Genomic DNA, 889,041 nt, shown 5'->3' with positions numbered 1-889,041 from the left:
TGGCTCAGTTGGTTAAATATCTGACTTCGGCTCAGGTCATGATCTCACGGTTCGTGGGGTTGAGCCCCCCATAGGACTCTCTGCTGTTCAGATCCTCTATTTCCCTCTCTCTCTGCCCCTCCCATGCTTGTGCATTCTCTCTCTCTCTCTCTCTCCCAAAAGTAAACATTAAAATTTTGTTTTCTTTCACCATTTTATGTCACATTTGTTTTAAAACAGTATTAAATACCACAAACACTGTAAAAGGATAGCTAATGACTCACACTATTAGGTACCAGGTGAGTTCAAACAGAGAAAATAAAAACCAGGAGTCAGTGTCAGATGATTTCAGTATGAATAATGCTGCAATGTTGAGATTTCACTTCTGACCAAAATCAACGTGTTAGGGAACCGCTGTAGTGTTTGGTTAGGTAGATTTTCTACCTGTGGAACCTGCACACATTTGCTCTAAAACTGTCAGCGAAGGGATTTTGGTATGGATGATATGAAACAAATAGAGATCTTTTTCAAAAGCTCTAAGGAGCACACAAATATTAAAGGAATTTTGTAGAGTATGCAAAAAAAAAAACCCCACCAAAAAACAGAACATTACCAGCAGACCATAATATAAAATTAGAAATTAATCATAAAGCAGGGCACCTGGGTGCCTTAGTTAAGCGTCCTAGTCTTAATTTCGGCTTAGGTTATGATCCCAGGTTTGTGGGATATAGCCCTGTGTTGGGCATGGACTGATTGTGGAGCCTGCTTAAGATTCTCTCTCTCTCTCCCTCTGCCCCTCTCCCCTGCTCGCCCACTCTCTCTCCCTCTGTCTAAAAAAAAAAACAAAAAAGAATTAGGAAGCCAGTCGAAACTTCCAATAATGAATGGATTGAGGAAGAGTTAGTGAAATTGACAAAATATTTTCACCTGAATTGCCATGTATATGCACATGTCAAAACATACAAAATGCAGATGAAATGTTTGCTTGAGGGAGGAGTGAAAATTAAACTAAGCAATCAGTTCAAAACGTTGGGAGAATAATAATAAATTCAAAGAAAGTAGAAAGAAATGATTAAAAGCTTGTGTGAAAATTAATGACAATGAAAATAAACTATAAAAGCAACAAAACAAAAAGACGGGCATTGGAAAACAGTCATTTCCGACCTCTGGCCAGATTAATCATGGAAAATAAAGCAAAAATATGTTGTGTGAAATAAATTGGACAAAACTTCAGATAAAATAGTGTTAGAAGAATAAAATGTTCTATATACAAAGGCATACTATAGTTTAAAAAGAATTAGATATACATATACAACCAGGTAAATCTAGAAAAATGAAAACTACAGAAGTATTCCTAAAGTATGTTACTCTTTGTATAAGTATATAGAACATACAAAGCAATACTTTTTTTTTTTTTTTGAAACACAAATGTACCAATGGTACAAAAAAACATGAATAAAAAGGTTACTCTTTTGGGCAGGAAAAAATGAAATCAGAAAAGGGTACCAAAAAAAAAGCCTAACGAATACAAGATATATATACATATACATATACATATACATATACATATACATATACATATACATGTTAATGCCAGGTTGTAAGCCCATGGGTATACTTTTCGATGCTTGAAATGTGTAATTTATTTTTTCAATGTTTATTTACTTTTGAGAGGGAGCACGCACGCACGAATGGGGGAGGCGCACAGAGGAACAAAAAGGAGCTCTGGGCTGACTGTAGTGAGCCAGATGCAGGGCAGAACCCAAGAACTTCGAGATTATGACCTGAGCCTGAAGTCGGATGCTCAACCAACTGAGCCACCCAGGCGCCCTGAAATATTGTGTAATCTAAAAAAACTCACACAAACTATATGAAATCCTGTTTAGTTCTTTTTATCTCTCAGAGCAGTTTTCAAAGTGTGTCCCTCCCACCTGCCCTTGCCCCATCATCATCTTCAGCATCTGCAACACCTGAGAACTCGTTAAAAATGCAAATTTTCAGACCACACCCCAGACCTACAGAATCAAAAACTCTGGAGATGAGGTCCAGCACTGTGGTTTAACAAATCTTCCAGATGACTCTGATCCATGCTTAAAGTTTGAGAACCACTGTCTTAGAATTAGATTTGTCTAAACTTTGGCTAGGCACCCTCAGACATCACCATCACCTGGGGCTGCTTGTCAAAAATGTAGAATCTGATTTCATAGGTCTGGAATGAGGTTCAGGAATCTGCACTGTGTGTGATAAAAGTTAAAACCACTGTTTCCGAAGGTAGGTTTTTAGTGACTGTTCAATAAGCAATCCACAACCTATAGAAAACGCTAAAGGGAGGAAGAAAATGCCTCATTCTGTTCCACTCTCCACCCTTGTTCACTATGTCTCAGCCCCACTGTAAAGGATGCTTCAATCTGGCTAATATACACAAAGAATGAAGCCTGAGTTTCAGCACTCTGTGCATTCTGTTCTAATGACTAACCAAAAGAGCGTCCTTTTAAACTTCAGTTTTGTAAAATGGTTAAAACCATTTTCCACCAATGACATAGTTAAACTTTTAAAGCGTACTCGTAGTTTTATCCCATTGTTATTTTAAGGATATACATATATATACTTGTATGTGGATACAAACCCTTGAATGATGGACAGAAACTTTTAACCGGGGTCATCATGGATACATGGTTCTTAGAAGGGGAGGCTGAAGACACTTTTACTTTTCCTTTAATTTCCTCGAACTGTTAGAATTTCTTGTCACCTGTATTGATTACTTTTATATTTACACTATTTCATTGATTCTAAAGTGGTCTTCCTTCATGTTTAAACAATCATGAAGTTCAGATGTTTCTTACAATCAACAGGTATGCCACAGTTTAAACACTGGCAGCATTTTTGTGTGGGTGCTTTGTAGTACATAAATTGAGTCTTTTTTTTTTTTAATGTTTATTTATTTATTTTCAGAGTGAGCCCAAGCAGGGGAGGGGCAGAGAGAGAGGGAGAGAGAGAGAATCCCAAGCAGGCTTGGCACTATCAGTGTAGAGCCCCATGTGAGGCTCCAACTCACAGTGAGATCACCACCTGAGCCGAAATCAAGAGTCAGCTTAACAGACTGGGCCACCCAAGCACCCCTAAAATGAGGCTTAAAATCGATGGCATCTTAGGATGTAGGAAAAATAGTATAAGTTAGGGAGTGAGGAAATACATAATTTTAGGGGTTCACATCTACTCTTGGACATGTTTTCCTTGGAGAATTGAATAGGAAAAGATTTTTTTAAGTATGTATGAGTTATTCAGTCATTTATTGAGCGACTTCTATACACAACAAGGTCCTGTCCTCTGAGAACGATGGGAGGAATATAGGAAACGAGGCAGTCTCCTCTCTTTTCTCCTAGTTTATTTAAGTGTCAGGGCTCTCACTGGGGAATGACACTCTCAAAGCGAAATTCCCTTTTTAGAAAGCTTAAACCCGACCAATGACTCTCAAGTAGTTTATCAACCACATAGTGCAGAACACGCCCGCACAACGGAGAGGAGAAGGGGCTGCGTGAGAACTTTCCCGGAAAAGGCCGGCTGAGGGTAGCCGTTTCCCGCGGCGGTCTTTAACACCCACCAGATCTGCCTGGGCAGCCAAATCAACCGCGTGCTCCTCCCCGCCCAGCCCCAGCCGCGACGTCCCCCGGTGTCTGCCACCCTGCGACTCGAATTTGGCCGAACTGTGCCAAACTCCCGTACAATCTTCCCAGAAAGCGCGAGGGATGCCTTCGGAGCACCCGGGCCGCCCTCGGGAGGCAGGCGCCGGAGCCGTGCCGGGGGCGCAGGGAACGCGCGGCGGCCGCGACCCCGGGGTTGGCTGCGCAGGTGCTCCAGCGCCCGGCGGGGCGGAGAGCCGCGGTCAGAGGACAAAAGGTTGCAGCCGTGCGGGGCGGGAGCGGCGAGAAGCTGCGCTCGGGCTCGGCCTGACGAGTTCCCCTCGAAGTCAGTCTGTCCGCGAAACCGTAAGTGCCCCACGCAGGAAAAGACTAACTTCAGCAAATAAAGGGAAATGAATTTGTAAAAATGTCAAAAAATCTGCCCAAACAGAAAGGCTCCTTCTCATTAGGGGCTACCTTGTTACTGCAGGATAAACTTTGCAGTCCACTCTCCCTAAATTAAAAAACACGAGTCACTTTGAAACTTTCAGCTAAAGACCCAGTTTCCGAAAGGGCAGCAGCGCTCGGCCTGAAGGGGGGCGCTTTGGCTCGGGTCGGGAAGGTGTCGGCCGGGGCCGTGGGGGCCGGCGCCCCGGGGCGCATCGCTGCTCGGAAGTTCACTGCCGACGCCTTTGCTCCCCAGGAGGGTTAGGAGAAGCCAAGGCAAAAGCTCCCGAGGCCGCGCGGCCCTGTTCCGAGGACCCCGCCGGTCTGAGTCATTGGGAGTTTGTCGGGTCAAAGGCGCCTGGAGGAAGAACTGTCTCGGTTAGATCCCCCCGCCGGGCAGTGGCCGGCTGCCGGGACCGGGGCAGGGCGGGGCGCGCGGTGCGGCGCACCGCGAGAGGCCGGGTCGCCGAAGCCGGGGACAGCGGAGCGGCGGCCGAGGGGCTCACGGGGAGGGGGAGAGGGAGGGGAGCGCGTGGCGGGCGGCCAACGCCTGGACGCGCACACTCGGCGCCGGGGGGCGCCCTTCCCCGCTCGTGCGCCTTGGCTCCTGCGCGCCCGGGTTCCGCCCCCCGCCTCCGCCTCCGCCTGCGCCCTCGGAGAGGCACCGCACACGCCACCAGACACTCCGGCAAGTGGGGCGACGCGGAGCGTCCTCCCTCTATCTCCGGGCAGTGAGCGCTCTGCCCGCCCGCGCGTGCGCCCCGGCGGGCGGCTGGACCCCGCGGCGAGAGGGAGAGCGCAGGGAACCCGAGCCGCTCGGAGGCGGGGCCGTCTGCCCGAGCCGCGCGGAGCCTCGGGACAATGGGGCCGCGGCGGCTGCTGCTGGTGGCCGCGGGACTCAGTCTGTGCGGCCCCCTGCTGTCGGCCCGCACCCTAGGCGGCAAGTCTGGTGAGAGCTGCCCCGGTATTCCCTCCCTGCTCGTTGTGGGCCCGGCAGCCAGGGCCCCCCGCGGGAATGGAGCGGGCGGGAGAGGGGACCGAATGGGTACAGGCTGCGCTTTCCCCTCGACGGCGGTGCCCTTGGCCGCACCCTTTGTCTCAGGTTGCTCCGGAAGCCAAGCAGCTATTTGAGCTGAGATCCAGAGTCTCCCTCAGTCAGATCCGGGCGGGGATTATGAGCCATGCTCCTTTGCACTTGGTTTCGGAGGATGCAGCCTTCTGGAGACGTGGTGTTGGATAGGGAGGAGGAAGAGGTGGTCACATTTTCCTGGGGAAGCCTGAGGCCCCTGGCCCCTCGTTGCTTTTGTTGTCACTGTGTGACCTGTTTCTCCCAGGACCGCCCCAAAAAGAACGGGTCTTGGGTTGCTCCACCAGTCTACGTTCTGGCCTTTTCAACATAAAGTGGAGAAGGGCTCCCGCTGAAGTTTTGTTTTGCTGGAATTGTTTCTCTTGCACATATTACGGGCGAGGAAAATGGTGTAGAGAAAAGCTAAGTACTGGGGACTTTTAGTAGAAAATCAATATCAGCAGCTTCTGACACGGACCGTGTGTATGGGGAGGTGCTCATGGTGCGGAATGTATGGTGATAACAGGATAGCCACAGGATGGCAGTGGCAGCGGCCTCAGTGATGGTGCTGGTGGCTGGGAGGTTTTGTTACCCAGAACCCAGTCTTCCAAGTGAGCTGAGGAAAGAGAGATCCTCTCCCCGGAACCTGGCTCCCTTTGACACTATGGGAGTTCAGTATTTCTGTTTCTGGCATGCTGCAAGGAGGAGGTTGCTTACCAGAATGTAATTCTCGCCATTAGTGTGTATTTTTAAGTATCTGGCTACTTGACCAAATAAATGTATTTTCCAAACTCCCCTCACCCCTAAAAAGCAGGACAGAGAAGTTGTTTTTAACTGGTAAAGACACTAGTTTGAAGCTGAGGGGGGAAACAATGTTTCAGGTTCTTCATAGCGATAGTACTTTATAAGCTTTTAGCCCCCTCCCCCCATTTTTTTTTCATGTACAAACAGATTCTAGCTGGATTTCTTATGGGTGACAGATTGTGTACTTGACATTGTTTTCACACTGGAACCTAGTGTAGGTGCATCAAGAAAAAGGTGGTGGGGTGCCTGGGTGGTTCAGTTGGTTGAGCATCCTACTCTTGGTTTAGACTCAGGTCACAACTTAAACCTAGAGTTGTGTGATCGTACCTCTGATGGGGCTTCTTACCAACAGGATGGAGCCTGCCTGGGATTCTCTCTCTCCTTCTCTCTTTGTTCCTCCCCTGCTCGAGTTCTCTCTCTCCCAAAATAAATAAACCTTAAAAAAAAAAAAAAAAAAAAGAGTAAGGGGCACCTGGGTGGCTCAGTTGGTTAAGCGTCCGACTTTGGCTCAAGTCATGATCTCACCGTCTGTGAGTTCAAGCCCCATGTTGGGCTCTGTGCTTTCAGTTCAGAACCTGGAGCTTGCTTTGGATTCTGTGCCTTCTTCTCTCTCTGCCCCTGCCCACTCAGTCTGTCTGTCAAAAAATGAATAAACGTTAAAAAAAATTTTTTTTTTTTTTAAAGAATAAGAGATGACAAAAATAGTGTTTTCTCTGCTCTGCATCTTTGCTCAGGGTGAGTTTGGACACGGTGCTTTTGGGAAAAATAAAAGCTTCAGATAGAGGCCCAGTTTTGCAGGAGCTAGCCAAGCTGCTGTGGATAACTGGCATTATGTCCTGGGGTGTTTGAGGAAACATGGAGAACTGAGCGTTGTGTGTGGTATTACGTGTGCTGTATTATGTGACTTTGTAATTTTATTTTGGGACAAGTTGTTGAGAATACAAATTGTTGTTTGTGATTGGGATGGTAGTGTTGGGGACAAGTTTATACAAGCGCTGACCCACTGTAGTCACCTTTCCTCGCAGTGGCCTCGGGGGAAGATTCTTGGTCTCTGTTAAGGAGTAAAGTTAAGGCTGCTGTTTGTGCTCTGCTTTCTTCCTTATGAGCTGAGAAGGTGCATGCTAAGATGGGCTAGCCGGTGTGGGCGGATAACTGAACACACACACTGGCTCATTTGTCTACAGTGGATTCTGGAACCACTTGGGGAGGGAAAGAAGAAGGGACGCCGAGGGAGGAAAAGGAGCTCAGGCTAAGTGTCCTATTCCTTGTCAGACCCTGGGCTGGGAGGCGTTTGCACTTCAAAGTATCTTAATTTTACCCTGTCAGAACACTTGGTCAAGGCAGATGTTTATCCCGTTACCATTCTGAAACTAAGGCTCAGAGACAGTATACCGAAATTCCAAATGGGGGAGGGGGCCCTGCATGCAGGAAATAAGTGGGGCCTTGTCTTTAGAGAGTTTAAATCACTAATAAAATCAACTAAAAATAGGTCTGCTTTTTCTTATCACTGTTCACAGGCAGCTCCAAAGAGTATCTGTCATAACCGGTTGTATGCGATCGGAGGAACTGTGAGACCCCAGGCATTGGCAAGCCCTCCAGGCTGGCCCTGCCCACCAGTTTGAGCTTTCCTGAAGCTCTTGGGACTTTTTGTCCCCACTCATGTTGGCATTTCCTGCACTGTCACTATGTGGGTATCTCATCTCTCCAGTTAAGATTATAAACTTCCATTTATCCCCAGGGAGTCTAGAACCAGTGTTCATTCAGCCGACATTTATTGAGAAATTCATGAGTTCATTAACTGGTTTACTTTCCTTTGTCCATGAGATGTAAGTGACATGACTTGCCTTCATTAAAGAGGGCCAACATCCAGGGGGTGACGTTTGTAAATTTTGTGAGGATCTGGAGGGTGAAAGGGTTCGAGAACAGCTGATGGTGACCATGGTAGAGGGGATTGGGTGGAAGATTCTACATGCTGCCCAACTGCCCAGAAGGTCAAGCCCAACTCCTTAGCATAGAGTGAGGTGCCACTCCCCTTGCAGGATGGGTCCCCAGCCTCTATCCAGCCTCCTCTTTACATAACCTGTTATATTACCTATATTTCCCCCAGCCCCACCCTTCACTTCCTCCTCCAAGGAGCTCTGCTTTCTCTGGCTTCTATCCCCCTGCCACTCCCTCTGGCCAAAATGCCCTCCCTTACACCCCACGTATTCACATTTAATTAAAAACAGCCACTCTGTATCAAGCACCTACTACAGCAACATCTTGCTTAGGTTCTTTACATACACTTTCTTGTTTATTCCTTATGACAGTCCTTTCAGTAGATGTCATCTCCATTTTACAGGTAGGTAAACAGACCCCAAATGGTTAAGTCACAAGTCTAGCAAAAAATGGATCTGGTATTTGACCACAAGCCTGTCTTTCCTAAGTTCTGGCTTTCTCTGTGCGGCCCCTCCCCCCGCCCCCCTCCCCATAGAGAAGAAGCCATCCAGACCCCCTGTAGAGAAGAGTAACTCCTATGTTCTCCAGAAAACCTAAAGTGCAAAGTCTGCACCCCATTGGTCTGTAGCCCAGGCCTAGCACATGGAGGTGTTTAGGGAACATTTATGCTTAGGTTGTGGTATCCTACCATTTACTTTTGCAAACAATTGATAAGACAGGCCATAAATGCATCCCTACTCATGAATATGCTAATTAATTGGCTGTTACTGAGAGACTGTGATCTTAAGCCTAAATAAAAGGCACAAAACTGGACACTGATTCTACCCTAAGCAGACCAGAAACCTCTGTAAGATTGAAAGCCAAATTTCTTAGGAAAAGCAAGAGTCGCCTTCTACTCTAAAAATCTACCTAAATTAATTTCTTCCTTCTCTCCCTCCCTCCTTCCCTCATTCACTTTTTTCATCCCCTATGCCTTTGATGTTTATTTTTATAGGACATATAGAGATAATAGGTTCCCCCTAAATTAGTCCACCCTTCCTTTGTGTGAGGGAATGTTTCTGAGGAGTGGGGGCCCCTTCTCAGGAATATTCTCATGTCCTCTCTGCTGGATGCCTTTGCACCCCTCTCTCCATCTTTCTAATTCAGTATTTCTCAGCCCTTTATGTCTAAATGGATTGGTGTGCTGTGAACCCTAACTTGCACTTTCTCACCAGCTCTGAATTTGCTCCTTTTCCAAAATGCTTCTGGCCAGCCGTCCTCCCACTGCCCTCTCTGCCCCTTCCCCCTCCCTCACTCGGTTCATCTTTGTCCTTGTCACCCTCACACACTGGACCTCAGCTGAGCCTTAAGTGTGTGCAGTTCCACAGAGACAATGGAATCCCCAAGACCCTTGGTTTCTAATCTTCCCCGCTCTCCTCTCTTTAGACACACATTCCTCTTTTCCCTCAGAACTCCATTTTCTTTCTTTCCTGTATATTTTTAAATTGAGGTAAAGTTAACAGAGTGTTAAATTAACCCCTTTAAAATATACAGTTTAGGGGTGCCTGGGTGGTCCAATGGGGTAAGCCTCCAGTTCTTGATTTCGGCTCAGTTCATGATCCCCCAAGTTGGGCTCTGCACCACAGTAGGGAGCCTCCTTGGAATTCTCTGTCCTTTCTCTGTGCCCCTCCCCCACTCGCATGTGCTCTCTCTCTCTCTCAAAATAAATAAACATTTTAAAAGATAATAAAGTACATAGTTTAGTGGTATTTAGTACATTTACGATGTTGTATAGCCACCACATCTGTCTAGTTCCAAAATATTTTCATCACCCCAAAACAAGCCCTCTACCCCTTAAACCCCCTTCTCCCCCCAGCCCCTGGCAACCACAGATTTGCTTTTTGTCTTTGTGAGTTTATCTCTTCTCTGCATTTCTTTCTTTCTTTTTTTTTTAAGATTTTATTTTCTTTTTTAAATAATCTCTGCACCCTACTGGGGGCTCGATCTCACCACCCTGAGATCGAGTCACATGCTCCACCAACTGAGCCAGCCAGGCAGCCCTCTTCTCTGCACTTTGTATAAATAGCATCATACAGTATGTGGCCTTTAGGTTCTGGAGGCCTCCCCTCTCACTAGTTTTCAGGAGTGTGCAGGCTCCCCTGTGCTGTGCATACTTAGGAAATCATTCAGGAAGAGTCATGAGGAACCACAGCCTTGGTTTATTTTTTACTATGAGGCTGGTATTGGTTTCAGCATTCAGAAATTTGTTTATTTCCCTATTTTGAGGTTTCTGTCATTCTGCCTTTTGTCCTCTCTTGCTTATACCCAGAACTGTCAGAGCAAATAGCTCTCCCCATGGGCCGAGATTGTTTTTTCTGGGTATGAGCGTCCATTTCCTCCACCCCAAGGCATCCGATGAAGTTTTGTCACTTCAAGGCCATTACAGGCCTTTATGCATTCTTTATTTACTTTCAAAAGAACCAGCCTTTTGACATAACAGGAATAACCTGTAATTTGCACTTGAAAACAAATTGACTTAATTTTAAGAAAGGACATTATGTAATCTGTATTTCAAGTCCATGATGAATTAGAAGTCAGATATTAGAGTATTGTAGAATAGTGTTTTCCTGTATTTTCTTTTTTTTGCTAACAGTTAAGACTAAGAAATATACTTTATATTGTGACACAGTAGTTGTGTGTGTGTGTGCAATAAATATGCATGGGCAGTTGTGTATATACATAGACATGAAATAAAAGTTCTGCTGAACTGTACTCACCTTTACCGTGTGCTATGAAGTCCAGTATTTTCTACAGTATTCTACTTTTTCAAATGCTTGTTAAGCCTTGTAAATTGATTTCATAACCATTATCAAGTCTCCACCATCATGTAAAGCATAGTGTAGCATGCTCAGTGAATTGTCCCATGGTTAGCAGAATTGACAACCTTACTTGTTTTGTGAGACGAGTTTGCTTTCCACGAAGTGCTGTTCGTGATAGTTTCTCTCACAGTCTAGAATCCACGTTGTCTGAGTTCAGGTTTACAGACTGCAGTAGGACTTGGGTGGGTTTGAGGACGGAGACAGCTTAGTACCAGGAGGAACTGATAATTAACATCTTTTAGAGTGAATTAGTTTTCATTTTAGCTTGTTTTTATAGAGAGCAGTGTTCCCAGGACCTGGAACTCAGGGCTTCTAACTTTTGTGACTAAACAGGCTGGAGGAATGGGAAAAACCAGGGAATCAGAATTGTTCCCCGAGAGGCCTGCTAGTGTCCTAACCCCCCGTGTCAAGCCCTGGCCTCCAGGAGGCTCCAGCCTAGGACCCCACACGCTTCTCTTCTGTCATCTTTGTGCCTGTTCTAGCCTTGAGCGCCCCCACATTGAAATTTTCTGGTTGCTTTTATCTTGCGTTCCCCTGTAACTCCTCTCCCAGCTTCGTCTTAAGTTTGCTCTCCTGTGCTTCCGGCTGAGTCTCTGCCCCAGGGATGTGGGATAGAAGGGAAAGCAGCCCCTGATACTGGCAACCTTTTCTAAACCTTGCAGTCAGTGCCTACCTTATTCTACCTTTAATTCTGCTTTTCTCATAGCAGAGACTTTTGTTCATTGCTGCTTTTGCTCCTGCCCTATCTTGAACACTCTTAAAGATTAGTTTTTCTGGAATGCCTGGGTGACTCGGTCGGTTGGGCATGCAACTTTGGTTCAGGTCATGATCTTACAGTTTGTGAGTTCGAGCCCCACATCAGGCTCTGTGCTGACAGCTTGGAATCTGGAGCCTGCTTCACATTCTGTGTCTCCCTCTCTCCCTGCCCCTTCTCTGTTCACACTCTGTCTTTCTCTATTTCAAAAGTAAATAAACGTTAAAAAAATTTTTTTTCAAGAAAAAAAGATTGGTTCTTCTGTTTTGTCCTTGAACATCTCTCTGTACTACAACTGATGTGTCTGTGAGAACTAGGTTGTTAGCATGTGATTGGTGTGTAGCCAAGGTCAGCAGGACTCCTGAATTCCCAAGCAGTGATCAAGAACATCATCAACTTAAGTTACATATTCACCTGGTTATGTACCGTCTGCTCTAGTTACAAGGAAGGGCACATTTATTTGTTTGCTGAAAAGGTTAGAGGAAAATAATTATACTGTTTTAGGAGTAGGTCATAAATCTCAAGTCTTATTTTTTTTTTTTATTAAGTTAATTTGAGAGAGAGAGAGAGAGTACAAGTGGGGGAGAAACAGAGAAAGAGGGATGGATGGAGGGAGGGAGAGAGAGAGAGAGAGAGAGAATGAGAATCCCAAGGAGGCTCCACACTGTCAGCGAAGAGCCTGATATGGGACTTGAACTCATGAACTGCGAGATCATGACCCGAGCCGAAATCAAGAGCCAGCCACTTAACCACCCTGGCCAGGTCTTTTAAAGAGACAGGGTAATGTGATATGGTTCAAAGGGTATGAGCTTCGGAGCCAGGAAGATCTAGGTTCAAATCCTGGCTCCTCCACTTCCTGTGTGACTTTGGATTAGTTACTTAGTCTATCTGTGCCTCTGTATATTGTCCATACAACAGGGATTATAATACTTATCTTGTAGAAATGTTAGAGTTACATGAGGTAAGTTATGAAGTACCTAGCACAGAGTAGGTGTTCAACACATGTTAAGTGTTTTTCATAACAACTCCTCCATATTCCAGAAAAGCCTTTGAGGAGTTTGGTATTGCATGAATTCATTAAATGTAAAACAATGTTCATTCACACATTCATGAACTTTTTTCCCTTCAAGACTAAAACAAAAGGAAAACAAGCAAAAACCCTTGTCCTTAGTTTCTAGGAGTAAGTAATTATGCATACAATATTTGTTGTTCCTTTTTTTTTTTTTACCTTTTATTATGAAAACTTGCAAACATACCCAAAAGTGAACAGTATAATTATTCCCCATATTTTGTTTTACCTACACCTCACTTTTCTTCCTCCCCAACTGAACAATATTAAAGCAAATCCCAGACACATACATCATTTCATCCACAAATGCATTGACATATATCCTCAGAGATAAGAACTCTTTTTTTATGTATAACCATAACACCATTACATCGCCTAAAAAAATGAGTATCAATTTTTTGATATCATGCACTATTCAGTCAGCATTCAGATTTTGCTGATTGTCTCATAAATGCCTTTTTACAGTTGTTTTGTTTGAATCAGGGTCAAACAAAGCCAACCATTGCATTTGGTTGGTATGTCTTAAATCTCTTTTACTCTGTAACTGTTTCCCCTCTCCTCCTTTTTCTTGGCTGTTTATTTTTCAAAGAAACTGGGTCATTTGTCACGGAGCCTCCCCTGCCCGCTGGATCCGTCCAGCTGCGTCACATAGGGTTGGTTGTTCATCGTGCCAATCTGTCGCCTGCATTTTCTGTCACATGGTAGGTACATCAGCAGGCTTGATCAGATTCGGGTTTGGATTTTTGTAAGACTAAATCGGCAGTGGTACTGTGTACTTCTGATGCATCTCAGGATTGCCTCTCTTTTTGTGATCGTGAGATTACTCAGTAGGGAAAAAAAAGAATGAAATCTTAAAAAAAAAAAAAGATTACTCAGCCGATTCAGGCATTTGTTTGCTTGCTTCGGCTGTTATGAAGTTTTCTATCCACCTCTCATCCAGTGGCTTTAGTGACCACTCCTGATTAGACTGAGTCCCTTTCTTCACCAAGAGCTTCCAAACGATGCTTTCCTAAATCTGTTATTGTTTCTGCGTTTGTGAGCTGGAATTATTTTATAAAAAAGAACCTTCTCTCATTGACTGTTTTGTTTCCCTGAAAATACAATTTATATAGAAAAGGCAGGGTAAATGCTTGAATCTTGCTTTTATTTACCAATTTTTGTACAGGGTCCCCTCATTTCCTCCAGAAGTGACCAAAAAGGTTTCATTTTCCTTTGAGGATCATTATGAACTCCTGGACCTTAACATATATGACATATTTCAAATGTTTTAAGTCACTCTTGTCATTCATTATTCTTTTGGTGGTCAATTGTCACACTTTGGCCAGTGAGAGCCCAGACTCCAGAGTCGAACCTGACCCTGATATTCTTTTTTTTTTTTTGACCCTAATATTCTTTAAAGAATAGAGATTCAGCTAGTGTATTTCTTACCCCACATCTGGAGCTAGCCATTTCTTTCAGGAGCACTGGTTCTATGTATTGGAAAATGGTGTGTATTTGCATTTGAGGCAGTGGAGTATTCCAGTAATTTTGCTGTTTGTCATTTGATGGAATTAATATGTTTCTGTTAATTTTCCATCAACTTCTTGTCTACTTCTCTTTAGTCTGTAGTGTTGATTCACTTGTGGAGAAGTGCAGGGTACAGCTGTCCCGCTCTGTGTGGGAATGTGGGCAAGGTCCTGAGACTTCTGCTTTGCTAATTCCTACAAAGCAAAAGCCCTGTAGGCCGGAGCTCTGAGTCAGAACCAAGGCTGGTGCTTCAGCGGAGCCTGGCATGGTGTAAATTCCAGGATCCCAAGGGACCTTGGTACCGCATCTAGTCACCACTCTGCTTCCACGCTAGATCTCATCAAAGATGAATGAAGCATGGCCTGACTTTCTCCAGAGTTAGAGAGTCCATATTTAAGCATTTAGCAGTGTGCTGTATTGAACCACAAAACGACTGTAGGGTCATTTAAGAGAAACCTAAATTGAGTGAAACTTAGCAAGGAGTATGAGAACTGATTTTAGGACTTGAGCTGCTTTTTGTGTGTTTGAAACCATAGCTTAACAACAAAACCACAGATGAATTGAGAGAGTGTTTGGCACACTGACAGGCGCTTTCTCCTTGACCTGTGAGCTGTGCCAGGATGGGAGAAGAAGGGAGATACTCAAACTGAATTTCAGCCTAAGGGGCTTGAGTTAGTTGGATATGTCTATTTATTTGGAATTGGTTTTGTTCTTTCTTCGATGCTGGTATATACTTAAATCAAAATTTTTTTCCTGACATTTTTTAATTCCAGAAAAACCAAAATATCAAACCTATAGTAGCAAGAAAAGGTGACGCCTTAGGTAATGATATTTAATCAGGGGATTATGCATTCCTCCTGGGCTCCAGCCTGTAAAAATGTCATGTCTCAGTGGGTATAATGTTTCCGTTATAAACACCATACTGCCTAAAAAGACCTAGCCAGGGAAGAAATTTTTTTAAAGCAAATATTTAATGCCAGAGTACTAAACATAGAGTAAAACCCAACAACAGTTTTATTTTCAGATGAAGAGATAGTGTCTAAGAGGCTTAGTTATAAGTGCTCAGTAGTTTTCAAATTATGTCATTCCTCTAGGTAATGTCTGAATTCGTACCTGTCTGTGCGGGCCTGTGTGTGTGTACTTTTTCCCTCCATGCATGACAGAAGTCCTTAATCAGGCCAGGTTTCCAAACTGCAGAGTAAAATTGTGTTATCTTTAGGTTCTTCTGGGTTAGCTTTTTTTTTTTTTTTAAGTTTATTTATTTTGAGAGAGAGAGAGAATGAGAATGAGAATATCCCAAACAGGCTCCGCACTGGCAGCACAGAACCTGACATGGGGCTATGTGGTTATGACCTGAGCCAAAACCAAGAATCGGAAGCTTAACCAACTGAGCCACCCAGGCACCCCGGGTCAGCATGTTTAAGGACACTTATCTTTGTGGTATTAAAATACCAGAACCCATTCATTCTTTTCCTTCAGTTCTGACTTATTCATTATGACCCCGAGGTAGCCTCACATCCCACAGGGGCTATTCTTAGTGGTGTTAGGCCTCTATGTGACTGGGTCAGTATGCACACAGATTAAGTTAGATGCATCACAAAGGGAAGAAAGTTATACTTCCTGAAAAGGCTGTGAATTTGAAATTTGATTTGCATCTCTGAATGCTGGGGCTATATACTTTACAACCTGTTCATGTTCCTCATCACACTGAAAAATTAAATATTGCTAAACAGTAGGGAAGAGGTGCATAGATTCCATTTTAATTTAAAATAATTGAGAGTGGGGGCATGTGGGTGGCTCATTCACTTAAGCATCCGACTCATGATTTTGGCATAGGTCATGATCTCACAGTTTGTGGGATTGAGCCCCACATTGGGTTCTGTGCTGGCAGTGTAGATCCTGCTTGGGATTCTCTCTCCCTCTCTCTCTGCCCCTCCCCTCCCCATGCGTGCATGTACTCTCTCTCTCTCAAAATAAATAAGTAAACTCTAAAAATAATGAGAGTAAGCAAACAATTGAGTCTAAAAGCAAGCTTCCCTTGAAGTGAAAGGAGGATGATATTAATTTCTTACACTGATTAATTTTTATAGTTTACAAAGTTACCATATGTCCTAATTCACATGGGATGCACCTGGCTCCAGATTTGTAGGCCAGACAGGTATATGAATCCCATTTTTATGATTCTGAGACTGAGTTCGGAAAGGTTAAGTGATTCCTGACAGAGCCAATATTAGAAGGCCAATCTGGGAATAAAAGCCAATTTAAGGAGCACCTACCAGGTGCAGGATGCTAGAGATTCAGATATTCGTAGGAATGGTTTCTTACCCTTGAGGAATAATCGAGACATACATGTTTCCTCAGAAGCTCATCCCTGGAGACATTTGTCCTTCCTGGTGACAGATCTCCCCTTCACGCCAGACCACCCCTTCACCCCCAGGGGCCCACTTAGGACCTTGCTGAGGTAGCCTCACCTCAACCTTTCACCTCCAGTCCCTGTTCTCTTCTAGCTGTGCTCCTTGTTTTGGAAATAGATGCCAATTGATGGTATTTTATTTTCTAGTTCTAGAATTTCCGTTGGTTGATTTCTTTGCTGATAGTTCCTATTTTTTCATTCATTTCAATGAAATAGTTCCCTTTAGTTCATTGCAACACATCCTTTAAAATCCTTATCTGCTAAGTCCAACATCTGGATCATCATGGGATTGGTTTCCACTGATGATCGTTTTTCTTAAGACTGGGTCACATTTCTCTGATTCTTTTTGTGTCAGATGATTTTGGATTATATCCTGGACATTGCCATTCTGCAGACTCAGGATTTTGTTTTATTTCTCTGAAGAATTGTGGTGTTTTTGCTGTAGCAGGCAATACATTTGGTTGGATTCAAACTGCAAACTCTCCATCTTGAGCAAAAACACCACTTCAGCTCTTCTGTCTTCAGCAGGGCTGCTTTTTACACTAACATGTACATGATTCCAGAGTCAGCCACAGGCCAGGGCAAATGCACATTGGAATTTAGGACTCCCCTCTCTGACTTTTTTCATCTCTAGAATCCTCTCCTCACTTTCCAGTGACTAGAATGGCCCTGAACTCTGTCCTCTGGTTCTTCAGGCCGGAAACTGGGTTTTTTATCTCAGTTTTAGCTATCTTCTGTGCCACTGATTTTGGCCTTCCCTCAAGCTAAACAAGAAAGTCAAGAAAACGAGAAAGTCAAGAAAACGAGAAAGTCACTGGACACCATCCTTTCTTTCAGTATTCATTCCTCCTCTCCCCAGTACTACTTGATGAACCTAAATGCCTTTAGGTCATTGACTGGAGGGAGGCAGAAGGTCAAGAGTTCGTAATTTTTATCTAAGGGATGGTTGGGTCCGGTGGGACACTTCTCTCTTCTGTTACATTATGCCTCTCTCTGTAAGCGTTTGTTTGCGCAAAGGGTCCACCACTGAAAGATGAGAACAAAAGTTTGACAATTCACTGTAGTTATCAATTTGTAGCCAGATTTTAAGTCTCTAACATCACTTCTCAAGGACCTGCATGTCCAGCCATTGTTGAGGCCGCTTTCAGTGATGGAGGCTTTGCCCTTCTTCCTCTGTGGTTTCTTTCCCAGTTGTCAGCTTCCCAAGGCCCAACAAAGGCTCTTTGTCCATGTCTCCCGAATGGCAGAATTTTAGCCAAAGCTTTCCAGAAGGAACAGCTGGTGGAGTTCCAGCAGCTCAGTGTGGCCATTCTTTGATGAACACTTTCATTGGGTGCTTTTGGTGGAAGATGATGGTAAAAGGAGGAAGTCTGCAACTGAGCCTTTATTTTGACTTCTGGTTGACACTCAGAAGAGCCTAGTTAGCCTGGCATCAGCGTTGATGCAGGTAGCATTCTGGAACTCAACTGAGGAAGGCCATCAGCCCAGAATATCTGCTCCTCCACAGACCTGCTCAGGAAGGAGAAGGAAGATGACCTAGGTGGTGTGCACCTTGTGGTTATATTAGAAGATGACCCGAAGGGCTGTGGTTTGGGTCCAAATGTGATGAGACATTTGGGACATCCTACTGTGTAAACAAACTGAAGATAGTAGAGGAAAACTCCTGTCACATGGACAATGGCCATGGAAATGGGAGTCCTCAGTCCTACTCTGAGTTTGGCTCTAGCTCCATAACTGAGGAAGTCCCCTCACCTTCCTGCAGATGTTTCCATTGGGAAGGATGGGTTTCAAGGGGTGTCTGCAAACTAAATGGAGAAAATACACATACGAAGGCCTGTGGAGGAAAACGAAGTCATAGAGCCTGGGAGTGATTTGTTTATAGAGGCGGCAGGTAGTGTGGAAAAGAAGTCGCTGCTGTTTTCCTTCACGTCAGGCCCTCATCCTTTCCTGATGCCTTCAGGGTATATCTCCGAAAACATATCATTCCCCTCTGTCCTTATTTTCCCCCCTCTGTCATTCTGAAGAGCAGAGTTTTAAGTGTTTGCTTGTGCCAACAAAAAATGCTGTACAGTATTCTGAGTCAGCTAATTCCCTGATACGATCTGTAACCCATTGTGCATTACTTGCTTTTTACTACCCACTCTCCTAGTAAGAACACAAAAAATAAAAATAAAATGTACTCTCTAGTTTGCCTTTTTAATTTGTTCTCTTTTCTTTTCTTTCTTTCTTTCTTTTTTTTTTTTAAGAGTCAAAAGCACCCAATATTACCGTGGACCTCCGGTCATTTTTTTTCAAGAACACCAACGACAGATTTGAACCATTCCCACTGGAAGACAATGAGGAGAAAAACGGAAGTGGGTTCCCTGAAGACAGTTTAAGCTCCATCAACAGAAGCCATCCTCTTCAAATACCGTCCTCTCTGCCCTTCTCGAAAGATGCCTCAGGATATCTGACCAGTGCCTGGCTGACGCTTTTTATCCCCTCCGTCTACACTGGTGTATTCGTCGTAAGCCTTCCTCTGAATGTCATGGCCATCCTCGTGTTCATCCTGAAGATGAAGATCAAGAAGCCTGCTGTGGTGTACATGTTACATCTGGCCACAGCAGACGTGCTGTTTGTGTCAGTACTCCCGTTCAAGATCAGCTACTACTTCTCCGGCACTGATTGGAAATTTGGGTCCGAGATGTGTCGCTTCGTCACCGCAGCGTTTTACTGTAACATGTACGCCTCCATCATGCTCATGACAGTCATTAGCATTGACCGGTTTTTGGCTGTGGTGTACCCCATCCAGTCCCTCTCCTGGCGCACTCTGGGAAGGGCCTCCTTCACTTGTTTGGCCATTTGGGCTATGGCCATCGCCGGGGTGGTGCCTCTCCTCCTCAAGGAGCAAACCACCCAGATGCCGGGGCTCAACATAACCACCTGCCATGACGTGCTCAATAAAACCCTGCTCGAAGACTATTATGCCTTTTACTTCTCAGCCTTTTCTGCTGTCTTCTTCTTTGTACCGCTAATCATTTCCACAATCTGTTACGTGTCTATCATTCGATGTCTTAGCTCCACCGCCGTTGCCAACCGGAGCAAGAAGTCCCGGGCTTTGTTCTTGTCGCTTGCTGTTTTCTGCATCTTCATCATTTGCTTTGGACCCACAAATGTCCTCCTGATTGTGCATTACTCATTCCTTTCTCAAGATTCCATGGCAGAAGCCACCTACTTTGCCTACCTCCTGTGTGTCTGTGTTAGCAGTATAAGCTGTTGCATTGATCCCTTGATTTACTATTATGCTTCCTCTGAGTGCCAGAGGTACCTCTACAGTATCCTATGCTGCAAAGAAAGTTCTGATCCCAGCAGCTATAACAGCAGTGGTCAGTTGATGGCAAGTAAAATGGATACTTGCTCTAGTAACCTCAGTAATAGCATATACAAAAAGCTCTTAACTTAGGAAAAGGGACTGCCAGTGAGTTGAAAAGAAAAGATTAAAAAAGTGAGTAACCTGAGGATTCTATTATTCCTTGCCAAAAAGGTATTTGTGATCAAAAGCAACACATCTATAATTTGCATGCCTCTTTCTTATGAGAGCCATTAATCATATCTATTAGTTATAGGAAAAGATAACAAGAATAGAAAACAGTGTTATTCCAAGAGTATTGCCAGTGCTACAGTAATAACTGAATGTCATTTTTTTATATATTTACGTGACTTACTATGTATATGTGTGTATGTGCATACACACACACACGTATTTGAATCATTTGGAGCGCAGTATAGAATAGGCACTTTGAAACCCTGTCTTTATCCCCCCTAGGAAATAAACCCTAGTTTTCTGATTTTATGTGCAAAGTTTAGGTTGGTGGATGAACATCTGAAGATGTTCATCAATAGGGAGGGATTCCGTGGTTTGGACTCATACGGCTTTTGCAAATAAATGTGTTTTGAAATTGTTCGACAGCAATGTTTAAGTTATTAAGGGATAAGACTTAGCACTATCTGTGTGTAGAAAAGGTTCTACTGTTTTTCATTTTAAACGTATCAAAGTTTGAATTCTTTAGATTATGAAAACAGATAGATGTCTCACGCCCTCTGTATGTAAAGCAAGAATGAACATAGGTCCCACGAGTGACCTTAGGTTGGCTTTCAAAGCAGCCTGCCCCGGATGGAGGACTCCAAGCAATAGATACAAAGGAGGGCCATTTCAGACACGAACTGGTCACACACCCTCCAGCTGAGCCTCCCAGAGATCAGACCCAGGGCCACCACCGTTACTTTCTCCTCCTGCGGTTCCCACAAGGGCTGGCTGTGAACTCTCTTGTCTGTTAGAATTTGGCGAAGTAGGTTTTACTATCCCAGAAGATAATGAACATAAGAGACTTTTCTCTGCCCGTTTTAAGAATAGAGAAGGAGGTCCCATTCACTTCCAGCAATTATCTCACAAGGACCATTCTCAGATGGAAACACTCATGGAGCAAACATGAACACACGTTGTGTGCTCTGGACACAATGATGGGTGCTGGGCATACAGAGTTGACTGCGACTGAGACCTGCCCTCAAAAAGAACGAAGTAGACCAGTACAGGGTGTGGTATGTGTATGATAAGTAAATATGTCCTTATCTAAAGAAGCTTTTTTAGCCCAGTGTAACCATGCAAGTTTCATACCAGCAAGGATCATCAGTTGAAGAACTTTGAACATTTTGGGCTACTGCTTCCAATGGTTATAACTTCAGATGAAAACATAACATAATACAGGAATTACATTTTTAAAAGACAAGTCTTCCGTTCTACACTGGTTGAACACTATTTATTTACAAATGTTTTCAAAATTAAAAAATTTTTAAAGAATCATTTATGCTAGTTGGATGAGAAATAATAGGAGAAATTAAAACTGACTTTGAAATCTAGGAAAATTATTCTTCTGTTTCCATTTACTTTTTTTTTTTAAGAGTTAATAAGATGATTTTAAAAGGATTTTTTAACCCCATGATTCATATCAAGTACAGGAAATCCTCATGGATTTGACAAAATAATTTGAAAATTACTTTGAAATGTGTATTTTTTCCTTATGGAGCAATGTTGGCCTTTTAAACAAAAAAATGTAAAAAAATTTCAAGGCAAATGTTTACCTATTCAAAAGAGCAAACGCTTTCCAAATGCCATAGAATAATTTACATGAAAGAGCATAATGTAAGGATAAGCTAACGTTGATTTTATTTTTTTAGCATGGGTTTTATTAACTTAGTTACTATATTTTATTCAACTCAGTGGAGATTGTTTATTCAGTCTGAAATATTAATATACCTCTGACTTTATATGACTATCATTACTATGTTATCATTGTGTACTTATGTCATTGTTTTTATGTTCTCTGTTTTTTAAAAAAATGTATATAACATATTAATAAACATCAAAGTTTGCTTGGTATTTGTTTGGAATAAATGTTGACTGTATCTACCAGGGTCCTGGCAGGAAGGCCAGTCTTAGGGCTTAGATGAACAGTATTTAATGAAGAGGCAATGTGCATTGATGTGGACAGGGTCAAGGGAACCTACAGGGGATGATGAAGCACCCCAGGGGCTAGCAGTTTGAGGATGCCTTTACACCCCCAGGTCTAAAGGCGGTGGAGGAGGGAATACTCTGACCTTTCCCTCAACCCTCTGACGACTCAATCGTGGTACCTCCTGGTCTTGCTTCTGGTCTTAACCTAAACTCAGAGGTCAAGGGAACCTGGGTGGCCCAGTCCATAAAGGTTTGCTTCTTGGAGCATGGAGAATGGATCTGAAAGAACAAAGGAATTGGATGATGAACTTTCTGTATCTTTTTTTTTTTTTTAATTCCTTCTTAGGAGAATGGAAGGTTGTACCATTGAGAATATGTTCAGATTCCTGGATTCTAGGCATCACGAACAGAATCTGCAGTTCGTTCCTAATGAAGACAGAAAGCAATGAAATGTCAGAGCCAGTAGGGTATATCGAAACCCCAAGAAGGATTGCCCTTGAATGACAGTCCTTTGCCATGTAATGCTCCCTGGGGCAGGGGGCAAGGAGGCAGGAGAGAGAATTAAAAGCAAAATATTACCTCTAGGAGTTGAAAATCAGCAAGAAAAATTCTAGTAACATATTTCTACATTCATTGTCAACAAAAATTGTTTTCAACTGAATGAGAATTCTGTTAACACACAAAATTTTTAAGTTAATATACAGGCTTAAGTTTCTGAGGCCCACATGCTCCACAAATGTTTCGGGATTGGGTATGTTGAAGTAGGCCCAGCTCATGGCCACCAGAAATAGGATTCCCTACCCTAAACAGAAAGTGACCTTTAAACTCTATTGTTGTTATTTTTCAAAATATGTTTGAAGTCAAAACAACACATTTGAATTCTCTTTTTTAAAAATTTTTTTGGGGCGCCTCGGTGGCTCGGTCGGTTAAGCGTCCAACTTCGGCTCAGGTCATGATCTCACGGTCTGTGGGTTCGAGCCCCGCGTTGGGCTCTGTGCTGACAGCTCAGAGCCTGGAGCCTGTTTCAGATTCTGTGTCTCCCTCTCTCTGTGACCCTCCCCCGTTCATGCTCTGTCTCTCTCTGTCTCAAAAATAAATAAACGTTAAAAAAAAATTTTTTTTTAATTTTTTTTGAGTTTATTTCGAGAGAGAGTGTGAGTGGGGCAGAGGCAGAGAGGGAGACAGAGAATCCCAAGCAGGCTCTGCACTGTCAGTGCAGAGCCCCATGTGGAGCTCCAACTCACAAAACCGTGAGAACATGACCTGAACCAAAACCAAGAGTCGGATGCTTAGCTGACTGAGCCACCCAGGCGCCCCTGAATTTTCTTAACGGAAAAATGTTTGTTTTTTCCACCTAGTCAAAAATAGGATTTTTAAGGAAATAGAATATTTGGCTGTTGAATATAAATGTGGAAAATTTGAGGTTATACTTATGAATGTAAGAAATCGTTTTAAATGTTGGCATATCCTTTAGGAAGTCTTGAGCTCTGCGAGCAAGTGGAAAAAGTTAAGCAGTGTTTATGACCAAGCTTTTTAAGCATGTGAGGGCTGGACCCTCCACTAGAAGCTTATCTTCCCCCAGGTGTCATAGAAATTAAGCGGGAAAACAGTCATTAACAGTAATTTCCTGGCAGAAGTGGCATTGCTGGGTGGCTGTTTCTGGCAACATTACTAGACCACATGTGTGTAGAGAGTAACTGACCACAGGATCAACCTGTGTTTTATGAGCGAGGTGTGGTTAAGTAAGCCACAGTGCACACAGAAGAAATGCTTCAATGCAGTGATTCTGAGTCCTTGAGACCTTTTTAGGGGATGTATGAAGTCAAACCTATCTTAAAACACTAACGATGTTACTTGCCTTTTCCTGCTGTGGTTTTCTCACTACCATACAGTTGAGTTTTCTGGAGGCTGCCTGACACATGATATTGCAACAGCCTGAAAGCAGAGACAGTTAAGAAAATCTATCAAACCAGCCATTAAAGAAGTTTACAAAAACAGAAAACAGTGCAACTCTCCTCAGAAAATCAATAATCGTTTGGGGAAGAAAATTAAAAAAAAAATATGTCACAGATTTATTATTTCCAAGTGAAAGAAATCTTTTCAAACATTCTCCATTTTAATGTCTAATATGGTAAATGTTGGTGGGTAGAATCAGTGGTTTGCTGTTGATCTCCAGAGAAAGAAAAAAGGCCCTGATTTGTAGCATTTGCCTGTTTCCATAGTGTAAATGCCCCCTCTCAGCTGCCAATTTCAAGCTTCCAGTGGTTTAACAGTTGGCTTCAAAAATTCCTGAGTATTGAATTCTCATACAAGCTGACTCCAACACACCACTGGATATAACCTACTTAAGTGAAAAATCTTTAGGGTCCTCAGTAATTCTTAAGTGTATCAAGGTATCCTCAACCAAAGAAGCTTGAGAACCCTGCTCTTATGCAAGATTTGCCAACTTTATTGCCTTCAAGAAGACAGAAATCAATCATATTCAGGGGCGCCTGGGTGGCTCAGTCCATTGAGCATCTGTTGGTTTCTGTTCAGGTCATGATCTCACAATTCGTGAGTTCAAGCCCCTCATCGTGTTCTGCACTGACAGTGAGGAGCCTGCTTGGGATCTCTGTCTCTCCCTCTCTCTGCCCCTCCCCTGCACATGCTATATACATATATATATAAAGACAGATAAATCTATCTATCTTCAAAAAAAAAAAAGAAATTAGCCATAATTAGAAAGCACTTATAAGGGCAAACACTTGGTTCACAGCTACAAGCCACCACACTGAGTTTCTGGCAGCCTCACAGTGGAGGGGGTCAGCACCTTACAGCAATGGCAACTGACTCAAGGCAGCAGGTCCAGTGTGGCTTAGAAGTTAGTAAGCTTTGTGTGAGGTCTGTTTTGCAGCCAGCTGCTATGAACCACCCCTGGCAGCATCACTAAAGTGAACATCAGGCTCCATACTTCTTGTCATGGGGACTGTTGGTCTTCTGGAAACACAGAAAACCAGAGGTCAGATTCAGAAGCATCTTGGAATTTAGATAACACAGTATGTTTTCAACCAGCTGGCTATATGCTCACAACTTCAGGAAATGACTCATAAGCACTGTGGAGATTAGCTTTGAAAGCTGCATTTATAGCCTGAACACATCAGGTGGTGGCAGGGCCAGTCTGCCTCTTTTGCCTATTTTAATAACCACAATATTGGGCCTTTTAGCATGCTGCTGTGTGACCCATGCAGGGAAGTGAGAACATGAGCAAGGGTGGGATAGGCAATACTATGATGCATTTAAGAACAAGACCCTGGGATGCCAGCCTGGCTCAGTCAGTAAAGCATGAGACTCTTGATCTCAGGGCCTGAGTTCAAACTCCAGGTTGGGCTTAGAGCTTACTTAGGGGGAAAAAAGACCTCAATTGATCAGCATGTTTTTGTTGTTTAGCTTCCTATCCCAAGATATATAATTGCTCTTGAAATTGGCCTACATGATGCCAAAAAAGAATTTATTTAATGTATCCCTGTTTGCCAGGAGCTAACCAGGTTTTGGATTTAATCATAACATAGAATGCTTTGTCAAGAAGCATGGATTTTGAAGACCTCAAATCTTAGCATTTTAGCACCTCTGCCTTGTTAGAAGGAAGTTTTGGAAACTTTAGGTCAGTTCTCATCTCTGGCTGCACATACAGTCATTGGAGAGCTGTTAAACAATTCCATTGTTCAGTCCCTACCCTTGACCAACATGAATCAGAATCTTTGGGGATGGGGCCTGGGCGTCCATATTGTTTTCAAGCTCCTAGGATATTCAAACGTGTAAGCCAGAGTTCGTGCCACTGCTTTAAGAGAGTGCTTCTTGGGGAGCCTGTCCAGCTTCGTCAGTAGAGTGTGTGACTCTAGTTTTTGGAGTTGTGAGTTCAAGAGCCACACTGCACATAGAGCTTATGCTAAAGGAAAAAAGAAGCGCTTCTTGGGCACCTGGGTGGCTCAGTCGGTTGAGCATCCAACTCTTGATTTTGACTCACGTCATGATTGTGGGGTTGTGGAATCAAGCCCCCGGTCGATGAGCATGGACCCTGCTTGGGATTCTCTTTCTCCCTCTCTCTCTGCCCCTGTCCCCAGTTTGCACGTGTGCTCCCTTTCGTGAGTTCTCTCTCTCAAAAAAAAGTTCTTTAAAAGTGCTTCTCAAATTTAACATGCATTCAAATTATCTGGGGATCTTCTTAACTGCAGTAGGTCTGGGGTGGGGTCTGAGTGTCTTAACAAGTTCCCAGTGATGTTGACATGGATGTTGACATGATGGTTCTTTGGACCGAACTTTGAGTACCAGGGTCCTGAGGCAAAATTTGACCATGTTGGAGGTCCAGGCACTCAAAAACTTCAATTCTCATATTCTTAAAATCATTTTCTGAGACATTTTTTTTAATCATGGTAAAATTGGGGCAATTTTTAATGTAGCAGCAGCATAAGTGCTTGATCAAAATTTGTTTTGGGCGCTATCTTACTATATTTTGTTCTCTGCTCTTGGGTGCTTTCCTAGGGGGAAGATAGCTTAAAAGGCTTTAATCTCATACATAAAACCATTTCACAAGAGGCTGGGGATTTAGAGTGGCGACTCTGACCCTCGTTTGTAAAGATAGCGCAGGGCAGATAACAGCAACGCCTGGTTACCACAAAGAAGATGTGTCTCTTGTCTCTGGGTCTGGCTGAAAAATGGTGACCTCAGGGACATGCTGGGGTGCCAGTAAGCATCCGTAGCGTCAGTCTTGATGGTGCTGGAATGAGTGGCTATGGAAACCCTCAGGCAAATGAGTCAGTCCAGGCGTCATCCTGAGGGAATCCATGACTCCACTGTGCCTGGGAGAAAACAAAGGTTTGGGAGGTCAATTCTAGTAGCATGCATTTGCAGCATGTACCATAAACCTGGGATAATTTCTTCATTCTGGAAGCCCTTTTACAAGGTGATGAAAAAACTACTGAAGGATCAAAGAAGAACTATAACTTGTATGGGGAAAATGTTGTATCTCAGCAATAATAGAGTATCTGCAATTAAAATTTTTTTAACGTTTATTTATTATTGAAAGACAGAGAGAGACAGAACATGAGCATGGGAGGGGCAGAGAGAGGGACACACCGAATTTGAAGCAGGCTCCAGGCTCTGAGCTGTCAGCACAGAGCCCGACGCGGGGCTCGAACCCACAAACCGCGAGATCGTGACCTGAGCCGAAGTCAGACATTTAACCAACTGAGCCACCCAGGCGCCCCGAGTATCTGCAATTTAATACAAGAGAGTACTGGTTCCTGTCTAGTTAGCAGTGGATTTTTTTCTAGGACGGCTGTAAGCAGCTTCCTAAGGAAGAAAGGCAAGAAGGAAAATGTAAAAACAGCAAGAGTAAGAGAAAGCTGGTGGGCTTGCTTTAGGAAAGCAATCCTACAAAATGTCATCACCCTTCAGATAACCATAACCTTGGATCCAATTGTATGACTTCTGGGAATCAGTCCTCAAGAGATCACTTTAAGTAACAAAAAAAAGCAACAGACTTCTAGTTTTTAATAGCATCCTTAGGTACATATTTGTAAAAGCCTAGAAACCCTCTAGATGTTCAACCCTAGAGTATTGCTTCAAAAATGAGCACACCCCTTTAAAATGGCAGGTGTGGGGGCGCCTGGGTGACTCAGTCGGTTAAGTGTCCAACTTTGGCTCAGGTCCTGATCTCACGGTTTGGTTCATGAGTCCTGTATCAGGCTGTCTACTGTCAGCACAGAGCCCGCTTCAAATCCTCTGTCCCCCTCTCTCTGTGCCCCTCCCCTGCTCATTCTCTCTCTCTCTCTCAAAATAAATAAATAAATAAACTTAAAATAAAACAAAACAAAATAAAATGACACGTATGATGTGCATAGAATGGCCCTGAGAAGTGCTTATAATAATTTTTTAAAAAGCAAGGTACAATGATGTGTGTGTAGTATGAAACCAACAATATGGGGGAAAAAAACAGATCTGTGTGGGATCTCTTAACAAAGGCTAATGGGAAATATACCAAACTATTTCTACTAAATTGTGTTTGGAGAATAGGGCTTTTTCCCTTTTATGTATTTCCTACCTCTTTCCTGAATATGTGCTACTTCTCTAACAAAAAAGCAGTCATATTAAAACAAAACAAAAATCGGGGGCACCTGGGTGGTTCAATTGGTTAAGCGTCCAACTCTTGATTTCAGCTCAGGTCATGATCTTGCAGTTTGTGAGATCGAGCCCCCATGGGACTCTGCACTGACAGCGCAAAGCCTGCTCAGGATTCTCCCTCTCTCTCTGCCCCTCCCCTGCTCGCTCATGCTCTCTCTCTGTGTCTCTCTCTCTCTCAAAAATAAATAAAGCTTAAAAAAATCGAATAAACAGGAAAAAAACACAACAAAACCCTGTCACCTGTCACCACGTTCTTCTCTTTTCCAAAGTACAAAGGTGTGTGGTCCTGCCTTTGCTATCATTTTTGCACAGACACTCTTGAGCATCTCCTCACCACAATTAGTACTTCATGCCTCAATATGTTATTCAATCAGGGGATAAAAATGTTAGAAAATTCTGATTTTACATCCACATCTTCACCATTATTCCAGAATTACTGTGGGGAATCCGCAGTGCTGCAAAACTTGAAAACATAAAAATGTCTTTAACTAGCCAGACTCTAAAACCAGAAATATTTGTATTTGTCCCCATAGCTACCAGAATGTTCAACACAGGGCGCCTGGGTGGCTCAGTCAGTTGAGCGTCCAACTTCGATTCAGGTCACCATCTCATGGTTCATGAGTTCGAGCCCCGCGTCGGGCTCTGTGCTGACAGCTCAGAGCCTGGAGCCTGCTTCGGATTCTGTGTCTCCCTCTCCTTCTCTCTCTCTGTCCCTCCCCTGCTCATGCTCTGTCTTTCTCAAAAATAAATAAACTTTTTTTAAAAATTAAAAAAAAAATGTTCAACACAGCATACGTGACCATACATAACCAGACAACATAACCAGAGCTGGACTTTTTCCTCTAACAGATTTTGTACTCACACCAAAAGGACTGCTTATTTATTTTCCTGTGGAATTCATCACTCCTCATCAAGCAGGAAACATTATTTTCTCAAAGCACAACAAAAGCTTTATTTTGGCTGATTCCATTACATAATTATGTCAGTCTTCTTATTCTTTAATTTATATATGTAACCCACATATTATTATCTAGTATTTGAAAAATCTGATTAATTCTTCCATAAGCTCCTTTAAAAAAAATACTAGAGATTTGTGTCTTTAACTTGCTTCTACCTTACTTGACCCATGTTGTTGGGTACTTAATTTCACTTATTCCTTTTGTTATAGTTGTCAAATAACCCATCTGGTGAAAGTGGATCAAGCACCCACAGACTCATTATTTCTGCACAGTGAAGGCAGCATGGGTACTTGATAGAACCACACAGAAATGACAACACTGAGTATTTCTCAAAATGGAATCCATAAAATTATTTGAGCTGCTTGTGATAATGCAGATTTCTGGGCTCCATCCAATACCTGTAATCAGAATTTCTGCACTGGGACCTGGACCATCCACCTTTTTAACAGGGGCAGGGGTGTTTCTCATGCACACCAAACGTGAGAACCATCACTAATATTTTCCGAAAATCTCTGACCTAGTGTAATCTCTTCCTGTGGTCAGGAAGTAGCAAATCATCGTTTATCTGTTAAAATCCTAATGTTTTTCATTATCCTGTAGATTATCATCTCTATCTGCAAAGTTATTAGAGTATTACGATTCTGAGCTGTTTCTCCCTAGATATTGGCCATAAATATCGGGTTATATCCTTTGAAAGATTTAGCCTTAATTGTTTCTGTCATTTACTTTGCCTTTTATGTGTAGAAATGGGTACCTTCTCCTCTAGACATACAACTCAATGCTCTGTGTTCATGTAGGATTTTTAACATACTTTTTTGAATAAGTAACACTCATATAGTTCAAGTTTCAAAAGAACAAAAGGATGTACAATGAAAATTTTCCCTGACACCCTTATTATCTCCTCAGAGGCAACCACAGTGAACAGGTTCTTGAGTATGGTGTTGGATGTATTTAAAACATAATCTGGGGCAAAAGGAAAATATATAATTGGCCATTTTATTTTTCAGTTACATGTTTGAGTTTTAGAAACGCCTGTTGAGAGCTGCCTGGCTGACTCAGTTGGTAGACCAAGTGACTCTTAATCTCAGGATCCTGAGTTCAAGCCCCACATTGGGCATGGAGCCTACTTTAAAAAAACAAACAAAACAAAGAAACAAACAAAAAACTGTTGACATACAGGTATCAGTCAGGCATTGCGGCATAGCAAACAACACACATCCCTCAGAGGCATATAATAATTTAGATTCATTGCTCATGCTCTGAAATAGTCAAGTAGACAGTTCTGCTGACATATTCTGGGAATCTGTTAGCTGATTTAGGAAGGCTTTGACTGGGATGACTGGCGTGGCTTAACTGGGATCCATAGGTCTCTCGCCTTTAAGCGTGCTAATCCTGACATATTCTCATGGCAATGGCAGAGAGCAAAAAAAAAGAGGAAACATGCAGGACATCTTGAGGTCTGGGATTGGAATTGGCATATCCTCACTACGATCACATTCTCTTGGCCAAAGCAAGACACAAGCCCATTCCAGATACAAGGGGATGGAGAAAGAGATGCCGCCTCTTCAGTAAAAGGAATTTCCAAGTCTCATGACAAACTCATGTCTTTAGAGAGTGAAGAATTGATGTCATCAGTGAAATCACACAATGTCTGAAAACTTCATAATGATCCTTCAAGAAATGGCTTAGCATTCAAATATTATACTTTTATAACAACATGGCCGTGATTGCCGGAGATTTTTTAGCTGTTCAAATATTTTTCAATGTTAACAGAAAGATTATAAAAACAGGCCAAAGCCCTGGGTTCCAGACTCAGCCCAGCCAGCACATGTCATGTGTGAAAGAGGAAAAGATGAATACTGATCTGAGGGAAGTAGTCGAGGAAACATGAAATATAATGAACGCTTCAAGCCCCACCAAAGAAATTTGAAGATTTTAATGGAAGATTTGCTCTTAAGTATCTGACTTCCTTCAACAAGGATGCTGATGTAATAACAACCCACTTGGGGAAAAGTAGTGTGGTCACGTACGGTTTTTACCCTTCTTTGTCAACGTGTTTTTGAAGATTGTTTTTAGCATTTTAGGATTGATTCAGATCTTTGCATTTTTAAAATCAGAATAGTCATGCTCACAAAGTTACCGTTAAGAAATGTTTATGAAACAAATGTCAGAGGTCATACTGGTTTCTGCTTCCCATTTAGCTTCATTTCAATGGCTATTTTGCTTATTTTAATAAATAAACTTTGTTTCTTAATATAACGTTGCCTCTGATGCTATCAGTAGCCTCATCCAGATGTTTAAAAAAATAACCTTTTAACCAGAATTTTCAAATACTTTAATATGCCTGCGGAATTACTTAGACATTGAATGACCCAAATGCCTTCAGTACTACTGACTGATGTGCCTAACAAGAAGAATGGAACATCTCTCTCTGATAAGAGGTGCGAGGTAGGACTTGGTGACTGACACATACTGATCAAGCCACACATAGTTCAGTGAGTCTAGACATATACTTAACAGGCCGGAGCCTATTCTGTAGGTTTGGAGATGGGACTTTGGCATATGGTAGTACCTGATGGAACAGGTACTTCCTTTGTAAATTGTCTCCTGCCGACATCAGATTGGAGCTACCCATACTCCCCATATGCTAAGATACATACAAACGGCATAAAGCATCATCTTACATAGACATATTCCTTCTCCACTTTGTTCTTTCCCTAGCCAGGTCCACGGCATGCATGTGTCTCTTAAGGTTTAGCTAAATGGCCCCAACCCTCCAGCTTCCCTTACAAGAAAGGCTGAACACACCTTCCCAGGGCACCGGGACTGTGCAGCCTGTGGCTCAGCCACAGGAGCCATGGAGTATTGATCTCCATCCAGTGGACTTCTGGAACCAAGATCCAAACAGCCAAGATAAGAAAACTCTGCCCTGTGGACCTAGCTATTGTTTAAGATGGTTCAAATCTGGGACCTGGGAGAATTCAAAGGAAAATGTCTGATTGCCCCTCAGCAACCTATGAGCTAAATTTCTGGTAGACAGAGGGAAGGAGAGAGGGGAAGAAGCAGGATGGGGAGGGAAGAATTATATATAAGAGCATACCCAGGGAAAAAGAGCAGTGGTAGGAAAGGCATTTTGGTTTTGTATGTGCACCTCATTTTTGAGCAACACTGAAGAAAAAGTCTTGCTTCAAATATATGTGTTCACATAGTTGAAGCTTACCTTCCTGCAGTAGTGTGAAGTTTTCCAGAGGCAGATCCTGAGGGTACAAAGAGTTTATCTTGGAAATACAGGGAACACCTCGAGGGAAGTAGCCAAATGCTACAGGATGGTACAGCAGCCACCAGAATGTATACTATTGACTGAGTTAGCACAGAGGGTGACTGGAGCCTAACACAGGGGGCAACTCTGGGGGCCTGTTAAATGATCCCACTCGGGCACGGGAGCAGATGTGTTTATACACCAACATCTGCTGTGTATTGGCTGAGTGCTGCTTCTAGGGTAGCCGATACTCATTCCCCGGCCCTTCTGGACCTCTGAGCAGGACCACATTTAGGAAAGTGACCTTCTGGTTTCAGACAAAACCCTCAGTGTAGAGATGGACAGTTGGAAGTCAGCCAGAGGATAATGAGTCAACAAGGTCCGAGGAATGCAAGCAGGGCACTGACGGCATCTACTGCATTCTATTAATTCCAAAACTCACTTGAGCCCTCGTGAAATGCTTTAACACAGTACATGGAACATAATTGAACCTTTTCTTAGTGGTTAAGCAGCATCATAAAGAGCATTAGTTATTTTAGCCTGCTGTGGCATAGCTACTGTTGAGGTGGTGGAATGATTTGCCTTCAACAACACGGTTGTAGGCCTCTTGAAACTTGTGTGAGCTCCTGCTTCTGCTTCGCCTAGTTCTCCCGTCTCTTCCCCCTTCTCCTGGGGGTGAGGTCGGGTGCCTGCCTGCAGCAGCACTGCTCCTTCTCAGCAACAGGATCGAGTCTGCTGGGAGCGGAAAGCGGAGACATAATCAAGCTTGTTGGAAGTATAATTGGAAAAAAAGGAAAAAGATGGCGATACAGCCAAGAGATTCCCTGTGAGTGTTCTGAAAAGGCCTTGTGTGTCATTTGGCTCATCAGAAACCATTTCTGCCTCTTCCTTAAAACTTGGCTTGAAGCTGTGACCTGTTGAAGAAATGACTTTGGGACAAGTACAAGGTCTCACTTCTGACGTGACCAAATGCATTTGCCTTCTTGACTGAGGCCCAGACAAGAGCAGCTACCATACGTAATCACAGCAGAAACATGTAACAGAGCCGAAGAGGGCCCCATAAAGAGAGACTGGCTTTATTACAGGCAAAGTGGGAAGGACACGCCTGAGTTGAAGACACATCTTGGAGAATCACTGGAGCCAGCTCTAAAAGCACATGATGTGATGTGGACTCCTGAGAAGTCACGGAGCAGACTTTGTAGGTAGCCACAGAAGCATTCGTTCACATGAGGCCTAAACACTCAAACTCTTCATTTACATAGGAATGTTAGCAGAATCATAGGTTTCCATTGTCTCCACTCATATTGAAGAAAAGGAACATGCCAGTGAAACTACTCTTATGTAGCAGATAAATCTTACAAGCATCTCTAGACCATTTAGGAAAACAGATGTCAGTTACAACCTCATTACCAGGGCAGCAAATTATCAATTAAGACAACCTATTACAAGCCTCTATTTAGAGATGAAAGGCCATGACAGAAATTTCTGAAGACAAAGTATCTCATAAGACTCCCTTGTTCAAATAATATGTCCAGGCGCTCCTGGCTGGCTCCATCAGTGGAGCATGCAACTCTTGATCTCAGAGTTATGAGTTTGAGCCCCACACTAGGTGCAGAGATCACTTAAAAATAAAATCTTAAAAAACATCCAAACACAAGTTGGTAATAATCATAAACAACCACTACATCTCTACACTGAACAGGAGAACAAGACTGATTTCTGTAAATGGTGTCAGTTGAACGGTTTATTGGATAACATTCTTAGAATTAGTTTGAGGATATAGAATTGGTATCTCTTCCTCTGCAGCTGTAGGGAACAGGCAATACCATCTCATTCTTCTCCTTCTGATTTTTTTTTTTTTTTTTTGGTCTACTGGTTAATTAAGAAGACTTGAAATTTTAAAGTTTAGACTGCAGAATATCATTAGATTAATTTATTAGGAAGAGTAAAGTCTGAGGAACTCAACTTTTGTTAGAAGTAATTAAGAAAGAACAGAAGAGGATGTATGCAAAATGGAATAAGGGTTTGTAGTGTCCTAACACACTTGATGTGGCTATTTTGTTTTGGAACAAAGTCATCAGTCATACTGAAGGTTAAGAGTCAAAGCTGCAAATTGTAGCACAGACACTAACCCAGTGTTACCCTACTCAGAGGACAGGGTAGAAGATAGGGTGAGTCATGGGCAAGCATGAGTCTTGTTAACCACAGCCTCCCACACAGCTTGCCATCAGCGGCAACTTCTCTCAACAGGAAAGACAGTGGTGGTGATGGACAAGGTCAGTAGGTTGGTGGTGTATTGGTTTACTACCTAGTCAGTTCTAAAATGAAACCTAGGAAAAGCACAAAAAAGACTACCACGTGTCTTTTTGGGGAGAAGGAATCATTGTGGAACTAGTAGTGATGGTTACACCACGTTATGAATACACTAAAAACCACTGAATAACATACTTTTAAATGGTGAATTTTATTGGGAATGCAAGCTGGTGCAGCCACTCTGGAAAACAGTATGGAGGTTCCTCAAAAAACTAAAAATAGAGCTCCCCTACGACCCAGCAATTGCACTACTAGGCATTTATCCAAGGGATACAGGTGTGCTGTTTCGAAGGGACACATGCACCCCCATGTTTATAGCAGCACTATCAACAATAGCCAAAGTATGGAAAGAGCCCAAATGTCCATCGATGGATGAATGGATAAGGAAGATGTGGTATATATATATACAATGGAGTAGTACTCGGCAATCACAAAGAATGAAATCTTGCCATTTGCAACTGCGTAGATGGAACTGGAGGGTATTATGCTAAGTGAAATTAGTCAGAAAAAGACAAACATCATATGACTTCACTCATATGAAGACTTTAAGAGACAAAACAGATGAACATAAGGGAAGGGAAATAAAAATAATATAAAAACAGGGAGGGGGACAAAACAGAAGAGACTCATAAATATGGAGAACAAACTGAGGTTTACGGGAGGGGTTGTGGGAGGGGGGATGGGCTAAATGGGTAAGGGGCACTAAGGAATCTACTCCTGAAATCATTGTTGCACTATATGCTAATTTGGATGTAAATTTTAAAAAATAAAAAATAAAATTATAAAAATAAATAAATTTTTTTAAATGGTGAATTTTATTTTGTGTGAATTTTATCTCAGTAAAAATAAAATTGTAAAGAAGAAAAAGTTCAAGGGATCCTAATGCACCACTGTGGTTGAGAGCCAGTAATCTAGGGGATTACTAGGATGATTGGGGATCAGTATGCTGATTTTTCTTTCTGCCTTGGGCTCTGATGTGGCTCCATACAGCACTATTAACTGATCCTGTCATTATTTAAATGATGATATTTTGCTCATTATGAATTTTTTTGCATTACTTTTGATTATTTTACAGTATTATATTGACATTATTTACTGGGACTTATTGATTATTGTTTCTACACTCCCTGAAATTTTGCATGCTGATCCCAATCTTGAGACTGAAGGAAATGGATGTAGGGAGTCCTCAGCATATGGGCAAATTGAAACCATGGATGTGAATGAGATTGCAGGGGGAGAGAACATAGAGCCGAAAAGAGAGAATATTAAGGCCAGAGTTTGGGGGAGACATTTGGATTTAAGGGTCAGTAGAAGGAGAAAGAAAATCCAAAAGAGAGACCTGTAGTCAATGAGGAAGCAGGAAAACCAGAAGACAGGGCTGTGATAAAGAGCAAGGCAGACAAGCTTCCAAGAGAGGATGTCACATGCTCTAGAGGATTCAGATAGGATGCCATCCAGGAAAAGGTATTTGATTGGGCCAAGGGACTAGGGGTGGGCTGTTCCCAGGACCTCTAAGAGCAGTGGCAGTGAAGTAGGAACAGAGAGGCCTTGGGGGAGAGAAGGAGGTCAGCAGCTTCTTATGGGAAGAAGAGAAGGTGCTGGAAAAAGAGACTTGAGTTGAGATTATAACGTATTTTAGGATGAAAAAGCTCTGAACAGGTTTGTAGAAAGAAAAAGAATGAAGACCTAGGCAAGGAGGAAGCTTTGAAGGAGTGAGAAAATCAGGAGGAAGACTATGGCTCTCCCTGAGGAGGGAAGACAAGCCACCAGCAGAACACAGAATGGACCTGAGGAAGAAACAATGCATGTGCTCCTGCTCCCTTAAATGAACCTGCCACAGTTAGGAACCAAAATCTATAAAGAGTTTACCAAACTCAACACCCCAAAAACAAATAATCCAGTGAAGAAATGGGCAAAAGACATGAAGAAACACTTTTCCAAAGAAGACATCCAGATAGCCAACAGATACATGAAACGATGTTCGATGTCACTCCTCATCAGGGAAATACAAATCAAAACCACACTGAGATACCAACTCACACCAATCAGAATGGCTAAAATGAACAACTCAGAAAATGACAGATGTTGGCAAGGATGTGGAGAAATGGGAACCCTCTTCCACTGTTGGTGGGACTGTAAACTGGTGTAGCCGCTCTGGAAAACAGTGTGGAGATTCCTCAAAAAATTAAAAATAGATCTACCCTATGACCGAGCAATTGCACTACTAGGTATTTATCCAAAGGATACAAAAGTGCTGATTCAAAGGGGCACAGGCACCCCAATGTTTACAGCAGCCCTATTGACAATAGCCAAAGTATGGAAAGAGCCCAAATGTCCATCCACTGATGAATGGATAGAGAAGATGTGGTATATAAGTATATATACAATGGACTACTCAGCAATGAAAAGGAATGAAATCTTGCCATTTGCAACAAGGTGGATGGAATTGGAGGGTATTATGCTAAGGTGAAATAAGTCTTTCAGAGAACGACAGATATCATATGATTTCACTCATATGTGGAATTTGAGAAACTTAACAGATTAACATAGGGGAAGGGAAGGAAAAATAAGATAAAAACTGAGAGAGAGGCAAAACCATAAGAGGCTCTTAAATGCAGAGAACAAACTGAGGGTTGATGGAGGTAGGGTGGGGAAAAAGGGTGACAGGCATTAAGGAGGGCACTTTTCAGGATGAATCACTGGGTTCTACTCCTGAAACCAAGACTATACTGTGTATTAGCTGACTTGAGAATTAAAAAAAAAAAAAATGAACCTGCCACACAAGCCCAGACCCTGGAAATTACCCCAGGCATCCTCATTCTGCTCCTGAAGTCTTTCTGGGCTCCACCAACTTTTCCTGCTTCCAGATCTCCTCATTCTTGGCTCTTCCGGTGTTGTGGACTCTCCTGGGCCCCCAGGTTGCTCTAGGAATTGTTCTCTGGGCTTTTATTTTTGTTGTTCCTCTTGAGAACTGCACCCTCACTACACCTTGGAATCTGCTTGCCATGTTCCCAAGTGGGCAACACCCCAATATCAGGGTCCTAGACCTTTTCTCAGTCAAGCCTGCCTGTCACCCAGCTGCCTGTCACCTGGTGTGAATGTGTGTGTGCTGGGGAGGGGGGACATTTGCTTAGAATGACTTCACCCCTGAGGACCCCATTTCTCACTAAAGCAGAAGGCCCAGTAGTCATGTTGGTGTTGGGACAAACAGCAGCAGGGAAGGGGCTTGTGGAGAGCCTCCGACCTGGGATCAACAATCCAGCGCCCCAAGCACCAAGCTGGACCCAGAAATAGTAGTTATGGCTTTTCCCCCACAGCATTAAGGAAGAAACTCCAGTGCAGGAATTGGGGGTAGAAAGGATTTGTGGGTGGGGACTAGCAAGTCCAGGGTCCTAGGTGGACCAGGGGTAAGGAAATGGAGGGGTGAATGAGAAGGTAAGTAAAATGGTTGCCATGGAGTCTGAACAAGTTAGAGAAGTAAAGGAAGCAGGAGGGCAGATGGGTTGGGAAGGTGGGCAGGAAACAAGGGACACAGTGGTAACCACAGGGTCAAAGAGGGGCTTTGATGGGGAGGAAGGATAGTGTGAACAGCAAAGGCAAAAGGAAGAGTCCCACGTTTCAGAGTTGGAGCAGTTGGAGACACAATAAGGTGGCATTGTAGAACCAGGAGCTGAGGTTAAAGGCCAGAAGCAAGGTAGGACCCGGGCTGCCTGGGTGGCTCAGTAGGGTAAGCGTCAGACTTCAGCTTAGGTCAAGATTTCCCAGTTCGTGAGCTCGAGCCCTGAATTAGGCTCTGTGCTGACAGCTCAGTCCTGGAGCCTGCTTCAGATTCCATGTCTCCCTCTCTCTCTCTGCCCCTCTCCTGCTCATGCTCTTTGTCTCAAAAATAACTAAACATTGAAAAAAATTGTTAAAGAAGACGACGCAGGGAAGGACCAAGGAGCGGTGAGGTTGGGTTAGTGGCAGGTGCACAGGGGAAGCAGTACAGGTAGCAGTTAAATGTTCTACACACCCACAGGGCCCACACTTTGAATTTCGTTTTCATCTTGGCTAGTCTTGTGTCTTTAGAGAAGTCACTGAAGTTCATTGAGCCTTGGCTTCCTAATGTATAAAATGGGAAGCATAATACCTGCACTCACCACACTGTTTTCAGGATTAAAACGAGAACATATGTGTAAAATCCAACCCTGGGAAGATCGTGAGATATGGTCAATACTGCTGCTCTACGGACTTCCTTCCCCTGCCCCACAGAATGAGAGATGCCAGATAAAATGAACTGAAAGGATAGCTAAGAAAATTGCAGTGGATATTTTTGGTCACCAGCCCCACATCCATTCTTCTTCTTTTTTTTTTTTTTTCTTCCTAATAGTTCTCTGATTCTTGTCAAGTTTTATAAAGCTCTCCCCACCCCACGCAGCCTATGGGTTTCAGGGAAGGCTGATTCCGACCCCAGCCCCAGGAATGGGTCTGGTAATCTAAAAGTAATCCAGGCCCCTGAACCCAGGGGTTACTCAGCAAGAGGTGTGTGCCCTGATTCAGGCCAAAGACCAGTGATACACAAAGGAAGTATCCTAGAAATTTCTGGGAAAGAAGTTTCCTGGATTTTAAAAGGAATTATCTTCTCTTCTGCCACATGTTGCATTATGTGCATGTGAAGGCCGTGCTTTCATAAACTGCTTTCTGTTTCACCTTTTTAAAGACTGAATCCAGCTCCAATCATGTTTGTCCTCAAGACTTGTGGCTTCAAATAAGCACAAAGAGGCCAAGGATTTCCTATCCCAGTATCCCACAAACCTAAGGATAGATACAGGAGCTATGCTGAATAAATACATTAGTGTTTTCACTTCTTTCAAATAAAAAGTGTGAGGGCTCTTTGCTGGGTCTGGATTCAGCTTTGTGGGTGACTAGGGGTAAGCACACCATGACACCCTGCTCTCCCCTTTCTCCCCACTGCAGCTCATGGACTCCCTCCCTAGCAGCACCCGAGAGCAGTGTTGTTATTACTGAATCTCCTCCAGATGGCAGGTGGCCAGTCTCTCCCAGAGTTCTGCCATGTATACTTACAGGAGGGACCAAGCACTGACCTCAGAGATGGTCTAGGGCAAAGACCTCTTTATAGGTGGATTTTGGAAACTCAAGTTCACATAAACCAATTAATGAAAGATATACCAGTGGTGACAGGTCTTCTGGCTCTTGGTCCAGTATTGTTCACTCTGTTACTCGCTTGTCTTAGAAACAAAACTGGGCTCATTTTTGAAGTAGCCAATCCAGCTTCCCATTGACAGCAGGAGCTTCCCCAGAATCACTTTGTCAAAGCCTTTTTTAAAATGGTATTTTGGGGGCACCTGGATGGTTCATTTGGTTGAACGTCCAACTCTTGATTTCAGCTCAGGTCATGATCCCAGGGTTGTGGGATTGAGCCCTGCACTGGGCATGGAGCCTACTTAAGACTCTCTCTCCCTCTGCTCCTCCTGCACTCACATGTACATGCTCTCTCTCTCTCTGTCTCTCTCTTTGTCTCTCTCTCAAATAAATAAATACACACACACACACACACACACACACACACATATTGGTATTTTTAAACTATACTTTTAACATTAAAAATAAAACATAAAATTTTAAGCAAATAGAACAATCCTGGGGTTACATCTTTTTATGTTTTCAGAGCAATTCTGTGTGATTTGGTTTTCTCATTAGTGAGAAGACTATCCCTCCACCTATAGAACCACAAAGTGTGCCTGGTATATGTCTGTGCATGCTAAAGTAGAATGCTATCTGCCTGAGGCTCTCTGTACAGACCCATGATTGAGGCCATCACAATGACTGGTGTCAGAATGACCTAGAATCCGCAGCATCTCACGGCAGTTCACAGGCAAATAGTTTAGAATCAGATCAGGAACCACACAGTAGAAGCACCTGGGTGGCTCAGTCAGTTAAGTGTCTGACTCTTGATCTCAGGGTCGTGAATTCAAGCCCTGTGTTGGACTCCATGCTGGGTGGGGAGCCTACTTAAAAAAAAACAACAACAACATACACACACTGAAGAATGTGATTTTTTTTTTCCATCCTCCTTCCTGCTTCCGCTAAGACTTACTAAAACCGCCAGGGAGGAAGGAAGAGAGGGAGGATAGCAACTTTTATTAGGTGAGACTGTAAACTGACAGATATGCCCTGATATGTAGGTTTCGTTTTATATAACATTTCACACATTTTGCACTTGGTGAACCCTCAAGCTGTCTATTCCTCTGTAAAACAAATGACAAAGCCTCAAAAGTACCGAAGATCTGATCTACGTTGTGACACCCACAAAGAGCTCGACATCCAGATACTGCTTAGCTGTTGTTGAAACTGAACTCCTGAGTCCTCAGTTACTCTCCACCTACTTTGTGGTAGGGTAGGGACAGGGTTTCAAGTTGCACATCTGACAGACTCAGGCCAAGGTAAGATAGTGCAAGCGCAGGAAACTCTGCCAAGATTCGTTTTTAAAGCAACAGGTTTCTGTCCCACAAACTGATGTTCCAAAGGTCATCCGTTCACGGTCCAGAGGCCACTTGGCTTTTTCTAAACCACTTTGCAGATGACCTAACTTAGGAAAGAATCTCATGCCCCGAGTCCATTTCTTTCAGGGAACATTTACTTAGCATTTGAATGAGTTGGCTTCCCAGGAGGGCCAGTGGTTTAACCTTGGCCTCTGTTCTGTTGTGGACTGTGGGTTGTTCAGGCTGTTAGTCTAACCTTTGAAGCCCTCTGTTAGGTTCTCAGGATGGAGGCGCAGAGTCCTGGAGCTCTGTGTCCCTGTACATACTCTGGCTGTTGAAAGCTGCTAACATATAAGCATACATTGCACCCCCACCACTACCACCAGTTGAAATGGCAGCAGACAAAATTTGGGGCAAAAGAGTCCAGACTGTAGAATCTGCAACTGTTGGTAAATAGCCAGAACGTGGGTGTGTTCACTGTTTGGGTCTAGGGTCAGCAGGGCGATTTATGTTCTTTTCCTTGGTTTTCTTTCCTCATACGGAGTACCTTTCTAGAGTTGGTGCGGAGCCACACTGGGTATGCAGAGGGGTGACTCTTGTCTGAGGACTGCTGTAGTGAACACAGTCTTTAAAAATGGTCACTCATTCCAGGATTGAGACCTGATCAGTACCTACGATACTATACAAATGACTAAAATAGAAGAGTGCCTGACTATCCAAGGATCAATTTTCAATTCCACAGAGCAGAGCAGAATTCTCCAAAGGGAGAGAGACACAAGTGTCCCAGAGGTATTAGAACCTGGAACCAGCAAGTCATTTTCAGTTTTCCAGTCTGAGAAGGAGCCCAGCAGAGTTGAGTGTAGCTGATAGCAGCAGTCTTCCTTAACCAGCATCTGATGGGGCTTGTACCTTCTTCCACTGATAAAGAGGAGTGTTCCCCCAGACAATTCAAAGAATTTCTACATCACTCAGCCCAATTCTTAAAAATCTTTTTAATGTTCATTCATTTTTGAGAGAGAGAGAGAGAGCGTGAGCAGGGGAGGGGCAGAGAGAGAGGGAGACACAGAATCTGAAGCAGGCTCCAGGCTCCAAACTGTCAGCCCAGAACCCAACAGAGGGCTCAAACTCATGAACTGCGAGATTATGACCTGAGCTGAAGTTGGACGCTTAAACCGACTGAGCCACCCAGACACCCCAACTCAGCCCAATTTTTCTTTCCTCTCTGAGCAATGCAACGTCCACATTCCTCAAAAAGTGACATGCTTTTCCACCCCACTTGAACCTTCTACGGGTGTCAATCCCAGTTTCTTTACCAGTGCCAATCCCAGTTAATTTGTGGGTGAGATTGCTCACCAAGGATCTGGCTAAAAGAATAACAGAGCACTGGCTTGAGTACTTCAAATAACTTGATTCAACTCCACAACAGCCCCAGAGGTAAATACTGTCATTATTCCCATATTGCTGAGAAAGACAGTGGGTTCAGAGAGCTTAATACATTTCCTAAGGAGACACATCTGAAGGGGGCAGGGACAAGTTTTGAGTCCCAGGAAGCCTAAACCCAGGCTTCTCTTCTGCACAAACTGTAGTATTCTGAGAAGGTTCTTGTTTGAGCTCAGCAGGTCTGTACCATCACAGCCCATGTGGTGTCTCCGTCCTCTTATCCTTTTCCCTCTATTGGAACCATGTCCAAGTATCTGCAGTCAATCGTGCAGCTTGTCCTGACATCATTTGACATAATCCCATCATTTACCTATTAAGTCCCCCTGGCTCTTCTCTAATGTACTCCAAGTACAGTTTGGAGCCCAGGGAATCAAAACACAGAGGAAAATGTGGGCCCAGCATGCTCTGGATAGAACCCAATTAAAATGTGGTCATGCCAGCAATTTACAATAGGCATATATTATTTTAAGAAGGTTATTATCAAGTTAAAAACACAATATTCAGATAGACTTACAGAAAACTAACAATTCTCTGCTAATTTATCTGTAAACCACTGGTATAATTAAAGAAGTCGAGTACTGTTATTCTGTACCCCTTATATTTATAGTCCTTATAATATTATTTGTAGCTTTTGTAAGAAGGCTAACTGGGGCTCCTGGGTAGCTCAGTCACTTAAGCATCCGACTCTTGATTGCAGCTCAGGTCATGATCTTATGGTTCATGGGTTCAAGCCCTGCATTGGACTCCATGCTGACAGTGTGGAGCCTGCTTGGGATTCTCTCTCTTTCCCTCTCTCTCTACCCTTCCCAGGTTCTCTCTCTCTCTCTCTATCTCTCTTCCTCTCTCTCTGTCTCTCAAAATTAATAAAATAAACTTTATTTCTTGAGATAGGCCTGGATTGCAATGTATTTTCCTCTCAGGACTGCCTTCGCTGCGTCCCAAAGAGTTTGGATTGTTGTATTTTCATTTTCGTTTGTTTCCATATATTTTTTAATTTCTTCTCTAATTGCCTGGTTGACCCACTCATTCGTTAGTAGGGTGTTCTTTAACCTCCATGCTTTTGGAGGTTTTCCAGACTTTTTCCTGTGGTTGATTTCAAGCTTCATAGCATTGTGGTCTGAAAGTATGCATGGTATAATTTCAATTCTTGTAAACTTATGAAGGGCTGTTTTGTGACCCAGTATATGATCTATCTTGGAGAATGTTCCATGTGCACTCGAGAAGAAAGTATATTCTGTTGCTTTGGGATGCAGAGTTCTAAATATATCTGTCAAGTCCATCTGATCCAATGTATCATTCAGGGCCCTTGTTTCTTTATTGACTGTGTGTCTAGATGATCTATCCATTTCTGTAAGTGGGGTGTTAAAGTCCCCTGCAATGACCACATTCTTATCAATAAGGTTGCTTATGTTTATGAGTAACTGTTTTATATATCTGGGGGCTCCGGTATTTGGCGCATAGACATTTATAATTGTTAGCTCTTCCTGATGGATAGACCCTGTAATGATTCTATAATGCCCTTCTTCATCTCTTGTTACAGCCTTTAATTTAAAGTCTAGTTTGTCTGATATAAGTATGGCTACTCCAGCTTTCTTTTGGCTTCCAGTAGCATGATAAATAGTTCTCCATCCCCTCACTCTCAATCTAAAGGTGTCCTCAGATCTCAAATGAGTCTCTTGTAGACAGCAAATAGATGGGTCTTGTTTTTTTATCCATTCTGATACCCTATGTCTTTTGGTTGGCGCATTTAATCCATTTACATTCAGTGTTATTATAGAAAGATACGGGTTTAGAGTCATTGTGATGTCTGTATGTTTTATGCTTGTAGTGATGTCTCTGGTACTTTGTCTCACAGGATCCCCCTTAGGATCTCTTGTAGGGCTGGTTTCGTGGTGACAAATTCCTTCAGTTTTTGTTTGTTTGGGAAGACCTTTATCTCTCCTTCTATTCTAAATGACAGACTTGCTGGATAAAGGATTCTCGGCTGCATATTTTTTCTGTTTAGCATACTGAAGATATCGTGCCAAGCCTTTCTGGCCTGCCAAGTTTCAAAGGAGAGATCAGTCACGAGTCTTATAGGTCTCCCTTTATATGTGAGGGCACGTTTATCCCTTGCTGCTTTCAGAATTTTCTCTTTATCCTTGTATTTTGCCAGTTTCACTATGATATGTCGTGCAGAAGATCGATTCAAGTTACGTCTGAAGGGAGTTCTCTGTGCCTCTTGGATTTCAATGCCTTTTTCCTTCCCCAGTTCAGGGAAGTTCTCAGCTATAATTTCTTCAAGTACCCCTTCAGCACCTTTCCCTCTCTCTTCCTCCTCTGGGATACCAATTATGCGTATATTATTTCTTTTTAGTGTATCACTTAGTTCTCTAATTTTCCCCTCATACTCCTGGATTTTTTTATCTCTCTTTCTTTCAGCTTCCTCTTTCTCCATAACTTTATCTTCTAGTTCACCTATTCTCTCCTCTGCCTCTTCAATTCGAGCCGTGGTGGTTTCCATTTTGTTTTGCATTTCGTTTAAAGCGTTTTTCAGCTCCTCGTGACTGTTCCTTAGTCCCTTGATCTCTGTAGCAAGAGATTCTCTGCTGTCCTGTATACTGTTTTCAAGCCCAGCGATTAATTTTATGACTATTATTCTAAATTCACTTTCTGTTATATTATTTAAATCCTTTTTGATCAGTTCATTAGCTGTTGTTATTTCCTGGAGATTCTTCTGAGGGGAATTCTTCCGTTTGGTCATTTTGGATAGTCCCTGGAGCGGTGAGGACCTGCAGGGCACTTCCCCTGTGCTGTGGTGTATAACTGGAGTTGGTGGGCGGGGCCGCAGTCCGACCTGATGTCTGCCCCCAGCCCACCGCTGGGGCCACAGTCAGACTGGTGTGTGCCTTCTCTTCCCCTCTCCTAGGGGCGGGATTCACTGTGGGGTGGCGTGGCCCGTCTGGGCTACTTGCACACTGCCAGGCTTGTGGTGCTGGGGATCTGGCGTATTAGCTGGGGTGGGTAGGCAAGGTGCACGGGGGCAGGAGGGGCAGGCTTAGCTCGCTTCTCCTTCGGTGATCCACTTCAGGAGGGGCCCTGTGGCAGCGGGAGGGAGTCAGATCCGCTGCCGGAGGTTTGGCTCCGCAGAAGCACAGAGTTGGGTGTTTGCGTGGAGCGAGCAAGTTCCCTGGCAGGAACTGGTTCTCTTTGGGATTTTGGCTGGGGGATGGGCGGGGGAGATGGCGCTGGTGAGCGCCTTTGTTCCCTGCCAAGCTGAGCTCTGCCGTCCGTCCGGGGGCTCAGCAGCTCTCCCTCCCTTTGTCCTCCAGCCTTCCCGCTTTCTGAGCAGAGCTGTTAACTTATGACCTCCCAGACGCTAAGTCGCGCTTGCTGTCAGAACACAGTCCGTCCGGCCCCTCCGCTTTTGCCAGCCCGAGTCGGGGGCTCTGCTTGGCCGGCGAGCCGCCCCTCCGCCCCGGCTCCCTCCCGCCAGTCCGTGGAGCGCGCACCGCCTCGCCGCCCTTCCTACCCTCTTCCGTGGGCCTCTCGTCTGCGCTTGGCTCCGGAGACTCCGTTCTGCTAATCCTCTGGCGGTTTTCTGGGTTCTTTAGGCAGGTGTAGGTGGAATCTAAGTGATTAGCAGGACGCGCGGTGAGCCCAGCGTCCTCCTACGCCGCCATCTTCCGGAACTCCCTCTAAAATAAACTTTAAAAAAAAATTTAAAGAAGGCTAATTCTCTTTGATCTCAAGTAAGATTCCTTTCCTAAATATGAAAAATTCTAACTGATCCTTAGTCCTTCCAAGAAAGGTAAGATCCATAACATTTACACATGCTCTGTGGGAGACTAAACATTGCCATTTTTTTTAATAGTCCAGCTTACCTTGTTAAGACTCACTTTTGTTCCTGGGCACCTGGGTGACTCAGTCAGTTAAGCATCCAACTTCAGCTCAAGTCATAATCTCATGGTTAATGGGTTCAAGCCCCACACTGGGGCTCTGTTCTGACAGCTCAGAGCCTGGAGCCTGCTTCAGATTCTGTGTTTCCCTCTCTCTCTGCCTTCTCCTGGTCATGTTCTCTCTCTTTCTGAAAAATAAATAAACATTTAAAACAAAAAAAGCTTTTGTTCAAAAAGACAAATTATTAGAATTGACAGTGAAAGAGTCCTGTGAATCATAATGATTTTGCTAGTTGGCAAATTAGCAAATTTGAAAATTAGCAAGTGAGAAATTATTTATTTCTCATTGGCTTTGCTCTTTAGTTGGTGGTGTAAACCCAAGTATCTATTTTGCTCTTGGAAATTATAAACTTTTCAAGAATGGGAACAATGATTTCTCTATAGAATGCATTTTCAGGAAGCCTGTGGATTAATAACTGCTTGTTCTGAGAAATAACCAGGGTTGTATCCTCTAACCTGTAGGAGTTATGCATTCCTTGTATATTTCTCCTTCCTCCCCCTCCTCCTCCTCCTCTTCCTCTTCTTCTTTTTCCTCTTCTTCTTCTTCTTCTTCTTCTTCTTCTTCTTCAATTCTCAAGTTAGTTAACATACAGTGTAATCTTGGCTTCAGGAGTAGAATCCAGTGATTCATCACTTAACACACAACAGCCAGTGCTCGTCCCAGCAAGTACCCTCCTTAATGCCCATCACCCATTTTCCCCACCCGTTTCAACCCTCAATTTGTTCTGTGTACTTAAGAGTCTTTTATGTCTTGCCTCCCTCTCTGTTTTTATCTCATTTTTCTTTCCCTTCCCCTATGATCATCTGTTAAGTTTCTCAAATTCCACATGTAAGTGAAATCATGTAATACCTGTCTTTCTCTGACTTATTTCACTTAGCATAATACCCTCCAGTTCCATCCATGTTGTTTCAAATGGTAAGACTTCATTCTTTTTCATCGCTGAGTAGTATTCCATTGTATATATATACCACATCTTCTTAATTCATTCATCAATTGATGGACATTTGGGCTCTTTCCATAATTTGGCTATTGTTCATATCCTTGTATACTTCTTTTTTTTTTTTGCCCTTAACCATCAGTTAATAAATCAGGAATTCCTAAATATCCAAAAGACCTAGTCAAGTTTGCCAAACTGTTTTATAAACATGGTGGCAGTAGTTTCTGGGTTGTTTTGTTTTGTTTTAAGCAAATACCACTCCGGTAATTGTAAAAAAAAAAAAAAAAAAGGCAAACAAAAAGGCAAGGGAAAACAAAGGTGTATGAAACAGGTTCTGATTCAAGAAGTGATCTGTGCATTTAGGTTTGTCATCCTTCTTTCCCACTTCCTACTGAAGTGATATAGAATGTAAAAGGGTCTAAATCCACAGTCACAAAGACAGTGAAGGATGAATTGATGACAAGCAGTTAAGAGATTTCAGTTAACTTCTGGGAGATGGAAAGAGGGTGCAAATGTGTAGTCAGAGGGGGCAAAGTACAGGGAATGTGCGGGAGGGGCTCCAGGAAAGTGGGTCTTCTCTGCCTGACAGATGCCCTGAGTGGGTTTGGACTGAAGTCTGCACATACGAAGAGACTGAGAAAGGCTGAAAACAGAATGCTAAAAGGCAAGATTTTCAAAATGCTGCGGCAAAGTTATTTAGGACCTAGAATTCTATTCATCTAAAACATCTGTCAAAAATTAAAGCAGAAAAAGTTCAGTTGCTATCTACCCTTTTGAATGCTGGAGGATGTACTCCAAAAGAAATGGAGAAACCCAAGGAAGAGAAAAAAGGTATAAAATACAAGCAGTTGCGGAACCAAACCAGGATGAGAGCAATGCAAATGATTAAAGTGTTTGGGTTCCAAGAAGAACACCACAAGGGCGCCTGGGAGGCTCAGTCGGTGAAGTGTCTGACTTCAGCTCAGGTCATGATCTCACGGTTCGTGGGTTTGAGCCCCATCTAGCTCTGTGCTGACAGCACAGATCCTGGAGCCTGCTTCAGATTCTGTCTCCCTCTGCCCCTCCCCCACTCGCACTCTGTCTCTCTCTTTCTCTCTCAAAAATAAACATTAAAAAAATTTTAAAAAAATAAAAGAACACCACTATGAAGAACGGACTGCATTCCAGGCAATATATAAAATAAGTAAGAAACTGTGGAGGAGGGGGTAGGGAGAGACTGGTGGCAAAAGCATGTTTCTTCTTCATTAAGAAAGGAAGTTACGGGGCGCCTGGGTGGCGCAGTCGGTTAAGCGTCCGACTTCAGCCAGGTCACGATCTCGCGGTCCACGAGTTCGAGCCCCGCGTCGGGCTCTGTGCTGACAGCTTGGAGCCTGGAGCCTGTTTCAGATTCTGTGTCTCCCTCTCTCTCTGACCCTCCCCCGTTCATGCTCTCTCTCTGTCTCAAAAATAAATAAATATTTAAAAAAAAAAAAAAAAAAAAAAAGAAAGGAAGTTAGGATTGCCTGGCTGGCTTAGTCTCAAAAAGCAGGTAACTCTTGATCTCAAGGTCGTGAGTTCGAGACCCATGTTGGGCACAGAGATATCTTAAATAAAACTTGGGGCATCTGGGTGGCTCAGTTGGTTCAGCATCCAATGTTTGATTTCAGCTCAGGTCATGATCCCAGGGCTGTGGGATTGAGACCCCTGTCAGGCTGCACACTAAGTGTGGAGCCTGCTTAAGTTTTTCTCTCTCTCCCACTACCCCTCTCCCCCGCTTACACACACTCTCTCTCTCTCTCTCTCAAATAAAATTTTAAAAAATTCTAATTTAAAAAAAAAATTTTTTTTAAAGGAAATTAGAGCTCCAAGGAATAAATCTGCACAAGAAATTGATAATCCTTATAAGAAGCAAACTAAATTATAGGGTAATTTTAAGCAGTTGATGGAATATGAGACAGAAGAATCTTGATACCCTAATACCGGACATTCACTCACCACAGCATAAGGGAATACAACACTACATCTTTGGAAAAGGAAACATAACCATTGCTCAAGGCAAAGGAAATTGACTTTTATGTGAATGATATGTACCTAGATGTAATAATATAATCAGTTTGCTGATTCTCAACTTTTAGACCCTACCCAACAAGGACAGCTTGATGATTGTAGAACAGAATGAAAACTGTTGTCAGCTTTGATTGTGTAAAAGCAAAGGCACCCATGGCAGAGGCCGGAAAATGGAAGGAGAGGAGTTGGAGGGAAGAGTGGAAATTTTAATATTCTCATTCTATTTGTGGGGAGTGGGTGTTTGTGTATAAAATGGATGGAAGAAGAAATAGGAGTTAAAGCATATTACTTGTAGTTATGAATATAACCAATTAAAATGACTTGAAGCAGGGGCGCCTGGGTGGCTCAGTCGGTTGAGTGTCCGACTTCAGCCCAGGTCATGATCTTGCGGTCTGTGGGTTCGAGCCCCGCATCGGGCTCTGTGCTGACAGCTCGGAGCCCGGAGCCTGTTTCAGATTCTGTGTCTCCCTCTCTTTCAGACCCTCCCCTGTTCATGCTCTGTCTCTCTCTGTCTCAAAAACAAATAAACATTAAAAAAAATTAAAAAAAAAAAAGAAAAGCTTTAAAATATATAAATAAAATAAAATGATTTGAAGCAATAAATTGGCGATGGACAAAATTGGGAGCAGAGGGAGAGGAAAGGCAAGATTTAGTGTAAGTGAACAAAAATCTAATCTCTCATTGTTAGAAGTTAATAGATACTTTTTAAGTTAAGAATCAAGAAATAGAAATAGAAGCTTATGTTGGTAACATCCAGAAGAATTAAGACCAGATATTGTGGAAAAGCGCTTGTTTCTGAAAAGTGGGATGAAAGACACAGAAGAGGGAAAACAACTGATATTTTTTTCAAAAAACCTTAACTATTTGGTGTGTTTTTTTTTTTCTCTTTTAACCATGTCCATGCATACTTTGAGGTAATGGTAGGTAATGGTTGAATTATGGAAACTACTGGAAATTTGACTTGTATATCTGTCTTTGAAATTACTGTGGTCGTTGCCTTTTAAGTAGTTAGCTCCGTGAGTTATAGTTTTTTGCTTATTTGATTCCACAGCACAGTTTTGAAAATCACCCAGAAAAAGTGATGTGTGGCTTGAGCTGACTTTTTAATGGGATAAAATTAAAATTTGGTTTGAAGTCTTTATGACTTCCCATAAGGAAACTGGTGACATTGTGGTTTCCTGGGTGTACCTTGAAATTACAGGTGCACATGTGACACAGTGGGAATTAGCCAGACACCTGAGCACCCACTTTTAGCTAGGGAAATCACCAGAGCTGACAAATAGCAGAATGGGCTTGTGGGGCCCCCTACTGTCATGTTGGCAAACTGCATCTTCCTGGGCAGCATTCCAGGGTGATTTTTTTTTTTAATAGTAGTAATAGTAATACTCTGAGCCTGAAGGGAGAAGAAATGAGTAGTGGTGGGAGAACTGGGACTCCATGTGCATTTATTTATGTGTTTTAATAAATATGATTTCCAAAATTATTTACCTAACAATTTGAGAAATTTGAACGTGGACATTAAATGATATTTGGGTATTATTGTTAATGTTCTAATGATGATGCTACGGTTATATAGAGTGTCCTTGGGTGCCTGGATGGCTCAGTCAGTTAAGCATCTGACTCTTGATTTCGGCTCAGGTCATGATCTCATGGTTGGCGGGATAGAGCCCTTTATCGGGCTCCGTGCTGTCGGCTGCTTGGGATTCTCTCTACCTCTCTCTCTGCCCCTCCCCCACTCGAGCTCGCTCACGCTCTCTCTCAAAGTAAATACACAAACATTAAAAAATATCTAAGTTCAATTTTCTCAACTTGTTTATAGTGCCCTTATTTTGGGAAATTCATGCTCAAGTATTTAGGAGTGAAATATACCATCTACAACTGACTCTCAGATGGTGTCCTTACTCATTCAGTTAAAGCCAAAGCCCTACGAGGTCATTTTCCCATGGAAATCCTCTCTTATCTTCCATAATTGATTTGGAGTTGGGAAGCAGCTGTTAAGCCCAGGACTACATTTCTAGATTCTTTGCAGCTAAAGGGCACACAGTGACCACTTTGAACTCTATGTCCACATCCAATCGCTTCTCGGCCTTTTGGCTAAGATCAAGTGTATGTCCACATCGGTGACAAAACCTTTAAGAAGGTGATGTACCCTTGGGGTGCCTGGCTGGCTCAGTCCATAGAGCATGCGACTCTTGATCTTGGGTTCATCAGTTCAAGCCCTATGTTGGGTATAGAGTTTACTTTAACAACAACAACAAAAGCTGGTATATACTCTTAACACACTCTTTCCCCCTCTGCAGACTGGGTCCCCTAAACTGGCATATAAAACAGTAGAACAGTTTGATTGTGCTCACTCACAGTTAGGTATATGCGTGCCCCATGACACAGAGACCCACTTCTGAGAATATATCTTAGAGAATTGATCTTACAGAACCTAAGGACACAGGGACAGTTTATGCATCATTACTGGTGGTGGTGAGAGTCAGAAGTAACCAAGGTGATCGTCACTATGGAACCAGGGTAAAATATGGGTCACACGCTGTGACACACTATGCAGGTTTTAGAAGCCCCAAACTATTTGTACCTAGAAAATATGGTGAAAGCTTAAAAACTTGGTGATAGTGGGTACCTATAAGAGGGAGAAAACAGGAGTGGAGAGTGGCGCCCGGCACAATCAGAAGGTGATGGCCCACCCTGACCCGAAGACGTGTAAATAGCTGGTTCCTTCTACTGTAGCAAACAGATCAGGCATCACCTTTGGGAACCACCCCTGCTCCCCCCAGCCCTGGGGGTTCCCACAGCATCCTTTACACCTATCCAGCCCAGCACAAGATTCTTGACTTTTTTTTTAAGTTTATTTATTTTGAGAGAGCGCACGTGCGCAAGTGAGGGAGGGGCAGAGAGAGAATGGGGGAGACAGAGAAGTCCAAGCAGGCTCAATATTGCCAGCACAGAGTCTGACACAGGGCTTAAACCTAAGGACCGTGAGATCATGACCTGAGCTGAAGTCAGATGCTTAACGAATTGAGCCCACCTAGGTGCCCCTTTCCTTCCTTCCTTCCTTTCTTTCTTTCTTTCTTTCTTTCTTTCTTTCTTTCTTTCTTTCTTTCTTTCTTTCTCTTTCTTTCTTTCTTTCTTTCTCTTTCTTTCTTTCTTTCTTTCTTTCTTTCTTCTTCTTCTTCTTCTTCTTCTTCTTCTTCTTCTTCTTCTTCTCCTCCTTCTTTTAGAGAGAAAGAGAGAAAGCATTTGAGAGGGGGGCAGAGAGGCAGAGGGTGGGAGACAGAGAGAGTGAGAGGGAGAGAGAGAGAGGGAGAATCTTAGGCAGGCTGAGGCAGGACTTGAAACCATGACCCTGGGATCATGATTTGAGCCAAAATCAAGACTCGGGTGTTCAACCAACTGAGCCACCAAGGCACCCCAGGGTTTTGGACTCCTTACTTGCCTGTGTCCATCCTCTTAGGACTGTGAGCTCTGTGAGTATGTTTCATCTCAAGAACCTTTATATTTGGCCTAGTATTTGGCAAGTAGTAAGTTCTTTTTTTGTTTCCTCTCTCTGATACAAAATTTTGCTTTAGAGATGGAAAAAAGTAGTTGTGAAAATAGTTTCTAAAATTGTAGACCTTTTCAAAATTCACATATAACTAATGCATGTTGTTATATTAGTTTCGGACGCAAAATATAATGATTCAACAATTCTGTACATTACTCAGTGCTCATCACAAGTGCACTCTTAATCTCCTTCACCTATTTCCCATCCCCCCCCCCCCTCCCCAACCACCAGTTCTCCGTATTTCAGAATCTATTTTGGGAGCACCCAGCTGGCGCAATGGTTGGAGCTTGGGGACTCTTGATCTTGGGGTTGTGAGTGTGAGCCCCACATTGGGTGTAGAGATTACTTGGTTAAGTATCAGACTCTTGACGGGCGCCTGGGTGGCTCAGTCAGCAAAGCGTCTGACTTCGGCTCAGGTCATGATCTCGCGGTTCATGGGTTCAATCCTCACTGTTAGTGAGGAGCCTGCAGGGAATTCTCTCTCCTCTCTCTGCCCCTCCCCTGCTTGTGTTCTCTCTCTCTCAAAATAAATACGTAAACTTTAAAAAAGAAAGAAAGAAAAAAATTTTAATTAAAAAAATTTTTTTAATGTTTATTTATTTTTGAGAGAGACAGAGCGTGAGCGGGGGAGGGGCAGAGAGAGAGGGAGACATGGAATCCGAAGCAGGCTCCAGGCTCTGAGCTGTCAGCACAGCTTGGCACGGGGCTTGAACTCATGGACCTCGAGATCATAACCTGAGCTGAAGTCAGACACTTAACCAACTGAACCACCCACGTGCCCCAAATTAAAAAAAATTTTTTAAAGAGTCCTATTTTTGTCTCTTTTTTTTCTTTGCTCATTTGTTTTGAGCATATAATGCAATTCTTGAATTTGCAACTAATACATTGTGAGCACATACACTTATTCATAACTACACATCTTTTAAAAGTATTAATTCTTGGGGGCACCTGGGGGTTCAGTCAGTTGAGCGTCGGCCTCTTTATTTCAGCTGAGGTCATAATCCCAGGGTCATGGGACCAAGCCCCCAGTCAGGCTCTGTGCTGAGCATGGAGCCTGTTTGATATTCTCTCTCCTTCCCTCCCTTCCTCTGCCCCTTTCCCCCACTTGTACTCTCTCTCTCTAAGACAGAAAAAACTTTTACAGTATTAATTCTTTCATTGTTTGCCAATTGAAAACTCCTAGTTCCGAAGGGATAGCAGCACACAGATTCTACATCCACTATCCAGGCCATATTAATATCACTGATTGTACACTGGTGGGTAAAACAGGTAACAAAGCAAAACCAAAATGAGAGAGATAAAGAAGAGATTGGTAACATTTTAGCCTGAGAGATGCTACCCCAAAGGCAAGAAATTAAAAAAAGTAGGGGCACCTGGGTTGGTTAAGTTTCTGGCTTTGGTTCAGGCCATGATCTCAGGGTTCTCATGGGTTTTAGTCCTGTGTCAGGCTTACTGCAGTCCATGCAGAGCCTGCTTGGGATCCTGTCTCCCTCTCTCTCTGCTCCTCCCCAGCATGTACATGCTCTGTCTCTGTCTCTCTCTCTCAAAAATAAGTAAAGATTAAAAAAAAAGACTTATTGGGGCACCTGGGTGGCTCAGTCGGTTAAGTGGCCGACTTCAGCTCAGGTCATGATCTCGCGGTCCGTGAGTTCGAGGCCCACATCCGGCTCTGTGCTGACAGCTCAGAGCCTGGAGCCTGTTTCAGATTCTTTGTCTCCCTCTCTCTGACCCTCCCCCATTCGTGCTCTGTCTCTCTGTGTCTCAAAAATAAATAAACGTTAAAAAAAAAAAAAAGACTTATTAAAAAAATAAAGCAACAAGTATCATATAGCAAAATACCATGGAAAAGTGATACTCTACCACCATGTGGCCCCAGGAAAACAAACCAGAACCAAACAAAAACCCTGGAAAAGATGTGGTTCGAAGTCATCCTCCGGCTCACCCCTTGACCCTACATGTGATCTCAGGCACTTCAGCTGTCTGGGACTCAGTTTCCTCCCCTATAAAATGAGGAGTTGCACTAGATGCACCCTCAGGCCCCTTCAGCTCAAACCTCCCCCTCATTCTACAGAACCGGATATTTCTGACCTCTGAAGGGAAGATCAGAACTCCCAAGAACACTTTGTAAGACTTCTAACTGGACTGGCTGGCTATGAGCCCTTCTGTTGGTCTGTTAGCCAAATAACAATGAGTCCATCACAGAGCCCCTAAATGGGTCAATTTGGATGCGCAGCAGGTGCTTTGAAAAGCTACTGCTTTAGGCCAAACGAGCGGGACCGGCTTGGAGTTGCCTTGGAGATGCAAATACGGGTGGCAGGCGGAACTGTAAATCATTCTGTGCTCAGGACTCTCTCTCTTTGTCCCACCCTCCCATCGTGCTTTCCAACCCTGGGAGCCATTTTCAGGGTGAGCAGAGGAATCTGTGGAATGTTCATTTGTTTCTATTATTTCCCACAAGCCGTCTTTGTTTTGTTTTGTTTTTTTTAACTTGAATATCTAACATCCCCTCTTCAAACCAGGACTCAGTAAAAAAAAAAAACAAAAAACGGTGCTTCATGCTATTTGCAGTAGCCGAAAACTGGAAACTCAAATGCTCGTTAAAAATGGGATGAGTAAGTGACTGGTGGAACATTCACATAACAAAGTGGTAGACGACAGTGACCAGGAAGGAACTGCAACCGGCGACAACCACATGGGTGAGTGTCCCTGACTAAATGAAGAGAATATGACTCTTCAGAGAAATGAAGAGAAGAAGCCAGAGAATATGACTCCACTTACATCAAGTTCAGCAGTTGAAAAGGAGACAAAAGGAATCTATCCTTCTAAATTACCCTGATGGGGACTAACAACTAAAGGAGAGGCCAAGGGGAGCCTGCTAGTGTCCTAGTAACATTTGGCCTCTTGGTCGGGGCTCTGGTTATACGGGTATATTTTATACGGGTATATTCACTCTGTAAAACTTCATGAAGTTGCACGCTTATGTCCATTTTTTTGTAAGGAAGTAACACTTCAACAATATTACATGCATTTTAACAATTAAATAAATATGCACATATATTTTAAAGCTGGGACTCCCAGTGGGGGGGAAAAAAGATTATTACATCACATAAAATATAAAAGCTTTCCAAAGTTCAGAAACACACACACAGTGGCAGGGGATGGGGGAATCTTGATACTATACAGAAACAAGATTGCCATTTGTGAATCAGGAGTATGATTTGGGGGGAAAACAAAGGCTTCCACCCTCAGGAGATGGGAAGGAAGCAGCCTTGAGGAGGAAACAGAATTAGTCAGCAGTAAAGTATGACTCACTCAAGAATACGAACAATCCAGCACTGTCCTTTGTCATTTGGACTCTGAACAAAAGTTGGTGAAATTATTCTAAGGTGTGAGTGAGTGAGGGGGTGTGCCCCAGAACACTATTTACTCAGCTTGATTTCTCCCTGTGGTAAATAAACACTTCTATCCCACGTAAACTCCCCCTTCCCGTTTGAAAATAGTTCATATATCATCAGGTATATGATGTGATTTGATATGGGATCCAGGAACAAACGGTTAAGAAAGAATTGCTGAGATATTTTTGGAGCAAAATAGATGGTTTTATTAAAACGTGGCGACAGGACCCATGGGCAGAAAGAGCTGCACTAGGATTGTGAGGGTCGATTGTTTTTGTACTTTTAAGTTGGGAGGGCTCGAGACAAAGGAAGTTTCCAAAAGATTTTCATATGTTAAAGAAGACTTACAGGATGCTGGAGGCCTGGCTTTTGTCAAGCTAAGACTGTTTTTTCCTCTAGCCAGGCATTAACATTAAGACAGTTGGGAGTTCCTGGAGGAATGTCATACTCTGCCTGCTTGAGTATTTGTCAATGGGCTGGCTGCAGGTTATAAGGAAATGTAACTTTATCTACATTTCCTTTTATCTTTGTTGTCCACATCAGTATATACGACATACCATTCTCTGTGATCATTGTTGAGTTTAACATCCTTCCATATTGCCAGATCTTGTCAGAATCTAAACAGCAGTATTTGGACTATAACATAAATAAGCTTTGGGGAACTTCTTTAAATTTTCTTTTCTTTATTTATTTCTGAGAGACAGAGTGAGACAGAGCACGAGCCGGGGAGGGGCAGAGACAGAAGGAGACACAGAATCTGAAGCAGGCTCCAGGCTCTGAGCTGTCAGCACAGAGCCCAACACAGGGCTTGAACCCACGAACCGTGAGATCATGACCTTAGCCAAAGTCGCACACTTAGCCAACTGAGCCACCCAGGCATCCCAGCTTTGGGGAACTTCTTAGACATACAGACTTCTTTGAGCAACGAGTCTGATTCAGCAGGTGACAGGTAGAGCCCAAGAGTCTTCATTTTAACAAACGCCCCCCCACCCCCCACCCCATCTGCTATTTTTAATCCTGGCCATAGTTGTGATGGTTAATTTTATGTGTCAACTTGGCTGGGGCACAGGGTGCCAGACACTTGGTTATTATTCTGGTTGTGTCTACGAGGGTGTTTGTAGAAGTATAGCATTTGAATTGGTAGACTGAATAAAGCAGATTGGCTTTACACCCCAGTGTAGGTGCCCTCATCCAATCTGCTGAAGGTCTGAATATAACAAAAAGGCAGGGTAAGGCAAAATTCACTCTCTGACTGTCTTCAAGCTGGGACATCAGTCTTCCTTTGGACTAAGACTTAGACTAGAATTTCTATCCAGCTCCCTGGTCCTCAGGTCTTCAGACTCAGACTAGAACTACACCATCAACTCTCCTGGGTCCCCAGCTTGCTGACTGCAGGTCTCGGGACTTCTTAGCCTCCATAACTGTGAGCCTATTCCTTATTTATAGACCCCATTGGTTCTGTTTCCCTGGAGAACTCAGACTAATACGACAACTCTGAACTGTAAAAATTATGGATCTGCTTTGTTCCTCTGAAGATTCCTGATGTTTGGTTTAGCAGGCAGTTAACATGGCTGAATTCAGACTCCAGATTCTGTCTTCATAGGGGGCAGCAGCTGAAATCCCAATTCAGTTTTTTGAATTTGTGCTTGACATACATTATCTTATGTATTACTCCTAACAAACGCTATGAAGTAAACATATTATCCTCATTTGACACACAAGGAAAGGAAAGCTCATAGAGTATTAAGGTGCCACGCAGGCATTGAAATCCAATGCTTTTTCCAAAGCTTTTAGATTTCGGAGAGCCAAGAAGTGCTCTATTTAGCTTTGTGTTCAATTAATGTCCGTTGAATAAACCAAAGAAGAAAGGCCTCCAGGTGTTTGGCTGGAAGAGTGCCACAGGGCAGATGATTTCCCATCTGCTGCTGGGTGCCGGGCAGGACCAGAGCAGGACCACCTGTTGGGCATCTGTTGGCAAGCTCCACCCTGAAACGGAAGTGCTCCCCCCCCCCAGGAATGCAGTCATGGTAACACAAACAACAGGGTGAGGCTATAAATAGGAAGCACCATGGCCTCAGAATAGTGCACCTGGCTGGTGACCTTGCTCAAGATCCTGTGGCCACTAGGCCACTAATTGCCAAACTCATGCTAATGACCTTGGCCGAACACAGTGCATCCTCCTCCCTGGAGCTAAAGAGTCCTCATCACCAAACTAGCCCAGCCCTTCTGTTCGTGGCTTTCTCTGATCCAGCTATTTCCTATACAGCTTGTAGCACACAATGCCACCCTGAGCACTTTCTTTCCTTCCCTTTATGTGTCTTATTACACAAGTACGAATACATTAATTTTCCTGACACAAAGGATACCAAAAAAAAAGGAACAAAATGTGAAAGCCCCTCTTTCTTCCTCACCACTCCCCCAGCATGTTCTTCCTCAGAGGTAACTGCAGCCAATACTCTCTCCTTCTAGTTTCCCTTTTTTATTTTTTTTTTTTAAGTTTATTTATCTTGAGAGAGAGAGAGAGCACAGGGGCAGAGAGAGAGAGAGGGAGAGAGGGAGAGAGAACTCCAAGCAGACTCCTCACTGACAGCACAGAGCCCGACATAGGGCTCAAACCCACAAACCGTAAGATCATGGCCTGAGCTGAAACCAAGGGTTGGACGCTTAACCAGCTGACTAAGCCACCCGGGTGCCTCTAGTTCCCCTTTCTGTACATATATCAACACATAGGTATATATGTACCTGTAGCTTTTGTTTTTCAGAAAGCATTTCATCATACTCTATGCGTGTTTCTGTGATCTGTATTTTTTCATTCAATGGGGCATAGTTGTCAATAAGACTGCAGTCCTCAATTTTGTAAATTTACAGGGTTATAAATTTGTGGGGTCCTCTAATGTAGTCGTATTATCCATATATGTGTTGAAGGATACATGTTTATTTAAAAATTATTTTCTTAGGGCGCTTGGTTGGCTCAGCCCATTAACCATCCAACTTCGGCTCAGGTCATGATCTCTCAGTTTGTGAGTTCAAACCCCGCATCAGCCTGGAGCCTGCTTCAGATTCTGTGTCTCCCTCTCTCTCTGCCCTTCCCCTGCTTGCACTCTGGCTCTCCCAAAATTAACATTCTTTAAAAAAAAATTTAATAAAAAATTATTTTCTTTAATAATTGATATTATTTTTATACATAATTATATACAACCTTTTTCCTTTATATTTTATTGACCTTTTAAAATTATATAAATAGGTAAGTTATATTGTTTATGAAATTAATTTCAGGATAGTAAAGAGAGCATTAAAATCTATATTTTTAAGTTTATTTATTTATTTTGAGAGCAGGAGGGGCAGAAGGAGAGAGAGGGAAAGAGAGAATACCAAGCAGGCTCTGCACTGTCAGCAAGGAGCCTGGTTTGGGGCTCGATTCCACAAACCACGAAATCATAACTTGAGCTGAAACCAAGAGTCAAACACTTAACCGACTGAGCCACCCAGGTACCCCTAAAATCTTTGTTTTTAATTTTTTTAATGTTTATTTATTTTTGAGAGAGAGAAAGACAGAGGGCAAGCAGAAGAGGGGCAAAGAGAGGGGGAGACACAGAATCTGAAGCAGGCTCCAGGCTCTGAGATGTCAGCACAGAGCCCAATACAGGGCTCGAACTCACAAACTTTGAGATCATGACTTGAGCTACAGTCGGCTGTTTAACCAACTGAGCCACCGAAGCGCACCCTTTAAATCTATTTTTTAAAGGGTGTATAAGTCGGGCACCTGGGTGGCTCAGTCAATTAAGCGTAGGACTCTGGGTTTCAGCTCAGGTCTTGATCTCATGGTTTGTGAGATGGAGCCTGAATCAGGCTCCTTGCTGACAGCGCAGAGCCTGTTTGGGATTCTCTTTCTCTCCCTCTGTCTGTCTGACTCTCCCCCCATGCACATGCACATTCTCTCTCAAAATAGAAACTTTAAAAATAAATAAAAGGTGTCTAGTCCAGGCTGAGAACCATGTAAGTTTCCTTCTTTTCAGATTCAGTGTGGTGATTCCTGCCTAACATGAAGCCACTCTTTCATCACACAGATGTTTAGGTGTTTTCTCACAGTCCTGCTGTGGACATCACAGACACTTTCCTGCCTTGCCTGCACCCCTCCAGGGAAGACCTCACTTTGGCCAGGCTGCTGCCAGGCTTTATAAAAGAAAGCTTTGGAGCTGGCAGTTTCTAAGTCATGGAGGATTCTTGGTTGTGAGTAACAGAGAATGGGCTTGGGCTAACTTCGGCAGAGAAGGAAGGTACCGGCAGGTTATTCAATAGCTCACGGAAGGAATAGAAATGTCGGAGAACCAAGATGGAGAAGAGAGCAAGAATGTGGGGAGGTGATGATGAAGCAGAGGAAGAATTCACTCAGTCATAACCTGCCACAGCACCAGGCCAGGTGAGGGGCTGTCTGCTGCCACTCCTGACCTTGACACCACACCACTGCCCTGGGAATAATCTCCAATTTTCCAGGCCTCTGTGTATCATACCCTCAAAAGTCAAAACTCCTGGGTGAAAACATCTTATTGGATGAACCTGTGTCATATGTCAGTGCACTGGTTGCCAAGGGAGAGGGGAGAGGACTCTCTGGGCCAGCTTTGGCTTCTGAGGTGCCTCCCCAACCCATATTTCCTTAGGAAGCAGGAACCGGTAGATAGGAGGGCCACCATACGCCTGGAAGGAGTTAACAAGCAAGGAAGGATTTCTTAACTCTCTTCTGCTTCCTTTAGATTTGCTTTTTCTTCCCTTATCTTCCTCCACCAACCTTTTCGTGTAGATACAAAATATTCTGTGCATTGTGGGGAGCAGGGAATTGAAAATGTAGTAGGCTGAATAATAGCCACCCAAAGATATCAGATCCTAATCCCTGAAATCTGTAAATGCTACCTTGTAAGGAAAAGGAGTCTTTGCAGATAGGAGTAAATTAAGGATCTTGCCATGGAGAAAATATCCTGGATTATCCAGGTGGCCTCTAAATGCCATCAAAAGTGTGCTTCTACAAGGGAGGCAAAGGGAGATTAGGTTCACACAGAAGAGAAGGAGGTCATGTAAGGCAGAGATTGGAGTTATAAGGGCACAAATCAAGGAATGCCAGCCGTCATCAGAGGCTGAAAGAGGCAAGGAACAGATTGTCTTCCAGAACCTCCTAAGGGAGCACGGTCCTGTTGACCCCTAGATTTCCAGCAGGTGGTACTGATTTCAGACTTCTGCCCTCCAGACATGAGAGAATAGTTTTCTGTTGTTTTAAGCCTCCAAATTTATGATGATTTGTTATAGCTGCCACAGGAAACTCATACAGAATATGGAGACAATATGGAAGTATTCATATCTTTAAAACAAAATGGAAGGGGTGCCTGGCCAGCTCAGTTGGTGGAATGTGTGATTCTTGATCTTGGGGCTGTGAGTTTGAGCCTCATGCTAGGTGTAGAGATTATTTTTTAAAAAAATTTTTAGGGGTTCTTGGGTAGTTCAGTCGGTTGAGCCTCCAACTCTTGGTTTCTGATCAGGTCATGATCTCAGAGCTGTAGGATAGACTACATCGGGCTCCGTGTGAGCATGCATCTGCTTGAGATTTTCTCTCTCTCTCCCTCTGCCCCTTCCCTGCTCGCCTGCTCTCTCTCTCTCTCTCTAAAATAAAAAAAATTTTAATAAATTTACAAAATTAAAATTAAAAATATAGGGGCTCCTGCGTGGCTCTGTCAGTTAAGCGTCAGACTAGAGCTCAGGTCGTGATCTTGCGGTTCATGAGTTTGAGCCCCGCATCGGGCTCTGTGCTGACAGCTCAGAGCCTGGAGCCTACTTCGGATTCTGTATTTCTTTCTCTCTACACCCCTCTCCTGCTGGCACTCTGTCTCTTTCTCTCTCTCAAAAATAAATAAACATTAAACAAACAAACATTAAAATAAATAAAATAAAATAAAATACATTAATAAAAGTTAAATTTAATTTAATTTAAAAATAATACAACAAAATGGGAAAAAAAATAAGAGGGAGAGAAAGAAAGAAAGAAAGAAAGAAAGAAAGAAAGAAAGAAAGAAAGAAAGAAGAAAGGAAAAGAAACTAAGCCAAGTAGTTGGTGAGCTAATGAGCTCCTTCACAAAGGAGTGAAAAGCAAAGAAATTAATCCTGAAAACCATTCCTCTTTTGAAAATAAATCTAGGATTAGAACACAACAGCCTTAGTAATATAAGCAAAAGCAATAACTCTGTTAATCCGTCTCAACCAGATATGTTATTTCCTGACAAATACAGCAGGAGATACTATAGGAAGTTTGGATTTCTTTACTGCTGGGGTGAGTTTTGAAAAGAGAGAGAGAGAGGGAGGCCAGCGAAATAAACTGGATGACTCAGGGAACGATCTGTTTTCAGATAATTGCTTCCTAATGTAGCGATGATGTGAGTCTTAGTCATTCCAATAGCAATTCCATGTAGAGAGCAAATTAGCCAGAACACAAAGTCTGCTCCACCCACCACAATGACTCTGGTGGGAAAAGTTCCTAGTGAAGCCCACGTAATTAACTTGGACTTGCTCTTGTGTCAAAGAACAATGCTGTGAGAAACCCCGAAACTAGGGTGGATGGAACAGTTATGGACATTTGTTTCCTGTTGTGTCTTGTTGCTTCTGTGAAGCAGGACACTCTGATAAACAGAGCAGACACACATCTGGGAAGGAAGGTTGCTGGAAGAGTGAGGTCACCGGCAGCAAATCAGAATCCTGGCTTTCAGCCTCCCAGGGCTTCAAAGGGCACTGCCCTAGAAGGCAGTGACCTCCAGCACTGCACACCTTTATCTTGAATCAAGGTCACAAGCCCCCTGGCAGGCCTATGCTGAGCTTCTCCTCTGTGCTCAGGTTGGGCTGGTGGGCCGCTGAAGGGTAGACGGGAAAATAAGACTCAGACTCTGCTCACACAATCCAGATGTGTAGATAAGATACAAATTAAAGAATGATGACACCAGGGGCACCTGGGTGGCTCACTTGATGAAGTGTCTGAGTCTTGATTTTGACTTAGGTCATGATCTCAAGGCTTGTGGGATCAAGCCTTACACTGGGCTCCACACTGACAGTGCAGAGCCTGCTTAAGATTCCCTCTCCCTCTCTCTCTGCCCTTCCCTGCTTGCATTCTATCTAAATAAAAAAATAAATTAAATAAAAAATAAAGAATGATGAGAACAAAACACACAGAAAGTATTATACTGAGGGGCACCTGGGTGGCTCAGTTGGTTAAGCAGCTGACTTTAGCTCAGGTCATGATCTCGCATTTGGTGAGCTCAAGCCCCGGGTCGGGCTCTGTGCTGACAGCTTGGAACCTGGAACCTGCTTCGGATTCTGTGTCTCCATCTCTCTCTCTGTCTCTCTCTCTCTCTCTGTCTCTCTCTGTGCCCCTACCCTGCTTGTGCTTCTTTCTGTCTCTCAAAAATGAACAAACGTTAAAAAAAATAAAAGATATTTAGAAAGTATTAAACTGACATACCAACTCGGCTTACAATTAGTGGATAGGAATGCAGCTATTTTCTTGAGTTAGCATGTGGTTCCTAGGATTTGAGGAAGATGGCCTTAGTCATGGGTTTGTTCTGCTGCGGGACTTGGCTGTTTAATCACTGAATAAATCATCTCTGTGCACAGCTTTGTGCTAAAAGCCCAGAGGAATACAAAAGTACAGGGCCCTTGACCCTAAAGGCATTTTGCAGGTCAGCTGGGGAAATTTGACAGCCAACAAGCATCATAAGCAGTGCAGTAGAAGCAAGTGGTATGCTCCTAGCTGTCCCTGCTTGTAGTTCATAAATTCATTCATTCAGCCACTAGCTCTTGAATGCCTGCTTGGTGCTGAGCACTTTTCTGGACACTGGAATACAGCAGTGAACAAACCAAAACAAAATCCCTGCCTCCCAGAGCCTGCAGCCTAATGTATGCTTTGGTAAAGTCAGACATATTTGCAATACTGCTAGACACTGAGGGAGAGATCAGATTCATCAGCCTGGAGGCTCAGGGAAGAGATCTGGTCCAGAGTTCAGAGAAGGGTGACATCAGTGTGGGTTGAGGAGATTTCAGGGAGCGGAAGAGGATCGAGTGGGGCCTTGAAGGGGGTCAGAATTTGGAAGGACTCAGAAGAATGGGAGAGAATTTTGGAAGGGGCCAGGAAGACAGGAAACAAAGTGACTGAGCCATGATGGGGGAGGCAGAGGTAGGTCAGGCTGGAAAGTCAGGGCAAGTTTGGCTTAGTGACGTGGGCTTACTTACTGCAGGTGTACACAGTGAGTGCTGGTGTAGACAATGAGCAGCCAAGCTACCCAACATCTGGCGCCACTTTGGCGAATCCTTCTGCCTGCAGCCCCAGCTTCTCCCCATCGCCCACTGCCTCTTTCCCACTTCTGCCCTCCTCATCAATCTCCACTTTCTAAGGATTCACCTTCTTCATTCCCATCTGCCTCCTTCATCTCATCCTTCGATGGTTCCTTTCCTGCCCCTTTTGTTTTATTCTCACCCCACCCCCTGCCCCATAATCAATGAGAAAAATCAATAAACCAAAAAATTATTCTGACCGAAGGCTGATTAGAAAAGAAAGGGTTCTTAGAGAATTGCATCTTGACAGAGAACTACCTTTGTGTTAATTCTCTCAAACTGGCTAAGATCTCCCAGGGCTCTGAGCTTGCCTTTGTGTGTGATGTAATCAGATCCTCAAACACAACCTCAGAAATAGCTGCTCTTTCAAAACACTAAGAATATCTGCTAAGGCGTTGGAAATGTGAACTTAATTGTTAACTCTGCAGAAAGAGGAATAGGAGAGAAAATGCATGGGAATTAGCATACTCTTGTTTTTAAAGTTCTCTCTCGTTTTTTCAAGTTTATTTATTTATTTTGAGAGAAAGAGAGAAAGAGCAGGGGGAGGGGCACAGAGGAGAGAGAGAATCCCAAGTCGGCTTTGTGCTGTCACCGCAGAGCCTGACTCGGGGCTCAATCCCATGAACCATGTGATCAGGACCTGAGCTGAAATCAAGAGTCAGACACTTAACGGACTGAATCACACAGGTGCCCCTTAAAGTTGTCTTAACAGTCTTATAAAGTATGTTCTTTGTGTGTCCAGTTCAAGCAAGTCTCATCTTGTATCATAATAGTGAAGGACCTAGTAGGAAATGCATGTTTCCTCATGCTTTATTGATTCTTTTCCCCAAAAGTAAAGCAAACTTGTTCAAATATACTTTGAAAATACAGAAAATAATAAGGAAGAAAGTTAAAACCCACTAATTTATCATTCAGAGAGTTTTTGCTTCATTGCCAACTTTACAATATCAAGAGCTTACAACAAACATTTATTTTCTGTTTCCTGGGTCTACTAAGGCTCTGAGTACCCAGCTGCGCTTGGCTGGGCTTTAGTTCTGGATGAGTTAGGTTAGTTCTGCTGCCTCTGCATGTTTGCTCATCTTCTTCAGTACAGAATTTCCCAGGAGATATTTTTTTCCATGGAAGATCACTAGCATGCACAAGTGTGAGCAGAAAAATATGGTACCTCCTTAGGTCTTCACTTGAAACTAGCTTATTGTAAACACCACCCACATTCCATTGGTCAAAGCAAGTCATCTGGCCACACCCAACATCAATGGGGTAGAGAATTACATCATTCCCAGAGCATTGTAAGTTTATGCAGCAGGAAGAATAGAGAGCAATAATCCAATCTTGCCACAACTGTTATCATATTGGCTATCGTATTATCATATTGGTGTATTTCCTTCCAAGTCTTTTTATGCACACTGTACATGGTTAAATAATTTTATAAAAATAATCTTGAACCTTTGTATTTACTTTTTTTAATGGAAACAATTTTAACTTTTTATTATGGAAATTTAAAAACACAAACAGAAGTGGAGAGAATAATATGATAAACCTGCTTATACCCACCACCAAGCTTCAATAATTTTTAAATTCCTACTTAGGGTTCTTGTGTTTCTTTAAATACAAAGGCACCATCACCTTAACATAAAATAAAACATTTTCTCAAATCTTCAATAATCACTATTCTTCACAAGTCCCCCATTGTTTTTTTTCCCTTTTTAAAAAATTTATGGGATGCCTGAGTGGCTCAGTCAGTTAAGCGACTCTTGATTTTGGCTTAGGTCATAATCTGAGGGTTATGAGATACAGCCCAAGCCCCTCATCGGGCTCTGGTGCTGGGTGTGGTGCCTGCTTAAGGTTCTCTCTCCTTCTCCCTCTCCCTCTCTCCTTCTCCCCCTCTGCTCACACATACTTTTTCTCTCTCTAAAAAAAATTACATACTGGATTTGTGACTCAAATAAGGTGCATACATTGCAGTTTATTGATATATGTCTTGTCTCTTTATAGATTCGCCTTCAATATTCTGGGTTTATATCTTTGTACTTTTTATTTTTGTTTTGTTAAAGAAACCTGGCTATTTTGTCATACAGAATTCCCCTAGAATCTGACTTCTGTTGATTGCATCTCCATAGTGAGATATAGAAGAATGGTAAGATTTGGACTCAATTTTTGGTGTGTATGCCATGACTGTTTCATGGGTAATTTTGTATATTTCTATCAGGAGATGCATGATATCTAGTATCTCTATTTTTTTAATGTCAGTAACCACTGGTAATCATTACAATCCAGTACTGGTAGTATTCCAATTCTACCACTTCTTACTCTTTATTAGCTGGCATACATAATAAGAAGCTTGGTTTCATCAATTATTTGAATACTGTAACATGCAGATAATACTGGAAAGTCTGGGAAAATATTTGGATCACTCTGTTTACTAGCGTTTATTTTTATTTATTTATTTATTTATTTATTTATTTATTCATTTATTCATTTATTTATTTATTGTTATTTTAACTTGTTTTATTTTTTCAAATTTACATCCAAGTTAGCATATAGTGCAACAATGGCTTCAGGAGTAGATTCCTTAGTGCCCCTTACCCATTTAGCCCATCCCTTCCTCCCACAACCCCTCCAGCAACCCTCAGTTTGTTCTCCATATTTATGAGTCTCTTCTGTTTTGCCCCCCTCCCTGTTTTTATATTATTTTTGTTTCCCTTCCCTTATGTTCATCTGTTTTGTCTTTTAAAGTCCTCATATGAGTGAAGTCATATGATGTTTGTCTTTCTGTGACTAATTTCACTTAGCATAATACCCTCCAGTTCCATCCATGTAGTTGCAAATGGCAAGATTTCATTCTTTTTGATTGCCGAGTAATACTTCATTGTATATATATACCACATCTTCTTTATCCATTCATCCATCAATGGACATTTGGGCTCTTTCCATACTTTGGCTATTGTGGATAGTGCTGCTATAAACATTGGGGTGCATGTGTCCCTTCAAAACAGCACACCTGTATCCCTTAGATAAATGTCTAGTAGTGCAGTTGCTGGGTCATAGGGTAGTTCTATTTTTAGTTTCTTGAGGAACCTCCATACTGTTTTCCAGAGTGGCTGCACCAGCTTGCATTCCCATTATTTACTTTTTTAATTCAAATTTTAGTTAGTTAACATGTGGTGCAATATTGGTTTCAGGAGCAGAATTTAGTGATTCATCACTTACATACAACAACCGGTGCTCATCACAAGTGTCTTCCTTAATACCCATCACCTGTTTAGCCCATCCCCCCACCCAACACCCCTCCAGCACCCCTCAGTTTGTTCTCTATTGGTAAGAGTCTCTTGTGGTTTGTTTCCCTCTCTCCTCTCCCCCACCTTCCCATATGTTCATCTGTTTTGTTTCTTAAATTCCACATATGAGTGAAATCATACAGTATTTGTCTTTCTTTGATTGACTTATTTCACTTATCATAATATATTGTAGCTCCATCCACGTTGTTGCAAATGGCAAGATTTTATTCTTTTTGATTGCCGAGTAGTATTCCATTGTATATATGTACCACATCTTTTTCCATTCATCAGTTGATGGACATGTGGGCTGTCTCCATACTTTGGCTATTGTTGATAAAGAATCTTGTACCTTTTTGTACCTTTGAATTCCTTGCCTTTTCCCTTGGATTCTGCTCATCCACTTCTTTCAGATTCAGCTTCTGCATTCCTGTCTTCTTCCTCTTTCCCATCTGCCTTCTTCCTCTGACACTTCACTTCCCTGCCCCACCCCACCCCCCAACTCCATGTTTCATTCTCCATCTGGGTCCCATAATGATATTTAAAAAACAAGGAAGTGATTTATTTTTATGGATTTCTTTATATTTTTAAAAGATTTTTTAAAATTTAAGTTTATTTATTTATTTTGAGAGAAAGAGCCAGGGAGGGGGCAGAGAAAGAGAGGGAGAGAGATTCCCAAGCAGGCTCCACGTCAGCATGGGGCTCAACGTGGGGCTTGAACTCACAAACGTTGAGATCACGACCTGAGCTGAAACCATGAGTCCGATGCTTAACCAACTGAGCCACCTAGGCGTCCCAAGGAAATTATCTATTTTTAATTTAGCAGGATAATGTAAGAAATCTGATGACTGAGTTCAGTAATATGCTGCAGAAATAGCGATCTCCCAACTATCTGGTGTATAACAGGCAAGTGGAACAACCACTTTCTCTGGTGCCACATCTGAAGACTAAGTGGACGTAGGGTTTACTAGTATTAGCACTGTTGGTGGTTGGGGTTTTCCTTATTTTGCATGAGTTAAAAAACGGATTCACACTGCTCTACAGAGATAGACCTGAGGGTTAAGGGATTAACAGAAACCTAAATTTAAATTAGAAGGCAATGATATCCTAGCAAAACTGAGCCAACAGATCAAATATCCGGCTGTCTCAGAAGCACAGTGGTAGAAATGCTGTTCCATTAGACAGGAATATATACTTACATATCCAGAATAAATACCTACAAAATAAATAAGTAGGCAGCACTAACAAAATGCCCGTCATAACCATGGAAAGCAACCTGTGTGGCGAACGGATTCATTCTATATATGTAAGTTCTAAAAAAGAAAAGCAGTCACTCCATCTCCAATTCAGAAGGACAGTCTTCTGGACAGCTGTTATATATGGGGGTGGAGGGTGGGGGGGGGAGTGTCAGAAATAAAGATGTCAACAGAGGAAACTGCACTTGTAGTGCCCAGAGGTGGGTAACATATAAATGTGGGTGCCTTCAGCAAATAACTTAAGGACTTTGAGCTCAGTTTCTTCATCTGTAAAATGAGTAAGTGGGATGAAGTCATTGGTTTATTGTCACTGAGCATATTGTGTAAAACAGTGTGCCTGTCCTGGGTATGCCACAGAGAATGAGTAGGAAATAGTCCTGAACCTGATTTACTCATTCATTCAGTCACTCAGTCCCTGTGTCGCTATTCCATGACAGGCATTGAGTAGATGACAGTGAGCATGAAAAATACAGTCCCTGATCTCACAGTTCCATTCTGATGAGGAAGGCAGACAGACAGCCAGGCAACTCTAAAGCACCACAATGTAGGTTATACAAGGGAAAGTCAGGGGCACCTGGGTGGCTCAATTGGATAAGCATCCGACTCTTGATTTCAGCTCAGGTCCTGATCTCACAGTTCATGAGTTCAAGCCCCGCATCAGGCTCTGCACAAATAGCAGAGCCTGCTTGGGATTCTCTTTCTCTCCCTCTCTCTACCTGTCCTCTGATTGCTTTCTCTCTCTCTCTTTTTCTCTCTCTCTCAAAATAAATAAATAAACTTAAAAAAAAATAAAAGGGAAAGTGCAGGGTGTTATGGAAAAAGAGGTAGCTAACCACTCTTTACCTGGCACCTCAGTGTTATTTTCTCATTTAACTGTTCACCCAGTTTTACAGATGGGAAGACTGAGGGGTTACATCATAGCTTCTCCCACTGCCTGTGAATCTTGTTAAAATTCACATCCTGATTCAGTAGGTCTGGGGTTTAGGCCTGAGATTCTTCTGCATGTCTAACAAACTCCCACTCTTTTTTTTTTTTTTTTTTTTTTTTTTTAAATTTTTAACGTTTGTTTATTTTTGATACAGAGAGAGACAGAGCATGAACGGGGGAGGGTCAGAGAGAGAGGGAGACACAGAATCGGAAACAGGCTCCAGGCTCTGAGTGGTCAGCACAGAGCCCGACGTGGGGCTTGAACTCACGGACCGCGAGATCATGACCTGAGCCGAAGTCGGACGCCTAACCGACTGAGCCACCCAGGCGCCCCACAAACTCCCACTCTTGCAGCAAGAACTAGAGATCTTGGGTCACTGTTCCTAGGTTACCCCGCTGGTAAGGGTCAGGTGCCAGGTTCCCATCCTAGCTTCAGTCTTTATTTATTTTTTTTTTTTAATTTTTTTTTTTTTAACGTTTATTTATTTTTTTTTTTCAACGTTTTTTTTTTTTTTTTTTTTTTTTTTTTTTTTTTTTTTTTTATTTTTAGGACAGAGAGACAGAGCATGAACGGGGGAGGGGCAGAGAGAGAGGGAGACACAGAATCGGAAACAGGCTCCAGGCTCCGAGCCATCAGCCCAGAGCCTGACGCGGGGCTCGAACTCACAGACCGCGAGATCGTGACCTGACTGAAGTCGGACGCTTAACCGACTGCGCCACCCAGGCGCCCCTAACGTTTATTTATTTTTGAGACACAGAGAGACAGAGCATGAACGGGGGAGGGGCAGAGAGAGAGGGAGACACAGAATCGGAAGCAGGCTCCAGGCTCTGAGCCGTCAGTCCAGAGCCCGACGCGGGGCTCGAACTCACGGACCGCGAGATCGTGACCTAAGCTGAAGTCGGATGCTCAACCGACTGAGCCACCCAGGCGCCCCGAAGCTCGCTTCAGTTCTTTAAAGCCTGTGCCTTTAATCACCTCTCAGAGGTCCTGCCCCCAGAGCTCCCACTACTCTAAAATTCTGATTCCCATGCCAGGTTAATTTGAAAAATACTAATCAAAAAATAACAATAAGAAGTCTGGCATTTCCCAGTGCCCCAGCTATTCCCTAAGGGAAGAGTATTTAGGGATGTCTGGGCACTCTCTCAGGATGGGAGGAGGCTCCTGGGGTGAGGCAGGAATAAGCTTCTGTAGTTATAAAATCCCCATGGGACCCTCAAAAGGGTCCCTTCTGAGGCCTGGTAGTGTTAAAACACACATCCACTGGTGGCCCTGCTCTAAGGCCTGCCCGAGAACTAGAGCAGCCGAATAAAGAGGTTGTCATAAAGTTAACAGCCTCATATTGAGCCCCTAACTGTGTGCCAGGCCCTTAACATTCAATTTTTATGGTAACCCGACAAAGTAGGACTATGACCGTCATCTTCACTCCACAAATAAGGAAACAGAGGTTAAATAACTGGCCCAAAGTAACATAGCCGGACAAAGGCAGAAAAGAGGGGCCACAGGGCACCGGGGTGGCTCACTCAGTTGAGTGTCCAACTCTCCATTTTGGCTCAGGTCATGATCTTACAGGTTCATGAGTTTGAGCCCCACATAGGGCTCTGTGCTGACAGTGCAGGGCCTGCTTGGGATAGTCTCTCTCCCTCTCTCTCTGCCCCTCCCCCACCCACACTGTCTCTGTCTCTCAAAATAAATAAATAAACTGAAGAAATTTTAAAGAAAAGAGGGCCACTGCTCTATGTAGGTTGACGCCCTGTGTAACACTGTTTTCAATCAATCATTCTAGCTGAGGAGGAAAAAGAATGGCAGCTTTGGGTCAGAGTGTTCCTACATACTCCCCCCCACAATACCCTGCCAGCAACCATGGTGACCTATGCGGACATATAATCATGTGTACACATAAGCATATGTGAAAGGCCCGCCCCTCCTCCCTTACCCTGATTTGAGAAGAAGACCTGCCATGTAGTAAAAAAAAAAAAAAAAAAATACAGCCTCAGGAGCCCCTAAATTAACTCATATAATTGGAACAACTTCATTCCTCCATGTTTACTGTAGGCCTACTATTTGTTCATAACCCACGCCTTCAAGGAAGGTGACTGTCATTTAAGAGGTAATTTACGGATATGACAGAACTAGGAAATACAGAACAATACCTCATGAAGTAATAAATCATATCAGAGGCTTAAACAGAAAATAATAGCTATCATTTATTGATCATGATCTATGTGCTTTGTTTTTTTAATGTTTATTTATTTATTTTTGAGAAATAGAGAGCTGGTGAGGGAGGGCAGAGAGAGAGAGAGAATCCCAAGCAGGCTCCACACTGCCAGCATAGAGCCTGCCATGGGACTCAAACCCACAAACTGGGAATCCATGACCTGAGCCTAAACCCAGAGTCAGCCGCTCAACAGACTGAGGCACCCAGGTGCCCCAATCTATGTGCTTTAGATGTAGTATCGCATGGGATCTTCCCAATGGTCCTTAGAAGCAAGTTATTATTATGTCTATATTATAGATGAGTGGACAGGTGCTTATATACAAAGTAACTTGGCCAAGGCTGGGCAGCTAGTAAATAGAAAACCTGGGTTTGAACCAAGAAACTGGGGCCACCCAACTTTTACACACCTTGGTCAAAACCACATGCAGGGCTTTAGTGCCTCTGTCTGAAACCACTTCTCTGTGCTGTGCATCTCTGGCAGGGGAAAGAGTTGCATTACTTAGAATTATAAAGAAAAGCCTAATGAAGAAAATGACATTTGATAGACGTTGAGCCAATAAAGCAACCACCAACTCATCTTTATTAACCACTGGGTATAGTACTGGGACATTATAAATAGACAATAAATGCTTTTCAAAAATATATATATATATTTTTTTTTTAATTTTTTTTTCAACGTTTTTTATTTATTTTTGGGACAGAGAGAGACAGAGCATGAACGGGGGAGGGGCAGAAAGAGAGGGAGACACAGAATTGGAAACAGGCTCCAGGCTCCGAGCCATCAGCCCAGAGCCTGACGCGGGGCTCGAACTCACGGACCGCGAGATCGTGACCTGGCTGAAGTCGGACGCTTAACCGACTGCGCCACCCAGGCGCCCCCAAAAATATATTTTTTTAAGTTTTATTTATTTAGGGGCACCTGGGAAGCTCAGTCGGTTAAGTCTCTGACTCTTGATTTCTGCTCAGGTCATGATCTCACGGTTCGTGAGTTCGAGCCCTGCATTGGGCTCTGTGGTGACAGTGCGGAGCCTGCTTGGGGTTCTCTCTTTCCTTCTCTCCCTGCTCCTCCCCCATTCACTGACTCTCTCTCTCAAAATAAATAAATAAACTTTAAGAAAAAAGTTTTAGGGATGCCTGGGTGGCTCAGTCTGTTGAGCATCCAACTTGGCTCAATTTATGATCTCACAGTTCGTGGGTTCGAGCCCCACATGGGGCTCTCTGCTGTCAGCGTGGAGCCCACTTTGGATCCTCTGTCTTCCTCTGTCTCTGCCCCTCCCCCTCCCTCACATAAACATTTTTAAAATCTTTAAAAAATAAATTAAAATTAAAAAATTAAAAAATAAAGTTTTATTCATTTAAGTAATCTCTACACCCAACATGGGGCTTGAACTCATGACCCAAGATCAAGAGTTGCATGCCTGACTGAGCCAGCCAGGTGCCCCAACAATAAATGCTTTGTGAGCTAAAATATTTTGCTTAACTAAGAGTTTGCTATGAAAGGGTTGGGGTGTGTGTACAAAGGAAGGGGTAGGGAATACTGGTTGGAGGGCATGGATGAGCAAAGCTTTGCCAAGAATAAGCTCAGCTTGTTTTGGGGAAACTGTGAAAATGCTAGTCTGTTGAAAATAGAGTTCATTTTTCATTCAGTCATTCAGTCATTCAGTCATTCAGCAAACAGTTCTTGAGCACCTACAACATGCCAGGCACCGTGTTAGAGGTTTGGAATACAAACATGAGTAAGACACAACCCCAGCCTTCAAATGCTTCACAGTTTTGAAGTGCGGGGTGGTTGGTGGGGAGGGGACACAGACATGTGCCATATGTAGGCTTATAAATGGCTTAAGAAGGGTCTAGAGAGTGGGGCACCAGGGGGGCTCAGTCAGTTAAGCATCTGATTCACGATTCTTGAGGGTTCTTGAGATCAAAGCCCCCCTCGAGCCCCATGTCTGACTCCATGCTGACAGTGCAGAAACCTACTTAAGATTTTCTCTCCCGCTTTCTCCGCCCTTCCCCCACTCACTCACAAGCATGCTCTCTCATAAATAAATAAACAAACAAATAAATAAGTAAAAAAGAAGGGCCTGGAGAAAGAGCTGAGGGTGCATAGAGGGAGAACTGATGGGGAATTCAAGAAAGAAGTTGAGCAAGGATGGTCAGGCCCCTACAGGCAGTGAGATGAAGAGGGTAGACGGTGGGGTTAGAATGAGGAGATAAGGATCTCCTTATGGCATGATCTCCTTAAGACATGGCAGATGACACTATCAGGGTCATTTCAGTGACCCAGGTAAAGCCTGGCCAGACTCCTCAGTTGCACAAGTACACTCAGGCCATGAACAGATAGATGTCTTCAGAAACGATCCTTCAATGGGGCACCTAGGTGGCTCAGTCAGTTAAGCCTCTGATTCTTGGTTTCAGCTCAGGTCATGATCTCATGGTTAGGTTCATGAGTTTGAGCCCTGCATCAGTCTCCATGCTGGCAGTGCAGAGCCTGCTTGGGATTCTCTCTCTCCCTCCCTCTCTCTCAAAATAAGTGAATAAACTTAAGAAAGAAAAAAAAAAAAAAGAAAGAACCGATCCTTCTGTAAGATTAACAAGGCAGCTGTTTTCTGTGTTCTCAGACAATTTCCAAGAAACATTTAGGCATACATCTTTTAACTCCCAGTGACCTCGTCATAGAAAAGAGTAGGAAAGGGGCGCCTGGGTGGCGCAGTCGGTTAAGCGTCCGACTTCAGCCAGGTCACGATCTCGCGGTCTGTGAGTTCGAGCCCCGCGTCAGGCTCTGGGCTGATGGCCCAGAGCCTGGAGCCTGTTTCCGAGTCTGTGTCTCCCTCTCTCTCTGCCCCTCCCCCGTTCATGCTCTGTCTCTCTCTGTCCCAAAAATAAATAAAAAACGTTGAAAAAAAAAATTAAAAAAAAAAAGAGTAGGAAAAGTGGTCACGCTCTCAACATTTCTGCATAAAGTTTTCTTCAGCATCAGAAGTCATTCCATAAATCTTCATGGAGTACCTAGCATGTCAGGTACTATCTGAGGCAATATCTGAGGTGCTGAGGACTCAGCACTAAACAAAATCTCTGACTTCATGAACCTCTCATTCAAATGGGGGCCACAGACACAGTCAAGAGAAAAAAATTAGATCTACAAAATGGGAGAAGATGATGTGTAAAGGGAAAGGGGAGAATGATGTTGCAGAGGGCTATTCTGTGGGGGACTGCTCTGGTGGAGTTACATGCAGCCAACCCTGAATGGGGGGAGGGTGAGTAGATGGCCAGGGGAAGAGGAAACTCTCTGAAGTGGGAGAGTGCTCAGTGTATTCCAGAAACAAGGAAGCCAGTGCTGCTGGAACAGACCAAGCAAGGGAAAGGGGAACCCTGAGGAGCCAGGGGCTAGATCCTGTGGACGCCTTTGGCTTTCCTTCCACCTGAGATGGGAGCCTTGGGAAGTAGGCGCAGGGTCTGGGGTACCTCTTAAGGATCACTCTGGGACAGAATTCGAGAAACAGGGAGGACCAGGGAAATCAGTAGGAGACTGTTGCCACAGCCCAGATAAAAGAGGATGGTGGTTTGGACTAGGGGAGCGGCCAGAAGAAATTGTGAGATGATCTTAATCTAGAGATATTTTGAAATCCGAAAGGATTTGCTGACAGATTAGATGTGAGGGAAAGTGAGCAGTCAGTGATGATTCAGATTCCGAGGATTTGGGCCAGAGTAAAAACTGCCATTTATCAAGTTGGGAGGACTTCTTGGGGTGCCTGGGTGACTCAATTGGTTAAGCATCCAACTCTTGGTCTCGGCTCACAATCTGGCAGTTTGTGGGATCAAGCCCCACATCTGGCTGTATGCTGACAGTGCAGAGCCTGTTTGGGATTCTCTCCTGCCCCCTGTCCACCCCACCCCATCCCTCCTCTCCAGCTCATACTCTCTCTTTCTCAAAATAGACAAATAAAAACTAATAAATAAATAAATAAACAAATAAATAAGATGGGAGGACTTCTTGAGGTTGGAACTCAAAATTTTGATTTTGGACATATTAATTTGAGGCAGCTGTTAAGATACATGAGCACTGTGTTAAAGGGAGAGGCCAAAGCTGGGGACAGTAGTTATTAAAGTAAGGACAGGTAATTAAAGCCATGGGATCAGGTGAGGTCACCTGGGTAGTGATGGCAGGCCAAGGAGAGGTCTGGTCCTCTGGGCCAGTGTATAGAGGAGGAGGGGAACCAGGAAAGAGTGGTATCTTGAAAGTCAGTTGCTGCTGAGAGGGGAATCACCTAATGACTCAGCCTAACCCTTGGATTTGGCAAAGGAAGGTCACTGGGGACTTGGACAGAAACCAGTTTAGATGGAGTGGTGGGGATCAAAGCCTGGTGTTCTCATCAGGGTTCAAGGGAAAACTTGGGAAAAAAGGATGAGGAGATAAGAAGAGTGAACATCTCTTTTAAGGAATTTTCTGTAAAGTGCAGTCAAGAATGGAATTGGAGGGAGGCACCTGGCTGGCTCAGTTGGAGGAGCTGTGACTCTTGATCTCAGGGTCATGAGTTCAAGCCCCACGTTGGGTGTAGAGATTACATACATACATACATACATACATGCTTTAAAAATGAATTAAATTGGAGGAAGATCAAGAAGGAAGATATCATTTATCATTTCATGTAACGCACTAGAAAGCAACCAGCCAAGGGGAAAAAATTATTCATGTAGAGAGGAGGAGTGAGGACACTGAGTGATATCTTTATGCTGTGGAGAGGGGAGGGGCCCAGTGCACATGTGCAGGGTCAGCATAGGTGGGAGCATGGGCAGTTCACCCATTGTCAGGAAAGGGAGGTCAGAGGATATGGTGGGTGGATTTGTGGGTGGAACATGTGAATGTTTTCTTCTGACGGCTAATCTTTTCCTCCCTCTGTTTGTATGTGCTAATAGTGTTGTTTTCATCAATTCTAAGATGCAGTCTTTTCATATTCTAGCAGCTATGAAATTAGAATAAATCTTAAAATCAGTGGAACATTTAATTGTTAGTATTTAGTTAACCCTTCAACAACATGAGGGTTTGGGTGCTGACCTCCACTCCCCACCTAGTCAAAAATCCATGTATAACTTTTTTTTTTAAGTTTATTTATTTGGGGGTGGGGTGGGGCAGAGAAACAGAGAGAGAGAGAGAGAGAGAGAGAGAGAGAGAGAGAGAGAGAATCTTAAGAAGATTCCATAAAAGGGGCGCCTGGGTGGCTCAGTCAGTTAAGCGGCCGACTTCGGCTCAGGTCATGATCTCGCGGTCCGTGAGTTCAAGCCCCGCGTCGGGCTCTGTGCTGACAGCCCGGAGCCTGGAGCCTGTTTCAGATTCTGTGTCTCCCTCTCTCTGACCCTCCCCCGTTCATGCTCTGTCTCTCTCTGTCTCAAAAATAAAATAAATGTTAAAAAAAATTAAAAAAAAAAAAGAAGATTCCATGATGTCCCCTATGATCATGAACTGAGCCAAAATCAAGAGTTGGACACTTGACGGACTGAGTCACGCAGGTTCCCCCCATGTATAACTTTTGACTCCCCCAAAACATAACTGTCAATACCTACTGTTCACTGGAAGTCTTACCAATAACATAAACAGTCGACTAACACATATTTTGTATCTTATATGTATTATATTCTATATTTTTACAAGAAATTAGGCTAAAGAAAAGAAAATGTCAAGAAAATCATAAGAAAGAGAAAAGACATTTATAGCGCTACGCTTTATCCAAAAAAATCTACACTGGTAGCATGGAGCCTACTTGGGTTCTCTCTCCCTCTCTATCCCTCCACCATTCATTTGTGCTCATGCACTCTCTCTTTCTCTTTCCTTCTCAAAATAAATCATTAAACTTAAAAAAAAAATCCGTGTGTAAGTGGACCCACAGTATTCAAACTTGGGTTGTTTAAGAGTCAACTGTATTCATTCTCAGAACTACATACAATAGGGATGCCTGGGTGGCTCAGTCGGTTAAGCGTCCAACTTTGGCTCAGGTCACGATCTCACAGTTAGTGAGTTCGAGCCCCGCGTCGGGCTCTGTGCTGACAGCTCAGAGCCTGGAGCCTGTTTCGGATTCTGTGTCTCCCTCTCTCTGACCCTCCCCCATTCATGTTCTGTCTCTCTCTGTCTCAAAAATAAATAAATGTTAAAAAAAAAAATTAAAAAAAAAAAAAGAACTACATATAATAAAGAAGAGTTTATGTCAAAGGTGACTCAGGCTTGGTGAACTGTGGGTTGTCACTTTACTTTGGACCCAACTAGAGTTGTCTGTCCATTGGAGAGGAGGCCAAGCAGGGCCCTGCAAATGCTGTTTGGCTTGTGAGTTAAAGGAGAGATGTCAACATTTTTAGTAAGATACTTTGGGCCACTGAAAAGAAAGACAAAGAAAGAGGGAGAAAAGGAAAGGGAAGGGAAGGGAAGGGAAGGGAAGGGAAGGGAAGGGAAGGGAAGGGAAGGGAAGGGAAGGGAGAGGAGAGGAGAGGAGAGGAGAGGAGAGGAGAGGAGAGGAGAGGAGAGGAGAGGAGAGGAGAGGAGAGGAAAGGAGAGGAAAGGAAAGGAAAGGAAAGGAAAGGAAAGGAAAGGAAAGGAAAGGAAAGGAAAGATAAGGAGGAAGGGAGGGAGGGAAGGAAGGAAGGAAGGGAAGAAGGAGGAAAGAAAGAAAGAAACTAATTTGGGGCCATAACTATCTCTCTGGTAAAAATTCATCCAGCCCAAACTTCTGAAGAAAGGTCCAGGTGCCATGAAGTAGCGGAGGGAGGCTGGGCCTCTGCCCACAAGCTACAGGACTGTCTGGACTTCTGATTATTCTTTCATCAGGGGAATATGAAAGACCATGGACAAGGCAACTAACACTACTTGTCCCACACCTGAACCTGGACAGCCACACCTGACTCAGAAACCAAGTGCTTCCTTCAGTCAGACAAGATCTTGGCCGCACTTCCTGTGTGGTAAAGACAAGGAGAAGTCCAAGTGTCTGAGAACAGGGAACTAACTGTGTCACAGCATAGCTCTTGGGGTTACTTCAGCTTTACTTCTTGGGTAAGAGGAGCTAGGACTCCAGTCCCCCTTTTCTGTAGCTCAAGTCTAGGAATGGTTCGGGAGGTTCTCTTTGTCCAAAGAGTTGAGTGCTTACCATATACTGTGCTGGCTGATCACTGGGTATCCTGTATAAGCAAATTCAGACAGGGCCCCTGTTCTCAGAGCTTATATCTAGTCAGGGAGATTTATTAACAAAGTAAATATATATATATATATATATATATATATATACATTAATATGTACATTAATATGTATATATTAATAACAAAGTAAATGTATATATATATATATAATTTTACATTTAATTTTTTTTTCAACGTTTTTTATTTATTTTTGGGACAGAGAGAGACAGAGCATGAATGGGGGAGGGGCAGAGAGAGAGAGGGAGACACAGAATCGGAAACAGGCTCCAGGCTCTGAGCCATCAGCCCAGAGCCTGACGTGGGGCTCGAACTCACGGACCGCGAGATCGTGACCTGGCTGAAGTCGGACGCTTAACCGACTGCACCACCCAGGCGCCCCTACATTTAATTTTAAAGAAACTGGGCGCCTGGGTGGCTCAGTCAATTGAGCATCCAAGCTCAGGTCATAGTCTCATGGTTTGTGGGTTCGAGCCCTGAATCAGGCTCGCTGCTGTCAGTGCAGCCTCTGACTCTGCCCTCTTCCACTCACACTCTCTATCTCTCAAAAATAAAATAACACTAAAAAAAATAAACTTTTAAAAAAAATTTTATTAAAAAAAATTTTTTTAATGTTTTATTTATTCTTGAGAGACAGAGACAGAGCATGAGCGGGAGAGGAGCAGAGCAAGATAGGGACACAGAATCTGAAGCAGGCTCCAGGCTCTGAGCGGTCAGCACAGAGCCCGATGCAGGGCTCGAACTCACAGACCATGAGATCATGACCTGAGCTGAAGTCGGATGCTCAACCGACTGAGCCACCCAGGCACCCCTAAAAAAAATTTTTTTAATGTTTTATTTTTGAGAGACAGAGAGAGATGGTAGGAGTCGGGGAGGAGCAGAGAGACAGGGAGACACAGAATCCAAATCAGGCTCCAGGCTCCGAGCTGTCAGCACAGAGCCCGACATGGGGCTTGAACCCACAAACTGTGAGATCATGACCTGAGCCAAAGTCGGATGCCCAACCGACTGAACCACCCAGACACCCCCCCCCCCCCCCAAAAAAAAGAAACTTTAAAGAAACTATGTGCCAGGACATGTTCTGAGCACTTTACAAAGATTAGCACCTGGGGTGCCTGGGTGGTTCAGTTGGTTGAGCGTCCCACTCTTGATTTCAGCTCAGGTCATGATCCCTGGGTTGTGGGATCGAGCCCCATGTTGGGCTTTGCGTTGAGCATGGAGCCTACTTAAGATTCTCTTTCCTTCTGTCCCTCTCCCCTGTTCATGCTCTGTTTCTCAAAAATAAAAAAATAAACATTTGTACCATAATCTAAGAACCAGGTGCTATTACCATTACCCCTGCTTTACAGAAAACTAAAACTCAGGCAGAGAGAAGTTCATTATCTTGCCCAAGGTCACAGAACTCCTAAGTGGCAAAGTCAAGATTCAAACCCAAGCAGTTTTGCGTGGGAGTCCTAGCTCTGAACCAATGCTGCCTCTCAGATTATTTTGTTTAGCACAGTTATTCAGAAAAACAAGTTGCTTTGGAAATGGAAATGACTCATCCTGGAAGGAGAGATTGTAGCATGTGATAAGCCAGTGGCAGCTTTGAAGGCTGGCTGGAGAGACTGCTGCTCACCAAGCAATAAGCAATTTGCATCGGGCACTTCTGCAGTGTATTATACCTTGAGCCTCTCCTCCATCCTCCTCTTCACCGCTGTCTCCTTTGGGCTCTTACACGGCATCCTTATCTCGCCTTGCCTTTCATGCTTTTACTCTGCCCTCTCAGGCTTTACTGTTTGGGGCACAGATTTATTTTTCTCTTCGACCATGCAGCTATAGTGACCTTGGCTAAATGTGGCACAGGACCACACCCAAGAGAAGGCCCGGTCAATGTATGGGGCAGGGGGTATGGGGAAGGGGAGAGGAGTAGAGAGAGATTGGAAATCAGATTTTAAGAGGAGAAGCATGGGGCGCCTGGGTGGCGCAGTCGGTTAAGCGCCTGACTTCAGCCAGGTCACGATCTCGCGGTCTGTGAGTTCGAGCCCCGCGTCAGGCTCTGGGCTGATGGCTCGGAGCCTGGAGCCTGTTTCCAATTCTGTGTGTCTCCCTCTCTCTCTGCCCCTTCCCCATTCATGCTCTGTCTCTCTCTGTCCCAAAAATAAATAAAAAACGTTGAAAAAAAATTTAAAAAAAAAAAAAAGAGGAGAAGCAGTTCTAGACCAAGACTATTTCCACCCTGGCCAATGGAAGAGAGTCCTTGCAAAATCTTGTCCCGTCTGTGGACTGGTTCAGTGGCCTACAACTTATTCAGGACTCAACACTTTCGCTATAAAACTGAGTGTTGTTCCTACAGTACTTTCTGCTTTTCCAAGCCCATCTGCAGTCCTGATCTCCCTCAGCCCAACCACAACCCCAGGAGGTATTCGTGGCAGGACACAGCTGGATCCCAAGGGTCTTCAAAGCCACAGTTTGCTTGTCAGACGCTAAGATCCCTCACTGCTGGGTGAGTCATTTGCATTTCTAAAGTGAGTCTCATTTCAGAGTACAGGGGCTCTGAGTTGGCAGGACAAAGCTGGATCTCTGTGCTTTAAACTCCACACTCTTCCACTCTGTTTCTCCCTCTCCGAGGAGGAGGACAAGATAGTCTCAGATGCAGGACCTTCGAGAACCAACACCTGAATCCCTGGACACAGCTGCTTGCCATCCTTGGGCTCCACTGCCAAAAATGGCCTGATTTCCACCCCCCCCTAAGAAATCAACACCAAATTTCTTATAAGAGTGCAAAACTTCAGAAAGCTTCTGGTAACACAAGCATATTGTGGTGGTACAAGGAATACAGCCACTGTAAGGTTGTGAGTTTGGCATTTGTTTCTGAATGTGCTTCTGAAACATGTTATTTTTAACACAAAGGCAATACTAGTCTCTATTTCATAAGAAACCGTGAAATTAAGTGAGTTAATAATTTGAACATGTTACCTTTTCCTATTACAATATCTTTTTCTTTTCAAAATCACTATACTTTCTGTTTCTATACTGGACCCATAACAGAGGTAGCTGAGACCCTGGGGAGTTTTGGAAATACAATAGATTTTAGCTTCCACTGGGACAGAGGCCCGTCACTTCTGGTGGAGTCCAGTAGTCAAGACAGAAATCAGGCTGACGTCAGAGCCATTACCCTCCCTGCCCCCACACCCAGCTGGCCAGCCTTTGTGTGGCTCTAAAGGCTCTGTGGGCATTCTGCAGGCGCTTCCTTCAAATGCTAATGAAAGCTCACAAATGGTAAACATCAGGATGGAGCTAGTGTCCGTAGCCGGCCCGAGCAGCTGGGAGTTATTGCCCCACCCTTCCTCCCAAGATTTCCCCGACCCCCCTTCTCTAGGTTTCCAGAGCTGTGCTTCAACTGCCCGGAACCGGCCGCGGCCGTAACTCTAATCTCTGCGCCTGCGCGGTCCCGGCTTATCTTTCATATCAAATCCTAACGTCCTAAACCTCCTCCTCTCCTTACCAGCCTGTCACAGGCCTTTGTTATTCTCTGCAGTTTCCCCAGGCGTTCCAGGCGCACGGCAGCCTCCTACCACCTCCTACCACCTCCTACCAAGCCCAAAGCACCTCTGAGGCGTCCCAGTGGCCAGGCCTTCTAGTCCTTTGAATACAAGGTTCTTGTAAGGTAGGTAGTGTTAATTTTAAAGATGAGGAACAGAGTCCCAGGGTGACCAACTGACAGAGCCAAGATTTAACCCAGGCCTCTTGGATTCCCTGGTCTAGACCTTTCCTTCTTATCACATATCTCTTCAAAGGCAGGAGACATTTCTGATTGAAGGAGCAATGGGGCAATGGAGTCTGGATAAGAGAAGGGTCCATGGAGGCCCCTAGAGACAGAGCCACTTGAGGGAAACGTCAAATCTGGCCCTGTTTGAGGGCCACAGCTTCTCTCCAGACCTTCCCTCCCAAGACCTTGGTGGGGCTTTTTCTCTGATACTAATGATAAATAGCTTTCAGGGCCCAGGATTGAGAGTGCATGCTGGTCTTCAGTTCCTCCTCTGACATGCCCGACTGCTTTTTGAAGCGCATCTGTTTCACACAAGCAAATTACTTTGTGAAACTGTGAGCTCCTGGGTTGTTAGGAGGTGGCTCTGAGCACTCTCCCTCTCCCCCAGAATAGTCTGTCAGATCTCCAGGATGCGAGTCTAATCCTGCTGGGTTGCAGAGGGAATACTTTTAGCTGGCTAGGGATTATGGGATCATTTGTCTAAAAAACAATATAACCCTTTTTTTTTAATTTTTAAAATTTTATCTATTTATTTTGAGAGAGCACAAGCAGCACAAATAGATAAATTTTATCGATTTATCTTGAGCATGCACAAGCAGCTGCGTGCAGGTGTGGGGTGAGGGGAGAAGGCAGAAGACACAGAATCCCAAGCAGGCTCTGATGTGGGGCTCACAAACCGTGAGATCACGACCTGAGCCAAGAGCAAGAGTCGGACGCTTAACTGGCTGTGCCATCCAGGTGCCCCAACAGTATGATACATTTAAGATCAGCTGTAATCTGATCATTCACTGTGGTCAGTCACAGCAGTAAGAATCCCCTGTATATATAGAGAGAGCGCTTTCATGGTCTCCAAAGGACTTCTGTGCACATTTTATTATTTCGTTGTCACAACCAACCTATGGTTTGCACAGCTTGAGTGTTCCTATCACCATTTCACGTAAACCGGAGATTGAGAGGTCTCACTGTTGGCTGTCCTATAACTGGTAAGCACAATGGGCTCTGAAGCAGGTACCCTACTCCAGCAATATATCCACCATCCTAAAGCAATTCTGCTGAGAAAAGATCTGCATAATACTTATGCAGATATGTACTGATTTTGTGCTTCGATTATGCTTTAGAATTCACAGCTCCCCACCTCTTAGGTTCTTCTCACCACCATGAAAAAACCTTTTTTCCTACTCTGTAGCCCGAGTAAGTAAACATTAATAGTAAGGCAGAATTACCAAATCAGTAAAGATTTTTTAATTTTTAATTTTATTTTTAAATGTTTATTTTTGAGAGAGGGTGTGAGTGGGGGAGAGGCAGAGAAAGAGGGGGACAGAGTATCCGAAGCAGGCTCTGTGCTGACAGCGGCGAGCTCAATGTGGGGCTCATGACCTGAGCAGAAGTCATACACTCAACGAACTAAGCCACCCAGGTGTCCCAGTAAAGGTTTTTTTAAATGATAACACCCAGAGCACGTGGATGGCTCAGTGGGTAGAGCAGGTGACTCTTGATCTCAGGGTCATGAGTTTAAGCCCCATGTTGGGCAGAGAGCTTACTTTAAAAAACAAAACAAAACAAAACAGTAACACCCATGCTGGTAAGATGTGAGGAGATAGACACACTCAGACACTGCTGATGGGACTATTAAATTAGTGCTTTGTTTCTGATGGGCACTTTGATAGTAATCATTGAAAGCTTTTAATTCCTTTTGATGTTTATTTTAGAGAGAGAGAGAGAGAGACAGAGCCAGAGCATGAGCATGAGCATGAGCAGCGGAGGGGCAGAGAGAGAAGGAGACACAGAATCTGAGGCAGGATCCAGGCTCTGAGCTGTCAGCACAGAGCCTGACATAGGGCTCGAATTCATGAACTTGGAGATCATGACTTGAGCTGAAGTCCGACGCTTAACCTATTGAGCCACCCAGGAGCCCCTAAAAGCTTTTAAAATAAGCAATTTTTGATGTGTCAAACACACTCCTCTTTAAAAATATTTTTTTTTCCTAAAAAAAACAGTCGGAGACTACAGAAAGAGGTGTATTTATTAAGGTATGTTTATCTCTATGTTACCTAAAACACAGTAAAAACCTGAAATAATCTGGCTATTCAGCAGGTCAAATAAAGATCTACAAGAAGATGAAATATCCTGTAGTAATTAAAAAAATTTTTTTTAATATTTATTTATTTTTGAGAGAGAGAGAGACAGAGCATGAGCAGGGGAGGGGCAGAGAGAGAGGGAGGCACAGAATCCAAAGCAGGCTCCAGGCCCCGAGCTGTCAGCACAGAGCCTGATGCGGTGCTCGAACTCACAAACCATGAGATCATGACCTGAGCTGAAGTCGAATGCTTAACCGACTGAGCCACCCAGGTGCCCCTCTGCAGTAATTTTATATGACACTATGGAAGAATATTTAACCAGCTGGGGAAATGTTCACTGTTCTCCAGTGAGGAAAACTAAGTAATAAAACAGTTAAGCAATATAATCTCAATCTGATTTTTAAAAAGATAGCTTGAAGTAGAAAGCTATCAAACTGTTAAGAGTAGTTTTCTCTGGGAGCATCTAGGTGGCTCAGTCGGTTGAGTATCCAACTTCGGCTCAGGTCATGATCTCACGGTCCGTGAGTTTGAGCCCCACGTCGGGCTCTGGGCTGATGGCTCAGAGCCTGGAGCCTGCTTCAGATTCTGTGTCTCCCTCTCTCTCTGACCCTCCCCCGTTCATGCTCTGTCTCTGTCTCAAAAATAAATAAACATTTAAAAAAATTTTTTTTAAATAAAAAAGAGTTTTCTCTGAATCCTTCCTTCCTCTCTCCCTTCCCTTCTGTTTTGTATTTCCTAGTCTTTTTTACAATAACTTAATAAGCATGTGTAACATTTGGAATCACAAAAGAGAAACCTTTCTTTTTTAGATGAGACTCTAAGAATGAACTGCCCAGGAACCATGGCAAGTGGTGGGTAGGGCTTGTGGTCAAGAAAATAAACAGAGAAGGGGGAACAACTAGTCTATGAGCAACTAAATTGGAAAATATATTCTGGGATTGAAATGTCTTTTTTTTTTTTTTTTTTTTTTTGCTACTCCTCTAAAGAGGATGTTGTGACTGATTTTACAAGAAAAGTCAGCAAATTGCCTTCTTTGAAATGGGACTGGTGGTTTTCACCTCTGGTGGTTAAACCAAGTGAGCTCTGCCTCCCTTCCGACACTGGAAGTCTCTGGAGAGGCGCAGGGTGGCAAATTCTGCCTTTGGTACCGCCTGTTGTCCTCTGGTAAGCCGGGTCACCCCTGCCCCACACTGGGTTCAGGCCCAAAAGGCCTTGCTCTGTGTGCTTTCGATTCACGTGAGGTTGTTTACTTCAACTTACAAATGAGAGGTGGAGGGGTCCTTAGAAGCCCCCTGGTATGAGAGAGAGGAGGCCGCGGGATGCCTCACTCCTCCAGCATAGCTCAGCTTGTCACCAACAGAGCAGAGGGGTCTGGATGGTAACTGAAGACTGGAATGGTAATGGAGACCATTCAGCTCCCCAGCGATATCCTGGACCCAAGGAAGTCATTTCAAATGATAATAATTTCAGGCATTAGTGAACAACTGCTGTCTAGGCGTATGATCTTTGGGTTCAAGTTTGTTTGGGTTTTTTTAGATCTTTGTCTGTTTCTGCCATTCAAACAGTTGGGAAAATTTTTTAAGGACAGAAGTTGTGGAGAACGTCAAAGAGGCCTGAAAGTGACTGGACGACGCATCCCTGAGTGGAGTGTGATGTCATGGGAAATACAGCCACAGTCTTACTGTTCTGAAAAGATGATGCTGTGAGGAGCAGGACTGGTACCCTATACTGCATGAAGAGTCAATGATGGCACCTGTACCTGAGATTACTTAATGAAATAGGCATGTGATGAGGGTGAGGAGTGGAAACCGTCATTATGCTACATGGTGATTAAAAAGATGGGAACAGTTGATTGGCGGGGCTGGGTTGCTCACTTAGGTGGGAGTTCATCCCTCTTCTCTTCCCATTTTCCTTTGCTTACTTCGTCCGTCTACAACTCCAACCAGATTTATTCTTTTCTTTTGGTCCCAGAAAGGCCATCCCTCCCTCCCACCCCCATCTCAGTGTTACAAAAATAGGATTGAGAATGGATGGTTCAGTCTTCAGCGGCCTCGGGATTAAAGTTCAAAGTCTTTTTCACAGGAAACACAAGTCCTTCACAGATGAGTCCTGGCTACCTTTTTAGCTTTATCGCTAACCACTTTCCTTCACATACACTGGTTTCCCACCACAGTGTTCCCCAAACCCGCCACATTTTCATTATACCTGGAATAACAGAGATTGTTAGCGGTCTGCTGAGCTCCTTTTCTCTTCCTTCGGGACACACAGCCTTCTTTTGCAGTGGGCTGTGGCTACATGACTGAATTCTGGTGGGTGGAATATAGTAATGATTGTGCACCACTTTCAGAGCAGGGCTGTGGAAACCTTGTGCGCACACCCTTCACATTTCCTTCTGTAGTGACGTTGGAAACCTTCAACTGAAGATGACAGAGTCCCAAGGAGGGACAAGTCCAGCTCATTTATCCCCACTTGGAAGAGAGGTTCCCACCAAACTTAGCCTCGGATTTGGCTTTAAGTAAGAAATAAACATCTATTGCAGGGCATCACTAAAATTCGGAGATTTATTATCTACTATAGGAGCTAGGCTTATCTTAAATACTACTTGGTGAACTCTTCATGCTTCAAGGCCCTCTTCAGATGCCCCCTCTTTTAAAAAGCCTCTTTGGATTTCCCCAGGTAGGAGTCATTCTTTCTGTGATTCAACCATGCATCACTTACCGCTACTCCCGCCCCCAATGCTTGACTTAGTTATGCATCTCTCTTCACATTGGACCATCAGCTCAACAGAAGCAGAGATACTGATCTTTGCAATTCTCAATTTTAGCAAAATGATAGATAGTAGGTGTACAGCATATGAAAATTCACTCATTCAGAAGTATATGTCGAGTCTCTTCTGTATGCTAGACCCTATTCTGGCGCTGGGAACACAGCAGTAGACAAAACAGATAAAAATCCCTGTCCTCTACATTTTAAAGGTTACACACTTGCCTCCCTATATTCAAGGAGTGCTTTAAACTGGGACTTAAACGATTATTTGACATTATAGACGTGTGTGTAAGAGGCACCTGCCAGGTCCAGGTGATGTTACTTCCTAAATCTTAAACAATTCCACAAGCTAAAATGTAAAAACAAAACAAAACAAAACAAAACAAAACAAACCTCTGTAGTCACGGAGCTTGCATTGCAGTGGGGGAACTAGATAGTAAGTAAATACATGTAGATTATCAATACTGGCGATATATGCCATAGAGGAAAACAAAGCAGGAGGGGAGGATGGGGAGTATAGGGTGGGAGTTTGATTTCATTTCATTTCATTTCATTTCATTTCATTTCATTTCATTTCATGTTTATCCATTTATTTTGAAAGAGAGAGTATGTGAGCAGGGTAGGAGCAGAGAGAGAGGGAGAGAGAGAGAGAATCCTCATGGGAGGCTCAATCTCATGAACCGTGGAATCATGACCTGAGTGGAAATCAAGAGTCAGTCGCTTAATTGACTAAGCCACCCAGGCACCCGGAGTATAATTTTATTTTATTTATTTATTTTTTCAAGTTTATTTACTTATTTTGAGAGACAGAGAAAGAGTGTGAGCAAGGGAGGATCAGGGAGGGGGGGAGAGAGAGAGAATCCCAAGTACAGTGTCAGTGCAGAGCCCAATGTAGGGCTCGCTGGAAACCACACAACTGTGAGACCATGACCTGAGCCAAAATCAAGAGTCTGACGCTTAACGAACTCAGGCACCCAAGTGCCCCCAAGGAGTATAATTTTAAATAAGGAGTTCTTAGAAGTCCCCACTGAGAAGATAGAGTTGTAGCAAATACCTGAAAGAAGTAAGGACTGAAGCTATGTAGGTGTTTGAGGGAAAAGTATTCCAGGCTTGGCTGGAGCAGAATGAGCAAGGGGAATAAAAGAGATGAAGTAAAAGGGTGTGTGTGTGTGTGTGTGTGTGTAGGGGGGAGGAAAGCAGGATGTATACACTTTTGACAGACTTTGGTTTGTACTCAGAGGGAAGTGGGGAGCTACTTCAGTATTTTAAATAAGGAAGTGATCTGATCTGATGCACATTTTAACAGGTTCACTCTGACCGCTATATTGAGAGAGGACTGTGTGGAGGGTTGGAGACAAAAAGAGAGTGACAAGTTACAACGCTATTGTAATAATCTAATTCAAAATAACTTGAATGCAATTTTGGATGTATTTTCAAGGTATGATGACTGATCAGATGTGGAACATGAGAAAGAAGTCAAGGACGACTCCAACATTTTTGATCTGAGCAACTGAAAGAATGGAGTTGCAATTTAAGGAGATGAAAAAACTCTAACAGGGGCAAGGTAGATGTGGAATTTAGATTGGGACTTATGCCTGCCTGATAGATCTGTAGTCACATTAAAGTGGAGGTGTTGAGTAGCTGGAGGCATATGTTATGTGTGTGGAATGGAGAAAACTGGGCTAGAATTACAGATTTGGGAGTGGTCGGCATAGAGATGGTATTTAAAACCACAGGACTGGATTAGATCACCAAAGGAAATGAGTGTATATTGAAAAGAAGCCCAAGGACAAAATCAGGGGCACTCCAGAGTGTAGAATTCAGGAAGGTGAGAATCAAAGAACCAACTCCTTATGAGTTGCCAGTGAGTAGGAGGAGAATCAAGACAAGAGTGGTCCTGGAGGCCAAGTGAATATAGCATTCAAGGAGAGAGAACTCAACTGGGTCAAATTTCACAGTTAGGTTAAGTAATGTGAATGCACATTTGAGCAAAGGATTCACCACGTGAAGGTCACTGCTAACCTTGTCTAGAGTGTTTGCTGAATGAAGGAGTGAATGAACGGGACTTTTTTTGCCACTTATATATTTAAATTTTTAAAAAATATTTACTTATTTTTGAGAGAGTGCTAGTGTGGATGGGGAGGGGCAAAGAGAGGGGGACAGAGGATCTGAAGCCAGCTCCGTGCTGACAGCAGAGAGCCAGATGCAGTGCTCACTCGAACTCACATGTGAGATCATGACCTGAGCCGAAGTCGGACGCTTAACCGACTGAGCCACCCAGGCGTCCCTCACCATTTATATTTGACCAGGACCCAAGAGTGCAAGGACTAGATCTTTGCTTCTCCAGGAAGAGTTTGATGAGTTTGATAAATGATTGTAGAACTGACTGAATGAAATGGTTTCTCCCTCAATGTCCCTCAATATCCCGTTTCCTACTTTATTTTCCTTAGAATTGTAGTGTGTGGGAAACTGCACACAGTTCCCAATCTTTGGCAGCCAGTCTATCTGGAACTGGCTGTGCCTATCATCTCTGTACTCTTCCACAGCACCATACTACACCCTAAGCCCTTCAGGGCAAAGAAGTCATCAACATCAAAAAACAAATCACAGGAGGGCACCTGGCCTGGGTAGCTCAGTCAGTGGAGCATCCGGCTGGGGTTGTTATCCTGGAGTCATGAGACATTTAACTGACTGAGCCACCCCGGCGCCCCAATCCTCAGGAACCTTGAAACTAAAAAAGTATTAACTCCATTTTATAGGTAAGGAACCTAAAGCTTAAAGAGGGTAAGTTATTTTTCTCTAACGTCACACCAACTAGAATGTGCCCACAGAGTTATGTGATTTCAAGGTTAAGCTTTTTGCACATTCCCCAAAGAACTGGAGACAACAATGTGAGATTCCTTAGAGATGTGCTGCTGAAAGGCAGTCATTACAAAGAATTCTGGACAGCGTTCCCTGGCCATTCTTGGCTCTGTGTGTGTTGAGGGGCAGTCCAGTCTGTTCCTGTTATTCAGGGACCAATTATTCCATTCTCATGGCATGTTCAGGACCATTTGCTTCTCTTCGTTTTCAACCATTTATTTTCCTACTCCTACAAGATCCTCTGCCAGGACAGAGGGAAGAGGCAGAAAGCTAACCATCCATGTAGGTAACTTTGGGGAAATGTTGTATTGGGGATATGCTTGAGACAACTGGCTAAGATGACATTTTACACAATTTTGTCTGCCTGAATGATCTGGAATCCACATTAGTTCTGTTAATTGGCCCCATGGTGGGTTCAGTTAGAGGCTGCACAGGGCCCTGATCATTTATAAGCTCCATCCTAGAAACTCACAGGTCTGTGGCCATTTGGTTCATGGTTCTTCAAAAATTCATAATAATCACCGACAACTGATTCATCAGACTTTAGTCTTCTAAGGAGAAAGGATTCTCGGGGCTCAAACCCCTCAAGAGGCTATCTGGACTCACTTAATCTGGCCCCTCAGCCTGGGAGGGAACTCCCCACTCCAGCATACTCCACTCATGGCCTGGTCCTTTGGTGCAAGTCCGGCAGTGATGTGGCCCTTAACCTCAGCAGGAGGCTCTCAGGACAGTACCAGCGGGACTTGTTAGAAATCTTTCTATATTGAGCCAAAATCAGCCTCCCACTGGAGCTACTCAAAACCTGTCAAACATCTGAGGACAACACTAATGTTTCTCTTTTCTGCTCCTCCATTACCCGATAGTTTAGCTGGTAGCTTTAAACTTTATTTTACCTTTTCTTTTTTTTTTTTTTTTTAATTTTTTTTCAATGTTTTTTATTTATTTTTTGGGACAGAGAGAGACAGAGCATGAACGGGGGAGGGGCAGAGAGAGAGGGAGACACAGAATGGGAAACAGGCTCCAGGCTCCGAGCCATCAGCCCAGAGCCTGACGCGGGGCTCGAACTCACGGACCGCGAGATCGTGACCTGGCTGAAGTCGGACGCTTAACCGACTGCGCCACCCAGGCGCCCCTATTTTACCTTTTCAAAGCAAGTAAAAAATATAAGAAAGTATTACCAGTATGATGCTGGCCCTTGTTTGTGCACCCATCCCCAAAGTCTCACTCCTTTTCTCCCCACCCCCTCTATCAGCTTATTTATTTCTTTGGACTACTAGCTCCCAATGCAAGGGAGACTCTGATGTGGCATTTACAGTGCAGTGATTAACAGAAAGTGGCGGTAGTAGACTGGAGATTAAATGTAGTGTGCGTTTACTAACTCTATCTATAAACTGCGTACTTGTGGGCAATTTATCTAGCCTTTCTAAACTCCATTTCCTTAGCTGTAAAATGGGAATAATAAACATACTTAACGTGCAGCTTGTTGTTGGGGTTAAACTAGATAATGTTCCAAATCGTTAGCTCTAGGCACTAAAGCAGCTCTTCCAACTATCACCTCACAGACGAGAAAATGGGCCTAGAAGGGCGTGAAGAGGTTTTTTCGAGGTCACAGCTAGTTAACAGCAGAGCAGCAAACCCAATTCCAGATCCCTGACCCCCTGGCGGGACCCCTTCCTGTTCCCCACCGCTTTGTTGGTGACCGAAGCCATCCATGTTGTCTCTGCAGATTAAAAACTCACCCCTTATCCCCTAGTGCCCGCTACGCTGAGAAGTTTCTACCAATAACCGACGACAAAGTCGGTGAGCTCAGACCGTGACTTTTTTCCATTTAGCAAAGGGGAGGGAAGGAGACCGGACCCTGGCTCCCCAGGAGTAATTAAAGGGTAATGGTAGTTCTAGGCGTGGCCAGGTCTAAAAGAACTCGAGGTCCAAGCGTTCCGGCCTTTGCATTCCAATACAGCTACTTCACCCTCCCAGCCCCGCCCGCGGGCGGCTCCCGCACCCTCCCCAACAGCAGCTCTCGCACCTGCAGCGCGTAGGTGGGCGCCCGGGCTCCTGGCAAGACTGCGTGGGGCCGGACCCACGCGTCGGACGTCCGAAGGGGCGGAGCTGAGCCGCGCGTTCCGGCCCCGGGGCGGGGCCTCGCGCAGGTGCGCGGAGACGCTCAGGTTTCACTGAAACTCCTCCGTCTCCGGGGAGGCGCGCGCAGAGGCTTGGATTCGGGCAGGTGAGACGGTGGCTTTCTCTTGGAGCGGCGAGTGGGACTCCGAATTTCGAATCATTGGCGGCGAATGCCCTGCCCGCCTGGCGTCGGGGCTGCAGGAAGGATGCGAAGCCTGAGCGCGGTGTGGCTGCTGGGGGGCGCCATCCTGCTGGCGGCCTCTGCTTCCTGCAATCGCACCGTCCAAGGTGAGAAACTCGGTCAAGAAGGGCTCCTGCAGCTAAAGAGCCAGGGGTCCCAGGCACATGCACTGGTGGTGGAAGCTGGGCAGGTGCACGAAAGGTGTTCTCTTGCCGCCGCGGCCACCACCTCTCGCACCCCCTCTCGGAGGCTTTAGTGGGGATCGCTGCGCCGGAGAGCACTGGGCTGGAACAACTGGGAGAGGCTGAAGTCCGCGGAGGAAGAGGAGGGAACGGAGTGCTTGCGTCTAAAGGGTACCTAGAGGGCTCAGCCTCCCCTCCCCAGGGTTGGCTTCTTTGTAAACATTCAGTCATTAAGGCGCTTTTCGCACACTGGTGGCAGGACCTCTTAGACTTTAGTTGGCTTATAGCGGTGTGGAATGGGTGAGAGCCCGAGTCCTGGGAAACTTCTTCCTCGCTTTTTGTGACCTCCTCAACTTTCGGAGCCCCCTCTTTGGGGTCGGCTCCCGTAGTTCGAAACCGTCCTGGGGTCCGAAGCTCCTCTGGCATGGTGGATGGCCCGGGTATGGAAGGGCCGGACCCCGCTGGGTTTTCGGGGTATTGAGCGCTCAGCCTGGAGTTTTAAGCCAGTTGGGCGTCACGCGGATTTTACAAATGGAACTTCTTGGACCCTGCCATTTATTCGACTAGGTGACCTTACTGCGGCCCTGGGTTTCCGGGCCTTTATATGCCACACGGAACCTATTTGGGCCGCCATTGAGGTCTGTGTGACCCAGGCTGCCCGCTCCGGGAATGGAACAGCACAGGAGCCGCCCCGGCGGTGCTCAGGTGCCAGCTTGTGTAGGGCTGCCGGGTTCCGCAGGTGTCCTGCACCGGGTATGCTCCGACTTGTCCTCCTGGGGGCGGGATCTCCCCTGCTGAGCAGGCTTCTGAGGGTGTGGGGATAGTTGGCCAAAGATCAAGCTGCTGTGATGCTAACGGGTGCCCGGCTGTTTGTGGCTGTCAGGGTAGTCTCGGAAGGGAGGTTTAAATTTCCCCGTGAATTTTGTAAAAGAGCAAATCACTGTCAACTTGAATTAGATTGAAGAATGTGATTCTTTTGCCTCTGGAATTACAGAAAAGGGTGTTCTAGTATATACTTGAAACTTGCACCACTGTATAACTTTTTTTGGTCAGCATTACAATAAAGGCATTTATTAATTACCAGGAGGTGTTGAAACTGTAATGAACACGTTTCGATTTGCCTTTGTCTTTTAAAGTTGGAAACTTAAGTAAAGCTAAGCGTGTGCAAACATTAAGAAAAAAAATGTAGGTATAGATGACCCATAGCTTTTCTGATTTATACAGTTCCTGTATAAATTTAGCTAGTTCTTCTTTGCAGATTGAGGGAGATGGCTGGGAGGTGGGCATTCTTGGATAATGTGGTGAACTTGTTTAACAACAACAACAAAATCAAGTTACTTGTTAACCAGAAGTATTTAACATTGCACCTTGAGGGTTTTTGTTTTGTTTTTTTCCCCTCCACACACTTTTTTGTTCCTTTGCATGGTAACTTTCCTAAAGGGTTAGTTAGGTAACAGACTTAGGTAGATGAAGCTTTCCTCCCAACTTGAAAGTAAATTGAATTTGATTAAGAAATAGAGCATCCCCAAAGTTTTTCTGCCCCTTAGCATACCTCTTTGCTCATCCACTTTTACCTTTACCCTTGTGCATGTTTCTCAGTTTGCTACCAGGCAGATATTGGGTTTGATTTTCTTCCCAAGCTTTTTTGATCTCACCCTAAAGACTGACTCATGGAGGGCAACTCTGCCTAGAATATACCTTTCTCATTTTACAGATGGGGGCCACTGAATTGGGGGTGGAGGCAAAGAAAACACTCTGTCAGGCCACATTCTCACTCCAGTCACAACATTAATTGGTAATTATTTGTGTAAATATGTTTAATCTGTCTTCCTCCTGGATCATAAAACTCTGGGAGGCCATGGACTCTAGTGTCCTCTCCATCACCATGGTCCAGCACGGTCTCATTATCTAAAGGACCTCAGTAAACATTGAATGAGGAATGAAGTGAGGGGACTTGGCCCTAGTGATCTGGCAAGGTGATGGAAGTTTGGCATTTCAGTCAGCTTGTTTTAAGCACTTCTTTCTACCACATCACAAGCCTAGGAGGTCCCCTATGATTCAGTCATTCTGTTCTTCTTTTGGAGACTGAAACTTCTGTTCTCTTTGTAATTGACTACGAATTATACAAGTAGTATGTGATCACTGTAGAGCAATAATGAACAAAATTTTCTTTGAAAAAGACAAGTTTAAATCACTTTCAGTACCCAAAGTATACCACTTCTGACATTTTTTTAAATGTTTTTTAAAATAATTTTTTAATGTTTTATTTATTTTTGAGAGAGAGAGACACACAGAGTAGAGTGGGGGAGGGGCAGAGAGCAAGGGAGACACAGAATCCGAAGCAGGCTCCAGGCTCTGAGCTGTCAGTGCAGAGCTGGACGCGGGGCTCAAACTCATGAACTGAGAGATCATGACCTAAGCTGACGTCGGACACTTAACGGACTGAGCCACCCAGGCACCCTCACTCCTGACATTTTGGTTTGTATCCTTTCCCATTCTTTCATACACCCTTGCATAAAACATGTACTCACAAGCAGAAAGTCTTTTTGTGCAGCATGGGATTATATAAACATCAGTATCATGTCAGTAAATAAAAACACTTTTAAACTCTACAACATGTTATAGGAGGATTTATCATAATTGAAAAATTAATCTGTTAATGGACACATGGCGTATTTCCAATGTTTCGTAATAAGAGAGAAATACTATAATGAATGTGAAGATGGGAGTCTAAATTTCTGTTGGGTTTCTTGCCTGCTTTGTGCATAGTTACTAATTAACCCAAGTAGATGATGTTTTAGTGGTCTGTGTTTGACTTTCTTATGGTTTTATTAGCTGGGCAAGTGTTGAGAAGAAAACAGTTCATCCTGAAAGAACACATGAAAATTTACTGATGTGTACCTAGGGAGAGGTCTCTCGTCATTGAAGCTTTTATTTTTCAAGTCTGTGTTCCCAGATATTGGAAGCAAATAGATTTGTGGTGAGGAGATAGTAAGGAAAAGGTTACAAAAGGAGACTTCCCACAAATAAAGTACTTGATCTGTACTTGGTTTGGTGGGGAGGGTGGGCCACTGGAGGATGCTTAAAATAACAAAGAACAAGTAGTAGTTTTAAAGTCGTTAAAAGTTTAAAGAAAAAGTTTTCCATGCATTTCCCCCCACAATTGTCTAAATCAGAAGTGTTGTAAAACAGCGAAAATCCCCCATTCTTTCTCCTCTCCGGTGTCAGTGGACTTCTATGCCCAATACAGTAAAACCTTGCTTTGGGAGCCTAATTCGTTCCGGAAACATGTTTGTAATCCCAAGTACTTGTATATCAAAGCAAATTTCCCCTTAAGAAATCGTGAAAACTCAGGTTATTCATTCCACAACCCCAAAAGATTCATATAAAAATTATGACAATACTGTAATATAATAAAAAATAATAAATCCAAAATATAAAGAAAAATAAACAAATTAACCTGCACTTATCTTTATTTTTTTTTTTTAACGTTTATTTATTTTTGAGACAGAGAGAGACAGAGCATGAACGGAGGAGGGGCAGAGACAGAGGGAGACACAGAATCGGAAACAGGCTCCAGGCTCTGAGCCATCAGCCCAGAGCCCGACGCGGGGCTCGAACTCACAGACCGTGAGATCGTGACCTGAGCTGAAGTCGGAGGCTCAACCGACTGAGCCACCTAGGCGCCCCTGCACTTATCTTTGAAAACCTTTGTGGCTGGTGTGAGGAAGATGAGAAAGGAGGGTTTTGTGTAGCACAACTTTGTCACTAACAGAATCACTGCTATCTCTTGGCTCAATGGAATCTTTTTCTTTTTTTTTTTTTTTTTTTTTTTAATTTATTTTTGGGACAGAGAGAGACAGAGCATGAACGGGGGAGGGTCAGAGAGAGAGGAAGACACAGAATCGGAAACAGGCTCCAGGCTCCGAGCCGTCAGCCCAGAGCCTGACGCGGGGCTCGAACTCACGGACCGCGAGATCGTGACCTGGCTGAAGTCGGACGCTTAACCGACTGCGCCACCCAGGCACCCCCAATGGAATCTTTTTCTGCATGGGGGCCACTGTATATGCTCACATGGATGTTGACTATAGTGCAATATTAATACACTCTTGTCGTATACTGTATTTAATGTAACTGTCAATAGGTCAGCAGAGGAAAGGGTCTGTATCTGTAGGCAGCCTGACCTACAATGAAGCAAAGCATCCCTAAGCTTACTCTTGTTTGGAAAAGCAAAGGACTGTCAGTAGGTGCTTTGAAGTGCCAAAAAATACACTAGTGCGAGTCATGGGCACCTCCAATGTTCTGAAAAATAACTGATTTTTGCCAAACACCGCAGCCTGAGACCAAGCATCTGAGCATGGGAGACAATCACCCACAATCCCACATTGTGAGAGAGAGAGAGAGAGAGAGAGAGAGAGGAAGAAAAACCCTTAGTTGTGATCATGTGATGTTCAGCATCACATACTGCTCACATGTATTATCACTCATTTATGAAGTTAAAATTTAACAGAAATGCTTGCTTGTCTGGCAGAACACTCAAATAACAAGTTACTTGCAATCCAAGGTTTTACTGTATATATATTTTGTAACAGTAAAAGGATTTTATTAGATATACTGTGCCATAATTTTTTTAATGTTATATACTTAGGGTGGGGGGTGGGGCAGAGAGAGGGAGAGAGAGAATCCCAAGCAGGCTCAAAGCTCAGTGCAGAGGGCCGCCTGGATGGCTCAGTCGGCTAAGCGTCCGACTTCAGCTCATGTCACGATCTCACTGTCCGTGGGTTCGAGCCCCGCGTCGGGCTCTGTGCTGACGACTCAGAGCCTGGAGCCTGTTTCCGATTCTGTGTCTCCCTCTCTCTGACCCTCCCCCGTTCATGCTCTGTCTCTCTCTGTCTCAAAAATAAATAAACGTTAAAAAAAAAAAAAAACAAAAACAAAAAAAACCTCAGTGCAGAGCCCAATGCAGGGCTTGATCCCATGACTGTGACATCATGATCTGAGCCAAAGTCAAGAGTCACACATTTAACTGACTGAGCCACGTAGGTGCCCCACAATTTATTTTTTTCAACCTAATCTGCTCATGGTCAGTATGGGGAAATTTATCCATACTTTTATAGGGGGAATATTATTCATTATATAAATGTCAGAAGTTACTGAACTAGTCTCCTTTTTTTTTTTTTTTTAAAGTAATCTCTATGCCTAACGTGGGACTCAGACTTATGACTGGGAGATCAAGAGTCACATGCTCTACCCACTGAGCCAGCCAGACACCCCAAACTAGTCTCCTTTTTTTTTCTTTTTTTTCATCTTTTTTTAAAATGATTATTTATTTGAGAGAGAGAGAAAGAGACAGAGCGTGAGTGTGGGAGGAACAGAGAGAGAGAGAGAGAGAATCTGAAGCAGGCTCCATGCTCTGAGCTGTCAGCACAGAGCCCAACATGGGGCTTGAACTCTCAAACCATGAGATCGTGACCGGAGCTGAAGTCGGATGCTTAACTGACTGAGCCAGCCACCCAGGCGCCCCTTTTCTTTTTTTAAATGTAATTTTTTTCATTTTTTTAAGTTTATTTATTTATTTTGAGAGGGAGAGAGAGAACAAGTGGGAGGGGGGGCAGAGACAGAGGGAGAGAGAGAATCCCAAGCAGGTTCTGCACTGTCAGCACAAAGCCTACTGCGGGGCTTGAACTCAAGAACTGCAAGACCATGACCTGAGCCGAAATCAACAGTCAGACAGTTAACTGACTGAGCCACCACCCAGGTGCCCCCTAGTCTCCTTTTTAATAGTTATTGAGACTAACTTTTGTTTTAAAGTTTATGATTACTTTTTTTATTTTTTAAGAGAGAGCACGATCGGGGAGGTGCAGAGAGAGAAGGGGATAGAGGATCTGAAGTGGGCTATGTGCTGGCACAGAGCCTGATACAGGTCTTAAACTTACGAACTTCGAGATCATGACCCGAGCTGAAGTCAGATGCTTAACTGACTGAGCCATCCAGGTGCCCAGAGACTGTTTTTATTTTATCATGACACACAATATTGCAGTAAATATTCTTGTACATAACAGTATTTCTGTGCACATTTGCTAGTATGTATGCAGGGCAGATTCCTCTAAGTAAGTTCATAGGTCCTAGGGCACTTTAAATTTTGATGTTTTGCCACACTGACCTTGAAAAAGATTGTACCAATTAACGCTCCTTCGAAAAGGAAACCCAAACAATGTGGAGGCCTCTGAAGTCAAAAAAGAAAGTTCTCCCCTCCACACCCATTCTACTCCATAGATAATGGCCATTGTTTATAGTTTGGTTAGTATCCTAGATTTCAGATTTCAAATTATAATTTTGTTATACCAAAGCATATTGCTCTGTCAGGGGCTTTTTTCAGTTGATAGTATATTGTAGCTCTCAATTGCATTTCAGTATTACTGGATAGTAAGTATAGCATCTACTGTTAATGTTAGAAACCGTGTGGGGATATGGTAAGTTAGGAATAGGGGCTAATGAACATTGCTTATTTTCCTTTTATTTTCCTTTTGCACTTGGGGTGGGGGGTGCTGCTTTGAGTATCTGTAGGTATGTGTTCTTGCATACTTGGGCAAATATTGTTGATTATTGCCCATAAATGGGGATGTTTTTATAGCCAGTACTGTATTTTATTTTCAGTTAAGAATTTTTTTTAATGTTTGTTTATTTTTGAGAGACAGAGCACAAGCGGGAGAAGGGTAGAGAGAGAGAGGGAGACACAGAATCCGAAGCAGGCTCCAGGCTCTGAGCTGTCAGCACAGAGCCTGGCATGGGACTTGAAGTCATAAGCTGTGAGAATATGACCTGGCTGAAGTGAGACACTTAACCAACTGAGCCACCCAGGGGCCCCTATAGCCAGTACTCATGTGCTCAAAGTTCATACGTGCATTTAATTTTTTTCCCACTATGAAATAGAAAAGATTTTAGCTGATCTATAGATGGGAGATTATAGGTAGGTAGATAGGAAGGTGGATAGATAGGTAGATAGTTGGGAGCTGGGATAGTATCAGTTCTAGACGAGTTCTGGGAGTTTTGGTGACTGACATAGGACATTGTAAGGGGTAAAAGTCTGCACTATGCTGAAAAGGCTTTAAGGATCTTTGAGTAGCATCTTGATGTTTACTAGTGTTAAACAACATGCTCCTGTGTGCTCTGTGACTAGTAAAGTGAGCACAGTTACTATGAATGCTATTTTTTCAATGTTTATTTTATAATGTATTTTGAGAGAGGGGGCATATGCATGCAGGGGTGGGGACAGAGAGAAAGAATCCCAAGCAGGCTCTGTGCTAGCAACGCAGAGCCCAAGGCCTGCTCATTTTCTGGAACCAGGAAATCATGACCTGAGCCAAACTCAAGATCAGACACTTAACCAACTGAACCACCTAGGTGCCCCATGAATGATATTTTTGATTGAGACCATTCAAGGTTATATGTTGGAATATTCTCAGGAAATTTTTCTCAATCTCTTCCTCTCTCCTTTTTTTTTTTAATTTTTATTTTAGTATTTCTTACTCTTTTTCCCCCCCTTTATTTTACTGTTCTTATTGAAAACAGATTTTGATCTCTGCAGGAACCTTCCTGACCTGGTATGTGTTTGTTTCTATGGAGAATTTTAAACATACGAAAGTAGAAGATTATAGTGAATTCCACACTCAGTTTCATGATGCTCTAGCCTCTTTTTTGTCATATTTTTTAACAGCTTTGTTAAGATATGATTTGCATACCATACAGTTCACCTACTTAAACTCTACAGTTCTATAACTTGAAGAATATTCACAGTTGTATATCCATCACCACAATCAACTTTAGAACATTTTCATTACCCCAAAAGAATATCCCACCCCACCCCAGCCCACCCCTGAGCCATCACTCCCCAATCGCCCCATTTCCCCAGCTGCGGACACCTATCATTCTACTTTTCTGTCCATGGATTTACTTATTCAGGGCATTTGATGTAGATGAAATCATACACTCTACGTGTTCCCTGGTGACTGACTTCTTGTACTTAGTCTTTACAAGGTTCATCCATGTTGTAGCGTGTGTCAGTACTTTTGTTGTGAACTAATATTCCACATTTTGTCCATTTATCAGTTGATGAACTTTTGGGGTCGTTTTCCACGTCTTGATGTTTACGAATAGTGCTGTCGGCATCCACGTACACATTTTTGTGTGGACATGTGTTTTTATTTGTGTTAAGTATATCCTAGGAGTGGGAATTGCTGGCTCATATGATGGCACCTCTACACTTAGCCATTTGAGGACCTGCCGTTTTGTTTTCCACAGCGACTACACCATTTTACATTCCCACCAGAAGTATCCGAAGCTTCCAGTCCTTGTGTTACTTTGAAAGGAGTCCAAATATAATTTCATCTTAAGATGTTTCAGTATGTATTCATAAAAGATGAAGATTTTGTTGTCAAACATAACCACATAACCACTTAAATTACATCCTTAACATAAAATATTCAGTCAGTATTCAAATTTCTGTCTCATAAGTGTCATAGGTACTACTTTTTTTTTTTTTATTAAAAAAAGTTTTTTTTTCCCTGGGGGTGCCTGGGTGGCTCAGTCAGTTAAGCAACTGACTCTTGGTTTCGGCTCAGGTTCGTGGGTTTGAGCCCTGCAATGGTTCCATGCTGATAGCGCAGGGCCGCCTTGGGATTCTGTCTCCCTCTCTCTCTACCCCTCCCTCTCTCTCTTTCTCTCTCTCCCAAACAAATAAGTAAGCTTAAAAATATTTTGTAAGCTCTACACCCAGTGTGGGGCTTGAACTCACAACCCCGAGATCAAGAGTTACATGCCCTACTGACTAAGCCAGCCAGACCCCTGTATAAGCACTATTTTAAAAGTTGTCTGAATCAGGATCCAAATAAGGCTCACCACACATTGCACAGGTTGATAGGTCTTTTAAATTTTTAATGTGTGAGTCCCTGCTCCACAGCTGTTTCTCTCTTATTTTGTTTTTGCTTTGTGATTTATATGTTGAGGAAATTAAGTCCTTTGTCCTGTAGCAGTTTCCACATTCGGGATTTTGCTGGGTCCATTCTTGTTGTGTTTTTTAATATATCTTAGTGTTTTCTTTATTTCCGTTAGTTTGGCGGTTGGATCCACGTGCTTGATCAGATTCAGGTTTGTTGTTTTTTTGCAAAGTTAGTTTCATGGTGCTTCTTTTCTTTTTTTTTTAATGTTTATTTATTTTTGAGAGCGAGAGAGAGCAAGCAGGGGGCGGGGGGCGGGGGGGCGGACAGGGAGAGGGGAATAGAACATCTGAAGTGGGCTCTGTGTTGACAGCAGCGAGCCTGATGTGGGGCCCAAACTCACAGAGTATGAGATCTTGACCTGAGCCCAAGTCAGATACTCAGCCCACTGAGCCCACGGGTGCTTCTTGCCTTAGGCACACAATGTCTGGTTATCCTTTTTGTGATATTATTAACTGTGGAAATCAATGCCTAGGTTTTTCTCCCTTTTATAAAGGAAACTATATAATTTTTGTTGGTACTAAAAAAAAAATTGAGTTTTCTTTGTGGTAATTCTAAAATCTTGGTGACTCTGCCCTACAGAAATGCAGGCTAATTCATTGAATTAGTCTCTGATGGGGTGTGTCTAGGGTGGAGGACCTAGATCTTTAATGGCAGAGTTCATCGGAACACAGTCAGTTACCAGCTCTGCCCCATTCCCTCTCAGGAGAGTATGTGAACATTTTACAGACACAGGATTTACAGGTTTCTTTTACAGCTCTGGAAGGCTTCAAACACGTTGATATTAATACAAATATATTAATTATTAGAGAAGGAGCTAATTTAAAGTTAGTCATTTTTAAAATGGTAACGTTTGAGGCACCTGGGTGGCTCAGTCGATTGAGCATCTGACTTCTGCTCAGGTCATGATCTCACGGTTCATGAGTTCAAGCCCCACATTGGGCTCTGCTGGCTGTGAGGCACCCACTTTGGATCCTCTGTCTCCCTCGCTCTCTGCCCCTCCCCCGCTCTCTCTCACACACTCTCTCTCGAAAATGGGTAAACCTTAAAAAAATAATAAAAATAATAAAATGGTAAAATTTTACATTTAAAATTTTCTGTTTGAGAAAAAATATCGTGTGGAGTCGGCATAGTTTGGTCTCAAAGGATTACAACACGTGAGCTCAGGTCAGGGCCCCAGAGGGGCAATGCGGTATAGACTTTAGAAGCCTGGACTCTAGAAATCGACTGCCTGGTGTTGAGTCCCGACTCCTACCTAGCAACCGTTTAACCTTGGGAAAGTTACCAAGTTTCTTGGTGCATCAGTTTACACATCTATAAGAGGATGATCTGTTAATAGTACATCCCTCACAAGGTGGTTGTGAAAGCAAGTTAATACATGTAAAGTGTTGGAAGCCATGTTGGACACAGGATACGAGCCCTTAGTAAGAACTCTTACTGGTGTGAAGGTAGTTATTGTATTTTGTAGAGCTGTGCTCCTGTAGTCCCCAGCTAGTGCTCCTGTTTTGTGTGGATTGGCTACTAACTGAGTCAGCCCAAGGCACTAAAGAAATGGGCAGGAGAGCTCTTGATTCTCCCTCGTTTCCTTCAGTGGTGTGCCTAGCTGAGCCTCTCGGTCCCTCCCGGGTGTGTTGAGCACCTGCTGTATGTCCAGGGCTATGCCAGGGACTGTGGGACTTAGAAAAACATTATGACATGGTCCTATAATCTCACACAGAGATCCTTACCATTGTGAGGTCCAGGGGGCATTCCACAGACATCTCATCTGTTAATAAAAAAACAAACAAACAAACAAACAAAAACTGGTCTCTTGAGGTGTTTCAAACTTGGTTACTCTGCTAACTGGTTTTGAAAAACAAGTGGGGTCATGAAGTCAGGTAGAGGGTGGTGACTGGCTCTTCATAAGGTTGAACTAGAATACCGTAGAAAGTACTAGAGTGTAGCCTGTGTAATCAAGGTAATTGTTTTGTGAAACTTTTTTTTTTTCCCGTCATGGATAATACATATTGGAACTGGGTTACCATATAGAATGTTTCTTACTGTTTTAGGCAAGTATTTGAAGAACACTGTAATATATAGCAATATTCTGTTGTTTTAATTTAAAGATAATTCATACTCTTTGGAAAAAATTATAAAAGAAATAAGAAGAGATTGGTCTACCTGAGTGTTTAGTTTCCTGTGGCTGCCATAACAATCGGCACAAGCTGGTGGCTTTATTTATTTATCTTAAGTTTATTTATTTATTTTGAGAAAGAGAGAGCATGAGCAGGGGAGGGGCAGAGAGAGAGGAGAGAGAGAAGCATTCTTTGGCTGGTTCTGGCAGTGCTCCAACCTCTGCCTCCATTTTCATATTGTTTTCTCCTTTCGGTGCTCTCTTCTATTTCTCTCAAATCTCCCTTTGTCTTTATTTTTACTAAAAAAAATTTTTTTTAATTTATTTGTTGAGAGAGAGACAGAGAGAGCAGGAAAGGGGCAGAGAGAGAGGGAGAGAGAGAATCCCAAGCAGGCTTCACACTGTCAGCACAGAGCCCAATGCGGGGCTCGAACCCACGAACCAGGAGATCATGACCTGAGGTGAAACCAAGAGTCAGATGCTTACAAGACTGAGCCACCCAGGCACCCCGCCCCCCCCCCCCCCCCACCTTGGCCTTTCTTTTATAAAGATACTTGTTGGATTTAGGGCCCACCTAGATAATCCAGAATGATCCTCTCATCTCAATATCCTTAATTACACCTACAAAGATACTTTTTCTTTTTTCTTTGTTTTAAGTTTGTTACTTTTTGACAGAAAAGAAAGTAAGTAGGGGAGGGGCAGAGAGAGAGGGAGAATCCCAAGCAAGCTCACTGTCAGCACAGACCCCAATGTAGGGCTTGAACTCACAAACTGTGAAACCATGATCAGAGCTGAAACCAAGAGTCCAACGCTCAACCTACTGAGCTACCCAGGTGCCCCAAGATCGTTTTTATTTTCTTTTTTCCTTAAAATTGTTTAATGCTTATTTTTAAGAGAGAGAGACAGACAGAGTGTGAGCAGGGGAGGGGCAGAGAAAGAGGAAGACAGAATCCAAAGCAGGTTCCAGCTCCAAGCTGTCAGCAGAGCCCAATGCAGGGCTCAAATGCATGAACCGTGAGATCATGACCTGAGCCGAAGTTGGACACTTAACCGACTGAGCCACCCAGGCACCCCAGATCATTTTTCCAATAGGATAATGATCACAGATTCTAGGGATTAGGACATGGACATTTCATTTTGGGGGCTACCTTTCAATACACTACACTAAATGAAAACTGAAGTATTGATCTCCATACCCTTTATTTCTCCACCCAAGCTAACTTAACAGAAACCTCAAGAGAAGTGAACAATCTCGCTGAACATGGGTGCAAAGCTAGGGGACGAAAAAGTAATGACTAAGCATAAAAGTTATCAAATAAACTTGTGAGTATTTTAACCTCCTCCCTGGCATACTGTGATGCAATTTGCTATATTTTCTCTACGTGGTGAAGAGAGAGAGAGACCTGTTCCTCAGAATTCGTGTCATCCAGTTGTCCCTCGTTTTCTTATTCAACTCCACGAACACTTGGTTAGGTAGGATGTAGACTGGATATGCCATTTGTTTGTGGTTTCTAAAGTTTAATGCAAATATGGGAATGATAGCATAAGTTGTTAAAGCTTGCCATGATACTTGCTTGAAAGAGCACAAATTTGTCTGAATACAATAGTGCAGTGACCTGTTCCGTGATCTTGAAGCCAGAAGACTTGCCTGCCAGGTGGCCTCCATAGGAAGGTTTCCAGGAGGCCCGCACAGAAGAGGGGGAATCCCTGCCCAAGGCTTGGGCTGTCCTTGTGGGTGGAGAGGGAATATACCTTGTGCTCCTGGGAATTTCCCTATGTTGGACTTTGGGATAGGGAATGACTGATAGGCCAGGCTGGATCTAGTCTCACAGCCACAGTGAGATGGATGGCCATTATAACAACAGAGAAGGGGTGCCTGGGTGGCTCAGCCCATTAAGCATCCTACTTTTGATCTTGGCTCAGGTCATGATCTCATGGTTTGTGAGATCGTGCCCCGAGTTGGGTTCTGTGCAGAGAGTGCAGAGCCTGCTTGAAATATTTTCTCTTTCTCTCTCTCTCAAAATAAATAAACTTAACACACACACACACACACACACACACACACCAGTTAGGAACAGTCATTAGACTGTGGGTAGTTTGTAAAAATAAATTGAAGTACTATCAGTTTTTTTGAGATTCAATAGAAATCAATGTTCTATTCCACATGTACCCCACAACCTTCTGAAAAAAATCCATTGTAAAAAACAAACCAACAAAACCCAATAATCCCATCCCCCAAAGAAAACCCTTGTAAGCATTTTGTACACTCCTGTCTTTAAAGTACTTTTATGTAGGAGCACCTGGCTGGGTCTGTTGGTGGAGCATGCCATTCTTCATCCTGGGGTTGTGAGTTTGAGCCCCACGTTGGGCATAGAGGTTACTTAAAAAAAAAAAAAAAAGACAACTTTAAAGTACTTTTATTTAAATAAACCAGCATTACTGCTGAAAGATTGATCTCTGTAATGACCCTTGTCTGCCTGGCCTTTCTTGTACAGGAACCAATAGAACGTCTAAAGGAAGAAGTCTCATTGGTAAGATTGATAGCTCATCTCAAATCACTGGGAAAGGAGTTACGGTGGAACCAGGCTTTTCTGTGGATGAGTTTTCTACCTCCGTCCTCACTGGAAAATTGACTACTGTCTTTCTTCCAATCGTCTACACAATTGTATTTGTGATAGGTTTGCCAAGTAATGGCATGGCCCTATGGGTCTTTCTTTTCCGAACAAAGAAAAAGCACCCTGCTGTGGTTTACATGGCCAATCTAGCCTTGGCAGACCTCCTCTCTGTGATCTGGTTCCCTTTGAAGATTGCCTATCACATACATGGCAACAACTGGATTTACGGGGAAGCCCTCTGCAAGGTACTCATTGGATTTTTCTATGGCAACATGTACTGTTCCATTCTCTTCATGACCTGCCTCAGTGTGCAGAGGTATTGGGTCATCGTGAATCCCATGGTGCACCCCAGGAAGAAGGCAAACATTGCCTTTGGTGTCTCCCTGGGGATATGGCTGCTGATTCTGCTGGTTACCATCCCCTTGTATGTCGTGAAGCAGACTGTCTACATTCCAGCCCTTAACATCACAACCTGCCATGATGTTTTGCCTAAGGAGGTGCTGGTAGGAGACATGTTCAATTATTTCCTCTCTCTGGCCATCGGAGTCTTTTTATTCCCAGCCTTCCTCACGGCCTCTGCCTATGTGCTAATGATCAGAACACTCCGATCTTCTGCTGTGGATGAAAACTCGGGAAAGAAGAGGCAGAGAGCCATCAAGCTCATTGTCACCGTCCTGGCCATGTATCTGGTCTGCTTCACTCCCAGTAACCTTCTGCTTGTGGTGCATTATTTCCTGATTAAAACCTGGAGCCAGAGCCACGTCTACGCCCTGTACATTGTAGCCCTTTGCCTCTCCACCCTCAACAGCTGCATTGACCCCTTTGTCTATTACTTTGTTTCACAAGACTTCAGGGATCATGCAAAGAATGCACTCCTTTGTCGAAGTGTTCGTACTGTAAAGCGGATGCAAGTATCCCTCACATCCAAGAAATTCTCCAGGAAATCCAGCTCTTACTCTTCAAGTTCAACCAGTGTTAAAACCTCCTATTGACTTTTGCAGCCCCTCCGTTGGTTGTTTTACAGGAGGATTTGGAACCTGCTTGGTGTTATGGGTATGTTTCTGTTGTTTCCTGACCAAGTGGGTCTCACCACATACCACCATGTATATCCAACATCTCTCAGGATTGCTGGAAGCTTCCCTGTTTGCATGAGGAAAGTCCCCCAAATTAATACAGATGTCAGTTTTAGACTTCTTCTCAGATGCTCCCAGAAATGCAACCAACAGAAGCAAATTTTTCAGAAGACGGTGAGAACACAGAGACCCAGTGACTTGTACAAACCAATGTTGGCGTGAAGATAGAGCTCTTAGCTGAGACTACATTTCTTTTACATCTGGGCTCAGTGCCAGCCCTGTTAGGGCTTCAGTGCCCTCAGAGATGATCAGACCAACTGACTGACTTTACAGATGAGGAGGCTAAAGAGGCGAAGAAGCTACTCGCAGTAGGGGAGCTTCCGTTCCAACCAATGGCAGCCAGTTAGTGTTGGACAGTACAGTGAGAATGTTCAGTGGAGTCCTCCTCCCACCTCCTCGTGGCTCTTGTTTACAAATGCAGGTTCGTCAGACTCAGGAATGAGAGCTCAGGGTCTGGGTCAGAAACCTGCGTTTTAATGAGCCTCTGCTGCATGTGCTCACACACACCAGCCTTTGAGAACCATGGGTCTGGGTGCTGCTTCTACTGACAAGGTGCCACCGGAGAAGCATGCAGTGCTCTGGGTGTCTTTTGCAAGCAGCTTGTGATGACGTCTCTTTGTTGTCTCATCAGGGCTTTCAGTCATTTATCAGTCCTTTGAGGTTTTGGGTGTGCCCTTACCACGACAAGGAAAATACAGTGGAGATTTTAAAGGTGGAAATACAAATTGTGTGTAACTGTATACTGACTCAGAATCTTCAGGTAGTGTGAGTGACAGATTGTTTCAAAGAAAGGATGGCATTTGCCACTTAGTATTTTTCGTAATTATAGTTGGACTATTTATTGTCAGTTTTCTTCACTTGCTACCAAATATGACATTGTAATGCCTTCACTGGATTTGAACCACATCTGTTTGGGAAAGAATGCTAAAGAGATGTGATTTACAGTATATTTAGGGGGCTATTTACCCCAAACTGAATTTGTAACTGTTGTATTTGTGGGTTTTTTTGAAATAATTTTATTGTAGAGATTTATAAATAACGCATGACCCTGTTTTTTACAACTTATTTTTGAGTTGTGTGTTTTGTGGGTTATTTCTGAGGGAGGGCATGGGAGAAGGGAAACCCCAGCATTGCTCTTATAAAAAGAAATTATGTGTTGCTCACACTGTATTTCTTAGATAAACAGGGCCATACTCTGTATATTGCTTGGTGACAATTGTTTTCACTTAACATTTTAGCATTTTTTCCATGTCTGTGTCTATAGGCTGACCTCCATTTTTTTAAGGGATACAGACTTTGGGGTGCATGGGTGGCTCAGTGGGTTAAGTGTCTGACTCTGACTGGGGTCCTGATCTCGTGGTTCATGAGTTCGAGCCCTATGTTAAGCTCTCCACTGACAGCGTCGAGCCTGCTTTGGATTCTGTGTCTCTCTCTCTGCCCTTCCCCTGCTCATGCTCTATCACTCTTTCTCCTTCTCTTTCAAAAATTAAGTATTAAAAAAAAATTGTTTTAAAGGATACAGACTTTAATTTGGGGATATATTGTGATGTATTTAGTCATCTCCCTACTGATGTTTCCTGAAGTCTTCTCTTTTTTTGTTGTTGTTATTAAAACAGTGCTGCACTGGACATCAGAGTAGACATCTTTGTGAGTATTTCTGTAGGATACGTTCCTGAAAGTAGAATGACCAGGTCAAAAGTCAGATAAGCATTTTAAATTTCGGTAACTCTCACCAAATTGCCTTCAGTAATTTGTGTTTCTACCAAAATAGTACCTTTGCACCTGTTTCCTGAAATGCTCTTCGACATGTGACCTATCATTGTTTTGAAATTTTGCTAATTTGACTAGAAACAAAATCTTAGCTGTTGTTTTACTTTGTACAGAAGCAGCACAGCTTAGTGGCTAACAGTGTAGCTCTGAGCTGACAGGCAGGGCTGAATTCTGATCCCATCATATCTTGTTGGGGTTTTTTTTACTTAAAAAAAAATTTAATATATTTTTTAAATGTTCATATATTTTTGAGAGAGAGAGAGCACACGAGTGGGGCAGGAGCAGAGAAAGCAGACAGAGGATCCGAAGCAGGCTCCATGATGACAGCAGTGAGCCCATATGGGGCCCTGACTCACAAACCACGAGATCATGACTTGAAGCCAAAGTCAGATGCTTAACTGACAGAGCTACCCAGGCACCCCCATCACATCTTGTTTTGTGAGCTTAGGGAAGATGCTTCTCTGTGCCTTAGTTTCCTCATTTTGTAAAATGAGGATAATGATATTTTCCTTATAGTGTGGGGATGAAGTGTTTGGCACATTTATGCACTCAGAAATATTACGTAGCATTGTTGCTGTTCTCTGACTGCTAATGAGATTTCATTTCTGATCTGCCCCTTTCCACTCCAGTGCCTGTTTACACCCTGCCTTCCTTGCTTGCTCTGTTCTGAGTCTCCCAGCAGGCTTAGGTTGTCCTCATTTCACAGGTAAGAAACCAAAAGATGGCAGACACTGAGGAACAAAGCAGCGGAAACAGATGGCTCACAGGGGCCCTGCAGGAGGTGTATGGGCTGATCCGTGAGGAACTTACTTTGGTATTTGCCATTTCTTTGTTAGTCATTTTTATAATACATGCTGGTGTATGAAACTGAACAAGAACATATAAAATGAGAATTTCCTTTCCTATCCATGCCCATTCTCATTTCCCAAAGGAAATTTTTATAATAACTTACCTACAATATCTATATGTCTATTATACAATTAAAACAAATACATGTATATATATACACATGTGCATATATATTAACTAATTATACACATGTGCATATATATTAACTAATAAATCAGCTAATATGGATCTTCCTCATTATTTTTAAAAATATTTATTCATTTTTGGGGCACCTGGACGGCTCAGTCGGTTAAGTGTCCAACTTTGGCTAAAGTCATGATCTCATGGTTCATGAGTTCGAGCCCCACATCAGGCTCTGTGCTGCCAGCTCGAAGCCTGGAGTCTGCTTCAGATTCTGTGTGTGTCTCTCTCTCTGCCCCAATCAAGCTTGCACTCTCTCTGTCTCTTAAAAATGAATAAATGTTGGGGCGCCTGGGTGGCGCAGTAGGTTAAGCGTCCGACTTCAGCCAGATCACGATCTCGCGGTCCGTGAGTTCGAGGCCCACGTCAGGCTCTGGGCTGATGGCTCGGAGCCTGGAGCCTGTTTCCGATTCTGTGTCTCCCTCTCTCTCTGCCCCTCCCCCGTTCATGCTCTGTCTCTCTCTGTCCCAAAAATAAATAAAAAACGTTGAAAAAAAAATTAAAAAAAAAATGAATAAATGTTAAAAAAATTTTTTTTTAATTTATTCATTTTCAAGAGAGCAAGAGATCGTGAGCAGAGGAGGGGCAGAGAGAGAGAGGGAGACAGAGAATCGCAAGCATGCCCTGCATTGTCAGCATAGAACCCAACGCTGGGCTCGAACCCACAAACCAGGAGATCAGGACCTAAGCTGAAATCATTGGACGCCTAGCCAACTGAGCCACCCAGGGCCCCATCTTCTTTATTATTTTTAATGACGAGGTAGTTATTCCATGTATGGATGATTGCAATATGGTCAGGGCCCTATAGAGGAGGATCGTTGTTTTTGGTTCATGTTTCTTCACATCCTTGTACATTAAAAAGTAGAAAAGGGCACCAGGGTGGTTAAGTGTTTCACTCTTGATTTTGGCTCAGGTCACCTCATGGAGATTGAGATGCGTTGTGCTTGGCACTGACAGGGTGGAACCTGCTTGGGATTCTTTCTCCACTTCTCTCTGTCCCTCTGCCCACCTCAAAGTAAATAAAGACACTTAAAAAAAAATTTTTTTTATTTTTTTAATGTTTTTATTTATTTTTGAGACAGAGACAGAGCATGAACGGGGGAGGGGCAGAGAGAGAGGGAGACAACAGAATCGGAAGCAGGCTCCAGGCTCTGAGCCATCAGCCCAGAGCCCGATGCGGGGCTCGAACTCAACGGACCTCGAGATGGTGACCTGAGCTGAAGTCAGACGCTTAACGACTGAGCCACCCAGGTGCCCCAAGAAACTTTAAAAAAAGCATTAAAGAAATGACTTGAGAGCTAGAATCCTAAGAATGTGTGTTTGCTGAAGCAAAAGCTTTTCGAATGATTACATTTCTTTTGCTTTTGAGAAGAGCTGACAAAGCCCCTGGGCTACCTGACTCTGCCCCTTACTGGACAGGAATGAGGAACTCGGCCCCCAGCCTGGAAGCACCCTGGTTGTGGTTGTCTCTGCTCCTGTGTTTACTTTCTTATTGGGGTCTGAATTTTTTAAACTACCTGCAAATTTGACTATTTTGCACTCCACTGGCTCTATTCAAATTAAGAGGGCCTTCTTACTTTGTAAGCAAATTTGGATTTGTGTCCCACTGTGCCAGACAGTAATGCGGAAGGAATGGCCTTACTGGGAGTTGATCTGTGGCTATGTCCTTGGTGTCCCTTTAGTTGGCAGCAGCAGTTTCAGACCAACTAATTTCCTGGTTATCAAGATTTCATAAATCCTGGGGCTATAATCTCATCAGTATGCATAGTTTAGTGATTACAGCTTCCTGGAACTTGAACTCATTGGAGGCCCTTGAGAGGATTGGGCTGTGTTACAGAATCAAAGGTAGAGTTTGTCACTGCTGCCCTCAGTCTCGATTAAAATTACAGGTCTGTGCTACAGAGTTTGGATGGCTTCTTTTAATTTTTTTTTTTTTTTTTTAATGTTTTATTTTGTATTTGAGAAAGAGACCGAGCGTGAGCAGGGGAGGGGCAGAGAGATGGAGACAGAATCTGAAGCAGGCTCCAGGCTCCCAGCTATTAGCACAGAGCCGGATGCAGAGCTCAAACTCATGAGCTGTGAGATCATGACCTGAGCCAAAGTCAGTCGCTTAACCGACTGAGCCACCCAGGCACCCCTGGATGTCTTTTTTTTTTTTTTTTTAACGTTTATTTTTTTGAGACAGAGACAGACAAAGCATGAACGGGGGAGGGTCAGAGAGAGGGAGACACAGAATCCGAAACAGGCTCCAGGCTCTGAGCTGTCAGCACAGAGCCCGACGTGGGGCTTAAACTCACGGACCGCAAGATCATGACCTGAGCCGAAGTCGGCCGCCCAACCGACTGAGCCACCCAGGCGCCCCCCCCCCCCCCCCCCGGAAGTCTTTAGAGAGAAGTTAGTGATTCCACCTAGTCAGAGGCCTGTGACATCCACCCATGCCCAGTTCTGAAAAAAGAAACTAAACAAAGATCAAGTCCCACGTTAAAAAAAAAAAAATGATATATTTTGAGAGGGAGCGAGCACTCACGCAAATGGGGAGGGGCAGAGAGAGGGCAAAAGAGAATCCCAAGCAGGCTTTGCCCTGTGTTATTGCCAGCTCAGAGCCTGAGATAGGCCTCGAACCCACAAACCATGAGATTATGACCTGAGCCAAAACCAAGAGTCAATGCTCAACCAACTGAGCCACCCAGGTGCCCCAAGTCCCACATGTTTTTTTTTTTCTTTCAAGCCAGAAATACTTGACTGAGATGGTTGTTCTTATCTAAATGGAAGTAATTGGAGTCACTCAGTCCACACCTCATGCCCCACCCAGGTGCCCCAAGTCCCACATTTTTTTTTTCTTTCAAGCCAGAAAGACTTGAGTGAGATGGTTTCTTATCTAAATGGAGGTAATTGGAGTCACTGAGTCCACACCTCGTCTTTACTGAAGGAGAGTCTGAGCTGGCTTGGGTATGAGCTGCCCTTGCCTCCACCAGTTGCTCATTTTGTGGAATATTTCCCAGTCTCCATCTTTATTGAGAAATTAGGCCCAACTGGAGTTATGGGCCACCTCCTGCAGAAACCAGTGGCCCAAACTGCAGGCTCCATGGTGACCTCCAGGCAAGACATCAGCACCCAGCAGCAGTGTGAGTGGTTCATTTGATCATGCCACACATGGTTATTGCAGCATTATTGCTTATTAAGTGCAAATAATCAAATCAGGATTCCTACCTTAGCAGTAGTCTTCTTGTGGTTGATGTTTAAGTGAAAGGTACTAATACTAAAGACAAAACGGGCACCTGGGTACTTCAGTTGGTTGAGCATCCGATTCTTGGTTTTAGCTTAGGTCATGATCCCAGGGTCATGGGATTGAGCCCTGTATCAGCTTCTGTGCTTAGCACAGAGGGTGCTAAAGACCCTTTCTCTCTCTCCTTCTGCCCCTTCCCTGCTCATGTGCTCATGCGTTCTCTCAAAATAAGTAAGTAAATAAACAAGTAAAAAAATACAAACAAAGACAAAATAAACCAATCCTCCAGTATTTGGGCCACTGGAAAGCATTTAAAGAATTTTAGCCTATTCCAAAATTAGATGTTGAGAGTAGGACAAAGTCAAGGAAAACATGAACGATGAGAAGGCTTGAAAAGGGCCACCATTGTGGTTTATCCCTCTTAACAGTGTTTTGCTTAAACATTTCAAAAACTAAATTTTTAAAAATTATAAAAGTAATGTTATTCTATTAAGTAATCCTGAGAATATAAAAGCATATAGTGAAAAGTGAGCATATTCCCTCCCTACACACCGTGTCAGAACCGAGTTACTCCTTTTGCATACCCTTTAACATATTTTCTATGCATGTATAAGCATGTGTACCAATATGCTTTTTTAAGTAAAAGAGGAGTATTAGTTCTATGTATACATAATACCTTACCTGAAAACTTGGTGATTTAACACAATAATAAAGATTTACTAACATTCACAATTTCTGTGGGTCGTGAATTCAGGAGCAGTTTTGCCAGAAGGTTCTGGCTTGAGATCTCATAAGGGTGCAGTCATCTGAAGGCTTGACTGGGGTTAGAGGATCCACTTCCAGTGTGGTTCCCTCACAGAGCTCACAAGTTGGTGCTTGCTGTTGACAGGAAGCCTCGTTCCTCTTCATGTGTGCCTTTCCACAGGTCTGCTTGCGTGACCTCGTAACACAAAGGAGGGCTTCATATGCCCCAAGAGGACAAGTGGGAAGCTGCAATGCCATTGATTGATTGATTGATTGAGTTTATTTTGAGAGAGAGAGAGAGAGAGAGAGAGGGAGCCAGGGAGGGACAGAGAGAGAAAGAGAGAGGGAGAGAGAGAGAGAGAGAGAATCCCAAGCTGCCTCTGCAATGTCAGACCAAATCCTGACGTGGGACTCAAACTCATAAACCATGAGATCATGACCTGAGCTGAAATCAACAGTTAGTCACTCAACTGACTGAGCCACCCAGGTGCCCCTGGACTGTGTTTTAGTTGTTAAGTCAACATGTGTGAGGAAGAGAGGAATTGAGGAATTGAAGATCATGCCTAGATTTTTTTCTTAATGGATGATGGTGAAATAATTAGGAGTAAACAAGTTTGAAGCTTGAAAGTCAAGAGTTCTCTTTTGGCCTTGACATCTTGAGTTTGAGGTGCCTGTTAGACATTCATTTAGAACGGTTGAAAAGGAAAAAAACCCCAAAAACTAGAGTAGGACATTTGGATATCTGAATCTGGATTCTTTTTTTTTTTTAACTGATCAGGGATGGTGAGTCTTTGCCATATTATTAGCATTTTTATTTTTTCTTTAGTTTAAGCAAACTCTATGCCTATGCCCAAAGCTCATTTTATGTATGTATGTATGTATGTATGTATGTATGTATATATGTATGTATTTATAGTGCATGTGAGGTGGGGAGGGACAGAGAGAGACAAGCCCAAGCAGCCTCCACACTGTCAGCCCAGAGCCCAACATTGGCCTCAAACCCACAAGCCGTGAGATCCTGACCTGAGCCGAAATCAAGAGTCAGATGCTCAACCCAATGAGCCATCTAGGTGCCCCTCACTAGCATTTTTATTATTTATCTATTTGTTTGTTTGTTTATTGATTGATTGGGAGGGAGAGAGAGAGAGGGCGCAGGTGAATGAGGGGCAGAGGGAGAGAGGGAAAGAGAGGGAGAGAGAAGCATGGCTCAAGCTCACCCAATGGGGAACTCAAACTTGCTAACTGTGAGATCCTGACCTGAGCCTAAGTTAGATGCTTAGCCAACTGAGCCACCCAGGTGCCCCCATTAGTGTTTTAAAAGTAAAGGACTTCGTGAGATGCCCTGGGGGAGAGACTATAGGTGAAGAGAAGCAGGCCTAGGTCAGAGGCCTTTGGCACTTTTTTTTTTTTTTTTTTTAAGATTTTATTTTTAAGTAATCTCTGCATCCAACATGGGGCTCAAACTCACAATCTCGAGATCAAAAGTCATATGCTTTACTGACTGAGCTGGCCAGGCACCCCTGGAACTTACCTTTTGAGCAAAAAAAAGAATCTGTTAAAGAGACTGAGAAGGGGGGGCACCTGGGTGGCTCAGTCGGTTAAGTATCCTACTCTTCGTTTTGGCTCAGGTCACAATCTCACAGTTCATGGGATCAAGACCTGCATCAGGCTCTGCACTGACAGCACAGAGCCTGCTTGGGATTCTCTCTCTACTTCTTTCCTGCCCCTCCCACGCATACTCTCTCTCTCTCTCTCCAAATAAATGAAAACACTTTAAAAAGAGAGAGAGACTGAGAAGGACAGGCCACTGGGGCAGGAAGAAAGTCCAACGAAAGGAAGCCAAGGATATGAAGGAACGTGGTCAACCATGTGCAATATTACTGAGAGGTCGAGATATAAGAACAGAGAAATGACCCAGTGGGTCTTACCACATGGAGAACATTGGTGACCTTGACAAGATCACCAGTCTCAGCCACATGGTGGGGATAGGAAGCCACAGTTGTGTGTGTTTAAGAAAGAATGAGAAGGAAGTGGACACGGTAATGACCGATGATCCGGTATAGCAAGTTTAATTGGGAAAGGGAGTGGAGGATTGTGGGGCAGGACAAGCAATGAGAGGGATTCTATTATCTTTATTATTTTTTTTAAGTTTATTTATTTTGAGAGAGCACAAGCAGGAGAGGGGCAGAGGGAGAGAGAGAATCCCAAGCAGGCTCTGCACTGTCAGCGCACAGCTTGACACAGGACTTGATTTCACAAACCAGGAGACCATGACCTGAGGCAAAATCTAGAGTCAGATGCTTAAGTGACTCAGCCACCCAGGTGCCCCTCTGTTATCTTTAGAATATGTTGATGAGTGTGATTCAGTAGACAGGGAACTGTTTGGTTTCTGCGGGGTTTTTTTAAGATTTTATTTTTAAGCAATCCCTACACCCATTGTGGGGCTTGAACTCACAACTCTGAGATCAAGAAATGCATGCTCTACCAACTGAGCCAGCCAGGTGCCCTGAGCGGGAACTGTTGATGGTAGGAGTGTCTTTGGATATACCGTATTACTAGAAGTATAATTTCTGGTTTTGTGTTTTTTTTAAAGTTCTTGGTCAAAGAGTATGCGTAATATTTTTAAAGGTTTATTTAAGAAATCTCTGCACCCCACATGGGGCTCAAAGCCATAACCCCAAGATGAAGAGTCTCACACTGCTCCAATTAAGGCAGCCAAGTGTCCCAGGGGTATGTATAATTTTGGTCATGATAAATTGCCCTCTTGAGATTTTGCCCCAATGTATATATCTGTCAGCAGTGCATGTCTGTTTGCCCACACTGCTGTAAACACTGAGTTTCCACAGTCTTAAATATTTGTCAGTCTGAACAACTTGGAAGTGATGTCAATATGCTTCTAAGGACAGGCAAGAACAAACTGTACCTTGAAGCTGCTTCTGGGTCCTTCAGCCTAGATAAGAACAGGAAACTTTGGAGTTTTAATTTTTTTGTTAATGTTTATTTATTTTTGAGAGAAAGAGAGTGCACAAGTGGGGCGGAGGGAGAGGGGGATAGAGGATCTGAAGCAGGCTCTGTGCTGAGAGCAGGAACTGTCTTTACTCCTGTATTTACTTGGTATTTTTTTCTCCACTTCCTTCTCACCAATAAGGCAGTGACATTTGAAAGGTTCTGGCCTTGGGGCAATTTGGTCCCATTTCTGTTTGTATTATCTCTGAGAGGACATCTAAATTACTTTTCTGGGTGGGTTGCAGAAAACTTCTGTTCTATTTGGAAAGTCATTTATTCTAGAACGTTCTCTATTATTCTTTTATGGAGAATTTGAGAACAGGCCTGTGGTCACTACTGCTGGTACCTAAGAGCTTGAAGTCTGAGCCCTGGGCCCTGGGCAGCTCACCATCACCTGCAGAGAAGGGATTAATTCTCAAAATTGCCACATCTTGGCTGGGTTCCAAGTTCCTCACCCCAGTTTCACCATGTAGCCTGCGTGAATGACTTAAGTACACAAAAGGGTTTAATTATAGCTTCTGTGTAGCACTGGGTAGACTTAATTAGTTAATCCAGAGAAAGTAGTTTTAGCCAAGCCTTGTGTTGAGCTCTTTCAGAAGCCACTTGGGCACCTGGAGGGGGCTGTGTCTATTTCTTATTGGTGGCAGAATTTCACTCCAACAAAGATACTTGCAGATGGGAGATTTTGTTAAAAATATGACTGCTTTGTCAGAATTTGTGATTTAAAAAAAAAAAAATTATAAAAATAAAAATAAAAAAATTGAAAGGCAAGGAGGGAAATGAGGGTATTTATTTCAATAATAGTTTTTGTTAATTAAAACTAGAATTCTGTTTCCTTTCATTTTACTTTTTAAAAACTTAATTATGGGGGACTTTGTTCCCTCACAGATGGTATATTGTAAAAGGAAGTTCCATGTATCCATCACTCAGTCCTAATGACCAGTATTTATTGTTAAATTCTACTCTATCCACCTCCTTATCTCATTTATTCTGAAGCAAATCCCAGAAATCGTATTATTTCACTTGTAAATGTTTCAGTACTCTAAAAAATAGGGAATTTAAAAATTGTGCCTTACAAAAAGCAATTTCGTAATATCAAGTATCCTGTCAGTGTTCAAATTTCCACTTGTCTCAGATGTTCTAATTGGTTTCTTTCTTTTTTTTTTTTTTTTTTAGTTAAAAAAGAATCAGAGGGGCGCCTGGGTGGCGCAGTCGGTTAAGCGTCCGACTTCAGCCAGGTCACGATCTCGCGGTCCGTGAGTTCGAGCCCCGCGTCAGGCTCTGGGCCGATGGCTCGGAGCCTGGAGCCTGTTTCCGATTCTGTGTCTCCCTCTCTCTCTGCCCCTCCCCCGTTCATGCTCTGTCTCTCTCTGTCCCAAAAATAAATAAAAAATGTTGAAAAAAAAAAAAAATTAAAAAAGAATCAGAATCCGAATGAAGCTCACACATTGCAATTGATTAATGTCTTTTAAGTCTCTCCATTTATCTTTTTTCCCCTTTGCAATGTACTTGTTGAAGAAAACAGGTTGTTTGTAGTTTTTCCCATTCTGGACTTTGTTAACTGTACTCCATTGACAATTTAAAAAGCATACTACAGGATTCAAAGGCTCTGTTGACCAAGAACTCTGGTTATACATCTGTTCATTTTGCACTTAATGGGAAGCAGCTAAGAATAGTAAAATTCGTATGGCTTTGCTTTCTCATGGTGATGTCAGGATGCTTCTAAGGACAGGGAAGAACGGAGAACAGGACCCCCTTCACCCCCGACCACCATCTGGATCTGTCTGGCTGTGCCTGGGAATTCTACTCTAACAGGATTCATCATTAACTGGCAATGTGGACATTTCACATGTGCCTTTTGCTCCTACACATTGGTTCTGATCTCCCTAGAATGCCTATCATTCTGTGATTCTACAGTTTGGATCCTCTTAACTTTCCTTCCCTCTTTCTTTTCCATCCCTTCCTTCCCTCTCCCTCCCTTCATTCCTTTCTTTCTTTTTCTGCTGTTTTAACTTAAGATAATTTATTGCAAAAGGAATAGAGAAATCTCAGTTATAAAAGCACAAGTAAAGGAAACCAAGAGACATGAAGGAGACCATTATAAAGTGATAAATATTCCTAAAATCTTAGATGCAAAATGCTTTTGATCTTGGCTTGATCCTGAATGATACTGTTTGGTTTGATTATTATATATAAAAAAATTTAATGTTCATTTATTTGGGAGGGGGGGCAGAGAGGGGGGGAGACACAGAATCCAAAACAGGCTCCAGGCTCCAAGCTGTCAGCACAGAGCCCGACGCAGGGCTCGAACTCAGGAACCGTGAGGTCATGACCTGAGCTGAAGTCAGACGTTCAACTGACTGAGCCATCTAGGCGCCCCTGGTTTGATTACTGTAGTCAGATTTGGATAACCCTGTTATGGCCTCAGATATTGGGCACTTGCGGCAGAATTTCAGTAGAAGCCAGAGAATCCATATCCTCCATAGCACCACGGGTGGCAGCAGCCGTATCTGTAGCCTCCCCAGCCACAGCCATAGCTCAGGCCTCCATATTAGCTGCCGTAGTAGCTCATCGTATCAGGGATGTTGAGTTTGGTTGGTTATTCAAGGCAAGATCCTGAGTGTGAGTTTCAGCATGTGTAGAGGGATGCTTATAGACCTGGGTCAGAGCATGTGATAAATCATGTGTATATCTTTTTGTGTCATTTTTAAATTACCTACTTGATATTCATTCGATGTCCCCTGATACAGGGTAGATCCTCTTCATTTCCATTTTTGGGTGGGGTAGAATAGTTATTTTAGAAAGAGAGAGGTTCCAGTCTTCAGAACCTACGTTGGAGTTGCTTTTTTCAAGATAGTGTTTTGTGTGTTGGACATTTCCTGAGCTGTGCCTTCCCCTCTCTCTTCTTTTGATAGTCGTTCTCTAGGCCAAGAGAGATCTTAAACCCAGCATTGATGGTCTAAACATTCCCAGTGCTGGCTGCTCTGAGGAGGAGTGCACATGGCTGCTGTGGTTTCCTGGGACAGGAATTAAACTGGCACCTGACAAGACAGGAGCAAGACATGACGTGACATGTCTGAGAAGACAGAAGATTAAGTTAAATCTCTTGAGCAGATCTAGGGAGCCCAAGCTGTACCTTGAAAGTGCTTCTGGTTCCTTCAGCCTGGCCAGGAACAGGAAACTTTGGAGCTTAAACTTTTTTCTTAATCTTTATTTAGTTTTGAGAAAGAATGTGAGCAGGGCAGAGTGAGAGGGGGACAGAGGATCCGAAGCGGGCTTTGTGCTGAGAGCCGAGAGCCGGACACGAGGATCAAACCCACAAACTGTGAGGTCATGACTGGAGCTGAAGTTGGATGCTTAACCCGCTGAGCCACCCAGGTGACCCAGGAACTTTGGAGTTTTCAAGGTGAGAGTTAAGCAGGACACCAGGATGGTTACAGGAGCCAGAACAGACTACCTGCAGGACAAGGGGCCTATCAGAACCCACCATCAGGCTGCTCATGGGCTGTGTGTGTGTGTGTGTGTGTGTGTGTGTGTTTCTTTTGCAGCCAAGGTAAGGTCACCTTTTAGAGAGGAAGCCCCATGGCAACTGCAACTGCTTCCTGCCCTTGTTTGTGCTCCTCAACCCCTACTCTCTGGCCCAAAGCCCTCCCCCCTCACACTCCAACTACTAGATTTAGAAACAAGAATCTTCCACCTTGGTTTTTGTTTTTTTTTTTTAATCTTCCAGCTGCATTCTGAAGAGATGAGGTAAGGAGAATGCTCTTATCTAAGTTTCAGGGGATGGTGATGGGAGCAGTCTTCCTTCAGAGAGCTGGGGCAGTGAGTAGCCCTGGCTGGGAATCGCACAGGTCTGAGGAAGCCTCTGTGGCTGTGCGAATCCAGACTCAGGGCTGGGCAGGCATGTTCCTTATGAGGGAAAGCAGGAAGAACTGTAATTTATGATTCACAGCCCATAAATCTCTGAGTAAACAGAGTGGGAAGGCCCTGAGTCTGGCAAGAAACTGCTGGAGATAGATTCCCTTCCCTCTGTATGCCTCCTAGTGTGGTAAACATTAAGTACTTCTGGAACCAGATGCCCTGGGTTCAAATCCTCACTTCATTGCTGCAGCGACTTTGGGAAAGCTATGTAACCCCTCTGTGCCTCAGCTTAAAGAGCTGTAAACCAGGGCTAATAATTCCTCTTAAGATTTTTGAGGATGATGGGGCACCTGGGTAGTTCAATAGGTGGAGCGTGAGACTCTTGATCTCAGGGTCATGAGTTTAAGCCCCGTGTTAGGCATAGAGATGACTTTAAAAAAAATTGTTTTTATTACATTTACTTATTTTTGAGAGACAGAGTGAGAGCATGAGCAGGGGAGGGGCAGAGAGAGGAGACACAGAATCCGAAGCAGGCTCCAGGCTCTGAGCAAGCATTCAGCAGAGCCCGATGCAGGGAAGGAACCCACGAACCTTGAAATCATGACCTGAGCTGAAGTCGGACGCTTAACTGACTGAGCCATCCAGGCGCCCCAAAATGCATTCTAACTAGTATAGCCTATAACAAATTCAAGTCCAAAGAAAGAGCAATAAAATTCATGATCTAATTTCTCCTCCCGGAGTGTAAGTATACAAGTGATAGGCAAGTAGCTAGGCTATGCAAAACATTGGCATGTCACAGGAAGTTGTGGGTCTGTATTGTAGGTGAATGGAAGTAAAACAGTACTGATACGATTCTCAGGGATCTCAGGTCAGGGTTGAGGAAGTAGGCTTGGGAATTGGAATTTTACAGCCTGAAGGTGAAACCATCATAGTAGATAAAATTGCCTGTGTTGACCACATAGAGCACTGGAGAATACCCACATTTAAAGGGCAGACATTAGAAGGCAAGATTCCTTCAGAGGCAAGGACACAGAGGAAGAAGAGTTAGAGGTTGGAGGGAAAGCCTCATAGTAAGAGATCATGGAAACAAAGAATAGAATGGGGCGCCTGGGTGGCGCAGTCGGTTAAGCGTCCGACTTCAGCCAGGTCACGATCTCGCGGTCCGTGAGTTCGAGCCCCGCGTCAGGCTCTGGGCTGATGGCTCGGAGCCTGGAGCCTGTTTCCGATTCTGTGTCTCCCTCTCTCTCTGCCCCTCCCCCGTTCATGCTCTGTCTCTCTCTGTCCCAAAAATAAAAAAATTAAAAATGTTAAAAAAAAAAAAAAACAAAACAAAAACAAAGAATAGAAGCCTTCAGAAGGCAGGAATGGGAAACAGTGTCAAATACAGTCAACCAATATAGGACTTGCATATCTCAAATGAAATCTGGGGTTCCATACATCCTCTCTCTGAAATGGATTCATTAGATAAAAATTTTCTTGATCCATCCCATTCTTGTTTTTAATAATCAAACCTAGTTTCTTCTCTCAAAGAAACTTCCTTACCTAAGGTTTTTAGAAAAAATAAAAATTGTTTATAATAAAATATAACTTCATGAGCTCCTAGGAACATCTTTTGTTGGTTTTTGCCTGCCATTTTCTTTAGCCAGTTTTTAAAAGGGTTTAATGAAAGTTCCTATCTATCCAGAATTTGAAGCAATAAAGATTTTGCTTGCTAAAAGACAGAACAGCCAGGACCGGTTTCAATCTGTCAGTCATCTTTTGATAGGTATAAAGAGGGTGGAGCCTCTCTCTTGAAGCAATCGAAATGAAGTTCCAAAAGTATGTGAAACTCCAGGGATTTCCAAGGGTCTTTCGTTCCTTCTCAGTCTTCAGCCATCTTCTCTTGCCAGTCAAATCATGGCACAGATTGGCTTAGGGAACATCAGGCCAAGAATAAGGTGAGGGGAAATGGCTGATTCCTCTGAGATCCACTGTGTTATCATCGTAGGGCAATGATAACCAGGGTGGAGGCTAGTCATTCCCAAGTCTAAAAACATAAATTCTTCACAAGTAACCTCTAAACTTTTATTTCAAAACTATATGTTTATAGGGGCGCCTGGGTGGCTCAGTCAGTTGAGCGTCCGACTTCGGCTCAGGTCATGATCTCACGGTCTGTGGGTTCGAGCCCCGCGTTGGGCTCTGTGCTGACAGCTCAGAGCCTGGAGCCTGCTTCCGATCCTGTGTCTCCCTCTCTCTCTGCCCCTCCCCCGCTCTCACTTTGTCTCACTCTGTCTCTCAAAAATAAATAAATGTAAAAAAAAAAATTAAAAAAAAAAAAACCAAAAAACTATATGTTTATAAGTGAGTAAGTATGGGAGTTTTTCAACTCCTATTCCTTTACAGGGATGATACATAGGAAATGAATCTGCTAAGGCTATAGGCTGTAAAGAGAAATGTCTCAACTTGGTGGATATATAGAATATAAAAAATCTAAAAAATTTTTCAATTGTAACCAGATGGTTTGCTTTGGCTAAAGAAAAATAAACATTAAAGTGTATGGTGTCCATGTATTGAGAACCAAATCAAGGTAGGAGAGATATATCATTATTATATGAACTTGGGAGCTCAGAGTTGACTAAGATTAGGATATCTGAGCAACTTTTACCACCACCAATCTATTTCTGAGCTGCTGGGAAAAGGAGGAGTTTGCTTGCTGAAAATGAGCAAATAGCTTTGTTGGAGTCCAGGTCTTTTGGAGGCATATGTATTAAAGTCCCTCCTCCCCCCCAAAAAATGATGCAGGATCTTCACGCCCTGGACCCCATCCATCTCTGCTGGAAAGTGAGGAGTCTTAGTCACATGGAGGCAAACACCAAACTCCAGGGAATCTAGTGGTCTAGAAAGGTGCAACCATAATTAGGCTCTGCAGCTTTGCCTAAGTTTGTAACTTAACCTGAAACTGGCAAATCCAGTCTATCAGGCCTATTCTTTTCGGAGAGTCTGCTGCTTTCTGGATCAAGGGCAGGGCTCTATGGAGATTTTATCGGTTTAGCAGAGTCTGTCTTGAATGGGGCAAACCACTCAGGGTTCTTAATGGCATGGAAGTTGAGAGTAGCTGCTGAAACAGAAAAGGATTACATTGAAATAAACATGACTGGCTCTCAAAACTCTTGCAAGGGGCATCTGGGTGGCTCAGTCGGTTAAACATCTGATTCTTGGTTTTGGCTCAGGTCACGATCTCACGGTTCGTGAGTTTGAGCCCCACATTGGGCTCAATGCTGACAGTGCAGAGCCTGCTTGGGATTCTCTCTCTCTCTCTCCCCTTCTCTCTCTGCCCCTGCCCCTCACCCCAATAAATAAATAAACTTAAAAAAAATTTTTAAACTCTCGTGAAAGCTGTAAGTAAACAATGCTTGAGGTGATTCTTCTAAGAATGATGTCCAAAACCACATGGCAGAATTGGCTGGATGAGAGAACTCCTCCCTCTGTGGCTGATAAGCACCAGAGGCCATTCACTGCCCTGTTTGACTTTACGGTCCCTGCTACTTGCAGCCCCTATACATGCTGTGTCTATACCAGGAACTCTAACCTCATTTGTGGCAGAGAATAAAAAAGATGAGCTTACGCTACTGAACAAATTTCAGAAACAGAAAACTTTTAGGGTTGCCATTTATTGGAGGAGGCTAGAATGGAGGGAGAAACCTTTCTCCCTGGAGACTCTGGGATGGGCCTTGCTCTCTCAGCTTCTCACTGTGGGAAGCTGGGGAGGGGCTGCTAGGAAGCTTTTGGAGTTCTGGGTTGTGGATCACAAAAACCGACAACGGAGAAATAAGTACTAATGCACTTGAGTGAACTTTGGAAATCAGAGAAATTTTATTAAGCAGACATTGCTTGGATGATGCTGAGGAGTGAGAAAGCCGTGCTGCTTTGTGATCCGAGGTGATGTTTTCAGTATCAGAAACTGTTTTCTGATTAACTGTTAATTTCGGCTTTCGGTTAAACTGTTAATTTTTTAAAAGCCCTGTAGTAACTCAACTCAGCTATTCAAGGAGGTCACTTGCAGCATTGTTACTCCCCCTAAATCTTCACTTCTGCTTTGTGGAGAAAGGTGCTGTGGAAAATGGGAAACAGTGCCCCCTCCTGTAAGAGTTTGTCCATTCTGAGACCACATAGGAGAATTTCCTTTCTTACGTGTGTATTTCTGAGAACTTACAATAGAAGGCACATGTTTATTTACATTGCACCATTTTTCTGAAGAGTCATGTAAAAAAGACTAAAATTTTGGGGGCGCCTGGGTGGCTCAGTCAGTTAGGTGGCTGACTTAGGCTCAGGTCATGATCTCAATGTTAGTGAGTTCAAGCCCCACATCGGACTGTCTGCTTTCAGCACGGAGCCTGCTTCAGACCCTCCGTCCCCTCTCTCTCTGCCCCTGCCCCATTCTCACTCTCTCTCAAAAATAAATAAACGTTTAAAAAAAAGACTAAACTTTTAACCAACAAGCTATATAGATGTCTATTGTTTCATAACGATTTACCCAAAATTTTGCTTTAAATATGTATTATCTCATGTAGTTCCTATGGACAGGAATTTGGGAGCTATGTAGCTGCAGTTGTGGCTTGGGGTTTCCTAAAATGTCGTCCTGTGGTCATGTGAAGGCTTGACTGTGGCTGGAGGATCCCCTTTTAAGGAGTCTCATCACATGCCTGGCAGGTTGGTGCTGCTTGTTAGCTGAAGGCCTCTGTTCTTTGCCACATGGATCTCTCTGCATGGGGCTTGTTGGGTGTCCTCACAACGTGGTAACTGACTTCCCCAGAGCATGTGATCTAAGAGGAAGCAAAGCAGAAGTCACAATGTCTTTTATGCCCTAAGCTTTTTTTTTTTTTTTTTTTTTTTTTTTTTTTTTTTTTTTTTTGAGAGAGAGAGAGAAAAAGAGAGTGCCTTTGAGTATGAGCGCAGTGCTCGAGGTAGGGGGAAGGAGCAGAGGGAGAGAGAGAGAGAGAGAGAGAGAGAGAGAGAGAGAGAGAATCTCAAGCAGACTCCATGATCTCCAAGTTCAGCACGGAGCCTAACATGGGGCTCAATCTCACCACCCTGGGATCATGACCTGAGCAAAAATCAGGAGTCAAACTGAGTCACCCAGGCACCCCTTTTACTCCCTAGTCTTTCAAGTCACACACAATATTCTACTGGTAACACGGATCAGTGATGCTCAGTGTGGGAGGGGACGAACACCAAGGGGTGAATACAGGAGACGAAAATCATTTTGGTGCCATTGTGAAGACTGGCTACCAGTGGGACCTTGTTTCAGCATCCTGGCAGACAAGGACTGTGGTTTTGGCTGACATTGGAAGTGTAATTGTTGGGCTTCCTAATAGCTAGACAATAAACAAGCTGAGGTTCAGACCTGTGGAATAGATGCATGCCACTTGTCCAAACGCGTTCTATTCTACCTGCTTTTTTTTTTCCAGTCTAGTCGTTGTGACTGGCTAAGGTTCACATCAAGATTCACCCACTTCCTTTGGCCCCAGAATAAATTTGGGCAACCAACAAGCGTTAATATTTTGCTTACCCGTCATGTAAAGAACTCTGTTTTAATCTCTATTTGCCGTGAAAGAATTTCCTTAGCTATCTTCTCCTAGTAATTATTTCAGTGTTTAACAGCCTTCATTGTTGGGAAGATTCTTGTTCCCTTCACTATGTTTAAGCTGTTCTTTATCTGTGTGCAACAGTGACAAAAAGTCACAGCTTCTCTATCAGTAATCCTCCATATATTCAGCGCCATTAAGTCACTTCTCTGGTGAAATAATTGCAGTATTAACTTTTTTTCTCATGCTGACAAAGGTGGGGATTATGTAGGTGTATATACGTATATGCACACTTTTTATTAAGGAAAGTTTCAAACATAGAGACTAAAAAAGTAGACTAAAGAACTGCCATGTACCCAGCTCCCAGCTTCACCGGTTAAAATGGACTCATGGCCAGTCTGGTTCAATGTCTTCTCTACCCACTTCCCACCAAACCACCTACCTCCCAGCCGCTGAATTATTTTGAAGCGAATTGTAAAAATCTTCTCATTTCATCTGGGGAAATAGGTGTTTGACTTGTAACAGAAAAAGGGAGATGTTATTTTTAAGTAATCTCTACACCCAGTGTGGGGCTTGAACTCACAACGTCGCAGTCAAGGGTCATATATTCCCCTGACTGAGCCAGCCAGCTGCTCCTAGAATTCCTCTTCTTTTTTACTGTTAGCTTTAGTCTTCAGGTAGAGGGCAAGATGACATATCTTGAATTCAGCTATTCAGCAGATATGATACACCTTGAACTCAGGGATGTAGGAGAGAGCCTTAAAGGGAAAGAAAAGGGAAGAATCTTTCTGCAGTTCCTGGAGCAGAGACAGACTTTCCTGGCAGAAATGTGTGGCCAGTCTCCTAAGCCTGTTTTGTTTCTGGGTTGTTGTTTGTTTGTTTGTTTTGGACCACAAGGGTGAGGAGAAATGTGCAGTCACAGCTCTCCTTACGGTTCCTGGTTCCTCAAGGGACCCCTGCCCTTCACGTCATTGTCCTAATTGTTTTCAGAAGAATGAGAAACAGGACAGCCCCCCCACCCTCCACAGTGAACCCACATGCTGATCCTTAAACCAACTTTGGAATAAAAAACTTTGTCAAAGGAAAAGGAGTTCAAGGGCATTAATTGGAGGTTGTCCTTTTCCTCTCATGAAGAAGGAGGCCCATTTATGTACCTTATGGTTGGTTTGGTATTTAATAATGTATTTTTCAGTAATATTTGAGCATTTGTCCTGAATTATGTAATTTCTCACGGACTCTATCTAGCACTGGGAAAATATTTGCTGCTTAATAGTGTGTGTAAAAAGAGCTTTGCAAACTCGAAAGTGCCTGAGGAAAGTCAGTGGATAGTACAGCCAAAAATCTATATTTAGGTGGTTCAAATGCTTTGTCAACTCCATGATTTTTAAAACACTCCATTTCATTTTTTTAGTTATAAAAGTAAAAAGAGCTATTACTGAAGATTTAAAATTACCAAAACCAAGAATAACACATGTAGAAAAAAGGAAAAACCTCCTTCAAAAACTCCTATTAACATTTTTGCATAGTTCCTTTATCTTTTCTCTTGCATATATAAACAAATGACATAATCATTTTGAACCTAGAATTTTATATACTAAGTATTAAAATTCAACATTGCACCTTAAAAGACATTGCCTAATATGGAGATAGATTATAATTTTAGATATTATACAATTATAATTGATATTTAACTGAAAATACAATTTAACAGCAGCATTGAAACTTTTAAAAATCATCCATAATTCTATTAGATAACTATTAAAACTATTTGTATTTTCCTTCTCTTCTACATGTATGCAGATTTTTTCCATGATGCACACATATGGTTATTTTGCTACTGTCATTTATTGTGCTGGGAAAAATATTTTTGCATTTCTGTAGTTTTTCTTTTTTTTTCTTTTTTCTGTTTTTTTTCTTCAGTCTTTCTAATTCTAATTTTAAATGGCTGCATAATTTTATGTATTTCTTTATTTTTGTCAGACACACATGGGTTTGAACGTCAGCATGCTGTAATCTAGTTATGTGATTCTGGGAAAGTTTCTTTGACTAGCTTTATTGAGTTATAATGGAGCACATAATAAAGCGCATATTTATTTAAAAAAAATTTTTTTTTAACATTTATTTATTTTTGAGACAGAGAGAGACAGAGCATGAACGGGGGAGGGTCAGAGAGAGGGAGACACAGAATCTGAAACAGGCTCCAGGCTCTGAGCTGTCAGCACAGAGCCCGACGCGGGGCTCGAACTCACGGACCGCGAGATCATGACCTGAGCCGAAGTCGGCCGCCCAACCGACTGAGCCACCCAGGCGCCCCTAAAGCACACATTTAAAAGGTATATTTGGATAAATTCTGACATGTGTACATCATCACCACGATCAAGACAATGACCATATCCATCACCCCCAAAAGTTTCCTCATGCTGCCTTGTAATCCCTCCCTCCCACACGCATGTAATCATAGATTTCATCCATGTCATAGCTATGAAAACGTCAGACCATTTGAATCAGGTTAAATAAAAAGACAAGGGGCGCCTGGGTGGCTCAGTCGGTTAAGTGTTCAACTTCAGTTCAGGTCATGATCTCACGGTTCGTCGGCTCGAGCCCGGCGTCAGGCTCTGTGCTGACAGCTTGGAGCCTGCAACCTGCCTCGGATTCTGTGTCTCCCTCCGTGCCCTACTCCTCACCCCCCCTGGCACCCCCCCCAGCTCACACTCTGTCTTTTGCTCTTTCTTAAAAATAAATAAATATTTAAAAAAAATTTTTTTTAAAGGACAAAACTGGAAACTTTGCAAGGAGGCAGTTTGGCCTCCTGCATAACTCTGGCCTTGGCCCCAGAGGCAGAGCCTCCTGGGATTTTGTGGCAGGTTCAGCAGCCTGGGGGGCTGGGTGGTGTCCCAGTTAATATGATGGCCTATTTTTTTCACATATTTCCTTTCTTTTAGACTCCTGGGCCATGGCCCCACTTAAACCAACTCTCCTCTTTTTGCCTCCTACCTGTGGGTTTGTACTTTTTTCCTCCAAAATAGCCCTTACTTATAAACTCCCCCAGATCTGAAATTTCCATTTTTCTCATTCTTTGCACACCATCTTGGATGCACAATTATACCTTTTAGTCCTAAGAGTTATGACTCATGCCAGAGATTGAAAAGTAAAACTGTAATAATGAATAGAATATGTAAAGGGACTTAAACAGATGTGTCTTCCTTGCCTACCCTGGGATTTCATGTCACTTGTAAATTTGCGTTCCTAGCCTGACCGAGTCCTTTTGACATTATCTTTGTTTCTGAAAGGCTCCTGGAGGGTGGAGGTTGAGGCTGGCTTACATCACAGATAAGCCCGCTGAAGGGCCAAGAGTCTTACACAATTTCAAGCGCATTCTGGGAATGAGAGTGTTTCCAGATGCAGTCCTACAGCCTGACGCTAAGGGGCAGCATGTACCAAAAGAAATATCTAGGTCTGCTAAAACCAAGCAGAAACCAAGTAGAAACCACCTTGTTTCTAAATCCCAAGAGCAAAGAAGACGGAGGTCACATTCTCATCTCTCGAATCAGATTATAGCATGACAATTTTACATATATATTCTATTAACAGTTTTGCCTGCCATCTGAATTCTCCAAGTAAATTCATTTGTGGTTGAATATGATTTAAATATACTACTGCTGAGACATACGTGCTCTGTAAGACTTAGTGCATTTATTAACTTTAGCAACTTAATCTGAAAGTATTTAATTCCAAATTCAAACTGCTTATATTATTTGAAATGACTATTTTCTGTCTCTCCCTTTGATGAAACAAAAGTTTTTTATATGAAGTAAAGGCAATCAAATCTTTAGACAATTAAACTAGACAAGGTTGAAATCTTTGAAGATCTTAGTTTCTCACTATGGGTCCTTTGCTCATTAATCCATCCACCAGCAAAGATTTCTGAGCATTTCCCTCCTATTGTTGGAATTGGTGCTAACATTTCAGAGATGAACCAGATATCAAATCTGCCATCAAAGGACTCATTCATGGTCCGTAGAGTGGAGACTATATGAGCAGGCTCAGAAAAAAAGTGATTACAGGAATGTGTGCTAAATGAAATGATAAAAACGATAAAGAGATGCTCCAGTGGATAAGAAGACAGGTGGGCATCTACCCAAGGTGGGAGGTTCAAAGTTGGGAAAGCGCTGGAAAACTTCCAAGAGGAGATATTTGAACTAAGCTTCAAAGAATAGACACAATGAGCTTTCCAGAATGTGCCAAGGCAAGGAAGAATGAGAGCACAGCATTTTGGTCAGTTTTTAGGCAAGGTGGGACTTTTGACCGCACAGGGGTGAGGGCCGTGATTTGTGCTTTTGCTAAACTGGTCTGACAGCAGAATGGAAATGGGAATGGAGAACAGAAAGGAAGCTACCTCTGTTTTGGTAATAGAGATCAAAATTATGAAGTCCCAAGGTGGGGAAGAATGGAGAGAAATGGGCGAGATCAACTGGTATTTAAAAATAGTGACAGAAGTGGCACATGGGTGGCTCAGTCGGTTAAGCATCCGACTTCAGCTCAGGTCATGATCTTTCAGTTTGTGTGTTCAAGCCCCGCATCCGGCTCTGCAGTAACATCCGGGAGCCTTGAGCCTGCTTGGGATTCTGTGTCTCCCTCTCTATCTGCCCCTCCCCAGCTTGTGCTCTCGCTCTCTCTTGCTCACTCTCTCTCTCAAAAATAAATAAACATTAAAAACAAACAAACAAAAAAAATGCTTTCCTTGGGGGGAGAGGCAGGATCATGATGCTGAGAAGCGCAGACCCCCTTGCTTCAGCTCTCACCTCTGCCACAAGCTGTGTGATCCTGGGGTAGTTAGTTACCACAGTCTGTTTCCCCATCTGTATAAATGGGATAACGTAGTACCTACTTAACAGAAAGTATTACATGAGTTCAAATATGTGCCTGCCACATAGTAAGTGCTATGTATGTGTCAGCTGCTTGCTATTATCCTTAAAGGAAAAAAAAAAAAAATATATATATATATATATATATACACACACACACACACACAATTTATATAAGATACATATTATATATGTACCCTTACAAATAAATGTACATGATAGTCTCAATATGTGGTACGCCTTGTTTTTTTCACTTAACGTATCTTAGAAATCTTTTTTAAATTTTTTTTAATGTTTATTTTTCAGAGAGAGAGAGAGACAGAGAGAGACACAGCATGATCGGGGGAGGGGCAGAGAGAGGGAGACACAGAATCCAAAGCAGGCTCCAGGCTCTGAGCTGTCAGCGCAGAGCCTGATGTGGGGCTTGAACCCACAAGCTGTGAGAGCATGACCTGAGGTGAAGCAGACACTTAACCAACTGAGTCACCCAGGTGCCCCTGGAAATCCTTTTATATCACTACATGGATCTATCCCAATCTTCACTAAAGTTTCATATTATTCCACTGGATGAATGTACCTACATATATTCAAATATTTATCAGGCATTTTGGTTACACCAGGCCCTGTGTAAACGTGACAGATAAACCTTGCCCTTGGTGCAAATCTTGTTATTTTTATTGGGGTTGTGTTGCATACATAGAATTCAGAAAACATTGGCAGCTTTTTTATTTTGGGTCTTCCTACACAAGAACATTGTAAGAAATGATTCTCACCTGAGTGTTGTCAAGTAATTTGTATCAGTTATTATAACAATATAATATAACATAATATATAATAATATATAATAATAATGCCATAGTATAACTAATACAAGTGATATATTATGTGCTTAAGTACTTGCTTTTTTCTTTTTTTTAAATTTTTTTTAATGTTTATTTTTGAGAGACAGAAAGAGAGAGGGAGACAGAGCACGAGCAGGAGAGGGGCAGAGAGAAAAAGACATACACACAGAATCCGAAGCAGGCTCCAGGCTCTGAGCTGTCAGCCCAGAGCCCAACACGGGGTTGAACCCACAAACCGTGAGATCATGACCTGATCCGAAGTCAGACACTTAACCAAGTCAGCCACCCAGGCACCCCTCACCCAGGAAAGTGTTAATGGAGAGGGACAAGAGTGGGGAATGGTGGAGAGAGAAATTTACTTTTATTTCATACTCTTGAGTATTGAAAATATTATGATTTTAGCACATGTGACATTCTTTTAATAATAAAACACTAGTTTAAAAATATTTTTGAAAATTGGACTTTAGGTATCTATTTAGCGAGAACATCCCCGGGGGAGCTCCAGGGAGGTTTCAGTGGAGTGTGTGGGTGGTAAGAGGGAGGGGGATGGGCTGGCAGAGGCTCCGTCCCAACAGGCTTGTTGAAAGGAAATATAAATACTGCTTTTTATATAATTTAATTTCAGTCTTGAGAAGACAGGCAGTGTTTAAAAGCACAGTAGCCAATTTCTGGCTTTAGTTTTTCTTTTTTCTCTGAGTTTTCTGACTTGGAATCCTGCCTCACGTGGTTTCTTACAGACACAGCTGCTCTGGGCTTTTGTTCTTTCTCTTTCCTTCTTTGCTTCCTTGAAAGCGAGCGAGAGCAGGGGAGGAGCAGAGAGAGAGGTTATGAAGCAGGCACCGCAGGCACCGTGCTCAGGGCAGAACCCACTTGGGGCTCAGTCTCACACACCTTGAGATCATGACCTGAGCGGAAATCAAGAATCAGTTGCTTAACTGATTCAACCACCCAGGCACTCCTGGGATTTTTTTCGGTTTCAGTCCTTTGACTCGGTAATACAATCTTATAACTGAAAAAGTTAGATCAGCTGAAAATGTATAAATAAGAACTCTTATTCCCAGCCACTCTGTCCCACCCTCTTTCCCCTAACTCCTTATAGCTACCACTTCTATTTCTTATACATCTTTTCAGTGACTCCTTGGGCAAATGCCAGTATATATGCATATATATTTGTGTAATTTGTGGGGTTTTTTTCTTTTGTTACACAGCTGGGATTGCTTTGTTCCCTTCTAACTTGGCTTATGGAGAGCTTCCTCATTCTCTCTCTCTCCTTTTTTTTTACAGCTATACAAGCATCCATTGGATTCGTTTAACTAGTCTGCTCTGTTTATTCCCTTGACCTTGCTCTTGGCCCTGCTAAGGAGTCTACAGGTTTGAACCAGTGTTTCTTCTTTTCTCCTCTATTTTTTTTTTAATTTTTTTTTTAACATTTATTTATTTTTGAGACAGAGAGAGACAGAGCATGAACGGGGGAGGGTCAGAGAGAGGGAGACACAGAATCTGAAACAGGCTCCAGGCTCTGAGCTGTCAGCACAGAGCCTGACGCGGGGCTTGAACTCACGGACCGCGAGATCATGACCTGAGCCGAAGTCGGCCGCTTAACCGACTGAGCCACCCAGGCGCCCCTCTCCTCTATTTTTAAAGCTCTTCCCGGGCACCAACTTCCTAGCACCTGAATGTGAGTTTTACCCATATTCTCCACAGGGAGGGTACTGAAGGCTTCCTCTTTGCCTCTCATTGGCCTTCTCATCTAACGCTCACTGGGCACAGGCCCTACCTTGAGGGCCCTCGGGGCAACAGAGCACACCTGTTCCTTCTGACGATTAAAAACAGACCGAGAGGCCCTTCCATTTGAACCTCTCCTTGCTGGTAATTTTTGTCTTCTGGGGAACAGGCGTGCCTAGGTGGAACCCGGATTTAAAGACTAGAGTTTAATGATAAACACCTGTTGCCGAGTTGTGCCCTGGGGGAACAGGTACGGAATTGGGTATTTTCTTCATCTTCTATTTATTTTTAATCTACGTTTGATTTATTTTTTTTAAATCTGTGTTTTAATATCGACCGAATTTGTGTCTGATTGCTAACTTGTGAACCCACTGGAACTGCTAGCGTTGGGGGGAGTGGAGATTGGGGAGGAGAAAACTCACCTGCACAGGTCTCCTCGCAGCCTGCCCCAGATGCACAGACGCTTTAACTGAAGAGCATTATGGCCTAGCGAGCGTCCCCCGTGGGGCGGGAGGATTGGGGGAGGCAGCATTCTGTTCTCATGCATGGGTTGATGCTTCCCCATCTGCTTCTTTTGAACAAGTGTTTTTTCCCCCCGAGTGTGGTGGCCAGTCCCTGGAAGTGATCAGGTTAACATGCCCACTCAGCTGGAGATTGCCATGAACATCATGATTAGAATCTTCCACCAGTACTCCTGCAAGGAAGGGGACAGATTCAAGCTCAACAAGGGGGAACTGAAAATGCTCCTGCAGCAAGAGCTCACGGAATTCCTCTCGGTGAGTGCCAGCTTACACATGCAAGGGTAACCCGTGCTTACGGTCTCCTACCACTCTGCCACAAACAGTGCGATTGATTTTGTTTTTTTTTTTTTAATATTTATTTATTTTTGAGACGAAGAGACAGAGAGAGAGCACTGGGGAGGGACAGAGACAGGGAGACCGAGGACCTGAAGCGGTCTCTGTGCTGACAGCAGTGAGCCCAATGCCGGGCTCGAACTCAGGAACCTTGAGATCATGACCGGATCCGAAGTTGGCAGCTCAACCAACTGAGCCCCCGAGGTGCCCCTAAACAGTGAAGTTTGCACTGAGATTCAAAAGCCAGGCAAGCAAACGGTAGAGACCTTGGTTTTCTGTGTACTGTCAATTCCTGAACAACACAGGTTTAGGCTGCGTGGGTCCTCTTCTCTGTGGATCTTTTACAATGCAATCCTCCTGTAAGTGTATTTTCTCTTACGATTTTCTTTTTTTTTTCTTTTTATTTTAAAAAACAATTTTTTTTAACGTTGATTTATTTATGAGACAGGGAGAGACAGCATGAACGGGGGAGGGTCAGAGAGAGAGGGAGACACAGAATTTGAAACAGGCTCCAGGCTCTGAGCTGTCAGCACAGAGCCCGATGCAGGGCTTGAACTCACGGACCGCGAGATCATGACCTGAGCTGAAGTCGGCCACTTAACCGACCCAGCCACCCAGGCGCCCCTCTTACCATTATCTTAATAACGTTTCTCTCCTCTAGCTCTCTTATTGTAAGAGTACAGTATATAATACCTATCACATACAAAATATGTGTTAATCTACTGTTGATGTTATCAGTAAGCCTCCTGTCCTCAGCAGGCTATTAGCAGTGAAGCATTTGGGAGGTCACAACTTTGTGGGGAGTCGAAAGTTGCACACAGATTTTCATGTCTTTAGGAGGGGTGGGCCTCCCTAACCCCTGTGTTGCTGGAGAGTCGGCTGGATGTAGGCATGAACCCTTCTCCATATCGCCTGTGGCTAGGGTTTCCCAGGGTTGTAAATGATATTTAGGCTTTCCTCAATTATTCAACATTCCTGGGCAGCAAAGAAGCAGCTAGTTTTACCAGGAGTTTTGGTTATAACGAGTGGCCCTAGTTACCCCTGGGGCTTTGTCTAGTTGTCTATAAAATTAATATTGTGTTTTATGCCAGAAATGAAGCCCGGAGGACTTCACGCTGTGGTGACAAATACTTAGCTTTGTCAGGAAGCAGAGGCTGATTCTGGGTGACAGAAAGGGTGTGTCTGGCCAGTGACCAGTTGGGTAGCAAAGAGATTCACATCTCAAAATAGCCAGGAGTTAATAAATCTACACGTAAATAAAGGCTTACAATGAAGTGTTTGGGGGCTCTTCCCTTCTGAGGAAAACGCTTTACTCTGATGTTTAAGGGGCTGCCTTGAATTGACTGGAGCACAACGTGCTGCCCTGGCGTGATGTTATTTGTCCAAATCCTGTATTAAGACTCTAGTGTTTGTAATCACAACACTCTTTTCTCCTCTGCCCTCTTTAGGAAAACCTTAAAGTCAAATTTTTTTCAGGGGCACCTGGGTGGCTCAGCCGGTTAAGTCAGCTCAGGTCATGATCTCACGGTTTACGAGTTTGAGCCCCACATCGGGCTCTGTGCTAACAGCTCAGAGCCCGGAAACTGCTTCAGATTCTGTGTCTCTTTGTCTCTCTGCCCTTCCCCTACTCTCTCTCTGTCTTTCTGTCTCTGTCTCTCTCAAAAATAAATAAACATTAAAAAAATTTTTTTAAATACTTTTTTAAGTAATCACTATGCCCAGTGTGGGGTTTGAACTCATGACCCTGAGATCAAGAGTCACATGCTCTACTGACTGAGCCAGCCACGCACCCCTAAAGTAAAAAAAAATTAACATAGTAATTCTTTAAAAACAATTTTTTTAAGTTTATTTATTTATTTTGAGAGAGACGGAGACAGCCTGAGGTGGGGAAAGGCAGAGAGAGAGAGAGAGAGAGAGAGAGAGAGAGAGAGAGAGAGAGAATCCCAAGCAGCCTCCTTGCTGCCAGCCTAGAGCCTGACTTGGGTTTGAACTCTCCAAACCATGAGATCATGACCTGAGTCAAAACCAAGAATCAGACGCTTCACTGACTGAGCCACCCAGGCGCCCCTAACACTGTAATTCTTCACAGTATACCTTTTTAGTGATTTTAGGAGTCCCCAGGAACTTAAAAAAATTTTTTTTCAAATTCTGGTCCCACCTTGTGTTCCACACTGACGATGCAGAGACAGACTGCTTGGGATTCTCTCTCTCTCCCTCTCTCTCTGCTCCTCCCCTGCTCTCCCCACCCCCCCCCCCCTAAAAAGAAATAAATAAACTTAAAATTTTTTCTCATCAACTACCAATCATAGGACAAGTGAGTGCTTCCTAGGCCCACCCTTTCTGGACCCTGACCCCTCTATGGGCTCCTTGTTGTACTTTGCACCCCTAACATGCAGTCCTCCTTACAAGATGTTTACTTTATCAGGTGCCTCTTTTGTGTGTGTCTGTCAAGTGTTGTGCTGTCAGATAAAATATTGTACTTCCCACGCAGTATTTGGGACATACTTACAAAATTACTTATTGTTCATCTGAAATTCACATTTAACTGGCTGTCCTATACTTTTATTTACTAAATCTAGCAACCTGGTGTTGAAGTACGCCCCAACTTTGTGGGGAGATATTTTCCTCATTTTATAGATAAGGAAATTAAAAAATGTTAAGTGGTTTGCTCACCGTCGCATTGTTGGTAAATGGTAGAGCCACTTACTAGCCCCTTTTGGCTTTAAAGCCTGCTTTGTTCCATGTCTCCTGTTCTGGCCCTCAACCTTTGAAGTTGCGTAAATGCATTTTCAGGATCAACAGCTCACTCTGATGCTGTTTGCTCTTCTCGGTGTGAATTATATGGCCTGAGCCAGAATTATATGGCCAGAATTATATGGCCCTGGGGCAGAAGGCTAGACTCATTTAGAATCGGTGCTTGCTTTAAATCTACCTGCAAATGGGCTCTTGGAAATTGCCCTTAGATTCTGAAATGGAAATTACAACTTTAGTGTAAATAAAAGGACAATGCAATTTCATTATGAACCTCAAAGCCTGGGAGTTAGTAACGTTCTCTTTCCTTTTAGTGCCAGAAGGATCCCCAGTTGGTTGATAAGATAATGCAGGACCTGGATGCCAATAAGGACAACGAAGTGGATTTTAATGAATTCGTGGTCATGGTGGCAGCTCTGACAGTTGCTTGTAACGATTACTTTGTGGAACAACTGAAGAAGAAAGGAAAGTAAAGATAAGTAGTAAGCTGACCTAAGGGCAGAAATCTATCCATAGTTATTTGCTTCCTGTTCATCTGCAGTCTTCAGACCTATAGTTATAGTAATGCCATTAATAGAAATAATATACATATAACTAATTGCTAGCATTATTAAATGGTGTGTACCTGAATATATTGGTTTAAATATTCCAAATCTTATAGGCCCTGCTCGAAATCTTCCTGTCCCATTAAGGATGTTGTATGCCTTTTGTGTCAAAGAGCAAGCGTCACAAAATTTCACCACTCCCAAATGAGACGAAAGCTTAGCACACTTCTAAGAGACACTTCTCACCCTGAAATTGTATCTGGAACTTCTTATCCCGTGAATGAAAAGAGGTGGCTCTCCCACACTCTGGTGATTCTGCTTCACATGGAAGAAGCTGCGCAGGTCTGTAAGCAGAAAGGCTGATGAACAGAAGGGCTGGCTTTGTCGGTGAGATAGGTCAGGAGAGGGCGCCATATTCAGAGCTAGGTATTCAAGCCACAAGAGCTGAAGCCAGCAGCTCTTGAAGGCTGGTGTGTAAGTACCTTCCTTTGCTCCTTGGGTCCCCTAATTCTGGGGTACGTATTTTACACCACTTCCCAGGGCTTCTCCTGGGGCTAAGCTTCAGTTGCCTGCCCTGGGAGGCTGGCTTCATGTCACATCTTCTCTGGCCTACCTCCTTTTCTTTGTCTCACTACACACGCCCACCCTGTGTCTCTGCCCCTCTCAAATAACTGACTCGCATGCAAATCCTTGGCTCACCATCTGCTCGGGGGAACCTAGACTGTGGCAGATCCCTCGGAGAATTTTAGAAAGAAAATGGTGGGTTGTGTGTGGAAACACTTACCCTGGCTGCTGTTTGAAGAAAGGGCTATAGAGAGGGCCAGTGTGGAAGAGAGAGACTAGTTAGGAGGCCGTTCTTTGTTCTGAGTGAGAGACGATGGTGTCCCAGGCCAGGATTCGAGCAATGGAGATCAATTTGTTAAGTGTTTTGGATGTGGGAGTGATAGGACGTGCCAATGGACTGGTGAGGAAGGGGCAGAAAAGAGAGCACCGCAGGGCAATAGAGCACTCACTGCTCTTGCCTATCCTATGAATGTTCTCCCTTTCTTCCATTTTGTTAGGGCCCTGATTTGTGTGGGCTAGTAATCAATGTTCCCAGCTAAAAAAGCTGTATTTCCCAGTGTCCCTTGCAGCTGAGGTGGAGCTTGTAACACAGTTCTGGACAATGGGACTCAAGCAGAAGTCTCCTGGGAATTTTGCTATTTCCATACAGGTTCTATACCTTCACCTTGTTAATTCGTTCCTTGTCTTTCCGTTGGAATGTAGATGTGAGGCTGGAAGTGAGGCTGCCAGCTTGCAACCATGAGGATAGTGAAGAAAAAGATAAAAGGAGTTGGGACATTGTTGTCATTGAGGAGGCACTGCACAGCCCTGGTCTGCCTGTCTCTGGTCCTCCTATTGTGTGGAAAAAGAATGGCTGTTCTCTGGTTAAGCCGAATTCTGTACATGCAGCCAAACATAGTCTTTAATGTTTAGATTTTTGGTCAAGCAAAAGATGCGATTTACTAAATGGGAAAGACTGAGAGAGGAACAGCTTTAGTGTGGGGACATTGGGGAGAATAGCTCCATTTATTTATTTATTTTTATTTTATTTTATTTTTTTATTTTTAAAATTTTTTTTCAATATATGAAATTTATTGTCAAATTGGTTTCCATACAACACCCAGTGCTCATCCCAAAAGGTGCCCTCCTCCATACCCATCACCCACCCTCCCCTCCCTCCCACCCAAATAGCTCCATTTAAAATGCCTACTGGACATCCAAGTGGAGATATTACACGGGCAGTTGGATAGATGATCCAGTCCAGAGCTCAGGGTAAGGAGTGGAATTAGAGATCCACATCTGGAAGTCATTAGCATCTAGATGATATTAAGCCATGGGCCTAGAGATCACTTAGGATGAGAATGTACGGAGGGAAGAAGAAATATCCAACAGTTGGCTGTCGGGAAAAAGAGAAGCCTGCAAATCATACAGCAGAGGCATGGCCAGGAAGACAGAAGGAAAACCAGGAGAGTATGGTGCCTCAGAAGCCTGGAGAAGAAAGTATTTGAAGAAGGAAAGAGGGCAAATCCACTGAGAGGAGAAGTTAAGATGACAGTGGAGAACTAGCCATTACATTTGCCATGGTAGAGATGATCGAAGACATCAGTGACCCTGATGAGAGTGGTTTTGCTTTGCAGTCTGGCAGACAGTAGACACTCAATAAACATTTGTTAAATAAATGAAAGAAACCGCCAATTGGCGATTTTCTAGTGCTAGGACCTGTCATTATTTTTTCTTTAAATAGAAAAATAGTTGGGGCGCCTGGGTGGCCCAGTCGGTGAAACATCCTACTCTTGATTTTGGCTCAGGTCATGATCTCACAGTTTGTGAGATGGAGCCCCAGGTCAGACTCTGCACAAATAGCAAGGACCCCTTGCTTGGGATTCTCACTCTCCCTCTCTCTGCCCCTCCCCCCACTTGCACACATGCATGTGCGTGCGCTCTCCCTCTCTCTCTCTCTCAAAAATAAATAAACATTAAAAAATAAACAAATAGAAGGGGTGTCCAGGTCCTCAGTCGGTTAAGCATCCAACTTTGGGCTCAGGTCATGGTCTCACGGTTTGTGGGTTCAAGCCCCTCATTGGGCTTTGTGCTGACGATGTGGAGCCTGCTTGGGATTTTCTCTTTCTCCTTTTTTTCTCTGTACCTCCCCTACTTGGTCCCTCTCTCTTTCAAAATAAATAAATAAACTTAAAAAAAAAAGAATAATGTTTTTGTCTCTCACAAACCAGTTCTGAGCAGACAGGACAGGGAGCTTTAGATGTCAGAGCATTCAAGAGAAGAAATGTATACTCTTAGTATTGACTCCTGTCTCTCAAAAGGTTGGGGAAAAATGAGAAGAAAAAAAATGAACCACATATTTCAGAGGGGCTCAGACTTTGTTCTTAGAAGATGGTACGCTACTTACACAAGAGAAGGTCTGAATAATTCTCAGGGGCTTTTAAACATTTCATTTTAATTTGGTTCGAAGTTTACAATCCTAAGATGGGTCACCAAAACATGAAAAGTAAATCCGAACTTTTCCTCACCTCCAATTCAAGAAAGGACGTTCTCAACATAGAGAAATAAATGAAGAAACAATGTTCATTTCATGCTCTTTCTAAAAATCGATTAAAAATAAGGAAAAGCAATTTATGTGTCAAATTAGATTTCAAGTGCATAAGATTACTTGATGCAGCAAAAGCTCTTTCCTAGTGAAGGCCAGGGTGGGCTTTCTCTTGTGTGTGTGTTAGGTATGTGCAGTACATTTGTAGGAGGCAAAACTGATCACTTCTGCTGCCTGTAGGCACTGGCTTTTGCATTTGTGGCCGTTTAAATCAACTTTAAACAATATTCCAGGGTCGTCTCTGCATTAGTACATTCTCATGTTTAACATTTACCCAGTGTGGTTATTAGAAGACAAGGTTTATGGGAGACAGCAGCCTAGGTCTCTTTGGGGCCCTGAGTTTGAGATGTGGCCAGCAATACAAATAGCTAGAAAGCAAACAAACAAACAAACAAACAAAAAACAACCAAAAGTAAAACAAAAACAAAACAAAACAAAAAAACGTACAAAATACCCCAAAACCTTAAGTTTTAATTAAAAACATTTTCTTTTTCCCCCAAGAAAAGGCTTTCCAGAGGCAGAAACCTGAAGTTGAGTCTTTGATAAAACAAAGAAATGGGAGAGTTAATTACAGGAAAAGAATTTGAGGGGTGCCTGGGTGGCTTAGTCCAATGAGTGCCCGACTTTAGCTCAGGTCATGATCTCACGGTTTGTGAGTTCGAGCCCCACATGGGGCTCACGGCTGTCACTGCAGAGCCCGCTTCGGATCCTATGTCCCCCTCTCTCTCTGCCCCTCCTCTGCTCATGATTTTGCTCTCAACAATGAATAAACATTAAAAAAAAGAGAGAATTTGGATGAAGTCCTGCAGGGTTGAAGAGGGCAATGCAGGTGGTCTGGTGCCCCCTAGCATGTAGGGGTGAGAAAGCAGGAGATGGGGCTGGAGAGGTAGACAGGACTCAGGATGGGAAAGGGCCTTTGGTGCTATTTTGAGAAATTTGAAATTCGTCTCATCTATCTATTTATCCATCTTTTTTTTTTTTAAGTCCAAGTTTGGTGTAGTAATGGTTTCAGTAGTAGAATTTACTGATTCATCACTTACATATAACACCCAGGGTTCATCCAAACAAGTGCCCTCCTTAATATCCATCACCTGTTTAACCCTTCCCCCCCACCTCTAGCAACCCTCAGTTTGTTCTCTGTATTTAAGAGTCTTTTATGGTTTGCCCTGAAAATTATCTTGACTATCATGGGAAACCATTCCACAGTTTTATGCATATTTTTTAAATTTAAAGCCATTTGTTTGTTTCTCAATACTCCCCTAAATTTTTTAAATCTTTGAAGCAGTGAATTTTGAACCTTAAGTTGACATTACACTCACCTGAGATATTATTAAAAATATATATGAGTAAGCTCCACCTCCCACAAAGATTCTGATTCAATTGGTCTGGAGATGGGGCCCAGGCATCAGCATTTTTTAAAGAGCATCAGTTGATTCTAAATGCAAACAGGGTTGAAAATCACTGCTTTTATGATGCCTCCTTAATCAGATCAACATCTGGCTGGGAAGTGTCTAGGACAGCAGCTGTTCCAACTTTAATGTGTAGGTGAATCACCTACGGATCTGATTCAGCTTTAGTATGTCTGGGCTGGAGCCTGAAATTGTGCATTTCTGACAAAGTCACAGGTGATGCTGATGGTGCTGATAGAAATGGTCTAGACTCTAGGGGGGAAGAGAAAAGAGTGAAGTGTCATTTTGAAAGCAAGCACCTGTCACATAGTTCTTTCTGGGGCGTATTCCCTTTGGAAGAATATAAGACCACACAGGCATTAGGCTCAGAGAGGGCCTGGGAGAAGAGAAGAGAGGTGGGAGAAACCAGGACAGAATATTCTCTAGGGCCCTGGGGGATGAGGGGGAGGGGGGAAAGGGTGCTACCTCAGGTCAAAGGTCTTGGGCAAGTTATTTAACTTCTTTTAGTCTCATTTTTCTGGTGAGTCTCAACTTGAGTGACTCATCTGCCTCAGAATCAACTAAAGGCATCTTGAACATTGGGATTCCCAGACCCTACAGCAGTCCTGGCGGATCAGAAGGGGATGGGGTGGGGAGAGCGGCATCCGCATTGATAGCAAGCCCTCTAGATGATTATTACACACCCTTGAGTGCAAGACCTCGGTCTCTGATGGTAAAATAAGATAGCAAGTGCCCAACACACAGTTAAGTGCCCAGTAAGTGATTGTGTGAAGATGAAAATGGTGGTAAGGGTGACAGGACAAACATCTCTGGTCCAGCTTAGAGTCCGCAGCTCATGGGTTTTATCCAACCTACTACCCTCTCAAGTTGGTGCCTGCCAGATGCCTGCCGTGGGAAAAGGCTATTTCCCCCCTTGACTTCTCCAGCTCTCTCAGAGAGCTTCCTTTCTTTTGTAAAACTTTTTTTAAGTGTTTATTTTTAAGAGAGAGAGAGAAGGAGATAGAACATGAGCAGAGGCGGGACAGAGAGAGAGAGGGAGGCACAGAATCCGAAGCGGCTCCAGGCTCTGAGCTGTCGGCACAGAGCCTGATGCGGGGCTCGAACTCACGAGCTGTGAGATCATGACCTGAGCTGAAGTCGGACGCTCAACTGACTGAGCCACCCAGGTGCCCTGAGAGTTTCCTTCCAAGAGGTGGACTGCTTTGCAGTCATTATGTTTTCAAAGAACATTTATTTTGACGGAGCTGTCTACTCTTGGATACCAACATTAATAGTTGATATCGTTTTCAATTGGATCTTTAAAAGTAGTGCTTCAGCATGAGTTTTTAAGGTTTAAAGTTTCTGTTTCTATAGCTAGGGCACAGGGGTGAAAAGCACCTGGCTCTGGGGGTCCCAAACATACCAGGTTGGGCCACTAGCTGCTGACAAAATGCTAAGTCAGAGTCACAAGTGGAGTGACTCCACCACAAGCGGTGGAGAAACAAGAGAGGAATTAATTTCAATGAAGCCAATGCCGGGAAGTCAAGGGAGTAGCTTCTGAAAGGCTGTCTCCAAAGTGCTGAAAATACTTTCCGGTTTATATAAGGAGAATGTGGGACAGGGGTTGGTGGGTACATGCCGGTGGGCAGTGAAGGTCAAACCAGTCATTGCCTTGGGGGTTGTCAAGCCAGCATGGTTTTACTGGCTGAAAGCAGTCCTTAATAAGAGAATAATTATAAGAGAACTTAATAAGATAATCAGAGAACTTAATTAGAAAGTTTGAGGTCAAAATGAAAGTCGTTAAAGCCCTCTTTCATTTCTACTTGCTATTTTTCATTTTCTTTAACCCAATCTGGAAGAGAAGGGCTCCCTTACAAAGGGAAGGTCTGAGATGGGGTGGAAAGCAACAGCTGCCTGGACACCACTTCCCTTCCTAGCTTTTTGTTTTCAAGAGCCCGAGCCACTGAGGCAATTATGTGAGGTGCCTACAAGGAAAATACATGTCAAGGGAAAGGAATTATCCCTAAGGAAAGGATTTCCTCTGAGACTAAAAGAAGACTTCCTGAGCTCTGGAGGAAAGGGAGAGGTTTGTGGTTTGTGAGGAGTGCAAGCCTCACAGTGTTCACGTGACCTCTCTCTAGGGGTCTCTTCTAATATCTAACCTTGTCTCCGCGTCCCCATCTTTGATATTTATCACTCCTGGAGGTGGGTGATCAGCTAAGTATGCACTCTGGGTTTCTACCGTCTCTTCTGAGTCTTCTAATGTGTTCTCCAACTTTCCTTTGGAATATAACATCTATTGTCTTGATACCTCAACCAGAATTCTAACTGGGTACATGTACCTTGAAAAAAGATTGGAAGGAAGCCCACTAAGGTGTTCACCATGATGGTGGCATTATAGGCAATTTTAATATTTTCTTTGTACTTCTGGGGAACCTAGGCGGCTCAGTTGGTTAAGGGTCAGACTTCTGCTCAGGTCATGATCTCATGGTTTGTGGGTTCGAATCCCTCATTGGGCTCTCTGCTTTGAGTACAGAGCCTGCTTCAGATCCTCTGTCCCTCTCTCTCTGCCCTTACCCCCCACTCTCTGTCTCAAAAAAAAGTCCTTAGAAATATTTTCTTTGTACTTTCATCTAATTGCTGGTGTTTTAACAATGAACAATAATCAGAAAACAGTGCTTCGTAATTTATTTGTATTAGAGAATTTCTGCTATTCTAGCTTTACATATCTGTATTCCTCCCGTACTGCCGGCTTACTAAAATGTCTTTTTCTCTGAGACCACTTCCTCAGCTGCGCTGTGCTCTTGTAACATTCCGCTCTGTACTATCTTACTTTCCTCCCTCCCTCCCTCCCTCCCTTCCTTCCTTCCAAGTGTTTTATTTTGAGAGAGAGAGAGAGAGAGAGCAAGCTGGGGAGGGCAGAGGGAAGGGGACAGAGAATCCCAGGCAAGCTCCTCGCTGTCAGCACAGAGCCCCAGGCAGGGCTCAAATCCACGAACCCACGAGATCATGACCTGAGCCAAAACCAAGAGTCAGACTCTCAACTGACTGAGCCACCCAGGACCCCAGCCTTACTTTTCTTTCTAACCCTGGGACCTGTCACAGCACCAACCAATCAGAGAAGTTAAGCACATGCTTTTTTTAGTAAATCTGTCTTGAGAATGCCTAGGATTTCCTTTATTCACTTCATCACCATTAGAAAGCTTTCCACTGGGCAGTTACACTGCCAACCAAATAATAGAGCCATCTGCCCCTTTGTTGACCGAGAGCCAGTTACCATGTGCTGGTCCCTGGAGTTCCACAGGGATAAATAAGAACTGATTTTTTTAAAGGGATTTTTGGCAAAAACCTATCAACAGTTCCCAAATGGTAGTAATTTGGTCATCACATATTATCGAGTACTATCAAAGAAAGTTAACATCCAAGAACATTTTAAAACCCCTGATATCCACTTAAGCTGTTTCACTTTTAGAGGCTCTCTCTTCATACGTTAACATGTGCTTACAACCTTGGGAAATGAATACATTTTGCAAATCATGTGAGGGCATTGGTATTGACCACAGATGCATCTGACTTTCCATTTATTAGCTTGTAGTGAAAATTGGGTGGCTTTTTGCACTTAGCAGAACACATTTAAGATTCATGGTTTTGTCTCTATCAGTAATTTGTTCTTTTTTTTTTTAATTTTTTTTAACGTTTTTTATTTATTTTTGAGACAGAGAGAGACAGAGCATGAACGGGGGAGGGGCAGAGAGAGAGGGAGACACAGAATCCAAAGCAGGCTCCAGGCTCTGAGCCGTCAGCCCAGAGCCCGACGCGGGGCTCGAACTCACGGACCGCGAGATCGTGACCTGAGCCGAAGTCGGCTGCTTCACCGACTGAGCCACCCAGGCGCCTCAGTAATTTGTTCTTTTTTATTGTTGAATAGTCTTTTTTGTTACAGAATATACCACAATTTCTTTATTCACACTTAATAATCAAGTGTGACATACTTCACACTTGAAGGACGTGTGGATTATTTACAGATTTTTGTATGGACATAAATTTTCCTATCTCCTTTACCTAAGAGGGGCTTGCTGGGAAGTTTGGTATTATAGATTTCTTTTCTTAAAGATGTTATTTTTAAGTAATGTCTACACCCAGTGTGGGACTTGAACTCACAACCCTGCAGTCAAGAGTCACATGCTCCACCGACTGAGCCTGCCAGGTGCCCCTGGGATTATAGATTTTTTATTTTTAGCCTTTCTAATAGGTGTGAAGTGATATCTCACTGTCACTTTACTTTTTTAAAAAAATAATTTAAAAAAATATTTATTTATTTTGAGAGAGTCTGTGCACGTGAGCATGAGCAGGGGAGGGGCAGAGAGAGAGAGAGAGAATCCCACACAGGCTCACTGCTGCAGCGTGGGGCTCAAACCCACAAACCGTGAGATCATGACCTGAGCCAAAACCAAGAGTTGCACCCTTAACCAACTGAGCCACCCAGGCACCCCTCATGGTGGTTTTAATTTGCATTTTGCCACTGACTAATGATATTAAGTACCTTTTATATATTTGTTTGCCAATCTATATGTCTTCTTTGGTGAAGTGTCTTTTCAAATCTTTGGCCCATTAAAAAAAGTTGGTTGCTTATGTTTTTATTCTTGAATTCTGGGACTTCTTTATATGGTCTGTATTCTAAGACCTTTGTCAAAAATGTGTGAATATTTTTGTGTGAATATTTGTGTGAATATTTCTCCCTTTCCTTTCTCTTAACATTATCTTCCCCTGGGCAGAAAATTTTAATTTTTAAGGAAGCCAAGTTTATCATTTTTAAAAAATGGATCATGCTTTTGATACCGTATCCAAATAGTCTTTCCCTAACGCAGTGGTTTTCGAATGGAAGACAACCCTCCTGCCCCAAATATTTGGCAAGGTTAATTCCTAAAAGTGGAATAGATTTTTTGTGTGTCGAAGATATTTATATTTAAATTTCTTATTTATGGTCTCGAATTTCCATCCAAAACCTCTGTGCCAACTTATACTCCCAACCTCTTCATGTGAGTCTTTTCTCTGTACCTTCAGCAACATTGCATACTATCCAACACTTTATTTTTTGTCAGAACAATAGGCTTTTTATTTTGTGCTTTAAATTTTGTGACTGTTTTGGAGTTTCTTTTTATGGTTTTTTTTTCCCCCTTGAAATGCACATCTCCCTTCAGTTGGCATTAGAAGTTGATTCCACTGCTAAGACTTCTTCCCACAGTGCTTTTCTTCCCTGGGATCTGCCTAACTTGGAAGGAACATGCCTGCCTACCTTCCATGAAAGGCTGTGCATCTTGAGTGTAACAGGATGCTACTTCTCTCTTCAATGCAGAGCGGAAATAGTCACCGGAAGCAACATAAACTACAGTCAGTGTGCCCAATTTAGATGTTACAGTAATCAGCAAGAAACATACTACACAACCATTGGCTGGATTTCAAGGGCCTGTGTGGGCCTGTGATGTCAGGAAGTTCCTGAGTGCTCATCAAGGGCTAAAGAAAGTGGAAAATGTCTTTGAAAAGCATGACTCTCTGGAGGGGGTCTGCCTGGAATAGTACTGGCTGTCTCAGGCTACGCCTAGCACTTGGGGGCTTCGGAGCAAGCTGCTCCCCCTGATAAATTGCAGAGGGGGCAGCGAGGAAGTATCGGCAGCTTGTCAGCACTGCGGTATGAAGAGCAAGTGTGAAATGGATTCGCTGATTTTACCTTGAAATTCACAACTGCCACAATAACACCTTTTGCCATTTCTCCTTACGGAAGTAATACAAGTTTATTTTCGGGGGGGAGCGGGGATATGAACATTTTCTTTTTTTTTTTTTTTTTTTTTTTTCAACGTTTTTAATTTATTTTTGGGACAGAGAGAGACAGAGCATGAACGGGGGAGGGGCAGAGAGAGAGGGAGACACAGAATCGGAAGCAGGCTCCAGGCTCCGAGCCATCAGCCCAGAGCCCGACGCGGGGCTCGAACTCACGGACCGCTAGATCGTGACCTGGCTGAAGTCGGACGCTTAACCGACTGCGCCACCCAGGCGCCCCTGAACATTTTCTTTTTTAAAAAAATGCCATTATCACATGTAAAAACTTCCTTTAAGCTTATTTTTTTTAATTAATCTCATGACCCCGAGATCAAGAGTCAGACGCTCTTCTGACTAAGCCAGCCAGGCACCGCGTCACCCCTGAAAACTATTCTGTAGTAACATCTAATACTCCACTCAAAATCACATGTTCACAATTGTTTCAAAATACCTCTTCTTGTACTTTATTTGTTTGAATTAGAAACCAAACAAGAACCACAAGTTACATTGGGTTGAGTCTCTTAAGTCTGCGCACTCCTCAGCAGCCCCCTCTCATTCCTCCCCCCCGCCCATGTTGCTGCAACCAGGAGGTCCTGGGGAAAGCCCCACATTCTGGATTTGTCTCTTTGCTTCCTCGTAGTTTTATTTAATTGGTTCCACTATGGCTACATTTCCATTCGGTGAAAGTGAGCTTGAGAGCCTTGATGAGAGTCCAGTTGGACCGTCATTGAAAGCATTGCGCTGGTGGGGCTGTGGAGTCCACATGGCGCCAGGCGCCGTGTAAAGCCTGGTTGCCCGCTTTCAGAGCCTAACTGGCCTTGGCCACACCGTCCAGATGGTGGCTGGAGGGCAGTGCCGTGACACGTGCGAAGCACTCTCCCGCTCGTGGTGGTTCCTCTTCCAGGCTCTGAGTGCCTCACTCAGCAGTGCAGAACCAGAGTTTGCTTTGAGATGGGGGTGTGGTTTCCTTAGACAGCTCGCAAAGCCAGCATAGCCCCATCAGAGGCAAGCTGTTTTCTACGGCCTGGCGATTCAGTGTGCGCGGACCAGCAGGGGCAACAACAGCCGGTGAAAGCTTACTGGAAATGCAGAAATTCTTACCCTAGAATGTCTGAAGCAGAACATGTATTAAAAAAATTTTTTCTGTTGAGGTAAAGTGCACATAATCTTTGCCACTTTTACCATTTTATTTTACGTCTTATTTTACGTAATCTCTACCCCCAACGTGGGGTTCGAACTCACGACCCGGAAATCAAGAGTCAAGTGCTCTTCTCACTGAGCCAGCCAGGCGCCCCTCAAGACGTGCATTTTAACGATGTTCTCAGGTGATAAGCATGCACTTCAAAATTTGAGAAGTGCTGGCCTAGAGGGCCCCAGATGAGCTAGGAATGGATGGGACAGATGATAGCCCTTTAAGACTGCATGTTTGAAGAAAAGAAGAAGAGAGGGAGAGAGGTTATGGTGTTTTTTATAACCTAATCTCAGAGGTGACATACCATCACATTTGCCACGTTCTACCTTCACACACTAACCCTGTGACTGGGCAGGGATTACACATGGGTGTGAACACCAGGAGGTGGGGCCATCTAGTAGACTTACCAACACAGCAGTACCCATCCCCCAGGCTTCTGTCTTGTTGAGAAGGGAGGGGGACTTGCCGCTGGGAACAGCGGAACCCTGATGTCCCCCATCCTATTCCAGGAGCATCAGGTTTGGCTTATCGTGTCCAGGCTCTTAGCTCCCTCTCCTGGCATCCCGACTCCGTCCCCCTTGTGCTTCCGTTGCATTTGCGTAGTTTGTTCTCAACTTCCCATTTCCCACAAGTGCTGCTGTTCTTTAAGGTTATAGGTTTCCTTTTATTTTATTTATTTTGAGAGAGTGAGTAGGGAAGAGGCAGAGAGAGGGAGGGAGAGAGAATCCCAAGCAGGCTCCACACTGTCAGCGAAGAGACTGATGTGGGGCTTAGTCTCACCCACCGTGAGATCATGACCTGAGCTGAAATCCAGAGTCAGACGCTTAACCAACTGAGCCACCGAGGTGCCCCTAGGTTTCCTTTTAATTAACTTATTCAGACATGTACTGCTTGTCATAGGAGGAACTTCATGGCTAACAGTAATAAATCGTGTAATATAAAATTATATAAAAACATACAGGTACTATACTTTGAAAGTTCTGCAGACAGTTCCATTCAGAATATGGAATTGTGACAGCCAGGCTATAGAGGGAAGCCTCAGGGTGAAAGGTCACTAGGGGTAGCAGAAGATGATTTAGGCACCGGACAGTGGAGACGTGTGTTCTTTTCGAAAAGAGCGATAAATAAAATTCACCTGGTGTCCTACCCTGCCACACTAGCCTAGTTGCAGATATTAGAGTGATAGAATGATCCCATCTGGTGGGTGACAAGTTCAGAGCTGGGGATTCATTGCCACGAGGGTGGGTAGTCCTGGCTGCCAAGGAGAAACCAATAATACTCCAGGAAGACGCATTTATGTTTGTTCCACCAGAAAGGAAATACACAACAGTTCAATTTTCTCCAACATTTAGGTAATGTGTTTGGGGGGCAAGGTGACAGTGGTAGTTCATCAGGGGAGCTGGGAAGGACCGAGGGAGTGAGCGGGACTGAAAGTTAGCCCTCGCTCCACTGTCTGCTCCGCTGGGGAGCTGCCACAGGACCTGCAAGAAAGGCCAGGAGAGGGGCGCCTGGGTGGCTCAGTCGGTTGAGCGTCCAGCTTCGGCTCAGGTCACAATCTCGCGGTCTGTGAGTTCGAGCCCCGCATCAGGCTCTGGGCTGATGGCTCAGAGCCTGGAGCCTGCTTCCAATTCTGTGTCTCCCTCTCTCTCTGCCCCTCCCCTGTTCATGCTTTGTCTCTCTCTGTCTCAAAAATAAATAAACATTAAAAAAAAAAAAAAAAAAAGAAAGGTCAGGAGACCTGGGGCTGAAGAGAGGCTCCGGGGAGAACTAGGTGTGAAACTTAACACCCACCTGTGTGGATATGAGTGGAACAGGCTAAGTGGCAGAGATGGAAAAAGGACAGAGTGGTCCTAGAGCAAGAGAAAGATGAGACAGCAGAGGAAAGCTGGATGACAGGGGTGCTGGAGAGAGAGCGAGCTGATGAAACCAGATTGAATGGGGTGCCTGGGTGGCTCAGTCAGTTAAACGTCCGATTTCGGCTCAGGTCATGATCTCACAGTTCAGGGGTTCGACCCCTGCATCGGGCTCTATGCTGACAGCTTAGAGCCTGGAGCCTGCTTCGGATTCTGTCTCCCTTGCTCTCTGCCCCTCCCCTGCTCATATTGTGTCTCTCTCTTTCTCTCAACAATAAATAAACATTTAAAAAAATTTTTTTAAAGAAACCAGATTGAAATTCTCTTCTTCAGATTAGTAACAGTTTCCAGATCAAGGTGGTAGAGTCAGCTTTCCAAAATGGAAAGGAAAAGGTTCCCCCTGAAGGGTTGCAAAGCAATCTGGTTTACGATTTTGTTTTCTTAGAAATTTCCAAGGTAAATACAAGAAATTTCCATGGTAGGTATTCTCTCCACCAGCTTCCTTGTTGTTGTTCCTCTGAATGTTCTGCTATTGCCTTCCATGTGTGTAAGTTGCTTGGGCAACTGCCCTGATTCATTGTGTTTGTGATTCTCTAGACATGTGTGGATTGAAGACTTTTCCTGCTTTCTTCTTATACTAATAGCAGGAAGAATGAGACGTTAGGACCCAAAGCAAAGATGCCGACCCACAAGAAGTGAAATGTGCAGATAGTGTCTTTGTCCAGAGAGCCCCAAAGCAAGTGGTGTTTGAGTCTCTGAGGACCTTTCACGTTCTGGGTGAGATTATTCTAAAGCCTATGCTCCTCATCCTGGCTTCCAAAGCCCCTGTGATGATCTTGCTCCTTAGTTTCCTCTCTACCCTCCCCTCACATCATGTTCCCCTGGGCTCTGATCATCTGGCCCCTTTCTGGGGCTGAGGGGACAGTCAGGGATGCCAGGCTATGCTCTCCCTCTGCCCAGACCCTTGTGTGGTTGGCTCCTTCTCATCCTTCTCATCTCTGTTCAGATGTCACCTCCTCAGTGAGGCTGTTCTGATCTCTTCTCCGAAGGACCCTCTACCAAACCGTGTTGGCCCTATTCCTTGTTTTATCTTCATTGTACTTCTAGTATGAGAAATTGGTTTATGTGATTGATCATGAATTTCTGCTATGGACTGAACATCTGTGTTTCCCCCAAATTCATATGTTGAAGCCCTACTTCCCAGTGTGATGGCATTGGGAGGCGGGGCCTTTGGGGGGTAGTTAGGTCGTGAAGGTAGAGCCCTCATGATGGGATTTGTGCCCTTATAAGAAGACACAAGAGAGAAATGATCTCTCTCTCTCTCTCTCTGCTGAGGACACAGCAAGAAGGCGTCTGTCCGTAAACCAGAAAGAGGGCTCTCACTAGAACTCAACCATGCTGCAACCCTAATCTTGGACTTACAGCTTGCAGAACGGAGAAATAAATGTCTCTTGTTTAAGCCCCCCTGTCTATGGTGTTTATTAGAGCAGCCTGACTAAGAGGCTCTGTCTTCACCAGACTGTGAGAGGTCCAGGAGAACAGACCTGAGTTGGCCTTGTTTCCTGCTCTTTTCTTCAGCATCTAGAACGATGCATAGCACCTAGTACATGCTCAAAATGATTTACTGAAAGCATTGTGAATGGTGAAGAGTTCCAAGTCTCAGTCAGCCTGCCCCTTCATCCCCTTTACATTTAAATCCCTTCTGGTCACAAGTTAGGCCTCCCTGATCACTCTCAACCAGTCTTTGTTACCAAGTCGTTCACCTCAAAGGTTCAGTTGAGTTAATGACCTTTCTGATGGTGGCTTAGGCTCTTGAAGGAAACCGTTGGAAAATTATAAAAGAAAATCCGAAGAGTATTTGGAGAAGGAAGATGTGAGATAAGTATTTGAATTTTAACATACAAAATGACAGGTGTACAAAGGGGGGATATAGGGAGGTGAGGACTGACCATTTGTTATGGTCGGGCCTTGTCCCTATGTTAGCCCCCTGCTGTGACGCTGTACCCACGCTGTGAAGTGAGAATTTGTACTATTTTACAGAGAAGCAAACTGAGGCTCAAAACAGTAATACAAATTTGTCAGGATCGTATCTAGCTAATGTGCAGAAGCCTGGCTTTGGGCTGATGTCCGGCTGACTCCAAGCCTGTGTGTGTGTGTGTGTTTCCCCCTTCCCACACCCTTGCCCTCTCTGGTCTAAGGACAGGGCAGGGAAGATGGGGTGCCGACATGACACAGGTGTTACAAGACCCCTGGGAAACCAGACTGAACGCCCCTGTGCTCTCACCATCTATGTTGATTTCAAATACCCTTTAGACTTACCTGAGTCAGAACCGCCTCCTCGGTTTGGAAACAAAGGATCTAATTCACTGTCATTTTTACACAATAGAGACCTCCACAAATTATAGCTTTTTGGTCTTTCAGCCACAAAGGAAACAGGGACTGTAACTGGGCCATCAATAATCCCCCCTGTGCAGAGGAGGCGGACGTATAAGCAACAGAAGGTGCCTGAGATTTCACAACTTGATTGCTTCCTCAGTAATCTTTACTTGGCTGAGTTAAATGTAAGGGTTGTCGTGCCCGTGGCTTCAGAGCCCATTTTGAAAATGAGATAATGCATCTTCAGGGTGGGAGAGAGAGTCCTTTGTCCCTCCTGTTGTATTTTATGGCATAACAACAGAGGCTCTACAGAGTAGCTGGGGCGGGAACGGGAGCCACTTCTAGGGGCCGCTTTCTTTCTGAGATAGCAAACTGTCCAAGCCACATGCAGCTTCCAGTTCCCCTTCCAAAATGCTAGAGGTTGAGCTGTGGCAGGGCAGATGCAGCTCAGGTTCTGTTAAAATCAAGAGCTCTTTGCATGTCCACGTGGGGCTCTCTGGTCTGCAAACTCCCGTGTCACTCACCAGGTCAGAAGCCATTTAGCTCGCTCCTGCTCCCGTGTCACCTTCCCTAATAGAGTCTGAGCCACGGTAGGAGGCCACCTTGTTGATGGACACCCTAGAGAGAAAATTACAGGGCCACGAATGTGGAATGAAAGCTCCTAGCTAGACAATGCTCCCAACACAAAGAAGTTTGGTCTTTGAATTATATATTCATCCCAGCTTTTTACATGTCAGGGAGAAAACAGATGCGTATCGCACTTTTTTGCTGAAGAAAGATCTTGAGTGGGGCCGGTGGGTGTGTATGCCCACTTTGCCTGGAAACTTCTTCACTAACACAGGGAAATATGCCAATCCCCTTCTACGAAAGGAAGGGGGTGCAATTAATAGAAGACACCAGAAACAGAGGAAAGGAAAAGAAGAAGGTATGTATATGCCTTAATGTGAAGAGGCAAATGGGGATAAAAACAGCTTGCATGTCAGCACCCTAAGATTCAGCTGCCACCTGTTGCTGGCCTGCTTTCCCTAGAGCATTGCAAGGCACTGGTGGCAAACACATCTATTTCCGCCCAGAGTCATTTTTCCTTTGTAAATCAGAGAAGTCTGAGAGCTAGAAAAGACCCAGCAATCTCTCAATCTAGCGTTTCCTAAATTCTCCTGTAGAGCAGAGTCATTTGTGAGGTCCACCCTGGACTCTGCCAGCATTTCTGGAGCACTGGCTGGGCTCTGTCTGTTGAGCAAGCTCCCTTCTCATTCCTCAGCTTTCATGGGTCTCGTGACCCGCCTAGTGCAAGTCTGAATTTTACAAAGGAGGAAGCTGAGGTCCACAGAAGTGACACACCCCAAGGCACAGCAGAGCGGGGACTGAGCTCAGCTCCGAAGCACATTAAAACTTAATCTCACTTGTTGGTTTTGACTGGATATTCATATAAACTTTTTAAAGAGATGAGTGATAGAGCTAATCCTTATCTGTAAGTTTTGAATTTATATTGTTTCTTCCCATGTACAAAACCATTGTTTTCCTACGAATAGTTTTGTTTTTGTTTTTTTGCGTTGGGGGGGTGTAAAGGAAAGCAGAATGTTTTATCATGATTTTTGCTTCAGCAACTTTGGGACAAATTAAAAGTCCTAAACTCTGAAAAAAAAAATAAAAAAAACTTAATCTCACTTAATTTCCATAGTGAGTAGGCACAGATCTCACAGTGTGGACTTCAGGGCTACAGAGTTGCAGATTTACGTTGTTTACAGCAGGAGGCAGTTTGGATCAACGCCCCTCCCTGTTCAGTCTGCAGCAAGAAATTCTTTACCAAGCTCCTAACAGAAAACAACTCTGAAAATTCCTGATTAGTACGTCAGCTGAGGTGACTTGAACTTTATCTTTAGCTCATAACTCTATTGAACATAACAAATCTCTGTTCTATTGATCACTGTGTCTGACTCACCGCTGATACATTTTTTTTAATGTTTATTATTTATTTATGAGACAGAGAGAGACAGAGCATGAGTGGGGGAGGGGCAGAGAGAGAGGGAGACACAGAATCCAAAGCAGGCTCCAGGCTCCGAGCTGTCAGCACAGAGCCCGATGCGGGGCTCGAACCGATGAAGGGCTCGAACTCATGAACCGTGAGGCCATGACCTGAGCCAAAGTCAGACGCTTAACCAACTGAGCCACCCGGGTGCCCCTCACCACTGATATTTTTGAGCAATTGTCTGAAGTATGCTTGAAGTGAAGGGGGGGATCTAGGGGGAACAGAGTTTGTGGTCCTACAATATTCTGGCATACTACTGGTCTCGGGAATGCTTTAGGAGTCCACTAGAGGAGATATTAAAAAAAAAAAAATACAGTGTGGCAGGCTTTTTGTGGAAATTGATACCCAAGTTATTTCAGGGGCAGCTTTGAGAGCTGGACAGGGATGTGTAAAGTTCAGAGCTTCCTTGCCTGAAGCTGTCAGCAGGCAACTGACTGAGATCTGCACACTTACAAAAATCATAAAAAAGCAGAGTAAGTCTGATTTATCTTTAAAGGAGCCTCTTTGGGTCCCTTCAGTGATGATTTGTGATCTGTGATGGAGAAACAGTTGTAGACTCAGTTATATTAATGTGTTTTCTGCCTAAGATGTTAGTTTAAAATCTTTCTTTCTCCTTCTTCTTTCCTTCCTTCCTTCCTTCCTTCCTTCCTTCCTTCCTTCCTTCCTTCCTTCCTTTTGGTACAAGCCTATAGTTTCTGCATTTATCCTTAGTAGAGTCAAAAGAATCCCCAAACTTACAGAACTTAAATTGATGTTAACTTATATTTTTGCACATAGATAATATTCCATTTGTGGACTTGAGGTGAGGTCAAGAGGCTGTTCAGAAGTCAGAAGGAGTGGGTTTGAAACCTATGAACCCACTGGTTGCACATAAAGAGTAAGACAAGAGAGACAAGCAAATCCCCAATTTACAGGGTACTTGTGCTTTTTGCGGAGACAGTGGCATTTCATGAGGAGTGATTTGTGTGAGGCTGGAAAGCCCTCCAAACCCACACTGATGCCTTAAACTCAAAGTAATTTATTCCCTTTATGGTTACATACTCTGAGCTCCTCCTTGGCAATTCCATTAACTCCTGAGAGAGGAACACAGTCCTTAGCTACACTGTGTCTGTTTCTCAGGCAGAGAAGGAGTAGAGGCAGGGACCAGCATGGGTTGAATTCTGTTTTGTACCTGGAAGAGATATAAAGTTTCCAGCATATTACCTCAGTAGGTCGTCTCAACAACTCAGAGAAGTAGGTGGGATTATCACCCCTTTACAGATTATCCCCAGACACAAGAAGGTGAATAAATTGCCCTGAGTTGCACAGCTAGAAGGTGGCGTTGTTTTAGTTAGCTGATCTTAAACAAAACACATTTATTTCTCGCTGTTTTGGAGTTTGGGAAGGCCAAGATCACCGTGGTAGCAGATTTGGTTCCTGACGTGGGCCTACTTCCTTGTTCATAAATAGCTCTTCTGTCTCCTCCCAGGTCCAGGGGGAGAGAAAGCACGCTCTGGTCTCTCTTCCTCTTATAAGGACACTAATCCATCATACAGACCCCACCCTCGTGACCTCATGTAAATAATCACCACCCAAAGGCCCCACCTGTACATACCATCACATTGGGGGGTAGGGCTTCAACATATTAATTTGGGGGGGGGGGATAAAAACCTTTTATTCATAGCAGGTGTCCTTACTTCCAGCCCCCTCGTGTGGTTCAACCATGGCATGGATGAAGCAGTGCTGTAGAAAGGACGAGATGGGTAGGGAATCTGAGAACACGAGTTTTGCGATGGGGAGGCCACCAGCTGTGGGAGCCTGATACCCAGGGGCGAGGTGCAGTCGTGAGAACAAAGAAAGTATCTTTTCTTTCCTTTTTTTTTTTTGTACACCTAAGTCACAGTGTAAAATTTGACTCCAGCATGTACACACCCTCATATTCACACATACACACGTGAAGAGAGATACAGAGAAATAGGATTACAGCCTATTGACAACAGTCATCTCTAGCTGGGGAAATGATGAGTTATGTTCTCTTTTTTTATTCATTTGTAGTTTTATATGATTTATACCAAAAGTCCTCCCAGTATATCGGCTGTTTTTCAGAGGCCACGTGTGTTGTGTCCGCATATCTCAAAACAGTGAGTTGTAAAATCAGGCATTTAATGTTAACTCTTTTTTTTTTTTTTTGTATTGATTTTATCTTTTTTTTTTAGCTTTTTATTTTCTTTGTTAATTTTTAACGTTAACTTTTTTTGTTGTTCTTCTCCCCTCAGATTGGTATGAGTTGCTCTAGTTCATTTGTTCTTTGTACAGAACTGACTAGTTCTTTTGATATCCTATAGGCACAACCTAAGTAATATAATTCAGTTAAGTTGGAAAATAAGCATTTTTCTGAGATGTTTCCCTCGGCTTTGAACAACATGAGGTTTTATGCCTTTATAGTGACCAGACAGAACTGAAGGTTATTTATTGAAACTCTCTTTAGAAAAATAAAGCCCCACTGAGCTTTCCACTCTCGCCATTCCATAGATGAATGCTTCATCATTACCCTTTTCAAAGAAAAGCCATTTATTTATTCATCAAAGTTTTAAAATAAAAAGGAAATGAAGCTAGATTTTTTTTTGTTGGTGGTGGTAGGATTTGGGAAGAAAGAGTTTAAAAATCGGCAAAAGAAAAGCCTTTAATGAGTCTTTGTAATATTTAAGACTTAAACAAAGCAACTCAGTACCAGTGGGAGCTAAAACTAATTAGAAATCAAAATTATATTCGCTTCATCAATATTAAATCCAAGAGAAAACAAAGAGGAGCTTTTGTAATTAAATTTAATTTAGTGTAATAATCTTAGTTCCTGCCATTTGCAACCGTGGGAGTTTGCTTCAAGAGAATGTTTAAAGATGTATTTTGTAAAGAGTCAAGAGCTCGCTAAATTTTGTGTACAATTGAGATGATTGAAAGGAGAGAGAACAGAGAGCATCAGAACAGAGAGATGAGGTGAGATCCACGCAGTTGCCCAAGACCCGCGTCCTTGGTGGGATGACTCAGAGAAGCCAGGCGAGAAGCCTGAGGTCAGCTGGGTCCTCAGGGTTAGGCTTGCGCTCTCCTCTCAGCTGCTTTGCTGGGCAGTTTTGACTCCCTCAAGGGACCACAGGAGAGGAGAATGTTGTCCCTAGTGGGGTGTTTCCCTGACGGGAGCAGTGAAGCAGGGAGAAGCCTACAGAGTGCCAGTCAGCCTCTTCTAGAAGGAGTGGAACAACTCTGGGGGCTTGGGGAGCCTCCCCTGGACGGCTTGAAGGCACCTCAGGGTGCTGAGTAGCTGCCAATCTGATCATATCTGGGCCACTTGAGCCTTGGTATGTAGTGACTCGCCCTCTCAGCACACCCCAGGCAATGTCACTGTGGATAGGAAGGAGCAGTTTCCTGTCACGCAGGTGGCACTATCATCTCCTGAACTTTTGCTGCAGGCCAGACCCTGTATTAAGCACTTTTCAAACATCTCCCTCGATATTCACAACCTTAGGGAAGAGGAACTGTTGTCCCCATTTTTAAAAAATACAACTTGTCAGTTGTCCTTTCTTCATGGCCACATCCTTCTTTTTACTGTAGCAAAATATACATTAAATGAAATCTACCACTTTTAACCAATTTTAAGGATACAATTCAGCAGTACTACAAACATTCACCTTGTTGTGCGGCCATCACCACCATCCATTTCCTGAACTTTTTCCTCTTCCCAAACAGGAACTTTACGCCCATTTAAGCAAACTTCCTTCCCTGCCCTCAGCCCCTGTTAACCACTATTCTACTTTCTGTCTGTATGAATTTTCCTACTCTACGTACCTCATATAGGCAAAATCATACAATGCTTGTCTTTTTATGTCTGGCTTATTTCCCTTAGCGTAGTGTTTTCAAGGTTCATCTGTGTTGTAGTATCCCTGTTTTGTTTTGTTTTGTTTTGTTTTGTTATTTATTTATGTTGCCCACCCCACCAAATAATCATCTTTGCATTTTTATTTATTTTTTAGTTTTTTTATATGTTTACTTATTATTTTGAGAGAGAGAGAGGAAGAGCGTGAGCGAGGGAGGAGTGAGAGAGAGAGAGGGAGACACAGAATCTGAAGCAGGCTTCCAGCTTTGAGCTGTCAGCCTGTATATTCAGGTGGATTCTCCTGGGATGATTTCCAGTGTGTCCATCCTATATCACCTCCGTGGCCGGATGACTTACCCTTTAATCCTTTTATGAAGTGAAAAGATAAATCTTCCATAGTTATGCTGTATTTTTCATTCTCATTTTTATGGATCATGCCAACTTGTATTGCGTCTGAAAAACAAACTAGCTTATTGTTCAGTGAAAATGTAGCATCTGATGCGTGGCATAAGAAAAGAAACATACCAGGGACTGAAAATTCACCTTCGGGAAGACTTTCACCTTGAAATTTGATGATATGTGGAACAGATGTTTTAATTTATCTATGATAATTTGCATAATCAATTTAACATGTGGTTTATCAAACCTGCCAAAGAGCAGGTGACAATATGGAATTAATATGATCGCTAATTTGACACATCATTGAGATTAATTTGACCTTTCCTGCTCTCAAAATACCCAGAGGTCTTCACAGACAGGCATGTTGTGCTGTGAGATGCCATGTGTAGCAATCTAAAATCCATCATTTAGCCTCACAAATAAAGCAACCCCTTTGTCAGTCTGCCTCATGCTTTTACTCTTTTCCTTTCAGGCTCTCTTCTAAATTGAAAAGAAGGCAATGAGTGAATGCTGGGGGAGGCATCCAATTCTGAGTGCTCATGACTTTATGAAGAGTAATTGATTTATTTCTCCTCCAAAACTATGAATGGTATTGACGTGTCCCTGCTCTGTTCGTTTAGTCTTGATCCCAGACTCAAAGAGCTATTACCTTTAAGAATCCGTGGTGACAATCCATTTCAGACTTTAGCTTTAAATCTAGAGAACCAAAGTAAAGGACTTTAAATTATGCATTCATTTAATTACCAGTAGTAAATTATTAGAAGCAATGGAAATGTTCACCAATAGGGGTGTCTGCGTGGCTCAGTAGGTTAAGCACCCGTCTCCTGATTTCAGCTCAAGTCATGATCTCACAGTCGTGAGATAGAGCTCCATGCTTAAGATTCATTCTGTCTCTCTCTCTCTCTCTCTTTCTCCCTCCCTCTCTCCCCTCAACCCCCCCCCCCGACTTGTACTCTCTCTCTCTCAAAACTACCCAAAAAATCAGGGTCACCTAGGTGGCTCAGTCAGTTAGTTAAGCGTCAGACTCTTGATTTCGGCTCAGGTCATGATCTTCGGGTTCTGAAACACATCAGGCTCTGCGTTAACAGTGTGGAGCCTGTTTGGGATTATCTGCCCCTCGCCCGTGTGTGTGCTTTTGCTCACTCTCTCTCTCAAAATGAATAAATAAAAGCTTAAAAAGAATAAAAAAAGAAATGTTCACCGATAGATGATTGATTAAATAAAATGTCATGCCGGTAGAATCCTTTAGCATTTAAATGATGTGAGAAAAGTATATTAATAACATAAAAACCTGTTTATAATATATGACATGAAGAAATCATACTGCAAAATTGTATATGTACTATAATCTCATTTTTGTAAGGAAAATTATGTATATATCTCTCTGAAAGTATAAATACTAAATTGTTAACTATGTTCTATCTACATGGAAGGATTAAGGATGATTTATGGCTCTTCCTTTGTATTGGCCTATATTAATGTTTTTATTATGAATATGTTAAAGGAAAAAAATGCATATTTTTTGTAATTATGAAGGATGGCAGATTGAATGCAGCACCCAATTTCACTGTCTCCCAAAACGCTATTAAATTTCCCATAAATGGTTTCATGCACACACATTGTGAGAGTGGGAGGAGGAAAGAGAGAGAAAGGTTGAACGTGGAGATGGGGAAGAAGAGAGGGGGGAAGAAAGGAGCAAAAGAGAAGGGAGGGGTTGGAGAACCAACTGTAAAGAAGACAACAGCACCAACATTTTGGAAGCCAGAAAGCAGATATGAGAAGAGTACCTTGTCTGAGACTAGAGAAAGCATAGTCTCAAGGCAAGCAGCGGGGGAAACTACAGAGCAACCTGCTCAAAGGGGTTGCTGCTGGAACTGAGCTCTGCAGGGATGCTGGCGGGGGTGGGGAGGCGGTGGAGACACCCAATAAAAAGCACTGCTGACAGCCTTGGAGAAGCTGCTAGATCTCCAGATATAGTTTCTCACCATTTCTCAGCCCTTGAGCCTCCTATCCATCCCCCTTCCCACAGAAGTTTGGAGGTTCATTCTCTGCAGAGGGTCTCTGTACTGTGGACACCAGACTGTTGAAATTCTAGCACCATATGAGAAATAGACAAATGACTGATCTTTTGCACGCTGAACCCTGAATGCAGAGCCCTTCCAGATCTTTCCACTTGGCTCCAGAACACCATCACCCAGACTTAACCCTTCTAGAGAAGAGATTGGGAAAGGCTTCCTTACAGACTAAATTTATACCTGTTCCTGAAGGCTTAAAAATTAAAAAGTATTGCCCTTAGGGATACATATCTAGGTGACACAACCAGTGATGGAGAGTAAGGGAAACTGGGATAGACCCCTGGAAGACCCCCTCAGTTTCTTTTTTTTTTTAACGTTTATTTATTTTTCAGACAGAGAGAGACACAGCATGAACGGGGGAGGGGCAGAGAGAGAGGGAAACACAGAATCGGAAGCAGGCTCCAGGCTCCGAGCCATCAGCCCAGAGCCCGACGCGGGCCTCGAACCCGCGGACTGGGAGATCGTGACCTGAGCCGAAGTCGGACGCTCAACCGACTGAGCCACCCAGGCGCCCCTAAACTGAGTGGTAGGAATAAGGATGGTAATACATCTTATTATTCTCATTTAAACTATGTATGTACATTTAATATACTCTTCTCTATGCATTTCATATTTTATAATTCAAAAAATGTTGGTGCTAACTCAGAACCTAGCGGTAGGATAACGACTGTGGGGGCACCCCAAGATCTCTTTCCTCCCAATGTTTTTCTCCCTTTCTTCTTTTCATTCCTGTCCTGTTTCCTCTATTCTCTCATCCCCTCTTTTTTTTTTTTTTTTCTAATTTCTCTTATTTTGCCTTACATCTCTTTAGTCACACCTCATTAGCCTTCCTCAGGGAACAAACGTGTTAGTGTCTCTCATGAAGCTTTTAGAAGGTATCACGCATTTTCTCACCATGATTTTTATCCCCCAGTGTTTTTAACTGAGAAATAATTTATGTATGATAAAATACACAGATCTTAACTGTACAATTTTATGAGTTTTGACAAATGTATATACCATGTAACTACCATCCCAATCAAGATATAGAACATTTCCTACCTCCCAAGAAATTCCCTTGTGCCCCATCAACCCCCCAAACCCACAGACAAACACTGTTTTGATTTCTATGACCACAAACTAATTTTGCCCAGCCTAAACTCCCTAACATCGCAAGCATGCATCGCGTACACGTTTCATTTGACTTTTTGCCCCCTCACCATAACTTTTTAAAATTCATTCATGTTGGGGCACCTGGGTGGCGCAGTCGGTTAAGCGTCCGACTTCAGCCAGGTCACGATCTCGCGGTCCGTGAGTTCGAGCCCCGCGTCGGGCTCTGGGCTGATGGCTCGGAGCCTGGAGCCTGTTTCCGACTCTGTGTCTCCCTCTCTCTCTGCCCCTCCCCCGTTCATGCTCTGTCTCTCTCTGTCCCAAAAATAAATAAAAAACGTTGAAAAAAAATTTTTTTAAAAAAAATAAAAAAAAAATAAAATTCATTCATGTTGATACATGGACCAAGAGTTTCTCTTTTTATTGCTGGATACTTTTCCATTACATAAATACATTACAATTGGTTTGCCTTTACGTTTTTTCTTAATGTTATTGTCAGTTTTTTTAAGTTAATGTTTCCTTTTTAATTTAGAAACTACCGGATTTTTATGTCATCCTTGTATTTACCCAACTGTGGGATTTGAACAATACCTGGAAAATGTAACATAATCCAGGTCTTCTTGTTTCATTTTTCTTACATTGGTGCAGCCATAGTTTTCCAGATGGTTGAGTGGATAGCACAGTGATGCGGGCAGGTGCTCACTGCTCTGGCTCTGTTTTAGGCCGCAATAGTTAATAGTCTGGCCAGAGGCACTGGTTCTAAGACGTTTGCATTAGTTTCTTTGCATATGAGCATATCTTCACACTGCATTTCGTGAGTGGCGAGTTTGAGATTACTGATTTATTATAGAAGGATACAACTGAGAAAGAGCCGAGCAGAAGAGATGCATGGGCAAGCTGTGGGGAAAGGAAGGGGCATGGGGTTTCCATGCCTGTTCTAGGGACTCCACTCTCCTCAAAAGTCCACCTGAAATCAGGGGGTTTTTGGTTTCTTTCTTTGTTGTTGTTGTTGGTGGTGGTTTTTTGTTTATTTTTGTTTTTGGTTTTAATTCAGCTCTTTAGTGCATGTGAAGTGGTATTTGATTGTGGTTTTGTTTTGCTTTCCCTGGTGGCTGGTGATGTCGAGCACCTTCACATACACTTACTGGAAATTTCTGTATCTTTCTTCATGAGGTGACTTCTCAAGGCATTTATTGGCCTATTTTATTTTATGTATTTTTGCCCATTTTAAAATAGAATTGTTTTCTTTATATTACTGGTTTGGAAGATATATGAATTTATAGTATTCTCTCCCATTCTGAAGTTTAAAAAGTTATGTTGAGAGGGGCAAAAAAGCCAAACAAAAAGTGTACATGATGCATGCTTGCCATGTTAGGGAGTTTAGGCTGGGCAAAATTAGTTTGTGGTGACAGAAATCAGAACAGTGTTTGCCTGTGGGGTTGGAGGGTTGATCGAGCACAAGGAAACTTCTTGGGAGGTAGGAAATGTCTTTTCATTTTCTTAATGGTGTCTTGTGATGAGGAGAATTGCTTGATTTTAATGAAGTTCAATTTATCAGTTTTTCTTTTATGGTTTATGCTTTCTGTAACCTAAGAAACATTTGGCTATCCTGGGGTTGCAACAATATTCTCTCATGTTTTCTTCTGTATGCTTTAGAGCTTCAGCTTTCATGTCTATGTCCGTGATCCATCTCAAATTAATTGTTGTATATGGTGTAAGGTAGGGATCACGTTGTGCGTGTGTATGTGTGTGTGGGTTTTCCATACGAAAATCCAGTTGTACCGGCAGGCACCTCATGCCTTTAAACTGACTGAATGTACCTCCATCCCTTTGCCCATCACACAGAAAAGTCTTCTAAACCTAAACCTGAAACCTCAGGATTTGTATCTTTGTCTCTCACATTCTGTTGCCTCCCTTAGATGTAGCCAATACCATTTTTTTTTCAATTTTTTCAATTGACATCCAAGTTAGTTAGCATATAGTGCAACAATGATTTCAGGAGTAGATTCCTTAATGCCCCTTACCCATTTAGCCCATCCCCCCTCCCACAACCCCTCCAGCAACCCTCTGTTTGTTCTCCATAATTATGAGTCTCTTATACTTTGTACCCCTCCCTGTTTTTATATTATTTTTGCTTCCCTTCCCTTGTGTTCATCTGTTCTGTGTCTTAAAGTCCTCATATGAGTGAAGTCATATGATATTTGTCTTTCTCTAATTTAATTTTGCTTAGCATGATACCTTCTAGTTGCATCCACGTAGTTGCAACTGGCAAGATTTCATTCTTTTTGATTGCCAAGTAATAACATAGCCAATACCTTTAAGTGCAAATTATTATATCCTCCAGACAGTTACAAATAATTTGCTTCTTTAGAATCAAATTTAGAATCAAATTTAGAGAGAAAAAAGATTTTGTAAGGAAAAAACCTTTCAGCTTCTCTTTGACTCTGCCCTTTCACTGTTTAAGATGCAGACAAAATCAGCTGTTGAGTTTGGTGCTGCAATATATAGTGAAATAATATGAAATGAAATTGGCATTTAAATCATTTTTTGGTATTTTCAAAGTTAGAATATGTCTGACTCTTTTCGAATACCAAGTTGACCTAAAATCGGAGGAATAGGAGTTCCAAAAGAAGAAAAAGGAAAGAGACAACAAGTGAGAGAAGTCAGGGAATAACTTAAGTGAGCAACATATGTAAAAACTAGGAATGACCCAAGTGAGGGAAGTTTCTGCAGCACTGCAGAGGTGGAAGCCGGAGCAAGGAAGCTGAGCAAAAAACGAGGCGTAACTAGGTATGAGTAGAATTAACAGCTAATTTTTTTAAAAGACACAAGGCCTGAGAAACTTTGGCGAGAAAACTTCTGTGGTCTTCTTGCCTGGCAAATATCAAATGTACCGTGATTCTGGAAAGCCTTGTCTGTGCCATGTACTCCCTCCACACCTTTGTTTGGTCCTTTTATTGAACTCTCCAAAACTTACCCATTTGAGAGTGCCATCTATCTCTTGATATAATCCTAAGAGTTACCCCCCTCCTCATCTTGGAGATGAAGTAAATAACTCGTTTACACTCCCAGTCAGTGCTCTGGGACTTGGGACACTTAATCTAGAGCCCTTTCATTTCTACTCTACAGCTAACACACATGGGAATAAGCATGAAACCCCTACAGTTATTATTTTTTTTTTTTTTAATTTGAGAGAGGGAGAAAGAGAGAGCAAGTGGGAGAGGGGGCAGAGGGATAGAGAGAGAATCTTAAGCAGGCTCCATGCTCAGTGCAGAGCCCCATGCAGGGCTCAATCCCCTGGGATCATGGCCTGAGCTGAAATCAAGAGTTGGACGCTCAGCTGACTAGCCACTCAGGTGCCCCTTAACCCCTACAGTTCTTGAGTACTTCTCTGGGGTGTTGCCCCCACAGTGCTATGCTGGGGCAGAATGGAGTCTGAGGCTAAAAGAAGTATCACTAAGATTAAGGGCATATTTATCTAAACCTTTGTTATTTTGTTCATTATGGAGTTGGGGGGGGTGTTTGCATTAACTTTCATTTTATTATGTATTGTATTATAAAATTATTTATCATGATGAGTGAATCTTTGTGCCCCACCTGAATCCCAGCCCTGTCCCTCCAGCTCCCCCCTACCTTTCTTGCTGCCACATCACACAGCTGGCTGTGGTCCTGGAGAGCCAACTCTGGGAACTGGTTCAGCACGCCTCTCTTCCCTTTCCTCCTACTTTACCAGTTGACTCTCATTACCTGGCTGCGGCCACATCTTTGGATGTGGTCAGCCAATATTGTAGTGGTGACAATGCTTTAATTTGTTTTTAGGTGCCATCCAGGAGTTCCAGGTGTGTGTGTGCTGAGGACAGAGAGGGATGAGCCACAGGGCCAGACTTCCAGGAATTGACATTTGGAGTCGAAGACGGGTATATTAAAAGGTATAATAAAATAAGATAAAGGCTACTCGGGGTATATATAAAATACTATGAGTGTAGAACAGCTAAATCTGTTGCTCACAATCTGTGGAGGGAAGGAAGAATGGAAAGAAGGAAGGAAGGGAGGGAGGAAGGAAAGAAGTGGGGGGAAGGAAGGGAGGGAGGGAGGGGGGAATGCGGGGAGGGAGGGAGGAAGTAAGGAAGGAAAGAAGGGAGGAAGGGAGGTAGGAAGCAAGGAAGGATGAATAAAAGAAGCAGTTGACAGAGGGGAGAAGCAAGCTGGCCACTGGCAGGGGTCTCAGAAAAGTGTGCTAAAACTCACCCCAGATAGCTCACCCCTGCCTAGCTTGCACTTATCCCTACTGATTTCCTTATTTAGAACCTCTCGTGTCACTCCACATAATTGGCAGAATTTTCTCCTTTAGATTTATTTTAAGGCGCTAAGAAATGAGACTCTTTACACTTCATTTCTCTTCCGTCACAGACCCGGCTGACGTTCTGTGCCTACGCACGTCACCACTACCTGATGACAAACACACCAACTGATCTGGACACGGCTGTACTTTTCCTTTTGATGCAGGCAGTGAGGGATTATTAAATTGCATTTCATCATGATCTATTGGCTAGATGTTAGTCACGGCATATTTTGGAGTAAGCCTGAGGGAAGTTGAGATAACAATGTCAATCCAAAGTCAAGGAAGCCAACGAACGCGCAGACATGAACAATCCTCAGTCTCCTTTGTACTTATTTATCTGCCAGTATCTTGATTTGGGCTGTGCCGTCTCACTTTCTGCTGGTAGCCTAGTAATTCTTAAAACCCAAAATGTAATTTTGGGGTTAATTTCCAGGGCTGTTGTCTTTGAAAGAGGATCACTTACCTGGCTGGACATAGATCTTTTTCGTCTAGACTTTGTTTCTGACTCACGGTGATAATCTGGGAAGATCATTTAATCTCTCTTACTTTCTCATATCATCACTGTTTGGAAGCTTTTCTTTGTGTGGGACATAGAATATTTAATTCCTAAAACAATCCTCAGCATAGATCATCTTTTTACAGGTAAGAAAACTTATGGTCAAAGAGGGCATTAAACCAGGGTTTTTTTGTTTTGTTTTGTTTTGTTTTGTTTTGTTTTGTTTTGTGTTTTCAGTCTCTTGAAGATACCTATTATTCTGTGAACCCAGCAGCCCTTCTAGAAACTACTTCTCCCTTCTCTGTCTGTATGGCTGTCATGAAAACAGTCATGTTACAACAAGATCCTGTCCCCTGGGCTTTGAGCTTTTTCCCACAAAGTTATGTGGACTGGGAATTATGAGAACATTGATTCAGGGGGGCAGGATTTTAAATTGTGCTGAAACTATATTGGCTCACCCAGACAATCTGTAAGTATGCCAAGGGGACTTTGTAGTCATCCCCATGGTCTATGATGTAACTGTGACAGCCAAGTGTAAATTTATGGAGTCTACGACATCTTATATATGCACTGAGGTATCAGGAGAAGCAAGGAACTACATAATCCCTAATCTCTTTCTATTCTAGGGTCAATCCCAAACCCACCCCCTTAAGTACTCCCTGTTTGTAGTAGTAAACTTTTTCTTTTGTTAATCACTTCAACAGAGGACCCTTGCAACCCCCCAAAGTCCTTATCTTTACTGACTGCTGGTCATCTTTAGTAAAACAAAAGAAGATAATGGATCTGGGTTGAAATCACTGACATATGAAGCTTTCATTCAAAGGCTGGTTTACATTAGTTCCCAAGGATATTTGCTTAGTTTCTTTCTTCCTGATCTCAAACACATCTGAAAAATAAGTCTTATCTATTAAAATGATTGCATTAAAAATAGCCAAATTTATTCAAACAGCATATCATCTTGAAAGCAACTGAAAATTAGTTTTTTGTTGTTATTGGCTAACAATGAGTTTTATTCAGTTTATTTTCTGTATTTTATAGTTCTGATTCTGCTTTTTGTTTGTTGATTTATTATTTTTTGTTTTAGAGTCCATTTTTAATTTTTTTTTTTTCAACGTTTTTTTTTTATTTATTTTTGGGACAGAGAGAGACAGAGCATGGACGGGGGAGGGGCAGAGAGAGAGGGAGGCACAGAAGTGGAAACAGGCTCCAGGCTCTGAGCCATCAGCCCAGAGCCTGACGCGGGGCTCGAACTCACGGACCGCGAGATCGTGACCTGGCTGAAGTCGGACGCTTAACCGACTGCGCCACCCAGGCGCCCCGTGTTTTAGAGTCCATTTATTGGTGGAACCATATGGTATTTGTCTTTCTTAGTCTGACTTATTTCATCTAGCATAATACCTTCTAGGTCCATCCATGCTGTCTCAAATGGCACCATTTCATCCTTTTTTATGGCTAAGCAAAATTCCATTGTGTATATATACCACATTTCCTTGTCTATTTATCTGTTGATGGACACTTAGGCTGCTTCCATGTCTTGGCTATTATAAATAATGCTTCAATAAACGAGGGTGCATATATTTTTTGGAGTTAATATTTTCATTTTCTTTGGGTAAATACCCAATAGTGGAATTATTAGATCATATGGTATTTCTGTTTTTCGTTTTTTGAAGAACTTCCATACTGTTTTCCACAGTGTCTATACCAATTTACATTTCCACGAACAGCGAACGAGAGTTCCTTTTTTCCCACATCCTTACCAACACTTGCTTCTTGTGTTCTTGATTTTAGTCATTCCAACAGGTGTGAGGTGATGTCTCATTGTGGTTTTGATTTGCATTTCCCTGATGATGAGTGATGTTGAGCATCTTTTCATGTATCTGTTGATCATCTGTATGTCTTTGGAAAAATATCTCTTCAGCTCCTCTGCCCATTTTATTTTATTTTATTAAGATTTTATTTTTAAGTAATCTCTACACCCAGTGTGGTGCTCGAACTTACAACCCCGAGATCAAGAGTTGCACACTCCACCAACTGAACCAGGCAGGCATCCTCTGCCCATTTTTAAATCAGATTGTTTGTTTGTTTTGGACTGTTTGAGGGTATTTTTTGGTGTTGACCTGTGTGAGTTCTTTATATTTTTTGGATATTAACCCCTTATCAGATATATCATTTATAAATATTTTCTCCTATAGTTACTCTTAATTAAAAAAAAAACAAGATACAATTTCTATTGGCTTAGTAGATATTTTCCAACTTGGAGAAAATAACACTTTTGGTGGAAATAAAGTTCACCCATATGTGATAATTTGTGAGGTGTTACATAAAATGGAATGTTATCTATCTGTGGTTATATTTGCCCTTATTTATCTTCCAGTGTGCACTTCCTGAGGAGGGAACATCATGAATGCATGTAAGGAACATCAGTATTGTGTGTGTGTGTGTGTGTGTGTGTGTGTGTGTGTGTGTGTGAGCATGTAAAGATTGGAAAAGAATGTCTCCGTGGTGACGCTACAAAAGCCAGACCCTCAAAATGGGATAAACAAGAGTTTCCCAAGCTGAATGCCAGGCTGAATTCTGGGAATAGGCCAAGGCTATGGCTAGGTTGATGGTAAAGCCTGAAAGCTTCCTCAGGCACAAACAGGGAGGGAGACAGGCATGAAGATGGCCTGGTGTGTGTCAGACCAAGCAAGCTGGTGTTAAACCATTTATTTTTGTATTGTTTGATTCCTCTCTTTATGCCCTTTCTGAAATGCAGACATCTAAACCGTCCCAGGATGGAGAGAAGAACATGGTGGCCGGCATTCATGACCTTTGGGTTCGCTTCCCCGTCAGACTCTCTGTGGTCTGAGGATTGTTTCCAAAAATGGAGGAGGTAGGAAGGCCTCCCAATTAAACAAGTAAGATAAGGAAATATCAAGTTCTATACCACTAGGCAAATTACTACTTAATTTTGGGTATTTATAAACATAATATAACCATTTCCTTGACTGAAATTTTGTATTAACGTCTCATTATTTGTACTAATTTTAATAACAAAGAAAGCTAAGGGTAGTACCATGTTTTCTGTCAGGCAGAGGTAAAACAAGACAAGGTTTTTAGAATTTGTAGCTGCCTTGCTTAGCACATAAATTGGAAAGCCAAAAGTTTAATATCCCCATATTTCCCATAACTTTTGACATGAAGGGGAAGCAACCATCTTCTGTCTAATCAGCAGAGATACTTATTTCTGGACCTCTAAGTCATTTGTTTAGCCCTGTACAGTTGCTGATAAGCAGTTATAGTAAGGTTTCTGGGCAGTTCTTTCTACCAGAATATTCAAATAATCCAAGTATTTGAAGGTGTGAAATGGAATGACTTCATCTCTCACTCGTTCAGATGGATGCCAAGGTCACGGTTACCGTTAGCTGGCCCAGGAGTGTGTCCTATGGTGTACACATTTGGGCTAAATGACAAAGCTAGGTGAAAATCCAGAAGTTCACAGATGCCAGAGTTAGCTTTCCGTTAGGGAAATGCTTACAAGAAACTGGACCAGGATAAAGCAAAGACTAAGGGACAGAAAGAAAGTTTGAGTTGCATTGTTGCCATATTCTGCAGAATCAGACTTCGGCTTCTGTTCAGCTCTCTTTGGAGCTAAAAACTCCTCAAGTTCCTTCCTGAGAGACAAGAGCATTTGCACAAACACTATAATCTCTGACGATTTCCAGCATGGTTCCATCAAGGTTCTGTGACAAGCCTGCACGATAAGATTATATCTGTTTGGGTATTTTATGTATGTGTGTAATCTTGTCACTTGGCTTTGCAACACTGAAAATTCCCTAAATATCCACAGGAAACGATAATTCAGCATTTGGCAGGTCAAGCCAAACGCCTTCCCTTATTTTCTATCCTTACCTCCTTCTTTGTCCCACAGTTTAGTTCAATAAGTTTTAAGTGCCTAAAATCATTCTTGGTGAATAACGCTGGACCACTCCGAGAATTTGTGGCTGAGAGCTGGACCCTCGTCATCAGCACGCACTTTGTCACTGAGACAGGGTAACCCATGGTTACTGAGCTCAGATCAGTTAAGGGGCAGAGAGCCTCCCCTCCTCACTGCTCTATAAAAGAGACCCAGCAAAGGGACCCTACCAGCTTCTAGCTCTCAGCCTGGGCGTAGTTTTGGGAAGCAAAGCTTGAGACCTCCAGAGCCCAGCCGACCAGCTGCAGAGGCAAGACCAGCATGTCGCCTTCCTTCAAACTTCAGTGTCACTTCATTCTCATCTTCTTGATGGCTCTAAGAGGGGACAGCCGGTACCTAGAGGTGAGGGATCTCCGGACTGAGCCGTCACATCTTCCGTGTGTGTGTGTGTGTGTGTGTGTGTGTGTCTGTCTGTCTGTCTGTCTGTCTCTCCAGCCTTGGGGGTGGGTCTGCTGCCTCAGCTCTCAGCCCGTGTTGGGCTTAGCCCTTTCTTCCCTATCTTCTGCCCCCTCTTTCTCCTGGTCTTCCTCCTCGCCACTACGTCCTTCCCTTGGCCCCTGGGGACACCCTGGTCTGAGGGAAAGGGTCTGAGACCTCTTCTGCTCCGGACGCGGGAGACCTGGATCCCTTCACTTTATTCTCTTGGCTGCGGGGCAGGGAGAGTGCCCCGCTGCGTGTCCCCTTTCCCGCAGTCTTGAACTCGTTCGGACTGACGCGTTTTCCTCGCCAGCTGCGGGAAGCTGAGGACCACGACCCTCTCCGGTTCCTGGGCGCCAACCTGAAGCGGGAGCTGGCGGGGGAGCCGCTGTACCGCCGCGCGCTGCGTGAGTCGGGGTGCCGGCGCGCATCCGGGGGCAGCAGGGAGGTGACGAGGCCGGGCTCCGCACCCGCTCACGGGGCCCCGGGCACCGCCGGGAAGGGGCTGGCCTGGCCGGCCGGGGGCGCGATCCCCGTGCTCAGGGGCCCGCCGGGGGCGGGTGACGCGTTCCGCGTGGGGACCGGGCGCCGCGGACCCGGGAACGGGGGCCCGCGGGGAGGGGCTGGCCGGGGCCGAGGCGTCGGTGGCCGCAGCCCCGGCCCCCTGGCCCCACTGTCCCTCCCCCAGGGTGCCTGGACATGCTGAGCCTCCCGGGCCAGTTCACCTTCACCGCCGACCGGCCGCAGCTGCACTGCGCCGCCTTCCTCATCGGCGAGCCCGAAGAGTTCGTCACCATCCACTACGACCTGGTCTCCATCGACTGCCAGGGCGGCGACTTCCTGAAGGTGAGGCTTCCTCGCGGCGCACGCTCCCGCCGCGGGGCCCCGAGGGGGGTGAGCCGGGGCGCCGTGCCCGGCGTGGGGCTACGGCGCGTGGAGCCGGCTGGTGGCCGAGCGGGAGAGGCGCGCCCCCCACCCCGGACGGCCGCGGGGCGCGAACCCCGCCCGGAGCTCCGGCCGCGGTTGTTTGATTTCCCCTCCGTGCGCTCCTGGGACCCGGGCGCCCCCAAAGACTTGATTGAACTTGCGGCGAGAAGCGCTGTGTTACACGAAAACTGATCCAGACTGGCACCGGCGCTCGGGGCCACGAGGAGGCCCAGCCTCGCTTCTGAGGCCGGCCCCTGGCTCTGGGGAGCTGTCGTAGGCTCGCGGGAGCTGTCTTGAATTCCCCGGGGGACTCGGTTTGGAAGCCCTGGGGCCCGGGCCTCTGGGAGGGATGCTGAGAGCCAGTCTAGTCGGAGGCAGGTGGAAGGCCAAGTCCCCCGGCCTCAGTACATGCCCCCTCCTAGTCGGTCTCCCTAAGTCTACCGGGTCAGCCTGGGACGGTTGATGGAGTTACACAGCCCCGTTAAAAGGATCATGATTAAAAACCTCCCAAGTGGAATGATTTTGAAATTTGTCAGACTCCTTTTAGAAGAGGACCAATCCGCGGAAGCACTTTGTAGCTGGTGATTTTGCCAATGTGAACCAGGCTCAACCCGTTACGTTGGAGACCTGTGGTGATTTTAACAGTAACATCAATAGACTCTGACCATTTGTCCAACAAGCTGACTTTAACAGGTGAAGGTAAAACGCCCTAAGTGGCCTAACAGCCATTGCTGTTTGAGTGTTGAAGCAGTTCTTGGTATTTTAATATGAAATAAAAATTTCAAAGTGAGGAAAATGGGCACATATAACCATGGGCAAGTAGGTGAAGTTGCTGCTCTAGTTTAGTTTTGAGAGGTTTTGTTTATATGTCAACGAGGAGAAGGAAGAGACCAAGTGAAACCCAAATTATGCTTGTGTGGAATTCTTCTGAAGATGGGATGTGTGGAAAATATGACCAAGATAAAAATGTATATTGGCTGTAGTTTCAGGTACCAAAGAGGCTGGAATTATAAAACAGAGTATAATAAAGTTTACTTGCTTTGGATACTTTAAGGTTTATGGAGGAAAAAAACCCAATCATTAATTAACAATAATACTTGCAGACAACCTTCACAGTCAAAAAATATATAGATGGAAAGCAAGTGGGCAGGGAAGTGCAGGTTGTCACTTGCTCACAGATGGACATAGGACAGAAGGTGCATTGCTAGGTAAGATTTCAACACACCTGTGACTTCAGGAGTTGGTGGAAATGATCATCTCTGTGTGTGTTTTTTGTTGGAAGGTATTTGATGGTTGGATTCTCAAGGGCGAGAAGTTCCCCAGTTCCCAGGATCATCCTCTCCCCACAACTGAGCGGTACATAGATTTCTGTGACAGTGGTCTTAGCCGAAGGAGCATCAGATCCTCCCAGAATGTGGCCATGATCTTCTTCCGGGTTCGTCAACCAGGAAACGGATTTACAGTAACCATAAAGACAGATCCCAACCTCTTTCGTAAGTGGGCTCCCTCTCTTCTCAGTCAGTAAGGACTTGGAGGGAGGGAGTGTCAGATCCACTTTTTTTTTTTTTTTTTAATTTTTTTTCCAACGTTTTTTATTTATTTTTTTGGGACAGAGAGAGACAGAGCATGAACGGGGGAAGGGCAGAGAGAGAGGGAGACACAGAATCGGAAACAGGCTCCAGGCTCCAAGCCATCGGCCCAGAGCCTGATGCGGGGCTCGAACTCACGGACCGCGAGATCGTGACCTGGCTGAAGTCGGACGCTTAACCGACTGCGCCATCCAGGCGCCCCCAGATCCACTTTTCATAGGTAGTGTGATTGCACCAGACTTAAGAAACTTGAAGTGAGGAATGATTTGAAGGGAAATTTTTTTTTGTCATTAGAAATAACCTAAAGGATATTTCCTATTCATTGCTCTGAAAATCAATTCACAGTTTTCAACTTATTTCCTAGGCTAGGTAGGATATTAAGTTTTGGTGGGTAGAGTTTTATTTTTTTCTCTTTAGTCTTATTCTAATCTGAGGCATGACAATGGATTCAGTGACAAACTGTAATCCCTCCATGTCATTCCATTAATCTTGGATAAGCTTGAGGGATCAGATCTGAAGTTGTAGTCTTAGAGATATTTAGGCAAAGGCTGAAAGACTGCATATCTGGGACGTGGTAGACAGAGTTCATGTCCTGAGCAGAGGGTTGGACCAGAGGACCTCAACATTGCCCTCTAATTCTGAGTCCACCTCTTTAACTTACTCCGTTTCTGGTGGTTACAAACATAGATGCTGTATAAAACTGAACAGCCCAGGCCTAAAACACATTATTCTAATCAAAATTAGTTCATTCATCTGCTTATTATTTTTCCCCATGAAGCAAAATATATATATGCATCTATATATTTACAGAGTTAAATGGAGAAAAATATTTTTTTTTAAACCAGGAAAATAAAACATCACTCATTTTTGGTTGCATACAATAGTATTAATGTTGACACTTTGTGTGGTGGAAATATGGGGCCTTATCTGCCAAAGAATAATGTATTATATTCCAATTTTTATTTTTTAAAAAAGAGAATTTTTGAAAGAACCCCTCCCCCACCCCCACAAGGCTATTTTGAGAGCTAGAATAATCCCAGAAAGCAACATGAAATGTTTCTCCTATATTTGTGTGGTTAGAAGTCGGAAATCTTTGGGGTGCCTGGGTGGCTCAGTCAATTAAGCCTCCAACTCTTGATTTCAGCTCAGGTCACGATCTCATGGTTTGTGGGTTCGAGCCCTGCATTGGGCTCTGCACTGACAATGCAGAGCCTGCTTCAGATTCTCTCTCTCCCTTTCTCTCTACCGTTCCCCTACTGTTCCTCTATCGTTCTTCTATTTTTCTCAGTCTACTTTGTAACAATTTTATTATTTATTTACTTCATTATTTTAAAAAAATCATTATGATTCTGGGGTGCCTGGGTGGCTCAGTCAGTTGAGCGTCCGACTTTAGCTCAGGTCATGATCTCACAGCTTGTGAGTTTGAGCCCCGCGTTGGGCTCTGTGCTGACAGCTCAGAGCCTGAAGCCTGCTTTGGATTCTGTGTCTCCCTCTCTCTCTGCCCCTAACCCACTCACATTCTGTCTCTGTCTCTCTCAAATAAACATTAAAAAAATATATCATTATGGTTCCAAGTTCAATGAGTGAATGTTTCAGACAGGCAAGGTTTTAGTTCTGGCTTTACCTTTGAGCCTTTATTTCTTCTAGACTTTCAGCTGGAACTTGGACCCTAGTTAATGAAGTGTTTCTAGAACTTCCACTAGCTAGTGTTGTTTGATTAATTACTAATTTAAGTCTCGTGCTTGTTGTAAACAAGGTAGCTCCCTGAGATTGAGATTGAGATTAGAAGCATTCTTTTTTTTTTTTTTTTTTTTTTTTAGCATTTATTTATTTATTGAGAGACAGAGAGCATTAGCAGGGGAGGGGCAGAGAGAGAGGGAGTCACACATTCCAAAGCCGGCTCCAGGCTCCGAGCTGTTAGCACAGAGTCCGACACAGGGCGAACCGCGAGATGGTGACCTCAGCTGAAGTCGGATGCTTACCCGACTGAGCCACCCAGGTGCCCCAAGATTAGAAGCATTCTTGCCACCTAGAACTTTCTGACCATGTCTGCACATCACCAGTGATTTTTATCCCCCCATCACTCCACACCCCACACCCCCGCCCACACACCACTCCTTCCCCATCCAGATTGCCCTTGTGATACATATTCTCTTCCAGTCCACATGGCCCTAGACCATGAATAGGAACTGAGAATAAGGATAGGATAAATTTCTTTTTTACTACATTTAAAAAATATTTATTTATTTTGAGAGAGAGAGAGAGAGAGAGGGAGTGGAGGAGGGGCAGAGAGAGTGATCGAGAGAGAGAGAATCCCAAGCAGGCTCCGCACTATCAGCATGAAGCCCGACATGGGCCTTGATTGCATGAACCCGTGAGATCATGACCTGAGTTGAAATCAAGAGTCGGAAATTTAGCCGACTGAGCCTCCCAGTCGCCCCGGATAGGATAAATTTCTGTAAGAACCCTGCATACCCAATAATGACAATGTGATTCTGTTTTTCCACAAAGCCTGCAATGTCATTTCCCAGACCCCAAATGGAAGGTTTACCCTGGTAGTCCCGCACCTGCATCGAAACTGCAGCTTCTCCATAATTTATCCTGTGGTGATCAAAATATCTGATCTCACCCTGGGACACTTACATGGTTTGCAGTCAAAGGTGAGTTGCTTTCTTCCTTCCCAATCATTTACTAAGGCCACAGCTTTATCAGAGGAGGAGCAATCATACAGGGCAAACATGGACATTAGTAAATTGTGGGAGCATGCTCTTCTGTTGATTTAGCCCCACATCCACTTTCCCTCGCCTCTTTGATGAAAGCCCCCTTCTATTTGCCTCACGCTGCTCGGTGCGTACTCATGTGCCCCTTCCGATTACTTGACTACTTTTCTTGTGATACAGGAAAGGTTTTCAATTGGGAAAGTTGTGACATGTAATTACAATTGAACTCTCTGGTACTTGCCTCTTTTACAGAAATTCTCTCCTAGCAGAACCTAGTGTGAGTCATCTACACAGCTGTTTTTCTGATTATCGGAATTTTTTTTTGACACGAAGGAAGTGTCTCATTGACAGAACTGTGTTGTGAAGGAATGCTAAGTGTAGCATAAAATACAAAATTGGATTTTTAAGTTGCAAAATACAGTAGAGTGTTGAAGATTTTGTTGCATTATGTTTAACTCAATTCATTTTGCATGAAAATATTAGCTGAGAATCTCCATCAACCTATATTCCCTTGAACTTCTGTATGGAATTTACAACTAATGCTGAGCTTGATCTTTTTTTTCTCCCCCCCCCCTTTTTTTTTGCACCGCTAGCTTCGTCCCTCTGGGTCGTTCTCATTTCCTTATACTTTCTTATATTTCTAGGTTAAGATAGCTCATATATTTGCTGACATCATAGACAGTCATTGTTCCTAATTAGGTAGATTCCAGTAAAAACCAAATAAATAGGACCAGGACTGAAAATAGGTGTATATTTAATTTCCTTTAAGCCCTGAATTCATGAGCTAGTACCTGTTTGTTGTTGTGTTGTTTTGTTTTTTTTGTTGTTGTTGTTTTTTGGGGGTTTTGTTTAGTTGAACCTTAGTGGAAGAATGATCCTTTGATAAAGACCAGAATAAGGAGATGTCTTTGGCATAGCCCTTCGTCCTGATACCAATTATATGTTATTCCTGATGTATACTGTAGAAGATGGCAAGCATGATTGCAGGTTGGGAGATCTACCCTTTAGTTATTCTAGGCTGTGAGGAGTAATTTTGGTATTTCCCCTTGAAAAAATGTTAAAGTCTGCAGTGTTCTAGGCATCTATCTATTCCTTTACAAAATATTTTTTTGAGCACTTTCCACGTGCAAGGCACTATCTTAGATGCTGGAAATGAGGGACGAGCAACACAGCTCCTGCTCACAGGGAACCTGCATTCTAGTGGGTTGAGCTCAGCAACAGTGCAATACATTTGCAATAGCGGGGAGTGCCCTACAGAAAATGAAGCAGAGTGGTGTGATAGACAATGCAGTAGAGGGAGAGGCGGGAGCTCCTTTAGATAAGGTGGTCGGGAAAGGAAACTTCTGAGAAGGAGGAATTTAAAGTAAAATGTGAGTGATAGGTAAGAAGGAGCCAGCAGCCACTGGAAGGACCAGGGGCAGAGGAGACAGCAGTGCAGAGGCTCAGAGGAAGAAGTGGGCTTCCAGAAATAAAAAGAAAGGTATGGGGAAGGGAGGATATTAGGCAACATCAGGGAGGCGGGCAGAGCCAGGGTGTGGTGAACCCAGCAGGTCATATTGAGGATTTGGAGTTTATTCTAAGTGCAGTGGGAAACCACTGAAAGGGGGCAGGCAGGAAAGCAACATGATCCATTGGATTATGCTTGGTGGGATGAGGGTGGCTGGGAATTGCTGACTTCATGACCAAATTAAATTAACAAGGTCCGAGGCAGGAGGGAGAGGATTGATTACCTAAAGGCCATTCTGGCTTTGCATGGGCTATGGGGGCCAGAGTGGTACAGGGAGTGCCCGTAGGGGCCATTGTCACAGTCTAGGCAAGAGATGATAGTGGGTTAGTCCAGGGAGGCAGAACCTCAACAGAGAAACCTAGGGGATCACTACTGAGGAGCAGGGTAGTATAGTACTTCTCATTCCTAAGAATAGCTAAGATGTTTGGGAAGAGGAGAGAGAAGTCATTGAATGTCAAGGAACAGGTGTGTCTAACTTGTATGTTTCTTTGTTTGGTTTCCCTCATTATAGAACCCACTGCTTCCCAACCCCCCTACTTCCCATTTCTCTCTACGGGGCCTGCCTTTTCCCCTTCACCACTCTTGCTGAAATTTAGAACCTGAAGAACCAAGTGGAAAGTTTAGTCTTAACAGATGTTCCCCCTGGACATCCTCTACTCAAGGGAGAGGCAGTTAAGGTTTTTTTCCTTCACCTCTTACTCAGCTCTTCATACAAGAACATAAGCCCTGTCCACAGGGGAGCTAGTTAAGCCTCTGTTTCATTCTTGGATGAAATGATGTGTAGAGCATCAAGGCATAGGACCCACCATACAGAAAGCACTTAAAAAATGTGTGTCCCCACCTGCTTCCTTGTATTGGCCAAACAGTTTGTATTCTATTTTTTTCTACTCGGTTGTTTAGTTCTAGTTGCATCTCAATGTCTTCTGCATGTTTGAATGTGTGTTTTTATGTGTGTGTGCGCGTGTGTGTGTTTAACATTGTCTATTTGAGATGTTTTTCTGTATGTGTCAGGGTCCATGTGGCTCACTTCTGAGCATCTTGCCGCTCTGCACTAGATCTCTCAATGAGTATGCCTCAATAAAGAAGATCACAGGCGAAGCTAGCCATGTAATTGTGGGGGACAGTGCAAACTGAAAATGTGGGGGCCCTTATTTTAAAAGTATTAAGAATTTCAAGATGGTGACAGCAGGGCATTAAACCAAGCAACAGGCCCTTGTATGCCTTGTCTGGCTTGTGGTCACATGCCCACAAAGGCTAGTAGCCCTGACCTCAGGAGACAGGTGGCCCAAAGTACAACGTTTGGGACTGAAAGTGGCTGCTTTATTTGTGTGGGAAGAGTGAAATGCAGGAATTTCTGTGGACAAAGCAGTGTGGATAGGTGGTGTGGACAGGCAGTGTGGAAAAACGAGTGTGGATAGGTAGTTTGGATAGGCAGTATGGACAGGCAGTGTGGACAAGGCAGTGTGGATTGCCAGTGTAGACAGGCAGAGTGGACAGAGCAGTGTGGACAAGGCAATGTGGACAGGCAGTGTGGATAGGCAGTGTGGACAAGGGAGTATGGACCAAGCAGTGTGGAAAGGAAGAAGGGAAGCAGAAAGTGGTTGTTAGAGTGATTGGGCAAAGTCTAAGAATACATTCTGGTTTTGATTAGCTCAAAATAAATTAGTTTTAGTCGGGAGGAGAAAGACAATGGTGACTCTAGCTAGCTTAAGCCCCAAATTAGGGTTCTTTTCTTTCTTTAGCATTCTTATAACTAATCTAAATGCCTGTCAACAGAAATGATAAGGATCATCCCAATAGCGGGGAAAAGTCTTTCATAAAGAGGAGGGAAAGAGGTGAGTTGAAGGAAAAACTGTAAAGACCTATCTATTAATAGAAATTCTGACTGCATGAGTTAAGAAATTCAAATAATTCAGTATGTATGTCCAAATGATTTACAAAGCAAAGCATTTTCAGATTTAATTTTCATTCATTTTATGTGGAGTTTACAGATTCCTATTGCATCATTCCAGTCCTTGAGCTGATAAAAAAAATTTTTAATGCACACACATTTAAAGAAATGATTACTCAACTGATTTAGAAAAGCAGTTCTTATGATTATTTTTTCTTTTCAGTATCTTTTAATTTCCGGAGTCCTGGGTGTTAAATTAAATGGCACTGCCAGGATGTCCACGGCAAATGGAGCGAATTCACCAAATTGCAGTTGGTCAAATGGTTTGACTTCCGTAACTGGTTGAAATATATCTTTCTCTGCTGCTTGCTTCTTTTAGAACCCCTCAGCAGGTTGTGGGGGAATAGGAGACTTTGTGGAGCTGTTGGGAGGAACTGGACTGGACCCTTCCAAGATGATGCCTTTGGCTGACCTCTGCTATTCCTTTCACGGCCCTGGTGAGATGTGTCTTTGATTATTACTTATGAGCCTATCAAGATTCCTTAAATAAAACCTGATGCTTCCTTAAATAAAACACCCCACATTTTTTATACATGGGAAGGCAGGTTCCACCTAGAAAGCTTCCATTTTGTACATTGAGCCAATGTGAGGATTTTACATTTGAGCATATGTATGGTTATAGTGAATGCATTATCAAAATATTGGACACTGGAAAAGAAACCTCTGAAGGAACACTGGTGCATGTTTAAGGGTGGCCCTGAGTAAGACCATGAAAAAGACAAAGCTTTTTTTGTTCCGTGTTCTTTCCACCTTCCTGAAAGTCGTTGCTTTTGTCCTCTGGATACCAAAGAGTTTACTAACTGAAAACTATAGTTCAAATAGACATGCCATCAATTAGTTATAATATAATAATATAGTAATATCCAAATAAATTTCCTAAATATATGTGTATGTGTGTATTACTCGTAGCACATAAATTAAAAAGTGATATTCTGGGGCGCCTGGGTGGCTCAGTCGGTTGGGCGGCCGACTTCGGCTCAGGTCATGATCTCGCGGTCCGTGAGTTCGAGCCCCGCGTCGGGCTCTGTGCTGACAGCTCAGAGCCTGAAGCCTGTTTCAGATTCTGTGTCTCCCTCTCTCTGACCCTCCCCCCGTTCATGCTCTGTCTCTCTCTGTCTCAAAAATAAACGTTAAAAAAAAAATTAAAAAAAGTGATATTATCAGAAATTCTCAGAACTGCTGAATGTCCCCAACTTCTAGGAGCAAAACCAGCTTCTGAAAGACTACTGCAAAAACAGAAATACATTCTAAAATCTAGAAGTGGTCATTGGGAATAAAAGACCAGGTCAGTACACAGGATGCCCAACAGAACCAGATATTCTTTGCTAGGGATCAGTGAAGATTTTCCATTTGATTCTGCCCAGGTATGGTGGCGGTGGCTGGAAATTGCTGGTTTAGACCATTAGTACATGTGGCTTTTCTCGCCTCTTACTGTGTTCTCTGAGGCACTGGATCCCTCCATGCAGGAGGGCACCTGTGAGGAGATGCATTTGCACTAGGTAAGAAGAGTAGATTAAGGTCTAAAGACTACTCTTGCCTTAAAATGTAGGTAATTGAAGCCAGAGTAATTTTGGTACAGTTATGTCCAGTACTAAGTAAATACGATGCACATTAACAAAGGAAACAGAGCATGTTATATATATTAAAGTTTAGAGTAATATCAGAAAAAGAATGACCTTTCAAATAATTTAAAGCAAATTAAATTTGGACTCCTCACAGAAGCTTAACCTAGACTCCCTGGTGCTTATATAAAAGAAACATAGGTTTTATATTTATTATGTATCTAAATTGGCTTTTACCTCAATAAGTATCTAGCTGTTTTACTTTACTTATTGAGGCTTTTACCTCAATAAGTATCTAGCCTGTTTGAACCCAGGCACAGACTTGTGAAGTACCTGTTATGCAATGATAATGTTCATGTTTCTCAGAATGCTATAGGCCTTATAGAGACAAAGTGGGGTTGGGGGGGGGGGGAAGATGGACAAAATTAAAATAGAAAAAAACCATCGTAGGGCACATAAATCTTGCCTCAGGGACCAGCTTGACAGTGGAGAAATGAAAGAAATTTTAGATAAAAATATGTGAGTTTCAATATACATTTGTTTGGTCATATCTGCACTAGAAGTTAGACATAAACGTTGTCAGATGCTTATACAAATAATAATAAGATTGGATTGAAGAGAAGTAAGGATATCAAAAGCCATTCCATGTAAGAAGCACAGAAAAAAATGAGACTGAAAAGGTACAGGTAAATAATAGAACAAACACAAGTATATTCATGTGTATCTAAACTATGCAAATTATTTTTGTTTATATGTAAAATAGAGGTATTATCTAGGCTCAGAAAATAATTAGCAGGTGATTTTATTTTAGTCTATGTAATGTTCATCGGTGCACTGTGTCCTCTAGCCATGTCCACTAACTGCCACTTGCATCCTCAGAACTATGACAACCAAAAACTACACCTGCAAATTCCCAACCTGTCCCTAGAGGGCGGTACTGCCCCTGCTGAGAACACTAAGCTAGAGCAGAGGTGCATGGTAGACAGATTGCCTTCACTGCATTTACCACAGAAGCCTCGAAGGTAGGAGAATGTGAAAAATGCAAAGAGACGTCTTATTGCCTCTGTTAAATAACAAAAATTCAACTGAGTAGATTTGAAAGATCTCATTGGCTTTACGAAATAATTCATGAATCGGGGAGCATTCCTTCTAGCAAGTAGAGGGGTCCCCAAGGCATTGTACAAAATGGAAGGTTTTTATAGAAGGGTAGGACAAGAAATTTGGCAAGAGAAAAGGATTGTTCCAGGCAGGTCACTTTCCCTGAGGGGGAAAAGCAAGGTGTCTTATCCTGCAGATTACCTCATCTTCCTTGGGGGGGTGGGGGGGGGATGGAGAGGGCCCCTGTGGCAGATTCCTTGATGTTGATGGAAAAATTCCTGACTGACTGGTTAAGGCTATTTTTCTAGGGGAGGTTGAAATTACAATTAAATTAGGTATTCAGCCCCAGTTTGGGACCTTGGTCTCAGGGACGCCATTTTAGGCCTGCAATTTTCTTTTTAACTCCTCTTTCCAGCCAGTTTTATTTGGCTAACAGTGTTTTTTGCCCATGAGGAGAACTGAGTTCAATTTCAGCATCCTACAATTAACTATATATTATACTAACAATGAAAACAAAACGTTTCACCTGATGGCACGTGCATGGTTTAAGTATGTGAGAGGAAGATGCATCCCCTTGCTTTCTTTGTGTTTAAATGATCTTATCGACAGGAATGGTTCATGTGGTTTCTAACCTGCAGGGAACCTTTTGCTTTTTCCATGAATTATAGCCCAGATGAAAATTGGCTGTGACAACACGGTGGTGCGCATGGTCTCCAGCGGAAAGCACGTAAATCGTGTGACTTTTGAGTACCGCCAGCTGGAGCCATATGAACTGGAAAACCCAAATGGAAACAGTATCCAAGAAATCTGTTTGTCTACTCTTTGAATAACCAACCCCATGATTTACATGCTGCTAGCTAAGTGAGTTTTTCATGGCTGTTATATATGATTTTGATGACCAGCAAGGTAAGAGCCTTTCGAATCAGTCAGTATTCCCAGGCTTGGACACACATTACACATACACACACACATATGTAGACACACGTGGGCGTGCAAGCGTGCATTTATTTTTGTACCTTGCTTCTTTTTCATTTGTAATGTATAGATGACCACATGGCAGCAGATAAACCCTCCTTTGCCTTTGGTAGGAAAACAGTTTTCTATAATTCTTTGGTATGCTACAAACCTGCCCTGATAAGACAAGTGCAGAGCAATGGGCACTAAAAAATTGTATCTCAAGGGAAAATACGACAAAGAAATTAAAATGGCGGTGTTTAGATTCGTCTTAGAACAGAAAACAATTAAATGTCTGTATACCAAAGTAGTTGTATCTGTGTATTTTCTGTATATTATTCTGTTTACAATAGATAGTAGTCATAGCTGTTGTTTATTGATTTGTAATGTCTTGTTGCTAACAAAACTCTGGAGCATGGAAAAAATTTTTCCATCCACAAATACAAACATGAATAAATACATCAGAATGTTGGCGCCTTGACATTGTGCTTTGTTTTCCTGAGTAGTCCCCTCCCTTATTATCATCAGAAAATAGCGTTCTCGTGTGATGCAGAACCAAACGCTGAGCTAAATCATGTTACGGGTCTTCATGCTGGTAGAACTGTGGGCCTCTACAGCAGAATGATTTAGAGCAGAAGGCAGAACTGCAGTGTTTGCAAAAACAACGCTAACTGGTCCTCGTAGGGAAGCAGGATGCAGAAACCCCTTTCTACTGTCCAAGAAGACTGAGAATACATGTTTTTGTCACAATGGGGTATACCTCTTTTTTTTTTAATTTTTTTTATTAGTTTTCTTTATTTTTGAGAGGCAGAGAGAGACATAGGGCATGTGGGGGAGGGGCAGAGAGAGAGAGACAGAGACAGAGACAGAGACAGAATCAGAAGCAGGGTCCAGGCTCTGAGCTGTCAGCACAGAGCCCAATGTGGGGCCCGAACTCAACGAACCGTGAGATCATGACCTGAGCTGAAGTCGGACGCTCAACCTACTGAGCCACCCAGGTGCCCACCAATGAGGTATACTTCTTAACAAGGACAGCAAGGGCCTTACAGCTCTCATAGATGTTTGCAGAAATCTGAGGTCTTCTTTGGTACTGAGGGCAATTTACTGTTGACTTAAGACTTGTCCATGTTTGGCTAGGGACTAAGCATGTGGCCTGTAAAAGACAGGATGGGGTCAAAACTGAGGTCCTGAGCAAAAAAGGAAATACTCCTAAGTGAATTCTTTACTTTGGATTAATGGATAGAAGCTGCAAACAATACCATAATTAATGGCCTGATTATGATTCCCAAAACATATATTCTGAAATTTTTTTTTAATTTTTTTTTAATGTTTATTTATTTTTGAGACAGAGACAGAGCATGAATGGGGGAGGGTCAGAGAGAGGGAGACACAGAATCTGAAACAGGCTCTAGGCTCAGCTGGCAGCACAGAGCCCGACGCGGGGCTCGAACTCACAGACCGTGAGATCATGACCTGAGCCGAAGTCGGACGCTTAACCGACTGAGCCACCCAGGCGCCCCCAATTTTTTTAATGTTTATTTATTTTTGAGAGAGAGAGAGAGAGAGAGAGAGAGAGCATGAGTGGGGGAGGAGCAGAGAGAGAGGGAGATAAAGAATCTGAAGCAGGCTCCAGGCCCCAAGCTGTCAGCACAGAGCTCGACTTGGGGCTCAAACTCTTGAACTGTTACATCATGACCTGAGCTGAAGTCAGACACTTAACCGACTGAGCCACCCAGGCGCCCCCTGAAATATCTTTAATATAAAGGTCATTTTATAATGAAATGTACTGGAATCCCATACACTGGGCTTGTTCACAAAATTTGAAAACCAAGCAGAAAGAAAACTACTGAATGAGGGTGCTAAAAACACCTAGGATTTAGCACAAATTTTGGCTCAGATATTTTGGAATGAGTGAATACTTGAGCAAATGAATGAATTAATGCCCGAATTGATAAATGAGTGGATGGATGAATAAATGGTAGGAGAAAGACTGGCATGAGTGAATAAATGCCTGAATGGATACAGTTCCTGGCTAGTTATATAACAAGACATCGGATTCCTTATTTCATAGACAATAAATTCTATGAAGTTGAACCCTTTTCTTTTTCACGGTTCCTTTAGCAACATAAGAATGAATGTAGTCACATCACTTCTTACAGTTTCTGGCTTTTAATTCTTACGATCCCCTTACGCTGAGTACAGAAAATGGTCTGAGGTAAGGAGGCAAGTATTTTATGTGGAACTTTGGACAACCTGCTTTTATTCCTCAGGGACAGTTTTCAAGCTACTCAACCTCGCTGCCCTAAAATGGGTGGACTGTGTGTGGCCCTTCTAACCCTGACAATCTGCATTCATTCATTTGTGGCATATTTTACTTCCAAGCTTATCACTGTGACAGAGCACACATTTTTTGAGAGGACAGCCCCTCCAGTGAACTGCCCAAGACGTTCTTTGGATATCCATGACTTAGTCTGCATTCCAAAAGGATGGGGCAGTTTTCTGGAAACAAAATGGTAGGTGAAATCTCTGGGAGAGAGTTACATGGTGTGTCCTCACTGGCACCTTCACTAAGTGAGTAAATGTTATCTGAAATTCTGGCCAAATTTGATGATCTAGGAAAGGCAGTATGCACAGTGGTTAAGGTTGTTGACTCTGGAGCCAGACTTCTTAGAATCCCAGCTCTGCCACTTACTTGAGCAAGTTACATATAAGTCTCACTGCTCAGTTATCTTTTTATTTTTTTAATGTTTATTTATTTTTGAGAGAGAGAGAGAGAGAGAGAGAACGAGCAGGGGAGGGACAGACAGGGAGGGGGACACAGAATTCGAAGCAGGATCCAGGCTCTGACCTGTCAGCACAGAGCCCGACATGGGGCTCGAACCCACAAACTGTGAGATCATGACCTTAGTCAAAGTCAGACACTTAACCGACTGAGCCACCCGTGCGCCCCTCACTGCTCAGTTTTTAATCTGTAAAATTGGGGTAATAAAGGTACCTCCTTCCAACAAACATTTTTGTAAAGATTAAGTGGCTAAATGTATTTAAAGCCCAAGAACTAGGTCTTACACATGTTAGCTGCTACTTTTGTTATTTATTACTTCTAAGCAAATATGCCACCCTGGGTCCTCTATACTCTAAGAGAGGTATTGGCTCTGTTCTCTGAAGGGTTTGTGCTGATTCATTGCCCTTTTTCATCCCAAAACATTTGTGAGGAAACTAGGTTTAATTTGGGTTATTGTCTGTGACTGGGAAGCAGAGTATAAAGTTTCTGGTAACATTTGAGGGTGGATCATGTCAGGCCTTAACAGGTTCCCATGTGTTTCTCCTTATAGTTGACCCCTGTCTGTAGGTTCTGGTCATGAAGGAGTCACCTCACAAATAATCTGTCTTGACTCTACCTTTGTGCACAGCCCTCATCTCTGTGGTGTAATCTTCCTGCTCTTGGTTATCTCACTCTAGGTCTTGCCAGAACCTCCTCTTAGCCTCCCCTCCTAGCCCTACCTCTTCCCCAATACTAATTAGGTGACTCAGGCTCTGATACTGATCACTGAATTCCCAAATTCCTCTTGCCTCCATGCTTGACATTCTGAGCATTTGTTCTCCTAAGTCTTACTTCCGCTGAGCCTCTCCTATCCTCTGGACACTTTTCTACCTCCTGCCTTTTTTGCCTACTGTTGTTGGGATACATTGGTCACCAATGACAATGGACTTTCAACCAGTATCTAAAGCAGCATATCTTCTTCACCTCCAACCTCTTCCTGGTACTGTTGCTTCATTTAAGAGAGGGCAGAAATGCTATGTGTTCACCAAAACTCACCACAAGTTTCTTCTACCCCCAAAATATACAGTTAGGCCATATTTCCCCGTCTCCCTTATAGTTAGGTTTGGTCATGGGGCTGAATTTTGCTTGAAGGAATGTGGGTAAAAATGATGTCCAATCCTCATGAGATCCTCTATGCCCTCTTTCTCCTCCGCTACCTCCTGGCAAGATAGCAAGATTCTAACAGAGGGATCCAAGATTATACAAGAAGACAGAGCCATAGGATGCAAGGACCCCGGATTTCTGAGTGACCACGTGGAAGGCTGCCTATGGACCAGGAATTGGACTTGGTGTGAATGAGAAGTTAATTTTTGTTAAGTTACTGAGATGATGATGATGATGACGATGATGATGATTTGGGTATAGCATTGAGTGTTCCCATAGTTCACACAAGGGGCTTGCCTCAATGTAACTCTCAGCTCTTCTCTAATTTTCCTGTCAGATTTTGTTGCAACTCTCCAGACAGACCTGATCTCTGGAAGACAGGTCTTCCAGAGAAAAATACCTTGAATGCACATCCTTGATCTCATAAACACCAACATTTAACTGAAACGTATCTAACTGTATCTAACTTTTCCATACTCCTTAAAGAATCTTCTAAGAACACTGATTCTCAGATTTGAAAATTGGAAAATTTGACAGAAACTACAGAACTTTTCCTAGGGAAAAAAGCCCAATAGACATAAGAACACACCTAAATTTCTGAGAATTTACGGGAACCTGAAGCCCATCCAAAGTTTCAGGATAAGAAAGAATCCCTGCTTCAAGAGTAAATAATGCCTAAAAGTAATTTCTAAACCTGTCTTCTCAAACCGGACTGCCCTGTCTTCAATATAAGTTAAAAACATTCATTGGTTAATCCAGGTGCAAAATAAGTCCATAATGGCACCTTAATGTTTCTGCTTTTATACTTAACTTAATAATTTTTTTAAATGTTTGTTCATTTTTGAGAGAGAGAGAGAGAGAGTGTGTGTGTATGTGTGTGTGTGTGAGCAGGGGCAGGGCAGAGAGAGGGGAAGACACAGAATCCAAAGCAGTCTCCAGGCTCCGAGCTGCCACCACAGAGCCTGACTTGGTGCTCAAACCCACCGACCATGAAATCATGACCTTAGGCCAATTCGGATGCTTAACCGACTGAGCCACCCAGGCGCCCCTGTATTTGACTTTCTAATTTTGCCTTTTACTACATGAGTTTTTATGCCCTCTACGTGTTTTTTTCTCAGGGAGGAAATACATTTGACACAGGACAATTTTTTGTAACAAAGATTGTTCCAGAGTCTTTTCTCTCAACTTCAATTTTTCTTTTCTTGCTATTTTAATAGGTGGGCTGTGTTGCCAGAGTTTGCCTGCAAAGTGGAATCTTTGTGAAAGAAAAATAAAGATTTGATGGACAAGATTTATTGGTAAGCAGTTTGTGTGCTTAACAACACCTGATAGAGAATTGTGGCTAGGAGCGCCTGTTATAAGATAATCACATGAAATTATATCTGAATACACTCTTATCTGTTCAGTGTAGTATTTCAGAAGAGAGATATGCCTTTGTATGTTCAAATAAGCAGATTGAATGGCTTCCGTTCTAATGGGTCATTTGTAATGATTACCCCACCCATTTATCTCTTTGCATTGAAATGTTTTTTCTTTGTGTGCTAAGACAAACAATGCAGAAGCAGAGAGGCAAAAGAGGAAATACCAGTAAGAGAAAGAAGGCTTGATTTGAGAGTTTGAAAACATCATGAAAACCGAGGTCTCCAAATTGGACTCTGAGCTTTGTTTTTAGTAGCAACAGTGTATTCAATGCCTCTGCAGCTGAAAAAAATTGAAAATGAGAAGCGTTTTGTGCTGTAAGGGGAAGACATAAAGTCACTACTAGGACATACAGCTGGATAGGCTAGAGAGAACCTCCATCTTTGTAATTAGATGGGTTATTAGATACAGGGTTTTTGTAGTAAGAAAATGGACCCCTCTCTGCTGACTTCCCTCCCCTCTCCAGGTTTATAAAGTTTAAGAAAGTGTGTCCTATGTTATAAATGGTTCGGATGTAATCAAGCGGGCTAAAGCACAAGCCCATATGATGGCTATGTGGTATGATTGGAGGGACAGCAAAAGACACACTTTACTGAGAATATCACCAAAATTTGTACCCTTAAGATCCTTCTCCTTCTGTTCTTTAGGATGTGTTTTTAATTAAGCAAGTAATTCATGAGTTCTTTATTTCTTCAAAAGATTCAAACCATGTAGAGGTAATTAATGACATAACTTAAAATTAGTAATGAATTTGACCGTGTAAGGTATTACTAAGCATTATATCATGACATAGAATTAGCAGGTAAGCTATGAATAAAGGAGAGTGTGTGGGTGGGATTAAGAGTGTGAGATGCTGAGAGAAGGGGAAGGACTCAGATGGACGCCCCACTAAGGCTCTCGGGGAAAGCCAGCAAGGAAATGATGACACCACTAGCTGACTGAGAGTCTGTAGAGAGAAGCAAAAGAGAGCTTGCTGGGGAGTTGGGGGTGTTGTCGAAGACAAATTTAGTACACTTCCTTAGATTTGCCTAGGACCAGCTCGGAGTGCAATCTTGCCTCTGTAGAACGATTGGACCAGAGACACAGCTTTAGAAACAAGTTCTAGTCTTATGAGTGCAGGCATTGGAATGGGGAGCGGGGGAAAGAAAGCCAGACTTAAGAACCAGACCTGAGGCTGAGTTCTAATTCAACCACTAATCACCCACAGGCCCTCGAGCAAGTCAATTTCCCTCTCCTAGCATCAGCTTCCTCACATGCAAAGTACAAACAGGAGCACCTACCTCTTTCATTAGATCGCTTCCCTAAGTGTCAAATAGCATTCTAGGCCCATGGCTGACACTATGAGTGTACCTTTCCCCGAAAAGTTGTTTATGAATTAAGGCTTTGGTAATATGATTTCATCTCACGTGCTATAAGCAAGTGTGCTATTTAAAGGAAATAAGAGGTGGGTCTTTTAAGTGATGAGAATTTATATGGTAAAAAGAAAATAGCTGATTGTTTTTGTAACATTAAATTGTTATATACATTTTTTTTCTTAGAATGGCCTTCCTAGCATGCCTGGGTGGCTCAGTCAGTTCAGCATCTGACCTTTGCTTTTGGCTCATGATCTCACAGTTGTGAAATTAAGCCCCTGCATCACCCTGCCCCACACCCACTGTGGAGCCTGCTTAAGATTCTCTTTCCCTCTCCCTCTGTCCCTCCGCTGCTTATGGGCTCACTCTCCGTCTCTCCATCTCTCCATCTCTCCGTCTCTCTCTCTCTCTCTCTGAAGAAAAGGGGGATACCTGGGTGGCTCCATCAATTAAGCGACCAACTCTTCTTATCAGCTTAGGTCATGATATCTCAGTGAGATGGAACCCCGCACTGGGTTCTGTGCTGGCAGCACAGAGCCTGCTTAGGATTTTCCCTCTCCCTCTCTGCCTGCCTCCCCCCAACTTGTGTGCATGTTTGCTCACGTGTGCACACACTCACTCTCTCTGTCAAAATAAATGACATTAAAAAAAAAAAAAAAGAATGGCCTTCCTGCTACAGTATTTACTCATCAATTGATTTAAATGGGATAGTTCATTTGCAGGGTTCATAAAGTTTGCCATCTGCTCAGTGAAAGCCAATCTCCCCCCCCCCCACCGCCCCCTGTCCTGTCCTTACTTATTAATAGGAGTCTCTCCAATTCTTCCCTCTCTTGGCCTTCCTAGTGAAAAACAACTTGGTTACATTGAGTGCCCCTTAAGGGACACGGAGATGTCAACACCAGGGTAAAGGTAGGAAGGGGTGAGGCAGAGTATCCCTTCTATGAGGCTATAGGCTTAGAAACAAAACAAAGAAACAAAAAAACCTCTCTAAGATGGACAAGCATTAAGAAAATGTTTGGCTTTGTTATTAATTTTAAGTAATAACAAAAGCTAATATTTATATAATACTTAATATGTACTTTGCACCCTTCTACAAACTTCCAATGAGTTAGAACATTTGAACCTATCTCCATTTTTGGATGGAGAAACTGAAGCAGAAATAAATAAAAGTAAGTGGCCTCAAATCACATAGAAAGCAATAAAGTCAGAATTCAGATTCTGATGATCTGACATCAAAGCTTGACCACCATATTACTGCACCACTGTGCTCGAAACTGTTATTAGAACAAAGTATGGAGGCACCTGGGTGGCTCAGTCGGTTATGCGTCTGACTTCAGCTCTCGTCGTGATCTCATGGTTCATGAGTTAGTGCCCCATGTGGAACTCTGTCCCCGCAGAGCCCACTTAGGATCCTCTATCCCCCTCTTCCTGTCCCTCCCCCACAGGCTCACATACTGTCTCGCCAAAATAAAAAAAAAATAAATAAACATTAAATTAAAAAAAAAAAAAGAACAAAGTCTGAGACACTGCTTTCACAGACAGTTTCTGCCCACATAGCAGTGACTTGGAAAGCTTTCTGGTCCTTATTCCTTTATTGAAACACAGCGTTCAAAGTGATTTGAGGGTATTTGTCTGAAGATATTATAACCAATTAGTCCCAATTCCAATTCTCAGAGTAGCCAAATGGAAAAGCTAATATTTTGTGTCAACTTGGCTAGGTCATGGTACCCTGATATCTGATCAAATACTTGTCAGGATGTAGCTGTGAAGGTATTTATTATATGAGATGAACATTTAAATCAGTAGACTTTGAGTAAAGCAGACAACTCTCCATACTGTGGTGGGCATTGTCAAATCAGTTGAAGGTCCTAAGAGAAATAAGCTGGAGGTCCTCTGAGGAAGAGGGAACCTGTTGGTTCTGTTCTTCTGGAGAATGCCAACACACTAAATACTACTAACTTTTTTCTCTTAAAAATTTTCTCTTGTACTCAAGCCATGATGTGCTGTAAGCAAAGCTGTTGCCAAATCACTGTTTGTCAATGAAGGGTCCGAAGTAATTATGTCTTTTCTTTCTCCACATAGTCCCATGTGACTGGCCAGTCACAATCAAACTGACTTTCAAATACAGGAGCACAAAAGGGCAAAGGAATAGATGCCAACAGATTCATTAGCACCTTTCCCATATCACCCCGGTCTACTTACTTGAGAGGCAGATGTTGACAATGGCAAAGGCCAAAGTTCTCACCCAAATAAGCTATCTCTGAAAAGGAAATCCAAAATAATAATGGTTGTGAGATGCCTTATCCCATTTTTTTAAAACAATTTTTTTTAATGTTTATTTGTTTTTGAGAGAGAGAGAGACAGACAGAGCACAAGTGGGGGAGGGGCAGAGAGAGAAGGAGACACAGAATCTGAAGCAGGCTCCAGGCTCCGTCTGACCTGTCAGCACAGAGCCTGACGCGAGGCTTGAACTCACAAACCGCGAGATCATGACCCGAGCCAGAGTCAGACACTCAACTGACTGAGCCACCCAGGCGCCCCAAGCTTTATTTCATCTTTAGGAGGAACTGTAGAAAGAGCAGCCAACAGTTACACAGACACTTAAGATTGTGCCTACATAAATTCCAGGCAATATTCTAATTGTAACCCATGCTAATTAAATGTTATCACTTCACATTCATGATTAACGAAAGTTTTCTGGCTGTTGTCAAATCTTAAGTGACAAGCTTTTAACTTCCTTCATTTCTTAACAATGAAACCCATTTGGAAGACTCGTTCAAAGCAATGTCTTTAACTGGAAAGGACTCCCTCATGCATGAATGAACAATGTGTTTCCTCAGGTCCCTAATGAAATGTGCTCTGTTTAGGATTGCAGAAACATCTGGAATGTATGTGATAAGACAAGAGGGGAACATTATAGGGGGGAAACTCAGAATGTTCATTTGTTTTAACGCAAGAGATGAAGAAAAGAGACAGTAAAATATAAAACTCACTAGATGGGTTTGATAGCAGCTGGGACAAGCTGAGAAAAATCTGTTCCGAAGGAAGTCAGGAGACCTGCATGTAGAATGAGATGCACTGTGTATTAGGCATTTTGTTTCTCCTTGTTATAAAAGACTAATATTCTCAGATACTCCGCAGATGTTTAAAAATAGTTCTCATGAAAACTACTCTCTCAAAAAGTGATGTCTATAAAGATGCTGTGAGGAACTGATTACTTCTATTAATTAAATGAATACGGGTGAACAAAACTAATAATTCAGGGGAACCCTTCTGTTATGAGGGATTTGTGTCCCACACCCGCAGATTCATATGTTGAATCCTCGTCCCCAGTGTGATGGTACTTTGAGGTGGCGCTTTTGGGAAGTGATTGGGATTAGTGCCCTTATAAAAGATGCTTGAGAAAGCTTCCGGCCCCTTCTGCCGCATGAGGTCACAGTGAGAAGATGGCTCTCATCAGATACTGAATCTCCTGGAGCCATGCTCTTGGATTTCCTAGCCTCCAGCACTCTGAGATACAGATGTTTATTGTTTATAAGCCACCCAATTTATGGCCTTTTTGTTGTAGCAACCTGCACAGACTAACTCTCCCAAGCCTGATTCATCTGCTCATTCCCCTAGTCATTGTGTAAAGCACCTCATTTCCTCATTTCGCTTCTTTATGTAGGTAGATTTTAATCTACATGATACTCGATCTTTGCTTTAATACATTCTTTTAGTCTCAGAATTTACTTCATTTCTATGCAGCAATAAATCTCACATGTACTCAGTGTTTATTACATACTAACCCCTGTGAAATGGTTTATGTTCACATAGTATCTCATTTAATCTTACAACAGTCCAAAGAGGAGGTAGTACGATTATCCCCATTTTACCAGTTAAGAAACTGAGGCAGAAAGAGGTTCAGTCACTTACCCAAGGTTATACAGCTGCCTATCCATAACGGGAAACAATTCACATGGCTTTGTCAAGGTTAATCCGTGGCCACAGTGACTCATCCTATTCCTAATTATCATTCTTTTATACTACAGGTTTTATGCCCCATCTCTTCTCCTCTTTACAATCCATCCTGTTCCGTCCTCTCTTCCCCCAAATTAAAAAAGTACAAAGTCTGGGAAACAAATATCTAGATAATTGAAGGGTTTGCTTTCATTATTTGGTTTTAATGGAAAGCTCAGGGTCCTTTCCCTCATTTTTCATTTCATTTTAATTTTAAGAGCTGGTCTTTGGTATTTCATATGTCTGCTAGGAATGAAGGCAAGTCCTTCAAACTGGGTGTTTTGCCTATCAAAACATTTTCATAATGATCCTTGGGCTAAGGTTAGATAAGAAATCCAGCACTGTGATGAATAAGAAGCAACAGTATCACACTCTGTCCTGGCTGAAGGACGTAAAACTTGCTTTTGAGCTTTTCTTTGGCAGTTTGCAGGCAGTATTTCTAGAACAAAAGCCTCCTCCATTCGGTGCTGCAGACCATGGTGCCTGATTCACTGATGGAGTCTCTGAGCTGACTGGGTGAGCCAGAGTCCGAGGGACATGTCTCCGAAAACTAGACAGGGCACAAGAAAATCCTGGGGACCCAATACCTGGCACAGCTTGGAAACTTATTTGTATGATAAACTGAGCCTAAATTGCCAAGGCTTCCTCTTATTGCAGAACACAGTGACAATTTTCCACTTAAAAAAAAATCTTATCAGGCCACCAAGGCTACTGAAAAGGAGTGTTGCCTCAGAAGAGAAACCCTCGGTAGGCAGCTGCTGGTGATGTTATTATTTAAAGGAAAATTTATACTTGGCAATGCTTCTTAAACTTTAACGTGAATGTGAATCTCCTGGGGATCTTATCAAAGATCAGATTCTGATTCTGGGGTGGGGTCAGAGATTTTGCATTTCTAACAACTGCCAGATGATGCTGATGTTACTGGTCCACGAACTACAAGGATATACAGACCTGCATAGAGAAAGGAGATTACCTTTCAATGTGACTACCCACAGTTGGTCTATTTGTTTTTTATTTTCTTGAAGGCTTGTGCTGAATAATAAAGTCTACTTCGTTTTCTTTCCACCTTGTCACTTGTGTTTGGAGCAACACAATGCAAGGGCAAGCTGGAACTTGTGAACAGCAGACACATTAATGAAAGAAAGCTCCAGAGGGAGAACCCACGACCAGCCTGTTGCCATGACGCCAGGTTAATGACACTGTGCTGGAAGAGTGATTCTCCCTGGACTAGGGATCAAGTGACACCATCTTAATTGCCCATGGAAAAGACTGCCCCTTTTCTAGCAAACAATTATTTCCTGATCAATACCCCTGTCTTGTTAAATACACTTTCTGATCATTTATAACTAAACATCTGATACACTTTCCCTGAGAAGGAGAACACCTTCTCAGTTACCGTTACTCACCAGCAGCCCGACCCACAGAGCACACAAAAGCTTCTACGGGTAGCCAGTCTCAATTGTTTGAAACTCCTCATTATTTGTTATGTTTCAGTGACTTTTGACTATAGATGGAGAAATAAGAAGGGCCCACAACTTCCCTTCTAGCAACTTGTTTTATGCTTACGGTTAAAGCCTCTGCTTGGGGGAAGGAAAGTGGATTGTCTCAAGCCCTCTCCGGAGGCATCGCCTAACCTCGGCTGCTGCCCCTCACCAGTCCTCACCACCCTACTCACTTCGCATTTGGTTGTGGCCCAGAGGACTCATGGACTGCTGTCCTACCTGACACCGGATGAGATACGGGTTAGGAGAGCAGTGCATCTCTCACTTCCCCTTTTGGTTCTCTATTTTACTTCCCCCCGTAACATCATCACACTGCACTGAAAATTTTATTAATGAGTGTCCTGGGTTGAATAGTGTCCCCTGAATTAATATCTCCCAAGTACCTCACAGTGGAATCTTGCTTGGAAATAGAGTCTTTGTAGAAATAATTAGTTAAGACGAGGTCACAGTCAGCATGAGCCCCAAATCCAATCGCTGTGTCCTTATAAGAGGAAAGGGCACACACGTACTCCCAGAAGAGGGCCATGTGACAGTGGAGGCAGAGATTGGATGCCATCCAAGGAATTCCAAAGATTGCCAGCAACTACCAGAAGTGAGGGAAGGACAAGGAAGGATTCTCCACCAGAACCTTTAGAGCTGTTGGTATGGCCAATAACTTGATTTCAGAGTCCTAGCCTCCAGAATGATGAGAGAATAAATTTCTATTGTTCAAAACCCCCCAGTTTATGGTACTTCATCACAGCACCCATAGGAAAATAATGAGTGGGGGAAATAAAAGGAGTTAAAACGTATGCTGGAAAGAATTTAAAACTGTGGGGAAATTTGACTTACAGTCTAAAGAAAAAGGCTCTGGGAATTAAACCCTCCATAGAGTTCCATTTCCTCACTTTGCTAATGGTTCAAGTCTGGGCTTTCCACGGGAACATCTTCTTCAAACCTCTACAGTTCAAATCCCATCCACCTCTTGGGAAATCTCACAAACAACCATTTGGGATTGGTTTGCCAATTTTAAGCCCAATACCAGAAGCAGAAGCAGATGCCGCAGCCATAAGCAGCTCCCACAATTGTATAACGTCTAATCCCTATGTATAACTCATGGTGGTTCTGTTTCTCCTATTGAATAGTAACCAATTCAGAATTTTCGTACCAGATATGAGGTGTCCTGGTTACCTAGTGCTGTGTAACAAAACATCCCAACACTTTTTTTTAAGGGAGAATTATTGTTTTTTAAATGTTTATTTATTGGGGCACCTGGGTGGCTCAGTTGGTTGAGCGTCCGACTCGGCTCAGGTCATGATCTCACAGCTCATGAGTTCAAGCCCTGTGTTAGGCTCTGTGCTGTCAGCTCAGGGCCTGGAGCCTGCTTTGGATTCTGTGTCTCCCTCTCTCTCTGCCCCTAACCCACTTGCATTCTGTCTCTGTCTCTCTCAAAAATAAATAAACATTAAAAAAATTTAAATGTTTATTTATTTTGAGAGAGAGAGAGAGAGAGAATGAGCATGAGAGGGGTAGAGAGAGAGGGAGAGAGAGAATGCCAAGCAGGCTCTGCGCTGTCAGCACAGAGCGCAACGTGGGGCTCAATTCCACAAACTGTGAGATAATGACTTGAGCAGAAATCAAGAGTCAGACGATTAACCGACTGAGCTACCCAGGTGCCCCAACATCCCAACACTTATTGGCTTAAAACAATAATAGTCATTTTATTAAATCTCATTATTACTGTGGGTTGGGTATTTGGCAAGTACTTAGTGTGGTAGTTCTGTCTTGGTCCTTACTTTTCGACTTCTGCCAATGGTCTACTCAACACCCTTCTGGTTCTGGCCACCAATGCCAATGGCAAATGCCACTTGTTTTAGGGTTTTGTTATGGCAGCATTCAACTTCCAGGTACCAAATCTTCTTCTGGTATCTATTACTGACTTAAAAATCACCCCAAGACATCAACAATTATTTCATTATCTCTCCTAGTTTCTGTGTATGAGGGATTTGGGAAGGACCCAACTACCAGGTTCTAGCTCAGGGTTTTCATGTGGTTGCAATCAGATGATGGCTGGAACTGGAAGAGCAGGGAAATGGAGCAGCTGGGGGCTGGCCAAGCATCTCTCTCTTTACCTGTAGTCCCAGGGCCTCTCCATATGGTCTCTGCATGGACCACTTGAGAGCATTGTGGCCTTTTGGCAGTGAGCCATTCATATTCTGGGTGAAGTCTTTGACAGCAAGGGGCCCAGTGAATAAGACAAGACATTTAATGACTTAGCTTCTTTCTTTCTTTCTTTCTTTCTTTCTTTCTTTCTTTCTTTCTTTCTTTCCTTCTTCTTTCTTTCTTTCGTGAGAGAAATGAATTTATTTCAAAAAATAGATGTTAAGGTGTTCAGACAAAAGCTTTCATGGGTACTTAGAATTATAGCATATACACAGGAGTCTTTTCTTTTTTTTAATTATTTTTTAAAATTTATATCCAAGTTAGTATATAGTGCAACAATGATTTCAGGAGTAATCATTAATGCCCCTTACCCATTTAGCCCATCCTCCCTTCAAACCCCTCCAGTAACCCTCTGTTTGTTCTCCATATTTAAGAGTCTCTTATGTTTTTGTCCCCCTCCCTGTTTTTATATTATTTTCGCTTTCCTTCCCTTATGTTCATCTGTTTTGTCTCCTAAAGTCCTCATGTGAGTGAAGTCATATGATATTTGTCTTTTTATGACTAATTTCACTTAGCATAATACCCTCTAGTTCCATCCACGTAGTTGCAAATGGCAAGATTTCATTCTTTTTGATTGCCAAGTAATGCTCCATTGTATATACATACCACATCTTCTTTATCCATTCATCCATCGATAGACATTTGGGCTCTTTCCATACTTTGGCTATTGTCAATAGTGCTGCTATAAACATGGGGGTGCATGTGCCCCTTCAAAACAGCATATGTATCCCTTGGATAAATACCTAGCAGTGCAATTGCTGGGTCGTAGTGTAGTTCTATTTTTAGTTTTTTGAGGAACCTCCATACTGTATTCCAGAGTGGCTGTACCAGCTTGCATTCCCACCAGCAATGCAAAAGAGATCCTGTTTCTCTGTATCCTTGCCGACATCTGTTGTTGCCTGAGTTGTTAATGTTAGCCATTCTGACAGATGTGAGGTAGTATCTCATTGTAGTTTTGATTTGTATTTCCCTGATGATGACTGATGTTGAGCATTTTTTCATATGTTGATTGGCCATCTGGATATCTTCTTTGGAGAAGTGTCTATTCATGTCTTTTGCCCATTTCTTCCCTGGATTTTTTGTGTTTGGGGTGTTGAGTTTGATAAGTTCTGTATAGATTTTGAATACTAACCCTGTATCTGATATGTCATTTGCAAATATCTTCTCCTATTCTGTCAGTTGCCTTTTAGTTTTGCTGATTGTTTCCTTCCCTGTGCAGAAGCTTTTTATTTTGATGAGATCCCAATAGTTCGTTTTTGCTTTTGTTTCCCTTGCCTCTGGAGACGTGTTGAGTAAGATGTTGCTGCAGCCAAGATCAAAGAGGTTTTTTCCTGCTTTCTCCTCAAAGATTTTGATGGCTTCTTGTCTTAGATTTCGGTCTTTTATCCATTTTGAGTTTATTTTTGTGTATGGTGTAAGAAAGTGGTCCAGGCTCATTTTTCTGCATGTCGCTGTCCAGTTTTCCCAGCACCACTTGCTGAAGAGACTATCTTTATTCCATTGGATATTCTTTTCTGCTTTGTCACAGATTAGTTGGCCATACATTTGTGGGTCCATTTCTGCATTCTGTATTCTGTTCCACTGATCTAAGTGTCTGTTTTTGTGCCAGTTCCATACTGTCTTGATGATTACAGCTTTGTAATACAGCTTGAAGTCTGTGACTTAGCTTATTTTTGTCCTAAGAATATAATGTCTTCTCTTCCTTCTCCAAAGATACTAATAATACCTTTTTTTCCTTGTTAGTTTTCATCTCCTTCCATAGTTTGTTTCCTCCAAAATTTTTTGTTTGCTCTCTTTCATAAGTGTCATTATTATTTTTTTAAATTTTACTTGAGAGAGAAAGCGAGAGTGGGAGTGAGCAGAGAGAGGGGCAGAGGGAGAGAGAGAATCTCAAGCAGTCTCCATGCTCAGCACGGAGCCTGACACAGGGCTCAATCCCACAATCCTGGTATCATGACCTAAGCTGAAATCAAGAATCAAATGCTCAACTGCCTGAGTACCCCTATTTTTTTAATCATAAATGTCATTATTTTAATTGGTATCCATTTTATTAATGCTGAGGTTAAACCTTTAAAAGCTGTTGGGGCTCCTGGGTCGTTCAGTTGATTAAGTGTCCAACTTTGGCTCAGGTCATGATCTCATGGTTTGTGAGTTTGAGCCCCATGTTGAGCTCTGTTCTGATAGCTCAGCATCTGGAGCCTGCTTTGGATTCTGCATCTCCCTGTCTCTCTGCCTCTCCCCTGCTCACACTCTGTCTCTGTCTCTCAAGAATAAATAAACAGGGAAAAAAATTAAAAGCTGTTTATTGATCACATGCATTTTTATCTTTTTTGAATTGCCTTTTCATTTCATTTCTTTCTTTTCTCTTTCTTTCCTTCCTTCCTTCCTTCCTTCCTTCCTTCCTTCCTTCCTTCTTTCTTTTGTCAGAGAGAGAGAGGGAGAGAACACAAGCATGGGAGGGGCAGGGAGAGGGGCAGAGAGAGAGAATCCCAAGCAGGGTCCACACCAAGCACAGAGCCCAACTCAGAGCTCTGTCCTGTAGACGTGATATCATGACCTGAACTGAAACCAAGAGGTGGACACTGAACTGATAGAGCCACCCAGGTGCCCCAACCTTTTCATTTCTTTTGCCCATTTCCCTATTGTGGTGATTGCCTTTTTTTAAGGTTTTAAAGTCTTTATATGCTAATGACACTGTTTGCCATTTATACTGTACATATTATTCTCCCATTAGTTGTCATATTTTCTAAGCTAAAAAGTAGGATAAATGCTATGAAAAAGGATGTTTTCCTGATTTTTAAATGTATATATATTTAAAGATTTGTAACAATCTATAAAAATAAATTACAGTTACAATTTAATAATTCACCTTTAAAGAAAATAATAAAAACTCCTGAAATTAGAACTGTTCCTAAAGATCCATACCTGTTAAATAATGGTTTTCATTTCTGCTCGCACATCAGAATCACTTGGGGAGCTTTCAGAAGTACTGATGCCTGGGTCCTAGCCATACCAAAGATTGGTCTGGAGATGCTAATGTGCAGCCAGCAGTGAAAATCTTTGCTATATGTAATCAGTACTCTTGATCAGAGCTGGCTTCCTGTGGGTCAAGATTCCTTCCAGAGAACTTGGGGCTGAGCATGGCCCTTGGGTCTTATCCTTCCTGGGTTCTTCTGAGCAGCCTCTTTATTGATAGGTTACAAAAAGTCCATTTGCTCGTATGCACCTCCTCATCCTCTTTTGTCACTAGCTGCCTGAAATTCTCAATATCATGGTCAGTCCTTAAGGTTTCTTGTCTTAAGATGTCCTGTTGCTTGAGAGTTGAACACACTGGGTACCTAGTTCCTTGTTACCCAAAGTGGTGTTCTGGACCAACAGGCCCCCAGCTCTAACCCCAGACCTAATGAATCAGAGTCTGCATTTAAATCAAATTCCCAGATGATTCATATGCACATTAAAGCTTGAGAAAGACAAATCCACAGGGAATTGTCCACAAGGATGTAAACTACAGTAGGGCAGGGACCTTGTCTATCTTGTCCACTGCTGTGCTTTCAGACCTACAATTACATATGTTGAATGAATGGATTTGCTTATTAAAGGAAGTTAAACATGTGGTATAATATGAGTCATATAATATGTGTCAACAAAGCTTTCTTTGGGTGCCACTGTGATAGGCAGAATCATATTGTGGATATATTTTGTTCAATGTAGCATGAGATTTATAAATGCTGTATTAGTATGACTTGAGTTGTACTAGGTATAGTGACTTATTACTACTATTTGTATTTTTTTAACACTTCCTAAAGGACTTTCATGTGTCTTTATTTATTCTCTACAGTGTGCAAGGACTCAACTCTGTGAACCAAGAGAACATGGGTATCTTCACTTAATACAAGGGCAAACACAAGATTGAAAGATTTGTGCAACATTGCTAGTGAGTTACTGCCAAAGTAGAATTTGTACTTGAAACTCCCAAGTTTCCAGACTACTGGCTAAACACCTCTCATGGAATGTATCTAGAACTCAGCATTGTGTAATGCTAATGATGTTCAAACTTCTGTACCAAGAACATGAAAGAATTATAATATCGGCAATAAAACTTTTTCATTTAAAGGCATTCCTCCTAGTTTTATATACTAATATGTTTGGATTTAAGTAACTAATTAAAGTCTACAGTAAAACCCCAAAATGAAGATTGACAATACACACCTGTAAGGATTTCATGAAGTAAACTTGAAATAAAATTGTATTGGGTATTCATCAGAAAACTAACATGAAATTGCTTTGCCTTTTATAGCTCTATATCTTTATGAACTGGGAAGAGAACACATTCTATTTTGTGGAACTGTCACTTTATTTTTTGCCTCAGAAAATAACCCTTCATTCCTTTTTGATGACACCCAGAATAATCTCTGATCATATAATTTATTTCTCGGTTCACCAGAGGATATTTGTAGCGAAGTGAACTTCAGAGATGGATGTTTAGGATAATGTTATGACGTTAGAGGCAAAGTAGATAAGAGGCATTTGGAAGGAATTCATGACAATGTGATAATCTTTTATAAATGATTCCTTCCTCGCCTATTTTTAGATAGAAATGCCATTAGATGCATTCAATTATCTTCAACAGACTCTATTGTTTAAACCCAAGAGTGAAAACTGCTTTTTAGTTGTCTTCATGTCCCTAGAATTTTGTATGTGACACTGCCTTGTATTTAAGAGGAGTTCCACAAATATTTGTTTAATTGAATTACTCACCTGTACTGTGAGACCCCATGTTTATGTTCTTTAGATGTAGACCCCCCCAAAACCTAAAGTAATAATGATAAACACTAAACTCAATCCAGGTTCTTAAGACTATCCTCAAATAGCTTAAAATGGGGTGTTCTTAAACTAAATTTTTAAAAAATTTTTTTTAACGTTTTTATTTATTTTTGAGACAGGGAGAGACAGAGCATGAACGGGGGAGGGTCAGAGAGAGGGAGACACAGAATCCGAAACAGGCTCCAGGCTCTGAGCTGTCAGCACAGAGCCCGTCGCGGGGCTTGAACTCACCTACCGCAAGATCGTGACCTGAGCCGAAGTCGGCCGCCCAACCGACTGAGCCACCCAGGCGCCCCTTAAACTGTAAATTTAACTTCTACAAATCTGCCCTTAGAGTGAACACCATATATGGCATTCCAGCATCATTTTCTCCCTAGAGCTTTCTTCATCCCTCTACCCTTGGTCAAAGTAGAAAGACAATTTTGGACATGGTGAGTGGGTCCTGCACCATGGATCTGGATATGTTTTATTCTAGAAATGAGTGACAAACGTAAGCAAAGTTTTACCTGAAGAGACCTGGAAAGAAAAAACAATGAAACAATGTCCTCCATATATTGAGAACGTGTAAGTATTGGGTGCTATACTGAATTCTTCTTTAAATATTTTTTTTAATTTTAATTTGAGAGAGAGCGCATTTGCGCATGTGGGACGGGGCGGGGGGGGGGAGGAGGGAGAATCTTAAGCAGACTCCATGGAGCCTGATGTGGGGCTTGATCCCATGACCCTGGGATCATGGCCTGAGCCAAAATCAAGAGTTGGATGTTCAACTGAGTGAGGCACCCAGGTGCCCCATACTGAATCCTTTATAAAAGACAAACTCCACTATTACTGCCTTCTATTTACAGATAAGGATGGATGGGGAAGCTGAGACAAAGAACTTTTGAGTAACTCTTCTGAGCTAGTGAGTGGCAAGACTGGGATTTGAACTCAGGCTGTATGGCTCCAGACTCATCACTCTCTGTGGTATGCTGCCTCTCCAAAATGATTGTTAAAGTTTCTTTTTCTTGTATAATGAATTAAGACCTTTTCCACACCCATTTAGAACTGATTTGTCCTGCATCCCATCCCTCTTTCACTGGATAAGCTTATTCATAAAACCTATCATTAAAAACCCACCCCCTAAAATGAGCATGATAGGCAAACAGTTTAAGGGATTCCAGTAGCAATTAGCTTTCCCCAAATAGCACAATTTTTTTAGTAAGGACTCAGAAAAGCCAAGGAAGTCATGCTAAATCACCATGGTATTAGTGGGCCAAGATGTTTCTGAACAAATCGGATGCTCTAAGGGTACCCGTGCAAATGGTTTCTCTCTTTGGACTACATGATGACTAATGTTCCTTCCCTGCCTATCTTGGCTTATCACTGGCTTATCACTGTTTCTGGGGGACATGGGGAGGACATGTAACTCCCCAGGCCTCCATGATATTCATCTACAATTCTGGGCAGCTCTTGAAGCAAGTGTGAAGGACTAAAAGGCCAATAAAGTAAAACACATATATGTAGTGACAAAGCAAGACACAACTGAAAGAAAATAAAGCAAAGAAATTTCATGAAGCTCAAATAAATGGACAAACGATATAGGCATTTGTTGGTCCTCCTTGGTGTGACAAATGAAACAGGCGTTAACATGGAGGACAAAGCCCATTGTAGCTCTTTGTCAATGATCCCGTAGAGTACTGGCTTCTACTCCTGACCAGAGATCACCCTTTTCTATACAATAAATACTTATAGAGTACCTACTATGTGCTGGACACTTTCTAGACATTGGAATTATGTCTTAGTTCATTTGGGCTGCTATAAGAAAAATGCCAGAAGCCAAGTATAAGCCACAAAAATTTATTTCTCATGTTCCAGAGGCTAGAAAGTTGAAGATCAAGCACTGGCTGATTCCATATCTGGTGAGGTCCACTTCCTGGTTTATGGATGACCTTCTTTTCATTATAACCTCACATGGTGGAAGGGGTGAGGTAGCTCCCAGGGTCTCTTTTATAAGGCCACTAATGCCAAACATGAGGGCTCTGCCCTCATGACCTAATCCCCTCCTGAAGGCCCCCACCTCCCACTACCATCACCTTGAAGGTTAAGATTTCAACATATGAATGTAGGGGGGCACAAACATTTAATCTGTAGTGGTATAAACAGAACTAACAAAGATCCTTGTCCTCCCAGAGTTCATATTCTTTTTATCTTTCTTTTTCATATTCATTTTAAAAGGAGCCACTGTTCTTTTTGTTCAGATGTTTCTTTATATTTTTAGTCCTCTTAGTGGGTAAAATGTGGCAGATTGCATAAAATAGAGCAACAAAGGTATTAAACCACAAATGGCCCAAATCCCTGACCGTTAATAGCACAGGAGACATCTGAGATTGCATGAGTGTGAGGTAAGGCCCCGAGGCACCGCATGGGCCAACTTCTGCATTAGTACTGCTTTAGGTTTGGGGCGCCTGGGTGGCTCAGTTGGTTGGGCGTCCGACTTCGGCTCAGGTCATGATCTCACGGTCCTTGAGTTCAAGCCCCGCGCCAGGCTCTGTGCTGACAGCTCAGAGCCTGGAGCCTGTTTCTGTTTCGGATTCTGTGTCTCCCTCTCTCTCTGACCCTCCCCTGCTCATGCTCTGTCTCTCTCTTTCTCAAAAATAAATAAAATGTTAAAAAAAAAAAATACTTCTTCAGGTTCAGCTTGGGAGCTTTTTTTCTTCTTGGGAGAAAATGGCTGATGAATGTGGATTTTTTTTAAAAAATGGCCTAAGATGTTATAAGTCCAGGTTGAAGAACAAAACGCCAACTCACCTCAGCAGGTGGAGGCTGAGATTCCTCTTGATGCTCCTCCTGAAGTAATTGCCCATTAGCTGCTTCCCCACTCCCACTCTTGCCCCCTCCTGTCCTCCTCATCATGTCCTTTCTCTTTCTGCTGTGAGAGCTCAGTGTACTAGAGCCTGCAGACAACAAATAGGCCTCCAAACCCCCCAGCCACACAAGTCCGTGGCACAGTGGGCAGGAAACACTCAGTGGCAATTGCTGTTGGGAATCACTGGCTGAGTTTAACAGGTGTGGATCCTTCTCCTGCTATAGTGATGCTCTTGTTTGTCAAAGACTACAGTCTTGTCCTTGGAACCTTTGGTCTCTGTACTCACATACTTCGGACCAGCAAAGCTGCGGCCTGACTTGTTAAGCATCGCTGAACTTGGAAGAAAACTGCTGGGGACACTGATTATTTCACAGTATGTACAATGAATAGGAGGTAAAGTTACTCTTTAGGTTATTGCTGTCCTCCATTTTCCTCAATGTACTGTCTTCAATGTCACCGTCCCGTAATGTCACCATCCCTTAGGAGTGAGACCCCCTGTGGGCTTCATCACCGTCTCCCCTGCTTTCCTAGCCAAGTTCTGGGAAGGAGCTTCTCCAGAGTGCTTGCAAAGTGTGAGGCTGACCCAGTCCTAAGACCTAGAAATTATGCACCCAGCAACTCTTCCACTTGCCTGCCCCACATGCCAGGGCAGGGGACAAGGGTGTTTGGAATGGAGGGATGGGCATGGGAAAGTTCTCTTGCTTTTAGAATTAAGGAGTGATGCAGCCGGTCCACCGCCTACAGGGTATGACTCAGTGGAAGAAAGTGTAATGCTTCCCTCTCATGCTGCTCTCCTCAGAGCTGTCTGCCATCGCCCAGGGCAGTAAGCAGCACCAGGTCCCCAAATTCCTCCTTTACCTCTGCTTAAATCCATCATCTCACATGTCATTCCTTAGGATCCCCTTCCATGTGACAACAGTGGGGAGTGGGTCTTAAGTGGACCACCTTTGAATTTATTATGGGAATGGTTGTCAGCAAAACAGCCAAAGGGATCTGTACTTCCTTATTTGGATGACTGTCAGGAATTAGGATTCCAAGATGTAGACCACAACACAGCTGTGGGTCGGAAATGACAAACACGTCCCGAAGAGGCTGTTCCGCATTAGGTAGTCTGAAAGAAATCTTGTTTGAGCTGGAAGGCCAGCCTGGATGTTTACTTTGAGAAAAAGAAACATCTGATACATTCAGGGAGTCATAAGGCAAGTTTGTTTTTCAGCATGGTCCATCTGGTACTAGGAGTCGTATAAGCCAGTTTCTCAGTCATCTCTAGAGGCGGATTCTGAGGTTCCTCTATAGGCTATTTTGATTCAGCAAGTCTGAGTTAGGACCCAGGAATATGCATTGCTCACAAACTGCCCAGCTCCTCTTTCCCCACTCCTGGTGATTGTTATCATTATTGAAGTGGAGAAAATATTTATTTAAAACAGTGATTCTTAAACTGTAGTCCCCCCGCCCCCGAAAGACCAGAAGGGCTTGTGAAGACACCCCTTCCCCCTTAGAGTTCCTGATTTTGTAGATCTGGCCAGGGCCTGAGTATTTGCATTTGTAACAGGTTCTCAGGTGATGCTGATGTTGCTGTGCCAGAGACCACACCCTTTGAGAAGCACTGATTTAAACAACACAGTTACCCTGTGCGAATCCTTTGCATCAGAAACCCTTTTACTACTCTGCTAGGCCTGAGGGGTGGGCTGGATGTTTGTGGATCAGACAGTTCAGGAGTTGTGCTACATTTGGAAATGCGCTCAGCAGCAACTTCTGGAGTTCATGGCCCTCTCACTACTGCTGCCTCCCATAAGGAGTCTGAACCAAGCAAAACCTGGCTGTAGCTTCCCAGAGCCGGGGTAGAAGCAGGAGTCTAGCTGTTGTCTGAGCATTTTCTGCCTGTGTATTTTCTTTATTCTGCTGACCTCTGGATGGGTCACTCTTTGCCTGACTGTTACCAACATCATCATTTTTGTGTTGCCAGCACTTGTCAGGTGTTCTCAACAGCATCTCATTTGCAGTATAAGAAAAGGTTTTGGGGCACCTGGGTGGCACAGTTGGTTTTGCCTCTGGCTCTTGATTTTGGCTCAGATTGTGATCTCATGTTTGGTGAGATCAAGTCCCACGTCAGGCTCTGCACTGACAGCATGGAGCCTGCTTGGGATTCTCTCTCTCCTACCCCCTCTAGCTCTGCTCCTTCCCCACTCACATTCTCCCTCTCCCTCCAAAATAAATAAACATTTTTTTAAGAGGAAAAAAAAAGGAAAAGATGGTTTAATAAAAGAGTTAGCTTTTAATAAGAAAGTCCCAACTTGCCCAAACCACCGTGGCATAATCCCCCCTGAAGGCACAGCAGCAAATACATTTTATTCATTCATTTATTTATTTAAAATAATTTTTTTTTTAATTTTTTTTTTACGTTTATTTATTTTTGAGACAGGGAGAGACAGCATGAACGGGGGAGGGTCAGAGAGAGAGAGGGAGACACAGAATCTGAAACAGGCTCCAGGCTCTGAGCTGTCAGCACGAGCCTGATGCGGGGCTTGAACTCAAAGACCGTGAGATCATGACCTGAGCCGAAGTCGGACACTCAACCGACTGAGCCACCCAGGCGCCCCTAAAATAATTTTTTTAATGTTTATTCATTTTTGAGAGACAGAGAGAGACAGAGCATGAGCAGGGGAGGAGCAGAGAGAGAGGGAGACACAGAATCTGAAGCAGGTTCCAGGCTCTGGGCTGTCAGTATAGAGCCCAGCATGGGGCTTGAACTCATAGACTGTGAGATCATGACCTGAGCCTCAGTCAGACGCTTAGCTGACTGGGCCACCCAGGCACCCCCTTACCATTTGGGTTTTGAGTTTGAATGAACTCTTAAGAAAATAAACTCAACTTGGGGTGTCTGGCTGACTCAGTCAGTAAAGTATGCATCTCTTAATTTCAGGGTGGTGAGTTCAAGCCTCATGTGAGGTGTGGAGCCCACTTAAAAGTAAATATATAAAAGAAAGAAAGAAAGAAAGAAAGAAAGAAAGAAAGAAAGAAAGAAAGAAAGAAAGAAAGAAAGAAAGAAAGAAGAAAGAAAGAGAAAGAAAGAAAGAAAGAAAGAAAGAAAGAAAGAAAGAAAGAAAATAAATTCATCTAAAAAATGACAAAAACAAAACCTTTAACATTTTACCATAACACTGACGGGCATAAACATTAATCTAGCTTCCTGTTTTTCTTTATTTTGTTTATTTTTGAATATGGAATACTTACATTGTTCAAAAAGCTTGAATATGTAAAATCAGAAATGATACTGATTTTTTTTTTATGGAATGTTTCTGATTCTCATCCCCCTTTTGACTGAATTCTTACCCTCCATCCCTATGGCTAATCACTTTTATTAGTTTCTAGTATATCCTTTTAGAACTTTTTATGCCTCCCTCACCACCCCCACACTGCTGCATTTCACTTCTCAGCCCATTTACAGTTTCTTGGGTATGCTTTCAGAAGTGTTTTATGTGTATCCAGAATATATACTCATAGGTGCAAAAATTAGTTTTGGCTCTCCCAGAAATGGACTCTTAAACGAGTTTATCAGGAATTACTTGATCAGTACTAGTTAGTTAATCTGCCTGATAGACTCCCTGCTGTCCCCTAAAGGAAAGTAACCTTGCAATAACCAACCTACTTTGTTGTTTGTTCCCCCTTCCTTCTGCCTATAAAATCTTTTCATTTTGTACAGCTCCTAGGAGCTCCTTTCTATCTGCTAGATCGGGTGTTGCCTGATTCATGAATCACTCAATAAAGCCAATAAGATCTTTAAAATTTACTCAGATGAATTTCTTTTTTTTAGTAGGGCTTTAAGATGATTTGTATGAACTGATGCAAAGGATGAATTGAAGTGGATTAGCAGGTTTTGCTATAATCCCAAGTGAGGGTGTAAGAACCTGATTAAAACCGTGGGAATGAGGGGCACCTGGGTGGCTCAGTTGGTTGGGCAACCGACTTCAGCTCAGGTCATGATCTCACGGTTCATGGGTTCAAGCCCCACATCGGGCGCTGTGCTGACAGCTCAGAGCCTGGAGTCTGTTTCAGGTTCTGTGTCTTCCTCTCTCTCTGCCCCTCCCCTGCTCACTTTCTGTGTCTCTCTGTCTCTCAATAATAAATAAACATTAAAAAATTAAAAAAAAAAAACCATGGGAATGAGAATGGAAAGCAAGGGGTTAGAGAAAATTGGGTACCTTACATGGCAAAAGAAACTTTGTGGATGTGGTTAAGGTTAAGGACCTTGAATGGGAGAATATCCTGGGTTGTTCAGGTGAGCCCAGTGCAATCAGTGAGTCCTTAAAAACAGAGATGCTTTCCTGGTTGTGGAGAGAGGGAGATGTGATAATGGAAGAATACAATCTTGCAACGCTGGTGGCTTTGAAGATAGAGGAAGGGGGCCACAAAGCCAAGGGGTGAGGAAGGCTTTTAGAAGTTGGAAAAAGCAAGGAAATAGATTGTTCCCTTGAGTCTCCAGAAAGGAATACAGCCCCGTTGACACTTTCAGTCTGGTGAGATGCATGCTGGACTTCTAACCTACAGAACTGTAACATCCTACATTTTTTTAAATGAAGTATAACTGACATACAACATCATATTAGTTTCAAGTATACAACATAGTGATTCTATATGTGTATATATTGTGAAATGATCACCACAATAAGTCTAGTTAACATCTGTCACCATACAGTTACAGAAAATTTTTTGTGATAAGAACTTTCAAGATTTACTCTCTTAGCAACTTTCAAATATGAAATATGCCATGCTGCATATGACATCCCTGTGACTTACTTATTTTATAACTGCAAGTTTGTATCCTTTGACCCCTTTACCCATCTCACCACCCCCAAGCCTCACCTCTGTCAACCACCCATCTGTTCTCTGTATCTATGAGTTTGGGTTGTTGTTGCTATTTTTGGATTCCACATGTAAGTGAGAACATACCATTTGTGTTGTTTTAGACCATTAAGTTTGTGGTAATTTGTTATAGCACCAGTAGAAAACTAATATATGGGATAAATGACTGTGTACATTATAAGGTATTTCTCTTTGCCAAAAGTCCTCCCACCTCTGTATAAATCATGTTCAGTAGTGACTGCAGATATGTTCCCAAGGTTAGCCCACTGCCTAAAATGCCCTCTCCATTCCCTTTTATCAATTTACTTATTATTTATTTATAAATGTTTATTTATTTTTGAGAAAGAGAGCACACAGGGGAGGGGCAGAGAGAGAGATGGAGACAGAGTTTCCGAAGCGGGGTCTACACTGACAGCAGAGAGCCCAATGTGGGTCTCGAACTCACAGACCATGAGATCATGACCTGAGCTGAAGTCAGACACTGAACCAACTGAACAACCCAGGCACCCCATATATTTATTTATTTTTTAAAAAGATTTTTTATTTTTAAGTAATCCCTACACCCAATATGGGGTTCTAACTCACAATCCTGAGATCAAGGACCATATGCTTTTACCAACTGAGCCAGCCAGGCACCCCTCTATTCCCTTTTAAACATTATCTGTCAGTCAGGCTCAGCTGGAGACTTATTTCTTTCAGATTATTCTAAATCTCTTCTTTTCAAAGTATTGTCTGCACTTATCATAACTTTCTTACCTTGTTTCTCAATTGTTTAAAGTCTCTAATGTCTTCCTTCCATAATTAGATTTTAGGCATTGGAGAATAGGGTCCATATTTTACATGTTTTGTGTCCTTTCCCAAGAAAACTGCATATACATACGTGATCAGGCCTTAATGAATAGTTTGTTAGAAAATTGTTTAAGTTGGGGGGCATGGGTGGCTCACTTGGTTGAGTGACTCTTGATTTCTGCTCAGGTCATGATCTCATGGTTTGTGGGATTGAGCCCCATGTCTGGCTCTGTGCTGACAGCATGGAGCCTGCTTGGGATTCATATTCTCTCTCTCTCTCTCTCTCTCTCTCTCTCTCTCTCTCTCTCTCTTCCCACTCCCTCTCTCTCTCTCTCTAAATAAATAAATTTAAAAAGAAAAATTTTTAAGCTAAAAAATTTAAAGGCAAAGTGTTGTCAATTGAAAAATAATCATTGAACTCTAAATTGTAATGCAATTCAGCAAGGAAACAATCCAATTGTTAAGCAGCTTTTGCCAGGAATGTACTCACTGCATTAAAGAAAGGCATATCTGTGCATGTTTTACAGCTTAGTGTCAAGTTAAGCTGTAATTGAAATAAATGAGCTATCATCAGTTGCAGATGAGTTATACATACTTTACAGATGAATAACAAATAATACTTTCTCACCAGCTTGGGAAAGAGATCAGCCTGCCTTTTTGAGCAGAATGGACAGGTTTATGGTTAGTGATTGAAAAGCACTTGATCCTGGGGGATAAACTCCAGGTGTGCTGCATTCACAACTCTTAGCCATGCTTTTGTTCACAACTTCCTTCAATTTCATTTCTTGGAAGAGGAAAATTCAACCTTTAATAAATTGCTACACTTGTATTAGGCGTATGAGGAAATAGTGAGAATATTCCTATTCAGTATTAGGCATATGAGAAAACCATCCCAAACCTGATGTTTTGCCACAAAATATGTGTGCATTTAGCATTGGCCAGATGATCAGGAGGGTTCTTGGGCCATTTAATTGAGGAGAGCAAGATGAACCATGAAACAAGCCTGAGGTGAGACAAGGGTGAGATTATTTGATGTTCTTATTATATTGTTGATATTCTGATATACTTATCTGCCTATCCCTGTTCCAGTTTATCCGTAAGAGAACATTTGTTATCACAATCCTTTGGATTCTGATGACTTGGGTAATTACTGGTTCCATTTGCATGTTCTTTTTAATGATGTGATTGAGCTCCAAGGACAGAGCAACATTTGCAACAGGATCTGAAATTGAGCAGAAGAGGTTTATCTCCATATGAAACACTTGGATAAGCTGGGAGAGAATGCAGTGTGAGTTACTAAGTAACAAGTCCCCTGATGGATTGTCAGTGGTTGTGATTTGGTGATGACCTCCATACCTTATCAACAGCCATGGCTCTCTCTTTCCACTGCCTTTTTCTCTTAGTTTAGTGGGCATCTAAACAGTTCAACCCAGATGGAGTCCCCAGAAAAAAATATTCATCTTCCTGCTTCCCCCAAATTGGTAGTCAAGCTACTTATTTAAGCCTATCTAAATTAGTCCTCTATGCATTTTTGCAGCTTGTCGGCTAGGCCTCATCTTACTGTTTATGATCCATTGGGCATATTGGTTCAAGTGATGAAAAATATATTTTATCCATTAAAGGACAACACATCCAGAGAGTTCCCCATGAAAGCCTAATACTGGGCTTTAGCAAGAGCTCTTATTTGTTTTGGTAGGTTTATAGCTAAAACAGTTCAGGAGCCTGAGCATAAAGTTGGTATTTTATTTAAGTAGAAGACAGGACTTAGCTTTGCCATCCGAGACCCTCAACTTGGTTTGGTTGTAGTGCTGAAACCTCAACACAAAGCATGTCTGAACAAGTGAATGGGTCACTTCTCAGTCTGGTCCTGTTGTTTTTTTGTCAGTGTCTCCTCAGCAGTTACTAACTCCTTCCTCTGCCTTCCCACAGCCCCTTGTCTGTTCCTTTCTGTGTCTTTCATTCTGCCTCTGGATTAATTTTCATTGTTTACATGGGTGCCTTTACCTCTAAGATTAAGTCCTTGGCAGTAGAGAATTTGTTAATTCACATTTAAATCTCCCTCAGGACATAGCAAAGTTCTGTACACATAGTAGATAGATAATAAACATTTGCTGAGTATTTTTTGAGTGAATAATGCTAACTGAATTGTTAACTTTCAGATTCCTACAGGTTCTGCTACTACAGGTTCTTCCATTTTTTTTTCCCATTTCATTCTTAAAAGTTTTATTATAAACTAATTTTAGAATCTGGGAACTTCACCCAAGTAAAAAAAAAAGGGGGGGGGGAGTGGGGGGGTGGGAAATTACCTGTTATCTCTCAACCATATATACGACCCATATATATTATAGTGTTTATCCAGGCTATTTTCTATGCATATGTACACACATATAGAGATGAAATAAAGTGTTTTGCAATTTGATTTTTCACAGTAAAAGTGTGTAATCTATATGCATTTAAATATAATCAATATATCCACATATTACCATCTTGACAGCTACAGAGTGTTTCACTGTACAGAGATACTTTATAGTTCTACACTTATAGTACTTTTCAGTTTTTGTCTTTTCAAAGCCAGCAAAGATCTTGTTTCTTGGCCACAGCTATCTTGTTAGCTTGAGGCCCTCTTGTCAAAAAGACTCAAGATGTCCTGTGTAGTTACAGCTACCTGTAAATCCATCATGACCTAGGGGTGCCTGGATGGCTCTGTCAGTTAAGCGTCCGACTTCGGCTCAGGTCATGATCTCACGGTTTGTTGTTTGAGCCCCATGTTGGGCTCTGTGCTGACCGCTCAGAGCCTGGATCCTGCTTCGGATTCTGTGTCTTCCTCTCTCTCTGACCCTCCCCTGTTCATGCTCTGTCTCTCTCTGTCTCAAAAGTAAAATAAAACATTAAAAAAAAATTTTAAGCCATCATGACCTAGATGGATTTACCTGGTGGTTGATCGCATGAGATCTTTTTTGTATCCTTAACCAAATTGTGTGGAATTCAATTAAGAAAACTGCACTCGTTCATTAAATCTACTTCATTCTTTTTTTTTTTAAGAATTTTATTTTTTTAATGTTTACTTCTTTGAGAGAGAGAAAGAGAGCGCGAACGGCAGAGGGGTAGAGAAGAGAGGGAGAGAGAGAATTTGAAGCAGGCTCTACACTGTCAGCACAGACCCTGATGCAGGGCTTGAACCCACAAACCATGAAATCGTGACCTGAGCCAAGGTTGGACGCTTAACCAGCTGAGCCACTCAGGCACCCTTACTTCGTCCTTTTGATAAGGAAAATGTATCTGAGAATATATTAGACTTGAAAATGAGCATTCATGTCCTATGACACTTCGTATCTGAGTGGGATTCATTGTCTATAAAAGTCTCTTGGGAACTTCAAGCTCTGGGTCAATTGTAAAGAAACACTGATGAAATTGAAATAGTCACAATGAATTAAACAAAAAAAATGAAGGTGAGAATTCATCAAATACTCAAAAATGTTAATGATTTCACACTAGTTTCTTTCCTTTTTTTTCTCCCTCTTTGAAAATGATCATCAATCTGTGTAGTATTTTACATAGATAAACGTAAACCCCACTCTAAATACTTTATCTTTAGTCATTGGCTGATTAAATCAAACTCTGCTGGGGGTATCTGGCTGGCTTAGTCAGAAAAGCATGTGACTCTTGATCTTGGGGTCGTGAGTTTGAGCCCCATGTTTGGTCTACAGGTTACGTAAATAAATAAAACTTAAAAAAAAAAAAAAAAAACCCACCCAACTCTGCTGGTTTTCCTCCCTCTAGGCAGTCAGGCAGGCCTGGGTGGAGTTGGTGATAGTTACCAGCTAGTCCTTCCCTGCACTGGGTCACCCCCTCCCTGTTACAGAAAAGCCTGCTCTGCAGAGACAGTTTAGGGTGAGGAAGTGGAGACTATGGCGATAACCAGCTGAGGAAGACACATCACAGTCTCTTCCTATCCATTAACCTAGTCAGAGTACAGCCCATGTCTCACAGTAAACCATGACCTGCCCCAAGCCTCCTATGATGCCCAATTACCAAGAATCCAAAAGACCACATCACGCTACACCAAATAAAAGAAATAACCAAAGGCAAAAGTAATGGAGAATATTTGGGAAATGGCACAAAGCGGTTAATAAACCGGTAGAGGTCATTGACTCATAACTTATGAATTAAACTCTACAGGCGCATAATGTATCAAAGAAAAGTTATCGGGTCTCCGAATGTGTTTCTGACATTTTCTAGACCTTGAGATCAGCTATGAATACTCAGTCAGTCCAGCGCTGTTCACTGCCGCTGTAATTAAGACTAAGTGAAGCGAAAAGGCTTCTAACAGATGTGTCATAGAAAATGTTCTGATTCATCTACTTATAATGCAATTAGAATCTGGAAATATGTTGCCAATTTCTTTGCCATTAGAGAGGGCTGAATTGTACAAAATACATTGTTTGTTATTTATGACTCATGTCTAAGATTTTTCTTGGGAAATGAATTCATTCTTTATATAACTATTAATCTGATACCTGGTGTTCTACATTAGTGAAAAAAGAAGGTGTTGATTTTCTACAATTTGTTGCTGAAGGAAGCCCATAAAATGGAACATTGTCATGTCATTATTTCTTGCTAAAGACCTGTCCCAGTTCCTACACTAAGTGTGCTGCAGATTAACTTTCAAGCAGTGTAGGGTAATTGAATTTATTGATGTATTTTTCAAAAACTTATTGGAACCTAGAAACATTCTGTGAGTAGCAGGAATCATTATTTTATCTGAAGATTCTCTATGTTGGAGGGAGGTTGATAGTGCATCAGCTCTGGATTGGAGCCACACACATTCTGTGTGAATGACCTTAGGCAGGTTACTTCACCATTTCAACCCTAGTTGCCTCCAGTGTAAAATGGGGATGATAATAATAGTATTGGCCTTGAAGGAATCTTAACTTTCTATTCTGAAATAATTGTAGATTCACAAGAATAGATAGTAAGGTCCCATGTGTCCATTATCTAGCTTACCCCACCAGGGGCATCTTATTTAACTATAATACATGATCAAAACCAAGAAATTAATTGGTATAATACAATTAGAACAATTAGGCCATAGTTCTGACTCGTATTTCACCAGTTTTTGTATACACTAATTTTGTTTTTGTTTTCTTTTTTAAAGTAAGCTCTAGGCCCAACATGGGCTCAAACTCACAACTCCAAGCTTATGAGTGGTTGTGAGTAGTATGCTCTAATGACTAAGCCAGCCAGACACCGCTTAGATCCTTTTTTTTTTTAGAGTTTTGTGTAGAATTCTGTAGCCCTTTATCAGATATAAGCATCACTACGATCAAGATACAAATATGTGGATTAAATAGGGTTAATCATTTAAAGTGCGTAGCACATGAGGTAGCATATAAAAGGGAACTAAGTGAATGTTACCTATCAAGATTATTAGGTGAAATCAGATGATCTTGCTTATTCATTCCTTCCTAATTTCATGAGGTGCTTGGTTGGTTGACAGAAATCGTGTTTTAGAAGCTAGAAGCAAAGCACTTGTATTACCCATGTTTCAAAATTGTTTCTATATTTTATGGTGCATTCACATCCCCAAGACTTGCAAGACAAAGGGAGTGGCTGCTCTTCCCAAGGTAAGCTAATTCCTGGAGATAGCAAATAACTTGATTGTGGAATTGCCTTTGCTATGCAGACCACACCCCCATATGTGTCCTTTCATGAGTCTCCTGAAATTATTCCCCCCACCCTCCCCATCAGCTCCTTGACTATAAATCTCCACTTCTCCTTGCATCTGGAGTTGAGTCCAATCTGTTTCTTCTATTGCAGTCGTCGTGGCATCTACACCTACGACAACGGTCCTAAGTAAATTCTTCCTTACAAGTGTCAGAGTAACTTTTTTCTTTTAAGAATTCCAAGCCCAGTCTATACTAGAGAACACCAATGTGCATTTTCCAGCATGAAGAAAGTTTGAGGGGGTTTCTTGATTGCCTGGAGTGAATGGTGAGGGGGCCATATTAAAGCGTATACCATTTCTCCCAGTATTTCTTTGTCATTCCTTATATGAAGAACAAAGAGAAATCACATTAAAATTGGTACATGGAAAAACTTCATTAAAGAGTTAAAATAAGATGATCACAATATCCCAGTTATCATTCCATTTATGCAATAAAGTTAACTTAAATGAGGATTCTAAGATGGGGGTATACTTTTCAGATAAATGACCTTGCTCCCAGAGCCCTGTGTGTTTCTGAGGGCAGCACTTACCACACTATACCTCCATAATCTCTGTCTGAGGCTTCTCCAGGCCAGGGATGGGACAGGTGGGGATAGGGAGGTGCCCACAGGATCCGGATGATCAGAACCTCCAGGCAATATTTTGTCTCCTATGATATATTATACCTACCAGAAGTTAATTGTCAGGCAGGGGAATCTTTGGAAAATACTAATGCTTTACTGCCACCTTCTGGTCGAAATGTGTTTTGCAATATATCTTCATGTTTTGAGGGTTCCCCATAAAAAGGATTTAAGAGAAGTTAAATCCCTGTCAGATCAGCAATCCTATGTTGCCAGTGGCAACCAACATGGATAGAATAGTATATAATTCTTTAAAAACTTTCCAAGGATGTGAATGCATGTATATGTCTATTTATATCACACATGCACAAATGAATTCTGTTTTGAATCCGTAAGGGAATAAACCCCAGAAAATTGTAACTGTATTTCTAGAGGTTTTTAAAAAATAATTTATAAAACGCTTTCACATTTGGCCACTCTATTAATTTGAGAGACAAGTAGGCTTGATTAATAAAATGATTTTACAACAATCCCTTAAAAGAAGACGGGGGATTATTGACTAGCCCTTAAATTTCCTTACAGATATTTTGTCCTATTAATCTTTTTAACTTTTCTAGAACAATTCCATATATGCTTTCTTCATTAGTAAGCTTATTTTTGCACTTAAAATATAATTTTGTTTACAAAAGTGACATACACATTTTATGAAAAGATCTATTATGTAGAAAAAACTTTAATAATCAGCATACATATATATTAATGCCTTGTGCATCATATTCAGTTTGTGGTTCAAGATAATGGTGGTGTTAGTGGTGGTGATGATGATGATGATGATGATGATGGTGATAATGTGCGGAGACCTGATGGCATATGCCTAAGAGCACTGCCCATGAAAGCAGATTGTCTGAATTTGAATGTCAGCTCTGGCTCTCACTGGCTGTGTTATTTTAATGAGGTTACTAAACTGTGGACTGTAATTTTTTCATCTGTAAAGTGGAGGTGGTCGTGGTAATAATAATACCTATCCCACAGGATTGTGATGAGAAACAGATTAATATGCACACTGTGCTCAAAGTACTACCTAGCACATAATAGTACATAAATAAATTATTTTTGTAAAGTAATTAGACAATGTCTGGTACATAGCAAGCACTATGTAAACATTTATTAAAGAAAGCAATAATCATAATGATTAACATTACCATGTGCCAAGTGCTAAATTTAGCACCTTACATGCATTATTGTGTTTCATCTACCCGCCAGCCTATGTGAAGGGTATTATTTAATCTCCATTTTGGGAATTAGGAAACTGAAGCACAGTACACTGAAATAACTTGCCCAAAGTCACGCAGTTAGCATATAGCACAGCTAAAATGTAATTAACCTGTCTCTATCTAATTTTTTTCAATGTTTGTTTATTTTGGGGAGTCCAAGTGTGGTCCAAGTGTGACCCCTCATTAGAGTGACCAATGTTTATTTATTTTGGGGGAGGAGCAGAGAGAGAGAGAGGCAGAGGATCCGAAGCTGGGTCCACACTGTCAGCACAGAGCCCAACGTGGGGCTCAAACTCACATACTGTGAGATCATGACCCAAGCCGAAGTCAGAGGCTTAACCACCTGAGTCACCCAGGCGCCCCTAACCTGTCTCTTTCTAAAAGTTACTTTACTCATCCACACACGTCCCTGTGCATTTGTACCACTTCACTAATTTATCAAGTTAATCTTACACTCAAATAGTGTAAGTTAGAGGTCCTCTCTAACCCTCATGAGCTGCATAAACACCAAATTTTGTCTTTCTCTTTTAGGGTTTTGGCATATATCAGATGAGCCTTAGTTTATTCATAGCTGTGTTATATCAAGATACATTTAATACGAAACTAAATACCATGACTGTTTAATCAACATGTGATGATAACAAAGAAGTGGTTAGGCCCACATTCTGTCCTTATTCTTCCAGATACTGTTTCAACAAATTAATGCCATGACTTTCATGATTAAAGAATCCTTCATTGTGATCTCCCATTAAATTCTCATGGACTAAAGCAAGGCAAAAAGTACATGTACTCTAATCAATGATAGGATCATGTCCAGGCCCTGTCTCAAAACATCGAGAAGGTACATATGTATTCTTGGCACTCTAATACTTCCTTTGCTTAATTTTAATTTTCTGTCTTATATTCTTAAATACTTTTAATTATTACAAGAGAAGTCAATAGCTATTGCTCTATCTTGGGGAGAGAAGGGCAGGGAGGGAAGAAGACTCTTCCGGCATCACGATACATTCAGTCGGCAACCCACACCTCAAGGACAAGTGTGCAATGCTTCTACACATGCACTCTGCTGGGGTGTCCAGTCTAGGACCCCCTCAGTCCTCTCCCTATCCAAGGGGTTCCCGGGTGTCTTGGGAGTATTGTGTGCACTGGGCAGCGAAGTGGGGAGAAGGGGTTGTCTGCAAGGCCTCCTAGGTGATCAGTGGGGAGAGAATGCAGTAGCAATGGAGTCCTCATGGATTCCAAGGGAAGACAGTTACCAGAGTCCTCTGGTGCAGGTGGTGGAGACATTCCCTTTAGTCAAAGCAGGGCAAATGACAAGTGATGATGGCTCAGTTTCCAAGCAGTTCTTGGGCCCTGCGTCCATAGCCTTCATGGTGGTCCTTTCTCGGATCTACCTGCCCAGCTCTTCCAGGCCAGCGTGCACTCTCTCTTCTAGAGCAGTGTTTCCTTGCTCCCAACCCAGCCCCTAAACCTATCCTTTAGTTTAGCTCCTTAACTTCTCTAAGGATATTTCCTTTACTTTATTTTCTCTGATAATTTTTAGCACTTTTGTCCTTTAAGCATAACTTCCATTACATTTTTAGACTTGTGGTTCTTTGGGATAAATTGCATTCAATGGATAATATGTCTCTAGTGATAGAGTAATCTTGTTTTATAATTAAACTTTTATGTGATTTCTTAAGCACTGTCTATCTCTCCCACTAGATTGTAAATGACAGTGAACTCACTCTATTTTCATTCACCATTGTACCCCCGGAGAGCCCAGTAGTATGCCTGGAACATAGCTGGTGTTCCCTAAATACTTGTTGGACAAATAGATGTTGCCCAATTTTGCCTTTAAAATCCACCTTGATGATTTTTTTTTATGTTTATTTATTTTAGAGAGAGAGAGTTGGGGAGGGGCAGAGAGAGAAAGGGAGAGAATCCCAAGCAGGTTCTGCTTGCATTGTCAGTGCAGAGCCCCCTGGGGGGCTCGAACTCATGAACCATGAGATCATGACTTGAGCCAAAAATCAAGAGTTTGGTGCTCAACTGACTGGGCCACCCAGGTGCCCCCATATTGAGGATTTTATTCATACTTTAGAAATAAAGATGAAGGAGAATATTGGCTGAACCATACTAAAGACCTATGTCTTCTTCTGTGTCCCCAAAGTCTCCAGTTCTTACCCAGACAAGTTAAAGCTTTATCACACATGATTGTTTCATTGATGGGTTATGGCACCCGGAATAGTTGTGTTGAGGATTATGAAGGATAGGGAGAATAAGAAGAAAGAGAAGCGTTGAGGATTTTGAAGTCAAGCCTGGCCTCAACAGGATCCTTCTATCCTTCTGGTTTGCTTTCCTTAGGGTGTGGTGTTCATGTTCATGATTGCTTCATGGTCACAATGAAGCTGCTCTACCTCCGGCATAATCACCACTTTCCAGATAGGGAGAATAAAAAGAAAGACAAGGGCAAAGACAAAAGGTTGAATCTATCATTTTTTATTGGAAAGCAATAGTTTCGCAGGGACCTTGCCTCTAGACTTCTAATTACACCTCATTGGTCCTAAGTATGTCACATGGTCACCCAGCTGCAAGGAAGGGTGAGAAATACAGGTATTAGGTATTGTTGCTACACTAAACAAAATTTGGGTTCTCTTGTAAGAAGAAAGGAGAATGTCTATTGGATTGACCACTAGCAGTGTCTGCCACAAAAAAAAAAAAAAAAAAGAAAAACATTTTAAAGTTAAATCCAGGAAGGGTTTAAGTCCCATGATCTTTGAAGGCAACACTGTGAATGAAGTCAACATTCTGAATAGAAGTTTTTTACAGGCTCAGTCTCAGGACAAAGATGTTTATGTTCCCAGCATTAGACAATTAGACATAGTTCAGAATAGGCTGGCTTGAGTGATTTTAAAGAATTAGCCAGACACCTTCTCACTTATGCTGTAGGATGCCTGTAAGTTACCACCAAGCAATGAACGGCCTCAAAAGAATTTAGCAGGATGCATAGTTGCTAGTTTTTGCATTTTTTATCAAATTTTAACACTAACAATTCCTGACCTGATGACCAGGTGCATTCAAAGAAACACTGTTCAAATAGCCTAGAATAGCCTAAAATCCCTAACCTTCAACTTGCACACCTTGAAAACTGTTTAAGGGGAATCATTTCATACTACCCAGCAACAGCTCGGGCATCCCTTCCAGATTTTGTTGTATTTTACAAAAGTATCAATCTACATGGATTGGAACTTTTTTTTAATGGTCTTTCAAAGTGGAGTTTGAGAAAGTACTGTTCCAGTCTAAAGCATTGATTTTGCATCTTGAAAACCTAGAATTGGTCCAGTGGAGACAGATTTCTCCTTAGAGTCAGCATTCTGAATATCAGTGATTTGTGTGGGGAGCAGTGATTTGGGTGGAGGAGGGGCACATGGGAAAATTTACAATATGGTAATTTTTAAAAATGTTTGTTTGTTTATTTATTTATTTATTTATTTTGAGAGAGCAAGAGAGAGAGAGTGCAAGCAGGGGAGGGCAGAGAGGGAGAGAGAGAATCCCAAGCAGGCTTTGCACTGTCAGTGCAGAGCCTGATGTGGGGCTCGAACTCACAAACCGCAAGATCATGACCCAAGGTGAAATCAACAGTCAGATGCTTAACCAACTGAGCCACCCAGGCGTCCCTACAAAATGGTAATTTTTAAGTTCAGTGTACAATCATAAAATGAAGGTGCAAAATGCAAGTATTTCAGTTGGGGATGGAGAAGAGGGGCTTGCCTCGTTTCCTTTGGCCTCCTTCCTTTACCATCACTCCAGTGTTTTAGTGTTACACCCACTCATTCTTTCCTTGGGTCTCCAGTGGGTGGAAATAGGTAATGGTCAATTGACCAAAAGTAATATGGAGCAATAAATTAGAACTACTGAAATGCTATGGCTCCCCAGATATTCTTGTGTGACATCAAACAGTAGGATCAGATAAGAGAGAGTTTGCTACCCATTGGATCCAAGATAAATTATGACAGGTGAATGTTCATTAAGTATAGAATTGATGACATTCTAAATGAAATTGGATATAAATCAAGTTTTACATACTTGACAATATTCTTCTGTTGCAGGATATAGGAATATCTCTGGTACTTGGACTCTAGCTTGCTGAAACTTACAGGTTCCTGGAGTGGCTCTAGATCAGGTTGAGTATCAGTTAGTTATTGCTACATAAAAAATATCCCCAAACTCAGTGGCTTCCAGTAAAAATAATTTATTATTTCTCACAAGCTTGGGGTGAGGGGGGCTCTGGCTGATGTCTGCTGGGATTGCCAACTGTCTAAGGGTTTCCTGGGATCTCTGCTATAGGCTGACTTAGCTGGATTATCTTAGCTGGAACGAATCTGTTCTATGTGTCATTTATCCCCCATCTAAGACCAGCAGACCTACCTGAGCATGTTCCTCTCTTGGCAATGGAAGAAATCCAAGAAAGCAAGCAGAAATACTAAGGCCTCTTGAGATGTAGGCTCAGAATTAGTCCACTGTTCTGGAAATCACCTCACTCAACTAGCCAAAGCAAATCACATGGCCAAATCCAGATTCAAAGGTGGAGGGGAGATTCTGCCTCTTTAGCGAAGGGAGCATACAGCCATTCTGGAAAACAATGTAGTGGAAAAGAGTGAAATGTTCTCCCTAGGAACCAGAGGTCACATGCCTTGCTACATGTTCCGAAGAAATGAATATACAGGCCAACAAAGTGGGATGAACAAGGGTTTCCATTGTGGTATCAATGGAGAATAATTGATATCTCAATAGGAGATAACTTAGATGTTGACAACTAATGGATAAATTAAATGTGGTATACTTACACTTTGGAATACTATGGAGCACTTAGATGTATACATAGCAATATATATGAATTTTAAAAACATCTCTTAATGTGGAAAAATAAGAAACAGTGTAAGATTTAAAACCAAATATGATTTATGTAAAATGAATGCACACACAAAACATATAAGGATAGATTTATATGTAAAGACATATAGGAATGCCTGGCTGGCTCAGATAGAAGAGCATGGGACTCGATCTTGGGGTCATGAATTTGAGCCCCATGTTGGGTGTAGAGATGACTAAAAAAAAAGTAAATAAACTTAAAGACATATAGCAGACACATGAGAGTGGTTACCCATTGGCAGAAAGGAGGTAATGGGACTGGGGACTGGGGATATAGAGTGACACTAGGAACCATTCACGGGCCAATGTTGATAATGTGTCATGAACTAAGAACTATGACTAAAATCTGAGGTACAAAATAATGACTAAGAAAAAAAACATTACAAAAGTAAAATGAAATTGTGAAGAGCATCACGTAGTATGCTTCTCTAGGGCACTGGCCCTGCCCACTATAGTAAGTAACTGTTGTTCTGAAAACTACCTGTGGTAAAAACTGATGATCAACTACTCACCATATATATTCTCTACCATTCTTATAGAACCCTTTATTATTGGGAATAAACACAATTCCTAGCCACACTTGTAGCAAAGGTGGGTATTGAGATATAAGCAGAAGTCATTGAGTGGAGCTTCAGGAATGTTCTCTTGTACCTTGCTATCTTGTACAATGAATTGACTGGAAGGGTGGAAATAATGCTCTGAAACTAGCAGAGCACAGAGACAGATAGAGCCTGGGTCCTGAAGACCTGGTAAAGCCACTATACCAGTTCTGGAAGCCTGTATCCACACATCTTTAATGTAACAGAATAAACTCCTAGTTTGTTTACTGTAGACTAACAGCTGTTACTAACCTTAATGCAATTACTGACACACTAGGCTTCCTCTTTTTTTCTTTAAAAATGAAATTGTCCTTCTTTTCTTCCAGACTAATGGTCAGAAGTTATAGAATAGCAGCATGATGAAGCCAGAATTTAGGCTTAAATGGATTACCTTTAAGACAAACGAAAGAAACACTTTTTCAAGTTGTAGCTAATAAATATTTATTCATTCAATAGCTAATAGTTAAAACTTGAAATTTCCCATCTGTAAAATGAGAACCTAGGAAGTGAGCTCTGTCTCAAAGCTACCTTATAGGTGGTATTCATGGGATTTCTTACCCCCCAAAGATGGACAGAGTGGAAGATACAGCTTTTATTTTAAAAGGTTTTGATAAATTATTGACCAGAGTCATAATGCATTAAGGTAAGTCTGATTTTTTTTTTTTGCAGGATATCTCTATTTTACATGAGGGAGGACATACTGTGCCTTCTCACTAAATATCCTTTGATGGCTAGGATATCACTGTTACCTTGACATAGGGTGCCTTGTAGAAGGGCTCTTAGGGACTAAAGTATAATGTATGCAGGACTGAGAAAGGGGAGATCCCCACTGTAGCACTCACTGCCTGTGACTGAAGTTGTGGGCAGTGCAAGTGACAAAAAAGCACATTGAACTAGGACATCAAACGGAATTCTTCTGTTTGGCTGCGTTCAGCAAACACTTAAGGAAAGCTGTTCTGTGACAGGCACTGTGCTGGACCCTGGGAAAGGACTGGCGAGGCATAGTTGCTGACCTCCAAAGGTCTCAGGCACATCCTCCTGAGCTCAGGCTGTAATTCTAATTGACCGTGGTGAAAGAAAGATACTTCAAGAGGCCCTCATCAGTTTAAAGGCTGGTGAACAAATGCCTGTTCTTCACAGGTGAAGCAGCACATAAATCTGCTGAAACAGAGCATTTTTCTCTCCCGTTTTCACAGAATATAGCTGCTTATTTTCTCACCAGAGATGTTCCTCTCTGCAACTCGGCTCAGACTTAATGAATCTGCTTTCATCTCCTGGGGGCCTCAACTCACAAAATCAGCAGAAATGGTAAGTAAGCAGAGCATCCGAAAACTATTTTCTAGTCCTTGTCTGGCATTATCTCTATAAACCATGACAAATTATTTCTGGAGTTTCAGTGTTCTCATCTGTGAAATGAGGAGCTAGAACGTGGACTCTGTGCAAAAAGTGTGAAAACTTTTTGCTAGTAGGTGAAGGGGTTTAGGACAGTTACTGCCCCCCTCCCAATATGCCACTTTGCCATGTGGATTATCCTGAGCTGAAGTCACTTGAGGCCCTGAGAGCTCGAAGAAATTTTTGTCCTTCCTTACCCACAGAAGAACCTAAATTGGTTCTTTTCCAGAATAAGGGTTATTAACAGAGATAAATTTTATCCGAGTGACCCATCTGCATGGTAGGGCAAACATCTAAGTACCAAACATCTACCCATTTTATCATTCTGTGGAAGTGCATTCCTTTCCTCTTAAGTCCCAGACCTCTACCTTCTTTTTAGTTCAGAATGACATAAAAACCTCATTTTGCTTATCTTTGAAATTTCCTCTTCTATGTGCATTTCCCCACACCTACGCCTATTAAATTTGATTTTTCTCTTGTTAGTATGTCTCATGTGAATTTGATTCTTAGAGCAGCTATAAGGACCTTTGAGGAGACACGAATTCTTGCTCCCTGACTTAGCCAAGTGCAAAAAACGCAACCAGAGGAAGCGACCTTCAGCCTAGCTTCCAGGGCCTTGCACACAGTTTCATACCGATTCTCTTGAGGCGCGCAGAGAGGTTCGGTGGTAAGGTAGAGAGAATGCGCATGTGTCGTAAGGCCCTTCCCAGTTCCCGTAGTTTCCTTTTAGGCTTTGGCCCCGCCCACGACCAGCGTTTCCGGCTCGGCCCAGGAAGCTTCCGAGTTTCTGGCCACTGCTCTTCTGGCCGACCATTTCTCCAACGTTTTTTTCAGCTTTTTCGGTTGTGGGGAAGGTAGCTGCCAATAAAGTTTCCCCGTTTCAAAGTCTGGCGGATTGGGCCGGGCTCATCCTCTGTCCCCTTGCTTATTGCCCGCAGTCTTTCTAGGCTACTGGCAAGGAGCTTTAAGGTGTCATGGCCAGGGGCCGATCGGGCCCGGCCGGTCTGAGGCCAACTTCGGTTGCCCGCGGGCTCTCATGGCTTTTGGTCCCGCCGGCGACCACCTCAGCGTGAGCGCAGTCCCTCCACGCCCGCGGGCCGCCTTGCGCAAGACTCCATGGCCTCCGAGGCTGCGTCGCCTTCGCTGTCGCCGTCGTCACCACCCTCCCCCGAGCCTGAACTGGCCCAGCTGAGGCGGAAGGTGGAGAAGTTGGAATGCGAGTTGCGGAGCTGCAAGCGGCAGGTGCGGGAGATCGAGAAGCTGCTGCATCACACGGAGCGGCTGTACCAGAGCGCAGAGAGCAACAACCAGGAGCTCCGCACCCAGGTGCGCGGTCCGCTTCCAGCCTCGTGCCCCATTCCACCCAAGGCGATGCCTCCGGAGCCTTTGATAGCCTTGGAAGGGCTGCCTGGCAGGGGCCCAGAGCTGCTTTATAGAGTTATCTGAAATAAAAGTTCAGTGCTGTTACAAATCCAAGTACTTTTGGAACTAGCCTAAGAGTTTGGGCTCCTCGATTTAGACAAGTGCGTGAGCCGATGGTGGGAAGTGAACTTCATTACCTTAGTTTTTGTTCTCATTTGTAACGTTCCCTTGGCGGTAGGAACATTTATACTATTTTTTCTAGATCGTTTTTGAGTTTGTTAAAGCTCTGGCCTTGAAGTAGGGTCCCATTTATCACTCGCTTGGTGTGAACTGATGTTGAGCCTCGGTTGGCCATAAAATGAGAATGTTAGTACCACACAAGCAAATTAAGCGTGAGCAAATGGTTTTAGAGTTTTACACACTGTTGAACGCTATATATTTGCCAGGTTGTTATTCTGGGCATTTACCATCTTGAGTTTTCTGGTGAAAGTAGGGAGGCCCAAACTGTCTTTGTTAGAGACTTTAACCAACTGACTTCATTTCCATAAAATGGGGTAAGCATAAATATTTAAGCAGTCACACTTCTTTTTTTCTCACTTTTAAAAACGAGCATATTTTTTTTCCTCAGCTTGATTTGTTGGGCAGTTACACTCTCCCAACAAATTATTTTCCTTTAATTATTAATGTCAGTTAAATTGTCTAGTTCTTTGTGATATACTGGTACATTTCCCAAAACTTCACATAAAGGCTCTACATGAAATGGCAGCAAACTTTGTTATGCTTTGTTATCAAATGATCTGTGAAAATAACTGCCGAGATGCAGTGACTTGTGTGTCCATTTTATAGGTTGTTGATAGGACGTTATAGAAAATGTGTTTGCTCAGTAACTAGTTCTTGAACACTTAACATGAATGCATAAGGACTGTGCTAGGAGATTACTCAAATGGTTAAAATATGAGGGAAGGGGAGCAAAATATGACAGCCTTAAAAAAAAAAAAACCTTTTATACTTATAAATTGTTAAAGTACTGCTTGTTACAGAGATCTAAAAGAACATTTTTCAGTCTTCGAAGAGCCAGCATTTTGTTACTAGTATTAATTTGATATGGTGGTCTTAACATGAAAATTGGAATGCATAAAAAACCTTGAGTCTACTGTTGATAGTAACTCCTCTTTACCCTCCTCCCAGTGAGCCTCCCCTGGTGGTGGGTATGGTTTCAATGTTAACTGTCATCCCAAATCACTAGTATTTTATTTGGAGTGGCTTGAGAATTGAGGGTGAACTGATAAACATAATACAGGTTTGGGAGTCAAAAGAACTTTGTGCAAATTACTTTGTTCAGATTTCTCGTGCAAAATGGTGGTTAGGGTCACTATTTTGTAAGGTTTTTGGAAGAATTAATGAGAGGTTATCCAGAGTACCAAGTTCAGGGCCAAGGATGTAGCAAATACTAAATAAATTATCTAGTAATAGTGGTAGTAGCCAGAGCCAGGACTGGGGCAAGGCAATCAGTAACCCAGGGCAAAAAATTTAAGGAGTACTCATTGTCTGGTACAGACCCTCTACTTCTGTGAAGCTGAGAATGAGTGCCTCCTTAAATTTTGTGGTCTTGGTGCCTTGTTTGGTTCACTCTAGTTCCACTGGGTGGTACTAATAGGATCTGATAACTAATGAGGTGGCTAGATAATCTGTGTGTAATCAGATTACCACCTTTCGCCTTTTAAGCTTTATGTGTCATTAAATATTTAACTTTTTCTTTTTTTTCAACGTTTTTTTTGTTTGTTTGTTTGTTTGTTTTGGGGGGGACAGAGAGAGACATAGCATGAACAGGGGAGTGGCAGAGAGAGAGGGAGACACAGAATCGGAAACAGGATCCAGGCTCTGAGCCATCAGCCCAGAGCCTGACGCGGGGCTCGAACTCACGGACCGCGAGATCGTGACCTGGCTGAAGTGGGACGCTTAACCGACTGCACCACCCAGGCGCCCCAAATATTTAACTTTTTCATTTTTTCTTTTTGTTTTTTAGTTTTATGCCTATAATAGACGTTGTCTCACACTGAGATCTTTCCCAAATGAGATGTATTTATGGGATTGCTTGTCATCTGCTTATGGGTGTTTCCATACTGCTGCTCTGACCTTGGCATTCAGTGAGGCACAGGGAGGATAGATAGCCCTCTGAGGCACACCTCCATTCCCTTTTGCTGCAGTTACTTAGTCATGAGACTGTTTAAAGAACAGACTGTTTAAAGAACATGTCTGCTGTTTAAAGAAAAAAAGTGCATTAAAGCATATGAGTATTAATATATTTAGGTGAATAGTTAATTCCAGGTGGAGGACACTGAATAATGCTAGATAGCTTCATCTGATGAGTAAGAATTAATGTTTTTTTAAAATTAATTCTTTAGGGAGAACTGATTAAAATTTTAGTATAAAAACATTTGTATTGTTAGAAATAAGGGATCCTTTTTGAAAAGTCCTGTTAAATTTAATTCATCTGATTTTTGGAGGAAATATTTTGAGATTTGGCAAGAGAGTATAAGAATAAAAACATCTCTGGACTGCCTGGCTGGCTCAGTCAGAAGAACTTGTGACTCTTGGTCTCGGAGTTGTGAGTTCGAGCCCCATATTGGGTATAGAGATTACTTAAATAAAAAAAATTTTAAAAACCTAAAAAAAGAAAACATTTCCCTATGCAAATGTGAAAGGTGAAAGAAAGTCAGTTATAGCATTTTTTATTTTTATGAAAAGGGGACTAGAAGCTTTGGTACTTCTCTAAAACTTTTACCAAGAAATACGATTATTATAATTTCAGGAGCATGGTGTGTATATTATTAGGTTGCTATACGATTTATTTTCCTTAAGTCTTGTTTTCTTTTAGGTAGAAGAGCTCAGTAAAATACTCCATTGTGAGAGAAACGAGGATAATAAAAAGTCTGATGTAGAAGTACAAACGGAGAACCACCCTCCTTGGTCAATCTCAGGTATTCAACTTATAATGAAATTATCTTAATGCTGTTACATTCACATCCTGCTAAGGCAGAATTTTCTTTAAACTTAAAATAGACAGATATCTAAATAAACATGAGAACTGTTACATTGACTTCTTTCCATATGATTTGGTGTTTTCAGGTAATCTATATGCTGCTCTGGTGGGAAAATAGAAATGTCATTCCTGTAAATATGTAGTATTGCTAATATGTTTTCAGTGGCACATTAACTGAGTAATGTTTGCCATGCTGTGAACCATCTACTCATATCTGGCCTTCCTTGTGACCAGGCACATGTGTTTTCTTGTTGTTGCATTCCACTTAGTGTTGTGTTCAGTGCCATTCTCTTAGGCTCTCGTGAGAGTGATGAGCTCACAGCTATGACCTCATCAATGACATTGTGAGGCAAAATAACTGAGCAACTGAGTTTTAATAAATACGGATCACAAGAAATGATCTTTGCATTAAGTTTTGCTTTTTTTAAATTCAGTATGTGATTTGACTAAATTGTTAAACACAGCAGTAGAATTAACATTACATATATGCATGATATATAGATATCATATATAATATGATCACATATATTATATATATGATATATAACATATATAACATGATCACACACATATACTTATATATATATATATATATTTTTTTTTTTTTTTTAAGTCAGCATCATGAGAGAAACTTGACCAAAAAAAATCAGCTTGATCTTTATCCCATGATCATTTGATAGGCAACTATATTAAGGTTGTACATGATGAGAAGCTCATTTCTTTTGACAGAACACGACCTATATACCTTTTTTCTTTTTTTACTCTTGCTATGGAAAAATCCAAATCTACCACTTTTTTTCCTTTTTAGTTTGACAGCAGGGGTACTGAAGGTGATGTTACAATCAAAGATACCTACTTCTGTAGATTTATCTGCACTATTCATTTTAATCTGTTAAATTGTATACAGTTATAAAAATACATTATGTTTGCCTTGTGTGCTGTTTTGTGTTCAGTGCCAGTGGTTTGGAATTAACTTCTTTTATATATGTTTTTATAATATGATATAACCTAATTTGTTTTTGCTACAGATTATTATTATCAGACATACTATAAGGATGTTAGTCTTCCAAATAAAGTGACTGAACTCTCAGTTCACCAAGATCAGGATATCGAAGCTTCTACTTTTAATTCTGAAGACCAGTCACAAGTAGAAAATGATGCTTACGCTGGTACTGATATAACAGAACATGTTAAATGTACGGAAGACCATTTTGCCTCAAATTTACAGGTAACGTTTAGTGTGAAACTGTTGATGGGGCATCTGGCTGTCTCAGTTGGCTGTGAGTTTGAGTCTCATGTTGGGTGTAGAGACTACTTAAGTAAATAAAACTTAGAAAAGAAAAGAAAAAAACTGTTGATGCCCCAAACATATCTTTCTCTGTTGTTATTATATAGAAAAATAGACTTCTTTTGTCCCTTATGACATATATTAGAGTTACAAACATTCTATGCATAGTTATGCAGTGAATACTAACAGTTTTTGGGAAACAAAAATTGGAACTTGTTAATATATATAATTGTTTTTCTACTCTATTGTGTTCTAAAAATTTGTGATACACATAAGCTAAAAGAAAATTTATCACTATATTTTGACCCAACCAAAAAATTTTGGGCAATGGCCACAATATCTTGTTCACACTAAAAATTTTTTTTTAAGATTTTATTTTTTAAGTGATCTTGCCACCCAGTGTGGGGCTTAAACTCACAACCCCGAGATCAAGAGTCACATGCTCCACCAACTAAGCCAGCCAGGCACCCCCATACTAAAATTATTTTAATTCTTATTTAATGTCAAATATCTTCCCGCTATTGCCTGAGTGTCATAGAAATTTGTTTCTTCACTTTCAATCAGGATCCCAGGATCCGAAGATATTCTTAAAGAATATATCAGAGTCTATATTTTGTAGATTATTACCTTGTAGTATCAGGCAATATTTTTGAGTAATGGTCACTCACTCACTTCTAATATCTTCAAAACTGGATCAAAATTGAATTAACTAAAACACTAGTAATATTTTTTACACTGGACCACACTGTAATTGATAGCCATTTCTTTCTATTGCAGAAATTGAAGTCTTATTATTTAAAATTGCTTTAAGTCTATTTTTTTTTTAATTCTGCCAACTTCTAAATTGACACAAGGAAGTATTGGTCTTACTTGACATGAATGTATCTTACCTAGGAGCCAGCTTCCGTATTAGCAACAGAAGATACATCCTTAGAAGGTTCTTCTTTAGCTGAAAGTTTGAGAGCTGCAGCAGAAGCTGCAGTGTCTCAGACTGGATTTAGCTATGATGAGAACACCGGACTATATTTTGATCACAGCACCGGCTTCTATTATGATTCTGTAAGTATCTCTGACCGTTTAGTGTTGTATGGTTGTGTCCTTGCTGCTCGATACCAAGTATTCAACCTTAAACAAGAATTAAGAAAAGCAAGAGGCTGTGTTTAAATTCAAAACTATTTGATTCAAGGCTATTTGACATGAATAAAGAGTTGTAGAATAGCTTATGATGCTACATTTCAATGTTCTTAACTAAATAAGTTAATTGTGGTTATTATAGATTAATATTTCCGAAAGGTCTAATAACCTTTTATATGTCAAGTAACATGCAGAGATGTTAGCGTGTCAATACACTTGATCTTAGCCAAAAGGCCAAGAAGCGATTTTAGAGTATTAATAAAAACAGTTAACTATATTGTTGTACAATGTTTAAAAACCTAAACTAATATTTTTTCATAGAATTGATAAGGAAGTGACATTGTTAATGCTAGGCTTGGCCTGAGATACTTTAGAGTTGTTTCAAATACTTAATCCGTTTGAGCCCCAAAGGGAGTCTTTTTCTGGAATTCTCAATAGCATGTTTATTATTAGTTTAAAACTTGTTTGGCTTTTAAGCATTTCTTTTTATTTTTTCATTTTTATTTTTTTTAAGTTTATTTCTGAGAGAGAGAGAGCATGAGCAGGGGAGGGGCAAAGAGAGAAGGAGAGAGAGAGAATCCTAAGCAGGCTCCACATTGTCAGCACAGAGCCTGACATGGGGCTTGATCCCATGAACTGTGAGATCATGACCTAAGACGAAATCAGTAGCCAGACACTTAACTGATGGAGCCACGCAGGTGCCCCAGCATTTCACTTGGTTTAAAAATCAATGTTAACAGTGAGAACTAGGGATTTAGTATGGAATCAGACATGTTATGCGTGTAATGGACCACTGACCAGGACAGAATGAGAAAACAAAGTTCATGATTTATAATTCAGTATTATGGCTGTTGCCGTCTGGTACTTGAAATGGGATTTCATTTAGGATTTGATGAAAATGATGATGGCACTTACATATGTATATACCTCAACCTCAGTGGCTTAGGCATGTGATCTCCTCAGGAATTATAGAATGTGGTACCCCAAAGTGGAGCAGATGTTCACCATTCCAATCACCGGAATTATTGTTAGCTAATTGAAGGAACATAATGATAATACTAAATAGTTAGATGAAAGATTTCATTAGCTTGTCAGTTTGCTCTTGGTTTTCTTTGTAAATCCCTTATGAAGAAAGGGTTTTCTTCCACAGAGGTATGCTAATTGACAAGGCTAATTAATACCCAAAAAATTAATGTTTTTTATTACCAAAGAGAGTAGCTGTTAAATATTTATTTGGTTTTGAGGAGAATACAGAGTTTGTACATATATGATGTTAGTCTTCATCATTCGTCTACCTTCCTTTCTGTCTCTTTCCTCCTACATCTCTTCTATAAGTGGTTATGTGTAACATTGTGTAGGTTGTGTTTTAGTAAATTAGGGACATCATTGTTTTGCCCTTTTTATTGTGCCAGTTTTCATTTTATTTTTTTATTTTAATTTTCATTTTTCTTCTATTTTTGAAAATGTGTTTTGGACTGAAAGACACGAGATTAGATAGGTTTGAGTTATAAAAGTTTTATTATCATCACTTCCATTCAGTTTTTTAGTTTCAGGAAAGATATGAGAATTCTCAGTATTTTTGTAAGAGCTCCGCAAAGTGAATTAAACACAATAAATTGCAGTAATATCAACTCTTAGAAAATAGTCTTTTCCAGGCAGGTTTAGTTGGTTAACCTTAGTATATTGTAAGATGTTTCCAACTCTGATCTATATAGGTTTATGATGTAAATAAAACATAGATTGTTCCATTAAATCTTGATTATAAAATATGGGCCAGTATCTAATAAATATAGATGATTATATAAATTAATCGTTGTGGTTTTTATCCATAATTTGCCAAAATTCATTTTTGCATAGCTCTTTTACTTAATTAATTACTTACGGTAGAATTAGTAAAGACAGTTATGTATCACTTTCTTTATATAAACTATTATGTTGTATTTATGAGCTTAATTTTTGTAAGTTTGAGGGTTTGTTTTGTTTTGTGTGAGAGAGAGAGAGAGAGAGAGAGAGAGCAAGCAAGCACAAGCTGAGGAGAAGGACAGAGACAGAGAATAGATCCCACAGCCCTGGGATTATTACCTGAGCTGAAATCAAGAGTTGGATGTTCAACTGACTGAGCCACCCAGGCACCCCAGAGCTTAATTTTAATTTCAGTTTTTCTTCAGAGCTTTTAGTCGTGAACACTAAAAGGCAGATATTTGTTTTATGGCATTGAGAGGATGGTTGGGGGTTTTATACTACCAAACCATTATTGGGTAATCATAAGGATAATAAGTCTGGAATTGCTTTTATGGTCAGCTGTTTTTGATGCATGCATTAGTTTTCATGACTTCTGAAAGGTTTTTTTGCTGTCATTTTTCATTAATGTATTAAGTTGAACCATATGAAATTCCTGTTTTTGTAAATGTGAAAATGGTCAAATATTGCCAGTTTCATGAGATTCAGTTTAATATTTAAATGTATTCGTTTTTCATACTAAGAAAATCACTGCAAATATTGCATGGCAAAGTATTTTGGAAAATTATAAGTATTTTCCTTTCTGTCATCTTTACTCATTATCTTCAGAAAATACTAGAAACATTTATTAAAAAAAAAAGAAACCTTTACTATTTTTGAATGTATTTGGTTTATGTTGTTTATTTTTAAATTTTATTTCATCTTACCTGATTAGAACTTACTGTTTTCTTGTCTTTGAAAGGAAAATCAACTATATTATGATCCTTCCACCGGAATTTATTACTACTGTGATGTGGAAAGTGGTCGATACCAATTTCATTCTCGAGTTGATTTGCAACCTTATCAGACTTGTGGCACAAAACAAAATAAGGATAAAAAATTGAAGAAGAAAAGAAAGGATCCAGATTCTTCTATAACAAATGAGGAAAAGGTAATGTCTTCATAATTTTAAATTTTTTTTTTTTTTTAACGTTTATTTATTTTTGAGACAGAGAGAGACAGAGCATGAACGGGGGAGGGTCAGAGAGAAAGGGAGACACAGAATCGGAAGCAGGCTCCAGGCTCTGAGCTGTCAGCACAGAGCCCGATGCGGGGCTCGAACTCACGGACTGCGAGATCATGACCTGAGCCGAAGTCGGCCGTTTAACTGACTGAGCCACCCAGGCGCCCCCATAATTTTAAAAATTTATATAATGATGTAATTCTGTCAAAGTTTTTGATGAAACTGAAAATCATAATTCAGTAACTATATTTCAAGCATATCAAGATAACAAGATATCAGAATCTATCAACCAAGGAGCATTCACATGGGGGCGAACATGTACTTTTTCACAAATTCTCAGTCACTACAAATAGAAGGAATTTCTTAAAGTTTGAAGGAGGTAGATTTAGGGCAGATAAAATATTCATGTGTTACATAATTTGGAAGAAGAGCAGTCAAACCCTCAGTCAGTTGTGTAATTGCACAATTTACAATAATAAAAGAAAAGCACAGATTGTATGTAGGTGTAGATAAAAGTTCAGCTTCTTAATCATGTTGAGCTATTTCTTACCTATTATGTTAGCAAACATTAAATCAGTTGCTAGCAAATACAGGGTAGTTACGTATTTATTAGAAGTGGAAATTGGTGTGTTTGGGGAAAGTAGATGGGCCCTTTGTATCAATCACCATAAAAATGTTCATATTCTTTAACTGGAAAATCTCATTTCTAGTAATTTTCAAAATCCAAAGAAAGAAAAATACTTTGTTATATAGCAGTATATTTTTTTTAAGTCTATTTATTTTGAGAGAGACAGAGACAGCATGAACAGGAGAGGAGCAGAGAGAGAGAGAGAGAGAGAGAGAGAGAGAGAAAATCCCAAGCAGGCTCCATACTGTCCATGCAGAGCCTGACGCAGCGCTCAAATTCACAAAACCGTGAGGTCGTGACCTGAGCTGAAACCAGGAGTTGGATGCTTAACTGACTGAGCCACCCAAGTGCCCCTATATAGCAATATTTTTAAGAACAGAAAAAAATGAAGAGTTCATATGGCTTGCAAGATCCTGGTTAAGAAAATGATAGTATGTTTAATTGAAAAAACATTCTTTAGGTCTTAAAATGGTAATATATAAAGACAGAGGGGAACTTTAAAAATGCTTGTGATACTAGGGGCGCTTGGGTGTCTCAGTCAGTTAAGTCTCCAACTTCGGCTCAGGTCATGATCTCACAGCTTGGGAGTTCAAGCCCCAATTTGGGCTCTGTGCTGACAGCTCAGAGCCTGGAACCTGCCTCAGATTCTGTGTCTCCCTCTCTTTATGCCACTCCCCAACTCGCCTACTTGAGTGTGCTCACGTTCATTAATCATTTTATAGTGATAAAATGTTATTTATATATAATAAATGATAAGATTTTGTAGATACTAGGTAGATAAAATAATAAAATGAATTTCACCTGCTTTTACCTTTTTACTGTGGTTTCTAGGAAAATTTAAAGTATATACACGGCTTATATTATATTTTTGTTGGACAGCAGTGGTCTAGGCTGTCGCATGGTCTAAGCAATATGTGATAAGAGCCTGTTCTAGGACAAATGATAAGGAGAGAGAATTGGGATAAAGTATAAACATAGTCCATAGCACTTGGTAATTGATTCCATGTAATAGTGAAGGGGATGTCAAAGATAACTATACGAATTTTGATGTGGATGGTAAATGGATGGTAATGTCATTAAGCAAGAAAGGGAACATGAGAGGAAGAGGGGTTATAGGTAAGAGCTGTTGTTATTTCATATATAATGTACGTATATCTTCACTAATTCATTGAAACATTTGGCATTAAACATTAGAAGATGGTCATGTTTAAGACATTTTCCTCTGTTCCTACCTCCCTACCTACCTCTTTCCAGGATTTGAATTCAGAAGATCAAAAAGCATCCAGTGTTGAACATATAGGCTGCAGTGAGGGAGAAGATTTTGCAAATGTGAAAAAGAAAGCCAAAATGGACATTCATTACAAAAACAGTCCCACCAAATTCACTGTTCCAGTTAGTGGAAAGACTGTAGAATCTTCTCTTAATGAAAACATTTATAATTCAATGTCATTTAAAGATGAGAAAATCATGGAGACTGATAGTGAGCCAGAAGAAGGTGAAATTACAGACTCTCAGACAGAGGACAGTTATGATGAAGACATTACCAGTGAGGACAATGTAACTGCAGAAGATACTGAGGATGAAGGTGAATAAATAACCATTGTTTAATTTTCTATAAAGAACCCAGTTTGGTCATTGTAAAAGAGCAAGACGTTAAAAATGTTAGAAACGCATGTAATGTATCTGCCAAAAAATAAACTGAAGCTGATTATTTTAATGATAGTGTTGAAAATTATGTGGGCTACCACTTGGTTATTTTTAGAGGGAAGGATTTGAATACATGACTGATACTTGGACCTTTAAAGTTTTATTGCATCGAATGGCCTAATCAGTAGAACAAAACCAAGTTACATATATTCTAACCCTAAAGATACATGTGTTGTCTGTCTGAGTGGGCTAGATCTTTGGAGGCCACTTACGAAATTGAAGGGAAAAAATAAATTGCCTTTAAAAACATGTAGTCCATAAATTAAGCTACATAAGTATTAGGGTAAGTCTTACATTTTTTAACTTGAGGTCATAAAGGCATACTTTTAAAACCCAAGTTTTCATATTAGGCCATATGAACTTATTTTCTTCTTGAAAATAGTCACCCCCCCCCCCTTTTTTTTTTTTAAAGGAGGACTCAGTTTTTCTAAGTTAATATAAGAATTCTTGTTTAGGAGAAATTTGTTGTTGTTTTTGTTTTGAGAGAGTGCTAGTTGGGGAGGGGCGGGGGGGGGTGGACAGAGGATCTGTAGCAGGCTCTGTGAGGACAGCAGAGAGCCTCATGCAGGACTTGAACCCACAAACCTTCATAAGATCGTGACCTGAGCCTAAATCAAGAGTCCGATTCTTAACTGACTGAGCCACCCAGGTGCCCCTAGGTTGATCCCTTTAAATCTTAAGTGTTAAAGCCTTACTTATTATGTATGTCATATAGCAGAATTTAAGAAGGTTGTTTCAAACAGAATTAAGATTTTGATCAATACATTTTATTTTATGGATGCTTCTTATTCCTGCCTAGAAATTAGACATCTCTAACTTTTTCCCATAGCATTTGGATTAATACTTTACCGATTTTTTTCTTTAACAGATGAGGAAAAAATTTGGCCCCCATGTATTCGAGTAATTGTTATTAGATCACCAGTGTTGGAGACAGGATCACTTTTTATCATTACAGCTGTTAATCCTGCTACAATTGGAAGGTAAAAATGTTTAATGTTACTATGTTTGTATATTTATCTTATTCCAGTGGATTGTACATTACTCAAGCTGTTACCTTGAAATGTGCAAACACTTTTTGCCGGGCAGACACTTAATGACATCCATGTTCCTCCCTCTTCCACTCAGAAAATATTGTTGATATTTATGTTTTCTCACAGAGATTTTGTCATTTTCTTAACTTTTTAGGTTTAAAGTACTTACTTAAATCCAGTGTTTGTCTGGTATTTAATCTTCCTCCTCTGTTTCTTTGTGACTCGTAACCAGCTTGGTAGAGAGGTAGGTTTCAATCATGAGTAGGATAATTTCATTTTTTGCCAACCGGAAAGAAAAATCTATTCTTAATTCAGATTCTATATAGTATCTTAACTTTAAATTTTTGAGAATAGTATGGTCCTTTTACATGCAGTAATAGAAATGGCAAGTAGTCAACAGATTTGGAATAGGTGATTGATACTAGTACATAGGATATGTTGTCCCACTGGATGTTTTATTATTATTATTTTAAAAAATTTTTGTTTTGAGAGTGTGCGTGCATGAGCATGGTGGAGGGGCAGGGAGAGAGGAGGAGAGAGAATCCCAAGCAGGCTCCACACTCAATGCAGAGCCCCACGTGGGACTCCATCTCAGAATCATCAGATGGTAAACTGACCCGATATCAAGAGTCAGATGCTTAACGGACTGAGCCACCCAGGCGTCCTACTGGATGTTAATATTAACTTGGGGTAGATGTTTCAAAAAGTAAAAGTGATCCTGGAACTTCCTTTCAAATAGGAAGTTCAGAGTAGGATTAAGGAAACTGGACTTAGTATAATAGAAAGGCTTGTATTTTAACATTATATTTTAAAACAACAATGACAAAATCTTAAAAAAAAAAATTGTTGGGGTGCCTTGGTGACTTAGTTGGTTAAGCATGTGACTTTGGCCCAGGTCATGATCTCACAGTTGGTGAGTTTGAGCCCTGTGTCGGGCTCTGTGCTGACAGCTCAGAGCCTGGAGCCTGATTCGGCTTCTGTGTCTCCTTCTCTCTCTGCCCCTCCCCTTCTCACGTGCATGCACCTGCTCTCTCTCTCTCTCTCTTTCTCTCTCTCTCTCTCTTTCTCTCTCTCTCTCTCTCTAAATAAATACTAAAAAAATTGTTTCTTTGTTAACTATAAGTGCTTTATATATGGTTCAAAAATTGTTAAAGACATCTTACTTTGCAGAGAAAAAGATATGGAGCATACTCTCCGAATCCCTGAAGTTGGTGTTAGTAAGGTAAGCTCTTTGGCTTTTCAAATGTGTAGCTTCATAGATATTGATTTTATGAATCTTCATTATGGCAGAAAACTTAGGGGCTTTTTCATTTAGTAGAAATTTAATAGTTTAGGTAGTGATGGTAATGAAAACAATTTAGATTTGTTTATTCCACTGCTTGAGAAAATAACGTTTTATCAAAATTTGAGTAAACAAAATTATATTTAATTTTTAACAGGTTGGAGCGGGAGTAGAAATGTGGATTAATTTAAGTATTAAAGTAACACCCATTTAACAAACATTTATTAAATGAAATAAATGTGCTAGATATGATTGTAGTTTAAAAATGAATCAGACCTGGATTCAGGCTACGTTATTAGACGGTTGTGATTCAGGCTGTTATTAGACGGTTGTGTTTGAGTCCAGAGTATTTTACAACTCCAGAACAACCTGTCCTCCACCACCCAAGGCTCTCCATTTATAACTCTTCCTAGTTGCTCCTGTAATGGTTTCAGGAAAAAGAACACTTGGGTTTTCAAATGAAACAGTAAGAACAGAGTTACAATTTTAGTTACAAGAAGAAAAACAAAAGGTTTTGCTACTGAGACTCTGTATACTTGATATTATCTTCTTGTGTATTTTCTGGTGTTTTCTGCTTCTCTTTTATGGTTGTTATCTTTTTTCTTTTTCTGATCTTTCATAATCCCCATTTTGTTTCTATTTAGTAGAATGTAATATGGATTTAAAGTATATATTTTATGTGATTTTTGTCTTGTGGGGATGAAACTTGTTTTCCATTATTTGTTCAAAAGTGTACTTCTTTTTACTTTGTTTTGACTCATTTAGAAGGGAGGAAATTTTCATAATTTTAACTCTGAGCAAATTATCTTGCTTTTTTACTTTACTATGACTCTTAATTCTTCTGCCTCCAAAGAAAACTGTGATTTAAATAGCAAAGAAGTCCTTCTCCCACTCTATCTAAAATATAGGTAGTTGTGTGGTGGCGTTTCTGCCTTTTCTTTCTTTCTTTTAAACTAAGGTGTTCAGTGATGGGGTAAATAGTTTCTTGCTGTGTGAAATCAGTTTGACAGTGTATATCACACATTTCCAAGTTGATGAAAAAATTTTAAAAAACCCACACACTTAATATTAGGGGAAAAAATAGAAACACATATTTAACCACTGGATAGGAGAAGAACTTCTAAGTTTAGAAAAAGGAAAAAATCACAGAAGACAAGATAATTTTGAATAATTTAAGTTTGAAGTTCTTTTTTAAACAAATTCAAAAGGCAGACTAGGTGGGGCACCTGGCTGGTTCAGTCCATAGAGCATGTGATTCGTGATCTCAAGGTCGTGAGTTTGAGTCCCATGTTGGTGATAGAGTTTACTTTAAAAAAATTTTTTTTTGTTTTGAGAGAGAGAGAGAGCATGAGCAGGAGAGGGGCAGAGAAAGAGGGAGACAGAATCTGAAGTAGGTTGCAGACTCTGAGCTGTCAGCACAGGTCCCAATGCAGGCTCAAACCTATGAACTGTGAGATCATGACCTAAGCCAAAGTCAGACACTTAACCAACCGAGCCACCCAGGCACCCCATGTAAAGAAAGTACTATGGAGCAAGGAGGGAATGCTTGGTCCTGAGTATTGAAAATCTGGAAAAACTTCCCTGAGAAGTTCATCTTCAGGGGCTTCTGGCTGGCTCAGTTAGTAGAGCATGTGACTCTCAGGGTTGTGAGTTTAAGCCCCATCTTGGGTGTAGAGATTACTTATAAAAATAAAATTTTGGGGCGCCAGGGTGGCTCAGTTGGTTAAGCATCCGACTTCAGTTCAGGTCATGATCTCACAGTTCCTGAGTTTGAGCCCCGCGTTGGGCTCTGTGCTCACAGCTTGGAGGAGCCTGCTTCCGATTCTGTGTCTCCCTCTCTCTCTGCCCCATCCCCACTCATGCTCTCTCTCTGTCTTAAAAATAAATAAAAACATTAAAAAAAATTTTTTTTTAATAAAATCTTTAGGGGTGCGTGGGTGGCTCTGTTGGTTAAGCACCCAACTCTTGATTTCACCTCAGGTCGCGATCTCACATCAGGCTATGTAATGATACCACGTAGAGCCTGCTTGGGATTCTGTCTTCCTCTCTCTCTGCCCCTCCCTCGCTTGCTCTGTATCACCCTCAAAATAAGTAAAAATAAAGTTAAAAAAAATAATAAAATTTTAAAAGTTCACCTTGAATATTTTAAATCAACTTTTATATTAAGAATTTTCAATGATAAATACCAATACTTACATTAGGTGAAAAATAATTTCAAATATTTGTAATATAATCTGAACTATGTTATAAAACTAGAAAATGTAAGACACACACTAAATTATTAATGGCAGTGATAGACGGAATTATAAGGAACTTTTTTTCTGTAGCCGTCACATTTCTGCCAGGGGTATTACAATATTTCTGTATTCAGAAAAAAAAAAAGTATGAAAAATAGCAAAAGTTGGGGCACCTAGCTGGCTCAGTTGGTAGAGTTTGCAGCTCTTGATCTCGAGGTTGTGAGTTCGAGCCCCACATTGGGCCTAGAGCTTATTTAAAAACAATTTTTTTTAAATAGCTAAAGTTATCAGAGACTTAAATCTATCTTATCCTATCATAGAGAAATTATCTGTGGTTTAAAAAAAAAGTATTAAATTTTATAATTACTTCAGGGTTTTTTTGTTTTTTTTGTTTTTTTAAGTTTCATGCAGAAATTTATTTTGACCATGACTTACAAAGTTATGTCCTTGTGGATCAAGGTAGTCAAAATGGTACAATTGTTAACGGAAAACAGATTCTTCAGGTGAGTGTATATTTATTAATTACTTGCACATCAGTTTTAAAAACCGAACTGAAATTTTTATTCCTGAAGGCCATAGTTATTATACTTATCATTTGGTTCAGATTACTGTTCAAGCCCAAATGTATTACGTGGAAGGGGGTTCCCAGAACGAGCTGAAAAATGTATATAAGTGGATACTTAAATCTTGACTTTTATCATAATTGTATATCTTATCTTATTTTAGAAATAAATGCATTTTAAAGCTATTCAGAGTAAACATTCTTACAGTAACTTTAGGGGCACTCCTTTTTTTTTTTTTTTGGTGTTTTTAAAAAATTATTTTAATGGAAATACCGCTAAACTGGAAACTCCTTGAAGACAGAGGCTGTGTCTATCCAGTGAACTCTTTAAGGTGCTTATTAGCACGTAACAAACTATATGGAAGGGAGTGAGGAATACCTTAATTTTTAGTCTGTAAGAATAAAAAATGAAATAAAACTGAATTATCAGAGACAATAAGAGGAAAAAAGGGAAATGTGCCCTTATCCCCTTAACATTTTATCTTTTTGACTGTGATGGATATTTGTTTTGGTAATAGATTGTTTGATGTTTGGGTTGGGTATTTCTATAGGATTGTGCGTGGAGCCAGGGAGATTAGGGGATTTGATAATATAAAAGAAGTTGCTCAGTTCAGCTTTCTTCTCCTTTAGTTGAAAGTTCTATCATCCTCAAGTTGTGGAAATGTATGCCGTATGTGCATATGTGTGTCTTTCTCAGTGAGAACCATCCTAAATATTTTTTTTTAATCAGACATTACTTAGCATAGACATAAAATAATCTCATGTAATACTTGGGTTTCTGTTTTGTAATTTTTTCTTTTAGCCTAAAACTAAATGTGACCCTTATGTACTTGAGCATGGTGATGAAGTGAAAATTGGAGAGACTGTACTGTCCTTTCACATCCACCCTGGCAGTGATACCTGTGACGGCTGTGAACCAGGACAGGTTCGAGCTCACCTTCGTCTTGATAAGAAAGATGAATCTTTCGGTATGTGAAATGTATTGTTATATGAAAGCATGATAAGTTTTTTGCTTAATTCACTGGAGTGTTCTAAAATGTATCAACTACCAACTTTCATATCTACTTGATATAACACTATATTGAGATACATTTGGATTTCAGTGAATATTATCACATGAGACTAAGGAATGACATATAGTTGAAATTTGAAACCTAGACTAGTAGATTATGATTTTAGTTGATTTTTCTGTGTAGCAATTTAGCTGTGCTGTTACAGCATTAGGTTGCTTTCTGACATGTAATGATGAGCTATTTTTGCTAATCCAGTTTAGTAGGCTTTGGAGGCAGCACTGCAGTGATAGCTAAATGTCCTTCGAAAGAATAATTGTGGGGTCGCCTGGGTAGCTCAATCAGTTAAGCATCTGACTTCCACTCAGGTCATGATCTCATGGTCTGTGAGTTCGAGCCCCGCATCAGGCTCTGTGCTGTCAGTTCAGAGCCTGGAGCTTGCTTCAGATTCTGTCTCCCCCATTCTCTCTCTCTGCCCCTCCCCCACTCACACTCTGTGTCTATCAAAAAATGAATAAACATTTAAAAAAATTTAAAAAAGAATTGTGACATAATTATAGTAAAGATTGGTTTGCTTTTGACTTCTGTTTGGGGATATGAAGAAGTTATCCACAAACTCTGTCAGATAATAACATAGAAAATAATAGACCAGGGTATTAAGAGTTATTGGTTGATAACATTTGCTTTCCTACTTACAGTTTGTGTTGATATATCATTTGTGTATATACCATTATTTTCTTTTTTTTTTTTAATGTTTATTTATTTTTGAGACAGAGACAGAGCATGAATGGGGGAGGGACAGAGAAAGAGGAAAACACAGAATCAGAAGCAGGCTCCAGGCTCTGAGCCATCAGCCATCAGCCCAGAGCCCGACGCGGGGCTCGAACTCACGGACCGCAAGATCGTGACCTGAGCTGAAGTCGGACGCTTAACCGACTGAGCCACCCAGGTGCCCCAATATACCATTATTTTCTATAGTAACGCCGTAAGAGGTTGCTATCTTGCTTTAAAATCCACTCATCCAAGGGCACCTGGGTGGCTCAGTCAGTTAAGTGTCCGACTCTTGATTTGGCTCAAGTCATGATCTCATGGTGAGTGAGATCAAGCCCTGCTGACAGCACAGAGCCTGCTTGGGATTCTCTCTCTCTTTTTCTTCCCTTCCCTGCCTCCCCTGCTCATGTGTGCATGCTTGTGTGTGTATGCATGCGCACACATGCACTTTCTCTCTCTCAAAATAACATTAAAAAAATATCCACTAATCTAAGGTCACCCAGGGACCCCCTGTTTTCTGTTTTCTGATACTAGATTATGAAAATGAGTTATGGTACATTACACAATAATATGAATCTTGGGTTCAGTGATTTTTCTTTTGAACATGCCTGTATTCCTTTGGAAAATTAACAATATTTCTCCATTTAGGATTCTATTAAAATAATATTAAAAAGTTAAGATAATATTAAATATGATAATATTAAAAAACTCAGTGTTTCTTTTGGTGTCCATACTGTAACATTCTTATAACTTTTGGGTTTTGGTTTATTTTCCAAGTAGATTTAGTTACCAAAATGCTGAAAGGACATCACCACAACCCAAGATTCTTTTATATTAATGCTTATTTGAACTTTTAGTTGATATGCAGGTGGATTAGTATTAATTGTATTATTAAACAACACTATTTTATGTAAAATCTGTCAGGTTTAGTTTTTTTTTTTAAAGAAACTCACTTTTTCCTTTTAGTTGGTCCAGCACTAAGTAAGGAGGAAAAAGAGTTGGAAAGGAGAAAAGAATTAAAGAAAATACGAGTAAAATATGGTTTGCAGGTAAGGATGTTAAATATTGTTACATGTATTAATTGTTCATCTGGTTCTAAGTTAAAAATGTCTTTAGGTATGTTTAGTCCATTTTATATATAAAAATAGAGCTGTTTATAATGATTTTGAGATTTATGTGATTTCTGTAAGTTGGTTACTGTTTACCTCAACAACTGTTGAGGCTAGAGTAGAAAAATGATAATAATATCCAACATTTGAATAGCCATTTCTGGTTTTTAAAAAATATGCATTAAAATGGTACCTTTGAAGGATGTTCTTGGAGGACTGGTACTACCTGATCTCAAGACTTATTATAAACTACAGTAATTAGTACAGTATTGGAATAAAGATAAATGGATCAGGGGAACAGAATAGTGACTTGAAAAATAAATTGATAGGTAGATAGATAGATAGATAGATAGATAGATAACGCTTACCACATAAGTGGAGTTCCCATTGGTCCCCAAATAATGTTATTAAAATATTCATATTCCCTATTCTGTACTTTTCATCTCCATGGATTATTTATTTTGTGACTGGAAGTTTGTACCTCTTAAATGCCTTCACCTATTTCATGCATCCCTTACCTCCCCTCCCCTCTGGCAACCCCCAGCTTATTCTCTATATTTATGAGTCAGTTTCTGGTTTTTGTCAGTTTGCGTTTTAATAGTCTATATATAAGTGAAATTGTATTGCATTTGTCTTTCTCTGACTTATTTCACTTAGCATAGTAACTTCTAGGCCCATCCATGTTGTCACAAATGGCAAGATCTCATTCTTTTTTATGGCTGAGTGATATTTGTGTGTGTGTGTGTGTGTACCACATCTTTATCCATTCATCTATTGATGGACACTTGGGCTGCTTCCATATCTTGGCTGTTGTAACTAATGCTCCTGTAAACATAGGGGTGCATATGTCTTCTTGAAGTACTGTTTTCATTTTCTTTGGGCAAATATCCAGTAGTAGAATTCCTGGATCCTGTGGTATTTCTGTTTTTAATTTTTTGAGGAACCTTCATCCTGTTTCCCACTGTGGTTGTACTAATTTACATTCCCACAAAGAGTGCATGGGTTCCCTTTTCTCCACATCCTCACCAGCACTTGTTATTTTTTGTCTTTTGCATATTGCCCATTCTCATTAGTGTGAAGTGGTATTTCACTGTGGTATTAGCAGCTTTTTTTCTAGTAACCAGTAACTGGAAAAGACTCATGTATCCATCATGAATGGATAAACAAATTGTAGTAAATCTCTATGGTCAAATACTCTTTAGCAATAGAAAAGCATGAACTGTTGATACAGGCTGCACTATGGAAGAAACTCGAAATAATTATGCTGAGAGAAAGCAGCCAGACAACAAGAGTACATACTGTATACATCCATTTGTATAAAATTCTGGGAGAGCGAATTAACATATCATGACAGAATGTGTAGTGGTTGCCTGGATACAAGAGAGGAAGGATGCACAGGGAGAGTCTGCAGTGATGGATTACGAAGAAAGATGAAGATACTTTTGTGGGAGATAGATCTGTTTATTATCATGATGGTGGTGATGGTTTCATAGGTATATACAAATCTCAAAAGCACCTAATTGTATACTTTATGTGCAATTTATTATAGTTAATTAAATTGCAATAACAATTAAAAAAAGGTGGTGGGGCGGTTACCATTTAATCCCATAAGTGGACCAGGAAGGTAATTAGTATTTCCAGTTTACATTTGGGAAACTAGGCTAAAGGTCACCCAGCTGCTAAATGACAGAATTAGTTGCGGGGTTTTTTTTGTTTTTCTGAGGGAAAGCATGTGTGCGTGCGAGCGGAGGAGGGGCAGAAAGACTGGGAGAGAGAGAATCTTAAGCAGACTCCGTGCCCAGCACAGAGCCCGATGTGGGGCTCGACCTCACAACTGTGAGATCATGACCTGAGGCTTAAGCCAAAATCAAGAGTCAGTTGCTTAACTGACAGCCACCCAGCTGTCTCCATTCAGTAAACATTTCTTGAGCAGCTGTCTAATCATATAAATGGAACACTGTTGAAGCAAAAAGCTATTATTACTGTAAAAGAGTACCACACTTTTTATATTTTTCCCTTTCAAGGAATAATGCCACACTATTTTAGGTCCTTTTGAGCTTTGATTTCCTTAGAGAAAAGGAGAAAGATTTTTGCCAACCCCAGGGGTTCTACATATTTCTTTGAATACTGTCAGTTCATATGAGACTATGAATACATAGTATTAAGTCAAGACATACAGTATTTTCACTGTATTATTTCTTATGATTACATTTTATGATTTATGTATGATTTATATTATCTTCTACATACAGTTTATGTTCTACAACTTGAAATAATACAAACTTTTTTGGAGGGGAGAGAGCACACACGTGAGCAGGGAGGGGGAGGGGCAGAGGGCAAGGAAGAGAGAGAATCTTAAGCAGGTTCCATGCCCAGTGTGGAGCCTGACACAGGACAAAATATAAGCATTTTAAAGGAGATAGAATAAAAATAGCATACTCTAACATAATTGTATCAATTTATATCATGGCCTGCTTTGTTATTTTAATAGAGACCATTTTGAACCATATTTCCAGGTAAAGCAAATATGCAGATAGTACATTTGTATGTATCAGTTTTATTTTCTTCAATGAATATTTCATGTTTATAAAGAATACAGACTATGAAGATGAAAAGGCATTGAAGAATCCAAAATATAAAGATAGAGCTGGAAAACGTAGGGAGCAGGTTGGAAGTGAAGGAACTTTCCAAAGAGATGATGCTCCTGCATCCGTTCACTCGTAAGTACTACATTTGAATTGCTTGAAACATTCTTTGTACCATAATCACATTTGTAGGGTAATATAACTTACAGGGTTGTATATTCTGATAAGTAGCCTTTAAAGGAATGGCTCATAACAAGGTGGAAGTATTCCTCTAATTAGAATTTCATTCCCTAGAAAATTGCTTAGCATATACATAAGTACACATACTTAAACATACATATATACACATAGCTAACATTTTAGCCACCCACTTGAGTAAACATATTTTTATATACTAGATATCTAGAAGATTGGGCTAGTAAGAAATTAGTATGGACTGGTATCTTTTATATTTATATTTATATTTCAGTACTCATCCACTTTTATTCTTGTTGGCCCTGAAATACTATTTGTCTTATTTTTTGATTCAGTACTGTTCTTTGGGTAAAGTAGCAGTGATAATATGAAGAATATAATTTTGAGGCCTATACAATATGACCATATTTCTGCTTTTAATATTTTATCAGCTACATTTTTTTCCTGAGAATATAAATGCAGGGTTTAGTTAGAATTTAAATCTTTCAGGTAGGACTGGCAGCTAATTATAAACTTTTATTAAATATATTTTATTAATTCTAAGATACACTACTAGGATAGAGTTTTAGTTACATATGACAGCAATTTTTTTCTTTATGGTACATAAAACAACATTTCATCTTATATCCATCAGATTTGATAGAATATAACATTCTGAATTAGGTAGACTCAACAACATGACACATTTTAAAGTTTAATATTTTTTGATGTAATGGCTGGAAAATATGAAGATTGTATTAAAGTAAAGGCAGAAATAAAAAATGAAATACATTGGTCTGACATTGCTTGGTTTATTGTTATTGAAGAGCTAATTTAACATATTTTGTAGTACTGAAAATACAATGTGTCGGAACATAAAATTAAAATACCCTTAAACTAGCATAAAATAAAGTCATAGAACAAAATGCACACAATGAAGGAGAGCTTTTATTTCATTTTATTTTTACCTTTTTATTGATATATAACTTACATACCAAAGAAGACACAAATTAAGTATCAATTTTAATAATATATTGTAAGATTAACACATTGCAGAATACACATTTATCAAGAAATAGGAAATTATCAGTAACCCCCAGAAACCTTCCCTCCTAGTGCCTCCTCCTGATAGCTATTTGTTTTTTTTTCCTTTCCAAAGGCAGCCACTCTCCTGACTTCCAACAGGAACAGATTAATTTCACTTGTTTTTGAATTTTAAATGAGTAATTCACTGTTTATTTTGTGTCTATATTCTTTTTGTCCAACATTATTTTGTTAGGTATATTTTATTTTCAATGCTCTATAATGTTCTCTTACATGAGTATGCCACAATTTATACATATTACCATTGATAACATCTGAGTTGTTTTCAACTTGTAGTTGTTGTTAGATTTGCTGCAGAAACATTCTTGTACATATCTTTTTGGTGCACTACTTTCTGTTAAGTAATATGGGGAGGAGAATTTGTGCATCTTTATTAGGTAGTGCCAAACAATTGTCTTTAGTATTTGCACCAATTACTTTTATTATTAGTTTATTATAAACGTGACCTACATGTTCTTTTAGAAATCAATAACTATCTTAATTTTCTTTAAAGTGAAATTACTGATAGCAACAAAGGTCGGAAGATGTTGGAGAAGATGGGTTGGAAGAAGGGAGAGGGCCTAGGGAAGGATGGTGGAGGAATGAAAATTCCGGTAAGACTTGTGTTTTCTTTCATTCTTTATTCTTATAGCAGATATGTTTACTGTGTTCCTGCTATGTGCCAGGCATTGCCTTACATTTCAGGAATATAGTATCAAACACAGGATTACCGTTTTTGTGGTATTCACAATTACCAAATATATATATGTGTATGTGTTCTGTTTTTAACGTTTTTTGGAAACCCGTTAGAGTTTTTTCCTTCTTCAAAGCTGGGATAGTAAATGTCATTTCCTGAGCCATAGGTTCTTCTGTGTCTTTTAGTTGTTATTAATGACTTCCATGCTATGTCTGGTACTAAATAGTGTGGGAACAATCACAGTGTTACTTTACAAACAGGCAGATTCTGTATTAGATAATCTGTTTTCGATTTAAATAATCAGGTCATGTAACAAGCAGTAGAGGGAATAATGTCTAGAAAACAGTACAGTGGTTTAATTCTGCAGTCCCCATGGTTCATCAGAAGTTTAAATTATCTTTTTTTTTTTTTTCCGAGACTTTTTTTTAATGTTTATTTATTTTTGAGGGAGAGAGAGAGAGACAGAGCATGAGTGGGGGAGGGGCAGAGAGAGAGGGAGACACAGAGTCTCAAACGGGCTCCAGGCTCCAAGCTGTCCACACAGGGCCCGATGTGGGGCTCGAACTCACAAGCTGTGAGATCATGACCTGAGCCGAAGTTGGATGCCTAACCGACTGAGCCACCCAGGGGCCCTGAAATTTAAATTATCTTTTACAAAAACCTTACAAAGTAACATGATTAAAGAACTTTCTTGGGGCGCCTGGGTGGTTCAATCGGTTAAGCGTCTGACTTCAGCTCAGGTCATGATCTCGCGGTCCGTGAGTTTGATCCCCGCATTGGGCTCTGTGCTGACAGCCCAGAGCCTGGAGCCTGTTTCAGACTCTGTGCCTCCCTCTCTCTCTCTGACCCTCCCCCATTCATGCTCTCTCTCTGTCTCAAAAATAAATAAACATTAAAAAAAAAAAAAAAAAAAAAAGAACTTTCTTGATAATTACCTGGTACCTAAAGAAGTAATGGATACATCAGTATGAGGTTTAATGTGAATTTTCTTTCTTACTGAGGTACAATGAGAAGAACATGGGTTTTGTAGTCAAACCTACTAAATAGAATTATTTTGTTAGAATAGGTGCTCTATCACTTACTAGTTGTGTGATGTAGGGCAAGTTTGGACTTCAGTTTTCATCAGTAAAAATAGGCATTATATGGATTGTTTTCTAAGAGGTGTCATGAAGGTAAAGTCCCAAGTGGGATACTTGACATACAGTAGGCATTTAGTAACTAACTGGTGGCTTTTAATGGTTCTCAAAATAATGAGAAGTCCTTTCCCTCTTTTCATGAAAATAAACAGTCAGGTTCTCTTTATGACTCTCTTTGTCCCTCTTTATGACTCTTAATGTTTAATCTACCCATTCACTTTCTTAGGTAAGGCTAGGATGATAGTAGTATTACCTTTTCTTCTGGCTAGAGTGGGATTAATGACAGATTGTGCAGCATCTCATTGAAATTCGGTGATGGCTATTTAAGGAGCACTGTATTTTCTGTATTGAGACAGCTGTAATTATTGATAGACAGTACATAGACATTGATAGACAAGACATAGTAGAAAAATGAGTTCAAGTTCTATGTATAATCACGTATGTATTTCTTTATGTATTTGATGGATTTGACAGGTTTTTATTTTGCATCAGTCTTTCTAAGTCAAAGAATTAAAGTACCACGTTAGGTACAGCAGATTTCAGTGTATTTAGACTCCACAGTAAGTCATCTCACTTTTTGGCAACAGATCCAGCTTCAGCTTCGGCGAACACATGCAGGCTTGGGGACAGGAAAACCATCCTCAATTGAAGACATTCACCTTCTCCAAAACAAGAGCAAAAAGAACTGGGAGAAAGCACGCGAGAGGTTTGCCGAAAACTTCCCAGAAACTAAATCTCAAAAAGATGTGCCAGCGACCGTCCCTTGGGTCAAAGGGACTGTAGAATGAATGTCAGTCATAGAACACAATTCAAGCTTTTTTAAAAGAGTTTGGAAACTCTTACTTTATTGCAAAAGTTTTCCCTCCAAAAGAGTCCCTAACATGAGGGAACTGTATCACAATTTACCCCCTCATGATTCAGAAATGTGTAATAAAGGGTGGTTTGCAGCTTTTAAAAAACATTTTTTTAAAACTAATAAATAGTAACTGAATTAGATTATGCTGTGAGCAAACTAAAGTTCACAGGGCACGGCTGAGTTTATCAGACTTTGTTATTTTATCTTGTCATTTATAAGACCCATATAAGCAAAATTCATATAACCAGTAATTTTAAATGTACATTTGTCCTTGTCTCCATATATTCATCATTATAAGATATACAGCAAGAGAAACATCGAAAGTTTATAAAAACAAGTATGATTACAAGCATCCTTGTTTATGCCCTTTAGAACCTAGGTGGAAAATTTTGAGAAAACAGGGGTAGTGGTGCATAAATTTTATTCCTAAAATATCCTAAGTAATATTGTTGAAGAACTAATGAACAGGTGATATGTTATAGAAAATTAGTCTTTCATTGTTTTCTTCTGTGAAGAATTTGTTGGTTTGTACTATATAATAAGCATTTACACTTGGTTTGTTTTATAGCTGAAATATTTAGATATGAGCAATTGAGTACAGTATTGAAATATTCCATGTGCTGGCATTTATAGTTTTGATAAATCCCATTGCTGGCAATGGAGTTGTGCCAGAGAAATCTGATTTCTATTGCAAAAGGATTGCCTAGCCCAGGCCTCAAACTCAAGATATTTATTGAAAATGTCTTCAAATGCAATAAAAACATTATAATCATAATATCAAAAAGAGTGATTCATTGAACCAATGTTTTAAATATATTGGTCTGCTTTGAACTCACGACCAGCCAGAATTTTCTCTTTAAATTGGCAGAGTAGTAACAACAGGAGAACTTCAAATATTGGAGAACTGCAGTGCAGCTTTCTGAGTGCAGATGTCCCTGCCCTGCCAGTTATCACTGTTCTTTTCCTCTCCATTTAACTTCTGTCTCAGCTTTTTGCTGGGAAATTATTGCTGGGACTTTCTCTTTCCTGGCAGTGAATATCAGCTATAGCTCCCCCCTCATCTACTATAAAGAAATATCTTCAAGATTTAGAAATAGGAAAAGAAAGTTCTGAAAAAAAAGTATGTAATGGGGAAGATAATTCAGAAAGAAAGACGCCCTGTTGGAATTTCTACTCTGGATGGTACAGGGTACTTAGGAAGAAAAGAGGAGTGTGGGGAAAGAAAAATAAATTTATTACAAAAGATGGGACATATGACCAAACAAGTTGTCAAGACCCTACAGGCCTAAACTGGGATAGTCAGAGGCCCTATAACTCCGGATCTGCAAAAAGTCATTTTCTGTATTGTTTCTAGCCACCTACACAACCCAGCACTTCTTTATGTACATTAGACTTGAAGGCAACAGAAGTGTTCTGCATTATTTTCTCTAAAATAGAAAACAAAAATTTACATGTGTTTCTGGCACTTGGGCCCTGTATATAGGTAATAGTATAGGAGGCCCAAAGTAGAATTGTGGTAGATTTTACTCACTGAGTAAAGTACAACTGTGTATATAATATTTCCCATTTTTATTATTAGATTAGAAAACTTTTTTCATTGCTTTCTTTTGTTAAGAAAATGGAGACTTGAAAATGGTGATAAAAATGGAAATATATGTGACATTTATGTTATTAAAACCCTTTGCAAATCTAAAGTCTCAGGGCTATACTATGTGGTAGATAAAGGACTGAATAATGTCTAAGTCTATTTCCATCTGTGAAATACGAATAATATTTATCTCACGTGTCTGTCTTGAATAGAAAATGAGAAAATGTATATAAAAGCAGTTTGTACACTGTAAAAGTACAGAGATGTGAGCTTCTGTTTGTTTCGAAGCGTAGATGTGAATTATGTAGTTTGGATTACACATAAAATTGTTTTGTGTCTCATATTTTAAATTATATTCACACAGTGTAAATTAATTATGGTAGCCTTTAAGGGTTTATTTTTTTATTTTATTGAAAAAAATTTTTTTTACATTTATTTATTTTTGAGAGACAGAGAGAGACAGAGTACGAGTAGGGGAGGGGAAGAGAGAATGAAGCACAGAATCCGAAGCAGCTTCTGGCCTCTGTGCACTGTCAGCACAGAGCCTGATGCGGGGCTAGAACTCATAAACCCTGAGATCATGACCTGAGCCGAAGTTGGATGCTCAACCAACTGAGCCACCTAGGCTACCCAAAGGTTTATTTTAAGTGGAGCTACAAGTTGCTGGATTCTTTTTGCCAGAACATGAGAAGCTGGTGAAATTTGAGAAGAGAAGAAACCGTCAACATTAGAGTAAAATAAAGAAATTATTCTGTAGAATTAAATAGCTAGGTAGCAGTTTTTCCTCATAACAGACTTTTCTCCCTGCTTTTAAAAGTTTTTACTTGTGATGTTTCATTTTTATTCTGTTCTGAACTTAATGAAAATTAATGGCTCACCCAAATCAAACACCTTCCAACTTTTCATGTTAAAGATTATTTCTTAGGGGTGCCTAGGTGGCTCAGTCGGCTAAGCGTCTGACTTTGGCTCAGGTCATGATCTCATGGTTAGTGAGTTTAGGGCCTGCATCGGGCTCTGTGCTGCCAGCTCAGAGCCTGGAGCCTCCTTTGGATTCTGTGTCTTCCGCTCTGCCCCCACCCCACTTGTGCTCTGTCTCTCAAAAATAAATAAATGTAAAAAAAAATTTCTTTTAAAGATTATTTCTTAATTTGGTACGTTTTCTTTTTTTTTTTAATAGTATTGTAAAATTTATTTATTTTCTTGTTCATCTCTTTTTTTTTTAATATATGAAATTTATTGCCAAATTGGTTTCCATACAACGCCCAGTGCTCATCCCAAAAGATGCCCTCTTCAATGCCCATCACCTACCCTTCCCCTCCCTCCCACCCCCCATCAACCCTCAGTGTTCCCAGTTTTCAAGAGTCTCTTATGCTTTGGCTCTCTCTCCCACTCTAACGTCTTTTTTTTTTTCCTTCCCCTCCCCCATGGGTTTCTGTTAAGTTTCTCATGATCCACATAAGAGTGAAACCATACGGTATCTGTCTTTCTCTGTATGGCTTATTTCACTTAGCATCACACTCTCCAGTTCCATCCACGTTGCTTCAAAGGGCCATATTTCGTTCTTTCTTATTGCCATGTAGTACTCCATTGTGTATATAAACCACAATTTCTTTATCCATTCATCAGTTGATGGACATTTAGGCTCTTTCCATAATTTGGCTATTGTTGAGAGTGCTGCTATGAACGTTGGGGTACAAGTGCCCCTATGCATCAGTACTCCTGTATCCCTTGGATAAATTCCTAGCAGTGCTACTGCTGGGTCATAGGGTAGGTCTATTTTTAATTTTTTTGAGGAACCTCCACATGGACTATTCTACTAGCTTCCCAGCTGGTCGGCTTGTAGTCACTCTGTCCTCCCTCCAGTCCATCTTCTACGCTGCAGGCACGGACAGTGTCTTCACAACCCCTCTTTCATTATTTCCTATTTAAATCCTCCTGTGGCTTTCCATTACTCTTGAGGACAGAAAACAAAATCCTAGCCCATAACATTCTACCTGGTCTAGCCACTGCCAGCTTTTCTGGTCCCTGTCAGAGCAGGAACCTTTTTTTCAGTTCTCAAACATGCCACACCTTCTCTTACCCTAAGGTCACTTTTATTCTGGTATGTCTGGAATGTTCTTCCTATACCCTTATAGTTAACTCTGACATTTAGATCTCTGCTAATTGATTTTCTTCAGGGATGCCTCCCTTGTCCAGTAGACTGGATTGCCTTTGATAAATGTTCTTGAAAATCTTTATTTGTTTCATTTAGACTATTTCAGTTCACATATATTAATGTGATTAGTATAACATTTGTCTGTCTAGATTCTTACATGTCATGTAGGCAAGGCCTGGGTTTTTCTCACAGTTGTATTCCTAGTACCCAGCCTGGCTTGTATACTTAAAGGCAAACAGTGAAAGAGCAAGGTGGGTTTGGGGAACTGCAAGCGGCTTGATACAGATGGGTTTTGTGTGACTGAGGAAACATGGAAGGAACTGAGGCTACATAGAGGGTATGAGGTAATGGGTTTCAAACCATTTTGACCATGGTCCGTGTTAAGAAATACAGTTTATATGACAGCTCAGTATGTGTCTTGTGTATGCATTTATAGCAAGTTTTATACACCAGTACTTAGCTGTTAGTTCACACAATGGACTCTTTATTTTGTTTTCCAAGTCACTGATTCCAGCCACTAAATTGATTGTATAATCCACTGATGGCCTGTGTCCTACAATTGGAAAAATATGGATTGAAAGCTTGGTTTTCAGATGGTTTGACAGAATCTATGACATTGACACTGCCTTACAGAACTGCATGTGTGTGTGTGTGTGTGTGTGTGTGTGTGTGTGTGTGTGTGTGTGTGTGAGAGAGAGACAGAGACAGAGACAGAGAGAATGGGTGATGGGGGTGGGAAGAGGTTGAGGTGCCAAACTGGTGACTCTTGTTCTTGTGTTGTTACCAGAACTGGCCTACATTGACTGGTTTACAATTCAAACTTCCAGATAGATTTCATATGGAGAAAGGTTTTACCTCTTTAAGAGGAGTCAGTGGGAGGGGCACCTGGATGGCTGAGTCAATTAAGCCTCTGATACCAGCTCAAGTCATGATCTCACAGTTCGTGACTTCGAGCCCCACTTTGGGCTCTGTACTGACAGCTCAGAGCCTGGAGCCTGCTTCAGATTTTGTCTCTCTCTCTCTGCCCCTTCCCCGCTTACATTCTCTCTTTCAAAAATAAATAAACATTAAGAAAAAACAAATTAAAAAAAAAACAAAACAAAAGAGCCAGTGGGGAGGGGAACTGAACCACATACCTACAGCTATTCTCAAATATTGTGTTAAGAAATTTGGATTTTTTGTCTCTTCATCAGTGAGGAATTCCTGGAGGATTTTAAGCAGAGAATCTAATTCTGATTGTATCGCTTTATAGCAAAATAGCTATGACTGACTGAAGAGGGGCAGAGTGGAGGCTGACAGACCTCTGTGAGGGCTTTTCCCCCTCTATTTGGTATTTATTGAGCACCCATTTATTGAGCTGTGCAGACCTGTGAAGGCAGGGACCTTTTTGGTCTTATTCTCTGCTGTATCTTCAGTACTTATCACAGCATTGGATGTTTAGGAGGTGTTCAGTGAGCATTTGTGGTAGGATGAATGGAACACACATTTGTGCTATGTCAAATACTGTGCTAAGCACTTAATATATATTATCTTCTTAATTCCTGCCACTATTTTATGAGTTAGAAAACAGAGATTTGGAGACTTTTTATTTTATTTTCTATGTTTTATTTATTTAAAAAATATTTTTTTGATATTTATCTGTTCTTAGAGAGCATGAGCAGGGGAGGGGCAGAGAGAGAGGACGACACAGAATCTGAAGCAGGCTCCAGGCTCCAAGCTGTCAGCACAGAACCTGATGTAGGGCTTGAACCCACAGACTGCGAGATTATGACCTCAGCCGAAGTCGGACACCTAACTGACTGAGCCACCCAGGCACCTCTAAAAAGTCTGTGTGGCAGAGTGGTAGAGCTTGGGTTTAAATCTTTATTCTTTTCATCCCAGTGGACTATTAAGAGCACCGGCTTACGAGTCCGACTGACCTGGATTCACATTACAGCTCAACCACTCCTGAGCTGAGTGATGTTTAAAAGTTTATTTAAGCCTGTATACTTTAATTAGTCTTCATGGAGTCACTGGGAAGTTGAGATAAGGCCTATGTCATATTGAACAGTACATAATACTGTACATACATAATATGTACGTTATTATGTACAGTACATAATAAGTCCTCAAATATTAGCAATTTTTTGTGTTGTTATGCCCTGCTACCCATAGCAAGGGTACAGTTTTAGGAGTAGCATTCTGCAGTGGGTATGGTGGTTATTGAAGTGAGAGCAGTGGGGCAAATAAATGGATGGGTCATCTTCACTCCTTGAGGTGATGATAGATAGGTGTGGATAAGAAGGCTGACTCAGGAGCTGGAATTCTTTCTTTCTTTTTTTAATTATTTAATGTATTTCTTTAATTTACATCCAAGTTAGTTAGCATATAGTGCAACAATGATTTCAGGAGTAAATTCCTTAATGCCCCTTACCCATTTAGCCCATCCCCCCTCCCACAACCCCTCTAGTAACCCTCTGTTTGTTCTCCATATTTAAGAGTCTCATATGTTTTGTCCCCCTCCCTGTTGTTATATTATTTTTGCTTCTCTTCCTTATGTTCATCTGTTTTGTCTCTTAAAGTCCTCCTATGAGTGAAGTCATATGATACTTGTCTTTCTCTAATTTCACTTAGCGTAATACCCTCCAGTTCCATCCACGTAGTTGCAAATGGCAAGATTTCATTCTTTTTGATTGCCGAGTAATACTCCAGTGTATATGTATACCACATCTTCTTTATCCGTTCATCCATCGATAGACATTTGGGCTCTTTCCATACTTTGGCTATTGTTGATAGTGCTGCTATAAACATTGGGGTGCAGATGTCCCTTTGAAATAGCACACCTGTATCCCTTGGATAAATACCTTTAGTTCAACTGCTGGGTCATAGAGTAGTTCTATTTTTAATTTTTTGAGGACCCTCCATACTGTTTTCCAGAGTGGCTGCACCAGTTTGTATTCCCACCAACAATGCAAAAGAGATCCTCTTTCTCCGCATCCTTGCCAACATCTGTTGTTGCCTGAGTTGTTAATGTTAGCTGTTCTGACAGGTGTAAGGTGGTATCTCATTGTGGTTTTGATTTGTATTTTCCTGATGATGAGTGGTGTGGAGCATTTTTTCATGTGTTGGTTGGCCATCTGGATGTCTTCTTTGAAGAAGTGTCTATTCATGTCTTTTGCCCATTTCTTCACTGGATGATTTGTTTTTTGGGTGTTGAGTTTGGTAAGTTCTTCGTAGATTTTGAATACTAACCCTTTATCTGATACATTGTTTGCAAATATCTTCTCCCATTCCTTTGGTTGCCTTTTAGTTTTGCTGATTGTTTCCTTTGCTGTGCAGAGCTTTTTATTTTGATGAGGTCCCAGTAGTTCATTTTTGCTTTTGTTTTCCCTTGCCTCTAGAGACGTGTTGAGTGAGATGTTGCTGCAGCCAAGATCAAAGAGGTTTTTGCCTGCTCTCTCCTCTAGGATTTTGATGGCTTCCTGTCTTATATTTAGATCTTTCATCTATTTTGAGTTTATTTTTATGTATGGTGTAAGAAAGTGGTCCAGGCTCATTTTTCTGCATGTCGCTGTCCAGTTTTCCCAGCACCACTTGCTGAAGAGACTGTCTTTATCCCATTGGATATTCTTTCCTGCTTTGTCAAAGATTAGTTGGTCATACATTTATGAGTCCATTTCTGGGTTCTCTCTTCTGTTCTATTGATCTAAGTGTCTGTTTTTGTGCCAGTACCATACTGTCTTGATTACAGGAGCTGGATTTCTTTTCTCTTTTTTAAATTTTTTTAAACATTTATTATTGAGAGACAGAGACAGAGCATGAGCATGGGAGGGCCAGAGAGAGGGGGAGACACAGAATCCGAAGCAGGCTCCAGTCTCCAATCTGTCAGCACAGAGCCCGACGCGGGGCTCAGGCTCACAAACTGTGAAATTATGACCTGAGCAAGAGTTGGACGCTTTCCCGACTGAGCCACCCAGGCGCCCCCAGGAGCTGGATTTCTTAACGAGTACTGCAGAATGAGCAGGAGACTAGTAGATGATAGACAGTGAGAAAGGGTAGAAGGTATTGTATGTGACCGTTTGAGGTCATCCTCCAAGAAGGGGTGGATTCTGCATGACTTTGGGAATGAAGCTTCTGGAGAAGGTGACAGGGACATCTAGCAGGCCCACCCTGGTGTTCAGTACACTCTAGAAGCAGGAGAACTATAGGGAGAACTGAAAGAGGAACTAGATTTCAGACAGTAAAATCTTTCAACAGCACCTATTCATTCAGCAGATAGCCTTGGGGCACTTAATACAGGCCAGGCACTATTCTAGGCACGCGGGATACAGTAGTAAATGGGACAAGACTGTCGTCTTGGAGCTTATGTTTATTTTTAGATGGTATTTGTAGAATGTAAAGGCCAACTGATCATATGAAGCCCTTGATAGTTCCTGAGCGTTAAACAAAACAGCTTCTGTTCATTTCAGAGTTTTTGCAAAAGTTCTTGGGGTGGGAGGGGAGCAATTTGTGTTTTTCAAATGTTTTCAGATCTGTCTCTAAACAGGACCTTTTTAGGGGAATATTATCATCTCTGCCTTCAAAAAATTTGTATTCATGTTTTTGAGGGTTTTGGATATATAGACAACAGTAAAACCTTACTGAGGCTGCAGCCCTTCATTCAATTATGTATCTCCTCTGGTTACCTGAGAGTGATAGTGACTCTGCTTACTCAGACATTGGGTATTGTGGCTCTTAGTCTGAACGATAGATCATTGAAGTACCAAAAAACAAAACAAAATTAAAACCATGAATCAGGTCATTGGAAATTGGAGTTGATGGAGAACATGTAAATCAGAAAGTCCCTCGAAGATGAGAAGCAGACACCCTGGGGAGGAGGTTAATGTGAATGGAGGCATACATTGTCTTCTGCCCGCTACCTTTTTTCATCTGCGTTAAGATGCCATGGTATTTCATTGTCCAGAAAGCAAAAGACAGGGAGAAGTTGGTGGAATATTATTAAATGTATTCAAGCTAGTGACAGTGTGTTACTTAGCTTCCAATTACTAGTAGACTTCAGAGGCCAGGAAGGTTTCCAACTCATTCATCTGATCATTACTTATCTTGACCAAAGGCCCAGGAGAATATATACCGAAATAATAAAGCTTTCATTAGCACTTAATGCTTTTCCTTAAAGCCTTTATTTTAATACTATGAAATCAGATTTCAGAGAATGTCATAATTAAGATTTTCATGAAAAGAAGCATTTAATACTTTTTAAATATGTAATGACTCCCAGTGCTATCTGAATTAATTCACATCATAAACCCACTAAAGTGAGCTTTAATGTCTACTATGGCCAAGCTACCTTTATTTAACCTTAATATATAACACTATCAAGACCAATTTATGAACCACACAAAAATAATGATTGCTTTATTATAATCACACTTTATTAGCCTGAAATGTTAATCTGGTTAACCATCTACTGTATTTATCAGCCTGGGCTCTGAATGACTGGCAGCTTTTTTCAAAAATCAAAATTTTCCTGGAAAGATGAGTATTTGCCAACTTAATGATGTTTTAAAGAATGTGTCAGAGACTCTGAGAGCAACTCTAAAAGAGGAGTTCCAGAGATGTTTTAAGCATGGAAACATTTTTGGAATAACTGTTTAGTCTTTCCTTTTTTTTTTAATCTGATTTTTTTTCATATTTTAAATGAAATTTTGAAAGAGAGAGAGAGGGAGAGAATCCCAAACAGGCACCACACCATCAGCACAGAACCTATTGCAAGGCTCGAACCTGCAAACTGTGAGATCATGACCTGAGCCAAAATTGAGTCAGATGCTTAACTGACTGAAGCCACACCCAGATGCTCCAAAACTATTTAGTCTTTCAAAGTGACTACTTTGAAGGGAAAAGCACTTAGATGGATAGATTTTGGTATATTCACTTATAAGATTGTCAGACTACTTTATAAGTCGCAAGTCATATAGAATTTTGACTGGATTATCTCATTTGCAATAACAGGTATGGAACTTATGTCTTGATAGAAAAGGAGTTCTGTCGTGAAGGAAAATGACTTGGCCAACTTTTGTGGCCTGTGAGCAGCTGCTCTCAGGAATCATCTGAGGGAACCTGCTCTTTCTGAGATCCTTTGGATTGGTTTTGCACTCCCATTCATGTAAGTAAGAGAAAGAGAAGGAAGGCATAGTTACTGAGTTTAAACTCTGTATCAGAATTTGCCTGAATAACATCTTACTTAGTCATTATAATAACTCTGTAAGGTATGTATTATCTCCATTCTACTGATGAGGAAGCTGGGTTTCAGAGAGGTTAAGGTGGTTGCCAAAGTGACACCTAACATACCCTGGTTGGGAACTGAGATTTTTTAAAAGTATTTCAATATTTTTCTCCATTGTAATATTTGAGTTCTCTTTCTTTTTTTTTTTTTTTTTTTTTGAAGCTTAAATTTTAATTCGTATCTGACTCCAAAGGCTTGATCAGCTCGTCACATATCACCACCTGGCCTTCCTAGTCAGCAAGATCCTAATTAGTGCTCAGATATTTAAATATTTAGCTCTTGACATTATGGAGGCCTCTGATTAACCCCCAAGGCATCCTTCACACCCACCTTTCAGGTATCTGTCTCAGAAAAGTTTGTGAGTACTCCCTGCACCTGCATGAGGCAGATTTACAAGGCGGGGAAGGTTAGGACCCCCATTAAAGTATTGATTTCTGGAGAATAGGGGCCCCCCTTCAAGCTCTGCCTTTCTCACGTACCCTCAAACCTGAGCCAGGCAGGATAATGCTGTGGTAGGCAGATAATAGACCCCCACTCTTGCCCCCCAGCAAATGTTTATGTCCTAATCCCTGGAAACTATCAATATGTTACCTGGCAGGGAAGAATTAAAGTTGCGGAAAGAATTAGGTTGTTAACCAACTGACAGTAAGATAAGGAGAGAGTCCAGTAAATATGGAAGAGGGTAATAGAGTGATGCAATCTGAGAAAGATTGGCCCTTGCTGACCTTGAAGGTAGAAGGGGCCAGAAGCCAAGGAAGGTAGAAGGGGCCAGAAGCTGGAAAAGGTGGCATTCTCACCCAAGGCTTCTAGAGAGGAACACAACCCTGCCGACATTGAGTTCCATCTCAGACTTCTGACCTGCAATTGTAATAAACTTGAGTTGTTTTTAGCCACTATGTTTGTGGTAATTTGTTACAGCTGCAGTAAGAAATTAACGCAAAGGCCAACCCCACTTCCTTAAGGCCTGGCTTAGCATCAGCCCAAGAGCTTGTGGGTGGAGAGGAGCCAGCATCAACCCAAGTGTCCGTAGGTGCTCTGGCCAGGATAGCACTGGTGAAGAGGTGGAGCAGAAGGGAGGCCTGGAAGGAGGTGCAGCTCTAGCCCCAGGTATGGCCGGGATCCGTGGATTGAGCTCCAACCTCCAAACTGTGGTGTGAGGCCACACCCTTCAACAAGGTGAAGTGACCAGGTGAAAGACCACGTCACCTTGTTGGAGTATATGATCTCGTTTGTAAAATATGGGCAGCTAAACCTGCCCTACCTGCAGGGTGTCATGAGGACAAAAAGAGTGGGTACGAGAGTGTACTCATTACTGCTGTACACATTTTCAGTTCTAGGGAGTGAGTGATAGAGTTAGTACCTCAGTACTATGGAAGAAGTTGGATCCACTAGTATTGTTTTTTACTAATAGGCATGTCACTTTCAACATTTATTTCTAAATTTGCAATTAACAAGAAAATCCAGTTAAATAGAACAACTCATTGACTTAAAGGACAATTGATGTTTAACTATTTCATGGGATCATACCATGTTAGCAGCCAAAGAGGACTTGAATGATGACCTCATCCATTTTTCAGACAAAGAAACAGATTCAGGTTGTGGAAAAGTAAGAAGTTCAAAACATTTAGATATATAGTTCCCTGATTAGTGGCAGCAAAACCAAAGCCCAGTCTTTATGAATTCCTTCCAAGACGTTAAAGACATGGACAGTCATTTAAAATAGAAACTCAGCTCAAACCAAGCCAAGCTTTCTCCCCTTCTGCAGCTCCCAGGATGACAGCTTAGATGTGTAAAGGGCCCTAGCTGTTTCAGCCTTGGCTGTTAGTACTTTGTTTTGCCTCCCCCTCCTCCCTGACAGATTTTAACTGAAAGAAGTGACTGATCACTTTACATCATGGCAGGCCTTCAGGAGTTGGGTTCAGGGCATTGTGTACCCCCATTCCAGCCACCCACCTCGCCACTGTGTGCATTGCTCTCAAAGGCAGCACCTGGATGACGCTCTTAGTAAGCCCAGGCACTTAAGTCAGGGAAGCCCGGCCAATATAGGCAAGGTGTGTCCCTATCACCCATTGCCAGTGATAACTCTGTGAGCCGACTGTGTCACAGGCAGAGAGGCCAATGCAGGCTTATGAGTCCTGACAGCCCTCATGCTTTGCTGGACAAGCCAGCATAAGTCCTCAAGGCCAAAGAGGCACAGTATCTATTGAGGTTGGAGTCAGGTGAACCACCATAGCTGCAGTCTTCTGATTGAGAGCAAGCCACCCTGGGGCTTCTTTTTCCCCCCTCTGTCAAATGATAGACCAGACAAGGGCTGCATTTCTTTCTAGGCTTTTCTAGAAGTGGGGATTACATCAGTCCTTGTATTGGAGGTTTTGTTTATTTTAACTAAGGAAGTAGAAAGCTGATGGTCACGAGTTCTCATTTGAGAAATGTGAATTATTTTATTTTTGATTATAAAAGTAATTCATGCTTGGTATAAAAAAAGTACAACAAGGCAGAAGTATATAAAAGAGAAAGTAAATCTCTCCCACAACCAGCACTAAGTTAATCAGGCCCCTGATATTGTTCCCCCGTCCCCTAAACAGAGGCTACTGGTGCTCCCATTAGTCATCTTTCTTGAGGAGGCAGTTAAAATTCTAAAACTCAGTCTTTGCTGGTATTAACGGTTCTAACAGTTGGTGGAATAGAAGAGTAACATTGGTAGAAGCTTTTTTTCCCTTCTAAAAATTCAAATTCCTATAGTATAGCCCAACTTTCAAATCCACGTGAAGAAGTTAAATTTCAATACTTAATAGAAATAACATACTATTATTAGAATAATGTAAAAATTATGAAATACAAAAGAATAAAATACATTAAAAAGTTTACAGAAGTTTTACTAAGATGACAAGACTTTGGGGGATTGTTTTGTTTTTTTAATTTTTTTTTTAATGTTTATTTTTGAAGGAGAGAGAGAAAGGGTGTGAGCTAGGAAGGGGCAGAGAGAGAGAGGGAGACACAGAATCTGAAGCGGGCTCCAAGGCTCTGAGCTGTCAGCACAGAGCCTGATGAGGGGCTCAAACCCACGGACTGTGAGATCATGACCTGAGCTGGAGTCAGAGGCTTAACTGACTGAGCCACCCAGGCTCCCTGGGGGATTGTTGTTTTCTGATTTCTTCCTAGATTGGGGCATTGCATTTGTATTACTTGTGTAATGAAAAAAAAAATGTTTTAAGAAAAACATTCCTGATAATGACATACTAGTATAATTGATTGGATTCAAACCAAACAGCCCAATAATGGACATTTACATACAAAATGCCATGAACCCAGAGAAGTAAAGAATCGTCTCTAAATTAGAAATCAAGGAAAGCTACATGCAGGCAGTCAAATTTGAGCATGGTCTTTGTAATGGGTGGGATTTTTCATACTCAGAGTTTGAGGGGGCATTTTAAGTGGAGGGAAGGCCATAAGAACAGGACACGTCAGGAAGAACAAAGAGTCTAGTTTGGCTGGAGCATACAGTACATGTAGGGGAAGGGACAGATAAGACTGGCACCAGGGTGGGGGCACTTGAATGTCAGGCCACAAAGTTGAAGCTTAACGATGGGTGATGGGGCTGGGGGTGGGGGCTTTGAGCAGGAATTGTGATATAATCAACGTTGGCTTAGAACAGTTCCTTTGGCCAAGCTGAGTGTTAGGAAGGGGGCAATTGGGGAAGACGAGGATGGGAAGATGAACCCCAGATGAATGCTAAGTGAGGCTTGATCTTAGCAGGTGGCATCAGAAGGAAGACAGGTGTGACACTTTATAGAAATAGCCTCAGTACATTAGGGGCCTAGGATTGAGGGAGATGAATTCAAACCTTTTTTCTTTTCTTCTTTTAGAGAGAGTGAGAGTGTGAGTGGGGGAGAGGGATAGAGGGGGAAAGAGAATTTTAAGTAGGCTCCATGCTCAGCAGAGCCCAACACAGATTCCACAGCCCTGGGATTATGACCTGAGCCAAAATCAAGAGTAGGATGCTCAACCAACTGAGCCACCCAGGTGTCCCTCAGTGAGATGAATTCAAATCCCACTCTCCCTCATCATTACTTAGTTCCCTGAGCTTGTCTCTTCCTCTACAAAATGGGCATAAGAATAATTAGGTCATGGAGTTGCTGCCCATGCACTTATTCTAAAGCATTTGGCACAGCTCTGGCACATGGTGCCAGTATACCTGGAATTAGGGAGGAAACTGGTGTCCACACAGTGACTAGCAAGGGAGATGGTGCAGCAGCTAGGAACAGGGCATCTGGAGGTATAGACTGAATTTGGATCTCAAAGCTACTACTTACAACCTACTTAGCCCCTATCTCCGTTTCCTTAGCTGTAAGTGGGCACAGTATTACCTCCTCAAGGAGCTGCTGTGAGAATAGAGTCGGATGGTACATGTACAGTGTGCAGTATATACCTAATACTTTCTCAGAGCCCCATAAATGTTATAATCGGGTGAGGGGTGGGGATGTGGAACTGAAGAGATTTGCCCTTTCCATCTGCAGTGGCACGCTATACAGAGATAGAGACACACAGCAGGGATTGGACATGAAGGGCAGAACTTGGGAAGAAAACGTGAGGCTGGAGGTAGTCAGGAGTCACTGGCACAGAGGCAGGTGAGCCACGAATGCGCGCATAAATTGGCTTAAGGAAACAATCAGACAAACCCAGAATAAAGGGCATTCTAGAAGCCAGAGGGCTGGGACTCTCAAAATGTGTCATGGAGGGGCGCCTGGGTGGCTCAGTCAGTTAAGCGGCCGACTTCGGCTCAGGTCATGATCTCGCGGTCCGTGAGTTCGAGCCCCGCGTTGGGCTCTGTGCTGACAGCTCAGAGCCTGGAGCCTGTTTCAGATGCTGTGTCTCCCTCTCTCTGGCCCTCCCCCGTTCATGCTCTGTCTCAAAAATAAATGTTAAAAAAAAAAAAGTGTCATGGAAAAAAAAGTAATAAGGGAGCTATTCTAGACTAAAAGAGACTAAAGTTATCAAAAAGTAATGTATGAACCTTGATTGGACCCTGTTTTGTAAGAAAGATAAAAAGACATTTTTGAGACAATGGGGAATTTTGATTAAGGACTCTGTATTAGAAGCTATTAGGATATATAGACTGAAATACTTCAGGATGAAATGCCATGTATGTTTGGGATAGAGGGCAGAGAAAATAAGGCAATATGTTAACAAGTGTTCAGTCTAGGTGGAGGGTATATGTGGGTGTTCATTTTACTAGCAAGATGAAGGCTGAAAACAAATTATATTCAGCTTACGGGTCCAGTGTAGAATGGGAAGCTGACCTCCAGGAAAGGACTTAAGTATGGGGAGGAAATACAGGCAGCAAGGATAACTGGACCCCTCTTGGGTAGTGTTAAGCTGGGGACAGTCAAGCTGGGCAAATCTTTCTTTTTAGTACAAGGGGAGACTTGTTGCTGAGGAACCAGAGTAGTCTGGGGAAGGGAGGGAATGAGTCAGAGGAAAGAAGAAACGGTAATGGAGCAAAGGTCCAGTAAAGGTGGAAGAGGAATGGATGCAAACGGGAAGAAGTAAAGGTGACCTCAGATGGGAGAGATGTCTTCTCTTGTGGCCCAGAAGTGAGGACTGTTTTGTGGGGAACCAAGCTCCCTTCCTAAGGAGGGAGGAGCTCATGTTTTGCTAGTAAGGAAGCGTAAGGCACAAACGCACCACAGCTGCCACTGGGTCTTAAACGGAAAGGGAACAGCTGGGGTGCGCTCTCTTCAAGCTGGGGAGCAAACAGGAGTTCTCCCAGATTGCTCTGATGAGGCACTAGGATGACAGGGTAAAGAACAGTTGTGGAGGCTAAATGGCCCCCTTTTCAGAACCTCGTGCCTGGCAAAGCCAACTTGCCAAAGATTTATTCATGAGGAAACGAATAAAACTCTCCTTGGATAAAACGCTCGATCCTCATTTCCGTGCTCCCTCCACCCTGGGTTGCCCTGGCGGGTGTCCAGCCACGTGGTGTGGCAGTCTTTGGTACATATGGAAGTTACAGGACTCCGGGTAATATAGGACGGAGCTGTCCTTCCAAGAGGAGTTGCAGGAAAACCACCTCCTTGCACCGAAGCCCAACAGCAAAGGAGGCCCCTGGAGCTGGTGCTCCCAGGCATCCCGAGGCGTGGCGAGGCACAGAGCATTAAGTGATTTTTGGTTCTGCTCTGGTTTCCTAAGTGCTTCTCAAGGGTCCACATTTGCAGATCTTGGTGGGCCTGAGATTCAGCTCCCAGGTGAGGCTGATCCGTGGACCACTCATGGAGTAGCGCTGGCACCGTAGGGGTTGGGAGTGGAAAGCGGCCCAGACCTACAGGACCTTGGTAATTATGTAGCCGTACCTCTCCCCCAAGGGCTCTTCTTTGAGCGGAGTCTGCAGCGGAGTAGAGGCCAAGGCCAGGGCGCCTTCGCGGCGGCTCACTTCCCGCAGCCGCCCCTGCAGCGCCTCCCTCTCGGCCTGCAGCTCCCGCCGCGTCTGGGCCGCCGCGCGCTCCTCCTCCTGCAGGGCCCTGCGCCTCAGCTCCAGGGCGCGCTCGCCCTGCTCCACCGCCGCCTCGCGCCGCGCCAGCTCGCGCTCGCGCAGGCTGCAGCGCACGGCCAGCGCGCCCATCTGCTCCAGCAGGCGCGCCCAGTCGCCCTCGGCCGAGGGCCCGCGAGGAGGCGGCGGCGGCGGCGGCAGCGGGCCCGGGGCGGCGGCCGGCGAGCTGCGGGCGGAGCTCTTCTCCAGCTCCCGTCGGTGCGCGCTCTTGAGGTGCCTCCACAGCGCCGGGGTGCCCGAGTGGAAGCCCGGGCCGCGGCTCACCTGCTCCCCGCACAGCCGGCAGGTGGCCCACTGGCCCGCCGCGTGGCCCGGGCGCGCGGGGGCCAGGTGAAAGTAGCCCCAGGCCTCGCAGTAGGGCGCCCCCAGGCGGCCGGGAGGGGCCGGGGCCAGGCCGGGACACGGGCCGCCCTGCGCCGTAGCGTCGTCCGGCGCGCCGCTGTCTTCCATGGGCGTCGTCGGCTCGTCACTCCTCATTCTCTCCGCGGCGGCGTCTGCGTTCGAGGGAGAAACAGGTAAGGGCAGCCGCCAGCCACACACACACACACACGCTCACAACTGAGGAAACCCCTTCCGTTCGGGTAGTACCTGGGGTGCTTTTTCAGTGTTAACTGTTTATTCCTCAGAAAATGTTCAACGTGTCCAGGCCTTCTTCCCTGAACTAGGAACGCTCTTCAAAATCACGTGGGTCCGCAGCTAGCGGGTAGTTACACTAAAAACTGGGAAGCCAAGCTTCTTCAGTGGAAAAACCAGCTAAATAAGTGCTCTTGTATGTATGAGTTTTAACTTTTTATTTTTTTTAATGCTTTTATTTATTTTTGAGAGAGCGTGAGCGGGACACGGGCAGAGAGGGGGAAAGACACAATCCGAAGCAGGCTCCAGGCTCGGAGCTGTCAGCACAGAGCCCCACATGAGCTCGAACTCATGAACTGTGAGATCATGACCTGAGCTGAGCTCACAGCCTTAACCGACTGAGCCACCCAGGCGCCCCTTTCCTTTTCTTCTTAAAAATGTACTGCCTTTTCAGAACAAGAGCAAGGCTCCGTTTTGTTTTCTTCTCTTAGTGTTAGGGAACAAACTGTAGAAACGAGCTGACAAGAAAGCTTTGGGAATGAAAAATGTGTTTCTTACACTTTAGGGGTGAAAGTGCCAGTTGAACAGCTTTTTAAAAACCTCTCAATGAGGGAACTTTTTTCAAAATAAGTCTTTGTTGTGTGAATTTAAAAACAACGTGCTTATGAGGAAAATGGCAGCACTAAAAACCACTAAAACTTTAGTTTTAAAAATGTATGTCTTTAGGAAAACAAAAATACAAAGCAGTTTTCTAAATCGTTACCTTTAAATTAGGTATTAGGCCATGTCCTGTCCGCCTTGGGGGGTCCCTGTCATTGCCTCATGGTTTCCAGCCAATGTAAGTTCTCAGGTGGACACACTGAGCAGGAATCCTGAGTTCTGAAGAACCATCAGCAGTGCTAGGAGTAAATTCAGAGGACAGGCAGTGAGTAAAAGAAATTCAGCAAACCGCTCCCTAAACATAGATACTAGAAATGCTGGCTAGCACCATGTTCGAGTGTTCATGTTTTTCTGACCCTGTCACAGGTGCTCCAGTTACAAAACAAAATTTGTTTTCTTTATTGCTCATCACAATGCAGTGTTCCCTTCTATATATTTAAAAGATAAAAGGCTTGATCACTACTTTTAATGAAGGAAGAAAATAAAGAAAAGTAAGAGCTACTTGCTCTGTCCAACGTGTATGTTGTTAAAAGGATCCAAACACAACCCAATGACTGTCACTGCAAAGTCTTTTCTGTTAAAACAATTTATCATAGCAATAACCTACCAACCAAGGGGGAATAGAAAAGGTGAAGTTGATTCTTCCGAAAGCAGCTTCACAAAGGACCAAATGTGTGATTCTAAACAACTTTGTTCTGGAACTTTAAAAATAGTAAGAGAGCACGTGGAAGACTTGGAGCTCTTCTGAGAATTTATTTCAGGGGGAATATCAAGGCCAAGATGTGCCGTGAGATAGTCAGTGCCCATTCATACTGTCAGGCTTTGAGCCAGCAGCAGTGGAGGTAATAAAGTTCCAGAATCTTTTTGGTTAAACGTTAACTGGGAATGATGGAAGGCAAAGTTGGAAAAATAAGTTGCTATCATAGCAGTAGTGTTTAGCGTAAGCTTTTATTTCAATTGCTAAGATTCTTGTTACAGATACATTACGGTTTTCCAAAGCTCACTTTTCCCCCACCAAGCAAGTCTAATCAGGCTCAGGCATGACCTTTAACATATCGCTCGTATTTTTAAAAAAAGAAGGAATTTACCAGAATCATCAAAAAAGACAAGTAAGTACCAGGCTTCTTCTAACAAAAGAAATAGCTATTTACGTATCTTCTGATACATTAGGCATTGATTTGAATATGGTTACTCATGAAGGCCAATTATTATAAAACATCTTTAAAAATTAAAGGCTAGACTTCCTCCAAGAGATTTACTAAATCCCTGAAGTCCACAAAAAGGGAGTAATAGGATGAGGAGGGGAGTTACAGACCACTTTCAAGGATAATTTTCTTTACGCTTAGTAAACATTATGGTTATATAACATTATGGGTAGTCAACAGACCAGATTTTAGTATTAGACTTTGTTTTTGTTACCCAAATTTACCTAAAAAAATTTTTTTTTAGAATTCCATTTCGTCTACATTGGAATCTTCTCTTTTCAGAGTTCCTTGTTTTATTGCTAAACATAAACAGAAGTGGAGAGAATAGTATTATGAATCCTTGTTTTTTTATAAATTAAAAGAGATTTAAAGGTATTCTAGAATATCAAGACTATTACTTTGAATTCTGATATGCTTTCTTGAGCTGAGGGTTGAAAACTATGCATAAGCTGTAGACTGTCTTACCTGTGCCACACTCTGAGAGTGATCATTACTGAAGTGCCCCTAAAAGTACCAGAGGTGAACAATTAGTCATGCTTTACCTCCCTGCAAGATGTCTCTGGGTTTCTTCAAAATCTGGGATGCCCAGAGGAGTGCCACATACATGAATGCCATCTGTTATAAGAGTGAAGGTAGAAACAAGAGTGAGAAGCACTGATTCTGATGTCTTAATCAGAATTAAGACTTAGTGGACTTAGACTTAATGGACTGCCTCATCTGAGCCATGGACAAGCAGCACTACAAATGTCGGCCAGCACAGCGCTGCCCCTCCAAGGGCAGCAGAGGGACATCCTCTGCCTTGGCAGGCCTTCGCTCTCGGAGGTCTTAACCGGTGGAAGGCAGCACAGTACTGAACTGCCTCACCTTCTCAGTCCTCCGCATACGGCTACATTCTAGTTCAATACAGTCTTCTGTTCAGACTAAGTATCTAAACGGTGACCAGCAGTCTGTGGCCACAAGTCATAACAGCCTTCCTAGTTCTGCTAAACAACCCCTCAGCTTGTTTCAACTTTTCCTACAGTGCAGAGGGAGGGAAGCCTCCTAGCCAACCATCTTGGCTTGGAAGAGAACCCTTAGTTAGCATCTTCAGTCACAACCCTAATACACAAAGAGCTCTAACAAACTGTCAAGAAAAAGACAAATAACCCAATAAAAAAATGGGCAAGAAATATGAATAGGCAAATGACCTAAGAACAAAATTAGATGGCCAAGAAATATGTGAAGAGATACACATCACTTCTATTCAGGGAAGTGCTATTAAAGTAACAATAAGGTTTCAGATCCGTCGCACTAACAAAAATGAAGAGGTCTGTCAGTCAAAGCTAGAAGGGAGGCAAAGAAAAGGATACGTTCATACATTACTAGTGGAGATGTGAAGGCTTTTAGGAAAGCAATCTGGCAATTTCTATTAATTAAAAATAAATATAATCAGGGATCCACTCCTGGGAATCTATTCTGTAGAACTAAAAGTACTAATACGTAAAGTAATGTATTAGGATATTTACTACAGTATTATCTGGGATGTCAAAAAACTGGAAACGTGGGAACACCTGTCAGAGAATAGCTGGGTAAATAATGTGTTCACACCAGGGAATTTTGTGCAGCCATTCAAAGCATGGATTGGAACTCTGCTAGATGACCTAGAGGGATTTCTGGAGGAATTCTACAGGGAGAAAAGTCAGATGAAGTATGTATAATATGTCATTATTATTAAATAATATATAGATCTGTGTAGGATATATTAAGATTTTATATATATCTGAAGAAAAATAAGGAGATACACGGTTGGTTGAGGGACGGTTGAGGGTGTGGTAGCTAGTGTGAAAGGAGAAAGGGAAGCATCCAACACAAAAGAGGAAAAAAGGTACTAAGAAAGCATGCACATCTATGGACACATTTAGGTAGACTACATATATGGCAGGGTCTGTACATATGTAGAGAGCAAGATGGAGTCACTCATGTCAGGCAAGGATGTAATGAATCAAGAAAGCAGACAAGGGTGATGAGCTGAGAACAGATACTGCTAGAACTGTTAACAGCCTGGGGGCACCCAGAACTGATAACCAGCAAAACCAAGGGAGCCTGGAAGAACCGAGAACCGATAATCTTTAGACCCAGAAGAAGTCTGAAAGGGCTAGACTGATGAAACTTGTTTAAAAAGGGAAGATTGTTGAGGCAAACTGCCAGATTCTCCAGATGCTGACCCTTCCATGTCCCACTGGCATCAGGCAACTGCCACTGAAGGCTCTGCTCGTTTGATCTCTGAAAGTGATGGAGATCCTCCACTGCTTGAACACAGTAAGCAGGAAGCGCTGAGTGGACCCATACTGGTCAAGGCCTCATCCCAGCTGTGTGCTCATGGACTGACTTCGCATTTCATTCATTAACTTACCCTTACTGTATCTTTCTTGTTTTGCGTGTCATGTACGACGCCAAGTTAAATGCGTAGTGAAAGGTCTTTGAGTTTGGAATTCTGAATCTGCTTTACAATTATGTTAACCTTGCTTTATTATTAAAAGCTGACATTGTGGAAAGACAGAACTTGTGTACATGCCTTCACAGAGTGCTCGTGACAGCATAAATACAAAATAATTTAATGAAACAATCCTTGGGTATGTGAGCTCAGGCTGGGCTAAGCAACCTTAACTATGGAGACTGGAGGATCAGTCCTGTGGGGCATAGGGTGCTTCCATCTGGCCGTGGAAGGAACCCAGTGTGGAGGGTTGCTAGATATCAGGTGGTTTGCTGTGCCCTGCCTGAGCAGAAGGAGAGTCTCGATCCACACCTCACTCATCTCCCTAGCACAGGCAGGCACTCAAGGGACACTGCATTCAATGTAATGACCTGACTCTACTTTTCTTAGGCCCAGCTCACCAAGTCCCAATCTCCCCATCTGTCATGGGAAATGATAAGATTATCTGCCTCTAAACTGGTGGCTGAAATCAAATAATGCAGATGATCTCACTGTTGGACTCTCCAGTGCTATATCGTATAAATTCAAGGCATGAGCAAAAAGAAGCTACCAGCATTTACTGTTCATACATGCCCCCATTAAGATCTTAGTAGCTAAAGGCAGTGTTATGTCTCTCTTTGACATTGTATTATTCACTACAATAGGTAGTTTAAGTTGGAAGAATTCCCTTGAGGGTTTTTGAATATAAAAAACAAAGAATCACAGATCCACCTTCCCTCCCCAACCAAATTTATTTTCATTTCCTAAACTGACCTGCATGCAAATTAGGTTGCTCACCTCTCAGGTAGAAAATGATGGAGGAAAAAAAAATTGATGGGGAGGTCTGGTTTCCTGGAGCCCTTTGATATGCATTTCTTCCTTACCAAGTACCCAACAGAAACACACACCTATTAACTTATGGTTAGCTAATATGAAGAAAATGAAAAATAAGAACTCCCTAAATTTTTCCTTAGTTTTTTTTTTTTAAGACAGAGGTGGTTTTTTTGTTTTGTTTTTATGTTTATTTTTGAAAGACAGACAATATACACCTATGAGTGAGGGAGGCACAGAGAGGGTGACAGAATCCAAAGCAGGCTCCTCGCTGTTGGCACAAAGCCCAACATGGGCCCCGAACCCATGAACCAGGAGATCATGACTTGAGCCAAAGTAGGACGCTCAACAGACTGAACCACCTAGGTGCTCTTCTGCTTAAACAGTTTTTAAATTATAAGAAAGGTGCCAGTGAATGTGATTATTTTGCTTACATCCATTCACTCCATCCATTCTCATTCAAATTGCTCATTGTGCACCTGCTCAGGGTCAGGCAAGGGCTTACTACCCAGGATGCCAAGAGAAGACCCACATAATCCATCCCCTCCAGAAGCTTACCGTCTGGTGAGGAGAGATGCTTCCAGCAATAATTCTGATACAGGTGGTAAAGGTCAGAGCAGTGTTCACTCATGAGGGTGAATTCCATCACACGGTGTCCATGCTGGGGAAAGGGTAGGCCTTGGGGGCCCTATACAACTGTTCATGCAGAGATTCCTGCTTCAGCATCTCTTCCCTTTCCACCTCCTTCAGGGCCCAAAAACACATTGCCACTAGTGCTAACTCTCACCAAGTTCTTTAGTCTTATAACTAGACCAAGCTCATATTTTATTTTTTTAAGTTTATTTATTTATTTTGAGAGAAAGCAAGAGCATGAGTGGGAGAGGGGCAGAGAGAGGGAGACAGAATCCCAAGCAGGCTCCATGCTGTCAGCACAGAGCCTGACATGGGGTTCGATCTCACAAACCCTGAGATTATAATCTGGGCCAAAATCAAGAGTCAGACACTTAACCGACTGAGCCACCCAGGTGCCCTCCAGCTGATATTTTAAAATAAAATTTCTTCTTCTTTTTTTTTTTTTTTTTTTTTTAACTAGGCTCCATGCCCAACATGGTGCTTGAACTCAAGACCCTGAGATCAAGAGTCGGGTGCTCTACCAATTGAGCCAGACAGGTGCTCCTAAAATAAAATTTCTTGATGCTAAATGAAAGTAGCTAGGGGCACCTGGGTGGCTCAGTTGGTTCAGCCTCTGACTCTTGGTTTTGGCTCAGGTCATGATCTCTTGGGTTTGTGGGTTCGACCCCCACGTTGGGCTCTGTGCTGACAGCATGGTGCCTGCTTGGGATTCTCTCTCCCTCCCTATTTGCTCCTTCCCAGCTCATGTGCACATTCTGTCTCTAAATAAATAAGTAAACTTAAAAAAAAAAGTGGCTAGCATGAAATGAACAGAAGTTTTTTAGTCCGGTTTCAGAGGGAAAAAAGCTGAAAGAAAAGCAGATTTTTGTTATTTCATGGAAGAGGAGAGAGTAGTAGTGTACCACCCTCTGCTCTCTCCCAAAGGGAGTTTCATTTGAGTATCCACTATTTGGAAGGGATGGTAAGAAGTTAAAGTCTGTGGAAGATAATAAATTCACATGAATTACTTCAAACTGCATTTAAAGTTTTATTTGCAGTTCTCTGAAGTTCCAGTCTTCTCAAAACCTATCAGATTAAAATGGAGATTCTTCAGTATGACCCCCCTGAATACCAGTATAGAGAATAAGGGAGATCAAAACTTGGATGAGTAATTTGTGTAAATATGTGTGTATGTACATTAAAACATGACTGGAACATTAAAAATCATCCTATAAAACAAACTAATTTTTTTATTTTACACTTAAACCTGAACATAGACAACATATTAGGCAAGCTAAAGGGCAAAGAACCAGGCAATGTTCTCAAAAGGGAATAACAAATGAATTACAGCTGTATTTGTCCTTCCACACCCAAGGCCAATCACTTCAGATGGATTAATCTGGCAGGATTACAAACAAGTATGTGTAGGTTGAGCCTGGATTTTAGTAAGAAATTAACACTAATGCAAAATCCACATAGATTTGTGTGGAAACAATAAAAACATTTTCATTTACTTCATCCACCAGTAACTTTAATCAAAGCAGAACATAATAATTAAAACAAATAATTAGCCTTGACAATTGACCCAAATATCAAGGAAAACACCATTCATCTGTTTCTTGTCCATCTCTGTAGAAATATTAGTTTACTAATATTAATTAATGAATTAATCTGTTTATAAACAAATCGAGACAATTAGAAAAACTAGTCTGGAATCACCAGGCTGAAGACTTTGATGAAGTTAAAAACCAAGTAAAGTGTAGATACTTGGCTCAGGCAAGAAAGGGATAAGTGTGAAAATATTAGATAAAGGTTACACATGGACTTTAAAAAAATTTACTGGACCCACAACTAATTATATGGAGAGTCAGAGATGTTCTCTACATGTCTTAAGCCAAACTCTTAGATACCTCTACCATTAGCTAAAAGGCTCTGATGTATTCTCTATTAATGCATTTTTTTAAATGAAAATTTTCTACCCTGAAGTGGACCTTTAGTTCAGGCCTACACTACTTTAATACATATGTTCCTGAAAAGAAGAGTGTTGATCCATTTTGTCTTGTAAAATGCATACTTTGATATGAATTAGAAGAATTTAAAGCTGTCCTACTTTGAAGGCCTTTGTAACAAAGAATTTTTAATTGAGAATTTACTTGTTTTGGCTCTTGGCCATTTTACACATTGTTGTATACTTTTTATTGTCCTTTGCCTCAAGCTATTTTTGGCCAAAAAGGGTGTACAAATAATAGATTAATGCGAAGTGCATAAAATAATTACCCTAATTATGTTAATTAAGCTCGCTCTACAACAGTTTCTCTTAAACACCCTATCCATGTAGTCTGGGCTAATTAGAAGTTCGGATGGTGGTTATTTTTTTCTTTCATGGAAGGAAAAATAATTTTGCTTGGTAAGCTTGGGGCATTTGGCTACTGTCAGTAGTTACAGCAAACTGCTCCTGTGTACTCAGAGAGGATCAGAAAATTCTTTTGTTTGAGCATCATGGAAGTGGGGGCAGGGATTGTTTGAGCATTTGGCTCGCATTCCATTTTCTCTTCTCCAAAATTTGAGACCTTAAGATAATCTCAGAGAAAGAGCACACTACAGGGTGCTTGCACTGTTGGTTGCACCAACCACTTGCACTGTTAAAAGTGTGACTGCAAAAAAGGCAATTTTACTAAAAAGGAGAGCAGATGATTTTCGATATTCCCAAATAACTTTTTTGAAGGGATACTGTGGAGGAGCAAAAATGAGGTGCTAAAAGAAGCCGATCGGTGCCTTTATTCAGACTTTGGGGCCACACGCATCTTTTACACCGGGGACAACCTGACCACAGCGAAGGAAGGGCACGTCCGGCGGCCTCTGCACCAGCCAGTCTGTGATAATAGCGGACACTGGCGTTTGCGGGTCGAAGGCTCACCTGCGGCCCCGAGGCTTGTGGCTGGTCCCCTCCCCCCACCCCTGGCCTGCCGCGCCCTGACCCAGCCTCCGGGAGCGCCACAGCATGCGTGGTGGCGCACACTCACCCCATCACCCCCGAAGCGTGGCGGGAGCGGAAGGCGGGCTGGAAGTCTGGGATCGCCCGGTCGCCTCCAGGATCCTCGCAGACATTTTGTCTTGTGCGGAAACCACTGCGCGCGTCTCCCTTAAAGACACAGCGTTCAATTCACGCTTCTGGGGGTAAAAGTGGGAGTGGGGTGGTAACGTGTGGCCTATAGGGGAAAGGACTGGGGAGTCACTCCTTAACTATCCAGGTCCACGAGTGACAGACTTGTGGTTGCCAAGGTTTAAAAATGATACAATTGTTTAGTGCTTTTAGAAAATGTAATTTTTATTTTATACTTTTACATAAACCTTCCAAGACCTGGATTCCTATCTTGAGTCTGAGTGCAGTTTGCATCTTTTCAGGTTTAAGGAGTCTGATGGTTCAAGTTGTTGCCAACTGAACCACGGTCTGGACAGATAAAGGTTGGGCTCGTTGGTGCTCTAAAACTTAACAACGCTAGCTAGTGGTATCAGTCACCTTTTCATGGATTATGTTGAGGTAACAACCCCTACAACTCAGTGATTTACAATAACAAAGATTCATTTCTCAAGCAAATTATATCTGCTGCAGGTATCTTTGGCTCTATTCCACTAGTTTCATTCACTCCAGGCTCCAGGTTCAAAGATCAACTTTTTTGGGACACACTCACCTCACCACGTGCTGGAATCAACTTTGAGGGAAGAGGAGTCCTAGTTTGTAGTGTTTGCTGTTTCCATGATGTAAATACTCACCTGTGATGTAAAAACCCACTATGGCTGATTTCAAGCTACTTTTAACAAGCTACTGTTAACAAGTTTAACAAGTGGCTTGCCAAATTTCTGGAAATGTTACAATCAGCTCTTATACACCACTGGTAGGTGCTGCTCTTAAAACTTAAAACACATTCTGTGCACCTCAGTTCTGCTCACATTTTATTGGCCAAAGCAAGTCATATGACAAAGCCTGTTGTCAGTGGGGCCAGAAAGTACACTCTCAAAAGGAAACCTTGCAAGTTATATGACAATGGGCAGAGATTGTATAATTCTCTTAAAAGGAGGACAGGAAATTTTTGGTTACAATAATATAGTCCACTTATATGCTTTGGTTCAAGTAGTTTTTTTTCAACCTTATTTTTTCTATAAATTAGACATTTTTCTAAGTTTCAAAGCCTATTAATGGAATTTCTCCTTACCATTCCAAGAATGGTTTCAGAAGAGACTGGTTGGATGTCTTCAAAGGGATAATTTTGCAATGTGAAGATTAACTATCAGGTTAATGTTTTTCTTCTCAGAAGGATACTTAATGCTGTGGATGTCTGCTTAAAAGAATAGTAACTAGTATAAATGAATCTGGTTAAGTCATCTCTTATTCATGGCTTAATTCATAAACAAAATTTTAAAGTTTATTGTTATCTGGCAATCCTTTTAACAAGAGGCTTTATTTATTAAAAAAAATTTTTAATGTTTATTTATTCTTGACAGAGAGAGAGACAGAGCATGAGTTGGGGAGGGGCAGAGAGCGAGGGAGACCCAGAATACGAAGCAGCCTCCAGGCTCTGAGCTGTCAGCACAGAGCCCGACACGGGGCCCGAACTCATGGACTGTGAGATCATAACCTGAGCTGAAGTCGGGCGCTCAACCAACTGAGCCACCTAGGCACCCCTATTTATTTATTTATTTTTAACGTTTATTTATTTTTGAGAGGCAGAACAGAGCGTGAGCTGGGTCAGAGAGAGAGGGAGACAGAATCCAAAGCAGGCTCCAGGCTCTGAGCTGTCAGCAGAGCTGACAGGGCTCAAACCCACTGACCATGAGATCATGACCTGAGCTGAAGTCAGATGCTTAACCGACTGAGCCACCCCAGCGCCCCTAACAACAGGCTTTATTACTTTGAGTACTTTAAAAATCCATTTTTTAGACTGATCAGGTAATGAGGTACATGATATTTTCATTAGTTCATAGAATAGTTTTTACTAAGTGCTGGTTGTGAACAAAGCACTGTCCTAAACCCGAGTAGGAGTCTGGAAATTTGAGAGACCATTCCTGCCCTCAGGAAGATTATACTTCAGTAAGACAGTAAGACAAATTCAACTCCAAGAAGAAAGTGGAAAGTTATATAAGAGGAAACATTCAAGTGCCACACCAATTTGAGAACAGCTCCTTTTTTTTTTTTTTTTTTTTTTTTACTGGCAGCATTTAACCAAAATTTGAAAAAGGGTAGGATTTGGACTCTTGAAATTACATGTTTGTTATCCTAGCAAGATGTGCTTTGGATTTATTTTCAAAGTCCAGAGAAACAGAGTCTGTTTGTCTTCTGTGTTTGATTCAATGCCTAAACTTTCTTATAATCTAAAACCTCTTTCTTATAGTTTTAAATTAACTTTTAAATAAATTATAAAATATTTCTCAAATACCTAATAACTCTTCTTCTTTGCCCCACACTCTTCAAGTTTCAGCAAGAAAAATGCTCTTCAATTCTTGTTTTGGTAGTGGCAGTTCCCCTAACCTTCATCATGCATTTATTTTTTTTTAAGTTTACTTATTTATTTTGAGAGAGAGAGAGAGAATATGAGTGGGGTAGGGACAGAGAAAGAGGGAGAGAGAATTCTAAGCGGGCTCCACACTGACACAGACAGAGACTGACATGGGGCTTGAACTTTTGAACTGTGAGATCTTGACCTGAGCTGAAATCAAGAGTCAGATCCTTAACTGATTGAACCACCCAGGAGCCCCCATCGTACATTTAACAATAAATAAATAACATTTAGTTTTCATCAGAAGACCTCATTTCTGTCCCCTCCTCTGGATGTTGGCAAAGCATTAAGACCTGCATTTCATTGGTAACATGGAATATTTACTCACCAGATGCTTGCCAAAGATTATAGCCTTGAAATCTGCTGTCTGACCTTACCAAAAACCCATTGTGAGAAAACTATTTATGGAAATTACCTCAAAGACATAAAATTATAGAGCTGTGTACTTGGACCATACTCTTTTGGTACATTCTATATGTGCTTTTGGTCTGTAGTTTCCTTGTGGCATTTTTGTCTGGTTTTGGTGTCAGAGTAACATTGGCCTCATAAAATGAGTTGATAAGTATTCTTTCCTCCTTTCTGGAAGAGTTTGCAAAGAACTGGTGTTGTTTGTTTGTTTGTTTGTTTGTTTGTTTGTTTTTAATGTTTGGTAGAATTCAACAGTGAGGCCATTTGGGCCTGGGCTTTATGAGTAGTTTTTTGATTAATTCAATCATTTCACTTGTTATAGGTCTATTCAGATCGTCTCTTCCTTCTTTTTTTCTTTTTTAAATTTTTTTAAAAAATTTATTTTAGTGAGAGAGTATGCCCAAGTAGGGGAGAGAGGCAGAGGGAGAGACAGAATTGTAAGCAGGCTTTACGCTCATCATGGAGCCCAACATAGGGCCCAGTCCTTGACCCTGGGATCACGACCTGAGCCACAATAAAGAGTTGGACACTCAACTGGTTGAGCCACCCAGGTGCCCCCATCTCTTCCTTCTTGAGTCAGTTTTGGTAGTTTGTATCTTTCTAGGAATTTGTCCATTTCATCCAAGGTGCCTAATGTGTTGATGTACAGTTGTGCTTATTATTCCTTAATTAACTTTTTTTTATTTCTGCAAGGTTGATGGTAATGTCTCCTTTTTCATTTTTGATTCCTAGATGTGCACCTTGTAGGAAATAGCTGCATAAAATTTCTTATTGGGGCTAGTGTCATGATGCATCCACATGTTGTCCACTGATTCCTACAGTGTTTTTTTTTTTTTTTTTCTGTAGGATGTAGAGGAGACCATTCTCTGATCTCTCAGTGTCATAAAAAGCTGTGCATCCCCTGAGCAAATAGGACCATTTAATCCTGTGGGCACTGTGGATCATTCCACAAACTGTTTCCTTGCTTCAGCTGCTAGGAAGAGACTAAGAGTCAAATATGGGATGCCTACTCTATTAGTTTTCTAGCACCGCTGTAACAAAGTACCACAAACTCATTGGCTTAAATAATGGGAATTTATTCTCTCATAGATCTGAAGGTTATAAGTCCAAAATCAAGGTGTCAGCAAGGCCATGGTCCCTCTAAAACCTGTAGAGAAAATCCTTCCATGCTTCTTCCTAGCTTCTGGTGGTGGTGGCCAGCCATCCTTGCTTTCTTTGCAGCTGTATCACTCTAGTCTCCACCTTTCTTGCACATGATGATCTCCTTTGTGTGTCTGTATGCAGGTTTCCTTCTTATAAAAACCCCAGTCATATTGGATTAAGCCCTATCTAATGACCTCACCTTAACTTGATTACATCTGCAAACATTCTGTTTCCAAATAACCCCAGGTTTGGTACCTGGACTTAAGACGTCAACATATCTTTTTCTAGGGGGAAGGATACACAATTCAACTTGTAACACCTACCAGTTCCTGTGCTAATCTTTTATTTTCCTTTTGCCCTGATGCCCTGGAATACTTAGTTTTTTCTTAATTATATACATCTTGGCAGAATTTGAAGGAAAGAAGGCAGAAAGGAAGGAAAAAAGGAGGGAAGAAAAGAGAAAAAGGAAAGGAGGAAGAAAAGTTTGCCAAGAGAAATCAGTCACAGAACTTGGAGAACAGAGTTGCTGGAATGGGGAATGGAATGGGGAAGACTGACTGGAAAAGTGTTCTCAGAATTACTCTTTTAGGAGGACTACAGCTTAGCTGACCTAGAGAAAAGTGGAAGGTAATTTGAAGAGCTGAGAATTGGGAGACAGGTATGATCTAGCTACCTTTAAAAAAGTATTTATTTACTTACTTCATTACTTATTTAATTCCAGTATAGTTAACATACGGGGTTATATTAGTTTCATGTGTACAGTACAGCAATTGGACAATTCTATACATTATTCATTGCTCATCTTGATAAGCGTACTCTTAATCTCCATCACCTATTTCACGCATCACTCCACCCACCTCCCCTCTGGTGACCATCAGTTTGTTCTCTAGAGTTAAGAGTCTGTTTTGGGTTTGTCTCTTTTTTTCTTTGTTCATTTGTTTTGCTTCTTGAGTTCCACATATGAGTGAAATCACATGGTATTTGTCTTTCTCTGACTTATTTCACTTAGCATTATACTCTCTAGCTCCATCCGTGTTGTTGCAAGTGTCAAGATTTCATTCTGATCTAGCTACTTTTTAATACCCATATTAATAGACATCAGGTTTTGTGGTGCTTGAAAGCATACACAGTGTTGAGAACCCATGTATTCTAGTTATTGGGGACACAGACCCATAAATCATTGATTTAATGCATACAATTTACCTTAGAGGACAGCACCCTATCCCTACAGGATATTCCCTAAATGACATCTTAGCTGACCGTTTAATAGGTTGTTCTAATGGTATATCAGGCTAGTTGCTTCTGGATGTGTATATTTTATAGAATCAGCCAAAGATACCAAATAAACCAACATTTCCTCTTTCATCTGTTCCTCATCTTAATCCATTACAGGTGAGAATCTTTCTTCTGCTGTTACAGCCCACCAAGAGTTATCATCACTCCCTTACAGCCAGAAATGGGGTTCTTGTTACCATCAGGTGGGTAAACAACCCAGGTCCAGAATCCCATCCTGAGGTTTGGAGGTTCTAAGCTTCTCCTTTCTGGGACCACTCTGGTACCTACTCTCTTAGCTTTGGTCCCCCCAAATGCAGTGACTGAGACAAGAACTGAATGCAGGTGGTCTGAGAGGTGATCATGGGAAGTGAGGCCCTAGCAACAGGGAGAGTAAGAAAGAAATGCACACCAAGATGAAGAGGCTTAGTTTGTTAACTATAAATGTGTCTTTCAAATAATGTTTTCATTTTATACTTGCTATTACACTTGTAACAAAACTTATTCCCATATAGTAGACTATATTCAATCCTCACCTCTAGGTTTTTTCAGACCCAACTTCTTCATTTTTTATGTCTATCATTTTCTGCCATCTAATGTTTAGAAAAAATGTTCACATAGATTTTATGCTTTTTTCATTGGTTGGCTTTTTGCTTGAAGATTTATGAAACTATTTAGACGTATCTTTGAACCTTTACATTTTCACTGTAATTACATATAAATGCACTTTTCTTTTTTGCTCGAAATATAGTGAACTAAGCTTGAAGTTTATCCTGCAGGAAGTTTTAAGCAAGAGCATTGATAGTGACATTTATATTTTAAGTACACCGCCTTGGGGAAGTAGTGGGACTGTGTTTGAAGAACACGAACTAGAGACCTGTAGGCCTGTTGGAGTATTGCAATATTGTGGACCAGAGCTGAGATCTTTTTAAGATTCACACTGTTCAGTATGTAGCGGAAAGTAATAACCAAGAGAACAGGTGGATGATGGCTTAGTAATAAGTAACTCCCCCATCTCCCTGCTATCTTTTACCTGTCTCAGTGTCCTTGAAGAGACTGAGCTCCTGCTCAGACAGTAACACGCCTGTGTACTCACCTCTAGAAAGTAGTGCTTCCCAGGGGGCCTTTTCCAGGTCACTGGAACGAGAAGAAAGCACTGGTGGCGGCCCTTCCTATGGGAATTCTCAGCGAAGCATTAGACAAGGATTTCTATTTCTCAGAACTGTTAGGAAGAAAGAGTACAAGGATTTATCTCAGAATTCAATACCTTTGCAGAATCCATTGGTTCCCTATCCTGTGTTCTTTTGTGGTCTATGTGCATCCATTTGCCATGGACCACTCCATGCCTCTGACTGTGGGAGGCTTGCAGGGCACACTTGATAACATTTTACATTTTTCTTCTCTTAGGGCTGTAAAATTCCTCGTAAAGGCCCATGGTGCACTTTCTGGCCACTTCACTTGGCCCCAAAGTTGCAATTTCTGTGAACATACATACAGTTGAATGGACAGAATCAAACCTTGTTGCTGTGAGACGCACTGAGGAATGTTTACGTCTAAAGTCAGGACTACCTTTTTGTTTACTACTACATCTTGAAGGGAAGAAAGGGAGGCCAGGAAGAAAGAACACACAAGAAAACACATGGAGAGAGGGCACCTGGGTGGCTCACTCGGTTAGGCATCTGACTCTTAATTTCAGCTCAGGTCATGATCTCACAGTTATGAGTCCGAGCCCCATATCGATTTCTGTGCTGGCAGCACAGAGCCTGCTTGGGATTCTCTCTCCCCTCTCTCTCTGCCCCTACCTCACTTGATCTCTCTGTCTCAAAAGTAAATACATAAACTTAAAAAAAGTGTTAAAAAAAAAAGACAAGGAGATATGATGCAGCAGTGCAGGCCTTACTGTTCTTACACAGAGTCCTTAGCGAGGGTTATGCTTACAAAGTGACGTGTTGGGTGCTGCTCCATTGGCCACTTGCTCCAAATATTGGCGGCAGCGGGGGAAAGTGGGGGTGTTGTGGACTGCTTGTTTAAAGGACTTGTGTGGCTGGTTAGTGTGAGCATCTGGAGGCTTATCTCACCACAACCCCAGGGGTCTGTGTCCCCAGCTGTGGTCAGAGTTGATGTGACCTGACCTGGTGTCAGACATTCCTCACAAGTTTCAGAAGTTCTTACCAACTCCTTTTGCCAAAGGAGAAAGACAGACTTGCACAAAAGACCTGGTTGGGCTATTTCTTGACGTAATTATAAAGTATAACAACAATAAGCATCCTTTGATTTTCTTTTGTGTGTGTTTTGCAATAGGAGAAAAGGAAACCATTGCATGTATGGCTTGGGTCTGCAACCAGAAGTCTGATTCACAGGTCTAGGGTTTATCATACTATCCTCAGAAAGACAGGATCAGAATGCTGTGGCCCACTGGCTCTGGCTCTGGCTGCTTGGGAAGATCCAGCCTGCCTCAATGTATGATTTAGTGATCCAGAATGATTTAGTGATTTAGATTAGATTAGATTAGATTAGATTTAGAATGATTAATGATTTAGTGATTTAGTGATTTAGTGATCCAGAATGATTTAGTTAATCCAGAATCTTCCTCCACGCCCAGCCAAACCTCATTCTCATTCCTCGAGTCACCACTCCTATGAAGACTTCTTGGACTATACCAGGTTATGGTGGATCTCGCTCATTTAAATTTCTCCTGTCCTCCAGGTTGGTATCATGCACGTACACATTCACATTGTATCTTAGAAGCTAGCCTTGCCTTCACAGCTCAAGTACAGCTGACCCTTGCACGACACAGGGATTGGGGCATTGACCCCCTCCTGTGAAGTCAGAAGTCTTCACATAAGTTTCGACTTCCCAAAAACTTAATTACTGATAGCTTACTGTAAATCAGAAGCCTCACCAATAACATAAGCAGTCAGTTGACACATATTTTGTATGTTATATGTATTATATACTATATTCTTTCAATAAAGGAAACTAGAGAAAAAATGTTATTAAGAAATCACAAGGAAGAGATGTACATTTATAGTTCTGTGTTGATAAAAAAAAAAAAAACAATCCACATATAAGTGGACCTGAGCAGTTCACACTGTGTTGTTCAAGGGTCAATCATACAATGATCTTAGTGGCAGGAGTCAGATCTCATATTTTATACATTCTGTCCATAAAGCCTAGCACAGTGCTATACAAATAGTAGGTTTCAGTAAACAGTTGGAGGAGTTGAAAATTCAAAGCATAGACTATCCTACTTATATGAGGTACTCAGAGAAGTCGAACTCAAAGAGACAGAAAGTCGGGGTGTCTGGGTGGTTCATTCGGTTAAACATCTGAATTTGGCTCAGGTCATGACCTCACAGTTCATGAGTTCGAGCCCTGCATCAGGCTCTGTGCTGACAGCTCAGAGCCTGGAGTCTGCTTTGGATTCTGTGTCTCCCTGTCTCTCTGCCCCTCCCCCCATCATACTCTGTCTCTCTTTCTCTCTCAAAAAGAAATAAAACACAAAGTAAAATTAAAAAAAGACAAAGTAGAAGGGTAGCTGCCAGGAGCTGGGAGGGCAGGAAAATGGGAGTTAATGTTCAATGGGCACAGAGTTTCAGTTTGGAAAGATGAAAAAGTTCTGCAGATGGTTGGTGGGTGAGCAACGTGGATGTACTTAATGCCACGAAAAGGGTTTAAAAGGGTTAATATGGTAAATTTTACCACAATAGAAAAAATATTTCTAAAAGTCACATTCTATAGAAATTTGAGGCTCTTCCCTAGTTCTACTCTCATCTGCCTTCCCTAGTAACCCTGTGCAGGGTCAATACTATGGGTGAACGAAATTACCAGTTTGATGGGCTTGCTGGGTAGGCTCAAGGGACTGGGTTCACCTCTCACTTGCCAGCTCCATGGATAAAAAAAAAAAAATGAGAACATTTGTACCAGGCTTTTCGTTTAGATTTGTTTTTGTAATTTGTGCCTACACAGGAATGGTTAGGAGGAGTCCAAATCTAGACCAAGCAGTGTTACAGTTGCCCTCAAAGTAAGGGCAAAAAGCTAGTGATGATGTGAATATGGGCAAGTTACTTAGGACCTCAGCCAGAAACACAGCTGCCAGGAGCTCCTTTGCTCTCAGGCTCTTCAAGTGTGAAGAATCTTGGGACCCAGCTTGGCTGGCTTTCTCCCCTGTGTGGTCAGGGGGACGGGTTTGGCTGCTCTTACTTGACTCAGAGTGGGGGAGGGAGTTTTCCCAGTGAAGAGTTCTGTGTCCTGAAATAAAGGGGTGTTGGGCCAAGAAAAATGGCCACCCCACACTGAGCTTTGTGCTCTGGGCAAGGCAAAGAAAAATCAGCCAGGGGCCCTACCCTCAAGTATCTTGTTCTTTAATCATTAATGACCTGTATGTCTGTTTTCAAAGAACAGTTGTTGTACGTTTCTTCTTTTCTTTTCTTTTTTTTAAATTTTTTTAAGTTTATTTATTTATTTTAAGAGAGACAGAGAAGCGTGAGTGGGGGAGGGGGGGGAGAGAGAGAGAGAGAGAGAGAGAGAGAGAGAGAGAGAGAGAATGAATGAATCCCAAGCAGGCTTCCAGCAAGTGCAGAGCTCAACATGGGGCCCAATCCCATGAAACCGTGAGATGATGACCTGAGATGAAACTGAGAGTCAGATGCTTAACCGACAGAGACACCCAGGTGCCCCTGTTTCTTCTTTTCAAAGGGAGTTGAACACTTTGGTCTTAAGGGTTTTTAAGTTGGCACCTAAAATCATTTGACTTTGGTTTAATAAGGGGGACTTATCAGGTTGTGGAAGTGAAAATGCTTCATGAAAAATACTTGAAATGAACTCAAGGCCACATTAACATTTGATCTCCACCTCCAAACAGAAGCTATTTTTACATTCCTATTTACTAGTATGATATACTATAAACATTTTTCCCCATGACTCAATAAGATGGGATATTTTTCTCCCTTCTTCAGATAGTTCTCAATTTCAATGTGACACAGAGTTCTCATTTTCCCCCATAAATTGCATATTTATAGCACACAGGAATAGCCGGAATGCCATGTCTCTCAAAAGTACTTCTGTATTTGAATTATAGAGAAAATGACTTAATACGATTCTGAACTTTGGGCACTCTTGATATAGCTGGAGCGGGGGAGAACAGGACTCCGTGTTCCAGGCCTGGGTCCTGTTTGTTCAGAAAACTGTCCTCTGAGCCTGCCCCCAACAGTGTGCACTTGGTGTAGGGTGATGAGGGGAGGGACTGGTGTAGGCAGTCGGAAGCAGAGCTCGTTCACAAGCAAAGTCAGTGTGGTGGTTAAGAACACAGGCTTTGAACATGGTGCTTGGGTTCAGCTTTGCCATATACTAGCTCTGAAAGCTTGGAACGGTTCCTTAGCTTCTCTGCTTCCTTCGCTTTTTCCTGTCTAAACTGCATAACAGAAGGAGTCACACTTAGCATTATGACAAGAATGGAATATGATAGCACATGAAAAACTCTCACCACAGTGTTTGCCCAGAGTGAGTCATTAGTCAACCATGGTAGTTGTCCCTGAATGAGTTATAAAGCAGCACAAGGGATATTTTCTGTTCATTGTACCCTTCTTCCCCTTCCTCCTGAGACCGGCTCAGCTCCCTACTTGGGATGAGGTGCCCTTTATTCCCTTGAGAAAGCTAAGTGGGATCTTAGGGTGAGGGTTGCACAGAAGGCCCTCAAACCTGCCTCTGGTCCTGGCCCCATGTTGGGGTTCTTGTGGGGCTAGTCCTCTTCACCATGGTAAGGGACTATACCATGACCTGGGAGCCAGGTACACATTTGCCTGGAGGAGCCTAAGTACAGTAGATGTCCCCTTTACAAGCCTATGATTTAGGTGACAATGGGCAGCTAGTGGAGCATTGAAGAACTTGTTTTTTTATTGTTGCTTTTTTTTTTTAATTTTTTTTTAACGTTTATTTATTTTTGAGACAGAGAGAGAGCATGAATGGGGGAGGGTCACAGAGAGAGGGAGACACAGAATCTGAAACAGGCTCTGGGCTCTGAGCTGTCAGCAAAGAGCCCGACGCGGGGCTTGAACCCACGGACCGTGAGATCATGACCTGAGCCAAAGTCGGACGCTTAACCTACCGAGCCACCCAGGCGCCCCTATTGTTGCTTTTTAAAATGAATTTTACAGGGGCACCTGGGTGGCTCAGTCAGTTAAGTGTCCAACTTCAGCTCAGGTCATGATCTCAGAGTTTGTGAGTTCAAGCCCCGCATCGGGCTCTGTGCTGACAGCTCAGAGCCTGGAGCCTGCTTCAGATTCTGTGTCTCCCTCTCTCTCTGCCCGTCCCATGCTCGCACACTCTCTCTCTCTCTCTCTCTCTCTCAAAAATAAATAAACATTAGAAAAAAATAATAAAATAAAATAAAATAAAATAAAATAAAATAAAATAAAATAATGAATTTTACAGGGGCATCTGTGTGGCTCAGTTGGTTGAGTGTCTGACTCTTGATTTCAGCTCAGGTCATGATCCCAGGGTTGTGGATCAAGTCCTGTGTCAGGCTCTGCACTAAGCATGGCGTCTGCTTAAGATTCTCCTCTCTTGGTCAGCCATCTGGATGTCTGCTTTGGAAAAGTGTCTATTCATGTCTTCTGCCCATTTCTTCACTGGATTATTTGTTTTTTGGGTGAGTTTGATGGCTCAGTCGGTTAAGCATCCGACTTCAGCTCAGGTCATGATCTCACTGTTCATGAGTTGGGCTCTGTGCTGAGAGCTTGGAGCCTGTAGGCTGCTTCGGATTCTGTGTCTGCTTCTCTCTCTGCCCCTCCCCTGCTCGCTCTCTCTCTCTCTCTCCTTCAAAAACAATAAACATTGGCGCCTGGGTGGCGCAGTCGGTTAAGCGTCCGACTTCAGCCAGGTCGCGATCTCACGGTCCGTGAGTTCGAGCCCCGCGTCAGGCTCTGGGCTGATGGCTCGGAGCCTGGAGCCTGTTTCCGCTTCTGTGCCTCCCTCTCTCTCTGCCCCTCCCCCGTTCATGCTCTGTCTCTCTCTGTCCCAAAAATAAATAAAAAACGTTGAAAAAAAAAAAAAAAAAAAAAAAAAACAATAAACATTAAAAAAATTTTTTTTTAAGTTTCTCTTTCTCTTTTTCTCTCTCTCTCCATCTCTGCGCCTCCCCCCTGCTTGTGCATGTGCTCTCTCTCTCTCTCAAATAAAATAAAAACTAAAAAAATTAAAATGAACTTTACAGTGCAATTTATGTACAGTAAAATGCTACCATTTTAAATGTATAGTTTGATGGGTTTTGAAAAATGTGTACAGCCATGTAAGCACCACCTAAATCCAGATACAGAATATTTCCATAACTCTCCCAAATTCTCTTATACCCTGTTCACTAAATCTTCCTTTTTCCCACATGCAAGCAACCACTGATCTGTTTTCTGTCACTATAGAAAAGTTTGCATTTTCTAGAATTTCATACAAATGGAATATAAAAGGCTTCTTTCATTTATCATAGATAGTGCTTTTGAGATTCACCTATGTTGCATGTATCAGTGGATTCTTTTTTTTTTTTTTTTTGGCTGAGTTTTTTTTTTTTTTTAATTTTTTTTTTTTCAACGTTTTTTATTTATTTTTGGGACAGAGAGAGACAGAGCATGAACGGGGGAGGGGCAGAGAGAGAGGGAGACACAGAATCGGAAGCAGGCTCCAGGCTCCAAGCCATCGGCCCAGAGCCTGACGCGGGGCTCGAACTCACGGACCGCGAGATCGTGACCTGGCTGAAGTCGGACGCTTAACCGACTGCGCCACCCAGGCGCCCCTGGCTGAGTTTTATATACCACAATTCATTTATCCATTCTTCTGTTGATGGACATTTGGGTTTTTTCTGGTTTGAGGGTATTGTTTATACAGTATTTTGAAAATGCTGCTATGAACATATGTGTATAAGTCTTTGTGTGGATATATATGATATATATACTTTTAAGTTTTTTTATTTATTTACTTTAAGTAAACTCTACACCCAATGTGGGGATCAAATTCATGACCCCAAGATCAAGAGTCCAATGCTCTTCCGACTAAGCCAGCCAGGCACCCCTGTGTGGATATATATTTTAACTTCCTTTGGATAGATACCTGAAGTAGAATGACTGCATAATATGGTGACTGTATGTTTAAATTTGTGAGAAACTACCAAATGTTTTCTGATGTAGTGGTAATGTTTTACACTCCTAACAGCAACATATGAGAGTTCCAGGGGTTCACATCCTCAATGACACTTAATATGGTCTGTCTCTCATTTTGGTCATTCTAGTGGGTGCGAAGTAGTACCTCATTTTGTTTGTTTTTTTATTTTATATTTTGAGAGAGAGAGAAAATGCCTACGCTTGTGGGGAGGGGCAGAGGGAAAGGGGGAGAGAGAGAGAGAGAGAGAGAGAGAGAGAATCTCAATCAGGCTCCAGGCTAAGCTCCATGCTAAGCCCTAATGCAGGGCTCAATTCCATGACCCTGGGATCATGACCTGAGCTGAAATCAAGGGTCAGATGCTCAAGTGATTGGGCCACCCAGGCACCCCCTCATTTTGGTTTTAATTGGCATTCTCTTAATGGCTAATGATGTTGAGGTCTTCTCGTGTATTTATTGGTCATTCATATAGCTTGTTTTGTGGAGTGTGATTTCAAATATTTTGCCTATATTGGTTTCTGTCTTCATAGTCTTTTTTTAAATTTTAATGTTTATTTTTGAGAGAGAGAGAGAGAGAGAGAGAACATGAATGGGAGAGGGGCAGAGAAGAGAGGGAGACAGAGGATCTGAGGCTCTGTGCTGACAGCAAAAAGCCTGATGCGGGGCTTAAACTCACAAACTGTGAGATCATGACCTGAGCTAAAATCAGACACTTAACCGACTGAGTCACCCAGATGCCCCTCTGTCCTCATAGTTGAATTGTATTAATTCTTTATGTATTCTGCATACAAATTCTTTGTCAGATGTATGTATCCCATTCTATGGGATAAAATAGAGTGCTCTGACTTATATGACAAATTTTAAGGTGATATGTATCACATGGAATCCATGACCTGAATGAAAGGTTAGGGAAACCATAGGTTTTTAATGAGAAAGTCAAGTTTAATTAATTATCCTCTGATGAGTAGATTTGCATTGGGGTTTGGCAAGTGAAGTTTAACAGCTAATTACAAGGACTGTCTGTAAATAATAAGTAACCTGTATCCCCAGTTTCATGTTGGAGATGTCACAGTTGCTGTTTGTTGAAGGACAGCAAGGCAGATGGAATGAATACTAACTGAAACCTTATAGGGGCCTCCCAAAAACAGTGCTCTGAGAGTTGAAGAATGGATCTCAGTTGTCAACCACAGATTGAGATGGAATCAGTAGTTTCAGAGTACATGCTATGTGCCCGGTTGCCTTTGAATCATGGAGGCAGCAGAGACTTCCAGATGGCGTCTAGTTGTTTCCCTTCTACCAGGCCATAATGCATCCAGTTATTTCAGACAATATCATCTTGCTCTGTCCTTCCAATTCTATCTCCCATTTAGCTAATTCCCTTCAATACTTAGGTAACAGGCAAAGTTCGTATAATTTACTATATCAAGAGCATTTGGCAGAATTCAACACCCATTCATAACTTAGCCATCTTGGAATAGAAGGGAACTCCCTTGACCTAACAAAGGGCATCTATAAAAACCCTATAGCTAACATCATGCTGAATGGTGCATGAGTGAATGTTTTTTCCTTAATACTGAGAAAATCACTTTGGCTGCAGAATGCAGAATGGATTGTAGAGAGGTGGGCAAAAGTCAGGATATAATGCCATCTAGGAGGTTATTGCAGTAGTTCGGGCAAAGTTGAAAGCTTAGACTTGAGTGGCAGCCAGAGAAGTGAGAGATGGCCGACAGGCAGAACAGACGGCGCTTATTCACAGATTGGATATGGGGATTGAGGGAGTGTTGTGAGGGTGACTCCTGGGTGTTAGCTCACTCAGCTGGATGCATGGTGCTGCCACTCAGTGAGTAGGAAAATCAGGAAGATGAGAAATGGACGTTTTCCTCTGCAGGGACTCTACTCTCTATATACCATGGCCCCCCAAAGTGAGTAACAAGAGTCTGCTATCTGTGGAAGAGATATGTATTCAGAAGGGGAGTAAGGTATTTTCAAGTGTCTGAAAATATATTCAAATACACAGGCCTCCGTGACTATACATGCATACTGAAGGAGAAACACAGGGCTTATGAAATAAATTGTTGGGAAGATGTGCCAATTCTGAAATAGTGGAGAAGTGAGAAGGATAGATTTCAAGATGCTTGATAATAAAGCTCTTTTTTTTTATTTTTTTAACGTTTTTTTCATTTTTGAGACAGAGAGAGACAGAGCATGAACGGGGGAGGGGCAGAGAGAGAGGGAGACACAGAATCTGAAACAGGCTCCAGGCTCTGAGTTGTCAGCACAGAGCCCGACGCAGGGCTCGAACTCACGGACCGTGAGATCATGACCTGAGGTGAAGTCGGACGCTCAACTGACTGAGCCACCCAGGCACCCCTAAAGTTCTTTAACATATTACCTAATTTAGGTATCACTATAGCCATATGAGATAGAATTTTTCTGATACCTGCTTTCAGATGAGAAACCAGAGGCTCACATTTATTGATTTGTTCAACACAAATCAATAGTGAAAGGGGGTTTTAAATTTAAATCTTATGATGGTAGTGTCCCTGACCTTTTCAGTGCTGCAGTGAAAGTTAACTTCAGCCAGGAAGAGGGTCATCAGAAAGAATTCAGGTCTCTATAGGCTGTGTCTTCTCTTACAGGCTGTTTCTTTTTCTCCTACCCAGCTCAATCCTACTTACTCTTCAAGGCTCAGTTCAGATTGTTCAGCTTTCATAAATCTTTTTATTTTTATTTTTTATTTTTTAATTTTTTTTAACGTTTATTTATTTTTGAGACAGAGAGAGACAGAGCATGAACGGGGGAGGGGCAGAGAGAGAGGGAGACAGAAGTGGGAAGCAGGCTCCAGGCTCCGAGCCATCAGCCCAGAGCCTGATGCAGGGCTCAAACTCACAGACTGCAAGATCATGACCTGAGCTGAAGTCAGACGCTTAACCGACTGAGCCACCCAGGCGCCCCTCATAAATCTTTTATATCCATTCGTGCCTACTGATTTCTTCCATTCAAAACATTTAAATCATATTTTATTTAATGCAATATTTCAAAAATAACATTTCAACATGTAGTCAATATAGAATGGAGATATTTTACATTCTCTTTTTTTCTGTACTAAGTCTTTGAAGTCTAGTATACACTTTACACTTACAGCGCATCTCAGTTTGGACACATCTATTTTTTTACCTACTGGTTTGTCCACCGTCTCCTCCTTCATTACCTTCTCTTCTGCTGTTACTGAGAAGATGGTGCACTTTCTAGTTGTCGCTTCCACGGCTTTCACCCCAGCCATTACCTGACACCCCAACCCATCTGTGCCACATATTTCTAGAGCCTTCTGCCTGGCAGGGCATCACAGCTGTCCACCCTCAGAGTCAGTTTTCAAGCTGCTGTTGCTAGCCACCCAAGCAGAGGCTGCTATCACACACTCTGTGAGGAGTGAAGCCTCTTCCTGCCCTGTTTTGTTGGCATTGTGACCATGACTCCCAGGGACTCAGACCTGGGCAGTGTAGTCAAAGCCTGCAGAGTTCAAAGATGGAGTCCCTCTTCTGGAGGTGGGGGTAGCGAGTGTGAGATGGTCCCCAAGCTGCCACCACCTGTGTCTGCCATCACCGGTATCTCTTTGGCTTCCTTAGGGCCTTTGGTACTGATGTGGGTCTCCTGGGCGTGGTTGGGAGTAGTGAGGCCACAGGTTTGATCAGCCCCAGACCAGTTGACAGGTGGGAGGAGCGTGTGTTTTCCTCTTCCATAATTGGACCTCCCCATGGAACTTACCCTTTGTATCACTCTGTGTGATATGTGTGTGTTTACCACATACTATTTTGTCCTTTTACTTAAATCTACATCTGTTCACTTATGTATTCATTATTTTTCAACCAACAGTTACTGAATGCATATGCACAAGGCACTGTTCTGGGTAATAGTTCTGTATTCAAGTCTACAAACCTCAGCTAAATTTTAAGGTTTATTTCTGTTGTTGGGGCAGAACATAAGCATAGGACAGGCTGAAGGAGGTCGGGGGGGGCTTCTTTCTCAGGCTTGTTCTTTTGGTCCTAGATACTGGAGAGTCGTGAGGTACTTCAGGGTACTCTGGGTGCAGAGGAAAGATGGTGTCCACTATGTGAAGGCCAACCTGGGTCTCCTGTGAAGCCCAAGTGATGAACAGAAGAATTTTGGTTTTTTAATTTAATTAATTAATTAATTAGCATGCGCTCGTGGGAGAGAGAGAGAGGGAGAAAGAGTGCAAGCAGGGGGAAGGAGCAGGAGAGAGAGAGAGAGAGAGAGAGAGAGAGAGAGAGAGAGAGAGAGAGAATATCTTAAACAGGCTCCACGCTCAACACAGAGCTTGACACAGGGCTCAATCCCACAACCCTGGGATCATGACCTGAAGCTGAAATCAAGAGTGTGATGTTCAACAAACTCAGCCACCCCAGGTGCCCCAGAAGAATTTTATTTTTCTAAGCCGTTTCTCTGCCTGTTTCTTAAACCAATGTTCTTTGTGTTTGAACTTAGTGTGAATGACCATCTTAGTGATTCTAACAATGACAATAGAAAATTTTAAAAACATAAGATTTCGTTGATTGTAAAAGCTATAGAAACCCACCTGCATTTAGTCAGTACAGAATCCTCTCAGTCGTAGGTGCATTTTTCTGGATACCCCTCCCCTCCATCACACAGAAGCCAGCCTAATGACCTGTGAGGGGTGAGGTTTTACCAGAATAGAGAAGCATCCCCTTTGCTATTTTCACAGGAAAGGAGATAGGATGGATTTGTAACCTCTTAGCTCTTCAGCTGTTTCTGATATCTTAGCTTGGATATCCCTAAAGTAAACCCAAGACGAATCACAAACAAGTAGTTTATTTGAGAAAGGATACTAGACGCCAAGTGTGAGGGATAAGGGAGTAAAACAGGAACGGTGGAAAAACCAATACAAGAATGCACTCTCAATACACAGGTGACTGATAAGCACATGAAAACGTGCCCAATATCATTAGTCATTGGGGGGATTAAAATTAAAATCAAATGAGATACCTGCTGGAGGTCTGCTAGAATGGCTAAATTACAATGGCTGGTCGCAACAAATTGGCAAGCCTGTGGAGTAGTTGGAGCTCTCATAAATAAATTATTGGTAGGAGTATAAAATGGTGTATCCGCTTTGGAGAGGTCTGGCAATTTGTTATAAAATGAAACACACATAGGGTGCCTGGGTGGCTCAGTCAGTTAAGCGTCTGACTTCAGTTCAGGTCATGATCTCATAGTTCACGATTTCAAGCCCCACCTTGGGCTCTGCACTGACAGGCAGAGCCTGCTTCAGATTTTGTCTCCCCCTCCCTCTGGCCCTCCTCCTCCTGCATGTGCTTTCTCTCTCTCACTTTCTCTTTCTCTCTCAACAATAAGTAAACATTAAATTAAAAAATAGAATAAAATGAAACACACATCTCTATGGCCCACCAGTTCCTTTCCTAGATACTTACTCAGTGCAAATATCTACATACAAACAACCTTGTATAAGAGTGTTCACAGCAGCAGTATTTATAATAGTCAAAAACTTGAAACAGCATGCTTACAGAATGGATAAGCAAACTGTGATATGTTCATGCTGTGGAGTACTGCTCAGCAATAAAAAGGAAGACTATTGATACAACATATGGATAAATATTAAAATATGCTGAGTGAAAGAAGTACTATATATAGCCATTTACACAAAAGGGTACTAAGTGTTTCCATTTATATGAAGTTCTAGAATAGGCAAAACTAATCTACAGTGAAGAAAAAATAGTGGTATGTGTGTGTTTTTAAATGCGGATTGACAGAAAATGGGTATATAAGGGAGTGCTATGTATCTTCAGAGGGTTTGGGTTACACAGGTAAATTTATTTTTCAAAATTACTTAGTGATACTCTTAAGATTTTTAGCTTTCACTGAATGTGAATTTTGCCTTAAAAGAAAAAAATCATAAACATATTGAATTACAGTCAGTGATATTCATGCTGAAGTATTTAGAGGTGAATTATACTGTTATCTGTAAATTACTATGAAATGCATTAAAAATAAGATTACTTAGTAGATGGATAGAAGGATAGATAAATGAATAGACATGTAAGAAAGAAGGAGTAAAATGTTAATTGTACGATCTAGATAATGGACATGGGTTTGACTGTAAAATTCTTTCAATTTCTCCTTGTGTTTGAAAAATTTTCATAATAGAGTAGGGTAAAAAGAAAAATACAGTATCAGTGTAGACACAGCTGAGCAAGTGCTGTTGAAGTCTGTTGGAATGTTCTGAGGAGTCTTATGAAGTCTACCTCAGAACCTAGCTTGTTGGTGGTGAAAGGTAAAGCATTTATTCATTGGTTTCTTTCTTATCACATGAATAATGGAAGGCCTCTGGCAGGTGCCCCACACCTTATAGAATTCCCGTTGTAGGAAGCTAGAAGTACATAGCATGGGCGAAGGTTGGATGCTTCAGATTACATTTGGGTGCATCTGGTCAAAACCTGTGCAGAACTGGTCACTTGCAGCAATAGCTAGAGTTAAGAGTCAGACAAGAGGTTATAAAGTGCTGCAGAAGTATTGTGTTAGTTACCTATTGCTGCATGATGGATTACCCCAAAACTTAGTATCTCACAACAAACAATTTTATTTTTTTAACTTAAATTTTAGGTATCATACAGTGCAATGTGGATTTCAGGAGAAGAAGTCAGTGATTCATCACTTACATACAACACCCAGTGCTCATCACAAGCGCCTTCCTTAGTACTCATCACCCATCTAGCACATCTCTCACTCACCTCCCTCTGTCAACCCATAGTTTGTTCTCTATCACTAAGAGTCTCTTGTGGTTTCCCTCTCTTCTCCTAACCCCCCACTTCCCATATGTTCATCTGTTTACAACAAACAGTTATTATCGACAGTTTCTGTGGGTAAGGAATTCAGGATCAGCTTAGCTGGGTGGTTCTGGCTCAGGGTCTCCCATGGTATTATATCCAGTATTTAAAGCCAGGGCTGCATTTATCTGAAAACTTGATTTAGACCTGAAAGAACCATGCCTCACAACATGGCCTTTGGCAAGAGTCTTAATACCCCCAATATGTGAACCTCATAGTTGAGGGCTATTTGCATGTCCCTATGACATGTCAACTGGCTTCCCCCAGAGTGAGTGATGAAATTGTGGGCAGAGGGATAGAGGGGGAAGGGGTGTGTGCAGGCAGGGGATAGGAGAGGAAAGATGTGTGTCACATTACTTTTATTTAGTCTCAGAAGTCTAGAAACACACTATCACTTCCACCGTATTCTCTTCCTTAGAAGTGAGTCACTAAATACAGTCCATACTCAAGGGGAAAAAAAGTAGCTTTCACCTTTTGAAGGAAGGACCCTCAAAGCATTTGAGAACATATTTTTAAACCACAACAGATTTTTAAAAATGTTTGTTTATTTATTTTGAGAGAGGGAGAGAGAGAGAAAAATAGAGAGACTGAGACTGCGAGCGGGGGAGGGCAGAGAGAAAGGGAGAGAGAGAACCTCAAGCAGTCTCTGCACTGTTAGCACAGGGGCTGATGCAGGGCTCAAAATCACGAGTCAGGCACTAAACTGTCTGAGTCACCCAGGTGCCCCCACAACCTGTTTGTATCAGAGTTCAACCTTTTACTTTTTAGAAACTTTATGCTCTCCATTTAGTCCAGTCTGTCCAGAGTCTTCTTCAAGATAGTGGCCAGATCCATATGCTACAAAGATTTAATACAGGAAGGCTAGTAGAAGAAGTTACAATCACTTCTGCTGCAACAGGCCCCAAGTCTGTAATTTGTCATTTCCCTTTCCCACTACCTGCTCAGATTTCCCTTGCCCTCAGCCAGTCCTTTGGCTGATCTAGGTTGCTCTCCTGATGGATGACTCAGACTTCCATCTCCGCGGGGTCAGAATTTTTGGTTGTCTGTGTAAGGCCAGATTGCAATTTCCCATTTCATCATCACCAGTCATAGAATCATCAATCACTGTCCCAGTGAATCTTGTGCATTCCAGGCACTCTCCTCCCTGCACACACTCTGTAACAGCAGTTTAGCTCTTCATGGTAATCAGAGTCAGTGACTCTTGCCAATATGGTAACATCTTTCTTAGCTTGCTGGTCTACTGCCTTGAAAGGTCTGAAGTTAACAGGTGGTAGCAATGTCTTCATGTTCAGTGGAAGCCCAACCACTTCCCCTAAGGAAATATTTTCCTACCTGAAAGTAGGACTGTTAATTCAACAGACTTCAACTGTGGGGGTAGGAAACACAACGTTTTAATTGGATCATGAAGAGTGATGGTGAGAGAGGGGCCAATCTACTTCCACCTCACATTTCCTGGACCAGTGTTGCTAGAAACTGGGGACGTGGTACCATATACCAGTTGTTGCTTTAGCATGTATATACAGTATTCTGTATGTATTTAGCATGTGTATACAGTATTCTGTATGTATAATAGCAGAATGTTGTCCCTGAGCTGACACTTTAGCTGAGTTATTAAAATGACTTTCCAAGAAGCTCTGCTTCTAGCCATGATGGAGTAATTGCCTTTTGAACATAAGCAACTAGAAAACTGAACAAAATGTAGGAAATAATTGTTTTCAAACATTGGACAAGAGCCAAAGATTGCAGTCCCTGAGAAAACGGGCCAAGACCTACAACTGCATAGACTTTCTGCTTGTAGATAGCCCCAAGACTGTGATTCTGAAAGGGGGAACCATACAGACTGTGGCAATCCCATGAAGTGAAGTAGATACAGATTGTAGTTCAAGAAGACCGAGATAATTCATAGTAACTATAAGAAGACCAAGGCAGAATACCTGAGAAAAGTGACTATACAAAAGGAGCTCAAGCAGCCTTTGTAGGAATACTCTTTAATCTTTGTCTGAACATCAGTCTACACAGGAATATGGTGCAATTCCAGAAGTCTGGGCAAGAACAACTTCCAATAAAAGACCAGTTGTGAGTCAGCTATAAGACAAATCATAATCTAAGTTTACACAGGACTGGGAGCCATTTGAAATCCCTCAAGCCAGAGTAAAAAGACCTTGGCGAATACACACGAAAGTTAGTAGAAATCCTAGAAAGGCAACACTTTGAAGTGGGGCTGAGTTATATCTCAATTAAATGCTATTCTAAACCTCCTTAGAAGAGCCTAAAAACATACCTCAAAAGGATCAACTATCTTCAAGAAAAATTCCAAAAGGAAAAGTCCAATACTCATTAAAGACATGCAATAAAGTCTAGCATCCAACAACTTACAATTTACAATATCCAGAATTCAGCACAAAAGTAACAGACATATGCAGAATCAGGAAAATGTGAATGATAACCAAGAGAAAAATTAGTCACAAGACCCAGACTCAGAAATGACCATCTATGGGATTAGCAGACAATATTAATACATCCATTAGAAATATGCTGCATATACTCAAAGATGAAGAGCCTGAAAATGATGAGATGAGAAATGGAAGATTTAAGAAGGACTCAACTCAAGCTTCTAGAGTTAAAAATAAAGTATCCAAAATTAACACACTGGTTGGATATAATAACAAATTAGATACTAGAGAAGAAAAGGGCAGTGAACATAATGACATAGAAAAAAACTATCATTAACTAACTTGAATATAAATTTTTTTCAACATTTTTTTTTTTTTAATTTTTGGGACAGAGAGAGACAGAGTATGAACGGGGGAGGGGCAGAGAGAGAGGGAGACACAGAATCGGAAACAGGCTCCAGGCTCCGAGCCATCAGCCCAGAGCCTGACGCGGGGCTCGAACTCACGGACCGCGAGATCGTGACCTGGCTGAAGTCGGACGCTTAACCGACTGCGCCACCCAGGCGCCCCAACTTGAATATAAATTTTAAAAAAGGGGGCATCTGGCTGGCTCAGTCAGTTAGCATCCAACTTTAGCTCAGGTCTTGATCTCACAGTCTGTGAGTTCCAGCCCCACGTCTGTGCTGACAGCTCAGAGCCTGGAGCCTGCTTCAGATTCTGCTCTCCTCCTCTCTCTCTCTCTCTCTGCCCCTCCCCCACTCATGCTCTGTTTCTCTCTCTCTTTCAAAAATAAACATTTAAAATTTTTTAAATAAAAAAAACTGTCAAAAAATCCACATTGAAGCACAGTGAGAAAAGATTGTAAAAGCAAAGCATCGCTAGCTATGGAATAATATCTAGTGGTCTACTATGTGTGCATTTGAAGTATCAGAAAGAAAGGGATCAAAAAATATTTGAAGAGGTAAAAGTAAAAAATGTCCAATTTTTCATGCCTGTTAGGATGAATTATCTTTTTTTTTTTCCAAAAGGAAACTAAGTGTTGGTGAGGATGTGGAAAAATTGGGACACTTGTGTTTTGCTGGAGGGAATGTAAAATGCTGCTGCAGCTGTGGAAAAACAGTTTGGTGATTCCTCAAAAAGCTAAACAGAATTGTCACATGATACAGCAATTCCACTTCTCAGTATATCCCCCAAGGAATTGAAAGCTGGGATTTAAGCAGATACTGTATACTGCTGTTCCTAGAAGCATTATTCAAAAAGCCAAAAGATAGAAACAACCCAAATGTCAATAAGTAAATGAATGGATAACTGACATGTAGTATATGCATATGATGGGATATTATTCATCTTTTCAAAGCGATGAAATTTTGAAATATGCTAAAATATGGATTAGCCTTGAAAACATTATGCTAAGTGAAATAAACCAGATTTAAGAAGAAAATATTGTATGGTTCCACAAATCATATTAATGACATACTCAAAATAGGTATATTCATAGGGACAGAAAAGGTTATCAGGGCCTGGGGGGAGGGAGAATGCAGAGTTATTGCTTGATGTGTTTAGAGGTTCACTTTGGGATGATGAAAATTTTCTGGAGTGTTGATGGTTGCACAATGTTGTGAATGTACTTAATGCCCCTGAACAATCCACTTAAAAATAGTTAAAATGGTAAATTTATGTATGTATATTTTACCAAATAAATTTGTTTTAAGTTACTCACCAGTGTTCAAGGACAAAGTCTGCTTTATTTGCAGTACAGATCATTTGATGATGATGACAGAAATCAGAGTTAGATGGAATTCAGGAATCTAGAATTTCAAGGAATCTAGAATTCTAGGCACACTTTGCAGGTATCCAAGATGGCTACTGCAAGAGAAGAATATTTTCCCTGTCAGAGCTTGAGTGAGTGATCACATTGCCCACCTGGGAAATGGATTTCTTCCCCTCCAGTGGAATTATTTGTTCAGGTTCTTTTTAACCAGAGGGGTCAAGGCCAGAGATGAGGAAGAGTCTAGCTGCCTACCAGAGGGAGCGGTGTCCTTCTGTTTCTCAGTAATTTACTGTAAATTGATGCTGATACTTGTCAGAGTTTTATTTAGCTCTGTTCTTCTTCTCCTTCTGTTGGAATATCATTAGTTTTTCTTGGACTGTGGGATATGGTCCGTGACCTTCACACAGGCGCCAGCAGTACTGTCTGTAGAATTTCACAGTAAATGAATTCGTATAACGTCACTGACCTCACTTCTACACTGTTTGACTCTTGTATTTGAATTGGTCTAGGCTGCTGACTGTTTTCCATTGTAGTTCAGGGAAACCAGAAACAAAAATTGCTTGAAATTGAATTTTTTTAGTATGTTTTTCTAATGAAACTCTGCGATGGCCTTGATTGTGTCTTTCCAAATCTCCTCCTATCTCACTTCTCTTTTCATACTGACACAGTTGTTTTTCATAGTCTGGAGCGCAGAAAAAACAGGGACTGTACTCTATGCTGCTCAGAACCCATATGGATTTCTGGGTTTTATTTTGGGCACTGTATTTGGAAGGCTCTATTACCAAACTACAGTGTGTCAGGGCAGAGCTAACAGGTTGGTCTGGGAGCAGTGTATTATGAACAATTAATCACGGAGAAAAGAAGACACAGGGTAGACACAACAGCTATCTGCAAAAGCTGTACGAAAATTTAACTATGACCAGTGGGGGGATCTTAGAGGAAGGGACAGGTCAGCTATTATAAGATTAGATTAGAAACGTCCAGCATTTAAACTAGATTGTCTCATAAACAAGTGAATTCTCCTCCATAGGAGTCAGATAAAATCTCTCAGGAATATGCTTATAGAGGGGTTTCCCAAGAACAATAGCACGCCTGTGTAGAGTACTTATTTTATGACAAGTACTATTCTCAGTACATTTCCAATGTCACTAATTTAATCCTCACAATGGCCTTAGGAGAGAGACACTTCAGACCCATAGTATTTTATCCGAAAGCCGTAAGACCAGATGTGTTCCCCTTTCTCTCCATCCTTGGCAACATTTGTTGTTTCTTGTGTTTTTGGTTTTAGCCATTCTCATAGGTGTGAGGTGATCTCTCATTGTAGTTTTGATTTGCATTTCCCTGATGATGAGTGATGTTGAGCATCTTTTTATGTGTCTGTTGGAGGCATATGAATTTTTACATTAAATGGAATAAATACCTTTACATGAATTAGGTTAGATTTCACTGCCAGATCAGTTCCGATTAGCCCTATCCACCAAATAAGGTTTGAAGTAGTTTTAGATTTATGGATTCTGAATTGTACACAAGGGAATCTGCACTCATTTTGCTAACGCTGGTTTACAGATGAAGAAACTGAGGCATAGAGGGTAGATAACTTGCTTAGAGTCGTACAGCTTCCACAAACAGAAGCCAAGTTCATTCATGCTGTTAACCACTATGTGTGTTGCCTCTCATCATGGTCTGGCTCCCTTCATTGAGGAGTTGGGGTAAATCCCCACAACTGTCTCTTTCAATCCATGTCTTTGATTTCCTGACGTCTGACTTCAACCTGCCATGGGCTCTCTCAAAGAGATACCAAGATCTGTTCCCAGAAGCAGGTTAAAAGGAGAGACATCTGGAAAAAAGAGACCTCTTCCTGTTCCAAGTACGTGGTGTCTCACAGGAGGCATTTTAGTGTATTTGCTTTCCAACCACTCAGCAGAGCCAGCTGAAGATAGATTATGTGTCATCGTGATTTGTCTTCAGTGACCTTTCCTTTTGTATCTTATGCCCCCACCTGTTACCCAGAACACCACCACATGAATCTTGATGGCTCAGGTTTGCCTCCTGTCCACCCACGTTCCAGAACTGATTTTCCCAGTAGAGTAGTTGATTCCTCTTAACCTTTCTTTCACCATCTAGAGATGTTTTGTGGAGTAGTGGAAAGAAAAATGGACTTGAACATGGAAATACCTGAATTTAAATCCAGATGTGGAAATCTGGGCAAAACCACTTAACCTCATTCATTAATTTATAAAATGGGATACATAATACTTAACCAGGGATTAATTTAGGTTTTGTGGAGCCTGAAGTTGATACTATTGGGGAAAGCCCTTTTTAAGGAAAAGAATACAAAATTGTGAATACACATTAGGTGTATACAAGATGTGTATTTATTTAGAAATAATGCCTAAGGGTACATAAGGGGAAGTATGATGCATTGGAGGTTGGAAAGAAACAGTTGTCTTAACAAAAGGAAAGGCCATTTACAAAAACTTAAGACGTATAAGCATATTGCTAGCGATCCTTCCCAGGGTTAGGAAACAGTTCATTCACTGAGAGGTCCTGAAGCTTAAGATTCATTAGTATCATGGTAAATTTGCTTTTGTATCAATCTTACAGACTTGTGAGAATCAAATCACAAAACTATATGCAAATATTGTTTTGTGATCACTAAACATTGTGCATTGTTTGTTTTTTTTTAAAGTTTATTTATTTTTGAGAGACAGAGAAAGTACAAGCTGGGGAGGGACAGAGAGAGAAGGAGAGAGAGAGAATTCCAAGCATGCTCCACACTGTCGGCGTGGAGCCTGATACAGGGCTCGAACCCACAAACCGTGAGTTCATGACATGAGCCAAAGTCAGTCACTTAAACGACTGAGTCACCCAGGTGCCCCAACACTGTGCATTGTTAATCATTATTTTGATGCTCAGAGCCAAGCATAAATGATTATTCAATAAATGACAAAATGGAGGAAATTTGGTCTCACCAAGTATTATACGGGATTATTTTATTACCTTTCCCTAAGCCTTTAAAATATTTATCAGAATAATATATATGCACACATTTTTACAAAAGAGTGAAGTGTTGATAAAAGATTTGCAATGCAAAATAGCTATCCTATGTCCTACCCTTTATATTTTCTAATTCCAGTCTCCAGAGTCAATACATTTCTTCCATATTGCTAAATAATATGTATTATATTGTTTACTTCTGATTTATCCATGTTGTATATTATCTAGTAACTATCTAATATAGTAGATAGGATTTCACTTCTTCCCATTCTTCCAATAGTACAATTTTCATGACTACCTTAATGTGAAATATTGTTTACAGCTGAACCAGAGTGAACTATGATTATATTTCTTTTCATATACATCTTTTATATTTTCCTGGAGTTAATAATAGCACCATTTTTTGTTTCTTTGTTTAGTTCTTCATTGTTTATGTACTTGAGTTTTCCCATTCTGTACAATTGCATTTTATATATTTTTCACACAGTTAGATTTTCCCACACTGCAGAGAGCCCTGGGGCATCCCTCTGCTTCAGCATGCCTCTTTCTCTTCATGCAACAGGATAGAACTTCAATGTGCTGTCACGCTGGAAATTTCTTTCATCTCTCTCTTATGTTAGATTTCATATTTCCTGTATTCGTCATCTTGTTCTTTCTTAGATTTAGTCCCTTTTTTTGTGAATCTTATTCTCCAGTAGAAAGATATATGGGAGGTAATTGATTGAGACTCTGCATCTCTCAAAATGTCTATATCCTAGCCTTATAACTGACTAATTTAGTTGGATATAGGCTTCTAGATTTAAATCGTTTCATTCAGAATTTGGAAGACATTCCACTGACTTCTAACTTATGGAATCATTCTGAGCAGTTCTGCCATTCTAATTCTCAATCCTTTGGACCAGATGACTTTTCTCTTTGGAGGTGATTCTATAATTCCACAGTACCATATGTGGTAGATTTAATTATTGCTCAAAAATATTCACTGTTCTCTTTCCCTGTCCCACTTATGTGGTTGGGGTATACTTCCCGGTGCTCTGATGCTAGGTTTGGCCATGTGACTTACTTTGGCTAATGGGATATTAGCAGCCAGCTATGTTACAAGCAGAGGCTTGAAAGGCATTTATGTGGTTGTGCTTGCTCTCTCATACTATGCCATCAGAAGCGGCAGAACATGCTGATAACTAGCCTACTGGTTCACGGAGGATGAGTAATAAATAGAACAAAACCAGTCAATTGGTCCTAGCCACGTTCAACCTAAACCAGCAGAGCAGGCCAGAGTCCAGCTGAGCTCTACCAACTCTCAGGTGACTCACAGATAAATGATAATAAATTACAATTATTTTTAAGGCACTGAGTTTTTGGATGTTTGTAATGTAGTATTTTGTGGCAATAGCTGTTGGTATCAAGAAATTGGTTCAAATTAATATCAGAAATTGGTATAAGTGGTGAGTTATAGACACAAGAAGAACAAAACATAGGGACACTTGTTTGGAGACTGGGTAATAGGAAGCTGGAAAGAAAAATATGATCTGTGTTATGTAGGGATGAACTGTTTTATAAATATTTGGTAACTTGAAAGTTATAATATGCATCTAAAAATATTTGGATTTCTGCCAAGATCTCTCCAGAGAAAATGATGGAAGTATTTGGCTGTATATAATAGAACGATAAGAAGAGACATTTCCATCATTCATATTTTTACTCCAGGATCTAACCCCACCATACTAGAATTTTTTTCCCCAAAAAATATATGTAGGGAAGTGTTTTATCTCTTTGTTTGGGTTGATGGTGAGGATGAAATGCTCATTAAGTAGGTTTGGAACAAATCTCCTTATTTTCATCAGTTGCCTCACCCCAACTAGTGCCTTTAAACCTGAGCTTTTCAGGGGTTTTACAGCACAAAATCCATTTGCTTCTTGGTGATTTCATTTTCTGCAGGTGCAGGTCTTCAACCTTTCTCTTTTCTTCTAAGGCTGGAATCTTCCAGTTACTTTCTATCTTCATATAGTATGATTTACGAACAGAAGTGTCTACGAGTTTCATCAGTGCTGCACATGTGTTTCTATTTCATCTTACTTGTTGCTGAGAGGGGAGAGGAGAATAAAATGTCTTTTCTCTACCATCTTAAAACTGCAAGTCTTCCCAGGCTCTTTTCATGTGAAAAGAGCAAATGCCTAGTTCATAACTAACTTGTGTAGATTATTGCAGGAGAGTCTGGCCTTGAGGATTGGGAGAACCAACAATAGAGGTGTCCATAGATGCAGGTGGACAGGACACCAAGAGCAGGAAAATGACTAAGCTGGGAAAAAGCACTTTTCCAAATGGTCTGTTCAAAGTGGAATGGGAGGCAGTGGTGCCTGGGTAGCTCAGTTGGTTAAGCATCCAACTCTTGATTTTGGCACAAGTCATGGTCTCATGGTTTGTGAGATAGAGCCCTGAGTCTGGTTCTGCGCTAACAGCGCAGAGCCTGCTTGGGGTCCTCTCTCTCTCTCTCTCTCTCTCTCTCTGTACCCCCGCCCCCAGATAAATAAATAAATAAATAAATACATAAATTTTTTTTTAAATGGAATGGGAACTGATAATTGGGTTGAGGGTGGACACAGTCCTATGTGGAAAAAGGAACAGGAAGAGATGTGCTAGTATTGATGGGCTGGCCAAGGCAGAGGCAGGGTTGAAACAGCTTGTTTGAATTTCTGTCCAGTTCTCCTAGTGGCCCGGGAGGCCTACCTTGATGCCACTGCCCTAGGAAAGACTGTTTATTGGCTCTCAATGTCTTAACACAAAGGAAGAAACATAAGTGGTCAAAATACAGGGTCACTAAGTGCCCTCCGTGTACCCTACAGAAAAGGCCTCCTTACTGAAATTTCAAAGAGTCACGCTCTTTTTCTAGTTTTGAGCTCTACTTTGTCCCCACATTTTTCAGGTCTTGTCTAATTTGGGCGTTTTTCCTCTGTAGGAGTAAAATAGGATATGCTAGATGTGGGGTCATATGGCTAGAGATTGGTCATCATTAGAGCAAAGAGAAGACTTCAAAGTCTGAGAAGGCCAAGGGAGACACCAAATCTATATATTAATAAGAACAAAGGCACAGAAACCCCAGAATTATTAAAAGTAACAATGGTTTCCCAGGCAGCAGGAAAGACTTCTTTCACTTCCCTAGCCTCTTAGACTTTGTGTATTGATAGGGACCAGATTTTTAAAACCACGAATCTGAACATCTAATATGACAAATCCAAGGGCACTCCAGTCTGAAAATTCGAAACAGGTACCATCCTTGGAAATTTGGAGCCTAGGGGTGCCATCTCCTCAGCCCCTCTCATCCCGAAGCACCTCAGTGATTTCTTGTCTCCATCCTTCCCTAACCCCTCATCCTCTGGCCCTGCCTTAATCCTAAATGGATTAAGTTAGTGGTTTCCTACAACAGGTGACACTTTACTCTTTTGCCACTCAGTTTTTTGCCCAATAGCTTATATATTTTGAGTAGAACAATTGTATGAGGATTACCTGCCTGAGAGCCCTTTCCAGAACAAATTGTTTCCAGAACAGATGTAAACAGGCTACTCTCATTCTAAAATCTATTGTGATTATTAACAAGATTTCCTTCTTTCCTATGAGTTTATCAAAGATTCTAGTGTGGAGTTTACTTAGAAAGGACAAATTACTTTCTCGCTTCCACTTCTTGGCTGAGAGGAATAGCGACTTATGGTTTAGCAAATCCCTAATAGGAAAACCTTGTTTTCTCTTTTTAATTGATCTGTACTTCCAATTTTTCTACCTGATTTTATTTCCCACAATCCAGACCCAGCTTTCCTATTTGTCACATCCATTAGTCTACACGATTGTGTAAATATAATTCCTGTTGATTCTTTTAAACATTAACCGCAATAAAAAAAAAAAAAAGTCTTAGTACTGTAGTCCTAGCAGAGGAAATTTTAACACTGACCAAGGAGATTTGTTTTTTATTTAGATACTTTGAACTGAATTTGGAAGGTCATAGGTAAAACTAACAATTTGCTACTTCAGGTTTGCAACAGAGGTAAAGAAATACCAGGTTATTAACGAAAATGATTCCAACTCCCCTCTTAAAACCAAGTTGTTCCCAATAAGTCAACATCTGTCACAATCTGTGTAAAAGGACAGAACAAGCATACAACAGCACATTTGAAAACCCAGCTGCAAAACATTAAATCGGAACACAGAGGCCTTCGATTGCTGCTAACTTGGCTTTGGCTTAACTGTTGCCAAGTAAAACAGAGAACACCCTGCAGGGAGCCGTCATGGGCTGAGCCTCATTCTCTTCCCTTTTATTTCTCAGCCAGCTTATGTGAGTGAGGCCACTGCCTGCTGACCACATCTGCCCACTAACCTCTCAGCTGAGCCAAGTCCAAGTTGTTCTCCCTCAAAACTATGGTTTAAATAAAGGGTTGCTTCAATTCCACAGAATTACGATTTAAAGGATTGTTGTTTTAATCCACTGAATTTTGGGTTTTTTTTTTTTTTATGCAATCGATACTGAGCTAGTATACTCATCAATCTAAAAATCTTTGTCTTTTTTCAATTCTGAAAAAACTAACCACTCTTCAAATATTACCTCTTTCCCATTTTCTGTTCACCCGTTCGACAACTCTTATTGGATGTCCTTTCTGTCATTTATGATTCTGTCCTTTGTGATTCTTAAATTCTCATTCATTTTTCTTCCATTTTTATTTCTGCTGCACTCCAAGTCATTTCTTTAGTTCCAATTTGCTTTTTTCTATTCAGGTATTAAATATCTCTATTTAGTTTTGACTTTCAATGGCTATCAGTTTCACTTATAAAAGAACTATTTGCACCTTTTCTAAATCTGCCTTTTTACATATTTTCCCATTTTTCATTATATTTTCTATTTCCTTTAAAAAAAGTCTTGTAAGTCATTTAACACATTTATTTTACAGTCAGCTGTAGATCTATTTTCTCTAGCTTTGAGGGCATTAAATCTCCTGATCTAACCTAATTTTGTAATCCTACCTTCAAGATGCTTTTCTCTTGTAGTTTGTAATTTTTCTTAAGAGCTTATATTCAGCATGGACATTTTCTCCCTGGAGAAGAACTGTGTGCCTTGGGGGTTGTTAGATTGTCCCTTGACTGTGTTTGTAAGTTTGTTTCTGCTCAAGTCCTAGATATATCACCAGTTCTCAACCAGCTTTTATGTTTTTTTCTCAGCTTGATATTTCTTTCTCACAGTGAAAATTCAGAACTCATGTCAATATATGGCACTGGCTTGGTTTCAAGTTTTTCTGGATGAACTTTTGTTTTCACTTATAGCCTGAGGACATAGGAATTTGTGTGACTTTGTTTTTGCCAACAGCATAGCACTTAGCAACTCAGATTTTGAAGAGCGCTCAATTCCAGTTGTCGTCTGCTCACACCAGACATATTAACTTGCAAGAGTATTAAAATCCCAGGAGCTCTTAGGGCCTAGAGTTGATCCCAACCCCCCACAGGCTATTGTGGTCTTAGCCCTTATTTACTGCCAGTCTGAGTTCCCTCTTTGGTTCTGTAATCAGAGTTCCTGTTCTCTCAGTTATATATAGAACTATTTTGTCCAGTGTTTCTCTGTGATAATAATAGTAGCTGAAGCAGAACTTTTTTGCGTCGTCTCAGTCCGCTGGATTGCCAGATGTTCTCCCTCCACACTCTTGAGATACAATTTTATAATAATGAAAGGTAAAATTCACAACAAAGACATAACATTTGGGAATACGTTTGTGCTGAATCACAATGTATCAAAATATACAAAGCAAAAAATTTTGGAAACACAATAGTAATGGAGGTTTTAACCTGCTCCACTGAGACTAAGTCAAGAAAGTAAAAATTACACACAGAAGGATGGAATAATGCTGTAAACAAGGTAGGTTTAATACATACATATCAAACTTAATAACCTAGAAGCAGTGAACATACTCTTTATGATGCTCAACATTAAATCCTCAAGAATTTAAATAGCAATGGATACAGTGAATGGCCCATGCTTGTTGCTAAAGGCATTTGCCCCACCTGCTTCATGGAAGGTCATCTGCTTCAGATTCCTATTGTATCCAAGTCAGATTTAAACTTGTCAGCCACCAGAGTGTCCTCTGAATCATCTCCAGCTCTGCAGGATACATCACAGAACTGCTTTGTTAAGCTGCTGTCTGGGGACAGGGTCATATCCAACTTTGGCTATTTTTGTGCAGTCCATAGACCCTTGAAGCCGGACATTTGCCTTAACAACATTTGACTCCTAGAAAACCTATGGGTATGTCTACTTGGTGGTCACTACCCAGTAACTCCTACTGCCAATCCCGTGCGACTTGTTTTAAAAACCTTGCAGCTTCTTGCAATATTGCTTATAATTATGAATAATTGAAAACAACTGAAATGCCTGTCAGAGAGGAAATGGGTAAATAAAATGTGATTTATTCACATTATATTGTGATGGGAATTATCACAATACCCATAGTGTATTGTGATATTAATTACAATATTGTATTATGATATGAATTATTGTAACGTTATTTGAAGGAATGGATTGTACCTAACTATAACATAATATATCCATATGTAAAATATCTCTATCTCTACATGATGTCGACTTGTAAGAAAAAAGAAATTTGTGGAATAAAATATACATGTTGTCATTTATGTAAATTTTTAAATGTTTGTTTATTTTGAGAGACAGCGTGAGTGGGGGAGGGGGAGAGAGGGGAGAGAAAGAATCTCAAGCAGGCTCTTGACTGTCAGCATAGAGCCCAATGCGGGGCTCAAACCCACGAACTGTGAGATCATGACCTGAGCCGAAATCAAGAGCAGGACGCTTAACTGACTGAGCCACCCAGGCACCTTCATTTATGTAAATTTTAAAGCACACAGAAATAATATATATTGCTTGAGAATACATATGTATGCATATGAAGTTATTAAAAATGAACTGTTTGGGATACACACTGAATTCCTGATAGTTGCTTCAAAGGATTGGGGTGAAGAAATGGAACTGTGGTTAGGGACATCACTATAATCTGTTTTATTTAATTTCTTTTATATAAACAACACTTGAGGCAAATATGATAAACAAAAAATTTCAATTCTGGAGTGAAAAATATATATGTGCATATAGATTAGGCTCTTCACATTTTTCCCTTTCTTACAATTTTACTGAGGTATACTTGCTGTACAATAAACTACATATATTTAAAGTGTACAGTGTGATAAATTTTGACAGGTATTTACCCATGAAACCTTTACCACAGTCAAGACAACGCAAAAGTTTCCTTAAGCCCCTTTGTTACCCATTTCTCCCTCTTCCCTTGAACTTGAGTAACCATTGATCTGCTTTCTATCACTATAGATTAGTTTGCTTTTTCTAGAATTTTATACAAATGGAATCCTACAGTATGTAAATTTTTTTTTTCAATTTTTTTTTTAACGTTTATTTCTTTTTGAGCCAGAGAGAGACAGAGCATGAATGGGGGAGGGGCAGAGAGAGAGGGAGACACAGAATCGGAAGCATGCTCCAGGCTCTGAGCCATCAGCCCAGAGCCCGACGCGGGGCTCGAACTCACGGACTGTGAGACCATGACCTGAGCTGAAGTCGGACGCTCAACCGACTGAGCCACCCAGGCGCCCCAATATGTAAATTTTTTAAGAGGGGGTCTGGTTGCTTTCACTAACTTTCTCAAAAGGATGGCAATTTCTCAAAAACAATTTTTTTTTAATCTTGTAACTGCTGAAAAACAATCTGGAGCATTTGATCTGTGATTCAGAAATGGAGGAAGGAGAGAATCTGTGGAAAGCAGGTAACATTTAGAATAGACTCCCAAGTAAGGCAGAGCAAGCATATCTACCATAATGGCTTCCATATTCACTAAAATCTTCCCTTACATTACCTGTATTTTTCATTTCCTGACACTGCACAAATGAGAATCTTGTGGATAACTAAGATACCCATTTATTTATTTTTTTTTTGTTTATTTAATTTAGAGAAAGAGTAGGCACAAGTGGGAGAGAGGCAGGAAGAGGGAGGAGAAATAGAGAGAGAGGGAGAGAGAATCCCAAGCAGGTGCCACACTGTCAGTGTAGAACCTGACACAGGGCGGGGCTCGAACCCATGAACCGTGAGATCACGACCCGATCCTAAACCAAGAGTTGGACACTTAACCAACTGAGCCACCCAGGTGCCCATAAGCTATCCATTTAAAACCAGAGACATTATTGAGAACTCATTCATGGCAATTGGCTCAATGAGATGCCTGTCATCCTAACACCTACCTGAGTTTAGCTTCACTAGAAGAACGGATGCTTGTGTTGTGGGAGAGGGGAACTAGGATTGTGTTGAAGCAGGGAGAATTGGGGGATGTGGGGAGATCTAGGCAGCACCATAGGAGACTTTGGGTAACACTAGGATATTGGGAACAGGATACTGGGATAAGGACCCAAAGAGGTGGGTGAAGGCCAGAAAAGAAGGAAGGAAATACCCAAAGTTAAGAGTTTCCCATTTCAAATTTTCCCAAACAGCAGCCTCTGATGAGAAACCGAGGAAGAAATTCCCATTCTATCTACCTGTGTCTCTTATTCTTAAGATTAGGGAATTCTTATTATGTAAATTCAGCCTGATGTCAGTATTGCTCTGTGAATTAAATTGGCTTTTGTTGCCTGGGCTGGGAGCTCAAGTAAGTACCAGATATAACATTGTTTCTGTGGAAAACTGTGCCCAGATATCTGATCTACAAAGAAAGTTTAGAAACATAACTTATATATGCCAAGCAGAGACTCCTTAGGGATATAAATCTTAGTAACAATGAGCTATGCTATAATGGAAATATTTTCACAGATATAATTCTTAATCTATAGCCAATATCAGTCATTAAAACATACTGTTCAGTCCTGGGGCCCATAAGTGGAGGATGTTACAGAGACATTGGAAAGGAGCCAGGGGAGACAAAGTAAATGTTGAAAGGTTTTGAAAAATAGCCCTTCAGGGAAGAGTCTACATTAGTTCAGAGAAGAGAGGTGTGAGTAGACTGAATATCAGTCTTGAAACTATAAAGAGATATTACATTATTGACACCAAGTCTTTTTTTTCCCCTCTGTGTCCCCACAGAGCAGTATGAGAGAAAATGAATTTAAACTACAGCAGAAGGGATTTAGGCTAGTCAGATGTCCCCAACCTGAAGATAAGAACCCATTCTTGGGTTGCCAAGCTTCAATCTCACAAGGGAGGCTGTCATTCTTGAGGGGTTTTTTGAGCTCTCTGGTCACTGGCAGGCAAAGCTCACCCAGACCTGGCCATCTGCCTTCTGTTGTTGGCATATATTATTATTTGGGAAACTGAGGAGTTCTGCCCAACTACAGCAAATGCTTCAGGGCTACAAAGCGGGTAAAGTAAGGCAAGTGTGAACTTGCCTCATGTGGGGAAAATCCAGACAGGAGAAATCTCAGCTTTCTGTTCATCATTTGACAAAGCTGCTCCAAAGAGCACTGAACTGTGGTTGTGGTATGTATCAGGAAGGTGGTGGCAGCACCCCCCCGCCCCCGAACCCCAACGTGTGGGACAGGTGGGTCACTTCCCAGGGAGTGGATGCAGTTCTTACAGTCAGTGCATTTTCAGGGGATGTTGACAAACTAGAAATGCCTTCAGAGGAAAGTAACTGGAACAGAAACTGGAAAGTGGGTCAAAGGAAGAGTAGTTGAAGGAACTAGAGTGTTGGCTTGGAGAAGATAAGCGTTTTAAAGGCAGTGGGGGAGGGTGAGGTGACAGGAGGCTGTTTTCCAATATTTGGAAGGCTGTCAGGTGGAAGATAGGCTGCTGTGCAGCTCCAGAGGGCAAACGCAGAGCCAGTGAGTACAGGTTGCAGGGATAGAGCGGCGGGCTGAAAAGAAGGAAGCATTGTGTCATCATTAGAGATAACTCAGAGCAGATTGCGGCGCCTAGTGACGCAGGGAGTGTTTGTGGAAAGGGTGAATGAATAGCTCACCAGAACCTTGGCGGAAGACATTTCTGGGCCTGTTGTTGTTATTGTTGTTGTTGGGTCTCGCTAATCAAATGAAACTTGTTGGAGAGCGAGATGCCCCTAGAAGCAAGCATCTTTTTCCTGGTGCTCAGGGAAGGCGGGCTTTGCTGTTTGAGCCGCTAGAGGGAGTCAGGACAGCGGCATTGCAGAGCCGCCCTCCCCGCTCTGGGGTTGAACAGCGACTGGTACCGGGTTCTGACTCATGTCTCCATTCCGCTGCTTTCCAGGTCTCCTCCACGAATCTTTCTGGAGCTCCACCATCTGATTAAATTCTTTAGTGTTTCAGGGGACTTCTGTACATCAAGAGGCACAGTTGGGCTGCTATCTGTACCTTGTTTCATCCTTAATATTTTAATTATAGAAGTAGATTAAGCAGTATTTCTCTAAAAATTCAAATTCTTATAAAACTAAAGCTTGTAAATTTGACATTGCACTTCCCAGACATTTTACCTTTAATTTCCAAACTAATTAAATTCTCCTAAAATCATGCATATCCTGTATCTGAATATTTTAAAGACAACAAATGCCTTAAAAAGCAGAAACACATGGGGCACCTGAGTGGTTCAGTTGGTTAAGCATCTGACTCTTGATTTCAGCTCAGGTCATGATGTCATGGTTGGTGGCTTCTAGCCCCACATTAGGCTCTTGGGATTCTCTCTCCCTCTCTCTTTGCCCCTACCCCACTTGTTCTAAATAAATAAATAAATAAATAAATAAATAAATAAATAAACTTACAAAAAAAAAAGCAGAAACACAAGCAAGTGAAACATCACAAGGATTACAAAAGTTACTATTATATTTAAACTTAAACTGTTATGAAGTACTTATATATTTAAACTTATTTCTTCTTTATCACTATACTTACTCTCATAAGTATTCTTGGACTCTTACAGAGGATAGAGAGTATCTCTTTAAAATATGTATTTCTTTACTTTCCTGATGATATAGTACCTTTGTCAGATTCTAAAGCAAATAATATCTCTTTTATCATCACTGGGTAGCTCAGGAAGGAGTTGATGGGTTTTGAAATTTCTTACAAACATACAGAACCTTCCCATGTATTTAAAGTTCTAATAGATATAATCAATTAAACTTAGAAACACAAGGTTCTATTTTGAAAGTCCAGTGCTGCTGTAACAAATACGTAAACCATTAAGAGTGATTCTGGCACTGGTTACAGGCTGGAAGAATTTTTGAGGAGCATGATAGAGAAAGCCTAAGTTGCCTTGAATAGACTGTCAGGTTCTATTTTGAAAGTCCAGTGCTGCTGTAACAAATACGTAAACCATTAAGAGTGATTCTGGCACTGTTTACAGGCTAGAAGAATTTTTGAGGAGCATGATAGAGAAAGCCTAAGTTGCCTTGAATAGACTGTCAGCAGAAACTCAAACTTGGACTATGCTGCCAGTGAGGGCTCAAAAGGGAATAAGAAACATGTCATTGGAAACTTCAGGAAGAGGCTTTCTTGTTGGTTGGTAACAGAAAATGTAGCAAAATTGTCTCCTGCAATTATGGGAAAAACAGAACAAGTATGTAATGAACTGGGCTATCTAGCTAAGATTCTCAAGCAAAGTGTTGAAGGTACTTCTTGCTGCCCATCATAAAATGCAAGGGGAGAGAGAAAAATTGAGAGAAGAACTGTAAACAAAAAGGAACCAGGACTTGATGACTTTAAAAATTCTTAGTCTCTCTGAATGGCAAAAGATGTTAGAATTAGGAAATGACTTTCAAGCTTGTGGCCTAGAGAAAAGCCTTGGCCTAGAGCAAAAGCCAGGTAGTGATTGTACAAGCTTTTATTAAAACCTCAGGAAGACCAGAGGATCAGAAGAGTAGTCAGTCACAAAGGGTCCCCTCCAGAGATCAGGGGTATGCCCCATATAACTTGTCCAACATTAGGACATTTCCAAGTGTGAGTTGTCCTTTAACCATCTCTGCATCCTTATCCTGGGTGAAGGAGGGCATGTCTCAAAAAGAATGGTAAATGTTGCTTTTGTGCAAGGGGAAATTGACAGGAGACTCACAATGTATTTGAGAAATTTATGTCAGCAAAAGCACCGCCAACTTAAACTGAATGGGACAGAAAGAATACACAATCAAAGGAGGCTATTAGATCTCCATAATTATACCGGCAGGACGCACCTGCAAGCACGTGCTACCTTTCATGAAAAAGGAAAGATGACTCTGACGGCAGAACCAAGAGCTATTAACCAAAGAGTGGATTATTCCCAGGCCTTGAAATCTAATCAAGGAGCTCTGGCAGGAATTCGCTAGGCTGAATTTCAACACTGCTTTGAACTGGTAACTCCTTAATTCCTTTTTACCTTCTATTCCTCCCCTTCCCTTTTATTTTTTTATTTTTTTTAATGTTTATTCATTTTTTTGAGCCAGAGAGAGACAGAGCATGAATGGGGGAAGGTCAGAGAGAGAGGGAGACACAGAATCTGAAACAGGCTCCAGGCTCTGAGCTGTCAGCCCAGAGCCCGACGCGGGCCTCGAACTCACGGACCGCGAGGTCATAACCTGAGCCGAAGTCGGACGCCCAACCGACTGAGCCACCCAGGCGCCCCTACCCTTCCCTTTTAAATGGAATGTCTGTAACTATTTTACTGTGTCTGTTCCTCCATTGTATGTTGAATGTGTTGGAAGCCAGATAGCTTGCCTTTAGTTTTGTAGATTGAGAGTAGCTATACCTAAGAGCCTCATCCATACCTGAACCTGATTTAGGTAATAAAATTGTAGACTTTAAGCACATGCTGTAATGGTATGGGATTCTTGAGGAATTTGGGAGGGAGTAAATGTATTTTTTTTATGTGGGAGGGACACAAATCATTGGGGATCAGAGGGTGGACTGTGATGGATAGCCTTACATTTCCCACCTCTGGGTTGTTTTTTCTTTTTTTTTTTTAACGTTTATTTATTTTTGAGAGACAGAGAGAGATAGAGCATGAGCAGGGGAGGGGAAGAGAGAGAAGGAGACACAGAATCTGAAGCAGGCTCCAGGCTCTGAGCTGTCAGCACAGAAACCCAGTGTAGGGCTCAACCCCATGAACCCAGAGATCATAACCTGAGCCGAAATCAGACAGTTAACTGACTGAGCCACCCAGGAGCCCCTCCTGGTTTAACCCTTGTGTGATCTCTCCTGGGGTGTTAATGGAACCTGTGACTTGCTTCTAACTAGTAGAATTTAGCAAAGAAGATGGGATGTGTGTGATTATTTGTACATGATTACACTACTTAAGATTGTAATCCACCTTGCTAGAAGACCCTCTGTCCTTTGCTGACTTTGAAGGAGCATGCTGCCATGTTGCAAGTTGCCATATGGAGAGCGCCAGGCTGCAAAGACCTGAAGGCAGCCTCCAAATGACAGTCATCCAGAAAATGAGGTTCTCTGGGGCACCTGGGGGGCTCAGTCGGGTAAGCAGCAGACTTCACCTCAGGTCATGATCTCATGGTTTGTGAGTTCAAGTGCTGCATCAGGCTCTGTGCTGACAGCTCAGAGGCTGTAGTCTGCTTCACATTCTGTGTCTCTGTCTTCACCCCTCTCCAGCTCATGCTCTGTCTCTCTCTGTCAAAAATAAATAAACATTAAAAAAAAAAAAAAGGAGGGTCTCAATCTGACAACCTGCAAGAAACTAAGTGCTCTAATAGCTACCTGAACTTGGAAGCAGATCCAACTCAAGTCAAACATTTGAAGTCTGTAGGCAGGTAGGTAGGAAGGTAAGATCACAAGCAGGCTTGTATCTCATGAACATAAGGAATACTGTCCCATCAGGACAGATTGAAATCTGTATTTGTTCTTGTTGCCTTTGACCTTGTTCACATGGCTATCCTGTAGAAACTGGGTTCCCTTGTCTAAACACATACATAGGAGTGGGGAAAACGGAAAGAGAATCCAAAGAAGTAGATAGAGTAATTGCAAGCCCAGATGCTGCTTCACACCAATGAGATAAGTCAGCAGATCAGCAACAATATGTGTCAGCTCCAAAATGACTTATACAGGTACCAAAGTATAACATCATATAAACTTATGTAGTCTTACATATTTTTTAGATGTTTTATTTATTTTGAGAGAGAGATTAGGGAAGAGGGAGAGAGCGGGGGGAAGGTGGGGGGCGGGGGGAGACAGAGGATCCAAAGTGGACTCCATGCAGATAGCGGAGAGCTTGATGTGGGGCCCAAACTCACAAACCATGAGATCATGACCTATGCTGAAGTCAGACATTCAATGGACTGTGCCACCCAGGCACCCCTAGTCTTATATATTTTAAAACTATTAACAAAGTTAGTACAATTCTCTTATATTTTTAACCTTAAAATCACAAGTTTAGTTTGCACTTTCAAAAGTTCACCCTGGCTGCTGAGTGCTGTATTCTTTTGTGTGGTTGTACTACATTGTGTTTATCCATTTGTCAGCTAACAGATATTTGGGTTGTTTCCAGTTTTTTGACTGTTATGAATAATGCTGTTATAACTATTCATGTGCAAGTCTTGATGTGGACATATGTTTTTATTTCTCTTGGGTAGATTCCTAAGAGTGGAATCACTAGGTTGTATGATCAATGTATGTTTAACTTTTAAAGAAACTGTCAAACTATTTTACAATGTGTCTGTAACATTTTACACCTATCAACAGTGTATGAAGGTCCCAGTTTTTTTCACATCCTCACCAATACTTGGTATTTCTTCTCTTACATCATAGCTCTTTCAGTAAAGTAGAATCTCATTGTAGTATTAATTTGCATTTTCCTACTGACTATTGATTTGATTAAGTTTCCACATGCTTATTAGAAATCCATATACCTTCTTTAGTGAAGTATCTATTCAAATCTTTTGCCCATTTAAAAATTCGGTTGTCTTCATGAAAAAGTGCTCAACATCACTCATCTCAGGGAAATACAAATTAAAACCACAATGATATACCACCTCACACCAGTCAGAATGTTGGCAACAACAGATGTTGGCAAGGATGCAGAGAAAGAGGATCTCTTTTGCACCGCTGGAAGGCAAACTGGTGCAGCCACTCTGGAAAATAGTATGGAGATTCCTCAAAAAATTAAAAATAGAACTACCCTACGACCCAGCAATTGCACTACTAGGTATTTATCCAAGGGATACAGGTGTGCTATTTCAAAGGGACACATGCACCCCAATGTTTATAGCAGTGCTATCAACAATTGTATGGAAAGAGCCCAAATGTCCATAAACAGATGAATGGATAAAGAAGCTGTGGCATGTGTGCATGTGTATATAATATATATACGCAATGGAATATTACTCAGCAATCAAAAAGAATGAAATCTTGCCATGTGCAACTGTATGGATGGAACCAGAGGGTATTATGCTAAGTGAAATTAGGCAGTCAGTGAAAGACTAATATCATATAAGTGCACGCATATGAGGAAATTATGATACAAAACAGTTGAACATAAGGAAAGGGAAGCAAAAATAATATTAAAGCAAGGAAGGAGACAAAACATAATAGACTCATTAATACAGGGAACAAATTGAGAGTTGCTGGAGGGGTTGTGGGTGGGGGGATGGACTAAATGAGTAAGGAGCATTAGGGAGAACACTTGTTGGGATGAGCGCTGGGTGTTATACATAGGCGATGAATCACTGGAATCTATTCCTGAAATCATTATAGCACTATATGCTAGCTAACTTGAATGTAAATTAGAAAATAAATAAGTAAATTTAAAAAAAAAGAAAAGAAAAAATTTGGATTGTCTTACTACTGAGTTTAAGAGTTTTTTATTTCTTCTGTGTATGGTCCTTAATAATAAGGTCCATGATTCTGTATATTTTCTCCTAGTCTGTAGTGTGTTTAAAAATTTTTTTTTTTCTTGGGGCGCCTGGGTGGCTCAGTCATTTGAGGTACTGACTTCGACTCAGGTCATAATCTCACGGTTTGTGAGTTTGAGCCCCGCGTCGAGCTCTGTGCTGACAGCGCAGAGCCTGGAGCCTCCTTCAGATTCTGTGTCTCCCTCTCTCTCTGCCCCTCCCCCGCTCATGCTGTGCCCCGCTCTGTCTCAGAAATAAATAAACATATTAAAAAAATTTTTTTCTTAATGATATTTTAAAGTACAAATGTTTAATTTTAGTGAAGTCCAGTTTATCACTTTTTAAGTGTCATGTTTTGGAGTTATATCTAAGAACTCTTTGCCCAACCCAAAGTTCTCAAGATTTTCTCTTATGTTTTTTGCTAGAAGTTTTATAGTCTCAGTTCTCATCCGCTGGACTATATGTCTGTCTTTGCACCAATACCACACTGTGTCAATTCATAGTATTATAGTAGATTTGAAATCAGGTAATATAAGTTTTCCATCTTTTTTTCAAAATTGTTTTGACTATACTATGCATTTCCATATAAATTTTAGGATCATTGTGTCAATTTCTGTTTAAAAAGCTATTGTGGGGGAGGGTGCCTGGCTGGCCCAGTCAGAAGAGCATGTAATGCTTGATTTTGGGATTGTGGGTCCAAGCCCCACACTGGGTATAGAGATTACTAAAAAAAATAAACTTTAAAAAAAAGACAAAAAATAAAATAAAAAACTATTAGGATTTTGAGAGAGATTGTGTTGAATATATAGATCAATTTGGGAAGAGTTTCTATTTTGACAATATTGAGTCCTCCAATTCCATAAATGGGGAGTTTCTCTCCATTTATTTGAATCTTCATTAATTTCTCTTAGTCACATCTTATAATTTTTAGCATACAAGTCTTGTACTTCTTTTATTAAATTTATTTCTACATATTCTATTCTGCTTATGCTTTGTGAATAGAATTTTAAATTTCATTTTTTGATTTGTCTTTGCTAATGTAGAAATAAAATTGATTTTCAAATATTGATCTTGTATCCTGCAACTTTGCTAAACTCATTTATTAATTCTGGTCATTTTGTATGTGGATTCCTTGGGATTTCCTTTAAAAAATTTTTTTTAATGTTTTATTTATTTTTGAGAGCAAGAGAGACAGAGCACAAGTGGGAGAGGGGCAGAGAGAGAGACGGAGACACAGAATCCAAAGCAGGCTCCAGGCTCTGAGCTGTCAGCACAGAGCCCAATGTGGGGCTCGAACTCACAGACCACAAGATCATGACCTGAGGCAAAGTTGGACATTTAACCGATTGAGCCACCCAGGCGCCCCAGGGGTTTTCTTTTTTCTTTTTTTTTTTTTTTTAATATTTTACTTTTTTTTATTTTTTATTTTAGAGAGAGAGAGCGAATGAAGGCAAGGGGAAGAGGGTGGAAAGAGAGAGAATCTTAAGCAGGCTCTATATTCATTGTGGGCCCCAACTGCATGACTGTGGGATCATGACCTGAGCTGAAATCAAGAGTCAGATCCTCAACTGACTGAGCCATCCAGACACCTGTGTTCCTTGGGATTGTCTATGGACAGGATGATGTCATCTATGAATAGAAGCAGTTTTACTTCTTTTTTTTTATCCTTAGTCTGCTTTTAGTGAACTATTACATCTTCTGTTCTGCACCAGTCAGAACCTTTCTTGAATCATAATATTTATTCATGGCCATCACATGTTCCTTGGGGGAAAAAAAATCAAAAGATAAAATAACTATCACTGTAATCCCTACACTCAGACACAACTTTTGTGAATGTGTGGGCTGGATCCTCCCAGACATTTTTGTTAGAGGCTCTGTAGCACAGGTTATGATGTATTGAGCCACATCCTTCAGCCCCCAGATTTCAACACAGCTGTGGCATGAACATTGCCATGGACTTTGCCAGTGTCCATACAAGATCATATCACAGTGTCTCTCACCTTTGCATTCTAGAAGCCTGGAAAGCCTGCTCAGCTACATGTAGACACAACCTATAATTTCAAGGCAGTTAATACCCCCTGGTTGGAGGCAGCCCTAAACCAATAAGAGCAGGATCTCATGGATAAATGGCCCGGCCTTTCCATCTTGCAGGGCATAGAATGGGACAATTCTAAGATGACTTCTGCATGGTTCCTCAGAGCCCCCTGTGGGATTGAACCCGTTTCCCAAACTGTAACCCACTCATTTATTGACTTTTCTCTCTTGCCCCTTTCCTTCATGTGTGTTTCCTAAGATAACATCCCCCCCGCCTAAATTTTCTGCACCCAAATCTTGTTTCAGGGTCTGCATTCAGAGAAACCTAAACTAAGGCAGGTATCATGTGTGGTCCCTGGACAAACTGGGATATTTCCATGAATTGGTCATCAGGACAGTGAGTGTGCTACAGAGCCTCTAACAAAAATGTCTGGGAGAATCCACCCCACACATTCACAGAAGTTGTGTCTGAGTGTAGGGATTACAGTGATAGTTATTTTATCTTTTGTTTTTTTCCCCCCAAGGAACATGTGATGGCCATGAATAAATATTATGATTCAAGAAAGGTTCTCACATAAAAATAATGAAACTAGCTGATGAAACTATGAGAAAAGAAAAACTTAACAGAAATAATCATAGTCATCTTTAAATACTTGGATACCATTCATGTGAAAGAGGAGACCAGCATTAAATGAGTACCTTCTAGGTTATATACCAGATATTATGTAGTATGCTAATACATACATTAACTTATACATCCTTACAACAACCCAGGGAGGTAATGACAATCTTCATTTTTCATATGAGGAAACTGACACACAGAGACTTAAAGGAATTTGCCCAAGGTCCATAGTATTGGACTGAGCAAGTATAGAAACTGAGTTTCAAATCCAAACCTATCTGTTCCCACACTTGTGTCTTCCTGCTCTCCTGGACATGTTGCAAAGAAGGGCAAGCCAGGGACAAACAGATAACATTTTAAGTTTGCATAATTGTGTTTCTATGAATGCATAGCATGGCAGAGATTGTTTAGAAGTTCACCGATGCTAGTTTTTCTTCCTTGATGCAGAGGAACACTTCATGTTCTAACTTCCTTTACAATTAGATTGGGGCCATGTAACAGGGTTCTAGCAAATTATAATGTGCAGATGAAATACACCTGATATTCTCTCAATTTCTCTCTTTTTCTCTTTCACTCTCTTAGCTGGCTGAAAGCAGAGAACCCAGGAGAGGATTCTGGGAAGGTCCTTGGGGATGGTAAAGCCACCAGATAGGAGGTAAATGGATTCAAAGGGCATGGAGTAGAATAGAGCACTCTCTCTGTTGACTACATTGGACTGGGACATGAGCAATAAATGAACATACATTGGATTAAGCCATCAATGGGGGTTGTTATACAACTGGCATTCCCTAAGAAGTCATGAGCTTCCTGTCCCAGGATATACATGAACGGTGATTAAATGTTCAACTCTCAAGGCTGCTGTAAAAGATTCCTGTTGTAGCAAATGACCTATAAAACTAGTAGTTCACAAGGTGCCTGGGTAGCTCAGTCAGTCAAGCGTCCAACTCTTGATTTCAGCTCAGGTCATGACCTCACGATTTGTGGGACTGAGCCCTACATCAGGCTCTGTGCTGACAGCTCAGAGCCTGCTTGAGCTTCTCTCTCTTTCTCTCTCTCTCTCTCTCTCTGCCTCTCCTCAGCTCACACTCTCTCTCAAAATAAATAAATAAACTTAAAAAAATGATAGTTCACATTTACTGAGATATTATAGATCAGGCATGTACATGTATTCTCACATTTAAATCTACAATATGCTTTATCATACTCATTTTACACATGAGGAGAGTAAGGCACAGGCACAAAGAGCTTAGATAACTTGCCCAAGGTCACACAGGAAGCAAGAGGTAGAGCCAGAGTATGTCACTTTTTTAAAATTAAGTTTGTAATTTTAATTTCAAGATAATCAACATGCAGTATTATATTAGTTTCAGGTGTTCAGCCATTCTATACATTACTCAGTGTTCATCACAGAGTACTTCACTCTTTTTTTAAAAGTTTATTTTTTTTATTTTGAGAGACAGCAGGAGAGAGAAAGTGTGCGTGTGCAGGGGAGGGGCAGAAAGAGAAGGAGGATAGAGAATCCCAAGTAGAGTCCACACTGTCAACACAGAGACCTACGCCGGGGCTCAATCCCATGAACCTGTGAGGTCATGACCTGAGTTGAAATCCACATGCCCCCAGAGTACCTCACTCTTAACCACTACTTCTCACTGCCTCTACACTAGAAGCCTTGGAAACTGGATTTGTCCTCAAGGGATTTTTTTGTTCTGTTTTTGTTTTAAAATTTTAATCTATGCTTAAAACTTAAAAGGTTTTACATAAAAATCGTGTTTCCTGGTTTCTCTTGGAAATTCAGAAGATCTTGCAAAACTGACTTATAGATAATTATGACAACAAGCAGCTGGAGCTGAAGAGTGGCCCATAAACTTTCCATCTAAAGCTGAGTTCTCCCCACGTATAGAGCACAGTGTTGGGCATATGATGGGGACTCAACAAATATTTAGGAAATTAGTGAATAAAAGCAGAACCTGGATTCTCTTACCCTCTCCCTGTTTCTTCAGCTCTCTTTTTTGTGACTGAGAACCGTTGAATCTGAGTTTACTAAGTTATAACACACGAGACTAATTTCCCTTTTGTTCTAAGCAGCCAGGACCCAGATTACAGGCACCTACAAATGTTTTGCCTGATTTGGGCTCATGTTGACATTTTCTATCAACTCAAAATGTTTGCTTCTATACAACTAGAGTTTGCTCTGAAGAACCAGCCAAAGCTGGGAGTAAATGGGTAGGCAGGTGCATTAGTTCTACCTCAGATTAGGTTGTGCACAATGGGCTCTTTGTAAAGTCCTTATAGAAGGGCAAGGACAGGCAGGCGTGCCCTGCTTCCAGCTTTGGAGACTCGCTCATAACAGTGCTCAAGATAGACAGGCACAGTTTTAATCTGCCTGGCTTAGACTGCTGGACTCACATGTGGGTGTGTAAGCCTCAAACAGGGGAAGCTTTTCTCTCAGGCTTGTTAGCAAAGCTCATTTGGAGGAGCCCAGGGCTGGGGCACGGCCTGGATCAGCAGCCATGACGCACACAGTGTAAGCTTCAGAAGCTGGTTGATCCCTTTAGCAGAGCCCAAGCCTGCCCGTCCTCCCCTCCCAGACTTGGGACAGTGCTGCCTTTCTCCAGAGGGTTGGTGTGTTGGCATCAAGAAGGGAAGGGCAGTGCCAGGGCTCTTCCAGGTGGAAATCTCCTGTTTATTTGCCCGGAGGAAAAAAGGGGCCTCTCCTTAAGACTTCATTTCTGAGCTCCCTATTGTGGGAGCAAAGTGGATTGCTTACAGTAGCACTTCTCACACACGAGATTTTGCCTCCTGGGGGCATTTGCAAAGCTTGGAGGCATTTTTAATGTTAACAACTGGTGTGTGTTAACACTGATGCGTCTAGTGGGCAGAGGCCAGGGATGCTGCTGAACATCCTACGATGCATATAAGACAGCCTCCACAACAAAGAATTTCCCATCCCCAAATGTCAATAGTGCCAAGGTTGAAAAGCCCTGGCTTAGTAAAGGAAGGCTTGTATTACATTTTTAAGCTTTAAAATTATAAAAAGCAATTTCTTAGCGTTTTATTATTTTATAACCTGAAAAGTAAAATAAGGGCTATTTTAAACATAGAGAAATATTTTGGACTTACCAGATATCACCTTCTTTCATTATTTATAGTAACAATGTTGGCATACAGTAGGTACTCAATATTTGTACAATGAACGAATGAATGAATGAATGAATGACATACTATAGTGCTGTCCCTTACTGAATTTGTTATAAAGTGGTTGCTTCCTTCTTTAAGGCAGTATACAGCTCTTTTCAGGGGAGAGAAACAGGTATTGGATAGTTTATTTATTCATTCATTCATTTATTTTTCTGCTTCTGGCTTTAGCACATGGGCCTCTGACTCCGGCTACGCTTTGTTTAATAAAATGTCAGATTTGCTGATAAGCTTGGCCTTCTCTCTTTTCTCAACCCTTGTGCTGTTATTTGGGTGGATTTGACTTGATACATTTCCAATCCATCTGTATGAAAACCATATTTGATATTGATATGGATTGTAGCCATAAAGCAGTATTTCACTGAGAAAGATATATTTTGTAATTGAACAATTAAATTATTACATATATTCCTTGCACCAAAAGATCCTAAAGTTAAGAATTACAGTTATTCAGGGGCATGTAGGTGGCTCAGTCAGTTAAACATCTGACTTTGGCTCAGGTCGTGATATCACAGTTCATGGGATCAGGCCCTACCTTGGGCTCTCTGCTGTCAGTGTGCAGCCCACTTTGGAGCCACTAGGCCCCCTCTCTCTCTGACCCTCTCCTGCTCTCTCTTTCGGTCTCTGAAAAAATAAATATAGGTTAAAAAAAAAAAAGGAAAATCACATATTGTTCAAAACAGGAGTCCAGGCAGAACTTTGACTGATTTCTGATATTCCTTAGCATCCACCAAAATTGGTGATGGCCTCCAGGTCCTTTGCTTCTCTCATATAGTCAATTGTCTCCTTTTTTTTTTTTTTAATTTTTTTTTGTTTTATTTATTTTTGAGAGAGAGAGAAAGAGAAAGAGAGAGAGAGAGAGAGAGAGAGAGACAGTGTGAGCAGGGGAAGGACAGAGAGAGAGGGAGACACGGAATCCGAAGACAGTCTCCAGGCTCTGAGCTGTCAGCACAGAGCCAATGTGGGGCTCAAACTCACAGACCACGAGATCATGACCTGAGCCCAAGTCAGATGCTTAACCAGCTGAGCCACCCAGGCACTCCATGGTCAGTGGTTTCTTTATGGCATTATCCCCACCTGAAATTTTATCAGATATTATTTGTTTTAATATCTGTTTCTTCTTACAGATATGAGTTCTCTAAGGGCAAAGACCTGTTCTCACTTATTCATTCTTGTGACCTCAGTGCCTTGAGTGGTGCCTGGCATATGGAGGGCATTTGGTAAGTATTTGGTGAATGAATGAAAAGCAGAGCAGAGAGACCCAGAGACAAAATGACCCACCTAAGGTCATACAAAGCCCCATCAGGAGAACTAGTCATATAACAAGGTCTAGGCTCTCTCATTCAGCCCCCCCCAGCTCCCCCCACAGATACATGCTCTTTCAGCACTGCACAGTTGCCCAAGGAGACTCAGAAGCAATGTCCCAGAGGAGGGCATCATCATGTCCCAGATGGGAGGGGCCACTGTGGGGCTAATCTTGTGGTGTGACACAGAATGACCAGCCTGGTTTGCCTGGGACCAAGGAGTTCCTGGATGCAGGACTTTCAGTTTAAAAAGGGGTTGTGGAACCTGCTTGGGATTCTGTCTCCCTCTCTCTCTCTGCCCCTCCCCCTGCTCGTGCTCTCACTATGTCTCAAATAATTAAGCCTAAAAAAATGGTAGTGAGGGGTAAGTCCTAATTAAATTGGAATGAATTGGGTGACAATAACATTCAGTGAAAAACTATGGTGCCCTACAGTGGATGCTTCCTCTGGGAAGTGCTGTCAGGTGTCAGGGAATCATGGACTCTTAGTGATGGAAAGGAGAAAGACCCGTATGTCTGCAAGAAGCTGTGAGAAGTGGGGACTATGGCAAACTGGGAAATCTGTGTCCCATGTGAAAGGAGGTGGCCACACTCAACTTGAAATGAATGTTGACCTGTGGGAGTAAGAGTCCACGTGGCCATCTGAGTTGGTTTTTCAAGAGAAGCCTCGTGAGTGAGTGAGTGAGTGAGTGTGTGTGTGGGAGAGAGAGACAGACAAACAGACAGACAGAAACCTACTGATTTTTGAATGTTAGCAGCTACTTTTAAAAAATATAAATATTGGGGCACCTGGGTGACTCCCTCAGTCAGTTGAGCACCTGACTTCAACTCAGGTCATGATCTCATGGCTCGTGAGTTCAGGCCCCGTGTCAGGCTCTGTGCTGACAGCTCAGGGCCTGGAGCCTGTTTCAGATTCTGTGTCTCCCTCTCTCTCTGCCTCTCCCTTGCTTGCACTCTTCTCTCTCAAAAATAAATAAACATTAAAAAAACTTTAAATATAAATATTATGCAAGATAGCAAAAGTAACTGCAGGCCAGATTCCTCTCATAGGCCACTGATTGGTAGCTGCTGATACGGTCTGATATTTCATTTTACACAGTACAGGAAATGCAAAACTAGGAATGAAGGATCCAGGCCTCTTATCAAAGGAACTTCATTAACAAACCAATTTCTATACACACTAGTTATTTTGGTGGGGGATGGGTTGGGCAGGGGGCTTGTAAAGGAAAAAATTGATCGAGCACCTACTATGTTTTAAACAATTACTTAATGTACAAAATGTACAAATCACACTCAATGTACAAAATCACACTCACTTTATACAACAGCCTTTTGAGGAGGTTACTTGATCTTTTTGCCTGTTTCCTTATGTGTAAAATAAAAAATAACGGTAAGTCATTCATGGCAAAGATTAGAGGAATCAATTCTTATGAAGGGCTTAGAGCCAGAGAGGAAGAATGTGTGGCTGTGATTGTCCATGAGATAGGCATTATCATCCTCCTTATTTAACGTATGATGAAACTGATTTTTCAGAGTTGACCTAACTTGTCCATGATTGTACAGCAATAAATCAGAGCCAAGAATTGAACCCTGATTGTCTGACTGTAATTATAGACCTCTTTCCCTCTCCAACTAGGCTGGTGTTATAAATTCAAGATAAGAAAAACAAAAACACAAATAGCCAGTTTTCTCCTTTGGTAATCATTGTACAGACAGTCAAGGTCAGAAGTGAAGTTCTGTGGTATTTCTCTACACTGTCAGCTGAGTATCATCTACAATGATGGAAGAGAAAATGTTACACAGATAATAGAAATGGTAGATAATAAAAATTTCTCCTTGGGCATTCATTATGCAATTTAGGGGGGGGCAGCTAATTTATCTTCCTAATTATGTTTTGCTTAAGCTGATTTTAAAATTAGTTTGTTTACCCTGAGCACACACTGATTAACAGCAGGGAGAGGTGGCCTAGAAACATCTTGGGTGGTGGAGGGATGGTGTCTTGAGATTTGGAGGGAATTTACATGGATAATTTTCATGTAGCTATGGGAAGGTAGAATGTTAATATGTTGATGGTGCTCTGAGTATAAATTATTATTGTGATTTGTTGTTGGGTGCATTTGAATGTAAGGCTATGAATTGCAGACCCAGAGAGTTGAGTGGACCCCAAGCTCCTTCTTATTCATTCTTTAGTGCTGAGAGTTCAGTCAAGGTACATGAATCAAGCAAGAAGATGGAAGAGGAGGGCTAGCTAGAGGTGACTCTAGGAGTTTCCTTTTAGTAGATATCCAACAGAAAGTAAATATCTGTTATGTACTGTGAACTATGCCAGGAACTGAGGATACCAAGATGAATAGGCCATTGTCTAACCCCTTGGAATTACACAATCCTTTAAGGAAAACAGACTTAAAAACACAGAAATCACAGCCTAGTATATCAGGGCTATAAAAAAGATGGGGCAGAGTTGAGGGAGCAGAGAAGAGACTATGACAATCTGCCTAAGGGACTCAGGACAGAGAGCAGCCCCATTCCTCACTCTTCCTTGGCTTTGCTCTGTTTTGTGGGTGGGAGTAGGGAACTCCTGTAGACCAGTGTCAGCTGGCTTCTGGCTGGTTCAACCAATGAGAGGCAATGGTGACAGACTGGAGGATGGGAGAGAGGGAGAGTCAGGGTATCTCTCTTTCCTTCCCTGCCTGGAGTGCTGTTTTCAAAATCTGCAAAGCATCTGTGTCTCTGCCATAACCCCACCTCCTACTGAACAGGCCCATTGGGATCCAGCTTCAGCAGGGCGATCCCAGCCCCTGGGATCTGGTAACCTGTTTGCACCTCCAGCCTGGGAGTGGTAGCAGCTTCTTGCTGGTGCTAATCTCTGCTTTGCCTCACTGTCCCCTGGTTTTTCCATCACCTGGAAACCAATGCCCTATACTAAATTCACTCTATTTGAATAGAGAAGGTGGTTTCTGTATTTCCAGCTGGGCTCTGATGGACATGGAGGGCTTCTCAGGGGCGCTGATCCTGGAGCTGGTTCATAAAGGGAGAGAAAGCATTTGCTAGATAGATAGCCAGGGAAGACCGTCCTCAGTACACTTGGATGTGTGAGAAGCTTCGGGTGTCCAGGAGGGACAGAACACCCTGGCAGCAGGGAGCAAGTAAGGATTTTCAGAAAGGGAATAAAGTTTTCAAGTATTTTAGAAAACTCATCTGACTAACTCTGCTCAGTGTATTGGTAAGGAAAAGAGCAGGGTGGGTGTGAAGCCTAGTTAAGAGACAATCACAATGATTCAGGTCAAAAGCCATAGAGGCTTGAACTAGAACAGCTTGGTGCATTAATATGGAAAAGAAGTGAAATGCCCTGGATATCACATTCTTCATTAGGTCCAAGAAAGGAAATTTCTTGTTTTCCTGCAATACCACAGTAAATACTTGTTGAATGGATTAATAATATTCCAACAATTTATTTGTGTCATAAAACCTCAGGTGTGCCCTTTCTTCCTTACAGTTCTCCCACCTCAACCTGAACCCTCAGTGCCACAATAATATTTGACCTGTCCTGTGCAGCCTGTTGGACAAGGTCTGTGAATTTGTCCTTCCCCTTCTCAGGGGTTCACGCCACTCTAGCGGTCTATTAAAGTTTCTCTCCGCTAGAGCCATTCAATCAGTGGGTGTTTACTAAGCACTTACATCCTAATAGCTGACATTTACTGAGCACTTATAACACCATCAGGAACTGGGCTAAGCCCTTGCCATGCATTTGTCTCATTCCTGATAACAGCCCAATGAAGTAGGTGCCACTCTTGTCCTCATTTTATAGATAAGGAAGATACGTAGAGGCCGAGGAACAAGTCACACAGTTAGTCAGTGGCAGAGCTGGAATTCATATCTACGTATCTGACTCTGGAGCCCAGGTTCTGAGCCACTGAGGTTATATTGCTTGGCACTGTGTGCTGTATGCAGTTGGGCATCTCAAGACAAGTCAGACAAATCTGTGGGGAGGAAAGAGTAAACCTTGATGCTAAAAAATATATCGTAATTCAAGGCAACACAAGAAAAGCTGCCACAAACCAGAATGTGATTATCACCAATGTGATGGTAGGGATAATGAGAGAGAGATCACCCCAGACTGGGATAATCAAGAAAGGCTTCAGGAGGTAGAATTTGCCTTGTGGTTTTCCTGGTATTTAAGGAGGCATACTGAATTCCTTTGAAACAATGCAAGAACAACTTGAAGGTCAGTCGTGGGCTGATGCAAACTGCAGCGGGAAATTAAAGAAGGGAGAGGTTAGTATCGACTGGAAAAGGCACTTGGTTAATATTCCAGCTCTGGGCACCTGTGGATGGAACCTAGTATGGATGGCCGATGCGCAGAACATAGTGAAACTCCTCTGCCTCATAGCCCAGAGCCTATTTCATATATACACATTCTCAGGTTGAGACAGCCTTTTTCTGGGACTCCAGTTTTCCTTTTATTTCTTTTTTTTACAGTTTATTTATTTATTTTTGAGAGAGAGAGCGCACCAGCGGAGGAGGGGCAGAGAGGGAGGGAGACACAGGACCTGAAGCAGGCTCCAGGTTCCCAGCTGTCAGCACAGAGCCTGACGTGGGCCTGGAACTTACAAACCATGAGATCACAACCTGAGCCGAAGTCAGACGCTTAACCGACTGAGCCACTCAGGTGCCCTTTCGGTTTTCTCTTTAGATGCCGCCTCACCCACTCTTTTTTTCACACATTACCTGTGACCACAGCAGGGAGGACAAATCCCACTACAGCCAAGAAAGAGGCACCATCTCTCCTAGTGCGTGAGGGATGATGGGATGGCAAGCACACACGAGATTTGAGTTTATTCACTTGATGGCTCATTCATTAGGTAACACAGAGAAATGGCCCCAGAGTAAGAGGAAGTTGGAGTCTGAGCATGGAGGTAAAAGAATGCCTGTTTGTCTCCAAAGTAAAATCTCTTATCTTTTTAGCCTGGCCATCATTCCTTCTCTTGGGAACTCCTCCCCTACCCTGTTTGATCTAAATGAGACTAAATCAAATATGTTGACCTTTACCGCCGGAGGAGAGGATACAACCCATCTGGCCAACCAGAGGACTCTATCCCCCTGGCCATGGTGACTGGGCCAAGCCTGGTGACAGGTGGGCTCCTTGCCATCCAGCCTGCTAGCCATGAGCTACAGGAGACTGCCATTCACAATGGTGGGGCCCCATGTGAGCCAACACTGATGTGAAACCAGGGGCCTACCTATGATTTGATGAGTCAGTTCCCTCTGGTCCCTTTAATGGGTACACATTCAGAGACTGTCAGTTGATAACTGTTTTGGAGATCTGGTGTCTACAAGTGCTATTCTGGGCTATATCAATTAAGGTTATATTTTAATTTCCGGGACAGAAGCACATAACAGAGGCATCAACTTAAGGATATTTGAACCAGGGGTATTTGAAGAGAAAATAGGCATGCTGTCCCATAGTCCCTACATCTAGACATCCTGTTCAAGCAAAAGGATGTTGGATACGTATATGGACAATTTTTCTTCCAGGAATATTGTACCAATTTACACTCCACTAGGGATCTGCAAATGTCTTTTTCTCCCTGCCCTCAGCAAACCTACATACTTAATATATATTTTTAAAAATAATCAGCTTGATAGATAATAAATTGAATTGTTGTTTTTCTAATTTGTGTTTGATTTCCAAAAAGTTAGATTCTTTTCATACTTACTGTCAATTTCTATTTCCCCTTTTATGAGTGACTCCTTTAGGTGTTTTTGCAATTTTATACTAGGATGTTCATTTTTTTCTTATTGATTTTTAAGAGTCATTTGTGTATGAGGACCTCACAAATTTATCTGTCTTAGATGTTGCATATATTCTCAATTTGTCATTTTCTTTGATGTTTACCATGGATTTTTTTCCCCCGTCATTGCAATACAACTTACATACAATAAAATGTATCCACTTTAAGTGTGCAATGTAATGAGTTTTGTTAAATGTATATACGCATGTAGCCATTACCACAATCAAGATATAGAGTATTTCTGCCACCCCAAAAAGTTCCCTTGTCCATTTTACATGGATCTAATTTCCATCACTTTAGATTAATTTTTCCTTTTCTAGAACTTCATATAAATGGAATAATCCAAAGTATACTTTTTTCACAAAGCATGTTTCTGAAATTCACCCATGCTGTTTTGTTCTCAAAATAAATGATTACGAAAATGAAAAGACAACTTATAGAAGATGAGAAAATATTTTTTAAATGTTTATTCTTTTTTTTTTTTTTTTTGAAAGAGAGTGTGTGCACAAGTCAGGGAAGGGCAGAGAGAGAGGGAGATAGATAATCCAAAGCAGGCTTCTCGCTATCAGAGCAAAGCCTGACATGGGGTTTGAACCCACGAACCATGAGATCATAACCTGAACCGAAGTCAGATGCTCAATCAACTGAGCCACCCAGGTGCCCCAAGAAAATATTTTTAATACATGTTAAAATATGTTTCCTGACAAACGACTTGTATCTTGTATGCTTTTTTATTTATTCTATTTTATTTTAAAGTTTATTTATCAGCTCAGATATCTCACTATTGGTGCAGAGCCTGACATGGGGCTCAAGCCCACAAAGCCACAAGATCATGACCTGAGCCAAAAACAAGAGTCAGATGCTTAACCAAGCCATGCAGGTGCCCCTTGTGGATGCTTTTTTTTTTTTTTTTTTAATTAAGAGAGAGCGTGCACAAGCAAGGGAGAGGGGCAGAGAGGGAGAGAGAGAGAATCTTAAGCAGGCTTCACATTCAGCACTGAGGTGGATGTGGGGTGCAATCCCACAACCCTGGGATCTTGACCTGAGCTGAAATCAAGAATAGGATGCTCAACCGACTTGAGCCACCCACTCGCCCCTTGTGGATGCTTTTGATATACAAAAACTTTAAATTTTTAAGAAGTTGGATGTGTCTGTCTTTACTTTATGGTGATGCCTTTGGCGTTATTCCTAAAGATACTTTTATCCCCAAAATTAGACAACTGTTGATTTATAATTTTCTGACAATTTTATAATGTTAAAATTTTAATCTAAACTTAAAATAAAATTAGGATTTTTATTCTATCTGAATTACTTTTCAAAAATGGTAGCAAATTATATCAATACCATTTAGTGATATTCTGTCCTCCTCCCCTGATTTAAAATGCCATGTTTATTAAATATTAAAATATTATAGACAAGGGTCAGTTCTGGTCCTTTTATCCTATTTTCCAGCCATGGGAACAACTGAACACTTTTGTTAGCTGTAATATTTTTTCTGTTTTGTAGCCTATGAATTCTGACTTCCCTTCTTCCCTCTCTCTTTCTCTGACCCTCTTTCTTTTTCTCTTTCTTTCTCTTTTCCTCAATGATGTGTTGAAATCTGATTATGTTTTCCAAGGTGGCCACCTTTCTCCATCATATCATCTTGATATTTGGATTTGGTGAGAATATTCTTTTTTCCCCTCTTTCCTCCCAATTTTATTGAGGAGTATGGATAAATATAATTGTATATATTTTAAGTGTACAATGTGATGGTTTGATAGAAACATATATATTGTGGAACGATCACCAAGATCAAGATAATTAATACATACATCACCTATGAGAATATTTTTTATTTTAATATTGAAGTCATTTTACTTGGTGAGAGTAATGCAAAACAGGAATATTAAAGCTTTTGGGAAGCTAGCCCATTACTATCCAATAATTCAGTGGTCTTGATTTTACCAATGAAAGAAAATGAGGCACTTTTTCAAATCACAGAGGTCTAATTTGTAAATTGCCTTTCCTAGCATATAAGTCTACAGGTGGCCCCCAAAGAATTATTAACCATTCACGGTAGTTCTTTGTGTAAATAAGTCAATTACTACTAAGAATTGGTTCCCAAAATTGCTTTAACCAGACTGAAAGACTAAATCTACTTGACTTCAAATAAAGAAGACAGGTGAAAAGGGGGCATTAATCTTACTCCTGGGAAAGTTATGTTAAAATGATTTCTGTCTTCCTTCTCAAAGTAGCCATGTGTCATTGATTTTAGCCAGGAGGCAGGCATGTAAATAAACACCAAGAGAAAACCCAAACAGAATACCTTCTGAACTCAATTTTGTGGTAGGATTGAGGGTTGGAAGTAAAATTATGTGGACCCTAAGTGAACACAGCAATAGCAGCTTACAAGAGGGAGTTAGAACAATGGTCTGCATAGCAATCTCTGCCCTCAGTGTGAAGTCTTCCTACATTTCTTTCGTCTTTGGGGAGGTTTCAGTCTGATTTGTGCAAGGAGAATTCTTATATAGGATGTATATGGATTGGTTGAAGTAATGGACAAGAACACTTTGCAAAGGCTCAATTGCTTTACACACTTAAGGTGTTATTATTGTGCTTCTGAAAGTATAAGGAAGAATGAAAAAAGGTGATTATCTGCTAAAATTGTATGTTGATAGTGGGATTTTTTTTAAATATGAAATTTATTGTCAGATTGGTTTCCATACAACACCCAGTGCTCATCCCAAAAGGTGCCCTCCTCGATACCCATCACCCACCCTCCCCTCCCTCCCACCCCCCATCAACCCTCAGTTTGTTCTCAGTTTTTAAGAGTCTCTTATGTTTTGGCTCACTCCCTCTCTAACCTCTTTTTTTTTTCTTCCCCTTCCCCATGGACTTCTGTTAAGTTTCTCAGGATCCACGTAAGAGTGAAAACATATGTTATCTGTCTTTCTCTGTATGACTTATTTCACTTAGCATAACACTCTCCAGTTCCATCCACATTGCTACAAAAGGCCATATTTCATTCTTCCTCATTGCCACGTAGTACTCCATTGTGTATATAAACCACAATTTCTTTATCCATTCATCAGTTGATGGACATTTAGGCTCTTTCCATAATTTGGCTATTGTTGAGAGTGCTGCTATAAACATTGAGGTACAAGTGCCCCTATGCGTCAGCACTCCTGTATCCCTTATGTAAATTCCTAGCAGTGCTATTGCTGGGTCATAGGGTAGGTCTATTTTTAATTTTTTGAGGAACCTCCACACTGTTTTCCAGAGTGGCTGCCCCAGTTTGCATTCCCACCAACAGTGCAAGAGGGTTCCGGTTTCTCCACATCCTCACCAGCATCTATAGTCTCCTGATTTGTTCATTTTGGCCACTCTGACTGGCGTGAGGTGATATCTGAGTGTAGTTTTGGTTTGTATTTCCCTGATGAGGAGCGACGTTGAGCATCTTTTCATGTGCTTGTTGCCCATCTGGATGTCTTCTTTAGAGAAGTGTCTATTCATGTTTTCTGGCCATTTCTTCACTGGATTGTTTTTCGGTTGTGGAGTTTGGTGAGCTCTTTATACATTTTGGATACTAGTCCTTTGTCTGATATGTCATTTGCAAATGTGGGATATTTTTTTAATGTTTTTATTTATTTTTGAGACAGAGACAGAGCATGAGCAGTGGAGGGGCAGAGAGAGAGGAAGACACAGAATCCGAAGCAGGCTCCAGGCTCTGAGCTGTCAGCACAGAGCCCAGCGCGGGGCTCGAACTCACAGACTGTGAGATGATGACCTGAGCTGAAGTTGGACGCTTAACCGACTAAGCCACCCAGGTGCCCCAATAGTGGGAATTTTTTAAAGAGTGTTCATTTCTCTTCAAATAACTACTATCAACAGTTTGGGACAAATTTTTTCCAGTCACAGTTTGTAAAACAAAACCTCTCACTTACAAGGATATAATGAAGAGTTTCTTTCCCCCAGTTCTTTGGGTCTGGCTCAAGGACTGGGTAAGCAGCTGTTTTGCCAAAGCTGGCCTCTCTTCTTTCCCCCTTCCCAGTCTCTGCCCAATTGGCCAGCAAGTTAATAAGTCTCAATGTCATCCAGTCTTTTTGCCAGGAATTAATAAACTACAGTCTCATAAAAAAAAATTGTTTAGATGTTTATGGTATGTGGATTCACACTTCAAGAACCCCATACTCTGTTTTACAAGTAGGACGTTTTCGGCACTTGCTGCGTCCCCCTCTGATCTTGTGGCCTTGCAGTGCCATGGCCTTGTGGTCTTCTTCTTTGTACTCTGGTGTCATCTGTTAAGGACACTGAAGGTCAACCTCTAATCTCACTTTCTAGTAAAAAATGGTCTGTGAGGCCAAGACGAATCTCTAAATAGCTCAATGCCGTGGAATCAGGTGGAATGCTGACATGAGAGTCCTTGGAGGAGGAAGACGATAGCACGTGGATTGACTTGGTTGACTTCAGGTTAAAACAATTGGTGTGTCCTCTTTCTGGTCTTTGTAAGGTATGGCATTTCCAAAACCACTTGGTACTGTGAGGCCTAATCTCCGCCATTTCACAAACTAGCCAGGTGAGCAATGCTAAAATAGGTATCTTCGGCCTCCTTTGTTCATAATGGGAATAGCAGTGTGTGTTGCTCCCATGTCTGTGTCATTCTAAAAGCCAATATACTAATCAATGTGATATGGCCATATGAAGTGCAGAACCCTCTGTATTCTTTTAACGGTGATACATTTTGACCCTATGCACTGTGTGGGGGGGGTGGCGATGGGCAAAGAAAGCTGAGTGTCTTGAAAATCAGAGGTCAAAGCTATAGGTTTACTTTTTTTTTTAATAGATAATTTATTGTCAAATTGGTTTCCATACAACACCCAGTGCTTATCCCAACTGCTGCCCTCCTCAATGCCCATCACCCACTTTCCCCTCTCCCCTACCCCCCATCAACTTTTAAAAATTCCAGTTCCAGTGTGTCTGCCAAAAAAAAAAAATGTCTACAGTGGAGAATCAAGGAGAACCACTCATCTCCCAGTTTTTAAGGTCATATGTGTGACCAAATGCTAGGAGATTGTATTCACAGTTACCTTATATACAAAATATTCCTTTTGTTGCTGCTTCTCCCTTCCGATAACTTCAGATACCCCCAAGCCCCAGGCTACAGATTCTCAAATTCCCTAGAATTGTGTTGGAGTTGACAGAATTCACCCCAAGCAGATTGTGTGGACCATGAGAGACAGACAGGCAGACAGACAGAGAAGCAAGAATGCCTGTGGTGGGGGGCATGTGTGTCTCTGAGGTGGTGGTGGGAACATGGTAGGAGTTACTTGAGAGTGTCCGAAGATGTCTAGGAAAAATGGCTTTGGGAAGGCACAGGCAGAGCTTTTGGAAGGTTCTGCAGATGTCTCCCCACATCCATGAAGTTGGATGTTAGCACTCCTAGCTGACTACAGGCCTGGCTCCTGACCCCAGTGGGGAACAAAATAGGGGTCTGCTGATAAGTGCTTAACAATTGGTTTGGCGGGGAAAGGAGTAATAAATAAAGCCCGGATTTGTAGTGTTTGCTGGATTCTCTGGTGTAAATACTGCCCACCATGGCTGAGTTCCAGCTACCAGTGTGACGTCATTGAAATGGAGTTGGGAGGAAATGTGCAGTAACACCCCATATGCAGTATTCCCACATAGAGATCCAGTAGACATAAATAGCTTCAAGTGCATAGATAAGAGTAGGCATAATGAAATATTTAGGAAGTGATGAGGTTTAAGTATTTATTACCTTTGTTTTTAATATAATTCATCTAACTGTATGCCTATATAATTTAATTTTCAATAATGGCAGTGTTTTAACAACCATCTGGCAAGATTCCTGAAATTTTGACACTCACCTCTCATGAGCCCAGTACAAGCTGGTTTTGGACTTTGGGTCCAAAGGAGAAGAACAAAATGCTCAGTGTATTAGAGGAATATTCGAACTCTGAGGAGAACACAAGACTCCTGGTTCCTACTCTATCCCCTACTCTGGCAGAAGAAGTGCCCTAAATGGGTCTGAGACAAACAAGTGGACTTCTTTAACCATCACAATAACAAAAAGTAAGACAAAAAAACTCTCCAAAATCTTTACCCTGCTGGCATAGAATTTTCATCTCACCTCATGGTTAACCCATATCCATCTAGATAGTAGGTCTGGGAGGGAAGTTTTATAGGAAGGGTGAGTTTTGAGATGGAAGGGAGAGGAGAGCTTGGGTTATGTCAAAACAGACAGAGACTGTCATAGAAGGTTCTAGAAGCCAGGTATGGTATTTGGATGCTGGATGCTGAAATTGCCAGAACTGGCACAAATTTTGAACATTTCCTCACGAGATTCTTATGGTAAAGAGAAAAAACCTGTGGTCTCAGAAACACACCTTATAAAATAGGTCTCCCAGAATTCAGGCCACAGTGCTGTCCCCAGCAGCCATAATGAGACACAAAATGAGAAGTGCCTGAGGCCTAGGTGCTACCAAATTGTGCCCTGCTGAGTACACATGGAGAGGAAAATGACCAAATGCCATTTCAGTACATTATCAATCCAATCTACTTCTTGAAAGGCAGCAGAGTACAAATCTAGTTCTAAAAATATCATTGTAATCTGTGGCTTGGAATAATCACACCTATCAAAGGCCAGGTTAAAATGTGTGTGTGTGTGTGTGTGTGTGTGTGTGTGTGTGTGTGTGTGTGTGTGTGTCTGCATGCACATGCTCGTGTATGCAGGCTAGAGCAAGGGAATGAATACTAGTGCATATATGCGACAATAATTTTCTTTCTCTTTCCAGGTGTTCTTTCTAGGCAGCAGATAAAACACTGGAGAGTGGGGCAGTTGGGAGAAGGGAGGGAACACTACTGAGTACTCCTCAGGACCCAAGCACTGTGTGCAGCGCCTTCTGCCGGTTCCCTCACACAGGGCTTGAGAACCTCTGAAGTAGTCTGACAGCCAAGAAGTGCTAGAGCTGTGTTTTAAATTGATCTGCTGGAAACCAAAGACCCTATGCTGTGCTGATGCCATGCCTGTCCTTCACAGATCAGAACACAGAAGTCTGGAATTGGGTCATCCTTACCTCGTGACACCCAACACAAGAACGGTTCCCAGCACAGAAGAGAGTCCACAAATGCTTGTTGAATACAGTAATTTCAGAACAATGAGTTAACATCTGAGTGTTTGACTTGCAGCGTGTCAGTTGGGAAGAAACTCCACAACTACCCCAGGTCCAGTGATACTCCTTGAATCGACTCAGAAGCAGATAATGGGAGACACCAATCCTTCTATTGTATTAACAGCTACTGGTTTACTCATAAGTGGCACTGCTTGTCAGCACTCTTTGGCACGCTGTGAAGTCAGGTGACTTTTGATGATAAGGGTGTGTTAGACTATGTACCAGACCATATCTAATTTTGCCTTTGGGGTACAGGGATGCTTCTCACTCTGAGAAAGACCTAGAGGAATATGTAAATAGCTGCATTTACAAAGATAGAACTTGGTGGTGGGGGGTGGAGGGAGTAATTTTGTGCTACAAAATTATTTACCAGGGGGTTCCTTTAGATCATCATATTCCAGAGGGTGTTTAAAATATGAATTAATATGGGGCGCCTTGGTGACTCAATCGGATAAAGTGATCAACCCTTGATTTTGGCTCAGGTCATGATCTCACAGTTCGTGGGATCAAGCTCCGCACTGGGCTCTGCGCTGATGCTGTGGATCCTGTTTGGGATTCTCTCTCTCCCTCTCTTCTACCCCTCCCCCACCCCCATCTCTCTGTCTCAAAATAAATAAATAAACTTAAAAAAATATGAATCAATATGACTCAATATTCCCCAGGCTGGAGCCACCATCTAGGCCAGCCCAGTCCCTGTGCAAAGGAGTGCTCAGCTCTCTCTCCCTTTGTCCTCCTTTCTCTTTAGGTAGAGAAATGTCCCTTCGACTAATCTCGGGGAGCCTGGTGAAGGGACAAGCTGGCTGCCCCCAAGAGGGGAAGTTTGAGTGCAAGAATATAGGCTTGAGTGCAAGAATATAGGGGAAACAGAGGGGACTTGTGGAGGGATTTGTGGCATCCGCTAAGAATGGGGCTGCATACCCAGAGGATGCCCAGCACCAGGAAGGAGACCTACCCTTGGGACTGTTTGCCTGGGCCTCCTGTGGGATTTTGAGGGAGAAAGAAACAGAGTCCTCACAACATCAGAGCCCCCACCTGTTTACACTAGCCGGTTTCCACCACCCAAGGGAGTAAATTGAGCTGCATGTTTGATGATGAGGAAGCGAAGTGGAATGTGAGAATCCTCATTACTGACGTCAAGCTTGCCTTTCATTTTATTTATACCCATGACATTGTGACACAGGATCTAATTTTCCATTGTATTTTTTCCTCCGTTAGGGCCCGAGTGATGACAAATGATTTTGTGCATGAGCCTGGAAAACAACATTTTAAATTCAAAGCTAGGGACCCTGCAGGATTCGGTGTCTATTTCTAGCTTACCACCCGCCTGCCCCTCCCTTGAACATCTGTACTGACCATCGAGATGGGCAAAAGGCATCGTACTCCTACAGGGCAGGACTGCCTGAGAAGTCAGAGCTCAAGGCATCCAGGTGCCCACTCCTGTCTGGTGACAAGCTGTTCCTTCATGGCATGGGCGCTGGCAGGAGGCCAGGGAGCAGTGGGGCTGCACGGCAGTCTTGGCTCAGAGCCCTGGCTGCTGTCTGGGCATGATACTGGGCTCTGGCACCAGGAGCATGGTTCTAGCTTTCTGACCCAGAACTGCCTGTGCAGCAACTACCCCGCCTCTCAAGCCCTGGTGGGTCCCGTGCCTTCTGCCCCTCAGGCAGGACAGGTTTAGGAGCAGAGATTGATCTGGAAGGAATGGCAGGAGCAATTAGAGGGTGCTGTGGCAAAAGTCAGTAATGTCTCCATGCACAGAAACAGCCTTTGAGGGTGTGCCTAAGATGGAGGAAAGAATGGATGTGTGTCCACCAAGTGGACAGAGTGAACTTTACCCCAGTTGCTTGGTCTGCTGTGGAGTGGACTAGGGGCCTTGGCCCTATCAAAGGTCTCCCTCCATGACCTCCCAGGGCCTCAAATCCAGACACAGTATCTCTAATGTGGGGTCCTCTTCCTACCCTGAAATGAAATGAAAGCTCCCCCTGGGTCCCAGCAAAGCTGGGCCTCTGGTGGGGCCTCCTGTCGCCAGCTTTTCAACCATGTTTTTCAGCCTCTGACCCCAGAGTAATCTCAACTTCCTTGTACTCAGTTCAGAAGATGTTTGCTATTCGGGATTCTGATGCAGAGGTTTGATAAGAGAGGCCTCAGGCCTTCTGAGTTAGTAAACCAACAGAGTCCAAGGATTTGAAAAATGAGAAGCCTAAGGACAGCCACGCCCTGAGAGGTGGCACAGTGCCAGCTCCTGTCACCTGAAATCTTCCAGGATATTTAGAAATGGGTGTTTGCGTGATTTTACTACATTTACTTTGGATGTCTTGTTCGATTTGTTTTTGAAACAAGGGTTTCCCATAGCACCAACAAAATCGGATCTGTGTTTTATTGAATCTACTGGAGTTCCTATGCTTGACTTGGTTTTGCTTTCTAGCTCTGTGTCAATTTTCTCAGTCAATTTAGGTAAAACTGGCACAGAATAAGCTGTTGTGTAGAAATACAGTGTGGGAAAACGAGAACATCTTCTAAGCTGCCCTGATATCTCACCCCTAATTGGCCTACAGGTGTGAGAGCTGCTTGGGGAGGAAGGGGCTGTCTTCATGTGCAGCAGCTGGGGGGCCAGGCCTTTACAATTCCTTTTGCAACAGCCCAGCTTAGACCAATGTTGACAGCCTGTGTATGTGTTTTCAGCTAGTCTCACATGCTTCCCATGGGTGATTCTATCAAGTGCTTCCTACTGGATGCCAGGGGTGGAGGTGAGGGCTAAGGGCAAAGGAGGTGTGAATTAGAGCCATTTCCATCACCCAGAAAGTACACAAGTAACACAAGGCTATGGGAAAGAAAAGTTTGGTAGTAAGGAAACACTAAGTGGACTCCACAGGCTCAGGGTATAACTGGACAAGCTCTAGGTTTCATACTGGGATGCTGGTGTCACTTAGAAATCCCTTTCCCAAGGTTCATTGGAAGGTGGTTTGGGACAGGTGCATGAAAGGTGTTGTCAGATAGTCCAGGGTGCAAATGCTTCCTTATTAGCTCTGTGATCTTGGGAAGGTACTTAAACCTTCTAGGCTTCAGTTCCCACGTCTGTAGAAGGGAGGTACTGAGCCTGTCACATAGGGTTAATGTGGGAAGTGAATGAGATTAGGAAAACAAACCATGTCTGTAGCACTGAGCACATAGTAGGGATTCCCTTCTTGGACTGGGGATCAGAGAACCCCACAGAAGTCCTGCTTTTAAGTCTTAGCCCAGGTGGGTGGTTCACTTCTCTGAATTTTCTCTGTGACAGATGCAGAAGTTGGAAATCTGTATGCTGACTGAGGAGATATGATTGTGCTGATTAAGATGTGCAGTGAAGAGACAAGTGAACCCCATGGCTCAGCGATACAGTGTGGACAGAGGAATTGTCTTCATGAACAAGTGTTGGAAGAGAAGACCTGAGGAACACAGAAACATGGCTGGCCTGATCCTCGCCATGCTGTCCAAGATAGAGCTGGCTTAGATGGGGTACCTCTGCCAGGACTGTTTCTGCCTTAATCCTGCCTTGAAGGCTCAGGTGAACCTGGTTTTGTCTTGGGCTTCAGGGAGGGAACATCAAGATATGGTAGAGGATACATAGCACACTTTACCCTGAGCCAGAATCCCTGGGACAAGACCCTAGCCCCTTCTCCTGACTCCTAACCCCCAGCTGCCAGCTACCCACAATCCTCTGGGTGTCTTCCTGTAGAAGGTGAAGACTCAGCTAGGAAAAGAATTGAGTGATACTATTGTCAAGGGGGATTTAACAGGGGTGTTCCATTGGCCACTGGGAGAAAAAGGTGTATTAAAATTTTTTTCTGAGGAAATTGAAATCCAAACATCTGTCTAACCAAGCCTAGATGGAAAGTGAATCTTGATTCCATATTAAACACATTAGTCCTGAAAGAGAAGAATAAGTCCTTACATTAATAGGAGCAGTGAGGCTTCTCTGCAGGTTTTAGAGTAGTTCTGAGTAAAAAACAAGAGTGGTCAGAATCCATTAAGAATATGAAAATATAGTATAGCTGAGAACTCTGCTCTCCTCCTTTACTAAATTATTTATCTGGGCTACTGATAATTAATTTCCCGAATTCCCTAGTTTCCCCACCCTCTCATTTATACATGTGGTTTCTCAGCAATGGACAGGGAAGGGAGTCTGAGACACAGGGAGTCATGGGTGGTCTATACTCTGGATGGTGACTAATTGAGACTTGGCTGTCTTTCATGATATGCCTTTTATGGATGGAGGCAAAAGAAGTACTCAGTGATCTCAAGGAATACTCCAGGGTCTCCCAGCCAGATTGGCTAGGAAAAACTGACCAATAAATAAACATTGACTGAGTACCTACTCTGTGGCAGGCACAGTGTAAGGCTTTGGGTATACATGGTCCCTGCCTTCACAGAACTCAGTCTGGCGAGGAAGGTAGATTTTTAAACAAATAAACACACCAACTTGCATAATTTGCAGATTGTGATGAATGAGTAACTACTATGAGACAGTTAACAGTGGGGATATGATACAGATAGGGGAGTTGGGGTCAAGAAAGTTCTCTCTGACGAGGTGACAGATAAAGCCTAGAACGCTGCTTCTCAAATTCCAATGTGCATCAGAATCACCTGGAGAGTTTGTTAAAAAAATAAAAAAGGTTTTCTGGGTACCCTTCCCACCAGAGTTTCTGATTCAGTAGGTCTGATGTGGGTCCCAAAACTCTGTGTTTCTAATAAATTACTGGATGATACTGAGATTTCTGGTTTGGAGGTCACACTTTGAGAACCATGAGGCTGGAGGATTGGTAGGAACTAGCCGGGTAAAGAGAGTGGAAGGAACACCAGTACAGCAGAGGGGGCAGCATGTACAAATGCCCCAGTGTGGAAGAGATCTTGGGGGCTTCAGGTAATGGAAAGTGTGTCTACAAGGCAGTGAATTAGTGAACCTGTAGTGATGAGGTAATGTTAGAGGTGTACCTGATGAGGTAATGTTAGAGAGGAAATTAGTTAGAAATTTCCTATCCTGATACTCCAACAGAAACACTCCAGGGGTACTTTGTCTAAGATTAATGGTTCCATTGACCCTTGGAGATGTCCTACTGCAACATAGGGCTAATGGAATAGTGCTGACCCTGAGACAGTGTGAAGATTCAAAATGGTGAGGTAGGCAAAGGGCTGAGCACAGAGCAAATACTCAGTCTATTCTAGATGTCTGTCCTCCCACCTTCCCTGACTCAAAACTTGGCCCTGTCTATAGTTTAGCTATAAGAGGACACATTCCTGAATTTGTGCTAAGGTGCTAACCTATAGCTTCAAGCAAAAAGAGTGAATGTCAAAGTGACCCATGGTATGTAAACTGGGATAAGGTTAAATAGTTGGGTATAGATAAGAAATCTGGACACCACTTCCAACGAGCAGGTGTGCATGTGTGTTTTCTTACATCTCATGCAATTCATAAATGTCACGGATTTTAAATCAAAGAAAGCATGGATTGGGTTTTGGAGCCAAAGTGCACAGTTGACATTATGCCAATTCAATTTAGACCACATTTACTCAGTGCTCACTCTGTGCCAGGTGCTATTCTAGGTGTTGGGAAGACAGAAGTAGGTGATCAAAGCTAGGTCCCTGTTCTTGAAGAGCTTCTACGCTCACTGGGATATGGACGTATAAGTAACACAGAGCAATGGGGTAAAAGCCACAACAAAGATCTGTACAAGGGAAATAAAAACTCAGGAGACAGCAGTTTTGCTGGGGGGTAGTCAGAGAAAGTCACAGACAGAAAGTGACATCAGAGCCAAGTCTAGAAAGGAAACATCTAGAGAATGAGCAGAACTGAAGGATAGATGAACAAACCTCCTTTAAGAACTTTTTTGTTATTGTTTTAAGCTCTGACCTAAATCATCATTATGAGCTTCTAGAAGATACATGGCCACATGGTGTTGAATTTGATTTAAAATATTGCATAAACTGTTATATATAGAAACACATATGGAAACAATCTGAAAATATTTCTCCTCAAATATAGTGCCATTTGCTTTTATGAATTTGCTATTTCTGGATGAAAAAGTGAAATATGATTTGGTCTTCTGAGAATCAGAAGAAACTGTATCGCCCTCCCAAGTAAAAATCATTTTGGTGGTTAATTCATTCATTTATGTAGTCAGTCAACAAACATTTAGTTAGAAATTTCAGTTTTTGAAGCACTGCCATTGAGGCCATTGAGGGGCAACAAAGATATATAAGATACTGTCCTGCCCTCAGGATTCCTCAGGGGTTTAGAAGTGAGAAAAACACCTGAATGCAAATAATTCTAACACAAGTAGGTGATAAGTAATATGAGTGAGTACAAATAAAATAATCCAAGTATCTTGAGGAGAACAAGCTATCTCTTGATTGGAATAATCATAGAAAGCTTGAGAATTTATGGAGAAGCAATTTGCGCTAGGGCTTTTATAATGAGAAGGCATTGGACATATAGAAACCAGGGCAGGGAAGATATTTCAGACAGAGGTAGATTTGTGAACAAAAAGGCTGGGAGATCACTGAGAAATGGCACTTTTCCATGTTTACAAGTATGATTTGGGGAAAGAACTGGAATAGGTAGATGTCAGCCTCACAGTCAAGTATGAACTTGATTCCACTGGCTGTGACTTCTTAGAATTTGAAATGCCAAGCATCTGTCACTAGGTTTCTTGTACACTTGTTTTAGTTGGTATCTCAGGCCTGACCTTCAACTTGGCATAATTTCATCCAGCCAATAGGATATGTTTTCAAAAGTCAGTCTGTCACATATGGACCCGCAAATGTATGGCCAACTAATCTTCGACAAAGCAGAAAAGAGTATCCAATGGAAAAAAGGCAATAACTTCAGCAAATGGTTCTGGGAGAATTGGACAGTGATATGCAGAAGAATGCAACTGAACCACTTTCTTACACCATACACAAAAATAAACTCAACATGGGTGAAAGACCTAAATGCAAGATAGGAAACCATCAAAAGCCTACAGGAGAAAACAGGCAGCAACCTCTTTGACCTTGGCTTCAGCAGTTTCTTACTAGACATAAGGGAAATAAAAGTAAAAATCAAATATTGGGACTTCATCATGGTAAAAAGCTTCTGCACAGCAAAGGAAACGATCAACAAAACTAAAAGGCAACCAACAAATGGGAGAAAATATTTGCAAATGACATATCACATAAAGGGTTAGTATCCAAAATCTATAAAGAACTTATCAAACTTAACACCCCGAAAACAAATAATCCACTGAAGAAATGGGCAGAAGGCATGAATAGACACTTTTCCAGAGAAGACATCCAGATGGCTAACAGACACATGAAAAGATGCTCCACATCATTCATCATCAGGGAAATACAAATCAAAACTACAATGAGATACCATCTCACACCTGTCAGATGGGAAATTAACAACATTGGAAACAGCAGATGTTGGAGAGGATGTGGAGAAAGGGGGACATTTTTGCACTGTTGGGAATGCAAACTGGTGCAGTCACTCTGGAAAACAGTATGGAGGTTCCTCAAAAAATTAAAAATAGAACTACCCTCTAACCTAGCAATTGCACTACTAGGTATTTATCCAAAGGATACAAAAATGCTGATCCAAAGGGACACATGCACCCCAATGTTTATAGCAGCACTATCAACAATAGCCAATAGCGCTATCAACAATAGCCAAAATAGCCAAATTTAGGGAAAGAGCCCAAATGTCCATTAACTGATGAATGGATACAGAAGATGTGGGATATATATATATATATATATATATATATATATATATGAATACTACTCAGCAATCATAAAGAATCAAATCTTGCCATTTGCAACAACGTGGATGGAACTAGAGTATATTATGCTAAATGAAATAAGGCAGGCAGAGAAAGATAAATATCATGATTTCACTCATATGTGGAATTTAAGAAAAACCACAGATGAACATAGGGGAAGGTAAGGAAAAATAAGATAAAAACAGAGAGAGAGAGAGGCAAACCATAAGAGAGTCTTAAAATACAGAGAACAAACTGAGGCTTGCTAGAGGGCAGGTGGTTGGGGAATGGGCTAATTGGGTAATGGGCATTAAGGAGGGCCCCTGTTGGCATGAGCCCTGGGTGCTATATGTAATTGATGAATCACTGGGTTCTACTTCTGAAACCAATACCACACTGTATTTTAAATAAGTTGAATTTAAATAAATTAATTAAAAAATCAGCCTGTGTCTGCCAATAGTAATATAATCACAATGTGGCTCCAAATTGCCATAAAGGCCAGGAATTGAAAGTAGGTCTTATTCTTCAGGAATTTATGATTCCATGTCTGGAGTTTGAAAGAGAAGGGTTTCGTATTAGAGTCCCTTCAGGAAACAGATGAAGTTTTTTCCTCCACAAGTGTTGACAGGTGTAGTTACACCAACAAGGGATGGTGCAGTATCCATGAGCTAGTGAGAGTTGCGAAGCTGTTACCATCTGTAGGCTGATGGTAACATCCTTAGGACAGGGGACATAGCAAACATTGGAACTTGGAAAGAGCTCTGTGCTGCCATGGAGTCACATAGCTACTGCCCATGTTGTTCCTAATGGCTAGAGGGCAAGGGGCACATTGCTTCATTCTGTACAGTCCACCTCCCAGGGCACAGGGTAGGGAAGGAAGGATGTACAGCCCATCTGGAGGAGCAGACAGAGAGTATCCGGCACAATCCTTTTTAGCTTTAATATTTCTATGATTCCAAAACCATCCAAACTTCAGTAAACCTTCATTTAACAAATCTGTTCCAAAAACCAATGTTGTTCTCAGAAATTTATAAAGAATAAGAAGTACAGGGAATTGATTAGGTAGAGAGATGAATGGGTGGATGGTGAAAGAGTCTTTGGCTGAGATAGTTGACTGAGTAGTGACTCAACCAGATTGCAAGGTTGGTGAACACAGGGACAAGGCTGGTCTTCTACATTGTCAAATCCTCGATGCCCTACAATGTGCCTGGATCTTAGTATATCCCAATAAATGTCTGTATGACTGACGTGATAGATGAAACATCAAGAATACCAAGCAATGTAAAATGTGCACCTGGGAGTCTCAGGACAGGAGAATCCAAAATTAGGGTCAGGAACTAACATTTTGGAACTAGGAGAAGAAGGTGATGACAGTGTCTGGTTTTCTGCCTCTTTAGGTCAAAGCTTCTAGCACCACTCAAGGAACAAAGGTATTGGGAGATACAGAATAGCCTTTTTGCTTTGTTTAAACAATCTTTCCATCTTTTTCAGTCATTTGAAAGGACAACATTATAACTCCTGCAACCCAACTTCAATTAATTCATCTATTCATTCAGTGAACATTTACTAAGTGCGTATTTTGTGCCTGGGAATCCAAAATTAAGACAGATACAAACTCAGCCCTCAAGGAGCTTAGTCTGGTAGGAGATACAGACGTGGCATTAGGAATGTATAGTACTTGTGTTACCTGTGGGGAGCACGGGCCACTGTGGGAGAAATAGGCGAACATCCTACACAGGCTGGAGGTCTCAGCCTAGGAGAGCTGAGTCCTGAAGCACTTTTCCATCTGTTTACTTTATCCCTGGCATCCCTCCCCATCCCCCAACCCCCAGTAAGTAAGGAAGTAGTAAGTAAATAAATGACACTTAATAAAAATTCCTAGCTGAGGTAACACTTTGATTTGGATGCATTCGCATCAAAGTGCTATAAGCCAATCCATGAGCACAAGTGGGGAGTTCAGTCCTTCCTCAACTTAGAGAAGAGGAGCAAGAGGTCAGGAGAGCACAGAGTGGGCATCTGGATTGAAAAGAGGAGAGGACAGGTGAAAAAGGGAGGCAGGGGGCCTCAATGACTTCAGAATTTGGAGGAGGCTATTTAACTTGAACTGTTTACAAACAGGTGGACAATACATGAGGAGGCTTGTTTGCTTACTTGTGATTGCAGGTTTGTTTTTTAGCTTCTAGTAACTGAATGTAGGGTACACAGTATTAATACTGGTCCACCTGATTTACAAAGGCTCATGGCTGACTTCAAAACATGGACAGTTCTCTTACAAAATTGCTTCATTCCCAGAGGTTTTGTTAATTGGGACATTTCTTGTCTTTAACTTGAGTATTATGATAGCAATCAAAGGAAAAACATAAATTGGGGAGGAGGAGTGGAGGGTAGGGGGAGAAATAGAGTGTTGGTAAGAATCTAAGGGCAATGGCTTTTTAATTTATCTGTATCTATAGTTTTATATCCATATTTTTAAAAGCCTGCTAAGAATTCGATTGAAATGCATTTTAATTCTTAAAATTGAGAAACAAAAGTATTTTTTAACTACTACTCCCTGTCTCTATCTCATTTTTTTAAAGGAGGAATAACCTTCCAGCCCCAGAAAGTTTTCCTGGGTTAAGTGTGTGTGTGTGTGTGTGTGTGTGTGTGTGTGTGTGTAGAGCTGTCTTTCATCTTCCGTTAAAAACATTACTTTTGTTAGGGATTAACTCTCTATTTGTCATCTTTAAGGGGTTGAGAGTTTTGATGTCCTTGCCTGGAAGAAATTAGGCTGGAATCAACCACTGGCTGGAGGGCAGGTTGTCTTACTTTCCATCTGCTGGAGTTTCCTTTGTGCACTCCTCTCTGTGTTTACTCTTGAAAGTCTTTGAGGCTGGATCCTTAGCTCTCCTGCTCAGTGCTTCCTTTTGTATCTATGTATTGACGATGGCTGAATCTTTAGCTTCAACCCAAACATTTCCCATCACCTGCAGACCTGTTTCCTCTTACCTACTAGATATCTTTCCTCTGTGTTCCATAGACACCTCAGATCCAACAGACTCAAACTGTCACTGGAGTGCTTGCTTTGAGTAGCACCGGTCTTAGTGGGAGATACTGCATCTAGGAGTCGCTCACTCACAGCCCATTCATTACCAAGTCCTATTCTATTCTATCTCCTAGTGTCTTTCCTGTTCTCCTCCTGCCCCTCCATTCCTAACACCCTTGCTCTTCAGGCTCTTTTCAGCTCCTTCTGAATTGTTATTAATTATTTCAGTATCCTCATTAGTCTTCTCCAACCCCTGCTTTCCTCCACCAACAGATATATCTTGATAATGTGCAAATTTCTATGTCTTTTCCTGTAAAATCATTTGGGAGTTTTCCATTTTCTAGCTCTTCATATCAGTGGACAACTTGTTAAAATAGTTTCATTCTCTTTGGTGGTTTTCTTCCTTCTGTATGGCCTTGGCTCCTGAGGTTCTTTGCTGGCATCTGCTCTTCTGCTTGACCTATAACAGTTGGCAGGTGCAGAGTGTGGGTTCTATGCCCTTGCCTTCTTCCCCGTTCTGATTATATGGCCTCCTTTGGTGACCTTATCTAGTCCCATGGCTTCTGGTGGGAGCTACACACTGATGACTCCCAAAGTGATGATTCCAGTCTGCCCTTTCTGCTGAGCTCAAGACATATAGATCCATCTGCCCCCTTGACAAGCTCATTTGTATGTCTAATAGAGACTTGAACTGAACAAGGCCAAAGAAGGGCTCTTGCTTTCCCACCCATTCTTTTCCTGCTCTTCTTCCACCTTTCCCTATCTCAGTAAATGATACCTCCATCCCCCCAACTGCCCAGACCAAAAACTTTGGAACTATTGTTGCTTCTTCTCCCCTCACTCCACTCCCCACATGTACTTCATCACAAGTCCTGTCAGCCTTATGTTGAAAATGAATGCATCCTACAGGAGTACTGATGCATAGGGGCACTTGTACCCCAATGTTTATAGCAGCACTCTCAACAATAGCCAAATTATGGAAAGAGCCTAAATGTCCATCAACTGATGAATGGATAAAGAAATTGTGGTTTATATACACAATGGAATACTACGTGGCAATGAGAAAGAATGAAATATGGCCTTTTGTAGCAACGTGGATGGAACTGGAGAGTGTGATGCTAAGTGAAATAAGCCATACAGAGAAAGACAGATACCATATGTTTTCACTCTTATGTGGATCCTGAGAAACTTAACAGAAACCCATGGGGGAGGGGAAGGAAAAAAAAAAAAAGAGGTTAGAGTGGGAGAGAGCCAAAGCATAAGAGACTGTTAAAAACTGAGAACAAACTGAGGGTTGATGGGGGGTGGGAGGGAGGGGAGGGTGGGTGATGGGTATCGAGGAGGGCACCTTTTGGGATGAGCACTGGGTGTTGTATGGAAACCAATTTGACAATAAACTTCATATATTGAAAAAAAAAAAAAAATGAATGCATCCTGAAGCCAACACTTCTAGCAGTCCGCATTGCTTTCTCCCTGGTTGTCCCCAGCTCTTGTTGGCTCACTCCAGCAGCCTCCTACTGACCTACCAGCTTCCACCCTTGATTGACTAGGATTGATTCTTTACAAGGTGGCCAGAGTGACTTTCCCAAAAGTCATATTGTGTTTCTTCTCTGCTTAAAACCATCTCAAGGCTTCCCGTTGCATTTGGCTACACTAGCTTCTTGTCTCTCGAATTTGCCAAGCTCTTTCCTGCCATGAGGATTTTGCATGTGCTATTCCCCTGTCTGGCATCCTCCTCCCCTACATCTTTGCATTCCCAGCTCCATGGGGGTAATTCACGTCTCAGTTCAAATATCCCTTCCCAGAGAAGCCTTTTCTGACCTCCCAAACTAAAGTGGCTTACCCTTCAGTCTCTTTCTATTGTAGTAATTTATTTTTTATCTTCATAACATAATAAAATGATCTTTTATTTTCCTTCTTTTTCTTGTTAATTATCTTTCTTCCCTTCACTAGAACATAAGCATCATGACAATATGGATTCATGTTATTTACAATCTATTCTTAGCACCTAAAATCATTCCTGGCATGTAATATTTGCTCAGAAGTATCTGTTGGGTGGATGAATGAATGTATAGTTGATGCTTGAACAACACAGGGATTAGGAGTACTGACACTCCTCTCTCCCTCCACACAGTCAAAAATCCACTTGAAACTTTTGCTCCCCCAAAACTTAGCTACTAATAGCCTACTGTTGACTGGAAGCCTTAATGATAACATACACTGTTGATTAACATGTATTTTGTATGTTATATGTATTATATACTGTGTTCTTATAATGGAGTAACCTAGAGAAAAGACAGTGTTATGAAAACAGTAAGGAAGAGAAAATATATTTATAGTATACCATACTGTATTTACTGAAAAAAAAAATCTATGTGTAAGTAGACCCCTTACAGTTCAAACCCATATTCAAGGATCAACTATAAAATTGAACAACTTTGCCTCTGTTAGAAATACCTCTGGGAATGCAAGCTGGTGCAGCCACTCTGGAAAACAGTATGGAAGTTCCTCAAAAAACTAAAAGTAGAACTACCCTATGACCCAGCAATTGTACTACTAGGCAATTATGCAAGGGATACAGGTGTGCTCTTTCGAAGGGACACATGAACTCCCATGTTTATAGCAGCACTATCAACAATAGCCAAAGTATGGAAAGAGCCCGAATGTCCATCGATAGATGAACGGATAAAGAAGAGGTGGCATATATATATATATATATATACACACACACACACACACATATATATACATATATATATTTTTATATTTATATATATATATATACATATATGTATATATATGTGTGTGTATATATATATATGTGTGTATATATATATATATATATATATATATATATATATAATGGAGTGTTACTCAGCAATCAAAAAGAATGAAATCTTGCCATTTGCAACTACATGGATAGAACTGGAGGGTATTATGCTAAGCGAAATTAGAGAAAGACAAATATATGTTTTCAATAATATGAGGACTTTAAGAGAAAAAACAGATGAACATAAGGGAAGGGACACAAAAATAATATAAAAACAGGGAGGGGGACAAAACAGAAGAGACTCATAAATATGGAGAACAAACTGAGGGTTACTGGAGGAGTTGTGGGAGGGGGGATGGGCTAAGTGGGTAAGGGACACTAAGGAATCTACTCCTGAAATCATTGTTGCACTATATGCTAACTAATTTGCATGTAAATTTTAAAAAAGAAAAAAAAAAAAAGAAATATCTCGGTAGCAGGGGGCGCCTGGGTGGCTCAGTCAGTTAAACGTCTGACTTTGGCTCAGGTCATGATCTCACAGTTTGTGGGTTCAAGCCCCGTGTTGGGCTCTGCACTGACAGCTCAGAGCCTGCAGCCTGCTTCAGATTCTGTGTCTCCCTGTCTCTCTGCCTCTCCTCTGCTCATGCTCTGTCTGTCTGTCTCTCTCTCTCTCAAAAAAAAAAAAAATTAAAAAAAAAGAAACACCTCGGTAGATAGATGATAGATAGATAGATAGATAGATAGATGATAGATATGTTGGGTGTGGTATAAGTATCAATGAAGAGTGGGAGAGGCTTGGCTCTCAAACACACCTAAATGTGTGGCAGCTACTTGACAATGTGGCCTCTCCTCAGATACAAGTGCAAGGCTCTTATTGTTATTGTTTATGACCCCCTGGTAATAAATAATAATAAGTGAAAACGTAACAGAAACCCATGGGGGAGGGGAAGGGAAAAAAAAAAAAAAGAGGTTAGAGTGGGAGAGAGCCAAAGCATAAGAGACTGTTAAAAACTGAGAACAAACTGAGGGTTGATGGGGGGTGGGAAGGAGGGCAGGGTGGGTGATGGGTATTGAGGAGGGCACCTTTTGGGATGAGCACTGGGTGTTGTATGGAAACCAATTTGACAGTAAATTTCATATATTAAAAAATAAAAAATAAATTAAAAAAAAAATAATAATAATAAGTGATATTTTACTGATAACACTGAACTTCCGAGTCTACATTTAATCTTTGCAAATTTGTAATTCCAGACCACAGGGCTAATGCCCATCCATGTGATAATTTGCTTTTCCTCTCTCTTTCTGTCTTGAGCCATCCTGAGGGCAGGGATCCAGGCTGGAGAATGTCTGGACTAGAATTATGTAGGAGATGTGTTTGGTTTCCTCAGAGTAGCTTTGGTTGAATTTGTGTGAGATTTCAATCTGATGAGGAAAAACGGGCTAGGATGCTGAAACTACTCATAGATTAGAATGAGGGAGGCCACAGGTGACCTCAAGTGTCCTCTCAAAATCTGTTCCTCTGTTGTCAGGAGCACAGTTAGGTACTGTTTGTGTATTCCCTTGGTTCAGGATAGGGATAGTGGCAATGGGATAATGCTATGCCAGCTAGATAGAAGAGTTACAAAAGGAGTTTAATACATGTATTGCCAGTGACATTGATGATCACGGAAGGTAAACCATAGACTTCATTCTTCCAGAAATGACTCAACACTGGTAGCACTTGATTGTTCTGGTCTTTTGTATTGTGGCAATCACAGAAGCACTAGCTTGTCAGCAACATCAACATCTTCAGTCTTCAACGAATGACCAATGACATGTTCAAAGGACCCTAAATGGTGCATCTCTGTAGACTGGGAACTCTGTGCCTTTGGTTTCTTTTATTTTTTCCCCTTATCTTTTTTCTTTCTTTCCTTTATTTCAGTTCCCTTTTCTGCTCTTTCTGCCTCCTGTCTTTCCCCCTCCTTCCTTCTTTCTTTTCTTTTTCTTCCTCCCTTCTTCCCTCTCTTCCCCCTCCTTCTCTTCCTCTCTTTGAAAATTATACACTACTCCACAATACCCTTCAAGGTGCATGACAGGAAGTGCCCAGGGGGTTATGTTTGGGCTCAATTGTGCCGTATTATCACAGGGATTGAAGAGAAAAGTTTTAAACACGAGGTATTCAAAGACACTTAAAATCTAATAAATAGGTGCAAGCCCTCAGAACCCTGGCTAATAGTTTTGAGACACTGATTTTATGCAATATCTTGGGAACCATAGACAACCTGCTGGCTGCCACAGGCCTGTGCTGTGTGCAGATAGCCAGCTAGGACTTCTTGAGCAGCTCTTTTGGGAAATCCCCACATTTACAGGAGAAAATATAGCTTTCATTTTTTCCTTTATAGATAATCAGAAAAGGGATTCAGAGCATTCAGTGTCTTTGCCTTTCCTCATTGTCTCTTTGTTGCTATTTTTCTCTTTTTTGTTTTTCTTTTAATCTACTTGCTTTACTTTCTCAAAACATCTGTATTTTTTGCTCGGGTCAGTTTACCCTGCGTTTTCCAAACTGTCTTTTCGCTGGCTGGGTTATTTTTGTCTCAGACTTCTTACGTTCTTCTGTTGCTCTACCCCCACCAAATCTCAGTCTGAACTTGCCCTTTTACCTCCTGATGTCTTTGCTGCTTTGCTTTTCCTTGTCTTTACAGGGCCCGAAAAGGCTATGAGTGTGACATAATGATGGATTTTGCTGCCAATTTAAATGACCTTAGCCCTTCTACCTTTTGCCTCCTCTTTTGCCTCCTTTTTTCATCTTTGGAAGGAGGAAGTGTATTAGTTGCAATTGTGCATAACACATACATTTAGTGGCTTGAAACAACCCGCATTACCTCACAGCTTCTGTGGGTCAGAAGTCTGAGCATGGCTTTATTGGGACCTCTGTGTTAGCTGGGGCTATAATCTCATCTCAAGGTTTGACTAGGAAAGGGTGCTCTTTCAAGCTGTCCTGGTTACTGGCAGGACTTAGTTACTTTTAGTCTTCTGGACTAGGGGACTGAGTTTCCTACTGGCTCTTGGCCAGAGGCCCCCTCAGTTCCTTGCCACATGGGCCTCTTCAACATGACTCTCTGCTTTATCAGAGCCAGCAAGGAAGAGTCTCCTCTCCTAGCAAGGCTATGTAACATAATCACTGAAGTGATATCCTGTCACCATATGCTATGGGTAGGAAGCAAGTCACAGGGTTCCTCCACACTCAGGGGGAGGGTATTCTATAAATGCATGGACACGAGGAGACGGCGATAAACAGTGGCCATATTAGAGTCTGCCTGTACAGAGAGGAGTGCTTTTGAGGGAAAATACTTTGAGCTCCTTAGGAAGAGACTATAAAGTCTATATTCATACATCTGCCATGCCTGATTGTTGGTGTGTAGAGATTATGGCTAACAACAAAGTAATAATGTTTCTCTTTGTCTCTCTCCATGTCCTATGGACTAGTTTCATAGGATTTATTTTCCTTGTCTGCCTTTAGAAATCTCATCAGCCTCTCTGGATGAGAAAGTCAGCAGGAAAAGACTGCTGTTGTTGATCTTGGTTTTAACTGGACCGACTCAGCCCTGTGGGCAGGGAAAAAGGAAAGGTCTTTGCAAATGCTCTCTAGGTCTTTGTTAGAAATCCCTCCAACTTGAAGGAGCCAGGTGTGGGGCAGGCGCGGTAATTACTACAAGCAATAAGCCAGGCTTATTTACAGCTGAGGCATTTAATTAGGTACAATTTATTACTTTAAAAAATTGTCTGCAAGCTTCATAGTAGTATCTGCCCAGACTTTGATTCCAGCTCTTCAGTTTTGGAGTTGGGAGGCGGGGTGGAGCAGAAAGGGTGGCAGCACCTTTGGCTTGACTCACATCACAGTTGGTAAATTGTCTGCACTAAGACAGGGATAATCCTACCTGCCCCCACCCCCCACAACACGTACACAATAGGGTATCGTTTACACAATCATTCGAATACAAAAGTTCTTCACTCTGAGGGCGAATGATCTTTATTATATATGCTATATTTTAGGTATTAATAATGACTAATGTCTCTGACTTTTCAGTCTTTTAAAAATAACGTATACGAATTTGAATTGAGGAATGAGGCAAACCTGATCCTTCAGCGTTTTCTTGGGGGTAAGAGACTTAAGAAGAGTGGAGGCGGGTGGGCACGATAAGGAGAAAGCTCTGTGCCCGAACCCCGAGTCTCCAGCAGCCCCAGGTTGGGCAGCTCCAGCGAGACCCGACTTCTCTCGAGGGGCGGGGGAGGCGCTGAAGGGGAGCCGAGTAGTTAGGGGAGCGCTAAGCGGGCTCGAAGTCGGGGCTCCACACCCCTGGAGGGGCGCTAGGACCCAGGCACCCGCCGGCCTCGGGACGTGCCTGGGGAGTGAAAGCTCTAAGAGGCTCAGGCTCGGGGCCAGAGTCCCTCGGAACGCCCGGACCCTTCCCGTGGGCGCGAGGCGCGGGGTGCGGCGTGCGGCAGCCGCGTGCCCGCCGCTCGCATGGAGCAGACGCGCTGCCCGCCGAGCGCCGGCCAGGTGAGCCCCCCTGCGCGGGGTCCGCACGTCCCGCGGGCACAGCGCCCTGCGTCGTCCGAGACCGCCTCGTCCCCACCCCCCGCGCCGCGGGCGCGGGGGCCGGGCGGCGAGCGGGTTGTGCGCGCACAGTGCGCGGGCACCAGGCCAGAGCTGCCGCCCGAAGCCCCTCTCGGACACCCTCGCGGCTGAGGAGGGGTGTTTCTTCTTCCCCTCGGTCTCTGCGTGTCGCGGTGCCCCAGTGCCTTCTTGCTTCCCAGGAGGGGAGCACCTGGAGCGTCCGGTGTAGCCGCCCGGCTCATAATTCCGAGGGCTAACCGTCGCCCACCAGCAGCAGCCGGCCCTGCGGGGATGGCGCTGCGCAGCCGCCGCGCCTCTCTCCCTGGGGTTAGCCCGAGCCAGGGCTACGGACGCCGGGCGGGGGCCACGGGTTCCCGCTGCACCCCGAGCTGCCCACGCCTCTCTGCGCCGCCGCGGCGTCCCTGCTTTCCTGCTGTAGCTGCTCCCCTGCCCGGGCAGCGAACCGCCGCCAGCCCCAGCTGGAGGGCGGGGGGCAAGAGGAGGCGTCCAGGGGCGGGAAGCCTCCGCTCTCTCGCTCTGGGTCCCGGACTCCTTGATCCCGGAGACCGGCTCCCACCTGCGTGCGCAGCTCCCCGGACAGCGCTCGCCGGGCACACAGACTGAGTGTGAGGTTTAAACCACCCGCCTCTGGTGGGGGAGATGGAACGTGGGTGCAAAGGAGGCTCTCACGCCGTAGGGCATAGGAAAGCGCGGGTGAGGACAGCCTGCAGGTCAGGGAGGAGCGTTTCGTCCAAGGGGGAAGCTGCATCCGCAAGCTGCCATTCTGAACTTGTGGGCGTTCTGCTGGGCGCCCGAGCGTCACCCGAGTGCACTTAGTTACCAGAATCAAGTAGACACGGGTCCCCGGACTGTTGCGGAAGATGAGGCTTGGCTAGTGGTCTAAAATCTGCAACGGGCTCTCCTGTACCCTCAAGACTAGCCGTGCCCATCCATTCTGCTTCCGGCTCAATCTGACACCAGTTTGCAGTCTCCAAGTTACCAACTCCAGGGGGAAAAATAAAAGGTCGCTGAATAGTTGCTATGGGCGAGTGGCAGGCGGCGAGTTGCTAGGACTGCACGACCACTGCAGTTCAGTGGTGGGCATCTGCCTCCGAAACTTTTGCCAGCTGCCACTTTAAGGCACTGGGGCGGTGTGTGTGTGTGGGGGGAGGGGTGGCGTGCTGCCTATTCTGTCGGTAACAGACACGTGTGTCAGAACCTGAAGTTAAACACCTAGTACTCACCTAGAAGAGAAACTTCCTCCAAGCTGTGTTGGGAGACAACAAAAACATTTACATAGGGCCGGTGGGGGTAGGTGAAGTGCAGAGGACCTTCCCTCTAGGATTTTATAATCTGCCTGCTGGCATTGCCAGTTCTGGTTGACTGCCCCTCTGACCTCGAATGAGCTATTTTAACTTTGCTTGGTTTTCCAAGAAGCAAAAACGGAAGAATGATAGTCTGCAGCAGCGGAAAGAGAATTCATTGGGAAGCCAGTCCTTGGGTTCTGGCCCTAGCTGTACCACTGACCAGCTGTGACACTTTTGGGCGGGCCACACAAAATCTGGGCCTCTGCTACTGCAAAACACTGAAAAAGAACCTTCAATCCTGGGGTCCACTGTAGTCAAAATTTGTCAAGCTTAGATAGCCTAGATTTTTGCCTTCTTCATTATACTTGGTTCCACAGAGACTGCATGGATTGAAAGGATACTGGATCAGAACGGTGGGTGAATTGAATTTTAATTCCAGTCTGTTTATAGAGCCACACAAATCTTTCAGGCTTAAGGTCTGTGGAAATAAGCCTGGTTGGTCGAGTTAATACTTAGAGTGCACTGCGAAGGACCTCAAATAGAGAGTCCTGTTGAAGTTAGTGTGTGGTTACATAAAAGGTTCTTTCTGTGCATTTGAAAGATCCTTGCCACAAGCAGGGTGTTACAGAAATGAGTAGAGCAGAAGCCCCAAGTTGATCCTGCGGTAGAAGAGGGTGAGTGTGCTGTATAGCTAGTGGAGGTACTTCAGGTTTTCTCTGATAAACACTTTATTTATGAATGACTCCATTGTTATGAACTCCAGAAAAGCAGTTTATCGGTTGGGTAATGAAGTAATGAAATTGTCTTTAGAAGCCACATTAAGTATTGGAATACCTAACGTTACTAGAGTTTATTGGGATAAGCCCTGCTTTCAAAAGCATTGCCTTTTTAGGGGCGCCTGGGTGGCGTAGTCGGTTAAGCGTCCGACTTCAGCCAGGTCACGATCTCGCGGTCCGTGAGTTCGAGCCCCGCGTCAGGCTCTGGGCTGATGGCTCGGAGCCTGGAGCCTGTTTCCGATTCTGTGTCTCCCTCTCTCTCTGCCCCTCCCCTGTTCATGCTCTGTCTCTCTCTGTCCCAAAAATAAATAAAAAACGTTGAAAAAAAAAAATTAAAAAAAAAAAAACAAACAAAAGCATTGCCTTTTTATTTAATTTCAGCAAGGGAAATAAGCAGAATGATTTATTATGTTTTCTTACTAGATAATTTTTTAAGAGAGAAAAAAGCAGAAGTAAATACAACACAGGCTGCAAGAAACCTTGTTTCTTCAGTTTCCAGAGATGAGTATCATCATCATCACCATTACCATAATGGTGAATGTCTATTAAGCACTTGTGTGCCAAGCGTTGTTCTGAGCACCTTATGTACACAGTATAAGGTCATCCTACCAACACCTTCTGGAGGAAGTGCTATTATTTCTTTCAGTTCATAGGTGTGAGAACTAAACTTCTTGCCTGACATTACACAGCTGGTAGGTAGAGTTGGACCACCTACTTGGGTTTATTTGCAATGATTCAATCAAAATGCAACAGAGAGAAGGTTGGGAAGGCAAAAAGTGGCTACTAAATAAATGTCAGGCACTTTATACACCTCAGTGCATGGAAATCAATAAATCTTTTATGAGTGCTAATTTATTTAAAAAAATTTTTTTTAACATTTATTAATTTTTGAAAGACAGACACAGAGTGTGAGCAGGGGAGGGGCGGAGAGAGGGGAAGACACAGAATCTGAAGCAGGCTCCAGGCTCTGAGCTATCAGCACAGAGCCTGATGTGGGGCTCAAACCCGCCAGCCAGGAGATCATGACCTGAGCCGAAGTCAGATGATTAACTGACTGAGCCACGCAGGCATCCCAATTTAGTTTTCTTTTTCTGCTTTTTATCAATATGCTTCTATAATATGACTTGGGTGTCTTGGATGCACTTCATGTGGACAAAAAGGTTGAACTCTTTTTTAACTATGTAGATCTGAGTGCATATGGATGAACCATAATTTATTTTACCAATTCCCTTTGACTGGGCACCTGGATTATTTCAAAATTTTCACAATCACATACAGTCGCTAGCATAGTGTATCTTCTTATTTATATATTTCTGCACATCTGTTCAGATATTTCTGGTGGATCAATTCCTAGGAAGTGGGGAATTGCTATGCAAAAGAACATGGTTACCATTTGATATGTACTTTTTAATAGATATTGCCAACTTGCCTTCAGAAAAAGAAATATAATTTCTGGTTTGCAGTCCATTTCTTCCACTAACATGTTTCTGGGCTTTTGGCGAATCACTGAATCTGAATGGGTCTCGGACATATCATTTGTAAACTAGAGGTGGTAAAACTTACTGGTTTTAAGGTTGCTTCTGCAAATATGTACAATTAGAGGTTGAACAAATGCAATTGTTCATATGTGAGCATTTTTATCTACAAAACCAGAAGTTCAATATGGTTTCACCTAGTGGCACATGAAGTCCTGAAATATGTTTCTGGTAGTCCCATCTTTTCTGGGGCAGATGTGTATGCGAGGGGAGGCTAGGCTATGCTGCAGTCACAAGTTAACCCTGAAACCTCCGTGGCTTAAAAAAAAAAAAAGTTTATTTCTTATATTATATATCCAAAGCAGGTTAGCAGAGTACCCTGCTCCACACAGTCACTGAGGGAGCCAGGCTGACAGAAGCTCAGCCATCTTGTAATTGCAGTATCTAGAACATGAAGGCCCTGCTGTCCTACGGCAGTCGAGAAGGAGGAAGGACCATGAGTGGTTAACACCTGCCCTTAAATGCCTCAGCCTAGGAATGAAGCATATCTCTTTTATTTATGGTCTTTTGGTCACAGGTAGTTACAAGGACCTCACCCCAACGCAGGGAGGCTAGAAAAAGTTGTTCTCTGATGTCCAGAAAGAGGAAATGACGTGGTAAATGCATAGCATTGTGCATTAGTTTGCTGGGGCTTTCACAACAAAGTATCACAGCCTGGTGGCTTATACAACAGAAGTTTATTTTCTCACAGTTCTGAAGGCCAGAGGTCCTAGATCAAGATGTCAGCAGAATTCATTTCTTCTGAGGGCCTCTCTTTTTGGTTTGTAAATGGCTACTGTAGAGAAGGAAATGTAATTTTCCCTCTATCCTTCTAGGTTCCTGGCTAAGGCCCTGCCCCCCAAAGTAAAAAACAGATCAACAGCAGAAAAACAAATTTTTGTTTATTTATTAAAAAAAATTCTTTTTTCAATGTTTATTTTTGAGAAAGAGAGAGAGCATGAGCAGGGGAGGGGCAGAGAGAGAGGGAGACGCAGAATCACAGATTCTGAAGCAGGCTCCAGGCTTCAAGCTGTCAGCAGAGAGACTGACTCGGGGGGCTCGAACTCACAAACCGTGAGATCATGACCTGAGCTGAAGTCAGATGCTCAACCAACTGAGCCACTCAGGCGCACCAGAAAAACAAGTTTTAATTGGGTACATATACTTATGCACATCCAGGAGCCCCACAGAGCTATGAGACTCAAAAGGCAGCAACTTGATTGCAGTTTATATATCATCCTGAGCTAAGGAAGGGGAAAGGGGTTTGGGATTTCTAAGGGGAAAAGGCAGTTCTTGGGAAGGTGTGAAGAGCGAATGTTTGGTAAACAAAGGTTGCCCTGCCCTAGAGATAAGTCTTTCAGGGGAAAAGTTATCTCTGGTAATAGCTCTCTTCCTGGTACAAGATCCCTTTCTAATGTAAATTTCCCTTACAAAAGGCTAACTTCTACTCTGTTTTCAGAGCTTCTTTTGTGTCTGCAGTTCCTTAAATGATAATCAGCTCAAAATAATCCTTATGCTAAAGAGGCATATTTTGGGGTAGCACATCCTGCTCCCCTTCACCATCTTTTCCCTGCATCTTCACGTGATCTCCTCTCTGTGTCTTTGTCCCTAACCTCTTTTTATCAAGGCCTCAGTCATTCTGGACTGGGATCCACCCTAATGACCTCATTTAATGTTAATGACCTCTTTAAAGGCCCAATCCAAATACAGTTACATTCTACAGTGGGGAGGGGGCTAGGAATTCAGCCTAAGAATTTGGGGAGACATGATTCAGCCTATAATTCATTGTCTTAGTATGTGGCCCCTACTGAGGTATAGTCACCCTGTTTTTATTCAAGGAGGTCAGGGTGTTTCCGAAGCCACATCCCAGGGCCTTCTCTCCACATCTCATCCTCCCCTATTGACCAAGAAAAGTGTTGTGTTCTCATTTCCTTGGGTGTTATTTTCAAGTGGTCACTACTCGCATCAAGTCACCTTTTACAAATGGCACTGGGTCTAACATGAGACAGAGACTGTAGGTGAGACAGGATGAGCGTGAATCCTTGGGACGGCTCAGCCGGTTAAGTGTCTGACTTTGATTTCGGTTCAGATTGGGATCTCACGGTTTTGGGAACGAGCCCCGAGTCTGGCTCCACTCTGAGTCTGGAGCCTGCTTCAGATTCCCTCTGTCCTCTCTTTCTGCCCCTCCCCTGCTGGCAGCTACTTGCTCTCTCCCTCTCTCCTTCAACATAAATAAATAAACATAAAAAAAGAAAGTGTGACTCCTGAAGTTGTCTGAGTTCTAATCCCAGCTCTACCCCTCATCAGCAATATTTCCTCATCTGTAAAAGGGGAAGAGCAGTACTTAACTCACAGGGCTAGTGTGCCAGTTAAATGAGATAATAAATATAGAGTGCCTGGCATATACTAGGGGGTCAGGATGATGCCCTTTATTATTTGCAACTTCAGAAGCTCCTGGAGCCATTGGGGCGCAGTGTACTGTGCCCCGGCCTGCACCCTAGGGGCACAGACCACCCAGAGGCTCCGCTGCTTGAGCTGCCAGGGCTTCCAGGCCCTGCTCGGAGGCGTGTACACCTTCGTGGAGAGTCATCGCATGACCATTTTATAACTCCAGGAGCTCCCACACATTTAAGTCTTAGGTTCACAGTTAGATCCGTGACCTGAAAAGGAACGCAAGAGACTATCCTCCTAAGTAGCCCTTAAAATCATTCTCTCCATTTCAGTTGAGGCAAGTAGGGTTGGCAGTTAAAGTAATATGTAAAGGCAGCACTTGAGTTTTTCTGAGACGTTCCCTTTCCCGTTCGAATGCCCCCAGAATCAGGGTGTGTTTTTCAGTCAATAGCAGCTGAGCGTTAGGCCTAGAAAGACAGCCGCCAACTTTCCTTCTGACAGCATCTTTCCCTTGGAAACATAAGAGAGTGTGGGTTGCTCTATACCTGGCATGGATGATTCTGTCTTGATTTTGGGAAACTCTAGATTCCTGTATCAGGAGTGGGAGAGCGTGGAGCTGTCATATAGCCTTGGGTCTCCAGTACTGGAGTAGTAAACAAGCCAGTAGGTAACCAGGGCAGTAGCTTTTCTGGGTCAAGGTGAGCCATGTACCTCATCCCTAGCAACCGTGTGCATCCCCCTTGTGGTGCGAGGAGGCCAACACTCTGCTTCGTGGGTAGTTGCCAGCCTTCCTACGAGATAGCAGACACTGTGCACGCTGCATTTTCTATCCTGCTTGCTACTATAAAGCCAAGTAAAGGCAGTGTTGGATTAAAGCCAAGTCTCTTGATTACCAGTCTGAATCTGTGACCACCACTGCTGGGAGGTGGGAGGGGAAGGGGTGGCCCCTTGTAAATTGCTGTTGGCCAGGCAGTGGTTGTGATGTACTTGTCATCTCGTGGATGTATTTACTCAGTTTTAACTTCTGATATTTTCACCTTCTCAGTCGAGGTGGGTACATTGTTGATAATCCATGTGTTGAGCTTAATTGCTGATTGAGATGACTTCAAAAAGGTTATACTGTGATTCAGCACTGAAACCAAGAAATTATTGTTTACACAGTTACACAGAGAGTCAAGGAAATAGAGAACGGGGTATAAATTTGATATTGATAAAGCAAATATTTGTCTTTGGAGGATGACGCAATTTTAGTTTTGGTGTTCTTTTTTTTTTTTTTTTTTTTTTTTAAGTAGCAGCCAAAGGCCTTTAACAAAGAAAAGATACCCGCAAGTACATAAAGCTAGATTTATGTTTTGTTTTTGAGATATGTGCAGGAGGATTACATGTCAAGTAACTAAGCTGATGGCAGGAGAAATTGACTAATCTGTCAGTGTAGATGAAAAAATCCGAAGCTGTGAGAGGTTAGTGGGATGAATTCTTGCAACTTATGGGACTGTCATTAGACCATTATGTCATAGTTTAATGGGCAGCATCTTTTTCTTGGTGATACATAAAGTGATGGTGTTTTGTATAATCAGTAGTGTCTTAGTTTGGTGAAATGTGGCAAAAGCAACGAGGAGGAGACTGGAACCTAGGTGCCTTGCCTGCACAAAGTGCACATCCCTGACCCAGGTGTTGTCTGACCCCACTGTCCAGATTGGTGAGATAGGTCACTTGCAGGACCCAGAGAATGCATGCCTCAAGAGTGGGAAACTTAGAGCCTAGAGTGGGAAACTTAAGGAGGCCCCCAAGTGTGGGGTCAGAGCACCTCCTTAAATGTTGCAGCCTCCTGCTTTGCTTGCCTCACTACAGTCTCTGCCCTGGTTTTGATTTTTGAATGAGTTTCTCATTTTCCCTAGATGACTAAGAAAATTAAATGGAGATGTAAGTGGATGAAAATGTAGTCATCCAACACACATGGTCAGCTCGTATCCTCCATTGTAAGTATTATTCCTCCTGGGTGAGATCTACGGAAAACTAAGAAAACTACAGAAAACGAAGAAAGTGGTCGGGACATTGTGAGGAAAGGAACGTAATAAATGTATTACCACCTTGCGTGAATTCCTTACGGTTGAACATATGTACAATTAGCCATGGCTGATTAAATAATACGAAAACAAATGATTTCTCTACGTTTTTAGGATCTGTTTTCTAGTTCCATTTAGCATTTTTTTTTAAAAGAAAATTTAAAACCATCTTCCTTGCAATGGAATGGAATATAAAGAGGAAATTAAATTCCTCAGGTAGCTTTCATCAGATTCCCTCTGTTCTGAAATCAGCACAGGAGGTCCTCTTAGTAACCTCAGAGTGCTTTGGAAGGTTTAGGAGTTCTAAATTCTGTCCTGGCTGGTGATGGAATGGTAGTCACAAGATTGAGATGCATAATGTTGACAAAGGGCATATATACTGCAAGCATCTTTGTCACACAGCCCATTGGACATCATTTCTGCCTGAAGAGCATCATTCTACAATGCGTGTTTTCATGTTTCAACGAAGAACTTAGTTTTATCCCAGAATAGCATTTTTAGAGGGAGAGTGGCCACTGAAGTGTTTTCACCATCTGCGATCAGGCTTTTCTGTCTAAGGAAGGGCATTTCGTATCTTTTAATGTGGCTTGCACTGGAGTTCTCAACGTGCTATCACTCGTTGTGGGAAAAAATTCTGCCAGAAAGGCTATACCTCACCCACTGGTCTCTGCAGCAGCAGACACGATTCTATGGCTGCAGGGATTGCACAAGAGGAAAATAGCAGGAAGGCGGGAGAAGGTAGGGGAAGGAGTAGAGGGGGAAGGCTGCGTGGATAAAGGGTCAAGCGGTGTTTCCCAATCTAGTTGCATCACAGCGCACAGAGGACAACGGCGTTGTTGTCTGAGATACTGGAGTCAGTGGACAAGACTTGGGATCTGGTCAAGGCCCTGCATGGGTGACCTGCGGGTTGAGAGAATCAATATCTTGGCGTGATGTAACAGTTTGGTCAGTCCCCTGGTGAGAAGCCCTGGTGGAGAGTGTAGCTGTCAGGTGGAGGGAGGGGAGGGGCTCAGAGACCACTCACTGCATAATGGGCCCACGCCTGCCTCACATACCTAGATGGCCTCTAACGCTGGCCTAAGTATAGCTGGTCTTTCTGTTCCTTCCCTAAGCCCTATGTTTAGGGGCACATGCTTGGTCTGCAGGACTTTTCTCTGTCTCTGTCTGGAGGTCAGTAAGAGCTGTGAGCGGCAGAGGAGTTTGAAGACAGTGAGGGTGGTCACTTCTTCCCTGTGACTTCTCATCTATGGAAGGAGTAGGTTTCCACTGTTCATGCAGGTAACTACTGAGCATCCAGCATGTGCCAAACAGACCCAGTTTTCTCTTGTTGGAGCTTACCTCCGGTGTGAGGAGATGGTAAAGAATGAAAAACAGAGAGAAAGAAGGTCATTTGGTGGTATGTGCTAGGGAGAAAGTAGAGAAAGATAGGGAGAAAGATAAAGCAGGAGGGTCAATAAGGACTCCCCAGGATGGGGGGGAATGTTTCCTAATTAGATAGGGTGGTCAGAGGAGGCCTCCCTGGGAAAGGGAACATTTGAGCCAAGGCCTGAAGGAAGTAGGGAGTGAGCCATATGGATAATTGGGAAGCACATTCCAAGTAGGAAGAATAGCAGGTAGAAAGGCCCGGAAAGAGCATGTCCATAAGTTAAACTTGCAGCGAGGAGACCAGTGTGGCAAGGAGGACACAAGCAAGGGGAGGACAGTAGACACTAAAGTCAGGGAGGTCATGGAGGCCAGACAGCTGAGGGCCTTGTTGTCTGCTATAAAGACGTAGCGAGATGCAAGTGATGGAATCTGACTTCAGTTGTGGGCGGAACACCCCTGTTGGCTGTAGCATTGAGAGTAGCCTGAAGGGAGCCAGGATGAAGCAAGAGAATCTGCTAGGAGGCATCACAATAATCCAGGTGAGAGATGTGATGGCTTAGACCAATATGATATCAGTGAAGATGAATGATGGTCTGATTCTGGATTACTTTTTAAGTGGAATTAATAGGATTTGCAGACAGATGGGGCATGGCGTGAGAAAGACCCTAAGATAACTTTAGAATATCTCTCATATCTCTTTGCAGCACTAACACGGTATCAGTTTTCACCATCTGTTTTTGATCCTTGCCACCTGGCCCCTGTCTGTTTTTATTCTTTGGAATTCTTCATGATTGACTCTGGTGACCTGGGTTGATATCAGGAGTGATGATGGTCTGGCTTAGTTCTTGCCCTTTGGTTTTCCTGGAAGAGAACACCTTCAAGGGATATATAAGACCGGACGTTGACTGCAAGAGCTCTTCTCAATAAGCCAAGGTCAAAATAAAGGCTCACCTCCCCCCGAGAAGTGTTTCCTCATAACCCGATGTTAATTTCCCTAAAATAGCTTTAAAGGAGAAGGATGGATCATAGTTTGTGAGCTAAAAATTATTCCTCTGGTTAACTGAACCATAACCAGTGGAAAGATGAGAACCAATGGAATCATTGCTTGCAGAAATTTATCTAATAAATGAGATGGTAGAGAAAAAAAGAGAGAGACTCCCGTAATCCATGGTTTTGGTGCCAGTGCCAAATAAGGCACAGTCAAAAGCCAAGATAAAGCAATTCTTTCACTAATATCGGATCTGTCACACAATTGGGGTGTGACCAAGATGCTGCTGCGATCTTCCTCCTCCTAGTTGACCCCCAAAATGTCTCTCTGGGTTCAATGGTTGCTCTTGCGGGCCTAAAAGTTGTGTTCTCATCATCACGTTTGGTTTAACATACAAGCCAGCTATCTGACTTGTTGGCCACCGGTTGGTCAAGACCTTTTACAGATTTAAAACAACTGCTAGTCTCTCAGTACGCATTCTAGAAAAGCTTCAATGGGCTAAAGATATAATAGGCCCAAGAATAATATGATTAGTAAGGAACGATGAGTGTATCATTGTCTGGTGCTTGATGCTCACGTGTGTTATTCTGCCCAGGCTGCCATAACAAAATATCACAGGCTAGGCGACTGAAACCCAGATATCTATCTACTCACAGTTCTGAAAGCTAGAAGCCCAAGATCAGGGTGCCTTCAGGGTTGGTTTCTGTGAGGCCCATTTTCATGGCTTGTGGATGGCTGCCTTCTCACTATGTCCTCACATGGTGTTTTCTCTGTGTGCTCACAGAGAGCTCGATGGTGATTTCCTCTTTGTATAAGGACGCCAGTCCTACAGGCTGTTATGGCCACGTTTAATCTTAATTACCTCTCTAAAGGCCCTATCTCCAAATACAGTCACATTGGAGGTTTAGGCTTCAACCTAAGAATCTTGGGGGACACACTTCAGTTCATATCCTCAGGCAGATGCTGCAAGTTTTTTTTTTAAGCTGTTGAGTTATTATTTATATACAATAAAATCTATACCTTAAAAGTTTTTTAATTTCAGTATGGTCAACATAGAGTATTATATTAGTTTTGGGTATACAATATAGTGATTCAACAATTCCATACATCACCCTGTGCTCATCACAAGTGCTCTCCTTAATCCCCATCACCTATTTTACTCATCCCCCCACTCCCCTCCCCTCTGGTAACCATCAGTTTCTTCTCTATAGTTAAGAGTCTGTTTCTTGGTTTGTATCTTTCTCTCTCTCATTTTTTCTCCTTTGCTCATTTGTTTCTTAAATTCCACATATGAGTGAAATCTTTTGGTATTTGTACTTCTCTGATTGAGTTATTTCACTTAGCATAATACTCTCTTGCTGCATCTTTGTCGTTGCAAATGGCAAGATTTCATTCTTTTTTATGGCCGAATAATATTCCATTATATATCTATATATCACATCTTCTTTACCCATTCATGAATTGATGGACCCTTGGGCTGCTTCCATAATTTGGCTATCGTAAATAATGCTGCTATAAACACAGGGGTACATGTATCTCTTTGAATTAATGTTTTTGTATTCTTTGAGTAAATAGTAATGTAATTACTGGATCGTAGGGTAGTTCTATTTTTAACTTTTTGAGGAACCTCCATATAGTTTTACACAATAGCTGCACCAATTTGCATTCCCACTGACAGTGCAAGTGGGTTCCTTTTCTTTACATCTTTGCGATCACTCACTGTTTCTTGTGTTTTTGATTTTAGCCATTCTGACAGGTGTGAGATGATATCTCATTGTAGTTTTTTTTTTTTTTTTTAATTTTTTTTTTTCCAACGTTTTTTAATTTATTTTTGGGACAGAGAGAGACAGAGCATGAACGGGGGAGGGGCAGAGAGAGAGGGAGACACAGAATCGGAAACAGGCTCCAGGCTCCGAGCCATCGGCCCAGAGCCTGACGCGGGGCTTGAACTCACGGACCGCGAGATCGTGACCTGGCTGAAGTCGGACACTTAACCGACTGCGCCACCCAGGCGCCCCTCTCATTGTAGTTTTGATTTGCATTTCCCTGATGATGAGTGATGATGAGCATCTTTTCATGTGTCTGTTGGCTATCTGGATATCTTCTTTGGAGAAATGTCTGTTCATTTCTTCTGCCCATTTTTAATTGGATTATTTGTTTTTTGGGGTGTTGAGTTTTAGAACTTCTTTATATATTTTAGGTACTAACCTTTATCAAATATGTCATTTACAAATATCTTCACCCATTCAGTAGGTTGCCTTTTAGTTTTGTTGATTGTTTCCTTCACTGTAGAGAAGCTTTTTATTTTGAAGTAGTCCCAATAGTTTATTTTTGCTTTTATTTCTCTTGCCTCAGAAGACATATCTAGAAAAAAGTTGCTACAGCCAGTGTCAGAGAAATTACTGCCTGTACTCTCTTCTACAATTTTTGTGGTTTCAGGTCTCACATTTAGGTCTTTAATCCATTTTGAATTTATATTTGTGTATGGTGTAAGAAAGTGGTTCGGTTTCATTTTATGACATGTTGCTGTTCAGTTTTCCCAACACCATTTGTTGAAAAGATTGCCTCTTTCCCATTGCATATTCTTGCCTCCTTTGTCAAAGTTGAATTGGCCATATAATTGTGGGTTTATTTCTTGGCTCTCTATTCTGTTCTATTGATCTATGTGTCTCTTTTTGCGCCAGTACCATACTGTTTTGATCACCACAACTTTTTAGTATAATTTGAAATCTGGAATTGGGATACTTCCAGCTTTGTTTTTCTTTTTCAAGATTGCTTTGGCTATACAAGTTCTTTTGTGCAACTTTTAGGATTGCTTGTTCTAGTTCTGTGAAAAATGCTGTTGGTATTTTGATAGGGATTGCATTAAATGGGTAGATTGCTTTGGGTAATATGGACATTTTAACAATATTTGTTCTTACAGTCCATGAGCATGAAATATTTTTCCATTTGTTTGTATCATCTTTAATTTCTTTTATTAGTGTTTTAGAGTTTTCAGAGGGCAGATTTTTTTTCACCTTCTTATTTAAATTTATCCCTACGTATTTTAATATTTTTGGTAAAATTATAAATGGTATTGTTTTCTTAATTTCTCTTTCTGCTGCTCCATTATTAGTGTAAAATATGCACCTTTAAAGTATGCCTTTTAGTGTGTTTTAACAAAGTATATAATCATGTGATATATCCATGTATTTTATCACCCTGTCCCTTGTGCTCCTTCCCAGTTGATTCTCAGCCTCTACCACAGTCCCTAAGTAGCCACTAATCTTTTTATTTCAATAAACTAGATTTAGCTTTTTATTAAAAAAATTTTTTTTAAATCTTTAATTACAATTTTTCTTAATGTTTACTTTTGAGAGGGAATGAGACAGAGTGCGAACAGGGGAGGGGCAGAGAGAGAGGGAGACACAGAATCCAAAGCAGGCTTCAGGCTCTGAGCTGTCAGCGTATAGCCCGACACGGGGCTTGAGCTTAAGAACCGTGAGATCATCACCTGAGCCAAAGTTGGATGCTTAATCTACTGAGCCACCTAGGTGCCCCAAGATTTAGCTTTTTTAGTTTTGTATCAGTGAAATCATATATTTACCCTTTTGTGTCTGTCTTCTTCCACCCAGTTTAATGATCCTGAGATTTCCCTGTTGCTGTTTATATTAGTAGTTTGTCACATTTCATCACTGAGTAGTATTTATTCCATTTTATGTATGTGTCACTATGTATTTATTCACCTGCTACTGAACATTGGCTTGTTTCCATTTTTTGGGGTGTTACTTAAAAACTGCTATGGACAAATTTTGGGGCATGTGTTTTCATTTCTCTTGGGTGAATGCCTAGAATGAAATTTCATGGTTGTATGGTATGCATATGTTTAATAAGAAATTGTCAGACTATTTTCCAAAAGTGATTGTGCTAATTTACATTTCCATCAGCAATGTATGAAAATTCCAATTGTTCAACATCCTTGTCAACACTTGATATAGCCTGTGTTTTGCATTTTAGCTATTACCTTGTATAGGGATATCTCATTGTGGTTTTATTTGCTTTTCAGTGATTACTAATGTTGATGAGGTGTTTGTGTGTGTGTGTGTGTGTGTGTGTGTGTGCTTTCAAGTCATTCCAGTGTCTTATATTGTGAAGAGTCTATTACAGATTTTTGGCACAATTTTTAATTGAGTTGTTTTCTGATTATTGACTGTAAGACTTCTTCATGTAGTCTGGATACGAGTCTTTGAATATATTATATTTTTCCCAGCATGTGGCTTGGCTTTTTATTTTCTGAAAGCTATCATTAAAGGAACAGACTCTTAAAAGTTTGATAAATTCCAATTTATCAATTTGTTTTCCTTCATGATTCATGTCTTTTATATTCTTTCTAAGAAATCTTTGCCTACCTAAGTTCATAAAGATTTTCCCCTAAGTTTACTTCTAGAAGTCTTTTTGTTTTAGCTTTTTAAATTCTGTGATTCATTTCAAGTTATCTTTGTGTTGGTGAAAGGTAAGCGCTGTGGATTGTTTGTTGTGTTTTAGCATAGGGATGTCCAGTCTTTTCACCACAATTTGTTAACAAAAAAAAAAAAAAGCCTGTACTTTCTCCATTGAATTGTCTTGGCACTTTGATTGAAAATTAATTGACCCTAAAATTGTGAGTCTTTGTCTAGACACTATTCCATTGATCTGTCTATTCCTTTGTGTATGATGTAAGAATCTTACATTTTACTTCTGTGTACACTTTCCCATCCTTTGTGCTATTTTTGGCATTGATTTTACCTCTACATATTTTGTAAATACCACAATATGTTGTTATTATTTTTGCTATGAAGTTAATTATCTTTTAAAAGCAATAAAGGGGCACTTGGGTGGCTGGGTCAGTTAAGCACCCGACATCAGCTCAGGTCACGATCTGGCAGTTTGTGAGTTAAAGCCCCGCATCGAACAGTCAGTGTACTGTCAGTGCAGAACCTGCTTGGGATTCTCTGTCTCCCTCTCTCTCTGCCCCTGTCTCACTCTCTCTCTCTCTCTCAAAATAAATAAATAAGCTTAAATAAAAATAAGAATAAAGCCTCTTTATATATACCTTCCTGTTTACCATTTTAATGCTTTTCATTCATTTCCACATAGTCACATTTCTAACTTGTATCATTTTCCTTCCACTTGAAGAATTTTCAGGGATACCTGGCTGGCACAGTTGGTAGAATCTGAGGCTCTTGATCTCAGGGTTGTGAGTTTGAGCCCCATGTTGGGCATGGGGACTTTTTTAAAAAAAGAGAGAAAGAAAAAAAAATTTTTAGAACTTTTCTGGTAATGAATGATTACTGTTGATGAATCCTCTCAATTTTTGTTTATCTGAAAAAGTCTTCATTTACCTTCCTTTTGTGAAAGATATTTTTCCTGCATATATGTTGACAGTTCATCTTAAACATTTTTCTCCATTTAATCTGGCTTTCATAGTTTCTTATGAGAAAAGTCTGTCATTCTTATCTCCTCTCTGTACTTACTGTATCCTTTTTCTCTTTTAAGATTTTCTTTTTATCAGTGTTTTCAGAAATTATATTATATTGTGTCTTGGTATGGTATGCCTTTGGCTTATCCTGCCTGAGATTTGCTGAATTTCTTAGATTTGTGAATCACTGAAGCTCTGTTAATTTTTCTTTAGTCTTCTCCTCCACTCTTTGCTTTAATTTGAATAGTTTTAATTAGCATGTTTTCCACTTTACCGATCTTTTATTTTTCAATGTTGAATATGCTCGTAGTTGTACCAGTGACAATTTAATTTCAGAACTTGTCTTTTTCATTTCTAGAGACTCCATCTGATTCATTTTTTAAAAATCTTCCATTTCTCCTCTCACAGTGCCTATGTTTTCCATTCAGTACTTGGTTAATAGTTATTGTCCTTATCTGCTAATTCTTATTTCTACTTACATTTATTAATATTTCACTGGATTTTTGGCCATATTTTTCTGCTTGTTGGCATACCTACTAATTTTGATTGTGTACTAGACATTTTGAATGGTGCATTGTTGTGTTTAGACTTTTCTTTTCTTTAAAGAACATTGGATTTTGTTCTGGGAGACAAGTTAATTTTGGTTCACTGTGATCCTTTCAAGGCTTATTTTCAAACTTTTTTCTTTAATGTTTATTTATTTATTTTTGAGAAAGAGTGAGAACACAACAGGGCAGGAGGTGCAGAGAGAGACACACAGACTATGAAACAGGCTCCAGGCTCTGAGCTGTCAGTGCAGAGCCCAATGTGGGGCTTGAACTGACAAACCACAAGATCATGACCTGAGTGGAAGATGGGCGTTGAAGCGACTGACTTCCAAAGGTAGGTCTAGAGTAGTCTTTTCGCTAAGTATTCTTTAACCTTACTATTAAGTCATGACTCACTGGCTCAATAAGAACTTTCCACTCTGGCTGGTGAACACTTGATGGCTCTTAGGTCTTCGTGAGCCCTGTGAATTATTCAGCTTACAGCTTTCCAGTCACTTTCTTCCTGGTCTGTGGAATTTCACCCTATTCATGCGTGTCTTAGTATTTACTAAACTTTCAAATGCTCCTCAGTGTGCCTTGTATATGGAGCTTCCTCTCTCTGAAGCTCTGCCCTATAAACTCTAGCCACATAAACCTTTCCAGACTCTGATTTCTTTCACTGCAAGTCAGCAAAATCTCTGGACTCTGCCTGGGATTTCTTCTCTACTCCAAGGTGTGGAATGTGCCTCCAGGGTGAAAGCTGAGGTAATATTTTATAACTCATCTGTTTCTCTTCTTTCAGGATTGACAGTTCTAAGTTATCTATTGTCCAATGTCGGAAAATAGTTGTTTCATATATTTTAGCTGATTTTCTAGTTCTTAATGGGAAGAAGGTAAATTTTGGTCCAATTTTCTTCATCACGGCCAGAAATAAGTCCATACTACAAATACTTATTCATCATCCTATACAAAAAGTTGCCATCCCAAAATGATATTCACTTTGAAGATACAATCAGAGCTTTTTTTGTGTTCCTTTTTCTTCATTCTTCTTCCATAATTCAAAAAATAAGCTATGGATTTTTCAAATAAATTTGAAGAATTGCACTGCATTGTTTACGTTTATTATTGCAGAACTATCTGTATTCCCTTACACGCACTCCAATTAGGACTCACACAACTTTTTGATATAGTATTTAATCTCTGAAATGGCTCTCAGACATTTCCCAGGGGAATTTTTAAGCCCCTCATAGCTGGAGTTCTAAAAATGGCCATTCAAGGCTTGCTTCTTATATTTTCCAACAATGGAGATTACTTGTAGATGTGGCATCTCTAACTCATTATTATATATGTTTTATACTCATTGTACATACAGGAGAAATAGAAGATCTTAAACATACAATTAATGTGGACATTTATACCATGTGAATTGTATTAGGCTTTGAATTTCTTACAGAACTTTCTGTAGTTTAATGCGTAACAAGCCTTATAAATGTATGGACTTTGTGGCTGGGATCCAGCTTTCACAAATGTGTAAGAGAAGGAAAATCTTAAATACTGGCTTGATTTCTTAATTTAACAACAAGAGACAATCCGTATACTACATTTCTCATAACATGTCACTTTAGTTTCTAAAGTCTAGGGATGTTTTTTTCTTTGTTTGTTTTTACCTTTTAAACCTGATGTTTATATTGGTGATTTTTTAAAATCCCCCATTAAAAAGGTTCTAAACCTAATCTTCTAGATCTCAGTGAGAAATGCAGTATATATTGCCTTAGCCATATATTTTTATAAAAGGGTTATGTAGGATTTTTATAACCTATAAAAGTTTGATGGCTCCATGCTCAGGAGAAAGCAAATGATTACTTAGCCATGCTAGGCGGGAGTTCAGGTTAATATAAACAGAAAGGAGATGTTGAGAGCTTTTATATCCAAAGGGTAAAAAAAAGAGAAGCATCCGGTGATATATCATACATACAGAGATTTTATACAAAGATAAAACCTGTAAAATATAAGACTGTTACATAGTAAGCTTTCTCCCAACTGGTAGACATTATTATTATTATTATTATTTTATCATTCAACCAGTGTTCTGAAAATAATCTTATCTGCTTTGTGTACTTACAGTGGTTTGAATTCATACTGTCTTCCTTCTCTCACTCCCCAGGCCTCTGCTTCCTGGAACTTTATTTACTGTTTGTAAAAGTTAGGGGGATTTTTGTCATCCTAGGCTTGAACACCATATATTAAGAAAAGGAAAGTCACTGTACTGAAAATTATGTAGTTCTGGTATGTATGCATGTATGTATATATGTATTAAAAGTGTGTTTGTTTATTTTGAGAGAGAGAATGAGTGCGCACGGGGGAGGAACAGAGAGAGAGGGAGAGAGAGAATCCCAGGCAGGCTCTGCACCGTCAGTGCAGAGCTGGGTGCCAGGTTTAATCCCACGAACTGTGAGATCATGACCTGAGCGGAAGCCAAGAGTCAGACGCTCCACTGACTGAGCCCCCCAGGCACCCCAGTCTGCTGGTGTGTACTTAAACATTCAGTTTACTTCTAGAAACAACTCCCACTCCCGTGTCTCAGGAAGGGTGAAGACTATTGAATACATGTCCTTAGAAGTCACTGGGTTGGAGGGACCTACTTGAGATCTACAGCCTTACAATTCTTAAACATTTGTGGATGATAGTGCTTTGCAACATTCTTTTGTGTAACAACATTCAGGTTTTAGCACAACTTATATTATGCTCAGAAGATAAAACACCACAGGTGAGGGGTTTTGGGTTGTTATTTTTGTTTTTCAATATCTTTATGTGTAGCAGTGGTTTTCAAAATGTGACCTGGGACCAGTAGCATTAGCATCATTGGGGAACTAGCTAGAATCGTAAATTCTCAGGCTCTGCCATCTATATTTTAGATAATTCTGATGTATGTTAAAGTTGAACAGCAGCTGGTGTGGAGAACCCCAGAAAGTCTCCTATATCTGACTTAATTTATTATACGCCACATCATATGAGGTATGAAGATGTAATCAGTCATGTCCCCAGCTACTGTTGCCTTGGAGATGTTTAATGGTGTAACACGGGAAGTGCCATGCTGCTAAGCAAATGTCAAATTCCAAGAAGGAAGAGATTTTCTGCCAAAAGCCTTCTAGAACACCTTCTTTCACAGTCCTAGCAGCCAAAGGGAGAGGATTAAGACATCAGAACCACAGAAGGTGCTAACGCTGGGCCCTCGGGCTGAGCTGCAGCCTTGAGGCACCTTTAGCTAGTTAAGAAGTAAAATCCCTAGGCTCAAAAGCTGTTCTTGAAACGGAGTATCAAAAGACTGAAGTTAGCAATCTAGACATGAAGCAAGAAACTCCTATCCCTGTGTAGACCATGCCATAGGGAAGCCCAAGGAAGTCTGGACAAAGAGACCGTTTTCTTAGCCACACTGGGAAAGTGGGGCCATGCGCTTGTTTGTGTGGAGGACCTGGAGGCAGAGAAATCTGTCATCTTCATAAAAGTCCATGATTCATCCAACAAATATTGAACATCTGCTTGTCGCTGGATCTTAACCGCTAGAGATCCAGCAGTGAACACAGAAGAGGATCCAGGCCTCACATCCCTCACATTCTGGCTGCGTCCTGAAGATGGCGAAATGTCAGTGCTGGTGTTGGGCGTGTACTTTCTGGTTTCTAGACTCAAGATTCTGGACCTCAGAGAGTGCAAATCCTGGTAAAGAATCCCTTTTATGAACAAGATTTATTTTTCCTGGTTGTGTTGCCCATTCTCATATGCACCTTGATATCCAAGCTGGAAATTTTGGAATTGGTTTTGATATCACTGGCTCCCTGGCCCCTCATCCAGTCGGCTCCTCGTCCCAGGGATTCGTTCTCAGTACGGTCTCTGGAATTTCCCTTCTTTTCCATTCTTAGAAATTCCATCATCTCAATGTCTTAGTATCAGTCTGCTTAGGCTACCGTAACAAAACACTGTAGACTGGGTGTTTTAAATAAAATTATTTTCTCACAGGTCTGGAGCAGATGGTGCCTTTCCACTGTGTACTCACATAACCTTCTCTCTCTCTCTTTCTCTCTCTCTCTCTCCCTGTGTGTGTGTGTGTGTGTGTGTGTGTAGAGAAGGAGAGAGCACTTGAGCGAGATCCAGCTCTGGTGTCTCTTCTTCTTCTTAAGGACACCAATTCTACTGGATTTGGGTCTCACCCATATAACCTCATTTAACCTTAATTACTTTCTTGAAGGCCCTGTCTCCAAATATAGTCACATTGCAGGTCAGGGCTCCACCATACAAATTGGTGGGAGGGACACTATCCAGTTCATACCAGTCCTTATTATCTCATTCCTGGCTTATTATAGCTCCTTACTAATCCCTATTCCTGATGGCCTTCCCCAGTTCTTCTTGAATATGCAACCAGGTTCACTGAAGTAAAACAGTACTCTTAAGGTACAGTCTTACTGAAAACCTTCAATGATTCCCAGTGACTAGGATTTTACCAAACTCCTTAATCTGGCACTTGATTCCCCAGTCATAGCCTACCTTGTCAGCCAAAAGAATGCTATTCCCTTCCCCTACACCACCCACCTTTTGAATAGTCTACTGATAGTTCTGCAGGCATTCAGTGTGTGTGCCCTCCCACCTCTAGGTCTTTGCTCACGTTATCCTGTCTGCACTGTCCTCTTTCCCACTTATTCAAATGCTGCCCTTTCTTCCAAGTGCCACACTCCCATCTCCTCACCATCACTTCCACCCACACTGATCTTTCTCTCTGGGCTTGGATTATTTTTTCAAAGCAAGTGTTAACACACTTCTCTGTGTGTATGTCTGTGTTCTCCGTGGAACTGTCTGAGAGTGCGTACTGAGGATTTTACTTCTGTGTGTCCCTCATAGTGCCTGGCACAGTGGTGGGTACTCAAACGATGTTCTCCCTGCAGATGGGCAGATGGATGGTTGAAAAAGGATGATACTCCTTTGATAAGGTTTTCTGAGAATATTAACTTAAATGCCATCTCCTCTGAGGAAAGGTCCAGAACCCTACCCCAGTGTCTCTCTGTCACATCAGCACATCTTAAATCTCTGTACAAGCTTCACCACTATCAGAGACTTATGTTGTTTGTCCTTCAACCCTCCATAATATTCTAAACTCCATAGATGTAAGAGACTGTTTCTGTCTTGTTCTCCAAGTACCCAGTTAGTGTCTGATACATGGTAGCCACTCAGTAAATATTTGGTGAATTAATGAATGAATGGATGACTTCGGCCTCACATCCCGGAATGAAATCTTTTGGAGCAGATGGTATGCCTAGCAAAGGGCATGCAGGCAGAGGAGGACCTGCTTAGAGGTCTGACCTTTTTTTGTTACTCAAGAGACATTCAGGAAATTACACACTAATGTAGAAATAAATGTGCTTTGCTTTATGTATATCTCAAGGCAGGTTGAAATAATGAATGAGTAATTTGTACCCTGACTTTGAATATGCCAAAACTCAAAGTGCTCTTTGAGTGTTTATGAAGCCAGGCAGTGTACTATTTTTTTTATTTTTTTTAAACATTTATTTATTTTTGAGAGACAGAGAGAGACAGAGCAGGAGCAGGGGAGGGGCAGAGAGGGAGGGAGACACAGAATCCAAAGCAGGCTCCAGGCTCTGAGCCATCAGCACAGAGCCCGATGTGGGGCTGGAACTCAAGAACCATGAGATCATGACCTGAGCCTAAGTCGGACGCTTAACCAACTGAGCCACTTAGGCGCCCCCAGGCAGTGTACTATTTTTAAAATGCCAACACTTAATAATTTGGCAGACACCAATTTATTTTGTATGACAATAGATTTGTTTTGTAAATCCAGAGTTTCTTTACGGATGGTGGAACCAACAGTGACTTCCACTATGTATAGAAGTTTCAGGGTCTTTGGACTTCTGTCTCTTTTTTCCCCTTCTAATTTTACCATCCCTCAGGAGACACTGTCTAGAGATCTCATCTGCTAACTGTCTTCTGAATCCACCAAGGTTAGTTCTGCCTCTAGGCCTTTGCTCATACTGTTTCCCTCACTTGAAAAGCTGACATGGCCCTTCTCCAACAGGCCTTCCCCAGTTGTCAAAACTACTATAAAGAATTGACCAGACAACTCAATTTTGTTCTCATACCTTAACACTCTTGCATTATGCTCTGTCATTTCTTGTGTGTAAGTCCCATCTACCTGATTGTTTTATAAGCTCCTTTGAAGTAGGGCTATACTGTGTGTTTTATTTGTATATATTTTTTAATGCCTGATACTCTTGTGAAATGTATTTACAAGATTTTTGGAAATGAATGTTATATCTCTCATAGCCTGTTTGAGTCCAGGAGAATTCTGAAGTTGAGTAGCAAAGATATTTTGGACTCCGTGTCTAACACTGAGCCAGTCCCTCCTGAGGTATTCTTGTAATTGGGAAGGTTGGATCACTTCTGTATAACATGGATTCAGGGCCCAGTGCACAGTGGATTCCATTTTAATGATACTGACCTTAGGAAGTCAGATGTTGGCTGAATCTCTTGTTACATATTCTCTGTTTGCATATTTTACAACTGGCATAGGAAAACCGTCCTACAAGCCAAACCTTCTCCTAAATTTCATTTGGTCCATGGCAAAAGGTCCAAGAAGTGATGCACTTATAGTTAAATGTATAATTCTTAAAGGACCTGTATCTGTATACCCATTTGGCAGGAGTATTTCACCATGTAAGTGGCTCCCTATGTCTTTATCTTTCACTTTCTTTTTGCCTGTATACTGTGTCTGGCTCAGTATTTCTTTTGTAAATGTGTATGCACTTAATTTCTCTTTGTCTCCATCTATCTCTGATTCCTTCTTTAATTTTTTCCATCTTCCATCTTCTGTCTGAAGGAAAAAAAATCAGTGGAAGTTCCTGAAAGAAAATACATTTAGGGGCGCCTGGGTGGCTCAGTCGGTTAAGCCTCCGACTTTGGCTCAGGTCACGATCTCACAGTCCGTGAATTCGAGCCCCGTGTCGGGCTCTGGGCTGATGGCTCAGAGCCTGGAGCCTGCTTCCGATTCTGTGTCTCCCTCTCTCTCTGCCCCTCCCCCGTTCATGCTCTGTCTCTCTCTGTCTCAAAAATAAATAAACGTTAAAAAAAAAAATAAAAAAAAAAGAAAAGAAAATACATTTAGCTAATTTTTTTTTGGAGGAGATATTAGGCAACATAATGCTTATTCATTTACATGTTTTTGTGTTAAGTTTTTCAGAAAAAGAAATCAAGTAAGCTCCTATTTCTCATCTATGTCACTTTACATTCACTTATGAGCCTTGACAGATAGATACGCATTTTACATAGCTGTAATCAATCTACATATACTACATATTTTTCACCTAACATTATTTCATCTGTGCACAGTTAAATAGTGGTATTCTGACATGTTGGTGTAGTTTTTCGAGCCATTCCATAAGTGTTTGATGTTTGTATTCTCTCCAGTTTTATTATTGCAAATAGTATTACAAACATCTTTGTATAAATCATTTTATTCTGTTGGCTTTTTAAAAATTTTATTTATTTATTTTGAGAGAGACAGAGCAGTGCAAGTGGGAGGAGGGGCAGAGAGAGAGGGAGAGAGAGACAATACCAAGCAGGCTCTGCTCTGTGAGCCGAGTCGGGGCTCGCACCCATGAAACCGTGAGATCATGACCTAAGCCGAAACCAAGAGTGGTCGCTCAACCACTCAACTGACTGAGCCACTGAGGCACCTCTCTGTTGGCTTTTTCTGATGTATATTACCAAAAGGAGGATTATTAGATCAAATTGACTTAAAACTTTTTTTAATGTTTTTTTTGAGAGAGAGAGAGAGAGAGAGAGAGAGAGCGCGAGCGCATGAATGGGCGAGGGGCAGACAGAGAGGGAGACACAGAATCCGAAGTAGGCTCCAGTCTCTAAGCTGTGTCAGCACAGCTTGACCCCACAAACCATGAGATCATGACCTGAGCTGAAGTTGGACACTTAACCGACTGAGCCAACCAGGCGCCCCTAGATCAAATTGACTTTAAAAACTAAGAGCATAGAACATAAAACTCTCTCATTACAAGATTAAAAAAATTTTTTTTGAGTCATAACAGTTAAGAGAAAGGCAAAGGAGGAAGAAATAGGAGAAAAAAATTCATTCAGCAAATATTTTAGCACCTACTATGTGCTGGGCATTGTTCTAGGAATTTGGGAGCCATCAGTGACTAAGAAACCAAAAAGTTCCTGCCCTGGTAGAGCCTATATGCTAGTGGGTGAAGATAGACAATCAGCATAATAATAAAGGAGCTAATTATATAATAAGCTGGAAGGTGATAAGCGCCATGGAAGAAGAAAACTAGAGCAGGCTGAGGGGAATCAGGAGTGATGGAGAGACAATGGAGCGTTGTGGGTTGTGATTTTAAACAGGAATTGCTACATAGATGACATCTGAGCAGAGACTTAAGGAGAGTGAGGAAGTTCGCCATGTCAGAGGGAAGAGCTCCTGGCTAATAATGTTAGGTTTCCTGGAGAGGCGGCCAGGAGGCCAGTCCGCCTGAGGCAGAGAGAGTGAGGGCAAGAGGGAAGAGGGCTGAGAAAGGCCAGGTACGGGCCACATCAGGTAGGGTTTTGTAGGCTCCTATAAAGGACTGTGACTTTTACTCTAGTTTCCAGGGGAGTCTGTAGAAAGGGTACACTAGACTTGCTTTCTTTGCTGGCAGATGCTGGACCTGTCCTTGACCCCTGGATCTAAGTCCCAGGGATGGGACAAGGGAACTGCTATATCTCTGACAAATTCCTTAGGATGATTCTGATGGGCAGTCAGGTTTGACATCACTCATTCTGTTCAAAGATTCCATTCTTCTAAATTTAAAATAATTTAATAAGAGGAAGTGAAAATTTCATAGCATCCCCAAATGTTGGTGATTTGGAGATTTTGGAGATTACCTAGGAAATTGGGGGCCCAAGGTTAAGTGACTTGCCCCAGGTTATACAGCTATAAGAGGCAGCAGTAGGTTTTGGATTCGCCCTCCTCACTCGGAGTTCAATGAACCTTCCCCTGTACCAGGCTTCTTAATACACTGTCTCATTTCACTTATCAGGTGGTTAGATTTCCAATAAAGCTCCGCCATTAGGAATGTAGTTTGAATCCAGAAGCTCTGTAAGGTTGATTGGTTGATTAAATGTTTGGTTATCTAAAGATCGATCAGAAAGCTGCTGTTGTTTTAACCTTTTTGGTTAAGAATCATTCACAATGTATTAATCACATTTTCTGCTTCTTTAGAGGAGTTCTGGAAGAGTCATGCCATTTTAGAATGGGAAATGACCTTAATTGTTCATGATCTTATGGTGCCTCTGGGTCATAATTCTGAAATAAGCTCTTATTTGACATCAGTATAAAACATACAGGCCATTCAGCTGACCCTGGACATATCTGAGGTTTAGTTTTTGAAGACATTTCTGATTTAGGTTGCTTTCTTTTGATTTGTTTCTTGGACATTGAATGTAACTACATTTTTTTTTTTTCCACTTAATTTAATTGTTTTATAATGTTGGGTTTCTCTGGCCCTATTATGTAACTTGAGCCTAAATTTTATCTGCAGTGTCTGAGCTTGTAGACTTTGCTTTTGTCCTGGAATGCATTGAAATTGTGGCATGGGAATCGGTCCAGAAATCACGTATCCAAGCAAGAACTCAGACCTCAGAGCTAAGCTAGGGAATGATTTCAGTGAAGCCATTTCTCCTTCACTTGCACACTTCTACACTTCCACGTGTTTCAGTGACCAGATCAGTGCCAATCCTAGGGGAGGTTACACATTCCCACTGAGAACACTTGGTGGAGATGATAGGGATACCTTTTTTTTCTTTTCCTTTTACAAAGCCAGAGTTGGCAGTGGGAGCTGTGTCTGAGGAGGATACTGGAACTCTTGCTGCTCTGGGAATAGGTGGAAAAATGGATACTTAGCGCATTTCCCTCATTCCATCTTCTGCTCAGAAGAGTAGCATTCAGTGAAGGGCACTGGTCCCAGTACAAAGTATTCAATTCATATACTAAAGCAGTTCTGTACTATTTGATAGGTACCTTGATGTTATCTACTCTGTCAAGGCTTAATCTTTCTTTAATGTAGAAAGTTCAACCTAAATTTGTTTCTGGGGAACCTTGTCCCTTCGTGATTCAGTGTCGAATGCTCTCCACCAGAAGAGTGCTTGTCATTTCTGTTTTATCTTCTTGCCTTGAAAAGCCTCAGCCAGTGACTGGCCCTTTTCTCTTCTCTGGGTGGTTTCAATATAGTAACCACATTCTTAGAGGAAACCCTGAAGAAGTGGACACTGTAGCATGAGAATTAGCATGGCTCTAAACTGCAAAAAAGGCCGCCACTCCTTGAAGGATGACTGAAATGGGTACATATAAGAGAATCATAGATGAGCTTTAGGAATGATTAGCTCCTGAGAATATCACTTATATTAGCTCCTGAGAATAGCACTTATTCCTGGAGAATAGTGCTTTTATAATTTCACTTTGATGATGTTTCCTCAGATTCTTTTTTTTTTTTTAATTTTTTTTTCAACGTTTTTAATTTATTTTTGGGACAGAGAGAGACAGAGCATGAACGGGGGAGGGGCAGAGAGAGAGGGAGACACAGAATCGGAAACAGGCTCCAGGCTCCGAGCTATCAGCCCAGAGCCTGACGCGGGGCTCGAACTCACGGACCGCGAGATCGTGACCTGGCTGAAGTCAGACGCTTAACCGACTGCGCCACCCAGGCGCCCCTGTTTCATCAGATTCTTAATAGTCCCTTGGAAGTAGAGCAGGTGGCAGCCATGAGGCTCATTTTTCAAATGAATGATTATCTCTATTTCTCAGTCTCGACCATTTAATGTGGTGCTCTTATTGGCATGGATAGGGCCAAAGAAGCATGGACCCAGCGAGCCTGGAAGGGAACTGTGGAGGAAGAAGGCATGATGCCAGGAAAAAGATAACACTCCAGCTGGGGGAGAGCTGCCAGCCGAAAGCCCTCAGTTCAGCTGTCAGTCTCATAAGGGGATTGGTTCAGTTGAAGAGAGCGGCCTTGCCCAACGTTGCTGAGATAGCCTATCAGTCACTTAGTGGGGATGTAAAGACCCACCTCCTAGCCTCGCCTCAGATGACTCTGAAAGGTCATCCCAACTGCAGAATCCCTCCCCTCCTGCAGGGATGCTTGAGGCTTTCATTAAGACCTTATTCTAGCTTAGTTTCTCCTTCTGCTCAGTCTCTCCTGCCTCACTCCCTCCTTCCCTTCCAGTTGGTGATTCTAGGAAGGCTTTCTAATAAATCTTTTTGCCTGCTAAACACCATCACAGAGTCTTGGGGAACCCAACCTGCACAGAAATTTTATGAGCAATTTGCCTGTCCATTAGAAACACAGCATAGACTTTTTCTGCGATAACTGGAGAATTCTTCATGTCATAAAAAAAAAAAAAGAAGACTAAAAAGTTGGAAAGTTGGAGTACTAACCTGAAAAGCAGAGAAACAAAGATAGAATTAGATTAGACTAGTTGTTTTTCCTTTCTATATTTGAATTTGAGATGTGGGGTGACACCTTGCTTCTCTATTAAGGTTAGGAGCTGTCACTGGAAGTCTTCAGCCACTTTAAAAGTTGACTAAGACAGAAAGGAAGTGAAGAACCAAACAAATTGTTTCAAATTGGATACTTATTTCTTTGTACTTAGCACCATGACTCTGTGTTCTTGCCCTTGCTCTTGTAAACAACTCTAGATTGACTTATTTCTTAGACCGTCTCATTTCTCCCCTGTGCCTCTGGCAGCCGCCAGGAATCACTGCAAGAACCAATGAATAAATGGCCGTGGTGTCTCGCATCTCTAATCCACATTTCAAATCATGGGGAGGATGAATGGCAGCCTTGCTTTTAAAGGTATTCTTATCCTCCTTGAGTGAGCTTGGCTCATGTGTGCCTCATTCAGGTAAAGAAGGGAAGGCAGTTTTGAATGCCCAGCCCAGAGTGTGGGCAACAGCAGGTGACAGCAGGAGGCTGGTTGGGGTAGAAGCCAGGGTGAAAATTAGGTGACACCCAAGCAGGAGGTGAAAACTCTGGAGGAGAAAGCCCAGGACCACGTGGGTGGCTTCTTTATGTTCCTTGCATGGATCTTAGGGGGAATTTGTGTGCATTTATGGGTTCTTTCCTCTGCAGGGCCTCCCATCCCTTGGCATGAACCTCCAAATGTTGAGGTTAGACATGGAATGGACTTCTTCTGAAGACTCAGACTCCATTCAACTCTGCTCTTAGAGTATGTGGGGGAAGTGATGGGTGGACTACAGAAGCGTTAGGTCTCTCCTTAACTCCCTGAGTATGCCGAGAGGCAAGCTAGTCAATTGGGTGGGCTTGGGCTGTTGGGGAGGGGCGTCTTGGTGTTTTGCTCAGGCATGCGGTAAAATGTGTTCCTTCGTGAAAGGCGAGAAGCATATTGCAGTGCTACCCAGGGTACACAGCCCTCAGGGCCGGCACGGAGTGTGTGCCGCGAGGGGCAGCGGGTACAGAAGGGACGAGGCCTCGGACCGCGCAGGAGGAGGGCGGGCGCGGAGGCGTGGAGCCAGCTGCAGCGCGTTGGAGCCCCGTGGGCCGAGCGGGGCGGCGGGCACGCTCGCCCAGCCGGGGAGAGCTCCGGGAGCGTCGGGCGGGGCCGAGGGGCGCAGTGGGGCCGGAGCGGCGGCGGCTGCGGAGCGGGGGCACCCGGAGAGGAAGGAGGGTGGAAGCGAGGGAGGGAGGGGAACGGGCGCGGACCGAAAGTGGGTAAAGAAGGTGCAGGCGGGCGGGCGCCCTGGCCCAGGGGCCGCGGGCGCAGGAGCCCGGCGAGGTCCAGCTGGGCGGCGGCGCCGGAGGAGCAGAGGGAGGAGGGGAAGCCGTAGGCGAGAGGAGCGTGTTTGGGGCGCCGCGGCAGGGAGGGTGGCGGCCGCCGGTGCGCGCGGGGCGCTGTGTGTGCGCGCTCTCCTGCTCGGGGAGGAAGATGGCCCAGAAGGGAAAGTTGGGGTGACGCGCGCAGCCCCCGGAGGCTCGGCGGGGGCCGCCGCGGCGAGTCCGACGGAGGGGCGGCCAGGCAGGTCGGGGGGCGCGCAGTTCGGGTGCCTCCGCCGCCGCCGAGGCGCCCGCCCCCTCACTGCAGGTGGCCGTGGGTGCCCTGGGTCCGGGCGGCCAGGGGCGCGGGCGGGCGCGCTGGGAAGCCCGGCCGAGGGATGGGCTGTGCCCCCAGCATCCACGTCTCGCAGAGCGGCGTGATCTACTGCCGGGACTCTGACGAGTCCAACTCGCCCCGCCAGACCACCAGCGTGTCGCAGGGCCCCGCCGCCCCCCTGCACGGCCTCTTCGTCCAGACCGACGCCGCCGACGTTATTTCCCGGAGCCGCGCGTCTGGACCCCCCGGGGCCGCCCGCGTCCGCAGAGCCCGCACTGAGCTGGGCAGCGGCGGCAGCAGCGGCAGCAGCAGCGCGGGCTCCGCAGCCCCCGCCACGACCACCTGCAGGGGCCGGAGGCGCCACTGCTGCAGCAGCGCGGAGGCCGAGACCCAGACCAGCTACACCAGCGTCAAGGTAAACGGCTCAGGCTGGTGGGGGGCCGCCCGCCCCGTCCGGGCGGGGTTAGCACGAGTAGGGGGCTCCGGCGGAGTTGAGTGGCCGTGACGCGGTTGGTTTGGGAGGTTGTCACTAAGGAGGAGTTTACTTTAAATGTGTGGGAGCGATGGGGGCCTGGGAAATGTGAGCAGAAGAGACCCCTGGAGGGGTCCTGGGAGCTGGTTCTGGGGGACGGGGTGGAGAAGAGAGCGCGTTGGGAAGCTGGTGGGTTGGCCGATTTCTCATTGAGGGCCGGAAGGCTGTGGCTCCGTTAACTCAGGAGGTGGGGTGGATATCATTGAGAGCATTGGGTGGCGAGTCTGACTGAATGAAATCTGAGCACGGGGCTGGATTTGTCTGCCCTGCAGGTGAATGGTGCAGCCCCGGTGCAAGGATACGATAGTGCCTCGTATTCAGCGTTTCACCTGGGAAGGCCAGCCAAGCTGCACGGAGTCTTAGCCACAGGGATCGAGTGTGGGGATTTGTGAATGAATAAGGGTGTTTGTGTTTTGTGGAGAGACATAGGAAGGGAATAGAGGAAGGAGACTAGAGTGAGACCTGTTCTTTGTCACTTCTTGGGGATGGCTGCATCCTGGACATAATTGGGTGAACCTGGCTGTTAGTTTGGAGGGTCAGCTGAGCTACAGTGAGGGGAAGTGGCTTCCAGCGCAGTGCAGCTGTCTGAAGACGAAGATTCTGAACATGCATTTCATCTAACAGGAGAGTGGAATTTTGAGGAAGTGGAAAAAATTGTTTAAATGATTAAAGCAGTCACTAGCAATTTCTTTAATGACAAAGAAAAGCGATTGTTTTAATAGGCCCACCTGTTCTCAAAATACTGTTAAATTCAAGAGGGTTTTAATTGTGTAAATCTGGCCACTGGGCCTTTTATCATTGTAGCAAACAGAATGACAATGACACATCCCGTTGTGCAAAGGAAAAAAAATACATCTCTATGACTGGTCATGTTACTTAGAATCGCAGCTTTTACACGGGCAATTGATTACTAGGAACCGTTGCAAGGATTATTTGAGAAGGACACAATTGTATGTTTGACACTTGAGAAGTTGTTCAACAGTTGGCCTAGTGTGAGTAGGCTCCTAGTCTTGATTGGATAAAGCCAGCCTTCAGTGGAAGGGTGAAGAGAAGAGTGCCATGTAGGGTTTCAGTCTGGGAGACCAAAAGCTTCTTTTAGTGAACTTACCATAACAGCATCTGATTTTGAACACGAAGCTTAACCAGATTTATTTATAGTTGTGGTATTTCTCTGGTAATAGTCACGTAATATGATAATACGATAATTACTATAATGAAAATGCCATTTATTGAGTACCTACGGTGTACCAGGTATAAGCTTTCTCTTCCAGCTCTTGAATATTGACTGTATGATGACAGAATATCCAAAGACTGGAGACCTGGATTCATGACAGTACAACCTATCAGTTGAATATTTGTTATAGAGGCATGTGCTGAACACTGTATTTTTCTTTTGTTAAGCTTCCCTCCCTCCGCCCCCTGGTTCACGGGGTGGGGGGAGGGCATTAGCAATTTAATGGGATTAAAATGTTATATTTGGTGAAGTAATTAAATAGGGATATTATTTAAAAAAATAGCCTTTTGGGGTGCCTGGGTGGCTCAGTCAGTTGGGCTTTTGACTGACTCAGGTCGTGATCTCACGGTTTGTGGGTTCGAGCCCCGCGTTGTACTCTGTACTGACAACTCAGAACCTGGAGCCTATTTTGGATTCTGTGTTTCCTCCTGTCTCTGCCCCTCCCCTGCTTGCGTTCTGTGTGTCTCTGTCGAAAATAAATAAACATTAAAAGAAAAAATTATTTAATAGCTTTTGATTTCTCGTTGAACAGGAAATTCGAAGATATGAAGTAGTTCAGACTGGTGACAACTTACGAACTCCGTGATCATTTTTTGGTTGTGTAAGCGAAAATGTATATTTTTGCCTTTTAGAGTAGCAAGAATCCCAATTTACTACCTGGCAACTTTAGCTATTCCATGTTTGTTTATTGAAAGAATAATGAATGAATTCACTCTCCAAGTTTTAATACTTCCCTCAAGAGGCTCCTTAGCAAATGGAGTAAAAACTGGAGGGAAAATGAGTCCCAATTATTAGCAGCTAGTATAAACTTGTAGAAATATCATTGCTGCTTGACTGAAGTGTTAAAGGCTTGACCTGAATAGGAATTTAACTCGCATTGCTTTATCAACAGGATTTCCAAATAAGAGCTTAATTAAGTCCAACCCTTTACTAAGAATGCTGGGAATGAAACTGCTGGTTCAGTAATTCAATGCTAAGTTGCATGTGTAGATCTCAGAAACTATATATTTGAAATTAAATTTGAGACCAGAGTTACTATTTTACACAAATCATAAAGAATTATTATCACAGACTTGCTTTAGTATATTTAGTAGTATTCTTTTGGGACTTGTGACTCAATGTAGTATTATCTTTTCCAATATTCACATGTTCCATACTCTTGTGGATGAGTTAATTTTATAAAAACTTTACTTCCATTTTTTTTAGAATAAGAATTCTTCTGCCTTAACAGTTTGAGATAGTTGCTCGTCATGCCTCCCCTCCCCCTTTTCCTAAATGCTCAGGTGGAAAAATAAAGTCTTTGCCATTTGGTCCTATTTACAGTGGTAGTGGGTTGTAATAGTTTATTTTATTTTTTTTTTAATTTCCTCTTTGTACATCAATTCCAAACCATATTCTTATTATCTACTTGGTCTCTGGTCTATTCCCCAGAGTGCAAAAATGTGTGCTTGATTTCTCTCTTTCCCTTTTCTAGCAATAATTCATCTCATTAAGCTTTTAGAATGATGAAGCATTATGATGTCAAACATGATGTCAACAGGAACCTTCCTGAATACCTAATTTATTAAAAAAATTATAAGCATTAATAATTCATTATGCAGTACAATGATATCATATGGGTTTCCATTTCTGGTAAGAAGTTAGATTTGTCTCCCAATTGCTGTAAAAATGCAACTTCCATGTAATTTGTCTCCCTCTGGTTTGCCTTTTTAAAAATAGTACTCCAGCAGGAGACGGCTGCAGAATGCCCGCTCCTCATACTGTACCAGTTGTCTAATTCTTGTTCGGAATTCCTGAGGAGATGGTCGAACCTGTCTCTGAGACGATCAGGTGGTTCTTGTAAGTCTTCTTTTCTCATACCAGCTGCTGCAGCTGGGAGGCAGGCAGGACGGAGCAGCCAGTTACAACTGTCTGCCTTGACAGTATAGTCAACTTGCAGCTGTCTCTGGGTGGGTTAACTGTTGTGGATCAGGCGCAGGACCTTGTTAGTTTCCAAGTGATTCTGTGTTGATAGGCAGCATCACCAACTCCCTTTTTTTCCTCTATTCATCATGCTCATTTATTCACTCAGCCAGTGTTGGTGCCATATTCCGTTGTAGATGCCGGGGATTCAGTGAATATCCGTGAACTTTGGTAAGCAGAGCCTAACGCGGATTCTTTTAAGAGGGTGCGCCTGAGTCACTAACGACTTCTATGTTATCCATCCCATGGCTTTCTGAATCAGTGAGGGCAAACCCAAACTGATTGTATATAAAAGGAAAAATATTTTTCTGACCTTATGATAATTAATAAAAACTAATAATTTTGGTAGTTATTTGGGGGAGGGATAAACCATTTTGAAAAAGTCATTTTTGTTCTCTAAGTATTCTTTAGTGTATATCAGAATCACCTGGAAGGCTTGTTAAAATGTGGATTGCTTGGCCCCATTCCCAGAGTTTCTGATTTACTAGGCCTTGGGTAAGCCCTGACAATTTGGATTTTTTTTTAATTTAAATTGTAGTTAACATACAGTGAAATACTGGTTTTATGAGTAGAATCAGTGCTTCATCACTTATAACACCCAGTGCTCATCCCAACAGGTGCCTTTCTTAATACCATCACCCATCTAGGCTATCCCCCCACCCACCTCCCTCCATCAACCCTTAGTTCTCTATCATTAAGAGTCTCTTGTGGTTTATTTCCCTCTCTTCTCTCCGACCTCCCTTCCCATGTGTTCATCTGATTTGTTTCTTAAATTGCACATATGAGTGAAATCATGGTATTTCTCTTTCTCTGATTGACTTCTTTTGCTTAGCATAATACGTTCTAGCTCCATCCACATCATTGCAAATTGCAAGATTTCATTCTTTTTGATGGTTGAGTAATATTCTGGTGTGTGTGTGTGTGTGTGTGGGGTTGTGTGTGTCCCCCACATCTTCTTTATCCATTTATTAGTCAGTGGGCCTTTGGGCTCTTTACATAGTTTAGCTGTTGTTGATAATGCTGCTGTAAACAGTGGGGTGCATGTACCTCTTTGAATCTGTAATTTTGTATCCTGTGGTAAATTCCTTTTTTAAAATTTTTTAATTTTTGTATTTTTTTTCAATATATGAAATCGTGATAAATTCCTAATAGTGCAAATGCTGGATTGTTGGGTAGTTCTTTTTAACTTTTTGAGGAACCTCCATACTGTTCTCCAGAGTGGCTGCCCCAGTTTGTCTTCCCACCAACAGGGCAAGAAGGTTCCCCTTTCTCTGCATCCTCACCAACACCTGTTGTTTCTTGTGTTACTAATTTTAGCCATGCTGATGGGTGGGAGGTGGTATCTCATTGTGGTTTTGATTTGCATTTCTTTGATGATGAGGGAATGTTGAGCATCTTTTCATGTGTCTGTTAGCTACCTGGATGTCTTCTTTGGAAAGATGTCTATTCATGTGTTTTGGCCATTTCTTAACTGGGTTGTTTGTTTTGAGGGGTGTTGAGTTATGTTCTTTATAGATTTTGGATACTAACTCTTCATCAAATATGTCATTGCAAATATATTCTCCCATTCTGTAGGCTACCTTATTTTTTTCATTGTTTTCTTCAGTGTGCATAAGCTTTTCATCTTGATGAGGTCCTAATATTTTAGGTTTGCTTTTGTTTCCCTTGCATTTGGCGATGTGTCTAGTAAGAAATTGCTGAAGCCAAGGTCAGAGAGGTTGCCCCTTGTTTTCTCCTGTAGGATTTTGATGGTTTCCTGCCTCACATTTAGATCTTTCATCCATTTTGAATTTATTTTTGTGTATGGCGTAAGAAAGTGGTCTAGTTTCATTTTTCTGCATGTCACCATCTATTTTTCCCAACACCTTTTTGTTGAAGAGACTGTCTTTTTTCCATTGGATATTCTTGCCTGCTTTGTAGAAGATGAGTTGAGCATATAGGTGTGGAGAGAACTGGGAGTTTTAACAAGCTTTGAGGATATGTTGGTGTTGCTGATCTGGGAACCACACTTTGAGAGCCAGTGCTTTTAAATGAATTGACTTTTGACGTTATGTGGGGCTACCTCTAGCAGAGTGGCTAGTACTGCATGTATTTGGGATATTAGTCATAAACCCTGCCTTCATTGTAGTTTGCTTCTGTATGGGCAGCTCCTCATACCCATTTATGAAGTCGGACTCAGAGCCTCCGGTGTTGGCTGTAAATTCTCTAAATGGGGAGAGTGTTAGATCATGTAGTCCCACTCTGGTTTCTTGAGGTTTGACTTCTCCTCAGGATCCACTGGGGTTTGCAAGTCCTTATATCTTGCTTTGCCATCATAGCCACTTGTGTGTCTCTGCCCTGCTTGGGCCATGTCCTGCATGATGAGAAATTGCAAGGCAAGGGGGAGTTTAAGATGTGTTGACATGGCATGATCCAGGCCCAAATTCAGTTCTCAGCTTTTGGAGTCCTTGCTAGTCCTTTTCACCAGTTTTTCCTTATTAAATGGAGCATAAAGTTTAGTAAGCCCAAATGAGTCTTGCAAATTGATTTAGTAAAACTCAAATTTCTTTTCTGCCATAGTTCATCTCATCACAGTTTAGTCCCCCCTCCTTTCTTCCAATGTGTTAATTATAGTCAGTGAGCAAACTTTCCTAATTTTCACTGCCTTCCTCTGTAGTTATACTAAATTTTAAGAAATACCAGGTGATTCTCCTTTTGACTTTGTTAAGTAAGTCTTCTAACCAGGAAGTGTAATGTAGTGTAAGATGCTGACTTTCAGAGGTGATACTTGTCTACAGAAACCACACCCTGTTGACCACCAGTCAGGACTTGGGCTAAAGCAGGATGGGACATGCTGGTGAGGGCAGAACAGACCCTATGGTACCAGGTTGGTGAGGGGTGATGTTGAGCATCCTTTCATGTGTCTGTTAGCCATCTGGATGTCTTCTTTGGAAAAGTGTCTGTTCGTGTCTTTTGCCCATTTCTTAACCGGGTTGTTAAGAATTAAAATCGGAAGAAGGGAGTGAGCCCTATAGAATCAGATGGGAAGACAGAGTCCAGAGTGTGGAGGAGCAGGTGAGCCTTTCAGGGCTAGATGGACAAGTCAAATCTGGAATGTAGGAGCTCAGTAAAGGTGACTGCTGTGAAGTTAGGTTGAGACTTCCGATTGGGGAACAGAAGGTGTTTACTTTCTGTTCTGTTTGAGGTCCCCTGCTAAGTGTAAAGAGCTTAGGACCGACAGGAGATGCCAGTGACCAGTCAGAGGACTATGATTAAACCCTGTACCTAGGTGAGGCTAGACCACCCAAGCCATTTGGGCAGGAAACAGATTGCATATACACAAGGATTTAATTGCAACTAATTAATGAAAAGACTATATCAGATGTGTTTGCAGGATGAATGGAAATCAACAAATGATGGGGAAGCCCTTTAAGGCTAGAAGAAGAGGGTACTGTTAACACCTGGAAGAGGTAACAGGAGGGAATGATTATGGGAACTTGAGAACTCAAACCTACTGGACAGGGAAGCCCCCAGAAGGTGTGGTCTTAAGGAGGAATGCAGTGAGCAGAGGCCTGGGCCTGGCATGGGGAGTCAAAGGAGTACATACCTTCATTCTGTTGTTCTCCAGCCAGTGACATTTTTGTCCAAACACACCTGGAAAACAGAGGGCAAGGGAGCCTGCTGATTTTTCCAGAGTAGGATAGAGAATATCCTGGTCATACCAAGAAGGCCATCTGTAACAAATGTTAGAAGATATTCGACATCATTAGAGGTGCCCTAGTAAGCTCAAATTAAGATGGGCAATCTTGACAATTTTCTGAAAGAATAGCATTTTTATTTTAGTTTTATTTTTTTAAAGATCAGAAGATACTTTCTTTTCCTTATTCTCATTTTCTTCTTTTATTTTTTTAAGTTTACTTATTTATTTTTGAGAGAGGGGTGGGGGCAGGGGTGGGGGTAGGCAGAGAGAGGGGGAGACACAGAATCCCAAGCAGGCTCTGTACCTACAGCACAGAGCCCAATACAGGGCTTGAACCCACGAACCGTTCCATCATGACCTGAGCAGAAATCAAGAGTTGGACCCTTAACTGACTGAGCCACCCAGGCACCCCTCTTTTTTATTTTTATTTATTTATCTTTTAAAGAGCGCATATACACATGAGTAAGATGGGCAGAGAGGGTAAAGGGTTTGGGGGGGGTGGGGGGGAGTAAGAGAGGGAGGGAGGGAGGGAAGGAGGGAATGTTAAGCAGGCTCCATGCTGAGCCCCCTGCGGGGCTTGATCCCATGACCTTGGGATCCTGACCTGAGCCAAAATCAAAAGTTGGACCCTCAACTGACTGAGCCACCCAAGCTCCCCAATAGTGGCATTTTTAAATGGTCAGTTAATTTATTGTTTGTTTTCTTTGTAATGACTAATATTAAAATATGTCCATTTACCTTGTTGGGAGACCTCTAAGTTATTGCTGAAAACATGTCCTCCTCCTTGTTCATTCTCTGCCCTGGCTCTCCTTGGACACTTTCTTAGCTTTGGCTACTATAACAAAATACCATCAACAGGATAGCTTAAATAACAGACATTTCACACTGTTCTGGAGGCTGGAAAGTTAAGATCAAGGTGCTGGCAGATTCTGTCCCTTGTGAGAGTTTTCTTCCTGGCTTTCAGATGGCCACCATCTTGTTGTGTCCTCACATGCCAGAGAGTAAGCAAGCTGTGGTGTTTCTTCTTCTTCTCACAGGACACTAATCCCATCATGAGAACCCCACCCTCATGACCTCCTTTAAATCTCATTACCTCCCAAAGGTCCCACTTCTTTTTTTTTTTTTTTAATTTTTTTTTTTTTTTAACGTTTATTTATTTTTGAGACAGAGACAGAGCATGAACAGGGGAGGGGCAGAGAGAGAGGGAGACACAGAATCGGAAGCAGGCTCCAGGCTCTGAGCCATCAGCCCAGAGCCCGACGCGGGGCTCAAACTCGTGGACCGCGAGATTGTGACCTGAGCTGAAGTCGGACGCTTAACTGACTGAGCCACCCAGGCGCCCCCCAAAGGTCCCACTTCTAAATACCATCAGGATTAGGGCTGCAACATAGGGATTTTGGAGGACACAAATGTTTGGTCTCTAATAGAAATGTCTCTGCTCTCCCCTTGGCTCACTGTCCCCTCTCCCATTGATCTCAAAGCCCAGGAAGAGGCTGTGGAGGGAGAAAGTACTCTAAGGTTGAAGTTCGCTAAATGGGAACCCAGTTTAGCCAGTTTATTACATTTTTGGTCAGGTTGTACTTTCCTGCTCCCTGCCTCAGAAAGTTGTTAAACAAGTTTTACCATGTGTTTGCAAGCTGATATTTTTAATAAAGAATACATGTATTGAAAACAAATTTGAAAACGTTCAAATGTGCTTAGGAGTTCATTTTTAGAAGTAAATATTACCTGTAATACAGTGGAAATCTGGGTAGTTATGTTTTGATAAAAAACATCTGATGGAAAATACCACTTTTTAACAAGTTGGAGTATTTAGAATTGGGTCTTGATAGCTTCCTCTCCATTTTCTCTCTTCTCCCACTCGTGGATAAAAGCTAGCTTTTATTTAGGATTATGTTGCTTTACTATTTACCATTCTTTTCTTTGATCTCCTTTCTGCCCCCTTAGGGACAGTTCACAGAAAAGTAGTTGAGAACCTTGTGATTGCTGTAATAAAAATCAAGTGACTGTTTTACTTTTGGATAATCCATCAATGAAAGAATACTTCATGGTTGTCTCTTATTTCCAGGCGAATTCAAATTTTCATGTATGGTTTGTACATTTTGCAACAAGGTATGTAGAACGCACATAATAACATTAGGCGTTGTTAAAGTCCTTGCTGTTTACAGACCACTTCGTAAACATCGTTTCACCCAAACTACTTAAAAAACACTATGAGCTAAAAATTGTCTCCACAATTTTACAAAAGAGGAAAGCGCTACTGTGCAGGGGGATAAATTGCTCAAGGTGAGAACTGAAATTTGAGTCAAGATTGTTTGAATCCCAGTCAGAACCACCTACTGCACTTTACTGTCTCCCATACCAGCAGGAAGGCGTGAGTAAGCATGGCTGCTGCTAGAACTGTGTATGGAGTTACTTAGAGCTGAGTGGTGACAAACAGGTTGGGTGGGGGTGGTAGTCGGGGGGCCTTGTGGGTGAGGTTTTTCACATCCACTGTCATCCCTTCTATTAGCTTGAACTGGTAGTTGTTTTGAGATGGGTGGAGAGTGTAAAATGTGTACAAAATTGGAGAAGCTTTGGCAGACCATGTTGTCATTGTTTTTAACTGAACATAGTACTTGGCACTTTGTAAGTGTCGTACAAATATTAGCTCCCAATAATCTTGCCGTTGCTATGATTTCTGTTTTGTCATTAAAACAAGATTTTGGTTATTGAGATTTTGACATTTTTGAGGCACATATTTGTGTTTTATTCCACTTACAAGTAGATTGATTTGGCCAATGTAGGTGACTAACTGGATTTAAATATAGATGTGTTATCCTGAAGCTTTGGAAACTGCTGCTGCAGACATGGGTTTGATCTGTATCTGTTGAATTTTCTTTTTTTTTTTTTTTTTTAACATTTATTTATTTTTGAGACAGAGACAGAGCATGAACAGGGGAGGGTCAGAGAGAGGGAGACACAGAATCTGAAACAGGCTCCAGGCTCTGAGCTGTCAGCACAGAGCCCAACGCGGGGCTCGAACTCACAGCCCTCACGGACCGCGAGATCATGACCTGAGCTGAAGTCTGCCGCTTAACCGACTGAGCCACCCAGGCGCCCCTGTATCTGTTGAATTTTCAAAGGAGACGGCGTGGTAGAATGTTGCCAGTCCAAGGTGGAAGCTGGGGTGTGGCTCCCATGGCATCCAGAAGCTGCACAAAGCTTCTGCCTTCAAAGATCGAGGCCTTGGGGTTATCTCGAGGTGGTTCTGTGTGGAATTCTTTGGCGTAAACCTATAACCTAAAGCTTTAGTCTACAAACTGGGCTTAAAGCCATTTTGCATACGCTCTGTTGCTTTTTATATTGCTGCATTTCAGGTGCTGTCATTTGTGGTCTACTGTTGAAAAAAACCCAATATGTTATAAATGTGAGACCGAGAGGAAGGTGTAATGATTAGCTACTGGGACCGGCTTGCCTGTGTGAGTCAGAAAACTGAAAGAAGACCCCGAATGTTGGGGATTTCTACAGGAAGACACATGGGAGATTTTTTAGCAACCTGTCATGCAGGGTAACATGGATAAAAAGAAAAGTGCTGTTTTCTGACATCAGATCCACAAATAACATTAAAGTTGTAGACCTGGAAGGTGATGAGTTCAGAGTCGGTGGGGCTTTTGTCCATGCCCAAGTTCCTGCTGAGGGAGCTTCAAGTAAGAGCAAAGGCCACATGGAAAGGAAAGTACCAGTTTATGGAGGCTGGTAATGACCCAATAGCCCAAACCACACTTAGGAGTGGTTTTGGGGCCATATGAGACTCATCTTCATTTTTAGCTTACAAAATTGATTGACAATCTTGGCCTAGAAACTGGCTGTGATGAAAGCAAAAGCTGCCCCATCTGTTGATGCTTCAGAAGCCTTAATAGTGTTTTGATCTGAGCCGTAGCTGGAACTGAAAGTTTTTCTTTGCCCCCACGATCTGATACAAACTCTGGATATAATATCTCCTTCCCAGAGTTCCCTTGAGAGAGTGATTCCCAAAACAGTGATAGCCACATAAAGGTAGAACAGAGCAAAGAATCAGCTTTGTCAGTGGTGGGGCAAGCATTGGAGTCCACCATGTGAGTGCTCTGGGAGGCGGTGCTGGGGCAGGAGGCTGAGGCTGATGGCTTTGCATGAAGCTTCGTGCCCTGTTCCTCCCAAATGTACGAGCTGTTCTGGGACCCTATATACATTGGATCCCCACAGGCCCCTCTGTCTCTGTGGTCGGCTTCTTTGTCCATTTATTGAGTCATGAGTGTTGCCCTGGGTGAGCTTTGCAAAGCCCAGCACCCCTTTCTTTAGTGATATGGCTTCTTAGGACCATGAGACTACAGTGAGACTTCAGGGCTGGCTGAGTGGTCAGGGAGCCTTCATCCCTTTCGGAGGAGCTGGTGAAAGGAAGGGAGTGTGGTGCATTATCCTGCCCTCCCTAAGGACATTGGCAGGGTGGAGTGTTGCAGGCACATTCACCCCTCATCTTTGTGGAAATTTTCGAGAAGGGGGAAGAAGGTGGAACAAATGGCTAGAACCACTTCCTTGTGTCAAAGGTGAGAACTTTGAATCAAAAAAAAAAAAAAAAATCAGGTCAGGTCATGGTCTCAACAGTCATGGGATCAAACCCAGAATCAGGATCTGTGTTGGGCATGGAGCCTGCTTGTGATTCTCTCTCTCTCCCCCCTCCCCGCCCCCCTCTCTGCCCACCCCCCACTCATGTGCCCGTGCTCGCTCGCTCTCTCTCTCTCTCTTAAAATAAATAAACTTAAAAACAAATCTGGAAATACTTTGGATTAACATAAAAGACAACGCTCACATTTATATGCAGATTATATGACAAAAATACTTTGTAAGCCATCTAGTTGGTATTGAGAAAGGATTTTCATATAGAAGCAATGTTATATGTGGCATTTAGGTTTCTGGGTTAACCCAAAAAAGTATGTAGACCATTATGTAGCTGGAGTATATTTACAGTGTTGTGATAGAAACGTAAAATTGAATTAGAACTAGTGTTTCTTTTGTACATGTGTCTTTTGGGAGAAGCGGGTTTAATTAGAGGGTGAGGAAGCAGACGAGGGAGAGCCTGTGCCATTCACTCAGGGAGTGGTTATCCTGCCTGATGGTTGGTGTTCTGAGGAGGTGAGGGAGAGAGCTGTGGTGCAGGGCCCATGAGGGACTCAGAGCGATGCTGTGACACTGTCCTATTTTCATTCTGCTAGTTCACCTCCAAAGGCACTAAAGGGGTGTGTCTTGTTTCTTTTAGGTGCTCATTTTTTTTTGTTATCTACAAATATTTCTGCATATATCTTTTAATTCTTAAATTCTTAAAAAAATTCTTAAAAGAATTCTTGAAAAAACCCAACAACCCACAAAGCCATTATACGCCAGAAATTGGATGACTACTGTTTTAGTTCGAGCTGCTGTAACAAAAATGCCATAGACTGGGTGGTTATGGACAACAGAACTTTACTTCTCAGAGTTCTGGAGGTTGTGAAGTCCAAGATCAGGGCACCAGCAGGTTCCGTTTCTGGTGAGGAATGGCTTCCTGGTTCATAAATAGACATTTTCTTACTGTGACCTCACATGGCAGAGTGGAGAAGGAACTCTCTGGGATCTTTTTTGTAAAGGCACTAATCGCATTCATGAGGGCTTCCCCCTCAGCACTTAGGCACCTCCCCAAAATTTTGCTTCCTAATACCATCACACTGGGTTTGGATTTCATCATAAAATTTGACAGGGACATTAACATTCAGTCTATAGCAACTACTTAATATCAGTAAGTTTTTATACTTGCTTTACTTGTTTTTACAGTTTGTTGGTATCCTAATAAAATTCACCCATTACAAATGATTGATATGTCCCTCAAGTCTCTTAATCTATAGGTTTCCTATCCTTCTATCTTTATATTTGTAATTAATTTGTTGAGGACCCTTGGTTGTATGTCCTGTGGATTTTCCCCCATTTACATTTTACTTTTTGCATGCTTGGAGCACATCCAATGTGTTTTTGTGCCTTCTCTGTTTGCTAGAAACCTGTAGTTATTAGATTTAGAGGTTTGATCACATTATGCTCAATTTTGGGGGTTAGGAGTGGGGCATGAATACTTCTTCAGTGATATTTACTGTGTTTTCACAGCAGGAGACACATGATCTTTTTGTTGTCATGCTAACCAGTAGTAATGATCATTGCTTACATCCATTCATTAGGGGATGTAAACTGGTGATATTCTTGTTCTATCATTTCTTATTAGCTGCAGTGTCGCTAAGAAGAAAAACTTCTCACCAACTAGTTGGTTTCCCTGGGATACAGTTTTTATAGGGAAGGCAGGTTAAATGCGTCAGTCTTGCCTCTTATTTCCAGTTTTCAAAATAATGAGTTGATTCTCTAGCATTCTCCTCAGGTGACAAGGATTTTTTTTTGCTCGTTTCTTTGTTTGCTTTCTTGGAATCATTATGAATCACTATGGATCACACATTTATTTGATGCGTGTTAACTCGTTACAGTGATTATATTTGGGGTGTCCAAATTGCCCATTTTTGACTGGAGGGAGCGAATTCAAATTGATAGAGCACTTTTCCTGAAGAAATAGTTTTGGCTAAATTGATTAGGTTATGTCCTTATTTTGAAAACATTCTGTGTAGATGAGGGCTTGCTGAGCATCTGGAGGTGGAGTCAGGTCTCAGTGCCTGCCTTGCGGTTCCTTGTCCCACAAGCCTCTAATGTCATGGAACTTGGGAGAGGAGCCACTGTAGCAGCCCCTTTCGTGTAAGTTTTGTGGCTATGAAGAGACAACCTGGTGCTAGGGAAAGATACTCACTGGCCCAGGCATGAGTTCTAACTCTGCTCTACACACAAGGTTTGCGACCTTGGAGAAGCTGTGTAAGTCCTCTTGGCAAGGTGGGAATAATGCACCGTCACAAAGATTGGTGCAGGAGCACCTTGGTGGCTCAGTTGGTTAAGCGTCTGACTTTTGGTCTGCTCGGGTCATGATCTCACAGTTGGGGTCTGCGTTGACAGCACAGAGTCTGCTTGGGATTCTCTTTCTGCCCCTCTCCTGCTCGCGGTCTCTTTCTCTTTCAAGATGAACATTAAATTTTTTTTTTTTTTTAATTTTTTTTTCAACGTTTTTTATTTATTTTTGGGACAGAGAGAGACAGAGCATGAACGGGGGAGGGGCAGAGAGAGAGGGAGACACAGAATCGGAAACAGGCTCCAGGCTCCGAGCCATCAGCCCAGAGCCTGACGCGGGGCTCGAACTCACGGACCGTGAGATCGTGACCTGGCTGAAGTCGGACGCTTAACCGACTGCGCCACCCAGGCGCCCCTAAATTTTTTTTTTAAAAACGTTTGGTACAAGTATAACAGATGTACAATCCTTGTAAACCTTCTAAGTTCTCGTGAATGTGTGTACATGTGTGTGTAATTGTCTCTGAAATCTGTAATGTATTTTACACTTACAGTGCATCTCAATATAGACTAGCGCATTTCAAGTGCTTAACAGGCACAGAATAGCTACTGTGTGGAGGAATATAGAATTATAATGGCAGAAGGGAGGAAGAAAGTAAAACTTCACATAAGAGTTCTAAATTGAACAACTACGATTTGACATTGTAACTTGACAAGGAGTATTGCACTGTAGTTGGTTATTTGTCTCTTGGTTCTCTGCTGCATACCTGCTTTTCCATATTCTCCTTTGTATTATGTGGGGCTAGAAATCTACAAACTGCTTCTTTGAAATGCTCTAGCCAGCTGGTCTCCTCTTAGATTCTACAAGTAGGAGGTACTGGTAGGAAAATGAGAGTGAGAGAAAGGAAGATATGTCAGCAGGGGCTCCTGCAAAGTAGCAGTGGTCCAGCTTTAACAATGATGGTGCCAGCATCTCTGATGACTAGGAGCGTGGGATTGTGGGTGCCAGCTCAGGGTTTCTTTCCTCTGGATGTTACCCTTTGATCGTCTGTCCCTCCAGCTCACTTCCATCTTTTAGCTCTTTCACACCTTCCAACACTTTGTAAACAGTTCTCTACATTGGTTTTTCTCTGCTTAATATACGTACAGTAGTTTCTGTTTTTCCCACTGGACACTGGGCATCTGAGGGCAGACGGAACTAGGTTATAATCTCGTGTGCACCACTTTGTTCTGTGACTTCTTTTGTTTTCAATTTCTTCCCTTGTCTACGGACGATAATAAAAGTAACTGCCTCCTAGAATTGTTGATATAATTTACATATGTGTGTGTGTGTGTATACCCACACATATATAAACATTACTGTTTGCTTTGAACATCACTCTCAGTAAGTGTTGTCGAGTATTGATAACAATATACAAACTAATGTTTGAAGACTTGCCATTTAACATTTTTTATCATGGAAAAGTTCAAATGTATAAAAAAATAGAATAGTATAATGGAACTTCATGTACATATTACCCAGCTTTAACAGTTAGAAAATTAAGGCTTTTCTTTTATCTACACCACCCACTCTCCCCCCTACTCTGGGATTATTTTTAAATGAATCTAAAATATTATTGTAGCTGTAACTATTTCAGCATGTAACCTTAAGAGATTAGGACTGTTTAAAAAATAACCATTGTACTAGCAGCATACCTAAAAATCATTGAATACCAAGACAGTATTCAAACTCTAATTATCTCATAAATGTCTTTTTTAAAAATTGTTGTTTGAATCATCTTTGGAATAAGATCCACTCACTGGTTGATGTGTTTCTTAATACCTTTGAATTTAGAAGTTCTCCTTTCTCTCTTTTTAATCTTACAATTCGTGTGTTGAAAATACTGGGTCAGTTGTCCAGCAGAGTTTCCCACAGTCTCGATTTTGCTGATCACCTTCCTGTGGTATCATGTACCATGTTCTTCTGGCCTCATATTCCCTATATATTGGTACTTAGCTCTAGAGGTATTTTGGTAGGATTCAGGCTTATTAACATACTTATTTTGGCAAGACTCCTTTATAGGTAATGCTCTGTACCTACATCAGGAAGCACATAATGTCTGGTTCTCCTTGTTTTTGTGATGTTTGATGATTGTTGCCTGGATCTATTAATTCATTAGGGATTGCCAAAGTCTACCATTCATTTTTTTTTTTTCTACAATACTTCTGGAATGCTTCTATCAAGAGAAATTCCTTTTCATCAACTGTTTGATTATCCTACAGTACAGTTCATATGGGAAAGGTAGGATAAATGCTTGATTATTTTATGATTGATGACTTTTAAAAATAGTGACTTGATTTTTACCATCCTGCCGTAATGTTTTTAGTATTGTTATAAACTTACCAGTTTATAAATATTACATGTGTTCCAGTCTGTTGTGGTTATTGTCCTTACTTAGGCTCAGTTGTTGTACCTTGGGCTTCTGGGAGTAGCCACGTTGGCCCCTAGGTCTCTTTGGTAGGTTATTTTGCTGATAGTATGACAAGATGTTCCAGTTTCATCGTGTTCTTTCCCTGATCTGGAATCAGTACTTTCTCTCAGAACCTAATTCTTTTTATTGAAAGATGGTATTTAGAGACATGATCTGGGCAGTGGAGTGGTCATTGCTAATGGACTGGTTATTGTTTCTTGGCTTTTTAAGTGGACATGGCCAGGAAAAAAATATTTTTTAGAGATAAAATGCACCACAAGTTTATACTTACACTTCAAATTCAAATTTAGGACCACAAGACTTTTCTTTAACCTCATCAGTCTTATATTTCCATTTCCTCTTCTCGTGACATAAATACTGATTCTTAACAACACCGGGGCAATTCCTCATTTGTCCTGTCCTTAATACACCCACAGCAGTCTCAGAATCATCACCGAAAACAGCTGAGTATTTTTTCCCAGTTATTTTTGACATTAGAATATATTCTACTTGGAATGAACCAGGAAAATTATTGTGTTTGTAAGTTGCTTGAGTCAGTTCCTGTTTATGTAGCAGTCCTAACAGTGGAATGGTTAGTGATTAACTCACGGTTATGAACAGTTACGTTAATTTATTCCATTTTACTTTTGATTTGGTCTTTTTTTTTAATTTAAAAGTTTTTAAATTTAATGTTGTTAGAATAGTATATTACTTACATGTTACAAAGTAAAATCTTTATAATATGGCATATTCAGGGATGTTTAAACCCCTCTTTTTTTTTTTTTTTTTTTTTTAACGTTTATTTATTTTTGAGACAGAGAGAGACAGAGCATGAACAGGGGAGGAGCAGAGAGAGGGGGAGACACAGAATCTGAAACAGGCTCCAGGCTCTGAGCTGTCAGCACAGAGCCCAATGCGGGGCTTGAACTCACGGACCGTGAGATCATGACCTGAGCCGAAGTCGGACGCTTAACCGACGAGCCACCCAGGCGCCCCTAAACCCCTATCTCTTAAATTTTATGCCCTCCATCAAGTAGGTAACTATATTTAAATTTTTTATAGTTTCCTTAAAATTTTCTTAAAGTTTATTTATTTTGAGTGAGTGAGAGAGAGACAGAGTGAGTGAGTGAGTGGGCGAGCAGAGGAGGGGCAGAACGAAGGAGACAGAAAATCCCAAGCAGGCTCCACACTGTCAGCGTGGAACCCAGTGTGGGGCTTGAACTCACAAACTGTGAGATCATGACCTGAGCCGAAATCAAGACTTGGACACCTAATTGACTGAGCCACCCAGGGGCCCCATAAAATTTTTATAGTTCTCATACCATTGTTTTACTTCCACACAAAGATATGTTTATGTGCTCCTTTTCTTAGATAAATGGTAACATACCAATTTATTTTTGTACATTTCTCTTTTTTCACTTAACAATCTATCTTGGAGATCCATCACTCCGTCATAATTAGTGGATACTCTTCATTCCTTTTTATAGCTGCATAATGTTCCATTAGCTTATTCTACCAGCCCCCTATTGATAGTTTTTGGATTATTTCCATTAGTTTTTGCTATTAGAAGTGTCGCTGCAGAGAATGGCCTTGTGCTGACATCTTTTTTATATTACAAAGTCTAAGTTTTTTTAGTACAAGAGAGAAATTTTTCCCCCCAGAAAGTCCATTTTACCTAATCTGGTACATCATTAACTTCTGCCCATCGCGTAGTGAGCTGCCATCAGGCACTGTTGTTTCTCAGGCTCAAGTTTAGTATCTCTATCAGAGGCTTCTCTGTGAGTAAAACTTCTTTTCCGCTTTTTAAAAAAATTTTTTTTAATGTTTGTTTATTTTTGACAGAGAGCGCGCACATCCGCGCAAGCGGGGGAGGGAGCAGAGAGAGAGATGGGGAGACACAGAATCCAAAGCAGGCTCCAGGCTTTGAGCTGTCAGCACAGAGCCCCATGTGGGGCTTGAACCCCATGAACTGTGAGATCACGACTTGGGTGAAAGTCAGATACTTAACCAACAGAGCCACCCAGGCACCCCTCTTTGCTGCTTTTAACACAGCACCAGTTGTGTTTTCTTGGAGATGTGAGTTCTCAGAGACCAGCTTCCTAGAGGAGATTGGTCCCTGTAGTGGTAAACATCTGTGGGTAACTGCAGTTCTCCCTTTTCGTGGCGGAAAACAGTTTGTCTTTACATCTTCACATACTCAAAGTTCTGTGTGCTGACACCATCATCAACTTGTTAGCATGAACAGAACGCCATAGGCGGCGTGGTGTCACTGTTTTAAAGAATTTCCATGAGCTTTTGTAAGGACTTAGAACATAGTAAACTCTTCATCTTAATTTTAATCATTAAGACCTAAAACCAAGGGTTTTTTTTGTTTTGTTTTAAGAAATTTAATGCCTGGGTGTGTGTTGTTTATGTTTTATTTTGTTATTTTTTAAAATAAAAAATTTCAAAGTCTGTTTATGTTGCGAGAGTGGAAACGGGGAAGGGGCACAGAGAGACAGAGGGAGAGTGAATCCCAAGCAGGCTCCACACTACCATTGCAGAGACCAGTGCAGGGCTTGGACTCAAACTGTGAGATCATGGCCTGAGCTGAAGTCAGATGCTTAACTGACTGAAGCTCCCAGGTGCCCCTATGTATTTAAAAAATATAATTCTAGGGGGGCTTGGTTGGCTCAGTCGGTTAAGTGTCCCACTCTTGATTTCTGCTAAGGTCATGATCTCAACAGTTTTGTGGGTTTGAGCCCCATGTCAGGCTCTGCGCTGGCAGTGTGGGGTCTGCTTGGGATATTTTCTCTCTCTCTCCCCTACCCATCCCCTGCCACTCTCCTCCTCTCCCTCTGTCTCTCTCAAACTTAAAAAAAAAAAACAAAAAAAACCTTCTAAAAATATGATTCTATTTTTGTGGTAAAATCACATGTCTGATCTATGGGATACTTTTCCTAAAGTGCTTTCTCATGTTTAATATTGTTTATAAATGGGTCTTTTTTTTTTTTTTTTTTTTTTTTTTTTTTACCTTATACAGATAGATCAACTTCATCACCTAGCAGTGCTCAATGTGGTTTCTTGGCTTTCCACTTGTTGTATATGAGTGAATGAGGAAGTGCAGTGAAGCTGGGGTAGGGCAGGGGGAGAAAGATAGGAAGCAGCAGAGAGAGCTTGCAAATATGAAAGAATGAGAGACATTGTGTTGGGGGGGCAGTGCATGCTGGAAACTGGAAGATGGAGAAAATGCTATAAAGAGTGGATATACGCCTATGTGTGTCCAAAAGAGATGCTCTTGAAGGCAGAGTAGCTTCACTGTGTGTCATTGAAGACAGTTAAGCCCAGTTTACAGTTTATCTGGCCCAGTTAAGCAGACTCAAGGTTGGGTCACAGTTCATCGTGTTAGCCCTCCGGTAATGCTGTCAAACTAGGGCAGGTTGGTCGTCAAATACAGAGAAACTTTAGGATAGACTGGTTCAGTTCAACAGTTCAACAAATACTTATTGAGGATCTGAAAATCAAACACCTGTGTTAGACTTGGGAGTACAAAGATGAATAAGATAACTCCTTCACTATGGAAGTTTATATTCTAGTTAGGTCTAGAGAGACACACAAATAAGTAGTGGTTTAAGATACACACATGTATTTAGTTTCTATGAGTCAGGAATCCAGACATAGCCTATCTGGGACTTCTACGTCAAGGTCTCTTACAAGGTTGCGATGTGTTGGCTAGGGCTAGGTCTCACCTGCAGACTTGACTGGAGAAGAGTCCTCTTCTAAGCCTAGTGGCATGGTTGTTGGAAGGATTAAATTCCTTAATGGCTTTTAGACCAAGGACCTCAGTTCTTTCACGGCTGTTGACCAGAGGCCACTCTCAGTTCCTTGCCACACGGACCTCCTAGACATGGCAGCATGCTTCATCAAAGCCAACAAGAGAGACAGTCTGCTAGTAAGATGGTAGTCACAATCTTGTGTAGCCTAGTTACAGATATGATAACCTATCATCTTTGCTGTATTCTGTTGATTAGACACAAGTCACTAGGCTACTAGTCCATACTTAAGAGGAAGGGATTACACAAAGGTGTGAATACTAGGAGGTAGGAATCGCTGGGGGCAATATTATAGTCTGCTTGTTATACAGGTGTTTACTATAGCTCTGTAGTGTGTGAAAGAGGTAGTGTTCTTTAGGGGCATGAAGGAAAAGTATCTGACTCAGCCTGCCTTGGAAGTGGCTTCTCAAGTAATGCTTTGTCTAAGTGTAGCCTCCTTGAAGGATGTATAAATATTAACTTGGTGTGTATATGGCAGGGGAAAGGAGGCAGGAGGAGCGACGTCAGTGGACACTGAGGAGGTTAAATAGAAAAAGATGTCTGAGGACCACCATCCAGTAGTTCAGTGTAAACTGGAATGGGGAAGACATGTGAAAGAGTCAAAAATGTAAGGCAAGGGTCTGATTGGGAGGTATTTCCTTTGCTAGGCTAAAAAATGAGGACTTTACCAAGGGGATCACGGGGCGGATTTTGAACAGGATGTGATGTCATCAGAGTTGTGGTTTCTTGACGGAAGAAGATTGTGGAAGATTGATTTCAGTAGTTTTTACAATAATTCAGATGGGAGATGAAGACGGTCTGGGTTAAAGTAGTGGCAATAGAGAAGAGGGGATCGATTTTTATGTTTTTAAATCACAAAGTTCTTTGAATTCTGGGATGAGGCAGATGTGGGAGATGGAACAATCTGGAGTGATGCCCAGGTTTTGGCTTAGTTTTGGCAGAACATCCTTGTTCGGGATCGGAGGGAAGAGAATGGGGGAGAGGGAGAAAAAGGGTGGAAGGAGGAGGTCTGTAGTGTGTATGTAGGTTTGTAAATTTATTGACTGCGTACAGGAGAGCTTGACTCAAAGTATTCTTTACAATGTTTATGTTCTCAATTTAATCAGTGTCACTATGTAAATTTACTTTCTAGGCAAACCATATGCCTCAGTGATAGGAGATAGAATCAAATACAGAATTCATTTTTACTTACCAACAGTTTGATAAAAGAGAAGTTGGTGTTAGAATTTCAGTAAGCTAAGACCACAGGTGGCGATCCCTTGCCCAGTCCTGTCTAGTGCTTGGAATCTTGGAGTCTGGTCCCTGAGTTCAAGTCCTACTACAAAACTCTAGCTATGAAGTGTCATGTCACTCACTTTTTCTTTGAAACATAATTCACATAATACAAAAATCACCATTTTAAAGTGTAGAATTCATTAACTTTTAGTATATTCATTATGTTGTGCTGCTATCACCACGGTGTAATTCTAGAGTATTTCCATTACGCCCAAAGGAACTCCATACCTATCAGCAGTCAGTCCCAATTCCCTTCTTTCTTAGCATTTGGCAACCACTAATAGACTTTCTGAGTCCATAGACTTGTTTATTCTGGACATTTCATATGACTGGACTGATACAATATGTGGTCTTTTGTGTCTGGCTTCTTTTACTTAGCATAATGTTTTTATGGTTCATCCATGTTTTATCACCATTTTATCCCTCTTTATTGCCAAATAATATTTCATTGTATGGGTATACCACAGTTTGTTTATCTGTTTGTCTACCGATGGACATTTGGGTTCTTTCCTTTATGGCCATTATGAAAAATACTGCTGTGAACCTTCTTGTGCACGTTTTTGTGTGGACATATGCTTTCACTTCTCTTGGGTATATACTAGGAGTAGAATTTCTTGGTCATATGGTAACTCTAAGTTTAACTTTTTGAGGAACCACCGAACTATTTTCCATTATAGCTGCATCATTTTACATTTTTGCTACGTGTAGGAGGGTCCCTGTTTCTCCACATCCTTGCCAACACTTGTCATTATCTGTCTTTTTTATTATAGCCATTCAAGTGGGTGTGAAGTTGGATCTTACTGTGGTTTTGATTTACATTTCCCTGGTGGCTCAGAGTTTTTAAGAATTAAATGGATACCATAGGTGAAATCTGACATGAATTTTGTTCTTCGTTCTGTGCTAGATTCAGGGGACCCCCCCTCTCCCCCAGAATAACTGTGCTAATGTTCCTAGTCATTTTTATTTACATTGCAGCCTTTTGCTTCAGGAAGGCAGCACACAGGCATGATTCCTCACACTGGCTTTACACTCCTATATACAGCCATAGACCCATACATGCCAGAATTCCCTGTGGAGTCTTATCCCAGAGCTCTAGAATCACAATCTGAAGGGCCCCAGCCTGCACATTAAAACAAAACAAAAAAAAAAAACCCAATGTTACCATCTCACACCTGTCAGAATGGCTAACATTAACAACTCAGGCAACAACAGATGTTGGTGAGGATGTGGAGAAAGAGCATCTCTTGTGCACTGCTGGTGGGAATGCAAGCTGGTGCAGCCACTCTGGAAAACAGTAAAATATTAAAAATTAAAAATAGAACTATCCTACGATCCAGCAATTGCACTACTAGGCATTTATCCAGGGGATACAAGTGTGCTATTTCGAAGGGACACATGCACCCCCATGTTTATAGCAGCACTATCTACAATAGCCAAAGTATGGAAAGAGCCCAAATGTCCATCGAGGGATGAATGGATAAAGAAGATGTGGTATATATATATACAATGGAGTATTACTCGGAAATCAAAAAGAATAAAATCTTGGAGTTTGCAACTACATGGATGGAACTAGAGGGTGTTATACTAAGTGAAGTTAATCAGAGAAAGACAAATAAATACCATGTGACTTCACTCATATGAGGACTTTAAGACACAGAACAGATGAACACAAGGGAAGAAAAAATATAAAAACAGGGAGGGGGACAAAACAGAAGAGGTTCTTAAATATGGAGAACAAACAGAGGGTTACTGGAAGGGTTGTGGGAGGGGGGATGGGCTAAATGGGTCAGGGGCATTAAGGAATTTACTCCTGAAATCATTGTTGCACTATATGCTAACTAACTCGGATGTAAATAAAAAAATAAAATAACTATTAAAAACCAAAAAACCAAAAAAAACCAAAAAACCCAATGTTACCTGTTGGAGTCGTTGCCCTGACGCAGTCTAAGAGAAGCTGTTGGTAGGATCTGGAGGAAAGGCAAGAGACTTGGAGTTTCGCAGCACTTTCTTTTGCTGCCATAGGAGGTGCTCCTGAGCATATGTGGTTCAGATCTCATAGTAACGACTGAGAGTTCACCATTTTTACATTTCAGAAACTAAGGTTTAGATTGGGTTCAGAAGCTTAATGTGAATATGAAATCATTGGAAGCACTGGAATTGAATATGGGGCCAGTTTTCTGGTTTGGGCACAATGAGTCACACAGTATGTGTTGGTTCTTGATATTTGTTTTACTAATTTAGAGGGAATGGTGGTAAAGATAATTCCCAAATGGTGGCTCATGCAAAATTCAGGAATAATTTTTTGGAATGCATTTTCTACATGCTCATACGAATGCAGATGCAGCCGATGGCATGGAAAATTGCAGCGAACACAACAAGCTAAGCTGTGAAGACCCCCCTCACAATGACTTAGGGCAAGGTCTGTGGAAACCTTCCCTTCCTACTTAGTCAACTCTTCCTGCTTCTTATTTTGACTAGCATTGCTTTGTAGATGGGCTGAAGTTCCTAAGGAAACCTTCTGTTTCTCTTCAGGCTGTTCTTCTCAGGTTATAGTGAAGTGAATCAGATTTAGGCTTAAAATGAGAAAATTTCAAACCTTCTTTACTAGGTTCTTTTGCATGATAATCAGAGAAGGTAGGAATGATAATAACGGTAATAATGTCAAAAGGGAGCTGTGTGACAAAAGATTTTGCTACATGTTAATTCAGAAGTGATTGCAGTTGTCAAAGTTGCATCAGTCAGGGTCCCAGGGGAAACAATTTATCCCAGATGGATCTTTTTTTTTTTTTTTTTTTTTTTTAAGATTTTATTTTCGAGTAACCTCTAAACCAAACATGGGGCTCAAACTCAAAACCCTAAGATTAAGAATCACACGCTCCACCAACTGAGCCAGCCAGGTGCCCCTGTCCCAGATGGTTCTAATGAAGAAACTTAAATGGAGATTCTGCTTACAGAGGTGTGAGCAGAGATTAGGGAAGACAGGGAGGTGCTCTTGCTGGCAACTCTGTGAAACCCTTAACAGCCCTAGGGCTGAAGGGACCAGGAGAGGAAAGAGCCTTGTTCATGAAGGCGCAAGTTACTGCCCAGGCAGGGTACTGACGCAGGGAGTGGGGAAGAAATGACCCAACCTCCATCTCTGCCCACCCTCCAGTGCCCTGCCAGTGCCTCCCATTGGATATGCCCAACCTGAAGCCATCTGAGAAGGGAGGCCAATGGTGCAGACCACAGAGGTGAGCCTCACAGGGCCCACAGCATGGCACAGGGGCATGGGGGTGGTGGTTTGCAATCGGAGACCAATTAACCAACTCTCTTACAATGAGTATATTCTATTTTTTGTAATTTTAGAAGGTGTTATTTTGGAGGACTTCAAGAAATGTTGCAAGTAGAGAAAAACGTTCGTTGTGTGAATTTTGAAAAAAATTTTAAAAATGTTTATTATTTTTGAGAGAGAGTGCAAGTGGGGGAGGGGCAGAAAGAGAGGGAGACACAATGTGAAGCAGGCTCCAGGCTCTGAGGTGTCAGCACAGAGCCCGACGCGAGGCTTGAACCCATGAGCTATGAGACCATGACCTGAGCCGAAGTTGGAAGCTCAACCGACTGAGTCACCCAGGCACCCTGTTGGTTTCTCACTTTTAAAAAATGCCACCATTTTTCACATTTACTTACGCAAAAACTTCTTATCTTTTACGTGGTCAATTTCATTATGAAGTCTTTTAAACTTTGCATTTTTCTTGTATTTTCTACAATACATTAGTGCCTACCACTGCACTGCTTGAAGATTGAAACACAGCTGTGCTGTCTCTAAGAATGGCAGAGGGTGATGTTTAAATAAATTCCTCTTTTTCTGAATAGTGCATAGATACGTGTGAATTATTCCAAGGTGGTCACTTGTCTTCATGTCAGATTAGCCCAAGTGGAATTCAGTATAGCATTTTTGTAGCCTACTCCTGAGAGGAAGAAGCAGCATTGAAGAGGTCCAGATAGCCGCACGTCTTCCTGCAGGCAAAGCTGGGGATCATGTTGCTCCATACATTGATGAAATACGCCCACTTGAAAGGTTTGTGGTGACCGGGTGACCTGCTTTTTCTCTGACATCATGTGAGTAATTCTCCTAGGTCTGAGGAAAGGGCAGATGAAGGTCTGTGTCTCTGGGTGCCTATGGAGTTGCTAGGAAATGATTTTCAGAGTGCTTTGTGGTGATGCAGCAGGTTGAACTTTTTTGTGAAGCGTTGTCATGGAAACCAAGTGCATCATTGCCTTGTCTGACTAATTTATCTTTTAATGATAAAAAAAAAATGTAATCCAGGGTTAATGGATAAAAAAATAAAAAAGTGTAATGAAAAATCCAATAACTTTAAAGGGAATATTGCTGTGAGTAGCAAGTCTTTTGTATGGGAAAATTTCACTGGCAATGTAATTCACGTTGGCCAGGGCCTGGCTGTATGTAGTGACGGGAGCTCATCAGTTTGTTCTCGTGCTTGTCTTTCGAGTAAGAAAACCATGATTTCACCCTGGAGCTTATTGCTGTGGAGTGTTATTACTGACCCCAGCTTCTGAGCTTAGAAGTGAGGTGGAATGCAGTATCCCAACCCTGTGATTCTCAGCAAGGTAGCCAGGGTTTTGTTCTTTGGCAGGGTCTTGTGCTGTGACAAGGGCCTGTCATAAGGAAACGGTGCCGTGGGCTTGTTCTCTATGTGAAGCACCCACCCCGACACCCCCGCTTGCCCGGAGCAGACACTGGAGCAGAGTCCGTCGGCCTGGACTTCCTGTGGTAGTTACAAGGGCCCTTAAGGAAGAAATATTTCCCTCTGCTGTGGATTGAAGGCAAACTTTCTAGCATTGTAGGTATGATGGATGCTGCTTGTATCTTGATCACTAGCTTATTAGGATAAACTGTCAAATGAAAGTACTTAGGAGAACTGAACTGGAAGGAGATTTTATACTGTATTTAGTAATTCATCTGCCTCCATGGAGATACAGCTTCCGGGGTTTCTTTCCTCACCCCCCCAGCTGTGTGCGTGTGTGTGTGCACACAGTAGACTCTTAACTGCATTGAATTAAATCTGCTCATTTGTTTTAGACCTTTTAAAAATATCTTTTATTAATATTTGCAAGTTTAATATATGTTTGAGTTTTTTTGGATTTAATGGGGAAAACTTTGACTCTAGGCATGAGTCCTAAGATTGATAATGGTAAGTGAGCCAAATGAAATCAGTATTTCATTAAGCGGCATTTAAGGCCTAAATCTGTTGTCATTCATTCATTCATTCATTCAGTATTACTGAACACCTACTTTGTGATGGGTACTTCTGGTAAACCTCTTATATACAAAAGAACTGTTAGGAGCCAGGAGGCACCTTTAAAGAGCTAAAGACCAAGGCTGGCTAGAGCCCTAGGCTGTCCAGAAGGGCCACAACCAGGAGAATGCCATCTTGTAACCATATTATTAGGATCCCTTGCCAAGGTCCATGTGTTCCTGTGAAGTGCTTCTTAGAACTTTGGCTGTTTGCCCTGTTGTAGAGTTGGAATGCATTCTTGGTGACAACATGGTACACATGCTTATCGTTTCTGAATGACCGTCCAGTATTGACATTGTGTTTGGAGTGCCACCTTTGTTGGTAAAATGCCCCCCAGAAACTAGCCGTGAGGGGACTTGGTGGCTCTCGACTCCATCCCCCAGTGTGTTGTTTTCTGCTTTGATCCAGCTGCTTCTACCCCCACGCTGACCTCAGGGTGGGAGTGGGGGCCTCCTCCCTACCTGAGTCGTCTGACTAACCCATCCACCTAGAGGTCCTGTCTGTGCTTCCCTGTAGCAGAGATGAGACAAGACTGTCATGTTCAGGAGGACTTGACTGAAGACTCAGGGATGACAGAAGAGAAGAAGCAGGGAGACCACTCAAAAGCTGGATGCTCTGATTTGCCCTCAGGTGCTGGCAGCTCTTGTCCAGTCTCTCAGAGACCTCAGTGTGACCTTCCTTACCCAGTGCTTCTTCACACCAGTTTGAGCTTTATCCTTTTTCCTCCAGAGGTCCTGCTCAAGATTCCTAGACCTAAGTCCAGACACGTGAGGTTAAGACTGTCCCAGGATATATGCCATCTCTGAGAATAAGTGGCATTGCTTAGGCTGTTTTCTCATCTCTTTCGTGGGGTGAGAGTAATCCCTGTTTCCTGTGGGTGAGAATCAGACGGGAGCATACGTGCCCAATGCTCAGCAGAGTGCCTGACACCTGGTGAATGTGTGTGATCCTTACATCATTGGAAAGACCTCCCTTCTAGTCACCTCACCACCCATCTCTGAGGACCATCCTTAGTCTGCCTGGCCTCAGCATAACTACAACAGCCTTTATCCCACAGATGAACCCCAAAGAAGCTAGCACCTATCATTTACCTCACACCGTAGCTACTCCAGGGCCCCTCTTGTATCACAGAGTAAACCCGTGGCCCTACCTTCTTAACAGTATCTATCTATATGTTATGATGTGTGTGTGTGCGTGTGCATGTGTGAACTCCAAGTTGGGGCATAGACTAACACTTGGCTATATTCCTTGATTTTTGGGTGTGTTATTAAACTGAAGAAGTATTCAGAGTAGCTTTTGCTAGAAACTGTCCAGCATTTTACCTCCATTTCTCATGTGTACCTTAGTGCTTGGTCTGCCAGTATGGGAATAAGATTCTCTGGGCCATGCTCATGTTCTCCCTGTTGGGGACTCACTCTCTTAGAGATCAAGGACCAAGGGACTGCATACAGTACCTTCGTTCATGCCATCAGTTCTTCAGCAAGTGATCACTGAGTGCCAATTGTGTCCTCGGCCTAGGGAATACAAAGGAGGTCCTTACTCTTATGCAACTTAGGCTGTAATTCATTCACCATTTTCATCCATTCATTAAACACATCTTGAAATTGTGTTTATCTGCTTATTGAAAAGAAATGTTTCCTTCTTATCTTTCTTTTTCACTTAGACTTTCATTTATTTCTTGAGCACGTACTGATTGGGGACCTAATACATGTCAGGTAATGTTCAAGATAATTACAGCAGTACAAAAAGGACAAAAGTTCCTGTCTTCTTAGAGCTTACATTCTAGTTGGGGAGACTACCAATAAAAAAATGAGTAAAATATAAATATTGCTATGGACTGAATATTTGTGCCCTTCTCATTCATATGTTTAGATCGTAACCCCCAGTGATGGTATTAGGAGATAGAGCTTTTGGTTGGTTGATGAGATCATGTGCTAGAGCCCTTATGAAAGAAATTAGTGTCCTAATCAAAGAGACCCCAGGGGGTTTCTTCACCTTTTTTTTTTTTTTTTTTTTTTTTTTTTTGCCATATGAGGACACAATGAGAAGTCCACAGTCTGCAACCTGGAGGGGGGCTGTCATCAGAGCCAGACCATGCCGGCACCCTGCCCCAGGACTTCCAGCGTCTAGAACTGGGAGAAATAAATGTCTCTTATTTAGAAGCCACCCAGTCTATGGGACTTCAGTATAGCATCCTGAACTGACTAAGACAAATACGTCAGTGACGGGTGTAAGGGAGGGAAACAGTTTAGGGAAGGGGAGAAGAAATGACCTTATAAAATAGCTGGCACTTAACATCAGATTTCATCAATGTTAAAATGGACTTTTTTCAAAAACCATTTTTACAGCTCTAAATTTGGGATGCAGCTTAGAACTGACAGTATCTGCTACTTTAATTGACACCATTTCATTAGTGGCGGGTGAAATAATGGTGTGTCTCATAATGCATTGTGTCTAAATAAATATGACACCATATACCAGGCACTGTTCTAAACAGTGTAATTGCTTAGCTCACTCATCGCATCCTCACAACCTTATTATGTTGCTACTACCGTTCTTCTTTTATTTTTTATTTAATTTTATTTTTAATTTTTTAAATGTTTGTTTATTTTTGAGAGAGAGAGCACGAGCAGGGGAGGGACAGAGAGACCAGGAGACACAGAATCCGAAGCAGGCTTCAGGCTCTGAGCCTTCAGCACTGAGCCCAGGGCAGGGCTCCAACACATGAACCACAAGATCATGACTTGAGCTGAAGTCAGATGCTTAACCAACTGAGCCACCCAGGTGCCCCATTATTATTCTTGCTTAAAGATGAAGAAGCTGAGACCCAGAGAGATTAAGTAATTTACTTAAAGTCACACCACCAGAAAGTGGCAAAGTCAGGATTGGAACACTGTGGAGTCTAGGCCCTAAACTGCTGTAATGTATTGTCAGAGAGGGTCTACCAGAAAGGTGACTTTTGAGATACAGCTTGAAAGAGGAGGCGGAGAGAGCCACATGGATACCTGGAGGAAGAGTATCTTAGACAGAGGGAGACCCTGAGTCTGGAATATGTTTGCGTGTTGAGAACCACAAGCGGACCTGTATCTGTGGAGTGAAATATGTGACAGAGGGGGAAGGGAGGTTGGAAAGGTGAAGGGTGGGCACATCATGTGTCAGCTTAGTTTGTCTATAAGGACTCTGATGTTTGCTTCAAACAAGATAGGAACCACTGGAGAGTTCAGACCAGAAGAGTGATTTATTTTACTGGGATTGTTTCGCCTGCTGCATTGAGAATAGTCTGAAAGAGACAAGTTAGGAGCTGCTTGGAATAATTCAGGAGAGAACTGTCAATGGTTTAGTTGACAACGCTGGTGGCAAAGGTAGTAAGAAGTATTCAAATTCCAAATATATTTTGAAGACATGGGTGACATATTTTCTGATGGATTATATGTGGGAGCATGAGATGGTGATGATGATCTTAAAAACAATAGCCAATGTTTACATATGCTCGCTAAATACTTTACACATACTAGGTCCATTAATTCCTGTAACAAATCCAGGGTGAAGGAGGTACCATTATTATCCTCATCCCATAGATGAGGATACTGAGCCGCTGAAAGTTTAGGCAATTTGTGCTGTGTCACAGATTAGTTAGTGATGAAAATAGGATCCTAATCTAGGTGGTCTGGATCCAGAGTTTACTTTTGATTACTACATTTTATTGCCTCTATACTGAGAAAAAGAGTGAACCAAAGTTTTTTGCCTTGAGTAATTGAAAATCACTGAGGTGGGGATTAGTACTTTTTTAAAAAGAGGTGATAATAGCTAGACCAGTTTTGAATATGTTGAATTGGAGTTCCTTTATGGACCCTATTTCTGTGGAGATACTGCTCTGACATTGGAATGTATAGGTTTGGAGTTCAGGGGCAAAGTCCTACCTATGCATATAAACTTGAGAGTAATCACTATATAGATGACACTTAAAGCTGTGAGCTGGGATGGAGTCACTAAAGGAGTGAGTGTGGATAGAAAGAAGAGATACAGGACTATGTCCTGGAGCACCCAGGACATTTAGAGATTGGGTTGATGAGGAGAAAACCAGTGCCTGAGAATCAGTGACCACTGGGTAGGAGGAAGAGAGTATGGTGACTCGAAAGCCAAGTGACAAGTAATGTTGCAAAGAATAAGTGATCAGTCATGTTGTATGTTGCTACTAGATCAAGTAAGATGAGGACCAATATTGGATCACTGGATTTAGTGACATGGAAGTCATTGCTGAACTTGACCAGAACAGTGTCAGCACAGTGGTGGAGGCAGAAATCTGCTTAGAGTGCTTGAAAGAGAGAATAAATCAGAGAACTTGGAGACAGCAACATTGGAAAATTACTTGAGCAGTTTTGCTGGAAAGGAAAGGACAGAAATGGGATGATATCTGTCGGGCACATGTTCTATAAATGTCAGTTACGTTCAGCTGTTTGATGGTGTTCAGTTCTTCCACATCCTAGTTGATTTTCTGTGTAGTAGTAGTTTGCTAAGCTTCTTGAATATGTAGGTTTCACCAGAATTCACTAAAATTGGGAAGATTTCAGGTATTATTTCTTCAAATACTTTTTCTCCTCTCCTTTCAGACACGAGGGACGTAATGTCGGACCTTTTGTTACAGTTCGGTGTGTCATCGGACTGTTCATTTTTTATCAGTTTTTTTCTCTCTGCTGTTCAGATTGGATAACTTGTATTTATCTATCTTTACATTCACCACCTGTTTCCTTTATGTCCATCTAATATTGAACCTATATAGTTTTTCACTTTGGTTATTCTAGCTTTCACTTTTACAATTTGTATTTGGTTCTTCATTATATCTCCTGTTCTTTGCTGAAAGTTTCTAGCTTTCTCTTTGTTTCAAGTGTTAACCCTTTGGGGACCATATTTATAATAGTTGACTTAAAGTCTTTGTTAGATAATTCTAGCACCTTTGTCATCTTAATGTTGGCATCTCTTGATTATCTTTTCCCATGCACATTGTCACTTTCCTGGTTCTGATGTCTAGGAATTTTGGATTGTGCTATGAGACTTCATATCTTGATAAATCACGTGATAAATCGTGATATTTTTGCTTGAGCAGGGAATCAACTCAGTTCGGTTCAAGCTACAAATTCCTATTAGCCTTCTTTGGGCCGTGGTTTCCATATGAGGTCCATTTTCAAAGACTTTACAGTGCTCTTTGAGCAGTCTGGTGTGGATGCCACCCAGTGGCCAGTCTGTGACCTGGGAGGGGATCTATTTCATAATTTACTTTTCAAAGTCTTTGGTATGCTATTTAGCATGAGATCCATGTGTCTGCAACTTGGAGGTGACCTCAGAACTACATAAACAGCTTTATGGTTTTGCTTTTCCAAGCTCTTCCTTCTTTGCAATCTCTTGGTATTTTATTTTTATTTTTTTAGCTCTCTAGGGCTCCCATTCTTGGTCCTCTGGCCAGAAAGCTGGACCTCTCTTTATTTCACTTTGCTGCACTTTGTCTTACTCGTCATTACTGTGGCCACATTTGCAGCAAAGCGATGAGAAGATGGAGTGAGAAAAAAGAGTAATGGTAACACCCTCTCCAGAACACAGCATCCCTAATTAGAGAAAAAGTTTCCTTTCTTTAGAGTTTTAGTCTCCTGTGGACTCCTGCTGCTGCTTTCACAGGGTAGCTTGAAGGCTGGGATGTGAGAGAATGGAGAAAGATTTTTTTTAAAAATGGGAATTCTCTCCCCAACTGTCTTGAAAGTGTTAGGAAACCCCTTTCCCATTCCTTGAGCCAGAACTAGAGCTTCTTCTGGAGTTTATTTTGAGAGTACTAATGGTTTTCACAGCGCACTGAATACAGGCCAAGGGATACCAGTGAGGAAAAAGTGATCAGCTCACCAGTAGTTTGATGATACTTTGAGTTCTGGTTGTCTTCTCCAATCTACCTGCTACTGTTTACTTTTCAGGGTTCTCAAATAACTGTTCCATGCATTCTGTTGCAAACCTGTTCCAGGTTTTATAATTGCCCTAGGTTGGAGAGTCAAAATGAAGTGTGTTCACTCCATCTTAACCAGAACCTCTGGCTGTTTTATATGCATGTGTCATGCATAAGTTTGTTGTGGGATCAAGTCAAGGAAGGATTTGAACCATAAAAAAGTTCTGGTGCTGTTTGTGGTGATGGTGAAGAAGGTGGTGCATTCTTGCTGCCGTTTTTTCTAGAGCTGCGGTAGCTCTGTTTAAAGGATAACTTTGGAGCCTTTAAATGCAAAATCTGAAATGCAGGTTGGCCAGACACTTGTGGTTTCTTCAGCAAATCAATGTAGCTTTCTTATTTCTCCAGAGAAATAATCAAATGGCTAATGAGAACTTTGCTGTAAGAACACATTAATCCCATGAGAGTGTCAGGGAAGGTGGTTGGGAACTGGCCTTGCTATTTGGCATACTTGATTTCCAGTCTTGGCGTCCTCGCTTAGTGACTGTGTGATCTTGGTCTAGCTACCAAATGTCCCTAATCCCCATTTCTTCTTGGGCAAAATGGATAATAATCATTGTGCTTCCATGGCACACCTGTGTGGTTCAGTGAGGTAATGTAGGTAATGTTCTTCATATGCTGCTTAATAAATATTAGTAGTTATTCTTACTGTGATTGTTTTGTGACCTATATGATTATGCCTGTCTACTGCCTCAAGTTATTTTAAATGTGTTGAAATACATTTTATCTAACTACTTTCCTCCTCTCAGTATTTCAGTTCATATTGAACATCAGTTAAGGTTCTGTCTTGAGATTTGAGAGCAGTAGGCTTTGAACTATACTTCTGCGCATGAAAGTATTTGAATAAACATTTGAATGTTGTTGTGAGTTACTTTCAGTACTTACTGAAGGACAGCCATGGCGTGTATGTGGTAGAGTTATGGTAACCATATCACCCTACCTTCTGGATGTTTCCTCCAAGAGCTGCCCCTCCAACGGTGGTGTATTAGTGAGTGCCCCGGAAAAAGACTTCTTTTCAAGGGCTGCTGTTTCCTGTGTTGATTGTAGTTTTTGTTTGCAGCTGTCTTACTCTTGTCTTGTTCATCCTCTATTTTTACATTTAAAAAAATCACTATGTTTTTACTGAAATGAATAACACTTTGATCACTTCCCAGGAAGTTTTGCAAACATATTTATCAAAATGCTGCTTGGTTGTAATTATATATTATTCAAAAGTCTTCTTAAATATTTTATTCTTCCATATTTGGAAGTCTGAATTTGAAAGGCAAAATATTTTTATTTTGTAAAAATGCAAATCAGGAAGCTCTTGGAGGTAATAATTATATATTTTTCTTTATTCCTTTTTACATGCTTATTGGTCTTTTGCATGAAATGGGTACTAAATAATTGCTTAGTTAATTGAAATTCAGATACTTTTTTAAACATTTTTTTTTACGTTTATTCATTTTTGAGAGACAGAGTGTGAGTGGGGGAAGGGCAGAGAGAGAGGGAGAGACAGAATCCAAAGCAGGCTCCAGGCTCTGAGGTGTCAGCACAGAGCCTGGTCACAGGGCTCGAACTCAAAAACCGTGAGATCATGACCCGAGCCGAAGTCGGACACTTAACTGACTGAGCCACCCAAGTGCCCCGAAATTCAGATGCTTTTGAATAATCGAAATGTGGGCGTAACATTTTTAAATGAATATTTTACTAGAAATGATCTTAACTAGCTCCCAGTGATGGAGATGTTGGTATTGGATTATTTGGCCAATGACAAGGCCGAAGTACACTAGGTTATTTATACATGAGTAGAATCCGGTCTACATGTCATCTTGTGAGCCCCAGTTTTAATTAAAATTCAAATTGCCCTTCTAAAAAATGCTCTGGTAAATGACTAAAACAAAAAGCACAAAATGGTTTCATTTTAACTTCAGTGCTGTCACTGGAGAGTTTGTTGAAATGGAAGAATCACAGAAAAAGTACTGGTGAAGGAAGCAAAACCCCTGAAACTTGGCTGCACGCGGGTAGACTGATGTCCGAGTGCTGCATTGTGTTGTCCTGCCTGAGGACCGTCCCCCCTCCCCCAAAGAGACACTGTGTTCCCATGGGATAATGGACCCGTAGCAGCAATACCTAAACATGCTTTACATGCCACCCAAGTAGAAGAGCGTTCTGGAGAGACAAGCCTAGGCTATTACAAGAAAGAGAGTTCTGAACAGGAACGTGTTTGACCTCACCCAAGACCTTAGCAGAAGATCTGAAGCTGGAGGAGCCTGTGTGTTGCAGAGACAGGTGGAAAGTTTCTGAATCACACAGGGGTAAGAGATGGGTCTGTTGTCATTGAAAGTGGGAATTTTAGTTTCAGGAAGATGGGATGTCATTTCCCACACTAAAGGTATCTAGTAAAGGAGAGAAAACATTGGCACAGACCCTTTAATTACAGAGAGAATTAGAGAAAAGAGAGGGGACCAGATATCATTAGCAAAGTTGTCTAAGGAGAAGATAACAGATATTAGCTAAGCATATTTCATCTACATCAGCAAGTTTTAAAGTGTGTTTCAAAGATGACTAGTTATGGAGGATATCAGACGAAAACAAAATAGTGGGGGGTCCAGAGCTGTCTGGAATTCAGCCATTTTTAAATATTAAAAGAAGCTAGATCCATTCCTAATCTAGCAAGATAATACGTACGTATGATTTGGAGATCTAGTTTATCATGGTTAGATTTTACTAGTGAGACTAAAGGAAAGATATCAACCCCTTCTGTTACACATTTTCTACTGAAATGTCAGTCAAATTGACACCAAAGAATCTCCATCAGTGCTTTGTAACTTTTCGAGGACATTAGGTGCAAAACATTAGGTTCTTTTAGGAGGCATGTGGATAACATCCTCCTCCTCTCTCCTCCTCTTCATCTTCATCATCACCACCAACAGCTACTTCTTGAGCATCCGCAGTCTCTCTGCAGATAAAGAACTCAAGGCCTGTCCTTTTGCAACCTGGAGCTCAGACAATAGAGTGAGGTGGTCATGCTGGGGCCTCCCAAACCTGCCTCATTTCTGCTTTCTCTTTGGTCTTCATCCCATGAGGCAGGCTGTGTGTGCGCTTACCGTCCTGTTTACACAATCTCATTTGGTCTTCCCAGCAGCCCCAGGAGGTGGATACTGTGTATTTTGTATCACTCCTTCTGTCTCCCGGTCACCTTTCTTTTCTTTTCCCCTCAACTGGTTATAATGTAAAAACAGGAATGTATTTTAGGTCCTTTGATGGATTTATTGCACTGCATGCTTGATCTGCTTATCTACCTTGTTGATCTGGAGATAACTGAGTGCCTCTGTGAGGGGCAGGGCCCAGGGCAGTTAGTGGGGGCCCCCCCAGCCATCCGAGGTCAGGGGTGGGGAAACAAAGGCAGAGCCATACTTAGTTGTGTCCTCTGCAGGGATCTGCAGGCTTTGGCCAAGGAACGAATCTGATTTGCCATCTGTCTTTGTACGGCTTATAGCTTTAAGAAAGGCTTCTACGTTTTTTTAAATAGTGGGGAAAAAAAGTAGAAGAACATTTTTGTGACAGGTGAAAATTATATTGAATTCAAATTTCAGTGAACATAAATAATGTTTTATTGAAACAGAGCCGTGCTCATTCATTTCTGTATTGTCTGCGTCTGATTTCACACTACAGTAGCTGAGTGGAGTTGTTGTGACAGAGACCAAGTGACCCACAAAACCAGAAATATGTACTATCTGGCCATTTACAGAAAAATGTAGCCAGCCCATGGTCTACTGGAGGAGGCTCGAGAACTGTGAGCTTCTTGAGGATGGTTACTGAACTTCATTAAGGAGAGGGAGGCAGCCAATAATATGATGTACTTCCTGGTAAGAGCTTCTCAGACTCTGGGTTTATTCCTGCTCTCCTGATTACCACCTGTGTGACTTTAGGCAAATTACTTAACCTGTCTATGCCTTCATTTCTGTATCTGTAAAATGGGGATGACAGTAGTTCCCACCTCATAGGTTGTTACAAGGATTATGTTTATATGTAAAGCAAGTAAACAGTGCTTCACATATAAATAGAATGCACAAATCAGGTGGTTAATGTTCGTCCTTGGGCATGGATATTTTCTCCAGGCCAGGTACAGTAGGGTGCTAGTAGCACTCAAAACTTGGCTTCTGGGGGTAGCACCTCACCCTCACAATGCTAAGACCCCTGGCTTCCTGAGACTCTCTGTCCCCAGCACAGGGACACATAGACATACGTTTCCCTTCTTTCTCCTGGGCCGTCAGTTCCCTACCTCAGCCTCTTCACAGGGCTCTTGCCTCTCCTCCAGGACTCGACTCAGGAGCCACCGTTCTGGCACTTGCAGTTGTGCCGGGGCCCTCAGGGCCCCAAACGTGGGTGGCATCATTCTCACATGGGCCTCCTTCCATGTCCTATCACAGCGACTGCATTCCCAGTGGCATATGGGGCCATAGGCATGGCTCTTAGGCCAGTGGGGAGGTAGAGCCTTGCTCTGAATTCGATACCTCTTTTTTGGAGCATGTAGCACATGCCAGGCTTTGGGCTGGGGGTTCTGCTCGTATCATTAATGCTTGGAAAATCCCTGCAGAGTTGTCCTGTATATCTGGGGGGGTCCCTCTCCTGGTACCGGGTAAAATGTGTCCCTGTCCCTCCCTGGGGGCCCGCGTTCTGGAAATATTTGGTTTCTCTCAAGAAGGTTCCCCTGCTCCCATAACATGCTCTCCAGAACCCATGCAAGGAAATCTGAGGTTACAAGTAGGCAGACAGAGAAAGAGCCGAAGCATGGTGTCGGTTTGCGTGAACAGCACATGTAGGTCATTCCTGCTTTTCTCCCTGGTACATCTGAGAAAACAGAGGTGCAGAGAGGTTCAGTGGTATTCCCAAAGTGGCAGATAGTTCCTTGCTGGGCTTCCAGAGCCAGCTCTGACCCTGAAACAAAAGGCAGTAATGGAAAGTGAAGGCGTAATAAGCAGTGGCCAGACTTCCAGCTCCATGAGGGCAGAGATCATTGCCTGTTTTACTCCCGACTGGATCCCGACAGCCTAGAACAGTACCAGGCTTGTGGTCAGTTCCCAGTGAGTGTTGGTTGGCCAAGGTGCAGAGGAACCAGGAGCTCCCTATCTGGACAGCAAACGAGGGACTGAGCACGGCTGTACATCGAGTGGTATGCTCTGTATCTTCAAGGAGTACGTGGAAACCCCAAATCAAATTCACTTATTTTGTAGCTTCACTTTATTGCTCATCCACAACATAGTCATTGGCCCTGAGTGACAAGACCTTCCTCACCCCAGTGTACATCATCGCTGCAAGAAAGGATTCCACGTGCACCTACTACAATGAAACAACTGTGTTGAGGCCACACAGACAATATGTGAGATGCACTTGCGGAATCTCGTTTATCTGTGGGGGGAAGGGAGATCTAGTTACGCCAGAAAATGTCTGGACATTGACACACCAAAGATGGTACCGTGGGCTAAATTACGTCCTCCCAAAGTTCCTGTGTTGAAACCCTACCCGCCCCCCACCATGCCTTGAAGGTGGGGCCTGTATGGAGGTGATTAAGGTTAAATGAGGCTGTAAAAGTGGAGTCCTGATCCAGTAGGATTAGTCTTCTTATGAGACATCAGGGAGCTCACTCTTCTCTCTGCCCTGTGAGGACACAATGAGAAGGCCCCACCCAAGCCAGCAGGAGGATTCTCATCAGAAACCGAATATGCTGGCACTTTGACCTTGCACTTTCCAGCCTCCAGAACTGCAAGACAGATTTCTGTTTCTGGAGATCCCAATCTGTGGTTTTTGTTAGGCAGCCTGGGCTGACTAATGCATGTGGCTTCCCAGTACATTCATTTGTTGATAGATCTAGGATCTGGCCACAAAGCCTTTTACATTCAACAGCACAAGCAGAATTCTCCAAATGATGCTGCTAGCAGTTAATAAATTGTATCCGAATAAGTATAATGGTCCATATTTTCATAACAGGGAAAACTACACTTAATTACCCTCTGTTTACAAAAGGTACACCATAAACACTTCACTCATCACCGTTGTGCTGGGTTATGGTGAGATGTAAGGAAATTCTCAGTCCGAGAATTTGAGAGGTTGCGAGGCCACATGGCTTGTAAGTGGCAAAGTCGAACCCTGGACTGGCCTCTCACCCTTAGGCAGGGATGTGTAGGCTCAGGGAGGTGGGGTGCCTTCCCTGATCTGTAATGGTCATATCTACCAAGTGGCAAAAAGGAGCTTAAAATAAAGTGCTGGCACTCCAGGAGATAGCAGGAAAATTTAGAACTAAAGTTTTGTCTTTGTCCTTAATTTACCTGACAGCATTTTCTGAAGTAATGGATGTCTCAGAAGCGTGTGGGCTGCAACATGCCACATTTGTAGCAATTACTATGCAGAGTGAGGAGAATTGGGGAAGGCATTAGTGGCATCCAGACTTCTCAGCAGTCAAGGCTGCTTGCTCTTGGTCACCTGAAGCGAGCTCTTGAGCCGCTCTTGATCTGCTGCTGATAAGAATGAGGGGAATGAAGTTTTTAGGGCAAGTTTTCCAGCACAGAAGAAATCATTTGGCTAAGGCATCTGGAGGCTTGGATTTGATTTTTTGCAAAGCAGGAAGGTTTGTGAAAACAAAAACAGCAATTACAGGCGGGTGCAGGCCTTCTGTAAGACGGTGTGTGCACAGGTTCCTTCTGGTGGTCAGGCTTGTGTGCACACGTCCCTGTTACACAATTAGTGCTGCTTTTCTCAGTTGCCTCTGTTTCAAAAAGAACAACAGAAGCACAAACAACACAAAAAGATGAATATCTAAGGGGACAAGCATGCACCTGTGGATATGTCATCATACTGGAAGGAGGAATAAGAAATTCATATTTATTGTACATGCTACTCTTGATCAGGCTCTGTGCTAGGCTCTTTAGGTGGGTATGGCCTATCTTTGTTTACACAAGCAACCTTTTACAAATTAACAAATAGAGGGGTTAAACATCTTGGATTGGGTTGGGTTATGGGGAGGTCTCTCAGTGTCTTTGTAGCTTTGGATGATTGATAGTCATATTGTACTGACTTCTCAGCCTGGGTCGCTGGTGTACTAGGGCTTTGCTGTCAACTCTGGAGAGCAAGACATATTTCTGGGACCAATGAGTTCTCTCTTCACAGGTGCAGAGAGAGGGTAGGAAAGGCTACAGGAGATGTATCATGATTCTGCAAGTGAATTTTAGCTGAACATCATGAGATGTGTTCTTCTAGGTCACGTTATGAAAGTACAGAATACGGGTACTCTTTATTAAATAGCCATCTGTAGTCGCATCTTTCAGCCACATTATGGGTTCTTGAAGACAGTTTGATAACTGGGGAAGCTTTTTGGCAGTAATAGCTAAGAGCTTGGACTTTGGAGTCAGGCTGCCCAGGTTCATATCCCAGCTCTGCCATTTATTTGTCCTGTAACCTTGAGCAAGTTTTCTTAACTTACCTGTGCCTCTGGTTTCTTCATGTATAAGATGGGAATAGTAATAGTACCTTAGAGCATTGTTAGGACTATTCAGCAATCTGTGAAAAGTTCCTAGTTACAGGGCCTTGCCCATAATGAGATCTGTAGATGGTTAGCTAGGATGGTGATGGTCACAGTGATCATGTGCGGAGGAGGTTGAGAATATTGGTATTAGCATCTTCAGGCCATCAGCTCTGATTTACTTAACTTGCAAGTTAATGTAGGCTAATGAGGATTAGTAGTTGGGCAGCATCCCACATTAGTGTACTTCATTCATTCGTTAGCTGTCAGGTACCTACTATGTGTCAGGCCCTGTGTTTGGTATAAAGTACACAGAAATCAATGAAACAGATGTGATTACAATTGTGCAATAGCTGGTCAAGGTCAATTATCCAGCGTCAGGGTGTTTCAGGTAATTAATTTACCAACGTAATCACAAAACATACAGTATCATTAAAGTTTGTGTTCTTTTAGATTTAATTTTTTAAATTTATTTTAGAGAGAAAGAGCCCAAGCTGGGGGGGGGGGGGGAGAGAGAGAGAGAGAGAGAGAGAGAGAGAAGAATGAATGAATGAATGAATGAATGAATGAATATCTTAAGCAGGTTCCATGCTCAGCATGGAACCTGATGTGGGTTCGATCCTATGACCCTGGGATCCTGACTTGAGCTGAAATCAAGAGATGCTCAACCCACTGAGCAACACAAGTGCCCCATCTTTGAGATTTTACTGAACATTTCACAGCCCCTTCCATAGCTGCCCTGTCCTGTATTGGTCCAGTGTGGCTATGGGAGCACCAAGAGGGCTGGAAAACAAGGTGGAAAAGGTGGTCAGCCCTTCACAAGAGGCATGCTAAAGAATTTAGAATTTAGATGTTATCCTAACAGCAGTAGGGTTAAACAGCAGAGAGAGGTGAAATTTGGAATTCAGAATAGCTTTAAAGCTCCTATTAATTCTAAAGCGCTCTGATCCCATACCAGTTTTTTTTTATTCTATTTATATTTTAATGTAGTCACTGATATATTTGGGTTTAAATCTACCACTTTTTTTTTTTATTTTGTTTGTCCCATCTGTTTTGTTTCCCTCCTTTCTTGCCTTCTTTTAGATGGATTGCGTTTTTGTTGTGTGGTTTTTTTTTTTTTTTTTAAATCATTTGATTTCCCCCTCCCACTAGTGTGTTTCTTGTCTCTTCTTGGTCACTGGAGAAAATAGAGAATGCACCTCTAACTTACCAAAGTCCAAAGTGACTCAGCACCACTCTGCCTCCAAGAACACAGCAGGTTTATCTCCCTTTGACTTACCTGCTGTTGTCTTGTATGTTGTTTCCATGTACGTGTTAAACCTCATGATACATTATAGCATTCTGCAGTCAGCGTTATTCGGGTTGACCCCGTGTGTCCGTTTTTGTTTGTTATTTCTTGTATTCCTTCCTCCTGGGACCATTTTTCTTCTGCTGGAAGAGCACCCCTATTCCTTTTGGTGTGGGACCTCTCTGGCAAACTCTATTTTTGTTTAAAAATATCCTTATTGCCCTGTCATTCTTGAAGCATATTTTCACTGCATATGGAATTTTAGTTTGGTGGTTATTTTCTTTCAGCACATTGAAGATACCACTCCACGGTCTTCTGGCTTCCCTCATTGCTGCTGAGAAGTATCTATTCTGAGGGTGATTCATTTGAAGGTCATCTGTATTTTTTCCTCTGGCTGCTCTTAAGATTTTTTTTTTTTGGTCTTTGATTTTCCACGGTGTCACTGCAATGTGTGTAGGTGGGGATTTCTTCTAATTTAGACTGCTTGGGAGTTGTTAGTCCTTCTAAGTCCATGGATGGGTGTCTTTGATGGGTCCTAAAATATCCTCAGCTATGACTGCTTCACACAATGCTTCTCCCTCATTTTCTGACTCTTGTCCTTAAACTCCAAGTAAATACATCTTAGACCTTCTCACGTCTCTATCACGTGTTTCTTGCTCTCTCTTCCATTTTGTCTTTGTGTGATACATTCTGGATAGTTTTTCTGATATCATAAGGTTTACTAATTCTCATTTCAACTGTAGCTTATTTGCTGTTAAATCTTTCCATTGATTTATTTTGGATTATTACTTTTTAGTTCTAGAAGTTTTATTTGGTTCTTTTCAAGTCTACCAAATCATTTTTTAACATGCGATTTTCACTTCTCTTCTGAAAACTTCAGGCTTTTTGGTTTCAGTATCTTTGAATGTTGTAAGTATAGTTGTGTTATAGTCTGCATCTGATAATCTGAGAATGTGAAGGCTGGCTCTCTTTCTGTTGTTTCTTTTGGCTTTCATTTATATTGTCACATGTGCCTGGTTATCTTTTTCTTTGCTTCCACCAAGGTTCGGTGGTTGCACTAACTGGCTTAACCTGAGTTCAAGGCTGCAGGTTCCCTGGATGACCTAGCTGGTGCAAGCATGCTTTGAGTGTGCCCAGTGACTGGTTCACTTCAGCTCACTCTTTTCCCCTTTAGGGCCACAGATGAATCCTCGGGTGGTTCCCCACATTCTCCACCTTTGTGGCCTCCAGCTTTCGCTTTAGTTTCCTTTTCCCCTTTGACTCTTTTAAAACAAGGAGCTCAGTTTCACAACTCTTTCTTTCAAATTAGGAAATAATCCTGGATAGTACATTTACCCAACTGGGTTCTGATCTAGAATTTGACCTGGTAATTCCTCGCTATATTGATACTTCTTTGAAGCCTTTGAGAGAATGCTTTAAGATACCTTATTCAGTATTTTTCCGTGTCCTTATTGGGAATTGGTCCTAATTTTCCCAGTGTCCCATGATTGGAGGTGCAATTAAGTTCCTGTTCTGACTTGGATGCAGCAAGATTGGTGGCCCTGTTAATTGTGTTTGTTTAGGAAGATAATTTTGTATCTGCCCATTTCCTCTTCTTGGAATGAGTAGAAAGGTGTTGATACTCTGGAAGGGAGGTTATTGCTACCTGTACTTTCCAACTGGCAGAGAGAGGCTTCGAGGTACGAGAAGTTTTTTGAATGGTTGATAACTGGTGCTTTGGAAAAAAATATATCTGATCGATATTTCCATAAATTTTTCTGTTACCGAGTTTGGGTAGATAATTCCCATTTCAGCCTTTCCACTTTGTATTTTATCAGTTTAGTCTCTCCACCATGACATCGCATCCTATTGTAAAGCCTTATATTTTTGGAGAGCAAATGCCATGTATGTGAAAGAACTGATTTCTTGCCTATGAATGTACCTCAGTAAAAAAGTAGCAAGAACGTTAGTGTACAAGGAGCAGAAGCCAATCCCACTTGTTTCTGGGCAACATCAGGCACTCTTCGGAAGGCAATTTGTATTTTCATATATGAATATATTGCCTCACAACAATTATGAAGAAAATAATGTTCCAAGTATGTTGCAATGTTAGTTTGAACGGGTATGTATTTTTTTTCATTTTATTATTTTTTTTGCCTGGGTATGTATTTTAAAGGATACGTCATTGCAATACTCAGGTAGTGTTTGAAAATGTGTTCTTTACCTGGAGACACATAATCGTTATTGCGTGTGAGGTTGCAGAGAAAAATAGTTGACTATAAGAAGTGCCTTTTCGTGTTACTAATGTGTATTCTTTTTTTTTTTTTTTTTTTTTTTAGCAGTTTTCCCTCTTTACATCCTTAGATCCCAAATTGCTATCTCTGAAGCATTGGCCTTCAAAATGATTGGTAAAAGCTGTTCAAAATATTAACATTTTTATTCTGCTTCTTAGAGAAACCTTAGAGAAAAAGAAATAGAAAATTGCCCCATGTAGGTATTTTATTCATTTGGAATTTCATTGGCATGAAAACAACTTACAATGAATATTGTTACCTTTCACCATTCGTTATTTGACATTGTTCTCCAAAGGCAGCCTAGAAAACTGGAACACAAGTTTTGGAGTAAAAGCTTAGGATCCAGGCAGGTACTCCTCTTTTTCAGAAGTTTGCCGTGTGCCACTTCACTTTAATGAAAGACCTATGTTAGTACCTGGTTTTGACAAACAAAAGAAATCCGAAAAGGATTTTCACTTGTATGAAACAAGGTGAAAAGCAAAAATAGCATTCAGTGTTTGTTTTGCAGCCAGCCCTTAGAGAGGCAGGGCGCACCTCGAGCTGTGAGAGAGGTGTCACCAAGCTCCTTCCTGGGAGCTACAGTCAGCATCTCAGCATCCAGCCACCATGGCTTTGAACTGCGTCTGTGAGCATCTGTGTTTTTTGTGATTTCTTTTGTGCATCTGCTAGCAAGATGTGTCCTAAGGTATCAGAAAAGCCCAAGAGAGGGTATTTTTGAGGTCTGGAGATACTAAAATTTTTTTCAATAGAAATGAGTGGTAATTGCTTCTTTATGCCATTGCTGCTTACTAAAGGTTTTATAGAAATGCTCCACTTCCAGACACCAAGGGGAACCTGTACCTGAAGTTTTAGTTGTACAGCCCTGAGGTGAAACTTGAAATCGAATCTTAGAGAAAGGCAATCTTAGGTGATACCATTGGTCACAAATGCACTATACAATAATAAAGTATTTTCTCTCTTAGTTGATACATAAATAACTCCTAAGTGGATGGATTTAGTATGAGTGTAGAATAGACTAAAAGGACGTTGGAGTATTTTATATTTTAGGTGTTTCTGTTACTATCGATATGAAGTGTGCTTTCATTTTGTCCTCATTAATGGGGCCTAAAAGGTTACTAAATAGAAATAAGGCATTGGAAATTGTGTGGAATCAATAAAGAGCATGATCTTTATGATTGTATCTTCCCTTGGAAAATTTTGCATATACCTTTCAGATCCGTTTGGGTCACCGTTCCAAAAGATTGCTGTTGCTTAGCAACTGGATTACATACACTGGGACTCCTCCAAAGAACTTTTTAAGTGTTAATTCTTCAGAGATCGAGAGATACCTTGGACATTGTGAATCTCTTAATTTTAAAGTAGATATGAATTGTGCTCAGAAAAGAACCACAGTGAAAAACAGTCTCAAAAGTAGGTAGGAAAGATCTCCGCGAACTGTTTGAATAAATGCTTTTCGGTGTAGAAAATTGAGTCGCTAAAAAAAATTTGAAATCATTGCCCTGGAGAATGATAGGTTGGTGCTGTCTTTCAAGATTTCCATCTCTAATGGTTTTTTTCACCGCCTCTTTTTTGCAGTCATTGTATTGTTACCCCAAACCCTCAACGCCAGGTGTGGAATGACGCACCCACTTCATTTCCTTCTGCCTTTCTCAGAAAGGGGCTGATATTCCAGTCTTTGTTTTTTGGGTTCTTTGTTTTTCTTTTCTACCAAGATGCTACTTCTGAAATACAGTTGAATAATGGTTGGAACATTCATTGTGACTTGAAATGAAAAGAAGCTTAATTGGAATTAATTTTCTTTTTCTCACTATTAGTCCTTCAAGGTTGACTGATTTCTTTCGTGTCTGCCATTTTCTGTTCATCTTGAAATGTCTTCTGTTTTCCTAGCTAGTCTAGCAGTAACTGGTGATTCTCTGCCCGCAGAGGTGAGAGCCCACTAGGTTTCTTAGTTTGTGTAGAGGGAAGTGTAGCTTCTTTCATAAATAGGGCCTATTGGGGAGAGAAAAGGAGGGTTGATGTGTCTTACGATTTTGTGAATCGCTTTTCTTTCCAAAGGGCCCTTAATTTCGATTGTGTCCTTCTTTTTTCCCCTTAACCATCAGGCATCGGGGGGCTGCGACCCTCCAGCTTCCTGTATTCCTGGAAGTAGAATCATCAGGCTTGTTTTCAGTGTTTCCACATTCAGGGTGGGAAGCTCTTTCTGGAGGTGATTTTGGTCTGCTCTGCCATCCCAACCTGCCACCTGACCCTCTTCTCTAGCCAGGTTTCTGATCATCTCAGATGTTTGTTACCTCCCTGTGCATTTATTGAAATTTCTAGTGTGCTCCATCCCTGTCTATGCTCTAGGCAGGCCGGTTTCCTGGGCAAGCTACCATGCACTTCGACAGGGCCCAGTTCTCAGAAGGGCCTCACACTTGGAGTTGAACGCTCTATCATCACTGTTTGTGTTTTGTAAGTGAAATTTGATGGCACAGTGGACATGTATCAGGGCCCTAAAGCCTCCCACTTGGGTTCTACCTCCTCTTTCGCTCTCTACCTCTCCTGGATCGGGTCAGCCACCTGTTCTTGTCCCTAGTCTGTGATCACTGCCTCTCTCTGGCTGGGGTGGCCCAGTGAGGCCTGTGCTCTGTCCATTCCTCCAGACCCACCAGAGAAGTGTGTGCAGGAGGGGTTGGGATCGGCAAAGCAGCGGCTGTCCTTGTCCCCGTTTGTCACTGTCACAGTGCATTCAGCAGGTGACTCAGAGGGGGGCCTTTTATCTCCCATTGATCCAGGTGCACAGTGTATCCTAGCACAGAAGTTGGAATTCCTGGCAGGTTGCCAGTCCGGGCTTGTTGGCAGTGATAGGCCCCTGGGGAGGGGAGATTGATATCTCTGCCCTGGCTGGGGCCCCTCATTTTCGTTTTGTGCTGGGCCCGCCAATTGTTTTTTGAGCCTTGGCTCTAGACATGAGTTATGGGTGATTTCACTTGTTCTCTTGGTTGATCTCTATGGTTTTGGGAGAGATTCAACTGTCACTTAGTCAACTGTCATTATCTCCTGGGAAACCAGAAGCTCCTGATTTTTTAAAATTTGCTTTGTTGAATTTTTTTTCAAGTTATAAAAGCAGTTAATACTTTTTGCAGCAAAACAAACAACATAAATGTGTGCAGAGTAAAAGTCAACATTCTGTTTCCCCTTCTTCCAGAGTAACCATTGTTCACAGTGGATGTATATGTGTGATTGTCCCAACCTTTTAGTCATGATTGTATAATATGCACACACACATGCACACGCACACTCTCTCACTTGGTACCTTGTGGAGTTTTTTGAGGAATTGCAAAAATGCTAAAATCTTGATACCTGAAAGTCCCTCTATTTTCAATACATATGGATCCAACTCATTCTTTTTAATAATATATAATATTCTATATTCATCATATAGATTTGCCATAATTCATTTGCTAGTTTCATCACATGAATGTTTAAGTTGTTGCCAGTTTTTTAGTGCTATAAACAAGACAGCAAATAAGTATCTTCTCATGTATTATCCACTAGCGTTTCCTTATCTCTGGATTTCTTATTCATCCCCTGTATATTTTTTCTGTTGAAATACCTGTCTTCCTCCTCTCCGTTTTTTTTTTTTTTTTTAAATGTTTATTTATTTCTGAGACAGAGAGAGACAGAGCATGAACCGGGGAGGGTCAGAGAGAGAGGGAGACAGAATCCAAAGCAGGCTCCAAGCTCTGAGCTGTCAGCACAGAGTCAGACATGGGGCTCAAACTCAAAGACGGTGAGATCATGACCTGAGCCGAAGTCAGAAGCTCAACCAACTGAGCCACCCAGGCACCCCTTTCCTCTCCGTTTTGAAAGAGTTTTGGGCCTACTGTTTCATCTGTCTGGCAAGATTTTTCCTCAGTTACTGTTTGTCATTTGACTTGATGTCTTTGCCATAAAGTTATTAAAGTTAAATGTTTTCTTTCTGGTTTAGTATTTTGTGACTTGCTTGAGAAAGTCTCTCTAATGCTGAGGTTATAACACATTCCGCTAAGTTTCTTACAATTAAAAAATTGTTGGAATCCACTTGAACTCTGTATATTTTATCTCACATAATTTTTGTTTCCTTTCAGATAGTTAATTATTATAGCCACTACCATTTTTGAAAAATGCCTTCATTTCCATTTTTCATCACTTACTGTGTTTCAACATACATTTGGATCTATTTTTAGATTCTCCGTTTTATTCTGCTAATGCATTTGTATATTCCCTTGCCAATGACATAATGTTTAAAATGTAATGGTTTTATAATACTGTATTTGGTGAAGAACATTTGTCATTTTATTTCTTCTTTATTTTACAAAATTTTCTTATCAATTCTAATATACTCTTTCATATGAACTTAAAAAAAATTGCTTCCAATTACTCTAAAAACCTTTTTGATTTTTGGATCAGAATTTTATATATTAATCTAAGTTTCAATATTAATTTAAACATATGTAATTAAAAATATTTATCTGTTTCCCTTCTGGGTTTTATACCTGTTTTTGCCATCATGTATGAAATTGGTTTTCTGTTTCTTACAGGTTAATGTTAGTGTAGAGACAGACCATCAATGGAACAGGTACAGTTTCTTGTATCATCACTTTGTTAAAAATTGTTCCTCCATTTGATAGCTTTCAGTGTTGATGTTCATGAAAAATCTGACACTAATTTTCTCTCTTTTCTAGGTAACCTTTCCTTTTTTAATAAAATTTTAACTTTATTCTGGTATTTCAGACATTTCAGCAGGGTATGCCTGGTTAAGCCTGAAGGTCCAATGCTTTTTTTTTTTTTAATGCTTATTTTTGAGAGAGAGACCATGCAAATGGGAGAGAACAGAGAGAGAGAGGAACAGAGAATCCAAAGTGGGCTCTGTGCTGACAGCAACAAGCCTGAGGTGGGGCTCTGAGCCCCCCAGGCCCCCAGAAGGTTTAAGGATTTCCAAGGAAAGTTTTCTTGTGTTTGTTCTTCAGTTAATGTGTTTTTCATCTGGACCTTTTTTCCCTCTAGAGTTACTGATTTTGCATTTTAAATATTCTAGATCTATTTCTTTTCTTCTGTGTTGGGATAGATTTTTTTATTTGACCTTCTAGACCAGGGATCTACAGGCTTGATATTGCTTGCCAAATCCATGCTGCTGCCTGTTTCTATAAATAAAGTTTCATTGGAACACAGCCAAACACATTTTATATATGTATTATCTATGGCTTCTTTCATGCCACAGTGGCAAAGTTGGGCAGTTTCAACAGAAGATATGGCCCACAAAGTCAAAAATATTTACTAATTTGATCTTTACAAAAAGTTTACTAAGTCCTGTTCCAGACCACTTATTTTGTTCTCCTTCAGGTAGGTTATGCGTTTAAAAAAATTTTTCCCAAATCTTTGTCATTTCAGAAGATATTTTTTCTGTCCTAATTAGATCACCTTCAGGATTTGCATTTCTGTGTCCATTAATTTATCTTTGTTTGTTTGTTTGTTTGTTTTTGTCTCTTTTGTTGGTGAAGTCTCATTTTAGTTTGTATCCCCCTACCTCCAGGGACCAGGTCCCTTTTAGAGGTTGTAGGTTTTCTTTGCCTGTTCCTAGGTTGTATGCCCTCACCACCAACACATTGAGGCTCTGGAACCTCTCAGGCAATGTCATGATGGGAGGGGATAGAGGACCTGGCAGTCCTTGCTAGGGGCGAAACTGTACCTGTTCCATTGGTGATTGAGGAAGGTCTTAATTCCCCAACTTTGACATGCAGCAGGTGGCAGTGGACCAGCGTTTTCCAGCCTGTAAGGATTAAGAATGTTTCAGTTCTTCAGATCCAGTGGGATGGTGGGACTTCCATCCATAGGGCCTTTCACAGTAAGCTGAGAGATGTAGCACCTCTGTGCAGAACACATACCTGTGTGCACATCCATGCATGTGGTCGTGCACATCTTCTGCCTTCTTGGCTTTCTTGGGAGGCCAAGTATTAACCCCATTATACTGTGTATCACAGATAACAAAGTCTTTTAAGCCTCAGCTGCCCCATGTTTTCTAGACCTCCTTACTGATTTCTAATTTGGGCATTTACTTTATTCTTTTGCCTTACTATGCTGGGAAGGAATAGGTGATATGGGTGTTTATAGTATAGATTGGCTTGCTACCTGACATATGTTTGATCAGGAGTTTAGTGGATTTCTATATCCCCATTCGCATGTGAAGGACTATGCTCCTGTATATTATGTGTATATATGTATGTATGTACATATGCACATATACACCCCTTCACATACACATCACAGGCCCAATGTTGATTATAAAGTAAATATTATAGTGCAAGTACTGCGTATAGTCCCGTTAACAGAGTCAATCATGAAGGTGAAATAAACTTCAAAGAAACCAACATTCAAGGACCCTGTTTGGTAACCCTTTATGCCATCTTCTAGAAGTTGCATGAGAATACTCACTGGCTAATGGATGTTTATCACTGCTGTGGTTTACAGAGAAATGTAGTTCAGCTGATTACTTGAACTTTTTCAGTTTATAGAGGTTTCTTTTTATAACAAGGATTTACAGATTTAAAATGTGATCTGTATTTGTTATTAATCATTATTTAAAAGCTTTGCTTCAGACAAGGTGTAATTTAAATTCATGAGTATCCTTTATCTCTTTAGGAATGTTTATTTATAATTATTTGACATTTATTATTATTTAATTATTATTTACAGTAACAAATTTATTTTCACATCTTCAGGATAGTTTTTGCCCTAGAGGATTGTGAACTGGAAATAACATGTGAAAGCAATGATGGGGTCATATTTTTATGTACCACAAAAGAAGTGTAACCCTTGTGGGAGCTGGGAGCTGTTCTAATGCACTATTTGGTCTATTTATCATGTTCTGACTACATTTAAATGTGTAGGCAATTTTATTAGGCATTCAGTGTTTACTAGTACATTATTATTTTTATTGTAATCCCATTTGATTTAATTTCAGTTTTAAAATTCTATAGTAGTTTCTGTGAGTCTGGCATAGAAATGACTTTTTGCTTTTACTCTGTTGAACCATGCAGAAAATATCCTCCTTTAGTCTTCAGCAACTAGAAGAATTTTTCCCCTTCTTTGAATTACGGACAAGGTCAGATTACAGAGAAAACATAACGTTACAGTTTTTTTCAAACAAATAGAAATGAAATATTTAACTTCTAGGGTATATCCTGAGCTCTGTACAGATATATTCCATTCTGTATCTTCTCTTCCATCCCTGTGTTCAGACATGAGTATCACTGATGTTAAGAATGATGAGAATAAGGTACTGCAAAATTATTTCCAGTACAGCAAATTTGTAAGGCCTGAGTGCCAACTATCACATTTTAGAAAAAAAAAAATCAAACAAAAAACACCAGCATATAGTTTTCTCAACAACCCTCATTTGATTAGAAATTTGGTTAGTAAGAATATTCCATTTTTTTAAGTATATTTATTTGTTTTGAGAGAGAGTGGGAGAAAGAGAATCTCAAGCAGACTCTGTTTTGTTAGTGCAGAGCCCTATGCAGGGCTTGATCCCATGAACTGTGAGATCATGACCCGAGACAGATTCAAGAATCAGACATTCAATGACTGAGCCACCCAGGCACCCCAAGAATATTCCATGTGTTGAGCATTTTGTTTAATTGGACTTTGCTTAGCTGTGTTATTAATTTATTCTGCAACAAATTATTGAACCTCAAGTAGACTGGAGGCGTTTTTCCAGTTGCCAGAGTAGTAAAAGTGAACTGAATGATAGTGAACATAGAATATGCTAAGTTAAAACAACCCTCTCCTCCAAGAAAGATACATCTAATAAAACAACACAGAAAATTAAATTGATTAAATAGTTTTAAAATATCTGGTAAATCCAAAACAAGGCAGAAAAAGAGGGAAAATGACAACCAAGGGCAGAGGAGATAAGTGAAAAAGAGTAAGTTGATACATGTAAACCTAACCATATCAATAATTATATTAAATGTAAGTGGTCTAAAAACCTCAAAAGGCAGAGATTATCAGATTGGATAGAAGAAGAGAATATAGAAAACTGGATGCTGTCAACAAGTCACCCACCTTAAATATAAAGACACAGGTTAGAAGTCAAATGATAGAAAAAGATACACCATGCTAATAGTAATCAAAAGAAAGCTGAAGTGAATATAGTAATGTCAAACAAAATTAATTTTGGATCTGAGAATATGAGCAGTGATAAATATCATTCCAAAGTAAGTCCATTCCAAAAATGAGTCAATGAATCAAGACTATATAATACTATAATATGCATATAGTAATAGGACTTCAAAATATATTGCAATAAATACTGGTGGTTTTTTTTGTCTTAACCTCTGTTCACCCCCCACCCCCCCCCCCCCAACACACACCTTTTCCTGTTTTTTTTTTGCCTTGGGGAATGTACTCTCCACCTGACCTTTTATCATGCCCTTCCCTCTTGGATCCTACTCCTAGGGATACAGCTCCAGCATCTTTCTGCTGGCACCACCACGCTCCAGGGGCAGGTAGCCTTCTTGGATAGGTTCCCTTCAAGGTACTCATTGTCCACTTGCCCCACAGGACAGATAACACATCGTTGCCCCACAAAACTCTGGAAGTGTAGCCTTCTCCCACTATCCTCTTGACCTCTTCCATTGAGTACAGCTCTAGGCAGCCCTTGTCTCTATCATATAGGACCCTGCCTCTCCACAGCTTTTCTGGTGATAGCATATGGAGCCTGTGCATTTCCTTTTGTAGCTCAGCAATAATTCTGGTGGAAGGGAGGTGCCAGATTCCTTTCTGTCCCTCCCCTGTCTTAAGGGAGTTCTTTTGCTGCTGCTCTCCTTGGAGGGAGAATGTTCTCTCCCCTTCATGCTCTAAAAAGAAGGCAGTGTGGGGAGGCTCCAGTGCAATTCCTACCAAGCCAACAACTGTTTAAAAATTATTCCTCATTCAGCCAGCAAATCTCCAGCCTTCTCTCAAATAGGCTGGAGGTGGGAGATGAGCTAATAGTGGTGGCAGTGCATACCCCTATCCTGGCAAGTCCTCTGTAGGTCATTCTCTATGGTGTAGTGACCCTTATTTCAGCTTGTGGCCATTTAACACCTGTTATGTGTGGAAAAGTGAGTATATGTATAAAGCTGTCATTTACATCTAATTGTACTAATGAAATGTAAAGGACCAGCTAATTTGGTCATTCAAGATTATTTTGGAAAACTTTAATATGGCAGTAGAAATAGAAGATCTTGCTGAATTAAAGGTGTTACTTAGACATCAGCTCAGCAGTTTATAGTCTGGTTTGGAAAGGGAGAGGCTTCTTCCTGGAAGGGGCATTTTAAAAAGTAACATTTAAAAATTAGCCACCATATATGTAAATTCTTCTGGAAAAATTGTATGTACAATTTAATGACTTGATAAATTAGGAAATATTAAGTACATCCATAGACACCAGTTTCATACAATTTGAATACTAATTTTATAATAAAAAGTGTATCTTCAGACATTTTATTGATGATTTCCACTAAGGCTTACTTCTTAATAAATTGTTGGCCCATTTTCCCAAAGTACCCTGTTTCTTTATCAGAAAAGTGATGAGAAAATAAGGCCATGACTGTTGTATTCTGACTGTAGATGGAGAAATACATTAGGAGATACTGATCAAGACCACCCTCTAATTCTGTGGGATTGTGGAGAGACCACTGATTAAGACTATATACAAGATAGTTGTATTCTGTTGCTTTTAAATGTACGAAAATAAAAACGGCCTGGCATCTTTAAAAGTTTAGAAAAAGTATAATGGCTTAAAAAAATTAGAAGATATTCTGTTAGAATTCTCCCTTGGAGGTAATAAACACAGCCTGTAATCCCCATGAAGGGACCTCACCGTACAATACATACAGATGTTGTGACGAGGAGTGTCATCTCCATGAAGAGGAGGAAAGACGCTATGAAGGAGCTCTAATCCCTTAGCACCTTGGTATAAGCCCAAGGCCTTTTGAGAGCTGGACATGATGTGGTTGTAAAACATGTCTCTTTAACGTAGATCTAGATGTATTGGGAACCAACATGAAATTAAGTGACTGATAACAGTTGGGCAAGACTCTGGGAACCACACTTATTTCTCTGTGTTTTGTTCTCAGTTATGCCATTTTTAAAAATATAACTTGTTGTAAAATTGGCTAACATAAACTGTTTAATGTGTGCTCTTAGTTTTTGGGGTAGATTCTCGTGGTTCATTGCTTACTTAAAACACCCACTGCTTATTCCAATAAGGGCCCTCCTCAATGCCCATCACCCATTTTCCCCTCTACCCTCCACCCATCAACCTTCATTTTGTTCTCTATTTAAGAGTCTCTTGATGGTTTGCCTCCTTCGCTGTTTAAAACTATTTTTTTCTCTTTCCCTTCCCCCATGGTCTTCTGTTAAGTTTCTCAAGATCCACATATGAGTGAAAACATGATATCTGTCTTTCTCTGACTGACTTACTTTATTTAACATAGTACCCTCCATTTCCATCCACATTGCTGCAAATGGCATGATTTCATTCTTTCTCATTGCCCGGTAGTATTCAATTGTATATATAAACCACATCTTCTTTATCCATTCATCAGTTGGTAGACATTAGGCTCTATGCATAATTTATATGTCATTTTGTTTCTTCCTTGTCAGATACACTTTCTGTTTCATGGGAGCTGCCCGGGGTGTTGGCCAGTGGGTGTGTTCTACACAGCTAGATCTGTAACATGCTAGTAGATACACGAGAGATCCTAGGGATGCCCTTTCTAAGGATATGCAAGAGGAACAAATACCGTCTTGCTGTCCTTCTGAATCCAGATGTTTGGCTGTGCCTTGCACCTAGCTTTTAGAAGTTTTCCCTGACTTTGCCTTCAGCAGCAAAGGGGATTTTCCCTGCAGGGATTCAGAGAAGTATCTTGTGTTCACAGTGAAATAATTTTTATTCCTGTGTTACTTTTGAGGGCATTCCTCTGCAGCTTACTGACACTCTTGTGTTTTCCATTTTTCCTCTCTGCATCTTTGCTCAGGATAAAATAAGCTGGGCTGCATTTTTCATACATGAAAAACATTTTTTATCAGAATGCTGTATGCATTAAAAATACTAGCAGGAAATGCACCTTTACCCACCTTATGAATCATAACAGTATACTTCATATCTATATTATGATGGATTAAGATGAAGAAATCCTGTATGTGGAAATGGGAGTGGGACTAGTGAAAACATCTGGTGAGAAAAAGGCAAAAAAGGCAGAAAAGGAAAAGAAATAGGACAGACACAACAAAGTGCTCATGGAGGTGAAGGGAAACAGTGGAGCCTGTTTCTTAACATGTATCTTTAGAATTAAAATGGTCATTGATTTGTTTCTCCATATTCTCCCCTATGCGGTTATTAAGCATAATCACTATTACTTTTCAAAAATTGAGCTGAGAGAGGAAAATAGGTATGCCTGTCACTTTGTACCCCTACTGAAATATTGAAGAACTCATCTATGCTGGAGGCATCATGCTGGTGTTCATTTTTATTTTTTAATTTTTTCAGTATATGAAATTTATTGTCAAATTGGTTTCCATACAACACCCAGTGCTCATCCCAAAAGGTGCCCTCCTCAATACCCATCACCCACCCTCCCCTCCCTCCCACCCCCCATCAACCCTCAGTTTGTTCTCAGTTTTTAAGAGTCTCTTATGCTTTGGCTCTCTCCCACTCTAACCTCTTTTTTTTTTTTTTCCTTCCCCTCCCCCATGGGTTTCTGTTAAGTTTCTCAGGATCCACATAAGAGTGAAACCATACCATATGGTATCTGTCTTTCTCTGTATGACTTATTTCACTTAGCATCACACTCTCCAGTTCCATCCACGTTGCTACAAAGGGCCATATTTTGTTCTTTCTCATTGCCATGTAGTACTCCATTGTGTATATAAACCACAATTTCTTTATCCATTCATCAGTTGATGGACATTTAGGCTCTTTCCATAACTTGGCTATTGTTGAGAGTGCTGCTATAAACATTGGGGTACAAGTGCCCCTATGCATCAGTACTCCTGTATCCCTTGGGTAAATTCCTAGCAGTGCTATTGCTGGGTCATAGGGTAGGTCTATTTTTAATTTTCTGAGGAACCTCCACACTGTTTTCCAGAGCGGCTGCACCAGTTTGCATTCCCACCAACAGTGCAAGAGGGTTCCCGTCTCTCCACATCCTCGCCAGCATCTATAGTCTCCTGATTTGTTCATTTTGGCCACTCTGACTGGCGTGAGGTGATATCTGAGTGTGGTTTTGATTTGTATTTCCCTGATGAGGAGCGACGTTGAGCATCTTTTCATGTGCCTGTTTGCCATCCGGATGTCTTCTTTAGAGAAGTGTCTGTTCATGTTTTCTGCCCATTTCTTCACCGGGTTATTCGTTTTTCGGGTGTGGAGTTTGGTGAGCTCTTTATAGATTTTGGATACTAGCCCTTTGTCCGATATGTCATTTGCAAATATCTTTTCCCATTCCGTTGGTTGCCTTTTAGTTTTGTTGGTTGTTTCCTTTGCTGTGCAGAAGCTTTTTATCTTCATAAGGTCCCAGTAATTCATTTTTGCTTTTAATTCCCTTGCCTTTGGGGATGTGTTGAGTAAGAGATTGCTACGGCTGAGGTCAGAGAGGTCTTTGCCTGCTTTCTCCTCTAGGGTTTTGATGGTTTCCTGTCTCACATTCAGGTCCTTTATCATTTTGAGTTTATTTTTGTGAATGGTGTGAGAAAGTGGTCTAGTTTCAACCTTCTGCATGTTGCTGTCCAGTTTTCCCAGCACCATTTGTTAAAGAGACTGTCTTTTTTCCATTGGATGTTCTTTCCTGCTTTGTCAAAGATGAGTTGGCCATATGTTTGTGGGTCTAGTTCTGGGGTTTCTATTCTATTCCATTGGTCTATGTGTCTGTTTTTGTGCCAATACCATGCTGTCTTGATGATTACAGCTTTGTAGTAGAGACTAAAGTCTGGGATTGTGATGCCTCCTGCTTTGGTCTTCTTCTTCAAAATTACTTTGGCTATTCAGGGCCTTTTGTGTTTCCATGTGAATTTTAGGATTGCTTGTTCTAGCTTCGAGAAGAATGCTGGTGCAATTTTGATTGGGATTGCATTGAATGTGTAGATAGCTTTGGGTAGTATTGACATTTTGACAATATTTATTCTTCCAATCCATGAGCAGGGAATGTCTTTCCATTTCTTTAAATCTTCTTCAATTACCTTCATAAGCTTTCTATAGTTTTCAGCATACAGATCTTTTACATCTTTGGTTAGATTTATTCCTAGGTATTTTATGCTTCTTGGTGCAATTGTGGATGGGATCAGTTTCTTTATTTGTCTTTCTGTGGCTTCATTGTTAGTGTATAAGAATGCAACTGATTTCTGTACATTGATTTTGTATCCTGCAACTTTGCTGAATTCATGTATCAGTTCTAGCAGACTTTTGGTGGAGTCTATCGGATTTTCCATGTATAATATGTCAGCTGCCAAAAGCGAAAGCTTGACTTCATCTTTGCCAATTTGGATGCCTTTGATTTCCTTTTGTTGTCTGATTGCTGATTCTAGAACTTCCAACACTATGTTAAACAACAGCGGTGAGAGTGGTCATCCCTGTCGTGTTCCTGATCTCAGGGAAAAAGCTCTCAGTTTTTCCCCATTGAGGATGATGTTAGCTGTGGGCTTTTCATAAATGGCTTTTATGATCTTTAAGTGTGTTCCTTCTATCCCAACTTTCTCGAGGGTTTTTATTAAGAAAGGGTGCTGGATTTTGTCAAAGGCCTTTTGTGCATCGATTGACAGGATCATATGGTTCTTCTCTTTTCTTTTATTAATGTGATGTATCACGTTGATTGATTTGTGAATGTTGAACCAGCCCTGCATCCCAGGAATGAATCCCACTTGATCATGGTGAATAATTCTTTTTATATGCTGTTGAATTCGATTTGCTAGTATCTTATTGAGAAATTTTGCATCCATATTCATCAGGGATATTGGCCTGTAGTTCTCTTTTTTTTGGGTCTCTGTCTGGTTTAGGAATCAAAGTAATACTGGCTTCATAGAATGAGTCTGGAAGTTTTCCTTCCCTTTCTATTTCTTGGAATAGCTTGAGAAGGATAGGTATGATCTCTGCTTTAAACGTCTGGTAGAACTCCCCTGGGAAGCCATCTGGTCCTGGACTCTTATTTGTTGGGAGATTTTTGATAACCGATTCAATTTCTTCGCTGGTTATGGGTCTGTTCAAGCTTTCTATTTCCTCCTGATTGAGTTTTGGAAGAGTGTGGGTGTTTAGGAATTTGTCCATTTCTTCCAGGTTGTCCAATTTGTTGGCATATAATTTTTCATAGTATTCCCTGATAATTGTTTGTATCTCTAAGGGATTGGTTGTAATAATTCCATTTTCATTCATGATTTTATCTATTTGGGTCATCTCCCTTTTCTTTTTGAGAAGCCTGGCTAGAGGTTTGTCAATTTTGTTTATTTTTTCAAAAAACCAACTCTTGGTTTCGTTGATCTGCTCTACAGTTTTTTTAGATTCTATATTGTTTATTTCTGCTCTGATCTTTATTATTTCTCTTCTTCTGCTGGGTTTAGGCTGCCTTTGCTGTTCTGCTTCTATTTCCTTTAGGTGTGCTGTTAGATTTTGTATTTGGGATTTTTCTAGTTTCTTGAGATAGGCCTGGATGGCAATGTATTTTCCTCTCAGGACTGCCTTCGCTGCGTCCCAAAGCATTTGGATTGTTGTATTTTCATTTTCGTTTGTTTCCGTATATTTTTTAATTTCTTCTCTAATTGCCTGGTTGACCCACTCATTCTTTAGTAGGGTGTTCTTTAACCTCCATGCTTTTGGAGGTTTTCCAGACTTTTTCCTGTGGTTGATTTCAAGCTTCATGGCATTGTGGTCTGAAAGTATGCATGGTATAATTTCAATTCTTGTATACTTATGAAAGGCCGTTTTGTGACCCAGTATATGATCTATCTTGGAGAATGTTCCATGTGCACTCGAGAAGAAAGTATATTCTGATGCTTTGGGATGCAGAGTTCTAAATATATCTGTCAAGTCCATCTGATCCAATGTATCATTCAGGGCCCTTGTTTCTTTATTGACCGTGTGTCTAGATGATCTATCCATTTCTGTAAGTGGAGTGTTAAAGTCCCCTGCAATTACCACATTCTTATCAATAAGGTTGCTTATGTTTGTGAGTAATTGTTTTATATATTTGGGGGCTCTGTTATTCGGTGCATAGACATTTATAATTGTTACCTCTTTATGATGGATAGACCCTGTAATTATTATATAATGCCCTTCTTCATCTCTTGTTATAGCCTTTAATTTAAAGTCTAGTTTGTCTCATATAAGTATGGCTACTCCAGCTTTCTTTTGGCTTCCAGTAGCATGATAAATAGTTCTCCATCCCCTCACTCTCAATCTAAAGGTGTCCTCAGATCTAAAATGAGTTTCTTGTAGACAGCAAATAGATGGGTCTTGTTTTTTTATCCATTCTGATAGCCTGTGTCTTTTGGTTGGCACATTTAATCCATTTACATTCAGTGTTATTATAGAAAGATAAGGGTTTAGAGTCATTGTGATGTCTGTATGTTTTATGCTTGTAGCAATGTCTCTGGTACTTTGTCTCACGGGATCCCCCTTAGGATCTCTTGTGGGGCTGGTTTAGTGGTGACGAATTCCTTCAGTTTTTGTTTGGGAAGACCTTTATCTCTCCTTCTATTCTAAATGACAGACTTGCTGGATAAAGGATTCTCGGCTGCATATTATTTCTGTTCAGTACATTGAAGATCTCGTGCCAATCCTTTCTGGCCTGCCAAGTTTCAAAAGAGAGATCTGTCACGAGTCTTATACGTCTCCTTTTATAAGTTAGGGCACGTTTATCCCTTGCTGCTTTCAGAATTTTCTCTTTATCCTTGTATTTTGCCAGTTTGACTATGATAAGTCGTTCAGAAGATCGATTCAAGTTACGTCTGAAGGGAGTTCTCTGTGCCTCTTGGATTTCAATGCCTTTTTCCTTCCCCAGTTCAGGGAAGTTCTCAGCTATTATTTCTTCAAGTACCCCTTCAGCACCTTTCCCTCTCTCTTCCTCCTCTGGGATACCAATTATGCGTATATTATTTCTTTTTAGTGTGTCACTTAGTTCTCTAATTTTCCCCTCAGACTCCTGGATTTTTTTATCTTTTTCTCAGCTTCCTCTTTTTCCATAACTTTATCTTCTAGTTCACCTATTCTCTCCTCTGCCTCTTCAATCCGAGCCCTCGTGGTTTCCATTTTGTTTTGCATTTCGTTTAAAGCGTTTTTCAGCTCCTCCTGACTGTTCCTTAGTCCCTTAATCTCTGTAGCAAGAGATTCTCTGCTGTCCTCTATACTGTTTACAAGCACAGCGATTAATTTTATGACTATTATTCTAAATTCACTTTCTGTTATATTTGTTAAATCCTTTTTGATCAGTTCATTAGCTGTTGTTATTTCCTGGAGATTCTTCTGAGGGGAATTCTTCTGTTTGGTCATTTTGGATAGTCCCTGGAGTGGTGCGGACCTGCAGGGCACTTCCCCTGTACTGTGGTGTATAACTGGAGTTGGTGGGCAGAGCTGCAGTCAGACCCGATGTCTGCCCCCAGCCCACCGCTGGGGCCACAGTCAGACTGGTGTGTGCCTTCTCTTCCCCTCTCCTAGGGGCGGGATTCACTGTGGGGTGGCGTGGCCCGTCTGGGCTACTTGCACACTGCCAGGCTTGTGGTGCTGGGGATCTGGCGTATTAGCTGGGGTGGGTAGGCAAGGTGCACGGGGGCAGGAGGGGCAGGCTTAGCTCGCTTCTCCCTAGGTGATCCACTTCAGGAGGGGCCCTGTGGCAGCGGGAGGGAGTCAGACCCGCTTCCGGAGGGGTGGCTCCACAGAAGCACCGCGTTGGGTGTTTGCGCGGAGGGAGCAAGTTCCCTGGCAGGAACTGGTTCCCTTTGGGATTCTGGCTGGGGGATGGGTGGGGGAGATGGCGCTGGCGAGCGCCTTTGTTCCCCGCCAAGCTGAGCTCTGCCGTCCGGGGGCTCAGCAGCTCTCCCTCCCTTTGTCCTCCAGCCTTCCCGCTTTCCGAGCAGAGCTGTTAACTTATGACCTCCCAGACGCTAAGTCGCACTTGCTGTCGGAACACAGTCCGTCCGGCCCCTCCACTTTTGCCAGCCAGACTCGGGGGCTCTGCTTGGCCAGCAGGCTGCCCCTCTGCCCCGGCTCCCTCCCACCAGTCCGTGGAGCACGCACCGCCTCTCCGCCCTTCCTACCCTCTTCCATGGGACTCTCGTCTGCGCTTGGCCCCGGAGACTCCGTTTTGCTAGTTTCTGGTGTTTTTCTGGGTTAGTTAGGCAGGTGTAGGTGGAATCTAAGTGATCAACAGGATGCGCGGTGAGCCCAGCGTCCTCCTACGCCGCCATCTTCCCCTCACGGACTTTTGAAGTGGGTCTGGTGTTCATTTTTAAAACACATGATTATATAAGAGTAGAAAGTAACAAGGTTGCTTACATACCCCTTACACAAAAATTGATTTCTATACTTTATATCTTATTACCAAGTACGTATGATGCGTGTTTGTATCCATTATTTGTGCACAAAATACACTTCTTTTATTATGTTTAATTTGGCACCTTGTATTACTTTTTATTACTCCATATAAGAAATTAGTTGTGCCCTCTGGTTTTCCACTTTGGTCTTTACTGCACTTATTCTATCCTGTCCCTGTCAGGACCGGTCCTTGAGAGGAGGCCGGGTGGACTTGAAGGAGGCCCTTGATTTCTTTGCCAAAATTTGTTTGTTGAATCACAGGATTTAAGGACTTTATTTGTTTAGAAGTTAAGTACCCTCTCTATCCACTCAGACACTCTCACCTGATTTCACAAGGGTTAGTAGTCATCCATTTTTTATTTTACTTGTCATTTGATAGAAAATCCTCAACAGAAGACTTCACTCATTTTATTTTTGATATAATAGTAATTTTTAATGGCTGTCCTGGAGACTAATTGAAATGGGCATGGTTGTCACTTCATAGAAATCAGTTGAACTGACTATAACACATGGGTTTTGTGGACAGTGTTAGAAATTTTCACCAAAATAGAATCAAAATGGAGAAAACAAAGCAAAATGATCACTGGGTCATACAGAGGCCATCAAAGGGAATTTTGGAGTGATCAGTGGCAAGTAGAATAGGGAGACAAGCCCTCAGAGTTGAGGGCAGAATACATTTTGGTCCAGGGAATAGGAAATGTTTTGTATAAAGTGAGTTAAGAGCAATGTGAAATTTTATTCAAAAGCTGATTTTGCAGTGAGCTAATATAGTCTTATGTCTCAGTGGAACATATTTATAAATAAAAACCTTTGTTTCTTGGATCATATTTAAGTGAATAAAGGTTTTTCCTCTTTAGTATAACGGCTTTGATACATGGTCTCTGCAATGCTGTTGAATATTCTGGTAAGTAATTTTTCATAGAAAACAAATTTGGTTCTTTTGCATGGAAAGACTAAATTATAGGAACTCATCATCCCGCTCCAGTCCCCCACCCATCAAAATAGGATGATTTGAAAATACCATAATTAGTTTATTCACATGGCTTATTGAAGTTGAGTGGGTTTTACCAGGTCATTGCTAAAGGTTTCCAAGTCCCCTGTAATTACCTGGTATTTGGTGCTGTGTAGAGTGACTACATAACTAATTTCCTGATGGGAGTTATTATTTTGACTCTTTCATTATTACTTTTTATAACAGCTTTTTTGAGATTTAATTTACCTACCGTACAATTCACTCCTTTAATGTGTACAATTCAGTGGCGTTTAGTAAATTTCCAGAGTTGTGCAACCATCACTATCATCAATTTTATATGGATTAGCCATCACCACCATGTTCCCTCTCACCACCACCTCCCAGCCCCAGAGAAACAGAAATCTTGCTGTCTGTATAAATTTACCTGTTCTGGATACTTGATATACATGGACTCATACAGTATGTGGCCTTTTGTGACTGGCTTCTTTGACTTACCATGATGTTCTCAAGGTGCATATATGTTGCAGTGTATCTCGATAACTTTATTCCTTTATATGACTGTTATATTCCATTTTATGGATATACCATGTAATTTATCCCTTCATCAGTTGATGGAGTTTGGATTGTTTCTACTTTTGAGTTATTATGAAAAATGTTATGAACATTCATGCACAAGCTTAGATATTCATGTATTTTAATTTCTGTTGTTTGTATACCTAGAAGTGGAATTCCTGGGTGACTTACTGAGTGAATTGCTTAGTTCTTTTTAAAAAAATTTTTTTAACATTTATTTGTTACTGAGAGACACAGAGAGACAGGGCATGAGCATGGGAGGGGCAGAGAGAGGAGGAGACACAGAATTTGAAGCAAGCTCCAGGCTCTGAGCTGTCAGCACAGAGCCCGATGCAGGGCTCGAACCCACCGACTGTGAGATCATGACCTGAGCCAAAGTCAGATGCTTAACCGACTGAGCCACCCAAGCGCCCTTGAATTGCTTACTTCTAAGCTTAACCTTCTGAGGAAGTTCCAGACTGTCTTTGCAAAGCAGCTGTATAAGTTTTTATACAAGTAAGTGTATGAGGGTTACAGAATCTCCACATTTTGGCAACATTTGTTATTATATATTTTTTCTTACACTGGGGATAGTTTTGAGAGTGAAAGTGAGTGCTTATTAATTATATCAGGTATGAACCAGTGTCAATATCCCAAGCTAACTAGAGAGTTGGATTATTCTAGAATTCTGGGGAATGGAGGCCTGTTCAGAGTAGTAGAATAAAGGCAGGTAGGGGGATATTTATGGGGAACAGAGTTGAGTGCCAGGGAGTAATAGTAACTGGAAATATTCAACTAGAAGGACATGTCCAGGTTTATCATAATGTCCTCAGGGTACTTATTACTGTTTGTAATGATCAAATCTACATTTATTTTGAAAGGAATCAAGGCCCTTAAAATCATTTTTACAGGATACAATTATGTTATTCTTTAAAAGAAAAAATTTTTTAATGTGTATTTATTTTTGAGAGAGAGAGCATGAGCTGGGGAGGGGTGGAGAGAGAAGGACACACAGAATCCTGAACAGGCTCCAGGCTCTGAGCTGTCAACACAGAGCCCAGTGTGGGGCTCAGATTCATGAACTGCAAGATCATGACCTGACCTGAAGTTGGACGCTCAGCTGACTGAGCCACCTAGGCGCCCCAATTGTGTTGTTGTTAATAGTAAGATACAGTGGTAGATCGACTCTGTTTAATAGGTGAAACAACTCTACCCAGGTGAACCAACTATAAGCCATTTTGTCCAGAATTGTCCAGGGGCTCCAGTAACAGGAAATCAAATCAGACCTTTAAGTACTCTTACTGTAGTTTGTTACCAGGGACATTCTTTGACATTGAAATGAATCCTTCTCCTGGGCCTCACCTGGCTGTTGATGCAGGTTGTTAGATCTTCAGGTTTTGCAGATTTTTGTCAACTTACTCCGTTTTTAGTGACCAGCTGATAGTGTTCTTACAAGATGCCTTGGGTGGGGGCCCCTAGCCCTGTTCCCTGTCACTCTGGCAGTGGATTCCTCAGGCTGGCAGTAGCTTGTGGTCCTCCTGTGGGCTGGCCGGGGTGATGCCTATTGAGCATCAGCTGGCCCAGAAACCGAGACATCATAATAGTGGTTGTGTTGGCCCAATAAATACAGGCTGGACTTGAATATCCACAGAAGGTATTCTTTCTAGATGAGATGATCTGTCAGGTTAGCCTTTATCTACTGATGAAAGCTATATATGAAAATGTTGCCTTTACTCATTTGCTGACAGATAGCTCAGGGCAGAGGGGTTTGTTTTGTTGAACCATAGTAACTTAATTCACCAGTGTCTTTAATATATTTACAGCTCTTCTTCCAGTTTTTTAATTGTATTTTTAATTGTTCTAATCTTACAGGTTTTTAAAAAAACACTATAAGGCTATTTTTGAATTTTTAAAAAATTTTACCCATAAAGTATCACTGTCTTTTCTATCCAGAATGATAGCTCTCTTGAAAATCTCATGATCTGATTTAGTCAAGTGGCTCTTGGAAGAGATGCCTTCCTTCTCTGGGGTCTCTACCATCTCTGGTCGCCTCTTATTTGTTTGTGCTAGGGATATGTAAGGAGAAGAACTCTATTGAGTGTTCTCCCAGAATTTAATTAGAAAAGGCAAAATGCTTGATAAAAACGCACTTCTCTCAAGATTGAATGTCCTGCAGGGAAAATGGGCTGAAGTTTAAACTGCAAGCGCTTCTGAGATAATTCAAATTGTCCTTGATGAAGATGTATAGATAGGGAGTAGGCTTTTTTCCCCTTCTTTTCTAGGGAGCAGGTCAGAGTACATCCTGTGAAAGTGGAGTCAGGGTTGCCCTGCTCCTGAGGCCTTTTGGAGAGCTCAGCTCAAACTCTGCTTTGACCAGACTGCTCAGGAAATAAGGGGACCTCACCCTTGCCTGGTGGGGTGGGCCTTGGAGGGGCATCCTGCCGCAGAGCAGTGTCGTCCCTGAGGTGGAAGAGAGCACAGCCAGTCCTCATTATCTGTGTACTTGAGATTTTGCCTCTTCCCTAAAATGTATTTGTAACCCCAAAATCAATACAGTGCTTTTGTGGTCATTTGTGGACATGGGCCGAGCAGCAAAAACTTCAGATCACCCAGCGTGTATGTCCTCATCGGCTTAACAGGGTGATGCTCTGCCTTCTTGTTTCAGCTCTCACACTATGAACAGACGTCCTTTTCTCACAGTCTGTTTAGCGTCAGGATTTTCACGTTTTTGTGCTTTTGATGGGTGATTTCGCTATGTAAAATAGCCCTCAAGCATAGTGCTGAAGTGCACATGTGTTGTGTTCCTAAGTGCAAGAAGGCTATGACGTGCCTTGTGAAGAAAATATGTTAGATAAGCTTTATTCAGGCTTGAGTTACAGTTCTTGTGGCCATGAGTTCACTCTTAATAAATCAACAGTATATTAAATGAAGTGTGTTTTATTTATTCATTTTTAATTTCTAACATTTTTTAGAGAGTACATGCAGGGGAGAGGGGCAGGGGTGGGGGCAGGGAGAGAGAGAGAGAGAGAGAGAGAGGGAGGGAGGGAGGGAGGATGCCAAGCAGGCTTCACGCTCAGTGTGGAGCAAGATGTGGGGCTTGATCCCAAGACCCTGGGATCGTGACCTGAGCTGAAATCAGGAGTTGGGCTGACTGAGCCATCCAGGTGCCCCTCAACAAGATGTCTTTAAATAGAAACACACATTAAATAAGGTTATATATTGATCAGTTGACAAAAATGTTGTAAAGAGAGGCTTGCAGGAACCTAGCCCTGTATTTCTCTTGGCACGATGGTTTGGTATTTATTAATTTGTTGTTGGCTATGACTTTGTAGACCATAAATGAGAATGAACTATCTCTCTTCCTCTCCTCATAGTTGTTCAAGTTTGTGAGACCTTGCCTTCGGCCCTCTACGGGAAAGCATAGGGCTTATTATTTCTTGGATCTGTTGATCTCTGTGTCTGGAGAATTCCACTTGACAAATTATAAATACTACATAGTGTTAAGTTGAGTTTTGAAAACCTTGTCAAAGTCATCTGCAAGGTCTTTGTTCCAAACATTGAGCCATTCTTTAATGAAGAGCTCAGCCTTTGCTCAGGCTTCTCTCTCTGTAATGTTTTCATAGGATGTGGTAAGCGTATGGATGTGTTTCTCTTTATATCCGAGGCATTCATAATATGTTGAACTTAGAAAAGAATGATTTATTGGGCATCTCGAGAAGATTATTAATAAAATATCAAATGCTGGAAGATTGTATTTAGTGAATGAATTTCATGTAAACAAATCATTTCGCGGTCTCCAATGTAGAAGCCTTTTAATGTGCTGGTAAAGAGAGTGTAATATTCACTCACAAATTTTGAAAGGGCAATTTGTACTCTTAGTAGTACTCATTTTGTTAGTTTTCTCTCCAAAGAGTCTTCCTGAACAAGAAAGTTTAGTAAGCATTAATAATAACTACAAAATATTGATGAGAAAATAAAACATCACTATATAAATACTCATGTGTTGTTGAAAATTAATTATAGTATTTGATTTATTCTATATCCTGTAAGCCCATCTGGTGCGTTTTCTCGCATTCCGATGTGCTTGTCCATCATTCTCACTTCATGGAGGTTCAGCACCATTGTTAGAAATAGCAGGGAAACATTGAATAGCAGTGAGGGCATTGCCTCATTTTTGAGTTTGCAGCTCCCTCCCCTCTGTTCCTCCCTTAGCTGAGCTGGTGGGGGGGGGGGTGCTGCCATAAGCATAATTCCCCCCCCCCCCCCCGCCCCTGCAGATGTCAGCAGGGGTGGTGGAATGAGTTTCTTCTGGAGGCGGATGCAGTTGGAACATCCCTCATTGTGCCTGCCCAACTTTGAAGCCGCTGCCCTGAGTCTCATCCCTCTCTAACTTGCATGGTTCCCCGTTCTTGATCCTAACCAAGATGATAATCAGGTTTCTTACCAGGCCTCATCAGTCATCATAGTGATCTAGTCCCCAGACAAGTGGGGCCACATCCCAACTTCCAAAGGGTTTCTTGTTTGACGTTGAAACAAATGACGTGAGACAAAGAGATTGCTTACAAGAGCAGTCAGAAGGAAGAGTTCAGGCGAGGGCAGTGCCTTTAGTGAGTAAATGGATTGTCTGCAGGTGGATTGGGAAGTTGTTTACTTTGAGATTAGAATGTTTCCTGAAACACATAACAGTGAGCAGATTCCTTGAAGAGACGTCCTTATGGAACAGTGTGTGTTTGCGTGCCAAATTGGCTTAGTGATTGTCCTTGTTTACCAGGTTAAGAAAAAAACAAAACCATTGCAAGGGCGGCTGGGCAATAGGGATAGGAGAGATGATTTGGCTAAAGGAGAGTGACTACCACTGACTATTAAACACCTTCGTTGCTCTTTGTGCTTTCTGAGTCTCACTTCCTCCTCTGTTCCCTCTTAAATCTTCACCCCTGCCTCTACTCTGTGTTCTTTGCACTGGTGCTAGCACCTGCTAAGAGATGGGCGGACATGATGATGGTCTTTGGACGAAGGGTCCTGGAGCTTCTGAATCTCAATCCTAATTAGTCACCCTGCATGGTGAGGTCCCCAGGAGGCATGGGCACAGAAGGTAGAGATTGTTGATGGCTCTTGATGTTAAACCTTGCTGCACATCCAAATGTGGGACCAGGAGAGTTCTCTCCACTGGGCCATGCAGAGAACTCCTCTGGCAGAAGGAAGGGCCAACCAGAGATCCAGCTCCTGTCTGAGGTGTGTAGCAGGGCTGGCAGGCTTCAGGCTTTCTCTGGGGGCAGCTGTCGGGGTTCTTAGCCTGGCTTCCTCACCAGCCAGACCGGAGTTAGGTGTGCTCCCGAGTCACACAGGAAGTGAAAAATCTCCTGAAAACAGTGCCCTTCCCAGTGTAGAGCGGAGGCTCAACCCTCCCATTTGCTCAGGAATAAAATCAGCCCTGGGGAATATCACTATGCATTGAATTCCTGAGGTAAGGACGTTGTGGGAACATTGACCAAACTCCCAATAGAGGGCACTATAAAATGTAAGGAGATGCGCTATAACTGCGTGTAAATGGCCAAGCCCTGCTTTTGTCTTGCCTCTTCTTGAATCCCTTGAGTGATGGGCAACCAATATCAGGAAGTAAAGGAGAATGACAGCATATGAGAGACTGTAGGATTTCCGTATTCCCGGATCAGTGGTGGACAGTTGAGATTGTGGGGTGGGGTACTTGTAGACGGGGCAGGTAAGGCATGGAGAGAAATCTTTCAGGTTTAAGCTGAACTATGAAACAAGAAGGTAGTGACAAAGTCACAGGACAGTTTATTTTTTAGCATCTGAAGGTGGGCATATGGACAGCTCCCAAAGGTATTTGCTACTACCAATAAAAGTCACCGTCTCTTGAAGGCCGAATAGGTGCCAGATGCCTCTCACACATGGTCGTCTAATTTTTCACAGCAGCTGCTTTAAGGTCAGAAAACTGGAGTTTACAGCAGGTTATTCAGGTGGGTGTTGTTGGGAAGAAGCAGTGTCAATCCTGTCCTTGTGACTTGGAGAATCCGCTCTCCCAGTGTGGTCCTAGAAACAGCAGCATCTGGAAGCCTGTTAGAAATGCAGAGTCTTGGGTTGCCCCAGATGGCTCTGTTAGTTAAGCGTCTGATTTCGGCTCAGGTCATGATCTCACAGTGCATGAGTTCGAACCTTGCATTGAGCTCTCTGCTGTCAGCACGGAGCCCACTTCGGGTCCTCTGTCTCCCTCTGCTTGCCCCTCCCCTGCTCATGTGTGCTTGCTCGCTCACTCGCTTGTTCCCCAAAATAAGCATAAATAAATGCAGATTCTTAGGCCCCGTTCTCAAACTCACTGAAACCAACCTGCATCTTAACAAGATTGCCAGGCGAACCCCAGTCTGGACCTCTGCCCCTTACTGATGCTGGAGTATAGGATGCTAGTTTAGCTCTCTGCTTTTGGCAAAGTCATGGGAGCAGGATGAGGGTCGAAGCGAGAGGATGGATTGGCACAGCAGTCACAGGAATTTGATGGTCTGTATTAAGAGAAAACTTCTTTCTAGAAGGTTACGATACCTGTTAATTCGCAGATTAAGGCTTTACTGCACAACTGTTTCAAATACATTGATACAATTGTGCATTCCAGAGAGAATGCCCAAATGACGTCAGCTGACTCTGCTTGTTCTAACAGTCTCAGCTACTCAGTCTTTTGGGAGTGTCATACCACAGCTGGCTGATTTGTTATGAAAGGACTTGCAGGGCCTTGAGCATGCCCTACTTTTTCACAGCTCCATACCCTTTGTACATGCACTTCCTTCTCTTTCTTCTTTGACCCATCCTTTAAAACCTCCATTTGAGAGCTGTCTCTTCTGAAAAGCCTTCCTTAACCACCCCACCCCTAGTGTGATTTGGAGCATCCACTCTCCTCAGTCCCATTTGGCACACTGCAAGGCTGTGGCTGGTGTGTGATCTCTGGAGAACTTAGCATGTCACCTGGAACACAGCACTCAGGAAGCATCTGCTGTTGGTCCAGGAGAAGGCATCAAGTTAGTTGAGAATAGAAGAACATGTGGTTGAGAAAAAATGGCACCATATAAAGGGTGCAAAAATGACCAAAGGTTCTAGCAAGAGCCATGTTGATGTGGTGACTAAGTTTTCTGTGCTGAGAAAGGAAGGGTGAGAAGGCAGTGGAATGGTTTTGAATGGCTCTGCTTCTACAAGGTCAGTTTCAAGGTGCAGGAGAGAATAGGCATCAGTTTAAAGAAGGCAGCTCCTCTGATGTATTGTTCTTTTAAGAGAACTTTGTATTTGTTGTAGCTGATAATAGGAGTCAGGACAAATTTATGACATGGTAGAGTTTTCTTTTTAGGCTACTGATAAGTTTTTGTGCTGTCTTGAAGCTTTTGCGATCAACGTAATGTACATAGCTCCCATTTGTATACATTTCATAGGACCCAAAGCCTAATATGACATTTGTATAGTTATTTTTATAGCTACTAAATCTGGGCTTCTACCTGGTTAATTCTATCTGTAATTTATTTCAAATCAATTTCTTGAACAGGCGTGTAATAGCCTATTATATCATTCTTCCCATGGGAAAATATAATCAAGTTTCTTAATTTAGTCTTTAAAAATTCCCTAAACATCTGTTACCTGGAAAGCACTATGAACCAATGCTTTTGAGGGATGCAGTCATGAAACAGAAATTACCCTTGTCCTTCAGGGAGCTGACACCCTAGGAGGGGAGATATCCCAGGTAGAAATAACTCTAAACTATGTAACTCATGCTATAAAAGAGGTGGGAGAATATTTATTGAGGGAGAATAACTTGCTTTTGGCTTAGGGGTGGGGGTAGGTGATAAAAGCTTTGAGGCAAAGATCGATGTTCAACTTGACCTTGAGGTTGAGACGAGGTTTGACAGGAATTAATAGGGTAAATGGCCTTCTAGGTAGACAAAATAGTATATAAAAATAATTTTTTATTTTTTACAGGCACACTGTGGTGAAAAGAGAGACATGGTTCCATTTTTAAATTTTTTTTTTAACATTTATTTATTTTTGAGACAGAGAGAGACAGAGCGTGAACAGGGGAGGGGCAGAGAGAGAGGGAGACACAGAATCTGAAACAGGCTCCAGGCTCTGAGCTGTCAGCACAGAGCCTGACACGGGGCTCGAACTCACAGACCTTGAGATCGTGACCTGAGCTGAAGTCGGACGCTTAACCGACTGAGCCACCCAGGCGCCCCATGGTTCCATTTTTAGACAAAAGTTTATTCACAAAAAGGAACTACCATTTAATGAATACCAACATTTAGGTACATGTACATATATACTTTCTCAGTTGTCATGAAAACGTGATGAGGTGAGAAGGTATTATTCTCCCCATTAACAGGTAAGGAAAGTGAGGTTCAGAGATGTTAATCATTTTGCTTAAGGTCAAATGGCTAGTATGTGGCGGGGCTAGGATTCAAACAGATTGGTCTGATTCCAAAGTTCATTCTTTTTCTACTACTTCCTCTTTCTCTGGGCCTGTTGATACACTGACAATCATTCATTCATTCATTCGTTCCACAAATATTTATTGAATGTCTAATGCGTCCCAGGGACTGTGCTAGGAGTCTGGGGCTGCTGTCATGAGCTAAGTTGTAGGTGCCCTGGCAACACAGCTATGCTGTGCCATGTTTCCTGCTAAATGTGTGGGACACATGGGGAAACGAATAATATCTTGACATTTCTGGGACATTAAGGTTTCCAATTAAACTTAAATTTAGAGGACCAATTTGCTTTCTTGATCTCATCAAATATCTTAACGGATTACCCTCATCAAATAATTAGAAAAGGCACAATGCTCACTGAGAAGTAATAGATGGAAAAATGGAGAATATTTAGATGTCTTGGTTGGAAGGTCTACAACTTAAATATTTTATGGAAACATTAATATTACAGGATTTTAGCAGTTGATAGACCTGAGTGCTCAAGAGCATACTTCACCAGAGTCGTGCAGGTTGTGATACAGAAAAAAGTCCATATAAATAGTAGCACCTGGGTGGCTCAGTTGGTTGAGCATCCGACTTCAGCTCAGGTCATGATCTCACGGTTCATCAGTTCGAGCCCTGCATCAGGCTTGCTACTGTTAGCCTCTCAGCTCAGAGCCTGCTTCAGATTCTCTGTTCCCTCTCTCTGCCTCTCCCCCGCTGGCACTCTCCCAAAAAGAAATAAATATTAAAAAAAAGTCTACATAAATGTTTGAGAGATTTTGTTGGCAACTAGATAAAGTTATGTGGTCAGAAAACATAATCTATATTTATATCGACATAATTGTTTCTCCATTTGTCCTGTGTGTGTGTGTGTATACACATATATACAGACAGACATATGAAAGTCTGTCTCCCTGATAGCCTACTCCTCCAGTGCTACCCACAGGTGACCCCTGTTAGCAATGTAATTTCTCCTTTACTGAATGGTGACTCATATTTATTCCTTACTCATAGTGACAGGTATATTTATTTAAGTTTTTATATACAGTCTTCATTTGGTTTTTTTTTTTTTTTTTTTTTTTACAAAAACAGGGCCATTAATTTTTCTGCCATGTGCTCTTTTTAAATTTAATACTGCTCCGGGCCTATTATTAAATTTGACTTTTTTTTGAAATGCTAAAATTTATTTATTTATTTATCTATCTGTCAGGTTGGCTAACATAACAGTGTATACAGTGTGCTCTTGATTTTGGGGGTAGATTATCACCATTCATTGCTTATGTACAACACCAGTGTTCATCCCAACAAGTGCCCTCCTCAATGCCATCACCCATTTTCCCCTCTCCCCCGCTCCCCCCATCAACCCTCAGTTCTCTGTATTTAAGACTCTTTTAGTTTTGCCTCCCAGGGAGGGAGGCAAATATAGTTTCTTTTTGAAACTATATTTCCCCATTCGCTTCCTCCCTGGTCTTCTGAGTTCCACATATGAGTGAAAACATATGATATCTGTCTTTCTCTGACTTATTTCACTTAGTGTAATACCCTCCAGTACCCTCCACATTGCTGCAAATGGCATGATTTCATTCTTTCTTATTGTCAAGTAGTATTCCATTGTATATACAAACCGTATCTTCTTTATTCACCACTTGATGGACATTTGGGCTCTTTGCATAATTTGGCCATTGTTGAAAGTGCTGCTAAAAACATTGGGATACATGTGCCCCTGTGCATTAGCACTCCTGTATCCTTTGGATAAATTCCTAGTAGTGCTATTGCTGGGTCATAGGGTAGATCTATCTTTAATTTCTTGAGGAACCTCCACACTGTTTTCCAGAGCAGTTTCACCAGTTTGCTTTCTCACCAACAGTGCAAGAGGGTTCCCGTTTCTCCGCATCCTCACCAACATCTGTTGTTTCCTGAGTTGTTAGTTTTAGCCACTCTGACCAGTGTGAGGTGGTATGTCAATGGTTTTGATTTGTATTTTCCTGATAATGAGACATATTGAGCATCTTTTCATGTGTCTGGATGCTTCATGTGGCCATTTGGATGTCTTCTTTGGAAAAGTGTCTATTCATGTCTTCACTGGATTATTTGTTTTTTCAGGTTGTTGAGTTTGATAAGTTCTTTATAGATTTTGGATACTAACCCTTTATCTGATATGTCATTTGCAAATATCTTCTCCCATTCCATCTTTGACTTTTTTTTTTAATCAGAGAGATAACGAGTGCACAAGGAAGGGAGAGGGGCGGAGGGAAGGAGAGAGAGGGAGGGAGAGAATATCTCAAGCAGGCTCTATGCTCAGCATGGAGCATGATGTGGGGCTTGATCCCATGACCCTGGGATCATGACCTGAGCCAAAATCAAGGGACACTCAACCGACTGAGCCACCCAAGGGCCCCAACTTATCTTTGGCTTTTAAGAGAATGTCTTAAAGTTGCTCTGATGAGGGCACAAATGCCGGTAAGGTCAGCAGGTTTTAGGAACAGCTGTGAAGGTGATCAGTAGTCAGTTTGGGGGCAGCATTCTTCAGTGCATGAAGCCTGGGAGTAAGAGAAATATCTGACTAAAATACTACCAGAGCCTCTGAGGAAGTTGTGGATTTGCTTTCTAATTGCTATGCAATTCTTCTTTACTCTGTGAACTTGTAAGAATCCACCCACACTAAAAGTCAGATTTGACGAATTGTGAGAAATGGTTCTGAGGATTACAATTCTTTGTCTCCCAAGTGCAGACTGCTTCCAAGATAGTTCTTAAAATGCTATAGTTGGAAAGAGTACAACTTAAATATCTTATGAAAACATTAGTATTTTAGGATTTTAGCAGTTGGTATACCTGAGTGCCCGAGAGCATACCACCCCCAAGCCGTGTGGACCGTGATGAATTTCATTTATGTATGAACAAGGAAACAAAAAATCTAACCACAGGAGACTGGCAAGCTTAAAAGTCTTCATTATCTTATGAACACACCAAAGAGAGCTTAAAAATGATATAAAATGGGGTAAAAATGTCTATATTGTTATCCTTTAAACTGAAGCAAGTATCGTGTGTGTTTATATTGTGTTTAGGCTGAATTAATTATGTAAAAGAATAAAGTCTAAAATACAGTATAGTAAAATACGGTATAGTATGATGAATTGCCCAAATTACTCAAGTGATTTTCTTAAGTCTGAAGTCTGAAGGTGATTTCTAGGTTATAACATTTCTGTGTGCATTACTCCATTCAGCATTTAAAATGTGGTATTACAGGTGTCTCTTTTCCGTTTTGTAAACAACTCAAGTCTTTTCTGATCCCAGGGCCTTTGCACCTATTGTTACCTTTGTTTGACTACTAACACTCCCCTACCCTCCTCTCAAGACAGAATAATGTCTTCTCATATTTCAAGTCTCAGCTCAAAAGCTTCCTCCTCAGGAAGTGTCCCAGAATTACCTTATCTAGAGCATCTTCTCCCTTCAGTTAATGTCTATGGTACTATCAGATTTATTTCCTTCATGACACTTGTCACAGTCTGTCATTATCATGTTTCTCTGCTTACTCCTCTGCCTTGGCACATAGTTGACTCCTCAGTAAATACCTGTTGAATGAATAAAGGGTTTCTCTGGTCATTCTTCTGTCGTTCATTCACTCCTTCGTTTATTCAGTGTCAGAAACACATGGTGTATCTACAGTGTGTAAGTCACCGTACCGGGCTCTGGGGATGGCAAGAAGGTACTGCTCAGCAGTACTGATCTCAGTGAAATTTTTGGATAATCAACGCTTAACCCTTCAGATACCAAAATTAAAAGTAAATATTGGAAATAAATGAATGAGTGAATGAATGATGAATGCATGTTAAACCTGTAGGATTTGGGATGATAATCTTAATTTTATTAAAAAAAAAATTTTAACGTTTCTTTATTTTTGAGAGAGAGAGAGACAGTGTGTGCGCGGGGGAGGGGCAGAGAGAGACACACACAGAATCCGAAGCACACTCCAGGCTCTGAGCTGTCAGCACAGAACCTGATGTGGGGCTCGAATTGTGAGACCATGACCTGCACCGAAGTTGAATGCTTAACTGACTGAACCGCCCAGGCACCTCTATAATGATCTTCTTTAAATGTGTGATGTTTACATCTCTTCCTTCGTTCGAAAGACCTAGTCTTGTTATGTCATAGTTGTCATTGTGAAGTGCCCTTACAGTGTATTTTTTATGCACATTTTAGTTTTTCTCTGAGTTCACAGGGATGCCACTTCCTCTGCCATAATCAAACAGTCATTTCAGTGACAGCCCCTTCCCGGTCTCTAGATACAGGGGTGCTCATCTCCTGAGTCCAAAGCAAGATAGATAGGGTGGTGGTTCTCACCATGACCCTGCCATCCCAGTGTTTGTATAGTGTGTGAGGGACTGAAGTTACCCAAATAAGACTCTGATTCTCCCAGAGGCAGTATGGTAGAACCAGGAGGTTTTTAGAAAACTGCATTTATAAAGTTAAATATCATGAACTTTTTAGTCTTGTTTTAAAATCGCTTTTATAAAGTCATGTTTGTGAATGAGATGTATATTAACATGGTATTGCTCAGATGGCCTTTATCAGTGCATTTATAGGAAACTCCTATTATCTGTGCCTGGGATTGTCAGAATGCAAAAACTGAAACCCTCTTCAGTGCAGGAAGCTCTTCTCTGGGTGCTGTTTGTGTTTATTGTGTCTGTGTTTCCACTCTAACTCCAGTCAGAGGGGATCTTCTAACAGTGGTAGCATCAAATGTGGCAAAATTTCCTCTGTGTAATTGCTAGGGATTTTACTTGGGGATTTATTCCTCTTGACCAGAAAAACACATCTTTCTGCTTCTTATCCGAAATTTAGGCTTACTTTCAAGCAGCTCTGTTTTTGAAATTTGTGTCTAGTTTTTATTACATCTGGCATTTTGTCTGCTCTTTCTCCTTATTCTCTTTTATCCATTTTACAGGAAATGGAGATCAGAGGTACTTAGTTATCAGTGCAGCGTTCCCTACATCCCAGCTCTTTCCTGCCCCTTGTACTCATCATGGTCAGACAGTAAAGACTCCCAGTGAGCACATTTTCCACATAGGTGAGACTTAATCCATTAGCCACTATAACTTTAAAAATAATTATCACTTGGGTGCCAGGGTGGCTCAGTCAGTTAAGCGTCCATCTTCGGCTCAGGTCATGATCTTGAAGTTTGTGAGTTCGAGCCCCATGTCGGGCTCTGTGCTGACAGCTCAGAGCCTGGAGCCTGCTTCGGATTCTGTGTGTGTCTCTGTACCCCTCCCCCGCTCACACTCTGTTTCTCTCTCTCTCTTGAAAATAAACATTAATTTTTTTTTTAAATAATTATTTTGATCACTCTGGAAATATAATTCACAGTTCCTCATTTCTTTTTTTTTTTGTTGTTGTTTTTTTTTTTAAATTTTTTTTTAACGTTTATTTATTTTTGAGCCAGAGAGAGACAAAGCATGAACGGGGGAGGGGCAGAGAGAGAGAGGGAGACACAGAATCGGAAGCAGGCTCCAGGCTCTGTGCTGTCAGCCCAGAGCCCGACGCGGGGCTCGAACTCACGGACCGCGAGATCGTGACCTGAGCCGAAGTCGGACGCTCAACCGACTGAGCCACCCAGGCACCCCCACAGTTCCTCATTTCTTAAATAAACTTTGCAGAACACATGCTCATGGAGTCAAGGGCATCCTAGTGAACCTCCATTATTGTCTGAGGCCAGAAAGCCATGCTTTGGAGGCTGAGGTCACCAGAGTTGTTTTCCTGGGCACCACATGGTCTTACGTTTCTTTCTCAGCCTGCCACTCTCTGCCATTTCCTAGGATCGTCACTGGGGCTTTGTAACTTCTGACTTTGTCCTCACTGCAAGTATAATCAGCTGAGTTAGAACCCAAGTGTACTTCCACCTGTTCTAGAGAAAAAAGTCCCCTGAGTGATCCCCTGTTTGGTACTTGGGCCATTGTCTTGCCCTTAATTTTCTGGTTACGTTCTGGTAGGCAAGAGCCTGATTCCTGGGTAAGAAGAGAGTGTGATGTCATCGTGGGTTGTCATGAAACGTCCCTAGCCCTAATGATGGCCTCGCTCCAGGCTGTTCGGTTTCAGTTTTTCAACTCCTGTGTTCCTCTGAGACAGAAACCACAGGGACAAGTCTCTTTGAGCAATTCTACTTGAGATCATAGTAAGACTCCATGTTATTTTAAAGAGAGAGAAATTTTTCATATATCTCAGGGAATAGTTTTGATTATTAATACTAACACTGAAAACAGTATACAGTCAATCTTCATCACTTTTTTTTTCTTTTTCAAATTTTTTTAAATGTTTGTTTATTTTTTGACAGAGAGAGAGACAGAGCATGAGCGGGGGAGGGTCAGAGAGAGAGGGAGACACAGAATCCGAAACAGGCTCCAGGCTCTGAGCCGTCAGCACAGAGCCCCATGCGGGGCTCGAACTCACAGACTGCGAGATCATGACCTGAGCTGAAGTCGCTCAACTGACTGAGCCACCCGGGCGCCCCACAATCTTCATCACTTTAATTTCTCTCTAATAAGTACTAGTTTATTTTTTTTTTTTAATTTTTTTTTTCAACGTTTTTTATTTATTTTTGGGACAGAGAGAGACAGAGCATGAACGGGGGAGGGGCAGAGAGAGAGGGAGACACAGAATCGGAAACAGGCTCCAGGCTCCGAGCCATCAGCCCAGAGCCCGACGCGGGGCTCGAACTCACGGACCGCGAGATCGTGACCTGGCTGAAGTCGGACGCCCAACCGACTGCGCCACCCAGGCGCCCCAATAAGTACTAGTTTAAGTGAACATTTCAGAAAAAGTCCCCACTTGGTTCACTGTTGGGGGAAGCTTTGTGGCTCCTAGTACTCATGACTGTGACAGTGTTTGGTGTAGTACCTTAATTATTAGAAACTTCTGAAATGAAATAAATATAAACCAGCTTGTGAAATGATTTTAAATGCTTTCTTAAATTGTTTTTGTCCCATTCATTAGTATATTTTTATGTCACATTTCACAAACTGCAGGTGACTATGTGGAGTTCTGATGAGTGTGTCTATGTTAAAAATTACAGGGGCGCCTGGGTGGCGCAGTCGGTTAAGCGTCCGACTTCAGCCAGGTCACGATCTCGCGGTCCGTGAGTTCGAGCCCCGCGTCAGGCTCTGGGCCGATGGCTCGGAGCCTGGAGCCTGTTTCCGATTCTGTGTCTCCCTCTCTCTCTGCCCCTCCCCCATTCATGCCGTCTCTCTCTGTCCCAAAAATAAATAAAAAACGTTGAAAAAAAATTAAAAAAAAAAAAAAAAAAATTACATTTGGGGAATTTAGGTTCAGGGGGACACCAGCAAAGAAACACTTGTGTAATTGCAAAATCTCCAATTCTTTGGTCATGTGATTATCAACAGGATAATTTTTTATATCGTTTACAAATTGTGAGGTGTGAGAGGCGCCTGGGTAGGTCAGTCGGTTAAACGTCCAACTTCGGCTCAGGTCATGATCTCGCGGTCCGTGAGTTCGAGCCCCGCGTCGGGCTCTGGGCTGACAGCTCAGAGCCTGGAGCCTGCTTCGGATTCTGTGTCTCCTTCTCTCTCTGCCTCTTCCCCACTCTCACTCTGTCTCTCTCTCTCTGTCTGTCTCTCAAAAATAAACATTAAAAAAAATTAAAAACCAAAAACAAAACGTGAAGTGTGACTTGAGCAAGAGCTCCTATTCCCATGTCTGTTTCTTTTATATTATGCGGTGTTTTTCCCTCTCAGTGTTCCTGATGTTAGGTCCTTTCAATCCCTCTGGAGCCCGTGACGTGGCTGTAGCTCTCAGCTTCCCAGGAGTCGTCTATGTGTTGTGCCATGAGCGCCAGAGGAACAGCTGTCCTTGGAGCTCCTTGACACCTTGTGTGTCCCCCCTCACCCACTCCCTTTTATAAAGTCATCGTTTATTGGGGACTCTGGGCAAGGGGCTGTGTCTCATGTGTTTCTCAGACCTTGCTTTGTTTAATTATCACAAGAACCCTGTGATGTACATGCTAGTATTCACATTTTACAAATACACTCAGAAATGTTTGGTAACTTTAGGGTTACCCTCGTGGGTGGTGACCAAGGTGGGAGATGAAGACAGCTTTTACATCCAAAGCCTGTCCTTGACTCATTACCCTGTACATGCCTCTTGCAACAAACCTTGCATTTTCGGTAGTGAGAGTGACAGTCCTTGTCTCATCCATGCCTCCTTGATGTGGAGGCACAAGACAGGAAAAGGAGGCAGAACATCCTGTTGTGCTTGGGCAGAATGGGTACTACTCGTACAGCAGAGTAGTCATTTTATTTTCACCATGTGCATTTTCCTCCTTACGCATTGTGGGTGGCAGTGTCTCCCAAGGGGCCTGCTTCATCCTGTCACCCGGCGGGCACCCGGCACTGGGTAAGCGTGTGCTGCGGAAGTGCGGAGAAACTGCAAACACCTAAATAAGCAGGAAAGCGGGAGGAAAGGGCTTGCCCTTGGGACCTTTCCCAAGGCTACGAGAGGGCAGGTGATTGGATGTTAAGCAGAGCACCACACTGCCTTCGAGCCTGGGCACCGTGTTGCTCTCGAGGCACTGGGCCTTCGTATCTCAGGTGGTTCTTTGCAAGCCCTCTGCGGGAACAACTGTCAGATACACGCATGCCACAGAGCTCCCCTCCCTGCCCACCAGCAGGCACCTGCTGTGTGGTGGTTGGGAGCCCTGGTGGTAGCAAAGGACGAGTGTTCTGAGTGTGTGGGTGCATATTTAATTACAAATTTACTGCAGACCAGTACTCAGAAAATACAATCACAATGAGTTACTGGAAAAATGACTTTAAAAAAGACGTAGAGAATGCAGAAAGCTGAGATGTTTTCTTAGCAGATGTGGCAGCCTTAAGATTACATTCCCCCAAAACGCCGAATTGCTGGAAGTTCTAGGCGCTTAATTCTAAATTTCTGTCCTTCCGTCATGACTGTTGGGTAACAGTTCACAGGCCAGTACCAGCCTGCAGAGTACACGTTGAGCAGCTGGCCCAGAGCCTGCCTGGACTGAGGCTGGTGGTACGTATGTGGGCAGAGGTCTGGAGTTGTGTCTGCTGTGGTCAGCCTGATGTGCAGAAAGTTTGGGCAAACCCTTGGCCACAGCGGCTCCTGACCTGCCTATGCCTTGCTATCCTGCATGACAGCTCTGCCCTCGGAACTTGGCCCCTGCCTCAACTCCTGGTTTCATTGCGATTTTTGCTGGTCCTCGAGCCCAGCCCTGAACCCTAACTGACATGACTGTGGCCCTGAGAGGGTCTTGCCACATTTTTCCCCCACAGGACTCAGTTTTGCCGCCTGAATGCCCAATTGTTGGCCAGGATTCCTGTCTCACATTAGGTTTTTATTGCTGCTGTGACAAATGACTAGAAACCTAGTGGCTTATGACAACAGCACTTTTTCTTACAGTTCTGGAGGCCAGAAATCTAAATGAGTCTTCCAGAGTAAAATCAAGGTGTCAGAATGGCTGGTTCCTCCTGGAGGCTCATGGGAAGAGTTCATTTTTGCCTCTTCAACCTGCTGGTGGCTGCCAGGATTCTTGGGCTTGTCAGATTAATCTGCTTTGGTTGTCACATTGTTTTTCCTCTTCTGTCATCCCGTCTCCCTCCTACGAAAACACTTAGGACTGCATTTAGGGCCCACCTTGATTATGCAGAATAATCCCATGTCGTGATCCTTAATCACACCTGTAAAGACCCTTTTGCCATGTGAGGTAATAGTCACAGGTTCCAGGGATTAGGACCTGAATCTTTTTGGAGGACGTTATTCGTTTTACCCCCTCCAGATCTGGGGATGCATATCATTGTTTTCTGACCCACTCTAAGTCTTGCTTCTTTTGTGTACTACCCCCATCTCTCTCTTCTCCAACACTCAACCACTTGCCAGGTAGGGTGATCTCAAGTCATCAGAGTCTGGGGAAGCTAGTGTGGCAGCTAGGAATTATTGAATAATTTGCGTTTCAGACGCTCTGCTAAAGACTTGAGAGTTTAGACCATTTGATACTCACACGACCCGACAGGTACTGTGGCTTCCATTAGAGGCGAGGAGACTGAACCTTAGTTAAGGAGGCTCAATAATTGTCCAAGTGGGTGGGGGAGGTGCATGCAATCCCAGGCCTTCTGAGGCTGGAGTTCTCATCCCTGCCTGCACCAGACTGCCCCTTGGACTGAAGCAGACCCTGAGATTTGGGCTGCAAGCATGTCTCCTTCCCCCAAGCGCCAGCTATGTGACAGAGCCAGTGCCCCAGCCTGGCCCTATGGTCCCAGCTGTCTTCCTTTCCCTGCTGGCCTATGGGATGCACCTTCCCAAGGAGGGACAGCTAGGGAGAGCTCTTCAGCTCTTTCCTAGTAGGACACACACAATTCAGGAACCTAAGGAGCCAACTGACTCGCAGGCCGTGTGCTGTCCCTTGGATAGGAATAGAGCTGGAAATGAGTGGATGCTGCCTGAGTTTGAATTTGCTTGCTGATCCTGTGCTGATATGTCATTGAACATTCCTGGCTAGAAGTCAGACATTAGAGTGCCCTGGAGGGCCTCCTCACAACCCTGTGCTAGCAGGAGACCTTTTCTTCTTTTTGAGGGCTTTGGTACCTTCTGGGGCCTTCTGTTTCCACTTAGGAAGCAGTGCAGGCAGCACATACAAAGTAGCAGCTGGAGTTTGGGGAAAGGCTGTTAGGCTGTGAGTCTTCTCTGACAGCAAATTCTGAGTCCTGGTGGAGCCGTGTCCAGCAAACTCAGGAAAGCTGGAAGTCAAGAATTCTCTGCCTGGTGGCCTGAGGGAGGAGCCAGGCAGAGCAGATGATCTGAGCTGCTTCGCAAGGCTTCCTGGATAAGGTTGTTCTGAATTCCCTTTGCTGGAACCATAAAATGCCAAGCAAAGGAATATGTCATGAGAGTTAGAACCTAAACTCTAGACTGAGCTTGGGGAGTGCTTCCTGGAGCTTCCTTTGTGGGGAGGCATCTCCAGAGCTGTCCAAGCTGGGCCTGCACCACCAGGAAGCCACAGATAAACTGCATTCTCCCAGACTAGCAGTTTATTAAATTCCATGTAATTCAAATATTTAAAAAAAAAATTTTTTTTTAATGTTTTATTTATTTTTGAGACAGAGAGAGACAGAACATGAACGGGGGAGGGGCAGAGAGAGAGGGAGACACAGAATCGGAAGCAGGCACCAGGCTCTGAGCCATCAGCCCAGAGCCCGACGCGGGGCTCGAACTCACGGACCGCGAGATTGTGACCTGAGCTGAAGTCGGACGTTTAACCGACTGAGCCACCCAGGCGCCCCAAATATGTTTTAATAATAAAAGTGTGGATGTGTTATCGATGAGAGTGCAAGAATTTTGCAAATCTTTTACATTACGTGCATAAGCAGTGAAGTAGTTTTTGTATTTTTTTAGTAGACTTTATTTTTAGAGCAGTTTTAGATTAACAGAAAAAATGAGTCTAAAGTACAGAGATTTCCCGTAAAATGCATAGCTTTCCCCATTACCAGCATCCTGCACCAGAGTAGTGTTGTTTGTTACAGTTGATGAACCTGCATTGACATATCATAATCACCCAGAGTTCATAGTTTACAGTAGTGTTCACTCTTGGTTTTGTACATTAAGTGGGTGAAACAAACGTATAATGACGTGTGTCCTCCATTATAACATCATACAGAATAGTTTCACTGCCCTCACACTCATCTGTGCTGTCTGTTCGTCATCCTGTCTTCCTTCCAGCCCTTGGCCATCACTCATCTTTTTACTGTCTCAGTAGTTTGGCCGTTTTTATAATAGCATATAGTTGGAATCATATAGTATGCAGTCTTGTAAGGTTGGTTTGTCTCACTTAGTAATATGCACTTAAGTTTCTAAGTTTCCTCCAGGTCTTTTCATGGCTTGAGAGCTTTTTTTTTTTTTTTTTTTTTTTTTTTTTTTTTTTTGCACTGAGTGGTATTCCTTTGTCTGGATGTACCACAATTTACTGATCCATTCACCAACGAAAGACATCTTGCTTCCAGGTGTTGACAATGAATAAAACTGCCACAAAGATCCAGGTGCATATATGTGGACATAAATTTTCACCTCCTTTGGGTAAATACCAAGCAGCACAATTGCTGGATCATATAGTAAAAGAGTATATTTTGTTTGGCAAGAAACCACCAAACTGTCTTCCAAAGGGACTCTTCCATTTTGCATTTTCACCAGCAATTAGCGAGAGTTCCTGTTGTCCACATCCTCGCCAGCATTTGATGTTGTCAGGGTTTTGGATTTCAGCATTATTATAGATGTGGGTATAATTTGCAAAAATTATACATTCTTATAGATGTGTGTATAATTTGTTTTAATTTGCAAAAATGATATGTGCGGCATTTTTTCATGTGCTTTTCAGCCATCTGTATATCTCTGGTGAGTTATCTGCCAAAGTCTTTGGCCCATTTTTTAGTCAAGGTGTTTTCTTATTGTTGAGTTTTAAGAGTTCTTTCTATATTTTGGGTGACAGTCCTTTTGCAAATATTTTCTCCCTGTCTGTGATTTGTCTTCTCATTCTCTTGACATTGTCTTTCGCAAAGGAGATGTTTTTAATTTTAATGAAGTCCATCCTATCAATTATTTCTTTCATGGGTCATGCTTTTGGTGTTGTGTGTAAAAGTTGCTGTCAAACCCAAGATCATGTAGATTTCCCCCTGTGTTATCTTCTAGGAGTTTAGTAGCATTGATTTTACATTTAGGTCTAGGTTACTTGTTTAAATAAACTGTTTAATTGAAGAACTCTATGCAGACAGAAAAGTTTAAAAATCATAAATATACTATCTGATGCATCATCATAAACGTAATTATCACACAGGTTAGGAAATAGAACCAGTACTCTAGAAACCACCTCTCAATCATTACTCCCTGTCTTATTAGTTTGATCTGTAAAGCTATACAGTAGTGTTGCCTATTTTTGAATCCTATGTAAATGAAATCATATAGCCTGTATTATTTTATGTCTAGCTTCTTTTGCTTAGTATTACATTTCAGAGATGAATCTATCTTACTGTGTGTTGCATTATTTGTTTTCATTCTTTTATAGTATTTCATCACATGATTGTATCTCTGTTTATTTTAATGTTAAGGGACATTGGGGATGTTTCCAGTTAGGGCTATTATAAATAATGCTGCTGTGAACATTCTTTGATGCACATATAGGCACACTCTTGTTGCTTATTTATCTAGGAGTAGGTAGGTAGTGTCACTGTATTTTAAGTTTGTGCCTAACTGTCCCAGTTTATGCACAGTCTTCCAGAGTAATGATTGTGCTGGGTTTTTTTTTTTTGTCAAAATCATCCCCGTTTGACAATAAATAAATGTTTTTTGATGAATAGAAGTTTAGTGTAGTTGACGAAATCTCTACCTACCCCAAGGCCATGAAGGTAGTCTCCTATATTATCTCTTAGAAGAGTTCTTATTTATTATTATTTTTAAGAGAGCGCAAGAACAGGGGTGAAGGGCAGAGGGAGAGAGAACCTCAAGCAGGCTCCATGCTCAGCACAGAGCCTGATGTGGGGCTCCCTCCTATGAGTCTGGGATCATGACCTGACCCGTAACCAAGAGTTGGATGGTCACCTGACTGAGCCACCCAGGCATCCCGTAAAATAACCTTTTATATTTATTATTTCTGATGCTCTTTATTTATTCAACAGGATTGTTTCCTTCTGTTATGCCCTTAAACCTGAAATGACTGTTTTAGCATTTCTTGTACTGCAGGTCTGTGGGCAACGAATTGTCTAATTTTCCTTTGTCTAGAACTATCTTAACTTCAGAGTTGTCCCTTTTCCACTGTTTCTCAAGAACGTTCAACATTTGTTGGGACTGTCCCACTGTGCACAGTGTGTAGTTTCCTGTGGCTGCCTTTATCTTGAACGTTTCCCAGATTGATGAGAATGTGCCTAGGCGTAGCTTTCCTCATCTCTTTCTTGTTCGTGATTTTGTTGAATTCTTAAATCTGTAAACATAGGTCTTTCTGCAAATTTGGAAATGTTTCAGCCTATTTTTTCTCTAGTACTTTTATCTCTCATTCTCTCCCTTTCTCCACCCCAGACTCCAATTGACTTTTTATATTGTCCACAGATCCCTAGGTCTCGATTTTTTTTTTCAGTATGTTCCTCTCTTCTTCAGACTGGATAATTTCTATGCATCTATTTTCATGTTCATGGATTCTTTCCTCTGTAATGGCTATTCTGATATTTATCTCATCTAGGGAATACTTATTTTTGGAACTGTATTTTTCAATTGTAAAAATTCTATTTCTTTTTTATATTATCTATTTTTGGCTGAGGTTTCTTCTTTTTCGTTTGTTATGAGTATATATTTCTTTACCTCATTGAGCATAATTATAATAGCTTCAAAATCCTTGTCTGGTCATTCCAATATCTGGGTGATTTTTTTCTTTTTTTTTTTAAGTTAAAAAAAATTTTCATGTTTATTTTTGAGAGAGAGAGAGAGAGCATGAGTAGCGGAGGGGCAGAGAGAGAGGGAGAATCCAAAGGAGGCTCCAGGCTCTGAGCTGTCAGCACAGATATGCAGTGATTTGGGATTGTATCAGGGACATTGTGGTTGATGTGTTGGGAAGACTCCAGATTCTTCTGGAGAGTGTTGATTTAGTTGGTTTGTTTTAGCAGGTGATTAAGTTTATTAGACACACACTGTAAATACTATTGTCATCTGAGGTGGAGGCAATTCAAATATCAGTTAAGCTATTTGATCTTGAGCTGGGCTCCTTGGAATCTGGTTTGGGCATATGTTGTTCAAGTTTCAGCCAGAGATTTGGGCAGAGTTTAGAATTCTTCTCTGGTTTCCCTCTTTGCTGGAACTCTCCCTTCACTGTCTAGCAGCCCCTGTGGCCCCACACTCCATCTTCTGGTTCCTTAGGCAAGCTTGATGGTGAACTGTCTGTCAGAGGTTGATCGTCCCTTGCCCTGCCGTGACTATGGCCTGCCTTCAAGGCAAAACTGAAAAACTGGTAACCTCAACAACAGGTGTTGGACTCTTTCTCTAAGTTGATAGTCCCCTTCCTGAATCTTGCCTGCTTTGTTCACGGTCCAGAGCCCTCAGGTTGTCACTTTTGTCTAGAGTTTATCACTGTTATCAGTTGAGAGGGTTGGTGATTTAGGAGTTAACGCTTTCTTACTAGAAGTGGAACCTTAGGTTTGTTTATATTAAATGCAGTTAGCGATATATTGGCATTTAATGCTATTATTTTAGTTTGCTTCATTTTCCTCCCGTTCCACACTTCATATTTTTCTTCTCTTGGTTTCTGTTAGTTTATGTACTTTATTCTGTCTCTCCACTCTAGTACCTTGTTAGCTACACACTCTGTTTAATGTTCTTTTGTAATGAGTAGAAATTACAAAATTAACTCTCAGTAGTCCAGTGTTAATACCTCTACCCCTTCCAGACCATAGAAGGAACTGAGAATAAATTTCCCTACTAATTTTATCTTCTTGTTGTCGTGTATGGTGTTTTATTTGTTTATATTTTTTAAACTGAAGAAGACATTACTGTTGTTTTCTACCCTCAGTATTCACTTAGATTTACTCACATGTTTACGTTTCCCAGTGATACTCATTATTTTCTGTCTGTGAGCTTTCAACTTAGATCAATGCTTTTTGATGGAAGATCCCTCTTTAGTCTTTTTGTTAGTGCTACACACCTAATGACAAACTCTGTTTTTGTTGTATTTATGTTTTATATATGTTATAAAATACATATGCTATATATATTTTACTTGTATATTTATAAAAGTTTTATTTTATTATCATTTTTGAAGTATATTGCTGCTGGATATAGAGCTCTAGGCTGGCCTGGAATTTATTTTAGCATTTTGAAGTTACCAGGTCATTGTATTCTGCCTCCCATTATTTCCATCAAGAAGTTAGATGTCAGTGTTACAATTATTGCTCCTTTAAAGCAATGTATCTTTTTCCTTGGCTATCTTAAAATATTTTTCAGTTTGTATTTTGCTCTTAATTATTCTTTAATAATATGAGTAGAGGTGCCTGGGTGGCCCAGTCGGTAAAGCATCCGACTTCAGCACAGGTCGTGATCTCATGGTCTGTGGTTTTGAGCCCCGCATCAGGCTCTGAGCCTGCATTGGATTCTTTGCCCGTCCCCCGCTTATGCTCTGTCTCGCTCTCTCAAAAATAAATAAATGTTAAAAAAATAAAAATAATATCAGTAGATATTGTTTTGTTTGTATTTTTTATTCCTGGGATTTATCTCACTTCTTAAATTTGTGGCTTGATTTATTTTTTCAGTATTGGAAAATCTCAGCTATTTGCTCTTCAAATATTGTTTCTGCCCCATTCTCTCTTTCTCAGTTGACCAGCAATGACATTACATGTATATGACACCTTTTCTCCGTGTTCCAGGTATCTTTTAAACTCCTTCCTATATTTTCTATTCTTTTGTCTCCCTGTACTCTAGTCTACATCTTTTTTTCCGATGTATATCCCAGTCCCCCATTTCTCTCTCCTCCCTGTATTTCAGAGCCTTATATACCCACCCAGTTGGTGGCTGTTTTTAATTACTGTATTTTTCAGTGTGAAAATTGTCATTTGATATCTTTAATAGCTTCTCTTTGCCAAAATTTTATATCTCGTCTTTTAATTCTTTGAACATATTAACTGTGGTTATTTTAAGGTCTGTGTATGCTAACTCCTCTATCTGAAACTTCTATTTGTCTAATTGTGTTCCCTTTTTAGTTTTTGGTCAATATTTTTTCTTTTTTCCCATTATAGACTAGTTATTTTTACTGAGTATTGGACAATATATTTGAGCACTTTGAGAGTTTGTGTGATGGCATATTCTTCCAGACAGAATTTACTATTGCATCTGGCTGGCAGTAGGGCAAGGGACAGGAGCATTGAGTTTGAGGCAAGTTTGAGAAGCATTGAGGTTAACTCTCGGTTTATGAAACTGATACCCAGAGTAATGGTATCATCTGTCCATGATCACACAGCTAGTTAATGTAGGAGTTGGGAAAGAACATAGGCTTTTGATCCCCAATCAGGTGTTCCCTATTACACCTTGCTGATCTCAGTTATTATTAATATTTTTTTTTATTATTTCTCAGGGACCCAGGCGTGCATCTTAGCCGGTCCAAGAGGAATTTTTTTGTTGTTGGTAGGAAATTTGTCCTTGATTTACCTAACCATATATGAATGTCAGCTCTTACCTGCTTTTCCCTTCCCTCCATCCATTTCCTTTTATTCTCTGGATTTTTACATTGCCACTTATATCTTGCCTTTGACTAATAAATGAGTCCACACTTAAAGACATGTGTTCTAGTTGAGTGGCCTCAGAGACTGCTTAATTAGTCCTCTTTTTTGTAGAGGAAAATGATACCATGAGACATTTGAGGACATTTTTCTTGGGGCGAGGGTGGGCACAAGTGAGCAAGGGACAGAGAGAAGGAGAGAGGGAGAATACTGCAAGGGGCAGAGAGGAAGAGAGGGGGGGGGGAGAGAGAAATAGGGCTCACCCGATGCAGGGCTCGAACTCACGAACCGTGAGATCATGACCTGAGCAGAAGTCTGACACTTAACTGACTGAGGCACCCTGCGCCCCTTGAGGATATTTTTAAACTCATGATTAGCCTTTTCATTTAAAAATAATTCACAATCTCTTCCAGAATGGCTAGTAAAGGCTATTAACCTTTATGGTTAGTCTGCCATTTGCTCAAGTATATGGTATGTATTTATAGATTCTGAAATCATATGCAGTCATGCGTTTGGGATTGGGACTAAAGCTGACCACAGGTAAACCTATTCTAAAATCTTCTCTTTGCAAGGCCTAAAAATATGGTGTTCTCTGCTTCTGTTATTAAAGGGAAAGCATTTTGGTGAGTACCAGGAAGAAACAGCAGGGCAGGGTAGAAGTATCACTGGCCTGCAAGCCTGGAGACTTCAATTGTATCCCAGTGTTACCATCTCGCTTGTGTATGATTTCAAGCATACCACATAGCCTCTTAAGCCTTATTGGGCAGTCTGTAAAATGAAAGGGTTAAGGGAGACGATCCCTCAGGAGCCTTCCAGTTCGCAAATTCTTGGCAATTATCATTTACCAGGAGGCAATACCTGGAAGACTGTTTTCTAACAATACAAGTAAGAATGTAAAGCAATTCTTGATTTTCTGCAACAGTGGGGGAAGTGTTAGGTAAAGTTAGCTAATCCACAAGTGGACATTTGTGTTTTCATGTAAGCAAGTCAAATGTTCGGGGACTACATTTTAATGCAATGTAAAGAAAGAGCTTATGCTTTGATGATCCAGCGTATGAAGTTAGTTTATAAGTGTAAGGCACCTATTAAGTTTTTGGCTCACTGTGGCGCTCAGTAAGGATTTTCCAAAAGAATGAATGAGATACTGTGAAAATAATATCTATCATTTATCAATTGCCTGAAGTGCCAAGCACTGGAGACCCATCCATGATTAATACAGACTCAGCATCTGCCCTCCAAGGAGCATGTGTTATTGCCCCTTAGTTACACATGGGGAAAAGGATATCAGATTTGGTGTTACACTGAAAACCTTTTACCAAATAGCAACATTGGCAGCTTTGGTTCTCCAGCATCCTGCATTTTGTGCCAACGAGCAGAATGATCTTTGATTTACAAAGGACTTTTTTGTTTTTTTAATGATGTATTAAGCACCCACTCATCAAAAGCTGTCAGACCTGGTTGTAGCAGATGGAAATGGGTGTTGGGTGCTGGGATGCACCTGTCACAGCTGATCATTTACTGGTTCTCTATCTGGGGTTGGATGGAGTTGCCATTTGTTTCCTAGGATCCTCCTGCTTCTGACAGCTAGTGGTTATGGTGGCAGAATTATCACATGATAAACATCATGGTGGATGTATAAACAGAGGAAAGGGGGTGGCAACTGAAAGAGTCGCAAACACATTTGAAAGTTCTAACCATTTACGTTACCGTAGCCCAGGAAGGCATTTGGTGTGGTAAGGAATGCCGAGTCACTGGGACAGTTTTCCTCCCCTCCAGCAAAGAAAATACTTACTTCCTCAGACCTTCAACAGCATTGGGGATCATTATTGTAAAATCTTGGGAATTTGATGAGCAAAAGTGGAATCTAGTTTTGATTCACGTTTTTGGATTGCCAGAAAGGCCCAGCATTGTTGCATAATTTTTACAGCCTATTTGTGTGTGTGTTTTGTGAATTGTCTGTCCTTTATTGTCCCATTTTTGATGGGGATGCTTGCTTTTTAACAATTATCCTATTAAATTTTGAAGAACTCTAATAAGTATAGCACTTTGTTTTCTGTCATATATTACTAATACTTTTTCTCAGTTTCGTTTGTAATTTTATATTTATTATACTCTTACATACTTATTTTTATTAGCAAAACTCTAACCATCACTTCCTTCATTGTTTATGTCTTTGTTGTTATTTTCAGCAAGGCCTTCCAGGCCCTTGAATGATATAAGTATTCACCTATATATTTTCTTCAGTGTTCTTATGGGTTTTTTTTTTTTCCATTTAAAATTTTAAGCTATCTGTGGGTACCTGGGTGGGGTGGCTCAGTTAAGTGTCCTTATCTCTGAATCTAAAAAAAAAAATTTTTTTGGAAAAGAAGGAATAAGACTGTGGGTGTTGTCCCATTGGCTTTTGATGTGAGCCCTGTGGAACCATAGGGCCAGGGCACCCTGGGCTCTTGACTGCTGCTGTGTGCAACCTCGTGTAAACAGGAGAGGTCACAGGGCTCTTGGGATACTATCTCATGGGTGGCTGTCTTGCTTGCTAACTTGGTAAAAATGTTGAGGTTTTAATTGTGTAGTGTTTGACTTAAGTCATACATCTTTAGGATGTCATTGGTGCTTTTTATGAGTAACTGTTGAGAAATTATTGTTTTTAACAAATAACTAAAACTTTCTTTTCCAAAAAAGGGGACATTTGCATTTTATAGGTGACTTCTCATGAATTACTTAAAAAAATTTTTTTTAAGTGTTTATTTATCTTTGAGAGAGAGAGAAGCCGAGTGCACATGGTAGAGGGGCAGAGAGAGCGGGAGACACAGAATCCGAAACAGGCTCCAGGCTCTGAGCTGTCAGCACAGAGCCCGACATGAGGCTCGAACCCATGAACGGTGGGATCATGACCTGAGCTGAAGTCAGAAACTCAACTGACTGAGCCACCCAGGCGCCAGAAATACTTATTTTTAAATGGGATTTGTTTTTAACTGGGAATCCGAGCTTGACGCTGTTTCATTAACCCCAGTGTCCATATGATCCATGGACTCGGGGACTGATGTTTGCAACTTACTTCAGTGTGAGTGGCCCTGACAAACCAGAGTCAGGAAAAATGTATGTGTTGAACTTTTGGTGCAGTACTAGGTGTGGTGAAAAATACAGAGTTGTTTCAGTGTCACTGGGTCCCTAGCATGATGTTGTCCTGGAGCCAAGCAGCGGAGACATTTCACTATTGGTTTTCTAAGACAACTCTAGCTTATCAATGGCAAAATTGAGGACAGAGGCAGTATGGATGATTGAAATCCACAGGAAATCTCAAACTCATTTTTAGCAGATGGTTTCTGCTCCCTTGCCATCAAATCTGCTTACCAGAACTGCTGACCATGTAGCAGAATTGACTGATTTGAATATCATCCCCCTTCACTTTTTCCTGCCTTCATTTAATGTTCCAGAGAAGGCACAGAGTAGGCTGGAAGAGCATGAGAAACGCTTGGGTTTTTCCACAATCTGGATAACTGCCTCCTGAATAATTAGAGATGGACTGTGCTTTGTTAGTTCTCTGTTATACAATGTCATTGTAAATGCTTCAAGCCATCCGGCAGTGTCCATTATCAGTAATATCCCTAATAAAAGGAAGGAAGTTAGTTGAGAGATGTCACGTTTTGCGGTTGCCTGTACATTCCTCTGCTTTCCAAGTCGGACTCTGGGTTTGACCTTTGGAATCTGGGAATAGTGTTAAGTTTATACACACTAAACCCAATGATAGTGTCAGAATTGTTACGTTTGTGAAGGCTGATGCCTTGGTTCTTGGACTGCATGTATAATGTAAAGCCTTTTGACATAATCATATCTAAGTATGGTTAGGTTTTTTTTTTTTTCCTCTGAAGCTAATTTTTTGTAAGGTTTCCTTGTGCTAGCCTCTTTCGGGTACTTACCAATTCATGGATTGTTTACTTGGCCATTTTTCTTCTTTTTATTTTAATGTGTATTTGGTATCAGGTGGAGTTCTTTTCTCATGGTTGTAGATGAATTTACTACATTGTCTAAATAGTTTCTGTCATCTGATTGGGGGTGCCTGGGTGGCTTAGTCTGTTAAGCATCTGATCTGACTCAACTTCAGCTGCTCAGGTCATGATCTTGTGGTTCATGGGTTTGAGCCCTGAGTGTATTGGGCTTCATGCTTACAGTGTGAAACCTGCTTGGGATTCATATTCTCTCTCTCCCTCTCTTCCTCTCTTCCTCTCTTCCTCTCTTCCTCTCTTCCTCTCTTCCTCTCTTCCTCTCTCCCTCTCTCCCTCTCTCCCACTCTCTCCCCCTCCCTCCCTCCCTCTCTCCCTCTCTCCCCCTCTCTCCCTCTCTCTGCCCCCCCTTGCTCAAACACACACTCCCAAAATAAATAAATAAAAATAAACTTGAAAAGTAAATAAATAAATAATATCTGTCATCTGATTTGTGGGGGGTGTGCGGGGGAGAAAATGCCTCCTCCATTAGACTATGCTGGCCACATTTTGTGTGTTAGGATCTGATGGCATCCAGATATCTTCGGTGTTGACTTTTACCACCTCAGCGCTAACATGAGGATGACCTCAGTGGTCTCTGTCCTTTCTTGCTGCAGTGTTTTCCAGGCACAGTATGATAGATGATCACCTTTTCCACTTGGCTGAGGGAAGCAGTGATACTTGGTAAGAAAGAACAGCCTTTTTAACACCAGTGTCTGGGAAATGGAGAAGAAGTCATGGGTGGGGGGCATTGTAAGACACAGTGCTGGAAAGCCCATCACTGTCTCATCTTGTATGTGGCAGTGGCTGAGGGCTGCGTCTCTCTCTCTAACAGCTGTGTTGGCTGTGACGTAGGCTGTACGTAAGGATCTCCTCACTTCATTTCTCAGTGCTTCTTATTTCTCAGCCTTTTCTTCTGCCCTCCCGCCCTTCCTTCTGCCCTCCTACCCTTCCTTCCCTCCCACCCTTCCTTCCTTCCCACCCTTCCTTCCTTCCTTCCCTCCCTCCCTCCCTCCCTCCCTCCCTCCCTTCCTTCCTTCCTTCCTTCCTTCCTTCCTTCCTTCCTTCCTTCCTTCCTTCCTTCCTGTAGGCTTCACACCCAGCACGGAGCCCAAACATGACGCTTGAACTCACTTCTCTGAGATCAAGACCTGAGCTGGGATCAAGAGTCAGAGGCTTAACCGACTGAGCAACTCAGGCGCCCCCAGATCTTTCATTTAATTGTAAATCATTTAAAAAGTTTTCTTAGTTTCTCTGCATATCATCTTAAGACTTTTCTAGAACAAGTCAAAATATAAGTGAATATATAAGTAAGAGCATGGGCTTCTAAGTAAGATGGGTCTGGGCTTAAATCTCAACTCTAGCCCCTTGGGTGAGTTCCTTAACCTTTAGGAAGCTTTAAAGTCTTCAGCAGTTAAAAAGTGGGGTTGCTGTGACTATTACATGAGCTGATGTTTGGGGGGGATTCATCAGCCCCCTCATACTGAGTCACAGAGCAGTTCTCTTGAGTGAGGCCCCTGAATCCCAGCCCAGTTTTCTAGGATTTCATTTTACTAAGTTTCAAGGAAATTTTATCTCTATTCTGAGGAATTTTAATCACAGTACCTTAGTTTGCCATATGAAGATTTTAGAAGGAAAGAAATAGTATATGTAGGCTATTTGTATAGTGGTTACTGCTGTTAACTCAAAAATAGAAAATAGATTTTTCCAATAAAATATATTATAAATTTATTTTGCAGTATTTAAGATAGACAAACTACAAAATATAATTCTTTAAACACCTACGTAGTCACTCCTAAGCCCCTGGTAGTTCCTTTCCTATCTATATACATTCCCCTTTCCACCAGCCAGACCACTTGGCCTTAATTGGAAATTTATAAGCTTTTCTCTGTACTGTTAAAATATGCCTAAACTATATTCAGTATTTTAAATATTTTAAAACTTTAAATGGTGTTCTAAGCTATGTATTTTTCTAGATCTTTTTTTTACTCGAGGTTTGTGAGATTCATCCATTTTGAATGAGTAGTTCTTAGAAGAGATATTTTCGTTGTATAATAATTCCATTATATGGATAGTCCTCAAAATATTTTTTCTGGTGATGCATGCTAATGGATTTTGGATTATGCTGTCTCCAAATTTTATGTTAAAAATTTGCTCCAAATATTCTTGTAAATGCAGGATACCCCCAGAGAAACCCACAGAGATCACATAGGAGTTGGATTGTACAACATACACTTCTACATCTTTTTTAGAATATTTATCAAAGTGGCTGGACCAATTTACCTACCCACCAACAATGTATGAGTTCGTGTGGGTCAGCCTTCTGGCCCATGATACTGTTTGACTTCCTACTTCTCCCATTCTGTTGCTTTTAAAACATGGCTGGGTGTGACATAGGATCTCATTGTAATTTAGCAGTATTTTCCTATTACTAAAGATTGAGCATTTTTTCATATGTACATTTCCTTCTTTGCAAGTTTCTTTTTCAAATCTTTTGCCCAACTTTCTTTTTGGTTGTCGTTTTTCCCTGATTGTTTTTAGAGGTTTTTGTTATGTTCTGGTTACTAATGCTTGCTTGTTTCCTGAATTTTTGATTTTTTATCTTTTGGGCTCTCCCTTTTTCCCTTTTTATTAGTATTTTTTGATTTTGCTTTAGTTTTTGGTGAATAGAAGTTTTAAATTTCAGAGGCAAATCGATCTCTTTGACAGTGATATATTTTGATGTGTAGTTATCTGTATGTTTTTGCAATGAAACATCATGCTGGCAAATTAATGTACTGTTCTAAGAGATCACAAAACAGAGCATAAAAAAAATCACTAGATATGTCACCCACTGTATCCATGACTGTAAGTAATCTTCCATATATGTGTTTTATAACACAAATTTTTTTTTTTTTATTTTAATTTAGAGGTCATTGGTTTGGGGAAATCATCACATGTGAAGGATTTGCTCTTGCCTAAGTGATCTTGTGATTTTGGAGAGGGTGTTTGGGTAGATTTTGGTCCCTTTCACGAGGCAATTACTCAGTTGTTATTTCTTGAATGAATTAACACGTAATTGAGTCTGCTGTTGACAACAGACAAGTTTGCTTAGAATAGACCAGTGGTTCTAAACCCTAGCTTAGCACCTGAGATTTTAAAAGTGCTGATGCCTGGGACCCATCCTTAGAGATTGTGATTCTCTTGGTTTGAAGTAGGACCCAGACATATATACATTTAATAAACCTCAGGTACTTGTAATGCAAAGCACATGAAAACTTCTAGATCAGAGACCGGCAGCAGGAAGTTGAGGGGAGGGTCAGAACCACCTACTGGGCCCTGAAAGTTCTGAGCAGCAGAGTTGCCAGGAGATGCTCTAGGGTGACCAGAATCAAAGCAAGGGGGGGCCTGGAGGCTGATGTGAGGACAGAGCCCACGGTGAGGGCCCCATGGCTGACAGAGACGGAAGGAAGCATGTTAGATGTGTTGAGGGCAGGGGAGCCTGAGGAGTGGATGAGACAGGAGAGCAGAACGAGACAGGCACGTGCGTCCTCATAGTCCGTACTGGTGCCTTTCGGACTGAAAGCCAGAGGGCAGGCTTGGGCCTATTAAAAAAGGCAAAAGTGATACACAACCTTTGCTTGCTCAGAGGAATAAAGAATTTGGCGGGGGAATGGAGGGTGGACAGGGAACACCTTGAGAGGATTCAGTACTAAAGTCAGAGGCAATGGGTCAGCAGGCACAGTTGATTAAGGGCATTTAAAAATGAGTCTTCCTGAGCCTACAGCTCCCTTTGGTGATGGAAATGATCTTTACCAGGGAGTCGCCCCTCTCCATAGAAGTGAAGTCATATTTGCTTTGAGCTGTGCGTGTGTGTTCACCTGTGTGAACACTCGGTACTGATGATGGCAGGGAGGAAGGGATTCCAAATACGAAGTCATTGAAGTGGGGGAAGATTCAGACTTTGAGCTTGTTTTTTGGAAGGTGGAAGTTAAGGAAGCCCCACACAGTAGCCCAGACACTCATGTACACACACACTTGACTTTCTTCTTCTTAGTCCTGGCAGCAGCCCTGTTAGTATGGACAACCAGGACCCGAGCAGGGATTGGTGGAGACTGGATCATGTGTTTTGCGAAATCAGAACCACACCCAGAAACTCGTGACAGAAAAGTGCAGTCAGAATTCTCTAAATGCTGGAGCATGATGGAAGAACATGGCACTCGGTGTGCCAGGGGAGAAATGAAGTCTCAGTCCTGACTCCACTACTTAAAATTTGTGTGATTTTAGGCAGTTTGCTTCAGTTGCATTTATTTATTGAATACCTTATAGATCCTGGGAAGAAATTGGTGAGGAATACAGACTCTGTGTCCTCAGGAAACTCGGTTTTGCCAAGGAGAAAGGAGTAATACAGTAAATGCTCTGCAGTAGGGGAGGGTGCTGAGGAGAGCAATTTAGGGGTGCCGGGGTGCAGCTGGGCTTGGACAGCCCTCATGGTGGGGGCACTCGAGCAGCTGTGCCTGGCAGGTGGGGTAGCACGGGTTTTCCAGGTCAGCTGCTTTTCTTCCTGACTTCTCACTTGCTTCCTGTTTGAGGGAAGCTCTAAAACTCAAGTGCAGGTTCTCTGGCAAACCTCCTGAAGCTGAAAATACCTTGCAGTGTGGCAGTCAGCTGCGGGGAACATGGTGCAGTGACGGGCAAATTAGCCAGCCTCAACTGCCTTGATTTCTCTCCAGATTTTGTCTTTCATCTGCCTGACCTGCACCAGCTGGTTTTCATCTTGGAGTTGCCTCTCCATTGAAATGAGGCCAGGCTTTGTGGGGGTTTTTTGGTCCGTTTTTTTTTTTTTTTTTTTTTTTTTTTGTTCATTGTGACATATTTTTCCCACTTGTTTTCAGTGCTCTAGTTCCTACTCATGGCAGCGTCTTTGTTTTGGTTTTGCTAAATCTGTTCTTATCTATCCAGAAAGTAGACGAACCAGATGTTTGATTTTTTGTTTTCCCAAGTCCTAAATATGATTGTGTGAATTCTCCACTCAGAAACCTACAGTGTGGTTGGTGCCTACAGGTAAAAAAGCAAGGGGTGGGGAGGGGCACATTCCTTCCGGGATCCTCTAAGGGACTGAACCCAGCCCTCCCAGTCTAAAGTTTCTCTGCCGTTGTACCTTTGTGACCTGGCCTCCATTCCTTTGATTCTCTTGTTCCGTATGTCTGGAATTTCTTCTCCCAACACAGTCTTAACATCCTCCTGTTTTTCATGACCTGCTTGCCTCCTTGATCTCTCTGCCCTGAAAACCAGAAGTACTTTTTCCTTTCTCTTAGCTTCAAAGTTTGAGGGAAAAATCTATCAACCAGAATTCTGTATCTCATTAAACTATCAGACAAAAGCGAGCGATAGACATGTGGAGACCAACAGAGACTCATCGAGTTTGCCACTCACACACCCTTTCCATTCACAATGAAAAGATACAGTCAGGGGCCAACCGTGTGAGTTTGAGATTAATTTAAGTGAAAGTATTTACACGACAGAATCAGCAAATGCCACAAATAGGGCTTTTTTTCCCCCTAGAGAGCCAACTTTTCTGTGAATTGGTTAGCCTGCTGCATGTATTCGCATGTGTTTGTTACCATGTGTGGACGTGTGTACACACAAGTGTTTGACACGTGGTAAACACTGGATGGTTAAATCTGCACTGTCGGTCAGCAGTCCTTCCTCCCTGGGCGGTTGGGGAAGCAGTGTGGTCAGAGCAGCTAGGAAGTGTCTCTCTTCGCATTCTTGTCTCATCCTCTTCTCCTCCTGGGTGCTGGCATTATGCTACCTGTGACCCCCTCCTTTGCTTGCTTTGTGGCCTTGGCAGACTTCTTGACTGCCTGGACTCAGAACTAATACACTAACTGAGGATGTGTGCCTCTGTACTTGCTCAGAGTTCACTCTTTGAAGTGGAGAATCTTGGCTCAGTTACAGAGTCATCAGTATGTGGTCTCCTGTTGATGTTCATAAACACCCTTTGACAAACTGGTGAAATGTAGGCAGTAAGGCTCCCATGTTAGAAACAGAACTCTGCAAACTGGTGCGGCTGTGAATATGCCTGCCGCTGGTTTACCTCTGCTGGTCGCTGCCTTGCGCCCACCCTCAGAGCCAGCAAGGAGACCTTCTGCCTTTCTGTTGGGCTAGCTGACCTGGCTTGGACACAGAGGCCAAGGTCAGATGACTGGGAGCACAGACTAAGAAGGAAAAGGCAAGCCAAGAGACAGGAAGCTAAGTGTAGGTCAGGACTAAGGGAGCTGATAACCCAAGGCCCTAAGCTGGTGTGGGAGGTGGAGTGTGCTACAGTGAAGTAGGGCTGGGAGGAGGTGGGTAGAGATGTGACAGGCAGGGGTCTTGAAGACACTCAACCAAACTTGCACCACTTCTCCTGGGCCCTGCCTCAGATGGCAGCTTCCTGCTGAGCTGGGTTAGGCCGAGGTTAAAATGTTGGATGCAGGCCAGGGACTCTTGGGGCCATAGAAGAAGATGGTAGGGTCTTTCCTGTCATGGCAGGAAAAGGATATGTTCTAGGTCGAGTGTCGATTCGAAAATTATGTACTGTTACTCAGTGACCATTGCCTGTCTCCCCCTAAGGTCACTCCTGTGAAAGTGACTAGCAGAGTCATTGGGAGACAGGGGGGCTTGAGGAGTGTTCCCATCATCTTGTGATGTTCTCTTGGCAAAGTTTAAAAAGGCCTATATAACTTGTACCCATTTGCTTCCTTAGATTTCCCACCTCCTTACGGTGAAGTGGGACCATGTGACCAGGTCTGGCCACTGGGCTGAGGGAAGGCAGTGTGTGTAACTTACAGGCTGAGACCTTAAAAACCCATGCCCGAGTCTCCTGTGACTTTCCCTCTGCCTTTCTCTTGGCCTGGACTGCTAAGTAACCACAAGGAGGGATTGCCTTGGAAGGTCGCCTCACACCATAGTGAATTTGGTATGAATAAAAAAATAAACCTTTATAATATTAGGCCACTGAGATATTGGGTCTCTTTGATACCACAGTATAATCTAGCCTATTGTAATTCACATGGCTAAAATAATGAAATGGATTTTGAGAATTAAATGAGAAAATACTGTTAAGCTCCTACCACTGTACCAAACATGTAAGTCATTTTAACATGTCAGTTTATCAACCTTCTCAACCCTGGGCCTGTTACCTCATTAGCGCCAAAAATAAATAAAGTAATAAAGTAATAGTTACCTCCCCAAAATAAAAGAAATAAAATACATGAAAAATTTTACCTCATGCCAATGAAGTAATAAGCTTCAGGGGTTTTTCCTTCCCTCTTCTTCTGAGTTGTGATCAGAAGTCATTGAGAAGGTCTTTGTCCTCCTTTTAGAACACTTCTTCCTCTACGTTCAAATCTTGCTGTCCCCTGGAGGTAACATACTGAGCTTATTTGATAGTTCCAGCAAAAGCATCGTATTTTCTAAAGACATAAAATGCATGGCAGAAAGGATCATAGTTTAAAAGATTTGCCAGTGTTGACAATAATGCAAAGACTATTTCAGAATTACTCCAAATGAGTCATTATTTCCTTACCTATAAAGAAAATGTAATTGACTTTATTTTTAATGTTGATATTAAAAACCCACAAATGCCACCTCTCAGGGCTTTTATCCCACCAAGAGACCTATGTAAAAAAGTGACTTGACCTGTGTCATGTCTAAATTCAGTAACATAAAAAGCTGAAATGTAATTGGGTCCTCTGGGCCTAAATGAATAGGAGACAATAATGAGAATAATTTCCTTGAAGAGAATCTAGTCATTTGTGTGCCAACAGTCATTACACTGTTCCACAGGATTTGTTCTGGAGAGATTTCATCAGGAATGTATTGTGAGCTCTTAGTCAACAGAGGGGGGAAAAAAAAAGCAAGCTATCTATGTAAGTACTTCATGCACATGGTGGTTATTTACAAAGTTATACAGAAATGTATGGGTTATGGGGCACCTGGGTGGCTCATTCGGTTAAGCGTCTGACTTCAGCTTGTCTGACTTCATGATCTCGCGGTCCGTGAGTTCAAGCCCTGCATTGTGCTCTTTGCTGACAGCTCAGCGCCTGGAACCTGCTTCTCATTCTGTGTCTCCCATTCTCTCTGCCCTCCCCCGCTCATGCTCTGTCTCCCTCAATCTCAAAAATGAATAAATGTTAAAAAAAAAAAAAAAAGAAATGTATGGGTAGAGTGAATTATTTTTTTGGATGGTCTGTGCCCTTCCAGCAAGGATCCTTCTCCCTATCCCTTAGCCTTCCAAAGTGAGTCACTTCTTATTTTATTCCTTTCAAACTTTATACTACTTAATTCATTTATTTTCTGCCCCTGAATGACCACTTTGGGAGCCAGTTTTGCTGGAGAAACCATTCACAGGTGGCCTGTTGGAGGAGAGCTTACATATGTGGTAGGTGCAGTAAATCCAAAAGAGGGCACAGAGACCGTGAAGAGATACCCTAGATTATCAGTCAAATTTATCTTACTGTACCAAATTGGTTTTGCTTCTTAATTATTAGCTTTAAAATAAAATTCTAGCAGTTGCACTGCTTTTGAAGGGCCGTGTCTGGTTCAGACAAAAACTTTTTATTTATTTTTTAATATATTTTTTTTAGTGCTTATTTTTGAGAGAGAGCGAGAGACAAAGTGTAAATGAGGGAGGGCAGAGAGAGAGGAAGACACAGAATGTGAAGCAAGCTCCAGGCTCTGAGCTGTCAGCACAGAGCCTGACGTGGGGCTTGAACTCATGAACCACAGATCGTGACCTGAGCCAAAGTTGGTCGCTTAACCAACTGAGCCATCCCGGTGGCCCCTAAAATCTGTTTTTAGGGTAGAGCTGGGTGGCCGGTGGGATGCACAGTCCTAGTGACCCAGGAGGTGTGGTGCTGGTCCTTTTTCAATGGAGTCATTCTTGGGGCTGTGCATATATGCTGGGTCTGCTACCAGCAGTAACGCTTTGCAGTATATTGTTTTGTTTAAAGGGAAGAAGCATGAGGTCTCATGTTCTTTGACCTGAAGGTAGCAGCAAAACATGGAAGGAACTTGTTACTGGTCCATGGGTTCCGGGACTTGAGGCCCTGGGCTGTTACGAGTTGTGCCAGGCCTACTGGACGGACCCACTGTCCAGAAGCTGCCTTTCCAAGCGGAACCTACCACAGAGGACCAAGAACCTCACTTGAGCCGTCATCTGAGGGCTTTGAGTTTTATGCTGGCTAGTTTGGTAAAAGACCAAAGCCCCCCAGCAGCTTTGCTTCATGCAATGATGCTAGGGTTGAGGGATCAACTTTAAAGAGAAAAGTGTGAACAGTTCAGTCATGTTTTGGAGAAGATACAGACCATGCCCAGCAGGAATCAAGCACGGAATCAATCCTTTTCCAGGAAGAAAGGAGAAAGGGAAACTTTCAGTTTTCAAAATTAAAGCGTAATGAGAGCTCTGCTGTTATTAACTGATAAAGCCTCTTCTTGGTCCTTGGTTTATTACTGAGTTATTTCCCGCGCTGTGGATTTTTATGCTTGCTGAAGGTGTTCCATAGGATTGACAGGGACCGAACTAGTGTGTAGACTGCAGGATAAACTTCCAAGTGGTGGCACAATGACTACATCTTGGAGAAAAACAAAATTGGATCCATAGAGGTGAGGCCAAGACCCTTGGTCCAGTAATCTAGAGAAAAATCCCTCTTAGAAATCCAAGCACAGTAATTAAAGACAAATATTTGCTCTATGCTTACAGCTGAAGCAGTGAGATGGCTTTGGCCGCTGAACACCTAAGCTCATTCCTGGAGTGAATCACGGTTTGCCTCTTGGCATGCTATGGGGTTCCTTAGTTGATTTGAAGAGGTTCAATTGAAATGAGTTTATTCATGGTAAACATGGGCAAGAATAAGCTGTTTATTCCTCATATAAAATGAAGATAAGGAAATGAAGATCTAAATAAAGGAACAGATCTTAAAACCATAGAGATGTTGTAGTTCCCACATTTAAGAAAAACTTGTACTCAAGATTTCAGAATAATAATTGTCTAGCATGGTGCCGAGCACATAGTAGGTGCTCAGAAAATAATGTTTTTCTCCCATAAAACGGTACTTGTTTATTATAAAAACCCATACTTAAAAACAACCTGAAATCCACTACTTCATATTTGATGATATCCCTCCAAGACCATTTCAGCACGTATAAATGTATATATTCTTACACAAAACCAGGATTATGCTGTGTATGATGTTTTACTTTCTCCATGTCCGTAAACTGAATCCTTACAGTTAGGGTCTATAAAGTGGCATAATGTAATATTCTGAGGAAGGAAGAATTCGTCACTCCTGGTAGTTTGAGTCGACACATCTCATGTTTTGTCCTTTATTTAGCAGGTTTCTTCTGCGGAGGTACGCATTGGGCCCATGAGACTGACGCAGGATCCTATTCAGGTATGCCTCCATTACTCAGCTGGGGCTTTGTTCCTGGAGGGGCTCTTTGAGTATCACAGCACGTAGCCATCCTTGCCCCTCCAAACACACCTGTACATGCATACAGACTGTGTATATATGTCTTTGTGAAACTGCTGACTTTTCATAATGTCATACTTGAGGAATCAAATTGTTTTCTCGAGGATTTAAACACTGCCCCGTCTTGAGTATAAATACAGGAGGTAGGTTGCGTGGTGGGTTGGGAGGGAGGACAACTCTCACTAAAAACTTGGACTGCTCACACCCTGCAGCCGTCAGAAAGGGAAGAAGCTATGTGTAACAAGCGTCAGGGCTTTTGCCATGAGCCATAGGTGGATGTGAGTCTTGGCTCTACCAGCCAGGTCACTAAGCTATGTGACCTTGCTTATATTGCTTGACTTCTCTACCCAGTGCCCTGTCTGTAGAGATGATAATTCCCCTCTCTCATGGGGAATTAGGGGTTAAATTAAATTGCACTGAGTGCCTAGAAGACTGTTTGGCTGCAGAGGTCTCAGTAAATGACAACTGTTGTTGGCTGGGAAGAAAAGATGACAGGAGGCTCCTCTTTCCTGTCCCCTGTGTCTTGAGCCATGTGTTCGTCTGGACTCTTTAGTACTGAGCGAGCTCCAGGAAGAGAAGGCCCAGTGCCTATGGCATTCACCTGACTCTAAAAATGGCAGCAGCTTTGCAGCCATCCTCCCCACAGCCCTCAGGGTCTATTGGCCGCTTCAGAGGAACATGGGTGGAGGGATTGGTACCCTTTTAAATCAACAGTGGTTATTATTAAATCTGCATCTGCATACACATCTTCCCTATAGGCCTAAATGAGCAAGCCTTCTCCCTATAAAAAAGTAGCTTGTTAACACCTGGAAGCTTGTGCATTGGGAAATTTACTTGGGAAAAGTGCATAATGCAGAAAAAAAAATGTAAGCAAACCAAACATGTAGATGAAAGTGAAAAACCAAACAAGGAAATGTACTGTTTGACTTATGAGCAAATGGAAAAGAAAATAATGTTTTATTGTTGCTTAGGAAAGGAAATACAAATCTAGGGAAAGGAAAAAAACAAAAGGAAGATATTTAGCTTGGGAAAATTGGATGAAAACAAATTTAGGAGTAGAGAGAGAAAAAAGAATTTACTAAAATAAACATAAGCCACAACTATCTGTATAGAATACAAACAAGTGGAAAATTCCAGTAATCATTCTAGGGGCGTGTACTTTGTGCTCCATTCTGAATAAAGGCAATGACAAAGGATCTAATAATGGTGTTTATTCCCAAAGCAATTTCCAGAATGTTCCTTGAGATTAGTATAGTTTTGGAACAATTAGTTTAATTTACCTTAATTTTTACTCTCTGTTGTACTGGAAATTAATGATCATACTAAGGATGTCTCGGCTTTTAAAAACATAATTTGTCAAATTGTAAAGTATTTCAAATATTCATTAAAGTACATGAGTATAGCTGTACCCCTTTTATTGAATATTAACATTATACTTTCTCTGTTTGAGTTTGTTCTCCAGAAATTAAAGATTCCCCTTAATTATCTTTCTGTATTGCTCCCCTCCAATCCTCACCTCCCTAAAAGTAACCACTCTTTGGAAATTGATTATGCTAGGTGTTTGTCTATTTATTCTACATATGTGTGTGTCCATTCATAATAATTACTTTGCTTTTGAATATTTTAAAGCTTTATTTCAAAGGGGTCAGGCTATAGGTATCATTCTGAAATTTTTCGTCATTCATCATCATTTGATGTCGTGTGTAAGAATCAGTTGTCCTTGGGGTGCCTGGGTGGCACAGTCGGTTAAGCGTCCGACTTCAGCCAGGTCACAATCTCGCGGTACGGTCCGTGAGTTCGAGCCCCGCGTCAGGCTCTGGGCTGATGGCTCGGAGCCTGGAGCCTGTTTCCGATTCTGTGTCTCCCTCTCTCTCTGCCCCTCCCCCGTTCGTGCTCTGTCTCTCTCTGTCCCAAAAATAAATAAAAAACGTTGAAAAAAAAATTAAAAAAAAAAAAAGAATCAGTTGTCCAATCTGAGGTCACAAAGATTGATTGCTTTGGTTTTTTCTAGGAGTTTTACCTCCTAAATTTAGCTCTATGGTTCATTCTGAGTTAATTTTTGTATATGATATGAGGTAGGGCTTCGTTCTTTGACATGTGGATATTGAGTTGTCACAGCACCACTTGTTAAAAAGAATATTCTTTCCCCCATTGAATTGTCTTGGCACCTTTGTCAAAAATGAACTGACCATAACTGTGAAGGTTTATTTTCTGTATTCTCAATTCTGTTACACTGGTATGTATGTTTGTCCTGTGCCAGTACCACACTATCTTGATTACTGTGCTGTGTGTGGTGTGAGTCGCCTAAATGATTGCAAATCATACAACAGATTATAAATCTGGTTTTGGATATTGCAACATTAACAATTTTGTCTCCCAGTTCATTAATACGATGTTTTTATTTATTTAGATTTTCTTTAACCTCTTTTAACAGTGTTGTATAGTGTATGTCTTTGGTATTTTAAATTTATTGTGTGATACTGTGGTAAATGGAATTATTTCCTTAATTTCATTTTTGCATTATTCATTGCTAGTGTATAGAAATAAAATGTATTTTTGTTTCTTTACCTTGTATCTTACAACCTTGCTGAGCTCCTTCATTAGCTCTTGGAGTTTTTTATGGGTTCTTGAGGATTGTCTATATATAGGGTCATGCCGTTACTTCTTCCTCTCCAATCGGAATGCCTTTCGTTTCATTTTATTTGCCTCTTTGTCTTGTTAGAAACTCCAAAATAATGGTGTGTTTAATTTTGTAAGAGACTTCGATATTTCTTCTCAAAGTGGGTTGTACTGTTTTATATTCCTACACACAATATGAGAGTTCTGGTTATTCCAAATCCGTGGTAATGACTCGTGTTGCAGTCTTCTAATTTTAGCTAATTATCTTATGGTGAATTAAATTTCTATTCCTCCATGACTAGTAATGTTGAGAATTTTAGTGGCTTATTGGCAATTCTTTTATCTTTTGTGAATGTTTGGTTAAGTCTTATTTTTAATCGGATTGACTTTTTATTAATGTCCATTTATTTTAGAGAGAGAGCGCGCCCAAGTAGGGAAGGAGCAGAGAGAGAGGGAGACAGAGGATCTGAAGCAGTCTCTACACTGACAGCAGAGAGCCCAATGCAGGGCTCGAACCCATGAGTCCTGAGATCGTGACCCGAGCTAAAGTCAAACACTTAACTGACTGAGCCTTCCAGTCACCCCAATTAGATTGACTTCTAAAACATTATTGAATTGTAGTTCATTATATATTCTTATTACAAGTCCTTTGTCAGATTTTGAGACTATTGGAGGAGTAGTTAAGACAGCAGAGTAGTAGGAGGACCCTATGCTTGCCTTATCCCTCAAACACAGCTAAATAAATATTAAATCATTCTGAATACCCATGAAATGGATCTGAGGACTGAGAGAACAAACTGTACAACTAGAAGGAGAAAAGAGGCCACACTGTGGAAGGGAGAAGATATGTGATTTGGGGGAGAAAAGCATCACCAGTGCTGCAGAGGGGAGGGATCCCTGATGAGGGAGGGAGGGAGAGTAAGAGAGAGAGGGAGGGAGAGAGAGGGACAGAAAGAACAGAGGGCATGGCATTGCACAAGAAAAGTACTTCCCTAAAACCGTTGGCAGGCAAAACGAAAGGGGCTGATTATTGCAAGTTTTTACAAGCCACGGAGCTCAAAGACTAAAGTTTTAGAAGTCTGTGCTGTTGCTGGGTGGAGCCTGGTGGGCATAGTGGTGCTTCTGTGGATAAGGAGGGCAGAGGGCCCAGAAATGAACAGAATGGGCTCAGGATCCCTCGAGTCGCACTGGGAGAGACAGTTCCCCTTACTGGAGTGCATTTGGGAGAGGTGGCACTGCCTCTCCAGGGACCACAGAGCTAGTGGGTGCCATTGAACTGCCCCATTTATTAGTATACAATCAGAGACACCTGCTAGGGCAGCTAATTGGATACCAGCTTTTTGCTTCACTTTACCATACACTCCAAGCCCCTTTGCGTTCATGTGATTGCCCTTCTGGGGCAAATGGGCACGAGCCACAGTGCAGCAAGACCTTCCCTCAGAGGATCAACACAGGTCTGTGCTGTGCCCTGTCCCTAAGATTTGGAGATATGAAACACATCTGGCATGCCTGATGTAAAACACAGGAGCACTGCACTGCTGGGTGGGCAGATGGCTTGGACATAGGTTGAAGGCAGGGATCTGATGGATGTCTGCAGCAAATTAGAGGAGATTGTTCACTCTTCTGTGAGGGCTTCCTGAAGAATAGCGGGCATGAACTCTCCTCTCTGGGAGGAGAGAGCCAGCTGATGCCATTTTTATCCCTGCCCATTAGTATGGATGGAATTCAGTGAGTAGCATGGAGGCTTGAACTATTTACACCAAGCCTCATCCCCTGCTCTCCACAGGTGCTTGTGAACTAGGGCCTGTGAACTAGGGCCCCAACCCCAGAAGATCTTTACAAACCCCTGAGTGCACCAAATCTGATCGTAGAGTGCTAAAAGCTTCAGCTCTGGGGGAAATAGGATCTACCTTTTTGTAATAAGCAGACCAAAGCACACTTCGTTAAAACTTGCCACACAACGGACAAGGTCCAGACAATTCTCATGCAGGCAAAGAGAAACTGTGCAAAGGACTGACCAGAGGGAAAGTGCAGCCAAAACACAATAGTGGAGTGCACACAGTATCCACCAGAAACACTTCCTGAAGCGGACAGTATAGGACTTCTTCTTAATATAGACATTACTCTCAGGAGCAGGAAACATAATAGGTTTTCCTAACACACAGAAGACAGAGACCCAGATACAATACCAAGGTGGAGGAATTCACCCCAAAATAAAGAACAAAAGAGGTCATAGCCAGGGATCGAATCAAAACACATATAAGTAATATGCCTGAGCCAGAATTTAAACCAACAGTCATAAAGATACTAACTAGGCTTGAGAAAAGCAATAGAAGACCCCAGTATAATCAAGGTACAAAACCGACTGAATGTAATGACCACAAGGATGGAAGAAACAGAGGAATGAATAAATGATACAGAAGATAAAATTATGGAAAATAATGAAGCTGAAAAGAAGAGGGAAAGAAGAATACTGGATCACGAATGTAGACTTAGAGAACTCAATAACCCCATAAAGTGTAATACCATTTGTCAGAAGAAGAAGGGTGGGAGAAGGGGGCAGAAAGTTTATTTGAGCAAATTATAGCTGAAGGCTAACCTCATCCGGGGAAGGAAACGGGTATCCAAATCCAGGAGGTTCAGAGAACTCCCATCAAAATCAACAAAAGAAGGCCAACACCAAGACTTACCGTAGTAAAATTTGAAAAATACAGAGAGGAAAAGAAAGCAGCAAGGGAAAACAAATCCCCAGCCTAAAAGGAAAGACTAATAAGATTCGCAGCAGATCTCTCCAGAGAAACTTGGCAGACCAAAAGGGAGTGGAATGATATATTCAAGTTGCTGAATGGGAAAAGTATGCGTTCAAGAACATTTTATCCAGCAAGGCTGTCTGTCATTCAGAATAGAAGAAGAAATAAAGAGTTTCCCAGACAAACAAAAACTAAAAGAGTTCTTGACCACTAAACCAGCCTTGCAAGAAATATTAAAGGGGACTCTTTGGGAAAGAAAAACCAAAAGCAACAAAGACTAGAAACGAACAGAAAATCTCCAGAAACAATGACTTTACTGGTAATACAATGGCACTACATTCATATCTATCAATAATAGATACTGCTGTGTAAGTGGACTAAATGTTCCAATCAAAAGACATAGGGTGTCAGAATGGATAAGAAAACAAGACCTATCTATATGCTGCCCACAGCAGATTCATTTTAGACCTAAAGAAACCTGCAGATTGAAAATGAGGGGATGAAGAACCATTTATCATACTAAAGAACATCAAAAGAAAGCCAGAGTTGCCATACTTAAGCTAGATTTTAAACCAAAGACTATAACAAGAGATGAAAAAGGGCACTATATCATAATAAAGGGGGTCTATTCAACAGATCTAACTATTATAAATATTTATGCCCCCAACTTGAAAGCACCCAAATACATAAATCAGTTAATAACAAACATAAACTCATTGATAACAATACAATAATAGTAATGGACTTTAATACCCCACTTAGAGCAATGAGCAGATCATCTAAGTATAAAATCAACCAGGATACAATGGCTTTGAATGACACACTGGACCAGATAGACAACCAATATATTCAGCATATTCCATCCTAAAGCAGCAGGATACACATCTCCCCGTACTGGGTCATAAATCAGTCCTTAACAAGTACAAAAAGATTTGAGATCATACCTTGCATGTTTTCAGACCACAGCACTATGAAACTTGAAGTCAACCACAGGAAAAAAAAAAAAAAAAGGAAAGACTGCAAATACATGGAGGTTAAAGGACATCCTACTGAAGAATGAATGGGTTAATGAGGAAATTAAAGACAAAATAAAAAAGTACAGGAAAGTGAATGAAAATGAAAACACGATAGTCCAAAATCTTTGGGATGCAGCAAAAGTAGTCCTTAGAGGGAAGTATATAGCAATACAAGCCCACCTCAAGAAGCAGGAGAACTCTCAAATACACAATCTAATCTTACACCTAAAGGAGCTAGAAAAGGAAAAGTAAATGAAGCCTAAAGCCAGCAGAAGAAGGAAAATAATAAAGATTACAGTGGACATAAATGATATAGAAACAAAAGCCAGTAGAACAGATGAATGAAACTAGGAGCTGGTTCTTTGAAAGAATTAATAATAATGATAAACCCCTAGCCAGACTTATCAAAAAGAAAAGGAAAGGACCCAAATATATAAAACCACGAATGAAATAGATCACAGCCAACACCACAGAAATACAAATAATTATAAGAGAATATTATGAAAAGTTATATGCCAACAGATTGGGCCATCTGGACGAAATGGATAAATTCCTAGAAACATATAAACTACCAAAACTGGAACAGGAAGAAATAGAAAATTTGAACAGACCCATAACCATCAAAGAAATTGAATCAGTAATCAAAAATCTCCCAACAAACAAAAGTCCAGGGCCAGATGGCTTCCCAGGGGAGTTCTACCAGACATTTAAAGACTAGTTAATGCCTATTCTCAAACTGTTCCAAAAAATAGAAATGGAAGGAAAACTTGCAAATTCATTCTACGAGGCCAGCAGTACCTTGATTCCAAAACCAAACACACCACTAAAAAGGAGAATAACAGACCAATATCCCTGATGAACTTAGTTGCAGAAATTCTCAACAAAATACCAGCATATCGAATCCATCGGTACATTAAAAGAATTATTCAGCATGATCAAGTGGGATTTATTCCTGGGCTGCAAGGATGGTTCAATATCTGCAAATCAATCAATGTGATACATCACCTTAATAAAAGGAAGGATATGAACCATATAATATAATCCTGCCAATAGATGCAAAAAAGCATTTGACACAATACATCCATTCTTGATAAAAATCCTCAACAGAGTAGGGATAGAGGGAATATGCCTCAACATCATGAAAGCTGGATAAGAAAGACCCACAGCTAATATCATCCTTAATGGGGAAAAACTGAGAGCTTTCACTCTAAGGTCAGGAACAAGACCAGGATGTCCACTCTCACCATTGTTGTTTACCATAGTACTAGAAGTCTTAGCCTCAGCAATCAGACAACAAAAAGAAGTAAAATGCTCCCAGGTTGCCAGGGAAAAAGTCAAACTTCCACTATTCACAGATGATAACGATACTCTGTGTAGAAAACCCAAAGGTTCCATCAAAAAATTGCTAAAACCAATAAATTCAGCAAATTCACTGGATACAAAATGAATGTACAGAAATCTGTTACATTTCTATATATCAATAATGAAGCAGGAGGAAAAGAAATCAAAGAATCTGTCCAATTTACAATTGCACCGAAAACCATAAGTGACCTAGGAATAAACCTAACAAAAGAGATAAAAGATCTGTACTCCGGAAACTGTGGAACACTTACAAGAAAAATTGAAGAGTAAACAAAGAAATGGAAAAATATTCCATGCTCATGCATTGGAAGGACAAATATGGTTAAAATATTGATACTACCCAAATCAATCTACACTTGAAATGCGGTCCCTATCAAAATACAACCAATATTTTTCACAGAGCTAGAACAAACATTTCTAAAATTTGTATGGAACCACAAAAGATCGTGAATAGCCAAAGCAACCTTGAAAGAGAAGAGCAAAGATGGAGGCATCAGAATTCCAGACTTCAAGCTCTGTTTCAAAGATATAGTCATCAAGACAGTATGGTACTGGCATAAAAACAGACACATAGATCCATGAAACAGAACAGAGAACCCAGAAGTGGATGCACAACTATATGGTCAGCTAATCTTTGACAAAGCAGGAAAGAATATCCAATGGAAAAAAAAGTCTCTTCAACAAATGGTACTGGGAAAACTGGATGACAACATGCAGAAGAATGAAACTGGACCACTTTCTTATACCATACACAAAAATAAATTCAAAATGGATGAAAGACCTAAATGTGAGACAGAAAACCATAATAATCCTAGAGAAGAACACAGGGAATAACCTCTTTGACTTTTGCCATAGCAACTTCTTGCTAGACTTGTGTCTGGAGGTAAGGTAAACAAAAGCAAACCTGAAATATTGAGACTTTATCAAGATAAAAAGCTTCGGCACAGCGAAGAAGATAATTGACAAAACTAAAAGGCAGCCTTTGAATGGGAGAAGATATTTGCAAATGACCTGATGAAAGGTTATGATCCCAAATTTGTACTTATCAAGCTCAACAAAAAAACAAATGATGGGGAGTTAAGAAATGGGAAGAAGACACGAATAGACATTTTTCCAAAGACTTCCAGATGACTAACAGACACATGAAAAGATGCTCACTATCACTCATCATCAGGGAAACACACATCAAAACCACAATGAGAAAAGCACATCACACTTGTCAGAATGGCTAAAATTACCAACACAGGAAATTAGAGGTGTTGGCGAGGATGTGGAGAAAGTTGGTGGGAACGTAAACTGGTGCAGCCACTGTGGAGAAAAGTATGAGGTTCCTTAAAAACTCAAAATAGAGATACCCTATGACCCAGGAATTGCATGATTAGGAATTTATCCAGAAGATATAAAAATACTGATTTGAAGGGGCATATACACCCTGATGTTTATAGCAGCGTTATCAGTATTAGCCAAATTATGGAAAGAGCCCAAACGTCCATCAACTGATGAATGAGTAAAGAAGTGGTATTTATATACAATGGAATGTTATTCAGCCATCAAAAAGAATGAAATATTGCCATTTGCAACGACGTGGATGGAGCAGGAGTATATTATGCTAAGCAAAATAAATCAATCAGAGAAAGATAAATATCATATGATTTCACTCGTGGAATTCAATAAACAAAAATGAACATGGGGAAGGGAAAAGGAAAAAAAAGACAGGGAGGCAAACCATAAGACACTCTTAACTGTAAAGAACAAACTGAGGGTTGCTGGAGGGGAAGTGGGGGGATGGGCTAAATGGGTGATGGGTGTTAAGAAAGGCACCTGTTGTGACAAGTACTGGGTGTTGTATGTAAGTGAAGAAACACTAAATTCCACTCCTGAAACCGATATTAAACTATATGTTAACTCTACTGAATTTAAATAAAACCTTTAAAATAAAAAAATGGATTTTGTGAATATTTTCTTCCAGGCTGATTTTTCTATTCATCTTCTTAACTTTGGCTTTTGAGCAAAATTTAATTTTGATGTAGCCTAAGTTATCATTTCTCTTATAGTTATTACATTCTGTATTCTAAAAGTCTTTACCTACTCCCAGTTCAAGATGATAATTTCTTAGGTTCTTTGTTAAAACAATTAAAAAAATTAATTTTATTTTTATAATCAATCTGAAATTCATTTTGGGATATGGAGTGATAGAGAAGTAAAAGCTCATGTTTTATCCTTGTACTGATACCCAGTTTTTCTAGATTCACTTGTAGAAAAGACTGTATGATCTTCCATTAATATTCTTTGATTCTTTGTTGCAACTTGATTGAGCAATAATGTAACCAGTTTTGAATTAATATTCCACACAAAGCTTTTAAAGATGTATCTCTATTTGAATACTCGGTTCTGTGTACATGAATTAATTCAACCTCATTTATGCTGTTCAAACTCTCTCAGTTTTTCACTGATTTCTCAGTTTCTGTGGCAGTGGATATAGGTCAATATCAATATCTGTTAATACTTGCTGATGTTTTGAATCTGTGGTGTTAATATATATTCTTGATTATTATATATTCTTGGTGACTCTCCTTTTTATTATGAGGTGTCTCTTTAAACTTTTGCCTTACCTTCTGTTTTATCTGTTGCTAATGTTGCTGGACCAGCTTTTCTTGGTCATGTTTTTCTGGTATGTTTTTCTGTCCATTTTCAGTTTTTCTTTATAACTTTATATTAAAAATGTCTCCTGTAAGCAGCATATAGCTTTGATTTCTCTAAAATCTATTCTGATTTTTGGTCTTCCTTTGAATTCAGTCTGGTTACACTGAGTGATTACTGATAAAATTAGTCTTATATTTTCTGTCTCTTCACCCTTTTTGCTTTATGTCAAATTGACAGTTTTCAGAATTTTTTCTGTTTTAAACTATACGTTGGGTTTCTTTTTATTGGGGGGGTGGTTACCCTTAAGTAATTTAAAAATTTTTTTGAATGTTTATTTTTGAGAGAGACAGAGACAGAGTGTGAGCAGGGTAGGGGCAGAGAGAGGAGAGAGAGAGCGTGCGAATCTGCAGCAGGCTTCAGGCTCTGAGCTGTCATCACAGAGCCCAATGCAGGGCTCAAACTCATGAACAGTGAGATCATGACCTGAACCAAAGTCGGATGCCTGACTGACTGAGCTACCCAGACGCCCCTTGAGTAATTTTTTAATATGCATGTTTGGTGGTCAGATTTTTATAACAGAGTCTCAAATATACTGTATTTCTGTCTTCTCAGACATGATTTAGTCCTTGGTAGTATTAAAATTCCCAAAAACAGCTCTATACTCCACTACTGAAAAACAGTGGTCTCTAATTTTGGGTTTATTTTTAACTGCTAGTCGTAGACTATGAAATAACAAAATGAATACGGTGAACTCATCACTCAGGGCAAGAGCTGGAATGTTTCCAGTGCTACTGTGTTTGCTGCTTGATTCCCATCACATGAGTTTGGCCCTAGATGCCTGCAGATGCAAGTGGTCAGGAGTCCTTCTCTGAGTGAGGTACACAGCAATCAAGAGATTGTTTTTAAAAAGATAACACCCTCAACTGAGAACTAACGTGTCATTCCCACTTGGTCTGATTGAAGCATACTTTCATTGATCCCTTCAGAAACCAGCTCCAGAGCACCTGTATGTTCAAGGCTCTGTCATAGGTGCTACAGTGGAAGACAAGTGTGCTCAGTCAGTTCTCTCATTTGTAACACTCCAGCTTAAGGGACAGTCATATGTAGTGAAGTGTTTTTGTGCTTCTGCTACTGATAATGTGACTGTCTTAGAAAAATCATACTATGTCCAGTGCCTTCGTATTCGTTTGGTTTTTTTCCCCCCCTGCCTTCCCCCTCCCCCAACTTGGGGAAAAATATCTATTTTTACTTCACTGGCATGCTGCAAATGTTAAAGAGCTGGATCCGCCAGAGTCCTTAGGGCATGGGAGGAACTTGCTTGATGAGAATACTTCAGGATGTGGTTGCTTTTTGGGTGCATTTCTCAGTTCACTGGGGGAAACTTGCTCCCATGTCAGGACATGTAACATGGAGCTCTGCATGCCCTGCATGAGCTGTCAGGAGCAGTGTGAGAAGTGGAATGGGTGGAAGTGTTGGGGAGAAGTGCAGCATGGTATCATAGAGGACGTCTCTCCTGGGGGGAGTGGCCGGGACTGATACTAAAAGTCCTGTTGTCCAGTCTTGGCAAGAAAATTAAAAGTAGGAGAAATATTTTGAGGCAGGAGATTCATATCAGCATTTCAAAATGAAGTGGCCTTTGCTTCATCACTGCCTTGAGGATGTTTACTTGTTCAGTATGTAGAATTGGCAGGTTTCTGCTTACGGTGCTGTCCACTGCCTCCCCCGCTCTGCCACTCCCACTGGGCTTTCCAACTGGATTTGGAAATCCTATTCATCACAACTGTGGCCTAAGTGTTTCCTACCAAGGCTGTACTTGGCTTTAAGATTTATTCTTCCGTATTGCACGGACACGGATTTTCTGGAACTGTTCAGTATTGGAGCTCATATGGCCTCATCGGGGCTATCCTTACATATTAAGTGAAATGACTGAGTTGTAGAGATGCTTTGACATGGTAACTTGCTGCAGGACTCTCCTGTCCTGTCTGTCCTTCATTTTATTGTGAAGTCATGGCTTCCACCTAGCCCAGTCAGTTCCATGCAATTACAGAGTCGGTAGGAATTTTGTTCCCATATTTCAGGGGGGAAAAAAAATATAACATCATTGCTCAGGCTCTGGAGTCAGGCTGACCTCAGTTCAAATCTTGCTAGTTGTGTGGCTATGGGTGAGTCTCTTAACACTTGTAGCACTTTGTTTCCATGTCTCTAAATTGAAGATAATTCTACCCTCCAAAGAATTGTTGAAGAGTTACTGAATAAGATCCTCTATTTAAAGTACTTTCATTATAATGGCTGGCTCTTAAATTTTCATCAAACCATAGCTGTTAATAGCATCACCTTCCTGGAGACGTTTACGGAATGCTCTCAAACCATTTTGTGCCTGCTGAATTCACCCCTCACCTGATCACATTGGTCAATAGTTTAGTATGTGGCTAATACTAATAAAATCTATACGTGTGGTCTATTCTAGAAGCTCTTTGTTACCCAGTGTTTGCTTAAAGCCAAACCAAGTATTCTGAAAATTGATGCTTAATAGACAGGGGGAATGCATGTAGAGATGTGTAGACTCACCTTTGTTTATACAAATACTAATAAGTGACATTTCTTTAGGGAAATGTTAGTTTTATCTTCATATTTTTCATAATTAGTCTTTACTGAGAAAATAGTTTCATACTGATTTGACTATCCGAGACAGATTATTGCTTTCCTCAAAGGTATTTGTAAGCATTTGTTGATTAAACTTGTCAAAGGAATAGTTACAAGGATTTCCAGCAAAGCAAGAGAGCTCTACTGGAGCCCTGGAAAGTTCACCGAAGCAGGAGTTGGCAGATGTGGATCCAGCTCTGTTGCTGCTTGGCTTTGGGAAGGTACTATCCTCATCTGTGAAATGGGGGGTAATGGATCACCCTCAGAGTCCTTTCCTGCTTACAGGAGTCCTGAGAGTCCTGGGCCCTGTTCTTGTAATGGCTACTGGGACACCCCCTTCTCCCAGTCACCTGCAGTCTGTGTTACCCCTGTGAGGCTGCTCCCACCAGACTCCTGTGCTTGATTCTCTTGGCCCTGCCACGGATCAGCCTTTAGTTGGTCATTCTAGCTTGGATGGAGAGATGAATAAAACATTGTGGTTCTAGGAAGGTTTAGGTAGCAGTCTCCTTGCAGAAGGAGGGAGGCCCTGCCTGGCAGTTTGAGTTCTTTGTAGTTACATGTGAAAAGCAGTATAGGTTGCCCAGCTTTGCACAGTTTCAGTGTGTACAGGTTTCAGAGTTGAGATAAATCACACCAGATCCCCACAACATGCTTTGGATTGCAATTACATCAGTGTTCTCATTGAATAATTGCCTTAAATATGAACTGTGTTGCTAGCACTTCAGTCCACATACCACTATGTAAATAACAGATGCGTGGCACAATCAGTAACCAATGACGTCACCTTTTTCAACGTCTTCATGATTGATCTCTGCCTACTGTTCGTCCATGCAGGCACAGACAGCAAAGTGTGTAGTTAGTTGTCACCATCTTGTCTCTCCATGACCACACACGTGACCTTACACACAAACAGATCATTGAGAGAGGGAATGAGCCAACACAGATGAAAGTGCATCAGAGAAATGAGAAGTGATCCTGCCAGAGGGAAGATTAAATTGAATGTTAATGAGGTTAGCGGAGAGAGCTGATTGGGGTGGGAATGTTCACACTGTCACATTGAGATGTTCTAGATCTGCAGCCAGAGGTCGTTAAACTTGTAGCAATGATCAGAATCCATGGAGAGTGTTTGTGATGACAGTAATGAAATGTCACAGAGGAAGTGGTACCAGTAAAAAAACAGAAAGAAAACTACGTATTAATTAATGAAACTCGGCCTATTTTGTGGCACTGAAAGTTGGGCAGATGAAATACTGGAAGCTGATCGAAGTTTAGGACTTTGTAGTTCACCAGGTCATAAAAAAGATGCTCACTCTGTATTCTATGCTTACACAATTTGGAGAAGGCACATACTGTTCAAGCTACTTGTGGGGTGCCTGGGTGGCTCGGTTGGTTAAGTGTCTGACTTCAGCTCAGGTCATGATCTCACGGTCCGTGAGTTCGAGCCCCGCGTCGGGCTCTGTGCTGACGGCTCAGAGCCTGGAGCCTGTTTCGGATTCTGTGTCTCCCTCTTTCTCTGCCCCTCCCCTGTTCATGCTCTGTCTCTCTCTGTCTCAAAAATAAATAAACATTAAAAAAAATAATTAAAAAAAAAGCTACTTGTAAGTTTTTTTAAAAGAAAATATTTTAGTTTTCAGTGCTTCTAACGTTTTCATTTACAGTTTTACTTTATTTCATTACACAGTTAATACCAACTAAGATTTTTCATGTTTGGACAGAATTTATGAAGGTCATAGAATAGTCATTTTTGCCATCATTTAGGGCTGCTTTTTGTGGTTGCTGTTAGAGCCTGGCCCTACCATGCGAAGCAAGGATTGCCTTTAGTAGTGTTCTGACCCTGGACAGGACTCAAGTCCACCCACATCTGTCCCAGAAGGAAGGTGTTGTCTCATTGTCCCAAGCTTCATCCTGGATCAGATCTTAATCTACTCTTTTGATGTTGTTTACAGCAGTGCAGTGAAGTAGATACAACACAATTGTTTCCTTCTGCCCATTCCCCTGCACCAAGATTCTCTTCTTGGATGTCATGTCCTTATCCTCGTGTGGTCACTGCTCAGTAGTGCATTTACTATGCTTATCTTCCCCTGACTGTCTCCGCTGCTTGCTTCCTAGGGGCAGAGACTAGACTTTGTCCATCTCTATCAGCTTTTTCTCCCAGTTCATAACACTTTATAATAGATCATCAATACATACTCTTTGAATGTTCTCTATATTATTAAAGCAAATAAAAGGGTCGCTTAAGTCTTATTCTTTACAAATCAAATTCATTCGTATGCCTTTAATAATTATGTTTAAAGTTTATTTTCTGAAATTTTGAGATATGCCTCAGTGAAGGGTCAGTAAATACTTAAGAGTGGCCATGACTAACAAAGTACTGATACATAGAAAAATTTTTTAATTTTTTTAAGTTTTTTTTTAATTTTGAGAGAGATGGAGACAGTGTGAGTGGGGGAGGGGCAGAGATAGAGGGCGAGAGAGAGAATCCCAAGCAGGCTCCACACTGCCAGCACAGAGCCTGACAGAGGGCTTGATCTCAAGAATCATGAGATCATGACATGAGCTGAAATTAAGAGTTGGACACTTAACCAGCTGAGCCACCCATGCACCCGATACATAGAATGTTAAATAGGGAGAGGGACTGTATCACTTTAGGTCTTTTTGGTTTTCTTTGGTTGCAAGTGAGAGCTGCCTTAAACAACAAAGTAAATAAATGAATAAAAACGTATTCGTGCAATTTTTTTTTTCTTTGTAGAATTCAAGGAGGAATTGAAAGCTCTGGCTTAGAAAGTGTGGCAGTGAGCCATCTCTGAGTACTTTGACAGCAAGAGTTGAAGGCTCTTGCTTCCATATCTCTACTATTAATGAGCTACAGGTCTCATTTCCTGGCCTTTGTGTCTCTTTTGTTCAAACCCCAAATTTCTGGAAACAGAATATCATTAGCCCAGCTGCGCTGGGAGATAGGGACAGAAAGTCCAACCCTAGTTACTTGGGCCCGCGACTTTCCTAGAAAAGGTGCAATGTTCCAGAGATAGGCGTACATCAAAAAAAGGTAATTACTATAGTACTTCACTGTAAAATGCATATATATTTTTATTCCTGTAGATTTTTCACTTAGGAGTTGAATTATTGAAAAGTAGTCTTTCTGATTTTTTTTAATAAATGGGAAGAATTTTATTTTTTTAAGTATTAATTCCCATTAACATACAGTGTTATATTAGTTTCAGGTATACATTATAATAACTTAATAGTTCCATACATTACCCTTAAATGGGAAGAATTTTATTTATTTTTTTTTTTAATTTTTTTTTCAACGTTTTTTATTTATTTTTGGGACAGAGAGAGACAGAGCATGAACGGGGGAGGGGCAGAGAGAGAGAGGGAGACACAGAATCGGAAACAGGCTCCAGGCTCCGAGCCATCAGCCCAGAGCCTGACGCGGGGCTCGAACTCACGGACCGCGAGATCGTGACCTGGCTGAAGTCGGACGCTTAACCGACTGCGCCACCCAGGCGCCCCAAATGGGAAGAATTTTAAACACTACCCAAAGAAATTCTCTCATGAGTGCTTTTACAATATAATTAGTCTTGTTTTAAAATGAAGATGTTATTATTTAGGTAGGGTGAGGCCAACAGATCAGGAAATGACTATGATTAAACAGTTTGTCACTTGGAGGAGGGGGCACCCTATGCCATGACAGACCACACGTTTAGCACCAAGGTTGCTCAGGAGGCAGAGGGACCAAGAGGAAAATGTGGGCAAGAGTCTCACTATGGCTTCTGTGGGAAGGAATGGGTAAAGGAGGGTAAGCAGGTTTGGCCAGCTTGAATCATCCCAGGGGAATTTGGGGCATAGAGGTTTGTCTCTGGTTGTTTGATTCCTGGCCCTGGAGTGATGAGGGTAGGTGGTTCCATGCATTAAAGCGTGATAAAAGAAGTGGTAGGAGTCTGGGCTCTGGATTGATTTGCATTTGAAGGGTGCTTTTCTAGGCCTGTTTTCTGCTATTTCCAGAAATTGACTAACCCTCTTTGGAGGCGCAGGGTTGCAGGGCTTTAGATGCCAAAGCGTTAGAACTACAGAAAATAACAAGACATGGTTAATACCCTTGCTCACTTTGAATCAGTTTTGTGAGTTCTCATGTGAAATCCAGTATAAGTTCCTCAAATGGCCTTAATGTGACCCAGCCCTCTGCTGCAAACTAGACTTTGCCTCTCATTCTTCCCTCTGTCAGAGTGGCTTCCTTACAGTTCTTTGAACACATCCAGCACACTTCCCACTCTAGGGGCCAGTAGAGCCCCTCCTGCTTGGAGTGCTTTTCCTTCAGACATCAACTTGGCTTCCTTCTTTGTTTCCTTCAGGCATTTGTGCCTATGTTACTTTTTCAGCGAGACCTACCCTAACCACCTTCCTTAATGTTGCTTCCAGTGCCCAGTTTTGCTCTCCCTTCCCCTCTCCTACTGTTTGTACATAGCACTTAGCACTTTTAACATTCATTGTCATTTGCTTACTTACTATTCATGTTCTTTACCCCTCTACCTCTATATAGTGCAAGGGTCTTTATTATTTTCATCACTGTTCTCTAAGCAGTTAAAGACAATGCTGGGAACGTAGTAGGTGCTTGGGAAATTTTTGTTTATTAATGACATTATTTTTCCAAAAGTGGAACAGTCTGTAAGTATTACGAGGTTAATCTTCAGCAGTGCCCAACATGGGAATACAGTGTGTTCTTATTGTATTAGTCAGTTATTGAGGCCAGATGGCATAAAGGAAATCTAAAGTGTTGAGATTCTTGTTTAGCAAGTCCTAGTTCAGCTCGACAGAGGACTGAGAAGAAATTCTCTCATCTTACAAAACAGATGAACATAAGGGAAGGGAGGCAAAAATAATATAAACACAGAGAGGGGGACAAAACATAAGAGACTCTTAAATACAGAGAACAAACACGGAGTTACTGGAGGGGTTATAGGAGGGGGGATGGTTTAAATGCGTTAAGGGGCATTAAGGAATCTACTCCTGAAATCATTGTTGCACTATATGCTAACTAACTTGGATGTAAATTAAAAAATAAAAAAAATTTAAAAAAGAATTAACTCCAGGGGCGCCTGGGTGGCGCAGTCGGTTAAGCGTCCGACTTCAGCCAGGTCACGATCTCGCGGTCCGTGAGTTCGAGCCCCGCGTCAGGCTCTGGGCTGATGGCTCGGAGCCTGGAGCCTGCTTCCAATTCTGTGTCTCCCTCTCTCTCTGCCCCTCCCCCGTTCATGCTCTGTCTCTCTCTGTCCCAAAAATAAAAAATAAAAAAAATTAAAAAAAACGTTGGAAAAAAAAAAATTAAAAAAAAAAAAAAAGAATTAACTCCAAAAAAAAGAAAAAAGAAGAAATTCTCTCATCTTTTCTGACTTTTAAGCCCCGTGTATTGAGTTTTTCGTGTTAATACCATAGCTGTTATTGACTTTACACACAAACCAATTTATTCTACCTGACTTGTACATTGTAGCTCTCTTGTTAATAGTTTCATTTGAAGACTTTCTCTTCATTATCAAATCCACAAGGCTGTGCCCTTCAATTCTCTTAGAAGAGCCACCTGCCACTTCTTCCTAGAAGTAGCTCTGTGGTCAAAGACTTTTAGGAGCACTCTGGACTGAGGAGTGACAGACCTAGCCCAGGGTGAGCTCTTAATAAGTGTGGCTGCATCCTGTGTTACTAGTGTGTGATTTCAAGCCATGTGCTAAGAAGAAAATGTCAAAATCTCATGAATGGACACTTTTCTAAAGAAGACATCCAGATGGCCAGCAGGCACATGAAAAGATGTTCGACGTCACTCCTCATCAGGGAAATACAAATCAAAACCACGCTGAGATAGCACCTCATGCCAGTCAGAGTGGCTAAAATGAACAAATCAGGAGACTATATATAGATGCTGGAGAAGATGTGGAGAAACGGGAGCCCTCTTGCACTGTTGTTGGGAGGTGCAGCCGCTCTGGAAAACATTGTGGAGGTTCCTCAAAAAATTAAAAATAGACCTACGCCATGGCCCAGCAATAGCACTGTTAGGAATTTGCCCAAGGGATACAGGAGTGCTGATGCATACGGGCACTTGTACCCCAATGTTTATAGCAGCACTTTCAACAATAGCCAAATTGTGGAAAGAGCCTAAATGTCCATCAACTGATGAATGGATAAAGAAATTGTGGTTTATATACACAATGGAGTACTACATGGCAATAAGAAAGAACGAAATATGGCCCTTTGAAGCAACGTGGATGGAACTGGAGAGTGTGATGCTAAGTGAAATAAGCCATACAGAGAAAGACAGATACCGTATGGTTTCACTCTTATGTGGATCCTGAGAAACTTAACAGAAGACCATGGGGGAGGAGAAGGGGGAAAATGTTACAGAGAGGGAAGGAGGCAAACCATAAGAGACTGTTAAAAACTGAGAACAAACTGAGGGTTGATGGGGGGTAGGGGGGAGGGGAAGGTGGGTGATGGGTATTGAGGAGGGCACCTGTTGGGATGAGTACTGGGTGTTGTATGGAAACCAATTTGACAATAAATTGCATAAAAAAATAAAATACAGCTTTAAAAAAGTAAATAAATAAATACAAGTTCTATTAAAAAAGAAGAAAATGTCAAAATCATGTTGAAAATGATTCTGTCTCTTCTGGAAACATGGTATTTGGGAAAACAGGAAATGACTTAAACAGTGTAAAACAAATGACATTTATGATGCATTCAGATATTTAATGATGTTAAGGAGCTACTGGGGAGGTTTAGGTATGAGATGGTGTTGTGGTTTTCTTTTCTTTCTTTTTTTTAAGTCTTTAACAGATGCCAATGAATGAAATAATGTGATATGCAGGCCTTGCTGCAAACCAGTGCAAGTGTTGAAAATTGGGGAAGGGTAGAAATGAAGACAGATTGGCCTGGAGTTGGTTATTGCTGAAGCTGGGTGTTGGGTGCATTAGGTTTATTATAGTATTGTGTCTGTTTTCTATATATTGCCAATTTTTAATTAATAAAACATTTTAAAAATGTAATGGTAATGGCTGCACAATTCGTCTTTCTGAATGTAAACGAAGCACATTGATATTTCATCATCAAGACTGATATTGGTTATTGGCTTAAAGGCACTTCATGTTGTGACGAAAACCCTTCTGTTGCTGTTTAAACCAGAAGTGGATGCTGAAAAACATTAAATGCCTTATGTGTGTCTTGAGATAATTGCGTTTCTTTATGAGAACCTCTTATTTCTAATCATAGTAAATAAAACCCTTCTGTGTTTTGCAGAGAACTCTACAGTTAGTTAACCTTTAACTCACCAAATATTTCTGAGCAGCTAGTAAGTGCCATCTTGGCACACGGGTGAGGGAGGGGGTAGCTGGGAACATGGTAGGCAGGTCCTTGCGGTCCTGAAGCTCAATTCCACTGGGAGGATAGAGCATAATCAAGCAAATAAATGAACAAGTTCAGGTGGTAAGAAGGCTTTCTCGGGCTTTCTGCCAGAGAATCTGGTGCTGGAGCCCTGGGGCTGGTGAGGGGGACACAGGGTATTGCCACCTTCTTTCCAGTGGGGCTGCACTTCTCAGGCAGAAAGGGGCAAGTTTTCCTCAATTTGGCTCCATTATCTTCACATTTCATGGTCATTCTTTCCAGACTCTAGCATGGGTTGGGTGTTAAAATTAGTTTTTGAGGTTGCTTTGAGTTATTTCCCTTTCCTGTGTCCTTCTAAGGATCTAATTGCTAGGCTCAGAGGGTTGGTCTTCAGGTACTGTCAGGCCAACACCACCTGTACTGGAACCAAATAGGTTTAAGTGTGAACCGTAGTCTCACCTGTGTTAATAATTATCCTGTTAATAATTTCACTGCTTAAATATTTAAAAACAAAGCCAACTGGGGAAATTAAAAATGAGCATCAGCCACCACCAGTGACTGAGTGCCTGCTTCGTGCTCCTGAAAGTTTCACAACTAGCTGGCATGGCATGGCATGTCTGACAGTGGAGGAACTGTAGGAAAAATGAAGGAAATACCTTGTTCAAAGACACACTGGAACCAGTTGGGGGAGCTGGGATTTGAACTCGGGTAGCTTCTTTCTAGACACTGCATTTTTAACCAGTGTACTGTAGACTTGTTTTTTAATAGAGTCTCGTAAGAACGATGATTTCTTGTAAGATGCTTTTCTGCGTGTATTTCAGGTTTTGCTGATCTTTGCAAAGGAAGATAGCCAGAGTGATGGATTCTGGTGGGCCTGTGACCGAGCTGGTTATAGATGCAATATTGCCCGGACTCCAGAGTCAGCCCTGGAATGCTTTCTAGATAAACATCATGAAATTATCGTAATAGATCACAGACAGACTCGAAACTTTGATGCAGAAGCAGTGTGCAGGTACCTTCCCTAATGTAACATGCTCACTAAATGTTCACCCAGTAGCTAAAAATGAAATTCATTTATAGATGTCTTTAGTTCCACCCCAAGTATTTCTAAAATGTGTGTTGATGTTCTTTTTTTTTTTTTAAATTTTTTAATGTTTGTTTATTTTTGAGAGAGACAGAGACAGAATGTAAGTGGGTTAGGGGCAGAGAGAGAGGGAGACACAGAATCCGAAGCAGGCTCCAGGCACGGAGCTATCAGCAGAGAGCCTGATGCGGGGCTTGAACTCATGAGCTGTGAGATCATGACCTGAGCTGAAGTCGGACACTCAACCGACTGAGCCGCCCAGGCGCCCCTGTGTGTTGATGTTTCTAAGCAGTGTATACAGATTTCTGTGATGAAAGCTATAGGTCCTCCTATGAATTTATTTCACCTTTTCTGTTTTTCCACGTTTGAGTTCCATTGAATTTAGAGGTGTGATCTGGGTGCCTCAGAAAATGTCAAGGTGTTTTTTTCTCCCTCTGAGAATCGCTCATATTTCACGCGTTCACACACAAAAGACATTAAAATTCACACAGTTCTTATTATACAGATATGGTTTGGATTTAAACCAGATATTTTAATCTTAATTATTCTGTCCCCAAATGAACATCAGAAATGTGTGAAATACACATTTTTCCCTGCCTGACACAGATGGGGTAGATCGTACAGTAATCGCGGAGCAAAGGCAGCCACTTTACAGCCGCAGGAAATCTTCCAGGGATCCAAACTCTCCGCTTGTTTACAGAAACGCTTGCACTCCGGGTGGAGAAATGCATGCCTGTTCATAAATAAATGCAGTCCTAAGAGTTAGCCGTGGATGAACTGATCCGTTTAGCAGAATTGGAATGCTTTGAAGCTAGATGGCAAGAGGTCACTAATTAAATGCTAGACCGGCACAGACTCCAATTACATATGGAGCTGGAATTTTCTTGAATATTAGTAAATGAAATGAAACACAGGGAGGTGGGTTCTCAGATCCTTGGGTACTCTGGCAAGAAATGATTGGATTAAGTAAGAGACGTTTCTCATTAAAGGCCTGGCCTTGTTATTTTTTGACCATTTTCATTTTCCTAAAGAAGAATTTTTCCTACAGAACATATTTTAACATGTCTTATTGGTCTCAGATATCTTGGCATGCTGTATAGAAATGTTTTCCTACTCAATTATTATGTATGTGAATAAATACATCATAAAATATTTGGATGATACTCTCAGTATCAGGAATTTTTTTTTTCTTTTTAAATGATTGAACGGATAGCATTGGGTCCTTTATAAATAGATCTACTTTTTCTTGGCCTTGACCTTTCTTACATGATTTTTATACTAAAAACGCCATAATCCTTTGTGCATACATGGAATGATTTAAGACAAACTTCAGGTGTAAAAATAAAAAAACTCTTGTAATTCAGGTAAAGACAAAATTTAGCAGATTTTACCATCTTCCTTCAATATAAAGAAATGTAGTTTTGATGTCTAATAAATATACTTCTGTCTCAGCCACACAGAAAAACAGTGGGGGATCTGTGCATGTAGAAGCCAGGTTGTGTATCTGGGAGTGTGGTTACTGCCTATTAGTGGTTATGTCACGTGCAGCCAGAATCCTGAATGTGTGGCTGCCAGCATATGTTCCTAAGATGTGTAAGGGACCCACTCCTGACACATGCGCAATCTTCATTGTCATCTCTGGTCCAGGATCCCTGGATTTTTGAGCTTGACTGGACCTTAGCTTAACATGCTTCCTTAGACTCGTGGCCCACCTATTCCAGTCCCCCTTAGTCCTCTCAGTCAGGAAGAGGTCCAGGTGTCTCTGACCGTACCAGTTTCTTTGGGAGGAAGAAGAATGAAGAAATACCGACAAGAAGCAACCCAGAACATGCAAGCCAGTTTCAGAAGAAGCTAAGCGAACATTGGCCCCAGCCCTGTTATGTTCGTAACAAGAGTTTGAGCCTCTTGAGGCCCACCCCCTTAGAACATAGCCTAGCAATATAGCCTTAACACCTCACTGGGGTGGAAGAGGCTCAACAAAGGTGAGAAGTGCTTAGTATTTCCCTAGAGAGTAGGGCATACCTCTGACTTGCTGTGCATTTTTTTCATTAGGTGCTGCTGAGAATTCAGTAGGTTTGTAGGTAGACAAAAACTATAGCTTCACCTTACCAGGACTTGTGCTATGGGATGGCTGACTTCAGGAAGTAGTCTGTGCTAGCCTTGGAAGGGATATTGACTTACTCCTCTGTTCCACAGTGAGTGTGAGTGAAACCATTGAACTTAAGGAGTTTGTTCAAATACCATTTATCTACCAGGGAAACCTTTACTTCCCAGGAAGACCAGAGCTGGTCATTTTTTTGAGCCTTCCACCCACGTAGAGTGAGGTCTCCAGGAATAGGAAATGGGAAGGTACGTTTTTTGAGAAAGGTCAGGAAATTTTAGAGTTGAAGGAAATTAAGCAATACAAGCTGGCTTTTTCTGGGGGAGCGGTAGTACAAACATGTTGAAATGGAGAAGAGCTGAAATGCCAATAGCTAGAAAGATCAACAAATACATGCTGTTTCACAAATGACTCAGGAGCAGCCTTGAGCCTTCTGTTCTTGGAGATGATGGTTCTCTTCCCAGGGCTCTCAAAATAAACAGAGTCCAGACCAGGGAGATGGGTCAAAACAAGCATACTGCTTATTTGTAGTAAGATTCAAGTATGGGACCCTTGATTAAAAGTTCATCCAATTCACCACCCCTGACCAGAAAAATCCAGAATCTGAGCTGCAGGAATACACATAGCACATTTTCTAAGAAGATGCACAGACCTCAAAATTCTTTATCCTTAATTATTTTAATCCTATTAAATTCCTAGGGAATAAAGTATATACCGGTGGTCCTAGTACAAAACAGGTATCTTCACAGTGATAGACGCTATATTGCAGCTTTTCTCAGCCCTAGTTGACAATCCAGTTGTCTCAAGTATTTGAGCCAAACAACAGTGCAACCAACAAAATTAGGTGTTTGTTTGTGCCACCCTTAATAGGCTTTAAACTGAGTTTGTATGTCCAGCTGCCAGTGAGTGTATTAATTTTTATAATAAGGTCATCTTTCTGGGCTCCCTGCTATTTTAAAAGAAAAAAAGGTCCAATGCAATGAGCTCCCCAAGTACAAACTGATAACTAGAGACCTCTAGGACAGCCAGTTTTTTTGCAGAGTGGAATTTCAGTCAGAAAACATGGAATTTAAGTGGAATTTGCCAGTTTTTGAAGTGGAAAATTGGCAGGTCTGACCTATTGGATAATTGCCTTGGCGTTAAAAACAAAATCTTTTTTTTTTTTTTCCAGTAAAACAAAGAATTTGTCCTAATCTACAAGGGCATCTTTCTTTGTTGTCTTGCATGTGTTTTTAGACTTTCTCTTGATTTGGTTTTGTGCCATTTTCAATGTGAAGTTCCGCATGCGTTCATTGTAACAAAGCTTAGATCACTTGGTTTGACTTGAGCCTTTTCATTGCAGGTCGATCCGAGCCACAAATCCCTCCGAGCACACGGTGATCCTGGCGGTGGTTTCCCAAACGTAAGCTCACCTCCATCCCCAGCTGGAAGTAGTACTGTTCATTCTGAAACATTTGTCTGGTGGAATCCAGTCTTTGAGCCAGCACAGCACTGGGCCTGTCTTCGGCCCTACAACACCAACCTTAGATCTCACTCTGTGGGGGTGTTCTTTGTTTTGCAAGTTTCTGAAAATATTCACCTTTTTCTCTGTCATATTTAATTGCTGTTAACACATACCTGTACATCTTAGGAAAAAATGAGCACTCCTCGCATGATAGAAATAATGAGAAAATCTGACAAAGAGGTCTGGGAAGAACATTGTTCCCGCTTATCTTTTCTTTGAAGATAAGAGGAGGGAGAATGCTTGTTTTTCACTAAAGAAGAAGAAACAAATTACAGCATGAGAACAAAGAAGCACTCTAAATACGCTGGAAGGAAAGGATTGTATAATTTGGACTGTGACTCTTCAGTGTCTAGAAGCAGGACACAAGGTTGCATGCCAACGTTGGAAGGCAAAAAAGGGGGATTGGGCTGTAGGTTTCAGATGGTGGGATGAGAAGGTTCTCTTCAGGGTTTGTTGTCTGAAATGGCCACCACTTAGGATGAAAGACCTCAAAGAAAAAAAGTTGTTTGTACAAGCTACAACCCTTGAAATCTTTGCAGTATCCAAATTGTGGTGTTTGCTTAATGCCATCATTAGCTTCTGAGAGACTAAGACCTTTATTTAGGGCCTAGGACCTACTGCACCTGGCTCCATTGTGGCAGCTCTCACAGAGTCTGCAGCAAAGTTGCTGACAAGCCGGCAACAGAGACTGGGGAGTTTAGGTCTCCCCCAGGCAAGCCTGGCCCGGGGAGGTTTGAAATACTGTCTTCTAAAGCCATATTGGTACAGGAGGAAATCCTGGCTCCATAGTTTTACCCCAACCAAAGACTCTTCCTTCCCCGCTATTACTTGGATCTGTTGTTGGGAGCTGTGCCACTTCACTTGGATTCCCACTGTGGGCTGTGGGCCAAGGAAAGGAAAGAAATTATCCTCATTGGTTCCTTACCACTTCATTATCCTCATGGGATATATGGGGTCTCAAGGAGAATGAGTGAGGGGAATCAAGATGTACACTCAGCCTTCTTTGCCCCCTTGTTTGTATTTTGTCTTGTGGGCGCTGTGAGGTCTTAATAGGGTGTTAGAGTCTCAGACATGGATACCAGGAGATACCAGGCCACGTGCATATTCCCCAAGGCTGACTGATTCCATGGACGCAGAAGAGAAATACTAATTTTTTTCTAGTCACATATTAAAAATACTTACTGATCCTTGACAAATAATGATTTGCTATGGCTTGTTATTTTTCACCCTTTCCCCCCTGTTTTTTAAATAATATATTTTTTACAGATAGAGAATAATAATAAAATGAGTGCTGAGTTTGTGCAACACAGCTTATGAAATAGAGTGTTGTTGCTACCTTCAGACCTCTCGTGTGCCACCATACCCCCTCCCCCATTCCAATCTGTCACTTAGAGAAGGTAGAATCTAGAGTTCCATGGTAGAAAAGAGAGGACTGTGCTTTCCTATAGGGAAGGCATGAGCTGTAGGTAATGCCACCAACAAGCACCGGGATTTTTCTTCTTGTTCTCCACCTGCCCCTCCACCCATTTTATTTATCTTTTATTCCATTTTCCTTCCCTGTTTCCCAACATAGCATGTCTTTGTCATGCTATGAGCAGACATTCATTGTACTCAGATTGTTCTGAGACCCAACTATAGGCTCAGTATAGGAAACCTTGCATGAAATGAGGGACAATACCCTCAGTTTTTTTCTCTTTTTCCCTTTTACCTTGGCATTCTTAATGACCCTTCTTTTCCATTTGGTTATGGGGTGCTGCAGTCTATAGTGCCAGTTGACTTCCTCACATTGCAAGTTGGACCCAGCCAGGTCTTGGGGTGGGTGTTGTATTTCCAGAAAGTTTGGGGGAAAACATAAAGGATAGTCTCTGGGATGAGCAATGCACCCACCTTGTCCCATCCATGTGTTTCAGCTTTCAAGGCCAGCCCAGCTTTGGAGATGGCCACTCATGTGTGCCGTGGTCATGCTTTCAGACACACTGCTGGAGTTTTCTCTCATGTTGGTGTTCTTTTTGCATCTGGAAGGCAGATGTGGGACTCTGGGTGCTTGAAGGCAGGTGCATCCCATGGACACATGCTGGTCAGGAAGCCACTCTTAACGCAAACTCCATGCTTGCCTCGCTGCTCGCTCTCCATGTTTCAGTGTGAGGAACCCTGGTTTGTATCTGGTGAGTGACTGCATTTTCTGCTTTGCTGCAGATCAGGCGACCACGAAGAGGCCTCGGTCCTCCCGCTCCTGCATGCAGGCTTCAATAGGGTATGTATGTAGGAGGTGACTCAGCACCCCTGTCCGGTACCGATGCTTCATCCTTGGTTCTCACCTAATAGCACAGCCACAGATAACCTTTAAGGGAACTGAGCTCCAGGACCTTGAGGGAAAGGACGTAGCTGTTCTCACAGGACAGTAATAAGCGGCTGCTACTCAAGCTTTTTCTCTCATAACTTCATGTGTCTTAGTCATTGAAATGTAATGACCTAAAGGTACATCTTATTATCAACAGGTCAATATTCTGTAGTCCCAAAGTAACCTCACTTAAATGAGTCCAGTCAGTGAGACTCAGTCTTTGTGAACGTTATACGGTATATGGTTAAAGTCCACCAAACTGGCACCTAGCGTTCTGTGTGCCTCAGGGCCCAGCCAGAGCTTATACCTTAGGGACAGACCCATGATGGCTTTCACATCTGTCAACTCGTGGTTTAAGCCATCCGTGTCAGCAAAGAAAAGTTACTTGAGTCACAACTACATGAATAACACTAATGTTCAATGTAAAGCTTGAGATGGATTACTCCACTGGCTATGACACCAAGAGAGAGACGCAGGTTGTTCCTGACTTAATTCCTCACGAGAACGACAACTGTTCAAGAGCAAGAGACTGCTGAAAGGATCCTAGGACATGGAGGTGAGGCTGAAGCATCCCTGCATCACAGGTGCAGTGTGATCACCCCTGCTCTGTCAGCAGGCCAGGTAGGAAAAGCAGTTATCCAGTGACCACGCTGCCCCTCCCCCGGCCATTGCAGCGCCACCCAGAGAAGTCTTCCCTCATACTGAAGTGGAAAGGGAGCCCAGGGGTGACTACCAGCTCCCCGACCCCAGTGTTATGGGTTACTCTGTGGGAGCCTGTACTCTGATCTTGCAGTATAGGGAATCCAAGGAAGTCTCTGTGGCTCTGCCACTGGGAATGTGACTGAGGTGGGGGGCGGGCGAGGCGGGGCTGGGCAACAACCAGCCCCTGGATCTTGGCAGACTAAGTTCATACTTGCAGTTCCCAAGTAGTAACCCCAACCAGTGGTTTTGCTCATCTTCAGGACCCAGTCACAGGTGCAATCTGACCAGGGAACTCTGCAGAGTGCTGATCTACCCGATTTGGATCCTCACAGGAGTTTTGCTGGCTTTATAGCTGGTTTGCCCATCCTCTGTGGAGAGTGTCTTAAGGCCCTGTCTGACCAGAAAGACTGGCGACAACTCCTGGATGCATTACAACCCCGGGGGCTCTTGAGGGAGGGGCATGCAGAGCTGATTGTCTCCAGAGTAGAGGCCGTACTGGGCATGCAATATTTCTGAGCTATCTGCTATTCAAAGGCAGATTAATTCATAGCCCAGGCTGAGGTTAGCTCCTAGCCTCTCCCAACCTGCAGAGTCAGTTTGGGAAATTGAGAGTAGCCTGGAGTGATCCCTCCCCTTCTTGCCCAGGCACGGAAGCTACACTGGCTGTGGAGAGTGTCTTCCAGCCCCTTCTGCCCAGAAGGGCTGGGGATAACTCCTGGATGCCACCCAACAACACTGGAGCTGACAGGCTGGGCAAGGAAGAACTGATGGTTTGCATAACAAAGCCAATGGCACTATTCCATCAGGACACTTGGCAAACAGGCCCCCTAGAGTTAAGACAAAGACTTTTACTAGCTTTAGAGCTGCTTCTCCCGCTGCAGGCAGGAAATGTAATTCGTAGCCCCACTCATCACTGAACACAACGTTTAGCCTCTCCAGCCAGGGAACTGAACCACAGCACACAGAAAGCTGCATAGCCCTCTCAGCAGCCCTACATACAGAGGTGCTTGAACAGACTGTACAGCCTGTCTTCAGAACACAACTGGTGGCCTCACCTGACCAGGAAATTCAGTGCACATTCTGGCCTAATTTGGGTCCCTAAAAAAACAAGCAGTACAGGCCTGGGGTCCCATCCTGCTGCCCTGCCGGGGCAGGGCCGGGAAGGTCGTTCCCAGACTCATCTACTACTGAATACGGTACACAGGTCTGACCATCTGGTAAGCCTGACCAGAAACTTCAGTCAACTGTAGAACCCATCCTGTAGCTTCGCCTGGGTAGGGAGACAAGCCAGTAGCACACTGCTTCATCCCTGTCATGAGAGTCTGACACTTGCCTTGCCCTGAAATAGATCATAATAGGCCCTACCTGACCAAGGTGATTACCAGGAATCACACCCAGAAACCCAGACTGAGCTGACTGATGAAGTCTCTGCCAAAGCAAACCTATAAAGTCTGTAAGATGAGCCCAGGTACTCAGATGCACAGACACCAACAGAAGGAGTCAAGGATCGTGAAAAATCAGGTAAATAGGACAACACCAAAGGAAACTAATAAAGCTTCGATAACTGATCCTAAAGAAATGGAGATCCGTGAAGTGTTAGAGAATTCAGAATAATCATCTCAAGGAAGTTGAGTAAACCACAAGAAAGCACAGACAAATAATGAAATTAGGAAAACAGTGCAAGAACAAAATGAGAAGTTTGTCAAGGAAATAGCCATCAAAAAAAAAAAAGGCAAAACAAAAATCATAGAATTGAAAAATACAATAACTGAATTAAAGAACTTAGTAGAGAGTTTAAGAAGTAGACTTGACCACATTGAAGACAGAATCTGTGACCTGGAAAGAATCTGTGACCATCGGAAATCACCCAGTTAGAGGAATAAAAAGAAAAAACAGAATGAAAAAGAGTGAAGAAAGCCTAAGGTAATGATGGGACACAATGGGGGGAAAAAAAGCCCAATACTTATAATATTTTCATTATAGGTATTTGCAGAAGAAGAAGAAGGACAGAAAGTACATTTAAAGTAATAATGGCTAAAATCTTCTGGACCTGGGGAGAGAAATGGACATCCAGATCCATGGGGCCCAGAGGGCCCCAAATAGGTTGAACCCAAATATGTAATGGTGCTTTGCTACCCTGGGTTAAAAAAAACAATCCTTGTCATAGAGCACAGAGAAGCGGGAATGTGTGATGTGGTTTTGTGCTTTGGTATGCCTCGGTGTGCAGGAGCAGTTCTCTATAAAATACTCAAGGTAGCATAGTGGTTCACCTGTGTAATAGAAATATTTCTATCTAGCACTGTAACTCTCCTGACAGCTTTGTCCATCATCTCCTCTATCAAAGGCTGGCATTGGGAGTCATGTCTTAATGAGAATGCCTAGGACAGTGCTTCTGAGTCCGGGAATGGAGAGTTGCAAAAGGAAATTGTCAAGCCATGTGGCTGAGACTTCCTTTCTTAGGCACTTCCTAAGAAATGATGTAGTCATTTGCAGCTTTCGTAGGTCTTACATTAAATGGTGATCCCCATCCCAGCCTTGTTCTTCGCCTGTGAGGCAGGATCTCTGGGAGTGTGAGGAGGCAGGTTTTCTGCACTATCTGGGAGCTGACAGAATAGCGTGACACACTGTAGGTTCTGTCAGTGAGGATCTACATAGGTGCTGTTAACCATCCTTCAGGAATATTCTGCTTGTAATTCAGTGAGCCTACCTCTAACTGGTTTAGAGATTGTCTGGAGGGCTGAGATTGCCCATTATACCCAGGAGGAACACCTGACCCTCTTTGGGTACAAATGCCACTAAATACATTGAGGAGGTAAAGTTCACAGTTTCCTTTTTACTCCTTTGGTAACCTGTCCGTGCTGCCCTAGTAGGTTTCATTTCCCTTTGTTGGGCTGTGGTGCTGCTCTTGGCAGTCAGCCATTGTGGATAACACTTTTCAAGGGAGCATGAAAGATAGTACCTGTCAGGGACCACCTGGCAATCTTTAATGCTGAGCCTGATCAAAGCCATTTACCAGCTAGGTCAGGGACGCCCCCTCCCCAGATAGCTTGAGCTCTCCTGTGAGAAGCATGCCAAACCCACTGAGGCTTTACCTCCCGGGTTACTGTGGCTCAAGATCAGCTGAAGCTCTCCAGGTGGCTAGTCTCCTTTTTTGGGTAAAATCTTGTCTTTGGCAGCTTTCTCCCCAAGCACCCTTCCAAATATGCTGGCTATTCTTGAGTTTGTTTCTCATCTCTGGGTTGTTTTGACTGTATTAAATCATCTGCTAAAACTCTGGTCTGTGGTGCTAGCTAATTGGCCAGTGCATCGGTCTGTAGGTCCCTGAGTGGGGATCCAGGAACAAATTGTGCCATCAGATATTCCACAACAGCTCTCCATGAAGCTTTGGTAGCTGTGTATAAGTGGCTCACTGCATGGTACTCAGTCCATTCGGAGCCTTTTACAAACCAATATCTTAATTAGCAAAGGGCAATAGCAGCTGCATTTATATCAACTTTTACGTGCCCCTTTTCTGTTTGAAATGATACTTACTCGCTCAACAGGTGTTCATGAAGCACTTACTGTATGAAATACAATGGGGTAGGCCTGCTGTGGGTACAGCGGTTGGATGCGCTGGGGAGGCTTCCTGTGGAGGAGAAAGTGGAGAGCTAAGATGGACTGTTAGGCTCCATTTGAGGGGATTTACTTAATCCTCATCTACACATAAGAAATTTAATATTTTCTCCATTTTTGCAGAGGAGGAAGCAGGCTCAGAATGCCTAAATAGTTTGCAAGAGCTCATAGTCATGACAAAGTTAAGGAGGAACAATGTGTTACTTAACTCCAAACTCCACGTTGGGTCCACCAAAGTAGTAGTTCCCAAACTATTCTGTGGTGCACTAGTGTTCCAAAAGTTCTTAATAGGTGTTCCACGAGAAAAGGCTTCCGTGGTCAAATAAGCTTGGGAAATCAGTGAGAATTGTTCCTCCTCTTCCCACCCCTGGAAATGCACAATGCATGCTAGGAACATTGCACATGAGCATATTGAATGCTCTGAGAAGTTCTGTCTTAAACATTCTAAATTTCTGAATGTGGGGTCCATGAATCTACATTTTTAGAAGAATGCATGGTGATTCCTAGCATATTGAAGTTTGAAGTTCACTACTTTTGATCCACTCATATTATTTCAATAATAGGAGTTAACATAGCCTAGAAAACCACCAAAGAGTAGAATCTTCTACCTTCGGTCTATAGAAGAGTCATTAAGTGTCAGACAAGGGGTGTGCAAAACAAGGGCTCCAGTGTTTAGAAACCATCACCTGTAGAAAGCTCTTTTTCACTACAATGGAAGTTCTTAGAACTAAAGAAAAATAAGATCTCAGTAAGTTAGTACTTAAATGAAAGTGAAAATACAGTATGATTTTACAGACTGTATTTAAAGTATTACACACACACACACACAGGCATTGGAGCTTAAGGGAGATAAACCAAACATAATGATATCTCCAGCTTATAACATTGTTAGTGACTTGGGGTTTTTTCCTCCATGACTTTCTTTACACATTTTTAAATTAATGTGTATAACTTTTATAATAAAAAAACAGACAATAAAATTTCAACGTTTTTTATTTTTATTTTTGGGACAGAGAGAGACAGAGCATGAACGGGGGAGGGGCAGAGAGAGAGGGAGACACAGAAGCGGAAACAGGCTCCAGGCTCTGAGCCATCAGCCCAGAGCCTGACGCGGGGCTCGAACTCACGGACCGCGAGATCGTGACCTGGCTGAAGTCGGACGCTTAACCGACTGCGCCACCCAGGTGCCCCAAAAACAGACAATAAAATTTATTAAAATTGGTGTCTTTAAAAAAAATCTGCCCAACTGTTGATTGTAACACTTTTGAAACTGATTTTTATCACAGATCCTTTTTAGTATCTTAGAAAGCATCTGCTCACAATGCTCAGAGCTTGTCTACAGGCTTTTACATAATCTCCACCCATCCAGAAGCTCAGCCTGAGCCTAACCATGTTTAACTTTGCAGAAAAAGAGAAAGTATTTCCCTTCTGTGTGTTTGTGTTCTGTGTTCATGCCCCCCCCCCCTTTTCATTACCCTCTACCAGCTTCCCCCTGGAGTAATGGGGAACCAGAAGTATTCCCCAGGGAGAAGCCATCCATGCTAGATGCATGGTTGTGTGTGTGTGTGTGTGTGTGTGTGTGTGTGTGTGTGTAAGAGGAGAGTGCATTTGGCAATCAGAAGATGAGGAAGTTAGCAAAGAAGGGTCTCTTCCCTTGAAAATGACCATTCATACTGTGGCACATAGTATGAGTGTCCAGTGTGGGGTTTGAAAAGACTTTTCTTAGTGCAAAATAAAGCCAAAATGTTTCAGTAATTAACAAGGGGGTAGATGCTCTCTCTGCCCTTGTGTGTTTATTTTCCTGTGAGTATTTGTGATGAAGTTTTTCCCCACCTTTGTTACCAGGGGAGTTAAACATACAGTATTACCTTATCGGTTGTTTCTCATACATTTAAACAAGCATTTCAAAGAGTTTGACAACTGTTTTGTTTCATTTCAATTTCTCAAGTTGTCTTATATAACAGAGTTACCTGGGGTGGGAAAAACTAAGTTCCTTTATTTGACTCCTTAAGAAGTCATTGTATGTCTTACATATTATCTTTGTTTTCTTTGCAGAGATTTATGGAGAATAGCAGCATAATTGCTTGCTATAATGAACTGATTCAAATAGAACACGGGGAAGTTCGCTCACAGTTCAAATTACGGTATGTAGCAAAAATAAGAAGGAACACAAGGTTAACAATGTTGTACAAAAGCTTCTGTCATCAGACTGATGTTCACAGGTTCCTAGCTGAATGCCAGGGATTTTGAAGCTGTTAGACAGGTAATGGTAGCTGGTAAATGGCAGAATCCAAACTAGGAGCCCTTTGCTCAATGAAATAAATTAGAAAGCATTTCTTTCTTTGACAGTATTTTCCACTAATTAAAGCATTTTAAAATTATAGTCTAGGAAAAGTAATGTTTAATTTTCATACAATTAAATTGAGATTAAGAGTAGCCTTTGAGGATTACTTTCTATTTACTACTCTTTTAACATTTATAAATTCTTGCTTGGATTGTTAAGAACAGGAGCAAACCCATGGTATATCTATTATGCCAGCCATAATAATTGCTATGTAACCATGATAGCAATTTCATGAGGTTTGTTTGTGACCTCAGTATGCATGAAGTGTGTTCAAGAAACTTACTTTAAGTCTCCTTAAAGGCAAATAGTGCTTTAAAAGCAGGCTTTTCATAATGTTCACTTCTGAGATGGAATTGTCTAGACATCTGTCTGCTGGAAAGATGTTCTGCTTCCGGGACATCTTGGGATATCAGGGCCCTAGCTCATGCCCGGTTTTGTGGAGGTTCCCCTCTAGCACATCAGACCTTGATTTCTTCAACCTATCCCCCTCAAGTAGGAGAGAAGGGCAGAGAGGAGGCTCTTGCCAGCCTATAGCTCCTGGGAGTCCAGCCCTTAACGGCTCCAGGCTTTTGGATGCCAGAAGGTCCCTGGCATGGTTTCTCTCTGTGGCCAACCCAGAGGTCATGACGGTTTCAGGCTTAGTGAAAAATAAGTAAGATAGCATCTCACCGTAATGATTATGCTTCTCTTGATTACTTGATTGGCATTCAAAGTGGACAAAACCCTGTGTAAACTTAATTTTTCTCTGCCATCCTTGGAAGTAAAATGGATTGGCATAAACCCATAAAGGCAGGTTTTTCTGGGGTTTGTTTACCCTGGTCAGGGAAGTCACTTTTTGGTGGACAGAGAGCTTTAAGAAATAGTGTGGGGAGAAACAGTCACTTCCTTAGGCAGGGAAATATTTTTTTAAAAAGTCAAACTAATGGAAATTCTGATATTTTAAAAGTCTTCAGTGAGGAACACTGGTAACGATTTTTGAATATATAAGTGAAATCCCTAGGTTTCTTTGTATCCATGTATTTATTAACTTCAGAGAACTTAAGAGACGTTTTCAAGAAAACCACACTGCCTTGACTTCAGCAATTTATGATGTTTATTGTACATTGTTTTTATTCCTTGGGATCTCTACTCTTTTTAATTAAGGATAAAATGACTGTACTTTTATTTTTTTTAATGTTTATTTACTTAGTTTGAGAGAGAGAGAGAGACAGGGAATGAGTGGGTTTGGCGCAGAGGAAGAAGGAGAGAGAGAATCCTAAGCAGACTCCAAGCTCAGCACAGAGCCCAACCTGGGCTTGATCCCATCCATGACCATGAGATTGTGAACTGCGCTGAAATCAAGAGTGGGATGCTTAATCAACTAAGTCACCGAGGTGCCCCCAAAAGACTATACGTTTAGATTTTTTCATGATAGATAGAAAAAGAGGGATGTCATTTTGTTTCAGTTCTTTAACTGCGTATGATCCACAACAAGAATGAACAGCAGACCCCTTGTTGCTTTGATGGGTAATTCCTTCATTTGATTTTAAATAACTGAGGTTTGAGGTTTCTTAGGCAACATTTAAGTGTGATGGCTCATGTAGGATGTCAGAAGGTGAGGATGCCTGGTGGCTCAGTTGGTTAAACATCTAACTCTTGATTTTGGCTCTAGTCATGATCCCAGGGTTGTAGGATTGAGCCCCGTGTTGGGCTCTGTGCAGAGTGTGGAGGCTGCTTCAGGTTGTCTCTCTCCCTCTCCCTCTGCCCCTCCCCAACTCACGTGTGCACACGTACTCTCTCGCTCTCTCTCTCTTAAAAAAAGAAGCCTCATTCATTGTCAGCAGGGCAAAGGCAGGTCTGGCAATTTGAAATAAACATTCTCAGCCAGCACGAGGGTTAAAAGAATGGGCTTGAAGTTACTGTGCTGATAAAATTTGCTTAGAGCCAGGGCACTGAACACTTCTGAGGGTCTCATCACATTCTGAACTTAGCACGTTTCTAAGTACATAACCCTGCATAAGTCCCATAACTTCTCACCCCTCACTGACTGGAGCTGGTCGGAGGAGTTGAGCCCATTGTGGAGGTCATAATGAGAAAGCTCAAGTTCTTAATGCATGCAGATCAGTGTGAAGTTGTTAAATGGAGTTGACTCAGGCAAGCAGTGGTGTCCAAAAGGTAGGTTTGCCCAGGGTGCAGATCCCTTTCCACAGCAGCTTAAGGTAAAGAGCCTCTGGTAAAGACTGGCAAAGAGCCTCTCTTCCTGGTCATTAGCACCCAGCAAGAGAGCAGCCCCAGCTGTGGGGAAAAGAAAGCAAGAGTTCTTCCCAGAAGGCCAGAGAAGGACTACGTGGTCAGTTTCTTCCATTGGTTTTTGGCTAGTTCTGCCTCAAGCATCTCCAACTTCCTTCCTTTTTTGGAGGAGAAGGGTGTGTGTACATGGTTTGACTCTTCCTGGGTACCCAATATCTGGGCCTAGCAGTCAGGGGTTGGTGACCCATTCCATGACCTCCCCAGCTCCATGCGTATTCACGGACATCTAAAGACTCCACCTGGACCTCAGAGTCAGGCAGGCAACTCTGTCACTTGCTGCAGATGGGGAAAATGGGGCTCTTTATTATACAATGCCAGATTAATTATAGTCTAATTATATAATACTTTTCTCTGCAATTCCGCCCCCAGCCGCAGCTAAATATGTGACATTACTAGCATTCTGCAAGGACAGTCTGTACTCTAAGGAGGATGTCAAATGTTGAAGGTAGACACTCTTGTCCAGGTCCTGGGGTATGGTAACCATATTTAGCCAAGAAAACCAAAGGATCATGTGATCAAAGAAAAAATATTTAATTTTAAAGTTCCATTATAAAGAATAACTTCTAAAGAGAGGAGATAAATCACATCTCTGTATGCTTGATGAGTTTACTTTATTAAACAGTACTATTGTTTAGGGGACAAATGAAATGGAGACTGTCTAGGGAAATATAGGGTAAATGATGATCACTTCTCTTCCAATGTTCTTATGCCTCTTTATCATGAAAAGAACTGTGTTATCCTAAATGCAGATAGGATTTAGCTGCTTACCAGGAGCTTAAACTGGTAAGTTTATACTAATGCAGTCCTGTTTTCTTACCTAGGACTTAGACCCAAATCATCACGTTCACTTGATTCCAAGTCTAAAGAGAATAGTGGTCCTCCATTTCAGGAGTCAAAGTCTCTGATGGACAAAACTTGAGTTCCATGGAATACCACACTTCTCAGTATCAACAGACATTTATAGAGCACTTTATCATGGGCCCTGCGTGACAGGCACTGTCACAGGAGTAGAGTCCAAGCAGTAAAACCTTAATGTAATTGGCTCCCATGGTACGGCTACCCAGGATTGGGGCTCACCAGGAGCAAGTCCATGATGCCCTGGCCACCTGTGCTTCCCTCTCCCTGCCTCCCAGACCCTGCTGGGATGTAGATTTAGGTTCAGATTTAGGTTTCCCTGAAGCCACCACCTTGCGCAGTCCTGCCTTTTTGCAGGCAGCCTCATTTTGTGTATATATGTGTTTTGAGTAGATTCTGGAATATCCGTGGTAGGAATACAGGAGATAACGCAACCCAACCACTCCTGCCCCAATGGACAGAGGAAAACACTGAGAGCCAGGGAGACTCTTGACATGATCACAGCTACCCAGTATGTTGGTGGCAGTGTTGGGGTCGGATCCCGGCATCCTGCTCTTCAGTCGGATGAACTCACCACCCTGTCACACCACTGTGTTCTTTGTAGACTTGTAGACATGACACTTGGGCCCCTGTAATATTTGCCTTTTCCATCTGGACCTTCAAGGGCTCCTTAAGAAGGTGAGGGGACATGGTTCTATGGCCTGTACTTCATGGGTTTCCACATTGCGGCTACCTTTCCTTTGTGCTTTTTCCAATTTTCCAACTTCTCAACCTGAAAGGTACAAAAATATATCTGAGGCACAGTTACGTGGTTCCTAAGAACAGAAAATTAATAAAGTTAAGGCTCTTCTGCATGAAGAGTATTAATAATTAATACAAGCTATTAAATTCCCAAACTTTAGGAACATGATTCAAATTGATTACTTCATTTTGCTGCAGGTTTATTTAAATAGAACCATCAGCCAAATTGCGTTAAAGCCTAGTTCTTAACAGTGCAGTCCAGCATGTCACTGGGAGAAAACCATCTGCTGGCCCCATCCAGATCCTTCTACCTTGACTGTTCATGAGAATTTGCTTTGTCCCATTGGGCATTATACTGAAGATTTTATGCTTTGTGGATAATCATACAACAAATGTTTAATAGATGAATTTTGGACATTTGGAGCTAAGATCTTACATAAAGGCTGCTCTTGACTTGACAAAAACACTAATACTCTGAAGTACCCTTTTAAATGCTTAGGTGAGGCACACAGGTACGTTAAGAAAACGGGCAAAAGATGAATTTGTCATTTGATAAAATGTGTTATAGCTTAATTATCTAGCTCTCAAATGTAAGGTTTAGTCCACACAGAATGTGCTTTTCCACGTCTGACTCCTGGGGGACGGGAAATGTTTGCCTCTGCTGCAACATCGGGTTCTGTACGCACATGCCTGGAAAATACTTCTGAGACGACTAGCTGTTGCTTGCCTCTTTGTGGGAGGCAGGGTACTAGTGACTTTGGTAATAATTTAAAAATCTTTTTTCCCCCTTATTTTAGGTGATCTTGTTTACAAATGCGGCAATGGTATTAAGGCAGTACATGGTTGAAATTAGACTGGTACAATTTAAATGAGGAAACATACTGTACCCATCTGGAATCTCAGACAAGTTAGACTTACCTTCTCCTCAGCTCGCCCATCACAGTTACTTATTTACCCTTCCACACTGGTACCTTCATCACTGCACCATGGACTAAAATCCTTCACTCCTCTTGCAGGTTACCTTGCTATTATTGAATGCAGTTCTTCATTAGATAGTTCAAGTATTCTCCTGAGAAAAGATAGGTTATGATTTACTTTTCTTTCCACCAATGGCCTTTGAAAGTGTTAGAGAGTAGGGAAATACTGCTCCGAGATCTGACAGGTAATAACAAGTACTATGAGCTGAATTCTTACATTATCTGAAGCACTTTGAGAAATGCCTCACATAAACTGTTGATTTTTACAGCAACCTATAAAACAGGTGTTACTACTCTCACTTATAGATGAGGTAACTGGGAGCCAGCAAAGATAAAAAGTTGCCCGTGGTGCCATAACTGGCAGAATACAGAACCAGACTTCAGCCAGGTTTTTTTTCCCCCTCTTCCTTGTAAATAGTTTAAAACAGGATGGCAAATTTAGATGCCTCCATGAGTGGAAAAAATGAATAACATCTTATAAAACAGTATGTTTTATAAGAAGGAACATGAATCAAGTAAATCTTTTTTTTTTTTTTTTTTTTTTTTTATAATGTGTCAGACAGGCCTCACTGGGATTCTTTAAACAGCCAGCACAAATATAAAAGCTCTAGAAACTAGCCACATACTTTCTGTGTTAGATAGTAAATAACTTACCATATTTGGAGTTGGCCTAGATTTAGAAGGTACTTAAAATTCTAAGCAATTGAGAAGTTGAAATATTTCCAGTATTCTACATGTACCTTAGAAAGGTCACCAAGAAAAGTGCCTACCTGGAGAGCTGTAGGGTTAACGAGGCAAGAGGAATCTTGCCTTATGTGCCTTCCATCGTGCCAGTGGGTGAGGTTGAAAGCAAAGTACCATATAAAGGCTTATTGACCAGAGATTACGAAAGTAAGAAAAGAGGAAAAAGTGTTTCTGTGTCTATTGAAAAAGGGCATACAGAATACCTCAGATTCAGTTTGGGTTTAATTCAGTTCTAATTATTGGGGACTTGACTCCACCGTGGCCACACTAGGAATGAAACAGAAGAACAGTGTTGATGTAGATCCGGGAGACTGTAAGATGGCCTCCTGCAACTTCATTCTCTTGGGTCTGTATTAAGGTTTCACTGAGCACATAGGTGGTTCTTTCCATGATCCATGAAGATTTTGCTGGATTACAATTCTTCTTTGTGTTATAGTCAGAGAAATGTATGCTGCTGTCAAACAAACTAGCTTACTTTGAAAGGCTAGAGGTTTTTTTCCTTCACAAAGAACATGGCTTTAATGAATTTGGGGGAACTGTTTACTTTGATAAATTAACATATGAAACGCTAATGGTTTTATAGCTTCACTAACATTGATCTTTCGCAACTTTCAGGGCCTGTAATTCAGTGTTTACAGCATTAGACCACTGTCATGAAGCCATAGAAATTACAAGTGATGACCATGTGATTCAGGTACGGAGACACTTTTTGTCTGGAGATGTCAAAATAGAACCTTTCAAGTTGGAGCCATCCTTTTCCAAGGAACTTTCCTATAATCCTCACATTACTGCATATTTTCTTTGGAGAAAGGGACATCAAAAATATGTAAAGAAAACTGATAGACTGAAATCTAAGAATTAGATATTCACCAAGAATAAAAAAATTATTTTGGATCCAAACCTATGCTTCCTATGACCAAGATAGGGTAAATTCTTTGATAATTTGCGAAGACAGCATTTAAATCACGCCAGAAGTATGTCAAAACTGTAGAGTAAATGCTTATGGGAATGAAATATTTTCAAAGGTATTCATTTATTTGCCTGCAGTTGGTATTCTAATTATACAGCAGTCTTGTATGGTAAAGTTGTCTTCCTAAGGAAATGTGTATAGTAGACGAACCTTTGTTGAAATGAAGTCATCTTACTGTATTTGTTGGAAGGTAAGACATTTCTGCTACAACAATAATCTGAAATGTGGACTTCTCCATCGACGGATACTGGCCTGCCTAGAGTTGGTTTGCATAATGGCACTGAGTGTAAGGAACACTTGCTGTCCTCAGTGGAAACCAAAGACAGTGCTCAGGATATGGTGGCCACACAACAGAGCCCCCACTGCACACGGATACACCCTGCTGTCAAACCTAACCAGTAACAGCAGCAGCCCACCCTGCCTTGGCCCCTTCATTAACATGTTCGTAATGTTGTCTCCTTTCCATTCAATGACTCTGTGAAAGAAACACAAGTGCCCCATGATACTGATGGGGGAAACTGAGGCCCAGCAAGGTCAAGGAATTTACCCAAGGAAAGCCCCAGTAATAAGTTTTGGAACCAAAATCTGTAGCCATGTCTTTCTGATTATAAAGCCTTCCCTCTTGGTTCCGTGTTTGGCTGTATTTCCAGAATCTGTTTTTGTGGCTGTTCTTTGCCGTGGGTCTGAAAGCTTCCTCTGGTTGCTGTTAGTGCCCACCTATGCACACACAGGTGTGCATCCTGGACTGCAGAGAAACCAGACATGTTTGCTATCGACCAAGTGCAAATCTCACATCCCCCTCACTTCTGTCCAGACTTGAACAATCCATTCCAAACGTGAAACGCATCTGCTTTGCACCCCCCTCTGACAGTGGGCAGCCAGATTGTGATTTCTATAGTGAGGAGAAGGGGCTCCCTGCTCTCCACTTGCCTTCCCCAGTTGTCTGATGACTCCTTGAACAGGGAGCAGAGTCCTTCGTTCTATGGTGAGCATCTGGTGGTTAGAGACCCTGTATCTCTGGTGGGGAGGGGGTGACATTGTGGTGGTATCACCCCCTGCCCACCTTTACTGTGACCAGGAGGAAACAGGCTTGCCCTTTAAAAAACCTACTGGCAATCTGAATATAAAACTCAAAAACAAGGGGAAAGAAGTTGAATAAAGGATGTGATAGGGAAAAGAGAAATAAAATGACATTTGTGTTAGGGATTTCAAGAGGAGCCCTCATGGACAGGGTATTTCACATATATTCTTACTCATTACCAGAGTCCTTCTCAGGGCACGGCCACTGAGGGGTTTATGCCTCTGTGTGACTATGCATGTTCAGAGGTTAGGTGATGGCCCTTAAATTTAAGAATAATATATACCCATCCATCGATCCATCCATCTCAACTCTTGGTTTAAAACACTTACACAAAGCTTACCATATACCAGGCACAGCAGTAAGCATTTTACACATTCTCATTTATTTCTTAAAACAACTTTATGAGCCAGGAACTACTGTAGCCATTTTACAGATGAAGAGACTGAGGTCCAGAGGGGACAAGTAACTTGCCCACAGTCGTGGAGCTCGTTATTGGCAGAACCAGGATTTGAACTTGAGTGCCTTGGCTCCAAGGCACTATGTTTGAGTACCTGCTGCATTCTGAGGTTACGGGAACCCTAGCATGAACAAAGGGCCATGACTTGTACCCCTATCTGCAACTGAATAGTGAAGGTAGAATAAACACACATGGAAATGTATGAGGATTTGGCCAACAAGGAAAACAATACATACATCACATATTTACTAAACAGTCCTGAGTATCCAGAGATAAATCCAAAGTAGGCTTTTCCTGGAGGATTTTATGTCTAGTGGGGGAGAGAGATAAATAAAAACTTGGATTGAGTGCGAGAAGTCACTGGAAGCCTGCACAGGAAGAGAGTGGGAGCCTATAGAAGTGGCTCCAGCTCAGAATGGGTGTGGGGTCAAGGGCGGCTTGCTAGCGGAGGGGAGGAGATGGGAGGAGGGACAAATCCAACTTGGCAGGGCATGGAGTTGGGGAGGGGCGTTGTGAGGGGAGAGAACACGCAGGCAGAGGCCCACAGATGAGGAGGAAGTACAGGGAGCTCAGCACTCAGGTGTAGGCCCACCTGGTGAGCAGTAGCCTGCTGCCTGGCCCCAGGAGCGTGGTGATAGGAGATCGCTGAAGATAGTGTCACCACCCCAACTCTTCCGTCAGCCTCATAAGGCCTCGTGCTCAGGCTCCAGAGCACCCTCCAAACCTCTCCAGCTCCCAAGTTTAATTGTGTTAGTAGGTTTGTTCGCAGGGGAACAGCTCCCCAAGTGTCCCTGCATCACCAGACTACTTACTACTATCGTCATAGTGGAGTGCAAGAGTGATGATGATTATAGTTTGCAAGAATGTTTCTGAAGCAGCACATGGATGTACATGATGCCCAAAGAAATCCATGACCTAGAGGCTGTACGGTCACATTTTACCCATGTTCTTTGTCTTTCTTGTCTCCCTTATTCAGCTTCTCATCTAGTAGATTGTTCTTGGAGAAGAAGTTGGAGGGTGGAGATGGGACCTGGGAGTCAGGCAAGGAAATAGCTCTGAATTCCAGGGCCCTGGGCAGAATTTTAGAAAGAAACCTCTGAGTCTGCTGGCTCCAGATGTGCCAAGGTGGCCTCTTCTCACACCCACATGTGCCCAGTACTGAAAGGGCTGCCTCCTGCACAACCTGTTTAACTAGATTTATGGTTCAGGTGAGATGGGAAGTGGCCCCAAGCCATAGCATTGGTTAGTAGGCAGTGGCAGTCAGAAAGGAGGCATGAGAGAGCCAATCTCTGCCTTGTAGAGATGTGACTAATAGAAGCCACAACCTGTTCAACCAATTCATTTTTATTCTAACTCATTTTTATTTTTTGACTGTTTTCTTCTTGGCCGATTGGGGATGAGTAAGGCCCACAAGAGGCTGGCTCTACCACATGAGGACTTCTTGCTCTTTGTCTGCTAAGGAATTTCTTCCAATGCCCCAGAGAGAACTAGGGCGCTGGGGTGGTGAATGAATACATTGCTGCTCAGGAGTGAGGCAGCGACTCCAGGGGGCTTATTGAAGTGACAGAGACCAGTCGGCACCCACATCATAGAGTGCTCATCCAGGGAACTTCTTACTTGATATTCCAACCTGTTCCTCTGTGTCCCAGCAAGCACTCCTGAGGGCACACAGCATACCCACACTGACCTTTAACCACCTCCTGTTCACAGTACGTCAACCCAGCCTTTGAAAGGATGATGGGCTACCACAAAGGCGAGCTCCTGGGGAAAGAGCTCGCCGAGCTGCCCAAAAGTGATAAGAACCGGGCAGACCTTCTTGACACCATCAACACGTGCATCAAGAAGGGCAAGGTGGGTGCGACAGACAGATTTGCAAACCCCTCCCCAATGCATTTTTGTTTCTGAGTTTTATGTCACGTCTTTAAGATTGGCTCCTTTGATGACATGATAATTAAGTGAAAGATCTCTTATGTTGGCAAAATGAGTCAAGTTGGGAGTTAATTTTGGATACAAGTGAATCAAGCACTTACGATGATGTAGAACCTGATGACTTTGTGTAAGGAGAGTTTATCCTTTCCATGAATCTGTCCTCGCTCTCTTTGCTGGAGTATCGTTGCTGCCTCTGAGCAGAGTTCTGCCCACAGGGCTGTTGTGTGTTTTTAGTGTGTCCATTGTTTGGGGGACTGGAAGTACATGTATCCGTATTTCTATGTGGGCCCTGTTCTTGGTCACTTTTCCCTTTTTCTGTTCTCTTTCCTGATCATAGTTGAGTAGAGACATGCAACTCACTTCTCCCTGTCATGTCAGTTTGTCCAGCAGCCAAAGAGAGGGCTGTCAGTGTGGCAGGAAGCTTCCCTGAAGCCCTCTCTTCCGGAAGTGGAGTGTGGCTCTGGCAGCTGGAACTCCCTGTGCATTTTCTTTTAAGCATTCAGAATGCTTTCACGTAGTTATGTCTTTCATCTTGTGTGCTTTCTCTGATGTGAAATAGTGAAATGAGCACTGTGTTCTTTTAATTGGGGACTGTTTATAGGAATAAAATACGTTTGGGTTGTATATGACAGCCAACGTTAATTTTTAAACAATAGGGGCAGTGAGACTGAAAAGGAATCAGGACATTATCAAGTACTCTAGAAAATTTTGCCAGGGTGGTACTGACACACGCGTAGTGGCCCAAGAGGCACACCAGTTAGCCGTCTCGTGTGAGGGAGGGGGCAGAAACGGGCTGAAGAGAAAATTGGGTTCTGGTTTATCTCCTTCCTCTCAGACATGGTAGAGGGACCACCAGGCTCTTGATGAGCTAATTCCCTGGGGTCCAGAGACAGTAAGAATGCTCACACTCTCCTTAACCTCATAGAAACTGCCAGGAGTCAGACGAATCCCCGAGAAGTCTTGGTAGGATGCCCCGTAGAAAGTAGGAAGACAGGTTTCAAGATAAATTAAGAGACAAGAACTTAGAACCACATTTTCCACTTTGTGTATGTGGGCAAGTTAGTTAGAATCTCTGAGCCTTGGTTTACCCATCTGAAAACTAAGGATGATAATATCAAGCTTACAGGTTGCTGTGAAGATTTGAAGGAAGACCCCATCAGAATCCCTTGACCTGGTGCCACTTAGACCCATAGGACTGAGAGTGGAGCTCTACCCACTCATCAACTGTCCTAGGACCCTGAGGGGCCATCTTGGAGGCAGACATGTTGGTCTTGGGGTCTTAGTGCAGGGTGACCACGAACCTTAGGTAATAAGTGTTACAGTAGGTACAATGATAAAGCAATGTTTTATGGAATGTAATGAAAGCATGTGGGAACTTTATTGCTCAACTTGATGAGATCCTCTGAAGAAGCAGCCATTAGCCTCAATGGAAGGATTTTAAGAGCTCTCTTTGTCCATGTAGGAGTGGCAGGGGGTTTACTATGCCAGACGGAAATCCGGGGACAGCATCCAGCAGCACGTGAAGATTACCCCAGTGATTGGCCAAGGAGGGTGAGAGCGAACTCTTGAACTCTTTTAATTGAAGGGCTCATGTGGGCATTGGGTTTGCATATTGAAATACCAGTGTAAGCACTAGACCCACTAATACGGTGGGGTTGGGCTGTACATAGCATATACTGTGGACAGACCCATGTGGCTGGCAACAGCCTCTAGATGTGGCTTTCCCTTTCCCTGTCTTCTCTTGCTTATGGGCTTTACAAAGCATCTCCCCAGCTGCCCACCTCCGCCTTATCGTCTGTGGTTCCATTATCCTCACTACCCTCTGAAGGAGCTGTGTTTAGGCTTTCCCCTGTCATAACAGCAACAACAAAACAACAAGGCTCGCTGGCTTCAGCCCTGCACTGGGAGCTACCTTTCTCTCCTTGAGGCACCAGCTCTCTAGTGGTTCTCTTCAGGCTGGCTCGCGGCTTGTTCCACAAGGTGAAGAGAGTCCTGGAGGTCATGGTTACATAGATAAAGGTGTGTTTGGCCAGAATCAGGTGATAAGATTCCATTTAATGTCAGATTATCAGAGAAGGTCAATACATAATTTCTTTTCCTTCTCTCAGTTAAATTTTGTGAGAGGGTTTACAAAGCCAAACAGGATCCCTGAACAAGTACGCCACTGAGGAGCCTCTAGTAAACCACCTTGAAGGTCAACACTAGCTTCATAGCATGGTTTACAAGGGACCCATGCTGTCCCGTGATGTTTTGGAAAAAGAAGAGGTAGCAGTTGTCATGCCAGTAACCAGAAGTGGTGAGTCCTGCCTGTGACTCGTAAGACTACCTGAGTACCTTCCAAATTGTTGGGTGGTTAGAAAACAAAACATTCTGTGAAGTCAGCTAAATGTCTTAGGTTGTTTCCTCTCCAATTGTACTTGTTTGGTAAGTTTTGAAATTGTTACCCCTCATTTCAGAGACCATCATCTTGTATTTCCTGATACTTGGCTTCCCTCTGGGGCATTGGCAGGCCTGACAAGGGTTTTGAGCACAGAGAGAGGCCTCCCCTGCCACCCCCTGCCCCTTGAGCTGGTGGCCTTGGCATGGCCATTTCCACTAACAGTCTGTGCTCAGAGGCCATGATGGCTGTCACGTTGGTACCATCTTCTCAGAAAACTTAAGCTAAGATTCGCTCTGTGTGTGTGGCCAGAATTCTTAGGTGACCAAGGCAGAGGAGACACTTTTGCTTGGTAATTTCTGTCAGAATGAATTTTTCTTATCTCTCTGATTTTACAGATAAGTGGGAAGTTCTTTTGTCTAGACGCAGTGTTATTTTTCCCTCACTTGTAGACAGTGCACTATCAAAGGAAATTCTTATTAAAAGTAGGGAAATTTTATCTCTTCCTGTTTACTGAGGCTTATTACAGAATAACCACTATATTCTATACTCTCTTCAGTCCTCCAGAGAAAACTGAATCAGAGAGAGCGAAACAGGAGACTCATTCCTGTTCCTATAAAATCTCACATAGCCCTCTAGAATTCCTGGCTCCCCTCTCCGTACCAAATCTACCTTGAGCTGATTTTTGTGCAGGGAGCTGGATAGCCTTTTCTGGTCTCCCTTGTGGTAATGAGCAAGACCGTAGGCCGTTTTGGGATTCTGTCCATAACATTGAAATAAGAGGATTTTTCTCTGCCTGAAAAATGCCATCATTGTGATGACCATGCTGTGAAAGAATATGGAACATTAATATAAAAACAGCAGCCATGTAATTTGGTCATTGTCCAAATGAGTCTTTTGCTTTTTATATAAGCTGTAAAATTATTCATGTCAGCGGAACTAAAACCAACTTCTTCTCGAGGAGCATTTCATCCTATCGCTGGAGATATCTGGGAGACAAGCTTCAGGAGTCAGTTGCAAAATGAAATATCCATTAGGAAAGTGTTTCTGAGCCAACTGTGATTAAAAGGGAAGCCCAGTTTCTGGAGGCATGTGTGGGCTGTGTATGAAAAATGTGTTTTCCGTAGACTAGGTTTTGTTTGAAATTTAAATGTGCCCTAGAATGGACCCTGGGGTTTTGCTTTAAGAAATTCTGTTGATGTTTTCATTTGCTGATTTGTTGAATCATCTCCTATCTGACTCACTAATAACTGATAATTTATGTTATTAGGAAAATTAGGCATTTTGTCTCCCTCAAGAAGCTGTGTTGTACCACTGACAATAATAAGCAGGTATGGTATTCAGTTTCCTTCCTTTTGCTTTGTCAGCTTGACCACATGTTACATTCTCACCACTGTTCTCTGCTTGTCTTTATCCATATCTTCCTGTACTTGCCAATTTAGGAGGTGTATGGCAAAATTAGGCTCCTTTGACAGACAAATAGTAGAAAAAAAATTCCCTGCAGGCTTATGTTTTTTTGTTAGTAATATACAGCAGTTATGATTTAGCCTGTGGCTGTGCAACTAAAGACTAATGTATTTCATGAGAGCATAAAATTCTTCTTCCAAATAAAAAAAGTCCTCTTTTTCTATCATAATTTCTTAAATGAATGAAAAGCACGTATGTATTTGAGCATTTCACTCCCACCAATTCATATCAAAAACAATCATTCCAAGTTAGTAAAAATTAGTACTATTAGTACTGTTTATTTTTACCATTACACCATGCAGAACAATACGTTAGAATCTTGTCTTCTGGAATAACAGAATTTTAATACGTTGCTATATTTAAGAACTTATAAAGGTAGTTTTTGCCATAGAGAACAATGCTGATATTGGTAAATTTTCTTTCTTATACTTTTAATATTGGGTTGTGTGTATTTTCATTCATCCTTTAAGGTTTATTGGTTAAAAAGCCCTGAACATACATAATTACTAGTGATCTATTTTTGAAAACACAAAATGTGGCCTTTGATATAGATGGAGATTTTAAAAGAAGGGATAATGTCTTGAAAGGATATGAAGGTCTTTGGGGCATGACCCATTTTAGAGGAGCATGTTGGAGACTTGGAAAGTTTGGGATCAGATAGTGGAGGCTGGCCAGACAAGGAGAGAAACTTTGGGGTCATAGGACTTGCTGATGCCCAGGCTCCTCCCCCATGAATAGGCAGCTCCTGGAGGGGAGTCCAACCTGGGTGCTGTGAGCCTGTGGTGGGCTTTCAGCTGGTATCTCAGTCCATTGAAGGTATTCATGTCTTCTTGCCTGATTTTTTTTAATAATGATTTGATACATGTATATATTGCAAAACGATCACCACCATAAGTCAACATGCATCACCACACATAATTCCAAAACATTTTTTGTGATGAAGTCTTCGTTTGAGACCTATTCTCTTAGCAGCTTTCAAATTTACATTACAGTGTTGTTAACAGTGGTCACCATGCTGTACATTATATCCCCATAACTTACTTAATAAATGGAAGTTTGGACCTTTGACCCCTTAACCCATTTCTCCATCCCCACACCCCGCCTCTGGCAGCCAACCTGTTCTCTGTATCTATACATTCAGTTTTTCGTTTTCCATTCTGCATGTAAGTGATATCATGGTATTTGTCTTTCTCCGTCTGACTTAATTCACTTAAGATATCTAGGAGATAATCTAGGTCCATCCGTATTACTGCAAATAGCAAAAATTCCTTCTTTTCTGATGGCTGAATAATCGTGTGTGTGTGTGTGTGTGTGCGCGCGCGCGCGTGTGTGTGTGTATTAGAGACAGAGAGAGAGAGAGAGAGACCACATTTTCTTTCTCCATTCATCCATCAGTGGATGCTTAGGTTGTTTCTGTGTCTTGACTAATGGAAACCATGCTGTGGTGAACATGGGGGTGCATATATCTCTTTGAGTTAGTGTTTTTGTTTCCTTTGGATAAATGTCCGGGGGTAAATTGCCAGACCATATCGTAGTAACATTTTTCATTTTTTCAGGAACCTCCAAAGTGTTTTTACATAGCACCTGTGCCCTTTTCTTCACATCTTCACCAACACTTGACATTCCCTATCTTTTTGATACTAGCCGCTTCAAAAGATGTGAATTGATATCTCAATGTGGTTTTGATTTGCATTTTGCTGATGATTAGTGATGTTGAGCGCTTTTGCATGTACCTGTTGGCCATTTTTATGTCTTCTTTGAAAAAGTGTCTGTCCAGATCTTCTGCCAGTGTTTAAATCAAAAAAATATTTTTGGCTTTTGATTTGTAGGAGTTCTTTATATATTTCGGGTACTAATCCCTTATCTATGATTTACAAGTATTTTCTCCCAGTTGGTGGGTTGCCTTTTTATTTTGTTGATGGTTTCCTTTGCTATGCAAAAGGTTTTTAGTGTGATGATGGTAGTGTCAGTTATTTATTTTTTCTTTTGTTGCATTTGTTTTTGCTGTTGTATCCAAAAAATCATAACCAAGACCAGTGTCAAGGAGCTTGACACTGTTTTCTTCTAAGGGTTTTATGGTTTCAGATATTGTGTTCAAATATTTCTTCCATTTTGAGTTGATTTTTCTGTATGGTCTAAGATAGTGGTCCAGTGTTATTCTTTGGTATGTGGCTTTCCAGTTTTCCTAGTACCATTTATTGAACAGACTGTCTTTTCCCCATTGTATATTGTTGACTTGTGATAAATTAGTTGACCATATATATGTGAGTTTATTTCTGGGTTCTCTCTTCTGTCCCACTGATGTATGTTTCTTTTTTTATGCCAACACCATACTCTTTTGATCACTACAGCTTTGTAATGTAGTTTGAAATCAGGGAGCATGGTGCCTCCAGCTTTGTTCTTTCTCAAGAGTGATTTGGCTATTATAGCAAAATATTCTGGACTAGTGAAGGGAATCGTACATTTTCATAGTATTTAATTCATCATAAAATGCCTCCTTCAGCGCGGAGAATTTCACCTAGAATCAGGAAGTTTTCATTTACTACCGAGACATCTGGGAAAGGAAGGGAATTGACTTTCATAGAAAAGTAGATTCTGTCAATAGCAAAGTTTACACATTCCAAGAGAAAGAAAGAGATCTGGGTGAGAGGTGACAGGCGGGGAGACATCCTGGTGGCTCTTGAAAGATGAACCACTGAACCCACGCAGTGCAAGCCAACTTGTCATGGGCTGTGAAGCTGCTGTGCACGGTGTAGGCCCACCTGTGCTAATTCGTGTTCATGCCAGAGATGAGCCAAGTACATTTTGTGGCCAGTATCAAGCACAGCCTTCCCCCACCAGCCGATGCTTGATCTTCCTCCTTTCTTTCTCAGTCGGACCCCCAGCCTCCTTGTCACCGGTCTTCCCACAACCACATGTGCCCACATTCTACCCATCTGTCACCCCCACCGTCATCATGGCTGTTTGTGTGCCTCAATGCCCTCTCCTCTCCAGTGCGGTCACCAGGCTGTGCTTGTCCTTGGGGGCCCATGCTGCCTGATGCACGGTGGGCCCTTTGGCCGATGGTTAGCTTGAATGGAATTGAATGTCTAGGTCCTGGCTTCCTGCCACCTACAAATCCTTCCTGCTTCCCAGGGAGAGCAGGCAAGCCCTTAGTACAGGACTTAGGGGTGCAGAATACAGAAAAGAGGGCCACCTCTTTTCTGATGCTGTAAATAGAAACATCTTTATTGCCGTGAATTAGCTGTTGTTCTGAGAAGAGTGGAAACGCAGAGCTCAGATACCCTGAGCCATTGACGTCACCTAATGGTGCTGCACAGGCCTGGAGAGACACTTAGATTTTCCAATAACAAAGAATTTTTATGTCTCTGGCTGGCCACAGTGTTTTTCCTCCTCATCGGAGGAGGCTGGAGTGAATGGTGATGAGTCTGTGACGGGAAGGGCTCCCCAGAGGTGGGAGCAGCCTGTCTGAAGGCGGTTCTGGCTGTGCTGATTTCTGGGATGTTAGCCTTGACGTCAAGATCCGCCCATGGGTTTGCATTTTAACAAGGAATGAAATTGTAAGCCAGGATGCTATCTCCTGGTAGTGCTTGTCGTCAGCAAAAATCCCTTTTCCTGTGTGAGCCCTGTAGCTTTTTGCCAAGGGGCTGGAAGTGGTCAGTGAGGTTTTTCTGCTGTAAATACCGTCTCCCCTTCCACCACACACACTTGCTCCCCAAATATGTACTAAACACCTGTACTGGTGCCAGGGACAGTCTCTGCCCCAGAAGCTGTGGGGGTTACAGACTGATAAACAGGATGCATTTCTAGAGCGCCGTGCAGGGGAGGTGTGAACTGAGAGCAGGAGAAACAGAGAACGTAGGACCAAAGGAGACTGGCTAGAGTTTTTTTAGGTGTCGTCTAGGACAAGGGGCAACAAACCACACCCCACAGGCCACATGTGGTCTGTCGTACACGTAAAGTTATGTGGGAATACAGCCACATTCTGTGTTACGTAGTGGCTGCTTTCACGCTACAGCAGCTGAGAAGTTACAACAGACACCTTGTGGCCTACAAAGCCTAAAATATTTACTCTCTGGCCCTTCACAGAGAAAGTTTGCTGACCACATTTCCAGAAGGTAATTTTCTTTTTCGAGCTACCCGCCTTCCTAGGCCAGGTACACTCTTCCTGGGATCCCAGAAATGGCCTCCTCCTGTCAACCCTGCACCCTGGGGCAGAGCCTGTCTCAACCTCTGTGTAGCAGTAAGACGTGAGGACCTGTTTCCTTAATGCTTTTGCCTTTTCACGAGGTCTAAATCCAAATCCAAATGCATGACTCAAAGTGGAATTTCGGGGACCTGCCACCATGCTCCAGGTGTCAAGCTCATGCTGGGAAAGGACACTTCTAGGATCCCATCTTCACACCAGCTTTTCCTAAGCTGGCATCATCAAAGCGGGGCCTCACCACTGGCATCCCTATAGTACTAGCCCACCCTTAGTGCATCCCCCATTCTTGCTTTTTCCTCCAAGCCTTGGCCATGAGAATGTGGAGAGCCCAGCGCTCCCAGAAGCCAACATGCTGCAGGCATGGAGCCCTGGCAGAGAGTATGGGAAGCCAGGGGGCAAGAGGGTGGTGGTGCCCCTGGCGGTCTTGTGTCCTTTAGCTTGGATCATCTGGTCCCTCTTCTCATGGATGGATGACTCACAGGTCATAGAGAATCCCAAGAGAGGTGCAGAGGTTGCCTGTCCATTAAGAGGAAGGTCGTTTTGTGTGTGTGTGTGTGTGTGTGTGTGTGTGTGTGTGTGTGAAGTTAGGGAACACGGACACCCAATGAACAGCTCCATAAAATATCCCCTGTTCTACTAGGTTGTAGCAGGGGAATGTCCTGATCAGGCTCTGAGGTGGCATGCTGATTTCTGGCTCATCAAGGTTCTGAGACAAAGGCTGAAGGAGAACAGAATGAGAGCAGTCTAACCTGCATTTTGCACAGGACTTTCCAGACCTGGCAGTAGTGAGGGAGGGGAGGGAGAGAATACTGGAATTCTAGTGACCACCTCCACATCCTCGTTTTAGGGAAGAGAAGTTGTTTCAACAGTGAAAAAGAAGGGAAGGACATAATCTCTGAATGAAGAATAGCTATTTAACTTGAATAAGTTTTGCTTAGTAAAAACACTTGTTTCTTCCACTGCAGACTGATATAAGCATTGCAACATCCTAACATCACTCTGGGGACAGACGTTTGGGGTCACTGCTTTAAAAGCACTTTTATCTGTGTAACTTGTTTGAGAATAATAGGGGCAGAAATGAGGGCTGAATTGTCCAAGTTTGCAGTGATGGATTCTTGCTTTGAGATGAACTTTTTGGGGTTCATTCCTATTTTGTTGTATAGTATGCTATTTAATCTTGAAATTGTAAAAATTAGGGAAAAAATAGAACTTCATTACAATTATAATGCATATGACTAAACCTGTCAAAAGTGCCTAAGACAAGATACAGAGGGTATAGAGTGGCAGGGAGTAAGAAGGGTGAAAGAACAGGTCTTCCCTTTTGGGAAGGCTTTTTGTGGGGACGGAGGGACTAGGCCCTGAAGGCAAAAACAGTGGAAAATTTTAAGGAATCAGATTAAGCTCAACATAAGAAAGAATTAACAGAATGGGCCAAGTTCCTAGGTAGTTTGTGGCTAGTGAGTTCATCACTAAGGGAGGTAATCAAATAGGAGTATATTGAGCACTCAGTAGGAAAAGCTGTCGGGGGAGGTCACTCACTGGCCAGAGGTTAGGCTAGGTCAGTGGTTTCTCCCAGTGTAGTTCCCTGGAGCTGCAGCAGCCCAGGAATTTGTTATAATTGCAAAGTCAGACCAACAGAATCGAAACTCCAAGGGTGGGCCTAGGCAATCTGTTTTAACAAGGCTTCTGATGGGACTCTGAGGTTGAAGAGCTATTGGACAGGATGAATGGCCGTCAGGCTCTGATACTATAAAGTTGGATCACTGGTTCATCAGTAGGGTCTGTTCTGGGTTAAATCTAGTCGGAAAAGATTTTTTTCGCTTGTGGTGGCCATCCAGCCCTCCTCTCCTGAATATGGGGACCCTGACCCATGCTGCTCAGGACCTTGCCTTGCAGGGGACCCCCTAGAGCTGCATGTCCAGTCTTGAAATATGGCTAGAGATGCGCTCCACGTGTAAGCCACGAGCTAAATTTCAGAGACTTAGTATGAAAAAGAATGTAAATGATCTCATTAAAAGTATCATAGTCTTAGACTGATGACATGTGGAAATGATACTTGCACATATCGTACCTAAAATATCATTAAAATCAGTTTTGCCTGTTTTTACTTTTTCATGTGACTGCCAGAAAATTTAAAATGACACATGTAGTTCGCGTTTGTGGCTCACACTGTATTTCTGTCAGGCAGCTGGTTTCGCCATTCCCTCCCCTGTCAAATCTTACCCTGAATCCCCTTTCCCATTCACAGGTGACAGGCTAACAAGCTGAGCACACCATCTGGTTTCAGCCAGTGAACCGGCAGCAGATGGCCTCCCAAGAGATGAGGCTAAGACCCATTCTCCAGGCCCCTGGCAATGCTCCCCCTGTTATGGGAAGATGATCTGCTGGGCACTTAAGCAGGCCTTTAGGGAACACTTTTGTTTGGGGGAATTGTGGGAGCACCTTTCATTAGTTCTTAAACTGCAGCAAAAAGCTTTTATTCTTAGAGCTCTCCAGTAGACAGCAGGAACCCCAGGTGCCTTGTCCTGTGACAGCCTTCTGCCCCCTGCCACAAGGCCCATCCCCATTCTGCAGCCCCAGACTGGCTTTCTCTTAGGTCTGTCCTTGCCCTTCTCTGTTCTTAGGCCTCTACTCTCCCCACATTTGCCAACTTCTGTTCCCTCTAGTCCTTTCCTTCCTGGCAGGTGGCTGGGCTAATAATAAGCCTTTCCATGATTTTTGGACTTCTCTTCTAGGGCGTGGCAGAATAGGCTCCTCAATACTAAAACAGTACTGTAGCTCAGGCACTCTCTGTAAAACTGAGAGAAAGTCTGGTGCAGGCAACAGGCAGAGACAGAATTACAGGCTGCTTTCTGCTCGTTGCTAGTGATAAATATGTTTGAATTTGTCCTAAATGCCCAGGATTTGAGGTATGTCTCATGTTTTTAATGGCATGGACTGTTTGCAGCTTCCTTGTTCTTTAGGACTCTACCCAGCTTCTCCTCCCTCCAAGAAAACTTCCAGAACCTGCCCGCCATATCTCTCCTGCACCTGCCATGAGGTGATGGCTCTGCTTCTCTTCTGCATTGCCCATTGGACTCTTAATCTTATCCTGCTTTGGATCAGTTCTCACCTGGGGGCTGTGTGTGCCCAGGAGACATAGGGAAGTTATTATGAAAACTAATGTTTACTCCCTAACACAGTAACCTTTGAAAGGCATAGGAGATTAAAGATGAAGCTTTTATCTAGTCCCAAATTAGTATTATGTGTTCAGTATTGGTCTGTATGTAGCTAATATGTCACACATGCTCTAATGTATTTTCCATGTTCTTCCAAGACAGTTGGAGAAAAAGGGAACTGCGATTGAAAACATGACCTCATTCATCCCAGGAAGTGGCTACTCACATTTAGAAATGTTTTTTATGTAATCAGTATATTAGCATGATGTTGAATTTATACACATGTACTGGACTCACAGCAGGTGCTCCAAATAATTGTTAATGTATTTGATAAAGCCACTAAGTAAACACCATTTTTCCATTTAGCTTTAGTACATTTTTACATGAAGCTATTTTTTAAAAAGTCCCCCGATGTTGCAAAACCACATTTTTCCCCCTGAGAACTACATTTGAACTGCCGAACCCTCAGCACTCATAAGTGGAGTACCTGCGAAGTGTCAGAGGGTGCAGACGAGTGGGAGGTCATGGCAGGGAGAGGGAGCACGAGGGGGGCAGGGACCCTGAGAATGGAGAGATGGGATTACATGTGTGGGAAAGTCTTGAGTCAGAGGAGAGGAGAGACACAGCTTCATGGCGGGCATTGGTTCTGGCTGCCGTAGCCCATGATGACAGGCTTCAGAAAGTACCCCTGGGGTCTGAAGCTGAGAGGGCATCACCGTGCTCACCAGGCACAGGGTGAATCAGGCACATTCTGGCCAACGCGGACCCACACTGAGCCTGGTGGGGGAGCAAGAAGACACAAGTGCCTTCACCCTGTTGGAGCAACTTGGCCCGGTGTGTTCAGCAGGACACAGGCTGTCCACCCTGCGCAGTGATGCACTGGGTTCCTTTGCACTGTGTGATCCTTATCGCGTCCTCTCTGCCATGGCAGTGGGTATTTAGCCCACGTTGGGGACAGCTAGGAGTGGAGGATAGGAAAAACAGAGGGAAGGGACTTAAAATTCTGAGGTGCTGATCAAGTTGGCCTCCTGTGAAGCTGTCCATGTCCTCTCAGTAGTGAAGCCCAACCCAGCTCCAGTGGGGAGCCCTTAGCTTGAAGAAAACCACTTTGATTTGAGAAAAGTAATATAGGTTTGGTAAGAAGCAGTAAAGAGGCAAAGACACATTGAAGACAATGAGGATTTAACGAGGAGATAATATGTTTGATTTGGGGAGAGGGATTTTTTTTCCTCCAAAATTTAACTGAAATTGTAAAGGTTGCATTTTTATATAATCTGTCATTCAGACTATTGCAAGATTCTGCTCACTGTGCAGACTTAGACTAATTGAGCCGAAGAGATTTTCACATTATCTTAGACCTGATTGTTGAAAGGATTGCTCATTTAGCATTTGTGGATATTAGCCCTATCTGGAATTTGTTTTGTTTTCCAAACTAACAGTTGGTGGCTGACTTCTCAGGAGGAATTCGTTTACTTCACATTGAGAACTTTTCAGTTTGGGGCATGCTTGGCCTTAGCTGAGCCTTCATTCATCCAGTCAGTGAGCGTCAGTTGCCCCTGAGTCCTTTCACCCAGTAGAAGTCCAAAGGGCAGATCAGACTGAGGTAACAGGTTTCTCCCCACATCCACTCCTGCCGAAATCCTTGGCTGGCTAAAGGGAACCCCCACCATCCACTCAGTCATCCTCACCCTAAACCTGGGAACCACCTTTGGCACGCTTGGTTTCTTGTGTCCCCCACATCCTAGAAGACATTTAGTCGAAGATTGTGTCTTCCTAACAGTTCTAGACTCTGTGCCTTTCTCTCCATCCCAGTCCATTTTATCCCACTGTGACTTCTGGTTGTCCTGCTCTGGCCGCCCATCTGTTCTCTGCCTCTATGAAGAGATAGACTGGCAACGGCTCAAACAGGCCCAGGAGAGATGTTTTAATTTTCTGGAACCATGTGAGTCAGTTGTTAAACCACCCATTGTTAAAAATACAAGTTATGGAAACATGCAATTCACTTTCTAAAAACTTAATAGTAAGCACTCAAAATCCATCACTTCTTCAGTGTTTTACTCCATTATACTATTACCTGAGCTCTTGAGGTCATTTATGTTTGTCTTAGCTATGTGGGGGAAACACCGTCTGAAGCTCAGCTGCCACATCCAATGACGTCATGTTGGTAGCTTCAAACAGCCATGCTGGGAGTGTGTTTAGACCAGGGAAATCAGCAAACACTACAAATCAGGACTTTTTAAAAAATTTTAGACAAAACCTATTTAGCTTATTAAGTGCTCTTTTTTTTAATTTTTGTTAACGTTTTATTTATTTTTGAGACAGAGAGAGACAGAGCATGAACAGGGGAGGGTCAGCGAGAGGGAGACACAGAATCTGAAACAGGCTCCAGGCTCTGAGCTGTCAGCACAGAGCCCGACGCGGGGCTCGAACTCACGGACTGCGAGATCATGACCTGAGCCAAAGTCGGCTGCTCAACCAACTGAGCCACCCAGGCGCCCCTTAAGTGCTCTTTTTAATACCTTTATAGTGAAGACAGACAATGAATGGACAACTCCCTCCCTCTCCAAGCAGTGTTCATACTTATGTATATGTTCACTATTTAGGTCTTGAAATTGATCCTGTAACAACATAAACCCATGGTAAATTCTGAACAGAGAAACACACTGTAGAGAAATGCAATTGGGTAAGATATGTTTGGATGAACACCAAAATGTTTTATTTTCTATTTTTAAATTTTTCTAGTGTTCATTTATTTATTGAGAGAGAGAGACCCTGAGTAGGGGAGGGGCAGAGCTGGAGGGGGACAGAGGATCTGAAGCGGGTTCTGCACTGACAGGAGCAAGCCCGATATGGGGCCCAAACTCACAAACTGTGAGATTATGACCTGAGCTGAAGTGGGATGCTCCATCAACTGGCTCACCCAGCTGCCCCAAGCCAAAAATTTTTAATCCATATTTGTGGCTTACTCTAGATCAAAATATATCTATATTGGCTCAGATTTTTTTTTTTTCACTGAGATAGAATTGGCATATAACATTGTATAGTTTTAGGTGTACAGCATAATGATTTGACACATGAATACATTGCAAAATGATCTCCATAATAAATTTAGTTAATATCCATCACCCCACAATTACAAATATTTTTTCATATGAGACCATTTTAAATCCACTCTCTTAGTAACTTTCACATATCCAACAGAGTATTGTTAATTATAGTCAATATGCCATACATAATATCCCTAGGAATTACTTATCTTATAATTGGAACTTTATACCTTTTGACCACCTTCACCCAGTTCACCTACCCCCTGCAGCCAGAATCACAGGTCTGTTCCTTGTATCTTTGAGCTCAGATTTGTTTTTTTTGTTTTGTTTTGTTTTGGTTTTTGGTTTTTGGTTTTTAGGTTGCACATGTGGGTAAGATAATATGGTAATAGAGTGTTTTTCTTTGTCCGTCTAGCTTATTTCACATGGCATAATGTCTCAAGGGCCATCCATATTGTTGCAAATGGCAAGATTTCCTTCTTTTTTACAGCCAGTATTCTACTGTATATACATTTCACATTTTCTTTATCTATCAGTTGACAGACATATAGGTTGTTTCCATGTCTTGGCTATTGGAAAGAATGCTACAATGAACAGGGGGTACCTGTATCTTGGCAGAGTTATTTCATTTCCTTCTAATAAGAACCCAGAAGTGGAATTGATGGATCATATGGTAGTTCTATTTTTAATTATTTTTTAGACATCTCCATACTTTTTTTTCCATAGTGGATAGACCAATTTACATTTTCAGTAGCATGAAAGTGTTTATTTTTCTCCACATCCTCTCAAACACCTGTTATTTCTTGTCTTTTAACTAGTAACAATAACAGATGTGAGTTCATGTCTCATGGTGGTTTTGATTTGAATGTCCCTAATGAATAGTGATGTTGAGCCTGTTCATGTCCCTGTTGGCCTTTCATATGTCATCCTTAGAAAGATACCTCTTCAAATCTTCTGTCCCTTTTAAAATCCAGTTGTTTGCTATTGAGTTGTAGGAGTTTGTTAGGTATTTTAGATGTTAACCCTTTATCAGATATGTGACTCGGTAGTTTGACTTTTCATTTTAATGATGGTTTCTGTTGCTGTGGGGAAACTTCAGTTTCCTGTAGTCCCAATCTTTTGTTTTTCTTGCTGCTTTTGCTTTTGGTATCACATCTAAAACACCATCACCAAGATAGATGTCAAGATGCTGATCTTTTACATTTTCTTCTAGGAGTTTTATGGTTTCAGGTCTTACATTTAAGTCTTTAATCCATTTTGAGTGGATTTTTGTGTATGGTCTAAGTTGGTGGTCCAGTTTCATTATTTTGCATGCAGCTTTCCACTTTTCCAAGACCATTCATTGAAGAGACTGTCCTTTCTCCATTGTATATTGTTGGTTCCTTTGTCATGCATTAATAGACTGTGTAATTGTGGGTATATTTTTGGGCTCTCTATTGTGTTCTGTTGATCTATGTGTTTATTTTAATGCCAATACCTTACTGTTTTGAATACTGTAGCTTTGTAATACAGTTTGAAATCAGGGAGCATGATGACTCCTGCTTTGTTCTTTCTCAAGATTGCTTTGGCTATTTGGGGTCTTTTGTGCTTCCATATAAATTCTAAGTTTGTTTTGTTCTGTGAAATCATCTTTGGAGTTTTGACAAGGATTGCACTGAATGTGTCTATTCTTTTGGGTAGTATGGGTATTGTAATGGTATTAATTTTTCCAATCCATGAGTATGAGACCTCTCTCCAGTTATTTGTGTGTTTCTCAGTTTGTTTCATTAGTGTCTTACATCTTATAGTTTCAGAATATAGGTCTTCCACCTCCTTGGTTAAATTTTTTTTTTCATTGCAGGTGGAACTGGGCCTTGGGGCCCAGGCAGGAGGCCACCCTACAGGCAAAGGAAGAGCCGGTGGAGGGGCCTTATTTGACCTTCTTGGGGCACAGGTTGTTGATGCGGCTGCATTTCTAGCAGTGGTTGACAACGCAGGGGTGAATGTGAGCATAACACTTGGGGCACATCATCTTGTCTTAGTTGTATTTCTGGGCCAGCTGGTGTGGGGAAGGCTCGATGATGCCACCCTCCCTGCCCAGGGTGAAGCACCAAGTGTAGGGTGGACTTTTTCTGAATATTGTAGTCTAACAAGACTGTGGCCATCCTCCACCTATTTGCCTGCAAAAATCAGACACTGCTGGTCAGGCAGGATGCCCTTCTTGTCTAGGATTTGGGCTTTGACATTCTCAACAATGTCACTGGACTCAACTTCCAGGGTGATGATCTTGCCCATCAAAGATCCACATCTCTATGTCCACTGCAAGGCTATTATCACCAAACTGCTTGGCTACCTTTCATTGAAGAGAAAGAGCCTCCTTGGCTAAATGTATTCATAGGTATTTTATTCTTTTTGATGCAATTGTAAATGGAATCATTTTCTTAATACTGTATCTCTTTCTGATAGTTTGTCGTTAGTGTATAGAAACACAACTGGTTTTTGTATATTGTTTTTGAAATCCTGCAGCCTCACTGTATTTTTTAATTCTAACAGTTTTCTGGTAAAATCTTTAGGGTTTCTATATATAGGATCATGTCATCTGCAAATAGTGACAGTTTTACTTCTTCCTTTTCAATTTGGATATCTTTTTCTTTTTCTTGCCTAATTGCTGCAAGTAGGACTTGAGATACTATGTTGAATAAAAGTGGTGAGAGGACATCCTTATCTTGTTCCAAGTAATACAGGGCAAGTTCAATTTTTCAACGTTGAGTATGATGTGTCCTTGTCATATATAGTTTTTATTTTATGAAAGTACATTTCCTCTCTACCCATTTTGTTAAGAGGTTTGTTTTTTTTTTCATGGTGAAAATATTTATAATTAGCTAGACTCACTTTAGGTGCTCTCAGTTTTGTTGGCAACATCAAAAGCATTATAGTCTGGAGTCAGTTGAACATAATGCCTTCTTCTACCCATCAGGCCTAATAAGGTGTTATCCTGGGGCTTATGGGTGGCCCAGTCAGTTAAGCATCTGACTCTGGGTTTTGGCTCAGGTCATGATCTCATGGTTCATGGGTTCAAGTCCCCTGTTGTCCCCATCTGTGGATCCTTCTTGGGATTCTCTGTTCCCTTCTCTCTGTTCCTCCCCCACTCATTCCCTCCCCCCCCCCTTCAAAATAAATAAACTTAAAAAAATGTGTTGACCTTGGCCATGTCAATGTCCTAGAGCTTCTTCACAGTTTGTTCAGGTGCTAGTTGGCCTTGACATTCACAGTGAACACTAGTGTCTTCTGCCTTCTTCAAGGCTGTCTTGGCAGTTGTGGGGAACTTAATGATGGCATAATAGTCAAGCTTGTTTCTCGAAGAGATGCTCTGTTTGATGATATTTGGGCTACGTTCATTGCTGCAGTGTCTTGGACTGCTGGAAGGTCAGTGATCTGTGAATATTCATGGGCAGGGGAGGGGGGGCAGGGGAGCTGCAAGGTGCCTTTCACCACTACTTTCTTGGCTTCAAAGCCTTTGCTTTGGCATCAGATTTGTGGGAACAGAAGTTTTTCTTAGCTTTCAGTGTCACCTTTGTGAAAAACTGTTAGGAATTTTTATCATGAATGGACACTTAATTTTGTCAAATTCTTCTTTATTCATTGAGGGAGATCACTCATCCTTGCATCCTAGGGATAAATCCAAATCGATCATGGTGTATGATCCTTTTAATATGTTGTTTAATTTGGCTTGCTAATAATTTGTTGAAGATTTTTACATCTGTGTTCATCAGGGATATTGGCCTTTAGTTTTCTTTTCTTGTGGTGTCTTTATCTCATTTTGGTATTGGGATAATGCTGGGTTTTTAAAATGAATTTGAGAGTGTTCCCTCTTTTTCAGATTTTTGGAAGACTTTGAGAAGAACTAACATTAATTCTTCATTAAATGTTTGCTAGAATTAACCAATGAAGCCATCTGGTCCTGTGCCGGCCTGCCTTGCCGTTTCGTTTCGTTTTGTTTCGTTTCGTTTCGTTTTGTTTCGTTTCGTTTCGTTTCGTTTCTTCTCTTCTCTTCTCTTCTCTTCTCTTCTCTTCTCTTCTCTTCTCTTTTCTCTTTCCCTTTCTTTCTTTCTTTTCTTTCTTTCTTTCTTTCTTTCTTTCTTTCTTTCTTTCTTTCTTTCTTTCTTTCTTTTTCTTTCCTTCTTTCTTCCTTTCCTTCTTTTCTTTCTTTTCTTTTCTTTCTTTCTTTCTTTCTTTCTTTCTTTCTTTCTTTCTTTCTTTCTTTCTTTCTTTCTTTCCTTCCTTCCTTCCTTCCTTCCTTCCTTCCTTCCTTCCTTCCTTCCTTCCTTCCTTCCTTCCGATCTTTTATGGGCGCAGTTTGTGGTCACCAAAACAACTACAATAATAATTCCACAGATCACCATAACAAATATTGTCAGAATTACCTAAATGTGACAAAGAGACATAAAGCAAGAAAATGCTGTTGGAAAAATGATGCTGATAGACTTGCTCACTGCAAAGTTGCCAAAGACTTTCCGATTGTGAAAAATACATTATCTGTGAAGCACAATAAAGTGGAGTATAATAAAATGAGGTAGACCTATAAATAGGATCATACAATTTAAGGCCTTTTGTGTCTGGCTTCTTTTACTTAGCATAATGCTTTCCAGATTTATTCTTGTTGTAGTATATATCAGTATTTCATTCCTTTTTAAATTGCCAAGTAAATTCACTGTACGTATACTCCATATTTTATGTATTAATTTATTTATTTTTAAAATCTAATTTATTTTCGAGTTAGCTAATAGAGTATATTTTGGTTACTGATTCACTCTTCTTTCTTGTAATACACCTGTTCAGATTTTCTACTTCTTCATGACTCAGACTTTGTAAGTTGTATGTATCTAGGAATTTACCCATTTCTTCTAGGTTGTCCCATTTTTTTCGTATATAATTATTCCTATGAGTCTCTTTGAACCTTTGTATTTCTGTTGTGTTCACTGTCATGTCTTCTCTTCTATTTTTTATTTCTTTCTTTTCTTCTCTTTTATTTTTGAGTTTATTATTGAGAGTGCTGCTATAAACATTGTGGTACAAGTGCCCCTATGCATCAGAACTCCTGTATCCCTTGGGTAAATGCCTAGCAGTGCTACTGCTGGGTCATAGGGTAGGTCTGTTTTTAATTTTTTGAGGAACCTCCACACTGTTTTCCAGAGTGGCTGCCCCAGTTTGCATTCCCACCAACAGTGCAAGAGGGTTCCCATTTCTCCACATCCTCACCAGCATTTATAGTCTCCTGATTGTTCATTTTAGCCACTCTGACTAGCGTGAAGTGATATCTGAGTGTGGTTTTGATTTGTATTTCCCTGATGAGGAGCGACGTTGAGCATCTTTTCATGTGCCTGTTGGCCATCCGGATGTCTTCTTTAGAGAAGTGTCTATTCATGTTTTCTGCCCATTTCTTCACCGGGTTATTCGTTTTTCGGTTGTGGAGTTTGGTGAGCTCTTTATAGATTTTGGATACTAGCCCTTTGTCCGATATGTCATTTGCAAATATCTTTTCCCATTCCGTTGGTTGCCTTTTAGTTTTTGTTGATTTTTTCCTTTGCTGTGCAGAAGCTTTTTATCTTCATGAGGTCCTAATAATTCATTTTTGCTTTTAATTCCCTTGCCTTTGGGGATGTGTCAAGTAAGAAATTGCTGCAGCTGAGGTCAGAGAGGTTTTTCCCTGCTTTCTCCTCTAGGGTTTTGATGATTTCCTATCTCACATTCAGGTCCTTTATCCATTTTGAGTTTGTTTTTGTGAATGGTGTCAGAAAGTGGTCTAGTTTCATCCTTCTGCATGTTGCTGTCCAGTTCTCCCAGCACCATTTGTTAAAGAGACTGTCTTTTTTTCCATTGGATATTCTTTCCTGCTTTGTCAAAGATTAGTTGGCCATACTTTTGTGGGTCTAGTTCTGGGGTTTCTATTCTATTCCATTGGTCTATGTGTCTGTTTTTGTGCCAATACCATGCTGTCTTGATGATGACAGCTTTGTAATAGAGGCTAAAGTCTGGGATTGTGATGCCTCCTGCTTTGGTCTTCTTCTTCAAAATTACTTTGGCTATTTGGGGTCTTTTGTGGTTCCATATGAATTTTAGGATTGCTTGTTCTAGCTTCGAGAAGAATGCTGGTGCGATTTTGATTGGGATTGCATTGAATGTTTAGATTGCTTTGGGTAGTATTGACATTTTAACAGTATTTATTCTTCCAATCCATGAGCACGGAATGTCTTTCCATTTCTTTATATCTTCTTCAATTTCCTTCATAAGCTTTCTATAGTTTTCAGCATACAGATCTTTTACATCTTGGTTAGATTTATTCCTAGGTATTTTATGCTTCTTGGTGCAATTGTGAATGGGATCAGTTTCTTTATTTGTCTTTCGGTTGCTTCATTATTAGTATATAAGAATGCAACTGATTGCTGTACATTGATTTTGTATCCTGCAACTTTACTGAATTCATGTATCAGTTCTAGCAGACTTTTGGTGGAGTCTATGAGACTTTCCATATATAATATCATGTCATCTGCAAAAAGTGAAAGCTTAACTTCATCTTTGCCAATTTTGATGCCTTTGATTTCCTTTTGTTCTCTGATTGCTCCAACAAGAGGTTGTTAAACAACAGCGGTGACAGTGGACATCCCTGTCGTGTTCCTGATCTCAGGGAGAAACCTCTCAGTTTTTCCCCATTGAGGATGATATTATCTGTGGGCTTTTCATAAACGGCTTTTATGATCTTTAAGTATGTTCCTTCTATCCCGACTTTCTCAAGGGTTTTTATTAAGAAAGGGTGCTGGATTTTGTCAAAGGCCTTTTCTGCATCGATTGACAGGATCATATGGTTCTTCTCTTTTTTTTTGTTAATGTGATGTATCACATTGATCGATTTGCAAATGTTGAACCAGCCCTGCAGCCCAAGAATGAATCCCACTTGATCATGGTGAAATTCTTTTTATATGCTGTTGAATTCGTTTTGCTAGTATCTTATTGAGAATTTTGCATTCATATCATCAGGGATATTGGCCTGTAGTTCTCTTTTTTTTACTCGGTCTCTGTCTGGTTTAGGAATCAAAGTAATGATGGCTTCCTAGAATGAGTCTGGAAGTTTTCCTTCCCTTTCTATTTCTTGGAATAGCTTGATAAGGATAGGTATCATCTTTGCTTTAAATGTCTGGTAGAATTCCCTTGGGAAGCCATCTGGTCCTGGACTCCTTTTGTTGGGAGATTTTTGATAACTGATTCAATTTCTTCGCTGGTTATGGGTCTATTCAAGCTTTCTATTTCTTCCTGTTTGAGTTTTGGAAGCATATGGGTGTTTAGGAATTTGTCCATTTCTTCCAGGTTGTCCAATTTGTTGGCATATAATTTTTCATGGTATTCCCTGATAATTGCTTGTATTTCTGAGGGATTGGTTGTAATAATTCCATTTTCATTCATGATTTTATCTATTTGGGTCATCTCCCTTTTCTTTTTGAGAAGCCTGGGTAGAGGTTTATCAATTTTGTTTATTTTTTCAAAAAACCAACTCTTGGTTTCATTGATCTGCTGTACAGTTTTTTTAGATTCTATATTGTTTATTTCTGCTCTGATATTTATTATTTCTCTTCTGCTGGATTTGGGGTGTCTTTGCTTTTCTGCTTCTATTTCCTTTAGGTGTGCTGTTAGATTTTGTATTTGGGATTTTCCTTGTTTCTTGAGATAGGCCTGGATTGCAATGTATTTTCCTCTCAGGACTGCCTTTGCTGCATCCCAAAGCGTTTTGGATTGTTGTATTTTCATTTTCATTTGTTTCCATATATTTTTAAATTTCTTCTCTAATTGCCTGGTTAACCCATTCATTCTTTAGTAAGGTGTTCTTTAACCTCCATGCTTTTGGAGGTTTTCCAGACTTTTTCCTGTGGTTGATTTCAAGCTTCATCACATTGTGGTCTGAAAGTATGCATGGTATGATTTCAATTCTTGTATACTTATGAAGGGCTGTTTTGTGACCCAGTATGTGATCTATCTTGGAAGAGGTTCCATGTGCACTCAAGAAGAAAGTATATTCTGTTGCTTTGGGATGCAGAGTTCTAAATATATCTATCAAGTCCATCTGATCCAGTGTATCATTCAGGGCCCTTGTTTCTTTATTGATCCTGTGTCTAGATGATCTAACCAATGTTGTAAGTGGAGTGTTTAAGTCCCCTGCAATTACCACATTCTTAACAATAAGATTGCTTATGTTTGTGATTGTTTTATATATTTGGGGGCTCCCATATTCGGCACATAGACATTTATAATTGTTAGCTCTTCTTGATGCATAGACCCTGTGATGATTATATAATGCCCTTGTTCATCTCTTGTTACAGCCTTTAATTTGAAGTCTAGTTTGTCTGATATAAGTATGGCTATTCCAGCTTTCTTTTGACTTCCAGGAGCATGAGAGATAGTTCTCCATCCCCTCACTTTCAATCTGAAGGTGTCCTCAGATCTAAAAAGAGTCTCTTGTAGACAGCAGATAGATGGGTCTTGTTTTTTTATCCATTCTGATACCCTGTGTCTTTTGGTTGGAGCATTTAGTCCATTTACATGCAGTGTTGTTATTGAAAGATATGGGTTTAGAGTCATTGTGATGTCTGTAGGTTTCATGCTTGCAGTGATGTCTCTGGTACTTTGTGGTCCTTGCAACATTTCACTCACAGAGTCCCCCTTAGGATCTCTTGTAGGGCTCGTTTAGTGGTGATGAATTCCTTCAGTTTTTGTTTGTTTGGGAAGACCTTTATCTCTCCTTCTATTCTAAATGACAGACTTGCTGGATAAAGGATTCTTGGCTGCATGTTTTTTCTGTTCATCGCTTTGAAGGTTTCCTGCCATTCCTTTCTGGCCTGCCAAGTTTCAGTAGAGAGATCCGTCACGACTCTTATCAGTCTCCCTTTATATGTTAGAGCATGTTTATCCCTAGCTGCTTTCAGAATTCTCTCTTTATCCTTGTATTTTGCCAGTTTCACTATGATATGTCATACAGAAGATCGATTCAAGTTACATCTGAAGGGAGTTCTCTGTGCCTCTTGGATTTCATTGCCTTTTTCCTTCCCCAGTTCAGGGAAGTTCTCAGCTATGATTTCTTCAAGTACACCTTCAGCACCTTTCCCTCTCTCTTCCTCCTCTGGAATCCCAATTATGCATACATTATTTCTTTTAATTATGTCACTTAGTTCTCTAAGTCTCCCCTCATACTCCTGGATTTTTTTATCTTTTTCTCAGCTTCTTTTTCCATCATTTTATCTTCTAATTCACCTATTTTCTCCTCTGCCTCTTCAATCCAAGCTATGGTCGCCTCCCCTTTATTTTGCAGCTCATTTATAGCCTTTTTTAGCTCCTCCTGCCTGTTTCTTAGTCCCTTGATCTCTGTAGTAATAGATTCTCTGCTGTCCTCTATACTTTTTTCAAGCCCAGCAATTAATATTATGACTATTATTTTAAATTCATTTTCTGCTATATTGCTTAAATCATTTTTGATCAGTTCGTTAGCTGTCGCTAATTCCTGGAGTTTCCTTTGAGGAGAATTCCTCCTTTTTGTCATTTTGTATAGTCCCTGGAGTGGCGTGGAACTGCAGGGCTCTTCCTCTGTGCTGTCTGGAGTAACTTGCGTTGTGGGCGGGGCCGCATTCAGACCTAATGTCTGCCCCCAGCCTGCCCTGGGACCACAGCCAGACTGGTGTGTACCTTATCTTCGCTCTCCCAGGGGCAGGACTCACTGTGGAGTGGTGTGGCCTCTGTCTTGGCTACTTGCACATTGCCAGTCTTGTGGTGCTGCTTTGATGGGCTCTGGCGTATTAGCCGGGGTGGATCCGCAAGGTGCACAGGGGCGGGAGGAGTAGGCTCAGCTCGCTTTGCCTTCGGTGGTCCACTTTGGGAGGGGCCCTGCGGCACTGGGAGGGAGGCAAACCTGTCGGATGGATCCGCAGAAGCACAGCGTTGGGTGTTTGCGAGGTGCAAGCAAGTTCCCTGATGGGAACTGGTTCCCTTTGGGATTTTTGCTGGGAGATGGGCAAGGGAGACGGCACTTCCCAGTGCCTTTGTTCCCCGCCAAGCTGAGCTCTGTCCTCCGGGGCTCAACAACTCTCCCTCCCGCTCTCCAAGCAGAGCTGTTGACTTATAACATTCCAGATGTTAAGTCTCACTGGCTGTCAGGACACACTCCCTCCGGCCCCTCCGCTTTTGCGAGCCAGACTTCGGGGGCTCTGTCTTGCCCGGTGGGCTGCCCCTCTGCCGCCTGGCTCCCTCCCGCCAGTCCCTGTAGTGCGCACCGCCTCTCCGCCCTTCCTACCCTCTTTTGTGGGCCTCTCGTCTATGCTTGGCTCCAGAGAGTCCGTTCTGCTAGTCTTGTGGTGGTTATCGGGGTAAATTAGGCAGATGTGGGTGGAATCTAAGCTATCAGCAGGACGCGGTGAGCCCAGCGTCCTCCTATGCCACCGTCTTCCTTTAAGTCTGATCTCTTCTTTTGTCTTTTTACTCTATATTTTGTTATGTCTCTTCTGATCTTAATTTCCTTCCTTCTAATAGTTTTAGACTTAGTTTGTTTTTCTTTATCTAGTTCCTCGAGGTATGAAGTCAGGTTGCTTATTCAAGATCTATCTTATTTTTTAATGTAGATGTTTATGAACTTGCCTTTTAGAAGTGCTTATGTTGAATCTCTTAAGTTTTGGTGTTTTGTGTTTCATTTTAATTTGTCTCAAGATAGTTTTTAACTCTTCTGTCTTTTTTTTTTTACTTTGACCCATTGGTTGTTCAGGGGAATGTTGGTTAATTTAGACATAATTGTGAATTTTCAAGTTGTTCTTGTAATTAACTTTTAGTTTCATAACATTGTGGTTAGTTGAGATACTTGATATGATTTAAGTTTTCTTCAATTTAGTAAGACTTGATTTGTGGCCTAATATATGATCTCTTGTGGAGAATGTTCTGTGTGTGCTTGAGAAGAATGTGTATTCTTTTGGATGGAATGTTTTGTAAATGTCTGTTAAGTCCCTCTGGTCTAACATGTTGTTTTAGTCCAGTATTTGCTTATTGACTTTCTGTCTCGATGATCTATCTGTTGATGTGAGTGGGATATTAAAGTCTCCTACTATTATTATATTGCTGTTTCTCCCTTTTCATCAGTTAATATTTGCTTTATATGTTAGGTGTTCCTATATTGGGTGTATAAATATTTACAAATGTTATGTCTTCTTGTTGGATTGACCCCTTTATCAGTATATAATGACTTTCTTTGTCTCTTATTATAGTGTTTGTCTTAAATTCTATTTTGTCTGATACAAGAATAGCTACCCCAGCTTTCTTTTGGTTTCTGATTTGCATGGGATGTCTTTTTCTGTACCTTCACTTTCAGTCTGTGTGTGCCCTTAAAGCCAGTGAGTCTTGAGGCATCTGGGTGGCTCAGTCAGTTAAGCGTCCAACTTCAGCTCAGGTCATGATCTCCTGGTTCGTGAACTCAAGCCCCATGTTGGGCTATGTGCTGACAGCTCAGAGCTTGGCACCTGCTTCGGATTGTGTGTTTCCTTCTCTTTCTGCCCGTCCCCCACTTGCACTCTGTCTCTTTTGCTTTCAAAAATAAACAAACACAAAAAAATTTTAAAAAGCCAGTGAGTCTTGTAGGCAGCATATGGTTGGGTCTTGTTTAACCATTTATCCATTCAGCCACTCTGTGTCTTTTGATTGGAGAATTTAGTCCTTTGACATTTAAAGTAATTATTGATAGGTATGGACTTATTGCCGTATTAACAACTTAATATTGAAACCTCTACATTTTTACTCCCTCCTCCCCCACAATTTGTTTTTGAGGTCATGCTTTGCATCTTTTTGTCTTGTGTATCCATTAGAAATTATTGTATTTATAGTTATTTTTACTAGTTATCTTTTTCAGCCTTCATACTAGCTTTATAAGTAATTAACCCACCACCTTAACAACATTGGATTATTTTGTATTTTGCTGTATATTTATCTTTAACAAAGATTTACACTTTCATATGTTTTTCTTTTATTAATTAGTTTCCTTTTGTTTCTTAAAGAAGTCCTTTTAACACCTCTTGTCAGGCTGGACTGGTGGTGATGAACTCCTTCAACTTTTGCTTATGTGGAAAACTTTTTTTCTTGAGTCTGAAGGACAGAAGGACCCCTTGTCTGGTGGATGATTCTTGGTTGATAGTCTTTTTTTCCCTTTCAGCACCAAATTTGAATATATTATGCCAATCCTTTTTGGTTTGCAAAGTTTCTGCGGGAAAATTAGCTGATAGTCTTATGGGGGTTACCTTGTACGTAACAAGTTGCTCTTCTCTTGCTGCTTCTAATACTTTATCCTTTTCTTTAACTTGCAACGATTTAATTATGTGTCTTGGTGTAAGTCTGTTTGGATTCATCTTGTTTAGAACTCTCTGGAATTCCTGGATCTGGATGTCTGTTTCCTTCTGTATGTTAGTGAAGTTTTCAGCTATTATTTCTTTGAATAAATTCTTGGCCCCTTTCCTTCTTTTTGTCCTGGTATCCCCTGTATTGCAAATATTGATCCTCTTGATATCTAAGTCCCTTAAGCTATCGTCACTCTCGTTGTTGTTGTTGTTGTTGTTGTTGTTGTTGTTGTTGTTATTTTTGCTGCTCTGAATGAATGAATTCCACTGCCCTGTCTTCAAGTTCCCTGATCCTTTCTTCCACTTCATCTAGTCTGCTCTTGAACCCCTCTGTTGCATTTTTCAGTTTAGTTATTATAGTCTTCAGCTTTATGTTTTCTGTTTGGAGCTTTTTTATATTTTCTTTCTCTTTGTTGAAATTCTCACTGTGTTCCTGCATTGTTACCCTCACCTCAGTGAGCATATTTATGACCATTATTTTGACCAATATTTTGACCATTATTTTGAAGATGTACATCACTTACTTCTGTTTAATTAAAAATCTCTTTCTGAAGCTTTTTGCTCTTTTACTGGGAACACATTCCTTTATTTCTTCATCTTCCTTGACTCTGTGTTCGTTTCTATACATTAAACAGCCACCTCTCTGCCTTGATAGAGTGGTGTCATGTAGGAGCTGAAACTTAACATTCTGTGCTGCCCTACTTCTTGTCTCTCACAGCTTTGTGATTGTCCAAACAGCTTACTTTGTTCTCAGTGGTTTCAGTAGTTGAGGGTGTGCCAAGACCTGTTAGTGTCCCAAAGACAAGGATCTTGGTCAGAAGAAAGATGCAAGCTGATTAGAAGAGTTGACTCTCAGGCAGCAACTTTTAAAGTATGCAATTCCTGGGGCGCCTGGGTGGCACAGTCGGTTAAGCGTCCGACTTCAGCCAGGTCACGATCTCGCGGTCCGTGAGTTCAAGCCCTGCGTCAGGCTCTGGGCTGATGGCTCGGAGCCTGGAGCCTGTTTCTGATTCTGTGTCTCCCTCTCTCTCTGCCCCTCCCCCGTTCATGCTCTGTCTCTCTCTGTCCCAAAAATAAATTTTAAAAAGTTGAAAAAAAAAATAAAGTATGCAATTCCTTTTATAGGGTAAGACTAAGAGATGGGAATTTTCTTGTACTACCTCTGCACTGTGTCCTGGGGTGTGGGTAAGACAGGCAGACTGTTAAGAACTATTTCTCTGTTTGTTATAGTCTTAGAGGATCTGCAAAAACAAATCCCAGGAGCCATCAGACCTAAATGATCAAGGGGTGTCCCTTGGGTGACAGCCACAAAAACCAAGGTGCCATATATGTGCACAAGCTTCTTTCTGGATGATATCAGTAATGTGGGGCAGGACAGAGGGAGAGTGGAAAGATGGTGTCTGGCAGCCTCACCAGTCTCTAGAGACTGTTGCAGTCAGCTCCTAGATGTGTTTCAAATTAGAAGCCTGCCCCTCAGGCCAAAGCTTTTAAGATCAGCAAATGGGCCTCTTTCCCAGAAAAATTGGGTGATTGTAGTTTGCTGTCTTTGCCCTGGGCCTTAGATGTTAGCCATTTTAAGTCTGCCTGAGCACTTTAAGAGTGATTAGTTCTCTATAGCCTTGTGGGTCTCATGGGTGCAAGCCCACTTGAATTACAAAACTAGATGTTTTGTGGATCCATCTTGTCGGTGGAAGTCTTAAAAATTGGGGTGCCAGATTTGGGGTTCAGAGTCTTCACAGAAATATGATGGAGATTGAGTTTCCTCCTGATTGTGTGTTGACCTACTAGGAGTGGGACTTATGGAAAGATTCTTTATAGCTTCTCCTACTCACTTTTTTGTGAGGTTTTTTTTCCCCTCATTTGCCTGATCTATAGGAGTTGTTTAACGTGTTTCTGGATTTCTTTCAGAGTGGATTGTTTCATATGTAGTTGTAGATTTAGTGTGTCTATGGGAGGAGGTAAGTTCTGGAGTCTCCTATGTCACCTCCTTGAATCTAAAAATTCCCATGATTATTTTTTTAGTTTCTACACTTATGAAAGTTGGGAAGAAAATATTAATCATACAGATTAAATTTAAATGCACATCATGTTTATAGCAGTTTCATTGTGGATAGCAGGAGAAATTGAAGAAATACCCTCCAGTATTCAGAAACTATTACATGATTCAACAGAGGAGTTGCTCACATCATTAACAAATGAGTGGCATTCTTCTGCATTTGTTAAATTGCCTTCATCTTACTGCTTTATGTAAGTGAAAATGGCAACTCATATTCGTATCCAAACTCTACTACTCATTCATCAGTTGAAACCATAGATAGGCTATTCATACAAGAGGTCAGCCAAAAGTCAACAGAAGCATTTTGTGAGAATCCATTGGGCTATATAAAATTTATGTTAAGAATTTTTTATGTTAGTATTATTTAGGAGTTGCTACACATCTTTTAAGTTGGCAGTTTTTTATTCTTAAAGGGCCAGATGGTATGTATTTTAGGCCCTACAGTCTCTGTAATAACTACTCAACTCTGCCATTGTAGCGTGAAAGCAGCCATAATCCAATCATGATATATAAATAAGTGGGCAAGTCTATGTTAGAATAAAATTATATTTATAAAACTGGGTAAAATTATATTTTTGAAACCCATGGACCATAGTTTACTGACCTCTTTAATTAGTAATATTCACAGTAAACTTAGATATGGATATCTATGCATTTTTCAATGAGGCAGTTGTTAAATCTTTACTAGCATGCCATCCAGTCCACAGCCCCCATTCTGAAGGACTCCCTGCAGTAGCTCATCATCATCTAAAAAAAATTACAACACACCTTTCAGGAGCACACGAAGTGCCTGGTCGTCCTTTCTCTCTGCCTACTGCCTATGTCATTCACTGCCCTTCTGCTGTTCCAAACCAAGCTCTTTGTACTTCCCTCAACACACCAAGACTTTCCATCCCCGTGGACACTGTACCGTTCCATCTGTCTTGCCTACTTTTCATTCCCCCTGTCCTCCCAGGGAACCCTTGCTCACCTGACCCAGGTTATGTTTCTCTGTGATTTTCCCTGATCACTCGCTTCTCCTTTCATCTATGTAGTATATCTAGCACTTCCCACGCTGGACCCAGCTTATCAAGGGCAACATCATGTCTCAGTGCCCTGCATACCCATGTTCCACTGATGATACTGAATGTAGTAAATATTTGATCAGTAGAGCTTGTTGAGAATCTTCTTATTTTAATAATAAGATGTATCATGTACTGAATGAACATTTTGTGTCCCTTACTCTGCAAGTGCTTTTCCTCCATTAACTCCTGTCATCCTCACTGCACCTACATCAGGTAGATATTATGACCCCCATTCTACAAATGAAGAAACTGGGGCTTGAAGTGGTTAAGAAACCTGTCCAGGTTTCACATTGTTCATATGTGGCAGAGCCAGGATTCAAATTCTAAGTAGTTAGCATATACAAAAGAGATTACAGGAGCTCCTGGGTAGCTCAGTCAGTTAAGCGTCCAACTCTTGATTTTGGATCAGGTCATGATCTCACAGTTCATCAGTTTGAGCTCCAAATCAGGCTCTGCATTGACAGTGTGAGGCCTGCTTGGGATTCTCTCTCCCCCTCTCTCTCTGTCCCTCCCCTGCTCATACTATCTCTCTCTCAAAAATAAATAAATAAACATTAAAAAGAGAAATTATAAAAGAAGTATTGGCAGGGGCAGGGTGGTGCCTGGGTGGCTGAGTCAGTTGAGTGTCCACCTTCAGCTCAGGTCGTGATCTCACAGTTCGTGGGTCTGAGCCCCGCATGGGGCTCTGCTGACAGCTCAGAGCCTGGAGCCTGCTTCGGATTCTGTGTCTCCCTCTCTCTCTCTTCCCCTCCCCCACTTGTGCTCGCGCTCTCTCTCTCTCTCTCTCTCTCTCAAAAATAAACATTAAAAAATAAGTATTAGGTACATGTCTGAGCAGTCACACAAGAGAAAGGGTACCCTTACTTGGGAAGCTGGGCAACAACTTAATGGAGAAGGTGCAGACTGAGGTGAGATAGAATTTATCCTTAGAGAAGAATCCCATGCACAAGCAAAAAGGTAACCAGAGACAGGAGAAGCAAAAATGGCTGGACTTGGCTTGATCCTTTAATGTCTTTTACTGTGAGGGAGATTGAGGTGAGGGTGAATTTGGGGTGCAGCTGCCCACATGCCTGCCTGCCTTTGCCTAGATTCCTCTGACAGTCTGTACCCTCTGGAAGGTGTGTCAGGGTCCAGAGCCATCCTAATGAGTGTTTGGACTGGAGTAAATTCTATGTACTCCCTCCTGCAATCCAACTTCCATCTACTGACGAAATCAAGTTTATATGTGCATTTGATCTGCCATGGGAGGAAGTTACAGCAAGCGTTTTGGGGGGTAGAATGCTAAGAGGGTGATGTAGCAAATTGTAGAGGAGTTGTGGGCCTCTCTTTAGAAAATCTGGAGTGTCAGACCTCTGCTGCTTGTTAAGGCCATTGGAGCCCCTCATTCCATGACTGGGTGGTCACTAGGTATGCAGTAGTATACGTTGCATTTGTGAGTTATAACTGCAGCATGTAAAAATTTATCTTTCTGTTGCATTTTGGAGGTATGTAGCCGATCAAAACTTAAAACCCAACCAAAGTGGGACGCCTAGCTGGCTTACTTGATAGAGTACATGGCTCTTGATCTCAGGGTTGTGAGTTCAAGCCCCACATTGGGACTAGAGCTTACTTTTAAAAACAACATGGGGCACCTGGGTGGCTCAGTTGATTGAGTGTCCAACTCTTGATTTTGGCTCAGGTCATGATCCCAGAGTTGTGAGATCGAGTCCCTCATCGGGCTCCATGCTAAGCGTGCATCCTGCTTAAGATTCCTCTCCCCCACCTCTTCCCCTCCTCTCTCTGTCTCTCTCTCTCTCTCTCCCTCTGTCTCAAAAAAAAAAAAAAAACAAATTTAATGCCACCCATAGTAATTCAAGCCTCTTTGCTGAAGGGACCTGTTGTTTCCATTGTAGTCTGTGTCCATCTCAGAGGATTTTATTCAAACTTCTGGGCCTTCACTTATGTGATCCCTTATTTTCAAGAACAAAATTCCAGTAAGGATGGGCTCCTCCAGTGCCATTGCTGGAAAAAGAAAGGAAGAGGAGGAATAATTTTGAGAGGCTTCTATTAAACTTGCTCTGCTCCAGTCAGTAGAAATTTGTCTCTTGAAGTCAACTTCTTGCCCAGTTTTCCTGAAGACAGAGTTTCTGGTTGGGATTTCAGAGGCAAGCTGTAGGAGACTGAAGAAAGAAGCAATTTACTTCTCTTTTTCATGACAATTCTTTACCTAAACCCAGAATTACGATGTAAGGAATGGGTTAAATGATATTTTTCCTATTATCTTAATCAAACAAGTTGGCTGTAGAATGGTACGCTGAACAGGTGAGGCATCTGTACCTGGGAGTAAAAAGGAAGAAGGCAAAGGGCTTGGGCTCAGCTGGTGCCGTTCATTCTTCCAGTGCTTGTTTACCTTTCATTCTGAGCATGAACCAGAACTACGGCCCCACACAGAGAAACCACAGGCGCAGCCTGCTTTCAGATGGCTTTGAGTCTAATAGAGTTTTTGTGAAAAGCTTTTAGATCATTAGAACTGTCAAAAGGAATTGAAGTCCTAATTATAGAGCATTGGCCCTGGAGTTCTAAAAGAAGTAAAAGGCAGTTTCATAATAAGCAGGTTATACTCCATAAGGAGTTCTACCATGGAAATCCCCGTGGGAGGACCAGTTACATCTGTCCACTGGTTCTGGAGAGCAACAGCACCCGTAAGCTCTTGGGCTAAAAGATGAGGAATATGAAAGGCTAATGCAGTGGTTCTCAGCCCTGGCTGCATACTGAAATTACCTGGCGGGTTAAAAAAACAGCACAGTGGTTCCTGGGCCCCTGGACCCATTCTGATGGAATGGGTCTAGGGTAGAAGCTGGGCATGAGCAGTTCTAAGAGTCCCCCAGGAGATGCCAGCATACCGTCAAGGTCAAGAACCACAAGGCTACAGAGTGAAGCGTCTGAGTTTTTTGGATCTGCCCTGATTGGTTAGATTAGTATTGGGAAGTTTCCTGCTGGACATTATAGAAGGATAGGAGTATGGTTTGACCAAAGAACCACAAAAGGGTAAGCACGTGGAAGGATGGTGTGTGTGTGTGTGCGTGTGCGTGTGTGTAATTCATACAGGGAGGGCCAGGCCACTCTGGGAACTGCCAGACGTGAGACCAGGTCTTCCTCATCTTTATAAGTCCCTCCTGAGCCGCACCCGGGGGACACACAGAAAATGCGTGTGGAGTGAATGTTTGCATCCGGGGAAGAGAAGCTGCAGAGTGAGGGTAGCAGAAGTGGCTCCTGTGTGTGCTTGTCTGCCGTCCATGTCTGGACTAGGGAGCACGCAGCACGGCGTGGACTCTGAGTTCAGTAAGTCTGCAGGAAGGGCTTCTACAACACACCCTGGCCCAAGAGAAGCCCCACGGGGGAAAAACTGCCTTCCGCCCTGGGTCTGTCAACTCTGTGAGGAGAGGGACCTTGCCCGCTTCCTGAGGAAGCACCCAGCGCAGATCCTGGCATGTCAGGGCTGCTCCCGAATAGTGGGTGATGTTCTGCCCAGTTATCACTCTCCCTAGGAGTGGTTGCAGACATGGGATAAGGCCTGACCTGAAGGTTCTTTACTTCCCAGTTACAGTCAGATTTGGGACACCTGGACAAAACTAATTCCACAGTCTACATCCCAAGCCCTTTTTATCCATTTCAGCTAATGGGATTTTTTTTCCCCGTTTCTTTTCCATATGAATGTTTCATGGCTATGAGATCTGGTAGGAAGAGTAATGGTGTGGATGGTGTTTATTAAGTTTTCTGTTTGACTTTAAATTTGAAACCTTCACCTAGTACCCTTTAGGCCATGAGAACACCTATTTTTTAAAAAAGCACTTTTCAATAAATCATTGTCCTTGTGACTGTCCAGTGCTGAGGTGCCAAGGCTTGTTTCTCTCTGGTGAGGCGGCAAACTGGCTGCCCTTTTTAGCACAGGAGCAGTGTGTTCTGTGTAAGTGGTCTGCTTGCGGGGTAATAGCCAGATTGTGTCCCAAGATTGCAGCGCTGGTGAAGGGACAGTGTTAACGTGGAAGGAGCCTAGCAACAGCATTCTGCAGGGCGGTCCTGAGCCCTCAGGAACCAACGCCCTGGGGATGGTGAGCTGTGCAGGTCCACCAGGCTGAGGCAAGGGCAGCTTTGTGCTTGAGAGCAGTTAGAGAACAGGTTGTTACGCCTCACTGTGGCCAGTGGTTCTGCCTCTGGGCCCGAGAACCTCTGTGCCTGTGCTTGGGGGAATTCATCACTGTGGAAAGGCAGCCTTCAGGGTGAAGGGAGGTTCTCCATGGGCTGCAGCAGCTTCGTGTTGCCTGGCCGGTCCTTGAGGTGCAGGATTGTGGGGCCAGGCAGGCCCCCATGCATGTTGCCTTACTTTTGATAAATAAGTTAACAGGGATTGTTTGAGCAGTTTCTCCAGAGTAGTTTCCTGGATTAGGAGTTTAAAGTGATATCAAGACTGTAGCATCTTTAAAATATCTAAATGGAAGGTTCAGGGTTCTAGGCTTTGCTGGTGACTGACAGCCTCCTGGTGGCCAGCAAGGGCCCTTCAGTGCAGGGTATCCACTCAGGACATGGGTGCCCCTGGATGATGCAAGTCAGGCCCAGAATAACCCTTCCGGAGGCAAAAGACCCTTGGGGGCCTCTCAACTCATCAGCTTCTATTGGAGCAACAGGGTAAAGTACTAGGGAAAAAAGTCCTCCAAAAAGTTCTTTTTAGACAATACTGACTACTATTTGTAAAGTTAAAAAGAAGGGCTATGAAATTTGGTTTCCTAAGAAAATACAAGCGTCTCTCCATAAAAAGGAAAGGAAAAAAACATGTTTCATGTTCATAATGAAAGTCCTCCTTATGCAGCAGCTGGAGTTGAGCCAGCATTTGACTTTCTGGGACACAGTCACGTTCCTCGGGTTCATTGGTGTAAAGCAGAGAGTGAGTGCCGTCCCTTGTGGAGTGGGCCATGCGGAAGAGTTACCCCTTCTCGGGTTCGAAGTCATCTCTGGCCCAAAACACACTTGCCAGCTGGTCTTGCTGGCAGTGTCCTTGACCTTTGATTCTCAAAAGATCAGTGGTAGCCCGGGAACTTTTACATTTTGCTAAGGTTCTAACAGTGCTGGATCACAGACCTGAGTTGTCTGTGTGTGCATTTTTTCACCATCAGCCCATACTGTTCTCATAAAGTGACTCCACTGGACATCCTTTTGGAGTGTGACTGTCACCTCCAACTCCTTGGCAAGAGCTAATAAAGGTGGCATGACCTTTGTAACTAATACTTCCCCATGGGGGAATCGGATTCCTCAAGTGTAGAAATCATCAGATTCCCCAGAGAAATCTTGACTTCTAGCGTTGCATTTTTGCTAGCATATTCAGAAACGAATTGTGATTCATGACAGTCTTTCAGATGCATCTTTTCTTCCTCCAGAAGAACATTCATTTTCTGTAGCATCACTGAGTTAAAGCCACTCCTCCACTCCCAGTCCACCCTACACTCTGTGCCAGGTTCATCTTCCCAAGATGGCACTTGGATCATTTATTTTCATCTTAAAAACTTCCACTGGTTCCCTGTTGCCTCTGAAGTCTGTCTAAGTGACTTCCAGTCCCAGTACTTGCCCCTTGTCCCTCCTTGGATGTGGCACATGCTTTCCTCTGTGGAAGCTTCACTCTGGAAAGCTCAGCTTCTTGGCACCCTTTGTAGTCTTAGCTCCCAAGTCCAAGATAGATGTGCAAAGGCAGATTCAGGAATCCAGTTCCTTCTGCCGAATGTCCCCTCCACAGGCCTTGTGTCCTTCCTGAGGCCCTGCATCACAGAGCCCAGTACTTGGTCAGGTTTTGTCCCACTACACTTAGCTTCCAAGCAGCTTTCAGTGTCTTGTTCTTCCCTTGGGGCTTTACACAGCGCTAGGTAGGTGAGTAACACAGTTGATCTTTGAACACTGTGGAGGTTGGGTGTGCTGACCCCACACACAAAAATGCACATAAAACTTTTGACTCCCCCAGGCACTCCTGCCTGAGTGGTTTAGTTGGTTAAGCAACTGACTCCTTATATTGGCTCAGGTTATGATCTCACAGTTTGTGAGACTGAGCCCCATGTTGGGCTTGGCACTGAGCATGGAGTCTGCTTAGGATTCTCTCTTTTCCTCTGTCTCTCTCTCTGTCTCTCTCTGTCTCTCTCTGCCCTCCCCGACTTGCACACTCTCTCTCTCAAACATTTAAAAAAATGTTTTGACTACCCCAAACTTAAGTACTAATAGCTCACTGATGACCAGAAGCCTTACCAATAACATAAACAACCATTGAACACATATTTGATATATGTATTAAGTACTATGTTCTTACAATCAAGTAAGCTGGAGAAAAGAAAATGTTACAAGAAATGTTATAATCATAAGGAAGAGGAAATACATTTACAGTACTGTTCTATATTTATTGATACTATAATTTACATCATCTGTTTACCAGATGAATCATCAGTACCTACATCAGTACTGTCTTATATAATACAGAGTGCTGTATATATTACACATCTTACACTAGACATCACAAATGACAGGAAAAGAGCACCTGGGTGGCTCAGTTGGTTAAGTGACTGACTTTGGCTCAGGTCATGATCTCATGGTTTGTGAGTTGGAGCCCCAAGTCCAGCTCTATATTAACAGTGCAGAGCCTGCTTCAGATCGTCTGTTTTGCTCACTCTCTGCCCCTTCCCAGCTTGTGCTCTCTGTCTCAAAAATAAACATCAAAAAATGACAAGATAATATGAAAAAGAAATTCATAATTTTTTACAGGTGTAAGAATTCATGCATTGATAACAAAGCACTATCATTGCTTTATTGTAGTCTGGTGTAACCGATATGGTTGCCTTATAGTAGCCTAGCCTATACGCTAAAGAATGAATTGTTACAACATTTATATGGCATATAGTATTATAGTCATATTCATAATACAATATTGGAAACGTTCTTAGATTTATTTTTGAAAACTGCTTACCTGCGATGATAGGCTGACATTCAGTTTCTTCAGTTATGAGAGAGAGAGGCATTCTGTATAGTTGAAAGCAAAGTTAGAAAACAGAAGGCACGTGATTAATTTTATATTAAATACTCACTTTCACTCACCTTATGCCTGTGTTAGAATGGGCTGTCTGCTTCATACATGTCTTGCATGTGGTGTTCTACATGATGACTGCTCAGGCAAGGGCAAGGACACAAAAATGTCTCAAGACAGTTCTTGCCAAACGGTTACTGGATTTCTACATGAGGACGCTCACACACATACACAACAGGTAAGCTTATTAATCTTAAGCACAGTTGTTCACTATTCATTAAGTGGAAGTGGATCGTCATGAAGGTCTTCATCCTCTTGACATTGAGTAGCCTGAGAAGGAGCACGAGGAGTTGGTCCAGCTCTCTTAGGGGATCAAGAGATGGCAGAGGTGGACAGGGAGGCAGGAGAGGTGGGCATGCTTGGTGTAAATTTACAAAAATACATCGTGATGCCTGTCTGACTTTTTGGCTTTTTCCTTCGTCTAAAAATGTTTTTATTTTTTCATTACCATTTCCTTCTCCCGTCGTTTGCTCTAGTTTCAGTGCCTGAATCATAGAAGGGTCCACGTCATAAAAGAAGTCAAAAGCAGTCCCGAATAATAAGAACCCTTTGCCAGCTCATCTAATGTCAATTTGTGTTCAGTTTGTGTTCAGTTGTTCAAATGTGCAATCTGTCAATTTGCGTTCAATTGTTCAGTTGTGCCAACCTCAGTTTGTTCTCTGTGTTTAAGAGTCTCTTCGGGTGCCTGGGTGGCTCATTAAGTGTCTGACTTTGGCTCAGGTCCTTGTATCAGTTTGTGAGTTGGAGCCCTGCATTGGGTTCTTTGCTGTCAGCACAGAGCCTGCTTCAGATCCTCTGTCCCTCCCTCTCTCTGCCCCTCCCCTGCTCATTCTCATTCTCTGTCTGTCTCTCTTTCTCTATGTCTCTCTGTCTCTCTTTCCCTGGAAAAATAAACTTAAAAAAAAAAAAAAAGAATGCCATGATTTAAAAAAAAAAAAAAGTCTCTTGTGGTTTGCCACCCTCTCTCTTTTTATCTTACTTTTCCTTCCCTTCCCCTATGTTCATCTGTTTTGTTTCTTAAGTTCCACATATGAGTGAAATCATAGAAATTTGTCTCCATCTGATGTATTTTGCTGAGCATAATACATGCTAATTTCATCCACATTGTTGTAAATGGCAAGATTTCATTCTTTGGGATTGCTCGGTAATATTCCATTGTGTCTGTGTGTACACACACACACACACACACACACCACATCTTCTTTATCCATTCATCACTTGATGGACATTGGGGCTCCTCTCGTAGTTTGGCTGTTATTGATAGCAATGCAATAAACATTGGGGTGCATGTTCCCCTTTAAGCATTTTTGTACCTTTTGTATAAATACCTAGTAGTGCAATTGCTGGGCCGTAGGATAGTTCTATTTTTATTTTTTTGAGGAACCTCCATACTGTTTTCCAGGGTGGCTGCCCTAGTTTGCATTGTGACCAGTAGTGCAAAAGTGCTCCCCTTTCTCCACATGGTCTCCATCATCTGTTGTTGCTTGTGTTGTTCATTTTAGCCATTCTGACAGGTGTGAATTGGTATCTCATTTTGATTTTGATTTGTGTTTCCCTGATGATGAGTGATGTTAAGCATCTTTTTCATGTGTCTGTTAGCCATCTGGAAGTGTTCTTTGGAAAAGCGTCTATTCATGTCTTTTGCCCATTTCTTCACTGGATTATTTATTTTTGGGGTGTTGAGTTGGTAAGAATGTCTATTTAGGTCGTCTACACATTTTTAAATTGAATTTTTGGGGTTTTTTGGTGTTGGGTTATGTAAATTCTTTATATATTTTAGATATCAGTCCTTTATTGGATATATCATTTGCAAATTTTTCTTCCATTCAGTAGGTTGCCTTTTTGTTTTGTTGATGTTTTCCTTTGCTATGTAAAAGCTTTTGACTTTGGTGAAGCCCTAGTAGTTTATTTTTGCTTTTGCTTCTCCTGCTTGAGGAAACGTGTCCATAAATAAATTGCTAAGGGTGATATCCAAGGGATTATTGCCTGTTTTTTTTCTAGGAGTTTTATGGTTTCAGGTCTCACATTTAGGCGTTTGATCCATTTGGAGTTTATGTGTATGGTGTAAGAAAGTGGTCCAGTTTCATCCTTTTGCATGTAGCTCTTTAGTTCTCCCAATAGCATTTATTGAAGACTATCTTTTCCCATTGTATATTCTTGCTTCCTTTGTCATAGATTGACTGTATAGCTGTGGGTTTATTTCTGGACTCTATCCTGTTCTATTGATCTGTGTGTCTGTATTTTGTCTCTGTTTTGAATACTATAGCTTTGTAGTATATCTTAGGGTCTGGGATTGTGATATCTCCATCTTTGTTCTTTTCTCTCAAGGTTGCTTTGGCTATATGTGCCTCCATATACATTTTAGGATAATTTTTCTAGTTCTGTGAATTATGTGATTTGTATTTTGATAGAGATTGCATTGAATCTGTAGACTGGTTAGTACTGGCATTTTAACAGTATTAATTCTTTCAATATATGAGCATGGTATATATTTCCAATTATTTTGTCTTCGTTTTCTTTCGTCAGTGTTTGAGTTTTCAGAATAGAGGTTTTGTACCTCCTTAGTTAAATTTATTCCTAGGTGTTTTATGCTTTTTGGTGCAATTATAAATGGAGTTGTTTTCTTCATTTCTCTTTCTGCTACTTTAGTGTTAGCGTATAGAAATACAACAGGTTTATACATATTAATTTTATATCCTGTAACATTACTGGATTCATTTATTCTAGGTTTTTGGTGGAGTCTTTAGGGATTTTTTGTGTACACTAACTATCATGTCATCTGCTAATAGTGAAAGCTTTATTTCTTTATTACCAGTTTGTATTTCTATAACTTCTTGTCTGATTGCTGTGGCTAGGACTCTTGCAGTACCATGAAGAATAAAAGTGGTGAAAGTGGACATCCTTGTCTTGTTCCTGGTCTTAGAGATAAAGATCTTATTTTTTCACTTGTGAGTGTGATGTTAGCTGAGTTTTTCATCTATGGCCTTTGTTATATTTAGTTTATGTTCCCTTAATAATGACTTGTTAAATGTTTTTATTATGAATGGATGTTGAATTGTGTCAAATGCTTTTTCTGCTTCTGTTGGATGACCATACTGTTTTTATATTTCCTCTTCTTAATGTACTGTATCATTTAGATTTGTTAATACTGAACATCCTTGATAGAGATTGCATTGAATCTGTAGACTGCTTTGGTTACTATTGGCATTTTAACAGTATTAATTCTTTCATCCTTGATAGAGATCCCTTGCATCCTTGGAATAAATCCCACTTGATTGTAGTGAATGATTTTTTTAATGTGCTGTTGAATTTGGTTTCCTAATATTTTGTTGAGGACTTTTACACCTGTGTTTATCATGGATATTGTCCTATAGTTTTTTATACAGTGTCTTTGGTTTTAGTATCAGCATAATGCTATCTTCATAGAATGAGTTTTGGAACATTCCTTCCTCTTCTGCTTTTTTTTTTTTTTAATTTTATTTTTCAACGTTTATTTTATTTTTTGGGACAGAGAGAGACAGAGCATGAACGGGGGAGGGACAGAGAGAGAGGGAGACACAGAATCGGAAACAGGCTCCAGGCTCTGAGCCATCAGCCCAGAGCCTGACGCGGGGCTCCAACTCACGGACCGTGCGTGAGATCGTGACCTGGCTGAAATCGGACGCTTAACCGACTGCGCCACCCAGGCGCCCCTCTTCTGCTTTTTGATATAATTTGAAACAGGTATTAATTCTTCTTTAAATGTTTGGTAGAATTCCCCTGTGAAACCATCTGGTCCTGGGCTTTTTTTGTTGGGAATTTTTTGATTACCAGTTCATTTTGTTACTAGTAATTAGTCTGTTGAGATTTTCTATTTTTTCCTTATTCATTCTTGGAAGATTATGTCTTTCTAGAAATTAGCCATTTCTTTTAGGTTGTCCATCATGTTGGTATATGATGTTTTGGAGTTGTCTCTTATAACCTTTGTATTTCTGTGGTGTCCTAACACTTATTCTTTATTTTTTTATTAAATTTTAATTTTAATTCCAACATGGTTAATACACTGTTATATTAGTTGCAGGTGTACAGTGTAGTGATTCAACAATGCCCTTCATCACTCAGTGTTCATCACGACACATGCACTCCTTAACCCCCATCCCCTATTTCACCCATCCTTTCCTCCTGCCACCTCCCCTCTGGTAACCATCAGTTTGTTCTCTGTAGTTAAAATTCTCTTTCTTGGTTCATCTCTTTCTGTTTTTTCTTCTTTGCTCATTTGTTTTGTTTGTTAAATTCCCATATGAGTGAAATCATATGGTACTTATCTTTCTCTGACTTATTTTGCTTAGCATAATACTCTCTAGCTCCATCCATGTCATTGCCAATGGTAAGATTTCATTCTTTTATGGCTGAATAATAGTCCATTGTATGTGTAAATACCACAACTTATTTACCCATTCATTTATAGATGGACACTTGGGCTGCTTCCATATCTTGGATATTACAAATAATGCTGCTATAAACAGCATTAAGAGTATATAAACAGCATAAAGAGTCATGTATCCTTTCAAATTATTTTTTTCATATTCTTTGGGTAAATACCCAGTAGTGGGATTGCTGGATCATAGAGTAGCTCTATTTTTAAATGTTTGAGCAATGACCATACTGTCTTCCATAGTGATTGCATCCATTTGCATTCCCACCAACAGTGAAAGAGGGTTGCTTTTTCTCTACATCCTCACCTGTTGTTTCTTGTGTCCTTGATTTTAACCATTCTGACTGGTGTGAGGCAATATCTCATTGTGATTTTGATTTTCATTACCCTGATGATGACTGATGTTGAGCATCTTTTTATGTGTTTGTTGGCCATCTGGGTGTCTTCTTTGGAGAAATGTCTGTTCCTGTCTTCTGCCCATTTTTTAATTGGGTTATGTGGGGTTTTTTTGGTGTTGAGTTGTATAAGTTCTTCATATATTTTGGATGCTAACTCTGTTGGATATATCATTTACGAATAACTTTTCCCATTCAGTAGGTTGTCTTTAGTTTGTTGATTGTTTACTTCACTCGGCAGAAGCTTTTTATTTTAAGGCAGTCCCAATAGTTTATTTTTGCTTTTGCTTCCTTTACCTCAGGAGAGCTATCTATAAAAAATGTTGTTATGGCCATTGTCAGAGAAATTACTGCCCGTGCTCTCTTCTAGGATTTTTATGGTTTCAAGTCTCATATTTATATCCTTTTAATCCATTTTGAGTTTATTTGTGTGTATGGTATAAGAAAGTGGTCCAGTTTCATTCTTTTACATGTAGCTGTCCAGTTTTCCCTATTTGTTGTCCATTTTTCAACTATTTGCTGAAGAGACTTTTTCCTGTTGCCTATTGTTTCCTCCTCTTTTGAAGATTAACTGACCATATAATTGTGGGTTTATTTCTGGGTTTTCTCTTTTGTTCTATTGATCTCTGTGTCTATTTCTGTGCCAATACCATGGTGTTTTGATCACTACAGCTTTGTAAAATAACTTGAAGTATGTAATTGTGATACCTCCAGCTTTTTTTTTTTTCCCTCAAGATTGCTTTGGCTATTCAAGATCTTTTATGTTTCCATACACATTTTAGGATTGTTTGTTGTAGTTCTGTGAAAAATGCTTTTGGTATTTTGATGATGATTGCAATAAATGTGTAGATTGCTTTGGGTCGTATGGACATTCTAACAATATCCTTCCAATCCATGAGCATGGAATATCTTTCCATTTCTTAGTGTCATCTCCAATTTCTTTTATCCATGTTTTATAGTTTTCAGAGAACAGGTGTTTCACTTCTTGGTTAAATTTATATCTGGTTATCTTATTATTTATGGTGCAATTGTAAACGGGATTATTTTCTTAATATCTATTGCTGCTGCTTCATTATGAGCGTGTAGAAATGCCACAAATTTCTGCACAATGAGTTTATCCTGTGACTTTATGGAATTCATTTATCAGTTCTAGTAGTTTTTTTTTTTTATTCGTGCAGACATTAGGGCTTTCTATATATAGTTTCATGTCATCTACAAATAGTGAAAGTTGAATTTCTTCCTTATCACTTTGGTTGCAACTTATTTCTTTTTGTTGTCTGATTGCTGTGACTAGGGCTTTTAATACTATGTTGAATAAAAGTGATGAGAGTGTACATCCTTGTCCTCTTCCTGAACTTAGGGGAAAAGCTCTCAGTTTTTCCCCCATTGAGCTGTGATGTTAGCTGTAGGTTTTTCATTTATGGTCTTTATTGTGTCTAGGTATGTTCTGTCTAAACCTGTTTTGTTGAGGGTTTTTTATCATGAATGGGTGTTGTATGATGTCAAATGCTTTTTCTGCTTCTCTTGAAAGGATCATATGGTACTTACCCTTTCTCTTACTGAAGTGATGTATCTTGCCGGTTTATCTGTGAATATTGAACCACCCTTGCATCCCAGGAATAAATCCCACTTGATTGTGGTAAATGAATTTTTAAATGTACTGTTGGATTCAATTTGCTAGTTTTTTGTTGAAGGTTTTTACATCTGTGTTCATCAGAGAGAGAGGTCTTTTTTGTGGTAACTTTATCTGGTTTTGGTATTAGGGTAATGCTGCCCTCATAGAATGAATTTGGAAGTTTTCCTTCCTTTTCTTTTTTTATTGAATAGTTTGAGAAGAAGATGTATTAATTCTTCTTTAAATGTTTTCATAGGGGCACCTGGGTGGCTTAGTCAGTGAAGTATACGACTTCAGGTCAGGTCATGATCTCACAGTTTGTGAGTTCAAGTCCCCCATCAGGCTCTCTGCTATCAGCACAGAGTCTGCTTCAGATCCTCTGTCCCCCTCTCTCCCTGCTCCACCCCCCCCCCACTCTTGTGTGCTCTCTCTCTCTCAAAAATAAATAAATTTTTTTTAATTTAAAAAATTGGGTGGAATTCACCTGTGTAGCTATCTGATCCTGGGCTGTTTTGGGGGATGTGGGGGGAGTTTTTTGATTATTAATTCAATTTCCTTGCTGGTAATTGGTCTGTTAAAATTTTGTATTCCTGCTTCAGTTTTGGGAGGCTATATGTTTCTAGGACTTTATCCATTTCTTCTAGGTTGTCCAATTTGTTGGCATAACTTTCTCATTCTTTTACAGTTGTTTGTATTTTTGTGGTATTGGTTGTTATTTTCTTTCATTTCTGGTTTTATTTCAGTCTTTTTTTTTTTTTTTTTTGATGAGTCTGGCCAGACGTTTATCAATTTTGTTGATCTTTTCAGAGAACCAACTCTTTGTTTCATTGATGTGTTCTGTTGTTTTTTTTAGCTTCTATATCATTTATTTCTGCTTTAATCATTAGTATTTCCTTTCTTCTGCTGGTTTTGAGTTTTGTTTGTTCCCCTTTTTCTAGCTCCTTAAGGTGTAAGGTTAGCTTGTGTATTTGAGATTTTCCTTGCTTCTTCAGGGAGGCTTGTATTGCTATAAACTTCTCTTAGAAGTGCTTTTGCTACATCCCAAATGTTTTAGACATTGTGTTTTCATTTTCATTTGTTTCCATGTAATTTTTTATTTCTTTGATTTCTTCATTGACTCATTCATTGTTTAGTAGCATGTTACTTAATCCCTGTGTATTTATGGTCTTTCCAGATTTTGTCTTATGGTTGATACATAGTTTCATAATGTGGTGGTCAGAAAGGATGCATGGTATGACTTCGATCTTCTTGAATTTGTTGAGGCTGGTTTTGTGGGCTAATATGTGATCTCTTCTGGAGAATGTTCTGGGTTCACTTGAAAAGAATGTGTATCCTGTGCTTTAGGATGGAATGTTCTGAATATATCTGTTAGATTAATCTGGTCCCGTGTCATTCAAAGCCTTTGGTTTCCTCGTTGGTTTTCTCTTTGGACAATCTGTCCATTGATGCAAGTGGGGAGTTACAGTCCCCTAGTATTACTGTATTATTAATAATTAGTTCCTTTATGTTTGTTATTAACTGTTTAATCTATTTGGGTGCTCTCATGATGAGTGTATAAATGTTTACAACTGTTCTATCTTTGTGTTGGATTGTTTCCATTATTTTATAGTGCCCTTCTTTGTCTCTTGTTACAGTCTTTGTTTAAAGTGTAGTTTATCTCATGTAAGTATTGCTACTCCAGCTTTTTTTCTTGGCATCCATTTACATGATAAATGTTTCTCCATCCCTCCCTTTCTATCTACAGGCATCTTTAGGTCTGGTGAGTCTTTCGTAGGCAACATATAGGTGGATCTTGTTTTTTTATCCACTGACATCCTGTGCCTTTTGACTGGAGCATTTAGTCCAATTACATGCATTCTAATTATTGATGTTTTTATTTTTTAAATTTTTTTTAATGTTTATTTATTTTTGAGACAGAGAGAGACAGAGCATGAACAAGGGAGGGTCAGAGAGAGAGGGAGACACAGAATCTGAAGCAGGCTCCAGGCTCTGAGCTGTCAGCACAGAGCCCGACACGGGGCTCGAACTCACGGACTGTGAGATCATGACCTGAGCCGAAGTCGGCCGCTTCACCGACTGAGCCACCCAGGCGCCCCTATTGATAAGTTTTTATTGCCAGTTTGTTACTTGTTTTTTGGTTGTTTTTGTAGGCTTTCCCTGATCCTTTTCTTGCTCTCTTTCATGATTTGCTTGTTTTATTTAGTGATACACTTGGATTCCGTTCTCTTTATTCTTTGCACATCTCTTTCTGGTTTTTGATTTGTGGTTACCATTAGATTTGCATATAATCTTTTCTGCATATAGCAGTCTATATTAAATTAAGGATCACTTAAGTTTGAACACATTTTTCAGTCCTCTCCATGTTTTAGGTGTATGGTTGTGATATTTTACATCCTTTTACTCTGTGAATCCCTTGACTGATTTTTTTACAGAAATACTGACTTTTACTGCTTTTGTGTTCCCTACCTTTTATACCCTGCCTTATGGTCTTTCTTTTCCACTCAGTCCCTTTTAATGTTTCTTGTAGCGCTGGTTTAGTGGTCGTGAAATTGTTTAGTTTTTGTTTGAGAAACTTTTTATCTTTCCTTCTATTCTGAATGATAGCTTTCCTGGAAAGAGTATTTTTGGCTGCAGACTTTTTTCTGTCAGCACCTTGAATATATCATGCCACTCCCTTCTGGTCTGCAAAGTGTCTGCTGAAATATCTGCTGATAGCCTAATGGGGTTTCCTTTGTATGTAACTGTCTCCTTTTCTCTTGCTGCTTTAAAAGTTTTGTTTTGTTTTTTTTTTTACTATCAGGAAAATTTTATTTTTATTTTTATTTTTGATAACATACATATTTTTTAAATTTAAATCCAACTTAGTTACCATACAGCGTAATAATGATTTCAGGAATAGAATCTAGTGATTCAGAACTTACGTATAACACCCAGTGCTCATCCCAACAAGTGCCCTTCTTAATGCCCATCTCCCATTTAGCCTATCCCCTGATCCAGTACCCCACCAGCAACCCTCACTTTGTTCTCTGTATTTAAGAGTCTCTTAAGGTTTGTCTCCCTCTCTGTTTTTGTCTTATTTTTGCTTCCCTTCCCCTGTGTTCATCTGTATTGTTTCTTAAATTCCACATATGAGTGAAATCATATATTTGTCTTTGTCTGACTGACTTATTTCACTTAGCATAATACATTCTAGATCCATCCATGTTGTTGCAAATAGCAAGATTTCATTCTTTTTGATCTCCCAGTAATATTCTTGTGTGTGTGTGTGTTTATGTATACACACAATATATTCTGTGTGTACACACACACACACACACACACCACATCTTTATCTGTTAATCGTTGATGGACGTTAGGGCTCTTTCCATAATTTGGCTATAGTCGATAGTGTTGCTATAAACTTTGGGGTGCATGTTCCCCTTTGAATCAACATTCCTGGATTCTTTGGATAAATGCCTAGTAGTGCAATTACTGGATCATAGGTAAAAAACAATTTTTCTTTTATAACTACCTTTTGTAATCTTGATTCTTCTGTGTCTTGTTATGGACTTCGTTTGCTTGATTTTGTTGGTGGATCTCTGTGCCTCCTGGATCTGGATATCTGTTTCCTCCCCCCGATTAGAGAAATTTTCAGCTAGTATTTCTTCAAAGAAATTTTCTGCCCCATTTTCTCTTCTCTTTCTGGGATCCCCATAATGTAACTGTTATTATGCTTGATGAAGTCACTGAGTTCCCTAATCTAGTCTAATTTTGCATAATTTTTCCCTCTCATTTGTTCATTTTGATTACATTCCATTACTTTGTCCATTACTGTTTTCAAGTCCGGTTAGTATATTTATGATCATTTTTAAAAAAATCTCTATAATGTTACTTATATCTGTTATGTTTAGGTCTCTTATGGTTTTGTCCTGTTCTTTCATTTGTGATACATTCCTCTGTCTCCTCATTTTGTCTCACTCTCTGTTAGGAATGTCAGTTACATCTCTTACTATTAAAGTAGTGAGCAGGATGTGCCCTTTTTTCTAGGTGGCACTGGTCCTCCTCCACAGGGGATGTACAGCCACCACCAGGGACTGGGGCCAGCCAGGGCCCTTCTGCTAACCACAGGAAACAAGGTTGCAGTTTTAACAAGTGCATGCATCCTCTGCAAGAGGTTGGGATGTGTGGTTTTGGCAAGGTTTGCTGGGGTCTTCAGGAGGAAGGGATCTGCAGCCCAGGGACTGAGGGAGTGCTGGTTGGAGGGGCAGGGTGTCGTGTAAGCAAGTCAGGTAGTGAATTTGGACACCGCACTGTTCTCACAGGTGGCTAGGTACTTTTACTGGGATCAGGGGAAGGAAATGGCACCTGCCAGTTCCTTTGTTCCTGGAGAAATCCCGCAGCTGACTGACACCAGTAACTAACTCTCCCTCTGGTAGGCCCCAGATGCCTTTTAAAAGGCTGTTTGCTGTACTGTCTCTTTAAAAGCAGGGACTCAGCTTCCTATCACTCTCTGGGCTTTCCCAGAGCCTAGCCTATTCCTTTTCAAAGTTCCAGGCTTTAAGTTCGGCTGATTGTAAACACTCAGGAAATTCAGTTCCTACAATTTTTAAAGCCAAATGCCATATGGATTCTTCTTCCTCTTGGAGGCTCCTCAATATGATAGCCTGTTTCTTACCCCATCTCTGTGGCTATGGCTCCCTCCCTCAGGCAGTCAGTCCCACAATATTTAAGTTCCCAGCATGTCTTTGCCCTTTCTACCCTCTTCAGTGTGGCCTCTTCTGTACATTTAAGGTATGGAATTTGTTTGGCCAGGCTTTGGGTCATTTTCTGGATTGTTTGCACTGATGTGAGTGTTATCTAGGTGTATCTGATGGATTAGGCGAGTTTAGGGTCCTCCTACTCTGCCATCTAACCAAGAAGTCTCATCTTCAATTTTTAAAAAATTTTAAATGTTTGTTTTTGAGAGAGAGAGAGAGAGTGCTTGAGTGAGGAGAGGGGCAGAGAAATAAGGAGACACACATTCCAAAACAGGCTCTAGGCTCTGAGCCATCAGCAAAGAGCCAGACATGGGGCTCAAACTCACAAACCATGAGATCATGACCTGAGCTGAAGTCGGACGCTTAACCAACTGAGTCACCCAGGTGCCCCTCTTCATTTTTTAATTTTATTTGAGTCCTTTCTTTTTTTTCATGATGAATCTTACTAAAGGTCTGTCCTTTTTTTTTTTTTTTTTTTTAAAGAACCAGCTGTTAATTTCATTGATTTTTTTGTATTGTGTTTTTAGTCTCTATTTTATTTATTTGCGGTCTTATTTTTAATATTTGGTTTGTTTGCTTTTGGTTTTTGTTTTACTAACTTTGGGCGTTGTTCTTTTTCTAGCTCTTTTAGATGTAAGGTCAAATTGTTTCAGATTTTTCTTGTTTCTTGAGGTAGACCTATATTGCTATAAACTTGCCTCTTAGAACTGCTTTTTCTTAATCCCAAAGATTTCGAATCATTTTGTTTTTGTTTTCATTTGCCTCTTGGTATTTTTAAATTTCCTCTTTGACTTCTTGGTTGACCTGTTGGTTGTTTAATAACATTTGTTTAGCCTCCTCTTTTTTCTGGGTTTTTCAGTTTTTTTTTATTATAATTGATTTCTAGTTTCCTCTACTTTCATATAGATGTTTGATATTATTCCATTGTTCTTACATTTATTGAGACTTGTTTCAGATCGTGTGGCCTACCATGTGATCTGTCCTGGAGAATGTTCCACGAGCACTTGAAAAGAGGCACAAGAACCAGACACAAATAGCAAAAATCCCATATCCCAGAAGGAAAACAGGTGTAAGTACCCTAAATGGGCTGGACAGTCTGGTCGTTGTAGGAAACATTCCAGAAGTCAAGTTCTCAGACACCAGCCAGTGGCCAACCCTACAAACAGGTTCTTCTAAAGTTTGAAATCCCTGAACCTTAACTCTGTTCAGTTCAAAATACTTTCTAATTTCTTTTTTTATTTCTTCTTTGGTCCATGGGCTATTTAAAGTGTGTTTTTTACTTTCCAATTATTTAGGAATTTTATAGATTTCTTTTACTGGTTTCTAATTTTATGTGGTCAAGATAACATAATTTCTGTGATTTGAATCCATTTAAAATTACTGAAACGTGTTTTATAGCCAGATGCACATCTGTTTAATTAACATTCAAATTCTTTTGAAAGGTTATGTATTCTATTGTTGTTGAGTAGTGTCCTATAAATGCCAGTGAGGGTCAACGTGGTTGATAGCATTCTCCATATCTTCTGTGTTTTACTACTTACTTTCTAGTTCAGTCATGGGCTATAAGCAGCATTAAGATCCTTATCTGTGATTGTGAACATTGTCTGTTTCTCCCTTTAAATCTATCAAATTTTGTTTCTTGTTTTTTGAAGCTCTGTTGTTAAGTAATGTAGATAAATGATTAGTCTTTCTGATGAACTGATGATTTTATCATTATGAAAAATCCAACTTGATATCTGGTAATACTCTATCTTAAAATCTATTTTAGTTGATATTAGTATAGCCATTCATTCTAGCCTTCTTAAATTTGTTTTCATGATGTATCTGTTCCCATCCATTTACTTTGAATCTGTGTCTATTTGAGGTATATTTCTTATGGACAGCATATTGTTGGGGTTTGATTTTTATCAGTTCTGACCATCTCTGTGTCTTCATTGGAATGTTTAATTCATTAACTTTTAATGTAACTATGAATATGGTTGGGTTTGGGTTTATCATTTTATTTGCTATTTTTACTTTTGTTTTTGTTTTCTCTGTTTCTTTATACAGTCCTTCTTTTAGATTAAACAACTTTTATTTTATTTTTATTCTTTAAATGTTTGTTTATTTTTGAGGGAGAGAGAGACAGAACATGAGTGGGGGAGGGGCAGAAAGAGAGGGGGGACACAGAATCCAAAGCAGGCTCCAGGCTCTGAGCTGTCAGCACAGAGCCTGATGCGGGGCTCGAACTCACAGACCACAAGATCATGACCTGAGCTGAAGCCAGATTCTCAACTGACTGAGCCACCCAGGCACCCCTAGATTAAATAACTTTTAAAGCGCTATTTTATTTATCTACTGGCTTTTTGTTAAATCTCTTTGGATTTCTTTAATGGTTGATCTAGGGATTACTATAACCTTAACTTTACACGGTCTAGTTAACCCAATATTGTACCAATTCTTGTGAAACATAGAAACCTTGCAACTGTCTATTTACCAACTCTCCTTCCTATCCTTTAGGCTATAATTTTCATATATATTATAAACCCCATAAGAGAGTGCTGCTATTTTTGCCCTGAACATACATTTTAAAAAATTAAGAGAAATTTTTTCTAGTATTTACCCAAGTATCTGCTGTATCTCAGCACTAAAGATTGATGAGAAGACAGCATGAACGCTTATTCTGTCCTTCCACCCTATCTCTTTTCAGTTCTGTCCCCTTAGGCAAATCCCCTCAACACTTGGTCCCGGTGACTCCTCCCTCTGACATGTCAGTAGATGTCTTAACTGCCTACAGGCTGTGGACTAAACCAGTCTCCCACACACCCCTCAACTCTTGGATCTCTAGTTCTTTTTTTTTTTTTTTTTTTGATATATGATCAGACATGATTTCTTATTTAAGGGTAGTTGACACACAATGTTACATTAGTTTCAGGTATACAACATAACCATTCCACACCTATATACATTATGCTATGCTGACAAGTATAGCTACCATCTGTCAACATATAATGCTATTACCGTAGCATTGACTCTATTTCCTGTGCTGTACCTTTTATCCTTGTGACTTATTTAACTCTAACTGGAAGCCTGTACTTCCTACTCCCCTTCACCCGATTTGTCTGTCCCCCCACCCTCTTCCCATCTGGCAGCCACCAGTTTATTCTCTGTGTTTATAGGTCTGTTTCTGATTTGTTTGTTCATTTGTTTTGTTTTTAGATTCCACATGAGTGAAATCAGATGGTATTTGTCTTTCTGTCTGACTTACTTAGCATAATACCCGCTAGTTCCATCCATGTGGTTGCAAATGGCAAGATTTCATTCCTTTTTTATGGCTGAATAATATTCCTCTGTGTGTGTGTGTGTGTGTGTGTGTGTGTGTGTGTGTGTGAGAGAGAGAGAGAGAGACAGACAGACAGACAGACAGACATCCATCTTCTCTGTCCATGCCTCTGCTGATGGACGCTGAAGTTGCTTCTGTATATTGGGTGTTGTAAATAATGCTGCAATAAACATATAGGAACATACATCTTTTCAAGTTAGTGTTTTCATTTTCTTTGGGTACACATCCAGTAGTGGAATTTCTGGTTTCTATTGTAATTCTATTTTTAATTTTTTGAGAAACCTCCATTGTTTTCCACAATTTCTGTGCCAATTTACATTCCCACCAACTGTGCATGAAGATTGCCTTTCCTCCACATCCTCACCAACGTGTTATTTCTTGTTTTTTTGTTACTAGCCATTCTAACAGGTGTGAGGTGCTATCTTATTGTGATTTTGATTTGCATTTCCCTAATGATTAGTGATGCTAAGCATCTTTTCCTGTGTCTGTGGGTGTTCTCTGTGTCTTCTTTGGAAAAAGATCTATTCAGGTCCTCTGCCTATTTTTAAATCAGATTATTTGTTATTTTGGTGTTGAATTGTGTAAGTTCTTTATATAGTTTAGATACTAACCCCTTTTCAGTGCATCGTTTGCAAATATCTTCTCTCATTTACTAGGTTTCCTTTTCATTTCATTGATGTTTTCCTTTGCTCTACAAAAGCCTTTAATTATGGTGTGGTCCCCAGTAGTTTACTTTTGTTTTTGCTTCCCTTGGCTGAGGAGACATATCCAGAAAAATGTTTCTTCGAGTATTGCTTATGTTTTCTTCCAAGGAGTTTTACGGTTTCAGGTCTCACATTTAGGTTAATCCCTTGGGTGTTAATTTTTGTGTATGGTGTAGCAAAGCTGTCCAGTTTCATTCTTTTGCATGTAGCTCTCCATTGTGTCCAGCACCATTTATTGAAGAGACTGTCTTCCCCCCATTGTACATTCTTGCCTCCTTTGTTGTAGGTTAATTGACCACATACACATAAGTTTATTTCTGCACTCTCTACCCTGTTACATTGACCTGTGTATCTCGTTTTGTGCTAGTACCATACTGTTATGATTATTATAGCTTTGTAGCATATCTTGAAATCTGGGATTGTGATACCTCCAGCTTTGCTCTTCTTTTTCAAGATTGCTTTGGCTATTTGAGGTCTTTTCTGGCTCCATACAAATTTTAGTATTGTTTGTTCTGGTTCTGTGAGATATGCTTTTGGTGTTTTAATAGGGATTACATTAAATCTGTAGATTGCTTTGGGTAGTATGCACGTATTAACAGTATTTTTCCATTTGTGTTGTCTTCAGTTTCATTCATCAGTGTTCTATGGTTTTCAAAGTGTAGGTCTTCTACCCCCTTGGTTTATCCTAGGTATTTTGTTCTTTTTGATGGATTTGTAAATGGAGTTGTTTTCTTCATTTGTTATTCTGCCGCATCATTGTTATCATATGGAAATGCAACAGATTTCTGTATTTTGTGTCCTGCAACTTTACTGAATTTATTTATTTTAATAGCTTCCGGTGGAGCCTTTAAGGTTTTCTATGTATAGTGTCCTGACACCTGCATATAATGACAGTTTGACTTTTTCCTTACCGTTTGGATGTCTTTTACTTCTTGTCTGATTGGTGTGTGTGGGACTTCCATTAGTAGGTCAAATGAAAGTGCTGAGAGTGGACCTCCTTGTTGTGTTCCTGACCATAAGGTAAAGCTCTCACTTTTTCACCACTAAGTGTGATGTTAGTTGTGTTTGGCATCTATGGCTTTTATGATGTTGAGGTATAGTATCTTGAAACGTACATTGCTGTGAGTTACTGTCATGAATAGATGTTGAATTTTGTCAAATGCTTTGTTTGCAACTGCTGAGATGATAATGTGATTTTTTCTTTTTCATTTTGTCCCTTTGGTGTATCATGCTGATTGATTTGCAGATTTTGAATTATTTTTGTATCCTTGGAATAAATCTCACTTGATCCTGGTGAATGATCCTTTTAATACATTGTTGAATTCAGTTTGCTAATATTTTGTTGAAGATTTTTGCGTCTGTGTTCAGCAGGGTTATTGGTCTGTAGTATGTTGTTGTTTTTTGTTTTTTTTACTGTCTTTGGCTTTGGTATCAGGGTATTGCTGGCCTCAGAATGTATTTGGAAGATTTCTTTCCCCTTCTCTCTCTCTCTCTCTCTCTCTCTCTCTCTCTTTTTTGGAATAGTTTGAGAAGAATAGGTATTAATTCATCTGAAATGTTTGATAGACTTCACCTGTGAATCTATCTTAGGCTCTCTAATTCTTGAGAAATTGCCTTGTTAATGTGGATTTTTAGATGTTGGAACAGTGCCCAGGAGACAGAACATTCCCATCCCAGAAAAGTATCAAATAGCTGCCACATGTGTGATGATTTACATGTTATGCCATTGCCCTGATGAGGTCACTAAGGAAGCCCCAGCTGTGTCTCTAGGAGTTTCTCTTGATAAGAGTTCTTGGTAGGGCGGTAAACAGTCCCTTATGATTGTACTACATTATCTTCTCTACTGAAGCAGACCCATGTGCAGTGGCATGGCCAGTAGTTTGATCTCTTGAGGAAGGCTACGTGTCCAAGGGTTCTGTGAGAATGTGGTGATGAGGCTCCATGTGAATAGCTGCAGGAAGGGAGGATCAGGTGAGATGAGTGGACCGGTCTAAATGATCCCAAATTGTTACCTGGACAGGACCAAAACTATAACAGAAAATGCTTCAGTTTTAAGTCTCTTTGGGTTTCCAGCTGCTTTCAGACAGGAATTTTAGATACTTTTTCCTGGCACATCTTCAGCATAATAATATCAGAATCTGTAGAATTGAAAGATTGGGAAAAGAGGAAATGAAACCCCATCTGTCTGTTGAAAGTTGAGGATGTATCTCATGACTGTATTTGATACCATCTGTTCCTATGTCCCTTGGGTCAGCCAGGCCACCCCGGAAAATTCAGTGTCCTCCTACAGCTAGCCTCTCATCACCAGACTCCGCTCAGAGCCATTACTGACCGAAGAAAGAGGTACAGTTACAGCCTTCTAGTAACGATGTTCCTGCTTCGGCCTGAGTGGCATTGTTATTGTGTCTGGAAGGTAAAAAAGGCTGTCCCTGCCACATGGGATTTATATACTTTTTAAAAATTATGAATCCTGATTGATTCATCCATCATGTTACCCCTTTTCAGGGCACAGGAGCACTGTGTAATGCCCCTCTTGTGTCTTCATTCCTAAGGGAGCATTTCATTTCCAGTCCAAATTAGATGAATGGTCTCGTTTACTAGCATAGACTGGCAGCTTAGGACCAGAAATGGCAGCAGTGACCCAGAAGTGAGAGGCACAGGCAGCACAGGGCTGTGCAGAGTCCCACTGGGAATTAGGAGCTAGCGATGGTGGCTGGGAACCCTGTCAGACACTCCTGAGCATGCACCCATCCATCTGACACAGGAGGGAACTCAGCTTAAAAGGGCCTGCCAGGTCAAGCCAGCTGCTGGCTGGTCAGTGTGACTTCCACAGCCCCCCCAGTTCATGGGGTGCTACTTCTGCCCGTATTCTTCTCCCCTGAAGCCACGGCATTTGGGAGGTCAGGGATGGGCACATGCCTCATAACTCTGTTTCCCACATTTGGGGCGCTCCTGGATCTCAGCTGTTGGCATATCTAGATGCCACCTAACCTATTCATACTTGTTTTTCTTTAGAAAGAGCCACTTTTAAAACTTTGTATAACCATAATAATTGAAGTGGAATACCAAAATCACTAGCCACAATGGAAGGTAACAGTAAATATAGATATCCTATAGAAAGACCGTCAATGTATCAAATTATTTACAAAGTGTTAGGTGTTAAACATAATAGCACCACCCTGAGGCTTTCCCCTTGGTATACTCAGAAGGCTTGGAAAAATGCTGAAGAGTAAATGACTTGAATATATGAGGCAAGGTTATTTAGCATCATATTTTGGAATCCCCTAAACTTTTTAACCCTCACCATCCCACCCCTTGCAAAATACTGTCTTTGGCACTTCTGAACCAGCTTTTATTCTTGGTCACATCCCTGGTACCGAAAACATTACCCAACACATAGTATACACTCAACAAACACTTAATGAATAGATCCATTGTGACAGTACTTGGTTTTTGTCCCCTGTTATACAGTAAATCATTTGAAAGCAGGGACTCTGTTCTAACCATCTTTGTGTCTAAGGCCCAATAAATATTTCTGGAGTTGAACTAGAAAATGAGGTATCCGCTAGAAAATGGCCTTTTTCTCCTGGGAGTGATTGTTCACAAATGTAAACAGAGATTCTAATGAACAGCATTTTCAGAACCTCAGGACACACAGTGATAAAGCTGTTTTACTCTTTTGTTCTCTCATTATTACTAATTTTTCCTTTGTGCTGTCCTCTCTCTGCAGTAGCTATCAAAGGGCCTGATTTACAAAGCAAAGGTCCTGCTGCTTGCTTCTGTCTTAGGCTAATCACAGTGCAACAGAGGCCCCCAGTGTCATTAAACACTTGAATGACTCTGTTGAGCACTAGTGGAACATTGGTGGGAAACTGTGATCTTTGCAGTTTCCTCATTCTCTTGACAAAATTGAGTAGGCATAGCAGTTTACACATAAAAGTGTTTCACAAAAGTGCCATCAGTCTGTGACAATTCTTTAAAAGGAAGAAACTTTAAGGAAAATGAAATCTTCGGAAGCTCTTTATATGTTTCTCTTTGTCACTGAGCGGTGAGGGGACACAGGCCAAGCAAATGATGGCATAAAAGTGAGAAACAGCACATCGGAGCACACCACATATGCTCAGCGTATGCTTTAAAGGAAATGGTTTTTGTAAACTAAAATCAGTCCTGAAATAATAAACAATGGAAACATCCCTGAATCCAGATTCTCCACAAACAAGATACATCTCTGAAAGAGAAGGTAAAGGGAACCAGTGTTATCTGGGCACCCACCATGGGCTAGTCCAGTGGTTCTCAAAGAAAGGCTAACTAACTTGGATGTAAATTAAAAAAAAAAAAAAAAAAAAAAAAAAAAAAGCCACTGGATCAGTGCCTCAGCCTCACAGGGAACTTGTTAGAAACACAAATTCTCAGGCCCCAGCCCAGATCTACTGAAACAGAAAGGGTGGGGGTGGAGCCAAGTCCTGTGCTTTCACAAGCCTTCCAGGTAATTCTGGTAAAAGGCCAGCTTGGAAGCTACAGGGCTTGGCATTTTACACACATTATTTCATTTGATCTAGACTCTAAATAGTAGGCGTTGGTCCCCATTTACCCATAAGGAAACTGAGACTCAGTCAAGTTCATAACGTACCAGGTTTATACCGCTAGAAATGGAGATATTAAGACATCTGTTGGCATGCCTGAGATTTTTCCACCTAAATCAGTGATTTTTCAACTCACTGTAATGTTAAAATCACCTGGAGATTAACTGTTAAAATATGGATTCTCATACTCACTCAGTGAGTCTGGAGAGTCTGAGAGTCGGTAGTTCTGACAAGCACCCAGATGTCAGCCAAGTTGCTGGTGCCCCGAGCACTGTGAGTAGGGGGTCCTCGTGTATTACAACATGGCCCCCAGATCCACAGCCTTGGCCTCATCTGGGAACTTTAACGTTAGAGATCCAGATTCTAGGCTTCCCCCAGAACTGGTGCATCAGAAACTCTGCGGATGGCCCCCTGCCCCTATTTGAACATGCCCTTACCGTGGTTCTATTCATGCTGAAGTTTGAGAAACACTGTCATATTTTCATAGTAGAAAACTCAGTATTTTCCAGGTATGAAGCAAAGTGGTGCTTACATTGTAGGTCTTTGAAAGCCATTAAAAAGAGAAACTGACCAAGGGAAAAAAGAATGAAACATTTCAACTGGAATGGTACCTGAATTAAGTGTTTTTCCAGGAGATAAAGATTTAAAAAAAATTATCACTGGCTACATAATGAGTGCTTCTTTGTAATGGCTCTTGCAAATGCATGTTGAATGTGGGGCTGGTGGGCACTGGCACTAAGGTAAGAAAATATTGACTGAGGGATATCAGTGATATCTGAACATACTAGATCTGGCATTGCTCCATTTGGTGTTTGTTTGCTGTTTGGTGGGAATTTTGAGAAGTGTGTTATCAAATAGTTTTTGAAAATAGAGTAGACAGAAAACATCTTTGATCTGTGCATCAGATGCTTTTAGCATCCAAGGAAATACTTCTCAGTAAAGAAGGTATTTTCAGTAAAGAAAGATGATCAAAGAAACTATTATATCACACACTGTCATTTTTATTACATGTAAATGAAGGGAGGGTCTCAAATGACTCAGTTTCTGTGATCACATCTCTCATCCAGCATTTGAACTCTACTGAAGTCTTGTCACATACATGAAAGCATTCAGTTTTGTCTTGAAGTTGTTGATCAAGTATGTCCAATCTTAAAAAAAAAAAAAAAAAGATTTCTTAATAAGTTGGCTTTGTAAGCTACACTAATTTTAGAAAATAGTACTTGTCTTCATTTTAACCAGAGTTTTTACCTCTTTTTCATAATACGTGGGAGTGAGGGAGACCCAAAAACAAACAATATACGGGCATACTTGGGAGACAGTGCAGGTTGGGTTCCAGTCCACTACAGTGAAGTGTCTCAGTAAAGCAAGTCAGATGAATTATGGGGTGTCCCAGGGCATATAAAAGTTACGTTTACACTATGCTGTAGTCTGTTAAGTGCATAATAGCATTATGTCTAGAAAGACAGTGTACATACCTTAATTTAAAACTATTTTATTGCTAAAAAATGCTAACCATCATCTGAGTTTTCATTGAGTCGTTATCTTTTTGCTGGTGGAGAGTCTTGCCTTAGTGTTGATGGCTGATCAGGGTGGTGAGTGCTGAAGGCTGGAGTTGCCATGGCAATTTCTTAAAATGGGACAACAGGAAAGTTTGCCACATTGATCGACATTTCCTTTCCCCAACAAGTTCAGGGTAGTATGTGATGCTATTTGATACCATTTAACTCATAGTAGAACTTCTTTGAAAATTAGAGTCCGTCCTCTCAAACCCTGCCCTGCTTTCTCAGCTACGTGTATGTGATCTTCCAAATTCTTTATTGTCATTTCAACAGTCTTCATAGTATCTTCATCAGGAGCAGATTCTATCTCAAGAAACCACTTTCTTTCTTTGTTCATCCACAAGAAGCAATTCCTCATTTGTTAAAGTTCTATGAGATTGCCGCAATTCAGTCACATTTTCAGGCTCCACTTTTTAAGTATGTGGGTTTTTTTTAGTTGAAGTGTAGTTGACATACCGTGCTACCTTAATTACAGTCCAGTTTTCTCAGCATCATTTATTGAAGAGACCATCTTTTCCCCATTGTGTATTCTTGCCTCCCTTGTCATAGACTAATTGGCCATATAATTATATGTTTACTTCTGGGCTTTCTTATCCTGTTCCATTGCCCTATTTTTTGTACCATTACCATACTTTTTAAATTATCATAGCTTTGTAGCCTATCTTGAAATCTGAGATTGTGATATCTTCAGAGTTGTCCTTTTAAAAAAATTTTATTTATTTTTAAAAAGAGAGTGAGTGCAGAGAAGGGACAGACAGAGAGGGAGAGAGAAAATCCCAAGCAGGCTTCACACTGTTGTCATACAGCCTGACATGGGGCTTGATCTCACAAACCATGAGATCATGACCTGAGCCGAAATCAAGAGTCAGTGCTTAACCGACTCAGCCAACCTGGTGCCCCCAGATTTTTTTTGTCTTAAGATTGCTTTGGCTCTTCAGGGTCTTTTGTGGTCCCATACAAATTTTGGTATTTGTGTTATAATTCTGTGAAAAATACTGTTGGTATTTTGATAGAGATTACATTGAATCTGTAGATTGCTTTGGGTAGTATGCACAATTTAACAATATTCTTCCATTCCATGAGCATGGAATATCTTTCCGTTTGTGTCATCTTGGATTTCTTTTATCATTGTTTCACAGTTTTCAAAATGTAGGTCTTTAATCTCCTTGGTTAAATTTATTCCTAGGTATTTTTATTATTTTTGATGCAATTATAAATGAAATTGTTTTCTTAATTTCTTTTTCTGTTACTTTGATATTAGTGTGTAGAAATGCAACAGATTTTTGTATTTTTTTATCCTGCAAATTTACTGAGTTCACTCATTACTTTTTTTTTAAGTTTACTTATTTATTTTTGAGAGAGACAGAGGAAGAGTGACGAGGCAAGGAGGAGAGAGAGGCAGAGACAATCCCAAGCAGGCTCTGTGCTGTCAGCACAGAGCCCATTACAGGGTTTGAACTCACAAGCTGTGAGATCATGCCCTGAACTGATACCAAGAGTTGGACAGTTAACTGACTGAGCCACCCGGGTGCCCCTCACTTATTACTTTTAATAGTTTTTTTTTGATGGAGTCTTTAGGATATTCTGTGTATAGGATGTCCTCTGCAAATAGTGACAGTTTGACTTCTTCCTTACCATTTCGATATATTTTATTTCTTGTCTGATTGCTGCGAGTAGGACTTCCATTATTATATTGAATAAAAGTGGTAAGAGTGCACATCCTTGTGGTGTCCCTGATCTAAGAGGTAAAGCTTAGTTTTTCACCACTGAGTGTAATGTTAATTGTGTTTGTCATAGATGGCATTTATTAAGTTGAGATTCTCTCTATACTCACTTTGTTGAGAGTTTTTATCATGAATGGATGTTGCATTTTGTCAAATGCTTTTTCTTCATCTGTTGAGATCGTGTGATTTTTATTGTTCATTTAGTTGACATAGTGTCATTAATTGATTTCTGGATATTAAACCATCCTTGAATCTCCTTCTTCATCAGGGTGCATGATCCTTTTAATGTATTGTTGAATTCAGTTTGTTAACATTTCGTTGAAGAATTTGCATCTATTTCTATCAGGGATATTGGCATGTAGTTGGATTCCATTGTTTTTCTAAGGCCTTTGTCTGGTTTTGGTATTAGAGTAATGCTGGCTTTGAATATGTGTTTGGAAGCTTTCCTTCTTCTATTTCCCTCATTCTTTTGGGAATAATTTGAGAAGAATAGGAATCCCCTAAATGTTTGGTAGAATTTGCCCAGGAATCCACGTGTTCCAGGACTTTACTTTGTTTGGAATTTTTGATTACCAATTCAATTTCATACTAGTTACAATCTGTTGACATTGTCTATTTCTTCTTGATGCAATTCTGGAAGATTGTATGTTTCTAGGAATTTATCCGTTTCTTCTAGGTTGTCCCATTTATTGGCATATAATTTTTCATATTTCTGTGGTGTGAGTTGTTACCTCTCCTTTTTCATTTCTGATTTTACTTGGGTCCCCTTTTTGTCTTAATGAGTCTGAGTAAAGGCTTATCAATTTTGCTATCTTTTCAAAGAACCAGCTCTTGGTTTCAGTGATCTTTTCTATTTTTTGTCTCTATTTCATTTATTTCTGCTTTTCATTATTTCCTTCTCCCTACTGGCTTTGGGTTTCCTTTTTTTTTTTTTTTTTTAAGTTCCTTTCGGTGTAAGGTTAGATTGTTGAGATTTTGTTTGTTTTTAGAGGTAGGCTTGTATCACTGTAAATTTCCCTCTTAAAACTGCTTTTGCTCTCTCCCAAAGATTTTGGGCCAATATGTTTTCTTTCATTTTCATGTGTCTCCACATATTTTTTTGATCTCCTCTTTGACTTCTTTGTTGACTCATTGGTGGTTTAGTAACATGTTGTTTAGCTTCCATGTGTTTGTGGATTTTTTTTCCATTTTTTTTCCTTGTAATTGATTTCTAGTTTCATACTGTTGTGGTTGGAAAAGATGCTTGGTATTTTTCAGTTTTCTTAAATTTATTGAGACTTGTTTTGAGGCCTAACATGTGATCTGTCCTGGAGAATGTTCCATTAAGTACTTGAAAAGAATGTGTACTGTATTGTTTTTGGATGGAATGTTGTGTATATATCTGTTAAGTCCATCTGGTATAATATGTTGTTCAAAGCCACTGTTTTCTTACTGATTTTCTGCCTGTATGATCTATCCACTGTTATAAAAGTCTCCTACTCTTATGTCAGATTTCTGTCAATTTCCTCCTTTAGGTCTGATAATATTTGCTTTACATATGTAGGCGGTTCAATATTGGGTGCATAGGTATTTAAAATTGTTATGTTTTCTTGTTAGATTGACGTTGGGTATGTAGATACTTAAATTTGTTGGTGCGTAGGTATTTAATAGTATTATGTCCTTTTGTTGGATTGATCCCTCAATCATTATGTAATGCCTTCCTTTTTCCCTTGTTACAGTCTTTCCTTTTAAAGTCTACTTTGATATAAGTATGCTACCTGGCTCTTTTTTTCCACTTTCATTTACATGGAATATCTTTTTCCATCCCTTCATTTCAGTCTGTATGTGTCTTTAGGTCTGAAGTGATTGTCTTTTAGGAAACATATAGATGGGCCTTGTTTTTGTTTTTCAGGTGTTTTTTTTTTTAATCCATTCAGTCACCCTATGTCTTTAGATTGGAGCCCTTAGACCATTTACATTTAGAATTAATTATTGATAGATATTTATTGCCATTTTCTTTTGTTTTCTGGTTGTTTTTCTAGTAATACTCTATTCCTTTCCTTCTCTTATTCTCTTTCCTTGTGATTTCTTATTTTCTCTAGTGTTATGCTTGGTTTTCTTTTTCTTTTTGTATATGTGTATCTATTACAGGTTTTCCTAAGTATGTAACAGTCTATATTAAGTTGATGGTCACTTAAGTTTGAACACATTCTGAAAGAACTTTTACTATCCTCCCTCCACATTTTGTGTATGTGCACATCTTTTTACAAATTTTTATTTTGTGAATCCCTTTGCCTTTTGTAATATTCTTGTTTCTAATTATAGTCCTTTCTTTTCTACTTGAAGAGGTCTTTTTAACATTTCTTGTAAGGCAGGTGTAATGGTGATGAACTCCTTTACTTTTTTGTCTGGGAAATTCTGTTTCTCCTTCAGTTCTGAGTGATAATTTTGCTACACAGAATATTCTTGGTTGCAGGGGTTTTTTTTTTTCCTTTTAGCACTTTGAATATGTGATGCCTCTCCCTTCTGGCCTGCAACGTTTTACTGAAAAATCAGCTGACAGCCTTATGAGGTTTTTCTTGTACATAAATATTTATCCCTTGCTGTTTTTCAAATTCTCTTTGTTTTTAAACTTTGACATTTTGATTATTAGGTGTTGTGATGTTCATGATGTGGAACTCTCTGTGCCTCTTGAAACTGGTATCTGTTTTGTTCCCCACATTAGGGAGGCTTTCAGCTATTATTTTTTTCAAGTAAGCTTTATGCTGTTTCTCTCTCTTCTTCTTCTGGGATCCCTATAATACTAATGTTTGTTTTCTTGACATGGTCAAAGAGATCCCTTAACCTATCCTCATTTTTAAAAAATTCTTTTTCCCTTTTGTGGTGTGGTTTGGGTGTTTTCCATTACTCTGCCTTCCTGATGGCTGATTCCTTCTGCATCCTCTGATCTATCGTTGATTTCCTCTAGTGTATTTTTCATTTCAGTTATTTTATTCTGAAACTCTGATTGGTCCTTTTTTGTATTTCTCTTTGTTGAAGCTCTCACTAAGTTCCTTCACTGTCATCTCCTTATTTTGCTTGACTTTCTATGTTTGTTTTTGTGAATTAGGTATAACAGCTACTCTTCTAACCTAGAAGGAATGTTGTGTATTGTTATCCCCTGTGTAGACTGTGTGTACCTGGTGTCGTTGGCTGAGTAGAGCTGATGTGTGCATATTCTGAGGCATTCCTGAAACTTTCTGCACAGGGGATGCCCTGGCGGGACACCTGAAGCTAAAGTGGGTGCAAGCCCTGGGGTCTCAGGGCTCTCCACACAGAGATCACCCTGGTTCAGGCTCTACTTCTCATTTTAATTCTCTTGCTATGTGTACACCATCCACAGTATTGAATTCATAAAAGTCATCATTAGGGTTGGAAATCACCTTCTTTCAAATTCTTTTTAATGTTGTTATTTTGACCTCTTCCCATGAAACACCAATATTCTTTTTTTAATGTTAATTTATTTATTTCGAGAGAGAGAGAGAGAGAGAGTGTATGCAGGGGAGGGGCAGAGAGAGGGAGAATCCCAAGCAGGCTCCGTGCCGTGAGTGCAGAGCCCAACATGGGGCCTGAACCCACAAACTGTGAGATCATGACCTGAGCTGAAATCAGGAGTTGAATGCTTAACCAACTGAGCCACCCAGGTGCCCCAAACCATCAAGATTCTTAATGGTGACAGGGGTGCTGTTGTCATGCATGGGCATAGTTGACTTACCTCTCTTCCTGCCCTACAGTCCTCAGGCCCATGTTCCCTGCTTGGCTGCCTACCAGAGAACAACAAACTATGGAAATGCTCATTCTCTGTTTACTTCCTCAGCATGACCAAGAATTATAAGAAAATAATTTTAGTGGAGTCATTCATGCCAAGTCATAAATGACTGGTGGGTTTAGACCTCCAAGAAAAAAATTCAAATTTTTAAAGATTTTTTTCATCCAGGTGAATCTTTAGTTGTAAAGGGGTTGTGGGGAAGGACATTATTCAGAAGAATAATGTAGATAACCTGAGTGTGGAAGCTCTGATAAACTTAGCACAGCTGGAGAGTAAGCAGCAAAGGTCCTTAGGCACCGCACCTGCTGCAGTGGATCATGAAATGAGTCATGGAATAGGATCCTGGGTGGCAGGTGCTAACCTTGGCCTGCACATCCTCTGCTTGTAGAGCAAGTGACATCGAAGGGTATGTCCCGTCTGTGTTACTGTCCCTAGAAGAGAATCCAGCAGAGTTAGATGAGCCATTACAGGGGCAGCAGTTGTGGAGGGGGTGCAGTGAGTTCACCTCCAAAAGTGCCAAATGCCACATCCTGTGTGGAGAAAGATAGAAAGGAAGCTACCTCAGAAGATGGACCTGGTACCTCTCATCTCTCCTCCCTGTTGCCTCTTCTCCCATCTGGGACCAAGGCACTTCCATACTAAAGGCAGAGTTGGGCTATGTATATACTAGACCTAGGGCTTCATCTGGCTTCATCTAGACAGAACACAAAGGCCACGTTGACCTTGTAGGAGGTCCACAGTTCAGTCATCTCGCCTGTGGGGGTCACCAATAGACGAGCCAATGGCCTTTTTAGGTAATCAGGGAAGTCATAGGACTTTGTTCCTACGGGAGAGATGTATTGTGATTCAGAGAGAAAAGCTAAATATTTAAAGATAACTTGCTTTTGAGCTAAAGTTGATTGAGAAAACAGTTTGGAAGGCAAAAGTTGTATTCATTTGATAGAGTATCAAAAATTCATACTGTACTCAGTAGCTTTGAAGAACAAATGGTCTTCATCTGTAAAGAAAATATATAAAGCAGCCATTCACAGAAGAAATAACAGGGTCCTATAATTATGGATCCCATTTTTATGACCTGCTATGTGTCATAGCCCTCAGTCACATTTTGACATGTCAGTTTTGACATTTTTAACATGTCAGTTTTACATGATTATTTTTCAATGGTTCAGTCAAGCTGGAACATTGTACCCGTTATCTGATATATAGGCAACTTGTGGCTATTTATTACAGCTGATGTTGCTAAACCGTACTAATCTTCCTTCATAGTACCACACACTCACCTATCTTGTTTTTCAAGTTAACTTATCCCATTCATTGAGTGGCTGCAAAGGCTTGGTTGTCCAAACGACTGGAAGGAGGTGGAGTTAGCAGGAAAGGAGCATGATTTTAAGCGTGATACAGCTAAATGCAACTTGGTAACAGTGTCTCACTTATAAACAGAAAAAATGCAACATCCCAAAGCGTGTATATTGTTTTCTAGTGTTAATGACTTCATTCATCATTTGATGGATATTTAGTGAGCATTAGCATAAAATCATCAGAACACACAAAAAATCTGATAATGAGAAGGAACTAGGTGTTAAGCTGCATCCAAAGTTCAGATCTTGTTGTGAATATACATTTTGTAAAATGACTCTGTCCATAATTGAGGAGCATTGGAAGAGGTTTTTAGGATTTTTTTTTAGAAATCCTGGGCTTAAATTCCAATTATTTTTATACTACAGAAAAATTTTATAACCCATCTGAAATTTAAATAGATTATGTTAGCTTTATAAAAAGTTTTTTGTTACGGCTTTTTGTCTTTCTGCATTTCTGCAAATGGTCAAAATGGGAACAGCTGAGTGGAGGTGTAGATGTCCTGGGTAAAAAGTGCAGCCCTTGGGCATCTCCTTGCTCTCAGGTTCAGCCTTTCTATAAGTGTCTGAATGTAATAGAGCATTTATAGTATTATCACTTGATGTACATCTTTCATCTGTTTATATTATCTGTATAACTTCTTGATTTCTTGAGTCCTCAGAGCTTTTTGATTAAATTGTTTGGCTGGAAATGTAGCTAATACCATATTTAAAATTTCTTTCTCTTGTTTTACCAAACTTTTTGAACAACTTTAGATTCACAAGGTTCATCGTGATTCAGGAGACAATTCTCAGACAGGTGAGAATACTTCAATTTCACTCCACTGGCATTTGTGGGTTCAAGTCTGTAAATTACTCTGAAGAAGTGTAGATTGACACTCACCACCCCAGAATGTGGATTACTAAAATCTGAGTGTGGATATTGGAAGGCTGGAGAGCCAGCATAAAAGCAGAATCCTTTCAAAAGTTTGGAATCTTCATTCATGGCAACCTTTTCTACTGAATGCCTTTATCATACTGGTTTTATTTTACTAGCTGGAGACCATATAGAGCAGATACACCTTAAAAAGAGAGTGGCCAGAAGTCCAGGAGAGAGACAACTGTTGTTACACCCTGGTCAGGCTACCTGTTCTTCGTAGCTGTTGGTGTCTGTCTAACTAGAAAATGTGGGTTGGCCTGTTATGGAAGTCCAGAGCACTGAGGTCCCATTTCAGTCCCCACTCCCTTGCTTTAAACCTTGGGCAGTACTCTGTCTGACCCTTGGATTCCTCAACCCTCAAATGAGGAAATGACTAGATGACTTCTATATTTGAAAGGTCTGGATTTCTCTGATCATTAGAGGCAAAATTCAGTCTATCAGAAATTTAAAATTCTTATTCGTGTACACACACACGATATTCTTTCCTCTGTTAGTGGTTTTCCCAACCATTAGTGCATAAAGTTAGACCCTGGGCTACCTATTTAGTCCCTCTCCTTGACTCTAGGATGGACCATATTTTAACATACTCAGACTCAATTTCATCTTTCTGAGCTTTAGTTTCTTCACTTGTAAAATGAATTAACAATGTGCATCTCATTGTTATGAAAAATAAAGGAGAAAGTGTATATAATATGTGACTGTACCTGCCATTTAACTCTTGGATATCCTCCTTCCCTTCCTCTACCCTTTTCCTTCCTCTGCCCTTGCCCCTCCCTCCCTCCCTCCCTCCCTCCCTCCATCCCTCCATGTCTCTGTCTCTGCCTCTCTCTCTCTTTATGTTTTAGTTTATCTCTTGTAAGAGTATTATTTTAATGAACTTGTTAGGCGCCAAAAAATGTTGCAAGCATTTTCATATCCTTTACTGTGCCCAGCATTGCCTTGCACATATTAGGGTCAACAAATGCTCCCAAAACATTGATAAATTGGAACTATCCCATCTTATAAAACATAGGTTCCACTGTTTGACCTGCTCTTTGACTTGGAGCTACCTACATAATCTCTCCAAGTTTAAGTTTTCTCACTGGCAAAATGAAGATTGTACTATGTACTTTCAGAATTGTTATAATGATCACATAAGATAATTTACATTTAGAGTAAATATTGAAGCACAATGTCTGGTGCAGAGAAGGTGCTCAGTAAATGTTCGCTATTTTTTTTAATTGTTGACACTATATCCCCTTTTGCCATTGAATAAAGTTATTTAAATTTCCTTTATCTTTGTTTTCTTTGGTCTGTAAATTCATTCCAAAGCATCTCTTGGGAGAATGAATAATGAATTATTCGACTTAAATGGCCTTTATTGAAGAATAATTTATCCAAACTTTTAGTAATTTCTATTACTACATTCTCTTAATTTCAGCTGAAATAATACCAGGAAGAACAAGAATTATGTATCTTGGAGTAATTTCTAGTGAATAATTTAGTATTCAGCTAGCCAGGCATGGTCACAGTCATGAGACTAACTTCCCTACTTTGGTTTTATTTAGAAACTACATTTGGAGGAATGAGGGTTTTTTAATTTTGAATTTAATCTTGTTAAAAAATTTTTTTAGTGTTTACTTTTTGAGAGAGACAGAGCATGAGCAGCGGAGGGGCAAAGAGAGGAGACACAGAATCCGAAGCAGGCTCCAGGCTCTGAGCTGTCAGCACAGAGCCCAACGTAGGGCTTGAACTCACGAACCATGAGATCTTGACCTGAGCCGAAGTTGGACGCTCAACCCCACTGAGGCACCCAGGCACCCAAGTCTTGAATTTAATCTTAAATCTTTATTCATTTAGATTTAATTTATTATGTGGTAAAGGCTAGGAATGTATATGATTATTAAGTCCCTGAAGAGGCTAAAAAGGAATGTTTTGCGAGTCACCACTGTTAGTTTTTCAGGGTTTGAAAGATGCCATATGATCCTAACAATGTCATTTAAAGTACCACTACTTATAGGTGTCTTTACAAATACTGAAACTCCTATCCACGGCCAGGAAAATTATTAAGGCAGAATCCACAAGACAAAGCTGTATGGTTAAGGTGTTTAGATCAACTTCATAATAATTCTGCTTTTGTCTTTAGCTGTGTGAATATAATTCAAGTTTAGTTGATGATTTAACTTTTTTAATTGAATCAGAATTTTTAGGACTCTAAAATAGTTAAAAAGCTGATCCAGAAAAAAAGTGAAAACAGACAAGAGAACAATATTATAACCTGATCCCACATATGCCTAGAAAGAAGGTATATTTGCAAATGACCAGATGTAATTAATACCACCAGCCAGTACAAACTACATACTTCCTGTGTAGCAGGCACTGTGTTAAGTGCTTTGCATGGATTAACTCATTTATGTCACACAGCAACTTAAGAATGAGATGCTGTAACCATCCCCACTTGATAGATGTAGATGTTGAAATACAGAGAAGTTAACACTGCCAGGGTTATGCAGCTAGTAGTAGATGATGGCATTCTGGAGACTTGAATTTTGGCAAGTTGGCTCTGGAACTGGTTCTATTATCTACTGTTCTCTCTTGTGCCTTTTTTTTGGTGTTAATAGACAATTTTTTTTCATATTATTTATTTATTTTGAGACAGAGATTGAGAGTGGAGGAGGAGCAGGAGGAGAGGTTAGAGAGACAGAATCCCAAGCAGGCTCCACACTGTCAGTGCAGAGCCTGATGTGGGGCTCACACTCATGACCTGCAAGATCATGACCTGAGCCGAAATCAAGAGTTGGACACCTAGAACTGACTGAGCCCCCAGGCCCACCATTAATAGACACTTCTCCAAAGAGCATTATTGCATCTTTTTCTTCTTTCTTGGAATATGAACACTTATTGATGTATAAGAAATGTATTCTTCCTGCTGGAACCTGCGTGTGTGCCTCCTGTCTTGGCACAGTGGGGAACAATTCTGTGTTACGATTAAGTTTCTCTCCTTGCTACTGGGTTACTCCCACAAGAAGCCAATGCCCTGAAAATGCATGTTTCTGAAGGTAATTCTGCTGCCCTGACATTTTTGTGTCTTTGTCCTCACTCCATGCTTCAATATTTCATTAATGTGACAGCACATTTTGAGTGTTAAAGTCAGCAAAAACTTGTGCAGAATTGAAGTGCTTTATTCCCCTTAGAAAATAGGGACAGAAGTGAGTTGTGGAAATAGTTGGGATTATAAACCTGCCTTTTCTTCCCTTCCTTCCTGGTATTTTCACTATGCCTCATTTGATGAAATCACATCCTAAGGAGAACCTCGAAGACCATCTGGTGGGCTGACCTTTCAGAGGGGCCTAAAATTAGTCCATAGTAGATTCTCAAATAAATTCAAGTTTCTTTGTATTTCACTGGTATTTTACTTCTGCACATATCTCTGTAACAGCCTTCCTGACCCAGTTACATTTACTGTCCTTCAGGTTGAAATGAACCCCCCCCCCCAAATTTCACCCAAGTTTTAATACTTATTTTTAAAAAAGATATTTTATTAATGGAACTAAAGAACTCTAGATAAAAAGCCTATTACCATTACATAACAGCCGTAAGAAAAGAGTATCATTTTGCAATTAATATGATTGATAATTCTGTGTTGTTGATGAGTTGAAGAGAAAGTGGTTTGCTGTTTCTTGAAAGTATTTTATAGTGCTTAAAAAGGAACCTTGTTTTCATTGGATAATGAGGGGGAAATGTGTCTAAACTTCACCTGTAAATAAGCTGAAAACTCACCTTCCATTATTAACTTGAAATCCTTAGAGTCTCATTCATTTAGATACAAGAACAGGAGGAAAGAGTCCATTGATGTGAAATCGATATCATCTCGAGGCAGTGATGGTAAGAAGTTTTTCAGATTTCTTGGCCTTTTTAAAGTATAGAAGATGACAGAGGAATATACTCAAGAATTTGTCAGCATATAAACAAAACCCCAAGTAGCAGAGTTTTAATGCAGCTTGCTTTTTTACTCCATAAACTGAAAAATTTTTAGCACTTCTCACTCTTTTTTACTTTTTATAGTGTCTTCTCTTTGAAATGACTCCACACTTGTTCCATGATGGCCTAAACTGTGTTGAGCCATATAACCACCAGAGCAGCTCAGAGTTTTAATAGCTAGGTCATTTTTTTAATATAATAGCTAGATCATTCTTAAGTGAGAGTGGGAGAAAAGGAACTGCAGAGTCCTGACTTCCCAACTTCAACACTTCCCAGTTTTCAGTGTACCTGTTACACACCCTTACCCTTAATAAAATGTCATAGAAATACTGTGGGACATAATTTAGCACAACAGTTCTGCTCTGCTAAACATAATTTACCAAAACATTTTTTGAGTTCAAGCACGCCTCAAAGAGGAATCATTTGGATTTGCAGGGAGGGGGGAAAGTCCAAGATGACTTTGAAATTTCATTCCTCGGTACCTGGGAAAATATGAGTAATATTTTCAGAAATAGGAGTCTCCATGTATGGCCATGTGGGGGGTTGAGGAGAAAATGATTATTTTTATTTTAATGAAGATGCCAAGGAAGCTAAAATACAAGACTAGTACTGCGGGCTAGTGTGGTGTGGATTGGGAGCCCTAGGGGTGATAGATGATGCTTTGAGCAGAGGAACATCTGTAAGGGGTGTGGGGGGGGGGAGGGAGGGAGGGAGGTGAGGGCAGGGGAAGAGAGAGAGAAGAAAAAAGAAAAGAAGGTCTAGGTTCTAGATTTGAAGGCATTCTTTCAGTTAGAGGAGAGGCAGGAGAAATAGGGCCAAGGAAGAGCACAAGAGAACTGGGGGTGAGCCACGAACAAGAGGGTAGCAAGAGAAGGGAGATGGCCAGCAGTATTATATGCTGCAGAGATCAGTGAGCTTAAGCACCGAGAACAGATTAGTGGATTTCACTCATCCATTCTAGGGGCATGAGGAGGGGTGGTGAGTGACTGTGATAGAAAGGAGAGAAGTAGAATGGTAACTTAAGGGAATAAACTGGAAGGGCAAGTGAAGGACTTTTCAATCCTATGGGTCACAATGGGAAACCTGATTATGAGGGAAGTGGATAAACTAAGAAGGACTGAAGGCTTTAGAGACAAGATGAATAATTCATAGAGGAAAGAGGATAAATCATAGGGCATGCAAAGGATAGGGGCCAAAAATGTAAAACAAGATTAACTGAAATATTTTCAGATGTAAATAGAACATTTTAGATGGACAGGATAATGGATGAGAGAATTTGAACTAGATTAGCTCAGTTTTCAGTGTAAAGTTTGAGATGGGACCATCATCTCTCCAGAACATGGAGAAGTAGAGGTTGCAAAGTACAGAAGAAGGCTGTAATGATGGCTGAGCAGCAGGTAAGCTTTCTTGATATCAGCTAGATTAAGTTATCCCATTTGTAACATGAGGATTTTATCCCTCCTTCCTGCCTCACAGGCAATGGTAGGATGAGCTGATGGGATCAGAGCTCTTACTGATTTATTTATTTTTAGGTTTATAATTATTTTTTAAAATTTTTATATTTTATTTAAATCCCGGTTAGTTAACGTATAGTGTAATGATGATTTCAGGAGTAAAATTTAGTGATTCATCACTTACATATAACAGGGGCTTTTAAAGTAGTTTCTCCCTTTGGAATTTTTACCTACATGTAAGCATTATCTGTTCAAAACAAACAAACAAACAAACAAAAAACAATGGAGAAGATGGCTGAGTAGCAGGGACCTTACCTTATCCCATGGATACAGCTAGATAAAACCCACATCAGTATAAATAACTCAGAAAATAACATGAAGACTGGCAAAACAAACTTCACAGCTAAATGTAGAGAAGAGGCCACAGAGCGGAGACTAGGAAGAATAGAAACATGTTTGGGAGCTAACAGATGCATGGGAGGGAGGGATGGCAGACTTGGAGAGAGGAGAGAAATAGAGCCTCATGCCAGGCACCCCAGGCACAGGGAATCCCCATAACATTTGGCTTTGAAAGCAAGAGGGGGGAAATTTCATGAACTCTTACAATTAGCAGGCTTAACATCTGAACTTTAAAAATCAGTCGGCTCTGAGAGAGCTGGAAGGATGAGAGGAAACGGAATCTCTGCCCTTATAGAAATAGCACAACAGACAGCCCCTCAGAAATACAGCATAGAAACGACATCTTGAATAATGCCTGGAGTATACTGGAGGGAGGTTACTGTTTAGTAACCGCAGAGAGTGTGCTGGAGGGGCAGGGATTGACCATTGGAAGACTTCTCCAGAAGCAAAAGAGCTGGAAAGCCACCATTTTCCTCTCCCACCCCCACAGCCTAGATACATGGATACCTGCTGGAACCACCTTAGTGCTCACACTCAATACCTAACTTATTAACAGTGCATCCCACGCTTGAGTTTTCGTGCAAACTCACCCTCTCCAGCCAGGCTCCGCCTCTAGGTCTCTTCACACAGCAGACCCACACAAACCCTGCTAACACAGTGTGACCCACCCTCATGCTTTCCTCTGGACCTGCTCCCTCCCGATAGACCCTTGGCCAGAGCACATCCAAAGCAGTGCCACAAGTGTGGCATGTGCAAGCAACCCCAGTAGGACCAGCACCCTCCAAAGTGACTCCTGCCCTGGGTAGAGGTGAAGATAACCACACCCACCAGTCCAAGTACAGCCAGGCACATTGCTAGGGGCAGAGATCTGGTCCGACTGCAGGCCTTGCCTGCCAACAAAAGCTTCACAAGGGACAACACAGGGAAAGTGCCCTGAAATTCACTGATACTGCTTCTCTGGAAAATGCATGGACTGACCCAAACCCGAGGTGGTCCCAGACTGGCCTACTAACAACACAGGGACCAAACAAACCCTGACCACAACAGGAAAAGAGAGCCATTGCAGTCGACTGGGCCAAAGGAAAAAGCAGTTCAATCATAACAGCAGGGTGCACACAACAAATAGGAGACATTCCTCAAGTGCCAGGTTCTGGTGAACAGAGGACAGTGCACTGCAGGGCACTACAGGACCTCTTCTTCACAAGACTACAACTTTCAAGAGCAGGAGTTGTAGGTGACTTCCATAACACACAAAAACAGAGAGTTAGACAAAATGAGAGACAGGGAAATATGTCCCAAATGAAAGAACAGGAAAAAATCACAGCACCAGAGTTAAGCAAAACAGAGAAAAGAAATATTACTGATAGGGAATTTACAGTAATGATCATAAAGATATTCACTGGACTTGAGACAAGAGTGGAAGATCTCAGTGAGACTCTTAACAAAAAGAAACCATAAAACTGCAGATGAGGAACTCAATAACTGGAATTCAAAATACACAAGGTGGAATAAATAGTAGACTAGAGGAAGCAGAAGAACCAGAGATTTGGAGAATAGAGTAATGGAAAGCAATCAAGCTGAATAGGAGAGAAAAATAATAATTAAAAATGAAAATAAGACTTGGGGAATTATCAAGAATAATAACATTCACATTATAGGGATCCCAGAAAGAGAAGAGAGAGAAGGAAGCAGAAAATGATTCTGAAACAATAATAGCTGAAGACTTCCTGAAGTAGGGTCAGGGAACAGAAATCTAGGTTCAAGAGGCACAGAGAGCACCTAACAAAATCAACCCGAGGAGGTTGACACCAAGATGGATAGTAAATTGTAAATATTTATGCGTCCAACATGGGAACACCCAAATACCATAAAGTAGTTAATAACAAACCTAAAGGAACTAAACGATAGTAATACAATAATAGGGGACTGTAACATGCCACTTACATCATTGGACAGATCATCCAAGCAGAAAATCTACAAGGAAACAATGGCTTTGGATGACACACTGGACCAGATTAATCTAGAGATGTATTCAGAACATTCTATCCAAAACTAGCAGAATACACATTCTTTTCAAGTGTAGATGGATCATCTCCAGAATAGATCATAAATTAAGCCACGAAACAAATCTCAACAGATTCAAGAAGATCAGAGTCATACTATGCATCTTTTCCAACCACAACACCATGAAACCGGAAATCAACCACATGAAAAAAGCTGGAAAGAACACAAATACAGAAGGTTAAATAACATGCTACTAAACAATGAATAGGTCCATTAAGAAATTGAAGAGTAAGTAAAAAAATGCATGGAGGCAAATGAAATTGAAAACACAATAGTCCAAAATCTTTAGGGTACACCAAAAGCAGTTTTAAGAAGGAAGTTATAGCAATACAGGCCTACCTCAACAAACAAACAAAAATCTCAAACAGCCTAACCTTACACCTGAAGAGCTAGAAAAAAGAACAAATCAAACCCAAAACCAGTAGAAGAAGCAAATAATAGGGCAGAAATAAATGAAATGAAAACAAAACAAAAACAATGATACTGGGAGATGGCTCTTTGAGTAGATCAACAAAACTGGCAAAACTCTAGGCAGACTCATAAAATTAAAAAAAAGAAAGACTCAGAATCAGAAATGAAAGAGGAGAAGTAACAACCAACACCAGAGAAATACAATAGGAATAGACTCAAAATTATATGCCGCCAAACTGGACAGCCTAGAAGAAATGAATTTCTAGAAACACAGAACCTTCCAAAACCAAATCCGAAGGACATAGAAAATTTGAACAGGCCAGTTACCAGCAAGGAAATTGAATCAGTAATCAAAAACTCCCACCAAATGTCCAAGACCAGACAGCTTCACAGGCGAATCCTACCAAACATTTAAAGAAGAATTAATACCTTTTCTTCTCAAACTATTCCAGAAAAATCAAAGAGGAAGGAAAGCTTCCAGATTCATTCTATGAGGTCAGCATTACCCCGATATCAAAATCATATACATGCAACACAAAGAAATAAAAGGCATCCAAATTGGCCAGGAGGAGGTCAAACTTTCACTCTTGGCAGATGACATGATATTCTATATGGAAAACCCAAAAGATTCCACCAAAAAACTGCTAGAATTGATTCATGAATTCAGCAAAGTTGCAGGATATAAAATCATTGCACAGAAATCGGTTGCATTCCTATACACCTACAATGAAGTGACAGAAAGATAAATCAAGGAATGATCCCATTTACAGTCGCACAAAAAAACATAAAATACCTAAGAATAAATCTAACCAAAGAGGTGAAAAATGTATGCACTGAAAACTATAGAAAGCTTATAAAAGAAATTGAAGAAGATACAAAAAAATGGAAAAAGATTCCATGCTCCTGGATAGGAAGGACAAATATTGTTAAAATGTCAATACTACCCAAAGCAATCTACATATTCAATGCAATGCCTATCAAAATAACACCAGCATTCTTCACAGAGCTAGAACAAACAATCCTAAAATTGGTATGGAACCAGAAAAAAACCCAAATAGCCAAAGCGATCTTGAAAAAGAAAAAGCAGGAGGCGTCACAATCCCAGACTTCAAGCTATACTCCAAAGCTATAATCATCAAGACAGTATGATATTGGTACAAAAACAGACACTCGGATCCATGGAACAGAATAGAGAACCCAGAAATGGACCCACAAACGTGTGGCCAACTCACCTTTGACAAAGCAGGAAAGAATATTCAATGGAATAAAGATGGTCTCTTCAGCAAGTGGTGCTCGGAAAACTGGACAGTGACATGCAAAAGAATGAACCTGGATCACTTTCTTACACCAAACAGAAAAGTAAACTCAAAATGGATGAAAGACCCAATGTAGGGCAGGAAGCCATCAAAATCCTCGAGGAGAAAACAGGCAAAAACCTCTCTGATCTTGGCCACAGCAACTTCTTATTCAACACGTCTCTGGAGGCAACAGAAACAAAAGCAAAAATGAACTATTGGGACCTCATCAAAATAAAAAGCTTCTGCACAGTGAAGGAAACAATCAGCAAAAGTAAAAGGCAACTGACAGAATGGGAGAAGATATTTGCAAACGACATATTAGATAAAGGATTAGTATCCAAAATCTATAAAGAACTTATCAAACTCAACACTCAGAAAACAGATAATCCAGTGAAGAAATGGGCAAAAGACATGAATAGACACTTCTCCAAAGAAGACATCCAGATGGCCAACCAACACATGAAAAAATGCTCAACATCACTCATCATCAGGGAAATACAACCAACTGAGGGTTACTGGAGGGGCTGTGGGAGGGGGGATGGGCTAAATGGGTAAGAGACACTAAGGAATCTACTCCTGAAATCATTGTTGCACTATATGCTAATTTGGATGTAAATTTTAAATAATATTTTAAAAAATCATATACAAGCACTACAAAAAAAGGGAACTACAGGCCTGTGTGTCTAATGAACTTAAATGCAAAAATCCACAACAAATTGTTAATAAACTGAATCTAACAATACATTAAAAAACCATTGACCACAATGATGTGAGACTTAATTACTGGGATACAAGGGAGGTTCAGAATTTGCAAGTCCGTCAGTGTGATACATCAAGAAGAGAAAGGATAAAAATCATATCGTTTCAATGTAGAAAAAGCATTTGACAAAGCATAAACTCCATTTATGCTAACCCTCCACAAAGTTTAGAGGGAACATAACGTAATAAAGCCCATATAAAAACCCCACAGGTAACATCATACTCAATGCAAAAAAATTAAGAGTTTTTCCTCTAAAATCAGGAATGAGACAAGGATGTCCACTCTCACTTTGATTCAACACAGTACTGGAAGTACTAGCCACAGCAATAAAACAAGAAAAAGGAATAAAAGGTATCCAGATTGGTAAGGAAGAATAAAACTTTTACTATTTGCAGATGGCATGATACTATATATAAAAAATCCCAAAGACTCCACCCCAAAACTAGTAGAACTGATAAATGAATTCTTTAAAATCACAAGATTCAAAATCAATGTACATAAATCTTTTGCATTTCTCTACACTACTAATGTAGTAGCAGAAAGAGAAATTAGGAAAACAATTCCATTTATAATTGCACCAAAAATACAAAGTACCTAGAATGAACTTAACCAAGGAGGTGAAAGATTTGTACTATGAAACTAAAACACTGATGAAAGAAATTAAAGATGACACAAATGAATGGAAAGATATTCCATGCTTATGGATTGGAAGAACAAATACTGTTAAAATGTCTATACTACCCTGGGCGCCTGGGTGGCGCAGTCGGTTAAGCGTCCGACTTCAGCCAGGTCACGATCTCGCGGTCCGTGAGTTCGAGCCCCGCGTCGGGCTCTGGGCTGATGGCTCAGAGCCTGGAGCCTGTTTCAGATTCTGTGTCTCCCTCTCTCTCTGCCCCTCCCCCGTTCATGCTCTGTCTCTCTCTGTCCCAAAAATAAATTAAAAAACGTTGAAAAAAAAATTAAAAAAAAAAAAAATGTCTATACTACCCAAAGTAATAAACAGATTTAATACAATCCCTGTCACAATACCAGCCACATTTTTCACAGAACTAGACTAAATTATCCTAAAGTTTGTATGGAACTACAAAAGACCCCGAATGGCCAAAGCAGTCTTGAAAAAGAAAAAAGTAGAAATATCACAATCCCAGATTTCAGGATATAATACAAAGCTGTAGTAATCAAGACAGTATAGTAATGGCACAAAATAGATACATAGATCAGTGGTAGAGAATAGAGCCCAGGAATAAACCAACAATTACATGGCCCATTAATCTTTGACAAAGGAGAGAAGAATATGCAATGGGGAAACATAATCTCTTCAACGAATAGTGTTGAGGGAACTGGAAAGCTGCCTGCAAAAGAATGAAACTGGACTACTTTCTTACACCATTCACACAAATACATTCAAAATGGATTAAACACCTAAATGTGAGACATGAAACCATAAAAATCCTGGAAGAGAGCAGAGGCAGTAATTCCTCTGACATTGGCTGTAGCAACATTTTTCTAGATATGTCTCCTGGGACAAGGGAAACAAAAATAAACTATTAGGACTACACCAACATAAAAAGCTTTCACAAAGTAAAATATACTCAAGAAAACTAAAAAACAAGTGAATGGGAAAATATATTTGCAAATGCACATAGCCAATAAAGGGTTGTATCCAAAATACATAAAGAATTTACACAACTCAACAACAAAAACAATCTGATTGAAAATAGGCGGAAGACATGAAGACATTTTTCCAAAGGACACATACAGATGGCCAAAAGATACTCAACAGTCCTCATCATCAGGGAAAAGCAGAACAAAACCACAATGAGATATCACTTGCCACCTGTCAGAATGGGTAAAATCAAAAATATAAGAAATAACAAGCGTTGGTGAGGACGTGGAGAAAAAAGAAGCCTTGTGCACTGTCAGTGGGAATGCAGATTGATAGAGCCATTGTGGAAGACAGTGTGGAGGTTCCTCAAAGAATTACCATAAGATCCAGTAATTCCACTACTGGATATTTACCCATAGGGGAAAAAGCCCCACTAATTTGAAAAGATATATGCACCTCTATGATTACTGCAGCATTATTTACAGTAGCCAAATTATGGAAGCAGCCCAAGTGTTTATGACATATGAATGGATAAAGAAGATGTGATCTAAAAATATATATCCTTAACCAGTCCTATGGCCAGAAGCTGGGAACTGAAAGTTAGGAACTGTCAAAGTTGGGCTTTGGTGATTTATAGTAAAGTGAGTAGGGTATATTAGGCTGTTGAGATGGGGCCTCAGGATCCCAATTAACCTTCTCTGAAATTTCCCTTATGGAACTAATACTCCTAAAGCCTTTCTTCCGTCATAGTTCCAGACCAAACCACAGTTTCTAGACTTGGTCAAGTAGTGGCTGACCTCTCAACCTTTTAGGATTAAGAGATGTGTGAATCCTTTGCTTTGTGGAGGGCCCTGGGGATGTAGTCCAGTGAGAATCAGGTCCCCAGTCTGTGAAGGGCTCCTTTGCTATATTTAGCCAAGCTGAGCCACCAGAACCAGATACAACTTTATTTACTTCTCCCCAGCACCAAGCCTCCAGAATCGTCGCTATCCATCCATGGCAAGGATCCATTCCATGACCATCGAAGCTCCCATCACAAAGGTGAGTGACAGCTGCTGCCTCCACTCTGCAATCAGGGCTGCCCAGCACTGGGCTCGTTTCTACAGACAGACATTATAAATGACTTGTCACTGATAACACAGAGTTTACAGTCTGGTAGAGGAAGCAGGTATTAAATAAACACGTAATTAATTTGTAGTTCTAAATTACACTGTTAGTAAGGAAAACAATAGTGTTCTAAGAGAAAATCAGATTACGGCTCTATTTACCTTAGGTGAGATGATCAGGCAGAGTCTCTCTCTAGAGGAAATGATGCTTGAAGTAAGAACTGAAGCATGCAAGGCTGTTAGAAGACGAGTTGGGAGAAGAGAATTCTAGGCAGTAGGCACAGCAAGGAATGAAGCATAGAGGTGAGAGAAGGAGGATGGGAGTATTTGAAGACTTGAAAGAAAGTTCGGGTGGCTAGTGCTTGGAGGGCAGAGGGGAGAAGATGGTGACATGGAGCTGTAAGGAGGGGTTCGTATTTTAGTTTCTGTGCAGTGGAAGCCACTGAAGAGTTTCAAGTCGGGGAATGACATGATCCAGTATGTTTATTAAAAGGAACACCCAGCTGCCATGCAGAGAATGGACTAGAGATGGCAAGAATGAAAGAGAAGAGTCCAGTTAGGGGGCTTTTCCAGAATTCCAGGCAAGAAATGGTGGTAACTGTACTACAATCAAAGCAGTGGAGTTAGAAATGAATAGATCAAGAAATATTCAGGGATAGAATCAATTTGGACGATGAATAGCATTATCAGGGTGATAGAGAAAGCTGTTTGTCAGCTGGGGCCACCCAGGTTCTGAGTTTGAGCACAGGTGGATAGAAGTTGTTTTGTTTTGTTGTTTGGTTTTTTGTTTGTTTGTTTTTCCCTCTAGTGTAAAAACCAGAGAAGGAGCTCTTGTCTCACTTTTTTGGTCCACTTTTTTCCTTGCTTTGGGGAGAAGGGAGCAATATCATGAATTTAGTTTGGGACATGTGAGCAAGATATTCCAATAGATATGTCACATGGGTAATTGAATTATACAAACTTGAAGGTCAAAAATGGTTCCGGCAGGGATATAAATTTGAGAGCCCTTGGCATTGTAGGTCACATGTGTCCAAACTCATGGGAATAGCTGGGTTCTGGAAGCACTGTGGAGTGAAAGGCCCCGTACCCATCTCTGAGGAGCTCCAACCTGCAGGAGACAGCTAGAGAAGGATCAGCAAAGGAGCTGAAGAAAATGTGGTCTCTGAGGTGGGAGAACAACCCGGAGAGGTTGGGAGGAAAGGCATGTTGCAGTAAGAATGGAGTGGTTCCGTGAAAACCCGGCTCATTTTGAACAATAAAATGTGTCACTCTCTGATTTCTTTTGGGTTGCAAGCATGTGTTTGACTTTTGGGAATTAGAATTCTTATATTCTCAAATTTATTCTTTCTCTCTTTATTTCCTTAGGTTATAAATATAATCAATGCAGCCCAAGAAAACAGCCCCGTGACAGTAGCAGAAGCCTTGGATAGAGTTTTGGAAATTTTACGGACCACGGAACTGTATTCCCCTCAGCTCGGTACCAAAGATGAAGATCCTCACACCAGTGATCTCGTTGGAGGCCTGATGACCGTGAGTGATGAGGAAAAACCGGAAATGCAGGGAGACAACATTAAATGCCCTTTAGAGCACATATAACATGTAACATTTAAACTTGCATATAGTTGCAGAAACATCCGCTGTGGGGGCTAACATCAGTGTAATCAGAAGCATCCGTGTTAAAATTTCTGGATTATATGTGTGGTATAATTCAAATATTTCTTGAATTTACCTTTCCATGAAGCTAACTGATTATAGCGATGGGAGACAGTCCTTCAGAATCCTCATTATAATAAGGAGTAAAGAAGCAGTTGATTGAAGGCTAAATATGCACCACGGGACCCTTGTTTACCTCTCTCCCTTGACCTGGTACAGTATTGGATTGAGGGTTATGGGTAGGTTTCCTTGGACTACAGGCTTTTTATGTAATGAAAGGGTTTGTACTTAGATTATAGCACTAGTTCCCAAAATCTCAGCTCTAGAATCTTCTCTTTAAATAAAAAGTTATATAGAAGTTCCCTTTATAATCCAGTAAAAGCAGAGCAGAGCTGTTCTGGCTCCATAGGGGAGGGAGAAGGAAGCACCCCCTCCCAGCACACCAATACCACCACCATTTATTTGTGACCACCAAGAGTAGCTGATTTCTAAGGACTCGTGTGTTCTAGCGTTTGGCTGTAATCTATTTGGCTGTAATCACCATCTATCAGCAAGTGAAGAAAAAGAAGAAGATTCAAATTACTCATTTGTAGTTCTTATCAGAGGGTGAAGCTCGAAGAATTCTTGGGGTGAAACAGACTCCAGGAGCATCTGAGAGTTTGACTTCGAAGGTTTGTGTCTAGCCCTGTCACCAAATGCTGAGCGTTGACTGGCTTTCTAGTCCATTCTCCCTGTTCTTGCAAAAGGTCTTCGATGAGCCTGTAATTTGAGTGACTTCCTGTTCCTTTCCTTTCCCTGGGCTGGCCTTGGTCATCCCATCCCAGTGCAGCACAGGCTTCAGCTCTGGAGAACGCTGGCAATGGCCAGTCAGGAGGGCAGCCACAGCACCGCATCAGGAGGATTTCAGTTTCTGGAACCAAGTCATCTGCCTCTTCCCCCTGTGGCCATACCATCTTGTGGTTCCTCTCCGGGTCCTGCTGTGAGGAACCAGTGTAGGATTCCACTTACTTTTATTTAGTTTTAGAGAAGAGGAAAAAGAAAGGCAAAGAAGAAGCAGGGGAGTGCCCTGTGATACCTACCTTAGAGGCAGGATGGTTGTAGCCATTGTCACCTACCTATTTATAGAGTTTTAAAAGTTCAGCTCTTGGCCTAAAGGTCCCAAGGTGTGACTTCAGGGGAGCCCTTCATTAATACTTTAAACCTTAGCACACACTTTCTAGGGAGACAAATAAGCAATTATAAATGATTTTTAAGCAAAGATCTAAATAATTAGGCACTCAAGGGTAGAAAGTGGAGGGAAGCGGAACTGACATGCAAGAACATCACCAGCCTAGTAAATGGCAGATCGTTAGGACTCTTTCCACTCCCTTAGGTTGCCCTTCCAAAGATCTCAAATCCAGAAAGTTTTCTTCTAAAGGCCAACTGCAGTGTTCACGTTGCGAAGCAGAAAATACAGTTGGAAAAAAAAATTTAGATACTAATCAAAAATTAGCCCAACCTTTTTAAAGCTTTACATTAAATCCCCAAAATGTGGCCCATGGCTTTGGGTCCCCAGTATGTAAATCTGAGAACACAAGAATAACATAGTACCTAGAAGGGTAAGTGGGGTCTCTTCAAAATAACCTGCATCCGAAAGCAAGATCCCTTCCGTGAGTTCACTAATGTGGCTTCAGGATTCAGAAGACAAGGATGGTGTGAGAAAGGCAACGAAGGCAGCTCAGAGGTCAGGTGTGAAACCTGAATGAAGTCCTATCCATTTTACTCTCAATTCTCCATCTCCTGGGGCTAATAGCTGTGGAAGGGGGAGTGTCCTCTGTCTTCTGGATACTGTTCATTTCGAGCCTCATCTTTGGCTAATGGAAGAAATGAGAGAATAATGATAACTGCGTACAAAGTATGCTTCTAATAGTAGCTTTCTTTATTCCAGGATGGCTTGAGAAGGTTGTCAGGAAACGAGTATGTGTTCACTAAGAGTAAGTTGTCATCTGTCCACTTGTTACTGATAACCTGTCTCCAGCCCGTGCCTTCTCCAGTGTTGTGATTTTTGTTTGGGGAGGGCCTTGGTGTGGCTTGCTGTTGGTCTCATTGGAGTTAACCATCTCTGTAGTCTGCACTTGAAACCAGGTCTCCTAATTAAAATGACTTCTGTGAGCACTGTCAGAATAAGAATTGCAGCTCTGTGTACATTCAGACAGACAGCTAAATGGAATTACTTTTTTATTTTTATTTTTTGTTGGGGGAAGTTTCAAGAGAAGATCCCTAAAGTGAAAATCTTAACCCTTGGAAGTTCAAGACTTCTTTCTAGTAGCAACCATGAAGATGCTAACAAATGTTTGGGGGCACTTAAGATTCCACAATTAACCAGCCTCCTCAACCCCGTCTGTTTGCTCAGATGTGCACCAGAGTCACAGTCACCTTGCGATGCCAATAACCATCAACGATGTCCCCCCTTGTATCGCTCAATTACTTGATAATGAGGAAAGTTGGGAGTTCAACATCTTTGAATTGGAAGCTGTTACACATAAAAGGTATGTGGCTTCTCTGGCTGCAGGTGGGGAAAGATTGATGGCCACGCTCAAGACTTTCACATCTGGAAACTTTGAGGGAGACGTGAGTTCTTGCCACAAGAAACTTCACAGGTTCTACTTTTCATGCCTTGCTGGGATGTCGCACAAGCAGAGACTGTGGCCCCTGAGTGAGCTCCTTTATGGAGACAGAGTGGGTAAGATGTGGGATTAGCCTGGTGATGACCCAGGATGAGGACATACTGAGTGTCCCTTTCACATTTATCCAGGCCGTTCCTTTGTGCTAGTGAGCCAGGAGTTCCAAGCACTGTTGGCCCCAAACTTGTTGAAGCTAGACCTTACAAAATAAATTTGAAAGCACTACAGACTTGACTTTTGTTCCATCCTGTAGGCAGGGAGAAGATTAAATAAGTCAGAAAGTCCTCTTCTATAGTAGGAGACAACTACTTTCAGGGATGCTGGTCTATAGCATGTGAAGGATTCTCACCTGTAAATCTAAGTAATATGATTATAAATGGTAGGACTCTACTGACACCAAGTCCCTAGGCTCAGTAACGTTGTGAGGCGACACAGAGGAAATACAGAGGTTATATGGAAGTAGAGATGGAGAGGGACTATCAGGGATCTTTTTTGGTTGCTAGAGTCACTGAAGGCCCTCTGAGTTTAAGATAATCGAGAAATCATTTGGATTGACCACCATGAGGCACCTAGTTGTAAAGAAGTGACTGATGAGGAGATGCTCTATCTCCTAATTTAGGGAGGGGATGTTTTTTAAGCTCTTGTTCATGCGGAGTAAACGTCACAAGAAAAATGCCTCTATTCCCCAGTGTCATCAAAGAAAGCAGTTTCTAGACCAGTGAACACAATGAATCAGGGTCTGTTTTCCTGTTTTCCAGGCCATTGGTTTACCTGGGCTTAAAGGTATTTTCCCGGTTTGGAGTCTGTGAATTTTTACACTGTTCTGAAACTACTCTTCGGGCCTGGCTCCAAGTGATTGAGGCCAACTACCACTCTTCCAATGCTTATCATAACTCCACCCATGCCGCCGATGTCCTGCACGCCACTGCCTTCTTCCTCGGAAAGGAAAGAGTAAAGGTAGAATTTCGGTATCATGATCTAGTTACCTGCTTAGATTGGAGGTCCAAGAGCTCAATCTTCATAAACATATAAGGCAAATAACCATTTATGTATATACAAATTGCAACCAATCTCATAGTTCTTTATCAAATTAACTTGTCATGTTGGTGTTGTAAAGACATGGCCTTTGCTTCCAGCTCTCCCCTCTTGCAAAGGCCTAAAATAATAACTGATGCCACTGTAGACTCCCTTCCATGCCTGGCTGATTCATGAACCTGTTCTCCAAGTATTCACTGGGAGCCCGTTGTGATACTGAATTAGAGGACAGGACTTAGTTATTACAGCAAATGGTTACTAGGTCTAGAGGTTACATTTTAGGATCACAATTTGGCCATTGGTGCATGGTAACCCAGACAGTAAGGAGCCACTCAGCATTCTACTAATATACATACATATATACGTGTGTGTTTTGTGTAGGTGTGAATGTGTATATCCTACATTAATGACTTGCATAATCATTCTGAAGGAGTTCCACGTCCCTTAATCTTAGTTAGAAGCACCTGTACTGCTATGAATAGGTGCTGATTTATAGGACAGCCCTACGTACACCCCATGTACAGCTGGCAAAAGATCTCCATCTCTCCTCCTTCCCAGCTACCATCACTTGCAGTGAAGCTTGTAATTCCTTTGCTACAGTTAAAACTGAAGCTTAGAATGTAGATGCCCCTGCGAGAAGTACTATATAGACACTGCAATTCCTATCAACCTCCAGTGGCCTGACGTTAGATCATTTCCTTAGTCTTAAGACCCTGGCTACTTAGAAGAGTGATAGCAGGACAGGTAGCAGGAGCTAGAAGTGGGACCAAAATGGGGAAAGAGGAGGTTTCCTTCTCAATTTTGCCAAAAGCTAATGTTGGTATTCACTTTCATCATCAGCAAAGTAAAGAATGTGGTCCAAGAATGATGCTTTTGAAGACTTTTATCACCTCCTTTTCAAAAAGGTGACCTCAGGCTTTGTTGGGATAGCACGTTCCTTTGAAGAGCTAAGACACTTTGAGATTCCTACTCCAGGCTCATGTTCCTCCATTTTACACTGCATGAAACCTTAGATAGCTGAGGCTGTGCACTGCAAAGTTGAGGGCAGGACGTAAAGATGACCCTCACTTAGGCAGAACGACTGTATAAAAATACACATTAAATGCTTGATAAATCAGGGAACTCTTGGTCACTTTATCACCTCCCATACTCTCCCTCCCCCAGGAATTTTTCTTTAGATTGTGAGTTCTGCTAGCATATTCAAAATCTGATTGAATTTCTCAAGTAGCAATAGAAACAAGGCTAAGACTATAATTACTTCAAATTCAAAAGACATTTTCTGACAGTCTTGCCAGAGAATCAGGAAATTTAGAACTGCCAGGAACCTTGGAGAAGTAGGTGGAGGGGGCTCCTTATCTCCAAGGTTGAGTCAGCAGCCCCAGACCACTGGTTAGTCCACCATGAGGCATTCTGAGCAGGATTTAATCCTGGGGACTCTTGTGCCAGACCTGCTGCCACTGATGAGGAGAGTCAGGAAAATGTGTTTTTACCGAATACCCATCCGTCACCCTCATTTCTTTATGCTCAGACTAAAAATCTTTTTTTTTTAACGTTTATTTATTTTTAATTTTTTTTTAACGTTTATTTATTTTTGAGACAGAGAAAGACAGAGCATGAACAGGGGAGGGGCAGAGAGAGAGGGAGACACAGATCGGAAACAGGCTCCAGGCTCTGAGCCATCAGCTCAGAGCCCGACGCGGGGCTCGAACTCACGGACCGTGAGATCGTGACCTGAGCCGAAGTCGGACACTTAACCGACTGAGCCACCCAGGCGCCCCCAGACTAAAAATCTTGATATCACTGTGACATAGCTCCACATCCCCACCCCAGCCAGCTGGATAACATGTCCAGAGCTGGCCTTCCCCTTGAATTTGTCACAGATACTCTCTTCCCCCTACTCTTCCTGATTCCCAGGAACCACTGCAACCAGAGCGCTCAGGGTAGCCAGCACCCTGTTGTTACTCTCTGGGTGTAGGTGACCGTCGTAGGGAAGGAACTATTTGAAAGGCTCATCTAAAATGGGGGCCAGTCTGGCCAGTTTGCCTCAGGGTGATCCAAATCTACTCCCATTGGTTAAAGAAGGCAAAAATGGTGCAGAACTCTCTGCATCTCCAAAGGTCTGAAATTTCTCCTCTTGTGGGTTTGGTGAGGAAGTTTTCTTCCGCAGACGGTCCCTCCCTCCCACAGGAAGGGCTTGCTTCTCCCATCTGCTGGGGGGGGGGGGGGGCCAGCCTTCTTCTCCTGCCTCCCACCACAACCACCCCCAGGTTTAAATCAGTGTAAGCTGGAAGAAAAGACATGTCTCATCTAATGCCACTTGTGTGTCTACTGCAACAACTTGGCCCCAGGCTCCAGTCAAGGTGGAACATACTCCAGGACCGCTAGCTGCAGGCCCAAAGTGTGGGTTCCATGGGCCCTCCCTCCACAGGTGGAGTCAGAGGAGAGCCCCATCAGGGCAGCTTTGGGTCCTGACTGCACCTCCCTGACCAGAAGCAAAACGGGGCCAGCTTTTCTGCTTGCTCTGGGCATTATACAATCATCAGTGTCTGAAAAGAGCTGAAAGGAACAGCATCGAGTGCTGTCCCTGGTCAGGAAAGCTATACGTGTGGACTGGGGCCAAGCCAGGAATTGCCCCCCACCCCACCCCCACTCCTGCTCCAGGTGGTCAGGGTTGGAAATGGAAATGGCTGTCTTCTGGTAGGGACAGCTTTCAAGAAACCTTTCAGGGCTAGCTTCAGACTCATTGCTCCCTTACCCATTAGGGTCTGAGAAGCAGTTGGCATTTTTACCTCCCACAGCCTGGGAGAACAACTCTGTAATGCCAGAAAATTATGGCTGCCCCTCTAGCCTCTTCTCGGGTACCACTTTTCCCCTACTCACTACCCTTCAGCCACAGCGATGCTCTTTAAGTTGCCTGAATAAACCACTTCTTTGTTGGACCTCAGGAACACCATGTAGGCTTTCTGCCTGGCATTCTCTCTCTTGTCATTTTTTGCCCGGCTAATTTCTGCTTCTCCTTCAGGCTTTTATGCTGATAAAATGAAAAAATTCAGTTTTCGGTTGCACTGGCCACGTTTCAGGTGTCTGGTAGCTCCGTGTGACCAGGGTTTATATATGGACAGCACAGACATTGCCATCGTCACAGAGTTGAACCAACAGCCCTGCCCTAAACCAGATCAGGCCTTGGGGTTACTCTGTCAAAGCATCTGTACTTTCCTTCTTAGCACATTTCACAGTCAGTTACGTGTGTGTGTGTGTGTGTGTGTGTGTGTGATCACTTCTCGGCCTTTTGGCTAAGACCAAGTGTATCTGTGTGTGTGTGTGTGTGTGTGTGTGATTTGTGCCTTCCCCAGGAAATTATCAATTCCATTAGTGCAGAGAGCATGCCAGTGTAGGTCATCATTGTAGTGCCAGCATTCTGAGTCACAGCTGGAACCCAGTAAGTGTATCATAAATGATTACTGAATGAATTCCTGAAGTACAGGATCTCTTCTATAATAGTAGCCCATTTACTAACTTCTTCCTAAGGCTGTGATCTGAGAAAACATCCGTGTGCCCTTCTGCTCTGGTTTGTGTTCTTAAATTACATACCGAGAGCTGTAGAAAGAGGGTCTCCCTTTGTGCCTCTGCCACCTGCTCACCTAGAGCTGAATTTTGTTCTTAATTGCAAGAGCCCCTTTAGCCTCAGTTTTCAAGGGAAAATTCTTGTTCTTGTCCTTGATGCTCTTGTACTGCTTGGCTTTACCCCTTTTCACCTTTGTGTGAAGAGTTTGGTTGTATTTGTGCCATTACTGCCACTCTCTCAATCTCTGTGTAAGTAAGCAAACAAAATAAGTAATACTTGTGATCTTAGGCCACTTTCTGCTCTTCACGTGTGGAAAAGAGTCAGCAATAAATACCACAGGGCAAACAATTGAAAAGTCCTGTTTGGCTTCTTCCTGCAAAGGACTTGGAGTGAACAGATCCTGGGAAAAGAATTTCGGTGTCCGTGATAATACGTCTGTCACATACGACAACTCAGATTTCTGTTTCCTTCCACATAATCCACAGCAACACCAGGCGATGTGATATATCCTAGGCAGCCTCTCAACTTCCAGGAAGTCAGAGAAGGCTCATCAGACTAAGAGAACATTCTGATAATCCCAACTCCCTTGGCCCATCCCCTGAGAGACGTGTAGGATCCGGACATTCAGTGGATAACGTTCAACCTTGCCTCCTCGTGACCCCAGGGAAGCCTCGATCAGCTGGATGAGGTGGCAGCGCTGATTGCCGCCACAGTCCACGATGTGGATCACCCGGGAAGGACCAACTCGTTCCTGTGCAACGCAGGCAGTGAGCTCGCTGTGCTCTATAATGACACCGCTGTCCTGGAGAGTCACCACACCGCCCTGGCCTTCCAGCTCACGGTCAAGGACAGCAAATGCAACATTTTCAAGAACATTGACAGGTTTGTGCTTGGGCTCCTCTGCTCGGGTTTGTGAAACAGTAGTGGGACATTCAGGTCTTACGTAACTTCTCCAAGTATTTAGCTTCTCTTAGGGCAGGGAAAGGGGGAAGTAACAATAGTTGGACCATTGTACCAGACGGTAGAGTAATCACCTTGCCCTTATAAGCTTACTTGTACTTTCCAGACTGCTTTTATCTTTCTGAATTTCATTAGCTCTTCATTGAGTTCACAAACGTGTTTTACACACTGCGCAAAAACACTTAAAACCCTGGTTGTCTTACTAATAAATACAGCAGATATTTTTACCCTCCCAGGGGACATCCCGCCTTTTGTGTCACTCCCGGAAAATGCATCTTTCCTTGGCTTTCCCCAGTTGAGTTTTTGCCACTTAAAATCCTAACTCACGAGGAGACAGCGTTGTTCCACAGGTCCCGGCAGAGTCGTTAGAGCCCAGAGGGTTGGGCATTTCCCCCTGGCTGTTGTACTCCTGTCTGGTGAAAGTTGGCCAGCTGTGAACCGAGAGGAGCACTTCCTCTTGGCTGCCACAGGCCTGCAGTCAGACGATGGCTGTTTGCCACACGGCACCAGCCAGGCTGGAGAGTGGACTACTGGGGCAGGGCAGACTACACAGAGCACAGGGCTCACCTGGGCCTTGGGGAACACTTGTCAACATGGACCTATCACTTTGATTTCCAGACATCTGTGAAAACATGGAGACCAGATATTCTACCTTCAACTTAAACTTCATCAGGATCAAGGCTTATTTTTTAAAACTTTGACTGAAAGAATTTTATCCAAGAGCCAGTTTTATTCAGCTCCCCGTTCTGGCTCCTGAAAGTTAGAAAAAGATGGTAGGAACTGGAGAGTAATGTTTTGGCAGGTTTGTTGCCCCATGGGTTGTCACTTCTATTTTAGAGAATGACTTTTTTTTCAAAGTTTATTTTTTTATTTTTTAAAATTTACCTCCAGATTAGTTAGCGTATAGTGAAACAGTGATTTCAGGAATAGATTCCTTAATGCCCCTCACCCATATAGCCCATCCCCCCCTCCCCCAGCTCCTCTAGTAACGCTCTGTTTGTTCTCCGTATTTATGAGTTAGAGAGTTACTTATTAGTGGGAAAACATTATTCCCCTACCATCATCTAAAGAAGTAATCACAGTTCTCTGTAATTCAAATCACTGTGTCTGCGCCGAATATAACGGGGACGGCTCATCAGGTTGCTGTGTCAGTCTTGTCGGGAAGGAACTTGGCATTTCCTTCTATCTTACTATTGATACGTTTCCAAGGGAAGGTAGAAGGAAACCACTTTGTAAAATAAGTGCCTACTATGTGCCAGTTACTACACACACACACACACACACACACACACCCCACAAGGAAGAGTCAGCTTCACTGGGGAAAATCGAATGGTGTCATCAAGTCCTGGCATAATGGAAAGAGGGGCAGGTAAACTTTTTTATGATCTGCACTCATTTCTTACCTCTGTGCCCCCAGCTGCCTCATATGGTGTGGGAAGTATGGTGAAATGGTAGCAGAACAGTTCTAATTCTGGACGTGATATAAACAAGGCCCTGTGTCTTCTGGTTATTTTAGGAACCATTATCGAACACTACGCCAGGCTATTATTGACATGGTTTTAGCAACAGAGATGACAAAACACTTTGAACATGTGAACAAATTTGTGAACAGCATCAATAAGCCCCTGGCGGCTGAGGTAAGCATTTCACCTATAATGAGATACATCAGCGTATTATTTCCATTAGAGCCTGCGCTGGCCGCAACGTACTTTCTCTTCATCCTGGACACAAGATGGTTGTTTGCCTGGAGGTGGTAAAGACGGGCTGAAAATACTGGCCATAGTGTCCACAGTAATTCTGCCTTCCTTAGAAAGAAAGGTCCTGAGATAAAGCCAGTGGTGACGGGAGGAGGAGATAGGCCCAAGAGTGAGATAGACGAGAACTGCAGACAGCAGAGCCTGGATAAATGGTGGTATTTTAGGGCACCCAAAGCCTTTTCTAATTTTGTGACATTGGAGACCTCAAAAGTGGATGTTTTAAAAAAGAGACAAACTAAGAAACAGACTCTTTAACTTTAGAGGTCAAACTGGTGGTGACCAGAGGGGAGGTGGGTGGGGGGGAGGGGGGTGGGTGAAATAGGTGATAGGGATAAAAGAGGACACTTATCATCATGAGCACTTGAGCAATGTATACAATTGCTGAATCGCTACATCGTACACCTAAAACTAAACATAACACTGTAGGGGCGCCTGGGTGGCGCAGTCGGTTAAGCGTCCGACTTCAGCCAGGTCACGATCTCGCGGTCCGTGAGTTCGAGCCCCGCATCAGGCTCTGGGCTGATGGCTCGGAGCCTGGAGCCTGTTTCCGATTCTGTGTCTCCCTCTCTCTCTGCCCCTCCCCCGTTCATGCTCTGTCTCTCTCTGTCCCAAAAATAAATAAAAAACGTTGAAAAATAAACATAACACTGTATGTTAGCTCTACCGGAATTAGAAAACTTAATAAAAACAAAAGTAAAAACAGGAGCTGAAATTTAGTATTAGAAGAAAACACGGATGTTTTAAAGAACTGTATTCCTGATGATTTGCATTAAAACCACATCAGTACTTAAAGATTATATACAAACTGTGAGTGCTAGTTGATAACAAAAGCATAAGTCATTTTTCCTTTTTAAAATTTACGGACATAAATTTTAAAATTTAAGGACGTACCTTAGTCCTGCCTTAAGGCCTCTATAAACTGGAGTTTTAGAAACACAGAGGGTTCACGTCCCAGTTGTTTAAAATGAAATCAACTGACCTCTGAGACCATGAAGCTGCTCATAGCCCTGTAAAGTCAGAAAAGCTTTTTGCTCATTCCGTTGAGAAGAGGTTGCTTATGTTGATGGGTGATGAATGGTTGTCTTAAAAGTAACCTGATGATCAGTATGGAGACTCTCTGTGTAGGACCCATCACCTGACTGGGCCAGATGCACGAACAGTGTCCACCCCATCTGTTCTACTTCATCCTCCAGGGATCCCACAGCATCATGTCAGGGCCTTCTCTTTCCACAGAGGACTTATGGGGGTAAGGATCTAGGGATTCAGGAGGGAAAAATTATACAGAACCACAGAATTTAGAGTTGAGGAAAGTCACCCATCAAATAAGCCCCAAGCTCTGTGTTGAGGTTTATTATTTATCACATTGCCTAGGGTAAGCATTAACTTCCCAGTAATAGGTAATCAAAACAACTACGTTCAGAAGCCCATTGATGGTTTAATAAATAGGTCTGATCTTGAAACAGAACAAAAAACTCTTAAATGTTATGCTTTCACTTTGGCAGAGGTCTGCAGATCTAATTAATTTTTCACACAATGTGATGATGTCTTTGAAAGAAGAGAATAGCAATCTTCCAGGTTTTGTATAATTGGCCTATTACTGCATTTATGTAAACCTACTCCTAGACCTGGCCACTCGGTTCAGGACCCCTGACCTGACATCCATCACTCAGTACACACTACTATACAACCAGTCTTTTCTTTTTTTTTTTTTTTTTCCAAATTTTTATTTAAATTCTAGTTAGTGAAGAGTGAAATATTGGTTTCAGGAGTAGAATTCAGTGGTTCATCACTTAGATACAACACCCAGTGCTCATCATAACAAGTGTTCTCCTAGATGGGTGTCATCACCCATCTAGCTCATCTCCCACCCTGCCGCCCTCCAACAACCCTCAGTTTGTTTAATGTTCATCTGCTTTGTTTCCTAAATTCCACATGAGTGAAATAATGGTGTTTATCTTTTTCTGACTGATTTCGCTTAGCATCATACTCTAGCTCCACCCATGTCATTGCAAATGGCAAGATTTCATTCTTTTTGATGGCTGAGTAATACTCCAGTGTGTGTGTGTGTGTGTGTGTGTGTGTGTGTTCTTCATCAGTCAGTGGACACGTGAGTTCTGTCCATAGTTTGGCTATTGGTAGCACTGCTGTAAACATCGGGGTGTATGTGCCCCTTCGAATCTGTATCTTTGTATCCTTGTGGGAAATACCTAACAGCGCAGTTGGTGAATCAAAGGGTAGTTCTATTTTGTAATTTCGGAGGAACTGCCATACTGTTTTCCTGAGTGGCTGCACCAGTTTGCATTCCCACCAACCGTGCAAGAGGGTTCCCTTTTCTCTGCATCTTAGCAACACTTGTTTCTTGTATTGTTAATTTTAACCATTCTGACAGGTATGAGGTGGTACCTTATTGTAGTTTTGATTTGCAGTTCCCTGATGATGAGTGATGTGGAGCATCTTTTCATGTATGCCCAGTCTTCTTAAACATGACTGAACACACAGAGTCCTGCCCTGGTCCACTTGCTTCTCTTCATACCCCCATCCCCCAAAATGTACATGGCTCATGACTCCCTACCACTCAGAATAGCAGCCAGGAAAACATGAGCGGACAGATGCCTTAAGGGAAAGAAACAAAGCGGGTAGGGGTGGGACAGAAGGAGCTGGCAGGCATAAGAAATAGAAGTAAATGAAGAAATGATTGAAGGGTCACAGGTATGTGTTATTTCCCATCTTTAACATTTTTTAAACCTGAAAGTTGCTTTTACACATGTCCTGATAAAATTGGGAGAGAAGCTCACCTTTAAGACTACATACTAAACTACTAAATATGGCACAAAACCCTGTTTGTAGCAGTTACCTTTGGGGAAGAGGATGGAAGCGAGGGAGTGGATGAGTGGTGATAGGGACTGTGATGTTTTAAACTGGTTTTTGGGGGGTCCTCTCCTCTCCCCTCCCCTCCCTCTCATAAACATAAAAAAAATAGTAAACTCTGGTTTTGTATTGACTGAGGTTATTTTTGTATGAGAATAGATCAGTGTATGGAATATGGAATTAAGGAATTAATACAATTGGAATTAAGGATGGGAAAATTTGAGTCCCAGTCCTGTCCAAAGGTACCTGGGTGATAACTCTCTAGTGTCTGGTCATTGTGATCGCATCATCATTTTAACCATGATCTGACCATCTGTTCTCCAGATTGAGGGCAGCGACTGTGAATGCAACCCTACTGGGAAGAACTTTCCTGAAAACCAAATTCTGATCAAGCGGATGATGATCAAGTGTGCTGATGTCGCCAACCCATGCCGCCCCCTGGACCTGTGCATTGAATGGGCTGGGAGGATCTCTGAGGAGTATTTTGCACAGGTATACTGCCTCTCTAGGGAAGCTCCACTTCTCTTCTAGAAATGGCTTCTGGTTCCCTCAGGAGTGATTCATGTGGCTGGCCAGTAACCAAAGTTACTCTAGGGGAAAAGGGTAAACTGAGCCTTTGGAAGTACCTTGTCATCATCAAACTGTTAGATCCTGAACTCCCTCCAAATCTGAGCTATTGTCCATTCGCTCACTAGGTTATTCTCACCATGGAGCATGTGAGGACACAGATAGGAAGAAGACACACTCCTGCACGGGTGCAACTCAGAATATAGTAGGGGAGCTGTGTAGACATAGATAGGTCCACACATTGCTATAAAAAAAGGAAATAGCTCAAAAGGAGGTATGTTAAGGGCTATCAGAGTTAAGAAAGCTTGTTTCCTAGATTAAAAAAAAAGTCCTGGGGAAATGGTAATAGAGTTGTGTTTTGTTTTTCTTTTGAAAGATAATTATGGAAATAGGAAAAGACTTTCTGGGAGAGAAAAAATGTATGAAATTATGAAGAAAAACAGAATTTTTATTTAACAAGAGCAGCAATATGTAGTTCACTTAGCCAGTGTGAAAAGGAGTTAAAGGGAAAAAATCGAGAAATTAGTAGACCACAAGATGCCATTCTAAATACAAGCCTCCTTCCAGAGAAAAGGCCCTAAGAATTGAGGTGTGTATGTGTCACAGAAACAAACAGCTACAAGTAAGGTATTTTGGGGGGACCTATATGGCTAGGCTCTACCACTAAGGCAGGATAAAGAATAGCTGAAAATGTCTAGAAGGACTGTCAGAGGGAATGACTAGCCAAGTACCCAGTAAGTTAACTGCAGCTTTCAAGGCTGGGAAGAGCCCTGAATTGAAGAAAAGTAGGACAGGCAGTTCGGCTTGCCAGAACCAAGGGGTTAAAAATCCCAAATTACTCCTTAAGCAACAGTGGATATTTTAAGGATACCTCATCAGTTCATCTGAAATGAGCAAGCTGAGCCCAAAGCTGGCAGGAGGCCATTAATGGGCTTCCCAGGATCCAGAGAAGACTTGAAATCCTACTCCTAATACTGTCGTAAGTATGTGATTAGGGAATGGGAAAGAAGCACTTTTAAGTTCTTTAATAGAAGCTCCCCGTTTAAGGGTCCTTTTCCCAAAAAGGAACGTACTCACGTTCACAAGCATTGTGACCTAAAAATCAGAAGTTACAAACGAGGCCTCTGATCATGTGGCCTCTGGTTCAACACACCATCAGGAAATGTGGATGTTAATATTCAGCTTAGTACATAATGGCCTTCACACACACACACACACACATTACACACTCTAATGTGCAAATTATTCAGATTTACATACTTCCTGAGAGAGCTGCATGACCAGTACCCAAATCTGAACAATCATAGTTTGTCATCCTTTCAAGTGAAAATTGTATTCCATGAAAGAAAAAAAAAAAGGCTAGGTCACCTCAACAAATGCGTTTCCTCAAGACAACCATTATACTTTGGTATGCAGTATAAGGACTTTATGTGAACTTTCCATTTTGTCAAAACATAGAATTTTCAAAGGATACATACTCAAAGGTTAAACTTTAATAAGATTAGTAATTCTTACTGCTTCAGTGAGGATATTCCTAAGTAAAATTGTGGTTTTAAACCTCAGGCATGTAGCAGTGAATAATAAAATGATTATTGGTACAGTTTAGTGACAGTTGCCGATTCATGCCAAAGCACAAGAAGTTTTACCCACTGCACCCTCACTGTAAATGTCAGGATTATTAGTATTAATACTACTGGTACTACTTTGGAAATCGATCTCGGGAAAGGAGTTAAGAACTCGGAGATTGATGCTTCAGGAGGGGCTGTGGTATGGTTTAAGAGACTTCGGACTCACAAGACCTGAATTCAGTCACCACAGTTCATCAGGTGGTTCATTTCTATAGGCCTCAGGAGCTTGCTGAGCCTCCTTCTTCATAGATACAATTGGATGATGACCCCTTTCCAGAGTTGTTCTGAGAAACTAAATGCTACCGTGACAGCTCCTCATGTGCCTCAGCCCTGTCTGTGTTCTCATGTCTTGCAGACTGATGAAGAGAAGAGACAGGGGCTCCCTGTGGTGATGCCAGTGTTTGACCGGAATACATGTAGCATCCCCAAATCCCAAATCTCTTTCATTGACTACTTCATAACAGACATGTTTGATGCTTGGGATGGTAAGAGAGTTGGTGTTTTGTCACCTCAACAGAATATCTTGTTCTGCTTTATGATGATAACCCCTAAGGACATAGGCTGGGCCTACAGGTGTATGTGAAATGTTGTTTTGTTTTTTTAAGTTAGCTATGGTGGCGTGCATGTCCACTTTCTGCATGGCCAGCACCTTGCAGAGAACCTCTGAGTACAGAAGACTCCATGGACATTTGATAACTGGATCTACAAGTCTTCACTTCTTCAAAGCATAGGGTTCCAAAGCTTATAGCAGTTTTTCCTATCATTGGAGGAAACTCTAGAAAGAATACCCAAAGAATCTGATTCAGAGTAGACTTAATACATTTTGTAATGTTGCTGATAAATGGCTCTTCCACTTTTAACTAAGAGGACCTGTTTGTATTTCAGAAACTAGTGTTTAACGATCTACCCTTCTCATGCTTGTATGTTCACGTGTAGCATAAGGCCTGACCTAGGGTACCTCTCTTCCTATATTGAGCCTCCATATGTCTCACAGAGCACCGGCCTTATAAATGTTCCTGGCATCTAACCTGTGATTCTTTGATGTCCTTGCAGCCTTTGCCCATCTGCCAGCCCTGATGCAACATTTGGCTGATAACTACAAACACTGGAAGACATTAGATGACCTAAAGTGCAAAAGTCTGAGGCTTCCATCTGACAGCTAAACCCGAAAGACAAGGGGACCTCTTGATCTGCAACGGGCACTGTGAATCACAGTAGTGTAAATAAGAGGCTTTCCTTTATACTGAAAAGACAGGTGTAGGTTAAGGGGTTAGTGTTTAATTTTTGACTTTGAATCATTCAAGTCCCAAATTGCATTTTTAGAAAGTTATGTTCCATTAAGAAAAATATTTTTTCTTTTGAACACTTAATGTCCTCATCAAACTATGGAGCTCATTTACTCTAGCAGGATACAAGCAGCAAAAACTTGGTGCCTGTGAGCCCATCTCTGTGGATGACACAGCTTAGCTAGTGTTCAGCTCATCTCTTACCATAAAAGTCAACATTGCTGTTTAGCTTGACTATTTTCCTCAAGAGCACCAGTCTGAAAGATTCATAAAAACACCTAAGGAAAAAAACTATTTATAAAATGAGCAAAACAACTAGGACCAAATTATTGATAAACTAGTTTCACAGCCTCTGTGGCTAAGTAGTTCTTTTGATCAAGGGGGTGACACCCAAGGTAGACTGCAGCCTGGGCCTAGTGAGTGCCTTCTGAAGACTGGTAGAAGCAGCCTGTGTAGCCTTCTTTCCTATAAAAGCAATTCACCTTAACAGTGAGCCATTCACGGTAGGGAAGGGACTGACACCTTGTTTGGGGGGAATCCACGCACTTCCCTTGTTTCTGGTTTACAGAGGCAGTCACAAGGCCATATAGTGAGTATTATATAAAAGCCATTAAACCTGAATGCCCTTGGATAAGATTTTTTAAAAAAGAAAATTTATATACATTCACAGTTTAAAATTTTTATTAAAGCAATCTGAATTTCCTGGGTACAAGTCCATGGAGTATGTTTTGCAGTGTACCATCTATACATAATGTATTTGGGGAGGGATGGGGAAGTTTCAGGGTTCAGATGTTTTTAATCTATATTTGAGACCTTGCCATTTTGCTTTAACGATGTAAAACAGAAAAGACTGCAAGGTGTGTAAATATATCAGAAAACAGACGTAAGGGGAAGCAGTAAATACTATTTTAAGCTATTAATTGTATGCTAAAAGCTTCTAAAGCACAAGTGCATATTTTTATACAGCTCTTTTGAAAACTTTCTGTGATCTCCATAAAGTAAGACTTGAGATTTTCTTTTCTCTTTTACCGGCCACCTGTTCTCTATGTATTGTAAATATTAGAAACTCCGTAAACAAAATAGCTTCATTTTCTTTTCAAATCCTCTGTACTCCATGCTGCATTTTTCAGAGGTATAAACAGAGACTGAATTGGAATGCAGAACACTGGAAACTAGGAAATGGGAAGAAAAAAAATGACATCACTACATAATGTGCCAATGTTTTTTTCTATGTTTTGTACCAAAAAAATGAAAACCTATATGATAATTCCATGCAAAGAAATGTATCTAAATTATTTTTGTTAGATGATAAGCGAATGTGCTTGGTCAGGACAGCAGCCTGCTTTGTGTTGTGATGCTGCATTATGTAAATGTGATGAAAATGTTTTTGTGAAGTACTTGTAACTAAATTCCTACAGCCATTTTTCATTCCCAACAGCTGTTTTTATTTCATCTCTTTGGCCTAAACTTTTCATTATTTCAAAATTTCGCTTTAGTGTCCTTTATTTCATGAATCACAAACTTTATTTTCAGACACATTAAGTTTAGGATGTCAAAATCCCACTGTAATTTGCCGAGGTTTCAGAAGCTTGCTTGAGGCAAGGACAATATTTTCCTCACCATGTTGCTTTCACTTCCATTTGGTAAGTAACATTTATCAGATGTCTGACATGTTCTATATGAATGTTACAGCTTACTCCTTATAATGTTAAATTAATTTCATAAGAACGCAAATGTTAAATCCTCGAAGACTGCCAGGTACTAAAGCTTTAACACAGCTATGTCCTTTATCAGTGTCATCTATTGTGGAGTAATCTTCTGAATTGCTAACTAAATACTGCATTCCTCCATACAATTTATTAGAAATATAGTCTTTCAGAAGGTATACTTTATACTTAGTTGTTTACCAAAACATTCTGGGTTAAGGGGAGCCATATTAATTTAGAAAAATTCTAATCTAATACAGGTAGAAGACCCTTAGTACCATGAAGGTCATTCTTTATTTCCAATTTTACTTTATAAAATTGGCTTGCTGTCTAAGCAACTCAGGGCTGGTTAGTCTTGGGGGCAAAGAACCAGCCTCAAGCTGAGAAAGGAATAATACAGTGCCTCAGAAATCTAAGCTCTTGATTGTATTATGTGAATACAGCCAGAGGATGCAGCCATAAGGGCTTGCAAGTTATTGCAAGTTCAACTTTTTAGCAGCAGTCCAGTCTGGGCTGTTACTACAATCTCCCATCTTTCTGAGTTGGAGCTTTCACCTATGGTTTCCATCACTCCATAGGAATAGATTACTACCTGAAAATGCTAACCCAAAACATATTAGGAAATAAAGCAGTTAAAAATCTATGAATTCCTTGTATAATTCATTGAAGAGGTCTTACACAACTCAAGACCTCATGTAGAATTTCCAAAGAAAAAGCTAGCTAGTAATGGAAGAAAGTCCATCTATAGAGGAAAATTTAAAAGGCTGAAAATGACTTGGAGACCCTTAACTAAAGTGATAAACAATATGATGCACTAAGACTACAATGCATGTCTGCGTGGTTTAGGGATACTACTCACGCTCTAATTTTAGGATGAAAACTTAGAAAGCTGGCAGAGAGATTTTAATATATTTCTCCATAAAGCTATTTTCATTGTGAATTAAAAATAATAGTATCGCTTGCCTTTACTCATTCCTAATATTAGGGCACTGGTGTGGCACAGATGACTTTAGGTCTTTTCATCTGTGGATGGTTGGGGAAACAACAGTTTATAAAGATTCCATTTAGGCTGTATGGGATGAGGGGAAGGGTCACCCACTTTTCTTTTTAAATTTTTATTCTTTAGTACCGAAAGGGAGGAAAGTATTCTGTTTTAAGGTTGCTGGGGTGAGGAAGATGATTAAATCTGAGTGGTCACTGCAAGTATTTCCTATCTGAAGCAATGCTAAGACAAATCAAGCACTCTGGGCTCATGGTCTCTGACCTGCGACAGAAGTCTTTAGTGACCTAGCTGTCATCCCTGGCCTATATGAGGGGCACTTGCTGGTCTAGTACCAATCTAGCTAACAGTTATTTGGCTGGGGGGGGGGGAGGATATACCCTGATAAGATTCCTATTGATCTGAGTTTAGAGGAATTGTAGTAAACTAAAACAAAAAATGATTGATTTGGCACCACCAACAAAAAAAGTACATGTACCTTTTAAAACAATTTTTGGTGGTAATGTAGAGGCAACAAAAGTATGCTAAATAAAGGGAGTGAGAGGTCAGAGCACTTTTCTTTGTTAAACATAAGCTCATACAATTTCTGGTATAGAATGTTCTTTAAGCCTAATTAAAAAATTTTCTATACAGATGCCATGTATAATTTAGTTCTGTATCAACCAATATTTGTGCTCTGATCTGAGTACTTTTGAAAATTCACTGCTAAAATTAGACCCATGTCTTAAGTTAAATACCTGAGAAGCAAGTTGCTGCTGGTTTGCAAGCCCACCAAAAAAAAAAAAAAAATTCAACCAGAATTTTATGGAGTAACAAGAAAAAGTAATACATTACAAGGGGCACTTGGCTGGCTTAGTCATTACAGCATATGACTCTTGACCCCAGGGTTTTGAGTTCAAGCCCCACACTGGGTGTGGAGATTACTAAAAAATAAATAATACAATACAAATTTGAGTATTACCCTGTATTTGATGTTCAAGGTTCATGTACAAGTATTCCAAATTCCTTCAACTACACAGCAAGATGTAAGTCACCATTCTCCTCCAGTTTTTGAAATAATTTTAAACTGCGCAATCCAGATTCTCTTTCTCCATTTTTCCACAAAATAATGAGATGATCAGCAGAACAAGTCACTAGACCATGATCTTCAAAGTACAGAAACATCTGTAAAGACATTTAAAGCTACTGATTATAGGAAATTTAAAGAGAAGAGGCAAGGCTAATTATACACTAACATGGCTTGTAAAATATGTACCTTGGAGACTTCTTGATCATTTTTCATGAGAAATTAATGGTCTACTATTTATGTGACTAATATCCTGTATTTTAATAATCAGAACTGTAACAGCTATTTTTTGTGTGTGAAATACATGAATTCCCATTGAATCTTCTCAATTTTACCATAATCTAATTCTTCAAGTATTGGTTTTATATCAGAAGTCCTGCCAGAATTGGTTCATCATTTACTGTACACACTAATAGCTACCAGTAAAATGTCTGAATTCCAAATTCTCTAAGATAAACACTGGCTTCAGCACTCTAATCAGTCAGTAAGCATTTACTTAGGGAACCCAGCATAATAGATGGCACTACCATGAAAAAGGTGCTAGTTCAGTTGTTAAAACGAAAACTATATAATCAGGTCCTAAAAAATGTAGTTCACACTATGATTTGCCACAGAAAAAGGGAACATAGATCAGTAACCACTGAAAATGTCAACGGTTCAAAAACAAAATTTCCCAAATAAAGGGAAGGTCATGCATAGTGAAAGGCTGGGAGCTAAGAATAAAAAATACAGAGTGTTGGTGAGAAGGCAGCATGAACACCGATGTAGAACAGAGCTCCTCAAAGGCAAGACTGAAATAAAGGATAGAAATACAACATTAAAGAACAAGAGGATGAGAGTTCTCTCTGAAATAACACAGTTTTGAAGATAGCACGATAAGGCCTCAGCTGATGGGATATAAGAGGGGCAATTATGGAAGCAAATACTACAGGAGATGGGAGAGAAAGAATTTAGATGGCTAGAGAGTAAAGATAAAAATATAAAAGGAATGAGGAAATTGAGGAGGTAACACTTAAAAGAGGAAATTTCAGAGACACTTAAAAAAAAATACTTCAGGGTCAACACTTTACAGCAAATACGCCACTTTGAATGTTTCCCCCACCATTTAAAAACCTTTAATGGGTACCTACTATTTTAAAAATTAAGTCCAAATTCTTGAGCCTTACATACAAGGACATTCATAATCTGACCCAAAACTACTTTCTCAGGCTTAATCTCCTACTGGCATCTATTCACGGGAAACCACTGCTCCAGCCTAGCCAGTCTGCTCTTTGCCAGCAAGGAGATCCTATCTTTGCACTTCTGTCTACCACATTACATCCTTACTCCCCAACTACACTATAACCACCTAAGCAAAGTTAAAAAGCAGGACAAAATGAAAACAATTGGGCTACCTGTTAGAGGAAAGCAAAGATAAACAAGACAGGATACCCAACATCGGGAAACTTACCGTCATAAGGCTATCTATGTTAACCCTCCCTACCCTTCAAGGTACAGGTCAAGTCCATTTTCTATCTTCCACTAACCATTTTCTCCTAATTCCTGAGTACTCACTGTGTACAATCATCTGGGTCTATCCTAAACAGCTTAGGTTAACAGCTTACTAGATCTATAGCCTTCCTGTCTACTCAAGTATGAGTCCCGAGGGTAAGGATTATGTTTTAGGTTTCTTTGTAAACTCCAGTGTCTAGTACACTGCCCTAAAATAGAAGAAATGAATGCTAGGCATAAATGCACTTCCACATGGAAAGTAATTCTTTCCTCCCTGGCAATGAGACAGGGAAAAACAATTTAAGAAATTCAATCCTTAAGGCTCTGCTTATACTGTTATCAGTTCCAATCATCTATCTCAATTGATCTTATTCCTTTCATTATAGGCAATAGTGTATATAGTAAAATACTAATGTATTTAGATTTCCCCAGGTTTGAACTGTACACATAATTCTCAACTAATATTTTCATATATGCACAACGCTAACCAAGCCCTGTGTTTTATGAAGCTAACAATATATCCTTCAAAAGGAGGTAAAAACAGGGCTCTGTTCTTGAATTTGATTAAGACCCCCTGAATTCAATTCTGGAAGACTTTAACTCAACATATAACCCCAACTGTCCACGCACCCTCTACTACTGTTAAACATATGTATTCCACATTATTCACCTTGTCCCATTGTTGGCTGTCTCCATCTCACAAATAATGGTGATTAAGCCCATATTTAGAAGTAACACATTCCTTGCTTACTCACATCGTATCTCTGTAAAGGGAGATCTTAATTGCATGTACTATAACCTATCCATGTTTAGATTCAGAAAAAAAACGATACCAACTGAATGAAGAGCAGCGAGATGCAAAAGTGGGAATTCCCTAAACCTTTATATGCCTATTAAAAATAATACCTCCACAGATGAGGAGTGTCCAATCAAATCTCCAATAAGCTCCAAAGAACACGGAGTGGCATTTTCCTGTTGCTTTTTAACAGGTTGGCTGGCTTGTTTGTTTACTCTTCCAAATCCCCACATGTTAAAAAAACCTAGAAAAGTAATCATTTCAGTCATTCCCAAAATTACTATGCTCTCTACTCAGAATAAAAGATCAGAAAAACAGAAAATTTAAATGTAAATATGTTACTTCCTTTCATCTTAACTACAAGGTTTGTTGCTCATCTCTTTTATTGCCCCTCCTCACCCACTGGTGAAGGTGTATTCACATGACAAAATGCACTGGGAATAAAAGAGAGCAGCAAAAGGCCTGAATGCCAGTGTCAAAAAAAAAAAAAACAACAAAAACCACACAAGATCAACAAAGTAGATGAAAAGCAACATATATGTCCAAATACAATACCCTATGACTTCAGATGACCAGAAGAAACTCCAGAGGTACTAGCATCGGATTTCCTATGCAAAGGATGCTAATGAACCAGGATTTTGTTTTTCAAACCAAATACCTGCAGGTCAAGAGCTCAGGAGATTATGATATAAACACAAAAGTGTATTTTTCCATAAATTGAGTTCGATGTTAATGCTTCCAGGCTGAAAGAACACTTTAATGTGATAACTGATGGTACAAATCCCATTTGTGTATCAAGCATTATGATAGACAATATAAAATGATTGAATACTTCAATGGGCCATTTGTTCAGATTACCAGAAAGTAAGAGTTTCCCCTTAAAACAGTAAAATACTAGTTGACTTGAATTGAAATAAACAGGCAGTTCTACATTAAAGCAACATTAAGATGTGAATTTGAGATCCCAATTAGCGTATGCTTCATGTAAACATGCCTATTTGGAGCACTGTATATTATTCCTGTGGTTGCACTTAACTGCCTTCTGTTTTTCATAGGAGAAAAGACACACCTGTTGGTACAGGTTCAGCTGCAAGCTGCTGTTTTTCTCTTAACTCCCAAATGCGTACACTGCCATCTTCCGAGCATGAGATTAACTGCCTGTCAGAAAAAAAATAAATAACTGACAAAAAGCAAGTGCACAACAAGGGCCTATGCTAAATTTGCAGTGAAAGAAATCAGCGCCCTCAACTGCTTCTCTTCAGCTCTTGGCAGGAGTTGATAAAAATCACTATTTAACATGGCTTTACAATGCAAAGTAAAAGCACTCCTCAGGAAGGGCACGTTATATTGTCCCACTGGCTTAAATGTGATAAATGTATCATCCCGTTTTTAAAAATGTGGGGCACCTGGGTGACTCAGTCGGTTGAGCGTCTGATTTCAGCTCAGGTCATGATTATCACAGCTTGTGAGTTCGAGCCCCACATCAGACCTTGTGCTGACAGTTCAGAGCCTGGAACCTGATTCTGTGTCCCCTCCTCTCTCTATGCCCCTCCCCTGCTTGTGCTCTGCCTCTCTCAAAAATAAATAAATGTAAAAAAAAATTTTTTTAATGTATTCAGGAAAACTATGAGTTACACTTTCACAATATCCTGAACAGTCCCCTTCCCTCCTCTCACTGTATCTCTTCTCAGGGTGGCTCTCACTCTAAAAGTATCCTGCAGAGAAAATAGTATTCCCCTCCTACAATTTCATCCCTAGAAACTCAGAAGCCAAATTTACCCTTAGAGGAAAGCCCTTGCTTAGTAGCCCCACATAACAAGGAGATGACCATTTCTTTCTGGCCATCAACAACTGCAACAATAAGGTGGGTTTATGGAAAATACAAGAAGAAAAATAGTGCCCAAAGTCTACTTCTTGTAAATTTTATAACACATTACCACAAACTCTTTTGTTAGAGACAGCCATGGGTATTCTCCATTTCTAAAAGAATCTAACAGGTCAAACCATGGAGCCAAATAACTTTGCCACTTCAGAAGTTACCATGGTGGATCTGGGAAATGGGAATCTATTTCATTTGTTGTAGAATGGATGGGACGACGGGAAGAAAGAGGAGACACAGGATCTGAAGCAGGTTCCAGGCTTCCAAGCAGGTTCGAGCCGTCAGCATAGAGCCCGACACCGGGCTCAAATTCACAAATTGCAAGATCACGACCTGAGCTGAAGTCAGACGCTCAGCCGACTGAGCCACCGAGGCACCCCTGTAAATGACCTTTTTAAATAATACTAACATGATCTTTGTCAAAGTTAGGGTGGTATTTTTTCATTAAACTACAGTTGGCAGACTACAGCTCATGGGCTACTCTGGCCCACCTTCTAGTACCTGTTTGGAAGTTTGGCAATGTGCAGGACACTGGAGTCATGGGCAGTTTTCTGGCAAGCAATCACACGCTTCACTTGAAGGTTATACACATATAAACCCCTTCCAACAGCAGCAAATACATTCTGGTCAGGAGAAAAGTTCAGAAATGGACATAAAATTAATCCTTACCACTACGTAGTACAACAGATTTCCAGTCCTGCTATGACATCAGAAGGCCACTATTACCTTCTGTATTCAATAGGGAACTTCCAAAGAAGTCCTGTATATGACAGCTAGAAAGAGGAACTCTGGCTGGCAGACTGGCGGTACAGTGGGAGCTGCTGAGGCACAACCTAGATTTTCATTCACCTAACACTATACCCTTAAGAATGCAAGAGACCTACAAATGCAAGGACACAAAAAAGCCTATGCTATAGTGGCACTATCATCTTAAGATCCTCCGAAGAATTCACAAAAAACATTTTTCCAAATGTATTATTAGAAAACAACTTTAATCTTTTGAAGGTACTTTTACCAATATTTATCTTCTTATAGCCTAACAACATCTCATTTTCCAGAGAAACAAGTTAAAATTTTAGAAGATTAAAGCGACACACTAAGTTCAGACATGGAGCTGATACCAGAATCAAGGTCATGTTACTCCAGTCCCTTGCTCTTTTTTTTTTTTTTTTAATTTTTTTTTCAACGTTTTTTATTTATTTTTGGGACAGAGAGAGACAGAGCATGAACGGGGGAGGGGCAGAGAGAGAGGGAGACACAGAATCGGAAACAGGCTCCAGGCTCCGAGCCATCAGCCCAGAGCCTGACGCGGGGCTCGAACTCACGGACCGCGAGATCGTGACCTGGCTGAAGTCGGACGCTTAACCGACTGCGCCACCCAGGCGCCCCTCCAGTCCCTTGCTCTTGACTCACACCACACTACCTAGCTTCTGAAATTATTTTGCACATCACTAGACTTTTGGTAGCACTTGCCTGGGAATCCTTTTCTTATGCAATAGGTACCCCAGTGAGGCAGACCTTTCAAAAATCCCTAAAGCTCTAGCCTCCCTGTTTTTGCCAAAAAAATTCTCTTGAGGAATTCTTCTCTTCTCTTCCATTGAGGCCTACAAACCCAACTCAGACTCACAGTATCTAGATCATAGCATGCCCTCAAGGCTTACCAGGGTTTAAATGTGGAAAGATCCCCTTGATCCTCTGGATCAGTACTCTGCACTTAGCAGCACAAAGTGAGGGCAAGTGTCAGGAGCATTAATGAAAACTGGTCAACGTGCTAAAATCTAGAGCCCTATGGGTAGCAATTCAAATGCAAAGAAACCCCAAAAACTAGTTCTACAAACCAGGAAATCTGTGCAGTTTACGTGACATACCAAAGAGCACAAAGGAAATTATAAGCACAGCTGGAGAATTAATGAACTCTTGGGCAGCTATTACTCATCAGAGTCACTCTATCAATCACCTATAATCAATAATTAATGTCCCCTTATAGAAAAAACAAACCCCTATAAAAGAAGAAATACTAGGGAAAACTGAGTAATGCTTTATCAAGCATTTATAGCAATTAATACACCTCAATCAAAATCTGTGAGAAGAAAAAATACAAAATGAAAAAACTTTAAATACTAATTTTTACAAGCAAAAAAGGCACCAAATAAAAAACATAATTTTTAGGACCATAACTCTTATTTAATCCAACCAAAGATTTCAACAGAGTTTTTAAATCTATAGACATGTAATCACTTCTTTGCCTCACAGACAGGAGCTAAGATTAAAATGCTTTTTTAATGGAAGTTCTGCAATCTATGAAAAATATCAGAACATTAAAAAAATTTTTTTAACGTTTACTTATTTTTGAGAGCTCAAAAAATAAAAAAAAGACAGCTTTACTTATTGTGAGAGAGGGAAGGGGAGAGAGACAGGGAGACACAGAATCCAAAGTAGGCTCCTGGCTCTGAGCTGTCAGCACAGTGCCCGAAGCAGCCTAAACACGGGGCTCGAACTCACCAACCTTGAGATCATGACCTGGGCTGAAGTTGGACACTTAATCAACTAAGCCACCCAGGCACCCTGAAAAATATCAGAACATTTTAAAGCACAACTTGAATACGGGGAATGATACCTTTTTATATCCATCATGAGATTAAGTTTAAAAATTTCTGCTCAGCACTCTCAACAATAGCCAAATTAAAAGAGCCTAAATGTCCATCAACTGATGAATGGATAAAGAAATTGTGGTTTATATACACAATGGAGTACTACGTGGCAATGAGAAAGAATGAAATATGGCCCTTTATAGCAACGTGGACGGAACTGGAGAGTGTTATGCTAAGTGAAATAAGCCATACAGAGAAAGACAGATACCGTATGGTTTCACTCTTATGTGGATCCTGAGAAACTTAACAGAAACCCATGGGGGAGGGGAAGGGAAAAAAAAAGAAAAAAAGGAGGTTAGAGTGGGAGAAAGCCAAAGCATAAGAGACTCTTAAAAACTGAGAACAAACTGAGGGTTGATGGGTGGGAGGGAGGGGAGGGTGGGTGATGGGTACTGAGGAGGGCACCTTTTGGGATGAGCACTGGGTGTTGTATGGAATCCAATTTGACAATAAATTTCATATACTGAAAAAAAAATTTTTAAAAATAAAAATTTCTGCTCAGGTCATTATCTTACAGTTCATGAGTTCAATCCCCACATCAGGCTCTGCTCTGACAGCACAGAGCCTGCTTGAGATTCTCTCTCTCCCTCTCTCAAAAATACATAAACTTAAAAAAAAAAATTAGACACTGGGTGTATTAAAAAAGACAAGTTTACAGATTTTTTTTTTTTTTTTTTTTTTTTTTACCTCTTCATCCCATGTGAAGTGATGAATAGAAATGTCATTAGGTTTTTGACAGAGTTTTATTTCTTGTTGGGTGTCCAGCTGTGGAGATGGGTCCCAGAAGTTGCATTCACGGGTCTGCACTGTCCAGTCCAGAATATTCCAGATGATCATTTCTCCAACATGGGAGCCAGTTACAAAACTCAAATCTAGGCAGAGTTCATATTTGTCTCTTTAGTGATCATTTTACATACGCTAAAGGTAAAAAAGAAATAGACTGCCTGCTGGTAATGCTCTATAAAACCACAGCATTTAGAATAGTGAGGTACCTAGACAAGCCAAACAAAAAGATCGATATAACAGCATAGCAAGACCAGAAACAGACTCAAGTTTACTTATTTAGTATGTCATAACAGCATTTCAATTCAGTGAGGGAAGAAATGCCTCACACTGGAATATTTGGTTAACTATTTGGGGAACAGAAATAAAAGAACCTTATCTTGGATCATATACTATTTAGAAAACGGACCCAGAGCACCTGGGTGGCTCAGTAAGTCAAGCGTCCGACTTCGTCTCAGGTCTTGATCTCTTGGTTCATGAGTTCGAGCCCTGCATCAGGCTCTGTGCTGACAGCTTAGAGCCTGGAGCCTGTTTTAGATTCTGTGTCTTGCTCTCTCTGACCCTCCCCTGATTGAACTCTGTCTCTCTCAAAAATAAATAATAAACATTAAAAGAAGGGAGGGGAAGGGGAGGGAACAGACCCTTCTCCTATGTTTCTCTTTTACTATCACACTACTACCATATAACACTTGTGACACCAGATGTGGGGGGGGGGGTTCCCCACATCAAGCAATTGTGACACCAGCTGAGTGTCCTACAATTTAACTCCTTTCTGGCACTCTACCTGGAGGAAGCATCAGATCCCACAGGGTAAGGGCTCAGTCCCACAAGACTCCCTCTACTTCAGATGCCAAGTGCAAGTCCAGGTTGTTACCTGTGCTTCTAACCAATCAGCTATAAATCAGAGGCTCTCATACCCTCTCCTTGGGTTCAATTAATTTGCTAGAGAAGCTCACAGATCTCAGGAAAACAGTTTACTGTTTACCAGTTTACTATAAAATACGATAAAAGACAAAGATGAACACCCAGATGAAGAAGATGTGTAGGACAGGGTGTGTGGGAAGGCTGTGGAGCTTCCATGCCCTCTCCAACCATGCCACTTTCCCAGCACCTCTACATGCTGGGCAATTAGGAAGCTCTCCAAACCCCATACTGTTGGGATTTTTATGGAGGCTTCATCATGTAAGCATGATCAATTATTCCATTTCCAGCCCCTCTGTGGAAAATGAGGGGTAGGCTAAAACTTCCAAGTTTCTAGTCATGGCTGGTCTTTACGGTGACCAGCCCCCATCTAGAAGCCCACCAAGAAACAAAGGCCTCATTAGAACAAAAGTCACTACTATCACTCAGAAAATTCCAAGAAATATCGATCAGCAAATATTAGACCAAATATTAGAACAAAAGATGCTCCCTGAGCTCTTATCACTTAGGAAATTACAATGGTTTTAGGAGCTCTGTGCCAAGAACTGGGGGCAGAGAGCAATATATATTTTTTCTGTTATTTTACATAGGCCAAAGTAAGTTTCAAATACATTAAAACATTAAAAGTACTTAAAGGATTGAAAAAATAAAGGTAAATGCTTTTATAAATATGGAGTGCTAAAAAGCTCTAAAGGAGGCAGGGTGGGGAAAGAAAGATACATATGTAAATATCTGCTTAGTGAAAACAATCATATTTAAATGACAAAAGGCTGGGAAAAATTTGCAACTCAGGTATCAAAATGGGTTTATTATACTTGATAAATAAGGAGTTCCTGGAAACCAAATTTTGATAAATACTCCATCACAGAAAGTGGGCAAAAGACCTGAACAGACAAAATAAAAAATACAAATGGTCAGTAAACATGGGCAAAGATGTTCAAGTGCCTTAATAATCAAAAAAATCTAAAAGCAGTAAGAAGGGCACCTGGGTGGCTCAGTCAGTTAAGCGACCAACTTTGGCTTTGGTCATGATCTCACAGTTCCTGAGTTTGAGTCCTGCATCTGGCTCTGTGCACTGACAGCACAGAGCCTGCTTCAGATCCTCTGTCTCCTCCTCTCTCTCTGCCCCTCCCCAGCTTGCATGTGCAATCTTCCTCTCTCAAAAATAAACATTAAAAAATAATAATAAAGCAGTAAGATACTACTCAATGACTTGAAAACTGGGAAAGATGAAAAAATAGCAAAGTCCCCAATGCTGGCAAAAGCATAAAATCAACATACTTCCGTACTAATGTCCTAGTATAAATTGGTACAATCCTTTCAAATGTGGTGATATGCATCAAAACCTTAAAAAAAATGTAAACCCACTGATCCAACAATTCCACCTTTAGAAATTTATCCTGAGGAAAGCACATAAAAGATAAATGTAACAAGGCTATTATACGTAATATTAACAATGTGAATTGGGAACTGAATAAATAAGACTTCTATAAAATTAAACAGTAACTGTTATTAAAAATTGAGTTGTAGGGGTGTCTGGGTAGCTCAGTTAAAAGTCCAACTTTGATTCAGGTCATGATCTCATGGTTCGTAGGTTCAAGCCCTTGAGTCGGGCTCTGTGCTGACAGTGTGGAGCCTACTTGGGATTCACTCTCCCTCTCTCTCTACCCCTCTGTGACTTGCATTCTCTTTCTCTCTCTCAAAAAAAATAAATAAACTTAAAGAAATTTTAGTTGTAAAAGTATGTTTATACTGCTACGGAAATATATTCATGACATACATTTACAAAACAGCAAGCCATATGGATATACACATACATATTCTCAGAAAAACACCTAGAAGTATACGGACCAGTGCTTAATACTGTCGTGTGGGATAATTTTTCTTTTTACAGACTTTATGTTTCTCACTCTTTTCTCATTGCTCTACCATGACTAGATATTACTTCTACAATAACAAGTTTTTATTACCTTAAACGAAAATAAAATTAGTGGGCCAACTAAGACACTTTGAAAATTACATAATTAATAGAAAATGTACTACTGCTGACACTAAAAACTATCTTAAATAAATGTAATTTATTTTAATCCTTACATATTTAGGTAAGGTAGAAGAGAACAATACAAGGTGAGTCTAAAAACCAAAGTTCTAAATGTGGCTCTGTTACTAGCCATCTAGTCCTCAGAAAGTCATTTAACCTCTCTCTATCTTGGATTTCTCATGCACTAGATGAAAAAGCCAATAATAAATGTGTACGAATTTAAAAAAGACATCAAACATTATCTTTGAGTCTTTGGCATTATTCTGAGCTCCTAGTATTATTCCAAATTAATGGTATTAAAACCTCCAGTATTTCTAATTTAGGAATACAAAGATGAGTTAGTTATGATTTAATGATTCCATTTACCAAATAAGCCAGGACAGAAATATCTAATAATTAGATGAACAATCTCTTAGAAATAAAAAATTACCAGCAGTCATACATGTAAACTTTATTTTGTCTTGGTTCCAAGACCAAGTTCTATAGTTTATTAATGGACTACTAATAATGGGACAGTTAAAGCTGTACTACTCTTTCCATGACCTTCTTTTCCATCCCTTTCCCTCCTCTTTCCAATTTCATTCAAAATACAAAAGAACCAGAGACATTAAGGAGTGAAGATTCTTGACACTAACTCTGCATGCCATCATAACAGAGTCAACTGAACTTGAGACCACACGGCTGTCTGCTCTAACTTAATCTTCCCGAGTGTCTGTGATTCATCTACGCAACAGAAACATTCCAGCTGGAATTTTTCACTTAAAACAAAATACTGGCATTCAGCTGCGTCAGTGTAGTTTATTACTATAAATTTATCACTATATATTCTCAAACAGGTCACTCAGAATGTTTCACACCAAACAAGCTCAATGATATACAGAGATGGATTTTCATCCTATGTTACTATCAAAAGTCACTTAGTATAGGGGCACCTGGGTGGCTCAGTCAGCTAAGCGTCTGACTGCGGCTCAGATCATGATCTCATGGTTTGTGAGTTTGAGCCCCGCATGAGGGTCTGTGCTGACAGCTTAGTCTGGAGCCTGCTTTGGATTCTGTGTCTCCCTCTTCTCTGCCCCTCCTCCCCCCACACACACACTCTGTGTCTCTCAAAAAAAAAAAAAAGTCACTTAGTAGGAACTCCCATTCTTATATCTGTCTACCTTCCCTCACTAGTACTAATAATTTGTGATTACCATACCATGCTGTCAACACAAGAAAAGGAATAAAATGAAGCAGCACCAAAGCCTTTTGCCAGAAAATATAAACTAGGTTATCTTGTATGTCTGTGTTAGAAAACCTTCTGCTCAGGCATTCAGATCTCTTTTTCATTCATTATCAGATTCTCTGTTATTCATCATTCACATCTATGGGAATTTTGTCCTACCATTCTAAGGTTGCCTGTGGCCACCTCCATGAAAATGCACTTCTCCTATGAAATACAAACCCAGAACTAGCCACATCTTCCACTGGTAATTTGTAGTAAAAGAAACAGGGCTGAGAGTGGAGCTGGGAACCGTACAACAATAATTTCAGGATCACTGAAATCTTCAGGACAGCAAACCTACCTATGTACAAAATAGAGACTGTCACAATATCATTTTCAAATTTTAACAGACTACTTGACCATATAGGATTCCTCAAAATGCTTACAGCTTATTTATTATCTGTAATGTAATTTTATAGTCAGGGAGTTAATAAAGTAAAAACTACTATGGGTTTCCTGTAATTTTCATTAACAATATTTTTGCTTTAGATTTCCATTTTCTTTCCCTTAAGAAGTTGGCAAAGAAATATTTTCTGGTTCAACTGTTACAAGCTTCTTTGCATATTGCACAGCAGAAGGGCCATGAAGCTAAGACCTCTTCAGTAACATCCTATCACCTTCAATAAGGAACTGTGCTGGATCAATGACACCAATGTTTTACCCCTAAAACAGAACAAGTAGGCATGACCAGTGTAATGGGCGAGGACAACGCTTGCTTTTCTTAGCAGCTCCAGGGCCCTGGAGTTTAAGACTCTGTGTCACAGGGTCTCCCAAATAAGAACTTGTCTCCTGTGCTGCCATCCATGGCTAGAAGAAAAGAGAACCCCCAGAGAAAAATCAAAGGGTGTTCCCAACATGTTAACTTCTATCACCACAGACAATCTGGTCCTTAGAAAGACTTGCAGTAAGTAAGACTTGTGTAAGAAGATGGCTATTAGGTAAGAGGCTTTTGGAGCTGGGAAGGACATTCTCACACATGTATCTGAGCATGTGATTAAATGGCATAAAAATGGAGAATACATTTGGTGCTATCTGTGCCCCTCTTTCCTTTTGCCTCATGGTTATACAAAGTATTCTTCAAAAAGAGCCAACCCAGGTCTCAGGTCTGGGAGTGCAGTCCAGTCCTCCCACTACAGTATATTCATGGCATCCTCACAAAACTCTTACGGTTTCCTTCAGATTATCAAACTGAAGCCACCAAGGACTCTTCTTGTGTGACCCCAGAATACCAATTAACCAGCAGAGTTCTGATGATACAAGGCATCATTTTACTTCAAAGTGAGCCAACCAAATCCCAAGACTGGTAGTGTCTGATCCTATTCTGCCATCTGATGACAGATTCAGCTTCCAGGAGACATGATTAAAATCACTGTGAAGCCAAATAAGATGTCTGGCAAGTCAAAACATACAACCATGAGGATGGGCAGATATGACCCAATTTTTGCAGACCTTTACTTTATCTTGGTGTTATTCTCTGGAAGTCTTCAATCATGATTGCAATCCACTTGAATTCTCCTTCTGATCTAAATGTATAACTTGCTACGTAGTATTATACTATGTGGTCTACAAAAGAGGAACTGGCCAGAACCATCTGCCAAAAATGCTGAAATGCTACTAGGCATTAGTATTTATAGCCTATGACAGTCATCTCAGAGCTATCACAAAGCACCTGGGATAATTATGCTCCCCCCATCATCTTTTTTCTCTGCCCCACTCTATTCTTCCTGGACCTATATCTTAGACCTATCTATAAAACTTGATCAATTCTGGAATAAACCCCACAGTATATTAGACTGCTGACCTGTACTAGTCTAAAGCATTATTTTAATGATGGCAATTACAGAACTCTAGAACAAAATAAGACCAAAGTTCTGTCAACAAGTGCAAAATTTTACATAATATAAACAAATACACAGTAAGCTTACCATTGATGTTAACCAAGGAGAGAATATTATCCTGGTGATCAAGGAGGCGCTTAATTTCAAGAATATCCCATTCCAGTGATTCTCCCGTTGGTGTCACCAACCTGAAAATTACTAAATGAAAATACAGATATGATTTTATTAAAATGGTCAAAGAAGATGGAATTCTATTTCTGGTGGGGAAAAAAAGCTAGTATTTCATTAAGTGAGAAAGATCTAAAATATTGAAAAACCCAACTCCAAAGAAAGCCTTATTCATACCACAGTATTTCTTTCAAATGCTTGAAATATTTCAGATGATCTACTAAAATCCCAAATAAGTGTGTCTTTACAAGTGTTCTTTTATTGAAACTCTTCTAAACCCATTACCAACCAGAAATCCCCATCTTCTCTGGGGCTTCAGGGCATGTCTGGCTAACGTGCCTCCCTCTCTCCTTGGTCAGTGACTGGTCCACATTCCAGAGTCATCTCCATCATCATCATTCTCTACTCATGTTCTCAGGTCAGTATGCACTGCTACAAAATAAGCTACAAATTCATGTTTAACTTCAACTCAGTAAAGACATGAGAAGCTATTTTTTTTAACTTTTCCTTATATTAGGTGTAAACTATTAAATTATATGTTCTCTGAGAACATGCCTTATAATTTTCCTATGTCAATATTCAATGTGTTGCTTTACTATACTTTTGACTATAAGAGATGTTCAATGTGTTGCTTTACTCACTGTCTGACATTAACAAATAGTTTTATTTAAACTTGTATAAATCCTAACTTTAATCAATACAGAAAACCAAAAATCAAATCAACAGGAGTGATTCTATCAACATTTACTAAATATCTTTTATGTTCCAGCAACTTAGATATTAAATGTGAATAAGGCCCAATCACTGCCCTGAAATGCATTCTAGAGTGGGAGTGAGACTTATAAACAAGCTTATAATCAATGTATTAAGGGCTAGAAATAAGCCAATGTACCAAGTACTATGGATGCTCACAGATTAGGATCACTAATATCTGAGAAGTGGGAAGGTCTCAGAAGTCAGATCCTTTCCAGGTGGTGGCTAATTACTAAAGTCTCTTTTTTTTTTTTTTTTTTTTTTTTACATTCCTCTCTGGAAAATGGGTCATACCACATTCCTTTGTACCTCTCTGGATAATATTTTACCAACTGATGAATCTCTAGAAAAAGTTATTTCATCCTGACAGCCGTTCACATTCAAACTGTGGCTGGCAAAAGAAGGTCTTTCATTAAATAAAAGAACTCTTCCTGATACCTGTCAAACTTGTGTAAAAATTCTACTTATAGTTGGAATACTACTAAATGATCTTGAGATTGGGAATGTGGAATAATGGGCAATGTATTATTTAATCAAACTAACAAAAAGTAACCTCAGATACGGACAAAAAAACCTTACAAAGGAGGCTTCCACAAAGAACTACCAAGTACTGGAGATAACGTGAAACTGTTCAGTGAATCCATAAATATGGCCCCAACAGACAAGTATTCATAGGGTCACCTATGTAGTAACTTCAAGGAAATAAAACAAATATAAGTTAGATCCTAAGACAAAAGAGAAGGAGTAGTGAATTCTAAAAAAGGGTTAAGAACAAAGCCTGGTTTTCTGAACCAAGATGAGGTGTCAGAGCTGACAGCCTTGCTGATTAGCCTCACAGTCACATGGGTACTCACAAACTGTATTTCATGGTGAAAGTAGCCTGGCCTCACATAGAAAAAGAGAAATTAGTATGGAACATTTAAAACCAAGGAAATGGGGGCGCCTGGGTGGCGCAGTCGGTTAAGCGTCCGACTTCAGCCAGGTCACGATCTCGCGGTCCGTGAGTTTGAGCCCCGCGTCAGGCTCTGGGCTGATGGCTCGGAGCCTGGAGCCTGTTTCCGATTCTGTGTCTCCCTCTCTCTGCACCTCCCCTGTTCATGCTCTGTCTCTCTCTGTCCCAAAAATAAATAAAAAACGTTGAAAAAAAATTAAAAAAATAAATAAATAAAACCAAGGAAATGGGCACAAGCTTGGTCTTGGAAATAGAAAAGACACTCTATTTATGAGAATGAAATGTATTTTTATGTAAGGAAAAATGGCACTATATTTTATAATGAAACTAATAAAATGCAAAACCTTGTTTTTAAGAATACATATTTTTTACAAATTATTTTCTGAATATAACCAATTCTCATTTCTTCCTTTTTTTTTACATGATATTCTAACTTCTGTTGAGGCATTAGTAATACTTTTATTACCACATAAATGAATTGACTCAATTACTCATTCATTCAATAAAAATCTCCCATCTTTTAACAGAAAGGTGAATAAAAAGCTCTAGTTGTCAAGGAGCTCACATTCTGCAAGGGAAGGGCAAGGAAAGAACAAATAGCAAAGAGAAGTTTTTTTTTTTTTTTTTTAAGTAGTAAGTGAAATGACACATAAGAGATTATGAGAACACAGAAGAAAAACTTTTAGGAGCAGAGAGGATAGGTAAGCAAGCCTTCAGCCTCAAAAAAATGTCATTCTGGAACTCCTAAAGAGTAAGTAGGAATTAGCAACATCAAAGAGGACAATGAGTAGGGGGCAAAGACCTGATACAGAGTGACTGGAGAAATGAAGGCAAAGAGGTGAGAAACACCTCAGGTGGGAGAACCCAGGGCAATTCAGTTTTGACAAACACATGATACAGGACTCAGAGGAGAGAGGAGGAAGAGAATAAAGAAGTGGATGTGATCTGCTGAAAAGTCTAGACTTTATCTTACTGGTGGTCTTATATTGGTCCCCCGGAGCAAAGATGTCATTCATGTAAGGCAAAAATGAGAAAAAATAAGGGCCACATACATTTTGTACAAAAATATATTCAGTTTAAAGTCCTATTCTTTGCTGAGATCACATTTTTCATACTTTTTTATTAAAAAGTAATTTTTAAGGGCGCCTGGGTGGCTCAGTCGGTTAAGCGTCCCACTTCAGCTCAGGTCACGATCTCACGATCTCACGGTCCGTGAGTTCGAGCCCCGCATCGGGCTCTGGGCTGATGGCTCAGAGCCTGGAGCCTGCTTCCAATTCTGTGTCTCCCTCTCTCTCTGCTCCTCCCCCGTTCATGCTCTGTCTCTCTCTCTCTCTGTCTCAAAAATAAATAAACGTTAAAAAAAAAAATTTTTTAAAAAAAGTAATTTTTACAAAATGATGATGGTAAATGATAGCTTTTTTTTTGTATTTAATGATTTTACTAAGTAAAATACAAATTTGGCAACTCTCAGTTGATCTCCAAAAAGATGAACTATCATACGAGTCAGAAATTTGAGAGTCTAGAAATGACTGCTATAGACAAAGGAAGCAGGGGAGTAGCCTGCCTTTTAGAGAGATCACCCCTAGCACCTCCTGGGAAATGTATCAGAGAAGCCCTAACCTAGAGGAGGAGAAGGCAATGGAGAAGCACTACAGTAGAGGAAGGAAGATAAAGTACGGAGGTTAGCACAACAGAACAGGCAAGAGGGGAGATGAGAGCCTGAACTGAGCAACAGTAGTGAGACGGAAAGAAGAGAATCAAAGTACTTAAGGCAGGAGTCCTCAAAGTACAGCCTACAGGCCAGCAACCCTAGCACCACCAAAACACCTGTTAGAAATGCAGAAACTCGGACCATACTCCAGACCCACTGAATCAGAAACTCTAGGGGTAAGACCGAGTAATGTGTGTTTTTTAACAAACCATTCAAGTCATTTTAATGCACACTAAAATCTGAGAACCACTGAGTTAGCAGTAAAATCAGCAAAACTCAAAGTGACTGGCTCACTACAAGAGGAGAAAGCCAGGGAAAAGCTAAGCTTCTTTCCAGCTTGATCAAAAACATGAGAAAACTAAATTTCTGCAAGGAAGAGAAAATAAACTAAGCAAAAATTCTAATACCTTTTGAAACTACTCTATGGAAAAAAAGGGTGATAAGCACAGTGTTTAGAAAATTACTTCTCTGACATGATTACACATGGCAAGGTCAGATGAAGAAAGTGAAACTTGGCTGCAAAGCCATGGAGTCTGCAAACAGCAGTTAATAAATGGTAAACAATTAGCCCATGTCTTACTGGCATTTGCAAATATGCCAACTGATGGTAACAGCAAATCTCATATCTGGCCTATGGAGAAAGTAGCACATGGCACAAAAACAGACACATAGACCAATGGAATAGAATAGAAACCCCAGAACTAGACCCACAAACGTATGGCTGACTAATCTTTGACAAAGCAGGAAAGAACATCCAATGGAAAAAAGACAGTCTCTTTAACAAATGGTGCTGGGAGAAGTGGACAGCAACATGCAGAAGGTTGAAACTAGACCACTTTCTCACACCATTCACAAAAATAAACTCAAAATGGATTAAGGACCTGAATGTGAGACAGGAAACCATCAAAACCTTAGAGGAGAAAGCAGGAAAAGACCTCTCTGACCTCAGCCGTAGCAATTTCTTACTTGACACATCCCCAAAGACAAGGGAATTAAAAGCAAAAATGAACTACTGGGACCTTATGAAGATAAAAAGCTTCTGCACAGCAAAGGAAACAACCAACAAAACTAAAAGGCAACCAACGGAATGGGAAAAGATATTTGCAAATGACATATCGGACAAAGGGCTAGTATCCAAAATCTATACAGAGCTCACCAAACTCCACACCCGAAAAACAAATAACCCAGTGAAGAAATGGGCAGAAAACATGAATAGACACTTCTCTAAAGAAGACATCCGGATGGCCAACAGGCACATGAAAAGAAGCTCAACGTCGCTCCTCATCAGGGAAATACAAATCAAAACCACACTCAGATATCACCTCACGCCAGTCAGAGTGGCCAAAATGAAGAAATCAGGAGACTATAGATGCTGGAGAGGATGTGGAGAAACGGGAACCCTTTTGCACTGTTGGTGGGAATGCAAATTGGTGCAGCCACTCTGGAAAACAGTGTGGAGGTTCCTCAGAAAATTAAAAATAGACCTACCCTATGACCCAGCAATAGCACTGCTAGGAATTTACCCAAGGGATACAGGAGTACTGATGCACAGGGGCACTTGTACCCCAATGTTTATAGCAGTACTCTCAACAATAGCCAAATTATGGAAAGAGCCTAAATGTCCATCAACTGATGAATGGATAAAGAAATTGTGGTTTATATACACAATGGAGTACTACGTGGCAATAAGAAAGAATGAAATATGACCCTTTGTAGCAACATGGATGGAACTGGAGAGTGTGATGCTAAGTGAAATAAGCCATACAGAGAAAGACAGATACCATATGTTTTCCCTCTTATGTGGATCCTGAGAAACTTAACAGAAACTCATCGGGGAGGGGAAGAAAAAAAAAAAAAAAGAGGTTAGAGTGGGAGAGAGCCAAAGCATAAGAGACTCTTAAAAACTGAGAACAAACTGAGGGTTGATGGGGGAGTGGGAGGGAGGGGAGGGTGGGCGATGGGTATTGAGGAGGGCACCTTTTGGAGCACTGGGTGTTGTATGGAAACCAATTTGACAATAAACTTCATATATTGAAAAAAAAAAAAAAGAAAGTAGCACAAGCAACATCATATGCTCTCTGGGATACATTAGAAAAATTCTTCAAGAAATAAGGAGTCTTGAAGAAGCATGCTTACTCTATTACTTCTCAGCACCCCAATTCTATTCAAAAGGCAGTAGGAACAAGAGACTTTATTTTTTACTATGGGCTCCATGGCAGTAAATGGGTTAGCTAACCATCACCAGCCAAATAGCCTTCAAACAGCAAATTTATAATCAATTAATAAATTTACAAAATTCCTCTTGCCACCCCCTCTCTCTGCTATCCCACCACTCTGAAGGAAATGGCAGAAACTCTTCCCAAGAAAATGGGACCCACTCTGGCTTCCCGAGCCAAAAACACCACAGTTTTTGCCTTAGTGGCTTCCCACAGTAATCATCCTCCAACCCGTCCAAATCAAGTTTTTAGTTTCCAGAATGCTGATAGCTGCTTTCTGTGGTCAGTATTTTTGCTAAGTGTAGGACTATGGATCAGGAGCAGACAGAACTGTGGAATGTAAACGGCTTTCTCTGGCCTCAGACATATGGGGTTACCATGCCCCACTTGGCTATGTTAGACCAAGCACAGTACAAAAACTGACCTAACATCTTGAAAATGTCTCAGTCTCCACATCGCTTCCAACAATCGCAGGTCAAGACGTGGGCAGGGGTAGATGTCCCTTAAATAAAAAACTTGTCTTTCTAAAATGTGTATACAAGTCTAGTTTTAAATTTTCTTAAAAAGAAAATAAAAGAAAAAGAGTCATACTCACTCAGTTCTTTGCCAACTGCTGCCACAACACAGTTCTTAGGTATTTCAATCAAAGCACTGATCCCTTCAAAAATATATATGACAAAGGTCAAATTATTTTCTTCAAAGATTATATGAAAAATAAAAACATTTTCAGATTTATGCCAGTTATTTCCCATAAAAGGGTTGTAACAATAAAGCACACACAATATACTACATCATGGTTCCCTGCTCACCTGCACACGGAAAATGAGTCTGTGATAAGTATTAGAGACCTAAAGAAGATGCAGATTTACTAAAGGTAGGATATGCTCTGTTGACACTTTCACTATTATGGTCAACTTTTTTTAACCAGGAATCCCTAAAGATAATCACCATTTTCAAGATGACTAGCTCAAAGAAGATATAAAGAAAATATTATGTGGATGCTTCGATGGCTTGTGGGTTATATTTTTTTTTATAAGAATGGGGATAATAGCTAGTATGTTTATTCTGAAGCCAATTCAGATTATTAGTCAGTGGGAGCTTGTTATCACAATTATGGCTCCTGAGATGTGTTGATATAATAATAATGAGAATGGGGGTTTAATTACTACGGGAAGGATATAAACCAACATTTTCTGGGTATGGGTCCGATAGCTTATTTAGCTGACCTTACTGTAGAATATGGCATAATATGGTAGCACGAAGACTTCTAAATTCTTAGGATTAAGTTCGAGTCCTAGAATTCTAGAAATAAGAGGATTTAAACCTCTATTATTTACTCTATCAAAGTAACTCTTTTTTCACACATATTTCTTATGTTTGGGGTGGAATGCTTGCTGTGATGATGGGCAAGGATACACATCACATACATATGGCTAGAGTGAGGGGTAGGAAATTTTTTCTTGGAAGACATATGACTTGGTCATATCGGAATCATGGGTAGGATGCTCAAATTCATAGGAAAGTGAATGTTAGGAATAGGGTTTTGACGGTAAAGTTAACGGTACATAGTTCTGGTATATATGGGTTGTGAAATCCTCCAAAGAATAGGATTGTTGTGAGAATATTTAATATGATAATGTTAGCATATTCCGCTAGGAAAAATAGGACGAAGGGGTCTGCTGCATATTCAACGTTGAATCTGGAAACGAGTTCTGATTCTCCTTCTGTTAGATCGAAAAGATATAAAGATAGAATTCTGAGTATCTTTTTATAGCTGAATCATGAAATGGTTGTAGAGAGACCATAATTTTTAAGCCTTGCTAGCCAAAAATCAAGCAAGCCTCATGAAAGGAGCTTCATGACATAAAGGTCTAACAGCACGGCTAACTCAATGGCATCTGGTAATTTGGAAAACCCAAATCACAAAAGGCTCACCAATAATAACTGATAGCCTTCTCAAAGGTTTCTAACAGATTTTCTCAAAGATTTCCACTATCTCTTGAGACACTGATAAATAGGACAATACTATGATTACTTAATAGTTCTCAAAGATAACTTGCAAAAGGGAGACTACAATAACAGGTAATTTCCATTATCAGACAAAATATTCTTGTTAGTCCTTATTTCATTATTTCATAACATAGTTACTAATAATTCATGGAATAAAATTCACAGGTAACCACAGGCTAGTGTAAGAAACAGAAAGGAAAATATACGTGTAAATAAAGAGATATAACTCATGATAACAGGAAACATGAAAATACAATCTAGATACTACCAACATTACTAGTGATCAAACATTGAATTGAAAGGTAAAACTGAAAATCCTAGAAACATAGTGATTTAGTTTTGTTAAGACATGACATTACTTTTCTGGTTTAGTATCTTTGTGGAGATAAGTTAGTTCCAATTGTGAACTGTAAATTCAATTCACAAGGCTCCTGCTACCTTTACAGTATCAATATGCTTAATAATATTCTTTCTAGGATGTCAATGGGTTTATTGGTTACTTTTAGAAACAAACATAGTTAACAGTATATCACATAACTTCAAGGTTATTCTTTAAATTTTCTCATTTATACTTAAATATTTTTACTCTGAATAATTTATTATTTTATTGTTTAAGATCCTTGGTATCAGAAGTCAAACTGATTTTCTTTTCTTAAAACCAAAAATATTAACCAAATTCTGAACTTTATTAGTAAGTTTGTACAATGCATGGACTTTCTAGTAAAACCAATTGTAAAATGAGGTCATCCTTTGGAATCTATTCAAAATCCAATGGCCCCACAAATAAAGAAGAAAACTCTATTATAAAGTTGGAAAGGTGTAATTCCATGTATCAATGTGCTCATCTAACTCAGTTTAGGAACGCAGACCAAGAGTATAAATCAAAGTTTTTCTTGACCACTTTTGAGAAATTCTGTTATAAGGGGAGGTGAAGACAAAAGGTGGGTGGGGGAGGCTTCTCCCTCCAATCTGGGATAGAAATATATTTTATACAACCATCAAACTGGAGAAATAAGGTTACATGATATATTCAGAACTGAAAAGAAAAACCCCTATATTAATTAATGAATACAGAGGTATTCATAGGAAGTCTCTTCGAAGATTCATTATGTCTTTTAAAGAATATCAATCATGGTTCATAATTACATTGATTTGATTTCTTACCTGTATCAGAAAGGTGGCTGGTTTTACATAGGAGATCTAATTTTCGGTTCCACACACATAGGTCATTCCCACCAGAGAGCCAAATATCTAGTCTCTGAAGAACAATTAAGCACTGAAAAATTCATTTGAAATATCAGTTTAGAATTTCAAGCATTCATTGGTGGTTTTTAAATATGTCCACAAGTTCTGTGAAACCATTCTCTTGAAAAGGTGGAGTTTAAGTTTCCCACCCTTGAGTGTGGACTCTACTAAGTGGCCTCTAATGAAGAGAATATAGCAGAAGAGACGGTGTGTGACTTGCAAGATTAAATCATAAATGACAAGGTGGCTTCCTCCTTGCTCTCTCGAATCACTCTAGGGCAAACACACAAGCAGCCACATGGAGAAAGATGCACATGCAAAAAAGTAAGACCCCTGGACAACAGCCAGCACTAACTTACCAATCATATGAGTCCCCTAGGAACCTCCAACCCCAGTCAAGCCTTCAGATGACAGCAACCTCATAATACATACTGAGCCAGAACTGCTAAGCTGCTCTTTATTTCTGACTACAAACACTGTAAGATAATATTTATTGTTTTAAGCAACTAAGTTTTGAGGTAATTTGTTACTCGGTAATAGATAACACACAAGGCTTAAACTTCCTTTAAAATAAAACTGAATATATGACCTTAGTTTTTATGTAACTCTCAAATCAATACCTCCTAATTCATTTAGGAAAATGAGTATTTCAAGTCTATAGAACTCCTTTACCTTTAACAGTACTTTAAAGTCCACACCTTTAATCATACTCCTCCCACTCAAGACTCTGATTGAATAAAAGGACAAGAGTGAGGGAGAAGAATAAACAAGAAAAGGAAAAGATTCTGATAGTCTTGTCCAAGCTTAGCTTTTAAAACTACTGGAATAAAAAGGGTTGAAAATAAGGCAGTTTCTATTTTAAGAATCCCTACCCTAATTTCTGAATATTTAATGTATCATTATTTTGCTCCCTTTCATTGCTGAATAATATTCCATTGTGTGGATATAGCACATGTGTCCATTCTCAGCTGGAAGACATTTAGGATATTTCCACTTTTGGATTATTATGTACAGTGGTGCCATGAACATTCATCATGTACAAATTTTTGTGTGGACATACATTTTCATTTCTCTTGACAATGAAATAGGAATACCCAGGAGTGAGACTATTGGGCCAAATGATAACTCTTTAAGGCAGCTCTACCATTTTACAATTCCACCAGCAATGTGTGACGGTTCCATTGTCTCCACATCCTTATCAACACGTTACTGCCCTCTAGTGTAAGTGAAATAGTATTATATTATGGTTTTGACTTGCATTTCTCTAATAACTAATGATGTTGAGCTTTTTACATGCTTATTGACCATCTGTATATTTCTTTGGGTAAATGTCTTTCAAATTGTCTACTTTTAACTGGGTTACTTGTGTTTTTATTGTTGAGGGGTTTAAGTTTATTTATTTTGATTGACCACACATGTGCATGAGTTGGGGGGGGGGGTGGAGAGGGAGAGAGACAATCCCAAGTAGGCTGTATGCTGTCAACACAGAGCCTGATGTGGGGCTTGATCTCATGAACTGTGAGATCATGACCTGAGCCGAGATAGAGTCAGACTCTTTAAACGATTGAGCCACTCCAGTGCCCCTTTATTGCTGTTTTAAGAGTTCTTTATATATTCAGGATACAAGTTCCTTATCAGATATATAATTCACAAGTATTTTCTCACACCCTATGTGTTGGGTTGTCTTCTCACCTTCTTGATAGTGTCCTTAAAAGTATTAAGGCTTTTCATTTTGATGAAATCCAATTTATCACTTTTTTTCTTTTGTTACTGTATTTCTGGTGTCATATTCAAGATCCTTATCCCAAGATCACAAATATTTACTCCCATATTTGTTCCAAGAGTTTTATAGTTTTAGCTCTTAAATTTTGACCTTTGATCTATTTTGAATTTTTATATATGGCATGAAGTAGGGATCCAAATTCATTATTTTGTATAAGGATATCCAGTTGACCCAGAATTATTTGTTGAAGAGACTATTCTTGCTCTTTTTGAAAAGACCTGGCATCCTGGTTGGAAATTAACCACATAAGTGAGGTTTTATATCTGGATTTGGAAATGTATTCCATTCATCTGTATGTCTATCCTTATGCAGAACCACACGTCTTGATTATTGAACTTTGTAGTAAATTGTGAAATTGGGAAGTTTAACTCTTGTACATTGGCTCTTAATTCTCAAAACTGTTTTAGCTATTTCTGGGGTCCTTTGCACTTCTATACAAATTTGAGGATCCTGGGGCACCGGAGTGGCTAGTTAAGCGTCCAACTCTTGATTTTGGCTCATGTCACAATCTCACAGTTTGTTTGTGGGTTCAAGTCCTGCATCAGATCTGTGCTGACAGCACACAGTCTGCTTGGGATTCTCTCTGCCCCTCCCCTGCTCACACGCTAAATTTCCTCTCTCCCTCTCTCAAGATAAATAAATAAGCATTAAAAATAAAAAGAAATGCTTTGAATTTGAAGACTGGTTTGTCAATTTCTGGGTGCAGGGGTGAGGGTGAGGAGGGGAAGCTTGCTGGGATTTTGATGGAGACTGTGTCCAATCTGCAGGTAATTTTGGGTAGTGCTGCAATCTTAACAATATTCAACTTGATCCATGAATATGGAATGACTTTCATGTCTAGATTTTTAGTTTCTTTCAAAAACTATTTTGTAGTTTTTAATGTACAACTCTCATGTTTCTTCTTTGTTTCTAAGTATTGTATTCTTTTGGATGCTACTGTAAATTCATTTCATTTTTGGATGTTCATTTTTGGTGTAGAAGAATACAGTTAATTTTTGTATATTGATATCGTATACTGAAACTTTACTAAATCCATTTATTAGCTCCAATAGTTTGGTTATGAATTTAAGATTTAGTATATAGATCATGTCACTTGTAGATATAGTTTTATTTCTTCCTTTCCAATATGGATGCCCATTATTTCTTTTTTATTGCCTATAACACTGAATACCGTCCTTGTTTTATTCCTGATCTCAGGAGGAAAAGTATTCAGTCAGTCTTTCACCATTAATATGATATTAGCTCCAGGGGTTTCATAAATTCCCTTTATCAGACTGAGGAAGTTCTCTATTCTTATTTTGTTGACTACTTTTACCATGAGAGGGTGCTGTCTGTCAAATGCTTTCTGTGCATCGATTTAGATGATCGTATGTTTTTTGTCCTTTACTCTTACTGTAGTATGTTATAGTTACTGATTTTTCCGATGTTAAACTGGGATAAGTCTTATCTGGTCATAGTGCAGAATGTTTTTATATGTTGCTGATTTGGATTGCTAGTATTTTGTTAAGGATAATATACTTCTTCTGCTACTTAATATCTTATCAGAATTTTCCAAACTTCTTATGAATTCTCTCAATACCACTTCTAGCATATGTATCTACCATAATTTAACTATTTTCCTGTAAGATATTTAGGATACTGCCAATCATACATTTATGAAATATATTTGCAATATACATTTCTGTTCATAAATCTCTGCCCAAGTTTTTTTTTTTTTTTTCCTTTAAAGAGTTTTCTGTAAGTAGAGTCTCTGGGTCAATTCATGTAATCATTTAAAATTTTCATTAATAATGCCAAACTGTCTGCTAGGAATATCATCAATTTAATAAAAATGCTAATTTCACCACTTCCTTGCTAATACAAACCCTTATAAAAACTACTAGCTCAAAAAATAAATAATAGCATTTCTTATATTTATTAGGGATCTGAATTTCTTTGATAAATTATCTGTTAAAGAATTGAACCACTGAAATGAAGTGAGTGAAATGATACTTTTAAACAATCTCTTATGAGAAACATCACAGCAGGAGTATATACAACTATCTAGCTGACTAGCATTATAGTAAAACCTCTTTAAAAAATAAATAAGATACTTTTTCATGATCAGTTCCTATAAACAGTTCATGAAACAGTTCACCCAAAGAATTTGTCCAAAATATACCAAAATTTTCTCCAGTTTTCCTGTTCCCTATTCTTTCAATTCATGTATTTTCACTTGAAACCTAATAGCCTCAACTAGCAAAAATATTTTTAAGGTATTTTAAAGAAATAAAGAGACAAGGTATCTTTAAAACAAATAAGGTGAGACACCTGGGTGGCTCACTTGGTTAAGCATCCAACTTTTGATTTCAGCTCCGGTCCTGGTCTCATGGGTTAATGAGTTCAAGCCCCATATCAGGCTCTGCACTGACAGTGTGGAACCTGCTTGGGATTCTCTCTCCCCCACTCTCTCTGCCCCTCCCTGCTCTCTCTTTCAAAATAAATAAATAAAAGCTTTTAAAAAATAAAACAAGGAAACATCTCATTCTAGAAGACCCTTTCCACCACATTTGCTGACATTATTGAAAAACAGACACACTTTCTAAGAAGACCTAAGAATTTCTTCTGTAGGAATCCAAATAACCAAGTCTTCTCCAAATTTGTTTCTCCAACATGTGGCAGAGTTCCTATCATGTAATAAGTTGCAATTATTATTTGTTTGTAAAATCAGTGAACCTAATAGTAACAGCCAATTAGCCATATGACAGTTCTTTGGAATTAAGTAATTGATAATGTCTTATCTTCAGGACCTTATAAAAGGCAGAGAATGAAGGACAAATAAATCCATGTTTTTAGTTCAAAGTGTAAAGAAAACAGACTACCTACTGCTATAGTCATTCTACAACTAGTATGTCTTCCTAGAATTACCTACAAAAACATACTAGGTACTAACCTTTTCCTTATCTTGCTATATATTCACCCCTTGATCTAGTTCCAAATTCAAACATTCCAACATTTTATATGCTCCCTCAAAATCTAGTCTTCCAAGAATCAAATGACTATAAGTATGTATAGAAGAAATAATTCTTAAAACCTACAAAAGTAACTTCATCTACTTATTGAAGATTTTTGCTGAGAAAAAAAGATAATTACCATAAAATATCAGCGTAAGATTTTACCTTTACAGTAGACTGGAAGCATGATACTTTCTGAACTTGTCTGCCGGTATCACAATCCCATACCTAAACTTATGTTAAGAAATAATTTCTAAGTAAAACATTAAAATCTAAATTAAGAGATAAGTTTTCTAATAATTAAATCACAAATGTTATACTCTTAGTTAAAAAAAATCTTTAAAGTATATTTACCATCTATACTGTTACTAAAATTAATTCATATAATGAATTATCAACTCAGCATATCAAGCTTATAATCTAAAATATGTTTGAGGTAAATTTTACTACCAAACTATCAGAAAATGTCAAGGAATGAATGATCTGAATACTCAATATTTATAGGCATTAAATATTCCAAGTGTTTTCTCCAAAATAGTCCACCATGATTTAATAAACGCTCAACATAAAGTATTTACACTAAAAACAACCAGTTCCATTAATTCTTACTGAAAGCTCCTTCAACATGCGTGGCATGTTTACAACTATTGTACTGATTGACAAAAGCCAGTAACAGTGTATTACTTGTACACATTCTTAAAATAATTAGAGGACCTTCTATGAGTGTCCAAGGTTAGTTTGACTTAAGGAGTATAACCATTTTCAAATTTTTTATCCCACTTCCTATGGTAACATATACATTCTACACCATGTCTGAGCACACGTTTACATATAGACATTCATGTATATACACACACACAGACACACACACACACACACACACACACACACATATACATACACAACATATGTGTATGGATAGACTGTTAAGACTATTACCTGACAAAAATTAAAAATTTACCTTCAGCATTTAATGAAGTTTGTTAACAGTGGAGACTCAAACAGCCTGGAACTGGATTTTTTTTTTTTTAATTTTTTTTAAGGTTTATTTATTTTTGAGACAGAGAGAGACAGAGCATGAATGGGGGAGGGTCAGAGAGAGGGAGACACAGAATCCGAAACAGGCTCCAGGCTCTGAGCTGTCAGCCCAGAGCCTGACGCGGGGCTCGAACTCACAAACCGTGAGATCATGACCTGAGCCGAAGTCGGACGCTTAACCAGTTGAGCCACCCAGGCGCCCCTGGAACTGGATTTTTAACAAGAAAATTCATTATGTGAAGCAAATGACTCTATACCATTATTTACAAGTTCATGCTGATACTGTCTCAGCTACTCATTCCTGTACTATAATAATTCAGTAAGTGCCTCTAAATATTATTATAGTACCTTAGGAATGGTCTAATAAAAACAAAGTATTTTAGGGGTGCCTGGGCACCTCAGTTGGTTAAGCCTCCGACTTCAGCTTAGGTCACGATTTACGGTCTGTGAGTTCAAGGCCCGCACTGGGCTCTGTGCTGACAGCTCAGAGCCTGGAGACTGCTTCGGATTCTGTGTCTCCCTCTCTCTCTGCCCCCTCCCCCACTCATGCTCTGTCTCTCTCTCTCTCTCTCTCAAATATAAACAAACATGAAAAAAATTTTCTAAAACAAAGTATTTTAAATTCTATTTTTGGAGATTATACTGATACTAAAAGCAAAAGCTTTAGTGCCTAAACTAATATTTACCTCAATAGAACGGTATTAATAAAGTTACACTGACCTAAACATACATAGTAATACTGTTTATGCAATATTGTCATCACCACAGAATATAGTTTACCACATGTAAATCGTACCTGGAAGTTTTTTCACCTACTGACAATGTGTCTAGAAATCACTTGAGCTCATTTACAGTGTGTCAAAATGTTTGTCCTGGTTGTATAGAAGCCCAGGAAACATCTACTCCTTTGGACTTACTCCAAAACTTACTTCACTAATGCTTGAAAATTTTTTAACAGAACTCTCAGATAAGCACAGATGATTTAAAGCGAATCTTTGATACCTTTTTAAAAAAATAAGTAAAGATTAGTTTCCATAAGTAACTGGCCATCAAGGCTTTCTTAAATCTAATTCCTCATACAAATATTAAAGGCTGAATTTTAAGGAATGTTTAAGGAAAATCTTTTATAAAGGCAGTATTATACAATGGTTGAGAGTTCTGACTCTGCAGTCAGACTGCTTGCTTTCTGCCCTATAATGGCTGTGTGACCTAGGGGCAAGTTACTTAATTACCCTCTCTGTGCCTCTTTTCTTATCTGTAAATGAGAAAATACTTACTGTAAGAATTAAATGGACTAATATATGTAATAGGTAATATGTGTAAAAATATGTGTAATATATGTTAAACAGAACAATGCCTAGCACACACAAGCACTCTATAAAACATTACTGCTGTTATACCTTAAATTTTTACCTAAAAGTATGGAGGGAAGATAATTTACTCTTTTAAAACTGCTTTTAAACACTAAATATTAATATTAACCACTGAGGAGATGGCAATTCACTTTTCTGCCAGACTCAGATGCTCAAAGAGTTCTTATGGGTTGGGGCCATTACATTTCTTTTGCTGTACAATGCAGTATATAGGAAAATGTGAATTATTCTCCAGTCCAACTCATCTTTGTTTCTCTAAATTGAAAAGCAAATGGAGATAAGTACTTTTAAGCCTAAATTCTCCCAATTTCTCCATTTTATATAACTTGATATAATATTAACTCTGGAAAGAACTTTAGTCATGCGGTTTCCATCAATAATAAGCCTTTAACCTATATCCAGTCTAATACTTTCAGTTGCCTAATACTTTTAAGAAGTGTATCATGAAGGCTAAAGCAAAATCATTTTTTGCTCAAATTAATGTACAGACAAGCCCCAAAAGGCTAAAACTAATAATGTAGGTACTGGTCCGTTGGGTCACTATAGGTATTTTACTCTCTTCCAGATTTAAGGATACAATAACTGTTCTATCAGCAGAGGCTGTCAAGATCAGTTGATTCTTTTCTTCACAAACTTCCAAGGAAGGAAATGTAATAATGGCTGTTATCTTCTGAGTGTGCCCATTAAGTTCCAGAAGTTTTTCTCCTGTCTGAAATACCAATAAAAATTTTAATAGGCTCATATTATATTCATAACTTAAATAATCTTAAATGACAATGTTAAGAAAAATCACCATATACAAAATACATAATTCCATTTTTAATTACTTAGGTGTTATACTTTAACCTTAAGCAATCAAATAGAATCTAAACAGGTACTGGAAGAGTAGCCATAAATAATCTTAATTATTTGCTAATAGAAAATACTAAATTCTAGCATATTTTATATGAAAATTTAAAAGAATATTTTCCTATATGGTTTTAAGACCTGTGTAAATCAAGTATAAAAATATCAGTAGATGATCAGTAGAAAAAAATAGGGAGTCTGCATTATCCTTAAGTATTTGTTATCTAAGTCTCCACAGTTAAAATGTTGAAGGAAATAAAAGCATGATAACACAATATATACACTATATACATCCAATAATATATCAACTGTTCATAAAGTCAGTCTCCACTCCATCTCTAACACCAACAGCTATTCTTACCCATCCAATGTCTTCATCTATCAGTATCCCACTGATTTTTCCCAAGTAGTAAACATATAAAAATCCTAAGTAAATATAACAAACTGTGCCTGTTGGCCATCCGGATGTCTTCTTTAGAGAAGTGTCTATTCATGTTTTCTGCCCATTTCTTCACTGGGTTATTTGTTTTTCGGGTGTGGAATTTGATGAGCTCTTTATAGATTTTGGATACTAGCCCTTTGTCCGATATGTCATTTGCAAATATCTTTTCCCATTCCGTTGGTTGCCTTTTCGTTTTGTTGGTTGTTTCCTTTGCTGTGCAGAAGCTTTTTATCTTCATAAGGTCCCAGTAATTCACTTTTGCTTTTAATTCCCTTGCCTTTGGGGATGTGCCGAGTAAGAGAATGCTACGGCTGAGGTCAGAGAGGTCTTTTCCTGCTTTCTCCTCTAAGGTTTTGATGGTTTCCTGTCTCACATTCAGGTCCTTTATCCATTTTGAGTTTATTTTTGTGAATGGTGTGAGAAAGTGGTCTAGTGTGATGCTAAGTGAAATAAGCCATACAGAGAAAGACAGATACCATATGGTTTCACTCTTATGTGGATCCTGAGAAACGTAACAGAAACCCATGGGGGAGGGGAAGGAAAAAAAAAAAAAAAAAAAAAAAAAAAAAGAGGTTAGAGTGGGAGAGAGCCAAAGCATAAGAGACTGTTAAAAACTGAGAACAAACTGAGGGTTGATGGGGGGTGGGAGAGAGGGCAGGGTGGGTGATGGGTATTGAGGAGGGCACCTTTTGGGATGAGCACTGGGTGTTGTATGGAAACCAATTTGACAGTAAATTTCATATATTAAAAAATAAAAAAAAAAGACAGTAAAAAAAATAAAATAAAATAAAATAAAATCATTTGGAGAATGCAAAAAAAAAAAATACATAACAAACTGCAAATCGTTCCAAGGTTGCAGTATTTCATGAATGTGGTAAACATAATGCTAAATAATTGCTTTAATCACGGGCAAAACCATTGAAAAATAAGGATCTGACAGAGTCAGACCAGATACCAATCCAAATGAACAGTGAGAAGATAAATGCTTCAAAAGGGAATAATTTGAGCATCAAAGGATCAGGAAGAGAGGTCCTGGAAAAATGTGATGGAGCTTAAATATTTTACACAACAAAAATTAGTCTTTTATTATATTACTATTAAAGTCAAACATGAGAATATTATATTATCATACAATTTTGAAATAAAAATTGTATCTCTCCCAAAAATCAACACTTGATTCATTTTCAGAATCAGTGCATAGTTGTTGATAAGTTTTGTTGAATAAGATTAAAACTTTTGTTTTTGTAATTTGGCATTTGTTTCTCAGGAAAAAAATCTTAATTCAAAACCTTTCTCTATTATGAAATATTGATCCCCATTTTAAATGGATTCATCCTAAGTAGCCTTTTTAAACTATCAATTAGTCGCATTATACTGCTATGCAGGTACATACCTAGATAGTGTTTATGAATGCATCCTCAACTATACAGTCAAATCTTTAAGTTTTGTTTTTTTGTTTTGTTTTTTTTACGTTAAAGAGAGAGAGAAGGAGGGAGGGAGGGGTATAGAGAGACGGAGAGAGAGAATCTCAAAGAGGCTCCACACTGTCAGCACAGAGCCCAACACGGGGCTCCATCTCACCAACCATGAGATCATGACCTGAGCCGAAATCAAGAGTCAGACGCTTAACTGACTGAGCCACCCAGGCACCCCTACAGTCATGTCTTTATTACACAATCCACATAGAATTTTTAATACACACCTGGGCATTCCACACAACTACAATTCCATCATCACCAGCAGATGCAAACCTGGGTAGAGAAAAAAAGTGAAAGAAAAATCTCTGGTGACATTTATTTGCTAAAATAACTTACAAATATCAGAATTTATTAATGGTATTTTAACTTACTAATATTAATTCAGGTTAGGTTAAACTAATTCAACAAATACCTAAGGAATATCTTCTGGGTTTTAGGCCAGGTACAAAGATAAATAAAACTGAAGATGCAAAGATAAATAAAACCATTCAGAGTTCCAATGAATCAGCAGCTAGAACTGTAAGAATGAGGGAGGCCTATAACTAATCTTTCAAGTCCTTCCTGGCTTGAATTATATGATTAAACCCTGACTTAAGTGATAGGAAACTAAGCTGAGGAAGAGCTTCACTTGATGGGAAGTGATATTCCAAGAATGGAACGAAGGAGTCACTTTCTCAGATAAGTTCATTATTTCTATTATTTTCTCTGCTAAGATGTTTTAATTAGTTTCCTATTTAAAGCAAAGATCTCTCCTTTGCTCCTCTTGGCTCTTGGTCTTTCCATGTAAATACCATGTTTTTAGTTTGGAAGCTTTGAGGTTTTTTGAAGGTTTTTATTTTGTTTTTCAGTGAAAATGCTTGAAATGCAAAGAAGTAAAGCAAAGTTTGCTTGCTGGCATGAAAAAAAGAGCTGTGATGAACCTGGTTATAGCTTCTTTCTCCTCTTTACTTCCCATTCACTATATATAAAGGAACAATTATCTATACTTTGTAGAGTAGAAGTTATCCATGATAAAAACACTGTCAAGAAAAGTAATTTGTTATATAGGATTACTCATCATAGTGACTGCATTATAATAAAATCAAGAAAGCACTGTTCTCAAGCAATGTCCCAACCCAATGGTTTACAGCAATCACACTGTAAGCATGTCAAGTAATGTTATTAATAATGTAAGTTTGTAAATGATTCTTTAATAAATCAAAACTGATCCAAAGTTGTTCACATAATATCATTTTCATTCACTTGTATTCAAGGTTTGCTTGAATACGAGAGAGAGAAGTGGTATCATAGAAAGCCAGCTAAGAACTGTGTATAACTGGCCCCTTATAGTTAACAACCATTAATAAATGATAATCCATTAGCAGCTATGGCATTTAGAAAACATGTTCTTCCTTGCAAAACTGTTAGTGTGTTTCATAAAATCTGGGTATGCCTTGGATGTCTTCATTGAAGTAAACATTGTTAGGCACAGATGTCTATTGTTGGTGAACTGACACACTACGACACAAAAATTATTTTGTTCCTGAGATTATTTGTTCCAATGAATTTTACCACTATATGAGATCCATAAAATTTCACTACTTCAGTCATATAACAATTTCCTTAACATTCCAAACTGAGCTTCAAGTTCTAATTTCTCATATTCAGTTTCAAAGTCCCATAAGTAACTGCTATCTTCACTGGCTCTGACAATTCCCACACTCAGCACTCATTTCAAAATCCTTCAACTATATCTCCTACTACAGGAGCTAAGAGATTATTCAGGAGATGGGAAATTGGTCAAATACATTCTTACCAAAGCCTATTAATAATTTGTTTAATACAGAACTACGTTATCTTTTTAACTGAAAGGACCTTCAAAACTTCCTAGGTAACCAGTGAGAAATCACCTGCAGAGTTATTTTTAAATCCATGCCTAACATTTATTCTTATTTCAAAACGAAATATATAAAAGATCTGGAGATTTAAAAGAAAACAAAACAATCATTTTTAAATTAAAAATACAATTTCTTGTTTAATAACATACATTTTTCTGAATCAGAATAGTAAACAATGCATGAGTACCAAAAATAGTTGCTGGACGTCAATCTTTAATAGCTTATGTTTCTAGGCTTATTGATTTCTTTTTATTTGTATAGTGATGGTGGGGAGGCAGGACTCAAGGTCTTAAGTTTTCTTTGGTATAAAACATCAATTTCTATTGATTCTTGAAACTCTTATAATTGCTTTTCTCCTTTCTAGAAGACTGCAGGTTTAAAATACATACTTTTTCTAACCCTGATTTTTAACTTCTCATTATTGTTTTATCGTGTCTGAATCTCATGAGTTCACAATGAGAGATGATTGAATGGTTGAGAGTTTAGAAATGATAGAGCATTTCACCTCAAACTTTAATTCAATCAGTAGTGAACAAAAGTTAAATCTAAACAATGCTCAATAGTAATGCATGAAATCACAGCCAATTTTTTATTGCTCAGAGGTCAATTACCTAGTTGGTGGATTATTCAGGCCTTTCAATTTTCTTATATATTCTATTGCTGCCTTTTTCTTTTTTCTTTTTTTTTTTTTTTTGGTGCCATTTCAGTATTTATTATTACCTCCTCTAAAGAGAAAACATGAAGCTTAAAAATACAAATCAATATCACTTTCCTACATATTAGTATCTCCCATAAAATAACAAAGGGTTGGGAGATCTTTCACAAATTATAATTAGCCATGCTATTAGGATGGATAATTGAAAACTAGCTACACTTCATCAGTTTATCTTAAAGTAAATCAGTTTATCCTAATCAGTCAAGTACATACTTCAGCCATCTGCAAACCATAAATGAAAATTCAACCCAAGAATTCCTAATAGTAAGATACATTATAATTGGTAAACAGAAATAATCAACTATAAAAAAGGACTAATTAAAATGCCAACAAGGTTTAAATTATTCAATAGAAGGAAGAATTATGGCTATATTGCATTAAAATTATAATAATAATTTTTAAAACATTCTAAATTAATAGAATCCAAAATTCACATCTGAAGATAAGGTTTTAAGAGAAATACTTCTTTACTGATGGCACAAAATGTATTTAGTAGATTCATGCTAGGTGATGAAAATATCAAGATCAATTACATGTGGTTCTTGTTTCAAGATCTTAAAATTCAGTGATTGTTTAGAAATGTACTGTATTTCATTAAATCTAAGATATCAATTATAAGACATTCTATTATTTTATGGATTATTAAGATAAAAATACTGCCAATTATAACTGAAAGACACCATCAGATATACACTGTTTCCAAATTTCAGAGAGGTTAAAATAGGAAAAAAATAGTCTTCTTAGAATGAATATAATAATTGCCATATTTATTAATGTTTATAATGTGGCACTTTCTAGTCCAACAAAACTCTGATTATATCCAACAGGTTTAAAGCACTAAAGAAATGTTTTTTCAATGAATGAGCAAACATTTAAGTGTTGCAAGGGCTCTGTAAAATAGATAATCATTCAGTTTATTAATATAACCTCACTTTTTTCTTTTATCATTGTTAATATATTTACTGTCATAACAAAAAGTAAAATTAAAAAAATTTAAAATCCAGCATCCCACTCCACACATGAAATTCCTTTTATTTTTTTCATGTCCCTGTCCCATATTCATGTATAATCTTCAACATGAAACCACATCTTTAAAAATACTCAGACTATACAATTAAATGACTAAGTAAAAAACTATATGCATGAAAAGTTTAACAAGGTGAAGCATGATTTAAAGAAGACCTATAAAAAAACTTTTAGAATGTCCCATCTTTTCCTCCCCTAATCATGAGAACTAAATTTACCATAAGAGTTGATGATTCACTCATTCAAGAAATATTAAACACTATATATTAAGCATTAAATATAATTATATTTGATAATACATATTTGATATTGAAAGTAAAGATTAAAAGGATAGTTCTTACCCTTGAAGAACTCAGTCTACATTACTAAGTAATGCTACAGGGTCAACATCATGAATCCATTGAGAATTCTCATTTATATTCAATTTAATTTATAGAAATCATTCCTTTTAGTTTTTTAAATTTTTTTTAACATTTATTTATTTTTGAGACAGAGAGAGAGCATGAACAGGGGAGGGTCAGAGAGAGAGGGAGACACAGAATCTGAAACAGGCTTCAGGCTCTGAGCTGTCAGCACAGAGCCCGATGCGGGGCTCAAACTCACGGGCAGTGAGATCATGACCTGAGTCAAAGTCGGCCGCTTAACCGACTGAGCCACCCAGGCGCCCCGAAATCATTCCTTTTAAAGGAAGGTGTTTAACTTTCCCTTTGAACATCTCAGAGAAAGTGCTCTCATTCTTGCCAACTGTGAACTGAAATGTACAGCAAAGCTTCACAAAGATTTGTATAAAATATTTTCACAAGAATTCCTATGTCTATTACCTAAGTGCTTATTTAATAGTTCTTATTCATTTGAATTTATTTCAATTAAGTCAAAGGTGGCTACAGATACCAATATAACTTCAGAGGATATAATGAAAAGTACAGTCCACAAACCTGCACATAAACTTTCCTGTATTCAATATCTACATAATCATAAAGCACTTGAAAAATAAAAACAGAATATTATGGCAATACAGAAAATACTTATAGTTAACTAACTTCCCACATAATCCACAAATCTAATACATGATGCAACTAAAGTAGTATACATTTTTTATAATAAAATACAGTTGAAAAATGGTACTACAATACCAAAACCACACACAATTGAAAATATACAAAAATTTCATTTAAAATAGATTTTTACTGGGGGTGCCTGGGTGGCTCGGTCGGTTGAGTGACCAACTTTGGCTCAGGTCATGATCTCACAGTTTGGAAGTTCAAGCCCCACATTGGGCTCTATGCTAACAGCTCTGAGCCTGGAGCCTGCTTCGGATTCTCTGTCTCCCTCTCTCTCTGCCCCTCCCCACCTCAGGCTCTGTCTCTGTCTCAGAAATAAACATACATACATACATATACATACATAGATAAAATAGATTTTTACTAGGGCTCCTGGGTGGCTCAGTCATTTAAGCGTCTGACTCGATTTTGGCTCAGGTCACTATCTCATTGTTTGTGAGAGTTCGAGTCCCTCATTGGGCTCTTCGCTGACAGTGAATCTGCTTCAGATTCTGTCACTCCCCCTCTACCCTTCCTCTGGTTGTGCTCTCTCTCAAAAAAAATAAACTTAAAAAAATAAATACCGAAATAGATTTTTATCTTTTTGCTAGAACTACTTGAAGAAAATCAAAGAAGTATGTAGAGACCTGTAGAGAAATGAAAGGGAACTTGAAAGCATTTTCATGACCCAGAGATACTGATGTCATTGATCCTTTCATTAGATTTACTTGAACATGATTTTTTTTTTCCTTAAGAAAAATGCATACATCAGGGCGCCTGGGTGGCTCAGTTGGTTAAGTGTCCAACTTTGGCTCAGCTCATGGTCTCACAGTTCGTGGGTTAGAGTCCCATGTCAGGCTCTGTGCTGACAGCTCAAAGCCTGGAGCCTGCTTAGGATTCTGTGTCTCCCTCTCTCTCTGCCTCTCCCTCGCTTGCACTCTGCCTCTCTTTCTCTAAAATAAACAAACATTAAAAAAAATTCATACAACTACATAACTCTAATATGTCAATGTCTGATGTCCCTTTTTAGTTCACATACACTGAAGGTATTGGAAGATTCCATAGTTTTCATGGTCATTAGGAAAGGTAAACCCTTTGTAAATTCTCCCCTCCACCAAATCACAAACAGGAAGCTAAGCTACGCATCAAAGTTTTCAAGTACTAGAAAACCAAAACTCCCTGGGATTTCTATTAAAGGGAATCTCTAGGGGTACCCGGGTGGCTCAGTTGGTTAAACGTCTGACTTCGGCTCAGGTCATGATTTCACAATTGGCGGGCACGAGCCCTGTGTTGGGCTCTGTGCTGATAGCTCAGAACCTGGAGCCTGCTTTAGATTCTGTCTCCCTCTCTCTCTGCCCCTCCTCCCTCATGCTGTGTCTGTCTCAAAAATAAATTAAAATGTTAAGAAAAATTTTTTTAGTAAAGGGAAGCTCTATTTACCTGAGCTCAAGTTTCTGTGAAAGAATTTCTAACTACTAAAGAAACATCTTGGCCTCTCTGCCCCACCAGTTAAATTAGTGTGTGAGAATGAACTGAGCATGCTCAGTTCAAATCCTTCAGGGCTTTCTCTGAGGATGTGTTTATACAGAGAAGGAACATTCTGGTTTGCTCTTGTTTTTGAGGTAAGCTTACATATGAGTGGGAGGCCTGCAGATGTCCAGGTATACCAGTGATTTGAGTGATATGTCTACCCACCTCAGGATGAAGTATGAGAAATCCCAGAGCAGTTGTATATCAAAGCCAACATCCTTTAATCCAGCTTTTTGCCAGTTATTACTTAATATGTTCAGGTCCATCTATGTGATTCCTGCATCTAGTATCTAAGAAAAAGTTTTCTTGTTTTTTCATCTTTAAGTTTTATTTATTTTGAGAGAGATAGAGGAAGAAAGATGAAAGTGAGGAGGGGAGGGGCAGAGAGAGGAGGAGAGAGAGAATCCCAAGCAGTCTCCACGCTCAGCACAGAGCTGATGCAGGGCTGGATCACACGACTGTGAGATCATGACCTGATCTGTAATCAAAAGTCAGACGCTTAACCAACTGAACCACTCAGGTGCCCCTTTAAGAAAAAGTTTTATACTCAAACAAAAATACCTTTCAAATTGGCATTTTTATTTCCTCTATATCAAATATATATCATTTTTCAATTTTTCATTATGGATAATTTAAATGTATATAAAAGTGCAAGCAGTATGACAAAAATCACCAGTTACTCATCATCTCTCTTCAATTATCAACTCATGACCAATATTGTTTCATCCGTACCACACCCAATCCCCCCTCTGCAGATTATTTTGAAGCAAATCCAATTAGCTGTATTTCATCAGTAAATATTTCAGTGTGTATCTTTTAGGAATCCTTTACATCAAAGTTACCATTTAATTTCTTAATGTCACCACATACTCAGTGATCATACTTCCCAATCTCATGATTTTTTAAAATTTTATTAGAAGGAGGATCTAAATAAAGTTCATAATTGCAGTAATTGAAATAGCTTTAAAGTCTGTTGTTCTATTTATTCTTCATATTTTTCTCCTTGCAGTTTGTATACTCCAACAGAAAATGTAATTTCTCATAGTCTTTTCTTTGTGTGCATGTAAGGTTAACAGCCATCGGTAAACTCTCTAAATTTATTAGAAGTTGCAAAATTACAATATTCCAATTCCACAATTTTTCCTAGCCTGAATTCTTCTATAAAAAGAAATTTCCTCCCATCAATTATTATTGATCCCAGATACAGTCTGTATAGGAAAGGCAATACAGATCTTGCAGATACCCCTTCAGTAGAAGCTGCCCAGCCCTCAGAAAGGTGATTACTAGCGTCCACCTGTTGACTTCAGGGTCCATTTCAGTTTTGAAGCCAAAGTCATACTACCTCAGTTGGCTTCCAGGTAATGGAACTTAAACAAGGTGGTGGAAGCCAGAAGCATGTTCCTCGATGACCCTCAGCTAATGACTAAGCAAGGCAGAGTTAAAAGTCCCAGTTACTTCTATCCAACACAGAATTCCCCTAAAGGGCATTCTTTCCTCCAGAGCTCCCCATGGGGCCTATAGAGACTTTGTCAGATCTAGACCATAGTCTGAGACAGCTCCCCTTGTCCAATCCTGCTTCTTTCTCTGTCCCTTCACTGGTGTTTCTAATAAACCATTTGCATATTTAATTCCATTTTGTTATCTGCTTTGCAGGGAACTCAGGGATTAAGAGGGTCTAAATCACCTTGACTATTGATTTCTATTCTCTGAATAGAAGAAAGATAGTCTTATCTTAAGAATATTTTCTTAAAGATATAGCATACTGTTAGTGAATTATCAAACTCTACTGAGTTGACTTAGTTTCTTGTAAATGTACAGCTTCACCAGCTATCCTAAGGGCACCTTTTGTTCTCCAGTCTGGCATTTCATGGGTCACCTGATTCTTTTCCAGTCATGATCACCATCCTACATAACCTTGTCTGTTTCCTGGAGGAGCAAGGAATGGTCAAATGAGCAACAGAAAAAACTATTCTTAAAATGTGTTATGAACTCAGTTTAGTTTAATGTGTCAAATGCTAGAGTATTACATGCAATTTTAGCACAGTCCATTATTTGGAAGACTCTTGCTGAGGCTTAGCCTTCTTTAGTGATCTCCCAATCAATATGACCCTTACTTCATGTTCAAAAAACACTAAAGAAGAAAAGAAAAGGCAGCTGTCTGTTAGGTTATACAGGATTTATTTGGTATCTTCAAAAACCAATCTGTGAAAATTTTCCACTCACTGATTTTAGCTGAGCCACCAAGAAAACAAGAAAATCCTTCTGCAAAATTCTCAATAAAATGATATTATCTAAAGACCTGAAGCGTGAAACCTGGATTACAACAGCTGACCAAAAAACCAGAATGTAAGGTCCATAAAAATTAAATAAAAAAACATAAAATATGTATTTTAAAACTGAAAAGGTATTTCTGTAATTTGACAATGCAAAAATAATATACCTCTGGAATAGTAAAGATAATTCTAAATTATCTAAACTACAAAATTGAGAATGAAAATGCTGTGCTCTTAATTCCATTTAAATAAATACTTATACAGTTTGTATATTTCTTATATCTTTCTTACCAGTAGTGACCATTTAGTTTTTTTCTTTCAGTGCAGAATTCAGTTTTTTAAAGCAAAACACAGATTGAAAGTTCTATAGGTCTGTGACTGACAGAAAACCTTCCTAACTAGATGTAAATTTTGGCACAGTAATAACTTGAATACAAATAATTAATCGTGACTCATGTAGTAATATCTTCACTTTATTGCAAAAGCCAAAATGTAAGTTTTGCATCCATTTTTAGACATTTAGATTCACTGCGGTGGGCAGCAAACATGGCCACAAGTTATTCTCCCTTTGTCTAGCACCATTTACAATAGGACTTAGTTGCTTCTCCCCTCAAAAGGTAGAGTTTATTTATCCACATAGTGAATTTGGCCAGCTCCTGACTTGCTTTGGCAAACAATACAGCAGCAAACACCACAAAGACGCGAGAAGAGCTTACAACAGGGCTTTCCCTTTCGTTCTTATGAGAACTCCATGATCACTACGTGCACAAGCACTTGAACAACCTTATGAAGAGTGATCCCAGTCAACCCAGCTGAGTCCATTGTCAATCACCCAGCCCAGCCCATTTACCTGTTGACCAGAGATACATAGGTTAGGTTTACTACCTAACCAAGATCAGCTGATCTTGGCAGAGATGGAAAACACCCACCCAGCTGAACCTAGCCCAATAATTGGTGAGCTAAGTAAACAGCAGGTTGTATTAAACCACTAAGTTTGGGGTGGTATTTAAAAGAGCAATATATAACTTGACACACTTATCTATAACTTTCTACTGTTAACAGAACATTTACTACATCATTAAACAACTTATTTATAAAGGAACATCACTGTGGGGAAAATGTAATCAGATATTAGCATTTTCACAATGATCATTATTCTAGGTGATGGCCTTTTCTGCAGATTCTTATTCTAACTATGTAATAAAAGCCAAGAGGACATTTCAGAGGACAGGTAGTAATGAACATGGAATCTTAACAGTTAATCTATATAAAAATTTAAAGATCACATCCTGAAAGTACACTGTATATTTTTATTTAATTTTCTTACACAACATGATCTGAGGATTCCTTAAGACCCAAATATTAGTGATTATAGTCTAAGAAACTACAGTAAAACTTTGGTTTGTGACCGTAATTCATTCCAGGAACATGCTTGTAATCCAAAGCACTTGTATATTAAGGCAAATTTCAAGAACCATTGGCTCACTTGTGATCATGCAATGTTTGGAGTCACACACTACTCATACTACAAGACACTGCTCGTTTATCAAGTTAAAATTTATTAGAAATGTTTGCTCATCTTGTGGAACATTTGCAGAACAAGTTACTCACAATCCAAGGTTTTACTGTATTTGGGTTTTTTTTAAAACCTACTTAGCAACTTACTATGGTAAAACATGTAAGGAACTTTAGCTGTCCAGGGGCAGAGTGGCTCAGTGGCTCAGTAGGTTAAGCATCTGACTCTTGGCTTCGGCTCAGGTCAGAATCTCATGGTTCTCGAGTTAAAGCCCGGAATCAGGCTCTGCACTGACAGTGCGGAGCCTGCTTGGGATTCTTTCTCTGTCCTTTCCCTGCTCTTGCTCTCTTTCTCTCTCTCAAAATAAATAAGTAAACTTTAAAAAAAAAAAAAAATTTAGCGGTCCAAACATCCCATGTTTCCAGCGATGCTTAGCTTCAAAAATCTGACTGCCTGGCTGACTAAAAAATCAGAGTGTCTCTTAGAACATATGAGCAATGAATACTACCAAAGGGCTGAAGATTCTTATATTATGGTTTACATGTTATGATTTGTCTGGGTCATATCACAACAAAACAGTGTTGGAAGGCTAGTAATATATATTAGGTCAATCTTTTCAAACAAAAGTTGAGGAACATAGTGTTGTACAATAATGTGGCAGGATTTTGTCCCTGGTTTCTAGAAGGGAGCTGGGCTCCTCAGAATTCACCTGTGTTTATGCTAATGAGATGATTTAGGGTGGGCTCCCTAGACAATTAAGGATAGGGGCTGGCCATGTGGGAAATATGAACCACGTAATTAAAGGTTTGGTGCTGTGAGCCCTGGGATATCAGCCTGACCCTCCAACCTGGGGCTGAAGTATGGGGAAAGGGCAGGGAGAGAAGGGCTGGAAATTGAGTTCAATCAGGTGGCAAATGACTCAATTATTCCTATGTAATGAACCCCAATAAAACTCTGGATAATAAAAACTCTGGATACTCAGAACTTAAGTGAGCTTCCTTGTTGGTAATACATACTCATGTGCTGAAAGGGTGACATGTCCTGAAGACAGAGAAGCTTTGGATCTGAGATCTTTCTAGACCTATGCATCCATGCATTCAGCTGGTCCTGACTGGCATTCTTTATCATAAAACTGCAATTTTAAGAACAGCACTTTCCTGAGTCCTGTTACTCATTCTAGTAAGTATCACACCTGAGCGGGTAGTGGAAATTTGTAGCCAGTTGGTCAGAAGTGTGAGTGGCCTGGGACCCCTAGAGATTACAACTGGCGACTGATGTGCAGAGAGTGCTGTGCAGGACTGTGTCCCTAACCTGTAAAATTTAATCTAACTCCAGGTAGTATCATACTTGCACTGCACATGGGAAAAGCAATACCAAAGACATTAAAAAAAAAAAAAAAAAAAGGAGAAGACAAGGCTAATAGACATGAGAAGTGATGGTCAGAATTAGGAATAATCACAACAGCAGTCACCCATGGAGTCAAAAATGGAAAAAAAAAAAAGTATCAAAGGTAAAAGAGAAGATTAGAGATGATAGCAGAAAAATTGACAGGAACAACAGATGGGGGTTCGGGAGTTAGGATGGCACAAAACATGCACACTTAATATTGTCTGTGGGGTCATATTCATTCATTCAACAACTATTAATCACCTGCTATATGTAAGGCACTGTCTCAGGCACTAAGGATACTGTGGTGAATAAGAAAAACATGCCTCCCATGAAGTTTAGATTCTAGTGAAGACAAATATTAAGTAGTTACACAACTACTTAGTTACCTCTAAGTTACTAATTAGTTACCTCTAATTATTATTATGCTACATGCTACAAAGGATAACCTTTAGCTGACTAAGGGCTTAATAAACAGATACATACATCAGAAATGAGCTAAATCTACAATCCTAAGACCTACATACCTCATCTCTATTTGCAGTTAAACACAGTATTATCTCAGTTGACAAGAAAGTAAATAATGAACATTTTAAAAGGATTTCCTCATTAACAAAAGATTCAGATTAAATATTTACTTTCTACTAAAAATAGCACATTCCTGGTAGGTACTTGATAGTTAAACATTTCCCATATGTGTTTCTCAAATTTAGGTTCACCTTAACAAAACTCGTTTAAAATTTCTTTACAAGCCAATTTTAAAGTCATACACTTCTTCTAAACTAACAAAAAAATTTTCCTGAGCAATAAAAAACAAAAAAAACCTCAAATAAAAATAACCATCAAATCACCAAATATGACATGCTGACTTCTGGGCAAAAAATGACTTCAGACGCATATTTCATTAAGATGCAGATGTCAATTTCGAGTAAATAGTTGAAATTTTTAGATCAGATGATCAGATTTGAAATTTTTAGAAAAGATGTATTAATTATGAAGCTGTTTTCAAATATACAATTCCCTAAAAGCTCTTTCCAAACATAGGCAACTGGACAACTAGAGCTTCTTACCTGTATTCATCTAACTGTACCAGAAACCGTACAATATCATGATGAGCTTTCAGTACAAGCAGTTCAGTGTAGGGATTCTGGGTTTGTTCTTCACCTATTGTCTGTAAGGGAGATTTCTTGTATTGGATAAAAAGAAAACAAAAACGAGAGAAAGAGAAATTAAATTATTTATGATAAATAACCATAGCGAAATAAAATAGCCTACTACATGGTGTACATCTAAGAATATAAGACTTAAAAGCTATAAGATATCATGTTCTAATACTATATATGATTTCCCCTAATATCAACTAACTGCCAATTTAACATAAAATATTTCTCTTAACCACAAATTCACATCATGAATTTTTTCTTCTTTGTTAGAAGTGACGTAAATATAATCCTTAAACTCAGATCATCATTCTTCAGATTGTTATCTAAAAACAATCTAAAAGGGAAGAAAAAAATCTCACTCTTGCATTCATTTTAGTATTTTCAAGTCACAATATATTTACAAAAAGGGTGAATTTTATGTTAAGGAAATTGTATCTCAATAAACCTGACCTAAAAAAATCAATGGGCCAATCTAACTCAGTATTTTAGAATGAGTGTTTCTCAATTAAAACTTGACAACAAAACTGCAGATCAAAAGGGTAAAATAGAGACTATAACAGTGCCTAGCCCATTATAGGTACTCAATATATGATTGTTGAATGAATAAAAGGATGAAATCCTTCGGAGTTGATAAATTCAATAAATTCCATTTTGGACAGTAAGTCTGATAAAGATAATTGCTAACAGAGAATTAGGTCACAGCCCATAAGCCAGACACTGTGCAAATCATATACGGCATATAATTCACTCAACAATTCTGTAAGGTAGGTCGTATTAACCTCATTTCTGTAGTCAAACCCAATACTATTTCATGATAAAACCTTTGTTCTTAACCTCTGAACCGCAATTTCTCAAACTTGCCACTACTGAGATTTTGGGCCAAATAATTTTTTGTGGTTGAGGACTATCCTGTGCAATGAAGAATATTCAGCAGTATCTGTAGTTTCTACATACTAGATGCTAATAGAAATCTAACCTTCCTCATCCTGAAAATCAAAAAATGTCTCCAGACATAGCTAAATGTCCCCTAAGGGCAAAACATCCCACCAGAGAAATACTGTGAAACTAGAAGTCTGGATACAAAGTTCTCGCATAAATTAAGGAAAATCATTGGTTCCAACAATGCGCAAATTCACAACAGTTATACAAAACGTGGAACTAGCATGCCTAAGTGTTTTCCCAAAAAAATCATCCCCAAAGCAGTGGGTGCTATTTACCCCATCTCACTTCTGGCAGTGGTTCTGACTAGAAAAACAAAACTGAGAAATCTGAAAACTGTATACCACTTGCCCTAAATGAAAATTTATCAGGAATGGCAGAATCAGTTAATCTAATTATATGATTCATCAAATAATTGGGTTAATTCTGAATTATCATGTCACATAGATGATAATTTTCTACAACTTTTCCATAATCCTTGGGATTTCAGCCTATCTGAAATGAGTTTAATTTGAAATAAATGCTTTTAATAGACAGTAAGCCTCAACTGCAAAAATATGAGGAAGTTAAAGTGAGAAGGTTGCTGACTCACAACAACCCAAATTTTTCATTTTTAACAACCTAAACAACTACTTCCTATGAGAAATAAAGGGAATTCAACACAAATTCTAATTCTCGGGTGGCAAAGAAAATCTTTCAAGGTTCCAAAATTATTGTATTCAGTCTTTCAAATGTAAATTTCATTATAGTCAACTCAATTATTCAGGCCTATGAAGAAAGCCAGACTATGGAACCAAAAAACAGCAGTTAATTACAAAATCACTTTTTTGACTTTGAAGCATATTAATTTCTTAAAATACTTCTATCCTTTTTTGCTCTTGGGTAAATCAAATATTCTATTTCCTGAGCAAGCATCAGTTGGTGGGAAATGACACCAACTCTAATAAACCTTAAGTAGAAAGTTGCAGTCACCACTTGTTTCTCGTAAGCCAGATACTTCTATAATTGAAATGAAGCTAGTTTAAGCACGGAGAAGGCTAGCTGAATGTCCTTGAGCCTGCTGTTGAATCACATCAGCTTCAATTACCTCCTTTTGAAACAGGGATATTTAATTCTCAGGATCTTAGGGGGATCAACAGTTCAGTCTAGCCGCAGGAAGGGCGTCCCCCGCACGCCCGCGCGCCAACCCCGCCCTTGCCGGCCTCCGAACCCGCAGGCCCCGCCTCCGCCCGGGTCTCCCGCGTCTGGATGAGGCACTGGACTCTAACAAAAGCCACTGGTCAGGCATGCTCGGCCTCTGTGGCGGCAGGCAGAGTCGCCAGGGGGTTTACCTCGGCCAGTCCCTGAGGTTCTCGGCCTCCCCCGATCAGCCATCGCAACATCCGGGCAGCGGCAGCTTCTCGCTGGGCCCAGGACCCAGTCAGCCTGAACTCTGTGCGGGGCTCAGCCTTCTATCTCCTGGGCAACAGCGCAATGGAGACACTAATACTTGCCGCCCCAGACTTGGCCTGGGAACGAAGAAGTACAAGGCGAAGCCCAAAGAAGAGGGAATATTTGTGTCCCCAAAGCGCTGCCCTACTCAGACAGAGGCTTGCTTTGGGGCAGCCAAAAGCTAGAATGGCGGAGGGGATTCAGAGGCACGCGTAGCACCCAGTGAGCACGCGCGGAGGCCTCGCCAGGTTAGCGCTCGGAGTTTAGGTAGCTTCAGCGGCCCCTGGTGGACATACGTAACACAGCACTTGGAGCCCGGAGAGCAACCAGTACCAACAGCCTCCTCCTCCTTCTTGGTTGGCTTTTGACCTTCACTTGGCTGGGGGGCTAGAAAACTAACCTCTCCAACCCCCTGGTTTCCTAAAGAACTGGCTAGAGAAGGTGTACTTCAGTAGATTCTGCATCTGGACAAATCCAGTGGCACGTGTGTACACCAGAATAAATCTGACCAACATTTATTGTGTGCTGTAGTAGAGGTGCTAAGTAAGGCTTTACATAAATTCTCATGGTAACGCTATAATGCCTATTTCATTACAAAAAAAAAAAAAAAAGCCTGAAGCTCTGAAAAATCAGTAGTTTATCTAAGTGACTACACTGAAAATGGAATACAATCTCCATGCTGCTCCAAAACTACTGCTCTTGACTTTCTAACCCAGAATCTCCCTAAATAATAGAAGGCACTTTAAATTGTCTGTTGTGACTACTAGATTTTCTTAGGCATTCAAAGGGTTGTGGTCCTCTACTCTGGCTGCCTATCAAAATTATGAGGTAGCTTTTGAAAAACACACATTTCCAGCTTCCACCTCAGACTTACTAAAACAATCTCCATGGTTAGAACATAGGAATTAGGGTTTGGGGAAAGTTCTTCAGGTGATGAGTAGCAAGGTTTGAGGATCACTGGTCTAGGGACTACTAATACTTATGTCTGTAAAAGTTCATGCATATATTTGCATATGTGATTATTAGGTTCAAATGAGGGTCCTAGCAGTAAATTCTTATAGAGAACCTACCACAATTGTCCCAACCACTGCATTAATTCAAAAACATGTACTGGGTACAGATGCACCAAGATCCCAAAAGCAGTAAAATTGCTGCTCTTTAGGATCAAAGCAAAATGTACTGGACACCACTAATAGAGGGCCATACCATCTACATGAAGGTATGTTGGCTATAGGCAGCTGATCAATGTAACTACCAGTCCCTGGAGAACTGGAATCTTCTGTGATTCATCTTTGTATTCATTGTGAATGCACTTGACAAAGGAACACTCAAAAAGGTCAGGAAAAGGTTGCCCTCAGTGTGCTAGCCCAAAATTGTAGTCTGTATGCAAATAAAGATAGACCGAATAGAGACTGACTAGCACCTAGTAAAGGGGGACTCATCTTAAGTGAAACAAAACCCAGAAACACCAGGATTTGGGTCCTGGAAGGTCAATCTTCAAATCAGGCAACATGGTTGCCCACGTAGACTAAATTTTATCCTTCTGAGTTTCCATATTCTTGGTGGGGAAGGGGTTCCCACTGCCTCGTTAGTCTGATCTCAGAACACTTTTCTGGTCTCTAAAGCACTGGTCCATGGATGAAGATTTTCTCCCTTGGTTCCTTTTAGGGCAGCTGAGAAAGAAATTTATAAAAGATTCTATGAGAGTGACCTCGGAGAAACTGGAGGAGTAGGAAGCACCAGGAATCCCCTCTCTCTACCTAGACAACAAATGTACTGGCAGACTTAATATAAACTATTTTGAAGCTCTAAATTATATTTAAAAGTTTGCAGCTTTCAGGGGAAATCTTGGCTAGCACAGAACCTGGCCATCATTGTTTCAATCCCTATTGACTATAGCTGCTTACAGGGCATTTAAAGGAATAACACATCTTTATGTTTCTTCCCTGCCCTTTTCCTTATTTTGGGCCTTATATTAATTTAAAGATTAAGTCATTCAAAAGCAACCACATACATAGAGAAATTTAGAAACCCACATGTGCACAGGGAAAGACACTGGCTTAAAAAAAGACATGAGGAGACCTTGAGCTTTCAACTCAAGCTAATCCCCAACACAGAGACACCTTTCAACACTCAAAAAACAAAAACAAAAACAATCAAAAAACATCAAATTCTGGGGAAGGAGGGAAATATGATTTCCAAAGTTGACACATTAAAAGATTCAAATGTCTAGTGTTTTCAAAAAACAAAAAACCAAAGGCATATAAAGAATCAAAAAGTATGGCTCATTCAAAGGAGCAAAATTAATCGACAGAACTGACCCTGAAAAGCCTAGACAGAGATTACTAGACAAAGACTTTTTTAAAACTGTCTTTTTATTTTTATGTTTATTTATTTACTTTGAGGAAGAGACTGAGAGAAGAGAGTGGAGAAGTGGCAGAGAGAAAGAGGAAGAGAGAGAATCCCAAGCAGGCTCCACACTATCAGCACAGAACCTGATGCAGGACTCAATCTCACAAACTGTGAGGTCATGTCCTGAATTGAAAATAAGAGTTGGATGCTTAAGTGACTGAGCCACCCAGGAGCTCCTAAAATTGTCTTTTTAAAAACGCTCAAAGGGGGTGCCTGGGTGGCTCAGTCGGTTAAGCGTCTGACTTCAGCTCAGGTCATGATCTCGCAGTCCGTGAGTTCGAGCCCCACGTCGGGCTCTGGGCTGATGGCTCAGAGCCTGGAGCCTCCTTCCAATTCTGTGTCTCCCTCTCTCTCTGCCCCTCCCCCGTTCATGCTCTGTCTCTCTCTGTCTCAAAAATAAATAAACGTTAAAAAAAAAATTTAAAAAGAAAAAAAAATAAAGACGCTCAAAGAAGTACAGGAAGACAGGGACAAAGGAAAACAATGCATAAACAAGATCAGAATATCAATAAAGAGAAATACATTATAAAAAGGAGCCAAAAGGGGCACCTGGGAGGGTTCATTCCATTTTCTCCAATCTCTCATGTCACAGACTCCAAGATATCCCATAACAATGGTGGCAGCAACAGTGACTACCAAGAGGAGATCGCAGGAGCCAAAATCCTGAAGGAAAAGAAACTTCTTCATTTGATGAAGTTAAGGCAGCAAGATGGTGGGTCCAAAGCTTTTTATTGCTCTTTTCCCCTCTGTCTGTTCACCAGACAGAGGGGGAACAATGATGGAAGTAGGTGGTTTCTGACCAGAGATCCAAAGAACCTGAAAGTACTAGAGAGATAGCAGAAAGGGAAAACTCCATAAAATATTGAATTAAACTCCAGGGCTCACTTCTCTCACCTGAATATGCATCGATCTTATTCTAATTAGCATACGAAATACACTGAGAACTAAGCTAACAATTTCACTCAATCCAAGACTAATTACTAGGTGGTACACACATAGGACAAATTCAACTAACACTGCAAAAGCTTAAACTGAGCCAATATTGGAATCACAGTCACAGGTTGGAACTTGTATCTAAATCTAGCCAGGTAAACTACTAAAAAAAATCCCAACATTCTCTTTAGGAGTTAAATAAAACCATTTTTTAGTGTCATATTTCAAAGGCCCAGAAATACAATCCAAAATTACTTGGCATATGAAGAAATACAAAAATCTCAACTCACATGGGAAAACACAATCAACAGTTAATAACACGATGACACAGATGCTGAAATTATCTGACAAAGACTTTAAAGAGCTACTATAAAACTTTAAATGGCAATTGTGAACATTCTTGAAACAAATGTTAAAATTTGAAACATCAACAAAGAAATACAATATATAAAATAGAAGAACCACAGAAATTAAGAATGGAAAATACAATGATCAAAATCAAAAACTCACTGTATAGACTCAATAGCAGAATACAGATGTTAGAGTAAAGAATCATGAACTTGAACAGAGAAAACCAATGAAATTAAAATCTGGGTTTTTTTTTTAAGATCAATAAAATTGATAAACCTCAAGCAAGACTGACAAGAAAGGAGAAAGAAAGAAACTAATTAGCATTAAAGGAAATGAAAAAGAGGATATTACTACAGACCCTACTGACATAAAAAGATAATAAGAGAATATTATAAATAGCTCTATACACAGATTTCACAACTTAAAAGAAATGAACCAATTTCTCAAATAACAAAAACTACTAAAACTCATTCAAGCTCAAAGAGATAACTTAAGTAGTTCTATAACCATTAACAAAATTGAATTCATAGTTTAAAATGTTCTGAAAAAGAAACTTCAAGGCCCAGATGGCAAATATTAATGAAAATCTCAGGAGTATTTCTTGTAGAAAGACAAGCTGCTTCTAAAACTTTACAAGGAAGAAAAGGGAACTGGAACACACTGTGAGACATTTTGTTATGAATGGAGGATCCTCAAAATTGTACAATTTAAAATCTTATGGTAATTGATCTCAAAGAACTTACAGTAGATTTTTAGGTTACCCTTGAGGAGATTCTTGTATTTTAAGAAGAAACAGCTGAAGAGTAACAAATGCTCACACAAATTAGTATTGAGTAAGTTTAAGGAGTAAGTTCTAAGAAAATCTGGTTAAAAAATAATCATCAGAGTTCTGGAGATTGATGACACAACAATGTGAATGTACTTAACACTAGTGAACTCTGCATTTCAAAACAGTTAAGATGATAAATTTTATATTATGTTTATTTTACACAATTTAAAATAAAAAGTGACATCATCAACATTAAGGAATAAGTTTTCTACCATCTTCCCCCCAACTAGCACTGATTTAGATAATCAGCCATGGAGGTGAGTACCTCTGTGAAACTCTGGGAGTCCAGCAGAAAAGTTTCAGCATACCATTAGAGAAAAAAAAAATCCAAGATTAGACACATTCAAGAGGGTAAAAGGAACAGTTTTACTTTACCCACATCATCCTGCCCCCAAGATGGCATATCTCAGTGACAAAAAAAATCTTGTTGGCCTATGATTTCACCAATGGAGAAAACTGAAAGCATATCAGTGAGTTCCAATTTTCCCTAACTGTGCAACACACTGTCAAAGGGAACCACTTCTTTCTTGTCCCATTTAGAATACCGAAGTCTGCTGCACAGCTGCGGTCTAGGGAGTGGCTGGGAGAAGAGCAGCCAATGCTCTCAGAGAGAATGAAACAAATGGGGATCCTATGAAGAATCTACACATTACTGGAATCCCAGAGAAGATAGTGGGAAAAGAGCAAAACGCTTGTTTCAAGAAATAATGGCTGAGAAATTCCCAAATCTGGGGTGAGATCTGGATAACCATATTCATGAAGCTAAAAGGTCTCCAATTAATTTCAACCCAAAAATATCTTCCCCAAGGCACAAAGTGATAAAACTCTGAAACCAAAAACAAAGAAAATCTAAAACCAACAAGAGAAAAAAATAGTTCATGTATAAGGACATCCTCATAAGGCTATCAAATTTCTCAGCAAAAATCTTATAAGAATAGGAGAGAATGGGATATTATGTTCAAAGTCCCGTAAGGAAAAAAAAAAAAAAACAAAAACTGCCAACCAAGAGTACTTTATCTGGCAAAGCTGTCCTTAAAAAATGAAGAAGGGACAAATACCTTTCCAGACAAACAAAAGATGAAGAAGTTTAACACCACTAGACTTGCCTTACCCAAAAATGCTGAGAGAAGTTCTTCAAGCTGAAATAAAACAAGAAATTAGCTTCCCCAATTTCAGTAATTAGTAACAGAGAACCATAAAGCAAAAAACACAGTGGTAATGGTAAGTATATAGTCAAATTCAGAATACTACTGTAAAATGGTAGTGTGTTGATCAACTCTAGTAAAAGGTTAAAGGGCTAAAGTATTAAAATTAACTATAGTGGACACCTGGGTTTGTCAGTCAGTTAAGTGCCTAACTTGGCTCAGGTCATGATCTCATGGTTCATGAGTTCAAGCCTGCATCAGGCTCTCTACAGTTAGCACAAAGCCCGCTTTGGATTCTTTGTCCCCCTCACTCTGCCGCTCCCCAGCTTGTTCTCTCTCTTTCTCTCTCAAAATAAATAAATAAAGACGTTAAAAAAATAAAATTACAATTAACTATAGTTAAAATAATTTATTAATGACTGCACAATACAAAAAGATGTGAACTGTGATATCAAAAACAAAATGTGGAGGAATTAAAGGGGAGAGTTTTATATGCAAATAAAGTTAAGTTCTTATCAGTTTAAAACAAACTATTATATCTACATGATGTTTTGTGTGAGCCTCATAATAACCAGGAAGCAAAAACAGAGGAGAGAGACAAAAGATAAATAGAAGAAAAATCAAATCGTAACACTACAGGAAATCATCAATCTACAAAGAAAGGAACAGGGGAGTTACAAAACAACCAGAAAAACAATTAATAAAATGGCATTAGTAAATCCTTACCTATCAATAATTTCTTTAAATGTAAATGAACTAAATTCTCCAATCAAAAGGCAGAGACTAGCTGAAGACCTAAGTATATCCTACCTACAAAAGACAGACTTTACTTTTTTTGTTGTTTATTTATTTTTTGAGAGAGAGAGAGAGACCGAGCACAAGATGGGGAGGGGCAGAGAGAGAGGGAGAGAGAGAATCCCAAACAGGCTCCACTCTGTCAGCACAGAGCCTGATACAGGGCTCAAACTCACAAACCATAAGATCATGACCTGAGCTAAAAGCAAGAATGAGCCACTTAATGGACTGAGCCACTGAAGCACCCCAAAAGACTGACTTTAGCTTTAAGAACACACAAAAACTCAAAGTGACAGGATGAAAAAAAAAAGTTTCATTCAAGTGTAAACCAAAAGAGAGCAGGAGTAGCATACTTATAATAAAATGGGCTTTAACACAAAACTTCGTCAACAAAAAAGGCCATTATATGATGATAAAGGGGTCAACTTCTCAAGAGGATATAAGAATTGTAAATATATATGCACCCAACACAGAAACACCTAAAAAAATTAAGCAATGCTAAAAGATTTGAAGGGAGAAATAGACAATACATACAATAACAGGGACTTCAATAACCCACTTTCAACAACAGATCATCTAGATAGCAAATTAATAAGAAAACACTGCAACTGAACTAAACTTTAAACCAAATGGACCTAACAGACTTATATAGAACATTCCATCTAACAGCAGCTGAATACACATTCTTTTCAAATGTACATAAAACATTCTCCAGGTTAGATTACATGTTAGGTCACAAAATAAATCTTAACAGATTTAGGAAGATTGAAATAGCAAATTTATGATTGCTGAAATCATACCAAGTATCTTTTCCAACCACACTGGTATTAACTAGAAACAAAAACAAGAGGAAAACTAGAAAATTCACAAATATGTGAAAATTAAACCACACACTCCTGAACACCCAATGAGTCAAAGAAGAAATGAAAAGTGAAATCAAAATATCTTGAAACAAACAAAAAAGGAAGAAACATAACAAAAATTATGGGATACACCAAAAGTAGTTCTAATAGAAAACTTCATAGTGATCAACACCTATATTTTAGAAAGGAAAGAAAAATCTCAAACAAACAACATTACAACTCAAGGAACTAAGCCCAATGTTAATAGGAAGAAAGAAGTCACAAATATCAGAGCACAGATTAAAAAGATAGCGACCAGAAAAACAACAGAAAAGATCCATGAAACTAAGAATTGGTTTTTTAAAAAGGTAAACAAATTGACAAACTTTTAGCTAAACTAAAAAAAAAGACTCAAATAAAATCAGAAGCAAAAGAGGAGATAATATAACTGATACCACATTAATACAAAGGATTACTATAAGAAACTACTATAAATAATTATATGCCAACAAACTGGATAGTCGAGAAGAAATGGATAAATTCCTAGAAACATACAACCTATCAAGACTGAATAATAGAAAATCTCAACAATGGTCCAATAATAAGGGAAATAGAATCAGTAATCAAAAAACTTGCCAACAACAACAAAAAAGCCAAAGATCAGATGATTTTACTTGTGAAGTCTACCAAATATATAAAAAGAATTAATGTTGGGGCGCCTGGGTGGCGCAGTCGGTTAAGCGTCCGACTTCAGCCAGGTCACGATCTCGCGGTCCGTGAGTTCGAGCCCCGCATCAGGCTCTGGGCTGATGGCTCGGAGCCTGGAGCCTGTTTCCGATTCTGTGTCTCCCTCTCTCTCTGCCCCTCCCCCGTTCATGCTCTGTCTCTCTCTGTCCCAAAAATAAATAAAAAACGTTGAAAAAAAAAAAAAAAAGAATTAATGTCAATCCTTCTCAAACACTTCCAAAAAATTAAAGAGGAAACATTCCCAAACTCATTTTACAGGGCTAGCAATATCCTGATACCAAAGCCAGATAAAGTGACTACCAGAAAATAAAACTAAAAGCCAGCACTCCTGATGAACAGAGATGCAAAAATTCTCAACAAAATATTAGCAAACCAAATTGAACAGCACATTAAAACATCATATACCATGAGCAAGTGGTATTTATTCCTGGGATGCAAGGGTGGGTTGACATATGAAAATCAATAAATGTAATATTTATCAACAGAATGAAAGATAAAAATCATAATCATCTCAACAGATAGAGAAAAGCATTTGACAAAATTCAATATCCTTTTTTCATAAAAACTCATGACAAATGGGGTAAGAAGGAATGTACCTCAACATAATAAAAGCCATACATGATAAGCCCACAAATAACATCATACTCAATGGTGAAAAGCTGAGAGCTTTTCCTCTAAGATCAGGAACAAAATAAAGGTGCTTACTCTTGTCACTTCTATTCAACACAATACTGGAAATCCTAACCAGAGCAATTAGGCAAGAAATTAAAGGCATTCAAATCAGGGGGAAAAAGTAAAATTGTCTTTGTTTAGAGATGATATGATCTTATATACAGAAAATTCTTAGGACTCCACCAAAAACAAATAGAACTAATTAGTTAGAACTAATTTTAAAAATTCAGTAAACTTACATAATGCAAAATCATTGTTGAAAAAATAAGTTGCATCTCTATAACAACAGTAACAACAAACTATCAGAAAAAATCCCACTTGCAATAGAATCAATAACAAAATATCTAGGAATAAATTTAACTAAGTAGGTGAAAGATCTATAAGACATCAAGAACTATAAGACAGTGATGAAAAAAATAGAAGACACAAATAGAAAGATACCCCATGTTCATGATCAGAAGAGCTGATATTGTTATGTCTATACTACTTAAAACCATCTATGAATCCCTATCAAATGCAATCCCTATCAAAATTCCAATGGCATTTTTCACAGAAATAGAACAAACCATTCTGAAATTCATATGGAATCACAAAAGACCCCAAATAGTCAAAGCAATATGGGGAAAGAAAAACAGAGCTGGAGGCATCACACTTCGTGATTTCAAACTACGTTAGAAAGTTCGAGTAATCAAAACAGAATGGTACTAGCATAAAAATAGACACATAGACCAATGTACCAAAATTGAAAGCCCAGAAGTAAACCTTCACATATAAAGGTAACTTTAGTATTTGACAAGAGAGCCAAAAATACTCAACAGAGAAAGAAAAGTCTCTTCAACAACTGGTGCTTGAAAAACTGGTAAGTACATACAGAAGAATGAAACTGGACTCCTATCTGAAACCACTCACAAAAATTAACTTGAAATGAATTAAAGTCTTAAACGTAAGACCTGAAATCATCAAACTACTAAAAGAAAATAAGGGAAAAGCTCCTTGACATTAGTTTTGGCAATAATTTTTTTGGACATGACACCAAAAATATAAGCAATAAAAAACAAAATAAACAAGTGGGACCACATCAAACTAAAAAAGCACAGCAAAATAAACAATAAAAAAAATGAGAGGGCAATGTTTGTAATGGAGTAAAATACGTGCAAACCATCTATCTGATAAGGGGTTAATATTCAAATTATACAAGGAACTCATACAACTCAACTGCGTAAAAACAAATAATTTAATTTAAAAATGGTCAGAGGACCTGAACAGACATTTTTCTAAAGAGGACATACAATTTGACAATAAATTATATTTTTAAAAAATAAATAAATAAATAGGACATACAAGTGGCCCACAGGTACATGAAATGATTCTCAACATCACTGATTAGCAGGGAAATGCGAAATCAAAACCACAATGAGATGTCACTTCACACCTGTTAAAATGGTTATTACCAAAAAGTCAAGAAATAACAAGTATTGGTGAGGATGTGGAAAAAAGGAAACACTGTATACTGTTGGTGGGGATACAAATTGGTGCAACTACTATGGAAATGTCATGAAAATTCCTCAAAAAATTAAAAAGAACTATCACATGATCCAGCAATCCCTCCTCAGGGTATATATCCAAAGGAAATTAAATAATTATCTTGAAGGATATCCTCACTCCTATGTTCGCTGCAGCATTATTCACAATAGCCAAAACAAAGAAACAAACAACCTAAGTGTCCATTAAAATATGACTAAACAAAGAAATGGGATACACACACACACACACACACACACACACACACACACACACACACGACTATTATTCAGCCATGAGAAAGGAGGAAATCCCTCCATTTGTGACATGGAAGAACCCTGAGGGTATTATGTTAAGTGAAATGAGTCAGACAGAGACAAATATATGATCTCATGTATATGTGGAATTTTTAAAAGCTGAATTCATAAAAACTAGAGTAGAATAGTGGTTGCCAGACACTTGGGGGAAACAGGGAGATGTTGGTCAAAGGGTACAAACTTCCAGTTATAAGACAAGTAAGTTCTGGGGATCTATGTAGAGCATGGTGACCATAGTTAACAACAGTGTGTTATATACCTGAAAGTCGCTAAGACAGTAGATTTTAAATGTTCTCTCCACCAAAAAAAAAAAAAAAAAAAAAAAGATAATTATGTCAGGTGATAACTAACCTTACTAACCATTTTGTAATATATACGTGTATCAAATCATCACATTGTATACCTTACACTTAAAGTATGTTATGTGTAAATATATCTCAATAAAGCTGGAGAAAAAGAAAAAGAAGTATCACCATTTGTGGTAAGGTAAAAAAATTAAATTACATTTTATGGATGTAAAAAATATGTATATACATAAAGTCAAATTGTACTAAGGGCTTACAACAAAAAACAAAACACACTGTCCAACCCATTCCCAGTGTTGCCTCCAAAAGCAACCACTTTGAAGGCTGTAGCTGCTCCTTTTTCAATTTACCTACATATTTCTGAAAATGTGCATACACTGCTATCTTTTGCTTTTATTTTTGTTCTCTTTGCATCATTTTGAGATCTTTGATTTCTTATGTTACATGAGGATTAACACTAACTGTAAACTTCACATTAAACTTCACATTAAACTTGCCTCATCTCACCACCGCAACTGTATTACCAATGTTCCTTTTTACCATCCTCTCAATAAATAACAAAGTTTTGGTTAAATCAATATTCAGTGTTTACAATCTTATGGCTGTGACATTTGATGGTAAATGTTGCTTACTCACTACTGACTCAAAGTAAAAGGATTTCATTCCTATGATGTAACTAGGTGTGGATCTCTTTATATTTATCTTGCTTGTATTTTATTGAGCTTCTTGTAGTTTATTGAGCTTCTTGGATGTGTAGATTAATGTTTTTTCATCAAATTTGGGAAGTTTTCAGCCATATCTCTAAACACTTCTATTCCTTTATTCATTCTCATCCTTCTGATATTCATATTATATGTTGGTATGCTTAATGTGTCCCCCATTTCTCTGAGGTTCTGTCATTTTTTTCTTTTCCTTTTTTTTTTTTTTAGCTTACACAATTTATATCAACCTATTCTTCAGTTTGCAGATTCTTTTTTTCTGACAGTTCAAATCTGCTGTTGAAGCTCTCCAGTAACTTTTTCATTTTGGTTATTTAACTTTCCAAGTCCAAAGTTTCCTTTTCATTCTATTTTACAATTTTTGTCTCTTTATTGGTATGCTCTATTTGATGAGATGTTGTCATCACAGAATCTTTTACTTTTTTAAGGATAGCTTCCTTTAGCTCCTTGAACACATTTATAAAAGCTGCTTTGAACTCTGTGACATCCTATGTCTGGCATCCCTCATAGGTACTTTTCATTCATTCTTTCTTTTTTTTAAATTTATTTATTTAAATTCAAGTCAGCTAACATACAGTGCAGTATGGGTTTCAGGAGTAGAACCCAGTGATTGATCACTTACATATAACACCCAGTACGCATCCCAACAAGTGCCCTCCTTTTTAAAAATTTTTTTAATGTTTTATTTATTTTTGAGACAGAGACACAGCATGAGCAGGGGAGGGGCAGAAAGAGAGGGAGACACAGAATCTGAAGCAGGCTCCAGGCTCTGAGCTGTCAGCACAGAACTCGAACTCACGAACCACAAGATCATGACCTGAGCTGAAGTCAGACGCTTAACCGACTGAGCCACCCAGGCACCCCCAACAAGTGCCCTCCTTAATGCCCATCTCCCCACCCACCTCCTCTCCAGCAACCTTCACAGGTAGTTTCTGTAAAACTGAACTTTTAGGTAATACAACTGTATCAACACTGGCTGCATATTTCTCTTTTTCTCTGGTGCTTATTTTTGTTGTTGTTTGCTTGTGTATTGATTTAGTGGTTAAACTAAATCACTAAGGTAATAGACTTGTGGTTAGTTTAACAGACTATTCCTCATGTTCCCCAAACATATCCAGGCTACATGCATAGTATGAAAATTCTTCTGTAGCTCATCAGAGGGCAGAGCCTTCAGTATGGGACAGTCATCATTGAATGTTCGGTTTCGGCAGGGCTCTCTTTGTCTCTTTCCCCAATTTTTCTTTTAAGCGTTCCGCCCCTTTTGGTATTACAACCAGCTGTTAGTCTCCACTAATCATAGGCTGATTGTTTCTGACAATGCCCCAAGTAATTTATACTTTAAAGTATGATCCAATAAAATTCAGACAAGGACAGTTTTTAAGGTCAGAATTTAAGGTTTGTTCTGTTCCCAGGAAAGCTCTTCTTAACTGCCTCTTTTCCTGGTTCTTTCTGGTGACTCTAAGATACCAGTTCCATTATATTTCTGGAGACCTCTCTCCTTAAAACTTCAAACTTCCTGCTCCCATCTGAGCAGGCCTGATGAATATCCGTCACCCTGGCGTATAGTTTGCCATCTTCCTGGAATTCCCTTTTTTCCCACAGGTCCCAGAAATTCCACTCCTATGTATATGACCAAGAAAAATGAAAAACATATGTCTTCACAGAAATGTGTATTTATAGCACATATTAATAACAGGTAAAAGGGAGCAAAAACTAAAAGTCCATCAATTGGATAAATAAAATGAAAATCCATAAATAGGATATTATTCAGCAACTAATAGGAATTAAATACTGATACATGCTACAACATGGATGAACCTTGAAAATATTATACTAAGGGAAGGTAGCCAGTCACAAAAGACCACCTACTGTATGACACGGAATAGGGAAATTTACAGAGACATAAAGTAGACTGGTGGTTGCTTAGGGCTGGGGGAAGTGGGTCAGAGCAATGGTAACTTTTTCTTGAGGTTGATAAACACATCTAAAATTGACTGTAATAATATGTTCACTTATCTGTAGATATATTAAAAAGCAATGAACTGTAGTACAACTTAAATGGGTAAACTGCATGTGACTTATATCTCAATCAAGCTATTTTAAAAATTCAAGCTATTAAAGATATTTATTGACAACTTCAAGTTGTCACTGAATCTTGCTACTCTACCAACATAGGTGAGTAACTCTTAAATAGAACCTGTGGAAGAACTTCCCCACACATCTCAATGACCAGGATCGGTTCTCCTTCTCATTTCTAAAAATCACTAGTATGAACTGGGATCACCACATTAAATGAGTTCATGATTCACCTCATGGCAGATGGGTAAATATCTAAACAAAATTAGAGTTCTGCCAAAACCAGTAAAGATGGTTAATAGCCATTGCATGGGCTAACAAAAATCTTTACTACAAACTTACTTAACATTTTCAGGTTTCAATCCCTTTCTACTACCTTATGAGTTTAGCAAGAGAAAGAGCTACATTTTACAGATGATAGAACTGAGTCACAAACATGTGAAATAACTTAATCATGGTTAATGCTGTCTGTTAAGTAATGGAGCTAGGACTCAAACCCCGGTTTTTCTGACTCAGGATTTTAAATAAGAATTTAAAAAACCATACCCCTATTAATTAGGATTTGTATTAAACAAAGTATCACTTATAATTTTTAGAACCTCCCTCTGAAAGATCCACTAGATCATAATTCTTATTTAAAGCTCTTTTTTATTTCCCCTTTAACAAATACAACCAGTTCCTTTTCTCCAGGTGACCTTTTTTCAACACACTCCATTGCACCAGTATATCCTGAGCTCTCACTCAAACAAGGAATTGTTCAGCTAAGGAATTTGTAGTCCTACTAAAGAGTGTATTGTATACTTCATGGAATTAAGCAGAATGTAGAATTTTAAACGAAGTTGTTGGTCTCTATCTCTAATGGCTTTTCATTCATAATTACAGGATTTGTAATGAGTGCATTGGTGATGACAGAAATCCACCATAACATTTTCCATTGTGTGAATGAGCTTCAGATTTTTATTTAATGACTTATTAATCAACCACAGTCAGGCAATAGTGGATCACATTAAATCTCTGAACAACACAAGCAAAGAATTTTTATTTTCTGTGTATCCCGTGGAGTAATCTTTAGCAATATGAATCTGTTCAAACATCTATCCACAGTTCTATCACATGTGCAGTTCTATTAGTAAAGGTCAGCTTAGGTTAGTTCACTGTCAGCAGCTAGAAAGTTGCAAGAATAGATTAGCTTAATTGCTTTATTGTTACTATCACTGTGCCTGTTTAGAATTCTGGTACATAAAACTTCTCAGATACTAAATCTCCATTTAGGTTACCAAGAAGAATTACTTAAGTTTGGATTCTTACCCACAAGCCACCCTAATTATTAATACTATAGATGAGCACATCATAAATCAGTAACAGGTAATGTGTATTATAATTACCTTACCACCTATTCCACTTCTACCATCCTTAGGGGTTCAGAAAGTTAATCAGTTAATGAATACAATATTCCATTGAGCATACATAGCCAGTAACTGTCAATACAGAACAAGAGTATTATATATTTAGCTAGGTTAAATGAGGAAAAACTAAAATGAATTTATAATTTTTCTGGTTTACTTGCTCATCGAGAACAGTAATTGCTTATAATCCCTTTTAATTATAGTAATTCTTAACTTTGTAACACACTAGAATCACCTGGAGAGCTTCAAAAAATTATAGTAGATTCCACCCAGAATATATGTAACTGGGATAGGGAGCAACCTGGGCATCAGATTTTTAAAAATTCACCAGATGATTTTAATATGCGCCAAAAGTTCAGAAAAGCCATGCTCTGTAATTGTGTGTGTGCATACACACACATGAGTATGCATGCTGGGAGTAGTTACAAAGAGACCAAGAACAATGTGAAGTTTTTAGGACATAAAATCAAGCCCCACGTTGGACTCTGAGCTGGCAGCACAGAGCCTGCTTGGGATTCTCTCTCCTGCTCTCTCTGCCCCTCCCCTGCTTGCACTTTCTCTCTCTCTCTCTCCCATCTCTTTCTCTCACTCTCTGAAAATAAATAAACATTTAAAAAACTAAATAAATAATAAAATTGAGCTTGTGACCCCAACTTTCCTAGGAGTAAAAGCCTTATTAAAATTCTGAAAATAGAAGTCAGTAATTAATATATAAATACATTATCATATTGAACACTCACATATAATATTCTTGCTGTGTGCCAAGGCTTGTTTCAAAGCCCCAGGGAATCTTAAGTAGCAGTGGAAAATTTCTGATTAAGGCATAATTAAAAGGTTTATAAATTTCTTATTGATTGAAAGTAAAGGCTGCTTTAAGTAATTATGATTTTATTTCATAGATGTTGGCTAAAACACACTTAAGTGATTGGTACATAATAATATATACGAATTTGTCCCACTTCTATATTCTTGCAGTGATCAACTTCCTGTCAACTATATGTCATATGTACTTTTTTACATAGCTTTTTCTGTTAACCCCTAATTAATGAAACTTTATAAAGATTCCAGAGCCTAAGTCATGGAGTCTGATATCTTATTACTGCTTGGCAATCTACAGATCTGTGCACCTGCTCGTGATAGCCTGAATTCTTTATTGGCATTGCCTTTCTAATGTTGCTAGTGATCAGCATTTACCATATAACTAAATATAACTAAATTAGCTCTTAAACTTAAAATCTGTAATGCAACTTCTTCCTTCCAAGATTAGAAAATAACAGCAGAAAAATTCACAGTTGTCTAGATACAGCGCCATATCTCCAGATCCTAAAATGATCTTTTTCTCCAATTAGTTTCCCTGGGAACTAAATTATTCCTCATTCATCCACCTGCTTTCTTCCTCCTTACACTGAATGAAGGAATAGAAATTATTTTGCACACAATATTAAAGATGACATAAAGAAGTTGCTTAGTTTTTTTCCAAACTAGCCCTTTAAAAGGGCTATTTTTTTTTAATTTATTTATTTTTTATTTTTTAATATATGAAATTTACTGTCAAATTGGTTTCCATACAACACCCAGTGCTCATCCCAAAAGGTGCCCTCCTCAATACCCATCACCCACCCTGCCCTCCCTCCCACCCCCCATCAACCCTCAGTTTGTTCTCAGTTTTTAACAGTCTCTTATGCTTTGGCTCTCTCCCACTCTAACCTCTTTTTTTTTTTTCCCTTCCCCTCCCCCATGGGTTTCTGTTACGTTTCTCAGGATCCACATAAGAGTGAAACCATATGGTATCTGTCTTTCTCTGTATGGCTTATTTCACTTAGCATCACACTCTCCAGTTCCATCCACATTGCTACAAAAGGCCATATTTCATTTTTTCTCATTGCCACGTAGTATTCCATTGTGTATATAAACCACAATTTCTTTATCCATTCATCAGTTGATGGACATTTAGGCTCTTTCCATAATTTGGCTATTGTTGAGAGTGCTGCTATAAACATTGGGGTACAAGTGCCCCTATGCATCAGTACTCCTGTATCCCTTGGATAAATTCCTAGCAGTGCTATTGCTGGGTCATAGGGTAGGTCTATTTTTAATTTTCTGAGGAACCTCCACACTGCTTTCCAGAGCGGCTGCACCAATTTGCATTCCCACCAACAGTGCAAGAGGGTTCCTGTTTCTCCACATCCTCTCCAGCATCTATAGTCTCCTGATTTCTTCATTTTGGCCACTCTGACTGGCGTGAGGTGGTATCTGAGTGTGGTTTTGATTTGTATTTCCCTGATGAGGAGCGACGTTGAACATCTTTTCATGTGCCTGTTGGCCATCCGGATGTCTTCTTTAGAGAAGTGTCTATTCATGTTTTCTGCCCATTTCTTCACTGGGTTATTTGTTTTTCGGGTGTGGAGTTTGATGAGCTCTTTATAGATTTTGGATACTAGCCCTTTGTCCGATGTGTCATTTGCAAATATCTTTTCCCATTCCGTTGGTTGCCTTTTAGTTTTGTTGGTTGTTTTCCTTTGCTGTGCAGAAGCTTTTTATCTTCATAAGGTCCCAGTAATTCACTTTTGCTTTTAATTCCCTTGCCTTTTGGGATGTGCCGAGTAAGAGATTGCTACGGCTGAGGTCAGAGAGGTCTTTTCCTGCTTTCTCCTCTAAGGTTTTGATGGTTTCCTGTCTCACATTCAGGTCCTTTATCCATTTTGAGTTTATTTTTGTGAATGGTGTGAGAAAGTGGTCTAGTTTCAACCTTCTGCATGTTGCTGTCCAGTTCTCCCAGCACCATTTGTTAAAGAGACTGTCTTTTTTCCATTGGATGTTCTTTCCTGCTTTGTCAAAAATGAGTTGGCCATACGTTTGTGGGTCTAGTTCTGGGGTTTCTATTCGATTCCATTGGTCTATGTGTCTGTTTTTATGCCAATACCATGCTGTCTTGATGATGACAGCTTTGTAGTAGAGGCTAAAGTCTGGGATTGTGATGCCTCCTGCTTTGGTCTTCTTCTTCAAAATTACTTTGGCTATTCGGGGCCTTTTGTGGTTCCATATGAATTTTAGGATTGCTTGTTCTAGTTTCAAGAAGAATGCTGGTGCAATTTTGATTGGGATTGCATTGAATGTGTAGATAGCTTTGGGTAGTATTGACATTTTGACAATATTTATTCTTCCAATCCATGAGCAGGGAATGTCTTTCCATTTCTTTATATCTTCTTCAATTACCTGCATAAGCTTTCTATAGTTTTCAGCATACAGATCTTTTACATCTTTGGTTAGATTTATTCCTAGGTATTTTATGCTTCTTGGTGCAATTGTGAATGGGATCAGTTTCTTTATTTGTCTTTCTGTTGCTTCATTGTTAGTGTATAAGAATGCAACTGATTTCTGTACATTGATTTTGTATCCTGCAACTTTGCTGAATTCATGTATCAGTTCTAGCAGACTTTTGGTGGAGTCTATCGGATTTTCCATGTATAATATCATGTCATCTGCCAAAAGCGAAAGCTTGACTTCATCTTTGCCAATTTGGATGCCTTTGATTTCCTTTTGTTGTCTGATTGCTGATGCTAGAACTTCCAGCACTATATTAAACAACAGCGGTGAGAGTGGGCATCCCTGTCGTGTTCCTGATCTCAGGGAAAAAGCTCTCAGTTTTTCCCCATTGAGGATGATGTTAGCTGTGGGCTTTTCATAAATGGCTTTTATGATCTTTAAGTATGTTCCTTCTATCCCGACTTTCTCAAGGGTTTTTATTAAGAAAGGGTGCTGGATTTTGTCAAAGGCCTTTTCTGCATCGATTGACAGGATCATATGGTTCTTCTCTTTTTTTTTTGCTAATGTGATGTATCACGTTGATCGATTTGCGGATGTTGAACCAGCCCTGCATCCCAGGAATGAATCCCACTTGATCATGGTGAATAATTCTTTTTATATGCTGTTGAATTCGATTTGCTAGTATCTTATTGAGAATTTTTGCATCCATATTCATCAGAGATATTGGCCTGTAGTTCTCTTTTTTTACTGGGTCTCTGTCTGGTTTAGGAATCAAAGTAATACTGGCTTCATAGAATGAGTCTGGAAGTTTTCCTTCCCTTTCTATTTCTTGGAATAGCTTGAGAAGGATAGGTATTATCTCTGCTTTAAACGTCTGGTAGAACTCCCCTGGGAAGCCATCTGGTCCTGGACTCTTATTTGTTGGGAGATTTTTGATAACCGATTCAATTTCTTCGCTGGTTATGGGTCTGTTCAAGCTTTCTATTTCCTCCTGATTGAGTTTTGGAAGAGTGTGGGTGTTGAGGAATTTGTCCATTTCTTCCAGGTTGTCCAATTTGTTGGCATATAATTTTTCATAGTATTCCCTGATAATTGTTTGTATCTCTGAGGGATTGGTTGTAATAATTCCATTTTTATTCATGATTTTATCTATTTGGGTCATCTCCCTTTTCTTTTTGAGAAGCCTGGCTAGAGGTTTGTCAATTTTGTTTATTTTTTCAAAAAACCAACTCTTGGTTTTGTTGATCTGCTCTACAGTTTTTTTAGATTCTATATTGTTTATTTCTGCTCTGATCTTTATTATTTCTCTTCTTCTGCTGGGTTTAGGCTGCCTGTGCTGTTCTGTTTCTATTTCCTTTAGGTATGCTGTTAGATTTTGTATTTGGGATTTTTCTTGTTTCTTGAGATAGACCTGGATTGCAATGTATTTTCCTCTCAGGACTGCCTTCGCTGCGTCCCAAAGCGTTTGGATTGTTGTATTTTCATTTTCGTTTGTTTCCATATATTTTTTAATTTCTTCTCTAATTGCCTGGTTGACCCACTCATTCGTTAGTAGGGTGTTCTTTAACCTCCATGCTTTTGGAGGTTTTCCAGACTTTTTCCTGTGGTTGATTTCAAGCTTCATAGCATTGTGGTCTGAAAGTATGCATGGTATAATTTCAATTCTTGTAAACTTATGAAGGGCTGTTTTGTGACCCAGTATATGATCTATCTTGGAGAATGTTCCATGTGCACTCGAGAAGAAAGTATATTCTGTTGCTTTGGGATGCAGAGTTCTAAATATATCTGTCAAGTCCATCTGATCCAATGTATCATTCAGGGCCCTTCTTTCTTTATTGACTGTGTGTCTAGATGATCTATCCATTTCTGTAAGTGGGGTGTTAAAGTCCCCTGCAATGACCACATTCTTATCAATAAGGTTGCTTATGTTTATGAGTAACTGTTTTATATATCTGGGGGCTCCAGTATTTGGCGCATAGACATTTATAATTGTTAGCTCTTCCTGATGGATGGACCCTGTAATGATTCTATAATGCCCTTCTTCATCTCTTGTTACAGCCTTTAATTTAAAGTCTAGTTTGTCTGATATAAGTATGGCTACTCCAGCTTTCTTTTGGCTTCCAGTAGCATGATAAATAGTTCTCCATCCCCTCACTCTGAATCTAAAGGTGTCCTCAGATCTCAAATGAGTCTCTTGTAGACAGCAAATAGATGGGTCTTGTTTTTTTATCCATTCTGATACCCTATGTCTTTTGGTTGGCGCATTTAATCCATTTACATTCAGTGTTATTATAGAAAGATACGGGTTTATGGTCATTGTGATGTCTGTATGTTTTATGCTTGTAGTGATGTCTCTGGTACTTTGTCTCACAGGATCCCTAAAAGGGCTATTTATACCTTTTTTCCTTTATAAAAATTTAAACATACATTAAAAGAACAATTTCCCAAAACTCAATAATTTCCACACAGTATTTGCCAGATTTTAAGTATGCTTTTTAAATGTTCATGAGCCCAATTTATTTTTCTAGCTCCTTCGATTACAAAAAGACCTTCCTCCCTCTACCCTGGGAATAGCCAAATTTTTATACCCTTTGCACATGCCAACAGATGGCTTTTATCAATCAATGACTGCTTAATAATTTATTTTCTTTATCTTGCTTTACAAAAACGTTAATTTTTTTCTTTCTTTTACTGTAAGAGTTAAAGCTTCCCTACATGAGTTATGCTAATAGTTTTATATATTAGCATAATGGAAAAATAGCACTTCTTAAAAAATTTTTTCATAAAATTATAGCACAATTATAGAAAATTGGGAAAACATGAAAGGAAAGAGCACCTACAATCTTACCATAATTTACATGGTTCTTACCATTTTCATGGTTCCTTTCCAACCTTTCTTTCTGTACATTTATTTCTACACATAATCACACTGTACATTCACTTTTGTAACCTGTTTTTTCCAATTGCTACAATCTAAACAGTCTTCATGTTATTACATAATAGTTACAAATTGGAAAAAATCTAAATATCCAATAATAGGGAGTGGTTAAAATATGATAATATTTATCAGAAAGATTGTCAAATGAGCCTTAAAAATGAGGAACCCTTATTCAAGAAATTTATATTTGTTGGCACTTAGTGGCATGTCAATAGATATTTGTTGAATATTAATGTCTACTATGTTAGAAGGTTATATAATGATAAGATTATATAATGATAAGCAAAAGTAGATAGACATGGTATTGGTACTCACAGAGCTTTCATATTTTATAGTCTTGTGAAAAAGATGACGAAATAACTACATTTATGGTTAGTGCTATATAAGAAAGGAGCATGGTTCTATGAAAGCAAACAATAAGGTAACCTGACTGACATGGAGTGATATGTTAAGATAAGCATCATTAATTAAAAACGTGACCTTTGGGGGTGCCTGGCTGACTCAGTTAACTGGAAGAGCATGAGACTCTTGATCTTGGGGTTGTGAAGTTGAGTCCCAAATTGGATGCAGAGATTACTAAAAAAAAAAATAAACTTAAAAAAAGATGTGACCTTTGAACTGAGGTCTGAAGAATGGAAAGAAGTTAAGCAGCAGAATGGATAGAATTACATCTTCTTTATCCATTCATCAGTCAATGGACACTTGGTCTCTTTCCATAAATTAGCTATTGTTGACAATGCTGTTATAAACATCAGGGTGCATGTATCCCTTTGAATCAGTATTTTTGTATCTTTTGGGTAAATAGTAGTGCAATTGCTGGACCATAGGGTAGTTCGATTTTTAATTTTTTGAGGAACCTCCACATTTCTTTCTAGAGTGGCTACACCAGTTTCCATTCCCACCAACAGTTTAAGAGGGTTCCCCTTTCTCCACACCCTCAACACCAGTTGTTTCCTGTGTTGTTAACTGTAGTCATTATGATCAGTGTGAGGTGATATCTCATTCTAGTTTTGATTTGGATTTCCCTGATGCTAAGTGATGATGAGCATCTTTTCATGTGTCTGTTGGCTATGTGAATGTCTTCTTTAGAGATATGTCTGTTCATATCTTCTGCCCATTTTTAAATTAGGTTATTTGCTTTTGGGGCATTGAGTTTTAGAAGTTCTTTATATTTTTTCAATACTAACCCATTATCAGATATGTCATTTGCAAATATCTTCTCCCATACCAAAGGCCTCCTTTCAATTTTATTGATAGTTTCCTTTGCTACACAGAAGCTTTTATTCTTGAGTAAGTCCCAATAACTTATTTTTGCTTTTGTTTCCCTTACTTCAGGAGACCTATCTAGTAAGAAGTCGCAAACAGCCAAGGTCAAAGAGGTTGTTGCCTGTGTTTTCCTCTAGGATTTTGATGGTTTCCTGTCTCACATTATTAGGACTCTTATCCATTTTGAATTTATTTTTGTGTATGGTGGAAGAAAGTGGTCCAGTTTCTTTGTTTTGGACGTCGTTGTCCAGTTTTCCCAATACCATTTGTTGAAGAGACTTTTTTCCATTGGATATTCTTTCCTGCTTTGTTAAAGATTAGTTGACCATAGAGTTGTGGGTCCATTTCTGGGTTTTCTGTTCTGTTCCACTGATCTATGTGTCTGTTTTTGTGCCAGTACTATACTGTCTTGATTACCACAGCTTTGTAATATAACTTGAAGTCCAGAATTGGGATGCCTCCAGTTTTGCTTTTCTTTTTCAAGATTGTTTTGACTATTTGGGGTCTTTTAAGAAACTTAACCACAAAATTTGAGAAGTGTTTCTTCTAGGTCTATGAAAAATGCTGTTGGTATTTTGACAGGGATTGCGTTAAATGTGTAGACTGCTTGGAACAGTATGGACCAATATTTTTCTTCTAATTCATGATCATGGAATGTCTTTCCACTTCTTTGTGTCATCTTCAATTTCTTTCATAAGTTTTTTATAGTTTTTAGAATATAGATCTTTTTAGTTAGGTTTATTCCTAGGTATCTTATTTTTTTGGTGCAATTGTAAATGGAATTATTTCCTTAATTTATTTTCTTGCTTCTTCATAACTGGTATATAAAATGCAATAGATTTCTGCACACTAATCTTGTATCCTGCAACTTTACTGAATTCATGTATCAGTTCTAGCAGGTTTTTGGTGGAGTCTTTCAGGATTTGTACATAAAGTATCATGTCATTTGCAAATAGTCAAAGTTTTACTTTTTCTTTACCAATATGGATGCCTTTTACTTCTTTGTGTTGTTTGATTGCTGTGGCTAGGCCTGCCAAAACTATGTTGAATATAAGTAGTGAAAGTGAACATTCTTGCCCTATTGCTGAACTTAGGGGAAAAGCTCTCAGTTTTTCCCCACTGAGGACAATGTTAGCTCTGGGTTTTTCATATATGGCCTTTATTATATTGAGGTATGTCCCTCAAAACCTACTTTGTTGAGGATTTTTTAAAATAATGAATGGATGTTGTATGTTTTCAAATGCTTTTTATTTTAAGTTTATTTATTTACTTTTGAGAGAGACAGAGATAGCATGTGAGCAGGGGAGGGGAAGAGAGAGAGGGAAAAAGAGAGAATCCCAAGCAGGCTCCGGGCTCGAGCCCATGAAATCGTGACATCATGACCTGAGCCAAAACCAAGAGCCATCCAGGCACCCCATCAAATGCTTTTTCTATGTCTACTGAAAGGATCACATGATTCTTATGCTTTCTCCCACTGATATAGTATATCATGTTGATTGATTTGTGAATACTGAACCACCCTTGCAATCCAAGAATAAATCCCACTTGATTGTGGTGAATGATTTTTTTAATGTATTGTTTAATTCTGTTTGAAACTATTTTATTGAGGATTTTTTCATCCATGTTCATCATGTATATTGGCCTATAATTCTCTCTCTCTCTCTCTTTGTGGAGTCTTTATCTGGTTTTGGTATCAGGGTAATGCTGGCCTCAATGAATGAATTTGGAAGTTTTCTTCCTTTTCTACTTTTTTGGAATAGTTTGAAAGAATGGGTATTAACTCTTCTCTAAATGTTTGGTAGAATTCATCTGTGAAGTTTTCTGGTCCTGCTCTTTTGTTTGTTGGCAGTTTTTTGATTACTGATTAATTTCCTTGATGGTTATTGGTCTGTTCAATTTTTATATTTCTTCCTGTTTTGGATTTCGTAGTTTATGTTTCTAGGAACTTACCAATTTCTTCAAGGTTGTTCAACTTGTTGGCAAATAGTTTTTCATAATATTCTCTTATTGTATTTCTGTGGTGTTGGTTGTTATTCCTCCTCTCTTATTTGATATTTGAGTCCTTTTTCTTTTTTTCTTGATAAGTCTGGCTAGAGAATTATCAATATTATTGATTTTTTCAAAGAACCAGCTCCTGCTTTCATTGATCTGTTCTATTGTTTTTTAGTTTCTATGCCATTTATTTCTGCTCTAACCTTTAGTATTTCCTTCCTTCTGCTGGCTCAAGTTTTTGTTTATTGTTCTTTTCCTAGCTCCTTCAGGTGTAAGGTTAGGTTATTTGATATTTTTCTTGCTTCTTGAGGTCAGCCTGTATTGCTATAAATTTCCCTCTTAGAACCACTTTGGTGCATTCTAACGGTTTCGGACAGTTGTGTTTTCATTTTTATTTGTTTCCATGTACTTTTTTTTTAAGTTTATTTATTTTGAGAGAGTGTGAGTGAGCTCATGTGTGCATCAACAGGGGAAGGGCAGAGAGAGGGAGAGAGAGAACCCCAAGAACACTCTGTGCCATCAGCATGGAGCCTGACACAGGGCTCAATCCCACAAACCAGGAGACCATGACCTGAGCCAAAATTAAGTGTTGAATGCTCAACCGACTGAGCCATGCAGTGCCCATGTTTCCATGTACTTTTTGATTTCCTCTTTGGTTTTTCTGGTTGACCCATTCATTGTTCAGAAGCATGTTATTTAACCTCCATGTATTTTTGGTCTTTTCAGATTTTTTCTTGTGGTTGACTTTCTTTTTTTAATTTTTATTCATTTTTGACAGACAGAGCATGAGTGAGGGAGGGGCAGAGAGAGGGAGACACAGAATTCGAAGCAGGTTCCAGGCTCTCAACTGTTGGCACAGAGCCTGACACACGGTTCAAACTCATGAACCACAAGATCATGACCTGAGCCAAAGTCAGATGCTTAATTGATTGAGTCAGCCAGGCACTCCTCTTGTGGTCGACTTCTAATTTCATAGCATTGTGGTCAGAAAAGATGCATGCTATGACTCCAATCTTCTTAAATTTATTGAGGGTGGTTTTGTGGGCTAATATGTGATCTAGTCTGGAGAATGTTTTGTGTGCACTTGAAAAAAAATGTGTATTTTGTTCTTTTAGGATGGAATATTCTGAATATATCTTAAGTGCATCTGGTCCAGTGTGTCATTCAAAGCCAGTGTTTCCTTGTTGGTTTTATGCTTAGATGATCTGTCCAATGATGTAAGTGGAGTGTATAGTCCCCTACTAGTATTGTATTATTATCTATTAGTTCCTTCATGTTTGTTACTGTTTTATGTATTTGGGTGCTTCCATGTTGGGTGCATACATATTTACGGCTGTTATATCTTCTTGTAGGGCTGTCCTCTTTATTGTCACACAGCGTCCTTCTTTGTCTCTTGTTACATTGTTTTAAAGTCTATTTTGTCTGATACAGGTATTGCTACTCTGGCTTTCTTTTGACATCCATTTCCATGATAGATGTTTCTCCATCCCCTTACTTTGAATCTGTAGGTGACTTTAGGTCTAATATGATTCTCCTTTAGGCAGCTTATAGATAGGTCTCTTTTTTTTTTTTTTAATCCATAGGACATTAATTTTTGTATTCACTTTACTAAGTAATTAACATTATATTAAATTGAGGGTACAGGTTGCTATTTAACTCTAAGTACTTAGTCTTTGTTCTTTCCAAATTTAACCTACCCACTGCTGTATCAAATTATCTCTAACTTAATGTACTAAGAAATTCAAACAAAATATTTATTGAGACATAATTATTTAAGATTCAATTTGAAAATAGCTTCTTGTGAAAGCTTAGAGCAGATTTAAAATTTGTGTCTAAAACAATACTGATAAGTAGCCTGGTTTGCATCTAGATTAAGTAATTTCCAAGCTTTTTAAAATCTTTTCTTTTTCATCTTTATTAAATAAGTTTGTATTTTTATGTTAAATATGCAGCCCATGCCAAAAATGTTCCAATTCTGGGCATGTACTTTAACTTTTTCATGAGTTTTTAGTTACAAAAAATATGAAATCTTTTCTGGTATCTATCATATACAGACACATACAAAAAAGGTATCACATTCAAAATTCTAGAAGATTAGTTAATCTAAGACACTGGATTACTCACTGAAAATATTAAAGCACTTTACTCTTTCAATATATTTCAATATGTGTTTCTAGTACATTACTTTTTTTTATTTTTTAGCAAATTAAAGAAAAACAACTTTAAAAATTTAGATCCCTAAATTACTTTCCTTGAAGTCTCTTAGAGTGTTATTTTCAGAGTATCCATGCATAGCCTCACTGGGAAAAAATGCCTAATTGAAGAACTAACAATCATACGAGAAAGCCAGGATAATTATCTATCTTGGACTTTTGGTGTGAGATCATTCTCTGACTGGGTTCCAGGCCCATTTAGAATGCTTTGAGAAGGCAGGTAACTCCAGAGAAAAATTCCAAGAAAGACAGTCACAGAGAATGCCAGAGATAAAGGAATCTTTAAAAGAAACAGAAAGAACCATCCCAGAGAGAAGGCCAAAAACTACAGCACCATCAAAGCCAAGATAGAACACAACTTTCTAAAGGGAGTGACCAGAAGAATTAAATGCTGGAAAAAGATGAGGGATTTTGAGGTGTGTAAGCAAATGGGGAAATACTTTGGAAGGAAGTCACTGCAGATTTTGAAAGTGTAGTTACAGTAAAGACTACAAGGGAATGTGTGATATTTGGTGAAGAAATGGGGTGACAGATGCAGAGCACTCATTTGAGAGAAAGTACAAATAACTATAGTAGGGACATATGAAGAGGAAAACTATAAAAGTAATGGTATATACTTCAAGCATTTGAAAAATAAAAGGGAGTAACAGTTTCTACTTTTTAGAATAATCTAAACATTTCTCCCCTTACTAGCATCAATTTTATATTTATCTGGGGCTTAGAAAGCATCTGATTTATTATTCTGCTTAAACTTTGATAAGGAGAAATAACGATAATTTGCAGATGGTACAGCGAAGGCACAGAGTTTAACTACTTTGCTCATTACTACTACTATCTCTAGTTAGTAAGCCTTTATTGATTATATACTATCTACAGAAAGCCATACTAGTGCCATGCTTATTATAGTGCCTGGCATTATTCAGTGCTTAGTAATTTTTTAACTGAGTTGAACTAGGAATATTTGGATTTAATGTCACTATAATCAATATAGACCTATGGACTACCAGCCACTTTCTTAGTTCAACAGTCTTAGTAATGATGAGAAATAGAGTAGAATATATCCACATATACACCAACAAACTGGAATATAAAGAATAAAGATCAAATCACAGTTCAGTAAGATCTGAACATTGAATACTGACTATACTGACTGAATTAAATGCCCACTCATTTGAAGCCTAAGTAAACAAGGAAAAAAAAAAGGATCTGAATGAAGGAAGAATTTGAATTATCTAATCATTTTATCAAATAACAATGGGGCATCTAATTATCTGGAGAATTTACAAGTATTTCAAATTATAAAAAAAATTATATATGCTGACTAGGATTTCACTAAATGTGTTTTCTTACACTTTTTATAAATTATATTTCATAGTTCAAAATAGCAGAGTAGAGGGCTTGCTTCAACAGCACATATACAAAACAGCAGAGTCCATATGTTCATCCACAGGGATAAAACTATCAGGTTACTCCTAAAGAAAATGTGACAGTTTAAAAATAAAATAAACTTTTTTCTATTATTACTCTAGAGTTTTTACATATGTCTTAGGTTGGTCCAAATCAAGCATCTTCTACCAAAATACCGTAGCAAAGAATAAATCACTGACCCAGGAGTTGGGGTAGGATGGACAGTCATTGCCCCAAAGGCTCCCAAACAATCTTAAGATACATCTTAGTGGGGCCCCTGGGCGGATCTGTCAGTTGAGCATCCAGGTTCGGTCCAGGTCATGATCTTGCAGTTTGTAACTTGAAGCCCCACATCGGGCTCTCTGCTGTTAGCACAGAGCCCACTTCAGATCCTCTGTTCCTCTCTCTCTCTGTCCCTCCCCCACTTCTATGCACATGTGCTATCTCTTAAAAATAAACATTAAAAAAAAAGATGTATCTTAGAATTTGTGTTACCCAAATGTTCTATTTGATAATACATTTGTGTTTGTTTTAATATAAAACAATGTTCTAAACTATCTCCCATTTACATGTCACTTTCCGAAATATTTGTGTAAAATCTGCCCTCTAGGAAGATATACCACAATTCACCAATGGCTTTCCAAACCCCCTTTCCATCAGTCCTAGTTTTGGAACTATAGCTAAAGGAATTCAGGTGATGAGGGGAGTATACAACTTAATGCTTTCTGATCAAATTACTCCTTCAGGAGACAATGTACTGCTGAGGATTACTGGTAAGGATGGAATAGGCAAGCAATAGGGAGAGTGAGCAGGCCAAGATAAATGAACTCCACTAAAAAGACCAAATTTGCTAAACTTAATAGTGAAGACATATTCATGTTGTTTTCATTATGTATCATGACATTAAATTAAATGCCACAAGATTCCTTTACTTTCTTTCATTCAGGGGTGCCTGGGTGGCTCAGTCGCTTGAGTATCCGGCTTCAGCTCAGGTCATGATCTCACAGTTTGTGGGTTTGAGCCCCACATCGGGCTCAGTGCTGACAGCTTAGAGCCTGGAGCCTGCTTCTGATTCTGTGTCTCCCTCTCTCTCTGCTCGTCCCCCTGCTCATGCTCTGTCTTTCTCTGTCTCCTTCAAAAATAAATCAAAACATTTAAAAAAAATTTTTAAAAATTTTTTTCATTCATACCTGCATGCATTTGTTCAATCAACAAATATGTATTATGCCCTTTTGCATGCTAGATGTGTGCTAGGTACTCAAGATACAAAAATGAAAAATAAAATCCCTACCTTAAGGATCTTGTGGGAAAGATCTGCGGGAAAGCACATGCAGTATAAGAGAGTAAGAGCTATAAAAAGAACTGTACGTACACAGTGGGCACAGAAAGACCAACTCTTCCCAGGAATCAAAAAAAATAAGTTGGCAAAAAACCCTAAAACCAAACAAACAAAAACAAAAAACAGGAATTTTAAAAAATAGAGACGAACTGTTCTACTGACTTGGTGCTTGATCACTCACCATTCTTCCTTCAACTTGAAGGAGTTCCTTAAAACCACCAGAATCCTGAGGGCCTCAGTTGGGACACCTTATATCTTATACACATTACCAATTCAAGTAAACAAAAAATTCCAACAAGCCCACTATACATGCAGTTCATCAGAACCATAGATAACAGGACCTACAAAGAACTTTAAGCTCATTTAGGCCAATGTCCCATCTTAACAAAAACTCCTGAGGCCAGAATGGGAAATGTCTTGCCAAATGGGGTGGAGCTCATTCATTAGTAACAGTCTGAAGCTTATAACCAAACCAGTGTTCACTCCACTACAACAAATTCCAGCAGGCATCATCCTTAGCATTCTCTGACTCATTTTCTAGCCTCCAGTGACTTAAAAAAATCTCATAAAAATTTTATCCATCATGAAAACATATACATTTTTTTAATATTAAGGTGACACAGTACCTTTCCAGGAATGTATTTTTCCTTTAAAATTTTGTTACAACTTTCAAACATACACCAAAATAGAGAAAGTAGCATAATACACTCTCATATAACCTATTGATCAAATTCAATAGTTTTTGGGGTGCCTGGGTGGCTCAGTCGGTTAAGCATCCGACTTCGGCTCAGGTCATGATCTCGCAGTCCGTGAGTTCGAGCCCCGCGTCGGGCTCTGTGCTGACAGCTCAGAGGCTGGAGCCTGTTTCCGATTCTGTGTCTCCCTCTCTCTCTGACCCTCCCCCATTCATGCTCTGTCTCTCTCTGTCTCAAAAAATAAACATTAAAAAATTTTTTTTAATTCAATAGTTTTTAAGATTTGATACGTGTGCTTTATTTCCTTTTTTTCTTTCAGTTACCACAAAATTCTAAAGTAAATTCCTGACATTGTGTCTATGTCATTTCAATCCTAAATACTTCTATGTGTGTGAGTGAAAAGTAAAGACAATTTCTTCTATCACCACAATATGGTCACATGTACAAAATTAACAATGATTCCTTAATAACATCTAATATCCAATTTTTTTACAGTTATTCCAGTCCTTTAAAATATTTATTTCTGATTCACTACAAAACAGTATTCAACATTTCGATTTAGCAATACTATTTCTTTTGCTTTTTACAACTTCTATTCTGAACTTATACCTTACTTACAAGGGCCTTATACATAAGTCATTAACTTCAGGCACACCTCCCCAATCCTCATCCCAGCCTTGATATATTTTTAACACTTCAATGATTACTTCAGATATCCTTCCTGCTTTTTCACCCCAATACACATAAATTATGGCTCTCATTACTTTCTCCAGTCTATTAAAATTACAGTAAAGCCCCATTAAAAAGACCCTTTTTATATTACAGATAAAACCACATTTGTTATGTGTATGTATGTATATATATATATATATATATATATATATATATATATATCGGTATGTGATTCATACAGCTGTATTCATAACTCAGTAGGCCTAGTATTTTCTTTTCTGTGGCAATGCCAAACTGAAGATTGAGTTTGGCTGTATTTATTTTTTAATGTTTATTTTTGAGAGAGAGAGAGAGAGAGAGAGCGCGTTAGCAGGAGAGGGGCAGAGAGAGGGAGACACATAATCCAAAGCAGGCTCTAGACTCAGAGCTGTCAGCACAGAGCCTGACAAGGGGCTCAAACTCACGGACTGAAAGATCATGACCTTAGGCAAAGTCAGACGCTTAACTGACTGAGTCACCCAAGTGCCCCTGGCTGTATTTGTAGAGTTACGGTATTTGTACGGTTATTTTCTTAGCCAGTGCTTCTAACAGTAATCTCTTTTATGGAATCTAATTATTCTTTAAATCTCAGCTTGAAACTCCTTCCTTTTTCAGAATATCTTTTAAAAATAAGGAAATTTTCTCAAGATAGCTACGACACAACTGGAAAACTTAAGCCTTCTGTAAATCTCTCAGGCCATTCCATAAGCTTTAGTTTAATAAAAGCCTAACTCTAGGTCACCTCAGCAGAGCAGAGATACCATAATTTTGAGAAATAAATATTAGTGGCTAAATGTTCTAGCAAAAATATTGTCAGACCGGATCAAAAAACAAAGCCTAACTCTGTGCTATTCAAAATATACATGTATTAAAAAGAGGGGCGCCTGGGTGGCGCAGTCGGTTAAGCGTCCGACTTCAGCCAGGTCACGATCTCACGGTCCGTGAGTTCGAGCCCCGCGTCAGGCTCTGGGCTGATGGCTCGGAGCCTGGAGCCTGTTTCCGATTCTGTGTCTCCCTCTCTCTCTGCCCCTCCCCCGTTCATGCTCTGTCTCTCTCTGTCCCAAAAATAAATAAAAAACGTTGAAAAAAAAAATTAAAAAAAAAAAAAAAAAAAAGAATATAAAAGTATTAAAAGTACATGGAAGAAAAACATATACCATACAAACACTTGCAAAGAAGAAGCTAGTGTCTTTGGAGTAATATCAGGCAAAAAATTATTTAAGGCAAAAAAGCAATATTAGAAATAGGGATAATTCATAAGAATAAAAAGCTTGATTCATATGAAAGATGCAACAATTCTAAATTTGTGTGCACCTAATAATGTGACCTCAAATATATAAAGCAAAAATTTAGAACTAGAGGTAAAATCATGAATAGAAATTGACAATCATGAATAGAAATTGATAGAACATATAGACTATATATATATATATATATATATATATATATATATATACAATTTAATCAAAAAGACACTTGAGCTGATTGATATGATCAGATTATCCTCACAACAGCTCAAATGAATTTTCAAATGCATACAGAACATTTTAAAAAATTAAGCATGTGTTAAGTTTCTCAAATTCCACAATTAGTGAAATCATATATCCATCTTTCTCTGACTTATTTTGCTTAGCATAAAACCCTCCAGTTCCATTCTTGTTGCTGCAAATGGAAAGATCTCATTCTTTTTCATTGCCAAGTAGTATTCCATTGTATATATATATATATGTGTGTGTGTGTGTGTGTGTGTGTGTGTGTACATACACATCACATCTTCTTAATCCATTTATCAATTGATAGACATTTGGGTTCTTTCCATAATTTGGCTATTGTTGACAGCACTGCTATAAACATTGGGGTGCATGTGCTCCTTCGAATCAGCATTTTTGTATCTTTTGGATAAATTCCTATTAGTGCAATTGTTGGGTTGTAGGTAGTTCTATTTTTAATTTTTTGAGGAACATCTACACTGTTTTCCAGAGTGGCTGCACCAGTTTGCATTTCCACCAACAGGGCAATAGGGTTCCCCTTTCTCCACATCCTCACCAACATCTGATGTTTCTGGAGTTGTTTATTTTAGGCATTCTGATGGGTATGAGGTGGTGTCTCATTATGGTTTTGATTTACGTTTCTCTGATGATGAGTGATGTTGAACATCTTTTCATGTGTCTGTTTGCCTTCATGTGACTGGATGTCTTCTTTGTAAAGGTGTCTATTCATGTCTTGCCCCTTTCTTTACTGGATTATTTGTTTTCTGGGTGTTGAGTTTGGTAAGTTATTTATAGATTTTAGATACTAACCCTTCATCCAATATGTCAGTTGCAAATATCTTCCCACATTCTGTTGGTTTCATTTTAGTTTTGTTGATTGTTTTCTTTGCTGTGTAGAAGCTTTTTATCTGGATGAGGTCTCAAGTGTTCATTTTTGCTTTTATTTTCCTTGCCTCCGGAGACATGTCAAGTAAAAAGTTGCTGTGGCTGAGGTCAAAGAGTCACTACCTATTTTCTTCTCTAGGATTTTGATGGTTTCCTGTCTTACATTTAGGTCTTTCATCCATTTTGAATTTATTTTTGTGAATGGTGTAAGAAAGTGGTCCAGTTTCATTCTGCTGCATGTTGCTGTCCAGTTCCTCCAGCACCATTTGCTAAAGAGACTTTTTTTTCCATTGGATACTCTTGCCTGCTTTGTCAGATGAACACAACGGAAGAGAAGGAAAAATAAGATAAAAGCAGAGAGGGAGGCAAACCATAAGAGACTCTTAAATACAGAGAACAAACTGAGGGTTGGTGTAGGGGTGAAGGGGCTAAATGGGTGATGGGTATTAAGGAGGGCACTTTTCAGGATGGGCACTGGGTGTCATATATAAGAGATGAAACACTGGGTTCTACTCCTGAAACCAAGACTATGCTGTATGTTAACTAACATGAAAATGAATTTTAAAAAAATTGAGCATGTCCTGAAAAGCAAGTCTCAACAAATTCAAAGAAATGAAATCACAGAGACATATTCTGTGACTACAATGTAACTAAGCCAAATGACAGTATTTTTAAAAGATAACTTGAAAATTCCCAAATTTTTGGAAAACAAGAAATCAACCTCTGGAAATCGAAGCAATGGCAACCCTGAATCAGCAACCAACAATCATCTGATGAGAATGTTCCACTGCTCGCCACCTCGTGTTTGGAAGCAGCTCCACAACTTTGGACCTGAGTAAAAACCAGAAATATGGGACAACTGGCCAAAAGATATCCTGAAAGGAAGATTATGGGCTGCTGCCTTATATGGTTAATGGATACAGAGGAGGGATCAAGTGATTAAATAAATACAAAAGATATCATCATCTCTGTTGTTCTGGCTGGTGAAGTGAGTCTTTCTGGTTACACCTAGTTCATCAAGCAATCAAAGATTTGTGAATACACTGGTCATGAAGAGGATGTGAATTCAAAATATTATTTAGAGTTTATAGTAATATGAGTCCTTTTTGAATAATTTTTAAAATTACCTATATTCAAAAATATAGACATTTATCTTTAGAATATTTTAATTATATTTAATAAATGAAATCTAATAATGAAGGTATGATTTTCTAAATGCATCACATTTATTTTACCTATGTGATTTCATTTCAGCATTACTGCACCACTGTGAATGAGACCAACTTACAGTTTTGGTATCCAAGATTCAGAGATAATGTTTGAAAAGTTGGACCAAACACCCAGGTTTTTGGATCAAGTCACTGCATAAAATGACAGAGACCTTCAAATAAACAAATATACCTTAAAAAACCTTAGGATAAAGAGTATATAGGGAATTGGTACTTCTTCTCCTATCCACCCTGGCCAATGTCCATGTCAACTACCTCCCTCTTTGAATTTTTAGAGCAAAAAAGGAGGAAAATGGAAATGCTACTTGTCAAAAGAAGAACTTGAAAGTAGATTCCTGATTCTCCTTCCCCATCTTTCCCAAAATGTGGTCAAAGGGCTCTCACATGGGTGCTTGTTACCAATGAAGAGTTCTAGCCTTGTCTAAAAACCTGTGCCTGGGATCTCTCAGGCAGTTTATGTGGATATTCATTTTTAACCGCTTTCTCAACGTTTTTTTTTTGTTTTGTTTTGTTTTTTATTTATTTTTGGGACAGAGAGAGACAGAGCATGAACGGGGGAGGGGCAGAGAGAGAGGGAGACACAGAATCGGAAACAGGCTCCAGGCTCCGAGCCATCAGCCCAGAGCCTGACGCGGGGCTCGAACTCACGGACCGCGAGATCGTGACCTGGCTGAAGTCGGACGCTTAACCGACTGCGCCACCCAGGCGCCCCTAACCGCTTTCTCAAGTGGTTACTCTACACACTAATGTGTAAGAACCACTGCCTCACATGTTAAAGTCCTAATATTAAAGTTATTTGACCAACAGCATTTTTCAACATCATATCATTACTTATAAAGCCCTAATGAATGGGTCTAAGTTTAAATCGTTATGAATCACAGACTATTTATTACTCTTTACATTTTTCTATCTCATAGTTAATTTACCAGAAATGGATCTGTTTATAAATTGGCTTTTGAAATAAATACCATATGTTGTGTTAAAACATTTCCCTTCTGTTTTAAACTATTAAAATATATGATAGCCTGAGGAAAATATATAAAACATCAAAAGAAAGGTCAACACTGAAATTGGAACCTTACAATAAAATGATATGGAAAATATGAATATGGCTTGTTTAGTCTAATTCTGCCAGAAATTCAGGTACTCCCTTTCATTATGTCAGACAGTCACCACAGTAGTATTTAGATCTTACTCAATTCTGATAAAATGCACTTTGGTTAAATAAAACTGGACGATATGAGGTTAAGTAAACTTCTGCTTTAGAAATGACAATGCTTAGTGGAAAAAAATACTTCAGAAGCTAATTATAAAATAATACTAAATATAAATGAAAACTGATCAATGAATTCATATTAAATTTAATTTTTTTCTATAGAAAAGATCCATTTTCCTAATGTCATTTATTTACTAACACCTTATTTTTCCAAGTGAATTCTAAGCATTCCTCTATCATGTCCTCAGTTCCCATAATAGTATTTTGAGAAAGGAAAAAGGAAAATTACCAATCTCATTCATCATGTACATAATTTAGAAATCCAAAACAAAAAAATATTACCAAACAAAATCCAACAATGTATAGAAAAGATAATAGATCACAACCAAGACATGTTTATTGTAGAAATTAACGACTGGGCTATCATTCTGAAACCAATCAGTAAAATTAAGAACATTACTAATAGAAAAATCACATGATAATCTTAATACACATAGAAAAATCACTCAAAAAACTGACATCCCATTGTTATTTTTACAAAAAGAATTTTCAGCAAATCAGGAAAAGAAGTGAATTCCTTAATCTGATAAAAATTATCAGTAAAAAACCAATAGCAACATCTTACTAAATGAAATAGTTTTCCCTTGAAATGTAGAATGAGATAAGAATGCTTACTGTCATTACTTCTATTCAATTATGCACTCAACAGCATAACCGTACAAAAGGCAAAAAAAAAAAATCTTTAAAGGGTACAAGGATTGGAAAGAAAAAAATAGAACTGTTGTATTCACAGCTGACATATTTAACTGCATACAAAGAAAATGCAGAAAAAAAAAAATCTACAGATGAACTCGTAAGAACACACATCCACCAGAATGGTTAATGTCAGAAAGATCACCAACATCAAAAGAGGCAATTATGTGGAGCAGTCCAACACTCATTCATTGTTGATGGGAAAGAAAAATGGTATAACTACCCTATGGCCCAGCAACCCTACTACTAGGTATTTGCCTAAGAGATACAAAAATATATACCCACAAAATGATTTGGACAACAATACCAACTGCTGCTTTATTCCTAAGAGCCCTAACCTGAAAAGAGCCAGGTGTTCATCAATAAAAATATATATAAATAAACATATTCATAAAATTAAATAACCCTGGTCACTAAGAAAAACTAAATCAACAATATGGATGATCTCAAAAACATACTTAGTAAAAGCAGTCCTATACAAAAAAAAAAAAAAAAAAAAAAAGAATATACCAAACAATTTCATTTTTATGAAGCTCCAGAACAGACCAAACCAATCAACAGGGGGGCAAAAATCACTCTGGTTTTGAGAGTTTGAGGATAAGAATTACTGGCAGAAAACATGAAGGAATTTCCTTAGGTAATGATAATGTTCTCTTTTTTTTTTAAGTTCTTTATTTGAATTCCAGTATAGTTAGCATATAGTGTTATATTAGTTTCCAGCGTACAATATAGTGATTCAGCAATTCCATATATTACTCAGTGCTTATCATGGTAAGTGTACTCTTTAATCCCCATCACCTATTTGACCCATTCCCCCAACCCACCTCCCCTGTTTTCCACAGTGGCTGTCAAAATTTACATTCCCAGAAACAGTGCATAAGGTTCCCTTTTCTCCAAATCCTCACCAACACTTATTATTTCTTGTGTTTTTTTATGTTAGCCGTTCTGACAGGTGTGAAATGATACCTCATGGCAATTTTGATTTGCATCTCCCTGATGATGAGTGATGCTGAACATCTTTTCATGTGTCTGTTGTACATCTGTATGTCTTCTTTGGAGAAATATCTGTTCATGTCTTCTGCCCATTTTTAATTATATTATTTGGGGGTTTTTTTGGTGTTGAGTTGTATCCGGTTTTTATATATTTTGGATACTAAGCCTTTACTGAATATTTCACTTGCATATATCTTCTTCCATTCAGCAGGTTGCCTTTTAGTTTTTTGACTGCTTCCCTCGCTGTGCAGAAGGTTTTTATTTTGATATAATCCCAAAAGTTTATTTTTGCTTTTATTTCCCTTGCCTCAGGAGATTTATCTAGAAAAAATGTTGCTATGGCTGACATCAAAGAAATTACCAACTGTGCTCTGTTCTAGGATTTTTACGGTTTCAGGTCTCACAGTTAGGTCTTTGATGCATTTTGAGTTTATTTTGTGTATGGTGTGAGAAACTGGTCCAGTTTCTTTTTTTTTTTTTTTAATGTTTATTTATTTTTGAGACAGAGAGAGACAGAGCATGAATGGGGGAGGGGCAGAGAGAGAGGGAGACACAGAATCGGAAGCAGGCTCCGGGCTCTGAGCCATCAGCCCAGAGCCCGACTTGGGGCTCGAACTCACGGGCCGTGAGATCGTGACCTGAGCTGAAGTCGGACGCTCAACCGACTGAGCCACCCAGGCGTCCCCTGGTCCAGTTTCAATCTTTCACATGCAGCTGTCCAGTTCTTCCAGCACCATTTATTAAAAAGACAGTCTTTTCCTCATGTATATTCTTGCTTCTTTTCTCACAGATTAGTTGGTCATTTGATCATAGATTTATTTCTGGGGTCTCTATTCCATTGATTTATGTGTCTAGTTTTGTGCCAGTACCTACTTCTTTGATTCCTACAGCATTGTAGTATAATATCTTGATATCTGCTATTGTAATAACCTCCATATTTGTTCTTCTTTTTTGTCATATTTGTTCTTCTTTCTCAGGGTTGCTTTAGATACTTGAGGTCTTTTGCAGTTCTACACAAATTTTAGTATTATTTGTTCTAGTTCTGTGAAAATGCTGCTGGTATTTTGATAGGGATTGCACTGAAACTGTAGATTGCTTTAGATAATATGGGCATTTAAGAATATTAATTATTCTAATTAATAAAACAAAATGACAACCTGCTGAAAGGAAGAAGATATTAGCAAATGATATATCCAATAGGGAATTAAAATCCAAAATATATAAAAAAAATTGAACAACTCATTACCACCCCCCCCAAATAATATGATTAAACATGGGCAAAAGACCCAAATAGACATTTTTCCAAAGAGAACCTCAAAATGACCAAGAGACACATGGGAAGATGTTCAACATCACTCATCATCAGGGAAATGCAAACCAAAACCACAGTGAGCTATTATTAGCTTACATCTTTTAGAGTAACTAAAATCAAAATGAGGAGATGTAACAAACAATGGCAAGGATGTGGAGGAAAAGGAACCCTCTGTACTGCTGCTAGGAATGTAAATTGGTACAGCCACTGTGGAAAATGGTATGGAGGTTTATCAGAAAATTAAAAATAGAAATACAATATGATCCAATAATTCCAATATTGGGTTTTTAATCCAAATAAAATGAAAACATTAATTTGAAAAAATATACCTGCATGTTTATTGCAGCATTATTTACAATAGCCAAGATATGGAAGAAAAAGCTAAATGTCCATCTACAGATGAATGAATAAGGAAAATGTGGTGTGTACACACATGCATACACACACACACACACACACACACACACACAGGAACACTATACAGCCAGAAAAAAGGATGAGATCTTGTCATTTGAAACAACATTGATGGACCTAGAGTGTGTGATGCTGAGTGAAATAAGTCAGACTGAGAAATACAAATATCATGATTTCACTCATGAGTGTAATCTTAAAAAATGAGTAAACAAAAAGAAGAATCAGACTTAGAATTACAGAGAACAAACTGATGGTTGCCAAAGGGGAAAAAGATAAGAGTATTGGGCAAAATGGGTGAAGGAGAGAAGGAGATACAGGTTTCCAGTTATGAAATAAATAAAACACAGGAATATGAGGCACAGCATAAGGAATACAGTCAAGCATATTGTAATAGCAAAGTAACAGACAGATGGTAGCTACACTTGTGGTGAACAAAGCACAATGTGTAACTTTGTCAAATCATTAAGCTGTACACCTGAAACTAATGTAATATTGTGGGTCAACTATACTCAAACAAAAAAATAGAAATAAAAAATAAAAATCTATAGCTAAACATGAAATAATTCCCTCTGAAAAAGATGTGAAAACTAGCTGAACAGTCCTCCCCAAAACAGGATAAATGGACCACATCAAGATGGTGAAGTGGAGACTTGCCAAATACTCCATTCCCAGGGCAAAACCCCCTCAATCAGGAGGGATCTCACAAACACAAAGCTTCTCCTTGAAAAGTGAGGGGTTTGTGCGCCACATCAGGCATCCCAAGCCTTAAGACCAGCATCAGATAGAGGAGTCTAAAGTGGCTGCCTTTGAAAATCAACAGGGCTTACATCCAGGACCTGGATTAACAACAGGGCTTACATCTGGACCATCAACATAAATGAAAAGGCAACCTACTGAATGGGAAAAATATTTGCAAATCATTTATCAGATAAGGGATTGATATCCAAAACATATAAAGAACTCCTACAACTCAAGAGCAGAAAATAAAAATTAAAAAATAAAAATAACCCAATTTTAAAATGGCAGAAGATCTGAACAGACATTGTCCTACAAAAAGACATTCAGAAGGCCAACAGACAATTGTAAAAATGTTCCATATCACTGATCATCAGGGAAATGCAAATGAAAACCACAATGAGGAGTTACCTCGCACCTGTTGGAATGGCTATTGTCAAAAAACAAGAATAACAAGTGTTGGCTAAGACGTGGAGGGAAAAAAGAACAGTGCAAGGACTCCATCCACATCTTTAAAACCTACCAGATTCACTTCTTAGGGTTCCCTCTGCAGTGACTACTTCTGCTTATTATGCGTGTGCTTTCCAAAATATTAAAGAGCTATTCTCACCAGCACTGTGTCTTTGCAAAACTTAGAGGATCACTTTTTGAAGGTGTTAAACTACATCAAAGAAATAAGCTCTGAAACTCTAAATATATCATCTATGTGTAATTTTGAAAGGCATATTACCATTACAGCTACTACATAAATATTAACCTAAAAAATACAATATAACATTTCTGGAGGAAATTTCAACCATCCCAGCTGAATCTAAAGGTTCTATTCCAAGAAAAGAAGTTTAATTAAAGCTTTGAAAAATTCATGATCTCTTCTAAAATTAAATATTTTTTGATTTTAAAAAATCATCTCATAAAACAGTATTTTTTGAATCAGAATCTTTTAATTTACATAGATCTTATGTAGAAATTATGTTTAAAACATAAAATTCCAGATAACATTCTAGAACAAATTTACATCTATACCATTACATGTGAAAAAAACGGTTTCCACAGACAAAAAAATTGAAAACCATAGGTAACTGAGCAAAGACAATGAAAAAGTATTTTAAAATTTTTTTAAACATTTTTTTTTTAATTTTTTTTAACGTTTATTTATTTTTGAGACAGAGAGAGACAGAGCATGAACAGGGGAGGGGCAGAGAGAGAGGGGGAGACACAGAATCTGAAACAGGCTCCAGGCTCTGAGCGGTCAGCACAGAGCCCGACGTGGGGCTCCAACTCACGGGCGGTGAGATCATGACCTGAGCCGAAGTCGGCCGCTTAACCGACCGAGCCACCCAGGCGCCCCAACATTTATTTATTTTTAAAAGACAGAGTGTGAGCAGGGGAGGAGCAGAGAGAGAGGGAGACATAGAATCCAAACCAGGTTCCAGGCTCTGAGCTGTCAACACTGTGCCCGAGGCAGGTCTTGAACCCACAAACCGTGAGACCATGATTAAGCCGAAGTCGGATGCTTAATTAACTGAGCCACCCAGGAGCCCTATGACAATGAAAACGTTTTTATAAAGCACCTACAAAATTTCAATTTAAGCAAACATTTATCATGCATTTAATATGGGAAAGGCATAGTCTAGAAGCTAGGGATATCATTATGAAATAAGACCTAGGTCCTGCCCTCATAGATCAAAGCCTAAAAACAATAAATGATAGGTGGTGGTAGTGATGGTGGTGGTGTTTTGAATGTCTTAACTCCCCAGACCAAAAGGAATGTTTTGACTGTGTTTATATTCACTGTGTTTATAAAATGTACACAAATTAAGATGAAATGGTTTTGAAGTTATATTAGATCAGTTTGTGAAGCCAGTAGTTATGATCAAACTTTATCTGATATTTTAACTGTTGTGAGCAAATACCAGAGATCATGGATCTAGTGATTTCTGAAGTGTTTTTCTTTCTTTTCTTTCTTTCTCTTCCTTTCTTTCTTTCTTTCTTTCTTTCTTTCTTTCTTTCTTTCTTTCTTTCGAGTCATGGTGAATCTTAGCTGGACAAATTCTGAGTCAGGTCATGACTGTCTTGCTAAATTCCCCTTACAGTCTCAGCTGGACCCAATGTCCTTCATTTCCTATCCTAAATTGTCCTCTTTGTGTTCCATGTTCACTGTAGAGAAGAATTTTAGCTCTTAATTGTCTGGGGCCCGATTCTCCCACTCCATCTTCCCCTTCTGCACAGAACGCTTCATGCTTATGAAACACTCTGAGCCTAGGGAGAAAGGTGCTGTACCCATGCAAAGGGTAGTTATTATTATTGATGTTTCTCATAAACACTGAGATTTAGAATGTCAAAAGTAATGTCAGACCCTAAGGTAACAACAAAGCTTTCTCTCTTGTAAAGCTATTGCATTATGTTTGCTTTGATGTCAGTTATGTCTGTATTGTGCACAAATACCTCCATGTAGGCACAGTTCAGAGGCAAGAATAACTAGCCCAGAGGGCTACTAACAAAGATTTTATTTTCTGCCACATCTCACCAGTTAAGTAGTTCCCACAGTGGTTACCTCAGTCACAAAAATACTAAGATGTTTAATGCCAAAATTATAGGAAAAGGAACAGTTGGCCTAACTTCTGGACTCACAAAAATTGTTTTTATTAATTTTCCCAGCCTTTAGCAGTCACCAACATTAATGAATAGCTGCAAAATGACAAGACCAAATTGTCTCTGCTCATAAATTAGGAGTACTATGATGTAGACTCATCAGAACTTTAAATTATGAAAATTAGAACAAATGAAGCCTACTCACTAGGATTTGCCTGCCCAGTTCATGAGACCAGCTTAGTTCTACTGAGAAATGGGCCAGTGAATTTTTTTTATTTCCTCTCCCCTTATAAGGATGAATAATTCCTTAGTCAAAATTTTTGTCCAAGGATTTCACTACCACAGTGAACCAGGGTCATCAAGATCTGAGCCAGATAAAGTTGAAAGTTATTGGTCTAATCAGTTTTTCATTCCTTGGAATACATGAGAGAATGCTACACTGTTTCATTGGCTACTGCAAATATCCTCATTTACTATGTATACATACAAGTTTATGCTTGTTTGTGAGGAAAATTCTATTTAGGACTTAGGTTCCAAGGAGCAAGCTCTTCCATAAGTCTTCTGATGATTAATTAGTCATTTCATTTCAGCATTTACTGAGATCCTACTCTGTGTGTGCAGTGCTGTGCTAGGTACTAAAGATAACAATATAAATATCTCCCCGTGCTCAAAGAGTTGAGAACATAATAGAAGAGACAGATATGTAAACAAAGCAAAACAGAATAAGAGTTCTAACAGATGCATAGGCAAAGGGAAAGAAAGAAAGAAAGAAAGAAAGAAAGAAAGAAAGAAAGAAAGAAAGAAAGAAAGAAAGAAAGAAAAGAAAAGAAAAGAAAAGAAAAGAAAAGAAAAGAAAAGAAAAGAAAAGAAAAGAAAAGAAAAGAAAAGAAAAGAAAAGAAAAGAAAAAGAAAAAAGAAAGTAGTGGCATTTGTCTGGGGGTACCAGACAGAGAAGTCTCTACGGAAGATGTAGCAGTTAAGTTAGAAATAAGATTTCTAAAGTCAGAGAAGAGAAGAAAAAGAGCATTATGAACAAAGTCAAAAGGGGTTTAAGAGTTAAGTACTTCCGAATTGTATTTTAAAGGAGAAAGAACATTGGATTTTAAATCCCAAGACTGTTTTAGCTCCTGCCTCATCTCTTACTCTCTGTACAAACTTAGTTGATAAGAAAAGTGAGATTAGGGTTTACCTAATAGAGATGTTATTCAAAATCTTTAACAACTGGTATGGCAAATAACCAATCAAAACAAATGTTGGCTGTAATCAGTACAGACATTTTGGTGCATATAAAGTGAATAACAACTTACTTATACCTTCCCCTCCCCCGTCTCCCGTCTTCCCCACCTAGCATGTAGGTTCCATGAGAATAACCATTGTTTTTTGTTTTTTGTTTTTTTAATTTTTTTAATGTTTATTTCTGAGACAGAGAGAGAGCCTGAGTCAGGGAGGGGCAGAGAGAGAAGGAGACACAGAATCAGAAGCAGGCTCCAGGCTCTGAGCTGTCAGCACAGAGCCTGATGCGGGGCTCAAACTCACAGACTGCAAGATCATGACCTGAGCTGAAGTCGGACGCTCAACCGACGGAGCCACCCAGGCGCCCCAAAAATAACCATTGTTAATCAGTGTAATCTAGAAACACACCAGGGATTTGTTTTTATCAGATATTATAAGGCACGAAAACACACAAATAATCGTCATGAGGGAAGACATTTATACTCACAGATACCTAGAATAATTTCAGAGGGCCCTGGGCTACAGGTCCTTAGTTGTCTAGTACTTGGTCCTAGAGTGATTCATGGCAAGTGAAAATATGTGCTTGGTGTGTGAGAATTTGACAAAGAGTATGTTGGCTGCGGGCTCTGGACTGGTTGCCTTGTATAGCAAAAGCAGGCTCACAGGGGAGGTATTTGCTACTTCCAGGAATTAGCCAGCATGGGAGGGACAAACTTTTCAGGATCAGGGTCCCAAATGCTAGAGCACCAAGAATACAAAAAATGAAATAATACAGTCAAATACATATTGCTTTTGCAATGCCTGGTAAGTACAAAGACTCATCAAATATTTGCTAAACGGATGAATAAGTGAATGAAAAATTTAAATGTGACTGAAGTATAAAATAGATGAAAATATGTGGTGAGATTAGAACAAAAAATGTATATTGAAGTCACATCAGAAGACCTGCATGTTATGCCAAGAAGCCAAGTCTTCAAACACATTTGGAAGTATTTATTGAATATATATGTGTCCTGTAATGAGGCCAGGATAAATACATTAGCTGATTAGTTAATGACTAGAAAACTGAAGAAGTTTTTGTTTGCTTACTTTTTCCAGAAGTAGTTTTCATTATTACTATATACCATCTGTAGACAAAAGTTGGAATTACCCATCTTCAAATATTAATGTCCTACCTCCAGAATGTCTTCCTTGATCAAGCTAATCCACCTCTTTAATACTGTTTTAGAGTAGTGCTTCTCAAACTTTAATGTGAGTCAAATTATGACTCAGAAGGTCTGGGGTGGGGTAGGGCTGATTCTGCCTCTTTTAATAAGCAACCAGGTAATACCTTTGTAGTTGGTCTATGGGTTGCACTTTGAGTTGCAAGTTTGTCGAGATTTTAGCCGAATATTTTCTAATATTAATAGAGAGGCAATATAGTACATAGAGCTGGCTAAGAGCAAGAATGGGTTTGAATCATAGCTCTACTGCATCAGACAAGTTACTTCATCTCTCTAAGCCTCAGTTTCCTGTAAAATGATAATAAGAGCACTTACTTCATAGAGTTGGTCTAAAATTAGCATATTGCTTTGTACAACACCAAAAAAATACAGCAATATAATAAAGATGATAATAATAATTATAGCAGCAGCAATAATAATAATAATAATGATAGTCTTCAGGACAGAAGGATATCCTCATAAACCAAGTTTGAATCCAACAAGACTTCCTGACAGAGTGGTGGTCAGGAGTTTAAAATGGTACCTATCACCTCCCAAAAAAGAAATCTATAATGATCTGATTAAGATTCATTTTTCCTTCCTGGAAGGAAAACAAGAATACGTTCTTTTCCCTCTACATAACTAGGCCTTTTCAAAGAGAACACCGATTCACAGGATGAAACACAAGGTAAACGCTAACCAATCTTTAAGAGTATTTCCTAGCCTCCCTCAACCCATTAATGAGGAAAAAAGGAAGATACTTACTTGAGAGGGAAACGGTTATGGTATCCCATATTCCCTATACTCTGTAAAAGGAGGTGGGAGTGGGGTTGGGTGTCACTCTAGCAACTGGCAGGACCCTGTGGAACGAGTCTTGCTTTGGTAACCCTGTGGACATAGCTCAGCAGGTACAATAGCAGCAGCAGCAAGACCCACAGCTGATACTGTTCCCTCAAGCTGACTCACGGAAATGGTCAAAGAATCTCAATTTTTAAATCTCAACTCTCACATCTTTTCAAGAGTGAATAGACATTTAGAGGCCAAGAAAGAGGGCTTCAACTACCTCCATTTTGACATGCATCTGTACTTTCTAATTGATTAAGTTCCTCCTTCCATCTTATCTCTTAACTCAGGCAAAAGACATGGAGGGCAAAGCCTCCAGTGATGGGAAATGAAACTAACCCCTCAAGCAAAAAGAACTGCCCTGAGGCAGCAAGACCCCTGAGTGATTGACCCAAAGACAATGATCAACCTGACCTTCACTGCCCACCTGCATGTACCCAGAGACCTTTCCACATCTGCCTTATATGAACCTAAGGGTTGCCTGGCTGGCTCAGTCGGTAGAACACACGGTTCTTAATCTTAGGGTCATGAATGTGAGCCCCAAGTTGGGCATGGAGCCCACTTGCAAAAAAACAAGCACAAAAACATAGAAGTATTTTCAGCATTGTGGAGACATTGTATACCTAGAATGCTGTCTTCCTGGGGTGGGACTCACTGAAATAAATTCCTTTCTTGTTTCACTACCACTGCTATCTCTGTCTTTGGATTTTGTCAGCGGCGAGTGGCCAAACCTGGTCTATTTGGGACCCTGGAGACAGGTGCTCTTGTACCCCTGGTTACAGCCATGCTGCCCAGGTCCAAGTAAACCAATAATCCTTTTTAAATATATTGCTTAGAGTTTATATCATTCTTCCATGTCAAACAGTTTTGTGTCTAAATTCAACTGCTGCATTACAATCAAGTTGTATAAACCTCTTTTCACATTTAAGGCCTATGAGTCTCAACCAATGAAGGGGACAGTTTGACCATTAACAGGAAAATAGTCTTTTTACAAATTAACAGAAGCAAGAGCAGCCAAACCATGGGGAAAAAATTTTTTCTTCCAAGACCTCTACTAAGATCCTGAGGTTTCCACTACCACTACAATATAAAGGATTTCTTGATTCTGTGAAGGTTATTATACTAAGCTTGAGAAATGCAGTATCTGAAGTCAACATACCTAAATGAAACTTTTAAAACCCATACCTAAATGAAACCCAAAAACCCTGTATTTAAGAATGCTCTGGGGCGCCTGGGTGGCGCAGTCGGTTAAGCGTCCGACTTCAGCCAGGTCACGATCTCACGGTCCGTGAGTTCGAGCCCCGCGTCAGGCTCTGGGCTGATGGCTCAGAGCCTGGAGCCTGTTTCCGATTCTGTGTCTCCCTCTCTCTCTGTCCCTCCCCCGTTCATGCTCTGTCTCTCTGTCCCAAAAATAAATAATAAAACGTTGAAAAAAAAAAAAAATTAAAAAAAAAAAAAAAGAATGCTCTTAGGGGGCGCCTGGGTGGCTCAGTCGGTTAAGCGGCCGACTTCGGCTCAGGTCATGATCTCGCGGTCCGTGGGTTTGAGCCCCGCGTCGGGCTCTGTGCTGACAGCTCAGAGCCTGGAGCCTGTTTCAGATTCTGTCTCCCTCTCTCTGACCCTCCCCTGTTCATGGTCTGTCTCTCTCTGTCTCAAAAATAAATAAACGTTAAAAAAAAAATTAAAAAAAAATAAGAATGCTCTTATAAGAAAAAGGAGGATAAAAACTTCTATCAACAAAATTTATGACTTTAGTATTTATAACAACAACAACAACAACAACAACAAAAAACCCAAAAGACTGGAACTAATGTTAACACTAACAAGTGAAAATTAAAGAAAAATATATAAAGAACTTACAAAACTCAATACCCAAAAAAAGCAAATAATCAAATTTAAAAAGGGGCAGAATAGATCTTTGTCTGAAAGACATACAGACAGCCAACAGACATGAAAAGATGCTCAACATCACTCACCATCAGGAAAATGCAAATCAAAACCATAATGTCGTATCACCTCACAACTGTCAGAAAAGCTAAAATCAACAACACAAGAAACAAGTGTTGGCAAGAATATGGAGAAAGGGGAACCCTCTTACACTGTTGGTAGGAATGCCAACTCATGCAGCCACTCTGGACAACAGTATGGAGGTTCCTCAAAAAGCTAAAAATAGAACTACCCTATGTTCCAGCAATTGCACTACTAAGTATTTACCCAAAGAATATAAAAATACTAATTCAGAGGGATACATACACCCCAATGTTTGCAGTAGCATTATCTATAATAGCCAAATTATGGAAACAGGTCAAATGTCCATCAACTAATGAATGGGTAAAGAAGAATGTGGGATGTGTGTGTGTGTGTGTGTGTGTGTGTGTGTAATAGAATATTACTCAGCCATAAAAAGAATGAAATCTTGCCATTTGCAATGATGTGAATATTATGCAAAGTGAAATAAGTCTGTCAAAGAAAGACAAATATCGTAAGATTTCACTCATTTGTGGAATTTAAGAAACAAAACAAAGCATAGAGGGAAAAAGAGAGAGACAAACCAAGAAATAAACTCTTAACTATAGAGAACAGATTGATGGATTGATGGTTACCAGAAGGGAGGTGGCAGTGGGTGGGGGATGGGTGAAATAGGAGATGGGGATTAAGGAGGACTTGTGATAAGCACTGAGTGCTGTACGTAAGTGTTGAATCACTAAATTGTACACATGAAACTAATATTATGTTGTATGTTAACTGGAATTTAAATAAAAACTTTAAAAAAAGGAAAAGAATATAATGCAGCTATTATTATGCTCACTCATTACCAGCTTCAACTTTTACAATACCTTGATTATACAATGAAAATAGCAACTGCATATGATTGTTGTAAGGAACATCTCCTACTTCTTCATAAAAAAAATTGTAAAAAAAATGGAAAAGAAGCTATAACAGTACAAATGTGCCCATTTGTTTTAACATATACTTTTGTGAATACAGCTATAGAGTAGATCCCCCCACACACTGAATACCTATATGAGATAGAGGATCTATTTATTTATATGCCCTTTGCTAATTTTGAACCGAAGTATCTATCTTAGGTACAGAAATGATTTTAAATCATTGTGAATATTATTAAGGATAATTATAACCTTCACTTTAATTGCCTTCAAAAGAAAAATGAACATCCATTTCTAGACCAGACACCTGCGTGACTTCCTAATGAAAATATTAAAATGCTAAATTAAGTATTAAAACATCTTTTTTTAAAGTCATCAGAGATCTAGCAAGATACTAAATATTTAGAAGTCAAAACAAACTGAACATGAGAACTCACAGAGGAAAATGCAACACCAAAATCTACTCTTCTCTTGAGAGTGTATACCTACTTAAGTGACCTTGATCTTAGATTTCTACAGCCTCCCAGGAGCTGAGAGGAAGATAGAAAAGATGAGGGCTTGCTCAAGTTATAAAGCATAATAAGCGATTCCTTTAATTTAGATGAGACACAGAGTGCTACACCTTCTGTGTAAGATATACTAAAAATAATTCCTGTCAGTTAAGCTCTCAACTCCTGATTTTGGCTCTGGTCATGATCCCAGGGTCGTGGGATCAAGCCCCGCTTTGGGCTCCACTGAGCATGAAGCCTGCTTAATATTCTTTCTCCTTCTCTCTTTCTCTGCCTGCCCCTCCCCTTCATGCGAGTGCACACACATGTGCATGCTCTCTGTCTCAAAAAGGAAAAAAACTCCCAATCCCCTTCCTCAAACCCGCAAAGAGAACTGCAGGGAAAACTTCCTGATCTTAGTGCAGAATAAATGGAGAGTCAAAACACCAAACCAAAACCAAAACCAAAAATAAAAACAACAAACACCTACCCAAGTATTATTAACTGCAATTTGTCATGGTTTGTATCCTGAATTCATATTATCTGGGCAATCTTAAAACACCTCAAGCCAAGAATTAAGTGGTCTCAGATATACAATAGTAGGAAATATAAATCCTTCCTGAAGTAACTCACCTCCAAGGCAAGCTTCAAAGAATTACCACTATTGTAAGAAATAATCAACTCATACTCATCAAAATTCACAAAACACATAAGCACACAAGCTGCTATGAGTAAGAACCAATAGAAACAACAAAGAACAAGATCAAATGCATGAACACTTTAGGTATTAGAATATCAGACACAGAATATAAGTATTTTAATATATTTAGTGAGAGAGAATTAAGATAAGGGTAAAAAAACAGAAGAAAATAAATCATAACTAAATATTTGAAAAAGAACCAAATATATAATAATTGAAATTTAAAATTCAATGAATAAATTCTATAGCAGATTAAAAAGAGGTAAAAAGAAAATTAGTGAACTAGAAGATGGATTACAGTAATTCATCCAATTGCAGCAGAATATTTCTACAAACCTAAAAAAGAGATGGAGAAAATATAAAAGAAAGGTAAAAGACATGGAGCATGGAGTAAAAAGGTCTAACATACATGTGATCATAAAGACAAAAGGATAAGTTTGTTTAAAAAGTATATACTTCAGATAAAATGAAAGTTGTCTCAAATGGAAGGTCTTACATGCAAAGAAAATGGTAGATGTGTGATTAGATTTTTTTTAATTTTTTTTAATTTTTTTTTTAACGTTTTATTTATTTTTGAGACAGAGAGAGACAGAGCATGAATGGGGGAGGGGCAGAGAGAGAGGGAGACACAGAATCGGAAGCAGGCTCCAGGTTCTGAGCCATCAGCCCAGAGCCTGACACAGGGCTCGAACCCACGGACCGCGAGATCGTGACCTGAGCTGAAGTCGGCCGCTTAACCAACTGAGCCACCCAGGCGCCCCTATGTGTGATTAGATTTAAACAAACGCTACTTCTTTAAAAATAGCAATGTTTTACTGAGCTAAATAAAAAAGATAAATTTATAATCCATAACAACATAACATAACAGCATCTAAGTCAGAGCATATAACCAGGAATGATGTGATTTTAAAAGATGGGTAAATATAATAATTAATGTTAGATTTTCATAAGGTAGAATTGAAAAGCTAATTCTAGAGTAACTATCAAAATAAAAATAATAGAGCATAAAATGTCTTAACTAATAAGGGAGATATTAATTTAAAAACAATATGCTACTGATTCAGAGGAGAATGAGAAACAATAGGTAGGACAAATAGAAATCACCAAATAAAACTGTCAAAATCAATCTAATTATATAAGTGTATTTAATATAAATACAAAAGGACACACAAGAATCAATTACACTAATGAACATATCAAAACTGAAATTATAAACAAGACGGGGCACCTGGGTGGCTCAGTCGGTTAAGCGTCCAACTTCAGCTCAGGTCATGATCTCGTGGTTGGTGAATTTGAGCCCCACATCAAGCTTGCTGCTGTCAGCGCAAAGCCTGCTTTGGATCCTCTGTCCCCTTCTCTCTGCCCTTCCCCCACTTGCAAAACACTCTCAAAAACAAATATTTTTTAAAAACAATACATTTTAATTAAAAACTTGCTTATACACTTATATACTTGCTTATACACAATCTATATGCTAGAAACTACCAAATGTTGTTTTTTAAAAGTCAAAGAAAACTAAAATAAATGGAGAGATATATCATGTTCATGAACTGGAAGACTCATTATAATTAAAATGTCAATTCTCCCCAAATTGGTGTATAGTTTATGCATATTGGTGTATGCAATTCCTATCAAAATATTAGCAAGATTTTTCTCATAGACAAGATTATTCTAAAATCTATATGGAAAGGTAGAGGCCCTAGAGTAGTTAAAATAATCTGGACAGAAGAAATGGGAGAAATTATTCTGCCTATATTTACTATATAGCTACAGTAATCAAGACAGTGTGGTATGGGCAAAGAAACAAACACATAAATCAAGAGAACAAAATGGAAAATCCAGAAACAGGCTGATGCATATACGCTATACTGACTTTTAACAATGGTGCAAAACCAGTTCCAGGAAGGAAGCATAGCCTTTTTTTTTTTTTTTCAATACTGCTTTAAAAAAAAATTAGAGTTTATTTATTTATCTTGAGAGAGAGAGAAAGCACGAGCAGGGTACGGGCAGAGAGAGGGAGAGAGAATTCCAAGTAGGCTCCATGCTGTCAGCCCAGAGCCTAACTCAGGGCTCAAATTCACAAACTGCGATATCACGATGTGAGCCAAGATCAAAAGTTAAGTGATCATCCAGTTGATGATGTCCGCTCAGATCTTTCCAGTAATGTATTAATGAGCCATTTTCTCTGCATCCTTGCCAGCATTTGGTATTAATATTTTTTATTTTAGTCATTTTGATGTATGTAGTAATAGCTCATTTTGGTTATTAAATTAACTGACTGAGTCATCCAGGTGCCCTTAATAGGAAGCATAGCCTTTTCAAGAAATTATACTGGACAACTGTACATGCATAAGCAAAGAGAAAGATAACTTGGACCTAAACTGCACATCTTATATAAAAATTAGCTCAAAATGGATCACAGATTTAAATACAAAATGTGAACCTATAAAACTTTTAGAAAATCAACTAAGATAAAATTATCAGGACCTGGGGCTAAGCCTATAGATCTCAGACTTGACATCAATGATCCATAGAAGGAAAAAGTGATAAAATGGGGCACAATGAAATTAAAAACTTTTGTTCTGTGTAACCCAGGTGAAGAGAATGAAAAGACAAACTACAGACCAGGAGAAAATATTTACAAATCATGTACCTAACAAAGGACTAGTATTAAGAATATATAAAGCACTCTCAAAATTCAATAGTGAAAAACAAACAATTCAGTTAGAAACTGGACAAAAAAAAGTAAAGCTTTATTTAAGAAGACATAGGATGTAAAATAAACACATGAAAACATGTTCAACATCATTAACTATTAGGGAAATTTAAATTAAAACCAAAATGAGCTATTACTACATACATCAAAATGACTAAAATAAAAAATATTAACACCAAACAATGGCAAGGATGCAGAGAAAATGGCTCACTCATACATTACTGAAGGGAATGTGAAATGGTACAATCACCCTAGAAAAAACCTTGACAATTTTCTTAAAAACTAAACATGCAGCTATCATACAATTCACTAACTGCACTCCTAAGCATTCAATCCAGAGAACTAAAAGTCATTTTCACACAAAAACCTAAACATGGATGTTTATACCAGCTCTGTTTGTAATTGCTAAAAAACTAGAATCAACAGGGGCTCCTGGGTGGCTCAGATGATTAAGCATCCGACTCAGCTTAGGTCATGATCTCAAAGTTTGTGAGTTCAAGCCCGTGTCAGGCTCTGTGCTAACGGTGTGGAGCCTGGAGCTGCTTTGAGTTGTGTCTCCCTCTCTCTCTGCCTCTCTCTCACACACACACACACACACACACACACACACACACACACACATGCACACTCACGCACTCTCTCTCTCTCTTTCAAAAACAAATAAACATTTGGGGCGCCTGGGTGGCGCAGTCGGTTAAGTGGCCGACTTCAGCCAGGTCACGATCTCGCGGTCCGTGAGTTCGAGCCCCGCGTCAGGCTCTGGGCTGATGGCTCGGAGCCTGGAGCCTGTTTCCGATTCTGTGTCTCCCTCTCTCTCTGCCCCTCCCCCGTTCATGCTCTGTCTCTCTCTGTCCCAAAAATAAAAAATGTTGAAAAAAAAAAAAAAATTAAAAAAAAAAAAAACATTTAAAAAATTCAAAAAAAAACCCCACTAGAATCAACAGGTGAACGATTAAAGAAACTGTGGTACGTACATACCATGAAATACTACTAAGCAATCAAAATGAACAGACTATTGACACATACAACTTGAAGAAGTCTCTGAATGAAAGAAAAATCAATCCCAAAAATCAGATAGTATTTGTCTTTCTCTTATTTCACTTAGCATAACACTCTCTGGTTCCAACTATGTTATCACCAACGCCAAGATTTCATTCTTTCTACTGGATGAGTAATAGTCCATCATGAATGTATGTATTTACATACATACATATATGTACATATATCTACATACACTACATCTTTTTTATCCTTTTATCTATCAGTTGACACTTAGGCTGCTTCCCTATCTTGGCCATTGTAAATAATGGTGCAATGAATAATGGTGCTTGTATCTCTTCAAATTGATGTTTTCAAGTGTCCAGTATCTTGAACAGTGGTAGTGGCTACCTGAGGTTACACAGGTGATAACAGCGTACAGTACTTAACACACACGTAAAATTATAACTGGGTAAATCTGAATAAAAATCACTGACTTGCACTAATTTCTTGGTTGTAATATTACACTATAGTTTTGGAAAAGGTCACCATTGGAGAAACCAGGCAACATGTTAAAGAGACCTCTCTATACTATTCCTTACAATGTGCACATGAATCCACAATTTTCTAAAATCAAAAAAAGACATAAATTACAGCAACATCAAAAAATGTAAGGCATCGAGAAATCATTCTAACAAACAATGTATAAAATCCTTATGGAAAAATTATAAAATTTTCTTGAGACTAAAGAACTACTGAATAAATACAAATATAACTTATATTCTTGAAGTGAAAGACTTAAGTTCATAAAGATGTAAAGATTCAATGCTATTCCCATCAAAACCTTAGCAAGATTCCTCTGTGCAAATGGGCTGATTCTAAAATTAATATAAAAAGGGCCAAGAATAGCATAGAAGACACTTTTAAGGAAGAAAAAATAATGAGATTTGCCTTACCAGATATCAGATAGCATTATTATAAGGCTAGAACAATTAACACAGGGGTAATGGCACTCCAAGAGACAAAATAACCAGCAGAATAAAATAGCCCAGACAGACTTGGTTTTTGACCAAAATGGCATCGTAGACAGGAGGGAAAAGTTATGACTTCTGTTTCTCAAAAGTTACTACAAAAAGAGTAACTAGATAAACACACACTGGAACAAGTTATTTGTAATACCCTCTAGGTGGTCAAAAAAAGTTGAACCCAAAATACATAACGAGCTACTATTAATCAGTAAGAAAAAGACATACAACCCAATAGAAAACAGAATACTTGAACAAGCATTTCACAAGCTATAAGTAGTCAAAAGCATAAAAAGATGAAAGATGCTCACAATAATATAAAATTTTGTCTCTACCAGGTTTGTAAAAATTTTAAATTCTGACAATATGAAGTATTAATGTGAGGCACTACCACACATGCACTGCTGTGAATAGTATAAATTAGCATAATCACTTTGGAAAACAATTTGACACTACTTAATAGAGGTGGAAGTATATAATTCCATTCTAGGCATGTACCTAAGGAAACTCTTGCACATATGCACCAAAATACATGTATAAGAATACTCATGGAGCACTTGGGTGGTTCAGTTGGTTAAGTGTCCAACTTCGGCTTAGGTCATGATCTCTCAGTTCATGAGTTCGAGCCCCACGTTGGGCTCTGTGCTGACAACTCAGAGCCTGGAGCCTGTTTCCGATTCTGTGTCTCCCTCTTTCTCTGCCCCTCCCCCCATCTCTCTCTCTCTCTCTCTCTCTCTCTCCCCCCTTCTCTCTCTCTCTCAATCTCCCTCCCTTAAAAATAAATAAACATTTAAAAAAATTTTTAAAAAAGAATACTCATAGTATCGTGGAACTATTTGTAACAGAGAAAAGTAACAACTAACTGAAATGCTACCAATAATAGAATGAGTAAATTTTACTATATTCCTATAATGGAATACTATATAACAGTGAAAATTAATGACTTATGGTGGAAGCCATAAAGTCACAAAAGAATATATACACTATAACTCTCTTTACATAAAGACAAAAATCATGTGGAATTAATCAATAAATTGTTTACCAAAAAAATGTCAAAATGGTGAGTAAAAGAAAGCAAGAGAAAACTCCAAGTCAGTATAATGGTTACCTTAAGTAGATAGGGAAGGGATGGGCACACAGGGTACTTCAAATGTTTGTTGTTGTTGTTGTTTTTAAGTTTATTTATTTTGAGAGAAATTTAGCACAAGTGGGGGAGGAAAGAGAGAGAGGGGGAGAGAAGCCCAAGCAGACTCTACACTCTCCTCTCAGAGCCTGGTGTGGAACTCAAACCCATGAACCCATGAGATCATGCTCTGAGCCAAAATCAAGAGTCAGACACTTAACCAACTGAACCACCCAGGCACCCCTATTGTTGCTGTTGTTTTTTAAGCAAGAGTAGGCACATAGACAATCATAAAAATTTTATTCTCCAGATGTTAACATATTTTTAATATTTAACTTAAAATAACTTTTTACAAAGAAAAAAATCATAGATCTTGAATTCTTTTGTTTGTTTGTTTGTTTAGAAGAGGAAAACTTAACCATGGTTACATTTTTAGTGGATTGTGAGCTATTTCTTCTCAGTAAGTATAAACCCAGGAATAGAAAAGAAGAAAACTGAAAACAAAATTCTTAAATAAGTGCTAGGCAACAGCAGACAGCCCACCTTTCTCAGGGAGTCTGGCTACACAAAGGGCCTGTGGAAGCAGAACAGATTGGTGCATTCACCAGAAGAGCCTGCTGACCTGCGCTGTGTTCCCCAGAGGATTTGGCCCTACTTATTTTTACATCATTAGCCCTCTTAGGATGGGCTGAGGTTGCTTCCAATTTGAAAATGACCTTGGATCACAAGCTGAGGTTTTTAATTTGTTTACACTGATTATTAAGCATCCTGAAGTATAATTAATAAATCTTCTGCATAGGGTAATAAGTTTATTTCTAACAACGATGGTCCTTGGCATAATTCTACTATTGATACTTTTACAGTGAGTTTATTCAACAAACTAGTTTTCTAACACATTCTAATCCCAGGATTGCTTGACAGCAATGAATTGGTAAACTAATAAGATGCAAACTGTTTAGTAAACTCGGATATGTGATAACTTTCCTCCTTTCAAAATTACGCAGTCACTGAAAAAATGTTTTTCTCTGTTTTCCAATTTATCTATTATCCTAAGAAGAAAACTGTATTTTTTAAAGTTTAACTAGAAATTGGGGTTAAGATGCCATAGGGGGGGTCAAATATGTATTTTGCTTTTCGTAAAGGGGTCTGTGAGAGCTACTGTTACTCTCTTAGAAAAGCCCAAGAATAAACAGAGAACATGTAATGAATTGCTGTGTGTGTGTTATAATTAAAGACAGTGGTGTGCTGGTTAACAACTAGTGGCATGGAGGAGAAAAAGCCTTGATCTGTAGCACTTGCCAATTTCTGTGGTGTAAATACTCCCACCAGTGCTTATTTCAAGCTACCAATTTGATGTTACTAAATGTGGAGTTGGAAAGAAATGTACAGTAGCACATCATTATCTAGTATTTTTACCATACAGATACAAGGAATAGATGTAAATAACCTTAAGAGCATAAATAACAAGAAAATGTAGCACAATAATTAGGAATTGATGTGTGAGCAGCTACCTTTGTTTTTGGTATAATTTTAACATATGCTTATGTAATTTTATTTTTAAGGGCTGTGTTTAATAACACAGTTGAAACTTTGTTCCAGCCTATAACTGATAAGACTCCACTCTAGGTAATGTCCCCAAACCAGCACAACAATTAGTAAATGGCAGAATTCAGTATACAAACATGATTATATATATTCCCATAAATTTATGACCTGTATATAGAAAAAAAATTCCAGAATTCTACTTTAAGGTAATTACTTGGTAAATTACATTTCTGATTCAGTGAGAGTCATGTTAATGGACTGTTCTGCAGATAACAGTCATAATTTTCAGAATTTACTTACTCCTTATTGCAGCTCCATCAGACATAGCAATGTAACATGTAATTTCTAGATTCCCAACAAAGTCATTCAGCAGGCCTGAAAGAACTCCAATATCTTTCCCACTCTGTCTAGTCAGTGAACAAGACACAAGGTAGGAAAGGAAAAGGAGAGAAAGAGATTCCCAAAGGATCCCTTCCACAATTAATTATGCAAATCCAAGTAAATTAGACACTAAAAATTTAAGATTGATTGAAAGGCTTGCTCAAATTGCTTTAACTGTGATTCATATACCAATCACGCAAATTCATATGTTAGGTTGTGTAAAAAAAAAAAGAAAAGAAAGAAAGATGTAGAATAAGCTTACCTTAATTTAAATGTCAAAGACATGGCTGCTGAAGTATGAGTCTCTTACAGTGTTAGCACTGGCCCATCAGATGTTAACAAAATCTGATATGCAACAGTTTTACATATCCCCTTGTGGGAGAAAGATCAACTTGTGATCTGCTTTATAAATCAGCTACAGTGTTAGAGTTAGGCTACTGTAGCTAAATGGCTTTTAGATATGCTTCCTGTTTTAAGCTACCATATTTACAAATGAAAGCTTTTTCAAACCACGGCTTTTAATATAATTTGCATATTTAGTAATACATTGATTAAAATTAAACACGGATTATTGCAATTTATTTCAGAAACAGATGGGATGCATTAAGTGAAAAGCCTGAGCTTTTAAACAGAACAGACTCACTGGCTGACTACTGATGAATGATGAATACAAAAACTTTGTAAATTGGTAAAAAGGAAAAAAAAAAAAAACCCTTTGCACCCATTTCCTTTAAAGGCTTTCCTGGGTAGTGACTCCATGAAATTTGTAATCAAGTTAATTTAAAATGAATAATGTATATCAAAGGTATGTATCAGCTTAATGACAGATTTCTCAGAAGACAGAAAATGCTTCCACAAACTTTGAATTTTTCTGGTCTACAGAGCATGTGTCCTCAGGTTTTCCTAATTAAATATGGACTTGATAGGGTTCACCAGCAGATGGCATTCTTCCATTACATACACTCCTGCTGGACTGCTTTGAGTTCACAGTTTCATGAAACTTCCCCAGCTAGTGTAAATTAACCATCGACTCACTCAATAGTAGAGGTAGTTGGGTTACTGAAATGGCATATTCTCAAAACAGTCTTGTTCACTGTGAACCTGATTAGATTGTAAAGAAAATTTCATTTTTTCTCTGCTCTCCATATCCACTGCTTTGCTGTTTATCATTCACAAAAGCTAATGTTGGTAAGAATAATATATCTCTTATGCTAGCCTCTTGTCAGTTATCTCATCAAAGGCAAAAGAACTAACCTTTGCCTCATCCCCATAGCAGTGTGATATAATTCAACCCGGTCATATTAACATGCTAGTTCCATTTTGAAAATAACTTTTGCATATAAGCTTTTCATTTTGTAAAGCTTAGGCATTTTCCAAGTTAATACAGTAAATCTGGATTATTGTGCTTGGCTATCCAATTCTTCTTATTAACCTAGCCAATTAATTCTCAGAATGCCATAAGAGAAAACCTATCAAATAGATTGATAATTTTTATACATTTTTTTCTTCCAGATTTCTGTGCATGTGTTATAGGTGAAAAGGAAATTTGATCCATAACATTTAAATAATGTAGTATTATTCAAAACCTTCATTAGACAGTACAGAAGTACTATCATTATGTAGACTTAAATTCACGAAATTCAGTTGAACTGCACTGCTGAAGGTAGGGTTGTACTAAAGTCAGATTAGTCCTAATACTTCCTATTTAACATAAACGCTAATTATAAACTCTCAGAATAGGCAAAACCGGAAAGCTTAAAGCATAAACTGTACATTTCATAATGAATCAATGGCACATATTTCAAGAAAGCAAATGAAAACAATTTTTATATACAGTTTCTGATGATTTTGTTTCTTAAAAGCACATATGAATACCAAAAACGAAAAAATTTTTCATCAAAATCTGGATAACAGTAACACCATGCTGTGAAGGGTTTATTTTTTTGTTTTGTCTTTAAATGTAAAATATTACCAAAAATTACCTCCAGCTTTTTCAAAGTTTGATTAAATACTCAAAAGTACTTAAAAGGTCAGTTCCCAGTTTCACTGCTATGGATTACTCTAACATGAAGTGTTTGTCACCTATTGTGAGTTGTGAAAATCCCCCCTGTATCCAATGTGTTTTGTTTGGATTGAGATGGCATGCAGTTGATGGCTGTGACCTTCATGGTGGCTTAGATCCCTGGCTGGCACTGATTTTTGATTTAGTGCCGATCTGCTGCGCTTGTCACAGGCTGCAAGGTGCTTTCCATGCACTAATGGAACAGCTCAAGGGCAGAGGGGCCCTGTAAATGTCTATCTCTTACCAACCATGGGCTAAATAGAGAGGTGAGTTTTCTACATGTGAATGACAGACTGTAAGATTACGTGGAGGAGGTAATGCAAAGTTTTAAAACCTGTTCAGACTTCACGAAAATAACAAGCATATCCAAAGTGCAAACTCTAAGGTTATTCTGCCTACTAATGAATATGTATTTGCACTGTTAAAATGGAATGTTTAACACAAATACTGATAATATATCTTCATTTGGTGCCACGGAACTACCAATCAGTTGATGTGTCCTTTGGTTCAACTATAGTTGTTAATAAATTCTGCTACTTAATGATGTCTTCAACAGAAAATTGCATATGTCCAAATTTTTTTCTTTCTAAGACAACAAAAAATGGTATGATAATTATTTTAGAAAGAGAGAAATTTAGAGAGAAAAAATAACATCTTGTCCTATGCATCATTTTGCCTCAGTATTTTGACTACTAAAGGGTGTTCTACATATGCAGTAGAAAAAACAAAAATGGTAAATTTTGCCTTTTAAACATACATGTTACTTGCTCTGACTTAGGTGAGAGTAATTCATGCCAAGAGGCTAGTAAACAGAGTAGTAGTACATCTGTAAGTGATCAAATCCTATTCATTCTTCAAGACTTATTTCAAATGCTAACTCCTCCAGGAGAAATTCCTGATTCTCCCAAGAAGAAATCTCTCCTTCCTTGAACTTCTTACTGATAAATGCATTTCTTACTGTTATTATTGTTCTCTCAGTTCCTGCAGCTGACTATAAGCTCTTCAAGGGTAAGTACCACATCCATTTTATCTTTAAAATCATCACCTTACCTAGCCCTGTGCCTGACACATTATAAGCGCTCAATTCATGTGCATTGCTGAATGAATTCATAACCCATAGCTGAATGAATTAATGAATGATAAATACATAACTGCAACATGGTAACATCCAGTTTAATGAAATTTCAAAGCTATCAGATTTTATTATTAACATAAATGCCTAATGACTTCCTAAATCTTTATTTCTTTAAGCACCACATACAGGTCAATGGCCCCTCTAACATTCAGAAATCTGACTTCGGAGTTTCTGATTTCTCTCTGACTTTGCCTCCCATCAGCACAACAACATGCTAGACCTTATTCTCATCTAAGATGACTCTATAGACAAGCTCACCAAACCAACAGTCCCCTACACATACTGTTCATATTCCTTCTATGTATAATATCCTTAGATTCCTTCACCTGACCGCACAGTAATTCACAGGTTATAAACTTTATCCATTTATTTATCCATTCCTGACAAGCCTTTGAACAAACTGAGGGTTGCTGGAGCATTAAAGCAGGCCAAGACACATTTTGAGGGTATCCTTTTCAATATTTCTGGGTCTTTTCTGCCATTTTTTAAAAAGAAAGGGATTTGTTAATTTAGTGAGTTATGTTTTTGGGTGTGTGGTTAGATGCCAGTGGGCAGGGAGAATCTAGGGGCTAAAAAAACATGCTTTTTGAAAGTAGACATCATAATTTGTTTGTGTCAAGGTAGTGACTTGTTTTCTATCCTGTTTATATGTTGTATACTTCTTATGACATACTTCTGACACACAAACCTGTTATACCTCAGCGTGCATGAACTGACTGCAATCAAAGTCTGTGCACGATGTGTTTAGGCCTAGGGGTCTGGTTTTCCTGACAGTCAGCATGATCTGAGGGGCACCACAAGTCACCAGAATTAAATGGCACTCCATGTGATAGAACGAGACATTTCTATCAGCTCATATCAATGGGAAAAAATAGGTTCCAACATTTAGAAGAGTCCAATATGATAGTAGTGAACCAAATTTCATATCTTGGGCCAGACCCTTGAAAATGTGAGCCCTATTAAAAGGCTAAAAACAAATGAGGTAGAGAGACAGAGTCCATCGCTCTATTTACACCGATAATGGCTTCCACATACTTATTGGTGGCTCTACTACAACAGGTAATAAGCAGCTCTAGATTTTTCATGGTCTGGAGTTTTGGAATAGCATGAATAATTGAAATCCACAGATAATACAAAAATTTAATTTTAGTCAAGGTATTCAGCCATCTCCTCTTCAATGAAGCTTTTATATTAGCTAACAAACAGCATCACTGACTGGCTTGCACTTCAGCGTTTAGTTTTCTCTGTACATCTTCTAGGGTTCTTGGGTAGGTGTTAAAGAGAGGCAATAGAAAAAAGAGATCTCCACTTCCAGCTTGTCTACCAGGACAAACTACTTGTTACGCATTTACAAGGTAGTTGGCTGATGCTGGAGTTGAAAGAGGACCACCGTTTTTCATCCTCACAGAGCTACTCGACCCACAACACATGGTAACAGTACAGTTAGTGCAAACTGTCCATTTCAAGAAGTGATACAAATATTTCATGAATGGAACTGCTTTTAATCACTTATAAATGGTACCTTTACAGACTAATTATATACTGAAGTAAATGTGATACCCTAAACGAGCTATCAAAAAAATAATAGTAAGAATTCAAGACTAGGAGCTACTGCTATTCTAAATCACTTAAGACTCTTATTTAAAATAATGATTCCCCAAATTTCCCTTAGGAGAATCTGACTCAACAGGTTTGGGCCCAAGAAGCTGAATTTCAAGAAATAGCCCCTCCCTCTCCTTTTATTCACCCCTTATTCTACCCTATTCACCCCTACCCCTACCCCAGTTATTCAGGTATGAATGGACCACACTTTGAAAATCACTGCCTAGGGCATGAAAATAGAGTTGGATATCCCTGCATTTGGTTCCAGAACCAAAAGAGGTCTTATTTTGGTATTTTTTGGGTCCCACAGATGAGTTGAGTCTAAATCAGCTATGCTGACAGAGAGACCATGTTAAAAATCCAATATACACTTCCTCTAAAGCAAAAGGTGATAAAAAAAAAAGTGTTCACTTACTGGGTGTATGGAGGTTTAAGGAGTAGCCTTGAGGGCTGCTTAAGGGCAGGATCAGGCTTATAGATAATGAAATGTACAAGATAGTGATACTGTCCAGCCAGAATACGATTCTGCCATGCTCTGATTCAGGCAGAACAAGCAGCTGCTGAGGCCAAACCATGACAAGGGCTATTTTTGCCTGTGACATTGGAGAATTTATTCAAGAACAATTCCCCTTTGTGCCAGCATTTCCACTGTACAGCTGCAAAGGTTGCTTAGTCCTTGGTTCACCTGGTTGTTTAAACTTTCTCAAATGCCTAAAATAAAGCCAGTCATTCTTCCTGGAATTATAGACTCAGAGGAGAACCCTGCTACTGGGGAACAAAACCTTGTGTCCCTATTTTCCCTCGTCCATATATTTTGAAGAACAGCCACTTTGTGGTAACTATAAATTATTCAAATAGCAACTCCTCACACAAGTAGTATGATTTGGGGTAGAAGATAATTGTCTTTAAGGTTCCCATAGTTCACATGGATCTTTGTAAGGATTAAATAATGTAATGTCCATGAAAGCATTCTGCATATTTTCAAATGCTGTGAAAACACTAGAAACTATTAAACAGTGTGTAGCAGAAAGGATTCAAACTGTAAACATCCAACAAGGAAGACTAATACAGAAGTCCATCAACAGACTGTCCTCTCCTGGAAAAATACCTCTTGTATGCTTGGCTTCCCTACGCCTAATCAGGGAATATAACAGTATGTATTATTATGTGTGCTAGATTTCTGTGGACTGTGGCAGAAAAACCCTGTTCAAGAAAATAAAATTGTTTTTTCTTCATTTCAGCAATAATAGACTGTAATGTCATGGAGTGTTTTCAGTGCAGGGCAGTGCATCACTGTGTCCTGCCTTTCTCTGATTCTTTCCCACTATTCAAGCACTTTAACATGTTGTGGATTATGCTCTCAGGTTCTTTCATCAATTTAACATTAACACTCCTGTGAAATATTAATGAAATAATGTTTAAAAAAAGAAAAATGTTCCTACAATACTGCAACATTTTAATGCCTCATTAAAATCATTAGCAATGCTAATACTAAAGAACTTACTTCATCTTTCAAGGAGCCAAAAAATAAATCATAATAAAATGTTTGTTAATGTTACATCTGGAGAAACAAATTACACAATGCCTTTCTATATAGGCTTTATATATTCTAAAGATGACACACTAAGGTCATATTATTAAGTACATGCAACTAGTTTTTTCTATGGAAACTCATATTGTATTATTTTATATTATTCATTAAACACTGTGAATATTGTTTGTGTTTTTCATTTATGAGAAAAATATATGGTGTGCCTATCAACCAGCCAGAGCTCTCATGGAACTCAGGTTGCAAACAATGACATGCTTCACTGACCTGAATGACTTACAAAAGCCATTTATATTCAGTACTCTCATTTATGCTATCTTTAAAAATGAATAAGAGACATATATTAATAGCAAGAAACTGGTAGGATGATTGCATCACTACCCATCTCTAGACTTATTGCAACACTTCATTCTCCATCAGTTGAACTGACATGAGAAAGTAAATGTCGTATATAATAGTCATATAAAATTTCACTACATGAGTAACTAAGGCGAGTATGACACTTTGCTTCTCTTTGTTGACCAACTTTTATTTGGAAAGCAAGAAGGTTTAATGACATCACAGAGTTCTAGCTAGTTTGTTTTTGAAGGAAATCTCTTACCACTGATTGGGGTAAGCAGGAGAGGAGTATTCTCTTAAATAAATCTACATTTCCTGGGTGGGAGGGGTAGCAATACAGCCTCAGCAAATGTGCAGATCCAGAAGATCTTGGGAATTTCCTATCTCTGAATAATCCAGCATGTAGTCATGTATGTAGAGACAAAGATGTTAAATAAATAAATAAATAAATAAATAAATAAATAAATAAATAAAATGACACAAAAACTCCACCCAGAAAAGTGTTCCCATATCTCCCTAGATAAAAATAAGCAAACCTAACAAAATCTAATCTCTCACGCACAGCTATTTGATACTTAATGCTATTGAAAATTAATACTTGCTAATACATGATTTTTACTTGGGCCTGATTTCTCTCAGGCTCTTCATCATGATCTGTCTTATTTGAATGTTTCTTTAGAGGTGAATATTAACCACAGATTTATATCCTTTCTCATGAAAATATATAATGCAAATGTTCTATTATTACTTACTATCAATGATTATCATTGTCAATATAATCATTATATGATTAAAAGATGATTGTTTTCATTCAATGGGGAAAAGTACAGGCATTGAAGACAGCTGCTTACAAATAAAACCAAAATGTATTGCTTGGAAAAAGCAACACTTATCAAGAAGGTGGGAGGGGAGAGGTTATACTCTACTATATTATGTCATATAATGTGTAATATAGATGTTGCCAATTTTACATTAGTAATTCTAATCCACAGTGCTAAAATTTTACATAAGTATAATTAAGCCATTTTTTAAAAAAATATGTAATTGTAAATTCTTAAAATCTAAGGATTTAAAGGTATGAATTCCAAATCAGAGAACTTAGTTTGGCACTTTTGATTCAAATTATCATTTAGCTGAGATAAATAGTTAAGGATTTTTTAAAATCACATTATTTAAGACATAAGCAAGCTCTAAAAATAATAAAATCATTTGTTAAAAACTGCAGCTACATCTTCCTTAGCCATCCGTCTCTTCAAAGAGTAAATTAATTGTTCCAATCTAGTAAGCAACAAAAGAAATCGTCGACAAAGGGTGAAATATGAACATCAATGGTAAGTTTTGAATTTACCCTATTTATCTTGAATGTAAGATCTCATGACCCACTAAAACTCAGTTCACAGTGTTTTATGAAAAATAATGGCTGAAATTGAATGTCTTAATTTACATTTAATGCAATTAAGAATGGTTTAAATTATGACTGATGAACAGCACACACAGATGTCAGTCAGTTTCATCAGAATAAATTGAAGTCACTGTCAATGAATGCTCTGCTGATAAATCCCACTTTACATAAAATTAATAAAAATAAGGAAATATAGTCCTTAACTAATTGCAAAATGGTCTAGAATTCCCCTGAATTTGGTGGGGAAACTTATGTAACTGAGAAAACCACAGTATTGTTCGGAAAAGGTGTTGCTTTTAATAGTCAGTGCCTCTATCAGCAAAGAACCCAAGAGTTATAGGATATAAACTTCTAATGTGAATTATGAAACTATTTGTAGTAGGAGGCAAAAAGAAAAAACAAGAGGAGGAGGAAAAGCAGAAACTGTAATAACACTTGTAAAATAAATGCCTTTGGAAGCACTTATTTCAGGTGGCTGCACTGCCAAGTTTCCAGTCTAAAGCACAATACTGGATTCACATCTTGGTTTCTAAGTCTTCTCCAAGTTTTTGCTGGAAATGATGCTCTCCCACTTCCATGTTTTAATGCCAAGCTAGAAAGACTGTGGAATGGACTGCTGACTGGATTCTTAGCTTGCAAAGAGCACTCTCTTCCTCCATGGTAGACTCTGAAGCTTTGTGGATTGGAGCAGATGTTGCTGCTTTTGAAGTTAATAGAAACTTTATGGACCATTTTTCACTCTCTCTTCCAGGAGCAAATGTCAACCATAGTTTTTATCAAAACCTGAATTCTTGGCTCAAGTACTAATTGCTGTTAATGTGTTTAAATCCCAATTCTCAGTGAAAGGGGGAACAGTGTTTTACCAATGGAAAAACTGGGTTAATATTTGCATTCTTAGTGCCTGAATAAGCAAGAAAAATGCTAGGCTTCTCAGCCACACAATTTTGCAAGCAACCACGGAAGGCCTAAAAACCAAGTTTCTCTAAGTTCTCTGGGTTAGTGTGTTTGAGATGAAAATGGATATTGAAAATTCAAAGAATATGGAAAATTGTCAAGTAAGACAGGCTAAGAAGATGACAAGGGTCGCCTCATAAAACTATAATAATAACAACAGCAGCCACCCTTCCTATTACTATTTGTACAGCACTTTAGAACTAATAATATACTTCAATTGTGAGACACAGTTTTTTTTTAATGTTATTCTACCCATTTCACATCTGAGTGAAATACTCAGAAATTAAGAGATATACATAGGTATGAAACAGCAAAGCTCTTTGACTCCAAATCTTGTGTTCAATTTTTTTACATATATCTGCTCTAGCTACATGACTTCATAGCAACTTAAAAAACTCTCAAGAGTATTCAGTAGTCAAATAGCCAACAAACACATGAAAAAGTGCTCAGAATCACTAATCATTAGGGGAATGCAAATCAGAACCACAATATCACCTCACAACTATTAGAACAACAATTATCAAAAACAAATGTGAGCAAGAATGTGGAGAAAAGAGAACTTTTATCTATTGTTGGTGGGAATGTAAACTGATACAGTCATTATGGAAAAGAGTATACAGGGTCCTCAAAAATTAAAAATAGAGCTTTCTTATGGTCCAACAATTTCTCTTCTGGGTATATATCCCAAGTAAAGGAAATCACTATCTTAAAGAGATAGCTTCAATGAACCTCATGTTCATTCACAATAGCTAAGACATGGAAACAACTTTAGTATCTGCCAATGGACAAATGGATAAAGAATATGTGGTTACATGTACACAATGGAATAATACTCGACATAAAAAAGAAGGAAATTCTGCCAAAACTTGAAGGCATTACACCAAATGAAATACTTCAGACAGAGAAAGACAAATACTATATAATTTCACTTACATGTAGAATATAAAAAAATTGAACTCAAAAACAGAGTAGATTGGTAGTTTTGAGGAACAGGGAGAACAGGGAAAATTGGTGATAGTTATCAAAGAGGACAACTTTGAGTTTTAAGATAGATAATATTATAACTCAGGATATAATGTGAGGATCTAATGTGCAGCATGGTAACCACAGTTAACAATACTGTACTGTATACTTCAAAGTTGCTACAAGAGTAAATCTTAAAATTTCTTACCACAAAAAAAATGGCAATTACGTGAAGTGATGGATGTGTTAACTAACCTCATTGTGGTAATCATTTCTCAATATGTGTATGTATCAAATCAACACACTGTACAGCTTAAAGTTACACAGCATTCTATCTCAATAACACTGGGAAAATTTATATAAAAAAGAATATTCAGTAGTTGTTGCTACTATGTAAGAGCTATAACCATTAAAAATGTTAGTTCAAGAATTCAGGCCAACATGGCAGAGAAGTAGGGGGAATCCATACTTCCCATGTCTCTCAAACAAAGAAGTGTAGAAGCCAAAGGACTTTGAACACCAGAGCCTGTGAGGAAAAGAGACCGAATCTACTAGAAAGAAAATGGGAAAGCTGGAAAAAAGACAGGTGGGTGACTGTGAACTGGGGGAGACCAAAAAAAGGCCACGTGGGCATGGAGGGGAGGGACCCCCTTCTGCGGAGACACGTAGGGAAGAGAAAGGGCGGCTAGGGAAGTGCAGGACCATATCTGGACAGGAGAAAGACCTGGGACTGAGACAGAGGGATCCGATCTCTAACTGTGGGGCTTTCTTCGGACTGGGGCTAGCTCCTGGTTCACTCACCTGGGGAGGAGGAGAGACAGCCCTGGGTGCGGTGGTGGTCAGGGGCTCAGTGGTTCCCTGGAGAAAGTGGTTCCCTCCCTGGAGGGCTGCGCAATAATACAGAACTTGCCTGCATCCACCACCCCCCAGGCGCAGTGGCTGGACTGAGGGCGCAGTCTACAGAAGGAAAGGGCAGCTGTCTCCCCTGGAGTGCTGTGGGAAAAGACCAAGGCTGCCTGCATCTGCCACCCCAGAGGCTCGCAGTGAGGGTGGCGGCTCTTAGTCCACAGTAGAAGGTGGTCCTCCCTGAAGTGTGGCCACACAGACAAAGCCAGCCAGGACCACTTATCGGTTGCACTGAGAGGCGCTTCCCCAGTGTCAGAGCACACGGAGTGGGACTTTGAATCCTAGCCAAGCGCAGAGTCAGGGGAGTTGGCAGAGCAAGAAGGACCTCCCGGTCTGCGCCCACAGCACAGTGAGGATGACTCAAAGGGAGTCCACCAGGCGCGGCTCTGTGGAGAAGAGACTGGAGGATCACCATTCCCCCCAACCACCACCACCAAGGCGGGGCCTCAGGGATCAGTGCCAGAGCCCATAGTGGAGGTGGGTTCAGAATATGCCAAACCACGGCCCTTTGCCTGGGTAATTGCATATCCACCAGATCGGCACAGACCCTGTGGACAGCTACTACCTACAAGCGATACAGCATTGCCTAGATTAACTCTAGGTCAATTCTGGATATATAGATATATTCTCCCACCACCACCCCGCCCCCCCCATTTCACCTCCTTATCTCTTCCCTCCCCTAGGTTGGTTACTCTGGTTATTGGTCTGTCTAAACAGACATATTTAATCCATTTTCTTGATACAAGTTCTACACTTCCTGCTTTACACTCCTTTCTCTCTCTCTGGAATAATCAAGCCATATAGTTTCTCTGTCTGGGTAACTTTATCTTCATTTCATTTTCCCTGCCTCCTTCTTTAGTTTCCTCTCTCTCTGGATTAAGCCTTTTAGTCTCTCTGCCTAATCAATGTTTATTTTTTGTCCCCCCCCAACGCCGCTCCTGTCATTTCACTCTTTGTATGTGCTCTTCCATCAGCACTGCCTCCACCCTCTTCTTTACTTGTAGTCGGGGTTTTTGAGTTTTTTGGTTTTTAGTCTTTAGTTTTTTATTTTTATTTGTTTGTTTGTGTTATTTGTTTGTGTGTTTGCATGTTTTTGTCTCCTGTTTGTCTGTTTTCCTTTACAGGGCTACTCCAAGGAACAAATCAAAGCACACCGGGTGGAGGGTCCAAAATATCACTATGAGTAGGGTAATAAAATGACCAAAGTCATAGGAACAGAGAGCAAATAACAATTAACTCCAAAAAAATACCTCCTGAAGGCCCAGGCCCTGGACACTGTATGACCCTCCTTTAATATAGCATTGCTTGCAGGTGCAGAGCACAAACAAGCTTTTAAAACACATAAGGGACAGAAAACAAGCCAAAATGACAAAACGGAAGAATTCTCTTCAAAAGAAATTCCAGGAAGTAGTGACAGCTAAAAAATTGATCAAAACCAATTTAAGCAATATAACGGAACAAGAATTTATTTTTATTTTTTTTATTTTTTAATATATGAAATTTACTGTCAAATTGGTATCCATACAACACCCAGTGCTCATCCCAAAAGGTGCCCTCCTCAATACCCATCACCCACCCTGCCCTCCCTCCCACCCCCCATCAACCCTCAGTTTGTTCTCAGTTTTTAACAGTCTCTTATGCTTTGGCTCTCTCCCACTCTAACCTCTTTTTTTTTTTTTTTCCTTCCCCTCCCCCATGGGTTTCTGTTACGTTTCTCAGGATCCACATAAGAGGGAAAACATATGGTATCTGTCTTTCTCTGTATGGCTTATTTCACTTAGCATCACACTCTCCAGTTCCATCCACATTGCTACAAAAGGCCATATTTCATTCTTTCTCATTGCCACGTAGTATTCCATTGTGTATATAAACCACAATTTCTTTATCCGTTCATCAGTTGATGGACATTTAGGCTCTTTCCATAATTTGGCTATTGTTGAGAGTGCTGCTATAAACATTGGGGTACAAGTGCCCCTATGTACCAGTACTCCTGTATCCCTTGGATAAATTCCTAGCAGTGCTATTGCTGGGTCATAGGGTAGGTCTATTTTTAATTTTCTGAGGAACCTCCACACTGCTTTCCAGAGCGGCTGCACCAATTTGCATTCCCACCAACAGTGCAAAAGGGTTCCTGTTTCTCCACATCCTCTCCAGCATCTATAGTCTCCTGATTTCTTCATTTTGGCCACTCTGACTGGCGTGAGGTGATATCTGAGTGTGGTTTTGATTTGTATTTCCCAGATAAGGAGCGACGTTGAACATCTTTTCATGTGCCTGTTGGCCATCCGGATGTCTTCTTTAGAGAAGTGTCTATTCATGTTTTCTGCCCATTTCTTCACTGGGTTATTTGTTTTTCGGGTGTGGAGTTTGATGAGGTCTTTATAGATTTTGGATACTAGCCCTTTGTCCGATATGTCATTTGCAAATATCTTTTCCCATTCCGTTGGTTGCCTTTTAGTTTTGTTGGTTGTTTCCTTTGCTGTGCAGAAGCTTTTTATCTTCATAAGGTCCCAGTAATTCACTTTTGCTTTTAATTCCCTTGCCTTTGGGGATGTGCCGAGTAAGAGATTGCTACGGCTGAGGTCAGAGAGGTCTTTTCCTGCTTTCTCCTCTAAGGTTTTGATGGTTTCCTGTCTCACATTCAGGTCCTTTATCCATTTTGAGTTTATTTTTGTGAATGGTGTGAGAAAGTGGTCTAGTTTCAACCTTCCGCATGTTGCTGTCCAGTTCTCCCAGCACCATTTGTTAAAGAGACTGTCTTTTTTCCATTGGATGTTCTTTCCTGCTTTGTCAAAGATTAGTTGGCCATACGTTTGTGGGTCTAGTTCTGGGGTTTCTATTCTATTCCATTGGTCTATGTGTCTGTTTTTATGCCAATACCATGCTGTCTTGATGATGACAGCTTTGTAGTAGAGGCTAAAGTCTGGGATTGTGATGCCTCCTGCTTTGGTCTTCTTCTTCAAAATTACTTTGGCTATTCAGGGCCTTTTGTGGTTCCATATGAATTTTAGGATTGCTTGTTCTAGTTTCAAGAAGAATGCTGGTGCAATTTTGATTGGGATTGCATTGAATGTGTAGATAGCTTTGGGTAGTATTGACATTTTGACAATATTTATTCTTCCAATCCATGAGCAGGGAATGTCTTTCCATTTCTTTATATCTTCTTCAATTACCTGTATAAGCTTTCTATAGTTTTCAGCATACAGATCTTTTACATCTTTGGTTAGATTTATTCCTAGGTATTTTATGCTTCTTGGTGCAACTGTGAATGGGATCAGTTTATTTGTCTTTCTGTTGCTTCATTGTTAGTGTATAAGAATGCAACTGATTTCTGTACATTGATTTTGTATCCTGCAACTTTGCTGAATTCATGTATCAGTTCTAGCAGACTTTTGGTGGAGTCTATCGGATTTTCCATGTATAATATCATGTCATCTGCAAAAAGCGAAAGCTTGACTTCATCTTTGCCAATTTGGATGCCTTTGATTTCCTTTTGTTGTCTGATTGCTGATGTTAGAACTTCCAGCACTATGTTTAACACCAGCGGTGAGAGTGGGCATCCCTGTCGTGTTCCTGATCTCAGGGAAAAAGCTCTCAGTTTTCTCCGTTGAGGATGATGTTAGCTGTGGGCTTTTCATAAATGGCTTTTATGATCTTTAAGTATGTTCCTTCTATCCCGACTTTCTCAAGGGTTTTTATTAAGAAAGGGTGCTGGATTTTGTCAAAGGCCTTTTCTGCATCGATTGACAGGATCATATGGTTCTTCTCTTTTTTTTGTTAATGTGATGTATCACGTTGATCGATTTGCGAATGTTGAACCAGCCCTGCATCCCAGGAATGAATCCCACTTGATCATGGTGAATAATTCTTTTTATATGCTGTTGAATTCGATTTGCTAGTATCTTATTGAGAATTTTTGCATCCATATTCATCAGGGATATTGGCCTGTAGTTCTCTTTTTTTACTGGGTCTCTGTCTGGTTTAGGAATCAAAGTAATACTGGCTTCATAGAATGAGTCTGGAAGTTTTCCTTCCCTTTCTATTTCTTGGAATAGCTTGAGAAGGATAGGTATTATCTCTGCTTTAAACGTCTGGTAGAACTCCCCTGGGAAGCCATCTGGTCCTGGACTCTTATTTGTTGGGAGATTTTTGATAACCGATTCAATTTCTTCGCTGGTTATGGGTCTGTTCAAGCTTTCTATTTCCTCCTGATTGAGTTTTGGAAGAGTGTGGGTGTTGAGGAATTTGTCCATTTCTTCCAGGTTGTCCATTTTGTTGGCATATAATTTTTCATAGTATTCCCTGATAATTGTTTGTATCTCTGAGGGATTGGTTGTAATAATTCCATTTTCATTCATGATTTTATCTATTTGGGTCATCTCCCTTTTCTTTTTGAGAAGCCTGGCTAGAGGTTTGTCAATTTTGTTTATTTTTTCAAAAAACCAACTCTTGGTTTTGTTGATCTGCTCTACCGTTTTTTTTAGATTCTATATTGTTTATACCTGCTCTGATCTTTATTATTTCTCTTCTTCTGCTGGGTTTAGGCTGCCTGTGCTGTTCTGCTTCTATTTCCTTTAGGTGTGCTGTTAGATTTTGTATTTGGGATTTTTCTTGTTTCTTGAGATAGGCCTGCATTGCAATGTATTTTCCTCTCAGGACTGCCTTCGCTGCGTCCCAAAGCGTTTGGATTGTTGTATTTTCATTTTCGTTTGTTTCCATATATTTTTTAATTTCTTCTCTAATTGCCTGGTTGACCCACTCATTCGTTAGTAGGGTGTTCTTTAACCTCCATGCTTTTGGAGGTTTTCCAGACTTTTTCCTGTGGTTGATTTCAAGCTTCATAGCATTGTGGTCTGAAAGTATGCATGGTATAATTTCAATTCTTGTAAACTTATGAAGGGCTGTTTTGTGACCCAGTATATGATCTATCTTGGAGAATGTTCCATGTGCACTCGAGAAGAAAGTATATTCTGTTGCTTTGGGATGCAGAGTTCTAAATATATCTGTCAAGTCCATCTGATCCAATGTATCATTCAGGGCCCTTGTTTCTTTATTGACTGTGTGTCTAGATGATCTATCCATTTCTGTAAGTGGGGTGTTAAAGTCCCCCGCAATGACCTGATTCTTATCAATAAGGTTGCTTATGTTTATGAGTAACTGTTTTATATATCTGGGGGCTCCGGTATTCGGCGCATAGACATTTATAATTGTTAGCTCTTCCTGATGGATAGACCCTGTAATTATTATATAATGCCCTTCTTCATCTCTTGTTACAGCCTTTAATTTAAAGTCTAGTTTGTCTGATATAAGTATGGCTACTCCAGCTTTCTTTTGGCTGGAGCATGATAAATAGTTCTCCATCCCCTCACTCTCAATCTAAAGGTGTCCTCAGATCTAAAATGAGTCTCTTGTAGACAGCAAATAGATGGGTCTTGTTTTTTTATCCATTCTGATACCCTATGTCTTTTGGTTGGCGCATTTAATCCATTTACATTCAGTGTTATTATAGAAAGATACGGGTTTAGAGTCATTGTGATGTCTGTATGTTCTATGCTTGTAGTGATGTCTCTGGTACTTTGTCTCACAGGATCCCCCTTAGGATCTCTTGTAGGGCTGGTTTAGTGGTGACAAATTCCTTCAGTTTTTGTTTATTTGGGAAGACCTTTATCTCTCCTTCTATTCTAAATGACAGACTTGCTGGATAAAGGATTCTCGGCTGCATATTTTTTCTGTTTAGCACACTGAAGATATCGTGCCAAGCCTTTCTGGCCTGCCAAGTTTCAAAGGAGAGATCAGTCACGAGTCTTATAGGTCTCCCTTTATATGTGATGGCACGTTTATCCCTTGCTGCTTTCAGAATTTTCTCTTTATCCTTGTATTTTGCCAGTTTCACTATGATATGTCGTGCAGAAGATCGATTCAAGTTACGTCTGAAGGGAGCTCTGTGCCTCTTGGATTTCAATGCCTTTTTCCTTCCCCAGTTCAGGGAAGTTCTCAGCTATAATTTCTTCAAGTACCCCTTCAGCACCTTTCCCTCTCTCTTCCTCCTCTGGGATACCAATTATGCGTATATTATTTCTTTTTAGTGTATCACTTAGTTCTCTAATTTTTCCCTCATACTCCTGGATTTTTTATCTCTCTTTCTCTCAGCTTCCTCTTTTTCCATAACTTTATCTTCTAGTTCACCTATTCTCTCCTCTGCCTCTTCAATCCGAGCCCTCATGGTTTCCATTTTGTTTTGCATTTCGTTTAAAGCGCTTTTCAGCTCCTCGTGACTGTTCCTTAGTCCCTTGATCTCTGTGGCAAGAGATTCTCTGCTGTCCTCTATACTGTTTTCAAGCCCAGCGATTAATTTTATGACTATTATTCTAAATTCACTTTCTGTTATATTATTTAAATCCTTTTTGATCAGTTCATTAGCTGTTGTCATTTCCTGGAGATTCTTCTGAGGGGAATTCTTCCGTTTGGTCATTTTGGATAGTCCCTGGAGTGGTGAGGACCTGCAGGGCACTTCCCGTGTGCTGTGGTGTATAACTGGAGTTGGTGGGCGGGGCCGCAGTTCGACCTGATGTCTGCCCCCAGCCCACCGCTGGGGCCACAGTCAGACTGCTGTGTGCCTTCTCTTCCCCTCTCCTAGGGGCGGGATTCACTGTGGGGTGGCGTGGCCCGTCTGGGCTACTTGCACACTGCCAGGCTTGTGGTGCTGGGGATCTGGTGTATTAGCTGGGGTGGGTAGGCAAGGTGCACGGGGGCGGGAGGGGCAGGCTTAGCTTGCTTCTCCTTAGGTGATACACTTCAGGAGGGGCCCTGTGGCAGCGGGAGGGAGTCAGATCCGCTGCCGGAGGTTTGGCTCCGCAGAAGCACAGAGTTGGGTGTTTGCGCGGAGCGAGCAAGTTCCCTGGCAGGAACTGGTTCTCTTTGGGATTTTGGCTGGGGGATGGGCGAGGGAGATGGCGCTGGCGAGCGCCTTTGTTCCCCGCCAAGCTGAGCTCTGCCGTCCGGGGGCTCAGCAGCTCTCCCTCCCTTTGTCCTCCAGCCTTCCCGCTTTCTGAGCAGAGCTGTTAACTTATGACCTCCCAGACGCTAAGTCGCGCTTGCTGTCGGAACACAGTCCGTCCGGCCCCTCCGCTTTTGCCAGCCCGACTCGGGGGCTCTGCTTGGCCGGCGAGCCGCCCCTCCGCCCCGGCTCCCTCCCACCAGTCCGTGGAGCGCGCACCGCCTCGCCGCCCTTCCTACCCTCTTCCGTGGGCCTCTCGTCTGCGCTTGGCTCTGGAGACTCCGTTCTGCTAATCCTTTGGTGGTTTTCAGGGTTTTTTAGGCAGGTGTAGGTGGAATCTAAGTGATCAGCAGGACGTGCGGTGAGCCCAGCGTCCTCCTACGCTGCCATCTTCCATCCTCGTCCGGAACAAGAATTTAGAATAATAGTCATAAAATTATTGCTGGGCTTGAAAAAAGCATAGAGGACAGCAGAGAATCTATTGCTAGAGATCAAGGGACTAAAAAATAGTCATGATGAATTTAAAAATGCTATAAATGAAGTGCAAAATAAAATGGAGGCAGAGGGGAGAATAGGTGAATTAGAAGACAAAATTATGGAAAAAAGAGGAAGCTGGGAAAAATAGAGAAAAAAATCCAGGAGCACAAGGGGAGAATCAGAGAACTAAGTGACACAATCAAACGGAAAAACATCTGTATCATAGGAATTCCAGAAGAAGAAGAGAGAAAGGGGCTGAAGGTGTACTTGAACAAATCATAGCTGAGAACTTTCCTGATCTGGGGAAGAAAACACGCATTGAAATCCAAGAGGCACAGAGAACTCCCTTCAGACATAACTTGAATTGATCTTCTGCACGACATATAGTGAAACTGGCAAAATACAAGGATAAAGAGCGAATTATGAAAGCAGCTAGGGGTAAACGGGCCTTAACATACAAAGGTAGACACATAAGGTAGTAGCAGACCTATCTAATGAAACTTGGCAGGGCAGAAAGGAATGGCAGGAAATCTTCAATGTGATGAACAGAAAAAATATGCAGGCAAGAATCCTTTACCCAGCAAGTCTGCCATTCAGAATAGAAGGAGAGATAAAGGTTTTCCCAAACAAACAAAAACTGAAGGAATTCATCACCACTAAACCAGCCCTACAAGAGATCCTAAGGGGGACTCTGTGAGTTAAATGTTGCAAAGACAACAAAGTACCAGAGACACCACTACAAGCATGGAACCTACAGATATCACAATGACTCTGAACCCGTATTTTTCAATAACAACACTGAATGTAAATGGACTAAATACTCTAACCAAAAGACATAGGGTATCAGAATGGATAAAAACATAAGACCCATCTATTTGCTGTCTACAAGACACTCATTTTAGACCTGAGGACACCCTTCACATTGAAAGTGAGGGGTTGGAGAACTATCTATCATGCTACTGGAAGTCAAAAGAAAGCTGGAGTAGCCATACTTATTTCAGACAAACTAGACTTTAAATTAAAGGCTGTAACAAGAGATGAAGAAGGGCATTGTATAATAATTTCAGGGTCTATCCATCAGGAAGAGCTAACAATTATAAATATCTATGCGCCGAATACCGGAGCCCCCAAATATATAAAACAATTAATCACAAACATAAGCAACCTTATTGATAAGAATGTGGTAATTGCAGGGGACCTTAATGCCCCACTGACAACAATGGATAGATCATCTACACAAAATCAATAAAGAAACAAGGGCCCTGAATGATACATTGGATCAGATGGACTTGACAGATATATTTAGAACTCTGCATCCCAAAGCAACAGAATATACTTTCTTCTTGAGTGCATATGGAACACTCTCCAAGATAGATCACATACTGGGCCACAAAACAGCCCTTCATAAGTATAAAAGAATTGAGATAATACCATGCACACTTTCAGATCATAATGCTATGAAACTTGAAATCAGCCACAGGAAAAAGTCTGGAAAACCTCCAAAAGCATGGAGGTTAAAGAACATCCTCCTAAAGAATGAATGGGTCAACCAGGCAATTAGAGAAGAAATTTAAAAATATATGGAAACAAATGAAAATGAAAATACAACAATCCAAATGCTTTGGGATGCAGCAAAGGCAGTCCTGAGAGGAAAATACATTGCAATCCAGGCCTATCTCAAGAAACAAGAAAAATCCCAAAAAACAAAATCTAACAGCACACCTAAAGGAAATAGAAGCAGAACAGCAAAGACACCCCAAACCCAGCAGAAGAAGAGAAATAATAAAGATCAGAGCAGAAATAAACAATATAGAATCTAAAACAGAAATAAACAATACAGAATCTATAGAGCAGATCAACGAAACCAAGAGTTGGTCTTTTGAAAAAATAAACAAAATTGATAAACCTCTACGCAGGCTTCTCAAAAAGAAAAGGGAGAGGACCCAAATAGATAAAATCACGAATGAGAATGGAAGTATTACAACCAATCCCTCAGAAATACAAGCAATTATCAGGGAATACTATGAAAAATTATATGCCAACAAAATGGACAACCTGGAAGAAATGGACAAATTCCTAAGCACCCACAAACTTCCAAAATTCAAACAGGAAGAAATAGAAAATTTGAACAGACCCATAACCAGTTAAGTAACTGAATCAGTTATCAAAAATCTCCCAACAAATAAGAGTCCAGGACCAGATGGCTTCCCAGGGGAGTTCTACCAGATGTTTAAAGCAGAGATCATACCTATCCTTCTCAAGCTGTTTCAAAAAATAGAAAGGGAAGGAAAACTTCCAGACTCATTCTATGAAGCCAGCATTACTTTGATTCCCAAACCAGACAGAGACCCAGCAAAAAAAGAGAACTACAGGCCAATATCCCTGATGAATATGGATGCAGAAATTCTCAACAAGATACTAGCAAATTGAATTCAACAGCTTAAAAAAAAGAATTATTGGGGCGCCTGGGTGGCGCAGTCGGTTAAGCTTCCGACTTCAGCCAGGTCACGATCTCGCGGTCCGTGAGTTCGAGCCCCGCGTCAGGCTCTGGGCTGATGGCTCGGAGCCTGGAGCCTGTTTCCGATTCTGTGTCTCCCTCTCTCTTTGACCCTCCCCCGTTCATGCTCTGTCTCTCTCTGTCCCAAAAATAAATTTAAAAAAAAAAGTTGAAAAAAAAAATTAAAAAAAAAAAAAAAAAAAAAAAGAATTATTCACGATGATCAAGTGGGATTCATTCCTGGGCTGTAGGGCTGGTTCAAAACTCGCAAATCAATCACTGTGATACGTCACATTAATAAAAGAAAAGATAAGAACCATATGATCCTGTCAATTGATGAAGAAAAAGCATTTGACAAAATTCAGCATCCTTTCTTAATAAAAACCCCCAAGAAGGTCGGGACAGAAGGAACATACTTCCTTAAACATCATAAAAGCCATTTATGAAAAGCCCACAGCTAATATCATCCTCAATGGGGAAAAACTGAGAGCTTTCCCCATGAGATGAGAAACGCAACAGGGATGTCCACTCTTAGTGTTATTGTTTAACATAGTGTCGGAAGTCTAGCATCAGCAATCAGACAAAAAGAAAGGAAATCAAAGGCATCAAAATTGACAAAGATGAAGTCAAGCTTTCATTTTTTGCAGATGACATAGTACTATACATGGAAAACCTGATAGATTCCACCAAAAGTCTGCTAGAACTGATACATGAATTCAGCAAAATCGTAGGATACAAAATTACTGTACAGAAATCAGTTGCATTTTTATACACTAATAATGAAGCAACAGGAACAAAAATAAAGAAACTGATCCCATTCACAATTGAACCAAGTATCATAAAATACCTAGGAATAAACCTAACCAAAGATGTACAAGATCTGTATGCTGAAAACTATAGAAAGCTTATGAAGGAAATTGAAGAAGATACAAAGAAATGGAAAAACATTCCATGCTCATGGACTGGAAGAATAAATATGGTTAAAATGTCAATACTACCCAAAGCAATCTACACATTCAATGCAATCCCAATCAAAATAGCACCAGCATTCTTCTCAAAGCTAGAACAAGCAATCCTAAAATTTGTATGGAACCACAAAAGACCCCAAATAACCAAAGTAATATTGAAGAAGACCAAAGCGGGAGGCATCACAATCCCAGACTTTAGCCTCTACTACGAAGCTGTAATCATTAAGACAGCATGGTATTGGCACAAAAACAGACACAATGACCAATGGAATAAAATAGAGACTCCAGAATTGGACCCATAAAAGTATGGCCAACTAATCTTTGACAAAGCAGGAAAGAATATCCAATGGAAAAAAGACAGTCTCTTTAACAAATGGTCCTGGGAGAACTGGACAGCAACATGAAGAAGAATGAAACTAGATCACTTTCTTACACCATTCACAAAAATAAACTCAAAATGGATGAAGGACCTAAATGTGAGACAGGAAGCCATCAAAAACCTAGAAGAGAAAGCAAGAAACAACCTCTTTGATCTCAGCTGCAGCAATTTCTTACTCAACACATCTCCAAAGGCAAGGGAATTAAAAGCAGAAATGGACTATAGGTACCTCATCAAGACAAAAAGCCTCTGCACTGCAAAGGAAACAATCAACAAAACTAAAAGGCAACCAATGGAATGGGAAAAGATATTTGCAAATGACATATCAGACAAAGGGCTAATAACCAAAATCTATAAAGAACTCACCAAACTCCACACCCGAAAAACAAATAATCCAGTGAAGAAATGGGCAGAAGACATGCCCAGGAGACATGAATAGACACTTCTCTAAAGAAGACATCCAGATGGCCAACAGGCACATGAAAAGATGCTCAACGTCGCTCCTCATCAGGGAAATACAAATCAAAACCACACTGAAATACCACCTCACGCCAGAGTGGCTAAAATGAACAAATCAGGAGACTATAGATGCTGGCAAGGATGTGGAGAAATGTGAACCCTCTTGCACTGTTGGTGGGAATACAAACTGATGCAGCCACTCTGGAAAACAGTGTGGAGGTTCCTCAAGAAATTAAAAATAGATCTACCCTATGACCCAGCAATAACACTGTTAAGAATTTACCCAAGGGATACAGGAATACTGATGCATACAGGCACTTGCACCCCAATGTTTACAGCAACATTTTCAACAATAGCCAAATTATGGAAAGAGCCTAAATGTCCATCAACTGATGAATGGATAAAGAAGATGTGGTTTATATATACAATGGAATACTACTTGGCAATGAGAAAGAATGAAATATGGCCTTTTGTAACAACACGGATGGAACTGGAGAGTGTTATCCTAAGTGAAATAAGTCAGGCAGAGAAAGACCGATACCATATGTTTTCACTCTTATGTGGATCCTGAGAAACTTAACAGAAGACCCGGGGGCAGGGGAAGGGGGAAAAAAAAGTTAGAGAGGGAAGGAGGCAAACCATAAGAGGCTCTTAAATACTGAGAACAAAGTGAGGGTTGATGGGGGCTGGGGGAGAGGGGGAAATGGGTGATGGGCATTGATGAGGGCACCTATTGGGATGAGCATTGGGTGTTGTATGGAAACCAATTTGACAATAAATTACATATAACAAAAATTTAAAATAATAATAATAATAAAATGTTAGTTCAAGGGGCTCCTGCATGGCTCAGTCTATTAAGCATCTGACCTCGGCTCAGGTCATGATCTCATGGTTCATTAGTTTGAGCCCTGCATCAGGCTCTGTGCTAACAGCCTGGAGCCTAGAGCCTGCTTCAGATTCTTTGTCTCCCTCTCTCTCTGCCCCTCCCCTGCTCGCACTCTGTCTCTTTCTCTCTCTCTCAAAAATAAACAAACATTTAAAAAATTGTTTTAATTCAGGAGGATTTAGTTCAAGAGAGTTTTATTGTCTTGTTTCATGTTGTCACTTCATGGTCCTTTGGATCGAGGATTTTAAATCCAATTTAGAACTCCTAATATCTGATAAAGAGCATTGAGTAATTATAAGCATTTCCTAGTGACAATTTCTACCTAGCCATTTCCAAGTTTCCTGATCCAGTTTGACAGTAAATGAAGACCAGTCTTGTGAGTAAATAAGAACTCAGTCCTCAAAAGTACTGAAAACTTTGCCTATCAAGAAACATCTTCTCTTGCTATTCTGAAATTTTACCCTTTCAGAAACATTTACTTGAAGCAAGGCAAAGTTTCCCAAAGCAGCCAATTTCATTTTTAAAATCCCTCAAGCTAGTTTCTTGGCATTTATTTGACCAAAATACCTGCTGACAATTTTTTTCAGTAGCAATATTTGATTTTCACTGTGTATCTCTTCATTTATATTAATTCAGCCCCAAAAATGATATAGAAAACATGGTCTCTTTATTGCACAAAGGAGCGAGCAGTTCCTGTGTATTTCCTGTGCTTTTTTTTTCCTGTCGACTAGTCTTCCTGTCCTGTCATACCAATTAAACTAAAAAAGCACTTACTAACAATTGTACTTTGTGCCACAGAACCACTGTGTTGATGTCAATGTCCTCAAAGAACTTAAAATCAAAGGTCCCTTCCTATCAAGGATAGAGTTTTTCCACAACTTCTGCTTAGCTACCTGCAAGGTTTAGGTGGTCCAGAAACTCATGGAATATTAAGACTAAACCAGGCACAAGTCAAGTACCTGTCGTCATCTACTCCAAGATTCTCCCCATCTGATGAGTTTTTCAGAACTTTACCTGAATATCATAGACACCACTCAACAATTACAGATTATTCAACTTTACCCCTAATTCTAAACTTGCAAAAAGAGACTCACAAAAGAATTAAACATGCAACTTATCCCAAATTACTAACGTGATAGATCTCCCCCATACCAACTTTTCATGGGGCCTCCTTCCTATAAGCTGGGAAACTGGTCTATAAGCAGGCACAGAATTTCCAACTAATCCCTGCCCAGCACTGACTCCAAAACTCAGAAGTGCATTTCAGCAGTGTTTTAGGAAGTAGCAAGGATGGCTGGGGAGTGGAGAGGGGCAAGATTAAAGAGGCTGATTTGACACATTTTCATCAGAACTAGATATCGTCCAGGCAACATCAAACACACTATCCTTCCCTTTTCCTATACCTCAACCTCAATACTTTTTTTTTCACATTTATTTATTACTGAGGGACAGATTCACACAGAGCATGAATAGGGGAGGGGCAGAGAGAGGGGGAGACACAGAATCCGAAGTAGGCTCCAGTCTCTGAGCTGTCAGCACAGATCCCGATGCGGGGCTTGAACTCACAGACTGTGAGATCATGACCTGAGCCGAAGTCAGTCGCTTAACCAACTGAGCCACCCAGGCACCCCATACCTCTCTTTTTTTAATTTATTTATTTATATTTGAGAGAGAGAGAGTAAATGAGGGAGGGGTAGAGAAAATGTGAGACAGAGAATCCCAAGCAGGCCGGACGCAGGACTCAAACTCACAGTGAGATCATGACCTGAGCCATAATCAAGAGTGAAACGCCCAACCAACTGAGCCACCCAGGAGCCCCAGCCTCAACACCTCTTTGAGCAACATCTGAATGAGTTTGTGGAAAGATAGTTATAACCTCTATTAATTAACCTAATTTTCCTATCTACCACCACAGGCAATTTTTCTAAGACTGAGAATGGAGGCCTCATTATTGCCTGCTTCCCTCATCTATACTCCCCCTCTCACCTCAAGTAAGGAGACATGTTATAATAAAGTTCCTTTTCAATTAAAATTCCTATACACTGATTGTGTTTATTAGCTAACTGATTTCTGACTTCACCTCTTTCTTCACCCCAAACTCCTAGAGACACATCAGGTGTGGAGCCAGCAGTCAAAAAGAGAGGAGGTCAGACATTCTAACTATTCAGTGTGGGTGACATACAAGCCAATAAACACTGTGTAGGTTTTTTATGTACATTTTTTCATTTGACTTTAAGGGATCATTACTCAATGTTATTTCTCATATTGAAGAATCTAAGGCTAATGCTTTGACTTGATTTTAAAGACTGAATTTTTTCTGCTGGTATAAATAGTATGGACACAGTAAAAGTACTTGAGAGAGCCTAATGAACCATTTCTTACACCCCATTACCTTTAGTCTGATATGACTGAGAGTGCAGGCACTAATTATCCTCTCTTTCACAGATACCGACATAGATCTACAGTAGGTCTTAAAACACAATTTCCCATACAACTCAACACTTCCTTGCATAACACATTCCTGTATTTTTCTTCTTGTTACAATTTAAATGAGAAAGGCCAATTTCTTATCTTCAACTTTTCTAAACACAAAGGGCACATACAGTTAATGATACTTCTTACTCTCCAGAGACTAAAGATAAAATTATGCACAACTGGAAATGAGGAATTTTTTTAATTACAAAAATCACATTCCATAATAGCCTCTATCCATGGAGAACAGCCTAAAATGCATTTATGAAATTAAAAAAAAAGATAACTTATTTCCTACTAGGATATATAAATGATTCTATTACATTGAACCTTCTTTATCAATGTATTAAGTATATATTTTGGTATACTATCTAGTATAATGAACATAGTTTTTCCCCACATTATACCACTCTAGTTTGGTAAAGAAATATCTGTAATTTCTAAAAGGAGTCAAAGAATAAGCTTTGACACCTATACCAGATTTGATATAGTGAGAAACAGGAAAGAACTTTACAATGAATATTGTAAAGAACATTACAATAAATTAGAGACCTATAAAATATATTTGAATATATATGGTTCTTTATACATTTGTGAAGAAGATATATAAAAGAACAGCAAATGCTATCCTTTTGGCATTTAAGCATCCTTCCATACTACCTGTTGAATCATTTTGGTAAAGATTTTAATGGTAGAAGAGAAAATTCCTTTACCTCATAGCAGAAACAAAAGGAAGGAAGTTAGGAAGTTAGGAAGTTAGGAAGTTAGGAAGGAAGGAAGGAAGGAAGGAAGGAAGGAAGGAAGGAAGGAAGGAAGGAAGGAAGGAATAAAGAAGGAAAGAAAGAATAAAAGAAAAAGAGAAAGAAAAGAAAAGAGTAAAGGGAAAAGAAAAGAGTGAGAGAATGCATCTTAAAGCAGAGATCTCAAGTGGTATGCCCTAGCACATCAAATGAGTTACAGGTGTGTTCAAGTGTGCTCAAGCTACTGAAGCTCTTGAGGCAGACAGGCAGGAGCCCCTGGCATCAGTTGGGAGAAGTATGTTCACCCCAGTAGGCAGGATTAATATTATTTTTTTCTGTAGGTCACGATGTAGAAGAAAGAAGTTGGGAAGCATTGCAAGAAAGCCCTCTGGACTCAGAGAGTAACTTGGCTGAAGAACTGAGACTCCTCATGGAATTTGTGAATAGAGCTATGGAAAAAGTGTAAGGTTAGCAAGATTCATTTTCTTTACCACCTGCCATATTTTAATATAGTTAGAGAAGAGCCTAAAAAATGCATCAAAGTCTACAAATCCTTGATCCCAAGGACCATGAAGTGACAAAGCTCATGTCTGTGGTTCCCTGGGTATTCAGGCTATACAGACAAGCAGTCAGTCAGTTATATCAGATCATAATGAGCTTCATCAAATGGATGAAGTCTTCCTGACACTAGACAGGGATTTAATAGCTCTCTCCCTTACAGCCTCTTTTTACTTTGCACATACTTCAAAGCATATCTTACACGGTATATAATTATTTGCCATGTAACAAAACACATCCTTACCCTCTTTCCTTCTTAGAAGAACCCCTTTGTGTTCTGCTCCACTCCTTCCTGTTTCCTGAAAATAATGTTCTCTTTTGTCTTTGTCCCTTCTTCTTCTAGTCCATTTCCTTCACATGTAAATGTGTACAGTATCTCATATCTTAATCATCCCCTCCCAAACCTCACATCTCTTTCTACATATCATCTCATCTTTCTGCTTCCTTTTATATCAAGTTCCTCAAAAGAATGCTCTACCCTCAGTCTTGCCAAATCTTACTTGACCTATCATAACTAACTATTCCCTCCTTAAAACTTCGGCCTCTTATTAATTCTGTTAACTATTCAGTCCTTCTTGAATCTCTTTCACCCCTAGATTATATGAGTTCTCCTAGAGCTCTGGCTACCTCTCTTTATGCCTTCTCTTCCCTTTCCTATTCTTTAAGAGTGAGTGTTGGCTAGATTTCTGGTCTAGTCTGTTTTCTTTCTCATCCTCACATTCTTTCTGGGCAGTTCTATTTGGGTACTCTGTAGGTAGCAGAACTCAGTATGTCCAAAACTGCATAAATTACCTTTCCTCAAATGTTACTTCCTCCTCCTCACCTATAATCCCTACTTTGGTTAACAGCACCATTAAGAGATGAAATACTCAAGCCAGAAATTTGACATTAGTATTAAAGTTATTTTTTAAAATTTGTTTTTGTAGTTAGAAGCAAAAGAAATCGACCCAAGACTGTACCATAATATTTATTAAGTAGTTGGGTATTGAAAGGATACTAGAATATTTCACAGACTCAAAGGAAGAGATGACATTGGAAATGGTAGAACAAGAATATCACAGGGGACTTGAGGAAATGATCTTTTTTCCAGAACCTAATTATAAACATAATTCCCAGGCTCTGTGTTCAAAGTTTCTTTCATATTATTAAAGAAAGAACAGTATTGGCCCAGCGTGGGTCATGTCCCTTGTACATCAATCAGCTATGACTCCCAAACTGGAATCATTACTCTGCAACCCACACAGCCAAAAAGGAATTGGCACCTCAATATAAAAACCTCCCCTATAAATCAATATCCCCATTCCACCCCCAAAAGCCCCACCAAAACAAAACAAAACAGAAAAACGGGCAAAGGGTATAGACAGATAATTTTCAAAGCAGGAAATAAGTATCACCAATAAAATATAAGAAGTTGCCCAATCTCAGTGGTAATCAAGAGATGAAAATTAATAAAACAAAGAGAATCATTTACATTAATCAGAATTGCAATAATTGCTAGGTGTTATAACACTAAATGTTGCTAAGGATGGAGAAGGTGTAAATTCAACAAATATTTCAAAAGATACTTTGGCAATACTAAGTAAAATTGGCCTTAACATTACAACAACCTAGATATTTTACTTAAAAGGTTTACCACAGAGAGGCTTTGCACACGTGCAAAAGGAGATACATACAAAAAGGCACACTACAGCATTGTTTCTAATGAAAGGGTGAAAGCAACCTAATTATACCTGAGTAGAGGAAGAGCTAAATAAACTGTACTCTATTCATGGAAAAATTAAATGCAGTAGCAGTAAAATAGTATTAAGTAGTAAAAATGAATTAACTAGAAGTATGTATCAATGAGGATAAATATTTTCAAAGTAACATTGAGAGGGGGAAAAAATCATGAAAGAATGACTTCTGGAATGATAGCATGAAGAGCTCCAATGAACTAACTCACTCTCCAATGAAACTGGTGAAAATAACTAAAAAGCAACCTCTAGGGCCTCTGGAAATGGTCCTAAGGGAAAACATCAAATGAAGAAACATGTATTCAAAAAAACCTCTGAAAGTTCATTAAGAAAGGCCAGACTCTATGGTATTTAAAGTCAGACTGCTCGCTCCCTCCCACTCCCAGCTTAATGAGGCAGAGACTCAAGACTGCTGCAACTAAGAACACGGGGCTCCCTCTGCCCCCATCTCCCAGGATGGCTTGCTTTCCTGGAGAATAACTTGGCCATTTTTCATCCTGCCCAGAGCAACCTACTGCTAAGGCCGTGTGCTGGGCAAATATGGTCAAAAGGTGAAAACTGCCTTCTTTTACCCTGCCCCCATTCGTGGAAATGAGGCTCTATCTTGGCATGGTATGCTGAGAATAATGGGGACCTGATTACCCTTGCCTCAACTCAAGAGGCGATGGTACCATGACAAGAGAAACAAGTCAAGAGGATCTCAGGCCAATGGCTCTACCTTCACTAAGCACTCAGCTCTTAGATCAGGGGTGTCACTCAGAGAGAAGTTTTACATTGTCTCTACCCCCAGCTGCAGAGTGCTGCCTCAGAGATTTTGCCTGTGGGAGAAGCAAGCCTAATCTCTTCCCAAATGAACTCACTGCATCTGCAACACAGTATGAAGAGGTTCAAACCTTCAGGTATTCTCATGAACAGTAGACTCTGTGGTGAAATTCAATTGGGAAGAGAATAACAGATTTAAGAAAAATACAGATTAGACGATAGGTGATTAGTTTGCAAGAGAAAACAGGAATAAAACAGCTAGAAAGAGTCCTCTTGGTATCAAAACAAATATCAAATGCTGATCTCAGAAAATGTTCCTTTGAAAGAGACATAATTTGTTGGATACAACTGGGCTACAGAAATTACTACAGATAGTAAACTAATAATTAAAATAATGTATTATTGTGTTTATGACATTAATAGATATAATGTGTATAAAAGTACCACAAAATGGGGGGAAATAAATAGAGCAATATAGCAAACACATTTCTATATGTCACAGAAATTAAACTAGTATAAATCTGAAGTTTATTCCAATGAGATGTAGATAGTAAACCCTAAAGCAACCACATACACACACACACACACACACACACACACACACACACACACACACAAAGTAAAAAAAATCATTTAAGACATTAAAATACTACCTTAAAAAACATACACAAAATGCAAAAGAAAGGAGTAAAGAAGAATTATAAGAATATAAAATACATGAGACATATAGAAAACAATAAGTAAAATGGCCAATGTAAATCCAACTCTATCAATAATAACACTAAATGTAAATGGATTAAACAATCCAATCAAAAGGCAGAGATTGTCGATTAAATTTTAAAAAAAGACACACTTTAGATTTAAAAATACAGACTGAGGGGTGCCTGCGTGGCTCAGTCGGTTAGGTGTCTGACTTCAGCTCAGGTCATGATCTCATGGTTCGTGAGTTCAAACCCCACATCGGGCTCTGTGCTGACAGCTCAGAGCCTGGAGCCTGCTTCAGATTCTGTGTCTCCCTTTCTCTTGCCCCTCTCCTGCTCATGCTCTGTCTCTCTCTCTCAAAAATAAAAATTTTTTTAAATTAAAAATTAAAAAAATACAGATTGAAAGAAGTGAATAAAAATATATTGTGGAAATAGAAATCATTTGAAAACTGGAGTAGCTTTACTAAAACAAAACAAAAAAGCCTTTAAAAGAAAACCATGTAATTTGATACAGAGGGACTTTTATAATCACAAAAGAGTTGATCCATCAGGAAAACATACTTATAAATGTATATGCCTCCAATAATAGAGTTCCAAAACACACAAAGCAAAAACTGCCAGAAATGAAGGGAAAAACAGACAACTCAACAATTACAGTTGGTAACTTAAACAGTCTGCTTTCAATAATGGAAAGAATAACTAGATATAAAATCAACAAGGAAACAGAAGACATGAGAAAAACTATAAACCAACTAGCCTGAAAGACAGCTAGAGAATACTTCACCCAACAACTATAAAACATACATCCCTCTCAGATGCATGTGAAACATTCTTCAGAAGAGATCATATACTAACCTACAAAACAAACTTCAATAAATTTAAAAGGTTAAAAATAATACAAATTAAGTTCTTTGGCTACACTGGACTGAAATTCAAAATCAGTAGTGGGGGAAAAAAGACACTTGGCAAGTTACAAATACATGGAAATTAAATAACACACTCCTAAATAACCAATGAGTCAGAAAATATTTCAAAAGAGAAATCATAAAATACTTAGAGATGACTGAAAACATTCAACATACCAAAACTTGTGAGATAAAGCTAAAGCAGTGGTCAGAGGGAGATTTATAGTGGCAAAAGTGTATATTAAGAAAGATCTCAGGGCCCCTGGGTGGCTCAGTCAATTAAGTGTTTGACTCTTGGTTTTGACTCAGATCCTGATCTCATGGTCATGGGATCAAGCCCTCATCAGGCTCCACATTGGGTGTGGAACTTGCTTAAAATTCCCTCATTCTCTCCCTCTCTCTCTCTCTCTTTCTCCCCCCCTCCTGTCCCTCTCCTGCTTGCATTCTTTCTCTCTCCCTCTCTCTCTCTCTCTGTCTCTCTCAAAAAAAGAAAGATCGCAAATAAATAACCAAATCTTCTGCCATAACATATTAACCTAAAGGAAACTAAACTTAAACGGAAGAGCAATCCCTATCAAAATAACACCAGCATTTTTCACAGAGCTAGAACAAACAATCCTAAAATTTGTATGGAACCAGAAAAGATCCCAAATAAGCAAACCAATCCTGAGAAAGAAAACCAAAGCTGGAGGCATCACAATTCTGGACTTCAAGATGTATTACAAAGCTTTAATCATCAAGACAGTATGGTACTGGTACAAGAACAGACACACAGATCTATGGAACAGAATAGAGAACCCAGAAATGGAGTCACAAACTTATGGCCAACAAATCTTTGACAAAGCAGGAAAGAATATCCAACAGAAAAAAGACAGTCTCTTCAGCAAGTGGTGCTGGGAAAACTGGACAGTGACATGTAGAAGAATGAACCTGGACCACTTTCTTATACCATACACAAAAATAAACACAAAACAGATGAAAAACTTAAATGTAAGACAGAAAACCATCAAAATACTAGAGGAGAAATCAGGCAACAACCTCTTTGACCTTAGCCACAGCAACTTCTTACTTGACATTTCTCCAGAGGCAAGGGAAACAAAAGCAAAAATTGGGATGAAGTCCCAATAGTTCCCAGCGAAGGAAACAATCAGAAAAATTAAAAGACAACCGGTGGCATGGGAGAAGATATTTGCTTTATCTGACATATCAGATAAAAAGATTAGTATCCAGTATCTATAAAGAGCTTGCCAAACTCAACATCCAAAAAACAAATAATCCAGTGAAGAAATGGGCAGAAGATAAGAATAGACACTTTTCCAAATAAGACATCCAGATAGATAACCAACATATGAAAAGATGTTCAACATCACTCATCATCAGGGAAATACAAATCAAAACCACAATGACATACCACCTCACACATCAGAACGGCTAACATTAACAACTCAGGCAACAACAGATGTTGGCAAGGATGCGGAGAAAGAGAAACCTTTTTGCAGTGCTGGTGGGAATGCAAACTGGTGCAAACAGTATAAACGTTCCTCAAAAAATTAAAAATAGAACTACCCTACGGCCCAGCAATTGCACTATTAGGTATTTATCCAAAGGATGTAAAAATGCTGATTCAAAGGGGCACATGCACCCCAATGCTTATAGCAGCACTATCAACAATAGCCAAAGTATGGAAAGAGCCCAAATGTCCATCGACTGATGAATAAATCAAGAGGATGTAGTATACATATACAATAGAGTATTACTCGGCAATCAAAAATAATAAAATCTTGTCATCTGCAACAACATAGATGGAACTAGAATGCATTATGCTAAGCAAAATAGATCAATCAGAGAAAAACAAATATATGATTTCACTCATATGGGGCATTTAAGATATAAAACAGCTGAATATAAGGGAAGTGAAGCAAAAATAATATAAAAACAGAGAGGGAAACAAACCATAAGAGACTCTTAAATACAGAGAACAAAAGGAGGGATGCTGGAGGGGTGTTGGATGGGAGAAAGGGCTAAAGGGTTGAGGGGCATGAAGGAGGACACTTGGTGGGATGAGCACTGGGTGTTATATGTAAGTGATGAATCACTAAATTCTATTCCTGAAATTATTATTACACTATATGTTAATTGACTTGGATTGAAATTTTTAAAAAAAGGATTAAAAGCCGTATCAAGCAAAAAAAAAAAAAATAGAAGAAGAAATAGTATTAAAGTGAAAAATAATAGACAACAATAAAACTAAAATTCAGTTAATTGAAAAAGATCAACAAAATTGACAAATCTTTATTTAGATTAACCAGAGAGAGAGAGAGAGAAGAATCAAATTAGTAGAATCAGAAATGAAAGAGGGGACATAATTACGAAACTTACAGAAATAAAAAGGATTACAAAAGAATACTGAGAACAACTGTATACCAATGAATTAGATAACTTAGGTAAAATGGACAAATTCCTCAAAAGGCACAAAATACAAAAACTGAATCAAGGAAAGGAAACAATCAGAGTAGATTATAACAAAGAAATGGAATGAGTAATCAAAAACTACTCACAAAGAAAAGCCCAGGCCCAGATGGCTTCACCACTGAATTTCACCAAATATTTAAAGATCTGGAATACAAAATGGGAGTTTGGAGTATGGGAGTTCCTCAACAGTTTAAAATTAGAACTACCATGAGATCCAGCAACTCCACTTTTAGGTATATATCCAAAGGAAATGAAAATAGGATCTGCTCATGTTCATTGCTAGATTATTCATGACAGCTAAGATATGGAAACAACATAAGGGTCATCAACAGATGAATGGATAAATAAGATATGGTACACACAATGATATATTATTCAGCCATGGGAAACAAGAAAATTCTGCCATTTTCAATCTGGATGGATCTTGAGAGCATTATGCTAAGTAAAATAAGCCAGAGAAAGACAAATACTACATGGTATCACTTATATGTGAAATGTTAATTAAAAAAAAAGTCAAACTTGTAGAAACAGTAGAAAATTGGTTGCCAGGGGGTAGAATATGTGGAAAATAGGAAGAAGCTGGTAAAACTTTCAGCCATATGATGAATAAGGTCTGAGAATTAATGTAAAAATGGTGACTATAGTTGATAATACTATACTGACTCTACTGTATAAGTGAAATTTGCTAAGAGAGAACTTAAATGTTCTCACCAAAAAAGGAAAAAAAGATAAAAAGATATGAGATGATGAATGGGTTAATTAACTAGATGGAGGAAGCCTTTCACAAATTAAAAAACAACAACTAAGAAAATCTGAATATAAACTTTAGTTAATAATAAAACAAAGAATGAATACTAGTTTCTCATAAACTGTTTCAAAAAATATAAAATAGAGAAATGTTTCCTAACCCATTTTATGAGGAAAGTATTATCCCAATATAACAAAAACAGGCAAAGGTATTACAAGAAAACTATAAGACAACCATATTTTTTATAAATATAGATACAAAATCCTCAACAAAATACTAGCAAACTAAATCTAGCAACACAAAAATATAATTATATACCATAACCAAGTGAGGAATGCAGTTGATTTGACATTCAAAAATCAATTAATGTAATACACAGAATCATTACAATAAAAAACAAAATCACATGATCATCACAATGACAAAGCAAAAACATTTGACAAAGTCCAACATCTTCCATGACAGAAACACTCAATAAACTAAAAATAGAGGGAAACTTCCTCAAGCCGATAAAAGATATCTGCCAAACAACCACAGTCAACATCATACTTAAACAATGAAGACAATGCTTTCCTCCCAAGATCAGGAACAAATTGAGGATGGCCACCCTCACCACTTGTATTCAACACTGCACTGGAGGTACCAGTCAGCAAAATAAGCAAAGTAAGAAAATAAATAAATAAAAGGTATATATTGGGGGGAAAAAAGTGAAACTTTCTATTTGTAGATGCTATAATTTTTATACAGAAAATGCTAACTAATCCACTAAAACTCTACTAGAACTCATAAATGATTGAGCAAGGTTACAGGATATAAGATCAATATACAAAAATCAATTTTTTATATACTTGCAATGAACAATTGGAAAGTAAAATTAGAAAACAATTGCATTTATATTAGCACCTAAAAGAATACTTAGGAATAAACTTAACCAATCTGAAATTTTCAGCAAAACAAATTGAAAAAATAACTTACCAAAACTGAATCAAGGAGAAATTCAAAAAATCAATTAAATTTTCTAAGAAATTAAATCTAGTTAGAAGAGCCACTCAAAAAGAAAACTAAAGTTTCAGACGATTCACTAGTGAATTCTTTCAAACATTTAAGCATTAACTCCAATACATAAACTTTTCCAAAAACAAAAAATGAGGGTACATTTTCCACCTCATTCTGTGAGACTAGAATAACTTTCATACCAATACCCAACAAAGAAAACACAAGAAAAGAAACTAGAGGCTGATCTCTCTCCTGAACACTGTAGTGAGAAAATCTTTTCTTGACACAATGACTACAATGACATCTGTCATGGGTCTAAAGAGAAAAACGGACTTACCCTAAGGGAAACTCCTCCTTTTTCACAGAAACTACCAACTCATACTAGTAGCTCTCTCTTTTTGCTATCCTAATAAGTAGAATTCCTTACTGTCTACTTTTTTATCTAAAACAATCCACTCTCAGTTCCTCTCTGCACTTCCTCTTAGTCTTGACCTAGTTTTCCAGCTGCTTTCATTCAAACCATCCAGTTTAACTGGGTTGACGCGGGAAGCCCTACCCTGTAAGTCATATAAGGCCTCAACCTATTCCCAGCTCTGTTTTTGTTTTCTACTCTTTCACCCCTATTGCCACCCACGAGGTCCCTCAAGGTGTGCTGTGTTCTTCCTCCATGGAGTTGTATGTCTTAATAAATCTGACTTGTTTCTTCTGCATCCAGTGTGGATGTTATGTGCTAAGTCATCTGAACCTACTGAAAAAATATATGCCTGCCAACCCACTGTGGGCATTGGTAAGGTAATCAAAACAAACATAGGCATGTAAACACACAAATCAAGAATAAAATATTAGCAAATTGCATCCAGCTATATAAAGCTAATAAGATCACAATCCAATTAGGTTTATTTCAAGAATGTAAGATTTGTTCAACATTTTCAAAAACCAGTGGAATTCACATTAACAAAATAAAGAACAAAAAGCCTCCAAATGACCATCTCAATGGATAAAGAAACTATGATTGTGGAACGGCCAATTTTCCTTTCATAACTTTTATTTGATATGTTATTAAAGACATACAAATACAGGACTGTTACTTTTCCGTGGGATTGACCATTTTAACATTAAACGTGTCTGTCTCACTAAAATCTACTTCATCTTATATGTCTACAATAAATAGCTTTCTTGTGGATTATGTTTGCCTGGAATATCTTTTCCCATCCTTTTAATTTAAATCTTTCATGTTATATTTAAGATGTGGCACTATAAACAGCATACAGTTGGATTCAAAAATCAAGTGTGACAGGGGTATCTGGGTGGTTCAGTCGATTTAGTATCCAACTTCGGCTCAGGTCATGATCCCACAGTATGTGAGTTCAAGCCCCATGTCAGGCTCTGTGCTGACAGCTCAGAGCCTGGAGCCTGCTTTAGATTCTGTGTCTCCCTCTCTTTCTGCCCTCCCCTGCTGACATTCTGTCTCTGTGTCTCAAAAAAAAATTTTTTTTAATTAACAAAAAAATAGAGTGTGAGTTTGTCTTTTTAAGTATTTAGCCCACTTACACTGACCATAATTATAATATTTGAGTCTAAATCTCTCAGCTTAATTCATATTTTCCATTTGCCTCATGTGTTACTTGTTCCTTTTTTCTCTATCAAGAATATATTATTATTCCATTTTCCCCCTGTATTGATTTGTTAGTGTTAATTTGTTAGTTGTTAATCAACAACTTTTTTGTTGTATCAGCAGATCCCAAGATCATTTACAGGTTCAATGATTTCCAAGAACAACTCAGAACTCAGAAAAACTGTATACTCACCATTATGATTTAATGCAATGAAAATACATAGGGTTAAAATCAGCAAGGGAAAATGTGCATAGTGTAATCTAGGAGACACCACGCTCAACTTGACCTCTCCCAGGGGAATCAGAGCAGCAGCACTTAATCCTCCCAGCAATGATGTATAACAACACATGCAAACAACTGCCAACAGGGGAAAGGCCAGGGAAACTCACCGAAGTCTTAGTGTCCCGGGGTCCACCCCAGCTCTACTGAGATATTAATGACATATACAGAGGATTTGGTTGGGATGGGGAGAGCTGGGGGACCAGTCATCACATATAGGCATGGAACACCTGTCAGACTGACTTCAGCTAATCAATCTCCAGTGCAGTCCCTCCCACCACTACCTCCAAACTGATAAAGCATGTGGCCCAGAGCCACAGATGAACAAAAGCACGTTTACCAGAATTCACACTGTTAGCAAAAACTTAGCAGGCATGGTCCACAGCCTCATGTATGCAAAGACAGGATATCCAGGCAGAATATCCAAGGGCTTAGAGATTATTTCTCAGGAGTTGGTCAAGAGCTAGTCCTGAAGACCTGGAAATGTGCACGGTTTGATCAACTAAGGCCTGATGAGTTAACCCTCTACTGTACATTAGTTATATTCTCATTTATTATTCTTTTATCAGTTTCCCTAGAGATGAGAACATGCATTATTATCTACTAAAAATTAGTACTTTTACCATTTTCCAGACATGCAAGGATGTTACTTCAACACTATGAACCCCATCCCACATCTTGTGCTATTTTTAAAATAGAATTCTATACACATTTTAAACCCTATATTATTATTTTGGATAATCCAAAGCCACTTAATTTTATTCACATATTTACCCTTTCTAGTGCCCTTCATTTCTTGCTGTTTTATTGTGTTTCCATCCAGTGATCATCTGCCTTCTGGCTAAAGAACTCCCTTTTAAGGTACTGCAGTGGTGCAATCAGCGCACAGTATTTATAAAGAATTCCCTTTTAGTACGTGTCTGCTGAAAATTTTAATTATTTTATCAGAAAATGTCCCTATTTTGCTTTCATTTCTGAAGAATTTTCCTCGTGTGTAGAATCTAAGGGTATTTTCTTTTAACACTTTAAAGATGTTAACCCATTATCTTCTGGCTTCCATCATCTACCTTCATGACTCACAGTTGGAAGGTTCTATAGCCAGCAGCTTCAGCATGCATTTTTAAAAGTCAAAGTTACACATAACGAAAGCAAATGGTTCAGCTTGTTGTTGTTCTTGGAATTAGGTTCTAAGAGCTTTTTTGTTTGTTTGGTTTTTTTGGAATATGTTCTTCTGTCTCCTCATTTTGCTTGACTTTTGGTGTTTGTCTTTTATAGGTTAGGCTCAACAGTTACTTCTCCTAAATGTGAAGGAATGGTCTTGTGTATGATTGTCTCCTGTGTATACTGTGTGTGGTTGGTGACTTTTGCTGGCCGACTGTGGCTGGCATAGGCTGGAGTCTGTGGGCTTTCCATATAGTGAACACCTGTTGGATAGCTAAAGCTGAAGTGGGTGCATGCCAGGATATCCCAGGGTGCTTGCCGCAGGGGGTGCTTTGGTAGGGTGGCTGGAGTTGATGAAGTGTGTGGGCCAGAAAGCCCCTGAACTCTCTGTGCAGAGGGTATTCTGGCAGGACAGCTGAGCCTAAAGTGGGTGCAAGCTGGGAGGACAGAAGACACCTTGGTAAGATAGCTGAAGCTGAAGTGGATGCAGACCATGATGTTTCTGTATTCTCTGTGCAGAGAGCACCCTGGAGGGGCAGCTGGAGTTGAGGTGTGGTATAGGCCAAGAGGTCCTGAGGCACTTTATGCAGGGACGACCTGGTGTGACAGCTAAAACTAAAGTGGGCAAGGACTAGTTTGGTCCCTGGGCTATCCACACAAAATGTGCCCTGGAAGGACAGCTGAAGATGAACTGGGTGGTATCCCAAGGTGTTTGGCCCTAACCAGGCAACTGGAGGCCAGGCCAGCCTGGGCATGAGTGTCCCAGGGTGCTCCACACAGGGGTTACCCTAGCAGGGATGGCCAGATCTGAAGCAGATGTCAAGTGAGACGTTCCAGTGTATTCTGCACCAAGGTACCGTAGCAAGCCTCCTGACGATGAAGTGATGTGAGCCTGGAGTGTTTTGGGGAGCTTTGTACCTGTGTCACCTTGGTGTGAAGGCTGAGGCTGTAGTGAACACTAACCAGTGGTGTCCCAGTGTGCACTGCCCTGTGGATGCCTTGGTGAGACAGCTGGGGCTGGTATGGGCTAGAGATTGGGGCTCACTCAGGTGGCAGGGTGGTTACAGTAACTAGACTGTGCACTGGTCTGTGTTTTGAAGGTAAAGGCAAGTGTACACCATGTCTGTTAGACCCTCCTACTTGAAGATTCCACCAGCTTCCCCACTGTTTGTCAGAGTTCTAAGGCTGGCTCTTCTATAAGCTAGTTGCTCTTTTAAACTACAACTTGTAGGGGCGCCTGGGTGGCTCAGTCAGTTGAGTGTCCAACTTCGGCTAAGGTCATGATCTCACAGTCTGTGAGTTCAAGCCCCGCATCGGGCTCTGTGCTGATGGCTCAGAGCCTAGAGCCTGCTTCTGATTCTGTGTCTCCCCCTCTCTCTGCCCCTTCCCTGCTCATGCTCTGTCTCTCTCTGTCTCAAAAATAAAAACATTTAAACTACAACTTGTAAAAACTTCTTAATTTTTAATATTTAATTACTTAATTTTTAAAATGTTTATTTTGAGAGAGAGGGAGGGAGGGAGGGAGAGAGAAAGTACTCATGTGCATGAGCAGGGGAGGGGCAGAGAGAGAAAAAGAGAGATCCCAAGAGATCCTAAGCCAGTGCACAGCCCAACACAGGGCTCAATCTCATGACCCACAAGATCATGACTGAAGCTGAAATCAAGAGCCAGATGCTTAATTGAGTTAGCCTCCAAGGTGCCCCTAATTTACTTATTTTAATTCTGGTGTAAACATACAGTGTTATAGTTTTAGTTGTATAATATAGTGATTCAACAATTCCATATATTACTTAATGCTCATCAAGATAACTGTAATCTTAATGCCCTTCACTTATTTCACCCATCTCCTCACCTACCACGTCTCTGGTAATCATGTGTTTATTCTCTATAGTCTTTTTGTTTGTCTCTCTCTCGCGCTCTTTTTTCTCCTTTGTTCATTTGTTTCCTAAATTCCACAAATGAGTGAAATTGTATTTTTCCTTCTCTGACCGGCTTATTTCTCTTAGCTTTATACTTTCTAGTTCCATCCTTGTTGTTTCAAATGGCAAGATTTCATTTTTTTAAGTTTTTATTTAAATTCTAATTAGTTAACACACAGTGTAACATTAGTTCCAGGTGTACAATTTAGTTATTTGACACTTCCATACAACATCTGGTGCTCATCACAACAAGTGCACTCCTTAATCCCCATCATCTATTCTATCTTCCCACCGATCTCCCTGCTGATATCCATCAGTTTGTTCTCTGCAGCTAAGAGTCTGTTTCTTGGTTTGCTTCTCTCTTTTTTTCCCCTTTAATCGTTTTTTATGGCTGAATAATATCCTACTGTATATATATATACCGCATCTTCTTCATCCATTCATTTACCAATAGACACTTAGGCTACTTCCATAATTTGGCTACTGCAAAGAGTGCTGTAGTAAACATAGGGGTACGTGTATCTCTTCAAATTGGTGTTTTCATATTCTTTGGGTAAATATCCAGTAGTGTGATTACTGGAATGTAGGGTGGTTATATTTTTAATTTTTTTTGAGGAACCTCCATAGTGTTTTCCACAGTGGCTGCACCAGTTTGTATTCCCACCAACAGTACACGAGGGGTGCTTTTTCTTCACATCCTCACCAACACTTGTTTATTTCAGCCATTCTGACAGGTTTAAAGTATTACCTCATTGTGGTTGTGATTTGCATTTCCCTGATGATGAGTGATGTTCAGCATCTTTTCATGCGTCTTTGGCTATCTGGATGTCCTCTTTGGAGACATGTCTGTTCATGTCTTCTGCCCATTTTTATATTATTTTTTTTTAAGTTTGTTTATTTGAGAGAGAGACAGCATGTGCAAGTGGGGGAGGGGCAGAGAGAGAGGAAGAGAAAATCCCAAGTGCTAACAGTGCAGAGCCCGGTGCTGGGCTCAAACTCTCAAACTGTGAGATCATGACCTGAGCTGAAATCAAGAGTCAGAAGCTTAACTGAATGAGCCACCTGGGTGCCTCATTCTCCTCATTTTTAATCTGATTATTTGTTTCTAGTGTTGAGTTATGTAACTTCTTTTGTATACTACCTCTTTATCAGATATGTCACTTGCAAATATCTTCTCCCATTTAGTAGGCTGTCTTTTAGTTTTGTTGATCATTTCCTTTGCCAAGCAGAAGCTTTTTATTTTGATGTTTTCCTGATAGTTTATTTTTGCCTTTGTTTCCATTGCCTCAGGATATGTATCTAGAAGATTCTGTTACAGCCGATGTCAGACAAATTATTGCATGTGCTCTCTTCTAGGAATTATATGCTTTCACATCTCATATTTAGGTCCTTAATCCATTTTAAGTTTATTTGTGTGTATGGTGTAAGTGGTCCAGTATTATTCTTTTGCATGTAGCTGTCTAATTTTCCCAATGCCATTTGTTGGAGAGACTATCTTTTTCCCATTGCATATTCTTGCCTTGTCAAAAATTAACTGAACATATAATTGTGGGCTTATTTCTGGGGTCTCTGTTCTGTTCCACTGATCTGTGTGTCTATATTTGTGCCAGTACCAAACTGTTTGATTACTACAGCCTTGTAGTGCAACTTGAAGTCTGTGATACCTCCAGTTTTGTTGTTTTTTTTTTTTAACGTTTATTTATTTTTGAGAGAGAGACAGAGTGTGAGCAGGGGAAGGGCAGAGAGACAGGGAGACACAGAATCTGAAGCAGGCTCCAGGCTCTGAGCTGTCAGCTCAGAGCCCGACATGGGGTTCGAACTGTGATCTCACAGATCTCACGAACTGTGAGATCATGACCTGAGCTGAAGTCGGATGCTTAACCAATTGAGCCACCCAGGCGCCCCAGGTTTTGTTCTTTTTCAAGATTGCTTTGGCTATTTGGGGGTTTTTGTGTTTCATACTAATTTTATGATTATTTGTTCTAGTTCTGTGAATAATGCTGTTTCTATTTTGATAAGGTTGCATTAAATCCATAGGTTGTTTTGGGCAGTATGAACATTTTAACAATAGTTTTTCATCCAATCCATCAAAATCGAATGTCTTTACATTTCTTTGTATCGTCTTCAATTTCTTTCATGAATATTTTATAATTTTCAGAGTACAGGTCTTTCACTTCTTTAGTTAAGTATTCCTAGGTATTTTATTATTTTTGATGCAATCATAAATGGGATTATTTTCTTAATTTTTCTTTCTGCTCCTTCATTACTGGTGTTTAGAAATGCAGTGGATTTCTGTTCACTCATTTGTATCCTGTGACCTTAATGAGTTCATTTATTACTTCTAATAGTTGTTTGGTGGAGTCTTTCAGGTTTTTATATATAGTATCATGTCATCTGCAAATAGTGAAAGCTTTACTCCTTCCTTACTAATTTGGATGCCTTTTATTTCCTTTTGTTGTCTGATTGCTGTGGCTAGGACCTCCAGTACTGTGTTGAATAAAAGTGGTGAGCATGGACATTCTTGTCTTGTTCTTGACCTTAAGAGAAAGAGCTGTCAGTTTTTCTGCAGTATGATATTCACTGTGGGTTTTTCCTGTAAGGCCTTTCTTATGTTGAGGTATGTTGCCTCTAAACCTACTTAGTTGAGGATTTTTTTTTTAAATCATGAATGGATGTTGTACTTTGTCAAATGCTTTTTCTCCATCATTTATTGAAATGATCACATGGTTTTTATTTTTTCTCTTATTAATGTGATGTATCATGTTGATTAATTTGTAAATAATGAATTGCCCTTGCATCCCAGGAATAAGTTTCACTTGATTATGGTGAATGTTTTTTTAAAATGTATTGATGAGTTATGATTTGCTAGTATTTTGTTGACGATTTTTGCATCTGTGTTCATCAGCAATATTGGTTTGTAGTTTCTCTTTTTTAGGGGTGTCTTTATCTAGCTGTGGTAACAGGGTAATGATGGATTCACAGAATGAATTTGCAAGTTTTCCTTCCGCATCTATTTTTTATAATAGTTTGAGAATAGGTATTAAGTTTTCTTTAAATATTTGGTAGAATTCATCTGTGAAGATGTCTGGTCCTGGACTGTTGTTTGTTGGGAGATTTTTGATTATGGATTCAATTTCATTGCTGGTAATCTATGTGTTCAAATTTTCTGTTTCTTCCTGTTTCAGTTTTGGTACGTTGTATGTTTCTAGGAATGTGTCCATTTTTTCCAGGTTGTCCAATTGTTGGCATATAGTTTTTCATAATATTCTCTTACAATTGTTTGTATTCCTGTGGTGTTGGTTATTTCTTCTCATCTTTACTTTGTGATTTTGTTTATGTGGGCTCCCTCTTTCTTTCTCCATTTTTCATGAGTCTGGCTAGAGGTTTATCAGTATTTTTTATTTTTTCATAGAACCAGCTCCTGATTTCATTGATCTGTTCTATTGTTTAGGAGTGGGTGGGGGGAGGTTGGGTTTTTTGTTTTTGTTTCTGTATTATTTATTTCTGCTCTAATCTTTATTATTTCATTCTTTTGGCTGAATTCGGGTTTTATTTGTTCTTCTCTTTCTAGTTCCTTCAGATACAAAGTGAATAACCTTATTTGAAATTTTTCTTGCTTCTTGATGTAGGCCTGTATTGTTATAAACTTTCCTATTAGAACTGTTTTATTGTATCCCAGAGGTTTTGGACAGTTGGGTTTTCATTTTCATTTGTCTCCAGTTTTTTTTTTAATTTCCTCTTTGGTTTCTTGGTTGACCATTGTTTAGTATCATGTTATTTAATTTCCATAGATTTGTGGTCTTTCCAGATTTTGTCTTGCAGTTGATTTCTAGTTTCATAGTATTGTAGTCAGAAAGGATGAATGAATCAACTTTGATATTTTTGAATTTGGTAAGACTTGTTTTGTGACCGAATACGTGATCTATTCTGGAGAATGTTCCACATGCATTTGAAAAGAATGTGTATTCTATTTATGATGGAATATTTTGAATATATATGTTAAATCCATCTGGTCCAGTGTGTCATTCAAAGCCACCATTTCCAGAGCACCTGGGTGGCTCAATTGCTTAAGCATCCAACTTCGGCTCAGGTCATGATCTCACGGCTTGTGAGCTGCTGATAGCTCAGAGCCTGGAGCCTGCCCCTCCCCGACTCGTGCTCTGTTTATCTCTCTCTCTCTCTCTCTCTCTCTCTCTCTCTCTCAAAGAAAAAAAAAATTTTTAAAGCCACCATTTCCTTGTTGATTTTCTATTTGGATGATCTGTCCATTGATGCAAGTGGGGTGTTAACATTCCATACTATTACCATTATTGCATTACTATCGATTAGTTCCTTTATGTTGTTATTAAGTGTTTTATATATTTTGGTGAAATCATGTTGGGTACATAAATATTTACAATTGTTATATCTTCTTGTTGGATTGTCTTTTTAATTATTAGATGATGTCTGTCTCTTGTTACAGTCTTCATTTTAAAGTCAACTTTGATATAGGAATGCCTACTCCATCTTTCTTTTCCCATTTATTTGCATGATACATATGTCTCTGTCCCCTCACTTTGAATCTACAAGTGTCTTCTTGTCTGAAATGAGTCTGTTATAGGCAGCATATTGATGGTTTGTTTGTATTGTTTTTATTCCGTAACCCTGTGTCTTTTGAATGGAGCATTCAGTCCATTTATATGCAAAGTAATTATTGATAGGTATGTATTTATTGTCATCATGTTACTTGTTTTGTGGTTGTTTTTGTAGTTCTCCCTTCTTTTCCTCTCTTGCTCTATTCTCTCACGTTTTGCTGGCTTGATTTCTTCATAGCTTAATTCCTTTCTCTTTATTTGCTGTGTATCACTGGTTTTTGACTTGTGGCTACCATTAGGTTTGTGTATATCATCTTATGCATATAACAGTCTATATTAAGTTGATGGTCGCTTCAATTTCAACCCATTCTTTACACCTCCCCTCCACCACCACATTTTGGGTATATGGTATCATACTTTACATCCTTTTATTTTGTGAATCTCTTCACTGATTTTTATAGATATATTTATTTTTACTGCTTTTGTGTTTCCTACTTTTAATACTCTTACTTGTGATCTTTACTTTCCAAAGAGTCCACTTTAATTATTTCTTGTAGGGCTACTTCAATAGTCATACACTCCTTTAGCTTTTGTTTGTCTGGGAAAATCTTTCTCTCCTTCTATTGTGAATGATAGCCATGCTGGGGAGAGTATTTTGGGCTGCAGATTTTTTCCTTTCAGCAGTCTGAAAACATTATTCCAGTCTCTTCTGGCCTACAAAGTTTCTGTTGAAAAATCCCCTAGAAAGAAAAAATACTTTCTAACAGAGAGGGAGGTAGACCATAAGAGACTCTTAAATACAGAGAACAAACTGAGGGTTGATGGGAGTGTGACAGAGGATATATATATATATATACTTATGTATGTGTATATATACACATATATGTATATATATACACATAAGTATATATATACACATATATGTATATGTATATATGTGTGTGTGTATACACACACACACACACACACACACACATACATATGGGGGGGAGAGAAATATCTAATAGCCTATCTAATAACCCTATCTAATGGGGTTTCCCTTATATGTAACTATCTTCTTTTCTCTTGCTGCTTTTTTTTCTTTCCAAGATTTTATTTTAATTCAAGTTGGTTAACATATAATGTAGTATTGGTTTCAGAAAGTAGAATTCAGTGATTTGTCACATATATAACAGCCAGTGCTTATCACAAGTGCCCTCCTCAATGCCCCTCACCCATTTAGCCCATTCCCTCACCCACCTCCCCTCCAGCAACCTTCAGTTCATTGTCTATGGTTAAGAGTCTCTAATGGTTTGCCTCCCTCTCTGTTTTTATTTTATTTTTCCTTCCCTTCTACTATGTTCATCTGTTTTCTTTCTTGATTTCCACGAGTGAAATACTATGGTATTTGTCTTTCTCTGACTTATTTCACTTAGCATAATACACTCTAGTTTCATCATTGCAAATGGCAAGATTTCATTCTTTTTGATCACTGAGTAATATTCCATTGAATATATATACCACATCTTCTTTATCCATTCATCAGTCGATGGACATTTGGACTCCTTCCATACTTTGGCTATTGTTGATAGTGCTGCTATAAACACTGGGGTGCATGTGCCCCTTCCCATCAGTATTTTTGTATCCTTTAGATTAATACCTAGCAGTGCAATTGCTGGGTCATAGGGTCATTCTATCTTTAACTTTCTGAGGAGACTTCACACTATTTTCCAGGGTGGCTGCACAGTTCACATTTCCACCAACAGTGCAAGAGGGTTCTCCTTTCTCTGCATCCTCACCAACATCTGTCATTTACTGAGTTACTAATTTTAGCTATTCTGACTGGTGTGTGGTGGTATCTCATTGTGGTTTTGATTTGTATTTCCCTAATGATGAGTGATGTTGAGCATCTGTTCATGTTTCTATTAGCCATCTGGATACCTTCTTTGGAAAAGTGTCTATTCATGTCTTCTGCCCATTTCTTAACTGGATTATTCGTTATTTGGGTGTTGAATTTGATAAATTCTTTACAGATTTTGATCCTGGCCCTTTATCCAATATATTTGCAAATATCTTCTCCCATTCCATAGGTTACCTTTTAGTTTTGTTGATTGTTTCCTTCACTGTGCAGGAGTGACCTTGATGAGGTCCCAAGAGTTCATTTTTGCTTTTGTCTCCCTTGCCTCCGGAGACATGTCTAATAAGAAGTTACTCTTCGGAGCCTGGAGCCTGTTTCCGATTCTGTGTCTCCCTCTCTCTCTGCCCCTCCCCCGTTCATGCTCTGTCTCTGTCTGTCCCAAAAATAAATAAAAAACATTAAAAAAAAAAAATTAAAAAAAAAAAAAAAGAAGTTACTCTGGCTGAGATCAAAGATGTTGCCGCCTATGTTCTCCTCTAGGATTTTGATGGTTTCTTGTATCACATTTGATTCTTTCATCATTTTGAATTTATTTTTGTGTATGGTGTAAGAAATTGGTCCACTTTCATTCTTCTGCATGTCACTCTCGAATTTTCTCAACACCGTTTGTTAACAAGACTTTTTTTCCATTGGATGTTCTTTTTTGCTTTGCCAAAAATGAGTTGACCATACAGTCGTGGGTCCATTTCTGGGTTCTCTGTTATGTTCCATTGATTTATGTGTCTGGTTTTTGTGCCAATGCCATACTGTGTTGATGATTACAACTTTGTAATACAGCTTCAAGTCTGGAATGGTGATGCCTCCTACTTTGCTTTTCTAACATTACCTTGGCTATTTGGGTATCTTTTCTGGTTCCATACAAATTTGAGAATTGTTTGTTCTAGCTCTGTGAACAATGATGGTGTTATTTTGATAGGGAATGAATTGAATTGTAGACTGCTTTAGATAGTATAGACATTTTAATGATATTTGTTCGTCTAATGCTTGGGCATGGAATGTTTTTCCATTTCTTTGTGTCTTCTTCAGTTTGTTTCCTAAGTGTTCTACAGTTTTCAGAGCACAGATCTTTTATCTCTGTTAGGCTTATTCCTAGATATCTTACAGGTTTCAGGGCAGTTGCAAATGGGGTTGATTCCTTGATTTCTCTTTCTGCTGCTTCATTATCGGTATATAAAAATGCAACAGATTTCTACATGTTGATTTTATATCTTACAATTTTTTGGTGGAGTCTTTCAGGTTTTGTACATAAAGTATCACATCATCTGTGAAGAATGAAAGTTTGACTTTTACCTTGCCTGATTTGTGATCTAGTTTGTGATCTATTCCAAACGATGTCCCATGTGCACTGGAAAAGGGATGTATCCTGCTGCTTTAGGATGGAATGTTCTGAACATATCTGTTAAGTCCATCTGGTCCAGTGTGTCATTCATCATCAGTATTTCCTTGTTTATTTTCTGTGTATATGATCGGTGCATTGATGTAAACGGGGTGTTAAAGTACCCTAATATTACTGTATTATCAGTGAGTTTGTTTGTAATTAATTATTTTATACATTCAGGAATTCCCATGTTCAGTGTTTAAGTATTTAGAATTTTTTTTTCTTGTTTGATTGTCCCCTTTCTTATGATACAGTGCCCTTCTTCATCTCTTGTTACAGTCTTTGGTTTAAAGTTTATTTTGTTAAATACAAGTATTGCTACTCTCGCTTTAAGTCCATGTGTATGATCAATGTTTCCCCATCCCCTCACTTTAAATCTGCAGTTGTCTTTAGGTCTAAAATCAGTCTCTTATATAAGCAGCATATAGATGGGCCTTGTTTTGTTATCCATTCTGTCATCCTATGGCTTTTTTTTTTTTTTTTTTTTTTTTTATTTTTATTTTTGGGACAGAGAGAGACAGAGTATGAATGGGGGAGGGGCAGAGAGAGAGGGAGACAGAATCGGAAACAGGCTCCAGGCTCCGAGCCATCAGCCCAGAGCCTGACGCGGGGCTCGAACTCACGGACCGCGAGATCGTGACCTGGCTGAAGTCGGACGCTTAACCGACTGCGCCACCCAGGCGCCCCCATCCTATGGCTTTTGAGTGGAGCGTTTACTCCACTTACTTCAGAGTAATTATTGATAGATATGTATATATTGCCATTTTATTACTAGTTTTGTCATAGTTTCTGGAGATTTTCTCTATTTCTTCCTTGTCTTTGTCACTTTTGGTCTTTCCTTTTCATGCAAAGGAATTCTGAGTGAAATTTCTTTAATATTTCTTGCAGGGCTGGTTTAGTGGTCACGAACACCTTTAGTTTTTGTTTGTTTGGCAAACTCTCTCTCTCTCCTTCTATTCTGAATGGTAGGCTTGCTGAATAGAGTATTCTTGACTGCAGATTATCATGCCACCCCCTCTGACTTCTTAAGTTTCTATTGAGAGATCTGTAGTTAGCCTTATGGGTCTTCCCTTCTAAGTTAGGGAATTCTTTTGTCTTGCTGCTTTTAAGATTTTTTTTTTAATCACTTGATTTAAAAATTTTAATTACAGTATGTCTTGGTGTTGGTCTGCTTTTGTTGATTTTGACAGGAATTCTCTGTGCCTCCTGGATCTGGAGGTCTGATTACTTCTCCAGATTAGGGAAGTTTTCAGCTATTATTTCCTCAAACGAATTTTCTGCCCCCTTTTCTGTCTGTCTTCTGGGACTCCTATAATATGAATTTTATTATGTTTGATGGAATTACTAAGTTCCCTAAGTCTATTCTCATGTTCTGTAATTCTTCTCTCTTTTGTTCAGCTTCATTATTTTCCAGTATTTTATCTTCTAAATTATTCACTCCTCTGCTTCTTTCATCCTGTTTGTCACAGCAAGTCTGTTTTGAATCTCAGTTATTGCATTTTTCATTTTTGACTGATTGTTTCTTAATTCTTTTATCTCTGTAGTAAGGGCCTACCTGAAGCCTTCCATTCTTTTTTCAAGCCCAGCAAGTATCCTTATGATTGGGGCTTTAAATTCTCCGTCAGGCATGTTACTTATATCTGTTTCACTTAGATCTCTGAGCTTATCTTGTTCTTTCATTTGGGATGAATTCCTCTCTCTTCTCATTTTGTCTAAGTCTCTATCTCCTTTACTGTGTTAGAAAAGCCCATTATGTTTCTTCCATGCTTCTGAGAAAAATGGCTTTTCAAAGAACAGGTCACATAGTGTCTGAGGCCTAGTGCTTCAGGGAGTGCCTGTGGGTGTGTGCTGCGTGCACTGTGCTATTGTGTTTCAGGTGCTATATTTTCAGGCCAGTCATCTGCAGAGGCTCTCCTTGCCTGCAGTGGGCAGTGTCGGGTGTGTGACCAGAATGTAGCAAATTTTAACTAGGTATGTTCTGGTATGCTTGTTAAATTAGACCTGATACTGCTTCCACTAGAAGTGAAGCCCTGCAGAACTCTCTGGTTGGGGAACTTGGTGTGGGCAGTGGTTTCTGCTGGTCTTCATTCAGGGGAAAGGACCTGCAGCACTGGGACTGAGGCAAACTTAACTGTGAAGGGCAGTTCTGCCACAGAGCAGGGGTGTGGGACCTGATGTAAGCAGATTAGGTACCCAGTGTTGGCACTGCACTACTGATGGTGGGTGGCTCTGTATTTATGCTGACGGGCAGAGGAGGGAAACAGACCCAGCCAGCTCTTTTGTCCCTGGAGAGGCATCTCTGTGAATGCTACCTCTCAGGGACACTCTCCAAGAAGAACAAATAATATCCCTTTGTGTGCCCCAGGTGCTCTTCAGATCACTCTTTCCATACCATCTGCCCCAGGGTGTTTGCCTGACTCTTCTCCAGGAGCAGGGAAGCACCCCCAGGGCTCTATCCCAGCCAAGCCACAGATCTTTAAAACTGCAGTCTCTATACTCCACTAATTCCAACAACTTATGAAAACCAGCCCCTCTCGTCTTCCCAGCCAAAGGATTTGGGGAAATGTTCTCCTTGTGCATTTCCCTGTGTGCTCCTCTCTTTCTCTCACCTTTCTCAATGACCAGGGGTCCGACCTCTCTGCAACATCTGCTATCTGTTTCTCCCCCTAAATCACATGTCTGTACTTCCTACCTTCTTCAATGTGGCTTCTTCTCTCCCTTTAGTTGCAGAGTTAGTCCTGTCAGTCTTCAGGTTGATTTCTGAGATATTAAGAATGATTTGACAGTTATCTAGTTGTGTTTGAGAGACAAGATAAGCCCAGGGTTCTCCTACTATACCACCATCTTAGCTCCCTCTATCAACAATATACTTAAAAAAGGATCATTTAGGGGCACCTGGGTGGCTCCGTCACTTAAACATCTGAGTCTTGATTTCAGCTCAGGTCATGATCTGATGGTTTGTGAGTTCGAGCCCCACATCAGGATGTGCACTGATAGCTCGGAAACTGCTTGGGATTCTCTCTCTCCCTCTCTCTCTGCCCCTCCCCTGCTCGCTTGCTGTCTCTCTCTCTCTCAAAATAAATGAAACATTTATAATTAATCTCTCTCTCTCAAAATAAATAAAAACATTTATAATTAATTAATTTACCACAATCAAGTGGGATTTATTCTGGGGCCGCAAGGATGGTTCACTATTCACAAATCAATCAATATGATACACCACATGAACAAAACTAAGGATAAAAATTATATAATCATCTCAATAGATGCAGAAAAAGCATCTGACAAGACCAACATCCATTCGTGATAAAAACGCTCAACAAAGTGGGTTTAAAGGTAACATACTTAAAATTTTTTTTTTTCAACGTTTTTTTATTTATTTTTGGGACAGAGAGAGACAGAGCATGAACGGGGGAGGGGCAGAGAGAGACGGAGACACAGAATCGGAAACAGGCTCCAGGCTCCGAGCCATCAGCTCAGAGCCTGATGCGGGGCTCGAACTCACGGACCACGAGATCGTGACCTGGCTGAAGTCGGACGCTTAACCGACTGCGCCACCCAGGCGCCCCAAAGGTAACATACTTTAACATAATAAAGGCCATATATAAAATACTCACAGCTAACATCACACCCAGTGGTGAAAATCTTAAAACTTCTCTTCTAAGGTCAGGAAAAAGACAATAATGACCACTCCTGTCACCATTATTCAACACAGCACTGCAAGTCCTAGCCACAATAATCAGACAAAAAAGAAAAAGAAAAAGAAAGAAAGAAAAAGAAAATAAAGAAAGAAACAAAGAGAGAGAGAGAGAGAGAGAGAGAGAGAGAAAGAAAGAAAGAAAGAAAGAAAGAAAGAAAGAAAGAAAGAAAGAAAGAAAGAGAAAGAAAGAAAAGACATCCATACCGGTAAAAAAGAAGTAAAACTGTCACTATTTACAGACAACATGATACTATAGATAGAAAATCCTAAAGACCCCATCAAAAAACTGCTTGAAATAAAAAAATGAATTCAGTAAAGTTGCAGGATACAAAATTAATAGCCAGAAATTGGTAGCATTTCTATCCAGTAATAATGAAGCATCAGAAAGAGAAATTGAGAAAAAAACACGATTTAAACTAACACCAAAAGGAATGAAATACCTAAGAATAAACTTAACCAAAGAGGTGAAAGACCTATATTTTGGAAAACATAAAGCACTTGAAAGAAAATGAAGATGATACAAACAAATGAAAGATATTCCATGCACATGGATTAGAAGAATGAGTATTGTTAAAATGCCCACATTACCCAAAGCAATCTACAGATTGAGTCAATCACTATCAAAATACCAACTGCATTTGTTCTAGACAACTAAAACAATCCTACAATCTGTATGGAACCACAGAAGACCCCAAATAACCAAAGAAATCTTGAGTAAGAAAAGCAAAGCTGGAGGTATCACAATTCCAGATTTCAAGATACACTACAAAGCTGTAGTAATCAAAATACTATGGTACTGTCACAAAAACAGATACATAGAACAATGGAACAGAATAGAAAACACAGACATAAACCCACAATTAAATGACCGATCTACCTATGACAAAGGAAGCAAGAGTATAAAATGGGAAAAAGAGGGGCGCCTGGGTGGCGCAGTCGGTTAAGCGTCCGACTTCAGCCAGGTCACGATCTCGCGTCCGTGAGTTCGAGCCCCGCCTCACGCTCTGAGCTGATGGCTCAGAGCCTGGAGCCTGTTTCCGATTCTGTGTCTCCCTCTCTCTCTGCCCCTTCCCCGTTCATGCTATGTCTCTCTCTGTCCCAAAAATAAATAAAAAACGTTGAAAAAAAAATTTTTTTAAATAAATAAATAAAATGGGAAAAAGACAATCCCTTCAGCAAATGGTGCAGGGGAAACGAAGAGCTACACGCAAAAGAATGAAACTGGACCCTTTTAATACCATACACAAAAATAAACTGAAAATGGATTAAAGACCTAAATATGAGACCTGAAACCATAAAAATCCTAGAAGAGAACAAGAGGGTAAATTCTTTGACATTGGCCATAGGAACATTTTTCTAGATATCTCTCCTACGGCAAGGGAAACAAAAGCAGAATTAAACCACTGGGACTACATCTGCAGGAAAAGCCTCTGCACCGCAAAGGAAATCACCAACAAAACAAAAAGGCAACCTACTGAATTGGAGAATATATTTACAAATGATGTACCTAATAAGGGGTTAATATCCAAACTCTATAAAATTATACAACTGCACATAAAATAACCAAATAATCTGATTTTCAAATGGGCAGAGGACCTGAATAGACATTTTTCCAAGAAGACACTGATGGCCAACAAACATGAAAAGGTGATCAACATCACTAATTTTGAAGGAAATACAAATCAAAACCACAATGAGATACCACCTTACACCTTTCAGCAATAACTAAAATCAAAATGGAAAGAAATAGAAGTGTTTGCGAGGCTGTGGAGAAAAAGGAATCCTTGTACGCTATTGGTGGGAACATAAATTGGTACAGCCAACATGAAAAACAGTATAGAGGCTTCCTCCAAAAATTAAAAATAGAAATACCATGGAATCCAGGAATCCACTATTGGGTATTTGTACAAAGAAAACAAAAACACGAATTTGAAAAGATATAATGTGCCCTATGTTTATTGCAGTGTTATTTATAATAGTCAAGAGGGAAGAGACCTAAATGTCCATCAATAGACAAATGGATAAGGAAGATGTGGTACACACACACACACACACACACACTATGGAATATTATTCAGCCAGAAAAGAAGAATGAAATCTTGTTATTTGCAACAACATGGATGGAGCTAGAGAGCATAATGCTAAGGGAAGTAAGTCAGTTAGAGAAAGACAGGTACAATATGATCTCACTCATATGTTGAATTTAATAAACAAAACAAACCAGCAGAGGAAAAAAAAGAGAGATAGAGAGGCAGACCAAGAAATAGACTCTTAACCATAGAGGACAAACTGATGGTTACCAGAGGGGGGTGGGTTGGGGGATTGGGGAAATAGGGGATGAGGATTAAAAAGTACACTTATCATGATGAAAAATAAAGAAAGAAAATCAAAGAAAAAAATTATCCAAAAAGTAAATTATGGTCTCTTTGTAAAAGATACACTATACAAAAGACAAAGAAATATAGAAATTTTTTCAAATATATATTTTCAAATACATTTCAGGCATATTTTCAAATTAAAATCAAGGGTAACAATATTAATATCAAATTATAAATTAAAGCAAAAAAATAAGTGGAATCTAAAATAAATAAATAAACAAAAAGCAGAGTCAGACCTATAAATACAGAGAACAAAGTGTTGGTTGCCAAACAGGAAAAACGGTGTGAGGTTGGGCAAAACGGGTGAAGGATAATGGGAGATAGTGGGCTTCTACTTACAGAATGAATAAATCACAGGAATAAAAAGCACAGCATAAGGAATATAGTAAATAATATCATAATAACAATGCATGGGGACCAAAGGTCCCCTTTGTTGTGAACACAGCATAATGTATAAACTTGTTGAATCACTCTGTTGTACACCTGAAACTCATGTAATATTGTGTGCTCACTTTACTCAAAAATTAAAAAATTAAAAATATCAAAACTCAAAAACTGAAAAAATAAGGTGTATGTTAACATTTTTTCATATATTCACAGAGTTGTGCCACCATCACTACAATCTAATTTTAAAATACTTTCATCCCCCATAAAGAAACCCCATACTCATTACTGTCACTCTTCATCCTCCCCAACCCCAGCCCTAAGCAACCACTAATCTACTTTCTGTTTCTACAGATACGCCCATTCTGAACATTTCACAAATGTAATCATACAATATGCAGGCTTTTGTGACTGGTTTCTTTTACTTGGGTATTGTATTTAAGGCTCATTCATGTATAACGGGCACATTTGGTTTGTTTCTACTTTTTGGCTACTATAAATAATGCTGTCATGAACATGTGTGCTTAATTTTTTATGTGGATGTTTGTTTTTATCCTACTCTCTTGGGTATATAACTTAGAGTGGGATTGCTGGGGTCATATGGTAACTCTATGTTTAGCTTTTTTTTTTTTTTTTTTTTTCCAACGTTTTTCATTTATTTTTTTTGGGACAGAGAGAGACAGAGCATGAACGGGGGAGGGTCAGAGAGAGGGAGACACAGAATCGGAAACAGGCTCCAGGCTCCGAGCCATCAGCCCAGAGCCCGACGCGGGGCTCGAACTCACGGACCGCGAGATCGTGACCTGGCTGAAGTCGGACGCTTAACCAACTGCGCCACCCAGGCGCCCCTATGTTTAGCTTTTTGATGAACTGCCAAACTATCTTCCAAAGCAGCTATACCGATTTACATTCTCAGCCGTAAGAGGTGAGCGCTCCAATTACTCTACACCCTCGCCAACACTTATTTTCCATCTTTTTATGAAAGCCAGCCTAGTAGGCCTAAAATATTGAGGTTTCTCTTACAGTTGATCTCAGCAAAAAGGTCGAGAAGCAATTTGACATTTCTTTTAATAACTTTTGCTTTTATAAAACATTTTAGATTTTAAGTTGGTACCATTTTTCCGGAAGGCAATATGATCACATATCAAAAGCCTTAAGAATGTCAACACATACAAAAAATAAGAGGTCGCCTTGGTGGCTCAGTTTGTTGAGCATCTGACTCTTAATTTGGGCTCAGAGTATGATCCCAGGGTCGTGAGATTGAGCCCTGCATTAGGCTTCACACTAAGCATGGAGCCTGCTCGAGATTTTCTTTCTCTCTCCTTCTGTCCTTCTCCTCTGCTCACGTGCTTGCTCTCTCTCGCGCGCAAAAAAAAAAAAAAAAAAGCAAAAACATTTTGATTCAGTGATTCCAGTTTTAGAAATTTATCCTAAGTAAATCATGGTCATGGTACAAAGAATTAACTACAGGGGTGCCTGGGTGGCTCATGTTAAGCGTCTGACTTCAGCTCAGGTCATGATCTGGAGCTATGCTGACAGCTAAGAGTCTGGAGCCTGCTTCAGATTCTGTGTTCCTCTCCCTCTCTGCCCATCTCCCACTCATGCTCTGTCTGTCTGTCTCTCTCTCAAATATAAATACACATTAAAAAAATTAACTACAAAGATATTTACCACTGTGTTGTTTCTATAATTCAGGCTTGCGAGCTAGATGAGATCTACTTAATTCCTCTTCCTACTTCCAGTGAGCAAACCAGTGACCTCCCTGTAACTTCTGGCTTCATTTTGATTTCTGTTCAATACTCATTCTCCATGTACAAACTGTTCCTTTATCACCCCTGGGTTTTAACTCAAACATAAGATGTGGCTTTTCTGGATTTACCCCAATAAAAAACTGTCACGGGGCGCCTGGGTGGCTCAGTTGGTTAAGCACCAGACTTTGGCTCAGATCATGATCTCACAGTTCGTGGGTTCGAGCCCTGCATCGGGCTCTGTGCTGACAGCTCAGAGCCCTGAGCCTGCTTCAGTTTCTGTGTCTCCCTCTCTCTCTGCCCCTCCTCCACTTGCCCTCTGTCTCTCTCCCTCTCTCTCTCAAAAATAAATAAACATTAACAACAAATTTTTTAGAAACGGCCAATGACATCAGGTAGCTTTATGCTACAGAGATGCAGGAGTTAATGGGAAAGAAGGCTTTTACTGCCAAATTACTAAAATATCAATATGAAATGCCCTCGTTCTATTGAAAATCTCTGTCATTTTTGCCTACTCATGTTTTAGCCTTCTCCCTTATAGTTTGATCCTCTCTCTCCACACTCATCCCCTTATCCTCTTCATTTTCCTCTCTTCTATCCATAAATTGCTATTCACTTTTTTAAAGTTACTTTATCTAAGTCTTTGTCTTTTTGTTTCAACCCATTTCCTCACAGCCACACATTCCATGTGTAGATGCTAATCAAGATGTTTTTACCAACAAAGATAACCGACAAAATAACTTTCCTCATCCTAACTACAGTTGTAACAGAAAGACAGTGAACAAAGACGCAAGTCATTCAACAAGTATTTTTCAAGTGCCTTCTATAAGGTAACCATAGTTTTTTGTGTGTGTGCTAGGGATGTAACAATTAAAAAAAAAAGCAGATGCAGCTCTACTACCTGACATTATGTTATATATATATCTTTTGAAAAATTTTATGTCATCAATGTAGTTTATGCATTGATGACATAAAATTTTTCAAAAGATATATATATAACATAATGTCAGGTAGTAATGAGGGTTATGAGAAAAAAATACAGCAAAAGAATAGTTAATGGTAGAGGGATGTTATTTTAGATAAGATACCCAGAGAACTATCTGAGGAGGTGTCCTTTAAGCAGAAATCTGAACGAATAAAAGAACAAATTATGCAAGTATCAGAAACAAGAGTGTCCCAGGTAGAGGAAACACCAAGAACAAAGGCCCCGAGATTGCGACATGCCTAGAGAATTGGAGAACAGCTAACAGGACAGTGGAAAATGAAGTAGACCATAGAAATAAGGTCCTAGAGGTAGGCAGGTGCTAGATTACACAGTGCCCTATAGGCCATGTAATGATTTTGGATTTTATTCTAAGACTGGTTGGTTGAAGAGTTTTGATCAGGACAATGTTGCATCTTATAGCCATTAAAAGGAAAATAAATTATCTCATGAAGATTATAGTCAATATAGGGGCAAGAGCAGAAAAAGTGAGACCAAATAATAAACTAAGACAGCATTATAAGAAAGATATGATGATAGCTATGAATGACTAACCTATATAATAGATTTGATACAGCCCTTATAAATGTGTCCACTATGAGTGATGTAAAAAATATGTAATGACATAGAAAAATGTTTACACTAAATGTAGACTACGATCAGAATCACAGTTTATTCATCACTGTATAGTATGATGTTATTTTATAAAAGTATTATATGCAATGAATATTAAAGCTAGAAAAGACTTAGAGCTCACCCAGTCTACCAAAACCAGAAAAGTTACAGGTCTTAACTGACACAGCAATAAGTAGAATACAGATCTGATTCCCAATGTAATGCTCATTCTATCTCAACCATGGTCTATTCTATCAGCTCTCACAAGTACTTATACTTCTCTGCTAGTTTCACATTCAAACGGGAAATTTTATTTCCCAGAATCTTTTATTACTAAAACATTATTTTTTTTAATTCCAGTGAAATTTATATATAGTGTTATATTAGTTTCGGGTGTACAGTACAGTGATTCAGCAATTCTACATAACACTCCATGCTCATCACGATAAGCGTACGCTTAATCCCCTCCACCTACATCTCCTCTGTCAATCACCAATTTGTTCTCTGTATTTAAGACTCTATTTTTGGTTTTTCTCTTTTTTTCTTTATTTGTTTTGTTTCCTAAATCCTACCTATGAGTGAAATCATATGGTATTTGTTTTTCTCTGACTTATTTCACTTAGCATTATATCCTCTAGATCCATCTATTACTAATATATTATTAATATGCTTAAATCTAGATTTTAAAATTAATCTATACTAGACTGAAGCCCTGTTCAAATAAAAAAGGTGGAGAGTAGGTGATCTCAAAATAAGCCATATGTATATGTCACTGAAGGACTCTTCACATGAAGCAAGTCACTGACTATAAATAAATATACTACATGTTAGCACCCATTATTAAAATACCAATGATTTTTTGAAATTCTAACAGTACACACAATCTGCCAAGCAAGTAACATTGCTGTGCAGCAAAACACAATTTCTGTGACACAAGTAACCATGTCTCCTTTGAAGCTGCAGGATTCCCTGGCTAAGATTTTATTTTAGACCAAGAGGGCCAAAAATGCTTCTTCTAGAAGCCTAACAGCCTATTCTACTCCTTTCTATGGTAACATAGTGTAGCCTTTCACTGTCTGACCCACAGAGGAAAAAAACTGATTTTAATTAACCATTAATTACTCGAATGCAGCCTGCATTATATGGAAAAATGTGTTAATTTCATCTTAATTTAAAAGACAACATTGGAGGTTCAAACTGGCAAGAATATACACTTTATAAATGCATTTATATCATTATTCCTCAGAGAATTGGAAAAGAGAGTCATTTTCCTATGGTTCTGTAGTGCTTGGAATGGTAAGAAAGGTGTAAGATGATAAAATGAGGGATTCTCTTTGAAGCTTTTTGCAGGGCAAAGATAATATTCTTTAATTTGAGAGCGTTTTGATTACTGTAAATAGTTATCTGAATACTGAAAAGTAAAATTCAGATGAGGTCTTATTGAGTGCTAATAAAGTCTATTTGAAATTTAAGATCTTTGTGTTGTATTTGCTATAAATATATTAAAGTTATATGAATTTGTGCACTAAATAAGATCAAATAGAAAATAGAAAAGATTTGTCACAGGTATAGAATGCATGACCAATAAAATCAAGTTCAGCTATAAGAAAGAATGTTTATAAATATGGGGGAAAGTTGCCTCAATATTTTTATAATTTTATGTGCATTATTTTTCACATCTTAAAGCTGCCCAAGTATAGAAAAATACAGGACTTCAATAACAGTTACCAGCATGATTTGCTTTTATTACCTTTCTGTTCAAGACCCTTGTTTCCCCTTGTAGCATGTCAAATTGCCCCCAAAACCATATTATACAGCAGAGAAATGTTGTTCACACTTCACTGGCTATTGATTTACTTTATTTATTGGCACAAAATCAGCTTGAGATAAACATTTTGTCCCCCATTTCCACTATTGTAAGCGGTATACTTCATTGCAAGATAGGTAAACCCAAATGTGCAGGGTCACAATTCGACATGGCTTTCTAATCAATGTGTGAAAAATTATCTAATGAATAATGGGTTGCACATTTCCACAAACAAATTAACCAGGGTGAGACTGAAACTAATGATTATATTTATCTAATGTAATTTCACATCTGTTACTAGTGGTAGTAATTTTTTTTCTCTTTCATCCATGGTGTCCTCAAAATTACAACTTAGCTTTTCAGATACAGTGATAGGACATCAGTTTAACTAGAAAATAGACAATTTTGTGGAATGTTTATTTTTTTCTTTGAATGCCAGCAGCCCAGAGAAATATGATGCCATTTTATAAAATTTGGGGATTCAGGCGTTTCTTGATCAATAACCCTGTTGTTTTTACATATTGCCTGTGGGCTTAATTTGATAGCATATGGTTCAAATTCCATCATTCAGCCTTATAAAGAGCAAAATTACTCCATTTCACATGGTACTGTAAGACCATCTTTAATTCTACCTGTCCTTATATGAATATATTATTTATCCTGATTTAAAATGTACAATAGTTTAAAAAGTAGAAGCAGTTCCAACAATGAAAAAGTTAAATCCTAAACATCTGATTTGGAACTCAGGGCACCTAAGCCTTCCAGACAAGCCCACAGATACCTATTCCATCCACATGTACCTTTGTCATAGAAGCTAGCCACAAATGGTATCATATTTCAACGGGAAAGAGCATTCACAGTTTAAACCGAGACCATGTATCTTTCAGCTATGGTTGCCCACTCTTCTGCTACCTGCCAGGGAATATGAAGGAGTCTCCTACTTTAAGGTACTGATTCTGGCACCAGTGACTTGAGGAAAGGGCCTAACTGGGCTCAAGATAAAATGATAACTTCACATGGCAAAGACATGAGGAGCTCTAGAGGCAAGGGTCACCAGCTGGAGTGCATACCAGAGATATTTCGTGGCCCTACATTTTGCTCCCTATCCAGACAGACTTCAGCCTCCTCCTGAAATGAAATCCTAATTTTAATAAAAAGCTCCAATAATTTGTATTCTAATAATTCAATTATTAGAAATTAAACTTTGGTAATTAGAGAGACATCTGTAAAATCTACCACCTAACTGGATTCTCTGATAAAATTTTACTTCTGTGGGGAACTCTTCAGTTAGGCTCATTATGCAGAAAAAGCAGAGAACTGAGATACAACCTTGTGATCCTTAGAAGGAAAAAACAGCCCTTTAAGGCAGCAGTTCTCAACATTTGAGTTCTCAAATCTTCTTGGTCTCATAAAAATTACTGAGGACCTCAAAGAGTTTTTTTAATAGATTATTTCAGTAGTTGTATTATTAGAAACTAAAACTAAAAAAATTAATAGTTATTTTAACATAAAAATAAACCCATTACCAGTTACTATAACATAGCTTATTAAAAATAAATGTATTCTCCCCCCTAAAAAAATTAATGAGAAGATGGTATTAACAGAAGACAGCTGAATTCTCATACATAAGCCCGCCTTCAATTTATCATGATACGTTATTTTGACTAAAGTATATAAAGAAAATCCAGCCCCAGACAGGTATGTAGTTGGAAAAGAGGTTATTTTCACAGATGTTTAGGATAATTGGGGATATTCTTCTTGGATAAAAAACCAAAATGTATCAAACGATTGTAATTTAGTTGCAATATGGAATCTGAAACCATATCAATGAAATTTTCATACTTTCTTATATTAAAAATATATTGGTTAATCTTACACTTCAGATCTAACTTGTACGATTTAGTACCATCATGCATTGGTGATTTGAAAAATATTATTTTACAGAATTATGTAGATCTTTCCAATGCTGACACAATTCATTATCTAATATTTAAAAATCATGTTCAGCAATTAACCACAAATCTCATCAGAAAAGTTTTTAAATATTGGGACACTATCAAGTTCACCGTGGCTAATAGAAGTTTTCCAAATACTATCTAGTTTTCACTTGAGACGCTGAATGTTTATCAATGGCAATAAACACTATCAGTTTGTTTTTCTTGAAAGATCGCTGTTCATCTTTGAGAAAATGTCTGCCACATACTCAACTCTGAATAGCTACTTTGTCATTTGTTCTCTCAAGTAAAAATACTATTTCATGAAAAAAGCAGCTAGGTCACCTCACAATGCAATCACCCAAGTCCTTTTCTTTCAAGAACCACTCCATACTTTGATATGCAGGCAAAAGTGCTTTATGCATGGTTCCTATTTCCTCACCCAGATCCTAAAAAAAAAATCTTTTACAGGGCTAATATTTAATAAAATCAATTTTTTACCGATCAAAATGTTCTTAGCTGTTCATCTAAAATGTTAAGTGAGGGGCGCCTGAATGGCTCAGTCAGGTAAGCATCCAACTTCAGCACAGGTCATGATCTCATGATTCATGATTTCAAGCCCAGGCTCTTTGCTGACAGCTCAGAGCCTGGAGCCTACTTCGGGTTCTGTATCTCCCTCTCTCTGCCCCTCCCCTGCTCATACTCTGTCTCAAAAAGTAAATAAACATTAAAAAAAACAAAAAACAAAAAAAAAAAAACCTTTAAATGTTATTAAGTGAAACTTTTTTTTTTTTTTTTTTTTTTTTTTTTTTTAAAGAATACCCAGACAACTAGAACAGTTTGGTGTCATTGTATTGATTCACTCTAAACATGAGCAGTTTTATCCATCATTGTTTTTGTACCATCACACCAAATGTCAGCACAGTGAAAAAGGTTAATCACATCTTAGTCTTATAATGAAAATGGTTTTAATCTCCTAAAGCTCTTAAAGGGGACCCCAGATATCTGAAGGCTACCTTTTGAGAATCACTGCTCTAAACAATCTAACATATTGCGTGTATGGAGGGAAGGCAGTGGTTGGAATAAGAGAAACAAACGCTTTCTAAAAATAAACCAGAAAAATGAGGAAAAGACATTTTGAACATAAATGAATGTTTAAGTCATTTGGCTTTCTTTATAGCTTGACTGATTTTAGGTAGTTACTTCATTCTTCAATCTTTCTTCTGGCCCTCATATCAGTTCGGTCTCAATGAGCAGTTTTATGAGTCAATACTATACAAACTATGAATGAAATTTCATGGATCTGCCTGACCCAGAAAATGTGTGAGGGTTGAAGCTCCTTCAGTAATCTAAATTAAAAGGGAAGCCTCAAAATCACCTAATCTCATAGTATATACCTCGTTGTATACACCAGAACGTAAGCTCCGTGAGATAGGATACTTGTTTTGTTCACTACTTTATCCTCAATTCCTAGAACACTATCTGACTCAAAACAGGTACTCAACAAGTATTTATTAGATGAATGAGTGCAGCCCATATGGGTCTACACAAGGAAAAACTAAAAATAATACAATTCATCATTTTACAAACACATCCAAATGAGTGTTTCAATCTTCAAAGTAATCAGAGAGACTACTGTCATTTTCCAGTGATGCAGCAGCTACTGCTTACAGTTATTTTTTTGAACACCAGACAGTGGTGAGAAATGCACTGCAATTTGATACAGAAAGACTTGTCCTAGAATCCTGGTTCTAGAAATTACCACTGATAAAAAAACTGGGCAATGACTTAACCTGAGATAATCTTCTTAACCATAAAGAAGACAGAAAAATAACTATCTCACAGAGACATTGTAAGAATGAAATTGAATGAAACCACATTTGTTGAAGTATCTAGCACAGTGCCTAGCAAACAGGAAATGACAAATGCAGGATAAATGCTAGTGTGTACGTCCTTCCTCTGATAACTTTATTCCAACTTGCCTCTGCAAAATGCCCGGCCCCAGTTCTCAGTCCATACATTTAGAAGGAGCTTCACACCTAGAATTACGGGCCTCGGCCTAAACAATCATTGCATCATTTCCCAAGCACAGTCACTTGTGTGAGATGACCATATATTTCTGTCAAAGCCAATGAGACTCAAATTCTTGCTAGGTATCCTGGAAAGAAGAGCCTCTCTCTTTCCCACTGGACTTAAACCTTGAAAGATGCAGACAGGAGTTTTTTTAACCAGCTGAGAACCACAGGGAAGAATCTGCCTGAGAATGTAATGAGTTCATCCTGAAATTGCAATGTTAGAGCTGAGAGATACAGAAGAACTAGGTTTGTGAACAATGCTTGAGCTCCCATCAAGTAATGCCTAAAGCCAAACTGGTCTCTGGAATTATGTTAGTCAATAAATTCCCTTTTTCCTAAGTAAGTTTGGGTTAAGTTTCCTGGCATGAGCAATAGGAAGAGTCCAGTCTGATGTAATTTTCTTCTTTTCCAAAAGGTCCAACTAGATTTGTACAGACCATTATGGTTCAATGCCAAAGCTGTTGATGAGGGCTGAAACAAAATGCCAAAGCCTGTCCTTAGGCTTTGGAATTACTATGATTTTAAGCAAGCCAGAAGTTCAGGTTCTCAAAACATTTGGTTAATATTTAGATCAGGTGTTCCTGAAAAAGAAACTGCATAGTAATTTCAAACCTAGAGTCTCTAGACATTTAGGGATGTGTAAATGCAGTAATGAGCAACCTCAAGCTATTACTACTATTTCTAAAAAGAGTAAAAGCTGTTCCCTTAATGAGGTTAACTAAAACATAAATTTATTGGCTCTTAGTAGGAATTATGTCTACTCTATGCAGTTAACAGTGGTTATCTCTTGCTAATCAGAAGCTCTCTTACTGTCAGATATATCACTAGCTAGACAGATAGATAGATATCCTTGACTGATTTTCCAAATGAGAAAATTATTTATTTAATAAATTCTATATGATAGTGAAAATTTTCCAAAACACAGGGTTCCATAATGTGAGGAGAGGTGAAGGACTAAAAAAGGACTTTGGCACTTGGTAATTAAAAAGAAACAACAACACTAATATAAGGTTATAGCAACATTTTTCTGGATATATCTCCTGAAGCAATGGAAATAAAAGCAAAAATAAACTACTGAGATTACATCAAAATAAAATGCGTCTAAACAGTGAAGGAAAAAAATCAACCAAACCAGAAGACAACCTAATGAATGGGAGAAGATATCTGCAAATGACATATCAGATAAAGGGTTAGCATCCAAAATACATAAACAACTTACACAACTTAACACCAAAAAAACCACAAATGTATAGAACGATGTAACAAAATGTTACCATTTGTTTATAAAAGGGAGGAAAATATATAATCTACATTTGTTTATAATGCACTTTAAAAATCTCTAGCATATATGGGAAACTAATGACCACCTGTTAAGAAGGAGAATTTTGATATATGGGGGCAGGGTTGGGTGGGAGGAAGGCTTTTTACTAGATCCTCTTAGGTTTTAATTTTTAAGCATTTGGATATATTATGTGTTGAAAAACATTTCAAATCTAGCCTCACCAACTGGATGAGCCAACTTTCACTTCGTGGATGACCCACCAAAGACAGCTACTGACTAGAACCAGCCCTAAGTAAAATGATGGAGACTATCCTTGGAAACCTCATCCTACCAAACTTTCTCCTTCCCCTGTGTTAGCACATACTCTTAACTGTTTCTTACCATTGTCTATCCTCAAAGTCCTCACCACTCATCTTTCTTCCTACCCCACATGCCCAAAAATCCTCACCATAACTCACTTCTCTACCATACTCTCTTTCCAAATTTCCCAAGGCAAAGATTACATGCATTCTTCATTTATTAGCAATGGATAATTGCAGTTGGCTTTTCACCACCTCTCTGGGACTAGGAACATGTTGGGTGGGAGTTTTCCAGCATCAAATCCTTTTCCTACTTGGGAGAACCTATTTTGTATAGTCTTGTGACACGCTTTGTTCTGAGGGGCCAAAGGGGACAATTCCCTCCTTTCTCTACTCTCTGAAAGGTAGAGCTGCTTAGAACTCTAAAGTTTAGAAGAAGAATAATCCAATGTCAAAGTTTGAATTAAGATTGATTTAGGGAGGAATGCAGTAAAGATGGAAGTATCCAGAGATGAAAGCAACTAGCTGGCCAGACTTTTATAGCTGCCTACACTCTGGGGCCCTTTTGGTTCCTGCTCACTTTCCAAGCCTGCTCCTCTCGCTTCCTGTCATTTCTGTGATTCTCCATTATCTTTTTATTTTTTTTTATTTTTTTTTTTATGTTTGTTTATTTTTGAGAGAGATAGAGAGAGTGAGCAGGGGAGGGGCAGAGAGAGCTGGAGACACAGAGTCCAAAGCAGGTTTGAGCCTCTGAGCTGCCAGCACGGAGCCGGACACAGGGCTCACACCCACGAACCGTGAGATCACGATCTGAGCCCAAGTCGGATGCTCAACTGACAGAGCCACCGAGGTGCCCCATGTGATTCTCCATTATCTTCACAATGCATCCTTTTTGCTTAAAACAGCAAGATAGTTCTCTGTTTCTTGTCATTAAAACTTTCACTGATATATACTCTGAACAAAAATCTGAGTACCTATTATGGGCAGGGGAGGATACAGAAGTAAAAAATTCAAATATGATCACTTTTCTCAAGGAGATCGTAATCTAGTTTTATAGATGTAGAAAACTAAAAAATACGTGTTAATGAATGGTATGGTCAGAGAACAAAGAAAGAAGTCAATGATTTGGAGAAGCCAGGGAAAGTTAAATGTGGCTTTCCCAGGCGAAATTTACCACTCTTGCCCTCCTAAGCAAAATTCATCACTCTTCACAAGTGACTTTTTAAAATTACTATTAAAATTAGCTTGTTACATACCAGTGTCTCCCACAGTCTCCCACAGTCTGAGCTCCCTGAAGACAAAGATTTCAAGAGCCCAACTAGTGCCAGAAAAACTCACTCATCCATTAATTCCACACACAAGGCTAGAAACTGGTCACAGTGTGAGATGAGTTCATTTTCAAAGCATTTGGATAAGGGTAAGAGAGGAGAAAGGGAGCAAAAGCATAAGAAAATGGATTAAAGTTTCCTGTAGAGGAGTAGTAAGAAATAATGTTGGAAATACAGAGGGCAGCCATTATTCAGGGCGCTGAAGACCATGCTAAATATCAGGAAGATTGGCAAACTAAAAATGGCTACAGGAACAAGTAGCAAGTACAAATGAGTAGTACTTGAGAAGTGAGCTAGAGAAAACCAACAGAGGGGCACCTGGGTGACTCAGTCCATTGACATCTGACTCTTGATTTTGGCTCAGGTCATGATCTCATGGTCACGACATTGAGCACCGCATCAGGCCTGTGCCGGGCATGGAGCCTGCTTTAGATTCTCTCTCTCTCTCTACTCCTCCCCTGCTCTCTTGCTCTCTCATTCTCTCTCTCTCTCTCCAAAAAAAATTTTTTAATTATAAAAAGAAAGCAATAGAAAGTCATGCAGGATGAGGTGAAACTATGTCATGTCTAAAACCATTCAAATTAAAGAAAAAATACTTTTCTGGTTGCATAAAATGAGTTCATAGGCCACAGACTTCTGCTGGGCTATGAAAACGGTTTTGATGGAAATGCAAGCTGGTGCAGCCACTCTGGAAAACAGTATGGAGGTTCCTCAAAAAAACTAAAACTAGAACTCCCCTACGACCCAGCAATTGCACTACTAGGCATTTATCCACGGGATATAGGTGTGCTATTTTGAAGGGACACCTGCACCCCCATGATTATAACAGCACTATCAACAATAGCCAAAGTATGGAAAGAGCCCTAATGTCCATCGATGGATGAATGGCTTAAGAAGATGTGCTATATATATACAATGGAATATTACTTGGCAATCAAAAAGAATGAAATCTTGCCATTTGCAACTACATGGATGGAACTGGAGGGTATTACGCTAAGTGAAATTAGTCAGAGAAAGACAAACATCATATGACTTCACTCATATGAGGACTTTAAGAGACAAAACAGATGAACATAAGGGAAGGGAAAAAAATAATATAAAAAAAGGGAGGGGGACAAAACAGAAGAGACTCATAAATATGGAGAACAAACTGAGGGTTACTGAGGGGTTGTGGGAGGGAGGATGGGCTAAATGGGTAAGGGGCACTAAGGAATCTACTCCTGAAATCACTGTTGCACTATATGCTAATTTGGATGTAAATTTTAAAAGATAAAAAATAAAATTAAAACAATAAAAGGTTTTTTCTTAAAAAAAAAAAAGGTTTTGAGTAAGACAGAAGGAGGATCAGAAAGTTATATAAGAAGAAAAACCAAGCAGTAGTAGACATGGAGAGAAAACAAAAAAGCACAAAAAGGCAAGCAAGAAAAAATAAGGCTCTGAATTAGGAGTAGAGCAATATTCATCAATGGATGAAACTGTTTTATAAAAAGTTAATAGTGAACTAAATAATGAAAGTGAGGCTGTCACCACTTGACCCCACTGATTCCAGCATCACTAAAAATGAGAAAACAGGAGTGTGATAAATACTTCAAAGAAAATTTCCACAGGACTTTATTTATTAGGTAGGAAACAGAAGAAAAGAGGAGAATAGGAATTAATGATTATTACCCCCATATAGTCCCTGGTAACTGTAGCAATGACTATGACACTGACAAATATATGGAAACCAAGAGGTAGAACCAGTTTTCAAGAGGGATATTAGAAACATCTATGGTGCAGTGATAAGGACTTCACATAGGACAGGTGGTCTGCAAGCTCTATCACCATTTAGCCACTTAACACTGAACAAACACAACCTCCTGGCTCCATGTCCTTTTCTTAAAAATGAGATTAAACCAGATGTTCTATATGACTCTTCTAGATCTGACATTCCAAGATAAGTTTGGTTTAAATGTGTTTAAAGTATTACAGGATACTGAGGTGGGGGGGGGGGCAGATTTTCCCAGTGGATTTTTTTAAAGTATATAAATTTCTTTAATAATACACACATAGAACACCTGGCTGATTCAGCAGGTTAAGTGTCCAACTCTTAATCTTGGCTCAGGTCATGATCTCCTGATTCCTGAGATCAAGTCCCATGTCGGGCTCTGCAGTGACAGCACAGTGACTCCCTCTCTCTCTGCCCCTCCCCCACTCACACATGTGCACACTTGTGCTCTCTCAAAATAAATAAATAAAACATAACATTGATTTAAAAAATAATAATATACACACATGTGAGGAAAATACACAAAAATAACAATGCTTGGTTTTTAAGTAGCATATAAATGGGTTTTTAAATACTTTTGTTCTTACTAAAGAAAAAAAAACACAAACACAAAAAAAACAAAAAACAAAGAAAAAGGGCACCTGGGTGGCTCAGTCGTGAAGTATGCAACTCTTGCTCTTGGGGTCATGAGTTCAAGCCCCACACTGGGTGTAAAAAATAAACAAGTAAATACATTTTTTGCTGATTTTGTATATATTTTAACTTTTCAAAAAAATGCCTATATCTAGATTCTCCAATTCCACTCCTTCCATTTTCACTTAAATGCATACCCAATTAGGCTTTTGCCCATAGAAGACTTCAAGAAACTGCTTTTTAAGCAAATTGTGGTAAAATGTACATAACAAATTTACCATCTTAACCATTTTTAACTGTATAAATCAGTGGTATAACATATATTCACATTGTTGTACAATCATCACTACCATCCACACACAGAACTCTTTTTATCTTGTAAAACTAAAACTCAATACCCATTAAACAATAACTCCCATTCTCCCCAAAGCCCTAGCAACTATGCGCCTACTTTCTGTCTCTAGGAAATTGACTACTTTAGGCATCTCATATGAGTGAAATCACATTATTTGTCCTTGTGCAACTGGCTTATTTCACTTAGCATGATGTCCTCAATGTTCTCCCAAGTTGTAGCATGTATCAGAATTTCCTTCTTTTTTAAAGTCAAATCATATTTTGTTGTATGTATATATAGCATTTTGTTTATTCATTCATCCATCTTTTGGCTACTGCAATTAATGCTACTATAAACATGGGTATACAAATACCTCTTCAAGTCCCTGCTTTCAATTCCATTGGGTATATATTCAGAAGAGGAACTGCTGGATCATATGGTAATTTTTAATTTTTAATTTTTTGAGGAAACACTCTCCATCTTCCATAGCAATTGCAACAATTTACTTTCCCACCAATACCACACAAGGGTTCCAAGTTTTCCACATCCTTGCCAACACTTGCTATTTTCTGTTTTGTTTTGGTTTTTGATCGTAGCCATCCTGATGGGTCTGAGGTGATTTTGATTTGCATTTCCCTAATGATTAGTATTCTTCATGGTTTTAATCAAAAGACACATGAGCAGGATGCCTGGGTGCCTTAGTCAGTTAAGCATCCAACTTCGGCTCAGGTCATGATCTTGCAGTTTGTAGGTTCAAGCCCGGTATTGGGTTCTGGGCTGACAGCTCAGAGCCTGGAACCTGCTTCGAATTCTGTGTCTCCCTCTCTCTCTGCCCCTCCCCTGCTTGTGCGCTCGCGCTCTCTCTCTCTCTCTCTCTCTCAAAAATAAATAAAAACATTTTTAAAAATTTAAAACATAAAAGAACATATGAGCCAACACAAAGAGCTCCAAGTGGCCAAAGATAGAATATTTAGAGCACCAAAAAATATCTAAATACAACTGAGTAAAATACACCAAATATATAAACCTCAAGTGTAAAATGACACCTTAAAAAAAAAAATCTCTTCCTGGCGCCTAGGTGGCTCAGCCAATTAAGCATCTGACTCTTGATTTTGGCGCAGGTCATGATATTGCAGTTTGGTTCCTGAGACTAAACCCCACATCAGGCTCTGCGCTGACAGCATGGAGCCTGCTTGGGATTCTCTGTCCCTCTTTCTCTGCTCTCGCTTGTGCACACACTCATGTACATACTCTCTCACTCTCAAACAAATAAACTTCTTTAAAAAGCTCTTCATTAAACACTACTGGAAATAACTAGGGCACACATTACTTATTCTGAAGATTTGCAGTTAAAATGGAAAAATTAAACATTTTTCTTGCCTTTCACATACAAAATGTATTTTAGGATAATCAAATAGCTCTAGGTGATGAAATAAAGTTATTTACTAAAGAATTCTACCTAATCAACATGGAAGGAATGACAGAATGAGAAAATCATAATTTTGCAAGCCCTAGTAAAGCAAATGCTTCACACAATATTCATAAATGTATGAAACCATTAGCTAAAGTGGTGATAGGAAACTGTACAATGGAGATCGGGCTGTAACAACTTGAACCCCCTGGTTGATCAATGCATCACTGAAATGAAGACAAGCAAACACTGTGTGCTTCCTGATATGATCAAATATGAAGCATACAGCACAACCTATGAAATATTCATGCCCAAAAATGTTGGACCTAAATCTGATTAAAAGCCTCTACAGTGCACTAATATGATAGCCAGTAGCCACATGTAGCTATTTAAATTTAAAAAGTAAAATTAAAAATTCAGTTTCTCGATCACAAGTACTCAAAATCCACATGTAGCCATTAGACAGCACAGGTACAGAACAACAGTGCAGATACACATTTCCATCACTGCACAAGTTTTACTGGATAATGCTGCTCTGGAGCTAAATTCTATTTACAAGAAATATGGAAGGATAAGAGGAGTAAAGGAACAAATAACATGACTCTAGAAAGAAGCAAGCAAACAAATCTAGAATGCAGGGGTTTCTACAGACCAGTTAAGTGAATGGCAGGGGGAGAAAAGAAGGGAGGAGGACACTACTACAGATTTTAAGACTTAAGATATGAAATATTCAGAAAAGGAAAATTTATACAAAAAAGTAGATCAGTGGTTTCTAGGGGCTGGAGGCAGAAGCAAGGATTGACTGTAAATGTGTTTGAAGAAATTTGGGGGGAGTGTTGAAAAGCTTGAACTGGATTATGATAGATAGATAGATAGATAAATAAATAAATAAATAAATAAATAAATAAATAAATAAATAAATAAATAAAACTGGATTATGATGGGGCACCTGGGTGGCTCAATCAGTTGAGCACCCAACTTCAGCTCAGGTCACGATCTCACAGTTCATGAGTTTGAGCCCCACATGAGGCTCATGCTGTCTGCGCAAAGCTCACTTCAGATCCTCTGTCCCCCTCTCTGTCCCTCCCCCATTCATGCCCTCTCTCTCAAAAATAAACATTAAAAAAAAAAAAACAGGAGCACCTGGGTCACTCAGTTGACTAAGTGTCCAGCTTCGGCTTAGGTCATGGTCTCAGTTTGTGAGTTTGAGCCCTGCATCAGGGTCTGGGCTGACAGCTCAGAGCCTAGAGCCTGGTTCAGATTCTATGTCTACCTACCTCTCTGCCCCTCCCCTACTCATGCTCAGCCCCTCTCTCTCAAAAATAAATAAACATTAAAAAAAATTTTAAAACACACCACAAAAAACCGACTATAATGAAAAAAAACTGGACTATGACCAACTCTTTAAAGTTCACTAAATATTACTGAATTGTTCTTTAAAAGCCAAAAGAGACAAATCTAATGGCAAAACTTTTTTGAACAAGATTCTAAGTAACTCTAAAAAGATATTTTGAAACAGTCAAAGAAATTTGATTATGGATTAGACTATACCAAAAAAATTAATTGTTGGAGGGTATGAATAGAATATTTATTCATATTTTTAAAGATACATATAGAAATAGGTACAATGTCTGAGATTCACTTTAACAGACTCAGAGAAAAAAGATGAAAAAAATAATGAATAAAGAAAATGAAACAGAAATCTTAAAATTATTAGATATGGCTGCTTTATACATGAGTTCATTGTACTATTTTTTCTATATTTGCATATGTTTGCAATTTTTTATCATTAAAAAAAATTAATGGCTACAATAATACCTCTCATAATCAATCCTACAAACCGAATCTATGATGAAGTTTGTGAATTTCCAATATTACCGGCAACAAAGATACAAGGTGATCATTTTTAAGTAAGTTTCAATTTTAGAATTATTTTAAGTCCCCAAAGAAACACTCAATGATTACATTTAAGTCACCATCTTAAACTTCAAAAAATTTTATAAGCCCACTCTGTCTGGGGGCTTTGGACGAGGTGAAGCGGCAAGAGGAACTAAATACACACATATTTTTCCCCTACTAGCTGAGCTGAATCTCTTTCATGATATACTTGACACTAAGTCATTAAATAAATCCAACAGCATTCTCAGTAACTAGCCTGTGATAAATATGCCTGGCACCAGTGCAATGTATTCAAGCCTTTTCAACAGCTTTTCCTTTGTGCACATCTGCAGGCTTTCTATGCATATCTGCATACAGAATCCACAACCACATTCTGCATTATAATTAATGTAACAGCACATTTGACCAGGTCCACAGGGTTTTGATATATAACCATTTTTGAGATCTGCTGGGAACTGAGGATGTCCTGCGGAGAAAGTATGCCTAATTTCAAATCAGGAACCAGACAAGCTCTAAGTGGTAAGACAGTTGTTTTCCGGAAACAGCTATGACATAACTGTGTATATGTGTGTGTGTGCACAGACATGCATCTATTTCAAATCACAATGCTCTTCTCTTTTACTCCTCACCCAGCTGTCATATACCCACTCTAAATAGTCAAGGAACAGCCCCAAATGCACATACAGATCAAATTAAAAATCTTATATAAAAAGCATTCTTTGGTTACCATTGACAGAGAAAATCACTGAAATATGGATTCAACTAGGGATATATAGCAAGTACAGAAATAGTAGACCTGAACTATACATCTCACCCATTCTGTACCTTTGGTAATTAAAATCACCTTGCTCAGTTCCCCTTAACCTCATTTTTAAAAAGTTTACTTTGAAATCTAGACTGAAATCCCATGGCTAGGTAAGTTCTTACGTACATGCACTTCTTCAAAGGCCTTTGGGGAGTACTCACTGTCAGCTTACATTGTTCAATTCACTCTGTACTGTAGCACAGAAGTCCCATGGAATTCAGCAAGGAGCAGAGCAATCTGATTCTCTACCACCCTAGCCTAGAATGCTGTAAGTTAGCACTGTCTAATAAAACTTTCTGTAATGACACTCAACACAGTAGCCACTAATCACATGTGGGTTTTGAGCACTTAAAATGTGGCTATTGTGACTGAGGAACTGAACTTTTAATTTTATTTAACTTAAACAGGCACATGTGGCTAGTGGTTACCATATTGCAGGACGTAGCTATAAGTAACTTTCTTGTGTTTTCACACAGGTTTCATTCTCTGTGTCTCTATGTCTCTCTCTTGCTCTCATCTACAAACACACACACTCATACATCAAATCTTAGTATTTAACTGAGTGATGGGGTTATGGAATCAGATTCAAATATATTTTGAATGAATAAATATGTATTTATATTTAATAGTATTTACAACAAACAGGTAACACTACTATCGCAAAAGGCTCTAAGATAATCCTATAGACATTAAAACTACATATATGAAAACATACCCCAATATGGAAAATACACAGAGAAAGAATACAAAATACCATCTATTTTTTTGGTCACAAAAAATTAAATAGGCACATGCATGAGGATTAGAAGGTATCATAAACCAAAGAAAAATAATCAGATGGAGGAAGGAATTATAAGTGGATTTCATTCATATACATAAAGCTTTAGAAAATAAATTAAGGTTGAAGAGCAATGAAATATAACGGTCTAAGCATAGAAATAATCTCAGAAAACTTGAATTTGGGGAATAGGTAACTATCCTACATTGGCAGCAACCTAGAGGGCTAAGGATAAGGAGACTGAAAAGAACTCAACCTGTGCACTGTCGGGGGAAGGTCTAACTAAAACTGAGAAATCTGGAATGCCTGGGTGGCTCAGTCAGTTAAGCATCCAACTTCAGCCCATGTCATGATCTCATGGTTCATGGGTTCGAGACCTGCCTCGGGTTCTCTGCTCTCAGCACAGAACCTGGATTCTCTGTCTCCCTCTCTCTCTGCCCCTCCCCCACTTGCTCATGCACCCTCTCTCTCTCCCTTTCAAAAATAAATAAACATTAATAAACAAATAAAATTGAGAAATCTATGACTAAGAGAAAGAGGGAAAGAAAGTTTGTAAATGAGAGTTAATAGGTGTCAATGTTAACATTTAGTCAGTAAAAGACTTGAGGCCATTCCAAGGCTGTTAGCTGAGAGGTCAGAAAGGCTCAACATTACCCTTAAAGACAGACAACAAACTGAGGGTTGATGGAGGGAGGTGGGTGGGGGATGGGCTAGTTGAGTGATAGGTACTAAGGAAGACACTTGTTATGATAAGCACTGGGTGCTGTATGCAAGTGATGAATCACTGAATTCTACTCCTAAAACCAATATTGTACTGTATGTTAACTAACTAGAATTTAAATAAAATTCTAAAAAGAAAAAATTAAATTAAACTAAAACAAAAACAAACAAACAAACAAACGCTCAACACTGCTTTCTAGGTGAGACCCATTCCTGAGATTAGCATCAATTACACTTAATTCACCTGGACAGCTTCAGTGACTGGAACAGTGGTTCTCAAACTTCAAAATGAGATTCTTAAACCCCATCCCTAGAGACTGAGACATATTGATTTAAAAAAATAATCTGTTTTATCTGTGTGGGTTAGGAAAAATAAAGACACCCCACCCACACCCCGCCCCATGCAACTTAAAATCTGTCTTCTATTTAATAAAGATGATTAAACATGTTTTTTTGATAACTTGGGAAACTCTAGCATCTCTGATCATAGCCTCTTATCTTTTCATAGATTTTAGGAAAGGAAGAAAAATAAGAAAGCTGTCTTTATACATGGGAAGATATGTCAAGTAATAATAAAGGAGGTAGACTTGTTTTGTAGGACATCAAGGCTAAGACAGAGGAGCGATGGCTTCAGTGTAATATAAGAATGTATTAGAAGAGGGGTGCCTGAGTGGCTCAGCTGGTTAAGCTTCTGACTCTTGGTTTCAACTCAAGGCATGATCTCACAGTTCATGGATTCAAGCCCCACACTGGGCTCTGCACTGAGGAGCCTGCTTGGGATTCTCTCTCTCCCTCTCTCTCTGCCCCTCCTCCTACTTGCACTCTATCTCAAAAAAAATAAATAAACTTTAAAATTAAAAAAAAGAATGTATTTGAAGAAATGAGATTCCTCATCAGGTGGTGAGTTTCCTATATCTTGAAGATGTCTAAGCTGATGCTATATGACCACAAGGTCTGTAAGTTGTGTGAATAATTTGACCAGCAATAATATTAGATAACCAGTGACTTTCCTTCCTACCTTGATACAACCTACCTAGTATCTCATGGAATTTACTACTGTTACCAAAGAAAACTCAAATATCATTTGAAAGTATTTGATGTGACATGTATTTGCTTCGTTGTTCATGATGATCAGATAAGAAGTTCACATCAATAGAATTTTTTTTCACTTTTACACTGCAAATTACTTGACTTCTCTTTCACTTTTCCAATACCTAAAGTAAAATATTGTATTTTTACCTTATTACCACCTCAGTATCATTTATTCAACAAATATTTCTTACCATCTAATAAGTGTCAAGTGCCATGCATTCAGGCCAGGAAATAGTTGAACTAATCATCAATACACACACACGTTAAGAGATAAACTCCCATGGGTGATTCTCCCAAAATTTAGATTTCGTTGTCTCAACCTATCCCTATGTTCCAGGTCAGACTTTCCTATATTATACCCAATGAAGCCTCCATTTTCCCTCTCTCCCTCACCCCATTTACCTGAGAGATGCATGGGCAGCATGTCCAGCTGTTACTTCTCCCAAGCCCTGACCCCAGTTCCAGATGTCCCTGAAGCAGCAGAAATTTGGGGCCAGGAGGATGAGGACTGCCTGTCTAGAGGAAACAACAGGATTACCATAGGGAAGGCAGAAGGAAGCTTCAAATCAGGATATTACATAGTAAAAATGGACTCTGGGGATTTCACAGCAGAGGAATAAAAAACAGGGAAGAAAGAGATGAGGTTTGTATGGGAGCAATGGCTGGAGATGAGGTTTGTATGGGAGCAATGGCTGGAGGTTTGTATGGTAAAGCAATGGCTTTAAAGCAATGGATCAATCTCTAAGGAATCTGTAAAATCTTGGTTACTCTAGAAAAGCTGATGTTTGAAGACAGGAACTGTGGAGGGGAGGAAACTACAACTGATAGTTTTATTGTTTTTCTCTTATTGTGAAATATGTCCAATGAACAAAAGAATATATATACCATTTAAAGAATAATAAAACCCACCTATGCTCCACCTTCCACACGAAGAGTATTTTTCTTTACTCCTTTTTCTCCAAATTCTGGAGCATCCATAAATAACTAAAGTGGATTTTATCTGGGGGGCCAGTTTCAGGTGTGGTATCATTTCTTTAAACTGAAGAATGCCCCTGTGCAAATCATTCTATCTCCAACACCATTCTTACCTGCCTCCTAATGCTTAATTGTTAATTGATTAAGATAAAGACATTCTTTCTACACTAAAATCAGAGGGTTTAAAATGGATGAATTAGCATATTGCTTTAAATCTTTTCAAAGTGTAAATAGTACCAACTAATTTCCTATTGTGAATGGGGAAAGGATGTGAAGGTGAAGCTCCCGACTCTAAAAATGTCAGCGGAGAGAGGAAAGCTGAAGGCTCCTAAAATACTTCACATGCTTCACTAGTTTCCCTTGGACTTGAACTATCTGCCTTCATCCATACATAAAAAGAGGCATGAGCAGAGATACTTCCTGGCCTATGTCCATGCACTCACCTGAACAGCCACTAGACTACCCATTCTTTTCATTCTCTCATGTGGTCATAAACACCTGGCATTGCCTTGGCAACTGAATAAATATGGTGACACTGCCACATACTAGCTTCTAAGTAGTTGTCCAGTTGCCTTGCTAACTTTACACAAAAACTAGTACCTTGAGTCCAGTCAATCCAACCAAAAGTTACTGAGTGTTTCCTATAGGAGAATATGTCTGTGTTGTCTATTTTCTTTCTAATATTTCCTTTTCAGTTAAATTCATGGACTAAACATACTTTACTGGATAATATAAAAACCCCATGGCACTAATGACTGTAGCACAGGGATGAGGATTTTTTTGCAAAGCCATGTTTTCAATGGAAAGTTAAATTCCTGCATATTCCAAACTTCCTTTCCTACTCTGTAAAATAATTCTAATGCAGTCCCAACCCCTTGCCTGCATCCTATTACAAGGAGGCAAGGGAAGTTGTTGGTGGCAGGAACTCTCCAGTAGAACACTGATGTTATCTGCTTACCTTTTCACCCCCTTAACACAATGCTAACTTAACTCAGAATCAGATCATCTCCTCCCAGATAAAAGAAAATTATCTTCAAAAGAAAGATTAGACAAATACCAGCCTAGGCCTCTGATTAACAGGTATTTTTAAACTGACTTCCCCACACTGGTCAACTATACAGTTATAGCATTATTAGGTTTGGTCAGCATTGGGAAAGAACTTCAGGTAACCCATGAGGAAATACAAGTTCATAGCTGCTAAGTGACTGGACTGAGATCATAGTTAGGCTAACAGCTGATCAAGGATTACAACTATGATTTCCAAACTCTGCTGCATATCTTCATGGTCCTCAACTACAGCAGAATAGGGGCAAGGATTGTTCTTCTAAAACTAAAAGGGAAAAAAACATACCTTCTTGAGAAGCAGTGATCTCCTAACTCAGGCTATCCAAAGCAACCCCTACAAGAACCTCAAGGTCCTACTTTGGAATTTGTATGCCTAAAGAGAGAATTCTCATCATAACTCTTCAAATCTGAGATGTCAGATGGCATACAATCAGTTCTCAGAGAAGCCACTAGGCTTCAAATGAAAATGAAGCTCTTAAGTCTTCCAACAGGGAAATCTAAGACAGCAGATTTTCTGACAAGCATGTACTCCTCCCTCTATTGTGAGAAACAATCCAGTCACTGGAGTCTCTAAGAGTGGCATATTAACTCTTTCAAGATACCAGGGCATCATTTACTAAATTACCTTTGAGAACACACTACATGGTAGTCCAGTTCTTTGGAAAAGGTAATTAGCCTCCCGCGGGTGACTAGTTTACTCCAAGTGAGCACTGTGCTCACCATAGGATGAGAATGGTCTCTTTTTGTGAGAATGAAAATACTATTTTGCTTGTTATCAGGAGTGATTTATTTTTCATCTTAATAATCATATAAGCCTTGGGGGGGAGGAGCCAAGATGGCGGAAGAGCATGGAAGTTTTGTTTGCATCTCACGTCCATGACATCTAGCCAGATCAACACTAAACCATCCTACACACCTAGAAAACTGAGCTGAGGATTAACACAACAATCTGCACAACGTGAACCACAACTCAGCAGGTATGGCAGCACAAAGAGGTGAACTGGAAGAGAGAGGCCACAAGGGCAAGGAGCTGTTTTTGCTTGCAGAGAGAGGATGGATGGGGGGAGAGTATGGGAAAAGCACCCCCCCAAAAAAAAATCCATGTGGAGAGAAAATGGAAAAGTGGAAACAGCTGCAGGGACTGAACTAAAAAGGGAGAAAGGAGAGGGTTTAAATTCCATTAAGACTCTATAAACACGGGGAGCACAGAGTCTGAAACTCCACAGCTCAGTAGCTGGTGGTGCTCTGGTGGGAAGGGCAAATCCCCAGGAGCAGAGTGAGGTCTGGAGATCCTCGGGCCACACAGGGAGAGGTGGCTCCTCTGCAGGAAGGAGACTGGTAAAAGCTGTGCAGCCACCCAGTCCCAGCAGACTCCAGAGAACAACCACATTTGGTGGTGCTGGAACAAGGTTGTTAAGTGTGAAGCCTGGTGCCAGATGCATGTTGTGATTTTCCATAATCCCTGAAATACTGCTGCTACACAATTGTGCAACATTTTTCTGGGGCAGGCTGACACCCAGCCACAGTCTCTGGGCATCGGCAGCAGCACAGTCCCACGAATGTTCCTGGACATGGCCGGCACCCAGCCATTGTTTGGTGAGACCCTCAGAGGGTCTGATTGGGTCAAAGCCGCAGTCCCTCAGAGTGAGCAGTCGCATCTGAGATAAAACTCAGGAGGGAGATACCACCTGGCAACCTGACAGCTTGGTCACAGACAGTGTAAAAGCGGGGAATGGATGCAAGCTGGAGACAAAGGACGGGTGTGCAGTTGCTGACTGGGGAGAACAGAGTTCCCAAACTAGAGACTGGTAGCTGGGTGACACCATTTTCACTGCTCCCACGCATGCGCATACACACTTAGAAGCGCCACAACAATCCACCCCAGAAAGCTAAGCAGCAGCATCTACTGGAGAATGGAGCCATTACACTAAGTTCTGCCCAACTGGGCCAACTTCGCTCTTCAGGAACACCACAAGTCTCTCTGCCTGCTTAGTTTATGGACTATAAAGTGCTTCACAGTTTGACCTCTACAAAAAAACGGTGTAATTTCAATCGTATTTCAGTCTGTTCGCTGGTCCATCTATTCAATTTTAATTTTTTTCTTTTTTGTTTCTTTTCTTTTTCTTAAATACAGAAAGAGAAAAAAATTATTTTTATTTTCAATTTTTATTAAAAATATTTTCTTTAATGTTTTTCTACTGTATTTTTTACTTTTTTGTAAATTTTTCAAATTCTATTTTCTTCCATCATTTCATTTTATTCTATTTCATTGTATTCGTTTTTTCAAATTCTCAAACCTTTTTTTTTCCCCTTTTTTCTCTAATCTATCAAGCTCCTTTCAACAACCAGACCAAAACACACCTAGGATCTAGCATCATTTATTTGATTTGTGTGTGTGTGTTGTTTTTAATTTTTTAATTTTATTTTTTTTACCTTTTTAATTCCCTTTCTTCCTTCAAGATGAGAAAATGAAGGAATTCACCCCAAAAGAAAGAGCAAGAAGAAATGACAGCCAGGGACTTAATCAACACATATACAAGCAAGATGTCTGAACCAGAATTTAGAATCACGATAAGAATACTAGCTGGGGTCAAAAATACATTAGAATCCCTTTCTGTGGAGATAAAAGAAGTAAAAGCTAGTCAGGATGAAATAAAAAAATGCTATAACTGAGCTGCAGTCTTGAATGGATGCCACGGTGGCAAAGATGGATGAGGCAGAGCAGCGAATCAGCAATATAGAGAACAAACTTATGGAGAATAATGAAGCAGAAAAAAAGAGGGAGACTAAGGCAAAAGAGCACAATTTAAGAATTATATCAGTAACTCATTAAAAAGGAACATCAAAATCATGGGGGGGGGGGGGGGGTCCCAGAAAATGAAGAGAGAAAAAAAGGTAGATGGGTTATGTGAGCAAATCATAGTGTAAAACTTTCCTAACCTGGAGAAAGACACAGACATCAAAATCCAGGAAGCACAGAGGACTCCCATTAGATTCAACAAAAACCGACTATCAACAAGGCATATCATAGTCAAATTCACAAAATACTCAGGCAAGGGAAGAATCATGAAAGCAACAAGGGAAAAAAAGTCCTTAAGCTACAAGGAAAGACAGACCAGGTTTGCAGCAGACCTATCCACAGAAACTTGGCAGGCCAGAAAGGAGTGGCAGGATATAGTCAATGTGCTGAATCAGAAAAATATGCAGCCAAGAATTCTTTATCCAGCAAGGTTGTCATTCAAAATAGAAGAAGAAATAAAAAGTTTCCCAGACAAACAAAAATTAAAGGAGTTTGTGATCACTAAACCAGCCCTGAAAGAAATTTTAAGGGGGACTCTCTGAGGGGAGAAAAGACGGAGCAGGGGTAGGGGAGACCAAAAGCAACAAAGACCAGGAAGGACCGGAGAACACCACCAGAAACTCCCAACTCTACAAGAAACATAATGGCAATAAATTCATATCTTTCAGTACTCACTCTAAACGTCAACGGACTAAATGCTCCAATCAAAAGACACAGGGTAACAGAATGGGTAAGAAAACAAGATCCATCTGTACACTACTTACAAGAGACACACTTTAGACCCAAAGACACCTTCAGATTGAAAGTAAGGGGATGGAGAACCATCTATCATGCTAATGGTCGACAAAAAAAAAGCCAGAGTAGCCATACTTATATCAAACCATCTAGACTTTAAAATAAAGACTGTAACAGGAGATGAATAAGGGCATTTTATCATAATTAAGGGGTCTATACACCAAGAAGACCTAACAATTACAAACATTTATGCTCCAAATATGAAAGCACCCAAATATATAAATTAATCACAAACATAAAGAAACTCATTGATAATAATACCATAATAGTAGGGAACTTCAACACCCCTTTTACAACAATGGACAGATCATCTAAACAGAAAGTCAATGAGGAAACAATGGTTTTGAATGACACACTGGACCAGGTGGACTTAAAAGATATATTCAGAACATTACAACCTAAAGCAGCAGAATATACATTCTTCTCAAGTACACATGGAACATTCTCCAGAATAGACCACATACTGGGACACAAATCAGCCCTCAACAAGTACAAAAAGTTCGAGATCATGCCATGCATATTTTCAGACCACAATGCTATGAAACTTGAAATCAAGCACAAGAAAAATTTTGGAAAGATAACGAATACTTGGTGACTCAAGAACATCCTACTAAAGAATGAATGGGCTAATGAGGAAGTTAAAGAGGAAATTAAAAACTAAATGGAAGCCAACTAAAATGATAACACCACAGCCCAAAACCTCTGGGACGCAGCAAAAGGCAGTCATAAGAAGGAAGTAGATAGCAATCCAGGCCTTCCTAAAGAAGGAAGAAAGGTCTCAGATACACAACCTAACCTTACATCTTAAAGAGCTGGAAAAAGAACAGCAAATAAAACCCCAAACCAGCAGAATACAGAAAATAATAAAGATTAGAGCAGAAATCAATGCTATTGAAACCAAAAAAAACCCAGTAGAACAGATCAATGAAACCAGAAAAGCTGATTCTTTGAAATAATTAACAAAATTGATAAACCCCTAGCCAGTCTGATCCAAAAGAAAAAGGAAAGGACCCAAATAAATAAAATCAAGAATGAAAGAGGAGAGATCGCAACCAACACAGCAGAAATAAAAACAATAATAAGAGAATATTATGAGCAATTATATGCCAATAAAATGGGCAATCTGGAAGAAATGGACAAATTCCTAAAAACATATATACTACCAAAACTGAAACAGGAGGGAAGAAATAGAAAATGTGAACAGAACCATAACCAGTAAAGAAATCAAATTAGTACTCAAAAATCTCCCAAAAAAACAAGAGTCCAGGCCAGATGGCTTTCCAGGGGAATTCTACCAAACATTTAAGGAAGAGTTAAACCTATTCTCTTGAAGCTGTTCCAAAAAATTGAAATGGAAGGAAAACTTCCAAACTCTTTCTATGAAGCCAGCATTACCTTGATTCCAAAACCAGACAGAGACCCCATTAAAAAGGAGAACTATAGACCAATTTCCCTGATGAACATGGATGCAAAAATCCTCAACAAGATATTAGCCAACTGGATCCAATAGTACATTAAAAAAATTATTCACAACCAAGTTGGACTTATACCTGGGATGCAGGGCTGGTTCAATATCCGCAAAACAATTAACGTCATTCATCACATCAATAAAAGAAAAGACAAGAACCACCGATCCTCTCAATAGATGCAGAGAAAGCATTTGACAAAATACAGTATCCTGTCTTGATAAAAACCCTCAAGAAAGTAGGGATAGAAGGTTCATACCTCGAGATCATAAAAGCCATATATAAAAGACTCAAAGCTAATATCAGCTTCAATGCGAAAAAACTGAGAGCTTTCCTCCTAAGGTCAGGAACAAGACAGGGATGTCCACTCTCAGCACTTTTATTCAACATAGCATTGGAAGTCTTAGCCTCAGCAATCAGACAACACAAAGAAATAAAAGGCATCCAAATTGGCCAGGAGGCGATCAAATTTTCACTCTTCACAGATGACATGATACTGTATATGGAAAACCCAAAAGATTCCACCAAAAAACTGCTAGAATTGATCCATGAATTCAGCAAAGTGGCAGGATATAAAATCATGCACAGAAATCGGTTGCATTCCTATATACCAACAATGAAGAACAGAAAGAGAAATTAAGGAATCGATCCCATTTACAATTGCACCAAAAACCATAAAAAAACCTAGGAATAAATCTAACCAAAGAAGTGAAAAAATCTATACACTGAAAACTATAGAAAGCTTATGAAAGAAATGGAAGATGACACACAAAAAAATGGAAAAATATTCCATGCTTCTGGAATATTTGTTCTGGAAGAATAAATATTGTTAAAATGTCAATACTACCCAAAGGAATCTACACATTCAATGCAATCCCTATCAAAATAACACCAGCCTTCTTCACAGAGGTAGAACAAATAATCCTAAAATTTGTATGGAACCAGAAAAGACCCTGAATAGCCAAAGCAATCTTGAAAAAGAAAACCAAGGCAGGAGGCATCACAATCCCGGACTTCAAACTGTATTATAAAGCAGTAATCATCAAGACAGTATGGTACTGACACAAAAACAGACACTCAGATCCATGGAACAGAATAGAGAACCCAGAAATGGACCCACAAATGTATGGCCAACTAATCTTTGACAAAGCAGGAAAGAATATCCAATGGAATAAAGACAGTCTCTTCAGCAAGGGATGCTGGGAAAACTGGACAGTGACATGCAGAAGAATGAACCTGGACCACTGTCTTATACCATACACAAAAATAAACTCAAAATGGATGAAAGACCTAAATGTAAGACAGGAAGCCATCAAAATCATCAAGGAGAAAGCAGGCAAAAACCTCTTTGATCTTGGCTGCAGCAACTTCTTACTCACCACGTCTCAAGAGGTGAGGAAAACAAAAGCGAAAATGAACTATTGGGACCTCATCAAAATAAAAGGCTTCTGCACAGTGAAGGAAACAATCAGTAAAACTGAAAGGCAACCCACAGAATGGGAGAAGATATTTGCAAATGACCTATCAGATACAGGGTTAGTATCCAATATCTATAAAGAACTTATCAAATTCAACATCCAAAAAGCAAACAATGCAGTCAAGAAATGGGCAAAAGACATGAATAGACACTTCTCCAAAGAAGACATCCAGATGGCCAACCGACACATGAAAAAATGCTCAACATCACTCATCATCAGGGAAATACAAATCAAAACTACAATGAGATACACCACCTCACACCGGTCAGAATGGCTAACATTAATAACTCAGGCAACAACAGATGTTGGCCAGGATGCAGAGAAAGAGGATCTCTTTTGCATTGTTGGTGGGAACGCAAACTGGTGCAGCCACTCTGGAAAACAGTATGGAGGTTCCTCAAAAAACTAAAAATAGAACTACCCTACAACACCAGCAATTGCACTACTAGGTATTTATCCAAGGGATACAGATATGCCGTTTCGAAGGGGCACATGCACTCCCATGTTTATAGCAGCACTGTCAACAATAGCCAAAGTATGGAAAGAGTCCAAGTGTCTATTGATGGATGAATGGATAAAGAAGATGTGGTGTGTGTATGCACGCACGCACACACACACACACACACACACACACACAATGGAGTATTACTCGGCAATCAAAAAGAATGAAATCTTTCATTTGCAACTACGTGGATGGAACTAGAGGGTATTATGCTAAGTGAAATTAGTCAGAGAAAGACAAATATCATATGACTTCACTCATATGAGGACTTTAAGAAAAAAACAGATGAATATAAGGGAAGGGAAGCAAAAATAATATAAAAACAGGGAGGGGGACAAAACATAAAAGACTCTTAAATATGGAGAACAAACAGAGCGTTACTAGAGGGGCTGGGGCTATATGGGTAAAGGGCATTAAGGAATCTATTCCTGAAATAATTGTTGCACTATATGCTAACTTGGATGTAAATTTTAAAAAATATAAATTAAATAAAAATACATGGGGCGCCTGGGTGGCGCAGTCGGTTAAGCCTCCGACTTCAGCCAGGTCACGATCTCGCGGTCCCTGAGTTCGAGCCCCGCGTCAGGCTCTGGGCTGATGGCTCGGAGCCTGTAGCCTGTTTCCGATTCTGTGTCTCCTTCTCTCTCTGCCCCTCCCCCGTTCATGCTCTGTCTCTCTCTGTCCCAAAAATAAATAAAAAACGTTGAAAAAAATTAAAAAAAAAAAATTAAATTAAAATACAAAAAATAAAATAAAATAAAATAAAAATAAATAATTACATATGCCTTTTAATATATGGTATTTTAATATTGGTAACCATCCCCTAGGTGATAACAGGCAAATAGCAAGTGCAATAAGCTGGGAGCTTTAACACTGACCTGTCTAACCTAAATTCAACTTAATAAACATTTATTGAGTACCTACTATTTGCCAGAGTTAATGCTAGCTATTGGGGAATTACATTGCTACAATTTATCCATTTGGGGAATATCTGTGATACTATAACAACACTATATGAGATTATAAATGGCTACTAATGTGGGTATGGCAGATGGTCCACCATCACTTGTCCTGGTCATTAGAGACCTAAATCTGATCAAGGACTCCAAATTTAAGAGGGTAATAGAGAACTTGGTAATGATAGAGATAAATATTCCACACCTACTTTATTGATCTGAAAATAAGGCCCACAAGGAAAGGACAAAAAAATTCCAGTAAAGTGGAGAAGAGAATCCTCCAGGGTGACAGTGCTATCCTATGAGGCCCAGTTCCTTCAGGAAGCCTTGCTCAGGAATTCTAGCCCCAATGATCTCTTGCTTCTTTGAATTCCCAGTGCATTTATTATACAGATAAGAGAATTTAACACTTGATCAAACCATTAAAAACAGCTTGTGTACAACACTTTTTGCACTGTATATTAACTAAAATTTGTCTCACCATCTAGATATAGGTTCTTCAAGAGCTTGGGCATCATCTATTTCTCTGGCACCCCCACCTCCACAGCCTCGCCAATAAGCAAAAAAAAAAAAAGTAGTTATTGACTTATAAACTATGAAAAACATGTTAAATAAGGGAACTAAGGGTATTTATGACATAGAAAATAAGACTGCAGAGGTATTTTCTACTCACTGAATATCCATGTGCTCCCCTATATTGGCCAGCTCTCTTGCAATTAGAAGCTACATAACTAGTTCTTACTTACTGGAATATTAGCAGGAGTTTCCAGCCCAAACCATTAGAGCCAATTCACAGCCTTCCAGTTCTCTCCTTTCCTTCCCAAAAGACAATGGAAACCCCATAATGAGGTGGCCAAACCACAAAATGGAAAAAAAAAAAGCTTGCTATCACTGAGTCTCCACATGAAGGGGAGCTGTCCTGGGAAATCACTTCACTTACAGTGGAATTTATGTAAGCAAGAAATAGACCTGGGTTGTTTAAAGCCAGAAAAAGAAGGTTTATGTGGTACCATACCATATCCTAGTCTTATACTGATTAATAAAAGACTAAAAATAAAAATCATTTCAGTACTAAGATAGGTGATGGAAAGTCCTAACAAGGCAAGACTACAGAAGGAAGAACAGGAAGCAGACTAGTCTCAATGAAATGAAGGACTTCCAGGTACTTGGGCCAATACTAGAGATCTGTCTTGTGATGAGTCAGAATCTGCAAGTCCACTTGCCATGAAATGAAAACAGGACAACTATTCAGGGAATTTGAATGCAGTGACTTCAAATATCCCTTTAAGTGCTAAGATTTTATGATTCTATGGTTGACAGTGAAGGACAGAAAAATGAGAAACAGCTTATCCTGAGTTATGAATATTTAATATTATATATTAAGTAAAATAAAAAGATCCTCTTATAAAATCTTGCATGGAAAGACAAGAAACATATCTGTAGCACCAAAGGATTCAAGGATGCTCTCCCTTGTGGATAGAGTCAAACCATCACCTCTCCCTTACAATGCCACCAATCCCCCTCAAAGTACTCTCAGAGCTGGCTCCCAAGTTTCTTGTTACATCAGCCCAGAGCTCATGTCACAAGAAGACAATTCCACTGATAAAGATTCCCCACACAAATAAAGAGCCTTCTCAGTGGCATGGTAGAACTATCTTGAATTCATTTCTAAAAAGCAGGTAAAGATCAAGAGGAAAGGCGTTTTCTAGACTCCTGAAACCATGTTTAATTATTTTTATTTTAGAGAGAGAGCTAACATGAGCAGGGGAGATGGAGAGAGAGAGAGAGAGAAAGAAAGAGAGAGAGAGAGAGAGAATATGAATCTCAAGTGGGCTCCATACTGAGCATGGGGCTCAATCCCACAACCCTGGGATCATGACCTGAGCTGAAATCAAGAGTTGGATACTCAACCGACTGAGCCACCCAAAACCATGCTTAATTTTAATGCAGCTATCATGTCCCATCAAAAATCATCTGGGGGCGCCTGGGTGGCGCAGTCGGTTGAGCGTCCGACTTCAGCCAGGTCACGATCTCGCGGTCTGTGGGTTCGAGCCCCGCGTCAGGCTCTGGGCTGATAGCTCGGAGCCTGGAGCCTGTTTCCGATTCTGTGTCTCCCTCTCTCTCTGCCCCTCCCCCGTTCGTGCTCTGTCTCTCTCTGTCCCAAAAATAAATAAAAAAACGTTGAAAAAAAAAAATTAAAAAAAAAAAAAAAAAAAAAAAAAATCATCTGTCCTGCAGTGCTTGGGTAGCCTAGTCAGTTGAGTGTCCTACTCTTGATTTTGGCAAGGTCATGATCTCAGAGTCCTGAGATCAAGCCCTGAACTGAGCATTGAGCCTGCTACCTGGGATTTTCTCTCTCCCTCTCTCTCTCTCTCTCTCTCTCTCTCTCTCTCTCTGCCTCTTTCCTGTGCTCACTCGCTCTCTCTCAAAAAAAAAAAAAAATGGGGGCACGTGGCTGGCTTAGTCGGTTAAGTGTCAAGCTTCAGCTTAGGTTATGATCTTGCAGTCTGTGAGTTCAAGCACTGCATCAGGATCTGGTGCTGACAGCTCAGAGCCTGGAGCCTGCTTTAGATTCCGAGTCTCCCTCTCTGTCTGCCCCTGCTCCACTAGCACTCTGTCTCTCTCTTGCACAAATAAAATAAAATACAAAGCATCAAAAAAAATTTTTAAATCATCTGTCCTGTTAAATAACAGGGGGGATTATTAAACTTCTAAGTAAAGGAAGTGGTTTCGTTTCTTCCCTGAAAGTATTTTAAGAATAAAAACAGTATCTATTTGTCACGCATACAATGGTATTGCTGAACGACAACCTGAAGACCTGACTTAAAAATGATCTGTGTCACTTATTAGGTATGTGGTAATGAGCAAGTTATTTAGCCTCTGAGTTTCAATTTCTTCATCTATAAAATAGGGATTATAATATCTACTTCATAAAGGTGGCATGATGATTAAAATGAGATAATGTGCCCTGTATATTGAAAAACAGGGCTCAAATGTAAGGTACTAGAGGGAAAATAAGAAACACCATCTGAAAATGTTAGTTCTGAAATCACTGTTGGAGTGCCTCATAGTCAGACTAAGCATGTAATAATTAATAAAAACAAGGGCAGCAAAAACAGAAACCAGTTCAGCATCACTGAACTCATTCAGAATATTGCAATTATAAAATCTAGAAAGAACTTATTTTAATGTCAGTATACCTATGTTTTGAGTTTTATAATTTATAATTTTTATTTTTTTAATTTCTTAGGAATCACATGTAATCTTTTCAGTGTTAAGGGTTTCTAGAGCTTTTAATCTGACCTTGTTTGAGTTTATCTTTAAAAGATTCAATAATGGCTGTGAGCAAAAGCATATAAAGCCCTGTGACATTTCAATGAAAGATATAAAGAACATACAGTATATATGTCATGAAGGTTAATTATCTATTCTTGGTACTTGTGAATTACTTCAACTAGGAACTAAAATGGATTGTGGCAGCATGAGCAACTGCAACAAGTCGCAAATCCAACTCAGCTTTAAAGATGGAAACTTGGATAGATGTGATATTTGATTATGTGGACACAAGATGCAGCTTAACTGCACAAGCAACTAATTATGCCTGCTTAAAGACTATTATGATATTGTCAAAATCAAGAGAGGGCCTCTTTGTAGCTCATCCCTAAAATTCCTTAAAAGTATTTTCTAATAAGTCTTATAAATTCATGCCTTTTTTTGATAGAGCACAAGCAGAAAAGCGAAAGGCATTGTTCTGTTTCTCTCTGTAATGACCACATGCTAAATAGGCCATGGTTCCTGTACCAAAGGCTCTGCACTGATGAGAGAGCAGAGAGTCAGGCAGGGGGTGCCCCCCTTTGTTGCTGCTTTCATTTTTAAAATGAATCATAATTTCTGCATTGGATACGAGGATGGGTTTACAGCTATTAGCCATCATATTAATAATTTAGAAAATACATGCCCAATCACTTGTGTTCTTTCAATTCCCTATGAACACAGCTGCAACCCACATTAGAAGCGAGGGTGAATGGATATTTTTCAGATGAGATATTTGGGCTGAATTATTAGGGTAGCCTGTACTACAAAATTACTAATAAACATTGCTTCTGGCTCAATTTAGCCTGAACTCAGTGAACCTAGTCAATGGTGACAAATCAAAAACTCTGAAATGCCCAATGAATGAATCTAACTAATCAAGGAACCCTGTAGGAAGTGGATGCCAGGATTAATGAGCCAGCAATCTCACCATGCCATGCTGTTATTTCTTCACATAAATGCCCTTAGATGAGATTACCTTTATGTCATGAAAAGGAGAAAAGGAAGGTTACATTCCTTCAACTGACAAGTTAACTACTGCCATTACTAAAATACACATCTTTGTGGGCTAAGTTTTCTCTTTATCCTAAAAATTACAATGTAAAGTCCACAACACAAATGAGAAACATTTTCATTTTCAGACGAAGCAGTCATTGAGGAAATCAAACATAAATTGCTCCAAAGTTAGAATTTCTTCCGTATTCTCCATTTCTACCTACCTTGATTTACCCAAATTGCTCTGCATCCTATTTTGTATCCAGTACCTAATATCACCTTTAGAAGTTGAAGTCCTATATCCTATTTCTGCCACCATCAGCAAAAGGTAAACTAAGTGCAACACCATTACTATGTCATCATGTTCTACCACATGTATTTATTTAGTACCAATCTTGAGGAGAAAATTACACAAGGATGAATATGCGTAATCAAATAAATCAATCACATAGTTACATCATAATAAACTTTGACTCTTTCTAGCCAGCATGTGGTGACGGTATTCAATGCCAAATAGGTCCCTCGGCAAAAAGTATAATTCATTAGAGGTAGGATATCCAGCATGTTGTACTATCTACCTTGTCTTCTAATATTATTCACCTTTATTGTCTTTTTTCCCTTACTGAATGTAATTATTTATTATTATAACTTTAACAGTTTGGAGACACAATTGCTGCTGACAAAGAGTAAAAAATAAGGATTATTCTGTTGTTAGGTGTTTTTTTTTTCCTCCCTCAAAATGCAGAAATCTTTCAGACTTGTGACTGAGATTCTCATTCTCTGCTTTTTATCTTTGCTAAACTGTCAACTTTAACAACCTAGGCCAGGTTGTCTTCCCTTATGCTAATGCCATATATGACATTAAAATGCTCAGAATTCTTAATACAAAGATCTATTGCTATAGAAACAAATATTATTCTAAAGTCAGGTCAAGTGAAAAACTCTGTACACTTTCATTATAATATTGATAAACAACCACTATATTATGAAATGTAAGTATCTTTGAGAGCATCTATCACTTGAGTTGATTTGTAACTTCTCATCAGTGTTCTGAGTTGGCCCATTTTTTTCAAATGAAAGATTTCCCTTGCCTTTGAGAAATACAATTTTTAAAGATTCCATTTAGCATCCTTTATTGCATTCCTACATCATAAAGTTATGCTTTATAGCAGCATAAAAAAGCTGTAAAATTAGCATCCTTGTAAACAACCTTCCATGCTCACTGGTAAAGCAATCTGTAATTTGTAGTGATCTCTTAAATGTGACTTGAGATTACAGTAGCTACGAATTCAAATTTTTCTTTAAAAAAGCACTAGTTAATTCAAGGGAATATGATGAAATGTAAAAACAAGAAAAAGTATTTTTCATCTACAGATATTTTAGAAATGTGATTATTATGCTGCTAAATTCTAGAGTGCTAACATTCAGAAATGTTCCATTTGTATATGAAATCCCAAATGAGCATGTTTTTATCTTCTTTAATATTTTAACCTTATATTAAAAAATACCCTTTAGAAAATGTAAAATTCAAATATTCTGTGAACACACTCACCAATTTTACCTCTAATTAAATTCCTAAGGTAACATGAAGACACAATTTTTCTCGATCATAGAAAATCATGTATTTTTGTCCTTGCCTTCGAGGAGATTCTCTTGTGCTCTTAGTTGAGTAACAATTACAACAGGTCCTAAAATTCATATGTAGTCCAGTGGTACAGTCTTTTCAGGGTTTACACACTATGGCAACCAAATGAGAAATCTTCCCAGGGGATTGGGTGCACTCTCAATGCCCATAATGACCCTTAAAGTTTAAACCACAAGATCAATTTTGATTAGTCTTCCAAAGAATGCCTGTGATATTGATTTGCCTCCAAGTTTAAAACACACCACAACCTTCCCTCTCAGACTACCAAAGAAACAGCAATTTTCACTACTAGTTAGTTTCAGCACGTGGCTGTATTCGAGGTTGGCTCACACCAAGTAAGGACCCTAAGAAAACGAGAGCGGCCAGATGAATCAAAGCCTGAGACGCACAACCCAAAGCCAGGTCGTCCTATTTCAGACCTGCCGTTTGCCTCCGCTCGTGAGGTCTGGGGTTATAAGAAGCCGAGTCTAGATCCTAAAGAAACAAAGGAACCAGGTCGCCTCTTTCAAAAAGCCAGGAGGCCTAGGCCCTAGGAAAGTACACCCCCACCCCCTCCCCGGACCGCCCAGCCCTTTCACGTTTCAGTCCACTGCATACCTGGGACCAGACGCGACTTTGGGTTAGTGACGCCTGAGGGCAGAGCTACCAGTCCCCAGACTTCCTTTACTATGGTCCTTCTGGCCTACAGCTTTCCTATCACCAAGCACGCAGCCCGAAGAGGGTCGCCCTCCACTCCCTTGCCGTAGGGAAACGGTTCACAAGAGAAGCTCATCAACCCTCGAGCCCTGAGTTTAGTGCCGGCAGCTGCGCCCTCAGACTCACTCTGGAAGCCCTGGCAGGCCCAAAGCCTCGCGAGGCCTGGAGCTCGCGCGAGGCCGGGTCTTCTGGCTTCCGGCTTGTGGACTGCGTGATTCAAAGCCTGGCCTCCTGCACCAGAGCGCTGCCTAGGCCGCGGTGCAACCCGGAAACTGAACCCCAGCCTACTGAATGGGGTTCCCGCCACTTGAGATCCGGGATCTTCACCAGTTGAGAGCCCTCGTACATACAACAGGACGAGCCCTCTTCCCCTCCCCCACTTGACCCCTCTCCTGAAATTCAAAGTCACAACAAAACCCATCATTCTCCATATCACATACTGAAAATGATTTTATTTTATCCATTTACATTTAACTTGATATAAACTTGTCCGGAAAAGTCAAATAATATGCTTTATATTAGCTCAAACATTTATTAAGAAAACCAAATTCCATAAATAAGCACAGACAATAAGTTAAAACATATCACAAATTGACCAGTATGTAACAAGAATGCTTTATCTACACAAAACATCCTATTTCACATGTTTGTTCATTCTTCGAAAGCGCTTCTGTTCTCTGGGTTTGGATTTGACCAGCACATGCAGAAAGAGCTGATTGTGTTTCTCTGTACAAAGTTGCAGGGTTGTAGATGTCCGGGTGCACCCATCGGCAGCCGGCAAGGGCCAGAGCGGTGGCCGAGGGGCACGAGGGACGACAGGACGACCACAAAACAACCTAGGGCACAGAGCAGCGAGGAGAGAAACGGAAAAGGAAGCAAACAAACCCCAGTCCTGAAGGATCCAGAAAAGAGATGTGGCTTTTACTTTTACAAAAGGAAAATTTTCTTACATTTATTTTATTCTTCCTTATAAAGACTTATCAAAATGGGTAAGATCACCTCTTCTTCATCACCTGACTGATTTAGTCTACTCCAGCCACCCAACTCACTGGCATATTCCTCCTGAGAAGCCTTCCCTTCTATAACCTCACACAGTTGTGCTAAAGAAAATAAAAGTAAGAGAAAATAAAAGTGTTCTTTTGCAAGCCAATAGAGGGCTGCATGGATGTGACCGGGCGGACGGGGCAAGAGCAGGGTGGTGGGAGAGGAAAGAAAAAGAGGAGTTCGGAGAAAGAATACAGGGATAAATCAAATTATATCAGTTGGGCCCTCAGATGAGGCGGTTGTAGCAGATGCTTGTCCTCCTTTAAGACGAAAATCCCTAACATTGTGCTGTCCCTTGAACACGTCCGTGTGTGACCTAGGTGCACTGTGTATGCGTGTGTGTACGTGTATGTGTAGTGTCTGAAAGTGAGCGAGAGTGCGGGTGTGTGTGTTTCTGCCCACAAACCAGTCCATTGGTGTCTGATTTCAGATCCTGAGTCGACTCCCTGGTAAGTAAAATGGCGGGAAGGATGCTTTTTGCAGGGCGCAGGAGGAGGGGCGTGAGGTGCGGGGTAAAGAAGGGACTGGAGGGGAGGCGGCGGGTGAGGGGGTCGTAGGCGTCGTGTTGAAGGTGTAGGTGAGAATGCCGCCAGTCGGAAGGCTGGGAGGAGGGCGCGAGCACGCTACTTGCGAGCCGGGTGGCGGGGGGTAGCCGGAAAGGGTGGGGTGAAGTGCTGGAGAAGGGGGCCAGGGAAGAGTTGGGGGAGACGGGAAGAGGAGCTGAGAGGAGAGTGGGGACCGGGGCGGGCGAAATCAGGTGGAGGGGAGGCCTCGCGGGCTGGGGCTTGGGGAGAGCCCCAGAGAACGAACGAGAGAGGAGAAAAGAAAACGAGAAGTGGAAGTGGCGGAGGCCGGGTGGGGACGGGGCAGGGCGCCGGGGCAGGGACCCGGGCAGGGAGCGGGGGCCCGGGCGCGCGCCGGAAGGACCTCGGGGCGGCCCTGGGGGCGGCGCCGGGGGCGGAGCGGGCTGGGGCGCGGCTGCATTAAGTGAAGCTCATGGAGACTGTGTGCTCTAGCGCCTTGCGGCGGAGGGAGGCGATGCTCGTGCCCCGCCACACGTCGCTGCTGTCCGGGGAGCTGCAGAGCTGGGGCGAGCCGGAGACGTTGCTGGGGCCGGGGAGGGAGGCGGGCACCATGCCGGGGAAGGCGGGCTGGTAGAGGTGCGACTGCAGCCCCGCGCCGTTGGAGCCCGCCAGGCTGTTGGACAGGCCCATGGAGTTGGGCGGCGGCCCGGCCGCCAGGCTGCACTGGGACAGCGACTGCGCCATAGCTTGCTGCCTGCCCAGAGCCGGCGGCAGCGGCAACTGTGATACGCCCGGCATGGCGGCCGCCGCCCAGCGGGTGTCGTTGGCGTGGAAAGAGCACAGGCTGTCGCCCATGGCGGCGGCGGCGGCGGCGGCGGCTGACGGAAACTGAGGCAGGCCTGGTGTGGGCAGCAGAGTTCCCGGCGCGCGGAACACGTTGGTGGTCTTCTTGCGTTTCTTCCACTTAGCGCGCCGGTTCTGGAACCAGACCTGGAGCGGGCGGGGCGGGAGACACACAGAGCGCTATTAACGAGCGGGCTGGCCAGGGGGTGGGGCGGGGGCTTGAGCCTGAGAAACCTGCGTCAGACACTGCCCCAGGCGGGACAAGTAGCGTCTGCCCAAAGTGCCAGTACACTCAGCCAGAGACCGCGGTTCTTCGTCAGCTCGAGACAACTGGAGTCCCTTGCACTCAGCAAGCGCCAACCTCCGGGGTCCTGATAGTGCCCCGGAGCGCTTACACTGGGTGCAAACATACCACCGCGTGCAGTGTTCACCACGCCCCTGCACGCTGGCACATTCTATGCACTGCTTAGAGGCACAAGTCTGCAGGCAGGCATGTGTCAAAATCGGACCCACAGGTGTACAAATGAAGATAAACATGTGTACCCATGTGGCTTAATAGCGTGCCTTATAACACTGATGGGCTATAGAATTTTCAGAAACGCTGGAAATTTGGAAATTGATGAAGGGCTGAGGATGACATAGCCAGTTTCAAAATCGAAAGACAAAGGAAAACCCCTAACGCCACGGATGACAGAGCGGAGAGGTTAATATAGTGATCCTTGTGGGAAAGCGAGCTACGGTGTTGTTTGGGTCGCCACCGTGATTTCTGATTCGTAGCGACTGGTTCTACTGCCACAAGTCTCCATGCCTCATTCTCGAACCCCTCTGAGGGCACCTTTTATCTGAGCTGTGCAGATGTGCTGGAACCTGCTGCCAGAGCCCTGAGCCCCACGTCCTTCAAGTCTATTTTCAGAAACTTGCTGAGAACCCCGAATTACAAGGTTTCCAATTCCTCAAGTCTCCCCTGTTTGATCTGTTTCATGTATAAACTGAAAACAAATTTTCTGACCAGTACAAATTAGAGGTCAAGTTTAAAGCACACACTAGTAATGAATCAAATTTGATTTTGCTTCAGACCCACATATCTTTCTTTTTAGAGGAGATGTGTTTGATAAAATATACTCCAAATAAAAATAAGCCTCGTACTCGTTTTTTCTTAACAATACCTCTGAATTTCTGAACTTACCAGACAAACTTGACAATTAAGGCCATATTCACCACCACAGGGGAAGGAAGAGTTCTTCTGAAAGATACCAGGTAAACTGCCTGACCAAGAGAACTTCCTGTTTCCCCATACTTGAATTTGGGTTGTGTGTGGTTTTTTGTTTTGTTTTCTTTTATTTTTTAATAATAATTGGCAGTACGCCTACCTGGCAGGCTTGCAGTTTAACACATAGTCAGTTGGAGGTTTAGTGTGCACAAATATAAAGTACGTAAGACACAACTCACGTACTGATTGAGTTTCCTCTTAGAATGTGACAAACGTAATTTGACCATATTCATGACCAAAAGGTTATTCATCTGTTAATCCAAGCTATTTAGTGTTTATTCTGCAAGCTAAAGGATCATGAGTATGGATGTACCTGACCTATTCTCAGTAAGCCAGCTATTCACAGAGGCATGTTACACTGTGCAGGTGAAGACCTTCCACGCTTACTACTGTGAACGGCATTGCACTCTAGACATATTGCCCGCCTTTGAGCTGGCCCTGGCCTTTCTACCGTACCCAAGCCATCACCCATCATTTCATCTTTCTCTGATTTCTACCCCATTTCCCGTGTTTCTGCCTACCCCAATTCCCTGATTGTGTAAAGATGCCGGGTCCCTTATTGCTAAAGCCCCTAGAGTAGGTGGCACAACGGATTAATGAGACTGCGGGGTCCTTGATAGTAACTGGGATCAATGCCGACGGCGGAGAATTGAGCTGTTTAGCGGACTGGAGCAGAGAGTAACCCGCAGGAGCCGAGGAAAGCACAGTGAGGAGACCTGTGGCCACAGGTCACTTTGCATTACCCATCCTAGGCTGCATTGAGGAGAGGTAGATTGGATGGAGCCCTAGACAGGGAGGATGTTTATGTCCAAACGGTCCCCACATCTCACATTCCGCACTCGGGTATATTTAGAAAGATACCTATAAAGACCGGTTCCTAACGGCCTGCAATGTGTCAGTGAATCCCTAAATGTTTGAATATCTTGGGCTGGGCAGTGGGCGAAGAGGGTGGCAGACATCTGGGGGGGGGGGGGGGAGGGTTCCGGAGAAGCAGAAGAAAGAAGGGCGGGGGCGGAGGGATTGCCCCTACAGTGGAAAACACAACTGCTAGAAAGGTTTCTGGACCTCGGGCACAGGTGGAAAAGAACAGCTGTTAAAGAACTAAATATGATAGGAATAATCGAAAAATCGTGCTCAATTATGTTTGAGGGTTAGTAGTCAAATGATGGCTACAAAATTTTTTATGTTTCATGGCTTACTGGGGTTGTGAAAAAAATCTGCATGGGGTCTGAGCACCTCCGTTCCAAGCTATGATGCATATGTTTTTAAAATGTGAATGTTTCCACTTGAAAACTAGAGCATGACGGATTAAAATGCAGGCAAAACCTAAGGGAGATTTTGAGAATGCACAGATGACAACTCCAGAAAATATATTAACCGCAGCCACTGGCCAACTTTGTACTCAGTTTGAAATGCAGCTCTTTTCAGAAAATGCTTAATACAACAGTGAGAATCTAATGGAGGTTGGAATTTAAAAATCCACTTTCATGATATCTGCTGTTACAGTAATATAGACATACTGTAAATGTATTTTAAAATATATAGCCCGTTTAATTCCCCACCTATAAATGGCTCAGAAATAGAGAAAGAGAGGGAGAAAGAGAGAATATTACTTTTTTTCCCCCTCGAAGCAAACGCTTTATGAAGATCTCATTGGAATCCAGCAAATGATTAATGTGAAGATTTGGGAGGAAATCTGGGGAGCTGTATTAAAGCCGAGATCTCAGGTTCATTTCGATCAGCCAGCCGTGAACTCTGGGCCGAATTCATTACACTTTAATAGTGCTGGGAGAGGAAGAAAATGCAATTTCTCATTCCATTAGAAAACTAGAAAATACTCTCAGCTTGTCCCCCTATTAAGATGTGGCAGGTGACAGGGCCATTCTGGGGGACACGGTCAATGGAATTACAGCACATTATTTTTGTTCGTATAAAATATTGAAAGGCAAGCCTGACTGTGCAGAAGTTATTTCACTGATTTGGTTTTTATGTAAATAAAATATTGAAAGTTAATTAATCCGTGCTAGAGACTAATGATTATGCTTATTATATTGCATTTGATCGCGTAATTTGCATGATTCTCGCATTGCTGCTTAATAAGCCATTCTAGGTTATAAATAATTCTGAAATTGGTTTCTAATAATGGCATGCTATAAAAGGAATGGTTTTATTACACTAGCCAGAAAAAGGGAGCGATATCAGACATGGAATTGGCCTCCATGTGAGTAGAAGTGCTTTAATAAGTACTTAAAAGTGTGATATATACCAGATATAGATAAAAATAAGTATGTTGGATCAGTTAGTCTAGAATTAAAAAAACATCTTTAAAAGCATACAATTGTAATAAATTAAATGTTTAGATCATTTTTAATCAGTGCAGTGGCCCACATACTGAAAAGAATGTGTGGCAATCTGTTAACTATAAAGAAAACTATGAAGTACTCATCATATAAGAACATAAACCAATTACTATTTAATTTGAATTTGGTCAAGGAGCAATGGTACAGTGAATTGTGAAGTAAATACATTTTCCATAAATTATTTTTGCATTACATTACATAATGTTAATCATTTTGAAATGTTAATTAAGAAGGTTATGTTGATCTGATTACTTTTTAAACTATGAAACATTATTTTTAAAAATATTGAAATTGCCATTCTATTAAATTGTTCCTATCAGCAGCCTCAAGCTATTATCTTTTGTTGAACATTATGCTAGAACAATTAAAGTACTTTGTCTTTTTCTTCTTGATTATTCTTTTGTGTACTTTTTGAAAATAACTGTTTCTATTACATAGTTTGTATTTTATTTCATTTACAACTTTTTCTATTAAAAGAACCACTGCCATTAACCTTTGGAAGACCTAATAAAGTTTAATAGACCTCATTTTCTTTTTTCATAAAGTCGGTTGTCCAATTATATTTTATTTGTGATTCTAAGTTCTATTTTAATTTAAACTAATTACCACTATGTCTAGGTTAAGCAACAGCATTTTACTCTTTAAAACAAAAATTATTAGGTAGTATTTCTCTTGAGAGACAAAAAGCAAATTTATGAATTTTGAACCTACAAGATTTTAAGAAGCCAGTATTATCATTAACAGTAATGAAAGTATTGAAATTGTTTATTTCTGGTAAGGTTTGGACCCAACTTCAGATTTAAAAAGAGGTGGGAAGTAAAAATCTTTTTAAACAATAATATATATCTGCACAATGCAGTTAACACTTTTGGGGTGTTCAATTTCAATGGCCCATGATTCAGGGTTTCCAAAGTCCACTGACGAAACCACCTGGACTTACAATGAGTACAAATGTTAATCTATGTTCTACCTTGATGATTACTTTATTAATTTACCACTTTAAGTTCCCAGTGATATTCATTTGCTGACTACTTACAGCAGAAGTAGATCTGTTTTTCCAGGTTAGACTATTTTTACAATGTCGAAAGCAGACATAAACATTCAACACTGTGATTATGGACACCCTTGTCTCTTACTTCTTAGATCAAATGTAAAGCAACTGGGATCTTTAAACTTAATTTGTTAAAGCAGCTAGAGATGAAATTGAAACCCTGGATGACATAGAGAAACTCATGTTCAAGACAGGAAAGGAAGGTTTTTCAGAACCCTGGATAGCTCAAGACTCAGCGAGCGCCTTGGTATTTCACCTAGAGCAGTGGTCCATAAAAGATCTGATATATTGTTTTCATTCTTTTTTAAAAAGCGGGAGGGAAATGAGATTCGCTGAGCTTATACTTTTATTCCTCAATTTTCAGAAAAGTTATAGATGTGATTTTCAAAGTTATATATACTTTACAACTTGGAGGGTGGTTGGCCGAGAACAAGGTATCAGTAACGAATTCGTCTGCTACCTGTCAATCTTTCTTGCCCTAAATGTCCTTTCTTCAGATCGGATATCTACAATAGAAAGCCTTCAGTCCCCCCATCCCCAGTTTCCTTAAGGGGAAAACCTGGGTTCAAAGACTGGGGGATCTTTACAGCCGCTCTCGGCGGCGCTTCGGTAGACCATCAAAGTTTAAAACCTTTGCAAACCTCAAAGCTCGGGGTTTGTTGTCCTAGAGCTGCTGGAGAGTGATATGCAAGAGAATAAAGCTGCACCGTGAAACTCAGGTGTGGATTTTTTGTAAGGTGCCATCATGCCTTATTTCCTCCCTTTTCAAGTTTTCTGTAGAATTGTTGCATTCCCCCATTTATCCAGACGCTTAACACAAACTCATTAGGGGTAATGAAATACTTGTGAAGAACTCGAGGTGGAGTAGAGGAGCGCGCTCAGCTTAGCCGCCTGGGAGACGCGGAGGCTGGGAGACGCAGAGCTTCGCTTCTCAGGACGAATGAGACGACCTAACAGTAGAACAACGCCGGCTTCGCTTTTGAGGCATTTCTGCAGGAATGTGGCTATACTGGTGGGAGGTGGGAGCCCAGCTTGTCCATGGAACTTATAAGGCAGCCGAAGAGCAGCCCAGGACCCGACAGGGAAAAGACCCCGCTTGTTTTGCCCAAATCCTCCCGCCCCACCTTGCCTTCTGCCCCGGCGCCCAAGCCCGGCGTACCTGCACTCGGGATTCCGTCAGCCCGATACGCAGCGCCAGCTCCTCGCGCATAAAGATGTCGGGGTAGTGAGTCTTCGCGAAGCTCCTCTCCAACTCGTTGAGCTGCGCCGGGGTGAAGCGCGTCCGGTGGCGCTTCTGCTTCTGTTGGCCCTGCTGCTGGCCGGCTTGGCTGGGGTTCGGGCCTCCTTGGGGCCCCGGCTGTTTGTCCGGGTCCTTTGCGCTCACCGCCAGCGAGGCCGGCGTAGAGCCCACTGTAGTGATGTCCTCCCCGGGCAGCAGAGTGGCTCCCTCGACTGGGTCGGAGTTGGGCGCTAGGTCCCCTGGATGGCCCCCAGGATCGGAGCCCCCCACGCCCAGCCTACACTTCACCGCCTCCCGGTGGCCCAGAAGCTCGGCAGCATCTTTCATACCTGAGGAGGGAAGGGGATCGCGGTCACTACCTTCCTGGCGATGCCAGGAGGGACTATCCTCCCTGAGCGGTGCTCCTTTAGCCCCATCCTTGGCTCCCTCTGCGCCCACGTTCGCCCTATGAAGGAAACTCCCGGGATGCTCAGCTGGGTTCCCCAGAATTTGGACAGCCAAGTTGGAATACCATCTCCCGGCCCTTTCCCCTCTCTCTGCAGCCGGCTCTCGTAGTAAACAGCACATGCTTTCATATCTCCCGCAGTGGAACACTCCCAGTCCCGGCAAAGAAACATGCCTTCGAGTCCCTTTCATGAACCGTACCCCTGATGTCCCAGGAAAGCGAGAGCATATCCTTGGACTGGGGTGGGAGGGGGGAGAAAAGAAAGAAAGAAAATTAAACGATTCCTTGGTTGCTGCCCCACCTGCGCTCAGACAGCTTGGCGAACTCTACCGCCGGCCCTCAGCCGATTCCCTCTCACTTTTGGAAGATGAATAATTCTCCAAGCCTTCCACCCTCTGAAATCAACCCAAATCAGCTCCGCCTCCCCCTCAAATCAGAGAAAGTGTTTGGAAAATGGAGTCACATCCATCACCAAAGATTCCCAAACCGGAAACCCAGAGCCCAGCAACCCAGACAGCATTAAGGAAACTCAAGGAAACTATGGACAGAGCAGTGAATCAAACTTTACAGAATTCAACTTCCTTCCGGAGAAATAAAAGGCGCGTTTCTCTCAGCCATTGGCAATGCCGAGTCCCTTGCAGGCGGGGATGCCTGTGAGGATGAATTTGGCTTTTCTCCTTTCTCAATGAACACACTTAGCAAATCTGCCTCGATTGCAGCGGCTTCTCGTTTGTGCCAGATTTTTACAAATTCAACCATTCTTAGATGAGGGGTAGAGAATGAGGCAGGGGGAGAGAGCAAAAAAGAGGAGAAAAAAAATTCCTAATCAAAGCAAACAGGAGGGGAAAAGAGAGAAAGAAAAACACCTCCTAACAAATTAGCTTAGGGTAGATCGCCGTTCAAAAAAAATTAATTATAATAAGGGAGAGGGAAGAAGGGGAAAAAAGGAAAAACAAAAAGTAACAACACTTCCCAAGTCCTCTTTTGGATCTACATATTCCATAGATTTTTTTTAAAAAAAGACGATGTTAAATCAAATTAAACTTTAATGCAGCACAATTACTTTTAAAGAAATTAGTCCATTTAGGGCGCATTAAGGTAAAATAAGGAACAAATTGACAATTTCCTGCCCAGGCTTCTCCTGGCTGCCCGGGCGAGAGGCGCGCACTCACCTAGCCTGGCGTCCAGGAGGTCGGCGTGAGACAGCATCGCGCACCGCTCCAGGGCGAAAGCTGTTCCCCCCCAAATTTTAGCGGCTTTAAGTTATTTAAAATAGATATAAGCTATAAGCTATACGATATAGATATATATAGATCACCTAAATGAAAGAAAATTCGGTTTGTGGTTAAAAAGGGGGCTTCTTGCATTATAATGTCCTTTAGAGAGACGGGGAGGTGCTTAACAGTTGAATGAACCCGTGAGCAGCTCGGCAAGGGGACCAATCAGGAGGGCAGCCTGCAAATGTCAGCGCCGGGAGAGTCCCCCACTCCGCCCGCCCGCCCGCGCCCGCCCGGAGGAGGCGGTGGCGGCGGCCCTGGCATCTCCAGCCGCGAGCAGCAGCTAAAGCAGCGGAGGCCGCCTCGGTCTCGCCCTGGGCTTCTGGGCCTGGCTCCCGTAGGTTCCTCCCCAAGATTTTCTCCAGTCACACCTTTCCTTTTCCTTGTCCCTGCTCCCTCCAAAGGTGCAGCTCGGTCTCCTACAGCTAGGATCATCCTACGGCAGAGGCAGTGCTGGGGACGAGCAGGGCTTGACCCCCGCATGACCCGAGAGTCACTTCTGCCCGCGCGCTCTGGGCAACACAGGTCTGCTGCTGGTTCGGGCCTGCCATTACGCAGCATAACCAGGGCACCGCGCAGCCTCTAGACCGCGCGTAAACTCCGCTGCAGCCTAGCAGGCCTGAGCCCAGGGTACAGATACCCTGGCTGGGACCCCGGGCCTAAAGAGTAGCTAGCAGCCCCTCAGCAGGCCTAAAGAGCAAACAAACAAACAAACAAACAAACAAACAAAAGAGTCGACTCCCCTTGCGCTTCCAGCGCCCGCAGTCAGAGTCAGGACCCCGCGCACAGTGTAGATCCGTGCACTCCGCACCCTTCCGGCCCGGCTGCCGCTCCTCCACCGGGCCCACGCTCGCATCCTGGCCCGCAACCTGCTCTTTCGGTCAAAGTTTCTAAGTTCAGCTTGGTTCCCAATTCCACTTATGGCTGTAAATAAAGTTAAATGCTCTTTATTTTCTTCTTGAATATGTTAAACTACTTGAACAATTTAAAGTGCTTTGCACAAGTGAAGCGAACCATCTCTAATGTTCTGATTTTTCAGAGCCAGCCAACAACAAAGTTTAGATTAGTAATATATTTCTAACCAGAGTAATTTTCAAGATCATTAGGCATTTATGTAATTAGTGCCAAATCTATAAGCTTTTATTACGATTATTAGAGTAAAATCAGTATAAATTTGTACTAATTTACTACTGTTTAGACTTGGCTGTCAAGCCCAGAGGTTCTTATTGTAAATGATAACTGAGGAAATTAAGTGCAAAATTCTGTACCATTTCTGATCTGCTCCTAAACAATCCGTTTCAATTGTATTTGCAGCAGAACATAATGCCCTTTTAAAGTTATTTGACTTGTATTTTTATTTGCAACACAAGAAAAATGCCGTCTACCCAGGCACAATGAAAACTGATATTTACTACTCTCAACTTGATTAACATTGATTTTTAATTCGAGAGTGATGCAATTAAGATTATTCATTTAGTGCAAATAAAGCTTCCACAAAAGGGTGGTCCTATGAAGTCTGTTTTAAATAATACCGAGCAAATGGCTTTTTTTGTTCGCCGTCCAATTGACTTACACAAAACATTGGAAATGCTGCCTGAGAGCAGATGCGAGAGGAATGGGGTGTGTGTGTGTGTGTGTGTGTGTGTGTGTGTCCTTAGCTGTGTGTGTGACAGGGACCGAGCAAGGAGACAAAGGAGGCAGCAAGGCGAACTCTGGGGCAGTTTTGCTTCCTCCTCCTTTTCTCCTGCAGCCTGCTCCCCTCCTCCCATGCACACACACGAACGCGCGCACACACATGCATACACGCGTGGATGCCGGGCATCAGCCACAACGGTTCCTTCCAAGCTGTGGAGACCACTTCCCCGGAAGCTCCGGGCCTGGCCGAGCTTCGGCGGCCGCCTCAACTGATGCCAACACGGCCTGTGTGGGACTGGGGCGCCGGGAACGCGGGTAGCAGCTTGGAAGAGCCCAGGTGGCAGGAGCAAATTCGGAAGCCACGAGGGTGTTCAGCAAACACCTAGTGTCCTTTCGAGAAAGGCTTGCTTGGAAGGGGAATACCTAAACCTAAAGCAAATAAAGTCCCTCCAGTAAAACCTTCCCCTTCCCCGAACGAAACCCGAAATCTAGAAGCTACAGCGCCAGGAGAGCGCAGCAAGAGGCCGGACGGAGGCCTGGGGCGGGGCGGCGTGAGCCCGGGACGTGGCGCCCAAGTGCTCACCCGGGTGAGCGTTTCACTGGATTCGCGGGGGGGGGGGGGGGGGGTGCCCACCTGGGTGGGGCTTGCGGGGGTCCCAAGACCGGAACGCAGGGGCAGAGGTGGGCAGAAGTGTCAGGGGTCCTGGGAGCTGACCCTGCTCCTCCAAACAGGCAAGTCCGTGGAGGCCCGCATTGCCTTGGATGCGCACTCTGGAGGGAGGGAGGAGAGGCCGCGACGTGGGGAAAAAAGAAGGGCGCGGGGCCCCAAGTCCTCTCGTAGTGTGCACACAAACGTTCTTGTCCTTCTCCCACAGCCACTCCCAGAACTGCCGCCGGGCCGTGCGGCGTCCTCTCACACGCACTCGCTCGTATATTCTGTTTTGTTGTATCTTTCAGGTCGATAAATAAATGTGTAATAGTTAATGTGAAGACACATCAGAGTAATAACAATGGGACGAAATCAAAGGATTATCCATCTCTGTTAGTAACCGCTGAATAACAATGTTGCGGCGTGATTGATAGCCCGCTTCATTTTATGACTTTTCTATTGGTCTTGATTTTTATAGCAGTATAAACAAACTAAATCATTTCTTCCAAGACTTCAGAGCATAAGCATCTGGGGTGGTGGTGGTGGGGGGGGGGGAGATAAAGGAAAGGAAAAAAAAGAAAGAAAGGGAAATCTGAGAATGGGAGGGGGTGATAGGGGGTGGTGTGGGGGCGTCGAGGTGGGGAGGGTGCAAGCTGGAGCTGCAGCCGACTGTCAGGAGCCGGCTGCCAGCAGGCGTGGCGAGGAAAATGACAATAGTCTGGATGTAAAATGCTCGTCCCCGCGCCCGGTTCCCTCTCGGCAGCTCGTTCTGGCCAATGTCTGAATCCACCTGGGCAGCGTCTGAGATGTATTTACCAGAGTTTTATTCCCCGTCATCTTCCCACGTTCCTGGGGCAGCCGGGAAAGTGCCGGTCAGGCCCATTGCTATTGATAATTTAAGGCATTTCCCACATGATCATGGGAACTGAAGTCCCTAACAAGCCGAGGCTTTAGCGCAATGGCCCCCAAATCTTCGGAATGACAAGAATGTCTTCAGAAATCACTTCAAAGCAAAGTAAAAGGATTTTCTATGACGGATCCAGTGATTTTTCCTCAATAAATAGGTTTTAGATTGTTACACACACGTAGAAGTGGAACAAAGGGAACTACCAGAAAATATATTGGTTGCCCCTAATAAAATTTATTTAGACAGTTTACTTCTCATAAAAAATAGAGATTGAATTTTGTACAAGAGCCTGCCAAGGGGCGATGCACAGGGAAATCATTTTTTTCTTTCTCTTCTTTTCCCCTTCTCCTTTTTAACGAAGCACAAAGAGCATCTAAAGGCCACAGAACCCACTCGCACTGCCGACCAACCCAGCGCCCAGGCTGAGCATGAGAACTTTGTAGTTTTGAGAGAAGTGGGCTTTCTGGGATATATGTATATATATTAAGCCAAAACCTTGATGGCTGATTATGTAAACTACAAGCACAACAGCAACCACATCCGTGTCTTTCCTCCTGCTTTGCCATCCTGGTCCAGAGAAAGATTTAGAAATACAGTGTGGTTGGATCAGGAGGTGAATGGCATGGGAGATCCTGGCAGCAAGTGCCTTAATGATGCATTTATGCTAATTAGGTTTGTAATTCTGATTTTCTCTCTAATTGTATTTCTGTGTTCATTGTGAATCTTTTGTAGAAACAGAGAGACAGACAGAAAGAATAAAAATGTACACTAGGTGCTCCTGAAGAATTGGGTAGTATGCCCAGCTCCTGATTGTTTATTCCACTTACAGAAACCTCGGGTGTTTATTAAATGCAACTTTCGGCTGCTTGGGTTGTTTGTAAACCGCTCTCTTTTCTTTGCAGACAGTGGGCTGAAATATGGCGCGTTATTATTCACATTCCTGCTATTAAATGCTGAATTGTAACATTGTTCCCTTTAATGAGGAGCGCCTCCCTCAATAATTAACGATCTCACATTTTCCTATTTTCTTGCCTGATGAAAAGAATCAATTTTAATTCGTGGTAAATTACAGCCATGCTTTTGGGTATTATTTGCTTACAGAAAACAAATCAAGTGACTTGAACAATCCTGTTTACTTTTCCAGATATGCAATAACCCAAAAGCGATGGCAAATCAGATTGCGTTCCTCAGGCCTACCTTAGAACCTCAAAAAGAATAAAGGGTGGGAGCAAATACTCAAGGAAAAAACAGGAAGTTCTCAAGCCCACTAGTGTGAAACAATGGTGATCACCTTCTCCTATATCTTACCCCAGGTGCCAGAATAGAAGCTCCCCTAGCCCCCACCCTCAATGCCCCACTCCTGTCCAGAACAGGGGTCAGTGGTCCACATCTCGATACACTGGAGTTTGGGACTGCTTGATGTATGGCTCATTTTAAGGGACTCGATTTGAGAGTGGGGTAAGTGGAAAGAAGGAAATCTGGGAGGGCAGCCAAGTCTCTGGGAAAGGGTGACAGGCACTTCCACACTTCTCTGCATAAAAGAACTCTCTTGAGGTTCCCAGCAAAAGAGACCACAGCCAAAGAGGCTTTGGCTGAGTGCTTCTGCCTGGCCACTGCAAAACCCTTCGGCTCGCCTTCCGGCGACGGCTCTCGGGCGCAAAGTGAGCGCCTTTAACTCCTAGCCTCCTGGCTCCTGGCTTGGGTTTAACCCAAACTTACATTCTCCAGGCCTGCTTAGGCCGGAAGCGCGGGGACTCAAGGCAGATCTCAGCCACGGTCGTCCCTGGGACGTCGCCGCAGGAGCCCAGGGTCACAAAACTCTTTGCAAAAAGGGCCCGGCTGGGGACAGCCCAGGAGCTTAAAGCCAAGGACCCATACTCCAGGCTTCTTTTATTATTATTATTATTTTTAAGTTCAGGGAGCTGGGTCTGCTTGTTCGTGACGCGTGTACTTCCGTGCGCGCTTGTGTGAGCAGTGTGTGTCCGTTCACTGCCTGCTTACCCGAACCTCAGGGATGTGCGGGGAGTGACCGAGCAGCGGAAAACTCGCCCCCAACAGTCTGATTTCCCACCTTATTTGGAAGCCGCAGGCGATACACGAGTTCAACTTAATTTTTTTTTCTCTGAACTAAACAGTTTCCCATACATTCGAGTTTGCAAACTATAACCATGCAATCCACCTGCATGACTCTTCTTAGGCGCTGGGGTCTGTCCCTTGCTTATTTTTTTTTCTGTCTTTGCTTTCTAAACACTCGCATCCACGGCCCTCAACGCAGAAAGCTCTGCACAAAACAATGACGGATCAGTACCCGCCCCCTGATTCCGTGTCTCTCTTTTTTTTTTTTTTTTGCCTTTAGCCCTGTAATTTTAATGGCCCCAATTAGCCACACGGAATACAATAAGCGACGTAGAGATTTTATTTGTATGTGTTAAGTTCGCTGCTTTTCTGATTTCTATTTACTCAGGATAAATAATCATATATCAGTTATTCAGTTAGGTGACAAGGCTAGTAATTGGAATAAAAAGAAAAACATCTCATCCTTATCTCTTTCTATAACTAGATATAGCGCTAATAAGACTGCATCAATCTTATCTAGCAAATAAATAAAATAGACAAACAAACAAATTCGCCTCCAACAAGTTAATGCGGTGTATCTGAGTGGAAAGTAGATATTTTCACGCATTCTGGAGATGAGGAGTGACTTTTAATAAAATCACAAGAAAAACAAATGTAATTCTGTAAGCCATTTCTTGGAGCCGCCGGCGCCCGCCCCTCCCCCCTCGCTCCCCGCCTGTCTCCAGCGTCCCAATCTTTTCCTTTTTGTAAGCTGTTAGTCCCAGTTTACGACTGACACCAGGGCTAAGTTTCTCTAGCGACTTTACACTTTGGGGGTGGAGTAGGGGAGGGAGATACAATTCTATAGGCAATGAGCCTTCCTCAAAGAGAATTTTCTCTTCCCCCGTCTTTTCCTTCTTTCGTTATCCTTACCGGTCTGCCTTTGCTCTTCCTTTCTCCTCTATCCTCACTCCCCCTTTCCCCCCTTCCCTTTATTCTCTTTTCCTCTTTTCTCTTTTTTCTTCTTTCTCTATTCAGCCTTTTCGTCTCCCCACTCTTCCCTCTCGTTCTCTTTCCGTTCTCCTTCTTTGCCTCTTCGTGTCCCCTTTATTTCGTTTTTTCTCCCCATTTCTCTTTCTTTCCCCCCTTTTCTCTGTTCCTCTTCTTTCTTCTCCCTCCCTCCCTTTCTTTTCTCTCTACACTCCTTCCCTGGCCCCCTCCCCGCAGCCCGAGTGCGGCTAATTCCGGGCGTCTATATTCACTCAATTAGAGAAATCTACAGAGAAGATCGATCTTCCATCTGCAGACATGCCAGCTTAACAAATTAGATTCTTGTTTCGTGCAGGTGATTTGGTGACAGTTGGGGAATTAGAAGTAATAAGTTGTTGTGTTTGAGCCCAGGCCCCCGCCCCCCGCCCGCGCCCCTCCCCGCCCGCAGGCCCCCCGGCCGCGCCCGCCACCCGGGCACCCCCTACCGCCCCCCACCCCCAGCCGGCCCGCGCCCGCCGCCGCCGCCGCCGCATCCCCCGCCGTAATTAGTGCTGCTGCCCTCCATGTGGGCTCGATTAAACCGTGATTTAGCCGAAAGAAATATAATTATGGCTGCAAATAAAATAATCAGCATTGAAGAGCGATTTCCTTAATGAGATGGAGCGGTTGCACGTCACGGAGTAAAGGGGTCTCATTAAGAGGTGGTAATGAGGCTTGGGTGGATGGTGCAGTTACAAAATAGCCCAACTCCTGTGCAGGCCGGGCCCGCCCGCCCGAAGTGGCCGCCGCCGCGCCTTCATGCCTTCGCGCCGTCCCGCGGTCCCTGAGGGGCACCCGGGCCTGTCCCGCCCGGCCCCCAGGGGGCGCAGCGCCAGCCGCGCGGCCTCCTCCCTCCGGCGGTGCAGAGCGGTCGCGCCGGGCCCGGGCGGGGCCGACAGGGGCGGCAGTACCCGGCGTAGGGGCGCCGGCTGCTCCCGGGCAGCGCCCGTCAGCTCCGCGTAGGGAGCCGGGTTTGCACAAACAACTTCGAGGACATTGGCCGACGGAGGAGCAGGTCGCAGCGAGGAGCTCCCGACCGGGGCGGGTGCCGAGGGGCAGGCCAGGGAATCTCAGGGCGCAAGTGGAAACCGGCTCAGGGGGACAGGGGGATGTGAATTCGCCCCGGAAAGAGTCACTACAAACAGGTGCTCAGACTCAGGAGTACGGCGTGGCGAGAGGCATCAGCACGCGGCAAACACTGCGTCTTCACAGGAGCTTAGAGACCTGGCGTGGACGGGCCTTGGGCGTTCTCATTCTCTCCCCGTCGTTTCCCAAACTTTATGAAAGTAGTGAAAAGGCAACAACTCTGTTTTAATCGCCTCGTAGGAAAAAAGTCTTAAATTATTCCAAAGATTTCTTAAATTGGTAGCTCTGACCTTTCAGGCTTATTAGGTTTAGGAGAGTTTATGAATTCCTTCCTTACATCAAGGTGTGTACGCATGCGCGTTGCCAGTACTGAGATGTGGTGATACCTCAGTATTATTTCTAATTAGATTGTTAGCCCTCTCCTTGGTTCAGTTTTATCATTTGGAAACATTGTGAGGAAACTCACAAGAGCTGATGCACTTTCCCTTATTCATCCGACCAAAAGTTACTAAGCATCTACTAACGCGCTGGGCGTTGAGTTGGGCCCTGGAGAATGTCAGATGAACAGTGGGGGCTGATCCTTGGCGTAGTGGAGCTTATAATTCAGCATGTACTGCATTGGATTATTTAGCCATGGGGCCTGTGGCCTTTGGCCATTGCACCCTTTGGAAGGCAGAGGAAAACATGGAAAATAGCTCAATTGATCTTATGTCCTCTGAGCCTCCCACCTTTGCCACCCAGGAATCTGGGATCCTAATGAAGAAAGTAATTTGACAAATCAACTTTCTTAGGTGTTAGGAGTTCATGTAATGCCCTTTATTAGAATGTTCCCATTTTAAAAGAGGAATTCAAGGAGAGGCAAGTTGCCTAGATGAATGATTTCCACATCTTTCTGATGGCAGGGGGAGGCTTGGGAGAGGAGAGTTTGGAGGTAAATCACTACTATCCCAAACTTCTGTTTCCCTAATCAACATCACTAGCTCTGGTGGAAACTCTTGCACTTAAAAGAATTTTTTTTTCCCCTTGGGGAGTCACAGATCCCTTTGAGAATGTGATGAAAGCTGTGGCCCTCTTCCCACTAAAATGCATGTGTTTGCCAACAACTTCAGGGGGTTCAGGCCCCCCACAAGCCCTAGTTTATTAAAGAGTGGTATCTAGATGAACCTTTAATATTTGTGATTAAGACTTTCAGAGAAGAAATAATGTACAACTCAAGAGGAGTTCTAACAATAAATCTGCATCTAGGGATGAGGTGAGTCAAGAATCAAAAATAAATTGTCAACCAGTAAGTTCCAAGAAAACAACTGGTGAGAAGATGCGCACAGTCTAACAAATCTATAACAAATTCATATCTTCCATCTGACCCAAATATCGGTTGACATTAGTACAAACCTATACAAAATTTTTCTATGTAACAGAGACGTGTCAGGAAACCTACTTGGCTGGTGGGCAGCTCTTGCCCCCAGATGCAGGCCGCAGGCAGCTGGCGCTCTGGCTGGGGAGGGCAGCAGCCTCACACGATGGTGCATCATAAATACACGGACCTTTCCCTGGGTGGAAATGCAAGCGAATGTGATTAAAATTCACACACTGGGACCATGGGGAGGGAAGGGTGATTAAAAGTCTGTTTAAGTCCACTAAAGCCCCCAAATCCAGAGCTTAAGCTAATTCTCTTATTCACTCCCCAAAGGAATTTTTCACATTAGGCACTGGAACCAAGCTGTAGAGCTCCTTTCTCCACCCTCACAAGCTTTCCCAACATGCTAACATATGGAACCAGAGAGTCTTTTGGGGCAGGAGATAGTTCTTTCCTGGCTGCTTTAGAACAAGGGTTTATTCTCCTCTCCCTTAATATTCGAGAGGTCCCCAAATCACTCATCAGGAGGAATATTTACTTTTCCATATACATTTCCCTGGCATACTCTTTTTTGACCTCCCAGGAAGCAGCTGCAATAGGGAGGGGCGTATGCATTAGGATACACATTAGGCTGATGTGGCAGAGACCCCAAATTAAAGTAGCTTAGAAAACATGGCATTTTATTCTCTCTGACATTCCAAGGCTCACATACCAAGGCCGATATAGCAGCTCCGAAAGGTTAGGAGGCCAGGCTTCCTTGTTCTGCCTTCCTAACATTTGGCTTCCGTCTTGTGGTCTGAGATGGCTGCTCCAGTTCCTGCCATCACCTCTGTATTTTAGGCAGCTGGAAAGGGAGATGGTGAGAGCTCAAACCTCCCCACCATTTTTTAAGGACATGGCTCAAAAATGCATCTATCACTTTTTGTCACAGTGCATTGACCAAAATTTGTCATCTGGCCATACCTACCTCAATGGAGACTGAGCACTGTAGTGTTTGTCTGAATTAAAACTTAAGAAAGGATTCTCTGTGGTTTTCCTGCTCCTTCGAGAAGGGACAAAAGTGCTATCTTCAGCGTGGCCCTCACTTATGACTTCCTCATATTTGTACTGAAAGATTAGTATGTTTTAGAGGAGAAGAGAGGGAAAGTGAAAATGCAGAGACCAGGTAGGAGCCAAACGCAATAATCCAAGGGAGAAATTATGGTTGTTTGGACCAGAATGAGAGCAGTGGAAGAAGTGATATGTGATTGGAATCTAGAAATATTTTAGGAAGAGCCTAGGATTGGCTTCTAGACATAGGGATGAGAAAGAGTCAAGGACAATGCTACTCATTGCTAATCGATTCATTGACAGTTCATTCACTCATTCATTTAGCAAATGGCTATTGAGCATTGTGAGCCAAGCAATGGGCTGAGACCTATGGATATAATGGGTATAGTCATGCCTTTACAGTTGATGAAGAAAGAAAGACAGCAGAGAAGTAAATACAAACATGATGTGTGTGTGTGTGCGTGTGTGTGTGTGTGTGTGTGTGTGTATAAAGTATCAGAAGCCATGAGATAACAGAAAGGAAAACAAGTTGGTCTAGGGGTCTGGGAAGTGACGTCTAAGTTGAGACACACAGGGTACATAGGAATTGGCCGGGAACTTGAGGTGAGATGGTGGCAGAAGAGGAAGAGGGTTCCTGCAAAGGAATTCTATCCAAGTCCTGATTTCTTCCATGGCTTCATGTTGTCTACTTGGGGTAGAACATGAATGCCTAGGCTGTGAAGTCTGGAAACTTGTAATTAGTGCATGCTCTCTGTAAAGAGAAACTGCTCTTTGAAGTTCAATTCAAGTTAATTCAATTCTGTGAATATTTGTAGGTTCTGGGCTGGGTTACCAGCCCAAAGACAATAGACAATGGTGCCATTTAACTGAAAGCAGAGAATAAAGCTGAAGTCACTGAATTTTAGGAAATGTAGAGGCGTTCTCCATGAGGTCAGACTAAAACTCAGAGGATTTTAGCCTAGAAAGACATGTATTGAGGGGTAATGTGGTCAAAGTCTATACAATTCAGGACAGTTACAAGACAGTTACAAGTTACAAATTCCTAAACATGGATTAGGAGACAACCCACAATCTTCAAGACAAATAAAGGAAGTTCTTTACACAGGGGGAATTAAACTTGTGAAAAACATTTCCTTCAAGAGGTGCTGAAAGTACTGTTTGTTGGGATAAGGATTCAGCAGCTACTAGAGCGTGCCCCTTGTCCATGTTGTCCAGGATGGCTCTCGTTCTAGCCAGCAGGAAGGGAGAAGGGGGAAGAGGAGAGCATCCTTCTTGCTTTAAAAGAACAAGCCAGAAGCTATACATATCACTTTCACTCAATCCCAGTGACTAGAACTTGGTCAAGTAATCACATCTAGCTATAAGGAAGGATGGGAAACAGTGTCTTTATACTGGGCAGTTATGTCCCAGGTTACAATAGGGGTTCTGTTGCTGAGAGAGAGAAGAGAACGGACATTGGGAGCCTCACAGAGTCTTGTTGCGCTAAGGGGCTCTTTTACTCAGAAAGAACCTCCAAACTTGGCTCTGTGAAGAAAATTATTAGGAGCGAATGCAGACGTGGAGGAGTGGAACTACAAATTTTTACCTTCTTCTTTGGGTTCTTTCACTTGAGTTTCTGCTGTCCCCCAGGTGTGTTGCCCCCTTAAATATTCCAGCTCAAGCAAAGATTGAGCCCTTCCCCTAGATTTCCTTTCCCAAGACTGAATAGAGCTTTCAAAGAGTTTACTATAGATGTCAAGAGAACAAAGAAATAAACACAGAAAATACAAGAAACTTGTAAACTTTCCAGGTTAAGAAGTCTCAGGTATCTATCAACTCTTCATCACTCTTGTCCCAAAGGTTTAGCCCAACTTCTGCACTTTGACCCCAGCCCTCTTTCCTTGGTCCTCAGCTTGTTTCTGCACGGAGGATGCTGGTTTTAACCTTAATTATTCAGAAAATGCCTGTAGTATCACCCTATATTCGGACAAGAAGATGTTCCCTGCTGTGGTCCTTGACTTTAGATGGCCCTGTTTGGACCAACCACAGCCCACTGAGTGCCTATTCTGCCCTGTCTGCACCACCCAGAGCTCCAGAATTCCTTGCCCAACTTCCAGGACTTATGTGGGCTTCTTACCATGTCAGTCCATCTGTAGTATACACACCTCTAGCCCTGATGGGCAGTAGTTTGTGATGGGATGTTGCTGGAGCTTGGACAAGTAGACTAGGATGACCACTCGTGCATGGGGGAGGCCCCTTGATGCCCTGGATGCAGCTGGTGGGTGGGAAGAGAAAAGGGGACAAGCCCAGAGCCTTTGACCTAAGACTCCAAGAATTAGAAATTTGAATTTGAACTTCCAGGTTGTTATGAAGACTTATTTATCAAGATAAATATAGAATATATTTCATGTAATGATTTGTTAGCTTGCTTTACAGTTTTTAAATATTTAGATACACAGTATTTGATCTTCTCTTTGTTCTCTTGCTTCTGGTAGGCCTGGCTGTCTTGCCATGTATTTTGTCATCTTTTTTTTTTAAATTTTTTTTTCCAACGTTTTTTATTTATTTTTGGGACAGAGAGAGACAGAGCATGAACGGGGGAGGGGCAGAGAGAGAGGGAGACACAGAATCGGAAACAGGCTCCAGGCTCCGAGCCATCAGCCCAGAGCCTGACGCGGGGCTCGAACTCACGGACCGCGAGATCGTGACCTGGCTGAAGTCGGACGCTTAACCGACTGCGCCACCCAGGCGCCCCGTATTTTGTCATCTTTAAGGTCACATTGTGTGCAACTTCTTCCCTGCAACTCATACTTTTAATTTTCAGGCTGTAACAGTCAGGTTAGGAAGGCCCTCCTGTCTCAGATGGAAGGCCACTACCGATATGCATACACACTAGCCTCCTGTCCCTTGGATGGGCCATCCTCACTCCCACCTCAGAGCCATGGTACATTGCTGTTTGTCCCTTCTTCCCAAAACACACTTCTCTGGACCTTCACCTGGTTAACTGTCTCTTCATGCAGGCCTCTGCTCAAATGTTGTCTCTGTACAGATGCCTTGTCTGCATCCCCTCCCCAAATCTAAAAGATGTCCCCCCATAGAGTCAAATATATCCATCATTCTTTATCGTTTACCCCTTACCCTGCTTTATTTTTTCAGCACAGCCCTAACCGCACCACCTGAAAGGGTGCTACATGCTTGTTTCTTGCCTCTGAGTAGGATACCAGCCGTCTGAGAGCTGAGACTTTGCCTCTTTGCATTAGTGTCCCCAAAGCTCTTAAGGTGCCTGATATGTAATAATGTTCAACAAAGTTTTTGTTAAGTGAATTAATGAAAGGAAGAATGAATGGATGGCCTGGTTGTTCAGTAGCAGTTGGGAATCAGATATCCTAATTCAAATTATGCTTATTAAGCAATCTGAATTATGATGGAGAGACCAGGACTATGGGATTTATGTCTGGTCTCATATTTAGGAAGGAGTTAACCAGGCCAGCTTTCTGCGGAGCAATCCAGAATGAGACTGCCCATGACGTATCAAGATGGCCCTGTTGCCAATGAGTGCGTGTAGCTTCTGCAAATGAAGTAGGGTTCTCCGTCTCCAACTCTGTGCTCAGGTGTGAGCCCTGAAAAGTGAGCCAGGGCAGACACTGCCATGTGATTCATTGTGGTAAGAGACTTAGTGTTTGAACAGAGGACTGGACTGAAATTTCGGGTAGACAAAATAGAGAATGCTGACATAAAAGGTCCTATGCCATCAGAACCAGGAATCCTTAGGGACTTAATGCTTAACATGTCTATTTTTAATGATGAGAAACTGAGACCCAGAGGAGCCATGGGCTCATATTGGCTAGTGGAGAATTAGAGCTGGGGCTCAGATCTCCCAACCCCAGGTGGTGTTCCACTCTCCTGGATTAACCCTGATTAGTTTCATAGAAACCTCCAGAATTTGGATGAAATTTCCATCCAGTGTTAAGTGTAGCAACTCTTATGAAAAGAATCCCTAAGTACCTCATGAGGTTGAGATTTAAAGGACTTGGTGGAGAACACATATTGTAAGTGCTATTTCAGTGATAACGATTGCTGTTTGTGATTTACCCTCTTAACTCCCATCCATTCATGTACAAATCTCCCATATTCTTGCAGAGAAGCTGTACTATTGACCACAGTGATTCTGGAAACAACAGGATTGGCCCCTGGAGCCCTGTTCTAATCCAGGGTTTGGGGATGTTCATGATGCGTAATGTTCTCACCAGGCCTGATACTTGTGGCCCCTGAAGCAGCTCCCACAGATCTGTAAGTCTCCGAGCAGCAGGAGCCCCCTGCTCTCAGATGGGTGCCCCCAAACGTCTGCAGCAATACTTGGAAAGAAGCCACTGATCCTCAGGGGACAGGGACGTGCCACGGTGGCAGCCCTTTGAGATTCTCACAGTCTTGTTTTCAATTTGGACCCTGGAGCTAAAGAGGTAAATTAAGAATATTGATCAGCTCATCAGCTCACCATTAGGTTGTTCTTTTTCCTCTTCTGAAATTTGGTGTAGTGCTTGTGGTAGATGGAGGAAAGTCTGTCTCACACAGTGACAGCGCACGGGCTCTCAACACTGCTTCCCGGATGCCATGCTGTCACTTGAGGTTGGGAACTCTTGATTCGAATATTTTGTTGTCCTTGTTCTTTCTCACCCATTCACGGCCATCAAATTTTGCTCCTTCTCCTGAGGGGATGGTGCAAAGTGGGCCAACTGGCAATAGACAAATGTTGCCGTGAAAGGGGGGCCCACCAACACTGTTGATTTGGGTTGTCAAAGAACTCCAAGTTCTCTGTCTATCTGGGAACCAAAGGATCTAGAGAATAAGGAAGTCATTCATCTTGAGAAAATATTGGGAGTGTAACTTCAGAAGAAAAGAGGAGAGTGGTAATGGAATAATGGAGTAACCAGCAACAAACCCGTTTAGGCCATGTCTTGGCAAAATAGCATGCCTGCCCCCCTTTGTTTCCAGAATTCTGAGGCCAAGTACCATAAAGCCATAAAACTTTGGTCTTTCCTTGCCTTTCAGAAGTAAATATACCCACACAGTAAGATTCCTCCTTACCCTATCCTATAAGTGCCATCTACCTGTCTCCCTACTCCCCTTTGGTGTACTTCATACCAGACATCTTGGCCTCATGGACATTCATAAAACAATCTCTCCCCCTAATTTGAGGCCTTTACACATTCTGTTCCCTTTCCCCTGAATGCTACTCTCCCGTTATTTGCACATCTGGTTTCTTAGTTTCAGATCTCAGTTTGGTTTTTTTTTCTTCAAATTTTAGTTAGTTACCATACAGTATTATACTGGTTTCAGGAGTAGAATTCAGTGATTCATCACATATTCAACACCCAGGGCTCATCACAAGTGCCCTCCTTATTACTCATCACCCATGGAACCCTTCTCCCACCCGCCTCCCTCTATCAACCCTCAGTTTGTTCTACATTGTTAAGAGTCTTTGTGGTTTGTTTCTCTCTTCTCTTTTACCCCCATTCCCATATGGTCATCTGTTTTGTTTCTTAATTTCCACATGAGTGAAATCATATGGTACATGTCTTCCTCTGACTTACTTTGCTTAGCATAGTACACTCTAGCCCTATCCATGTCGTTCCAAATGGTAAGATTTCATTCTTTTTGATGGCTGAGTAATATTCTATTGTAAGTGTATGTATGTGTGTGTGTGTATATGTGTGTATATACATATATATGTACACACACACACACACACACACACATACACACACACACAACCATCAACAATAGCTAAACTATGGAGAGAGCCCAAATGTCTATCAGTTGACATTTGGGCTCTCTCCATAGGTTTGGCTATTGTTCATAGTGCTGCTTTAAACACTGGGGTGACGTACCCCTTTGAACCTGTATTTTTGTATCCTTCAGATAAAAACCTAATAGTGCAATTGCTGGACCATTACATGGTTCTATTTTTAGTGGTTTTTTTTTTTTTTTGTGGAACCCTCATACTGTTCTCCAGAGTGGCTACACCAGTTTGCATTCCCACCAACAGTGCAAGAGGGTTCCCCTTTTTCCACATCCTCACCAACACTTGTTTCTTGTGTTAACTTTAAACTTTCTGATGAATGTGAGGTGGTATCTCATTGTGGTTTTGGTTTGTATTTCCCTGATAAGTGATGTTGAGCCAGATCTCAGTTTAAATCTTCTATGTAAAACTCTAACTTCTTCTTATCATGCATAATCAACTCAAAATCCCTTGTCATGACATAAGGCTGATGTGACCGGGCCCTGGTCCCTTTCAGACCACATCTCCAAACACTCTACTGCTGCTCCAAATTCTGAGGCATCTCCCCTCAGGGCCTTTGCATTGGCTTTTCTTTCTGCCAGAAATGCTGTTTTTTTCCCCAAGCTTTCCTGTAACTCACTCCTTCACTTCATTCAGTTCTTTGTCAAATGCCACACCAGAAGAAAACTCTTCTCCAAAGAGCCTATCTCATCTAGAATTCTGCCTGCTCTGATACGGTCTACCCTCTAACAATTTTATCTTCAATTTTAAATGTGTTTAAGTATAAACACATTTATACTATATATTTGGTATTTAAAATTTTTAATTTTGTGAATAATGATGTGACTCAGAATTCTAAAATTACAGAAATGCAAATAGTGAAAATCTCTCTTTCCCTCCTGTCCCAAAGCCATGCAATTCTCCTTCCCACAGGAAATAAAAATTACTGGCCTTTTGTGCATGCTCCATGACATAACTTAAGCATATATAAACAAATATTTATGTGTCTCCATATTCTTTTAAGACTTTTTCACACTCACACTATACACAATCTCTGTATATATTTATGTATGAATCTATCATGTATCTAATCTACCCTTTTACATGCTTTTTCATCAAAAGGTAGTATACTTACATTTACCATCTTACACTTTGTTTTTGTTCGTATTTTATATTTACTTAACAGAATAATGGAGGTATCTTTCCATGTCAGCATATAAAGGGTTTTCTCAGTCTTTTCTGCAGCTGCATAGTATTCATGGACGGGTCATAATTTATTTAACTCATCCCCTGTTGACGAACATTTAGGTTGTTTCCAATATTTTGTCATTAAAACAATGCTGCATCACAGCACCTGGGTGGCTCAGTGGGTTAAGCATCTGACTCTTGATTTCGGCTCATGTCATGATCTTACAGTTCATGATGTTGAGCCCCATGTTGAGCTCTGTGCTGACAGTGCAGAGCCTGCTTTGGATCCTCTCTTTCCCTCTCTCTCTCTGCTCCTCTCTCTCTCAAAAAATAAATGAATATATATATATATATATATATATATATATATATATGTATATATATATATATATGGCGCCTGGGTGGCTCAGTTGGTTAACCATCCGACTTCAGCTCAAGTCATGATCTTGTGGTTCATGGGTTCGAGCCCCGTGTCAGGCTCTGTGCTGACAGCTCAGAGCCTGGAACCTGCTTCGGATTCTGTGTCTCCCTCTCTCTCTGCTCCTCCCCTGCTCATACTCTGTCTCTCAAAAATAAATAAAACATTAAAAAAAATTAAAAATACATATATATATACACACACGTGTATATATTTATTTAAAACAATGCTGTATCATATGCAAATACATCTGTAGAATAAGATAGAAATGGAACAAAGCACTGGGACAAAATGTAGCAATTTGCCATCTATAGAAGTTGTGCCAATTTATACTTGTACCAGCAGTATGTGAGAATGCCTGTTTCCCCACACTCTGGCCAACCCAGTGTATTATCAAGCTCCTGGATCTTTGCCAGTCTGTTGAGTAAAAGATAGTATCTCATTGTGATTTTAGCATGCATTTCTATTATTACATGTGGATTGAAATATATATATATATATATATTACATATATGTATATACACACAACACATATATATAATGTTTTATTTTATTTGAATCCAAAGTAATTAACATATAGTGTAATAATAGTTTCAGGAGTAAAATTTAGTAATTCATCACTTACATATAACACTCAGTGTTCATCCCAACATGTGCCCTCCTTAATGCCCATCACCCCTTTAGCCCATCCCCCACCCAACACCCCTCCAGCAACCCTCAGTTTGTTCTCTGTATTTAAGAGTCTCTTAAGGTTTGTCTCCTTCTCTGTTTTTATCTTATTTTTCCTTCCCTTCCTCTATGTTAATCTGTTGTGTTTCTTAAATGCCACATTTGAGTGAAATCATAGGGCATTTGTCTTTCTCTGACTTATTTCACTTAGCATAATACACTCTAGTTCCATCCATGTTGTTGCAAATGGCAGTATTTTATTCCTTTTTGATTGTCGAGTAGTTTTCCACTGCATATATACCATATATATATATATATATATATATATATATATATATATACATACATATATTACATCCTGTTTATCCATTTGTCAGTTGATGGATGTTTGGGATCTTTCCATACTTTGGGTATTGCTGATAGCACTGCTATAAACACTGGGGTGCATGTGCCCTTCAAATCAGTATTTTTGTATCCTTTGGGTAAATACCTAGTAGTGCAATTGCTGGGTTGTAGGGTAGCTCTATTTTTAATATTTTGAGGAACTTCCATACTGTTTTCCAGAGTGGCTGCACCAGTTTGCATTCCTACTAACAGTTCAAAAGTGTTCCCTTTTCTCTAAATCCTCACCAACATCTGAGTTGCTTGAGTTGTTAATTTTAGCCATTCTGACAGGTGTGAGGTGGTATTTCATTGTGGTTTTGACTTATTTTTCCCTGATGATGAGCGACATGGAGCATGTTTTCATGTGTCTGTTAGCCCTTTAGATGTCTTCTTTGGAAAATATCTGTTCATGTCTTTTGCACATTTCTTCACTGGATTGTTTTTTGGGGTGTGGAGTTTGATAAGTTCTTTACAGATTTCTGATACTAACCCTTTATCTGGTATGTCATTTACAAATATCTTCTCCCATTTTGTTGGTTGCCTTTTAGTTTTGTTGGTTGTTTCCTTTGCAGAATCTTTTTTATCTTGATGAGGCCCCAGTAATTCATTTTTGCTTTTGTTTCCCTTGTCTCTGAAGACATGTCTAGTAAGAAGTTGCTGCCACCAAGGTCAAAGAGGTGGCTGTCTGTTTTCTCTAGGATTTTGATGGTTTCCTATCTTACATTTAGTTCCTTCATCCATTTTGAGCTTATTGGTTTAAGAAACTGGTCCAGTTTCATTCTTCTGTGTGTCACTGTCCAGTTTTCCTAACACCATTTGCTAAAGAGACTATCTTCTTTCCATCGGATATTCTTTCCTGCTTTGTCAAAGATTAGTTGGCTGCATTTCTCTTATATCTAAGAACCATTATTATTTCCTTTTTCTATGAACTATTTGTTCATTTTTCTATTTGATTGTGGATATTATTCTTATTAATTTCCTGAAATCTATACATATTAGGAAAAGTATTGCTTTGTGCATATGAGCTACAGATATTTTTTCTTAGTTTTAAACTTAATTTTTTAAGTTTATTTTTTTTGAGAGAGAGAGAGAGAGCACGAGCAGGGGAGGGACAGAGAGAGAGGGAGAGAAGGAATCCCAAGCCCTTGTCAAGCTCCACACTGACAGCATGGAGCCCGATGCAGGGTTTGATCCCTTGAATCATGAGATTATGACCTGAGGCGAAATCCAGAGTTGGACGCTTAACCAACTGAGCCACCCCGGTGCTCTGTAATTTGGTCTTTTGATTTTGATTATGGTATTATGTACTCTATGGCTTCTGGGTCTCCCATGACTTCTTCATTTAAAGAAGTGAAGTCATCAATGTATTTGGAATTTATCCTGAGTAAGATATGGGTTATGCATACCACTTTGTTTTTCTTTATCTCACATTACTATGGAATTATTTGTCTCCATCCTTGTAAATGATACCTGAAAATATATTATATAGCTATATGTGTACACTTTGTTGCTCATCACAAGATCATAAACTGCACTAGAGCAACGGCCTTGGCCATCACTGTTTTTCACTGTATCCTCAATACTTTGAAAATCCCTGGGACCTAGTAGGTGCTCAATCAGTATTCAGAGAATAAAGGAATGAAAGAGTGGATCAGAGAGCTACAATCACAATCATGCTTCATATAACAAGCCACCTCAAAACTCAGAGGCATATAACATATTGCTCAATCACACAAGATAGAATCCTGATTGATACCTGGATCCTTCCTCACAGAGATTGTTTCTTTGGTCTGGGATGCACTCGGACTTTTTTTTTCCCAAACTCCCCAGGAGATTCTTATGTACATCAATGTTTGGCCACCTTTATTTTAGTTAATATTTGCTGTCATTCTAACTGATTGTAACAAAGTTTTAAGTTGCTTAATCATGATGCTATTATCTGAAGCATAGTAATGAGGGAACTGAGGCACATGGAAAATGAAGTGACACTTGAATTATGTTTACAGAGAACAAAAAGGTGAAATTTTAGAAGCTATATAGGAATTTAATGATGGAATTCAGGTTCTAACACTTATAACACAACAATTTATCTCATGGAGAGGGGAGGATTCCTTGCCAAATGATTCAAAACCCCAAATTATTAAGGACTTACAGAAAGTTCATGTCATAATGATATATATTGTCAAATGTATTGAGGAGGAAATCGGCATTTGCTGTTATTATGAGATACTCCCAGGACGACCCTGTAGAATTAGACCAAGATCGTCTAATGCTGTGACAATTTTTCCTTCTTAGGAGAAAAGCAGATGAAATTAAAGAGGGTGATGATTTATCTATTGTTCTTTGGCAAGGTGTTGCCAAGGTCCCTGGAATTCTCTCCCAAAGACAGCCTGTATTAACAAATCTCTTGTCTGAAGCTTCTTTGTTTACAAGCCCTGCTTGATTGATCTCCTTCTCAATATATTTCCTCCATACATAAATTGGGGGAAAACTTCTCTGTAAAAGAGAAAAAAATTTGTAATCGAATGTCACCATAAGGCCACGATTTCTACACCAGGGAAGGCAGGAAATCATAACTCTCTTCTCGCACCCTGGGAACAGTCTCCTGGTTGTCACACAGGGGCTTGGCCAAGCTCCGGAGTCCGATGCTGTATATATTGAAGAATAGATAATGCAAGACATTGCTTGGCATTATGAATTATGAGTAAAAGGAGAGGGAAACCCTCTGGCCATTACCTTTCTTTTGAGTCCTACAACCATCTCATAGTGATCAGAAGAATCGAAGTGCTGTCTGTTCCAGGGAGAGGAGTCATTGCTAACCATGGCAAGCTCTAAAATAACTGTGTGTTTTGAGTGGCACTTAATAAATATTCACTAATAACATTAGGCCACTCAGCACCAAGCAGGAAGATAAGGCCATTTTTTTTTTGTTTTATACTTGAGTAATTGATAAAAAAATAATTGCAAAGCTTTAAATGTTTAGCAGTGATTAGCTAAAACCATCACCTCAAAGCCCTTCCCACTTTGATAAACTCATTCCCATGAAAATACTCAGAACCTGAGGAACAGCAGGGAAAGAAGCCAATAAAAGCAGCTCAAAGAGTTTTACATTATCTCCATAAGCTATCTAATCTAGCCATTTTGAATGATCTATGTAAATTAATTACACTTTTTAATTAGGTGGTCTTTTAGCTTGCATATTGAAGTTTACCACTAATTACAGCAAGGCAGGAGGTCACTTGATTGGTATGGGAAACAAGAGGCCTTTATTTCATTGAACTGAAACACTGAACAGTTAATGCTTAGGAAAAAAAAACTGTAAAATTTATGTCAGTTCTCAAAATTCCAACTGCGCAGCTCTTGTTCATTTTTTCTTTTGACTCAAATCTCCTCTATAGCTCACTGGGGGTTTTCCTTTATAAATATCAGAATGACTTCTAAACACCCACTGACTCAAAACTATTATAATAGAGCAGCTAGGAAGCCTGAATTTTGCATCCCTAATGCTAGGGGGAGAAAACCCACCCTTTTGATATTAGTCACATTAGATGCCATTTAATTACAAGTGCAGCTGTTTCCAGATGTGGCTTTATTTTGTTTCTGCCAGCCAGCCAGTCTTCGATTTTCATTAACTGAGTCATTTAAACAATAACAACAAAAACTCACAAATGCTAGAGCTATCCTTATGCCAAGCAGAACAAAGTATTCTTTAATTTAAAAAAATATAGTGGTCATTGTAGTGAACAGAGTGCATGTAATATCTTCATTCTTGAATGACATTTTATGGTTCTTTTCCTCATCCAATCTTGCGTCAAGCAGCAGGACCCCGAATTTCCATTCTTTTTCCATATTTTAGTGACCCGTGCTGTTCAATAGTAGGTGGGGAATTTTATAAGAAGCATTTGCTGATTTAATGCAATCCTTAGAAAAATCAGGATTGCTAATTAAAAACCACAGCATGAATAAAAGTCTTGACCCAGAGGAATTCTCCTACCTGCCACTCAGAAGGGTCCTCATTTTCATGCCGGCACACACACATCACAATCCTGGGAGTTCAGCTAATCTACTGCCGGTCATGTTTCCTCCTGGGCCAAGGGCATGCTTCTGTGAGATGGCTTGCCCATCTTCCCAAAGGGAGAGGGTGTATTATTATGGTCTCCTCATCCAGCTTTATATTTTCAAATCACTTTCAACAGGGCAGTTTAAGAGAAGGGGCACCAGCTGGGGGCATCAGGAGGCTTGGGAGGCAGACCCCGTTCTCAGAGAACTGGGTGGCTGTGGCCAGCCCCTTCATTTCCCTGGTGGCCCCCACTTTCCTCATCTGTGAAATGAGGGATTCATTTGTACCGGGTGCTCTCAAGTTCTGTCTACTTCAAATAACTTCCAAGGCTGCCTCTGCTGATAAATACATTCAATTCATCATGTATTTATCTTCACAATGGTAAGCTCCTGGAAGGCAGAAATCAGAATTGTATTCCCTTTTTTTGAGCCCCAGCACCTAAAGACTCAACAATGTAAAAGTACAATAAACATTTGTTGAATTATTGGGAACGAAAATCAAGACAACGATGGAACGTGTTTTTAGTAGCAGCAACAACAAACTTCTTTTTCTTTTTTTGGAGTACATACATAAGCTAGCATTGTGCTAAATACTTTATATGGTTTGTCTCATTTAGTTGACAAGCTTCTATTTCCTTTTTCCTTCTGTGGCAGACACTACTAAATACAATCCATTCACGTTTTGTTTGAGGTAGCAATGTAAATGTTACAATTACTTCCCCCAGATTCCCTGCTCCTTGGGGCAAACCACGTAGCTCAGTTTTGGCCAGGGAGATATAAGCAGAAATCTATTGGAAAGCTGTTGTCTCCAAGATAAAAAGGGGAAATATCGGCTGGAATCTGCCCTTTGTCATTCCACCTGCTCTTACTCCCTGGCTGGGACTTGGACTCAATGCCCACAGGCAGGTGGGTCTAGTTCCCACGTGAACAACAGCAACAGTATAAAGGCTGGTGGGGCATGAAGTCATACGGAGCCTGGCTCCTTGGCGGCTTCCTCGAGTGGCTGCATCAACCCTACCCTGTGCCTCCAGACTTCTGGTTATATGAGAAAGCTAAATCTCCTAACATATTCTCTACCCTGCCTACAGTCCATCCATGATGATACTACAATTGCAGTTTTCCCAAACATGGAACATTCCTGACCATTGTTTTTATAAGTTCTGGTCTACTCATATTCCTTCTACTAGGAGTCATACTCCTACTCATACTCCTGCTGGATTGTCTGCTTCTTCATGAGTTTCTACCTTTGTAACTCAGCCTTTGTTTGACCACTTCTGTATTAACTGTATTTTCTCATTTTCTATCTTTTTGATCCTCTGGTATCTGGGGCCTCCCTGACTAGGCAGAGTCTGGCCCTCCTAGGGCTTAGCCAATTCTTTGAGACAGCAAACAACTTACCAGCAAGAATACCTTTCAAATGCAAACTAATCAACCAGAGTCCTTACTCTGAACCACCTCTATCTGACTCTAGGAGGCAATATTCCTCTGCCCTAATCATCCCAGGCCCGGGTAGTGGACAACTGAGGACTACCCCTATAGCCCAGGGCCAGCTATCAATTATTCAAACTATCAAACTGTCCAATCCTAAGCCTGCTCAGCTCCTTGTTACTTTGCCCATTCCCTCCCATTCCCTCCTGCAAAAACTGCACTCAAGTCTTTTGCTGATGCTTTTCTCACATTCCTTCTGCCTCCTGACTCACCCTAGTGCTTCCCTCTATCGTCCTACATTACATCATGTAGGGACACCATGTCCCTTCTTGGGAATTTTAAGAAATTATCTTTTCAGTGACAACTGTCTCCTGATCTGTTGACCTCACCAAAATTGCAGGTATACTTTAAAGCAGCTTCTATGGGTGTTTGGCTGGCTCAATCAGTGGAGCATGTGATTCTTGACCTGGGGTTGTTAAGTTCGAGCCCCATGTTGGGAATAGAGATTACTTAAAAACAAAATCTTAGGGTCGCCTGAGTGGCTCAGGTGGTTAAGCATCCGATGTCGGCTCAGACCACAATCTCACAGCTCATGAGTTTGAGCCCTATGTCAGGTTCTGTGCTGATAGCTCAGAGCCTGGAGCCTGTTTTGGATTTCATATCTCTGTCTCTATCTGCCCCTCCCCTGCTCATGCTCTGTCTCTCTCTCTCTCAAAAATAAATAAACATTAAAGACAAATTTTAAAAAATCTTAAAACAAAACAACTTCTAGTAGCTTGACCCCACCTACCTTCTTCATCTTCCCATGAGATATGCCCAGACTTATATAGGTAGGACAGGAAGAAGGTACTGGTTTCAGGACAGGTTTCATTGCACTTGGTATTCTCGTTCTATCTTTAATACTACACTTGGTCACTGCTGGGTTTTTTGTTGGTTTATTTTTGAAAGAGAGAGAGAGACAGAGCTCAAGCAGTGGAGAGGCAGAGAGAGAGAGAGAGAGAGAGAGAGAGGGAGACACAGAATCTGAAGCAGGCTCCAGGCTCCGAGCTGTCAGAACAGAGACCGATGCGGGGCTCGAACTCACCAACCGCAAGATCATAACCTGAGCCGAAGTCAGATGGTTAACCGACTGAGCCACTCAGGCACCCCTGGCCACTGCTGTTGATCATGGATTATAAGCCTTTCAACTAGGAGCAAATGTTGCCTCTCTTGACGGATTTAAATTCTTTCCTTTGCAAAAGGTCTCTATGTTAGATGTCAACTGATGTATGATACACATTAGCAAACAGTAAAAACTACTGGAGGAACTGGGCATATGGATTCTTAGAACGTTAAAGATAAATGTTAAACGTTAAAGATAAAAGATAAAGATAAACGTTAAAGATAAAGACCCGACTCTAGCTCAGATCTCCTGTGACTCCGAGAGGTAAAGTGACTTTACCTAGGCACACAGGGAACCACTAACAGTCAAAAGTATAGATAATTTACATGAGTGACTTCCTTCTCCATTGAGCGCTTAGTATATACAAAGTCACATGTAGACACTACAAAGAAAGTGGGGGGAGTTGACTCAAAGTTAAGGCAGACTTTGACCCTGCCCTCTCTTACAGGAAAAAATAAAAAGGAGTAGATAACTAGAGCTCAGGGTGGAAATAGGTCTTCAGGTAGAGATGAGAAAATGTGTTGATCTCCTCTGTTTACTGAAACCCTACGAAGAAAATGCTACATAATTAAAAATGAATTAACCCACAAAGACAACCAGAACAGGACAGGAGATAACAGTAGAGAAAAGATTTAAACACAGCTTCTAGGGGCACCTGGGTGGCTCAGTTGGTTAAGCGGCCACCTCTTGATTTCGGCTCAGGTCATGATTTCATAACTGGTGAGATGGAACCCTGCTAGAGGCTCTGTGCTGACAGTGCAGATCCTGTTTGGGATTCTCTCTCTCTCTCTCTCTCTCTCCCCCCCCTCCCCCACTCACAGGTGCTCACTCTTTCAAAATAAATAAATACACATTAAAAAAAATAAATACAGCTTCTAAAAATGAGAAGCAGAAAGAGGAATGGTAACTGACTTAGCAGGATAGAGAACATTAAACAACCTATGTATTCACAAAGGGCATCAAAAAGAAGGGAGGCTCTTGGCCATACTGTGTGATGGAGGAGAGCATGGTTGGATGAATCACATCCTCTTTCCCATTCCAACCTCTGGTCAAATACCTACCTGTACTTTCAAGAGAAAAAGAAGGTTTAATTCCCTAGAGATATTGAACATGAGAAGATATGGATTTGGAAACCTATCAGAGAGGCCCAGGATAAGTAGATGCTGAAAATAATCAAATTAACTGAAAAATGAATATGTGGCTCCTAGCATCTTTCTCCCTTCCCACAACTACTTACCAAGACATCAGCCAAAAAAAAAGTAGCAGAGAAAAAACCTCCACAAACTAACATGTGGTGTTGGGAGTGATGAGAGTTATCTCAAAAAGAAAGTTCAGCTTCCTACCCATCAATCCACAGTAAAGACCACAAGCCAACAAGTCAAGGCACATAGTATTCCTAAGCAGCTCTTTTGGTACCCCTTGAATATAAATGGGTAGCCAAAAAGCATTAGACACTTGAGGAAATTTCTAAGGTGAAAGATGGAGACCAAAGAGAATGAAGAAGCTTGTAGGAACAGTGAATACAGCAGAATAAAATGTCAAGAGAACTAAAGTTACAAAATCAGAGATGAGAAACTATTGCATTCATAAAACAAATGAGATATGCTATGTAAAAGAAAGACTAAAAGATAAAAAAATGCTTTTGGAAACGTAAAAAGATGACAGTTGAAATTAAAAATACAGAAGAAGAATTACAAGGTGGAATTGATGACATTTCCCAGAAAACAGACTGAATAAAGAGATGGAAAATGGAACAGAGCAGATAACACAAATTAGAACAGTGCTGTCCATAGAAACAGATTACAAGCCACACTTTTAATTTTGATTTTTCTAGTAGTCACATAAAAAAGAATAGGCAAGATGTGCCTGGGTGGCTCAGTCGGTTAAGCCTCTGACTTCAGCTCAGGTCGTGATCTCACCAATCATGAGTTCGAGCCCCATATCGGGCTCTCTACTGTCAGCACTGGGCCCACTTGGGATCCTCTGTCCTCCCTTCTCTCTGCCTCTCCCCTGCTTTCACACACGTTCTCTCCCTCAAAAATAAATAAACATTAAAAAAATAGGCAAAATTAATTTTAGTAATATATTCTATTTAACCTAATAAATTCAAGATACTATCGTTTCAATATGTAATCAATATAACATTTATTTACGAAATATTTTATAATCTTTTTTCATACTGAGTCTCATAACACACCTCCATTTGGACAGTCTACCCTTCAAGTGCTCAATAGCCACAAGTGGCTAGATGGCACCATAATGGAAAGCACAGATATAGGAGATGAGTCCAGAAGATCCAATATCTGAATAATGTAAGTTCTAGAAAGAAAAAGAGGAAGACATAGGATTCCGGCAACAGAGGTCTCAATACAAGACCAAGGCTGGAGGACACCACCAGGAGGACGGGCATGTGGCAGGGAGCTACCCGTTCCTAGTGGGGCCAGAGGACAGAAGCTTCAGAAGGGAGGGCTCCATGTAGAAAAGAACAGATGTCATCTGTTTAAAAGTTGGAAAGACTCATTTGTCAGCTGTTTGACAGATTTGTCAGGGCATTTGGGAAAAATTAAGGATGGATTTATAAAAATTAAATAAAAGTATTGAGGCTATTACTAATTACAAGAAAAAGAAATAATTGTGGGGAAAAATCTAACATATAATCAAAAGTACATTAATTGGCTTAAGAGAAGAAAACCCTCAGCTATCATTGTGGGAAGTCAGTAAATGAGGCTGGAAATCAGGAAATCAAGAAATAAGCAGTTTACACCCATGACTCCGAAAGAATGAAGGTAAACACCAGAAGGAGCAGATCAAAGAACTAACACCGTTTCTGGAGAATCACACTGGGAACGTGGGCAGAGTCTGCTGTGTTTTGTAACCTTTTACGTTATACGATTTTAAAAACTCTGCCCATGCGTTATTAAAACCAAATAACTATAAACACATTTATAAAAAGTAATCATATTAATATAGATAAGGGCTAAGAGAGTTAAGAGTGGAGAATTTATACACCTCCAGAAGGAGGAGAGTAGGGAAAGTTTCTTAGAAGAGCTGAGATTTTTCTCTGCTTCTTGAAGGGAAGTGAAGAGTCTAGTAGGATAAGGTCTAGTTTCTTTTTCACCCCTAGTGGCAGGGAGGTGTTTAAATAAACAAAATATTAAAATACAAATAAAATATAAATGAATAAAATATTAAAATATAAATAAAATACAGATTCCTAGATGTCTATGAATTTGAAAGGAAAGATGGTAAAAATACTGATTCCTTTGCAGCTAATTTTCTTTTGTGACTATTCAAGTTCCTGGAACGGGCAATCGTGCTTTTCCAACTGGGAGCTAGAAAGACCTTAAAGATTAACTGTCTAACCCCAAAATCACCTAAAAGACCTATTCATGGGCCCAGACCCAGATCCACAGCATCAGAATCTCTAAGGGTGAGGCTCAATTATCTGTATTTTTAAAAAGCTCCCCAATGGATTTGGCAATTATCTAGGAGTAATATGATTCCTCTTTAAGAGCCACTCCTGCATTTTGCCAGTCAGGGAACCTGACACACTGATAACTTAAACCAGTGGTTCTTAAAGTATGGTCCCTGGACCAGCACTTGCAGCAATACCTGGGAACTTGGTAGAAGTTAGGACTTGTGAATTTTCAGGCCCCATTCTAGACCTATTGAATCAGAAACTTTTTTTTTTTTTAAGTTTAAGTATTTACTTTCAGAGAGAGATCAAGCTGGGGAAGGGAAGAGAGAGGGAGACAGAGAAAGAATCCCAGGCAGGCTCCACATGGCCAGCGTGGAGCCAGATGTGGGTCTCAAAATCATGACCTGAGCCAAAATCTAGATGCTTAACCGACTGAGCCACCCAGGCACCCACAATCATAAACTGTTTTAATAACCCTTCGAGGTGAATCTGATGTATTCAAATTTTGGGGGTTAAACTATCATACCAGAGTAGCAGTTGGTATCATAGAAAGCTCATCAGCCAATCACATCTCATTTTATAGAGGAGAAATGGAGAAGCAGAAAATTTGAAGGACTTGCCCATGAGCGTGGCAGCAGCTGTCTTGGTATTAGAGGGAAGACAGTGTCTACAAGTTGGAAATGCTAAAGCCAAAAAGGTGAGACAGTCTGAGCCCTAAATCATATCATTGAACTGCTACTCTTTACTCAGAACCACGTACTCTCATATTCTACTCGAGTGAGACCGTGATCGTCTTTGTTGTTTGGATCCGTATTAGTCAGCTGAACACATTCTATATAATCCAGAGGTCTTCTGAAAACGCTCTGCAGTTTTTCACTTTATCTCCTATTTGAGATAATTTTGATAGCTGTGGTATATCATATGAAATCAAAAGTGAAAGTTTCTGTTGGTCCCTTCCTCTGGGCTCCAATAAGGCCTTCTACGACTCCTATTCTAACACCAATTTCGATGTAAGGGTTTCCCCCTGCCCCCGTATCATTGAGCAATTCTCCAACACCAGCTGGGTGTCCTACAATGTAACTCAATTCTGACACTATCTGCCTGGAGATAGCATCAGGTCCCACAGTCAAGGGTTCAGTCCTGTGAGCCTGCTCCCCGCCCCATGACCACTTCAGATGACAGTAGCAAACCTAGGTTATCACCTACGCTTCTGACAGTTCAGCTATACATTGGAGGTATATCCCCCTCCTTGGGCTTGATTACTTTGCTAGAGCTGCTCACAGAACTCAGAGAAACATTTTACTTACTGGGTTCCTGGTTTATTATAAACAGATTTAACTCACAAACAGCCAGATGGAAGGGAGGCACAGGGCCAGATATGGGGATGAAAGGCAGAATTTCAGTGGTTCTCCAGGAGCTCCATCCTCCCCAGTCTCCATGGTTTACCAACCAACCTGGAAGCTCTCTGAATCCTCTCCTGTTTGGTTTTTATGGCAGCTTCATTCCACAGGCATGATTAAGTCATTGGCCGCTGGTGATCAAGTCAACCTCCAACCTCTCTCCCCTCCCCAGAAGTCAGGGGGGTGGGACTGAAAGTTCCAACCCTCCAATCACAGGGTTGATTCCTCCAATCACAGGGCAATCTGCCCTCATCCTTCTGTGCTACCAAAAAAAAAAAAAAAAAGCCACCCAATTAACACAAAGTCAGGTGTAGCTGAAAGGGTTTTTTTAATGAATTTTAAGAGACCTGATCCCTCCTATTGCTTAGGAAATTCAAAGGGTTTTGGGAGCTCTGTGCCAGAAACAGGACAAAGACCAAATATGTATTTCCTATTATAAATCGCAATATCACAATGACCTTTATCCTGGCATTTGGTCCACTGCACTATAAGACTTACTTATGGAATTATGAGCTCTTAAGCTTTATATTCCCAGAGCCTGGCACAGTGCCTGGGTGCATTGTAGGTACTCAATGGTTGTGGAATGAATGGATGAAGTATGTGTTCTAACTCTGTGTTCTTATTACAAATCATTATGGCTACTGCTCCTTTTTTTTTTTTTTTTTTTTTTTTTTTTTTGTCTATGGGCCCAGCTACTTCCCCACCCAAGGGTTTGTCAACTTCCCTGGATATTTATAAACAATGTAATAGTTTCATTTTCAATGCAGCCTTTCCCCTAACAGAAACATACAGCTTTTGCTGTGAGTCATAGTTTTCCTACCACCCCTGGGATGTCTTTGGTGGAAGTGGATGTGAAAAATGGGTATTCAGAAGAGAACAAATTCCAACTGGAATTAACCTGTAAACTAAACTATGTTCTGTCAGGGGTCTGGAGGGAGTAGAAGGTCTGGAATGAGTGGAAAGACGCAAAGAGTGGAAGAATCAGGACAGTGGTGTTAGCGGTCCTACAAGGCAGAGCAGTCTCCGGTAAGCAGGCCACAGACATCCCAGAGCCAAGCCCAGGCTAAGTTCCCAAGGTTTAGGATCCTTACACCTGAAACCTTTAACACGGAGGTCACCCATCTGAGTACTTTGAGAAAGCTCTGCCTTACCTCTCCTTGGGGCTTTCTGATCAGGAAGGGAGACTATGGTACTGATGGCTGTATTTCCCAGGGAAGTGGGGGAAACACAAGCACGAGCTTTACTCTTCTCCCTGGGAGTCTGCTCAGTTGTAGGCAACTTGCTTGGGGAGCTACACGCTGGGGAAGCTGGTTTGGGGGGAGGGGAGGGGCAGTCCCTGCTCTGCAACAGGAAAAGCTCTCCAAAGTGAGTGTTTGGAGCAGGCAAAGACAATGATAGATTACTTTCCTCAATTTTATCTTGTGTCCACTTTACCTCCAAGATCTCAGATAACTCATCAGAAAATCATTTGCCTTTAAAAGGAGAAGAGATGTCAAGTGCTGTCTTTCTCCCTGAGATAACCTAACAAATGTCAATTTTCTGTAGTGTCAAATCCTCTAGCTCAGCCCGATCACTTTCATGACAGACCCTCATCCCTTTTCCCAGCACAGCGGGAACAGGCCCTCAGAGCAGGAGCCTGGGTCCAGTTCTTACAGGCAGGTTCTAGCTTCTGTAGGTAACCCTGGGCCTCCGGGGTTCTACAACATTCTTCTTCCCTTTGTTTTTGCCCCTGCCGCGGGGTGGCAGCAGCTTCCAGCAAGTTGTTACTCTCTGGTTGCTTTACCATTTCCCTTTTGTTCTTGTTATTGTTGTTTTTACCATTTCCTATTTGACTTTCAGCTTTTTCCTTTCCCATCACGTACAAAACTAAATTCCTGCATTAAATTCTCTTCGGAATTTCTCTTAAAATCCCTTTGAAACGCCTGGATTCTGTTTTCCTGGTAGGGTCCTGCCTGGTAGAAGGACTTACTGTGTGTGAGGCTCTATATAAAGTGCCAGTGTGCATCATCATCTGAGGCTGGTAATGTCATCACCCTGCCTCTATAACTGTGGAAATGACAACTCAGATTAAGTTGATGGTCCAAGTTCACATAGTGCGCTCATATGACAGAGTAGAGCTCGGAAGAATCCATGCAGTGTCACTCTCTATATAGTGCATGTTCTTAAACACAACACTAATAACTTGCATCCCGTTTATGGAACCCTGGGGGTGAGCTTTAAATTGTGAGGATCCACGTGGTTTGCTGTTTCTTCTGGCCGGAATACTTCAGGTCTCAATTTAAATTTCACTTTCCTGAGGAAGCCTCTTCCATCACCCACAGTTGACATTGAGCACCCCCATCCCTGTGTACTAGGTCTTCTTATTCTGTTTCTCATGCTATATTGTATTTGCTTGTCTGCTGTTTGTCTTTCTTGCCCCACTGAGAGTTGCCTGCGGGTAGGGACTATGCCTTTTCTTGTTCACCGTTCTATTCCTACTACCTTGCACAACAAAGATTTGATACATAAATGAGTGAAACACTCTTAGACATGAGGTCACTCTGCTGCTCAAAAACCTCTGAGTCTCCACATGGCCTGGGTTATTAAAGCCCAAGCTTCCTGCTTGGCTTCCAAGAGCATTTAAAACCTAGCCTGACCACCTGTCTCCATGACTCTTTAGTCCAGCAAGCCCTCCACTCCACTCAGGCCAGTAACTTTGCTAGTTCTCTTGACTTCCTTCTTAGATGCACCACACGAAGGAGCACTGTCAGAACTGCTTGCCTTCCTGACTTCCATCCCACCATCCTTCAAGTGTCCCCTCCATCTTGTCCTTGAAGTGTGTCAGCAATGCTATTCCTGTCTTACAATTCTTATCATCCACGTCTTTTATTTTCAGCATCTGAATACCACCCGTCTACCCGCAAGTGTTGCAGGGGCAGAGCCTTGCATGATAGATGCTGAAAAATGTTCATGCTTGTTTTCTCTGCCTCACTTGCCAAAGGGAGGATGTAGACCTATAACCTTGGCTCCACAAATCAGAAACACTCATCCTAGACTTTGCAGTGGGAACTGGTGTTGCGGAGCAAAGATGAGAATGTAGTGCTTTCTCTGGTGGTAATGGTGGTGGAGGTGGTGGTAGCCAGAATTCCTAGGACAGCTATGGCAGAGAGGGAACCAGTGTGTGCAGTGTCCAGGGGGTAGTCATGTAGAAAGAACTAATGATTTTAGTGTCTGTACAGATCTGTCCTGCAACATAATTTGGGGATTGTTATTAGCTACACAGCCAATATTTATTGGCAGTCTTCATGAGTTGTATGTTCCTCGAGAGCAGAGATCTTTGCTTGTCTTGCTTACTATTTCATCCAAGCTCCATTATAGTGTCTGGCTAATAGTAGAGGCTCAAGAAATACTTGTTGCTTAAATTTACAGTTGACCCTTGAACAACATCAGGGTTAGGGATGCTGATACCTCCCTCCCATGTGGTAAAAAATCTGCATAGAACTTCTGATTCCCCAAAAGTTGACTACTAATAACCTGTTGACTGGAAGCCTTACTGATAACATAAACAGTTGATTAACACGTAGTTTGTATGTTTTATGTATTATATGCTGTATTCTTATAGCAAGCTAGAGAAAACCAAATATGAAAATCGTTAAGACAAAATATATTTATGGTACTGTACTGTCTGTATAAAAAAAATCGTGTATAAGTGGACCCACACTGTTCAAACCCATGTTGTTCAAGGGTCAACTGTAATTTTTTAATCCATTTAAGCTTTGTTGTGTGGGATGAGATAAAAATCTATTTTTCTCAGTAGGTAACTACTGAGACTTGCCTAATTCCATTTATTTATTATCCATCCTTTACCTCTACCAGGTACTTAGGTATTTATACATACTTGGGGCCTGTTTGGGTTTTCTATCGGACTCCTCTGAGTTTGTTTTTTTGTTTCTTTGTTTGTTTAGAGAGAGCAAGACGGGGGTGAGGGGTAGAGGAAGAGAGAGAATATTAATCAGGACGCGGAGCTGGATCTCACAATCCTGGGATCAAGACCTGAGCCAAAATCGAGTTGGACACTCAACCGACTGAGCTACCCAGGCTCCCCTCTACTGACTGAGTTTAATCTTGTGCCAGTTTCAGTGTTTAAATGCAGTAGTTTTAAGTTTCGACATCCATCTGCACCATTTCCTACATTATCCTCTCTTCCTTACGAATTCTCCATTTTTAAGATTTTCTTGGATTTTCTTGATTTTTTCTCTCTCTCTAATTTTGGTAATTGTGGTATTACATTTATGTATTTACATTTTTTTAAAGTTTATTCATTTTTGAGAGAGGGAGAGGGAGAGACAAAGTACGAACGGGGAGGGGTAGAGAGAGACAGAGATACAAAATCTGAAGCAGGCTCCAGGCTCCAAGCTGTCAGCACGGAGACCAACACAGGGCTTGAACTCATAAACTGCTCGATCATGACCTGAGCTGAAGTCAGATGCTTGCTTAACCGACTGAGCCATGCAGGTGCCCCTACATTTATATATTAATTTGTGGAAAATTTACATCTTTAAAATATTTTCACTAAGTGTATTAGGTTTCCTATTTCCCTACACACTCACTGCATAATATCAATTTAAATTTCATTAATCTTGGGTCACCTGGGTGACTCAGGTAGATGAGCGTCTGGCTCTTGACTTCAGCTCAGGTCATGATCCCAGGGTGGTGGGATCAAGCCCATGAGTCAGGCTCCTAGCTGAGTGTGGAGCCTGCATAAGATTCTCGCTCTCCCTCTCTCTCTCCTTCTCTCTCTCTCCCTCCCTCTGCCTTCTCCCCTGCTCCCATATGCTCTCTCTTAAAAAAAAAAACAAAAACAAACGAAAAAAACTGTTAATGTTTCACCAATGTTTTCTTCTTTCTACCTTTCAATTTTTTTTCCTCTTTATATTGAAATCTTTGACTCAGTTAAAATTTATTTTGGTGTGAGAAGGGAAATAGAGATCCAGCTTTATTTCTACCCCTCATTGATTAGCCAGTTATCCCAATATGATTTATTAAATATTCTCTTTCTCCCAAGGTTCTGAAATTTCCATAAGCATATGCTAAATTCTCATAAATATATATTTGGGCTTACTTCTGGGTTCTATTCTCTTATTTTCTTTTACCATATATTTAATTACTGCAACTTGTAAAAACAAACTTTTAATAGTGAGCAAAACTAGTTCTCCCTCATTACTATTCTTTTTCATATCCCTGTCCCAGTTTTTAAATTGGATTTCATAATAATTTCCTAAAATTCTCATCTTCCCCCAACCCTGATGTATTTAATTCATCGGATTTACAGACTGACATAGAAATAAAACACATTTGACATTAACTTTCCATATATAGTACAAGTCATTTTTTAAAATGTTGTCCTCTATGACTCAGTAGGGATTCGTTTCTGCACTTTTGGTTATTTCTGGCATATATCAAAGCTTAGGTTCTGTGTATTAGTTTCTTAGACTGCTATAACAAAGTGTCACAAACTGGGAGGCTTAAAACAACAGAAATGTATTGTCTCACAGTTTTGGAGGCTAGAAGTCGCAAATCAAGGTGTTGACAGAGCCATACCCTCTCAAGGAATCTAAGAGAATCTGTTCCGTTCCTTTCTTTTAGCTTCTAGTGTCACTTTTGTGTTCCTTGGCTTGCATAAATCTAATCCCTACCTATGTTGTCATCTGGCCTTCTCTCTCACGTTATTTTTGGACATCAGTCATAGATTAAAGGCCTACCCTAGTTATGAACTCACTGCAACTAATTACATCAGCAAGATGTAATTAAAAAAAATTTTTTTTGAAGTTTATTTATTTAGAGACAGACAAAGACAGTGCAAGCAGAGGAGGGGCAGAGAGAGTCAGAAGGAGAATCCCAAGGAAGCTCAACACAGGGCCCTAAGCCCCGCTTGAACTCATGAAACCCTGAGATTATGACCTGAGCCAAAACCGAGAGTCGGACGCTTTACTGACTGAGCCACCCAGGCACTCCAGCAAGGACCTTATTTCTAAATACAGTCACATTCTGAGTACTGGGGGGTAGGATTTCAACATATCTTTTTGGGAGATATAATTCAACTCGTAACAGTTTCATATACTAATTTTGCAGCTACCCACTTTAATTACCTCATCTCTTCTAATTACTTTACAGGTGACTCTTGTGTTTCCCTAGTACATATCAACTGCATACAGTGAAAATGATCTTTTTCACTTTTTCACTATTTCACACTTCATCCTTTATGTAGTAGTGTCTTTGGTAAAAACTATATCACACCCAGCCAACAGATATTTTTAAAAATTTGCTTCATTGTTTTTAAAATTTGAATTTGGTTACTGAAGTGAAACATTTTTGAAAAACCTATCCATTTGTATTTCTTCTTTTATGAACTGTGTGTTTCTATCCTTTATTTTTTATACTGGGGATTCTTTAATTTGAAAGGGCTCTTTGTGCATTAAAAATATTAACCTCTTAATTCCCCCAAGATGTTGAAAGAAACTTGTCAACTATCCAGCAGTCAACAGAAAGCAATAAACAAAATATAAGGTTCTGATCTACTGTTTCATAAATTAATTATACCTTTCAGTGCAACAGTCCAATACATGAACAAATGCCTCTCGTATTATAAGAGCAATAAGACGAATAGTGGAGTGCAATATAGATTTTTATGAAGCACTCTTGAAAATTTCAAGTACACTAATACTTATAACTTGTTTCATAGTGCACCATTTCTCAACCATTCAATTTCTTTCCAGCTAAAAGCACTCAAAAGAGTCTCAAGGACTAAATTATCTGATTAACCCTTTAATGCCAAATGCTTCACAGAGCTTGCTCAATATACATGTCAAGTTTACACTGACATTTAAAAGGCCCTAAGTTGCCATCAAAGTAAGGATTAATCTGTCCTTGGTTTATCTAAATGACCAAATAATAAGATTTAAGTGATAACCAGCTGTAGGATATGTCCTTATTAAATTTGATAGGATTTTTAAAAAGCCAAGTAATGTAATGAAGTTTGCAAAGTAATTTAGATTAACCAGGTTTGACTGCTCAATTTGGAAGTGATTCACTGCACAGGTATAGGCATAGAGACGATTTTTAAATATTGGGCTTTGAATGTTCCTGACCAGAAAGTCAAGAGATGCTAAATGAACATTAAAATATATTGTTTCAACCAGCCTTCCTTATTCATAAAATAAACATGTGCTTATTTTAGCAGTTTTTTTAAACTTCCCACAAGTTCCATTTCTTCCCAAGGAACTGTTTGCATAACTAATGGTTATGCAATTAATATGGTACAAAATATAATAAAAGACAACCCAGCTCTTGAAACATTAATACTCATCCAAAATATAAACATCCCAAAAGCCCAGTCCCATTGACCAAAAATGTCCAAGTGAAAATGCTAGAACTTGGAAATGCTCAATGGCATTAAAACCAGCCTGGATATGGTTACTTTAACTCATTCCACAGGCTATGTTTGTACTTCTTTATCCTATGCACATTCTTACCTAGAAATGATATGCCTTTTGCTATGCAGAAAAATACAGAAAAGTTAGGTTTACTACTCAATTCTGTCACTTGTCTTTGTTTTGCCTATTTGCTCTATGAAAGCCATTGTATTATAGTCTGTGCAAGGACTAAAGGTACCTAACAAATGTTAGATGATTACATGTTACAATGACACTTTATACCTGCAATCTGTATAACTTTGCACACATTCACAGGGACAATTGTTTATATATATTGTAACCATTTATTTATATATAGGATAAATATCCTTAAGCATAAATAAATGGAGAGAGAGAGAGAGAGAGAGAGAACTCTTATAAGTAGAAGCATTTTATATTATTGTATTAGGGTAGTATTTTTCACAACCCAATAGCAGGTAGTCGTAATCATTATTAAAAAAATGAAACGGGTGCCTGGGTGGCTCAGTCAGTTAAGTGTCTGACTTTGGCTCAGGTCATGATCTCACCGTTCCCGAGTTCGAGCCCTGCATCGGGCTCTGTGCTGACAGCTGGGAGCCTGGAGCCTGCTTCAGAGTCTGTGTGTGTCTCTCTCTCTCTGCCCCTCCCCCACTTGTGCTGTCTTAAAAAAATAAAATAAAATAAAATAAAATGAAACAGAGAACTGAGAAATTGTACATATTAAAGAGGACTTCTTGTTTTACGTATATATAGACTCTTCTAAGTAGGTACTGGGTCACAATGGAAAACGTGTTTCTTATTGAGGTTTGTGGTAAAAATAGTTTGAAAATCACTGTTAAGTGTGTTTGTGATGTAACGGTATCCTTCATAGCATTCTTTCTATCACTCCAGAGGTTAGAGATGTTCCTGCTTTTTACCTATTCTACAAGTGTTTACTAAGCAACTGCTATATATTGGTTGGGGTCAGGTATTGGTGGAGAAAGAAAAAGGCAATATTACCTTTGGGAATTTCCACCCAACTGTCCCAAAGTTGTAAGGTTTTAAATCAAAGCTTAAAAACAAGTTGACACTGAATGAATTACAACTGTTCTTAACTTACTGTGCCTCTCCATGGCTGTGAAAACATTATCTGGGATGTGTCAAAATTTTCCAGGAATAAACCTTCACAGAATGTTAAGCTTCTTGCTGCTTCTGATCAGTGTCTGGAGAGAGATCCAGTATAAAATCTATAGCTGAGATAGAAATTCACTAAAGGTATACTTATTTTCATCTACCTTGTTAATTTCTCCTTTCTTAGGCTTTTTGGCAAGAAAATAATTTTTTTCAGCAACCAATATTTGGGTCCTGGCTGCAAAACTTCCCCTTCAGTATTACTTTTTTTCTGGAGGGACCAGTATTTTTTCCTATGAATATGTATGATATTTGTGTATTTGGCAGAAGATTGAAATGAGATTGTTTTACATTTCAGAAATGGTAAAATGCCTTTTAAATGATATTTTATTTGGAAAACTAAATATGGTCCCTTCCCTCTCCCATAAACCAACCTATTCTGATGCTAAATATCAACCACAAAATAATTTAGAATTTCAATTCTTCTGCTACTCAAATCTCTAATATTAAGCCTTAAGTATAAAGTTTTACATTGTAATTATGTTTTCATTTCTTCATTCTTCCCCTCCCCACCTCGTATACTTTAAAAATGGCATGTAATATTAAGGCGATGACACTTCAATTTAGAAATGCTTCTGATGTATGTTATTCCCTGATGAAGTAATTTTCTGCATGTATAAAGATTTTATTTAAAAAATTATGCATTCTGTGCTTTAAAACAATAGTACCCTTTAAAAATAACAGAATAGTATTATTTTTCTCTTCTCTTTTTGATAGGTTCAATAAACGTTATGGTTTCTAGTGATTGGTGACTTCCAAAATCAGATCAACCTTCCTACAAGTATGTATCTTATAGCAGCAAAAATTCAGCTTCTGTTTTTTTTTCAGTTACGAGTTTTAAAGTTTAAATGCTATTATTACTATTTTAGTTCTTTAGATCATTGTTCATGCTAGACTGGTGATATAAGGCTCATACACATTTTCAAGAAATAGGAGGTTAAATGAGTTGTCATATATTTTTAGAAAATAAACTGAAATGATTAAGTAATTCATTGGTTTACAACTGTACTGGAAAAAATACTTTGTGATAAAATGATACGCTTTTCTAGTCAATCAAGATAATCCAGGTTTGGCTATGGCCAGTGTATGCTGGAGCTGGCTCATATCTTCCCAACTTTGTGCTCAGTGATGTCATGTTAGTAACTTGAAATTAATCACAGTGGGAGTATTTATACCACCAAAGTCAGAGGTTCCCTTTCCATTTTGAAGATCTGTTAAACATTTCCCAGTACACCACTGACAATAGCTATTATTCCTTGAAAATACAATTCAATTCTTTGTTCATAAGAATTTTACTTGAAGACCTAAACCACTGGTGTTTTTTGTATAAATCTATCTTTCTGGGAAAAGACTTAAATGTTTCCATTGGTTAACAGTAATGGAAATGTTAGACTTTGACTACTATGAAAGGATAAATATGTGAGGCCTTATCCACAGAGAGCTTCTTTCTTTTGAAGGAATTGTACCCTATTTAGAATAAACTGTTTAAAATTTGGATTTTTAACTAAAAGAAAGGTATCTTATTTTTAACTGAATCCATACTTAGGAAGCAAAATACTTAGACTTCAAAGAGAACCTGACAGATTTTAATTCTCTGTTAAAAATGTCTATGATTTAATGATAAAAGGTTAATTAAAAATATGGTGTAAAGTATGATATAAACAATTTTATTAGACGAATTCATTTATTTGACACGTTAAATTAGGCAAAGAAAAATATATGCAACTGCATAAAAAGAATCACATTCTCCTACTACTTGAACATACAGCAGTGGTCAAAAATAATGAATTGTGGAATGGATCCCAGGATTTAATGAAAAAAAAAAACAAAAAACAAAAAAACACCCTGTACAGAAAAACTTCAGGCTTCTAACTTCACTGAATCCAATACTAAGCGTGCTTCCTTATATTCCTCAGCTTCTTCCAAGTCTTTTTCACTCTCCTGAAATGAAATATAATAAAAATTAGATCTCTCCTTCTCAGCTTTAGTCCTTTGTGATTTCCTCAAATATAAACCAACAATATAAAAATCTCAAAAATTAACACAAAAATGATTCCAATCCCCATCTAAATATTGTTTAATTTCAAAGATTTCCCATGTTCTTTCTTCCTTTATAG

General features: G+C 40.7%; 9 protein-coding genes, 2 long non-coding RNA genes and 1 other non-coding gene across 38 annotated transcripts in view; 7 read left to right on the top strand and 5 right to left on the bottom strand.

Moving 5' to 3' along the window:
• The first annotated feature begins 3,598 nt into the window (after nt 1–3,598).
• F2R (coagulation factor II thrombin receptor) lies at nt 3,599–109,496 on the top strand. 4 transcript variants are annotated; one of them, XM_058729137.1, is made up of 2 exons: nt 3,599–3,965; nt 18,701–21,870. In XM_058729137.1, exon 2 carries the CDS (start codon nt 18,982–18,984, stop codon nt 19,894–19,896), a length of 915 nt encoding a protein of 304 aa, XP_058585120.1. In that variant the 5' UTR covers nt 3,599–3,965; nt 18,701–18,981; the 3' UTR covers nt 19,897–21,870. The 4 variants fall into 4 exon arrangements, with proteins under 4 accessions (XP_058585120.1, XP_058585114.1, XP_058585099.1 ...); XM_058729131.1 differs by lacking the exons at nt 3,599–3,965; nt 18,701–21,870 and adding exons at nt 4,585–4,995; nt 107,179–109,496; XM_058729116.1 differs by lacking the exon at nt 3,599–3,965 and adding an exon at nt 4,677–4,995.
• S100Z (S100 calcium binding protein Z) lies at nt 93,392–139,164 on the top strand. Of its 3 annotated transcripts, none has more exons than XM_058729156.1 (4): nt 93,392–93,499; nt 134,623–134,709; nt 135,233–135,839; nt 138,983–139,164. In XM_058729156.1, the coding sequence occupies exons 3-4, from the start codon at nt 135,699–135,701 to the stop codon at nt 139,139–139,141; spliced, it is 300 nt and encodes a 99-aa protein (XP_058585139.1). In that variant the 5' UTR covers nt 93,392–93,499; nt 134,623–134,709; nt 135,233–135,698; the 3' UTR covers nt 139,142–139,164. The 3 variants fall into 3 exon arrangements, with proteins under 3 accessions (XP_058585139.1, XP_058585131.1, XP_058585140.1); XM_058729148.1 differs by lacking the exon at nt 93,392–93,499 and adding an exon at nt 120,478–121,612; XM_058729157.1 differs by lacking the exons at nt 93,392–93,499; nt 134,623–134,709 and having other exon boundaries at nt 134,971–135,313; nt 135,664–135,839.
• Nucleotides 139,165–172,609: 33,445 nt separating this feature from the next.
• CRHBP (corticotropin releasing hormone binding protein) lies at nt 172,610–186,425 on the top strand. 2 transcript variants are annotated; one of them, XM_058729108.1, is made up of 7 exons: nt 172,610–173,561; nt 173,950–174,043; nt 174,325–174,482; nt 175,846–176,056; nt 178,664–178,812; nt 182,650–182,767; nt 184,772–185,378. In XM_058729108.1, exons 1-7 carry the CDS (start codon nt 173,481–173,483, stop codon nt 184,777–184,779), a joined length of 819 nt encoding a protein of 272 aa, XP_058585091.1. In that variant the 5' UTR covers nt 172,610–173,480; the 3' UTR covers nt 184,780–185,378. The 2 variants fall into 2 exon arrangements, with proteins under 2 accessions (XP_058585091.1, XP_058585089.1); XM_058729106.1 differs by lacking the exon at nt 184,772–185,378 and adding an exon at nt 185,659–186,425 and having other exon boundaries at nt 172,637–173,561.
• A 1,088-nt stretch (nt 186,426–187,513) lies between these two features.
• LOC131511435 (uncharacterized) lies at nt 187,514–205,736 on the top strand. The gene is made up of 4 exons (XR_009261525.1): nt 187,514–190,054; nt 191,087–191,167; nt 204,182–204,277; nt 205,643–205,736. It is a non-coding gene; the product is annotated as an uncharacterized LOC131511435 (long non-coding RNA).
• A 23,141-nt stretch (nt 205,737–228,877) lies between these two features.
• AGGF1 (angiogenic factor with G-patch and FHA domains 1) lies at nt 228,878–256,747 on the top strand. The gene is made up of 14 exons (XM_058729073.1): nt 228,878–229,454; nt 232,369–232,471; nt 233,562–233,761; nt 234,716–234,880; nt 237,657–237,845; nt 239,800–240,130; nt 241,121–241,232; nt 242,454–242,505; nt 245,204–245,305; nt 246,167–246,332; nt 248,112–248,194; nt 250,847–250,974; nt 252,611–252,710; nt 254,517–256,747. The coding sequence occupies exons 1-14, from the start codon at nt 229,245–229,247 to the stop codon at nt 254,715–254,717; spliced, it is 2,142 nt and encodes a 713-aa protein (XP_058585056.1). The 5' UTR covers nt 228,878–229,244; the 3' UTR covers nt 254,718–256,747.
• Nucleotides 256,748–267,205: 10,458 nt separating this feature from the next.
• ZBED3 (zinc finger BED-type containing 3) lies at nt 267,206–280,826 on the bottom strand. Of its 9 annotated transcripts, none has more exons than XM_058729081.1 (5): nt 280,694–280,816; nt 277,617–277,802; nt 274,318–274,390; nt 272,674–272,809; nt 267,206–271,831 (listed from the first exon to the last, which is right to left on the bottom strand). In XM_058729081.1, the coding sequence occupies exon 5, from the start codon at nt 271,812–271,814 to the stop codon at nt 271,110–271,112; it is 705 nt and encodes a 234-aa protein (XP_058585064.1). In that variant the 5' UTR covers nt 271,815–271,831; nt 272,674–272,809; nt 274,318–274,390; nt 277,617–277,802; nt 280,694–280,816; the 3' UTR covers nt 267,206–271,109. The 9 variants fall into 9 exon arrangements, with proteins under 9 accessions (XP_058585064.1, XP_058585073.1, XP_058585070.1 ...); XM_058729090.1 differs by lacking the exon at nt 274,318–274,390 and adding an exon at nt 274,241–274,279; XM_058729087.1 differs by having other exon boundaries at nt 277,617–277,754; nt 280,694–280,815.
• On the bottom strand, nt 274,517–274,654 carry LOC131490041 (small nucleolar RNA SNORA47). Its single transcript, XR_009250919.1, has one exon. It is a non-coding gene; the product is annotated as a small nucleolar RNA SNORA47 (small nucleolar RNA).
• A 50,191-nt stretch (nt 280,827–331,017) lies between the features above and the next one.
• LOC131511427 (uncharacterized) lies at nt 331,018–348,834 on the top strand. The gene is made up of 4 exons (XR_009261518.1): nt 331,018–331,112; nt 342,809–343,059; nt 344,027–344,344; nt 347,434–348,834. It is a non-coding gene; the product is annotated as an uncharacterized LOC131511427 (long non-coding RNA).
• Nucleotides 348,835–362,136: 13,302 nt separating this feature from the next.
• PDE8B (phosphodiesterase 8B) lies at nt 362,137–637,977 on the top strand. Of its 7 annotated transcripts, none has more exons than XM_058729063.1 (22): nt 362,137–362,263; nt 495,221–495,277; nt 516,575–516,765; nt 520,281–520,340; nt 522,639–522,696; nt 529,153–529,241; nt 535,663–535,741; nt 539,266–539,406; nt 540,947–541,035; nt 543,132–543,192; nt 605,290–605,332; nt 609,239–609,316; nt 618,369–618,445; nt 619,876–620,040; nt 622,091–622,136; nt 622,556–622,691; nt 623,585–623,783; nt 628,091–628,308; nt 629,903–630,023; nt 633,336–633,503; nt 635,562–635,691; nt 636,260–637,977. In XM_058729063.1, exons 1-22 carry the CDS (start codon nt 362,228–362,230, stop codon nt 636,367–636,369), a joined length of 2,352 nt encoding a protein of 783 aa, XP_058585046.1. In that variant the 5' UTR covers nt 362,137–362,227; the 3' UTR covers nt 636,370–637,977. The 7 variants fall into 7 exon arrangements, with proteins under 7 accessions (XP_058585046.1, XP_058585045.1, XP_058585043.1 ...); XM_058729062.1 differs by having other exon boundaries at nt 495,218–495,277; XM_058729060.1 differs by lacking the exon at nt 362,137–362,263 and adding an exon at nt 391,439–392,261.
• WDR41 (WD repeat domain 41) lies at nt 637,156–838,727 on the bottom strand. 7 transcript variants are annotated; one of them, XR_009261465.1, is made up of 15 exons: nt 832,451–832,519; nt 822,335–822,444; nt 685,370–685,485; nt 673,161–673,209; nt 670,748–670,879; nt 667,925–667,987; nt 662,903–663,014; nt 660,324–660,386; nt 654,016–654,126; nt 647,769–647,953; nt 644,932–645,053; nt 643,621–643,709; nt 642,662–642,795; nt 640,160–640,362; nt 637,156–637,664 (listed from the first exon to the last, which is right to left on the bottom strand). XR_009261465.1 is itself a non-coding variant. In XM_058729069.1 (15 exons), the coding sequence occupies exons 2-15, from the start codon at nt 822,354–822,356 to the stop codon at nt 640,210–640,212; spliced, it is 1,419 nt and encodes a 472-aa protein (XP_058585052.1). In that variant the 5' UTR covers nt 822,357–822,448; nt 838,520–838,727; the 3' UTR covers nt 640,148–640,209. The 7 variants fall into 7 exon arrangements, 6 of the variants coding, with proteins under 6 accessions (XP_058585052.1, XP_058585049.1, XP_058585050.1 ...); XM_058729069.1 differs by lacking the exons at nt 637,156–637,664; nt 832,451–832,519 and adding exons at nt 796,653–796,720; nt 838,520–838,727 and having other exon boundaries at nt 640,148–640,362; nt 822,335–822,448; XM_058729066.1 differs by lacking the exon at nt 637,156–637,664 and having other exon boundaries at nt 640,148–640,362.
• A 323-nt stretch (nt 838,728–839,050) lies between these two features.
• Nucleotides 839,051–848,750, bottom strand: OTP (orthopedia homeobox). Its single transcript, XM_058729058.1, has 3 exons — nt 848,568–848,750; nt 846,870–847,279; nt 839,051–841,176 (listed from the first exon to the last, which is right to left on the bottom strand). The coding sequence occupies exons 1-3, from the start codon at nt 848,602–848,604 to the stop codon at nt 840,646–840,648; spliced, it is 978 nt and encodes a 325-aa protein (XP_058585041.1). The 5' UTR covers nt 848,605–848,750; the 3' UTR covers nt 839,051–840,645.
• A 39,820-nt stretch (nt 848,751–888,570) lies between these two features.
• TBCA (tubulin folding cofactor A) overlaps nt 888,571–889,041 on the bottom strand; it is a 78,502-nt gene continuing 78,031 nt past the window's right edge. Inside the window, exon 4 of the mRNA XM_058729057.1 lies at nt 888,571–888,865. Within this exon, the coding sequence (XP_058585040.1) occupies nt 888,785–888,865 (81 nt within the window). The 3' untranslated portion in view covers nt 888,571–888,784. The remainder of the gene's footprint in view (nt 888,866–889,041) is intronic.

This window comes from Neofelis nebulosa, chromosome 1 (genome assembly GCF_028018385.1).
Source record: "Neofelis nebulosa isolate mNeoNeb1 chromosome 1, mNeoNeb1.pri, whole genome shotgun sequence".
Lineage (NCBI taxonomy): Eukaryota > Metazoa > Chordata > Mammalia > Carnivora > Felidae > Neofelis > Neofelis nebulosa.
Note: the sequence above shows the minus strand (reverse complement) of the source record. Positions and strands in the feature narration are given on the sequence as shown.

Excerpts from the sequence above, each read along its gene's own strand:
- PDE8B (XM_058729059.1), top strand. The coding sequence starts at position 391,908 with ATGGGCTGTGCCCCCAGCATCCACGTCTCGCAGAGCGGCGTGATCTAC. Across the intron at positions 628,309-629,902 it reads ATTTTCAAGAACATTGACAG|GAACCATTATCGAACACTAC; the intron begins GTTTGTGCTTGG and ends TGGTTATTTTAG. Across the intron at positions 633,504-635,561 it reads CTGAGGAGTATTTTGCACAG|ACTGATGAAGAGAAGAGACA; the intron begins GTATACTGCCTC and ends CATGTCTTGCAG.
- S100Z (XM_058729156.1), top strand. The coding sequence starts at position 135,699 with ATGCCCACTCAGCTGGAGATTGCCATGAACATCATGATTAGAATCTTC. Across the intron at positions 135,840-138,982 it reads AGCTCACGGAATTCCTCTCG|TGCCAGAAGGATCCCCAGTT; the intron begins GTGAGTGCCAGC and ends CTTTCCTTTTAG.
- CRHBP (XM_058729106.1), top strand. The coding sequence starts at position 173,481 with ATGTCGCCTTCCTTCAAACTTCAGTGTCACTTCATTCTCATCTTCTTG. Across the intron at positions 178,813-182,649 it reads TACATGGTTTGCAGTCAAAG|AACCCCTCAGCAGGTTGTGG; the intron begins GTGAGTTGCTTT and ends TGCTTCTTTTAG. Across the intron at positions 182,768-185,658 it reads CTATTCCTTTCACGGCCCTG|CCCAGATGAAAATTGGCTGT; the intron begins GTGAGATGTGTC and ends CATGAATTATAG.
- WDR41 (XM_058729066.1), bottom strand. The coding sequence starts at position 832,487 with ATGATGCCCAAGCTCTTGAAGAACCTATATCTAGATG. Across the intron at positions 663,015-667,924 it reads GCTTCCAGTCTACTGTAAAG|TGCTTAATTGTTCTTCAGAG; the intron begins GTAAAATCTTAC and ends TGAATTTTTCAG. Across the intron at positions 647,954-654,015 it reads CTCCTTGGTTAACATCAATG|ATTTGAGTTTTGTAACTGGC; the intron begins GTAAGCTTACTG and ends AACTCTGCCTAG.
- OTP (XM_058729058.1), bottom strand. The coding sequence starts at position 848,604 with ATGCTGTCTCACGCCGACCTCCTGGACGCCAGGCTAG. Across the intron at positions 847,280-848,567 it reads CCTCCTGGACGCCAGGCTAG|GTATGAAAGATGCTGCCGAG; the intron begins GTGAGTGCGCGC and ends TTCCCTCCTCAG. Across the intron at positions 841,177-846,869 it reads TGACGGAATCCCGAGTGCAG|GTCTGGTTCCAGAACCGGCG; the intron begins GTACGCCGGGCT and ends CGCCCGCTCCAG.
- F2R (XM_058729116.1), top strand. The coding sequence starts at position 4,908 with ATGGGGCCGCGGCGGCTGCTGCTGGTGGCCGCGGGACTCAGTCTGTGC. Across the intron at positions 4,996-18,700 it reads CACCCTAGGCGGCAAGTCTG|AGTCAAAAGCACCCAATATT; the intron begins GTGAGAGCTGCC and ends TTTTTTTTTAAG.
- AGGF1 (XM_058729073.1), top strand. The coding sequence starts at position 229,245 with ATGGCCTCCGAGGCTGCGTCGCCTTCGCTGTCGCCGTCGTCACCACCC. Across the intron at positions 242,506-245,203 it reads CTGAAGTTGGTGTTAGTAAG|TTTCATGCAGAAATTTATTT; the intron begins GTAAGCTCTTTG and ends TGTTTTTTTAAG. Across the intron at positions 245,306-246,166 it reads ACGGAAAACAGATTCTTCAG|CCTAAAACTAAATGTGACCC; the intron begins GTGAGTGTATAT and ends TTTTTCTTTTAG.
- ZBED3 (XM_058729098.1), bottom strand. The coding sequence starts at position 271,814 with ATGAGGAGTGACGAGCCGACGACGCCCATGGAAGACAGCGGCGCGCCG.